At 45.6% G+C, this 1,101,882-nt stretch overlaps 2 protein-coding genes and 1 pseudogene across 3 annotated transcripts in view; all 3 read left to right on the plus strand.

Annotated features, from left to right (window-relative positions):
• Positions 1 to 205,056: 205,056 nt before the first annotated feature.
• LOC134930279 (5S ribosomal RNA) lies at positions 205,057 to 205,175 on the plus strand (annotated as a pseudogene).
• Positions 205,176 to 249,931: 44,756 nt separating this feature from the next.
• On the plus strand, positions 249,932 to 973,683 carry LOC134929573 (ATP-dependent translocase ABCB1-like). Its single transcript, XM_063925164.1, has 23 exons — positions 249,932 to 250,062; positions 250,997 to 251,188; positions 301,271 to 301,442; positions 301,527 to 301,651; positions 380,484 to 380,661; positions 421,105 to 421,218; positions 434,475 to 434,585; positions 434,671 to 434,796; positions 474,519 to 474,722; positions 515,018 to 515,188; positions 515,279 to 515,440; positions 593,455 to 593,703; positions 619,501 to 619,650; positions 741,691 to 741,795; positions 760,059 to 760,136; positions 822,687 to 822,890; positions 863,728 to 863,828; positions 871,184 to 871,324; positions 928,500 to 928,656; positions 938,843 to 939,040; positions 943,253 to 943,459; positions 943,552 to 943,698; positions 972,920 to 973,683. The coding sequence occupies exons 1-23, from the start codon at positions 249,932 to 249,934 to the stop codon at positions 973,115 to 973,117; spliced, it is 3,621 nt and encodes a 1,206-aa protein (XP_063781234.1). The 3' UTR covers positions 973,118 to 973,683.
• A 104,315-nt stretch (positions 973,684 to 1,077,998) lies between these two features.
• The window catches only part of LOC134927386 (ATP-binding cassette sub-family B member 5-like), a 328,704-nt gene continuing 304,820 nt past the window's right edge, over positions 1,077,999 to 1,101,882 (plus strand). For both annotated transcript variants that reach the window (XM_063921756.1, XM_063921758.1), the window contains exon 1: positions 1,077,999 to 1,078,115. In XM_063921756.1, coding sequence (XP_063777826.1) covers positions 1,078,065 to 1,078,115 — 51 coding nt within the window. In that variant the 5' untranslated portion in view covers positions 1,077,999 to 1,078,064. The remainder of the gene's footprint in view (positions 1,078,116 to 1,101,882) is intronic.

Here is a 1,101,882-nt window from a genome sequence, read left to right on the forward strand (position 1 = left end):
TCTTTTTTCTTTGCATCATGTGCTGTTTGGGGACTATTTTTTTGAAGTGCCATCCTGTCTGACACTGCAGTGCCACTCCTAGATGGGCCAGGTGTTTGTGTCGGCCACTTGGGTCGCTTAGCTTAGTCACACAGCTACCTCATTGCACCTCTTTTTTTCTTTGCATCATGTGCTGTTTGGGGACTATTTTTTAAATATGCCATCCTGTCTGACACCGCAGTGCCACTCCTAGATGGGCCAGGTGTTTCTGTCGCCCACTTGGGTCGCTTAGCTTAGTCACACAGCTACCTCATTGCGCCAATTTTTTTCTTTGCATCATGTGCTGTTTGGGGACTATTTTTTTGAAGTGCCATCCTGTCTGACACAGCAGTGCCACTACTAGATGGGTCAGGTGTTTGTGTCGGCCACTTGGGTCGCTTAGCTTAGTCACACAGCTACATCATTGGGCCTCTTTTTTTCTTTGCATCATGTGCTGTTTAGGGACTATTTTTTTGAAGTGCCATCCTGTCTGACACTGCAGTGCCACTCCTAGATGGGCCAGGTGTTTGTGTCAGCCACTTGGGTCGCTTAGCTTAGTCACACAGCTACCTCATTGCACCTCTTTTTTTCTTTGCATCATGTGCTGTTTGGGGACTATTTTTTAAATATGCCATCCTGTCTGACACTGCAGTGCCACTCCTAGATGGGCCAGGTGTTTGTGTCGGCCACATGGGTCGCTTTGCTTAGTCATCCAGCGACCTCAGTGCAAATTTTAGGACTAAAAATAATATTGTGAGGTGTGAGGTGTTCAGAATATACTGGAAATTAATGGAAATTATGGTTATTGAGGTTAATAGTACTATGGGATCAAAATGACCCCCAAATTCTATGATTTAAGCTGTTTTTGAAGGTTTTTGTTAAAAAACATCCGAATCCAAAACACACCTGAATCCGACAAAAAATTTTCAAGGGAGGTTTTGCCAAAACGAGTCCAAATCCAAAACACGTCCGCGGAACCGAATCCAAAACCAAAGCACAAAACCCGAAAAATTTACGGTGCACATCACTAATATATAGATATATACATACATACACACGCGCAGTGCCGGCGCTACGCGCTCAGCAGCTCCTGCAAAGCAGGAAGGCGCCGAGCCTGAGAGGCGCTCTCCCCGCTCTGCTACTCTGCTTTTCTCCGCAGCTCGTGCTGGCTGCCGCTGCGCCTGTCAGGCAAGCAGCGGCACCGACAGCGTGAAGCATGGCTTCATCGCAGCTGCCCGACCCCAGCAGTGTCCCAAGTCAAGCCAGCGTTCCACACACACAAGCCCCGGAGGGAGAGACAGCAACTAGATCCACGCCTGGAGCTGCGGCCATAGCATGGACCAGCCATGCCTTTTCACTGCAAGCAGTATGTGTAGACGCCGAGCACCCCTCAATCCCACAGCAGTTTAGGGAGTGGGGAAAAGGGACTGTAGTGAGTACCTGCTGAGAGTTTTAACCCTAGACCACCAGATGAAACATAGCTATAAGAAAATTTAAATAAACTGATCAATTTAAATGCAATTCAATAGGCATAAATAGAACCACACAAATTATATGTAGGGTAATATATATATATATATATAAAAAAACAAACAGTATTTCCACTATGTGGAAAAGACAGCACACTCCAGATAGGTTTTTCAAAAAGTCAAAAAAAGTGCATATTTATTGCAAAGTTTGTCTCACAGTTTTCCAGGGAAATGTCCAACGTTTCGGTCCACACTGGGACCTTCCTCAAGGTATACAGCATAAACAGCATTCAGACAGCATAGCAGTTAGAGTCAAAAACGAGCAGGGAAACTGCTACACGGTCAATTTTTGTCCCAATACCACAGAAAAAAACAAATACCTAGAGGCTTCAGGGTTAACAACATACCAACAATAGGCAGAAACAACCCCACCTTCTGCAGTCGGTGGTGTGGAGTTCTAAATAAGTGCTCTTTGGATTTGATGCTATTGGTTATAGAGGAGGTCGGCACCGAATTGAAAAAAGTTAAGGCCCAGATCACTAACTTCAATGAGATACATCTGGCCACCATTAGGAACGACAAAAGTAATAACTTGATTGACAAACTTCAGAATCAGATAGATACATACAAAAAGGAGATCACTGCTTTCAAACGCAGCAAACTCTCCACTGTAAACTCAGATTACCAGAACCACACGGTATATAGGTGGTTGGTCGGTGATCCCCGACCCACCAGATCTCAAAGACCTTATAGGACTCGTAAACCAGGGCGTAGACAACCCCACGTATATGACACAGCCTCTTCCGCATCTGCTTCAGAGACGGAATCCTCAGACAATCGTCCACCACAAGGAACTTTTTTAGATCGTACCACGGCAACCGGCCGACCACCAGCCACAAGCAACGAAGGCCGCACCCAAGGCAGGGCAGATACATGGCGAAAATGCAGAGACAAGAACCTGACTTAGTCTTTAACTTGTCCAGTAAGCCAGTAGATGAAGCCACTTCAAAACTCCTCTCCAGAGGCCTATCATTTGTTCCTACCACTCCGTGTAGCCAGTTCGACACCACAGTCGACATATATAAATTTGGTCGCAAACTTAGACTACGAGAATTCTTTCCTACAGGAGACGAAAGAGACAACACATGCCTTCGTAAGCCATCCACATTCGATCCGACCTCCCTAAACCCTAGCATCAAGACATTCACTCGACTTGTTGAACATGATGCACGCACACCCATCACCAATAAAAAACGATTTGACAATCTCTCGCCTACCGAGCGTAAGGCACTGATTGAACTTAAGAAAGATACCAGCATCGTGGTTAGACCTGCAGACAAGGGGGGTGCAGTGGTGATACAAGACTGGGGTGACTATGACTCAGAAATAGCCAGACAGCTCTCTGATGACATGACTTACACTTGCTTTCAGGGCAACCCTATTTCCACCATTAAAGCCAAGGTGGATGATTTATTACTCCTTGGGTTCCAATCATCACACATTGATAAACACACATATGAATTCGTGACAGTTGACTCACCAGTATGTCCCATTATCTATACCATCCCCAAGATCCACAAACCCTGATACACCCACCGGGTAGACCAATCATCTCTGCTAGAAATTCACTTTTACAACCGCTAGCCATCTACTTAGACACTTTTTTACAACCCATAGTACAACTCAGTAACAGCTATGTGCGTGACACTTCTGATTTTTTGCAAAAACTGGCCAACCTTCACTCAGATCTGGACAACACTCTACTGGCAACCATGGATGTGAGTTCTCTCTACACCATAATTCCCCATGAACAAGGCCTCCTAGCATTGGAAAGAGCTCTGCTACAAAGACCACCTACTGGACCACCAGTGGGTTTTCTCCTGGAGCTAGCTGAACTAGTCCTCAAAGAGAATCATTTTCTATATCGAGGGAAATACTATCTCCAACGCGAAGGGACCGCTATGGGTTCTAATTTGGCACCGGCTTATGCAAACATATTCATGACCCAGTATGAACAACTAAACATCCTGCCCAAGTATGGGACCGAAATATTATTCTATAAACGGTATATAGATTATATCTTCTTGATATGGAAAGGGGACATTGATACCTTTAAGCAGATGGTAAGCTCACTGAATGCTCTTGATACCCCGGTTAAGTTTACCTGCCAATGCGACCCACATAGCATTAACTTTTTGGACATAACTGTTACTCTAACTAATGGCCGTATAACCACTAGCCTATATAGAAAACCCACAGATAGAAATACCCTGCTACTCTCTAGTAGCCAACACCCACCAGCACTAAAGAACAATCTCCCTATGTCACAATTCCTCAGGGTGATGAGAAATAACTCAGATATGGATACCATGGAGAGCCAGCTATCCGAGATGACCACCCGATTTATACACCGAGGCTACAAGAAAAGGATAGTATCTGAGTGCTTGGCCAAAGCAAGGAAGAAGTTCTCCGAATCAAACACCACCAATACACAGAGGACACCCATTACGGATCGGATGGTATTCACAACCACATATAACAATCAATCAAACAGGATCGCTAAATCTGTCCATAGACACTGGCCGATACTCGCAACAGATGACCAATTAAAACTTAAAAGAACCAAACCTCCCATGATGGCTTACCGCAAAGCACCCAACCTGAAACAATTACTGATGAGACCTCTGATGGAACACAGTCCATCGGCGACACATACTTGGCTACATACACAACGCCCTGGTTGTTTCAAGTGCACAGGTTGCACTACATGCAGAGGCATGCTTACAGGATCATCTATCCCACATCCTCACTCTGGACGACCGATAACAATCAACTATAGACTACATTGTCTGATGGATCATCTTGTTTACATTTTAACCTGCCCATGCGGACTATACTATGTTGGGATGACCTCCAGGAGATTCAGAGACAGAATGGCCAATCACAGAACTTCAATCCATCAAGCAATTGTAACCGGTACTGCATCACTACCAGTGGCTCGGCATTTTTTGACATCACGACACCAGGTATCGGACCTTAGATCAAAACTCATAGACTGGATACCCCCACCGTCCAGAGGGGGGGACCGGATCCTGCTACTTAAGAAGAAGGAAAGTTCGTGGATCCACAGACTGGATACCATTGCCCCGAGGGGCATGAACGAGAACAATCCATTGTCCATTTTTTTTAAATAATCTTGTACCTTTTGCCTCCCATACCTTGTACCATATATAGTTCTTTATTATTAGCTTTTTTTGTAATTATGTTCTAACACTAATACTATTTGTTTAATATGTTTATGTCTATTACACCTGCACAATGTATGTTTACCTAAAAGTGAACTTCACAGGCCTCATATATACCACTTCTATTCCATACCTATGTACTTTTTAAAGCAGAAGCAAAAGTTTCCCTATTGTCATACACTCCTGGTTCCACACCGGAAGTGACACATGGAACGCATGGTGTGACGTGCGTTCCACTGCTAATCACACAGGCTACAACCTATGTCCCATTGCCACACACTTCTGGTTCTAAACCGGAAGTGACACATGGAATGCACGGTCCGACGTGCGTTCCATTGCAAGCTACATAGGCTTTAATTTAAGCTCCCCTCATGCTATTTGTTGTTACTATACTCGGTAGCTGGGTTGCACCTGTGACTCACTTCTGGTTAATACCGGAAGTGACGTTTGCGGTCCAACACCCGGCAATAGCCGAGTCCGGCGATACCGCTAGTGACGTCTTGCATAACACCGGCATCGTCTGTTACTGTGCCTTCGCACCACATAAGTTTTTCTACATTGCACACTAAACATTAGATCTATACTGTAATTACATTCTGGCCAAGCGTCCGCTCGGCGGAACCGGAAGTGGGGACACATGCGGTCCACCATGCGTTCCAACACGCCCCCCAACACCCTTTGGGCGGGAATAGCATTATTTACTGGGTATATAACAGGGGCCTGTGAGGCACATCCGGTGCTCCAGTTTCCCTGCTCGTTTTTGACTCTAACTGCTATGCTGTCTGAATGCTGTTTATGCTGTATACCTTGAGGAAGGTCCCAGTGTGGACCGAAACGTTAAACGCTCCAGTTTCCCTGCTCGTTTTTGACTCTAACTGCTATGCTGTCTGAATGCTGTTTATGCTGTATACCTTGAGGAAGGTCCCAGTGTGGACCGAAACGTTGGACATTTCCCTGAAAAACTGTGAGACAAACTTTGCAATAAATATGCACTTTTTTTGACTTTTTGAAAAACCTATCTGGAGTGTGCTGTCTTTTCCACATAGTGGAAATACTGTTTGTTTGTACTATGGGTCCCATCTTCTGTATGATTGGACTCTGACTGGCACCCCACCATTTACTACTATTTCGTGAGAGTGCAGGGATCCCCCTCTATATATATATATATATATATATATATATATATATGTATACACATACATATATATATATATGTATAAGGTATGTCAGACAGACAGAGCCGATATAGAAGAAAAACGGTGCGTTTATTACATCACTTCAATCCATCCGTTTCCGTACCATACAGTCCCTCTGTCAAGGTGATACAGGGTACACCTTGTATGCACTGTTTTTCTTCTACATTTTCTCTGAGTGCCGCTGCCTGTCTGACATACCTTCTACAGATTTTTTCCAGCTGGCATCAGAGCAATTACCTAGACAGCAAGGGTGAGTGGTGATTAATTTTGCTGTATATATATATATATATATATATATATATACTGTATATATATATATATATATATATATATACTGTATATATATATATATATATATATATATGCAGGGCCGTAATTAGTGGTGTGCTAGCAGTGCCCAGCACACAGTGCATCTGCACAGTGGGCGTGGGACCACCAACAGCACCCGCATTGCCGCTGCCGCAGTAGTATTGTGCGGGCATCAGCAGCTTGGCAGCTGCAGTGCCCGGCTACTTGTCACATAGGTAGCTGGGTAGCACTGCAGCTTTCCATCCCTCGTTATACTCGGCCTCTGGGCTTCTCCTTCTATGTCTGCAGCATTTGGGTGGGAGGAGGCTGATGGAAGGCAGCTGCTTTAGGAGCAAACATAAGTTTAAAAAAGCACACACACAGTCAGTCTTTCTCTCCCCCGTGGCGTAATGTAAAAGACTACCTGGCATATATGTATAAGCGGCATTACAACTGTGGGCTTTATCTGTATAAGAGGCACAACTACTGTGTGCATTATGTCTAAGGGGCACTACTACTGTGGTCATTATGTGTGTAAAGAGCACTACAACTGTGGGCATTATGTGTATAAGTGGCGCTACTACTGTGGGCATCATGTGTAAGGAGCAATAATGTGCGCATTGTGTATAAGGGGTACTATTTTGGGCATTGTGAATGATGGACACTACTATATGGTGTTATGTGTATCAGGGGTACTGTGTGCAGTGTAATGTGAATAAGATTGTGCTACTGTGTGGGTACTTTGTATTGGGGGTACTGTTGTGTGACCATACCCCTTCCTTGTGAGACCACACAAATTTGGTGTGCCCTATTCCTTTATTAAATATGGGAGGGCGCAAATTTCTAGTTTGCAGGGGGGTGCCGAGCACCCTAGCACCAGCCCTGCACACGCGTGTGCATTGTTGCACAGAGTGCCGGATTAGTACATTCCAATATATATATATAGATATATATAGTTAGAGAGTATATGTGTGGCACACAGCACACACACTGGCCCTCATTCCAAGTTGATCGCTCGCAAGGCGAATTTAGCAGAGTTGCTCACGCTAAGCCGCCGCCTACTGGGAGTGTATCTTAGCTTCTTAAAATTGCGAATGATGTATTCGCAATATTGCGATTACAAACTTCTTAGCAGTTTCAGAGTAGCTTCAGACTTACTCGGCATCTGCGATCAGTTCAGTGCTTGTCGTTCCTGGTTTGACGTCATAAACACACCCAGCGTTCGCCCAGACACTCCCCCGTTTCTCCGGCCACTCCTGCGTGTTTTGAGGAAACGGTAGCGTTTTTATCCACACGCCCCTAAAACGCTGTGTTTCCGCCCAGTAACACCCATTTCCTGTCAATCACACTACGATCGCCGGAGCGAAGAAAAAGCCGTGAGTAAAAATACTGTCTTCATTGTAAGATTACTTGGCGCAGTCGCAGTGCGAATATTGCGCATGCGTACTAAGCGGAATTTCACTGCGATGCGATGAAAATTACAAAGCGAACGACTCGGAATGAGGGCCACAGTACACACACAGCATACTTACAAACACACACACACACACACACACACACACACACACACACACACACACACATAGTGTACATGTAGCATGCATACACACAGCATGCTTGTCTCCATCTCAGAAAACTACATATAGTGAGAGAGAGAGTATATGTGTGGCGCACAGCATACATACAGTACACTACACCAGTGCCGTAACTAGGTGTGTGCAGAAGGGGCATTGCCCACAGCGCACTCCTAGTTAGAGCGAATAATCCCCCTGCGCTCCCACTGCCCGGGCCGTCCCTGTCTAATGTGATCCCGCAGCCAGCCCCCTCACCCGCGGCACCGCCGTCCATGTACTCCCCGGCACACTTTCTCTGCTGCAGGCAGTCCCCATGTACTGTGGAAGCCGGCGTGGATTAGGACCAGCCCGTAGCCCACAGCACAGGCATACATACACAAGACACCTGCTGGAGGTGTGGAGCCCAAGGCTGGGCGATCATCAGCACATGATAGGGAGCAATGCAGCCCCATTCCTTCCCCAATACACTGCACCCTGCCTGAACCTAATGGGGTGGAATGTGCATGGCTCAACCATGGGGAGATCCAATCCACAGCCTGGGAGGTCCATAGCCAAGTAAGTAATTGTTTAAAAAGTGTTATGGCCTGTTTGGGGAAAAACATTTTGTGCATAATGTCTGCCATAATGTGTAAAAAGGGGGGCGCTGTCTGCCGTAATGTGTAAAAAGGGGACACTGTCTGCTGTTATGTGTAAAAAGGGGGATGCTGTCTGCCGTAATGTGTAAAAAGGGGCGCTGTCTGCCGTAATGTGTAAAAAGGGGATGCTGTCTGCCGTAATGTGCAAAAAGGGGGAGGCTGTCTGCCGTAATGTGTAAAAAGGGGACGCTGTCTGCCGTAATATGTAAAAAGGGGACACTATCTGCCGTAATGTCTAAAAAGGGGACGCTGTCTGCCGTAATGTCTGAAAATGGGACGCTGTCTGCCGCAATGTCTAAAAATGTCTGCCGTAATGTGTAAAAAAGGGGATGCTGTCTGCCGTAATGTGTAAAAAGGGGACGCTGTCTGCTGTAATGTGTAAAAAGGGGATGCTGTCTGCCTTAATGTGTAAAAAGGGGACGCTGCCTTCCGTAATGTGTAAAAATGGGACGCTGTCTGCCGCAACGTGTAAAAAGAGGGACTGGCTGCCGTAATGTGTAAAAAAGGGGACGCTGTATGCCGTAATGTGTAAAAAAGGGGATGCTATCTGCCGTAATGTGTAAAAGAGGCTCTACCTGGTGTAGTGGCGCAACTGTTCGGCGTAATTTGAATAATGGAGACTACTATGCACCGTAATATGAATTGGTATTATTTTCTAACCACACCCCTTCTCCATGAAGCCACGCCTCTATATTTTTCACATACGCCTGCGGTGTACACTGCCCCTATTTTACATAAAGAGGGGGGCGCCGATGCCGTTTCTTGCACACAGCGCCAAAATTTCTAGTTACGGCACTGCACTACACACACACACTCGCAGCATACTTACAAACACACACATACATGTAGCATGCACACACAGCATGCTTGAAAAAAACAACAGGGCACACACACACACACACACACACACACACACACACACACAAAGCATGATTGGTGAAGAGATGGAGACAAGGTTGTCTAGGTCTCTGAAAAAAAGAATTTGGTCCATCAGAGGGGGTTCTGGGTACTCAGAAACTCCGCCTGTGTGCGCTACTGGATGGAGATAAAGTGGACACCAGCTCCTAACTCCTAAACCCACAGTCTGGGATTGAAAAATGACAGGAGCTGCTTGGTTGGTACTTTATCCACTTTATCACTCTCCAAGCTTTGATACATCTTCCCCATTATGAGTTATTTTATTTTGCCTAATTTGGGGGTGGTGGGAGGGAGTGGTGGCAGTGACATGAAGTGGGTTGTGGGGTGTCCGGTCAATGTGGGGACTGCCATTAATTTTGTGTTCAGGGACAGCTTGATATGTAAATCTGCCCCTGATGAGCATGTGCACATAGAGATAATTTTTACGATATCCTGTGGACCTACCGATGGAACCATGCTAGTCATGGCTCTGTCTGTGCCTAGGCGCGCCTAGGACTCGGCATCTCCATCTCCAACTGGGCGCGCGTGCCCATGACGGAGACGTGCCGCATTCTTTTGAATGGAGAGCGTCTCCGTCTGCGCGCCTGGACAGAGACACTCTAAATGGGAGCGTCTATGTGCATTCCCGGCGTGACTAGACGGACGGATCACCTAGTCACGCCAGGAGTGCCAGATTGTGATGGAGCCGCCTCAGATGAGCGCGATTCCATCTGTAATTGGGTCATCTTTTGGAACAAAATTCAAAGACTACTGAAAGATATATTATAAAATAGCATTGTGTTGAGTCACAGCTTATCACCATTGTGTTGGAGCAAGATTCAGATAGATGAACATTTGACATTTTGCATGTTGTAAAATGTATGTTAGAAAAGTATTGGAACAAAGCTGTACATTCCTCTATTCAAACTGTGAAGAATATTGTTTGGTTCATATGGTAGCTAAATGATTAAATCCAAAACTGGCTAAGAGTATTCAGTACATGATTGTGGCGATAAAAGAAGTGTTGCATATAACAGAGGACCCTGCTGTTCCTGATACAAGGGTCTGTATGTTTAAAGGAAAGAAACCTGAGATAACGTTTCCTCCGTCTCATGAACTGAACGCGCTTTTTGAAAAGGCTTGGAAAAATCCTGACAAGAAGATACAGGTTCCCAAAAGAATTCCAATGGCATATCCATACCCCTCTGGGGACAGGGAAAGGTTGGAGTCTATCCAAAAAGGTGGCGCATCCGTCTCCCAACACGGCAGCCCTAAAAGATCCTGCGGATCGTAAGCAGGGAAATACATTAAAATCCATTTATGTCACTACGGGTTCGCTACTCAGGCCTGCCGTTGCTTCGGCATTGGTGAGTAGCGCTATTGAAAAGTGAGCAGATAACTTGTCATCTGAGGTAGATACCCTAGACAGGGATAGCGTGCTTTTGACTCTGGGTCATATCAGGGATGCTGCAGCATATCTAAAAGTTGCTGCAAGGGATATTGGCCTTTTGGGATCAAGGGCCAATGCCATGTCAGTCTCAGCAAGGAGAGCATTGTGGATTCATCAATGGAATGCTGACGCTGACTCTAAGAAGGCGATAGAGTCTCTACCGTTTAATGGTAGAGTCTTGTTTGGTGATGGCCTCACTGACCTGGTGTCTACGTCTACCGCGGATAAGTCTACATTTTTACCTCATGTTCCTGCACAGCAGAAGAAATAGCCTCACTTTCAGATGCAGTCCTTTCGGCCCAATAAATTCAAAAAAGGACGTGGGTCCTCCTTCCTTGCTGCAAGGGGAAGAGGAAGGGGAAAAAGGTCACAGGCTGTGGCAAGTTCCCAAGAGTAGAAGTCCTCTCTGGCTTCTACCAAATCCACCGCATGACGCTGGGGCTCCTCTGCGAGAGTCCTCACCGGTGGGGGCACGTCTCCAACTCTTCAGTCAGGCCTTGGTGCACTCGGACCTGGATCCTTGGATAGTGGAAATAGTAACCCAAGGATACAGGTTAGAGTTTCAAGACGTGCCCCCTCACCGATTTTTCAAATCGGCCTTATCAGCTTCTCTTCTAGAAAGGGAGGTAGTAAGCGCTGCGATTCTAAAGTTGTGTCAAAATCAAGTAATTGTCACAGTGCCCCCGTCACAATGGGGGGAAGGCTTTTATTCGAGCCTGTTCGTGGTGCCGATGCTGGATGGCTCAGCCAGACCGATTCTGAACCTAAATTCCCTCAATTTCTTTCTAAAAAAATTCAAATTCAAGATGGAATCTCTCCGAGCAGTGATCTCCAGTCTGGAGGAGGGGAATATTTTGGTGTCAGTCGACATAAAGGATGCCTACTTGCATGTCCCCATATATCCTCCACATCAGGCTTACCTGAGATTCGCTGTTCAGGATTGTCATTACCAATTTCAGACGTTGCCGTTTGGTCTATCCACGGCTCCGATGATTTTCACCAAAGTAATGGCGGAAATTATGGTTCTACTGCTCAAGCAGCGAATCACTATTATCCCGTACTTGGACGATCTCCTCATAAAGGTGAGATCCAAGGAACAATTGCTGAAAAATGTTGCCCTTTCACTGACGATTCTGCAACAACATGGTTAGCTCCTAAATTTGCGAAAATCACAGCTGTATCCAATGACACGGCTGTCGTTCCTGGGTATGATTCTGGATACAGAATTGCAGAGAGTTTTTCTTACAGTGGAAAAAGCTCTGGAAATACAGAACATAGTAAAACAGATTCTGAAACCAGCAAGGGTGTCAGTTCTTCAATGCACTCGGTTGCAGGGGTAGATGGTGGCAGCCTACGAGGCCATTCCGTATGGCAGGTTCCATGACAGGGTGTTTCAGTGGGACCTGTTGGACCAGTGGTCCGGGTCTCACCTGGACATGCACCGGAAATGAATTCTATGTCCCAGGACCAGAATCTCCCTTCTGTGGTGGCTACACAGTTCTCACCTTCTGGAGGGACGCAGGTTCGGGATTCAGGATTGGATCCTGGTGACCACAGATGCAAGCCTCCGAGTCTGGGAAGCAGTCAAATGGGAACAAAACTTTCAGGGAAAGTGGTCAAGCCAGGAAGCTTGTCTACACATAAACATTCTGGAATTAAGGGCCATTTACAACAGCATCCTGCAAGCAGAACATCTTCTTTGAGGTCTGCCTGTCTTGATTCAGTCAGACAATGTGACGGCAGTGGCTTACATAAACCACCAGGGCAGAACAAGGAGCAGAGCGGCAATGGCCGAGGCCACGAAGATTCTTCGCTGGGCGGAAAGACATGTCAGCGCTCTGTCAGCAGTCTTCATTCCAGGAGTGGACAACTGGGTAGCAGACTTCCTCAGCAGACACGATCTCCATACAGGAGAGTGGGGTCTTCATCAAGAGGTCTTTGCAGAAGTGACATGTCATTGGGGAATTCCTCAAGTAGACATATGGCGTCCCGCCTCAACAAGAAACTTCAGAGATATTGTTCCAGGTCAAGGGACCCTCAAGCGATAGCGGTGGATGCCCTAGTGCCACCGTGGGTGTTTCCGTCGGTATATGTGTTCCCTCAACTTCCACTCATTCCAAAGGTGATAAAAATTATAAGAATAACAAGGGTTCAGGCGATATTCATTGTTCCGGATTGACCAAGAAGGGCCTGGTATCCAGATCTTCAGGAGTTGCTCATAGAGAATCCCTGGCCTCTTCCTCTTCGGGAGGACCTGTTGCAACAGGGGCCGTGCGTGTATCAGGACTTACCGCTGCTGCGTTTGACGGCGTGGCAGTTGAACGCCAAAACCTAGCCCGGAAGGGTATTCCCAGTGAAGTCATTCCCACACTTCTTCAGGCTAGGAAAGAAGTAACGGCAAAGCATTACCACCGTATTTGGAGAAAATATGTGTCTTTGTGTGAATAAGTAGGCTCCTACGGAAGAATTTCACTTGGGGCGTTTACTCCATTTTTTGCAAGCAGGTGTGGATGCGGGCCTTAAGTTAGGCTCCATTAAAGTTCAGATTTCGGCCTTGTCAATCTTTTTTCAGAAAGAATTGTCCCCCTTTCCATAAGTTCAGACCTTTGTGAAAGGCGTGCTTCACATCCAACCTACGTTTGTGCCTCTTGTGTGCCTCTTGTGCCTCTAAGGCTTTATGTGGTGTTGCAGTTCCTGCAATAACATTCGTTTGAACCTTTACGCAAGGTTGAGTTATAATTTCTTACTTGGAAAGTAGTCATATTGTTGGCCTTGGCATCCACAAGACGGGTGTCTGAGTTGGCGGCTTTGTCTCATAAAAGCCCCTATTTAATCTTCCATGCTGATAGAGTGGAGTTGAGAACTCGTCAGCAATTTCTACCGAAAGTGGTTTCATCATTTCACGTAAACCAGCCTATTGTGGTACCAGTGGCTAATGACGTCTTGGCTTAATCAAAGTCTCTCGATGTGGTCAGAGCATTGAAAATCTATGTCGCCAGAATGGCTCAGATTAGGAAAACAGAGGCTCTGATTGTCCTGTGGGCTCCCAACAAGATTGGGGCTCCTGCTTCCAAGCAGACTATTGCACTCTGGATCTGTAATACGATTTAGCATGCTTATTCTACGGCAGGATTGCCGTTACCGAAATCGGTGAAAGCCTAGTCTACCAGAAAGGTGGGCTCATCCTGGGCGGCTGCCCGAGGAGTCTCGGCATTACAGCTTTGCCGAGCGGCTACTTGGTCGGGTTCAAACACCTCTGCAAAGTTTTACAAGTTTGATACCCTGGCTGAAAAGGACCTCTTGTTTGGTCAATCGGTGCTGCAGAGTCATCCGCACTCTCCCGCCCGTTCTAGAGCTTTGGTATAAACCCCATGGTTCTTGAAGCATCCCCAGCATCCTCTAGGACGTATGAGAAAATAGGATTTTAATACCTACCTAGATCCTCTACATACCGTCCGTAGAGGATGCAGGGTGCCCGTCCCAGTGCGGGCTGTATCTGCAGTTTGGTTATAGTTACGCTCATGTTGCGTTGAGTTCAGTCCATCTGTGACTGTTGTTGGTCATGCCGTTGCATGTATTGTTGTTGAATGCCATGTTGTACGGCGTGTTTGAGGTGTGAGCTGGTATGTATCTCACCTTAGTTTTAAAATATTTAAAGAAATCCTTTTCCTCGAAATGTCCGTCTCCCTGGTCCCAGTTGCTATTACTGGAGTCTGGAGGAGGGGCAAAGAGGGAGGAGACAGTTCACACCCATTCAAAGTCTTATAGTGTGCCCATGTCTCCTGCGGATCCCATCTATACCCCATGGTTCTTGAAGCATCCCCAGCATCCTCTACGGACTAAGAGAAAAGGATTTACCGGTAGGTATTAAAATCATATTTTATAGAGCATCCAATATCTATCTATCTATCTATCTATCTATCTATCTATCTATCTATCTATCTATCTATCTATCTATCTATATCTTACCTGAATAACTTATATGTGGAGTAAGGGCCCGTACACACGGTGAGATTCGGGCTATGCACTAACTTTTCTTCCGATTTTGACTATATAGTCAGAATCCTAAGAAAAAATCTCACCGTGTGTACACTAGAGATGAGCGGGTTCGGTTTCTCTGAATCCGAACCCGCACGAACTTCATGTTTTTTTTCACGGGTCCGAGCAGACTCGGATCCTCCCGCCTTGCTCGGTTAACCCGAGCGTGCCCGAACGTCATCATGACGCTGTCGGATTCTCGCGAGACTCGGATTCTATATAAGGAGCCGCGCGTCGCCGCCATTTTCACACGTGCATTGAGATTGATAGGGAGAGGACGTGGCTGGCGTCCTCTCCATTTAGATTAGAAGAGAGAGAGAGAGAGAGATTGACCTGATTTACTGGAGCTTAGGAGTACTGTAGAAGTGTAGAGACTGAGTGAAGAGTTTACTAGTGACTGACCACAGTGACCACCAGACAGTGCAGTTTATTTAATATATCCGTTCTCTGCCTGAAAAAAACGATACACACAGTGACTCAGTCACATACCATATCTGTGTGCACTGTTCAGCCCAGTGTGCTGCATCATCTATGTATATATTATATATCTGACTGTGCTCAGCTCACACAGCTTATAATTGTGGGGGAGACTGGGGAGCACTGCAGTGCCAGTTATAGGTTATAGCAGGAGCCAGGAGTACATATTATATTAAAATTAAACAGTGCACACTTTTGCTGCAGGAGTGCCACTGCCAGTGTGACTGACCAGTGACCTGACCACACTGACCACCAGTATAGTAGTTAGTAGTATACTATATTGTGATTGCCTGAAAAAGTTAAACACTCGTCGTGTGACTTCACTTGTGTGGTGTTTTTTTTTTTAGTCTATAAAAAACTCATTCTGCTGACAGACAGTGTCCAGCAGGTCTGTCATTATATAATATATACCTGTCCGGCTGCAGTAGTGATATATATATATTTTTTATATCATTATTTATCATCCAGTCGCAGCAGACACAGTACGGTAGTTCACGGCTGTAGCTACCTCTGTGTCGGCACTCGGCAGTCCATCCATAATTGTATACCACCTACCCGTGGTTTTTTTTTCTTTCTTCTTTATACATACATACTACTACATCTCTTTATCAACCAGTCTATATTAGCAGCAGACACAGTACAGTACGGTAGTTCACGGCTGTAGCTACCTCTGTGTCGGCACTCGGCAGTCCGTCCATAATTGTATACCACCTACCCGTGGTTTTTTTTTCTTTCTTCTTTATACATACATACTACTACATCTCTTTATCAACCAGTCTATATTAGCAGCAGACACAGTACAGTACGGTAGTTCACGGCTGTGGCTACCTCTGTGTCGGCACTCGGCAGTCCGTCCATAATTGTATACCACCTACCCAAGGTTTTTTTTTCTTTCTTCTTTATACATACATACTACTACATCTCTTTATCAACCAGTCTATATTAGCAGCAGACACAGTACAGTACGGTAGTTGACGGCTGTAGCTACCTCTGTGTCGGCACTCGGCAGTCCGTCCATAATTGTATACCACCTACCCGTGGTTTTTTTTTCTTTCTTCTTTATACATACATACTACTACATCTCTTTATCAACCAGTCTATATTAGCAGCAGACACAGTACAGTACGGTAGTTCACGGCTGTGGCTACCTCTGTGTCGGCACTCGGCAGTCCGTCCATAATTGTATACCACCTACCCGAGGTTTTTTTTTCTTTCTTTTTTATACATACATACTACTACATCTCTTTATCAACCAGTCTATATTAGCAGCAGACACAGTACAGTACGGTAGTTCACGGCTGTAGCTACCTCTGTGTCGGCACTCGGCAGTCCGTCCATAATTGTATACCACCTACCCGAGGTTTTTTTTTCTTTCTTCTTTATACATACATACTACTACATCTCTTTATCAACCAGTCTATATTAGCAGCAGACACAGTACAGTACGGTAGTTCACGGCTGTGGCTACCTCTGTGTCGGCACTCGGCAGTCCGTCCATAATTGTATACCACCTACCCGAGGTTTTTTTTTCTTTCTTCTTCATACATACATACTACTACATCTCTTTATCAACCAGTCTATATTAGCAGCAGACACAGTACAGTACGGTAGTTCACGGCTGTAGCTACCTCTGTGTCGGCACTCGGCAGTCCGTCCATAATTGTATACCACCTACCCGTGGTTTTTTTTTCTTTCTTCTTTATACATACATACTACTACATCTCTTTATCAACCAGTCTATATTAGCAGCAGACACAGTACAGTACGGTAGTTCACGGCTGTAGCTACCTCTGTGTCGGCACTCGGCAGTCCGTCCATAATTGTATACCACCTACCCGTGGTTTTTTTTTCTTTCTTCTTTATACATACATACTACTACATCTCTTTATCAACCAGTCTATATTAGCAGCAGACACAGTACAGTACGGTAGTTCACGGCTGTGGCTACCTCTGTGTCGGCACTCGGCAGTCCGTCCATAATTGTATACCACCTACCCAAGGTTTTTTTTTCTTTCTTCTTTATACATACATACTACTACATCTCTTTATCAACCAGTCTATATTAGCAGCAGACACAGTACAGTACGGTAGTTCACGGCTGTGGCTACCTCTGTGTCGGCACTCGGCAGTCCGTCCATAATTGTATACCACCTACCCGAGGTTTTTTTTTCTTTCTTCTTTATACATACATACTACTACATCTCTTTATCAACCAGTCTATATTAGCAGCAGACACAGTACAGTACGGTAGTTCACGGCTGTGGCTGCCTCTGTGTCGGCACTCGGCAGTCCGTCCATAATTGTATACCACCTACCCGAGGTTTTTTTTTCTTTCTTCTTTATACATACATACTACTACATCTCTTTATCAACCAGTCTATATTAGCAGCAGACACAGTACAGTACGGTAGTTCACGGCTGTGGCTACCTCTGTGTCGGCACTCGGCAGTCCGTCCATAATTGTATACCACCTACCCGAGGTTTTTTTTTCTTTCTTCTTTATACATACATACTACTACATACTACTACATCTCTTTATCAACCAGTCTATATTAGCAGCAGACACAGTACAGTACGGTAGTTCACGGCTGTAGCTACCTCTGTGTCTGCACTCGGCAGTCCGTCCATAATTGTATACTAGTATCCATCCATCTCCATTGTTTACCTGAGGTGCCTTTTAGTTGTGCCTATTAAAATATGGAGAACAAAAATGTTGAGGTTCCAAAATTAGGGAAAGATCAAGATCCACTTCCACCTCGTGCTGAAGCTGCTGCCACTAGTCATGGCCGAGACGATGAAATGCCAGCAACGTCGTCTGCCAAGGCCGATGCCCAATGTCATAGTACAGAGCATGTCAAATCCAAAACACCAAATATCAGTAAAAAAAGGACTCCAAAACCTAAAATAAAATTGTCGGAGGAGAAGCGTAAACTTGCCAATATGCCATTTACCACACGGAGTGGCAAGGAACGGCTGAGGCCCTGGCCTATGTTCATGGCTAGTGGTTCAGCTTCACATGAGGATGGAGGCACTCAGCCTCTCGCTAGAAAAATGAAAAGACTCAAGCTGGCAAAAGCAGTAGCACCGCAAAGAACTGTGAGTCCAATTGTGTCGGTTGCGATGCCTGACCTTCCCAACACTGGACGTGAAGAGCATGCGCCTTCCACCATTTGCACGCCCCCTGCAAGTGCTGGAAGGAGCACCCGCAGTCCAGTTCCTGATAGTCAGATTGAAGATGTCAGTGTTGAAGTACACCAGGATGAGGAAGATATGGGTGTTGCTGGCGCTGGGGAGGAAATTGACCAGGAGGATTCTGATGGTGAGGTGGTTTGTTTAAGTCAGGCACCCGGGGAGACACCTGTTGTCCGTGGGAGGAATATGGCCGTTGACATGCCAGGTGAAAATACCAAAAAAATCAGCTCTTCGGTGTGGAGGTATTTCAACAGAAATGCGGACAACAGGTGTCAAGCCGTGTGTTCCCTTTGTCAAGCTGTAATAAGTAGGGGTAAGGACGTTAACCACCTCGGAACATCCTCCCTTATACGTCACCTGCAGCGCATTCATAATAAGTCAGTGACAAGTTCAAAAACTTTGGGTGACAGCGGAAGCAGTCCACTGACCAGTAAATCCCTTCCTCTTGTAACCAAGCTCACGCAACCCACCCCACCAACTCCCTCAGTGTCAATTTCCTCCTTCCCCAGGAATGCCAATAGTCCTGCAGGCCATGTCACTGGCAATTCTGACGATTCCTCTCCTGCCTGGGATTCCTCCGATGCATCCTTGCGTGTAACGCCTACTGCTGCTGCCGCTGCTGTTGTTGCTGCTGGGAGTCGATGGTCATCCCAGAGGGGAAGTCGTAAGACCACTTTTACTACTTCCACCAAGCAATTGACTGTCCAACAGTCCTTTGCGAGGAAGATGAAATATCACAGCAGTCATCCTACTGCAAAGCGGATAACTGAGGCCTTGGCATCCTGGGTGGTGAGAACCGTGGTTCCGGTATCCATCATTACTGCAGAGCCAACTAGAGACTTGTTGGAGGTACTGTGTCCCTGGTACCAAATACCATCTAGGTTCCATTTCTCTAGGCAGGCGATACCGAAAATTTACACAGACCTCAGAAAAAGAGTCACCAGTGTCCTAAAAAATGCAGCTGTACCCAATGTCCACTTAACCACGGACATGTGGACAAGTGGAGCAGGGCAGGGTTAGGACTATATGACTGTGACAGCCCACTGGGTAGATGTATGGACTCCCGCCGCAAGAACAGCAGCGGCGGCACCAGTAGCAGCATCTCGCAAACGCCAACTCTTTCCTAGGCAGGCTACGCTTTGTATCACCGGTTTCCAGAATACGCACACAGCTGAAAACCTCTTACGGCAACTGAGGAAGATCATCGCGGAATGGCTTACCCCAATTGGACTCTCCTGTGGATTTGTGGCATCGGACAACGCCAGCAATATTGTGTGTGCATTAAATATGGGCAAATTCCAGCACGTCCCATGTTTTGCACATACCTTGAATTTGGTGGTGCAGAATTATTTAAAAAACGACAGGGGCGTGCAAGAGATGCTGTCGGTGGCCAGAAGAATTGCGGGACACTTTCGGCGTACATGCACCACGTACAGAAGACTGGAGCACCACCAAAAACTACTGAACCTGCCCTGCCATCATCTGAAGCAAGAAGTGGTAACGAGGTGGAATTCAACCCTCTATATGCTTCAGAGGTTGGAGGAGCAGCAAAAGGCCATTCAAGCCTATACAATTGAGCACGATATAGGAGGTGGAATGCACCTGTCTCAAGCGCAGTGGAGAATGATTTCAACGTTGTGCAAGGTTCTGATGCCCTTTGAACTTGCCACACGTGAAGTCAGTTCAGACACTGCCAGCCTGAGTCAGGTCATTCTCCTCATCAGGCTTTTGCAGAAGAAGCTGGAGACATTGAAGGAGGAGCTAACACGGAGCGATTCCGCTAGGCATGTGGGACTTGTGGATGGAGCCCTTAATTCGCTTAACAAGGATTCACGGGTGGTCAATCTGCTGAAATCAGAGCACTACATTTTGGCCACCGTGCTCGATCCTAGATTTAAAGCCTACCTTGGATCTCTCTTTCCGACAGACACAAGTCTGCTGGGGTTGAAAGACCTGCTGGTGAGAAAATTGTCAAGTCAAGCGGAACGCGACCTGTCAACATCTCCTCCTTCACATTCTCCCGCAACTGGGGGTGCGAGGAAAAGGCTCAGAATTCCGAGCCCACCCGCTGGCGGTGATGCAGGGCAGTCTGGAGCGACTGCTGATGCTGACATCTGGTCCGGACTGAAGGACCTGACAACGATTACGGACATGTCGTCTACTGTCACTGCATATGATTCTCTCACCATTGAAAGAATGGTGGAGGATTATATGAGTGACCGCATCCAAGTAGGCACGTCACACAGTCCATACTTATACTGGCAGGAAAAAGAGGCAATTTGGAGGCCATTGCACAAACTGGCTTTATTCTACCTAAGTTGCCCTCCCACAAGTGTGTACTCCGAAAGAGTGTTTAGTGCCGCCGCTCACCTTGTCAGCAATCGGCGTACGAGGTTACATCCAGAAAATGTGGAGAAGATGATGTTCATTAAAATGAATTATAATCAATTCCTCCGCGGAGACATTGACCAGCAGCAATTGCCTCCACAAAGTACACAGGGAGCTGAGATGGTGGATTCCAGTGGGTACGAATTGATAATCTGTGAGGAGGGGGATGTACACGGTGATATATCGGAGGATGATGATGAGGTGGACATCTTGCCTCTGTAGAGCCAGTTTGTGCAAGGAGAGATTAATTGCTTCTTTTTTGGGGGGGGTCCAAACCAACCCGTCATATCAGTCACAGTCGTGTGGCAGACCCTGTCACTGAAATGATGGGTTGGTTAAAGTGTGCATGTCCTGTTTTGTTTATACAACATAAGGGTGGGTGGGAGGGCCCAAGGACAATTCCATCTTGCACCTCTTTTTTCTTTTATTTTTCTTTGCGTCATGTGCTGTTTGGGGAGGGTTTTTTGGAAGGGCCATCCTGCGTGACACTGCAGTGCCACTCCTAAATGGGCCCGGTGTTTGTGTCGGCCACTAGGGTCGCTAATCTTACTCACACAGCTACCTCATTGCGCCTCTTTTTTTCTTTGCGTCATGTGCTGTTTGGGGAGGGTTTTTTGGAAGGGACATCCTGCGTGACACTGCAGTGCCACTCCTAAATGGGCCCGGTGTTTGTGTCGGCCACTAGGGTCGCTTATCTTACTCACACAGTCAGCTACCTCATTGCGCTTCTTTTTTTCTTTGCGTCATGTGCTGTTTGGGGAGGGTTTTTTGGAAGGGACATCCTGCGTGACACTGCAGTGCCACTCCTAAATGGGCCCGGTGTTTGTGTCGGCCACTAGGGTCGCTTATCTTACTCACACAGTCAGCTACCTCATTGCGCCTCTTTTTTTCTTTGCGTCATGTGCTGTTTGGGGAGGGTTTTTTGGAAGGGCCATCCTGCGTGACACTGCAGTGCCACTCCTAGATGGGCCCGGTGTTTGTGTCGGCCACTAGGGTCGCTAATCTTACTCACACAGCTACCTCATTGCGCCTCTTTTTTTCTTTGCGTCATGTGCTGTTTGGGGAGGGTTTTTTGGAAGGGCCAACCTGCGTGACACTGCAGTGCCACTCCTAGATGGGCCCGGTGTTTGTGTCGGCCACTAGGTTCGCTTATCTTACTCACACAGTCAGCTACCTCATTGCGCCTCTTTTTTTCTTTGCGTCATGTGCTGTTTGGGGAGGGTTTTTTGGAAGGGCCATCCTGCGTGACACTGCAGTGCCACTCCTAGATGGGCCCGGTGTTTGTGTCGGCCACTAGGGTCGCTAATCTTACTCACACAGCTACCTCATTGCGCCTCTTTTTTTCTTTGCGTCATGTGCTGTTTGGGGAGGGTTTTTTGGAAGGGCCATCCTGCGTGACACTGCAGTGCCACTCCTAGATGGGCCCGGTGTTTGTGTCGGCCACTAGGGTCGCTTATCTTACTCACACAGTCAGCTACCTCATTGCGCCTCTTTTTTTCTTTGCGTCATGTGCTGTTTGGGGAGGGTTTTTTGGAAGGGCCATCCTGCGTGACACTGCAGTGCCACTCCTAAATGGGCCCGGTGTTTGTGTCGGCCACTAGGGTCGCTTATCTTACTCACACAGTCAGCTACCTCATTGCGCCTCTTTTTTTCTTTGCGTCATGTGCTGTTTGGGGAGGGTTTTTTGGAAGGGCCATCCTGCGTGACACTGCAGTGCCACTCCTAAATGGGCCCGGTGTTTGTGTCGGCCACTAGGGTCGCTTATCTTACTCACACAGTCAGCTACCTCATTGCGCTTCTTTTTTTCTTTGCGTCATGTGCTGTTTGGGGAGGGTTTTTTGGAAGGGACATCCTGCGTGACACTGCAGTGCCACTCCTAAATGGGCCCGGTGTTTGTGTCGGCCACTAGGGTCGCTTATCTTACTCACACAGTCAGCTACCTCATTGCGCCTCTTTTTCTTCTTCTTTGCGTCATGTGCTGTTTGGGGAGGGTTTTTTGGAAGGGACATCCTGCGTGACACTGCAGTGCCACTCCTAAATGGGCCCGGTGTTTGTGTCGGCCACTAGGGTCGCTAATCTTACTCACACAGCTACCTCATTGCGCCTCTTTTTTTCTTTGCGTCATGTGCTGTTTGGGGAGGGTTTTTTGGAAGGGACATCCTGCGTGACACTGCAGTGCCACTCCTAAATGGGCCCGGTGTTTGTGTCGGCCACTAGGGTCGCTTATCTTACTCACACAGTCAGCTACCTCATTGCGCCTCTTTTTTTCTTTGCGTCATGTGCTGTTTGGGGAGGGTTTTTTGGAAGGGACATCCTGCGTGACACTGCAGTGCCACTCCTAGATGGGCCCGGTGTTTGTGTCGGCCACTAGGGTCGCTAATCTTACTCACACAGCTACCTCATTGCGCCTCTTTTTTTCTTTGCGTCATGTGCTGTTTGGGGAGGGTTTTTTGGAAGGGACATCCTGCGTGACACTGCAGTGCCACTCCTAGATGGGCCAGGTGTTTGTGTCGGCCACTAGGGTCGCTTAGCTTAGTCATCCAGCGACCTCGGTGCAAATTTTAGGACTAAAAATAATATTGTGAGGTGTGAGGTATTCAGAATAGACTGAAAATGAGTGGAAATTATGGTTTTTGAGGTTAATAATAATATGGGATCAAAATGACCCCCAAATTCTATGATTTAAGCTGTTTTTTAGGGTTTTTTGAAAAAAACACCCGAATCCAAAACACACCCGAATCCGACAAAAAAAATTCGGTGAGGTTTTGCCAAAACGCGGTCGAACCCAAAACACGGCCGCGGAACCGAACCCAAAACCAAAACACAAAACCCGAAAAATTTCAGGCGCTCATCTCTAGTGTACACTCCCTAACACACTGTGCAATTCAATTTTGACTATCTCATAGAAAAGATAGTCAAAATTGGCACCTAGCCAAAATCACACAGTCAGTATCGCAAGCACAGTTATTATGTGCGTGACACTGCAGTGCCACTCCTAGATGGGCCAGGTGTTTGTGTCGGCCACTAGGGTCGCTTAGCTTAGTCATCCAGCGACCTCGGTGCAAATTTTAGGACTAAAAATAATATTGTGAGGTGTGAGGTATTCAGAATAGACTGAAAATTAGTGGAAATTATGGTTTTTGAGGTTAATAATAATATGGGATCAAAATGACCCCCAAATTCTATGATTTAAGCTGTTTTTTATGCACTTCCTCCTGCATTTGCATTGCTAAGGATTGCAATTGCAAAGCTACTGCAAACTGCTTTGCAATTGCAATCCGTAGTGAATAACCCCCTATATACCCTACCACATGTATATACACACACAGTCACACTATGGTTAATTTTTTGTTTGCATCAATTAACCAACTAGTATATTTTTAGATTATGGGAAGAAACCGGAGTACCCGGAGGAAACCCATGAAAGATTGGGAGAATATAAAAACTCCACACAATTAGGCCATGATGGGAATCAAAACCATGACCTCAACGCTGTGAGGCAGTAATGCTAACCATTACATCAGCCGTGCTGCAATATAAGCATTGTCCTTGGAATCAGCCCATTGGATATGCGGAACATCCAATGGGACGATGCAACCACCTACTGAAATTCATCAAACAATTAATTTTGTGGATTCAAGGGTACAGACTATACCATGCCTGGCCAACCTGTGGCTCTTTAGCTGTTGTGAAACTACATATCCCAGCATGCTTTTCCACAGTTTCAGCATTCCCTAATAGCAAAACTGTTGCAGGGCCTGCTGAGCTTGTAGTATCACAACAGCTGGAGAGCCACAGGTTGGCCAGGCCAACTATACGATTGTTGTTGCGATCCATGTGGACTGCAAAATTGTCCAATATACTGTATCATATAGTGCCCAGATTTACTTTCATGTACTAAATTCATAAAAATGTCTCTGCATAATCTTCTCTATTACTAAATACACATTTATTCCACATTTATAGCTCGGGAAACAGTCTCACAACATGAGTGAAAAAAATTCTGTGCCTATGTCTGGTAAGCATTTTGTTATTATTCTGAACATCTAAAACTAAGCAATGTATTCAGCGAGTGTTTGCTACAGAATGTTAACATTGTAAATGTCGATAGTCGTCATGTGGAATTAGCGTTTTCTGGCCGTTTTAACATGAACCCTATCGTAACTCTAACCACAGCTTAACTCTAATGGAGGAGGCCGTGTGGCCAAATCAGCAGGGGCCACACTCTGAGAAGGGGGAGGGGGGGTGGAATTGTCCCCCTCGGACAGGGAGCAGATTGGACGATGTGGAGGGATGATTGCCCTCCCCATAACACTTCATGCTGCTCAATAGTTGCAACCTCCTTCGACACTAGCACACAGTAGCATGTGCAGAACTAGGGAGGGAGGCTGCTGACACCATAGTAGAGAAAGACCACCTTTCTGTCAAACTGACAGGTACCACGCCCCCTTTCTCCTGGGAAAGCCCCCTTTAATATTAAATTATAGTGTTTGATATCGCTTTTATATAAAATTGAATATAACATTTATAGAGTTCGATATTAAACTGTATTAAAAGATAATGGCTTTGAAAAGAGTGTCACGTAACACCAGTCACAGAATACAACATAAAGCTGTATCACAAAACAGATTGTGATGAATAAATTCACTATTTTGACTTTTCCAGCCTGTACACTTTTGTTAACAAAATCAAAATTTTACAGCGTGTTATAGTTTTCACATTCCAGCGGATAAAACTTCATGCATGACACATATGGTACTATTTAAAAATCATACTATGTCACACATGGCACTGGTTTAAAAAGCATACTGATTTTAATGACCGTGTCCATTTTCTTAGATGCACGGAAGCATCACACCTGGTACTGATTTAAAAAGCGTATTGATTTTAATGGCCATGCATGATTAATGATGACAGCACAAATTTCAAAATTACATTCTCACACGTTATTTTTTGCAAACATATGTAGAAACAACGTATTTGGTTTTAAATTGAAGAATATTTAAAAAGCTTAACTGTATATTACAACCTATATATCGTTGCATACATGACATATGTTACTGTGTGTTAAATAGCACTAAAAAGTTTATCTTTATTGTGGCCGATCGCTGAACTTTGATTGCAAGCAGACATGACCAGACTTGTCGGTATTACAGCGTGACATGTCCAGACCTGTATATTAACGAAAAAAGATTTACACCAAATACCACATATTACTGTGTATTAAACAGTTTATATCGATGAATACAGACCACATATTACAGTGTATTACAGAGTGTATAGCACTGTATACAGACCACATATTACAGTGTATTACAATGTGTATAACGCTTCAAGCATACCACATATTACTGTGTATTAAACCATTTATATCGCTGCATACAAGCCATATGTTACTGTGTATTAAACAGTGTGTATATCGCTGCATACATGCCATATATTACTGTGTATTACAGAGTGTATAGCACTATATACAGACCACATATTACTGGGTATTACAACGTGTATAACGCTGCAAGCATACCACATATTACTGTGTATTAAACCATTTGTATAGCTGAGCACCATATATTACTGTATATTACATCGTGACATGTCCAGACCTCATACAGCTCGAGGACTGAGGGCTCACCTCCCCATGTTTTAACGATGATCTAAGAACTAATGACCACAATGAGCCATGAGGTACTAGATGCCTCTGTGGCATAACTAGTTAAAAAATTGATGGGCGAATTGGAAATGATCTAAGAACTAATGACCACAATGAGCCATGAGGCACTACATGGCTCTGTGGCATAACTAGTTAACAAATTGATGGTCGGATATTAGAAGTATGCCTTTCCATTATCTAGGAACTAATGACCTCAATGAGCCATGAGGCACTACAAGCCTCTGTGGCATAATTAGTTAACAAATTGATGGGCGGCCGATTATTAGTTTCTGTTTATAACGATTAAAACATATCATTTAGAGGGTTACTTACCTTTTGGTAAATTGGGCTGAATAGGGTTATTACTGATTAGTGAATACATACCAAAATCCTTACACAACCAGTGAAGCAAAACTTTTTAGTCAACTCGGTTTGAACAGGGTTATCCCTGCTTAGTGAATACATACCAAGATGCTTACACAAACAATAATGCAAAACATCTGCAGGGCATAAATATATATATATATATATATATATATGTAGGACAAAGTTATCCGGCACTCACGAAAAAACAATAATCAAAATGCCAGGGTGCCCTCCTAGTGATAATGCAAAACACAGTATCCTTCCCCACCTGTGGCTCAGGTGTTAGCAGCAAAGGAAATGAGGCGGCACTCCATGGGCTTATGCAAAAATCGTAATTTGTATTCAAAACATGGTGATATCAAAGTAACTTCGTGTCAATCAAATCAAAAACATGAGGGGGGGGCAGAAATCTTACGACGTTTCAAGGCATCGCAGCCTTTTCATCAGGTAAGGTGACCCCTGTGCTGTGAAATAAAGAAGAACCAAACCAACAAAAGAAACACTCACCTGTTAAATAGCGTGAAGTGCTAGAGAGAGGTGTTCCCAGCGTCTGTGTCCGGGACTTCCGGGAGAGTCACGTGATCGGCTCCCCTGTGACGTGCTGTGTTGCTAGGCAATGCGCATAAACTGTGGCAGGCGCCGGGAAGACCTGTCAGTGATAGAGACAAACGATCGTGAATAGAGGCATGCAGTTTGCATGCCATGCCCAGCAGGAATAGTACTGTGAAGTTACTAGTGACATATGTGGAAAAGATTAAAAGGATTTAAAACGTTAATAGCAGCAGCTACATGGAAAATTACAGTGCAATTGCATTCAAAGACTCGTATGATTTATACAGCTAATTTATATATAGAATAATTGTTATAGCATTTAATGCCTACACGTATGTGATATATGCAATAATCATTGAGTCACACATTGCTTGGCATAGACGGTCATAAATCACAGGGCTATAGGAAAAGGTGGGGGAGTGGAGAACAGGGGAAGGGGGGTGAGGGGTGGGGGAGGTAGAAGGAAGAAAATCAGGACCCACTGTTATGTAGATAATGCCATATTGACTATTGCATTGTCTCTATTATAAGAAGACATTCCAGGTGAATTTTTCATTTAGTCTCTTGGGAGACAATGCATCCAATAGGTAAATCCATTTGGCTTCACACTTGGATAGGGCCCGTTGTCTATCGCCCCCTCTGGGGGGGGCTGGAATGTGGTCAATAATTTTATATCTTAAACTAGACAGTGGGTGGCCAAATGCTTTGAAATGGCGTGCCACTGGTTGGTCAACTGATTTGCCATCCAGGGATGCTTTTATGGCAGATCGGTGAAGCGCCATTCTGTCTCGTAGGTTTCTGATGGTTTGTCCTACGTACAGCATGCCACATGGACAAATAATAATGTAACTGGGTGTGCGATGGGATCCTCAGTAGCTCCATCGTTCGCTAACGTATTTATGTTCCAACAAGAAGACCTTTTTTTCTTTTCATCACCTATCACCAAGGGGAAAATGCTGCTTTACACACGCTACATTGATGATCTGTTGATCATATGGTCTGGACCAGAAGAGGAACTCGTTACACTGATTAATCAGATTAATCTGCAGGATTCCCCTATCAAATTCACTCATCAAATTAGCCATAACACTATCAATTATTTAGATGTAACCATAGAGATCATCAACAACCAGATCCAGACCAGACTGTTTTCAAAACCTACGGATCGCAATACTTTGCTTCATCACAGCAGCTGCCATCCCCCTGCATTGATACGAGGTTTGCCAAGGTCCCAAATGCTCAGGGCAGCTCGCATTTCCAGTGATAAAACTACCTTGGCTACTGCACTTGACCAGATGATCCACAAGTTTGCCAACAGGGGCTACAAACTTCGTGAACTAATGAAAACCAGGGATGAAGTATTACGAATCCCCAGAGATCAATTACTGTACAGTGTGCCACAGAAACGATTAGAATCACGAATACCTTTTGTCACTCAATACACCACGGCTAGTAGGGTCATCCCACGAGCCACAAAAGGATTGTGGCCTATTGTCTCAGGTGACAAGGATCTCCCTTGCTTTAAAAATACCACCGTGATGCCCAGCTACAAAAGAGGACCCAACATCAGAGACATTCTTGTTAAAACCAACATGGTTCCAAAGAACCCGGCTCATATGCCGCACACCCAGTTAAAAAAACCGGGATGCTACAAGTGTGCATCCTGCACTACATGTAAATATTTAGAAACTGGTCAAGATTTCCAGAACCCACATACAGGTCACCGATACAAAATCCACCATGTACTTACCTGCACTACGTCTTACATTGTTTACATTATTATTTGTCCATGTGGCATGCTGTACGTAGGACAAACCATCAGAAACCTACGAGACAGAATGGCGCTTCACCGATCTGCCATAAAAGCATCCCTGGATGGCAAATCAGTTGACCAACCAGTGGCACGCCATTTCAAAGCATTTGGCCACCCACTGTCTAGTTTAAGATATAAAATTATTGACCACATTCCAGCCCCCCCCAGAGGGGGCGATAGACAAAGGGCCCTATCCAAGTGTGAAGCCAAATGGATTTACCTATTGGATGCATTGTCTCCCAAGGGACTAAATGAAAAATTCACCTGGAATGTCTTCTTATAATAGAGACAATGCAATAGTCAATATGGCATTATCTACATAACAGTGGGTCCTGATTTTCTTCCTTCTACCTCCCCCACCCCTCACCCCCCTTCCCCTGTTCTCCACTCCCCCACCTTTTCCTATAGCCCTGTGATTTATGACCGTCTATGCCAAGCAATGTGTGACTCAATGATTATTGCATATATCACATACGTGTAGGCATTAAATGCTATAACAATTATTCTATATATAAATTAGCTGTATAAATCATACGAGTCTTTGAATGCAATTGCACTGTAATTTTCCATGTAGCTGCTGCTATTAACGTTTTAAATCCTTTTAATCTTTTCCACATATGTCACTAGTAACTTCACAGTACTATTCCTGCTGGGCATGGCATGCAAACTGCATGCCTCTATTCACGATCGTTTGTCTCTATCACTGACAGGTCTTCCCGGCGCCTGCCACGGTTTATGCGCGTTGCCTAGCAACACAGCACGTCACAGGGGAGCCGCTCACGTGACTCTCCCGGAAGTCCCGGACACAGACGCCGGGAACACCTCTCTCTAGCACTTCACGCTATTTAACAGGTGAGTGTTTCTTTTGTTGGTTTGGTTCTTCTTTATTTCACAGCACAGGGGTCACCTTACCTGATGAAAAGGCTGCGATGCCTTGAAACGTCGTAAGATTTCTGCCCCCCCTCATGTTTTTGATTTGATTGACACGATGTTACTTTGATATCACCATGTTTTGAATACAAATTACGATTTTTGCATAAGCCCATGGAGTGCCGCCTCATTTCCTTTGCTGCTAACACCTGAGCCACAGGTGGGGAAGGATACTGTGTTTTATATATATATATATATACACACACATATACTTGCCCCTGAGAATCGGGAAAAATAGCAAAACTTTATAGATATTTTGATTTTATTATGAATTAAACAGCATTTAGAAAATTCTAATTTATATTATACAACAGTGGGGTAGCAAATATTTTAGTATACACTGTATCAGAACCCCATAGATTTTTAATTATCCTTGAATTGACATACCTTGAGCTTTGCTGCTGTAAAATCACAAATGACATGTTTGAAATAAGGTCATTTTCAGGCCTGTTTCCTATATGTATACATATATATTTACAATTTCTTTATTATTAAAATGTACCTTTTGGCTGTGCATGGCAGCTGCCATTATCTCTGCTCTACCAATATAGATAATAATTCAGCCTTTCCATTATCTAGGAACTAATGTCCTCAATAAGCCATGAAGCACTACTTTGATATAACAAAATGCTTACATCAACAATGAAGCAAAACAGTTGCAGGGCATGCAGGTATGTGTAGTTCAACAACAGCTCGAGAACTGAAGGTTCAGCTCCCCATGTTTTAAAGATGATCTGTGGCATAACTAGTTAACAAATTCATGGGCAAATTGAATATGATCTAGGAAATAATGACCACAATGAGCCATGAGGCACCACATGGCTCTGTGGCATAACTAGTTAACAAATTGATGGTCGAATATTAGAATTCTGCCTATCCATTATCTAGGAACTAATGACCTCAATAAGCCATGAGGCACTACACGCCTCTGTGGCATAACTAGTTAACACATTGATATAGCAAAATGCTTTAATCAACAATGTAGCAAAACTGTTGCAGGGCATGCTGGTATGTGTAGTTGAACAACAGCTCGAGGACTGAAGGTTCACTTTCACATGTTTTAAGGCTGATCTAGGAACTAATGACCACAATGAGCCATGAGGCACCACATGGCTCTGTGGCATAACTAGTTAACAAATTGATGGTCGAATATTAGAATTCTGCCTATCCATTATCTAGGAACTAATGACCTCAATAAGCCATGAGGCACTACACGCCTCTGTGGCATAACTAGTTAACACATTGATATAGCAAAATGCTTTAATCAACAATGTAGCAAAACTGTTGCAGGGCATGCTGGTATGTGTAGTTCAACAACAGCTCGAGGACTGAAGGTTCACTTCCACATGTTTTAAGGCTGATGTAGGAACTAATGACCACAATGAGCCATGAGGTACTACATGCCTATGTGGCATAACTAGTTAACAAATTGATGGGCAAAATCATTCATTTTTGGTCGACGCGGGCTGTGTTTGTTCGGGTTGATACAGCCGTGATGTATCCGCATAGCCAACGGACTAGCATTCTTCTTCAGGCTTTGTCCGATCGACGGCGTTGCAAATTGTTTGTTCGCCGTTTCAGCGACGGTTGTGCGAATTGTTGTTTTGCCCAATTATGCTAGGACAGTGCATTAGCGCATCTGTAACATTGCAATTTGGTAAGATAATGGGATTAATATATAGGAATGGTATTGAATGTGAATTAAAAAAACAAAACAAATCAATTCTAGGGAACAGGCTATATAATAGGTAGTATGTATCACCATCCCAAGTTTGTGATAATCCCCAGAGCAATTCTACTGGATATTTATCCTGTAATTTTGGTATAATTTTTAAACAAATAATACTGTTTGATCATGTGCAATCTGGCTATCTGCACCAGTATTATGTGTTCCAGAATCATAATATATATGATAAATATATAGCGTTTAAATAAAATACTGTATTCTCACACTGACATAAATATGAAAACCGATAATAAATTGCCCAATTATGCTAGGACAGTGCATTAGCGCATCTGTAACATTGCAACTTGGTAAACTAATGGGATTGATATATATGAATGGTATTGAATGTGAATTAAAAAAAAAAAACAAATCAACTCTAGGTAACAGACTATATAATAGGTAGCATGTATCACCATTCCAAGTTTGTGATAAACCCCAGGGCAATTCCACTGGATATTTATCCTATAATTTTGGTATAATTTTTAAACAAATAATACTATGTGATCATGTGCAATCTGACTACCTGCACCAGTATTATGTGTTCCAGAATCATAATATATATGATAAATATATAGCGTTTAAATAAGATACCATATTCTCACACTGACATACATATGAAAACTGATAATAAGCAGTTCCAGCTACTGTAATCCTTTACATGATGATTTTGGTATATACACATATACTACAGGTCACTACAAAGATATGAATCATGATATATAAGATCGCTAAATAAAACAAGAGATCTGTAATGATTTCTGACTAACTAGTTAACTCAGTATACAGTAATCATATAGGTCCCTGTGTCATATAGATATGTGCTTGGCATAAATATTTCCAAACGTTCCTAAATCTAAGATGTTTAATGCATGTTGTAACACTAAATATTGTAAATAGAATATCAACATGACAGATGATATAACTGAATTTATCATGATGAATCTTATATATTCCTATATTTTACTAATGTAATACCCTTATGGGGGTATGATTTTTAAACAAATAATACTATGTGATCATGGGCAATCTTCCTATCTACACCAGTATTATGTGTTCCAGAATCATAATATATTTGATAAATATATATAGTTTAAAATAGACACAGATGCGTTAAATTGAATAGTAACAATACTCTTATGTTATGTTGGTAATAATGTAACGGGCTATTTTAACATAACAGATCCTATTTAGGAAAATGATGACATGATATGCCTAGTGACCCAAGTTATTAAAACTTTTTACTGTAAATATAATGTTTGTGCATGCATACGCCATGAGATATGTACTTCTATTAAGCACAAACAAGCATATTGGCATTCTACTCTAACATTTAGGGTAAAAGATTAGAATGGATCAAGGTAGCATATTGTAAGGACAGATATAGGTTCAGCGGCCTCTTTGACAATCCATGTTATGGATATTAAGTAAAGCCACCATTAATAAGCATTAAAAAGGATACCCAGAATATGAATTTTACATATGGCCACAGATTTTCAAATAAAGGATGTGTAGCGTATCTCCTTATTTAATCCTAATGAAGTCATAGTATTCAACAGGCATATGTATCTAGATTTTTCTTTAGTGACTACTTAGTAATGTTACCACCACTTACCCCTAGCTCAAACTGTTCTAGATCATACATTTTCACCTTTTTGTGATTACTAGTGTGGAATCGTAGAAAGTGTCACGCCAAAACTTGTAATTTTCTTCATGTTGTTTATATCTCTTTGTGTATTTTTAATGATATACACATGATCCAATATTCGTTTTTAAAAAGCATCTTAGTCATGCCGATATATTTATAAATGAATGGGCCTATTAAGCAGTAAATTACACCAAATGTGTGGAGCAGTTAATGAATCTTTTTATTTCTGTCAGAGAACTTCTGAGTGATATGAATATATTAGCATGCTTGACATGGTCCACAGGGATAACAGACAGATAATGATGGATTTTTCCTCTGATGCTTGGAAAAGTGACTTCTAAACAAATTATGCCTTAAATTTGTTGATATCTTCCAGATGATCTGTAGGGTCTTATCAAATTAATTTCTTCAGATCATAAACAGTGTTGAGTATATAGCGATATTTGTGTAATGACGCATTGATGTGTATCCACTCTTTACAGTATGTAACAATGTATCTTATTTGGCACAAGGTGCGTTCTCTTGTCTTGGATATAAGTAAGGATATACTTGAAGTTTTATTGTTGGCATTATAAGATTTCTGCAGGTTCTGTTTTTCATAGACCATCATAGTGTATATCTTTAACTAATCTTGCTCTTTTTCTATAAATTTCAACATCCAATCAATTTCTTCTGGTTCGGATATATTCTCCTTTTGGAATTGATCTCAGAATGATGGGATAATGGTGACTGATGTGGTGTAAAATGCTGTTGGTGGACATGGTCTTACGGAAAACAGCGGCGAAGATTTCTCCAACGGCTGTTTTGGGAACACATAATACTGGTGTAGATAGGAAGATTGCCCATGATCATATAGTATTATTTGTTTAAAAATCATACCCCCATAAGGGTATTACATTAGCAAAATATAGGAATATATAAGATTCATCATCATAAATTCAGTTATATCATCTGTCATGTTGATATTCTATTTACAATATTTAGTGTTACAACATGCATGAAACATCTTAGATTTAGGAACGTTTGGAAATATTTATGCCAAGCACATATCTATATGACACAGGGACCTATATGATTACTGTATACTGAGTTAACTAGTTAGTCAGAAATCATTACAGATCTCTTGTTTTATTTAGCGATCTTATATATCATGATTCATATCTTTGTAGTGACCTGTAGTATATGTGTATATACCAAAATCATCATGTAAAGGATTACAGTAGCTGGAACTGCTTATTATCAGTTTTCATATGTATGTCAGTGTGAGAATATGGTATCTTATTTAAACGCTATATATTTATCATATATATTATGATTCTGGAACACATAATACTGGTGCAGATAGTCAGATTGCACATGATGACATAGTATTATTTGTTCAAAAATTATACCAAAATTATAGGAAAAATATCCAGTGGAATTGCCCTGTGGTTTATCACAAACTTGGGATGGTGATACATGCTACCTATTATATAGTCGGTTACCTAGAGTTCTTTTGTTTTGTTTTTTTAATTCACATTCAATACCATTCATATATATCAATCCCATTAGCTTACCAAGTTGCAATGTTACAGATGCGCTAATGCACTGTCCTAGCATAATTGGGCAAAACAACAATTCGCACAACCGTCGCTGAAACGGCGAACGAACAATTTGCAACGTCCTCGATCGGACATAGCCTAAAGAAGAATGCTAGTCCGTTGGCTATGTGGATACATCACGGCTTTATCAACCCGAACAAACGCAGCCCGCGTCGACCAAAAATGAATGATTTCGCCCATCAATTTATTAACTAGTTATGCCACAGAGGCATGTAGTGCCTCATGGCTCATTGTGGTCATTAGTTCCTAGATCAGCCTTAAAACGTGGGGAAGTGAACCTTCAGTCCTCGAGCTGTTGTTGAACTTCACATACCAGCATGCCCTGCAACAGTTTTGCTACATTGTTGATGTAAGCATTTTGCTATATCAATGTGTTAACTAGTTATGCCACAGAGGCGTGTAGTGCCTCATGGCTTATTGAGGTTATTAGTTCCTAGATAATGGATAGGCAATTTGTTAACTAGTTATGCCACAGAGCCATGTGGTGCCTCATGGCTCATTGTGGTCATTAGTTCCTAGATCATATCCAATTCGCCCATGAATTTGTTAACTAGTTATGCCACAGAGGCATGTAGTGCCTCATGGATCATTGTGCTCATTAGTTCCTAGATCATCTTTAAAACATGGGGAGGTGAACCTTCAGTTCTCGAGCTGTTGTTGAACTACACATACCTGCATGCCCTGCAACTGTTTTGCTTCATTGTTGATGTAAGCATTTTGTTATATCAAAGTAGTGCCTCATGGCTTATTGAGGACATTAGTTCCTAGATAATGGAAAGGCTGAATTATTATCTATATTGGTAGAGCAGAGATAATGGTAGCTGCCATGCACAGCCAAAAGGTACATTTTAATAATAAAGAAATTGTAAATATATATGTATACATATAGGAAACAAGCCTGAAAATGACCTTATTTCAAACATGTCATTTGTGATTTTACAGCAACAAAGCTCAAGGTATGTCAATTCAAGGATAATTAAAAATCTATGGGGTTCGGATACAGTGTATACTAAAATATTTGCTACCCCACTGTTGTATAATATAAATTAGAATTTTCTAAATGCTCTTTAATTCATAATAAAATCAAAATATCCATATTGTTTTTGCTATTTTTCCCGATTCTCAGGGGCAAGTATATGTATGTATGTATGTATATATATATATATATATATATATATATATATTTATGCCCTGCAGAAGTTTTGCATCATTGTTTGTGTAAGCATCTTGGTATGTATTCACTAAGCAGGGATAACCCTGTTCAGCCCAATTTGCCAAAAGGTAAGTAACCCTCTAAATGATATGTTTTAATCGTTATAAACAGAAACTAATATTCCGCCGCCCATCAATTTGTTAACTAGTTATGCCACAGAGGCATGTAGTGCCTCATGGCTCATTGAGGTCATTAGTTCCTAGATAATGGAAAGGCATACTTCTAATATTCGCCCATCAATTTGTTAACTAGTTATGCCACAGAGCCATGTAGTGCCTCATGGCTCATTGTGGTCATTAGTTCCTAGATCATTTCCAATTCACCCATCAATTTTTTAACTAGTTATACCACAGAGGCATGTAGTACCTCATGGCTCATTGTGGTCATTAGTTCTTAGATCATTGTTAAAACATGGGGAGGTGAGCCCTCAGTCCTCGAGCTGTATGAGGTCTGGACATGTCACGATGTAATATACAGTAATATATGGTGCTCAGCTATATAAACGGTTTAATACACAGTAATATGTGGTATACTTGCAGCATTATACACGTTGTAATACCCAGTAATATGTGGTCTGTATACAGTGCTATACACTCTGTAATACACAGTGATATATGACATGCATGCAGCGATATACACACTGTTTAATACACAGTAATATATGGCTTGTATGCAGCTATATAAACGGTTTAATACACAGTAATATGTGGTATGCTTGCAGCGTTATACACGTTGTAATACACTGTAATATGTGGTCTGTATACATTGCTATACACTCTGTAATACACTGTAATATGTGGTCTGTATGCATCGATATAAACTGTTTAATACACAGTAATATGTGGTATTTGGTGTAAATCTTTTTTCGTTAATATACAGGTCTGGACATGTCACGCAGTAATACCGACAAGTCTGGTCATGTCTGCTTGCAATCAAAGTTCAGCGATCGGCCACAATAAAGATAAACTTTTTAGTGCTATTTAACACACAGTAACATATGTCATGTATGCAACGATATATAGGTTGTAATATACAGTTAAGCTTTTTAAATATTCTTCAATTTAAAACCAAATGTGCTGTTTCTACATATGTTTGCAAAAAATAACGTGTGAGAATGTCATTTTGAAATTTTTGCTGTCATCATTAATCATGCATGGCCATAAAAATCAATACGCTTTTTAAATCAGTACCAGGTGTGATGCTTCCGTGCATCTAAGAAAATGGACACGGTCATTAAAATCAGTATGCTTTTTAAACCAATGTCATGTGTGACATAGTATGATTTTTAAATAGAACCATATCTGTCATGCATGAAGTTTTATCTGCTGGAATGTGAAAACTATAACACGCTGTAAAATTTTGGTTTTGTTAACAAAAGTGTACAGGCTGTTAAAGTCAAAATAGTGAATTTTTTTCATCACAATCTGTTTTGTGATACAGCTTTATGTTGTATTCTGCGACTGGTGTTACGTGACACTCTTTTCAAAGCCATTATCTTTTAATACAGTTTAATATCGAACTCTATAAATTTTATATTCAATTTTATATAAAAGCGATTTCAAACACTATAATTTAATATTAAAGGGGGCTTGCCCAGGAGAAAGGGGGCATGGTACCTATCAGTTTGACAGAAAGGTGGTCTTTCTCTACTCACCGTGCAGCAACAGGCTCCTCTCTCCCTGGGGTATATTTACTAACATTCGTAATTTCCGAAAATAGGTCAAAGTTCAATCACGAATGACATCGAGAGTGTAAAACTGCAACTTTTTGAATTTATTACGATGGATTTACTAAGCTGTCGTATTCGTGTTTTTCTTTTCTTCCGATGTCGATGTCATTCGTTTTTTTTTTCCTAATTTTACGGCAGTGATTAGCAAAACACTGCCGTTTTTTTTTTACAATCAATCTCGGCCGGATCTGTGTGATCCGTGCTGGGGTTCTTTTTATTTTTTATTTTTAATTAAACAATGTAAAATCCCCCCAAAAAATGCGTGGGGTCCCCCCTCCTAAGCATAACCAGCCTCGGGCTCTTTGAGCCGATCCTGGTTGCAGAAATATGGGAAAAAAATGACAGGGGTTCCCCCATATTTAAGCAACCAGCATCGGGCTCTGCGCCTGGTCCTGGTCCCAAAAATACGGGGGACAAAAAGAGTAGGGGTCCCCCGTATTTTTAAAACCAGCACCGGGCTCCACTAGCTGGACAGATAATGCCACAGCCGGGGGTCACTTTTATATAGTGCCCTGCGGCCGTGGCATCAAAAATCCAACTAGTCACCCCTGGCCGGGGTACCATGGGGGAGTGGGGACCCCTTCAATCAAGGGGTCCCCCCCCCCAGCCACCCAAGGGCCAGGGGTGAAGCCCGAGGCTGTCCCCCCCCATCCAATGGGCTGCGGATGGGGGGGCTGATAGCCTTTGTTGTAAAATAAAAGATATTGTTTTTAGTAGCAGTACTACAAGTCCCAGCAAGCCTCCCCCGCATGCTGGTACTTGGAGAACCACAAGTACCAGCATGCGGCGGAAAAACGGGCCCGCTGGTACCTGTAGTACTACCACTAAAAAAATACCCAAAAAAACACAAGACACACACACCGTGAAAGTATAATTTTATTACATACATACACACATACATACATACTTACCTTATGTTCCCACGCAGGTCGGTCCTCTTCTCCAGTAGAATCCAAGGGGTACCTGTTGAATAAATTCTACTCACGAGATCCAGGGGTCCAGGCTCCTCGGCAAATCCAGGGATAATCCACGTACTTGAATAAAACAAAAAAACGGTTGCCCGACCACGAACTGAAAGGTGACCCATGTTTGCACATGGGTCACCTTCCCACGAATGCCAGAAACCCACTTTGCCTTCTGGCTAAGTGGGTTTCTTCAGCCAATCAGGGAGTGCCACGTTGTAGCACTCTCCTGATCAGCTGTGTGGTCCTGTCCTCACTGACAGGCAGCACACGGCAGTGTTACAATGTAGCGCCTATGCGCTACATTGTAACCAATGGTGGGAACTTTCTGCTCAGCGGTGACGTCACTTTAGGTCAACCGCAGGGCAGAAAGTTCCCACCATTGGTTACAATGTAGCGCATAGGCGCTACATTGTAACACTGCCGTGTGCTGCCTGTCAGTGAGGACAAGAGCACACAGCCGATCAGGAGGGTGCTACAACGTGGCACTCCCTGATTGGCTGAAGAAACCCACTTAGCCAGAAGGCAAAGTGGGTTTCTGGCATTCGTGGGAAGGTGACCCATGTGCAAACATGGGTCACCTTTCAGTTCGTGGTCGGGCAACCGTTTTTTTGTTTTATTCAAGTACGTGGATTATCCCTGGATTTGCCGAGGAGCCTGGACCCCTGGATCTCGTGAGTAGAATTTATTCAACAGGTACCCCTTGGATTCTACTGGAGAAGAGGACCGACCTGCGTGGGAACATAAGGTAAGTATGTATGTATGTGTGTATGTATGTAATAAAATTATACTTTCACGGTGTGTGTGTCTTGTGTTTTTTTGGGTATTTTTTTAGTGGTAGTACTACAGGTACCAGCGGGCCCGTTTTTCCGCCGCATGCTGGTACTTGTGGTTCTCCAAGTACCAGCATGCGGGGGAGGCTTGCTGGGACTTGTAGTACTGCTACTAAAAACAATATCTTTTATTTTACAACAAAGGCTATCAGCCCTCCCATCCGCAGCCCATTGGATGGGGGGGGGACAGCCTCGGGCTTCACCCCTGGCCCTTGGGTGGCTGGGGGGGGGGGACCCCTTGATTGAAGGGGTTCCCACTCCCCCAGGGTACCCCGGCCAGGGGTGACTAGTTGGATTTTTGATGCCACGGCCGCAGGGCGCTGTATAAAAGTGACCCCCGGCTGTGGCATTATCTGTCCAGCTAGTGGAGCCCGGTGCTGGTTTTAAAAATACGGGGGACCCCTACTCTTTTTTCCCCCCGTATTTTTGGGACCAGGACCAGGCGCAGAGCCCGATGCTGGTTGCTTAAATATGGGGGAACCCCTGTCATTTTTTTCACCATATTTCTGCAACCAGGATCGGCTCAAAGAGCCCGAGGCTGGTTATGCTTAGGAGGGGGGACCCCACGCAATTTTTTTTGAAAAAATAAGCACTTTCCCACCCCTTCCCACTGATATACATGCACGGATCTCATGGATCCGTGCATGCCTATCCAATCACGAATAAAAAAAAAAGGTCTGTTTTTTTTTAGCACTTTTTTACGAGTTGTAATTTTTCACGGCAGTGTTTGTTCTTTTTTGGCTTTGCACTTCTTAGTAAATGACCGAGATTCATACTTAAACAGCCGCGTTTTGACCGATGGTGTATTCATTCGTAATTTTTTACCTGAACTTGCAAAAAATTACGAATGCCCTCATCACTGCCGTGATTAGTGTTTAGTAAATGACCGAGATTAACCGAGATGACACTTTGAAGAAAAAACGGCATCTCGGTCAAAATCGGGAGCTTAGTAAATATACCCCCCTGTGCCTGATGAGCTACTGTACTGATCCTAGCCCCTGCCAGGCCCTGCAGTTGGCCTGGTAAGTATAACCACCACCACCCCCATGGTCTCCATTACTTTTTTTGTTGCAGTGTATGGGTTAATGACTGGCGATCATGAGGCATTAGACTCCCAGTTTGAAAATTTTAATTTTTCAAACATAGGCGACACTAACTATCATGATGGGTTAGATGGAGGTACGTGAAGTAGCCCCCCCCCCCCCCCCAACATTTTTCTTTCTTTTTTTTAAAGTGACATCACTTCCCAATCTGCATTAAGCACTATGGGCCAAATGTAATAGAGTGAGAGTTTCAAAAAGTGAGAGATTTGGTAAGTTTTTTTTCCAGGTTTTTTTTTAAAGTGGCAATCATTTACACTGCAAAACCAGGTTGATCTTGCTGTGTAAATGATTGCCACTTTAAAAAAAAACTGCAAAATCTTACAAAATCTCTCACTTTCTGAAACTCTCAGTTTATGACATTTGGCCCTTAAAGCATATCCCTCCCGTCATCAGGACCAGAGAGGTTTAGGTAAAATCTTGCTGTGAAGGATGAGTGGGATTCATTTTGCACAGTTTACAGATTCATGTGAAGGGTGGGTCCTAATTCAGCATCGATCTCTTCTGCATTCGCATGCTAAAGCCCCATGAATATTACAACTGCACTCTGCCAAACAATACACATACAGATAAATTGTTTTGATTCATTTATAATATTACAGATGTTCCTACTCATGCTGGAGACACCAACCATTCTAATTTACCGTATTATGAGAAAACAAAACACAATGAAGATTTTGAAAAAAGTGAAAAAAGGTAACAAAAAACAGCAATTATTGTACATTTGTATTGGATATTTTTGTGTGTGTGTTGTAAATAGTGTAATGATAGAAGCAAGTGACTTTTGTGTTGTACATGTGACTAGGAATATATTTTCCATGTAGACCTGTACCTGCAGCCAAATGCAGTTGTATGGTGATTACTGGGGGCTGAAATCCGCACTGTGGTCCTTATTCAGCTTCAGTTGCAAAATTGTAAATCGTCAGATTATCGGACAATATGTCTCACAAGTATTCTGCTTTACTGAGTTAAAAAACACATATTTATAGGCATACAGTGTACATCTGGTTTTAATTGTCCAGCTCACATTTCTCTCTCCAAAAGAGGGGGCATAGTTATTTTCCATTAATTTCGTAACATACATTGCACAATATCCAGTAAATCCTATAGCATAATCATCTCAAACATTGCCAATTCTTTTCTGCTACATTAGCATTTCTTTAGCAACAGACTTTATATTGTTCCTAAGTTTTTCCATAGACTGCATACAGCCATTTTCTGTCGTCGTGGACAATACATGATGAATACCAGATGTTAGCTTTTCTCTAAGAACCAGTATGAAGATTTCTTAGCTTATACTTCATATACCTTCGTTTAGAATATGTCCAAACTTTATTTAAACACATTACTTTCATATATAAAAAGCATTTGATTATTTTAACCGAATATGCTGGCTAATTATTAACGCTATCTTTTTCCCTCCTTTTTATAATAAATCAAACATTACAAGCTTATCTGGCATTTTCCTAACAAGTCTATGCAATAACAGTCTACTCTAATGATCCCAGTGGCTACCCATCTCCCTATAGATAGGAAACTACACCCTATCTGTTACAGGGTTGATGTCTTTCTCTTGGTTTTGGTTGGTAGACCGTTGACTCATATCCATTAGGGCAGACTGTTGTTGGACTTTCTTTGCCAGACTCTTCTGCAATGTCTTATATCTGGAGGATTCAAAGGCGTTCCTTATTCGTTTCTGACAGACTGAAAAACAACAAAGCAGTATCTAAAAACACAGATATAATATAATTGCAATTTCAATAACTTTTAGAAGGAACATTAGTATTCCTACAATCCATCCTTTAATTCCACTAAACCATGAAACTGGATTTAGCCATGATAACCAACCCCATTCACCCTTTAGAGTGTCCGGGATGTTATGTTTGCTGGCTTATGTCAGTTTTGCATCTTCTATCTCTTGTACATGTTTTTCCAGTACTTCTTGAGCATTGTCTGTTTCATTGGTAATAAAGGTACAACACAACTTCCCTGTCTGTGCATATAATGTCATGCAATGCCCTCCTGTCTGTGCTGTTAAGTAATCCAACAAAAGCCTGTGTTGTAACTGTTCTTTTTTTATTTCCTGGAGTTCTTTCCCTACATATCCGAAGGTACTATAATAGATTTCAGTAATATCATCCAAGAGTCCTGCAAGAGATTCAACTCTATAATATGAGTTTGACCCAAAGAGATCCAAAAATCCCATTCTCTCATACCAGGGTGCATAGATTAATTTCTTTGCATTCCTCCCTGCCTGCTTCACCTCTCTCTTATCCCTGTGCATAGGACTATATTTTCCTAATTGGCCTTCTTGGTTTCTAATCATTTCTTTCAACTCCTCGTGATCTATTGCTCTTGCTGATGGTACTATGCGTCCTAGGATACAATTTCCATAATCACCATAGTTGAGCCACTTATAGGCATATTTTTCACACAAAAAATACAAATCCTATGGAAGCCATGGGGGTATATAGTCCCACATTCTTTTTAGGTTTTCCAGTGCTACTCTGGCATCTCCATGTACTACTAACTGAGCAGGGCTGCTTCCTGTCTCATTCATCCAGTCAGGGAATTCTGGCCCTGGCCATACTCCACTGTTTATTATTGATTTCCCTTCAAGTGGTGTCCCCTTATAGGTTGTAAGGGTTATGGGGTATGGAGCTTCTCCTGGCTTTGTATTCCCCTTTATACTACCCACTCGGAATGTGGCCGTAGCACAAGGGTAAAATTATCCTAGGTAGACATTTGAGGGATAATGTTGAACCTGTCTATGGTCGATCACTTTCCCTTTTTCTAAATTCAATGCAAAAGATACATCTGAGGCAACTAGATGTGCTAGCAGCTTAGGGGGTTTCTGGTTTACATATCATTCTGATCTTGTCTTAAATAATACTTTATCTGTGTAATCCTCCCAAAAATCCTCCCATTCCTCAAATGTGATGGGAACAACTGTTCACTCTCCCCCTCCTGCTGAGGTGGGACAGTGAGAGCAGATCCAACAGTTTGTGTTGTCAAGGGCATTCCCTACTAACTGATGCAACTGTAGCAACATGTTTTGGTTTGTTCCACCAGGGCCTTACACCATTCTATACATGATTCCTCTGGTGGATGTCCACATTACTCACAAATACATTTTGGGATGAGTGTCAGATTTTTGCATTCATGGATAAGGTTCTCTACTTCCCTTTCCTGGCATGTTAAGTTCACTTCATTGCCTCCCCCCTTTTCCAAAATGTCATGCAACTCTCTTGTGTGTCGTCCCAATTCATTACTTATGTTTTTCCCATATGTGTGATTTTGACATATCAGTTTTCTATTACACATACATCTTTTTCCCCAACTACGATGTATATGGCAAGGATAGTGCCTACTGTCACTTGTGGGGCACCCAATATTATTCCCCAAAGTGATTTATCTGGCTTGGGGCCTAGTAACCTGTACATTCTTGTTTCTTATCCAAACTTAACTTTCAAAAATTTGCAATGTGATACATGCACCCAAGCCTCTCTGTCTTTCAACTTCACAGACATTGGGGTAGTTGGCAACACCTGGAATGGACCATCATATCTGGGCTCCAGGGACTTCCTCACGTGTCTTTTCAGGTACACCCAATCTCCTGGCTGGAGATTATGTGGATTCTGATCTGCTGTATAGTCTGGAAGAGACGTGTGTGCTACAACATGAAGATGGGTTAGTCTCTCAGTCAGACTTTTCACATAAGCAGTTAAATCACCATGTTTATGCTGCAATTCCTGTTGATAATAACATCCTATCTTAGGTATACTACCAAACAAGATTTCATATGGTGAATATCCTGACTTTTTGTTAGGTGTAGTTCTAAGACTAAACAATGCCAAAGGCAAACAGTCAACCCATCCCTTCCCAGTGTCTTGCATTGCCTTCATGATCTTTGCCTTAATGTTATAGTTCATTCTCTCCACTAGTCCGCTTGCCTCTGGCCTGTAGGCAGTGTGGAAGGCCTGCTGTATGCCCAAGTCTTCCATGATATGGGTCATGACTGCTCCTGTGAAGTGACTTCCTCTATCTGATTCAATCACTTCTGGTATTCCATACCTATATACTATTTCAGTCATTATTTTCTTTGCTGTATTCCTTGCTGTGGCTTTGGCTACTGGAAATGCTTCTACCCATTTTGAGAAGGTGTCGACACAGACCAGTACATACTGAAAAGGGCCATGAGTTGGCATCTGAATATAGTCTATCTGTAATCTTTGGAATGGCATATTGGCTTTTGGAATGGCTCCTGCTGGAGTCTTGGTTCTCCTTCCTGGATTTGAGATTCCACATATCCAGCATGCTTGTGTATGCTTCTCTGCTGCCCCTTTGAATCCTGGGGCTATCCATCTTTGATTGACTTGTCTTGTCATTTGGTCTTTTCCTGCATGGGTGATTCCATGGCTTACTTGACACATAGCTGGATATAGCACTCTTGGCAAACATGTCTTATCTTCTGTCTTCCAGAGTCCCGTATCATGTTCTTGTATGGCTCCCTTCTTTTGACATGTTGCTTTTTCTAAGGGACCTGCTTGATTCTGGAAGATGATGAGTTGTTGTAGATCAGCCATGTGTGCTGGATTCTGGGGGGTATATTTACTAACATTCGTAATTTCCGAAAATAGGTCAAAGTTCAATCACGAATGACATCGAGAGTGTAAAACTGCAACTTTTTGAATTTATTACGATGGATTTACTAAGCTGTCGTATTCGTGTTTTTCTTTTCTTCCGATGTCGATGTCATTCGTTTTTTTTTTCCTAATTTTACGGCAGTGATTAGCAAAACACTGCCGTTTTTTTTTACAATCAATCTCGGCCGGATCTGTGTGATCCGTGCTGGGGTTCTTTTTATTTTTTATTTTTAATTAAACAATGTAAAATCCCCCCAAAAAATGCGTGGGGTCCCCCCTCCTAAGCATAACCAGCCTCGGGCTCTTTGAGCCGATCCTGGTTGCAGAAATATGGGAAAAAAATGACAGGGGTTCCCCCATATTTAAACAACCAGCATCGGGCTCTGCGCCTGGTCCTGGTCCCAAAAATACGGGGGACAAAAAGAGTAGGGGTCCCCCGTATTTTTAAAACCAGCACCGGGCTCCACTAGCTGGACAGATAATGCCACAGCCGGGGGTCACTTTTATATAGTGCCCTGCGGCCGTGGCATCAAAAATCCAACTAGTCACCCCTGGCCGGGGTACCATGGGGGAGTGGGGACCCCTTCAATCAAGGGGTCCCCCCCCCAGCCACCCAAGGGCCAGGGGTGAAGCCCGAGGCTGTCCCCCCCCATCCAATGGGCTGCGGATGGGGGGGCTGATAGCCTTTGTTGTAAAATAAAAGATATTGTTTTTAGTAGCAGTACTACAAGTCCCAGCAAGCCTCCCCCGCATGCTGGTACTTGGAGAACCACAAGTACCAGCATGCGGCGGAAAAACGGGCCCGCTGGTACCTGTAGTACTACCACTAAAAAAATACCCAAAAAAACACAAGACACACACACCGTGAAAGTATAATTTTATTACATACATACACACATACATACATACTTACCTTATGTTCCCACGCAGGTCGGTCCTCTTCTCCAGTAGAATCCAAGGGGTACCTGTTGAATAAATTCTACTCACGAGATCCAGGGGTCCAGGCTCCTCGGCAAATCCAGGGATAATCCACGTACTTGAATAAAACAAAAAAACGGTTGCCCGACCACGAACTGAAAGGTGACCCATGTTTGCACATGGGTCACCTTCCCACGAATGCCAGAAACCCACTTTGCCTTCTGGCTAAGTGGGTTTCTTCAGCCAATCAGGGAGTGCCACGTTGTAGCACTCTCCTGATCAGCTGTGTGCTGCTGTCCTCACTGACAGGCAGCACGCGGCAGTGTTACAATGTTGCGCCTATGCGCTACATTGTAACCAATGGTGGGAACTTTCTGCTCAGCGGTGACGTCACTTTAGGTCAACCGCAGGGCAGAAAGTTCCCACCATTGGTTACAATGTAGCGCATAGGCGCTACATTGTAACACTGCCGTGTGCTGCCTGTCAGTGAGGACAAGAGCACACAGCCGATCAGGAGGGTGCTACAACGTGGCACTCCCTGATTGGCTGAAGAAACCCACTTAGCCAGAAGGCAAAGTGGGTTTCTGGCATTCGTGGGAAGGTGACCCATGTGCAAACATGGGTCACCTTTCAGTTCGTGGTCGGGCAACTGTTTTTTTGTTTTATTCAAGTACGTGGATTATCCCTGGATTTGCCGAGGAGCCTGGACCCCTGGATCTCGTGAGTAGAATTTATTCAACAGGTACCCCTTGGATTCTACTGGAGAAGAGGACCGACCTGCGTGGGAACATAAGGTAAGTATGTATGTATGTGTGTATGTATGTAATAAAATTATACTTTCACGGTGTGTGTGTCTTGTGTTTTTTTGGGTATTTTTTTAGTGGTAGTACTACAGGTACCAGCGGGCCCGTTTTTCCGCCGCATGCTGGTACTTGTGGTTCTCCAAGTACCAGCATGCGGGGGAGGCTTGCTGGGACTTGTAGTACTGCTACTAAAAACAATATCTTTTATTTTACAACAAAGGCTATCAGCCCTCCCATCCGCAGCCCATTGGATGGGGGGGGACAGCCTCGGGCTTCACCCCTGGCCCTTGGGTGGCTGGGGGGGGGGGACCCCTTGATTGAAGGGGTTCCCACTCCCCCAGGGTACCCCGGCCAGGGGTGACTAGTTGGATTTTTGATGCCACGGCCGCAGGGCGCTGTATAAAAGTGACCCCCGGCTGTGGCATTATCTGTCCAGCTAGTGGAGCCCGGTGCTGGTTTTAAAAATACGGGGGACCCCTACTCTTTTTTCCCCCCGTATTTTTGGGACCAGGACCAGGCGCAGAGCCCGATGCTGGTTGCTTAAATATGGGGGAACCCCTGTCATTTTTTTCACCATATTTCTGCAACCAGGATCGGCTCAAAGAGCCCGAGGCTGGTTATGCTTAGGAGGGGGGACCCCACGCAATTTTTTTTGAAAAAATAAGCACTTTCCCACCCCTTCCCACTGATATACATGCACGGATCTCATGGATCCGTGCATGCCTATCCAATCACGAATAAAAAAAAAAGGTCTGTTTTTTTTTAGCACTTTTTTACGAGTTGTAATTTTTCACGGCAGTGTTTGTTCTTTTTTGGCTTTGCACTTCTTAGTAAATGACCGAGATTCATACTTAAACAGCCGCGTTTTGACCGATGGTGTATTCATTCGTAATTTTTTACCTGAACTTGCAAAAAATTACGAATGCCCTCATCACTGCCGTGATTAGTGTTTAGTAAATTACCGAGATTAACCGAGATGACACTTTGAAGAAAAAACGGCATCTCGGTCAAAATCGGGAGCTTAGTAAATATACCCCTTGGTTTCACTTTCAGCTAGCATTACTTGTACTCCTGATTTGTCAGGGCTCTTGGCTGCCCTCTTTGCTTCGGCATCTGCCAAATGATTTCCTCTTGTCTCTTTAGTTTGATTCTTAGTGTGTGCTTGGATCTATATGATGGCTACTTTGGTTGGCTTGTCCAGAGCTTCAAATAGTTTCTTTATCAGATCTGCATGTTGTATCTGATTTCCTGTAACTGTTTTGAAGTCTCTGCTCTTCCAAATCTGACCATAATCTTGCGTAATTCCCCAGGCATATCTGGAGTCTGTGTATATGTTAGCTGTTGTGTTTTCTGCATACTCCAGAGCTTTGGTGAAAGCTATTAGTTCTGCAGCTTGTGCTGATAGTTGTGCTGGTAGACTTCCTGATTTGATGATATCAGTCTCTGTTGTAACAGCATACCCTGTATATGGGGCTCCATTAGCATAGTATCTTGACCCATCCACATAGAGATTATGCTGGGCATCAGGAAGGGCTGTGTCTGTGACATGAGGTAGTGGTTGAGTCTCTTCTTCTATCAGAGCCATGCAGTCATGGGAAAAAATGTTATTGTGAATATTTTCATCACTTTCTGCATTCCCATAGTTCACGTGGTCCTCATCATCCTGGTTATTCTGGGTACCATTGCTAGAGATATATGTCCCTCTTCTCCCTTCTTTTGAATCTAGGCATTCACACTCTGCTCCTTCTTCCTGCAATAGGGCTGGTAGTAGAGTTGCTGGGTTGAGGGTGGTACATCTCTTGATGGTGACATTTGTGGCACTTAGTAGAGCTACTTCATACTTGGTGAGTCTTGCAGCTGATAAGTGCTTGGTTCTGGCTTGCTGTAATATTTCAGTCACTGCATGCGGTACATGGATGATCAATCAGTTCATGATTGAGCACAATGTCTATGCATTTCTGTTTGAGAACTGCTGTTGCTGCGACTTCTCTGATAGAGGTGGGTGCTCCTTGGATAATGTTGTCCAGTTTGCTTGAAAGATAAGCCACTGGGAATTGCTTGTTTCCACGCAGTTGCGTGATGACTCCAAGTGCATGGCCTTTCTCCTCATGGCAATAAAGAGTAAATGGTTTGGTGTAGTCTGGCAGACCCAATGCTGGTGGAGATGCTATGGCAGCCTTGAGTTTCCAAACTGCTTCTTCAACTTGCTCCGTGGTGTAGATTGGTACATCTTTCTTTGTACTTTCATACAGAACTTGCATGTAGATAGAAGCATGAGGTATCCACTCTCTGCAGTAGCCGACAAGACCTAAGAATGATCTTGTCTGTTTGATGGTCTTTGGTACTTTAGTTTGTAGAATGAGCCGTTTTCTTTCTTCGGTGAGGTGTCTGGTTCCTTGTGAGATACAGTGACCAAGGAAGATGACCCTCTGCTGGCACAGTTGAAGCTTTTCCTTGGAAGCTCTGCAGTTTTGCTCTTCCAGAAATCTTAACAGGGATACAGTCTCTTGTTTACATTAGTCTTCTGTACTTGTAGCTAGCAATAGATCATCTACATATTGTATGAGCTGTGTGTTGTCTGGGAACAATGGTCTCCATGCTTGTAGAATGAGTGACATTGCTTCAGTGTAGTCTAATGGACTGGTTGCTCTTCCTTGTTGGAGTCTGGTCCAACAGTACTGTTTGCCATCATGGGTGAAGGCTAGCATCGCCTGTGATTCTTCTGTGATCGGAATTGAAAAATAGGCATTGGCTTGGTATATTACCGTGAACCAGGCCCCTGAAGGTGGGATCTGGTTCAGCAAGGTATGAGGATTAGGAACAATAGGGGAATTGATCACCAGTCTTTTATTGACTTCTCTTAGATCATGAACAAGTCTGTATTGGACCTCTTGTGCTTGATCTTGACCTTGAATTCCACTTCTTTTTTTCACAGGAAACAATGGAGTATTCCATGGGGATCTACACTGGATGATGATCTAATTTTCTTGAAAAGCTTGGATTTGCTTTGCAATGGCTTCAGTTTGTGCAGTGGTAAGGGGGTACTGCCTGATTGAGACAGGTATGGTTCCGGGCTTGAGCTGCTGGTGGACAGATTGAACTCATAGTAGCCCAGTATCCATCTTTCCTTTTGACCATAGTCTGTCCGGGACTTGAGAAGTAACCCATTCTGGAAGGGTTAGTTCTGAGCTGGACTTGGCAGGTTCTTGTAGTAGGTAAACTTCATTTGCAGCTTCATTGTTGGGCTTCATAATAGCTGGAATGTTGCTGGTATACTTGATCCCTCGTGGGGTATACTGGATAATAGCTTGCATGATGTTAAGGATATCAGCTCCCAGCAGATTCACTGGGCATGTGGGTGAAGTCAAAAATTCAATGGGTACAGGTGTAAATTCATAATTTATACGGAGAGAAGTTGGATTACTTCTTTGAAGAGGGAGGGGCTGTCCTCCCAGCCCTGTCCCTACAACATAGTGGCTGTTTAAGAGTTCTTCTGAAATGTCAGTTTTCTTAAGTACAGTGACTGCTGCTCCAGTGTCCAAAAGGCATTCTAGGGTATTTCCTGTAGGTAGAATAAGCATAACAGTACCTTTAATGGGGTCAGTGTAGGTGTCGCTTGAGTAGGTGGACCCTGGAGCAGGATTCCGTCATTCCTGTTGTACCGTGAAGGCTGGAACAGAGTCCTTAGACTTTAGCCATGCCTGGTATTTTCTGCATTCCTTCCTCTGATGACGTGAAACTTTGCACCAAAAATATTTACCCGTCGTGTCTTCACACTGCACATTTCTTGTGGTGTAGGGCCTGGAGTTATTAACACCTTTACCTTGGTTTAGGACCTTAATTGTCTTGGTGTTAGACTGGGCAGCCTGCACTACATGTATTGTAACAGCTGGTGCTTTGGAAGTTTTCCTATCCTTCTTTTCTTTCTCATTATCTTAAATCCCTTCTAGGACTTCTACTAGTGAGGTAATGTTCATCAAATTTGCTTCTGGTCGGACAGCATACAACTGCTGCCTGTATTCAGGTCTAAGTCCATTAAGGAACCTGCTCTTGAACAGTCTGGCGTTATTAGCCTCTGCAATGGGAAATCCTTCATTTTCTTGTTTGACTGACAATTTGTCATAGTATTCCCTTATGCTGAGGGTTTTTTGTACCAGATCAGGTTCAGCTGGGGCAGTGTCTCTGATCTGCGCACACCTGACTTGCGGTCAGCTTCAGAGGGAGCTGCCTTGATTTCCCCTCTATCACCATCTGCAGCTTGGGTAATTATGGCTAAAACTTTATTATATTCACCTATTCCTATGTAGGCTTTAAGAATCTGTTCTAAGCAACCCAACATGGTCTATACACAACAGTTGTTTGTTTAATCTTCTTTTCAAATTCAGCTGGACTTTTTCTGATATCTGGTAAGTCATTTACAGTATGCATAACCTCTGAAGGGAGCCACGGTATGTATTGCTCCTGTTCCACATATTCTGCAATGTAAACATCAGCACCAGGTAACCTGTCAGTTGTATGTCTGGGATTAGGATGGCTATTAACTCTGATAGGCAGTACGTGGTATTTATCACCAGGTACTGATTTTGGATTTTTATCAGGACTATTATTGAAATCCCATACTCTCTTTAACATCCACAGAACTTGTGATTTTACATTACCCCCTTTTTTTAACATATTGTGATTCACATGGCCCTGAGTTTGGGTCTACCCAGTTACCACAGAACGGACATTTTTTCACTGTCCTCCAGGACACATCTCTCACAAACAGGACACTTTCTTTCAGGGTACTGGTTTACATCTCTAAGGACCAGCGTACCTTCTGGGTTCTCTACAAAACTTAAAGCATTTAAATAACGTTTTTCAGGTGTATTTCGTTCTGCATGCATTGGTATTAGTGAGGGATATAAGCCTCCTGTAACAGCAGGTGTCTTTTGTTCTGCATGCACTGGTATTAGTGAGGGATATAAACCTCCTGTAACAGCAGATGTCTTTGGGCCCTCATTCCGAGTCGTTCGCTCGGTATTTTTCATCGCATCGCAATGAAAATCCGCTTAGTACGCATGCGCAATAATCGCACTGCGACTGCGCCAAGTTATTTTGCTATGAAGATAGTATTTTTACTCACGGCTTTTTCTTCGCTCCGGCGATCGTAATGTGATTGACAGGAAATGGGTGTTACTGGGCGGAAACACAGCGTTTTAGGGGCGTGTGGTTGAAAACACTACCGTTTCCGGAAAAAACGCAGGAGTGGCTGGAGAAATTGGGGAGTGTCTGGGCGAACGCTGGGTGTGTTTGTGACGTCAAACCAGGAACGACAAGCACTGAACTGATCACAGATGCTGAGTAAGTGTGGAGCTACTCAGAAACTGCTAAGAAGTTTGTAATCGCAATATTGCGAATACATCGGTCGCAATTTTAAGATGCTAAGATTCACTCCCAGTAGGCGGCGGCTTAGCGTGTGCAACTCTGCTAAATTCGCCTTGCGACCGATCAACTCGGAATGAGGGCCTTTGTTCTGGTATTAGTGAGGGATCTGACCCCCCTGCTACACCTTCAGTGGGTATACAACTGTTAATGGTATTATGTATTATTGGAGCATAGGGCGGTGGTATTACATCAGACAGATAATCTTCCCTTCTAACTGTCTTTTCATCTTCAACTTCTTGTGAATCAGTTTGCCATATATTTACAGTGTCCAGATAACCCTTTCTCTGTAACCAGTGACCATCTGTGACTTGAAATCTTTTCCAAGCCTGTGGGTCTAATATTCCGTCTTTTGGAAAATTAGCCCTTTTAATAATGACATCAATGTGTTTGATGCTCTTCTTCCCTTCTCCCCACAAAAATCTCTATAGGTGAACGCGTTTCCATCTTACTCCCTTTCCCTCGCGTTGGGGTAATTAAGCCCTATGGGTTTGGCCGTATCCACTTGCAGCGAAGAGGGATATATTTAGTTGTGCGAGAAGTTAACCATGTATCACTGGCTTAGGCTTTGTCTGGACACACACTTTTCTCTCCTTTTTTCTGTTTCTTCTGAAAATCAACTTAACTTGACTCTAACCTATCACATCTACAATACATGCAATCTAAACACCATATTCAATCTTCTAACGTTTCTGAAAACTTGTTGGACACACTGCTGGTATTTTAAAATGATCAATAGGTTAATCAGCTAAGCATAAAGGATATGGTTCATTTCTATACACTGACAACAATTGAACATTTAAATGACATCCCATAATAATCACAATTCTGTAAAAAAACAACACTTTTCCTATGCTGAGATGTTTATCTATGTTGCAAAAAATGCACTGGTTAATTTTGCATAAAGTTTCAACCAAGGTACTCCTTTGTACCATAACACAGCACTGGTTGCTCTGCGGACGCATGCACTAATAAAGCATAGACAAAAATTTGAATCAGTCTTTCAACCACATTAGACTTGTACAACATATAACACTGATTTGATCAATTGTAAAGGCTAGGTTTGGATTGTCTCATAATTCACCCAGTGGCTTCAATTGACAGGTGACAGGACAAGCCTCTAATAACAGATCCCAAAGGCCGTCTTTGATGATCTTATGGACTAACCACCTTTATACACTTTACACTTATTTTTTATACTTAAAACAGACAGTTTAACAGACAGATACGCGACACAGACAAAACAGTAAGCTGTTCATTGAGGCGGTAGCTGTGGGTCGGTAATACCTCAAATTCCAGCTAAGCAAACAGACCCGTGAAGGCTGTCCAAACATTCATACACATATACAACACATAAACATATAAACAACAACAACAAGCAATATGCCTTATCTGCTTTAAGCTGCAACAAGCAATATGCCTTTAAGCTAAGCAATACAACATAATTCAGTTAGTCTAGGGGATGTGTGACAAGATAATCGGGTACTATGATGATGGTCAAAAAGAACATTAATAAAAAAAAATCTCTATAATGTACTATAACAAAACTCAGAGAATCTGATTTGAGTAAAGATGATTGAAAGCAATCAGTGGTTACTCACCCGGGAATTATCAGAGTCTGTGAGAGCCGGTCTCTTCCAAAATAGAAAGTATCATTAGATGTCTCTTCTTGAGTCAGTCATCCCGGACGAGCACCCATGATTGATAGTGCTAGCCTGTTTAGCGCAGTCTGGTTACTAAAGAAAGATCCTTCAATTATCAAGTCACCTCTTTGAAGCAGGGACCAATGCGTTGGGAGAACACTCAATGAAACAAACACACAGGATATGTCTCACAAGTATTCTGCTTTACTGAGTTAAAAAACACATATTTATAGGCACACAGTGTACATCTGGTTTTAATTGTCCAGCTCACATTTCTCTCTCCAAAGGAAATGGCACAGTTATTTTCCATTCATTTCATAACATACATTGCACAATATCCAGTAAATCCTATAACATAATCATCTCATACTGTACATTGCCAATTCTTTTCTGCTACGTTAGCATTTCTTTAGCAACAGACTATTTATTGTTCCAGAGTTTTTCCATAGACTGCATACAGCCATTTTCTGTCGTCGTGGACAATACATGATGAATACCAGATGTTAGCTTTTCTCTAAGAACCAGTATGAAGATTTCTTAGCTTATACTTCATATACCTTCGTTTAGAATATGTCCAAACTTTATTAAAACTAGAGATGTGCACCGGAACTTTTTCGGGTTTTGTGTTTTGGTTTTTGGTTCGGTTCTGTGGCCGTGTTTTGGGTTCGAACGCGTTTTGGCAAAACCTCACCGAATTTTTTTTTGTCGGATTCGGGTGTGTTTTGGATTCGGGTATTTTTTTCAAAAAAACCCTAACAAACAGCTTAAATCATTGAATTTGGGGGTCATTTTGATCCCATAGTATTATTAACCTCAATAACCATAATTTACACTCATTTTCAGTCTATTCTGAACACCTCACACCTCACAATATTATTTTTAGTCCTAAAATTTGCACCGAGGTCGCTGGATGGCTAAGCTAAGCGGCCCTAGTGGCCGACACAAACACCTGGCCCATCTAGGAGTGGCACTGCAGTGTCACGCAGGCTGGCCCTTCAAAAAACTACTCCCCAGTCCCCAAACAGCACATGACGCAAAGAAAAAAAGAGGCACAATGAGGTAGCTGTGTGAGTACGCTAAGCGACCCTAGTGGCCGACACAAACACCTGGCCCATCTAGGAGTGGCACTACAGTGTCACGCAGGCTGGCCCTTCAAAAAACTACTCCCAAAACAGCACATGATGCAAAGAAGAAAAAAAAAGGCGCAATGAGGTAGCTGTGTGAGTAAGCTAAGCGATCCTAGTGGCCGACACAAACACCTGGCCCATCTAGGTGTGGCACTGCAGTGTCACGCAGGCTGGCCCTTCAAAAAACTACTCCCCAGTCCCCAAACAGCACATGACGCAAAGAAAAAAGGCGCAATGAGGTAGCTGTGTGAGTAAGCTAAGCAACCCTAGTGGCCGACACAAACACCTGGCCCATCTAGGAGTGTCACTGCAGTGTCACGCAGGCTGGCCCTTCAAAAAACTACTCCCCAGTCCCCAAACAGCACATGACGCAAAGAAAAAAGAGGCGCAATGAGGTAGCTGTGTGAGTAACCTAAGCAACCCTAGTGGCCGACACAAACACCTGGCCCATCTAGGAGTGGCACTGCAGTGTCACGCAGGCTGACCCTTCAGAAAACTACTACCCAGTCCCCAAACAGCACATGACGCAAAGAAAAAAAGAGGCGCAATGAGGTAGCTGTGTGAGTAAGCTAAGCGACCCTAGTGGCCGACACAAACACCTGGCCCATCTAGGAGTGGCACTGCAGTGTCACGCAGGCTGGCCCTTCAAAAAACTACTCCTCAAACAGCACATGACGCAAAGAAAAATTAAAGAAAAAAGAGGTGCAAGATGGAATTGTCCTTGGGCCCTCCCACCCACCCTTATGTTGTATAAACAGGACATGCACACTTTAACCAACCCATCATTTCAGTGACAGGGTCTGCCACACGACTGTGACTGAAATGACGGGTTGGTTTGGACCCCCTCCAAAAAAGAAGCAATTAATCTATCCTTGCACAAACTGGCTCTACAGAGGGAAGATGTCCACCTCATCATCATCCTCCGATTCATCACCGTGTACATCCCCCTCCTCACAGATTATCAATTCATCCCCACTGGAATCCACCATCTCAGCTCCCTGTGTACTTTGTGGAGGCAATTGCTGCTGGCGAATGTCTCCACGGAGGAATTGATTATAATTCATTTTAATGAACATCATCTTCTCCACATTTTCTGGAAGTAACCTCGTACGCCGATTACTGACAAGGTGAGATAAACACTAAACACTAAACTAAACACTCTTTCGGAGTACACACTTGTGGGAGGGCAACTTAGGTAGAATAAAGCCAGTTTGTGCAAGGGCCTCCAAATTGCCTCTTTTTCCTGCCAGTTTACGTACGGACTGTCTGACGTGCCTACTTGGATGCGGTCACTCATATAATCCTCCACCATTCTTTCAATGGTGAGAGAATCATATGCAGTGACAGTAGACGACATGTCTGTAATCGTTGGCAGGTCCTTCAGTCCGGACCAGATGTCAGCATCAGCAGTCGCTCCAGACTGCCCTGCATCACTGCCAGCGGGTGGGCTCGGAATTCTGAGCCTTTTCATCGCACCCCCAATTGCAGGAGAATGTGAAGGAGGAGCTGTTGACCGATCAAGTTCCACTTGACTTCATAATTTTCTCACCAGCAGGTCTTTCAACCCCTGCAGACTTGTGTCTGCCGGAAAGAGAGATACAACGTAGGTTTTAAATCTAGGATCGAGCACGGTGGCCAAAATGTAGTGCTCTGATTTCAACAGATTGACCACCTGTGAATCCTGGTTAAGCGAATGAAGGGCTCCATCCACAAGTCCCACATGTCTAGCGGAATTGCTCTGTCTTAGCTCTTCCTTCAATGTCTCCAGCTTCTTCTGTAAAAGCCTGATGAGGGGAATGACCTGACTCAGGCTGGCAGTGTCTGAACTGACTTCACGTGTGGCAAGTTCAAAAGGATGCAGAACCTTGCACAACGTTGAAATCATTCTCCACTGCGCTTGAGACAGGTGCATTCCACCTCCTATATCGTGGTCAGATGTATAGGCTTGAATGGCCTTTTGCTGCTCCTCCAACCTCTGAAGCATATAGAGGGTTGAATTCCACCTCGTTACCACTTCTTGCTTCCGATGATGGCAGGGCAGGTTCAGGCGTTTTTGGTGTTGCTCCAGTCTTCTGTACGTGGTGCCTGTACGCCGAAAGTGTCCCGCAATTCTTCTGGCCACCGACAGCATCTCTTGCACACCCCTGTCGTTTTTTAAATAATTCTGCACCACCAAATTCAAGGTATGTGCAAAACATGGGACGTGCTGGAATTTTCCCAGATATAATGCACGCACAATATTGCTGGCGTTGTCCGATGCCACAAATCCTCAGGAGAGTCCAATTGGGGTAAGCCACTCTGCGATGATCTTCCTCAGTTGCCGTAAGAGGTTTTCAGCTGTGTGCGTATTCTGGAAAGCGGTGATACAAAGCGTAGCCTGCCTAGGAAAGAGTTGGCGTTTGCGAGATGCTGCTACTGGTGCCGCCGCTGCTGTTCTTGCGGCGGGAGTCAATACATCTACCCAGTGGGCTGTCACAGTCATATAGTCCTGAGTCTGCCCTGCTCCACTTGTCCACATGTCCGTGGTTAAGTGGACATTGGGTACAACTGCATTTTTTAGGACACTGGTGAGTCTTTTTCTGAGGTCTGTGTACATTTTCGGTATCGCCTGCCTAGAGAAATGGAACCTAGATGGTATTTGGTACCGGGGACAAGTCTATAGTTGGCTCTGCAGTAATGATGGATACCGGAACCACGTTTCTCACCGCCCAGGATGCCAAGGCCTCAGTTATCCGCTTTGCAGCAGGATGACTGCTGTGATATTTCATCTTCCTCGCAAAGGACTGTTGGACAGTCAATTGCTTGGTGGAAGTAGTAAAAGTGGTCTTACAACTTCCCCTCTGGGATGACCATCGACTCCCAGCAGCAACAACAGCAGCGCCAGCAGCAGTAGGCGTTACACGCAAGGATGCATCGGAGGAATCCCAGGCAGGAGAGGACTCGTCAGAATTGCCAGTGACATGGCCTGCAGGACTATTGGCATTCCTGGGGAAGGAGGAAATTGACACTGAGGGAGTTGGTGGGGTGGTTTGCGTGAGCTTGGTTACAAGAGGAAGGGATTTAGTGGTCAGTGGACTGTTTCCGCTGTCGCCCAAAGTTTTTGAACTTGTCACTCACTTATGATGAATGCGCTGCAGGTGACGTATAAGGGAGGATGTTCCAAGGTGGTTAACGTCCTTACCCCTACTTATTACAGCTTGACAAAGGCAACACACGGCTTGACACCTGTTGTCCGCATTTCTGTTGAAATACTTCCACACCGAAGAGCTGATTTTTTTGGTATTTTCACCAGGCATGTCAATGGCCATATTCCTCCCACGGACAACAGGTGTCTCCCCGGGTGCCTGACTTAAACAAACCACCTCACCATCAGAATCCTCCTGGTCAATTTCCTCCCCAGCGCCAGCAACACCCATATCCTCCTCATCCTGGTGTACTTCAACACTGACATCTTCAATCTGACTATCAGGAACTGGACTGCGGGTGCTCCTTCCAGCACTTGCAGGGAGCGTGCAAATGGTGGAAGGCGCATGCTCTTCACGTCCAGTGTTGGGAAGGTCAGGCATCGCAACCGACACAATTGGACTCTCCTTGTGGATTTGGGATTTCGAAGAACGCACAGTTCTTTGCTGTGCTTTTGCCAGCTTGAGTCGTTTCATTTTTCTAGTGAGAGGCTGAGTGCTTCCATCCTCATGTGAAGCTGAACCACTAGCCATGAACATAGGCCAGGGCCTCAGCCGTTCCTTGTCACTCCGTGTGGTAAATGGCATATTGGCAAGTTTACGCTTCTCCTCCGACAATTTTCTTTTAGATTTTTGAGTCCTTTTTTTTAATGATATTTGGTGTTTTGGATTTTACATGCTCTGTACTATGACATTGGGCATCGGCCTTGGCAGACGACGTTGTTGGCATTTCATCGTCTCGGCCATGACTAGTGGCAGCAGCTTCAGCACGAGGTGGAAGTCGAACTTGATCTTTCCCTATTTTTGGAACCTCAACATTTTTGTTCACAGGTAAACAATGGAGATGGATGGATACTAGTATACTTATGGATGACGAGCGACTGCCGACACAGAGGTAGCTACAGCCGTGGACTACCGTACTGCGTATGCTGCTAGTATAGACTGGATGATAATTATATAAAAAATATATATATATATCACTACTGCAGCCAGACAGGTATATATTATATAATGACGGACCTGCTGGACACTGTCTGTCAGCACTGCAGACTGCTAAAGTAAGCTACTAGTATCAAGAAGATAGAAAAAACAAAACCACAGGTAGGTGGTATACAACAATTATGGGTGGACGAGCGACTGCCGACACAGAGGTAGCTACAGCCGTGGACTACCGTACTGCGTCTGCTGCTAGTATAGACTGGATGATAATGATATAAAAAATATATATATATATCAGTACTGCAGCCGGACAGGTATATATTATATAATGGCGGACCTGCTGGACACTGTCAGCAGCACTGCAGACTCCTAAAGTAAGCTACTAGTATCAAGAAGATAGAAAAAAAAAACCACAGGTAGGTGGTATACAACAATTATAGGTGGACGAGCGACTGCCGACACAGAGGTATCTACAGCCGTGGACTACCGTACTGCGTCTGCTGCTAGTATAGACTGGATGATAATGATATAAAAAATATATATATATCACTACTGCAGCCAGACAGGTATATATTATATAATGGCGGACCTGCTGGACACTGTCTGTCAGCACTGCAGACTCCTAAAGTAAGCTACTAGTATCAAGAAGATAGAAAAAAAACACAGGTAGGTGGTATACAACAATTATGGGTGGACGAGCGACTGCCGACACAGAGGTAGCTACAGCCGTGCACTACCGTACTGCGTCTGCTGCTAGTATAGACTGGATGATAATGATATAAAAAATATATATATATCACTACTGCAGCCGGACAGGTATATATTATATAATGGCGGACCTGCTGGACACTATCAGCAGCACTGCAGACTCCTAAAGTAAGCTACTATTATCAAGAAGATAGAAAAAAAAAAAACCTCAGGTAGGTGGTATACAACAATTATGGGTGGACGAGCGACTGCCGACACAGAGGTAGCTACAGCCGTGGACTACCATACTGCGTCTGCTGCTAGTATAGACTGGATGATAATGATATAAAAATATATATATATCACTACTGCAGCCGAACAGGTATATATTATATAATGACGGACCTGCTGGACACTGTCTGTCAGCACTGCAGACTCCTAAAGTAAGCTACTAGTATCAAGAAGATAGAAAAAAAAAAACACAGGTAGGTGGTATACAACAATTATGGGTGGACGAGCGACTGCCGACACAGAGGTAGCTACAGCCGTGGACTACCGTACTGCGTCTGCTGCTAGTATAGACTGGATGATAATGATATAAAAAATATATATATATCACTACTGCAGGACAGGTATATATTATATTAATGACGGACCTGCTGAACACTGTCTGTCAGCAGAATGCGTTTTTTATAGAATAAAAAAACACCACACGAGTCACACGACGAGTGTTTAACTTTTTCAGGCAGACAATCACAATATACTGGTGGTCAGTGTGGTCACTGGTCAGTCACACTGGCAGTGGCACTCTGGCAGCAAAAGTGTGCACTGTTAAATATGTACTCCTGGCTCCTGCTATAACCTATAACTGCTCCCCAGTCTCCCCCACAATTAAGCTGTGTGAGCACTGCAGTGAGCACTCAGCACAGTCAGATATTATACATAGAGATGATGCAGCACACTGAGGCTGAGCACAGATATGGTATGTGACTGTGTCACTGTGTATCGTTTTTTTTTCAGGCAGAGAATGGATAAAACTGCACTGGTGGTCACTGGTCAGTCACTAGTATAACTAACTACTATCAGCAAAATTCTGCACTCTCTGAGTACTCCTCCTAAGCTCCAGTAAATGAAGTATCTCACTCTCACTCTATCTATTTCTAAACGGAGAGGACGCCAGCCACGTCCTCTCCCTATCAATCTCAATGCACGTGTGAAAATGGCGGCGACACGCGGCTCCTTATATAGAATCCGAGTCTCGCGTTAGAATCCGAGCCTCGCGAGAATCCGACAGCGGGATGATGACGTTCGGGCGCGCTCGGGTTAACCGAGCAAGGCGGGAGGATCAGAGCCTGCTCGGTCCCGTGTAAAAAAAGCTGAAGTTCGGGCGGGTTCGGATTCCGAGGAACCGAACCCGCTCATCACTAGTTCCAAGTACCTGGAAACCCCCCCTGATGAGCCAACATCTTTATTTGTGAGATGTAGACAGGAGTGTCTCCATCTCAGTAAAAGCCGTGATCGTGCGTAATCGTGTACGCGACCGCAACAGCACCCTCCCCTCCACACAGTGCCGTCGTCTGCTCCCGCCTCCCAGCCCCTGACGGTACAGTACTGTATATGCAATATGTACTGTATACAGTATGTCAAGTTTGTGTGTATGTATAGTAACATAGTATCATAGTATCTAAGGCTGAAAAAAGACAATTGTCCATCGAGTTCAACCTATTTGTGGTCTTCTATGCATGATGATTTGTCTAAAATTTTGACTGATGCTGATGTCAGCCGTTGCATTTTATCCCTTTTTATAGTAACTATTGGGGTTCATTCCGAGTTGTTCGCTCATTAAAAATGTTCACAACGGAGCGAATAGTTGCCAACTGTGCATGCACATGGTACGCAGTGCGCCTGTGCCAAGTTATATACCACAAAAGTTTGGTATTTTACTCACGGTGTAATGAAGCTTTTCAATCGCTCTGCTGATCATAGTGTGATTGACAGGAAGTGGGTGTTTCTGGGTGGAAACTGGCCATTTTATGGGAGTGTGTGGAAAAACGCAGGCGTGCTAGTTGAAAACACAGGAGTGTCTGCAGAAATGGGGGAGTGGCTGGGCGAACGCTGGGTGTGTTTGTGACGTCAAACCAGGAACGAAAAGGACTGAGCTGGTCGCAATGGCAGAGTAAGTCTGGAGCTACTCAGAAACTGCGGGGTAATCGTTACGAGAAAATTAGCGAAGCTTTCGTTCGCAATTCTGCTATGCTAAGATACACTCCAAGTAGGCGGTGGCTTAGCGTGTGCAATGCTGCTAAAAGCAGCTAGCGAGCGAACAACTCAGAATCACCCCCATAGTGCGTGACTATGCACTAGAGATGAGCGCCTGAAATTTTTCGGGTTTTGTGTTTTGGTTTTGGGTTCGGTTCCGCGGCCGTGTTTTGGGTTCGAACGCGTTTTGGCAAAACCTCACCGAATTTTTTTTGTCGGATTCGGGTGTGTTTTGGATTCGGGTGTTTTTTTCAAAAAACACTAAAAAACAGCTTAAATCATAGAATTTGGGGGTCATTTTGATCCCAAAGTATTATTAACCTCAAAAACCATAATTTACACTCATTTTCAGTCTATTCTGAATACCTCACACCTCACAATATTATTTTTAGTCCTAAAATTTGCACCGAGGTCGCTGTGTGAGTAAGATAAGCGACCCTAGTGGCCGACACAAACACCGGGCCCATCTAGGAGTGGCACTGCAGTGTCACGCAGGATGTCCCTTCCAAAAAACCCTCCCCAAACAGCACATGACGCAAAGAAAAAAAGAGGCGCAATGAGGTAGCTGTGTGAGTAAGATTAGCGACCCTAGTGGCCGACACAAACACCGGGCCCATCTAGGAGTGGCACTGCAGTGTCACGCAGGATGGCCCTTCCAAAAAACCCTCCCCAAACAGCACATGACGCAAAGAAAAAAAGAGGCGCAATGAGGTAGCTGACTGTGTGAGTAAGATTAGCGACCCTAGTGGCCGACACAAACACCGGGCACATCTAGGAGTGGCACTGCAGTGTCACGCAGGATGTCCCTTCCAAAAAACCCTCCCCAAACAGCACATGACGCAAAGAAAAAAAGAGGCGCAATGAGGTAGCTGTGTGAGTAAGATTAGCGACCCTAGTGGCCGACACAAACACCGGGCCCATCTAGGAGTGGCACTGCAGTGTCACGCAGGGTGTCCCTTCCAAAAAACCCACCCCAATCAGCACATGATGCAAAGAAAAAGAAAAGAAAAAAGAGGTGCAAGATGGAATTATCCTTGGGCCCTCCCACCCACCCTTATGTTGTATAAACAAAACAGGACATGCACACTTTAACCAACCCATCATTTCAGTGACAGGGTCTGCCACACGACTGTGACTGATATGACGGGTTGGTTTGGACCCCCCCCAAAAAAGAAGCAATTAATCTCTCCTTGCACAAACTGGCTCTACAGAGGCAAGATGTCCACCTCATCTTCACCCTCCGATATATCACCGTGTACATCCCCCTCCTCACAGATTATCAATTCGTCCCCACTGGAATCCACCATCTCAGCTCCCTGTGTACTTTGTGGAGGCAATTGCTGCTGGTCAATGTCTCCGCGGAGGAATTGATTATAATTCATTTTAATGAACATCATCTTCTCCACATTTTCTGGATGTAACCTCGTACGCCGATTGCTGACAAGGTGAGCGGCGGCACTAAACACTCTTTCGGAGTACACACTTGTGGGAGGGCAACTTAGGTAGAATAAAGCCAGTTTGTGCAAGGGCCTCCAAATTGCCTCTTTTTCCTGCCAGTATAAGTACGGACTGTGTGACGTGCCTACTTGGATGCGGTCACTCATATAATCCTCCACCATTCTATCAATGTTGAGAGAATCATATGCAGTGACAGTAGACGACATGTCCGTAATCGCTGTCAGGTCCTTCAGTCCGGACCAGATGTCAGCATCAGCAGTCGCTCCAGACTGCCCTGCATCACCGCCAGCGGGTGGGCTCGGAATTCTGAGCCTTTTCCTCGCACCCCCAGTTGCGGGAGAATGTGAAGGAGGAGATGTTGACAGGTCGCGTTCCGCTTGACTTGACAATTTTGTCACCAGCAGGTCTTTCAACCCCAGCAGACCTGTGTCTGCCGGAAAGAGAGATCCAAGGTAGGCTTTAAATCTAGGATCGAGCACGGTGGCCAAAATGTAGTGCTCTGATTTCAACAGATTGACCACCCGTGAATCCTTGTTAAGCGAATTAAGGGCTGCATCCACAAGTCCCACATGCCTAGCGGAATCGCTCCGTGTTAGCTCCTCCTTCAATGCCTCCAGCTTCTTCTGCAAAAGCCTGATGAGGGGAATGACCTGACTCAGGCTGGCAGTGTCTGAACTGACTTCACGTGTGGCAAGTTCAAAGGGCATCAGAACCTTGCACAACGTTGAAATCATTCTCCACTGCACTTGAGACAGGTGCATTCCACCTACTATATCGTGCTCAATTGTATAGGCTTGAATGGCCTTTTGCTGCTCCTCCAACCTCTGAAGCATATAGAGGGTTGAATTCCACCTCGTTACCACTTCTTGCTTCAGATGATGGCAGGGCAGGTTCAGTAGTTTTTGGTGGTGCTCCAGTTTTCTGTACGTGGTGCCTGTACGCCGAAAGTGTCCCGCAATTCTTCTGGCCACCGACAGCATCTCTTACACGGCCCTGTCGTTTTTTAAAAAATTCTGCACCACCAAATTCAAGGTATGTGCAAAACATGGGACGTGCTGGAATTGGCCCAGATTTAATGCACACACAATATTGCTGGCGTTGTCCGATGCCACAAATCCACAGGAGAGTCCAATTGGGGTAAGCCATTCCGCGATGATCTTCCTCAGTTGCCGTAAGAGGTTTTCAGCTGTGTGCGTATTCTGGAAAGCGGTGATACAAAGCGTAGCCTGCCTAGGAAAGAGTTGGCGTTTGCGAGATGCTGCTACTGGTGCCGCCGCTGCTGTTCTTGCGGCGGGAGTCCATACATCTACCCAGTGGGCTGTCACAGTCATATAGTCCTGACCCTGCCCTGCTCCACTTGTCCACATGTCCGTGGTTAAGTGGACATTGGGTACAGCTGCATTTTTTAGGACACTGGTGACTCTTTTTCTGAGGTCTGTGTACATTTTCGGTATCGCCTGCCTAGAGAAATGGAACCTAGATGGTATTTGGTACCGGGGACACAGTACCTCCAACAAGTCTCTAGTTGGCTCTGCAGTAATGATGGATACCGGAACCACGTTTCTCACCACCCAGGATGCCAAGGCCTCAGTTATCCGCTTTGCAGTAGGATGACTGCTGTGATATTTCATCTTCCTCGCAAAGGACTGTTGAACAGTCAATTGCTTACTGGAAGTAGTACAAGTGGGCTTACGACTTCCCCTCTGGGATGACCATCGACTCCCAGCGGCAACAACAGCAGCGCCAGCAGCAGTAGGCGTTACACGCAAGGATGCATCGGAGGAATCCCAGGCAGGAGAGGACTCGTCAGACTTGCCAGTGACATGGCCTGCAGGACTATTGGCATTCCTGGGGAAGGAGGAAATTGACACTGAGGGAGTTGGTGGGGTGGTTTGCGTGAGCTTGGTTACAAGAGGAAGGGATTTACTGGTCAGTGGACTGCTTCCGCTGTCACCCAAAGTTTTTGAACTTGTCACTGACTTATTATGAATGCGCTGCAGGTGACGTATAAGGGAGGATGTTCCGAGGTGGTTAACGTCCTTACCCCTACTTATTACAGCTTGACAAAGGGAACACACGGCTTGACACCTGTTGTCCGCATTTGTGGTGAAATACCTCCACACCGAAGAGCTGATTTTTTTGGTATTTTCACCTGGCATGTCAACGGCCATATTCCTCCCACGGACAACAGGTGTCTCCCCGGGTGCCTGACTTAAACAAACCACCTCACCATCAGAATCCTCCTGGTCAATTTCCTCCCCAGCGCCAGCAACACCCATATCCTCCTCATCCTGGTGTACTTCAACACTGACATCTTCAATCTGACTATCAGGAACTGGACTGCGGGTGCTCCTTCCAGCACTTGCAGGGGGCATGCAAATAGTGGAAGGCGCATGCTCTTCACGTCCAGTGTTGGGAAGGTCAGGCATCGCAAACGACACAATTGGACTCTCCTTGTGGATTTGGGATTTCAAAGAACGCACAGTTCTTTGCGGTGCTTTTGCCAGCTTGAGTCTTTTCAGTTTTCTAGCGAGAGGCTGAGTGCTTCCATCCTCATGTGAAGCTGAACCACTAGCCATGAACATAGGCCAGGGCCTCAGCCGTTCCTTGCCACTCCGTGTGGTAAATGGCATATTGGCAAGTTTACGCTTCTCCTCCGACAATTTTATTTTAGGTTTTGGAGTCCTTTTTTTTCTGATATTTGGTGTTTTGGATTTGACATGCTCTGTACTATGACATTGGGCATCGGCCTTGGCAGACGACGTTGCTGGCATTTCATCGTCTCGGCCATGACTAGTGGCAGCAGCTTCAGCACGAGGTGGAAGTGGATCTTGATCTTTCCCTAATTTTGGAACCTCAACTTTTTTGTTCTCCATATTTTATAGGCAGAACTAAAAGGCACCTCAGGTAAACAATGGAGATGGATGGATTGGATACTAGTATACAATTATGGACGGACTGCCACGGTTAGGTGGTATAAAAAAACCACGGTTAGGTGGTATATATTATAATAATAATACAATTATGGATGGACGGACTGCCTGCCGACTGCCGACACAGAGGTAGCCACAGCCGTGAACTACCGCACTGTACACTGGTTGATAAAGAGATAGTAGTATACTCGTAACAATTAGGATGACACTATGACGGTATAAAGAATGAAAAAAAAACCACGGTTAGGTGGTAGGTATATAATAATAAATAATACAATTCTGGTCGGACGGACTGCCTGCCGTGTGCCGACACAGAGGTAGCCACAGCCGTGAACTACCGCACTGTACACTGGTTGATAAAGAGATAGTAGTATACTCGTAACAATTAGGATGACACTATGACGGTATAAAGAATGAAAAAAAAAACCACGGTTAGGTGGTAGGTATATAATAATAAATAATACAATTCTGGTCGGACGGACTGCCTGCCGTGTGCCGACACAGAGGTAGCCACAGCCGTGAACTACCGCACTGTACACTGGTTGATAAAGAGATAGTAGTATACTCGTAACAATTAGGATGACACTATGACGGTATAAAGAATGAAAAAAAAACCACGGTTAGGTGGTAGGTATATAATAATAAATAATACAATTCTGGTCGGACGGACTGCCTGCCGTGTGCCGACACAGAGGTAGCCACAGCCGTGAACTACCGCACTGTACACTGGTTGATAAAGAGATAGTAGTATACTCGTAACAATTAGGATGACACTATGACGGTATAAAGAATGAAAAAAAAACCACGGTTAGGTGGTAGGTATATAATAATAAATAATACAATTCTGGTCGGACGGACTGCCTGCCGTGTGCCGACACAGAGGTAGCCACAGCCGTGAACTACCGCACTGTACACTGGTTGATAAAGAGATAGTAGTATACTCGTAACAATTAGGATGACACTATGACGGTATAAAGAATGAAAAAAAAACCACGGTTAGGTGGTAGGTATATAATAATAAATAATACAATTCTGGTCGGACGGACTGCCTGCCGTGTGCCGACACAGAGGTAGCCACAGCCGTGAACTACCGCACTGTACACTGGTTGATAAAGAGATAGTAGTATACTCGTAACAATTAGGATGACACTATGACGGTATAAAGAATGAAAAAAAAAACCACGGTTAGGTGGTAGGTATACAATAATAAATAATACAATTCTGGTCGGACGGACTGCCTGCCGTGTGCCGACACAGAGGTAGCCACAGCCGTGAACTACCGCACTGTACACTGGTTGATAAAGAGATAGTAGTATACTCGTAACAATTAGGATGACACTATGACGGTATAAAGAATGAAAAAAAAAACCACGGTTAGGTGGTAGGTATATAATAATAAATAATACAATTCTGGTCGGACGGACTGCCTGCCGTGTGCCGACACAGAGGTAGCCACAGCCGTGAACTACCGCACTGTACACTGGTTGATAAAGAGATAGTAGTATACTCGTAACAATTAGGATGACACTATGACGGTATAAAGAATGAAAAAAAAACCACGGTTAGGTGGTAGGTATATAATAATAAATAATACAATTCTGGTCGGACGGACTGCCTGCCGTGTGCCGACACAGAGGTAGCCACAGCCGTGAACTACCGCACTGTACACTGGTTGATAAAGAGATAGTAGTATACTCGTAACAATTAGGATGACACTATGACGGTATAAAGAATGAAAAAAAAACCACGGTTAGGTGGTAGGTATATAATAATAAATAATACAATTCTGGTCGGACGGACTGCCTGCCGTGTGCCGACACAGAGGTAGCCACAGCCGTGAACTACCGCACTGTACTGTGTCTGCTGCTAATATAGACTGGTTGATATTTAAAGAGATATTAGTAGTATACAACAATACTATACTGGTGGTCAGGCACTGGTCACCACTCCTGCAGCAAAAGTGTGCACTGTTAATTAATATAATTGTACTCCTGGCTCCTGCTAACAACCTGCAGTGCTCCCCAGTCTCCCCCACAATTAATTATAAGCTTTTAATTTATACATTGATGACTGTGCAGCACACTGGGCTGAGCTGAGTGCACACAGACTGAGTCACACTGTGTGACTGACTGTGCTGTGTATCGTTTTTTTTTTCAGGCAGAGAACGGATATAGCAGAGAGAAGTGAACGGATATATTATATTAAATAAAAGTTAACTAGCAACTGCACTGGTCACTGACTGTGGTAAACTAACTCTGTCTGCGACTCTGCACAATCTCTCTCTCTCTATCTAATCTATCTCTATTCTAATGGAGAGGACGCCAGACACGTCCTCTCCCTATCAATCTCAATGCACGAGTGAAAATGGCGGCGACGCGCGGCTCCTTATATAGAATCCGAGTCTCGCGATAGAATCCGAGCCTCGCGAGAATCCGACAGCGTCATGATGACGTTCGGGCGCGCTCGGGTTAACCGAGCAAGGCGGGAAGATCCGAGTCGCTCGGACCCGTGAAAAAAAACATGAAGTTCGGGCGGGTTCGGATTCCGAGGAACCGAACCCGCTCATCTCTACTATGCACCATAACCATGAATATCCTTATCCATTAGGAATTTATCTAACCCATTCTTAAAGGTGTTGACAGAGTCCGCCATTACAACTCCCTCAGGCAGGGAATTCCAAACACGTATTGTCCTTACCGTAAAAAAGACTTTACAACGTATTGTGCGGAATCTCCTCACCTCTAACCTGAGCGAGTGTCCACGAGTCCTATGTGTTGATCTGGTTAAAAACAGGTCCTGCGCAAGCTCTGTGTATTGTACTCATATATCTGTAGATGTTGATCATGTCCCCTCTTAGTTGCCTCTTTTCCAATGTAAACATGCTTAGTCTTTCAAGTCGGGTGGTCTTCAATATGCCGGCGGTCGGGCTCTTGGCGACCAGCATACCGGCGCCGGGAGCCCGACAGCCGGCATACCGACACTTATTCTCCCTCGTGGGGGTCCACAACCCCCATGGAGGGAGAATAAAATAGTGTGGCGCACGTAGCGCGCCACCATGCCCACAGCGTGGCGAGCGCAGTGAGCCCGCAAGGGGCTCATTTGCGCTCGCCACACTGTCGGTAAGCCGGCGGTCGGGCTCCCGGTGCCGGTATGCTGGTCGCCGGGAGCCCGACCGCCGGCATATCGTAGTGAACCCTTTCAAGTCTTTCCTTGTATTCCATCGTCTCCATGCCCTTAATTAGTTTGGTCGCCCTCCTCTGAACCTTTTCTAGCTCCAGGATATACTTTTTATAGTACGGTGCCCCGAATTGTACACAGTATTCAAGGTGTGGCCTCACTAGTGATTTATACAACAGGAGTATAACACCCTCTTTTCTTGCATCAATACTCCATTTTATACATGCTAATATCTTATTTGCCTTCTTTGCTGCCATCCTTCTTTGGGTACCGCTGCTTAGTTTGCTATCTATGAGAACATCTAAGTCTTTTTCCAGTACAGTGTCCCCTAATTTTACCCCATGTATGTATGTATGTGTTTGTGTGTGTGCTTCTGTCTATGTATGTTTGTATGTATGTATGTACAGTGTACGAGGTACTGTATGTTTGTCTGTATGAATGAATGTGTGTGCTATGCTGTGTGTATATATATATATATATATATATATTTATTTATATATACACACACTGTATAAACAGAATGATCTTCAGTTTGCCGACTGCCGGGATCCCGGCGCACAGTATACCGGCGCCGGAATCCAGACAGCCGGCATACTGACACTTTTTCTCCCTCTTGGGGGTACACGACCCCCCTGGAGTGAGAATAGATAGCGTGGCGTGCGTAGCGAGACTGCAAGGAGCTCATTTGCGCTCGCCCAGCTGTCGGTATGCCGGCGGTCGGGATTCCTGCGCATATATGTGATATACTCACACATGTGCACACATACACATGGAAAGCCCGCTGACTAGATCCTGTTTTTGCCCATGTAGATGTTTATGATTCTTTCTGATATATCACACTGGAATCAATGAGACAGACACTGTGTATCATATAGAACTGGAATCCATCAATACACAATTTGCAATTACGGGACTGTCAGGCAAACCTATATTTATAGGAATAGTCAACCTTCTAGGCAAACTGCCAAGTACCTTGGATGAGCTCAAAAGGCAACATTATTATTATTATTATTATTATTATTATTATATTTCAGTTATACTTGAAACACTGTTTGAAGTTGGATATTCAGTATCAATTATTTATTCAAACACAGTGAATATAGCATACACAAAAAAGACGCTCAGGTATTTTTTATTATTTTTTCTTCTTTATTACTCAGTTTTGTCTAACTTTTACACTTTCCATATATGTTTTTTAATATTTTGCGTAAAGTTTATCCTCAACAATTGTGATAATTAATAGACATTAACTATTTTACTAAACAATTAAAATTTAAATTTTAAATGTTCAGTGCACCGGAAACAGATCCTTTTCCTTTCTTTTTTCCTTTTCTTACAATGATATGATCTGTGGTAGCACCCCCAATTTTTGAATGTAAATATGATACATCAATAATAATAGGGGTCTTCATAAACTACCTAATAATAGAGATATTATTTCCTGTGCTACGGTTACTCCCTTCCCCCTTTTCCCTTATTACATATGTTCGAGGCAGATTAGACACCGCCACACGTGAAGATGTTATGCTTAATGAACTTCAGGACATAGCTAGAGAGCCAATGTAGAGATAGTTATTGAGCCAAACAGAGTAATGTAAGCAGCAGTTGCTTGTGCACAATGACCAAGAGGCTAAAGACTTTTTTATGCTGTTTAGAGAAGAGAGTTCTGTTAAAAAACAGGTGATAAAAAGTTTGAAACCGAGGTGGACGCTGCCATTGCTATATTTCCTTTATACCTTTTTATCACACAGAGGAGATTTGGATGTGTTTTGATGCCATTATGACTACATTTGAGCAAAGGCCACTGTTCAGAATTGGGAACATTTCTCTTGGGCTATAAGGTTTGCCCTTCTATTACCGGTGTTGTTCTATTCAAACTATACGGTACTTTCTGAAGACGCTACTATGAAAAAGGGAAGTGAGATATCTGTGACCATATCATTACTAACACTGGTCCTTGTCAGAGCGTAATGACCCTGCCATAAAACTCCAGGCCTTGACTCAGAAATTCTCAGACTTTGCAGGCAAAGTGGACCCAGACCCCTTTACATCTGACCACATAGTGGAAGCCATAATCTTTGAAGACTTTATCTGCCTTCTACAACAGGTCATCTTGCTGGGTCTGGATTCAAAGGACACAGAGTTTTTCAATGGCTGTTTGTTTGGTGGAAAATGCCTTGTCAGCATGCAAAGGGACCCTTGCCATTTATGGCAACATCGGAGTGTCCTCAGCTGTCTCTGCAACCATTTTGCCAATGGAAACTGGCATCAGAGGCAGAAGGAGTCAAAGTATTGTTACATGGTTCTAAATCCCTGCAAGTACCAATCCTGGGGAAGCCCCTTTAGCTACTCTAGGCTTACCTGCATGACAGGATTTTAAGTTCTGGATCAGTTGAATGGCATATGTGGTTTCCAGAGTCCAGCACTGCCTTGCCATTAATTAGTCCTGAGCCTCTGAAACTGATCTGCTCTTCCTGAAGACCAGGAAACAAAATCTCCAGCTGCCCGAGGCAAGACTGTTCCCTTTTAGAGGTGTAGACTACAGCTGCTCTTAATCTAGGCATGCCGGTGATTCAAGTACTTGTGCAAATTGAGAGAAACGTAGTTAAAGGCATAGAAAACTTGGGATATGACAATACACTGGTTGGTTCCACAGGGCTTACTTCCACCAGAGAAAGTCTCTCAGCACTGCACTATTGGTTTGAACCATGGGGACATCTAGTCCTATCCAGCTAAGATAGTTTCCGTAACCATAAAGGGAAAGCCTACTACTTGGGATATTCAACTTGGTTTCCAGGTTACTATTCCTCCTTCACTCCTCCACAAATGTGTCCGTCTTTATAAAAGTGATGTGAGTGGTCAAGTCCACGGCCCTTTTAAACTCACATCCAATTATTATGCATTTCAACGGGTCAAAGGTAATCATGAACGTACACGGGTTGCTCAAAATGTCCTGTGCATATTTAATATATCTAAAACCTGGTACAAGTCCTGTTCTCTTAGTACATAAAAAGTACTTAAATAATTTGTTAAAATGGTAACTAACACTTCTAAACCAACTCAATAATTAGTAAGGTTTAAACATATATTCATCCATCTTATAAGTTGTATATTCAAAATAATGAGAGTTATGCTTAGCATAACAATATTGCATCCATAGGGGTGTATTCAATTCCTGTCTGATCTTTTCCGCCGGAAAGAATCCGACAGATCAGTATTCAATGCTGCGGCCAAACCCGACAGGTTTGGCCCGTTCCCGACAATGCCAATCCAACTTTTTTTAAAGTCGGATAGACATTGTCGTAAATAGGGCTAAAACCTGTAGGGTTTGGCTGCGCTACCGACAGACACATGGATTCCGACAATCCAATTGTTTTCCGACAAGTCGGGAATTCCCAACTTGTCGGTAAAAAACAGCCAGCAATGAATAGGTAGGAACACCTTCTGACCAAAACCTGTCGGAAACTGCCATCTTTCCAACAAGATGGCAGTTTCCGACAGGTATTGAATATACCCTATAGCGTGCATTGAAACGTACTGTACAGCTGAACAACCTACATGCCGTCCTTCAGTCCTTGCAGCTTTTTCCTGAACAAACTGATCGTTGTTCTGCCTTTATTGTTAATTTACACATCCTGTATGAAAGTCTTGTTTTACGGGCCAAATAGTTTGTGCTACAGATGGATGCTAGTAATGTTGGGCAGGGATTGTCTTGTGTCAGAATTTAGAGGGTGTAGAGCACCCAGTTCTGTATATTAACCAAAGTGCCACCCTTGTGTTACCCGCTATTTGGTGGTAGGAAAGTAATGTCTTGTAGTCAAGAGGGCTGTTGAGACATTCCCTTATTATCTTGAGGGGGTATACTTTTTGTTGTCACTGACCATGACCTCCTAAAAAAGATTAAATCTATGTGCCTTCCTTGCAAAATGGTACCTGACACTCAAAACTTTTTCCTTTGAGACTTGATAAATATTGTCTACAAATAAATATAATGATAATGATTACAATGCAATGCGCGGTCCCGTGGGTCGAATGTCGCATCCTCTGATCATACGTGCAGCCCATATTATCCGTCGTAATCGAATGTACATCGCACCATGTTTTATGCACATACGATGCATCATATGATTTTGAGTGGCATTTCCCTGGATTTTTTTTTGTTTTTTTGTGAGGCACACAATGGATTGTTTAATGACGGGTCATTAGCACATCGTTTGTCACTCGTGAGGCCGGGACTGCCAGGTAGCTTTCCGGGGCGTTAAAGGGAAATCGTGAGATGACTTGCATCGGATGCGCGTTGTCGTAATGTATTGCTAGCATTAGAGACACAAATATGTTGTATTCTGTACCATCCCTGTTGCTGAATGTTTATTTTTAATCTAAGCTGCTTGTTTACTTGGTGCACATGATTCTACTACGTGTACCTGATTTCATCAGATGACCTACTGGGACTACTTGAGTTATCATTACCAAGTGGCACAAACCTCTATATAAATAAGCATTATTTATTAACAGCCTGAAATTACAGGATTTTGTCAGACTTTTCTGCAACTTTAACAAAATGCATGTGAAAAACTAAAGGTACAAATACAACCGCTACAATAATCTAGTTGCATAAATATGCACGTCCCATTAATTAATACTTTGTAGAAGCACCTTCTGCTTTATTAATACAGTGAGATTTTTTGAATTGTAATGAAGGTGTGTAGACATTTATATCCACTGCATGTCCGTTCATGTTTTTACTTTTCAGAGCAATATTATTTGAAAATTAAACAATTTTAATAAAAATATAGTTTATAGACAACTATACAAAATAAGATGAAAATAATGTGTTTTAAGTTATTTAAAATGTTCTCTGTACAAAGAACTAATTTATTGGACACATAGTTTAAAGTACCTTGTGTATCATTAAGAAATTTCATAAATGATTTTAAAAAATCTATTCTATTGTGTTACAAAAAAAATTATTGCGAAAAGAAAAATTTAAAGAATGTTTAAAATAAACTGATTCAATACTTCCGGTTCCGGTGCCTGCATGAGGAGACGCTGATTTTTATAGCTCTCCTGCACCTCTGAACATCGGGCCGCACAGAGCTTCCATTCCGCCATGGACCACGGTGGTTTTTGCAGTTGGCCGAAGGGGAGAGTGTGGGGTACCACATGGACAAGTTTTTATCCGCATCTATGACCCCAAAGTGCAAAAATCTAAGTCTGAACGCCGGCAGCCGGAATCCAAGATGGCCGCCACTTCTGAAACTGAGGTGGGAGCACATGCTGCTGGCACTGATAAACACTCACAGCACGCCCTGCACCCCTCACAACTTACCCCAGCCACCCCTGTACCTGCTTCTGATAACCCTGTTACGTACTCAGACGTAGTGAAAGCATTACAAGTGGCTATGGGGCCGATTATGGATACACATTCAGCCAAACTGCAACAAGTCATACGTGATATGAAGTCACAAATGAAGCAACTTTCTAAATCAGTGGTAAATAATGAGCAGCGTATTGGAGAAACTTTCCAAGAGGTCACTGATCTCAAAACACAATATGAACAGTTACAGAAATCCCACTACCAACTACTTACAAAGGTCGACGCCCTTGAAAACAGGTAACGACGATGCAATCTTCGTGTCGTAGGATAGCCTAAATCACTCAAAGGCCCTGAGCTGTTTACTTTTTTACAATCTACCCTGCCTGATTTACTGGATATTGGTGAAGACTGTACGGGTTTGGTTATGGAACGAGCGCACCGCTTGGGTCCCACACGGTCCGGCCCGGACAGCCGACGCCGTGTAGTCATTTTCAAAACTCTCAGCTTTGTCCACAAGGAAGCCATCTGGGCAGCATCATGGCAAAACAGGGATCTTAAATGGTTGGGATCCCGACTGTTTATTTTCTAAGAATATTCTTCTGAAGTGATGAGAGCAAGGAAGGGCTTTGCACCTCTTTGTACCAAGTTGGTGAAGGATAAAAGGAAATTTGCCTTGTTGTTTCCAGCACGTCTCCGTCTCTTTAAGGGCAATGCATTTAAAGACTTCTCCACTGTCTGTGATGCAGAGGAATACCTGCGCGAAATTACTCAGACTGATTGCAGCCCCTCTGAGGACCCAGCTGATCTTTAATGAGACCTGTAGTTTGTGATTATTTGGTCTTATCTATCCCTGAAGAGATGCTCACATTCAGTCTGGCCGTGACCTCTATGTATACAAACTTACAGCTTCAACCGGCAATATATGAGTACCTTGCGGTCTCCTTGCTAACAATTTTTTTTTTTAAATCTCTTGCTATTATTGCCAGGTTGTCTTCTTTCAGCCGGCTTAGACCTCACTCATGATCTAATTACTCTCCCTGTTCAGAGTTATACATATTTGTCCTCCTGCAATTGCTACTATGATCATATTTGGCCATATACAGTATTATATCAATAATGATTAATGATATAGGGGTTCACCTGTTTCATTTGGCAATGTTTGCTCATGTGACCCTTTTATATTTCATCTAGTTGCTGCTTTACGTCTTGATTTTGATTGGCTCTGTGCCCTGCCCTCATATATACTCATTCATGAATAATTATGTTTTTTTTTATGGAGGCTAGGAGCACCTACCCTGTTATGTTTTATGTTCGTTACAACTTACCCGCGTGTTAGTCTGATGCGGGAAGATCTAAACCCGGAAGTTCACCTCGCCTGTGTGAGTAACATGGGAGTGTACTTACTTACCGGGGTATATTCTCTATGTTTGTTTCCCCAGTTGTTCCTTCCCACCCCCCTCTTCCCTTTCGCAACTCCGATTTTGTTGTATCTTATTTTATTATCATATGGAATGTTTTCAATAAGTGGTCTGGGATTCTGCTTTGCTTGCTTACTTATATATTATCTCATGTATGGCTAGTCTAACATTAGGCTCTCTCAATGTCGGTGGCTTTCATTCCCCAGCTAAGAGGAAGAAGATATTGATATACCTGAACAGAAAGCAAATTGATACAGCATACTTACAGGAAACCCACCTGCTACCCCCTGAAATGTTAAAGCTAAACACACTATGCTGGAAAGTTCTTTTATCTGCACCGTTCACCTCTGAAGCTAGAGGTGTAGCTGTCATAGTGAAGGCGTCATTAGCAACCATTGTGCACTCCTCGTCAATCGACCCCCAGGGTCGCTATATAGCCGATGTGTCAATTGATCAATCTAGATATATATTATGTAATGTTTATGCCCCGAATGTATATTCTGGGGATTTTTTTGTTAAAATTGTGTCCAAATTGTACGTATATGGTACTGTCCCTATCCTCTTAGGGGGGGATATTAACATAGTGGCATATCTCCACAGATGGATATTTACTCCCCTATATGTGAAAACGCCGGGCCCCAAAGCTAGGCATACCTTACATTCTCCAGTAACTTCATCTGGTAGATGTGTGGAGAGCTTCCTACCCTCTGGAGCGTGATTTCACTTGTCTGTCTGCAGCTCATGGTACTCTTTCCAGGATAGATTACATTTATATGTCTGAGCATTTATTTACACGTCTCCTGGATTCTAATTTAGAACCTATTTGTGTGTCCGATCATGCTCTGTGTTGGATTAAAATTGCTTTGGTTACTGATAAGGGCCCATACAAACAATGGCGTTTCCTCTCCCACTTATCTCACTCCTTAAAGTTTAGAGCTGCATTGAAAACCGTCTGGGTAAATTATCAATTTCACAATGCTGATATCGCATCTTCCTCCCCCACACTTTTTTGGCTAGCCTTTAAACCTGTGTTTAGAGGAGAGATTATTTCTTATTGCGCACATAAAGACAAACTGTTTCGCTCCTCCTACATAGAATTACAAACCAATCTGACTGCTTCTTACCAGTTATTTAAGACTACACCTACCTCAGCCAATAAACTGGCATATTTGTCCCAAATGGCGGCTTTTGATAATATGTTATCCCAAGTGGAGTCCAAATATACTTTTAACTCTGCCTGCAAATTTCATAGACATGGAAATAGGTCGGGGAAGCTTTTATCCAACCTACTTAGGGGCCAACTCACCTCTAGTACAATTAAAGCTCTTAAAGATAAGAATGGTAAGACCACTTCTTGTGGCAAGGAAATCTCCAATATTTTACATGCCTTTTACTCTGAGTTATATGCCTCATCGGGAACTAGTATTGAAGATGGTGCTGCCTTTTGGGTCAAAGTGACCCCCCCCACACATGTCCCCAGATCAAGCCTCATCCCTAATGCAGCCCATATCTATTGATGAAATACGACGTGCTATTAAACAACTTAAAACCAATAAAGCTCCAGGCCCAGATGGAATCTCAAATGACTTCTATAAGATTTTAGGCCATAAAATAGAAGATACCGTTTAATTTGCTTATATCAGGATCTGACGCCCCTCTATACTTTAATTCTGCCCTGTTGAAACTCTTACATAAACCTGGATGTGACCCTCTATTACCCGGCTCCTATCATTCAATTTCCCTCCTGAACACAGATTATAAACTATTTACCAAAATTTTAGCTGATAGACTTAAACTCATTCTTTCAACTATCATACACGAAGAACAAACAGGGTTTATTATGGGTCGTCACTCTGTAGGGAATGTTAGGAAAGTCCTCACGGTTATGCAATGGCTAGAATCCTCTAACCAAAAAAGTCCCAGCGCAATTTTATCACTCGATGCAGAAAAAGCCTTCGATCTGGTAGCATGGGAACACTTGTTTAATTGTATGCGCAGATTTGGCACCCACAATGAATTTATTCTGACACTGCAAAGGCTATATAAGGGTTCCTCTACACAAATTTTAAGTAATTGCTACTTTTCCCACCCTTTTTTTATTTTACAGGGCACAAGACAAGGTTGCCCTCTCACTCCCTTCCTCTTCGCTATGGCGTTGGAACCACTGGCAGCAGCCCTTCGTTCAAATTCCCTATTTACTAGCATTAAAATGAATGATGTGGAGTTCAAGTTGAGCCTCTTTGCAGATGACATGTTGTTATTTATAGCTCAGCCTTTACAGCTGTTATTTATATCTCAGCTTACTGCTATTATATCCACGATAGACAATTTTAGTGCGTTTTCAGGTTTTAAGGTGAACTACTCAAAATCAAGGCCCCTACCTATAGTGACGGAAGCTAATTACTTTACATCACACCCAACCTTAGCCACGATTGCTATTTGTCACACCCCTCTTAAATATCTTGGGATTCTTATTCCAACTACTTTAAGTTCACTTTAATCGGTCAACTTTCCGCCAATACTGGCTTCAATTGTAAAATTAATCAACCATTGGACACATTTGCCCCTTTCATTATCCGGTAGAATTGCCGTCATAAAAATAATAATTTACTCACCGGTAATTCTATTTCTCGTAGTCTGTAGTGGATGCTGGGTATTCCGTAAGGACCATGGGGTATAGACGTGCTCCGCAGGAGACTGGGCACTCTTAAAAGAAAGATTAGGTACTATATCTGGTGTGCACTGGCTCCTCCCTCTATGCCCCTCCTCCAGACCTCAGTTAGGGAAACTGTGCCCGGAAGAGCTGACATTACTAGGAAAGGATTTGGAATCCAGGGTAAGACTCATAGCAGCCACACCAATCACACCGTACAACTTGTGATAACTATACCCAGTTAACAGTATGAAACAATAAATAGCCCCATTAACAGATGGCTCATAACAATAACCCTTTAGTTAAGCAATAACTATATACATGTATTGCAGAGAGTCCGCACGTGGGACGGGCTCCCAGCATCCACTACGGACTACGAGAAATAGAATTACTGGTGAGTAAATTCTTATTTTCTCTGACGTCCTAGTGGATGCTGGGTACTCCATAAGGACCATGGGGATTATACCAAAGCTCCCAAACGGGCGGGAGAGTGCGGATGACTCTGCAGCACCGAATGAGCAAACTCAAGGTCCTCCTCAGCCAGGGTATCAAACTTGTAGAATTTTGCAAAAGTGTTTGAACCCGACCAAGTAGCAGCTCGGCAAAGTTGCAAAGCCGAGACCCCTCGGGCAGCCGCCCAAGAAGAACCCACCTTCCTTGTGGAATGGGCATTTACAGATTTAGGATGCGGCAGTCCAGCCGCGGAATGTGCAAGTTGAATCGTGCTACAGATCCAGCAAACAATTGTCTGCTTCGAAGCAGGAGCACCCAGCTTGTTGGGTGCATGCAGGATAAATAGCGAGTCAGTCTTTATGACTCTAGATGTCCTGGAAACTTAGACTTTCAGGGCGCTGACTACGTCCAGTAACTTGGAATCCTTCAAGTCCCGAGTAGCCGCAGGCACCACAATAGGTTGGTTCAAATGAAACGCTGATACCACCTTAGGGAGAAACTGGGGACGAGTCCTCGGTTCCGCCCTGTCCATATGGAAAATCAGATATGGGCTTTTACACGACAAAGCCGCTAATTCTGACACCCGCCTGGCCGAAGCCAAGGCCAATAGCATGACCACCTTCCACGTGAGATATTTTAATTCCACGGTCTTAAGTGGCTCAAACCAATGTGATTTTAGGAAATCCAACACCACGTTGAGATCCCAAGGTGCCACTGGAGGCACAAAAGGAGGCTGAATATGCAGCACTCCCTTAACAAACGTCTGAACTTCAGGCAGTGAAGCCAGTTCTTTCTGAAAGAAAATAGACAGGGCCGATCCCAATTTTAGGCCCATAGTCACTCCTGCCTGTAGGAAGTGCAGGAATCGACCCAGCTGTAATTCTTCTGTTGGGGCCCTCCTGGCCTCACACCAAGCAACATATTTTCGCCATATGCGATGATAATGTTTTGCTGTCACATCCTTCCTAGCTTTTATTAGCGTAGGAATGACTTCATCTGGAATGCCCTTCTCCGCTAGGATCCGGCGTTCAACCGCCATGCCATCAAACGCAGCCGCGGTAAGTCATGGAACAGACATGGGCCCTGCTGTAGCAGCTCCTGTCTGAGGGGTAGAGGCCATGGGTCCTCTGATATCATTTCTTGTAGTTCTGGATACCAAGTTCTTCTTGGCCAATCCGGAACAAGGAGTATTGTCCTTACTCCTCTCTTTCTTACTATCCTCAGTAAATGGCCCGTAGTTCCAGAATATTTATGTGTAGGGAAGTTTCCTGACTCGACCATTGTCCTTGGAAGTTTCTTCCCTGAGTGACTGCCCCCCAACCTCGGAGGCTTGCATCCGTGGTCACCAGGACCCAGTCCTGTATGCCGAATCTGCGGCCTTTGAGAAGATGAGCACTCTGCAGCCACCACAGCAGAGACACCCTGGCCCTCGGGGACAGGGTGATCAACCGATGCATCTAAAGATGCGATCCGGACCACTTGTCCAATAGATCCCACTGGAAGATCCTCGCATGGAACCCGCCGAAGGGAATCGCTTCGTAAGAAGCTACCATCTTTCCCAGGATTCGCATGCAGTGATGCACCGACACCTGTTTTGGTTTCAGGAGGTCCCTGACCAGAGATGATAATTCCTAGGCCTTCTCCTCCGGGAGAAACACCTTCTTCTGTTCTGTGTCTAGAATCATACCCAGGAACAGCAGACTAGAGATGTGCTCCGGAAATTTTTCGGGTTTTGTGTTATGGTTTTGGGTTCGGTTCCAGGGCCGTGTTTTGGGTTCGAACGCGTTTTGGCAAAACCTCACCGAATTTTTTTTGTCGGATTCGGGTGTGTTTTGGATTCGGGTGTTTTTTTCAAAAAACCCTAAAAAACAGCTTAAATCATAGAATTTGGGTGTCATTTTGATCCCAAAGTATTATTAACCCCAATAACCATAATTTCCACTCATTTTCAGTCTATTCTGAACACCTCACAATATTATTTTTAGTCCTAAAATTTGCACCGAGGTCGCTGGATGGCTAAGCTAAGCGACCCAAGTGGCCGACACAAACACCTGGCCCATCTAGGAGTGGCACTGCAGTGTCACGCAGGATGGCCCTTCCAAAAAATACTCCCCAAACAGCACATGACGCAAAGAAGGAAAAAAAGAGGCACAATGAGGTAGCTGTGTGAGTAAGCTAAGCGACCCTAGTGGCCGACACAAACACCTTGCCCATCTAGGAGTGGCACTGCAGTGTCACGCAGCATGGCCCTTCCAAAAAATACTCCCCAAACAGCACATGACGCAAAGAAAAAAAGAGGTGCAATGAGGTAGCTGTGTGAGTAAGCTAAGCGACCCTAGTGGCCGACACAAACACCTGGCCCATCTAGGAGTGGCACTGCAGTGTCACGCAGGATGGCCCTTCCAAAAAACACTCCCCAAACAGCACATGACGCAAAGAAAAAAAGAGGCGCAATGAGGTAGCTGTGTGAGTAAGCTAAGCGACCCTAGTGGCCGACACAAACACCTGGCCCATCTAGGAGTGGCACTGCAGTGTCAGGCAGGATGGCCCTTCCAAAAAATACTCCCCAAACAGCACATGACGCAAAGAAAAAAAGAGGTGCAATGAAGTAGCTGTGTGAGTAAGCTAAGCCACCCTAGTAGCCGACACAAACACCTGGCCCATCTAGGAGTGGCACTGCAGTGTCAGGCAGGATGGCCCTTCCAAAAAATACTCCCCAAACAGCACATGACGCAAAGAAGAAAAAAAAGAGGCGCAATGAGGTAGCTGTGGGAGTAAGCTAAGCGACCCTAGTGGCCGACACAAACACCTGGCCCATCTAGGAGTGGCACTGCAGTGTCATGCAGGATGGCCCTTCCAAAAAATACTCCCCAAACAGCACATGACGCAAAGAAGAAAAAAAAGAGGCGCAATGAGGTAGCTGTGTGACTAAGCTCAGCGACCCTAGTGGCCGACACAAACACCTGGCCCATCTAGGAGTGGCACTGCAGTGTCAGGCAGGATGGCCCTTCCAAAAAATTCTCCCCAAACAGCACATGACGCAAAGAAGAAAAAAAAGAGGCGCAATGAGGTAGCTGTGTGAGTAAGCTAAGCGACCCTAGTGGCCGACACAAACACCTGGCCCATCTAGGAGTGGCACTGCAGTGTCAGGCAGGATGGCCCTTCCAAAAAATACTCCCCAAACAGCACATGATGCAAAGAAGAAAAAAAAGAGGCGCAATGAGGTAGCTGTGTGAGTAAGCTAAACGACCCTAGTGGCCGACACAAAAACCTGGCCCATCTAGGAGTGGCACTGCAGTGTCAGGCAGGATGGCCCTTCCAAAAAACACTCCCCAAACAGCACATGACGCAAAGAAAAATTAAAGAAAAAAAGGTGCAAGATGGAATTGTCCTTGGGCCCTCCCACCCACCCTTATATTGTATAAACAGGACATGCACACTTTAACCAACCCATCATTTCAGTGACAGGGTCTGCCACACGACTGTGACTGAAATGACGGGTTGGTTTGGACCCCCACCAAAAAAGAAGCAATTAATCTCTTCTTGCACAAACTCGCTCTACAGAGGCAAGATGTCCACCTCATCATCATCCTCCGATTCACCACCGTGTACATCCCCCTCCTCACAGATTATCAATTCGTCCCCACTGGAATCCACCATCTCAGCTCCCTGTGTACTTTGTGGAGGCAATTGCTGCTGGTCAATGTCTCCACGGAGGAATTGATTATAATTCATTATTGATCATCATCTTCTCCACATTTTCTGGAAGTAACCTCGTACGCCGATTGCTGACAAGGTGAGCGGCGACACTAAGCACTCTTTCAGGGTACACACTTGTGGGAGGGCAACTTAGGTAGAATAAAGCCAGTTTGTGCAAGGGCCTCCAAATTGCCTCTTTTTCCTGCTAGTATACGTACGGACTGTCTGACGTGCCTGCTTGGATGCGGTCACTCATATAATCCTCCACCATTCTTTCAATGGTGAGAGAATCAGATGCAGTGACAGTAGACGACAGGTCCGTAATCGTTGGCAGGTCCTTCAGTCCGGACCAGATGTCAGCATCAGCAGTCGCTCCAGACTGCCCTGCATCAACGCCAGCGGGTGGGCTCGGAATTCTGAGCCTTTTCCTCGCACCCCCAATTGCGGGAGAATGTGAAGGAGGAGCTGTTGACCGATCAAGTTCCACTTGACTTGATCATTTTCTCACCAGCAGGTCTTTGAACCCCTGCAGACTTGTGTCTGCCGGAAAGAGAGATACAACGTAGGTTTTAAATCTAGGATCGAGCACGGTGGCCAAAATGTAGTGCTCTGATTTCAACAGATTGACCACCCGTGAATCCTGGTTAAGCGAATGAAGGGCTCCATCCACAAGTCCCACATGCCTAGCGGAATCGCTCTGTCTTAGCTCCTCCTTCAATGTCTCCAGCTTCTTCTGCAAAAGCCTGATGAGGGGAATGACCTGACTCAGGCTGGCAGTGTCTGAACTGACTTCACGTGTGGCAAGTTCAAAAGGTTGCAGAACCTTGCACAACGTTGAAATCATTCTCCACTGCGCTTGAGACAGGTGCATTCCACCTCCTATATCGTGGTCAGATGTATAGGCTTGAATGGCCTTTTGCTGCTCCTCCATCCTCTGAAGCATATAGAGGGTTGAATTCCACCTCGTTACCACTTCTTGCTTCAGATGATGGCAGGGCAGGTTCAGGCGTTTTTGGTGTTGCTCCAGTCTTCTGTACGTGGTGCCTGTACGCCGAAAGTGTCCCGCAATTCTTCTGGCCACCGACAGCATCTCTTGCACGCCCCTGTCGTTTTTTAAAAAATTCTGCACCACCAAATTCAAGGTATGTGCAAAACATGGGACGTGCTGGAATTTGCCCAGATATAATGCACGCACAATATTGCTGGCATTGTCCGATGCCACAAATCCACAGGAGAGTCCAATTGGGGTAAGCCATTCTGCGATGATCTTCCTCAGTTGCCGTAAGAGGTTTTCAGCTGTGTGCGTATTCTGGAAAGCGGTGATACAAAGCGTAGCCTGCCTAGGAAAGAGTTGGCGTTTGCGAGATGCTGCTACTGGTGCCGCCGCTGCTGTTCTTGCGGCGGGAGTCAATACATCTACCCAGTGGGCTGTCACAGTCATATAGTCCTGAGTCTGCCCTGCTCCACTTGTCCACATGTCCGTGGTTAAGTGGACATTGGGTACAACTGCATTTTTTAGGACAATGGTGAGTATTTTTCTGAGGTCTGTGTACATTTTCGGTATCGCCTGCCTAGAGAAATGGAACCTAGATGGTATATGGTACCGGGGACACAGTACCTCAATCAAGTCTATAGTTGGCTCTGAAGTAATGATGGATACCGGAACCATGTTTCTCACCGCCCAGGATGCCAAGGCCTCAATTATCCGCTTTGCAGCAGGATGACTGCTGTGATATTTCATCTTCCTCGCAAAGGACTGTTGGACAGTCAATTGCTTGGTGGAAGTAGTAAAAGTAGTCTTACGACTTCCCCTCTGGGATGACCATCGACTCCCAGCAGCAACAACAGCAGCGCCAGCAGCAGTAGGCGTTACACTCAAGGATGCATCGGAGGAATCCCAGGCAGGAGAGGACTCATCAGAATTGCCAGTGAAAGGGCCTGCAGGACTATTGGCATTACTGGGGAAGGAGGAAATTGACACTGAGGGAGTTGGTGGGGTGGTTTGCGTGAGCTTGGTTACAAGAGGAAGGGATTTACTGGTCAGTGGACTGCTTCCGCTGTCGCCCAAAGTTTTTGAACTTGTCACTGACTTATGATGAATGCGCTGCACGTGACGTATAAGGGAGGATGTTCCGAGGTGGTTAACGTCCTTACCCCTACTTATTACAGCTTGACAAAGGCAACACACGGCTTGACACCTGTTGTCCGCATTTCTGTTGAAATACTTCCACACCGAAGAGCTGATTTTTTTGGTATTTTCACCAGGCATGTCAATGGCCATATTCCTCCCACGGACAACAGGTGTCTCCCCGGGTGCCTGACTTAAACAAAACACCTCACCATCAGAATCCTCCTTGTCAATTTTCTCCCCAGCGCCAGCAACACCCATATCCTCATCCTGGTGTACTTCAACACTGACATCTTCAATCTGACTATCAAGAACTGGACTGCGGGTGCTCCTTCCAGCACTTGCAGGGGGCGTGCAAATGGTGGAAGGTGCATGCTCTTCACGTCCAGTGTTGGGAAGGTCAGGCATCGCAACCGACACAATTGGACTCTCCTTGTGGATTTGTGATTTCGAAGAACGCACAGTTCTTTGCTGTGCTTTTGCCAGCTTAAGTCTTTTCATTTTTCTAGCGAGAGGCTGAGTGCTTCCATCCTCATGTGAAGCTGAACCACTAGCCATGAACATAGGCCAGGGCCTCAGCCATTCCTTGCCACTCCGTGTGGTAAATGGCATATTGGCAAGTTTACGCTTCTCCTCCGACGATTTTATTTTAGATTTTTGAGTCCTTTTTTTTACTGATATTTTGTGTTTTGGATTTTACATGCTCTGTACTATGACATTGGGCATCGGCCTTGGCAGACGACGTTGATGGAATTTCATTGTCTCGGCCATGACTTGTGGCAGCAGCTTCAGCACGAGGTGGAAGTGGATCTTGATCTTTCCCTATTTTTGGAACCTCAACATTTTTGTTCTCCATATTTTAATAGGCACAACTGAAAGGCACCTCAGGTAAACAATGGAGATGGATGGATACTAGTATACTTATGGATGACGAGTGACTGACGACACAGAGGTAGCTACAGCAGTGGACTACCGTACTGCGTCTGCTAGTATAGAGATGATAATTAATGATATAAAAAATATATATATATCACTACTGCAGGTATATATAATATATAATGACGGACCTGCTGGACACTGTCAGCAAACTGCTGAACTACTAGTATGAAGAAGATAGAAAAAAAAAACCCACCACAGGTAGGTAGGTATACAATTATGGACGAGCACTGATGACACAGAGATAGCCACAGCCGTGGACTACCGCACTGTGTCTGCTAGTATAGAGATGATAATGATATAAAAAATATATATATATCACTACTGAAGGTATATATAATATAATGACGGACCTGCTGGACACTGTCAGCAAACTGCTGAACTACTAGTATGAAGAAGAAATAAAAAAAAACCCCACCACAGGTAGGTATACAATTATGGACGAGCACTGATGACACAGAGGTAGCTACAGCCGTGGACTACCGTACTGTGTCTGCTAGTATAGAGATGATAATTATATAAAAAATATATATATATCACTACTGCAGGTATATATAATATAATGACGGACCTGGTGGACACTGTCAGCAGACTCCTAAACTACTAGTATGAAGAAGATAGAAAAAAAAAACCCACCACAGGTAGGTATACAATTATGGACGAGCACTGACGAAACAGAGGTAGCTACAGCCGTGGACTACCGTACTGTGTCTGCTAGTATAGAGATGATAATGATATAAAAAATATATATATATCACTACTGCAGGTATATATAATATAATGACGGACCTGGTGGACACTGTCAGCAGACTCCTAAACTACTAGTATGAAGAAGATAGAAAAAAAAAACCCTCCACAGGTAGGTAGGTAGGTATACAATTATGGACGAGCACTGACGACACAGAGATAGCCACAGCCGTGGACTACCGTACTGTGTCTGCTAGTATAGAGATGATAATGATATAAAAAATATATATATATCACTACTGCAGGTATATATAATATAATGACGGACCTGCTGGACACTGTCAGCAGACTGCTGAACTACTAGTATGAAGAAGATAGAAAAAAACCCCACCACAGGTAGGTTTACAATTATGGACGAGCACTGACGACACAGAGGTAGCTACAGCCGTGGACTACCGTACTGTGTCTGCTAGTATAGAGATGATAATGATATAAAAAATATATATATATCACTACTGCAGGTATATATAATATAATGACGGACCTGGTGGACACTGTCAGCAGACTCCTAAACTACTAGTATGAAGAAGATAGAAAAAAAAACCCCACCACAGGTAGGTAGGTAGGTATACAATTATGGACGAGCACTGACGACACAGAGATAGCCACAGCCGTGGACTACCGTACTGTGTCTGCTAATATAGAGATGATAAAGATGATAGAGATGAACAAAAAATATATAACACTACTGCAGGTAAATATTTATATAATATAATGAATGACGGACCTGCTGGACACTGTCAGCAGAATGCGTTTATAGAATAAAAAAAAAAAACACCACAGGAGTGTTTCACTTTTTCTGGCAGACAATATACTGGTGGTCACACTGGCAGCAAAAGTGTGCACTGTACTCCTGCTATAACTGCTCCCCAGTCTCCCCCACAATTACTCTGTGTGAGCAGTGAGCACTCAGCATAGTCAGATATACATAGATGATATATCATGCAGCACACTGAGGCTGAGCACAGTTATGGTATGTGACTGTGTATCGTTTTTTTTCAGGCAGAGAACGGATTATAATAAATAAAACTGGTGGTCACTAACTATCAGCAAATCTCTGCACTCTAAATACTCCTAATGCTCCCCAAAATTAGTAGTAAATCAAGTGTCTCTAAACGGAGAGGACGCCAGCCACGTCCTCTCCCTATCAATCTCAATGCACGTGTGAAAACGGCGGCGACGCGCGGCTCCTTATATAGAATCCGAGTCTTGCGAGAATCCGACAGCGGGATGATGACGTTCGGGCGCGCTCGGGTTAACCGAGCAAGGCGGGAGGATCCGAGTCAGCTCGGACCCGTGCAAAAAAGGCTGAAGTTCGGGCGGGTTCGGATTCCGAGGAACCGAACCCGCTCATCTCTACAGCAGACGCGTCGCAGGAATCAGCTGCGACTTCGGGATATTCAGAATCCAGCCGTGCTTATGCAGCACTTCCTGAGATAGTGCTACACTGACTAGCAACTGCTCCTTGGACCTCGCCTTTATCAGGAGATCGTCCAAGTACGGGATAATTATAACTCCCTTCTTTCGAAGGAGTATCATCATCTCGGCCATTACCTTGGTAAATACCCTCGGTGCCGTGGACAGACCAAACGGTACCGTCTGGAATTGGTAATGACAGTCCTGTACCACAAACCTGAGGTACTCCTGGTGAGGTGGGTAAATGGGGACATGCAGGTATGCATCCTTGATGTCCAATGACACCATAAAATCCCCCTCTTCCAGGCTTGCAATAACCGCCCTGAGCGATTCCATCTTGAACTTGAACTTCCTTATATAAGTGTTCAAGGATTTTAAATTTAGGATGGGTCTCACTGAACTGTCTGGTTTCGGTACCACAAACATTGTGGAATAGTAACCCCGCCCCTGTTGAAGGGGGGGTACCTTGATTATCACCTGCTGGAGGTACAGCTTGTGAATAGCGTCCAGTACTACCTCCCTTTCTTTGGGAGCAGCCGGCAAGGCAGATTTGAGGTAACGGCGAGGGGGAGTGGCCTCGAACTCCAGCTTGTATCCCTGAGATACCACTTGCAGAACCCAGGGATCCACCCGTGAGTGAACACACTGGTCGCTGAAGTTCCAGAGACGCGCCCCCACCGCACCTGGCTCCGCCTGTGGAGCCCCAGCGTCATGCGGTGGACTTAGAGGAAGCGGGGGAGGATTTTTGTTCCTGGGAACTGTCTGTCTGGTGCAGCTTTTTCCCTCTTCCCCTGCCTCTGGGCAGAAAGGAAGCGCCTCTGACCCGCTTGCATTTTTGTGACCGAAAGGACTGTACCTGATAATACGGTGCTTTCTTAGGCTGTGAGGAAACCTGAGGTAAAAATGTCAACTTCCCAGCTGTCGCTGTGGATACTAGGTCCGAGAGACCATCCCCAAACAATTCCTCACCCTTATAAGGCAAAACCTCCATGTGCCTTATAGAATCAGCGTCACCTGTCCACTGCCGAGTCCATAATACTCTTCTTGCAGAAATGGACATTGCATTAATTCTAGATGCCAGCTGGCAAATATCCCTCTGTGCATCTCTCATATATAAGACTACGTCTTTAATATGCTCTATGGTTAGCAAAATAGTATCCCTGTCTAGGGTATCAATATTATCTGACAGGGTATCGGACCAAGCTGCTGCAGCACTACACATCCATGCTGAAGCAATTGCAGGTCTCAGTATAGTACCTGAGTGTGTATATACAGACTTCAGGATAGCCTCCTGCTTTCTATCAGCAGGCTCCTTTAAGGCGGCCGTATCCTGAGACGGCAGTGCCACCTTTTCTGACAAGCGTGTGAGCGCCTTATCCACCCTAGGGGATGTCTCCCAACGTAGCCTGTCCTCTGGCGGGAAAGGGTACGCCATCAGTAACTTTTTAGAAATCACTAGTTTCTTATCGGGGGAACCCCACGCTTCTTCACACACTTCATTCAACTCATCTGATGGGTTAAAAACCACAGGTTGCTTTTTCTCCCCAAACATAATACCCTTTTTAGTAGAGATGAGCGGGTTCGGTTCCTCGGAATCCGAACCCGCCCGAACTTCATGTTTTTTTTCACGGGTCCGAGCGACTCGGATCTTCCCGCCTTGCTCGGTTAACCCGAGCGCGCCCGAACGTCATCATGACGCTGTCGGATTCTCGCGAGGCTCGGATTCTATCGCGAGACTCGGATTCTATATAAGGAGCCGCGCGTCGCCGCCATTTTCACTCGTGCATTGAGATTGATAGGGAGAGGACGTGTCTGGCGTCCTCTCCATTAGAATAGAGATAGATTAGATAGAGAGAGAGAGATTGTGCAGAGTCGCAGACAGAGTTAGTTTACCACAGTCAGTGACCAGTGCAGTTGCTAGTTAACTTTTATTTAATATAATATATCCGTTCACTTCTCTCTGCTATATCCGTTCTCTGCCTGAAAAAAAAAACGATACACAGCACAGTCAGTCACACAGTGTGACTCAGTCTGTGTGCACTCAGCTCAGCCCAGTGTGCTGCACAGTCATCAATGTATAAATTAAAAGCTTATAATTAATTGTGGGGGAGACTGGGGAGCACTGCAGGTTGTTAGCAGGAGCCAGGAGTACAATTATATTAATTAACAGTGCACACTTTTGCTGCAGGAGTGGTGACCAGTGCCTGACCACCAGTATAGTATTGTTGTATACTACTAATATCTCTTTAAATATCAACCAGTCTATATTAGCAGCAGACACAGTACAGTGCGGTAGTTCACGGCTGTGGCTACCTCTGTGTCGGCACACGGCAGGCAGTCCGTCCGACCAGAATTGTATTATTTATTATTATATACCTACCACCTAACCGTGGTTTTTTTTTCATTCTTTATACCGTCATAGTGTCATCCTAATTGTTACGAGTATACTACTATCTCTTTATCAACCAGTGTACAGTGCGGTAGTTCACGGCTGTGGCTACCTCTGTGTCGGCACACGGCAGGCAGTCCGTCCGACCAGAATTGTATTATTTATTATTATATACCTACCACCTAACCGTGGTTTTTTTTTTCATTCTTTATACCGTCATAGTGTCATCCTAATTGTTACGAGTATACTACTATCTCTTTATCAACCAGTGTACAGTGCGGTAGTTCACGGCTGTGGCTACCTCTGTGTCGGCACACGGCAGGCAGTCCGTCCGACCAGAATTGTATTATTTATTATTATATACCTACCACCTAACCGTGGTTTTTTTTTTCATTCTTTATACCGTCATAGTGTCATCCTAATTGTTACGAGTATACTACTATCTCTTTATCAACCAGTGTACAGTGCGGTAGTTCACGGCTGTGGCTACCTCTGTGTCGGCACACGGCAGGCAGTCCGTCCGACCAGAATTGTATTATTTATTATTATATACCTACCACCTAACCGTGGTTTTTTTTTCATTCTTTATACCGTCATAGTGTCATCCTAATTGTTACGAGTATACTACTATCTCTTTATCAACCAGTGTACAGTGCGGTAGTTCACGGCTGTGGCTACCTCTGTGTCGGCACACGGCAGGCAGTCCGTCCGACCAGAATTGTATTATTTATTATTATATACCTACCACCTAACCGTGTTTTTTTTTTCATTCTTTATACCGTCATAGTGTCATCCTAATTGTTACGAGTATACTACTATCTCTTTATCAACCAGTGTACAGTGCGGTAGTTCACGGCTGTGGCTACCTCTGTGTCGGCACACGGCAGGCAGTCCGTCCGACCAGAATTGTATTATTTATTATTATATACCTACCACCTAACCGTGGTTTTTTTTTTCATTCTTTATACCGTCATAGTGTCATCCTAATTGTTACGAGTATACTACTATCTCTTTATCAACCAGTGTACAGTGCGGTAGTTCACGGCTGTGGCTACCTCTGTGTCGGCACACGGCAGGCAGTCCGTCCGACCAGAATTGTATTATTTATTATTATATACCTACCACCTAACCGTGGTTTTTTTTTTCATTCTTTATACCGTCATAGTGTCATCCTAATTGTTACGAGTATACTACTATCTCTTTATCAACCAGTGTACAGTGCGGTAGTTCACGGCTGTGGCTACCTCTGTGTCGGCACACGGCAGGCAGTCCGTCCGACCAGAATTGTATTATTTATTATTATATACCTACCACCTAACCGTGGTTTTTTTTTTCATTCTTTATACCGTCATAGTGTCATCCTAATTGTTACGAGTATACTACTATCTCTTTATCAACCAGTGTACAGTGCGGTAGTTCACGGCTGTGGCTACCTCTGTGTCGGCACACGGCAGGCAGTCCGTCCGACCAGAATTGTATTATTTATTATTATATACCTACCACCTAACCGTGGTTTTTTTTTTCATTCTTTATACCGTCATAGTGTCATCCTAATTGTTACGAGTATACTACTATCTCTTTATCAACCAGTGTACAGTGCGGTAGTTCACGGCTGTGGCTACCTCTGTGTCGGCACACGGCAGGCAGTCCGTCCGACCAGAATTGTATTATTTATTATTATATACCTACCACCTAACCGTGGTTTTTTTTTTCATTCTTTATACCGTCATAGTGTCATCCTAATTGTTACGAGTATACTACTATCTCTTTATCAACCAGTGTACAGTGCGGTAGTTCACGGCTGTGGCTACCTCTGTGTCGGCACACGGCAGGCAGTCCGTCCGACCAGAATTGTATTATTTATTATTATATACCTACCACCTAACCGTGGTTTTTTTTTTCATTCTTTATACCGTCATAGTGTCATCCTAATTGTTACGAGTATACTACTATCTCTTTATCAACCAGTGTACAGTGCGGTAGTTCACGGCTGTGGCTACCTCTGTGTCGGCACACGGCAGGCAGTCCGTCCGACCAGAATTGTATTATTTATTATTATATACCTACCACCTAACCGTGTTTTTTTTTTCATTCTTTATACCATCATAGTGTCATCCTAATTGTTACGAGTATACTACTATCTCTTTATCAACCAGTGTACAGTGCGGTAGTTCACGGCTGTGGCTACCTCTGTGTCGGCAGTCGGCAGGCAGTCCGTCCATCCATAATTGTATTATTATTATAATATATACCACCTAACCGTGGTTTTTTTTTCATTCTTTATACCGTCGTCATAGTGTCATACTAGTTGTTACGAGTATACTACTATCTCTTTATCAACCAGTGTACAGTGCGGTAGTTCACGGCTGTGGCTACCTCTGTGTCGGCAGTCGGCAGGCAGTCCGTCCATCCATAATTGTATTATTATTATAATATATACCACCTAACCGTGGTTTTTTTTCCATTCTTTATACCGTCGTCATAGTGTCATACTAGTTGTTACGAGTATACTACTATCTCTTTATCAACCAGTGTACAGTGCGGTAGTTCACGGCTGTGGCTACCTCTGTGTCGGCAGTCGGCAGGCAGTCCGTCCATCCATAATTGTATTATTATTATAATATATACCACCTAACCGTGGTTTTTTTATACCACCTAACCGTGGCAGTCCGTCCATAATTGTATACTAGTATCCAATCCATCCATCTCCATTGTTTACCTGAGGTGCCTTTTAGTTCTGCCTATAAAATATGGAGAACAAAAAAGTTGAGGTTCCAAAATTAGGGAAAGATCAAGATCCACTTCCACCTCGTGCTGAAGCTGCTGCCACTAGTCATGGCCGAGACGATGAAATGCCAGCAACGTCGTCTGCCAAGGCCGATGCCCAATGTCATAGTACAGAGCATGTCAAATCCAAAACACCAAATATCAGAAAAAAAAGGACTCCAAAACCTAAAATAAAATTGTCGGAGGAGAAGCGTAAACTTGCCAATATGCCATTTACCACACGGAGTGGCAAGGAACGGCTGAGGCCCTGGCCTATGTTCATGGCTAGTGGTTCAGCTTCACATGAGGATGGAAGCACTCAGCCTCTCGCTAGAAAACTGAAAAGACTCAAGCTGGCAAAAGCACCGCAAAGAACTGTGCGTTCTTTGAAATCCCAAATCCACAAGGAGAGTCCAATTGTGTCGTTTGCGATGCCTGACCTTCCCAACACTGGACGTGAAGAGCATGCGCCTTCCACTATTTGCATGCCCCCTGCAAGTGCTGGAAGGAGCACCCGCAGTCCAGTTCCTGATAGTCAGATTGAAGATGTCAGTGTTGAAGTACACCAGGATGAGGAGGATATGGGTGTTGCTGGCGCTGGGGAGGAAATTGACCAGGAGGATTCTGATGGTGAGGTGGTTTGTTTAAGTCAGGCACCCGGGGAGACACCTGTTGTCCGTGGGAGGAATATGGCCGTTGACATGCCAGGTGAAAATACCAAAAAAATCAGCTCTTCGGTGTGGAGGTATTTCACCAGAAATGCGGACAACAGGTGTCAAGCCGTGTGTTCCCTTTGTCAAGCTGTAATAAGTAGGGGTAAGGACGTTAACCACCTCGGAACATCCTCCCTTATACGTCACCTGCAGCGCATTCATAATAAGTCAGTGACAAGTTCAAAAACTTTGGGTGACAGCGGAAGCAGTCCACTGACCAGTAAATCCCTTCCTCTTGTAACCAAGCTCACGCAAACCACCCCACCAACTCCCTCAGTGTCAATTTCCTCCTTCCCCAGGAATGCCAATAGTCCTGCAGGCCATGTCACTGGCAAGTCTGACGAGTCCTTTCCTGCCTGGGATTCCTCCGATGCATCCTTGCGTGTAACGCCTACTGCTGCTGGCGCTGCTGTTGTTGCCGCTGGGAGTCGATGGTCATCCCAGAGGGGAAGTCGTAAGCCCACTTGTACTACTTCCAGTAAGCAATTGACTGTTCAACAGTCCTTTGCGAGGAAGATGAAATATCACAGCAGTCATCCTACTGCAAAGCGGATAACTGAGTCCTTGACAACTATGTTGGTGTTAGACGTGCGTCCGGTATCCGCCGTTAGTTCACAGGGAACTAGACAATTTATTGAGGCAGTGTGCCCCCGTTACCAAATACCATCTAGGTTCCACTTCTCTAGGCAGGCGATACCGAGAATGTACACGGACGTCAGAAAAAGACTCACCAGTGTCCTAAAAAATGCAGTTGTACCCAATGTCCACTTAACCACGGACATGTGGACAAGTGGAGCAGGGCAGGGTCAGGACTATATGACTGTGACAGCCCACTGGGTAGATGTATGGACTCCCGCCGCAAGAACAGCAGCGGCGGCACCAGTAGCAGCATCTCGCAAACGCCAACTCTTTCCTAGGCAGGCTACGCTTTGTATCACCGCTTTCCAGAATACGCACACAGCTGAAAACCTCTTACGGCAACTGAGGAAGATCATCGCGGAATGGCTTACCCCAATTGGACTCTCCTGTGGATTTGTGGCATCGGACAACGCCAGCAATATTGTGTGTGCATTAAATATGGGCAAATTCCAGCACGTCCCATGTTTTGCACATACCTTGAATTTGGTGGTGCAGAATTTTTTAAAAAACGACAGGGGCGTGCAAGAGATGCTGTCGGTGGCCAGAAAAATTGCGGGACACTTTCGGCGTACAGGCACCACGTACAGAAGACTGGAGCACCACCAAAAACTACTGAACCTGCCCTGCCATCATCTGAAGCAAGAAGTGGTAACGAGGTGGAATTCAACCCTCTATATGCTTCAGAGGTTGGAGGAGCAGCAAAAGGCCATTCAAGCCTATACAATTGAGCACGATATAGGAGATGGAATGCACCTGTCTCAAGTGCAGTGGAGAATGATTTCAACGTTGTGCAAGGTTCTGATGCCCTTTGAACTTGCCACACGTGAAGTCAGTTCAGACACTGCCAGCCTGAGTCAGGTCATTCCCCTCATCAGGCTTTTGCAGAAGAAGCTGGAGGCATTGAAGAAGGAGCTAACACGGAGCGATTCCGCTAGGCATGTGGGACTTGTGGATGCAGCCCTTAATTCGCTTAACAAGGATTCACGGGTGGTCAATCTGTTGAAATCAGAGCACTACATTTTGGCCACCGTGCTCGATCCTAGATTTAAAGCCTACCTTGGATCTCTCTTTCCGGCAGACACAGGTCTGCTGGGGTTGAAAGACCTGCTGGTGACAAAATTGTCAAGTCAAGCGGAACGCGACCTGTCAACATCTCCTCCTTCACATTCTCCCGCAACTGGGGGTGCGAGGAAAAGGCTCAGAATTCCGAGCCCACCCGCTGGCGGTGATGCAGGGCAGTCTGGAGCGACTGCTGATGCTGACATCTGGTCCGGACTGAAGGACCTGACAACGATTACGGACATGTCGTCTACTGTCACTGCATATGATTCTCTCAACATTGATAGAATGGTGGAGGATTATATGAGTGACCGCATCCAAGTAGGCACGTCACACAGTCCGTACTTATACTGGCAGGAAAAAGAGGCAATTTGGAGGCCCTTGCACAAACTGGCTTTATTCTACCTAAGTTGCCCTCCCACAAGTGTGTACTCCGAAAGAGTGTTTAGTGCCGCCGCTCACCTTGTCAGCAATCGGCGTACGAGGTTACATCCAGAAAATGTGGAGAAGATGATGTTCATTAAAATGAATTATAATCAATTCCTCCGCGGAGACATTGACCAGCAGCAATTGCCTCCACAAAGTACACAGGGAGCTGAGATGGTGGATTCCAGTGGGGACGAATTGATAATCTGTGAGGAGGGGGATGTACACGGTGATATATCGGAGGGTGAAGATGAGGTGGACATCTTGCCTCTGTAGAGCCAGTTTGTGCAAGGAGAGATTAATTGCTTCTTTTTTGGGGGGGGTCCAAACCAACCCGTCATATCAGTCACAGTCGTGTGGCAGACCCTGTCACTGAAATGATGGGTTGGTTAAAGTGTGCATGTCCTGTTTTGTTTATACAACATAAGGGTGGGTGGGAGGGCCCAAGGATAATTCCATCTTGCACCTCTTTTTTCTTTTCTTTTTCTTTGCATCATGTGCTGATTGGGGAGGGTTTTTTGGAAGGGACATCCTGCGTGACACTGCAGTGCCACTCCTAGATGGGCCCGGTGTTTGTGTCGGCCACTAGGGTCGCTAATCTTACTCACACAGTCAGCTACCTCATTGCGCCTCTTTTTTTCTTTGCGTCATGTGCTGTTTGGGGAGGGTTTTTTGGAAGGGACATCCTGCGTGACACTGCAGTGCCACTCCTAGATGTGCCCGGTGTTTGTGTCGGCCACTAGGGTCGCTAATCTTACTCACACAGTCAGCTACCTCATTGCGCCTCTTTTTTTCTTTGCGTCATGTGCTGTTTGGGGAGGGTTTTTTGGAAGGGCCATCCTGCGTGACACTGCAGTGCCACTCCTAGATGGGCCCGGTGTTTGTGTCGGCCACTAGGGTCGCTTATCTTACTCACACAGCGACCTCGGTGCAAATTTTAGGACTAAAAATAATATTGTGAGGTGTGATGTGTTCAGAATAGGCTGAAAATGAGTGTAAATTATGTTTTTTGAGGTTAATAATACTTTGGGATCAAAATTACCCCCAAATTCTATGATTTAAGCTGTTTTTTAGGGTTTTTTGAAAAAAACACCCGAATCCAAAACACACCCGAATCCGACAAAAAAAATTCGGTGAGGTTTTGCCAAAACGCGGTCGAACCCAAAACACGGCCGCGGAACCGAACCCAAAACCAAAACACAAAACCCGAAAAATTTCCGGCGCTCATCTCTACTTTTAGTGGTACCTGGGTTAATGTCAGAAATGTGCAACACATTTTTCATTGCCGTAATCATGCAACGGATGGCCCTTGTGGATTGTACATTAGTCTTGTCCTCGTCGACACTGGAGTCAGACTCCGTGTCGACATCTGTGTCTGCCATCTGAGGTAGCGGGCATTTTTGAGCCCCTGATGGTCTTTGTGACGCCTGGGCAGGCACGGGTTGAGAAGTCGGCTGTCCCACAGCTGTTATGTCATCGAACCTTTTATGTAAGGAGTTGACACTGCCGGTTAATACCTTCCACATATCCACCCACTCTGGTGTCGACCCCGCAGGGGGTGACATCACACTTATCGGCACCTGTTCCGCCTCCACATAAGTTTCTTCATCAAACATGTCAACACAGCCGTACCGACACACCGCACACACACAGGGAATGCTCTGACTGAGGACAGGACCCCACCAAGTCCTTTGGGGAGACAGAGAGAGAGTATGCCAGCACACACCACAGCGCTATATAATGCAGGGATGCACACTATACAGAGTGATTTTTTCCCTATAGCCGCTTATAAACACAGTTATGCGCCTAAATTTATGTGCCCCCCCCTCTCTTTTTTACCCTAGACATCTGGAACTGCAGGGGAGAGTCTGGGGAGCGTCCTTCCAGCGGAGCTGTGAAGAGAAAATGGCGCCGGTGTGCTGAGGAAGATAGCCCCGCCCCTTAATCGGCGGGCTTCTCCCGCTTTTTTTATGTATAATGGCAGGGGTTTAATGCACATATACAGCTTATAAAAACTGTATTATGTGCTGTTTGCCATGTAAGGTACTCTAATTGCTGCCCAGGGCGCCCCCCCTCCCCAGTGCCCTGCACCCATCAGTGACCGGAGTGTGTGGTGTGCAAAGGGAGCAATGGTGCCCAGCTGCAGTGCTGTGCGCTACCTTAAGAAGACCGGAGTCTTCAGCCGCCGATTTTCAACTTCGCCTTCTGTCTTCTGATTCTGCAAGGGGGACGGCGGCGCGGCTCCGGGACCGGACGACCGAGGCTGGGCCTGCGTTCGATCCCTCTGGAGCTAATGGTGTCCAGTAGCCTAAGGAGCCCAAGCTAGCTGCACACAGGTAGGTTCGCTTCTCTCCCCTCAGTCCCTCGTAGCAGTGAGTCTGTTGCCAGCAGATCTCACTGAAAATAAAAAACCTAACAAATACTTTCTTTCCAGGAAGCTCAGGAGAGCCCCTATAATGCATCCAGCTCTGGCCGGGCACAGATACTAACTGAGGTCTGGAGGAGGGGCATAGAGGGAGGAGCTAGTGTACACTAGATATAGTACCTAATCTTTCTTTTAAGAGTGCCCAGTCTCCTGCGGAGCCCGTCTATACCCCATGGTCCTTACGGAGTACCCAGCATCCACTAGGACGTCAGAGAAAAGTGTGTTATTTCCCAAACTTTCGAATATACTACAAATGCTCCCCCTTTGTCTTTCAAGACGGGATACCGAAGCCCTAAATGCTCAATTTACTAAATTTATGTGGCAAGGTAAGAAGCCACGCATTGCTTTTTCAAAATTGATTCTTCCAAAGGCGCAGGGAGGTTTTGCTGTACCAGATGTTACCACTTTCACCCAAGCAACTCATTTTCGATATATCTCAGACTGGTTTGGGCAAACCTCCGTATTTACCAATACTGCACTAGAAGATGCACTTTTCTTCCCTTTTTCCTCTAACGCATTATTGCACTCTGCCAAATCATTGATCCCTGCACCCATTCACTCAAATATATTATTTGCAGATGTTTATAGAAGATGGTGTGCCATCAATAAACACTTACACAAGGATCATACAGACCCCCTTTTGCTACCTTTTGGGGAAATCCCAGTTTTATTTCAGGTCTAGATAATTTGTTGTATCTGAACTGGAAAGCGAAGGGGATAATAGCGGTAAAAGACATCTTTGATCCGGGTGGCACCATCCGCACTTTTGATTATCTCCATTATACTTTTGGTCTACAGAGAGGGTGGTTCTTTATGTATCTACAGGCTAGGCACTATGCTCAAACCAAAACTGTAAAACCAAGTGTGTCCCAACCCAAAGATGTGATTCTAGAAACTATGGCTTACATTAAAATCAAATCATACAAAATTCGTTATTTATATCCATTTTTTTTGGAGCCATCTACGGTAGCAGTTTGGTCTCGCTCCCTTAGGAGCTGGACTCAAGACATCCCTTCCATTCAGTCATCTACTGTTTGGACTGATCATTGTGAGGCCACCCTTAAACGTATCCCCTCTGCGACACTGCAGGAAACACATCTAAGGTTTATACATAGGGCATAAATCTCTCAAGCGCCGAGAAAATTTATGGTAGCAGAAGAAACGGGCAGATGCCCAAAATGTAATACCAATAAAGCTGATTTTTTTCATAACTTCTGGGAATGTAGGAAGATCAGACGGTTTTGGGATAAAGTTGTCACTTATATCAATAAACTTTTTTCTCTATGTCTTATCAAAGCCCCTATCCCTTGCCTTCTATTGAATTTCGATGAATGGGATTTAGGACTATGCAAAACTATATTGTCTCCTATGTTAACGGTTATTTTGACCATCGCCAGTAAACCTATTTTATGACACTGGATCTCTAGATCCCCCCCCCCTTTTCTACACGAACTTCAGTCAGATATTTTAAAAATACTTTATTATGAACGAAGTGCTGCATTTCCAGAGATTGAGACTGGTGTAGTAAAGTTCTATAAAAAATGGGGTGACTATATAGTTCGACTTCCCCGGAGTATACAAGACCAACTTCAAACAGTGTTTGAGGGCACTGATTGGTTTTTAAGACAGAAGCTAATGTAATTCCTATCCACCACGTAAACTTAGTTTTGTATTTCGGAGTTGCCACTGCCTTTTCCCTCCTTCCCTCTGTTTTGTGTTCCTCCACCCTCCCCCTTTTTATTCTTAGCATACCTCTCATAAATGTTTTTGATGTTATCCATTTATGCCTGGTACATTGTATCTGAATAACAAGACTGCTTGTAATTTCTTTCATCATTCTTTTGGATGTAGCAAATGTTCTGTACACCGTGGTCCTTTGCCCGAATTTTGCGGCATTATGTTGCACTGACTGTCATCCTTTGTTTTTTGTTTTTCTTCTCATTGTACTTTGATGCCTTGAAGTTAACAATGTACCAATATTGTCGGCATGTTATTGATTTTCTATATATATCAATGGAAAATTTTGTAAAACCCAATAAATCGTTTATTGAAAAAAACCTGATAATTACTGATAAAGGTTATAAGTATGATGACTTATTACGTAAGTAGGTGTATCTTACAGTAATAAATATTTTGCATTCTTTTATTGTGTATTCCTGTAGGAAGACTACAAAGGAAATGGTGGGATTTCTGGAACTGGTTAGTATGTCTAAGATTATTAACAAATAATAACATGAAGTTAAAGACATTTAGGTCATGCATGACAGACTATGGAAATGTACTAAATTATTGCTACTGATTGTGCTGCATTTTCCAAGCTTCAGTTTACTAAAGGAAAATTACCTACAGTACTGTATAAGGATCTTCAATCAGTGTCTTACATGTCTCTGGGGTATATGTACTACTAACCGGCAGTTTGTCAGAGCTGCCGATGATCAGAGGCTTTGATCTGTGGAGTTAAAGTCGACTTTGAAAAGCCAGCCATTAGTAAATATATCCTTAAATGACTATGGCATAGGTCCAGTTGCTTATGTATCCTACTGCTAACATACATTATACTGTGCTGTCACTCACCTTCAGGCATCAATGTTTCAAGAAACTGTGCATTTTGGAAGGGTGCAATGCAGTGATTAACCTCTCCAGTGCTGATTATTGTAATTAGGGGCATCCTTATAAAGTTGGTTTTTTCAAAAGCACAGTGACTTGTTACAAGAAGTGTAGGGAATGCAATGTATAATCTGAGGATAACATATAGACAGCATGATTGTTTTAATTATTATGAAAGATGAACCAATACCATCTTCAGTCAAAGGCAGACTTGCCTGCCCTCCCGGAATGGTGTGGTGACCCTCCCAGCCCCCCAGAAAGGCAGGCAAGTGTCCCAGATTTAGATAGAAACATAGAAACATAGAATTTGTCGGCAGATAAGAACCACTTGGCCCATCTAGTCTGCCCCTTATTTTATTTTTTATATTATTATTTTTTATCATTAACCTTATTTGATCCTTATTTCTTTGTAAGGATGTAAGGATATCCTTATGTCTATCCCATGCACGCCATACATTCCCCTTCTGCTGATACTGGAAGTGGGCAGTGCTGATGATGTAGCCCCATCCCCCGCTCTACAGTGCCTGTCTCTTCAGCACCATAAAGAGAGGGGATGGAGCCACGATGATGCAACCTCAAGGCTCACCCCTTGCAGCCCACCGCCCTGTCAGCCACGCCCCTATACATTGACTGGGCTGGTCCCTCCTGGAAGAGGGGGCAGCCAGGTCAGCAAGTATGGACAGATGAAATAGCGTTAAGCCAGCTAAATACTTGCCATTGGTGTTAATGCTTACTATAGTAGTGTATCATGAGTGGCTTCATTTTGTACGACACATCACTACCTGTATTCTAGTTGTATATACTACTACCTGCGCTACCTGTTCTTTGCATGGGAGTTTCTGATCTTCATGGTTGTACATATAAATGAGAGTTCAAAATTTGGTAAATCTGTAGAGATGTAAATTTGAGGCATCTTAATGTAAGTAAATATTAATCAATGTTTCTTGGTGTTGGAGCACCCGTAGCAGATACGGTAAAAAGGGACAGGACCATTTTTGTAGTTTATTAAATTCATCACACTGGAGGTGCAATCCAAATTTTGATCCGATTGTGGATTTGGGCGTTATTGTTCACGCAACGCAAGCCACGCATCGTTCATTATGTCAACCCCCTTTTCATCCCCTTAGGGGAGGTTTATTCAATTATAATTACGTCGCTTTCCTATTTCCCACCTGAAGAGTACCTATGTTGAATGTCAGCTTCCTAACATATTGGGAAGTAAGAGAATTACTGATGAGTGAGTGACAGCTTTCGCATATATATATATATATATATATATATATATATATAAAACTCCAACCGGTGGTAGCACTCACATCTTCGTGATATACAAACACTGGGGTGTCCACTCAAATACTGAGGTATCCAAATTGTATATAAAATTCAGAGGGGGCACTCTCCAGACTTTTTTTCATAAATACATCAATTAATTTTATTTGTAATATACGTTATATATTTCAGCGTGATAGCAAGGTTTTCCTCAAGCGCTTTCGGCCCTACACGGGCCTTCCTCAGGAGGCACTGCACATCAATAGCAACTTCCAATAAGAAAGGAACAGAACTCCAAACATCCAGCAGTCACACTGGTCCTGCCTGACTGGCTCTAAATACCCTCATAGCTCAAAAAAGGCGCCAAAAATACTGTGATGTCATCAAGGTGAGACAATGATTATTTCATGCTTAATTAACACATCTCAAGCGATCATATATTATTGCAATAATCCCCATCAAAAAGTGCCCATCTCTAAACACCTGCTTAAACAAATTGAATGCACCAAAAACATACTGGCAAAGCTTTAAGGTCCGCCGTGTCCCGGTGCCGAGCACTTCCGGTCCGTGGAACGCAAGCGTCATTTGGCCGGAAGTGTCCACACGCCGAGTGGAACGCAAACAGAAAGTAAAGCGCTCAGTCCCTCAGACGAAGCGTATTGCTAGACAAAGCTGGTATAACTCATTGTTGCAAAGCGGACTATCATTTCCACACATCAAATTAATATTCCACCCATCACCTGCCATAAATGGGAATGACGCTTGCGTTCCACGGACCGGAAGTGCTCGGCGCCGGGACGCGGCGGCTGGATGTTTGTAGTTCTGTTCCTTTCTTATTGGAAGTTGCTATTGATGTGCAGTGCCTCCTGAGGAAGGCCCGTGTAGGGCCGAAAGCGCTTGAGGAAAACCTTGCTATCACGCTGAAATATGTAACGTATATTACAAATAAAATGACTTGATGTATTTATGAAAAAATGTCTGGAGAGTGCCCCCTCTGAATTTTATATATATATATATATATATATATATATTGCTTAAAACACATGTGTGAGAGATAAGAATTGTTTTTGTTACCTTGGAACTAAGATTGTAACCTAATATGGGGTTAAGGTACAGTGGTCACTGCCCAAATTTCATGTATAATGTAAGGTTACTGCAGAAACAGCCTCAGCCTCGCTTTGGGACTGGAGACTGCTGTATAGTGCCGGCACATTTCCTTGATTATCCAGGCGCTGAAAGTGGAAGAAACAACATCCTATTTTAAGAAGCTCAACAACTGCAATTGCCTGAACACTTCAAGAAGGCTAAATATATATTAAACTTTCCCCTTTGATCAACAAGTCCCACCGTTAACAATTAGGAATTTCCTAGTAATGTGCATAGCCACAAGACAAATACCATTAGATCGTAGCAAATAATTAATCTAGTTATTGTATAGAATACAATTTCTGCCATATTAGTCCCATCCAAACATCCATTGTTATAAACTGGCATCTTTCTCGTCAATCCTACACAAACTATTGTACCACTCTTTATCCATAGACAGGAAGTCCCAATTGTTACACAAGATGCATCCCAACTAAGAGCTCGTGGGAGCTACTCCATGACTCCTTTGTATATTGCCCAAGTATCCCAAATTGTATTTCACCTTCACTTCCCATAGATCACCAGTATGTGCTAATCACTAACTAAACACAAGTTTATCATCCACCCCACTCTAATCTATAACACGTGTTAACAAAATATTTGTTCATTCTTTCCTTTTGTTATCAAACATTAGACCAAACATATAGCACAAAAGATTTTCACCACATAAAGACAGGATACAATTTACTGGAGCAATGGAATATGGCCATGGCCAGGCCCCTAGGCTTTCAGGCATGTTGGGCTCCCACTGGCACTTCTATCTTTTGCCCCACTAAACCTGTATTCACACAGACACCGGTACCCAGTTGAAATAAAGTCTGCTGAACTCTTTTATCACAGCGCACTCATTGTTCCTTTTCTCTTCTCTTTTGAAATAGCGCTAGTGCACTATTGGTCCACTCCCCCCCCCCCCTCCAGGGCCAGATTAAGCTTTGGGGGTGCCCGGGGCACTTAAGACAGAGGGGCCCCTGTGGAAGGTGGGGAATGCATATTAAATTGTGCCTACCTCCCAACATGTCCAATTCTAGGAGGGTATCATCTAGTTTGCCTTCATGGAGAGCACCTTTCCCATAAGCCTATGGGTCCATGTCAGAAACTATTTGGAATAGTAACCTGGGGCGAGGAAAGCAGAGTGGAGCGAGACACCGAGCATTATGTCACTTCCTAGTCCTGATCATGAAGAGAAAATTTACACAACCATTCCAGGAGGGACAATATACTCTCTACTTGGACTTCCCACTTAATATATGATTGGCGACACACCTGTGTTGAACTATTTAATTAATAAGAAAAGTACTTCAACAGAGGTGATTACAATCATAAATTATGCAGGAAGTCCAGGTAGAGAGCATTTTATCCCTCCTGGAATGGGTCATGGTGGGAGGTATAGATTGTGTATAATAAATTTAAACCAATGGTGTATTTTAGTTTTACTAGTTTTATAATGCCTTGTTACTGTTTATAGCTCCACCTAACTGAAAGACAACTCAACCTGAAAATACACATAGACAAATAAAATAATTTATCTTGTCACATGCAAGAATAGCAACAGCCTCTGTACTACTTACACACTGGGAAAGGACTCAGGAGGACTCTGTGTGTGTATATCTAGACCCAAATGGTTTAATTGCATAACAGTTCACACAGGACTCAGACACCCAGGCGGGGAGGAGGAGAAGCTGGTATCCCTGTGTCAGTTATGGCTCTCTCCACCCTCCTATCTCTACTCTGGTCAGAAAGTTCTTTCGATAGCTCATAAAACATGATTTTCCTGTGTCTCTGCCTGCACTGCATACTGTTTTGCTGGCATTGTGGCTGCTGGTTCTGCTGCTGCTTAAAAGGGAAAGCTAGTGATGTCAGTTTGCCCTGGCCGGGGGGCCCCCTGACAAAAGGGGGGCTGAAGTACAATATGCCTTGCATCCCCCCTTAATCTGGGTATGCCACCCCCCACCCCATTGTCTCAAAACAGCCCTCAGCTATAAGTGTGCCTTGCTACGGTACAGAGTACAAAGTGCCTTTAACCATATTTAGCCCTAGGTCTCATGTAACAGTGCTTCAGCAAAAAGAAATTATGGGCCCTTAGTTTCTGCAGGGCCCCTAGTCTTCAGCCTAGTCCGCCTAATAGATAATATGACCCTGCACAGTGGGGGACAAGGGTGTCACTTAAGAAGGAGAAATACACATAAAGAGTCACAGTTCAGCGGCTCTCCAGAGTCCTGTGCACACACACACTGCAAAGTGGTCTGTGTGTAAATCACCACAGGACTCTGGAGAACTGCAGAAGTATGACTTTACTACCTGCAAGTCATGCAGAACAAAGAATACAGCAGCACCTCCTGTAACAGCAAAAACGTAATTTGTAACACAACACTTCCTGTATGTAGGGGCAGTTTAAGAAAGGAGAGGGCCCATGTGCAGGGTTCGTATGGGCCTCTCTTCTCTCTAGCACTGCAGCAAACTCTGGCTTTGTGCAGTCCCCTGGAAACATGGCACCTGCATCTTGGTTCCAGAGACATCTCTATTACGCGTGCGCAAATCACCAGAAAAAGGCCACCGTACCATTTTCCCAGTGATTTTTGCAGCGGTACTCAGGGGAAGTAAGTATGATTATATGGGTTGCTGGAGGAAATATATAACAAGTATATATATAGGCGCTGTGATGAGTGTGTTTTCCCTAGCAGCTGAATAGATAAGGGGTAGTCGAACCCTTAGGAAAACAAGAAGGAAAGAAAATATACAGCGCTAATTGACACAGTATAATCTAAAAATAAATATTTAATGTGAAAAAGTTGTGAATAAAATTTATTTTATACAATTTAAAAAATCTTCACTCTAAGGTATAGTATGTCTCAATATTGACTTCAGGTGGACTTGAAGATCTGTTAATACTGACACTAAGTAGACTAGGCACTCATCAATATGATTAAACCAGCACATGCACAGTCATAGTCATGGACCAGGTGTAAATTAGTTCATCCAATTGGATGTGATTACCAAGTCTGTGTTCCGTTTAGAAAGGCTCCCGTAGAATGTGAGTCCGTATGGCAACGGCAACAATTGTTGGGATCCTGGTTCACAGTTCGCTTGGAACTCCGTGTTCCATTAGGTGGATCCTCCTATAGATGTCGTGGGCAATAGCAATGCCGGTAGGGGTCCTGGTTCACGGAGATAAGGATGGAAACAAAGGTCCTGACTGTAAGTGATGGCGTAATGATAGTGCTGGTCAGCATGTGTCCACACAAGTATTTGGCTAACGCGTTTCGCTGCTGCAGGTAGCTTTGTCAAAGGTGATATGACATTGAGACTGATCACCCTTTTATAGGGGAAATGACGTCATCATTGGAGACAGCTGGTCCTTAATTATTAATCTAAGCATATTGCTAAAAATATTACAGAAAGAAATCTAATGTTTAGTATTTATTATAAAGCATCATTTCAGTTACATGTTTGGTAAAAACGAAGCTGAGAACGAGAAAAGTGGTTGGTTATCTTATTTAATTAATCATATCAGTTCCGATCATGTGATTTCTGGTCGAGTAGTAGCCAATAAGGGATTGTTAATAGATCATGTGAGAGTGTCACATGATCTACCAGATGGAAAGCATTATTATGGATACTAGTTTACCGGGTTTGTATTTTCCGTTGGAACGCATGATGTTCCGGTCATGTGATCGGACATTTGCCGATCACGTGATAACGATCTCGTGTTAGGATGGTACTGCACGTAGCGTGACTTGTTAGGCAGTTTCAGCAAAGAATGGTTATTGTATTGAAGACATAACGTCAGTGTCACGTGGTCGGACTGTTGCCGATCACGTGACCATGGTCACATGTTTTCTGTGTGTCTATCAAAACGGTTATGTGGAAACCGTTCATTCAAGTTTTTACAACGTAGACTGAATCGGTTGCTAGGCGACCGATGAATCAAGATTGAAACCATAAAGCTGCTTAGAAATAAATTTAATCGTAATTCTTTTAATTGATTATTCAATTCCGTAATGAAAATGTTAAAACAGCCATAAATGAAATAGAATCTCTAAAAAAGAAACTAGAACCACATAATACGACACAGGAATTCAAGGAACATGATAGAACACTTACTGAAAAACTTCTTAAATATGAACAAACCATTACGGACACTAAGTGCAAAAAATGTAAAAGAGATCTAGAAGATTATGACAAGGGAGAGGTTAGATCCTATGAGAAAAAATATGATAAACCTAATGGTTATCAATCCCAAGAAGGTTCATTTAACCACACTGGGTCAAAATTCAATAGGAATGCCCCCCCTAGACGTTCCTCATTTAAACAACGCGATCCTTCTGATCAATTCAGATCCAAGGAACGCAGGCCACAAAACACGGGTTCAAGATATTATTCCCGCCCAGAAACACCCAGTTCCTGTCAATCACATTGCGATCACCAGAACGATGAAAAAGCCGTGAGTAAAATACCTAAATGCATAGCAAATTTACTTGGTGCAGTCGCAGTGCGGACATTGTGCATGCGCAGTAAGCGGAAAATCGCTGCAATGCGAAGAAAAATACAGAGCGAACAACTCGGAATGACCACCTATGTTCGGTTTATTTGAAAGTTGAGGTCCCAATATGGGATCTTTCAAAAATAAATGCCAAAGATGTTCTAAAACATTTTAATCTTGACGTTTTGCCTGCTATATTGCATGATAAAAGGTCTGTGAAAATTATTTATTATTTGGTCTAGTTCTTTTACTTTTAACAATGCATCCCTATTGATTAGTGATTCTCTATTTATATCTTGTTCTACCATAACTTCTATCCAAACATCTGTTGACCATTAGATTTGACAGTTCCCAATAGGCCTCTAAAGTACTACAATTCTTCTTAATGCATAAGAATTTTGCGTATGGTACATTATTATTCCACTTTGGTAAACAGGTGTTAAAGGGAATTTAACTGTGTTGCATTGGTGTCCTTAAATTATGTTTTTGTTTTAATATCATATTACATTACCCAATGTCCAGATAATATATACAGTATATCCAAACAGTCTATATACTCTGAATTGTGTTTATATGTAAAATTAGATTATGTAAATTCAAATGAATCTTAGAGATGAATTCCTCTAAACTGTGTATGTCATCTCCCAAATTAAAATAAGGTCATCTATATACCTTCGATAAAAATTATATTTTCTCATACGTCCCAGAGGATGCTGGGGTCCACTTCAGTACCATGGGGGGTATAGACGGTTCTGCAGGAGCCATGGGCACTTTAAGACTTTTTCAGAGTGGGAACTGGCTCCTCCCTCTATGCCCGTCCTCCAGACCTCAGTTTAGAAAATGTGCCCAGGCAGACTGGATGCACTCCAGAGGAGCTCTACTGAGTTTCTCTGAAAGACTTTATGTTAGGTTTTTTATTTTTAGGGAGGACTGCTGGCAACAGTCTCCCTGCTTCGTGGGGCTTAGGGGGCAGAAGTAGGAACCAACTTCCTGAATAGTTCATGGCTCTGCTTCTGGCTGACAGGACACCATTAGCTCCTGAAGGGTACTGAACACTAGCTGCGGCTATGCGTTCACTCCCTCAGCCCGCCGTCACCCCCCTTACAGAGCCAGAAGTCAGAAGACAGGTGAGTGTACACAGTGGCGTAACTAGAAATTTTCTCCCCCAAGCCAAAAAATTCTTTGGCGCCCCCCCCCCCTCGCCGCATAATTGGGAGCAAGAAAGGGATAAATATGCGCGCGCCGAAGGCGCGCGCTGCAAAAAAAGGGGCGTGGTTTTGTTGGAATGGGCGTGGTTTCTCATAAAGGGGCGTGGTATTGCAGGAAAAGACTACCTTATACCCCAGTTTTGCAACCTGCACGCCCAGACGTTAGCCACCACAGGAAAGAAAAATAATCCTGATTCATGCCCCTTACATTATTTGTCATTTTTCCTCCTTATAGTAATGCCCAGTATACATTATGCCACATACTGCAATGGCCCTTAGACATTATGCCGCACACAACAATGCACATGACACAATATGCACACACTGTAATGCCCCCGACACATTATGCCACACACCGTAATGCCTGTGACACATTATGCCACACACCGTAATGCCCCCGACACATTATGACAGGAATCGCAATGCCCGTTATACATTATGCTACACACTGCAATGCCCCTGATACATTATAGCACATACAATGCCTGTGACACATTATGACACACACCGCAATGACCTTGAGACATTATACCACAAGGCCCGTGATATAGTATACCATACACCGTAATGCCTGTGACACATACCGCAATGCCCTGCCCGTTATACCCTATGCCACACACCGCAATGCCCGTTATGTATTATGCCACACTGCAATGACCCTGAGACATTATACCACATACCACAATGCCCATGATATAGTATACCACACACCGTAATGCCTGACACATTATGACACACACCGCAATGTCCGTGATACATTATGCCACACACTGCAATGACCCTGAGACATTATACCACATATCACAATGCCCGCGATATAGTATACCATACACCGTAATGCCTGTGACACATTATGACACACACCGCAATGTCCGTGATACATTATGCCACACACCGTAATGCCCATTACACATTAAGTCCTACAGTAAGGCTTCTAATTACTTTTCAATTACCTTCTCGTTGTCAGGGGTTTCATGCACTGGGTGTCATGCTCGTTGCCAGGTGTTTCATGCACTGGGTGTCATGCTCGTTGTCAGGTGTTTCATGCACTGGGTGTCATGCTCGTTGCTAGGAGGTAGTCCTTGTTGCTAGGGCTGTGCTCCCAGTGCCACATATGTCCCCAGTGCCAAATATTCCCCCACGGTGCCAGGTACTCACATGCCCCCGGTGCCAAATATAGCCCCCCCCCATGTGCCAGGTACACATATACCCCCCAGTGCCACATATGCCCCCAGTGCCAGATATTCCCCCCAGTGCCAGATATTCCCCCAGTGCCAGATATTCCCCCCCAGTGCCACATATGCCCCCAGTGCCAGATATTCCCCCCCATGCCAGATATGCCGCCAGTGCCATATATTCCCCCCCAGTGCCACATATGCCCCCAGTGCCAGATATTCCCCCAGTGCCAGATATGCCGCCAGTGCCATATATTCCCCCCCAGTGCCAGATATTCCCCCCCAGTGCCATATATTCCCCCCCAGTGCCATATATGCCCCCAGTGCCAGATATTCCCCCCGAGTGCCATATATGCCCCCAGTGCCAGATATGCCCCCCGTGCCATATATGCCCCCAGTGCCAGATATTCCACCCCAGTGCCATATATCCCCCCCCCCAGTGACAGATATTCCCCCCCAGTGCCATATATGCCCCCAGTGCCAGATATTCTCCCCCAGTGCCATATATGCCCCAGGGCCAGATATTCCCTCCCAGTGCCAGACATCCCCCCCCAGTGCCATATATCCACCCCCATGCCAGATATCCCCCCCCCCAGTGCCATATATGCCCCAGTGCCAGATATCCCCCCCAGTGCCAGACATCCCCCCCCCCAGTGCCAGATATGCCCTAGTGCCAGATATCCCCCCCCCCCAGTGCCATATATGCCCCAGTGCCAGATATCCCCCCTAGTGCCAGACATCCCCCCCCCCCAGTGCCAGACATCCCCCCCAGTGCCATATATGCCCCAGTGCCAGGCATCCCCCCCCAGTGCCAGATATGCCCGTGCCAGATATCCCCCCCAGTGCCAGACATCCCCCCCCCAGTGCCAGATATGCCCTAGTGCCAGATATCCCCCCCAGTGCCATATATGCCCCAGTGTCAGATATCCCCCCTAGTGCCAGACATCCCCCCCCCAGTGCCATATATGCCCCAGTGCCAGATATCCCCCCTAGTGCCAGACATCCCCCCCCAGTGCCATATATGCCCCAGTGCCAGACATCCCCCCCCAGTGCCATATATGCCCCAGTGCCAGACATCCCCCCCCAGTGCCAGATATGCCCCAGTGCCAGATATCCCCCCCCAGTGCCATATATGCCCCAGTGCCAGACATCCCCCCCCAGTGCCAGATATGCCCCAGTGCCAGATATCCCCCCAGTGCCAGACATCCCCCCCCCAGTGCCAGATATGCCCTAGTGCCAGATATCCCCCCCAGTGCCATATATGCCCCAGTGCCAGATATCCCCCCTAGTGCCAGACATCCCCCCCAGTGCCATATATGCCCCAGTGCCAGACATCCCCCCCCAGTGCCAGATATGCCCCAGTGCCAGACATCCCCCCCCCAGTGCCATATATGCCCCAGTGCCAGACATCCCCCCCCCCAGTGCCAGATATGCCCCAGTGCCAGACATCCCCCCCTCAGTGCCAGATATGCCCTAGTGCCAGATATCCCCCCCCCAGTGCCATATATGCCCCAGTGCCAGATATCCCCCCTAGTGCCAGACATCCCCCCCCCCAGTGCCATATATGCCCCAGTGCCAGACATCCCCCCCCCCCAGTGCCATATATGCCCCAGTGCCAGATATTCCCCCCAGTGCCACCGCCACCGCTTGTTGGAGGGACACGGAGGGCGCAGCGTGTGCCTCTCCTGTGTCCCTCCTGAGTCCTGCATCATCTCCGGCGGCCGCGGGTCTGATAGGGGGAATTGCCGGTTCGTGAGCCAATTAGAGCTCACGAATGGCACTTCCCCCTATTAGACCCGCGGGCCGCCGGAGATGATGCAGGACTCAGGAGGGACACAGGAGAGGCACACGCTGCGCCCTCCGTGTCCCTCCAACAAGCGGCGGAGGGAAGGAGAAAGCAGACTGACATGCGGACACTCGTCCGCATGTCAGTCTGCTGTAATCAGTGGCGCCCCCGCAGCCCCTCGCCCCCAAGCCACCGCGAGGGCTGCGGGGGCAGTAGTTACGCCACTCAGTGTACAGAAGAGGATCTTCAGTCACCGTGATGGCTAAAAGGTACCGCACAGCAGGCGGGAACGCTGCGCGCCATGCTACCCATCAACACAGGCACAGCAGGGTGCAGGGCGCGGAGGGGGGGCGCCCTGGGCAGCATGAACCTACTAAAAACTGGCTAACAAGGGGACATAAGATGCTGAGGCACAGTCCTACCCCTGCTAGTATAAAAAATAGTATTGAAAAGTCTGAGGGGAAAAGCGGGGCTTCCTCTGTCAGCCAGAACACTGCTCAGCGCCATTTTTTCTCCTAGCAAGACTGCAAAGAAGAACGCTGCTCCTCCTCCACTTCTGAACCGGGGGGCACAGTATATATTGGTGTTGTATGGTGAATTTGTCATTATAAAAGCGCTACAGGTCTGTGGGAATTTTGTGTTACACAGGGATTATATCACTAGCGCTGAGTTGTGAACTGGCAAATCCTTTCTGTGTCCTTCTGACAGATTTTACTGTGGGTCTGTCCCCTATAAATCCCGGAGTGTCTGTGGTGTGGTTGTCCACGTGTGTGATATATCTGAGGCAGGGAGCTCTTCCCCTGAGGGAGCCATTTTAGGGACACAGAGTTGTAATGTGGTGGCGCTGCCGCCACACCACGAGCCTGAATGGGTGAAAGAATTACGTGATAGTGTGAATCATATCAGTAAGAGATTGGATAACTGAGTCTCATGCAGAAAACTGGAGAAAATCAGGGGAAGATGTGATTTTTCATAGTTCTGCTTTTTCATCCACAGAGGACCCTTCTGGGTCACATAAGAGGCCATTTGCACAAATAGTACAAACTGATACCAACACAGACTCTGATTCCTGTGTCGACACTAGTGATTCCAGGGGAATAGATCCTAAATTGGCAAAAAGCATTCAATACATGATTGTAGCTTATAAAGGAGGTCTTAGAAGTTATTTTTATTAGGAAAAGAAAATAACGCAACTTTCCCTTCTTCTCACGAGCTAAATACTCTCTTTGAGGGAGTTTGGGTAAACCCTGAAAAGAAATTTCAGATTCCCAAAAGAATTCAGGTTGCTTATCCTTTCACGGCAGAGGACAGGAAAAGGTGGGAGTCACCCCCCATTTTAGACAGTGCCCTGTCACGTTTAACTAAAAAGGTGATTCTCCCTGTACCTGGGACGGCTTCACTAAAGGAGCCGGCAGACCGCAAGTTGGAGACTACGTTAAAATCTTTTTATGTGGCCAATGGTAAGCTACTCAGGCTCACCATTGCTTGTGCGTGGGTGAGTAGTGCTATCGAAAAATGGTCAGACAACTTGTCATCTGAAATTGACACGATAGATAGAGACGAGATACTCCTAACGTTAGGTCATATCAAAGATGCTGCTACATACATGCTAGAAGCCATGAAAGATATTGGGCTCTTGGGTTCAAAAGCCGCTACCATGTCAGTCTTAGCTCGGAGGGTGTTGTAGATTCGCCAATGGAATGCTGACGCAGATTCCAAAAGAAATATGGAGGCTCTCCCATATAAAGGTGAGGCCTTGTTTAAAGATGGGCAGGATGCTTTAGTCTCTGCGGCTACCGCTGGTAAGTCAACATTCTTGCCTTATGTTCCTGCGCCGGCGAAAAAGACACATCACTCTCAGATGCAGTCCTTTCGGCCCAACAGATACAAAAAGGGTAAAGGTTCCCCTTTCTTTGCAGGTAGAGGGAGGGGAAGATGAAAAAAGTCCACAGCAACCACAGGATCACAGGAGCAGAAATCAACCCCTGTTTCTGCCAAATCTGCAGCATGATGCTGGGGTTACCTTGAAGGAGTCCGCTCGGGTGGGAGCACGTCTGAAACTTTTCAGTCAGCTCTGGGTTCAATCTGGCCTGGACCCATGGGTCTTGCAAATAGTGTCCCAAGGATACAAACTGGAGTTTCAAGACGTCCCCGAATGCCGATTTTTCAAATCGACCTTGCCAGCTTCTCTTCCGGACGGAGAAGTAGTAACAGCTGCAATTCAAAAATTATGTCAGGATCAAGTAATTGTCCTGGTGCCTTTGTCACAACAGGGAGAAGGATTTTATTCAAGCCTCTTTGTAGTTCCGAAGCTGGACGGCTCGGTCAGACCAATTTTAAACCTGAAATCTCTGAATCTCTACCTGAAAAGGTTCAAGTTCAAGATGGAATCTCTGAGGGCAGTGATTTCCAATCTGGAGGAAGGGGACTTCATTGTGTCAGTGGACATAAAAGATTCCTACTTACATGTTCCCATTTATCCTCCTCATCAAGCTTATCTGAGATTCGCAGTACAGGATTGCCATTACCAGTTCAAGACGTTGCTGTTAGGATTCTCCACGGCACCGAGGGTATTCACCAAGGTGATGGCAGAGATAATGGTCCTCCTTCGACAGCAAGGAGTCAATATAGTCCCTTACCTGAAAAGAATATACCTGATGGCGCAATCAATATAAATAATGTTGTATATAATATAATATCTGTCACCTTGTGATCATATGACAAATGGTTTTATTTCGTCAGACCTCAGAAGCCTGTCTCTAATGGCTTCAATATAACAAATACAATTTATAAGGAAAAGAGGTCGCGCTATAGAACCAATTAATTATTCCACACCATTTCCAATTAAAAATATTTATTTAAAACATATAACCATGTAAAAACATAAATGTATATTTTATTCCTAGAGTATTAAGATATGGTGTGATCACAACACCCTCGACTGCATACCAATTATAAATTAATATTTCTCATTAATAAAATGTGCTGAATAGTATAATGTCCAGACCGGCAATATATTATTTGGGATCCTTTATATTAATTTGCACCCAATAATAATAGGACACTGATGTTTTCATCCAGACACTGTACACCACAATTGTAAAGATCACAGGTACCTTTGCTCACTCTATCCCTTGTGCTTGTAATACGGGACCTGTTTGCAAGTTTGAGGAGCTTATATGTGTGACCCGAGCGTCCCCGGGATTACACAGTATAATAGACAGCTGTTACCTGCGAGTTGTAGCAGTGTGGTGTATGTACATATGGCAGTTTCTGTGTCCGTTTAGCAGGATGAAGAAAGGTTTCCGTACGGGCAACCCGACAGTTCCCACGAGGGGGCAAATGCTGTTGCTCAGCCCGCTCCGGCGGTCAGCCACCTCGCTGCTCCGGCTTCCAAGGGACACTGTTCTCTCCGACACCGTGCGTTGGTAACTTCCACGGTTTGCTCGTAGCAGGTGCCAAGTGCTCTGGAAATGCCGGGAGGAGGTCTGAACCATTCAGCAGTCAGCGATCACTTAAACAGGGAGTCCTAGACGCGTTTCGTAACATCCAGTTACTTCTTCCATAGGCGGTACATTTCACTCTCCCTGTCCATACTCCAACAACACGGTTGGATCATGAATTTTCCAAAGTCGCATTTGGAACCGACGACAAGATTGTCCTTTCTGGGGATGATACTGGACACAGAAGTAAAGAGGGTATTTCTTCCAGTAGACAAGGCTCTGGAAATCCAGAGAATGGTCAAACAAATTTCTCATACGTCCTAGAGGATGCTGGGGTCCATTTCATGACCATGAGGTATAGACGGTTCCGCAGGAGCCATGGGCACTTTAAGACTTTTCAAGGGTGTGAACTGGCTCCTCCCTCTATGTCCCTCCTCCAGACCTCAGTTTTAGAAATGTGCCCAGGCAGACTGCATGCACTCCAGAGGAGCGCTACTGAGTTTCTATGAAAAGACTTATGTTAGGTATTTTATTTTCAGGGAGAACTGCTGGCAACAGTCTCCCTGCTTCATGGGACTGAGGGGGCAGAAGTAGGAACCAACTTCCTAAAGAGTTTCATGGCTCTGCTTCTGTCTGACAGGACACCATTAGCTCCTGAAGGGAACTGAACGCTAGCCGTGCCTAGATGCTCACTCCCACAGCACGCCGTCACGCCCCTCACAGAGCCAGAAGTCAGAAGACAGGTGAGTGTTAGGACAGATCTTCAATCAAGAAAGTGATGGCTAAAGGTACCGCGCGGCTGACGGGAGCACAGCGTACCATGTTGCCCACACATACACAGGCACTGCAGGGTGCAGGGCGCGGGGGCGCCCTGGGCATCGTGAAACCTATGGAAACTGGCATTAATAAGGGGCATAAGTTGCTGAGGCACAGTCCTTCCCCCGCCAGTATAAAAAATTACATCATAAAAGCTGAGAAGAAACACGCTATTGAAGAGTGGAGCTTCCTCCTCAGTCAGCCAGCGCACTGCTCAGCGCCATTTTCTCTCTCTCCTCAGGCTGCAGAGACAATGCTGGTCCTCCTCCACTACTGAACAAGTATCAGGGTGCAAAACATGGGGGGGCCACAGTGAATTTGGTGCTATATAATTGTGTGATTAGCATTATAAAAGCGCTGCATATCAGTGGGCATTTTGTGTTCACAGACATTGTGTTACTGTCGCTGGGTTGTAAACTGGCAAATCCTATCTGTGTCCATCTGACAGATTTTACTGTGGGTCTGTCCCCTATAAGTCCCGGAGTGTCTGTAGTGTGGTTGTGCATGTGTGTGACATGTCTGTGGCAGGGAATCTCTTCCTCTGTGGAAGACATGTTAGAGACACAGAGGTGTAATATGACACCAAGAGCCTGACTGGGTGAAAGGTTACATGATAGTGTGAACCACTACTGAATCTCATACAGATAACTGAATATAATCTGTTGAAGATGTGATTTTTAATAGTTCGGCCTTTCATCCACAGGGACCCCTCTGTGTCACATACAAATTTGCACAAGTAGTATAAACTGATACCGACACGGACTCTGATTCCTGTGTCGACACTAGTGATTCCAGGGGAATAGGTCCTAAGTTAGCAAAAAGCATTCAAAACATGTTTTAGCTATAAAGGAGGTATTAGAAGTTATGAAGCCCCTGCTTTTACCACAAGGAGAGGGTTTACTTTAGTAAAGAAGTAATGTAATTTTTCCTCCACCTCAGGAGTTGAACAGTCTCTTGGAGGGAGTCTGATTTAACCTGAAAAGAAATTTCAGATTCCCAAAAGGAATTCAGGCAGCTTACCTTTTTCCAAAAGGTGGGAGTCACCCTGCATTTTAGACAGGGCCCTGTCATAAAAGAGAAAAGGTGTTTCTCCCTGCGCCTGGAATGGCTTCACTTAAGGAGCTGACAGACCGCAAGTGTTTGAGGTGTTCTGTTGATGTGGCCAATGGGACACTACTCAGGCCTACCATTGTCTGTGCGTGGGTGAGTAGTGCTATTGAAAAGTGGTCAGAAAACTTGTCATTAGACATTGACACAATAGATGGAGATGAGATACTCCTAACGTTAGGTCATATCAAAGACGCTGCTGCGTACGTACTAGAAACCATGAAAGATATTGGTCTCTTGGGATCAAGAACCGCTACCATGGCAGTTTTGGCTCGGAGGGCGTTGTGGATTTGCCAGTGAAATGCTGATGCAGATTCCAAAAGAAATATGGAGGCTCTCCCGTATAAAGGTTAGGCCTTGTATGGTGATGGGCTGGATGCATTAGTCTCGGCGGCTACCGCAGGTAAGTCGACATTCTTGCCTTCTGCTCCTGCACCAGAAAAAAAAAAAAAAAGACACATCACTCCCACATGCAGTCCTTTCAGCCCAACAAATACAAAATAAATTATTTTCAGGTAGGTGAAGGAGAAAAGGAAAGAAGTCCGCAGCATCTCCAGGATCTCAGGAGCAGAAGTCAACCCCTGCTCCTGCCAAATCTGCAGCATGACGCTGGGGCTCCCTTGCGGGAGTCCGCTCGGGTGGGAGCACGTCTGAAACTTTTCAGCCAAATCTGGATTTAATCTGGCCTGGACCTGGGGTTTCACACATAGTGTCCCATGGGTACAAACTAGAGTTTCAAGACATCCCCCCATTCCTATTTTTCAAATCGACCTTGCCAGCTTCTCTTCCAGGAAGAGAGGCATTAACAATGGCAATGCAAAAATTATGTCAGGATCAGGTCATTGTCCTGGTACCCTTGTCACAGCAAGGAGAAGGTATTTATGCAGGCCTCTTCGTAGTTCCGAAGCTGGACGGCTCGTTCAGACTGATTTTAAACCTGAAAAAAATGAATCTCTACCTGAAAAGGTTCAAGTTCCAGATGGAATCCCTGAGGGTAGTGATTTCCAGTCTGGAGGAGGGGGACTTCATGGTGTCAGTAGACATAAAGGATGCTTACTTGCATGTTCCCATTTATCCTCCTCACCAAGCTTATCTGAGATTCGCAGTACAGGATTGCCATTATCAGTTCCAGATGTTGCCGATCGGACTCTCCACGGTACCGAGGGTATTCACCAAGGTAATGGCGGAGATGATGGTCCTCCTTCGTCAAATAGGAGTCAATATAATTACTTATCTGGACGATCTCCTGATAAAAGCAGTACGGATGGTGTAATGGTTAGCATTACTGCCTCACAGCACTGAGGTCATGGGTTCAATTCCCACCATGGCCCTAACTGTGCGGAGTTTGTATATTCTCCCCGTACTTGTGTGGGTTTCCTCCGGGTGCTCCGGTTTCCTCCCACAATCCAAAAATATACTGGCAGGTTAATTGGCTCCCAACAAAATTAACCGTAGCATGAATGTGTCTGTGTGTACATGTGATAAGGAATATAGATTGTAAGCTTCACTGGGGCAGGGACTGATGTGAATGGGCAATTCTCTGTAAAGCGCTGCGGAATATGTGTGCGCTATATAAATAACTGGTAATAAATAAATAAAATAAATAAATAAAAGCGGGATCCAGGGAACAGTTGGTGCAGAACATCGCACTCTCCCTGTCAATGCTCCAACAACACGGTTGGATCATGAATTTTCCAAAGTCGCAGTTCAAACCGGCGACAAGATTGTCCTTTATGGGGATGATTCTGGACACAGAAGTACGGAGAGTATTTCTTCCAGTGGAAAAGGCTCTGGAAATCCAGAAAATGGTCAAACAAATATTGAAACCAACAAGCGTGTCGATCCATCAATGCATTCGGTTGTTGGGGAAAATGGTAGCGGCCTATGAGGCCATACAGTTTGGCCAATTTCATGCCAAAGTATTCCAGTGGGACCTGTTGGACAAGTTGTCCGGATCCCACCTACACATGCACCGGAAAATAATCCTGTCCCCCAAAGCCAGGATTTCGCTCCTCTGGTGGCTACACAGTTCTCACCTACTAGAGGGACGCAGGTTCGGGATTCAGGACTGGGTCCTAATAAACACATATGCAAGTCTCCGAGGCTGGGGAGCTGTCACACAGGGGGAAAGCTTCCAAGGAAAATGGTCAAGTCAGGAAGCCTGCCTTCACATGAACGTTCTGGAATTGAGAGCCAATTACAGCGGCCTTCTACAAGCGGCACATCTTCTTCAAGATCATACCGTGCAGATCCAGTCGGACAATGTAACAGCAGTCGCGTACATAAACAGGCAAGGCAGAACAAACAGCAGAGTGGCAATGGCAGAGGTGACAAGGATTCTCTTCTGGGCAGAAATACATGTTAGAGCTCTGTCAGCAATTTTCATTCTGGGATTGGACAACTGGGAAGCAGACTTCCTCAGCAGACATGATCTCCATCCAGGAGAGTGGGGCCTCCACCAAGAAGTCTTTGCAGAGGTGAAAAGTCTATGGGGAGTTCCTCAAGTAAACATGATGGCATCTCATCTAAACAAGAAGCTTCAGAGATATTGTTCCAGGTCGAGAGACCCTCAAGCAATAGCAGTGGATGCACTGCTGTCACATTGGGTGTTTCAGTCGGTGTATGTCTCCCCTCCACTCCCACTAATACCAAAAGTTCTCAAGCTCATAAAAAGAACAAGGGTTCGAGCGATCCTCATTGTCCCAGACTGGCCAAGGAGGGCTTGGTATCCAAATCTTCAATAGTTGCTCATAGAAGATCCTCGGCCTCTTCCTCTTCGCGAGGACCTGCTGCAGCAGGGCCGTGCATGTATCAAGACTTACCATGGCTACGTTTGATGGCATGGCTGTTGAGCGCCGGATCCTAGCCCGAAAGGGTATTCCCAAAGAAGTCATCCCCACTCTTATTCAGGCCAGGAAAGGAGTAATGTCTAGACATTACCACCGTATTTGGAAAATATGTGTGTCTTGGTGTGACTCCAAGAAGGCTCCTACAGAAGAGTTTCAGTTAGGACGTTTTCTCCATTTTCTGCAGGCGGGTGTGGATACAGGCTTAAAATTGGGTTCAATCAAGGTCCAGATTTTGGCCTTATCAGTTTTCTTTCAAAAACAATTGGCCTCCCTTCCAGAAGTTCAGACGTTCGTGACAGGGGTGCTGCACATCCAACCTCCATTTGTGCCTCCAGTGGCACCATGGGACCTTAATGTGGTGTTGCAGTTCCTTCAATCGGATTGGTTTGAACCTCTACAGGAGGTAGAATTGAAGTTTCTCACTTGGAAAGTGTTCATGCTGTTGGCCTTGGCATCTGCAAGGCGGGTGTCTTTGTTGGGGGCCTTGTCTCACAAGAGCCCTTACCTGATCTTCCATGAAGATAGGGCAGAGTTAATAACTCGTCGAACTTTCTGCTCAGCGGTGACGTCACTTTAGGTCAACCGCAGGGCAGAAAGTTCCCATCATTGGTTACAATGTAGCGCATAGGCGCTACATTGTAACACTGCCGCGTGCTTCCTGTCAATGAGGACAGCAGCACACAGCTGATCAGGAGAGTGCTACAATGTGGCACTCCCTGATTGGCTGAAGAAACCCACTTAGACAGAAGTCAAAGTGGGTTTCTTGCATTCGTGGAAAGGTGACCCATGTGCAAACATGGGTCCCCTTTCAGTTCGTGGTCGGGCAACCGTTTTTTTTTTTAATTCAAGTACGTGGATTAACCCTGGATTTGCCGAGGAGCCTGGACCCCTGGATCTGGTGAGTAGAATTTCTTCAACAGGTACCCCTTGGATTCTACTGGAGAAGAGGACCGACCTGCGTGAGAACATAAGGTAAGTATGTATGTATGTGTGTATGTATGTAATAAAATTATACTTTCACGGTGTGTGTGTCTTGTGTTTTTTTGGGTATTTTTTTAGTGGTAGTACTACAGGTACCAGCGGGCCCATTTTTCCGCCGCATGCTGGTACTTGTGGTTCTCCAAGTACCTGCATGCGGGGGAGGCTTGCTGGGACTTGTAGTACTGCTACTAAAAACAATATCTTTTATTTTACAACAAAGGCTATCAGCCCTCCCATCCGCAGCCCATTGGATGGGGGGGGGACAGCCTCGGGCTTCACCCCTGGCCCTTGGGTGGCTGGGGGGGGGGACCCCTTGATTGAAGGGGTCCCCACTCCCCCAGGGTACCCCGGCCAGGGGTGACTAGTTGGATTTTTGATGCCACGGCCGCAGGGCACTATATAAAAGTGACCCCCGGCTGTGGCATTATCTGTCCAGCTAGTGGAACCCGGTGCTGGTTTTAAAAATACGGGGGACCCCTACTCTTTTTGTCCCCCGTATTTTTGGGACCAGGACCAGGCGCAGAGCCCGATGCTGGTTGCTGAAATATGGGGGAACCCCTGTCAATTTTTTCCCCATATTTCTGCAACCAGGATCGGCTCAAAGAGCCCGAGGCTGGTTATGCTTAGGAGGGGGGACCCCACGCAATTTTTTTTTTGATTTTACTTTATTTAATTTACAAAAAAAAAATACGAACCCCAGCACGGATCACACAGATCCAGCCGAGATTGATTGTAAAAAAAACCGGCAGTGTTTTGCTAATCACTGCCGTAAAATTAGGTAAAAAAACACGAATGACATCGACATCGGAAGCAAAGAAAAACCCGAATACGACAGCTTAGTAAATCCATCGTAATCAATTCAAAAAGTTGCAGTTTTACACTGTCGATGTCATTCGTGATTGAACTTTGACCTTTTTTCGGAAATTACGAATCTTAGTAAATATACCCCAATATAAGAGTCCCAGAGAATAAAGAAATGTTCAACCTGTTTTCCTTTATCCACAGTAGTGTATGTACATCTGAAGTTCCCATATGGAAACGCAGAATAGGGGACAGATAAGTATTATGGTATATATTCAGGAAAAGTTCAGTGTACATACTAGCCTTCAGCATCTTACATGAAAACAAAAGGGTTTTTTTCCAGTACTGGTATGGTCAAGGTGGGGAAATGGGTCAACCACTTAGACATGCCTCTCACCATCTCTGCATGGTTAGTAATATTTCTCAGAAAAGTATAATGGAGTTAAAAGGCTCTACATTGAGGCAATGGAAGTGTCAAAAGGCTGTCTAATGGGCCACTTCAATCCCTATCTGAAAAGTGAGTAAGAACATGAGTAACATCAAATCTTGTTTGTAAATACGCCTTTGGGTACGAGCTTATCATAGTATATTGGGACAATAGTTCTGAGTATTGCAAAGGACGCTTATCCCTTATTGAGACCAGGGATCGCAAATTGTGAACTCCTATCAAACTCCACAAAGTGAAGAGGTGAGCAGCCATGCCATCCAAAAAGTTAGGGTTGTGAATCAGGGGTAGGTGAAGAGAGTGGTATTGGTTGAGACCTGCTTTATGGCACAGTATATGCCACATTTTCCTAGTAGTCCATAAAAGGGGATTTAACTTTATAGAGTCTGCTATTTCCTGATCATGCTGATGAAGAAAACATGTCAGACTCACAGTAGGGAGAAAGCCTTGGTCTAATGATGTGTTGGTATATATTGAACTATCCTTAAGCCAATCTCTCAGATGTCTCAAAAGAGAGGCGTGATTGTAATTTATAATGTCTGGGAAATTTATCCCACCGTTAGATTTTGGTTGACTGAGTTTTTGCAATGCTATGCGGACACGGCCCCCATTCCAGATGAATCTACGAAAAATTGCATTAATTTGTTGTACATCTGCTTTAGTCAGTAAGACCGGGAGAATTTGCAATGGATAAAGCAAACGTGGGATGGCTAACATCTTGAGTAAATTCAGGAGACTTATGGGCCTGTGTGAAGACATTAGGCAGGGATCCCTGTCCGGTTTTGGTAGAAGGGTAATGAAAGCTTCATTGAAAAGAGGAGAGGGGAGTTCTTAGCATATATAGATTGGAACAATTCCAGCAGTGAAGGGGCAATGTGAGTCTGCAATAAACAATAATAGTCGCCTGAAAGGCCATTCGGGCCCGGTGCCTTACCATGGGAAAGTCTAGAAATGGCCAAGTTAACCTCATCCATTGTAATCCTACCCGCTAAAGCTTCTGCTTGGTCAGGGGTGACTGGAGGTAGCACTCCATCAGAAAGGAATCGTTGTTGGAGTTCAGTGTCCACATGTGGGGAGGCAAACAAGGTTTCAAATTAAGTCTGAAAATGCGCCACAATCTCAGTTGATTGGTTAACGCCTGGAATACAGTAGGGTGTTTGAGGGTAGTTATAATATGTTACTTTTTAGGGGGCCTAGACAGGGTTGCAAGTAGTCTACCAGCCTTGTTTCCCTATGTGTAGAACCTGTTTTTAGTGAAATCAATAGAATGTTTAGCCTGTGTCGCCAAATAGGTCTCAAGTAATTGCCTAGTTTGCTTGTAAGCAGTCAGGGTGATATCGGAAGGGGAGAGAGTATAATGTTGGAACGCCTCAGACATTGCCGATTATAATGCAGTATATTCTGCCTTGGCTTCCCTTTTCTTCCGACAAAGATAGCTAATTATATGCCCCTCATTACCACCTTAGAGGCTTCACAGAAAACATCTGGTTTGTCCCAGTATTCTAAATTTTCATCCACATAGTTAGTCCAGGCAAACAAGGTTTCAAATTAAGTCTGAAAATGCGCCACAATCTCAGTTGATTGGTTAACGCCTGGAATACAGTAGGGTGTTTGAGGGTAGTTATAATATGTTACTTTTTAGGGGGCCTAGACAGGGTTGCAAGTAGTCTACCAGCCTTGTTTCCCTATGTGTAGAACCTGTTTTTAGTGAAATCAATAGAATGTTTAGCCTGTGTCGCCAAATAGGTCTCAAGTAATTGCCTAGTTTGCTTGTAAGCAGTCAGGGTGATATCGGAAGGGGAGAGAGTATAATGTTGGAACGCCTCAGACATTGCCGATTATAATGCAGTATATTCTGCCTTGGCTTCCCTTTTCTTCCGACAAAGATAGCTAATTATATGCCCCTCATTACCACCTTAGAGGCTTCACAGAAAACATCTGGTTTGTCCCAGTATTCTAAATTTTCATCCACATAGTTAGTCCAGTAGTAAATAAGGTAAAATTTAAAGTCGTCATTTGTTGATAAATAATGAGGGAATCTCCAAATACGATCCAATAAGGACATAAACGGGTGGCTGAAAGCTATGGAGACAGGTGCGTGGTCTGACACTGTAATATCATGGATGTCAACCTGACAAATATGCAACATAAGTGTATCTTCAACCAAAATGTTATCAATACATGAAAGAGACCGATACACTATTGATAGGTGTGTATGCATCTTGTCTGTGGGATTCAACAACCTCCAGGGATCTGATAGACCCAGGGTGGCACGAACGGATTTCAGGGTTTGACCCTGGTAAGTCAGACGCGCGAATAATGGAGGGGGACCTGTCAACGGCTGAATCCGCTACCATATTGAAGTCCCCTCCCAAGATTAAAGTGTAATGGGGTCTACCCTGTAGGAAATGAGGACTAATGTTGGGGGCATATAAATTGACTAGCGTATATTTGGTATGATACAATTCTATGTCCAAGATTTTATATTTCCCCTCCGGATCAATCACTTCTGAAAGTATGGATACAGGTAGATCTTTGCGAAACAAAATGGCTACACCCCTAGCTTTTCTACGAAACGGGGAGGAGATACATGACCCAATCCAAGCCGCCTTCAAAGTATTTACCGCATTAGCTATCCAGTGTGTTTCCTGCAGAAACATCACATCTGGGAGAAAACGTCTATGGTGAGGAATGACCCTCTTTCTTTTAACTCAAGTGTTTAGGCCACCTACATTCCATGAAACAATTTTAAAGGGGTTTGGGGGAAGGGCATCAGAGGAGGCGGAGTTTGAGGACGGCATGACTACTCACATCCAAGAACTGGACAATAGATGTTAGTCTTCAAAAACTTAAAATCCCGGCCAGTGGTCTCCCGGCACCCTGAACCTCAGACAAAAAATTACATAAAGTAGTCATAAACAAGCAACTAAGCTTTGCAATTGAACATAAAATTAGCAATACAAGCAATAGTGAGCATTCGCAATGTCTCATAACCATAATTTCAAACATTTTCCAACCAAACAAAACAGTTGTGGGCACCACCTAGAGTTAGAGGTGCGCACGAAGAACATAGAATAAAGGTATATATAGAATTGTAAATACAGGGGTAATAACCCCAGAGGCAATCATAATGAACAAAAACATTCCTGCCAGGGGAGAGCATCTCCCAATGACCTAAACCATGTAGTCTCACAAGGACATGATCTATCAGTTTGGGGAGCGTTGTGGTGATCTATTCGTCAAGAAATAGGATTTAGCAGAGTCAGGGTTTGTAAAGAACAATTGAGTGCCATTGTCTAAAACCCTCAGCTTCGCTGGGTACAGCAGAGCAAATCTAATGTTTTTGTTGTGGAGGTATGTACAAACTTCTGAGAATTCCCTACGTTTAAGGGCGACAGCCGCGGAGAAATACTGAAAAATAAGAATTTTATGACTCCCAACCACCAAATCTCACGCCTTACGGTAGGCAGTCAGAATTTTTTCTTTGGTTCTATAGTCAAGGTATCGGGCAATAACCGGGCGGGAGCGTTTATGCCCTCCGGCCTGTACAGCACCTAACCTATGGGACCGTTCTATGTATGGGAGCTCTAAATCATCTGAGATTTCCAAGGCATAGGGTAAGTCTGAGTTGAGAAACGAGGTCAGAGCAGAACCCGTGATTGATTCCGAGATCCTTACAAACCTCAAGTTATTCCTACGGAATCTATTTTCTAAATCCTCCATTTTTTCTTGTAGCTAGAGGGTAATCTTTTGATGGGAGGTCACTTCCGACTGACAAGATTGTAACTGATCCTCTACATCACTCATTCTTGTTTCTAGTGTTGTAATGCGTGTAGCATGGGAATCTATATGAGCCAATCCTGCATCTAAGTGGGTTTGGAGATCATTGAATCTTTTATCCATGAGAGGCATTAGGAAATCAGAGATCTCCTTTGCCATGAGGGGAGTGGGTCTGTCTCCTGGCATGTCAGAGCATCCCGGGTCTGAACCAGAGGGGAAGGGTGGGCCAGATTTTTGTGACGAACCCCTACCCTTTCCCGTTTTAACGTAAGAGCTTGGTTGTTTGGGTGGCATAATCTTCTCAATATAGTTGTCCATGCCTCAAAAGAATTGTGTTAAGAAATTTGGTTAGAGATAGGGCTCTCCAAGTGAAAATTTAGCTATCACCTAATGATGAATTAGAAAATATAGGTAAAAGCCCAGGCGGGCAGTAATAGTAAGTTATATAAGCAAAAACATGATCCCTTAGGGGGGGAGGGACTCCCACAACATATCGTTTACATAAGGGGAAAAGAGTAGAATTTACCTAGAGACTGCAAGACTGCACCGCCGGTAGATGAACAATAGAAATCCAACATTTACCCAGATAATCAGGGCCACTAGGTGGCACAACTGCTGTGCCTACGGCAGTGCACAATATCTTCAAAATGGAATAATGAAGCTGCTCCACAAAATAACCACTAAAGGATAACAAAGCAGCACAAAAACCAACTTAACGTTTAAATTTTACATACAAGGTATATACAGAAAATCTATATAATAGAGACAAAGTCTAATTATAGCCCTTCGGCATAGAGACCTGATGAATGTATAACATATGAGAAAAGAGCACTCTATGAGAAATCCCATCTATACATTAAAATAACAGAAAGTAGAAAGCATGGACACTGAAGGTATTTTTTCAATAAGAAAAGACGTGGAGCTCAGTATATAGCGCAAATTAAAGAAAATAAAAAACAACAACAGTCACACACTTAGGACCAATAGCAGGTCAGTCCCATCTTGATAAAGGGTCCCAGTAAGCCTGTTACGGCGGCAGAATAAGGTGGAGGTAATCAACCTGTGCAAGGCTCCCAGCCTGATACAGTTAGTGTGGCCACCAGAGGTGTAGGAAGGGTAGGGTAGGAAAAAAAGAAGGGGGGAATGGGTAGAAAAGGTCTGGGGGGAGGGTAAAACATCATGTAGGGAGGCAAAAGGGTATTAGTAGGGGTAAAGACAAATACCGGGTAAGTAGGATATGAGGTCCGGAGATAGTGCAACAAGCAGCTCCCAGCAAGCAATACACCAGCCAGGGAGACAGTGAGTTTCGTCAATGAGGAGGTAGGATTCTGTCACCATGAGGTAACAGAAATCACCAGCCAGGATCACTTCAGGCAACGTCCGCCCGCTAGGTCCCGGTGACTCAGCTGTATCAACGTGTGAGGAGTATACATAGCCAGGTAGTATGGATCCCACCCATTCTCAGCATCAAGGCAGCGACTCCCCAGGCACCCAGCAGTAAAGTGTTGCAGTAATGAGCCGGAGGACGGGTCGCACAGGATGAAGGTAAAACAACACAGTCAGGGGTCAGTATAGGAACCGCCATTGAAATTCAGCCGGTGAGATCAATAGAAGGTACCTGTTAGAGCCAGCGGGTCATAATCCAGAGAGAGTCCCGGGCCACCATCCAGCAGGGAGAGTTCCAGCCAGGCACCGCTGGTCACAGGAGGCAAAGGCACCACACTGCCGGAGCTCCCAACACAAACCGGGGTAGGAGCCAGAGAAGGAGCCAAACAGAGCAGCGGATCACAATTGCAGAGCACAAGACTGCCAATCAGGTACACCTCTCGGGTACAACACAGCAGCTCCGTCAGGCAGGCGCTCGCAGTCCCACTTAGAGGGTGCCGTCAGCAGGGTTCACCGTGGTCAGCAGGCAACAGGAGTGAAAACCAAGGGGGAAGGCTCCGTTAGTCCCCCGCCACACAGCACTCCTGCAGCCAGGCTGAGATTCCCCCAAAAAAACGGCGTCTAGGAAGGTCAACACTATCACAGCACAGTAGGAGGTTGATGGAGGTAGATAGCTGGAGCCTATGTCGGGAGAGCTGATAAAAAGCGGCCATGCAAGATGCCCCGCCCACCGGATGTCCGATTTCTGTTTCTTAACATACAGTTGCAATTTTAAATCCAAAAAATAAAAGAGATTAGCAGTTAAATAGTCAAAAGATCATACTGTAGGCCTCCCTGGGGGTTGTTTTTTTTACGTTTTTGTGGCCATTAGGTATGTGATAGACAGAGGTATTATTGGATTTTTTACATACAAATAGTCAAACTCCTCTTTGCATAGAAAACCTTCTTTATTAGCTTTAGACAGTAAGGAATATAATTCCTCCTTTAAAAATTCTCTTGGATCATTATCCAATTTCTCATATGTAGAAGTGTCTTTAATTATTCTAGAAGCCACTTCCAAACATACAGCTCTATCTTATATAACTACAGCCCCTCCTTTGTCTGTGTCACAAACTCATCTGTACTCAGATCTCTAACTAAGACGAATGGTTGGGACAAGTGATGTTTGTGGGTCACCTTATTACTAAAAACACAAATCCTGCCACCACCAGGAGATAGACTAAGAGATTCTCTTCCCTCTGTAGCTTTTCAGTTCTGCTTTACCAGAAAAATATTTCTTTGAATAAGTAGCTTATGGCCTTAGGAGGTCATGAGCGTAACAATCACAGAGTATCAGAACTAAAAATTAGGTTTTAATTTTAAGTAATAACATTTCGAAGCTTATAGTTACAAAATGTTACAAAGATTATAATAATTATTAAAAGTTCACACAAGTTACTTTCAAATTCAAGAAAGAAAATAAAGGGGATAAACAAAGTTCAGATCACCTGGAGAGGGATGAACTATGGCGGAAGTGAGGTCTCTTCCAGGAGATATGATGCATTGTGACCATCTGGTCTTCTTGCAAAAGTTACCACTTTGTGTTGAGTGTACCTAATACTTATTCCAAGTGGCAATTACTCCAAGCCCCCACCCATGGGTTTTAACTCTCTGGTTGCCAAACATTTGAATTAATCCATCACTCACTTCCACATAACTGTAACTCAGTAAATAGAGGAGGGGGATCCTCCAAAGTGGGCATCTTTATGTCCCAGTTCGGGAAAATGTTTCACTCCTTCTTAGACATAATGTCTTCTCTGGCTTGTGACAGTGTGCTGTATATTAAAAAGACCTCTGTCCAAACAGACCCGTGCATTTGATCAGCATTTCCAAAACAGTATAAGAACACAATGTAATGGCCTGGTTGCTCGATTCAGATGACTTACTCCCAGGCAGTTATTATATACAATAATCATCCTGCAGATCATATTTTAGGCATGAGTGGGTCCCCCATTGTCACAGTCTGATATTTTAATTAATAATTCATCATCATTTTTCAGTTTGTTTCTCCAAAGAGATTAGATTAAAGAGATTAGATTACTAAACTGTTTACTATCCTGAATCTTAATTTTTCTAAAATCCTCCCTTACAGAGTCATAAAAGATATCTATGTTGCTCCCTCTTGACTCCACTGGAAATTTTGGTGGTAGAGAAATCAAAGGATTCAGTTTTGGTTTGTAGCTTACTTTGGGGGGAGGATTTTTTTTAGAAAATGCCTTTTTAAAGTTACATTTCTAACACACTTGTTTACAGTAGATACACAAATAAATTAAAGTTATAACGTGTTGGTCTGGGCAAATTTGTGACCTTTATCCAATAGCATAGCCTGTGTAGAGGATAATTCCTTTTTAGAAAGGTTCATGGTCCCTGTCTTAAATGTTACTGTGGGTAATTGAGGTGGGAGTCTTCCGCCGCCTCTTTTTCCTCTTCTCCTACATGGAAATGTCTTTTTGTTCCCTGCAGGGAATCTATTATGATTATTAGATAGGGTAATGTGACCCTCTTTTCCCCCCAAAAAATTCAGAGAACAATTTGGTGATGCTGGCCTCAATACGTCTTACCTATTTTGATGTGTCGGAAAATCTTGGCTCCTAAATAGCGGAGATTGGTATGATGAATGCCTTCTGGCCTTATAGTTGGGTGATTGATATGATTGTCTCCTCCTTCATGCATATTCTACATGTTGCCATTTATATCTGGATCGGCCATACTCTAGTTTAGATGAAAATTGCTCTTAGTTCTCATATCTACCTTTTCTCCATCTGGATTGTTGGGACTAACCTCCTTGTTCTAACATAGATACATTAATGGCCCAATCATGAATCTTACCATTTTCATAATCATTACAATCTCTAGTAAATTTTTTCTTTTTCATCAAAACTAAATCGTTTTTCAAGGAGTCGACCCTATATATTGTAAGTCTGCTACGTCCTTCTTAAACTACTCACTATTTTCAAATTTAGAAAACTATTTCTAATTAAGTCAGATCTTTTCAACATTTCACTTTTCTCTCGGAGTTAGAGCTATTAGTTTAGCTGCACTTTCATCGAGGATTTTAATCCGATTTGCTAAAAATTCTTAATTTTGAATCCTATGGTTGGAATCTTGTTTAGTCTTAAGCCTCTTGAGACTTCCAAATATTTTTCAAGCATGAGTAAATTATATTATCTTTTTAATTATTGTGTAGCTAATTTTATATATATATATATATATATATATATATATATATATATATGCTGTGGTTTTATATTTGTATATATATATATATATATATATATAAAACAGATACTCTCCCTTTTGCGCTATTAAACAGAAAGTGAGAAAGGATTGGGTTAAGGCTGCCAAATTCCACTAAGTCCCTTGTTAGGAGGGACTAAAAAGATACAAATATGTGCCAATAGAGGAATGGGCGCACTTGGGTTGTTTTTCCACCCAATATTCAACGGGGAAAAACAGCAGTCTCCCTAAGATATTTACTCCTAATTTGTGAGCATAAAACCACATTTAACATGTTCCATGTAAAATTTATTACAACATAAAAGCAATGATACAAAACGGTATAGTATCTCTTCTTGCAGATAACACCATATAGTACAGAGGACCAGTTGAAATAACTTTGATAGATTCCTCCTTCTCCTTTGACAATTCGGAGATTTGATGTTTATGAACAAATAACCCGACGCGTTTCGTCTTACTCTAAGACTTCATCAGGGGTATGTCTAAAAATATATATAAAATATTTATATCAGAATCTTATCCTGATTAAAACAATAATATGAGGGAACATGTCAATGAACGAGGAAAAATGCAAGACAGAACTTAAAACATGGGCAAAATATACAAATATATATATAAATATGTGAGGAAAAAATATACATACACATATGGTTTAACATACAAGGAGGATGATCTTAACATATCCATGGAAAACAATTATGTGATACAATCTCAGAACAAAGAATTCACAATTATACCAAAGAGAAAGAAATAGACATATAAAGAGGAGTTCATCATCACAAGAACATAATAATTACATATGGCATACCTCTAGTGCTTGATAAATACTGTTATTGATGCACTAACAGTCCTCCTTGTATGTTAAACCATATGTGTATGTATATTTTTTCCTCACATATTTATATATATATTTGTATATTTTGCCCATGTTTTAAGTTCTGTCTTGCATTTTTCCTCGTTCATTGACATGTTCCCTCATATTATTGTTTTAATCAGGATAAGATTCTGATATAAATATTTTATATATATTTTTAGACATACCCCTGATGAAGTCTTAGAGTAAGACGAAACGCGTCGGGTTATTTGTTCATAAACATCAAATCTCCGAATTGTCAAAGGAGAAGGAGGAATCTATCAAAGTTATTTCAACTGGTCCTCTGTACTATATGGTGTTATCTGCAAGAAGAGATACTATACCGTTTTGTATCATTGCTTTTATGTTGTAATAAATTTTACATGGAACATGTTAAATGTGGTTTTATGCTCACAAATTAGGAGTAAATATCTTAGGGAGACTGCTGTTTTTCCCCGTTGAATATTGGGTGGAAAAACAACCCAAGTGCGCCCATTCCTCTATTGGCACATATATATATATATATATATATATATATATATACACTGCTCAAAAAAATAAAGGGAACACTAAAATAACACATCCTAGATCTGAATGAATGATATATTCTTATTAAATACTTTGTTCTTTACATAGTTGAATGTGCTGACAACAAAATCACACAAAAATTATCAATGGAAATCAAATTTATTAACCCATGGGGGTCTGGATTTGGAGTCACACTCAAAATTAAAGTGGAAAAACACACTACAGGCTGATCCAACTTTGATGTAATGTCCTTCAAACAAGTCAAAATGAGGCTCAGCAGTGTGTGTGGCCTCCACTTGCCTGTATGACCTCCCTACAACCCACACAAGTGGCTCAGGTAGTGCAGCTCATCCAGGATGGCACATCAATGCGAGCTGTGGCATGAAGGTTTGCTGTGTCTGTCAGCGTAGTGTCCAGAGCATGGAGGCGCTACCAGGAGACAGGCCAGTACATCAGGAGATGTAGAGGAGGCAGTAGGAGGGCAACAACGCAGCAGCAGGACCGCTACCTCCGCCTTTGTGCAAGGAGGAACAGGAGGAGCACTGCCAGAGCCCTGCAAAATGACCTCCAGCAAGCCACAAATGTGCATGTGTCTACTCAAACGATCAGAAACAGACTCCATGAGGGTGGTATGAGGGCCCGATGTCCACAGGTGGGGGTTGTGCTTACAGCCCAACACCGTGCTGGACATTTGGCATTTGCCAGAGAACACCAAGATTGGCAAATTCGCCATTGGCGCCCTGTGCTCTTCACAGATGAAAGCAGGTTCTCACTGAGCACATGTGACAGACGTGACAGAGTCTGGAGACGCCAAGGAGAACGTTCTGCTGCCTGCAACATCCTCTAGCATGACCGGTTTGGCAATGGGTCAGTAATGGTGTGGGGTGGCATTTCTTTGGGGGGCCGCACAGCCCTCCATGTGCTCGCCAGAGGTAGCCTGACTGCCATTATGTACTGAGAGGAGATCCTCAGACCCCTTGTGAGACCATATGCTGGTGCGGTTGGCCTTGGGTTCCTCCTAATGCAAGACAATGTTAGACCTCATGAGGCTGTAGTGTGTCAGCAGTTCCTGCAAGACGAAGGCATTGATGCTATGGACTGGCCCGACCGTTCCCCAGACCTGAATCCAATTGAGCACATCTGGGACATCATGTCTCGCTCCATCCACCAGCACAGACTGTCCAGGAGTTGGCGGATGCTTTAGTCCAGGTCTGGGAGGCGATCCCTCAGGAGACCATCCGCCACCTCATCAGGAGCATGCCCAGGCGTTGTAGGGAGGTCATACAGGCACGTGGAGGCCACACACACTGCTGAGCCTCATTTTGACTTGTTTTAAGGACATTACATCAAAGTTAGATCAGCCTGTAATATGTTTTTCCACTTTAATTTTGAGTGTGACTCCAAATCCAGACCTCCATGGGTTAATAAATTTGATTTTTATTGATAAGTTTTGTGTGATTTTGTTGTCAGCACATTCAACTATGTAAAGAACAAAGTATTTAATAAGAATATTTAATTCATTCAGATCAAGAATGTGTTGTTTAAGTGTTCCCTTTATTTTTTTGAGCAGTGTATATATACAATCTCTTAAACCACAAGGCCTACCATCTTGACTCTTGGTAGGTAACTTCTACTTAGGTCCCAGGTGCTTGCTAAGAACTGGTTTTACAAATGTCACTGTCCATCCACGAAAATCGCCAAAAATGGATCTGTGTATGTATGTACAGTATTTATGTATGTATGTATGAATGTATGTGTCTATGCATGTTCCAGCATAACTCTGGAATGTCTGCAGAAATATACACCAAACTTGGTACACATAAGACTTTCAATCTGGAAACAAACACTGTGGTGGTAGCACAACCATAGCACCCCTAGGGGTAGCAGCAGCACAGAGTATTTCAGGAGACAGCATAACTCCAGAACGCCTGGACCAAGTTACACCAAACTTGCTACACATATGACTTCCAATCTGGGAACAAACACTGTGTGGGTAAGACACCCGAGCACCCATAGGGGTGAGGCAGCAAAACAGCCTATTTAAGCAACAGCATAACTCTGGAATGCCTGGTGCAATTTACACCAAACTTGTGATAAAGCTAAATATTTATCTTATATAAAACCCTTTGTGAGGTCTACGAACACTGTACGCTATTTACTTATGGAGTACCGTAAGGGTACGCACGTTGCGTTACAATCGCTTAGCCGTAGTCGAGACGCTCAAGCGTCACGTTCGCTCACGGCCAAGAGATCACAGGCAGGCACGCTATTGGCTGCCGACTAACGTAATGATTCGCTATAGCGTAGCGGACGCTCGGGACCACGAGGAGATCACCAGCGGCGCTGACGCTCACAATGATAAACCTTTATATCTAAACCATAAACAGTGTATTACGCAGCAAAACCTTAGTGTAGTGATAGGGTGTAAATGCAACACAGTATAACCTTATTAACTCAAAAGCTGTTCGAGCGTCACCGACGCTCTGAGAATACTTAACACTATAAGAAATACACAGATACCGTGCTTAGGGTCTAACGCCTTATATATATATTATGAATGATATACTTGCAAAAGAATTAATACAATACAAGCCATACACTACAATATAACATAGACTACCTAACCAGATAACTACACAGGAAATATAATACAATACAAATACGTTTTAAGGGAAAATAAGAGAGAAAGAGGAGAAGAGAGAGAGAGAGAGAGAAATGGCTCACAATAACAAGAAGATCAATATGATTGCGGAGAAAACTTACGCACAAGGGGAAACGATCGCATGCGCCTCGATATCCAGCTCCCGATTATCAGCAATGAGAACCGTTGAAGAGAGAGTGAACTGGATATGGTCGGCTTGTCTATTTATGCCCCACACACAATACAATTCAATGGTCCCTACAATCTCATTGTTCATTGGACACAGGAATTCGGCTTCGCATTATAACAAAAGGTCATAGGTTGATTCATACAGGTGGGCTGTGGCTACTTCCAACTGTTCAGGTGGGTGGGATACTGGGTTTCCCGCCGCATGGCTAAGTAAGAGCAAATAATAGTAAATGGACATAAACTTCTTATGTCCATAACTATTCGCACGAGCGATTAATCCGCTCCAAACCAACACCGGAATATTGCTAATTAAATACTCTTCCGATGGGTACTAAACACCACCGTATGACCCCTGTTGGACCCTTCGTACAATACAAAGAGGGATCTCTCTGTCCAGGAACATGCTATATTAACTAAACTTTCAGAATCTATCAAAGGGACCACGATCTACAAAATACATTATATAGTGAAAATATGTAACGATTGAGTCGCACGCTACGATCACATAAACTCTACCGTAAATACGCATACCGTGCGCCTGCGAGTGCCCGCGACTGTGAGTATGCGCACGCACGGGAGAGCGTACGCATGCGCAGCACGGACCTGTATGAGGTGCAAAATATGGCAGTGTGCATAGAGATATTTTTCTGACTTTGACAGTCCACCCTTTGGCAGTCAACAATAACTGCCACCTTCTAAAACATTTCAAAAAGAGAAAAATATATGTCAGGGGTTAATACATTTCCATGGTTGGGTAAGGGAGGAGAGAGGAGTGGGTGTGAAGAGGGTATGACCTAGTGAGATAGCAGAAGCATGTGTGTATGAATCCATGTTTGGGGGTGTCATGTATCATCGTGCCGTACGTGTTGTACATCAAGCTTCGAGGTATTGCGAAGTATACATTTGAATTCCTTCTTATCCCGTATTAAGGGTCTGTGGATGGGCTGTCAAACTCTACCGAGCTCTTTTCGGCTGTGGTTGCAACAAAATGGGGGAGCACATTTTAGTTGATGATACATGAATGGGGGAATTATGTGATTGCTGATATCTGTGCCTGTGTTCCCTATCGACTATGTGTGTCATTACCTGAGGGTTGTAGAAATGAAGATAAAGAACACTTATGGTAAATGCAGTGGTATTCTATGTCAGGTTAATGTACATTTGTCGGTTGAAGTCTTGTTCGGTGTCTGTTGGTTGCAGTCTTCTTTGTGCTTTTGCCCATAAGGTGCGAGCAAAAGCTTATGTCAATGTCCATAGATTTACAAAAGTTTTGGGCTAGCGTAATTTTAAAATTTCTAGGGAAACTGGGGATCTATGGCATAGTTCATCAAAAATCTGTGTATACGGTTGTCAAAACTTCTTCTTTAATCCATCTGTTGTCTGTATATCGGCTCGTCAACTTCCTCGTCCAAGTGGGTCTTTTTACCTTGGAGAAAACGGAAAAACAGGTGAAAGAAACGGACCGTATAATCACATTTTTATCACATCATTGTTTCTACCGTTGGGTCATAAATCAAGTCCATTGGAATTACAGTTTCCTCACTCCTTAGAATCATTACCCTGGTACGACGTTTGCACTTCATTAAAGTCTGACCGCATCTAAATATCAAACCAATCGATATAACAACACCTAAGATACATAGGAGAAACTTCCCAACATCCATTATGACTCCTTGAGCCCATTCTCCTAAACCAGAAAACCAATTTCGCGGGTTCAACCATGACACCCAACCAGTCAGCTCATTACCTACGGCAGCAAGAGTGAGATTGTGTCTTCTGCGAAATTCCCACTTCAATTGGAGAATATCGTCCATCTTTTGGTCTATGACCTCGACCGGATCCTCGGTGCTATTCGTAATATATGTGCAACATTTCACGCCGTACTGTGTTGCCAGTGTGACACAATATCCGCCTGTCACTGCTGTGAGATAATTAAGAACCATTCTATGCTGTACCAGTTCTGTTTTATAAGCTTGAAGTTCTCTTCCAGTATACCTAAACGTGTCATCATGCATTTCAGTGATATTATCTAACAAATTTGCAAGCGCAGAGATGTATCTATAGTTCATTACTCCTCGAGCGGTGCGGGTGAAATCTAGCGCAAGTAGAACCTGAATCCCGGTGGATTCATGGATCATATCAGAGGCCAAATGCTCTGTCCTCTCTGTCAGTTGCCTTTTAACTACGTGCTCGTAATGGGTATGAGTATAAGGAGCTTGGGCTCCACGGTGTATGTCTTTCATTTTGTCATGTGATACAGTCATTACTTCAAGCAGTACTTTTCCAATATAACACAATCCTTCAGAGTTCGGGGCAAGCCACTTATACGCCTTCCTCCCGCATATGAAATATGCATCTTCGGGGAGAACATATGGGACGGAGTAAGACATAACCATATTACACATCCTCCATGTGAAATCTCCTACCCCTAATTCTCCCATCTGTTTAGTACACGTATCAGTTTGTACGATATGTGCACAGTATCCTGGTGATACCTCTCCAACTCTCGTAATCCTACTTCCTAAGGTATACCTATATCGGAAAGATTTTTCTCTACTGGCTATGTGGCGTATAAGTTCCGTATCTGTCGGCATTTTATCTGCTCTATATGAAAAGGTCATGGTTTGGTTACTCCATGACACTTCCCAATTTCCCGGCTTTCGGGGATTGGTAATGTTAAAACATATTAGGGACTTATCCACATGATATTGGTGGAGCTTCAAACTAGGAGGACTGGAGATATTAAACCTCCTGTCCACCGGTCTCCCACCCTTTAGCTCAAGTACCTCCCCTACCGTTAAAGGAAATGGTACTAGCCCTGATTTGCTATGACCTTGAGGTACTTGAGAGCATACCCAACAATCTGTTTGATTTAACACACTACCCACTAAGGAGTGATAGTCACTCAATGGATGCCGGTCCATATGGATATTAAAACTGGATTGGCATTTCTTAATGCACCCATCCTCAACTACGTTGTCACAGAGCCTACAGATACAGTTTTCCTCAGCTAACAATCCTTCACAATTCCTTCTATTGTCAATGCTATCGGATCGTTTTCTGATACTCGCCTTTACTTGTTGGTTAAGTTGTTCTTGGAAAACTACGCCTCCATCTTTATCATCAGAACCCATTCCAGAACCTCTCTCGACCTCCATGGTACTCTCGCTGGAACAGACTGCTCTGGTCAACATCATGGTCAACAGGAAAATCCGGATCACAGTCTCTTGGGGCAAGTCCATCTTATAGGAGGAAACGAAGAAGAATGAGAAGGGGGAAAAAATAATTTGAGGGAGAGGGGATGGGAAGTTGGAGAAAAACAATAAAAGGGAACAGGGAATCGACAACTGCTTTTGGTCTTGTGATTTTCAATGCTTCAGGTGCCGCCTCAATCCTCCTGGAACAGACACTCCAGTGATACAACCTCTACCGTCTGTTCCTTATCACGGGACTTCTCTGGATCAGCAACCTTCTTACAGTGGGACGAATGAACCCAAGTCTCTCTCTCAGCAACCTTCAATGCTGTAGTGCTAGTCAATAAGACCTGGTATGGTCCTTCCCATCTGTCAATAAGGCAACCTATCCCTCCGCTAGGGGCCTTTGTTACTAATCTCGGGGGTGGAGCTGTGCCTACTGTTGTCTCTGCTATGGTGGCTGCTAGAGAGAGCGCTGATATTGTTGCCGATTCGTCCTCTTGATCACACTCCTGGGGAAAGTTCAAAACAGGGTACAACTTGCACGGGTTAATACTTGCATTGGTTAATTGGTTAACATTATCTTTAACATTTACACAGTTGCTAAGTGTTTGTTTGTTTGTTACACCTTAGTGCGTCATTCTCCGCAACCAATTTCTCTCCTGATATGTATGGTGGCGGTGGGGCCGTGGCGATCAGTTTCCTGATAGAGCCAGATCCCGCCGCCTGAGCCAATCCTCTCTGTATTTCACCTTCCTGTTGCCACAGCTGCAAATAATCATAATGCTTGATTCGTCTCTTTGCTGATTTAATGAGACATATCCTCCTCCTTAAATTCGTTAACACTTCTGGGCTGAAGCTACCTACTCTTGGGAATTTCTCCCCGTCATGTACTGTCATTCTCTCCCATTCATCACATAAAACTTCTGTTTGACTTACGTATTTTTCACACATTACGTACCTTGCCGACCCGACTGGTCGGTTTATAGAATCAACCCGAACCGAGGTTGATCGCCCCCTTCCTGAACAACTGGCCCCCATAATTTGCAGGTGTTACGGACCTTACAAAAAACCAAGATATTCACGATAGGTTGACGGTGAAGTTTACCGAGCACCTCACTCACTCGCCCACGCCGACCAATACGACCTGTTCACACTGATATAGTGCTGGCGTACTCGACCCAGGGCCCCTATTAACCTTTGTTTACTGGAAAATGCGAGTGTGATCCGAAGAGCATTAACCCTTTCCAGTAAAGGTGAGGTTGTTGGATAATTCCTGAGTGACCAGCGAACTTCCCTTTAGAAAAATAAAAAATTACACAAATCACGTCAGAATGTACAAATAGCGTTTATGACCCTTCGTACACAAATGGTACCGGTCAGGTTTACTAATGCACACAATTACGTGCGGTACAATCGTTCAGTACATAAGCAACTAATCTTATGTACGGAGCGACCAACGGAATCGAAAATTGCGGCTGCGAATTCCTTCAGCAAGAGCTTGTATGGCCTATATGGGTGTTGCACCAACTCTTTTTTGGTGTTGTGCCTGTGGACTCTATAGCGGACTTCCTTGTCTGCTGTACCTAGACCTCCTGGTCTGCTATGACCTCCTGGTCTGCTACAGTATGACCTCCTGGTCTGCTATACTCTAATGCTAAATTTTTATGTTTAACCAAGGATGCCTCCCTAGCCACCGTGCATGTCACTTACACGTATGTACCTTCACGAGAACTCGATGATTTCTTTTGGTTCAATCCCCAAAATTGTATAAATGTATGTAAAAACACTCACTCACCACATGTACACTTTTGTTTCTATTTTTATTTCTGCGCAGAAATTTCTCTTTAGACCAGATGTGTTACAAATTAGGAGAAGGATCTATTAATTTAAATTTCGAATGTTAAAATAGATTTGCGCTATTTATCGCCTGTTGCGTTATTTATCGCGTTGAAATAATACTATCGTGTGACTTGAGTTACGTGGGCGTATCCAGATGCTCCGTTGCGTAATTTACGCTGCGTGCGTCGGCCTTTGCGTACGCGAGTCTCACCCTTTGTTCGAGACACGTGTATACCAGTCTTTATCCACCGTAACACAACTAACACGTTTATCAATGTAGATGATCCTCGATCGTCTACCGAGCACCACACCAATCTCTCCTTATACCTTTAGGTAGAGTTGCGTGTGCGCTTTATCCCTTTAATGTATTACTTTTACACTTTAACTATGAAATAGCGACAAATCTCTCTGAGCACGTTTATCAATTATAAAAAGGCAAACAGGAGGGTGATATACGAAAATACACAAGTGAAAAGAAATGCAGATATGCGTGTGTGCGTACACAAGACAGAAGAATAAACAGTTTTAAAAGACACTAGTGTGTTGTTCTTACCTCCGGTTCCCGGATTCCTTCAGCACTCTTTACTTAAGTGAAGCAGACGCTTATCCAGACAGCACTATGGGGAATATGATCTCCCGCCCTTTGCTGATGGATAATGTCTGCTGAATCTACCTAGTGCAGATATGTGAAGGACGGGCGAGCTGCCAATTGATAAAGCTAACTATTTATCTTATATAAAACCCTTTGTGAGGTCTACGAACACTGTACGCTATTTACTTATGGAGTACCGTAAGGGTACGCACGTTGCGTTACAATCGCTTAGCCGTAGTCGAGACGCTCAAGCGTCACGTTCGCTCACGGCCAAGAGATCACAGGCAGGCACGCTATTGGCTGCTGACTAACGTAATGATTCGTTATAGCGTAGCGGACGCTCGGGACCACGAGGAGATCACCAGCGGCGCTGACGCTCACAATGATAAACCTTTATATCTAAACCATAAACAGTGTATTATGCAGCAAAACCTTAGTGTAGTGATAGGGTGTAAATACAACACAGTATAACCTTATTAACTCAAAAGCTGTTCGAGCGTCACCGACGCTCTGAGAATACTTAACACTATAAGAAATACACAGATACCGTGCTTAGGGTCTAACGCCTTATATATATATTATGAATGATATACTTGCAAAAGAATTAATACAATACAAGTCATACACTACAATATAACATAGACTACCTAACCAGATAACTACACAGGAAATACAATACAATACAAATACGTTTTAAGGGAAAATGAGAGAGAAAGAGGAGAAGAGAGAGAGAGAGAGAAATGGCTCACAATAACAAGAAGATCAATATGATTGCGGAGAAAACTTACGCACAAGGGGAAACGATCGCATGCGCCTCGATATCCAGCTCCCGATTATCAGCAATGAGAACCGTTGAAGAGAGAGTGAACTGGATATGGTCGGCTTGTTTATTTATGCCCCACACACAATACAATTCAATGGTCCCTACAATCTCATTGTTCATTGGACACAGGAATTCGGCTTCGCATTATAACAAAAGGTCATAGGTTGATTCATACAGGTGGGCTGTGGCTACTTCCAACTGTTCAGGTGGGTGGGATACTGGGTTTCCCGCCGCATGGCTAAGTAAGAGCAAATAATAGTAAATGGACATAAACTTCTTATGTCCATAACTATTCGCACGAGCGATTAATCCGCTCCAAACCAACACCGGAATATTGCTAATTAAATACTCTTCCGATGGGTACTAAACACCACCGTATGACCCCTGTTGGACCCTTCGTACAATACAAAGAGGGATCTCTCTGTCCAGGAACATGCTATATTAACTAAACTTTCAGAATCTATCAAAGGGACCACGATCTACAAAATACATTATATAGTGAAAATATGTAACGATTGAGTAGCACGCTACGATCACATAAACTCTACCGTAAATACGCATACCGTGCGCCTGCGGGTGCCCGCGACTGTGAGTATGCGCACGCACGGGAGAGCGTACGCATGCGCAGCACGGACCTGTATGAGGTGCAAAATATGGCAGTGTGCATAGAGATATTTTTCTGACTTTGACACTTGGTACACATATGACTTACAATCTGGAATCAAACACTGTGGGGGTAACACACCCCTAGCACCCCTAGGGGTGGCCCAGCAGCACAGACTATATCAGGACATGCATGATATGTCAGTGACGACAGGGATGCATTTGACAGTGGACAGTGACATGATATGAGGAGAGGAATGGAAGTAGCAGCAAGCCACACACTGAGAGTTATATAGTGGGAGGAGCATGGTACCCAGCAGCACAGAGTATATTAGGAGATGCATGACATGTCAGACTGCATAGGGCTACATGTGACAGAGGCAGTGACATGATGTGGGGAGGGGAATGGAGATAACACAAACCCACACACTGAAAGTTATATAGTGGAAGTAGCAGGGTTTCCTAGCAGCACAGAGTATATGACGAGATGCATAATGTGCTGTGCTGTATAAGAAACTGTAACTACATCAATAATTTCATTGGGGCACTGACATGATGTGAGTGGGGAATGCAGGCAGCAGGACGCCACAGACAGAGTTGTATAGTGGGAAGAGCAGGGTCCCTTGGGAGACCAAAAAGGGGTCCGGCCACTACACAAAGTGGGTCAGGAAAGCAAGATATGCCTATATATATATATATATATATATATATATATAGCAAATACCACTGACTCAATCACATATATGGATTTCATATGTAAGTACTTAACCAACCTATTTCGAGTCAGGAGAAGAGTGTGTCTACATTATCAGAGGTTAACCTATCACTTGAACTAAACATTGCCAAACCTCTCCGAGAGCAATTGGAGGAAAGTAGATATAGATATTTTGACTCTTAAATGCATTAAAGGAAAGCTTGATAGCCAGCAACTGCTTATCTGCTGTGTAAAGGGTACCAACAGCTCTCCGAGTGGCCTTAAGTGTTGTGCAAAAATGTTTTCCTTTTTATCTCAAAGGAGGAGTCCTTAGGACAGCAAGAAGCTAAGCAAAAAGACCTAGGCCCCTTTGGAAAAGAGTCAGCCTATCCCTGCAAACCTTACATATTTAACATACCGCGGGCGGAGCTTTGACTGTCATCCCAGCGTTTAAAGAACTGAGCTGGGTAGCATTAGAGATGGGACGGGGCAGAAAAGGAGGTAGATTATTCTCCTCAGCACCAGCCTGTTGACAGTATCAATCTAGGGAAGGCCCGTGCGGAGGTGCAGCCTGATAAAGATTGGCCGCAGTGGGCGGAGCTTGTCCTGTTGTAAATCGAATTGCTGATCTTCTGTGATAAACTAACCAGTTAACTGTACAGGCGTTGTTCACGGAGTGTCTTCATTCTGAGAATTCCTCTGATCCCATCAGACTACTACTTCCAGTTCAAACAACTGCAGTTCCCGGTAAAGGTCTGCTAGCCATGACCATTAACAAAGTTCAGGAGCAGAGTTAAAAAGTGGCTGGTGTGGATCCGAGGATTGACTGCTTCTCCCATGGCCTGTTCCAGAGTCAGCTCCTCTGACACCCTGGCCATTCTCCAGCCAGAAGGAAAGACTACAAATGTAGTTTACAAGGAAGTCCTTCAAAATTAAAGTGGCATGCCAATATAATAATAATAATAATAATAATAATAATAATAAATTATTAATTGCAGTTTAGTAGTTTTATTTGATTTTATTCATATACAGTATATCACAATTGTTATACAGTATGTGTAGTTTTGTGTTTTATATGTAAAAAAATGTTAAACGCAGTAGTACTTTTGCTTAAATACCAGCGCTTTTCATCTACTTGAAATTCCAAAGTGAAGCACGGGTATTCAGCTAGTTTCTCCATATTATTTAAATGATAATAATAATCATCATTTCCTCATTCCATTTGTTCCAAGGATTAATAATTTTCAGAAAAGATGGGTTTACACTTTTGTACTCTACTTGTTCTATCCTTAAATAATGGCATAATACCAAGCAGCAGTTAGCTAACAGAAAGATAGTCTTACAAGGAAATACCCTTCTCTTGCACTTCTATACTTGTAGTTTAGGGGCAGCACCTCACAATAGGTTTCCTGTTATTTTATTATTTTTAATAAAAATACTCTGTATATTTTTAGTCACAAATTGTACACATTTGGTAGTTACTGGGGGTGTTATATATATTGGCACTAGAACTGGAGGCATTATGTATAAGCAGCGCTGCTAATGCTCGTTGCATTATGTATAAGTGGCGCTACTACTGGGGGTGTAATTTATCAATGGTGCTACTACCGGGGGCATTATATATAAGCGACGCTACTACCAGGGGCATTATGTATAAGCGCCATTATTAGAGGGTGAACTATGTATAAGCAGCAATACTGCAGGGGGACATTATGTGTAAGCGGCGATTCTACCGGGGGCATTATGTGTAAGCGGCGCTACTATCAGGGGCATTATGTATAAGCAGTGCTATTGCTGGGGCATTATGTATAACCAGCACAACTGCTATGGACATTATATATAAGCGGTGTTACTTTTGAGTGCGTTATATATAAGTGGCACTACAGTTGGGGGTGTTACATATAGTATAACTGGTGCTACTGCTTGGTGCATTATGTATAAGCGGTGCTACTTCTTGTTTTAGAAGGTCTTTTAATTCGGAACCTTGCTGCTGGATTAATATGTAATTTGATATATACTGCTGGATCAGCCAGTTGATGCTATATTTCCCATTTGTAGTCATTCAGGTCTTGGAGGACTATCACCCCTCTCTTATTAGCAGGCCTTATGATGATAATTTTGTCTTCCTGCAATGCTTTCAGCGCCTTCCATTCATCTTTGGATAGGGTTAACGGGAGTTTGACTAGTGCTTGAATAAATTTGTTGAGTCATTTATTAATCTTGCATATATTTTAATTGCCACATTTTGTGATGGAGGGTCGAATGTTGATTTGTATCAGGATTGTATAAATTCCATGATGTTGTTCGTGCTGGTATGTTCTGGTTGGTGTTGAAATAATTCTCTCAGTCTCATTTTCCTATTCATTTGAAAGATATCAAGTTGCCATTCAAATGGGTTGTGTGGTATTGTTGGGACAAATGACAGTCCCTTGCCCAATACTGAGATTTCCATGATAGTTACAGTTCTGTGTGATAAATTGAATATCAGATTTTCTTTTTGTTGTTTGTTTTTGAATTGCCTTTCGTTCTGGCATCCTTTTCTTGTTCTTCTTGTTTTGCTTCTGCCCCTCGGGGGGTGGCAACTCCTAAAGTAGATCTGCTAGAGCTGGATGGTTCATCCGATTCTGCCATGATGAAGTCACTGTAACTTTGAAAGGATAAGTCTGATTGATTTATGCATGTCCTTCTGCTACGCCATGATGGTCGCTGTTGTCTTTGAGTGCATCTGGAATAGTCAGTACCTGCGAGCCAACAGTAAACTTGCTCAACATTCAATCACCCACATTCGGGGAAAACTTACTGTATCAAATATGTGGTATCATGTGACATGTTTGTCATCCACATCATCATCTGCCCATGTGACATTTATTATGTGGTCATGACCACCCGTAAATTAAAGGAGAGAATGACTCAGAGGTCAGCAATCAAGGTTGCCTTCGGAGGAAATCCGATGGACCAACCTGTTGCATCCCACTTCAGAAACTGCCGCCATCCACTTGCTGCTTTGAAATACAAAGTCATCGACCACTTCCCCATCTCCAACTGAGCACAAAAGCCCTGATGAAATTAGAAGCATCATGGATCTGCCATATGTATAGAGGGGCTAATTCAGACCTGATCGGTGCTGAGCGTGTTCGCACAGCAGCAATCAGGCCTGAACAGCGCATGACGACTCTCTTAGCATTGCGATCGCCTCTGACCGATTGAGAGGCAGGCCGGTGCCGTTTAGCCGCCATTTAGGGGACGTGGTCTGGGCAATGCAGGCGTTCCCAGACCATTGGGGGGGGTGGGCCGCAGTTGCTGCATGATGTCACATGCAGCTGCTGCAACCCGGGCTGCGACAGGTAGCTCCCTTCCAGCATGCAGGAGCTGCGCTGGCTGGGAGCTACTCATCCAGTACAAAAGCATCGTCGCTATTTGATGCTTTTGTACTTGTGCAGGGGGGGGGCCCTGACATGCGGGGCAGACTATCCCTGTGCTAAGCATCCCTCCGCATGTCATGGAAGCTGATCGTAGATCTACAATCAGGTCTGAATCACCCCCACCGTGTCTCCGTCTTAATGAACTAATTTCATGGAACACGGGGTCATTCCGAGTTGATCGCACGTAGCAACTTTTTGCTGCTCGTGCGATCAATTAGACGCCGCCTATGTGGGAATGTATTTTAGCAAAGCAGGGCTGCGATCACTTGTGCAGCCCTGCTATGCTAAAAAAAGTTTTTTGTAAAACAAGACTAGCCCTGCAGTTACTTACCCTCTGCGATGGATCCAGCGATGAAGGTCCCGGAATTGATGTCAGACATCCACGCTCCAAACGCCTGGACACGCCTGCATTCGGCTCTCCATGCCCGGAAAATGGTGAGTTGACGCCCTGGAACTCCTTCTTCCTGTCAATCTTCTTGCGGTCGCTGCTGCAACCGCTTTCTTTGTACGCTATGTCACTGCCCGGCGGCGTCGGGCAATGCCGCGCCTGCTCAAAGCATCCGCCGCTCACATGCATTTATGACCCATTTGCACCGCTGCAATGAACCGCAGCGTGCGAACGGGTCGGAATGACCCCCACAGTTTTTTAACAGACTCATTTCTTCCAACATGTTGAACTTTGTGAACTATTCCCCCAAGAATTTATTCAACGGTTTGTTACTCATTATGGCCTCACTACTAATTTTTTGTTATATTATAGTTTTGGTATGCTTAGACTCAGGGGCAGATCCAGAAGAAAATGATAGGGGGGGGCACCATGGAAGGGGCAAGTACATTTGTGTGCGGCTTCGGTGCATGTGAGGTGCAGTGTGCAGGGGGCAGCGTTTGAAGGGCAGGGGGCATCGTGTGAGGTTCAGGGTGCAGGGGGCAGTGTGTGAGGTGCTGGGTACAGGGGGCAGTGTTTGAGGGGCAGGGGGCAGCATGTGAGGGGCAGGGGGCAGCGTGTGAGGGGCAGGGTATAGGGGGCAGTGTGTGAGAGGCAGGGTGCAGGGGGCAGCATGTGAGGTGCAGGAGGCAGCGTGTGAGGGGCAGGAGGCAGTGTGTGAGGGACAGGGTGTGAGAGGCAGGGTGCAGTGTGTGATGGGCAATTGGCTCCCAGTAATAATGTCCCCCAGTAGTTTGCCCCCAGTAGATGCCCCGCAGTAATTATGTCCTCCAGTAGTTTGCCCCCAGTAGTAATACCCCCCAGGAGTTTGCCCCCAATAGATGACCCCCTCAGTAGTAATGCCCCCAGTAGATGCCCCCCAGTAAAAATGCCCCCAGTAGTAATGCCCCCAGTAGATGCCACCAGTAATAATGTCCCCCAGTAGTCTGCCCCCAGTAGTAATGCCCCCCAGGAGTTTGCCCCCAATAGATGACCCCCCAGTAGTAATGCCCCCAGTAAATGCCCCCCAGTAACAATGCCCCCAGTAGATGCCACCAGTAATAATGTCCCCCATTAGTAATGCCTCTTGTTGATGCCCCCCAGTAGCAAGGTCCCCCCGTAGTTTGCTCCAGTAGATGCCCCCGCTGCACTAAGGAAGAAAAAAAAAAACATCATACTTACCGAGCCCCGTTCCAGCTTCCAGACCGCTGCAGTCCTCCTCCTCTCTGGGCATCCGCTCCTCAGTCAGCACTATGAGAGACGTCATGACTGATGTCTCTCCCATAGCGCACGCCACACAGTGACAACGCCGGAAGACGGAGCTCAGTACTGAGTTCCTGCCTCCTGCTCACGGTGAGGAGAGACAAGCGCCCGCTGGTAACACAATCTCAGCGGGCGCCTGTCATCTCCCTGTGCGGCACCGGGGACGCATAGGGTTGGGGCCACAAATGACAGGGGGGGGCACAGGCCCGAGTGCCCCCCCCCCCCCCCCCTGGATCCGCCACTGCTTAGACTGGCAACATTGTATCTATCAAAACTGATAGCTCTTTTCCCAATGTGTAACTTCACCTACATATGCATGTACATCAGTCAGTCATGCATCACATTTTCCGCAAGTAAAAAAAAATTCTTACCAAAGCCAGATACAACACCTTTTTGCAGTAGGTGGGTGCACCAGGTTGATGGCTTATTTTGTAACTATAACTGTCTAAATCAGATGTTCATATTGTGATGTCTATCCACCCTCTTTTTGTCCCAGTGCTTACCAACAATAGCCTTTTTTGTCCCAGAGCCCAGCTTAACACTTTTGTGTTCTAGCATCCCAAACCCAGAGCCGGTTCTAGACCTTGTGTGACCCACAGCGAAAGTTTCCTTTGGAGCACCCTCACCCTCCCATCAAGCAGGGTGTAACAGAGTAGGTGTGTCAGGTGCATGGGGGGAGTGTAATGTAATGTAATGTAATGGGGCATGAGGGGTGTCAGGTGTATGAGAGTGTGGTGTGGGGAGGGGGGTGCATGGTGTGACAGAGGAGGGGTGTCAGGTGCATGAGGGGTGTAATGTGGGCCGGGAGCATGAGGGATGTCTGCGGTATGAGGGGGGAGAAGGGTGTGACAGAGGAGGGTAGTCAGTGTCATGGGGGCATAAGGCGGCACTTAAAGTAAGTACACAAAGGACCTGACTCAGGGTTTGATATAGCGGCGATGTCGGATGCAGGAAAGTAATGGTTATCGTCTTTGCATGCATCTCGTTTTTGAGATTTAGACACACAGTAACAGAATTGTATGGGAAATGTATGGAGCATTCCTGGGCGGTGACAGGGAGGTTACAGGATGGTCACTAAACAGGCACATTGAGATGTTGCATCTTATGGGAGAGTCGCAGGTGTGTGTCGCTGACAGTGGCTGTGTACTGAGACAGATTCATTCGCATAGGAGGCCATGGTCAGACAGATAATCTGCACCTGCCATAGGGCTACTGCAAGTTTCAATGGTGCGACCTATGGTGCATCTGAAGACACATCAAACAGTGTTTGAGCATCTAAAGACACAGACAGTGGACTTCTCAGTCCTTACACATTTGGACGCACGCTTGTACACCAGGTAAGGGCTTTTTTATAGCATCATTAGCATAAAGTCACAGGCGCAACTGTGGCAAAAGACACAGGGACAGCTGTGACTGCATCTGACTCTGAGTCAGGCCCATAATATAGAAATCCTAGCACAAAGAGCAACATTTCAGTGCATCGAAAAACTTTCATCCGGTGATTATGTTTTCCTGTGTGTTTATTTTGTGTTTCACCTATAAATCTATTGCACACACTGGTAAAAACACCGGGTCACTTGCCTGCGTCTGCCCCCAAGATGGAAAGTTGCCACCCAGCCCCTGGTTGTGCTCATACAAATCACCATCAGAATGCACCACATACAGTAGCTGTTGGAAGATCCCTGCACAATCCCAACTCTGTCAAATCTGAGAGTAGTCTTAATGTGGATGGTCTGCCCAGGGTACAATGGTCTTAATGGATGAGATGTTTTATTATGAGTGGCTTTCAACCGAAATGTTCTGCAGGTAGAGGTCTACATTGTGAACTCAATGCAGTGGGCTGCTGGAACATGCACTCTAAGGTTGTTTGTCACCAGCTTTAGACTTTAGCGTCTTTTGGTAACTACATTGATGTCACAGCCCTGCTCTGCCATATTTTGCACATTTAATGGTGTTGTTTGGGCTGCCATGCTGCTGCTATATCTCGACTCAATGCTTTTTTCAGCCCAATGCTCCACACTTTTGATGTGCATGTTCGTGTTGTGATCTCTAAGTCACATTACACTCAGATTGAAAAGGAACTGTTGGTTCTAGTCTTTGCTTAACAAAAGTTTCACAAGTTCATCTATGAGCATCCAGTGCTGGTTAACACAGACCACCAACCCCTAAATAACATTTTCCCCAAACCCTTGCACACTGCCTCAGCACAAGTTCAACAATGTGGATGTGGTGTTTAAATGTGGAAATTACCTCCATGTCACTGGTGCCTTATCACGTGTTCACCTCCAGGACTCTTGTGTCCCTAATGCTAAGGATGACCTGGATGTTATGGAGTTTGATTTCCTCTCCACCAGGCGCATGGAGGAGCTCTCTAATGCCACACCCAGGGAGGACCTTGCCAATGGTTGCCTACTTGTGTCCTGCATGGCTGACCTTCTTTCATGGTACTGTCCTGTGACATCAAGTCTTTCTTTGCTTTTTGCGATAGAGTAACTCTCTCAGATGGCATCTTCCTTTGCGGTCAGCATTTCATGATACCTTATACCATTCTAGGATTTTATGCTCAGAAGGCCCACCAGAGGAACCCCTTATGGTGTAAGTACACCATACGATGGGCTAAAGCATGCTTTGTTTTGACACTCTGTTGCTGCTGACATTTAATGTGTTGTCTCTGCCTCTGCCTCCTTCAATACTTTATCCATCATTCCAAGGAACCGCTCACTCTCTGCACACAGCACACCATGCAAGCTATTTACTGACAATGCCGTGAAGTTCATGCAGTTCCAGACTTTAACCAGTGAATGGGACATCTCGTATGTTACCAGCATTCCTCACTGTCCACAGTCTAATTGACTAACTGAAAGGACAATACTTTCTGCAAAGCATCTGTTAGATAAATGTTATAGAGATGGATCCAGGGTCGGACTGGCCCATAGTGGTAGAGAGGAAAACACTGGTGGGCCCCACTGCCTGAGGGCCCTTCCTCTCCTCTTGGGATCAGGTTTTAAACTGTGCGCTTGAATTATACATTATGCATAAGTTACATTATACTGCACAGGACTATGGTGTAATCACTACAGTGCATTGCTGTTATTAATCTGCTACATTATCGTGCATGCACTAGCATTATTTCCTATAATTATTTATAAAGGGGCACAAATCATACAGGGGTATATTTACTAAGCCTCGGATGGAGATAAAGTCGCTGGAGATAAAGTACCAGCCAATCGGCTCCTAACTGTCATTTTTTAAACCCTGTCTGTGGCATAGCAGTTAGGAGCCGATTGGCTGGTACAGTATCTCCAGCGACTTTATCTCCATCCAAGGCTTAGACCCCACAATCTCTAATAGCTAGCCAAACCTATGTGATGGATGGCCACACATCTAAGCATGGGCCCCTATCACTACATTTCATGCCCCAGCCTGACACTGGAGGTTTCTGACATGTTTATGGCGCTCCTAAATATAATAAATACTCTGAGAGATGGACTTCTCTCCTGTTCAACATGTTCTATATAGGTGCACCCAAACAATCATCCTGCCACCAAGTTCAAAATTAGTCCACAAGTTCAGAACAATGTGCAAGATGCTCTGTAGAATTCCAGGTTGTAGCTCAAAGTCACTCATGAAAAAAAAATTCCATTGCCAAAGACCTCTATCCCCGGGATAGACAGTCTTCATCCAGACCCCTATGAGGTTTGCCAGAGTTGGGACTGTGCAGGGATCTTTAAATAGGCCTAACAGCTTTCTGGTGCAATCTGACGGTGCCTTGTATGAGTGCAAAAGGCACCAGTTCCTAGGGTTGTGTGAGCAAACACCTATATATCACCTGACACTGACCCATCATAATGGATAATGAGCCCCCTAAAGAAGCACCTACTGGGGAGCAGGACAGTTCCATGCCCTTGACCAAAAGTGAGCCCATTCAGACTCTGGACACACCACTAGCCTCTGTCTTTGTCACCAGATCTGGTAACATTTCCAGGCCAAATCCAAATTTTGAGGACTATGTTACTAAATCTCATATTTTTCAGTTTGTTTGTTGTTTGGTGCACACTGTCCGTGAGTTGAACACCTGATACACTGTCTTACATCCAAACACCTGTTTATTGTTTCCTCATGTTTGAAATGCCAGATATACTGTAGATGTATGCAGTGGTGCTTTAATGTGGAGATGGCATTACTGCTCACCACTTGTTATACAGGAACCACCTCTGCAGCCATTGTAAAGTATGACTGCATCTAGTAAAGTCACACCTATGCAGTTTTCCAGAGTCCTGTGGTGATTTGCACAGACCACTTTACAGTAATGTAAGATTTTGGTTCATACACAGAGTATGGAAAATTCTGGAGAACCTTATAGCGTAAGACAGCAAATTTGTCCAAACAAATGTGGTGGTAAGTAGTGGGCCCTGGTGCAAATATAGGGCCTAATTCAGACCTGATCACAGCAGGAAATTTGTTCTCTAATGGGCAAAACCATGTGCACTGCAGGGAGGGGGGGGAGGGGGGGCAGATATAACATGTGCAGAGAGAGATAGATTTGGGTGTGGGGTGTTCAAACTGAAATCTAAATTGGTGTGTAAAAATAAAGCAGCCAGTATTTACCCTGCACAGAAACAATATAACTCACCCACAAATCTAACTATCTCTGCAAATGTTATATCTGCCACACCTGCAGTGCACATAGGGTATAATTCAGATCTGATCGCAACAGCAAATTTGGTAGCAGTTGGGCAAAACCATGTGCACTGCAGTTGGGGCAGATATAAAATTTTCAGAGAGCGTTAGAGTTAGGTGGGTTATTTTGTTTCTGTGCAGGGTAAATACTGGCTGCTTTATTTTTACACAACAATTTAGCTTTCATTTTGAACACACATCACCCAAATCTAACTCTCTCTGCACATGTTATATCTGCCCCCCCCCCCCTGCAGTGCACATGGAGGGTCATTCCGACCCGATCGCTCGCTGCAGTTTGTCACAGTGCAGCGTTTGGGTCAGAACTGCGCATGCGCTGGCGCCGCAGTGTGCCAGCGCATGGCAGTTGCCGTTGCCTAGCGACCGCCTCTGAGACATGCGGGGCCGACTACCCTGTGCTGGGCGTCCCCCCTCATGTCAGGGAAGATGATCGTAGCTGTGCTAAATTACGCACAGCTACGATCAACTCAGAATGACCCCCATGGGGCCTAATTCAGAGTTGATCGCAGCAGCCAATTTTTTAGCAGTTGGGCAAAACCATGTGCACTGCAGGGGGGGGGGGGGGGGGGGGGGCAGATATAACATGTGCCGAGAGAGTTAAATTTGGATGTGGTGTATTCAAACTGAAATCTAAATTGCAGTGTAGAAATAAAGCAGCCAGTATTTACCCTGCACAGAAACAAAATAACCCACCCAAATCTAACTCTCTGCAAATGTTATATCTGCCCCCCCTGCAGTGCACATGGGCCCTCATTCCGAGTTGTTCGCTCGCCAGTGCAAATGCTAAGCCGCCGCCTTCTGGGAGTGTATCTTAGCTTAGCAGAAGTGCGAACGAAAGGATTGTAGAACGGTGGCTAAATTTTTTCAAGCAGTTTCTGAGTAGCTGCAGACCTACTCCTACCTTGCGATCACTACAGACTATTTAGTTCCTGTTTTGACGTCACAAACACGCCCTGCATTCGGTCAGCAACTCCCCCATTTCCCCAGCCACTCCTGCATTTTTATCTGGCACGCTTGCATTTTTTTCACACACTCCCAGAAAACGGTCAGTTACCACCCAGAAACACCCACTTCCTGTCAATCACTCAACGATCAGCGTCGCTCGACCTTGTGTGAAAGTGCAATGGCTTTTGTGAAAGTACGACCCTTGTGTGCACTGCGCTCTCCATACGCATGCGCAGAAATGCCGATTTTTAGCCTGATCACTGCGCTGCGAACAACGGCAGCTAGTGATCAACTCGGAATGACCCCCATGGTTTTGCCCACCTGCTAACAAATTTGCTATGATCAAATCTGAATTACCCCCAAGGTGTTTCCCAACTGCCAACATATTTGCTGCTGCGATCATATCTTAAATAGGCCCATGGTTTTGCCCAATAGAGAACAAATTTGCTGCTGCAATCAGGTCTGAATTAGGCCCATAGCATTCTTACGGGAAGCAATTTTGTACAGCGTATATATTCGGTAGGATTGAATTGTGAATGCCTTTATTGCTTATTTTAAGGAAATCCACAACTGCCATTAGAGATTGGTTGTCAATATACTTTTAAGGGTTAAAAAAGTCCTGTGCAGAAATACCCCCCCCCCCCCCCTTCCCCCCAATAATATATTTTGGTTATATTGCTACATTTAAAAAAAAAATGTGCACAAGTTGCTAATACCATTGAGCTCACACATTACTACTAGTACATTGTACCCAATAAAATAATTCTTCTTCATAGAACATGATCTGTTTCCATTGCTATATATACTGTAACCAAGGCAACCAAGTTTGCATCATGCACTACTCTCGCTAACCAGTGTCATTTGTTCCTTTCATTTTTGTTTCTAGTGGCGTTATGCAGATGACTTGGATATTTTCCTCATGATATTTGGTCTTATTTGCGCTGCTGCCAGCGGTACCGGACAGTCAATCCTCATCAATATATTTGGACACATGGCAGGCAGCTTTGTATCAAGAGGAAGTAACGTAAATGGTAAATACCTTTCACAAACATGATGGTTATTCATTTGGGCTTAGGTTAATTGTTGAAAAAAATCCCTGCACGGGGAATGGCTATTCAATTATATAGCCTATATCCCGTGCCTAAAATCTGTGAATAAGCCGCAGAAATCCACCAGTTCTGAACAAACTGCGGAATCAATGGGTTTTCCACGCACAAACCCTCAATTTTGCTGTTTTCTCACTGACTTTATCGCTCAGTCCACCATTGGGGATTCATGTGCAGGGTAATTGAATCAGCAATTAGCCGTGGCATATGGCGGATTTTACCAATTTCCAATAACATGTTTTTGAGAAACTATAATAGAATAGTGCCTATTAGTGGCCACAGATATCATGTATTAGATGATAGATAGATAGATAGATAGATAGATAGATAGATAGATAGATAGATAGATAGATAAATAGATAGATAGAGTACCAAAACACGCATATGACATTACCAAACAATAACACTGGAATTAAGCAGAACATGGGAGAAATTATTTACTGACTTTAAAAAAAAAAGCTTTCAAATGGGTTATGAAGTAGAGCGTACTGTAGGGTAGAAAGTTGTGCTTAACCCATTAGCCCAACTTGTGTAACCTGAAAAACACTTACAGCCACGTGGGGATAGCAGGGGAGACTGCAGGGGAAATAGAATGCTGTTCCTCCCCATAAAACTTGTTTTCACAGATGGAGGATGACTATTTATAAGAGGTTGATGTACTGCTTTCACTGTCACTCCAGCAGTGGACAGTCACTAATTATGAGATATATGCAGTGCCAATATTTATTAAGTTGAGTGATTATCAGTAAACTATGCATATATCTTAATCACACTGTGCATGCGACAAGGTACCATAGTATTGCCGCTTACAGTGAGGATTCATTCAAAAACACACAAATGTCACAGTTATTTTGGGGGTGTATATCAGGCGTCAACTGTTATCCCTGTATGCGTTAAACATGGAGCCAGCGTATCATTTCCCGTGGCTATTCTATGCTACCACAAGGTTGCTGAGATGGTCGATTATAGAAGCATCTGTGACTAATGCTGCTTCTTTGGCCCTGATTCAGAGATATACGTAAATCCAATGATTGCCATGTTGCTGCTGCTTGGTGACAAGGAGTGGGCAGCACTGGCCGGTGTTTCCAGAAAATGGGGAATGTTGGCCCAGTTTTATGGGAGTGAAGAGGCCAGTATCTGCTTTCTCGGACACAGATTTACTGGCCGCGCAAGCGGTCTGGAGGTGGTCATTCTATTTTTCGCACATTGGGCCCGATTCAGCACATCTACAATCCATAACACTATCTTGCGGTGGGATGCCCAGCACAGGTCAAGTCTATCCCGCATGCCGGGTCCTGTCCCCCCCTCCGCAAACGTGCAAAAGCATTGCACCGCAGTGATGCTTTTGCAAGTTTAGGGTAGTCCTCTGCCTACATAACCTAGCTGTGAAGGCAGACGACAACTCGCTATGTTTCGGGACGCAGTGGCTTAATGTGACATCACACAACTACCATGGCCCGCCCCGCAAGCAGTCTGGGCATGCCTGCGTTGCCTGGACCGTGGCCCCCAATGCTGCCGCAATGCCCCTTAAACTGTCAATCAGGCTGAGGCATTTGTACAAGTGAGATGCTATCGCATCTCACTGTGTGCGCACGTGCATTGTGACTTCTGCATGTGCGCACACTTCACTGGGCATCAGCATGCAAAAGCTGCCGCAGCAGCGTTCCATTCTGCATTAGCATACATCTCTGAATCAGACTCCAAGTACAGGTTTATATATGTGATCTTATTGGACAGTTTGTTATGCTACTTGCTCCAATACCTTTCTTACAGTGTAGTTCTATAGCTCAGGTACCAATAACTATACATTATATTTCTAAAATAAATAAATTAATTCTAATAACAATTGTCAAAACTGTCCAGACAATTCTCCAGATACCTCAATCTGAAAATTTCTTACCAGTGAGTTATGGTTACCTGAGCACGTGTGGTTAATCAAACATGGTAACTGTCACCAGCAAGGGAAAAAATTAATGTACTGATGCCAGATAGTCCTTTGCGGCTACCTGCATACAGAATTATTAATTGCACACTTACTTACACTTAGATACATAGCTTTGAGATGTAAACACAAATAAGGAATTGTGGCTGTTTGCTGGATTACATCCACCGAAGGAAAGAGAATTAGTAGTATGTAATTACCAGAGATGTATTGTGTAGTAGCCGGGGTACAGCAGTTCCTCAACATGCCCTTGCTTAACTTTTCTTACATGAGAGTGCTTGGTTACTGCCCAGTTAAGCCTCTTCAGTTGCAAGTGTAGATTATGCTTGCCTGCTCTCCTGGAATAAACGGGAGGCTGACGAATTTTGGGTGCTGCACCCTGAATAGCATTCAAATCTCCCAGTCCTACAGCTGGTCCATCCCGAGTAAAGTGAGTAGTCTTGGATGATGCAATTCATGCTGAATTGTGTTATCATAGCCACACCCCCTGCTTTACAATTGTGGTAATCTTAACCCATCTAAACCATGCCACCCCTCCTCAACCACCTCACCATGCCCACTCCCACCACTGATTTGCCAACCTATTAGACAATTGGCAAATATGGTGTAGATGCTATAGGACTTGAGCATGGAGATGACCACCTTCTCATCCAAAGCCCATGCAGCAGCACTGGGTTGCAAAATAGTTCTTACGGTTACCTCCCTTGTGTACTGATGCTCCATTCAGTGATCAGGCTACGCTGCTTCATATTTGTTACTATAACAACTAGAGATGTGCCCCAGACCATTTTTGCTGGATTTGGCTCTGATTCATTGTCTGGTTTTGGATTTGACAAACCGCCATGACTAGTCTTAGATAATTAGAGGGATTTTTTTTTTTAATTGACAAAAAATGCTAAAATCACATAATTTGGGCCTTTTTTTTTTCCTACAGTATTAGTAACCTCAATAACATTCATTTCCAAAAATTTCCAGTCAATTTTGACCACCTCAGAGCTCACAGTATTGTTTTCACCAATATTAGACAAAGGCTGCGTTACTAAGTGACAGAGCAGTGCACAAATACATGGCAGTTTATAGCACAGAACAGTACAAACAATAGATCTATATATATTTATTTTTCTGTTTTTGAACTTGCAGCTCAGTTCAAACTGTGTTAGCTGGCATCTTGGTTCAAACTGCATACATCATGGGGCTTATAGATGCATGTGAACAGAGCGTGCACTAAACAGTACAATTTACAGCAGAGTATAGTGCAGCATACAGAATCCTGCCCCCTGTACAGTCACTATACTGAGCACAGCCACTTGTGAGTCTGGGCACAGTACAGCCAATATAGCAGAGTATAGTGCAGCATTCAGCAGTATGCAGTGTGCCCCCATATACAGTCACTAGACAGGACAGTCATGTGTAGGACTCCGGACACTGCACATCCAGATAAGCAGAGTACAGTGCAGCAAAGAGCAGTGTAAACTGATATAGAATCCAAGTCCCGCAAGTATCTGACACCGGGAGGATGACGTTCGGCCTCGATGTGGGATGCGAGTCTCGGGTGGACTCAAATCTCCTCTGTTCGGAGCAGTCCAGATTCCAAGGAATTCGGACTGCTCATCTCTAATAACAACAGCCACAAACTAATCAGTAGAGGGAGCTACAGCAAGCTAGAGGAGGTGAATCATTTTCATATATATGGGGCTCTTACAGGATCTTGCTAAGGGACCCTAAAATGTCTTGGTATGCGTCTGGGAATAACATTGACAATTTTAAGAGAGAGCATACCTACAGACCTATAAGGTTTAGCTACTTCTGTGTTGCTTCACAAATAACTTACAGTACTATATGGGCCACTTAATTCTACTGTCCCCAGGCTAAATTTTGCCTGGCATGCCATGCATTAGGATGCCCTATTCTGCCCTTTATAAATTGCTATTACTTATAGTATAAACATAATGGTCGATTCATTTAGCCATGAGGTGTCTTGCCCCGCAAGTAAGTGTGTCTACATGCCGCACATACCGTACCTCCGAACTTCCTGCATTGTGTTCACAGTCCTGCAGGGCTGCGTACAAAACAATGTGAATCTGAGGCACGATTAGTCCATGAGGGGGTGAGTCCTGATGCCGCTGCTTATGTTTCTTCGCAATTACATCTGCAACTTGCCCCCATCGCAACTTATAGAATTTAACCCATTAAATAACTACTGAAGCAGTTGTACATTACTCTCTGTTCAGTACTTATTTTTTAGATTCCAGCTTTATTAGGTTTGTTTCATTTTTACTAAATTATTTCAAAAGAAATGTATTACAAAATAAAAATAACAAATCATAAGAACACAACAAAGCACTGCATTATGTTGTTTAAAGCTACAGTAAATAGACTTTAGAAATAAATATTATTGTAAATGTATTAAAAATTGCAAATAGCTACGTAAGGTGTTTTTGTTTTCTTGCAGTTTCAAGAAATTATTCTGATTGTGAATCCAGTAATGTAGAAACTGAAATGATGTGGTAGGTAATGATATATTGTTCCATCCCATTGTTCTTCATTCCGCACATTACTTATTATATTTGTTTCCTGTTATATTCCCAGAAAATATCACTGTCCTGTTGAGGATCTTAAAAATATCCCACAAAGATTTTTGCTACTATTTAGTGAAAAGTGGGTTGTACAGTATAAAGTAGCAACTTTTTTGTTGTGTTTTCTATTGCATTGGTGTGTACTTAGACTTTTTAATTTGAAATTCCTCAAAAGTTCAAAACCGGTATGAAATTTTAAGTGATAGCCAAAAACATACTCGTAGTAGAACTGTAAGTAGACCACAATTTATTATTGCAATTTGTGGCTAATATTAGCATTCACGATTCATATTTACTGATCAGGTCAAGGGTTGAAGGTAAACATTATTTAAACAATACTTTAAATACTGAACATGTAGTAGTTTTTCTTCTTTAAATCTTGCATCAAACACTTCTGCATTTGAAATGCAACCTGCTAATTTAAAAGCAACACATTTTACCAAACGTAGATCAGTTAATTGTGAACCAGATCAAACATAAGGCAACCAATTGAATTCAGCTTAAGTTTTTATAATTATGAAAAAATTCAAGAAATTTGAATGAAATTTCACATTTTAGAACTGTTTTGTCAAATTGATTTTATTTAGAACTGTTAACTAATTTAATTTATTTAGAACTGTTTTGTCAAATTGGTTCATGAATAAACTGGTTCATGAATTGGTTCATGAATGACTGAAATTGGTTCATGAAAAGTGACTGCAACAAACATTTCTAGTTTTAGTTAACGATGTATGGAAATGTAGTTGTTTGCCATGAACAGCTGCAGTTTATGTTCTAAACAGGTTCGCTTTTCAACTTCTGTTTGTAATTTCTGTTCACATTGAAATTATTGTTTTTGATTTTTTAATTAGCAAAGTATTTTAACATTTTCCTTTATTCAATTTCAAAATACTACTGTATTTTGACATTTGGAATTTGTGCTCCAGGTTCACCATTTGTAGTTAAAACTTTCCAAAATGTTTAGAATTTAGTTTGAATGTGTTGGGGCCCTTTTAACGTGTTGGGTATGTAATGCAGGCGGCGGGGATCCCGGCATTCAGCGTACCGGCCACTGGAATGCTGGCAGGGTGGCAAGCACAATGAAGACCCTTGCGGGCTCACTACGCTCGTCATGCTGTGGGCTCTGTGGCTCACTGTGCTTGCCACAGGTTCAATTTCCACACTGTGGGTGTTGTGGACACCCACGAGTGGGAATAGTCCCTGTTAGCTGGGATTTCGGCTGACAGCATTGTCACTGTACGGGATTCCGGCATCGATATCCTGAATGCTGGGATCCCGACTGCTGGCAATGTAACTAGATCCCCTTTCAACATGTTTTAATGACTTTGTTTTTTTTTTTAATTGTTCTAAAGTTCAAGAAACTAATAAAATACAATCTATTTGAGAATTGAGAAGCTGTTTGTTCGATAGTTTCAGTGCTCTGGCAGTTGATTTAATATTGTGAACTTTTTTTAGTATAAGTTCTAGATTCACTTTAGAGTTAGCTATAAATGTCATGGTCATGGGCAACCAAGAGTTAAGGAAATAGCAAATACCTGTATAAAGGATAATATCATGGTTATACCTTGGTGTTTATATCAGATTGGAAAGGATGTTATAGGCACCTAAAGCATGCTTATAATACCATGTTGTTATGGCTTCCACTGAGCACTAGACATATCCCTAGAAACAGAAGAAACATGTCCAGAGGACAGGTAGCAAATAGAGTAACATAGTAACATAGTATCTAAGGTTGAAAAAAGACAATTGTCTATCGAGTTCAACCCATTTGTGGTCTCCTATGCATGATTATTTTGTATAACATTTTGACTGAAGTTGATGACTGCCGTTACGTTTTACCCCTCTTTTTTATAATAACCATAGTGCGTGGCTATGCCCCGTAACCCTGGATATCCTTATCCATTAGGAATTTATCTAACCCCATTCTTAAAGGTGTTGACTGAGTCAGCCATTACAGCTCCCTCAGGCAGGGAATTCCAAACATGTATCGTCCTTACCGTAAAAAAGCCTTTACGCCGTATTGTGCGGAATCTCCTCTCCTCTAACCTGAGCGAGTGTCCACAAGTTCTCTGTGTTGATCTAACCAAAAACAGGTCCCGCGCAAGATCTGTATATTGTCCCCTTATATATTTGTAAATGTTGATCATGTCCCCTCTTAATCTCATCTTTTCCAGTGTAAACATGCCTAGTCTTTCAAGCCTTTCCTCATATTCCAGCGTCTCCATACCAGCCTTTGAACCACTTCTAGCTCCAGGATATCATTTTTGTAGTATGGTGCCCAGAATTGTACACAGTATTCAAGGTGTGGCCTCATAAGGGATTTATATAACGGGAGTATAATACTCTCGTCCCTAGCATCAATTCCCCATTTTATGCATGCAAATATCTTATTAGCCTTCTTAGCTGCAGTCCTACTTTGGGTACTACTGCTTAGTTTGCTATCTATGAGGACACCTAAGTCATTTTCCAGTACAGAATCCCCTAATTTTACCCCATTTAGTAGGTAGGTGTTATTTTTGTTCTTGTTACCATAGTGCATTACCTTACACTTGTCTGTATTGAAGTGCATTCTCCATTTCGCTGCCCAAGCTTCTAATTTAACTAAGTCATTCTGAAGCGACTCAGCATCCCCATCCACATTTATAACTTTACACAATTTGGTATCATCTGCAAAAATTGACACCATGCTCTCTAGACCTTCTGTTAGGTCGTTAATGAAAATATTGAACAATAGCGGTCCTAATACTGAGCCTTGCTGCACACCACTTAGCACTTCAGTCCAAGTTGAAAAAGATCCATTAAACACAACGCGCTGCTCCCTATTATCTAACCAGTTTTTGACCCAAGTGCATATTGTGCTTCCCAGCCCTGATTCTTGTAGCTTGTTGATAAGTCTCATGTGTGGTACAGTGTCGAATGCTTTGGCAAAATTTAAAAAGATTACATCCACCTCTTTACCCTGATCTAGGTTTGCGCTTACTGTTTCATAAAAGCCGAGTAAATTGGTTTGACAGGATCTGTCCTTCATAAACCCATGTTGATTCCTTTTAATTACCTTATTGACTTCAAGGAACTTCTGAACACTATCTCTTAGAATCCCTTCCAATACTTTCCCCACTATAGATGTAAGACTAACTGGTCTATAATTACCTGGTTCAGCTTTACTTCCCTTTTTGAATAATGGCACTACTTCCGCTATACGCCAGTCTTTGGGAACCATACCTGATATTACTGAATCCTTAAAGATCAAAAATAGCGGTTTTGCAAGTTCAGAGTGAAGCTCCATTAGAACCCTTGGGTGAATACCATCGGGACCTGGTGACTTATTCATCTTTAATGTTTTAATCGGTCACAGACTACTTCCTCACTTAAATAAGTACCTATCAGTGGGATATTCTCATTATTGAGATTATGTATTAGTCCCTGAATTGGGTTCTCTCTAGTAAATACTGTTGAAAAAACTTCTTTAGTGTGTCCGCTATGTCATTATCATTTTTGCTTAAGACTCCCAACTTGTCTTTTAAAGGGCCTATACTCTCCTTTTTTAATCTTTTGCTATTAATGGTATTTAAAGAATTTTTGGGATTCGCTTTGCTTTCCTTTGCTACTAGTTTTTCAGTTTCTACTTTAGCCGCTCTTATTTCCTTTTTTCATAGTTTGTTACATTCCTTATAGTGCTGAAATGACTCTGCTTCCCCGTCAGATTTGTATTTTGTAAATGCTCTCCTTTTCTTGCCCGTAAGTTCCTTTATCTTTTTGTTAAGCCACATCGGTGTATGATTTTTATTCCTTATTTTGCTGCTCGTAGGAATAAATTTGAGTGTATTTTTAGCTAGGAGGAATTTTAGTACCTCCCATTTCTCTGTAGTATTTTTTCCTATAAACAAACCTTCCCATTCAATATCCCTGAAAAATACCTTCATCTTTTCAAAATTCGCTTTGCTAAAGTTTAGAGTCCTAGTTGAGCCAGTATAGGGCTGTTTATGAAAACTGATAATGAATGTGTCGCTGTTTCCTATGGGTTCCCCTACTATAATACCTGATACCAAATCCCCATTGTTTGTTAATACCAGGTCTAGGATTGCATTGTACCTAGTTGGTTCCTCAATTAGTTGAACTAAGTAGTTATCATTAAGTGTGTTTAAAAACATATTGCCCCTAGCAGTATCACATGAATCATTTTTTTCCAGTTTATCTCTGGATAGTTAAAATCTCCCATCACTACTATGTCTCCTACTCCTGCTTCTCTTTCAATTTGCTTTAGTAACATTTCCAGTAACTTATCCGTGGTCAGGACAGTTAGAACACAGCATGTTTATAGTAATGTAGGCAAGGTCAGTACAGGTACAGATGTAGCCACCTTTATCTTGACTGTTTCTCCGCCGAGACGGGCGTTTAGCCACGCTAAGGCGATAGCTGAGTTTAATCACAGGCAGGCGCGTTGAGACGATCTAGATACTCATCATGCATTACACATCTCCACCACTGTGTGGCTAATGCTCCACTAATCCAGTACTTTCGATCGTACAGTATAGCGGCGGATTGATCTACAGCTCTGGCAATACTGTAGGCGTAACGGGAGGCGGTGGAAAAAGTATGGAGTACTGTACAGTACTGTATGTGTATGGAGACGCAACTACAGTAATTGTGTAAAAGGAAGAATGTACAGTACAATGTATAAGCACCGTGCTTTTAAAAATATATGAGCGTCTGAGTTCGCTAATGCATAATGGGAATGGAGGGCTAGCAGGAGGCGGAGGAAAACACCGTGCTTTACAAATGCGAGCGTCCGAGTCCTCTAAGGCATAAACCAACAGCAATGGGGCGGGGGCCGGGCGCTGTTTGCAGTACTTTCACACATGAAATTGGAAATCTCTCATGAGGCGTCGTGGGCTAGGGGTGAAGGCTCCCACCTCCCTCGCTGGGGGTCCAGGGTTCGAGACATGATGTGCTTTCTTTCTTTTTTTTTTTTTTTTTTTTCTGTAATAATGCACTGTATTATTTTATTTACATTGTAAGACAGTCAATGGAAGGATGCACACAGGTTTCACATAAATCAAAGTACATCTGCAGGAGCGATTCTTTACGCTAAATGCACCCAAACAGCGTGAATGAAATGAGTGTATTCGGACGCTACCAACTAAGCAAAACAGTACTGTAGATCTTCAGCGTTTGTGTATTGCACAGGACCTGAATTTCCTCCCTGTGCAGGCCCCCAGGGGGGAAGGGCGATGGGGGTAGGGGGGAGACGATGGAAAATACTGTGCCTTTGAAATGCAATTACATGAGCGTCCGAGTACACTACGGCATACTGTAAACCAACACCAATGGGAAGGAAGTGCCAACCTTATTTTTAATGTGTTCCCGTGACATTCACTTTAACATTTTTTTTTTTCTCTCCAATACAGTACATCCAATGGAAGGATGCACACAGGTTTCACATAAATCAAAGTACATCTGCAGGAGCGATTCTTTACGCTAAATGCAACCTACAGTACGGTACTGTAAGTGAGCAAAACAGTACTACAGTGGGCGTTTGTGTATTGCACATGACCTGCATTCCCTCCCTGTCTACTGCATGATCTGTGCAGGCTCCCATGGGGGAAGGGCAACAGGCTAGCAGGAGGCGGAGGAAAACACCGTGCTTTACAAATGCGAGCGTCCGAGTCCTCTAAGGCATAAACCAACAGCAATGGGGCGGGGGGCGGGCGCTGTTTGCAGTACTTTTACACATGAAATTGGAAATCTCTCATGAGGCATCGTGGGCTAGGGGTGAAGGCTCCCACCTCCCTCGCTGGGGGTCCAGGGTTCGAGACATGATGTGCTTTCTTTCTTTTTTTTTTTTTTTTTTTTCTGTAATAATGCACTGTATTATTTTATTTACATTGTAAGACAGTCAATGGAAGGATGCACACAGGTTTCACATAAATCAAAGTACATCTGCAGGAGCGATTCTTTACGCTAAATGCACCCAAACAGCGTGAATGAAATGAGTGTATTCGGACGCTACCAACTAAGCAAAACAGTACTGTAGATCTTCAGCGTTTGTGTATTGCACAGGACCTGAATTTCCTCCCTGTGCAGGCCCCCAGGGGGGAAGGGCGATGGGGGTAGGGGGGAGACGATGGAAAATACTGTGCCTTTGAAATGCAATTACATGAGCGTCCGAGTACACTACGGCATACTGTAAACCAACACCAATGGGAAGGAAGTGCCAACCTTATTTTTAATGTGTTCCCGTGACATTCACTTTAACATTTTTTTTTTTTCTCTCCAATACAGTACATCCAATGGAAGGATGCACACAGGTTTCACATAAATCAAAGTACATCTGCAGGAGCGATTCTTTACGCTAAATGCACCTAAACAGCGGGAATGAAATGAGTGTATTCTGACGGACTGTGCATCTTCGGTATTTGTGTATAGCAGAAGACCTGTGAAGGCTCCCAGGAGGGAAGGGCGTAGCTTATCCCTATCTCCCCTGTGTATTTTTGGCTAGGGGATTGTGACGCTCCTTCAGCATCGCCCCGTAGCCTACACAGCTTATGCCATTTCTCATTCCATACCCAACTGCTGCCTGCCACGAGGTGGGGGTTCAGGAGGTGGGGGGTCATGGGTAGTGGTCGTTTTGACAGTGTGCTATGCGATTGAGTCCGGTGTACCGTAATACTGTATGCAATCCTACAGTAGCTTATCCCTATCTCCCCTGTGTATTTTTGGCTAGGGGATTGTGACGGTCCTTCAGCATTGCCCCATAACCTGCACAAGGGTTCAGGGGCGGCGGCCATTTTGCCAGTGTGCTACAGTATGTGATCGAGTCCGGTGTACCATAATATGCATACTGTGTATTTTAGCTAGGGGATTGTGACGCTCCTTCAGCATTGCCCCATAGTCTGTAAAATCTGGACTATTACTTGCTCCGTAGCCTAGGGCCTCTGTGGGGCAAGGAGTCATAGGTGGTAGCCATTTCTATTCAGTCTGCCCAGCTACAGAATTGTATGTGTACTGTACGGAGCATAGAACCTTAACCTGCATAGAACCTGCACATTATGGTACACCGGACTCGATCGCATAGAACCGCTCATGCAGCTACTGTATGCCCTGGTTTACAGTATGTGAATAAAAAAAATAATAAAGTGTCTGAAAAAAACTAACATGCATTCGTACTTAAGGAATCGAACCCTGGACTCTGAGTATAGGAAGCGAAACACTTCACCACTTCGCCGCAGACAAATGTATAAATCCGTTGGTTTTGATTATGCTGTAATGGCTACGGGATTAGGACGATAACATACTGTACAAAATTCCTAATCTTGAGAGGCAATAGTGAACTTGTAACACACATCCATTTGCGACAGTGTACACTACTGGTTTTACAGTACTGTATGTTTTGTCTGCGGGACTTGGACGCTCACATACAGTATTCATAAAGTATTGTAGATGGATCATATACTGTATGCTGTACTATTTGCGTCGGTGTCGTATATACAGTACAGTACTGTATTAAATAATGCAGCGTAATGAGTACAGTATTTACTGTATGCAGCGTAATGAGACGCCTTAGTAAAGTAGTCCTTATTATGTATTTCAGTATTGTATTTTACGGGAGACCACACGCACGCGCAGTGGTGATTGTAAAAAGCGACATCTGGTGGCTGATCGCAGGTATTACACGTAAAGGTAACGCCAAACGTCAAATGTCTGTCTCCGTGCGATTAGATAGCCTCTCTGTGACTAGGCGCGCCTCGCTACGCCACAGTACACTGCGTATGGTCGAACGGGACAAACGCCGCAGCCACTCAAGATAAAGGTGGCTACATCTGTAGCAGACAATGTAATTCCAATGACAGAGCAAAGGGTTAAGATGGATAACTGACAGTGTAACTCCAATGTAGCCAAAGGACAGGGCAGGTAGCAGAGTTCAAGACTGATGTTGCCAATAAAAATAAATAAACAAATCCTCACAGGGATGTCAATTCAGGCGTATACACCAAGTTTCCTGATATTGACTGTAGTTGGCAAAACCATTAGAAACCCATCTCTGAATTAGAGATAATATGACTGTTGGCCAATGTCACCTGAACAATGCACATTAACTGCAACTGATGTCTTGCGGGGGTTAGGTAGCATCGGGCTAGCACCTGTTAGGGTAAAAGCAAAACTAGGGTCATTCTTGGTCTTAGCTTGCTGCTAAGATACAAAGTCCATGAAAATGGAGAATAGTGGAAATGCTACATTGTTCCATTGTTTATATTTGGAGCTATGGGTGACCCATTGTTCCTGTAGATTTTAAGGTAGCTTCTGCACTCTGGGGTTGATACCTCTGGCCGTGCCAAGGAAGGAAAGTCCTGGTAAATCTCCTTCACATTTGGCTACTTCTAAGCCTTTGATAGCCTTTGTTAGGTAGCCTAGAGAATTCACCAATTCTTTTAAACAGTGCACTTTCTATTATCTCTGGTGAGCCATAGCATTTGTTAAGTCTATCTCAGATCATCTTAAGGCCATTCTTAGCATGGTTAATATTGATCACTCTTATCCTTCTAGCATGCTCAGCGGATTCATTCCCTAGCCTTTTAATTAAGAGGTCTATCTCTTCACTATGTGAAAGGCAGTGAAAGGCCTAATCCTCTGATTGCATTTTGGAAGGAGGATTGCCAGGCTCTAAAACTCTCAGGGCGATCATTAAACTTTGAAATTCCTTTTGTGACCAGGTCTCTCTGCGCATGTTATATCTGCCCCCCCCTGCAGTGCACATGGTTTTGCCCAACTGCTAAAAGAATTCCTGCTGCAATCAACTTGGAATTACCCCCACTTAACGATCCACGTGGACTACGTTTGGAATGGTAATCTGTGCCGAGCGGAGCGAAGGCACCATGGTGGTCATTCCGAGTTGTTCGCTCTGTAATTTTCTTCGCATCGCAGCGATTTTCCGCTAATTGCGCATGTGCAATGTTCGCGCTGCGACTGTGCCAAGTAAATTTGCTATTCAGTTAGGAATTTTACTCACGGCATTACAAGGTTTTTTTTTTCGTTCTGGTGATCGTAATGTAAGTGACAGAAAATGGGTGTTTCTGGGCGGAAACTGGCCGTTTTATGGGTGTGTGTGAAAAAACGCTGCCGTTTCTGGGAAAAACGCGGGAGTGTCTAAAGAAATGGGGGAGTGTCTGGGCGAACGCTAGGAGTGTTTGTGACGTCAAACCAGGAACGAAACAGACTGAACTGATCGCAGTTGCCGAGTAAGTGTGGAACTACTCAGAAACTGCTAAGAAGTGTCTATTCGCGATTCTGCTAATCTTTCGTTTGCAATTTTACTATGCTAAGATTCACTCCCAGTAGGAGGCGGCTTAGCGTGTGCAATGCTGCTAAAAGCAGCTTGCGAGCGAACAACTCGGAATAAGGGCCCATGCCCGAAGCATGGCGAGTGAAGCGAGCCATGCGAGGGGACACGGTGCACTAATTGGGGTTCCCGGTCACTCTACGAAAAAAACGACACCAAAAAAACATTAAAAACTCATGTCGACCTTTTTCCACATCAACCTTGCTTCTGTCGACCTTTTGTCAATGTTGACCTTTTGTCCATGTCGACCTAAGTTGTGTCGACCAATTGACATCAACTTAGGGTGTGTCAACCTTTTTGTTGTCGACCTGGAGTCCCAGACCCATTTTTAACTGCATTTCTTGTGCAGCAAAGTTGGCCCGAAACTTTTGCGGCTTCAGCTTTTGCAGGTGCAAGAATGGCTGCATTACTGACAGATGCTGATTTTGAGGAACCAGGGACTTGGGACCTTGTTTTGAAGATGTCTTTTATGAGACATAATGATAGGTTATAAATGCTTGACTGTGTAGAAACTGCTGTATTGCTGATTGCAGATAGCTGTACTGACAGTGTAGCAGGTCTCTGGGATGTCAGGGTCTTGTAACTGTTGTTGAGCTGTTTGACTGTGCAGGGACTGTTGTATTGCCATATGCATGTGGCTGCACTGACAGTGTGAGGTTTCTGTGAAGTCAAATGGTGGTACTCCTATTTCTGAGTTGTCACAGTTAGTAGACTGTATAGAAACTTGTGCTGTCATATGTAGAGAGCTGTGGCTGGCAGTGTAACAGATCTGTAAGTCAAAGTAACATAGTAACATAGTATTTGAGGTTGAAAAAAGACAATTGTCCATCGAGTTCAACCTATTTGTGGTCTCCTATGCATGATGATTTGACTAAAATTTCTGACTAATGCTGCTGTCAGCCATTGCATTTTATCCCTATTTATAGTAACTATAATGCATGACTATGCACCATATCCCTGGATATCCTTATCCATTAGGAATTTATCTAACCCATTCTTAAAGTTGTTGACAGATTCCGCCATTACAACTCCCTCGGGCAGGGAATTCCAAACACGTATTGTCCTTACCGTAAAAAAGCCTTTACGCCGTATTGTGCGGAATCTCCTCTCATCTAACCTGAGCGAGTGTCCACGAGTCCTCTCTGTTGATCTAACCAAAAACAGGCCCCGCGCAAGCTCTGTGTATTGTCCCCTTATATATTTGTAGATGTTGATCATATCCCCTCTTAGTCTCCGCTTTTCCAATGTAAACATGCCTAGTCTTTCAAGCCTTTCCTTGTATTCCATTGTCTCCATGCCCTTAATTAGTTTGGTAGCCCTCCTCTGTACCTTTTCAAGCTCCAGGATATCCTTTTTGTAGTATGGTGCCCAGAATTGTACACAGTATTCAAGGTGTGGCCTCACAAGGGATTTATATAACGGGAGTATAATACTCTCGCCCCTAGCATCAATTCCCCATTTTATGCATGCTAATATCTTATTAGCCTTCTTTGCTGCAGTCCTACTTTGGGTACTACTGCTTAGTTTGCTATCTATGAGGACACCTAAGTCCTTTTCCAGTACAGAATCCCATAATTTTACCCCATTTAGTAGGTAGGTGTAATTTTTGTTCTTGTTACCATAGTGCATTACCTTACACTTGTCTGTATTGAAGCGCATTCTCCATTTCGCTGCCCAAGCTTCTAATTTAACTAAGTCATTCTGAAGCGACTCAGCATCCCCATCCACATTTATAACTTTACACAATTTGGTATCATCTGCAAAAATTGACACCATGCTCTCTAGACCTTCTGTTAGGTCGTTAATGAAAATATTGAACAATAGCGGTCCTAATACTGAGCCTTGCGGCACACCACTTAGCACTTCAGTCCAAGTTGAAAAAGATCCATTAACCACAACGCGCTGCTCCCTATTATCTAACCAGTTTTTGACCCAAGTGCATATTGTGCTTCCCAGCCCTGATTCTTGTAGCTTGTTGATAAGTCTCATGTGTGGTACAGTGTCGAATGCTTTGGCAAAATCTAAAAAGATTACATCCACCTCTTTACCCTGATCTAGGTTTGCGCTTACTGTTTCATAAAAGCCGAGTAAATTGGTTTGACAGGATCTGTCCTTCATAAACCCATGTTGATTCCTTTTAATTACCTTATTGACTTCAAGGAACTTCTGAACACTATCTCTTAGAATCCCTTCCAATACTTTCCCCACTATAGATGTAAGACTAACTGGTCTATAATTACCTGGTTCAGCTTTACTTCCCTTTTTGAATAATGGCACTACATCCGCTATACGCCAGTCTTTGGGAACCATACCTGATATTACTGAATCCTTAAAGATCAAAAATAGCGGTTTTGCAAGTTCAGAGTGAAGCACCATTAGAACCCTTGGGTGAATACCATCGGGACCTGGTGACTTATTCATCTTTAATGTTTTAATCGGTCACAGACTACTTCCTCACTTAAATAAGTACCTATCAGTGGGATATTCTCATTATTGAGATTATGTATTAGTCCCTGAATTGGGTTCTCTCTAGTAAATACTGTTGAAAAAACTTCTTTAGCGTGTCCGCTATGTCATTATCATTTTTGCTTAAGACTCCCAACTTGTCTTTTAAAGGGCCTATACTCTCCTTTTTTAATCTTTTGCTATTAATGTATTTAAAGAATTTTTGGGGATTCGCTTTGCTTTCCTTTGCTACTAGTTTTTCAGTTTCTACTTTAGCCGCTCTTATTTCCTTTTTTCATATTTTGTTACATTCCTTATAGTGCTGAAAAGACTCTGCTTCCCTGTCAGATTTGTATTTTGTAAATGCTCTCCTTTTCTTGCCCGTAAGTTCCTTTATCTTTTTGTTAAGCCACATCGGTGTATGATTTTTATTCCTTATTTTGCTGCTCGTAGGAATAAATTTGAGTGTATTTTTAGCTAGCAGGAATTTTAGTACCTCCCATTTCTCTGTAGTATTTTTTCCTATAAACAAACCTTCCCATTCAATATCCCTGAAAAATACCTTCATCTTTTCAAAATTCGCTTTGCTAAAGTTTAGAGTCCTAGTTGAGCCAGTATAGGGCTGTTTATGAAAACTGATAATAAATGTGTCCATATTGTGGTCGCTGTTTCCTATGGGTTCCCCTACTATAATACCTGATACCAAATCCCCATTGTTTGTTAATACCAGGTCTAGGATTGCATTGTACCTAGTTGGTTCCTCAATTAGTTGAACTAAGTAGTTATCATTAAGTGTGTTTAAAACATATTGCCCCTAGCAGTATCACATGAATCATTTTTTTCCAGTTTATCTCTGGATAGTTGAAATCTCCCATCACTACTATGTCTCCTACTCCTGCTTATCTTTCAATTTGCTTTAGTAACATTTCCAGTAACTTATCCGTGGTCAGGACAGTTAGAACACAGCATGTTTATAGTAATGTAGGCAAGGTCAGTACAGGTAGAAGACAATGTAATTCCAATGACAGAGCAAAGGGTTAAGATGGATAACTGACAGTGTAACTCCAACGTAGCCAAAGGACAGGGCAGGTAGCAGAGTTCAAGACTGATGTTGCCAATAAAAATAAATAAACAAATCCTCACAGGGATGTCAATTCAAGCGTATACACCAAGTTTCCTGATATTGACTGTAGTTGGCAAAACCATTAGAAACCCATCTCTGAATTAGAGATAATATGACTGTTGGCCAATGTCACCTGAACAATGCACATTAACTGCAACTGATGTCTTGCGGGGGTTAGGTAGCATCGGGCTAGCACCTGTTAGGGTAAAAGCAAAACTAGGGTCATTCTTGGTCTTAGCTTGCTGCTAAGATACAAAGTCCATGAAAATGGAGAATGGTGGAAATGCTACATTGTTCCATTGTTTATATTTGGAGCCATGGGTGACCCATTGTTCCTGTAGATTTTAAGGTAGCTTCTGCACTCTGGGGTTGATACCTCTGGCCGTGCCAAGGAAGGAAAGTCCTGGTAAATCTCCTTCACATTTGGCTACTTCTAAGCCTTTGATAGCCTTTGTTAGGTAGCCTAGAGAATTCACCAATTCTTTTAAACAGTGCACTTTCTATTATCTCTGGTGAGCTATAGCATTCGTTAAGTCTATCCCAGATCATCTTAAGGCCATTCTTAGCATGGTTAATATTGATCACTCTTATCCTTCTAGCATGCTCAGCGGATTCATTCCCTAGCCATTTAATTAAGAGGTCTATCTCTTCACTATGTGAAAGGCAGTGAAAGGCCTAATCCTCTGATTGCATTTTAGAAGGAGGATTGCCAGGCTCTAAAACTCTCAGGGCGATCATTAAACTTTGAAATTCCTTTTGTGACCAGGTCACGCCAGGTAAGAAACTTAACAATGTCTGATGTGTCTTGATAGGCTCTGATGGTAGGTAAGTTGTGTGTTGTCGTACCTGTTGAAATTGTCTGGTTCCTGCTGACTTGTGTTGTGCCATTTTTGAGTGCGGGAGGCTGTGCCTTTGTTACAGTTAGCAGATTCAGACATCTGGCGTGAAGGAGAGTCACCCCTCGTGAGCTCACTGTGTCCAGAGTTCTCCTTCTTGCAAGTTTGGAGTATGTTGTTAACTTGTGGTGGCGCTGTATAACGTGTTTGCCTTGTTTCACTGATGACATCTGATTTAATTCCCTGCACTGATGAAGAGTTGTTGCCATTTTTAGGTACTTGGCGTACATATTCTGATGTGTATTGCAATGAATTCTGTGATCCGAGTTCTGCACCAAATACATTAATGGTTCCCTTTGTGTCAAAGAGTTCTGCAGACTCTAAGAACTCTGCTTCAGCTATTTCTGCTTTTTCTGCTTCCAAACGTGATTTCTCTATTTCTTTCCCTGCTTCCACACGTGCTTTCTCTATTTTTAACGGTATCCGGACTCCAGGTCGACAACAAAAAGGTCGACACACCATAGGTCGATGCCATTTGGTCGACACACCTTAAGTCGACATGGACAAAAGGTTGACAGGAACAAGGTCGACATGGGAAAATGTGGACATTAGTTTTTCACAATTTTTTTCTTTTATGGAACCTTTTCATACTGGGGGTAATTCCAAGTTGATCGCAGCAGGAATTTTTTTAGCAGTTGGGCAAAACCATGTGCACTGCAGGTGGGGCAGATATAACATATGCAGAGAGAGTTAGATTTGGGTGGGTTATTTTGTTTCTGTGCAGGGTAAATACTGGCTGCTTTATTTTTACACTGCAATTTAGATTCCAGATTGAACTCACCACACACAAATCTATCTCTCTCTGCGCATGTTATATCTGCCCCCCCCTGCAGTGCACATGGTTTTGCCCAACTGCTAAAAGAATTCCTGCTGCAATCAACTTGGAATTACCCCCACTTAACGATCCACGTGGACTACGTTTGGAATGGTAATCTGTGCCGAGCGGAGCGAAGGCACCATGGTGGTCATTCCGAGTTGTTCGCTCGGTAATTTTCTTCGCATCGCAGCGATTTTCCGCTAATTGCGCATGTGCAATGTTCGCGCTGCGACTGTGCCAAGTAAATTTGCTATTCAGTTAGGAATTTTACTCACGGCATTACAAGGTTTTTTTCTTCGTTCTGGTGATCGTAATGTGAGTGACAGAAAATGGGTGTTTCTGGGCGGAAACTGGCCGTTTTATGGGTGTGTGTGAAAAAACGCTGCCGTTTCTGGGAAAAACGCGGGAGTGTCTAAAGAAATGGGGGAGTGTCTGGGCGAACGCTAGGAGTGTTTGTGACGTCAAACCAGGAACGAAACAGACTGAACTGATCGCAGTTGCCGAGTAAGTGTGGAACTACTCAGAAACTGCTAAGAAGTGTCTATTCGCGATTCTGCTAATCTTTCGTTTGCAATTTTACTATGCTAAGATTCACTCCCAGTAGGCGGCGGCTTAGCGTGTGCAATGCTGCTAAAAGCAGCTTGCAAGAAAACAACTCGGAATAAGGGCCCATGCCCGAAGCATGGCGAGTGAAGCGAGCCATGCGAGGGGACACGGTGCACTAATTGGGGTTCCCGGTCACTCTACGAAAAAAACGACACCAAAAAAACATTAAAAACTCATGTCGACCTTTTTCCACGTCAACCTTGCTTCTGTCGACATTTTGTCAATGTTGACCTTTTGTCCATGTCGACCTAAGGTGTGTCGACCAATTGACATCGACTTAGGGTGTGTCAACCTTTTTGTTGTCGACCTGGAGTCCCAGACCCATTTTTAACTGCATTTCTTGTGCAGCAAAGTTGGCCCGAAACTTTTGCGGCATCAGCTTTTGCAGGTGCAAGAATGGCTGCATTACTGACAGATGCTGATTTTGAGGAACCAGGGACTTGGGACCTTGTTTTGAAGATGTCTTTTATGAGACATAATGATAGGTTATAAATGCTTGACTGTGTAGATGTTATGCACACCAGTGCCTGCAGGAAAGTACTGGTGTCAGAACTGGTATGCACTCCAGTGTCTGCAGGAATGTACTGGTGTTTGAACTGTTATGCAAAACAAATGGACTCACAGACAAACTGGGGAATATGACATAACGTACACAGAAGGTGATAGGGTAACAAAATACACACACAGTGAACAGAGAAGCCCAGAGGCTAAGGAACTGGGTATCTCCCTTGTATTAGAACTGCTCAGATGGAAAAAGCAAGATGTTGTGTTTTAATACGTAGAGAACCCGAAATGCTGTTGCTAAGGGCAACAGCAAAACCCTAAAGGGTTACCAACAGGTGTGGCAGTAAACTCCTTGGTCAGAGATGGAATGATAGACACAAGGAGAGTCTCCACAATCCTAATTCTCACTTACAGTGCACAGGTTTTAACTTACTGCCACTAAACTGACCCCTGACACCTAGCACAGTGAGACAGGATTAGACAGGCAAGTCTTAGAATACAGCCGCAAACTTGCTAAGTTCACAGAGTAGTAACAGAACCCCAGCAAGCTAAACGACTGACTCCAGTCTTACTGCTAGGTCTGGATTGGCAGAGTGTAATACCAAATCCCCAGGCCTATTTGCAGTAAGCAACAAACAAATACAAAGCTACACAGTACTGGCTAACTTTCATGAACTGACTAACCAACAAAGATTCAGCAGCATCTGCTTACCCTGAAAAGAGGCCTTATAAAGCAGGTGCTGTCCACGCCCCACTCAGACCTCACAGACTGTGAGCACAAAAACCAGCACCGGATCCCCTGCCGTGCACAGAGCCTATAACCACTGCACAGAGAAGACCCGAACCGGAGTATCAGCTGCGCTCAGGTTACTCCACTAGCACTTGTCTCCCGGTTGCCATGACAACGTGGCAGCACAGGGCAGGAGACCCTAACAGTACCCCCCCTCTGACGAGGGTTTAAAGAACCCCTACCACCGGGTTTATCGGGGAACTGCGAGAAGAAAGAGCGTATCAGTCTGGGGGCATGAAGATCACAACTGCGCACCCACGACCGCTCCTCCGGGCCATACCCCTTCCAGTGCACCAAAAATGACAGCCGACCCCGAACCACCTTGGAGTCAAGAATCCTTTCAACAACAAACTCCCTCTGGCCACGTATCAGAAGAGGGGAAGGTCTTCCACTGGAAGAAGGATTACTAACCGCCCGTTTTAAAAGGGAACAATGAAATGTTTTATTGATACCCAAAGAACGGGGCAGATCTAACTGAAATGCCACCGGATTGATAACCCTGGTGATCTTATAAGGGCCGATGAACCAGGGGCCTAACTTATGAGATGGCTGTCTCAACTTCAAATTCTTGGTAGACAACCAGACGAAGTCTCCTAATTTGAAGCTGCAGGGTCTTTTCCGCTTATCAAAAACCCTTTTGGTCACTAATGACACAGACACAAGGGCTTTCTTCACTTTCCGCCAAATACCTCTAAGGACCGAAACCACAGAGGAACCACCAGGCGTGGAGTCCAGGGGGTCAAAAGAATTGGCCTTAGGATGATGCCCATACACACAAAGGAAGGGAGAGATCCCTGTAGCAGAGTGAGCCGCGTTGTTATAGGCAAACTCCGCCATTGACAGATGAGCAACCCAGTCAGTCTGACACTTGGAGACATAACACCTGAGGAACTGCTCCAAGGACTGGTTCACCCTTTCAGTCTGCCCATTAGACTGCGGATGGTAGCCTGACGACAAGCTGACAGAAATCTGGAGATCGGAACAAAATGCCCTCCAGAATTTGGCCACAAACTGGGATCCGCGGTCAGAGACCACATCAAGTGGCAACCCGTGGAGACGCACAACATGCAGCATAAATAATTCAGACAGGCGTCTGGCTGATGGCAGCCCAACCGGTGGAACGAAGTGCGCCATCTTCGAAAACCTGTCAACGACAACCCAGATGGCTGTCATCCCCGAGGATTTGGGCAAGTCCACCACAAAATCCATTGAAATGTGGGTCCATGGCTTAGATGGGATAGAGAGTGGATGTAATGGGCCAACAGGAACCCCTCTAGGAGTCTTATTTCAGGCACAGATGTCACATGCCCGAACCCACTGATCCACATCCTTAGCCACCGAGGGCCACCACACCGCCCTAGATAGCAACTCCCGAGTTCTGGCAATACCCGGGTGACCTGCCGACTTCTTGGCATGGAATTCCAGGAACACTCGCTGTCTTAACCTAGGAGGCACAAACAAAAGACCTACCGGAAGGTCTGGAGGAGCCTGCTCCTGTGCTCTAAGGACTAATGATAAGAGGTCCTGGGTAATGCCCACTTTAATACATGATGGGGAAACAATGGGCAACGGCTCCTCGGTGGTCTCCTGGATTGGAGCAAAACTCTGCGAGAGCGCATCAGCCTTGATGTTTTTTGACCCAGGGCGATATGTTATCAAAAAATTAAAGCGAGCAAAAAACAAAGCCCATCGTGCCTGCCTGGCATTGAGACGCTTCGCTGACTCTAAATATGCCAGATTCTTATGGTCAGTGAGAATTGAGACCACAAACTTAGCCCCCTCAAGCCAGTGTCTCCACTCCTCGAGTGCATCCTTAATAACCAACAATTCCCGGTTACCCACGTCATAATTCATCTCGGCAGGCGAAAATTTACGGGAAAAGTAAGCACAGGGATGAAGGCGATTATCAGACACTCCCATCTGAGAAAGCACTGCCCCAATACCCATCTCAGAGGCATCCACCTCCACCACAAAAGGACGCTCTGGATCAGGGTGTCACAGCACCTTGGCCGAAACAAATGCCCTTTTGAGACGGGCAAAAGCCGCTTTAGCCTCACAAGACCAGTGAGCAACATCCGCCCCTTTCTTAGTGAGTGCCACCAAGGGCGCCACTATAGACGAAAATCCAGCGATAAATCGTCTATAAAAATTCGCAAAGCCCAGGAAACGCTGAAGCGCCTTCAAACTAGTGGTCTGCACCCAATCCAGGACTGCCTGTACCTTGGAACCCTCCATTTGGAAACCTTCTGGGGAGATAATATATCCTAGAAATGCGATTTGCTGAACTTCAAATTCGCACTTCTCCAGCTTCGCCCCAAGCCGGTGGTCTCTGAGTTTCTGGAGGACTAAGCGTACATGCTTCCGATGTTCCTCCAGGGAATGGGAGAAGATTAGGATGTCATCTAAGTATACAACTAAGAATCAATCCAAATATTCCCTGAGCACATCATTCATGAAATCCTGGAAGACTGCCGGGGCATTACAGAGCCCAAAAGGCATCACCAAATATTCATAATGCCCTGAGTGGGTATTAAAGGCAGTCTTCCATTCATCCCCCTCTCTTATTCGGATTAGATTGTACGCACCGCGTAGGTCAATCTTAGAAAAAATGGTGGCAGTACGAAGCTGGTCAAACAAGACCGAAATGAGAGGCTGTGGGTATGAGTTTTTAATCGTGATACGGTTCAATTCCCTGAAGTCGATGCAGGGTCGCAACGAACCGTCCTTTTTACCCACGAAGAAGAACCCCGACCCAACTGGAGACTGTGAAGGTCTGATAAATCCCTTAGCCAAGTTCTCCTGAATGTACTCTGCCATAGCCTGAGTCTCAGGACGTGACAGGGAGTACAACCTGCTCTTGGGAAGCTTAGCATTTGGCAACAAATCAATGGCACAGTCATAGGGGCGATGGGGAGGTAGTACCTCTGCAACTTTTTTGGAGAACACGTCCGCAAAATCTGCATAACACCCTGGCAATCCTGGCAAACTTAGCTGCGAGAGCCTGACTGGAAGGCTCAAGCAACTCCTGAAACAATCAGTACCCCAACTAAGAATCTCCCCAGAGACCCAGTCAAATTGAGGATTGTGGGCCCTTAACCAGGGTAACCCCAACACCAATGGGGCAAAAGTACAGACAGTCACATAAAAGGACAATTTTTCAGAGTGTGTGGCTCCAATAAACAAAGAAATCTGGCTAGTGCAAGAGGTAATTTTACCTTGGGATAATGGTTCCCCGTTTAACCCACAAATCTCAATTTCCAATGCCAAGGGTACTAAGGGAACAGAGTGTTTCAGAGCGAATTGGCGGTCCATAAAAACCCCGTCGGCCCCACTGTCCACAAAGGCCTCAGTCTTGACAGTTTGACCGAGGATCTTCAAGGTCACCGGAATGATAAAAGTCTTCTTGGGAAATTCTGACTTCTGGCCTGACAGGATATTTCCCATCACCCTCAGGCCCTGAAGTTGTCCGGCTTTTCTGGGCATGATACTACCACATGACCTTTATTCCCACAGTACAAACACAACCCCTGCTGTCTCCTCCGCATCTTCTCACGCGAGGAGAGGCGGGTAGCCCCAATCTGCATAGGCTCCTCAGAAAATTCCTCAGAGTCTGAGGTTCCCTTGGGAAGGAAGGAAATCTCAGTCTCCCTTTCAAGCCTACGCTCTCTCAGCCGTCTATCCACCCGGATGGATAACTGCATGAGCTGATCCAAGCTATCAGGCAAGGGATATTGTACCAGTTGGTCCTTTATCTGGTTAGAAAGACCTCTTCGGTACTGGTGTCTCAGGGCTGGGTCATTGCACTGGGTATCATGGGCCAACCTCCGAAACTCCGTACAGTAAACCTCAACTGGCCTTCGCCCTTGCTTAAGGATCGAAATCTGAGCCTCGGCTGAGGCCGTCTTGTCAGGGTCATCATACAACATGCCCAGTGCCGTAAAAAAAGCATCAACACTTTTAAGCGACGGACAGTCAGGCTGCAACCCATATGCCCAGACCAGTGGGTCTCCTTGTAGCAAGGAAATCACTATGCCCACCCGCTGAATCTCCGACCCAGAAGACTGAGGCCTAAGCCGGAAGTATAGCTTGCAGCTCTCCTTGAAACAAAAGAACTGCGAGCGATCTCCAGAAAAACGATCCGGGAGATTTACTCTCGGCTCCTTAACCCCTGCAGGTGCTGCTGCTGCGGGAGCTCCGCCAGCAGCCTGGGAGGTGTGCATTTTAATGGACAAATCATTAAATTGTCGAGTCAGGACCTGCACCTGATCGACCACCTGTTGCAACGTATTTTGAGGGGTATGCTCCATATTCCCACAAAATTTCAACAGGAGTATTAGGCTGCTGAATATGTTATGCACACCAGTGCCTGCAGGAAAGTACTGGTGTCAGAACTGTTATGCACTCCAGTGTCTGCAGGAATGTACTGGTGTTTGAACTGTTATGCAAAACAAATGGACTCACAGACAAACTGGGGAATATGACATAACGTACACAGAAGGTGATAGGGTAACAAAATACACACAAAGTGAACAGAGAAGCCCAGAGGCTAAGGAACTGGGTATCTCCCTTGTATTAGAACTGCTCAGATGGAAAAAGCAAGATGTTGTGTTTTAATACGTAGAGAACCCGAAATGCTGTTGCTAAGGGCAACAGCAAAACCCTAAAGGGTTACCAACGGGTGTGGCAGTAAACTCCTTGGTCAGAGATGGAATGATAGACACAAGGAGAGTCTCCACAATCCTAATTCTCACTTGCAGTGCACAGGTTTTAGCTTACTGCCACTAAACTGACCCCTGACACCTAGCACAGTGAGACAGGATTAGACAGGCAAGTCTTAGAATACAGCCGCAAACTTGCTAAGTTCACAGAGTAGTAACAGAACCCCAGCAAGCTAAACGACTGACTCCAGTCTTACTGCTAGGTCTGGATTGGCAGAGTGTAATACCAAATCCCCAGGCCTATTTGCAGTAAGCAACAAACAAATACAAAGCTACACAGTACTGGCTAACTTTCATGAACTGACTAACCAACAAAGATTCAGCAGCATCTGCTTACCCTGAAAAGAGGCCTTATAAAGCAGGTGCTGTCCACGCCCCACTCAGACCTCACAGACTGTGAGCACAAAAACCAGCACCGGATCCCCTGCCGTGCACAGAGCCTATAACCACTGCACAGCAAAAGACCCGAACCGGAGTATCAGCTGCGCTCAGGTTACTCCACTAGCACTTGTCTCCCGGTTGCCATGACGACGTGGCAGCACAGGGCAGGAGACCCTAACAGTAGAGACTGCTGTATTGCTGTTTGCAGATAACTGTACTGACAGTGTAGCAGGTCTCTGGGATGTCAGGGTCTTGTAACTGTTGTTGAGCTGTTTGACTGTGCAGGGACTGTTGTATTGCCATATGCATGTGGCTGCACTGAGAGTGTGAGGTTTCTGTGAAGTCAAATGGTGGTACTCCTATTTCTGAGTTGTCACGGTTAGTAGACTGTATAGAAACTTGTGCTGTCATATGTAGAGAGCTGTGGCTGGCAGTGTAACAGATCTGTAAGTCAAAGTAACATAGTAACATAGTATTTGAGGTTGAAAAAAGACAATTGTCCATCGAGTTCAACCTATTTGTGGTCTCCTATGCATGATGATTTGACTAAAATTTCTGACTAATGCTGCTGTCAGCCATTGCATTTTATCCCTATTTATAGTAACTATAATGCATGACTATGCACCATATCCCTGGATATCCTTATCCATTAGGAATTTATCTAACCCATTCTTAAAGTTGTTGACAGATTCCGCCATTACAACTCCCTTGGGCAGGGAATTCCAAACACGTATTGTCCTTACCGTAAAAAAGCCTTTACGCCGTATTGTGCGGAATCTCCTCTCATCTAACCTGAGCGAGTGTCCACGAGTCCTCTCTGTTGATCTAACCAAAAACAGGTCCCGCGCAAGCTCTGTGTATTGTCCCCTTATATATTTGTAGATGTTGATCATATCCCCTCTTAGTCTCCGCTTTTCCAATGTAAACATGCCTAGTCTTTCAAGCCTTTCCTTGTATTCCATTGTCTCCATGCCCTTAATTAGTTTGGTAGCCCTCCTCTGTACCTTTTCAAGCTCCAGGATATCCTTTTTGTAGTATGGTGCCCAGAATTGTACACAGTATTCAAGGTGTGGCCTCACAAGGGATTTATATAACGGGAGTATAATACTCTCGCCCCTAGCATCAATTCCCCATTTTATGCATGCTAATATCTTATTAGCCTTCTTTGCTGCAGTCCTACTTTGGGTACTACTGCTTAGTTTGCTATCTATGAGGACACCTAAGTCCTTTTCCAGTACAGAATCCCCTAATTTTACCCCATTTAGTAGGTAGGTGTAATTTTTGTTCTTGTTACCACAGTGCATTACCTTACACTTGCCTGTGTTAAAGCGCATTCTCCATTTGGCTGCCCATACTTCTAATTTAACTAAGTCGTTCTGAAGAGACTCGGCATCCTCCTCTGTATTTAAAGCCTTACTCAACTTGGTATCATCTGCAAAAATTGACACCATGCTCTCTAGACCTTCTGTTAGGTCGTTAATGAAAATATTGAACAATAGCGGTCCTAATACTGAGCCTTGTGGCACACCACTTAGCACTTCAGTCCAAGTTGAAAAAGATCCATTAACCACAACGCGCTGCTCCCTATTATCTAACCAGTTTTTGATCCAAGTGCATATTGTGCTTCCCAGCCCTGATTCTTGTAGCTTGTTGATAAGTCTCATGTGTGGTACAGTGTCGAAAGCTTTGGCAAAATCTAAAAAGATTACATCCACCTCTTTACCCTGATCTAGGTTTGCGCTTACTGTTTCATAAAAGCCGAGTAAATTGGTTTGACAGGATCTGTCCTTCATAAACCCATGTTGATTCTTTTTAATGACCTTATTGACTTCAAGGAACTGCTGAATACTATCTCTTAGAAGCCCTTCCAATACTTCCCCCACTATAGATGTAAGACTAACTGGTCTATAATTACCTTGTTCAGCTTTACTTCCCTTTTTGAATAATGGCACTACTTTCACTATACGCCAGTCTTTGGGAACCATACCTGATATTACTGAATCCTTAAAGATCAAAAATAGCGGTTTTGCAAGTTCAGAGTGAAGCTCCATTAGAACCCTTGGCCTGGTGACTTATTCATCTTTAATGTTTTAATCGGTCACAGACTACTTCCTCGCTTAAATAAGTACCCATCAGTGGGATATTCTCATTATTGAGATTATGTATTAGTCCCTGATTTGGGTTCTTGCTAGTAAATACTGTTGAAAAAACTAATTTAGTGTGTCCGCTATGTCATTATCATTTTTGCTTAAGACTCCCAACTTGTCTTTTAAAGGGCCTATACTCTCCTTTTTTAATCTTTTGTTAATAATGTATTTAAAGAATTTTTGGGGATTCGCTTTGCTTTCCTTTGCTACTAGTTTTTCAGTTTCTACTTTAGCCGCTCTTATTTCCTTTTTTCATATTACATTCCTTATAGTACTGAAATGACTCTGCTTCCCCTTCAGATTTGTATTTTGTAAATGCTCTCCTTTTCTTGCCCGTAATTCCTTTATCTTTTTGTTAAGCCACATCGGTGTATGATTTTTATTAATTTTTTGCTGCTCGTAGGAATAAATTTGAGTGTATTTTTAGCTAGCAGGAATTTTATTACCTCCCATTTCTCTGTAGTATTTTTTCCTAAAAACAAACCTTCCCATTCAATATCCCTGAAAAATACCCTCATCTTTTCAAAATTTGCTTTGCTAAAGTTTAGAGTCCTAGTTGAGCCAGTATAGGGCTGTTTATGAAAACTGATATTGAATGTGACCATATTGTGGTCGCTGTTTCCTATGGGTTCCCCTACTATAATACCTGATACCAAATCCCCATTGTTTGTTAATACCAGGTCTAAGATTGCATTGTACCTAGTTGGTTCCTCAATTAGTTGAACTAAGTAGTTATCATTAAGTGTGTTTAAAAACATACTGCCCCTAGCAGTATCACATGAATCGTTTTTTTCCAGTTTATCTCTGGATAGTTAAAATCTCACCTCACTACTATGTCTCCTACTCCTGCTGCTCTTTCAATTTGCTTTAGTAACATTTCCAGTAACTTATCCGTGGTCAGGACAGTTAGAACACAGCATGTTTATAGTAATGTAGGCAAGGTCAGTACAGGTAGCAGACAATGTAATTCCAATGACAGAGCAAAGGGTTAAGATGGATATCTGACAGTGTAACTCCAATGTAGCCAAAGGACAGGGCAGGTAGCAGAGTTCAAGACTGATGTTGCCAATAAAAATAAATAAAGAAATCCTCACAGGGATGTCAACTCAGGCGTATACACCAAGTTTCCTGATATTGACTGTAGTTGGCGAAACCATTAGAAACCCATCTCTGAATTAGAGATAATGTGACTGTTGGCCAATGTCAGTATATGTGATTCACTTGCTGACAGACAATGGTGCTGACGAAATCAGGATATACTGTATGTGTCCCACTCACTGGCAGCATAAATATTTTACTGTTCCACCTCTCACTAAGCTACACTACTTGAAGCAAATTCGAAGCCTACAGTACAACTGTCTTTTACTTTTCAATAATCCTTTCAGAAGCGATTTCTGAAGAACAGTGTTTATTATTCAGTAAAAGGAATCGTTTAAGTATGTGAAACGATGAGATGATGTAATACAATTGTGATGAAAGTGGTAAAACTGTGACTAAAACAATAAGATGCAATTACAATATGCATGTGAAAAGAGCACTCAAGCATATACAGTAATACAAGTTGGTGTCAACTTGCCGTTAATTTGATATCTCATCAAAGGCAAATACACTGTTTGATATGCAGGCACATCTGAATGAAGTATTAGAAACAGTTCTCTGACCAGAACAAAATAGAGATGGAAAAACCTTTTTGCACACCTGATTAGTCATTACTTCCCTATAAAAAAATAAATAAATAAACATTTGTTATTCAGAATAGTATTAAATGTAATAGTGCTAAACATCTTTTCAAAACCAATAAGATTCCGTGTGGACAGTTTGCATGGCATTCCCTTTTTTACTAAACCAGAATGGTTTATATGTTAAAATAGATCTCCAGAATGCTTTTCTTCCATATATCTAAACAACAGTAGGTTACAATTTTATTGGAAAATTCTTTTATTCCAGTGTCCTGTCATGTAATTTTGCTTCTCAAACACACCTTATATTTCCCTATTGGAACAATAGTAGTCACCGCATCTCTCCACCTAGTGTACATGGAATCTAGAGAGTGGTATACTGTACATAACAATTTGCTTATAGCAAAATGACAAACACCAAAAGGACTTAGCATTATCTTGTGTAATAGAATTGGCTTTTATAATAAACTGCCATAATAGTGTAGTCAACAGAGCAATGGCCTCTACAGGCAGGATCCCAAAGTTAGAATCCTGATAAAGCACCCCTTCATTCCAGTACCTACTTTGAATAATAGGACCTGGCTCCTCCAAAGAAATGGGGATCAATAGAGAGTTTGGCTGTGAATTTCTTGCCAAAGCCAACAACTTCTCTCAATGATCTAGCCGCACTAACTGGGACAATGGTAGCTTTCTCTTACACGGCTTCTCTCCTATGCAGGAACTCACAAGCTCTCCACAGGTTTTCTTAAAAACCTGTCACTGCTAGTCAGGCATACCTATCTTCCCTATCATATTGGAGAATTTCAATTGGAATTCTCTGCCAATATCCAAATTACAGGCCATCGTTAGACCCTCTGCTGTTTTTTTTTAAATAACATCAGATGTGTCTCAACTGGGATAGGGTAATTTCTCTCAACAAAGATATATATGAGGAGAATTGTCACGGAAAGAAAATAGCCTTTATAAAAGTACTTTAGAACTGATAACTGGAAAATAACTTTTGAATCTCTTTAATCTCCCGAGACATACAATGCTCTAGTTCTGCTCTGGACAATATGACAGCTATGTCCTACATCAACAGAATGGAGAAAATCTTTTAATGTTCCTCTGCATGGCAGCTTTGGACATTTAAAAAAATAAGCAAACCTTTGCAGCATAGACAGAATACAGTGTGTGAACTGCCAATGGCTGGTGATGAATTCGTCTTAAGAATTGATTAATTAAAAATTCTATTCATGTGTTGAATCAGCTGTTGAAATCCAGAGTGGGAATAGGCAAAAATGTCATCCACTTAAAAATAAGGTTGACTAATTAGAGCCATTCCTTTGAGTCCCTAACATGAAATAATTGAGAAGAACCTCTCTCTAATGCTGTGTACACAGTGCACACTAGGAGATATATCTACTAGAGAATAGTAGGTTCAGACAGGGCACCCCTGGAATTATATGGCAGACATATAGACAGGTGTGTTTGGAAAATCAAGTTTTCTCTGGCAGTTGCCAGAGAAAAGGAAGTAAGAAATGTTGCCATGTCACGTTTTGCTGGATTATGATTCTGTCTCTTCTGCATCTGACTGACTTTGGCCACAAATGTGGTCTCTTCCCCCACTTTATTGGAAAACACTTTGTCAATCTTGAAATTTCCATATCCACCTTTGCGGCTATAAGTTTTCACAAATCTGGTTGTTTGTTGAAGCTTGTTTCATATTCCGCTCTAGGCTTTAATTTAAACCTATGATCAAGTACAGCAGCACCCCTAGAATTATACGGCAGCGCCTCTGGACTTATACATCAGATAGACAACACCTCTGGACTTATACAGCATGGGCAGCACCCCTGGAGAATTACACAGCACAGCAGACAGGCAACAGCACCCCTGTACTTAAACAGCAGTGGGGCAGCACTGCTGGACTGATAGGGCAGAGGGGCAGCACCCCATATAGGGCAGCACCCCTGGAATGATGAGGCAGATAAAGAAAAAAATTGTGCAAGATGGAATTGTACTTGGGCCCTCCCACCCACCCTTATGTTGTATAAACAGGACATGCATACTTTAACAAACCAATCATTTCAGCGACAGGGTCTGCCACCCTACTGTGGCTTAAACTATTGGTTTGTTTGGGCCCCCACCAAAAAAAAGAAGCAATTAATATTTCCTTGCACAAACTGGCTTTACAGAGGCAAGATGTCGTCCTCATCCTCATCTTTTGATTCCTCACCCCCTTCAGTGTTTACATCCTCATACTCACAGAGAAATAATTCCATACCGAAGAGGTGGATTTTTTTGGTATTTTGCACAGGCATGACAATGGGCTTTTTCATCCCATGGGCAACAACTGTCTCCACTGGTGCCTTATTTAAACAAACCACAACACCATCAGAATCCTCATTGTCAATTTTCTACTCAGAGCCAGCTACACTAATATCCACCTCATCCTTGTGTACTTCTACAGTGACATCCTCAATCTTAATATCAGCAACTGGACTAGTGGTGCTCCTCCCTGCACTTTCAGAGGGGGGGGGGTGCAAATGGTGGTATTAGCATCCTCTTCCTATACAGTCTTGGGAAGGTCAGGTCTAGACATCGCAACCACGGACACACTTGGACTCTCCTTGGGGATTTGTGATATCTCTAAATGCACAGTTGTTTCCTCCAGTGCTTTAACAAGCTTTTTTTTTGGAGAAAGAGAAGGGCTTCCATCTTCATGAGAAGCTTATCCACCAGTCATGAACATAGGCCAAGGTCTTAGCCTTTCCTTGACACTTCGTGTCGTGAATGGCATATTGTCAATTTTACGTTTCTTATCAGATAATTCCTTTTATTTTTTGGTTCTTAATTTTTGCTTCTTGGATTTTACATGGTCTCTATGACATTAGGCATCGGCCTTAGCAGATGACATTGATGGAATTGCATCGTTACTGACTGGTGGCAGCAGCAGCTTCAGCACTAGTACTAGGAAGTAGAAGTGGTTCCTGATCTTTCACAATTCTTTCCTCCAAATTTTGGTTCGCCATTTCACAGGACAGCACCCCTTTATTAGTGCCCCTTTATTTTCACAGCTCCCTTGTATTTTTACAGCATCCAAGACAGGGCCAGTGTACATTTATTTTTACAGCACCCCTGTAATTTTACAGCATACAAGACAGGGCCAGTGTACATTTATTTTCACAGCTCCCCTGTATTTTTTTTTTTTACTATAACATCTGTTTATTGGTTTTTCTGGGAAAATGACATAGAACATAATATAACAGTCCCAATCCACCGTAAACAATAGACATAACCATGGTGTTTGAGGGACACAATGACAACTTTATAATAATAAAATTAAAGGTAAGGCAACCGTAGACAGGACAGACACACGGGGGGGGGGGGGGTGTATCAAGTAGATAAACAAGCATGTATCAGCACAGGAGGTGCAGATGACAATAACACAGTTGTAAAGGATCAATGCATATGGAAAAGGCATGCTATTATACAATGAGGAAGGAAAAGCGAAGGTCAAAGTACATTGTCAAAAATTAACTCAAGGGTGTTTAACCCCAGCAGGAGATCATAGAGTATACATATACATGATTATTCTGTAAGGAGACCAAGTGAAACCGCCCTATACCAACCATGTGAACCCAGGTATTGATGAATTAAGGAGCGGGATTCTTCATTCAATGCCTCTATGAAGAGATCCCATTAACTGTGAAATGAGCGCATAGTAAACAAATCATCTAAAAGGAGGGATCTAATGTCAAAATAAAGGTTCTGTAACAGTTTCTGCTGAAGTTCCTGGATGGAGGGGGCGGATTTTCCCGTCCAATGTATTAGTATTAATTTCTTCGCTAAGGTTAAGGCTGAAATCAGAAAGGGAACTATACAAGAATATTCCCCCTGGAGAGGCCAACCATCAAAATTAAAGAGTAGGCAGGCAGATGGGTCAAGTGACAAACTGGAAACCAACGACCGACTTTATATATAGCAAGGTTTTGTTCCAGAATCTACGTATCTTGGAGCATTCCCAGAAATAGTGAAAAAATTTGGCATTAGAAATTCCACATTTTACACAACATCCCGATTCTCCTACCACCATGTATTTCCTTTGCGCAGGCGCCATGTAGGATCTATAAAGAAATCTAAAGTGAACCTCTTGAAGATATGCTGATTTCAAATAAGAAAAAGAGGCAGTATATATCTTTAGTTATCTCTGAATTTTCCAAGTAGGAAAATGTTTTCAGCATGAGTGGGCATACCAATTCTAAAGTCTATCAAAGGTAAGTAAATATGTTTCACTCTGTAGGGCTTAGTTATATTAGTCTGAAGGGTGGTGAGAATTGGATTAGGAGAAGACAAAGAATTGGAGGCTACTGGAAGGGATTGGGTTTAATGCCTAAATTGTAAGTAGAAATAGAAATGGCTATTGGGCAGAGAGTATGTTTGCTGGAGAGTTTGAAAAGTCAGGAAGTGGCCACCAGGATCGAAGACCTTGTGCACAAGAAGCAACCCTTTCTCTTTCCAGAGGTGGTAGCATGGGTTATAAAGGGAGGGAGAGAAGTCAGGATTACCCCATATCGTTAGATAGGGTGAATACCGGAAATCTTTTTAAAACTTTTTATGGATGCTAATCCAACAGAAATAGGTGTCCCGAAAGAGAATATTGGTGAATATCTCTCTAGGGATAGCTGAGGCTTCAAGATACAACAGGGCTGCCGGGGAGAAGGGGTGGAAAACCGCCAAGTCCAGGGAATTGTCAGAATATGTGGATATAGATAGTAGCCAATCACTGGCGTATCTGAAGAAGACCCCTAGGGTGTAAGCCTTAAAATCCGGGACACCAAGCCCTCCTTGGGATCTGGGAAGAATCAGTTTAGAATAGGCTATCCGTGGGCGCTTCCCTCACCATAGGAAACGGGAGAGAAGGGATTTTATGGACAAAATATCTCTATTGTACAAGGTGATGGGCAACATCTGTATGAGGTAGAATAATTTGGGGAAAACAATCGATTTGATCGCAGCTGACCTACCCAACAGTGAGAGGGGCAAGTCGTTCCATGAGGAGAGGAGCATGTCTATTTTACGGATCATGGGTGTGAAGTTTAGTGAGTACAAAGCATCAGTCCTACCAGGAATGAGTATGCCTAAATATTTAATAAATGATGATGAACATTTAAATTTTGAAAAGACAGAGGAGGAAGAAAGGTCTAAAGAAAAAGAGCCTATAGGTAGAAGTACTGACTTATCTACATTGACTTTATATCCGGAGATCCTCCCAAAGGAAGACACCAGATCCATAATCTTTGGAAGACAGTGCAAAGGATCAGTCACAAAAAGCAACATGTCGTCTGCGAATAATGATAACTTGACCTCCTGGGAGGATATCCGGACCCATTTGAAGTCATGAGAGCGGCGAAGGGCAATTGCTAAAGGCTCTATGGCCATGGCAAACAGAAGGGGGGAAAGGGGACACCCCTGCCTAGTTCCCCTGGAAATAGTAAAAGAGTCCGACATATGTCAATTGCAAAGGATTTGGGAGGAGGGGTTAGTGTAAAGAGTTTGGATACAGGAGATATAGAAAGAAGGGAGACCAAAGCGAGACATACATGAATACAAATGAGGCCACTGTACTAGATCGAAGGCCTTCTCCGCATCTAATGAAACTATCACACCTGGGTGGGAGATCCCCTGAGAATTTTGGATATGTTGGATAACAGAAATCACCTTTCGTACATTACGGACCGAATGTCTGCCCCATATGAATCCAGTCTGGTCAGGATGTATGATGGAAGGTAGGACCTCCTGGAGCCGGTCAGCTAGTATCTTCGCTAGTATCTTATAGTCAGAATTGAGGAGAGAAATAGGCCTGTACGAGCCTGGCATTGTTAAATCTCTGTCAAAGAGGGGAGAAGAAAGAAGGCTCTTGTGTGGGCGCACTCTTAATTCATCGAAATAACTTACAGTAATTATCAAATTAATCATAAGTAATGCTGATAAAACATAACTTTATTGTGATATTTCTTAAAATCAGTGTAATTGCCCATTGTAGAAAATATGATCCAAAGTAAGTTCCGTGCACATTGAATTGTATTGAGAAAAAAATATATAAAATGTTCTGGTCCTGCCTCAGGAAATGAGATAAGAAAGGATGTAGACACTTCAAAGTCGTACATCCATTTCAACCCGACCAGTACAGACAATCTCTATTAAAGATACCACTATATGGTCAATTGAGTAGTAAGTCTGTCAGGGTCAAACTTATTGACAAGACAGTAGAAAGTTCATAGTGCTTGTCAGGAAACTGCACAAATGTGTTTAAAGACCTATATCTCTGTATATACTTTGAGGGCTAATGTTGGTCCTTCAGATGAAACTATGGAGGTCATTCCGAGTTGTTCGCTCGCAAAGCGATTTTAGCAGAGTTGCTCACGCTAAGCCGCCGCCTACTGGGAGTGAATCTTAGCATCTTAAAATTGCGAACGACGTATTCGCAATATTGCGATTACACACTTCTTAGCAGTTTCAGAGTAGCTTCAGACTTACTCGGCATCTGCAATCAGTTCAGTGCTTGTCTTTTCTGGTTTGACGTCACAAACACACCCAGCGTTCGCCCAGACACTCCCCCGTTTCTACGACCACTCCCGCGTTTTTCCCAGAAACTGTAGCGTTTTTTCCCACATGCCCATAAAACGGCCTGTTTCCGCCCAGTAAAACCCATTTCCTGTCAATCACACTACGATCGCCTGAGCGAAGAAAAAGACATGAGTAAAAATCCTAACTCCTTAGCAAATTTACTTGGCGCAGTCGCAGAGCGAACATTGCGCATGCGCACTAAGCGGAAAATCGCTGCGATGCGATGAAATTTACTGAGCAAACAACTCGGAATGAGGGCCCATATACAATCTCATAAGAAAGTTAATGAAAATTTAGAAACAAGTGGTGATGCTGCTGTTGATGTCACATACCGCAGATCATATAAAATGAACAACACTGGGTATTCCCTGTGAGTCTCCTTCTCAAGTGCTAACCCAGCCCAACACTGTTTCACTTCCAAGATCGAACGAGATCGGGCATTAGCAGCGTGGTTTGATAGTAGAGAAGGTGGTTTGGTCCTAGCTGGTTCACCTTTCCCAGCTGCAGCATTTTTGTGATTGCACCTTTATTAACGGATACATCTGTGTTTAACTTCATGGAGCCCTGATAGGCCCGTTCATAGTTAACATTGAATGTGTGTCCTTTTGGTTATTCAGTCATCCACATGGCCATTATAGTAGAGATGAGCGGGTTCGGTTCCTCGGAATCCGAACCCGCCCGAACCTCAGTTTTTTTTTCACGGGTCCGAGCGACTCGGATCTTCCCGCCTTGCTCGGTTAACCCGAGCGCGCCCGAACATCATCATCCCGCTGTCGGATTCTCGCGAGGCTCGGATTCTATCGCAAGACTCGGATTCTATATAAGGAGCCGCGCGTCGCCGCCATTTTCACACGTGCATTGAGATTCATAGGGAGAGGACGTGGCTGGCGTCCTCTCCGTTTATAGAGAAGAGAGTGAGACAGTAGAGAGAGACACAGTAGTAATTTTGGGGAGCATTAGGAGGAGTACTAGTAGTTACTTGCTGAAGTGATAGATAGTGTGACTGTATTATCTGACTTGTGGGGGAGACACTGACAGTGGGGAGCAGTTAGAGTCTGAGAGCAGGACTCAGGAGTACATATAACGTACAGTGCACACTTTTGCTGCCAGAGTGCCACAACTGCCATTGTGACCACACTGACCACCAGTATAATATATATTGTGATTGTCTGCTTAGGAATACTACTTGCAAGTTGCTGATAGTGTGACCAGTGACCTGACCACCAGTTTAATAATCATTAATCACCACCAGTTTAATATATATATATATATAATTGTATATAATATAAATATAATATTGTATACCACCTACCCGTGGTTTTTTTCTTTTCTTTCTTCTTTATACATACTACTATAGTAGCTTACTGTAGCAGTCTGCGGTGCTGCTGAGCTGACAGTGTCCAGCAGGTCCGTCATCAGTCATTACATAATAAATATATATACCTGTCCGGCTGCAGTACTAGTGATATTATATATATATATATATATATATATATACAGAAATGGTAACTCCGGCACTCCACTTGAAACAGCTCACAAATACAATGCTTGCTCCTGTGCCTTCCCACCGGGGGACTCCCCCAGAATAACACCAAACGAAAGAGGCGGCACTCGAAGTCAGTGAATAAATGTAGATATATTGTGATAGAGCGTTGACGTTTCGGGGACGTGCTCCCCTTCCTCAGAACAATTTAACACTGTGAAAAAACTGAAATAAATACCCACTTACCCCATGGGCCTCCCCCACCGCGATGCGTCACCTGGCACGATCTCCCGCACACTCCGGTGTGTCTTCCTCGTTTCCGGCGGAGGGGCGGAAGTGACGTCGTCCGGCCTGACATGGCCACCATAGCAACCTGTCGCCATGGTACCATGCTGGACTCTCGCGATGCCTTCTGCACCCTCCCACCTGTCAGAAATGTCACGGCGGGGGGCTCGGCTCGTAACCAGGGTAACGCTGTAAACATAAACAATACAAGCATTTAATAAAACATGTTGACTAAAATACGTGCAATATCAATTAGGCTGTTCTAATAAACCAAACTTAGGAACAGGTACAGTGTAAAATACTCATATAACACTCAGCAAAATTGAATATTAAAAAATTAAAGCATCTTTAAAAAATCTTCTTTAAAAATTGGCTGTGGATAGAACGGCTGGTGCATTGCAGCTAGTATATAGCAATGTATCTAGTTTGCCCTACAACATATGGTCAAACTAATGTACAAATGCATGAAAACATAAACAGATAAATATATAAACGAGTAACATATACTGAATGGAGAGCCTCTACCAAATCTTGCCACAAGGTAATATCTAACCAGGTAATCGGCTATGACTCATAACCAGTGGATGAGGCCCAGTGTGTCATTCAAGCCCCTGGGACGCATGGTCTGTAGCTTAAAAATCCAACGGGATTCCAGCTGCAGGAGCTTTTTCCCTCTGTCACCCCCTCTTATGGATTTGGGTACATGGTCAATGATCCTATGTCTTAAGGTTGCCATGTTATGTTTTGATTCCAAAAAATGTCTGGCTACAGGTTGTTCTGCCACCCCCGTATTAAGCGCATTGCGAATGGCTTGTCTATGCTGTGCCATGCGGGTTTTGAATTGGCACTCAGTTTTTCCCACGTAATAAGTGCCACAAGGGCACATAATAACGTAAATAACAAATTTAGAGCTGCACGTTAGGGGCCATTTAATTGGAAATTTTTTACCCGAGAAGGGATGTGAGATCGTGTGCCCAGGGGACATATATGTGCAAGTGGTACATCCCAAGCACTTATAGCACCCATTTTTTCTTGATAAAAAGTGTGTAACTGGTGCTTTCATGCTAGAGATGTCGGTTTTCACCACTATGTCACGGATATTGCGCCCTCTGGTATAACTGGGCATAAGTTTCTTTTGGAATAATTTCGGTAGGTCGTTATCCGATGAAACAATAGGCCAGTATTTCTTGGCAACTTTGCTGATTCTATTACTCGCAGAATTGAATTCATTAACCCACGTGACCGTGGTATTAACCAGACTGGGTTTCTGATTTTTACTGGACATGAGCAGCCCATTTCTGTCCTGTACTACAGCTTTTTTTCGGGCTCTCCCTAACAGTGAGGATGGATATCCCCGCTGTCTAAACTTGTCTTCCATCTCGTCTAACTGTTTGTCCCTCTCATTCTCGTCACTGTTCACCCTACACACTCTTAGAAACTGCGAGTAGGGTAGACCTTTCCGAGTAGGGACTGGGTGAAAACTGTCATGACACAAAAGGGTGTTGCGATCAGTAGGTTTGGAATAAAGTTTAGTCACAATCCGCCCTGCTGTTAATCTGATGTGGATGTCCAGGAAACAAATTTCCTCCCTACTGGTGGTAAGAGTTAATTTAATGGGACTGGGGGAGCTATTATGCCCTCTAACTAGTTCACCCAGCTGCTCTTCCGTACCACTCCACATGACGAACAAGTCGTCTATGTATCTGTAGTACAGGAAGACCTGCTGAGCCACCCCTGCGTTTTCAAAAAATAAGCCCCTCTCAACATCCCACATATAGGCATTGGCCAGCGATGGGGCCACCGAGGACCCCATCGCACAGCCAGTGCGTTGTCTGTAATACTTCCCATCAAACAGAAAATAATTGTGAGTCAATGTGAACTCAAGTAATTGCAGAAAAAAATCAACATCTGGTCCTGTGTACAAAACATTACCACCCAATAATCTCTTAACAGACTGCATGCCTGCTGCATGGGGGATACAGGTGTATAAACTTGCCACGTCCATCGTGGCCAAGATCAGGCCATCGGGGACCACATCAATGGTAAGAAATTTGAGCTTGATTACCTATATCACAGCCGTACCCTGTCAGATTATTACAGGGCAAAACAGCTGCCCAGGGGGTTCAGGGTGCATAATACCCCGACAATCGGGAGGCACAACGCGATTTTTTGTAAAAAATGGATCTCCGTACTTAACAAGTGCTCAATGGATCTTATTCTTCTTGTAATAGAAGAATCCACAAGAGAATACAACATCATTAAAGAAAAGATTGGAGAATTTGAGAAAGAGCACCTGGGACCCCTGGTTGCAGATTCATCTGACGGTTGGCTTATCAAATTGTCCACTCAAGTTGAACAGTATAAAGTTGGACTTCTAAAATTTAAACGTGAGAAACTCACCAAGGTACAAGCGGACTACACCCAGCACAGAGTTTATCCATGGCTGGGAGGTTCCAACTCCCTGGATGGACGGGGTAAACCGCCGAAGTTCATCAAAAGGCGACCACGCGTCAATTTCCAGAGCACATCGGCAAGCGAGTCTGATGATCAAAATTCTAGTAACAGCTCTATGCCACGTGCAGTCCCTTTAGGGGTCAAGACCCGGGCGGGAATCGGGTCCAAAGCAATACCCAAAACAAAAGCAAAAAACACACACGAAGAGGTGGACAAAACGAAAGGCAAGGGAGGAAGAAAGGCCGCGAAGGGAAAGACACAATGATTTTCAATTTATCTTCAGTAGATCTCTCACCCGTGGAGGTAAGAGTCTTAAACAAAGGACTGTCGTATGTTCCCACCAATCCCCTAGATCCATTTAGGTGGAAGGTGGATATGTTTAAATTTAATCAGAAATTGAAAATCCAAGAATTTTTTGGCAAGACACAACCTGACGAACGTACCACACCACTACCACCACGCATCCAGAAATTGGGCCCAAGCTCTAAATTTGACCCCATGTCACAGAGTGCATCTTTGAAAACTTTTCATCGATTACTTGAGTCTGAAGGTACCAAACAGAACGAGTTGAAATTTCGCTCCAATTTGTCTAGAGAAGAACAACAGGCTCTGATTGATTTGGGGAATAGGAAAGATATAATCATCCGTGGAGCTGATAAGGGTGGGGCCATCGTGGTGCAAAACCTTCATGATTATCGTGAGGAGTGTCTAAGACAATTAAATGATACAGAGACTTACTGTTTACTCGATAAAGATCCCACTGAGATGTACAAACGTGAACTTATTAAAATCTTAGATAGGGCAAAAGAGGATGGTATCATTGGTAAGGTGGTGTATGAGAAGTTACTTACTGAGTATCCTATTACTCCTATTCTGTACACCATCCCCAAGATCCATAAGGACGCCCAGAGACCGCCTGGCAGACCCATTGTGTCTGCACGGGGGTCTCTGTGCGAACCTCTGGCTATATATTTGGATACATATCTACAACCGTGTATACAGCAGACGTTCACCCATCTCAAAGATTCTAATACATTGTTTAAAAAAAAAAAAAATTTCTTACCATTGATGTGGTCCCCGATGGCCTGATCTTGGCCACGATGGACGTGGCAAGTTTATACACCTGTATCCCCCATGCAGCAGGCATGCAGTCTGTTAAGAGATTATTGGGTGGTAATGTTTTGTACACAGGACCAGATGTTGATTTTTTTCTGCAATTACTTGAGTTCACATTGACTCACAATTATTTTCTGTTTGATGGGAAGTATTACAGACAACGCACTGGCTGTGCGATGGGGTCCTCGGTGGCCCCATCGCTGGCCAATGCCTATATGTGGGATGTTGAGAGGGGCTTATTTTTTGAAAACGCAGGGGTGGCTCAGCAGGTCTTCCTGTACTACAGATACATAGACGACTTGTTCGTCATGTGGAGTGGTACGGAAGAGCAGCTGGGTGAACTAGTTAGAGGGCATAATAGCTCCCCCAGTCCCATTAAATTAACTCTTACCACCAGTAGGGAGGAAATTTGTTTCCTGGACATCCACATCAGATTAACAGCAGGGCGGATTGTGACTAAACTTTATTCCAAACCTACTGATCGCAACACCCTTTTTGTGTCATGACAGTTTTCACCCAGTCCCTACTCGGAAAGGTCTACCCTACTCGCAGTTTCTAAGAGTGTGTAGGGTGAACAGTGACGAGAATGAGAGGGACAAACAGTTAGACGAGATGGAAGACAAGTTTAGACAGCGGGGATATCCATCCTCACTGTTAGGGAGAGCCCGAAAAAAAGCTGTAGTACAGGACAGAAATGGGCTGCTCATGTCCAGTAAAAATCAGAAACCCAGTCTGGTTAATACCACGGTCACGTGGGTTAATGAATTCAATTCTGCGAGTAATAGAATCAGCAAAGTTGCCAAGAAATACTGGCCTATTGTTTCCTCGGATAACGACCTACCGAAATTATTCCAAAAGAAACTTATGCCCAGTTATACCAGAGGGCGCAATATCCGTGACATAGTGGTGAAAACCGACATCTCTAGCATGAAAGCACCAGTTACACACTTTTTATCAAGAAAAAATGGGTGCTATAAGTGCTTGGGATGTACCACTTGCACATATATGTCCCCTGGGCACACGATCTCACATCCCTTCTCGGGTAAAAAATTTCCAATTAAATGGCCCCTAACGTGCAGCTCTAAATTTGTTATTTACGTTATTATGTGCCCTTGTGGCACTTATTACGTGGGAAAAACTGAGTGCCAATTCAAAACCCGCATGGCACAGCATAGACAAGCCATTCGCAATGCGCTTAATACGGGGGTGGCAGAACAACCTGTAGCCAGACATTTTTTGGAATCAAAACATAACATGGCAACCTTAAGACATAGGATCATTGACCATGTACCCGAATCCATAAGAGGGGGTGACAGAGGGAAAAAGCTCCTGCAGCTGGAATCCCGTTGGATTTTTAAGCTACAGACCATGCGTCCCAGGGGCTTGAATGACACACTGGGCCTCATCCACTGGTTATGAGTCATAGCCGATTACCTGGTTAGATATTACCTTGTGGCAAGATTTGGTAGAGGCTCTCCATTCAGTATATGTTACTCGTTTATATATTTATCTGTTTATGTTTTCATGCATTTGTACATTAGTTTGACCATATGTTGTAGGGCAAACTAGATACATTGCTATATACTAGCTGCAATGCACCAGCCGTTCTATCCACAGCCAATTTTTAAAGAAGATTTTTTAAAGATGCTTTAATTTTTTAATATTCAATTTTGCTGAGTGTTATATGAGTATTTTACACTGTACCTGTTCCTAAGTTTGGTTTATTAGAACAGCCTAATTGATATTGCACGTATTTTAGTCAACATGTTTTATTAAATGCTTGTATTGTTTATGTTTACAGCGTTACCCTGGTTACGAGCCGAGCCCCCCGCCGTGACATTTCTGACAGGTGGGAGGGTGCAGAAGGCATCGCGAGAGTCCAGCATGGTACCATGGCGACAGGTTGCTATGGTGGCCATGTCAGGCCGGACGACGTCACTTCCGCCCCTCCGCCGGAAACGAGGAAGACACACCGGAGTGTGCGGGAGATCGTGCCAGGTGACGCATCGCGGTGGGGGAGGCCCATGGGGTAAGTGGGTATTTATTTCAGTTTTTTCACTGTGTTAAATTGTTCTGAGGAAGGGGAGCACGTCCCCGAAACGTCAACGCTCTATCACAATATATCTACATTTATTCACTGACTTCGAGTGCCGCCTCTTTCGTTTGGTATATATATATATATATATATATATATATTGATTTCATCTCATTATCATCCAGTCTATATTAGCAGCAGACACAGTACGTTAGTCCACGGCTGTAGCTACCTCTGTGTCGGCAGTCGCTCGTCCATCCATAATTGTATACCACCTACCCGTGGTTTTTTTTTTCTTTCTTCTTTATACATACTACTATAGTAGCTTACTGTAGCAGTCTGCGGTGCTGCTGAGCTGACAGTGTCCAGCAGGTCCGTCATCAGTCATTACATAATAAATATATATACCTGTCCGGCTGCAGTACTAGTGATATTATATATATATATATATATTGATTTCATCTCATTATCATCCAGTCTATATTAGCAGCAGACACAGTACGGTAGTCCACGGCTGTAGCTACCACAGAGGTCGGCAGTCGCTCGTCCATCCAAAAGTATACTAGTATCCATCCATCTCCATTGTTTGCCTGAGGTGCCTGTTAGTTGTGCCTATTAAAATATGGAGAACAAAAATGTTGAGGTTCCAAAATTAGGGAAAGATCAAGATCCACTTCCACCTCGTGCTGAAGCTGCTGCCACTAGTCATGGCCGAGACAATGAAATGCCAGCAACGTCGTCTGCCAAGGCCGATGCCCAATGTCATAGTACAGAGCATGTAAAATCCAAAACACCAAATATCATTAAAAAAAGGACTCAAAAGTCTAAAAGAAAATTGTCGGAGGAGAAGCGTAAACTTGCCAATATGCCATTTACCACACGGAGTGGCAAGGAACGGCTGAGGCCCTGGCCTATGTTCATGGCTAGTGGTTCAGCTTCACATGAGGATGGAAGCACTCAGCCTCTCGCTAGAAAAATGAAAAGACTCAAGCTGGCAAAAGCAGTAGCACCGCAAAGAACGGTGCGTTCTTCGAAATCCCAAATCCACAAGGAGAGTCCAATTGTGTCGGTTGCGATACCTGACCTTCCCAACACTGGACATGAAGAGCATGCGCCTTCCACCATTTGCACGCCCCCTGCAAGTGCTGGAAGGAGCACCCGCAGTCCAGTTCCTGATAGTCAGATTGAAGATGTCAGTGTTGAAGTACACCAGGATGAGGAGGATATGGGTGTTGCTGGCGCTGGGGAGGAAATTGACCAGGAGGATTCTGATGGTGAGGTGGTTTGTTTAAGTCAGGCACCCGGGGAGACACCTGTTGTCCGTGGGAGGAATATGGCCATTGACATGCCTGGTGAAAATACCAAAAAAATCAGCTCTTCGGTGTGGAAGTATTTCAACAGAAATGCGGACAACAGGTGTCAAGCCGTGTGTTGCCTTTGTCAAGCTGTAATAAGTAGGGGTAAGGACGTTAACCACCTCGGAACATCCTCCCTTATACGTCACCTGCAGCGCATTCATAATAAGTCAGTGACAAGTTCAAAAACTTTGGGTGACAGCGGAAGCAGTTCACTGACCAGTAAATCCCTTCCTCTTGTAACCAAGCTCACGCAAACCACCCCACCAACTCCCTCAGTGTCAATTTCCTCCTTCCCCAGGAATGCCAATAGTCCTGCAGGCCATGTCACTTGCAATTCTGACGATTCCTCTCCTGCCTGGGATTCCTCCGATGCATCCTTGCGTGTAACGCCTACTGCTGCTGGCGCTGCTGTTGTTGCTGCTGGGAGTCAATGGTCATCCCAGAGGGGAAGTCGTAAGACCACTTTTACTACTTCCACCAAGCAATTGACTGTCCAACAGTCCTTTGCGAGGAAGATGAAATATCACAGCAGTCATCCTGCTGCAAAGCGGATAACTGAGGCCTTGGCATCCTGGGTGGTGAGAAACGTGGTTCCGGTATCCATCATTACTGCAGAGCCAACTAGAGACTTGTTGGAGGTACTGTGTCCCCGGTACCAAATACCATCTAGGTTCCATTTCTCTAGGCAGGCGATACCGAAAATGTACACAGACCTCAGAAAAAGACTCACCAGTGTCCTAAAAAATGCAGCTGTACCCAATGTCCACTTAACCACGGACATGTGGACAAGTGGAGCAGGGCAGGGTCAGGACTATATGACTGTGACAGCCCACTGGGTAGATGTATGGACTCCCGCCGCAAGAACAGCAGCGGCGGCACCAGTAGCAGCATCTCGCAAACGCCAACTCTTTCCTAGGCAGGCTACGCTTTGTATCACCGGTTTCCAGAATACGCACACAGCTGAAAACCTCTTACGGCAACTGAGGAAGATCATCGCGGAATGACTTACCCCAATTGGACTCTCCTGTGGATTTGTGGCATCGGACAACGCCAGCAATATTGTGTGTGCATTAAATCTGGGCAATTTCCAGCACGTCCCATGTTTTGCACATACCTTGAATTTGGTGGTGCAGAATTATTTAAAAAACGACAGGGGCGTGCAAGAGATGCTGTCGGTGGCCAGAAGAATTGCGGGACACTTTCGGCGTACAGGCACCACGTACAGAAGACTGCAGCACCACCAAAAATGCCTGAACCTGCCCTGCCATCATCTGAAGCAAGAAGTGGTAACGAGGTGGAATTCAACCCTCTATATGCTTCAGAGGTTGGAGGAGCAGCAAAAGGCCATTCAAGCCTATACAATTGAGCACGATATAGGGGGTGGAATGCACCTGTCTCAAGCGCAGTGGATAATGATTTCAACGTTGTGCAAGGTTCTGCTGCCCTTTAAACTTGCCACACGTGAAGTCAGTTCAGACACTGCCAGCCTGAGTCAGGTCATTCCCCTCATCAGGCTTTTGCAGAAGAAGCTGGAGGCATTGAAGGAGGAGCTAAGACAGAGCGATTTCGCTAGGCATGTGGGACTTGTGGATGGAGCCCTTAATTCGCTTAACAAGGATTCACGGGTGGTCAATCTGTTGAAATCAGAGCACTACATTTTGGCCACCGTGCTCGATCCTAGATTTAAAACCTACCTTGGATCTCTCTTTCCGGCACACACAAGTCTGCTGGGGTTCAAAGACCTGCTGGTGAGAAAATTGTCAAGTCAAGCGGAACGCGACCTGTCAACATCTCCTCCTTCACATTCTCCCGCAACTGGGGGTGCGAGGAAAAGGCTCAGAATTCCGAGCCCACCCGCTGGCGGTGATGCAGGGCAGTCTGGAGCGACTGTTGATGCTGACATCTGGTCCGGACTGAAGGACCTGCCAACGATTACGGACATGTCGTCTACTGGCACTGCATATGATTCTCTCCCCATTGAAAGAATGGTGGAGGATTATATGAGTGACCGCATCCAAGTAGGCACGTCAGACAGTCCGTACGTATACTGGCAGGAAAAAGAGGCAATTTGGAGGCCCTTGCACAAACTGGCTTTATTCTACCTAAGTTGCCCTCCCACAAGTGTGTACTCCGAAAGAGTGTTTAGTGCCGCCGCTCACCTTGTCAGCAATCGGCGTACAAGGTTACTTCCAGAAAATGTGGAGAAGATGATGTTCATTAAAATGAATTATAATCAATTCCTCCGTGGAGACATTGACCAGCAGCAATTGCCTCCACAAAGTACACGGGGAGCTGAGATGGTGGATTCCAGTGGGGAGGAATAGATAATCTGTGAGGAGGGGGATGTACACGGTGATATATCGGAGGATGATGATGAGGTGGACATCTTGCCTCTGTAGAGCCAGTTTGTGCAAGGAGAGATTAATTGTTTCTTTTTTGGTGGAGGTCCAAACCAACCCGTCATTTCAGTCACAGTCGTGTGGCAGACCCTGTCACCGAAATGATGGGTTGGTTAAAGTGTGCATGTCCTGTTTATACAACATAAGGGTGGGTGGGAGGGCCCAAGGACAATTCCATCTTGCACCTCTTTTTTCTTTCATTTTTCTTTGCGTCATGTGCTGTTTGGGGAGTGTTTTTTTGGAATGGCCATCCTGCGTGACACTGCAGTGCCACTCCTAGACGGGCCAGGTGTTTGTGTCGGCCACTAGGGTCGCTTATCTTACTCACACAGCTACCTCATTGCGCCTCTTTTTTTCTTTGCGTCATGTGCTGTTTGGGGAGTGTTTTTTGGAAGGGCCATCCTGCGTGACAATGCAGTGCCACTCCTAGATGGGCCAGGTGTTTGTGTCGGCCACTAGGGTCGCTTATCTTACTCACACAGCTACCTCATTGCGCCTCTTTTTTTCTTTGCGTCATGTGCTGTTTGGGGAGTGTTTTTTGGAAGGGCCTTCCTGCGTGACACTGCAGTGCCACTCCTAGATGGGCCAGGTGTATGTGTCGGCCACTAGGGTCGCTTATCTTACTCACACAGCTACCTCATTGCGCCTCTTTTTTTCTTTGCGTCATGTGCTGTTTGGGGAGTGTTTTTTGGAAGGGCCATCCTGCGTGACACTGCAGTGCCACTCCTAGATGGGCCAGGTGTTTGTGTCGGCCACTAGGGTCGCTTATCTTACTCACACAGCTACCTCATTGCGCCTCTTTTTTTCTTTGCGTCATGTGCTGTTTGGGGAGTGTTTTTTGGAAGGGCCATCCTGCGTGACACTGCAGTGCCACTCCTAGATGGGCCAGGTGTTTGTGTCGGCCACTAGAGTCGCTTAGCTTAGTCATCCAGCGACCTCGGTGCAAATTTTAGGACTAAAAATAATATTGTGAGGTGTGAGGTATTCAGAATAGAATGAAAATGAGTGGAAATTATGGTTTTTGAGGTTAATAATACTTTGGGATCAAAATGACCCCCAAATTCTATGATTTAAGCTGTTTTTTAGGGTTTTTTGAAAAAAACACCCGAATCCAAAACACCCGAATCCGACAAAAAAAAATCGGTGAGGTTTTGCCAAAACGCGGTCGAACCCAAAACACGGCCGCGGAACCGAACCCAAAACCAAAACACAAAATCCGAAAAATTTCAAGTGCACATCTCTACATTATAGTAACATTGGCCTTTCTCCTATGTATACAGGCATTCTGCATAGCTGAAAAAGAAAAAATTGTTTAAATATCTTTATGTCACGGATGAGCATAACCACAGAGCTAGTGTATACTTCATTAGTAACTCCTTCAGCCTAAATTTTAGGATTACTTCATTATATGTCACAAGCAATTTTGTGATGTCTCTATTTTTCACTACTTTCATTTCCGTGGACTCTCATCTATGATCCAGGGGCACAATACCACAGTTGTGGGATTTGATGCCTCCTGCCTAACATAGAAAGCAGATCTACACTTTTATTCTTGTGATCAAACTATCACATCCTCTTATTTAGGTGCACTCTCATTGGAGTCTGACCCACCTTCTCTACTATCAAACCACACTGCTAATGCCCGTTCTCGTCCGATCTTGGAAGCAAAACAGTGTTGGGCTGGGTTAGTACTTGAGGAGGAGACTCACAGGGAATACCCAGTGTTGTAGAGTATCAATCATTTTATATGATGTGCAGTGTCACAACTGAGGGCCTGAGCTGACGAGAGGCAGCCTCAGTTGTAGGGGCTGAGATGTAGTGGAACCTGGGAGGTTGTATCAGACCCCTGGACATGTAAGTTACACGTAAAGAGAATGCCCGAAGGCATGACCACGACAACCAAATTAAAAGTCAATGATGTTTATTTTTTACAAACTCCATGCAGCACAGCAGTAACGAAAAAGAAACATAAAATCAGCAGTAACATAATACAGTTCCTAGGTACTACAGGATGGCAATGGCCACAGGGCTCTGGTAGTATGAGACAGTTCTTATATCTTCTAGTTGGAAAGTCCTTACCAGGCCCGACTGTAGTAATGGAGATAGCCCAGGTCGTACCAGCTGGTGTTCCAGGAAAAGCTGGGCTGCTGAGGGTAAAATAGCTGCTGTGAGTACTGGTTGGAACCAGACAGATGTGGGCACGGAGTGGATACTGGTTGGAACTAGAGATGAGCGCCTGAAATTTTTCGGGTTTTGTGTTTTGGTTTTGGGTTCGGTTCCGCGGCCGTGTTTTGGGTTCGACCGCGTTTTGGCAAAACCTCACCGAATTTTTTTTGTCGGATTCGGGTGTGTTTTGGATTCGGGTGTTTTTTTCAAAAAACCCTAAAAAACAGCTTAAATCATAGAATTTGGGGGTAATTTTGATCCCAAAGTATTATTAACCTCAAAAAACATAATTTACACTCATTTTCAGCCTATTCTGAACACATCACACCTCACAATATTATTTTTAGTCCTAAAATTTGCACCGAGGTCGCTGTGTGAGTAAGATAAGCGACCCTAGTGGCCGACACAAACACCGGGCCCATCTAGGAGTGGCACTGCAGTGTCACGCAGGATGTCCCTTCCAAAAAACCCTCCCCAAACAGCACATGACGCAAAGAAAAAAAGAGGCGCAATGAGGTAGCTGACTGTGTGAGAAAGATAAGCGACCCTAGTGGCCGACACAAACACCGGGCCCATCTAGGAGTGGCACTGCAGTGTCACGCAGGATGTCCCTTCCAAAAAACCCTCCCCAATCAGCACATGATGCAAAGAAAAAGAAAAGAAAAAAGAGGTGCAAGATGGAATTATCCTTGGGCCCTCCCACCCACCCTTATGTTGTATAAACAAAACAGGACATGCACACTTTAACCAACCCATCATTTCAGTGACAGGGTCTGCCACACGACTGTGACTGATATGACGGGTTGGTTTGGACCCCCCCCAAAAAAGAAGCAATTAATCTCTCCTTGCACAAACTGGCTCTACAGAGGCAAGATGTCCACCTCATCTTCACCCTCCGATATATCACCGTGTACATCCCCCTCCTCACAGATTATCAATTCGTCCCCACTGGAATCCACCATCTCAGCTCCCTGTGTACTTTGTGGAGGCAATTGCTGCTGGTCAATGTCTCCGCGGAGGAATTGATTATAATTCATTTTAATGAACATCATCTTCTCCACATTTTCTGGATGTAACCTCGTACGCCGATTGCTGACAAGGTGAGCGGCGGCACTAAACACTCTTTCGGAGTACACACTTGTGGGAGGGCAACTTAGGTAGAATAAAGCCAGTTTGTGCAAGGGCCTCCAAATTGCCTCTTTTTCCTGCCAGTATAAGTACGGACTGTGTGACGTGCCTACTTGGATGCGGTCACTCATATAATCCTCCACCATTCTATCAATGTTGAGAGAATCATATGCAGTGACAGTAGACGACATGTCCGTAATCGTTGTCAGGTCCTTCAGTCCGGACCAGATGTCAGCATCAGCAGTCGCTCCAGACTGCCCTGCATCACCGCCAGCGGGTGGGCTCGGAATTCTGAGCCTTTTCCTCGCACCCCCAGTTGCGGGAGAATGTGAAGGAGGAGATGTTGACAGGTCGCGTTCCGCTTGACTTGACAATTTTGTCACCAGCAGGTCTTTCAACCCCAGCAGACCTGTGTCTGCCGGAAAGAGAGATCCAAGGTAGGCTTTAAATCTAGGATCGAGCACGGTGGCCAAAATGTAGTGCTCTGATTTCAACAGATTGACCACCCGTGAATCCTTGTTAAGCGAATTAAGGGCTGCATCCACAAGTCCCACATGCCTAGCGGAATCGCTCCGTGTTAGCTCCTTCTTCAATGCCTCCAGCTTCTTCTGCAAAAGCCTGATGAGGGGAATGACCTGACTCAGGCTGGCAGTGTCTGAACTGACTTCACGTGTGGCAAGTTCAAAGGGCATCAGAACCTTGCACAACGTTGAAATCATTCTCCACTGCACTTGAGACAGGTGCATTCCATCTCCTATATCGTGCTCAATTGTATAGGCTTGAATGGCCTTTTGCTGCTCCTCCAACCTCTGAAGCATATAGAGGGTTGAATTCCACCTCGTTACCACTTCTTGCTTCAGATGATGGCAGGGCAGGTTCAGTAGTTTTTGGTGGTGCTCCAGTCTTCTGTACGTGGTGCCTGTACGCCGAAAGTGTCCCGCAATTTTTCTGGCCACCGACAGCATCTCTTGCACGCCCCTGTCGTTTTTTAAAAAATTCTGCACCACCAAATTCAAGGTATGTGCAAAACATGGGACGTGCTGGAATTTGCCCATATTTAATGCACACACAATATTGCTGGCGTTGTCCGATGCCACAAATCCACAGGAGAGTCCAATTGGGGTAAGCCATTCCGCGATGATCTTCCTCAGTTGCCGTAAGAGGTTTTCAGCTGTGTGCGTATTCTGGAAAGCGGTGATACAAAGCGTAGCCTGCCTAGGAAAGAGTTGGCGTTTGCGAGATGCTGCTACTGGTGCCGCCGCTGCTGTTCTTGCGGCGGGAGTCCATACATCTACCCAGTGGGCTGTCACAGTCATATAGTCCTGACCCTGCCCTGCTCCACTTGTCCACATGTCCGTGGTTAAGTGGACATTGGGTACAACTGCATTTTTTAGGACACTGGTGAGTCTTTTTCTGACGTCCGTGTACATTCTCGGTATCGCCTGCCTAGAGAAGTGGAACCTAGATGGTATTTGGTAACGGGGGCACACTGCCTCAATAAATTGTCTAGTTCCCTGTGAACTAACGGCGGATACCGGATGCACGTCTAACACCAACATAGTTGTCAAGGACTCAGTTATCCGCTTTGCAGTAGGATGACTGCTGTGATATTTCATCTTCCTCGCAAAGGACTGTTGAACAGTCAATTGCTTACTGGAAGTAGTACAAGTGGGCTTACGACTTCCCCTCTGGGATGACCATCGACTCCCAGCGGCAACAACAGCAGTGCCAGCAGCAGTAGGCGTTACACGCAAGGATGCATCGGAGGAATCACAGGCAGGAGAGGACTCGTCAGACTTGCCAGTGACATGGCCTGCAGGACTATTGGCATTCCTGGGGAAGGAGGAAATTGACACTGAGGGAGTTGGTGGGGTGGTTTGCGTGAGCTTGGTTACAAGAGGAAGGGATTTACTGGTCAGTGGACTGCTTCCGCTGTCACCCAAAGTTTTTGAACTTGTCACTGACTTATTATGAATGCGCTGCAGGTGACGTATAAGGGAGGATGTTCCGAGGTGGTTAACGTCCTTACCCCTACTTATTACAGCTTGACAAAGGGAACACACGGCTTGACACCTGTTGTCCGCATTTCTGGTGAAATACCTCCACACCGAAGAGCTGATTTTTTTGGTATTTTCACCTGGCATGTCAACGGCCATATTCCTCTCACGGACAACAGGTGTCTCCCCGGGTGCCTGACTTAAACAAACCACCTCACCATCAGAATCCTCCTGGTCAATTTCCTCCCCAGCGCCAGCAACACCCATATCCTCCTCATCCTGGTGTACTTCAACACTGACATCTTCAATCTGACTATCAGGAACTGGACTGCGGGTGCTCCTTCCAGCACTTGCAGGGGGCATGCAAATAGTGGAAGGCGCATGCTCTTCACGTCCAGTGTTGGGAAGGTCAGGCATCGCAAACGACACAATTGGACTCTCCTTGTGGATTTGGGATTTCAAAGAACGCACAGTTCTTTGCGGTGCTTTTGCCAGCTTGAGTCTTTTCAGTTTTCTAGCGAGAGGCTGAGTGCTTCCATCCTCATGTGAAGCTGAACCACTAGCCATGAACATAGGCCAGGGCCTCAGCCGTTCCTTGCCACTCCGTGTGGTAAATGGCATATTGGCAAGTTTACGCTTCTCCTCCGACAATTTTATTTTAGGTTTTGGAGTCCTTTTTTTTCTGATATTTGGTGTTTTGGATTTGACATGCTCTGTACTATGACATTGGGCATCGGCCTTGGCAGACGACGTTGCTGGCATTTCATCGTCTCGGCCATGACTAGTGGCAGCAGCTTCAGCACGAGGTGGAAGTGGATCTTGATCTTTCCCTAATTTTGGAACCTCAACTTTTTTGTTCTCCATATTTTATAGGCAGAACTAAAAGGCACCTCAGGTAAACAATGGAGATGGATGGATTGGATACTAGTATACAATTATGGACGGACTGCCACGGTTAGGTGGTATAAAAAAACCACGGTTAGGTGGTATATATTATAATAATAATACAATTATGGATGGACGGACTGCCTGCCGACTGCCGACACAGAGGTAGCCACAGCCGTGAACTACCGCACTGTACACTGGTTGATAAAGAGATAGTAGTATACTCGTAACAACTAGTATGACACTATGACGACGGTATAAAGAATGAAAAAAAAACCACGGTTAGGTGGTATATATTATAATAATAATACAATTATGGATGGACGGACTGCCTGCCGACTGCCGACACAGAGGTAGCCACAGCCGTGAACTACCGCACTGTACACTGGTTGATAAAGAGATAGTAGTATACTCGTAACAACTAGTATGACACTATGACGACGGTATAAAGAAAGAAAAAAAAATACCACAGTTAGGTGGTATATATTATAATAATAATACAATTATGGATGGACGGACTGCCTGCCGACTGCCGACACAGAGGTAGCCACAGCCGTGAACTACCGCACTGTACACTGGTTGATAAAGAGATAGTAGTATACTCGTAACAACTAGTATGACACTATGACGACGGTATAAAGAAAGAAAAAAAAATACCACAGTTAGGTGGTATATATTATAATAATAATACAATTATGGATGGACGGACTGCCTGCCGACTGCCGACACAGAGGTAGCCACAGCCGTGAACTACCGCACTGTACACTGGTTGATAAAGAGATAGTAGTATACTCGTAACAACTAGTATGACACTATGACGACGGTATAAAGAATGAAAAAAAAACCACGGTTAGGTGGTATATATTATAATAATAATACAATTATGGATGGACGGACTGCCTGCCGACTGCCGACACAGAGGTAGCCACAGCCGTGAACTACCGCACTGTACACTGGTTGATAAAGAGATAGTAGTATACTCGTAACAACTAGTATGACACTATGACGACGGTATAAAGAATGAAAAAAAAACCACGGTTAGGTGGTATATATTATAATAATAATACAATTATGGATGGACGGACTGCCTGCCGACTGCCGACACAGAGGTAGCCACAGCCGTGAACTACCGCTCTGTACACTGGTTGATAAAGAGATAGTAGTATACTCGTAACAACTAGTATGACACTATGACGGTATAAAGAATGAAAAAAAAACCACGGTTAGGTGGTATATATTATAATAATAATACAATTATGGATGGACGGACTGCCTGCCGACTGCCGACACAGAGGTAGCCACAGCCGTGAACTACCGCACTGTACACTGGTTGATAAAGAGATAGTAGTATACTCGTAACAACTAGTATGACACTATGACGACGGTATAAAGAAAGAAAAAAAAATACCACGGTTAGGTGGTATATATTGTAATACAATTATGGATGGACGGACTGCCTGCCGAGTTCCGACTGCCGACACAGAGGTAGCCACAGCCGTGAACTACCGCACTGTACTGTGTCTGCTGCTAATATAGACTGGTTGATAAAGAGATAGTATACAATACATACAACAATATACTACTATACTGGTGGTCAGGCACTGGTCACCACTAGTCACACTGGCAGTGGCACTCCTGCAGCAAAAGTGTGCACTGTTTAATTTTAAATTAATATAATATTATGTACTCCTGGGGGCTCCTGCTATAACAACCTGCAGTGCTCCCCAGTCTCCCCCACAATTATTATAAGCTTTGCCTTTTATACATTGATGTGCAGCACACTGGGCTGAGCTGAGTGCACACAGACTGAGTCACACTGTGTGACTGGCTGCTGCTGTGTATCGTTTTTTTTCAGGCAGAGAACGGATATAGCAGAGAACGGATATATTATATTAAAATAAATAAAAGTTAACTAACAACAACTGCACTGGTCACTGTGGTAAACTCTGTCTGACTCTGCACAATCTCTCTCTCTCTTCTAATCTAATTTCTAATGGAGAGGACGCCAGCCACGTCCTCTCCCTATCAATCTCAATGCACGTGTGAAAATGGCGGCGACGCGCGGCTCCTTATATAGAATCCGAGTCTCGCGAGAATCCGACAGCGTCATGATGACGTTCGGGCGCGCTCGGGTTAACCGAGCAAGGCGGGAGGATCCGAGTCTGCTCGGACCCGTAAAAAAAACATGAAGTTCGTGCGGGTTCGGTTTCAGAGAAACCGAACCCGCTCATCTCTAGTTGGAACCAGTTAAATAATAAATGAAGCTTGAGAGCGATGAAATATGAATGATGTATGGAGCTTGAGAGCGGTGAAATAATAATACCGGTGGTGAGTGGTAATCTGCAGAAAAGGGTACCGGCACTTTAAGAAGAGCTGATCTCTGCTGGAAGCTAAATGCTGTAAGCAGGTGAATCTGTAGCTGGAAACAGATGAGTCCCAGAGGACTGGAGAGTCAGGCTGCACCGCAGGTGGTAGACTGGAGCGGGTCTCTTTAGTGGAGGTTTGGAGATGGAGACTGGAACCTGGAAAACAACCACAGGAGAGAGAGACAAACTGGAACTAGGTTTGACAACCAAAGCACTGACGCCTTTCTTGCCCAGGCACAGAATACTTATACCTGCAGCAAGGAAGGGATTGGCTAGGCAATTATGCAGATTACAAATGGAAACAACAGATTGGTGGAATTAAGCAGGTGACAGAATCCAACATGGCTGCGCCCATGCAGACACTTGGAGGGAAGATTGATTTTGTAATCCATGTGGGAACTTAGTAATAATGGCGGCGCCGGCCACAGTAGACAGGAGACGCCAGACTAATGAGTGCACAATAAAACCACGCAGACAACAGCGGAGGCCGCGGCTGACGTAAGCCCCACTCTGACATCCTGCATGCAGAAACTCAGGGACGGCGGCGGAGGCCGCGGGAGACGCCATTCAAGATGTGAACATGGCGCTGCTGTGACAGCGTCTCAGAGTGACAGGAGAGGAGGCAGGAATGTGGACATCAGTATGACAGATGAGATCCGGTCCTGGAGCGCTGAGCCAGCCTTAGGAGGCATCTGAAGCGTAAATAATGGCGTCCAGATACCCGGATCGTGACATGCGGTATGTGACATCAACAGCAGCATCACCACTTGTTTCTAACTTTTCATTAACTTTCTTCTGAGATTATATATAGTTTAATCTGAAGGACCAACATTAGCCCTCCAAGTATATACATAGATATAGGTCTTTAAACACATTTGTGCTGTTTCCTGATAAGCAGTATGAACTTTGTACTGTCTTGTCAATAAGTTTGACTCTGACAGATTTACTACTCAATTGACCATATAGTGGTTTCATTAATACAGATTGTCTGTACTGGTCGGGTTGAAATGGATGTACGACTTTGAAGTGTCTACATCCTTTCTTATCTCATTCCCTGAGGCAGGACCAGAACATTTTATATATTTTTTTCTCAATCCAATCCAATGTGCATGGAACTTACTTTGGATCATATTTTCTACAATGGGCCATTACACTGATTTTATAGAAATATCACAATAAAGTTATGTTTTATCAGCATTTCTTATGATTAATTTGATAATTACTGTAAGTTATTTCGATTAATTAAGGGTGCGCCAACACAAGAGGCTTCTTTCTTCTCCCCTCTTTGACATATTCTCTTCCTGGCTCTGAGTGCACCACCAAACTGGACATAGATTTGAGGATTTATATATAAAATCATCCAATTTTGGTATTTTCAGATTAAATGTGTATCGTTGTATGACCAGTGTCGGGTCGCTCCTCTTTTGTTCTAGCTATTGTTAAATCTCTGTCAGGTTTAGGAAGAACTTTAATATACGCAGAATTAGAATACAGAGGGGCATTACCCGATTGGAGGATATGATTAAAGGTGTCTACTAAGGTGTCCAAAATCTCCAAATGTAGTGCCTTATAAAAGCTACCACTGAACCCATCCGGCCCAGGGGCCTTACTTGGTTTTAAGGATTCAATTAGCGTGAAACCTCCCCATGTGTGATAGGAGCGGTAGAAGCGGACAAGACCTCCCGCTGCTTAGCCAAAATAGTAGGGTGCTGCAGGGATGGCCATACCATGGTCTGGTCAGAGGAGGAAGAAAGAGAGGGAGAATGAGATGAGTCAGGAGGAGAGAACAAATCAGGATAAAAAGTTTTCATAATATCTGCTATCTGTTTATTTGAGGAAGTTAAGGATCCGTCCGATTGACAGAGGGGGTGGACTTCCAAAGCAGGGTTAGAGCCTTTTAAGATACTGGAATTTAGTTTACCTGTTTTATTACCGAATCGGTGGTATCCATAATTCATACGGTATAAGTATGTGTTGCCTCTCTTGTTGAGGAATTCAGTGAAATGGGTGTTGGCTAGCATGTAGGCTGATTTGGTTGTTAGGTTAGGGTTACGTTGGAAGGAGGAGAAGGTTGTGGTGAGGGTGTTTTGCAAGGAGAGGTACGAAACCGCGTAGGCCTTATTCAATTGGGACATATAAGTATTGTTATGAGCTGCAAAGCCTTTCCAGCTATTAGACAACAGGGATTTAAATTCCGGAGAGGAAAGGAGGTGAGTGGGGAAACGCCAGGGAGTTTGAGAGGGTTGATCATCTGATGTGTCCATCTCAAACCATAGTAGGGCATGATCAGAAAAGGTGATCAGTTCAATTTCCACTGAGGTTATTCTTGTGAACAAGGTTGTGGATGCCATGAGATAGTCTATTCTATAAAAGGTACCATAGGCAGCTGAGAGACATGTATATTCCTGTGAGGTAGGATTAGAGGACCTCCATATATCCACTAAGGACAACTGGGAGGTGAACTGTGAAATACCCAGTCTAGGCAAGCTTTTGGTAGGTCGGTGGGGGTTAGGGGGGGAGGATTTATCTAAGGAGGAATCAGAGATAAGATTAAAATCTCCACAAAGAGGCTTGTCCATGTATGGAATTAATTTAGCAATAAGTGAAAGGAAAAAGTCCTTAGAATAAACAGTGGGGGCATATATGTTACAAAGAGTGTAGACTAGGGAATGCAGAGTCAATCTAGTGATAGTGAACCTACCGTCCGGGTCAGAGAATTAGTGAAGTATGGTGTAGGGAATGTTTCGCTCAATAAGAATGGCCACTCCACGGGCTTTTGAATTAAAAGAGGCAGAGGCCAGGAGCTTCCAGCCTAGCATCTGGAGTTTAACCTTCTCTGGGGGGGGGTGTTAATGGGCCTCCTGTAAAAATATTAAATCAAGTTTTATTGAATTAAAATAGACCAACAGTTTTCTCCACTTTGCAGGGGAGTTGAACCCTCCTACGTTGCAGGATCCTATTTTTGAGCTAGACATAAAATTCTATCATGTGAGACATATAATCCATTCACAGGTATGTTGAAAGATACAATAGACATGCTTGTACATTTGAAAATGCTGTCACGGGTAAATGGGGGGGGGGGACATTAGGAAGGGGGAGCACAGAGACATGGAAACAGGGTCAGAGAAGAGAAAGATAAGAAGGAAAAGGTCCAAGCGCAGCGTGGTAGACTGAGAACGAGAGTAGACACTTGACTTCTGGAATAAAACATTAAAACAACAAAAGTGCAAGCACCGAAGTGAAGTGCTACAAACATACTACCCGGAGCATGAGCACCGACCGTGCCCAGACAGGTAGAGTGGTGAGAGCTAAATAAGAGTCACGGAGTGAATGAACTTTAAAGGCTGCTCATATCACGGGGGGACAGCTGAAGGCACCCGGTCTGAGATGTCACGCGATGAGTCGTAATCGTCATCACGCAGGAAATCAGCGGCATCAGAGGGAGAAAGAAAGTCATAATGTTTATCTTTGTAGAAAATGTGGAGCTTTGCTGGATATATCAGGGCAAACTTCTGTTTGTTGCGCCAAAGCCTGGAGCAGATGGGTTAGAAAGCTTTTCTCACTTTCGTTAGCTCAGCTGAGAAATTCTGGAATATCCGCAGCTTGGACCTTTCCCAGTTGATAACAGGGATTTTCCGAGATGCTTTACATATCTCAAGCTTATGAGTGTAGCTGAGGCACCTGAAGAACGTGACCAGCGGGCGAGAGTCATTCTGGCATGGCGGAGGGCCCACCCGATGAACGTGTTCAACAATCATATCTGTGCAAAGATCTTGGATACCCAGTAGCTGTGGTAGTGTATACTTAACAAATTTTTCCAAATCAGGACCTTTGACGGATACAGGCAGACCTACCACCCGCATGTTATTACGTCGCAAGCGATTTTCGATATCCTCAATGTGGTTAATAAGTGAGTAGTTTTCTCTCTCCAAGCGTTTCAACTCAGCCATATCATGGGCAAGGGATCCTCTTTTGTTTTCAGCTCCTGTCACCCTAACATTGAGCTGATGCACTTGTGCAGATATGTCACTCACCGCCTGTGAAAGAAGCGGCCCCACTGCGGAGGTTACAGCGTCTACCAGGTCAGCGTAGGTGAGAGGGGTATCGGGTGGACTGAGGAGGAGAGGTGGTAGTGCATCAGGTCCCATGTCCGCAGCTGACTTCTTGCTGGCCGGAGATGCCATCTGCACGTCTGTTTCCGGCACCATATTGGAATCCACAGCACGCTTCACCTGCCGCAGTGCTTGTTGCTGTGAACGCTGCGGCTGGGAGGATGTCACGAATTTGTCCATAGTGGATAGTCAGCGGGGGTTGGAGCCTAAGGTGGGAGCTCTGGGAGGCTTTGCAGCCGTGTAAGGGTTAATTATAACCGGACACGGAGCGGAGCTGTGAGAGGGAGCTGCTCACGCCATGCACCCAGAACCAGAAGTCACACCCCTGTATTTTTACAGCATACAAGATAGGGCCAGTGTACATTTATTTTCACAGCACTCCTGTATTTTTACAGCCTACAGTACAGGGCCAGTGTACATTTATTTTCACAACACCCCTGTAATTTTACAGCATACAAGACTGGACCAGTGTATGTTTAGAACACCCCTGTATTTTTTACAGCATACAAGAAAGTGCCCTGTACAGCACAGTGACAGGACAGCAACACCCATATACAGCTGCAGCACCCCTAACAGCACAGGACACCACAGTGACAGGACAGCACCCCTAACAGCACAGAACACCACAGTGACAGGACAGCTACCCTAACAGCACAGGACACCACAGTAACAGGACAGCACCCCTAACACCACACAGGACAGCACCCCTAAAGAGCACATACTGTCCCCACCTGACGCCACCACCCTCAGAGAGACAGGGGTCTGACTCCCTCACTGTTCACGTACAGAATGAAAATGGCAGTGATGCGCAGCTCTTTATATGGAATTCAAAACCTGCGAGAATCCGGCAGCCGGATGATGACGTTTTGCCTCGTTCTGGGATCCAAGTCTCGGCTCCCGGCTCGGATCATGAAGATCGGGAGGGGGGGGGGGGTGTCTGGTGGGTTCGGACCTCAGAGATCCGAATCCGCTCATCTCTACTAATAATACATAAAAAGATAAATAACCATCCTTTTTTCGCATCAATAAGATACACAGATCAACTCTGATTTGTATCTAGCTCACATTCAAGGTTTTTGTCTGTGAAACAACAAGTCCCATAATTGAAATCACCATTCGCTGATGTTAGTGGTCAAGACCTCACTGCATTAAGTTATACCAGGATAAAGAAAGATGGTTATACAATACCTGCCACTTGTTTGCGGCTATTTCCTTGGGAGTGCACTCCGTAAAGAAATCGCTACTACAGGTAGTGTCCCCGGTTGTATGACAAGCAAACCACTGTATGACAAGCAAACCACCAAGGGAAGTTCTATCAGACAGACGAAGTGTTGTGGACTTTGGAGTATTGGTTCCGGAGCCGTTATCTCCCCTGGGCAACATCTTATGTGCATTCACTTCATCCATTCTGGTAAACCTCCACCTTTACTTGACTCCTGGACTTTATGATGTTATAATTATCAAGCAGTCAACGGGAGTTTTAAGCTAACTTTTAAGAACCCACATTATATTGCTCTCTGGTAATTTTCCATTCATTACCAAACATTTGGATCCAATTTATGGTGTCATTGTATCCGTCATTGTTTCTGTATTAAAACTTGTATTTTTATAAACGTATTACACTATATATATTCATTTCTCTCCCACATATGGATCAATGTGATATGAATATGCGGTAAATCCCACGCCAGAAGCTTTTTAAGGGAAGTACCATTCCATATTTTCTCACCAATTAGCGCACATCTTCTGGTCTAAACTCTATTTGGTTACGCCATCATTGGGTCACGGGGGTTACCTATCTGACCAGCGGGTTGCAGCTCATATTGGTTGGCGCCACGACTCTTCTCTATCCTATACTCTATTTGAACACATGTGTGACATGTCTGAGGCAGGGAGTTCTTCCCCTGAGGGAGCCATTTTAGGGACACAGAGTTGTAATATGGTGGCGCTGCTGGCACACCACGAGCCTGCATGGATGAAAGAAATACGTGATAGTGTGAATCATATCAGTAAGAGATTAGATAAGTCTGAGTCTCATGCAGAATGCTGGAGAAAATCAGTGGAAGATGTGATTTTTCATGGTTCTGCTTTTTCATCCGCAGGCGACCCCTCTGGGTCACATAAGAGACCGTTTGCAAACATTGTAAATACTGATACCGACACGAACCCTGATTCCTGTGTCGACGATAGTGACTCCAGGGAAATAGATAATAAATTGGCAAAAAATATAAAATATATGATTGTTGATATAAGGGAGGTTTTGGAAGTTACGGAAGCCTCTCCTGTACCTCAAGAGAAGGCTTATTTCTATAAAGAAAATAAATCTAAGGTTACTTTCCCTCCTTCCCATGAGCTAAATACTCTTTTTGAGGGAGTGTGGGTGAATCCTGAAAATACATTTTGTATTCCCAAAAGGATTCAGATGGCTTATCCTTTTCTTTTAGAGGACAGGAAAAAATGGGAGTCACCCCCGGTGTTAGACAGTGCACTGTCCAGGTTAAAAAAGAAGGTGATTATCCCTGCATCTGGGACGGCTTTACTAAAGGAGCCGGCAGACAGCAAAATGGAGCTAATGGTACGCTGCTCAGGCCCACCATTGCTTGCGCGTGGGTGAGTCGTGCTATTGAAAAATGGTCAGACAACTTGTCATCAGATATTGACACGATTGATAAAGACGAGATACTCCTAACTAGAGATGTGCATCAGAAAATTTTCGGGTTTTGTGTTTTGGTTTTGGATTCGGTTCTGTGGCCGTGTTTTGGATTCGGACGCGTTTTAGCAAAAGCTCCCTGAAAATTTTTTGTCGAATTTGGGTGTATTTTGGATTCGGGTGTCTTTTTACAAAAAAAACTCAAAAACAGCTTAAATCATAGAATTTGGGGGTAATTTTGATCACATAGTATTATTAACCTCAATACCCACAATTTTCACTCATTTCCAGTCTATTCTGAACACCTCACAATATTATTTTTAGCCCTAAAATTTGCACCAAGGTCACTGGATGACTAAGCTAAGCGACACAAGTGGCCGGAATAAACACCTGGCCCATCTAGGAGTGGCACTGCAGTGTCAGACAGGATGGCACTTAAAAAAATTAGCCTAATACATCACATGATGCAAAGATAAAAAAAAAAGAGGTGCAAGATGGAATTGTCCTTGGGCCCTCCCACCCACCCTTATGTTGTATAAACAGGACATGCACACTTTAACAAACCCATCATTTCAGCGACAGGGTCTGCCACACGACTGTGACTGAAATGACTGGTTGGTTAGAAGCAATCAATCTCTCCTTGCACAAACTGGCTCTACAGAGGCAAGATGTCCACCTCCTCCTCATCCTCTGATTCATCACCCTTTTCACTGTGTACACCCCCCTCCTCACAGAGTATTAATTCATCCCCACTGGAATCCACCATCTCAGGTCCGTGTGTACTTTCTGGAGGCAATTGTTGGTAAATGTCTCCACGGAGGAATTGATTATAATTAATTATGATGAACATCATCTTCTCCACATTTTGTGGAAGTAGCCGATCGCTGACAAGGTGTCCGGCTGCACTAAACACTCTTTCAGAGTACACACTGGAGGGGGGCAACTTAGGTAAAATAAAGCTAGTTTGTGCAAGGGCCTCCAAATTGCCTCTTTTTCCTGCCAGTATAAGTACGGATTGTCTGTCGTGCCTACTTGGATGCAGTCACTCATAATCCTCCACCATTCTTTCAATGGTGACAGAATTATATGCAGTGACAGTAGATGATATGTCAGTAATCGTTGGCAGGTCCTTCAGTCCGGACCAGATGTCAGCACTCGCTCCAGACTGCCCTGCATCACCACCAGCAGGTGGGCTCGGAATTCTTAGCCTTTTCCTCGCAGCCCCAGTTGCGGGAGAATCTGAAGGAGGAGCTGTTGGCGGGTCACGTTCCGCTTGACTTGACAAGTGTCTCACCATCAGGTCTTTGAACAACTGCAGTCTTGTGTCTGCCGGAAAGAGAGATACAAAGTAGGCTTTAAACCTAGGATCGAGCACGGTGGCCAAAATGTAGTGCTCTGATTTCAACAGATTGACCACCCATGAATCCTGGTTAAGCGGATTAAGGGCTCCATCCACAAGTCCCAAATGCCTAGCGGAATCGCTCCGTTTTAGCTCCTCCTTCAATCTCTCCAGCTTCTTCTGCAAAAGCCTGATGAGGGGAATGACCTGACTCAGGCTGGCAGTGTCTGAACTGACTTCACGTGTGGCAAGTTCAAAGGGTTGCAGAACCTTGCACAACGTTGAAATCATTCTCCACTGTGCTTGAGTCAGGTGCATTCCCCCTCCTTTGCCTATATCGTAGGTAGATGTATAGACTTGAATGGCCTTTTGCTGTTCCTCCATCCTCTGAAGCATATAGAGGATTGAATTCCACCTCGTTACCACCTCTTGCTTCAGCTGATGATGGAGCAGGTTCAGGAATGTTTGCTGGTGCTCCAGTCTTCGGCATGCGGTTGCTGAATGCCGAAAGTGGCCTGAAATTCTTTGTGCCACTGACAGCATCTCATGCATGCCCCTGTCGTTTTTTTTAAATTCTGCACCACCAAATTCAATGTATGTGCAAAACATGGGATGTGCTGGAATTTGCCCACATGTAATGCACGCACAGCATTGGTGGAGTTGTCCGATGTCACAAGTAGAGATGAGCGCCTGAAATTTTTCGGGTTTTGTGTTTTGGTTTTGGGTTCGGTTCCGCGGCCGTGTTTTGGGTTCGAACGCGTTTTGGCAAAACCTCACCGAATTTTTTTTGTCGGATTCGGGTGTGTTTTGGATTCGGGTGTTTTTTTCAAAAAACCCTAAAAAACAGCTTAAATCATAGAATTTGGGGGTAATTTTGATCCCAAAGTAGTATTAACCTCAAAAAACATAATTTACACTCATTTTCAGCCTATTCTGAACACATCACACCTCACAATATTATTTTTAGTCCTAAAATTTGCACCGAGGTCGCTGTGTGAGTAAGATAAGCGACCCTAGTGGCCGACACAAACACCGGGCCCATCTAGGAGTGGCACTGCAGTGTCACGCAGGATGTCCCTTCCAAAAAACCCTCCCCAAACAGCACATGACGCAAAGAAAAAAAGAGGCGCAATGAGGTAGCTGTGTGAGTAAGATTAGCGACCCTAGTGGCCGACACAAACACCGGGCCCATCTAGGAGTGGCACTGCAGTGTCACGCAGGATGGCCCTTCCAAAAAACCCTCCCCAAACAGCACATGACGCAAAGAAAAAAAGAGGTGCAATGAGGCGCAATAAAAAAACCACGGTTAGGTGGTATATATTATAATAATAATACAATTATGGATGGACGGACTGCCTGCCGAGTTCCGACACAGAGGTAGCCACAGCCGTGAACTACCGCACTGTACACTGGTTGATAAAGAGATAGTAGTATACTCGTAACAACTAGTATGACACTATGACGGTATAAAGAAAGAAAAAAAAATACCACGGTTAGGTGGTATATATTATAATAATAATACAATTATGGATGGACGGACTGCCTGCCGACTGCCGACACAGAGGTAGCCACAGCCGTGAACTACCGCACTGTACACTGGTTGATAAAGAGATAGTAGTATACTCGTAACAACTAGTATGACACTATGACGACGGTATAAAGAATGAAAAAAAAACCACGGTTAGGTGGTATATATTATAATAATAATACAATTATGGATGGACGGACTGCCTGCCGACTGCCGACACAGAGGTAGCCACAGCCGTGAACTACCGCACTGTACACTGGTTGATAAAGAGATAGTAGTATACTCGTAACAACTAGTATGACACTATGACGACGGTATAAAGAATGAAAAAAAAACCACGGTTAGGTGGTATATATTATAATAATAATACAATTATGGATGGACGGACTGCCTGCCGACTGCCGACACAGAGGTAGCCACAGCCGTGAACTACCGCACTGTACACTGGTTGATAAAGAGATAGTAGTATACTCGTAACAACTAGTATGACACTATGACGACGGTATAAAGAATGAAAAAAAAACCACGGTTAGGTGGTATATATTATAATAATAATACAATTATGGATGGACGGACTGCCTGCCGACTGCCGACACAGAGGTAGCCACAGCCGTGAACTACCGCACTGTACACTGGTTGATAAAGAGATAGTAGTATACTCGTAACAACTAGTATGACACTATGACGACGGTATAAAGAATGCAAAAAAAACCACAGTTAGGTGGTATATATTATAATAATAATACAATTATGGATGGACGGACTGCCTGCCGACTGCCGACACAGAGGTAGCCACAGCCGTGAACTACCGCACTGTACACTGGTTGATAAAGAGATAGTAGTATACTCGTAACAATTAGGATGACACTATGACGGTATAAAGAATGAAAAAAAAACCACGGTTAGGTGGTAGGTATATAATAATAAATAATACAATTCTGGTCGGACGGACTGCCTGCCGTGTGCCGACACAGAGGTAGCCACAGCCGTGAACTACCGCACTGTACACTGGTTGATAAAGAGATAGTAGTATACTCGTAACAATTAGGATGACACTATGACGGTATAAAGAATGAAAAAAAAACCACGGTTAGGTGGTAGGTATATAATAATAAATAATACAATTCTGGTCGGACGGACTGCCTGCCGTGTGCCGACACAGAGGTAGCCACAGCCGTGAACTACCGCACTGTACACTGGTTGATAAAGAGATAGTAGTATACTCGTAACAATTAGGATGACACTATGACGGTATAAAGAATGAAAAAAAAACCACGGTTAGGTGGTAGGTATATAATAATAAATAATACAATTCTGGTCGGACGGACTGCCTGCCGTGTGCCGACACAGAGGTAGCCACAGCCGTGAACTACCGCACTGTACACTGGTTGATAAAGAGATAGTAGTATACTCGTAACAATTAGGATGACACTATGACGGTATAAAGAATGAAAAAAAAACCACGGTTAGGTGGTAGGTATATAATAATAAATAATACAATTCTGGTCGGACGGACTGCCTGCCGTGTGCCGACACAGAGGTAGCCACAGCCGTGAACTACCGCACTGTACACTGGTTGATAAAGAGATAGTAGTATACTCATAACAATTAGGATGACACTATGACGGTATAAAGAATGAAAAAAAAACCACGGTTAGGTGGTAGGTATATAATAATAAATAATACAATTCTGGTCGGACGGACTGCCTGCCGTGTGCCGACACAGAGGTAGCCACAGCCGTGAACTACCGCACTGTACTGTGTCTGCTGCTAATATAGACTGGTTGATATTTAAAGAGATATTAGTAGTATACAACAATACTATACTGGTGGTCAGGCACTGGTCACCACTCCTGCAGCAAAAGTGTGCACTGTTAATTAATATAATTGTACTCCTGGCTCCTGCTAACAACCTGCAGTGCTCCCCAGTCTCCCCCACAATTAATTATAAGCTTTTAATTTATACATTGATGACTGTGCAGCACACTGGGCTGAGCTGAGTGCACACAGACTGAGTCACACTGTGTGACTGACTGTGCTGTGTATCGTTTTTTTTTTCAGGCAGAGAACGGATATAGCAGAGAGAAGTGAACGGATATATTATATTAAATAAAAGTTAACTAGCAACTGCACTGGTCACTGACTGTGGTAAACTAACTCTGTCTGCGACTCTGCACAATCTCTCTCTATCTAATCTATCTATCTCTATTCTAATGGAGAGGACGCCAGACACGTCCTCTCCCTATCAATCTCAATGCACGAGTGAAAATGGCGGCGACGCGCGGCTCCTTATATAGAATCCGAGTCTCGCGATAGAATCCGAGCCTCGCGAGAATCCGACAGCGTCATGATGACGTTCGGGCGCGCTCGGGTTAACCGAGCAAGGCGGGAAGATCCGAGTCGCTCGGACCCGTGGAAAAAAAAGTGAAGTTCGTGCGGGTTCGGATTCAAAGAAACCGAACCCGCTCATCTCTAGTCACAAGAAGAGTCCAATTGGGGTAAGCCATTCTGCGATGATGTTCCTCAGTTTCCGTAAGAGGTTGTCAGCTGTGTGCCTCTTATGGAAAGCGGTGGTACAAAGCGTAGCCTGCCTAGGAACGAGTTGGCGTTTGCGAGATGCTGCTACTGGTGCCGCCGCTGCTATTCTTGTTGCAGGAGGCAATACATCTACCCAGTGGGCTGTCACAGTCATATAGTCCTGAGTCTGCCCTGCTCCACTTGTCCACATGTCCGTGGTTAAGTGGACATTGGGTACAACTGCATTTTTTAGGACACTGGTGACTCTTTTTCTGACGTCTGTGTACATTCTCGGTATCGCCTGCCTAGAGAAATGGAACCTAGATGGTATTTGGTACCGGGGACACATTACCTCAAGCAATTCTCTAATTCCCTTTGAATTAACGGAGGATACCGGACACACGTTTAACACCACCGCAGCTGCCAAGACCTGAGTTATCCGCTTTGAAGCAGGATGACTGCTGTGATATTTTATTTTCCTCGCAAAGGACTGTTGGTCAGTCAATTGCTTACTAGAAGTAGTACAAGTGGTCTTCCAACTTCCCCTCTGGGATGGCGATCGACTCCCAGCAGCAACAACAGCAGCTCCAGAAGCAGTAGGCATTACACACAAGGATGCATCGGAGGAATCCCAGGCAGGAGAGGACTCGTCAGACTTGACAGTGACATGGCCTGCAGGACTACTGGCTTTCCTGTCTAAGGAGGAAATTGACACTTAAGGAGTTGGTGATGTGGTTTGCAGGAGCTTGGTTACAAGAGGAAGGGATTTAGATGTAAGTGGACTGCTTCCGCTGTCAACCAAAGTTTTTGAACTTGTTAATGGCTTCTGATGAATGCGCTGCAGGTGACGTATAAGGGAGGATGTTCCTAAGTGGTTAACGTCCTTACCCCTACTTATTGAAGCCTGACAAAGGCAACACACGGCTTGACACCTGTTGTCCGCATTTCTGTTAAAATAATTCCACACCGAAGAGGTGATTTTTTTTTTGTAATTTGAACAGGCATGTCAATGGCCATATTCGTCCCACAGACAACAGGTGTCTCCCCGGGTTCCTGACTTAAACAAACAACCTCACCATTAGAATCCTCCTTGTCAATTTCCTCCTCAGCGCCAGCAACACCCATATCCTCATCCTGGTGTACTTCAACAGTGACATCTTCAGTTTGACTATCAGGAACTGAACAGCGGGTGCTCCTTCCAGCACTTGCAGGGGGCGTGCAAATGGTGGAAGGCGCCACCTCTCACTGTCCAGTGTTGGGAAGGTCAGGCATCGCAACCGACACAATTGGACTCTCCTTGGGGATTTGTGATTTAGAAGAACGCACAGTTCTTTGCTGTGCTTTTGCCAGCTTAAGTCTTTAAATTTTTCTAGCGGGAGGATGAGTGCTTCCATCCTCATGTGAATCTGAACCACTAGCCATGAACATAGGCCAGGGCCTCAGCCATTCCTTGCCACTCCGTGTCGTAAATGGCATATTGGCAAGTTTACGCTTCTCCTCAGATGCTTTTAATTTAGATTTTTGGGTCATTTTACTGAACTTTAGTTTTTTGGATTTTACATGCTCTCTACTATGACATTGGGCATCGGCCTTGGCAGATGACGTTGATGGCATTTCATCATCTCGGCCATGACTATATATATATATATATAGATATATATATATATATATATATATATATATATATATATATACTGGTGGTCAGCAAAATTCTGCACTGTCCTCCTACTATATACTGCGCACAACTACAATGCAGCACAGATATGGATAGTATACTTGACGACACAGAGGTAGAGCAATGGACTACTGTACCGTAGCTATATAAATACTGGTGGTCAGCAAAATTCTGCACTGTCCTACTATATACTGCGCACAACTACAATGCAGCACAGATATGGAGCATTTTCAGGCAGAGAACGTAGATATTTGCAGCACACTGAGCACAGATATTTGCAGCACACTGAACACAGATATTTGTAGCACACTGAACACAGAAACTGAGAGAACGCAGCCACATCCTCTCGCTATCATCTCCAATGCACGAGTGAAAATGGCAGAGATGCGCGGCTCTTTATATGCAATACGAATCTTGCGACAATACGACAGCGGGATGATGACGTTCCGGCACGTTCGTGTTAACCGAGCAAGGCGGGAAGATCCGAGGCTGGCTCGGACCTGTGTAAACCATGTGAAGTTGGGGGGGGGGGGTTCAGATCTCAAGGAACCGAACCCGCTCATCTCTACTCCTAATGTTAGGTAATGTCAAAGACGCTGCAGCATACATGCTAGAAGCTATGAAGGATATTGGACTCTTGGGTTCAACGGCCACTACCATGGCAGTATCGGCTCGGAGGGCATTGTGGATTCGCCAGTGGAATGCTAATGCAGATTCCAAAAAGAATATGGAGGCTCTCTCATATAAAGGTGAGGCCTTATTTGTTGATTGGCTGGATGCGTTAGTCTCGGCGCCTACCACAGGCTTCTTGCCTTATGCTCCTGCACCGGCAAAAAAGGCACATCACTCTCACATGCTGTCCTTTCGGCCCAACAAATACAAAAAGACCAAAGGTTCCCCCTTCTTTGCACATAGGGGAAGATAAAAGGAAAGAAGTCCACAGCGTCTCCAGGATCCCAGGAGCAGAAGTCAACCCCTGCTTCTGCCAAATCTGCAGCATTACGCTGGGGCTCCCTTGTGGGAGTCTGCTCGGGTGGGGGCGCGGCTGAAACTGTTTAGTCAAAGTTGGATTCAATCTGGCCTGGACCCATGGGTTTTACAAATAGTGTCCCATGGGTACAAACTTTCAAATCGACCTTGCCAACTTCTCTTCCAGAAAGAGAGGCAGTGACAACGGCAATTCAAAAATTATGTCAGGATCAGGTCATAGTCCTGGTACCCTTGTCACAACAAGGAGAAGGTTTTTATTCAACTCTCTTTGTAGTTCCGAAGCCGGACGGCTCGGTCAGACCTATTTTAAACCTAAAAAATCTGAATCTCTACTTCAAAAAAAGGTTCAAGTTCAAGATGGAATCCCTGAGGGCAGTGATTTACAGTCTGGAGGAGAGGGACTTCATGGTGTCAGTAGACATAAAGGATGCTTACTTGCATGTTCCCATTTATCCTCCTTACCAAGCTTATCTGAGATTCACAGTACAGGATTGCCATTACCAGTTCCAGACGTTGCCTTTCAGTCTCTCCATGGCACCGAGGGTATTCACCAAGATGATGGCGGAGATGATGGTCCTCCTTCGTCAAAAAGGAGTCAATGTAATTCCTTATCTGGACGATCTCCTGATAAAAGCGAGATACAGGGAACAGTTGCTACAGAACATCGCACTGTCCCTGTCAATACTCCAACAACACGGTTGGATCATGAATTTCCCAAAGTCGCAGTTGGAACCAACGACAAGATTGTCCTTTCTGTGGATGATACTGGACACAGAAGTACAGAGTGTATTTCTTCCAGTGGAAAAGGCTCTGGAAATCCAGAGAATTGTCAAGCAAATATTGAAACCAACAAGTGTGTCGATCCATCAATGCATTCGGTTGTTGGGGAAAATGGTACCGGCCTACAAGGCCATACAGTTTGTCCGATTCCATGCCAGAGTATTCCAGTGGGACCTGTTGGACAAGTGGTCCGGATCCCACCTACACATGCACCGGAAGATAATTCTGTCGTCCAAAGCCAGGCTTTCGCTCCTGTGGTGGCTTTACAGTTCTCACCTACAAGAGGGACGCAGGTTCGGGATACAGGACTGGGTCCTAGTAATCACGGATGCAAGTATCCGAGGCTGGGGAGCTGTCACTCAAGGGAAAAGCTTCCAAGGAAAATGGTCAAGTCAGGAAGCATACCTTCACATAAACATTCTGGAGTTGAGAGCCATTTACAACGGCCTTCTACAAGCGGTACATCTTCTTCAAGATCATCCCGTACAGATCCAGTCGGACAATGTAACAGCAGTCGCGTACATAAACAGGCAAGGCGGAACAAAAAGCAGAGCAGCAATGGCAGAGGTCATAAGGATTCTCCTCTGGGCAGAAAGGCATGTAAGAGCTCTGTCGGCGATTTTCATTCTGGGAGTGGACAACTGGGAAGCAGACTTCCTCAGCAGACACGATCTCCACCCAGGAGAGTGGGGCCTCCACCAAGAAGTCTTCGCAGAGGTGACAAGTCTTTGGGGAGTTTCTCAAGTAGACATGATGTCATCTCGTCTCAACAAGAAGCTTCAGAGATATTGTTCCAGGTCGAGAGACCCATAAGCAATAGCAGTGGATGCACTGGTGGCCCAGTGGGTGTTTTGGTCGTGTATGTCTTCCCTCCACTTCCACTGATTCCAAAAGTTCTCAAGATAATCAGAAGAACAAGGGTTCGAGCAATATTCATTGCCCCAGACTGACCAAGGATGGCTTGGTATCCAGATCTTCAGGAGTTGCTCATAGAAGATCCTCTGCCTCTTCCTCCTCGCGAGGACCTGCTACAGCAGGGGCCTTGCATGTATCAAGATTTACCGCTGCTACGCCTGAAAGGGTATTCCCAAGGAAGTCCTCCCCACTCTTATTCAGGCCAGGAAAGGAGTAACGTCTAAACATTACCACCATATTTGGAGAAAATATGTGTCTTGGTGTGAAGCCAAGAAGGCTCCTACAGAAGAATTTGAGTTAGGACATTTTCTCCATTTTCAGCAGGCTGGTGTGGTTGCGGGCCTTAGATTGGAATCAATCAAGGTCCAGAATTCGGCCTTATCAGTTTTCTTTCAAAAACAATTGGCCTCCTTTCCAGAAGTTCAGCTCTTCGTGAAAGGTGTTCTGCACATCCAGCCTCCATTTGTGCCTCCAGTGGCACCATGGAACCTTAATGTGGTGTTGCAGTTCCTTCAGTCGGATTGGTTTGAACCTCTGCAGGAGATAGTATTGAAGTTTCTCACTTGGAAAGTGGTGATGCATTTGGCATTGGCATCCGCAAGGCGGGTGTCTGAGTGGGGGGGGGCTTGTCTCACAAGAGCCCTTACCTGATCTTCCATGAAGATAGGGCAGAGTTGAGAGCTTGACAACATTTTCTTCCAAAGGTGGTTTCTTCTTTCCACATAAACCAAACTATTGTAGTGCTAGTGGCTACTGACACTTTCACTGAGTCAAAGTCTCTAGATGTGGTTAGGGCTTTGAAAATTGATGTCGCTAGAACAGCTCGGATTTGGAAAACAGAGGCTCTGTTTGTTCTGTATGCTCCCAACAAGATTGGGTGTCCTGCTTCTAAGCAAACTATTGCGCGCTGGATCAGAGGTATGATTCAGCACGATCATTCTACGGTAGAATTGCCGATACTGACGTCGGTGAAGGCCCATTCTACTAGGAAAGTGGGCTCATCCTTGGCGACTGCCCAGGGCGTCTCGGCTTTACAACTTTACCAAGCAGCTACTTGGTCAGGGTCAAACACATTTGCAAAATTTTATAAGTTTGACACTTTGGCCTATGAGGACCTCAAGTTTGGTCAATCGATGCTGCAGGGTCATCCACACTCCCCCACCCGTACTGGAGATTTGGTATAACCCCATGGCACTGAAGTGTACCCCGCATCCTCGAGGACGTATGAGAAAATAGGATTTTAATACCTACTGGTAAATCCTTTTCTCCTAGTCCGTAGAGGATGCTGGGCGCCTGACCCAGTGCGTAATTTACCTGCAGTTTTGTTCATTAGTTACATAAGTTGTGTTATATTTGTTTTTAGCATATTGCTGTAAATGGTTCATGCCTGTTGGCGTGTGTTATGTTGAATGCCATGTTGTGCGGCATGGTTGAGGTGTGAGCTAGTATGAATCTCACCATTAGTATAAAGTAAATCCTTTCCTCGAAATGTCCGTCTCCCTGGGCACAGTTCCTATAACTGAGGTCTGGAGGAGGGGTATAGAGGGAGGAGCCAGTTCACACCCTTTGAAAAGTCTTAGAGTGCCCATGGCTCCTGGGGAACCGTCTATACACCATGTTACTGAAGTGGACCCTAGCATCCTCTATGGACTAGGAGAAAAGGATTTACCGGTAGGTATTAAAATCCTATTGTCTCAACCCCCAAAAGTGTACCAAATTATTCTCAAGGGTCATACCATTCTTACCACATCTCTTATGTAGTATTCTTAGTAGAAATAAACAAAGAAAGGATGATAAAGAACCAAACTGTTACATTCTCTCCTTTTTAGCAATGATTTATTAAGTGTAGAAATCCTTACTGTACAGTTAAACCCTCCTTTCTTACAGGATATATTGTCACATGATAGCGTCTAGTATTTATATTTCTCAATATAAAGACCTCGCTTTACTGAGTGACACTGCATCTAAAGCTGCTTCAAGGTCTTACCTCGTCAAGTTGTCATACATACTGAAAGTTGATCATCTGCACGGTTATCAGGAGGTTTACCTTCTATACCCTCAAATTATCTTAAAGGGATATTTACCACACACACTGATATACCCTCAGATTCAATAGATATGATTCTGAGAGCAGGTTTGACACTACTCGAAGGCCACGTTTAAGAGGAGTTACCAAAATGAAGGGAACTCAGAAGGTCTTCCCTTACAAATAGTTATACACAAGGTTCACTTGTCATCAATATGATCATATGCATAACATTATTGGAGACTTATGATGAAGAAAAGATTAGGTCTCTCAGAACAACCAACAAATATGTGGTAGTCTAACCACCAGCTGTTGCTAGGTGGCAACCCTCCTCTCTAGTTGTGTACACTTATTGTTATATCTGCTGCGGGGTACACTGGGCTCCACAAGGAATGGACAATGGGGTTTAGAGTAGGATCTTGATCCGAGGCACCAACAGGCTCAAAGCTTTGACTGTTCCCAGAATGCATAGTGCCTCCTCCTATATCACCCCATCTCCCTGCACAGGATCTCAGTTTTGTAGTTGATGCTGCAGTAGCAGGTACTTAACAGAGGGGCTGCTCCAGGCACTGAAGCAGTCCTAAGAAGAGCTTTTTTTCTGAGGAAAAAAGTGAAAACTTCAAGGGCAGCAGCAGTGTTACATGGCAGTGGTCATTCACGGCTGCAGCTCCGGTTCTCCCCAGCGGCGCTGTACACTCCTGAACCCTGGTTGCCGGGTAACTACAGCTGGAGGTTCCGGTTTTTAATAATAACCTCTGCATTGTACAAACTGTGACTATTTGTGTGTGCATTTGATAGCTGAGTGGTGTCCATTTCGTGTCTTTTACTCAACCTGCTATCCCTGTATTCGACAACCTGAGGGGGATTGATGTGTCAGGTTTTATCTAATATAGGATTTTCACAAAGATATACTGTTTTATGTATTTTTCAATGTGATTTTAGTCACCATATCTCTCCTTTATCTCTGCTGGTGGTGACTACACTGCGCAGGGGTTTGGGCTAGAGGTATCGTGCTGCTGACAAATTGTACTGTGTTACCTGATACTGGAAGTTATATCATGTCTGCTTCTGAGGGTAAAGGTTCTGGGGCTGAACACACTGCCGGTGTTGCTGAAGCCGCAGATACCTATGACGAGAATATAGCAGCTTTTGGCTCTGGTTCTGGGGGCTCCTTGCCCCCCCCAGAGGGACGGTGGCAACAGGGGCAAATAATGACCCACCGTGGGCCGCTTTTTCCACGCTTCTGCATACGCTAGTTCATAAACTAACACCCCCTATGGGACCCACAATGCCGGTACAACCGTTTGTGGTCCCTGCAGCTAACCTGCCGTGGGCGGACGATTTATCTGAAAATCTAAATCTGACACTTACCTTGAAAAAGAACCTAGAACAGGTTTGAAATGCATTGGTGCTGTACAGGTGACTCCAGTGGTGGTCCTGTGAGGACGTTCTTACCGGATTCCAGGCGAGTGTCTCCCGGGGGCTATCTGGTTTATCACATCTGCTTGAGAACTTTTTTGGTTCTCTTACCATCTGGTAATTATTTCACTCCTACCATTTCTGGATTTTTTTCACCTGTCAATTAAGTGTGCTTGTGATTTTACTCCCATTGGGAGAATTCTCTTATGAGGATTTTTGTTTGTCATTTTATTGGGACCATTGTTGTGGTCACTATTAAATTACGTATTACACTAGATTCTGGCACCTTCTTATCTTTCATGACCGGTACTTTTGATAACCTGATGTACTGAGGAGCTACTTAAAGGAGAAGCAACTGAAATATCTAGTGACATGCCTGCTGATCTGTGCAACACAGGAACGTAACTTATAATTTAATTATGATTTTTTTATCATTATTGAGGGTTAGATTGAAGGCGCCTATACGAATTGTGTACTATTCTTTTGTATTGATTTATCTGCTCAAATAAAGAAGTTGAACCAGTCAATGACTACTAAAAAGTCTGACCGTCGCTCGCCTATGTCCAAGGGGTCCTCTAAGCGAGCGCTTGTCTCCTCACAATCCACTGCTGTCACTGACACCTCGTCGGATGAAGACGGCACTTACACTGACCCCACAGGTTCTGACTCAAATACGGCTGATGGGGATGGTGGTTCACATGTCGATGTTCCTGATTTCTTGGAGGCTATTAACTTAATTTTACAGATTACGGATGATCCCGAGCCATCCGTTCCTCCTAAGAAACCATATAGTTTCGAGCGTCAGAAGGTGATTAAACAAGTTTTACCTCACTCTGACCACCTAATTGATATACGTCAGGAACCCTGGGAAAACCCAGGTACAAAGTTTGTGCCTCAAAAGAAGATGCTGGCTCACTATCCCCTTGCGTCGGAGCTGTCTAAGAATTGGGAAACGCCTCCTCCAGTGGACTCACATGTGGCTAGGATGGTGGTTTCCTCAGCTCTACTGGTCACCACCGTCACGTCTGTAAAAGAGCTTACGGATAAACGTGTGGAGGGTTGTCTGAAAGCAATTTACACCCTCATGGGTGCTGCACAAAGGCCCATTATTGCAGCTACTTGGGCTGCAGAGGCCATTGAAGCATGGGCCTTGGAGTTAGATGCTGAAATCTCCTCTGACCATGCTAGACAATGCTTGTCTTATATTGTCACAGCTTCTCGTTATATTAAAGAGGCGGCTTCTGATGCCGGTATCCTGGCAGCCAAGGCCTCTACTACATCAGTCCTGGCTCGACGGATATTGTGGCTGAGATCCTGGTCTGTAGATCTGGACTCTAGAAAAACCCTGGAGGTACTCCCTTTTAAGGGAGATATTCTGTTTGGGGAGGATTTAAATAAGATTGTGGCTGACTTGGCTACTGCCAAAACTGCCTGTCTGCCTAATACCGCTCCTTCTGTGTCCTTTCACCCCTTTCGTCCTTCAGGTAAAGCAAAAGGTCAGGCGTACAACAAGCAGGCCTGATCTTCCAAACCTGATAAGCCTAAGCCCAAAAGAGCCTGTGCGGCCTGTCAGCCAGCTTCCAAGACAGATAAGCCTGCCGCATGATGGGGCGAGCCTCCCTCTGGGGGATCCCAGGGTGGGGGGCCGGCTTCTAGGGTATACCCAGGAATGGTTGAAGACCACTTCAGATGCCTGGGTACGGAAAGTCATCACACGAGGTTACGCCATAGCCTTCAAAAACCGACCCCCTCATCGATTTTGCCAGACAGGTGTCCCGTTGGACAAGACAAAGGCAAACACTCTACATTCGGTGGTACAGACCCTCCTGGATACAGGAGTCATAGTACAGGTGCCTCTTGCACAGAGGGGCCGGGGGTACTATTATCCGCTGTTTCTAGTCCCGAATCCGAATGGGTCCTCCCAGCCCATTCTCAACCTCAAGGCATTGAACAGGTTTGTGAAGGTCTCCAAGTTCCGGATGGAAACCCTTTGCTATATAGTTCTGGCCTTGGAACCTGGGACTTCATGGTCTCCCTGGATATACAGGATGCTTACCTTCATGTTCCTATAGCAGTGTCTCATCAGCAATACCTGAGATTTGCGATTGGCAACTGCTATTACCAGTTTCGGGTGTTACCTTTTGGTTTAACAACGGCTCCACGAGTCTTTACAAAAGTCATGGCGGTGACGGTGGTACTCCGCTGTCAAGGGGTCAGGATACTGCCGTATTTGGATGACTTGTTAATCCTGGCAAATTCCCCAGAACTTCTCCTGCGTCATCTAGATGTTACGGTCCGGTTTCTGCAAGCCCACGGGGGGCTCATCAACTGGCAGAAGTCATCCATGATCCCTGCTCAGAGTATGGTGCATCTTGGAGCACTATTGGACTTTCACAACCAGCGGTTGTTCCTGTTTCCAGGAGAAAGTCTTGAAACTTCAGGACAAGATTCGTTGCTTCCTATCTCGTCCGCAAGTGTCGATACATTCTGTGATGCAGGTGCTGGGCCTCATGGTGTCAGCATTCGACATGGTGGAGTACGCTCAATTTCATTCTCGCCCTCTCCAGAGGCTGATTCTAGCCAAATGGGATGGCCTGCCTCACCGGATCAGGTCTCAAATGATCTCATTGTCTCCGGAGGTCCGTCTGTCGCTGCTCTGGTGGCTCCGGGACCAACAACTGTGCAGGGGCCGTCCGATCTGAATATCCGACTGGGTCCTGTTGACGACAGATGCCAGTCTAAGAGGTTGGGGCGCGGTGCTGGAGCAACACTCCCTTCAGGGGCGGTGGACCAAGGAGGACTCCCTCCACTCGATCAATATTCTGGAGTTGCGGGTGGTCTTCAATGCCTTAAACCTATTCCAGCATTTAATTCAGAGCCGTCCTGTTCAAGTACAGTTGGACAACGCCACCACAGTGGCTAACATAAATCATCAAGGCGGCACTCGAAGCCGTCTAGCAATGAAGGAAGTCTCACAGATTCTACAGTGGGCAATCTTCATTCCTGAATTGGGAAGCAGACTTTCTCAGTCGTCATGATGTGCATGCCGGCGAGTGGGGCATCCATCCAGAAGTGTTTCAACTCTTAGTGGAAAGATGGGGCCTTCCAGACGTAGATCTGATGGCATCTCGACACAATCACAAGGTTCCGGTCTTCGGCGCAAGGGATCCTCAAGCTGCATTCGTGGATGCGCTGGTGTTACTGTGGAGGTTTCGGCTGCCGTATGTGTTCCCTCCGGTGTCACTCCTGGCCAGGGTAATTTGGAAGTTCAAGCAAGAAAAAGGAATTCTGCTTCTCATAGCTTCAGCGTGGCCCAGACGGCACTGGTTCTCAGACCTGCAAGGCCTAGCGTCAGAGCTCCATTTCTACTTCCACAACACCCAGTCCACCTAGTTCAGGGACGCTGTGTCTACCAGGACCTAGCCCGACTGTCTTTGACGGCGTGGCTCTTGAAGCGTTCGTCTTAAGGTCTAAAGGGTTTTCTGAGGCGGTCATTCAAACTATGTTGTGGGCCCGGGAACCGGCTTCTGCTCGGATTTACTATAGGGCAGAGGTTCCCAAACTTTTTTGAATCACGGCACCCTAGAGTATCAGATTTTTTTTCACGGCACCCCTAGGCCAAAGTTTCTCTTTGAGAAATTTAGAAAGAAATATTGACTGAAGTAAATTTTGTTTGTGTCATCCATAGGTTCAGTTATATGGTGAGGGACAAGATTTGTTTCTGTTTGTCCACATATATTATTACTGACAGCCACCAGCACTTGTTTTTACCTATTACATTGACAATTAATAGTTGGAATTGGTCCTAGACCACCAACCCAGGGCACCCCTGCATGGGTCCCGAGGCACCCCAGGGTGCCACGGCACACAGTTTGGGAACCACTGCTATAGGGCCTGGCATTCTTACTTTGTATGGTGCGTATCTAACGATTATGATACTTCCAAGTTTAGTATAGCCCAGTTGTTGGCTTTTCTTCAGCAGGGCCTGGACTTAGGCCTGCGTTTGGCCTCCCTCAAGGTTCAAATATCTGCCTTGTCGGTGTGGTTTCAGAGAAAAATTGCGACCTTACCTGATGTGCATACCTTTACTCAGGGCGTGTTGCATATCCAACTTCCCTATGTCCCACCTGTGGCTCCTTGGTACTTGTCGGTGGTTTTGGAGGCGTTACAAGAGTCTCCATTTGAACTGCTTGGTTCAGCTGGCTTTAAGTGGCTTTCCCTTAGGGTGGTGTTTCTGCTGGCTATTGCTTCAGCTAGAAGAGTGTCAGATTTGGGTGCCTTGTCCTGTAGTTCCCCATATCTGATATTTCACTGTGACCGGGCGGTTCTTTGGACTCGTCCCGGCTATCTACCTAAGGTGGTTTCTTTGTTCCACCTTAATCAGGAGATTGTAGTTCCGGCACTTTTTTCTCCTGATCTGTCTCCCAAAGAGCGGTCTTTGGATGTGGTACAGGCTCTTTGTATCTATGTGAAGAGAACTGCTCCTATTAGGAAATCGGATTCTCTTTTTGTTGTGTTTGGGTTTCACAAACGTGGCTGACCTGCTCACAAGCAAGCTCTGGCCATATGGATTAGAATAGAGATTGCACATGCTTATGTGAAGGCTGGTCTCTCTGCTCCTGATCACATTAAGGCCCATCTACTCGGTCTGTTGGACCTTCTTGGGCGTCCCAACGTGGTGCGACCCTTGAACAATTGTGCAAGGCAGCTACGTGGTCCTCTGTGAACAAGTTCATAAGATTCTATGCCTTCGATACTGCCGCTTCCCAGGATGCTTCCTTTGGACGCCGGTTTCTTGTGCCCGCTACAGTGCGTCCCCTCCCATAAGGAACTGCTTTAGGACATCCCTATTGTCCATTCTTTGTGGAGCCCAGTGTACCCCGCAGCAGAAAACAAGTTTTATGGTAAGAACTTACCTTTGTTAAAACTCTTTCTGCGGAGTACACTGGGCTCCACAAGGCGCCCACCGTGACGCACTTAGCTTCTTTGCGTTGGTATGGCATTAGGCGCTGACACGTCTTCTGTCACGAGAATACGGTCTTGTGGCTACTAACCGTTGTCATCTCTTTTCCTGCTACTGCATTGGACTGGTTAACTAAAAACTGAGATCCTGTGCAGGAGGCTGGGTGATATAGAAGGCGGCGCTATACATTCTGGGAACAGTCAAAGCTTTGAGCCTGTTGGTGCCTCGGATCAAGATCCTACTCTACACCCCATTGTCCATTCCTTGTGGAGTCCAGTGTACCTCGCAGAAAGAGTTTTAACAAAGGTAAGTTCTTACCATAAAACTCGTTTTCAACAATTGTTTAAAATTATAAGAAAGTTGTTCTGACTTTCATTTCTTGTTCTGCTTATATATATTATCCAGTGCAAATAAATCTAGAGTTAAAAGAATGTATATATTATATACACTGTATGTTATTTCTTCTCAGAGTTTGCCTTTCACCAGCTTTACCAGTACTGTATGCCTAAATAAATGGTTCAGTCGGTTCAGTTATAAATGTGTGGGTATTATTCTCCTTTGTTCCAACACACAGAATATTCACCCTGAGGTATTCTAGTTATTAGGATTGCTACCAGTAAGCTCTAAGCTTCCAAAAATCTGATTCAGTGAGCGTTAGCCCCGCCCAGCTGCTAATGTGCATGTGACCTGTGCACAACCTAGCCTGCTGGGCAGGTGCAACTTCACTGTTAATGTTGGCAGATTAGTGATGTAAAAATTTCACTTCCCTGCCTTCCAGTGGAAAATCAGGATGTTTGCTAACAGCCCACCAGCTGATGTTAGGTTGCAATCCTATTCCCTAGAACAAAGGAAGTTTGCATGTCATAGATTCCTGCAAGCCAGACTTGCCTACCCTCCCGCATTTAGCGGGAGGCTCCCGTTTTTTGCCGAAGTCCCCCGCTGCCCTGCAAATAGAGCTGCAGCTCCCGGATTTCAACTACACTCTCCGGCCCCCATTGGAGTCCGGACTGCGCATGCACAGGGAGGCTGGTTACCTGCTGCCTCTGCCAATGTTCTCCCGTGGTACATGTTCTCTGCTGCTGACGTAGCTCTCCTCCTCCTTCTCTATCTCACTGGCTGGCTGCTCCTCACTAGCAGGTGACGTCAGTAATAAAGGAGGCATGAGAAGTGTCAGCGGGTGTACCAGCCCGCATCTCCGGGACCTGGTGTAACTGTAAACGGGATCGGGTTGCAAAGCCACGCCCCCTCACAACACGGCCACGCCCCTTTTTAAAGGAGGAGCTGCTTCTGCACTGTGTGTCACGGAGGTGACTCCTCTGCTCAGATGCCTGCCTGAAACACTACTCAAAAGCTGGTAATTATGTGTGACAGCAGGGTTTCCCAGTAATCTGGAGAGGGGGGCAAGGTCCTGTATGAAAATGTGTCCAGGAACAGAGTGATGGCTGCAGGGCCATTTCTACTGGCACTCCCTGCACAGATAACATCCATCTCCGAGTCCCATCCATAGTACTCAGTTTGCTGGGCGGCGTTTTGCGAAATTACGCTGCTGTGTCATGATGACGTCACCTTAGTACCCTGCGGAGTTATTATGGGACGCCGCAGAGGAGTGAGCAGGCGCCATCTGAGCAAAGCAGCAGTAAGGGCATCGGGAAATGTGTGCTCTGCCCTCCCCTCATCCTGTACTGCGGGACTCTACCTTGCATAATGTATATACTGTGCTCTGCCTGGCGTAGTGTGTACGACGTGCTCTGTCTGGCGTAGTGTGTGCGACGTGCTCTGCCTGGCGTAGTGTGTACAACGTGCTCTGCCTGGCGTAGTGTGTACGACGTGCTCTGCCTGGCGTAGTGTGTACGGCGTGCTCTGCCTGGCGTAGTGTGTGCAACGTGCTCTGGATGGCGTAGTGTGTACGATGTGCTCTGCCTGGCGTAGTGTGTACGGCGTGCTCTGCCTGGCGTAGTGTGTACGACGTGCTCTGCCTGGCGTAGTGTGTGCGACGTGCTCTGCCTGGCGTAGTGTGTACGACGTGCTCTGCCTGGCGTAGTGTGTACGACGTGCTCTGCCTGGCGTAGTGTGTACGACGTGCTCTGCCTGGCGTAGTGTGTACGACGTGCTCTGCCTGGCGTAGTGTGTGCGACGTGCTCTGCCTGGTGTAGTGTGTGCGACGTGCTCTGCCTGGCGTAGTGTGTACGACGTGCTCTGCCTGGCGTAGTGTGTACGACGTGCTCTGCCTGGCGTAGTGTGTACGGCGTGCTCTGCCTGGCGTAGTGTGTACGACGTGCTCTGCCTGGTGTAGTGTGTGCGACGTGCTCTGCCTGGCGTAGTGTGTACGACGTGCTCTGCCTGGCGTAGTGTGTGCGACGTGCTCTGCCTGGCGTAGTGTGTGCGACGTGCTCTGGATGGCGTAGTGTGTACGACGTGCTCTGCCTGGCGTAGTGTGTGCGACGTGCTCTGCCTGGCGTAGTGTGTGCGACGTGCTCTGCCTGGCGTAGTGTGTGCGACGTGCTCTGCCTGGCGTAGTGTGTGCGACGTGCTCTGCCTGGCGTAGTGTGTACGACGTGCTCTGCCTGGCGTAGTGTGTACGACGTGCTCTGCCTGGCGTAGTGTGTACGACGTGCTCTGCCTGGCGTAGTGTGTACGACGTGCTCTGCCTGGCGTAGTGTGTGCGACGTGCTCTGCCTGGCGTAGTGTGTGCGACGTGCTCTGCCTGGTGTAGTGTGTACGGCGTGCTCTGCCTGGCGTAGTGTGTACGACGTGCTCTGCCTGGCGTAGTGTGTGCGACGTGCTCTGCCTGGCGTAGTGTGTACAACGTGCTCTGCCTGGCGTAGTGTGTACGACGTGCTCTGCCTGGCGTAGTGTGTGCGACGTGCTCTGCCTGGCGTAGTGTGTACAATGTGCTCTGCCTGGCGTAGTGTGTACGACGTGCTCTGCCTGGCGTAGTGTGTACGACGTGCTCTGCCTGGCGTAGTGTGTACGACGTGCTCTGCCTTGCGTAGTGTGTACGACGTGCTCTGCCTGGTGTAGTGTGTGCGACGTGCTCTGCCTGGCGTAGTGTGTACAACGTGCTCTGCCTGGCGTAGTGTGTACGGCGTGCTCTGCCTGGCGTAGTGTGTACAACGTGCTCTGCCTGGCGTAGTGTGTACGACGTGCTCTGCCTGGCGTAGTGTGTACGGCGTGCTCTGCCTGGCGTAGTGTGTGCGACGTGCTCTGCCTGGCGTAGTGTGTACAACGTGCTCTGCCTGGCGTAGTGTGTACGACGTGCTCTGCCTGTCGTAGTGTGTACAACGTACTCTGCCTGGCGTAGTGTGTACGACGTGCTCTGCCTGGCGTAGTGTGTACGACGTGCTCTGCCTGGCGTAGTGTGTGCGACGTGCTCTGCCTGGCGTAGTGTGTGCGACGTGCTCTGCCTGGCGTAGTGTGTGCGACGTGCTCTGCCTGGCGTAGTGTGTACGACGTGCTCTAGCTGGCATAGTGTGTGCGACGTGCTCTGCCTGGCGTAGTGTGTGCGACGTGCTCTGCCTGGCGTAGTGTGTGCGACGTGCTCTGCCTGGCGTAGTGTGTACGACGTGCTCTAGCTGGCATAGTGTGTGCGACGTGCTCTGCCTGGCGTAGTGTGTGCGACGTGCTCTGCCTGGCGTAGTGTGTACGACGTGCTCTAGCTGGCGTAGTGTGTACGACGTGCTCTGCCTGGCGTAGTGTGTGCCACGTGCTCTGCCTGGCGTAGTGTGTGCGACGTGCTCTGCCTGGCGTAGTGTGTGCGACGTGCTCTGCCTGGCGTAGTGTGTGCGACGTGCTCTGCCTGGCGTAGTGTGTACGACGTGCTCTGCCTGGCGTAGTGTGTGCCACGTGCTCTGCCTGGCGTAGTGTGTGCGACGTGCTCTGCCTGGCGTAGTGTGTGCGACGTGCTCTGCCTGGCGTAGTGTGTGCCACGTGCTCTGCCTGGCGTAGTGTGTGCGACGTGCTCTGCCTGGCGTAGTGTGTACGACGTGCTCTGCCTGGTGTAGTGTGTACGACGTGCTCTGCCTGGCGTAGTGTGTACGACGTGCTCTAAGCTGGCGTGTGTACGACGTGCTCTGCCTGGCGTAGTGTGTGTGACGTGCTCTGCCTGGCGTAGTGTGTACGACGTGCTCTGCCTGGCGTAGTGTGTACGACGTGCTCTGCCTGGCGTAGTGTGTACGACGTGCTCTAAGCTGGCGTGTGTACAACGTGCTCTGCCTGGCGTAGTGTGTGTGACGTGCTCTGCCTGGCGTAGTGTGTGCGACGTGCTCTGCCTGGCGTAGTGTATACGACGTGCTCTGCCTGGCGTAGTGTGTACGACGTGCTCTAAGCTGGCGTGTGTACAACGTGCTCTGCCTGGCGTAGTGTGTGTGACGTGCTCTGCCTGGCGTAGTGTGTGCGACGTGCTCTGCCTGGCGTAGTGTGTGCGACGTGCTCTGCCTGGCGTAGTGTGTACGACGTGCTCTGCCTGGCGTAGTGTGTACGACGTGCTCTGCCTGGCGTAGTGTGTACGACGTGCTCTGCCTGGCGTAGTGTGTACGACGTGCTCTGCCTGGCGTAGTGTGTACGACGTGCTCTAAGCTGGCGTGTGTACAACGTGCTCTGCCTGGCGTAGTGTGTGTGACGTGCTCTGCCTGGCGTAGTGTGTGCGACGTGCTCTGCCTGGCGTAGTGTGTACGACGTGCTCTGCCTGGCGTAGTGTGTACGACGTGCTCTAAGCTGGCGTGTGTACAACGTGCTCTGCCTGGCGTAGTGTGTGTGACGTGCTCTGCCTGGCGTAGTGTGTGCGACGTGCTCTGCCTGGCGTAGTGTATGCGACGTGCTCTGCCTGGCGTAGTGTGTACGACGTGCTCTGCCTGGCGTAGTGTGTACGACGTGCTCTGCCTGGCTTAGTGTGTACGACGTGCTCTGCCTGGCGTAGTGTGTACGACGTGCTCTGCCTGGCGTAGTGTGTACGACGTGCTCTAAGCTGGCGTGTGTACGACGTGCTCTGCCTGGCGTAGTGTGTGTGACGTGCTCTGCCTGGCGTAGTGTGTACGACGTGCTCTGCCTGGCGTAGTGTGTACGACGTGCTCTGCCTGGCGTAGTGTGTACGACGTGCTCTGCCTGGCGTAGTGTGTACGACGTGCTCTAAGCTGGCGTGTGTACAACGTGCTCTGCCTGGCGTAGTGTGTGTGACGTGCTCTGCCTGGCGTAGTGTGTGCGACGTGCTCTGCCTGGCGTAGTGTGTGCGACGTGCTCTGCCTGGCGTAGTGTGTACAACGTGCTCTGCCTGGCGTAGTGTGTATACTGTTCTCTGCCTGGTGTAATGTGTATAATGTGTTCTACTAATTGTATATCCTACTAATTGGATGCAATTTGATGCAATGTACTAATGTGAACCCTCAATTTTTATATTTAAAAAAACTTTAAAGGGACAGGCAGACCTGCTCTTGTCACATATCCAGTGGGAAATAACACAACGCTTTCCAATCCCGTAAATCATGGACACAAAGTTATTTTTGTACAATGGCAACTGGCGCCTTTATTTGTTAAAAGCCATTACCTCCAGGACTACTAAGGTTAAACGTAGCCAGCAGAACTATTTAACCTGCCGTGGCATAGCTAATGAGGCCCTCAGTATTGGAAACAAGAGCCCTGGGAGGAGGCTGGCACTGGCAATCACAGCACAGGAAGAGACAGTGGGCGGGATGTACCAATCATATGCGGTACATCCCGCCCCTTACCACAGTGTTATTAATCGCATATGTACTAACATACGTGATTAGTAACACAACGTGCAGCTCTCCTGCCGGTCCCTGGACTTCTGGGATTATGACCTGGGACTCCCGTCTGCTGTTGCATAAAGTGACGTGACGGCCGTGGAGGATGCTGGGAGGGATCCGATCTTCTCCCTGTGACAGCACTGATGTGGGAAGAAGCCCATAGGCTTCTATAGGATAATGCCAGGTATAGCTGATGTTACCCTCCGCATCGGAAACCCAGCGTCTGGGTCTTAGGACATACAAGAAATGCTGTAAAAACCTGAAAAGGGGTTTTTACCACATTTTCCCGTTAGTACATCCCACCCAATAAATGAGAAAACTAAACTGTTATGGTTTACCCAAGAATCTTTACAGTTAGAAACTTTCATCTCTATACTGTAATTTTATCGCACACAGAATGTGCCTGTAAGCCAGGGGTGGCCAAACAGTCGATCACGATCCGCCGCCCAGCCACCCGAAGCCGCGCCTCTCCTGCCTGCCGCTCTGCCTCCTCAGTCTGGCCTGCGGCAGTGACGGCCGAGTGTATAGCTCAAATCAGGTGCCGGTTCGTTAGCCAATGAGAGCTCGCTTAGCGGTGCCTGATTTGAGCTATACACGCTGCCGTCACCGCCGTAGATTAGAGGGAGAGGCAGGGCGGCAGACAGGAGAAGCGCGCGCTGTGCTCTCTACACAGCAACGGTGAGCTCTTCTATGGGGGCATATCTGGCATTGTGGGCAAATGACTCAGTGGGGGCATATCTGGCACTGTGGGGCATATCTGGCACTGTGGGGTCATACGTGGCACTGGGGTCATATCTGGCTCTGCGGGCACATGGCACTGTGGGGGCATATCTGGCAATGTGGGGTCATATGTGGCACTGGGGGCATATCTGGCTCTGCAGACACATGGCACTGTGGGGGCATATCTGGCACTGTGGGGGCACATGGCACCGTGGGGGCATATCTGTAATCTGGCGCTGTGGGGGCATATCTGGCACTGTGGGCACATGGCACTGTGGGGGTATATCTGGCACTGTGGGGGCATATCTGGGACTGTGGGGGCATATCTGGCACTGTGGGCACATGGCACTGTGGGGGCATATCTGTAATCTGGTGCTGTGGGGGCATATCTGGCACTGTGGGCACATGGCACTGTGGGGGCATATCTATCTGGCACTGTGGGGGCATATCTGGCACTGTGGGCACATGGCACTGTGAGGGCATATTTGGCACTGTGGGCACATGGCACTGTGGGGGCATATCTGGCACTGTGGGGGCATATCTGGCACTGTGGGCACATGGCACTGTGGGGGCATGTGTTTCTGGCACTGTGGGGGCATATCTGTATCTGGCACTGTGGGGGTATGTGTTTCTGGCACTGTGGGGGCATGTCTGGCACTGTGGGGGCATATCTGTATCTGGCACTGTGGGCACATGGCACTTTGGGGGGCACTGTGGGGGCATATGTGTTTGAGGTTTTTACCTGTGGGGACCAATGTGTTATTTCGTGTGAGGCAGTCATTACACTCTGTGCAGCAAGGCCACGTCCCTTTTTTTTAAGTTATACCACGCCCACTTTTTGTTATACCACACCCACTTTTTGTTATACCACGCCCCTTTTTTGCGCCTAGGTAGATCACAAAAGCTTTTTAGCTTTCACAGTAGATCACCGACTCCAAAACTCTGGCCGTCCCTGCTGTAAGCCCTATCCATCATATTGCTCGGCAGCCAGGTGTCCTGGCAGAAGCAGGAAAACTCGGCTTCTCCACCCACCAGAGACAGCATTTAATACATAACATAAACCTGCTCTGGTGGTATGTTGCTCTTCATACTATAGTTTTTACCTACCGCTCAGGACACACCACTGGGTGGCAACAGACACGCCCATAGGTGGAGCTAGACACGCCCCTTGGGTCAAACATGACACGCCTTCTCAACGACACGATTTGTGCGGCGTATTCTGCTAACACCTGCAATCTCCCTGAAAGCAGTTTTCAAAAGTAGGCAAGTATGCTGCAAACTACTCTTTATGGCTGCCTGCCACGGCTGAAAGTATGGCTGAGGGCACGTCACTTGGACCAGACACACATGCGCACTGCTAGCTGGGTGCACTCCGAGACACTAGGTTTTCCTAGCTGCCGTGATTACAGTGTTCTGCTGGTGTAGGTGGCCAGTGATCAGGCTGGTGTTACACTCAGGGTTAGACAGACATTGCAGTGCTCAGTAGCTTGCTGGATAAAGGATGGTATTTCAAACACCGGAAGGGCCCAGTATCTTCAACGCGTTTCACCGCACAGCAGGGAGGCTTTGTCAAGAAGCAACAAAAATGCTCCAAAGTCTGTTTGTCAGCTCCCCTCGGGAATGGTGTTATTGCCTAGTACTAACTTTATATAATGATAGCTATAGGTACAGCAAAGCTAGAAGTGTTTTACATTCAATGTAAGAGTAACATTGGCCCTCATTCCGAGTCGTTCGCTCGTTCTTTTTTTTCGCATCGCAGTGAAAATCAGCTTAGAGCGCATGCGCAATGTTCGCACTGCGACTGCGCTAAGTAATTCTGCTATGAAGAAAGGATTTTTACTCACGGCTTTTTGTTCGCACCGGCGAACGTAGTGTGATTGACAGGAAATGGGTGTTACTGGGCGGAAACACTGCGTTTTATGGGCGTGTGGCTGAAAATGCTACCGTTTCCGGAAAAAACGCAGGAGTGGCCGGAGAAACGGGGGAGTGTCTGGGCGAACGCTGGGAGTGTTTCTGACGTCAAACCAGGAACGACAAGCACTGAACTGATCGCACAGGCAGAGTAAGTCTGGAGCTACTCTAAAACTGCTAAGTTTTTTTTGTTCGCAATATTGCGTATACTTCGTTCGCACTTTTAAGATGCTAAGATACACTCCCAGTAGGCGTAGACTAAGCGTGTGTAACTCTGCTAAATTCGCATTGCGACCGATCAACTCGGAATGAGGGCCATTGATTGTTTTAATAGGTAGGGATAATAAGTAATGCAGGGATAGGTAAAGAATCCTTCATGCGCTCAGCAGATTTGGGACACATTGGCCCTCATTCCGAGTTGTTCGCTCGGAGTTTTTCATCGCATCGCAGTGAGAATCCGCTTAGTGCGCATGCGCAATGTTCGCACTGCGACTGCGCCAAGTAACTTTACTATGAAGAAAGTAAGTTTACTCACGGCTTTTTCATCGCTCCGAGGTTCGCATTGTGATTGACAGGAAATGGGTGTTACTGGGCGGATGCACGGCGTTTTAGGGGCGTGTGGCTGGAAACGCTACCGTTTCCGGAAAAAACGCAGGAGTGGCCGGGGAAACGGTGGGTGTGCCTGGCCGAATGCTGGGTGTGTTTATGACGTCAGCCAGGAACGAAAAGCACTGAACTGATCGCACAGGCAGAGTAAGTCTGAAGCTACTCAAAAACTGCTAACTCGTTTGTGATCGCAATATTGCGCATACATCGGTCGCACATTTAAGAAGCTAAGATTCACTCCCAGTAGGCGGCGGCTTAGCGTGTGTAACTCTGCTACATTCGCCTTGCGAGCGAACAACTCGGAATGAGGGCCATTGTTATTATCGTAGTGTGTGTCTCAAACCTCTTTTTAATCATACTTTCCACAGGATGTAAGGGCTTCACCTTTGCTGATTTCATTCCCTGGAGGGACTTGGCCTCTTACTCCCCTTCAATTTCTGACAGTACTGGTCTCAGTAGGTAAAAAAGTTATTTAGTAACACACAGGTCATGCCATGCTCAGCCCTCTCTGAATATTGGGGGTCATTTCGAGTTGTTCGCTCATTGCCGATTTTCGCTATACTGCGATTAGTCGCTTACTGCGCATGCGCAAGGTACGCAGAGCGCATGCGCTTAGTTATTTTACACAAAAGTTAGGTACTCACGGCATAACAAAGCTTTTCCATCGCTGTGCTGATCGTAGTGTGATTGACAGGAAGTGGGTGTTTCTGGGCGGAAACTGGACGTTTTATGGGAGTGTGCGGAAAAACGCAGGCGTGCTAGTTGAAAATGCAGGAGTGTCTGGAGAAACGGGGGAGTGGCTGGGCGAACGCTGGGTGTGTTTGTGCCGTCAAACCAGGAACGAAAAGGACTGAGCTGGTCGCAATGGCAGAGTAAGTCTGGAGCTACTCAGAAACTGCGGGTAATCGTTACGAGAAAATTAGCGAAACTTTCGTTAGCAATTCTGCTATGCTAAGATACACTCCCAGTAGGCGGCGGCTTAGCGTGTGCAATGCTGCTAAAAGCAGCTAACGAGCGAACAATTCGGAATGAAGGCCATTGTGTAAAATGTACTTCTTATTGTTAGTCACATGATTAAAGCACATAGAAGCGACAAAACTTCATTGCTAGTGTACACTGAGGAATTTGGTGTGCAATATTTTACATCTGTGTGCGACTAAAGCCAGGATGTACTAAAGCAGTGGTTCCCAAACTTTTGTTAATCATGGCACCCTAGAGTATCAGACTTTTTTCACGGCAGCCCATGGCCAAAAGTTTCTTTGAGAATTTATAAAACAATAAGTAAATGATGTTTATGTGTCATCCTTAGTTTCTTTAGTGTGTTGCGGGACAATATTTGCTTCTGTTTGTCCTCCTATTTTATAATTGGCAGCCACAAACACTAGTTATGTCTATTACTTTGACCAAAAATAGTTTGAATTGGTCCTGGAACACCAATCCAAGGCACCCCTGCTAGTGTCCTTAGGCACTCCAGGTTGCCTAGGCACACAGTTTGGGAACCACTGCACAAAAGGAAAAAATGCGGTAAAAACCAGTGTTTTCTACGTTTTTACCACACTTTCAAATGTATTAATGTACTAACCCCCGGCCACCCGCTTACCGATGCGGAGGGTAACTCCAGCTTTTTCTGACGTTAACCTATAGAAGCCTATGTACTTCTTTCCGCATCACACCACCTCTGCCGCCCAGCACTGCTCACTCCGGCCACCCTCACCTGTGTACTGCCAGCATCCGTGTGTGCACCTGGATCCCCCAACCTCCTCCTCCCCCAGCAACACAGCCAGTGTTCCTGCAGGGAGGAGGAGCCTGGGACACCCTGCAGATGTCACCTACTGAGGCTAAGAGGTGGAGGAGACCCATGCACACCCTCTGACCCAGCGGCGCAGGTTTCTCAGGTGGCAGCTCTTATAGCATTGCAATACTAATCGCTTATGTTAGTACATATGCAATTAGTATCAATGCGAATTGTAGCGGAATGAATTCCGCCTTCTTATTACATCTCGCCTTAATACTGAATACTGTGTAAAATTGGCTCTGATGCAAGCCGCTATGGTCTTTACTTCTGTCATGTTCCTTCGTACTTCATCAGCGAATTTGTTCACGTATAAAATCAATTTATGTGTGGTTAAAGTCGCAGGCTAGTGTCTCCACTACACTGTGAGTGGCTTTTCACTGCATCTGCGATGTGACTAAGATGCAAAATTTATAGAGAAATATGGCATGCTACTCCTCTTAGTGCATATGAGATACACCAAGCGTCTCACACCATATTGCATACAGACTCCACAGTAAGTGAGGCTACTTCTGTATCATTTATTATGGTGACTTGTGTCCTTCCATAGTCTTTTCTCTATTTATAATTATTGATACAAGTAATTAGGTATACGTTATCTATGTATAATTTCAAAAACTCCCTAGCGTGATATCCACAGTTACCCATAAGAATTATATTAACTTTAAAATACTTAGCTAAAATACAGACAGTGAAAACCAAATTTATGTTGACATCAACCAATAAAATTTCTTGAAGTTTTCTGAGTATTAAATTAATTAAATAAATTCAAATTAGTATGGTGGCTAATGATAAAGAGCGAACACAGGGGATAATTCAGAGTTGATCGTAGATGTGCTAAATTTAGCACATCTATGATCAGTCACACAGACATACGGGGGAACGCTCAGCACAGGGCTAGTCCGCCCCGCATGTCAGGCCCGATCCCCCCGCACAAGTACAAAAGCATCGCACAGCGGTGATGTTTTTGTACGTCAGGAGTAGCTCCCTGCCAGCGCAGCTCCTGCGTGCTGGCAGGAGCTACTCATCGCTGTGAGGGTTGCCACCCCAACGGTCCGGGCCCGCCTGTGTTGCCCAGACCGCGCCCACCTAAATGGCGGCCAAATGCCGCCAGCCCGCCCCCTCCCACCCAGCGACCGCCTCTGCCTGTCAATTAGGCAGAGGTGGTCACAGGGCTGTGACAGCCATTGGGTGTTTGCCATGTGCCGGTGCACTGCGGCACCGACACATGCGCAGTTCAGACCTGATCGGCTGCTGTGCGAAAACGCACAGCAGCGATCAGGTCTGAATTAGCCCCACAATACAAGAACATGCATGCAAATTATTCATTGGTGTTCAACTTTCCTGGGAAACATGTACGGATGGACTCCTGTACAGGTAGGAACTGATTGGCCTATAAATAAATAAATAAAGGAGAGCGCGCCATCTAAAACACCTACCAATCAACTTCCAACTTTCGCTCTTTCTGCTGCAACACAAACAACACCTACAAGCAAATAGGTGGGAGGGAAGAATTACTCCTACAGTGCGATAGAAACAGGCTGTTCGGGGCCAGAGCTGACGTCACACACGCTCCCTGAAAACTCTTGGGAACGCCTGCTCTTTTCTTGACACTCCCAGAAAATGGCCAGTTACCACCCCCAAACGCCGGCTTCCTGTCAGTTAATTTGCGTATGCTTAGCGATCAAAAAAGTCGCTGAATTCTTTTGCTGTTTTGCCTCGCTCGTGCGCACTACGATCCGTATGCATGTGAAGACGATTGATATTTGGCCACCTTGCGAATTCGCACAACAGCGATCAGGTCTGACTTAGGTCCTTTGTGTGAGAGCTGGGGACGGGGATGAGCTATGAATGACAGCCTAGCCTCTGAAAGAGGTGGGACATCCCATTCTCAGCTCTTACACACAGTACTGACAGCCTAGCAGCCCTGTGCAGACCTCAAAACAACAGGGACAAACCACCAAAACATTGGGTATACAGCTACCATTGATAGTGTATAACCATCTGGTTATGCACTGTCAATGGTTAAAGTATTTAACATTGGACATCGATGATTTTGACTCATCGATGGATATTGGCCATCTCTAAAGGGCCGTACACATTGGTCGAGGTACCCGACTGCCGGTACGGCCGTTGGGCGACCCGGCGGTGGTGGTGGGGGTAGTGAAGTTTCTTTACTCCCTGACGTCACACGGCCCTATATCCCTGCATGCTAATATGGATGAGATTGTCCATATTGGCTTGCATGTATAAACAAGCCAACACCAACAATGAAGGAGCATGGGGCAGCGCATCGTATATTGCTGGTGCCAACACACTGAGCGATATGAACGATATCTCGTTCATTAATGAACGAGATCGTTCATATCGCTCAGTGTAATCGGCAAGTGTGTAGGGCCCTTAAGAAAAAGCAAGGGTAAGGAGTCTACATAATTCTTAAAGGGCAACTACTCCTGGGGTTTAACATCGGTTAACGCATAAATATATGCCATACGCTCCTCTTCTTTACTGTATGTATAAAATTGTAACAGTGTATGATTCTGCTTGCTGTTTGATACAACCTACTGTATTTCTTTATTGTACAATGAAAAAATTAGCAAAAAAAAAAAATAAAGTTAAAATAAATGTCATGAAACATGAGTAATTGACCAGGATTTTAGATGTATTTAACTGAGTGGCTCAGGCCCTACTTCAGACCTGATCGCATCAGCAAATTTGTTAGCTAATGGCCAAAACCATGTCGTACTGCAGGTGGGGCAGATATAACATGTGCAGAGAGAGTTAGATTTGTGCGGGTTATATTGTTTCTGTGCAGGATTAACACTCTCTGCTTTATTTTTACACTGCAGTTTGGATTTCATTTTAACCACACCCCACCCAAATCTAACTGTCTCTGCTCATGATATACAGTATCTGCCCCCCCCCCCCCCCCCCCCCCCGTCCACCAAAAGTGCACTTTTTGTCCATTAGCTAACAAATTTGCTGCTGCAAACAAGTCTGAATTAGGCCCCCATTGCAATTTATGCACATATGTATATTATAGTACAGAGGTTCTCAAACTCGGTCCTCAGGACCCCACACAGTGCATGTTTTTCAGGTAACCCAGCAGGTGCACAGGTGTATTAATTACTCACTGACACATTTTAAAAGGTCCACAGGTGGAGCTAATTATTTCACTTGCGATTCTGTGAGGAGACCTGCAAAACATGCACTGTGTGGGGTCCTGAGGACCGAGTTTGAGAACCTCTGTTATAGTATCTGTGGATATAAAAGTAGTTTAATGATGTTTTTTTTTTCCATTCTTTTAAAGGTTTTTCTATAACTTTATAGCTGTTGGTAGTTTGGTATTTGCTTTGAGTCTTTTACAAATATGGACATTTCTGATCTCAGCGACGAGACAAATTAGGAGGATTCGGCAGAAGTTTTTCAGTTCTGTACTTCATCAGGATATGTCTTATTTTGATTCAATCCAGATTGAGACTTTGCATTACAGACTAACAGAGTAAGTAGAACCTACATATTGGATCAAAATGTATTATTACCATAATATTTTTGGGAGGTGCCATAGTGTTCCACATCACTTGATAGTAGGGACAATAAACATCCTAGTGATATTTGGTGGACCCCTTCATTCAAAGTAAAGCATTCATTACCTCTAATACCAAGAAATAAAGACACGGAGACTTGAATTTGGCAGAAAAATTGCTAGCTATTTATTTGACCCTAACCATAGCAAACCTGTAAATGAAAACTTTGTTAACATGCCGATTCAGCCGGCATATGGTGGCAGAAAAAAGAACGGCTCTATTAAACTGACGCTAACCTTAAAATGTTAAAATTCAAAACCATCCTAATTTAACTACAAACTATCAAATTGGCAATAGGTGCCCAACTCAACCCCCACAGTGACTACCAACCCTGATGGGTGCCCTGCCGCTGCCCCCAGACGTTTGGTCTAGCGGCCAAAACGTCGATGGAGGTGATTGCACCTAAACCACACCAAACTGTAAATCACTACAGCTTACCATACAACTACAAACTGCCGTTCTTTTCCACCAATAAATAGCCAATGATAAACCCAGCCAACAATTCAACGCCAAGGCACTCCGTGCCAGAACCTCTACCAACAGGGCGGGAGGGCGGGAAGGCAATTCACCAACAAGAGAGAGCAAAATGGCCTAGCCTTCCCTATAGATATTAACCCTCCCCTTTTTCCAAAGGCTGTACTTTCCTCACAGCTAGGTCCACCCCTCACAAGATGTTTAACTCATTCCTTTCCTATGCAGTCAATTCTCTCTCCTACATAAAACAAAGACATAAAACAAAAAAAATGCAAACATGACAACAAAGGCCAGGAAGGGCCCTGCTCATGAGAGCCAACATTCTAATTGGAAGAGGACCAGGTCCGGTGCTACCCGCTCAGCGAAGGGATGCAGTGCAGGGAGGCGCTGGGACGGAGAGGTGCTCCCCATACTCTGCATCCCCTCCCCGCTGCACCTTCCTGTGTCCCATGCTGCTGCTGCCGGCTGCTGTGCCTGTCACTGCATGACAGGCAGCGGCCCCGGCAGCATGAAAAGCCCACTCTCCCCCCCCCCCCCAATCACCTGTGACAGCGGGCTGTGTACAGTGCGGGTCCTGAAAAGGGGGCAGAGCTACGATGGCATAAGGGCGGAGCTACATGGGGTAGAGGGGTGGAGCTTCATGAGACCAGGCAGCTGAACAGTGGGAGAGAAATCACTGCAGTGACGGCCAGCCAGCAGAGCCGGCCCTAGGCATAGGTAAACTAGGCAAATACCTAGGGCATCTGGTATGCCTAGGGGCATCAGCAGCTTCTGCTTATTAAAATGATATGCGGCATGCCTATATTCTGTGTGTAGCATTTCATATGCAGATACAGCTGCAGTCTCAGACAGTATATAGGCATGCTGCATATAATTTTAATCAGCAGAAGCTGCTTGTGCATCCTAGTCACATAGCAATGCAAATAAGATGCATTTTCATCAAGAAAAGTCGCCCAACATTAGCATTGAGACAAGATTTATGAGGATACATCTATATCTAAGCAGAGGCAGAGGTCACTGTTAGCGGCGGTGTGAGTGCTGTCTGTGATTTGGTTGTGCAGTAGTGTTCGGCATATGTGTAAGAGGCATTATGTGTGTTATGTCTAAAAATGCATTAATAATGTGCAGCAAATGTGTAAGGGGCATTATGTGTGTCATTATGTGTATAAGGGCATTAATAATGTGCGGCATATGTGTAAGGGACATTATGTGTATAAGGGCATTAATAAAGGTTGTCATAATATGTAAGGCGCATTATGTTTATAAGGACATTAATAATGTGTGTCATATGTATAAGGGGCATAACTGTGTGGAATTATGTGTATAAATGTATTACTAATGTGTGGCATTATGTGTATAAGGTGCTCTACTGTGAGGCGTAATGTATAAAAAGGGCACTACTGTATGGTCTAATGTGAATAAAGAGCAATTCAGTGTGGTATAATGTGAATAATGGGCACTACTGTGAGGAGTAATGTATCTAAGGTATAGTGGTACTACTGTGTGATGTAACGTGAATTAGGGACACTATCACATGATAAAATGTGAATAAAGTTGTAGTACTGTGTGGCGTAACTTGAATTGCGGGTACTAATGTGTGGCCATGCCCCTTGCCAGCAAAAACACCCCCCTTTTTGGGCTGACTGTTCTTATTTAAAATATAGGGGTAGGAAACTCAAAATAAGGACTGAGGGTGAGGGGTGATGGTGCTGGGAAAGGGGTGAACTGTCAGAGGCGGAACTACTGTAGCGGCAGTGCTAGGGGGCACCAGCCAAAATCTTGCCTATGGCATCATATTGGTTAGGGCCGGCTCTGCCAGCCAGACTTGGTAAGTGGAGGGTGAGAGAGAAATGGGTGTGTTTGTGTGCATGGTGTGTTGGGTGTGTTTGTGTGCATGGTGGGGTGTGTATGTGTGAATTGTATGTGTGTGTGTGTGTGTGTGTGTGCGGTATGTCTGTGTGCACGCGCTTTATGGACGCTACTGCTGGGGGGGCCATTACATGTAAGGACGTATAAGGACGCTACTACTACGGGGGGGGGGGGCATTACCTATAATACATATATACGTATAAGGACGCTACTATTACTGTGGGGGGCATTACATATAACGATGATACTACTACTGGGGGGGTATTATGTAAAAGGAGGCTACTATTACTGGGAGGGGGCATTGCATATAACGATGCTACTACTACTGGGGGGCATTATGTATAAGGACACTACTACTACAGGGGTGGCATTACGTATAACGATGCTACTACTACTGGGGGGGCATTATATATAAGGACGCTACTACTACTGGGGGGGTATATGTATAAGGACGCTACTACTACAGGGGCGGCATTACATATAAAGATGCTACTACTACTGGGGGGGCATTATGTATAAGGACGCTACTACTACAGGGGCAGCATTACATATAACGATGCTACTACTACTGGGGGGGCATTACGTATAAGGACGATACTAGTACTGGGCGGGGCATTACATATAAGGATGCTACTACTACTGTGGGTGCATTATGTATAAGGATGCTACTACTACTGGAGGGACTTTGTGTATAAGGAAGCTACTACTACTAGGGGGCATTATGTATAAGGATGCTACTACTACTGGGGGGGCATTGTGTATAAGGAAGCTACTACTACTGGTGGGGCATTACATATAAAACTGGTGGGGCATTACATATAAAGATGCTACTACTACTGGGGGGTGCACTACTTATAAGGACGCTACTACTATTGGGGTGCATTACATATAAGGACGCTACTACTACGGGTGGGGCATTACATACAGTATAAGATGAATAAGATTGTGCTACATTGTGGCGTAATTTTAAATGGGGGTACTATTGTTGGTCATGCCCCTTACTTGTGAGACCACACCCCTTTTCCCGGCGCACACAAAAGGAATATGGGGGGGCGCAAAATGTATATTTTGCAGGCGGGCGCCGAACACCCTAGCACCGGCCCTGGAGAGGACACAGCTGAAACAAAAGAAGCAAGTGACATTTGGAGTGGAGATAATGGGGGTCATTCACTCGCTAGCTAGTTTTAGCAGCCGTGCAAACGCTATGCCGCTGCTCACTGGGGAGTGTAATTTAGCTTAGCAGAAATGCAAATGCATGTGCAGCCGAGCTCTGCAAAAACAGTTTGTGCAGTTTGTGAGTAGCTCTGAACCTACTCCGCGCTTGCAATCACTTCAGCCTATTCGTGTCCGGATTTGACGTCATACACCCGCTCAGCGAATGCCCAGCTACGCCTGTGTTTTTCAGACACACCTGCGTTTTAGCACACTCCCTGAAAACGGTCAGTTGACACCAAGAAACGCCCCCTTCCTGTCAATCTTCTTGCGGCCGTCAGTGCGACTGAAAACTTTGCTAGAACCTGGGCACAACCACAATGGGTTTTGTACCTGTACAACACGCGTGCGCTTTGTGGGCCATACGCATGTGCAGAAATTACAATTTTTAGCCTGATCGCTGCGCTGCGAACAACGGCAGCTAGCGATCAACTCGGAATGACCCCCACTGACCATTGTGAGGGTTTGACAGTGTGGGTAGTATGTTATATTAATGTAACTCCACGTGGCACTACTTAATACCATCAGAGAAAAATTGCTTACACAATAGATGATTTGTTTTGAACATCACTAACGTCCTTCTTCAGAAGCATAGGAGCTGTTCTGACCAGTACCTCCTTATTAATTATGGTGCTATTTAAGGAGGTACTGGTCAGAACAGCTCCTATGCTTCTGAAGAACATCTTCAGTTTACTATATGTTGTTTTTTACTTGATGCTTGTGAGTGCATTTTTTATTAAATACTTGTCTCATTTAAAAGACGGTGTTGCACTATCACTACTATTTCTTTCTTCAAGTAATATATGAATGAGGACTCGTCTACGCAGCAAAAGCTGCTCTTCCTACATTGTGATTTTCTACACGCAATAATATTACATCCTTATGTGAGTGGGATCGAGCAAATAAAAATATTATTTGTTTTTAACAGATATTGCACTATGTTTTGTATTTTAGTGATGTTCAAAACAAATCATCTGTGAGATTTGAACTCTACAGTACTCTATTGTGTAAGCAATTTCTTTTTCATCCACTAGGGGCCACTGGAAAACTCTTGGGATATGGACGGCTTCCACAGGAAGAAGGCACTTAATAAATTAATTTTGAAACTACTCCTCCCCTCCATATCCCAGAGTACCTCAGTGTTTTTTCTGTGCTCGACACAGTTAGAAGGCTTGTGGAGTTTGTCCACATTAATTGGAATTTTTTTCTAAGTTTTTCTTTTTTCAACGATTTCCACATCCCTTCCCCACTTCCAATAGGCGTGGGTCCGGGATAGTGGAAGGTGGGTGTCGGGCCTCTCTAAAAATAGCTCCCTCACACCACGTGCAGGCTGCCTGCAGAAAGCTGGACGGAGCTTGAACAAGAAGCCCCGTCATAGCCCTCACTACAGGGAGTCCAGGTATGTTGGGTTGGGGCGGTCAGCTCAAGCTGTCGCCCTGCTGTGTTTGGGGAACTGTATTGGGGAGAGCCCGACGCCGCTTCCAGCACTGACACCGCTAACAAGCCCCGCCGTTACCCGGAGCCGTGCGTGCATAGGCCGCTTCACGGCTCTATGCTATGTGCTCTCCTGCTCCCACTAGCTGCCGGTTCCAGCGCCGCCACATCTAACGAGATCCCCCCGTCCTGGAGCCGCGCGTGCATAGGCCGCTCCACGGCTCTATGCTGTGCGCTCTCCGGCTCCCGCTGGCTGCCGCTTCCAGCGCCGCCGCATCTAACAAGCCCCGCCGTCCCGGAGCCACACGTGTATAGGCCGCTCCACGGCTCTATACTGTGCGCTCCACGGCTCCTGCTAGCCACCTCCCGGCCTCTTCACAGGCATGTAAGCCGGCTCCGTGTACAGAGAGCAGTACATGGAGCACGGGGGTGGGGGTGGGGGAGGCACATAAGAAAGTGCAACAGTGATGCAGGTTTTTTTTAGTAGGCTATTAAGCCTTGTATCAGGATATATATATTTATTTGCAGTTTAGTGGGGATAACCTGCATTTTTTGTGTTATACTGGAAACTTGGCATATTTAACCATGCTTCCTGTTTTTTTTCCTGTCTGTTTCCAGAGTTCCTATACTACATCTCTACTAAAGGCGCAGGGGTGTTAGGGGAATTTGGGATCAGGTTTTTCATATTACTGGCGTGCACTGCACTTTGCCAGATATAGATATACAAGAACTTTAGTGCTATTTACTGAGTCGTGCGAATTGTCTGTGTTTGTAGTTGTATTGTCTGTCTGCATAATGAGTAAGGCACCAGCAAAGACTAAAAAGCAATTTCGCTGCCATGTCTATAAAAGTGTGTTGCCTGATGGATCTACCACATGTACAGTATGTTTTGTGAATTCAGCTACAAATACAATTTCCACTCCAGTTTTAAAGCCAGTTTCATCTCCGGACCCTCCATGGGCTATGCTTGCAAATGTCCTGGTTGGATTGCAATCAGAATTGGCCGCCACTCGTCAAGAGCGGGAAGCGGCAAGATCTGAGTCTAAGATGAGACCACTAGAGTTACCAGAGGGGTCTCAATCTTACCAAAAGTCCAAGTCCACCTTGGGTGGAAAGGATAAGTTTCTTTTGTCTTATAATTTGCCAGTTTCTGCTATGCTAGGCCTCACTGCGGATGAGGGTGAGGAGGGCGAAATAGACCAGCAGTCAGATAGTGACGATTTTGACAGCCCAGGCATTGATAATCTCATCAGAGCGGTGCGTCAGTCTCTGAAGTTTACAGAAACTGAGGAGCCTCTGACAAATAATGAAGTAGTCTTTACTAAACGACAGAGATCTCCGATGTGTTTTCCTGTTTCAAAATCTCTTACTAAAATGTTACTAGAAACACAAAAGAATCCGGATAAACGGTTTTCTATATCTCGCAGATTTAAGTCGTGTTACCCGTTTCCAGAGTCCATGACGGCTACATGGGAGAATCCGCCATTGGTGGATTCGTCCGTATCTAAGCTTACAAAGAAATTAACCATACCAGTACCAACTGCTACTCCGCTTAAAGACCCTTCAGACCATAAAATAGAAGCTATGCTAAAGTCCATGCATATAGCAGCAGGAGTGCTGCTGAGACCTAGGTTGGTTGGGATTTGGGTAACTAAGGCGCTAATGGTATGGCTAAAAGAGTTTAAGTCGGCTCTACAGGACGATCATCTTATACTTCTCGCTGATCAAATCTGGGAAGCTGCTGACTATCTAAGTACAGCTTCTACTGACGTCTGTCAGCTCACTTCTCGCCTTTCATCATCGCTAGTCACAGCACGACGAGCACTCTGGTTCTTGGCAAGCGGAGGTGGAGGTCAAAAAAGGTATAGAGGAGTTACCTTACGGTGGCGAGAAGCTGTTCGGTCCTGAATTGGACAGATGGATTTCTGAGGCCACGGGAGGAAAGTCTGTTTTCGTACCATTGCCTCCAATGGTACCTAGACGCAAATACTCTGGTCCGGCGTTCAAATCCTTTAGACCTCAGTCCTTTCGTGGGTGGGGCAGAGGAGCGGCCACGCTTGGTAGAAGAGGTCGGGGACGTGGTGCCCAACAAACCAACACAAGTCGTCAAGACGCTAAGGTCGCCAACAAGCCAGTGGCATGACTGGCTTCCAGCCCATCTCGGATCTCCAATTGTGGGAGCACGCCTTCAGACGTTTCAGGGGGCGTGGCTTCAGACATCCACAGATGGGTGGATCCGCAATTTAGTGTTAAAAGGTTACAAAATAGAGTTCGATTCTCTTCCGCCAATGCGTTTTTTCAGGACGGGTCTACCTGTGTCGGACGACAAGAAGGCGGTTCTGCAGATTGCCATTCAGTCTCCGGGCAGGGTTATTATTTCAGTCTGTTTGTGGTACCAAAGCCGGATGGCTCGGTCAGGCCAATTTTTAACTTAAAGGGCCTCAATCAGTACGTCGCTTACTACAGATTCAAGATGGAATCACTGCGGTCTGTAATTGCAGGTTTAGAGCCACAGGAATTCATGATTGCGCTGGATGTCAAAGATGCGTACCTACACATTCTGATTTGGCCACCTCATCAGAGGTTCATGCGGTTTGCAATACGGCAAGACCATTACCAGTTTCAGGCTCTACCGTTTGGCCTTTCATCAGCGCCTCGGGTATTCACCAAGGTGATGTCGGTGATGATAGCTCATCTCAGATTCGTAGGAGTAATAATTGTTTTCCGTATTTGGACGATTTGCTCATCAAGGCTCCGTCTCAACAGATGCTTCTCCAACAGGCGTTGCTAACATACAAATGTACTAGTTCGGCACGGTTGGATAGTCAATTTCAAGAAATCACATCTGGTTCCGTCTCAGCGACTTCAATTCTTAGGTATGATTCTTGATACGGTAAATCAAAGAATTTGTGGGCCACTTTCGGCGTACAGACACCGCGTACAGAAGACTGGAGCACCACCAAAAACACCTGAACCTGACCTGCCATCATCTGAAACAAGAGGTGGTAACGAGGTGGAATTCCACCCTCTATATGCTTCAGAGGATGGAGGAGCAGCAAAAGGCCATTCAAGCCTATACATCTGCCCACGATATAGGCAAAGGAGGTGGAATGCACCTGTCTCAAGCGCAGTGGAGAATGATTTCAACGTTGTGCAAGGTTCTGCAACCTTTTGAACTTGCCACACGTGAAGTCAGTTCAGACACTGCCAGCCTGAGTCAGGTCATTCCCCTCATCAGGCTTTTGCAGAAGAAGCTGGAGGCATTGAAGGAGCTAAAACAGAGCGATTCCGCTAGGCATGTGGGACTTGTGGATGGAGCCCTTCATTCACTTAACCATGATTCATGGGTGGTCAATCTGATGAAATCAGAGCACTACATTTTGGCTCCGTGCTCGATCCTAGATTTAAAACCTACGTTGTATCTCTCTTTCCGGCAGACACAAGTCTGCAAAGGTTCAAAGACCTGCTGGTGAGAAAATTGTCAAGTCAAGCGGAACGTGACCTGTCAACATCTCCTCCTTCACATTCTCCCGCAACTGGGGGTGCGAGGAAAAGGCTACGAATTCCGAGCCCACCAGCTGGCGGTGTTGCAGGTCAGTCTGGAGCGAGTGCTGACATCCGGTCTGGACTGAAGGACCTGCCAATGATTACTGACATGTCGTCTACTGTCACTGCATATGATTCTCTCACCATTGAAAGAATGGTGGAGGATTATATGAGTGACCGCATCCAAGTAGGCACGTCAGACAGTCCGTACGTATACTGGCAGGAAAAAGAGGCATTTTGGAGGCCCTTGCAGAAACTGGCTTTATTCTACCTAAGTTGCCCTCCCTCCAGTGTGTACTCCGAAAGAGTGTTTAGTGCCGCCGATCACCTTGTCAGCAATCGGCGTACGAGGTTACTTCCAGAAAATGTGGAGAAGATGATGTTCATTAAAATTAATTATAATCAATTCCTCCGTGGAGACAGTCACCAGCAGCAATTGCCTCCAGAAAGTACACGGGGACCTGAGATGGTGGATTCCAGTGGGGACGAATTAATAATCTGTGAGGAGGGGGATGTACACAGTGAAAGGGGTGATGAATCGGATGATGATGATGAGGTGGACATCTTGCCTCTGTAGAGCCAGTTTGTGCAAGGAGAGATTGATTGCTTATTTTTTGGTGGGGGCCCAAACCAACCAGTCATTTAAGTCACAGTCGTGTGGCAGACCCTGTCGCTGAAATGATGGGTTCGTTAAAGTGTGCATGTCCTGTTTATACAACATAAGGGTGGGTGGGAGGGCCCAAGGACAATTCCATCTTGCACCTCTTTTTTCTTTCATTTTTCTTTGCGTCATGTGCTGTTTGGGGAGTATTATTTTGAAGAGCCATCCTGCGTGACACTGCAGTGCCACTCCTAGATAGGCCAGGTGTTTGTGTCGGCCACTTGGGTGGCTTATCTTAGTCACACAGCTACCTCATTGCGCCTCTTTTTTTCGTTGCGTCATGTGCTGTTTGGGGAGTATTTTTTTGAAGGGCCATCCTGCGTGACACTGCAGTGCTACTCCTAGATGGGCCAGGTGTTTGTATCGGCCACTTGGGTGGCTTATCTTAGTCACACAGCTACCTCATTGCGCCTCTTTTTTTCTTTGCATCATGTGCTGTTTGGGGACAATTTTTTTGAAGTGCCATCCTGCCTGACACTGCAGTGCCACTCCTAGATGGGCCAGGTGTTTGTGTCGGCCACTTGTGTCGCTTAGCTTAGCCATCCAGCGACCTCGGTGCAAATTTTAGGACTAAAAATAATATTGTGAGGTATTCAGAATAGACTGAAAATGAGTGGAAATTATGGTTATTGAGGTTAATAATACTATGGGATCAAAATGACTCCCAAGTTCTATGATTTTTGCTGTTTTTTTTTTTTTTTTTAAAACACCCGAATCCAAAACACACCCGAATCCGACAAAAAAATTTCGGTGAGGTTTTGCCAAAACGCGTTCGAACCCAAAACACGTCCGCGGAAACGAACCCAAAACCAAAACACAAAACCCGAAAAATTTCCGGTGCACATCACTAGTATAATCCCCATGGTCCTTACGGAGTCCCCAGCATCCTTTAGGACGTTAGAGAAAATAAGATTTTACTTACCGGTAAATCTATTTCTCTTAGTCCGCAGAGGATGCTGGGTGCCCGTCCCAAGTGCGGACTTCTTCTGCAAGACTTGTATATAGTTATTGCTTACATAAGGGTTATGTTATAGTATATCGGATTGAACCCAGTTGTTCATACTGTTAACTGGGTAGTTTATCACAAGTTATATGGTGTGATTGGTGTGGCTGGTATGGATCTCGCCCTTAGATTTACAAAAATCCTTCCTCGTACTGTCCATCTTCTCTGGGCACAGTTTCCCTAACTGAGATCTGGAGGAGGGGCATAGAGGGAGGAGCCAGTGCACACCCAGAATCCAAAGCTTTCTTAAAGTGCCCTATCTCCAGCGGAGCCCGTCTATTTCCCATGGTCCTTACGGAGTCCCAGCATCCTCTACGGACTACGAGAAATAGATTTTCCGGTAAGTAAAATCTTATTTTTACACAATTAGCAGGGAGAGTCCCCTTTTTTCACGTTAGGCAGCAGAGTTCCCTTTTTACACATTAGGCAGGCCATGCCCTGTGCCAAAAAGAGAATTGGTGCTCTCTTCCCCCCACATGTAAAATAGGGCACTGTGTGCTACAGACGTACACCAAAAATATAGTTATGTGGATTTATGGAGACGGGGCATGGCCGCAGAATTGTACCAATTCACATTACGCCACACAGTAGAATCCGTCAGTCACACTGCCACGCACAGTAACATCCATCAGTCACATTACACCGCATAGTAGAATCCGTCAGTCACAATACACAGCACAGCGGCATCCGTCAGTCACATTACACCATACAGTAGAATCCGTCAGACACAATACACAGCACAGCAGTGTCCATCAGTCACATTACACAGTGCAGCAGCGTCCATTGGTCACATTACACTGCACAGTAGTGTCCGTCAGTCACATTACATCGTATAGTAGCGTCCGTCAGTCACATTACATTGTACAGTAGCGTCACTCGGTCACATTACACAGCGCAGCAGCATCCGTCGGTCACATTACACAGCGCAGCAGCATCCGTCGGTCACATTACACTGCATTATTGCATCTGTCGGTCACATTACACAGTGCAGCAGCGTCCGTCGGTCACAATAGACTGCACAGTAGCATCTGTTGGTCACATTACACTGCACAGTAGCATCTGTCGGTCACATTACACTGCACAGAAGTGTCCGTTGTTCACATTACACAGTGCAGCAGCGTACGTCGGTCACATTAGACTGCACAGTAGCGTCCATTGGTCACATAATACTGCACAGTAGCGTCCGTCGGTCACATTACACAGCACAGTAGCGTCCGTTGGTTACATTACACAGTGCAGCAGCTGTTAGGTTCCAGGTGCTCAGAACAAGGGAGATGTTATGAAGGGAGTCCAGAGCACCAGGACGTAATACTGGATTTGGTGAAATGGAACAGGAATAGCCCCTGGCGCCCTATCTCCGTTGTCTCGCCCGTGCTGTCAGCACACTCTTGCGAGACTATGGTTGCTTGAGCCCATGGCAGCCGCGTTTGAAGGGCGGATAACGTCTGCCCAATTTCGATGCCCTCTCAAGTCTTAATGAGAGACAAAGAGTGTACCGAGACAGGGTGATAACAAGGGGCCCTCTAACTAAACAACAAGGCCAGGGGCTACTAACAAACCTAAAACCAAAGTATGTGCGGCTTGCCGCCAAAGGAAAAGAACAACAAAGGAAATGCTGACCACACGCCGACACAATACTTTTGTGTACCGGCGGTGACAGCATAAGCAGAACCCTCTGCAAAACACCAGTGACAGAAATAATAACGGAATACAGCGGCCTAGGCCGACGGACGCGGCAGAGCCACTACTCATGGAACCAGTACGAATACTGGCAAACGGACAGGAACCCCCAATGCTGCCAACACAGACTCTCAGAACTGGAGGACAGGCAGAATCCCAAACGACAGACCGGTGGACACCAAGAAGCCAGAAACTCGACCAGGCACAGGCAAAGTCACAGGACTTCAGGACAGGAACGCTTCACGGCAGGACACGGGATCAGACACAGGAATCGACATGGGAACTGACACAGGAATCGACACAGGAAGCAGCTAGTCAGACACTGCTAGACAGGAGCTCAGGAATTGGCAGTAACAAGTTCAGAACTCAAACACTCTGGAAGACTGGAAACCTAGAAATATCACCAGCATCTGTGAATTGCACTGAGCCAGCATATAACAGAGAGGCCTAATTAATAATGTCATGCAGCTGCCCTGTTGCATGACTCCAAACTGACAAGATGCAATTAGCAGCCAGGTGAGGCTGAACACATGGAAACAAGCTGCAATTACACAGACTCACCAGCGGCAGCAGACAAGAGTATTCTTAAACAGAGCAATGGGAAATCCTGGCCTGCAAGACAACTTTATAAACATAAAATACGAATGAACCACTACCTGTGGTTGATAACAGTATCCCCTCCTTAAGGGTGAGGTCTGAGCACCCCATGACACCCACGGGGAACATAAACAGAAGTATAACATAAAATACATAACCAAAATGCAAAAATGGAAATGAGCCACAGCCGTGGCTCATAACAGCAGCGTCCGTCAGTCACATTACACAGCACAGTAGCATCCGTCAGTCACACTACACTGCACAGTAGCATCTGTCGGCCACATTACACAGCGCAGCAGCGTCCGTCGGTCACATTACACAGTGCAGTAGCGTACGTCGGTCACATTACACAGCGCAGCATCGTCCATCTGTCATATTACACTGCACAGTAGCATCCTTCGGTCACATTACACAGCACAGCAGCATCCGTCGGTCACATTACACCGCACAGTAGTGTCCATCGGTCACATTACACAGTGTAGCAGCGTCTGTCCGTCACCTGATACATATTACACCATAGAAGAGCCCCTTATACACATTACGCTAGCTAGGTAGAGGGGAGAGAGAGTGTGTGTGTATATGTGTGGAAAGAGTGTGTGTGGAGAGAGAGAGAGTATTGCACTACTTCCTTATCCATTCAGCAGCCTGCATCTGTCCTCCGGAAGTCCCTCTCCACACACTGCAAGATGGATGGTGCTGGAGGAGGCGGTGATCAAAGCGCATGAGAAACAACACTGTCTCTTCCACTGCCAGCTGCTGTAATCTACATACAGTGAGCAGACAGACATTGAGGGGGTCACAAGGAAGTAAGTGGGCAGGGATTCAAGTGGCAACAGACTGTGAGGGGGCGGGCAGCTGTAGCGCTGGTGGTTGTCCTAAGGTAGCGTAGCACAGATCATGAAGAAAACTAATGCACAGCCATCGCGGCAATTGCAGTAGACCTCCAGAAGGGGCCGGGCGTACCTCACCGCTCAGTGCAGCTAGCGGCAGTAGTCACAGCCTCACGGTTTCTGGTGGCAGTACTGTGCTCGCAGTGTTTTTGCGCTGTGTGCAAGGCACTGCTGGCCCATAGGTAGTTATGGCCCTGGCTCACACAGCGGCACCCATACTACGCTCACACAGCAACATCAGCAGCAGCAGCAGCTCCTTCCTCGTGTAGTATAGTGTGGGAGGCAGAGCTTGTGTGTGTCAGGCTCAGTCAGGACCCGAGTGAGGAGAGAGTGGAGTCTGGAGGAGAGGGGAGGGGCGGCCAGTGCACTGCCTGCACGGCTCTGTGGCTGCTGATCTCACTGACAGGTGAGAGTGTCAGGCTTTAGGAGGCGGGCCTGGGAGGAGGGGGTATGGTCATAGCCGTGGACCAGTCTTTGTCATGTGAGGAGATGGGGATGGTGGTGCATGTGAGTGTGCGGCTTGTTTTAATGTCACCCACCTCATGACGCCACTGGCTGTTTGGTCACTACTGCTTGCAGGGGGGGGCTGTACTTTTTTCTTTGCGTGTGTCTATACTAATAAGTTTACACAGACATCTGAAGGGTCACATATTTGTGAGAAGTGTACTGAGTCTGAATTACAATCTGATCACAGGAACTGGCACCAGTTTGGCTGTCCACATTAACTGGGGTAATGACAGATATTTCCTCAGAACTGGCTGCTGCCAGACAAGACAGACAAGCTCTTAGACAGTCTGTAGAGTATTTGGTCTCTAAACTGGGGGGGGGGGGGGGGCTAAATCTACTCACCCGCCCAGACTAATGCCTCAAAAACGCATGTTGCCACAGGTCCTGCAGTCGGATGACTCAGGGGAAGACATGTTAGATTTAGAGGATGGGGATTTTGAATGTTTGGAGGAGGAAATTGCAGACACTGGTAGCACTTCTCAAGGGGTTGAGTCACTCATTTATGCAATAAGAGAGATTCTGGGAATACCATAAAAAGTAGACACTCAGCTTGAGCCTGTGTATTTTAGTAAACCGCAAAAGTCTATGGTTACTTTTTTTCCCTGTGTCTTCTGAACTAAATGCTCAGTTTAAGGAAGCTTAGTGACACCCTAATAAAAAAATTCCAGATTCCTAAGATATTTTTGTCTCCTTTCCATTCCCTCCTGAAGACAGGAAGCTTTGGGGAAAAACCCTGCAGTTTCCTGTCTCTCTAAAAAGATTGTGCTCCCGGTCCTGGGGGCCACCTCTTTAAACACTTGCCTGGCATGGTCGTATCAGATGCGACCATGCCTGCAAGTGTCTTATCTGAGCTGGTTACACAGGATGCGACCAGTCAGATAGAGAGTGTTAGCAGCAGCAGGGAAGATAAACTTCCCTCCGCTGCTGCTGTCAGAGGAACCGAAAGGTCGCTCTGCCTCCCTGCACTCTCCCCCATTGATTGCCCGTGCTGCTGATCACTGCTGATCAGTCAGCACGGCAGGATCCCCCACCCCCTAGCGGCTGCAGACAATGGCAGCCACTGGCGAGTGTATATGAACCCTCCCAAACCACCCCCATACCTCCCCCCCCTGTATACCTGCAGGCTGTCCCGGCTTTCAAAATAAAAGCCGCCATGGTTGCGATGTTCCCGATGGCCACGATGTTCCCGATTGATGTTTCGATATTTGGAAAAAATATTTTTTTTAAAATATTATTTTTTTTTCCTTTTTTTTTTTTAACTAAAATCATTTGGGATAGTGTTAAATTCATGTTCTTCATCTAATTCACTCATAAAAAACCCTGATAATTACTGAGCGGTTTTCAGCGAAATAAAATCGTCAGTTAATTGGTTAAAAGATTCCTCAGACCGTAAGATACAGTAGAAGCAATGCTGAAAACTATGTATACCGCGGCAGGAGTGGCCCTACGCCCTGTCATTGTTGGCTGCTGTGTTACTAAGGCCATAGAGAAATGGGCTGAGAACATCATAACAGGTTTCCAGGAGGGACGCACCCTGGATGAACTGGTTACTTTAGCACAGCACATATAGGAATCTGCTGCTTATATGTATGAGACTACCTCCACATTCCCATATGGCCACCTCATCAGTCATTCCTACGGTTTGCACTAAAGGAAGAACACTACCAATTCCAGACTTTTCCTTTCGGTCTTTCATCAGCACCAAGGGTGTTTACTAAAGTTATGGCGGAGATGATATTGCAAGTAGTGTTTCGCTGAAATGTGATCCCTTCAGCCTGTCACCAGAGAACAAGGGGTGGGATGCGGTCAAGATCCCGTTGGTAGGAATACCGACACCGGGATCCCGACCGGCACAATCCCGACATTTTTGCCCTCTGTGGGTGTCCACGACACCCATAGAGGGAGAATAAATGGGTGTGCCGAGAGTAGCGAGGCACCATGCCCGCAGCGTGGAGAGCGCAACGAGCCCGGAAAGGGGCTGCATTGCGCTCGTCCCCCTGTCAAAATTGTGCTGGTCGGGAACCCGGTGTCGGTATTCCGACCGTCTGATCCCATCCGGCGGGATCTCGTACTGTTTCCCAAGGGGTATATATTCCAGCTCCAAGCACTGGGAAGCTGTCAGTGCTCTGTTGTCCCCAAGCCTATAGAGAGTTCCTGCAATATCCTGCTTAAAGAGACAGTGCATTACCAACTTCAGCACTTCCTAACTCCTATCTCCAGGTTATCTGCAAACCTGCATTGCTGGTTATCTCATTTTCAGGATATCTGCAAACCTGCATCTCTGGTTATCTTATCTCCAGTATATCTGCATACCGGCATCTCTAGTTATCTCTTCTCCAGTATATCTGCAAACCTACATTGCTGGTTATTTTATCTCCAGGATATCTGCAAATCTGCACTGCTGGGTATCTCATCTCTAGGATATCTGCAAGCCTGCCTCACTGGTTATCCTATCTCCAGAATACCTGCAAACCTGCACCACTGGTCAGTACAATCTCCAGTATATCTGCAAGCCTGCTTCACTGAGTATCCTATCCAGCTATCCTGTACTGCTGGTAAAATCCCAGCTTCCAGCTATCCAGTACTATTGGTTAAATCCCAGCTTCCAGCTATCCTGATCTGCTGGTTCAAACCCAGCTTCCAACTATCCAGCCATCCTGTTCTGCTGCTTCAATCCCCGCTTCCAGCTATCCATCTAACCTGTACTGCTGGTTCAATTCGAGCTTCCAGCTATCAAGCTATCCTGTACTGCTGATTCAATCCCAGCTTCCAGTTATCAATCTTTACCACAAATGTCACTCAACTTTCATTGTACTGTTATCCCCAGTGTTCTAGTTCCCCGTAGTTGTACAAACACCTGTGGCCAGCCATAGACTTTAGCCGAACCTACCACACCTGTATGAGCCGGACATTTATCAAGCCCGCACTATTCCATCCTCAGGACTCCAGCCAACTATAGCGAGTAGATCTCATCCGGTACCAACAACTGTGACAATCCACAGGCAACAGCAGTGGACGCTTTAATGAAGTCCTGGACTTTTCAGACTGTCTATCTGTTCCATCCATTCCCGTTACTACCAAGAATCTTGAAATGCATCAAGAAGGAGAGGGTTCAGGTGATCTTAATCTCCCCAAATTGGCCTTGCAGGGCCTGGTACACCGATCTATACTCCCTGTTGGTAGATGATCCCTGGCCCTTGCCGCTGAGAGAAGATCTTCTTCAGCAAGGCTTGTTCGTCTATCCCAACTTACAGCGGCTACATTTGAATGTGATAGGGAGATTCTAGCCCGAAAGGGCATTCCTGGAACCGTTATCCCAACTATGGCCATCATTCCGAGTTGTTTGCTCGCAAGCTGCTTTTAGCAGCATTGCACACGCTAAGCCGCCGCCTACTGGGAGTGAATCTTAGCTTCTTAAAATTGCGAACGAAAGATTCGCAATATTGCGAAAAGACATCTCTGTGCAGTTTCTGAGTAGCTCGTGACTTACTCGGCATCTGCGATCAGTTCAGTGCTTGTCGTTCCTGGTTTGACGTCACAAACACACCCAGCGTTCGCCCAGACACTCCTCCATTTCTCCAGCCACTCCCGCGTTTTTCCCAGAAACGGTAGCATTTTTTCCCACACGCCCATAAAACGGCCAGTTTCCGCCCAAAAACATCCACTTCCTGTCAATCACACTTCGATCACCACAACGAAGAAAAAGCCATGAGTAAAATACCTAACTGCATATCAAATTTACTTGGCGGAGTCGCAGTGCGGACATTGCGCATGCGCACTAAGCGGAAAATCGCTGCGATGCAAAGAAATTTACCGAGCGAACAACTCGGAATGACCACCTATGCTCCACGCTAGAAAGGATGTCACATCGCTACATCGGATATGGAAAATGTATGTCTCCTTGTGTGATAGCCATCACTATCCACCAGCAGTTTTCAAATTGGGTAGTTTCTTGCGTTCCTCCAGTCGGGTGTGGATGTTGGTTTGCGCTTGGGCTTCCTAGAGGTCTAAGTGTCTGCATTGTCTTGTCAATTTCCAAAAGAGGTTGGTCTTACTTCCGGAGGATCAGACTTTTCTTAAAGGCGTGCTTCACTTGCAACCGCCTTTTGTACCTCCCACGGCTCCTTGGGATCTCCAGTTGGTGTTGCATTTCCTGCAATCTTCCTGGATTGAAACATTGCACCTGGCAGAGGCCAAGTATTTGACTTGGAAGACGGTAATCTTGTTGGCTCTCGCGTCTGCAAGACGAGTCCTGGAATTGGGGGCTTTGTCATGCAAACCTCCTTATTTGTTGTTTCACGAAGATTGGGTCGAACTCAGGACTCGCAGGTTGTTCCTGCCTAAGGTTGTCTCAGCCTTTCACATAAATCAACCTATTGTAGTTCTGGTTTTAACCGATTCTTCCACACCTTGCAGCTTAGATGTGGTGTGAGCGTTGCCTATTTATGTCAACAGAATGGCTCGTACCTGGAAATCAGATGCTCTCTTTGTTTTGTATGATGCCACCAAGATTGGGTGTCCAGTTTCAAAACAGACTATTGCGCATTGGATTAAGCTCACTATCCAACAGGCTAATTAATTTGTGTCTTTGCCTTTGCCGCACTCCGTTACGCCCATTCCACAAGGTCGGTAGGTTCTTCCTGGGAAGCTGCTCACGGAGTCTCGGCTTTGCAGTTATGTAGGGCTGCTACCTGGTCGGGTTCCAACACTTTAGAGAAGTTCTATGGTTTTGATACCTTAGCGTCAGCGGCACACTCCCACTCGTAATGGAAGCTCTGGGATGCCCCCACTGTAACTTGCCATCCCAGTATCCCCTATGGATGATAGAGAAAACTGGATTTTGGTACTTACGTCTGTGCTTCGTATCTTCTGCATGTTGTTGGGTTACGTGTGTCAGCATATGCATTTGGCTTTCGCTGTTTTCTGTTCTACTTTGTTGTGTTACTCGGTTTCTCCTGTTATTCTGTTCTGTTTTGATAAAGCTAATTATTTACCTTTTAACATAAGCTATTTACTAATACCGTGTAGCCGTAATGGCCGCTAAACCACGTGCACGTGCTACGCACTTCGTACGCTATTTGCGTACGGAGACCTCACACGTGGTACGCAAGTTACGTACACACGCTGCGCTGGGTGTACGGAATACACACAGCGAGCGTACACACAGACAGTAACCTTTATAAACTTTAAACACAGAATATGCTTACACTGTAAACCTTAATACCGTGGTACTGTAATGGTGTAATACTAAACCTTTCTTAGTATGCAAGCTGTTTGAGCAATTGAGATGCTCTGAAACCCTTAGCACTATATGGTGAATCACACAAACACTTGTTAAGGTTCCAACACCTTACCGGATGATTTTTAGTAAGTAAAAGGGAAAAGAATACAGATTACACCTTATACACTACAGTCCTAACATCAATAACTAAACAGAATAACTAAATAGAAATATACACAATAGCGAACGATCGCAAACACAAATACATAGAATAAGTATGAATGGCTTACATTAAACGGGTAACAAAAAGAGAACAATTGCATACATACAGAGTAACGAAATGGCCACAGAGAACTTACACACATGGGAATGAATCGCAGGCGCTATCTGGAAACCAGCTCTCAGTCATCATAGGGAAAACCTTGTGGAGAGAAGTGAGAGCTGGTCTGGCTATGGGGGTCTTTATATACACAGCATACTGTACACTACAAAGGGCCCTACAATCTCATTGTTCATTGGACACAGGAATGTCCTTCTGTATTATAGCAAAAGGTCATAGGTGGATTCGAACAGGTGGGCTGTGACTACTTCAAACTGCTCAGGTGGGAGGTATCCTCAGGATTCCCGCCACATGGATAATGAACTGCAAATACTGTAAATGTCCATAAACTTCTTTTAAACATAACTATACGCAGGAGCGACTACTTTCTTCCTAACCAACACCGGAATGTTTGTAATAAAATACTCTTCAGTTAGGTACCAGACACCACCGTTCAACCTCTGTCAGACCCTTCATATCATACAAAGAGGAATTCCCATGTCCAAGAACTATTTACTCTAAACATACTTTCACATGTTATTAAGGGGAATAATATCTACAAAACACACTATATGGGTTAACTATACTATAAACGAGTCGCCCGCTACAAGCTCATAAACTCTACCGTAAATACGCATATACCGCGCGTAATCGCCGGAGCGAGTGTACGCAATTTGCGGACATGTGCACGTACAGCAGACTGAATGCACGAGCAGCGAGCATGTGCATGGGGTTAGTATATGGCAATGTGAAGCACGATATTTTTCGACTTTGACAGTCCACCCTTTGGCAGTCACCAATAACTGCCATTTCCTAAACAATTCAAACAGAAAAATATATGTCATCATGTAAATACCTTTTTATGATTGGGTAGAGGGAGGAGAGGAGAAGGTGGGAAAGATATGACCTAGTGAGATAGTAAAAGCATGTGTGTATGAAATCCATGTCTGAGGGGTCATGTATCATCGTGCCGTACGTGTTCTAAATCAAGCTTCGAGGTATTGCGAAGTATATTGAATCCTTCTAATCCCGTATTAAGGGTCTGTGGATGGGCTGTCAAACTCTACCGAACTCTTTCCGGCTTTTGGTTACAACAAATGGGGTGCACATTAGTTGATGATACATGAAGGGGGAGAATATGTGAATGCTAATATGTGAAAATCACCTGTCGACTATGTGGGATACTACCCGGAGTTTGTAGAGATGAAGATAAGAAACAAGCGTTATAAATGCAGTCATATAACTATGTGAGGTTTAGTATACAGTCGCCGATTAGGGTCTTGTTGATGTCTTGTCTGGTGTCTTGTTCGGATCGTCGGGTCTTTACTGTAGCTTTGAGGTTTATTGGCAAACAAAAAGCTTCTTCAAGTGTCCATAAAAAGAATTACAGTCTCTAAAAGTTTATCAGGTGTTTGTGACACAGTTCATCATTGGTCTTGTATAAATGGTCATCAAATTCTTCTTCCAGGTAGATCTCTTGGTACCCCTGGGAAAATCAAAGGAGAGACGGGTGAAAGAAACTGACCGTGGAATCACATTTTATCACAACATTGTCTCGATTGACGGGTCATATATCAAATTAGTTGTAGTTACAATGCCCTCACTCCTCAAACTCATCAATTTGGTACTACGCTTGCAATTTGTTAGAATCCGAACATATCTGAATACCAGACCAATCAGTACGATAACTCCCAAAACACACAAAAGGAACTTTCCTACATCCATGATGACTCCCTGAGCCCATTCGCCTAAACCTGAAAACCAATTTCGTGGGTTCAACCATGACACCCAGCCAGTCAATTCATTTCCCACAGCAGCGAGTGTAAGATTGTGCCTCCTTCGAAACTCCCACTTTAATTGCAATATATCATCCATTTTTCGATCTATAACCTCGGTTGGGTCCTCAGTGCTGTTAGTGATATATGTACAACATTTCACGCTATACTGAGTCGCTAGGGTGACACAATACCCGCCTGTTACCGCTGTGAGGTAATTGAGAACCATTCTATGCTGGACCAGCTCTGTTTTGTAGGCTTGCAGCTCTCTTCCAGTATACCTAAAGGTGTCATCATACATCTCGGTGATATTATCTATCAGGTTCGCTAGCGCATTAATATACCTATAATTTATAACTCCTCTGGCGGTACGGGTGATATCTATCGCGAGAAGGACTTGAATCCGGTGGATTCGTGAATCAAATCAGAGGCCGCATGCTCTGTTCTATCTACAAGGTGTCTTTTAACAATGTGTTCGTAATGAGTGTGAGTGTAAGGAGCTTGAGCATTGCTGTGAATGTCTTTTATTTTGTTATGGGTGATGGTCATTATTTCAGGCAGTACTTTTCCAACGTAACACAATCCCTCTGAGTTTGGGGCAAGCCACTTATACGCCTTTCTCCCACATATGAAATATGACTCATCGTGGAGAACATATGGGATAGAAAAGGATATAACCATATTACAAACCTTCCATGAAAAACAGTCCTGTCCCTAACTCTCTCATTTTTCTAGTACACGTATCAGGCTGTATGACATGTGCACAGTATCCTGGTGATACTTCTCCAACCCGCATGATCCTACTTCCTAGAGTGTACCTATACTGAAAATATTTTCCACTATTAGCTATGTGGCGTATAAGCTCTGAATCTATGGGCATTCTGTCGGCTCTGTGTGAAAATGTCATGGTTTGATTGTTCCATGACACTTCCCAATTTCCCGGCTTTCGGGGATTGGAAATATTAAAACATATTAGGGACCTATCTACGTGGTATTGTTGGAGCTTCAAACTAGGAGGACTAGAAATATTAAATCTCTTGTCCACTTGTCTCCCACCCTTTAATTCAAGTACCTCTTCTACCGTTAAAGGGTATGGCACTAGTCCTGACTTTCTATTACCTTGAGGTACTTGTGAGCACACCCAACAGTCTGTCTGATTTAACACTTTACCCACCAATGAGTGATAGTCACTCAATGGATGCCGGTCCATGTTGATATTAAAACGGGACTGACATTCCTTGATGCAACCATCCTCAACTATGTTGTCACAATTCCTACAGATACAATTCTCTTCAGCTAACAATCCTTCACAATGTCTATTAATAACATGGCTACCAGATCGTTTTCTGATACTCGCCTTTTCTCGGTGATTGTGTTGCTCTTGGAATTCTACGCCTCCATCCTGGTCATCAGATCCCATTCCAGATCCCTCTTTGGCCTCTCTGGTACTCTCGCCGAAACAGACTGCTCTTGTCAACAACAGGGTCAACAGGAAAATCCGGAACACAGTCTCTTGGGGCAAGTCCATCTTAGAGGAGGGAAAGGAGAAGATTAAGAAGGGGGGAGGAGAATAGGAGGGAGATGGGAACTGGAGAGAATTACAAAAGGGAAAACGAAATCTTGGCTCGACAACCGCCTCCGATCTTATTGCTTTCAGTGCTCAGGTGCCGTCTCAACCTTCCTGAAACAGACACTCTAACGATACAATTTCCTCTACTGTCTGTTCTTTGTCACGGGACCTCTCTGGATCAGCAACTTTCTTACAGTGAGATGAATGAACCCAAGTCTCTCTCTCGGCAACCTTTAACGCTGTTGTGCTGGTCAATAAGACTTGGTATGGTCCTTCCCATCTGTCAATAAGGCAACCTGAGCGTAAAAAGTTTAAAATCATTACATAATCCCCAGGTTCAATGTCATGACAATTACTGTCTGGCAGATCAGGAATTACTATATTTAAATTATCATTTTGATTCCTTAACTGTTTACTCATCTTAACCAGATACTTTACAGTTACTTCATTGTTACATTTCAAATCATCCTGGGGGTCAATCATTACATGGGGTTGTCGACCCAAAAAAATTTCAAAGGGAGACAGATTAAGGGGAGACCTGGGAGTGATGCTGTACAATACAGTTGGCAAAGCTTCCGGCCACAACAATCCCCTGTCAGCCATCACTTTGCTCAATTTGTTCTTAATAGTGCTGTTTACTCTTTCCACTTTCGCACTCGCCTGGGGGCGATACGGAGTGTGCAGCTTACTATTAATTCCCATCAATTTACATATTACCTGAAAGACTTCACCTGTAAAATGGGTACCCCTATCGCTTTTAATTATCCTAGGGATACCGTACCTACACACAAATTCCTGCACAATTTTCTTTGCAGTAAACGTAGCGGTATTTGTGGCAGCGAGGAATGCTTCAACCCAATTTGAAAACACATCAATACATACCACTACATACTTTAAATTTCTACAATTGTATGAAATCAATTTGTATTACCTGGAAAGGACCATCTGTAGGAGGGATATGGGATGGCTCTGTTGGTATTGCCTTTCCGATATTCTTCCTCAAGCAGGTGAGACATGTCATTCTTTTACCCGCATGGGAAGAAAATCCTGGTGCGCACCAATAAGCTCTTACCAACCTACACATTCCTTCTTTACCTAGATGAGTCAGCCCATGTGCCGCTTCCGTTAGACTTGGAAGGTATGCTCTGGGTGCCACGGGCTTACCCTGTCCATCTGTACAGAGTCCTGAGGACTCCTGGCCATATCCTTTTGACCTCCAAACTGCCTTTTCTTGTGGTGAACACAAATTTTGCTTTTCACACAATTTCTGTGTGTTTACAGTATTAAATACCATCAGTTGTATGGTGTCTGTCTGCATGGGGGTGCTGGCTGCTGATTTAGCAGCTTCGTCTGCTCGGCTGTTACCAAGTGACACTGGGTCTTGGCTGTACGTGTGGGCTTTACACTTGATAACAGCCACTCTGTCAGGTTCTTGTATTGCTGCTAAAAGTCTTTTGATGTGGGTTGCATGTGCCACGGGTGTGCCAGCTGCCGTCATGAAATTTCTGAGGCGCCATAGGGCCCCGAAATCACAAACTACTCCAAAGGCGTACCTAGAATCTGTGTAGATATTGTCTGACTTACCTTTAGCCAATTTGCATGCTCTGGTTGCATGGTTGCATGCTCATGCAACTTGTGCTGAGTGAGGTGGGCCCAGGGGTTCCGCTTTTATGGTACCTTTGTCATCTACGACTGCGTATCCAGTACACAAGTCTCCCGAGTCCGTCTGTCTGTGACAACTACCGTCAGTGTAGAAAGTAAAATCTACACCTTCTAGTGGATTGTCACTGATATCAGGCCTTGCCGTGAAATTCTGGGTCAAATATTCCATACAATCATGTGAGTCAGTGTCTGTACTAAATCCTCCTTCGCCATCACTCTCATCCTGCACCCTTTGTGCCTGTCCAGGCTCACCTTGGATATACGTTGCTGGATTTAGTGCACTGCATCTCTTTATGGTGATGTTTACAGGAGCCATTAGTGCTAACTCCCACCTTGTAAACCGTGCAGATGAGACGTGCCTGGTTTGGGACAAATTTAATAAGGCTGACACTGCATGAGGTGTATGGATTGTGAGGTTGTGTCCTGTGCACTACATCTTTGCTTTTACTCACTAGTAATGCTATCGCTGCAACACTTCGCAAGCATGTGGGGAGGGATCGCGCTACAATGTCTAGCTGAGCGCTGTAGTAGGTTACCGGCCTGCTGGCATCACCGTGCTTCTTGGTTAAGACACCTGCTGCACATCCAGCATTTTTCGTACTGTACAGTTCAAAGGGTTTTCCATAATCTGGCATCCCCAATGCTGGTGCCTGTGTTAGGCACTGCTTGAGTTTCTCAAATGCCATCTCAGACTCATCTGTATGTGAAATCCGATCTGGTTTGTTTGATGAGACCATCTCCTGCAAAGGCAGGGCTAGTATGAAAAATCCTGGGATCCAGTTACGGCAGTACCCACACATTCCTAGGAATGTGCGAATCTGTTGCTGAGTTTGCGGCAGAGTCATGTCGTGAATTGCCTGTACTCTATCAGTAGTGAGGTGTCTCAGTCCTTGTGTCAAACAATGCCCCAAATATTTTACCTTGGTGTGGCATAATTGTAACTTGTCCTTTGAAACCTTGTGTCCTGTTTCAGAAAGATGAAACAGAAGCTGTTTCGTGTCTCTCAAGGACGATTCGAGTGAATCAGAACACAGCAGTAAGTCGTCTGCGTACTGTATTAATATTGATCCGCTCTCAGGTTGAAAGGATTGTAATCAATCATGTAAAGCCTGCGATAAAATACTTGGGCTGTCGATAAAACCTTGTGGTAAACGAGTCCAGGTGTACTGTACTCCTCTATATGTAAATGCAAACAAATATTGACTGTCAGGGTGCAGAGGTACCGAGAAGAAGGCGGAGCAGAGGTCAATTACAGTGAAAAATTTGGCAGTGGGAGGGATCTGCATAAGTATGACAGCTGGATTTGGCACTACGGGGAATTGGCTCTCAACTATTTTGTTGATCCCCCTTAGATCCTGCACTAACCTGTAACCCCTCCCCCCACTCTTTTTCACAGGGAAGATGGGACTATTGGCAGTGCTGGACGTTCTAACCAGAATGCCCTGTTGTAGCAATCGCTCTATTACTGGGTAAACTCCTAAATCCACCTCTGGCTTCAGAGGATACTGTGGGATTTTTGGAGCTATCCTACCATCTTTTACTTGAACTACTACAGGAGCTACATTTGCCATCAATCCGGTGTATTGTCCATCCTTGGTCCAAAGTGATTACGGTATCTGGGAAATAATTTCTTCTACCTTGGACGGACACCTATCTGTAACAGAAGTATGAGTCATTAATCTTTGTGGGGTATCTAACATATCCTGCACTTCCTGAGCGTGATTTTCAGGTATATATAAGAACACACCTTCAGGAGTACAATATATGACACATCCCATCTTGCAAAGTAAATCTCTACCAAGTAGATTAGTCAGAGCCGATGCAGCTAGCAGAAAAGAATGCTTGGTCTGCAAAGGCCCTATCGTAATCTCTGCTGGTTTGCTTAAAGGGTAGTGTTGTACTACTCCTGTTACTCCCATGGCTGGAATTGTCTTACCAGTGGTCTTCATACCCACTGTTGAATTTATCACTGACTTGGCCGCCCCCGTATCTACAAGGAAAGGTAGAGATCTACCAGCTACATCAATTGTGACCTCGGGTTCACTGCCAAGGCTCGCAATTCATTTCACTGGCTGCAGACTACAGGTGTGGCCCCACCCCTATTGTATGTGGTGTAGAGTGCGTTGGCAGCTACAACGTGTGAAGGGGGCAACTGGGAATTATCAGAGACTTGCCAGTCTCTTTTTGGTGGTACCTTTTTGTTTCCCCTGAATGTGGCTCATAACTCCGTCTCTGCGGTCCCTGGTCCCAATTTCGTATGTCTTGTCGTTGTCTAGGGGGTTGATATACCTTGTGTGTGTTTTTATACATACAATTCCGTGCCATGTGTCCCTCTTTCTGACAGTTGTAACATGTTATTACATTTGACTTACCCAGAGGGGTCTGGGGCCTATACTGAGGTGGCTTTGTTGTAAGGGCTTGTATACTCACTGCCATCAGATTATCGCCCTGTGACTCCCTGTGTCTCATGATGTTCCGATCATGGTCAATAGCAGCCTCTCTCAAAGTAGCCACCGACAAACCTTGCCAACATGGTTGGGTGGTCTGTACCCTCGTCCTCAATACTTCCTTTAAACCATCCATTAACACAGAAACTGCTACCTCTCTATGATTCACATTTGTCTTAATGTATTCTATTCCTGTATACCTAGCCATTTCCTGCAGTGCCCGATGGAAATAATCAGCAGCCATTTCTCCCTCTTTTTGTCTTATGGTGAAGATTTTGTTCCACTTGACAACAGCTGGGAAATATGCTCCTAACTGCAGGTTTATACGTCTCACATTCTCCTGATTGTACTCATCAGTGAGGGGCACCTCTTCATTCAACCCACAATCAGTGATAAATCTCACAGAATCAATGTTGGGGGGAAAACATGCCCTTAACACTGCTCGCCAATCTTTGTTATTGGGTTCTGAGGAGTTACCCAGTTCTCTAATGAACTTTTGACATGCAACTAGATCTTTCCTAGGGTCAGGGAATTCAGACATAATTGCTCTTAATTCTATCCGGGAAAAGGGGCATTGCATCGCAATGTTTCTGACAGGGGTGACTCCTGAAGTGTCAGTTTTCCCATTTCGGACCGCAATTACCCTGACAGGATTAAGTTCAATAACATCCCTCTGGGTTGATTCTACAATATGTGGTGTAACTGTTTCTGCGTAGTGTATTGTGCCGTACTTACCTGCCGACACACCCTCACCTGTCCCTCCACTAGGGGCCTTTACTACTCCTCTTACTGGTTGGGCCGTGCCCACTGTAGTCTCTGCTATGGTGGCTGCTAGAGAGAGTGCCGATATTGTGGTAGGTTCATCTTCCTGCTCGCAATCCTGGGGAAAGTTTAAGATGGGATACAACTTGCACGGGTTAACATTAGTATCAATACACTTATCCACTTTACTCTTATCACTAACACATTTAGTAAGTACATTTTTATCATATACCAGTGTGCCATTCTCTGCAGCCATTTTCTCTCCTGTTATATATGGTGGTGGTGGTGCGGTAGCTATCAGTTTCCTGATAGGATTGGAACCAGCTGCTTGAGCTAATCCTCTTTGAATTTCACCTTCCTGTTGCCATAACTGTAAGTAATCATAATGTCTAATTCTTCGCTTCCCGGACTTTATTAGACATATCCTTCTTCTTAAATTGTGCAACACCTCGGAATTAAAACTGCCCACCCTGGAGAACTTTTAACCATCATTCACAGTCATACGTTCCCATTCATTGCATAAAACCTCGGCGTGTGAACCATATTTCTCACACATTATGTACCTGGCCGACCCACCAGGTCAGGGTACTGAATCAACCTGTACCTTGGTTGATCACCCCTTACTTAAGCAACTGGCCCCCATTATTTTGCAGGTGTTTCTTTTTTAGCAAATTTTCTACAAAAACAACCAAGTTCCCAGAGGTAAGGCGACGGTGAAAGTTTAACGAGTGCCTTCACCCACTCTCGCCCACGTCAACCAATACACCCACATGCTCTGACGTAGCGCTGGCGTACTCAACCTAGGGCCCCTGCAACCTGAACCTCTATTTACTGGGGCGTGTGGGAGTGATCCGCAGAGCAATTTCCCTCCCCAGTAAATATTAGTTGCTGGAGAATTCCTGTGTGATCACCGAACCTCCCTTAAAATAAAAAAAATTCTACACAAATCACGTTAGAATGTACAAGTAGCGTTTATGATCACACAGTAAATCTTAGTGGGTATCAAGGTAACAAACTAATGCACACAATTACATGCGTACAGTCGCACTGCGTATAAGTAACTATTATTTATACACCTTACGACCAGCGGAATCGATTGTTTAGGCTGCGAAACCTTCAGCCAGAGCTTTATTCTTAACACGGGCCTATATGGGTTTTGCGTCAACCTCTCTGTGGGTTGCGCCCACTGCCTCTGACCTTTCTTAAGTCAGGGTCTTTAAACTTAGCGACCTTCTGGTCTGCTTTAACACTAATTGCTCCTTTTTCCTTAAATCACTTTTAACATGAGATGGCCATCTCCCACGCCACAACGTGTTCACTCCACGGATGTCTTCCACGAGATCTCGACTTTTCTCAAGGTTTACCCCAAAGAAAAATGTACTTTCATACACACGCTTCTATCACTTCATATATACTTTGATTTTTCTGTACAGAAAATTACTTGCATTCAGGTAACACAGGTTAATCCCAGAGGAGATACAGCAATAGAAGGAACCTTTTAAAACTAGTTTTGGGAACTGAAAGAACTTGTGCTATTATCACGTGGCTACTATACCGCCAACACTAAAACAATGTTATCGTGTGATTTGTATCTAGTGGGCGTATCTGTACGCAAGTTGCGTAATATACGCTCCTTTTGTACGCTTTTGCGTCGCGTACGCTTGACTCGCACTCGGTGAGAGACACGTGTACACAGCTTGGATACGCCCGCAGTGACACAAATAACACACTTCTATAAATGTAAACAATATTCAACTGTAATCGTTTACCGAGCACCACACAGTATCTTGATATGCTGCGTGCGTGCTTTTTATAATTACACCCTTAAATATTACTGTTTACTTTTAACAAAAATAGCAGAAAATTTTCTCAGTACGTTATCAAATGCAAACGGCAAACAGGATGGTGAGATATGCGTAAAATACACAAAATGAAAATGCAGGTGTGTGTGCGTGTATTGTATGCGCAATTGGCGCCAAACAGAAAGAGAGCATTGTTAACCCAACCCATTGGGTTAACAATGATGGATAGTATACTTATTATTATTAATGGATGACGTGTGACTGACGACACAGAGGTAGGTACAGCAGTGGCCTACCGTACTGCTATATACAGTATAATGGACCTGGTGGACACTGTCAGCAGACTGCTAAACTAGTACTACTAGTATAAAGAAAAAAAGACACCACAGGTATACAATGTAGATGGATGGATAGTATACTTATTATTATTAATGGATGACGAGTGACTGACGACACAGAGGTAGGTACAGCAGTGGCCTACCGTACTGCTATATACAGTATAATGGACCTGGAGGACACTGTCAGCAGACTGCTAAACTAGTACTACTAGTATAAAGAAAAAAAGACACCACAGGTATACAATGTAGATGGATGGATAGTATACTTATGGACGACGAGTGTCGACACATAGGTGGGTACAGCAGTGGCCTACAGTACTGCTATATACAGTATAATGGACCTTGTGGACACTGTCAGCAGACTGCTAAACTAGTATAAAAAAAAGCCACCACAGGAGTGTTTTTCAGGCAGACAAACGTATACTGGTGGTCACTGTCAGCAAAACTGTGCACTGTACTCCTGCTATAGCTGCTCCCCAGTCCCCACAATTAAGCAGTGTGAGCACTCAGCACAGATATATCATGCAGCACACTGAGCACAGATATGGTATGGAGCGTTTTTTTCAGGCAGAGAACGGATTAAAAAAAGCTGGTGGTCACTATTAGCAAAACTCTGCACTGTACTCCTCCTAACAGCTGCTCCCCAATCCTCCCCACAATAAGCTAAGCAATCAGATCAACTGTGTAGTATATAACTATATAAACGGAGAGTATGCCAGCCACGTCCTCTCCCTATCAATCTCAATGCACGTGTGAAAATGGCGGCGACGCGCGGCTGCTTATATAGAATCTGAATCTCGCGAGAATCCGACAGCGGGATGATGACATTCGGGCGCGCTCGGGTTAACCGAGCCATACGGGAGAATCCGAGTATGGCTCGGACCCGTCTAAAAAGGGTGAAGTTCGGGGGGGTTCGGTTTCTCAGAAACCGAACCCGCTCATCACTAGTAAAAATGTCGACTTCCCAGCTGTTGCTGTGGATACGAGGTCCGAGAGACCTTCCCCAAACAATAACTCACCCTTATAAGGCAGAACCTCCATGTGCCTTTTACAATCAGCATCACCTGTTCACTGCCGAGTCCATAGTACTCTCCTGGCAGAAATGGACATTGCATTAATGTGCATCCCTCATATATAAGACGACGTCTTTAATATGCTCTATGGTTAGCAAAATAGTATCCCTGTCGAGGGTATCAATATTATCTGACAGGGTATCGGACTAAGCTGCTGCAGCACTACACACCCATGCTGACGCAATTGCAGGTCTCAGTATAGTACCTTAGTGTGTATATACAGACTTCAGGATAGCCTCCTGCTTTCTATCCGCAGGCTCCTTTAAGGCGGCCGTATCCTGAGACGGCAGTGCCACCTTTTTTGACAAGCGTGTGAGCGCCTTATCCACCCTAGGGGATGTCTCCCAACAAAACCTGTCCTCTGGCGAGAAAAGGTACGCCATTAGTAACTTTTGAGAAAGTACCAGTTTCTTATCGGGGGAAGCCCACGCTTCTTCACACACTTCATTCAACTCATCCGATGGGGGAAAAACCACTGGTTGCTTTTTCTCCCCAAACATAATACCTTTTTTTGTGGAAACCGGGTTAATGTCAGTAATGTGCAACACATTTTTCATTGCCGTAATCATGCATCGGATGGCCCTTGTGGATTGTACATTTGTCTCCTCGTCGTCGACACTGGAGTCAGACTCCGTGTCGACGTCTGTGTCTGCCATCTGAGGTAGCGGGCGTTTTTGAGCCCATGATGGCCTTTGAGACGCCTGGGCAGGCACGGGCTGAGAAACCGGCTGTCCCACTGCTGTTACGTCATCTAACCTTTTATGTAAGGAGTTGACACTGTCGGTTAATACATTCCACATATCCACCCACTCTGGTGTCGGCCCCGCAGGGGGTGACATTACACTTAACGGCACCTGCTCCGCCTCCACATAAGCTTCCTCATCAAACATGTCGACACAGCCGTACCGACACACCGCACACACACAGGGAATGCTCTGACTGAGGACAGGACCGAACCAAGTCCTTTGGGGAGACAGAGAGAGAGTATGCCAGCACACACCACAGCGCTATATAATGCAGGGATGTACACTATACAGAGTGATTTTTCCCTTATAGCAGCTTATATACACAGTTTTGCACCTAAATTTATGTGCCCCCCCTCTCTTTTTTACCCTAGAAGTCTGGAACTGCAGGGGAGAGCCTGGGGAGCGTCCTTCCAGCGGAGCTGTGAAGAGAAAATGGCGCTGGTGTGCTGAGGAAGATAGCCCCGCCCCTTCATCGGCGGGCTTCTCCCACGTTTTTAAATGTATAATGGCGGGGGATTATGCACATATACAGTTTATTAGACTGTATTATGTGCTTTTTGCTATGTAAGGTACTCTAATTGCTGCCCAGGGCGCCCCCACCCCCAGCGCCCTGCACCCATCAGTGACCGGAGTGTGTGGTGTGCTAAGGGAGCAATGGCGCACAGCTGCAGTGCTGTGCGCTACCTTAATGAAGACCGGAGTCTTCAGTCGCCGATTTCAACTTCTTTTTCTTCGTTCTTCTGGCTCTGCAAGGGGGATGGCGGTGCGGCTCCGGGACCGGACGACCGAGGCTGGGCCTGTGTTCGATCCCTCTGGAGCTAATGGTGTCCAGTAGCCTTAGAAGCCCAAGCTAGCTGCAAGCAGGTAGGTTCGCTTCTCTCCCCTCAGTCCCACGAAGCAGTGAGTCTGTTGCCAGCAGATCTCACTGAAAATAAAAACCCTTACAAATACTTTCTTTCTAGGAGGCTCAGGAGAGCCCCTAGAGTGCATCCAGCTCTGGCCGGGCACAGATACTAACTGAGGTCTGGAGGAGGGGCATAGAGGGAGGAGCCAGTGCACACCAGATATAGTACCTAATCTTTCTTTTAAGAGTGCCCAGTCTCCTGCGGAGCCCGTCTATACCCCATGGTCCTTACGGAGTACCCAGCATCCACTAGGACGTCAGAGAAATAAGAGATGCAATGGTCTGTGGACAGGGAAGGTAGAATGTACTAATGTAATGGGGGGCAGGAGTCCGCTCTAGAGTACTCATGCAAGAAAAACCACTTCATCAGAGGGGTTTTGGCAGAGGAGTAAAGCCATACCCCTTTTACATAGGTCGCGCCCGCTTTTCGGGAGAGCGCAGCATAGCTGCGCGAGGGAGTCCTGACTTAGGAGTTCACGATGTTGGGAGGTATGAATTAATGTGAGTGCAGTGGGTTTATCCTGTTTCCAGAACTGAGCAATAGCTTCTTTAGTAGTGATGAAAGAGTGGCCTAAAACATACCTCCCAACTTTAGCCGCTTGTAAAGAGGGACACACGCGCGGCAAAGCCGCGCGCGCTCCCGAAAAAGGGGCATGGCCTATTGTAAGGGGGCGTGGCCTCGCGGAGGACCCGCGATCGCGAGCCACGCCCCCGATTTTGTCATTGAGGGGGCATGCCCAGCGCTCCGTGAGCTGCTGGCATGCCCTCTCTCTGCACTGAATAGACGCTGTGCGAATGCGCACAGCGTCTATTCATCTAGCAGCGCATGCAGGAGCCTCCCAACTGCCTCCCCACCACGGGACACTGCGGCCCGCGGGTGGGACAGCGGGACAGTCCCCAAAAAACGGGACTGTCCCGCGAAAAACGGGACGGTTGGGAGGTATGCTAAAAGGTATCTGTGATACAGTGGGATTTTTCCAGGAAAATGTGTCTAAAGCTGGGAATACTGTACACTAAGGCCCTCATTCCGAGTTGATCGGTCGCAAGGCGATTTTAGCAGAGTTACACACGCTAAGCCGCCGCCTACTGGGAGTGAATCTTAGCTTCTTAAAATTGCGACCGATGTATTCGCAATATTGCGATTACTAACTACTTAGCAGTTTCAGAGTAGCTCCAGACTTACTCTGCCTGTGCGATCAGTTCAGTGCTTGTCGTTCCTGGTTGACGTCACAAACACACCCAGCGTTCGCCCAGGCACTCCCACCGTTTCTCCGGCCACTCCTGCGTTTTTTCCGGAAACGGTAGCGTTTTCAGCCACACGCCCCTGAAACGCCGTGTTTCCGCCCAGTAACACCCATTTCCTGTCAATCACATTACGATCGCCGGAGCGAAGAAAAAGCCGTGAGTAAAATTACTTTCTACATAGTAAAGTTACTTGGCGCAGTCGCAGTGCGAACATTGCGCATGCGTACTAAGCGGATTTTCACTGCGATGCGATGAAAAATACCGAGCGAACAACTCGGAATGAGGGCCTATATACAGTAATTATCTGGCAGATCATCTGCCAATTCTGGATGGTTGGTATGAAAATCTGGTAATGGATGAGAGCAAATGACAATTAACCATTTGCTCCCAACCACTGGAAAACAGACAGAAACTGTTGTTTAGTCAAATTGGTTAAATCACGGATTTAACTAATTTGTATGAATGACAGGTTTTGTTAATTTTCCAGTGTTTGAGAGCAAATTGTCGATTGACATTTCCCTTCATCCATTACCAGATTTTCATACCAACTATAAAGATCTGGCATATAATCTGCCAGATAATTGTATAGTGTATGCTCAGCTTTTAGTTAATTTTTTTTTAATGTTATTGTTTAACTCAGTGGTTCCCAAACTTTATTGAATCGCGGCGCCCTAGAGTATCAGCATTTTTTTCACGGAACCTCTCGGATTAAAGTTTTTATTGATAAATTTGGAAGATATGAAATTAATTAATTTGTGCCTTCCTGTCATCCTTACGTATTGTACCTCTCAACATGACCCATCCTAGGAGGGACAAAATGCTCTGTTCTTGGACTTCCCTCTCTTAATGTATGATTGCTATCACCTGTGTTGAAACCTTGGCAATCATTAGGGCTTAAAGTGCTCCTGGAGAAATGGAGAAACTAATTTCCCCAGCCACCTACCCGCTTTCCGTTAGGCCAGTGCTAGGGGGTTTCAGCTAGAGATGAGCGCCGGAAATTTTTCGGGTTTTGTGTTTTGGTTTTGGGTTCGGTTCCGCGGCCGTGTTTTGGGTTCGACCGCGTTTTGGCAAAACCTAACCGAATTTTTTTTGTCGGATTCGGGTGTGTTTTGGATTCGGGTGTTTTTTTTTAAAAACACTAAAAAACAGCTTAAATCATAGAATTTGGGGGTCATTTTGATCCCAAAGTATTATTAACCTCAAAAACCATAATTTACACTCATTTTCAGTCTATTCTGAATACCTCACACCTCACAATATTATTTTTAGTCCTAAAATTTGCACCTAGGTCGCTGGATGACTAAGCTGGGCGACCCTAGTGGCCGACACAAACACCAGGCCCATCTAGGAGTGTCACTGCAGTGTCACGCAGGATGTCCCTTCCAAAAAACCCTCCCCAAACAGCACATGACGCAAAGAAAAAAAGAGGCTCAATGAGGTAGCTGTGTGAGTAAGATAAGCGACCCTAGTGGCCGACACAAACACCGGGCCCATCTAGGAGTGTCACTGCAGTGTCACGCAGGATGGCCCTTCCAAAAAACCCTCCCCAAACAGCACATGACGCAAAGAAAAAAAGAGGCGCAATGAGGTAGCTGTGTGAGTAAGATAAGCGACCCTAGTGGCCGACACAAACACCGGGCCCATCTAGGAGTGTCACTGCAGTGTCACGCAGGATGTCCCTTCCAAAAAACCCTCCCCAAACAGCACATGACGCAAAGAAAAAAAGAGGCGCAATGAGGTAGCTGTGTGAGTAAGATAAGCGACCCTAGTGGCCGACACAAACACCGGGCCCATCTAGGAGTGTCACTGCAGTGTCACGCAGGATGTCCCTTCCAAAGAACCATCCCCAAACAGAACATGACGCACAGAAAAAAAGAGGCGCAATGAGGTAGCTGTGTGAGTAAGATAAGCGACCCTAGTGGCCGACACAAACACCGGGCCCATCTAGGAGTGGCACTGCAGTGTCACGCAGGATGGCCCTTCCAAAAAACACTCCCCAAACAGCACATGACGCAAAGAAAAAAAGAGGCGCAATGAGGTAGCTGTGTGAGTAAGATAAGCGACCCTAGTGGCCGACACAAACACCGGGCCCATCTAGGAGTGTCACTGCAGTGTCACGCAGGATGTCCCTTCCAAAAAACCCTCCCCAAACAGCACATGACGCAAAGAAAAAAAGAGGCGCAATGAGGTAGCTGTGTGAGTAAGATAAGCGACCCTAGTGGCCGACACAAACACCGGGCCCATCTAGGAGTGGCACTGCAGTGTCACGCAGGATGGCCCTTCCAAAAAACACTCCCCAAACAGCACATGACGCAAAGAAAAATTAAAGAAAAAAGAGGTGCAAGATGGAATTGTCCTTGGGCCCTCCCACCCACCCTTATGTTGTATAAACAGGACATGCACACTTTAACCAACCCATCATTTCAGTGACAGGGTCTGCCACACGACTGTGACTGATATGACGGGTTGGTTTGGACCCCCACCAAAAAAGAAGCAATTAATCTCTCCTCGCACAAACTGGCTCTACAGAGGCAAGATGTCCACCTCATCATCATCCTCCGATATATCACCGTGTACATCCCCCTCCTCACAGATTATCAATTCGTCCCCACTGGAATCCACCATCTCAGCTCCCTGTGTACTTTGTGGAGGCAATTGCTGCTGGTCAATGTCTCCGCGGAGGAATTGATTATAATTCATTTTAATGAACATCATCTTCTCCACATTTTCTGGATGTAACCTCGTACGCCGATTGCTGACAAGGTGAGCGGCGGCACTAAACACTCTTTCGGAGTACACACTTGTGGGAGGGCAACTTAGGTAGAATAAAGCCAGTTTGTGCAAGGGCCTCCAAATTGCCTCTTTTTCCTGCCAGTATAAGTACGGACTGTGTGACGTGCCTACTTGGATGCGGTCACTCATATAATCCTCCACCATTCTTTCAATGGTGAGAGAATCATATGCAGTGACAGTAGACGACATGTCCGTAATCGTTGCCAGGTCCTTCAGTCCGGACCAGATGTCAGCATCAGCAGTCGCTCCAGACTGCCCTGCATCACCGCCAGCGGGTGGGCTCGGAATTCTGAGCCTTTTCCTCGCACCCCCAGTTGCGGGAGAATGTGAAGGAGGAGATGTTGTTGACAGGTCGCGTTCCGCTTGACTTGACAATTTTCTCACCAGCAGGTCTTTCAACCCCAGCAGACTTGTGTCTGCCGGAAAGAGAGATCCAAGGTAGGCTTTAAATCTAGGATCGAGCACGGTGGCCAAAATGTAGTGCTCTGATTTCAACAGATTGACCACCCGTGAATCCTTGTTTAGCGAATTAAGGGCTCCATCCACAAGTCCCACATGCCTAGCGGAATCGCTCCGTGTTAGCTCCTCCTTCAATGTCTCCAGCTTCTTCTGCAAAAGCCTGATGAGGGGAATGACCTGACTCAGGCTGGCAGTGTCTGAACTGACTTCACGTGTGGCAAGTTCAAAGGGCATCAGAACCTTGCACAATGTTGAAATCATTCTCCACTGCGCTTGAGACAGGTGCATTCCACCTCCTATATCGTGCTCAATTGTATAGGCTTGAATGGCCTTTTGCTGCTCCTCCAACCTCTGAAGCATATAGAGGGTTGAATTCCACCTCGTTACCACTTCTTGCTTCAGATGATGGCAGGGCAGGTTCAGTAGTTTTTGGTGGTGCTCCAGTCTTCTGTACGTGGTGCCTGTACGCCGAAAGTGTCCCGCAATTCTTCTGGCCACCGACAGCATCTCTTGCACGCCCCTGTCGTTTTTTAAAAAATTCTGCACCACCAAATTCAAGGTATGTGCAAAACATGGGACGTGCTGGAATTTGCCCATATTTAATGCACACACAATATTGCTGGCGTTGTCCGATGCCACAAATCCACAGGAGAGTCCAATTGGGGTAAGCCATTCCGCGATGATCTTCCTCAGTTGCCGTAAGAGGTTTTCAGCTGTGTGCGTATTCTGGAAACCGGTGATACAAAGCGTAGCCTGCCTAGGAAAGAGTTGGCGTTTGCGAGATGCTGCTACTGGTGCCGCCGCTGCTGTTCTTGCGGCGGGAGTCCATACATCTACCTAGTGGGCTGTCACAGTCATATAGTCCTGACCCTGCCCTGCTCCACTTGTCCACATGTCCGTGGTTAAGTGGACATTGGGTACAGCAGCATTTTTTAGGACACTGGTGAGTCTTTTTCTGAGGTCTGTGTACATTTTCGGTATCGCCTGCCTAGAGAAGTAGAACCTAGATGGTATTTGGTAACGGGGGCACACTACCTCAAGAAATTGTGTAGTTCCCTGTGAACTAACGGCGGATACCGGACGCACGTCTAACACCAACATAGTTGTCAAGGCCTCAGTTATCCGCTTTGCAGCAGGATGACTGCTGTGATATTTCATCTTCCTCGCAAAGGACTGTTGGACAGTCAATTGCTTACTGGAAGTAGTACAAGTGGTCTTACGACTTCCCCTCTGGGATGACCATCGACTCCGAGCAGCAACAACAGCAGCGCCAGCAGCAGTAGGCGTTACACGCAAGGATGCATCGGAGGAATCCCAGGCAGGAGAGGAATCGTCAGAATTGCCAGTGACATGGCCTGCAGGACTATTGGCATTCCCGGGGAAGAAGGAAATTGACACTGAGGGAGTTGGTGGGGTGGTTTGCGTGAGCTTGGTTACAAGAGGAAGGGATTTACTGGTCAGTGGACTGCTTCCACTGTCGCCCAAAGTTTTTGAACTTGTCACTGACTTATGATGAATGCGCTGCAGGTGACGTATAAGGGAGGATGTTCCGAGGTGGTTAACGTCCTTACCCCTACTTATTACAGCTTGACAAAGGGAACACACGGCTTGACAAATGTTGTCCGCATTTCTGGTGAAATACTTCCACACCGAAGAGCTGATTTTTTTGGTATTTTCACCAGGCATGTCAACGGCCATATTCCTCCCACGGATAACAGGTGTCTCCCCGGGTGCCTGACTTAAACAAACCACCTCACCATCAGAATCCTCCTGGTCAATTTCCTCCCCAGCGCCAGCAACACCCATATCCTCCTCATCCTGGTGTACTTCAACACTGACATCTTCAATCTGACTATCAGGAACTGGACTGCGGGTGCTCCTTCCAGCACTTGCAGGGGGCGTGCAAATGGTGGAAGGCGCATGCTCTTCACGTCCAGTGTTGGGAAGGTCAGGCATCGCAACCAACACAATTGGACTCTCCTTGTGGATTTGGGATTTCGAAGAACGCACAGTTCTTTGCTGTGCTTTTGCCGCAAGTCTTTTCTTTTTTCTAGCGAGAGGATGAGTGCTTCCATCCTCATGTGAAGCTGAACCACTAGCCATGAACATAGGCCAGGGCCTCAGCCGTTCCTTGCCACTCCGTGTGGTAAATGGCATATTGGCAAGTTTACGCTTCTCCTCCGACAATTTTATTTTAGATTTTGGAGTCCTTTTTTTACTGATATTTAGTGTTTTGGATTTGACATGCTCTGTACTAAGACATTGGGCATCGGCCTTGGCAGACGACGTTGCTGGCATTTCATCGTCTCGGCCATGACTAGTGGCAGCAGCTTCAGCACGAGGTGGAAGTGGATCTTGATCTTTCCCTAATTTTGGAACCTCAACATTTTTGTTCTCCATATTTTAATAGGCACAACTAAAAGGCACCTCAGGTAAACAATGGAGATGGATGGATACTAGTATACTTATGGATGGACTGCCGAGTGCCGACACAGAGGTAGCTACAGCCGTGGACTACCGTACTGTACTGTGTCTGCTGCTAATATAGACTGGATGATAATGAGATGTAGTATGTATAAAGAAGAAAGAAAAAAAAAACCACGGGTAGGTGGTATACAATTATGGATGGACTGCCGAGTGCCGACACAGAGGTAGCTACAGCCGTGGACTAACGTACTGTGTCTGCTGCTAATATAGACTGGATGATAATAAGATGTAGTATGTATAAAGAAGAAAGAAAAAAAAAACCACGGGTAGGTGGTATACAATTATGGATGGACTGCCGAGTGCCGACACAGAGGTAGCTACAGCCGTGGACTACCGTACTGTACTGTGTCTGCTGCTAATATAGACTGGATGATAATGAGATGTAGTATGTATAAAGAAGAAAGAAAAAAAAACCACGGGTAGGTGGTATACAATTATGGATGGATTGCCGAGTGCCGACACAGAGGTAGCTACAGCCGTGGACTACCGTACTGTGTCTGCTGCTAATATAGACTGGATGATAATGAGATGTAGTATGTATAAAGAAGAAAAAAAAACCACGGGTAGGTGGTATACAATTATGGATGGACTGCCGAGTGCCGACACAGAGGTAGCTACAGCCGTGAACTACCGTACTGTGTCTGCTGCTAGTATAGACTGGATGATAATGATATAAAAAATATATATATATCACTACTGCAGCCGGACAGGTATATATTATATAATGACGGACCTGCTGGACACTGTCTGTCAGCAGAATGAGTTTTTTATAGAATAAAAAAACACCACACAAGTCACACGACGAGTGTTTAACTTTTTCAGGCAGACAATCACAATATACTGGTGGTCAGTGTGGTCACTGGTCAGTCACACTGGCAGTGGCACTCTGGCAGCAAAAGTGTGCACTGTTTAATATGTACTCCTGGCTCCTGCTATAACCTATAACTGCTCCCCAGTCTCCCCCACAATTAAGCTGTGTGAGCACAGTCAGATATTATACATAGATGATGCAGCACACTGGGCTGAGCACAGATATGGTATGTGACTGTGTCACTGTGTATCGTTTTTTTTCAGGCAGAGAACGGATTATATTAAATAATAAAAATAAATAAAACTGCACTGGTGGTCAGTCACTAGTATAACTAACTATGGCCCTCATTCCGAGTTGTTCGCTCGGAGTTTTTCATCGCATCGCAGTGAGAATTCTCTTAGTGCGCATGCGCAATGTTCGCACTGCGACTGCGCCAAGTAACTTTACTATGAAGAAAGTAAGTTTACTCACGGCTTTTTCATCGCTCCGACGTTCGCATTGTGATTGACAGGAAATGGGTGTTACTGGGCGGAAACACAGCGTTTTAGGGGCGTGTGACTGAAAACGCTACCGTTTCCGGAAAAAACGCAGGAGTGGCCGGGGAAACGGTGGGAGTGCCTGGGCAAACGCTGGGTGTGTTTATGACGTCAACCAGGACCGAAAAGCACTGAACTGATCGCACAGGCAGAGTAAGTCTGAAGCTACTCAGAAACTGCTAACTCGTTTGTGATCGCAATAATGCGCATACATCGGTCGCACATTTAAGAAGCTAAGATTCACTCCCAGTAGGCGGCGGCTTAGCGTGTGTAACTCTGCAACATTCGCCTTGCGAGCGAACAACTCGGAATGAGGGCCTATCAGCAAAACTCTGCACTCTCTGAGTACTCCTCCTAATGCTCCAGTAAATCAAGTGTCTCTGTCTCACTCTCTATCTATTCTAAACGGAGAGGACGCCAGCCACGTCCTCTCCCTATCAATCTCAATGCACGTGTGAAAATGGCGGCGACGCGCGGCTACTTATATAGAATCCGAGTCTCGCGATAGAATCCGAGCCTCGCGAGAATCCGACAGCGTGATGATGACGTTCGGGCGCGCTCGGGTTAACCGAGCAAGGCAGGAAGATCCGAGTCGCTCGGACCCGTGTAAAAAACATGAAGTTCGGGCGGGTTCGGATTCAGAGGAACCGAACCCGCTCATCTCTAGTTTCAGCACTGCCCTGCAAACTATAAATTTGTGCCCTACCTCCCATACTTTATAAAGGGACAGTGGTCTCACAAAAAAGGGGCATGGTCTTACAATAGTACCCCAAATTTAAATTACGCAATCTAATTCACATTTTCCCTTACATTCTAGAGGATGCTGGGGTCAACATTAGTACCATGAGGTATAGACGGGTCCACCAGGAGTCATTGGCACTTTAAGAGTTTGAGAGTGTGGGCCGGCTCCTCCCTCTATGCCCCTCCTACCAGACCCAGTTTAGAAAATGTGCCCAGAGGAGCCGGTCACAGCTAGGGGAGCTCTACAGACCTTCTTTAGTAAAAGTTTATTTTAGAGTTTATTATTTTACAGGGAGGCTGCTGGCAACAGCCTCCCTGCTTCGAGGGACTAAGGTGGGCAGTAGTGTCCGCCCTGCGGGGTCTGAGCCACTATCTCCGCTGACAGGACACTGAGCTCCTGAGGGGATCGAACGTTCCCCGCCACAGGGGATCGCTCACCCCGGCAGCATGCCGCCACCCCCTTACAGAGCCAGAAGATCAGAAGAGGTGAGATATGGCGGCACAAGGGTAGGAGCGCAGAACTGATCGGCTGCACTCCGGGAAGGCTCAGCGGCACACAGTGTTGGCGCCTTGAGGTGCATCCTGAGCCAGCGTCTTAATACCCTACACTGGTCACAGACGCTAACCGGAGACTGAATCCCCAGGCTAGCGTCACAATCATCCGTACTCAGACACTCAACAGGGGACAGAATCCCCCGCTTTGCAACGGAGTCCTCAGGCCATAAAGATTTTGTGCAGGAAGACGTGCCATCTTCAAGGGGCGGAGCTTCTCCTCAGGGCGGACCCAACAGTGTTCAGAACCATTTTCCTGACTGCAGTTCCTGTACACAGACGCTGACAGAGCTGTCCCTCCAAGCAACTCCAGCTATCCTGTGCGGTACCAGGAGGTTGTAGAAGGGGGGGGAGGGGGGCGGTGAATTAGATCTGTCCTTTATATATAACAGTGCTGTGAGTGGGTTTACTCTGATCTGTGTCTCTCTTGCCATTCTCAGGGGTGAAACTCAATCTAACTTACCGTGTGTTTGTGTGTGTGTGTGTGTGTGTGTGTGTGTGTGTGTGTGTGTGTGTGTGTGTAGTGTTTGGGGTCTCCAGTTAGCTATGTCCAGGGACTCTGTGTCATCTGCAGCTGAGGACATGTCCTCTCAGGATGATCTCATTTCATGTAATCATAATTGCATTGTTGTAGCCAGTGGCGTAACTAGAAATTTTTCTCCCACAAGCCAAAAAATTCTTCGGCGCCCCCCCCCCCCCCCTTCATGCTCCATAATTGGCAGCAACAAGGGGCGTGGTTTAGTTGGAATGGGCGTGGTTTCGCATAAAGGGGCGTGGCATTGCAGGAAAAGACTACCTTATACCCCAGTTTTGCAACCTGCACGCCCATACGTTGGCCACCACAGGAAAGAAAAATAATCCTGATTCATGCCCCTTACATTATTTGTCATTTTTCCTCCTTATAGTAATGCCCAGTATACATTATGCCACATACTGCAATGGCCCTTAGACTTTATGCCGCACACAATAATGCACGACACAATATGCACACACTGTAATGCCCCCGACACATTATGCCACACACTGTAATGCCTGTGACACATTATGCCACACACCGTAATGCCTGTGACACATTATGACAGGAATCGCAATGCCCGTTATACATTATGCTACACACTGCAATGCCCCTGATACATTATAGCACATACAATGTCTGTGACACATTATGACATACACCGCAATGTCCGTGATACATTATGCCACACACTGCAATGCCCGATACATTATAGCACATACAATGCCTGTGACACATTATGCCACACACTGCAATGACCTTGAGACATTATACCACAATGCCCGTGATATAGTACACCATACACCGTAATGCCTGTGACACATACCGCAATGCCCTGCCCGTTATACCCTATGCCACACACCGCAATGCCCGTTATGTATTATGCCACACTGCAATGACCCTGAGACCTTATACCACATACCACAATGCCCGTGATATAGTATACCACACACCGTAATGCCTGTGACACATTATGACACACACCGCAATGTCCGTGATACATTATGCCACACACCGTAATGCCCATTACACATTAAGTCCTACAGTAAGGCTTCTAATTACTTTTCAATTACCTGCTCGTTGTCAGGGGTTTCATGCGCTGGGTGTCATGCTCGTTGCCGGGGGTTTCATGCTCTTGGTTCCATGCACGGTTCCAGGGGTTTTCATGCTCAGGGTGTCATGCTCGTTGCCAGGGGTTTCATGAACTGGGTGTCATGCTTGTTGCAGGTGTTTCATGCACTGGGTGTCATGCTCGTTGCCAGGTGTTTCATGCACTGGGTGTCATGCTCGTTGCTAGGAGGTAGTCCTTGTTGCTAGGGCTGTGCTCCCAGTGCCACATATGTCCCCAGTGCCAGATATTCCCCCACGGTGCCAGGTACTCACATGCCCCAGTGCCAAATATAGCCCCTCCCCCATGTGCCAGGTACACGTATACCCCCCCAGTGCCACATATGCCCCCAGTGCCAGATATTCCCCCCCAGTGCCACATATGCCCCCAGTGCCAGATATGCCCCCCAGTGCCATATATTCCCCCCCAGTGCCAGATATGCCCCCAGTGCCACATATGCCCCCAGTGCCACATATGCCCCCAGTGCCGCATATTCCCCCCCCAGTGCCAAATATGCCCCCAGTGCCAGATATGCCCCCAGTGCCACATATGCCCCCAGTGCCGCATATTCCCCCCCAGTGCCATATATGCCCCCAGTGCCAGATTTCCCCCCTCCAGTGCCAGATATGCCCCCAGTGCCACATATGCCCCTAGTGCCAGATATTCCCCCACAGTGCCACATATGCCCCCAGTGCCAGATATTCCCCCCAAAGCCAGATATCCCCCCCGTGCCATATATGCCCCCAGTGCCAGATATTCCCCCCCAGTGCCATATATGCCCCCAGTGCCATATATGCCCCCAGTGCCAGATATTCCCCCCCATGCCATATATGCCCCCAGTGCCAGATATTCCCCCCCAGTGCCATATATGCCCCCAGTGCCAGATATTCCCCGCGTGCCATATATGCCCCCAGTGCCAGATATTCCCCCCAGTGCCATATATGCCCCCAGTGCCAGATATTCCCCTTCAGTGCCATATGTCCCCCCAGTGCCAGATATTCCCCCCCCAGTGCCATATATGCCCCCAGTGCCAGATATGCCCCAGTGCCAGATATCCCCCCCAGTGCCAGATATTCCCCACAGTGGCAGATATTCCCCCCAGTGCCATATATGCCCCCAGTGCCAGATATTCCCCCCCCCCACCGCCGCCTCTGCCGCTTTTTGGAGGGACACGGAGGGCACAGCGCGCCTCTCCTGTGTCCCTCCTGCATCATCTCCGGCGGCCGCGGGTCTAATAGGGGGAAGTGTCGGTTCATGAGCCAATTAGAGCTCACGGATGGCACTTCCCCCTATTAGACCCGCAGCCGCCGTAGATGATGCAGGAGGGACACAGGAGAGGCGCGCTGTGCCCTCCGTGTCAATCCAACAAGCGGCGGAGGGAAGGAGACCGCAGACTGACATGCGGACGCTCGTCTGCATGTCAGTCTGCTGTAAATCAGTGGCGCCCCCGCAGCCCCTCGCACCCAATCCACCGTGAGGGCTGCGGGGGCAGTAGTTACGCCACTGGTTGTAGCGCAGATACCAGCAAGGGAGCCGGAGTGGTTATTCTCTATCAAAACTATGATTTCTCAGATTTCCGCTAGGGTTGCTCAGAATGAATATGCAACTCAGGTTTTACAGAATTCTATGGCAGTTTGGTCTGGTTCTGTTACCTCTGGCCCCCCCTCTGTGGGTTCCCACAAACGTGCTCTTACGCAGATCATGCAAGATGACACGGATACCGACTCTGACATGGCAGACAGTGATGGGGACGTGCTCAGAGGCGCCGCATCTCTTGCAAAAGGGGTGCAGTTGATGATAGAGGCTATTAGAGATGTGTTGAATATTACTGACACAACATCTGAACAGGATGAGGAGGCTTACTTCACTGAGTATAAGAAAGCCTTGCTAACCTTCCCTGCTTCCAAAGAATGAAATGTTATTTTTGAAAAAGTATGGAAAAATCCAGAGAAAAAATTCCAGATCCCTCAGAAGGTTCTGGTTGCTTTCCCCTTCCCTGAGAAGAAATAGGAAAACCCACCCATAGTGGACTCATCTGTATACAGACTCTCAAAAAAGGTGGTTTTACCTTTTCCTGGATCAACCGCCTTAAAGGAGCCGGCTGATCGCAAGATTGATACTACGCTAAAATCCATATACACGGCTTCAGGGACGATTCTCCGTCCTACTATTGCTTGTGCATGGATTTCCAAAGCTATAGTAAAGAGGTCAGGCACTTTACTTGAGGATTTGGATACGTTAGATAAGAGTGACATTGAATTGTTTCTCCGTTACATTCAGGATTCTGCAGGTGTTATGGTAAAATCCATGAAAGAACCTGTGTTCAATGGCTGCAGGAATTTCTTCCATGTCTGGCTCAGCTCGTTGAGGACTGTGGCTGTGCCAGTGGTCTGCTGACGCGGAATCCAGGAGAGGTGTGGAGAACCTACCCTACACAGGTCATGCTTTCTTTGAGGAAGCATTGGATGCTTGGATCTCCATGGCTACAGCGGGTAAGTCCCCTTTTCTTCCCTCAGCAGCTCCTGCTATGAAGAAACCTTATTCTTCACCTGCATCTCAGTCCTTTCGGGTTTCTAAACCAAGAAAGACCAAACCGGCCAACATCTTCTTTAGAGGGGCCGACCAAAATCCAAGAATCCTGCTGTGGCAGGTTCCCAAGAACAGAAGATTGATGGTGGACATGGTATGACCCATTCCAATCAGGATTCAAAAGAAGTCATAGCAGTGAAACAGCCAGTGTGTTAAATGATCTACTGACGGCAAGAGACAGAGGCGACTATTCAATATTAATCCTTCTGGATCTCTCTGCAGCATTTGATACCGTGGACCATGGGCTTCTGATTGAGCGTCTGATACATTTTTGTTGACTGGATGGCACAGTCCTGAATTGGTTCAAATCATTTCTCACAGGCAGGTCACAGAGAGTATCGTCTGGATTATACTCATCACCACCAGTGCCATTGCCATGTGGTGTCACACAAGGTTCTATACTATCCCCCATGCTTTTTGCAGTATGCATGCTCCCGCTGGGTGAAATAATCAGGCGCCATGGGCTAGTCTACCACTGCTATGCAGATGATACACAACTGTACTTGTCCTTTTCTCCGGGCACTGATAACCCAATAGCAACCCTAAATGGCTGTCTAGCTGAACTCCAGGAGTAGATGAGTGCTAGTTGGCTGCGACTGAACCCGGATAAAACAGAGGTCCTTATGATAGGACCGCAGCATCAAAGGACAAGACTGCAGCATAGCCAACCAACTGGGGATTCGGAATTCCAAACCACTCATCGTGTGCGGAATCTTGGCGTTGTCCTGGATGGTTGCTTGACACTTAAACATCAGATATCAGCCACAATCAAATCCTCATTCTTTCACCTGAGGAACATAGCCAGAATCAAGCACTTAATTCCCTCAGATGATCTGCCAAAAGTCATCCACGCATTTGTATCATCTCGATTAGACTACTGTAATGCCCTCTACCTTGGTCTCCCAGCAAAAGAATTGCACCGCTTTCAGCTGGTGCAAAACACAGCAGCCAGGCTGTTAACCAACCAGCCCCGTTCTAGCCACATAACACCCATACTCTACTCCCTTCACTGGCTGCCTGTAATATGGCGAATCATCTTCAAGATTGGCTAACTGAGTTACAAAGCACTACCAAGGTACCTGAAGCAGCTACTGACCCCATACTTCCCCACTCGATTACTGCGATCTGTAGATGAAGGACTTTTAGCAGTACCTAGAATCTCCCCTAATTCATCTGGGGGTCGAGCTTTTAGTCATACAGCTCCGACTCTATGGAACTCACTTCCCCGCACAGTGCGAGAGGCCCCAACTATAGAATCCTTCAAAAGTAGACTCAAGACTTGCTTTTTTACTTAAGCATTCCCATAATTGTCCCTTTAGTATCTCCATGCTTCTGTATTTTATGAAAATCTGTTCTGTACTTCTTTATTTTCTGTACTATAATATGCTATGTATCTGTTAAGCGCTTTGAGTCCTACTGGAGAAAGAGCGCTATATAACTAAAATGATTATTATTATTATTATTATTATTATTATTATTATCTTCCATGAAGACAGAGCTGAGCTTTGGACATGTCAGCAGTTTCTTCCGAAGGTTGTGTCGGCATTTCATATCAACCAACCTATTGTGGTGCCAGTTGCGACTGACTCCTCAATTTCATCAAAGTGCTTAGATGTTGTAAGGGCTCTAAACACCTATATGAGGAGGACTGCTCGTCACAGAAAATTGGACTCTCTGTCTGTCCTGTATGATCCCAAGAAAATTGGGTGTCCTGCTTCTAAGCAGACGATCTCTCGCTGGAGGAGGCTTACTATCCAGCATGCGTGTTCTCCGGTAGGCTGGCTGTGTCCTACATCTGTTAAGGCCCACTCTACTCGTAAGGTGGGTTCTTCCTGGGCGGCTGCCTGGGGTGTGTCGGCTTTACAACTCTGTCAAGCAGCTACTTGGTCACGGTCGAACATGTTTGCAAAGATCTACAAGTTCGATACTTTGGCCTCTGAGGACCTTAAGTTTGGTCAATTGGTTCTGCAGGAGCGTCCGCGCTCTCCCACTCATTCTGGGAGCTTTGGTTCATCCCCATGGTACTAATGTGGACCCCAGCATCCTCTAGGACGTAAGAGAAAATAAGATTTTTATTACCTACCGGTAAATCCTTTTCTCGTAGTCCATAGAGGATGCTGGGCGCCCGCCCAGTGGCTTCGTTAGCCTGCAGTGGTTATCTGGTTCAGTACAACTTTGTTTTTAGTTGAGTATTGCATTGTTACCTGGTAAGTAAGGTTTCAGTGGTTCCTGAGTTTCAAGCTAGTTAGCTTGGTTTGCCTTGTATGTGTGAGTTGGTATGAATCTCGACACTATCTGTTTAAAATCCTTCTCTCGAAGATGTCCGTCTCCTCAGGCACAGTTTCTAGACTGAGTTTTGTAGGAGGGGCATAGAGGGAGGAGCCAGCACACACTCTCAAACTTTTAAAGTGCCAATGGCTCCTAGTGGACCCGTCTATACCCCATGGTACTAATGTGGACCCCAGCATCCTCTACAGACTACGAAAAAAGGATTTACCGGTAGGTAATTAAAATCCTATTATACACACGTAGTGCCCCTGATTCATATTACACCACATAGTAGTGCCCCTTATTCACATTACAACACACAGTAGTGCTCCTTTTTCACATTACATCACATAGTAGTGCGCCTTAATCATGTAACGCTACACAGTGGTTCCCCTTATACATGTTATGCCACTCAGTAGTGGCCCTTTTACACAATGCCCACAGTAGTGCCCATGTCCTGAATTCCCACAGTAGGAGTGCCCCTTACACATAATGCCCACAGTAGTAATGCCCCTTACACATAATGCCCATAGTAGTGCCTCTTATATAAATAATACCCACAGATGTGCCCGTTATATACATTATACCCACAGAAATCCCCTTATGCTAATGTCCTGTGTTCCTCCAGCAGCTTCCCCACCTCTCTGTGTCCCTCCAGCCCCCTCTCACCTTGTCTGTGGCATGCACCAAGCCTACTCCTCTTCATGGCTTTTCACTTCAGCTGCGGTGATGGAAGGACAACACATACGCAGTGCCGGAAAAGGAAGCCACTGGGACCTGAGGAGGGGGGGGGGGTGCCATCCAACAGACAGTATGTGTGAGAACCAGGAGGGGTGGCCACAGGTGGTTGAGGACCATGGAGCTGCCAGGACCTGAGGAAGGGGGAGGTGGCTACAGCTCATCAGTGACACTAGTGCTGCCTGCTTCATCTATAAACGTGGGTGGTGGGGCGGTCTTTTCTTTTAGAATTACTGTGCAGGGCCGTGGAGGATGTTACAGGTGGTGGAACTCATTTCCACACATCCCCCCGACACTTTAACCCATGGCAATCATAAATTAAGAGAGAGGTCCAGGAACAGAGCATTTTATCCTTCCTGGAATGGGTCATGTTGGGAGGTATGTCTGTAGGTTCAGTTATCTGGTAGTGTACAGTTGTGCTCCTGATTGTCCACATATTTTAGCCACTAGCACTGGTTTTGCCTATCACTTTGGCCATAAATAATTTGATGTGGTCCTGGACCACCATCCCGAGGCACTCCTGCACACAGTTTGGGAACCCATACTTTAACTGATTTAATGAAACCCAGCATCCTTCCCAGTTCTATATCACAGATGAGTATAAGCATTTGTAAACTCAACACATCGGACTGTAACATATATTTTTCTTTTTTCTGTTTTGCAGAGACATCTTTACTCTACATGAAGGCCTAGGTGACAAATTGTGCATATTTGTAAATGTTCTCTCCACCTTTGTCTCGTGCCAAATCTCAGCATTTGTAAATGGCTGGAAACTGACGCTAGTGATCTTGTCAGTCAGTCCACTGTTTGGTATATCAACAGCGGTGTGGTCCAAGGTACATTTATAAAACCTGTCCTACTGCATGTTTAATAATTTTATTACTAGTACAGTGTAGTAATGTTGTTATCATATTTTCCAGATTATTGCATCATTTTCCTCTAAGGAGTCGCTGGCATATGAAAAGGCCGGTGCATTTGCTGAGGAAATTGTTACAGCCATAAAGACAGTTACTGCATTTAATGGACAACAGAAAGCTGTGGATAAGTATGCTTGCTGCTGTAATCTTGTAGAACCTTTACTTGCTTTGTGCTACATTTTGTTTTATTAAATGTTTGTCTATATAATATAGATCTCTGGCTGTTGTGCAGTTACAAACCCCAGCATGCTCAGTCAACCTGTACATGTATACAGGGTCTAATTCAGACCTGATTGCAAAAACAAAATCTTTCTCTAATAGGCAAAACCATGTGTACTGCAGGTGAGGCAGAAATAACATGTGCAGAGAGAGTTAGATTTGGGTGGTTTTTATTTCGTTTCTGTGCACAGTACTGGCAGCTTTATTTTTACACGGCAATTTAGATTTCAGTTTGAAAACACCCCAGCCAAATCTAAATCTCTCTGCACGTGTTATCAGAGGCGTAGCTAGGGTTTTTGGTGCCCAGGGCAAGATGGAAAATGGCACCCCCCCCAACCCCCCCCCCACACTAAAAGTAGCATGTGCGCGCGCTGAAGGTGCGCGCGGCAAAAAATGGACGTGGTCACACTCCAGAAGGGGTGTGGCCACGCTCCAGAAGGGGTGTGGCCGCTGAAAATGGCCCACAGTGCCAGTTCCGTTGCCCCACAGTGCCAGATACAATGCCCCACAGTGCCGGATACATGCCCCACAGTGCAAGATACATTGCCCCACATTGCCAGATACAATGCCCCACAGTACCGGATACAAGCCCCACAGTTCCGGATACAAGCCCCACAGTGCCAGATACATTGCCCCACAGTGCCAGATACATTGCCCCACAGTACCAGATACAATTCCCCACAGTGCCGGTTACATTGCCCCACAGTGCCAGTTACATTGCCCCACAGTGCCAGTTACATTGCCCCACAGTGCCAGATACAATGCCCCACAGTGCCAGATACACTGACCCACAGTGCCAGATACAATGCCCCACAGTGCCGGTTACATTGCCCCACAGTGCCAGTTACATTGCCCCACAGTGCCAGTTGCATTGCCCCACAGTGCCAGATACAATGCCCCACAGTGCCAGATACAATGCCCCACAGTGCCAGATACATTGCCCCACAGTTCCAGATACAATGCCCCACAGTGCCGGTTACATGCCCCACCATACCTTGAGAAAGCTGTTGGTACAGCGAAACGCGTTGGTTAAGAGAAGGAGGGCATCATCTACTCCACTACTTTGCATCAGGAACAAGCCTAGAAGTCCGCACAAACTAAAACGGGGATTTGACAGTCATCCACTAACAACACAGGAGACCAAGCTTCAAATTGGACTGAGTTGCTGCTCGGAAACCAAGCAAAGGTCGGTCCTAAGAAATTTGTGGACTTTCATCTGTCAGCATTGCAAATTGCCCCCAGGACTGTGGCATGAGTTCCTTGGAGTACACATATATCAACTGACTGCTCCTCTTCTCATATGGTAATATACCAGACAAATTGCTGTGCTGTGCTTGCCCATATCTATAGGATATATATGCATATATAATTTTATCTAGATCTATAAATTTATTTATATTGATGTACATCTATAACGTTTTAAATTAAGTGTTGCAACACCTCTTATACAATAAAATACATATTGTTATTTCCATATCCAGTTTTCTTAGCGCTGTATATACCGTTTTTTCTTTGTTACACACAGGGGCCAACTACCCCTTATCTAACAGCAGCTCCAAACGAAAAGCACCTCAGTCTCATTAGCGCTGAACTATTACCTTGGTAATTTCTCTCCCATACATGCCCCACAGTGCCAGTTACAAGCCCCACAGTGCCAGATACAATGACCCACAGTGCCAGATACAATGCCCCACAGTGCCAGATACATTGCCCCACAGTGCCAGATACAATGCCCCACAGTGCCAGATACAATGCCCCACAGTGCCAGATACATTGCCCCACAGTGCCAGATTCATTGCCCCACAGTGCCAGATACAATGCCCCACAGTGCCAGATACAATGCCCCACAGTGCCAGATACATTGCCCCACAGTGCCAGATACAGTGCCCCACAGTGCCAGATACAATGCCCCATAGTGCCAGATACAATGCCCCACAGTGCCAGATACATTGCCCTACAGTGCCAAATACAGTGCCCCGCAGTGCCAGATACAATGCCCCGCAGTGCCAGATACAATGCCCCACAGTGCCAGATACATTGCCCCACAGTGCCAGATACATTGCCCCACAGTGCCAGACACAATGCCCTACAGTGCCAGATAGAGTACATTGCCCCACAGTGCCAGATACAATGGCCCACAGTGCCAGATACATTGCCCCACAGTGCCAGACACAATGCCCCACAGTGCCAGATACATTGCCCCACAGTGCCAGATACAATGCCCCACAGTGCCAGATACAATGCCCCACAGTGCCAGATACATTGCTCCACAGTGCCAGATACAGTGCCCCACAGTGCCAGATACAATGCCCCATAATGCCAGATACAATGCCCCACAGTGCCAGATACATTACCCTACAGTGCCAAATACAGTGCCCCGCAGTGCCAGATACAATGCCCCGCAGTGCCAGATACATTGCCCCACAGTGCCAGATACATTGCCCCACAGTGCCAGACACAATGCCCCACAGTGCCAGATACAATGCCCCACAGTGCCAGTTACATGCCCCACAGTGCCGTTTACATTGCCCCACATTGCCAGTTACATTGCCCCACAGTGCCAGATACATGCCCCACTTTGCCAGATACAATGCCCCACAGTGCCAGATACAATGCCTCCAGTGCAGGATACATGCCCCCCAGTGCTAGATACATTGCCCCACAGTGCCAGATACAATGCCCCACAGTGCCAGATACATTGCCCCACAGTGCCAGATAAAATGGCCCACAGTGCCGGTTACATGCCCCACAGTGCTGGTTACATTGCCCCACAGTGCCAGTTACATTGCCCCACAGGGCCAGTTACATTGACCCACAGTGCCAGATACATTGCTCCACATTGCCAGATACATGCCTCGCAGTGCCAGTTACATTGCCCCACATACACCACACTAGCCCCAGACACACACCGTAAATCACACACACACACACACACACACACACACACAGTTTAGCCTGCCCTGCTCACCTCCTGCACCTCCCTCCGAGGCCACACGCGCCCCTCCAAAGACGCGCACGCGCGTACCTCCAAGGGCGCGTACGCGCACCTCCGAGAACGCTTACGCGCACCTCCGTGCCAAGAGTGCCAGAGACATTGGCCCACAGTGCCACATACAATGCCCCACAGTGCCGGTTTGATGCCCCACAGTACCAGTTACATTGCACCACAGTAACAAAAAATAGCAGCGCTAATGGAAATAATTGTAAACAATAAGAAAATTAACAAGAAGGATTGAGTGTTAATTGATATGACAATTTAATACATAAAATAGGCCTTTTTGTTAAAAAGATAGTGGATAAATATCCAACAAATATACAGACAATTAAGATCAATGCATAAGGGTCAAAACATATTGACTGTCTATCACATTAGCATCCGTTCCTTATTATAACCTGGACATTTTTGGCAGATGAAGACAGACTGACGGCGCAGTCACACCAATCAACTTTACCCGATTACCGCTAGAGGTGTAGTCCCTTAAGGAATGTCTCTGATGTTTGTTTGGTCAGAAATCAACTTGGGAATCCTCATTTGTTACGGTGTCCTCTTTGTCAAGATTAGGGTAGATGGTGTTCCTCAGTAAGGAAAAAGAGTTGTCTCAATCGAACTGCAGATGAAAAAGTCCAGTGTTTGGTCCGGATGTGATACGGCAGTCAAACTGGCGTGATGAATGACCCAAATAGCCTCCTCCTTACGCGTTTCACTGCTAGGCACTGCAGCTTTATCAAAGGAACACCATCTACCCTAATCTTGACAAAGAGGACACCGTAACAAATGAGGATTCCCAAGTTGATTTCTGACCAAACAAACATCAGAGACATTCCTTAAGGGACTACACCTCTAGCGGTAATCGGGTAAAGTTGATTGGTGTGACTGCGCCGTCAGTCTGTCTTCATCTGCCAAAAATGTCCAGGTTATAATAAGGAACGGATGCTAATGTGATAGACAGTCAATATGTTTTGACCCTTATGCATTGATCTTAATTGTCTGTATATTTGTTGGATATTTATCCACTATCTTTTTAACAAAAAGGCCTATTTTATGTATTCAATTGTCATATCAATTAACACTCAATCCTTCTTGTTAATTTTCTTATTGTTTACAATTATTTCCATTAGCGCTGCTATTTTTTGTTCTTGTGCGTTTTTTACTTTAAGGGTGGGGTGTAACTTCCCCCACACGTCATAGCAGCAGCATTAGAAACACAGCACCTGAAAGAGCCCGATCTTCCATTTATTTGGTAACAATTTAATACATTGCACCACAATGCCAGTTACATTGCCCCACAGTGCCAGTTACATTGCCCCACAGTGCCAGATACAATGCCCCACAGTGCCAGATACAATGCCCCACAGTGCCAGATACAATGCCCTACAGTGCCAGTTACATTGCCCCACAGTGCCAGTTGCATTGCACCACAGTGCCAGATACAATGCCCCACAGTGCCAGATACATTGCCCCACAGTTCCAGATACAATGCCCCACAGTGCCGGTTACATGACCCACAGTGCCGGTTACATTGCCCCACAGTGCCAGTTACATTGCCCCACAGTGCCAGTTACATTGCCCCACAGTGCCAGATACATGCACCACAGTGCCAGTTACATGCCCCACAGTGCCAGATACAATGCCCCACAGTGCCAGATACATTGCCCCACAGTGCCAGATACAATGCCCCACAGTGCCAGATACAATGCTCCACAGTGCCAGATACATTGCCCCACAGTGCCAGATAAAATGCCCCACAGTGCCAGATACAAATCCCCCACAGTGCCAGATACAATGCCCCACAGTGCCAGATACATTGCCCCACAATACCAGATACAGTGCCCCGCAGTGCCAGATACAATGCCCCACAGTGCCAGATACAATGCCCCACAGTGCCAGATACATTGCCCCACAGTGCCAGATTCATTGCCCCACAGTGACAGATACAATGCCCCACAGTGCCAGATACAATGCCTCACAGTGCCAGATACATTGCCCTGCAGTGCCAGATACAGTGCCCCGCAGTGCCAGATACAATGCCCCCAGTGCCAGATACAATGCCCCACAGTGCCAGATACATTGCCCCACAGTGCCAGATACAATGCCCCACAGTGCCAGATACATTGCCCCACAGTGCCAGATACAATGCCCCACAGTGCCGGTTACATGCCCCACAGTGCCGGTTACATTGCCCTACATTGCCAGTTACATTGCCCCACAGTGCCAGTTACATGCCCCACTGTGCCAGATACAGTGCCCCACAGTGCCAGATACAATGCCCCCCAGTACAGAATACATGCCCCCCAGTGCTAGATACATTGCCCCACAGTGCCAGATACAATGCCCCACAGTGCCAGATACATTGCCCCACAGTGCCGGTTACATGCCCCACAGTGCCGGTTACATTGACCCACAGGGCCAGTTAAATTGCCCCACAGTGCCATATACATGCCTAACTGTGCCAGATACAATGCCCCCCAGTGCAGGATACATGCCCCACAGTGCCAGATACATTGCCCCACAGTGCCAGATACAATGCACCACAGTGCCGGTTACATGCCCCACAGTGCCAGTTACATTGCCTCACAGAACCAGATACAATGCCCCACAGTGCCAGTTACATTGCCCCACATACACCACACTAGCCCCAGACACACACAGTAAATTACACACACAGACACACACACACACACACACACACACAGACACAGTTAAGCCTGCCCTGATCACCTCCTGCACCTCCCTCCGAGGCCACACGCGCCCCTCCAAAGACGCGCACGCGCGTACCTACAAGGACGCGTACGCGCACCTCCGTGCCAAGAGTGCCAGAGACATTGGCCCACAGTGCCACATAAAATGCCCCACAGTGCTGGTTAGATGCCCCACAGTACCGGTTACGTTGCCCCACAGTGCCAGTTACATGCCCCACAGTGCCAGTTACATTGCCCCACAGTGCCAGTTACATTGCCCCACAGTGCCAGATACAATGCCCCACAGTGCCAGAGACAATGCTCCACAGTGCCGGGTACATTGCCCCACAGTGCCAGTTACATTGCCCCACAGTGCCAGTTGCATTGCACCACAGTGCCAGATACAATGCCCCACAGTGCCAGATACATTACCCCACAGTTCCAGATACAATGCCCCACAGTGCCGGTTACATGCCCCACAGTGCCGGTTACATTGCCCCACAGTGCCAGTTACATTGCCCCGCAGTGCCAGTTACATTGCCCCGCTGTGCCAGATACATCCCCCACAGTGCCAGTTACATGCCCCACAGTGCCATATATAATGCCCCACAGTGCCAGATACATTGCCCCACAGTGCCAGATACAATGCCCCACAGTGCCAGATACAATGCCCCACAGTGCCAGAAACAATGCCCCACAGTGCCAGATACAATGCCCTACAGTGCCAGATACATTGCCCCACAGTGCTAGATACAGTGCCCCGCAGTGCCAGATGCAATGCCCCACAGTGCCAGATACATTGCCCTACAGTGCCAGATACAGTACCCCGCAGTGCCAGATACAATGCCCCACAGTGCCAGATACAATGCCCCACAGTGCCAGATACATTGCCCCACAGTGCCAGATACAATGCCCCACAGTGCCAAATACATTGCCCCACAGTGCCAGATACATTGCCCCACAGTGCCAGATACAATGCCTTATAGTGCCAGATACATTGCCCCACAGTGCCAGATACAATGCCCCACAGTGCCGGTTACATGCCCCACATTGCCAGTTACATTGCCCTACAGTGCCATATTCATGCCCCACTGTGCCAGATACAGTGCCCCACTGTGCCAGATACAATGCCCCCCAGTACAGGATACATGCCCCCCAGTGCTAGATACATTGCCCCACAGTGCCAGATACAATGCCCCACAGTGCCAGATACATTGCCCCACAGTTCCAGATAAAATGCCCCACAGTGCTGGTTACATGCCCCACAGTGCCGGTTACATTGCCCCACAGTGCCAGTTACATTGCCCCACAGGGCCAGTTACATTGACCCACAGTGCCAGATACATGCCTAACTGTGCCAGATACAATGCCCCCCAGTGCAGGATACATGCCCCACAGTGCCAGATACATTGCCCCACAGTGCCAGATACTATGCACCACAGTGCCGGTTACATGCCCCACAGTGCCAGTTACATTGCCTCACAGAACCAGATACAATGCCCCACAGTGCCAGTTACATGCCCCACAGTGCCAGTTACATTGCCCCACAGTGCCAGTTACATGCCCCACAGTGCCAGATACATTGCCCCACAGTGCCAGATACTGTTATGCACACCAGTGCCTGCAGGAAAGTACTGGTGTCAGAACTGTTATGCAAAACAAATGGACTCACAGACAGACTGGGGAATATGACATAACGTACATAGAAGGTGAAAGGTAACAAAATACACACAAAGTGAACAGAGAAGCCCAGAGGCTAAGGAACTGGGTATCTCCCTTGTATTAGAACTGCTCAGATGGGAAAAGCAAGATGTTGTGTTTTAATACGTAGAGAACCCGAAATGCTGTTGCTAAGGGCAACAGCAAAACCCTAAAAGGTTACCAACGGGTGTGGCAGTAAACTCCTTGATCAGAGATGGAATGATAGACACAAGGAGAGTCTCCACAATCCTAATTCTCACTTGCAGTGCACAGGTTCAGCTTACTGCCACTAAACTGACCCCTGACACCTAGCACAGTGAGACAGGATTAGACAGGCAAGTCTTAGAATACAGCCGCAAACTTGCTAAGTTCACAGAGTAGTAACAGAACCCCAGCAAGCTAAACGACTGACTCCAGTCTTACTGCTAGGTCTGGATTGGCAAAGTGTAATACCAAATCCCCAGGCCTATTTGCAGTAAGCAACAAACAAATACAAAGCTACACAGTACTGGCTAACTTTCATGAACTGACTAACCAACAAAGATTCAGCAGCATCTGCTTACCCTGAAAAGAGGCCTTATAAAGCAGGTGCTGTCCACGCCCCACTCAGACCTCACAGACTGTGAGCACAAAAACCAGCACCGGATCCCCTGCAGTGCACAGAGCCTATAACCACTGCACAGCAAAAGACCCGAACCGGAGTATCAGCTGCGCTCAGGTTACACCGCTAGCACTTGTCTCCCGGTTGCCTTGACGATGTGGCAGCACAGGGCAGGAGACCCTAACAGTACCCCCCCCCTCTGACGAGGGGTCAAAGAACCCCTACCACCGGGTTTATCGGGAAACTGCGAGAAGAAAGAGCGTATCATTCTGGGTGCATGAAGATCACAACTGCGCACCCACGACCGCTCCTCCGGGCCATACCCCTTCCAGTGCACCAAAAATGACAGCTGACCCCGAACCACCTTGGAGTCAAGAATCCTTTCAACAACAAACTTCCTCTGGCCACGTATCAGAAGAGGGGAAGGTCTTCCACTGGAATAAGGATTACTAATCGCCCGTTTTAAAAGGGAACAATGAAATGTTTTATTGATACCCAAAGAACGGGGCAGATCTAACTGAAATGCCACCGGATTGATAACCCTGGTGATCTTATAAGGGCCGATGAACCGGGGGCCTAACTTATGAGATGGCTGTCTCAACTTCAAATTCTTGGTAGACAACCAGACGAAGTCTCCTAATTTGAAGCTGCAGGGTCTTTTCCGCTTATCAAAAACCCTTTTGGTCACTAATGACACAGACACAAGGGCTTTCTTCACTTTCCGCCAAATACCTCTAAGGACCGAAACCACAGAGGAACCACCAGGCGTGGAGTCCAGGGGGTCAAAAGAATTGGCCTTAGGATGATGCCCATACACACAAAGGAAGGGAGAGATCCCTGTAGCAGAGTGAGCCGCGTTGTTATAGGCAAACTCCGCCATGGACAGATGAGCAACCCAGTCAGTCTGACACTTGGAGACATAACACCTGAGGAACTGCTCCAAGGACTGGTTCACCCTTTCAGTCTGCCCATTAGACTGCGGATGGTAGCCTGACGACAAGCTGACAGAAATCTGGAGATCGGAACAAAATGCCCTCCAGAATTTGGCCACAAACTGGGATCCGCGGTCAGAGACCACATCAAGTGGCAACCCGTGGAGACGCACAACATGCAGCATAAATAATTCAGACAGGCGTCTGGCTAATGGCAGCCCAACCAGTGGAACGAAGTGTGCCATCTTCGAAAACCTGTCAACGACAACCCAGATGGCTGTCATCCCCGAGGATTTGGGCAAGTCCACCACAAAATCCATTGAAATGTGGGTCCATGGCTTAGATGGGATAGAGAGTGGATGTAATGGGCCAACAGGAACCCCTCTAGGAGTCTTATTTTGGGCACAGATGTCACATGCCCGAACCCACTGATCCACATCCTTAGCCACCGAGGGCCACCACACCGCCCTAGATAGCAACTCCCGAGTTCTGGCAATACCCGGGTGACCTGCCGACTTCTTGGCATGGAATTCCAGGAACACTCGCTGTCTTAACCTAGGAGGCACAAACAAAAGACCTACCGGAAGGTCTGGAGGAGCCTGCTCCTGTGCTCTAAGGACTAATGATAAGAGGTCCTGGGTAATGCCCACTTTAATACATGATGGGGAAACAATGGGCAACGGCTCCTCGGTGGTCTCCTGGATTGGAGCAAAACTCCGCGAGAGCGCATCAGCCTTGATGTTTTTTGACCTAGGGCGATATGTTATCAAAAAATTAAAGCGAGCAAAAAACAAAGCCCATCGTGCCTGCCTGGCATTGAGACGCTTCGCTGACTCTAAATATGCCAGATTCTTATGGTCAGTGAGAATTGAGACCACAAACTTAGCCCCCTCAAGCCAGTGTCTCCACTCCTCGAGTGCATCCTTAATAGCCAACAATTCCCGGTTACCCACGTCATAATTCATCTCGGCAGGCGAAAATTTACGGGAAAAGTAAGCACAGGGATGAAGGCGATTATCAGACACTCCCATCTGAGAAAGCACTGCCCCAATACCCATCTCAGAGGCATCCACCTCCACCACAAAAGGACGCTCTGGATCTGGGTGTCGCAGCACCTTGGCCGAAACAAATGCCCTTTTGAGACGGGCAAAAGCCGCTTTAGCCTCACAAGACCAGTGAGCAACATCCGCCCCTTTCTTAGTGAGTGCCACCAAGGGGGCCACTATAGACGAAAATCCAGCGATAAATCGTCTATAAAAATTTGCAAAGCCCAGGAAACGCTGAAGCGCCTTCAAACTAGTGGGCTGCACCCAATCCAGGACTGCCTGTACCTTGGAACCCTCCATTTGGAAACCTTCTGGGGAGATAATATATCCTAGAAATGCGATTTGCTGAACTTCAAATTCGCACTTCTCCAGCTTCGCCCCAAGCCGGTGGTCTCTGAGTTTCTGGAGGACTAAGCGTACATGCTTCCGATGTTCCTCCAGGGAATGGGAGAAGATTAGGATGTCATCTAAGTATACAACTAAGAATCTATCCAAATATTCCCTGAGCACATCATTCATGAAATCCTGGAAGACTGCCGGGGCATTACAGAGCCCAAAAGGCATCACCAAATATTCATAATGCCCTGAGTGGGTATTAAAGGCAGTCTTCCATTCATCCCCCTCTCTTATTCGGATTAGATTGTACGCACCGCGTAGGTCAATCTTAGAAAAAATGGTGGCAGTACGAAGCTGGTCAAACAAGACCGAAATGAGAGGCAGTGGGTATGAGTTTTTAATCGTGATACGGTTCAATTCCCTGAAGTCGATGCAGGGTCGCAACGAACCGTCCTTTTTACCCACGAAGAAGAACCCCGACCCAACTGGAGACTGTGAAGGTCTGATAAATCCCTTAGCCAAGTTCTCCTGAATGTACTCTGCCATAGCCTGAGTCTCAGGACGTGACAGGGAGTACAACCTGCTCTTGGGAAGCTTAGCATTTGGCAATAAATCAATGGCACAGTCATAGGGGCGATGGGGAGGTAGTACCTCTGCAACTTTTTTGGAGAACACGTCCGCAAAATCTGCATAACACCCTGGCAATCCTGGCAAACTTAGCTGCGAGAGCCTGACTGGAAGGCTCAAGCAACTCCTGAAACAATCAGTACCCCAACTAAGAATCTCCCCAGAGACCATATCAAATTGAGGATTGTGGGCTCTTAACCAGGGTAACCCCAACACCAATGGGGCAAAAGTACAGACAGTCACATAAAAGGACAATTTTTCAGAGTGTGTGGCTCCAATAAACAAAGAAATCTGGCTAGTGCAAGAGGTAATTTTACCTTGGGATAATGGTTCCCCGTTTAACCCACAAATCTCAATTTCCGATGCCAAGGGTACTAAGGGAACAGAGTGTTTCAGGGCGAATTGGCGGTCCATAAAAACCCCGTCGGCCCCACTGTCCACAAAGGCCTCAGTCTTGACAGTTTGACCGAGGATCTTCAAGGTCACCGGAATGATAAAAGTCTTCTTGGGAAATTCTGACTTCTGGCCTGACAGGATATTTCCCATCACCCTCAGGCCCTGAAGTTTTCCGGCTTTTCTGGGCATGATACTACCACATGACCTTTATTCCCACAGTACAAACACAACCCCTGCTGTCTCCTCCGCGTCTTCTCACGCGAGGAGAGGCGGGTATCCCCAATCTGCATAGGCTCCTCAGAAAATTCCTCAGAGTCTGAGGTTCCCTTGGGAAGGAAGGAAATCTCAGTCTCCCTTTCAAGCCTACGCTCTCTCAGCCGTCTATCCACCCGGATGGATAACTGCATGAGCTGATCCAAGCTATCAGGCAAGGGATATTGTACCAGTTGGTCCTTTATCTGGTTAGAAAGACCTCTTCGGTACTGGTGTCTCAGGGCTGGGTCATTCCACTGGGTATCATGGGCCAACCTCCGAAACTCCGTACAGTAAACCTCAACTGGCCTTCGCCCTTGCTTAAGGATCGAAATCTGAGCCTCGGCTGAGGCCGTCTTGTCAGGGTCATCATACAACATGCCCAGTGCCGTAAAAAAAGCATCAACACTTTTAAGCGACGGACAGTCAGGCTGCAACCCATATGCCCAGACCTGTGGGTCTCCCTGTAGCAAGGAAATCACTATGCCCACCCGCTGAATCTCCGACCCAGAAGACTGAGGCCTAAGCCGGAAGTATAGCTTGCAGCTCTCCTTGAAACAAAAGAACTGCGAGCGATCTCCAGAAAAACGATCCGGGAGATTTACTTTCGGCTCCTTAACCCCTGCAGGTGCTGCTGCTGTGGGAGCTCCGCCAGCAGCCTGGGAGGTGTGCATTTTAATGGACAAATCATTAAATTGTCGAGTCAGTACCTGCACCTGATCGACCACCTGTTGCAATGTATTTTGAGAGGTATGCTCCATATTCCCACAAAATTTCAACAGGAGTATTAGGCTGCTGAATATGTTATGCACACCAGTGCCTGCAGGAAAGTACTGGTGTCAGAACTGTTATGCAAAACAAATGGACTCACAGACAGACTGGGGAATATGACATAACGTACACAGAAGGTGATAGGGTAACAAAATACACACAAAGTGAACAGAGAAGCCCAGAGGCTAAGGAACTGGGTATCTCCCTTGTATTAGAACTGCTCAGATGGGAAAAGCAAGATGTTGTGTTTTAATACGTAGAGAACCCGAAATGCTGTTGCTAAGGGCAACAGCAAAACCCTAAAAGGTTACCAACGGGTGTGGCAGTAAACTCCTTGGTCAGAGATGGAATGATAGACACAAGAAGAGTCTCCACAATCCTAATTCTCCTTGCAGTGCACAGGTTCAGCTTACTGCCACTAAACTGACCCCTGACACCTAGCACAGTGAGACAGGATTAGACAGGCAAGTCTTAGAATACAGCCGCAAACTTGCTAAGTTCACAGAGTAGTAACAGAACCCCAGCAAGCTAAACGACTGACTCCAGTCTTACTGCTAGGTCTGGATTGGCAGAGTGTAATACCAAATCCCCAGGCCTATTTGCAGTAAGCAACAAACAAATACAAAGCTACACAGTACTGGCTAACTTTCATGAACTGACTAACCAACAAAGATTCAGCAGCATCTGCTTACCCTGAAAAGAGGCCTTATAAAGCAGGTGCTGTCCACGCCCCACTCAGACCTCACAGACTGTGAGCACAAAAACCAGCACCGGATCCCCTGCCGTGCACAGAGCCTATAACCACTGCACAGCAAAAGACCCGAACCGGAGTATCAGCTGCGCTCAGGTTACACCGCTAGCACTTGTCTCCCGGTTGCCATGACGACGTGGCAGCACAGGGCAGGAGATCCTAAAAGATACATGCCTCGCAGTGCCAGTTACATTGCCCCACATACACCACACTAGCCCCAGACACACACAGTAAATTACACACACAGACACACACACACATACACAGTTTAGCCTGCCCTGCTCACCTCCTGCTCCTCCCTCCGAGGCCACACGCGCCCCTCCAAAGACGCGCACGCGCGTACCTCCAAGGACGCGTACGCGCACCTCCGTGCCAAGAGTGCAGAAAGACATTGGCCCACAGTGCCACATACAATGCCCCACAGTGCCGGTTAGATGCCCCACAGTACCGGTTACATTGCCCCACAGTGCCAGTTACTTGCCCCACAGTGCCAGTTACATTGCCCCACAGTGCCAGTTACATTGCCCCACAGTGCCAGGTACAATGCCCCACAGTGCCAGATACAATGCCCCACAGTGCCGGTTATATTGCCCCACAGTGCCAGTTACATTGCCCCACAGTGCCAGTTGCATTGCACCACAGTGCCAGATACAATGCCCCACAGTGCAAGATACATTGGCCACAGTTCCAGATACAATGCCCCACAGTGCCGGTTACATGCCCCACAGAGCCGGTTACATTGCCCCACAGTGCCAGTTACATTGCCCCACAGTGCCAGTTACATTACCCCACAGTACCAGATACATGCCCCACAGTGCCAGATACATTGCCCCACAGTGCCAGATACATTTCCCCACAGTGCCAGTTACATTGCCCCACAGTTCTGGATCCAATACCCCACAGTGCCAGTTACATGCCCCACAGTGCCAAATACATTGCCCCACAGTGCCAGTTACATGCCCCACAGTGCCAGGCCCCACTCAGTGCCAGTTACATGCCCAATTTGGTGCCAGCTACATGCCCCACAGTGCCAGATACATTGCCCCACAGTGCCAGATACATGCCCCACAGTGCCGAAAAATGGGCGTGGCCACACCCACTGAAAATGGCCCACAGTGCCAGTTACATTGCCACACAGTGCTGGATACATTGCCCCACAGTGCCGGATACATTGCCCCACAGTGCCAGATACATGCCCCACTCAGTGCCAGTTACATTGCCCCACAGTGGCAGTTACATTGCCCCACAGTGCCGGATACATGCCCCACAGTGCCAGATACATTGCCCCATGGTGCCAGATACATGCTCCACAGTGCCAGTTACATTGCCCCACAGTGCCGGATACAATGCACCACAGTGCCAGATACATTGCCCCACAGTGCCAGTTACATTGCCCCACAGTGCCAGATATATGCCCCACAGTGCCAGATACATTGCTCTACAGTGCCAGATACATGCCCCACAGTGCCAGATACATGCCCCACTCAGTGCCAGATATATGTCCCACAGTGCCAGTTACATTGCCATACAGTGCTGGATACAATGCCCCACAGTGCCGGATACATGCCCCACAGTGCCAGTTACATTGCCACACAGTGCCAGATACATGCCCCACAGTGCCGAAAAATGGGCATGGCCATACCCCAGAAGGGTTGTGGCCACGCTCCAGAAGGGGTGTGGCCACTGAAAGTGGCCAACAGTGCCAGTTACATTGCCCCACAGTGCTGGATACATTGCCCCACAGTTCCGGATACATTGTCCCACAGTGCCAGATACATGCCCTATTCAGTGCCAGTTACATTGCCCCACAGTGCCAGTTACATTGCCCCACAGTGCCGGATACATGCCCCACAGTGCCGGATACAATGCCCCACAGTGCCAGATACATTGCCCCACAGTGCCTGTTACATTGCCCCACAGTGCCAGGTACATGCCCCACAGTGCCAGATACATGCCCCACAGTGCCAGATACATGCCCCACTCAGTGCCAGATACATGTCCCACAGTGCCAGTTACATTGCCCCACAGTGCTGGTTACAATGCCCCACAGTGCCGGATACATGCCCCACAGTGCCAGTTACATGCCTCACAGTGCCAGATACATTGCCCCACAGTGCCAATTACATGCCCACAGTGCCAGGCCCCACTTAGTGCCAGTTACATGCCCCACAGTGTCAGATACATTGCCCAACAGTGCCAGTTACATGCCCCACAGTGCCAGATACATCCCCCACAGTGCCAGGCCCCACTCAGTGCCAGTTAAATGCCCCATTTGGTGCCAGTTACATGCCCCATTTGGTGCCAGTTACATGCCCCACAGTGCCAGATACATTGCCCCACAGTGCCAGTTACATGCCCCACTGTGCCAGATTCATGCCCCACAGTGCCAGGTCCCACTCAGTGCCAGTTACATGCCCCATTGTGTGCCAGTTACATGCCCCACAGTGTCAGTTACATGCCCCACAGTGCCAGTTACATTGCCCCACAGTGCCAGATACATGCCCCACAGTGCCAGGCCCCACTTGGTGCCAGATACATGCCCCCCCGTGCCGCCGGACCCCCCCCCCGTCACTTACCGTCCGGCGGCCGCTTGTTGCTATGTGAGGGGAGGAGAGCTCTGATTGGCTAACGCCGGAGACCGGACACAGCAGCGCTGCTGGCAGCGGCGGTGATGGGAGGGAGAGACGCTGCGCTCTCCTCCCCTCACATTTAGGGTTGACGGGGGCGAGTGGTGCATGATGCCCTGGACGCCGCCCCCTCTCCTTGGCCTGCCAAGGCGCCCAGGGCACGTGCTTCACTCGCCCTACCCTAGATACGCCTCTGCTGTCTACCCCTCCCCTTTAGATTGTAAGCTCTCATGAGCTGGGCCCTCTTCCCTCATGTGCTTTTCCTTTGTCTTACTTTAATAATCTTCAACTGTACCACATCCAGCAGTCTTCTGCCTCCTGATACTTATTCCAGTGTCATCTGCTGATGTAACTATGCCATAGTTGCCTACCCTCCCTCATTCTGCAGGAGACTCCCTGAAGTAGTAGCAATCTCCCTCACTCCCTGAATACTTCCTCAATCTCCCTGAAAAAAAGAGAAATCAGAGATACGTACAATCAAATGGGATAATCAGTGCCATTTCCCTGTATAGGTTATAAGGCACAATGATACCTATGGCTACATACATTGTAAAGGTTTCTTGTGGCCACTTACAGTATATGGAACCTCTTGTAAAACACAATACACAAAAAAATCCTGCAAAATATCAGTCTTTTCTTCAACAAGTAAATCTTACGAACTTTGGGGCTCATTTACATGTGGATGTAAGTTATTTTCATGACACGTCTCTCAGATGTAGCAGTACGCACCCGCGCTGATATGCGTTACTGTCACACTCTCCCTGAAATGCTTTTTCAAAAGTAGGTAAGTATGAACTATGTTTATTTACCCTGTACTTGTCCTATACTGTCATCAACTGTAAGTTGCTGTTTTCCTGTTTGGTTATTTACGTACTCTATAATTGGGCGCTGCGGAACCCTTGTGGCGCCATATAAATAAAGGATAATAATAATAATAATAATGCGTACGCAGTTGAAAATTAGTTTGTGATGGCTCCAGTGGGCATCTCTTTTCACTTTCACTTTCTAACAGTAGCAGTTCTGTAGCCTACAAAATCGCAATTGCAATTGCATTAGCATACAACTCTGAGTTAGGACCTAAGTGAATGACGGTTATTAACAGTAGAACTCAATGGGGGGAATTCAATTGTTTGAAAAGTCGTTTGGTTGTCTGTTTTTTTTTTGGTCTATTAGATAGGAAAAAACAGACACCCAACTGACTTTTCAAACAACTGAATACTGCGCGATGACTCAGTGCCCTTGGATGGCATACACAATGGATCAGGGTCATTGAGTGAGAGTGTGAGCACACAGGAGACAAGGATAGTGCAGGGTGAGCACCGAGAGGGTGGAGGGCTCTGTGAGTGAGAGTTTACAGACTAGGGGCTAATAATCCATGGATAACTATACAATATTATGTGTCATGATTGTGATTTGTGGTGACATGAGAAAGTAGTTACCGTTATAAAATGTTATATATTTCTGCTTAGCACATATACAAGGGCATGCCCACCAGGCCTGTAAGATAATATGCCCAGGGCCATGTAGAAACTGAGTGCCTGGAGCATCCTAAGGACATGCTCTGTGGAGTCTCTCCCTTCCGGGCATCCTACAAGCCAAATACAGGTGCTATGGGGTCATGCTGGGCAGTGGCAGGTATCACATGCCCCTAATTAAATTATCAAGAGTCAGTCTGCATTTGTGTAAGTACGTTGGGGCAAAAAAAATAGCGCATGATCATTAGCCTAATGATCATGTGCTTTTTTTTGTACCAATAAGTATAATTTCATATCACAGCAATAAGTAATTATTATTTAGGGCCGTTTATTAATATTTTCTCTCAGAGACATGGGCCCCGATATAAGCCTGTCCCTGCTACTAAAAAGTATAGTAATTGTTTATATGATCATTTTATTTTTATGTTTAGACTCAGCAGTGCTACTGTGAATGCAAGGCCATCGGGCCATTTATACGCATGCACTACTGTAGCTATAGAAAAAAAATAATGTTGTTGAGAGGGGAGAGCGCTCTGTGCTGCCTTTTCCTCTGTCTGCGGTCTCTGGATTCCTCCAGGATGTCGTATCATTGAGACAGAGGTGTATCACAGATGTGGCCTGACCGAATTGTACTACTGCACATGTGCAGCCTTCTCTCCTCTGAACCTGCTGGACATTCTGCATACCTGCTGTTATATCTGTTCTATGCCTGCATTATGTACTTGCTGCCAGTGGTTCCGAGAGTGGGATGAGCGGGTACAGATTACCCGAGCCCAGGCATACCAGGGGGCCCGTGCCAGAGCACACCAGTAGCCATTTTTTTCTTTATTATAAATCTGTGGACGGGCGAGCAGTGGGTCGTGCTGCTGGGTGGGGGGTTGGGGGGGTTGTCTGTGTGTCCCATATCTCTTGCAGCTACAGTATTTCCAGCCGTTGCACCACTACTAAGATCATCATCTTGCGAATCTCTCTCTGCAGCTGGCTCTGGATGGCCTCTTCAGTATCAGCAGGCTCCGGGCAGGCAGACGGGGACTGGGAGAGGCAGGCATGCAGCTGACTGCCCAGGACCGTTTCTAGGATCGGACAAGCCATGCAATTGCACAGGGTGCCTGTAGTCAGGGTCTGCAGTATTCCTTATGGTCTGGCCGACCACATGGAATATTGCTGATGTCCCTCTCAAAATAGTCACCGCCTCAGAGGAGACAAATGTGAAGGATGGAGGTGGCCATTTTGGGAGGGACACTTACAGTACTAGAGGCTGACCCATGGGGGAGAATCAAGATTCTGTAGCTACAGCCGGCATGAAACAGTCTTATTGAACCCCCTGACAACGAGTTGGTTGTGTGGCATAATTTGTAAGGGGCATTATTGTGTGGGTCATAATATGGTTTCAGGGGCATAACTGTGGGGCATATAATATGGTGTAAGGGGCATTATTGTGTGGGGGATAAATGTGTGGGGCATAATATGCAAGGGGCATAACTGTGTTGGGTAAATGTGCAAGGGCCATAACTGTGGGGCATAATATGGTTTAAGGGGCATAACTGTGTGGGGCATTACAAGGTGAAATTAATGTTATAACTTATAAGTTGCATTAAGGTGTGTGGCATAATGTGTAAGGGGCATTACTACAAGAAGGAAAAATTACAAATAAGGGCATGAATCAGGATTTTTTTCCTCTAAGGTAGCCAATGTCTGGAGGTTCAGGTATAAGGTAGTCTTTTCTTGTAAGGCTACGCCCATTGCAGCATGGCCATGCCTATTGCAGCAAGGCAACGCCGCACAAAGGCAGATTTCACATTTTTCTTCTGCTTTAACATATATGCTTCTTTTCATAAATACATTTTTCTATTTAATTAATTGCAGGGTAAAAGGAATTATTCTTTTAGCCTATTTAGCCACTTTTCTTTAAAGTTACTGTATATACTCGAGTATAAGCTGACTTTTTCAGCACTTTTTTTGTGCTGAAAAAGCCACCTCAGCTTATAATCGAGTCAGTGCTGGCAATAAAGTGCAGTGGGAAGAAGGGACACGGAGGGCACAGCACGCGCCTCTCCTGTGTTCCTCCTGCGTCTCCGGCCGCAGCGGCGGGTCTATTAAAGGAAGTACCCGTTCGTGAGCTCTAAATAGCTCACGAACTGGCACTTTATTTAACAGACCCGCCGCGGCCGCTGGAGACGCAGGAGGGACACAGGAGAGGCGCTCGCTGTGCCCTCTGTGTCCCTCCTTCACAAGACAATGCGGGAGCGGCGGAAGGTAAGTTATAGCAGGCACTGGGGGAGCATATTAGGCACTTGGGGGGGGCATATGTGGCACTCAGGGGGCATGCATATCTGGCAGTATGAGAGCATATCTGGCACTGTGGGGGTATAACTGGCACTGTGTGGGGGCATATCTGGCAGTATGAGGGCATATCTGGCACTGTGGGGGCATATCTGGCACTGTGGGGGCATATCTGGCAGTGTGAGGGCATATCTGGCACTGAGGGGGCATGCATATCTGGCAGTATGAGGGCATATCTGGCACTGTGGGGGGAATATCTGGCACTATGAGGGCATATCTGGCACTGTGGGGGCATATCTGGCACTATGAGGGCATATCTGGCACCGTGGGGGCATATCTGGCAGTATGAGGGCTGTGTACGGCTAGAGCTGCATTTCCCACCCTAAGTTTATACTCGAGTCAATAAGTTTTCCCAGATTTTTGTGGTAAAATTAGGTGCCTCGTCTTATATTCGAGTCGACTTATACTCGAGTATATACGTACTTACAGTATTGGGTGAGCTCAAAATATATTCATATTCAAATATCACAGTATAACAAAGTTATATTGCACAGTCGCGGTAGACCATAGACGGAGTGCAGTTGTAGTAGGCAACCTTTCTGCAATGTGATAAATGGTATTAATGACTTCTAATGACATTATACAGCACAAGAAATAAATACATTGACAAAATAAACTGAGTTGAATTTTAATCTACTTTTTTGTAGAGATGAGCGGGTACGGTTCCTCGGAAACCGAACCCCCCCCGAACTTCACCCATTTTACACGGGTCCGAGGCATACTCGGATTCTCCCGTATGGCTCGGTTAACCCGAGCGTGCCCGAACGTCATCATTCCGCTGTCGGATTCTCGCGAGATTCGGATTCTATATAAGGAGCCGCGTGTCGCTGCCATTTTTATCTCGTGCATTGGAAATGATAGTGAGAGGACGTGGCTGGCGTCCTCTCACTTTGTTTCAGGGGGCTGCATATCTTTATTCTGGGGACCAGCAGTATTATAGGAGGAGTACAGTGCAGAGTTTTGCTGACCAGTGACCACCAGTATTATACGTTGTCTGCCTATAAAACGCTCCATATCTGTGCTCAGTGTGCTGCATATATCTGTACTCACACTGCTTTGTTGTGGGGACTGGGGACCAGCAGTATTATATAGGAGGAGTACAGTGCAGAGTTTTGCTGACCAGTGACCACCAGTATACGTTGTCTGCCTGAAAAACGCTTCATATCTGTGCTCAGTGTGCTGCATATATCTGTGCTCACACTGCTTTATTGTGGGGACTGGGGACCAGCAGTATTATATAGGAGGAGTACAGTGCAGAGTTTTGCTGACCAGTGACCACCAGTATACGTTGTCTGCCTGAAAAACGCTCCATAACTGTGCTCAGTGTGCTGCATATATCTGTGCTCACACTGCTTTATTGTGGGGACTGGGGACCAGCAGTATTATATAGGAGGAGTACAGTGCAGAGTTTTGCTGACCAGTGACCACCAGTATACGTTGTCTGCCTGGAAAACGCTCCATATCTGTGCTCAGTGTGCTGCATATATCTGTGCTCACACTGCTTTATTGTGGGTACTGGGAACCAGCAGTATTACATAGGAGGAGTACAGTGCAGACTTTTGCTGACCAGTAACCACCAGTATAAGTTGTCTGCCTAAAAAATGCTCCATATCTGTGCTCAGTGTGCTGCATATATCTGTGCTCACACTGCTTTATTGTGGGGACTGGGGACCAGCAGTATTATATAGGAGGAGTACAGTGCAGAGTTTTGCTGACCAGTGACCACCAGTATTATACGTTCTCTGCCTGAAAAACGCTCCATATCTGTGCTGCATTGTAGTATATAGTAGGAGTACAGTGCATAATTTTGCTGACCACCAGTATATAATATATAGGAGTACGGTACAGAAGGCCACTGCTCTACCTACCTCTGTGTCGTCAAGTATACTATCCATCCATACCTGTGGTGCATTTCAGTTTTGCACAGTTTTCTGAACACCAGTATATAATATATAGCAGTATGGTACAGAAGGCCACTGCTCTACCTACCTCTGTGTCGTCAAGTATACTATCCATCCATACCTGTGGTGCATTTCAGTTTTGCACAGTTTGCTGACCACCAGTATATAATATATAGCAGTACGGTATGGAAGGCCACTACTCTACCTACCTCTGTGTCGTCAAGTATACTATCCATCTAGATTCTATACCTGTGGTGCATTATAGTTTTGCAGTTTGCTGACAGTGACCACCAGTATATATAGCAGTACGGTACGGAAGGCCACTGTTCTACCTACCTCTGTGTCGTCAAGTATACTATCCATCTAGATTCTATACCTGTGGTGCATTTTTGTTTTGCAGTTTGCTGACAGTGACCACCAGTATATATAGCAGTACGGTACGGAAGGCCACTGCTCTACCTACCTCTGTGTCGTCAAGTATGCTATCCATCCATACCTGTGGTGCATTTCAGTTGTGCGCAGTATATATAGTAGTAGGCCATGCTATTGATACTGGCATATAATTCCACACATTATAAAATGGAGAACAAAAATGTGGAGGTTAAAATAGGGAAAGATCAAGATCCACTTCCACCTCATGCTGAAGCTGCTGCCACTAGTCATGGCCGAGACGATTAAATGCCATCAACGTCGTCTTCCAAGGCCGATGCCCAATGTCATAGTAGAGAGCATGTAAAATCCAAAAAACAAAAGTTCAGTAAAATGACCCAAAAAATCAAAATTGAAAGCGTCTGATGAGAAGCGTAAACTTGCCAATATGCCATTTACGGCATGGAGTGGCAAGGAACGGCTGAGGCCCTGGCCTATGTTCATGGCTAGTGGTTCAGATTCACATGAGTATGGAAGCACTCATCCTCTTGCTAGAAAACTGCAGTGCCACTCCTAGATGGGCCAGGTGCTTGTGTCGGCCACTTGTGTCGCTTAGCTTAGTCACACAGCGACCTTGGTGCGCCTCTTTTTTTCTTTGCATAATGTGCTGTTTGGGGACTATTTTTTTGAAGTGCCATCCTGCCTGACACTGCAGTGCCACTCCTAGATGGGCCAGGTGTTTGTGTCGGCCACTTGTGTCGCTTAGCTTAGTCACACAGCGACCTTGGTGCGCCTCTTTTTTTCTTTGCATCATGTGCTGTTTGGGGACTATTTTTTTGAAGTGCCATCCTGCCTGAGACTGCAGTGCCACTCCTAGATGGGCCAGGTGTTTGTGTCGGCCACTTGTGTCGCTTAGCTTAGTCACACAGCGACCTTGGTGCACCTCTTTTTTTTCTTTTCATCATGTGCTGTTTGGGGACAATTTTTTTGAAGTGCCATCCTGCCTGACACTGCAGTGCCACTCTGAGATGGGCCAGGTGTTTGTGTCGGCCACTTGGGTCGCTTAACTTAGCCATCCAGCGACCTAGGTGCAAATTTTAGGACTAAAAATAATATTGTGAGGTGTGAGGTGTTCAGAATAGACAGAAAATTAGTGTAAATTATGGTTATTGAGGTTAATAATATTATGGGATCAAAATGACCCCCAAATTCTATGATTTAAGCTGTTTTTGAGGGTTTTTTTTGTAAAAAAACACCCGAATCCAAAACACACCCGAATCCGCCAAAAAAATTTCAGGGAGGTTTTGCCAAAACGCGTCCGAATCCAAAACACGTCCGCGGAACCGAATCCAAAACCAAAACACAAAACCCGAAAAATTTCCGGTGCACATCACTATTGACAACTATATAACTAGTTGCTTGGCAACTACATTATTGTCCAAGAATCGATTATTTCATTTGATAACTTGTTTCCCAGGACCCAGCAGGCCACTAGTAGATTATATCAACAGAATATATATTTAATAGATATCTATGGTCGCTATGCATATAATGGTGACCCTCTTTGACCAACATACACTTTAGGATCCGGCGTCCACCTCCAGAGCTATGTGACCCACCAAATGTATATAGATGATACAACTCCGGTTGCTGGGCAACTGAAGAAACACAGAAATAAGGCCAGTCTTCCCTACTGGACAGGAGACGGCCTCTCACCATGGCAACCGCCCTGGGATCCGGATGCCCGCCGCTTCAAGTCTGATTTTCATAGGACTGACGCAGATGATGCAACACAGATATAAGGCCGGTCTTCCCTACTGGATAGGAGACGGCCTCTCACCATGGCAACCATCCTAGGTTCCAGATGCCTGCCTCTTCAAGTCTGATCTCCATAGGACTGACGCAGATGACGTAACGCCGGTTGCTCGTCAACCAGTAAACATGGAACTCATTTTTCCTTCCTGAGTTGTATAGGAAGCGGCTAGGAATCTGAGGGCGGACCTGGTGTGATCCCCGTGATAGAATAGCCTGAATGTAACAACTCCTCCCCATTATTTGTCCATTGGATGTATAGCACAAGAGGGGTATTTAAACCCCACAGTGCATCATAATGATGCAGCATTACCTGGAAGTGAACAAGCCCGTTCACGGGCGAAAAGCATTTTCCCCTCGGACCCGCACCCGGTACCAAGATACCGCTGGACTCGATCCCCATCTGGAATTCAGATAACCGTTGGAGATTATCAGCATTCTGGATGCTACTAGATCTCCACGGTCACTAATATTATTGTACTTTAGGACACAGTATATTCTTTTCCCTTCATCGTGAGATTAATGAGAGCACAACTGAGCCAGCTCAGCGATCAAGCTGTCTGTTCCTGTTTTTGCCTCAGTGTCAAATATCCAGTATTACACTTTTCTGAGGCAATATACATTTTTCTGTGCAGTAGACTTTTAAACATTCAGCTACAGGTGCTTGATATTTACTTTATTTGATTTATTTGGTATTAGTAAGAGATCAGATCACCTGATTAATAGGTGATTTCATTCTTTGATGTATATAGTGACAATATAAATATAAATAGAAGAAATATCTTCGCTATATTGAACGTACAAAAATATATATTAAAATATTGATATATACTTTGAATTTTCTCTTGTGAAATTTGGAGTATTTATCTTACTACACTTATTCGGTGAACTCTCATCTGTGATCCAGGGCCTAAGTCCCTGCCTAACACAGACAGCAGATTCACCACACTGTATTTTTGTACTATTTCCTATCTCACTAAGGACATCTGTTCTGTGTATCTATTTTTCCTTGTGTTCCAGATGTCTGGTGCACTCTCATTAGCGTTTTGAACCAGTTCAGAGGCTCTACTACCATGCCACACCCAACATGCCTGATCTCGTCTGCGGTTTGGGCTTGGTTAGTACCTGGAAGGGCGACCTCCAAGGAATACCGAGTGTTGTAGGGGTCTATAGAACCACTAGGACGCCGTAACTATCTAACACTAACAGCAGAAGCACCGCTATCTTCCTTCTATCAGCACGTACTAATATTATCGTTTGTTGGGACATTTAATTAATCCCTTCTCATTTCTAATAATTGTCCTGTTAAAATATACGCTACCACATAAACCCAGGTGGGGCTCCCTGTAATGCCTGGCCCATTGTGGCCTCACTAATACAGTCTATCTGTACTGGTCAGGGTGGAAGGATGCAGCCCAAGTACATGGCTGCATATCCCCAACCCATATTATATGGAGTGACCAGAACATACACCAATTTTTTTAGAACTACAATTTTGATATAGGCATATGTGAATTCCAATAATTGAGAATCCATTGGTGTGAAGTTGCATTTTGTTTGTTTATTTACTCACCTTGTATATTTCTATACCTCAGATAACATTTCTATCTGGTCTCTGTGAGGTATTCAACAATTTTTAATGGCATTTTATTAAATGTTACGTTTTATATTTTACATATATCGCACGGTATTTACCGATTGTTAAGAGTGCGCCCACAAAAGAGTCTTCTTTTTCTCTGTATACTATTTGCATAACCGCTGGGGTTTACAGAAAGCCGGCTGCTTGCAGGCATGGATTGGCCCATAGGGGCACAGGGGAAACCACAAGTGGGCCCCACTGCCTGGGGGCCCACCCTCTCAATTATACATTATGAATATGTTACATTATACTGCACAGGACTATGGTGTATTTTCTACAGTGCATTGCTGTTATTAATCTGGTACATTATCATGCACGCACTAGCAATATTTACTATATATATTATTTATCAAGGGGCCTAGACCATGCACTAATGGTTAGCCAAGCCTCTAAGAATGGGCCCCTACCATTGCATTTCCCCCGATAGGCACTTCATGCCCCAGTCCGACACTGGCTGCTTGTGCCACCTCAGAATTGATTCCGCCGCAGTCATGATCATTACGACGCTGTCCACACTTCTTGGCAGCTAGCAGATATGTCCAGCGGCTCCCTGCACCACCGGATCAATTGCTGCAGCAACGGTAACTCCTACTGATGATACCATCGCCAGCTAGTGAGCGGTTCTACATGGCAGCCCCACTTACAACCAGCTAGACGCCGACACTGATGTCCGGGTGAGAGTGCCAACAGCAGTGCCTGTTACGGACACTGCAATCACCACCAGCGCTTCATACAGAGGTCCCGTGCCCTGCAAGCACCAGCTGAATACAGACAGGTACATCAAGTGGCCTCTGGCAAGATCACCCACTGCACCTTTAACTTTTTGCTGTAACAAGCAACAATTGCCATCACTGTATGAACTGCTCATTACTTACGAATACATCTGGCAGTTTTCATTTTGCACTATTATAGCTACTTACTAAATTACTAATATAAAACATCTAATAATAATGCACCTTCATAATTCTTGTCATTCCTCTGTATTGAGAAGAAGGTGACTGTGGACGAATTCACCCAGACAAATATATGCATCTGGTACTCCAGTATTAATTCATATATTACTAGGCAGCGGCATTATACAAGCGTCTGAGACTAACTGAACTATACTGAGAGTCTCCGCTTGTTCCATATAATCGGTGGTAAATATAATGACTCATATATATATATATATATATATATATATATATATACATACATACACACCTCTAACCCCAGCGATCCTCTAAAAATACACACACTGATCATGTGTGTGATTTTATAATTGATTGTGTCAATTAGCTTGATATATGACACTTCATATTCTTTTGCTTTTTAGTATTTTTATTATATTTTTATTATGTTTTGTTTAATAAAATGTTTACTTTTACTAAGATCGCTTTTGTGGTTATGAGCGCCTACCTGGTACAATTTACAGTTTCTTAGTGTTTACTATACGGAAGAGGCCAGCTACCTCTCCGCCAGGTGGCTGCTTTTCCATAGAGGCAAATCTACACTTGCCTACACGGCGCCAACAACCCTTAATTTCTGCTTGTACTCCTGTGTCTCTGCCTGCACAGCATACTGTCCTGCACACATTCTGGCTGTCTGGTTCTGCTTCTGCATAAGAGGGAAAGCTAGTGATGGCAGTGTGCTCTGGCCAGGGGCCCCCTGACAGAAGAGGGCCTGGGGTACAGTATGCTCTGCATCCCCCCCCCCCCCCCCCCCCTTAATCTGGCTATGGCTGCAGGAATAAGTAATAACAATGGGGGTTATTCAGAGCATGGATCGCTATTCTGAGAAATTGCAGTTGTCCATTTCCATACATGGTTATGGGCTAATACAGTGCATGTAAATAATGCCATAGACTCTTACTAGAGACCTGAGTATGAATCCCATTGTCCCTCTCCTTGTGACCTAGACATCAGTCATTTGATTGTAAGCTAATTTCTCCAGGAGACCTGTAAACAAACAATCCTACCAAACATTTGAAGCTACTATATACAGACAAGAAATATAAAAAAAAATTATATCAATATGAGATTTTAATCGGTTCCCCAAATGAGACAAATACTACAATACATTCTTCATTAATCTAATCAAAAGAAATAGTAATTAAAAATAATTGAATTAGCAATAACTGCTTAGAAAGTGACTAATCCACCAGTCCTAGAGTACTGCAATGTTCTGAGCAAAGATTAATCAAAAACACCTTCTCTTCTTTTGCCTGTGTGTACTGACTGGTAAAAGGACAGGTGGCCGAGAGTGAGTCCAGTAAAGATAAATGCATTCTTTTTCAGCAGTGACCAGATAAGAATCAACTGCTGCTCTCATCATATTTTTGCACTTTCTCAGTGGCTAGTGCGATAGAGCAATTCCCTCCCCCCTCCACCACCACCATAATGCGATTTCTGAAACCCTTTGCATTTCATCTGAATGGGAATGCTGTCACTTAAATGGTGCAATTTTTGCCTTCAGTGCCACCATGAAAGAATTGATTAGAACTCCCGCTTTTGGCGGTGGAAAGACAGATCTTCCTTAAAATTTTTTTAGGAGATATGTGTAAAATATGGTGACTATACAGATACATGTTAGATACACTCTTTAGCTGAGTGGATACCGCACATACAGTACTTTGGGGTAAATTTACTAAGGTGGGAGATTTTTAGAACTGGTGATGTTGCCCATGGCAACCAATCAGATTCTACTTACCATTTATCTAACTGCTTCTAGCAGATAATAGATATAATCTGATTGGTTGCTATAGGCAACATCACCAGTTCTAAAAATCTCCCACCTTAGTAAATTTACCCCTTTGTCTACATTTGTATTCAGTACCTGCTATCATTAGATCTGCCTGAGGCTGGTGATTTCAGTAGCATGAAAGTTTGTGCTGTTCAGTCCAAACCAGTTGACATTGAATTGTAATAAAACAATAGGCATCAGGCACAGTCAGAGCAAAACACCTGTAATTTTCAGACTTTCTCTTACGTCCATGAGGGATACTGGGGTCACTTAGTATGATGGGGTATAGACTCCAAAGCAGCCACGGCACAATTCTTCAAACAGGGTGTGCTGTCTCCTCACCACTATGCCCCTCCCACAGCTCAGTTTAGAGAAAAGTGCCCTCAGGGCCATATGCACTACTCTGGACTCTCCAGAGGATTTTTTTCTTCAATTTTATTGAAACTTTATTTTTATTTGGCTACAGTTTGGGAAACGGTTACCTGCATCATGGGACCATAGGTGGGGGGACTGTCACAGACCTCCTGTGGGCGAAGAACCGAATCCCCACTGACAGCACTTGTTCTGGAAGGGTCGGTTACGTGGCTTCATGGGGAAGGGGCATGGCCACAGAATGGTACCAATTCAGATTACAGTGCACAGTAGTGTCTGTTATTCACATTATACCACGCGGTAATACCCCTTATACACTTTACGCCACACAGTAGAGCCGCTTATACATGTTATGCCACAGTAAAGCCACTTATACATGTTACTCTGCAGCTTCTAATGCAAAGAGTGGTGCTGCAGCAGCAGCAGCAGCAGCTAGGGCAGAGAGAAGTGCTGCAGCATCAATACAGAGAGAGGTGTTGCAGCAGCCTTGGCAGAGGGAGGTGCTGCAGCAGCCAAGAAAGAAAGAGATGCTGCAGCAGCCGAGGAAGAAAGAGGTGCTGCAGCAGCTGAGGAAGAAAGAGGGGCTGCAGCAGCTAGGACAGAGAGAGGTGCTGCAGTAGCTGGGGCAGAAAGAGGTGCTGCAGCAGCGGGTGCAGTGATTAGTGTAGCAGGACAGAAGTAAATTTGCTGCACAAGCAGGCAGTGAGACATAAAGAGCTTTGGCATGTGCTGGCTGTCAGTGTCTCCAGATGTTGCCTCTTGTCTGCCCTGTTCCTTACCAAGTCTCAGAGTCTGAGTCTGAGTCAGTGTGCGCTCCCTCTGCTTCTCCTTCTGCTCTGCGGCTGCTTGTACAGCGGGCTGCGGTATAATGGCATGAGGGAGGTGGATAGGCAGCAGCGCGCCCTCTAACTTTTCTGGAGCTCAAGCTCCACCGGAGCCACCCTCGCTTCACCCCTGAGCACAGGGTGTTGAATACCTTATTCACGCTGTCACAGAAGTTTTAAACATACCTGACAAAGAGGCAGAGACCCCAATATCTTTTTTCTGCACAAAGAAAAAAGTGAATGCAACTTTTACTGATTCTGAGGAATTAGAAAACCTCTTTAAAGAACCATGGGCTAATCCTGAAAAGATGTTTCAGATGTTGAAAAAACTATTGTCTGTTTTCCCCTTCGCACAATAAGGGAGAAAACTTGCCTGTGGTTGATGCCTCGGTATCACATTTGTCAAAAAAGACTGTTACCAGTGCCAGGAACTATGAATCTCTAAAATCTGGCAGATAGGAAAATTAGATAATGACGGACGCGAGCCTCCGAGGTTGGGAGCTGTGACCCAAAGGTTTCAGTTCCAGAGCAGGTGGTCAACCCACAAATCCAGTCTTCTGATATATATTCTGGAACTCAGGGCAATATACAATGCTCTGCTTCAATCCTCCCACCTGCTTCGAGATTAGTCCATACAGGTCCAGTCGGACAATATCACGGCAGTGGCCTACATAAACCAACAAGGAGGAATGATAAGCAGAGTGTGCATGACAGAAGTATCCAATATTCTTCCCTGGACAGAAGAGAATGCAAGGGCAATCTCGGCCATATTCATTCCAGGAACAGACAATTGGGAAGCGGACTTCCTAAGCAGACACAACCTACACCCAGGAGAGTGGGGTCTACACTCACAGGTGTTTCTGATGATAACAGACCAGTGGGGCTGTCCAGAGTTAGATATGATGGCGTCTTGTCTCAACAAAAAGCTACATCATTATTGCTTATGAACAATGGACCCTCGGGCGGCAGCAGTAGATGCGCTGACGACCCCTTGGATATACCAATCAGTATATCTATTCCCTCCAATTCCATTGCTTCCAAGAATTCTAAAACAGATAAAAAGGGAAAGTGTTCAGGCAATTCTGAATGCCCCAGACTGGCCAAAAAGGGTTTGGTATGCAGTCCTTCTGGCCCTAGCAGTAGAAGACCCGTAGCTCCTGCTGCTAAGGGAGGCTCTTCTTCAACAAGGTCCATTCATTTGACCAGACTTACTGTACAACAGCTTTGTTTAATGGTTTGGCAGTTGAAAGGGAGATTCTAGCCAAGAAGGGAATTTCTGACAAGGTTATTTCAACCATGATCCAAGCCAGGAAAGGGATAACGTCTAAACATTACCAAAGCGTATGGAAAAGGTATGTCTGCTGGTGTGAGGGTCGACAGTATCATGTTGCTGATTTCAATCTGGGTCATTTCCTATGATTTCTACAGGCCGGAGTGGATATTGGCCTATGCCTAGGCTCCATCAAGGTTCAGATTTCAGCCTTATCTATCTTCTACCAGAGACAATTGGCTACACTTCCGGAAGTCCAGACAGTCCTGAAAGGTGTCCTACAATTACAAACTTCTTTTGTGCTGCCTACAGCTCATTGGGATCTGACTGTTGTCTTAAATTTTCTACAATCCTCATGGTTTGAACCCTTGGAATCTGTGGAGGTCAAGTACCTAACAGTAGGACAGTGATGCTATTAGCCTTAGCATCGGCTCGACGAGTCTTGGAACTAGGGGCATTATCATGCAAAAGCCCCTACTTCCCTACTTGGTTTTTCACGAGGACAGAGCAGAACACAGAACTCGTTAACAGTTTTTGCCAAAAGTGGTGTCGGTTTTCATGTCAATCAACCGATAGTAGTTCTGATTAGTTCTGACGCCTCCTCTCATCCGAAGTCACTGGATGTTGTGAGAGCTTTAAGGATTTATGTCAACACGATGGCTAGGCTCAGGATATTGGATTCTCTTTTTGTGCTATATGACGCTCAAAAGAAAGGTTGTCCTGCTTCGAAGCAGTCTATTGCTGGCTGGATTAGGCTCACTATCCAGCAGGCTTATACTTCGGCAGCCTTGCCAGTTCTTCAATCAATCAAGGCCCACTCTACAAGGTCGGTGGGCTCATCCTGGGCGGCTGCCCGTGGACTCTCAGCTTTACAGCTATGCTGAGCTGCTACATTGTCAGGGACAAACACTTTTGTCAAATTCTGTAAGTCTGATACCCTGGCAACAGAGGATATACAATTTGGAAAGCCAGTGTTGCAGGCATCTCAGCACACTCCTGCTCATTCTGGGAGCTTTGGGATGTCCCCATCATACTAAATGACCCCAGTATCCCTTATGGATGTAAGAGAAAATAGGATTTTAATATACCTACCAGTAAATCCTTTTCTTGTAGTCCAGAAGGGATACTGGGTGCCCGCCTCTGTGCTTAGAGTTTTCCTGCAAGTTTGGTTCTTGTGTGTAAATTGTTGGATGAGCTGTTGCTATCCTTTTTTGTTTAGCCGTTGCTAAACTACTTGTTATGTGTGTGCTGGTTCGTTATCTCACCACTTTCTTATCTTGTCATATTTTCCTCCTCCCAAGTATGTCCGTCTCCTTCGGGCACAGTTTTCCGAGACTGAGCTGTGGGAGAGGCATAGAGGGGAGGAGCCAGCACACCCTGTTTGAAGAATTTAAGTGCCATGGCTCCTTTGGACCCCGTCATACTAAGTGACCCCAGTCTCCCTTCTGGACTATGAGAAAAGGATTTACCGGTAGGTATATTAAAATCCTATTTTTAACACCTCTAAATATGTGTATGCAGAGGGGGAAGGAGGGAAGGGGACAAATTACCCAGGCCTGGGTATACCTGTGCTGTGGCTGGTTGTGATGGCGCCATCTCCCGGTGATCTCTTTGGGAAGATGGCACCACACAAATATTATTGGGGAGATGGTGCTGGCCGGGAAGGAGAGACCTGCTTCCTGTACAAGTAAGGTAGGAAACAGGTGCCCTAGAAAGCAGGTGCCCTCCCCCTGCCCCCCCATGTTAAAAGTGCATCCCTCTCTGCAATTATTTTATTAAATAAATATTTTTATAGTAATGGGTGTCGTCACACCCCCTTTTTTGAACCACACTCCCCCTATACCGGGGCCTGGCATGGCTTTATACGCCCCCGCATATATGATTTTTTGTTAACCATATGTATCAACCTGCTTAAATTAAAATGTAATAAACTATCGCTTTTATGATTTTTCTTGCTATTTTTCACATTTTTCTTGCCTTCGGCATTAGGCATATGCTGTAAGAGTGTGATTACTGCGCATGCGCCAAGCTCACAGCATGTATTTTTTCATACACTGTATCTATCTCTCTATCTAAATAAATACAGTAAATGTTAATGTTTAAGGGGGTCATTCTGAATTGATCACTCGCTAGCTAGTTTTAGCAGCCGTGCAAACGCTATGCCGCCGCCCACTGGGGAGTGTATTTTAGATTCGCAGAAGTTAGAATGCATGTGCAGCCGAGCTCTGCAAAAACAGTTTGTGCAGTTCTGAGTAGCTCTGAACCTACTCAGTTCTTGTGATCACTTCAGCCTATTCGTGTCCGGATTTGACGTCATACACCCGCCCAGCGAATGCCTTGCCACGCCTGCGTTTTTGCAAACACTCCCTGAAAACGGTCAGTTGACACCCAGAAACGTCCACTTCATGTCAATCTTCTTGCGGCCGTCAGTGCAACTGTAAACTTCGCTAGAACCTGTGCACAACCACAAAGGACTTTGTACCCGTATGACGCGTGTGTGCATTGCGGGCCATACGCAGAAATGCCGATTTTTAGCCTGATCGCTGCACTGCGAACAACGGCAGCTAGCGATCAACTCGGAATGATACCCAAGTGCAAGTAGCCTCTAAAGTTAGTAGCAAATGCTCATCTAGTATTCGACTGATGTTAGTGCAGCACCTTCCTCACAGCCCCAACCAAAGACATGTAGAACAGAGAAACAGATGGAGGGTGCACCAAGAGAGACTTACACAAAAACAAATGTACTTGTATTGTATCAATGCTCACATACGGTACATCCAAAAGTAGCAATATTCAGTATAAATCACACTGGATTCCACACTGGTCTATCTGGATTACAGCAGGTAGACCAATTCTTCAGGCTTCAGCTGGTTGCAGACAAAATGGGTCTGTGACATCACCACGTCCACCAATATGATTATTATATCTATTTCATTCTTTGTCAATATCGATTATGATGGAGAAATAAAAACAATAAAAAAATAGAAATGCCCCCAAAAAGTTGACTATGTAATTTTAATTATTAACAAAATATTCATATGCAAAATTATATATTTTTTCATAATTATTTATTACATTTACCTTACACAAAAAGGTTACAAAAAAAACATTTCAGTTCCAAAGTATGCCATTAAACCATGCTGATAATTATAGAATCTAAAATAAGAGGTAAATATTTGATACATATAAAAATATTGCACTTCAATAAATTTTTATGTTTCCAGCAGTGTTACATAGAAACATAGAATTTGATGGCAGATAAGAACCACATGTTCCATGTAGTCTGCTCTCTAGGGTTAGGGTATTAAGGTTAGTTTAAGGATTTTGGTTAGGGTATTAGGAATAGGGAATTCGTGTTAGTTTTGAGTCTTGGGTTAGTGCAGTGGTTCCCAAACATTTTTGAATCACTGCGCCCTAGAGTATCAGAATTTTATTCACGGCACCCTTAGGCCAAAATGTTGTTAAATTCAGAAAACAATGTTAAATGAAATATGAAATATACAGAATGTCATGCTTAGCTTCAGTTACGTGGTGAGGAAGATAATTAATTTCTGTTTGTCACATATTTTATGCTTGGAAGCCACAATCACTGGTTTTGCCTATTACGGTACATTGACCGTAAATAATTTGAATTGGTCCTTGACCACCAACCCAGGGCACCCCTGCAAGTGCCTCAAGGCACCCCAGGGTGTCACAACACCCAATTTGGGAACCAATGGATTAGGGTATTAGGGTCAATTTAGTTTTTTTTTGGGTTAGGGCATTAGGTTTGTGCTTTATTACAAATTCTGAAAAATTACACAACAGAATTTTGCTACAAAAATGTGATAATACATATATGACATCTCAGGGGAAAAAAATGTGAAGAAAACCCCCCATGAAAACGCCTTTAAACTGCTTTTTAATGCAAAAACAGCTTTGATACGTATGCCCCTAAATATAGAAAACCTGCAGGAAAGGTCAATTCTATGTACACTTGTATAGAGAGTGCATCTAGTACAGGATTAGATGTTCTGTAAATTTGGAGTTGTATTTACAAAATGGACAGTGTGGGTCTGTTTTAAAACCACAGCCATCCTGAATAATTCCACAAAGATACTTACTGTGGGGGAGGGGTTCACTACGATATGCCCGCGGTCAGGCTCCCGGCGACCAGCATACTGGCGCCGGGAGCCCAACCGCCGGCTTACCGACAGTGTGGCGAGCGCAAATGAGCCCCTTGCGGGCTCGCTGCGCTCGCCACGCTACGGGCACGGTGGCGCGCTGCGCGCGCCACACTATTTTATTCTCCTTCCAGGGGGGTCGTGGACCCCCACAAGGGAGAATAAGTGTCGGTATGCCGGCTGTCAGTATGCCGGATGTCGGGATCCCGGCGCCGGTATACTGTGCGCCGGGATCCTGTCAGTCGGCATACTGAAGACCACCCATTGGGGAGATGTACTAAACCTTGGAGAGTGTTAAAGTGGACTGTAGCAACAAGTGATAAAACTCCTTGTGAATGATAAAACCTGATGTGTATGATATATTTTTCAAACACATGACAGTTTGATAAATGGTGCTCCAGCCAATCAGCTCCTAACTGTCATGTGTTTGAAAAATGTGTCATACGCATCAAGTTTTATCACTCACAATGAGTTTTATCACTCGTTGATAAATGAGCTCCAAAGTACCAGCTAGTCAGCTCCTAACAGCCATGTTATAAGGCTATACTTGAAAAATGACAGTTAGGAGCTGGTTGGTTTGTAGTTTATCTCTCTTCACTTTATTACTCTCCAAGGCTTAGTACATCTGTCCCTACACGTGCTTTAAATCTTTCTCTTGAGTAGCTCTATCATGTATTGCTTGCTTGAAAATAATCTTCTCTTACTGTATGTTGCACAAATTGGCAGTAACCAACAAACACCCACAACATACCTTTCCATTTTAAGAATAATAAAGAACTCTACATTTAGAAGAGTATAGAAAACTGCTGTTTAAATTGCCAGTCTACCAGTCAGTGCTCCCTGCCCTCTACAGAATATCGTTCAGTATACTGTATTTCACAGGTTCTCAAACTCGGCCCTCAGGACCCCACATGGTGCATGTTTTGCAGGTCTCCTCACAGAATCACAAGTGACATAATTAGCTCTACCTGTGGACCTTTTAAAATGTGTCAGTGAGTAATTAATACACCTGTGCACTTGCTGGGTTACCTGCAAAACATGCACCGTGTGGGGTCCTGAGGACCGAGTTTGAGAACTTCTGCAGTATTTCATAGTTGCCAATTCTCCCTATGGAAGACCATGCCTTGTAAGTGATTTCCCCTTTAAAAAAAGGTGTGAGTTCAGCCTGCATCCTGCACGGCTGCTGAACTCGGTCATCCTTACATCCAGCTCTGCATGTATAAAATGGATATATAAAATTATAAAAATGTAAAGTTGATTTTTTGGGGGAAATATTGTGACCTAACTGTAGCTTCCCAAATATCCTGCATACCCTACCTGATGCACCATGGCACCGTGGTGCAGACAAGAAAATATCTAAACTAGATAATAATTCTGGTTGGTGGATGATTTATACATATATGCACATGTATGTAAGGTTTAAAATAAAGACTTTGCCAACAGTGCAACTGACAACATAGATAAATGAATAACGAGAAAGCTACTTTTTTCTATTTAGCATTTAAAAATGGTACAACTATAAAAAGTTTTATTAATTCATTTCATGTTGCTAAAAATTGGAACAGATGAGTATAAATGATGATTCAAGGAACTCAGGCAACAGTTACAGTTTTGACAAATGAGTTCATGCATCTTTTAATAAAGGTTGAAATGCAGGGGTGTTTTAAGAGAGGAGGAGGCCCGTGTTCAGCCTCCTCCATCGGGGCCCCTCCTCTCTGCCCGGAGCGGTGTAGAGTCTGAGCAGAAGAGGGCTCAGACTCTACTGCGCAAGTGCAGATCTCCGGGAAAATGGTACTGTGGCCATTTTCCCTGAGATTTCTCTACTGTACATGCGCAGAACTCCGTGAAAGTGGGCGCTGGGCCATTTTCACTGTGTGCTAGCGGTGCTGCGGATTCCAGCGCCGGGTTTTGGAGGGGTGAGCATTTTAAAAATGGGTGCAGTGGGGGCCCCCACTGGACTCAGGGGCCCGTGTGCACCGCACACACTGCACCCATTATAGAAACGCCAGTGTTGAAATGGTTTTCTTTAGAAAAATAGGAACTTTAAATGTAATTTTCTCTGACGTCCTAGTGGATGCTGGGGACTTCGTAAGGACCATGGGGAATAGCGGCTCCGCAGGAGACAGGGCACAAAAGTAAAAGCTTTAGGATCAGGTGGTGTGCACTGGCTCCTCCCCCTATGACCCTCCTCCAAGCCTCTGTTAGGTTTTTGTGCCCGGCCGAGAAGGGTGCAATCTAGGTGGCTCTCCTAAAGAGCTGCTTAGAGTAAAAGTTTTATTAGGTTTTTTTTTATTTTCAGTGAGTCCTGCTGGCAACAGGCTCACTGCAACGAGGGACTTAGGGGAGAAGAAGTGAACTCACCTGCGTGCAGGATGGATTGGCTTCTTAGGCTACTGGACACTAGCTCCAGAGGGACGATCACAGGTACAGCCTGGATGGTCACCGGAGCCTCGCCGCCGGCCCCCTTGCAGATGCTGAAAAGAGAAGAGGTCCAGAAATCGGCGGCTGAAGACTTCCCAGTCTTCATGAGGTAGCGCACAGCACTGCAGCTGTGCGCCATTGCTCTCAGCACACTTCACACCAACGGTCACTGAGGGTGCAGGGCGCTGGGGGGGGGGCGCCCTGGGCAGCAATGAAAGTACCTATACTGGCTAAAAATACATCACATATAGCCTCTGGGGCTATATGGATGTATTTAACCCCTGCCAGGTTGTCAGAAAAACGGGAGAAGAAGACCGCCGAAAAGGGGGCGGGGCCTATTCTCCTCAGCACACAGCGCCATTTTCCCTCACAGAACTGCTGGTGGGAAGGCTCCCAGGCTCTCCCCTGCACTGCACTACAGAAACAGGGTTAAAACAGAGAGGGGGGGCACTTATTTGGCGATATGATTATATATTAAGATGCTATATGGGAAAACACTTATATAAAGGTTGTCCCTGTATAATTATAGCGTTTTGGTGTGTGCTGGCAAACTCTCCCTCTGTCTCCCCAAAGGGCTAGTGGGGTCCTGTCCTCTATCAGAGCATTCCCTGTGTGTGTGCTGTGTGTCGGTACGTGTGTGTCGACATGTATGAGGACGATGTTGGTGAGGAGGCGGAGCAATTGCCTGTAATGGTGATGTCACTCTCTAGGGAGTCGACACCGGAATGGATGGCTTATTTAAGGAATTACGTGATAATGTCAACACGCTGCAAGGTCGGTTGACGACATGAGACGGCCGGCAAACAAATTAGTACCAGTCCAGGCGTCTCAAACACCGTCAGGGGCTTTAAAACGCCCATTTACCTCAGTCGGTCGACACAGACACAGACACGGACACTGACTCCAGTGTCGACGGTGAAGAAACAAACGTATTTTCCTTTAGGGCCACACGTTACATGTTAAGGGCAATGAAGGAGGTGTTACATATTTCTGATACTACAAGTACCACAAAAAAGGGTATTATGTGGGGTGTGAAAAAACTACCTGTAGTTTTTACTGAATCAGATAAATTAAATGAAGTGTGTGATGATGAGTGGGTTTCCCCCGATAGAAAATTATTGGCGGTATACCCTTTCCCGCCAGAAGTTAGGGCGCGTTGGGAAACACCCCTTAGGGTGGATAAGGCGCTCACACGCTTATCAAAACAAGTGGCGGTACCGTCTCCAGATAGGGCCGCCCTCAAGGAGCCAGCTGATAGGAGGCTGGAAAATATCCTAAAACGTATATACACACATACTGGTGTTATACTGCGACCAGCGATCGCCTCAGCCTGGATGTGCAGCGCTGGGGTGGCTTGGTCGGATTCCCTGACTGAAAATATTGATACCTTTGACAGGGACAGTATTTTATTGACTATAGATGCACTCTGGCATCAAGAGTAAGTGCGATGTCCATATCTGCCAGAAGATGTTTATGGACACGACAGTGGTCAGGTGATGCAGATTCCAAACGGCACATGGAAGTATTGCCGTATAAAGGGGAGGAGTTATTTGGGGTCGGTCCATCGGACCTGGTGGCCACGGCAACAGCTGGAAAATCCACCTTTATTACCCTAAGTCACATCTCAGCAGAAAAAGACACCGTCTTTTCAGCCTCAGTCCTTTCGTCCCCATAAGGGCAAGCGGGCAAAAGGCCAGTCATATCTGCCCAGGGATAGAGGAAAGGGAAGAAGACTGCAGCAGGCAGCCCATTCCCAGGAACAGAAGCCCTCCACCGCTTCTGCCAAGTCCTCAGCATGACGCTGGGGCCGTACAAGCGGACTCAGGTGCGGTGGGGGGTCGTCTCAAGAGTTTCAGCACGCAGTGGGCTCACTCGCAAGTGGACCCCTGGATCCTACAAGTAGTATCCCAGGGGTACAGATTGTAAATTCGAGACGTCTCCCCCTCGCAGGTTCCTGAAGTCTGCTTTACCAACGTCTCCCTCCGACAGGGAGGCAGTATTGGAAACAATTCACAAGCTGTATTCCCAGCAGGTGATAATCAAAGTACCCCTCCTACAACAAGGAAAGGGGTATTATTCCACACTATATTGTGGTACTGAAGCCAGACGGCTCGGTGAGACCTATTCTAAATCTGACATATTTGAACACTTACATACAAAGGTTCAAATCAAGATGGAGTCACTCAGAGCAGTGATAGCGAACCAGGAAGAAGGGGACTATATGGTGACCCTGGACATCAGGGATGCTTACCTCCATGTCCCAATTTGCCCTTCTCACCAAGGGTACCTCAGGTTCGTGGTACAGAACTGTCACTATCAGTTTCAGAAGCTGCCGTTTGGATTGTCCACAGCACCCTGGGTCTTTACCAAGGTAATGGCCGAAATGATGATTCTTCTTCAAAGAAAATGGACGATCTCCTGATAAGGGCAAGGTCCAGAGAACAGTTGGAGGTCGGAGTAGCACTATCTCAAGTAGTTCTACGACAGCACGGGTGGATTCTAAATATTCCAAAATCGCAGCTGTTTCCGACGACACGTCTGCTGTTCCTAGGGATGATTCTGGACACAGTCCAGAAAAGGGTGTTTCTCCCGGAGAAGAAAGCCAGGGAGTTATCCGAGCTAGTCAGGAACCTCCTAAAACCAGGAAAAGTGTCAGTGCATCATTGCACAAGGGTCCTGGGAAAAATGGTGGCTTCTTACGAAGCGATTCCATTCGGCAGATTTCACGCAAGAACTTTTCAGTGGGATTTGCTGGAAAAATGGTCCGGATCGCATCTTCAGATGCATCAGCGGATAACCCTGTCTCCAAGGACAAGGGTGTTTCTTCTGCGGTGGCTGCAGAGTGCTCATCTACTAAAGGGCCGCAGCCAGATTCGGCATTCAGGACTGGGTCCTGGTGACCACGGATGCCAGCCTGAGAGGCTGGGGAGCAGTCACACAGGAAAAAAATTTCCAGGGAGTGTGATCAAGTCTGGAGACTTCTCTCCACATAAATATACTGGAGCTAAGGGCAACAATGCTCTAAGCTTAGCAAGACCTCTGCTTCAAGGTCAGCCGGTATTGATCCAGTGGGACAACATCACGACAGTCGCACACGTAAACAGACAGGGCGGCACAAGAAGCAGGAGGGCAATGGCAGAAACTGCAAGAAATCTTCGCTGGGCGGAAAATCATATGATAGCACTGTCAGCAGTGTTCATTCCGGGAGTGGACAACTGGGAAGCAGACTTCCTCAGCAGACACGAGTTCCACCCGGGAGAGTGGGGACTTCATCGGGAAGTCTTCCACATGATTGTGAACCGTTGGGAAAGACCAAAGGTGGACATGATGGCGTCCCGCCTGAACAAAAAACTGGACAGGTATTGCGCCAGGTCAAGAGACCCTCAGGCAATAGCTGTGGACGTTCTGGTAACACCGTGGGTGTACCAGTCGGTGTATGTGTTCCCTCCTCTGCTTCTCATACCCAAGGTACTGAGAATTATAAGACGTAGAGGAGTAAGAACTATACTCGTGGCTCCGGATTGGCCAAGAAGGACTTGGTACCCGGAACTTCAAGAAATGCTCACAGAGGACTCATGGCCTCTGCCGCTAAGAAGGGACTTGCTTCAGCAAGTACCATGTCTGTTCCAAGACTTACCGCGGCTGCGTTTGACGGCATGGCGGTGGAACGCCGGATCCTAAGGGAAAAAGGCATTCCGGAAGAGGTCATTCCTACCCTGGTCAAAGCCAGGAAGGAGGTGACCGCACAACATTATCACCACATGTGGCGAAAATATGTTGCGTGGTGTGAGGCCAGGAAGGCCCCACGAAGAAATTTCAACTCGGTCGATTCCTGCATTTCCTGCAAACAGGAGTGTCTATGGGCCTCAAATTGGGGTCCATTAAGGTTCAAATTTCGGCCCTGTCAATTTTCTTCCAGAAAGAATTGGCTTCAGTTCCTGAAGTCCAGAAGTTTGTCAAGGGAGTACTGCATATACAACCCCCTTTTGTGCCTCCAGTGGCACTGTGGGATCTCAAAGTAGTTCTGGGATTCCTCAAATCACATTGGTTTAAACCGTTCAAATCTGTGGATTTGAAATATCTCACATGAAAAGTGACCATGCTGTTGGCTCTGGCCTCGGCCAGGCGAGTGTCAGAATTGGCGGCTTTGTCTCACAAAGCCCATATCTGATTGTCCATTCGGACAGGGCAGAGCTGCGGACTCGTCCCCAGTTTCTCCCTAAGGTGGTGTCAGCGTTTCACCTGCACCAGCTTATTTGGTACCTGCGGCTATTAGGGACTTGGAGGACTCCAAGTTGCTAGATGTTGTCAGGGCCCTGAAAATATAGGTTTCCAGGACGGCTGGAGTCAGGAAAACTGACTTGCTGTTATCCTGTAGGCACCCAAAAAACTGGGTGCTCTTGCTTCTAAGCAGACGATTGCTAGTTGGATGTGTAGTACAATTCAGCTTGCACATTCTGTGGCAGGCCTGCCACAGCCAAAATATGTAAATGCCCATTCCACAAGGAAGGTGGGCTCATCTTGGGCGGCTGCCCGAGGGGTCTCGGCTTTACAACTTTGCCGAGCTGCTACTTGGTCAGGGGCACACCCTGGCTGAGGAGGACCTGGAGTTCTCTCATTCGGTGCTGCAGAGTCATCCGCACTCTCCCGCCCGTTTGGGAGCTTTGGTATAATCCCCATGGTCCTTACGGAGTCCCCAGCATCCACTAGGACGTCAGAGAAAATAAGAATTTACTTACCGATAATTCTATTTCTCGTAGTCCGTAGTGGATGCTGGGCGCCCATCCCAAGTGCGGATTGTCTGCAATACTTGTATATAGTTATTGTTACAAAAATCGGGTTATTATTGTTGTGAGCCATCTTTTCAGAGGCTCCGCTGTTATCATGCTGTTAACTGGGTTCAGATCACAGGTTGTACAGTGTGATTGGTGTGGCTGGTATGAGTCTTACCCGGGATTCAAAATCTTTCCTTATTGTATACGCTCGTCCGGGCACAGTATCCTAACTGAGGCTTGGAGGAGGGTCATAGGGGGAGGAGCCAGTGCACACCACCTGATCCTAAAGCTTTTACTTTTGTGCCCTGTCTCCTGCGGAGCCGCTATTCCCCATGGTCCTTACGGAGTCCCCAGCATCCACTACGGACTACGAGAAATAGAATTATCGGTAAGTAAATTCTTATTTTCTCATACGTCCTAGAGGATGCTGGGGTCCACTTCAGTACCATGGGGTATAGACGGTACCGCTGGAGCCATGGGCACTTTAAGACTCTTCAAGAGTGTGTACTGGCTCCTCCCTCTGTGCCCCTACTCCAGACCCCAATTTAGAAAGTGTGCCCAGGCAGACTGGATGCACTCTATGGGAGCTCTACTGAGTTTCACTAAAATACTTTATGTTCGTTTTTTTTATTTTCAGGGAGACTGCTGGCAACAGTCTCCCTGCTTCGTGTGACTTAGGGGGAAGAAGTAGGAACTAGAGATGAGCGCCTGAAATTTTTCGGGTTTTGTGTTTTGGTTTTGGGTTCGGTTCCGCGGCCGTGTTTTGGGTTCGACCGCGTTTTGGCAAAACCTCACCGAATTTTTTTTGTCGGATTCGGGTGTGTTTTGGATTCGGGTGGTTTTTTCAAAAAACCCTAAAAAACATCTTAAAACATTGAATTTGGGGGTCATTTTGATCCCATAGTATTATTAACCTCAATAACCATAATTAACACTCATTTTCAGTCTATTCTGAACACCTTACACCTCACAATATTATTTTTAGTCCTAAAATTTGCACCGAGGTCGCTGGATGACTAAGCTCAGCGACCCTAGTGGCCGACACAAACACCGGGCCCATCTAGGAGTGGCACTGCAGTGTCACGCAGGATGTCCCTTCCAAAAAACCCTCCCCAAACAGCACATGACGCAAAGAAAAAAAGAGGCGCAATGAGGTAGCTGTGTGAGTAAGATTAGCGACCCTAGTGGCCGACACAAACACCGGGCCCATCTAGGAGTGGCACTGCAGTGTCACGCAGGATGTCCCTTCCAAAAAACCCTCCCCAAACAGCACATGACGCAAAGAAAAAAAGAGGCGCAATGAGGTAGCTGACTGTGTGAGAAAGATAAGCGACCCTAGTGGCCGACACAAACACCGGGCCCATCTAGGAGTGGCACTGCAGTGTCACACAGGATGTCCCTTCCAAAAAACCCTCCCCAAACAGCACATGACGCAAAGAAAAAAAGAGGCGCAATGAGGTAGCTGTGTGAGTAAGATTAGCGACCCTAGTGGCCGACACAAACACCTGGCCCATCTAGGAGTGGCACTGCAGTGTCACGCAGGATGTCCCTTCCAAAAAACCCTCCCCAAACAGCACATGACGCAAAGAAAAAAAGAGGCGCAATGAGGTAGCTGACTGTGTGAGAAAGATAAGCGACCCTAGTGGCCGACACAAACACCGGGCCCATCTAGGAGTGGCACTGCAGTGTCACGCAGGATGTCCCTTCCAAAAAACCCTCCCCAAACAGCACATGACGCAAAGAAAAAAAGAGGCGCAATGAGGTAGCTGTGTGAGTAAGATTAGCGACCCTAGTGGCCGACACAAACACCTGGCCCATCTAGGAGTGGCACTGCAGTGTCACGCAGGATGTCCCTTCCAAAAAACCCTCCCCAAACAGCACATGACGCAAAGAAAAAAAGAGGCGCAATGAGGTAGCTGACTGTGTGAGAAAGATAAGCGACCCTAGTGGCCGACACAAACACCGGGCCCATCTAGGAGTGGCACTGCAGTGTCACGCAGGATGTCCCTTCCAAAAAACCCTCCCCAAACAGCACATGACGCAAAGAAAAAAAGAGGCGCAATGAGGTAGCTGTGTGAGTAAGATTAGCGACCCTAGTGGCCGACACAAACACCTGGCCCATCTAGGAGTGGCACTGCAGTGTCACGCAGGATGTCCCTTCCAAAAAACCCTCCCCAAACAGCACATGACGCAAAGAAAAAAGAGGCGCAATGAGGTAGCTGACTGTGTGAGAAAGATAAGCGACCCTAGTGGCCGACACAAACACCGGGCCCATCTAGGAGTGGCACTGCAGTGTCACGCAGGATGTCCCTTCCAAAAAACCCTCCCCAAACAGCACATGACGCAAAGAAAAAAAGAGGCGCAATGAGGTAGCTGTGTGAGTAAGATTAGCGACCCTAGTGGCCGACACAAACACCTGGCCCATCTAGGAGTGGCACTGCAGTGTCACGCAGGATGTCCCTTCCAAAAAACCCTCCCCAAACAGCACATGACGCAAAGAAAAATAAAAGAAAAAAGAGGTGCCAGATGGAATTGTCCTTGGGCCCTTCCCACCCACCCTTATGTTGTATAAACAAAACAGGACATGCACACTTTAACCAACCCATCATTTCAGTGACAGGGTCTGCCACACGACTGTGACTGAAATGACGGGTTGGTTTGGACCCCCACCAAAAAAGAAGCAATTAATCTCTCCTTGCACAAACTGGCTCTACAGAGGCAAGATGTCCACCTCATCATCATCCTCCGATATATCACCGTGTACATCCCCCTCCTCACAGATTATCAATTCGTCCCCACTGGAATCCACCATGTCAGCTCCCTGTGTACTTTGTGGAGGCAATTGCTGCTGGTCAATGTCTCCGCGGAGGAATTGATTATAATTCATTTTAATGAACATCATCTTCTCCACATTTTCTGGATGTAACCTCGTACGCCGATTGCTGACAAGGTGAGCGGCGGCACTAAACACTCTTTCGGAGTACACACTTGTGGGAGGGCAACTTAGGTAGAATAAAGCCAGTTTGTGCAAGGGCCTCCAAATTGCCTCTTTTTCCTGCCAGTATAAGTACGGACTGTGTGACGTGCCTACTTGGATGCGGTCACTCATATAATCCTCCACCATTCTATCAATGGTGAGAGAATCATATGCAGTGACAGTAGACGACATGTCCGTAATGGTTGTCAGGTCCTTCAGTCCGGACCAGATGTCAGCATCAGCAGTCGCTCCAGACTGCCCTGCATCACCGCCAGCGGGTGGGCTCAGAATTCGGATTTGGGATTTTGAAGAATGCACAGTTCTTTGCTGTGCTGCTTTTGCCAGCTTGAGTCTTTTCATTTTTCTAGCGAGAGGCTGAGTGCTTCCATCCTCATGTGAAGCTGAACCACTAGCCATGAACATAGGCCAGGGCCTCAGCCGTTCCTTGCCACTCCGTGTGGTAAATGGCATATTGGCAAGTTTACGCTTCTCCTCCGACAATTTTATTTTAGGTTTTGGAGTCCTTTTTTTTCTGATATTTGGTGTTTTGGATTTGACATGCTCTGTACTATGACATTGGGCATCGGCCTTGGCAGACGACGTTGCTGGCATTTCATCGTCTCGGCCATGACTAGTGGCAGCAGCTTCAGCACGAGGTGGAAGTGGATCTTGATCTTTCCCTAATTTTGGAACCTCAACTTTTTTGTTCTCCATATTTTATAGGCAGAACTAAAAGGCACCTCAGGTAAACAATGGAGATGGATGGATTGGATACTAGTATACAATTATGGACGGACTGCCACGGTTAGGTGGTATAAAAAAACCACGGTTAGGTGGTATATAATACAATTATGGATGGACGGACTGCCTGCCGAGTTCCGACACAGAGGTAGCCACAGCCGTGAACTACCGCACTGTACACTGGTTGATAAAGAGATAGTAGTATACTCGTAACAACTAGTATGACACTATGACGACGGTATAAAGAATGAAAAAAAAACCACGGTTAGGTGGTATATATTATAATAATAATACAATTATGGATGGACGGACTGCCTGCCGACTGCCGACACAGAGGTAGCCACAGCCGTGAACTACCGCACTGTACACTGGTTGATAAAGAGATAGTAGTATACTCGTAACAACTAGTATGACACTATGACGACGGTATAAAGAATGAAAAAAAAACCACGGTTAGGTGGTATATATTATAATAATAATACAATTATGGATGGACGGACTGCCTGCCGACTGCCGACACAGAGGTAGCCACAGCCGTGAACTACCGCACTGTACACTGGTTGATAAAGAGATAGTAGTATACTCGTAACAACTAGTATGACACTATGACGACGGTATAAAGAATGAAAAAAAAACCACGGTTAGGTGGTATATATTATAATAATAATACAATTATGGATGGACGGACTGCCTGCCGACTGCCGACACAGAGGTAGCCACAGCCGTGAACTACCGCACTGTACACTGGTTGATAAAGAGATAGTAGTATACTCGTAACAACTAGTATGACACTATGACGACGGTATAAAGAATGAAAAAAAAACCACGGTTAGGTGGTATATATTATAATAATAATACAATTATGGATGGACGGACTGCCTGCCGACTGCCGACACAGAGGTAGCCACAGCCGTGAACTACCGCACTGTACACTGGTTGATAAAGAGATAGTAGTATACTCGTAACAACTAGTATGACACTATGACGACGGTATAAAGAATGAAAAAAAAACCACGGTTAGGTGGTATATATTATAATAATAATACAATTATGGATGGACGGACTGCCTGCCGACTGCCGACACAGAGGTAGCCACAGCCGTGAACTACCGCACTGTACACTGGTTGATAAAGAGATAGTAGTATACTCGTAACAACTAGTATGACACTATGACGACGGTATAAAGAAAGAAAAAAAAATACCACGGTTAGGTGGTATATATTATAATAATAATACAATTATGGATGGACGGACTGCCTGCCGACTGCCGACACAGAGGTAGCCACAGCCGTGAACTACCGCACTGTACACTGGTTGATAAAGAGATAGTAGTATACTCGTAACAACTAGTATGACACTATGACGACGGTATAAAGAATGAAAAAAAAACCACGGTTAGGTGGTATATATTATAATAATAATACAATTATGGATGGACGGACTGCCTGCCGACTGCCGACACAGAGGTAGCCACAGCCGTGAACTACCGCACTGTACACTGGTTGATAAAGAGATAGTAGTATACTCGTAACAACTAGTATGACACTATGACGACGGTATAAAGAAAGAAAAAAAAATACCACGGTTAGGTGGTATATATTATAATAATAATACAATTATGGATGGACGGACTGCCTGCCGACTGCCGACACAGAGGTAGCCACAGCCGTGAACTACCGCACTGTACACTGGTTGATAAAGAGATAGTAGTATACTCGTAACAACTAGTATGACACTATGACGACGGTATAAAGAATGAAAAAAAAACCACGGTTAGGTGGTATATATTATAATAATAATACAATTATGGATGGACGGACTGCCTGCCGACTGCCGACACAGAGGTAGCCACAGCCGTGAACTACCGCACTGTACACTGGTTGATAAAGAGATAGTAGTATACTCGTAACAACTAGTATGACACTATGACGACGGTATAAAGAAAGAAAAAAAAATACCACGGTTAGGTGGTATATATTGTAATACAATTATGGATGGACGGACTGCCTGCCGAGTTCCGACTGCCGACACAGAGGTAGCCACAGCCGTGAACTACCGCACTGTACTGTGTCTGCTGCTAATATAGACTGGTTGATAAAGAGATAGTATACAATACATACAACAATATACTACTATACTGGTGGTCAGGCACTGGTCACCACTAGTCACACTGGCAGTGGCACTCCTGCAGCAAAAGTGTGCACTGTTTAATTTTAAATTAATATAATATTATGTACTCCTGGGGGCTCCTGCTATAACAACCTGCAGTGCTCCCCAGTCTCCCCCACAATTATTATAAGCTTTGCCTTTTATACATTGATGTGCAGCACACTGGGCTGAGCTGAGTGCACACAGACTGAGTCACACTGTGTGACTGGCTGCTGCTGTGTATCGTTTTTTTTTCAGGCAGAGAACGGATATAGCAGAGAACGGATATATTATATTAAAATAAATAAAAGTTAACTAACAACAACTGCACTGGTCACTGTGGTAAACTCTGTCTGACTCTGCACAATCTCTCTCTCTCTTCTAATCTAATTTCTAATGGAGAGGACGCCAGCCACGTCCTCTCCCTATCAATCTCAATGCACGTGTGAAAATGGCGGCGACGCGCGGCTCCTTATATAGAATCCGAGTCTCGCGAGAATCCGACAGCGTCATGATGACGTTCGGGCGCGCTCGGGTTAACCGAGCAAGGCGGGAGGATCCGAGTCTGCTCGGACCCGTGAAAAAAACATGAAGTTCGTGCGGGTTCGGTTTCAGAGAAACCGAACCCGCTCATCTCTAGTAGGAACCAACTTCCTAAAGAGTTTCATGGCTCTGCTTCTGGCTGACAGGACAGCATTAGCTCCTGAAGGGTACTGAACACTAGCTGCGGCTATGCGCTCACTCCCACAGCACGCCGTCACCCCCCTAACAGAGCCAGAAGTCAGAAGACACGTGAGTATTATTACCGGAGATCTGCAAGAGGGACCTCCGACCATCGTCACGGCTCAAGGTACCGCGCAGCGAGCGGGAACGCTGCGCGGACATGCTATCCATACACAGCGCACACCAGGGTGTAGGGCGCGGGGGGCGCCCTGGGCAGCATGAAAACCTACTCTGACTGGCAAACAGGTAGCATATTGGGCCGTGGCCAGTATAAATATTACCTCATGTTTTCTGATGGGAAACGCGCCATTGCAGGGGTCGGGGTTTCCTCCTCAGTCAGTCAGCGCTGCTCAGCGCCATTTTCTCCAGGCAAGCTGCAGGGAGAAGACACGCTGGCCCTCTTCCACATCTGAATCAAGTATCATGGTGTATATTAAGGGGGGCAGAGAGAAAAGTGGTGCTTAAATTGGCATATAGTAGCGCTAAAGGTTTCTGTAGATACACAGCGAGTTTTAACATTGGCGCTGAGTTGTGAGCTGGCAAGTCCCTTCTGTGTCCTTCTGACAGATTTACTGTGGGTCTGTCCCCTATAAGCCCCGGAGTGTCTGTGGTGTGATTGTGTACGTATGTGACATGTCTGAGGCAGGGAGCTCTTTCCCTGAGGGAGCCATTTTAGGGACACAGAGTTGTAATGTGGTGGCGCTGCCGGCACACCATGAGCCTGAATGGGTGAAAGAATTACGTGATAGTGTGAATCATATCAGTAAGAGATTGGATAAGTCTGAGTCTCATGCAGAAAACTGGAGAAAATCTGTCGAAGATGTGATTTTTAATAGTTCTGCCTTTTCATCCACTGGGTCACATAAAAGGTCATTTGCACAAATAGTACAAACTGATAACGACACAGACTCTGATTCCTGTGTCGACACTAGTGATTCCAGGGGAATAGATCCAAAGTTAGCGAAAAACATTCAGTACATGATTGTTGCTATAAAGGAGGTGTTAGAAGTTACGGAGGCCCCTCCTTTACCACAGGAGAAGGCTTACTTTTGTAAAGAAAAGAAAATTAATGCAACTTTTCCTCCATCTCATGAGCTGAACAGTCTCTTTGAGGGAGTCTGGACAAATCCTGAAAAGAAATTTCAGGTTCCCAAAAGAATTCAGGTAGCTTACCCTTTCCCTGCAGAGGACAGGAAATGGTGGGAGTCACCCCCTATTTTAGACAGTGCCCTGTCGGGGTTAACAAAAAAGGTGATTCTCCCTGCGCATGGGACGGCTTCACTAAAGGAGCCGGCAGACCGCAAGTTAGAGACTACGTTGAAATCTATTTATGTGGCCAATGGAACACTACTCAGGCCTAACATTGCCTGTGCATGGAGTAGTGCTATTGAAAAGTGTTCAGAAAACTTGTCATCAGACATAGACACAATAGATAGAGACGAGATACTCCTAACATTAGGTCATATCAAAGACGCTGCTGCGTACATTCTAGAAGCCATGAAAGCTATTGGTCTCAATCGAATGCGGACGCAGATTCCAAAAGGAATATGGAGGCTCTCCCGTACAAAGGTGAGGCATTGTTTGGAGATGGGCTGGATGCTTTAATTTCTGCGGCTACCGCAGGTAAGTCGACATTCTTGCCTTATGCTCCTGCACCAGCAAAAAATACATATCACTCTCAGATGCAGTCCTTTCGGCCCAATAAATAAAAAAAGGATAAAGGTTCCCCTTTCTTTGCGGCTAGAGGAAGAGGAAAAGGAAAAAAGTCCACAGTGTCTCCAGGATCACAAGAGCAGAAATCAACCTCTGTTCCTGCAAAATCTTCAGCATGATGCTGGAGCTCCCTTGCGGGAGTCTGCTCAGGTGGGGGCACTTCTGAAACTCTTCAGTCACTTCTGGGTTCAATCTGGCCTGGACCCGTGGGTCATACAAATAGTTTCCCAAGGGTACAAACTGAAGTTTCAAGACATTCCCCCATACCGATTTTTCAAATCGGCCTTACCAGCTTCTATCCCGGACAGATAAGTTGTAGAAGCAGCAGTACAGAAATTGTGTCAGGATCAAGTCATTGTCCTGGTTCCCTTGTTACAACAAGGAGAAGGGTTTTATTCAAGCCTATTTGTAGTTCCGAAGCCGGACGGCTCGGTCAGACCGATTCTAAACCTGAAAAATCTGAATCTCTACCTGCAAAGGTTCAAGTTCAAAATGGAATCTCTGAGGGCAGTGATTTCCAGTCTGGAGGAGGGGGAATTCATGGTGTCAGTGGACATAAAAGATGCCTACTTACATATTCCCATTTATCCTCCGCATCAAGCTTATCTGAGATTAGCAGTACAGGATTGTCATTACCAATATCAGACGTTGCCATTCGGACTCTCCACGGCACCGAGGGTGTTCACCAAGGTGATGGTGGAGATGATGGCCCTCCTTCGACAGCAAGGAGTCAATATAATTCCTTACCTGGACGATTTCCTGATAAAGGCAAGGTCCAGGGAAAGGTTGGTGCAGAACATTGCACTCTCCCTGACAGTACTTTACCATCACGGTTGGATCATACATTTTCCAAAATCACAGTTGGAATCAACGACAAGATTGTCTTTTCTGGGGATAATACTGGACACAGAACTACAGAGGGTATTTCTTCCAGTAGAAAAAGCTCTGGAAATCCAGAGAATGGTCAAACAAATTCTGAAACCAACAAGAGTGTCGATTCATCAATGCATTCGGTTGTTGGGAAAGATGGTAGCGGCCTACGAGGCCATACAGTTTGGCCGATTCCATGCCAGAGTATTCCAGTGGGACCTGTTGGACAAGTGGTCTGGATCCCATCTACACATGCATCAGAGGATAATCCTGTCATCCAAAACCAGAATTTCGCTCATGTGGTGGCTACACAGTTCTCGCCTCCTAGAGGGACGCAGGTTCAGAATTCAGGACTGGCTAGTAGTAATCACGGATGCAAGTCTCCGAGGCTGGGGAGCAGTCACACAGGGGGAAAGCTTCCAAGGAAAATGGTCAAGTCAAGAAACCTGTCTTCACATAAATGTTCTGGAGTTGAGAGCCGTTTACAACGGCCTTCTATAAGCGGTGCATCTTCTTCAAGATCAACCAGTACAGATCCAGTCGGACAATGTAACAGCAGCTGCGTACATAAACCGTCAGGGTGGAACGAAAAGCAGAGCGGCGAGGGCAGAGGTGACAAAGTTCCTCCTCTGGGCAGAAAGACATGCAAGAGCTCTGTTGGCAATTTTCATTCCGGGAGTGGACAACTGGGAAGCAGACATCCTCAGCAGATAGGATCTCCATCCAGGAGAATGGGGCCTCCACCAAGAAGTCTTCGCAGAGGTGACAGGTCTTTGGGGAGTTCCTTAAGTAGATATGATGGCATCTCGTCTCAACAAGATGCTTCAGAGATATTGTTCCAGGTCGAGAGAACCTCAAGCAATAGCAGTGGATGCACTAGTGACCCAGTGGGTGTTTCGGTCAGTGCATGTCTTCCCTCCACTTCTACTCATACCAAAAGTTCTCAAGATCATAAGAAGAACACGGGTTTGAGCGATCCTCATTGTCCCAGACTGGCCAAGGAGGGCTTGGTATCCAGATCTTCAGGAGTTGCTCATAGAAGATCCTCGGCCTCTTCCTCTTCATGAGGACCTGCTGCAGCAGGGGCCATGCGTGTATCAAGACTTACCGCGGCTATGTTTGACGGCAAGGCTGTTGAGCGCCGGATCCTAGCCCGAAAGGGTATTCCCAAAGAAGTCATTCCCACTCTTATTCAGGGCAGGAAAGGAGTAACGTCTAAACATTACCACCGTATTTGGAGAAAATATGTGTCTTGGTGTGAAACCAAGAAAGCTCCAACGAAAGAGTTTCAGTTTGGACGTTTTCTCCATTTTCTTCAGGCGGATGTGGATGCGGGACTACGATTGGGTTCAATCAAGGTCCAGATATCAGCCTTGTCAGTTTTCTTTCAGAAACAATTGGCCTCGTGAAAGGGTTTCTGCACATCCAACCTCTATTTGTGCCTCCTGTGGCACCATGGGATCTTAATGTGGTGTTGCAGTTCCTTCAATTGGATTGGTTTGATAGAGTTAAAGGTTCTCACTTGGAAAGTGGTCATGCTGTTGGCCTTGGCATCCGCAAGGCGGGTGTCTGAGTTAGGGGCCTTGTCTCACAAGAGCCCTTACTTGATCTTTCATGAAGATAGGGCCGAGTTAAGAACTTGTCAGCATTTCTTCCAAAGGTGGTTTCTTCTTTTCATATAAACCAACCTATTGTGGTGCCAGTGGTTACTGACACCTTCGCTACTTCAAAGTTTCTGGATGTGGTCAGAGCTTTGAGAATTTACGTCGCAAGAACAGCTCGGATACGGAAAACAGAGGCTCTGTTTGTCCTGTATGCTCCCAACAAGATTGGGTGTCCTGCTTCTAAGCAGACCATTGCGCGCTGGATCAGAGGTACGATTCAGCACGTTCATTCCATGGCAGGATTGCCGATACCGAATTCGGTGCATGCCCATTCTACTAGAAAGGTGGGCTCATCCTGGGTGGCTGCCCGGGGGGTCTCGGCATTACAACTTTGCCGAGCAGCTACTTGGTCAGGGACAAACACGTTTGTTAAGTTTTACAAGTTTGACACCTTGGCCGATGAGGACCTAAAGTTTGGTCAATCGGTGCTGCAGGGTCATCCGCACTCTCCAGCCCATACTGGAGCTTTGGTATAACCCCATGGTACTGAAGTGGACCCCAGCATCCTCTTGGATGTATGAGAAAACAGGATTTTAATACCTACCGGTAATTCCTTTTCTCCTAGTCCGTAGAGGATGCTGGGCACCCGACCCAGTGCGTAAATTTGCCTGCAGTTGTTATTTTGTTATAGTACACAAGTGTTGTGTTCAAACGTATTTTCAGCATGTTCATGCCCGTTGGCATGTGTTCTGTTGAATGCCATGTTGTGCGGCATTATTGAAGTGTGAGCTGGTATGAATCTCACTGTTAACTTAAAAGTAAATCATTTTTGAGAAATGTCCGTCTCCCTGGGCACAGTTCCTATACTGAGGTCTGGAGGAGGGGCATAGAGGAAGGAGCCAGTTCACATTCTGGAAAAGTCTTAAAGTGCCCATGGCCCTGCGGAACCGTCTATACCCCATGGTACTGAAGTGGACCCCAGAATCCTCTACGGACTAGAAGAAAAGGATTTTCCGGTAATGTTCATTTTTTAGTTTGATGTTAAAGCTGCTATTTTTATAAAAAAAAATAATAATTTGATTTCAAATTCTGAAAGACATTTCTGTTCAGAATTCGGAGAATTTTTTTTTTACTTGACCTTCACAAACTGATCTACTGATTTTTTGGCAAATCCATTTTTATAAATGACCATATAAGCATGTTACTTTAATTTAATGTTGCGCACTGGTAAATCTAACGCTCTGCAAATGTTGTATCTGCCCCACCTGCAGTGCACATGGTTTTGCCCATAAGCTAACAAATTTGCTGCTGCGATCAGATCTGTGAGGTAGATTTATTAAGCTCGGTGAAGTTATAAATTGGAAGGTGATAAAGGACCAGCCAGTCAGCTCCTAACTGTCATTTTTCAAACTCAGCCTGTGACATGGTAGTTAGGATCTGATTGGCTGGTCCTTTATCACCTTCCACTTTATCACTTCAACGAGCTTAATAAATCTGCTCTTGAATTACCCCCCTGGTTCTTACTCCCCCCCCTTATCAACAACTCATGTTTTAAGGCTTTCAATCTGTGAAAATAATTACTGACCCAGCCAAGTAGGCTGTCCCCTGTACCTGATTAAATGTATCCTGAAGATCTATTGGGCTGGAGTGATGTCCAGATTTGGGAAATATAGGTATGTCTTGGAAATAAATACAAGAAGTTAGAACTTCACCCATTGAGAAACATTTAAGACTTTACTGGGGACAATTTATATTACCGTGTCATCTGATTGGGCTGGCACAAAGGCATATTCACATCATCTCCCCAACCGAAGCTCTAATATTTATTTTGAGTCCACCAGTTCTCTTTCCTATTTTGCATAATATGGAGGATCCTGGGAAACATAAGGAAATTTCATGACTGGCATTGTCCGCTCCACATAATTGCCTGTTTGTCTACATTTAGTAGACCATCTGTTCTGGTAGGAGGCCAAGTCACCTTCCTTGTATTTTGAAATCAGTGTGTTACTACCATCTGCACCATTGTCTATATTTTTTATTTTTGAGGCATCTATGTGAAGTTTTGGCATAGACTGTGAGAGATTTCGAACCCATAAAGGGTAATAGAAAATATCCATGTTTGTAGCGCCCATGTACACAGTGGTAATTTTTTTTGGTATGTAGAGTCTACCAAATCTGTTATATAATCTTGCGTTTTCCAGGGTTCTCTATTTGGGTCACTACAGAAATTACTGTTATAATCACAAAATAACACAATATGGGAAATAGAAAAGTCTAGAAAGGCTATAGAGCAACATTTGATCATGAGATTTATTTTCAAAGAAGAATAGTGCTAGAATTCTTACTCTTAACACAACAAGTTTGAATTTCATTATGTACAATGGTCTTTGTAGATAGAAAAACAATTCCATCTATGACGCTGCACAATTTAAAGTGGTAAAAGACAGTACTAAATAGGTCACCACACCTGTAACAGCAAATGGATATAGAAAAAGGTACAATCTCACTTTGCGCTTCAAATGTCCAACAATTCAACTGATCCTCACGTTGGAAACAAATGATGTAAGTAATAACTATCACATGAAAAAAGAGGATAAACAGATATATAGTGTAATACTGTAAAATCAATTTGATTTCTACCAGTGCACGGAAAAGATGGCTGTGCAAAAGAGTCCCAACAGATTTCCAGACTCCACCTTCTATAAGCAGACACCCGAAATGGTGATGGATATAGACTACCACAGATTCTTACATGTATGCTTACTTGTAGTAGGCGGATGTGAAGCACATAAACATTTCTTTAGACTTCTAAAACATCTTCACTCGATATGAACAAGGACCATTTTCTCACTTATGTAGAATGTCTGTCACTCACCCAGCTTATCAGAAGCAGGCATTCTACATAAGTGAGACAACCGTCCTTGTTCATATCGAGCGAAGATGTTTTAGAAGTCTAAAGTAACCTTTATATGCTTCACATCTGCCTAGAACAAGTGGGAGTCTATATCCATCACCATTTCGGGTGTCTGCTTATAAGAAGGTGGAGTCTGGAAATCTGTTGGGACTCTTTTGCACAGCCATCTTTTCCATGCACCGGGAGAAATCAAATTGCTTTTACAGTATTAAGGGAGGTACACATGGAGAGATCCATGTTTAAAATCTAAGCAATCTGACTAGATTGCTTAGATTTTAAGCACGGATCTGCCGTGTGTAGGGAGGCCAATCCCGTGCCGTTTTTTCAATCCCGGATTCGGGATTGAAAGACGCTCAATCCCGGGATTCCTGGGATCCCGGGATTGCAGTAGGGATCAGTTAAGAAGGGTGTAGGGATCAGCGCTGGAGGGTAGGTAGCGGTGCGGGAGGGTGTAGGTAGCGGCGCATAAGGGAGGGAGGGTGTAGGTAGCGGTGCGGGAGGGTGTAGGTAGCTGGGCGGCAGGATGTAGATAGCGGTGCGGGAGGGTATAGGTAGCGGGGAGGGCTGGTAGCGGCTCGGGAGGGAGGCTGTTAGCACTGCACGGAGGTAGGGTGAGTATAAGTAATATCACTTACTATTAGGTGGGCGGCATCCATGGACACACTGAACGTGGCGACATTTCAAATGAAGCGCCGGCCGCCAGCCAACCAGAGCTGGCGGACCGGCAGCCAATCAGGGAAGCAGCCGCAACAGTCGCTCCTGATTGGCTGCCGCTGCTGCGGCAGCTTCCCTGATTGGCTGCCGGTCCGCCAGCTCTGATTGGCTGGTGGCAGGCGCCACATTTGAAGTGCCGCCGCATTCAGCGTTTGTCTATGGCTGCCGCTCGCCTAATTGTAAGTAGTATTACTTACACACCCTCCCTCCCGCACATGCGCAGTGTAATCCCGTGAATCCCGGGATTGGATGCTCCAATCCCGGGATTCAAATCCCGGCATTTTTGGGCCCAAATCCCGGGATCCCTAGCAGTGTGTATGCCCCCCCAGCGATAACGATGCGCAGCCCCACGCATCGCTATCGCCGGTGCTCGATTGAGCCTGCATGCAGGCTCTAGCGGGTCGCTCACTTCAGCACTGTGCAGTGACGTGTGGTGGGGTGAGGCAGGTGAGGCAGAGCCTTTCCTGTCATACTTATGTTTGTACCAGAGTTTTGACTGTATAAAGCAGAGCTGGCCAAACCAGTCCTCGAGATCTACCAACAGTTCACATTTTCCAGACCACCTAATTTATGACAGGTGTAGTCATTACTAATTAAGATGTGCTGTATTCATTCCTAACTGACTATTCTACAGATCTCCAGGAGGCCTGAAAAAATAAGAATTTACTTACCGATAATTCTATTTCTCGTAGTCCGTAGTGGATGCTGGGACTTCCTTAAGGACCATGGGGAATAGCGGCTCCGCAGGAGACTGGGCACATCTAAAGAAAGCTTTAGGACTAGCTGGTGTGCACTGGCTCCTCCCCCTATGACCCTCCTCCAAGCCTCAGTTAGGATACTGTGCCCGGACGAGCGTACATAATAAGGAAGGATTTTGAATCCCGGGTAAGACTCATACCAGCCACACCAATCACACCGTACAACCTGTGATCTGAACCCAGTTAACAGTATGATAAACTTAGGAGCCTCTGAAAAGATGGCTCACAACAATAAACAACCCGATTTTTTTGTAACAATAACTATATACAGGTATTGCAGACAATCCGCACTTGGGATGGGCGCCCAGCATCCACTACGGACTACGAGAAATAGAATTATCGGTAAGTAAATTCTTATTTTCTCTGACGTCCTAGTGGATGCTGGGACTTCCTTAAGGACCATGGGGATTATACCAAAGCTCCCAAATGGGCGGGAGAGTGCGGATGACTCTGCATCACCGAATGAGAGAACTCCAGGTCCTCCTCAGCCAGGGTATCGAATTTGTAAATTTTTTGCAAACGTGTTTGCCCCTGACCAAGTAGCTGCTCGGCAAAGTTGTAAAGCCGAGACCCCTCGGGCAGCCACCCAAGATGAGCCCACTTTCCTTGTGGAATGGGCTTTAACAGATTTTGGCTGTGGCAGTCCTGCCACAGAATGTGCAAGCTGAATTGTACTACAAATCCAACGAGCAATCGTCTGCTTAGAAGCAGGAGCACCCAGCTTGTTGGGTGCATACAGGATAAACAGCGAGTCAGATTTTCTGACTCAGGCCGTCCTGGAAACATATATTTTCAGGGCCCTGACTACGTCCAGTAACTTGGAGTCCTCCAAGTCCCTAGTAGCCGCAGGTACCACAATAGGTTGGTTCATGTGAAAACCTGAAACCACCTTAGGGAGAAATTGAGGACGAGTCCTCAATTCTGCCCTGTCTGAATGAAAAATTAGGTAAGGGCTTTTATATGATAAAGCCGCCCATTCTGAGACACGCCTGGCTGAAGCCAGGGCTAACAGCATTACCACTTTCCATGTGAGATATCTCAAGTCCACAGTGGTGAGTGGTTCCACCAATGTGATTTTAGGAACCCTAAAACTACATTTGAGAACCCAAGGTGCCACTGGTGGCACAAAAGGAGGCTGTATATGCAGTACCCCCTTGACAAACGTCTGAACTTCAGGCACTGAAGCCAGTTCTTTCTGGAAGAAGATCGACAGGGCCGAAATTTGAACCTTAATGGATCCTAATTTTAGGCCCATAGACAGTCCTGCTTGCAGGAAATGTAAGAAACGACCCAGTTGAAATTCCTCTGTGGGGGCCTTCTTGGCCTCACACCACGCAACATATTTTCGCCAAATGCGGTGATAATGTTTCGCGGTTAGATCCTTCCTGGCTTTGATCAGGGTAGGGATGACTTCATCTGGAATGCCTTTTTCCATCAGGATCCGGCGTTCAACCGCCATGCCGTCAAACGCAGCCGCGGTAAGTCTTGGAACAGACAAGGTCCCTGCTGGAGCAGGTCCTTTCTTAGAGGTAGAGGCCACGGATCCTCCGTGAGCATCTCTTGCAGTTCCGGGTACCAAGTTCTTCTTGGCCAATCCGGAGCCACGAGTATAGTTCTTACTCCTCTCTTTCTTATGATTCTCAGTACTTTTGGTATGAGAGGCAGAGGAGGGAACCCATACACCGACTGGTACACCCACGGTGTTACCAGAGCGTCCACCGCTATTGCCTGAGGGTCCCTTGACCTTGCGCAATATCTGTCCAGTTTCTTGTTGAGACGGGACGCCATCATGTCCACCTTTGGTTTTTCCCAACGGTTTACAATCAGTTGGAAGACTTCTGGGTGAAGTCCCCACTCCCCCGGGTGGAGGTCGTGCCTGCTGAGGAAGTCTGCTTCCCAGTTGTCCACTCCCGGAATGAACACTGCTGACAGTGCTATTACATGATTTTCCGCCCAGCGGAGAATCCTTGCAGCTTCTGCCATTGCCCTCCTGCTTCTTGTGCAGCCCTGTCTGTTTACGTGGGCGACAGCCGTGATGTTGTCCGACTGGATCAATACCGGTTGACCCTGAAGCAGAGGCTTTGCTTGACTTAGGGCATTATAAATGGCCCTTAGTTCCAGGATATTTATGTGAAGTGATGTCTCCAGGCTTGACCATAAGCCCTGGATATTCCTTCCCTGTGTGACTGCTCCCCAGCCTCGCAGGCTGGCATCCGTGGTCTCCAGGACCCAGTCCTGAATGCCGAATCTGCGGCCCTCTAGAAGATGAGCACTCTGCAACCACCACAGGAGGGACACCCTTGTCCTTGGTGACAGGGTTATCTGCTGATGCATCTGAAGATGCGACCCGGACCATTTGTCCAGTAGGTTCCACTGGAAAGTTCTTGCGTGGAATCTGCCGAATGGGATTGCTTCGTAGGAAGCCACCATTTTTACCCAGAACCCTTGTGCATTGATGCACTGAGACTTGGTTCGGTTTTAGGAGGTTCCTGACTAGCTCGGATAACTCCCTGGCTTTCTCCTCCGGGAGAAACACCGTCTTTCTGGACTGTGTCCAGGATCATCCCTAGGAACAGAAGACAAGTCGTCGGAACCAGCTGCGATTTTGGAATATTGAGAATCCAATCGTGCTGCCGCAACACTACCTGAGATAGTGCTACACCGACCTCCAACTGTTCCCTGGATCTTACCCTTATCAGGGAATCGTCCAAGTAAAGGATAACTAAAATTCCCTTCCTTCGAAGGAATATCATCATTTCGGTCATTACTTCAGTAAAGACCCGGGGTACCGTGGACCATCCCTACGGCAGCGTCTGAACTGATAGTGACAGTTCTGTACCATAACCTGAGATACCCTTGGTGAGAAGGGTAAATTTTGACTTGAAGGTAAGCATCCTTGATGTCCCGAGACATCATGTAATCCCCTTCTTCCAGGTTCGCAATCACTGCTCTGAGTGACTCAATCTTGAATTTGAACCTCTGTATGTAAGTGTTCAAAGATTTTAGATTTTAGAATCGGTCTCACCGAGCCGTCTGGCTTCGGTACCACAATAGTGTGGAATAATACCCCGTTCCTTGTTGCAGGAGGGGTACCTTGATTTTCACCTGCTGGGAATACAGCTTGTGAATGGCTTCCAAAACTGCCTCCCTGTCGGTAAAACAGACTTTTGGAAACGGCGAGGAGAATACGTCTCGAATTCCAATTTGTACCCCTGAAATATTACCTGAAGGATCCAGGGGTCTACTTGCGAGTGAGCCCACTGCGCACTGAAATTCATTGAGAACGGGCCCCCACCGTGCCTGAGCTTGTAAAGCCCTAGCGTTTGAGAGCTTGTCAGAGGCGGGAAAGGGTTTCTGTTCCTGGGAACTGGCTGATCTCCGCAGCCTTTTTCCTCTCCCTCTGTCACGCGCAGAAAAGAGGAACCCTTTTGTCCGCTTGCCAACAAGGCCTGCGCCTGATAATACGGCGTCTTATTTTGAGAGGCGACCTGGGGTACAAACGTGGATATCCCAGCTGTTGCCGTGGCCACCCAGTCTGAAAGACCGACCCCAAATGTCCTCTTTTTTAAGGCAATACTTCCAAATGCCGTTTGGAATCCGCATCACCTGACCACTTTACTGGTAGAATTGGACAACACACTTATACTTGATGCCAGTCGGCAAATATTCCGCTGTGCATCATGCATATATAGAAATGCATCTTTTAATTGCTCTATAAGCAATAATATACTGTCCTTATCTAGGATATCAATCAGTCAGGGAATCCGACCACGCCAATCCAGCACTGCACATCCAGGCTGAGGCGATTGCTGGTCGCAGTATAACACCAGTATGTGTGTAAATACATTTTAGGATACCCTCCTGCTTTCTATCAGCAGGATCCTTAAGGAGAGGGTAGAGCCCTTGTTCTTGCAAGCGTGTGAGCGCCTTATCCCCCCTAGGGGGTGTTTCCCAACGCACCCTAACCTCTGGCGGGAAAAGGTATACTGCCAATAACTTTTTAGACATTATCAATTGTTATCGGGGGGAAACCCACGCATCATCACACACCTCATTTTATTTCTCAGATTCAGGAAAACTACAAGTAGTTTTTCCTCACCGACATAATACCCCTTTTTGGTGGTACTCGTATTATCAGAAATGTGTAACCATTTTCCTTTGCCTCAATCATGTAACGTGTGGCCCTATTGGAAAACACGGTTGTCTCTTCACCGTCGACACAGGAGTCAGTATCTGTGCCGGCGTCTGTATCTGCCATCTGAGGTAACGGGCGCTTTAGAGCCCCTGACGGCCTATGAGACGTCTGGACATAAACAAGCTGAGTAGCCGGCTGTCCCATGTCAACAATTGTCTTTTATACAGAGCTGACACTGTCACGTAATTTTCAACAGTACATCCACTCAGGTGTCGACCCCCTTGGGGGTGACCTCACTATTACAGACACTCTGCTCCGTCTCCACATAATTTTTCTCCTCATACATGTCGACACAAACGTACCGACACACAGCACACACACAGGGAATGCTCTGATAGAGGACAGGACCCCACTAGCCCTTTGGGGAGACAGAGGGAGAGTTTGCCAGCACACACCAGAGCGCTATATATATACAGGGATAACCTTATATAAGTGTTTTTCCCCTTATAGCTGCTGTATTGTTTTATACTGCGCCTAATTTGCGCCCCCCTCTCTTTTTTTAACCCTTTCTGTAGTGTAGTGACTGCAGGGGAGAGACAGGGAGCTTCCCTCCAACGGAGCTGTGAGGGAAAATGGCGCCAGTGTGCTGAGGAGATAGGCTCCGCCCCCTTATCGGCGGCCTTATCTCCCGTTTTTCTGTACATTTTTGGCATGGGTAAATGCATCCATATAGCCCAGGAGCTATATGTGATGCATCTTTTGCCATCTAAGGTGTTTTCATTGCGTCTCAGGGCGCCCCCACCCAGCGCCCTGCACCCTCAGTGACCGGAGTGTGAAGTGTGCTGAGAGCAATGGCGCACAGCTGCAGTGCTGTGCGCTACCTTATCTGAAGACAGGAACGTCTTCTGCCGCCGCTTTCTCCGGACCTCTTCGCTCTTCTGGCTCTGTAAGGGGGCCGGCGGCGCGGCTCCGGGACCCATCCAGGCTGAACCTGTGATCGTCCCTCTGGAGCTAATGTCCAGTAGCCAAGAAGCCCAATCCACTCTGCACGCAGGTGAGTTCGCTTCTTCTCCCCTTAGTCCCTCATAGCAGTGAGCCTGTTGCCAGCAGGACTCACTGAAAATAAAAAACCTAAAACTAACTTTTCACTAAGCAGCTCAGGAGAGTCACCTAGTTTGCACCCTTCTCGTTCGGGCACAGAAATCTAACTGAGGCTTGGAGGAGGGTCATAGGGGGAGGAGCCAGTGCACACCAGCTAGTCCTAAAGCTTTCTTTAGATGTGCCCAGTCTCCTGCAGAGCCGCTATTCCCCATGGTCCTTAAGGAAGTCCCAGCATCCACTAGGACGTCAGAGAAACATGAACTGTTGGTAGATCTCGAAGACCGGTTTGACCAGCCCTGGTATAAGGTATATGAAAAATACAAAGAATGTGTTTGAAATGTATTCTATGCATTATTCTAATAATTTTTAAAGCCAAAACTCTGGAGTAAAAAATCTATGGCAGGTGAAGCACTGCTTTTCCCCACATCTCTGATCAAAACTCACCAAATTTCCAGGAGTTTATACTGCTGCACCTTTGTATAATGACCAGATGTACCCTTTGCTCATATTTTGTGTGTAAATCTAAGATCGCTCAGCACATATCTCTCCCGTCAGTAACCCTCTTTACACTACACATCTGATTATCCTCTTATTTCATGTGATCGTCATTGGGCCATACAACACTGATCTTTGTAACCGTTGATTAAGCAGTTCTGTTGTTAACAATGTTGCAATACAGTATATCTAGAAAAATACATCATTCTAATACCAGATTTGTGCTCTAAAATTATTACAATTGCATGAGAACTTAGAAATGTTGCGGGGTACACTGGGCTCCACAAGGATAGACATAGGGGGTGTAGAGTAGGATCTTGATCCGAGGCACCAACAGGCTGAAAAGCTTTGACTGTTCCCAGAATGCATAGCGCCGCCTCCTCTATAACCCCCGCCTTCCTGCACAGGAACTCAGTAATGTAGTTGGTGCCGCAGATAGCAGGCATATAACAGAGGGGCTGCTCTGGGCAGCTCTAAGAAGAGCTTTTTTGAAGAAAAAGTGAAGACTACAAGGGCAGCAACGGTGTGTAAATGTCAGGAGACATTCACTGCTGCAGCTCCAGCTCTCCCCAGCGGCGCTGTACACTCCCGAGCCCTGGTTGCCGGGTAACTACAGCAGGAGGCTCCGGTTTTCTTCCATGGTCAGTCACACACGACCGGGTGGCTCTCCGGTATCGCGTGGCCACGCTTTGGGAGGTAATCTCCTCACAATCTACTGCTGTCACTGATACCTCATCTGATGAAGATGGCACTTACACTGACCCCACAGATTCTGACACAGATACTGCTGATGGAGAGGGTAGTTCACATGTGGATGCTCCTGATCTTTTGGAGGCTATTAAGTTGATTTTACATATTACGGATGATCCCGAGCCATCCGTCCCTCCTAAGAAACCAGATAGGTTCAAGCGTGAGAAGGTGGCTAAACAAGTTTTACCTCACTCTGACCACCTAGTGGACATACATCAGGAATCCTGGGAATTGTGCCTCAAAAGAAGATGCTGGCTTGCTATCCCTTCGCGCCAGAGCTGTCTAAAAATTGGGAAACGCCTCCTTCAGTAGACTCACATGTGGCTAGGATGGTGGTTTCCTCAGCTCTACCTGTCACTACCGTCACGTCTCTAAAAGAATCTACGGATAAACGTGTGGAGGGTCGTCTGAAAGCAATTTACACCCTCACGGGTGCTGCACAAAGGCCCACTATTGCAGCAACATGGGCTGTAGAGGCTATTGAAGTATGGGCCTTGGAGTTAGAAGCTGAAATCTCTTCTGACCATGCTAGACAATGCTTGTCATATATTGTCACAGCTTCTCACTTTATTAAAGAGGCGGCTTCTGATGCCAGTATCCTAGCGGCCAAGGCCTCTACTACGTCAGTCCTGGCTCGCCGGATATTGTGGCTGAGATCCTGGTCTGTGGATCTGGACTCTAGAAAAACCCTGGAGGTACTCCCTTTCCAGGGAGATATTCTGTTTGGGGAGGACTTAAATAAGATTGTGGCTGACTTGGCTACTGCCAAAACTGCCTGTCTGCCAAGTACCGCTCCTTCTGTCTCGAAGGCTAAAGGTACTTCCTTTCGCCCCTTTCGTCAATCAGGTAAAGTAAAAGGTCAGGCGTACTTCCAAACCCGGTAAGCCAAAGCCCAAAAGAGCCTGGGAGGTCCATCAGCCAGCTTCCAAGACTGATAAGCCTGCCGCATGACAGGGCAGGCCTCCCCCTGGGGGATCCCAGGGAGGGGGGCCAGCTTCTAGGGTATACCCAGAAATGGTTGAAAACCACTTCAGATGCCTGGGTACGGGAAGTCGTCACTCGAGGTTACGCCAGAGCCTTCAAAAACCGACCCCCTCATCGATTTTGCCGGAAAGACGTCCCGTTGGACTAGACAAAGGCAAACACTCTACATTCGGTGGTACAGAGCCTCCTGGATACAGGAGTCATAGTACAGGTGCCTCTTGGGCTGGGGGTACTATTCTCCGCTGTTTCTAGTCCCGAAACTGAATGGGTCTTCCCGACCCATTCTCAACCTCAAGGCATTGAACAGGTTTCTGAAAGTTTCCAAGTTCTGTATGGAAACCCTTCGCTCTATAGTTCTGGCCTTGGAACCTGGGGATTACATGGTCTCCCTGGACATATGGGATGCTTACCTGCATATTCCTATAGCAGCGTCACATCACCAATACCTGAGGTTTGCGATTGGCAACCTCCATTACCATTTTTGGGCATTACCTTTTGGTTTAACTATGGCTCCTCGAGTCTTCACCAAAATTATGGTGGTGATGACGGTGGTACTCCGCCATCAAGGGGTCAGGATACTGCCGTATCTGGACGACTTATTAATCCTGGAAAATTCCCCAGAACTTTTCCTATGTCATCTGGATATGACTGTCTGGTTTCTACAAGCTCATCAACTGGAAGAAATCCTACCTGGTCCCAGCTCAGAGCATGGTGCACCTAGGAGCACTATTGGACACTCACAACCAGAGGTTGTTTTTGTCTCAGGAGAAAGTCTTGAAGCTTCAGGACAGGATTTGTTGCTTCCTTTCTCGTCCACAAGTGTCGATACATTCGGCGATGCAGGTGCTGGGCCTCATGGTGTCAGCATTCGACATGGTGGAGTATGCTCAATTCCATTCTCGCCCCCTCCAGAGGCTGATTCTAGGCAAGTGGGATGGCCTACCTCCCGGATCAGGTCTCACATGATATCATTGGCTCCGGAGGTCCGCCTGTCGCTGCTCTGGTGGCTCCAGGATCGACAATTGTGCAGGGGCTGTCCCTTCTGGATATCGAACTAGGTCCTGTTGATGACAGATGCCAGTCTAAGAGGTTGGGGCGCGGTGCTGGAGCAACACTCCCCTCAGGGTCGGTGGACCAAGGAGGAATCCCTCCTCTCGATCAATTCTGGAATTGCGGGGGGTCTTCAATGCGTTGAACCTGGCCCAGCATTTATTTCAGAACCAATAATATATATGCAAGTGCGCGACCAACAGCAGCAGGTAAGAGGAAGGTCAATTCCTCAAAAACTAAACAATAGATAGAGAGAAATGAGTACCAGCGCTGGCTGTGCAAGTCAATATTAAAATTAAAAATACATTAACAATAAATTAATAATAATAATGATAATAAGGATGGTGTGTTCTTATGTAAAAAAGTAACAATTTATTTATATATCATATATAACATTGCTAAAAAGAAGGAATTCCTTTTGCCACAAGATGGCAGTAAAATAAGATATATCTTTATCTGGTAAAACTTTCATGGGTTTCACAATCTCCTATATTAGAATTTGTCCATTCCTAGGCTAGGACAGCCTCCCTTTGTGCAATTCACTGTAGATAAATAGTTACCGGGTCCCCACGTTGGTAAGCATCAGCCTTGGAGCAAGTCCGTTTGTAGCTGTAGGGGTGCTGGTTAGACCGGTTAGGTGATTTGATTCAGTGATGGGAGCGAGGTCCAAAAGATGTGCCGAAGGATGACAAGGCTTTGGCAGGCCAATGGAGAGTGAAGTCCAGATTGAATAAAGTAAGCTCAACGCGTTTCACTGGTACAATCCAGCTTCCTCAGGAGCATATGATCCATAGGTATGGGATCTCATATTTATACCCTGCTTAATGAACTCAATAAGCACCATCTGTTTAGGTAATTATTAATACATAAGAACAAAACCATCCAAAATAATATAAAAACTAACACCCATAAACATAGTCTTAATGTTAATCTAAAGGTTATATTTAATCAAAAAAACGAGTATTATAACTTCATTTATACAAGAAAAGAATATAAGATAGTGCCGGTCACGTGACATGTCTCATCACGTGATCGGCATGAGAGCAGTCCAATTGGTCCGAATTGGGTAACAACGGTCACATGGTCTCTCCCATGTGACCGTATACATAGATCCCCTTCTTGCGAGGTACTTCCCTATCTCTGAATAAGACTCGGCACTCCACCGTCTCATTGGTGGTTCTATACCACCTGATGTTGCGCCCACGTGACGCGCGTCATTGTCCGTCTTTGCGCGAGCGCAATAAGCATGCCGTAGATTCCCCTTCACAATGGAGACCCGGAAGTTTATAGGGCTTCCTCATTAAGGAGTTTAGGCCGCCCCGGACTTCCCCTGTGTTCCTCTCTGGATTCCCAGGTAGTCATGGCAACACGTTCGGCGTGACTGACCCTTCCAGCTTAGATCGGATTACTATGTTTCATTATTAAAAACTTCTTTTGACGGTAAAGACAATGATCCATAGAAAAGACATAGAAAATTTATAAAAGACAACTATCCTTCCCTTTTAGCAAATATGTACATATTCTTCATAATCTCATATATGTCACATTGTGGACCCACATGGAATTACAGATTTTTGAATATTGTTACAATTGGAAGAACAGACAAGATATTTGTATACATTAAGATGCTGAATTTTTGATACACATATAATTAACTGTAGATAACACCCTAAACATTAAATCATGTTAATTGATTAATTATAATTATTCTTAGACCTAAATGACAGAGTTCAGTTCTATAGCCTCGTTTAGTCCATCTGGATGTAGCGAATTGTATTTGAGCATCCAGAAGACTTCCCTACGGCATAATTGGTTAAACCTATCACCTCCTCTATCTGTTGGTATGATATGTTCAAGGCTAATGATGGAAAGGCAAGCAGGATTACTTTCATGTTTATCAGAGTAGTGTCGTGAGACACTATGGGTCTCTATTTTACGTAATATGTTTCGACGATGTTCCATAAAACGTGTGTGTAACGCTCTCGTAGTTCTGCCTACATAGTTTAGGCCACAGCTACATGTTAACACATAAATCACAAATTTTGAGTCACAATTCATGAAAGATTTGAGGTTGTATTTCTCAGAAGAACCAGGTATAGAAATGTGTGTGGTTTTGCGTTCCATGTGATGACACATGGTACATCTATTCTTTCCGCACCTGTGAAATCCTACTGGTTTGGTGGTTAGCCACTCTGCACCATCGCCTCTTTCTTTCGTTACTGCTGGTCTAAAGTGACTGGGGGCCAAAATGGTTTTTAGGGCCCTATTTTTCTTATATATAATTTGTGGCTTATTAGGTAACAGACTCCCCAAGACATTATCCTGTTTAAGTATCCTGTAGTTCTTATTAACAATGGTCTTAATCTCATTGGCACATCTATTATATTTACATATAAAGGCAACTTCTCTATCCTTGGTATCTTTTTCGGCATTTTTATTCTTTGACGGGATGAGTAGGTCTTGTCTATCCATATCTAAAACTTCCTTAAGGGCCTTATCTAGAATATGTTGTGGATATTCCCTATTTATGAAAGAGTCTATAAGTTGATTTGCCTGTGTTTTAAAGATGTCTATATTAGAACAATTGCGTCTAAGTCGCATTAATTGCCCCTTGGGAATATTGTTCTTCCAGGGGGCATAGTGAGCACTTCTATAATGTAAATAAGAGTTGGTGTTAACTGGTTTGATAAAATTGGATGTAATAATTATATTGTCTTTTATCTCGAGGGTCACATCCAGGAAGTTAACACGGTCCCTATCATAAGTGACGGTGAAATTAAGATTGTGCACATTAGACTGTAGGTGAGAAACAAATGCATTAGCTGAGAGAAAATCCCCATCCCAAATAATAAAAAGATCATCTATGTACCGTCCATAGAAAACCAGGTTCGCCTCCCAGTCCGCGCCCCACACGCGGGCATCATCAAAGTCCCCCTTGTAGAGATTGGCGTAACTGGGGGCGAACCTGGTTCCCATGGCGGTACCTGTGAGTTGTAAATAATATTTGTGATTAAAAATAAAATAATTGTGTGTAAGAATGAAAGAAATACATTGAATGAGAAAAGATTGATGCTGTTCGTCAAGAACCTGTGTCTTACGTAACAAATCTGTAATAACTTTGATACCAGTATTATGGGGTATGTTCGTATAAAGAGCCTGGACATCCAGTGTAAGGAAGGCATATGTCTCCTTCCACTGAATGTGTTGAATTTTGTTTAAGAAATCTTTAGTGTCTTTTAAATGTGATTTCAAAAGTGGTACATGTGGTTGAAGAAATGCATCAATATAAAATGAAAGGTTTGATGTGAGTGAATTAATGCCAGAAATAATTGGGCGTCCCGGTGGTGCAGTGAGGGACTTGTGAATCTTTGGAAGAAAATAAAATGTGGGGGTTGTGGGGAATTGTGGTAATAGGAACCGTGATTCGTCCCTGGATATGACCCCCTGATTCAACCCTACTTCCAATAATGTTATCAGTTCTTGAATGAAGTTAGGGGTGGGATCACGGATGAGTACTTTATAGAATTCGGTATTCTCTAATTGGTTTGAGGCCTCATTAAGGTAATATGACCTATTCATTACTACCAAGCCTCCGCCCTTGTCGGCTTCTTTAATAATTATGGATGTATCCTGTGTTAATTCTTTAATGGCTTTCCTCTCTTGTCGGGTAAGGTTAGAAGTATATTTGGAATTATCATTACTCTGTCCTACCAGTTGTTTGAAGTCCTCCAAGGTTACCTAATAAAAAGATTCTATACAACTGCTTTTAAATGAAATAGGAAAAAATTCCGACTTGCATCTGAATTTAAGTCCTTCTCTCTTTACGTCGTATATCTTTTCTTTCGTCCTAGGGGTGTCTTCCTCTGTATGGTTCTCCTCCCATAGTTCTTCAAGCACCGCCAACATAGGGTGGTCAGAGCTGTCCAGCACTATGGGTAGAGAGTCATCATTTTTAGCCAAGAGGTTTTTCTTAGCGAAATACCTCTTTCTACAAAGAGCACGAATGAATCTGTTTAACTCAACATATAGTTCAAAGATATTTGGGCCACTAGATGGAGAAAACTTGAGGCCTTTCTCTAATAGAGAGAGTTCGGACTTGGACAATACTTTATCGGACAGATTAAAAACACTTGATTTGGATGCTGAGGGGTCGGCATTCACATCCTTCTTGGATTTTTTTGTCTTATGTCCTCCTCCTCTACATCCTCTGTGCTTAAATCTCTGCCTCTTTTTGGGGTGATTTTCTGTTCGGTGTCCAATGTCCACCTTGAGTAAGTTTTCGGGCGTGCCCCTAAAAAATTGGTCCTTTGTTCTAGGGGTTCATTGTCTCTGGGGGTGTGTTTACCAAAGTTTTTATTATCATTTTGTCTATTCCTATTTGGTCTATAGGAATTGTATCGGTTTGGAGAGTCTATATAGCTATCTTGATGTTCTGCCAAGGGTTGAAATCTATTCGAATGAGTAAAGTCCCTATAGCCTGAAGACTGATATTCTCGTTTGTGTGTTGTGTATGTGTCAGGGTCTTGGTGTCTACTATCTTTGGAATGGGTGTTCTTGTCAGTATAACTTTGTTTATGTTTAAATGTGCGTACCATGTTGTTCTCGTAATCAGTCAGATCACGTTTAAATTTCTTTTGTTTCATTTCCATCAAGCCTTGTTCAAATTTAATAACCTTTTCATTAATAATCCTGTCTTTCCTTTCAAATATCTCATCATCTCTAGATTTTTCCATTGTCTTTTTAAGTTTGAACAAGGCTTGATGGAAATGAAACAAAAGAAATTTAAACGTGATCTGACTGATTACGAGAACAACATGGTACGCACATTTAAACATAAACAAAGTTATACTGACAAGAACACCCATTCCAAAGATAGTAGACACCAAGACCCTGACACATACACAACACACAAACGAGAATATCAGTCTTCAGGCTATAGGGACTTTACTCATTCGAATAGATTTCAACCCTTGGCAGAACATCAAGATAGCTATATAGACTCTCCAAACCGATACAATTCCTATAGACCAAATAGGAATAGACAAAATGATAATAAAAACTTTGGTAAACACACCCCCAGAGACAATGAACCCCTAGAACAAAGGACCAATTTTTTAGGGGCACGCCCGAAAACTTACTCAAGGTGGACATTGGACACCGAACAGAAAATCACCCCAAAAAGAGGCAGAGATTTAAGCACAGAGGATGTAGAGGAGGAGGACATAAGACAAAAAAATCCAAGAAGGATGTGAATGCCGACCCCTCAGCATCCAAATCAAGTGTTTTTAATCTGTCCGATAAAGTATTGTCCAAGTCCGAACTCTCTCTATTAGAGAAAGGCCTCAAGTTTTCTCCATCTAGTGGCCCAAATATCTTTGAACTATATGTTGAGTTAAACAGATTCATTCGTACTCTTTGTAGAAAGAGGTATTTCGCTAAGAAAAACCTCTTGGCTAAAAATGATGACTCTCTACCCATAGTGCTGGACAGCTCTGACCACCCTATGTTGGCGGTGCTTGAAGAACTATGGGAGGAGAACCATACACAGGAAGACACCCCTAGGACGAAAGAAAAGATATACGACGTAAAGAGAGAAGGACTTAAATTCAGATGCAAGTCGGAATTTTTTCCTATTTCATTTAAAAGCAGTTGTATAGAATCTTTTTATTAGGTAACCTTGGAGGACTTCAAACAACTGGTAGGACAGAGTAATGATAATTCCAAATATACTTCTAACCTTACCCGACAAGAGAGGAAAGCCATTAAAGAATTAACACAGGATACATCCATAATTATTAAAGAAGCCGACAAGGGCGGAGGCTTGGTAGTAATGAATAGGTCATATTACCTTAATGAGGCCTCAAACCAATTAGAGAATACCGAATTCTATAAAGTACTCATCCGTGATCCCACCCCTAACTTCATTCAAGAACTGAAAACATTATTGGAGTTAGGGTTGAATCAGGGGGTCATATCCAGGGACGAATCACGGTTCCTATTACCACAATTCCCCACAACCCCCACATTTTATTTTCTTCCAAAGATTCACAAGTCCCTCACTGCACCACCGGGACGCCCAATTATTTCTGGCATTAATTCACTCACATCAAACCTTTCATTTTATATTGATGCATTTCTTCAACCACATGTACCACTTTTGAAATCACATTTAAAAGACACTAAAGATTTCTTAAACAAAATTCAACACATTCAGTGGAAGGAGACATATGCCTTCCTTACACTGGATGTCCAGGCTCTTTATACGAACATACCCCATAATACTGGTATCAAAGTTATTACAGATTTGTTACGTAAGACACAGGTTCTTGACGAACAGCATCAATCTTTTCTCATTCAATGTATTTCTTTCATTCTTACACACAATTATTTTATTTATAATCACAAATATTATTTACAACTCACAGGTACCGCCATGGGAACCAGGTTCGCCCCCAGTTACGCCAATCTCTACAAGGGGGACTTTGATGATGCCCGCGTGTGGGGCGCGGACTGGGAGGCGAACCTGTTTTTCTATGGACGGTACATAGATGATCTTTTTATTATTTGGGATGGGGATTTTCTCTCAGCTAATGCATTTGTTTCTCACCTACAGTCTAATGTGCACAATCTTAATTTCACCTTCACTTATGATGGGGACCGTGTTAACTTCCTTGATGTGACCCTCGAGATAAAAGACAATATAATTATTACATCCAATTTTATCAAACCAGTTAACACCAACTCTTATTTACATTATAGAAGTGCTCACTATGCCCCCTGGAAGAACAATATTCCCAAGGGGCAATTAATGCGACTTAGACGCAATTGTTCTAACATAGACATCTTTAAAACACAGGCAAATCAACTTATAGACTCTTTCATAAATAGGGAATATCCACAACATATTCTAGATAAGGCCCTTAAGGAAGTTTTAGATATGGATAGACAAGACCTACTCATCCCGTCAAAGAATAAAAATGCCGAAAAAGATACCAAGGATAGAGAAGTTGCCTTTATATGTAAATATAATAGAGGTGCCAATGAGATTAAGACCATTGTTAATAAGAACTACAGGATACTTAAACAGGATAATGTCTTGGGGAGTCTGTTACCTAATAAGCCACAAATTATATATAAGAAAAATAGGGCCCTAAAAACCATTTTGGCCCCCAGTCACTTTAGACCAGCAGTAACGAAAGAAAGAGGCGATGGTGCAGAGTGGCTAACCACCAAACCAGTAGGATTTCACAGGTGCGGAAAGAATAGATGTACCTTGTGTCATCACATGGAACGCAAAACCACACACATTTCTATACCTGGTTCTTCTGAGAAATACAACCTCAAATCTTTCATGAATTGTGACTCAAAATTCGTGATTTATGTGTTAACATGTAGCTGTGGCCTAAACTATGTAGGCAGAACTACGAGAGCGTTACACACACGTTTTATGGAACATCGTCGAAACATATTACGTAAAATAGAGACCCATAGTGTCTCACGACACTACTCTGATAAACATGAAAGTAATCCTGCTTGCCTTTCCATCATTAGCCTTGAACATATCATACCAACAGATAGAGGAGGTGATAGGTTTAACCAATTATGCCGTAGGGAAGTCTTCTGGATGCTCAAATACAATTCGCTACATCCAGATGGACTAAACGAGGCTATAGAACTGAACTCTGTCATTTAGGTCTAAGAATAATTATAATTAATCAATTAACATGATTTAATGTTTAGGGTGTTATCTACAGTTAATTATATGTGTATCAAAAATTCAGCATCTTAATGTATACAAATATCCTGTCTGTTCTTCCAATTGTAACAATATTCAAAAATCTGTAATTCCATGTGGGTCCACAATGTGACATATATGAGATTATGAAGAATATGTACATATTTGCTAAAAGGGAAGGATAGTTGTCTTTTATAAATTTTCTATGTCTTTTCTATGGATCATTGTCTTTACCGTCAAAAGAAGTTTTTAATAATGAAACATAGTAATCCGATCTAAGCTGGAAGGGTCAGTCACGCCGAACGTGTTGCCATGACTACCTGGGAATCCAGAGAGGAACACAGGGGAAGTCCGGGGCGGCCTAAACTCCTTAATGAGGAAACCCTATAAACTTCCGGGTCTCCATTGTGAAGGGGAATCTACGGCATGCTTATTGCGCTCGCGCAAAGACGGACAATGACGCGCGTCACGTGGGCGCAACATCAGGTGGTATAGAACCACCAATGAGATGGTGGAGTGCCGAGTCTTATTCAGAGATAGGGAAGTACCTCGTAAGAAGGGGATCTATGTATACGGTCACATGGGAGAGACCATGTGACCGTTGTTACCCAATTCGGACCAATGGGACTGCTCTCATGCCGATCACGTGATGAGACATGTCACGTGACCGGCACTATCTTATATTCTTTTCTTGTATAAATGAAGTTATAATACTCGTTTTTTTTGATTAAATATAACCTTTAGATTAACATTAAGACTATGTTTATGGGTGTTAGTTTTTATATTATTTTGGATGGTTTTGTTCTTATGTATTAATAATTACCTAAACAGATGGTGCTTATTGAGTTCATTAAGCAGGGTATAAATATGAGATCCCATACCTATGGATCATATGCTCCTGAGGAAGCTGGATTGTACCAGTGAAACGCGTTGAGCTTACTTTATTCAATCTGGACTTCACTCTCCATTGGCCTGCCAAAGCCTTGTCATCCTTCGGCACATCTTTTGGACCTCGCTCCCATCACTGAATCAAATCACCTAACCGGTCTAACCAGCACCCCTACAGCTACAAACGGACTTACTCCAAGGCTGATGCTTACCAACGTGGGGACCCGGTAACTATTTATCTACAGTGAATTGCACAAAGGGAGGCTGTCCTAGCCTAGGAATGGACAAATTCTAATATAGAAGATTGTGAAACCCATGAAAGTTTTACCAGATAAAGATATATCTTAATTTTACTGCCATCTTGTGGCAAAAGGAATTCCTTCTTTTTAGCAATGTTATATATGATATATAAATAAATTGTTACTTTTTTACATAAGAACACACCATCCTTATTATCATTATTATTATTAATTTATTGTTAATGTATTTTTAATTTTAATATTGACTTGCACAGCCAGCGCTGGTACACATTTCTCTCTATTTATTTCAAGTACAGTCGGACAATGACACGACAGTGGCTTACATAAATCATCAAGGCGGCACTTGAAGCCGTTTGGCAATGAAGGAAGTCTCACGGATTCTACATTGGGCGGAACACCATCTACCGGCCATATCGGCAATATTCATTCCGGGAGTCCTGAATTGGGAAGCAGACTTTCTCAGTCGTCAGGACGTACATGCCGGCGAGTAGGGCCTCCATCCAGAAGTGTTTCAACTCCTAGTGGAAAAGTGGGGCCTTCCAAACTTAGTTCTGATGGTGTCTCGACACAATCACAAGGTTCCGGTCTTTGGAGTAAGGACAAGGGATCCTCAAGCAACATTCGTGGATGCGCTGGCAGTGCCGTGGAGGTTTCGGCTGCTGTACGTGTTCCCATCGGTGTCATTCCTGCCCAGGTTAATTCGGAAGGTTCAAGCAAGAAAAAGGAAATCTGCTTCACATAGCTCCAGCGTGGCCCAGACGGCACTGGTTCTCAGACCTGCAGGGTCTATCGTCAGAGCGTCCACTTCTACTTCCACAATGCCCAGACCTCTTTGTTCAGGGCCCCTGTGTCTACTAGGACCTAACCCGGCTGTCTTTGATGGCGTGGCTCTTGAAGCTTCCGTCTTGAGGGCTAAAGGGTTTTCTGAGGCGGTCATTCAAACTATGTTGCGGGCCCGGAAACCGGCTTCGGCTCGGATTTACTATAGGGTCTGACATTCTTACTTTGTTTGGTGAGCATCTAACGATTATGACGCTTCCAACTTTAGTATAGCCAAGTTGTTGGCTCAGGGTATGTTGCGTATCCAACCTCCCCATGTCCTACCTGTGGCTCCTTGGGACTTGTCGGTGGTTTTGGAGGCGTTTCAAGAGTCTCCGTTTGAACCTCTTGGTTCAGCTGATCTTAAGTGGTCTTAAGGTGGTGTTTCTGCTGGCTATTGCTTCAGCTAGAAGAGTGTCGTATTTGGGTGCCTTGTCTTGTAGTTCCCTGTATCTGATATTTCACCATGACCGGGCGGTTCTTAGGACCCGTCCCTGATATTTATCTAAGGTGGTTTCTTCGTTCCACCTTAACCAGGAGATTGTGGGGCCGGCACTTGTTTCTCCTGATCTGTCTCCCAAAGAGCGGATTTTGGATGTGATACGGGCTTTCCGTATCTATGTGAAGAGAACTGCTTTGATTAGAAAATCTGATTCTCTTTGTGCTGTTTGGATTTCACAAATGGGGCTGGCCTGCTCACAAACAGACTTTGGCCAGATGGATTAGAATGGTGAGTGCACATGCTTATGTGAAGGCTGGTCTATCAGCTCCTGCTCACATTACGGCCCATTCTACTCAGTCTACCCGCCGTGGTGCAACCCTTGAACAATTGTGCAAGGCGGATACGTGGTCCTCTGTGAACACATTCATAAGGTTCTATGCCTTCGATACTGCCGCTTCCCAGGATGCTTCCTTTGGACGCAGGGTTCTTGTGCCCACTACAGTGCGTCCCCTCCCATAAGGAACTGCTTTAGGACCTCCCATATGTCTATCCTTGTGGAGCCCAGTGTACCCCGCAGTAGAAAACGAGTTTTATGGTAAGAACTTACCTTTGCTAAAACTCTTTCTGTGAGGTACACTGGACTTCACAAGGCGCCCACCCTGACGCACTTAGCTTCTTTGGGTTGGTATGGCATTAGTCGCTGACACTTCTCCTGTCGTGAGAGTGTGGTGTATGTGGCTACTAACTGTTGTTGTCTCTTTTCCTGCTACTGCATTAGGCTGTTTAACTAAAAACTGAGCTCCTGTGCAGGGAGGCGGGGTTATAGGAGGCAGCGCTATGCATTCTGGGAACAGTCAAAGCTTTTCAGCCTGTTGGTGCCTCGGATCAAGATCCTACTCTACTCCCCCTATGTCTATCCTTGTGGAGCCCAGTGTACCTCGCAGAAAGAGTTTTAACAAAGGTAAGTTCTTACCATAAAACTCATTTTTGCTACATACAACAACTTTTGGACTTTAGAATCAGGCCCTGTCTATTACATAGTAACATATAGTAATATAGTTTCTGAGGTTGAAAAAAGACAATTTGTCCATCAATTTCAACCTATTAGTGGTCTCCTACACTGTATTATTTTTAGGACTTTATCTGCGAATGTCGGCCATTTTATTCCTATTTTTTAACTATAGTTCGTGATCTACCCACCATAACCCTGTATATCATTGTCCATTAGGAATTTATCTAGTCCATTCTTAAAAGTAATGACAGAGTCCACCATTACTACTTTCTCAGGCAGGGAATTCCAAATACGTATTGTCCTTACTATGAAGAAACCTTTTCATCTCTATATGCGAAATCTCCTCTTCTCTAACCACACAGATGTCACCATTTCCTCTGTGTTGATTTTACCAAAAATAAATCTCCTGCAAGCTCTGTGTATTGACCCCATATATATTTGTAAATGTTACTCGTGTCCCATCTTAATGTCCTCTTTTCCAGTGTGAACATGCCTAGATTAGCAAGCCTTTCCTCGTATTATAGCATCTCCATCTTCTTGATCAATTTGGTCGCCTGTCTCTAAACCTTTTCTAGTTCCAGGATATCCTTTGGTAGTATGGTGCCCAAAATTGTGCTCATTATTCGAGATGTGTCCTCACTAGGGATTTATATAATGGGAGAATAACACCCTCATCCCTTGCATCAATTCCATGCTTTATGCATGCTAATACCTTGTTTGCTTTCTTTAGTGCAATCCTACTTTGGGTACTACTGCTAAGTTTGTTATCTATGTGAACACCTAAGTCTATTTCCATTACAGAATCCCCTAGTTTTACCTCATTTAATATATATGTGGTATTTTTGTTCTTGCTACCAAAGTTCATTACCTTACACTTGTCTGTATTGAACCTCATTCTCCATTTTGCTGCCCATGCACCATGCTCTCTAGACCTACTGCTAAACCATTTATGAAAATGTTGAACAATTGTGGTCCAAGTACAGACCCTTGTGGCATGCCACTTAGTACTTCAGTCCAATTCAAAAAAGTTGCATTTACTGTACCACAACTCGCTGCTCCCTATTATCCAACCAACTTTTAACCTAGGTGCATATTGTGCTTCCTAGCCCCAGTTCTTGTAACTTATATATAAGTCTCATGTGTGGTACTGTGTCGAAAGCTTTAGCAAAATCTAAAAAGATTATATCCACCTCCTTTCTCTGATCTAGGCTCGCACTGTTTCATAAAAGCCTAATAAGTTTGTTTGACATAATCTATCCTTTACAAGTCCATGTTGATTCCTATTAATAACCTTATTGGCTTCAAGGAACTTCTTTAAACTATCCCTTAAAATACCTTGCAGTACTTTCCTCACTATAGATGTAAGACTTACTGGTCTATAATTACCCGGTTCAGATTTACTTCCCTTTTTGAATATTGGCACAACTTCCGCTATACGCCAGTCTTTGGGAACCATGCCTGATGTAAGTGAGTCTTTGAAAATCAAAAACAGCGGTCTTGCTAGTTTGGAGTGTAGCTCCATGAGATCCCTTGGGTGAATTGGAATGGAGTACGGTGTATTTCCGTCGGATGCTGTGTCATGTATTGAGTTTAAAGAAAAAAAAATTGTTGGTTTTACGCTATGAGGTGCACTCTCTTTATATTTGATTACTATATATATATATATATATATATATATACATACTGTGTGTATATATATATATATATATATATATATATATATATACACACTAACTTCTGCCTGCAGCTTTGCCTGCAAGCATTTCATATTTAATGTAGTACTTTGCAAGTTTACTGTAGGGCCTCCTTGTATAAAGGTCTGCATTCCTGCTCTCTTTTGTGTGAATGAGGACCCATAATTTCTGATGCAGCCCTGAATGCACTTTCCCACACCTTGGATTTCATTTAACTAAAATATCCACCTTTATGCACCTAGCCCACACTCAGCAAAGAATATCCCCAGTCCATCCAGGTCCTGAATGACACAACCCTGGAGACACCATTTACATTTGCAAATATGCCTCTCTGTAAAAGACGGGATCTTGTGGATACACAGTCTCATAAGATAACACCCATTTTATGTAAACTTTTTTTTTTTTTACAGCTACGATGCAAAGTTAATTGATGCAAGAAATGTTGGAATTAAAAAGTCTATTACTTTAAACCTATCATGTGGAGCAATGCAATTCATTGGATTTGCAATCTACAGCCTTTCATTTTGGTATGGAACAAAAATCATTGAAGAAGAGCCAGAAAATTATAGCATTAGCAACGTATTCATTGTAAGTATATTTATGTTTATTTTTGTGTGCTTGTAAATTACTGTGGATGCACAGTAATAAAGCTGAATACAGCTTTTTCTACTTACTCTTGGTGACTACTTAATAAAACTTAAAATTCTCTCCTTGCTTGAGTACACTACATTTTTCAATAGCTTAAAACCCTTTCACACAGAAAATCAAATTGCCGGGTAAAGCATTTGTACCTGGTAATTTGCGGATCAACACAGGTCCTTCTTCTGTGTGAAAAGGCCAACCCGGGTCAAAATTCCTGGGACTCCGACCCTGGTTTTTAATAGAGCTGTGCAGGCTCGGTTTTCTGAAGACAGAGCCCACTTGACCTTCCAGGATCCGAGGGAATCTGAGTCCTGGGTTGGGTTTTCCTGCCAGGTTTGGATTTCAAATTAGGACAAAATGTTATCAGGCCGGCGTCGGATTTCACAGGTTTTGGATTCGATATACAGTAAGTCTCTACAGCAGTGATTTGGGCACCATTTCGCAGCAGATGTTGAGAGCTGTGTGCTGCTGACGGTCTGCGCTGACTCCACTCCAGTGCTGAGCTGACCTATCCACTCCAATGCTGAGCTGACCTACTGTATATGTCCATCCACTCCAGTGCTGAGTTGACCTGTCTGTCCACTCCAGTCCCCTTAGTATTAATAACATTGGCTGAGCTAGATACAGTACAGGCAGTTAGCAAGTCATTGTTTATTATTTTTTGTAGTGCAGGAACTTGGAAGTTACATCTGTTGTCTGAGTGGTGCTGCTAGTGTTGTATTCTTTTGTTTCTGCCTGCAGTGCAGCTTTAACCTTTGGTGCACAGCACGCGGGTGTTTTTTCCTCACTGCCTGCAGTGCAGTCCAGGGCATATATATTTTTGTACAACTGGTGTGGCTGTATGTGCCATGCCACACTACTTTCTCATGAATATAAGCACTGTGAGTCCACAGCATGAATTGTCATTTGCAAAAAAATCAAATAAACAGTGTTTTTTATACAACTTGTCTGTGCTTTAGGTGCTTTACGCAACTGCATTCACATAAATATAAGCACTGTGAGTCCACAGTGTGTGTTGTCATATGTGAAAAAAGTTCAAATAAATGCTTTTTTTTTACAAAACTTTAATGTCCTGTAGCTGCTGTACCCCACTGCATTCACATAAATATAAAGACTGTGAGTCCACAGTGTGAGTTGTCATTTGTGAAAAAGTTCAACTGAATACTTTTTTTTCCACACAACTTGTGTGTGTCTCCACAGGCCATACCGCACTGTGTTCACATAAATATAAGCACTGTTACTCTGCAAGCTATACCCCAATTCACTCTCATAAATATAAGCACTGTGAGTCCTCAGTGTGAGTTATTTGCAAAAAAAAGTTCATATACATACTAGTTTTTTTTTTACAACTTGTGTGTGCTGTAGTTGCTATATCCTACTGCATTCATTATAAGCACTGAATCAATATGGATCACAATCAGTCGATAGAAGAGCAGGAGCAGCAACCAAGTACTAGTGCCTTGGCTGCTGCCAGTCATGATAGTACTACAAAATCTAGTAAAAGTGGTAAAAGGGGCAGACAATTTAGAAAAGGGCACCTAAAATCAAAATCTTTCCAAATGTTTTTTAAAAAAAGGTTAGAAGTCTCACATTTAAAACAGACAAATCAGTGCAAAAAACAGAGAACACTAAGAGGTACATTTACTATAATTCTTGTTCATTCAAGATTGCATTCACAGCATCTCTGTAATTTACTAAACACAAAACATGGTAGTGTTTGCTCAATTCAAACTGAAATACACGGCCAAACAGACATGTACGCATAAATAGACCATTGGCCAGACTTGAAAGGACTTTCCATAGGCATCACTACAACACAGTAATTTACCAAGATTAGTTCCTGCAAACACAACTGTGAATTGGCTAAAATTCACTTTTCATATAGACCTCCTCTTGAGCAACGTATTTAGAGAAATCCAGCCGGATCATTGAGATCCGTGCAGGACTTCTATGTGAATGTATAAGAAAGAGTTAAAATATAAAAAAAAACTGCATGGGTTGCAACCCTCCTACGCATAACCAGCCCCGGGCTTGTTTAGCCAGTCCTAAAAATACAGGGGAAAAAAATGTAAGGTCCCCCATTATTTAAAGAACCAGCACCGGGCTCTTGACCCGATTCTGGATCCAAAAATATGGGGGGAAAGGACATAGCAGCCCTTAATATATTTAAAACCTACACAATGCGTCATTAGTCAAGGAAGAAATGCTGCAGCTTGGGTACACATTTATACTGGTCCCTGCAGCCATAGCATTAAGCCCCCAACCAGTGGGTGCCCTTTCCTTGGTTCCCCGGGGCAGTGGGGACCCACCCAATAAAGGGGTCTTCCCCAGGGCACCCAATTGCCAGGGCTGAAGCCCGGGGCTAACCCCGGCATCCCTTAGTGGTGGATGCCAAGTTGGCAGTCCAATTTGGTGTGAAAATAGAAATAATATTGTGTTTTACTTGTGGAACTAGGAAGGAGAACCACAAGTACCAGCATGCAGGGCATCAAAGGTCTTGCTGGTGCCTGTAGTTCCACTGGTAAAACAAATATTACAATATGTTTTTTCTCCCCATATTTTTGGAACCAGGACTGGTGCAAGAACCCAGAGCTGGTTCTTAAATACATGGGGACCTCACACTTTTTTCCTCCTGTGCTTTTAGATCCAAGACTGGCTCAAAGACCCCAAAGCTGGTTATGCTTATGAGGGGCGACACCACTCAGTTTTATTTTCTTTAAATTAACTTTTTTATACCTTTACTCAAAGAAGCCCTGCACGGTTCTCACTGATCTGACCAGGCTTGATGTTCGGCAGTGTTTGGCTGCCAGCAAACCCGGCAGCCAAACATGAATGCATATGCATATGCTATCGGAAAACACAAATTCAGCAAACAAGGGATTTCTGTAAATTACCAGGATTTTTTTCAAAAAATACACCCGAGTACGTTCATAACCAGTCAAGTTTAAACTTAGCCAAAACACGAATGATAGCAACTTTATCTCTAAGGATTAAGAACAAACTCTGTGTTCATAAATCTCTGAGGAGAGTCTAGTTGTGTCCATGTTAGCTAAGTGTAAGTCAGACATTTTTCACACTGTCCTCATAAAGAAGCCTCCTTCCACCATTTCTGCACCATCTGCACATGTCGGGATGAGCAATACAAGTAAAGATAGTGATAATGACATAATAGAATTTGAGGATGCTTGTATGGAAATGGAACTGGATGAGAGGATATTGGGGGTAATTCCACGTTGATTGCAGCAGGAAATTTTTTAGCAGTTGGGCAAAACCATGTGTTTTGAATACCCTGTTTGAAGAACCGTGGGTTAATCCTGATAAGAAATTTCAGATCCCTAAAAGGTTAATCTCACCTTTTCCTTTTCTTCCGGAGGATAGGAAAAAATGGTAAAATCCACCGATAGTGGATGCATCAGTATCCAGGCTGTCACAGAAAATTGTGTTGCCTGTCCCTAGTGCAGCCTCCCTGAAAGACACGGCTGATCGCAAGATTAAGACTACACTCATCCTTGTACATGGCTGCTGGGGTGGCCCAGGTACCCACTATAGCATGTGCGTGGATTACTAAAGCCATTGCTAGATGATCAGGTAACCTAATTGATGGGTTGGATTCATTATCTAGGGAGGAGTTTGTTTTACTTTTACAACATATACAGGACTCTGCAAACTTTATGGTGGAAGCCATAAAAGAAGTGGATTTGCTTAATGCACGCACCACGGCTATGGCGGTGTCAGCATGCACTGGGTTTATGGTTACACCAGTGGACTGCGGACGCATACTCCAGGAAAGGTGTGGAAGGCCTACCCTTCACGGGAAAGTCTTTATTTGGAAACAAACTAGACCTCCAAAGCTACTACGGGTAAGTCTTCATATCTTCCTTCTGAAGCTCCCCCAACTAGGAAAACCCACTCAGGACCTACTCTACAGTCGTTTCGGACTGCCAAGTTTAAGGGCAAGGCCAGAGGATCCTCTACAGCCACCAGAGGCGCTAGAGGTAAACCACACAAACCAGCAACTACCAGTTCTCAGGAACTGATCTCCAGCTCTGCTTCTGCAAAGCCTTCAGCATGACGGTGGATCGCGATGCCTAGAAGACTGGCAGGTGTGAGCCCAACTAAAAAAATTCAGACACATCTGGACAACATCATGCCAGGATCCCTGGGTCATAGATCTTATTTTCCAGGGGTAGAGACTGGAGTTTCAGAAACTCCCACTTCACAGATTCTTCAAATCAGGCTTACCAGTTTCACAGGAGGCAAGTATAACCTTACAGGATGCCATTCAAAAACTGGTACAAACGCAGGTCATTGTTCCAGTTCCACCTCATCTCCAAAACAAGAGGTATTATTCCAACTTTGTAGTTCCGAAACCGGACGGTTTGGTTAGGCCAATTCTGAATCTAAAATCATTGAAATCGTACTTACGAGTGTTCAAGTTCAAGATGGAGTCTCTGAGAGCAGTGTTCTCAGGTCTGGAGGAGGGGTAATTCCTAGTGTCTCTGGATATCAAGGATGCATACTTTCACATTCTGATCTGGTCACCTCACCAGACTTATCTACGGTTTGCACTGCAGGACGGTCACTACCATTTCCAGGCCCTACCTTTTGGTCTCTCCATGGCACCAAGGCTGTTTACCAAGGTGATGGCAGAGATGATGTTACTCCTTCGCAAGCAGAGAGTGAACATAATTCTGTACCTGGATGATCTTCTGATAAAGGCTCCGTCCAGGTAGAGGTTGTTGAACAGCATTGGCCTAACAACCCAACTACTCCTGGATCACGGCTGGATTCTGAATCTTCCAAAATCTCACTTAGAGCCAACTTGGAGGCTCCCATTTCTGGGAATGATTCTGGACACACAGTTGCAGAAAGTCCTTCTTCCATTGGAAAAAGCATTGGTAATCCAGTCAATGGTTCGGGATGTCCTGAAACCAACCCAGATATCGGAGCACCTATGCATTCGCCTTCTGGAAAAAATGGTGGCCTCTTATGAGGCTCTTCAGTACAGAAGGTTTCATGCACGACCCTTCTAGCTCAATCTGTTGGACAAATGGTCCAGATCACATCTTCACATGCACCAGAGGATCCGTCTGTCACCAAAGGCCAAGATCTCCCTTCTGTGGTGGCTACAGACTTCTCACCTGATCGAGGGCTGACGTTTCAGGATTAAAAATTGGATTTTGCTTACCTCGGACGCAAGCCTCAGAGGTTGGGGAGCTGTCTCCCAGGGGGTGCAGTTTCAAGGAAGATTGTCAAGTCAGGAAGCCGTTCTTCCAATCAACATTCTGGAACTCAGAGCTATATACAACGCCCTTCTGCAGACCTAATATCTTCTTTAGGATTGGGCCATTCAGGTCCAGTAGGGCAATGTGACGGCAGTAACGTACATAAACCAACAGGGTGGAACGAAAAGCCGAGACAGTAATGTCAGAGGTGTCAAGAATTCTCCTCTAGGTAGAAAAACATGCTGCGACATTGTCGGCGGTCTTCACTCCTGGAGAAGACAACTGGGAAGCAGCATTACCTCAGCAGACACGACCTGCACCTGGGTGAGTGGGGCCTTCACATGGAGGTGTTCAGGTGCTTGACAAGTCGATGGGGATATCCACAGATCGACATGATGGCCTCTCATCTCAACAAGAAGCTCAAGCGGTATTGTTCTGGGTCAAGAGACCCACAGTCAGTGGCAGGGGACGGTCAGACAACTCCATGGGTATATCAGATGGCGTACGTGTTTCCTCCACTTTCTCTGATCCCAAAAATTCTGAAAAGAATAAAAAGAGAAAAGGTTCAAGCAATTCTCATTGCTCCAGATTGGCCAAGAAGGGCCTAGTACACGGACTTACTGGAGATACTCCTCGAAGATCCATGGCCTCTACCTCTTCACAAGGATCTTCTGCAACAGGGCCCGTTCGTCTATCAAGACTTACCACTGCTACATTTGACGGCATGGAAGTTTAACAGATGATACTTGCTGGAAGAGGCATCCCTGACAAAATCATCCCAACTATGTTTCAAGCCAGGAAGGGGGCAATGTCTAAACATTACCAGGGAATTTGGAAGAAATTTGTCTCTTGGTGTGAGAGCAGAAAATATTCTGTGGTGGAATTTCATCTGGGACGATTTCTGCTTTTGCTGCAGTTGGGTGTGGATGTGGGCCTATGTCTGGGCTAAATAAAAGTCCACATTTCGACCTTGTCCATTTTCTACGGGAAACAATTGGTTTCTCTTCCTGAGGTCCAGACATTCTTGAAAGGAGTTTTGCACATCCAACCTCCTTTTGTGCCTCCTACGGCACCTTTGGATCTCAATTTGGTGGTGCAGTTCCTCCAATTGGACTGGTTTGAACCATTACAGGAGGTAGAGGTTAAGCATCTCAAGTGGAAGACAGTCACACTGTTGGCCTTGGCTTCAGCGAGACGTGTGTCGGAACTAGGGGCGTTGTCTCACAAGAGCCTCTACTTAATTTTCATGAGGACAGAGCTGAACTCAGAACTTGTCAGCAATTCCTTCCTAAGGTGGTGTCTGCATTTCACATCAACCAACCTATTGTGGTTCTGGCTGTTACAGACACCTCTGCTACTCCAAAGTCTTTGGATGTTGTGAGGGCTTTGAAGGTGTATGTAAAGAGGACAGCTCGTCACATGAAATTTGACTTGCTGTTCGTTCTCTATGATCCCAATAAAACAGGATGTCCTGCTTCAAAGAAGTCCATTGCACGCTGGCTCAGGCTCACTATCCAGCATGCTTATTCCTCAGCAGGCTTGACGGTACTGAAATCTGTTCAGGCCCAATTGACTAGGTCGGTGGGTTCTTCTTGGGCAGCTGCCTGGGGTGTCTCAGCTTTACAGCTCTGCTGAGCAGCTATTTGGTCAGGTTCGAATACATTTGCAAAGTTTTACAAGTTCGATACTTTGTCCTCTGAGGACCTTCAGTTTGGTCAATCAGTTCTGCAGCAACCTCAGCACTCTCCCACCCAGTTTGGGAGTTTTGGTAGTTCCCCATGGTACTAAATCTTCGAGGATGTAAGAGACAATAGGATTTTAATTACCTAACGGTAAATCCTTTCCTCATAGTCCGTAGAGGATACTAGGCATCCGCCCGGTGCTTCGTTTTTCCTGCAATGTTACTTGGTTAAGTATTGTTGTTAGGTTCAGCTGTTGCTGTTCCTGTTTCAGGTTTGGTTAGCAGGGCTTTTCTCTTGTTTGTGTGTGCTGGTTCGGAATCTCACTACTATGCTTATCTATCCTTCTCTCAAAGTATGTCCGTCTCCTCGGGCACAGTTTCCTAGACTGAGTTTGGTATGAGGGGCATAGAGGGAGGAGCCAGCCCACACAATCAAATTCTTAAAGTGCCCATGGCTCCTTATGGACCCTTCTATGCCTCATGGTACCAAATGGAACCCCAGTATCCTCTACAGACTACGAGAAAAGGATTTACCAGTAGATAATTAAAATCCTATTTTTACCCAAATCCTTGTGAAGGCATCTGCTCCATTTTTTAGGCTAAAGTTAGTAGAGGATAGGGACATTAACCATCTAGGCACCTTCTCCATCTTATGTCATTTGCAGTGAGTTCATGAAATTTGTTTTACAAAATTATAATAATTTGCTGTAGTAATATCCTCATCAACCTCCTCATTAGTGATCAGAGGTAGCCCTTCCAAAAAATTGGTTTGTGGGGCCCCAAACAAACCAAGCACTTTAGCCACAAACGTGGCAGTCCCTGTCACTGAAGTGCTTGGTTGGTTAAATGGTGCATGTCCTTTTTACGTTTTTTAAATAGGACTATTTTGCAACTTTGGAGAGAAATGCCGTAACAGAAGATCAGAATGATCGATTGATTTATTAATTATTAACATATGCGAGGCCTCATGCGAGAGCTGTACTATTTTACAGCAACTGAGAGAAAAGCCAATAAAAGTAGAATGTTCAATACCATCCCCAGTGCCTCATTGATTACAATTTTCAGAATAAAATAATTAAATCAAATTAACTTAGAAATCAATCCTTTCTTCCTTCTGATCTAGTTCTTAAATAATGAAATTGATCTTAGTTACTTTTTATGGGGTCATATAGTTTATTAAACTTCCATGCTGTCTGCCACTGCAGTGCCATTTTGTTTCTCAGATGTGCCATGTTTGAAGTTGAACAGTCATGTGTTTCTTCCTGCCAACTGATGTAGCTTAGCTTAGTAAGCCAGCTAGTTTGGCGCAACTTTTGACCTAAACTGGATGAAACCAATATTATGAGCCATGAGGTGGTCAACAATTACTGGAAATGACTGGAAATTAATGTTATTGAGGTAAGTAATACTGTAGTAACATAAAAAAGGTCTGTATTATGTGATTTTAGCTGTTTTTATACATTTTGGAAAATAAATATATGTGAGGGTGGTTTTGGCAAAACCAAATCACAAAGTTAATTAATACAGCAGAAAAAAATGTAGCCCAGCAATCAGATCTGAATGGCCTCCTCAAGCTGGTAGTGTCTGAACTGACTTCAAAGATTACTACTCTGAATGGTTTATCAGTACCTTGCATAAAAGGGAAATAATTCTCCACTGCACTAGATTAAGGTACATTCCACCTCCTCTCCATATGTCATGGCTTGTATACGTTTTAATGGCTTGCTGCTTTTCCTCTATTCGCTGTGGCATATAAAGGGTGGAATTCCACCTTGTTATTACCTCTTGTTTCATTTTTATTGGCATGGAAAACTGAACTGTTCTTGCAGTCGCTGCAATCTCCTACACAATGTTGCTAAATGCTGAAAATGTCCCTCTATTTTTAGGGCCACAGACAGCATCTCCTGCATGTTCCTGTCATTTCATAATAAAGCTGTACCTCCGAGTTGGTAATGTGAGCAAAACATGGGACATGTTCAAATTCACCCATTTGTAATGCTCTCACAATATTACTGATGTTATCAGAAATTAAAAAATTCTGAGGAGAATAATAGGGAAAGCCATTTTGCTATGATATCCCTTAGCTTTCCTAATGGATTGATAGTTACTGGTGTGCTTCTTAGTGAAGCTGGTGATACAGATACTAGCCTGCCTGCGAATGAGCTGGCATCTTGTGTTACATTCTGCTGCTGAATGTGACAGACCCACCAAGTAGGCTGTCAGAGTCATGTAATCATTAGTTTGACCAGTACTGCTTGTGAACATACTGGGGTATATTTACTAAGATTTGTAATCCTCCCGATTTGGTGGGAGAATAAGCACAAAAGTGTAAAACTGCAACTTTTTTAATTTTTTACAACTAATTTACTAAGCTGTCGTATTCTGCATTTTCGTGTTTTCCGATGTCGATGTCATTCGTATTTTTGATATTTTGTGGTCAGCGGTGAGGTTACTTTTGGTCAACCGCTGACCACAAAGTTCCCACCATTGGTTACAATGGAGCGCATAGGCGCTACATTGTAACACTGCCGTGTGCCGCTTGTCATACAGTACAGGAGCACACAGCCAATCAGGAGGGTGCCACAACGTGGCGCTCCCTGATTGGCTGATGGAACCTTCTTGGACTTAAGTCCTAGGGGGTTCCAGGCATTTGGGGAAAGGGGTCCCATGTGAAAACATGGGGCCCCTTTCAGTTCGTGGTCGGGTATCCGTTTTTATTACAAATAGATTACAAGCAGAAGAGCCTTCTACCCTGGATTTTGTGAGTATAATTTTTTCAACAGGTACACCATGGATTCTACTGGAGAAGAGGACCGACCTGCGTGGGTACATAGGTAAGTATGTGTATATGGTGGTGTGCATGTATGTATTAAAGTTATACTTTCAAGGTGTGTGTGTAATGTCTTTATTGGGGTATTTTTTTAGTAGTAGTACTACAGGTACCAGCGGGCCAGTTTTTCCGCCGCATGCTGGTACTTTTTGGTTCTCCAAGTACCAGCTTGCGGGGGAGGCTTGCTGGGCCTTGTAGTACTGCTACTAAAAACAATATCAATCACTTTTACCAAAGGCTATCAGCCCCCCATCCGCAGCCCTTGGATGGAGGGGACAGCCTCTGGCTTCACCCCTGGCACTTGGGTGGCTGGGGGGGGACCCCTTGATTAAAGGGGTCCCCACTCCCCCAGGGTACCCCGGCCAGGAGTGACTAGTTGGGTATTTAATGCCACGGCCGCAGGGCACTGTATAAAAGTGACCCCCGGCTGTGGCATTATCTGTCCAGCTAGTGGAGACCGGTGCTGGTTTCAAAAATACGGGGGACCCCTGCGCTTTTTGTCCCCCGTATTTTTGGAACCAGGACCAGGCGCAGAGCCCAGTGCTGGTTGTTTAAATATGGGGGAACCCATGTCATTTTTCCCCCCATATTTTTACAACCAGGACCAGCTCAAAGAGCCCAAGGCTGGTTAGGCGTAGGAGGGGGGACCCCACGCAATTTTTTTTACTAAAATTAACACTTTCCCACCCCTTCCCACTGATATACATGCACGGATCTCATGGATCCGTGCATGCCTATCCAATCACAAAATATGAGAACTATTTCAAAAGTTCTCAAATGCGCATGTGCAGGAAATATTCCGTATGTGGCAACAGCATACATAATTGTGAAATATAGAGGGGTATCCTGGACAAACTCGTGGGGTAAATAATTACCAGTTGGTTGAAAAGAACTGGCAATTGACAGTTCTTATAAGCATATAAATGGGAAGAGTCCTGGGCTGCAGCTCCAAGTGTCCGTATCCAACCACCTCAGCAGTCATCCAGGTTCCCTGATTGCGGCACCCACGCTTTCCGACCCTCACCAGGGTCTTTATCAAGGAAGCCTTAATGCATAAGTCACTTCATAGCCTCCTGGAGGTGTTTAAAAACCTACCGCTGTGCTCTGATTGGTCCCAGCACGTTCGTCTTCACACATATGTTGAAACTACAAGTCCCATGACTCTTTGCACGGGGACCGTCATTTCCGCTTCCTCTCTTATTAAGCGTCCCGTTGTCATGGTGATGCGTATCTTGTGGAATTTGCTGTCAGTCTCAACAAAAAACATAACAATGTATTACTAGAAATGTATTAACATATCAAAGATAGAGAAAGGGAAGGTATCCACACTAACCTATATTTAAAGAGATATTTTTTTACATTTTTAAATATCCCTTCACCGCTCATTAGAGATAATAGGTTAGTGCATAAATAGTAGGGGAAAAGTGAGAGGAGGTGATGATAAGGGGAAAAGAGATTCAAAGGAACCACTTAACCTCGAAGTCTGTGTTTAAGCTGCCCGGTCTCAGTGTTCCCAGATCATAGATTCTCCTCATTTCTGCCCTTGCTAATTGTGCACTCATATTTCACTTTCTCCAATTCCCTTTTATTGACTGAATCCCAAGAAAATGTTTTATGGCTGTAGGGGAGCAATCATGACATCTACGTAAATGATCAGATAATGCATGATTTTCCATGCCATTTCTGATATTTCTAAGATGCTCCCCTATGCAGACTTTAAGGGGTCTCGATGTCCTGCCTATGTATGATAGGCCACAAATACATTCAATATTATAAATCAAATTTTTTTGCATGACATTTATTAAACTCATTAGTTTTCCATGTATTGTTATTAATTGTCACTTGGGAAATTTTACCAGTGCTGTTAACTTTAATCGTTTTACACCCCACACAGGTACCACACCTAAAAAAGCCTTTTGTTTTGATCCCTACTGAAGGTTTCATTGAAGGAAGGGCACTTCTTACTAGATTCGTGCCGATGTTTGGTGCTCTCTTTTAAATATATTTAGGTCTTTCAGGTAAAAACTTTCCTTTGACCGGATCCTGTTTCAAAATATTCCAATTTCTACCAATAGATTGTTTCACCAATTTATGATGTTTATTATAGGTAATAATGAAGGCCCATTAATATTCCCCTACATTTCCCTTCTTCCCTCTTTCTGATTTATCTTCAGTCATTTCTTTAAATATTTCCTACTTCTTCTTTTACCATTTTGAGTTTTGTTCTTTCATAACCGCTAGCCTCAAATGATACACACAATTGGTCAGCTTGTTCAAGAAAACCTCCTTTTGAGAGCAGTTTCTCCTAACTCATCTCATTTGTCCCCCGTGTATAGATCCTAAACAGTTGTGATGGTGACAGCTGTCTGTACCTATATAGCAACGGGAGTCAGTGGGTTTTTATAAAAAATGTTGATTGTAATCTTCCATTGTTGACATAGATGGAAACATCTAAAAAGTTAACAATTTCCTTACTACTATGGAATGTGAAATTGATGTTAGAGGCATTATTAAGTATGTGCAAAATTCAGTTAAAGATGTTTCCTCTCCTCTCCATACAAACAGAACATAGTCTATATATCTAGAACAGGACACCAGGTTTGATCCATGGAAATGGTCCCCCCAAATATGGGTTTCCTCCCATTGCCCCCCAAAAAATGTTAGCATAACCTGGAATGAACTTGGCGCCAATCGCGGTTCCTAACTTTTGAATATAGAATTGTTCATCAAAGATGAAATAATTATTCGTCAAGATGAACTTTACAGCTTCCACCAACAATTCTTGTAAGCCTGGATTAATATCGCTCTTCTTTAGACAGTTAATAATTGCTGTAATTCCTTCCTGATGGTCATTGATGGTATATAACGATCTTACGTCTGCTGTTACAAGCGTATAATCCTCCTGCCATTTTATAGTTTCAATTACATTAAGCAGTGCTGTTGTGTCTTTTAAATGAGACTTATGAACTACTAGCGGTTGCAAATAAAAATCAATAAATTCAGATATGTTTGTAGTTACTGAATTTATACCCGATACTATTTGTCTCCCCGGGGGATTGAGGGGGTCCTTATGTATCTTCGGTAAGATATAAAGGACAGGAATGTCAGGTTATAGATTCACAAGGAATCTCTGTTTTTTCTCTTCTAAAATACCTAGTTTACCATATTTCTTTATCAAGAGTTGTTATCTTGAGATGGTATTATCTGTTGGATCATCTCTTAATTTGTGCTTCTGTCTTCTAACTTTCTGAATACCTCAGTTTCATATTTGGTTTGGTCCATAAGGACCAACCCCCGCCTTTATCGGCGGGTTTTAAACAATTTCAGTAAGATCCTTCAAACCTTTTAGTGCCCGTTGTTCTTTGTATGACAAATTTCATTTACCTTTATTCATTTCTATTTCCTTGATGTCATTATGTACTAAATTAAATAAAAGTATCCAAAAAATGTCCCTTTATGTGTGTGGGATAAAAAATTGATTGAGGTCTAAATGAAGTGGACAATGTATTTTCATCTTCTATTGTGATATCCTCCTTACTAATAAATTTATTAACTGTAAGCTTTCTCATATATTTATGGAGGTCTACGAAGGTCTCAAATTTATTTAGAACATTTGTAGGGGCATATTTAAGGCCCTTTTCCAGAACAGTTGACTCCTCTATGGTCAATTTATGGGAACTAAGATTAAAGATTTTTACCTTGTCATCTAATTGAGGTTCAACTATAGTGGGTTTTTTTTTGGGGGGGTGTTATTTTCGATTTCATTCTCCCTTCTCTTTCTATTAATCCTTTTATTTTTATTTCTATTTCTTTTTTTATTCTTCCTATTCCTTTGTTTTACTTTGTCCCCCGCTCTCCTACCTCTTTTCTTTTTTAACGTGTTGGATAATGCAGTCGGCCCCGATCTAAAAAATGTGGGGAGATCATATCGTGATGTAATACTTCATATCTATTATGGTATCTGTTGGAATTTTCTTGATAATAATCTCTACTTTCTCTTTCTGGAGATCTTCCCACTTTCCCTTCTCTTGATGTTTCTAACTTTCTGTTTTTATCTCGTCTCTCGTTGTTTCTATTCATAGCCTCATACTCATTCCTTTGAGTTCTCTACTCTTTCGGATTATGTCTCCAGGAATCCTGAAAATACTCTCTTTGACTCCTTGAATAATATTTCCCTCTTCCCCTATAAGAAATAGGTTCTAAGTCTTTCCATTTATAATTTTTTGGCCATGCTTTTGGTCTTACAATTGGTTGCTCCTGAATATTTTTATTTTTATTTTCTATTTCAGCATTCTGGTTTACATCTATAATAGTCCCTCTGGTGTTTCTATCCCTATGAAATTTTCTCTTTTTGCGATCCACTAATATTTTTTCATTTCTTTCAATATTTCTTTCTAGCTTTCTTTCCCAGTCGTTATAGACATGGGTATCTGCAGAAGGTGCAATAAGCTCCTTATAGGTATTCATTTCCTTCTCTAATCTTAGTAAATTCCTCTTCCTGTCCTTAATAATCAGTCTCATTAATGAAAAAGAACATTCCCTTAAAATACTGTTCCATTCGTTTATGAAATTATCATTAGCGTTTGAAAAGGATGCGGTTTTAATCACTGTTAGGCCCTTTGGGATCAAATCATTAGAAATATATTTCTCAAGGGTCACAGTTTCCCACCATGTACTATTTTGCTTTAAGAGGACATTCTCTAATTTCCTCATGATGGTATCATGAGCATTGTTTAAAATTTCAGTGGGTTCGCCTTTCTGTTTAAACGCATCATCAAATATAGATTTTCTATTATCTCTGTATTTAAATATGTTGCTGCACTGTAATTCAAAGATGCAGGAAAAAGAAGTTCACATGCAACACAGAAAATAGGACCCGAATAACTATGCGCACAATGCATCTGACAATACTGTGTCTCTAAAAGAGGTTTTTCCCGACCCTCCACCACTGACTTAAATGCAAAATTGGAGAAACAGTTACACCAGCGCATAAAAATGTGTTATAGATACTTATTCCAATCTTTTTAGTAAAATGGAATGAGATTTTTATCTTCTTTCCTCAGTCAAATAACATATGAATCAAGAGAAAAGGAAAAAAATATCATAGTATAATACAGTTTTAATAGATGACATATATACAAAATAAAATAACAAAGATGGGAAACACATATGATAAAATGTACATAAAAAAAATCACAAATTGTAGCACCAGAAAATGGCTTCTATTAAAGACCAGGTAATGAATACAATTACCAATAAAATATGAGAACTATTTCAAAAGTTCTCAAATGCGCATGTGCAGGAAATATTCCATATGTGGCAACAGCATACACAATTGTAAAATTTAGAGGGGTATCCTGGACAAACTTGTGGGGTGAATAATTACCAGTTGGTTGAAAAGAACTGGCAATGGACAGTTCTTATAAGCATATAAATGGGAAGAGTCCTGGACTGCAGCTCCAAGTGTCCCGTATGCATCCACCTCAGTGGTCATCTAGGTACCCAGATTGCGGCAACCACTCATTCCGACCCTCCCCGAGGTCTTTCTCAAGGTAAGCCTTAATTGATAAGTGACTCCATATCCTCCCGGCCGTGTTTAAAAACCTCACGTTGTGCTCTCATTGGTCCCAGCGCGTTCGTCTCTATACATATGTTGAAACTACAAGTCCCATGACTCTTTGCACGGGGACCGTAATTTCCGCTTCCTCTCTTATTAAGCCTCATATTGTCATGGTGATGCGTATCTTGTGGAATTGGTTCTCAGACTCAACAAAAAACAGAACAATGTATTAGAAATGTATTAACATCTCAAATATAGAAAAAAACTCAGATAGAGAAATAAAAGTACTCAGGAGCAACCAATTTGAGACCTTCATAGACCTCCATAAATATATGAGAAAGCTTACAGTTTAAAAATGATTTTTGAGTAAGGAGTATACTGTATCACAATAGAAGATGAAAATACATTGTCCACTCTGTTTAGACCTAAATCAATTTTTTATCCCACGCACATAAAGTTACACTTTTTGGATACATTTTAATTTAGTACATAATGAAATAAAAAAATTAGAAATGAATAAAGGTAAATGCAATTTGTCATGCAAAGATTGACAGTCACTAAAAGGTTTGAAGGATCTTACTGAAATAGTACTAAAACCCACCGATAAAGGCAGGGGGGGGGGGCAGTGGTACTTATGGACCAAACCAAATATGAAACTGAGGTATTCAGTTAGAAAACAGAAGCACGTACCACAAATTAAGAGCTGATCCAATGGATAATACCATCTCCAGATAACAACTCTTGATAGAGAAATATGGTAAACTAGGTATTTTAAAGAGAAAGAACAGGATTTCCTATTGAATCTAGAACCTGATATTCCTGTCCTTTATATCTTACCGAATATACATAAGGACCCCCTCAATTTCCCGGGGAGACCAATATAATAGGGTATAAATTCAGTAACTTCAAACACGTCTGAATTTATTGATTTTTATTTGCAACTGCTAGTAGTTCATAATAAGTCTCATTTAAAAGATACAACAGCACTGCTTAATTTAATTGAAACTATTAAATGGCAGGAAGATTATACGTTTGTAACAGCGGACGTAAGATCGTTATATACCATCATTGACTATCAGGAAGGAATTACAGCAATTATTAACTGTCTAAAGATGAGCGATATTAATCCAGGCTTACAGATGTAGCCACCTTTATCTTGACTGTTTCTCCGCCGAGACGGGTGTTTAGTCACGCTAAGGCGATAGCTGAGTTTAATCACAGGCAGGCGCGTTGAGGCGATCTAGATACTCATCATGCATTACACATCTCCACCACTGTGTGGCTAATGCTCCACTAATCCAGTACTTTCGATCGTACAGTATAGCGGCGGATTGATCTACAGCTCTGGCAATACTGTAGGCGTAACGGGAGGCGGTGGAAAAAGTATGGAGTACTGTACAGTACTGTATGTGTATGGAGACGCAACTACAGTAATTGTGTAAAAGGAAGAATGTACAGTACAATGTATAAACACCGTGCTTTTAAAATATATGAGCGTCTGAGTTCGCTAATGCATAATGGGAGTGGAGGACTGGCAGGAGGCGGAGGAAAACACCATGCTTTACAAATGTGAGCGTCCGAGTCCTCTAAGGCATAGAGCCGCAGTCACTCACAGAATATAGGCATGTACTGTAGCATCTCATTTTATTCAGCAGAAGCTGATTATTCCCGTTTGGCTAGTTTGCCGTCTCTGTACAGTATATTACAATAGAAAAAAGTTATAGTGTCAGTGAAAAAAGCACCTCATGACAGATACTGTACACAAGCGCATGTCTAAATACTGTATACTGTAAGCAGTGACATTAAGGGGTACAGTATATGCAATTGCGGTCGAATTCCGTCAGGAATACGAAAAAATGGACACGGGATCCCCCATCTTTTTAGAACCAGCACAGGGCTCTGCGCCTGGTCCTGGTGCAAAAACTAAGGGGGACAAAAAAGCGTAGGGGTTCCACCTATTTTTTTAACCAGCACCGGGCTCCACTAGCTGGACAGATAATGCACAGCCGGGGGACACTTTTATACCGGTCCCTGCGGCCATGGAATTAAATACCCAACTAGTCACCCCCTGGCCGGGGTACCCTGGAGGAGTGGGGACCCCTTAAATCAAGGGGACCCCCCCTCCAGCCACTCGATTATCCCTATCGCCCCTGTGTATTGTAGCTAGGGGATTGTGACGCTCCTTCAGCATTGCCCCATAGCCTGCAAAATCTGTGCTGTTATTTGCTCCATACTGTAGCTGAGTGCTTCCTAGGAGCTACAGTACAGTAGGAGTCACAGGCGGTAGCCATTTCAATTGAGTCTGCCCTGCTATAGAATTGTATGTGTACCGTACGGTGCATAGAACTTTTACAGTAGAGTAGAAACTCTCCTGCAACTTTGGCCTGCTTTATGTAAAACTTGTGTTTTGTCAGCTTGCTATGCGATCGAGTCCGGTGTAACGTACTGTAATGTGCATAGACCTTGCTTACAGTATCTCTGTTTGCTAGGGGATTGTGACGCTCCTTCAGAATCGCCCCATAGCCTGCACAACTTATGCCATTTCTCATTCCATACCCGACTGCTGCCTGCCACAAGGTGGGGGTTCAGGGGTAGTGGTCACTTTGACAGTGTGCTACAGTATGCGATTGAGTCCGGTGTACCGTAATACTGTATGCAATCCTACAGTATAGTAACTTATCCCCATCGCCCCTGTGTATTTTGGCTAGGGGATTGTGACGCTCCTTCAGCATTGCCCCATAGTCTGCAAAAGGGTTCAGGGGCGGCGGCCATTTTGCCAGTGTGCTATGCGATCGAGTCCGGTGTACTGTACCATAATGTGCATACTGCTGTATGTATTTTAGCTAGGGGATTGTGACGCTCCTTCAGCATTGCCTCATAGTCTGTACAATTTGGACTATTACTTGCTCCGTAGCCTAGGGCCTCTGTGGGGCAAGGAGTCATACTGTAGGTGGTAGCCATTTCTATTGAGTCTGCCCAGCTACAGAATTGTATGTGTACTGTACGGAGCATAGAACCTTAACATTAGAACCACTCATGCAGCTTTGCCCTGGTTTACTGTATGTGAATAAAAAAATAATAAAGTGTATGAAAAAAAACTAACATGCATTCGTACTGTACTGTACTTAAGGAATCGAACCCGGGACTCTGAGTATAGGAAGTGAAACACTTCACCACTTCGCCGCAGACAAATGTATAAATCCATTGGTTTTGATTATGCTGTAATGGCTACGGGATTAGGACGATAACATACAGTACTGTACAAAATTCCGAATCTTGAGAGGCAATAGTGAACTTCTAACACACATCCATTTGCGACAGTGTACACTACTGGTTTTATGTTTTGCCTGCGGGACTTGGACGCTCACATACAGTATTCATAAAGTATTGTAGATGGATCATATACTGTATGCTGTACTATTTGCGTCTGTGTCGTATATACAGTACTGTATTAAATAATGCAGCGTAATGAGTATTTACTGTATGCAGCGTAATGAGACGCCTTAGTAAAGTAGTCCTTATTATGTATTTCAGTATTGTATTTTACGGGAGACCACACGCATGCGCAGTGGTGATTGTAAAAAGCGACATCTGGTGGCTGATCGCAGGTATTACACGTAAAGGTAACGCCAAACGCCATGTCTGCCTCCGTGTGATTAGGTACGCCTCTCTGTGACTAGGCGCGCCTCCCTACGCTGCATACGCTCTATCGGGACAAGCGCCTCAGCCACTCAAGATAAAGGTGGCTACATCTGTACAAGAATTTTTGGTGGATGCTGTAAAGTTCATCTTGACAAATAATTATTTTGTCTTTGATGAACAATTCTATATAAAAAAGTTAGGAACCGCGATTGGCACCAGGTTCATTCCAAGTTATGCTAACATCTTTTTGGGGCAATGGGAGGAAACCCATATTTGGGGGGACCATCCCCATGGAGCAAACCTGGTGTCCTGGTCTAGATATATAGACGATGTTCTATTTGTGTGGAGAGGAGAGTAAACATCTTTAACAGAATTTTGCTCCTCAAACATCGAATTCACGTTCTATAGCAGTAAGGAAATTGTTAACTTTTTAGATGTTTCCATCTATGTCAATAATGGAACATTACAAACATTTTTTTTTTTTAAATCCACTGACTACTGTTGCTACTGTATAACTGGTTACGATCTATACCCGGGGGACAAATGAGATGAGTAAGGAGAAAAAGCTCTCAAAAGGAGGTCTTTCTTGAACGAGCTGACCAATTGTGTGTATCTTTTGAGGCTAGCGGTTATGAAAGAACAAAATTCAAAATGGTAAAAGAAGAAGTAGGAAATATTTCAAGTAATTACTTACAGAAGATAAATCAGAAAGAGGGAAGAAGGGAAAAGTCAGAGGGTTATGAATGGGCCTTCATTACTACCTATAATAAACATTATAAATTGGTGGAACAATCTATTGGTAGAAATTGAAATATTTTGAAACAGGATCCGATCATAGGAAAGATTTTACCTGAAACACCTAAATATATTTAAAGGAGAGCACCGAACATGGGCACGAATCTAGTAAGAAGTGCCCTTCCTTCAATGAAACCTTCAGTAGGGATATAAACAAAAGGCTTTTTTAGGTGTGGTTCCTGTGTGGGGTGTAAAAAAGATTAGAGTAAACAGCACTGGTAAAATTTCCCAAGTGACAATTTATAACAATACATGGAAAATTAATGAGTTTATTCCATGTCACACAAAAAATGTGATTTATATTATTAAATGTATTTGTGGCCTATCATATATAGGCAGGACATCGAGACCCCTTAAAGTCTGCATAGGGGAGCATCTTAGAAATATTAGAAATGGCATGGAAAATAATGCATTATCTGATCATTTACGTAGATGTCATGATTGCTCCCCTACAGCCATAAAACATTTTATTGGGATTCAGTGCATAAAAGGGCATTGGAGAAAGAAAAATATGAGTGCACAAATAGCAAAAGCAGAAATTAGGAGAATTTATGATCTGGGAACACTGGGACCGGGCAGCTTAAACACCGACTTCGAGGTTAAGTGGTTCCTTTGAATCTCTTTTCCCCTTATCATCACCTTCTCTCACTTTTTCCCTACTATTCATGCACTACCCTATTATCTGTAATGAGCGGTAAAGGGATATTTAAAAATGTAATTTTCTAAAAAAAATATCTCTTTAAATATAGGTTAGTGTGGATACCTTCCCTTTCTCTATCTTTGATATGTTAATACATTTCTAGTATTACATCTGTTTTTTGTTGAGACTGACAGCAAATTCCACAAGATACGCGTCACCATGACAACGGGATGCTTAATAAGAGAGGAAGCGGGAATGACGGTCCCCGCGCAGAGTAATGTTTCTTGTAGTTTCAATATATATGTAGACATGAACGCGCTGGGACCAATCAGAGCACAGCGGGAAGTTTTTAAACAGCTCCGGTAGGATATGGAGTCACTTATCCATTAAGGCTTACCTTGAGAAAGACCCCGGGGAGGATCAGAACGCGTGGGTGCCACAATCAGGGAACCTGGATGACCACTGAGGTGGATGCATACGGGACACTTGGAGCTGCAGCCCAGGACTCTATTCCAATTTATTTGCTTATAAGAACTAGAGATGTGCAGCATTTTTCTTGTTTTGTGTTTTGGTTTTGGATTCGGGTCCGCGGTCGTGTTTTGGATTCGCACACTTTTTGGCAAAACCACCCTTTCAGATTTTTGTCGGATTCAGGTGCGTTTTGGATTCAGGGTTTTTAAAAAAAACAAAACTCAAAAACAGCTAAAATCATAGAATTTGGGGGTAATTTTGATCCTTTAGTATTATTTACCTGAATAATCTTAATTTCCACTCATTTCCAGTCTATTCTGAACACCTCAAAATATTATTTTAAGTCCTAAAATTTGCACCGAGGTCGCTGGATGACTAAGCTAAGCAACCCAAGTGGGTGGCACAAACACCTGGCCCATCTAGGAGTGGCACTGCAGTGTCAGACAAGATGGCACTTAAAAAAATTGTCCCCAAACAGAACATGATGCAAAGATAAATAAAAAAAGAGGTGCAAGATGGAATTGTCCTTGGGCCCTCCCACCCACTCTTATGTTGTATAAACAGGACATGCACACTTTAACAAACCAATCATTTCAGCGACAGGGTCTGCCACATGACTGTGGCTGAAATGACTGGCTGGTTTGGGCCCCCACCACAAAAGAAGCAATCAATCTCTACTTGCACAAACTGGCTCTACAGAGGCAAGATGTCCACCTCTTCAACATCCTCCGATTCCTCACCCCTTTCACTGTGTACATCATCCTTTCACGGAGTATTAATTCATCCCCACTGGAATCCACCATCACAGGTCCCTGTGTACTTTCTGGAGGCAATTGCAGGTAAATGTCTCCATGGAGGAATTTATAATTCATTTTGATGAACATCATCTTCTCCACATTTTCTGGAAGTAACCTCCTACGCCGATTGCTGACAAGGTGACCGGCTGAACAAAACACTCTTTCGGAGTACACACTGGAGGGGGGGCAACTTAGGTAAAATAAAGTCAGTTTCTGCAAGGGCCTCCAAATTGCCTATTTTACTGGCCAGTATACGTATGGACTGTCTGACATGCCTACTTGGATGCTGTCACTCATATAGTCGTCCACCATTCATTCAATGGGGACAGAATCATATGCAGTGACAGTAGACATGTCAGCAATCGTTGGCAGGTCCTTCAGTCTGGACCAGATGTCAGCACTTGCTCCTGACTGCCCTGCATCACCGCCAGCGGGTGGTTTTGGAAATGTTATCCTTTTCCTGGCAGCTCCAGTGGTGGTAGAAAATGAAGGAGGAGCTGTTGGCGGGTCACGTTCCGCATGACTTGACAATTGTCTCACCAGAAAGAGAGATACAACGTAGGCTTTGAACTTTGGATCAAGCGCGGTGGCCAAAATGTAGTGCTCTGATTTCAACAGATTGACCACCCGTGAATCCTGGTTAAGCGAATGAGTAGAGTCCAATTGGGGTAAGCCAATCTGCGATGATGTTTCTCAGTTTCTGTAAGATGTTGTCAGCTGTGTGCCTCTTATGGAAAGTGGTGATACAAAGCGTAGCCTGCCTAGGAAAGAGTTGGCGTTTGCGAGATGCTGCTACTGGTGCCGCTGCTGTTGTTGCTGCGGGATGCAATACATCTACCCAATGGGCTGTCACAGTCATATAGTCCTTAGTCTGCTCTGCTCCACTTGTCCACATGTCCATGGTTAAGTGGACAGTGGGTACATCTGCAGTTTTTAGGACACTTTTTCTGACGTGTGTGTACATTCTTAGTATCGCCTGCCTAGAGAAGTGTAATATAGATGGGATTTTGTACCGGGGACACACTACCTCAAGCAATTCTCTAAGTCCCTGTGAACTAACAGTGGATACCGGAGGCACGTCTAACAACAACATAGTTGTCAAGGCCTGAGTTATCCGCTTTGCAACAGGATGACTGCTGTGATATTTCATCTTCCTTGCAAAGGACTGTTGGACAGTCAATTGCTTACTGGAAGTAGTACAAGTGGTCTTCCAACTTCCCCTCTGGGATGACAATCGACTCCCAGCAGCAACAACAGCAGCGCCAGCAGCAGTAGGAGTTCAACTCAAGGATCCATTGGAGGAATCCCAGTAAGGACAGGACTCGTCAGACTTGCCAGTGACACGGCCTGCAGGACTATTGGCGTTCCTGTCTAAGGAGGAAATTGACATTGAGGGAGTTGGTGGTGTGGTTTGCAGGAGCTTGGGTACAAGAGAAAGAAGGGATTTAGTTGTCAGTGGACTGCTTCCTCTGTTACCCAAAGTTTTTGAACTTGCCAATAACTTCTGATGAATGCGCTCCAGGTGACATATAAGGCATGATGTTCCTAGGTGGTTAACGTCCTTACCCCTACTTATTACAGCTTCACAAAGGCAACACACGGCTTGACCATATTTCTGTTTAAATAATTCCACACCGAAGAGGTGATTTTTTTGTATTTTGACCAGGCATGTCAATGGCCTTATTCATCCCACGGACAACAGGTCTCTCCCCGGGTGCCTGACTTAAACAAACCACCTCACCATCAGAATCCTCCTTGTCAATTTCCTCCTCAGCGCCAGCAACACCCATATCCTCATCCTGGTGTACTTCAACAGTGACATCTTCAATTTGAATATCAGGAACTGGACTGCGGGTGCTCCTTCCAGCACTTGCAGGTGGTGTGCAAATGGTGGAAGGAGCCACCTCTTCCCGTCCAGTGTTGGGAAGGTCAGGTATCGCAACCGACACAATTGGACTCTCGTTGGGGATTTGTGATTTAGAAGAACGCACAGTTCTTTGCTGTGCTTTTGCCAGCTTAGCTCTTTTCATTTTTCTAGCGGGAGGATGAGTGCTTCCATCGTCATGTGAATCTGAACCAGAGCCGGCCATAGGCATAGGCAAACTAGGCAATTGTCTAGGGCATTTGGTATGCCATGGGGCATCAGCAGCTTATGCTGATTAAAATGATATGCAGCATGCCTATATTCTGTGTGTAGCATTTCATATTCAGATACAGCCACAGTCTCACACAGTATATAGGCATGCTACATAATCAACAGAAGCTGCTTGTGCATCCTAGCCACATAGCAATGCAAATAAGCTGCATTTTCATAAAAAAAGGTGCCCGACGTTAGCATTGACGCAAGATTTATGAGGACACATCTGTATCCAAGCAGAGGCAGAGGTCACAGTGTTAGTGGCAGTGTGAGTGCTGAGTGCATGTGAGTGGGTTGGTTGTGCAGTAGTGTTCGGAATATGTGTGTTATGTAAAAATGCATTAATAATGTGCAACATGTGTAAGGGGCACTGTGTGTCATTATGTGTATAAGGGCATTAGTGTGCGGCATATGTGTAACAGGGTACTACTGTGTGTATCATTATGTGTATAGGGGCACTAATAATGTGCAGCAAATGTGTAGGGGGCACTGTGTGTCATTATGTGTATAAGGGCATTAATAATGTGCGGCATATGTGTAAGGGACATTATGTGTAAAAGGTCATTAATAAAGTTTGTCATAATGTGTAAGGCACATTATGTTTATAAGGACATTAATAATGTGTCTCATATGTGTAAGGGACATTACTATGTGGCATTATGTGTATAAGGTCCTCTTCTATGTGGCGTTGCATATAGAAAGGACACTACTGTGTCGTCTAATGTGAATACAGAGCAATAGGGTGTGGTGTAATGTGAATAAGGAGGAATTCAGTGTAATGTAATGTGAATAAGGGGCTCTACTGTGAGGAGTAACTTTTATAAGGAAAGTGATACTACTGTGGGATGTAATATGAATTATGGACACTATCGCATGATCAAATGTGAATAAAGTTGCAGTACTGTGTGGTATAATTGGAATTGGGGTTACTATTGTGTGGCCATGCCCCTTGTCAGCAAAAACACTCCCCTTTTTGGGCTGTGAACCAAATGTGGGAATTGTTCCTATTTAAAATATAGGGGGTACAAACACCAAAATAAGAACTGCTATGGGTGAGGGGTGATGGTGCCGGGAAAGAGGTGCAAGGTCAGAAGCGGAACCAGAGTTGGTGCTAGGGGGCATGAGCCAAAATCTTGCCTAGGGCATCATATTGGTTAGGGCCGGCTCTGATCTGAACCACTAGTATTGAGTAACATAGGAGGGGGCCTTAGCCGTTCCTTACCACTCCGTGTCGTAAATGGCATATTGGCAAGTTTACGCTTCTCCTCAGACGATTTTAATTTAGATTTTTGGTCATTTTACTGAACTTTTGCTTTTTGGATTTTACATGCTCTCTACTATGACATTGGGCATCGGCCTTGGCAGATGACGTTGATGGCATTTCATCATCTCTGCCAGGACTAGTGGCAGCAGCTTCATCATTAGATGGAAATGGATCTTGATCTTTCCCTATTTTACCATCCAAATGTTTGTTCTCCATTTTTTAATGTGTGGAATTATATGCCAGTAATACCTGTATAGTGTATATGGAATTAGATGGCAGTAATGTCTGGAATTAGATACCACTAGATAGATACCAGATACCACTGTGACTGGAATGATGATGACCTATGCACAGTGACAGGACACTACCACAGCATCCTACAGCAGCAAGATGCAGCACAAGACACTGTACTAGTATTAGTAATGTAGTATTTCTGAGCACCACAAGAAAATGAGCAGTGATACTGAACACTGATGATACTGAGCACTGATTATACTATGGAGAACTGACACTGAGCAGCACGATTAGCACAAGACACTGTACTAGTATTAGTAATGTAGTATTACTGAGCACCACAACACAATGAGTAGTGATACTGAGCACTGATGATACTTAGCACTGATGATACTGAGCACTGATGATACTGAGCACTGATTATACTATGGAGAACTGACACTGAGCAGCATGATTAGCACAAGACACTGTACTAGTATTAGTAATGTATAGTATTACTGAGCACCACAAGACAATGAGTAGTGATACTGAGCACTGATGATACTGAGCACTGATGCTACTACGGAGAACTGATACTGAGCAGCATGATGCAGCACAAGACACTGTACTAGTATTACTGAGCAGCACAAAAGCACTCTGGAATTGTTACCCCCCAGATACCACTGTGACTGGAATGATGATGACCGATGCAGAGTCACAGGACACTGCTACCACAGCACCCTACAGCAGCAAGATGCAGCACAAGAGAGACACTGTACTAGTATTACTGAGCAGCACAAAAGCACTCTGGAATTGTCACCCCCCCCCCCCCCCCCCCCAGATACCACTGTGACTGGAATGTTGATGACCAATGCAGTCACAGGACACTACTACTAGAGTACCCTACAGCAGCAAGATGCAGCACAAGAGAGACACTGTACTAGTATTACTGTGCAGCAATAAGAACTGATACTAAGCACTGATACTGAGATTTGACACTGGGAGAACGTAGCCACGTCCTCTCTGTACCCTCTACAATGCATGAGTGAAATTGGTGGCAATGCGTGGCTCTTTGTATAGAATCCGAATCTCGCGAGAATCCGACAGCGGGATGATGACGTTTTGCCTCGTTCGGGTTTTCTGAGTAAGGCGGGAACAACCGAGCCTGGCTCGGACCCGTGTTTGACACGTGAAGTTCGGTAGGGTTCGGTTCTCAGAGAACCGAACCCGCTCATCTCTAATAAGATCTGTCAATTGACAGTTCTTTACAACCAACTGGTAATTATTTACCCCACGAGTCTGTCCAGGATACCCCTCTAAATTTCACAATGGTGTATGCTGTTGCCACATATGGAATATTTCCTGCACATGCGCATTTGAGAACTTTTGAAATAGTTCTCATATTTTATTGGTAAATGCATCCATTACCCTGTCTTGTATAGAAGCCCTTTCTGGTGCTACAATTTGTGCTTTTTTATGTACATTTATGTGCTTCCCATCTTTGTTATTTTAGTTTGTATATACTGTATGTCATCTATTAAAACGGTATTATACTATATATTTTTTTTTTTCTTGATTCATATGTTATTTGACTGAGGAAAGAAGATAAGAATCTTATTCCATTTTACTAAAAAGATTGGAATAAGTATCCATAACACATTTTTATGCGCTGGTGTAACTGTTTCTCCATTTTTGCATTTAAGTCAGTGGTGGAGAGTCGGGAAAAACCTCTTTTAGAGACACAGTATTGTCAGCTGCATTGTGCGCACAGTGATTTGGGTGCTCTTTTTTAAGTGTTGCACATACTGTATCTGTTGTGAAGTGGACAGTGGGTACAATGGCATTTTTAGAAGAATTAGTTTTTTCTTAATGTCCTGGTACAGGCAATAAATTGCTTTTCAGGTAAAATGGAACAGAGATGGAATTTGGTAAGGGAGACACAGAACTTTAATTAACTGTCTAAAACCAGATGCATTAATGGTGGCTATTGCCCCCAGATCTAATACTAGCATAGCCAGGGTAGATCCAGAGGAAATTGACAGATGGGGCACCATGAAAAGGGTGTGGACCTCACTACAAGGGGCATGGCCTCACAGGACAGGGAGACACAGTGGGTGACATGCAGTGGGTGACAGGGAAAGTGACTGACAGAGAGTGACCAGTGACGTGCGGTGAGGTCAAGGGCTGGGGAGGCACTGCAGCTAACCCCTCCCCCCCCCCCCCCCGGTAAAAAAAAATATAGCCCCCCCCACACCACTAAAACCAGCACCAGGCAGAAACAGCTAGGGGGGTAATGCCATAGCAGAGGAGACACTCAGTGTGGGGTCCCCCTGCCATGCCATTAAACACCCCCCAAACCAGTCAGCCCAGGCCTGGTATTCCTCGGAAAGTGGGGCCCCCCAAAAATTCAAATGGGGTCCCACCTCCCGAGCAATAACCAGCACTAGGCTATCAGCACCCCTGGTGGCGGTGGGTGCGGGGTTCATTATATGCTAATACTGTTCTTTACAGGTGGCCTACAGGTCCCAGCAAGCCTGCCCCAGCATGCTGGCACTTGGAGAACCACAAGTGCCAGCACGCCCGGACATAAATGGCCCACTGGCACCTGTAAAGAATAGTAATACTGTTCTTTACAGGTGGCCTACAGGTCCCAGCAATCCTGCCTCAGCATGCTGGCACTTGGAGAACCACAAGTGCCAGCATGCCCTAACATAAAGGGCCCGCTGGCACCTGTAAAGAAAATATAAAAAAAACACTATACGTACTTTAAAAAAAAACCTTTATTAAACAGGGTCTTCACCTGGGGCGCGGCCTTTAAGCTCTTTTGCGTGGCCGCCGCCTTCCCAGGGCTTCTGGCGTCTTCACCTGGGGGGGCGCCACCTCCCCAGGGCTTCTGGTGTCTTCCTCTGGCGTCTTCACCTGGGAGGCGGCGGCCTTTAAGCTCTTTTGCATGGCCGCCGCCTTCCCAGGACTTCCAGCATCTTCACCTGGTGGGCGACGGCTGCTAAGCTCTTTTGCATAGACGCCGCCCATCCAAGACTTCTGGCATCTTCGGTCTTCAGGAGCGCTTCTCAGCTCCTCCTCCGCCGTTGGACTGACAGCCGCTGCCTCGCGCTGACTTATATAAGTCAGCGGAGGGGGCGGGGCGATGACTTGAATTTCAAAAATGATGCTGAGGCTTCTGCGCTGTGGCAGGGAGCTACCCACCGTCGTTGTCCGGACTGCACCCCACTAACAACATTCTAATACCGTTGGCACGTCCCGCAACCGCCTCTGCCTTTCAATCAGGCAGATGCGATTGCAGCCAGTGAAATGCTGATAGCATCTCACTTGCTTCCGGGGTGTACACGCGCAGTGCGGCCGCTGCGTGTGCACACTCCACAAAGTAATTCAGACTGTGATCACTGCCGTGATGTAGTCTGAATTACTCCCCGAGTTACAAAGTGTTGCATCATGACGGTTACAGAAGTAGATACATGACTGACAGCAGTTCTAGAGCCACCAATGGCAAACAAAGGCCAAGGCCTGAGCCTTTCTTTGCAACTGTGTGTGGTGTATGAAATGTTGGCAATTTTAGTTTTTTGGGTGGTAACCTTACCTTGTATTAGTTGTGATTTTTTTTCTTAAACATTGTAAAGTATTCTTTTGATTTCAGGTTCATTTTCTTAAACCCTCTATGACCTTGAGCACTCACTTAAGTAAAAGTTGAAGTACTAATATCATGATCATCATGACTGGCAGCAGACATAGCACTCTGCTGCTCCTACTGTTCCATCGACTGATCATGATCCGTTTCGACTCATAGCATTTATATTATAATTATGGTGGATGGCAAGGGACTTGCTGAGCATTATTGTAACACTATGCCACTGCCTGGCCTTGAACACACATATATATATCTATATATATTTTTAATAAATGACAACAACTTCCCACTGTGACTCACACAGTGCTTATATTGTTAATACAGTATCATGGGCTTTTCCTGAACATACACTTTTTTATTTTTCTTTGTTTTTCTTTTTTTTTCATGTTTTTTTATTTTTTTATTTTTAACAAATGACAACTTCACACTGAGACTCACACAGTGCTTATATTATTAATGCAATGTCATGGCACTTACTGAGCATTATTGTAACACAGTGCAACAACTGCTTGCCTCTGAACACACCAAGATTGAAAAAAAAAACTAAAAACATATTTATTTTACAAATGACAACAACTTCACACTGTGACTTACACAGCATTTATATTATTAATGCAATGGCACTGCACCTACTGAGCATTTTTGCAACACAGTGCTACTGCCTGGCCTTGAACACACACATTTTTAATTTTTTACATTTGGGGCCTAATTCAGTATGGATTGCAAATTCTGCTAATTATCAGAATTTGCAATCCTTTGGATCACATGCCGGGGGCCGCCCAGCATGCTGACCTCCACTTTCCCTCTTCAACAAGCAGAAATTGCAAATGCACCGCCATTTCTGCATTTTAGCAGAAATTGAGGCTGCCTCCTGCCAGGTACTCAATCGCGCCCGGGTTCTCCGACGCGCCCGGGTTCGTGCCGCACCGCTCCCGTTTGGCCGCCTCCGCCCTCACAACGCTCCGTCTCCACGCTGGTAATGGAGCGTTGCCGCCCCACCCCGTGACCGAAAGAATGTGCGCATGTGCAGTATGGGTGCTGCGCATGCACCCATGAGGTGAGCGCAATAATTCCATTTGGACCACGATATTCGATCCAACCTGAATTAGCACCTTAGTTTTTATACACACTGTGAATCACACATCACTTATATTATTACCACAGTGGCATGGTACCTAGTGAGCATTATTGTAACACAGTGTAACTGCGTGGCCCTGAACACACACAAGTTTAAAAAAACAACAACTTTTTTTCAACAACTTCACAACTTCACACTGCGAATCACTGAGTTTATGGTGACACACACCAAAAATGTTTGCGGGCACCAGTGTGCACCAATAAAGGGGTAATGCTTCCCTATATTACTATTAGAAGCACTGGGCTGCACTGTGGGAGCTGAAAAGTGGACAGTTACAGCACCAATAAAGGCTTAATGCTGCCCTGTATTAGGAGCTATGGGCTGCAGTGTCGGCAGTTATAGCACCAGTGTGCACCAATAAATGGTTAATGCTGCTCTGTATTAGGAGCTCTGGGCTGCACAGTAGGCAGTGACAAAAAACAACCCAGGGTGCACCAAACTGGTAATGACATTCCTGTACAGCGAATCTCATGTATGCCTGATGAAGGACATATACGAGGACATGAAGGTATGCATCCTTTATGTCTAGTGACACCATAAAATCCCCCCCTTCCAAGCTGGAGATAACTGCCCGGAGCGATTCCATCTTGAATTTGAACTTTTTCAAGTACAGGTTAAGGGATTTTAAATTTAAAATGGGTCTGGCCAAGCCATCCGGTTTCGGGACCACAAACAGGGTTGAATAGTACCCCTGCCCCTGTTGAAGTAGGGGAACCTTGACAACCACTTGTTGTTGACACAGTTTTTGAATAGCAGCTAAAACTATCTCCCTTTCTGGGGAAGAAGCTGGTAAGGCCGACTTGAAAAACTGGCGAGGAGGCACGTCTTCGAATTCCAGTTTGTAACCTTGGGACACAATTTCCATTGCCCAAGGATCCACCTCTGACCGAACCCAGACGTGGCTGAAGAGTCGAAGACGTGCCCCCACCGGCGCAGACTCCCTCAGTGGAGCCCCAGCGTCATGCAGTGGATTTCATAGAAGCCGGGAAGGATTTCTGCTCCTGGGAACTAGCCATAGCAGTCTGCTTTTTCCCTTTTCCCTTACCTCTGGCGAGGAAGGAAGAGCCCCGACCTCTTCTGGACTTATGCGACCGAAAGGACTGCAGCTGATATTGCGGCGTTTTCTTTTGCTGTGGGGAAACAAGGTAAAAAAGTAGCTTTGCCCGCGGTAGCTGTGGAAAGCAGGTCCGCGAGACCTTCCCCAAATAAATCCTCACCTTTGTAAGACAAAACTTCCATATGCTTCTTTGAGTCAGCATCACCCGACCATTGGTGGGTCCACAGGGCTCGCCTAGCAGAAATCGCCATGACGTTGGCTCTCGAACCTAGCAGACCAATGTCTCTATGAGCGTCTCTCATATATAAGACTGCGTCTTTAATGGGACCTAAGGTCAATAAAATGGTATCCCTATCCAGGGTATCAATGTCAGCCGACAAGGTATCCGTCCAAGCCGCAACAGCGCTACAAACCCAAGCCGACGCTATTGCCGGTCTGAGCAAGGCCCCCGTATGTGTATAAATAGATTTTAAGGTAGTTTCCTGTCTGCGATCAGGAGGATCCTTGAGGGCGGCCGTTTCTGGTGACGGCAGCGCCACCTTTTAGGACAAGCACATTAACGCCTTGTCCACCCTGGGGGAGGATTCCCACCGTAACCTGTCCTGCGCAGGGAAAGGATACACCATAAGAATTCTTTTGGGAATCTGCAGTTTCTTTTCTGGAGTTTCCCAAGACTTTTCAAATAACGCGTTCAGCTCATGAGATGGGGGAAAGGCTACCTCAGGTTTCTTTTCCTTAAACATGTGTACCCTCTTGTCAGGGACAGAGGGGTCATCAGTGATATGTAACATATCCTTTATTGTAATAATCATATAATGAATACTTTTGGCCAACCTTGGGTGTAACCTCGCATCATCGTAGTCGACACTGGAATCTGAATCCGTGTCGGTATCAGTGTCTGCTACTTGGGACAGGGGACGTTTCTGAGACCCTGAAGGGCCCTGTGACACAGCCAAAGCCATGGATTGACTCCCTGCTCTATCCCTGGACTCTGGTTTGTCCAACCTCTGATGTAATAAAGATACATTTGCATTTAAAACATTCAACATATCCATCCAATCATGTGTCGGCGTTGCCGACGGAGACACCACAATCATCTGCTCCACCTCCTCCTTAGATGAGCCTTCCGCCTCAGACATGCCGACACACACGTACCGACACCCCCACACACTCAGGGATATATCTATATGGAGACAGTTCCCCAAAAAGGCCCTTTGGAGAGAAAGAGAGAGAGTATGCCAGCACACACCCAGCACCAAATGACACTGGAAACCAAATTCCCAGACAAAACAGCGCATTTTTTCTATAAATATATAATTATACACTCAGCAATAAAAAGTGCCCCGCCCTTTTTGCCCTCTGTCACCGTGTTCAGCAGGGGAGAGTCGGGGGAGCCAGCTTCTCTGCAGTGTGCTGTGGAGAAAATGGTGCTGGTTAGTGCTGGAGGATAAAGCTCCACCCCCTCAGTGGCGGGCTTCGGTCCTGCTCAAATTTTCTATACTGGCGGGGGATTCTATAATATAGTGCCTCCGCAGCCTCTATATATATTATTAGCCAGTCCCAAGAGGTTATAATTGCTGCCCAGGGCTCCTTCCTGCACTCTGCACCCTTCAGTGCCCGCTGTGTGTGTTGTGTGTGGGAGAAATGGCGCGCAGCGGTTACATCAGAGAAGATCTGAAGTCTTCAGCCGCCTATGAAGTCTTTTTTCTTCTTATACTCCCGGCTTCTATCTTCCGGCTCTGTGAGTAGGACGGTGGCGCGGCTCCGGGACGAACGGCGAGGGTGAGACCTGCGTTACGACCCTCAGGAGCTAATGGTGTCCAGTAGCCTAAGAAGCAGAGCCTATCATTTAAGTAGGTCTGCTTCTCTCTCCTCAGTCCCACGATGCAGGGAGCCTGTTGCCAGCAGTGCTCCCTGAAAATAAAAAACCTAACAAAATTATTTTTCAGAGAAACTCAGGAGAGCTCCCCTGCAGTGCACCCAGTCTCCTCTAGGCACAGGATCTAACTGGGGTCTGGAGGAGGGGCATAGAGGGAGGAGCCAGTGCACACCCATTCTAAAGTTCTTTATAGTGCCCATGTCTCCTGCGGAGCCCGTCTATACCCCATGGTTCTTACGGAGTCCCCAGCATCCTCTAGGACGTAAGAGAAATTCAATTTAACCTCGGGAACCAAGGTCGGTCTCATCAACATTTGTCTTAGATTCGGTCCTCTCTTATATGCCATCATCGGAGGGTCCATACAGGTAAAGGGTAACCCCTGATCTGATTTCAGGATAGGCCAATGCTTGCATAATGTTTTTCTCGTGAAATGTGCATAGTTATCAAACATAGGGGTATATGCAATTCCGGGCGAATTGCGGCACTTTTTCGCCCGTTTTTAAATTCAACACAATTCGACCGTCAAATTCCGGCCGGCGGGTGCCCGAAATCGACATATTCAATAAAAAACGGATTTGACAGTCCCGCTGTTGAAAAACGGACCAATCGACGGATTTTGAATCGACTTTTCAGACGGTACAAAAAAGGTAAAAAACCCGAAAAAAAATTGCATGGGGGTCCCCCCTCCTAAGCATAACCAGCCTCGGGCTCTTTGAGCCGGTCCTGGTTGCAAAAATACGGGGGGAAAAATTACATGGGATCCCCGTATTTTAACAACCAGCACCGGGCTCTGCGCCTGGTCCTGGTGCAAAAAATACGGGGGACAAAAGACGTAGGGGTCTCCCGTATTTTTTGTACCAGCACCGGGCTCCACTAGCTGGACAGATAATGCCACAGCCGGGGAAAACTTTTATCCCGCGCCTGCGGCCGTGGCATTAAATACCCAACTAGTCACCACGGGCCGGGGGGAGTGTGGACCCCTTCAATCAAGGGGCTGAAGGGTCTCTCTGTGACAGGAGTCACAGGGGGTGTCAGCATTCGGGGGAAATGGGTCCCATGTGTAAACATGGGACCCCTTTCAGTCCGTGTGGATCGGGTAAATTCGTTTTTTTTATTTTGCCAAGTACGTGGATTACAAATATCACTGGACACAGGATTTAGGTGAGTATAATTTTATTTTCAGGTACACCCCGTGGATTCTACTTGGACAAGTAGACCGAATGTCGTGTCAACATAGGTAAGTAAATCCTTTCCTCAAAATGCCCGTCTCCCTGGGCACAGTTCCTATACTGGGGTCTGGAGGAGGAGCCAGTTCATACCCTTGAAGAGTCTTAAATTGCCCATGGCTCCTGCGGAACCGTCTATACCCCATGGTACTGAAATGGACCCCATCATCCTCTACGGACTAGGAGAAAAGTATTTACCGGTAGTTATTAAAATCCTATTTTCTACATTGCATCATACATCAAGAGATCCTTTGTAAAAGTGTTTTAAAATTAGGCAACATTGTGGACACAGTTACAAAAGTGGTCAACTACATTCACGCAAGAGGATTAACTCACAGAGAATTTGTAGCTCTGCTAGAGGACACTGAAGTTGAGCACACAGATATCCTGTATCATACCAATGTGAGATGGCTTAGCTAGGGGAATGTTTTGAAAAGAGTGTGGGAGCCAGGGATGTGCGGTGAGGTAAATTTCTCAGGAGGCACTGGCTTTTACCAGCGCCAGATTTACACACAATATATGAGCCAAAGGGTACATCTGGGCATTATACACAGGTGCAGCAGTATGAACTCCTGGGAATTTGGTGAGTTTTGATCAGAGAGGTGCAGAAAAGATAGAGAGGTGAGGCACTGCCTCACCTGCCATAGACTTTTTACTCCAGAGTTTTGACTATAAAAATAAAAAGAATAATACAAAGAAGATATTACTAACATATTCTTTGTATTTCTCATATACTTTATACAGTCAAAACTCTGGCACAAACATTAGTATGACAGGAAAGGTTCTGCCTCATCTGCCTCACCCCACCGCACGTCACTGGTGGGAGCTGAGAGAGCAGATTGGGGTGTTTCTAAACATGAAAGGAAAATAACCCAGTTTCCCCCAGCTGAAAAATAAGGATTGGCTATCTGATTTTGCATTTGCTGTTGATGTTATGGGCCACATGAATGAATTAAATCTAAAGGGCCCTACTCACTGGCCGACCCGCTGCCGAGCTGCCCGACGGCGGATACGGCCGACGAGCGACCCGGCGGCGGGGGGGCAGTGACGGGGAGAGTGAAGTTTCTTCACTCCCCCCGTCACGCGGCTGCATAGAAGTGCAGGCAAATATGGACGAGATCGTCCATATTGGCCTGCATGCACAGCCGACGGGAGACCAGCGATGAACGAGCGCGGGGACGCGCATCGCTCATCGCTTAAGTCTCCACACTGAAAGATATGAACAAGTTCTCGTTCATTTATGAACGAGATCGTTCATATCTTTCATAATATCGGCCAGTGTGTAGGGCCTATAAGACTGCAAGGGGAGGGGCTTTTTGTTCATGATCTGCATTTCAGTGTGAAGTCATTTATGACCAAATTGCTGCTTTTCTCCCATCATTTAGGGAACAAGCAGTTCACTCATTTCTGTACTTTGCAGAAAGTTGCTGTTTCAGATGAAAATCTGGAAAAATATGCATCATCAGTACTCGATTTACATGGGGAGTTTTCATGGAGAGTCAATGATTTCAAAACAATAGAAAAATATTTATCTTTGGTCTCCTCACCTTTCACATTTGATGTCGACAATGCTCCTTGTGATCTTCAACTTGACCTTATTGACCTGCAGTGTGATCCTTTGCTTAAAGAGCAATTCAAATCAGAACCTCTTCCACGGTTTTATGCCTCTCTCAATGGTCAAAACTTTCCAAAGATCAAGGCTCATGTGTGGAAGATGCTTGTGCTATTTGGTTCAACCTACATATGTGAGCAGGCATTTTCTGTGATGAAATTTAACAAGTCAAAACACGGATCTTCCATGAATGATGAGCACCTTGCAGCTGTGCTCCGGATTGCAACAACAGAAATTATGCCTGACTTCAGTTCTCTGGTTAATCCGCATCAGAGGTTTCAATCATCTCACTGACTCTTTTATGTAACTGTTAATTCCACTTTTGATTGTTAGTCTTTTTTTTTTTTTAAACGGACACTCCATTTGGTTGTACGAAGGCTTGAGTGTTTGTTATTTTTTTCTCTCTTGTTTTCTGTCTTCTTTCTGTCTTCTCCTCCTCTTCCTCCATTTCTGTTCCTTGTACTCCTACCTAGACATTTACTGCTTTCTATATTGTATCAGTGTTCATTTTCTTATTCTGTTTGCTTTGTATAATAAAAATTTTTATATAAAGCTTACAGCATTTTTGTGATAGATATTGTATATACAATATATTTTGTGTGTGGCCCTCGAATATTCGCTGGAAGTGTTAAGCGGCATTAGTCAATGTTTGAAGAGAAACACTACGATGTATTTAAGATAATAATTGCTAAATTACCACAAGATCATCTGACCAATTAAGTGATGATTGAATTGATTTACAATTGTTGAGTAGTTTCTTTAATTTGGGTGCAGGAAAGTAGGCTGTGCAATTTTTAAGGGAAAAACACTGTTGTTAGCAAAAAATGCAACATCAGAAACATGGAGGTAATTCCAAGTTGATCACAGCAGGATTTTTGATAGCAACTGGGCAAAACCATGTGTACTGCAGGGGAGGCAGATATAACATGTGCAGAGAGAGATAGATTTGGGTGTGGTGTTTTTAATCTGTAATCTATTTTGTAGTGTTCACTCTAGGCTGTTTTAGCAGGGGGCCGCGCCCTGCCCATTTTTTAACAGGCAAAACCCGCCCTGCCCCTTTTGCGGCTCCCTGCTAGAACAGCCGCCCGCTCCCTGCCCTCCCGGCGTGTATAGATGCCGTGCGCATGCGCGCGGCATCCATTTACGCATTGGGAGAGGGCTGGGGGAAGCCCAGCACCGACGGAGGTGCTGGGCACGCCCCCAACAGTGACGTCGCCGGCCACAGACGCTCTCTATAGTAGCGTCTGTGGGCCGCACCGCCCCCTTAAAATGATGGAGGCGTGGCCACGCCCCCTAATTTGCGTGGCTGTGCCCCCATTTTGGACGCACGTGCGGCAAAGCCGCGAGCGCACATGTGCCCCCCTGAGTCCGGCGCCCTGCCCCATTTCACTCCTAGAGCGAACACTAATTTTCAGTGTAAAAATAAAGCAGCCAGTATTTACCCTGCACAGAAATAAAATAACCCACCCAAATCTAACTCTTTCTGCACATGTTAAATCTGCCTCCCCTGCAGTGCACATGGTTTTGCCCAGTTTCTATCAAAAATCCTGCTGCGATCAACTTGTAATTACCCCCCATGTACGCAAAAATTGCATACATTTGTAATATTTATGCAAAAATTGTTATTAGGATGGTTTTCACAATATTTGCACATTTCACAAGGCCACCTTCTTTTTGTTAAATTAAATTAGTGTTGCAGTGTTTCCGTTTGGACATGCTTTCGCAATTTTGCATTTGCTTGCAATTTTTCCTAATTCGTAATTTTTGCAATCCTTTCTGAATTTGCCGCTATATTCCAACCCACACTGTATTTGACCTGCACTATATCCAACCCACACTGTATCCGAGCCACACTGTATTTGACCCGCACTGTAACCTGCACTTTATCCGGCCCACGCTATATTTGACCCACAATATATACAACTCAGTGACCTGTACTGTATCTTACCTGCACTGTATCTCGCACTGTATCTGATGTGCACTGTATCTGACCCTGCACTGTAGCCAACCCTTGCTGTATGTGACACGCACTGTATCCAACCTGCACTGTAGCCTACACAGTATCTAACCCACACTGCATTCAACCCGCACTCTGACATGAACTGTATCCCTCATTGTATCCGACTTACACTGTATCTCGCACTGTATCCAACCTTGCACTGTAGCCAACGTGTACTAAATCCTAACTGCACTCCGACCTACACTGTATCCAACCCACACTGTATCCAACCCGCACTGTAACCTTCACTGTATCCTAACCACACTGTATCCGACCCGCACTGTATACACTATATACAAACCCGCAATAAATTCTACCTACACTGTATCCAACCTGCCCTTTACCCACCTGCACTGTACCTGACCCACTTTCTATCATCCAACCTGCACTCTAACCCGCACTGTGTTTGACCGAGACTGTATTCGACCAGCACTGTAACCTGGTCAATATTTAACTGTGTGTTCCAAAGTATTCCTCACTGTACTATGCAGGTACAGAATAATGTTTTTTGTGATTGGTGAGATTTTAGGGACAAAATGGCTGATTGATTTGGGCTTTATAAGGGCACAAAGTTCCAGTTATCAGTGACCCAGGGCCCCCAGGAGAGAGGTACAGTACAGACTGGGCACTGAGAATAGGCATGTGCTGGGGGCAGGTGCACTTGTGTAGGGGGCATCAATGTCTGTTGTTGCTATGTTACATATGGTTTCGGGTTTTACTCAGGAAATACCTGTGTTGGGTTGTTATCTATTGATAGTACTTGTGAGTTGCTTTGATTGGTTATTGCTAATAAAGTACTAATTTGTAAAACATTTTTAAACAGAAATAACTGCCGTGTGTTTGTGCCGCTGCTCTGTTGCTTAGTTTAGCCAGCCAGGCTTTGGCCTGAACAATGGGGGGAAATTTAGAGTAGATTGTAGATGTGATAAACATCTCCGATCATTTATTCTGACATGGGGGGATGCCCAGCACAGGGATAGTCTGCCTCACGTCAGGCCCTGCCCCCCTTCCATTGTGCAATTCTTTTGTACTTGGCGAGTAGCTCCCTACCTGTGCCATGGTGATTAACTACCTACCACCGCATTCTGGGTCACAGCGGCTGTGTGTGATGTCTCACAGCCCCCCAGCTCGTCCCCCCCAATGGTCCAGGCATGCCGCCATTGCCTCGACCATAACCAGCCAATGGCGTTCTAATGCCATTGACATGCCCCGTCCCACCCCATGACCGCCTCTGTCTGTCAATCAGGTAGAGGCTAGTGCAGCCAGTGAGATGCTGATAGCATCTCACTGGGCTCCTGGGGTGAGCACGCGCAGTCGAGCTGCTTGCTTGTGCGCACTCCACAAAGTATTTCAGACTGCGATCGCTGCTGCTGCAGTGAGGTGGTCAAAAGTGACTGGAAATGAATGTTATTGAGGTTAATAATATGGTAGGAGCAAAAACACCCCCAAATTCTGTTATTTAGCTGTTTTGATTTAAAAAAAGAAAAAGAAAAATCCAGATCCAAAACCAAAACCCGAAAGGGTGGTTTTGGCAAAACCAATGCAGATCCAAAACACGAAAGGAGATCCAGATCCAAAACATACATCCCGAAAAGTGTCTGGTGCACTACTCTAAAATTAAGTATGAAGTCCTGGTGGAGAGGAGAACTCTGAGAGTGTCAAGGTGGACTAATAGCTGCGTTGACGCGGTATGGTACTGGAGTCTTGACAGCAATTCTAATAAACTCCTTTCTCCTCCTGGTTCTTTTCATATTAAATACTACTACTTCTTGCATACTGCAGATGCTGGTCGCAGGGTGACCGGCATGGACCCCCTCACCACCACCACCACCACCCCCATACTCGCCAGCTCTCCCGCAGGGCTATCCAGTACTTTTGACAAAGTTGGCCAAAGTCTCCCTCTGCAGCCTACTTTCTATGTGAAATGGGAGACCAAAAGGTTGACTGATGTGATTTGCTTTGGATTGTGTCATTGCAACCCTGCCTCCCACTGCAAAATGATGTGAATCATGGCTTGGAAAAGCAGGGAGAGGGCCTCAATGGCACATAGCCCCACTCCCGCTGTAAAATATTTGTAATCGTGGCTTCAACCAGTGGGGGGTCGGAGTTACAATAATACATTTGCGGCACTCTTCCCCACACAAAATGTACAAGGTTGCCATCTCTGAAATTCTCCCTGAAAGGGTTATAAAAGTTGGACGTATGGCTGTTCCTGCACTGCACACTCTGCACCCTAGCCATAGATAACAATGAACCCCCTGGGTGATGGGGAGGCATGGCCAAATCCTGGGACATCACCACAGCATTCTATAAAATTACAAATAACAACTACTAGTCATGTCCCTGAGAATGGGGTATTCTTCCTCCTGTACAACTGACCGGTAACACTGACAGGTCCCTTAATACAGCCCAGGCCTGTGTAATTACTGCTCACTCGCGGCATGCCTGCCTTCGCACATTGTTAAAACGTCATAGGGAATGAAAATGATATGTTTTTTTTTATTAACACTGATTTTGCATTTGTTTTTTACACACCTGTGACATTCAATGCCCTTTGTTTTGTTTTTTTCTCACAAGATCATTTATTCAGTGATGTTGGGCACATATTCACTTGGACTGGTAACTCCAAATTTAGAAAGTATTAGAAGTGCACGCACAGCAGCCTTTGAGCTATACAAAATCATAAACAAGGTAAAAGCCGTTAAAGTACTTGAAGAGGGAAAAACAGGGTGACTGTTGTATTTAATGCTGTTGTAACCATGAGTAATGAAGGGAGGAAAAGAGGAAATGCAACCCTAAAATGGGGTTAACATAGGTATCATTCCTAAATAAAGTATACAGTAACAGTAATGTATGAGCGGGAAGTGTGATAACCCTGCAAAGGCAACAATTGTGCCATGTGGCCACAAATATGGACCCCCGTGCTGCCCAGAAGGGAGGCAGGCAGAGGAAATACATAAACGACTGTCAAAGTGTAAACAGAATTTATATATATATATATATATATATATATATATATGAAAAAAGGGGGAGGGGGATGAGGGATATATAGCGACCACGGTGTCAGTGCAATAAGTGTAAAATTGCCAGTTCTATACAATAAATAGTATTTATTAACGTACAATTGAGCAGAAAAGAAACATTTAAAAAAAATGGGACAACAATAAAAATACAACTGAACTAAAAAGCACTTAAATGAATTATATAAAACAACAGTAAAAGCAAGTATTAAGGTTTTTTTCCTTATCTTAAATGGGTAGAGTGCTGCCTGATATGCATACTGTATAAACTGTACATTAGTGGCAGTGGCGAGGCAGCTGCACGTCCAGCGTGTGGGGTCCGGGAACCGTCACCTGTGCATTGGCTCCAATGAGGGGCATGCGACTAGCAGGAGTAAAGCTCATGCGGCGAGAGAGAGCCGTTGGGAGAAGAGGAGCGGCGAGAGCCATCTTGTGAGGTTACCCGGAGTGGCGCCTGAGAAAGGTGGATTGGGACGGAGTCTGGTGATCTACGCTGCGGCCAGAGCATCTCTATACCTCCAGGCGGCTGATTACCGGAGGCGGAGACAAGACGGAGCTAGGCGGGGACAAGGAGGAGCTGGGCAGGAGCAGAGAACTCCTAGCTGAAGGACACATTGCCTGGGAGACTATCCTGGGGGAGTGGTGACGCAGCACTGGGGTGGATCCTCACGTCCATCAAAGGTGAGAAGGCACACCAATCTCGGCAAGACCCTGCCTCCTGCTTGACAGGCATCCAGCAGCTGATTTTAACAGAGGATTATAGAAATTAGGGTGAAGCCTTAGCAGCCCTCTCCTACAGGACAGCATAGCAGTGTATTGGAAGGACCAGCAGTAGATTGCACAGCCAGGTCCAGGCCAGCACTAATTCCCCATACGCAGCATCTATTGCTACTTTAGTAGAATACCTGTGTAATTAATCTACAGAGGACCTGACTGATATTCACAGTTAGGGAGACCTCCGTGTTGCATGGGAAGTGAGACGCTGTAGATTGGAGCAGTGCAGACATTTGGGGGGGTCATTCCGAGTTCGCTCGTTAGCAGTTTTTAGAAGCCGTGCAAACGCTATGCCGCCTCCCACTGGGAGTGTATTTTAGCTTAGCAGAAGTGCAAAATGAAAGGATCTCAGAGCGGCTACAAAATATTTTTGTGCAGTTTCAGAGCAGCTCCAGACCTACTCAGCGCTTGCGATCACTTCAGATCGTTCGCCCAGCCACGCCTGTGTTTTTCCTGGTATGCCTGTGTTTTTTTCGAACACTCCCTGAAAATGGTCAGTTGACACCCAGAAACGCCCTCTTCCTGTCAATCACTCTGCGGCCAGCAGTGCGACTGAAATGCTTCGCTAGACCTTGTGTGAAACTACATTGTTCATTGTAATAGTATGACGAGCGTGCGCATTGCGCCGCATACGCATGCGCAGAAGTGCCATTTTTTTGCCTGATTGCTGCGAACGATAGTAGCTAGCAATAAACTCGGAATGACCCCCTTGGAGTAGCTGAAGTCTTGGTCAAAATCGTAGCTTGAAGTAGTGCATTTATTGCTCGCAGGGAAAGGAAAAAACTGCAAAGCTCTCTGGATAAGTGAAACCGTCTGTTTCCAATATACTCTAACTTTTACTCATCGTATTGCGTAAAGACCTTATGCCGTGCACGCGTAACTTTATATATAGCTAGCTATATACATATGCTAAGGTAAAACGGTGCCCCAACGGTTGATCTATTGTGATTGTAATAGTAATTGTACCCGTATTCTGAGTGTAATTGTTCTGTTATACAAGTTAATGAGATAACCGCTTACAATTCTTTGCAGCAGGGGAAGTTTAACTGAAGCATTCCAGTAGAATAAATAATCCTGTGTTAAAATTGTACCATTAGTGTTTGTAAGCATTATATGCTAAGTTCCATCGTATTGTCTGCTCCGGTGGGAACTTAGCCCCATAGAATCCAGCAATACTCTCGACCTGAGGGTATCACAAAAGGCTACCATTGATATGAGGTGAAAAAAGTCTAAGATTCCTTTATGTACAACTAAAAGAGCATATACAGTATCATCTGCTTATTGATTGATATATGTATAGCGTACATGCTGTACTTAAGGTTTAAAAAGCATTCATTCACACATTGGTTGCCAGTGCTGACAGAAAGCTCTAGAAGTGTTTCTCCCTCAACCCCCACCACCACCTGTCTATCACTGTCTGTGAGGTAACTGCCAGAGCTTTCAGTGGGAAAACAGCTGCTTCATGATAGGTGTCACGGCTGAGATTGTTTGTAATCCGGATTAGTACTGGACACTTGGTTCGGTCTTGAGTGCAGTGGACAGAATCAGGCTTGCCTAATGAAAGATCTGCTCATCCAGACGTGGCAGTCAGGAAGTATACACTATGAGGGAAGGTGACCAGCTATGAGTACTGGGAACCACCAGTGCAATGGGTAGCTGGGTAGTCACCTAATGGGGAGTCACGTGAGAACTGGTGAGTTAACAGAATGCATGGAGAATCAGCGATGCAGGAAAGTCACAGATCACTGGCTAAAACCAGTGGGATATCCGTCAACGAGGCCAAGGACAACAGCAATGACTGTGGAGGAAGCTTGAGGTCATCAGCAATAACTGTAGATGAAGCTGAGAATGTCGGCAGTACTTGTAGACGAAACTGAGGATGTCAGTAATACTTGTAGATGAAACTGAAACTGGGGATGTCAGCAATGACTGTGGATGAAGCTGAGGATGCCAGCAATGACTGTGGATGAAGCTGAGGACATCAGCAGTACTTAAAAATGAAGCCGAGGACGTCGGCAATGCTTGTAACCAAAGCTGAGAATGTCAGCAATACTTATAGATGAAGCCGAGTACATTGGCAATGCTTGTAACCAAAGCTGAGGATGTCAGCAATACTTGTAGATGAAGCCGAGGATGTCGGGAATGCTTGTTTCCAGATGCTGGGCAACTGAAGTAGCGCAAAAGGGATTCTGTATGCTGCACAGTGCAGTGTCAGCACTGCTGGTTTCCCAGTAGCTGTGATGTGATGGTTCTGCACAATGGATACTGTAATGTTGTAATCAGCAGTGGCAGGTTTTCCAGAAACTATGGTGTGCAACTGGAAGCTGGCAAGAACCAGCATGGGGGGTAATTCAGACCTGATCGCACACTAGGTTTTTTGATGCACTGCGATCAGGTCAGAACTGCACAAACATATGCACAGGCGCGTTGCTCGGGTACAAAGCGGATCGTTGCTGAGCAATGGGTTTTACAAAGAATCCATTTGCACAGCCGATCGCAAGGAGATTGACAGGAAGAGGACATTTGTGGGTGGCAACTGACCGTTTTCAGGGAGTGGTTGAAAAAACACATGCGTGTCCAAGCATTTGCATGGCGGGTGTCTGACGTCAATTCCGGTCCTGGACAGGCTGAAGTGATCGCAGCGGCTGAGTAAGTCCTGGGCTACTCAAAAACGGCAAAAGATGTTTTTGTACCACTCGACTGCCCATGCGATCACACACTTTCATAGCTAAAATACACTCCCCTGTAGCCGGCAACTATCTGATTGCACCGCTGCCAAAAACTGCAAGCGAGCGATCACGTCTGAATTAGGTCCAAAGTCTCTAAGGCTGCCAGGGATATAGGATAGTCCCTCTGGATCACTGGAGGGCTTCCAGTGAATCTGGAGATGCCTGGATGTAGTGGCAGCGATGGCTCTTTAAATTATCAAGGAGTCAGGCAGTGCGGGAAATGGCAACCTGCAGTGAGTCTATTACCAGCAGGAGATACTGGTGCTCACTCCAGGCTGTGAGACACTAAAGCACTGACAGCTTGCTAGTGCTTGAGACCTGGAACTTATACCCAGTGCTTACAGCTGAGTGGATGAGCGGCTCACATGATGCAGAATTGAATCCGGATTGGACCCTGGAAGTTCAGCTGACCAGGAACTGTCATGGCGACGTCCATAGCTGATTTTGGTGTAAACTCCGGCGTGGTGTGTGCATAGACAGGCATTAATGGCCACAGATCCTGAGAGCACAGGAAGGTATATCTGGTAACCACTAAACTTGTGGATGCTGGCACGGAAGTATAGGACAGCATGAGAGTCCTCAATAATTGCTATGCAGGCACACCATGCAGAGTCTTGCTGAGTTCTGAATTTACACAGAAGGTTAATCAATACAGATGCACTCGTTAGCAGAGAGTGAGCTCAACCCACATAGAACTCATGATACTGGTGAGCTGTTTGTCCCAGCCAGCAGAAAACATGCAGGTTACAGGACTGATGGCAGAGGTAAATCACCAAATGATATGATTTTAGTCAGGATGTGACAATAGGAGACAGAGGGGTCATGTGACAGGGGAGCCAGGAGTATATAAGAAAACTCTAGAAGTGCTTGTGTGCCCCCCACCTCCCCCCCCCCCCCCCCCACACACACACACACACACACACACACCAACACCACCTGTCAATCACTGTCTGGGCGGGATGCGTTAATGGCGTGGGGCGGCAGAGGCGAGGGGATGCGGCGGCCGGCCATAAGAAGCCCATAGGCTTCTATAGGGTATCGCCATCTAAAGATAATGATACCCTCAGTGGCGAAATCCCGCCAGCCGGGGGTTAGTACATATGAAATTGCAGTAAAACCCCCGAAAACGGTAGTTTTACTGAATTTTCCCTTTAGTACATCCCGTCCTCTGTGACGTAACTACCAGAGCTTTCGGTGGGAAAACAGCTGTTTCCTGATAGGAGACAGAGGGGTCATGTGACAGGGGAGCCACGAGTATAAAAGAGCTGACAGCCACTCTCCTGTCAAAGTGCCAGAGTATAGAGTCAGGGGAGTGGCTGCAGGCAGCAGCAGCTAGCCGGGAGAACGAGTGAATAATCAGCTTGAGGGTGAAATCTAAATATGTACATTACACCCCTCACCTTCATAGTTTAGGAGTATTGCTGACACAATCTTTTACTGATTGCCAGCCACTCTGCTGTGTCATGACAGGCAGCTGAGCTATTGCTCAGAATCAGAGGCTTACACTTTCATGTATTATAATGGATGCTGGCTATCAAACTTATTACTAATTATATAAGAACCATATAGTGGCTGAATGCAGTATTGACTTTTAAACTTCAGACATTGGCCCTCATTCCGAGTTGTTCGCTCGGTGTTTTTCATCGCATCGCAGAGAGAATCCGCTTAGTGCGCATGCGCAATGTTCGCACTGCGACTGCGCCAAGTAACTTTACTATGAAGAAAGTAAGTTTACTCACGGCTTTTTCATCGCTCCGACGTTCGCATTGTGATTGACAGGAAATGGGTGTTACTGGGCGGAAACACGGCGTTTTAGGGGCGTGTGGCTGAAAACGCTACCGTTTCCGGAAAAAACGCAGGAGTGGCCGGAGAAACGGTGGGAGTGCCTGGGCGAACGCTGGGTGTGTTTGTGACGTCAGCCAGGAACGAAAAGCACAGAACTGATCGCACAGGCAGAGTAAGTCTGAAGCTACTCAGAAACTGCTAAGTCGTTTGTAATCGCAATATTGCGAATACATCGGTCGCACATTTAAGAAGCTAAGATACACTCCCAGTAGGCGTAGGCTTAGCGTGTGTAACTCTGCTACATTCGCCTTGCGAGCGAACAACTCGGAATGAGGGCCATTAAACAGCCTACTGCCCAGTCAACTCTCTTGCAAAGCTAATCTTCGTCTCATCTGGGACAGTGTTGTACAGGTTGAGTATCCCATATCCAAATATAAACCTCCTAATGATACTCTGTGGACCCATTCATTCAAAGTAAAGCATTCATTACCTCTAATACCAAGAAATAATGACACAGAGACTTGAATTTGGCAGAAAATTGCTAGCTATTTATTGTACCCTAACCAGTAGCAAACCTGTAAATTGAACATTTTGTTAACATGCCGATTCAGCCGGCATATGGTGGCAGAAAAAAGAACGGCTCTATTGAACTGACGCTAACCTTAAAAACGTTAAAATTCAAAACTATCCTAATTTAAATACAAACTATAAAATCGGTAATAGGTGCCCAACTCAACCCCCACGGTGACTACCCACCCTGATGGGTGCCTGCCGCTGCCCCCGGACGGGTGGTCGAGCAGCCCTAAAAGTCGATGGAGGTGAGTGCACCTAAACCACACTAAACTGTAAATCACTACAGCTAACAAGACAAACTACAACCTGCCGTTCTTTTCCACCAACAGCAAAAGACTCCTCCCCAGAGTCTTCGCACTGCCACTATAAACTCAACCTAACTCCTGCAACACTAGAAACAGATCATCCAGGAAAAGCATCATCCCCTCATTGGACAGATGCACACCATCAGGCTGAAAAAAGTGACTGTCTCGGAACCGAATCCTAGGGTAGCAAACCACTTTGCCTCCGTGGGACAACACCCACTTCGCCACCGCGCCATTCACCTTCTGCCTGGCCTCATCAATCGGGCGACCATCCGCCACTCGTCACCAACTCAACCTTGGCACCATAATAGAGAACACCAAGACACAATTGGTCCATGCTGCGCCTACACTTACCAGATCCTTTATCATGGCTCACCGCAGCTCCAAAGATGTCCTCTTCCCCAGGTCGTTGCCACCTAAATGGACAACCAGCACCCTAGGGACTCCATGCTCGCTGGCCTGACTAATCTACTCTTCAGATCTTTCCACATCATCCCCCGCCAACCAAGCCAGCGAACGCCATGAGCCCTAGGAAACATCTGTGCCCCCTCCGATGCCAAAAACCTGGCTGCCCAGTATACACAAGAGTGGCCAACCACCCAGATAGCCAAATCATCTTCTACCCAACCTGAAGAGAAGGAAAGGGGTAAAAAATTGGTTACTAAGTATCTAAAGCAGTGTTTATTAAACGCATTAACCTGAAGGATCTGCCAAAAGAAAAATTGTATTTTGTTTATTGCAGAAGTCACGGCCTAGCTGATCTGCACAATCTTCCGGCCAATTTGAAGCAGAACATAAACACAATGGGAAAAATCAAATTAAAATAAGAAAATAAACGGGGGGGGGGGAACGGGAAAAACATGTAAGAACTTAGCTGGAGGTGAAAGCGTAAAAACCTGCTGAGGGACTTTGACTAGAACTGATCAGCCGAATTGTAGATTAGAATTCAGTCCGTCAAGTCAGGCACAAAATCGCAAAAGAACTCCAGACCCCCGCTGCCAGCAGCGGCGAGTAGCTAATCCCTGAGTAGGATAAACAGAGGAGACCAAACCGATACACACAAGGACGTAGTGAACTGTACAACAGGACTTATACAACTACAAATAACCAAAACCACATTTAAGCAAACAACTCATGCAACGGGGCGAATATATCGTCTGTAACTTGACGACTTCCATCGCCCCACTGCCTGGATTTCAGCGACGGAAAACCCTGCCGACGCAGCCGACGTCGCGGCCCCGATGCGGAAGGAATGCGTCCCGAAAGTAGCGGGTGGAAGGCCCAAGCTCGCCAGACAGCGACCCAGCATCCAACGAAACTGATATTCCGTCACTGGCAGACAGTCATAATGAAGCAACCACGACCCCCGACCATCGGCCGTACTGCCGCATACTGAACTGCCAACCTCACTGGGCAAATGCTCTCCTCGAGCGCCGGAACCAAGGTGACCCATCGACCTCTACCTACTTGGTCCATCTTAGAGTGCCGAAATCTGCACAGCAAAAACCTCTCACCCACCACCACGTCCTCGAAAAGCATGCACGAATCTGCTCGCTTAGAAGGCGCCACCAGCTCCGAAACCCGAAAGGCACCGTGATAAGCCATTGAGAACGCCAAACTGAACAGCAGCGACTCAAAAATGGACGACGCGATACCGCCAACCGCCATGATGACAGCCGGAAGCAAGGCCGCATCAATGGGCCGCCTCCTAACAGGTGGCGTCGGCGCCACATGCGCCCATCCCTTCATCGCCTTAAGCAGAATCCCGCTCTTTGTCACGTTAGGGACACCCTTGATTTTGTTAAAGAACGAAATACCAGTCAAGTACCGGGACACCACCGCTCTGGACCTACCCGTAACAAACAGCTGGCAAATAAAAGAAAGCATCATCCGATGCCCGCTCTTACCATGTTGACTTCGTCCTCGGACAAACTCCTCCCACTCACTCCAAGCTTGTCCGCAAGCCTTGAGCGTGTTTGGAGCGACTGACCGCATCGCTAGACCCTCCAGTCCGGCCCGATCACCTGCCAGATATAACCGGGATATTGAAAACCATGCTCATCGGCCTCGGGTGCCAACAAACAAAACCTCTCCCACTGATCTCGTGACAATGCATCGGCAATTCCGTTCTCCAGCCCAGGCACATGCTGCGCGCGGAACCACACATTCCTATGCAAGCATGTCAAGAGCAACTGCCCCAGCACCCCCCTCAGGACCACCAGCGACTTCGCCCTTTGGTTATTTATCGCATGCACCACGCCCAGATTGTCACATCTAAACAAGATGCTGCGATGCGCCAGCCGATCGCCCCAAACCTCCAGCGCCACCATAATGGGAAAAAGCTCCAGCAGCAAAAGGTCCTTAGTTAAACCCTTGCGATGCCATTCCGCCGGCCACGAGGCCGCGCACCAAGATCCCTCCAGATAGCAACCGAACCCAGAGGAACCCGCTGCATCGGTAAACAGCTGCAGCCCAGCGCTGTCGACTGTTGGGGCCTGCCATATACACACCCCGTTGAAGTCCTCCAGGAATGAGGCCCATACAGCCAAATCCCTCTTAATCTCGGAGGACAAGCGCACGAAATGATGTGGTCTGGCACACTCCGCAGTCGCCCTTTCCAGCATCCGGCAGAAAACCCGGCCCATCGGGATTACCCGACAAGCAAAGTTCAAAATGCCCAGCAAGGACTGCGCCTGCCGCAGAGTGACTTTGCGCGACCGTTCGAACCGGCAGATAGCCTCGCGGAGCTTCGCACCTTGTCCGGAGGCAGTCAACACGATCCCGCCACCGTGTCGATTTCTATCCCCAAAAATGACAAACAGGAGACCGATCCCTCTGTTTTATCCTCGGCCACGGGAACACCGAAGTGAAAAAACAGAGCTCGGATGCTGAACAGCAAGTCGCCGCACCGTGGTGAATTTGTTGGACCCACACACAGGAAGTCATCGAGGTAATGGGCGAACCCGTGACCCCCTGACGAAGACTCCACGCACCAATGTAGGAATGTGCTAAACCGTTCGAAAAACGAGCAGGAAACGGAACATATCATCGGCAAACACTTGTCGATGAAATACTCAGCTCCAATCCGAAAACCCAGGCCCGTAACTGCGGACCAGCTCTAGCGCCTCGTCAAACGACTGATACACCACCGAGCAATGAGCCGGCGGTATAGCGTCGTTGAACGACGACCCCGACGGGTAAAAAAGATGCTGAATGAGCCTAAAAGCACCTGGAGTCTTCTTGGGGACCACCCCCACTGGGGAGATGACCAAGTCATCCACCGGGGGTGAGATAAACGGTCCCTCCATCCTGCCCAGCCTAACCTCCTTATCCACTTTCACCTGCAGAACCGACAGCAAGGCACGAGCAGACTGGAGATTCCGTTGGGCCCGAACTGAAACCTTGCTCGCAACAGGCAAGCGAAAACCAAAACGAAAACCGTAAAACAAAAACTGCGTGTCCACCCTATGTGGATACGACTCCAACCACTTGCCCATTGTATCCAAATTAACTGGCGTTGGAGCTCTGCGGAGCGCTCCCGCTTGTGCCAGGTCTTGGGTAATTTTGCTTACCCCGGGCACCCTGGCGACTGCCTTTAAAGCAGGTAGAGGCTGGGTGGGAGCCGCCACATTGCAAGCACAAATGTCGAAACCGACACTGCTTGCCGAAGGAACGGGACGCATTGTTAAAAGCGAAGCATTTCCCTTTTGCGACGGCCTGCCCCCCTCCGCGGACGGCCTACCTACCTGTCTTACCCGATCCGCCGTCCGCGCCGGTCCCTTGGGCAGACGACACTGCGCGGTGCCCGTCCGCCCCCGGAATCCGGGGCTCCCTAGCCTGTTGAGAAGCCCGGGTGACTTGGAGCCAGACTTCCATGTCCTTGCAACCAAAGTCTATCACCTGCAAGCAGTCCTGCTTTTCCCGGAATTTCTCGTCATACATCCGCCATTTGATGCCCGACGATGTTCGCTGCATATCGTGTATTAAATGAAGGTATATCTAATGACGTTCATATGCTCGTCCGGCCTATCTTCCAGGTAACAAGCCGCGAAGACACAAAAACCGGCAAGCCAGTTGTCGAAGGTACGGAATGCCTCGGCCCCGATACCCTTCTTCGCTGACGCCGACTTATAGTACTTTTTTGCGTCCTTCGTCAAGACGAACATATCAACGTAATCCCCCCTGCAGATTTTCCTACGGCAGCTGTCCCTCAGTCCCCGCATCACGGCAGTGTAATCGCAGTGGACTACCCCAGGCAAGTCGCGGCGCTTCTTGGCCCAGCGAGCGTCCTCGCTAAGCCGCTTCCGTCTCTTCCGTCTCTCCTGCTGACCCGCCACCCTCTTGGCGTATTTCGTTGCGTGCTTTTTCGCCCTAGTCGTACTACTGACTTCGGACGCTGGCGACGACAGAGAAGAAGAGGACGAGCTGCGAGAACTTGAATTAGAGCGCGTGCTGGAGCCGACCCCAACTGCTCCACCTCACCTGATGCCGTCAACTGCTCGGACATGGAATCCTCCGGTGTGGCAAATGCGATATCCTCGTCCTCGGTCCCCACCATCTCCACTTCTCCGCGATCACCTGAAGAAGAAGACAGAGCAAAGGACCCAGACAACAATCACGGCGCATGCCTAGCACCCCGGGGCGCAGGCGTCCCCGCTTCGCGCCCCTTTTCGTCCAGCACGGCACGATGATCCAGCTGTGCCGCAGCCACCCCCAGCTCTCGGCAAGTGCGAGCCACCCGTTGCGCCGCCGACACCGCCCGTGTACCGGACCCGCCTGCTATTGCATGCGAGCCGGAACACCTTGCTACCCCCGGGGATGCGGCCGCGGCCAGTGGCCCCCATGCCGCCACCACCGTTGACAGGGCCGACGCCAGTGTTCCGGAGGGGTCCTGACCACCCCAGAACTCGTCGCTGTCCCCCGCGGGTTCCCCTGCCGGTGTCTGCGTGCGCCTTCCTGCCCGACGCCCGACAGGCGCCAACCGGAGCCCAGACTAATCCGGTGGGGAACCGGCAGCGCCTACCAGCGGCCCGGTCCCCCACCAGTCACTTCTCTCCCCTTGTGACTGCCCTAAGGCGTCAGCGTTTTCCCCCCCATCAAATCCCCCGCATGCACCCTCCCCCTGCAGGCCGGAGCTCCCTCCGCCCGCTGGGAGGGCACCGCGGCGTGACTGCCTGCTGTCATGTGCAGCACTGCTGCCTCTGTCACCCATCCTGTTACTCCCCGTCCCCTGCTACCCGCCGGACTCCGGCTGCCAGGGAGTGAGCTGGGGAGACAGGGAGACCAGCGGCCTCGTGCGTGCGGCCTGCCTCTCCCCACCACTAAGCCCCCGGCCGTGCTGTCTTCTGCCTCTGAAGGACGAGACCCCGTGACGGGCCGCCACCGCCCGCCTGCTCAACCCCCCTCGCCTGGCACCGCTTCCCGGCCACGACGAGGGGGGAAGAGACTGGGGACGATTCCGTCGACGGCCACCCACCGCGGCGCGCATGTGCGCACCCGTGGGCACCCGGCACTGAGGCTTCCGCTGTACCCGGAGGTGCAGGCTGATGCCCGTCCACCTCCGGGCGTCCTGCCTGCATCACCTGCCCTCCCCGCCGCCCGTCCGGCAAAACCGGCCCGGCACTCAGCGGCCAGGAAGACCGGGTCCGCCGCGCTCCATCCCTACCCGCGCCTCCGCAGGCCCCAGAGGACGAGAAGCCATCCACAGGGCCAGCCAGCCCGTCCTCGGGCCCAGACCCGCCGCCTGATGAGCGGTAACGGGCTGGGGTCCCAGCGGAACAGCGAGGGCGGGATGCAGCCATGACACACAATAATGTATATAAAGGGAAGTGGCTTGTATTAACTGATTTAAAATAGAACAACAGGCCAAACAATGGGGAGAATCTGCTATGCAGCACTCACCCAGGCAATTCAGCAGCAAGAGAGACCAAGCTGGCCTAGCATTCCCTATATATATTAACCCTCCCCCTTTTCCAAAGGCTGTACTTTCCTCACAGCTAGGTCCACCCCTCACAGGATGTTTAACTCTTTCCATTCCTGTGCAGTCATTTCTCTCTCCTTCTGAAATACGGAATATTCCGAAATACAGACCTTTTTGAGTGAGATAGTGAAACCTTTGTTTTTTGATGGCTCAATGTACACAAACTTTGTTTAATACACAAATGTATTAAAAATATTGTATTAAATGACCTTCAGGCTGTGTATAAGGTGTATATGAAACAAATGAATTGTGTGAATGTAGACACACTTTGTTTAATGCACAAAGTTATAAAAAATAGTGGCTAAAATGACCTTCAGGCTGTGTGTATAAGGTGTATATGAAACATAAATGCATTCTGTGCTTAGATTTAGGTCCCATCACCATGATATCTCATTATGGTATGCAATTATTCCAAAATACGGAAAAATCCCATATCCAAAATACCTCTGGTCCCAAGCATTTTGGATAATGGATACTCATATTGCAATGAGGATCATTATGAGCATGGCCTTGTACAACTTCAGAACTACACATATATTTTCCCACTGTAGTCCAGAGACCATACTGTACTGAGCATATAAAAATACATTACAGTAAAAAAAGTAAATTAGCATAGCATATAATTGATTAAAAAAAAAAAAAACTAACTTGGGTAAAGAGAAAAAGGTGTGATATTGTGAGTTGTCCGATATCTGATGTTATTATTGGTATATTATTATTGGTATATTACTCAATATAGACTTTTTTATTTTTCTACTACATTGTCCGTTTTTTATATCAGTTTCGCCCAATCGATAGTGGGTCCACCGAGGGACACAAGCCAGACAAATTAATTGGTCATATTGAATTTAAGAACATTCACTTTGCTTACCCTACTCGTCCAGATATACAAGTATGTATTTAAATAATATTTTTATATTTATTAATAAGACCTATTAATATTGATATTAAATGTCTGCATTGATTCAAAATTTTAGATTCTCAGTGGTCTGAACCTAAAGGTACCATCTGGAAAGACCATTGCTCTTGTTGGCACAAGTGGCTGTGGGAAAAGCACAACCATTCAGCTACTACAGAGGTTCTATGATCCAATAGAAGGAGAGGTATGATATAACTTTTTGTATAAGAATAACATATTATGGCCAAATCAGGTATTAGAAAAATAATCTAAAAGTGGATCCTTGAGTACGCCCAATGATAGGAGTAAATATGGATTGGGTCCACCTGTCTATATGTCCCAGCTGCTACAATAGTGGCACAGGTTTAAACCATGCACTGCTCCCTGGAATTTGATTAAGTTGCGACTTAGTGTCAGTGCAGGGGACCCCGGTGGAACAGGACAAAGAACATGCCAAAGCAAAAGCTTGCAGGAACCCTAAGGTAAATAAACAAATCCATTAGTAATTGGTTGGAGATTGGAGCTTGGAGGAAGTGGAAACAAAAAGCTTGTTATGAAGGTGTGTTTAAATAGAAAATTGTCTGCATATCTGAAAAGGAAAAAAAAAGTAATGTTACATTTGCTAGAAAGCAAGTGTTTGAAATCATAAGTGCTGAGTACTTTTCCCTTTGGAGATGAAGAAAAAAATAAATATTTAAACATTTGTTCGAGTGTTTCTGCAAACATAAAAATGTTTGTAAAATTGATGCATCAGTGTGCAGCAGGGAAAGGGTTAATAGATGAAAGTCCAAGTGTATTTCTACTGATGAAAAACAATTTACTGGTAGCATTCAACACAAATGAACAGAAAATAACAAACAACCTAGCCCCCATTTAGTACACTAACTTACTTCTTCACCCCTGGCTGTCCTTGGTCAGCTAGTCTGCAACATAAGTCTCTAAAAGTTTTTCCAGTGCTGTATCTCACAGGTTCAGTATGTCACAGGCTCCAGCCAGGCTTGGCTGCCTTAACTACTCACATATACAGTCTCACTGTCTAGCCTGATTCTTTGCAGGTAGCTCTCAGGCTTTGTGTAAGGTACCTACTGGCTCACTTTGCTGGCTTCTTCCCAGTAACATGTAGCTTAGTCCCTGAGTTTGTTCACAATCCCACTTGGGCTGGACACACTGGCATTAGCTTTCTCTAGCTGTAATAGTTTAAGCCAGACTCTTTGCACTCTGCAGTTGCACCCAGAGGTGTAGAGAGCCACTCCAGGCCCTGGTAATGAATGTGGGGCCATAGGTTAAAAAAAAAATAGAATGTAAAAAAAATTATAATTATTGTAAACTTACCTTTGTTGTTTATTTTTCTTCAAAGTCCATAGGATAATGGTGGGGACCAGGAACATGGCACCAAACAGTTAAGCTTTTTGCTCCCAGGATCCACTGGTCCTTCTACCTCATCCCCACCCACAGCTCAGACTCTTCAGTTTTAGTCAACAAGCCCAAATCAGGAGTTGAAGAGAAGGGAGGAAGAATGGTATACACAGGAAACACACTCTCACAACCAGCAGATGGGAACTGAGTAACCCATTGAAGCTAGGTGCGTCAGGGTGGGTGTCCTGTGGATCCTATGGACCTCAAAGAAAAAGAGTTAACAAAGGTAAGTTTTACCATAACTCTAATTTTCTTCTTCAGAGTCCTTAGGTATCCACAGGAACGATTTTGGGTTGTCCCAAAGCAGTTAAAATTGGAAGGGGGGGTTGGAGGGGTGCTCCTACGCTGAGAGAACATTGGGTCAAACGGAGCATCTTGGGAGGCAAACATATCAAAGACATAGAACCTAAGAAACATGTGGACACAGGACTATGTGGCTTCCTTGCATAGTTGCTCTGCAGACGCCCCACGGCGTCCTGCCCACAAAGGACCCACAGATCGAGCAGAATAAGCTTTCACTGATTCCAGCCGCGGCAATCAGCCTGAGTATATACAAATCCATGAAGCTAGTGTCTGCTTACTTGCAGGCCTCTTGTGAAATCCATAAAGCATGAAGAGGGAATTATTGTTCCTGATGGAGTCAGTACATTACACAGATATTCTTAAGGCCCGGATACTACGTCTAGCGAAGCATCACCTACTGAGAGGTCCAATGACTAGAAAGTCGGGTCTACAAATTCCTCATTCAGATAGAAACTGGATACCACTGTAGGCAAATATAATTTTTTTGTTCAAAGAACAGCTCTATCTTGAGGATAAACTAGAAATGGGAAACTGCCTGAAAGTATCCCACAGTCTGCTACTCTACGTGCAGAGGCAATAGCCAACAGAACAATGTCGTGGCTGTGAGCTATTTGACGTCAACTGAAGCCAAAGGTTCAAAAGGGCACTTTTGTAAGGCCTGTAGAACAAAACATATTCCCTAAAGATATGTCCTAACCATCGACAATGGGGTAATCCATCTCTGAAACCACACTGACAGAGCAGGAATATGAAAGTTCAGAGAGGCCAGACGAAGTCCCATATCCAATCCAGCCTGAAGAAAGGCCAGGATTCCAGATACTGTGAATTTCAGAGGGTCATTACATGTGACAGCACATCATTGAAAGTACATATGCCAGACTGCAAAATATCTGAACTGAAGCTGGCTTCCTTGCCTTATGCATGGGCTGAATGACAGGCCCTGAGAAATCCTTAGATCTCAGAAAGGATGATTGAAGATCCCTGTCATCAAAGACAGGCAAGCAAAGTTCAGGTGCAGACAAGGACCCTGATACAACAGGTCTGGTCGCAGAGGAAGTGGTAGAGGATTATCTATAGACAGACTCTGGAGGTCGGTAAACCAATGACGTCTTGGCCATGCTGGCGCAATCAGTAGTATTGTGTCTCCTTTCTGGTTGAATTTGCAAATTATCCTGAAAACAGTAGGACTGAAGGGAAGAGGTACGCTAGATGAAAAGGACCCCTTCACTACAAGGGTATTCACAAATGTTGCTTTGGGGTCCCTTGTTCTGGACCCGTACACTAGAAGCTTGTGGTTGTGATCTGAGGCCATCAGGTCCACGTCTGGTAGGCCCTATCTTTCTACCAGGATTTGGAAGACCTTCGGGTGGAGAGAACATTATCCTGGGTGCACCTCGTGCTGACTGAGAAAGTCCTCTTCCCAGTTTAGAACATCAGGAATGAACACTGCAGAGATTGCAGGGTTATATAATTCTTTCCATCAGAGGATGTGCGTTACCTCTTGCATTGCCATACAACTGTGCTTATCTCCTTGGTTAACCTGTACCAGTTACCTCTTGCATTGCCATACAACTGTGCTTATCTCCTTGGTTAACCTGTACCAGTTTTTCCTGAATAACTTTTTGGGCTAGAATGAGGGCTCTGTGACCCATCCAAAGTTCCAGGAACTTCACTGGTAGGACTGTTTCTGCTAGAGTCCAACATCCTTGTAAAGAGTACAGGTCGAATACTGCACTTCGAACACTGGCGTCTATGGTACTGAGCATACAATCTGAGATCTAGAAGGGTCTTCCCTTGTCCAGGGGAGATGTTTGCAGCCACCAGGTTAGAGTCAGCAAAGCCTTTGGCGTGAGCACCATTAACTGAGATCTGATTAGATGGGCCAGACCATGCCATCTAGATAGAATCAGATGCTTTAGAGGTCTGGAGTGGAACTGTGCAAATTCCACCATGTCAAATGCTGACACCATCGATCCCATGACCTGCATCGCATTCTGGACTGCCACTTTGAGATTATGTATTAACCTGTGTACACTCTGCTGCAGTGCTAGGAATTTGTCTGCAGGTGAAGAGATTCTCTGTGCTTGAGAATCCAGCAGAGCTTCCTGATGTACCGTTCTCTGGCAAAGAGTTAGGCTGTGTAGACAGGGCACCATGCGCCGTACAGCCCGACATTGACTATTCGATGGGGCCAGATCCCGGCCCTGCCGATATAGTCAATGTTGGGCTGCCTGCACAGTCTATTTTTCCTTGCAATGCCGATCCCGCGGGACTGCGCACCGGCATCGCAAGGACTATACACATGGTGCAATATGCACAATACTTTCTTACGATTTTGACTGACTATATAGTAAAAATCGAAAGAAATATCACACCATGTGTACACAGCCTTAGTGCGGACATCTTCCAATTGATCAACCAGCAGTGTTGCAGTAAGCAGGCGATGGTTATCTGGAGATGTCAGTGTAGGACCTTCAGAGAGTGTGCTAATATCAGCCAGTCATCCAGGTTTAGGGGTATTCTGATCCCCTGACAACAAATATGAGCCACCATTACTCGCATAGCTCTTGGAGCTGTAGACAGACCAAATGGCAGTGCCTGAAATTGTTACTGTTGCTGTTGAACAGCAAAGCAAAGATGCTGCTGGTGAGAAGATGCCATAGGCTAGAGTTTTTCAACCGCTGTGCCGCGGCACACTGGTGTGCCACCAGAGGTTGTCTGTTGTGCCGCCGCCGCCAGAGATCCCTGCTGCCAGTCCCCATCTGCTGCCGTCTTCACTATACAATGGCCGCATAAGAGCTGCCTGCACTGCCCGATAGTGATTTACAGTATCACTATCGGGCAGCGCAGGCAGCTCTTCCGCCGTCATTGTATAGTGAAGACGGTAGCTCTCCTGTTGGGGACAATGTGTGTGGTTTTCCCCTTTGGGACAAATAGACATATTTTGTTTTTTATAATATTGTTTTATTTCCCTGTGTGTGGTTTTTTTCCGTGAGGCACCGATGGTGTGCCTTGGCAATTTTTAAATCTTGTTCGGTGTGCCGCAAACTGAAAAAGGTTGAAAATAACTGCCATAGGCACATGTAGGTAAGCGTACTGAATGTCCAAAAACACCATGAAGTTCCCAGGCTGCATGGCCAGGACAATAGAGCTGAGGGTTTCTGTACAGAAATTGAGCACGCTGATGTACTTGGTCAGAGATTTCAGGTTTAGAATAGGCCTGTAAGACCCATTTGGTTTTTGCACCAGAAACAGGGTTGAATAAAAACCCATTCCCTTTTGTGTTGCAGGGACAAGAACTATTATGCCTGATTGCAGCAATGACTGAACTGCATCCTGAAGAAGCAGTGCCTTGCTGGGTCTGACGGTTTGCCTGTTAGAAAGAACAGTTTTGGGGGATGCCATAGGAATGAGATGGCATACCACTGGAAGACCACCAAAGAAGTTGGCCTCCCACCCGTGGATGGGGGGAGGGTGTTTGCGCCCGTCAGGTTGAGGTCTTATCTGCAGGTTTGGCCTCTGGATGTCTAGCAGCCCAGGCCAGCTTAGGGTTGAGCTTAGTCTTCGTGGCTGCAGATTGCCTTGTAAAGGACTGAACTTTGACTTTTCCCTGAGGGCAAAAATGACTGAAAGGGCAAAGACTGAGGACTTGGTGTAGGTGCTGAAGGCAAGAAAGCTGTCTTAGCCATTGCCAGAAAAGACACTATGTTACCTAAGTCTGTTCCAAACAACATCTGTCCAGCAGATGGTACCAATTCTAAAGCCTTTTTAGAATTCGTGTCAGCTTTCCATGAGTGTAGCCCTAAAATGCGGCAAACCAGTACAACTGTAGCTGAAATCTTGGATGTCAGGATACCTGTATCCAAAGCTCCTTCTTCTACATAGGAAGCTACATCCCAGCTCTATCAGGGATTGCTGTTGTCAGGATATATCCGAAACAAAACTTTCCTGTAAAGTATCTGTCCAGCTTTGCATGGCTCTGGCTACCTAGGCAACAGCCGCCGCAAGGAGAGTGATAGCTCCTGCCAATGAGTATGCAGAATTAAGGCATGCTTCACTCTTCCTATCTGCAGCCTCTTTGAAAGAGTTTGCTGTAGGAGTAGGAAGTATAGAACTGTTAACCAGTCTAGTTACATGGGAGTCCCCTACTGGAGTGGTTTCCATATTTAACACAAATAGCAGCAAGAATAGGTTAGAAGGAAGTCAAATGCTTTAGTACATGGAACTTCCTTCCTGGTGCAAAGCTTCACCAATTAACTCAGAAGTTTGGTGAGGGAATTCCTCTATGACTATTTTCTTCTGCTTGAAAAGCGGAGCTTCATTTCTAAGAGTGGGTTGCCTGTCCTCTATCTGGAGGGTAGATCTATCTGCCCTTACCAAGGCAGGCACATCCATTGTGGATTGATGTTCCTCTTCAGCCGAGGGAGATCAGTGAGAGAGGCTTTCTCATCCTCTACCCCACCGTATGACTTTTCTGAGTCCAACACCTGCGTGGTTCGCAAAGTCACAGCACGTCTGATGGCTCTGATAGGTTTGGGTCATTGACCCTGTAACAACTGCTGAAGAGTACTAGTTAACGCGGGTTCAGTATGATTTACCAGCAGATGGGATGCTGGCTGTCAAAATCCCAACAGCGACATTCAGCCCCCCAGAATGCCGGTAGTGGGGTGAGCGCAAAGAGTCCCCTTGTGGGTTCACTGCACTCACCATGCAGCAGCCTCAGTGGCTCACTACCCTTACCATGCGATCTGTTCTCACTCTATGGGTGTCCTAGACACCCACGAGTCGGAATAGTCCTGTTGAGCCGGGATTCTGGTTGGTGGCATTATCGGCTGTCGGAATTCTGGAGTTGGTATCCTGACTGTCAGGATCTGACAGCCAGCAAATTAAATGCACCCCGATGATGCAGCCAGGCAATGTGCTGAACTAGTCAGTGTATCTACCCGTGATGCGGTCAACATCCCGCTGGACGAGATCCCGGTGGTCGAAATACAGACGCCGGAATCCTGACTGCCACAATCCCGACCGCCACAATCCCGACATATTCTCCCTCCGTGGGTGTCCACGACACCCATAGAGGGAGAATATAATAGTGTGCCGAGCGTAGCGAGGCACAGTGCTCGTAGCGTGGCGAACGAAGCAAGCCCGCAAGGGGCACGTTCCGCTCACCACCCCTGTCGGGATTTCGACCGCTGGGATCCCGTCCAGCGGGATTACGTACTGATCCCATCTACCCTTAGAGGGCATAGATGTGACCAGTAAGGTCTGGTACACTAACTGTTGTGGCCCCTTAGGAGAAGGGGGAAGGCACCGCTGTGTTGGCTAAATGGTCTGCAACTTGTAACAGCATTAGTGGAAAAGTAGCCCACGGAGGTTCCTGATTCACAGCTGAGGGGGTGGACTGATGAGGTGGCATGTAGCAAGCTGCACACAGCCCATCCTGCCCCATATCCCCTGGAAATAAACAGGCACTGCATGATACCAGTGCGGTAGCAGCAAGCTGCTTGTTACCCTAGCTTCTGCTAGACATAGCTGCAGGGACTTGTGTTACACACAGTAAAAATAGTGAACAGTGTGCAGCCCAGGCAGGGTTTTTACCACTGGTCTGATGCAGCACAACAGGTTGTTGTTGTTATAATTATTATACTGCAACAGTGGACATATAGCAGCAGCATATATCTTCACTGGAATGAATGATGAGACAGGACACTATCACTGGTCTACACAACACAGTAGCACTTTATACAGCTACACTGGATATATGGCAGCAGAGAACACCATCACTGTGACTGGCTGATCTGATGCAGCACAATATGCTGACTACACTGGACAGCACAAGACAGCACAAGAGTCTCCACCCCACTTTCCCGCCCCCACACAGACACTGAACACTGAGGACACGTCCTCTCAATACACTCTCTGAGACTGGATTGAAAACCGCAGCGTAGTACGCCTCCTTATAAGGAATCCAAATCCTGCCAGAATCCGACAGTAGGATAATGACGTTTTGCCGCGTTTGGGTTTCCGAGTCAGGCGGGAAAACCAGAGCCTGACTCAGATCCGGGCTCGGGAGGCATAGTCCGGTAGGGTTCGGTTCTCCGAGAACCGAACCCGCTCATCTCTAAAGTAAATGTGATGTAAAAGCTCCCTCCTAATTCACCTGCATATGAGAGTTAAAGGGACAGATATAAGCTGACAGAAAAGAGCAGAGCTAGCACAAGTCACATACAAAGCAGAAAAGTATTTGTAACTGCTAATGGGCACTGCATCAACTACACAACCTTTTGTGAGTGGTAGGATTTTACCGCTGTATAACCTGACTACAAGGATTTGTATACATGGAGCTCGAACCTATTTCAAGCCTTCAAAGATGGCAGCTGTAAGTCTCTGAGGGGAAGAGGGTGGAGGATGAGCTGCCCAGATGAGAAAAGATCACAACTAAATCGCGGCCTGAGCTGGGGAAGGGGCTGCTGAGGAAGTGCTTACCTCTCCTGGCTGACATACACCACCCAGTTCCCTGGCCTGATAAATGGTTCCCAGCACCAGTATAATAAGCCTTGGTGGTCTAGTGGAGACTACAGCCGGAGTCTGGGTACACATCAGCAACCTCTGGTCCCTCTCTCAGGACCAGAGGATAGACTGTACACATCGCGGGTACTGCAAGTGGGAACCTGTCTTACCTGCCTATCATGCTCCGGTTGCAGTCTGGAGATCCTCATATGAGCTGTACTAGCATGTCTCTGGAAGTCCTCGCTGAAAGTACCAGTGTCAGAACTGAAGTCGCGGCGCCGGTGAAAGGTTGGAGGAGCAGTGCTGGTATCCTAAGGATTGATAGGCGCTGCTGCTCAATGTAAAAAGTACTAAAAATAAAAGTTACGCATAAAAATAAAGCTTAGGGCTGCCCACGCAGCCCCCTTGTCTAAAGGTGCATGCAGCGCCTGCTGGCACCAAAATGGATCTGAAGAGCCTGAGCTGTGGGACCAGTGCATCTTGTTAGCAAAAAGTTTAACTGTTTGGTGCCCTGGACCTGGTCTCCACCATCATATCCAAGGTCATTTCTATGGATACCTATGGACCTAAAGAAGATATAATAATTCACATGGTGCACCATTCTAATGCAGGGGTCGTGGGGGAAGCACCTGTTTCCTACCTTGTTTGCAGGAAGTGGGTGCCTCCTTCTCAACCGGCGCCATCTTCCCAGTGATATTTGGGAAGATGGTGCATGTGCACTAGAAAGCATAGACTCACAGTGCCAGAGTCTTTGCTTTCAATGTGCAGATGTCATCTTCCCAAAGATATTACTAGGAAGATGGCGCCGACCGTAAGTATAGGTATGGGGGGGAGCAGACCCGGGCCCGGGTAATTAGTAACCCCCCCCCCACCACCACCCTTTCGACACCACTGACTGCAGCCCTTAGGTGTCCTCACACCTGCCTTTTCTTCCCTGTGTGGGTGGACCTTCCCTGTGCCACACAGAATCTGTGGCTCATAATTGCAACCTAGATTCAGTCTACCACTATATATATATATATATATATATATATATATAATACGTGTATATACTGTACAGTGTGTATATAATGTGTGTATATATATATATATATATATATATAAATGTATATAAAATATGTGTATATACTGTACTGTGTGTATATAGTATGTGTATGTATATATTAGTGATGTGCACCGGAAATTTTTCGGGTTTTGGTTTTGGGTTCGGTTCCGCGGCCGTGTTTTGGGTATGAACGCGTTTTGGCAAAACCTCACCAAAATTTTTTTGTCGTATTCGGGTGTGTTTTGGATTCGGGTGTTTTTTTCAAAAATCCCTAAAAAACAGCTTCAATCATAGAATTTGGGGGTCATTTTGATCCCATAGTATTATTAACCTCATTAACCATAATTTCCACTCATTTTCAGTCTACTCTGAACACCTCACACCTCACAATATTATTTTTAGTCCTAAAATTTGCACCGAGGTCGCTGGATGGCTAAGCTAAGCGACACAAGTGGCCGACACAAACACCTGGCCCATCTAGGAGTGGCACTGCAGTGTCACGCAGGATGGCCCTTCAAAAAAATACTCCCCAAACAGCACATGACGCAAAGAAAAATGAAAGAAAAAAGAGGTGCAAGATGGAATTGTCCTTGGGCCCTCCCACCCACCCTTATGTTGTATGAACAGGACATGCACACTTTAACGAAACCATCATTTCAGCGACAGGGTCTGCCACACGACTGTGACTGAAATGACTGGTTGGATTGGGCCCCCACCAAAAAAGAAGCAATCAATCTCTCCTTGCACACACTGGCTCTACAGAGGCAAGATGTCCACCTCATCATCATCGTCCGATTCATCACCCCTTTCACTGTGTACATCCCCCTCCTCACAGATTATTAATTCGTCCCCACTGGAATCCACCATCTCAGGTCCCTGTGTACTTTCTGGAGGAAATTGCTGATGGTGAATGTCTCCACGGAGGAATTGATTATAATTCATTTTAATGAACATCATCTTCTCCACATTTTCTGAAAGTTACCTCGTACGCCGATTGCTGACAAGGTGAGCGGCTGCACTAAACACTCTTTCAAAGTACACACTGGAGGGAGGGCAACTTAGGTAGAATAAAGCCAGTTTCTGCAAGGGCCTCCAAATTGCCTCTTTTTCCTGCCAGTATACGTACGGACTGTCTGACGTGCCTACTTGGATGCGGTCACTCATATAATCCTCCACCATTCTTTCAATGGTGAAAGAATCATATGCAGTGACAGAAGACGACATGTCAGTAATCGTTGGCAGGTTTTCAGTCTGGACCAGATGTCAGCACTCGCTCCAGACTGCCCGGCATCACCACCAGCGGGTGGGCTCGGAATTCGTAGCCTTTTCCTCGCACCCCCAGTTGCGGGAGAATGTGAAGGAGGAGATGTTGACGGGTCACGTTCCGCTTGACTTGACAATTTTCTCACCAGCAGGTCTTTGAACCTCTGCAGACTTGTGTCTGCCGGAAAGAGAGATACAACGTAGGTTTTAAATCTAGGATCGAGCACGGTGGCCAAAATGTAGTGCTCTGATTTCAACAGATTGACCACCCGTGAATCCTGGTTAAGCGAATGAAGGGCTCCATCCACAAGTCCCACATGCCTAGCGGAATCGCTCTGTTTTAGCTCCTCCTTCAATGCCTCCAGCTTATTCTGCAAAAGCCTGATGAGGGGAATGACCTGAATCAAGCTGGCAGTGTCTGAACGACTTCACATGTGGCAAATTTGAAGGGTTGGAGAACCTTGCACAACACAGAAATCATTCTCCACTGTGCTTGAGTCAGGTGCATTACCCCTCCTTTGCCTATATCATAGGTGGATGTATAGGCCTTTTGCTGCTCCTCCATCCTCTGAAGTATATAGAGTGTTGAATTCCACCTCATTAACACCTCTTGCTTCAGGTGATGGCAAGGCATCCTCTGGACTTCAGGGCTAGCTGGGTAATAAGGAAAGCACTCCCCAATCAGGATGGCTGGAAGCCAGGCACGAGATAATGGCCAAAATACTGGCAGGTGAGGCTACTCAGACAAGAGCCAGACTGCAGTACACAGACTCACCCCATAATGACCATATTATCTGACAGGCTTAACACATAGAAAACAGGCTGCAGTTACACAGATTAACCACAGGCGGCCAACAAGAGTCTTCTAAACAAGTACAAGAGAAATCCTGGCATGCAAACAGAAATATAACATAAAATTCATGAACAGAAAGCAAACAGGAAAGAACCACTGCTTGTGATTAATAAAAGCACCCCCTCCTTAAGGGTGGACTCTGGACACCCCATAAAAGCCAAGGGGAACAGAAACAGCAGTATAACTTAAACACATAAACAGAATGCAATGGGGAATGAGCCACTGCAGTAGCTCAAACTCAAAGGACCCCAAAATCCAGGTATCAAAAACAATGGATACATAAAAAAACCGACACACTGGTCTAAACAGAGAATGAAAGGAAGACAGAAACAAGCTGTGGCAACAGCTTGTAACAGTGCCCCCCCTCCCCCCCCTTTGACGGTGGCCACTGGACACAAGACAATTATTGTTTTCATTTATTTTTTAAACAAGGCAAGAGGCAGCAATTACTTCTTTTTATACTTCTTTTTTTACATGGTTCTTGAGTTCTGACTAAGGTAATTCCCCAAATATTGTCTGAACTGATGATACTGATGATACTGGAATGTTAACAGATTTTGGAAAGTTTCAAAAGCCTTTTGATTATAATCAGTGAGTGGGGGAGTTTATGGCCCCAAAACCAGTTAAACCAGTTACTTGCAGACTCTGTCAAATGTAGGGGGCTATGACAGGAAGTGTAGAGGGTTTTTTAGAGGACAAGGGAAAAACAGGCTAGAATGCAGTGTGAGCTGAGGACTGAGATGGATGGCACAGGCTAGTGACCGGGAGAAATGCAGTCTGGGGACTGTGGAACACGCATGGTACTCCACAGTCTCTGGCATTATGGAACAGCATGTAGGTGCAGCTAGGAAGAGCAAAAGATATCCAGATTTGCAGTGTGAGAGCAGCAATAGCATGAGCAATCAGTGGAAGAAACAAAGGGGATCCCCACCTTCAGGGATAACCAAGAAGCAGGACGGGAGGTGTGAGTCTTCAGGAGAGGATTATCTGGGTGAGTGGTAGGAAACCACATTTGGTGGAAGGCCCTCAGTAATGTGTCCATGAGAGATCCCATTTAGATAGCGCTCCTAGTGAATGGTTGAGAGCACACCTAAATGAATCTCAGTTTGCGGACGCCGCACTACTGATTCCCAGAAATTACGCTGGTATGTACTGCACTGTAATGCTGTCACATCATTGTTAATGCTGTTATTGCAAGTGAAGCAAATGAAAGGAAATGTAACCTGATGTAACCCATATGAATATTGTGCTGGAGAGGAGAACAAGGAGTTAAATGTTATTGTCATGATAACCCTGTCTGAACTGTGAATAAACTGCTTGCTTATGTGATGAGACATCCTGGTGTGCAATGCTTTTAAAATGACGGATGGACCTGGTGCTCCTCAGCTATCACAGTACTTTCTAGCAAGGTTGGGTTCATTCCCGAGATTGGTTTTCTAACCTTGGGATCTGAACTTTCAGAAGTACTGCAAGAAGAAGACAGAAAAGCACATCCTGCAGTCAATACAATAGGTTGAGATTTTTGTGCCGATTTTATAATATTCGGTGCACTCTCAGCAGATAAGACAGGTGACTTATGAGGAACCTGAACTAATCTCTTTGGGACTGTATTTCTTAATTACAGCATCACTGAATGCCCCGGGCATCCTGAAGAATGAGATCTTCAGTTTTAATTAAGTTGGACGCCCACTCAAAAGGCTCTCCTCTAAAGGAGTAAATCAGATAGAGCACAAAGTTCTCCGAAGTGATGCCCAAAGATTGTCTAGACTGCATAATGGTAACATAGTGTTTGGTGAGTGCAAGATATTGGGCTAAGTCCCCATTAAAGACTATAGATGTAGAAATATAAAAAGCATCAGGATCCGCTTCATTCCCATCTGACTGACTGGAGTGCATTTGCTGGGACCATGTCACTACCGACCTTACTCGAGGCTGTGGCCTTCAGGACCCTCTTAGGGGCAGTGGTCTTCGTGAACACCTCTGGGGCAGTGGCCTTCAGGAACCCCTCTGGGGCAGTGGCCTTCGGAACCCCCTCTGGGGCAGTGGTCTTCAGAACCCCCTCTGGGGCAGTGGCCTTTGGGTCCCCCTCTGGGGCACTGGCCTTCAGATCCCCCTCTGGGGCAGTGGCCTTCGGAACTTCCTCTGGGGCAGTGGCCTTTGGTTCTCTTGCTGGGACCGGATCGTCGGACTCTCTCGCTGGGACTGGACCATCAGACTCCCTCTATGCGTCAATAATTATTAAGACTTCTCCCGGGGTTATGGCCTCCGGGACTGTTGCTGAAGCTATGACTTTCATAAACTCCACTAAAGCTATGCCTCTTAAGTCCTTTCCTGTGGAAGTGACCTCTAGAACCCCTCCTCGGGCTGTGCCTCTTGAGACCCCACCTGGGGATATTGCTTCAAAGATCCCTTGTGCTTTTGGAGCTATAGCTTTAATTTCCCTTTCTGGGGTTACGCCTTTCAAGTCCCTACCTAGGGTAACAGTTTCTAAGACCCCTTCTGGGATTGACACCTGAAGCATTATATCCGATGCCCCTCTTGGACCCTGAGCATTGGGAACCACTCCAGGATCCTGAGCATCGGGCACCACTCCACGACCCTGTGCATCGGGCACCGCTCCAGGACCCTGAGCATCAGGCACTGCTCTAGTTCCCTTAGCATCAGGCACTGCTCTAGTTCCCTTAGCAGCAGGCACTGCTCCAGGACCCTTAACATCGGGTACCGCTCCAGGACCCTGAGCATTGGACACCGCTCCAGGACCCAGAGCATCGGGTAACCATCCTAGGCCCTGAACATTTGTCACCCATCCTGGGCCCTGAGCATCGAGCACCGCTCCTAGACCCTGAGCATCTGGCACCACTTCAGGACCCTGAGATTCCACTACTGGGGTTTTCAACTCTGATTCAACAGTTAAGTCAAAAGATGAGAGAAACATTCTTTGATTCCTGAATCTATAATGACACTCCCTAGCCCAAGGACCCCAATTATAGTACAGAGTGCTTTTTAGTGTGGGTTTCGTGACAAGTACCTCTGCCACAATTGGGACAGGAGTAGGTCTTGAATCCTGACTCAACTTGGACAGAGGGCAGGACTTGTCATCACATTTTGGCTTGCGCAACTCACAGGTCTGCAGATAGTGGCCTATACGCCCACACAATATAGGCATAAATTCCAGTTTCTGCAACACTGATGCTCCTCCTCTATGAGCCTGGTCCTCAGGAATCTTTTAAACCTTTTCTCTCCAACCAAATCTAAGGATTCTCTTGTCACAATATTGTGAGTAAGAGTCTCTTTAGCGATAGATGAACTCTCAACAAATTCAGGCAGGATAAGCAAAATTTTGGTCAGAAGGTTTTGCAGTTGCTTCAAGGAGTACTGCAAAACTTCCAGCCGCTCAGGTTTTTAAGGCACTGAAAGCAGAGTTCAAGGCTGAGAGAGATGCCTGCAGGGCTTGCATAGTTGGCACAGGAGGATTTCAGGCTAGAAAGTCAAAACTGGACTAGACAAGGCTGGACTGGATTCTGAACTAAACAAGACAAGGCTGGGCTGGATTCTGAACTAGACAAGACAAGGCTGTACTGGATTCTGAAATGGACAAGACAAGGCTGGACTGTATTCTGAACTGGACTGGATTCTGGACTACATTCGATTCCTCACTGGATTAGATTCTGAACTGGACTGGATTCTACCAAAAAAGAAAACCACTCTGTTTAGGTTTGTTTTTTGTTGTATGGCCGGTAATACTGTTATGTTATTTGTACTTGGAACCCAGGAGATAGGGTGGCAGCAGAAGAGTTCCAAGTACTGATGCGTGAAGCTGCAACAGAACTGGAGTACGCAGCAATACTTTATGGGAAACCCTGAAGGTGGACAGTTAACGCCTCCGAGACTATGGTTTCTTGGGCATACGGCAGCCGCGTTTGAATGGGCGGATTAGGTCTGCCCGAACTCTGATGCCCCCCGGTCTTAGTTGGTGACAAGGTGTTAACTGAGACAGAGAGAGAACCAGGGGAAAACCAAGACAGAAACAGAAGTGAAAGAGGATAACACAGAAAATAATAGACTAATTTATGTGCGGCACGGCCACCAAGAAAAACCATAACCAAAGTAACGCTGCCCAAATGCCAAATACGAATCCGTCGTAGTTCAGCAAGGACAACCATGCAGAAGCCTCCACCAAAATGACTCGACCAAAAACATATCATGAGAACACGGCTTCAGCCGTAAGGTGCAGCAGAGCCCCTACTAACAAAACCATGGAAGGTCCGCACAGGAAATGACCGGAACCCCGAGACTTCAGACACCAGACCACTACACTGGAAGACAAACTTGGGGGACAACAGGAAATGATCATTCAGACTGTACTCTGGAAACTGGACACAGGACACTGGAGTACAAAAGCTGGATGCAAGAACACACCAGAAGCAGGAAGACAGGCTCCACTGGAAGCTGCTGACAGGGACCAGGAACAAGCTTGCACAAAGCTAACTAAGAACTGGAACATACAGGTATCATAACAAACTTCTTTCACCGGTGCTGGACTGCAGGACTAGCTCGGTAATAAGGAAAGCATGCCCCAATCAGGATAGCTGGGAGCCAGGCACAAGGTAATGGCCAAAATACTGTCAGGTGAGGCTACACAGACAAGAGCCAGACTGCAGTACACAGACTCACCACATAATGACCATATTATCTGACAGGGAAGGCTTAACAAATACAAAACAGGCTGCAGTTACACAGACTCACCACAGGCGGCCAACAAGAGTCTTCTAAACAAGTATAAGAAAAATCCTGGCATGCAAACAGAAATATAACATAAAATTCATGAACAGAAAGCAAACAGAAATGAACCACTGCTTGCGGTTCATAACAAAGAGGTTGTCAGCGGTGTGCCTCTTTTGGAAACTGGTGATACACAGTGTAGCCTGCCTAGTAATGAGCTGGCATTTGTTAGATGCTGCTACTGGTGCCACTGCTGTTGTTGTTGCGGGAGGCAATACATCTACACAGTGGGCTGTCAGTCATCTAGTCCTTAGTTTGCCCTGCTCCACTTGTCGATATGTCCGTGGTTAAGTGGATACTGGGTGCAACCGCATTTTTGAGGATACTGAGGACACTTTTCTTAATCTTCCTGTATAGTCCGGGAACGGCTTTCCTAGTGAAGTGGAATCTAGATGGGATTTGGTAAGGGGGACACACTATCTCCATCAATTGACTAAACACCACTACACTAGTGGCGGATACCAGATGCACGTCTAACACCAACATAGCTGTTAAGGCCTCAGTTATCCGCTTTCCAAGAGGATGACTGCTGTCATATTTCATCTTCCTTGCAAAGGACTGTTAGACAGTCAACTGCTTAGTTGAAGTAGTACAAGTGGTCTTCCGACTTCCACTCTGGGATTACGATTGACTCCCAGTAGCAACAGCAGCAGCAGCAATGGGCGTACCACTCAAGGATCCTGCAGAGGAATCCCGGTTCAGAGAGGACTCGTCAGTCATGCCAGTGACATGGCCTGCAGGACTACTGACATTCCTGACTGAGAAGGACATTGACGTTAAGGGACTTGGTGGTGTGGCTTGCAGGAGCTTGGGTACAAGAGGAAAAATAGATGTAGGTGTCAGTGGACTGCTCATGCTCTTAACCAAAGTTTCTGAACTTGACAAGGACTTCTGATGAATGCACTGCAGGTGATGTATAAGGGAGGATGTTCCTAGGTGGTTAACGTCCTTACCCCTACTTATTACGGATTGACAAAGGCAACACATGGCTTGACACCTGTTGTCTGGATTTGTGTCAAAATTATTCCACACCGAAGAGATGGCTTTTTTGGTATTTTGCACAGGCATGACAACGGGCTTATTCATCCCACTGACAGCAACTGTCTACCCCAGTGCCTGATTTAAACAAACCACATCACCATCAGAATCCTCATCGTCATCTTCCTCCTCAGCACCAGCAAAACCCATATACTCATCCTTGTGTTCTTCAACAGTGACATCTTCAATTTGAATATCAGAAACCAGGACTGTGGGTGCTCCTACCAGCACTTGCAGAGGGTGTGCAAATGGTGGAAGGAGCCACCTCTTCCCATCCAGTGATGGGAAGGTCAGGCAGCGTAATCGCTGACACACTTAGACTCTCCTTGGGGATTTGTGATAGCATCTAAGAACACACAGTTCTTTGCTGTGCTTTTGCTAGTTTAACTCATCATTTTTCTTGCATGAGGATGAGGGCTTCCATCATCATGTGACATCATCATGTGAAGTTGAACCACTAGTCATGAACATAAGCCAAGGCCTTAGCCGTTCCTTGCCACTACGTGTCATAAATGGCATACTGGCAAGTTTACATTTCTCCTCAAATGATTTAAATTTATTTTTTTGGGTCATTTTACTGAACTTTGGCTTTTTAGATTTTACATACCCTCTACTATGACATTAAGCATCAGCCTTGGTAGACGATGTTGATGGCATTTCATCGTCTATGTCATCACTAGTGGCAGCAGCTTCAGCACTAGGAGGTAGTGGTTCTTGATCTTTCCCTATTTTATCCTCCACATTTTTGTTCTCCATTATTTTTATGGAGTTACATAACAATATGCGGCACAGGAGAGCGTACCGCTACACCACACAGGGCAAACCCAGTAAAAATTATTTTGATTAAATATTAATAATCTCATTATTTAGAGTAAATAATATATAGCACAGGACATCACCACTGGACTTATACGGCAGCACCACTGGACTGGGCTTAAATGGCAGTACCCCTGGACTTATATGGCAGTACCCCTTAACTTGTATGGCAGCACCACCTGACTGGACTTATAAGGCTGTACCCTTCGAATTATACAGCAGCACCACTAAACTGGACTTATACGACAGCACCACTGGACTTATACAGCAGCACCACTGCACTAGACTTATACGGCAGTAACCCTGGACTTATACAGCAGTACTGTTGGACTTATACGTCAGTACCCATGGATTTATACGGCATCACCACTGGACTTATATGGCAGCACCACTGGACTGGACTTATACGGCAGTACCCCAGGACTTTTACGGCAGTACCCTTGGATTTATATGGCAGGACCACTGGACTAGGCATATATGGCAGTACCCATGGACTTATACAGCCGCACCACTGGATTTATATGGCAGCCCCCCTGAACTGAATGTATATAGCAGTAACCCTGGACTTATATGGCAGCACCACTGGATTGGACTTATACGGCAGTACCCCATGACTTATACGGCAGTACTGGTGGACTTATACGGCAGTACTGCTGGACTTATATGGCAGTACTACTGGATTTATACGGCAGCACCGCTGGACTGAACATACACGGCAGTACCCATGGACTTATACGGCCGCACCACTGGACTGGACCTATACAGCAATACATCATGACTTATGTGGCAGAACCACTGGACTGGACTTATATACCAGTAACCCAAGACTTATATGGCAGTACCCATGGACTTATACGGCAGCACCACTGGACTTATATGGCAGCACCATTTGACTGGACTTATACAGCAGCAGCATCCCTAGACTTATACAGCAGCACCACTGGACTGTTTTTATACAGCAGCACCACTTGACTTATACGGCAGCAGCATCCCTAGACTTATACAGCAGCACCATTGGACTGTTTTTATACAGCAGCACCACTTGACTTATACGGCAGTACCTCTGGACTTACACGGCAGTACCCCTGGACTTACGCGGCAGCACCCCTGGACTTATATGGCAGTTCCAATGGACTTATATGGCAGCACCACTGGACTTATATGGCAGCACTACTGGACTGGACTTATTTGGCAGTACCCCTGAACATATATGGTAGTACCCCATGACTTAATACGACAGTACTGCTGGGCTTATACGTCAGTACCCTTGGGTGCATATGGCAGCACCACTGGACTGAACATATTTGACAGTACCCATGGACTTATACAGCTGCACCACTGGACTTATATGGCAGCACCACTGGACTGGACTTATATGGCAGTACCCCTGGACTTATACAACAGTACCCCTGGACTTATGCAGGAGCACCACTGGACTGGACTTATATGGCAGTATCCCTGGACTGGACTTATATGGCAGAACACCTGGACTTATACGGCAGTACCACTGGAGTTACACGGCAGTACCCCTGGACTTACACGGCAGCACTCCTGGACTTATACGGCAGTACCAATGGACTTATATGGCAGCACCACAGGAATTATATGGCAGCACTACTGGACTGGACTTATATGACACTTCCCCTGTACTTATACAGCAGTACCCCTGGACTTATATGGCAGTACCCCATGACTAATACAGCAGTACCGCTGGACTTATACAGCAGTACCCTTGAACATACAGTATATGGCAGCACCACTGGACTGAACATATATGACAGTACCCAAGGACTTATGCAGACACACCACAGGACTTATATGGCAGCACCACTGGACTGGACTTATACGACAGTACCCCTGGACTTATACGAGAGTACCCCTGGACTTATACGAGAGTACCCCTGGACTTATACAGCAGCACCACTGGACTTATACAGCAGCACCACTGGACTGGACTTATATGGCAGTACCCCTGTACTGGACTTACATGGCAATACACCTGGACTTATACGGCAGTACCACTGGCCTTATATGGCAGCACTGTTGGACTTATATGGTAGCACCACTGTACAGGACTTATACAGCAGAACCCCTGGACTTATATGGCATCAACACTTGCCTTATACGGCAGCACAACTGGACTGGCGTTATACGGCAGAACCACTGGACTTATATGGCAGTACCCCTAGATTTATACGCATGAATACTGGACTTATATGGCAACACCACTGGACTGGATTTACACGTCAGTAACCCTGGACTTATAAGGCTGCACCACTGGACTTATACGGCAGCACCACTGGACTTATACAGCAGCACCATTGGACTGAACTTATACAGCAGTACCCCTGGACTTATACAGCAGTACCACTGGCCTTATATGGCAACACTACTGGACTCATATGGTAGTACCACTGTACTGGACTTATACACCAGCACCACTTGACTTATATGGCAGCACCACTTGACTGGACTTATACATCAGTAACTCTGGACTTATATGGCAGTACAGCTTGTCTTATATGGCAGCACCACTGGATGTGACTTATACAGCACCACTGGATTTATACGGCAGCACCACTGGACTGGATATACGGCACTACTCCATGATTTATATGGCAGCAGCACTGGATTGAATTTATATGGCACTACCCCTGTACTTATATGGCAGTACCCCATGACTTATATGGCAGTACCACTGGACTTATATGGCGGCACCACTGGACTGGAATTATACGGCAGCACCACTGGACTAGAGTTATACAACAGCACTACTGGATTGGATTTTAATGGCAGCACCACTGGACTTATATGGCAGTACCCTTAGACTTATATAACAGCACCACTGGACTATTATGGCACCACCATTGTTCTGGACTTATACAACAGTACCCAGGACTTATACAGAAGTACCCCTGGACTTTTTTCTAGCACCCCAGGACTTATACGGCAGTACCCCTGGATTTATACGGCATGAATACTGGCCTTATATGGCAGCGCCACTGGACTGGACTCATACATCAGAAGCCCTGGACTTATAAGGCTGCACCACTGGACTTATACGGCAGCACCACTGGACTGGACTTACAGTATATGGCAGTACCCCTGGACTTATACAGCAGTACCACTGGACTTATATGGCAGCACCACTGGACTTATATGGTAGTACCACTGTACTGGACTTATACGGCAGCACCACTGGACTGGACTTATATGGCAGCACCAGTTGACTTATATGGCAGCACCAGTGGACTGGACTTATACAACAGTAACTCTGGACTTACATAGCAGTACAGCTTGTCTTATACGACAGCGCCACTGGATGTGACTTACTGTATACAGCAGCACCACTGGACTTATATGGCAGCACCACTGGACTGGACTTATATGGTACTACCCCTGGACTTATATGGCAGCACCACTGGACTTATATGGCAGCAGCACTGGACTGGACTTATATGGCAATACCACTGTACTTATGTGGCAGTACCACTGGACTTTTATGGCAGTACCCCTGGACTTATATGGCAGCACCACTGGACTTATATAGCAGCACCACTGGACTGGAATTGTACGGCAGCACCACTTGACTAGACTTATACAACAACACTACTGGACTGGACTTATATGGCAGCACCACTGGACTTAATGGCAGTACCCCTGGACTTATAGTATATAGCAGGAGTACAGTGCATAATTTTGCTGACCACCAGTATATAATATATAGGAGTATGGTACAGAAGGCCACTGCTGTACCTACCTCTGTGTCGTCAAGTATACTATCCATCCATACCTGTGGTGCATTTCAGTTGTGCACAGTTTGCTGACCACCAGTATATAACATATCTAGCAGTACGGTACAGTAGGCCACTGCTGTACCTACCTCTGTGTCGTCAAGTATACTATCCATCCATACCTGTGGTGCATTTCAGTTTTGCAGAGTTTGCTGACCACCAGTATATAATATATATAGCAGTACGGTACAGTAGGCCACTGCTGTAGCTACCTCTGTGTCGTCAAGTATACTATCCATCCATACTTGTGGTGCATTTCAGTTTTGCACAGATGGCTGACCACCAGTATATAATATATATAGCAGTACGGTACAGTAGGCCACTGCTGTACCTACCTCTGTGTCGTCAAGTATACTATCCATCCATACCTGTGGTGCATTTCAGTTTTGCACAGTTTGCTGACCACCAGTATATAATATATATAGCAGTACGGTACAGTAGGCCACTGCTGTACCTACCTCTGTGTCGTCAAGTATACTATCCATCCATACCTGTGGTGCATTTCAGTTTTGCACAGTTTGCTGACCACCAGTATATAATATATATAGCAGTACGGTACAGTAGGCCACTGCTGTACCTACCTCTGTGTCGTCAAGTATACTATCCATCCATAACTGTGGTGCGATGCCTGACCTTCCCAACACTGGACGGAAAGAACTTGCGCCTTCCACCATTTGCACGCCCCCTGCAAGTGCTGGAAGGAGCACCCGCAGTCCAGTTCCTGATTGTCAAATTGAAGATGTCACTGTTGAAGTACACCAGGATGAGGATATGGGTGTTGCTGGCGCTGGGGAGGAAATTGACAAGGAGGATTCTGATGGTGAGGTGGTTTGTTTAAGTCAGGCACCCAGGAGACACCTGTTATCCGTGGGACGAAAAATCAGCTCTTCGGTGTGGAATTATTTCAACACAAATGCGGTCAACAGGTGTCAAGCCGTGTGTTGCCTTTGTCAAGCTGTAATAAGTAGGGGTAAGGACGTTAACCACCTAGGAACATCCTCCCTTATACGTCACCTGGACCGCATTCATCAGAAGTCAGTGACAAATTCAAAAACTTTGGGTGACAGCGGAAGGTTCCACTGACAACTAAATCCCTTCCTCTTGTAACCAAGCTCCTGCAAACCACACCACCAAGTCCCTTAACGTCAATGTCCTTCTCAGTCAGGAATGTCAGTAGTCCTGCAGGCCATGTCACTGTCAAGTCTGACGAGTCCTCTCCTGCGTGGGATTCCTCCGATGCATCCTTGAGTGTAACGCCTACTGCTGCTGGTGGTGCTGCTGCTGTTGCTGCTGGGAGTCGATCGTCATCCCAGAGGGGAAGTCGGAAGACCACTTCTACTACTTCCAGTAAGCAATTGACTGTCCAACAGTCCTTTGCAAGGAAGATGAAATATCACAGCAGTCAGCCTGCTGCAAAGCAGATAACTCAGGCCTTGGCAGCCTGGGCGGTGAGAAACGTGGTTCCGGTATCCACAGTTAATACAGAGGCAACTAGAGACTTGATTGAGGTACTGTGTCCCCAGTACCAAATACCATCTAGGTTCCATTTCTCTAGGCAGGCGATACCGAAAATGTACACAGACCTCAGAAAAAGAGTCACCAGTGTCCTAAAAAATGCAGTTGTACCCTATGTCCACTTAACCACGGACATGTGGACAAGTGGAGCAGGGCAGACTCAGGACTATATGACTGTGACAGCCCACTGGGTAGATGTATTGCCTCCCGCAGCAAGAACAGTAGCGGCGGCACCAGTAGCAGCATCTCACAAACGGCAACTCGTTCCTAGGCAGGCTACGCTTTGTATCACCGCTTTCCAGCAGAGGAAAATAGATGACAATCTCTTACGGAAACTGAGGAAGATCATCGCAGAATGGCTTACCCCAATTGGACTCTCCTGGGGATTTGTGACATCGGAAAAAAACGCCAGCAATATTGTGCGTGCATTACATCTGGGCAAATTCCAGCACGTCCCATGTTTTGCACATACATAGAATTTGGTGGTGCAGAATTATTAAAAAAACGACAGGGGCATGCAAGAGATGCTGTCGGTGGCCCGAAGAATTGCAGATCACTTTCGGCATTCAGCCACCGCGTGCCGAAGACTGGAGCACCACCAAACATTCCTGAACCTGCCCTGCCATCATCTGAAGCAAGAGGTTGTAACAAGGTGGAATTCAACCCTCTATATGCTTCAGAGGATGGAGAAGCAGCAAAAGGCCATTCAAGCCTATACATCTGCCCACGATATAGGCAAAAGAGGGGGAATGCACCTGACTCAAGCACAGTGGAGAATGATTTCAACGTTGTGCAAGGTTCTGCAACCCTTTGAACTTGCCACACGTGAAGTTAGTTCAGACACTGCCAGCCTGAGTCAGGTCATTCCCCTCATCAGGCTTTTGCAGAAGAAGCTGGAGACATTGAAGGAGGAGCTAAAACAGAGCGATTCCGCTATGCATGTGGGACTTGTGGATGGAGCCCTTGATTCGCTTAACCAGGATTCACGGGTGGTCAATCTGTTGAAATCGGAGCACTACATTTTGGCCACCGTGCTCGATCCTAGATTTAAAACCTACGTTGTATCTCTCTTTCCGGCAGACACAAGTCTGCAGAGGTTCAAAGACCTGCTGGTGAGAAAATTGTCAAGTCAAGCGGAACGTGACCCGTCAACATCTCCTCCTTCACATTCTCCCGCAACTGGGGATGTGAGGAAAAGGCTCAGAATTCCGAGCCCACCCGCTGCCGGTGATGCAGGGCAGTCTGGAGCGAGTGCTGACATCTGGTCCGGACTGAAGGACCTGCCAACGATTACTGACATGTCGTCTTCTGTCACTGCATATGATTCTTTCACCATTGAAAGAATGGTGGAGGATTATATGAGTGACCACATCCAAGTAGGCACGTCAGACAGTCCGTACGTATACTGGCAGGAAAAAGAGGCAATTTGGAGGCCCTTGCAGAAACTGGCTTTATTCTACCTAAGTTGCCCTCCCTCCAGTGTGTACTTCGAAAGAGTGTTTAGTGCAGCCGCTCACCTTGTCAGCAATCGGCGTACGAGGTTACTTCCAGAAAATGTGGAGAAGATGATGTTCATCAAAATTAATTATAATCAATTCCTTCGTGGAGACATTCACCAGCAGCAATTGCCTCCAGAAAGTACACAGGGACCTGAGATGGTGGATTCCAGTGGGGATGAATAAATAATCTGTGAGGAGGGGGATGTACACAGTGAAAGGGGTGAGAAATCAGAGGATGATGATGAGGTGGACATCTTGCCTCTGTAGAGCCAGTTTGTGCAAGGAGAGATTGATTGCTTCTTTTTTTGGTGGGGGCCCAAACCAACCAGTAATTTCAGTCACAGTCGTGTGGGAGACCCTGTCGCTGAAATGATGGGTTCGTTAAAGTGTGCATGTCCTGTTTATACAACATAAGGGTGGGTGGGAGGGCCCAAGGACAATCTCATCTTGCACCTCTTTTTTCTTTCATTTTTCTTTGCATCATGTGCTGTTTGGGTACAATTTTTTTGAAGTGCCATCCTGCCTGATACTGCAGTGCCACTCCTAGATGGGCCAGGTGTTTGTGTCGGCCACTTGTGTCGCTTAGCTTAGTAACACAGCGACCTTGGTGTGCCTCTTTTTTTCTTTGCATCATGTGCTGTTTGGGGACAATTTTTTTGAAGTGCCATCCTGCCTGACACTGCAGTGCCACTCCTAGATGGTCCAGGTGTTTGTGTCGGCCACTTGGGTCGCTTAGATTAGCCACCCAGTGACCTCGGAGCAAATTTTAGGACTAAAATAATATTGTGAGGTGTCAGGTGTTCAGAATAGACTGAAAATGAGTGGAAATTATGGTTATTGAGGTTAATAATACTATGGGATTAAAAAAAAACACACCCGAATCCGCCAAAAAATTTCCAGGGAGGTTTTGCCAAAACGCGTGCGAATCCAAAACACGGCCGCGGAACCAAATCCAAAACCAAAACACAAAACCCGAAAAATGTCCGGTGCACATCACTAAAGGTTATACAGGTATTCTGCTTCTCATGTTCCAAAATAATAATGCTTTATGACCTCATCAATGCTCAGCTTGAGTCAGACCGTGCATGGTCACTTACCTTATCATGCCTGCACAAGCTGCTGTTTGCTTTACATTTTTATTGCCACTGGGGTCATTTCATGGTAACAAACGTTACATTTTGAAATATATTTCATGTGAAATATATTTTCTGCTGCGGGGTACACTGGGCTCCACAAGGATTGGACAATGGGGTGTAGAATAGGATCTTGATCTGAGGCACCAACAGGTTCAAAGATTTAAGTATGCAGAAAGTTAGATCAGATGCGGTGCGCTTATCAATATACAATTGATACTTCCCTTATGTAGTCTCTGTCGTAGGTTCTAACCGGTACTTCGGATAAATGGAATCCACATGTGGGCGTGAAAGAGATAATTCCAAATATAGTGTAGTATGTTAAATAAAACAATTATTCAGACAATAAATATTTGTGAATATAGCCAAATGAACAGGCAATTTAAAAATATATGGTAATAGATGGAGGTTTACCAGAGTTAAGGTAAAATCAAAGCCTTTAACAGTGCCTTTCTGATGTTAATAACTGGTGTCAATATATAGAACAGACATCCTAGTGCGTAGAAGTAAAGGTGGAGAATTACCAGATTTTCCTGAGGTGTGTGCCTTTAAGATGTCAAGATAGGGAGATACCGGCTCAAAGATTTGACTGTTCCCAGAATGCACAGCGCCACCTCCTATATCACCCCGCCTCCCAGCACAGGAGCTCAGTTTTGTAAGTTGGTGCTGCAGTAAGCAGGCACCTAATAGAGGGGCTGCTCCAAGCAGCCCTAAGAAAAGCTTTTTATGAGGTAAAAAGTGAACACTTCAAGGGCAGCAGTGGTGGTAAATGTCTTGTGACATTCACTGCTGCAGCTCCAGCTCTCCCCAGCGGCGCTGTACACTCCCGAGCCCTGGTTGCCGGGTACCTACAGCGGAGGCTCCGGTTTTCTTCAGGTTAGACACACATGGCCGGGGCTCTCCAGGATCGCGTGGCCATGCTTCGGGAGGTGGTGAGTGGGTCCCGTTTGCGGGACCCGGTCTTTATCGCGATCCGGCGTGGTCAGTGAGAGGTGGGCCGCGAGCGCAGGCGGTAGACACTGTGGCAGTACAGACGATCCCACTAGATCACCAGGGCATGGGTGCAGGTCAGGTTTTCTCTCTAAACCAATTCTTATATCGCCCACAGTACCCGGTGGTTTTGCCAGCAGGGGGGATAAGGCTTAGACCTGAAGCCCCTCCCCCAGCCCCAGGGCACCATTTCTAGCAAGTGTTCCCGCCCTGGAGCTGCATATCGGTCTTTTTCTCACTCCCAGTCGGTGTCTGTGGTGCCATTATCCCTCAGCTCACTGTTCCTGGGACTGCTTGGGCAAATCCTCCTATGTAAAGCCGCCTGGTTGTCAGCGCTGTGCCTTTACATGACACTTAAGTATTCTGCCTGCCTTTTTAGACAGTGATAGTTAAGAAAGAGTGCAATTAGTCAGGGTTTTATAGTTCAATTACCCTGTGATATACATCCAGTTCTTACTGTGTACTGTTATATCTCTTGTTATATAGCTGTGTAAGCTAGTCCAGTGCAGTATTATTGTCAGTAATAACCTCTGCATTGTACAAACTGTGACTATTTGTGTGTGCATTTGATAGCTGAGTGGTGTCCATTTCGTGTCATTCACTCATCTTGCTATCCCTATATTCCATAACCTGAGGGGGCTTGGTACATCAGGTGTTATCTAATATATTATTTTCACATAGATATACTGTATTACGTATTTTTCTCTGATTTAGTCACCATATCTCTCCTGTATCTCTGCTTGTGCTGACTAAGCTGTACAGGGGTTTGGGTTTAGAGGTAAAGTGCTGCTGATAATTGTACTGTGTTACCTCATACTGCAAGTTATATCATGTCTGCTTCTGAGGTTAACGGTTCTGGGGCTGAACACACTGCTGGTGTTGCTGAAGCCACAGACAAATATGAGGAGAATATAGCAGCTGTGGGCTCTGGTTCTGGGGGCTCCTTGCAACCCAGTGGGACTGTGGCAGCGGAGGCACATACTGACCCACCGTGGGCCGCTTTCTTCACGCTTCTGCATACGCTAGTTCATAACCTAACACCCCCTATGGGACCCCCAATGCCAGTACAACCGTATGTGGTCCCTGCAGCTAACCCGCCATGGGCGAACGATTTATCTGCTCAGTTAAAGAAGTTGAACCAGTCCCTGACTACTAAAAAGTCTGACCATCGCTCTCCTAAGTCCAAGGGGTCCTCTAAGCGAGCGCTTGTCTTCTCACAATCCACTGCTGTCACTGACACCTCGTCTGATGAAGACGGCACGTATACTGACCCCACAAGTTCTGACTCAGATACGGCTGATGGGGAGGGTAGTTCACATGTGGATGTTCCTGATCTTTTGGAGGCTATTAAGTTAATTCTACACATTACGGATGATCCCAAGCCATCCGTCCCTCCTAAGAAACCAGGTAGGTTCAAGCGTCAGAAGGTGGTTAAGCAAGTTTTACCTCACTCTGATCACCTAGTGTATATACATCAGAGACCCTGGGAAAACACGGGTACAAAGTTTGTGCCTCAAAAGAAGATGCTGGCTCGCTATCCCCTCGCACCAGAGCTGTCTAAAAATTGGGAAACGCCTCGTCCAGTAGACTCATTTGGCTAGGATGGTGGTTTCCTCAGCACTACCTGTCACTACCGTCATGTCTCTAAAAGAGCCTACGGATAAAAGTGTGGAGGGTTGTCTGAAAGCGATTTACATCCTCACGGGTGCTGCACAAAGGCCCACTGTTGCAGCTACATGGGCTGCAGAGGCTATTGAAGCATGGGCCTTGGAGTTAGAAGCTGAAATCTCTTCTGACCATGCTAGACAATGCTTGTCATATATTGTCACAGCTTCTCAATATATTAAAGAGGCGGCTTCTGATGCCGGTATCCTAGCAGCCAAGGCCTCTACTACGTCAGTCCTGGCTCGCCGGATATTGTGGCTGAGATCCTAGTCTGTGGATCTGGACTATAGAAAAACCCTGGAGGTACTCCCTTTCAAGGGAGATATTCTGTTTGGGAAGGACTTAAATAAGATAGTGGCTGACTTGGCTACTGCCAAAACTGCCTGTCCACCAAATACCGCTCCTTCTGTGTTGAAGGCTAAAGGTACGTCCTTTTGCCCCTTTCACCCTACAGGTAAAGCAAAAGGTCAGGCATACCATAAGCAGGCCCGCACTTCCAAACCTGGTAAGCCGAAGCCCAAAAGAGCCTGGGCTGCCCGTCAGCCAGCTTCCAAGACCGATAAACCTGCCGCATGACGGGGCGGGCCTCGCCCTGGGGGATCCCAGGGTGGGGGGCCATCTTCTAGGGTATACCCAGGAATGGTTGAAGACCACTTCAGATGCCTGGGTACAGGAAGTCGTCACTCGAGGTTACGCCATAGCCTTCAAAAACCGACCTCATCATCGATTTTGCCAGACAGACGTCCCGTCGGACTAGACAAAGGCAAACACTCTGCATTCGGTGGTACAGACCCTCCTGGATACAGGAGTTGTAGAACAGGTGCCTCTTGCTTAGAGGGGCCGGGGGTACTTTTCTCCGCTGTTTCTAGTCCCGAAACCGAATGGGTCCTCCCGGCCCATTCTCATCCTCAAGGCATTGGACAAGTTTGTGAAGGTTTCCAAGTTCTGTATGGAAGCCCTTCGCTCTATAGTTCTGGCCTTGGAACCTGGGGACTACATGGTCTCCCTAGATATACAGGATGCTTACCTGCATATTCCTATAGCAGTGTCACATCAGCAATACCTGAGATTCGCTATTGGCAACCTTCATTACTAGTTTCGGGCGTTACCTTTTGGTTTAACGAGGGCTCCGTGAGTCTTTACCAAAGTTATGGCGGTGATGATGGTGCTACTCTGCCGTCAAGGGGTCAGGATACTGCTGTACCTGGACGATTTGTTAATCCTGGCAAAGTCCCCAAAACTTCTCCGATGTCATCTGGATATGACGGTCCAGTTTCTACAAGCCCACGGGTGGCTCATCAACTGGAAGAAATCCTCCATGGTCCCTGCTCAGAGCATGGTGCACCTGGGAGTGCTATTGGACACTCACAACCAGCGGTTGTTCTTGTCTCAGGAGAAAGTCCTGAAGCTTTAGGACAGGATTCGTTGCTTCCTTTCTCGTCCGCAAGTGCAGGTGCGATGCAGCTGCTGGGTCTCATGGTCTCAGCATTCGACATGGTGGAGTATGCTCAATTCCATTCTTGCGCCCTCCAGAGGCTGATTGTAGCCAAGTGGGACGGCCTGCCTCACCGGATCAGGTCTCACATGATCTCATTGACTCCGGAGGTCCATCTGTCGCTGCTTTGGTAGCTCCGGGACCAACAGTTGTGCAGGGGCCGTCCCTTCTGGATATCCAACTGGGTCCTGTTGAGGACAGATGCCAGTCTAAGAGATTGGGTGTGCGGTGCTGGAGCAACACTCCTTTCAGGGTTGGTGGACCAAGGAGGAATTTCTCCTCTCGATCAACATTCTGGAATTGCGGGCGGTCTTCAATGCATTGAACCTGGCCCAGCATTTAATTCAGAACCGTCCTGTTCAAATACAGTCGGACAACGCCACCACAGTGGCTTACATAAATCATCGAAGCCGTTTGGCAATGAAGGAAGTTTCACGGATTCTACGTTGGGTGGAACGCCATCTACTGGCCATATCGGCAATATTCATTCCGGGAGTCCTGCATTGTTAAGCGGATGTTCTCAGTCATCAGGACATGCATGCCGGCGAGTGAAGCCTCCATCCAGAAGTGATTCAACTCCTAGTGGAAAAGTTGGGTCTTCCAGATGTAGAGCTGATGGTGTCTCAACACAATCACAAGGTTCTGGTCTTCGGAGCAAGGACAAGGGATCCTTAAGCAGCATTCGTGGATGCGCTGGCGGTGCCGTGGAGGTTTCGGCTGCCGTACGTGTTCCCTCCGGTGTCACTCCTGGCCAGGGTAATTCGGAAGTTCAAGCAAGAAAAAGGAAATCTGCTTCTCATAGCTCTGGTGTGGCCCAGACGGCACTGGTTCTCAGACCTGCAAGGCCTATCGTCAGAGCGTCTACTTCTGCTTCCACAACGCCCAGACCTCCTCGTTGAGGGCCCCTGTTCTACCAGGACCCAGCCCGGCTGTCTTTGACGGCGTGGCTCTTGAAGCTTCTGTCTTTAGGGCTAAGGGTTTTTCTGAAGAGGTCATTAAATCTATGTTGCGGGCCCGGAAACCGGCTTCTGCTCAGATTTACAATATAGTCTGGCATTCCTACTTTGGTGCGCATCTAATAATTATTACGCTTCCAAGTTTAGTACAACCAAACTTTTGGCTTTTCTGCAGCAGGGCCTAAATTTAGGCCTGCGTCTGGCCTCCCTCAAGGTTCATATTTCTGCTTTGTCAGTGTTGTTTCAGAGAAAAATTGTGACTTTACCTGATGTTCATACTTTCACTCAGGGTGTGTTGCGTATCCACCCTCCTTATGTCCCGTCTGTGGCTCCTTGGGACTTGTCGTGGTTTTGGAGGCGTTGCAGGAGCCTCCGTTTGAACCCCTGGGTTCAGCTGACCTTAAGTGGCTTTCCCTTAAGGCAGTGTTCTTGCTGGCTATTGCCTCTGCTACAAGAGTGTCGGATCTGGGTGCCTTGTCTTGTAGTTCCCCATATCTGATTTTTCACCGTAACCGGGTGGTTCTTAGGACTCGTCTTGGATATTTACCTAAGGTGGTTTCTTCGTTCCACCTTAATCAGGAGATTGTGGTTCCGGCCTTTGTCTCTCCTGATTTGTCTCCCAAAGAGCGGTCTTTGGATTTGGTACGGGCTCTCCGTATCTATGTGAAGAGAACTGCTTCTATTCAAAAATCTGATTCTCTCTTTGATTTGTTTGGATTTCACAAACGTGGCTGGCCTGCTCACAAGCAGACCCTGTCCAGATGGATCAGAATGGTGATTGCACATGCTTATGTGAAGGCTGGTCTGTCTGCTCCTGCTCACATTACGGCCCATTCTACTCAGTCTATTGGACCTTCTTGGGCGGCCCAACGTGGTACGACCCTTGAACAATTGTGCAATGCGGCTACGTGGTCCTCATGGAACACGTTCATAAGGTTCTATGCCTTCGATACTGCCGCTTCCCAGGATGCTTCCTTTGGACGCCGGGTTCTTGTGCCCGCTACAGTGCGTCACCTCCCATAAGCAACTGCTTTAGGACATCCCCATTGTCCAATCCTTGTGGAGCCCAGTGTACCCCGCAGCAAATAAACTGATGTATACCACAGGATCAAGATTGGATATTTTCCCCTCCACAGAGTCTGGAGACTTATTTTTTTTTAAATCCTGTGGGTTTCTTTTTTTCCATTTTTTTATTGCATTTTTATTTACATATTTTGTGGCAGATGCCTTATTTTCACAGCTCCCAGCATACCTGTGTGTCTTGTTTATTTTATTCATATTTTCTTTTTAAATAAAGCAGCCCCTTAGATGTTTTTCCAGCCCCTCCTGAGCCTCCACAGCAGCCCGGATGGAGGAAGTTGAGTTTAGGTGGGTTCCAGTGGTGGAACTAGCGAGCAGTGGGCCCAGATGCGACAAAATGCTTTGGGCCTCCCATCCCATCCAAGTCCACCCCATCACCCCTGGAGAGGATCTGGTGAGGGGGACCTGCTCAGGGCCAGAGAAATGGATACCTAGCAACAGTGCCGTAACTAGACATTTTAGCACTGTGTGCAAGAAACGGCATCGGAGCCCCACCCTGCATGAAAAACAGGGGCAGGCCCGCACAAAAATACATGGCGTGGCTTCATGGGGAAGGGGTGTGGCCACAAAATAATACCAATTCATAAAACAGTGCACAGTAGTCTCCATTATTCAAATTATGCCGCACTGTAGCACCACTGCACCAGGTAGAGACCCTTTTACACCTTACAGCAGACAGATTCCTCTTTTTACACATTACAACAGACAGCGCCCCCCTTTTTACACATTACGGCAGACAGCGTCCCCCATTTTACACATTACGGCAGACAGCGTGCCCTTTTTACACATAGCGGTAGACAGCATGCACTTTTTACACATAACGGCAGACCGCGTGCCCTTGTTACACATCACGGCAGATAGATTCGCCCTTTTTACACATCACGTCAGGCAAATTCCCGCTTTTTACACATTGCGGCAAGGAGATTCCCCCTTTTTACACATTGCGGCAGGCAGATTCCCCCTTTTTACACATTGTGGCAAGCAGATTCCCCCTTTTTACACATTGCGGCAAGCAGATTCCCCCTTTTTACACATTGTGGCAGGCAGTGCCCCCTTTTTACACATTGCGGCAGGCAGTCCCCCATTTTTACACATTGCGGCTGGCAGTCCCCCTTTTTATAGAAAGAAAGAAAGAAAGAAAGAAAGAAAGAAAGAAAGAAAGAAAGAAAGAAGGAAGGAAGAATTACACTTACCCTCTCCGCTGGCTCAGGCTCCTCGGTGCAGCTTCTGGTCACGATTCCCTTTCAGGAGAGAAGGAGGAGGAGGGAGGTGCAGGAGGGAGCTGCAGCAGCGCTGTGTTATTGTTGGAGGTGCTGCTGCCCCTCTGCTTCACTATAGGCTGTTCTCGGAAGACAGCCTATAATGAAGCAGAGGGACAGCAGCAGCAGCGCCTCAACCAGTAGTAAAGTGCTGCTGCGGCTCCCTCCTCCACCTCCCTCCTCCTCCTTCTCCCCCGTACAGCTATGCTGCGCTCCTCTCTGTCCGGGCAGCAATTTTTACACATAACGGCAGACAGCGTCCCCTTTTTACACATAACGGTAGACAGCGTGCCCTTTTTACACATAACAGCAGACAGCGTACACTTTTTACACATAACGGCAGACAGCGTGCCCTTGTTACACATCACGGCAGACAGATTCACCCTTTTTACACATCACGTCAGGCAAATTCCCCCTTTTTACATATTGCGTCAGGCAGATTCCCCTTTTTTACACATTACGTCAGGCAGATTCCCCCTTTTTATACATTGTGGCAAGCAGATTCCCCCTTTTTACACATTGCGGCAAGCAGATTCCCTTTTTTTACACATTGCGGCTGGCAGTCCCCCATTTTTACACATTGCGGCAGGCAGTCCCCCTTTTTAAAGAAAGAAAGAAAGAAAGAGAGAGAAAGAAAGAAAGAAAGAAAGAAAGAAAGAAAGAAAGAAAGAAAGAAAGAAAGAAAGAAAGAAAGAAAGAAAGAAAGAAAGAAAGAAAGAAAGAAGAATTATACTTACCCTCTCCGCTGGCTCAGGCTCCTCGGTGCAGCTTCTGGTCACGATTCCCGTTCAGGAGAGAAGGAGGAGGAGGGAGGTGTAGGAGAGAGCCGCAGCAGCACTGTGTTATTGGTGAAGGCACTGCTGCTGCTGCCCCTCTGCTTCACTATAGGCTGTTCTCGGAAGACAGCCTATAGTGAAGCTGAGGGACAGCAGCAGCAGCGCCTCAACCAGTAGTAAAGCGCTGCTGCGGCTCCCTCCTCCACCTCCCTCCTCCTCCTTCTCCCCCGTACAGCTGTGCTGCGCTCCTCTCTGTCCGGGCGGCTGTGTGCTGCGGGCAGCGGTTGCCCGCAGCACACAGCGGCATGTAATGAGTCAGTTTGACTCATTACATGCTTTGGCCACAAATGTGGTCTCACTGGAAAGCACTTCGTCAGAATAGCAATTTCCATTTTCACCTTTGAGGATATTTTTTCACAAATCTTTTTGTGATGTTAAAGCTTATTAAATTTTCTGCTCTAGGCTTTAATTTAAACCTAGGATAAAGTACATCAGTACCCCTAGAATTACACGGCAGCACCCCTGGACTTATACAGCATAGGCAGCACCCCTGGAGAATTACACAGCACAGAAGACAGGCAAGAGCACCCTTCGGCTTAAACGGCAGTGGGTCAGCACCCCTGGACTGATAGGACAGAGGAACTGCACCCAATATAAGGCAGCTCCCCTGGAATGATGTGGCAAAGAAAAGACGTGTAAGATGGAATTGTCCTTGGGATCTCCCACCCACCCTTACGTTGTATAAACAGGACATGCACACTTTAACAAACCAATTATTTTAGCAACAGGGTCTGCCACATGTCTGTGGCTGAAATGATTGGTTTCTTTGGGCCCCCACCAAAAAAGAAGCAATTAATTTCTCCTTGCACAAACTGGCTCTAAAGAGGCAAGATGTCATCCTTATCCTCCAAGTCCTCACTTCCTTTAGTGTTTACATCCTCATCCTCACAGAGAAATAATTCCACATCGAAGAGATGGATTTTTTTAAATTTTGCCCAGGCATGACAATGGGCTTTTTCATCCTATGGCCAACAACTGTCTCCACTGGTGCCTTATTCAAACAAACCACATCACCATCAGAATCCTCATCGTCAACTTCCTCCTCAGCACCAGCTTCACCCATATCCTCCTCATCCTTGTGTACTTCTACAATGACATCCTCAATCTCAATATCAGCAACTGGACTGCTCTTCCCTACACTTGCAAATGGTGGAAGGAGCCTCCTCTTTCCATACAGTCTTGGGAAGGTCAAGCCTAGACATCCCAACCGTTGACACACTTGGACTCTCCTTGGGGATTTGTGATATCTCTGAACGCACAGTTGTTCTTTACTGTGCTTTAACAAGCTTTATTTTTTACATTTTTTGAGAGGGAGGAGGGCTTCCATCTTCATGAGAAGCTGAACCACCAATCATGAACATAGGCCAAGACCTTAGCCTTTCCTTGTCGTGTCGTGAATGGCATATTGTCAATTTTACGTTTCTTATCAGATCATTTCTTTCTTTTTTTTGTTCTTAATTTTTTGTTCTTGAATTTTACAAGCCCTTTAATACATTGGGCATCAGCCTTAGCAGACAACGTTGATTGAATTGCATTGTCAATGTCATGACTGGTTATGGCAGCAGCATCTTCAGCACTAGTACTAGGAACCAGAAGTGGTTCCTGATCTTCCACTATTTTTTCCTCCAAATTTTTGTTCCCCATTTCACAGGATAGCACCTCTTTATTATTACAGCACACAGAACAGTGTCCCTTTATTTCCAGAGCACCCCTGTCATTTTACAGCATACAACACAGGGCCAGTGTGCCTTTATTTTTACGTGAAAGGTATGATTCCGCACCAGTCCAAAGATTCAAAAGATTATATATGTTACCAGAATTATAACAGTATACAGGAAAGATTCCTATTAATTGTACCTGGTGGTGCACACAAAGTCAGAAGAAACTACACAGAGAAAATAGGCTTGCAGAAGACTCTTGTGTGGGTACCTTCTTGTATTTATTTGTTTATATGAAATTATTAAAACTTAACTTTTATTAATTAATCATTAAGAAAAAATCCACACTCTCATATTACACCAAGATTAGTTGGTGAGGATATATTGGTATCCATACACACATAATTCACTGAGTATTTCTTTGCCATAAAGTATCAACAATAGTGAAGTTAAGTGAATATGTTCAACAAGAATACATTAGGTATAAAACAATTTCTTATTAATTCATTAAGATTTTTATTTTTTTAAATTGGAAATGTTCTGGTTAGTCTATCCGGCTAGACTTATTAGGAGGCTCTACACCCAAATCCTATTCAACCAGCACAAGCAGAGTTTGTTTTAATGAGACCTCAATGGGTCATTGGACTAGACTGATATTAGGAGTATAGGTCCTATTGAAAATATATGCTTACATAGGGAGATGTCCTCTCTAATATCTAATGCCTCATAGTTGTGTGTAATGGGTTTTATGAATTCGTCCTTGATTAACCAGGAGAACAGTAAGAGAGAAGAAAAGGGGAAAGAGAAGAAGATAGGGGAAACAAATGTGGGGATCCTGCTGTTGGTGTATGGTCGAAATAGGTCACAAATTACAACACTAGGTATTCTCTGGGGGTTGCCCTCACAGATACTGACCCAGCCCATCACCGTTTTGCTTCCAAGATCGGACGAGATCAGGCTCTATTGATGGGGTATGGTAGTAATAGTTAGACACAATTCTATTGACTCACCAATGAGAGTGCACCTAAAAAAATAGAGAGAAGAGAAGTTGCGGATCTGCTATCTACGTTAGGCACAGGGTTAGCCTGTGGATCATAGATGAGAGTCCACAGATATAAATAGGTGAAGATTAGAAAAGAAAGAGAAAGAGATTAAATTCGGACTATAATAGGTATCACCTGTGTTATTTAACTAGGCACAATGTCCAATTTAGTGCTTATATGCATATTGAGGCATTTCTGAATGTTTCCACATTCAAACAACATATTTCCACAACAAACAGGGGTAAAGGTCCTATTGAGTGCTGAATTGCACCGCCAGTACCTGCATGCACACACATCCAAACAATTTCAGTGCAGGGATATTTAGGTTATACTGGACGACGCTTGGAGAGAGTATGTCCAGGAGGTATCAATGTCCCTGAACACTGTTAACTTAGAAATTACAGTTTAATATCATATGTTTTTACCAATACACACAAGCAAAATACTGTATCTGGTGAATGGAGAGTATCAATCCCTACCCAGGTCCCTCGGTCGGCATATACGTGCAATCAATTTGATCCTAGTACAGGGTTGCAATTATAATGGATAAAAAAATATATGTCCAAAAATTATCCAGGTCCCTGAAACCTTTCGGTTTCGTAGGGATTGGGACTAGTACTACACTGCACAGTAAATTAGTTAATATATCTATTGGTTATATTGGAGTATAAAGTCTTGTAAACCACAGAGAAAATCTCCCTATGTAAGCATATATTTTCAATAGGACCTATACTCCTAATATCAGTACAGTCCAATGACCCATTGAGGTCTCATTAAAACAAGCTCTGCTTGTGCTGGTTGAATAGGATTTGGGTGTAGAGCCTTAGTGTCTATATCCTCCTAATAAGTCTAGCCGGATAGACTAACCAGAACATTTCCAATTTTTTTTTCTTTTTTTTTTTCTTAATTAATTAATTAATAAGATATTGTTTTATACCTAATGTATTCTTGTTGAACATATTCACTTAACTTCACTGTTGTTGATACTTTATGGAAAATAATTACTTGGTGAATTATGTGTGTATGGATACCAATATATGCTCACCAACTAATCTTGGTGTAATATGAGAGTGTGGATTTTTTCTTAAATAATTAATTAATAAAAGTTAAGTTTTAATAATTTCATATAAACAAATAAATACAAGGGGGTACACACACAAGAGTCTTCTGCAAGCCTATTTTCACCTTTATTTTTACAACAGTACCCATGTAGTTTTACAGTATACAAGACAGGGCCAGTGTACTTTTATTTTAACAACAGCACCCCTGTATTTTTGCATGACAGGACCAGTGTACTTTTATTTTAACAACAGCACCACTGTATTTTTACAGCATATAGGACCAGTGTACTCCTATTTTAACAACAGTACCCCTGTATTTTTACAGCATACAGGACCTGTGTACTTCTATTTAACAGCACCCCTGTATTTTTACAGCATACAGGACCAGTGTACTTTTATTTTAATAACAGCACCCCTGTATTTTTACAGTATACAAGACCAATGTACTTTTATTTTAACAGCACACCTGAATTTTTACAGTATACAAGACAGGGCAAGTGTTTATTTATTTTCACTGCACCCATGAATTTTTACAGCATAGAAGACAGGGCCAGTTTACTTTTATTTTCACTGCACCCCTGAATTTTTACTGCATACAATACAGGGACAGTGTACATTTATTTTAACAACAGCACCCCTGAGATTTTACAGCATACAGGACAGGGCCAGTGTACATTTATTTTCACTGCACTCCTTATTTTTTACAGTATGCAAGTGTGCATTTATTTTAACAACAGCACACCTCAATTTTCACAGCTTGCAAGACAGGGCCAGTGTACATTTATATTCCCTGCACCCCTGAATTTTCACTGCATACAATACAGGGCCAGTGCACATTTATTTTAACAACAGCACCCCTGACATTTTACAGTATACAAGACAGGGCCAGTGTTCATTTATATTTACTGCACCCCTGAATTTTTACTGCATACAATACAGGGCCAGTGCACATTTATTTTAACAACAGCACCCCTGACATTTTACAGCATACAAGACAGGGCCAGTGTACATTTATTTTCACTGCTTCTCTGATTTTTTACAGCATATAAGACAGGGCCAGTGTGCATTTATTTTAACAATAGCACACCTGAATTTTTACAGCATACAAGACAGGGCCACTGTACATTTATTTTCACTGCACCCCTGAATTTTTACAGCAACATCCATGTACAGCTGCATCACCACTAATAGCACATGAAACACCAGTGACAGCCAGGACAGCACCCCTAACATCACAAGGACACCACATTGAAAGGACAGCACCCCTAGAGAGCACACACTGACCCCACCCGATGCCACCACTCACAGAGAAATGTCTGTTTCCCTCACTCTCCAAGTCTGGAGTGAAAATGGCAGCGACGTGCGGCTGTTTATATGGGATTCAAAGCCCAAGAGAATCCGACGGCAGGATGATGATGTTTTGCCTCATTCTGGTTTCCAAGTCTGGCAGGAAGTCCCAAGCTGTACTCAGTTCCCAGCTTGAAACATGAAGTTCGGGGGGTTTTCATCTCTAACATATATGCCGTGTACAAAGCCTCGAAATATATAACTATCACACAGACTGCATGCATACAGCACATGGCTAAAAAATTGACCTCTCTCCTATTAGTAGGCACACTTGTTGCAGAAGTCTAACATTGGTTGCATTTTCATTACTTGCTCTTTAATTAATGAACTCCAGCAGTACATTGGCTGGAAAAACAACTGGAGCAACGTGACAGTTCTGGTTGTTTAGAATTACCACTTTGTCCCTGTGTGATGGTGCTGCATTGTAGGTACTACACAATCTCAGTGATTTTGAGGGAAAAACCCCAGTTTAAATCTTTAAGTTTTAATAATAGGGGTGGGCCATAAATAGGAAGTGGTTATATATGATTTTGTACTAGTGTCAAAATGTTACTAATTGTCTATATTTAGATTACAGTGGATGGACATGATATACGTTCGCTCAATGTCAAGTGGCTAAGAAATAATATTGGAGTGGTTAGTCAAGAACCTGTCTTATTTGGAACAACCATTGGTGAAAATATTCGCTATGGAAGAGATGGAGTAACTGAAGAAGAAATTGAACATGCAGCCAGAGAAGCTAATGCATATGAATTTATATCAAAGTTTCCTGATGTAAGTATTTTTGTTCATATAGTGTGCCACACGCCAATGATCAGGTTACGTCTAACCCCGTATGCACAAACAGTGGGTTCCCTAGTATCATAGCATGACACCCTAGTTTCAGAAACTACATGCTCATGTTCTAAAAGACGACAGCTGTCATTCCCATTAGCTGTGTGCAACAAAAGTTCACACCTAGGACCTGATTTAGAAGTGGATGCTGAAGAAGATGCTTTAGCAGATTTTGCCACATTTGCATCTGGCTTTTACACTAATACCACTACAGAGTCCTCTATTGTACAAGTGTGCATATGAATGTGCAAGGACAGAGACGCCTACTTTGTGTCTATGCGCATTGCATTGATGTCTGGTGCATAAAGACATAAACGTTGGTTGCACCATTGAAATTTTCACCAAAGGTGCACTTTTTCTGTCTGAGTATGAACTCCTATGTGCGCGGCTGATCTTCTTTGTATGCACTGCAGCCTCTTTTAGCAATACTCCCATAACACACCCACTATTTTATTTATTTATTAACAGTGTTTTATATATCGCAGCAAATTCTGTTGCGCTTTACACAATTAGAAGACAAAACTGGGTAAAAACAAACAGTCATAGAGGTAGGAGGGCCCTGCTCGCAAGCTTACAATCTATGGGGAAATAGGCATTAATACACAAGGATAGGTGCTATCTATTGCATATTTGTCCACCAGATTGCAAAGGTTATTGGTGGGCTGCATGATATCACATCACAGCAGTGATAAACCAGGGTCAGGAGGAAGGGAGAGTGATAAATTAAATATGTGGGGGACATGTGTGGACTGTACTGTGGGGATATAATTGGAAAGGAAAGCAATGAAAATTATGTGAGTGGTTCTGGAATTTGATAAGCTTGTCTGTGAGTTTTCAGGTTGTGTTTGAAGACTCAGAGCTGGTGACAGGGGGGTCAAAGGGGAGAACTGGCAGGGATATAAGCTGTCTTGTCCCAATTAGAGATGAGCGGGTTCGGTTCCTCGGAATCCGAACCCGCCCGAACTTCAGCCTGTTTTGCAAGGGGCCGAGCAGACTCGGATCCTCCCGCCTTGCTCGGTTAACCCGAGCGCGCCCGAACATCATCATCCCGCTGTCGGATTCTCGCAAGACTCGGATTCTATATAAGGAGCCGCGCGTCGCCGCCATTTTCACACGTGCATTGAGATTGATAGGGAGAGGACGTGGCTGGCGTCCTCTCCGTTTAGAGAGACTGAGAGACACTTGATTTAGATTTAATTACTAAAAATAATTTTGGGGAGCATTAGGAGTACTCAGTGCACTGACTACCAGTTTTATTTATTATAATCCGTTCTCTGCCTGAAAAAAAACGATACACAGTCAGTAGTCACATACCATATCTGTGCTCAGCCTCAGTGTGCTGCATGATATATCATCTATGTATATCTGCTGTGCTGAGTGCTCACTGCTCACACAGCTTAATTGTGGGGGAGACTGGGGAGCAGTTATAGCAGGAGTACAGTGCACACTTTTGCTGCCAGTGTGACCACTGACCACCAGTATATTGTCTGCCTGAAAAAGTTAAACAAACACTCCTGTGGTGGTTTTTTTTTATTCTATAAACGCATTCTGCTGACAGTGTCCAGCAGGTCCGTCATTCATTATATTATATAAATATTTACCTGCAGTAGTGTTATATTTTTTTTGTTCATCTCTATCATCTTTATCATCTCTATATTAGCAGACGCAGTATGGTAGTCCACGGCTGTAGCTACCTCTGTGTCGTCAGTGCTCGTCCATAATTGTATACCTACCTGTGGTGGGTTTTTTTTTCTATCTTCTTCATACTAGTAGTTTAGCAGTCTGCTGACAGCGTCCAGCAGGTCCGTCATTATATATTATATATACCTGCAGTAGTGATATATATATATTTTTTATATTATTATCATCTCTATATTAGCAGACGCAGTACGGTAGTCCACGGCTGTGGCTACCTCTGTGTCGTCAGTGCTCGTCCATAATTGTATACCTACCTGTGGTGTTTTTTTTTTTTTTCTATCTTCTTCATACTAGTAGTTCAGCAGTCTGCTAACAGCGTCCAGCAGGACCGTCATTATATATTATATATACCTGCAGTAGTGATATATATATTTTTTTTATATCATTATCATCTCTATATTAGCAGACGCAGTACGGTAGTCCACGGCTGTAGCTACCTCTGTGTCGTCAGTGCTCGTCCATAATTGTATACCTACCTGTGGTGGGGTTTTTTTTTCTATCTTCTTCATACTAGTAGTTCAGCAGTCTGCTGACAGCGTCTAGCAGGTCCGTCATTATATATTATATACCTGCAGTAGTGATATATATATATTTTTATATCATTATCATCTCTATATTAGCAGACGCAGTACGGTAGTCCATGGCTGTGGCTACCTCTGTGTCGTCAGTGCTCGTCCATAATTGTATACCTACCTGTGGTGGGGTTTTTTTTTTTCTATCTTCTTCATACTAGTAGTTCAGCAGTCTGCTGACAGCGTCCAGCAGGTCCGTCATTATATATTATATATACCTGCAGTAGTGATATATATATATTTTTTATATCATTATCATCTCTATATTAGCAGACGCAGTACGGTAGTCCACGGCTGTGGCTACCTCTGTGTCGTCAGTGCTCGTCCATAATTGTATACCTACCTGTGGTGGGGTTTTTTTTTTCTATCTTCTTCATACTAGTAGTTCAGCAGTCTGCTGACAGCGTCCAGCAGGTCCGTCATTATATATTATATATACCTGCAGTAGTGATATATATATATTTTTTATATCATTATCATCTCTATATTAGCAGACGCAGTACGGTAGTCCACGGCTGTGGCTACCTCTGTGTCGTCAGTGCTCGTCCATAATTGTATACCTACCTGTGGTGGGTTTTTTTTTTTCTATCTTCTTCATACTAGTAGTTCAGCAGTCTGCTGACAGCGTCCAGCAGGTCCGTCATTATATATTATATATACCTGCAGTAGTGATATATATATTTTTTATATCATTATCATCTCTATATTAGCAGACGCAGTACGGTAGTCCACGGCTGTGGCTACTTCTGTGTCGTCAGTGCTCGTCCATAATTGTATACCTACCTGTGGTGGGGTTTTTTTTTTTCTATCTTCTTCATACTAGTAGTTCAGCAGTCTGCTGACAGCGTCCAGCAGGTCCGTCATTATATATTATATATACCTGCAGTAGTGATATATATATATTTTTTATATCATTATCATCTCTATATTAGCAGACGCAGTACGGTAGTCCACGGCTGTGGCTAACTCTGTGTCGTCAGTCACTCGTCATCCATAAGTATACTAGTATCCATCCATCTCCATTGTTTACCTGAGGTGCCTTTTAGTTGTGCCTATTAAAATATGGAGAACAAAAATGTTGAGGTTCCAAAAATAAGGAAAGATCAAGATCCACTTCCACCTCGTGCTGAAGCTGCTGCCACCAGTCCTGGCCGAGACGATGAAATTCCATCAACGTCGTCTGCCAAGGCCGATGCCCAATGTCATATTACAGAGCATGTAAAATCCAAAACACAAAATATCAGTAAAAAAAGGACTCAAAAATCTAAAATAAAATAGTCGGAGGAGAAGCGTAAACTTGCCAATATGCCATTTACCACACGGAGTGGCAAGGAACGGCTGAGGTCCTGGCCTATGTTCATGGCTAGTGGTTCAGCTTCACATGAGGATGGAAGCACTCAGCCTCTCGCTAGAAAAATGAAAAGACTTAAGCTGGCAAAAGCACCGCAAAGAACTGTGCGTTATTCGAAATCCCAAATCCACAAGGAGAGTCCAATTGTGTCGGTTGCGATGCCTGACCTTCCCAACACTGGATGTGAAGAGCATGCGCCTTCCACCAGTTGCACGCCCCCTGCAAGTGCTGGAAGGAGCACCTGCAGTCCAGTTCCTGATAGTCAGATTGAAGATGTCAGTGTTGAAGTACACCAGGATGAGGAGGATATGGGGGTTGCTGGCGCTGGGGAGGAAATTGACAAGGAGGATTCTGATGGTGAGGTGGTTTGTTTAAGTCAGGCACCCGGTGAGACACCTGTTGTCCGTGGGAGGAATATGGCCATTGAAATGCCTGGTGAAAATACCAAAAAAATCAGCTCTTTGGTGTGGAAGTATTTCAACAGAAATGCGGACAACAGGTGTCAAGCTGTGTGTTGCCTTTGTCAAGCTGTAATAAGTAGGGGTAAGGACGTTAACCACCTCGGAACATCCTCCCTTATATGTCACCTGCAGCGCATTCATCATAAGTCAGTGACAAGTTCAAAAACTTTGGGCGACAGCGGAAGCAGTCCACTGACCAGTAAATCCCTTCCTCTTGTAACCAAGCTCACGCAAACCACCCCACCAACTCCCTCAGTGTCAATTTCCTCCTTCCCCAGGAATGCCAATAGTCCTGCAGGCCATGTCACTGGCAATTCTGACGAGTCCTCTCCTGCCTGGGATTCCTCCGATGCATCCTTGAGTGTAACGCCTACTGCTGCTGGCGCTGCTGTTGTTGCTGCTGGGAGTCGATGGTCATCCCAGAGGGGAAGACGTAAGACCACTTTTACTACTTCCACCAAGCAATTGACTGTCCAACAGTCCTTTGCGAGGAAGATGAAATATCACAGCAGTCATCCTGCTGCAAAGCGGATAACTGAGGCCTTGGCATCCTGGGCGGTGAGAAACATGGTTTCAGTAACCATCATTACTGCAGAGCCAACTATAGACTTGTTTCAGGTACTGTGTCCCCGGTACCAAATACCATCTAGGTTCCATTTCTCTAGGCAGGCGATACCGAAAATATACACAGACCTCAGAAAAAGACTCACCAGTGTCCTAAAAAATGCAGTTGTACCCAATGTCCACTTAACCACGGACTTGTGGACAAGTGGAGCAGGGCAGACTCAGGACTATATGACTGTGACAGCCCACTGGGTAGATGTATTGACTCCAGCATCTCGCAAACGCCAACTCTTTCCTAGGCAGGCTACGCTTTGTATCACCGCTTTCCAGAATACGCACACAGCTGAAAATCTCTTACGGCAACTGAGGAAGATCATCGCAGAATGGCTCACCCCAATTGAACTCTCCTGTGGATTTGTGGCATCGGACAACGCCAGCAATATTGTGCGTGCATTATATTTTGCCAAAATCCAGCACGTCCCATGTTTTGCACATTTAAATTTGGTGGTGCAGAATTATTTAAAAAACGACAGGGGCGTGCAAGAGATGCTGTCGGTGGCCAGAAGAATTGCGGGACACTTTCGGCGTACAGGCACCACGTACAGAAGACTGGAGCAACACCAAAAACGCCTGAGCCTGCCCTGCCATCATCTGAAGCAAGAAGTGGTAACGAGGTGGAATTCAACCCTCTATATGCTTCAGAGGTTGGAGGAGCAGCAAAAGGCCATTCAAGCCTATACATCTGACCACGATATAGGAGGTGGAATGCACCTGTCTCAAGCGCAGTGGAGAATGATTTCAATGTTGTGCAAGGTTCTGCAACCTTTTGAACTTGCCACACGTGAAGTCAGTTCAGACACTGCCAGCCTGAGTCAGGTCATTCCCCTCATCAGGCTTTTTCAGAAGAAGCTGGAGACATTGAAGGAGGAGCTAAGAAAGAGCGATTCCGCTAGGCATGTGGGACTTGTGGATGGAGCCCTTCATTCACTTAACCAGGATTCACGGGTGGTCAATCTGTTGAAATCAGAGCACTACATTTTGGCCACCGTGCTCGATCCTAGATTTAAAACCTACGTTGTATCTCTCTTTCCGGCAGACACAAGTCTGCAGGGGTTGAAAGACCTGCTGGTGAGAAAATCATCAAGTCAAGTGGAACTTGATTGGTCAACAGCTCCTCCTTCACATTCTCCCGCAATTGGGGGTGCGAGGAAAAGGCTCAGAATTCCGAGCCCACCCGCTGGCGGTGATGCAGGGTAGTCTGGAGCGACTGCTGATGCTGACATCTGGTCCGGACTGAAGGACCTGCCAACGATTACGGACATGTCGTCTACTGTCACTGCATATGATTCTCTCACCATTGAAAGAATGGTGGAGGATTATATGAGTGACCGCATCCAAGTAGGCACGTCAGACAGTCCGTACGTATACTGGCAGGAAAAATAGGCAATTTGGAGGCCCTTGCACAAACTGGCTTTATTCTACCTAAGTTGCCCTCCCATAAGTGTGTATTCTGAAAGAGTGTTTAGTGCCGCCGCTCACCTTGTCAGCAATCAGCGTACGAGGTTACTTCCAGAAAATGTGGAGAAGATGATGTTCATTAAAATGAATTATAATCAATTCCTCCGTGCAGACATTCACCAGCAGCAATTGCCTCCACAAAGTACACAGGGAGCTGAGATGGTGGATTCCAGTGGGGACGAATTGATAATCTGTGAGGAGGGGGATGTACACGGTGATGAGTCGGAGGATGATGATGAGGTGGACATCTTGCCTCTGTAGAGCCAGTTTGTGCAAGGAGAGATTAATTGCTTCTTTTTTGGTGGGGGTCCAAACCAACCCGTCATTTCAGTCACAGTCGTATGGCAGACCCTGTCACTGAAATGATGGGTTGGTTAAAGTGTGCATGTCCTGTTTATACAACATAAGGGTGGGTGGGAGGGCCCAAGGACAATTCCATCTTGCACCTCTTTTTTCTTTAATTTTTCTTTGCGTCATCTGCTGTTTGGGATGTAGTTTTTTGAAGGGCCATCCTGCGTGACACTGCAGTGCCACTCCTAGATGGGCCAGGTGTTTGTGTCGGCCACTAGGGTCGCTTAGCTTACTCACACAGCTACCTCATTGCGCCTCTTTTTTCTTTGTGTCATGTGCTGTTTGGGGAGTAGTTTTGTGAAGGGCCATCCTGCGTGACACTGCAGTGCCACTCCTAGATTGGCCAGGTGTTTGTGTCGGCCACTAGGGTCGCTTAGCTTACTCACACAGCTACCTCATTGCGCCTCTTTTTTTCTTTGCTTCATGTGCTGTTTAGGGAGTAGTTTTTTGAAGGGCCAGCCTGCGTGACACTGCAGTGCCACTCCTAGATGGGCCAGGTGTTTGTGTCAGCCACTTGGGTCGCTTAGCTTACTCACACAGCTACCTTATTGCGCCTCTTTTTTTCTTTGCGTCATGTGCTGTTTGGGGAGTAGTTTTTTAAAGGGCCAGCCTGCGTGACACTGCAGTGCCACTCCTAGATGGGCCAGGTGTTTGTGTCGGCCACTAGGGTCGCTTAGCTTACTCACACAGCTACCTCATTGCGCCTCTTTTTTTCTTTGCATCATGTGCTGTTTGGGGAGTAGTTTTTTGAAGGGCCAGCCTGCGTGACACTGCAGTGCCACTCCTAGATGGGCCAGGTGTTTGTGTCGGACACTAGGGTCGCTTAGCTTACTCACACAGCTACCTTATTGCGCCTCTTTTTTTCTTTGCGTCATGTGCTGTTTGGGGAGTAGTTTTTTAAAGGGCCAGCCTGCGTGACACTGCAGTGCCACTCCTAGATGGGCCAGGTGTTTGTGTCGGCCACTTGGGTCGCTGAGCTTAGTCACACAGCTACCTCATTGTGCCTCTTTTTTTCTTTGCGTCATGTGCTGTTTGGGGAGTAGTTTTGTGAAGGGCCATCCTGCGTGACACTGCAGTGCCACTCCTAGATTGGACAGGTGTTTGTGTCGGCCACTAGGGTCGCTTAGCTTACTCACACAGCTACCTCATTGCGCCTCTTTTTTTCTTTGCATCATGTGCTGTTTGGGGAGTAGTTTTTTGAAGGGCCAGCCTGCGTGACACTGCAGTGCCACTCCTAGATGGGCCAGGTGTTTGTGTCGGCCACTTGGGTCACTGAGCTTAGTCACACAGCTACCTCATTGCGCCTCTTTTTTTCTTTGCGTCATGTGATGTTTGGGGAGTAGTTTTTTGAAGGGCCAGCCTGCGTGATACTGCAGTGCCACTCCTAGATGGGCCAGGTGTTTGTGTCGGCCACTTGGGTCACTGAGCTTAGTCACACAGCTACCTCATTGCGCCTCTTTTTTTCTTTGCGTCATGTGATGTTTGGGGAGTAGTTTTTTGATGGGCCATCCTGCGTGACACTGCAGTGCCACTCCTAGATGGGCCAGGTGTTTGTGTCGGCCACTAGGGTCGCTTAGCTTACTCACACAGCTACCTCATTGCGCCTCTTTTTTTGTTTGCGTCATGTGCTGTTTGGGGAGTATTTTTTTGGAGGGCCAGCCTGCGTGACACTGCAGTGCCACTCCTAGATGGGCCAGGTGTTTGTGTCGGCCACTTGGGTTGCTGAACTTAGTCACACAGCTACCTCATTGCGCCTCTTTTTTTCTTTGGGTCATGTGCTGTTTGGGGAGTGTTTTTTGGAAGGGCCATCCTGCGTAACACTGCAGTGCCACTCATAGACTGGCCAGGTGTTTGTGTCGGCCACTTGGGTCACTGAGCTTAGTCATACAGCGACCTCGGTGCAAATTTTAGGATTAAAAATAATATTGTGAGGTGTGAGGTATTCAGAATAGACTGTAAATAAGTGTAAATTATGGTTATTGAGGTTGATAATACTATGGGATCAAAATGACACCCAAATTCAATGATTTAAGCTGTTTTTTTAGGTGTTTTTTAAAAAAAAACACCCGAATCCAAAACACACCGGAATCCGACAAAAAAAATTCGGTGAGGTTTTGCGAAAACGCGTTCGAACCCAAAACACGGCCGCGGAACCGAACCCAAAACCAAAACACAAAACCCGAAAAATTTCCGGTGCACATCTCTAGTCCCAATATGGCACCGAGCTGGAGATGGTGTGGCTGCAGCATCAGAGTGACAGGAGCCTCTCACACAGAGTGACTGTGTGCACGCTCTCCCGATTCCTGCTCTGTTGCAGGCAGTTATGGGACATGGCAGCAGCTCCACTGGCCAGGATTCCTGTGCCCCGCACCGGCCTCCGCTAGTTTGGTCTGGTGTGCGGTGCTCAGGTCTGGGAAGTGCAGCACAGGTGAGTCTCTCTCCAGGGTAAGAGTGGATTGGTGACGGGATACAGGACTTTGGGAGCCGGGAATGCAGCATGGAGTCACTGGAGAAATACAGACTGTCGGTTGTGTGGGAGGAAGAAGAGAGGCAGATGCATAATATATATATATATATATATATATATAGATATATATATATATATATATAGATATATATATAGATAGATATAGATATATAGTTTGTTATATAGCTCACATTTTCCATTGTGCTTTAATATATATATATATATATATATATATATATATATACACTGCTCAAAAAAATAAAGTGAACACTTGAACAACACAATGTAACTCCAAGTCAATCACACTTCTGTGAAATCAAACTGTCCACTTAGGAAGCAACACTGATTGACAATCAATTTCACATGCTGTTGTTCAAATGGAATAGACAACAGGTGGAAATGATAGGCAATTCGCAAGACATCCCCAATAAAGGATTTGTTCTGCAGGTGGTGACCACAGGCCACTTCTCAGCTCCTATGCTTTCTGGCTGATGTTTTGGTTACTTTTGAAAGCTGGCGGTGCTTTCACTTTAATGGTAGCATGAGACTGAGTCTACAACCCACACAAGTGGCTTGAGTAGTGCAGCTCATCCAGGATGGCACATCAATGCGAGCTGTGGCAAGAAGGTTTGCTGTGTCTGTCAGCGTAGTGTCCAGAGCATGGAGGCGCTACCAGGTGTTAGGGTCTCCTGCCCTGTGCTGCCACGTCGTCATGCCAACCGGGAGACAAGTGCTAGTGGAGTAACCTGAGTGCAGCTGATACTCCGGTTCGGGTCTTTTGCTGTGCAGTGGTTATAGGCTCTGTGCACGGCAGGGGATCCGGTGCTGGTTTTTGTGCTCACAGTCTGTGAGGTCTGAGTGGGGCGTGGACAGCACCTGCTTTATAAGGCCTCTTTTCAGGGTAAGCAGATGCTGCTGAATCTTTGTTGGTTAGTCAGTTCATGAACGTTAGCCAGTACTGTGTAGCTTTGTATTTGTTTGTTGCTTACTGCAAATAGGCCTGGGAGTTTGGTATTACACTCTGCCAATCCAGACCTAGCAGTAAGACTGGAGTCAGTCGTTTAGCTTGCTGGGGTTCTGTTACTACTCTGTGAACTTAGCAAGTTTGCGGCTGTATTCTAAGACTTGCCTGTCTAATCCTGTCTCACTGTGCTAGGTGTCAGGGGTCAGTTTAGTGGCAGTAAGCTAAAACCTGTGCACTGCAAGTGAGAATTAGGATTTGTGGAGATTCTCCTTGTGTCTATCATTCCATCTCTGACCAAGGAGTTTACTGCCACACCCGTTGGTAACCCTTTAGGGTTTTGCTGTTGCCCTTAGCAACAGCATTTCGGGTACTCTACGTATTAAAACACAACATCTTGTTTTTTCCATCTTAGCAGTTCTAATACAAGGGAGATACCCAGTTCCTTAGCCTCTGGGCTTCTCTGTTCACTTTGTGTGTATTTTGTTACCCTATCACCTTCTGTGTACGTTATGTCATATCCCCCAGTTTGTCTGTGAGTCCATCTGTTTTGCATAACAGTTCAAACACCAGTACATTCCTGCAGACACTGGAGTGCATAACAGTTCTGACACCAGTACTTTCCTGCTGGCACTGGTGTGCATAACATATTCAGCAGCCTAATACTCCTGTTGAAATTTTGTGGGAATATGGAGCATACCCCTCAAAATACGTTGCAACAGGTGGTCGATCAGGTGCAGGTCCTGACTCGACAATTTAATGATTTGTCCATTAAAATGCACACCTCCCAGGCTGCTGGCGGAGCTCCCGCAGCAGCAGCACCTGCAGGGGTTAAGGAGCCGAAACTAAATCTCCCGGATCGTTTTTCTGGAGATCGCTCGCAGTTCTTTTGTTTCAAGGAGAGCTGCAAGCTATACTTCCGGCTTAGGCCTCAGTCTTCTGGGTCGGAGATTCAGCGGGTGGGCATAGTGATTTCCTTGCTACAAGGAGACCCACAGGTCTGGGCATATGGGTTGCAGCCTGACTGTCCGTCGCTTAAAAGTGTTGATGCTTTTTTTACGGCACTGGGCATGTTGTATGATGACCCTGACAAGACGGCCTCAGCCGAGGCTCAGATTTCGATCCTTAAGCAAGGGCGAAGGCCAGTTGAGGTTTACTGTACGGAGTTTCGGAGGTTGGCCCATGATACCCAGTGGAATGACCCAGCCCTGAGACACCAGTACCGAAGAGGTCTTTCTAACCAGATAAAGGACCAACTGGTACAATATCCCTTGCCTGATAGCTTGGATCAGCTCATGCAGTTATCCATCCGGGTGGATAGACGGCTGAGAGAGCGTAGGCTTGAAAGGGAGACTGAGATTTCCTTCCTTCCCAAGGGAACCTCAGACTCTGAGGAATTTTCTGAGGAGCCTATGCAGATTGGGGCTACCCGCCTCTCCTCGCGTGAGAAGACGCGGAGGAGACAGCAGGGGTTGTGTTTGTACTGTGGGAATAAAGGTCATGTGGTAGTATCATGCCCAGAAAAGCCGGAAAACTTCAGGGCCTGAGGGTGATGGGAAATATCCTGTCAGGCCAGAAGTCAGAATTTCCCAAGAAGACTTTTATCATTCCGGTGACCTTGAAGATCCTCGGTCAAACTGTCAAGACTGAGGCCTTTGTGGACAGTGGGGCCGACGGGGTTTTTATGGACCGCCAATTCGCCCTGAAACACTCTGTTCCCTTAGTACCCTTGGCATCGGAAATTGAGATTTGTGGGTTAAACGGGGAACCATTATCCCAAGGTAAAATTACCTCTTGCACTAGCCAGATTTCTTTGTGTATTGGAGCCACACACTCTGAAAAATTGTCCTTTTATGTGACTGTCTGTACTTTTGCCCCATTGGTGTTGGGGTTACCCTGGTTAAGGGCCCACAATCCTCAATTTGACTGGGTCTCTGGGGAGATTCTTAGTTGGGGTACTGATTGTTTCAGGAGTTGCTTGAGCCTTCCAGTCAGGCTCTCGCAGCTAAGTTTGCCAGGATTGCCAGGGTGTTATGCAGATTTTGCGGACGTGTTCTCCAAAAAAGTTGCAGAGGTACTACCTCCCCATCGCCCCTATGACTGTGCCATTGATTTGTTGCCAAATGCTAAGCTTCCCAAGAGCAGGTTGTACTCCCTGTCACGTCCTGAGACTCAGGCTATGGCAGAGTACATTCAGGAGAACTTGGCTAAGGGATTTATCAGACCTTCACAGTCTCCAGTTGGGTCGGGGTTCTTCTTCGTGGGTAAAAAGGACGGTTCGTTGCGACCCTGCATCGACTTCAGGGAATTGAACCGTATCACGATTAAAAACTCATACCCACTGCCTCTCATTTCGGTCTTGTTTGACCAGCTTCGTACTACCACCATTTTTTCTAAGATTGACCTACGCGGTGCGTACAATCTAATCCGAATAAGAGAGGGGGATGAATGGAAGACTGCCTTTAATACCCACTCAGGGCATTATGAATATTTGGTGATGCCTTTTGGGCTCTGTAATGCCCCGGCAGTCTTCCAGGATTTCATGAATGATGTGCTCAGGGAATATTTGGATAGATTCTTAGTTGTATACTTAGATGACATCCTAATCTTCTCCCATTCCCTGGAGGAACATCGGAAGCATGTACGCTTAGTCCTCCAGAAACTCAGAGACCACCGGCTTGGGGCGAAGCTGGAGAAGTGCGAATTTGAAGTTCAGCAAATCGCATTTCTAGGATATATTATCTCCCCAGAAGGTTTCCAAATGGAGGGTTCCAAGGTACAGGCAGTCCTGGATTGGGTGCAGCCCACTAGTTTGAAGGCGCTTCAGCGTTTCCTGGGCTTTGCGAATTTTTATAGACGATTTATCGCTAGATTTTCGTCTATAGTGGCGCCCTTGGTGGCACTCACTAAGAAAGGGGCGGATGTTGCTCACTGGTCTTGTGAGGCTAAAGCGGCTTTTGCCCGTCTCAAAAGGGCATTTGTTTCGGCCAAGGTGCTGCGACACCCAGATCCAGAGCGTCCTTTTGTGGTGGAGGTGGATGCCTCTGAGATGGGTATTGGGGCAGTGCTTTCTCAGATGGGAGTGTCTGATAATCGCCTTCATCCCTGTGCTTACTTTTCCCGTAAATTTTCGCCTGCCGAGATGAATTATGACGTGGGTAACCGGGAATTGTTGGCTATTAAGGATGCACTCGAGGAGTGGAGACACTGGCTTGAGGGGGCTAAGTTTGTGGTCTCAATTCTCACTGACCATAAGAATCTGGCATATTTAGAGTCAGCGAAGCGTCTCAATGCCAGGCAGGCACGATGGGCTTTGTTTTTTGCTCGCTTTAATTTTTTGATAACATATCGCCCTGGGTCAAAAAACATCAAGGCTGATGCGCTCTCGCGGAGTTTTGCTCCAATCCAGGAGACCACCGAGGAGCCGTTGCCCATTGTTTCCCCATCATGTATTAAAGTGGGCATTACCCAGGACCTCTTATCATTAGTCCTTAGAGCACAGGAGCAGGCTCCTCCAGACCTTCCGGTAGGTCTTTTGTTTGTGCCTCCTAGGTTAAGACAGCGAGTGTTCCTGGAATTCCATGCCAAGAAGTCGGCAGGTCACCCGGGTATTGCCAGAACTCGGGAGTTGCTATCTAGGGCGGTGTGGTGGCCCTCGGTGGCTAAGGATGTGGATCAGTGGGTTCGGGCATGTGACATCTGTGCCCGAAATAAGACTCCTAGAGGGGTTCCTGTTGGCCCATTACATCCACTCTCTATCCCATCTAAGCCATGGACCCACATTTCAATGGATTTTGTGGTGGACTTGCCCAAATCCTCGGGGATGACAGACATCTGGGTTGTCGTTGACAGGTTTTCGAAGATGGCGCACTTCGTTCCACTGGTTGGGCTGCCATCAGCCAGACGCCTGTCTGAATTATTTATGCTGCATGTTGTGCGTCTCCACGGGTTGCCACTTGATGTGGTCTCTGACCGCGGATCCCAGTTTGTGGCCAAATTCTGGAGGGCATTTTGTTCCGATCTCCAGATTTCTGTCAGCTTGTCGTCAGGCTACCATCCGCAGTCTAATGGGCAGACTGAAAGGGTGAACCAGTCCTTGGAGCAGTTCCTCAGGTGTTATGTCTCCAAGTGTCAGACTGACTGGGTTGCTCATCTGTCCATGGCGGAGTTTGCCTATAACAACGCGGCTCACTCTGCTACAGGGATCTCTCCCTTCCTTTGTGTGTATGGGCATCATCCTAAGGCCAATTCTTTTGACCCCCTGGACTCCACGCCTGGTGGTTCCTCTGTGGTTTCGGTCCTTAGAGGTATTTGGCGGAAAGTGAAGAAAGCCCTTGTGTCTGTGTCATTAGTGACCAAAAGGGTTTTTGATAAGCGGAAAAGACCCTGCAGCTTCAAATTAGGAGACTTCGTCTGGTTGTCTACCAAGAATTTGAAGTTGAGACAGCCATCTCATAAGTTAGGGCCCCGGTTCATCGGCCCTTATAAGATCACCAGGGTTATCAATCCGGTGGCATTTCAGTTAGATCTGCCCCGTTCTTTGGGTATCAATAAAACATTTCATTGTTCCCTTTTAAAACGGGCGATTAGTAATCCTTCTACCAGTGGAAGACCTTCCCCTCTTCTGATACGTGGCCAGAGGGAGTTTGTTGTTGAAAGGATTCTTGACTCCAAGGTGGTTCGGGGTCGGCTGTCATTTTTGGTGCACTGGAAGGGGTATGGCCCGGAGGAGCGGTCGTGGGTGCGCAGTTGTGATCTTCATGCCCCCAGACTGATACGCTCTTTCTTCTCGCAGTTCCCCGATAAACCCGGTGGTAGGGGTTCTTTGACCCCTCGTCAGAGGGGGGGTACTGTTAGGGTCTCCTGCCCTGTGCTGCCACGTCGTCATGGCAACCGGGAGACAAGTGCTAGTGGAGTAACCTGAGTGCAGCTGATACTCCGGTTCGGGTCTTTTGCTGTGCAGTGGTTATAGGCTCTGTGCACGGCAGGGGATCCGGTGCTGGTTTTTGTGCTCACAGTCTGTGAGGTCTGAGTGGGGCGTGGACAGCACCTGCTTTATAAGGCCTCTTTTCAGGGTAAGCAGATGCTGCTGAATCTTTGTTGGTTAGTCAGTTCATGAACGTTAGCCAGTACTGTGTAGCTTTGTATTTGTTTGTTGCTTACTGCAAATAGGCCTGGGAGTTTGGTATTACACTCTGCCAATCCAGACCTAGCAGTAAGACTGGAGTCAGTCGTTTAGCTTGCTGGGGTTCTGTTACTACTCTGTGAACTTAGCAAGTTTGCGGCTGTATTCTAAGACTTGCCTGTCTAATCCTGTCTCACTGTGCTAGGTGTCAGGGGTCAGTTTAGTGGCAGTAAGCTAAAACCTGTGCACTGCAAGTGAGAATTAGGATTTGTGGAGATTCTCCTTGTGTCTATCATTCCATCTCTGACCAAGGAGTTTACTGCCACACCCGTTGGTAACCCTTTAGGGTTTTGCTGTTGCCCTTAGCAACAGCATTTCGGGTACTCTACGTATTAAAACACAACATCTTGTTTTTTCCATCTTAGCAGTTCTAATACAAGGGAGATACCCAGTTCCTTAGCCTCTGGGCTTCTCTGTTCACTTTGTGTGTATTTTGTTACCCTATCACCTTCTGTGTACGTTATGTCATATCCCCCAGTTTGTCTGTGAGTCCATCTGTTTTGCATAACAGTTCAAACACCAGTACATTCCTGCAGACACTGGAGTGCATAACAGTTCTGACACCAGTACTTTCCTGCTGGCACTGGTGTGCATAACACCAGGAGACAGGCCAGTACATCAGGAGATGTTGAGGAGGCCCTAGGAGGGAAACAACCCAGCAGCAGGACCGCTACCTCCGCTTTTGTGCAAGGAGGAACAGGAGTTAGCACTGCCAGAGCCCTGCAAAATAACCTCCAGCAAGCCACAAATGTGCATGTGTCTACTCAAACAATCAGAAACAGACTCCATGAGGGTGAAATGAGGGCCCGACATCCACAGGTGGGGGTTGTGCTTACAGCCCAACACCATGCAGGACGTTTGCCATTTGCCAGAGAACACCAAGATTGGCAAATTCGCCACTGGCGCCCTGTGCTCTTCACAAATGAAAGCAGGTTCTCATTGAGCACATGTGACAGATGTGACAGAGTCTGGAGATGCCAAGGAGAATGTTCTGCTGCTTGCAACATCCTCCAGCATGACCGGTATGGCAGTGGGTCAGTAATGGTGTGGGGTGGCATTTCTTTGGGGGGGCCGCACAGCCCTCCATGTGCTCGCCAGAGGTAGCCTAACTGCCATTAGGTACCGAGATGAGATCCTCAGACCCCTTGTGAGACCATATGCTGGTGCGGTTGGCCATGGGTTCCTCCTAATGCAAGACAATGCTAGACCTCATGTGGCTGGAGTGTGTCAGCAGTTCCTGCAAGACGAAGGCATTGATGCAATGGACTGGCCCCAGACATGAATCCAATTGAGCTCATCTGGGACATCATGTCTCGCTCCATCCACCAACGCCACGTTGCACCACAGACTGTCCAGGAGTTGGTGGATGCTTTAGTCCAGGTCTGGGAGGAGATCCCTCAGGAGACCATCCGCCACCTCATCAGGAGCATGCCCAGGCTTTGTAGGGAGGTCATACAGGCACGTGGAGGCCACACACACTACTGAGCCTCATTTTGACTTGTTTTAAGGACATTACATCAAAGTTGGATCAGCCTGTAGTGTGTTTTTCCACTTTAATTTTGAGTGTGACTCCAAATCCAGACCTCCATGGGTTAATAAATTTGATTTCCATTGATAATTGTTGTGTGATTTTGTTGTCAGCACATTAAACCATGTAAAGAACAAAGTATTTAATAAGAATATTTCATTCATTCAGATCTAGGATGTGTTGTTTAAGTGTTCCCTTTATTTTTTTGAGCAGTGTATATATATATATATATATATATATATATAGAAATCTTGAAAGGAGTGCACTCACCAGACGAATCACATGACCAATCAGGGTTTAATGTGGCATAGACATGATAATCACACCGACGTTTCGGTCCTTACTGGACCATTTTCAAGGTTCAAATGATACACACATAGTTCACCCATTTATAGCCACAATAGTAATCATTGTGTAACATATAAAACCCGGAATACCTATGTATAACATCACATAATAAAAAGATAGACCAGTATATAATATATAGTATATATAGAAAGAACCCCTACCTATTACCCCGTGTTCACGCCACCAAATCCATTACATTTAATACATAATTTTATCTAACATACCCAGCCACGCTGCCGTCCGCCGACACTGGTGACACGCACGCCGGCGGAAGCGGAAGTAACAGACCGGCGTCAATGGAACGCAAACACGTGTAGAATCACGTGGTTTGCTTATCCAATCATCGTGGAGGCATATATAAACAATATTGCACCATATCCATATACAAAGATAGATTAGCAAAGCCGCGTACATTTGAGTCATCAATACTACCTAGTAGTAATTGGTATAGGGTAATCAGACTAAAATTGGGTCGCATGATTAGAAAACACAGAGTACCCTGTATACTTAAATATTACAGTGTTATAACATACAAGATACACATGGATCGTATAACAGGAGTAGTCTCACTGATCAGAACACACTGCCAAAATTGTAAAAAATTAAAAAAATCAAACAAAGTATATACATAAGAAAAAGCCCTTTAGTAGAACCACCACGAAAAATATATTATGTAGTTCACAAAAAGATACTTAGATGCACTGAGTCATTCAGACCCTTTGGATGAACAGTCTCCAGCCTTTGGATCCAATAAGCTTCCCGGCGTAGTAGAATCTTCGCTTGATCGCCGCCTCTGGGCAATGGTGGTACTCTGTCAATCACCATATAGCGTAGAGCCGTTAGTTGGTGCTTGTGCTGCACAAAGTGTCGTGCCACTGGTTTATCAGACCCGCCTGTTTTCAATGCCTGTCTGATATTCGAGCGGTGGTTAGAGATCCGTTCACGAAAGGACCTGATAGTTTTGCCCACATAAACTAGTGAGCAGGGGCATGTCAGTATATAAATGACATAATCAGACGTACATGTCAGACGATGTTGTATAGATATCCGCTTTCCATCATGTGGGTGTGGGAAGGAATTGCCCGTTAGCATACCCCTACATGTCGTACAATTTGGGCATTTATAGCACCCAAGTTTATTTGTGGGTAGCCACCCTTCCACCTCCTTCCCCACTGATTGGTCCGGACGCATCAACATATTACGTAGATTCGGTCCACGTCTATAGGCTATTAATGGTTGTTTCGGGAGTACATCTTTGAGGGTATTGTCCGTTGCCACAATCCCCCAATTCTTTTTCATAGCAGCTCTCGTGGCAAAGCTACCTGTATCATAGGTCGTCAGGAACACAAACGGTTTTTCCATCCTATTTGTGGTTTTTTTACCGCCTTTAAAGCGAACTTCAGCTTTGCATAGACATTTTTCAACCACATTGGGGTGGTATCCCCTCTCGAGGAACCAATGTTGCATCTCCACCAATTGGTCATTAAGGATCTGAGTGTCCGAATTGTTCCGCATGACCCTAATGAATTGGGAAATAGGTAAGCTCTCCTTAAGTGGTTTTGGATGGTAGCTGCCATAATGTAGCAGTGTGTTCCGATCAGTGACCTTCCTGTATAACTTAAATCCATAACCCCTGTCAGTGGTGAATACAGTCACGTCCAGAAAATTAATACTATTAAGATCACATTCCATAGTAAAACGAATCGGTGTGTCTAATTGATTGAGGTGCATCACCATACTCTCCAAGGCAGCTTTATCACCAGACCATAATAAAAACACGTCATCTATGAAACGTTTATAGTAACCGATACTACCACCAAACATCGGGAATATATACTGTTGTTCATACTCATCCATATATAAATTAGCGTACGCTGGGGCTATATTACTTCCCATCGCGGTCCCAGATGTTTGGAGGTAGTACCGGTCACCAAATTTAAAGTAATTACACGTAAGTGTCATCTCTAGCAGTTCCAGCAGAAACTCAATTGGTGGATGACAATGGTGACTACTTAGCAATGCTCTTCTGACCGCGGCCATACCTGCTTGATGAGGTATGACCGTATACAATGAAGATACATCCATTGTAACTAGCAAGAAGCCTTCAGTGTCGACCATAATAGATTTTAACTCATTTATGAAATCACCAGTATCCTTGATGTAACTTTTTATTTTTTTCACACATGGTTGGAGGTAGGTGTTAAGATATCGTGCAACTGGTTGGAATAATGACCCACGGGCAGAGATGATAGGTCTGCCCGGGGGAGTTTTCATATTCTTGTGTATTTTCGGCAGTGTATATATAATTGGGCATATTGGGAAATCTGTGTGTAAAAAAGATGACACAGTTTCAGTGATAATGCCCATATTAAATGCACCCTCTACCACCATGTCCAACTTCCTTTTGAATATTACCGTAGGATCACTATCAAGTATCCTATATGTGTGATCGTCACTGAGTTGGCGTATGATTTCATCATTGTACACCGTTGTATCTTGGAGCACCACAGCCCCACCCTTGTCTGCTGGGCGTATAGTGATGGTGAAATTTTCTTTTAGTTGTTTCAGAGCCATATTTTCTGCCTTGCTGAGATTAGGCCTACCTCTGGTGGTGTTTTTCATACAATCAGTGACCGTTTGATCCATCATACGAGAAAAGGTTTTTATATTAATATTGTTAGATGATGGATCATAGGTACTTTTCTTTCTGAACTGGGAATCGGTTATCTCACGTTTACTGGTCACAAATTTTTCTTTAAGTCTAAGATTACGAGCCAAACAATAATTATCAATCCTCCACCTCATAGGATCAAAGTGTACAGTGGGGATAAAAGACAAACCACGTGAGAGAACCTTTTCCTGGTCCGAACTAAGGGTAACTGAAGATAAATTAATTACTTCGCCCGTGGATTTTTGGGGGGTTTTTTTGTTGTATTTTTTGTAAGACCCCCTCCTTGGGTGGGGCCTTTTGTGTCTATTTGTACGGGGTCTAGTTGTGACCGTGTAGCCACCCGAGAAAAAGGTTGACGTTGATAATATCTGGAGTCAGAGTTTTCTCCCCAAAGGGTCTGAATGACTCAGTGCATCTAAGTATCTTTTTGTGAACTACATAATATATTTTTCGTGGTGGTTCCACTAAAGGGCTTTTTCTTATGTATATACTTTGTTTGATTTTTTTCATTTTTTACAATTTTGGCAGTGTGTTCTGATCAGTGAGACTACTCCTGTTATACGATCCATGTTTATCTTGTATGTTATAACACTGTAATATTTTTAAGTATACAGGGTACTCTGTGTTTTCTTATCATTCGACCCAATTTTAGTCTGATTACCCTATACCAATTACTACTAGGTAGTATTGATGACTCAAATGTACGCGGCTTTGCTAATCTATCTTTGTATATGGATATGGTGCAATATTGTTTATATGGTTGCTAAGATACCGAGAGTCATGTGATACGTCCTTGCTTGTCTGTTTAGTTGCCCCATAGATCATATGCCTCCACGATGATTGGATAAGCAAACCACGTGATTCTACACGTGTTTGCGTTCCATTGAAGCCGGTCTGTTACTTCCGCTTCCGCCGGCTTGCGTGTCACCAGTGGCGGCGGACGGCAGCGCGGCTGGGTATGTTAGATAAAATTATGTATTAAATGTAATGGATTTGGTGGCGTGAACACGGGGTAATAGGTAGGGGTTCTTTCTATATACTATATATTATATACTGGTCTATCTTTTTATTATGTGATGTTATACATAGGTATTCCGGGTTTTATATGTTACACAATGATTACTATTGTGGCTATAAATGGGTGAACTATGTGTGTATCATTTGAACCTTGAAAATGGTCCAGTAAGGACCGAAACGTCGGTGTGATTATCATGTCTATGCCACATTAAACCCTGATTGGTCATGTGATTCGTCTGGTGAGTGCACTCCTTTCAAGATTTCTATACATTCATGGAGGAGAGAATTTTACCCTTGACTCAATGAACCTTGAGTGACACCCCAGCAAGTGTATGTGATATGGAGAGTGCCAACAACCCTTGATTTATATATATATATATATATATATATATATAATTTGAGGGGGCCCCAGAGATATCACTGTACGGGGCCTCAGGATTTCTGTTGCTGTCCCTGTGAAGACTAGAGGAGAGTCTTAATGTACGTGGTAGGGAATTCCACAAAGTGGGTGCAGCTTGAAGAAAGTACTGTACTCGTGCATGGGAGCAAGTAATGAGTGTTGATGAGAGACGTAGATAATGTGAAGAGCGATGGGGCTGGTTTGGGAGATATTTTGAGATAAGCAAAGAGATGTATGTTGGTGTAGTAAGTAACAGTATTTTATATTGAATACAGTTGAATACAGGAAGCCAATGGAGGGACTGACATAGTGGGTCTGCAGACGATAAATGTCTAGTGAGGAATATTAGCCTTGCAGCTGCATTCAGAATGGATTGTAGTGGTGAGAGTCTCTTCTTAGTAAGCCCAGTAAGAAGGGGTCTGGGACTCAGGGTCGACAGCACAAAGGTCGACACACTTTAGGTCGACACCAATTGGTCGACACACATTAGGTCGACAGGGTCAAAAGGTCGACAGGGTCAAAAGGTCGACAGGAACAAGGTCGACATGGAAAAGGGTCGACATGAGTTTTTTATGTTTTTTTGGTGTCGTTTTCTTCGTAGAGTGACCGGGAACCCGAATTAGTGCACCGCGTCCCCTCGCATGGCTCGCTTCGCTCGCCATGCTTCGGGCATGGTGCCTTCGCTCCGCTACCGCTTCGCTCGGCACACTTTACCGTTCCAATCGTAGTCCACGTGGATCGTTAAGTATGAAAAGGTTCAAAAAAAGAAAAAAAATCATGAAAAACTCATGTCGACCTTTTTCCATGTCGACCTTGTTCCTGTCGACCTTTTGACCCTGTCGACCTTTTGACCCTGTCGACCTAATGTGTGTCGACCAATTGGTGTCGACCTAAAGTGTGTCGACCTTTGTGCTGTCGACCTGGAGTCCGGATACCGTAAGAAGACTATTGCAATAATCAATGCGGGAGATAATGAGAGCATGGATTAGAGTTTTAGCAGTGTCTTGTGTAAGGTATGATCGTATTTTGGATATGTTTCTTAGATACATGTAACATGATTTTGGGATAGATTGAATGTGGGGAGCAAAGGACATTTCTGAGTCAAGTTTGACACCTAGGCAGCGAGCTTATGGTGTAGGGTTGATAGTAGAGTTCTCAACAGTGATAGAAATATCAGGTTGGTAACTGCTATTGGCTGGTGGAAATATAATTAACTCTGTTTTAGAAATATTAAGTTTGAGAGGGCGAGATGTCATCCAAGATGAAACAGCAGAAAGGCATTCAGTGACCCGGCCCAATACAGATAGAGACAAATCAGGGGCGGATAGGTAGATTTGAGTATTATCTGCTTACAGAGGATACTGAAATCCAACAGAGCTGATTAGTTTCCCAATAATCGCTATATCTGCATGCATCAGTTTGTCTCCCAGTCAGCTCCCACTAAGGCCCATGCATTGCCATAACAGTTCCTCATGCTTATATTTGAATCGCTACTGCCTATTTGGAGGCACACCAATGGTAAGCATACATAGTGTGACTTTACTGGATGCTTCATGCATGCAGAAGTAGCAAACAATTGCTCAAATTTCTGAACACCTGCATTGCGTCCATCTCTGAATCTGGGCAATAGGTAAGTAAACCATTTATAAATATTTATTTAAGACTTTGCAATATAAGATGGCAGCCTCACCACAATTATAAGGCTATTATTGACAAGGTTCCAAAATTAATCTACACTATAACAACCCATAGCAGAACTATTTCAAGATATAGAAGAGAGCCTTGCCAGAACTTTCAGATCTTCCACGCCACTTGCATGCATTGTCATTGGTGAGTGGTAGCCGCATCTGTGTATTTCTCTTTAACTGGGTTTTCTTCATTTCTGCAGATACGAAGAAGCAGGTTCCCTTGCTGAGGCATTGCTTGCAAGGGACTCCATGCCTCTCTGTGTTACTTAAGGTTATATCTATCAATCATTGTTTTGATAACCATGCAGAAATTATTCTTTAGTTTCATACAGATGTATGTAATGGCTAACGCAGGAGATCTCACAATATTCTTCTAAGTTACCTAAGTACCATGAGATGATCATCAAAAAACTTCTAAGCACATATAAACTGTGACGATGTATGTAATATATGTGTTGGCAGTGTATTCAGGATTGTCAGTGGCACTGTATATCACAGCTGCCATACAGAACCTGGGATTCAGCATTAAGCTTCACTCTCCTAAGCCCGCCCTGAGACTCTTATTGGCTAGATTCGCAGGAGTCTGGGGGTGGGTTTAGGAGAGTGAAGCCTAATGCTGAGTTCCTGTTTCTGAATGGTGCTTTTGATACATAGCACCTCTGCCAATCCCAAATACACCGCCAGCACATATATTACATACGTCTTCACATGCATGTTTATATGTGCTTAGTGCCCCCCCCTGCACTAGGTAGTCAGCACTGCAGCCCAGGTTGTACAGGTGTTGATCTTGCAAAGTTGTATAGGAACATACCAGCAGATAACTCAAACTATGAACATCCCAGTTTCTTAACCAATGTTGTTAGCTTATTGACAGATAACTGGTACAACCATATTCACTGTTAGATGTACTCTAGTGATGGAGTGGAGCTTCAGCGGAGTGGTGTGCTCCCACAACAGTGAGTATTTTTGGGAAGTGGGAAGAAGTGCAGGATGCTGGAACAGCTGTTTTTCTCCAGCAGGTAATAGCAGGCCTCTACAGAGACCTGTGTCACACTCTTCACAATAATGGCAAAATGGCCCCTGCACATGCTCAGTGGAGTTAATGGTTGTCATCTTGGGCTACTTTATTAAGCATCCATGGAGAACAGGAAGACTAGAGTATGTGCAGTAGCACACTCCTCTTTCAACACCCCCCTAACTACAAACTTCTCCATGTTACTCAAGCATTTAATTTCACTTTTTTTGTAGTGAATTGTAAAACAAATCGGATTACACACATGAAAAGGATTCAATATATAATATTACTTAAGCTTGGCCTTCTTGGAAGATACATTAGTAAAACTTCCTTACTGACAGCATGTGCCACAACAACAGTATCTCGACTAACAAATTTGTGAATGGACTACTGTCAATTAGAGATGAGCGGGTTCGGTATCTCTGAATCCGAACCCGCCCGAACTTCAGGTTTTTTTACACGGGTCCGAGCGACTCGGATCTTCCCGCCTTGCTCGGTTAACCCGAGCGCGCCCGAACGTCATCATCACACTGTCGGATTCTCGCGAGGCTCGGATTCTATCGCGAGACTCGGATTCTATATAAGGAGCCGCGCGTCGCCGCCATTTTCACACGTGCATTGAGACTGATAGGGAGAGGACGTGGCTGGCGTCCTCTCCGTTTAGAAATTAAAATAGATAGGAAAGTGAGAGTGAGACACGTTCATTTACTTACTGGAGCTTAGGAGGAGTTATTATATTATACTAGTGACTGATGACCAGTGACCTGACCACCAGTGCAGTTTTATAATTTATTATTATTAATATTTAATAATCCGTTCTGTTCTTGTTCTCTGCCTGAAAAAAACGATACACAGTGACTCAGTCACACTCACATACCATATCTGTGCTCAGCCCAGTGTGCTGCATCATCTATGTATAATATCTGACTGTGCTGCTCACACAGCTTAATTGTGGGGGAGACTGGGGAGCAGTTATAGGTTATAGCAGGAGCCAGGAGTACATATTAAACAGTGCACACTTTTGCTGCCAGAGTGCCACTGCCAGTGTGACTGACCACTGACCACTGTGACCAGTGACCTGACCACACTGACCACCAGTACTATAGTATATTACTATATTGTGATTGTCTGCCTGAAAAAGTACACTCGTCGTGGACTCGTGTGACTTGTGTGGTGTTTTTTTATTCTATAAAAAACTCATTCTGCTGACAGACAGTGTCCAGCAGGTCCGTCATTAATATCTCTGACTGTGCTCACACAGCTTAATTGTGGGGGAGACTGGGGAGCAGTTATAGGTTATAGCAGGAGCCAGGAGTACATATTAAACAGTGCACACTTCTGCTGCCAGAGTGCCACTGCCAGTGTGACTGACCACTGTGACCAGTGACCTGACCACACTGACCACCAGTACTATAGTATATTGTGATTGTCTGCCTGAAAAAGTACACTCGTCGTGGACTCGTGTGACTTGTGTGGTGTTTTTTTATTCTATAAAAAACTCATTCTGCTGACAGACAGTGTCCAGCAGGTCCGTCATTATATAATATATACCTGTCCGGCTGCAGTAGTGATATATATATATTTTTTATATCATTATTTATCATCCAGTCTACTAGCAGCAGACACAGTACGGTAGTTCACGGCTGTAGCTACCTCTGTGTCGGCACTCGGCAGTCCATCCATAATTGTATACCACCTACCCGTGGTTTTTTTTTTCTTTCTTCTTTATACATACTACATCTCATTATCATCCAGTCTATATTAGCAGCAGACACAGTACGGTAGTCCATGGCTGTAGCTACCTCTGTGTCGGCACTCCATCCATAATTGTATACCACCTACCCGTGGTTTTTTTTTTCTTTCTTCTTTATACATACTACATCTCATTATCATCCAGTCTATATTAGCAGCAGACACAGTACAGTACGGTAGTCCACGGCTGTAGCTACCTCTGTGTCGGCACTCGGCAGTCCATCCATAATTGTATACCACCACCTACCCGTGTTTTTTTTTTCTTTCTTCTTTATACATACTACATCTCATTATCATCCAGTCTATATTAGCAGCAGACACAGTACGGTAGTCCACGGCTGTAGCTACCTCTGTGTCGGCACTCGGCAGTCCATCCATAATTGTATACCACCTACCCGTGGTTTTTTTTTTCTTTCTTCTTTATACATACTACATCTCATTATCAACCAGTCTATATTAGCAGCTAGTATCTAGCTAGTATTATTAGCTAGTTCTATTATTATTAGCTAGTATTAGTACTAGTATTATTAGCTAGTACTAGTATCCATCCATCTTCATTGTTTACCTGAGGTGCCTTTTAGTTATGCCTATTAAAATATGGAGAACAAAAATGTTGAGGTTCCAAAATTAGGGAAAGATCAAGATCCACTTCCACCTCGTGCTGAAGCTGCTGCCACTAGTCATGGCCGAGACGATGAAATGCCAGCAACGTCGTCTGCCAAGGCCGATGCCCAATGGCATAGTACAGAGCATGTCAAATCCAAAACACCAAATATCAGTAAAAAAAGGACTCCAAAACCTAAAATAAAATTGTCGGAGGAGAAGCGTAAACTTGCCAATATGCCATTTACCACACGGAGTGGCAAGGAACGGCTGAGGCCCTGGCCTATGTTCATGGCTAGTGGTTCAGCTTCACATGAGGATGGAAGCACTCAGCCTCTCGCTAGAAAAATAAAAAGACTCAAGCTGGCAAAAGCAGTAGCACCGCAAAGAACTGTGCATTCTTCGAAATCCCAAATCCACAAGGAGAGTCCAATTGTGTCGGTTGCGATGCCTGACCTTCCCAAAACTGGACGTGAAGAGCATGAGCCTTCCACCATTTGCACGCCCCCTGCAAGTGCTGGAAGGAGCACCCGCAGTCCAGTTCCTGAGAGTCAGATTGAAGATGTCAGTGTTGAAGTACACCAGGATGAGGAGGATATGGGTGTTGCTGGCGCTGGGGAGGAAATTGACCAGGAGGATTCTGATGGTGAGGTGGTTTGTTTAAGTCAGGCACCCGGGGAGACACCTGTTGTCCGTGGGAGGAATATGGCCACTGACATGCCTGGTGAAAATACCAAAAAAATCAGCTCTTCGGTGTGGAAGTATTTCAACAGAAATGCGGACAACAGGTGTCAAGCCGTGTGTTGCCTTTGTCAAGCTGTAATAAGTAGGGGTAAGGACGTTAACCACCTCGGAACATCCTCCCTTATACGTCACCTGCAGCGCATTCATAATAAGTCAGTGACAAGTTCAAAAACTTTGGGCGACAGCAGAAGCAGTCCACTGACCAGGAAATCCCTTCCTCTTGTAACCAAGCTCATGCAAACCACCCCACCAACTCCCTCAGTGTCAATTTCCTCCTTCCCCAGGAATGCCAATAGTCCTGCAGGCCATGTCACTGGCAATTCTGATGATTCCTCTCCTGCCTGGGATTCCTCCGATGCATCCTTGCGTGTAACGCCTACTGCTCCTGGCTCTGCTGTTGTTGCTGCTGGGAGTCGATGGTCATCCCAGAGGGGAAGTCGTAAGCCCACTTGTACTACTTCCAGTAAGCAATTGACTGTCCAACAGTCCTTTGCGAGGAAGATGAAATATCACAGCAGTCATCCTGCTGCAAAGCGGATAACTGAGGCCTTGACAACTATGTTGGTGTTAGACGTGCGTCCGGTATCCGCCGTTAGTTCACAGGGAACTAGATAATTTATTGAGGCAGTGTGCCCCCGTTACCAAATACCATCTAGGTTCCACTTCTCTAGGCAGGCGATACCGAGAATGTACACGGACGTCAGAAAAAGACTCACCAGTGTCCTAAAAAATGCAGTTGTACCCAATGTCCACTTAACCACGGACATGTGGACAAGTGGAGCAGGGCAGGGTCAGGACTATATGACTGTGACAGCCCACTGGGTAGATGTATGGACTCCCGCCGCAAGAACAGCAGCGGCGGCACCAGTAGCAGCATCTCGCAAACGCCAACTCTTTCCTAGGCAGGCTACGCTTTGTATCACCGGTTTCCAGAATACGCACACAGCTGAAAACCTCTTACGGCAACTGAGGAAGATCATCGCGGAATGTCTTACCCCAATTGGACTCTCCTGTGGATTTGTGGCATCGGACAACGCCAGCAATATTGTGTGTGCATTAAATATGGGCAAATTCCAGCACGTCCCATGTTTTGCACATACCTTGAATTTGGTGGTGCAGAATTTTTTAAAAAACGACAGGGGCGTGCAAGAGATGCTGTCGGTGGCCAGAAGAATTGCGGGACACTTTCGGCGTACAGGCACCACGTACAGAAGACTGGAGCACCACCAAAAACTACTGAACCTGCCCTGCCATCATCTGAAGCAAGAAGTGGTAACGAGGTGGAATTCAACCCTCTATATGCTTCAGAGGTTGGAGGAGCAGCAAAAGGCCATTCAAGCCTATACAATTGAGCACGATATAGGAGGTGGAATGCACCTGTCTCAAGCGCAGTGGAGAATGATTTCAACGTTGTGCAAGGTTCTGATGCCCTTTGAACTTGCCACATGTGAAGTCAGTTCAGACACTGCCAGCCTGAGTCAGGTCATTCCCCTCATCAGGCTTTTGCAGAAGAAGCTGGAGACATTGAAGGAGGAGCTAACACGGAGCGATTCCGCTAGGCATGTGGGACTTGTGGATGGAGCCCTTAATTCGCTTAACAAGGATTCACGGGTGGTCAATCTGTTGAAATCAGAGCACTACATTTTGGCCACCGTGCTCGATCCTAGATTTAAAGGCTACCTTGGATCTCTCTTTCCGGCAGACACAAGTCTGCTGGGGTTGAAAGACCTGCTGGTGAGAAAATTGTCAAGTCAAGCGGAACGCGACCTGTCAACATCTCCTCCTTCACATTCTCCCGCAACTGGGGGTGCGAGGAAAAGGCTCAGAATTCCGAGCCCACCCGCTGGCGGTGATGCAGGGCAGTCTGGAGCGACTGCTGATGCTGACATCTGGTCCGGACTGAAGGACCTGACAACGATTACGGACATGTCGTCTACTGTCACTGCATATGATTCTCTCAACATTGAAAGAATGGTGGAGGATTATATGAGTGACCGCATCCAAGTAGGCACGTCACACAGTCCGTACTTATACTGGCAGGAAAAAGAGGCAATTTGGAGGCCCTTGCACAAACTGGCTTTATTCTACCTAAGTTGCCCTCCCACAAGTGTGTACTCCGAAAGAGTGTTTAGTGCCGCCGCTCACCTTGTCAGCAATCGGCGTACGAGGTTACATCCAGAAAATGTGGAGAAGATGATGTTCATTAAAATGAATTATAATCAATTCCTCCGTGGAGATATTGACCAGCAGCAATTGCCTCCACAAAGTACACAGGGAGCTGAGATGGTGGATTCCAGTGGGGACGAATTGATAATCTGTGAGGAGGGGGATGTACACGGTGATATATCGGAGGATGATGATGAGGTGGACATCTTGCCTCTGTAGAGCCAGTTTGTGCAAGGAGAGATTAATTGCTTCTTCTTTGGTGGGGGTCCAAACCAACCCGTCATTTCAGTGACAGTCGTGTGGCAGACCCTGTCACTGAAATGATGGGTTGGTTAAAGTGTGCATGTCCTGTTTATACAACATAAGGGTGGGTGGGAGGGCCCAAGGACAATTCCATCTTGCACCTCTTTTTTCTTTAATTTTTCTTTGCGTCATATGCTGTTTGGGGAGTATTTTTTGGAAGGGCCATCCTGCGTGACACTGCAGTGCCACTCCTAGATGGGCCCGGTGTTTGTGTCGGCCACTAGGGTCGCTTATCTTACTCACACAGCTACCTCATTGCGCCTCTTTTTTTCTTTGCGTCATGTGCTGTTTGGGGAGGGTTTTTTGGAAGGGCCATCCTGCGTGACACTGCAGTGACACTCCTAGATGGGCCCGGTGTTTGTGTCGGCCACTAGGGTCGCTTATCTTACTCACACAGCTACCTCATTGCGCCTCTTTTTTTCTTTGCATCATGTGCTGTTTGGGGAGGGTTTTTTGGAAGGGACATCCTGCGTGACACTGCAGTGACACTCCTAGATGGGCCCGGTGTTTGTGTCGGCCACTAGGGTCGCTTATCTTACTCACACAGCTACCTCATTGCGCCTCTTTTTTTCTTTGCGTCATGTGCTGTTTGGGGAGGGTTTTTTGGAAGGGACATCCTGCGTGACACTGCAGTGACACTCCTAGATGGGCCCGGTGTTTGTGTCGGCCACTAGGGTCGCTTATCTTACTCACACAGCTACCTCATTGCGCCTCTTTTTTTCTTTGCGTCATGTGCTGTTTGGGGAGGGTTTTTTGGAAGGGACATCCTGCGTGACACTGCAGTGACACTCCTAGATGGGCCCGGCGTTTGTGTCGACCACTAGGGTCGCTTATCTTACTCACACAGCTACCTCATTGCGCCTCTTTTTTTCTTTGCGTCATGTGCTGTTTGGGGAGGGTTTTTTGGAAGGGCCATCCTGCGTGACACTGCAGTGACACTCCTAGATGGGCCAGGTGTTTGTGTCGGCCACTAGGGTCGCTTAGCTTACTCACACAGCTACCTCATTACGCCTCTTTTTTTCTTTGCGTCATGTGCTGTTTGGGGAGGGTTTTTTGGAAGGGACATCCTGCGTGACACTGCAGTGACATTCCTAGATGGGCCCGGTGTTTGTGTCGGCCACTAGGGTCGCTTATCTTACTCACACAGCTACCTCATTGCGCCTCTTTTTTTCTTTGCGTCATGTGCTGTTTGGGGAGGGTTTTTTGGAAGGGACATCCTGCGTGACACTGCAGTGACACTCCTAGATGGGCCCGGTGTTTGTGTCGGCCACTAGGGTCGCTTATCTTACTCACACAGCTACCTCATTGCGCCTCTTTTTTTCTTTGCGTCATGTGCTGTTTGGGGAGGGTTTTTTGGAAGGGACATCCTGCGTGACACTGCAGTGACACTCCTAGATGGGCCCGGTGTTTGTGTCGACCACTAGGGTCGCTTATCTTACTCACACAGCTACCTCATTGCGCCTCTTTTTTTCTTTGCGTCATGTGCTGTTTGGGGAGGGTTTTTTGGAAGGGCCATCCTGCGTGACACTGCAGTGACACTCCTAGATGGGCCAGGTGTTTGTGTCGGCCACTAGGGTCGCTTAGCTTACTCACACAGCTACCTCATTACGCCTCTTTTTTTCTTTGCGTCATGTGCTGTTTGGGGAGGGTTTTTAGGAAGGGCCATCCTGCGTGCCACTCCTAGATGGGCCAGGTGTTTGTGTCGGCCACTAGGGTCGCTTATCTTACTCACACAGCTACCTCATTGCGCCTCTTTTTTTCTTTACGTCATGTGCTGTTTGGGGAGGGTTTTTTGGAAGGGACATCCTGCGTGACACTGCAGTGACACTCCTAGATGGGCCCGGTGTTTGTTTTCGGCCACTAAGGTCGCTTATCTTACTCACACAGCTACCTCATTGCGCCTCTTTTTTTCTTTGCTTCATGTGTTGTTTGGGGAGGGTTTTTTGGAAGGGACATCCTGCGTGACACTGCAGTGACACTCCTAGATGGGCCCGGTGTTTGTGTCGGCCACTAGGGTCGCTTATCTTACTCACACAGCTACCTCATTGCGCTCTTTTTTTCTTTGCGTCATGTGCTGTTTGGGGAGGGTTTTTTGGAAGGGACATCCTGCGTGACACTGCAGTGACACTCCTAGATGGGCCCGGTGTTTGTGTCGGCCACTAGGGTCGCTTATCTTACTCACACAGCTACCTCATTGCGCCTCTTTTTTTCTTTGCGTCATGTGCTGTTTGGGGAGGGTTTTTTGGAAGGGACATCCTGCGTGACACTGCAGTGACACTCCTAGATGGGCCCGGTGTTTTTGTCGGCCACTAGGGTCGCTTATCTTACTCACACAGCTACCTCATTGCGCCTCTTTTTTTCTTTGCGTCATGTGCTGTTTGGGGAGGGTTTTTTGGAAGGGACATCCTGCGTGACACTGCAGTGACACTCCTAGATGGGCCCGGTGTTTGTGTCGGCCACTAGGGTCGCTTATCTTACTCACACAGCTACCTCATTGCGCCTCTTTTTTTCTTTGCGTCATGTGCTGTTTGGGGAGGGTTTTTTGGAAGGGACATCCTGCGTGACACTGCAGTGCCACTCCTAGATGGGCCCGGTGTTTGTGTCGGCCACTAGGGTCGCTTATCTTACTCACACAGCTACCTCATTGCGCCTCTTTTTTTCTTTGCGTCATGTGCTGTTTGGGGAGGGTTTTTTGGAAGGGACATCCTGCGTGACACTGCAGTGACACTCCTAGATGGGCCAGGTGTTTGTGTCGGCCACTAGGGTCGCTTAGCTTAGTCATCCAGCGACCTCGGTGCAAATTTTAGGACTAAAAATAATATTGTGAGGTGTGAGGTATTCAGAATAGACTGAAAATGAGTGGAAATTATGGTTTTTGAGGTTAATAATACTTTGGGATCAAAATGACCCCCAAATTCTATGATTTAAGCTGTTTTTTAGGTTTTTTGGAAAAAAAACACCCGAATCCAAAACACACCCGAATCCGACAAAAAAAATTCGGTTAGGTTTTGCCAAAACGCGGTCAAACCCAAAACACGGCCGCAGAACCGAACCCAAAACCAAAACACAAAACCCGAAAAATTTCTGGCGCTCATCTCTACTGTCAATATCATGATTTTTGATGCTTTTTTTAAGATCTGGTCAGGATCCTGGCATTCAGAATCCCAGCAGATGGAATACCAATGCTGGAATCCCGACACTGCTTGGAATACTGGCGCCAGGATCCTAACATAAATTGCAATGCTGGAAGGTTAGTGTTAGGCACCATTAGGGAGGGTTAGGCTTGGAGGCCTTAGGGTCAGGCTACAAGTAAGGAGGGCTAGGGAGGGTAAGGATTAAGGTTAGCATACTTACTTAGTGGGTGTCGGGATTCTGAGTATCAGGATGTTGTTGATATTCTGACTGCTGGCATTCCAAGTGCCAGGATCCCCATACCAACCCTTTCACACTCATGGGGGTATATTTACTAAGATTCGTAATTTCCGAAAATAGGTCAAAGTTCAATCACGAATGACATCGGCAGTGTAAAACTGCAACTTTTTGAATGGATTACGACTAATTTACTAAGCTGTCGTATTCGTGTTTTTCTTTGCTTCCGATGTCGATGTCATTCGTGTTTTTTTACCTAATTTAACGGCAGTGATTAGCAAAACACTGCCGTTTTTTTTTACAATCAATCTCGGCCGGATTTGTGTGATCCGTGCTGGGTTTTTTTTTTTTTTTTTTTTAAAGTAAACAATGTAATTTTTAAAAAAAAAATGCGTGGGGTCCCCCCTCCTAAGCATAACCAGCCTCGGGCTCTTTGAGCCGATCCTGGTTGCAGAAATATGTGGAAAAAAATGACAGGGGTTCCCCCATATTTAAGCAACCAGCATCGGGCTCTGCGCCTGGTCCTGGTCCCAAAAATACGGGGGACAAAAAGAGTAGGGGTCCCCCGTATTTTTAAAACCAGCACCGGGCTCCACTAGCTGGACAGATAATGCCACAGCCGGGGGTCACTTTTATACTGCGCCCTGCGGCCGTGGCATCAAAAATCCAACTAGTCACCCCTGGCCGGGGTACCCTGGGGGAGTGAGGACCCCTTCAATCAAGGGGTCTCCCCCCCCCCAGCCACCCAAGGGCCAGGGGTGAAGCCCGAGGCTGTCCCCCCCCATCCAATGGGCTGCGGATGGGAGGGCTGATAGCCTTTGTTGTAAAATAAAAGATATTGTTTTTAGTAGCAGTACTACAAGTCCCCAGCAAGCCTCCCCCGCATGCTGGTACTTGGAGAACCACAAGTACCAGCATGCGGCGGAAAAACTGGCCCGCTGGTACCTGTAGTACTATTACTAAAAAAATACCCAAAAAAACACAAGACACACACACCGTGAAAGTATAATTTTATTAAATACATACACACATACATACATTCTTACCTTAAGTTCCCACGCAGGTCGGTCCTCTTGTCCAGTAGAATCCAAGGGGTACCTGTTGAAAAAATTATACTCACGAGATCCAGTGGTCCAGGCTCCTCGGCAAATCCAGGGTTAATCCACGTACTTGAATAAAATAAAAAAACGCTGTCACGACCACGAACTGAAAGGTGACCCATGTTTGCACATGGGTCACCTTGCCCCGAATGCCAGAAACCCACTTTGCCTTCTGGCTAAGTGGGTTTCTTCAGCCAATCAGGGAGTGCCACGTTGTAGCACTCTCCTGATCAGCTGTGTGCTCCTGTCTTCACTGACAGGCAGCACACGGCAGTGTTACAATGTAGCGCCTATGCGCTACATTGTAACCAATGATGGGAACTTTCTGCCCTGCGGTTGACCTAAAGTGACGTCACCGCTGAGCAGAAAGTTCCCATCATTGGTTACAATGTAGCGCATAGGCGCTACATTGTAACACTGCCGCGTGCTGCCTGTCAGTGAAGACAGGAGCACACAGCTGATCAGGAGAGTGCTACAACGTGGCACTCCCTGATTGGCTGAAGAAACCCACTTAGCCAGAAGGCAAAGTGGGTTTCTGGCATTCGGGGCAAGGTGACCCATGTGCAAACATGGGTCACCTTTCAGTTCGTGGTCGTGACAGCGTTTTTTTATTTTATTCAAGTACGTGGATTAACCCTGGATTTGCCGAGGAGCCTGGACCACTGGATCTCGTGAGTATAATTTTTTCAACAGGTACCCCTTGGATTCTACTGGACAAGAGGACCGACCTGCGTGGGAACTTAAGGTAAGTATGTATGTATGTGTGTATGTATTTAATAAAATTATACTTTCACGGTGTGTGTGTCTTGTGTTTTTTTTGGGTATTTTTTTAGTAATAGTACTACAGGTACCAGCGGGCCAGTTTTTCCGCCGCATGCTGGTACTTGAGGTTCTCCAAGTACCAGCATGCGGGGGAGGCTTGCTGGGACTTGTAGTACTGCTACTAAAAACAATATCTTTTATTTTACAACAAAGGCTATCAGCCCTCCCATCCGCAGCCCATTGGATGGGGGGGGGACAGCCTCGGGCTTCACCCCTGGCCCTTGGGTGGCTGGGGGGGGGGGACCCCTTGATTGAAGGGGTCCTCACTCCCCCAGGGTACCCCGGCCAGGGGTGACTAGTTGGATTTTTGATGCCACGGCCGCAGGGCGCAGTATAAAAGTGACCCCCGGCTGTGGCATTATCTGTCCAGCTAGTGGAGCCCGGTGCTGGTTTTAAAAATACGGGGGACCCCTACTCTTTTTGTCCCCCGTATTTTTGGGACCAGGACCAGGCGCAGAGCCCGATGCTGGTTGCTTAAATATGGGGGAACCCCTGTCATTTTTTTCCACATATTTCTGCAACCAGGATCGGCTCAAAGAGCCCGAGGCTGGTTATGCTTAGGAGGGGGGACCCCACGCAATTTTTTTTAACAACAAAAAACACTTTCCCACCCCTTCCCATTGATATACATGCACGGATCTCATGGATCCCTGCATGCATCTCAAATCACGAATAAAAAAAGCAGGTCTGTTTTTTTTTAGGACTTTTTTGCGAATTGTAATTTTTCACGGCAGTGTTTTGTGTTTTTTTGCTTAGTAAATGACCGAGATTCGTATCTAAACAGGCGTAATTTGACCGATGGTGTATTCATTCGTAATTTTTTACCTGAACTAGCAAAAAATTACGAATGCCCTCATCACTGCCGTGATTAGTGTTTAGTAAATGACCGAGATTGACCGAGATGACACTTTGATGAAAAAACGGCATCTCGGTCAAAATCGGGAGCTTAGTAAATATACCCCATGGTTTTTAAATCTTGCATAGACTCATTGCCTGTCTTGGATTTCCAGTCACACCATTAAGACTTTAGTTTGGGTTTCTGGATACTGTATCTTGAGGCTCACTGACTGCGATGTTTGCAAATTCTTAAAAATACCTCTTAGATGCTTTGCCAATATTTTATCTTGCAGAAGATCTCTTTTGTGGTTGAACTTCCATGCTGATGGTCTCGGACTCAAATATATCTCCAGCTACTGGCAGCATTTTCAGTGACACATACTTGATCTGCATATCAACTTCCAGCTTTTCTACAACTTGTGCTATGTCTTTACATATAACATCTCTAGCTTTTTGGTATTTGGATTCCATAATCTGTAACTCTTGCTGTTATGGCAGTAGCCAAACATGATGAATTTCACTGATTTTAAATCCAGCTTGTGTATTCTTTCCTTTGGTATATGGACATAGGTAGTACTTCCAAGATGCTTTACACAGGGTTTCTCTTGACCGTGCTTCAATAGGTGTTAAGTGCTTTAGGACAACTGTAGAAGACCAATTCTTCATATAAATTTCTGTGGACACTGCTTCTGCCTGAAACTGTTTCTCTAGCCCTGCATCCTTCAGCATGCATCTTGCTTTCACTACTATTGTCTGGTATACTCGTTAACTTACACCATTTTGCTCAGGGGTATAGACAATGGTCAATTTATGCTCTATTTCATATTTTCATAAGAATTGTTTCACTTCTCTGTTGAGATATTTTCCACCATTATCAGATATAAAGGTCTTGAGTCTGTGAACTGTTTTATTTTCTACATGACTTTTGTAGCCTGCAATCTTTTTCACCACTTCAGATTTCTCTTTGTTGAAGTACACGTGTTATCTTTGTGAAATCATCATAACATGTCAAAAAGTATCTCTATGAACTTACAGACCTTACTTCCATCTGAATGTAGTATTTCAAATGGTTTTGTTGCTATGCTTACTGATTTTGGAAATGACTCCACAATTAAAAAATAGTGCCCATGGCCCCCTCTGCATCATCTGTGCTTGCATCTGCACCAGAATCTATTGTAACCTTCCACAATCTTTCATGCTTAAATTGTTTTTCCTTAGCTAACTTCCAGGGTGTATCCTTCTGCGCACCATTTAGCTTGATGAACCCCATTATAGGTGTTTTGTAGATCCTGTATTAATGCTTCTTACAGACAAAACTACTGTATGCAGCTTTTGTGCACTAAACAGCTTCTGTGCTGCCACACTTTACTGAAAACACTCTATACTGTCTTCACTCTTCGTTCTATGGTACTCTGCACTACACATGATGACATCTGTGTTCTTCTCTGGGTTTCCTAATGCCTTGTGTGTCTGCATGCGTTGGCCTATAATCTGTTGGAAATGATGTGTGCATGTGTTGATATTGCAGTGTGATATAGGCACACATAAGCAGATGCCTCAAACTATGAACAAACTATGCCCAGTTACATGGACCAGTGGCGTTGGTGTATTAATTGATAGCAGGTACAGCCTTACTCACTTGTACAATGGTGATAGAGCAGAGCTTGAGCAGAGTGGGGTTTCATACAGTTCACCAGCCAATGACTGTATGTAGGTAGCAGTGCAGGATGCTGGAACAGTGGTTTTATCAGTGAGTAACTTCAGGTCTCTCGAGTTAAGTAGGAGACTTCTGTCTCCCACCATGTCATTCTTCACAGTAAAGACAAGATTCCCCCTTGCACATGCTTGGTAAAGATTTGAAAACCTCACATTTGTCTTTATTTTTCTTTAACTAAATTATTTTATTTCTTTTTATTTTGTTTGATTCATTTATTTATTTATTTATTTATTTTTAAAGACTCTGGGCCCATTACATTAACAATATAACCTAATATTACTCAGTACTTACTGTACCTGTTCCAGTGAGTCTACCCTTTTTACCGAGGGAATATGGGTCAGTGCAAGATTCAGCTTTTCAACATCTGCAAAAGACATGCAGTCCTTTTTGGATCCCAAAGGACTTCTTTACTGGGTCATCTGTTTTATCATGATTGATCCGGTTCTTCATGCTTGATTCAGTGCAAAAGAATATTTTCTGCAAAAAGTGGCAACATTGGTTGATATGTATCTGCCATTTTCCACAAATATAAATATTCCCCTTCTGTTATAGTCCCCTTTGCAAGACTGATCAGGTCATCTCCTTTCTATTACCTTGTTCCCAAACAAAGGAGACCATGGGGTAGAAACCAGCTTGTGAGCATCTATTGATGCAGTCAGTGTGTATCAGTAGTATCCCTAAAACATTTAGGGGTCTATTCATGAATCAGTGAAAATTGTGGAGAAGTGAGCAAGTGGAGAAGTTTCCCATAGCAGCCAATTAGCATTGAAGTAAAAATTATAATTTGCATACTATACAATTGTACAGAGCAGCTGATTGGTTTCCATAGGCAACTTCTCCACTGGCTCACTTTTCCACTCTTTTCACTGCTTCATGAATAGACCCCCATGTTGTGCTAGGGTCTGCTGCTTCCTGTCCACCCTCTCTGAGCATGCTCTGTTCAGAGACAAATATTCATTTATTTGATGTAGGAATGCAGCTTTCCAAGGGGTGATTACAAGCTTTTATAGTACTAGTGTTGTTGCCAGACACAGTGGGCCTGATTCAGATTTGGTTGGAGGTGCACCTATTGTTGCAAAGTGCCAATTTTTTTCACATGCATAAGAACTATTCTGCATGTGCGCAGGGCCGTCTTTTCGTATGAGCTCAATGGGCTCTTGACCAAGGAGTAAAAGGGCCCTAAGATGATAGCTGAGGGTCCCCTCTTTCCAGGGGTACCAGATTTTTGAAAATCGGCCCTGGGAACCAGAGATATCCGACTTCAAAGCAATGGTCCCCATCCAAGGCTGTTAAGCCTGTTAATTCTTCTTCCCAGCCAGATATCTCAGGTTCTGTCTGACTTAGAGTTTTTCTGAGAGTATACTCCAAAAGCTGGGACTCTCCCCTTTCAGTGGACGCTGACAGCTGGTCTCTACTATTCCCAGAACCAGACATATCAGCCTTCCAGCAGCTGGTTCCTGCTCCAGCTCCACAAGCCTAATATGCAGTTTTATATTTTCATTGGTGGATTGATCTGGCTCCTGAAGTCTGATCCCCAAGTCCCCAGTACTTCCTGAAAGGCAGGACTCTCTAGTTTATCCCATTAAAGCTAAGAAATCTATTTCCAGGAACTGGAGATATCTGCAGTAAAGCAAGCTGCCCTGACCCCCGGAAAATAATGAATATTAAGCCCACTCCACTATCCACCCCTCCCCTGTGTATTAAACACCCCCTACCACCCTGGAAGTCATGTGCCAGGGCCCCTTCATTCAGAATAATGTTCCCTTCTACAGTTTAGTGTTCTCCTTCCCGTCCCATTTGTGCAGTAAAGGAGTAATTAGTAGAAATTATTCCAGGTCCTACATGCTGAGCTAAAGATAGAACCCCCCTACCCACCGCGGGACATCAAAGCTGCCGCTGATAGCACCCTCCACCCCTACCGCTGATGGGTGGGTAGGGGCCCCAGTGCACTGCTGTGCCAAGGGGCCTACACCTGCTGTTATGACGGCTCTGCATGTGCGTGAGCTGGTCCTGACACATAGGACGCATATCAGCAGCAGACTGTCAGTGATTGAGGCTCCACACGCCACCTCTATTAGTGTGAGAAAGCAGCACTTCATTTCTTTTGTGGACAATTTGAAAATTCAAACTTATTAGACTTTCTTGAAAGCTATTCATGAGCACATGAACCCATCAATGGTCAGCCGTATATATTAGATGGTTTTACCATCGGTGGAGATACAGCTTTTCACCACAGATGGTAGACGTGGGCTCAATACATTTTTTTAGGCTTGCACTGCAGCACAGAGCTACTAGGATGTCAGCCAGTCGCCCTGTGCCGCCACCAGCAGGAACCATTGATGGTACACTATTGCACAGTTTCATACCAATGATGGTTCCGGCTGCAATGACCTCTGTTTCCCAAAAAGGAGGCAAGTCGCCACTGTTTAGAGGAAGGGAAGAGACCAGGGACCTCCATGGTTTCACAGAAATTTCCTGGCCTCTGCGACAGATGGCTTGCTTGGTACCATGGGTGCCGCAAGCCAATCGATTGTGAGTCCACTAATTCAAAGCTGTGTTCTAGGATAGAAGGTCGGATCACTACTGTAGCAGGATGCTTCTGCTTATAATAGATGCCTCCTGCTGCATTACCATACAGAACAACCAATGCTGTTTGCAAGAAAGCAGCAGTGACAGCAGCACCAAACAAACGCATCTGAATTATACCCACTGTGATATACTGTAGGACATTTTATACAAGTGGCAAAATTTCTTTTTTTTTTTATGCCTTGGACCCAGCAAAGGTCAAAACCATCCCTGACCACAGGTTAAAATATAAAACAGCATTATGATGCTGTAATAACCAGGTTTGCTCTCACAGAAAAGTAGTCTAACAATAAAATCTTCACAAAACAAGTGCAGTTGAATTACATTTGCTTTCACTATAAATACTTTAAAGATGCTTATACTGTATAAAGTGCTGGACATATGTAACTAAGTAATCATAAAGAAACTAGTCAACTTATTTAATTAAAGTTCTTTCTGCAGCAATTTAACACAATGGTTGGTGAGAGAGGAGCCCAGATGAGTGGCGGACAGAAGCAGAGGATCGCTATAGCACGAGCTCTCGTAAGAAATCCCAAAATTCTGCTTCTTGATGAAGCAACATCAGCTTTGGACAAACAAAGTGAAGCTATAGTACAAGCTGCCTTAGATACGGTAACATAACACATGCACATATACTCCTATAGAGAAATTGCATAATATAGTGTATTAGTGTGTCATTATTGCTTTGTTATTACTTTTAAGGCCAGGGCTGGTCGGACCACTATTATGATAGCCCATAGACTGTCTACTGTCAGGACAGCTGATGTCATCGCTATCTTCCATGGAGGTGTGATTGTGGAGCAAGGGTCGCATGATGAGCTCATGAGCAAGGAGGGAATCTACCATTCTCTTGTGATGCTTCAGGTAATGGTTTCTGCACAGCACCTGTGGGGAGGTTTGGAAGAGTATTTCACAGTATAGTTGTCATATGATGAAGCTCTACACTTTAGTGTCATTTATCAAAACTGTAAATGGAAGAAATAAGTTAAAACACATTTTTGGAATAAATGACTATAAAAATGGTGGTTGCATGAGAAGACATAAACTAGACTACTACAGTGGCTCTGTGTATCCTCTAGTGTCATAGATATCCAACGTATGGAGATGGATGGAACACTGGTCCTGTATCAGAGAGTGGAACATGCTAGTTCAATGGGATACCTGAAGGAAATGTTGCATAAAGGTGTAACGACCATGGTAGCAGTAGAGATGAGCGCCTGAAATTTTTCGGGTTTTGTGTTTTGGTTTTGGGTTCGGTTCCGCGGCCGTGTTTTGGGTTCGAACGCGTTTTGGCAAAACCTCACCGAATTTTTTTTGTCGGATTCGGGTGTGTTTTGGATTCGGGTGTTTTTTTCAAAAAACACTAAAAAACAGCTTAAATCATAGAATTTGGGGGTAATTTTGATCCCAAAGTATTATTAACCTCAAAAAACATAATTTACACTCATTTTCAGCCTATTCTGAACACATCACACCTCACAATATTATTTTTAGTCCTAAAATTTGCACCGAGGTCGCTGTGTGAGTAAGATAAGCGACCCTAGTGGCCGACACAAACACCGGGCCCATCTAGGAGTGGCACTGCAGTGTCACGCAGGATGGCCCTTCCAAAAAACCCTCCCCAAACAGCACATGACGCAAAGAAAAAAAGAGGCGCAATGAGGTAGCTGACTGTGTGAGTAAGATTAGCGACCCTAGTGGCCGACACAAACACCGGGCACATCTAGGAGTGGCACTGCAGTGTCACGCAGGATGTCCCTTCCAAAAAACCCTCCCCAAACAGCACATGACGCAAAGAAAAAAAGAGGCGCAATGAGGTAGCTGTGTGAGTAAGATTAGCGACCCTAGTGGCCGACACAAACACCGGGCCCATCTAGGAGTGGCACTGCAGTGTCACGCAGGATGTCCCTTCCAAAAAACCCTCCCCAATCAGCACATGATGCAAAGAAAAAGAAAAGAAAAAAGAGGTGCAAGATGGAATTATCCTTGGGCCCTCCCACCCACCCTTATGTTGTATAAACAAAACAGGACATGCACACTTTAACCAACCCATCATTTCAGTGACAGGGTCTGCCACACGACTGTGACTGATATGACGGGTTGGTTTGGACCCCCCCCAAAAAAGAAGCAATTAATCTCTCCTTGCACAAACTGGCTCTACAGAGGCAAGATGTCCACCTCATCTTCACCCTCCGATATATCACCGTGTACATCCCCCTCCTCACAGATTATCAATTCGTCCCCACTGGAATCCACCATCTCAGCTCCCTGTGTACTTTGTGGAGGCAATTGCTGCTGGTCAATGTCTCCGCGGAGGAATTGATTATAATTCATTTTAATGAACATCATCTTCTCCACATTTTCTGGATGTAACCTCGTACGCCGATTGCTGACAAGGTGAGCGGCGGCACTAAACACTCTTTCGGAGTACACACTTGTGGGAGGGCAACTTAGGTAGAATAAAGCCAGTTTGTGCAAGGGCCTCCAAATTGCCTCTTTTTCCTGCCAGTATAAGTACGGACTGTGTGACGTGCCTACTTGGATGCGGTCACTCATATAATCCTCCACCATTCTATCAATGTTGAGAGAATCATATGCAGTGACAGTAGACGACATGTCCGTAATCGTTGTCAGGTCCTTCAGTCCGGACCAGATGTCAGCATCAGCAGTCGCTCCAGACTGCCCTGCATCACCGCCAGCGGGTGGGCTCGGAATTCTGAGCCTTTTCCTCTCACCCCCAGTTGCGGGAGAATGTGAAGGAGGAGATGTTGACAGGTCGCGTTCCGCTTGACTTGACAATTTTGTCACCAGCAGGTCTTTCAACCCCAGCAGACCTGTGTCTGCCGGAAAGAGAGATCCAAGGTAGGCTTTAAATCTAGGATCGAGCACGGTGGCCAAAATGTAGTGCTCTGATTTCAACAGATTGACCACCCGTGAATCCTTGTTAAGCGAATTAAGGGCTGCATCCACAAGTCCCACATGCCTAGCGGAATCGCTCCGTGTTAGCTCCTTCTTCAATGCCTCCAGCTTCTTCTGCAAAAGCCTGATGAGGGGAATGACCTGACTCAGGCTGGCAGTGTCTGAACTGACTTCACGTGTGGCAAGTTCAAAGGGCTCAGAACCTTGCACAACGTTGAAATCATTCTCCACTGCACTTGAGACAGGTGCATTCCATCTCCTATATCGTGCTCAATTGTATAGGCTTGAATGGCCTTTTGCTGCTCCTCCAACCTCTGAAGCATATAGAGGGTTGAATTCCACCTCGTTACCACTTCTTGCTTCAGATGATGGCAGGGCAGGTTCAGTAGTTTTTGGTGGTGCTCCAGTCTTCTGTACGTGGTGCCTGTACGCCGAAAGTGTCCCGCAATTTTTCTGGCCACCGACAGCATCTCTTGCACGCCCCTGTCGTTTTTTAAAAAATTCTGCACCACCAAATTCAAGGTATGTGCAAAACATGGGACGTGCTGGAATTTGCCCATATTTAATGCACACACAATATTGCTGGCGTTGTCCGATGCCACAAATCCACAGGAGAGTCCAATTGGGGTAAGCCATTCCGCGATGATCTTCCTCAGTTGCCGTAAGAGGTTTTCAGCTGTGTGCGTATTCTGGAAAGCGGTGATACAAAGCGTAGCCTGCCTAGGAAAGAGTTGGCGTTTGCGAGATGCTGCTACTGGTGCCGCCGCTGCTGTTCTTGCGGCGGGAGTCCATACATCTACCCAGTGGGCTGTCACAGTCATATAGTCCTGACCCTGCCCTGCTCCACTTGTCCACATGTCCGTGGTTAAGTGGACATTGGGTACAACTGCATTTTTTAGGACACTGGTGAGTCTTTTTCTGACGTCCGTGTACATTCTCGGTATCGCCTGCCTAGAGAAGTGGAACCTAGATGGTATTTGGTAACGGGGGCACACTGCCTCAATAAATTGTCTAGTTCCCTGTGAACTAACGGCGGATACCGGACGCACGTCTAACACCAACATAGTTGTCAAGGACTCAGTTATCCGCTTTGCAGTAGGATGACTGCTGTGATATTTCATCTTCCTCGCAAAGGACTGTTGAACAGTCAATTGCTTACTGGAAGTAGTACAAGTGGGCTTACGACTTCCCCTCTGGGATGACCATCGACTCCCAGCGGCAACAACAGCAGCGCCAGCAGCAGTAGGCGTTACACGCAAGGATGCATCGGAGGAATCCCAGGCAGGAAAGGACTCGTCAGACTTGCCAGTGACATGGCCTGCAGGACTATTGGCATTCCTGGGGAAGGAGGAAATTGACACTGAGGGAGTTGGTGGGGTGGTTTGCGTGAGCTTGGTTACAAGAGGAAGGGATTTACTGGTCAGTGGACTGCTTCCGCTGTCACCCAAAGTTTTTGAACTTGTCACTGACTTATTATGAATGCGCTGCAGGTGACGTATAAGGGAGGATGTTCCGAGGTGGTTAACGTCCTTACCCCTACTTATTACAGCTTGACAAAGGGAACACACGGCTTGACACCTGTTGTCCGCATTTCTGGTGAAATACCTCCACACCGAAGAGCTGATTTTTTTGGTATTTTCACCTGGCATGTCAACGGCCATATTCCTCCCACGGACAACAGGTGTCTCCCCGGGTGCCTGACTTAAACAAACCACCTCACCATCAGAATCCTCCTGGTCAATTTCCTCCCCAGCGCCAGCAACACCCATATCCTCCTCATCCTGGTGTACTTCAACACTGACATCTTCAATCTGACTATCAGGAACTGGACTGCGGGTGCTCCTTCCAGCACTTGCAGGGGGAATGCAAATAGTGGAAGGCGCATGCTCTTCACGTCCAGTGTTGGGAAGGTCAGGCATCGCAAACGACACAATTGGACTCTCCTTGTGGATTTGGGATTTCAAAGAACGCACAGTTCTTTGCGGTGCTTTTGCCAGCTTGAGTCTTTTCAGTTTTCTAGCGAGAGGCTGAGTGCTTCCATCCTCATGTGAAGCTGAACCACTAGCCATGAACATAGGCCAGGGCCTCAGCCGTTCCTTGCCACTCCGTGTGGTAAATGGCATATTGGCAAGTTTACGCTTCTCCTCCGACAATTTTATTTTAGGTTTTGGAGTCCTTTTTTTTCTGATATTTGGTGTTTTGGATTTGACATGCTCTGTACTATGACATTGGGCATCGGCCTTGGCAGACGACGTTGCTGGCATTTCATCGTCTCGGCCATGACTAGTGGCAGCAGCTTCAGCACGAGGTGGAAGTGGATCTTGATCTTTCCCTAATTTTGGAACCTCAACTTTTTTGTTCTCCATATTTTATAGGCAGAACTAAAAGGCACCTCAGGTAAACAATGGAGATGGATGGATTGGATACTAGTATACAATTATGGACGGACTGCCACGGTTAGGTGGTATAAAAAAACCACGGTTAGGTGGTATATATTATAATAATAATACAATTATGGATGGACGGACTGCCTGCCGACTGCCGACACAGAGGTAGCCACAGCCGTGAACTACCGCACTGTACACTGGTTGATAAAGAGATAGTAGTATACTCGTAACAACTAGTATGACACTATGACGACGGTATAAAGAATGAAAAAAAAACCACGGTTAGGTGGTATATATTATAATAATAATACAATTATGGATGGACGGACTGCCTGCCGACTGCCGACACAGAGGTAGCCACAGCCGTGAACTACCGCACTGTACACTGGTTGATAAAGAGATAGTAGTATACTCGTAACAACTAGTATGACACTATGACGACGGTATAAAGAATGAAAAAAAAACCACGGTTAGGTGGTATATATTATAATAATAATACAATTATGGATGGACGGACTGCCTGCCGACTGCCGACACAGAGGTAGCCACAGCCGTGAACTACCGCACTGTACACTGGTTGATAAAGAGATAGTAGTATACTCGTAACAACTAGTATGACACTATGACGACGGTATAAAGAATGAAAAAAAAACCACGGTTAGGTGGTATATATTATAATAATAATACAATTATGGATGGACGGACTGCCTGCCGACTGCCGACACAGAGGTAGCCACAGCCGTGAACTACCGCACTGTACACTGGTTGATAAAGAGATAGTAGTATACTCGTAACAACTAGTATGACACTATGACGACGGTATAAAGAATGAAAAAAAAACCACGGTTAGGTGGTATATATTATAATAATAATACAATTATGGATGGACGGACTGCCTGCCGACTGCCGACACAGAGGTAGCCACAGCCGTGAACTACCGCACTGTACACTGGTTGATAAAGAGATAGTAGTATACTCGTAACAACTAGTATGACACTATGACGACGGTATAAAGAATGCAAAAAAAACCACAGTTAGGTGGTATATATTATAATAATAATACAATTATGGATGGACGGACTGCCTGCCGACTGCCGACACAGAGGTAGCCACAGCCGTGAACTACCGCACTGTACACTGGTTGATAAAGAGATAGTAGTATACTCGTAACAACTAGTATGACACTATGACGGTATAAAGAATGAAAAAAAAACCACGGTTAGGTGGTATATATTATAATAATAATACAATTATGGATGGACGGACTGCCTGCCGACTGCCGACACAGAGGTAGCCACAGCCGTGAACTACCGCACTGTACACTGGTTGATAAAGAGATAGTAGTATACTCGTAACAATTAGGATGACACTATGACGGTATAAAGAATGAAAAAAAAACCACGGTTAGGTGGTAGGTATATAATAATAAATAATACAATTCTGGTCGGACGGACTGCCTGCCGTGTGCCGACACAGAGGTAGCCACAGCCGTGAACTACCGCACTGTACACTGGTTGATAAAGAGATAGTAGTATACTCGTAACAATTAGGATGACACTATGACGGTATAAAGAATGAAAAAAAAACCACGGTTAGGTGGTAGGTATATAATAATAAATAATACAATTCTGGTCGGACGGACTGCCTGCCGTGTGCCGACACAGAGGTAGCCACAGCCGTGAACTACCGCACTGTACACTGGTTGATAAAGAGATAGTAGTATACTCGTAACAATTAGGATGACACTGTGACGGTATAAAGAATGAAAAAAAAACCACGGTTAGGTGGTAGGTATATAATAATAAATAATACAATTCTGGTCGGACGGACTGCCTGCCGTGTGCCGACACAGAGGTAGCCACAGCCGTGAACTACCGCACTGTACACTGGTTGATAAAGAGATAGTAGTATACTCGTAACAATTAGGATGACACTATGACGGTATAAAGAATGAAAAAAAAACCACGGTTAGGTGGTAGGTATATAATAATAAATAATACAATTCTGGTCGGACGGACTGCCTGCCGTGTGCCGACACAGAGGTAGCCACAGCCGTGAACTACCGCACTGTACACTGGTTGATAAAGAGATAGTAGTATACTCGTAACAATTAGGATGACACTATGACGGTATAAAGAATGAAAAAAAAACCACGGTTAGGTGGTAGGTATATAATAATAAATAATACAATTCTGGTCGGACGGACTGCCTGCCGTGTGCCGACACAGAGGTAGCCACAGCCGTGAACTACCGCACTGTACACTGGTTGATAAAGAGATAGTAGTATACTCGTAACAATTAGGATGACACTATGACGGTATAAAGAATGAAAAAAAAACCACGGTTAGGTGGTAGGTATATAATAATAAATAATACAATTCTGGTCGGACGGACTGCCTGCCGTGTGCCGACACAGAGGTAGCCACAGCCGTGAACTACCGCACTGTACTGTGTCTGCTGCTAATATAGACTGGTTGATATTTAAAGAGATATTAGTAGTATACAACAATACTATACTGGTGGTCAGGCACTGGTCACCACTCCTGCAGCAAAAGTGTGCACTGTTAATTAATATAATTGTACTCCTGGCTCCTGCTAACAACCTGCAGTGCTCCCCAGTCTCCCCCACAATTAATTATAAGCTTTTAATTTATACATTGATGACTGTGCAGCACACTGGGCTGAGCTGAGTGCACACAGACTGAGTCACACTGTGTGACTGACTGTGCTGTGTATCGTTTTTTTTTTCAGGCAGAGAACGGATATAGCAGAGAGAAGTGAACGGATATATTATATTAAATAAAAGTTAACTAGCAACTGCACTGGTCACTGACTGTGGTAAACTAACTCTGTCTGCGACTCTGCACAATCTCTCTCTATCTAATCTATCTATCTCTATTCTAATGGAGAGGACGCCAGACACGTCCTCTCCCTATCAATCTCAATGCACGAGTGAAAATGGCGGCGACGCGCGGCTCCTTATATAGAATCCGAGTCTCGCGATAGAATCCGAGCCTCGCGAGAATCCGACAGCGTCATGATGACGTTCGGGCGCGCTCGGGTTAACCGAGCAAGGCGGGAAGATCCGAGTCGCTCGGACCCGTGGAAAAAAAAGTGAAGTTCGTGCGGGTTCGGATTCAAAGAAACCGAACCCGCTCATCTCTAGGTAGCAGCTGCTTTAGGCCTAACAGTTTAGGGGTTGTTTATGTGTTTTTGTTAATCCTTATTATGAACATGCGTACCTTTGCAAACATTTGCTTTGGGGCCCTCAAATATCTAGTCACACCCCTAATAGTGTGGTTCATGGGCTGGTTTAAAATGAACCTTTAGCTAAAATAGTGAAAACTAGAGATGTGAAGTGGACACTTTTCGGGTTTTGTGTTTCGATTTTGGATCTGGATCTCCAGTTGCGTTTTGGATATGGGCCCTTATTCCGAGTTGTTCGCTCGCAAGCTGCTTTTAGCAGCTTTGCACACGCTATTGGGAGTGAATCTTAGCTTATCAAAATTGCGAACGAAAGATTAGCAAAATTGCGAATAGACACTTCTTAGCAGTTTATGAGTAGCTCCAGACTTACTCGGCATCTGCGATCAGTTCAGTGCTTGACGTTCCTGGTTTGACGTCACAAACACACCCAGTGTTCGCCCAGACACTCTTCCGTTTCTTCAGCCACTCCAGCGTTTTTTCGCACACACCCATAAAACGGCCTGTTTCCACCCAGAAACACCCACTTCCTGTCAATCACATTCCAATCACCAGAACGAAGAAAAAACCTTGTAATGCCATGAGTAAAATACCTAACTGCATAGCAAATTTACTTGGCGCAGTCGCACTGCGGACATTGCGCATGCGCATTAGCGACTAATCGCTCTGTTGCGAGAAAAAAATACAGAGCAAACAACTCGGAATGACCACCATGGATTGGTTTTGCCAAAACCACCCTTTCTGGTTTTAGTTTTGGATCTGGATTTAAAACAAACAAACAAACATAAAAACAGCTAAAATCACAGAATTTGGGGGTATTTTTGATCCAACAGTATTATTAACATCAATAACATAGTAACATAGTCGGTGAGGTTGAAAAAAGACTAGTAGTCCATCGAATTCAACCTGAATTATATTGCATTCCCTAATCTATTTAGGTTAAAGGCTATATCCTCGTATGTCTTTTTCCGTTAGAAATTTGCCTAACCCATTTTTAAATGCCTTGACTGAGTCCGCCATTACAACCTTCTCTGGCAGTGTATTCCATATTCGTATTGCCCTTACAGTGAAGAATCCCTTCCTGTGCTGAGTACGAAATTTCCACTCCTCAATCCTTAGTGGGCGTCCTGGCGTTTTGTGTAGAGGTCTCTTAGTAAACAACTCACATGATAGCTCCACATATTCCCCTTTTATATATTTGTAAATCTTAATGATATCTCCTCTTAGTCAACTCATTTCTAGTGTAAACATATCTAACCTAGAAATCCTCTCCTCATAGTCCAGTGTCTCCAACCCTTTAATCAATTTGGTAGCTCGCCTCTCAACCTTTTCAAGTTCTAATACAGTATGTTTCTTTTATAGTGTGGTGCCCAGAACTGTACACAATACGCAATATGCGGACGTACCAATGAGTTGTACAGTGGCAGGATTACGCTCTCATCCCTTGTCTCAATTCTCTTTTTAATGCATGCTAACACCTTATTTGCCTTTGTTGCTGCACATTGATATTGTGTGTTGCAGATAAATCTGCTATCAATGAGCATCCCCAAATCCTTTTCTAATACAGTTTTCCCTATTTTTTCCTTATTTAATTGGTAGGTTGTCTGTTTATTCTTAGTCCCAAAGTGCATTCCATATTAAACTTCATACACCATTTCATTGCCCAAACTTCCAGTTTAAATAAATCGCTCTGAGGAGACTCCACATCTGACGTGATTACCCAACATATTTTAGTATCATGTGCTTTCTAGTCCTACTCCTAAATCATTCATAAATATAATGTATTAAACAATAGTGGCCCCAGCACAGAACCCTGCAGTATTCCACTAATTACTATAGCCCAGGTGGAAAACATCCCATTGATCACCACTCACTGTTGCCTGTTATCAGGACAATTACTCACCCATGTACAAATAGTGTCTCCTGTACATGCTCCCTTAATTTGAAAATCAGCCGCCCTGTGAGGTACTGTGTTGAAAGATTTTGCAAAATCCAGATAAACCACATCTATTGCATTGCCCAGGTCTAGATTGTTGCTTACTATCTCATGAAAGTTAACTAATTAGTTTGGCATGACCTATTTCTCACAAAACCATGCTGGTTCTTATTAATAGCACGGGTGTTCTCCAAGTAGTCCTGTATGCTGTCCCTTAGTATACTCTCCAATAGTTTCCCCAGTGTTGATGTCCGACTACCCGGTCTATAGTTACCAGGATTCAGTTTAATACCCTTCTTAAATATTGGGACTACATCCGCTATACGCAAGTTCTTTGGTACCATGCCTTATCTAAGTGAAAATCAGATACAGAGGCCTTGCTATTTCAGCATTTAATTCCATCAGAACCCTAGAATGTAGAACATCTGGATACAGATAGGTATTAAGTAATAGGCCTTTAGCAATATTCTTGTTATTGTTACTCACTATTCCCCAAATCTGGTCCTCTCTAGTAAACACTGATGAGAAAAATTTGTTCAATATTTCAGCTTTTTCATTGTCGTCATTTATCAGGAATCCCAGTTCGCTTTTTAATGGTCCTACAGACTCTTTTTAGCCTCTTACCATTTATGTACTTATAGAATTTTTTAAGGTTAGTTTTACTCTCCTTAGCAATTTGCTTTTCATTTTCTATTTTAGCTGCTCTGATTTTCTTTTTCAATTTTTTGCTACATTTCTTGTAGTACTGGAATGACTCCACCTTCCCGTCTGATTTGAAAGCTTTGAATGCTCACCTCTTTTTATCCATTTCGTCCTTATTTTTTTGTTTTTTTTTTGTTTAACCACATTGGTTTGAATTTAGTACTCTTATTTTTACTGCCCAAAGGGATGCACTTCTGGGTATATTTGACAAGCATTGTTTTAAAAACATCCCACATTTTGACCGTGTTTTTTCCCTGAAAGAAAGTTCCCCAATCTATGTCCTTTAGTGCATGTTTCAGCATGTTAAAGTTGAGAGTCTTAGTTGTACCCTTAGAGTGCTGCTTTTGAATGCTAATGTCGAATGTGATCATAATATGATCACTGTTACCCAAGGTCTCGCCTACTGCGGTATTTCGCTATTATCTTCACATTGTTAGTTAGTACCAGGTCCAGTATAGTCTATAATCTGGTTGGTTCCTTGACTATTTGTGACAGGTAGTTATCCTCCAGCATATTTTAGATCCTTTTACCTCTAGCTGTATTACATGATTCCCTGGCCCAATTTATGCCCAGATAATTAAAGTCCCCAATGATTAGGACCTCCCCCAGCCCTGTAGCTTTCTCGATTTGCATCAAGAGTTGCACTTCCTCAGTTGCACTAATATCAGTTGGTTTATAACTTTTTTTTTGTACTTTTCTTTCCCATAGAAATTGTATGGTTTTAGAAATGGTTTAACGTAAAGACATACACCACCTCCTCTTTTAAAAGCCCTGTCTCTTCTGAAAAAGTATAACCCTCCAAGTTAGCTACCCAATTGTGGGAATCATCCCACCATGTCTCCGTGATACCTAAAATATAGTATTGTTCCTTCATTACAAGCATATTTAAAGCCTTAAAGGCTTCTTGCATTTGTAAGCATACATTTTAGGTTAGTGATACCCTTATCTATTTGTCTATTCATTGGTATCCTTTCCCATCTCACTTTAGTATTCCCTGATTTTCCAATTCTTGCTGTTCTTCCCATCCCCCTTCTCCACCCCTATTATACTTAATACCTCCCCCTTGCTGCACTCCCTAATGATCCCAGTTTCTTTCTAATCCCTCCCTCCGGACATCTAGTTTAAAAGCTCCTCAAACCGTCGAACCATCCTTTCCTTTCCACTCATTTCCAGTCTATTCTGTACACCTCACACCTCACAATATTGTTTTTAGGCCAAAAGGTTGCACAAAGGTTGCTGGATGACTAATCTAAGTGACAAAAGTGGGCGGCACAAACACGTTGTCACGATCCTGACTGGTATTTCTCATTTCCTGGGGCTTACCTCAGCGTATCCTGTAACTTGCATTTGTACAGCTCATCAGGAAGACTGCAAATCTGTTTTTGCTTACCTTGATAAATCACATGAGTAGGAATTCCTCTAAGTAATCAGTAATCAGCTGTGTGCAGCATTTTGATTCTTCACTGTGTTCATTCTGTAGTTTAGGCTTAAAAGTCAGCATCCTCTGTTCATTTGCAAAATTTCAGACTTCAGTGTTTATTTCGGACTGCTAGGCCTCACTCCACATCAGAACCTAACTTGGAGTACTGACATGACAGGGTTTGATCACCTGACCTGGAGCAATCCAATCCTGTGCCAGCCTGAGACTCTCTGAATCACCTGACTCTGTTCACCTATGACCAAGGACCAGAAGTATAAGTAAAGAGATTTGTGTTATTGAAACTGCCAGTTCCTTGTGTCACACAGCTCTCTATGAGCTTAGTAGCTGAGCTCCCTAAAAGGTAACACTTTTACTTTGGTTCCTGTAAAACTCTGCTCTTTTGCTACCCAGTCTGGATTACAGTTGTGTTACCAGTTATAGCCAGTATCAGTCTCATCTCAAAGCACTGCTGCAGTATTTATCAGTCTTGTCTTAAAGTCACAGCTGCAGTATTCAGTCTTGTCTTAAAGACACAACTGCAGTATTCTTCAGTCTCATCTTAAAAGCCACAGCCGCAGTAGTCATCTGTCTCGTCTTAAAAGCCACAGCCGCAGTATTCATCAGTCTTATCTCAAAGATACAGCTGTAGTACTCTTCAGTCTCATCTTAAAACTACAGCCACAGTATTCATCAATCTCGTCTTAAAGCCACAGCTGCAGTATTCATCAGTCTTGTCTTAAAGACACAGCTGCATTATTCATCAGTCTCATCTTAAAGATACAGCTGCAGTCTTAAGTTCATCTTCAGCCTTGTTTTAAAGTCACAGCCACAGTCATTGTTCTACATACAGTTGTGATTCAGTTATACGGGTACACAGCCTGGTTCACAGTGCAGCTCTCAGTCTCACCGGTAACCAGTCCATTTCAACGTCTCCAGCTCTTCTCCCAGTTCTGCGCAACTCCATAGAACCTATTTCATAGTAATCTTGAGTACACAAACACCTACTCATGTGACAGTATATCTAGTTCTTTCTCACCAATACATTCACCATCCTGCTATCAACACCAAGTACCTGGTGAACCAGTGGTCAGGATACTGCTCCCTCTGCCGAGGCCTGGGTTCGATACCCAGTCAAGGATTGCTCCTTACTACTTAATCTCACAGATTCCCACAGACCAGCCAAATATACACATAAACACATAGTCTCCAGTTACCCGCACAGACCACATATACATGCCGGGTTCACAAAAACCTCAGTCATTACACACGTGGCACATCTAGGAGTGGCACTGCAGTGGCAGACAGGATGGCAGTATTCAAAACTATGCCCCAAAAAGCACATAATGCATAGAAAGAAGAGGGGTAAGATGGAATTGTCCTTGGGACATCCCGCCCACTTTTATGTTGTATAAACAGGACATACACATATCAACAAACCAACCATTTCAGTGACAGGGTCTGCAACATGACCGTGAATGAAATGATTGCTTTGTTTGGTCCCCCCGCCCCCAAAAAAGAAGCAAATAATATCTCCTTGCACAAACTGGCTCTACAGAGGCAAGATTTCATCATCATCCTCATCCTCCGATTCCTCACCCCTTTCAGTGTTAACATCCTCATCCTAACAGAATATTAGTTCATCCCCACTGGAATCCACCATCACAGGTCCCTGTGTACTTTCTGGAGGCAATTGCTGGTAAAGGTCTTCCTGGAGGAATTTATAATTAATTTTGATGAACATCATCTTCTCCACATTTTGTGGAAGTAACCTCCTGTGCCAATCGCTGACAAGGTTACCAGCTGCACTAAACACTCTTTCGAAGGACACACTGGAGAGGGGGCAACTTAGGTAAAATAGCCAGTGTGTGCAAGGGCCTCTAAATTGCCTCTTTTTCCTGCCAGTATACATATGGACTGTCTGACATGCCTACATAGATGATGTCACTGATAATCCTCCAGCATTTATTCAGTGACAGCATCATATGCAGTGACAGTAGACATGTCAGTAATTGTTGGCAGGTCCTTCAGTCCGGACCAGATGTCAGCACTTGTTTCTTACTGCCCTGCATCACCGCCAGCGCGATGGCTGAGAAATGTATTCGTTTTCTCACAGCCCCAGTTGTGGCAGAAAATGAAGGAGCTGTTGATGGTCACATTCCGCTTAAGTTGACAATTTTCTCACCAGCAGGTCTTTGCACCTCTGCAGACTTGTGTCCACCAGAAAGAGAGATACAACGTATGCTTTAAACCTAGGATCAAGCATGGTGGGCAAAATATAGTGCTCTGATTTCAACAGATTGACCTCCCTTGAATCCTGGCAAAGAGAATGAAGGGCTCCATCAACAAGTCCCACATACTTAGCGAAATTGCTCCGTCTTAGTTCCTCCTTTAATTTCTCCTGCTACTTCTGCAAAAGACAGACGAGGGGAATGACCTGACTCAAGCCTGCAGTGTCTAAACTGACTACACGTGTGCAAGTTCGAAAGGTTGGAGAACCTTGCACAACTTGGAAATCATTCTCCATTGCGCTTGAGTCAGGTGCATTCCCCCTCCTTTGCCTATATCATAGGTGGATGTATAAGCTTAATGGCCTTTTTGTTGCTCCTCCATCCTCTGAATCATATAGAGGGTTGAATGCCACCATGTTACCACCTCTTGCCTTAGGTGATGGCAGGGCAGGTTCAAGAGTGTTTGCTGGTGCACCAGTCTTCGGCATGCAGTCACTGAATGTCGAAAGTAGCTTTCAATTTTTCTGGTTACTTACAGCATCTCCTGCACGCCCCTGTCATTTAAAAAAAATTCTTGAGATGCTACTGCTGGTGCTGCTGTTGTTGTTGCTGTAGAAGGCAATACATCTGCCCAGTGGGCTGTCAGTCATGTAGTCCCAAGTTTGTCCTGCTCCATTTCTCCACATGTCCATGGTTAAGTGGACAGTGGTTACAACCGCATTTTTTAGGACACTGAGGACACTTTCCTTAATGTCCCTGTACAGTCCGGGAATCGCTTGCCTAGTGAATTGGAATCTAGATGGGATTTGGTACTGGGGACACAGTATGTCCATCAACTGTCTAAATCCAACTGCACTAATTGCGGGTACCGGATGCACGTCTAACACCAGAATAGTTGTTATGGCCTCAGTAATCCGCTTTGCAACAGGGTGATTGCTGTCATATTTCATCTTCCTCCCAAAGGACTGTTGGACAGTCAATTGCTTAGTTAAAGTAGTGCAAGTGGTTTTCCAACTTCCTCTCTGGGATGACGATCGACTCCCAGCAGCAACAACAGCAGCGACAGCAGCAGTAGGCGTATCACTCAAGGAACCACTGGAGGATTCCCGGATAAGATTCAACAGTCATGCCAGTGACATGGCCTGTAGGTCTACTTACATTCCTGACTGAGGAGGAAATTGACGTTGAGGGAGTTGGTGGTGTGGATTGCAGTAGCTTGGATATAACAGGAAGAAGGGATTTAGGTGCCAGTGGACTGCTTATGTTAGTACCCAAAGTTTCCATACTTGGCTATGACTTATGATCAATGCACTGCAGGTGACTTATAAGGGAGAATGTTCCTAGTTGGTTAATGTCCTTACCCACAACTTATTATTTATTGACAAAGGCAACACATGGCTTGACACCTGTTGTCCAGATTTGTGGAGAAATAATTCCACACCGAAGAGGTGGCTTTTTTGGTAATTTGCCCAGGCATGACAATGGGCTTTTTCATCCTATGGTCAACAACTGTCTCCACTGGGTACTTATTCAAGCAAACCACATCACCATCAGAATCCTCATTGTCAATTTCCTCCTCAGCGCTAGCTACACCAATATCTTCCTCATCCTGGTATATTTCTACAGTTACATCCTCAATCTTCATATAAGCAACTGGACTGGCGATGCTCCTCCTAGCACTTGCAGAGGGCATGCAAATGGTGGTAGGAGCTTCCTCTTCCCATACAGTCTTGGGAAGGTCAGGCCTAGACATTGCAACCGTGGACACACTTGGATTCTCCTTGGGGATTTGTGATTTCTTTGAACGCACAGTTGTTTTTTCCTGTGCTTTAAAAAGCTTAATTTTAAATAAATATTCGAGAGGGAGAAGGGCTTCCATCTTCATAAGAAGCTGAACAACCAGTTATGAACATAGGCCAAGGCCATAGCCTTTCCTTGCCACTTCGTGTAGTGGATGGCATATTGCCAATTTTACTTCTCATCGGATATATTTTTTTTTCTGAATCATTTTTGCTTCTTGGATTTTACATGCCCTCTACGACATTGGTCATCGGCCATAGCAGATAACGTTGATGGAATTACATTGTCAATGTTATGACTGGTGGCAGCAGCAGCTTCAGCACTACTACTAGGAATTGGAAGTGCTTCTTGATCTTTCACTATTTTTTCCTCCAAATGTTTGTTCTCTATGTCACCGGAGAGCACCACTTTATTAGAACAGTGCCTCTTTATTTTCACAGCACCCCTGTATTTTTATATCATACAGGACAGGGCCAGTGTACCTATATTTCTGCTGCGGGGTACACTGGGCTCCACAAGGATAGACATTGGGGTGTAGAGTAGGATCTTGATCCGAAGCACCAACAGGCTCAAAAGCTTTGACCTTCTTCCCAAGAGGCATATCGCAGCCTCCTATATCACCCCGCCTCCGTGCACAGGAGCTCAGTTTGTGGTTGGTGCTTGCAGTGCAAGCATGTAACAGGAAGAGGTGCTCACAGCAGCTCTACAAAAGCTTTTTCTGAGGAAAAAAAAAGACTACAAGGGCTGCAGTAGAGGCACAGATTGTGTTGGATGTCAGTAGACATTGCCTGCTGCTGCTCCATCTCTCCCCCAGCGGCGCTGTACACTCCCAAGCCCTGGTTGCCGGGTACCTATAGCGGAGGCCCCGGTTTTCTTCACGTTAGACACACACGGCTGGGGCTCTCCAGGATCACGTGGCCGCACTTCGGGAGGTGGTAAGTGGGTCCCGCTTGCGGGACCCGGTCTTTATCGCACTCCGGCGCGGTCAGTGGGAGGGGGGCCGCGCGCGCTGGCGGTGCACACTGTGGCAGTACAGGCGATCGCCCTAGATCACCAGGGCATGGGTGCAGGTCAGGTTTTCTCTCTAAACCAGTTTTTATATCGCCCACAGTACCCGGTGATTTTGCCAGCAGAGGGGATTAAGCTTAGACCTGAAGCCCCTCCCCCAGCCCCAGGGCACCATTTCCAGCAAGTGTTCCTGCCCTGGAGCTGCATTTCTGTCTCTTCCTCACTCCCTGTCAGTGTCTGTGGCTTACATAAATCATCAAGGCGGCACTCAAAGCCTTTTGGCAATGAAGGAAGTCTCACGGATTCTATGTTGGGCAGAGCGCCATCTACCGGCAATATCGGCAATATTCATTCCGGGAGTCCTGAATTGGGAAGTGGACTTTCTCAGTCGTCAGGACGTACATGCCAGCGAGTGGGGCATCCATCCAGAAGTGTTTCAACTCCTCGTGGAAAAGTAAGGTCTTCCAGATGTGGATCTGATGGTGTCTCGACACAATCACAAGGTTCTGGTCTTCGGAGCAAGGACATGGGATCCTCAAGCAGCATTCGTGGATGCGCTAGCAGTGCCATGGATGTTTCGGCTGCCGTACGTGTTCCCTCCGGTGTCACTCCTACCCAGGGTAATTCGGAAGTTCAAGCAAGAAAAAGGAAATCTACTTCTCATAGCTCTGGCGTAGCCCAGACGGCACTGGTTCTCAGACCTGCAGGGCCTGTCGTCAGAGCGTCCAATTCTACTTCCACAATGCCCAGACCTCCTCGTTCAGGGCCCCTATGTCTACCAAGATGTTGTGTTTTAATACGTAGAGAACCCGAAATGCTGTTGCTAAGGGCAACAGCAAAACCCTAAAGGGTTACCAACGGGTGTGGCAGTAAACTCCTTGGTCAGAAATGGAATAATAGACACAAGGAGAGTCTCCACAATCCTAATTCTCACTTGCAGGGCCCAGGTTCAGCTTACTGCCACTAAACTGACACATGGACGCCCTGCACAGTGAGAGAGGATTAAGCAGGCAGGTCTGAAAGTACAGCCACAAACCTGCTGGGTTCACAGAATAGCAAAAGAACCTCAGCAGGCTAAATGACTGACTCCAGTCTTACTGCTAGGTCTGGATTGGCAGAGTGTAGTACCAAATCCCCAGGCCTATATGCAGTAAGCAACAACAAATACAAAGCTACACAATACTGGCTAACTTTCAGGAACTGACTAACCAACAAAGATTCAGCAGCATCTGCTTAACCTGAGAAGAGGCCTTATAAAGCAGGTGCTGTCCACGCCCCCCTCAGACCTCACAGACTGTGAGCACAAAAACCAGCACCGGATCCCCTGCCTGTAACTACTGCACAGCAAAAGACCCGAACCGGAGTATCAGCTGCGCTCAGGTTACTCCGCTAGCACTTGTCTCCCGGTTGCCATGACGACGTGGCAGCACAGGGCAGGAGACCCTAACAGTACCCCCCCTCTGACGAGGGGTCAAAGAACCCCTACCACCGGGTTTATCGGGAAACTGCGAGAAGAAAGAGCGTATCAGTCTGGGGGCATGAAGATCACAACTGCGCATCCACGACCGCTCCTCCGGGCCATACCCCTTCCAGTGCACCAAAAATGACAGCCGACCCCGAACCATCTTGGAGTCAAGAATCCTTTCAACAACAAACTCCCTCTGGCCACGTATCAGAAGAGGGGAAGGTCTTCCTCTGGAAGAAGGATTACTAATCGCCCGTTTTAAAAGGGAACAATGAAATGTTTTATTGATACCCAAAGAACGGGGCAGATCTAACTGAAATGCCACCGGATTGATAACCCTGGTGATCTTATAAGGGCCGATGAACCGGGGGCCTAACTTATGAGATGGCTGTCTCAACTTCAAATTCTTGGTAGACAACCAGACGAAGTCTCCTAATTTGAAGCTGCAGGGTCTTTTCCGCTTATCAAAAACCCTTTTGGTCACTAATGACACAGACACAAGGGCTTTCTTCACTTTCCTCCAAATACCTCTAAGGACCGAAACCACAGAGGAACCACCAGGCGTGGAGTCCAGGGGGTCAAAAGAATTGGCCTTAGGATGATGCCCATACACACAAAGAAAGGGAGATATCCCTGTAGCAGAGTGAGCCGCGTTGTTATAGGCAAACTCCGCCATTGACAGATGAGCAACCCAGTCAGTCTGACACTTGGAGACATAACACCTGAGGAACTGCTACAAGGACTGGTTCACCCTTTCAGTCTGCCCATTAGACTGCGGATGGTAGCCTGACGACAAGCTGACAGAAATCTGGAGATCGGAACAAAATGCCCTCCAGAATTTGGCCACAAACTGGGATCCGCGGTCAGAGACCACATCAAGTGGCAACCCGTGGAGACGCACAACATGCAGCATAAATAATTCAGACATGCGTCTGGCCGATGGCAGCCCAACCAGTGGAACGAAGTGCGCCATCTTCGAAAACCTGTCAACGACAACCCAGATGGCTGTCATCCCCGAGGATTTGGGCAAGTCCACAACAAAATCCATTGAAATGTGGGTCCATGGCTTAGATGGAATAGAGAGTGGATGTAATGGGCCAAAAGGAACCCCTCTAGGAGTCTTATTTCGGGCACAGATGTCACATGCCCGAACCCACTGATCCACATCCTTAGCCACCGAGGGCCACCACACCGCCCTAGATAGCAACTCCCGAGTTCTGGCAATACCCGGGTGACCTGCCGACTTCTTGGCATGGAATTCCAGGAACACTCGCTGTCTTAACCTAGGAGGCACAAACAAAAGACCTACCGGAAGGTCTGGAGGAGCCTGCTCCTGTGCTCTAAGGACTAATGACAAGAGGTCCTGGGTAATGCCCACTTTAATACATGATGGGGACACAATGGGCAACGGCTCCTCAGTGGTCTCCTGGATTGGAGCAAAACTCCGCGAGAGCGCATCAGCCTTGATGTTTTTTGACCCAGGGCGATATGTTATCAAAAAATTAAAGCGAGCAAAAAACAAAGCCCATCGTGCCTGCCTGGCATTGAGACGCTTTGCTGACTCTAAATATGCCAAATTCTTATGGTCGGTGAGAATTGAGACCACAGACTTAGCCCCCTCAAGCCAGTGTCTCCACTCCTCGAGTGCATCCTTAATAGCCAACAATTCCCGGTTACCCACGTCATAATTCATCTCGGCAGGCGAAAATTTACGGGAAAAGTAAGCACAGGGATGAAGGCGATTATCAGACACTCCCATCTGAGAGAGCACTGCCCCAATACCCATCTCAGAGGCATCGACCTCCACCACAAAAGGACGCTCTGGATCTGGGTGTCGCAGCACCTTGGAAGAGACAAATGCCCTTTTGAGACAGGCAAAAGCCGCTTTGGCCTCACGAGACCAGTGAGCAACATCCGCCCCTTTCTTAGTGAGTGCCACCAAGGGCGCCACTATAGATGAAAATCCAGCGATAAATCGTCTATAAAAATTTGCAAATCCCAGGAAACGCTGAAACGCCTTCAAACTAGTGGGCTGCACCCAATCCAGGACTGCCTGTACCTTGGAAAACTCCATTTGGAAACTTTCTGGGGAGATAATATATCCTAGAAATGCGATTTGCTGAACTTCAAATTCGCACTTCTCCAGCTTCGCCCCAAGCCGGTGGTCTCTGAGTTTCTGGAGGATTAAGCGTACATGCTTCTGATGTTCCTCCAGGGAATGGGAGAAGATTAGGATGTCATCTAAGTATACAACTAAGAATCTATCCAAATATTCCCTGAGCACATCGTTCATGAAATCCTGGAAGACTGCCGGGGCATTACAGAGCCCAAAAGGCATCACCAAATATTCATAATGCCCTGAGTGGGCATTAAAGGCAGTCTTCCATTCATCCCCCTCTCTTATTCGGATTAGATTGTATGCACCGCGTAGGTCAATCTTAGAAAAAATGGTGGCAGTACGAAGCTGGTCAAACAAGACCGAAATGAGAGGCAGTGGGTATGAGTTTTTAATCGTGATACGGTTCAATTCCCTGAAGTTGATGCAGGGTCGCAATGAACCGTCCTTTTTACCCATGAAGAAGAACCCCGACCCAACTGGAGACTGTGAAGGTCTGATAAATCCTTTAGCCAAGTTCTCCTGAATGTACTCTGCCATAGCCTGAGTCTCAGGACGTGACAGGGAGTACAACCTGCTCTTGGGAAGCTTAGCATTCGGCAACAAATCAATGGCACAGTCATAGGGGCGATGGGGAGGTAGTACTTCTGCAACTTTTTTGGAGAACACGTCCGCAAAATCTGCATAACACCCTGGCAATCCTGGCAAACTTAGCTGCGAAAGCCTGACTGGAAGGCTCAAGCAAATCCTGAAACAATCAGTACCCCAACTAAGAATCTCCCCAGAGACCCAGTCAAATTGAGGATTGTGGGCCCTTAACCAGGGTAACCCCAACACCAATGGGGCAAAAGTACAGACAGTCACATAAAAGGACAATTTTTCAGAGTGTGTGGCTCCAATAAACAAAGAAATCTGGCTAGTGCAAGAGGTAATTTTACCCTGGGATAATGGTTCCCCGTTTAACCCACAAAGCTCAATTTCCGACGCCAAGGGTACTAAGGAAACAGAGTGTTTCAGGGCGAATTGGCGGTCCATAAAAACCCCGTCGGCCCCACTGTCCACAAAGGCCTCAGTCTTGACAGTTTGACCGAGGATCTTCAAGGTCACCGGAATGATAAAAGTCTTCTTGGGAAATTCTGACTTCTGGCCTGACAGGATATTTCCCATCACCCTCAGGCCCTGAAGTTTTCCGGCTTTTCTGGGCATGATACTACCACATGACCCTTATTCCCACTGTACAAACACAACCCCTGCTGTCTCCTACGCGTCTTCTCACGCGAGGAGAGGCGGGTAGCCCCAATCTGCATAGGCTCCTCGGAAAATTCCTCAGAGTCTGAGGTTCCCTTGAGAAAGAAGGAAACCTCGGTCTCCCTTTCAAGCCTACGCTCTCTCAGCCGTCTATCCACCTGGATGGATAACTGCATGAGCTGATCCATGCTATCAGGCAAGGGATATTTTACCAGTTGGTCTTTTATCTGGTTAAAAAGACCTCTTCGGTACTGGTGTCTCAGGGCTGGGTCATTCCACTGGGTATCATGGGCCAACCTCCGAAACTCCGTACAGTAAACCTCAACTGGCCTTCGCCTTGCTTAAGGATCGAAATCTGAGCCTCGGCTGAGGCCATCTTGTCAGGGTCATCATACAACATGCCCAGTGCCGTAAAAAAAGCATCAACACTTTTAAGCGACGGACAGTCAGGCTGAAACCCATATGCCCAGACCTGTGGGTCTCCTTGTAGCAAGCGAGGCCTAAGCTGGAAATATAACTTGCAGCTCTCCTTGAAACATAAGAACTGCGAGCGATCTCCAGAAAAACGATCCGGAAGATTTACTTTCGGCTCCTTAACCCCTGAAGGTGCTGCTGCTGCGGGAGCTCCACCAGCGGTGTGCATTTTAATGGACAAATCATTAAATTGTCGAGTCAGGACCTGCACCTGATCGACCACCTGTTGCAACGTATTTTGAGGGGTATGCTCCATATTCCCACAAAATTTCAACAGGAGTATTTGGCTGCTGAATATGTTATGCACACCAGTGCCTGCAGGAATGTACTGGTGTTTGAACAGAGAGGGATGCAAAACAAATGAACTCACAGACAGACTGGGAAATATGACATTACGTACACAGAAGGTGATAGGGTAACAAAACCAACACAAAGTGAACAGAGAAGCCCAGAGGCTAAGAAACTGGGTGTCTCCCTAGTATTAGAAATGCTCAGATGGAAAAAGCAAGATGTGTTTTAATATGTAGAGAACCCGAAATGCTGTTGCTAAGGGCAACAGCAAAACCCTAAAGGGTTACCAACGGGTGTGGCAGTAAACTTCTTGGTCAGAGATGGAATAATAGACACAAGGAGAGTCTCCACAATCCTAATTCTCACTTGCAGGGCCCAGGTTCAGCTTACTGCCACTAAACTGACACATGGACGCCCTGCATAGTGAGAGAGGATTAAGCAGGCAGGTCTGAAAGTACAACCACAAACCTGCTGGGTTCACAGAATAGCAAAAGAACCTCAGCAGGCTAAATAACTGACTCCAGTCTTACTGCTAGGTCTGGATTGGCAGAGTGTAGTACCAAATCCCCAGGCCTATATGCAGTAAGCAACAACAAATACAAAGCTACACAATACTGGCTAACTTTCAGGAACTGACTAACCAACAAAGATTCAGCAGCATCTGCTTAACCTGAGAAGAGGCCTTATAAAGCAGGTGCTGTCCACGCCCCCCTCAGACCTCACAGGCTGTGAGCACAAAAACCAGCACCGGATCCCCTGCCTGTAACTACTGCACAGCAAAAGACCCGAACCGGAGTATCAGCTGCGCTCAGGTTACTCCGCTAGCACTTGTCTCCCGGTTGCCATGACGACGTGGCAGCACAGGGCAGGAGACCCTAACAGGTGTTCTTGCTGGCTATTGACTCTGCTAGAAGAGTGTTGGATCTGGGTGCCTTGTCTTGTAGTTCCCCATTTCTGATTTTTCACCGTGACCGGGCGGTTCTTAGGACCCGTCCCGGTTATTTACATAAGGTGGTTTCTTCGTTCCACCTTAATCAGGAGATTGTGGTACCGGCCTTTGTTTCTCCTGATTTGTCTTCCAAAGAGCGGTCTTTGGATGTGGTACGGGCTCTCCGTATCTATGTGAAGAGAACTGCTTCTGTTAGGAAATCTGATTCTCTCTTTATTCTGGTTGGATTTCTCAAACGGGGCTGGCCTGCTCACAAGCAGACTTTGGCCAGATGGATTAGAATGGTGATTGCACATGCTCATGTGAGGGCTGGTCTGTCAGCTCATGCTCACATTACGGCCCATTCTACTCTGTCTGTTGGATCTTCTTGGGCGGCCCGCCGTGGTGCGACCCTTGAACAATTGTGCATGATGGCTACGTGGTCCTCAGTGAACACATTCATTAGGTTCTATGACTTCGATACTACCGCTTCCCAGGATGCTTCCTTTGGACGCCGGGTTCTTCTGCCTGCTATAGTGCATCCCCTCCCACAAGGAACTGCTTTAGGACATCCCCAATGTCTATCCTTGTGGAGCCCAGTGTACCCCGCAGCAGAAAATGAGTTTTATGGTAAGAACTTACCTTTGTTAAAACTCTTTCTGCGAGGTACACTGGGCTCCACAAGGCGCCCACCCTGACGCACTTAGCTTCTTTGGGTTGGTATAGCATTAGCGGCTGACACTTCTCCTGTCAGGAGAGTGTGGTGTTTGTGGCAACTGGCAATTGTCATCTCTTTTACTTGCTACTGCATTGGGCTGGTTCAGAAAACTGAGCTCCTGTGCACGGAGGCGGGGTGATATAGGAGGCGGCGCTATGCATCTTGGGAAGAATGTCAAAGCTTTTGAGCCTGTTGGTGCTCTGGATCAAGATCCTACTCTACACCCCAATGTCTATCCTTGTGGAGCCCAGTGTACCTCGCAGAAAGAGTTTTAAGAAAGGTAAGTTCTTACAATAAAACTCGTTTTTCACAGCACCCCTGTATTTTTACAACATACAGAACAGGGCCAGTGTACCTTTATTTTAACAATAGCACCCATGTAATTTTACAACATACAGGACAAGGCCAGCACCCCAGTATTTTCACAACATAAAAGAAAGAGCCAGTGTAACTTTATTTTCACAGCACCCCTGCATTTTCACAACACCTGTTTTTTTTCAGCTTACAAGACAGGGCCAGTGTACCTTTATATTCACAGCACCACTGTATGTTCAAAGTACCCCTGTATTTTTACAGCATACATGACAGAACCAGTGTACCTCTATTTTCACAGCACCCATGTATTTTTATAGCATGCAAAACATGGTCAGTGAAGCCTATTTTCACAGCACCCCTGTATTTTCCATGCACCTCTGAATTTTTACAGCATACAGGACAGGGTCAGTGAACCTTTATTTTAACAACAGCACCCATTGTAATTTTACAGCATACAGGACAGGGCAAGCACCTCTGTATTTTCACAGCATACAAGATAGGGCTAGTGTACCTTTATTTTCACAGTACCCCTGTATGTTCAAAGTACCCCTGTATTTTTACAGCATACATGACAGGACCAGTGTACCTTTATTTTCACAGCACACTTGTATTTTTACAGCATATAAGACAGGGCCAGTGTACCTTATTTTCACAGCACCCCAGTATATTCACAGCACCCCTCTATTTTTACAGCATACAAAACAGGGCTAATGTACTATTATTTTCACAACACCCCTGTATGTTTACAGCATACATGACAGGGCCAGTGTACCTTTATTTTAACAACAGAACCCTTGCAATTTTACAGCATACAGGAAAGGGCCAGAACCCCTGTATATTTACAGCATATAAGACAGGGCCAGTGTACCTTATTTTCACAGCACCCCAGTATTTTCACAGCACCCCTCTGTTTTTACAGCATACAAAACAGGGCTAATTTACTATTATTTTCACAACACCCCTGTATGTTTACAGCATACATGACAGGGCCAGTGTACCTTTATTTTAACAACAGAACCCTTGCAATTTTACAGCATACAGGAAAGGGCCAGCACCCCTGTATATTTACAGCATATAAGACAGGGGCAGTGTACCTTATTTTCACAGCACCCCTGTATTTTCACAGCACCCCGGTATTTTTACAGCATACAAGACAGGACCAGTGTACCTTTATTTTCACAGCACCTCTGTATTTTTACAGCATACAAGACAGGGCCAGTGTACTTTTATTTTAACAACAGCACCCATGCATAAAAGACATGGCCTGTGTATATTTATTTTAACAGAACATCTGTATTTTCACAGCACCTGTTTTTTTTACAGCATACAATACAGAGCCAGTGTACCTTTATTTTCACAGCATATATGTATGTTCAACGTACCCCTGTATTTTTACAGCATACATAACAGGACCAGTGTACCTTATTTTCACAGCACCCCTGTATTTCCATGCACCTCTGTTTTTTACAGCATACAAGACAGGGCCAGTGTACCTTTATTTTCACAGCACTCCTGTATTTTTACAACATACAGGACAGGGCCTGTCTACCTTTATTTTAACAACAGCACCTAATTTTACAGTATACAGGACAGGTCCAGCACCCTTGTATTTTCACAGCACCTCTATAATTATACAGCATACAAAACTGGACCAGTTTTCCTTTATTATCACAGCACCCCTTTATTATTACAGCATACAGGACAGGGCATGTCTACCTTTATTTTAACAACAGCACCCCTGTAACTTTACTGTATATAGGACAGGGCCAGCACCGCTGTATTTTCACAGCAACCTTGTATTTTTAGAGCATACAAGACAGATCCAGTGTACCTTTATTGTCACAGAACCCCTGTATTTTCTCAGCACCCCTGTATTTGTACAGCATACAAGACAGGACCAGTGTACTTTTTTTTATCATAGCACTCCTGTATGTTTACAGCATACAAGACTAGGCCAATGTATCCTTATTTATATTGCACTGCTTTTTTTACAGAACATAAGACAGGGCCAGTGAATACTAATTTTCACAAAACCCCTGTATTTTTACAGCATATAGGACAAGGCCAGCACCCCAGTATATATACAGCATACAAGACAGGTCCAGTGTACCTTTATTTGCACAGCACACTTGTATTTTTACAGCATATAAGACAGGGCCAGTGTACCTTATTTTCACAGCACCCCAGTATATTCACAGCACCCCTCTATTTTTACAGCATACAAAACAGGGCTAATGTACTATTATTTTCACAACACCCCTGTATGTTTACAGCATACATGACAGGGCCAGTGTACCTTTATTTTAACAACAGAACCCTTGCAATTTTACAGCATACAGGAAAGGGCCAGAACCCCTGTATATTTACAGCATTTAAGACAGGGCCAGTGTACCTTATTTTCACAGCACCCCAGTATTTTCACAGCACCCCTCTGTTTTTACAGCATACAAAACAGGGCTAATTTACTATTATTTTCACAACACCCCTGTATGTTTACAGCATACATGACAGGGCCAGTGTACCTTTATTTTAACAACAGAACCCTTGCAATTTTACAGCATACAGGAAAGGGCCAGCACCCCTGTATATTTACAGCATATAAGACAGGGGCAGTGTACCTTATTTTCACAGCACCCCTGTATTTTCACAGCACCCCGGTATTTTTACAGCATACAAGACAGGAACAGTGTACCTTTATTTTCACAGCACCTCTGTATTTTTACAGCATACAAGACAGGGCCAGTGTACTTTTATTTTAACAACAGCACCCATGCATAAAAGACATGGCCTGTGTATATTTATTTTAACAGAACATCTGTATTTTCACAGCACCTGTTTTTTTACAGCATACAATACAGAGCCAGTGTACCTTTATTTTCACAGCATATATGTATGTTCAACGTACCCCTGTATTTTTACAGCATACATAACAGGACCAGTGTACCTTATTTTCACAGCACCCCTGTATTTCCATGTACCTCTGTTTTTTACAGCATACAAGACAGGGCCAGTGTACCTTTATTTTCACAGCACTCCTGTATTTTTACAACATACAGGACAGGGCCTGTCTACCTTTATTTTAACAACAGCACCTAATTTTACAGTATACAGGACAGGTCCAGCACCCTTGTATTTTCACAGCACCTCTATAATTATACAGCATACAAAACTGGACCAGTTTTCCTTTATTATCACAGCACCCCTTTATTATTACAGCATACAGGACAGGGCATGTCTACCTTTATTTTAACAACAGCACCCCTGCAACTTTACTGTATATAGGACAGGGCCAGCACCGCTGTATTTTCACAGCAACCTTGTATTTTTAGAGCATACAAGACAGATCCAGTGTACCTTTATTGTCACAGAACTCCTGTATTTTCTCAGCACCCCTGTATTTGTACAGCATACAAGACAGGACCAGTGTACATTTTTTTATCATAGCACTCCTGTATGTTTACAGCATACAAGACTAGGCCAATGTATCCTTATTTATATAGCACTGCTTTTTTTACAGAACATAAGACAGGGCCAGTGAATACTAATTTTCACAAAACCCCTGTATTTTTACAGCATATAGGACAAGGCCAGCACCCCAGTATATATACAGCATACAAGACAGGTCCAGTGTACATTTATTGTCACAGAACCCCTGTATTTTCACAGCACCCCTGTATTTGTATAGCATACAAGACAGGACCATTGTACCTTTTTGATCATAGCACTCCTGTAATGTTACAGCATACAAGACTAGGCCAATGTATCCTTATTTATACAGCACTGCTTTTTTTACAGAACATAAGACAGGGCCAGTGAATACTAATTTTCACAAAACCCCTGTATTTTTTACAGCATATAGGACAAGGCCAGCACCCATGTTTATATACAGCATACAAGACAGGGCCTGTGTGTATATATTTTAACAGATCCTCTGTATTTTCACATCACCTGTTTTTTTACAGCATACAAGACAGGGCCAGTGTATATTTATTTCCATAACACCCCTGTATTTTTACAGCATACAGGACAGTGCCAGCACCCCTGTATATATACAGCATACAAGACAGGGCCTGTGTATATTCATTTTAACAGATCCTCTGTATTTTCAAAGCACCCCTGTATTTTTACAGCAAACAGGAGAGGGCCAGCACCCCTGAATTTTTATAGCATACAAGACAGGGCCAGTGTACCTTTATTTTCACAGCACCCCTGAATTTTTACAGCATACAGGAGAGGGCCAGCACCCCTGAATTTTTATAGCATACAAGACAGGGCCAGTGTACCTTTATTTTTACAGCATCCATGTATGTTCAAAGTACCACTGTATTTTTACAGCATACATGACAGGACCAGTGTACCTTATTTTCACAGCACCCCTGTATTTTCTATGCACCTCTATATTTTTAAACAGTGTATGTTTATTTATACAGCATCCATGTACTTTTACAGCATACAGGACAGGGCTAACACCCCTGTATTTTAACAGCACCCCTGTATATATACATCATACAAGACATGTCCTGTGTATATTTATTTTACACATTTTCACACCAACCCTGTATTTTTCATGCACCCCTCATTTTTTACAGCATACAATTCAGGGCCAATGTACTATTATTTTCACAGCACCCGTGTATTTTCCATGCACCTCTTTATTTTTACAGTATACAAGACAGGGCCAGTGTATATTTATTTTCACAGCATCCCTGTCATTTTACAGCTTACAGGACAGAGCTAGCACTCCTGTATTTCCACAGTACCCCTGTTTATATACAGCATACAAGACAGGTCCTGTGTATATTTATTTTAACAGAACCTCTGTATTTTCACAGCACCCCTGTATTTTTACAGCATACAGGACAGGGCCAGCACCCCTCTATTTTTATAGCATACAAGACAGGGCCAGTGTACCTTATTTTCACAACAACCCTGTATTTTTCATGCACCCCTCATTTTTTACAGCATACAATTCAGGGCCAATGTACTATTATTTTCACAGCACCCATGTATTTTCCATGCACCTCTTTATTTTTACAGTATAAAAGACAGGGCCAGTGTATATTTATTTTAACAGCATCCCTGTCATTTTACAGCATACAGGACAGATCTAGCACCCCTGTATTTCCACAGTACCCCTGTTTATATACAGCATACAACACAGGTCCTGTATATATTTATTTTCACAGCACCCCAGAATTTTCACAGCACCCCTGTATTTTACAGCATATAAGACAGGGCCAGTGTACCATATTTTAACAGCAACCCTGTATTTTTCATGCAACCTTGTATTTTTACAGCATACAAGACAGGGCCAATGTACTATTATTTTCACAGCACCCCTGTATTTTTACAGCATACAAGACATGGCCAGTGTACCTTTATTTTAACAACAGCACCCATGAAATTTACAGTATGCAGTACATGGCCAGCACCCTTGTATTTTCACAGCACCCCTATAATTATACAGCATACAAGACTGGGCCAGTTTGCATTTATTATCACAGCACCCCTTTATTTTCACAGCATACCGGACAAGGCCTGTCTACCTTTATTTTAACAACAGCATCCCTGTAATTTTCAGTATACAGGACAGGGACAGCACCGCTTTATTTAACAGAACCCCTGTATTTTCACAGCACCCCTGTATTTTTACAGCATACAAGACAATACCAGTGTACCTTTTTTATAATAGCACCACTGTATTTTTACAGCATACAAGACTATGCCAATCTAACTTTATTTATACAGCACCGCATTTTTACAGCATATAAGACAGGAACAGTGTATATTAATTTTCACAGCACCCCTGTAATTTTACAGCAAGCAAGACAGTACCAGTGTATATTTATTTTCACAGCACCCCTGTATTTTTACAGCATACAGGAGAGAGACAGCAGCCCTGTATTTTCACAGCACCCCTGTATTTATGCAGCATACAAGACAGGACCTGTGTATATTTATTTTAACAGAACCTCTGTTTTTACTGCACCTGTATTTTTACAGCTTACAAGACAGGGCCAGTGTACCTTCATTTTCACAGCACCCCTGTATGTTCAAAGTACCCCTGTATTTTTACAGCATACATGACAGGGCCAGTGTACCTTATTTTCACAGCACACTTGTATTTTCCATGTACTTCTTTATTTTTACAGTATACAAGACAGGGCCAGTGTATATTTATTTTCTCAGCAACCCTGTAATTTTACAGCATACAGGACAGGGCTAGCACCCCTGTATTTTGACAGTACCCCTGTATATATACAGCACACAAGACAGGTCCTGTGTATATTTATTTTAACAGTACCTCTGAATTTTCACAGCACCCCTGTATTTTTACAGCATACATGACAGGGCCAGCACCCCTTTATTTTTACAGCTTACAAGACAGGGCCAGTGTTTAATTTCACAGCACCCCTATATGTTCAAAGCACCCCTGTATTTTTACAGCATACATGACAGGACCAGTGTACCTTATTTTCACAGCACCCTTGTATTTTCCATGCACCTCTATATTTTTACAGTATACAAGACAGGGCCAGTGTATATTTTCACAGCATCCCTGTAATTTTACAGCATACATGACCGGGCTAGAACCTCTGTATTTTCACAGTACCCCTGTATATATACAGCATACAAGACAGGTCCTGTGTATATTTATTTTAACAGAACCTCTGTATTTTCACAGCACCCCTGTATTTTTACAGCATACAGGACAGGGCCAGCATCACTTTATTTTTACAGCATACAAGACAGGGCCAGTGTACCTTTATTTTCAAAGCACCCCAGTATTTACACAGCACTACTGTATTTTTACAGCATATAAGACAGGGCCAGTGTACCTTATTTTCACAGCAACCCTGTATTTTTCATGCACCCTTGTATTTTTACAGCATACAAGACAGGGCAATGTACTATTATATTCACAGCACCCCTGTATTTTGACAGCATAGAGGACAGGGATGCTGTACCTTAATTTTAACAACAGCACCTATGTGTTATGCACACCAGTGCCTGCAGGAATGTACTGTTGTCTGAACGGAGAGGGATGCAAAACAAATGAACTCACAGACAGACTGGGGAATATGACATAACGTACACAGAAGGTGATAGGGTAACAAAATAAACACAAAGTGAACAGAGAAGCCCAGAGGCTAAGAAACTGGGTGTCTCCCTAGTATTAGGAATGCTCAGATGGAAAGAAGCGAGATGTTGTGTTTTAATACGTAGAGAACCCGAAATGCTGTTGCTAAGGGCAACAGCAAAACCCTAAAGGGTACCAATCGGTGTGGCAGTAAACTCCTTGGTCAGAGATAGAATAATAGACACAAGGAGAGTCTCCACAATCCTAGTCCTTACTTGCAGTGCACTGGTTCAGCTTACTGCCACTAAACTGACACCTGAACACCTTGCACAGTGAGAAAGGATTTGGGCAGGCAAGTCTGAGAATACAGCCGCAAACTTGCTAAGTTCACAGAGTAGCAAAAGAACCCCAGCAAGTTAAACGACTGACTCCAGTCTTACTGCTAGGTCTGGATTGGCAGAGTGTAGTACCAAATCCCAAGGCCTATTTGCAGTAAGCTACAAACAAATACAAGTCAGTGAAGGAGACAGACCTCTGTCTCTCTGTGGGTTGTGACGTCGGGTGAGGTCAGTGTGTGCTCTCTAGGGGTGCTGTCCTGTTTGCTGTTAGGGATGCTATTCTGTCACTGTGGTGTTTCTGTGATGTTAGGGGTGCTGTCCTGTCACTGGCCCTGTCTTGTATGCTGTAAAAATACAGGTGCTGTGAAAATACAGGGGTGCTGGTTCTGTCCTGTATGCTGTAAAAAATCATGCTTTAACCACTGCACAGCAAAAGACCCGGACCGGAGTATCAGCTGCGCTCAGGTTACTCCGCTAGCACTTGTCTCCCAGTTGCCATGACGACATGGCAGCACAGGGCAGGAGACCCTAACAGTACCTCCCCTCTGACGAGGGGTCAAAGAACCCCTACCACCGGGTTTATCGGGAAACTGCGAGAAGAAAGAACATATCAGTCTGGGGGCATGAAGATCACAACTGCGCACCCACGACCGCTCCTCCGGGCCATACCCCTTCCAGTGCACCAAAAATGACAGCCGACCCCGAACCATCTTGGAGTCAAGAATCCTTTCAACAACAAACTCCCTCTGGCCACGTATCAGAAGAGGATGATGTCTTCCACTGGAAGAAGGATTACTAATCACCCGTTTTAAAAGGGAACAATGAAATGTTTTATTGATACCCAAAGAACGGGGCAGATCTAATTGTAATGCCACCGGATTGATAACCCTAGTGATCTTATAAGGGCCGATGAACCAGGGGCCTAACTTATGAGATGGCTGTCTCAACTTCAAATTCTTGGTAGACAACCAGACAAAGTCATCTAATTTGAAGCTGCAGGGTCTTTTCCGCTTATCAAAAACCCTTTTGGTCACTAATTACACAGACACAAGGGCTTTCTTCACTTTCTTCCAAATACCCCTAAGGACCGAAACCACAGAGGAACCACCAGGCGTGGAGTCCAGGGGGTCAAAAGAATTGGCCTTAGGATGATGCCCATACACACAAAGGAAGGGAGACATCCCTGTAGCAGAGTGAGCCGTGTTGTTATAGGCAAACTCTGCCATGGACAGATGAGCAACCCAGTCAGTCTGACACTTGGAGACATAACACCTGAGGAACTGCTCCAAGGACTGGTTCACCCTTTCAGTCTGCCCATTAGACTGCGGATGGTAGCCTGACGACAAGCTGACAGAAATCTGGAGATCGGAACAAAATGCCCTCCAGAATTTGGCCACAAACTGGGATCCGCGGTCAGAGACCACATTAAGTGGCAACCCATGGAGGCGCACAACATGCAGCATAAATAATTCAGACAGGCGTCTGGGCGATGGCAGCCAACCATTGGAACGAAGTGCGCCATCTTCGAAAACCTGTCAACGACAACCCAGATGGCTGTCATCCCCGAGGATTTGGGCAAGTCCACCACAAAATCCATTGAAATGTGGGTCCATGGCTTAGATGGAATAGAGAGTGGATGTAATGGGCCAACAGGAACCCCTCTAGAAGTCTTATTTCGGGCACAGATGTCACATGCCCGAACCCACTGATCCACATCCTTAGCCACCGAAGGCCACCACACCGCCCTAGATAGCAATTACCGAGTTCTGGCAATATCCGGGTGACCTGCCGACTTCTTGGCATGGAATTCCAGGAACACTCGCTGTCTTAACCTAGGAGGCACAAACAAAAGACCTACCGGAAGGTCTGGAGGAGACTGCTCCTGTGCTCTAAGGACTAATGACAAGAGGTCCTGGGTAATGCCCACTTTAATACATGATGGGGACACAATGGGCAATGGCTCCTCGGTGGTCTCCTGGATTGGAGCAAAACTCAGCGAGAGCGCATCAGCCTTGATGTTTTTTGACCCAGGGCGATATGTTATCAAAAAATTAAAGCGAGCAAAAAACAAAGCCCATCGTACCTGCCTGGCATTGAGACGCTTTGCTGACTCTAAATATGCCAAATTCTTATGGTCGGTGAGAATTGAGACCACAAACGTAGCCCACTCAAGCCAGTGTCTCCACTCCTCGAGTGCATCCTTAATAGCCAACAATTCCTGGTTACCCACGTCATAATTCATCTTGGCAGGTGAAAATTTACGGGAAAAGTAAGCACAGGGATGAAGGCGATTATCAGACACTTCCATCTGAGAGAGCACTGCCCCAATACCCATCTCAGAGGCATCCACCTCCACCACAAAAGGACGCTCTGGATCTGGGTGTCGCAGCACCCTGGCCGAAACAAATGCCCTTTTGAGACGGGCAAAAGCCGCTTTGGCCTCACAAGACCAGTGAGCAACATCCGCCCCTTTCTTAGTGAGTGGCACCAAGGGCGCCACTATAGAGGAAAATCCAGCAATAAATCGTCTATAAAAATTCGCAAAGCCCAGGAAACGCTGAAGCGCCTTCAAACTAGTGGGCTGCACCCAATCCAGGACTGCCTGTACCTTGGAACCCTCCATTTGGAAACCTTCTGGGGAAATAATATATCCTAGAAATGTGATTTGCTGAACTTCAAATTCGCACTTCTCCAGCTTCGCCCCAAGCCGGTGGTCTCTGAGTTTCTGGAGGACTAAGCGTACATGCTTCCGATGTTCCTCCAGGGAATGGGAGAAGATAAGGATGTCATCTAAGTATACAACTAAGAATCTATCCAAATATTCCCTGAGCACATCGTTTATTAAATCCTGGAAGACTGCCGGGGCATTACAGAGCCCAAAAGGCATCACTAAATATTCATAATGCCCTGAGTGGGTATTAAAGGCAATCTTCCATTCATCCCCCTCTCTTATTCGGATTAGATTGTACGCACCGCGAAGGTCAATCTTAGAAAAAATGGTGGCAGTACGAAGCTGGTCAAACAAGACCGAAATGAGAGGCAGTGGGTATGAGTTTTTAATCGTGATACGGTTCAATTCCCTGAAGTCGATGCAGGGTCACAACTAACCGTCCTTTTTACCCACGAAGAAGAACCCCGACCCAACTGGAGACTGTGAAGGTCTGATAAATCCCTTAGCCAAGTTCTCCTGAATGTACTCTGCCATAGCCTGAGTCTCAGAACGTTACAGGGAGTACAACCTGCTCTTGGGAAGCTTAGCATTCGGCAACAAATCAATGGCACAGTCATAGGGGCGATGGGGAGGTAGTACCTCTGCAACTTTTTTGGAGAACACGTCCGCAAAATCTGCATAACATCCTGGCAATCCTGGCAAACTTAGCTGCGAGAGCCTGACTGGAAGGCTCAAGCAACTCCTGAAACAATCAGTACCCCAACTAAGAATCTCCCCAGAGACCCAGTCAAATTGAGGATTGTGGGCCCTTAACCAGGGTAACCCCAACACCAATGGGGCAAAAGTACAGACAGTCACATAAAAGGACAATTTTTCAGAGTGTGTGGCTCCAAAAACAAAGAAATCTGGCTAGTGCAAGAGGTAATTTTACCCTGGGATAATGGTTCCCCGTTTAACCCTCAGATCTCAATTTCCGATGCCAAGGGTACTAAGGGAACAGAGTGTTTCAGGGCGAATTGGCGGTCCATAAAAACCCCGTCGGCCCCACTGTCCACAAAGGCCTCAGTCTTGACAGTTTGACCGAGGATCATCAAGGTCACCTGAATGTTAAAAGTCTTCTTGGGAAATTCTGACTTCTGGCCTGACAGGATATTTCCCATCACCCTCAGGCCCTGAAGTTTTCCGGCTTTTCTGGGCATGATACTACCACATGACCTTTATTCCCACAGTACAAACACAACCCCTGCTGTCTCCTCCGCGTCTTCTCACGCAAAGAGAGGCGGGTAGCCCCAATCTGCATAGGCTCCTCAGAAAATTCCTCAGAGTCTGAGGTTCCCTTGGGAAAGAAGGAAACCTCAGTCTCCCTTTCAAGCCTACGCTCTCTCAACCGTCTATCCACCCGGATGGATAACTGCATGAGCTGATCCAAGCTATCAGGCAAGGGATATTGTACCAGTTGGTCTTTTATCTGGTTAGAAACACCTCTTCTGTACTGGTGTCTCAGGGCTGGGTCATTCCACTGGGTATCATGGGCCAACCTCCGAAACTCTGTACAGTAAACCTCAACTGGCCTTCGCCCTTGCTTAAGGATCGAAATCTGAGCCTCGACTGAGGCTGTCTTGTCGGGGTCATCACACAACATGCCCAGTGCCGTAAAAAAAAGCATCAACACTTTTAAGCGACGGACAGTCAGGCTGCAACCCATATGCCCAGACCTGTGGGTCTCCTTGTAGCAAGGAAATCACTATGCCCACCCGCTGAATCTCCGACCCAGAAGACTGAGGCCTAAGCTGGAAATATAGCTTACAGCTCTCCTTGAAACAAAAGAACTGCGAGCGATCTCCAGAAAAACGATCCGGGAGATTTACTTTTGGCTCCTTAACCCCTGAAGGTGCTGTTGCTGCGGGAGCTCCGCCAGCGGCCTGGGAGGTGTGCATTTTAATGGACAAATCATTAAATTGTCGAGTCAAGACCTGCACCTGATCGACCACTTGTTGCAAAGTATTTTGAGGGGTATGCTCCATATTCCCACAAAATTTCAACAGGAGTATTGGGCTGCTGAATATGTTATGCACACCAGTGCCTGCAGGAATGTACTGGTGTCTGAACGGAGAGGGATGCAAAACAAATGAACTCACAGACAAACTGGGGAATATGACATTACGTACACAGAAGGTGATAGGGTAACAAAATAAACACAAAGTGAACATAGAAGCCCAGAGGCTAAGAAACTGGGTGTCTCCCTAGTATTAGGAATGCTCAGATGAAAAGAAGAGAGATGTTGTGTTTTAATATGTAGAGAACCCGAAATGCTGTTGCTAAGGGCAACAGCAAAACCCTAAAGGGTTACCAATGGGTGTGGCAGTAAACTCCTTGGCCAGAGATGGAATAATAGACACAAGGAGAGTCTCCACAATCCTCGTGCTCACTTGCAGTGCACTGGTTCAGCTTACTGCCACTAAACTGACACCTGAACACCTTGCATAGTGAGAAAGGATTTTGGCAGGCAAGTCTGAGAATACAGCCGCAAACTTGCTAAGTTCACAGAGTAGTAAAAGAACCCCAGCAAGCTAAACGACTGACTCCAGTCTTACTGCTAGGTCTGGATTGGCAGAGTGTAGTACCAAATCCCAAGGCCTATTTGCAGTAAGCAACAAACAAATACAAAGTTACACAGTACTGTCTAACTTTCAGGAACTGACTAACCAACAAAGATTCAGCAGCATCTGCTTAACCTGAGAAGAGGGTTTATATAGCAGGTGCTTTCCACGCCCCACTCAGACCTCACAGACTGTGAGCACAAAAACCAGAACCGGATCCCCTGCCGTGCACAAAGCCTGTAACCACTGCACAGCAAAAGTCCCGAACCGGAGTATCAGCTGCGCTCAGGTTACTCCGCTAGCACTTGTCTCCCAGTTACCATGACGACGTGGCAGCACAGGGCAGGAGACCCTAACACTATGTAAATTTTCAGCATACAGCAAAGGGACAGCACCCCTATATTTTTACAGCATATAAGAAAGGGGCAGTGTACCTTATTTTTACAACACCCTGTATTTTCACAGCACCCCTGTATTTTTACAGCATACAAAATAGGGCCAATGTACTATTATTTTCACAGCACCCCTGTATTTTTAAAGCACCACTTTATTTTTACAGCATAAAGGACAGGGCAAGTGTACCTTTATTTTAACAACAAGACACCTGTAATTTTACAGCATACAGGACAGGGCCAGCAGACCTGTATTTTCATAGCATACAAGACAGGACAAATGTACCTTTATATTCACAGCACCCATGTATTTTACAGCATATAAGAAAGGGCCAGTGTACCTTATTTTCACAGCACCCCTGTATTTTTTCTGCATACAAGACAGGGCCAATGTACTATTGTTTTCACATCACAACTGTATTTTTAGAGCATACAGGACAGGGCCAGTGTACCTTTATTTTCACAGTAGCAACCATGTAATTTTACAGCATACATGAAAGGGACAGCACCCCTGTATTTTTACAGCATATAAGACATGGGCAGTGTACCTTGTTTTCACAACATCCTTTATTTACACAGCACCTCTGTATTTTTACAGCATGCAAAACATGGCCAATTTACTATTATTTTAAAAACACCTCTGAATTTTTAAAGCATCCCTGTATTTTTATAGCATACAGGACAGGGCCAGTGTACCTTTATTTTAACAACAACACCCTTTTAATTTTTCAGCATACAGGACAGGGCCAGCACCCCTGTATTTTTTCAGCATAAAAGACAGGAAAAGTGGACCTTTATATTCACAGCACCCCAGCATTTTCACAGCACTCCAGTATTTTACAGCATATAAGACAGGGGCAGTGTACCTTATTTTCACAGCACCTCTGTATTTTTACAGCATACAAGACTATGCCAATCTAACTTTATTTATACAGCACCACTTTTTTACAGCATATAAGACAGGAACAGTGTATATTAATTTTCACAGCACCCCTGTAATTTTACAGCATACAAGACAGTGCCAGTGTATATTTATTTTCACAGCACCCCTGTACTTTTACAGCATATAGGAGAGAGACAGCAGCCCTGTATATTCACAGCAATCCTGTATTTATGCAGCATACAAGACAGGACCTGTGTATATTTATTTTATCAGAACCTCTATTTTTACAGCACCTGTATTTTTACTGCTTACAAGACAGGGCCAGTGTACCTTTATTTTCACAGCACCCATGTATTTTCAAAGTACCCCTGTATTTTTACAGCATACATTACAGGATCAGTGTACCTTTTTTTCAGAGCACCCTTGTATTTTCCATGCACCTATTTATTTTTACAGTTTGCAAGACAGGGACAGTTTATATTTATTTTCTCAGCACCCTTGTATTTTAACAGCATACAGGACAGGGCTAGCACCCCTGTATTTTCACAGTACCCCTGTATATATACAGCATACAAGACAGGTCCTGTGTACCTTTATTTTAACAGTACCTCTGTATTTTCACAGCACCCCTGTATTTTTACAGCATACAGGACAGGGAGAGTGTACCTTTATTTTCACAGCACCCCAGTATTTTCACAGCACCACTGTATTTGTACAGCATATAAGACAGGGCCAGTGTACCTTATTTTCACAGCAACCCTGTATTTTTCATGTACCCTTGTATTTTTACAGCATACAAGACAGGGCCAATGTACTATTATTTTCACAGCATCCCTTTATTTTTACAGCATACAGGACAGGGCCAGTGTACCTTTATTTTAACAACAGTACACATGTATATTTACAGCATACAGGAAAGGGCCAGCATCCCTTTATTTTTACAGCATACAAGACAGGACAAGTGTACTTTTATTTTCACAGCACCCCTGTTTTTTTTACAGCATGTAAGACAGGGCCAGTGTACCTCATTTTCACAGCACCCCTGTATTTTTACAGTATACAAGACAGGGCCTGTGTATATTTATTTTAACAGAACCTCTGTATTTTCACAGCACCTGTATTTTTACAGCTTGCAAGACAGGGCCTGTGCACCTTTATTTTCACAGCACCCCTGTATGTTCAAAGTACCCCTGTATTTTTACAGCATACATGACAGGACCAGTGTACCTTATTTTCACAGCACCCTTCTATTTTCCATGCACCTCTTTTTTTTTACAGTATGCAAGACAGGGCCAGTGTATATTTATTTTCACAGCATCCCAGTAATTTTACAGCATACAGGACATGGCTGGCACCCCTGTATTTTCACAGTACCCCTGTATATATACAGCATACAAAACAAGTCCTGTGTATATTTATTTTAACAAAACTTCTGTATTTTCACAGCACCCTTGTATTTTTACAGCATATAGGACAGGGCCAGGGCCAGCACCCCTGTATTTTTATAGCATACAAGACAGGGCCAGTGTACCTTATTTTCTCTGATGTCCTAGTGGATGCTGGGACTCCGTCAGGACCATGGGGATTAGCGGCTCCGCAGGAGACAGGGCACAAAAATAAAGCTTTAGGATCAGGTGGTGTGAACTGGCTCCTCCCCCTATGACCCTCCTCCAAGCCTCAGTTAGGTTTTTGTGCCCGTCCGAGCAGGGTGCAATCTAGGTGGCTCTCCTAAAGAGCTGCTTAGAAAAAGTTTTTTAGGTTTTATTCTCAGTGAGTCCTGCTGGCAACAGGCTCACTGCATCGAGGGACTTAGGGGAGAGAAGTCAACTCACCTGCGTGCAGGATGGATTGGCTTCTTAGGCTACTGGACACCATTAGCTCCAGAAGGATCGAACACAGGCCCAGCCATGGAGTCCGGTCCCGGAGCCGCGCCGCCGACCTCCCTTGCAGATGCCGAAGATTGAAGAGGTCCAGAGACAGGCGGCAGAAGACTTTTCAGTCTTCCTGAGGTAGCGCACAGCACTGCAGCTGTGCGCCATTGTTGTCAGCACACTTCACACAGCGTGTCACTGAGGGTGCAGGGCGCTGGGGGGGGCGCCCTGGGCAGCAATGTATAATACCTTTTTATGGCTAAAAATACATCACATATAGCCCTTGAGGCTATATGGATGTATTTAACCCCTGCCAGATATCACAAACTCCGGAGAAGAGCCCGCCGAAATAGGGGGCGGGGCTTATTCTCCTCAGCACACAGCGCCATTTTCCTGCTCAGCTCCGCTGTGAGGAAGGCTCCCAGGACTCTCCCCTGCACTGCACTACAGAAACAGGGTAAAACAGAGAGGGGGGGCATTTTTTTTGGCGACATTACTATATTTAAGTGGCTATAAGGATACAACACTTATATAGGGTTGTTCCCATATATATTATAGCGCTTGGGTGTGTGCTGGCAAACTTCCCCTCTGTCTCCCCAAAGGGCTAGTGGGGTCCTGTCTTCTATCAGAGCATTCCCTGTGTGTCTGCTGTGTGTCGGTACGTGTGTGTCGACATGTATGAGGACGATGTTGGTGTGGAGGCAGAGCAATTGCCGGTAATGGTGATGTCACCCCCCAGGGAGTCGACACCGGAATGGATGGCTTTGTTTATGGAATTACGTGATAATGTCAGCACTTTACAAAAATCAGTGGACGACATGAGACGGCCGGCAAACCAATTAGTACCTGCCCAGGCGTCTCAGACACCGTCAGGGGCTGTAAAACGCCCTTTACCTCAGTCGGTCGACACAGACCCAGACACGGACACTGAATCTAGTGTCGACGGTGAAGAAACAAACGTATTTTCCAGTAGGGCCACACGTTATATGATCACGGCAATGAAGGAGGCTTTGCATCTCTCTGATACTACAAGTACCACAAAAAGGGGTATTATGTGGGGGGTGAAAAAACTACCTGTAGTTTTTCCTGAATCAGAGGAATTGAATGATGTATGTGATGAAGCGTGGGTTAACCCAGATAGAAAAGTGCTAATTTCAAAGAAGTTATTGGCATTATACCCTTTCCCGCCAGAGGTTAGGGCGCGCTGGGAAACACCCCCTAGGGTGGTTAAGGCGCTCATACGCTTATCAAAACAAGTGGCGTTACCGTTTCCTGATACGGCCGCCCTCAAGGATCCAGCTGATAGGAGGCTGGAAACTACCCTAAAAAGTATATACACACATACTGGTGTTATACTGCGACCAGCCATCGCCTCAGCCTGGATGTGCAGTGCTGGGGTGGTCTGGTCGGATTCCCTGACTGAAAATATTGATACCCTGGATAGGGACAGTATTTTATTGACTTTAGAGCAATTAAAGGATGCTTTTCTTTATATGCGAGATGCTCAGAGGGATATTTGCACTCTGGCTTCGAGAGTAAGTGCGATGTCCATATCTGCCAGAAGAAGTTTATGGACGCGACAGTGGTCAGGTGATGCGGATTCCAAACGGCATATGGAAGTATTGCCGTATAAAGGGGAGGAATTGTTTGGCGTCGGTCTATCGGATCTGGTGGCCACGGCAACTGCCGGGAAATCCACCTTTTTACCTCAGACCCCCTCCCAACAGAAAAAGACACCGTCTTTTCATCCGCAGTCCTTTCGGTCCTATAAGAACAAGCGGGCAAAAGGACAGTCATATCTGCCCCGAGGCAGAGGAAAGGGTAAGAGAGGGCAGCAAGCAGCTCCTTCCCAGGAACAGAAGCCCTCCCCGGGTTCTGCAAAGCCCTCAGCATGACGCTGGGGCTTTACAAGCGGACTCAGGAGCGGTGGGGGGTCGACTCAAGAATTTCAGCGCGCAGTGGGCTTGCTCACAGGTGGACCCCTGGATCCTGCAGGTAGTATCTCAGGGTTACAGGTTGGAATTCGAGAAGTCTCCCCCTCGCCGGTTCCTAAAGTCTGCTTTGCCAACGTCTCCCTCAGACAGGGCGACGGTATTGGAAGCCATTCACAAGCTGTTTTCTCAGCAGGTGATAGTCAAGGTACCCCTCCTACAACAGGGAAAGGGGTATTACTCCACGCTATTTGTGGTACCGAAGCCGGACGGCTCGGTAAGACCTATTCTAAATCTGAAATCTTTGAACCTGTACATACAAAAATTCAAGTTCAAGATGGAATCACTCAGAGCACTGATAGCGAATCTGGAAGAAGGGGACTTTATGGTGTCCCTGGACATAAAGGATGCTTACCTGCATGTCCCAATTTGCCCTTCACATCAAGGGTACCTCAGATTTGTAGTGCAAAACTGTCATTATCAGTTTCAGACGCTGCCGTTTGGATTGTCCACGGCACCTCGGGTCTTTACCAAGGTAATGGCCGAAATGATGATTCTTCTGCGAAGAAGAGGCGTATTAATTATCCCTTACTTGGACGATCTCCTGATAAGGGCAAGGTCCAGAGAACAGCTGGAGGACGGAGTAGCACTAACCCAAGTAGTGCTGCAACAACACGGGTGGATTCTGAATTTTCCAAAATCTCAGCTGACCCCGACAACACGTCTGCTGTTCCTGGGAATGATTCAGGACACGGTTCAGAAAAAGGTGTTTCTTCCGGAGGAGAAAGCCAAGGAGTTAACCGAACTTGTCAGGAACCTCCTAAAACCAGGAAAAGTGTCTGTGCATCAATGCACAAGAGTCCTGGGAAAGATGGTGGCTTCTTACGAAGCAATTCCATTCGGCAGATTCCACGCACGAACTTTTCAGTGGGATCTGCTGGACAAATGGTCCGGATCGCATCTGCAGATGCATCAGCGGATAACCTTATCGCCACGGACAAGGGTGTCTCTTCTGTGGTGGTTGCAGAGTGCTCATCTGTTAGAGGGCCGCAGATTCGGCATACAGGACTGGGTCCTGGTGACCACGGATGCCAGTCTGAGAGGCTGGGGAGCGGTCACATAGGGAAGAAACTTCCAGGGAGTATGGTCAAGCCTGGAGATGTCTCTTCACATAAATATACTGGAGCTAAGAGCGATTTACAATGCTCTAAGCCTGGCAAAACCCCTGCTTCAGGGTCAGCCGGTGTTGATCCAGTCGGACAACATCACGGCAGTCGCCCACGTAAACAGACAGGGCGGCACAAGAAGCAGGAGAGCAATGGCAGAAGCTGCAAGGATTCTTCGCTGGGCAGAAGATCATGTGATAGCACTGTCAGCAGTGTTCATTCCGGGAGTAGACAACTGGGAAGCAGACTTCCTCAGCAGACACGATCTACACCCGGGAGAGTGGGGACTTCATCCAGAAGTCTTCCACATGATTGTGAACCGTTGGGAAAAACCAAAGGTGGATATGATGGCGTCTCGCCTCAACAAAAAACTGGACAGGTATTGCGCCAGGTCAAGAGACCCTCAGGCAATAGCTGTGGACGCTCTGGTAACACCGTGGGTGTTCCAGTCAGTGTATGTGTTTCCTCCTCTGCCTCTCATACCAAAAGTACTGAGAATTATACGGCAAAGGGGAGTAAGAACGATACTCGTGGCTCCGGATTGGCCAAGAAGAACTTGGTACCCGGAACTTCAGGAGATGCTCACGGAAAATCCGTGGCCTCTACCTCTAAGACGGGACCTGATTCAGCAGGGACCGTGTCTATTCCAAGACTTACCGCGGCTGCGTTTGACGGCATGGCGGTTGAACGCCGAATTCTAAAGGAAAAAGGCATTCCAGAAGATGTCATTCCTACACTGGTTAAAGCCAGGAAGGAGGTGACTGCACAACATTATCACCGCATTTGGAGAAAATATGTTGCGTGGTGTGAGGCCAGGAAGGCCCCCACGGAGGAATTTCAACTGGGTCGATTCCTACATTTCCTGCAAACAGGATTGTCTATGGGCCTCAAATTGGGGTCCATTAAGGTTCAAATTTCGGCCCTGTCGATTTTCTTCCAGAGGGAGTTGGCTTCAGTTCCTGAAGTCCAGACTTTTGTAAAAGGAGTACTACATATACAGCCCCCGGTTGTGCCCCCAGTGGCTCCGTGGGACCTTAATGTAGTTTTGGATTTTCTCAAATCCCATTGGTTTGAGCCACTCAAATCGGTGGATTTGAAATATCTTACGTGGAAAGTAACCATGCTACTGGCCCTGGCTTCAGCCAGGAGAGTATCAGAATTGGCGGCTTTATCGTATAAAAGCCCATATCTGATTTTCCATTCGGACAGGGCAGAACTGCGGACGCGTCCTCAGTTTCTACCTAAGGTGGTGTCAGCGTTTCACCTGAACCAGCCTATTGTGGTGCCTGCGGCTACTAGCGATTTGGAGGTTTCCAAGTTGCTGGACGTTGTCCGGGCATTGAGAATATATATTTCAAGGACGGCTGGAGTCAGAAAATCTGACTCGCTGTTTATACTGTATGCACCCAACAAGCTGGGTGCTCCTGCTTCTAGGCAGACGATTGCTCGTTGGATTTGTAGCACAATTCAACTTGCACATTCTGTGGCAGGCCTGCCACAGCCTAAATCTGTCAAGGCCCATTCCACAAGGAAGGTGGGCTCATCCTGGGCGGCTGCCCGACGGGTCTCGGCATTACAACTCTGCCGAGCAGCTACGTGGTCGGGGGAGAACACGTTTGTAAAATTCTACAAATTTGATACCCTGGCTAAAGAGGACCTGGAGTTCTCTCATTCGGTGCTGCAGAGTCATCCGCACTCTCCCGCCCGTTTGGGAGCTTTGGTATAATCCCCATGGTCCTGACGGAGTCCCAGCATCCACTAGGACGTCAGAGAAAATAAGATTTTACTTACCGATAAATCTATTTCTCGTAGTCCGTAGTGGATGCTGGGCGCCCATCCCAAGTGCGGATTGTCTGCAATACTTGTACATAGTTATTGTTACAAAAAAATCGGGTTGTTATTTGTTGTGAGCCGTCTGTTCAGAGGCTCCTACGTTTATCATACTGTTAACTGGGTTCAGATCACAAGTTGTACGGTGTGATTGGTGTGGCTGGTATGAGTCTTACCCGGGATTCAAAATCCTTCCTTATTGTGTACGCTCGTCCGGGCACAGTATCCTAACTGAGGCTTGGAGGAGGGTCATAGGGGGAGGAGCCAGTGCACACCACCTGATCCTAAAGGTTTATTTTTGTGCCCTGTCTCCTGCGGAGACGCTAATCCCCATGGTCCTGACGGAGTCCCAGCATCCACTACGGACTACGAGAAATAGATTTATCGGTAAGTAAAATCTTATTTTTACAGCACCCCAGTATTTTTAGAGCACCCCTGTATTTTTACAGCATATAAGACAGGGCCAATGTACCTTATTTTCACAGCGACACTGTATTTTTCATGCACCCTTGTATTTTTACAGAATACAAGAGTGGGCCAATGTACTATTATTTTCACAGCATCCCTGTTTTTTTTACAGCATACAGGACAGGGCCAGTGTACCTTTATTTTAACAACAGCACCCATTTAATTTTACAGCATACATTCAAGGGACAGCACCCCTTTATTTTTACAGCATATAAGACAGCGGCAGTGTACCTAATTTTAACATCACCCTGTATTTTGACAGCACCCCTGTATTTTTACAGCATACAAGACAGGGCCAATGTACTATTATTTTCACATCACCCCTGTATTTTTACAGCATACAAGATAGGGCCAATGTACTATTATTTTCACATCACCCCTGTATTTTTAAAGCATACAGGACAGGGCCAGTGTACCTATATTTGAACAACAGCAACCATGTAATTTTTACAGCATACAGGAAAGGGACAGCACCCCTGTATTTTTACAGCAGTGTACCTTGTTTTCACAACATCCTTTATTTTCACAGCACCCCTGTATTTTTACAGCATGCAAAACAGGTCCAATGTACTATTATTTTCACAGCACCTCTGAATTTTTAAAGCACCCCTGTATTTTTACAGCATACATGACAGGGCCAGTGTACCTTTATTTTAACCACAGCAACCCTGTAATTTTTCTGCATACAGGACAGGGCCAGCAACCCTGTATTTTTACAGCATACAAGACAGCACAAGCGTACCTTTATATTCACAGCACCCCAGTATTTTCACAGCACCCCAGTATTTTACAACATATAAGACACCCAGTGTACCTTATTTTCACAGCACCCCTGTATTTTTACAGCATACAAGACAGTGCCAGTGTATATTTATTTTCACAGCACCCCTGTACTTTTACAGCATATAGGAGAGAGACAGCAGCCCTGTATATTCACAGCACCCCTGTATTTATGCAGCATACAGGACAGGACCTGTGTATATTTTTACTGCTTACAAGACAGGGCCAGTGTACCTTTATTTTCAGAGCACCCATGTATTTTCAAAGTACCCCTGTATTTTTACAGCATACATGACAGGATCAGTGTACCTTTTTTTCAGAGCACCCTTGTATTTTCCATGCACCTATTTATTTTTACAGTTTGCAAGACAGGGACAGTTTATATTTATTTTCTCAGCACCCTTGTATTTTAACAGCATACAGGACAGGGCTAGCACCCCTGTATTTTCACAGTACCCCTATATATATATACAGCATACAAGACAGGTCCTGTGTACCTTTATTTTAACAGTACCTCTGTATTTTCACAGCACCCCTGTATTTTTACAGCATACAGGACAGGGCCAGTGTACCTTTATTTTCACAGCACCCCAGTATTTTCACAGCACCACTGTATTTGTACAGCATATAAGACAGGGCCAGTGTACCTTATTTTCACAGCAACCCTGTATTTTTCATGTACCCTTGTATTTTTACAGCATATAAGACAGGGCCAATGTACTATTATTCTCACAGCATCCCTTTATTTTTACAGCATACAGGACAGGGCCAGTGTACCTTTATTTTAACAACAGTACACATGTAAATTTACAGCATACAGGAAAGGGCCAGCATCCCTTTATTTTTACAGCATACAAGACAGGACAAGTGTACTTTTATTTTCACAGCACCCCTGTTTTTTTACAGCATATAAGACAGGGCCAGTGTACCTCATTTTCACAGCACCCCTGTATTTTTACAGTATACAAGACAGGGCCTGTGTATATTTATTTTAACAGAACTTCTGTATTTTCACAGCACCTGTATTTTTACAGCTTACAAGACAGGGCCTGTGCACCATTATTTTCACAGCACCCCTGTATGTTCAAAGTACCCCTGTATTTTTACAGCATACATGACAGGACCAGTGTACCTTATTTTCACAGCACCCTTCTATTTTCCATGCACCTCTTTTTTTTTACAGTATGCAAGACAGGGCCAGTGTATATTTATTTTCACAGCATCCCTGTAATTTTACAGCATACAGGACATGGCTGGCACCCCTGTATTTTCACAGTACCCCTGTATATATACAGCATACAAAACAAGTCCTGTGTATATTTATTTTAACAAAACTTCTGTATTTTCACAGCACCCTTGTATTTTTACAGCATATAGGACAGGGCCAGGGCCAGCACCCCTGTATTTTTATAGCATACAAGACAGGGCCAGTGTACCTTATTTTTACAGCACCCCAGTATTTTTAGAGCACCCCTGTATTTTTACAGCATATAAGACAGGGCCAATGTACCTTATTTTCACAGCGACACTGTATTTTTCATGCACCCTTGTATTTTTACAGCATACAAGAGCGGGCCAATGTACTATTATTTTCACAGCATCCCTGTTTTTTTACAGCATACAGGACAGGGCCAGTTTACCTTTATTTTAACAACAGCACCCATTTAATTTTACAGCATACATTCAAGGGACAGCACCCCTTTATTTTTACAGCATATAAGACAGCGGCAGTGTACCTAATTTTAACATCACCCTGTATTTTGACAGCACCCCTGTATTTTTACAGCATACAAGACAGGGCCAATGTACTATTATTTTCACATCACCCCTGTATTTTTACAGCATACAAGATAGGGCCAATGTACTATTATTTTCACATCACCCCTGTATTTTTAAAGCATACAGGACAGGGCCAGTGTACCTATATTTGAACAACAGCAACCATGTAATTTTACAGCATACAGGAAAGGGACAGCACCCCTGTATTTTTACAGCAGTGTACCTTGTTTTCACAACATCCTTTATTTTCACAGCACCCCTGTATTTTTACAGCATGCAAAACAGGTCCAATGTACTATTATTTTCACAGCATCTCTGAATTTTTAAAGCACCCCTGCATTTTTACAGCATATATGACAGGGCCAGTGTACCTTTATTTTAACAACAGCACCCCTGTAATTTTTCAGCATACAGGACAGGGCCAGCAACCCTGTATTTTTACAGCATACAAGACAGCACAAGCGTACCTTTATATTCACAGCACCCCAGTATTTTCACAGCACCCCAGTATTTTACAACATATAAGACGCCCAGTGTACCTTATTTTCACAGCACCCCTATATGTTCAAAGTACACCTGAATTTTTAAAGTATACATGACAGGACCAGTGTACCTTATATTCACAGCACCCTTCTATTTTCCATGCACCTCTTTTTTTTACAGTATGCAAGACAGGGCCAGTGTATATTTATTTTCACAGCATCCCTGTAATTTTACAGCATACATGACATGGCTAGCACCCCTGTATTTTCACAGTACCACTGTATATATACAGCATACAAAACAAGTCCTGTGTATATTTATTTTAACAAAACTTCTGTATTTTCACAGCACCCTTGTATTTTTACAGCATACAAGCAGGGCCAGTGTACCTTTATTTTCACAGCACCCCAGTATTTTCAGAGCACCCCTGTATTTTTCCAGCATATAAGACAGGGCCAATGTACCTTATTTTCACAGTGACACTGTATTTTTCATGCACCCTTGTATTTTTACAGCATACAAGAGCGGGCCAATGTACTATTATTTTCACATCACCCCTGTATTTTTACAGCATACAAGACAGGGCCAATGTACTATTATTTTCACATCACCCCTGTTTTTTTAAAGCATACAGGACAGGGCCAGTGTACCTATATTTGAACAGCAACCATGTAATTTTACAGCATACAGGAAAGGGACAGCACCCCTGTATTTTTACAGCAGTGTACCTTGTTTTCACAACATCCTTTATTTTCACAGCACCACGGTATTTTTACAGCATGCAAAACAGGTCCAATGTACTATTATTTTCACAGCACCTCTGAATTTTTAAAGCACCCCTGTATTTTTACAGCATACATGACAGGGCCAGCAACCCTGTATTTTTACAGCATACAAGACAGCACAAGCGTACCTTTATATTCACAGCACCCCAGTATTTTCACAGCACCCCAGTATTTTACAACATATAAGATGCCCAGTGTACCTTATTTTTACAGCACCCCTGTATTTCTACAGCATACATGACAGGACCTGTGTACCTTTATTATCATGGCACTCCTGTATTTTTACAGCATACAAGACATGGCCAGTGTACGTTTATTTTAACAACAGCACCCATGAAATGTTCAGTATGCAGTACAGGGCCAGCACCCTTGTATTTTCACAGCACCCCTATAATTATACAGCATACAAGACTGGGCCAGTTTGCCTTTATTATCATAACACCCCTGTATTTTTACAGCATACCATACAAGGCCTGTCTACCTTTATTTTAACAACAGCACCCCTGTAATTTTCGGTATACAGGACAGGGCCAGCACCGTTTTATTTTCACAGAACCCCTGTATTTTTACAGCATACAGGAAAGGGCCAGCATCCCTTTATTTTTATAGCATACAAGACAGGACAAGTGTACCTTTATTTTCACAGCACCCCAATATTTTTACAGCATAGAAGGCAGGGCCAATGTAATATTAATTTTACAGCATCCCTGTATTTTTACAGCATACAGGACAGGGCCAGTGTACCTTTATTTTAACAACAGCAACCATGTAATTTTACAGCATACAGGAAAGTGCCAGCACCCCCTTATTTTTACAGCATACAAGTCAGGACAAGTGTACCTTTATAGTCACAGCACCCCGGTATTTTACAGCATATAAGACAGGGCCAGTGTACCTCATTTTCACAGCCCCCCTATATTTTTACAGTATACAAGACAGGGCCTGTGTATATTTATTTTAACATAAACTCTGTATTTTCACAGCACCTGTATTTTTACAGCATACATGACAGGATCAGTGTACCTTATTTTCACAGAACCCTTCTATTTTCCATGCACCTCTTTATTTTTACAGTATGCAAGACAGGGCCAGTGTATATTTATTTTCACAGAATCCCTGCAATTTTACAGCATACAGGAAATGGATAGCACCCTTGTATTTTCACAGTACCCCTGTATATATACAGCATACAAAACAAGTCCTGTGTATATTTATTTTAACAGAACTTCTGTATTTTCACAGCACCCCATTATTTTTACAGGATACAGAACAGGGCCAGCACCCCTGTATTTTTATAGCATATCAGACAGGGCCAGTGTACCTTTATTTTTACAGCACCCCAGTTTTTTCAGAGCACCCCTGTATTTTTAAAGCATATAAGACAGGGCCAGTGTACCTTATTTTCATAGCAACACTGTATTTTTCATGCACCCTTGTATTTTTACAGCATACAAGAGAGGGCCAATGTACTATTATTTTCACAGCATCCCTGTATTTTACAGCATACAGGACAGGGCCAGTGTACCTTTATTTAAACAACAGCACCTATGTAATTTTACAGCATACAGGAAAGGGACAGCACATCTTTATTTTTATAGCATATAAGACAGCGGCAGTGTACCTAATTTTAACAATACCCTGTATTTTGACAGCACCCCTGTATTTTTACAGCATACAGGACAGGGCCAGTCTACCTTTATTTTAACAACAGCAACCATGTAATTTACAGCATACAGGAATGGGACAGCACCCCTGTATTTTTACAGCAGTGTACCTTGTTTTCACAACATCCTTTATTTTCACAGCACCCCTGTATTTTAACAGCATGCAAAACAGGGCCAATATACTATTATTTTCACAGCACCTCTGGATTTTCAAAGCACCCCTGTATTTTACAGCATACAAGACACGGCCAGTGTACCTTTATTTTAACAACAGCACCCCTGTAATTTTTCAGCATACATGACAGGGCCAGCACCCCGGTATTTTTACAGCATACAAGACAGCACAAGCGTACCTTTATATTCACAGCACCCCAGTATTTTCACAGCACCCCTGTATTTTACAACATATAAGACGCCCAGTGTACCTTATTTTCACAGCACCCCTGTATTTTTACAGCATACATGACAGGACCTGTGTACCTTTATTTTCATGGCACTCCTGTATTTTTACAGCATACAAGACAGGGCCAGCATAGAAACACAGAAACATAGAATTTGTCAGCAGATAAGAACCACTTGGCCCATCTAGTCTGCCCCTTTTTTTTTACATTATTTTTATCTCTAACCTTATTTGATCCTTATTTCTTTGTAAAGATATCCCTCTGATGGGAGGCTATTCCACTTGTCCACTACCCTTTCAGTGAAATAATTTTTCCGCAAATTTCCCCTGAACCTCCCCCCCTCCAGCCTCAGTGCATGTCCTCGTGTCCTATTGCTTCTCTTCAGTTGGAGAATGTTTACCTCCTGGACTTTGTTACAACCCTTGATATATTTGAAAGTTTCTATCATGTCCCCCCTTTCCCTTCTCTGCTCCAATCTATACATATTGAGATTTCTTAGTCTTTCTGGGTATGTTTTGTGATGTAGGCCATGCACCATTTTATTTGCCCTCCTTTGTACAGTTTCTAATGTATTAATATCCTTTTGAAGATAAGGCCTCCAGAATTGAACACAGTATTCTAGATGAGGCCGTACCATTGACCTATACAGTGGCATTATTACTTCTTTCTTTCTGCTGTTGATTCCTCTCCCAATGCAGCCAAGCACCTGACTAGCCTTCCTCATTGCCATGTTACATTGCTTTATTTTCACAGAACCCCTGTATTTTTACAGCACCCCTGTATTTTTACAGCATACTGGACAGGGCCAGTGTACCTTTATTTTAACAACTGCACCCATGTAATTTTACAGCATAGAGGAAAGGGCCAGCTTCCCTTTATTTTTGCAGCATACAAGACAGGACAAGTGTACCTTTATTTTCACAGCACCCCGATATTTTTACAGCATACAAGGCAGGGCCAATGTAATATTATTTTCACAGCATCCCTGTATTTTTACAGCATACAGGACAGGGCCAGTGTACCTTTATTTTAACAACAGCAACCATGTAATTTTACAGCATATATGAAAGTGCCAGCATCCCTTTATTTTTACAGCATACAAGTCAGGACAAGTGTACCTTTATATTCATAGCACCCCGGTATTTTACAGCATATAAGACAGGGCCAGTGTACCTCATTTTCACAGCCTCCCCTGTATTTTTACAGTATACAAGACAGGGCCTGTGTATATTTATTTTAACAGAACCTCTATTTTCACAGCAACTGTATTTTTACAGCTTATAATACAGGGCCAGTGTACCTTTATTTTCACAGCACCCCTATATGTTCAAAGTACACCTGTATTTTTACAGCATACATGACAGGACCAGTGTACCTTATTTTCACAGCACCCTTCTATTTTCCATGCACCTCTTTTTTTTTACAGTATGCAAGACAGGGCTAGTGTATATTTATTTTCACAGCATCCCTTTAATTTTACAGCATACAGGACATGGCTAGCACCCCTGTATTTTCATAGTACCCCTGTATATATACAGCATACAAAATAAGTCCTGTGAATATTTATTTTAACAGAACTTCTGTATTTTCATAGCACCCCTATATTTTTACAGCATACAGGACAGGGCTAGCACCCCTGTATTTTTATAGCATACAAGACAGGGCCAGTGTACCTTTATTTTCACAGCACCCCAGTATTTTCAGAGCACCCCTGTATTTTTACAGCATATTAAACATGGCCAGTGTACCTTATTTTCACAACAATACTGTATTTTTCATTCACCCTTTTATTTTTCAGCATACAAGAGCAGGCCAGTGTACCTTTATTTTAACAACAGCACCCCTGTAATTTTTCAGCATACAGGACAGGGCCAGCACCCCTGTATTTTACAGCATACAAGACAGCACAAGCGTACCTTTATATTCACAGCACCCCAGTATTTTCACAGCACCCCAGTATTTTACAACATTTAAGACGCCAAGTGAACCTTATTTTCACAGCGCCCCTGTATTTTTACAGCATACATGACAGGACCAGTGTACCTTATTTTCACAGCACCCTTCTATTTTCCATGCACCTCTTTTTTTTTACAGTATTCAAGACAGGGCCAGTGTATATTTATTTTCACAGCATCCCTGTAATTATACAGCATACAGGAATCCGCTAGCACCCCTGTATTTTCACAGTACCACTTTATATATACAGCATACAAAACAAGTCCTGTGTATATTTATTTTAACAAAACTTCTGTATTTTCACAGCACCCTTGAATTTTTACAGTATACAAGCAGGGCCAGTGTACCTTTTATTTTCACAGCACCCCCCGTATTTTCAGAGCACCCCTGTATTTTTCCAGCATATAAGACAGGGCCAATGTACCTTATTTTCACAGTGACACTGTATTTTTCATGCACCCTTGTATTTTTACAGCATACAAGAGCGGGCCAATGTACTATTATTTTCACATCACCCCTGTATTTTTAAAGCATACAGGACAGGGCCAGTGTACCTATATTTGAACAGCAACCATGTAATTTTACAGCATACAGGAAAGGGACAGCACCCCTGTATTTTTACAGCAGTGTACCTTGTTTTCACAACATCCTTTATTTTCACAGCACCACTGTATTTTTACAGCATGCAAAACAGGTCCAATGTACTATTATTTTCACAGCACCTCTGAATTTTTAAAGCACCCCTGTATTTTTACAGCATACATGACAGGGCCAGCAAACCTGTATTTTTACAGCATACAAGACAGCACAAGCGTACCTTTATATTCACAGCACCCCAGTATTTTCACAGCACCCCAGTATTTTACAACATATAAGATGCCCAGTGTACCTTATTTTTACAGCACCTCTGTATTTTTACAGCATACATGACAGGACCTGTGTACCTTTATTTTCATGGCACTCCTGTATTTTTACAGCATACAAGACAGGGCCAGTGTACGTTTATTTTAACAACAGCACCCATGAAATGTACAGTATGCAGTACAGGGCCAGCACCCTTGTATTTTCACAGCACCCCTATAATTATACAGCATACAAGACTGGGCCAGTTTGCCTTTATTATCATAACACCCCTGTATTTTTACAGCATACCATACAAGGCCTGTCTACCTTTATTTTAACAACAGCACCCCTGTAATTTTCAGTATACAGGACAGGGCCAGCACCATTTTATTTTCACAGAACCCCTGTATTTTTACAGCATACAGGAAAGGGCCAGCATCCCTTTATTTTTACTGCATACAAGACAGGACAAGTGAACCTTTATTTTCACAGCACCCCAATATTTTTACAGCATACAAGGCAGGGCCAATGTAATATTATTTTCACAGCATCCCTGTATTTTTACAGCATACAGGACAGGGCTAGTGTACCTTTATTTTAACAACAGCAACCATGTAATTTTACAGCATACAGGAAAGTGCCAGCACCCGATTATTTTTACAGCATACAAGTCAGGACAAGTGTACCTTTATATTCACAGCACCCCGGTATTTTACAGCATATAAGACAGGGCCAGTGTACCTCATTTTCACAGCCCCCCTGTATTTTTACAGTATACAAGACAGGGCCTGTGTATATTTATTTTAACAGAAACTCTGTATTTTCACAGCACCTGTATTTTTACAGCATACATGACAGGATCAGTGTACCTTATTTTCACAGAACCCTTCTATTTTCCATGCACCTCTTTATTTTTACAGTATGCAAGACAGGGCCAGTGTATATTTATTTTCACAGAATCCCTGCAATTTTACAGCATACAGGAAATGGATAGCACCCCTGTATTTTCACAGTACCCCTGTATATATACAGCATACACAACAAGTCCTGTGTATATTTATTTTAACAGAACTTCTGTATTTTCACAGCACCCCATTATTTTGACAGCATACAGGACAGGGCCAGCACCCCTGTATTTTTATAGCATACAAGACAGGGCCAGTGTACCTTTATTTTTACAGCACCCCAGTTTTTTCAGAGCACCCCTGTATTTTTAAAGCATATAAGACAGGGCCAGTGTACCTTATTTTCACAGCAACACTGTATTTTTCATGCACCCTTGTATTTTTACAGCATACAAGAGAGGGCCAATGTACTATTATTTTCACAGCATCCCTGTATTTTACAGCATACAGGACAGGGCCAGTGTACCTTTATTTTAACAACAGCACCTATGTAATTTTACAGCATACAGGAAAGGGACAGCACATCTTTATTTTTACAGCATATAAGACAGCGGCAGTGTACCTAATTTTAACAATACCCTGTATTTTGACAGCACCCCAGTAATTTTACAACATACAAGACAGGGCTAATGTACTATTATTTTCACATCACCCCTGTATTTTTACAGCATACAGGACAGGGCCAGTCTACCTTTATTTTAACAACAGCAACCATGTAATTTACAGCATACAGGAATGGGACAGCACCCCTGTATTTTTACAGCAGTGTACCTTGTTTTCACAACATCCTTTATTTTTACAGCACCCCTGTATTTTTACAACATGCAAAACAGGGCCAATATTCTATTATTTTCACAGCACCTCTGAATTTTTAAAGCACCCCTGTATTTTACAGCATACAAGACACGGCCAGTGTACCTTTATTTTAACAACAGCACCCCTGTAATTTTTCAGCATACAGGACAGGGCCAGCACCCCTGTATTTTTACAGCATACAAGAAAACACAAGCGTACCTTTATATTCACAGCACCCCAGTATTTTCACAGCACCCCGGTATTTTACAACATATAAGATGCCCAGTGTACCTTATTTTCACAGCACCCCTGTATTTTTACAGCATACATGACAGGACCTGTGTACCTTTATTTTCATGGCACTCCTGTATTTTTACAGCATACAAGACAGGGCCAGTGTATGTTTATTTTAACAACAGCACCCATGAAATGTACAGTATGCAGTACAGGGCCAGCACCCTTGTATTTTCACAGCACCCCTATAATTATACAGCATACAAGACTTGGCCAGTTTGCCTTTATTATCACAACACCTCTGTATTTTTACAGCATACCAGACAATGCCTGTCTACCTTCATTTTAACAACATCACCCCTGTAATTTTCAGTATACAGGACAGGGCCAGCATAGAAACACAGAAACATAGAATTTGTCAGCAGATAAGAACCACTTGGCCCATCTAGTCTGCCCCTTTTTTTTTACATTATTTTTATCTCTAACCTTATTTGATCCTTATTTCTTTGTAAAGATTTCCTTATGTCTATCCCATGCATGTTTAAATTGCTCTACTGTCTTAGCCTCTACCACCTCTGATGGGAGGCTATTCCACTTGTCCACTACCCTTTCTGTGAAATAATTTTTCCGCAAATTTCCCCTGAACCTCCCCCCCCTCCAGCCTCAGTGCATGTCCTCGTGTCCTATTGCTTCTCTTCAGTTGGAGAATGTTCACCTTCTGGACTTTGTTAAAACCCTTGATATATTTGAAAGTTTCTATCATGTCCCCCCTTTCCCTTCTCTGCTCCAAACTATACATATTGAGATTTCTTAGTCTTTCTGGGTATGTTTTGTGATGTAGGCCATGCACCATTTTATTTGCCCTCCTTTGTACAGTTTCTAATGTATTAATATCCTTTTGAAGATAAGGCCTCCAGAATTGAACACAGTATTCTAGATGAGGCCGTACCATTGACCTATACAGTGGCATTATTACTTCTTTCTTTCTGCTGTTGATTCCTCTCCCAATGCAGCCAAGCATCTGACTAGCCTTCCTCATTGCCATGTTACATTGCTTTATTTTCACAGAACCCCTGTATTTTTACAGCACCCCTGTATTTTTAAAGCATACTGGACAGGGCCAGTGTACCTTTATTTTAACAACTGCACCCATGTAATTTTACAGCATAGAGGAAAGGGCCAGCATCCCTTTATTTTTACAGCATACAAGACAGGACAAGTGTACCTTTATTTTCACAGCACCCCGATATTTTTACAGCATACAAGGCAGGGCCAATGTAATATTATTTTCACAGCATCCCTGTATTTTTACAGCATACAGGACAGGGCCATTGTACCTTTATTTTAACAACAGCAACCATGTAATTTTACAGCATATATGAAAGTGCCAGCATCCCTTTATTTTTACAGCATACAAGTAAGGACAAGTGTACCTTTATATTCATAGCACCCCGGTATTTTACAGCATATAAGACAGGGCCAGTGTACCTCATTTTCACAGCCCCCCCTGTATTTTTACAGTATACAAGACAGGGCCTGTGTATATTTATTTTAACAGAACCTCTATTTTCACAGCACCTGTATTTTTACAGCTTATAATACAGGGCCAGTGTACCTTTATTTTCACAGCACCCCTATATGTTCAAAGTACACCTGTATTTTTACAGCATACATGACAGGACCAGTGTACCTTATTTTCACAGCACCCTTCTATTTTCCATGCACCTCTTTTTTTTACAGTATGCAAGACAGGGCCAGTGTATATTTATTTTCACAGCATCCCTTTAATTTTACAGCATACAGGACATGGCTAGCACCCCTGTATTTTCATAGTACCCCTGTATATATATAGCATACAAAATAAGTCCTGTGAATATTTATTTTAACAGAACTTCTGTATTTTCATAGCACCCCTATATTTTTACAGCATACAGGACAGGGCTAGCACCCCTGTATTTTTATAGCATACAAGACAGGGCCAGTGTACCTTTATTTTCACAGCACCCAGTATTTTCAGAGCACCCCTGTATTTTTACAGCATATAAAACATGGCCAGTGTACCTTATTTTCACAACAACACTGTATTTTTCATTCACCCTTTTATTTTTCAGCATACAAGAGTAGGCCAATGTATTATTATTTTCACAGCATCCCTGTATTTTTACAGCATACAGGACAGGGCCAGTGTACCTTTATTTTAACAACAGCACCCATGTAATTTTACAGAATACAGGAAAGGGACAGCACCCCTTTATTTTTACATCATATAAGACAGCGGCAGTGTACCTAATTTTAACAACACCCTGTATTTTGACAGCACCCCTGTATTTTTACAGCATATAAGAAAGGGTCAATGTACTATTATTTTCACATCACCCCTGTATTTTTACAGCATACAGGACAGGACCAGTGTACCTTTATTTTAACAACAGCAACCATGTAATTTTACAGCATACAGGAAATGGACAGCACCCCTTTATTTTTACAGCAGTGTACCTTGTTTTCACAACATCCTTTATTTTCACAACACCCCTGTATTTTTACAGCATACAAGACAGGGCCATTGTACCTTTTTCGTTTCATGGCACTCCTGTATTTTTACAGCTTACAAGATAGTGCCCGTGTACCTTTATTTTAACAACAGCACCAATTAAATTTACAGTATGCCGTACAGGGTCAGCACCCTTTTGTTTTCACAGCACCCCTATAATTAAACAGCATACAAGACTGGGCCAGTTTGCCTTTATTATCACAGCACCCCTGTATTTTTACAACATACAGGACGGGGCCTGTTTAAATTTATTTTAACAACAGCACCCCTGTAAGTTTCAGTATACAGGACAGGGCCAGCACCACTGTATTTTCACAGCAACCTTTTATTTTTAGAGCATACAAGACAGGGCCAGTGTACCTTTATTTTCATAGAACTCCTGTATTTTTACATCATACAATGACAGGACCAGTGTACCTTTATTTTAACAACAGCATCCCTTTAATTTTACAGCATACAGGACAGGGCCAGCACCTCTGTATTTTTAAAGGACTCCTTTATTTTTACAGCATACAAGACATGGCCAGTGTAGCTTTATTTTCACAGCACCCCTGTATTTTCACAGGACCCCTGTATTTTTACACCATACAAGACAGCGCCAATCACAGCACTATTGTATTTTCAAAGTACCCTGTATTTTACAGCATAAAAGACAGGGCCACACTACCTTTATTTTCACAGCACCCCTGTAATTATACAGCATACAAGACAGGACCAGTGTAACTTTATTTTCACAGCACCCTGTAATTTCAAAGCACCCCTGTATTTTGACAGCATACAAGAAAGGACCAGTGTACCTTTATTTATACAGCACCCTTGTATTATGACAGCATACAAGACTGGGTCAGTGTACCTTTATTTTCACAGCACCTTTTTATACAGCATACAAGACAGGACCAGTATATATTTATTTTTATAGAACCCCTGTAATTTTACAGCATACAAGACAGTGCCAGTGTATATTTATTTTTACAACAGCACTTCTGTATTTTTACAGCATACAAGACTGGGCCAGTGTACCTTTATTTTTTAGCAGCATCCCAGTATTTTCAAAGCACCCCTGTATTTTTACATCCTATAAGATATGGACAGTGCAAATTAATTTTATTAGCACCCCTGTATTTTCTCAGCATGCAGGACAGGGTCGGCACCTCTGTATTTTTATGACACCCCTATAATTTTACTGCATACAAGACAGGGCCAATGTACCTATATTTTAACAACAGCACTTCTGTAATTTTACAGTATACAGGACATTGCCAGCACCTCTGTATTTTTACAGCATACAAGACAGGGCCAGTGTACATTTATTTTCACAGCACTCCTTTATTTTTACAGCATACAAGACATGGCCAGTGTACATTTATTTTCACTGCACCCTGTAATTTTACAGCATAGAGCGGGCCAGTTTACTTTTAAAGCATGATTTTTTACAGCATACATGACAGAACCAGCACCCCTGTATTTTAACAGCACCTGTATTTTTACAGCATACAAGACAGGGCAAGTGACAGGACAGCACCCGTAACATCACAGAAACACCACAGTGACAGAATAGCATCCCTAACAGCAAACAGGACAGCACCCCTAGAGAGCACACACTGACCTCACCCGACGTCAAAACCCACAGAGAGACTGAGGTCTGTCTCCTTTACTCTCCAAATCCAGAGTGAAAATGATGGCGACACATGGCTCTTTATATGGGATCCAAAACCCTTGAGAATCCGACAGCAGGATGATGATGTTTTGCCTCATTCAGGGATCTGAATCTGGTGGGAAGTCCCGAGCCGGACTCAGATCTGGGTTAAGATCCTGAAGTCTGCAAAAACAGTAATGCAGTTTATATAAAATACTACTTGCCCTTGGGCAAGAGCCCATTGAGCCCATACGAAAAAACGGCCCTGCACCGGAGACCGGACTGAGGAGCAGGAGAGGCAGGTGCTGTACTCTCCTGCTCTCGCTGCAAGCAATGTGATTGATATATTTTAACAACAGCACTTCTGTAATTTTACAGTATACAGGACATTGCCAGCACCTCTGTATTTTACAGCATACAAGACAGGGCCAGTGTACATTTATTTTCACAGCACTCCTTTATTTTTACAGCATACAACTTTGTGTCCTTTCTGTGTGTTACATTCAAGGTTTACTGATTGTCATATTGTGAGCGTCTGTGCCGCCCGTGATCTCCTTGTGGTCTCGAGCGTCCGCTACGCTGGTAGCGTGTCATTACGTTAGATGGCAGCCTATAGCGTGCTTGACTCTACGCATTTGGAGAGGTCTGTCTCCTTTACTCTCCAAATCCAGAGTGAAAATGATGGCGACACATGGCTCTTTATATGGGATCCAAAACCCTTGAGAATCCGACAGCAGGATGATGATGTTTTGCCTCATTCAGGGATCTGAATCTGGTGGGAAGTCCCGAGCCGGACTCAGATCTGGGTTAAGATCCTGAAGTCTGCAGGGTTTAGATCTCAATCTGTTAGGGTCTCCTGCCCTGTGCTGCCACGTCGTCATAGCAACCGGGAGACAAGTGCTAGCGGAGTAACCTGAGCGCAGCTGATAGTCCGGTTCGGGTCTTTTGCTGTGCAGTGGTTACAGGCTCTGTGCACGGCAGGGGATCTGGTGCTGGTTTTTGTGCTCACAGTCTGTGAGGTCTGAGTGGGGTGTGGACAGCACCTGCTTTATAAGGCCTCTTCTCAGGTTAAGCAGATGCTGCTGAATCTTTGTTGGTTAGTCAGTTCCTGAAAGTTAGCCAGTACTGTGTAGCTTTGTATTTGTTGTTGCTTACTGCAAATAGGCCTGGGGATTTGGTACTACACTCTGCCAATCCAGACCTAGCAGTAAGACTGGAGTCAGTCGTTTAGCTTGCTGGGGTTCTTTTACTACTCTGTGAACTTAGCAAGTTTGCGGCTGTATTCTAAGACTTGCCTGCCTAAATCCTGTCTCACTGTGCAAGGTGTCAGGTGTCAGTTTAGTGGCAGTAAACTGAACCTGTGCACTGCAAGTGAGAATTAGGATTGTGGAGACTCTCCTTGTGTCTATCATTCCATCTCTGACCAAGGAGTTTACTGCCACACCCGTTGGTAACCCTTTAGGGTTTTGCTGTTGCCCTTAGCAACAGCATTTCGGGTTCTCTACGTATTAAAACACAACATCTTGCTTTTCCCATCTGAGCATCACTAATACTAGGGAGAAACCCAGTTTCTTAGCCTCTGGGCTTCTCTGTTCACTTTGTGTGTATTTTGTTACCCTATCACCTTCTGTGTACGTAATGTCATATTCCCCAGTCTGTCTGTGAATTCATTTGTTTTGCATACCTATCCGTTCAGACACCAGTACATTCCTGCAGGCACTGGTGTGCATAACAGTTCAAACACCAGTACATTCCTGCAGGCACTGGAGTGCATAACAGTTCTGACACCAGTACATTCCTGCAGGCACTGGTGTGCATAACATATTCAGCAGCCTAATACTCCTGTTGAATTTTGTGGGAATATGGAGCATACCCCTCAAAATACGTTGCAACAGGTGGTCGATCAGGTGCAGGTCCTGACTCGACAATTTAATGATTTGTCCATTAAAATGCACACCTCCCAGGCCGCTGGCGGAGCTCCCGCAGCAGCAGCACCTTCAGGGGTTAAGGAGCCGAAAGTAAATCTACCAGATCGTTTTTCTGGAGATCGCTCGCAGTTCTTTTGTTTCAAGGAGAGCTGCAAGCTATACTTCCGGCTTAGGCCTCAGTCTTCTGGGTCGGAGATTCAGCGGGTGGGCATAGTGATTTCCTTGCTACAAGGAGACCCACAGGTCTGGGCATATGGGTTGCAGCCTGACTGTCCGTCGCTTAAAAGTGTTGACGCTTTTTTTACGGCACTGGGCATGTTGTATGATGACCCTGACAAGACAGCCTCAGCTGAGGCTCAGATTTCGATCCTTAAGCAAGGGCAAAGGCCAGTTGAGGTTTACTGTACGGAGTTTCGGAGGTTGGCGCATGATACCCAGTGGAATGACCCAGCCCTGAGACACCAGTACCGAAGAGGTCTTTCTAACCAGATAAAGGACCAACTGGTACAATATCCCTTGCCTGATAGCTTGGATTAGCTCATGCAGTTATCCATCCGGGTGGATAGATGGCTGAGAGAGTGTAGGCTTGAAAGGGAGACTGAGGTTTCCTTCTTTCCCAAGGGAACCTCAGACTCTGAGGAATTTTCCGAGGAGACTATGCAGATTTGGGCTACCCGCCTCTCCTCGCGTGAGAAGACGCGGAGGAGACAGCAGGGGTTGTGTTTGTACTGTGGGAATAAAGGTCATGTGGTAGTATCATGCCCAGAAAAGCCAGAAAACTTCAGGGCCTGAGGGTGATGGGAAATATCCTGTCAGGCCAGAAGTCAGAATTTCCCAAGAAGACTTTTATCATTCCGGTGACCTTGAAGATCCTCGGTCAAACTGTCAAGACTGAGGCCTTTGTGGACAGTTGGGCCGACGGGGTTTTTATGGACCGCCAATTCGCCCTGAAACACTCTGTTCCCTTAGTACCCTTGGCATCGGAAATTGAGATTTGTGGGTTAAACGGGGAACCATTATCCCAAGGTAAAATTACCTCTTGCACTAGCCAGATTTCTTTGTTTATTGGAGCCACACACTCTGAAAAATTGTCCTTTTATGTGACTGTCTGTACTTTTGCCCCATTGGTGTTGGGGTTACCCTGGTTAAGGGCCCACAATCCTCAATTTGACTGGGTCTCTGGGGAGATTCTTAGTTGGGGTACTGACTGTTTCAGGAGTTGCTTGAGCCTTCCAGTCAGGCTCTCGCAGCTAAGTTTGCCAGGATTGCTAGGGTGTTATGCAGATTTTGCGGACGTGTTCTCCAAAAAAGTTGCAGAGGTACTACCTCCCCATCGCCCCTATGACTGTGCCATTGATTTGTTGCCAAATGCTAAGCTTCCCAAGAGCAGGTTGTACTCCCTGTCACGTCCTCAGACTCAGGCTATGGCAGAGTACATTCAGGAGAACTTGGCTAAGGGATTTATCAGACCTTCACAGTCTCCAGTTGGGTCGGGGTTCTTCTTCGTGGGTAAAAAGGACGGTTCGTTGCGACCCTGCATCGACTTCAGGGAATTGAACCGTATCACGATTAAAAACTCATACCCACTGCCCCTCATTTCGGTCTTGTTTGACCAGCTTCGTACTGCCACCATTTTTTCTAAGATTGACCTACGCGGTGCGTACAATCTAATCCGAATAAGAGAGGGGGATGAATGGAAGACTGCCTTTAATACCCACTCAGGGCATTATGAATATTTGGTGATGCCTTTTGGGCTCTGTAATGCCCCGGTAGTCTTCCAGGATTTCATGAATGATGTGCTCAGGGAATATTTGGATAGATTCTTAGTTGTATACTTAGATGACATCCTAATTTTCTCCCATTCCCTGGAGGAACATCGGAAGCATGTACGCTTAGTCCTCCAGAAACTCAGAGACCACCGGCTTGGGGCGAAGCTGGAGAAGTGCGAATTTGAAGTTCAGCAAATCGCATTTCTAGGATATATTATCTCCCCAGAAGGTTTCCAAATGGAGGGTTCCAAGGTACAGGCAGTCCTGGATTGGGTGCAGCCCACTAGTCTGAAGGCGCTTCAGCGTTTCCTGGGCTTGACAAATTTTTATAGACGATTTATCGCTGGATTTTCGTCTATAGTGGCGCCCTTGGTGGCACTCACTAAGAAAGGGGCGAATGTTGCTCACTGGTCTTGTGAGGCTAAAGCGGCTTTTGCCCGTCTCAAAAGGGCATTTGTATCGGCCAAGGTACTGCGACACCCAGATCCAGAGCGTCCTTTTGTGGTGGAGGTGGATGCCTCTGAGATGGGTATTGGGGCAGTGCTTTCTCAGATGGGAGTGTCTGATAATTGCCTTCATCCCTGTGCTTACTTTTCCCGTAAATTTTCACCTGCCGAGATGAATTATGACGTGGGTAACCGGGAATTATTGGCTATTAAGGATGCACTCGAGGAGTGGAGACACTGGCTTGAGGGGGCTAAGTTTGTGGTCTCAATTCTCACCGACCATAAGAATCTGGCATATTTAGAGTCAGCGAAGCGTCTCAATGCCAGGCAGGCACGATGGGCTTTGTATTTTGCTCGCTTTAATTTTTTGATAACATATCGCCCTGGGTCAAAAAACATCAAGGCTGATGCGCTCTCGCTGGGTTTTGCTCCAATCCAGGAGACCACCGAGGAGCCGTTGCCCATTGTGTCCCCATCATGTATTGAAGTGGGCATCACCCAGGACCTCTTATCATTAGTCCTTAGAGCACAGGAGCAGGCTCCTCCAGACCTTCCGGTAGGTCTTTTAATTGTGCCTCCTAGGTTAAGACAGCGAGTGTTTCTGGAATTCCATTCCAAGAAGTCGGCAGGTCACCCGGGTATTGCCAGAACTCGGGAGTTGCTATCTAGGGCGGTGTGGAGGCCCTCGGTGGCTAAGGATGTGGATCAGTGGGATCGGGCATGTGACATCTGTGCCCGAAATAAGACTCATAGAGGGGTTCCTGTTGGCCCATTACATCCACTCTCTATCCCATCTAAGCCATGGACCCACATTTCAATGGATTTTGTGGTGGACTTGCCCAAATCCTCAGGGATGACAGCCATCTGGGTTGTCGTTGACAGGTTTTCGAAGATGGCGCACTTCGTTCCACTGGTTGGGCTGCCATCGGCCAGACGCCTGTCTGAATTATTTATGCTGCATGTTGTGCGTCTCCACGGGTTGCCACTTGATGTGGTCTCTGACCGCGGATCCCAGTTTGTGGCCAAATTCTGGAGGGCATTTTGTTCCGATCTCCAGATTTCTGTCAGCTTGTCGTCAGGCTACCATCTGCAGTCTAATGGGCAGACTGAAAGGGTGAACCAGTCCTTGGAGCAGTTCCTCAGGTGTTATGTCTCCAAGTGTCAGACTGACTGGGTTGCTCATCTGTCCATGGCGGAGTTTGCCTATAACAACGCGGCTCACTCTGCTACAGGGATCTCTCCCTTCCTTTGTGTGTATGGGCATCATCCTAAGGCCAATTCTTTTGACCCCCTGGACTCCACGCCTGGTGGTTCCTCTGTGGTTTCGGTCCTTAGAGGTATTTGGCGGAAAGTGAAGAAAGCCCTTGTGTCTGTGTCATTAGTGACCAAAAAGGTTTTTGATAAGCGGAAAAGACCCTGCAGCTTCAAATTAGGAGACTTCGTCTGGTTGTCTACCAAGAATTTGAAGTTGAGACAGCCATCTCATAAGTTAGGCCCCCGGTTCATCGGCCCTTATAAGATCACCAGGGTTATCAATCCGGTGGCATTTCAGTTAGATCTGCCCCGTTCTTTGGGTATCAATAAAACATTTCATTGTTCCCTTTTAAAACGGGCGATTAGTAATCCTTCTTCCAGTGGAAGACCTTCCCCTCTTCTGGCCAGAGGGAGTTTGTTGTTGAAAGGATTCTTGACTCCAAGATGGTTCGGGGTCAGCTGTCATTTTTGGTGCACTGGAAGGGGTATGGCCCAGAGGAGCGGTCGTGGGTGCGCAGTTGTGATCTTCATGCCCCCAGACTGATAGCTCTTTCTTCTCGCAGTTCCCCGATAATCCCGGTGGTAGGGGTTCTTTGACCCCTCGTCAGTGGGGGGGGGGGGGGTACTGTTAGGGTCTCCTGCCCTGTGCTGCCACGTCATCATGGCAACCGGGAGACAAGTGCTAGCGGAGTAACCTGAGCGCAGCTGATACTCCGGTTCGGGTCTTTTGCTGTGCAGTGGTTACAGGCTCTGTTCACGGCAGGGGATCCGGTGCTGGTTTTTGTGCTCACAGTCTGTGAGGTCTGAGTGGGGCGTGGACAGCACCTGCTTTATAAGGCCTCTTCTCAGGTTAAGCAGATGCTGCTGAATCTTTGTTGGTTAGTCAGTTCCTGAAAGTTAGCCAGTACTGTGTAGCTTTGTATTTGTTGTTGCTTACTGCAAATAGGCCTGGGGATTTGGTACTACACTCTGCCAATCCAGACCTAGCAGTAAGACTGGAGTCAGTCGTTTAGCTTGCTGGGGTTCTTTTACTACTCTGTGAACTTAGCAAGTTTGTGGCTGTATTCTAAGACTTGCCTGCCTAAATCCTGTCTCACTGTGCAAGGTGTCAGGCAGTGCCGGCGCTACGCGCTCAGCAGCTCCTGCAAAGCAGGGAGGCACCGAGCCTGAGAGGCGCTCTCTCCGCTCTGCTGATCTCCGCAGCTCGTGCTGGTTGCCGCTGCGCCTGTTAGGCAAGCAGCGGCACCGACAGCATGAAGCATGGCTTCATCGCAGCTGCCCGACCCCAGCAGTGTCCCAAGTCTAGCCAGCGTTCCACACACGCAAGCCCCGGAGGAAGAGACAGCAGCTAGATCCACGCCTGGAGCTGCGGCCACAGCAGGGACCAGCCATGTCTTTTCACTGCGGTATGTGTAGACGCCGAGCACCCCTTAATTCCACAACAGTTTAGGGAGTGGGGAAAGGGGACTGCAGTGAGTACCTGCTGAGCGTTTTAACCCTAGACCACCAGGTGAAACATAGTTATAAGAAAATTTAAATAAACTGATCAATTTAAACGCAATTCAATAGGCATAAATAGAACCACACAAATTATATGTAAGGTAATATATATATATATATATGTATACACATATATATACATATATATATAAGGTATGTCAGACAGACAGCGGCACTCGGAGGCGATATAGAAAAAAGACGTTGCGTTTATTACATCACTTCAATCCATCCATTTCCGGACCATACAGTCCCCCTGTCAAGGTGATAGAGGGTACACCTTGTATGCACTGTTTTTCTTCTACATTGTCTCCAAGTGCCACTGCCTGTCTGACATACCTTCTACAGATTTTTTCCAGATGGCACCGGAGCATTTACCTAGACATCAAGGGTGATTAGCGATTCAATTTGCTGTATATATATATATTTGTTGTGAAAAAATATATATATAAGACCTGTCTCGCGCTGACACTATGTGGAGCTACACCTTAGGGAAAATACCCCCTGTTAGACGGGGTATAATGGTTATGAACAACAAAAAGGGTGTTTCCCCAGGGAGCTTGTGATCTTACTAGGTATGTCAACAAATTTATCACTTATAGTAAAATAGTCATAAGAAATGGACTTATTTATTTTTATAAATAAAACACAATAAAAAATGAGCTGTATCACATTAAATCCAAAAAAAAATCAATGTTTCATACATATATTGATGTTGGTAACAATTCAATTCAATCATATGTCAGTATACAATTGATCTTCCTTGAAGAAATGACAAAATCGCTGTCTAAACCCAACGCGTTTCGTCCTACAGACTTCATCAGGGGTATTTTATTTACAATCAAAAAATCACAGTATGGACAAGTAACTTAATGTGTCTTCAATAGGCAAATAAAAACACTTAAAAAGTGATATCGAACTCGATTATACCACATGGAATATCTATTTAGCCGATTATTCAATACGACTCACTCTATGTTTGTTTAATGATCCCCACTTGATATGGAGATTTCTAATAACAACAGTGGTGGAACCAATAGTAATAAGGACAGCTCTTAGAGCAGCTTCCCACTAAATCGTATTGAGTTGTGGACAGAAAATCGTAACCGTGCCTCTACACTTTTAGCAATGCTTCTGGCTGCTGCATCATGGTTACATCATCGGTTACGATTTTCTGTCCACAACTCAATACGATTTAGTGGGAAGCTGCTCTAAGAGCTGTCCTTATTACTATTGGTTCCACCACTGTTGTTATTAGAAATCTCCTTATCAAGTGGGGATCATTAAACAAACATAGAGTGAGTCGTATTGAATAATCGGCTAAATAGATATTCCATGTGGTATAATCGAGTTCGATATCACTTTTTAAGTGTTTTTATTTGCCTATTGAAGACACATTAAGTTACTTGTCCATACTGTGATTTTTTGAATGTAAATAAAATACCCCTGATGAAGTCTGTAGGACGAAACGCGTTGGATTAAGACAGCGATTTTGTCATTTCTTCAAGGAAGATCAATTGTATACTGACATATGATTGAATTGAATTGTTACCAACATCAATATATGTATGAAACATTGATTGTTTTTTGGATTTAATGTGATACAGCTCATTTTTTATTGTGTTTTATTTATAAAAATAAATAAGTCCATTTCTTATGACTATTTTACTATAAGTGATAAATTTGTTGACATACCTAGTAAGATCACAAGCTCCCTGGGGAAACACCCTTTTTGTTGATATATATATATATATATATATATATATATATACAGGGCTGTAATTAGTGGTGTGCTAGTGGTGCCCAGCACACAGTGCATCTGCACAGTGGGCGTGGGACCACCAACAGCACCCGCATTGCCGCCGCCGCAGTAGTATTGTGCAGGCATCAGCAGCTTGGCATCTGCAGTGCCCTGCTACTTGTCACATAGGTAGCTGGGTAGCACTGCAGCTTTCCATCCCTTGTTAGACTCGGCCTCTGGGCTTCCCCTTCTATGTCTGCAGCATTTGGGCGGGAGGAGGCTGATGGAAGGCAGCTGCTTTAGGAGCAAATATAAGTTTAAAAAAGCACACACACAGTCAGTCTTTCCCCCCCCCCCCCGTGGCGTAATGTAAAAGACTACCTGGCATAATATGTATAAGCGGCATTACAACTGTGGGCTTTATCTGTATAAGAGGCACAACTACTGTGGGCATTATGTGTAAGGGGCACTACTACTGTGGGCATTATGTGTGTAAGCGGCGCTACTACTGTGGGCATTATGTGTAAGGGGCACTAATGTGCGCATTGTGTATAAGGGGTACTATTTTGTGCATTGTGAATGATGGACACTACTATATGGTGTAATGTGTATCAGGGGTACTGTGTGCAGTGTAATGTGAATAAGATTGTGCTACTGTGTGGGTACTTTGTATTGGGGGTACTGTTGTGTGACCATACCCCTTCCTTGTGAGACCACACAAATCTGGTGTGCACTATTCCTTTATTAAATATGGGAGGGCGCAAATTTCTAGTTTGCAGGGGGGCGCCGAACACCCTAGCACCGGCCCTGGTGTCAGGTGTCAGTTTAGTGGCAGTAAGCTGAACCTGTGCACTGCAAGTGAGAATTAGGATTGTGGAGACTCTCCTTGTGTCTATCATTCCATCTCTGACCAAGGAGTTTACTGCCACACCCATTGGTAATCCTTTAGGGTTTTGCTGTTGCCCTTAGCAACAGCATTTCGGGTTCTCTACGTATTAAAACACAACATCTTGCTTTTCCCATCTGAGCATCACTAATACTAGGGAGACACCCAGTTCCTTAGCCTCTGGGCTTCTCTGTTTACTTTGTGTGTATTTTGTTACCCTATCACCTTCTGTGTACGTAATGTCATATTCCCGTCTGTCTGTGAATTCATTTGTTTTGCATACCTATCCGTTCAGACACCAGTACCTTCCTGCATGCACTGGTGTGCATAACAGTTCAAACACCAGTACATTCCTGCAGGCACTGGAGTGCATAACAGTTCTGACACCAGTACATTCCTGCAGGCACTGGTGTGCATAACACAATCCCTCTAATCTCTAGTTAAAACCATATTTAAAATGAATTACATTATTTTCTGTACTATATTATGCTGTTACTCTTAATCACATTGAGTCCTATTGGAAAAAGATCCCTATATATATAAATGTATTATTATTATTATTATTATTATTATTATTATTATTATTATTATTATTATTATAATTATTACATTGCTGAATACAACCTGAGAAAACATGAGCATCTCGTCATTCAGTTGGTCTTCTGAAAACACGTCAAAGGACATTCTTTTGAGGACTGAGTCCCTTATGAAAGCCAGTTGTCAAGACTTAAATGTGACTTGAAACAGTAGACTGTATTAGATGAAATAACATCCTATCAGTAAAAAAGGATATATGTATTCATCTATCATATGAAATAAATACAATTCACAAAAAATAAAAATGCAAATGCAATGCCTGTAGAATTAAAAAGCAATATGACTTATCTATCATATTGTGAGACCAACAAATATTCCATATACAGTAAGATATGCACCCAACTTTTCCAACTCATATGGAATTAACAATCCAACATTAACAAGCAAAGGGTGTTATTCAGGTTTCTTAGCAAACCAAAAAGTTAGCAGTTGGGCAAAACCATGTTGCACTGCAGGTGGGACAGATGTAACGTGTGCAGAGAGATTTAGATTTGGATGGGCTATATTGTTTCTGTGCATGGTAAATACTGGCTGCTTAATTTCGATTTCAGTTTGAACACACCCCACCCAAATCTAACTCTCTCTGCATGTGTAACATCTGCCTCCCCTGCAGTGCAACATGGTTTTGCCCAATTGCTAACTTTTTGGGCTTGCTAACAAACCTGAATAAGGCCAATGTATGTGCTTTACAAACTGGAAACCTCACCTCTGGCACTTGTCCCGGCTGTCAGTGTCTGCATCCTGGCCACTCAGACAATAATGGCATTGCAATTTGACCTTAATAATCAGTCTCTGCAAGACTTTGCTGGGACTTGTAGTTCCACAATAGTACTTGTTCTATTTTGACATTCTATTATTGCCCTTACATGCACTGATGTATGGCTGCCAAAAAGGTCCCCTGTTTTCTTCCCAGTTTCCCTAGAGATTTCATCCCTGTATTGGTTTCCCATTATGTATAAATGAGTCATCATCATTAATTTGACAAATGTAATTGCTGTATCTTTTCTCTGGCTACATCAAGTTATGTTATGGGGCTTGTACAGAGGTAGGTGCAATTTTTCATTGGGTTTAGATTTTGCAGTAGAACAAACCAAGTTACTTTGTTATTGCAAATACTGTACTGTATACTTCTGCAAGCTGCACACACACTTCACAGCATTTATGAACCAGGTTGTCTATTTTAATTTCAAATGTTATTCCCTGGTACAAATTTTAGACCCAATTGCTAAATTTGCTGTATAGTCTATACTCAAAATAAGCCCTACGGTGAGTATCGTGATGCAATGTACAGTATTTTACATGCAACTTCATATATTCACTAGAGATGAGCGGGTTTGGTTTCTCGGAAACCGAACCCGCCCGAACTTCAGGGTTTTTACACGGGGCCGAGCAGGTTCGGATCCTCCCGCCTTGCTCGGCTAACCCGAGCGCGCCCGAACGTCATCATCCCGCTGTCGGATTCTCGCGAGACTCTGATTCTATATAAGGAGCCGCGCGTCGCCGCCATTTTCACACGTGCATTGAGATTGATAGGGAGAGGACGTGGCTGGCGTCCTCTCCGTTTAGAGTGACTGACTAGTACAGAGAGACACAAATTTTGGGGAGCATATAGGAGGAGTACTACTTGCTGCTGATAGTGTGACCAGTGACCAGTGCCACCAGTTTACTAGTACAGAGAGACACAAATTTTGGGGAGCATATAGGAGGAGTACTACTTGCTGCTGATAGTGTGACCAGTGACCAGTGCCACCAGTTTAGTTACTAGTACAGAGAGACACAAATTTTGGGGAGCATATAGGAGGAGTACTACTTGCTGCTGATAGTGTGACCACCAGTGACCAGTGCCACCAGTTTACAAGTACAGAGAGACACAAATTTTGGGGAGCATATAGGAGGAGTACTACTTGCTGCTGATAGTGTGACCAGTGACCAGTGCCACCAGTTTAGTTACTAGTACAGAGAGACACAAATTTTGGGGAGCATATAGGAGGAGTACTACTTGCTGCTGATAGTGTGACCAGTGCCACCAGTTTACTAGTACAGAGAGACACAAATTTTGGGGAGCATATAGGAGGAGTACTACTTGCTGCTGATAGTGTGACCAGTGACCAGTGCCACCAGTTTACTAGTACAGAGAGACACAAATTTTGGGGAGCATATACAGGAGGAGTACTACTTGCTGCTGATAGTGTGACCAGTGACCAGTGCCACCAGTTTAGTTACTAGTACAGAGAGACACAAATTTTGGGGAGCATATAGGAGGAGTACTACTTGCTGCTGATAGTGTGACCGGTGACCAGTGCCACCAGTTTAGTTACTAGTACAGAGAGACACAAATTTTGGGGAGCATATAGGAGGAGTACTACTTGCTGCTGATAGTGTGACCAGTGACCAGTGCCACCAGTTTACTAGTACAGAGAGACACAAATTTTGGGGAGCATATAGGAGGAGTACTACTTGCTGCTGATAGTGTGACCAGTGACCAGTGCCACCAGTTTAGTTACTAGTACAGAGAGACACAAATTTTGGGGAGCATATACAGGAGGAGTACTACTTGCTGCTGATAGTGTGACCAGTGACCAGTGCCACCAGTTTAGTTACTAGTACAGAGAGACACAAATTTTGGGGAGCATATAGGAGGAGTACTACTTGCTGCTGATAGTGTGACCAGTGACCAGTGCCACCAATTTACTAGTACAGAGAGACACAAATTTTGGGGAACATATAGGAGGAGTACTACTTGCTGCTGATAGTGTGACCAGTGACCAGTGCCACCAGTTTACTAGTACAGAGAGACACAAATTTTGGGAAGCATATACAGGAGGAGTACTACTTGCTGCTGATAGTGTGACCAGTGACCAGTGCCACCAGTTTAGTTACTAGTACAGAGAGACACAAATTTTGGGGAGCATATAGGAGGAGTACTACTTGCTGCTGATAGTGTGACCAGTGACCAGTGCCACCAGTTTACTAGTACAGAGAGACACAAATTTTGGGGAGCATATAGGAGGAGTACTACTTGCTGCTGATAGTGTGACCAGTGCCACCAGTTTAGTTACTAGTACAGAGAGACACAAATTTTGGGGAGCATATAGGAGGAGTACTACTTGCTGCTGATAGTGTGACCAGTGACCAGTGCCACCAGTTTACTAGTACAGAGAGACACAAATTTTGGGGAGCATATAGGAGGAGTACTACTTGCTGCTGATAGTGTGACCAGTGACCAGTGCCACCAGTTTACTAGTACAGAGAGACACAAATTTTGGGGAGCATATACAGGAGGAGTACTACTTGCTGCTGATAGTGTGACCAGTGACCAGTGCCACCAGTTTAGTTACTAGTACAGAGAGACACAAATTTTGGGGAGCATATAGGAGGAGTACTACTTGCTGCTGATAGTGTGACCAGTGACCAGTGCCACCAGTTTAGTTACTAGTACAGAGAGACACAAATTTTGGGGAGCATATAGGAGGAGTACTACTTGCTGCTGATAGTGTGACCAGTGACCAGTGCCACCAGTTTACTAGTACAGAGAGACACAAATTTTGGGGAGCATATAGGAGGAGTACTACTTGCTGCTGATAGTGTGACCAGTGACCAGTGCCACCAGTTTAGTTACTAGTACAGAGAGACACAAATTTTGGGGAGCATATAGGAGGAGTACTACTTGCTGCTGATAGTGTGACCAGTGACCAGTGCCACCAGTTTACTAGTACAGAGAGACACAAATTTTGGGGAACATATAGGAGGAGTACTACTTGCTGCTGATAGTGTGACCAGTGACCAGTGCCACCAGTTTACTAGTACAGAGAGACACAAATTTTGGGGAGCATATACAGGAGGAGTACTACTTGCTGCTGATAGTGTGACCAGTTACCAGTGCCACCAGTTTAGTTACTAGTACAGAGAGACACAAATTTTGGGGAGCATATAGGAGGAGTACTACTTGCTGATGATAGTGTGACCAGTTACCAGTGCCACCAGTTTAGTTACTAGTACAGAGAGACACAAATTTTGGGGAGCATATAGGAGGAGTACTACTTGCTGCTGATAGTGTGACCAGTGACCAGTGCCACCAGTTTACTAGTACAGAGAGACACAAATTTTGGGGAGCATATAGGAGGAGTACTACTTGCTGCTGATAGTGTGACCAGTGACCAGTGCCACCAGTTTAGTTACTAGTACAGAGAGACACAAATTTTGGGGAGCATATAGGAGGAGTACTACTTGCTGCTGATAGTGTGACCAGCGACCAGTGCCACCAGTTTAATTAATCCGTTCTCTGCCTGAAAAAAAACGATACACAGTGTGACACAGTCACGTACCATATCTGTGCTCAGCCTCAGTGTGCTGCATCATCATATGTAATAATATCTGACTGTGCTGAGTGCTCACACAGCTTAATTGTGGGGGAGACTGGGGACTGGGAGCAGTTAGAGCAGGAGTACATATAATATATTTTAAGTACAGTGCACACTTTTGCTGCCAGAGTGCCACACTGCCAGTGTGACTGACCAGTGACCAGACAACACTGCCCCCCAGTATATTGTGATTGTCTGCTTAGGACGGAGTACTACTTGCTGATAGTGTGACCAGTGACCATTGACCACCAGTTTAATTAATCCGTTCTCTGCCTGAAAAAAAAACGATACACAGTGTGACACAGTCACATACACATACCATATCTGTGCTCAGCCCAGTGTGCTGCATCATATGTAATACTGTATATCATTATCTGACTGTGCTGAGTGCTCACTGCTCACACAGCTTAATTGTGGGGGAGACTGGGGAGCAGTTATAGCAGGAGTACATATTTTTAAGTACAGTGCACACTTTTGCTGCCAGAGTGCCACAGCCAGTGTGACTGACCAGTGACCACTGACCACCAGTATATTGTGATTGTCTGCCTGGAAAAGTTAAACACTCGTCGTGTGGTGTTTTTATAAACGCATTCTGCAGACAGTGTCTAGCAGGTCCGTCATTACATTATATACCTGTCCGGCTGCAGTACTAGTGTGATAGATATATATATTTTAATTTTATCTCATTATCATCCAGTCTATACTAGCAGCAGACACAGTACGGTAGTCCACGGCTGTAGCTACCTCTGTGTCGGCAGTCGCTCGTCATCCATAAGTATACTAGTATCCATCCATCTCCATTGTTTACCTGAGGTGCCTTTTAGTTGTGCCTATTAAAATATGGAGAACAAAAATGTTGAGGTTCCAAAAATAGGGAAAGATCAAGATCGACTTCCACCTCGTGCTGAAGCTGCTGCCACTAGTCATGGCAGAGACGATGAAATGCCATCAACGTCGTCTGCCAAGGCCGTTGCCCAATGGCATAGTACAGAGCATGTAAAATCCAAAACACCAAATATCAGTAAAAAAAGGACTCAAAAATCTAAAATAAAATTGTTGGAGGAGAAGCGTAAACTTGCCAATATGCCATTTACCACACGGAGTGGCAAGGAAAGGCTGAGGCCCTGGCCTATGTTCATGGCTAGTGGTTCAGCTTCACATGAGGATGGAAGCACTCAGCCTCTCGCTAGAAAAATGAAAAGACTCAAGCTGGCAAAAGCACAGCAAAGAACTGTGCGTTCTTCGAAATCCCAAATCCACAAGGAGAGTCCAATTGTGTCGGTTGCGACTCCTAGATGGGCCAGGTGTTTGTGTCGGCCACTAGGGTCGCTTAGGTTACTCACACAGCTACCTCATTGCACCTCTTTTTTTTCTTCTTTGCGTCATGTGCTGTTTGGGGAGTAGTTTTTTGGAAGGGCCGTCCTGCGTGACACTGCAGTGCCACTCCTAGATGGGCCAGGTGTTTGTGTTGGCCACTAGGGTCGCTTAGCTTACTCACACAGCTACCTCATTGCGCCTCTTTTTTTCTTTGCGTCATGTGCTGTGTGGGGAGTGTTTTTTGGAAGGGCCGTCCTGCGTGACACTGCAGTGCCACTCCTAGATGGGCCAGGTGTTTGTGTCGGCCACTAGGGTCGCTTAGGTTACTCACACAGCTACCTCATTGCGCCTCTTTTTTTTCTTCTTTGCGTCATGTGCTGTTTGGGGAGTAGTTTTTTGGAAGGGCCATCCTGCGTGACACTGCAGTGCCACTCCTAGATGGGCCAGGTGTTTGTGTCGGCCACTAGGGTCGCTTAGGTTACTCACACAGCTACCTCATTGCGCCTCTTTTTTTCTTCTTTGCGTCATGTGCTGTATGGGGAGTGTTTTTTGGAAGGACCGTCCTGCGTGACACTGCAGTGCCACTCCTAGATGGGCCAGGTGTTTGTGTCGGCCACTAGGGTCGCTTAGGTTACTCACACAGCTACCTCATTGCGCCTCTTTTTTTTCTTCTTTGCGTCATGTGCTGTTTGGGGAGTAGTTTTTTGGAAGGGCCGTCCTGCGTGACACTGCAGTGCCACTCCTAGATGGGCCAGGTGTTTGTGTCGGCCACTAGGGTCGCTTAGGTTACTCACACAGCTACCTCATTGCGCCTCTTTTTTTTTTCTTTGCGTCATGTGCTGTTTGGGGAGTAGTTTTTTGGAAGGGCCGTCCTGCGTGACACTGCAGTGCCACTCCTAGATGGGCCAGGTGTTTGTGTCGGCCACTAGGGTCGCTTAGGTTACTCACACAGCTACCTCATTGCGCCTCTTTTTTTTCTTCTTTGCGTCATGTGCTGTGTGGGGAGTGTTTTTTGGAAGGGCCGTCCTGCGTGACACTGCATTGCCACTCCTAGATGGGCCAGGTGTTTGTGTCGGCCACTAGGGTCGCTTAGGTTGCTCACACAGCTACCTCATTGCGCCTCTTTTTTTTCTTCTTTGCGTCATGTGCTGTTTGGGGAGTAGTTTTTTGGAAGGGCCGTCCTGCGTGACACTGCAGTGCCACTCCTAGATGGGCCAGGTGTTTGTGTCGGCCACTAGGGTCGCTTAGCTTACTCACACAGCTACCTCATTGCGCCTCTTTTTTTCTTTGCGTCATGTGTTGTGTGGGGAGTGTTTTTTGGAAGGACCGTCCTGCGTGACACTGCAGTGCCACTCCTAGATGGGCCAGGTGTTTGTGTCGGCCACTTGGGTCGCTGAGCTTAGTCATCCAGCGACCTCGGTGCAAATTTTAGGACTAAAAATAATATTGTGAGGTGTGAGGTGTTCAGAATAGACCGAAAACGAGTGTAAATTATGGTTATTGAGGTTAAGAATACTATGGGATCAAAATGACCCCCAAATTCAATGATTTAAGCTGTTTTTTAGGGTTCTTTGAAAAAAAACACCCGAATCCAAAACACACCCGAATCCGACAAAAAAAAAACGGTGAGGTTTTGCCAAAACGCGTTAGAACCCAAAACACGGCCGCGGAACCGAACCCAAAACCAAAACACAAAACCCGAAAAATTTCAAGTGCACATCTCTAATATTCACACATATGGATGCAACTTAGAGTGGCACTTACGGTTAGATGTCAAAGATTGGGCCTATTCTAACTCAAGCCAAATGTGTCAAACAATTACTGTTTACAATTGTGTTTCAGTTTACCCTAAATCTCATAATGTTCTGCATGACCCATAGACTGAAGACCGTAATGGCAGAGAAGAAGATGAGAGTAAAAGCAGTTCTAATGGTACCACAGATTCTAAAGAAGAGAGTGAGGAAGACAGAAGTCAATATATAGAAGAAGCCAGCCGAACATTACAAGATGTTGAAAACAGAATGGTGTCAGTTAGGCATCAAAGTTTGCTAGAAGAATCTAAAAGAAAAGTTAAAAAAACAAAGTCAACGACAAAATCTAGCAAGAAACAGTCTAAAATAATAAAAGAGGTAGGTTGTCAACAAAGGATGTTTAAAAAGGTTATGTGTAATAGGTTGACAGTGTCTATGTCGACATGGTCAAAAGGTCTACAGGTTCAAAAGAATGACTTATGAAACAGTCAACATGAGTTTTTCATGTTTTTTTTGATGTCACATTTTACCTTACAACACGTGGAACCCCAATTAGTGTACTGCGTCCCCTCGTATGGCTCGCTTTACTCACCATGCTTTGGGCAAGGTGCCTTGCTCCACAAATGATGCTCTCGGCACAGGTATGAAAAAGTAGAAAAAATGAAAAGAAAAAAAAAATATCCCAAAAACTAAAGTCGATCATTTGAACTTGTCTACCTTTTGACCATGTTGACTATATGCATGTCAACCATTTAGTGTTCACCTTTTGACTGTCAACCAATAATTTAAAGATCCTACCAGCACACACAAATATTTTTAGGAGCATATGGCTCAACACTGATTCTACCCGGGTAGCTACCTGGGTTGAACACGGTAACACGGTAATAACCCAGGAAATTTTGCAGTGGAAACGGTCATTACCCGTGTTTTCAGACCCGAGTAACAAGTGACATCAATAGCTTTTACAGAGCTTACCTGGGTTAAGTGGAAACAGATCCGACCCAGGAATAACCCGTTGTGAAGTGCAGTGGAAACGGCTGGGCCGACACAGGTTGTAGCCAGGTTAAACATCCTGGATCGGACCTGGTACTCAGGTGGAAAAGGGGTATTAGTCTGTATCTGGAGCTTGGAATGGAAAAAAGCAGTGAATGATGCATCTTGGCACTTTGTATAAGGATTCAGACTCAGACGCACACAGACATACAAGTGTCACATGTCAAATTAATTCGCACAGTCTCCTCATTAAAAAAAAAAAAAAGACACCCAACTATAGCAGAATCTCGCAGGACCTGGGGCGTAATTCAGAGTTGATCACAGCAGCAAATTTGTTAGCAGTTGGGCAAAAGCAAATGCACTGCAGGTGGGGCAGATATAACATGTGCAGAGAGAGTTAGATTTGAGTGAGTTATATTGTTTCTGTGCAGGGTAAATACTGGCTGCTTTATTTTTACACTGCAATTTAGATTTCAGCTTGAACACACCCCACCCAAATCCCCTCCTGCAGTGCACATGGGGGGTCATTCTGACCTGATCACATGCTAGAATTTTTCACTGCGCTGTGACCAGGTCACTACTGCGCATGCGTATGCACCGCAATGAGAAGGCGCATCATACAGGTACAAAGCGGATCGTTGCTGAGCGATGGATTTAACAAAGAATTCATTCGCACAGCCGATCACAAGGAGATTGACAGGAAGAAGGCATTTGTGGGTGGCAACTGACCGTTTTCTGGGAGTGTTTGGAAAAATGCAGGCATGTCCAAGCGTTTGCAGTGTGGGTGGCTGACATCAATTCCGGACAAGAACAGGCTGAAGTGTTCGCAGCGGCTGAGTAAGTTCTGAGCTACTCAGAAACTGCACAAAACTTTTTTGTAGTGCTTGGCTGCATATTTGATTGCACGCTTGCAAAACAAAATACACTCCCCTATAGGTGGCGACAATCTGTTCGCAGTGCTGCAAAAAGTAGCTAGCGAGTGATCAACTCTGAATAACCCCCTTGGTTTTGCCCAACTGCTAACAAATTTGCTGCTGCAATCAACTCTTAATTAGGCCCTTGGTTTTACACAATTGCTAACAAATTTGCTGCTGCGATCAACTCTAAATTACCCCCTTGGTGCGCAGAGATGGGCTCTTTAAAGCAACTGTAGCAATGATTATATAAGGACACATCTGTAGTACTTTATATTGTTTTCTCTTATGTCCTAGAGGACACTGGGAAACCCTTTAGTACCATGGGGTATAGACTGGTCCACTAGGAGCCTTGGGCACTTTAAGAATTTGATAGTGTGCCCTGGCTCCTCCCTCTATGCCCCTCCTATCAGACTTAGTTTAGAAAATGTACCCGGAGGAGCCGGTCACTTCACTGGAAGCTCCTGAACAGTTTTCTGCATTTATTTTGTATATTTGTTATTTTCAGGCAGGACTGGATGGCACCAGCCTCCCTACTTCGTGGGACTTAGGTGGGGAAACGTCCCAACCTCTTAAAGGGTTAATGGTCCTGTTCCCCGCTGACAGGACACTAGCTCCTGAGGGAACTTTTTGCAAGCCCCACCACGGTGAGCTACATTCGCGTAGCATGCCGCCACCCCTAACAGGGCCAGAAGATGGAACGGTGGTGAGTACTAAGCCGGCATCCTAGTTAGCGGGTCGCCAGCCACTATAGTGGCATGAGGGTACAGAGAAGCACTGCTTCTATGTGGAGCGGCTGGGTCTCCAGGCTCAGTACACAGTGCGGATGCACCGCTTCTGAGGGAGCGAACTGAGTCTAAGTACACTGTGAGTGTACACATTACCCAGACTGGCATTACAGACATAAAATGTGACTGACTCCATTTAAGCACCACATTTACCTCTGCCAGTATAAAAAAGTGCGGTAAGATCACCCGCCACTGAAGGGGCGGGGCTTCACTATAAGCAGATCCAGCAGCTCACCAGTGCCATTTTAACTCTGCAGTGGACACAGACACTGACTGACAGGGATGCGCAGCTCCTTCGAGAGACTCCAGATTACTTCAGTGGTACCAGGGGTTCATAGCAGGGGGGGGCAGCGCTTACTAGTGTACTAAGTTACCAATCTGGGTACTTAGTCTGCGACCCGGCTAAGCTTGGCATTAGCACTAAGGATGCTGGCTCCAATACTATCTCTGTGTCTCTCTGGAAGGGCTCTCTGTGGGTTTATTGTGCATTTAACTTTTTCCTGTGTGTGTGTGTGTGCTCTGTCACTGTCACGTGTCAGACAAAGAGTGTGTTTCATGTAAGGCACAGTGTTCCTCTACTCCAGGGGGTTCACTGCAGTGTACTCAGTGCAGTGTTCCCTCCCTGGAGAGTGGAGCAGAGCCAGCTTGGCTGGATTCTATTAGGGGAATGATTTCCAATATATCTTCTAAATCATCCCGCAATAAGAGATGCAATACTTAAGACAATCTATGACTGAGTTTATGAACAGAGACTCAGTACCCAAACCAGTCTCTTAGTCCCCTGCCATTTGTTGGCAAAAACGTTATTTGGCCCATATCCTGCAGTCTCACTCTGATGATGACTCATAATCATCAGAGTGAGACTGCAGGATATGGGCCAAATAAAGTGGAGGAAGGGGAGGTGGACTCAGTGGTGGGGGAGGCTACTCTGTCAAGGGGAATAGAGGCTCTCATAGAAGCTATTAGAGAAGTTCTGCATATCCCTGATAAGGTAACAGAGGAAACTGAGGAATCTTATTTTAATATAAAAAAGAAATCGTCAGCCACTTTTTCTGTGTCAAAGGAATTAAATACACTGTTTGAAGAACCGTGGGTTAAAGCTGATAGGAAATTTAAAGTCCCTAAAAGGTTGATATCATCTTTTCCTTTTCCTCATGATAGGAAAAAATGGAAAAATCCACCAATAGTGGATGCATCAGTATCCAGGTTGTCACGGAAAATTGTATTGCCTGTCCAGGGTGCAGCCTCCTTAAAAGACATGGCTGATTGTAGAATTGAGAATACACTCAAATCTTTGTATACAGCTGCTGGGACTCACTATAGCATGTGGGTGTATTTCTAAGGCCATCGCCAAATGGTTGCGTAACCTAATTGAGGGGTTAGGTACCTTGCATCAGGGGGAGATTGTTTTACTCCTGCAATGTATACAGGACTCTGCGAATTTTATGGTGGAATCCATAAAAGAAACAGGCTTGCTTAATGCACGCTATGGCAGTGTCAGCAGATGTGGACTCCAGGAAAAGCATTGAAGGCCTACCCTTCACAGGAGAGGCCTTATTTGGAGATGAACAAGACAAATGGATCTTTAAAGCTACTGTGGGTAAGTCCATATATCTTCCTTCTGCAGCTCCCCCAGCCAGGAAGGCCTGCTCAGGACCTAATCTACAATCCTTTCGGACTGCCTAGTTTAAGGGCAAAACCACAGGTTCTTCTACAGACACCAGGGGCGCTAGAGGTAAACCACACAAACCAGTAACTGCCAGTTCTAAGGAACAGAGCTCAAGCTTTGCTTCCTCAAAACCTTCAGCATGATGCTGGACCAAAATACCTGGAAGACTTGCAGGTGGGAGCCCGACTAAAATATTTCAGTCACATCTGGAGAACATCATGCCAGGATCCCTGGGTCATAGATCTTATTTCCCAGGACTACAGACTGGAGTTTCAGGAGCTCCCACCTCACAGATTCTTCAAATCAGGTTTACCAGTTTCACAAAAGGCAAGTATAACCTTACAGGACACCATTCAAAAACTGGTACAGACTCAGGTAATTGTTCCAGTTCCACCTCATCTACAAAACAAGGGATATTATTCCAATTTGTTTGTAGTACCAAAACCGGGCGGTTCGGTAAGACCAATTTTGAACCTCAAGTCATTTAACCCGTACTTACGAGTGTTCAAATTCAAGATGGAGTCTCTGAGAGCAGTGATCTCAAGTCTGGAAGAAAGGGAATTCCTAATGTCTCTGGATATCAAGGATACATACCTTCACGTTTCTGATCTGGCCGCCTCAACAGACTTATCTACAGTTTACACTGCAGGACTGTCACTACCAGTTCCAGGCCCTGCCCTTTGGTCTCTCAATGGCACAAAAGCCCTCATTCCGAGTTGTACGCTCTGTAATTTTCTTCACATCGCAGCGATTTTCCGCTAATTGCGCATGCGCAATGTTCGCACTGCGACTGCGCCAAGTAAATTTGCTAAGAAGTTTGGTATTTTTCTCACGGCATTACAAGGTTTTTTCTTCGTTCTGGTGATCGTAATGTGATTGACAGGAAGTGGGTGTTACTGGGCGGAAACTGGACGTTTTATGGGAGTGTGTGAAAAAAAGCTGTCGTTTCTGGGAAAAACGCGGGAGTGGCTGGAGAAACGTGGGAGTGTCTGGGTGAATGCTGGGTGTGTTTGTGACGTCAAACCAGGAACGAAACTGACTGAACTGATCGCAGTGGCAGAGTAAGTCCCGAGCTACTCAGAAACTGCATAGAAATTTCTATTCGCAATTTTGAGAATCTTTCGTTTGCAATTTTGCTAAGCTAAGATTCACTCCCAGTAGGCGGCGGCTTAGCGTGTGCAATGCTGCTAAAAGCAGCTTGCGAGCGAACAACTCGGAATGAGGGCCCAAGGGTATTCACCAAGGTGATGGCAGAGATGATGTTTCTTCTTCGCAAACAGGGAGTGAGCATAATTCCGTACCTGAACGATCTTCTGATAAAGGCACCATCCAGGAAGAAGTTGTTGGACAGCATCGGCCTCACAACCAGACTACTCCAGGATCACAGGTGGATTCTGAACCTTCTGAAATCTCACTTAGAGCCAACTTAGAAGCTTCAATTCCTGGGAATGATACTGGACACAGAGTCGCAAAAAGTGTTCCTTCCGTTGGAAAAAGCATTGGTAATCCAGTCAATGGTTCGGGATGTCCTGACTCCAACCTGGATATCGGTGCATCTCTGCATTCGCCTTCTGGGGAAAATGGTGGCCTCTTATGAGGCACTTCAGAATGGAAGGTCTCATGCAAGACCCTTCCAGCTTGATCTGTTGGATAAATGGTCTGGATCGCATCTACACATGCACCAGAGGATCCGTCTGTTGCCAAAAGCCATGATCTCTCTTCTATGGTGGCTTCAGACTTCTCACCTAATCGAGGGTCAACAACTTGGGATTCAGAATTGGATTCAGCTAACCACAGATGCAAGCATCAGAGGTTGGGGAGCAGTCACCCAGGGTGTGCAGTTTCAAGGAAGATGGTCAAGTCAGGAAGTCATCCTTCCAATCAACATTGTGTAACTCAGGGCTATATACAGTACAACGCCTTTCTGCAGGCCTCATATATTCTTCAAGATCGGGCCATTCAGCTCAAGTGGGACAATGTGACAACAGTGACGTACATAAACCGACAGGGCGGAACGAAAAGCAAAGCAGCAATGTCAGAGGTGTCAAGAATTCTCCTCTGGACAGAAAAAAACAATGTGGCGTTGTCAGCGGTTTTCATTCCGGGAGTAGACAACTGGGAAGCAGACTTCCTCAGCAGACATGACCTGCACCCGGGGGAGTGGGGCCTTCACCTGGAGGTGTTCAGGTGCTTCACACATCGGTGGGCATATCTACAAATCACCATGATGGCCTCTCATCTCAACAAGAAGCTCAAGCGGTATTGTTCCAGGTCAAGAGACCCTCAGACAGTGACAATGGATGCTCTGATGACTCCATGGGTATATCAGATGGTTTACGTGTTACCTCCACTACCTCTGATCTCAAGAATTCTGAAAAAAATAAAAAGGGAAAAGGTTCAAGCAATACTCATTGCTCCAGACTGGCCAAGAAGGGCCTGGTACGCGGACCTTCTGGAGATGATCCTCAAAGATCCGTGGACTCTACCTCTTCGCAAGGATCTTCTGCAACAGGTCCCGTTCATCTATCAAGACTTACCGTGGCTATGTTTCATAGCATCTAAGTTTAACGGCTGATGCTAGCCAGGAGAGGAATCCCTGACATTGTCTTCCTGACTATTATCCAAGCCAGGAAGGGGGTAACGTCTAAACATTACCATCGTATTTGGAAGGAATACGTCTCTTGATGTGAGACCAGACAATTTTCTGTGGTGGAATTTCATTTGGGAGGTTTCCTGCTTTTTCTGCTGTCTGGTGTGGATGTGGGCCTATGTCTGGGCTTCATAAAAGTCCAGATTTCGGCCTTGTCCATTTTCTTTCAGAAACAATTGGCTTCTCTCCCTGAGGTCCAGACATTCTTGAAAGGTGTTCTGCACATCCAACCTCCCTTTGTGCCTCCCATAGCTCCTTGGGATCTTAATTTGGTGCTGCAGTTCCCCCAATCAGACTGGTTTGAACTGTTACAGGAGGTAGACGTAAAATATCTTACATGGAAGACCATCACACTGTTGGCAAGACGTGTGTTGGAGCTGGGGGCATTGTCTTACAAGAGCCCCTATTTAATTTTCCATGAGGACGGAGCTGAACTCAGAAATCATCAGCAAATCCTTCCTAAGGTGCTGTCTGCGTTTCACATAAACCAACCTATTGTGGTTCTGGTTGTTACCGACAGCTCTGCTGCTTCAAAGTCTTTGGATGTTATGAGGGCTTTGAAGGTTTATGTAAAACGAACATCTCGTCACAGAAAATCTGACTCGCTGTTTGTTCTTTATGATCCCAATAAGATTGGGTGTCCTGTTTCAAAGCAGTCAATTGCACGCTAGATTAGGCTCACTATCCAGCATGCTTATTCCACGGCAGGATTGCCGGTTCCAAAATCTGTACATGCCCACTCTACTCTGTTGGTGGGTTCTTCTTGGGAGGCTGGCCGGGGTGTCTGGGCTTTACAGCTCCGCCGAGCAGCTATTTGGTCAGGTTCGCACACATTTGCTTATTTCTACAAATTCGATACTGTGGCCTCTGAGGACCTTCAGTTTGGTGATTCAGTTCTGCAGGAACCTCAGCACTCTCCCACCTAGTTTGGGAGCTATGGTACTTCCACATGGTACTAAATGGTTTCCCAGTATCTTCTGGGACGTAAGAGAAAATAGAATTTTTATTACCTACTGGTAAATCCTTTTCTCGTAATCCGCAGAAGATACTGGGCTCCTGCCCGGTGCTTCGTTCTTCCTGCACTGTTACTTGGTTAAGTATTGTTGTTTGGTTCAGCTGTTGCTGTTTCTGTTTTCAAGTTTGGTTAGCATGGCTTTCCTCTTGTTTTGTGTGTGCTGGTTCATAATCTCAGCACTTTCCTTATCTACCTTTCAAAGTATGTCCGTCTCTTCGGGCACACTTTCCTAGACTGAGTCTGGTAGGATGGGCATAGAGGGAGGAGCCAGCACACACTATCAATTTCTTAAAGTGCCCAAGGCTCCTAGTGGACCCGTCTATACCCCATGGTACTAAATGGTTTCCTAGTATCCTCTACGGACTACGAGAAAATGATTTACCAGTAGGTAATTAAAATCCTACTTTCTGCAGCGGGGTACACTGTGATTCCACAGGGTATAACATCGGGGTGTAGAGTTGGATTTTGATCCGAGGCACCAACAGGCTAAAAGCTTTGACTGTTCCCAGGATGCATACCACCGCCTCCTCTATATCCCTGCCTCCAGGTACTGGAGCTCAGTTTGTAAGTTGGTGCCTGCAGTGCAGGCAGCTAACAGGGAGGGCTGCGCTAGGCAGCCCTGAAAGTAGCTTTTCTGAAGAAAGAAGACTTCAAGGGCTCCCTCACCTCCCCCAGTGGCGTTGTATACTCCCGCGCCCTGGTTGCCGGGTACTTGCAGTGGAGGGCTCCAGTCACTTTGAGGCACACACCCGCTGCTGCTCTCCTGGATCGCATGGCCTCATCTTCAGGAGGAGGTAAGAGGGTCCCCCAGACAGGACCCACTGAAATCGCGATCCGGCGCTGTCTCCGGGGGTGGACTGTGCGCGCTGGCGTGGACACTGTTACTATACAGGTACCCCACTAGACCACCAGGGCAAGGGGCACAGGTGGGATTTCTTAAAATCAGTTTCAAATAGGCCCCGTAGTACCCGGTGGTGAAGTCCAGCAAGGGGATAAGGCTCTGACCTGTATCTCCTCCCCCAGCTCCAGGCGCCATTTACTGCAAATATCCCCACCCTGGAGCTGCATATCTCTCTCTCCCTCACTCCCTGTCAGTGTTTGGTTGCCATTACACACAAGCTGAGCTGATTCTGGGACTGCTGGGCAATGTCTCCTCTGTAAAGCCGCCTGCTGTATCAGTGCTGTGCATTTACAGGACAGTGTTAGTTAAGAACAAATGCATAACTTCAGGAAACTTATGGAACTTATGAATGCCAATTGTAATTAGTCCCCCTCGGAGGAAAATTTTAGAATTCACTTCACACACCCGATTCCTGAATGCCACTAGTTCAAAAACCGACGTGTTAACATACATTCTGGGTTAGCCCAACAGGCGCAACTAAACCTTATCCAAACGTATGTAAGACTTATATGCAGCAAACTTCCAGTGGCCCAGCGCCTGAATCGCTGCTGCTGAGGAGCCTGCTGCAGCCGCCAAGTAGCCGCCCCAATCTGAAAAGAATGGGGACCAAAATCCACACATTGCAAACACAAGTCCCCTAAACATCGCCCAAACACTACGGCAAACTGGAACTTGGTGAGTGGACCCATGCCTGCATACAGCAACAATTGCTCGCCCCCTGGGTGTCGCAACAGTGCATACTCCCTCGCCAGATGCAATGGGCAAATAGCTTCACCCCCTCGCGCCTCAAGGGACACCCAGCGACCACGGCCAGCCTGGTCCGTCTTAGAACGTTGAATTTTGCATAGCAACCTATTGTCCTGCAACATCACATTACACCAGAGGAGGCTGGAGTCCTGAGACAACTTGCTACTTGCCACTAGCTCACTGATCCTAAAAGCCCCAAAGAAAGCAAGAGTAAAAGTCAAACTGAAGAGAGCCACTTCAAAGCTGGATTCAGCCACGCTAGGTAGCACCCCTAGTAATTCTGATAACATCTGCAAAGTAACAGGCCTCCGAGAATCCACTGGTGCATGGCTTTCCTTAGCCCAACCCTTAAGTGCTTTGGACAGGATAAAAGACTTGGTGGGGTCTACCTGTCAACGCACCTGTGCATGGAAGGAAATGCCCACAAGGGCAGACCCCATGGATTCCTTGGACCTACCCACTTCATAATGACTCCAGACAAAGGCCATTAAACAGTCAGTGGATGACTTACCCCCTGAACCATACCTACTCGCAAATGGCGACCAATCACGCCAGACCGCATCGTACAACCTAAGCATGGAAAGAGCTAAAGCTTTCCTGGCCAACTTTGTTAAGCCAGCTCGATAATCTGCCAGATAGAAGGTAGGCATGGTAAACCATCAACCACCACCCCCGGCACCAACTCACAGAACTTATCAAACTAAAGGCGAGACGAAGCAGTCTTGTTGTCAATGCCGGGAATGTGGTGAGCCCTGAAATTTATATTGTGTCTTAAGCATTTAAGTATTAAATACTGCAAAAGGTGCAAGGCCTGTGGGGAGGAGGAACGCTGATTGTTAATAGCATGAACCACCCCCATGTTGTCTAAGGCTATGATAATGGGGAAAAGTTCCAATAACAGAAGGTTCCTGGCGAACCCACGGGAGACCCAGGAGGCGGTCCAGGGAGCAGCACACCACTCGCCGGCAAAGAATGCGCTGAACCCGAAACTGCCTGAAGCGTCTGTGAACAGCTGGAGGCAGCTGTTGGTGCAGCGCTGAGAAGGCATCAGAACTTCCCGGTTAAAAGAAACCAAGAACGAGGACCAGACCCGCAAATCATCCCTGAACTCATGGGAGAGGTACTGTAAATGTTGTGATGCTGTCTGACCGTCCCCGCTGTGGCTCATTCAAGTTTCTGACAAAAAAACCCTCCCCATGGGGTTGATCCTGCATGCAAAATTGAAAGAGTCCAGCAAAGATTGGACCTATTTAAGCTGCACTTTGCATTTGCCTATACAATCGTCAATCAACTCTAGAAGCTTACGCACCTTGTCAGCGGGGAGGCGGCAACAACCCGCCACCGTATCGATTTCAATACCCAAATAACTAAGGCGGCTGGTAGGGCCCTGGCATTTCTCAGGGGCCACAGGGATGCCTAGTTCTCAGAAAAACGATCTTGCGGAAGCCAGCACGTCGCCACAAACCGAACTGTCCCCAGTGCCAATAAGGAGAAAATCATCCAGGTAATGAGCATCCCCGGGTTGGCCAGAGGTAACCTGGATACACCAATGCAGAAAGGTGCTGAATCTCTCAAAATAAGCACAAGAGACTGAACAGCCCATGGGAAGACACCGGTCCACATAGAAATCCTTACCCAATTTGGAACCCAGGAACCGGATGGAATCCGGATGAAGGGGAAGCAGGCGAAAATCGGACTCTACGTCCAGCTTAGTCAGCAAGGCCCCCGGGCTGTAGCCCCGAACCAAACTCAGAGCCTCATCAAAAGATTGATAATGCACTCTGCAAATTGATTTGGGCATGGCATCGTTCACCGAACCCCTATGTGGATGGGACAAATGCTGGATGAGGTGGAAAGTGCCCGGAACACTTTTGGCACCAACCCGATGAGGGAGATGCACATGGAGGGCAGCGACGGGGTAGCATAGGGTGGCGCACATGTGTCCCAAACTAATCTCCGTCTCCACCTTCTGCCTGACCACCTGTGGAAAATAGTGAGCAGATTTCAAATTCCTTTGTGCCATGAAATGCACGGAATCCAAAATGGGCAGGCAAAAACTGTGACCAAAACCATCCAGCAAAAACTGAGCAGCCCTGTCGGGATACAAACCGTGCCACCGGCCCAGTTCCCGCACCCGAACCGGGGAATACGCCTTACTTGTTACTTCCACCGGCCTCGGCAGAGGGCTTACCGCCTGCGGCCAAGGCGCAGTCCTTGGCCGGGTGACTGGCACCACAAACTTTGCAGGAGTGGCGAAAGCGGCAGGCAAGGCCCATGGTGCATTTGCCCTCATTAAATGCAAAACACCTGCCTTTTGACACCGAGCGTGAACCTGAAATGCTAGGTGTAAGAGGCTTTTTATTTTGAGAATCCGTGGGAGGCCGGACTTGTTGGGTAACCTCAAGCCACACCTCCACGTCCTTGAACCCCAAGGGTAAAATTGCGTTGCCATCTGGATTACAACAACATATTTTGTTGTAATCTCTCCAAGCGTAACCTTGGTTTTCAAATACATCTCATGCACCAAAAACAGATACTTCACTGTATTAGGATACTCTGCAGCCCGTGAATCCGCATAACAAGCCGAAAAAACAAACAAACCCCGCAACCACTGATGGAAGTTACGGAATGCGTTCTCCCCTATACCGCCCGCCTTGTTAGCCTCATCAAAAGCCTGACGCATGTCATCCGCAAGGGTGATCATGTCGACGTATTTGCTCTTTCTAATCTTCTCATTCACCCGTTTCCTAATGCCCCTGTCCACCGCGGTATTGGCGCAATGTACCATTTCTGTGAAACGCGGGGGATCTGAGGGAACCATGGCCGACGGTACTTTGTCTTTCCTAGTTTCCTTCGCTACGCAGCGCGTTATAAGCCTAGCCAATTTATGCGGATGCCTGGATGAACCTGAGGATACCCCATCCACTTCTTCTACCACCACTGGCCCTGGCGGCACACCTTCACCCAACACTGCCACTGTCCCTCTCTTAGATCTCTGACTCCTTCGTGGCGTAGACACAGGGCCCGCTGGACTCGCTGACACCTGTACAGAAGACTCGGGGGGCACAACAATGGCAGTTGCCACAGGTGGCAAGGGAGGAAGGGGGGGCAACTCCCCACTTACCACTGGAGGAGGACACAGGGGAAGAGGCGAGGTAGGAGGAACGAACTGAGGGGAGGACACTGTGGCCGAAGGGAAGGTCCTGATAGGCGCTTGGGTCCTGATACTGTAAGCTAGTGGCCCTGAAGGGGGGGAACATATGCCAGACCCCAGGGACCCAAATGTGGGACCGGTGGAAACTGCCCTGGGACAAAAGGTGACTAACAAAACTGGGTGTGCGTGGACGACGTGGAGGAGAAACCCCCAACCTATGACCTGGGAAATGCCGTGGGGGAATGGAAAATTGAGGTCCGCTAAAGGACCATCTGGGCTGGACACCTGATGACGAACTCGCAAAATATGGGGGGGGAAAGGGCACTATGGAAACGGTCACCCCCTGCTGACGTATCCCGGGGGTATGGAGAATGGCTGGGGCACCGCAAATGGCTGCGCTCCAGCGAAACCCGCTGGTAAATGGTCCCCGTCATACAGGGAAGGGTGGCCTGATTATGGCCCTGAGGTGGCCAGAGAGCTCTGTGCAGTCACCACCTGCAACACTCCAGAGTGTCCAGCAGGAGGCGCCAGCAACACCTCAAAAAAGAGGGTTGCAGGCATCATCAGCCCCAGGGAGCTGGACAGCACCCCTGTGGACTCCTCACTGCAGGCTGCCCTGCTAAGGGGAGAGTGCACCTCCTTGGGGGCCCCAACCCTCCCAGAACCTTGGTCCCCAGAAACCCCCCCCTGCCTGGGCTGGAAGCATGCTAGTTTCCTGAGCTGGCACCGGACATGGCGCCCCCACATGGGTGGGCCCCTCATGTGCACCATAATTTGACCCCTCAGGCCACCACACCTGTGACGACCCACACCCCCTTGATGAGGCCCCTCTTCTTCGCCAGCAGACCGTCAACCACGAGGGCAACGCAGCTGTTTGCCGGTGCCACGGATGGGGAGGGGGAGCAGTACCCAGGAGGAGAGGCAGATGCTGCAGGGACAGCCACTGGAGGAGCAGCAGCCATCGTAGCAGATACCCGCCCATGTGACCGCGCCCCTACAGCGGCCACCAGGACCGGGACTCCGTGCCTCCCGCCCGTCTGATGAGACGGAGGAGGGGAGTGGATCTGAGCAGCCAGCAACCTGCGGGACCCAGAGGCAGGAGAAGGCACGAAGGGGGATGCAGGCATCGCACGGGTGTAAGGAAGCCCGTATCCCACTGATGTAAGCGGGTGTGCAGCCTCGGCTGACCTGCGCGGATGGGGCATTATAGAGGAAATTGAGAGGGCAGGGAGCAACAATGTCAGGAGGCACTGGCTGGGAGGACAGAATAAGGGGAGTGGCGAGAGGAGGATAAGGTTAAACAGTGATAGACACATGACTGTGTTAGGGTCTCCTGCCCTGTGCTGCCACGTCGTCATGGCAACCGGGAGACAAGTGCTAGTGGAGTAACCTGAGCGCAGCTGATACTCCGGTTCGGGTCTTTTGCTGTGCAGTGGTTATAGGCTCTGTGCACGGCAGGGGATCCGGTGCTGGTTTTTGTGCTCACAGTCTGTGAGGTCTGAGTGGGGCGTGGACAGCACCTGCTTTATAAGGCCTCTTTTCAGGGTAAGCAGATGCTGCTGAATCTTTGTTGGTTAGTCAGTTCATGAACGTTAGCCAGTACTGTGTAGCTTTGTATTTGTTTGTTGCTTACTGCAAATAGGCCTGGGGATTTGGTATTACACTCTGCCAATCCAGACCTAGCAGTAAGACTGGAGTCAGTCGTTTAGCTTGCTGGGGTTCTGTTACTACTCTGTGAACTTAGCAAGTTTGCGGCTGTATTCTAAGACTTGCCTGTCTAATCCTGTCTCACTGTGCTAGGTGTCAGGGGTCAGTTTAGTGGCAGTAAGCTGAACCTGTGCACTGCAAGTGAGAATTAGGATTGTGGAGACTCTCCTTGTGTCTATCATTCCATCTCTGACCAAGGAGTTTACTGCCACACCCGTTGGTAACCCTTTAGGGTTTTGCTGTTGCTCTTAGCAACAGCATTTCGGGTTCTCTACGTATTAAAACACAACATCTTGCTTTTCCCATCTGAGCAGTTCTAATACAAGGGAGATACCCAGTTCCTTAGCCTCTGGGCTTCTCTGTTCACTTTGTGTGTATTTTGTTACCCTATCACCTTCTGTGTACGTTATGTCATATTCCCCAGTCTGTCTGTGAGTCCATTTGTTTTGCATAACAGTTCAAACACCAGTAAATTCGTGCAGGCACTGGAGTGCATAACAGTTCTGACACCAGTACTTTCTTGCAGGCACTGGTGTGCATAACATATTCAGCAGCCTAATACTCCTGTTGAAATTTTGTGGGAATATGGAGCATACCCCTCAAAATACGTTGCAACAGGTGGTCGATCAGGTGCAGGTCTTGACTCGACAATTTAATGATTTGTCCATTAAAATGCACACCTCCCAGGCTGCTGGCGGAGCTCCCGCAGCAGCAGCACCTGCAGGGGTTAAGGAGCCGAAAGTAAATCTCCCGGATCGTTTTTCTGGAGATCGCTCGCAGTTCTTTTGTTTCAAGGAGAGCTGCAAGCTATATTTCCGGCTTAGGCCTCAGTCTTCTGGGTCGGAGATTCAGCGGGTGGGCATAGTGATTTCCTTGCTACAAGGAGACCCACAGGTCTGGGCATATGGGTTGCAGCCTGACTGTCCGTCGCTTAAAAGTGTTGATGCTTTTTTTACGGCACTGGGCATGTTGTATGATGACCCTGACAAGACGGCCTCAGCCGAGGCTCATATTTCGATCCTTAAGCAAGGGCGAAGGCCAGTTGAGGTTTACTGTACGGAGTTTCGGAGGTTGGCCCATGATACCCAGTGGAATGACCCAGCCCTGAGACACCAGTACCGAAGAGGTCTTTCTAACCAGATAAAGGACCAACTGGTACAATATCCCTTGCCTGATAGCTTGGATCAGCTCATGCAGTTATCCATCCGGGTGGATAGACGGCTGAGAGAGCGTAGGCTTGAAAGGGAGACTGAGATTTCCTTCCTTCCCAAGGGAACCTCAGACTCTGAGGAATTTTCCGAGGAGCCTATGCAGATTGGGGCTACCCGCCTCTCCTCGCGTGAGAAGACGCGGAGGAGACAGCTGGGGTTGTGTTTGTACTGTGGGAATAAAGGTCATGTGGTAGTATCATGCCCAGAAAAGCCGGAAAACTTCAGGGCCTGAGGGTGATGGGAAATATCCTGTCAGGCCAGAAGTCAGAATTTCCCAAGAAGACTTTTATCATTCCGGTGACCTTGAAGATCCTCGGTCAAACTGTCAAGACTGAGGCCTTTGTGGACAGTGGGGCCGACGGGGTTTTTATGGACCGCCAATTCGCCCTGAAACACTCTGTTCCCTTAGTACCCTTGGCATCGGAAATTGAGATTTGTGGGTTAAACGGGGAACCATTATCCCAAGGTAAAATTACCTCTTGCACTAGCCAGATTTCTTTGTTTATTGGAGCCACACACTCTGAAAAATTGTCCTTTTATGTGACTGTCTGTACTTTTGCCCCATTGGTTTTGGGGTTACCCTGGTTAAGGGCCCACAATCCTCAATTTGACTGGGTCTCTGGGGAGATTCTTAGTTGGGGTACTGATTGTTTCAGGAGTTGCTTGAGCCTTCCAGTCAGGCTCTCGCAGCTAAGTTTGCCAGGATTGCCAGGGTGTTATGCAGATTTTGCGGACGTGTTCTCCAAAAAAGTTGCAGAGGTACTACCTCCCCATCGCCCCTATGACTGTGCCATTGATTTGTTGCCAAATGCTAAGCTTCCCAAGAGCAGGTTGTACTCCCTGTCACGTCCTGAGACTCAGGCTATGGCAGAGTACATTCAGGAGAACTTGGCTAAGGGATTTATCAGACCTTCACAGTCTCCAGTTGGGTCGGGGTTCTTCTTCGTGGGTAAAAAGGACGGTTCGTTGCGACCCTGCATCGACTTCAGGGAATTGAACCGTATCACGATTAAAAACTCATACCCACTGCCTCTCATTTCGGTCTTGTTTGACCAGCTTCGTACTGCCACCATTTTTTCTAAGATTGACCTACGCGGTGCGTACAATCTAATCCGAATAAGAGAGGGGGATGAATGGAAGACTGCCTTTAATACCCACTCAGGGCATTATGAATATTTGGTGATGCCTTTTGGGCTCTGTAATGCCCCAGCAGTCTTCCAGGATTTCATGAATGATGTGCTCAGGGAATATTTGGATAGATTCTTAGTTGTATACTTACCTAATCTTCTCCCATTCCCTGGAGGAACATCGGAAGCATGTACGCTTAGTCCTCCAGAAACTCAGAGACCACCGGCTTGGGGCGAAGCTGGAGAAGTGCGAATTTGAAGTTCAGCAAATCGCATTTCTAGGATATATTATCTCCCCAGAAGGTTTCCAAATGGAGGGTTCCAAGGTACAGGCATCCTGGATTGGGTGCAGCCCACTAGTTTGAAGGCGCTTCAGCGTTTCCTGGGCTTTGCGAATTTTTATAGACGATTTATCCCTGGATTTTCGTCTATAGTGGCGCCCTTGGTGGCACTCACTAAGAAAGGGGCGGATGTTGCTCACTGGTCTTGTGAGGCTAAAGCGGCTTTTGCCCGTCTCAAAAGGGCATTTGTTTCGGCCAAGGTGCTGCGACACCCAGATCCAGAGCGTCCTTTTGTGGTGGAGGTGGATGCCTCTGAGATGGGTATTGGGGCAGTGCTTTCTCAGATGGGAGTGTCTGATAATCGCCTTCATCCCTGTGCTTACTTTTCCCGTAAATTTTCGCCTGCCGAGATGAATTATGACGTGGGTAACCGGGAATTGTTGGCTATTAAGGATGCACTCGAGGAGTGGAGACACTGGCTTAAGGGGGCTAAGTTTGTGGTCTCAATTCTCACTGACCATAAGAATCTGGCATATTTAGAGTCAGCGAAGCGTCTCAATGCCAGGCAGGCACGATGGGCTTTGTTTTTTGCTCGCTTTAATTTTTTGATAACATATCGCCCTGGGTCAAAAAACATCAAGGCTGATGCGCTTTCGCGGAGTTTTGCTCCAATCCAGGAGACCACCGAGGAGCCGTTGCCCATTGTTTCCCCATCATGTATTAAAGTGGGCATTACCCAGGACCTCTTATCATTAGTCCTTAGAGCACAGGAGCAGGCTCCTCCAGACCTTCCGGTAGGTCTTTTGTTTGTGCCTCCTAGGTTAAGACAGCGAGTGTTCCTGGAATTCCATGCCAAGAAGTCGGCAGGTCACCCGGGTATTGCCAGAACTCGGGAGTTGCTATCTAGGGCGGTGTGGTGGCCCTCGGTGGCTAAGGATGTGGATCAGTGGGTTCGGGCATGTGACATCTGTGCCCGAAATAAGACTCCTAGAGGGGCTCCTGTTGGCCCATTACATCCACTCTCTATCCCATCTAAGCCATGGACCCACATTTCAATGGATTTTGTGGTGGACTTGCCCAAATCCTCGGGGATGACAGCCATCTGGGTTGTCGTTGACAGGTTTTCGAAGATGGCGCACTTCGTTCCACTGGTTGGGCTGCCATCAGCAAGACGCCTGTCTGAATTATTTATGCTGCATGTTGTGCGTCTCCACGGGTTGCCACTTGATGTGGTCTCTGACCGCGGATCCCAGTTTGTGGCCAAATTCTGGAGGGCATTTTGTTCCGATCTCCAGATTTCTGTCAGCTTGTCGTCAGGCTACCATCCGCAGTCTAATGGGCAGACTGAAAGGGTGAACCAGTCCTTGGTGCAGTTCCTCAGGTGTTATGTCTCCAAGTGTCAGACTGACTGGGTTGCTCATCTGTCCATGGCGGAGTTTGCCTATAACAACGCGGCTCACTCTGCTACAGGGATCTCTCCCTTCCTTTGTGTGTATGGGCATCATCCTAAGGCCAATTCTTTTGACCCCCTGGACTCCACGCCTGGTGGTTCCTCTGTGGTTTCGGTCCTTAGAGGTATTTGGCGGAAAGTGAAGAAAGCCCTTGTGTCTGTGTCATTAGTGACCAAAAGGGTTTTTGATAAGCGGAAAAGACCCTGCAGCTTCAAATTAGGAGACTTCGTCTGGTTGTCTACCAAGAATTTGAAGTTGAGACAGCCATCTCATAAGTTAGGCCCCCGGTTCATCGGCCCTTATAAGATCACCAGGGTTATCAATCCGGTGGCATTTCAGTTAGATCTGCCCCGTTCTTTGGGTATCAATAAAACATTTCATTGTTCCCTTTTAAAACGGGCGATTAGTAATCCTTCTTCCAGTGGAAGACCTTCCCCTCTTCTGATACGTGGCCAGAGGGAGTTTGTTGTTGAAAGGATTCTTGACTCCAAGGTGGTTCGGGGTCGGCTGTCATTTTTGGTGCACTGGAAGGGGTATGGCCCGGAGGAGCGGTCGTGGGTGCGCAGGTGTAATCTTCATGCCCCCAGACTGATACGCTCTTTCTTCTCGCAGTTCCCCGATAAACCCGGTGGTAGGGGTTCTTTGACCCCTCGTCAGAGGGGGGGTACTGTTAGGGTCTCCTGCCCTGTGCTGCCACGTCGTCATGGCAACCGGGAGACAAGTGCTAGTGGAGTAACCTGAGCGCAGCTGATACTCCGGTTCGGGTCTTTTGCTGTGCAGTGGTTATAGGCTCTGTGCACGGCAGGGGATCCGGTGCTGGTTTTTGTGCTCACAGTCTGTGAGGTCTGAGTGGGGCGTGGACAGCACCTGCTTTAAAAGGCCTCTTTTCAGGGTAAGCAGATGCTGCTGAATCTTTGTTGGTTAGTCAGTTCATGAACGTTAGCTAGTACTGTGTAGCTTTGTATTTGTTTGTTGCTTACTGCAAATAGGCCTGGGGATTTGGTATTACACTCTGCCAATCCAGACCTAGCAGTAAGACTGGAGTCAGTCGTTTAGCTTGCTGGGGTTCTGTTACTACTCTGTGAACTTAGCAAGTTTGCGGCTGTATTCTAAGACTTGCCTGTCTAATCCTGTCTCACTGTGCTAGGTGTCAGGGTTCAGTTTAGTGGCAGTAAGCTGAACCTGTGCACTGCAAGTGAGAATTAGGATTGTGGAGACTCTCCTTGTGTCTATCATTCCATCTCTGACCAAGGAGTTTACTGCCACACCCTTTGGTAACCCTTTAGGTTTTTGCTGTTGCCCTTAGCAACAGCATTTCGGGTTCTCTACGTATTAAAACACAACATCTTGCTTTTCCCATCTGAGCAGTTCTAATACAACGGAGATACCCAGTTCCTTAGCCTCTGGGCTTCTCTGTTCACTTTGTGTGTATTTTGTTACCCTATCACCTTCTGTGTACGTTATGTCATATTCCCCAGTCTGTCTGTGAGTCCATTTGTGTTGCATAACAGTTCAAACACCAGTACATTCCTGCAGGCACTGGAGTGCATAACAGTTCTGACACCAGTACTTTCCTGCAGGCACTGGTGTGCATAACAGACTGAGGATTATATACTACTCTAAGCCTATGCCTTAAATTCCTGATTGACATAAAAACACATCTATGGAAAAAAAATTTAGTCACTAACAACCAATCACAAAAAATGGGGCTCTTAAATAGCCTCAAACTTAGTCAGTCCTTAGTTAATCTTAGTATTGCTAGTCCAGTGCCGTTTTATTGTTTTTAATAATTTCTACATTGTACATGTGACTGTGTGTGCCAATAGCTGCTGTGTGGTCTCTGTTCTGTGTATCTCACACATATTGCTATCCCTATGTTCTGTACCCTCAAGGGGGCTAACTGCATCAGGGTTCTCATATGATATAGTGTCTCACAGGATATACTACTTTGGTATTTTTCTGTGTGTTTCAGTCACCATATACCTCTTAAATTCTCTGTTTGTGCTCTGCTTTGCAGTCGCACTATACAGGGGTTTTTTTTGTCAGGTACTTTGTCTGCTTTCATTGTACTTTTACGCCCTAAGGTTACGATTACAAATAATGTCTGCTAAACAGGGTGGTAGTTCCATGGTTGATCCTGCACAATGCAGTGCTGACACCACGGATTGCTCAGAGGACAACATTGCAGCTGAGGGTCCAGGTACCAGGGGTTCTATACCCCTCAGTCAGTCTGCAGAACCAGGGGCACACCAAGACCCACCTTGGGCTGCCTTTTCTAATTTACTCACTACGCTAGTAACTAGACTTGCACCTCCTGTGGGACTTCCTCTGCCATTAAAGCCACATATTGTCCCTGCAGTTAATCCGCCATGGGCAGATAATCTGTCCACACAGTTACAGCAATTAAATCAGTCTTTTGCTAAACAAAAACCTAACCCTTGCCCGCCTAGGACCAAGGGGTCCTTTAAGTGGGCCATTAGCTCCTCACAATCCAGACATGTTTCGGATACTTCATCTGATGAAGATAGTTCATATACTGACCCCTCAGACACTGATGCAGATGCTTCTGATGGGGAATCAATTACACAAGTGGATGTTCCTTTCCTCTTGGAGGCTATTAGACTGATTCTTCAAATTTGATGATGCAGAACCTCCAGATATCTCTAAGAAACCTGATAAGTTCAAGCGTCAGAAGGTTACTAAATTAGTTTTTCCCCATTCTGACCATTTGGTTGACATACGTCAGGAATCCTGTGAGTATCCAGGGAAGAATTCTCCCTGTCTAAGAATATGCTAGCTCGTTATCCCCTTGCTGCAGAGTTAAGTAATAATTGGAAAACGCAGCCGCCGGTGGACTCACAGGTCGCGCATCTGGTGGTGTCATCTGCTCTGCCCGTCACTACCATCACCTCTCTGAAGGAACCGACAGATAAGCGTGTGGAGGGTTGCTTGAAGTATATTTACACTCTTGCAGGAGCTGTGCATAGGCCCATTATTGCGGCTTCTTGGGCTGCAAAATCTATTAAAGCCTGGGTTCAGGAAGTTGAAGCGGAACTACCATCTGATTTTCCTGATAATGGCAGAGTGTCTTCATATATTATTACAGCCTCTCATTATATTCAGGAGGCGGCATCTGATGCTGGTGTCCTTGCTGCCAAAGCATCTACTACGTCCATTCTGGCTCACAGGATTCTCTGGTTGCAGTCCTGGTCTGTAGATCTTGGAGGTGATCCCCTTCAAGGGAAACATCCTTTTTGGGGAAAATCTCAACAATATTGTTGCTGACTTAGCATCCGCTAAGACTGCCTGTCTGCCTAGTACTAATCCTTCGGCTCCACAGGCTAAAGGTACTTCCTTTTGCTACTTTTGACCTCCAAGTAAAACAATGGGTCAGGCGTACCCGAAACAGGCTCGCACTTCCAAATCTACTAAGCCCATACCTAAACGTTCCTGTGCTGCACGTCAGCCTGCTTCCAAAGCAGACAAGCCTGCTGTTCTGGCCTTGGAGCCCATGGACTATATGGTATCCCTGGATATACAGGATGCTTACCTGCATATCCCTTTTGCCATGTCGCATCAGCAGTACCTGCGGTTTGCTATTGGAAACCTACATTTTCAATTTCAGGCCTTATTTTTTGCTGTGACCATGGCTCCCAGAATCTTCACCAAGGTCATGGCGGTCATGACGGCTATGCTCCGCCGTCAGGGTGTCAGGATCCTGCCGTATCTGGATGACTTACTGATCCTGGTGAACTCTCCATCATCTGGAACTGGCGGCCCAATTCCTGCAAGCCCACATGTGGCTCATCAACTGGAAGAAATCCTCACTGGTCCCTGCTTAGAGCATGGTGCACCTGGGGGCATTATTGGACACCCACAACCAACGGTTGTTCTTGTCTCCAGAGAAAGTTCTGAAACTTCAGGACAAGATAAGAAGCTTCCTATCTTACCTATGTGTGTCGATACACTCGGTGATGGAAGTACTAGGCCTCATAGTGTCGACTTTCAACATGGTGGAGTACGCTCAATTTCATTCCCGCCCTCTGCTGAGGTTAATCATTTCCAAATGGGACAGCCTGCCTCACCGGATCAGGACTCACATGATCTCCTTGGACTCCAGAGGTTCGCCTGTCACTGACCTGGTAGCTACAGGACCAGCAATTGAGCAGGGGTCGTCCCTTCTAGATCTACAACTAGGTCCTTCTAACGACGGATGCCAGTCTGCGGGATTGGGGCGCAGTGTTCGAGCAACACTCACTTCAGGGTCGATGGACCAGGGAGGAGTCTCTCCTTCTGATAAACATTCTAGAGTTGTGGGCGGTGTTCAATGCTTTGAAACTGGCCCTGCCTCTGGCCTGTTCAAGTACAGTTGGACAACGCCACCACGGTGGTGTACATAAATCATCATGGTGGCACTTGAAGCCGCATGGCAATGATGGAAGTGTCAAGGATTCTTCTATGGGTGGAACGCCATCTGCCAGCCATATCGGCAGTGTTCATCCCGGGGGTCCTCAACTGGGAAACAAACTTTCTCAGTCGTTAGGACGTACACGCCTGAGAGAGTGGAGCCTTCATCCAGAAGTATTTCAACTCCTAGTGGACAAGTGGGTCCTACCAGATGTAGACCTGATGGCGTCTTAACACAATCACAAGGTTCTGGTCTTTGGAGTAAGAGATCCTAAAGAAGCGTTAGTGGATGACCTGGCAATTCCATTGAACTTTTGGCTGCCATATGTGTTCTTTCCAGTGTTACTCCTTACCCAGGGTAATAAGGAAGTTCAAGCAGGAAGAAGGATTACTACTTCTAATCACTCCAGCATGGCCCAGACGACATTGGTTCTCAGACCTGCAGGTTATCTCAATAGAGCGTCCTCTTCTACTTCCACAAAACCCAGACCCTCATGTTCAGGGTCCTTGTGCCTACCAGGATCTGACCCGACTGGCTTTAATGATGTGGCTCTTGAAGCTTCAGATCTGAGGACCAAGGGATTTTCTGAGGCGGTCATTCAAACTATGTTGAAAGCGTCTCTGCCTGACGATCATACTTTCACTCAGGGTGTTTTAAGGATTCAACCTCCCTATGTTCCTCCTGTGGCTCCTTGGGATTTGTTGTTTGTTCTGTATGCCATACAAGAGTCTCCGTTTGAACCTCTTGAGTCTGTGGACCTTAAGTGGCTTACTGTTAAGGTCTTGTTTTTGCTGGCTATTGACTCTGCTAGACGAGTTTCAGACTTGGGTGCCTTGTCCTGTTGGTCACTTTTTCTGATTCTTTACCGTTACCGGGCGGTTCTTAGAACTCGCCCTTGTTATCTGCCTAAGGTGGTGTCATCTTTCCACCTTAACCAAGAGATTGTGGTTCCAACCTTTACCTCTCCTGGTTTATCCTCCAAAGAGCAGTCTTTGGATGTGGTACGTGCTCTCCGTATTTATGTGAAGAAAACAGCTTTGCTTAGGAGATCTGATTCTCTCTTTGTTCTTTTTGATTTTCACAAACGTGGCTGGACTGCTAATAATCAGACCTTGGCCAGATGGATTAGAATGGTGATTGCACATGCTTATGTACAGGCTGGACTTCCAGCTCCTGCTACCATCAAACCCCATTCTACTCGGTCTGTTGGACCTTCTTGGGTGGCCCGCCGTGGTGCGACCCTTGAACAATTGTGCAAGGTGTCTACATGGTCCTCAGTGAACATGTTCATAAGGTTTTATGCCTTCGATACTTCCGCCTCCCAGGATGCCTCCATTGGACTCCGGGATCTTGTACCCGCTACAGTGCGTCTGCTCCCATGAGGAACTGCTTTAGGACATCCCAGATGTAATTCCCTGTGGAATCACAGTGTACCCCGCTGCAGAAAAGGATATTTATGGTAAGAACTTACCTTTGTTACATCTCTTTCTGCAAGGTACAATGGATTCCTCAGGGCGCCCACCCTGACGCACTTAGCTTCTTTGGGTTTGTATGGCATTAGCCTGTCGTGAGAATGTAAGTATATGTGGCTACTAACTGTTGTCATCTCTTTTACCTGCTACTGCATTGGACTTGTTAACAAAACTGAGCTCCAGTGCCTGAAGGCGTGGATATAGCGTAGGCGGCGCTATGCATCCTGAGAACAGTCAAAGCTTTTAGTCTGTTAGTGCCTCGGATCAAGATCAAACTATACGCCCCGATGTAATTCCCTGTGGAATCCAGTGTACCTCGCATTAAGAGATTTAACAAAGGTAAATTCTTACCATAAATCTCCTTTTTTACAGTATATATATAATTTATGTTTTGTATTAAACTGGAAAAAATAAAATCCTTTAAGATAAGCAGGTTAAATAAATGGTTTAAATTGATTAATCATAACACATAATAAATGCTGCCATCTAATGGCGGTAAAGTATCTATCTACAGTATCTATCTATCTATCTATCTATCTATCTATCTATCTATCTATCTATCTATCTATCTATCTATCTATCTATCTATCTACCGGTCTGTCTGTCTGTCTGTCTGTCTGTCTGTCTGTCTATCTTATATACTGTATTTGTACTGAAATTGCTATTTTTTACTACCAGAACACTAAGAAGTACACCACAATATGTAAATTATTGTATTTATTATTAATACAGAATTGGCTATTGACTATACTGAGCTGTACAAACTGAATTGTTAAGCCACAAGTTACTCTCCAGTTTAAAATGTCGTTTTTGGTATCTGCAATACAGTGAGGCAAGGGGGTAAATTTACTAATTATCCTATTTTACAAGCCTCAGCTTGTCTATGTGATTAAACATGAACCTTAAAATTGCAATGATAATAAAAAACAAAGGGGGTCATTCCGAGTTGATCTCTCGCTAGCAGTTTTTAGCAGCCATGCAAATGCTATGCCGCCGCCCACTGGGAGTGTATTTTAGCTTAGCAGAAGTGCGAACGGTTATATTGCAGAGCGCCTGCAAAAAAAAATTGTGTTGTTTCAGAGTAGCTCAAAACCTACTCAGCGCTTGCGATCATTTCAGACTATTCATTCCGGATTTGACGTCACACACCCGCCCAGCGTTCACCCAGCCATGCCTGCGTTTTCCCTGGCATGCCTGCATTTTCCCTGGCACACCTGCGTTTTTCCAAACACTTCCTGAAAACGGTCAGTTGCCACCGAGAAACGCCCACTTCATGTCAATCACTCTGCGGCAAGCAGTGCAACTGAAATGCATCGCTAGACCCTGTGCAAAACTGCATAGTTCATTGTGCCTGTACGTCGTGCGTGTGCATTGCACCACATACGCTTGCGCAGAACTGCCATTTTTTAGCCTGATCGCTGTGCTGCGAACAAATGCAGCTAGCGATCAACTCGGAATGACCACCAAAACACACTATGCTTTGCCTTTAGTATCATTGTAATCTTAAAATTTGTGATTAAACACACCAAGAAGTAGATCATAAAAGTTGCTGCTTTGTAAATTTGCCCAAAAATAACACGTCCAAGATTATAGCAGTGATATTCCATCTGCACATATCTCAATGTCAATCAACAGCCTACCCAGTGACTAATTGAATTCATTATTGCAATCCTGCCCCCCTCCCCAGGAAATGGAAGTCCATCCTGAAGTACCTATGAGAAGAATTATGCAGCTAAACAAACCAGAATGGCCTTACATTGTGATCGGAGCAATAGCTTCTGGAATAAATGGGGTGATATTTTCCATATTTGGTGCCATTTTTGGAATGTTTATTGGTGTAAGTGTCACTGCTTGTAGAATAATTTTAAATACCTAATGTCTCATATATACTTAAAAAGATGAGAGGTCTGTAATTTCCATCATAGGTACACTGCAACAGTGAGAAACAGAATCTGAAAAAAAATCTAGGAAATCACATTGTATGATTTTTAAACAATTTATTTGTATATTCTTGCGGAAAATAAATATTTGGACAATCAAAAAGTTTAACTTAATACTTTGTAATATAACCTCGGTTGGCAATTACAGAGGTCAAACGTTTCCTGTAGTTCTTGACCAGGTTTGCACACACTGTAGCAGGTATTTTGGCCCACTCTTCCATGCAGATCTTCTCTAGATCTGTCATGTTTTTAGGCTGTCGCCAGGCAACATGGACTTTCAACTCCCTCCACAGATTTTCTATTGGGTTGAGGTCTGGAGACTGGCTAGGCCACTCCAGGACCTTGAAATGCATTTTACGGAGCCACTCCTTAGTTGCCCGGCGATCTCTTTGGGGTCATTGTCATTCTGGAAGACCCAGCCACGTTCCATCTTCAATGCTCTTACTGAGGGAAGGAGGTTTTTGATCAAAATCTCGCGATACATGGCCCCATTCATCCTCTCCTTTATACGGATCAGTCGTCCTGTCCCCTTTGCAGAAAAGCAGCCTCAAAGCATGATGTTTCCACCCCCATGCTTCACAGTGGGTGTGGTGTTCTTGGGATGCCATTCATCACGCTTCTCCCTCCAAACACGGCGAGCGGACTTTATACCAAAAAGTTTGATTTTGCTCTCATCTGACCGCATTACATTCTCCCAATCCTCCTCTGGATCATCCAGATGGTCACTGGCAAACTTTAAATGGGCCAGGACATGTGCTGGCTTAAGCAGGGGAATATTTTGGGCACTGCAGGATTTCAATCCATGACGACATAGTGTGTTACTAATGGTAACCTTTGTGACTGTGGTCCCAGCTCTCTTGAGGTCATTGACCAGGTCCCCCCGTGTAGTTCTGGACTGATTCCTCACCGCTCTCAAGATCATTGATTCCCCACGAGGTGAGATATTGCATGGAGCCCCAGGTTGAGAGAGATTGTCAGTGATCTGGTATTTCTATCATTTTTAATAATTGTGCCAACACTTGATCTCTTCTCACCAAGCTGCTTGCCTATTGTCGAGTAGCTCATCCCAGCCTTATGCAGCTCTACAATTTTGTCCCTAGTGTCCTTAGACAGCAGTTTGGTCTTGGCCATGGTGGAGAGGTAGCAGACTGACAGTTTGAGGGTGTGGACAGGTGTCTTTTATATAGATAACCAGTTCAAACAGGTGCCATTAATAAAGGTAACAAGTGAAGGATAGAGGAGCTTCTTAAAGAAGAAATAACAGGTCTGTGAGAGCCAGAAATCTTGCTGCTTGGTAGTTGTCCAAATATTTATTTTCCACAAGAATATAATAGTACAGTAAATTGTTTAAAAATCATACAATGTTTTTTCCTGTTTTTTTTTCAGATTCTGTCTCTCACAGTTGAAGTGTACCTATGATGGAAATTACAGATCTCTCTCATCTTTTTAAGTGGGTCAACTTGCACAATCGGTGGCTGTCCAAATACTTTTTTGCCCTACTGCATATATATATATGGAAGTTGGTATTGTCAGCACTCCCCGAATGAAAAAGCAACTGCCCTGGTGCCCTCCTTTGTAGAGATACAGAGAAAGCAATGTCCTTATAGAGAGGGGTACATCCACTCCCAATAATAAAGGAACAGGTGGCACTCCAAGGGTCTTGTGAAAAACAAACTTATATTCAAAACAATAAGTCAAGTAAGTGGAAGGCGAGGCGCTGAAATGGTGGCCATAATATGCCACTTACTTGACTTATTGTTTTGAATATAAGTTTGTTTTTCACAAGACCCTTGGAGTGCCGCCTGCTCCTTTATTATTGGGAGTGGATGTACCCCTCTCTATAAGGACATTGCTTTCTCTCTCTCTCTCTCTTATATATATATATATATATATATATACAAACACATATTTTTTTCTATATATATATATATATATATATGGAGTAAAAAAGTTCTCATGGGAGCCAATCAGCCTTTAAATTAACAATATTTAAAAGTTTTTATTCATACACAAATAAAAGGTATTTGTAACCTAAAAATTCGTCATTGGTACAATTATCTAAAAATTCAATAAAACAATTTCACAATCTTATACATAGACATTTTTAGTTGATATGAGGAATTTACAGTCAGGTGATCACAATCGGAACTTGAAAAGGACGTGTATCCAACCAGATGCTTGTGGTGGTGGCTTTATTAACCCAATAATGCAAAACCCAATGCGTTTCGTCCGTTAGGACTTCATCAGGGGTTTACAATCTAGATAGTTACAGAGGGAAATAAGTAAATCACATAATCTTCAAGACTAACTTGTTGAATAATAAACTCTTTTTTTCTCATAACGGGTACTCTAATACAATCAAATAGGGATGGACATACATACCCGTTTTTGTGAAAAAATGATTTACCACTGGTTAGGACAGGTTTAAATTCTTAATGTTATATCCAATCACATGTTCTTTTCAGATGATATGGTGTCTGAAACATTACCGTTATAATAATCAATATACATTATATCTATATATATATTCCAAGAGGGAGGGAGAAAAGAGTCAGAAAATAATGGACTTTATAACAGAGATCAATCTCATCAATCATTTATGACCTCAACTTTAATTTATAGCATGTAGAGTGAATCAATCATCATTACCATTGCTTCTATTCAATTAGAAGGAATAATACATAAAGGGGAACTTAAAAGGAAGAGGCAACTAGATGTCTTTGGGAATCCTACAGTCGTTAAGTTGAAGTCAGATGTTGTAATTTTCCCTAGAAAGATGTTGTAATTTTCCCTAGAAAAATCACTTAAATATGGTCTCTTATATTTAAGTGATTAAGTTGTATTTATTGTATATATAGACCTTTAAAATCTCTTTTAAATGATGTTGGTTGTTTTATCTCCTTCATACAAGTGGCATATAAGATAGCCACAAAAGAATGTATAGTATACATATATTATATTGGAGCTATACTAGAAAAACAGTTTTACCCTTATTCTTTCTAGGGAAAATTAGAACATCTGACTTCAACTTAATTGTAAAAATTTTTGTTTTGATGAAGCCTATTTAGGTATGTATGGCTAAATTGTATTATATTTATACAAGTTTATGGTAAAGTAATTAGTTTTTATTTCATCAATTTATGGACCCGATTTTTGGTGCCACGACTGTAGGATTCCCAAAGACATCTAGTTGCCTCTTCCTTTTAAGTTCCCCTTTATGTATTATTCCTTCTAATTGAATAGAAGCAATGGTAATGATGATTGATTCACTCTACATGCTATAAATTAAAGTTGAGGTCATAAATGATTAATGAGATTGATCTCTGTTATAAAGTCCATTATTTTATGACTCTTTTCTCCCTCTCTCTTGGAATATATATATAGATATAATGTATATTGATTATTATAACGGTAATGTTTCAGACACCATATCATCTGAAAAGAACATGTGATTGGATATAACATTAAGAATTTAAACCTGTCCTAACCAGTGGTAAATAATTTTTTCACAAAAACGGGTATGTATGTCCATCCCTATTTGATTGTATTAGAGTACCCGTTATGAGAAAAAAAGAGTTTATTATTCAACAAGTTAGTCTTGAAGATTATGTGATTTACTTATTTCCCTCTGTAACTATCTAGATTGTAAACCCCTGATGAAGTCCTAACGGACGAAACGCGTTGGGTTTCGCATTATTGGGTTAATAAAGCCACCACCACAAGCATCTGGTTGGATACACGTCCTTTTCAAGTTCCGACTGTGATCACCTGACTGTAAATTCCTCATATCAACTAAAAATGTCTATGTATAAGATTGTGAAATTGTTTTATTGAATTTTTAGATAATTGTACCAATGATGAATTTTTAGGTTACAAATACCTTTTATTTGTGTATGAATAAAAACTTTTAAATATTGTTAATTTAAAGGCTGATTGGCTCCCATGAGAACTTTTTTACTCCATATCTATCTTTGATACCTTATCTGACAGAGGGTATTTCTTATTGGTTTGAGACTAGTGGTATAGCGCAAAAAAGGGTTACCTCTTGTTTTGTGATATATATATATATATATATATATATATAGTAAATGTTGATTTACTTACAGGACTAAAAGCAACACTTTAAAAATACATTCAATACACTTTAAAATGGAGCCGCTGCGCCCACTGTAATCAATCCTTAGCCTACGTACCTTTTACACAGTTAGTGTAACAAAGCCCCGTACCGTGTACGCACTTTGCGTACAAACGCCGCGATGGTCGTACAAAGTACATGCGGTGTGTACACACACAAAGACACGCCATGAGCACTATGCAGCTACGCATGTGACTAGATTACACTAATCTAACACTAGCCGAGAAAGAGAGACACAACACCAATTTGTATTTCAAAGACTATGTTAGGATCTGACCCACCAACGGTTCTTTATTAGCGGGGGGCTTACAATAATAACAATACAATACAATAAGAAAATGGCTACAGTCAATGGTACATACGTTTGGTTTCGCCTGCGCTTCCCGGTCCGGTCCTCAGTCATCAAGGTAGATGACCTTCGGAGATTGAGAGAGTGACCTGGCCTGCAACACAATGGAAACTGTAATCTCTTTGTCATTTGGACACAGGGATGGGCATTTACAGTACAGGAGAGGTCCTAGGTCAGTTTAAATAGGTGGGCAACGTCTGTTTCAGGTGCAGTTGCAGATGTTATCCTCTGGGTTCCCACCGCATATAAAGTGTTCAGTAAATACAGTTAATATTAATATTCTGCTCCTGCGCATAACTACGTGCGATCTTCTGCAAACTAACACCGGAATATTGCTCTTAAAATACCCTACAGCTGGATACCAAACACCACCTTATAACCTAGTTCTGTCCCCTCCTATCCTGTAAAGGTGAATCCCTTTGTTCTTATACCATTTAAACAAGTGTAACTCACTGGTGTGGTGCAGGGAGACTATGTGTATATTGTGCACTATTTGGATTAAATATGTAACTTTGAGGTCAGCAGTGAGGTTAATTTCGGTCAACCGCTGACCTCAAAGTTTCCACCATTGGTTACAATGGAGCGCATAGGCGCTACATTGTAACACTGCCGTGTGCCGCCTGTCATACAGTACAGGAGCACACAGCCAATCAGGAGGGTGCCACAACGTGGCGCTCCCTGATTGGCTGATGAAACCTTCTTGGACTTAAGTCAGAGGGGGTTCCAGGCATTCGGGGAAAGGGGTCCCATGTGAAAACATGGGGCCCCTTTCAGTTTGTGGTCGGGTATCCGTTTTTTTATTTTAACAAGTACGTGGATTACAAATGGATTAACAGCAGAGGAGCCTTCTACCATGGATTTTGTGAGTATAATTTTTTCAACAGGTACACCATGGATTCTACATGGAGAAGAGGACCGACCCTCGTGTGAACATAAGGTAAGTATGTGTATATGGTGGTGTGCATGTATGTATTAAAGTTATACTTTCAAGGTGTGTGTGTTATGTCTTTATTGGGGTATTTTTTTAGTAGTAGTACTACAAGTACCAGCGGGCCCGTTTTTCCGCTGCATGCTGGTACTTGTGGTTATCCAAGTACCAGCTTGCGGGGAGGCTTGCTGGGCCTTGTAGTACTGCTACTAAAAACAATATCAATCTCTTTTACCAAAGGCTATCAGCCCCCCATCCGCAGCCCTTGGATGGGGGGACAGCCTCGGGCTTCACCCCTGGCCCATGGGTGGCTGGGGGGGACCCCTTGATTGAAGGGGTCCCCACTCCCCCAGGGTACCCCGGCCAGGGGTGACTAGTTGGGTATTTAATGCCACGGCTGCAGGGCACTGTATAAAAGTGACCCCCGGCTGTGGCATTATCTGTCCAGCTAGTGGAGCCCGGTGCTGGTTTCAAAAATACGGGGGACCCCTACGCTTTTTGTCCCCCATATTTTTGGAACCACAGAGCCCGGTGCTGGTTGTTTAAATATGGGGGAACCCATGTAATTTTTTCCCCCATATTTTTTAACCAGGACCGGCTCAAAGAGCCCGAGGCTGGTTAGGCTTAGGAGGGGGGACCCCACGCAATTTTTTTTCACATTTAAAACTATTTTAATAACTTAAAAAAGGTGCACAATGAACCCCAGCACGGATCTCACAGATCCGGCCGTGATTCATTGTGTTAAAGTCGGCAGTGTTTTGCAATTTACTCACGTAAAACACTGCAAAAAAAAAAACTAATGATATCGACATCGGAAAACACGAAAATGCAGAATACGACAGCTTAGTAAATTAGTCGTAAAAAATTCAAAAAGTTGCAGTTTTACACTTTCGATGTCATTCGTGATTAATCTCCCACCAAATCGGGAGAATTACGAATCTTAGTAAATATACTAGAGGTGAGCGGGTTCGGTTCCTCTGAATCCGAACCCGCCCGAACTTCATGTTTTTTTACATGGGTCCGAGCGACTCGGATCTTCCCGCCTTGCTCGGTTAACCCGAGCGCGCCCGAACGTCATCATCACGCTGTCGGATTCTCGCGAGGCTCGGATTCTATCGCGAGACTCGGATTCTATATAAGGAGCCGCGCGTTGCCGCCATTTTCACACGTGCATTGAGATTGATAGGGAGAGGACGTGGCTGGCGTCCTCTCCGTTTAGAAATAGATAGAGAGTGAGAGTGAGACACTTCATTTACTGGAGCTTAGGAGGAGTACTCAGAGAGTGCAGAATTTTGCTGATAGTAGTTAGTTATACTAGTGACTGACCAGTGACCACCAGTGCAGTTTTATTATTATTTAATATAATCCGTTCTCTGCCTGAAAAAAAACGATACACAGTGACACAGTCACATACCATATCTGTGCTCAGCCCAGTGTGCTGCATCATCTATGTATAATATCTGACTGTGCTCACACAGCTTAATTGTGGGGGAGACTGGGGAGCAGTTATAGGTTATAGCAGGAGCCAGGAGTACATATTAAACAGTGCACACTTTTGCTGCCAGAGTGCCACTGCCAGTGTGACTGACCAGTGACCACACTGACCACCAGTATATTGTGATTGTCTGCCTGAAAAAGTTAAACACTCGTCGTGTGACTTGTGTGGTGTTTTTTTATTCTATAAAAAACTCATTCTGCTGACAGACAGTGTCCAGCAGGTCCGTCATTATATAATATATACCTGTCCGGCTGCAGTAGTGATATATATATATTTTTTATATCATTATCATCCAGTCTATACTAGCAGCAGACACAGTACAGTAGTTCACGGCTGTAGCTACCTCTGTGTCGGCACTCGGCAGTCCATCCATAATTGTATACCACCTACCCGTGGTTTTTTTTTTCTTTCTTCTTTATACATACTACATCTCATTATCATCCAGTCTATATTAGCAGCAGACACAGTACAGTACGGTAGTCCACGGCTGTAGCTACCTCTGTGTCGGCACTCGGCAGTCCATCCATAATTGTATACCACCTACCCGTGGTTTTTTTTTCTTTCTTCTTTATACATACTACATCTCATTATCATCCAGTCTATATTAGCAGCAGACACAGTACGGTAGTCCACGGCTGTAGCTACCTCTGTGTCGGCACTCGGCAGTCCATCCATAATTGTATACCACCTACCCGTGGTTTTTTTTTTCTTTCTTCTTTATACATACTACATCTCATTATCATCCAGTCTATATTAGCAGCGGACACAGTACGGTAGTCCACGGCTGTAGCTACCTCTGTGTCGGCACTCGGCAGTCCATCCATAATTGTATACCACCTACCCGTGGTTTTTTTTTTCTTTCTTCTTTATACATACTACATCTCATTATCATCCAGTCTATATTAGCAGCAGACACAGTACGGTAGTCCACGGCTGTAGCTACCTCTGTGTCGGCACTCGGCAGTCCATCCATAATTGTATACCACCTACCCGTGGTTTTCTTTTTCTTTCTTCTTTATACATACTACATCTCATTATCATCCAGTCTATATTAGCAGCAGACACAGTACAGTACGGTAGTCCACGGCTGTAGCTACCTCTGTGTCGGCACTCGGCAGTCCATCCATAATTGTATACCACCTACCCGTGGTTTTTTTTTTCTTTCTTCTTTATACATACTACATTTCATTATCATCCAGTCTATATTAGCAGCAGACACAGTACGGTAGTCCACGGCTGTAGCTACCTCTGTGTCGGCACTCGGCAGTCCATCCATAATTGTATACCACCTACCCGTGGTTTTTTTTTTTCTTCTTTATACATACTACATATCATTATCATCCAGTCTATAATAGCAGCAGACACAGTACAGTACGGTAGTCCACGGCTGTAGCTACCTCTGTGTCGGCACTCGGCAGTCCATCCATAATTGTATACCACCTACCCGTGGTTTTTTTTTTCTTTCTTCTTTATACATACTACATCTCATTATCATCCAGTCTATATTAGCAGCAGACACAGTACGGTACGGTAGTCCACGGCTGTAGCTACCTCTGTGTCGGCACTCGGCAGTCCATCCATAATTGTATACTAGTATCCATCCATCTCCATTGTTTACCTGAGGTGCCTTTTAGTTGTGCCTATTAAAATATGGAGAACAAAAATGTTGAGGTTCCAAAATTAGGGAAAGATCAAGATCCACTTCCACCTCGTTCTGAAGCTGCTGCCACTAGTCATGGCCGAGACGATGAAATGCCAGCAACGTCGTCTGCCAAGGCCGATGCCCAATGTCATAGTACAGAGCATGTCAAATCCAAAACACCAAATATCAGTAAAAGAAGGACTCCAAAACCTAAAATAAAATTGTCGGAGGAGAAGCGTAAACTTGCCAATATGCCATTTACCACACGGAGTGGCAAGGAACGGCTGAGGCCCTGGCCTATGTTCATGGCTAGTGGTTCAGCTTCACATGAGGATGGAAGCACTCAGTCTCTCGCTAGAAAAATGAAAAGACTCAAGCTGGCAAAAGCAGTAGCACCGCAAAGAACTGTGCGTTCTTCGAAATCCCAAATGCACAAGGAGAGTCCGACTCCAATTGTGTCGGTTGCGATGCCTGACCTTCCCAACACTGGACGTGAAGAGCATGCGCCTTCCACCATTTGCACGCCCCCTGCAAGTGCTGGAAGGAGCACCCGCAGTCCAGTTCCTGATAGTCAGATTGAAGATGTCAGTGTTGAAGTACACCAGGATGAGGAGGATATGGGTGTTGCTGGCGCTGGGGAGGAAATTGACCAGGAGGATTCTGATGGTGAGGTGGTTTGTTTAAGTCAGGCACCCGGGGAGACACCTGTTGTCCGTGGGAGGAATATGGCCACTGACATGCCTGGTGAAAATACCAAAAAAATCAGCTCTTCGGTGTGGAAGTATTTCAACAGAAATGCGGACAACAGGTGTCAAGCCGTGTGTTGCCTTTGTCAAGCTGTAATAAGTAGGGGTAAGGACGTTAACCACCTCGGAACATCCTCCCTTATACGTCACCTGCAGCGCATTCATAATAAGTCAGTGACAAGTTCAAAAACTTTGGGCGACAGCGGAAGCAGTCCACTGACCAGTAAATCCCTTCCTCTTGTAACCAAGCTCACGCAAACCACCCCACCAACTCCCTCAGTGTCAATTTCCTCCTTCCCCAGGAATGCCAATAGTCCTGCAGGCCATGTCACTGGCAATTCTGACGAGTCCTCTCCTGCCTGGGATTCCTCCGATGCATCCTTGAGTGTAATGCCTACTGCTGCTGGCGCTGCTGTTGTTGCTGCTGGGAGTCGATGGTCATCCCAGAGGGGAAGTCGTAAGCCCACTTGTACTACTTCCAGTAAGCAATTGACTGTCCAACAGTCCTTTGCGAGGAAGATGAAATATCACAGCAGTCATCCTGCTGCAAAGCGGATAACTGAGGCCTTGACAACTATGTTGGTGTTAGGTGTGCGTCCGGTATCCGCCGTTAGTTCACAGGGAACTAGACAATTTTTTGAGGTAGTGTGCCCCCGTTACCAAATACCATCTAGGTTCCACTTCTCTAGGCAGGCGATACCGAGAATGTACACGGACGTCAGAAAAAGACTCACCAGTGTCCTAAAAAATGCAGTTGTACCCAATGTCCACTTAACCACGGACATGTGGACAAGTGGAGCAGGGCAGGGTCAGGACTATATGACTGTGACAGCCCACTGGGTAGATGTATGGACTCCCGCCGCAAGAACAGCAGCGGCGGCACCAGTAGCAGCATCTCGCAAACGCCAACTCTTTCCTAGGCAGGCTACGCTTTGTATCACCGCTTTCCAGAATACGCACACAGCTGAAAACCTCTTACGGCAACTGAGGAAGATCATCGCGGAATGGCTTACCCCAATTGGACTCTCCTGTGGATTTGTGGCATCGGACAACGCCAGCAATATTGTGTGTGCATTAAATATGGGCAAATTCCAGCACGTCCCATGTTTTGCACATACCTTGAATTTGGTGGTGCAGAATTTTTTAAAAAACGACAGGGGCGTGCAAGAGATGCTGTCGGTGGCCAGAAGAATTGCGGGACACTTTCGGCGTACAGGCACCACGTACAGAAGACTGGAGCACCACCAAAAACTACTGAACCTGCCCTGCCATCATCTGAAGCAAGAAGTGGTAACGAGGTGGAATTCAACCCTCTATATGCTTCAGAGGTTGGAGGAGCAGCAAAAGGCCATTCAAGCCTATACAATTGAGCACGATATAGGAGGTGGAATGCACCTGTCTCAAGCGCAGTGGAGAATGATTTCAACGTTGTGCAAGGTTCTGATGCCCTTTGAACTTGCCACACGTGAAGTCAGTTCAGACACTGCCAGCCTGAGTCAGGTCATTCCCCTCATCAGGCTTTTGCAGAAGAAGCTGGAGACATTGAAGGAGGAGCTAACACGGAGCGATTCCGCTAGGCATGTGGGACTTGTGGATGGAGCCCTTAATTCGCTTAACAAGGATTCACGGGTGGTCAATCTGTTGAAATCAGAGCACTACATTTTGGCCACCGTGTTCGATCCTAGATTTAAAGCCTACCTTGGATCTCTCTTTCCGGCAGACACAAGTCTGCTGGGGTTCAAAGACCTGCTGGTGAGAAAATTGTCAAGTCAAGCGGAACGCGACCTGTCAACATCTCCTCCTTCACATTCTCCCGCAACTGGGGGTGCGAGGAAAAGGCTCAGAATTCCGAGCCCACCCGCTGGCGGTGATGCAGGGCAGTCTGGAGCGACTGCTGATGCTGACATCTGGTCCGGACTGAAGGACCTGACAACGATTACAGACATGTCGTCTACTGTCACTGCATATGATTCTCTCAACATTGAAAGAATGGTGGAGGATTATATGAGTGACCGCATCCAAGTAGGCACGTCACACAGTCCGTACTTATACTGGCAGGAAAAAGAGGCAATTTGGAGGCCCTTGCACAAACTGGCTTTATTCTACCTAAGTTGCCCTCCCACAAGTGTGTACTCCGAAAGAGTGTTTAGTGCCGCCGCTCACCTTGTCAGCAATCGGCGTACGAGGTTACATCCAGAAAATGTGGAGAAGATGATGTTCATTAAAATGAATTATAATCAATTCCTCCGCGGAGACATTGACCAGCAGCAATTGCCTCCACAAAGTACACAGGGAGCTGAGATGGTGGATTCCAGTGGGGACGAATTGATAATCTGTGAGGAGGGGGATGTACACGGTGATATATCGGAGGATGATGATGAGGTGGACATCTTGCCTCTGTAGAGCCAGTTTGTGCAAGGAGAGATTAATTGCTTCTTTTTTGGTGGGGGTCCAAACCAACCCGTCATATCAGTCACAGTCGTGTGGCAGACCCTGTCACTGAAATGATGGGTTGGTTAAAGTGTGCATGTCCTGTTTATACAACATAAGGGTGGGTGGGAGGGCCCAAGGACAATTCCATCTTGCACCTCTTTTTTCTTTAATTTTTCTTTGCGTCATGTGCTGTTTGGGGAGTGTTTTTTGGAAGGGCCATCCTGCGTGACACTGCAGTGCCACTCCTAGATGGGCCAGGTGTTTGTGTCGGCCACTAGGGTCGCTTATCTTACTCACACAGCTACCTCATTGCGCCTCTTTTTTTCTTTGCGTTATGTGCTGTTTGGGGAGGGTTTTTTGGAAGGGCCATCCTGCGTGACACTGCAGTGCCACTCCTAGATGGGCCCGGTGTTTGTGTCGGCCACTAGGGTCGCTTATCTTACTCACACAGCTACCTCATTGCGCCTCTTTTTTTCTTTGCGTCATGTGCTGTTTGGGGAGGGTTTTTTGGAAGGGCCATCCTGCGTGACACTGCAGTGACACTCCTAGATGGGCCCGGTGTTTGTGTCGGCCACTAGGGTCGCTTATCTTACTCACACAGCTACCTCATAGCGCCTCTTTTTTTCTTTGCGTCATGTGCTGTTTGGGGAGGGTTTTTTGGAAGGGCCATCCTGCGTGACACTGCAGTGCCACTCCTAGATGGGCCCGGTGTTTGTGTCGGCCACTAGGGTCGCTTATCTTACTCACACAGCTACCTCATTGCGCCTCTTTTTTTCTTTGCGTCATGTGCTGTTTGGGGAGGGTTTTTTGAAAGGGCCATCCTGCGTGACACTGCAGTGCCACTCCTAGATGGGCCCGGTGTTTGTGTCGGCCACTAGGGTCGCTTATCTTACTCACACAGCTACCTCATTGCGCCTCTTTTTTTCTTTGTGTCATGTGCTGTTTGGGGAGGGTTTTTTGGAAGGGCCATCCTGCGTGACACTGCAGTGACACTCCTAGATGGGCCCGGTGTTTGTGCCGGCCACTAGGGTCGCTTATCTTACTCACACAGCTACCTCATTGCGCCTCTTTTTTTCTTTGCGTCATGTGCTGTTTGGGGAGGGTTTTTTGGAAGGGCCATCCTGCGTGACACTGCAGTGCCACTCCTAGATGGGCCCGGTGTTTGTGTCGGCCACTAGGGTCGCTTATCTTACTCACACAGCTACCTCATTGCGCCTCTTTTTTTCTTTGCGTCATGTGCTGTTTGGGGAGGGTTTTTTGGAAGGGCCATCCTGCGTGACACTGCAGTGACACTCCTAGATGGGCCCGGTGTTTGTGTCGGCCACTAGGGTCGCTTATCTTACTCACACAGCTACCTCATTGCGCCTCTTTTTTTCTTTGCGTCATGTGCTGTTTGGGGAGGGTTTTTTGGAAGGGCCATCCTGCGTGACACTGCAGTGACACTCCTAGATGGGCCCGGTGTTTGTGTCGGCCACTAGGGTCGCTTATCTTACTCACACAGCTACCTCATTGCGCCTCTTTTTTTCTTTGTGTCATGTGCTGTTTGGGGAGGGTTTTTTGGAAGGGACATCCTGCGTGACACTGCAGTGACACTCCTAGATGGGCCCGGTGTTTGTGTCGGCCACTAGGGTCGCTTATCTTACTCACACAGCTACCTCATTGCGCCTCTTTTTTTCTTTGTGTCATGTGCTGTTTGGGGAGGGTTTTTTGGAAGGGCCATCCTGCGTGACACTGCAGTGACACTCCTAGATGGGCCCGGTGTTTGTGTCGGCCACTAGGGTCGCTTATCTTACTCACACAGCTACCTCATTGCGCCTCTTTTTTTCTTTGCGTCATGTGCTGTTTGGGGAGGGTTTTTTGGAAGGGCCATCCTGCGTGACACTGCAGTGCCACTCCTAGATGGGCCCGGTGTTTGTGTCGGCCACTAGGGTCGCTTATCTTACTCACACAGCTACCTCATTGCGCCTCTTTTTTTCTTTGCGTCATGTGCTGTTTGGGGAGGGTTTTTTGGAAGGGACATCCTGCGTGACACTGCAGTGATACTCCTAGATGGGCCCGGTGTTTGTGTCGGCCACTAGGGTCGCTTATCTTACTCACACAGCTACCTCATTGCGCCTCTTTTTTTCTTTGCGTCATGTGCTGTTTGGGGAGGGTTTTTTGGAAGGGCCATCCTGCGTGACACTGCAGTGACACTCCTAGATGGGCCCGGTGTTTGTGTCGGCCACTAGGGTCGCTTATCTTACTCACACAGCTACCTCATTGCGCCTCTTTTTTTCTTTGCGTCATGTGCTGTTTGGGGAGGGTTTTTTGGAAGGGACATCCTGCGTGACACTGCAGTGACACTCCCAGATGGGCCCGGTGTTTGTGTCGGCCACTAGGGTCGCTTATCTTACTCACACAGCTACCTCATTGCGCCTCTTTTTTTCTTTGCGTCATGTGCTGTTTGGGGAGGGTTTTTTGGAAGGGACATCCTGCGTGACACTGCAGTGACACTCCTAGATGGGCCCGGTGTTTGTGTCGGCCACTAGGGTCGCTTATCTTACTCACACAGCTACCTCATTGCGCCTCTTTTTTTCTTTGCGTCATGTGCTGTTTGGGGAGGGTTTTTTGGAAGGGCCATCCTGCGTGACACTGCAGTGCCACTCCTAGATGGGCCCGGTGTTTGTGTCGGCCACTTGGGTCGCTTATCTTACTCACACAGCTACCTCATTGCGCCTCTTTTTTTCTTTGCGTCATGTGCTGTTTGGGGAGGGTTTTTTGGAAGGGACATCCTGCGTGACACTGCAGTGACACTCCTAGATGGGCCCGGTGTTTGTGTCGGCCACTAGGGTCGCTTATCTTACTCACACAGCTACCTCATTGCGCCTCTTTTTTTCTTTGCGTCATGTGCTGTTTGGGGAGGGTTTTTTGGAAGGGACATCCTGCGTGACACTGCAGTGACACTCCTAGATGGGCCCGGTGTTTGTGTCGGCCACTAGGGTCGCTTATCTTACTCACACAGCTACCTCATTGCGCCTCTTTTTTTCTTTGCGTCATGTGCTGTTTGGGGAGGGTTTTTTGGAAGGGACATCCTGCGTGACACTGCAGTGACACTCCTAGATGGGCCCGGTGTTTGTGTCGGCCACTAGGGTCGCTTATCTTACTCACACAGCTACCTCATTGCGCCTCTTTTTTTCTTTGCGTCATGTGCTGTTTGGGGAGGGTTTTTTGGAAGGGACATCCTGCGTGACACTGCAGTGACACTCCTAGATGGGCCCGGTGTTTGTGTCGGCCACTAGGGTCGCTTATCTTACTCACACAGCTACCTCATTGCGCCTCTTTTTTTCTTTGCGTCATGTGCTGTTTGGGGAGGGTTTTTTGGAAGGGACATCCTGCGTGACACTGCAGTGACACTCCTAGATGGGCCCGGTGTTTGTGTCGGCCACTAGGGTCGCCCAGCTTAGTCATCCAGCGACCTAGGTGCAAATTTTAGGACTAAAAATAATATTGTGAGGTGTGAGGTATTCAGAATAGAGTGAAAATGAGTGTAAATTATGGTTTTTGAGGTTAATAATACTTTGGGATCAAAATGACCCCCAAATTCTATGATTTAAGCTGTTTTTTAGTGTTTTTTAAAAAAAACACCCGAATCCAAAACACACCCGAATCCGACAAAAAAAATTCGGTTAGGTTTTGCCAAAACGCGGTCGAACCCAAAACACGGCCGCGGAACCGAACCCAAAACCAAAACACAAAACCCGAAAAATTTCCGGCGCTCATCTCTAAAATATACCCCTATGTGTGCAATTAACTGGAGGTTGCAGAGATGAAGATAAGACACATATATAAAAATACATTTGCATAAACATTTTGGGTAGGGTTGACGTCTTTTCCGGATTAGATGTATCTGGGCAGAGGGGGAGACAGAGAAAAACGGGTGTAAAAACAGGCCATGAAATTCATTTTTACAATCCTTATCATATCACAGTTTCTATTGAGGGGTCATAAATGAAATCTGCTGCTGTAACAGCGCCCTTGCTCCTTAGACTCATAAAATTTGTGCTATGCTTGCGCCGCGTTAGAACTTGAACACACCTAAATATCAGGCAAATAATTATGATGACTCCCAGGATACAAAGGAGAAACTTTCCCACACTCATAATGACATTTTGAGCCCACTCTCCTAACCCTGAGAACCATTTGCGTGGATTCAACCATGAAACCCAGCTGGTCAGTTCATTACCCACAGTCACTAAGGTAAGGTTGTGCTTCCTCATGAACTCCCACTTCAACTGTAAGATCTCATCCATCTTCTGATCGATGATCTCCGTGGGGTCGTCAGTGCTATTCGTGATATACATACAAAACTTCACGCCATATTGACTTGCCAGGATAACACAGTACCCACCTGTCACGGCTGTAACATAATTAAGGACCATACTGTGCTGGATCAGTTCCTTCTTGTAGGCTTGTAACTCCCTTCCCGTATACCTGAAGGTGTCATCATACATCTCAGTGATATTATTTATCAAGTTCGCTAGTGCACGGATGTACCTATAATTTATAGTTCTTCTAGCAGTACGGGTGATATCTAATGCGAGAAGGACCTGAATCACAGTGGATTGATGTATCAAATCAGAGGCTGCATGCTCTGCCCTATCTATGAGGTGTCTCTTGATGATGTGTTCTTAGTGAGTATAAGTATAAGGAGTCTGAGTGCTGCGGTGAACATCTTTCATTTTGTTGTGGGTTATGCTCATGACCTCTGGTAGTATTCGCCCAATATAACACAATCCCTCAGAGCTCGGAGTAAGCCACTTGTACGCTTTGCTCCCACATATGAAATAGGCATCATCTGGGAGAACATAGGGGACAAAATGTAACATCACCATATTGCAAACTTTCCATGAAAAGAAACCAATCCCTAGTTCTCTCATCTACTCAGTACAAGTATCAGGCTGGATGATATGGGCACAATACCCTGACAATACTTTTCCAACCCACATGGTCTTGCTTCCACGTGTATACCAGTACCAAAAATACTTTCCACTGTTGGCTATCTTGCGTACAAGTTCAGAGTCGATAGGAATCCTATCAGCTCTGTGTGAAAAAGTAATTGTCTGGTTATTCCACGTCACTTCCCATTTTCCTGGTTTTCGGTAATTGGAAATATTAAAACACAAAAGGGACCAATCTACATTGTACTGGTGGAGCTTCAAGCTAGGGGGCCTAGAGATATTGAATTTCTTGTCCACCGGTCTCCCACCCCCCCAACCCATAATTAGAGTACCTCATCTATTGCTAAAGGGTATGGTACTAATCCTGACTCTGTCCTTAAGGTACTTGTAAGCACACCCAACATTCTGTCTGGTTTAAGACCTTACCCACTAATGAGTGGTAATCACTCAACGGATGTCGGTCCATGTCAATATTGATGTTGGACTGACATCTCTGGATGCACCCATCTTCGACTATGTTCTCACAATTCCTACAAATACAATATTCATCAAACAATAACCCTTCACATTACCTCCAAACTCCATGACTTCCAGAGCGCTTACTGATACCAGCCTTTACTCGAGTGATATGCTGCTCCTGAGATTCTACAAATTCGTACTTGCCTCAGAACCCATTCCAGATCCCTGCTCGACCTCTCTGGGACCCTCACCAAAACAAATTGTCCTGATCAAAAACAGAATTACCAGTAGAACCCGAAACGCAGTCTCTTGTGATAGATCCATTTCGTTAGGGGAAAGAAGGAAAATAAGGAGAAAGAAAGGAAAATGCAGGGGGGGGGGGTGAAAAAAGAAAATGGTGCGACAACTGCCTTTGATCTTGTTGCTCTCCATGCTCAGGTGCCATTCAACAGTCCTGCCTCTCAACTTTCCCGGAACAAACACTCTAGTGATACGAGTTTCTATTCACCTTGCTCTTTGTCACGAGTTTTCTCCGGGTCAGCGACCTTCTTGCAGTGGGAAGAGTGGACCCAAGTCTCTCTTTCGGCAACCTTTACTGCTGTAGTGCTGGTTAACAAGACTTGGTATGGTCCTTCCCACCTGTCTATGAGGCAACCTTAGCGTAAGAAATTTCGAATCATCACATAATCCCCAGGCTCAATGTCATGACAATTACTGTTCGGTAGGTCAGGAATCACCAGCTTTAGATTTCTTTGTTGATTTCTAAGCTGCTGGTTCATCCTAACCAAATATTTCACGGTTATTTCATTATTGCATTTCAAATCATCCTGGGGGTCTATCATAACATGAGGTTGTCGACCAAAAATAATTCTGGCCACAGCAATCCAGTCTCAGCCATCACTTTGCTCAGCTTGTTCTTAATAGTGCTGTTCACTCTCTACCTTCGCACTCGCCTGTGGTCGGTACGGAGTATGCAGCTTGCTATTAATTCCCATCAGTTTGCACATGATCTGAAAGACTTCACCTGTAAAATGGGTACCCCTATCACTTTCAATCACTCTAGGGATACCATATCTACACACAAATTCCTGCACAATTTTCGTTGCAGTGAACACAGCAGTATTTATGGCAGCAGGGAACGCTTCTACCCAGTTGGAAAGCACATCGATACATACTAACACATATTTCAAATTCCTACAGGGTGGTAACTGTATGAAGTCGATTTGTATTACATGAAAAGGTCCCTCAGTAGGAGGGATATGGGATGGCTCTGCTGTTATTGTCTTACCAATATTCTTCCTCAATCAAGTAAAACATGTAATTGCTCTCTTACCTGCATGAGAACAGAATCCTGGTGCACACCAGTAGGCTCTTACCAGCTTGCACATTCCCTCTTTGCCCAGATGAGTCTGACCATGTGCCGCCTTAGCTAGACTTGGAAGATATGCTCTGGTGGCCACTGGCTTACCGTGTCCACCTGTCCAAAGTCCTGAGGACTCCTGACCATACCCCTTCATCTTCCAGACCGCCTTTTCCTGTAGGGAACACAAATTTTGCATTTCAATTAGCTGTTGTTTGTTGACCGTGTTAAATGTCATCGGTGATGTAATGTTTGTCTGTATGGGGGTGCTTGCTGCTGATTTAGCAGCTTCGTCTGCCCGGCTGTTACCAAGTGATATTGGGTCTTGGTTGCAAGTGTGTGCTTAGCACTTGATAACAGCCACTCTCTCAGGTTCCTGTATTGCTGTCAGAAGCCTTTTGATGTGGGACACATGCGGTACAGGTGTGCCAGCTGCCGTCATGAAATTTCTGAGGCGCCACAGGGCCCCAAAATCATGCACCACTCCAAAGGCGTACCTAGAGTCTGTGTATATATTAGCTGACTTACCTATGGCCAATTCACATGCTCTGGATAGGGCGACCAGCTCAGCAACTTGTGCTGAGTGCGGTGGGCCAAGGGGTTCAGCTTCTATGATACCTTCGTCATCTACAACTGCATATCCGGTGCACAAATCTCCCGATTCCGTCTGTCTGTGGCAACTACCGTCAGTGTAGAAGGTAAAGTCTACTCCTTCCGGTGGGTTGTCACTGATGTCAGGTCTCGCAGTGAAAGTTTGGTTCAGGTATTCCATACAATCATGCATATCAGTATCTGCATTAAAGCCTCCTTCATCATCATTCTCATCCTCCACCCTTTGTGCCTGTCCAGGCACACTTGGTAAGTAGGTTGCAGGATTTAGTGAGCTGCATCTCTTAATGGTATTTCACCTTGACCGGGCAGTTCTTAGGACTTGTCCCGGTTGTTTGCCTAAGGCTGTTTTTTCATTCCACCTTAATCAGGAGATTGTAGTCCCGGCCCTTGTCTCTCCTGATCTGTCTCCCAAAGAGCGGTCTTTGGATGTGGTACAGGCTTTCTATGAAGAGAACTGCTTCTATTAGGAAATCTGATTCTCTCTTTATTCTGTTTGGGTTTCACGAACGGGGCTGGCCTGCTCACAAGCAGACTTTGGCCAGATGGATTAGAATGGTGATTGCACATGCTTATGTGAGGGCTGGTCTGTCAGCTCCTGCTCACATTATGGCCCATTCTGCTCTGTCTGTTGGACCTTCTTGGGTGGCCCGCCATGGTGTGACCCTTGAACAATTGTGCAAGGCGGCTACGTGGTCCTCAGTGAACACGTTCATAAGGTTCTATGCCTTCGATACTGCCGCTTCCCAGGATGCTTCCTTTGGAAGCCGGGTTCTTGTGCCCGCTACAGTGCATCTCTTCCCATAAGGAACTGCTTTAGGACATCCCCTATGTCTATCTTTGTGGAGCCCTGTGTACCCTGCAGCAGAAAATGAGTTTTATGGTAGGAACTTACCTTTGTTAAAACTCTTTCTGCGAGGTACACTGAGCTCCACAAAGCGCCCACCCTGACGCGCTTCTTTGGGTTGGTAATGCATTAGCCGCTGACACTTCTCCTGTCGTGAGAGTGTGGTGTATGTGGCTACTAACTGTTGTCGTCTCTTTTCCTGCTACTGCATTGGGCTGGTTACCTAAAAACTGAGCTCCTGTGCAGGGAGGCGGGGTTATAGAGGAGGTGGCACTACGCATCTTGGGAACAGTCAAAGCTTTTGAGCCTGTTGGTGCCTTGGATCAAGATTCTACTCGACACCCCTATGTCTATCCTTGTGGAGCCCAGTGTACCTCGCAGAAAGTTTTAACAAAGGTAAGTTCTTACCATAAAACTTGTTATCAGGAACTGCACTGTGGGTGCTCCTTCCAGCACTTGCAGGTCGCGTGCAAATGGTGGAAGGAGCCACCTCTTCCCCCTCAGGAGTTGATCGATAGCTGCTTTCGTTCACTGCGCAGAGTTTAGGCAAACAAAAAAGTCACTTCTGCTTATGCGGCGTAATGCACATGTGTGTCGTACTATTACAACAAACTATGTAGTTTCACACAAGGTCTAGCGAAGCATTTCAGTCGCACTGCTGGCCGCAGAGTGAATGACAGGAAGAGGGCGTTTCTGGGTATCAACCGACCTTTTCAGGGAGTGTTCGAAAAAACGCAGGCATGCCAGGAAAAACGCAGGCGTGGCTGCGCGAATGCAGTGAGTGGTCGTGACATCAAAACAGGAACTGAATAGTCTGAAGTGATCGCAAGCGCTGAGTGGGTCTGAAGCTACTGTGAAACTGCACAAAAATATTTTGTAGCTGCACTGCGATCCTTTCGTTTGCACTTCTGCTAAGCTAAAATACACTCCCAGTGGGCGGCGGCATAGTGTTTGCATGGCTGCTAAAAACTGCTAGCGAGTGAACAACTCGGAATGATCACCAGTGTTGGGAAGGTCAGGCATCACAACCACCGACGCACTTGGACTCTCCTTGGGTATTTGTGATACCATCTCAGGGCACACAGTTCTTTTCTGTGCTCTTTCCAGCTTAACTCTTTTAAATTTTCTAGCGGGAGGATGAGGGCTTCCATTGTCATGTGAAGCTGAACCACTAGCCATGAACATTGTTCAGGGCCTCAGCTGTTCCTTGCCACATCGTGATGTAAATGGCATATTGGCAAGTTTACGTTTCTCCTCAGATGATTTAAATTTCTTATTTTGTTGTTTTTTACTGAACTTTGGCTTTTTGGATTTTACACGCCCTCTACTATCACATTGGGCATGGGCCTTGGCAGACGACGTTGATGGCATTTTCATTGTCTATGTCATGGCTAGTGGCAGCAGCTTCGGCACTAGGAGGAAGTGGTTCTTCTTGATCTTTCCCTGCTTTCTCCTCAATTTTTGTTCTCCATTATTTCTCTAACGTCCTAGTGGATGCTGGGGACTCTGAAAGGTCCATGGGGAATAGACGGGCTTCGCAGGAGACTGGGCACTCTAAAGAAAGATTTAGTACTATCTGGTGTGCACTGGCTCCTCCCTCTATGCCCCTCCCCCAGATCTCAGTTAGAATCTGTGCCCGGCCAGAGCTGGGTGCTTTTAGTGGGATCTCCTGAGCTTACTAAGAAAGAAAGTATTTTAGTTAGGTTTTTAATTTTCAGAGAGCTTCTGCTGGCAACAGACTCTCTGCTGCGTGGGACTGAGGGGAGAGAAGCAAACCTACTAAATGCGGCTAGGTTGCGCTTCTTAGGCTACTGGACACCATTAGCTCCAGAGGGATCGAACACGTACCTAACCTTGATCGTCCGTTCCCGGAGCCGCGCCGCCGCCCCCCTCGCAGAGCCAGAAGTACAAAAGCAGCAGAAGCATGAAGACATTGAAATCGGCAGCAGAAGACTCCTGTCTTCATTTAAGATAGCGCACAGCACTGCAGCTGTGCGCCATTGCTCCCACCACACACCCGCACACTCCGGTCACTGTAGGGTGCAGGGCGCAGGGCACAGGGGGGAAGGCGCCCTGGGCAGCAATTAAGATACCTGATGGCAAAAATATGCATATATACAGTCAGGCACTGTATATATGTACGAGCCCCCGCCATTTTTACACATAAGAAGTGGGACAGAAGCCCGCCGCTGAGGGAACAGGGCCTTCTTCCTCAGCACACCAGCGCCATTTCCTCTTCACAGCTCCGCTGGAAAGACGCTCCCCAGGCTTTCCCCTGCAGTATACAGGTGCAATAGAGGGTAAAAAAGAGAGGGGGGGGCACATAAATTTAGGCACAGAGGTATATAAAACAGCAGCTACTGGGTAGACACTAAGGTACAGTGTAATCCCTGGGTTATATAGCGCTGGGGTGTGTGCTGGCATACTCTCTCTCTGTCTCCCCAAAAGCCTTTGTGGGGTCCTGTCCTCAATCAGAGTGTTCCCTGTGTGTGTGCGGTGTGTCGGTATGCCTGTGTTGATATGTTTGATGAGGAAGGATACGTGGAGGCAGAACAAGTGCAGATAAATGTGGTGTCGCCACCGGCGGTGCGGACACCTGATTCGATGGATATGTGGAAGGTGTTAAATGATAATGTAAGCTCCTTGCAAAACAAATTGGATAAAGCTGTAGCCTTGGGACAGTCAGGGTCTCAACCCATGCCTGATCCTACAGCGCAGAGTCCGTCAAGGTCTCATAAGTGCCCACTATCCCAGATAGTTGACACAGATGTCGACACGGAATCTGACTCCAGTGTCGATGACGATGATGCAAAGTTGCAGCCTAAAATGACTAAAGCGGATGGCATGATTATAGCAATAAAGGATGTATTACACATTTCTGAGGAAAAACCTGTCCCACACAAGAGGATTTATATGTATGTGGAGAAAAAGCAAGAAGTGACTTTTCCCCCGTTACATGAATTGAATGAATTATGTGAAAAAGCGTGGGATTCCCCTGATAGGAAGGTAATAATTTCCAAGAGATTACTTATGGCGTATCCCTTCCCGCCAACGGACAGGTTACGCTGGGAATCCTCCCCTAGGGTAGACAAGGCGTTGACACGCTTGTCTAAGAAGGTGGCCCTGCCGTCTCAGGATACGGCCGCCCTAACGAATCCCACGGATAGAAAGCAGGAAGCTATCCTGAAGTCTGCTTATATGGAGAGAGAATTGACTGCATAGGAAAGGAAAGAGTTAAACATCCTGTGAGGGGTGGACCTAGCTGTGAGGAAAGTACAGCTTTTGGAAAAAGGGGAGGGTTAATATATATAGGGAATGCTAGGCCATTTTGCTCTCTCTTGTTGCTGAATTGCCTTCCCGCCCTCCCGCCCTGTTGGTAGAGGTTCTGGCACGGAGTGCCTTGGCGTTGAATTGTTGGCTGGTTTCTCGTTGGCTATTTATTTGGCGGAAAAGAACGGCAGGTTGTAGTTTGTATTGTTAGCTGTAGTGATTTACAGTTTGGTGTGGTTTAGGTGCACTCACCTCCATCGACTTTTAGGGCCGCTCGACCACCCGTCCGGGGGCAGAGGCAGGCACCCATCAGGGTGGGTAGTCACTGTGGGGGTTGAGTTGGGCACCTATTACTGATTTGATAGTTTGTATTTAAATTAGGATAGTTTTGAATTTTAACATTTTAAGGTTAGAGTCAGTTCAATAGAGCCGTTCTTTTTTCTGCCACCATATGCCAGCTGTATCGGCATGTTAACCAAAATTTTCAATTACAGGTTTTCTTATGGTTAGGGTATAATAAATAGCTAGCAATTTTTCTGCCAAATTCAAGTCTCCGTGTCATTATTTCTTGGTATTAGAGGTAATGAATGCTTTACTTTGAATGAAGAGGTCCACTGAGTATCATTAGGATGTTTAACATTCTGGTACACTACTGAGGCCAGAAATTGCTTCGGCCTGGATGTGTAGTGCGGTAGCAGCATGGACGGATACTCTGTCTGAGGAGATAGATACCCTGGACAGGGACACTGTTCTACTGACCCTGGCACATATCAAGGACGCGGTCCTATATATGTGGGATGCCCTGCTGGGCTCTAGAGTAAACGCAATGTCCATTTCTGCCAGAAGGGTCTTATGAACTTGGCAATGGACAGGGGATGCCGACTCTAAAAAACACATGGAGGTTTTACCTTATAAGGGTGAGGAATTGTTTGGGGACGGCACCATGCAGCTAGTTCCCAGGAACAAAAGTCCTCCCGGCTTCCACTAAATCCACCACATGACGCTGGGGCTCCACAGGCGGAGCCAGGAGCCGTGGGGGCGCGTCTCCGACATTTCAGCCAAAAGTGGGTTCGCTCACGGGTGGATCCATGGGCTATACAAATTGTGTCTCGGGGATACAAGCTGGAATTCGAGGTGACACCCCCTCACCGTTACCTAAAATCGGCCTTGCCAGCTTACCCCTTGGAAAGGGAGGTAGTGTTGGCGGCAATTCACAAACTTTTTCTCCAGCAGGTGGTGGTAGAGGTTCCCCTCCTTAAACAGGGAAGGGGCTACTATTCCACTATGTTTGTGGTACGAAACCGGATGGTTCGGTCAGACCCATATTGGATTTAAAATCCCTGAACTTTTGTCTGAAGAAATTCAAGTTCAAAATGGAATCGCTCAGAGCGGTCATTGCAATGATGGTGCTCCTTCGGAAACAAGGGGTTACAATTATCCCATACTTGGATGATCTCATCATAAAGACGAGGTCCAGGGAGCAGTTGCTGATCAGTGTTGCACACTCTCAGGAAGTGTTGCGTCAGCACGGCTGGATTCTGAATATTCCAAAGTCGCAGCTGATTCCTACGACGCATCTGCCCTTCCTGGGCATGATTCTGGACACAGACCAGAAGAAGGTGTTTCTCCCGGAAGAGAAGGCTCAGAAGCTTGTGACTCTTGTCAGAGACCTCCTAAAACCAAAACAGGTGTCGGTACATCACTGTACGCGAGTCCTGGGAAAGATGGTGGCGTCATATGAAGCCATTCCCTTCAGCAGGTTCCATGCGAGGATCTTTCAGTGGGATCTGCTGGACAAGTGGTCCGGATCACATCTTCAGATGCATCGGATGATCACCCTGTCCCCCAGGGCCAGGGTGTCTCTTCTGTGGTGGCTGCAAAGTGTTCACCTCCTCGAGGGCCGCAGATTCGGCATACAGGACTGGGTCCTGGTGACCACGGATGCAAGCCTCCGAGGATGGGGGGCAGTCACGCAAGGAAGAAACTTCCAAGGGCTGTGGTCAAGTCAGGAGACTTGTCTGCACATAAATATCCTGGAACTACGGGCCATATACAACGCCCTGAGTCGAGCGGAGCCTTTGCTTCGAGACCAGCCGGTGCTGATTCAGTCAGACAACATCACGGCAGTCGCCCATGTAAACCGCCAGGGTGGCACAAGAAGCAGGGTGGCAATGGCGGAAACCACCAGGATTCTTCGATGGGCAGAGAATCACGTGCAAGCACTGTCAGCAGTGTTCATTCGGGGAGTGGATAACTGGGAAGCAGACTTCCTCAGCAGACACGACCTCCACCCGGGAGAGTGGGGACTTCATCAAGAAGATTGCAAATCAATGGGAACTGCAACAGGTGGACATGATGGCGTCCCGCCTCAACCAAAAGCTAACGAGATATTGCGCCAGGTCAAGAGACCCTCAGGCGATAGCTGTGGACGCACTGGTGACACCGTGGGTGTTCCAGTCGGTCTATGTGTTTTCTCCTCTTCCTCTCACACCCAAGGTGCTGAGAATCATAAGAAAAAGAGGAGTGAGAACAATACTCATTGTTCTGGATTGGCCAAGAAGGACTTGGTATCCGGAACTGCAAGAAATGCTCACAGAGGACCTAGGGCCTCTGCCTCTCAGACAGGACAGGACCGGTTGCAACAAGGGCCCTGTCTGTTCCAAGTCTTACCGCGACTGCGTTTGACGGCATGGCAGTTGAATGCCGATCCTAGCAGAAAAGGGCATTCCGGATGAAGTTATTCATACGCTGATAAAGGCTAGGAAGGACGTGACAGCAAAACATTATCACCGTATATGGCGAAAATATGTTGCTTGGTGTGAGGCCAGGAAGGCCCCTACAGAGGACTTCCAGCTGGGTCGATTCCTGCACTTCCTACAGTCAGGTGTGACTATGGGCCTAAAATTAGGTTCCGACGTTTGTTAAGGGAGTGCTGCATATTCAGCCCCCTTTTCTGCCACCAGTGGCACCTTGGGATCTTAACGTGGTGTTGTATTTCCTGAAATCACACTGCTTTGAGCCACTTAAGACAGTGGAGCTAAAGTATCTCACATGGAAAGTGGTCATGCTGTTCTCCTTAGCTTCAGCTAGGCGTGTGTCAGAATTGGCGGCTTTGTCATGTAAAAGCCCCTATCTGGTTTTCCTTATGGACAGGGCAGTTTCAGGGCAGTTTCTGCCAAAGGTGGTGTCATCTTTTTATTTGAACCAACCTATCGTCGTGCCTGCGGCTACTCGTGACTTGGAGGATTCCAAATTGCTTCACGTAGTCAGGGCTTTGAAGGTTTATGTAACCAGAACGGCGGGAGTCAGGAATACTGACTCGCTGTTTATCCTGTATGTGCCCAACAAGCTGGGTGCTCCTGCTTCAAAGCAAACTATTGCTCGCTGGATCTGTAAAACAATTCAGCAGGCTCATTCTGCGGCGGGATTGCCGCATCCAAAATCAGTAAAAGCCCATTCCACTAGGAAGGTGGGCTCTTCTTGGGCGACTGCCCAAGGGGTCTCGGCATACAGCTTTGCCGAGCTGCTACTTGGTCAGGTTCAAACACTTTTGCAAAATTCTACAGGTTTGATACCCTGGCTGAGGAGGACCTTGTGTTTGCCCATTTGGTGCTGCAGAGTCATCCGCACTCGCCCGCCCGTTTGGGAGCTTTGGTATAATCTCCATGCTCCTTACGGAGTCCCCAGCATCCACTAGGACGTTAGACAAAATAAGAATTTACTCACCGGTAATTCTATTTCTCGTAGTCTGTAGTGGATGCTGGGCGCCTGTCCCAAGTGCGGACTTTCTGCAATACGTGTATATAGTTATTGCTTTACAAAGGGTTATGGTTATGTGGCATCCGTTGAGTGATGCTCAGTTGTTGTTCATACTGTTAACTGGGTAAGTTTATCACGAGTTATACGGTGTGATTGGTGTGGCTGGTATGAGTCTTACCCTGGATTCCAAAATCCTTTCCTTGTAATGTCAGCTCTTCCGGGCACAGTTTCCTTAACTGAGGTCTGGAGGAGGGGCATAGAGGGAGGAGCCAGTGCACACCAGATAGTACTAAATCTTTCTTTAGAGTGCCCAGTCTCCTGCGGAGCCCGTCTATTCCCCATGGTCCTTACGGAGTCCTCAGCATCCACTACGGTCTACGAGAAATAGAATTACCGGTGAGTAAATTCTTACCGGTGAGTAAATTCTTATTTTTTTGGGAGTTATGAGACAATATGCGTCACAGGAATAAATGGAATTACTGATGACACAGGACACTACCACTGGTCTGATGCAGCCCAACAGGTTGTTATAATTGTTATACCGCAGCAGTGGATATATATATATAGCAGCAGCATATATCGTTACTGGAATTACTGATGACACAGAACACTACCACCGGTCTGCACAACAGAGCACCACTTTATACATCTACACCGGATATATGGCAGCAGAGAACACCAACACTGTGAATGGCTGTATTGATACAGCACAATACACTGACTACACTGGACTTGTCTGCACAACACAGCACCACTTTACAGCTACACTGGATAGATCTGCCTGGACTGATACAGCACAATACACTGACTACGCTGGACTGGTCTGCACAACACAGCACCACTTTACAACTACACTGGATATATGGACTGGACTGAGCAGCACAACACTTGCCACCCCACTTTCCCGCCCCAATAAACAGACACTGAGCATACTGAATACACGCCCTCTCACTCTCCGAGACTGCAGTGAAAATGGCCACGACGCGTGGTTCCTTATATGGAATCCAAATCCTGCGAGAGTCCGACATCGGGATGATGACGTTTTTCCGTGTTCGGGTTTCCTAGTCAAGTGGGAAAATCCAAGCCTGGCTCGGATCCGGACTCGGAAGGAAAAGTTTGGTAGGGTACGGTTCTCTGGGAACCGAACCCACTCATCTCTAATATATAAATATATATATAATAAATATCTATCTATCTATCTCTCTATCTCTATATCTATATCTATATCATTCAAAGTACATGCCAAAACACTAAATACTATCTTCCACAATTGTACTACTATATCTAGGTAGAATCTCTGCATTCCATTGTCCTATAATTTGCTGTGATTATGGCAGTGTATCACGATTTAAGTAATGTTGAATGAAACTTTCATTACATGTGTGCACCCATCTTCAAGGGGAATAAGAATACTATGTGAACAGTTTGAATGCTTAATCAAGAACTATTTAAACTATCAGAGAGTGACAGTAAACTAAATAGGAATAAAGCAATCTGCTCCCCCAACCTAGAAGTATTGTCCCTCATTCCGAGTTGTTCGCTCGCAAGGCGATTTTAGCAGAGTTGCACACGCTAAGCCGCCGCCTACTGGGAGTGAATCTTAGCTTCTTAAAATTGCGAACGATGTATTCGCAATATTGCGATTACAAACTTCTTAGCAGTTTCAGAGTAGCTTCAGACTTACTCAGCATCTGCGATCAGTTCAGTGCTTGTCGTTCCTGGTTTGACGTCACAAACACACCCAGCGTTCGCCCAGACACTCCCCCGTTTCTCCGGCCACTCCTGCGTTTTTTCCGGAAACGGTAGCGTTTTTATCCACACGCCCATAAAACGCTGTGTTTCCGCCCAGTAACACCCATTTCCTGTCAATCACACTACGATCGCCGGAGCGAAGAAAAAGCCGTGAGTAAAAATCCTATCTTCATAGCAAAATTACTTGGCGCAGTCGCAGTGCGAACATTGCGCATGCGTACTAAGCAGAAAAACGCTGCGATGCGAAGAAATTTACCGAGCGAACGACTTGGAATGGGGGCCCTTATTTCTGCAGGCAAATAGAATAGGAAGCATATCACAGCAACAAAAGATAATTCAGATCAAAACCAATTAAACATAGACAGAGAGATGAACATAGCTAGGAACAGGAGAAGCACAAACAAAACTCTAAGAGCTATGTGTGCAAATGCTAGGGAGCTTAGGTAATAAAATCCCTTAATTAATTACAATAATGACAAGGGATGTTCTGTATACGGTGGTAATTATAGAGTCATAGGTGGTCATTCCGAGTTGTTTGCTAGCTAGCAGTTTTTAGCAGCCGTGCAAATGCTATGCCGCCTCCCCCTGAGAGTGTATTTTAGCTTAGCAGAAGTGCGAACGAAAGGATCATAGAGCGGCGACAATTATTTTGTGCAGTTTCAGAGTAGCTTCAGACCTACTCAGCGCTTGTGATCACTTCAGACTGTTCAGTTCCTGTTTTGACGTCACGAACACGCCCTGCGTTCACCCAGCCACGCCTGCGTTTTTCCTGGCACGCCTGCGTTTTTCCGAACTCTCCCTGAAAATGGTCAGTTGACACCCAGAAACGCCCTCTTCCTGTCAATCACTCTGCGGGCAGCAGTGCGACTGAAAAGCTTTGCTAGACCATGTGTGAAACTACATCTTTCGTTGTAATAGTAAGACGCGAGTGCGCATTGTGCTGCATACGCATGCACAGAAGTGGCAATTTTTTTTGCCTGATCACTGCGCAGTGGGCAAAAACAGCTAGCGATCAACTCAGAATGACCCCCATTGTGCAATGAAAATTATGACTGGTACATATCTATACCAGGATATACTTTATTTAGGAAGGACAGAATGGGAAGAATTGGAGGAGGCGTAGCAATGTATGTGAAAAAAAGCATAAATACTACCTTAATACAAAATATTGAAGAAAAAACTGACGCCCTTTGGGTGACCATAAAAAACAGTGTGAAGGCGATTCTTCCTAATGGGGTGTTCTACAGACCACTAGGTTAGGAAGATACTTTAATCTACTTGATGTAAACTGGGAAGTGTCTGTTGCAAATTCCACTAGAAATACGAGCATTCTGAATTCCTTGCAGGGAACATCCCTCCAACAGTTGGTGAGGGAGGCCATTTTGAAAGACATTATTAGAACTAATAGTTACAAATAGAGACAGAATATATGACGTAACAGTGGGGGAAAACCTGGGATCCAGTGATCATCATGCAGCATGGTTCAGAATAAAGACATAGACTGACTCATCCCATACAAAACCAAAGGTGTTAGATTTTAGGTAGGCTGATTTTGTAGGGATGGAAAAAGGTACAGTATAAGCAATTCTTTGGCAGAGTGGAGGAACTTGGAAGTCGTGCAGGAGAGGTAGGAAAAAATTAAAAGTGCAATACTGAAGGCAACAGACCTTTGTATCAAAAGGGTTAGTAAAAACACAAGGAAAAGGAAACCAGTGTGGTTTGCGAAAGAAGTAGCAAGTATTCTTAATGCAAAAAAACATGGCCTTTAGAAAATATAAGCAAAAATAAAGAAGACAAAGGGGTGTATCTTGTTAGACAGAAGGAGACTAAAAGGGTAATCAGATGTGCAACGGCACAAGCTAGGGAGAAAACGGCAGTCAGTGGGCAAAGGGGGCAAAACTGTTTTTAGCTATGTAAGTGAAAGGAGAAAAACAAAAGTTGGAATAATAAGACTAAACACAGAGAGTAGGAGTCTTGTGGAGGTAGACGATATAATAGCAGATCATCATAATAATTATTTTCGCTTCGTATTCACTACTGAAAGAGTGGAGAAGGGGCCACAGTTAAGTTGTAGGTATATTCAGAAATATGAGGTAGAAACAAGTAGACTTACAAAGGAGACGATCCTAACAGAACTCTCAAAACTGAAAGGGGATACATCAATGGGGCCAGATGGGATACATTCAAGGATACTAAAAGAGCTTAAATGGGTGCTGGTAGCACCATTAACAGAATAATTTAACCAGTCACTAGCTTCAGGAGTAATTGCAGACGAATGGAAAAGTACGAACATAGCTCCACTGCACAAAGGGGGTCATTCCGACCCGTTCGAACACTGCAGTTTGTTGCAGCGGTGTGAACAGGTTGGAACTGCTCATTCGCAGCTGACGCATTGCGCATGCGCGTCATTGCAGCAATGCCGCCAGCTGAAAAAGTGATCGCAGTGGCGATCGCAAGAAGACTGACAAGCAGAAGGCGTTCCGGGGCGTCAACTGACTATTTTCCAGGAGTGGTGAGTTGAACGCAGGCGTGTCCAGGCGTTTGGAGGGCGGATGTCTGATGTAAATTCCAAGACCTTCGTCGCTGGATCCGTCGCACAGGGTAAGTAAGCATAGCAGGGCTGCACAAGTGATCGCAGCTCTGCTATGCTAAAATACACTCCCCCATAGGCGGCGTCAAGGATATTGTGCTGCAATGTCTTAGAAATGAGATCCTCATGCATTACGGTGTGAACAGTCCTCCTTAGGGCAATATTTTTTTTAACTAGGTCTTCCAAAGTTGACTCAGTGATTGGTGATGATTAGGGGATGGTCCGGTCCTCCACGCCTTTGTTCCTGACTGTAGTAGGTTAGTCACTGATGCGTTTCGCTGTGTTCAACTAGCAGCTTTTTCAAAGGCCAGTAAAGCTTTTGACACTGTCCCACATCGCAGACTGTTAAATAAACTTGAAAGCATGGGATTGGATACTAAGATGGTTGAATGGTTAAGATATTGGTTGCAGGATAGAAAATAGAGAGTTGTAGTAAGTGTAGTACTTTTTAATATCTTTATTGGTGACATTGCAAATGGCATTGAAGGGAAAGTATGCCTTTTTGCAGATGACACAAAGGTATGCAACAAGGTAGCTATACTAGGAGGGGTATAACAAATGATTGATGATCTAGATAGACTAGAGGAATGGACAATAACATGGCAATTACAGTTTAATGCCAAAAAAATGCAAAATCATGCACATGGGTCTCAAAAGTCCAAAAGCTAAATATGGTATTAATTGCACTGGGTGAAATTTTAGAGGCATACGTTTTGGGAGGCATGGCCACGTCCCCCTTAGGGGAAAATGGAAGAAAATACATTCTGTAGCACCCAGCAGGGGGGAGCAAATTGCACCCTTGGCCAGGGACAATCAGAGGGGTAGCGTGATCAGTGTCATCGCCCCCACCCCACACCACCTGCACGGTAACAGACAGAGGCTCAGCAGCAGCGTATCTGCCTCACTGCAGCCCTGCACATGCACAGTGTGCTGTGCTGAGAAGATGAGAGCTCATGCTGCTACTGCCTGGCAAGAAGGGAGGGAGCAGGGGTGCGAGTGGACCCAGGTCCTTCCATCAGTAGTAATTAATGGTAGTGGACAAGTAGTAATTAGTACCCCCCACCCCCGCTCTCAGTGGACCTGGGTACAACCTCTTCTGGAACACTGGGAGTAATTCTGAGTTGATCGCAGCAGGATTTTTGATAGCAATTGGGCAAAACCATGTGCACTGCAGGGGAGGCAGATATAACATGTGCAGAAAGAGTTAGATTTGGGTGGGTTATTTTATTTCTGTGCAGGGTAAATACTGGCTGCTTTATTTTTACATTGCAAATTACATTGAAGATTGAACACACTCCACCCAAATCTAACTCTCTCTGCACATGTTATATCTGCCTCCCCTGCAGTGCACATGATTTTGCCCAATTGCTAACAAAAATCCTGCTGCGATCAACTTGGAATTACCCCCACTGTGTCCAGTTCTGGAGACCATATCTTTAGAAGTATAGTAATACATTAATACATTAGAAACGGTACAAAGAAGGGCAGCTAAAATGGTGCATGGCCTACATCACAAAACGTACCAGGAAAAACTAAATGATCTTACTATGTATAGTTTAGAGCAGGGAAGGGAAAGAGGGTCCAGTAGCAAATTTCCCATTAGCCACGTGCCTAGGGGCAGCACTTGTTTGGGGGAGGCACTTGCATGCAAATAACTGCAAATACAAATAACTGCAAAACATTTCCACTGTACTGAACCATATGCCATCTTGAATGGAGTGTAAATGGGTAGGACATGCACATACTGCCCCTATAAGCTGTCATACTTAGTAAATATGTATAAGTTTTTTTAATTCTATTAAATTGGCTAACATCAAATGAGGGCCTATAATTAATCAATAAAAATAATCAAATTAGGCAGGCGAGTGTTAGGAAGGAGTGTGTTACTGTTGTTCCTAGGGGCGTCCTTGCCCCTAAATCCGCCCCTGGGGGGGACATGATAGAAACATCCAAATATATAATGGGTTTTAACGATGTACAGGAGGGAGACATTTTTTAAAGGAAGAGAAATATTAGAACACGATGACATGCACTGAATCAAGAGGAAGATAGTTTCTTAGAAAATTTGAGGAAAAATTACTTCATAGAAAGGGTAGTGGACAAGAAGAATAGCCTACCGCCCAGGGGCCGATAGGGAACAAAAACTGGCCCTGGAAATTTTTTTACTAGTGGCCCCACTTAGGCAGCACCAGAAGTGTAAGGTCTAAACATGGGCCATGGCAGCAGCACCCTCCCCCCAAGACTTTCCAGATAGGGGGCATGTCCAGCATCAAGGGGAAGTTAACAGGAAATAAAATTAAATATTATGAGCACATTATATGATACACCTTCAGAATTTAGGAAACTATATAATTCTTTAGAAAGATATAGTTTCTTGCTTATTACACCAACCGTATCCCAATCACTATTCACTCAATATTATATGTCAGCCAAACAGGCAGAGAGAGCATACACTAGATCATCTGCAATCACAGGCTAAGTGCCAAAGTCATTTTCATATATGCAAATTGTTTGGCATCTTATTCATTATGTCTATAAATAGGACCACATGTCCTCAAACAAAACAGGCCCCGCGGGGGCATCGGCCCACCGGGAATCTTCCCTGTAGACACTATGGCCAATCCGCCTCTGCTCCCACCAGAGGTGATAGATGCTAAGACAGAAGAGCAATTTAAACATGCATGGGATATACATAAGGATATCCTTACAAAGAAATAATGTTTAAATAGGGTTTGAGGTAACAATATAGAAAAAAAAGGGGCAGACTCAAAGGGCCAAGTAATTCTTATCTGCCGTCAAATTCTATATTTCTATGTTTGTTCCCCTTACTGGTAGCTTTTACATTTGGCATAGGATAATGGTATCTCCCTCTAATTTGTCTACACTCCTACCTCATACACCTCAGGTTAGGGTTCTCTCTTGGAATGTGGGTAGACTGAACACACCAATTAAGGGGCCAATTCAGTAAGGTTAGCAAATTCTGCTAATCAGCAGAATTTGCTAACCATTAGCACACATGCTGGGGGACGCCCAGCGCTGGGCAAGCCCGCCCAGCATGCTGACCGGCGCCTCCCCCCCTGCTTCAAGCAGAAATTGCGAACAGCATGCAATTTCTGCTTGTTAGCAGAAATTAAGGATGACTCCTGCTGGTGCAGCTTAGCTGTGGCCGCAGGAGTCCTGGTGCCATTTTTGTTGTCGCAGCAGCTGCGTGTGATGTCACGCAGACGCTGCGGCTGCATCCCTGACACGCCCCCGTTCGCGCGTACCAGCTCACCGTTTGGGCTGGCACGCCCCCCCCGCAACGTTCCGTTTCCACCCAGAAAACGGAGCGTTGCCGCCACCCTCCAGCCCCGTGACCGCATCTGCCTGATTGGTAGGCAGAGGCGATCGTCATTTCTGTGGCCCCCCACAGAAATTGTGTGCGCATGCAAAGTAGGGCCAGCTGCGCATACGCCCGCGGACCTCAGCAAAAAATTCTGTACGAATCGCTACTTGCGATTCATACTGAATTTGCCACTAAATGTAGAAAAGTCATTTCACACCTTAGGCGCTGTTTTATCTTGACATAGTATTCCTCCAGGAAACATATTGGAGAACTGTAGCTGGCTCTATCCAGAAGTACTCCTGACTGGGTATCATCATATTATAAATGGCCATTATGTCCTGTTAGATTAAAAAAAAATTGACCCCCACACGTCACTCTTTTTAAACTTTATGCCCTCAATTCTCATGTAGAAGATTCGGCCATTAACGTTGAGTAAAAACGACCTAAGTTGGTGGTGCAGCTGGGTACACAAGTTGTCCAGGCTCGTGCATCAATTGGATATGCATGTAACTGGATGGTAACCAGCACTCACCTATTGGAGCACTATCTACTGTATGTGCGGATATGGAAAGATGCAATATACTTCAGTGTTACATGCACCTAAGCTGCACTGAACTATAAAGAAATGGCTAAGAAAGGTGTATTGTGACGTTCTGTTTACTGGCTTGTACTTGTAAATGAAAACACAGTGCTACCACAGCCAGTGGCATAACTAGAAATTTTTCTCCCCCAAGCCAAAAAATTATCTGGAGCCCCCCCCCCACACCCCCCGTTTCCTCATAATTGGCAGTAGCAAAGTGAAGAATTTTTGCATGCAAAAGACGAGTGTGGCTTCATTAAAATGGGTGTGGCTTTGCTGAAAGTCGTGTGGCGTTTCAGGAAAATACTACAGGAACATACTACCCATTTTGCAACCTGCACGCCAAGACACTGGCGACCACAGGAGAAAAAAAATCCTGATTCATGCCCCTTACATTATTTGTCATTATTCCTTCTTATAGTAATGCCCCTTACACATTATGCCACACACTGTAATGGCCCTCAGATATTATGCCACACACCGTAATGCCTGTGGCACAGTATGTCACACCGCAATGCCCGTTATAAATTATACCACACACTGCAGTGTCCCTGAGACATTATACCACTCACAATAATGCCTGTGACACACTATGACACACTGTAATGCCTGTGACACATTATGCCACATACCACAATGCTCGTTATACATTATGCTACACACTACAGTACCCCTGAGACATTCTACCACATACAATGCTCATGATATAGTATACCACACACTCATGCCTGTGACACATTATGACACACACCGCAATGCCCGTTATACATTATGCCACACACTTCAATGCTCCTGAGACATTATACCACATGCAATGCCCGTGATACAGTAAACCACACACCATCATGCCTGTGACACATTATGACTAGAGATGAGCGGGTTCGGTTCTCCGAGAACCGAACCCCCCCGAACCTCACGTGGTTTACACGGGTCTGAGGCAGGCTCGGTTGTCCCCGCCTGACTCGGAAAACCCTAATGAGGGAAAACGTCATCATCCCGCTGTCGGATTCTCGCGAGGTTCGGATTCTATATAAAGAGTCGCGCGTTGCCGCCATTTTCACTCGTGCATTGTAGAGAGAGCGGAGAGGACGTGGCTACATTCTCTCAGTGGAAATCTCAATATCAGTACTTAGTTATTGCTGCTTAGTAATACTAGTAGTGTGTCTTTCCTGCTCAGTGTCAGTTCTCAGTAGTATTTTCATCAGAGCTCAGCATCACTAATTGTCCAGTGCTGCATCTTGCTGCTCAGTGTCAGTTCTAGTATCCTCATCAGTGCTCAGTATCACTGCTCATTGTCTTGTGCTGCATTGTGGTGCTCAGTATACTACAGTACATCACTAATAGTCCAGTGCTGCATCTTGCTGCTCAGTGTCAGTTCTAGTATCCTCATCATCAGTGCTCAGTATCACTGCTCATTGTCTTGTGCTGCATTGTGGTGCTCAGTATACTACAGTACATTACTAATAGTCCAGTGTCTTGTGCTGCATCCTACTGTTCAGTGTCAGTTCTCAGTATTATCATCATCAGTGCTCAGTACCACTGCTCATTGTCTTGTGCTCCATTGTGGTGCTCAGTATACTACAGTACATTACTAATAGTCCAGTGCTGCATCTTGCTGCTCAGTGTCAGTTCTAGTATCCTCATCAGTGCTCAGTATCACTGCTCATTGTCTTGTGCTGCATTGTGGTGCTCAGCATACTACAGTACATCACTAATAGTCCAGTGCTGCATCTTGCTGTTCAGTGTCAGTTCTAGTATCCTCATCAGTGCTCAGTATCACTGCTCATTGTCTTGTGCTGCATTGTGGTGCTCAGTATACTACAGTACATCACTAATAGTCCAGTGCTGCATCTTGCTGCTCAGTGTCAGTTCTAGTATCCTCATCATCAGTGCTCAGTATCACTGCTCATTGTCTTGTGCTGCATTGTGGTGCTCAGTATACTACAGTACATTACTAATAGTCCAGTGTCTTGTGCTACATCCTACTGTTCAGTGTCAGTTCTCAGTATTATCATCATCAGTGCTCAGTACCACTGCTCATTGTCTTATGCTCCATTGTGGTGCTCAGTATACTACAGTACATTACTAATATACTAGTCCAGTATCTTGTGCGGCATCTTGCTGCTCAGTGTCAGTTCTCAGTATTATCATCATCAGTGCTCAGCACTACTGCTTATTGATGGTCATTCCGAGTTGATCGCTCGCTAGCTGCTTTTAGCAGCCGTCCAAACGCTAAGCCGCCACCCTCTGGGAGTGTATCTTAGCTTAGCAGAAGTGTGAACGAAAGGATTGCACAGCGGCTACAAAATATTTTTGTGCAGCTTCAGAGTAGCTCCAGACCTACTCCTAGCTTGCGATCACTGCAGACTATTTAGTTTCTGTTTTGATGTCACGAACACGCCCTGTGTTCGCCCAGCCATGCCTGCGTTTTTATCTGGCACGCCTGCGTTTTTTCACTCACTCCCTGAAAACGGTCAGTTGACACCCAGAAACGCCCACTTCCTGTCAATCACTCATTTATATACTAGTCCAGTGTCTTGTGCTGCATCTTGTTGCTCAGTGTCAGTTCTCAGTATTATCCTCATCAGTGCTCAGTATCACTGCTAATTGTCTTGTGCTGCATTGTGGTGCTCATTAATACTACAGTACATTACTAATATACTAGTCCAGTGTCTTGTGCTGCATCTTGCTGCTGTAGGGTGCTGTGGTAGTGTCCTGTCACTGTTCATAGGTCATAATCATTCCAGTCACAGTAGTATCTGATATCTATCTAGTGGTATCTAATTCCAGACATTACTGTCGTCTAATTCCAGATATATTACTGGCATATAATTCCACACATTAAGAAATGGAGAACAAAAATGTGGAGGGTAAAATAGGGAAAGATCAAGATCCACTTCCACCTAGTGCTAAAGTTGCTGCCACTAGCCATGGCAGAGACAATTAAATGCCATCAACGTCGTCTGCCAAGGACGATGCCCAATGTCATAGTAGAGAGCATGTAAATTCCAAAAATCAAAAGTTTAGTAAAATGACCCAAATATCTAAATTAAAATCATCTGAGGAGAAGCGTAAACTTGCCAATATGCCATTTACGACACGGAGTGGCAAGGAACGGCTAAGGCCCTCTCCTGTGTTCCTCATGACTAGTAGTTCAGCTTGACAATGGAAGCACTCATCCTCCCGCTAGAAAAATGAAAAGAGTTAAGCTGGCAAAAGCACAGCAAAGAATTTTGTGTTCTAAATCACAAATCCCCAAGGAGAGTCCAAATGTGTCGGTGGGTGCGATGCCTGACCTTCCCAACACTGGACGGGAAGAGGTGGCTCCCTCCACCATTTGCACGCCCCCTGCAAGTGCTGGAAGGAGCACCTGCAGTCCAGTTCCTGATACTTAAATTGAAGTTGTCACTGTTGAAGTACACCAGGATGAGGATATGGGTGTTGCTGGCGCTGAGGAGGAAATTGACGAGGAGGATTCTGATGGTGAGGTAGTTTGTTTAAGTCAGGCACCCGGGGAGACACCTGTTGTCCGTGAGATGATTAAAGCCATTGACATGCCTGGTCAAAATAAAAATTAAAAAAAATCACCTCTTCAGTGTGGAATTATTTCAACAGAAATGCGGACAACAGGTGTCAAGCCGTGTGTTGCCTTTGTCAAGCTGTAATAAGTATGGGTAAGGACGTTAACCATCTAGGAACATTCTCCCTTATACGTTATCTGGAGCGCATTCATCAGAAGTCATTGACAAGTTCAAAAACTTTGGGTGACAGCGGTAGCAGTCCACTGACAACTAAATCCCTTCTTCCTCTTGTACCCAAGCTCCTGCAAACCACACCACCAACTCCGTCAATGTCAATTTCCTCCTTAGACAGGAACACCAATAGTCCTGCAGGCCATGTCACTGGCAAGTCTGACGAGTCCTCTCCTAACTGGGATTCCTCTGATGGATCCTTGAGTGGAACGCCTACTGCTGCTGGCGATGCTGTTGTTGCTGCTGGGAGTTGATTGTCATCCCAGAGGGGAAGACCACTTGTACTACTTCCAATAAGCAATTGACTGTCCAACAGTCCTTTGAGAGGAAGATAAAATATCACAGCAGTCCTTTTACAAAGCGGATAACTCAGGCCTTGACAACTATGTTGTTGTTAGACGTACGTCCAGTATACACCGTTAGTTTAAAGGGACTTAGAGAATTGCTTGAGGTAGTGTGTTCCCGGTACCAAATCCTATCTAGGTTCCACTTCTCTAGGCAGACGATACCGAGAATGTACACAGACATCAGAAAAAGAGTCACCAGTGTCCTAAAAAATGCAGTTGTACCCACTGTCCACTTAACCACGGACATGTGGACAAGTGGAGCAGGGCAGACTAAGGACTATATGACTGTGACAGCCCACTGGGTAGATGTATTGCCTCCCGCAGCAACAACAGCGGCAGCATCAGTAGCTGCATCTCGCAAACGCCAACTCGTTCCTAGGCAGGCTACGCTTTGTATCACCGCTTTCCATAAGGCAACCTCTTACACAGCTGACAACCTCTTACGGAAACTGAGGAACATCATCGGAGATTGGCTTACTTAAATTGGACTCTCCTGGGGATTTGTGATATTGGACAACGCCACCAATATTGTGCGTGCAATAAATCTGGGCAAATTCCAGCACGTCCCATGTTTTGCACATACAATTAATTTGGCGGTGCATACATTTTTAAATACGACAGGGGCATGCAGGAGATGGTGTCGGCGGCCCGAAGCGTTGCGGGCCACTTTCGGCATTCAGCCACCGCGTGCCAAAGACTGGAGCACCAGCAAACACTCATGAACATGCCCTGCCATCAGCTGAAGCAAGAGGTGGTAACGAGGTGGAATTCAACCCTCTATATGCTTCAGAGGATAGAGTAGCAGCAAAAGGCCTTTAAGCCTATACATTGGCCTATGATATAGTAGTGATGAGCGGGTTCGGATCCTCGGGATCCGAACCCGCCCGAACTTCACCTTTTTTTTCACGGGTCCGAGCGACTCGGTTCCTCCCGCCTTGCTCGGTTAACCCGGGCGCGCCCGAACATCATCATCCCGCTGTCGGATTCTCGCGAGATTCAGATTCTATATAAGGAGCCGCGCGTCGCCGCCATTTTCACACCTGCATTGAGATTGATAGGAAGAGGACGTGGCTGGCGTCCTCTCCGTTATAGCAGAAAAGAGTAAAGACTGAGTGACTTAGTTATAATTGTGGGGAGGATTGGGGACGGGGAGCAGCTGTTAGGGAGTACAGTGCAGGGTTTTGAATATACCACCAGTGAGTTTAATCCGTTGTTTCTCTGCCTGAAAAAATGCTCCACCATATCTGTGCTCACTCAGTGTGCTGCACTGCTGCATATCTCTGTGCTGAGTGCACTGCTCACACTGCCTAATTGTGGGGACTGGGGAGCAGTTATAGCAGGAGTACAGTGCACAGTTTTGCTGACAGTGACCACCAGTCCAGTATACGTTTGTCTGCCTGAAAAACACTCCTGTGGTGGCTTTTTTTTTCTTCATACCAGTTTAGCAGTCTGCTGACAGTGTCCACCAGGTCCGTTATTATTATACAGTATATTATTTATTATTAGAGATGAGCGGGTTCGGTTTCTTTGAATCCGAACCCGCACGAACTTCACTTTTTTTTTCACGGGTCCGAGCGACTCGGATCTTCCCGCCTTGCTCGGTTAACCCGAGCGCGCCCGAACGTCATCATGACGCTGTCGGATTCTCGCGAGGCTCGGATTCTATCGCGAGACTCGGATTCTATATAAGGAGCCGCGCGTCGCCGCCATTTTCACACGTGCATTGAGATTGATAGGGAGAGGACGTGGCTGGCGTCCTCTCCATTTAGATTAGATTTAGAAGAGAGAGAGAGAGAGAGATTGCTGTGATACTGTAGATTAGAAGAGAGTGCAGAGTGCAGACAGAGTTTAGTGACTGACGACCACAGTGACCAGTGACCACCAGAGACAGTGCAGTTGTTTGTTTTATTTAATATATCCGTTCTCTGCCTGAAAAAAACGATACACAGTCACACAGTGACTCAGTCTGTGTGCACTGCTCAGCCCAGTGTGCTGCACATCAATGTATTGTATATAAAGCTTATAATTGTGGGGGAGACTGGGGAGCACTGCAGGTTGTTATAGCAGGAGCCAGGAGTACATGATAAATAATATTATATTAAAATTAAACAGTGCACACTTTTGCTGCAGGAGTGCCACTGCCAGTGTGACTAGTGGTGACCAGTGCCTGACCACCAGTATATTAGTAGTATTGTATACTATCTCTTTATCAACCAGTCTATATTAGCAGCAGACACAGTACAGTGCGGTAGTTCACGGCTGTGGCTACCTCTGTGTCGGCACTCGGCAGGCAGTCCGTCCATCCATAATTGTATTATATACCACCTAACCGTGGTTTTTTTTTTTCTTTCTTTATACCGTCGTCATAGTCATACTAGTTGTTACGAGTATACTACTATCTCTTTATCAACCAGTGTACAGTGCGGTAGTTCACGGCTGTGGCTACCTCTGTGTCGGAACTCGGCAGGCAGTCCGTCCATCCATAATTGTATTATAATATATACCACCTAACCGTGGTTTTTTTTTCGTTCTTTATACCGTCGTCATACTAGTTGTTACGAGTATACTACTATCTCTTTATCAACCAGTGTACAGTGCGGTAGTTCACGGCTGTGGCTACCTCTGTGTCGGAACTCGGCAGGCAGTCCGTCCATCCATAATTGTATTATAATATATACCACCTAACCGTGGTTTTTTTTTCGTTCTTTATACCGTCGTCATACTAGTTGTTACGAGTATACTACTATCTCTTTATCAACCAGTGTACAGTGCGGTAGTTCACGGCTGTGGCTACCTCTGTGTCGGCACTCGGCAGGCAGTCCGTCCAACCATAATTGTATTATATACCACCTAACCGTGGTTTTTTTTTCATTCTTTATACCGTCGTCATACTAGTTGTTACGAGTATACTACTATCTCTTTATCAACCAGTGTACAGTGCGGTAGTTCACGGCTGTGGCTACCTCTGTGTCGGCACTCGGCAGGCAGTCCGTCCAACCATAATTGTATTATATACCACCTAACCGTGGTTTTTTTTTCATTCTTTATACCGTCGTCATACTAGTTGTTACGAGTATACTACTATCTCTTTATCAACCAGTGTACAGTGCGGTAGTTCACGGCTGTGGCTACCTCTGTGTCGGCACTCGGCAGCCCGTCCATAATTGTATATACCAGTGACCTAACCGTGGTTTTTTTTTCTTTCTTTATACATACATACTAGTTACGAGTATACTATCTCTTTATCAACCAGTCTATATATTAGCAGCAGACACAGTACAGTGCGGTAGTTCACGGCTGTGGCTACCTCTGTGTCGGCACTCGGCAGCCCGTCCATAATTGTATATACCAGTGACCTAACCGTGGTTTTTTTTTCTTTCTTTATACATACATACTAGTTACGAGTATACTATCTCTTTATCAACCAGTCTATATATTAGCAGCAGACACAGTACAGTGCGGTAGTTCACGGCTGTGGCTACCTCTGTGTCGGCACTCCGCAGCCCGTCCATAATTGTATATACCAGTGACCTAACCGTGGTTTTTTTTTCTTTCTTTATACATACATACTAGTTACGAGTATACTATCTCTTTATCAACCAGTCTATATATTAGCAGCAGACACAGTACAGTGCGGTAGTTCACGGCTGTGGCTACCTCTGTGTCGGCACTCGGCAGCCCGTCCATAATTGTATATACCAGTGACCTAACCGTGGTTTTTTTTTCTTTCTTTATACATACATACTAGTTACGAGTATACTATCTCTTTATCAACCAGTCTATATATTAGCAGCAGACACAGTACAGTGCGGTAGTTCACGGCTGTGGCTACCTCTGTGTCGGCACTCGGCAGCCCGTCCATAATTGTATATACCAGTGACCTAACCGTGGTTTTTTTTTCTTTCTTTATACATACATACTAGTTACGAGTATACTATCTCTTTATCAACCAGTCTATATATTAGCAGCAGACACAGTACAGTGCGGTAGTTCACGGCTGTGGCTACCTCTGTGTCGGCACTCGGCAGCCCGTCCATAATTGTATATACCAGTGACCTAACCGTGGTTTTTTTTTCTTTCTTTATACATACATACTAGTTACGAGTATACTATCTCTTTATCAACCAGTCTATATATTAGCAGCAGACACAGTACAGTGCGGTAGTTCACGGCTGTGGCTACCTCTGTGTCGGCACTCGGCAGCCCGTCCATAATTGTATATACCAGTGACCTAACCGTGGTTTTTTTTTCTTTCTTTATACATACATACTAGTTACGAGTATACTATCTCTTTATCAACCAGTCTATATATTAGCAGCAGACACAGTACAGTGCGGTAGTTCACGGCTGTGGCTACCTCTGTGTCGGCACTCGGCAGCCCGTCCATAATTGTATACTAGTATCCAATCCATCCATCTCCATTGTTTACCTGAGGTGCCTTTTAGTTGTGCCTATTAAAATATGGAGAACAAAAATGTTGAGGTTCCAAAATTAGGGAAAGATCAAGATCCACTTCCACCTCGTGCTGAAGCTGCTGCCACTAGTCATGGCCGAGACGATGAAATGCCAGCAACGTCGTCTGCCAAGGCCGATGCCCAATGGCATAGTACAGAGCATGTCAAAACCAAAACACCAAATATCAGTAAAAAAAGGACTCCAAAACCTAAAATAAAATTGTCGGAGGAGAAGCGTAAACTTGCCAATATGCCATTTACCACACGGAGTGGCAAGGAACGGCTGAGGCCCTGGCCTATGTTCATGGCTAGTGGTTCAGCTTCACATGAGGATGGAAGCACTCAGCCTCTCGCTAGAAAACTGAAAAGACTCAAGCTGGCAAAAGCACCGCAAAGAACTGTGCGTTCTTTGAAATCCCAAATCCACAAGGAGAGTCCAATTGTGTCGGTTGCGATGCCTGACCTTCCCAACACTGGACGTGAAGAGCATGCGCCTTCCACCATTTGCACGCCCCCTGCAAGTGCTGGAAGGAGCACCCGCAGTCCAGTTCCTGATAGTCAGATTGAAGATGTCAGTGTTGAAGTACACCAGGATGAGGAGGATATGGGTGTTGCTGGCGCTGGGGAGGAAATTGACCAGGAGGATTCTGATGGTGAGGTGGTTTGTTTAAGTCAGGCACCCGGGGAGACACCTGTTGTCCGTGGGAGGAATATGGCCGTTGACATGCCAGGTGAAAATACCAAAAAAATCAGCTCTTCGGTGTGGAGGTATTTCACCAGAAATGCGGACAACAGGTGTCAAGCCGTGTGTTCCCTTTGTCAAGCTGTAATAAGTAGGGGTAAGGACGTTAACCACCTCGGAACATCCTCCCTTATACGTCACCTGCAGCGCATTCATAATAAGTCAGTGACAAGTTCAAAAACTTTGGGTGACAGCGGAAGCAGTCCACTGACCAGTAAATCCCTTCCTCTTGTAACCAAGCTCACGCAAACCACCCCACCAACTCCCTCAGTGTCAATTTCCTCCTTCCCCAGGAATGCCAATAGTCCTGCAGGCCATGTCACTGGCAAGTCTGACGAGTCCTCTCCTGCCTGGGATTCCTCCGATGCATCCTTGCGTGTAACGCCTACTGCTGCTGGCGCTGCTGTTGTTGCCGCTGGGAGTCGATGGTCATCCCAGAGGGGAAGTCGTAAGCCCACTTGTACTACTTCCAGTAAGCAATTGACTGTTCAACAGTCCTTTGCGAGGAAGATGAAATATCACAGCAGTCATCCTACTGCAAAGCGGATAACTGAGTCCTTGACAACTATGTTGGTGTTAGACGTGCGTCCGGTATCCGCCGTTAGTTCACAGGGAACTAGACAATTTATTGAGGCAGTGTGCCCCCGTTACCAAATACCATCTAGGTTCCACTTCTCTAGGCAGGCGATACCGAGAATGTACACGGACGTCAGAAAAAGACTCACCAGTCTCCTAAAAAATGCAGTTGTACCCAATGTCCACTTAACCACGGACATGTGGACAAGTGGAGCAGGGCAGGGTCAGGACTATATGACTGTGACAGCCCACTGGGTAGATGTATGGACTCCCGCCGCAAGAACAGCAGCGGCGGCACCAGTAGCAGCATCTCGCAAACGCCAACTCTTTCCTAGGCAGGCTACGCTTTGTATCACCGCTTTCCAGAATACGCACACAGCTGAAAACCTCTTACGGCAACTGAGGAAGATCATCGCGGAATGGCTTACCCCAATAGGACTCTCCTGTGGATTTGTGGCATCGGACAACGCCAGCAATATTGTGTGTGCATTAAATATGGGCAAATTCCAGCACGTCCCATGTTTTGCACATACCTTGAATTTGGTGGTGCAGAATTTTTTTAAAAACGACAGGGGCGTGCAAGAGATGCTGTCGGTGGCCAGAAAAATTGCGGGACACTTTCGGCGTACAGGCACCACGTACAGAAGACTGGAGCACCACCAAAAACTACTGAACCTGCCCTGCCATCATCTGAAGCAAGAAGTGGTAACGAGGTGGAATTCAACCCTCTATATGCTTCAGAGGTTGGAGGAGCAGCAAAAGGCCATTCAAGCCTATACAATTGAGCACGATATAGGAGATGGAATGCACCTGTCTCAAGTGCAGTGGAGAATGATTTCAACGTTGTGCAAGGTTCTGATGCCCTTTGAACTTGCCACACGTGAAGTCAGTTCAGACACTGCCAGCCTGAGTCAGGTCATTCCCCTCATCAGGCTTTTGCAGAAGAAGCTGGAGGCATTGAAGAAGGAGCTAAAAGGGAGCGATTCCGCTAGGCATGTGGGACTTGTGGATGCAGCCCTTAATTCGCTTAACAAGGATTCACGGGTGGTCAATCTGTTGAAATCAGAGCACTACATTTTGGCCACCGTGCTCGATCCTAGATTTAAAGCCTACCTTGGATCTCTCTTTCCGGCAGACACAGGTCTGCTGGGGTTGAAAGACCTGCTGGTGACAAAATTGTCAAGTCAAGCGGAACGCGACCTGTCAACATCTCCTCCTTCACATTCTCCCGCAACTGGGGGTGCGAGGAAAAGGCTCAGAATTCCGAGCCCACCCGCTGGCGGTGATGCAGGGCAGTCTGGAGCGACTGCTGATGCTGACATCTGGTCCGGACTGAAGGACCTGACAACGATTACGGACATGTCGTCTACTGTCACTGCATACGATTCTCTCAACATTGATAGAATGGTGGAGGATTATATGAGTGACCGCATCCAAGTAGGCACGTCACACAGTCCGTACTTATACTGGCAGGAAAAAGAGGCAATTTGGAGGCCCTTGCACAAACTGGCTTTATTCTACCTAAGTTGCCCTCCCACAAGTGTGTACTCCGAAAGAGTGTTTAGTGCCGCCGCTCACCTTGTCAGCAATCGGCGTACGAGGTTACATCCAGAAAATGTGGAGAAGATGATGTTCATTAAAATGAATTATAATCAATTCCTCCGCGGAGACATTGACCAGCAGCAATTGCCTCCACAAAGTACACAGGGAGCTGAGATGGTGGATTCCAGTGGGGACGAATTGATAATCTGTGAGGAGGGGGATGTACACGGTGATATATCGGAGGGTGAAGATGAGGTGGACATCTTGCCTCTGTAGAGCCAGTTTGTGCAAGGAGAGATTAATTGCTTCTTTTTTGGGGGGGGTCCAAACCAACCCGTCATATCAGTCACAGTCGTGTGGCAGACCCTGTCACTGAAATGATGGGTTGGTTAAAGTGTGCATGTCCTGTTTTGTTTATACAACATAAGGGTGGGTGGGAGGGCCCAAGGATAATTCCATCTTGCACCTCTTTTTTCTTTTCTTTTTCTTTGCATCATGTGCTGATTGGGGAGGGTTTTTTGGAAGGGACATCCTGCGTGACACTGCAGTGCCACTCCTAAATGGGCCCGGTGTTTGTGTCGGCCACTAGGGTCGCTAATCTTACTCACACAGTCAGCTACCTCATTGCGCCTCTTTTTTTCTTTGCGTCATGTGCTGTTTGGGGAGGGTTTTTTGGAAGGGACATCCTGCGTGACACTGCAGTGCCACTCCTAGATGGGCCCGGTGTTTGTGTCGGCCACTAGGGTCGCTAATCTTACTCACACAGCTACCTCATTGCGCCTCTTTTTTTCTTTGCGTCATGTGCTGTTTGGGGAGGGTTTTTTGGAAGGGACATCCTGCGTGACACTGCAGTGCCACTCCTAGATGGGCCCGGTGTTTGTGTCGGCCACTAGGGTCGCTTATCTTACTCACACAGCGACCTCGGTGCAAATTTTAGGACTAAAAATAATATTGTGAGGTGTGAGGTATTCAGAATAGACTGAAAATGAGTGTAAATTATGGTTTTTGAGGTTAATAATACTTTGGGATCAAAATGACCCCCAAATTCTATGATTTAAGCTGTTTTTTAGTGTTTTTGGAAAAAAACACCCGAATCCAAAACACACCCGAATCCGACAAAAATAATTCGGTGAGGTTTTGCCAAAACGCGTTCGAACCCAAAACACGGCCGCGGAACCGAACCCAAAACCAAAACACAAAACCCGAAAAATTTCAGGCGCTCATCTCTATTTATTATATATATATAGCAGTACGGTAGGCCACGGCTGTACCTACCTCTGTGTCGTCAGTGCACTTGTCGTCCATAAGTAATATAATACTATACTATCCATCCATCTACATTGTTTACCTGTGGTGGCTTTTTTTTTCTTCATACTAGTTTAGCAGTCTGCTGACAGTGTCCACCAGGTCCGTTATTATTATTATACAGTATATTATATATATAAGCAGTATGGTAGGCCACGGCTGTACCTACCTCTGTGTGGTCAGTGCACTCGTTGTCCATAAGTAATATAATACTATACTATAGTATCCATCCATCTACATTGTATACCTGTGGTGGCTTTTTTTTTCTTCATACTAGTTTAGCAGTCTGCTGACAGTGTCCACCAGGTCCGTTATTATTATTATACAGTATATTATATATATATATAGCAGTACGGTAGGCCACGGCTGTACCTATCTCTGTGTCGTCAGTGCACTCGTCGTCCATAAGTAATATAATACTATACTATCCATCCATCTACATTGTATACCTGTGGTGTTTTTTTTTTCTTCATACTAATTTAGCAGTCTGCTGACAGTGTCCACCAGGTCCGTTATTATTATTATACAGTATATTATATATATAAGCAGTTCGGTAGGCCACGGCTGTACCTACCTCTGTGTCGTCAGTGCACTCGTCGTCCATAAGTAATATAATACTATTCTATCCATCCATCTACATTGTATACCTGTGGTGGCTTTTTTTTTCTTCATACTAGTTTAGCAGTCTGCTGACAGTGTCCACCAGGTCCGTTATTATTATTATACAGTATATATATATATATATATATATATAGCAGTACGGTAGGCCACAGCTGTACCTACCTCTGTGTCATCAGTGCACTCGTCGTCCATAAGTTATATAATACTATAGTATCCATCCATCTACATTGTATACCTGTGGTGGCTTTTAGTTGTGCGCATTAAAATATGGAGAACAAAAATGTGGAGGTTAAAAAAATAGGGAAAGATCAAGATTCACTTCCACCTTGTGCTGAAGCTGCTGCCACTAGTCATGGCCGAGACGATGAAATGCCATCAACGTCGTCTGCCAAGGCCGATGCCCAATGTCATAGTACAGAGCATATAAAATCCAAAACACAAAAGATCAGTAAAATGACCCAAAAATCAAAATTAAAAGCGTCTGAGGAGAAGTGTAAACTTGCCAATATGCCATTTACGACACGGAGTGGCAAGGAACGGCTGAGGCCCTGGCCTATGTTCATGGCTAGTGGTTCAGCTTCACATGAGGATGGAAGCACTCATCCTCTAACTAGAAAAAAGAAAAGACTTAAGCTGGCAAAAGCACAGCAAAGAACTGTGCGTTCTTCGAAATCACAAATCCACAAGGAGAGTCCAATTGTGTCGGTTGCAATGCCTGACCTTCCCAACACTGGACGTGAAGAGCATGCACCTTCTACAATTTGCACGCCCCCTGCAAGTGCTGGAAGGAGCACACGCAGTCCAGTTCCTGATAGTCAGATTGAAGATGTCAGTGTTGAAGTACACTAGGATGAGGATATGGGTGTTGCTGGCGCTGGGGAGGAAATTGACAAGGAGGATTCTGATGGTGAGGTGGTTTGTTTAAGTCAGGCACCCGGGGAGACACCTGTTGCCCGTTGGAGGAATATGGCCATTGACATGCCTGGTCAAAATACAAAAAAAATCAGCTCTTCAGTGTGGAATTATTTCAACAGAAATGCGGACAACTGGTGTCAAGCCGTGTGTTGCCTTTGTCAAGCTGTAATAAGTAGGGGTAAGGACGTTAACCACCTCGGAACATCCTCCCTTATACGTCACCTGCAGCGCATTCATCATAAGTCAGTAACAAGTTCAAAAACTTTGGGCGACAGCGGAAGCAGTCCACTGACCAGTAAATCCCTTCCTCTTGTAACCAAGCTCCCGCAAACCACACCACCAACTCCCTCAGTGTCAATTTCCTCCTTACCCAGGAAAGCCAATAGTCCTGCAGGCCATGTCACTGGCAATTCTGACGAGTCCTCTCCTGCCTGGGATTCCTCTGATGCATCCTTGCGTGTAACGCCTACTGCTGCTGGCGCTGCTGTTGTTGCTGCTGGGAGTCGATGGTCATCCCAGAGGGGAAGTCGGAAGACCACTTGTACTACTTCCAATAAGCAATTGACTGTCCAACAGTCCTTTGCGAGGAAGATGAAATATCACAGCAGTCATCCTGTTGCAAAGCGGATAACTCAGGCCTTGACAACTATGTTGGTGTTAGACGTGCATCCAGTATCCGCCGTTAGTTCACGGGGAACTAGACAATTGCTTGAGGTAGTGTGCCCACGTTACCAAATACCATCTAGGTTCCACTTCTCTAGGCAGGCGATACCGAGAATGTACACGGACGTCAGAAAAAGACTCACCAGTGTCCTAAAAAATGCAGTTGTACCCAATGTCCACTTAACCATGGACATGTGGACAAGTGGAGCAGGGCAGACTCAGGACTATATGACTGTGACAACCCACTGGGTAGATGTATTGCCTCCCGCTGCAAGAACAGCAGCGGCGGTACCAGTAGCAGCATCTCGCAAACGCCAACTCGTTCCTAGGCAGGCTACGCTTTGTATCACCGCTTTCCAGAATACGCACACAGCTGAAAACCTCTTACGGCAACTGAGGAAGATGATCGCGGAATGGCTTACCCCAATTGGACTCTCCTGTGGATTTGTGGCATCGGACAACGCCAGCAATATTGTGTGTGCATTAAATCTGGGCAAATTCCAGCACGTCCCATGTTTTGCACATACCTTGAATTTGGTGGTGCAGAATTATTTAAAAAACGACAGGGGCGTGCAAGAGATGCTGTCGGTGGCCAGAAGAATTGCGGGACACTTTCGGCATACATACACCACGTACAGAAGACTGGAGCACCGCCAAAAATGCCTGAACCTGCCCTGCCATCATCTGAAGCAAGAAGTGGTAACGAGGTGGAATTCAACCCTCTATATGCTTCAGAGGTTGGAGGAGCAGCAAAAGGTCATTCAAGCTTATACAACTGAGCACGATATAGGAGGTGGAATGCACCTGTCTCAAGCGCAGTGGAGAATGATTTCAACGTTGTGCAAGGTTCTGCAACCTTTTGAACTTGCCACACGTGAAGTCAGTTCAGACACTGCCAGCCTGAGTCAGGTCATTCCCCTCATCAGGCTTTTGCAGAAGAAGCTGGAGACATTGAAGGAGGAGCTAACACAGAGCGATTCCGCTAGGCATGTGGGACTTGTGGATGGAGCCCTTAATTCGCTTAACAAGGATTCACGGGTGGTCAATCTGTTGAAATCAGAGCACTACATTTTGGCCACCGTGCTCGATCCTAGATTTAAAACCTACCTTGGATCTCTCTTTCCGGCAGACACAAGTCTGCTGGGGTTCAAAGAACCGCTGGTGAGAAAATTGTCAAGTCAAGCGGAACGCGACCTGTCAACATCTCCTCCTTCACATTCTCCCGCAACTGGGGGTGCGAGGAAAAGGCTCAGAATTCCGAGCCCACCCGCTGGCGGTGATGCAGGGCAGTCTGGAGCGACTGCTGATGCTGACATCTGGTCCGGACTGAAGGACCTGACAACGATTACGGACATGTCGTCTACTGTCACTGCATATGATTCTCTCCCCATTGAAAGAATGGTGGAGGATTATATGAGAGACCGCATCCAAGTAGGCACGTCAGACAGTCCGTACTTGTACTGGCAGGAAAAAGAGGCAATTTGGAGGCCCTTGCACAAACTGGCTTTATTTTACCGAAGTTGCCCTCCCACAAGTGTGTACTCCGAAAGAGTGTTTAGTGCCGCCGCTCACCTTGTCAGCAATCGGCGTACGAGGTTACATCCAGAAAATGTGGAGAAGATGATGTTCATTAAAATGAATTATAATCAATTCCTCCGTGGAGACATTCACCAGCAGCAATTGCCTCCACAAAGTACACAGGGAGCTGAGATGGTGGATTCCAGTGGGGACGAATTAATAATCTGTGAGGAGGGGGATGTACACAGTGATATATCGGAGGATGATGATGAGGTGGACATCTTGCCTCTGTAGAGCCAGTTTGTGCAAGGAGAGATTAATTGCTTCTTTTTTGGTGGGGGTCCAAACCAACCCGTCATTTCAGTCACAGTCGTGTGGCAGACCCTGTCACTGAAATGATGGGTTGGTTAAAGTGTGCATGTCCTGTTTATACAACATAAGGGTGGGTGGGAGGGCCCAAGGACAATTCCATCTTGCACCTCTTTTTACTTTCATTTTTCTTTGCGTCATGTGCTGTTTGGGGAGTAGTTTTTGGAAGGGCCATCCTGCGTGACACTGCAGTGACACTCCTAGATGGGCCAGGTGTTTGTGTCGGCCACTAGGGTCGCTTATCTTAGTCACACAGCTACCTCATTGCGCCTCTTTTTTTCTTTGCGTCATGTGCTGTTTGGGGGGTGTTTTTTGGAAGGGCCATCCTGCGTCACACTGCAGTGCCACTCCTAGATGGGCCAGGTGTTTGTGTCGGCCACTAGGGTCGCTTATCTTAGTCACACAACTACCTCATTGCGCCTCTTTTTTTTCTTCTTTGCGTCATGTGCTGTTTGGGGAGTAGTTTTTTGAAGGGCCATCCTGCGTGACACTGCAGTGCCACTCCTAGATGGGCCAGGTGTTTGTGTCGGCCACTTGGGTCGCTTATCTTAGTCACACAGCTAGCTCATTGCGCCTCTTTTTTTCTTTGCGTCATGTGCTGTTTGGGGGGTGTTTTTTGGAAGGGCCATCCTGCGTGACACTGCAGTGCCACTCCTAGATGGGCCAGGTGTTTGTGTTGGCCACTTGGGTCACTTATCTTAGTCACACAGCTACCTCATTGCGCCTCTTTTTTTCTTTGCGTCATGTGCTGTTTGGGGGGTGTTTTTTGGAAGGGCCATCCTGCGTCACACTGCAGTGCCACTCCTAGATGGGCCAGGTGTTTGTGTCGGCCACTAGGGTCGCTTATCTTAGTCACACAACTACCTCATTGCGCCTCTTTTTTTTCTTCTTTGCGTCATGTGCTGTTTGGGGAGTAGTTTTTTGAAGGGCCATCCTGCGTGACACTGCAGTGCCACTCCTAGATGGGCCAGGTGTTTGTGTCGGCCACTTGGGTCGCTTATCTTAGTCACACAGCTACCTCATTGCGCCTCTTTTTTTCTTTGCGTCATGTGCTGTTTGGGGGGTGTTTTTAGGAAGGGCCATCCTGCGTGACACTGCAGTGCCACTCCTAGATGGGCCAGGTGTTTGTGTTGGCCACTTGGGTCACTTATCTTAGTCACACAGCTACCTCATTGCGCCTCTTTTTTTCTTTGCGTCATGTGCTGTTTGGGGGGTGTTTTTTGGAAGGGCCATCCTGCGTGACACTGCAGTGCCACTCCTAGATGGGCCAGGTGTTTGTGTCGGCCACTAGGGTCGCTTATCTTAGTCACACAGCTACCTCATTGCGCATCTTTTTTTTCTTCTTTGCGTCATGTGCTGTTTGGGGAGTAGTTTTTTGAAGGGCCATCCTGCGTGACACTGCAGTGCCACTCCTAGAATGGCCAGGTGTTTGTGTTGGCCACTAGGGTCGCTTAGCTTAGTCACACAACTACCTCATTGCGCCTCTTTTTTTTCTTCTTTGCGTCATGTGCTGTTTGGGGAGTCGTTTTTTGAAGTGCCATCCTGCGTGACACTGCAGTGCCACTCCTAGATGGGCCAGGTGTTTGTGTCGGCCACTTGGGTCGCTGAGCTTAGTCATCCAGCGACCTCGGTGCAAATTTTAGGACTAAAAATAATATTGTGAGGTTTGAGGTGTTCAGAATAGACTGAAAATGAGTGGCAATTATGTTTATTGAGGTTAATAATACTTTGGGATCAAAATGACCCCCAAATTCTATGATTTAAGCTGTTTTTTAGGGTTTTTTGAAAAAAACACCCGAATCCAAAACACACCCGAATCCGACAAAAAAAATTCGGTGAGGTTTTGCCAAAACACGTTCGAACCCAAAACACGGCCGCGGAACCGAACCCAAAACCAAAACACAAAACCCGAAAAATTTCCGGTGCTCATCACTAATATTACTGACTGTAGAGCATTTAAAATATGCATTTTTATACATGCGTGATGCACAGACAGATATTTGCCGACTGGCATCACGAGTAAGTGCTATGTCCATTTCCGGCAGAAGGGGGTTATGGACTCGGCAGTGGTCAGGTGATGCCGATTCTAAAAGGAATATGGAAGTTTTGCCTTATAAAGGGTAGGAGTTATTTGGGGTAGGTCTGTCGGACCTGGTTTCCACGGCAACTGCTGGGAAATCCACGTTTTTACCCCAGGTAGCCTCTCAGCAAAAGAAGACATCGTATTATCATGCGCAGTCCTTTCGGCCCCATAAGGGCAAGCGGGCAAAAGGCTCCTCTTTTCTGCCCCGTGGCAGAGGGAGAGGAAAAAGGCTGCAGCAAACAGCCAGTTCCCAGGAACAGAAGTCCTCCCCCACTTCCGCCAAGTCTTCAGCATGACGCTGGGGCTCTAGAGGCGGACTCGGGTACGGTGGGTGCCCGTCTCAAGAATTTCAGCGCACAGTGGGCTCGCTCACAGGTAGATCCCTGGATCCTTCGGGTAGTATCTCAGGGGTACAAATTGGAATTCGAGATGACTCCCCTTCGCCGTTTCCGAAAGTCTGCCTTACCGACGACTCCTTCCGACAGGGAGGCGGTATTAGAAGCTATTCACAAGCTGTATTCCCAGCAGGTGATAATCAAGGTACCCCTCCTGCAACAAGGAAAGGGGTATTATTCCACAATGTTTGTGGTACCGAAGCCGGACGGCTCGGTGAGACCCATTTTAAATCTAAAGTCATTGAACACTTACATAAAGAAGTTCAAATTCAAGATGGAGTCACTCAGAGCAGTTATCTCGAGCCTGGAGGACGGGGATTATATGGTGTCTCTGGACATCAAGGATGCTTACCTGCATGTCCCAATTTACCCTTCTCACCAAGGGTACCTCAGGTTTGTGGTACAGAACTGCCACTATCAGTTCCAAACGCTGCCGTTTGGATTGTCCACGGCACCGCAGGTCTTTACCAAGGTAATGGCCGAAATGATGATACTCCTTCGAAGGAAGGGAGTTTTAATTATCCCGTACTTGGACGATCTCCTGATAAGGGCGAGATCCAGGGAATAGTTGGTAGTCGGGGTAGCACTATCTCAAGAAGTGTTACGACAGCACGGTTGGATTCTCAATATTCCAAAATCGCAGCTGATCCCGACGACACGTCTTCTGTTTCTAGGGATGATTCTGGACACAGTCCAGAAAAAGGTATTTCTCCCGGAGGAGAAAGCCAGGGAGTTATCCGATCTAGTCAGAAACCTCCTAAAACCAGGTCAAGTATCGGTGCATCAATGCACAAAGGTCCTGGGAAAAATGGTGGCTTCTTACGAAGCAATTCCATTCGGCAGATTCCACGCAAGAACTTTCCAGTGGGACCTGCTGGACAAATGGTCCGGATCGCATCTTCAGATGCATCAGAGGATAATTCTGTCACCAAGGACAAGGGTGTCTCTCCTGTGGTGGTTGCAGAGTGCTCATCTTTTAGAGGGCCGCAGATTCGGCATTCAGGACTGGGTCCTGGTGACCACGGATGCCAGCCTTCGAGGCTGGGGAGCAGTTACACAGGGAAGAAATTTCCAGGGAGTGTGGTCAAACCTGGAGACCTCACTTCACATAAATATCCTGGAGCTAAGGGCCATTTACAATGCCCTAAGCCAAGCGAGACCTCTGCTTCAGGACCAGCCGGTGTTGATCCAGTCGGACAACATCACGGTGGTCGCCCACGTAAACAGACAGGGCGGCACAAGAAGCAGGAGGGCAATGGCAGAAGCTGCAAGGATTCTCCGATGGGCGGAAAATCATGTGATAGCACTGTCAGCAGTGTTTATTCCGGGAGTGGACAACTGGGAAGCAGACTTCCTCAGCAGACACGACCTCCACCCGGGAGATTGGGGACTTCACCCGGAGGTTTTCCACATGATTGTAAGCCGTTGGGAAAAACCAAAGGTGGACATGATGGCGTCCCGCCTCAACAAAAAACTAAAAATTATTGCGCCAGGTCAAGGGACCCTCAGGCGATAGCTGTGGACACCCTGGTAACGTTGTGGGTGTACCAGTCGGTTTATGTGTTCCCTCCTCTGCCGCTCATACCCAAGGTACTGAGAATTATAAGACGGAGAGGAGTAAGAACTATACTCGTGGCTCCGGATTGGCCAAGAAGGACTTGGTACCCGGAACTTCAAGAGATGCTCACAGAGGACCCGTGGCCTCTACCTCTAAGAAGGGACCTGCTCCAGCAGGGACCCTGTCTGTTCCAAGACTTACCGCGGCTGCGTTTGACAGCATGGCGGTTGAACGCCGGATCCTGAAGGAAAAGGCATTCCAGAAGAAGTCATCCCTACTTTGATAAAAGCCAGAAAGGATGTAACCGGAAAGCATTATCACCGCATTTGGCGAAAATATGTTGCGTGGTGCGAGGCCAGGAAGGCCCCGACGGAGGAATTTCAACTGGGTCGATTCCTGCATTTCCTGCAAACAGGAGTGTCTATGGGCCTCAAATTGGGATCCATTAAGGTTCAGATTTCGGCCCTGTCGATTTTCTTCCAGAAAGAACTGGCTTCAGTTCCTGAAGTTCAGACGTTTGTCAAGGGGGTGCTGCATATACAGCCTCCTTTTGTGCCTCCAGTGGCACCTTGGGATCTCAATGTAGTTTTGGGGTTCCTAAAATCACATTGGTTTGAACCACTTAAATCTGTAGATTTAAAATATCTCACGTGGAAAGTGGTCATGCTGTTGGCCCTGGTTTCGTCCAGGCGCGTGTCGGAATTGGCGGCTTTATCCTGTAAAAGCCCTTATCTGATTTTCCATTCGGACAGGGCGGAATTGAGGACTCGTCCTCAGTTTCTCCCTAAGGTGGTGTCAGCGTTTCACCTGAACCAGCCTATTGTGGTGCCTGCGGCTACTAGGGACTTGGAGGACTCCAAGTTGCTAGACGTTGCCAGGGCCCTGAAAATATATATTTCCAGGACGGCTGGAGTCAGAAAATCTGACTCACTGTTTATCCTATAAAAGAGAATTGAGGAGTGGCGCAAATACCAATAGGCCTTACATGAAATGTCCTTATCAATTCCAAGTGTAGTGAGTTCTGTGTTGTAGGGGTCTCGTTGTACGTGCAACCTTTGATCCTGTAGTTGATATCCTTAACTTGATAAACAGAAACAGATCATGGTGCAGACCAACATTTTAGGGGACCAAGGATTTATTTAAGGAAAACTCACAATTAATATGAATGAAAAAAGCATATCACCACTTCCGAAATAAACGGGGTCCCTTTATACGTGTAACCTTTGATCCTGTAGTTAATATCCTTAACCTCCCAGATGGTCCAAGGACTCCGCTCCTGAGGAAGGACCTGAGCGTCCGAAACGCGTTGAGCAAATTGGTGTTTCTATCTGACCGTGGGTGACCTGACGCTGGACTTCATTTATCCTCCATTCTGCCTTTTGTGGTATCCGGAACCACTAGCGGAGTCCTTGGACCATCTGGGAGGTTAAGGATATTAACTACAGGATCAAAGGTTACACGTATAAAGGGACCCCGTTTATTTTGGAATATCAGTTACGCCAGCATCCTGTTCTTCTTACCCTGAGTGGTGATATGCTTTTTTAATTCATATTAATTGTGAGTTTTCCTTAAATAAATCCTTGGTCCCCTAAAATGTTGGTCTGCACCATGATCTGTTTCTGTTTATCAAGTTAAGGATATCAACTACAGGATCAAAGGTTGCACGTACAACGAGACCCCTACAACACAGAACTCACTAGAGATGAGCGCCGGAAATTTTTCGGGTTTTGTGTTTTGGTTTTGGGTTCGGTTCCGCGGCCGTGTTTTGGGTTCGACCGCGTTTTGGCAAAACCTCACCGAATTTTTTTTTGTCGGATTCGGGTGTGTTTTGGATTCGGGTGTTTTTTTCCAAAAAACCTAAAAAACAGCTTAAATCATAGAATTTGGCGGTCATTTTGATCCCAAAGTATTATTAACCTCAAAAACCATAATTTACACTCATTTTCAGTCTATTCTGAATACCTCACACCTCACAATATTATTTTTAGTCCTAAAATTTGCACCGAGGTCGCTGTGTGAGTAAGATAAGCGACCCTAGTGGCCGACACAAACACCGGGCCCATCTAGGAGTGGCACTGCAGTGTCACGCAGGATGTCCCTTCCAAAAAACCCTCCCCAAACAGCACATGACGCAAAGAAAAAAAGAGGCGCAATGAGGTAGCTGTTATGAACCACAGGTAGTGGTTCATTTCTATTTTATGTTTATTTAGTTGTCTTGCATGCCAGGATTTCCTGTTGCTCTGTTTTAGTATGCTCTTGTCTGCTGCCGCTGGTTAGTCTGTGTAATTGCAGCTTGTTCCATGTGTTCAGCCTCACCTGGCTGCTAATTGCATCTTGTCAGTTGGAATCATGCAATAGGCCAGCTGCTCTGGATTATTAATTAGGCCTCTCTGTTATATGCTGGCCGATTGCAGTTCACAGACGCTGGTGATATTTCTGGGTTTTCAGTCTGCTTTAGTTCTGAGCTTGGTTCCTGCTAGTTCCTGAGCTTCCTGTTTGCCAGTGTCTGCTGCAGAGAGTTTCCAGTCCTGCTCATCCGGTTGTTCCTGTCCTCAGAGATCCTGTACTCGGAAGTTTACCATCTGTTCCTGGAGTCTGACCAAGCACCTTTAACATCCTGTGGTGTTTGTGAGTCGCGGCTCAGCCGTGTGTTGCGGCGTGTCCGCTTACTGTTTATTATTTAGTTAATTAGTGTTCTGGAGCTTTTGCGGAGGATTCCGCTCCCACAGATCCACTCTGGTATCCAGCGGTGCTGGATAGGAGTAACGGATCAGTGGATCTTTGGTTGTCCTTTTCCCTGGCGGCTAGTCCGCACATACCTTTGGTTTAAGTTAGTTAGCTTGTAACCCCTGGCCTGGTTGCTTAGTCAGAGGGCCCCTTGTTATCACCCTGTCTCGGATTTCCCTTTGTCTCCCATTAAGACCTGCGGGGGCATCGGGGTTGGGCAGACATAATCCGCCCTTCGAACGCGGCTGCCATGGGCTCAAGCAACCATAGTCTCGCAAGGGATTTCTGATAACACGGGCGAGACAACGGAGTTAGGGCGCCAGGGGTTACTAGGCTCTCCCGCTCCCACAACCAGCTTATTTTCCTGTACTCAGATCCCTGCCATAAGATCTCCTTCGGTCTGGAGTACAGGAATCATAACATTATCACCAGCCATACCACAAAAAAGAAATAAAACTTTTTTTTCTTTTTTGGCCCAGTCCAGTGTCTAGTCTAGAATCCAGTCCTGTCTAGAATTCAGTGTGCAGAATCCAATCCGGTGTTTAGAATCCAGTCCTGTATAGAATTCAGTGTGCAGACTCCAGTCCGGTGTTTAGAATCCAGTCCGGTGTTTAGAATCCAGTCCGGTGTTTAAAAAAAAAAAAAAAAAAGTCTTGATTTGTTTAGCTAAATTTAGTCTTGCCTTGTCTTGTCTTGTCTTGTCTTGCCTTGTCTTGCCTTGTCTTAAATCCTCCTATGTCTACTATGCAAGCCCTGCAGGCATCTCTCGAAGCCCTGAACTCTGTATTCAGTGCTTTGAGACCAGAGCGACTACAAGTTTGGCAGCAATCCCTAAAGCAACTGCAAAACCTTCTGACTAAAATCTTGCTCATTTTTCCAGAAGTCGTTGAGAGTACATCTATCTCTAAAGAGACTCTTGTTCACAGTATGGTGACAAGAGAATCCTCTGATTTAATTGAAGAGAAAAGGTTTAAAAGTTTTCTGCGGCCCAGGCTCTCAGAAGAGGAGCGTCTGCGTCGCAGAAACTTAAACTTATGCCTATATTGTGGGGGTTTAGGCCATTATCTGCAGACCTGTGAGTTGCGCAAACCAAAGTGTGGTGACGAGTCTTGCCCTCTGGCCAAGTTGAGTCATGATACAAGACCTACTCCTGTCTCTACTGTGGCAGAGGTACTTGTCACACAACCCACACAAAAAAGCTCTCTGTCCTATAATTGGGGTCCTTGGGCAAGGGAGCCCCATTATAGATTCAGGAATCAAAAGAGAATGTTTCTCTCCTCTCTTGAGGTTCCTGTGGAAGCGGAGTTGCAAGTCCCTGGAGGGGTGCCCGATGCCCAGGTTCCTAGAGTGGTGCCCGATGCCCAGGGTCCTGGAGTGGTGCCCGATGCCCAGGGTCCTGGAGTGGTGCCCGATGCCCAGGGTCCTGGAGTGGTGCCCGATGCCCAGGGTCCTGGAGTGGTGCCCGATGCCCAGGGTCCTGGAGTGGTACCCGATGCCCAGAGTGCTGGAGCGGTACCCGATGCCCAGAGTGCTGGAGCGGTACCCGATGCCCAGAGTGCTGGAGCGGTACCCGATGCCCAGAGTGCTGGAGCGGTACCCGATGCCCAGAGTGCTGGAGCGGTACCCGATGCCCAGAATGCTGGAGCGGTACCCGATGCCCAGAGTGCTGGAGCGGTACCCGATGCCCTAGCTTATAGAGGGACATCAAATATTATAGTTCAGGTGTCCATACCGGAAGGGGTCTCAGAAGCTGTTACCCCAGGTAGGGATTTGAAAAGCGCAATCCCAGAAAGGGTATCTAAAACCATAGTTCTTGAAGGGAACTCGAGAAGCAAAACCCCAGAAGGAATCTTTGAAGTAATATCCCCAAGTGGGGTCTCGAGAGACGCAGCCCCAAAGAAGGGTCTAGAAGTCGCTTCCCCAGGAAAGAACTTAAGAAGCATAGCATTAGTGGAGGATCTGAACGTTATTGCTTCAGCAAAAGTCCCGGAAGTCATAGTCCCGGGAGAACTTTCGATAATTATCGACTCAGAGAGGGAGGCCGGTGGCCCGATCCCAGTCAGGGAGGCCAACGGCCCGGTCCCAGTAAAAGAATCCGAGGTGCTGACCCCAGCGGGGTTCCCGGAGGCCACTGCCCCAGCGGGGTTCCCGGAGGCCACTGCCCCAGCGGGGTTCCCGGAGGCCACTGCCCCAGCGGGGTTCCCGGAGGCCACTGCCCCAGGTGGGGTTCAGAAAGTCACTGCCCCGGGTGGGGTTCAGAAAGTCACTGCCCCGGGTGGGGTTCAGAAAGTCACTGCCCCGGGTGGGGTTCAGAAAGTCACTGCCCCGGGTGGGGTTCAGAAAGTCACTGCCCCGGGTGGGGTTCAGAAAGTCTCAGCCCCGGGTGGGGTTCAGAGAGTCACTGCCCCGGGTGGGGTTCAGAAAGTCTCAGCCCCGGGTGGGGTTCAGAGAGTCTCAGCCTCGAGTAAGGTCAATAGTGACCAGGTCCTAGCAAAGCACTCCAGTCAGTCAGATGAAAAGAAAACAGATCCTGACTCTGATATTTCAACATCCATAACCTTTGATGGGGACTTCGCCCAATTTATGGCGCTTTTCAAACACTATTACACTATTATGTTGTCTAGACCATTTCTGGGCATCACTTCAGAAAACCTTGGGCTCTATCTGATTTATTCTTTTAGAGGAGAGCCTTCTGAGTGGGCGACCAGCCTAATGAAAGCTGAAGATCCCATTCTTCAGGATCCCCAAGCATTCTGTGATGCAATTGTTAAAAGATACGGTTCCAAAGAAATTGGTTCAGGTTCCTCTAAGTCACCCGTCTTGTCTGCTGAGAGTCCACCAAATACTGTAAACTCGGCACAAGAGTCCCAGCCCGTTGCTTTGACTGCAGGATGTGCTTTTTTGACTTCTTCTTCTAATAATAGTACGTTACCAGAAAGTTCAGCTCCCAAGGGTAAGAGACCTGTCTCTGATTTGAACGCAGCCTTGCTGGGTGGTACCATCAGTTCAGACAATGTTTGGGGAATTACCTTGGTCAGACCTAAAGAGCTTTGTAAAAAGAAGAAGAAGAAAAAGAAATAATTTTTGACTCTTGCCTTGATAAAAAAAAAAAAGAGAGATTTTTTTTTTTCTTGTCTTGTGTCCAGTGGCCACCATCAAGGGGAGGGCACTGTTACAAGTTGTTGCTACAGCTTGTTTTTTGTTTTCTTGTCTGTTAGACCAGTGTGTCAGGGTTTTTTTTTTTTTTTTTGTATCTCTTGTTCTGGATAGTCTGAATATTGGGGTCTTTTGACCCCTCCTCAAGGGGGGGGTAATGTTATGAGCCACGGCTGTGGTTCATTCCTGTTTTGCATTTTTGTTAGGTATTTCATGTTATACTTCTGTTTATGTTCCCCGTGGGTGTTATGGGGTGCTCGGAGCTCACCCTTAAGGAGGGGATACTGTTATGAACCACAGGTAGTGGTTCATTTCTATTTTATGTTTATTTAGTTGTCTTGCATGCCAGGATTTCCTGTTGCTCTGTTTTAGTATGCTCTTGTCTGCTGCCGCTGGTTAGTCTGTGTAATTGCAGCTTGTTCCATGTGTTCAGCCTCACCTGGCTGCTAATTGCATCTTGTCAGTTGGAATCATGCAATAGGCCAGCTGCTCTGGATTATTAATTAGGCCTCTCTGTTATATGCTGGCCGATTGCAGTTCACAGACGCTGGTGATATTTCTGGGTTTTCAGTCTGCTTTAGTTCTGAGCTTGGTTCCTGCTAGTTCCTGAGCTTCCTGTTTGCCAGTGTCTGCTGCAGAGAGTTTCCAGTCCTGCTCATCCGGTTGTTCCTGTCCTCAGAGATCCTGTACTCGGAAGTTTACCATCTGTTCCTGGAGTCTGACCAAGCACCTTTAACATCCTGTGGTGTTTGTGAGTCGCGGCTCAGCCGTGTGTTGCGGCGTGTCCGCTTACTGTTTATTATTTAGTTAATTAGTGTTCTGGAGCTTTTGCGGAGGATTCCGCTCCCACAGATCCACTCTGGTATCCAGCGGTGCTGGATAGGAGTAACGGATCAGTGGATCTTTGGTTGTCCTTTTCCCTGGCGGCTAGTCCGCACATACCTTTGGTTTAAGTTAGTTAGCTTGTAACCCCTGGCCTGGTTGCTTAGTCAGAGGGCCCCTTGTTATCACCCTGTCTCGGATTTCCCTTTGTCTCCCATTAAGACCTGCGGGGGCATCGGGGTTGGGCAGACATAATCCGCCCTTCGAACGCGGCTGCCATGGGCTCAAGCAACCATAGTCTCGCAAGGGATTTCTGATAACACGGGCGAGACAACGGAGTTAGGGCGCCAGGGGTTACTAGGCTCTCCCGCTCCCACAACCAGCTTATTTTCCTGTACTCAGATCCCTGCCATAAGATCTCCTTCGGTCTGGAGTACAGGAATCATAACAGTAGCTGTGTGAGTAAGATTAGCGACCCTAGTGGCCGACACAAACACCGGGCCCATCTAGGAGTGGCACTGCAGTGTCACGCAGGATGTCCCTTCCAAAAAACCCTCCCCAAACAGCACATGACGCAAAGAAAAAAAGAGGCGCAATGAGGTAGCTGTGTGAGTAAGATAAGCGACCCTAGTGGCCGACACAAACACCGGGCCCATCTAGGAGTGGCACTGCAGTGTCACGCAGGATGTCCCTTCCAAAAAACCCTCCCCAAACAGCACATGACGCAAAGAAAAAAAGAGGCGCAATGAGGTAGCTGACTGTGTGAGTAAGATAAGCGACCCTAGTGGCCGACACAAACACCGGGCCCATCTAGGAGTGGCACTGCAGTGTCACGCAGGATGTCCCTTCCAAAAAACCCTCCCCGAACAGCACATGACGCAAAGAAAAAAAGAGGCGCAATGAGGTAGCTGACTGTGTGAGTAAGATAAGCGACCCTAGTGGCCGACACAAACACCGGGCCCATCTAGGAGTGGCACTGCAGTGTCACACAGGATGTCCCTTCCAAAAAACCCTCCCCAAACAGCACATGACGCAAAGAAAAAGAAAAGAAAAAAGAGGTGCAAGATGGAATTGTCCTTGGGCCCTCCCACCCACCCTTATGTTGTATAAACAGGACATGCACACTTTAACCAACCCATCATTTCAGTGACAGGGTCTGCCACACGACTGTGACTGATATGACGGGTTGGTTTGGACCCCCACCAAAAAAGAAGCAATTAATCTCTCCTTGCACAAACTGGCTCTACAGAGGCAAGATGTCCACCTCATCATCATCCTCCGATATATCACCGTGTACATCCCCCTCCTCACAGATTATCAATTCGTCCCCACTGGAATCCACCATCTCAGCTCCCTGTGTACTTTGTGGAGGCAATTGCTGCTGGTCAATGTCTCCACGGAGGAATTGATTATAATTAATTTTAATGAACATCATCTTCTCCACATTTTCTGGATGTAACCTCGTACGCCGATTGCTGACAAGGTGAGCGGCGGCACTAAACACTCTTTCGGAGTACACACTTGTGGGAGGGCAACTTAGGTAGAATAAAGCCAGTTTGTGCAAGGGCCTCCAAATTGCCTCTTTTTCCTGCCAGTATAAGTACGGACTGTGTGACGTGCCTACTTGGATGCGGTCACTCATATAATCCCCCACCATTCTTTCAATGGTGAGAGAATCATATGCAGTGACAGTAGACGACATGTCCGTAATCGTTGTCAGGTCCTTCAGTCCGGACCAGATGTCAGCATCAGCAGTCGCTCCAGACTGCCCTGCATCACCAACAGCGGGTGGGCTCGGAATTCTGAGCCTTTTCCTCGCACCCCCAGTTGCGGGAGAATGTGAAGGAGGAGATGTTGTTGACAGGTCGCGTTCCGCTTGACTTGACAATTTACTCACCAGCAGGTGTTTGAACCCCAGCTGGAAAGAGAGATCCAAGGTAGGCTTTAAATCTAGGATCGAGCACGGTGGCCAAAATGTAGTGCTCTGATTTCAACAGATTGACCACCCGTGAATCCTTGTTAAGCGAATTAAGGGCTCCATCCACAAGTCCCACATGCCTAGCGGAATCGCTCCGTGTTAGCTCCTCCTTCAATGTCTCCAGCTTCTTCTGCAAAAGCCTGATGAGGGGAATGACCTGACTCAGGCTGGCAGTGTCTGAACTGACTTCACGTGTGGCAAGTTCAAAGGGCATCAGAACCTTGCACAACGTTGAAATCATTCTCCACTGCGCTTGAGACAGGTGCATCCCACCTCCTATATCGTGCTCAATTGTATAGGCTTGAATGGCCTTTTGCTGCTCCTCCAACCTCTGAAGTATATACAGGGTTGAATTCCACCTCGTTACCACTTCTTGCTTCAGATGATGGCAGGGCAGGTTCAGTAGTTTTTGGTGGTGCTCCAGTCTTCTGTACGTGGTGCCTGTACGCCGAAAGTGTCCCGCAATTCTTCTGGCCACCGACAGCATCTCTTGCACGCCCCTGTCGTTTTTAAAAAAATTCTGCACCACCAAATTCAAGGTATGTGCAAAACATGGGACGTGCTGGAATTGGCCCAGATTTAATGCACACACAATATTGCTGGCGTTGTCCGATGCCACAAATCCACAGGAGAGTCCAATTGGGGTAAGCCATTCCGCGATGATCTTCCTCAGTTGCCGTAAGAGGTTTTCAGCTGTGTGCGTATTCTGGAAACCGGTGATACAAAGCGTAGCCTGCCTAGGAAAGAGTTGGCGTTTGCGAGATGCTGCTACTGGTGCCGCCGCTGCTGTTCTTGCAGCGGGAGTCCATACATCTACCCAGTGGGCTGTCACAGTCATATAGTCCTGACCCTGCCCTGCTCCACTTGTCCACATGTCCGTGGTTAAGTGGACATTGGGTACAGCTGCATTTTTTAGGACACTGGTGACTCTTTTTCTGAGGTCTGTGTACATTTTCGGTATCGCCTGCCTAGAGAAATGGAACCTAGATGGTATTTGGTACCGGGGACACAGTACCTCCAACAAGTCTCTAGTTGGCTCTGCAGTAATGATGGATACCGGAACCACGTTTCTCACCACTCAGGATGTCAAGGCCTCAGTTATCCGCTTTGCAGTAGGATGACTGCTGTGATATTTCATCTTCCTCGCAAAGGACTGTTGGACAGTCAATTGCTTGGTGGAAGTAGTAAAAGTGGTCTTACTACTTCCCCTCTGGGATGACCATCGACTCCCAGCAGCAACAACAGCAGCGCCAGCAGCAGTAGGCGTTACACGCAAGGATGCATCGGAGGAATCCCAGGCAGGAGAGGAATCGTCAGAATTGCCAGTGACATGGCCTGCAAGACTATTGGCATTCCTGGGGAAGGAGGAAATTGACACTGAGGGAGTTGGTGGGGTGGTTTGCGTGAGCTTGGTTACAAGAGGAAGGGATTTACTGGTCAGTGGACTGCTTCCGCTGTCGGCCCAAGTTTTTGAACTTGTCACTGACTTATTATGAATGCGCTGCAGGTGACGTATAAGGGAGGATGTTCCGAGGTGGTTAACGTCCTTACCCCTACTTATTACAGCTTGACAAAGGGAACACACGGCTTGACACCTGTTGTCCGCATTTCTGGTGAAATACTTCCACACCGAAGAGCTGATTTTTTTGGTATTTTCACCAGGCATGTCAACGGCCATATTCCTACCACGGACAACAGGTGTCTCCCCGGGTGCCTGACTTAAACAAACCACCTCACCATAAGAATCCTCCTGGTCAATTTCCTCCCCAGCGCCAGCAACACCCATATCCTCCTCATCCTGGTGTACTTCAACACTGACATCTTCAATCTGACTATCAGGAACTGGACTGCGGGTGCTCCTTCCATCACTTGCAGGGGCCGTGCAAATGGTGGAAGGCGCATGCTCTTCACGTCCAGTGTTGGGAAGGTCAGGCATCGCAACCGACACAATTGGAGTCGGACTCTCCTTGTGGATTTGGGATTTCGAAGAACGCACAGTTCTTTGCGGTGCTACTGCTTTTGCCAGCTTTAGTCTTTTCATTTTTCTAGCGAGAGGCTGAGTGCTTCCATCCTCATGTGAAGCTGAACCACTAGCCATGAACATAGGCCAGGGCCTCAGCCGTTCCTTGCCACTCCGTGTGGTAAATGGCATATTGGCAAGTTTACGCTTCTCCTCCGACAATTTTATTTTAGGTTTTGGAGTCCTTTTTTTACTGATATTTGGTGTTTTGGATTTGACATGCTCTGTACTATGACATTGGGCATCGGCCTTGGCAGACGACGTTGCTGGCATTTCATCGTCTCGGCCATGACTAGTGGCAGCAGCTTCAGCACGAGGTGGAAGTGGATCTTGATCTTTCCCTAATTTTGGAACCTCAACATTTTTGTTCTCCATATTTTAATAGGCACAACTAAAAGGCACCTCAGGTAAACAATGGAGATGGATGGATTGGATACTAGTATACAATTATGGACGGACTGCCGAGTGCCGACACAGAGGTAGCCACAGCCGTGAACTACCGCACTGTACTGTGTCTGCTGCTAATATATAGACTGGTTGATAAAGAGATAGTATACTCGTAACTAGTATGTATGTATGTATAAAGAAAGAAAAAAAAAACCACGGTTAGGTGGTATATACAATTATGGACGGACTGCCGAGTGCCGACACAGAGGTAGCCACAGCCGTGAACTACCGCACTGTACTGTGTCTGCTGCTAATATATAGACTGGTTGATAAAGAGATAGTATACTCGTAACTAGTATGTATGTATAAAGAGAGAAAAAAAAACCACGGTTAGGTGGTATATACAATTATGGACGGGCTGCCGAGTGCCGACACAGAGGTAGCCACAGCCGTGAACTACCGCACTGTACTGTGTCTGCTGCTAATATAGACTGGTTGATAAAGAGATAGTATACTCGTAACTAGTATGACTATAAAGAAAGAAAAAAAAACCACGGTTAGGTGGTATATACAATTATGGACGGGCTGCCGAGTGCCGACACAGAGGTAGCCACAGCCGTGAACTACCGCACTGTACTGTGTCTGCTGCTAATATATAGACTGGTTGATAAAGAGATAGTATACTCGTAACTAGTATGTATGTATAAAGAAAGAAAAAAAAAACACGGTTAGGTGGTATATACAATTATGGACGGGCTGCCGAGTGCCGACACAGAGGTAGCCACAGCCGTGAACTACCGCACTGTACTGTGTCTGCTGCTAATATAGACTGGTTGATAAAGAGATAGTATACTCGTAACTAGTATGACTATAAAGAAAGAAAAAAAAACCACGGTTAGGTGGTATATACAATTATGGACGGACTGCCGAGTGCCGACACAGAGGTAGCCACAGCCGTGAACTACCGCACTGTACTGTGTCTGCTGCTAATATATAGACTGGTTGATAAAGAGATAGTATACTCGTAACTAGTATGTATGTATAAAGAAAGAAAAAAAAACCACGGTTAGGTGGTATATACAATTATGGACGGACTGCCGAGTGCCGACACAGAGGTAGCCACAGCCGTGAACTACCGCACTGTACTGTGTCTGCTGCTAATATAGACTGGTTGATAAAGAGATAGTATACTCGTAACTAGTATGTATGTATAAAGAAAGAAAAAAAAACCACGGTTAGGTGGTATATACAATTATGGACAGGCTGCCGAGTGCCGACACAGAGGTAGCCACAGCCGTGAACTACCACACTGTACTGTGTCTGCTGCTAATATAGACTGGTTGATAAAGAGATAGTATACTCGTAACTAGTATGACTATAAAGAAAGAAAAAAAAACCACGGTTAGGTGGTATATACAATTATGGACGGGCTGCCGAGTGCCGACACAGAGGTAGCCACAGCCGTGAACTACCGCACTGTACTGTGTCTGCTGCTAATATATAGACTGGTTGATAAAGAGATAGTATACTACTAATATTATATATACTGGTGGTCAGGTCACTGGTCACTAGTCACACTGGCAGTGGCACTCCTGCAGCAAAAGTGTGCACTGTTTAATTTTAATATAATATTATGTACTCCTGGCTCCTGCTATAACCTATAACTGGCACTGCAGTGCTCCCCAGTCTCCCCCACAATTATAAGCTGTGTGAGCTGAGCACAGTCAGATATATATATATACATTGATGCAGCACACTGGGCTGAGCAGTGCACACAGATATGGTATGTGACTGAGTCACTGTGTGTATCGTTTTTTTCAGGCAGAGAACGGATATATTAAATAAAACAAACAACTGCACTGTCTGGTGGTCACTGTGGTCGTCAGTCACTAAACTCTGCACTCTCTTCTACAGTATCACAGCCTCAGGTCAATCTCTCTCTCTCTCTCTCTCAACCCTAATCTAAATGGAGAGGACGCCAGCCACATCCTCTCCCTATCAATCTCAATGCACGTGTGAAAATGGCGGCGACGCGCGGCTCCTTATATAGAATCCGAGTCTCGCGAGAATCCGACAGCGTCATGATGACGTTCGGGCGCGCTCGGGTTAGCCGAGCAAGGCGGGAGGATCCGAGTCTGCTCGGACCCGTGAAAAAAACATGAAGTTCGTGCGGGTTCGGATTCAGAGAAACCGAACCCGCTCATCTCTACTCACTACACTTGGAACTGATAAGGACATTTCATGTAAGGCCTATTGGTATTTGCGCCACTCCTCAATTCTCTTTTATAACTTCTATTCTCTTGGAATTTTTGTGAAGGTTCCTTTTTGAGTGTGTGGCTGCATGATACCTAGCAGCGCATTTGTTTATTTACCCTTTTCTGCATCGCTGTTTATCCTGTACGCACCCAACAAGCTGGGTGCTCCTGCTTCTAAGCAGACCATTGCTCGCTGGATTTGTAATACAATTCAGCTTGCGCATTCTGTGGCAGGCCTGCCACAGCCAAAATCTGTAAAAGCCCACTCCACAAGGAAGGTGGGCTCATCCTGGGTGGCTGCCCGAGGGGTCTCGGCTTTACAACTTTGCCGAGCTGCTACTTGGTCAGGGTCAAATACCTTTGTAAAATTTTACAAATTTGACACTCTGGCTGAGCAGGACCTTGAGTTTTCTCATTCAGTGCTGCAGAGTCATCCGCACTCTCCCGCCCGTTTGGGAGCTTTGGTATAATCCCCATGGTCCTTACGGAGTTCCCAGCATCCACTAGGACGTCAGAGAAAATAAGAATTTACTTACCGATAATTCTATTTCTCGTAGTCCGTAGTGGATGCTGGGCGCCCATCCCAAGTGCGGATTGTCTGCAATACTTGTACATAGTTATTGTTAACTAATCGGGTTTCTTGTTGTGAGCCATCTATTCAGAGGCTCCTCTGTTATCATGCTGTTAACTGCGTTTTGTATCACAAGTTGTACGGTGTGATTGGTGTGGCTGATATGAGTCTTACCCGGGATTAAAAAATCCTTCCTTATTGTGTATGCTCGTCCGGGCACAGTATCCTAACTGAGGCTTGGAGGAGGGTCATAGGGGGAGGAGCCAGTGCACACCAGGTAGTCCTAAAGCTTTCTTTTTGTGCCCAGTCTCCTGCGGAGCCGCTATTCCCCATGGTCCTTACGGAGTTACCAGCATCCACTACGGACTACGAGAAATAGAATTATCGGTAAGTAAATTCTTATTTTTTACAACATAAGGGTGGGTGGGAGGGCCCGGCCCAAGGACAATTCCATCTTACACCTCTTTTTTCTTTCATTTTTCTTTGCATCATGTGCTGTTTGGGGAGTATTTTTTTGAAGGGCCATCCTGCGTGACACTGCAGTGCCACTCCTAGATGGGCCAGGTGTTTGTGTCGCCCACTAGGGTCGCTTAGCTTAGTCACACAGCTACCTCATTGCACCTCTTTTTTTTCTTTGCATCATGTGCTGTTTGGGGAGTATTTTTTTGAAGGTCCATCCTGCGTGACACTGCAGTGCCACTCCTAGATGGGCCATGTGTTTGTGTCGGCCACTAGGGTCGCTTAGCTTAGTCACACAGCTACCTTATTGCGCCTCTTTTTTTCTTTGCGTCATGTGCTGTTTGGGGAGTATTTTTTTGAAGGGCCATCCTGCGTGACACTGCAGTGCCACTTCTACATGGGCCAGGTGTTTGTGTCGGCCACTAGGGTCGCTTAGCTTAGTCACACAGCTACCTCATTGCGCCTCTTTTTTTCTTTGCGTCATGTGCTGTTTGGGGAGTATTTTTTTGAAGGGCCATCCTGCGTGACAGTGCAGTGCCACTCCTAGATGGGCCAGGTGTTTGTGTCGGCCACTTGGGTCGCTTAGCTTAGTCACACAGATACCTCATTGCGCTTCTTTTTTTCTTTGCGTCATGTGCTGTTTGGGGAGTATTTTTTTGAAGGGCCATCCTGCGTGACACTGCAGTGCCACTCCTAGATGGGCCAGGTGTTTGTGTCGGCCACTAGGGTCGCTTAGCTTAGTCACACAGCTACCTCATTGCGCCTCTTTTTTTTCTTTGCGTCATGTGCTATTTGGGGAGTATTTTTTTGAAGGGCCATCCTGCGTGACACTGCAGTGCCACTCCTAGATCGGCCAAGTGTTTGTGTCGGCCACTAGGGTCGCTTAGCTTAGTCACACAGCTACCTCATTGCGCCTCTTTTTTTCTTTGCATCATGTGCTATTTGGGGAGTATTTTTTTGAAGGGCCATCCTGCGTGACACAGCAGTGCCACTCCTAGATGGGCCAAGTGTTTGTGTCAGCCACTAGGGTCGCTTAGCTTAGTCACACAGCTACCTCATTGCGCCTCTTTTTTTTGCGTCATGTGCTGTTTGGGGAGTATTTTTTTGAAGGGCCATCCTGCGTGATACTGCAGTGCCACACCTAGATGGGCCAGGTGTTTGTGTCGGCCACTAGGGTCGCTTAGCTTAGTCAAACAGCTACCTCATTGCGCCTCTTTTTTTCTTTGCGTCATGTGCTGTTTGGGGAGTATTTTTTTGAAGGGCCATCCTGCGTGACACTGCAGTGCCACTCCTAGATGGGCCAGGTGTTTGTGTCGGCCACTTGTGTCGCTTAGCTAAGCCATCCAGCAACCTCGGTGCAAATTTTAGGGCTAAAAATAATATTGTGAGGTGTGAGGTGTTCAGAATAGACTGGAAATGAGTGGAAATTATGGTTATTGAGGTTAATAATACTATGGGATCAAAATAACCCCCAATTCTATGATTTAAGCTGTTTTTTAGGGTTTTTTGAAAAAAACACCCGAATCCAAAACACACCCGAATCCGACAAAAAAAATTCGGTGAGGTTTTGCCAAAACGCGTTCGAACCCAAAACACGGCCGCAGAACCGAACCCAAAACCAAAACACAAAACCCGAAAAATTTCCGGTGCACATCACTACGATATAGGCAAAGGAGGGGTAATGCACCTTGCTCAAGCGTAGTGGAGAATGATTTCCATGTTGTGCAAGGTTCTCCAACCCTTTGAACTTGCCACATGTGAAGTCAGTTCAGACACTGCCAGCCTAAGTCAGGTCATTCCCCTCATCAGGCTTTTGCAGAAGCAGCTGGAGAGATTGAAGGAGGAGCTAAAATGGAGCAATTCCGCTAGGCATGTGGGACTTGTGGATGGAGCCCTTCATTCACTTAACCAGGATTTACGGGTGGTCAATCTGTTGAAATCAGAGCACTACATTTTGGCCACCGTGCTCGATCCTAGGTTTAAAGCCTACGTTGTATCTCTCTTTCTGGCAGTCACAAGTCTGCAAATGGTCAAAGACCTGTTGGTGAGACACTTGTCAAGTCAAGCAGAACGTGACTCACCAACAGCTCCTCCTTCATTTTCTACCACCACTGCAGCTGCCAGGAAAAGGATAACATTTCCAAAACTACCTGCTGGCGGTGATGCAGGGCAGTCAGGAGCAAGTGCTGACATCTGGTCCGGACTGAAGGACCTGCCAACGATAACTGATATGTTGTCTACTGTCACTGCATATAATTCTGTCAACATTGAAAGAATGGTGGAGGATTATATGAGTGACAGCATCATTGTAGGCATTTCAGACAGTCCGTACGTATACTGGCAGGAAAAAGAGGCAATTTGGAGGCCTTTGCACAAACTGGCTTTATTTTACCTAAGTTGCCCCCCCTCCAGTGTGTACTCTGAAAAAGTGTTTAGTGCAGCCGGTCACCTAGTCAGCGATCGGTGTAGGAGGTTACTTCCTGAAAATGTGGAGAAGATGATGTTCATAAAAATGAATTATTATAAATTTCTCAGTGGAGACATTTACCACCTGTGATGGTGGATTCCAGGGGGGATGAATTAATAATCTGTGAGGAGGAGGATGTACACTACACAGTGAAATGGGGGAGGAATCGGGGGATGAGGATAAAGTGGACATCTTGCCTCTGTAGAGCCAGTTGTGCAAGGAGAGATTGATTGCTTCTTTTTTGGTGGGGGCCCAAACCAACCAGTTATTTCAGCCACAGTCGTGTGGCAGACCCTGTCGCTGAAATGATGGGTTTGTTAAAGTGTACATGTCCTGTTTATACAACATAAGGGTGGGTGGGAGGGCCCAAGGACAGTTCCATCTTGCACCTCTTTTTTTATTATTTATCTTTGCATCATGTGCTGTTTGGGGACTATTTTTTTAAGTGCCGTCCTGTCTGACACTGCAGTGCCGCTCCTAGATGGGCCAGGTGTTTGTGCCGCCCACTTGGGTCACTTAGCTTAGTCATCCAGCGACCTCGGTGCAAATTTTAGGACTAAAAATAATATTGTGAGGTGTGAGGTGTTCAGAATAGACTGGAAATGAGTGGAAATTATGGTTATTGAGGTTAATAATACTATTGGATCAAAATTACTCCCAATTTCTATGATTTAATCTGTTTTTGAGGTTTTTTTTTTTATAAAAAACACCAGAATCCAAAACGCATCCGAATCCGACAAAAATTTGAAAGGGTGGTTTTGCCATAATGCTTCTGAATCCAAAACACGACGTGGAACCGGATCCAAAACAAAAACAAAAAAACAGAAAAATACCCGCTGCACATCTCTAAATATGAAACACACCGCAATGCCGGTTATACATTATACCACATACCACAATGTCCGTGATACATTATGCCACACATCGCAATGCCCGTTACACATTAAGCCCTACAGCAGCCTTTTTCAACTAGTGTGCCGCGACCAGTTGCTGAGTGTGTCGCCGCCCGCCGCACACACCCGATCCCTGCCGCCAGTAAGAGCTGTCACCCGCCCGCCGCATGGACCCGCTCACTGCCGCCATTAAAAGCTGTCACTGGCGCCACCCGCCCCCGCTGCACGTACCCGCTCTCACTGTCAGATCTCCGCACGCTGCCGCCCGCCTGCCTCACAGACCTGCAGCATCCTGTTCATATCCATTCCGCAGAGTCAGCCGGACCGTGACCTATGACTCACCATAGGTCACGGTCCGGCTGTCTCTGCGCCCGCCCACTCACACGCTGCTCTGCTTGCTGATCAGAGGTGAGTTCCAGGCACTCCTCACCGCTATATATTATAAAGGGGAACTGGTGTGTGGAATTACTAAGGGGGGGGCTGGTAAAGGGGAGCTGGTGTGTGGAATTACTAAGGGGGGGGGGGGGGGCAGGTAATGGGGAAGCTGGTGTGTGGAATTTCTAAGGGGGGGGGAGCTGGTAAAGGGGAGCTGGTGTGTGGAATTTCTAAGGGGGGGAGCTGGAAAGGGGGAAACTGGTGTGTGGAATTACTATTTGGGGCATGTGTGTGGAATAACTAAGTGGGTGAGCTGATGTGTGGAAATATGAGGGCATGTATGGGGCATTACTTGGGGGGTGGCGGGGGGTGGCATTACAGGGGGGCAGGTGTGTTGCATTAATATGTGGGGGCAGGTGTGTGGAAATATAATGAGGGTCATGTGTGTGGCATTACTATAACCTATTTATTTCTATTAATTTTAAGAGAAATAATAACAAATATCAACATATATTAAATATATGACGATATTTATTATTATATGTATTATATTTGATTAAAACAACCGATGGTGTGCCTTGGCAATTTTGAAATCTTGTTTTGTGTGCCACGAGTTTAAAAAGGTTGAAAATCACTGCCCTACAGTAAGGCTTCTAATTACTTTTAAATTACCTGTTCATTGCCATGGATATTGTCATGCTTGTTAGTTGTTGCAAGGGAGTAATGCTGCACAAACCGATCCCCGCTGTTTAGTGAGAAATGCTGCCCGATCCCCTCTTCCTGCTGCCGCTGAAGGTTGTAGTGAGCCGCAGACACCACTGTTTGATCTCCTGTTGCTGCTGCCACTGCGCCTGGGTAGCAAGGTGGCAGGGCTGCAGGGTGCCGCGGCCAGCGCTATGCGCTCCCATAGGTCCCGGCACTTCCTAGATACTGGAGGTCAAGTATGACCTCTAGCATGTCTTCTCTATGGCCGCGGCCATTTTGGTAGGGACGTTTAGCAGATTGACATGTGGATGGCTAGTCCTCATATCAATCTGCTCTGAATCAGTGGTGGCGCCCCCACAGCCCTGTGCCTCCGCAGTGGCTGTGGGGGTGGGAGTTACGCCACTGATATCTAAAGAATATGAGAACTCATATTTCTATAAAATGAGTTGGGTGGCCACGTGCAACTGGCACCTGCTGTAGGTGTAAGGCAGAGTCCGTCACCTTCATCTAACTCCCATCAGCAGCCACCGCCCCTGCAGACCACGCTCCCCCATGCCAGCATGTGGTCTGCGGGGGCAGTAGTTACGCCACTGACTACAGCACAAACTCAAACAGACTCCAGGTTGCAGGTAATATAGGTTGCAGGCAATTAAGGGTGCCTTCTTTCATACAGTACTTTGTGCCTACATATACCTTATTACACTTATGGTGCTACAAACATGATGCAAAATGCAGTGGGTGCTTCTCCTTCCACCCGTGGTATAGGTGAAGTAAGTAGGTACTTCTAGGGTGCCTCTTTTCGTATATGGCATGCCTTCTTCTCCCTTAATTACACCTATGGTGTGACAACCTTGCTGGTGTAGGCAGTGTTTATTCCTTCTACTTAGAGAGCTGGTCGGGAAGGGGGTTACGTTTTCCTAAAATGTCCCCCACAAGAGTGGCAGCACTGAATGTCGTGTGGCACTAGGATGTAAGTGGACCATTGTTGTCTTGCAAGGAGATATGTAGCTCTGCCCCTTACTTATTGGTAGTCAGGGATGTATAAGCAGTGGATCTAAGGGGTTGGGTATGTGTGACCAGTGGTCAGGAGACCGGTGCAATACCGATGCCAGGATCCCGACAGTTAGGTGGCCGGCAGGGGGGGGCGAGTGCAAAAAAGCCCCTTGTGGGCTCGTAGGCTCTATGCACTCGCCACAGGTTCTATCACCCCTTTATGGGTGTCGTAGACACCCACGAGTGGGAATAGTCCCTATTGGTCAGCATGCCGACCAGCGGGATTATCAGATGCCGGGATCCTGGCGTCAGTATTGTGACCGGCGGTCTCCTGATCGCTGGTCACATAAACGTATCCCGATCTAAAGTGTGCAATGGTGGCATCCCACACTGTTTGCACTTACTTTTCAGATTTATTTCTGCACCCCTGCACTGCTGATGTACAGTAGGTCTTCAAAAAGAGCTGGCTCATCCCCGATTGGGTTGTCCTTGCACTGCACTCACTAGTGGCGTTAGTGGATGGAGATGCATCCCTTCAATCTTTTTATAGTATATCTGTAATAGAAATGACAACTGTCAGTACAACTATTACTTTTTCCCTTGTTAGGTAAATATCATGTGTCCCAACACTGGAGGGGTGGGGCAGAGAGAGTTGGGGACATGGAAAAGAGACAGGATCTGTTCCACAATTGGAAGTGACTAGGTGTGTGGGAATCAAATACATGACTTTCTGTATCCATTCATGCATTGGTGTCTATGGGCAGTATTCAATTCTTTCCACAACCATTCTGTTTCTGCTGACGTGTGTGATATCATAATTTCAGCTCGCTAGGCGCCCAACAATTTACGCAGGTAAACCAAATTACTATGGGAGCAAAATGCGCGATAACAGTGATCACTTTAGAAAGGAGATTGGGCGAGATATATCATTTAAATACCGCCCTACTGTATATGTCCATTGTGCAGTCAATTTCCAGCATCGGCGTTGTGATCCATGTTGGGATACCGGTGCCAGTGTCGGGATTCCAGCATCAGTATTCCGACTGCTGGCACCCCGAACACTGGTATGCTTATCGGATTCCATCTTGCCTATGTACTCAAGTCCACATTTACATCTGAATAGGTATATGCCCATTTTGTTTTGCATTATACAGTATATTCAGCACTGTTTTTGTCTAATCTATTGTAGTTGAATGGAAATCCTGTAGGACATTGATTTTATATTATTCCTTACCAGCTTCATTTTACTGTCTGAAGCCTTCCAGCAAATCACATTGGGGACTTTCTCTAGGATTTTTCTAAGATCTTGATCTTGTATTAGTATATCCCACTATACATTTACTATGAATGTGGGATGGCTGGGTACGAATGTAGTAGCACTGCAGAATGCTGCAGAACACAGCAACAACTTAACAGGACACATCTGTATTCTCGTTGTGTCAGTGAATGCTTGTTTGACCAATCTGGGGTCATAGAGTTTGTCTAGGAATTATTCACTGAGTTGCCCCTGTGTCATGTAGTCCTCTATTCTGGAACAGCTCCTCCTAACCCTCCTGAATTGTCCCTTGGTATTTTGGTTAACTATGTTCTATGGTATCTACTAGTCAAGAGTGTGCAACTTTTGTGGTCTACCTCCTTCGTGAAGGTTTTAGCGTGTATCTTTTTGTCACTAATGAATATTTCCAGATCTAGAAGCTCCATTCTGTCCTGGCTTATGTATGTCATGGACTTCAAATTCTGGTCATTATTGTCCATGTGTTGTATGAAGTCTTGTAGAGATAAATGGATGCTCTTCCAGATAATATGATATTGTCACTGTATCTCTACCATAGGATGAGGTTCTTACCAAAGTTATGCTACCAAAGTTATGCTTGCTTCAAAAGTGCTCCTTTTCCTACTTGTTTATAAAGAGGTTGCATAGTCACATAGTTGTTGATTCTGAAAATGACAAATGTCCATCGAGTTCAACCTGTATTACAAAATTTTATAGAATTTAAATCTTGTATCCTTCAATATTTCTTTCAATTAGGAATTTATCTAATCCATCTTTAAACGTATTAATGGAGTCCACCATTACTACCCTCTCTGGCAGAGAGTTCCAAATCCTTACTGCTCTTACTGAGAAGAACCATTTTCTCTGTTGTGTATGAAATTGTTTTCTTCTTACCTCAGGGGGTGTCCTCGTATCCTGTGTAGCATTTACTTGATACAGATCGTCTGATATATCCTTTAATTGTCCCTTTATGTATTTATAAATATTAATAATGTCCCCTCTCAGTCGCCTCTTTTCCAGCGTAAACAAATCTACCCTTTTTAGTCTTTCCTCAAAATTCAGTGCCTTTATCCCCTTAACTAGTTTGGAGGTTCGCCTCTGAACCCTTTTGAGTTCCAAGATATCTTTTTTTTATAGTGAGGTGCCCAGAACTGTACACAATATTTAAGGTGTGGCCGCACCAATGATTTATACAGTGGCAGGATTACACTCATCCCTTGTCTCCATTCCCCGTTTTATGCATGCAAACACCTTATTTGCTTTTGTTGCTGCATTTTTACATTGCGTACTGCTATTAAGTCTATTATCGATGAGCACCCCCAAATCTTTCAACTACCATTATCCCTACATTTTCCCCATTTAGTTTGTAGGCTGCCCTATTGTTCTTAGCCCCAAAGTGAATTATTTTACATTTGTCTATATTGAACCTCATTCTTCATTTGTCTGCCCAGACCTCAAGTCAAGATAAATCATTCTGTAGAAACTCAACATCCTTGTCTGAATTAATTACTCTACATCTGCGAAAAATGACACTGTGCTTTCTAGGCCCACTCCTAGGTCATCAATGAATATGTTAAACGGCAATGGCCCTAGTACTGAACCCTGCGGTATTCCACTGAGCACTGAGGCCTATTCAGAGAACGTCCCATTAATCACCACTCCCTGTTCCCTGTTGTACAGCCAATTACTCACCCAAGTAAACATATTGTTTCCTACCCCAAGCTCTCTTAATTTGAACACTAGTCTCTTGTGTGGGACTTTGTCATAGGCCTTAGCAAAGTCCAAAAAGACCACACCCACTGCTTTACCCTGATCAATAGTATTGCTCACTTTCTTGTAGAAGCTTCACAAAACCATGTTGATTCCTAGTAATAACCTTGGAGGTATCCAAGTACTCTAGTATGCTATCCCTTAATATACCTTCCAGTATTTTCCCCACTATAGATGCCACACTTACCAGTCTATAGTTACTGGGATGAGTTTTAATTCCCTTTTCAAATATTGGGACTACCTCTGCTATATGCCAGTCTTTCGGTGTCATTCATGATATAATTTACTCACTGAAAATCAAATATAGGGGGGTCTCGATAGCTCTGCGTTAAGTTCCATAAGAACCCTGGGGTGAAGTCCATCTGGCCCAGTATATTTATTTATCTTAATTCTACTTAGTCTCTCCCAGACTACTTCCTCGTTTAACCAAGTACTCAACAATGGGTCGTTATTATAGTTTATGTTGTGCTCTACTCTCATCAACCGGTCCTCTCTCATGAACACTGATGAAAAGAATTTATTCAATAACTCTGCTTTTCCCTATCATCATTAATCAAGACATCCAACTTGCCCTTTAATGGTCCAATAGTCTCCTTTTTTAACCTTTTACATACTTAAATAACTTTTTGGGGTTTGTTTTACTCGCCTTTGTGATTTGTTTTTCATTTTCTATCTTAGATGCTCTGATTTCCTTTTTGCATTTTTGGTACATTCCTCGTAGAACTGGAATGATTCTGCCTTCCTGTCAGACTTAAATGCTTTGAAAGTCTGCCTCTTATTATCTATTTGTTCCTTGACCCTCTTATTAAGCCACTTGAATTTACTACTCCTGTTTTTATTGACTTTGGGAATGAACAAATGAGTGTATGTATTGAGCAAAGTTGTAAAAACATCCCACATTTCAGCCGTATTCTTACCATGAAATAGAATTTCCCAATTAATGTCCTTCATTGTTTGTATGAGCAAGTTGAAATTGGCTTTTCTAAAGTTTAAAATCTTAGTTAGACCCTTATAGTGTTGTTTTTGAAAGCTGATATTGAATGTGATCATATTATTATTGCTATTTCCCAAGGTCTGCCCTACTTTAGTATTTGATTTTATCTCCTCATTATTAGTTAGTAGTAGGTCCAGTAAAGTCCTATGCTTAGTTGGTTCCTCGATTACCTAGGACAAGTAATGGTCTCTTAGCATGTTTAAGAACCTGTTTCCCCTAGCTGTATTTACTGTTTCGGTGTACAAATTTATATCCAGGTAAGTAAAAGTCCCCAATGATAATGACCTCCCCCATTCCAGCAGCTTTTTCGATTTGAAAAGTTGTTATTCGTCAGACAGTTATATCTGGCGGTTTATAGCATTTCCCTATTAAAAGCTTTTTTTGTTTCTGTACCCCCACTCGAAATCACATAACTCAGTGCGACCCTTGATCTCAAGATGGTACCAGTTGTATTTAAGTAAAATATGTTGTTGAACCATTCAAATTTGTGATGTAATATGAAGTCTATGGATGCAACAATAAAGTCAGTCTGGGTCTGGTCCATGTCTTTCTGTAAGAAGTGTCTAGTGCCATCCAGTCCTTGTGTATGATCAATAACCATGCATAATGAGCTAACTCATGGCTATCCAGTTGTCAGGTTGCCATTCTATGGCATGTAAGGTATGTAGTATGTCTGTTGTGTCTCCAATGTATTTTGGGAGTGTCTTGACCAGGTCCTATAAGAATGAGTATGCATATTGCAAAAGGTTGCCTGAGATTAATGGTCATCATGGTGGGTTTGTCTGGTCCTTGTGTATTTTAGGCAGATGGTACTACACCCGTATGATCGGATGCTTATTCTGTAAAAAGTGAATTCTTGTTTTGTGAGGATATCATTGTCACATTCACATCTCAGTAATTTTTCTAATTCTGTCTTATATTGTGAAGTGGGGTCTCCTTTCAGTATGTGGTATGTGTTGATGTTTCAGAGGGGCAGATTTATTAAGCCTGGTGAAGTGATAAAGTGGAAGGTGATAAAGTACCAGCCATTCAGATCTTAACTTCCACGTCACAGGTTGGGTATGAAAAATGACAGCTAGGAGCATACTGGCTGGTGCTTTATCACCTTCCACTTTATCACTTCACCAAGCTTAATAAATTTGCCCCTCAGTATCCTAAGAGATTCATGTATGTATTTGATTTTGTCCAGCATCACTATTCCTTCCCCTTTGTCCGCTAGCTTCACAAGTATGTCCCCATTGTGTTCTAATTATTTCAGTGCCTGTATGTCTTTGTGTGTGAGATTGTTCATGTTTTATCTTGAATTTTTTGTGTTTTTTGTTTTATTCACAATATCATCTAATGATTCAAGGTCCCTGGTGTTAGGGTCTCCTGCCCTGTGCTGCCACGTTGTCATGGCAACCGGGAGACAAGTGCTAGTGGAGTAACCTGAGCGCAGCTGATACTCCGGTTCGGGTCTTTTGCTGTGCAGTGGTTACAGGCTCTGTGCATGGCAGGGGATCCGGTGCTGGTTTTTGTGCTCACAGTCTGTGAGGTCTGAGTGGGGCGTGGACAGCACCTGCTATATAAGGCCTCTTCTCAGGTTAAGCAGATGCTGCTGTATCTTTGTTGGTTAGTCAGTTCCTGAAAGTTAGCCAGTACTGTGTAGCTTTGTATTTGTTGTTGCTTACTGCAAATAGGCCTGGGGATTTGGTACTACACTCTGCCAATCCAGACCTAGCAGTAAGACTGGAGTCAGTCATTTAACTTGCTGGGGTTCTTTTGTTACTCTGTGAATTTAGCAAGTTTGCGGCTGTATTCTTAGACTTGCCTGCCTAAATCCTGTCTCACTGTGCAAGGTGTTCAGGTGTCAGTTTAGTGGCAGTAAGCTGAACCTGTGCACTGCAAGTGAGGATTAGGATTGTGGAGACTCTCCTTGTGTCTATCATTCCATCTCTGACCAAGAAGTTTACTGCCACACCCGTTGGTAACCCTTTAGGGTTTTACTGTTGCCCTTAGCAACACCATTTCGGGTTCTCTACGTATTAAAACACAACATCTTGCTTTTTCCATCTGAGCATTACTAATACTAGGGAGACACCCAGTTTCTTAGCCTCTGGGCTTCTCTGTTCACTTTGTGTTTATTTTGTTACCCTATCACCTTCTGTGTACGTATTGTCATATTCCCCAGTCTGTCTGTGAGTTCATTTGTTTTGCATCCCTATCCGTTCAGACACCAGTACATTCCTGCAGGCACTGGTGTGCATAACAGTTCAAACACCAGTACATTCCTGCAGGCACTGGTGTGCATAACAGTTCAGACACCAGTACATTCCAGCAGGCACTGGTGTGCATAACATATTCAGCAGCCTAATACTCCTGTTGAAATTTTGTGGGAATATGGAGCATACCCCTCAAAATACGTTGCAACAGGTGGTCGATCAGGTGCAGGTCCTGACTCGACAATTTAATGATTTGTCCATTAAAATGCACACCTCCCAGGCCGTTGGCGGAGCTACCGCAGCAGCACCTTTAGGGGTTAAGGAGCCGAAAGTAAATCTCCCGGATCGTTTTTCTGGAGATCACTCGCAGTTCTTTTGTTTCAAGGAGAGCTGCAAGCTATACTTCCGGCTTAGGCCTCAGTCTTCTGGGTCGGAGATTCAGCGGGTGGGCATAGTGATTTCCTTGCTACAAGGAGACCCACAGGTCGCTTAAAAGTGTTGATGCTTTTTTTACGGCACTGGGCATGTTGTATGATGACCTTGACAAGACGGCCTCAGCCGAGGCTCAGATTTCGATCCTTAAGCAAGGGCGAAGGCCAGTTGAGGTTTACTGTACAGAGTTTCGGAGGTTGGCCCATGATACCCAGTGGAATGACCCAGCCCTGAGACACCAGTACTGAAGAGGTCTTTCTAACCAGATAAAAGACCAACTGGTACAATATCCCTTGCCTGATAGCTTGGATCAGCTCATGCAGTTATCCATCCGGGTGGATAGACGGCTGAGAGAGCGTAGGCTTGAAAGGGAGACCGAGGTTTCCTTCTTTCCCAAGGGAACCTCAGACTCTGAGGAATTTTCAGAGGAGCCTATGCAGATTGGGGCTACCCGCCTCTCCTCGCGTGAAAAGACGCGGAGGGGACAGCAGGGGTTGTGTTTGTACTGTGGGAATAAAGGTCATGTGGTAGTATCATGCCCAGAAAAGCCTGAAAACTTCAGGGCCTGAGGGTGATGGGAAATATCCTGTCAGGCCAGAAGTCAGAATTTCCCAAGAAGACTTTTATCATTCCGGTGACCTTGAAGATCCTCGGTCAAACTGTCAAGACAGTGGGGCCGACGGGGTTTTTATGGACCGCCAATTCGCCCTGAAACACTCTGTTCCCTTAGTACCCTTGGCATCGGAAATTGAGATCTGTGTGTTAAACGGGGAACCATTATCCCAAGGTAAAATTACCTCTTGCACTAGCCAGATTTCTTTGTTTATTGGAGCCACACACTCTGAAAAATTGTCCTTTTATGTGACTGTCTGTACTTTTGCCCCATTGGTGTTGGGGTTACCCTGGTTAAGGGCCCACAATCCTCAATTTGACTGGGTCTCTGGGGAGATTCTTAGTTGGGGTACTGATTGTTTCAGGAGTTGCTTGAGCCTTCCAGTCAGGCTCTCGCAGCTAAGTTTGCCAGGATTGCCAGGGTGTTATGCAGATTTTGCGGACGTGTTCTCCAAAAAAGTTGCAGAGGTACTACCTCCCCATCGCCCCTATGACTGTGCCATTGATTTGTTGCCAAATGCTAAGCTTCCCAAGAGCAGGTTGTACTCCCTGTCACGTCCTGAGACTCAGGCTATGGCAGAGTACATTCAGGAGAACTTGGCTAAGGGATTTATCAGACCTTCACAGTCTCCAGTTGGGTCGGGGTTCTTCTTCGTGGGTAAAAAGGACGGTTCGTTGCGACCCTGCATCGACTTCAGGGAATTGAACCGTATCACGATTAAAAACTCATACCCACTGCCTCTCATATCGGTCTTGTTTGACCAGCTTCGTACTGCCACCATTTTTTTAAGATTGTCCTACGCGGTGCGTACAATCTAATCCGAATAAGAGAGGGGGATGAATGGAAGACTGCCTTTAATACCCACTCAGGGCATTATGAATATTTGGTGATGCATTTTGGGCTCTGTAATGCCCCGGCAGTCTTCCAGGATTTAATGAATGATGTACTCAGGGAATATTCGGATAGAATCTTAGTTGTATACTTACATGACATCCTAATCTTCTCCCATTCCCTGGAGGAACATCGGAAGCATGTACGCTTAGTCCTCCAGAAACTCAGAGACCACCGGCTTGGGGCGAAGCTGGAGAAGTGCGAATTTGAAGTTCAGCAAATCGCATTTCTAGGATATATTATCTCCCCAGAAGGTTTCCAAATGGAGGGTTCCAAGGTACAGGCAGTCCTGGATTGGGTGCAGCCCACTAGTTTGAAGGCGCTTCAGCGTTTCCTGGGCTTTGCAAATTTTTATAGACGATTTATTGCTGGATTTTCGTCTATAGTGGCGCCCTTGGTGGCACTCACTAAGAAAGGGGCGGATGTTGCTCACTGGTCTTGTGAGGCTAAAGCAGCTTTTGCCCGTCTCAAAAGGGCATTTGTATCGGCCAAGGTGCTGCGACACCCAGATCCAGAGCGTCCTTTTGTGGTGGAGGTGGATGCCTCTGAGATGGGAATTGGGGCAGTGCTCTCTCAGATGGGAGTGTCTGATAATCGCCTTCATCCCTGTGCTTACTTTTCCCGTAAATTTTCGCCTGCCGAGATCAATTATGACGTGGGTAACCAGGAATTGTTGGCTATTAAGGATGCACTCGAGGAGTGGAGACACTGGCAGGAGGGGGCTAAATTTGTGGTCTCAATTCTCACCGACCATAAGAATCTGGCATATTTAGAGTCAGCGAAGCGTCTCAATGCCAGGCAGGCACGATGGGCTTTGTTTATTGCTCGCTTTAATTTTTTGATAACATATCGCCCTGGGTCAAAAAACATCAAGGCTGATGCGCTCTCGCGGAGTTTTGCTCCAATCCAGGAAACCACAGGGGAGCCGTTGCCCATTGTGTCCCCATCATGTATTAAAGTGGGCATTACCCAGGACCTCTTATCATTAGTCCTTAGAGCACAGGAGCAGGCTCCTCCAGACCTTCCGGTAGGTCTTTTGTTTGTGCCTCCTAGGTTAAGACAGCGAGTGTTCCTGGAATTCCATGCCAAGAAGTCGGCAGGTCACCCGGGTATTGCCAGAACTCGGGAGTTGCTATCTAGGGCGGTGTGGTGGCCCTCGGTGGCTAAGGATGTGGATCAGTGGGTTCGGGCATGTGACATCTGTGCCCGAAATAAGACTCCTAGAGGGGTTCCTGTTGGCCCATTACATCCACTCTCTATCCCATCTAAGCCATGGACCCACATTTCAATGGATTTTGTGGTGGACTTGCCCAAATCCTCGGGGATGACAGCCATCTGGGTTGTCGTTGACAGGTTTTCGAAGATGGCACACTTCTTTCCACTGGTTGGGCTGCCATCGGCCAGACGCCTGTCTGAATTATTTATGCTGCATGTTGTGCGTCTCCATGGGTTGCCACTTGATGTGGTCTCTGACCGCGGATCCCAGTTTGTGGCCAAATTCTGGAGGGCATTTTGTTCCGATCTCCAGATTTCTGTCAGCTTGTCGTCAGGTTACCATCCGCAGTCTAATGGGCAGACTGAAAGGGTGAACCAGTCCTTGGAGCAGTTCCTCAGGTGTTATGTCTCCAAGTGTCAGACTGACTGGGTTGCTCATCTGTCCATGGCGGAGTTTGCCTATAACAACGTGGCTCACTCTGCTACAGGGATCTCTCCCTTCCTTTGTGTGTATGGGCATCATCCTAAGGCCAATTCTTTTGACCCCCTGGACTCCACGCCTGGTGGTTCCTCTGTGGTTTCGGTCCTTAGAGGTATTTGGAGGAAAGTGAAGAAAGCCCTTGTGTCTGTGTCATTAGTGACCAAAAGGGTTTTTGATAAGCGGAAAAGACCCTGCAGCTTCAAATTAGGAGACTTCGTCTGGTTGTCTACCAAGAATTTGAAGTTGAGACAGCCATCTCATAAGTTAGGCCCCCGGTTCATCGGCCCTTATAAGATCACCAGGGTTATCCCGGTGGCATTTCAGTTAGATCTGCCCCGTTCTTTGGGTATCATTAAAACATTTCATTGTTCCCTTTTAAAACGGGCGATTAGTAATCCTTCTTCCAGTGGAAGACCTTCCCCTCTTCTGATACGTGGCCAGAGGGAGTTTGTTGTTGAAAGGATTCTTGACTCCAAGATGGTGCGGGGTCGGCTGTCATTTTTGGTGCACTGGAAGGGGTATGGCCCGGAGGAGCGGTCGTGGGTGCGCAGTTGTGATCTTCATGCCCCCAGACTGATACGCTCTTTCTTCTCGCAGTTCCCCGATAAACCCGGTGGTAGGGGTTCTTTGACCCCTCGTCAGAGGGGGGGTACTGTTAGGGTCTCCTGCCCTGTGCTGCCACGTCGTCATGGCAACCGGGAGACAAGTGCTAGCGGAGTAACCTGAGTGCAGCTGATACTCCGGTTCGGGTCTTTTGCTGTGCAGTGGTTACAGGCTCTGTGCACGGCAGGGGATCCGGTGCTGGTTTTTGTGCTCACAGTCTGTGAGGTCTGAGTGGGGCGTGGACAGCACCTGCTATTAAAGGCCTCTTCTCAGGTTAAGCAGATGCTGCTGAATCTTTGTTGGTTAGTCAGTTCCTGAAAGTTAGCCAGTACTGTGTAGCTTTGTATTTGTTGTTGCTTACTGCAAATAGGCCTGGGGATTTGGTACTACACTCTGCCAATCCAGACCTAGCAGTAAGACTGGAGTCAGTCATTTAGCTTGCTGGGGTTCTTTTGTTACTCTGTGAACTTAGCAAGTTTGCGGCTGTATTCTTAGACTTGCCTGCCTAAATCCTGTCTCACTGTGCAAGGTGTTCAGGTGTCAGTTTAGTGGCAGTAAGCTGAACCTGTGCACTGCAAGTGAGGATTAGGATTGTGGAGACTCTCCTTGTGTCTATCATTCCATCTCTGACCAAGGAGTTTACTGCCACACCCGTTGGTAACCCTTTAGGGTTTTGCTGTTGCCCTTAACAACAGCATTTTGGTTTCTCTACGTATTAAAACACAACATCTTGCTTTTTCCATCTGAGCATTACTAATACTAGGGAGACACCCAGTTTCTTAGCCTCTGAGCTTCTCTGTTCACTTTGTGTTTATTTTGTTACCCTATCACCTTCTGTGTACGTAATGTCATATTCCCCAGTCTGTCTGTGAGTTCATTTGTTTTGCATCCCTATCCGTTCAGACACCAGTACATTCCTGCAGGCACTGGTGTGCATAACAGTTCAAACACCAGTACATTCCTACAGGCACTGGTGTGCATAACAGTTCAGACACCAGTACATTCCTGCAGGCACTGGTGTGCAATGTGCATAACACCTGGTCACTAGTGATTCAAAAGTCTTAATAAAATGTATTTCAGATGACTCAGATACAATTTAGACTTGGGTTTTAATTATATATGTTTGAATCTTTTGTCCTCTGCATTTCTATTGTCATAGTTTCTTATGATAGAGGTACTTGTTAAGTGTTTTTATAGGTAATTTTTCTCACAAATGATTGTAGATCGCATCTTAAATTTGCTGGGTGATTTGGTGGGTGCGAATTTTAAACCTTTTGATAATTTTCCATGATGGACTGTGAGTGTAGTATTACTCAAATTGAAGGTATATTGTTTTCTTGTCTCTGTGTATTATCTTTTCTCTATTTCTGCTTTTTTGGTGTGTTGCCCTCCTCTACATTCTTGCTTGGTTTCGTAATCTATCTTTTTGTTTTCACACTTGTCCCTGATAGAGTTGGGAGCCATAATAACTACATGACTCCATTTTGTGGTGTTCATTTGCTAGAAAAAAAGTTTGCCTTCAAAGCCCCGTACACACGGGGAAAGATGTGTGGTGAGCGTTCTATCAGTGACCCCTCAGCACACATCTCTCTCCCCACTCAGCACAGCGCAATGTGTGCTGAGCGGGGGGGGGGGGGGGGTGGACGGGCGGATGGGGGGGTGGACGGGCGGATGGGGGGGTGCTCATTTCACCCAGCAGTGAAATGAGCAACCTGCTAGATTGTGTCAATCTAGCACCGTGTGTATGCCCCGTGTGGGGCATACACACGGAGAGATCCGTGCTTAAGTTCTAAGCAACCTTGTCAGATTGCTTAGATTTTAAGCACTGATCTCTCCATGTGTCACCCCCTTTAGGCTCACATTATCAGCAACATACCAAAGTTGTTAGGTTTCGGTTTTCATAAAACATAACTAAGGCCAATTATATTCTGCAGGTGTCTGTTGCTACAATTTATATTTTCAAGGCCACAGTACATATCTCTGAACAAAAGACACTGATTCCTTGTTAATTAAAATTTTTATGCCTTTTAGAAAAATTTTGTTATTTTACTTATTAATAATTTATGCAGTACTGCCTTCTACTGCTGATATATGTCATGCTTGAATAATTATTAACGCATGAGCAGTATAAAATCAGATAAAAAAAGAGCAGACTATATAACCCTTTACACACATTAAACACCTCAGTGAGTTTTAAAACACACAAAGCCAGTTGTCATGTGCATTTACTATCCACCGTACGGTCGTATCTGTATACAGTCTTATGCTGATTTGAATGACTGACAGCTTGCTGTAACTTACAGGATCAAGGGCTGACAGATGCCCCACTTTAATTTCCCTGTTGCTATTTTACTACAGGCGTTCAGGTGTTCAGGCTGTAAAAAATTGTCCCATGTTTCTTCAGCTGTAGCGTGAGATGTTTGCATTCCTTGTAAAGGTGAGCGGGTTTAGATCTCAGAAATCTGAATTCCCCCCCTTTCCCCGAACATCACAATCTGAGCCGAGATTCGAGCCTGGCTCAGGACTTCCCGCCAGACTCGGATCCCAGAATGAGGCAAAATGTCATCATCCTGCTGGCGGAGTCTTTTGCCATTTTCACTCCGGACTTGGAGAGTGAGGGAAACAGACCTTTGTCTCTCTGTGGGTGGTGGCATTGGGTAGGGTCAGTGTGTTCTCTTTAGGGGTGCTCTCCTGTGTGCTGTTAAGGATACTGTCCTGTGGTGTCCTGTGCTGTTAGGGGTGCTGTAAAATAAGTGTTGCTGTCCTGACACTGTGCTGTACAGGGGCACTGTCCTGTATGCTGTAAAACAATACAGTGGTGCTGGCCTGTCCTGTATGCTGTAAAAATACAGGAGTGTTATTGTTAAAATACAGGGGTGCTGGTCCTGCCGGGTATGCTGTAAATACAGGGGTGTTGTTAAAATACAGGGGTGCTGGTCCTTTCCTATATGCTGTAAATACGCGGATGTTGTTAAAATAAAGGTACACTGGCTCTGCCATGTATGCTGTAAGAATACAGGGGTGCTGAAAATATTAAGGGGAACTGTTTGTTTGCTGTAAAAATAAAGGGGTGCTGTCCTGTGAAATGGAGAGCAAAAACTTGGAGGAAAAATAGTGAAAGATCAGGAACCACTTCCAGTTCCTAGTACTAGTGCTGAAACTTCTGCTTCCACCAGTCTTAACATTGATGATGCAATTCCATCAATGTCATCTACTAAGGCCGATGCCCAATGTCACAGAGCTAATGTAAAATCTAAGAAGCCAAAATTAATGACCCCCCCGCAAAAAAAATGATCTGATGAGAAAAGTAAAATTGGCAAAATGCCATTTACAACATGAAGTGGCAAGAAAAGACTAAGTCCTTGGCCTATATTCATGACTGGTGGTTCAGCTTCTCATGAAGATGGAAGCCCTCCTCCCTCTCGAAAAAAAATAAAAAATAAAGCACATTAAAGCACAGGAAAAAAGAACAACTGTGCGTTGAGACTCAGAGATAGCAAAAATCTCCAAGGATAGATAAGTGTGTCCACGGTTGCAATGTCTAGGCCTGATCTTCCAAAGAATCTGTGGGAAGAGGAGGCTCCTACCACCATTTGCATGCCGTCTGCAAGTGCTGAATTATGGGCAGCATGATTACTGGAGGCTAAAACTGGCAAAATATATATATTATAAGTGCCTAGGCACTAAATATAGCCCCTGCCAGTATAAATATTTGAATTTTGAGAGGGACTACAGCGCGCCGGTGAGGGGGCGTGGCTTAGCCCTCAGAGCATACCAGCGCCATTCTCTCTTCACAGGCTGCAGAGACGCTGGCCCGGACCTCCACTCTCCTGAACAAGTAACTGGGAGCAAAACGGGGGGAGGGGGGGGGCACAGTAATTTGGTGCTGTTAACCCTTTTTGCAATAACAGTGCAGACATTTGAGGCAGTGTATATTGCTCTCAGTACTGGAATAGGCGCTGGGGTGTGTGCTGGTAAACTCCCTCTGTGGGTCTGTCCCTTATAGCCAGTGGGATTGTGCGTGTCGGTACGTGTGAGTCGACATGTCTGAGGCTGAGTGCTCCTCCCCGAAGGAATTTGCAGTGGGCGCAGATAAAGAGCCGGGAGTGACTCTGTCGGCACTGCCGACTGCTAATTGGGTGAATATGTTGAGTACATTGAATGCAAATGTGGAGTCACAAAAGCGTTAATTTACCCAGATGGCGGATACTGATACCGACACGGACTCTGATTCCAGTGTCGACTTTAGTGAGGCCAGTTTATATCCAAAATTGGTTAAGAGTATTCAGTACATGATTATGGCAATTAAAGATGTTGATACAAGGCTTTGTTTGTATAAGGGAAAAAAACCTGAGGTGATGTTTCCCCCCTCTCATGAGCTGAACGCTCTTTGTGAAAAAGCTTGGGAATCTCCTGACAAAAGCTGTCAGATTCCCAAGAGAATTCTAATGGCATATCCTTTCCCCTCTGACGACAGGGAAAAGTGGGAGTCCTCTCCCAATGTGGACAAGGCTCTATCACGACTGTCCAAGAAGGTGGCGCCTCCGTCTCCTGACACTGCTGCCCTTAAGGACCCTGCGGATCGTAAGCAGTAAACGACCTTAAAATCCATTTATGTCACTATGGGTGCACTGCTCAGACCTGCCGTGGCGTCGGCATGGGTGAGTAGGGCTATTGGTAAGTGGGCAGATAATTTGGCAACTGATATGGATACCCTGGATAGGGATAACATTCTTTTGACTCTCGGTTATATCAGGGATGCTGCAGCTTACCTAAAGGATGCAGCGAGGGATATTGACATCTTGGGATCAAGGGCCAATGCCATGGCCGTCTCGGCCAGGAGAGCGCTGTGGATTCATCAATGGAATGATGATGCCGACTCTAAGAAAGCTATGAAAGCTCTTCCATATAAAAGGTATTGTCTTGTTTGGTGACGGCCTCGCTGACCTGGTGTCTACGCCTACAGCGGGTAAGCCATCTTTTCTTCCTTATGTTCCTGCACAGCAGAAAAAGACACCCCATTATCAGATCCAGTCCTTTCGGCCCAATAAATACAAAAAAGGAAGAGTGTCGTCCTTCCTTGCCTCTAAAGGTAGAGGAAGGGGAAAAAGGTCGCCTGCTGTACCAGGCTCCCAGGACCAGAAGTCCTCCCCGGCTTCTGCCAAGTCCACCGCATGACGCTGGGGCTCCTCTATGGGAGGCCGTACCGGTGGGAGCCTGGATCCTTGGGTGTTAGACATAGTGTCCCAAGGGTACAAACTGGAGTTTCGGGAGCTGCCCCCCCCACCGATTTTTCAAACCAGCCTTGCCAGTTTCTATCCCAGAAAGGGAAGTAGTGAGTGCTGCGATACAAAAGCTGTGTCAACAGCATGTCATTGTCACTGTGCCCCCATCTCAACGGGAAGAAGGGTTTTATTCGAGCCTCTTTGTCGTACCAAAGCCGGACGTCTCGGTCAGAACAATCCTGAAAGTAAAATCCCTCAATCTGTATTTGAAAATTTTCAAGTTCAAGATGGAATCTCTTCAAGCTGTGATCTCCAGTCTGGAAGGGGGGGATTTTATGGTGTCTGTCGACATAAAAGATGCCTACTTACATGTCCCAATATATCCTCCGCATCAATCTTTCCTGAAGTTTGCAGTGCAGGATTGTCATTACCAATTTCATACGTTGTCGTTTGGTCTTTCCACGGGCCCGAGCGTCTTCACCAAAGTAATGGCGGAAATGATGGTACTCCTACGCAAGCAGGGTGTCACAATTATCCCGTACTTGGATGATCTCCTGATAAAGGAGAGATCATAGGAGCAGTTGCTAAGAAACGTGGCACTCTCCCTGAAAATTCTACAACAACATGGTTGGATTCTAAATTTGCCAAAGTCACAGTTGATTCCGACAACTCGGCTGTCTTTCTTGGGCATGATCCTGGAGAAGGAACTGCAGAAAGTATTTCTCCCAGCGTAAAAAGCTCTGGAAATCCAGACCATGGTCAAGGAGATTCTGAAACCGGCAAGAGTATTGATTCATCATGCACTCGGGTGCTGGGGAAGATGGTTGCAGCTTACGAAGCCATTCCGTTTGGAAGGTTTCATGCCTGGGTATTTCAGTGGGACCTGTTGGACAAGTGGTCCGGGTCTCACCTGCACATGCACTGGAAGATAAGACTATCTTCCAGGACCAGAATATCTCTCATGTGGTGGCTTCAAATTTCTCACCTCTTAGAGTGACGCAGGTTCGGGATCCAGGATTGGGTCCTGGTGGCCACGGATGCAAGTCTCCGAGGCTGGGGAGCAGTCACACAAGGAAGACACTTCCAGGGAAAATGGTCAAGCCAGGAAACTTGTCTGCACATAAACGTTCTGGATTTAAGGGCCATCTACAATGGCCTTCTACAAGCGGAACACTTTCTTCGAGGTCTACCTGTCCTGATTCAGTCGGACAACGTAACAGCAGTGGCGTACATAAACCACCAGGGCGGAACAAGGAGCAGAGCGGCGATGGCGGAAGCCACGAAAGTTCTCCACTGGGCGGAAAAGCATGTAAGCGCTCTGTCAGCGATCTTCCTTCCGGGCGTGGACAACTGGGAAGCAGACTTCCTCAGCAGACACGATCTCCATCCAGGAGAGTGGGGTCTTCATCAAGAGGTCTTTGCAGAAGTGACAAGTCATTGCAGAATTCCTCAAATAGACATGATGGCATCTCGCCTCAACAAGAAGCTTCAGAGATATTGTTCCAGGTCAAGGGACCATCAAGCCAGTGCAGTGGATGCCCCGGTAACTATGTGGGTGTTTCAGTCGGTGTATGTGTTTCCTCCACTTCCACTCATTCCAAAAGTGTTGAGGATCGTAAGAAGAACAAGGGTTCAGGCGGTACTCATCGTTTCAGATTGGCCACGGAGGGCCTGGTATCCGGATCTTCAGGAATTGCTCATAGAAGATCCCTGGCCTCTTCCTCTCAGAGAGGATCTGTTACTGCAGGGGCCATGCGTCTTCCAGGACTTACCGCAGCTGCATTTGACGGCGTGGAGGTTGAACGCCAAATCCTAGCTCGAAAGGGTTTTCCCAGGGAAGTCATCTCCACTCTCCTTAAGGCTAGAAAGGAGGTCATGGCGAAGCATTATCACCGAATTTGGTGAAAGTATGTGTCTTGGTTTGAAGCCAAGAAGGCTCCTACGGATTAGTTTCAGCTGGGTTATTTCTAGTGATGAGCGCCTGAAATTTTTCGGGTTTTGTGTTTTGGTTTTGGGTTCGGTTCCGCGGCCGTGTTTTGGGTTCGACCGCGTTTTGGCAAAACCTCACCGAATTTTTTTTGTCGGATTCGGGTGTGTTTTGGATTCGGGAGTTTTTTTCAAAAAACCCTAAAAAACAGCTTAAATCATATAATTTGGGGGTCATTTTGATCCCAAAGTATTATTAACCTCAAAAACCATAATTTCCACTCATTTTCAGTCTATTCTGAATACCTCACACCTCACAATATTATTTTTAGTCCTAAAATTTGCACCGAGGTCGCTGTGTGAGTAAGATAAGCGACCCTAGTGGCCGACACAAACACCGGGCCCATCTAGGAGTGGCACTTCAGTGTCACGCAGGATGGCCCTTCCAAAAAACCCTCCCCAAACAGCACATGACGCAAAGAAAAAAAGAGGCGCAATGAGGTAGCTGTGTGAGTAAGATTAGCGACCCTAGTGGCCGACACAAACACCGGGCCCATCTAGGAGTTGCACTGCAGTGTCACGCAGGATGTCCCTTCCAAAAAACCCTCCCCAAACAGCACATGACGCAAAGAAAAAAAGAGGCGCAATGAGGTAGCTGACTGTGTGAGTAAGATAAGCGACCCTAGTGGCCGACACAAACACCGGGCCCATCTAGGAGTGGCACTGCAGTGTCACGCAGGATGGCCCTTCCAAAAAACCCTCCCCAAACAGCACATGACACAAAGAAAAAAAGAGGCGCAATGAGGTAGCTGGCTGTGTGAGTAAGATTAGCGACCCTAGTGGCCGTCACAAACACCGGGCCCATCTAGGAGTGGCACTGCAGTGTCACGCAGGATGGCCCTTCCAAAAAACCCTCCCCAAACAGCACATGACGCAAAGAAAAAAAGAGGCGCAATGAGGTAGCTGTGTGAGTAAGATTAGCGACCCTAGTGGCCGACACAAACACCGGGCCCATCTAGGAGTGGCACTGCAGTGTCACGCAGGATGTCCCTTCCAAAAAACCCTCCCCAAACAGCACATGACGCAAAGAAAAAAAGAGGCGCAATGAGGTAGCTGACTGTGTGAGTAAGATAAGCGACCCTAGTGGCCGACACAAACACCGGGCCCATCTAGGAGTGGCACTGCAGTGTCACGCAGGATGGCCCTTCCAAAAAACCATCCCCAAACAGCACATGACGCAAAGAAAAAAAGAGGCGCAATGAGGTAGCTGACTGTGTGAGTAAGATAAGCGACCCTAGTGGCCGACACAAACACCGGGCCCATCTAGGAGTGGCACTGCAGTGTCACGCAGGATGTCCCTTCCAAAAAACCCTCCCCAAACAGCACATGACGCAAAGAAAAAAAGAGGCGCAATGAGGTAGCTGACTGTGTGAGTAAGATAAGCGACCCTAGTGGCCGACACAAACACCGGGCCCATCTAGGAGTGGCACTGCAGTGTCACGCAGGATGGCCCTTCCAAAAAACCGTCCCCAAACAGCACATGACGCAAAGAAAAAAAGAGGCGCAATGAGGTAGCTGTGTGAGTAAGATTAGCGACCCTAGTGGCCGACACAAACACCGGGCCCATCTAGGAGTGGCATTGCAGTGTCACGCAGGATGGCCCTTCCAAAAAACCCTCCCCAAACAGCACATGACGCAAAGAAAAAAAGAGGCGCAATGAGGTAGCTGACTGTGTGAGTAAGATTAGCGACCCTAGTGGCCGTCACAAACACCGGGCCCATCTAGGAGTGGCACTGCAGTGTCACGCAGGATGGCCCTTCCAAAAAACCCTCCCCAAACAGCACATGACGCAAAGAAAAAAAGAGGCGCAATGAGGTAGCTGTGTGAGTAAGATTAGCGACCCTAGTGGCCGACACAAACACCGGGCCCATCTAGGAGTGGCACTGCAGTGTCACGCAGGATGTCCCTTCCAAAAAATCCTCCCCAAACAGCACATGACGCAAAGAAAAAAAGAGGCGCAATGAGGTAGCTGACTGTGTGAGTAAGATAAGCGACCCTAGTGGCCGACACAAACACCGGGCCCATCTAGGAGTGGCACTGCAGTGTCACGCAGGATGGCCCTTCCAAAAAACCCTCCCCAAACAGCACATGACGCAAAGAAAAAAAGAGGCGCAATGAGGTAGCTGTGTGAGTAAGATTAGCGACCCTAGTGGCCGACACAAACACCGGGCCCATCTAGGAGTGGCACTGCAGTGTCACGCAGGATGTCCCTTCCAAAAAACCCTCCCCAAACAGCACATGACGCAAAGAAAAAAAGAGGCGCAATGAGGTAGCTGACTGTGTGAGTAAGATAAGCGACCCTAGTGGCCGACACAAACACCGGGCCCATCTAGGAGTGGCACTGCAGTGTCACGTAGGATGGCCCTTCCAAAAAACCCTCCCCAAACAGCACATGACGCAAAGAAAAAGAAAAGAAAAAAGAGGTGCAAGATGGAATTGTCCATGGGCCCTCCCACCCACCCTTATGTTGTATAAACAAAACAGGACATGCACACTTTAACCAACCCATCATTTCAGTGACAGGGTCTGCCACACGACTGTGACTGATATGACTGGTTGGTTTGGACCCCCCCCCCCAAAAAAAAGCAATTAATCTCTCCTGGCTCTACAGAGGCAAGATGTCCACCTCATCATCATCCTCCGATATATCACCGTGTACATCCCCCTCCTCACAGATTATCAATTCGTCCCCACTGGAATCCACCATCTCAGCTCCCTGTGTACTTTGTGGAGGCAATTGCTGCTGGTCAATGTCTCCGCGGAGGAATTGATTATAATTCATTTTAATGAACATCATCTTCTCCACATTTTCTGGATGTAACCTCGTACGCCGATTGCTGACAAGGTGAGCGGCGGCACTAAACACTCTTTCGGAGTACACACTTGTGGGAGGGCAACTTAGGTAGAATAAAGCCAGTTTGTGCAAGGGCCTCCAAATTGCCTCTTTTTCCTGCCAGTATAAGTATGGACTGTGTGACGTGCCTACTTGGATGCGGTCACTCATATAATCCTCCACCATTCTTTCAATGGTGAGAGAATCATATGCAGTGACAGTAGACGACATGTCCGTAATCGTTGTCAGGTCCTTCAGTCCGGACCAGATGTCAGCATCAGCAGTCGCTCCAGACTGCCCTGCATCACCGCCAGCGGGTGGGCTCGGAATTCTGAGCCTTTTCCTCGCACCCCCAGTTGCGGGAGAATGTGAAGGAGGAGATGTTGACAGGTCGCGTTCCGCTTGACTTGACAATTTTCTCACCAGCAGGTCTTTCAACCCCAGCAGACTTGTGTCTGCCGGAAAGAGAGATCCAAGGTAGGCTTTAAATCTAGGATCGAGCATGGTGGCCAAAATGTAGTGCTCTGATTTCAACAGATTGACCACCCGTGAATCCTTGTTAAGCGAATTAAGGGCTCCATCCACAAGTCCCACATGCCTAGCGGAATCGCTCCGTGTTAGCTCCTCCTTCAATGTCTCCAGCTTCTTCTGCAAAAGCCTGATGAGGGGAATGACCTGACTCAGGCTGGCAGTGTCTGAACTGACTTCACGTGTGGCAAGTTCAAAGGGCATCAGAACCTTGCTCAACGTTGAAATCTTTCTCCACTGCGCTTGAGACAGGTGCATTCCACCTCCTATATCGTGCTCAATTGTATAGGCTTGAATGGCCTTTTGCTGCTCCTCCAACCTCTGAAGCATATAGAGGGTTGAATTCCACCTCGTTACCACTTCTTGCTTCAGATGATGGCAGGGCAGGTTCAGTAGTTTTTGGTGGTGCTCCAGTCTTCTGTACGTGGTGCCTGTACGCCGAAAGTGTCCCGCAATTCTTCTGGCCACCGACAGCATCTCTTGCACGCCCCTGTCGTTTTTTAAATAATTCTGCACCACCAAATTCAAGGTATGTGCAAAACATGGGACGTGCTGGAATTTGCCCATATTTAATGCACACACAATATTGCTGGCGTTGTCCGATGCCACAAATCCACAGGAGAGTCCAATTGGGGTAAGCCATTCCGCGATGATCTTCCTCAGTTGCCGTAAGAGGTTTTCAGCTGTGTGCGTATTCTGGAAACCGGTGATACAAAGCGTAGCCTGCCTAGGAAAGAGTTGGCGTTTGCGAGATGCTGCTACTGGTGCCACCGCTGCTGTTCTTGCGGCGGGAGTCCATACATCTACCCAGTGGGCTGTCACAGTCATATAGTCCTGACCCTGCCCTGCTCCACTTGTCCACATGTCCGTGGTTAAGTGGACATTGGATACAGCTGCATTTTTTAGGACACTGGTGACTCTCTTTTTATGAGGTCTGTGTACATTTTCGGTATCGCCTGCCTAGAGAAATGGAACCTAGATGGTATTTGGTACCGGGGACACAGTACCTCCAACAAGTCTCTAGTTGTCTCTGCAGTAATGATGGATACCGGAACCACGTTTCTCACCACCCAGGATGCCAAGGCCTCAGTTATCCGCTTTGCAGTAGGATGACTGCTGTGATATTTCATCTTCCTCGCAAAGGACTGTTGGACAGTCAATTGCTTGGTGGAAGTAGTAAAAGTGGTCTTACGACTTCCCCTCTGGGATGACCATCGACTCCCAGCAGCAACAACAGCAGCGCCAGCAGCAGTAGGCGTTACACGCAAGGATGCATCGGAGGAATCCCAGGCAGGAGAGGAATCGTCCGAATTGCCAGTGACATGGCCTGCAGGACTATTGGCATTCCTGGGGAAGGAGGAACTTGACACTGAGGGAGTTGGTGGGGTGGTTTGCGTGAGCTTGGTTACAAGAGGAAGGTATTTACTGGTCAGTGGACTGCTTCCGCTGTCACCCAAAGTTTTTGAACTTGTCACTGACTTATTATGAATGCGCTGCAGGTGACGTATAAGGGAGGATGTTCCGAGGTGGTTAACGTCCTTACCCCTACTTATTACAGCTTGACAAAGGGAACACACGGCTTGACACCTGTTGTCCGCATTTCTGTTGAAATAGTTCCACACCGAAGAGCTGATTTTTTTTGGTATTTTCACCAGGCATGTCAACGGCCATATTCCTCCCACGGACAACAGGTGTCTCCCCGGGTGCCTGACTTAAACAAACCACCTCACCATCAGAATCCTCCTGGTCAATTTCCTCCCCAGCGCCAGCAACACCCATATCCTCCTCATCCTGGTGTACTTCAACACTGACATCTTCAATCTGACTATCAGGAACTGGACTGCGGGTGCTCCTTCCAGCACTTGCAGGGGGCGTGCAAATGGTGGAAGGCGCATGCTCTTCACGTCCAGTGTTGGGAAGGTCAGGCATCGCAACCGACACAATTGGACTCTCCTTGTGGATTTGGGATTTCGAAGAACGCACAGTTCTTTGCGGTGCTACTGCTTTTGCCAGCTTGAGTCTTTTCATTTTTCTAGCGAGAGGCTGAGTGCCTCCATCCTCATGTGAAGCTGAACCACTAGCCATGAACATAGGCCAGGGCCTCAGCCGTTCCTTGCCACTCCGTGTGGTAAATGGCATATTGGCAAGTTTACGCTTCTCCTCCGACAATTTTATTTTAGGTTTTGGAGTCCTTTTTTTACTGATATTTGGTGTTTTGGATTTGACATGCTCTGTACTATGACATTGGGCATCGGCCTTGGCAGACGACGTTGCTGGCATTTCATCATCTCGGCCATGACTAGTGGCAGCAGCTTCAGCACGAGGTGGAAGTGGATCTTGATCTTTCCCTAATTTTGGAAGCTCAACATTTTTGTTCTCCATATTTTAATAGGCACAACTAAAAGGCACCTCAGGTAAACAATGGAGATGGATGGATACTAGTATACAATTATGGACGGACTGCCGAGTGCCGACACAGAGGTAGCTACAGCCGTGGACTACCGTACTGTGTCTGCTGCTAATATAGACTGGATGATAAAGAGATGTAGTATGTATGTATAAAGAAGAAAGAAAAAAAAACCACGGGTAGGTGGTATACAATTATGGATGGACTGCCGAGTGCCGACACAGAGGTAGCTACAGCCGTGGACTACCGTACTGTGTCTGCTGCTAATATAGACTGGTTGATAAAGAGATGTAGTATGTATGTATAAAGAAGAAAGAAAAAAAAAACCACGGGTAGGTGGTATACAATTATGGACGGACTGCCGAGTGCCGACACAGAGGTAGCTACAGCCGTGGACTACCGTACTGTGTCTGCTGCTAATATAGACTGGTTGATAAAGAGATGTAGTATGTATGTATAAAGAAGAAAGAAAAAAAAACCACGGGTAGGTGGTATACAATTATGGACGGACTGCCGAGTGCCGACACAGAGGTAGCTACAGCCGTTGACTACCGTACTGTGTCTGCTGCTAATATAGACAGGTTGATAAAGAGATGTAGTATGTATGTATAAAGAAGAAAGAAAAAAAAACCACGGGTAGGTGGTATACAATTATGGACGGACTGCCGAGTGCCGACACAGAGGTAGCTACAGCCGTGGACTACCGTACTGTGTCTGCTGCTAATATAGACTGGTTGATAAAGAGATGTAGTATGTATGTATAAAGAAGAAAGAAAAAAAAACCACGGGTAGGTGGTATACAATTATGGATGGACTGCCGAGTGCCGACACAGAGGTAGCTACAGCCGTGGACTACCGTACTGTGTCTGCTGCTAATATAGACTGGTTGATAAAGAGATGTAGTATGTATGTATAAAGAAGAAAAAAAAAAACCACGGGTAGGTGGTATACAATTATGGACGGACTGCCGAGTGCCGACACAGAGGTAGCTACAGCCGTGGACTACCATACTGTACTGTGTCTGCTGCTAATATAGACTGGTTGATAATGAGATGTAGTATGTATGTATAAAGAAGAAAGAAAAAAAAACCACGGGTAGGTGGTATACAATTATGGACGGACTGCCGAGTGCCGACACAGAGGTAGCTACAGCCGTGGACTACCGTACTGTACTGTGTCTGCTGCTAATATAGACTGGATGATAATGAGATGTAGTATGTATAAAGAAGAAAGAAAAAAAAACCACGGGTAGGTGGTATACAATTATGGATGGACTGCCGAGTGCCGACACAGAGGTAGCTACAGCCGTGAACTACCGTACTGTGTCTGCTGCGACTGGATGATAAATAATGATATAAAAAATATATATATATCACTACTGCAGCCGGACAGGTATATATTATATAATGACGGACCTGCTGGACACTGTCTGTCAGCAGAATGAGTTTTTTATAGAATAAAAAAAAAAACACCACACAAGTCACACGACGAGTGTTTAACTTTTTCAGGCAATCACAATATAGTATACTACTAACTATACTGGTGGTCAGTGTGGTCAGGTCACTGGTCAGTCACACTGGCAGTGGCACTCCTGCAGCAAAAGTGTGCACTGTTTAATTTTAATAATATGTACTCCTGGCTCCTGCTATAACCTATAACTGGCACTGCTCCCCAGTCTCCCCCACAATTATAAGCTGTGTGAGCACAGTCAGATATATACATAGATGATGCAGCACACTGGGCTGAGCACACAGATATGGTATGTGACTGAGTCACTGTGTATCGTTTTTTTCAGGCAGAGAACGGATTATATTAAATAAAACTGCACTGTCTGGTGGTCACTGTGGTCAGTCACTAGTAAACTCTGCACTCTCTACAGTACTCCTAAGCTCCAGTAAATCAAGTGTCTCTGTCTCAAATCAATCTCACTCTCTCTCTTCTAATCTAAATGGAGAGGACGCCAGCCACGTCCTCTCCCTATCAATCTCAATGCACGTGTGAAAATGGCGGCGACGCGCGGCTCCTTATATAGAATCCGAGTCTCGCGATAGAATCCGAGCCTCGCGAGAATCCGACAGCGTCATGATGACGTTCGGGCGCGCTCGGGTTAACCGAGCAAGGCGGGAAGATCCGAGTCGCTCGGACCCGTGAGAAAAAACATGAAGTTCGGGCGGGTTCGGATTCAGAGGAACCGAACCCGCTCATCTCTAGTTATTTCCTCCATTTTTTGCAGGCAGGCGTGGATGCAGGCCTTAAAATAGGTTCCATTAAAGAATTGGCCGCCCTTCCAGAGGTTCAGACTTTCGTGAAGGGAGTGCTGCACATCCATCCTCCGTTTGTGCCACCCGTGGTACCGTGGGACAGTCAAAATGAACACCTGTACAGACAAGCGCTTATTTAGCAGCAGGGGGATGGTGATCCAAAAAAGGGGTGCTACCCTCACCCCAAACACGTTATCCAAGTACTAAAAGAAATTTTGGATCTCCTATCCACTGCGCTTTCCCCCTACACGAATTAATAAAAAAAAGGGGAAAAAAACCTCTACTTATCTGATGGGGTTGATATTATTTTCTTTATGTGCCACCTTCTTCACATTAGAATTTGATATGAGTAGTGATAGGTGTTGTTATTCCGGAGGTCCCATAAGAACAACCATGTAAGAGAAAAAAAACACAATCTAGTGCAATACCATCACATTAATCCCTTCATTAAATAAAAATGCAGTATGGATCCATATATTCAAATCCGAAAATCATATGATCCACGCATATGTATAAAAAATTAAAAAATGTTAATGCTAAAATGGTTTTCAGTTAAACAGTGTGCTTCAGTCACATAGATATATGACACTTGTCCACTTTTACATCATAATATCACATATTCATGTCATATGATTTTCGGATTTGAATATATGGATCCATACTGCATTTTTATTTAATGAAGGGATTTATGTGATGGTATTGCACTAGATTGTGTTTTTTTTTCTCTTACATGGTTGTTCTTATGGGACCTCCGGAATAACACCACCTATCACTACTCATATCAAATTCTAATGTGAAGAAGGTGGCACATAAAGAAAATAATATCAACCCCCTCAGATAAGTAGAGGTTTTTTTCCCCTTTTTTTTATTAATTTGTGTAGGGGGAAAGCGCAGTGGATAGGAGATCCAACATTTATTTTAGTACGTAGTACCGTGGGATCTTCACGTGGTGTTACAATTTCTTATGTCTCACTGGTTTGAACCTTTGCGAAAGGTTGAGTTAAAATTTCTCACTTGGAAAGTGGTCATGCTTTTGGCCTTGGCGTCCGCAAGATGAGTGTCGGAATTGGCGGCTTTGTCTCACGAGCTCCTATTTGATTTTCCATGTGGATAGAGTGGAATTGAGGACTCGTCAACAATTTCTGCTGAAGGTGGTTTCTACGTTTCACATAAACCAGCCTATTGTGGTGCCTGTGGCTACAGATGCCGTGGCTGTGTCAAAATCTCTCGATGTAGTGAGAGCTTTGAAAATTTATGTCACCAGAACGGCTCCAATTAGGAGATTAGAGGCTCTGTTTGTCCTATATGCTCCCAACAAAATTGGGGCTCCTGCTTCCAAGCAGACGATTACACGCTGGATCTGTAATGCGATTCGGCATGCTCATTCTACGCTGGATTGCCGTTGCCGAAGTCTGTGAAAGCCCATTCTACCAGGAAGGTGGGCTCCTCTTAGGCGGCTGCCCGAGGTGTATCGGTGCTTCAACTTTGCCGAGCAGCTACTTGGTCGGGTTCAAACACTTTTGCTAAGTTCTACAAGTTTGATACCCTGGCTGATGAGGACCTCACGTTTGCTCAATCGGTGCTGCAGAGTCGTCCGCACTCTCCCGCCCGGTCTGGAGCTTTGGTATAGACCCCATGGTCCTTTTGGAGTCCCCAGCATCCTCTAGGATGTAAGAGAAAATAGGATTTTAATACCTACCGGTAAATCTTTTTCTCTTACGTCCTAGAGGATGCTGGGGACTCTGTAAGTACCATGGGGTATAGACGGGCTCCGCAGGAAACATGGGCACTATAAAGAACTTTAGAATGGGTGTCCACTGGCTCCTCCCTCTATGCCCCTCCTCCAGACCTCAGTTGGATCCTGTGCCCAGAGGAGACTGGGTGCATTACAGGGGAGCTCTCCTGAGTTTCTCTGAAAAATAATTTTGTTATGTTTTTTATTTTCAGGGAGCACTGCTGGCAACAGGCTCCCTGCATCATGGGACTGAGGGGAGAGAAGCAGACCTACTTAAGTGATAGGCTCTGCTTCTTAGGCTACTGGACACCATTAGCTCCAGAGGGTCAGAACGCAGGTCTCAGCCTCGCCGTTCGTACCGGAGACACGCCGCCGTCCTCCTCACAGAGCCGGAAGATAGAAGCCGGGTGAGTAGAAGACTTCAAAGGCAGCAGAAGACTTGAGTTCTTCAGTGAGGTTACGCGCAGTGGTAACGCGCAGCGGTAACGCTGTGCGCCATTGCTCCCACACACACACACACACACACAACAGCGGGCACTCTAAGGGTGCAGGGCGCAGGGGGGGCGCCCTGGGCAGCAATTAATAGACTCAAGGGACACTGGCAGATGTACAGATACTGCGGAGGCAGTATATTATTAACCCCCGCCAGGTTTTTTTTAATTATTTGAGCGGGACCGAAGCCCGCCGCTGAGGGGGCGGGGCTTGATCCTCCAGCACTAACCAGCGCCATTTTCACCACAGCACATGCAGAGAAGCTGGCTCCCCAGACTCTCTCCCCTGCTGAACACGGTCACAGAGGGCAAAAAAGAGAGGGGGGGGGCACATGTATTGGCGCAGTGAGTGTTATTATATATATTTTTATATAAAAGCGCTGTCCTAACTGGGATTTTATTCCAGGGTCTGGTGGCACTGGGTGTATGCTGGCATACTCTCTCTCTGTCTCTCCAAAGGGCCTTATTGGGGAACTGTCTCCATATAGTTATTTCCCTGAGTGTGTGGGGGTGTCTGTACGTGTGTGTCGGCATGTCTGAAGTGGAAGGCTCTTCTAGGGAGGAGGTGGAGCAGATGATTGTGGTGTCTCCGTCGGCAATGCCGACACCTGACTGGTTGAATATGTGTAGGAAAAAACAATTTGTGTTCCCTAATGCACATCGAGTGAAAAATATTACTACATAATAGTCAGATAATACGGAGATCTTAGTTGCGTATATCTGCAGATATAGAGTTAAGCCCCCAGGCCGATCGACAAGGATCTCCGTTACTGGGGGTCCCTAATACTAGGTATGAGTTCGGGGTGCAGGACCCCATAACGTTGGCACAGGTCGGCTACCCCAGGTCAGCACACAGGTGAGAATTAATAAGGGTTAATAAGAAGCACAGAAGTGCTATGTAAGTGGTGTGATTAAAATAATACAAAAATATATACAAAGTGATAGGGAAAATAATAAGTGTTAATAAAGTGTTAGGGTGTGCCGACCTGAAGCCGCCCAGCCATACCGACACAGGGGCCACCGCACCCCTCACCCACCCCATAAATAATTACAAATATGTCTGGGTTAAATTCCCTGTGTAAGGCCACATGATAATGGCTCCTACAGCATCTGAGAGCCAGCTTACCTGGAGATACCCCTAGCTTCTCCAGTGGCACTCTGGAGTCAGCAATCCCTCCTAATGCTGACCCATCCATGCCTGGTTGGATATGTGGAATGTTTTAAATGCAATTGTGGCTTTATTACATAAGAGATTGGTCAAAGCGGAGTCCAGGGATAAAGCAGGGAGTCAATCCATGGCTTTAACTGTGTCAAAGGGCCCTTCTGGGTCTCAGAACGGCCACTGTCCCAAGTAGCAGACACTGATACCGACACGGATTCTGACTCCAGTGTCGACTACGATGAATCGAGGTTACATCCAAAGGTGGCCAAAAGTATTCATTACATGATTATTGCAAAAAAAGATGTTTTGCATATCACAGATGACACAAGGGTACACATGTTTAAGGAAAAGAAGCCTGAGGTAACTTTTCCCCCATCTCATGAGCTGAACGAGACACTCCAGACAAGAAACTGCAGATTCCAAAGAGAATTCTTATGGCGTATCCTTTCCCGGCAAAGGACAGGGTATGGTGGGAATCCTCGCCCAGGGTGGACAAGGCGTTAACGCGCTTGTCCAAAAAGGTGGCGCTACCGTCTCCAGATACGGCAGCCCTCAGGGATCCTGCTGATCGCAGGCAGGAAACTACCTTGAAGTCAATTTATACTCATACGGGTGCCTTGCTTAGACCGACAATAGCGTCAGCTTGGGTTTGTAGCGCTGTGGCGGCTTGGATGGATACCTCGTCAGCTGACATTGATACCCTGGATAGGGATACCATTTTATTGACCTTGGGTCACATTAAAGACGCAGTCCTATATATGAGAGATGCTCAGAGAGACGTTGGCCTGCTGGGTTCGAGAGCCAACGCCATGGCGATTTCTGCTAGGCGAGCCCTGTGGACCCGCCAATGGACGGGTGATGCCGACTCAAAGAGGCATATAGAGGTTTTGCCTTACGAAGGTGAGGACTTATTTGGGGAAGGTCTCACATAGCTGCTTTCCACAGCTACTGCAGGTAAATCTACTTTTTTACCTTATGTTTCCTCACAGCAAAAGAAAACGCCACAATATCAGATGCAGTCCTTTCGGTCGCATAAGTCCAGAAGAGGTCGGGGCATTTCCTTCCTTGCCAGAGGTAAGGGTAGAGGGAAAAAACTGCCGGCTACGGCTAGTTCCCAGGAGCAGAAGTCCTCCCCGGCTTTTACTAAATCCACCGCATTACGCTGGGGCTCCGCTGAGGGAGTCCGCCCCGATGGGGCCACGTCTTCGACTCTTCAGCCACGTCTTGGTTCAATCAGAGGTGGATCCCTGGGCAATGGAAATTGTATCCTAGGATTACAAGCTGGAATTCGAAGACGTGCCTCCTCGCCGGTTTTTCAAATCGGCCTTACCAGCTTCCTCCCCAGAAAGGGGATAGTTTTAGCTGCAATTCAAAAACTGTGTCATCAACAAGTGGTTGTCAAGGTTCCCCTACTTCAACAGGGGAAGGGGTACTATTCAACCCTGTTTGTGGTCCTGAAGCCGGATGGCTAGGTCAGACCCATTCTGAATTTAAAATCCCTAAACCTGTACTTGAAAAGGTTCAAATTCAAGATGGAATCGCTCAGGGCAGTTATCGCCAGCCTGGAATGGGGGGATTTTATGGTGTCACAAGACATAAAGGATTCATACCTTCATGTCCCCATATATCCTCCTCATCAGGCTTACCTGAAATTTGCGGTACAGGACTGTCATTACCAGTTTCAGACGTTGCCGTTTGGGCTTTCCATGGCCCCGAGGATTTTCACCAAGATAATGGCAGAAATTATGGTGCTCCTGTGCAGGCAGGGAGTCACAGTTATCCCGTACTTGGACGATCTCCTGATAAAAGCGAGATCGAGAGAACAGTTGCTGCAAAGCATGTCGCTCTCCCTAAGAGTGCTGCAGCAACACGGCTGGATTCTCAATCTACCAAAGTCACAGTTGGTTCCAATGACCCGGTTGACTTTTTTGGGCATGATTCTGGACACGAAACAAAAGAGGGGTTTTCTCCCAAGGGAAAAAGCCCAGGAACTCCAGAACTTGGTCAGAGACCTGTTGAAACCGAAAAGTGTGTCGGTCCATCAATGCACTCGAGTACTGTGGAAAATAGTGGCGTCCTACGAGGCCATTCCCTTCGGCAGGTTTCATGCAAGGACTTTTCAGTGGGACCTTCTGGACAAGTGGTCCGGGTCCCATCTACACATTCATCAAAAAAATCAGCCTGTCCCCCAGGGCCAGGGTGTCTCTCCTGTGGTGGCTGCAGAGTGCTCACCTTCTAGAGGGTCGCAGGTTCTGCATTCAGGACTGCGTTCTGGTGACCACGGACGCGAGCCTCCGAGGATGGGGAGCAGTCACACAAGGAAGAAACTTCCAGGTACTATGGTCAAGCCAAGAGGCTTGTCTACCCATCAACGTACTGGAATTGAGGGCCATATACAACGGCCTGCATCAGGCGGAAAATCTTCTTTGCGACCTACCGGTTCTGATTCAGTCAGACAACGTCACAGCCGTGGCTCATGTAAACCGCCAAGGCGGAACAAGAAGCAGAGTGGCGATGGCGGAAGCCACCAGGATTCTTCGCTGGGCGGAAAATCATGTAAGCGCTTTGACAGCAGTCTTCATTGCGGGAGTGGACAACTTGGAAGCAGACTTCCTCAGCAGACATGATCTCCATCCAGGAGAGTGGAGACTTCATCAAGAAGTTTTTGCAGAGATAACAAGTCATTGGGGACTTCCTCAAATAGACATGATGGCGTCGCGCCTCAACAAGAAGCTTCGGAGGTATTGTGCCAGGTCAAGGGACCTTCAGGCAGTAGCATTGGACGCCCTGGTGACACTTTGGGTGTTTAACTTGGTCTATGTGTTCCCTCCTCTTCCATTCATCTCAAAAATATTGAGAATCATAAGACAAAAAAGTCTGCAAACAATACTTATTGTTCCAGATTGGCCTCACAGGGCCTAGTATTCAGATCTTCAGGAAATGCTCACAGAAGATCCGTGGCCTCTTCCTCTCAGAGAGGACCTGTTGCAACAGGGGCCCCGTCTGTTCTAAGACTTACTGCGGTTGCGTTTGACGGAATGGCAGTTGAACGCCAAATCCTAGCTGGGAAAGGCATTCCGGAAGAAGTCATCCCTACTCTGATAAGGGCTAGGAAGGAGGTGACGGCGAAGCATTATCACCGTATCTGGAGAAAGTATGTATCTTAGTGTGAAGCCAAGAATGCTCCTGCGGAAGATTTCCACTTGGGCCGTTTTCTCCACTTTCTACAGACAGGAGTGGATAGGGGCCTAAAATTAGGCTTAATTAAGGAACAGATTTCGGCCCTATCAATTTTCTTTCAGAAGGAATTGGCTTCTCTCCCTGAAGTCCAGACTTTTGTAAAGGGAGTGCTGCACATCCAGCCTCCTTTTGTGCCTCCAGTGGCACCATGGGACCTTAACGTGGTGTTACAGTTCCTGAAATCTCAATGGTTTGAGCCTCTTCAAACGGTGGATTTAAAATTTCTCACTTGGAAGGTGGTCATGTTGTTGGCCTTGGCATCTGCATGACGGGTGTCTGAATTGGCGGCTTTGTCTCACAAAAGCCCCTATCTGATTTTCCATGTGGATAGAGTGGAATTGCGGACTCGTCCTCAATTTTTGCCTAAGGTGGTTTCATCGTTTCATATGAACCAATCTATTGTGGTGCCTGTGGCTACAGGGGACTTGGAGGATTCCAAGTCCCTTGATGTAGTCAGGGCCTTGAAAATTTATGTAGCCAGGACGGCTCGGGTTAGGAAAACAGAGGCCCTGTTTGTCCTGTATGCAGCCAACAAGGTTGGTGCTCCTGCTTCTAAGCAGACTATTGCTCACTGGATCTGTAACATGATTCAGCAGGCTCATTCTACGGCTGGATTGCCGTTACCAAATTTGGTTAAGGCCCATTCCACTAGTAAGGTGGGCTCTTCTTGGGCGGCTGCCCGAAGCGTCTCGGCATTACAGCTTTGCCAAGCGGCGACTTGGCCGGGTTCAAACACTTTTGCTAAATTCTACAAGTTTGATACCTTGGCTGAGGAGGACCTATTGTTTGCTCAATCGGTGCTGCTGAGTCATCCGCACTCTCCCGCCCGGTCTGGAGCTTTGGTATAATCCCCATGGTCCTTACGGAGTCCCCAGCATCCTCTAGTACGTAAGAGAAAATAAGATTTTAAACCTACTGGTAAATCTTTTTCTCCTAGTCCGTAGAGGATGCTGGGCGCCCGTCCCAGTGCGAACTGTATTCTGCAAGACTTGTATATAGTTATTGCTTACATAAGGGTTATGTTACAGTTTTGATCAGTCTTTGGCTGATTCTGTTTTGTTTCATACTGTTGACTGGTTCGCATATTCCAGGTTATACGGTGTGGATGGTGTGGATTGGTATGAATCTTGCCCTTGGATTAACAAAAATCCTTTCCTCGTAATGTCCGTCTCCTCTGGGCACACAGTTTCTCTAACTGAGGTCTGGAGGAGGGGCATAGAAGGAGGAGCCAGTGCACACCCATTCTAAAGTTCTTTATAGTGCCCATGTCTCCTGCGGAGCCTGTCTATACTCCATGGTCCTTACGGAGTCCCCAGCATCCTCTACGGACTAGGAGAAAAAGATTTACCGGTAGGTTTAAAATCTTATTTTCTCCTAGTCCGTAGAGGATGCCGGGCGCCCATCCCAGAGCAGACTGTTATTTGTGTTGATAGTCATTGCTTTCTGTTACACGAAGCTTGTGTATCCTTTATGTTCAGCCTGTTGCTGTTTTTAGTTCATGCTGTTAACGGGTGTTGATTAAAAGCCATGTTGTACGGTGTGTGGTGGTGTGAGCTGGTGTATTTCTCACCCTTGGTTAACAAAAATCCTTTACCTCGAAATGTCCGCCTCCCTGGGCAAAGTTCCTATAACTGAGGTCTGGAGGAGGGGCATAGAGGAAGAGCCAGTTCACACCCATTCAAAGTCTTCTAGTGTCTTATAGTGTGACACATGGGGTATAGTGTGATCCTGTGGATCCCATCTATACCCCATGGTCCTTTTGGAGTCCCCAGCATCCTCTACGGACTAGGAGAAAAGGATTTACCGGCAGGTATTAAAATCCTATTTTTTCACTGAAAATAAGAAAGCCTCACTAACTTTCCCTGCGTCAAAGGAGTTAAATGCTATATTTGAAAAAGCATGGGTAAACCCTGAAAAGAAGTTTCAGATCCCTAAGAGGGTTCTGGTGGCTTTTCCTTTCCCTGAGGAGGATAGGAAAAAGTGGGAAAACCCGCCGATTGTTGACGCATCTGTATCCAGACTCTCAAACAAGGTGGTTTTACCTGTTCTGGGATCTACCGCCTTAAAGGAGCCGGCAGATAGGAAAATTGATAACACACTTAAGTCAATGTATACTGCTTCTGGGGCCATATTACATCCCACTATTGCTAGTGCATGGATTGCAAAAACAATAGTGAAGTGGTCGGCTACCTTGCTTGAGGATTGGGATACGATGGATAGGGATGACGTTGCATTGTATTTACGCAACATTCATGATTTTGCAGGTTTTATGGTAGAATCCATGAAAGACTTGGGTTCCATGGCTGCGGAAATTTCTTCCATGTCTGTTTCAGCTCGTCGGGGATTGTGGCTGCGCCAGTGGTCGGCCGACGTGGAATCCAGAAGGAGTGTGGAGTCGCTACCCTATACAGGTCAGGCTCTCTTTGGGGAAGCTCTAGATGCTTAGGTATCCACCGCTACAGCAGGTAAGTCTCCATTTCTTCCCTCAGCAGCACCTGCTCCAAAGAAATACTTCTCCTCAGCTGCACAGCAGTCCTTTCAGCCAAACAAGCCTAGAAAGGCCAGAACATCCAATACCTTCTTTAGGGGAGGTAGGGTTAAGTCCAAGAAACCTGCCGCTGCAGGTTCCCAGGAACAAAAGCCTGCTTCAGGTACCCCAAAGTCCTCCGCATGACGGTGGACTGCAAGGCCTGGTGGTGGGGCCTGTGGGAGCGAGACTCGGACATTTCAGTCATGTCTAGGTATCTCCGGGCCTGGATCCTTGGGTAGTAGATATTGGCCCTCATTCCGAGTTGATCGGTCGCAAGGCGAATTTAGCAGAGTTACACACGCTAAGCCGCCGCCTACTGGGAGTGAATCTTAGCTTCTTAAAATTGCGACCGATGTATTCGCAATATTGCGATTACTAACTACTTAGCAGTTTCAGAGTAGCTCCAGACTTACTCTGCCTGTGCGATCAGTTCAGTGCTTGTCGTTCCTGGTTGACGTCACAAACACACCCAGCGTTCGCCCAGGCACTCCCACCGTTTCTCCAGCCACTCCTGCGTTTTTTCCGGAAACGGTAGCGTTTTCAGCCACACGCCCCTGAAACGCCGTGTTTCCGCCCAGTAACACCCATTTCCTGTCAATCACATTACGTTCGCCGGAGCGATGAAAAAGCCGTGAGTAAAAATACTTTCTACATAGCAAAGTTACTTGGCGCAGTCGCAGTGCGAACATTGCGCATGCGTACTAAGCGGATTTTCATTGCGATGCGATGAAAAATACCGAGCGAACAACTCGGAATGAGGGCCCTTGTGTCTCAGGTATACAGTCTGGAATTTCAAAGTCTCCCTCCTCATCACTTTTTCAAGTCGGGCTTACTAACTCTGTTGGAAGACAGCACAGTGCTTCAAGACGCTGTCCAGAAGCTGGTGGAGGCACAAGTCATTGTGCCGGTACCACCTCAAATGCTGAACAAAGGTTACTATTCGAACCTTTTTGTGGTACCGAAACCGGATGGATCGGTTAGGCCCATTCTGAACTTAAAGTCTTTGAACCCCTTTCTAAAGGAGTTCAAGATGGAATCTCTCAGGGCGGTGATATCAGGTATGGAAGAGGGGGAATTCCTGGTATCACTGGATATCAAGGATGCGTACCTTCACATTCCGATCTGGCTGCCGCATCAGGGTTATCTCCGCTTCGCATTTCTGGACTGTCATTTTCAGTTCCAGGCTCTGCCATTCGGCCTCTCCACAGCACCAAGGGTGTTTACCAAGGTGATGGCAAAAATTATGATACTACTCCGCAAGCAGGGTGTGAACATCAGTCCTTTTCTGGATGATCTCCTGATAAAGGCATCGTCCAAGGAGAAGCTGCTGCAGTCCATTGTTCTCACAACGCGACTGCTCCAGAGTCAAAGGTGGATTCTGAATTTTCCAAAGTCACATTTGGAACCAACCCAGAGATTGTCATTTCTGGGAATGGTCCTGGATACAGAAGTGCAGCAAGTGTTTTTTCCGCAGGATCCAATCCATGGTCTGGGATGTCTTGAAGCCAACCCGAGTTTCGGTTCATCAATGCATTCGCCTATTGGGAAAGACTGTGGCCTCATACGAGGCTCTCCACAACGGGAGGTCCCATGCTCAGTCCTTCCAACTGGATCTCCTGGATAAGTGGTCGGGATCTCATCTCCACATGCATCAGAGAATTCATCTGTCGCCAAGGGTGAGGATTTCACTCCTCTGGTGGCTTCAATTGGCTCACCTCCTGGAAGGCCGCAGGATCGGGATTCAGAATTTGGTCCTGCTAACATCGGATGTGAGCCTCAGGGGCTGGGGAGCAGTCACTCAGCAGACCTTCCAAGGACGGTGGTCAAGCCTGGAAGCCAGCCTGCCCATCAACATTCTGGAACTAAGAGCCTTCTACAACGGTCTTCTTCAGACGGTCCCTCTTCTAAGAAATCGGGCCATACAAGTGCAGTCGGACAACGTAACAACAGTGGCTTACATAAACTGACAGGGCAGAACGAAGAGCAGAGCGGCAATGTCAGAGGTGACAAGAATACTCCTCTGGACAGAAAAGCATGCGTTGGCACTGTCAGCCATCTTCATTCCGGGAGTAGACAACTGGGAAGCAGACTTCCTCAGCAGGCACGATCTCCATCCAGGAGAGTGGGGACTCCATCTGGAGGTGTTCAAGGAAGTAACAGATCTTTGGGGTCTACCCCAAATAGACATGATGGCCTCTCGTCTCAACAAGAAGCTTTGGCATTATTGTTCCAGGTCGAGGGATCCACAGGCAGTGGCAGTGGATGTCCAGGTGTCTACGTGGGTGTTCCAGTCAGTGTACGTGTTTCCACCACTCCCACTCATTCCAAGAATCCTAAAGTTTTTAAGTGGAACAAGGGTCCAAGCGATCCTCATTGCCCCAGACTGGCAAAGAAGGGCTTGGTACGCGGACCTTTTGAATCTACTGCATGAAGAGCCGAGGTCTCTTCCTCTTCGGGAGGACCTGCTACAGCAGGGGCCGTTCGCCTATCAAGACGTACCGTGGCTTCATTTGACAGCATGGATGCTGAGCACCTGATTCTTGCTCGGAAGGGTATTCTGAAGAAAGTTATTCCTACCCTCATACAGGCTAGAAAAGGGGTAACATCTAAACATTACCATCATATTTGGAAGAAATATGTCTCTTGGTGTGAGTCCAAGAAGTTTCGTACGGTGGAGTTTCAACTGGGACGTTTCCTCCTCTTCCTGCAAGCAGGTGTGGATATGGGTCTGAGGCTGGGATCTGTGAAGGTCCAGATTTCAGCCCTATCCATTTTCTTTGAGAAACAATTGGCTGCCCTCCCTGAGGTTCAGACCTTTTTGAAGGGAGTCCTGCATATCCAACCTCTCTTTGTACCGCCTACGGCGCCATGGGACCTTAACGTGGTTTGAGCCTCTACAGGAGGTAGAGCTCAAATTTCTTACTTGGAAGGCAGTAGCTTTGTTGGCCTTAGCTTCTGCTAGACATGTCCGAGCTGAGGGCGTTATCATGTAAAAGCCCTTACTTAATCTTCCATGAAGATAGAGCTGAGCTCTGTACTGGCCAGCAGTTTCTTCTGAAGGTTGTGTCGGCATTTCATATCAACCAACCTATTGTGGTGCCAGTGGCTACTGGCTCCTCAATTACTTCAAAGTCCTTGGATGTGTTAAGCAGACTATTTCTCACTGGATTAGGTTCACTATCCAGGGAGTAGACAACTGCTTATTCTACGGCAGGACTGCCGTGTCCAAAATCTGTTAAGGCCCACTCTACTCGTAAGTGGGGTCTTCCTGGGCAGCTGCCCGGGGTATCGCGGCAGTGCAACTTTGCCGAGCTGCAACGTGGTCTAGGTCGAACACGTTTGCTAAGTTCTACAAGTTCGATACTTTGGCCTCTGATCTAAAGTTCAGTCAGCCAGTTCTGCAGGAGCCTCCGCGCTCTCCCTCCCATTCTGGAAGCTTTGGTACATCCCCATGGTACTAATATGGACCTCAGCATCCTCTAGGGCGTAAGAGAAAATAGGATTTTGGTACCTACCAGTAAACCATTTTCTCGTAGTCCGTAGAGCATGCTGGATGCTTGCCCAGCGCTTCGTTTTCCTGCAATTGTTATTTGGTTCAGTACAACTTCGTTTTAGTTGAGTACTGCATTGTTACTTGGTAAGTAATGTTTCAGCTGTTGCTGAGTAGTTCAAGCTAGTTCACTTGACGTGCCTTGTATGTGTGAGCTGGTATGAATCTCGCCACTATCTGTGTTAAATCCTTCTCTCGAAGTATGGCCCTCATTCCGAGTTGTTCGCTCGCAAGGCGAATGTAGCAGAGTTACACACGCTAAGCCGCCGCCTACTGGGAGTGAATCTTAGCTTCTTAAAATTGCGACCGACGTACGCGCAATATTGCGATTACAAACGAGTTAGCAGTTTCAGAGTAGCTCCAGACTTACTCTGCCTGTGCGATCATTTCAGTGCTTGTCGTTCCTGGTTGACGTCACAAACACACCCAGCGTTCGCCCAGGCACTCCCACCGTTTCCCCGGCCACTCCTGCGTTTTTTCCGGAAACGGTAGCGTTTTCAGCCACACGCCCCTGAAACGCCGTGTATCCGCCCAGTAACACCCATTTCCTGTCAATCACATTACGATCGCCGGAGCGAAGAAAAAGCCGTGAGTAAAAATACTTTCTTCATAGTAAAGTTACTTGGCGCAGTCGCAGTGCGAACATTGCGCATGCGTACTAAGCGGATTTTCACTGCGATGCGATGAAAAATACCGAGCGAACAACTCGGAATGAGGGCCTATGTTGTCTCCTTGGGCACAGTTTCTAGACTGAGAGTTCAAAGTTTGGCTATATCACGTGTAGAAGGATAAAGATACCTTTATATGTCTTTTTTCTATACATTCTATGTAAGCATACATGTGAGCAGTATTCCGAACTAAACACTGAGGTGAACCTTACGTATAAAATTCACACACCCTATATATCACCTAGCCGGAGGAATTTGGGGTGATCCCCACATTTTTATATCCCCATAAGCAGCGTATTTAACATTTGTTCCTGGTACTGTGTTCTTTTTGCATAAATATCCCTGGGGAGTATGTTGACATAAGAACCTTGCCGAATAAAGAGCGATCGTAGTAAGCTTAAAGATACCTTTATGTGTTTCATCTGCATTCGTTCCATGTAAGCACGAATGTAAGCAATACACCATATCATCCACCGTGGTGAACCTTACTGTTAAAAATCACGTGTCTTGGACATTGCTTAGCCAAAGGGGTCTGGGTTGCCCCCCACCGTGACTTTCTGCATTGACTATATTTTCTGAACGCTGTTTTGTACTTTCTGGTTTTTTTAAATACATCTTCCTGGAAGCAAACCCTACAAAGAACCTTACCGATTTGAAGAGTATTGGACTCTAACTTACAAGGGTAATACATATAGTTACCATTCTTGTTCTGTGCCACTTGAGGTTTTTTCCTAAACCCTTTTGTGTATATGCTTTTCGGTGTGTTAGGTGACGCACCTGGAAAATACCTTGGTTGGCTGCAGTGAAAGTGCGCAGGAATATTTCAGATATCATTGTCATAGATGAAGATCCTGCATACCTGCTTCTTACAGCCATAACTATGCAGCCTTTGTGCACTAAACAGCTATTGTTCTGCTACACTGGAAACACTTGGTGCTGTCTTCACTCTGTTCTCTATGGCAGTCTGCACTACATGTGATTACTATGTCATCTGTATGCTACTCTCTGCATACTAGTAGCTTATGTGTCTGGGTGTCTGTGCCCATAACCTGTTGTAAATGATGTATGTGCAGGTGTTGACACTGCATCTAGGCACACACCAGCAGTCAGATGACTCAAACTATGAATAGTTCAGTTACTTAACCATAGGTGTTAGTTACTATATAGCAGGTACAGCCATTCACAGTTACATGTACACTGGTGATGGAGTGGAGCTTGAGGTTGAGTGGGGTGTTATGCAGTTTGCAAGCCAGTGAAAGTATTCTGCAAACAGTTAGTGGGACAGGGATGCTGGAACAGCTCTAGAACAGGTACAGTATTAACCAAGTCTCATAAAAGCTGAACAGGAGACTTTGTTTCCCATCCTGTCACTTACGCATTAAAAACAAGATGTCCCCTGCACATGCTCAGTAATGATCTTGGTGGCCATGTTAGGATAGGGCATAAATCCTCCCTCGAGAACAGGAAGTCTGAAGTCGGCGTAGTGTCAGGTGTCTTTCAAAAACCACATGCTTCTTATAGGGTGTGGGGTAATGATGACTCTGCTTTGTAATCTTTTCATTGTTCTGTCATGATATGCCTTTAGCTTATTATCGAGATTGCCTCATCAAGAATCTTTCATGTCTTCTCAATTGGCTTCCAACCAATTGTACAACACTTGGTACTGAAGGATTGGCGTATAGCTGAGGTAGTGCCATTATTTAAAAAGGGATCCAAAAATCTTCCGGGAAACTACAGACCAGTTAGTTTAACATCTATAGTGGGGAAAATATTGGAAGGAATTCTAAGCAACAGCATACAGGAGTATCTACAGTCCACTAGGATTATTAGGAAGAACCAGCATGGGTTTGTGAGGGACAGGTCATGTCAGACTAACTTAATTAGCTTCTACGAGGAAGAGAGCAATAAACTTGATCAAGGAAAAGCAGTGGATGTGGCCTTCCTAGAGTTTGCAAAAGCCTTTGATACAGTTCCTCACAGGAGACTGATGATCAAATTAAAGGAGCTTGGCCTAGGAAAAACTATTTGCACATGGATAAGCAGCTGGTTGGATAGCAGGTTACAGCGAGTAGTGGTCAACGGGAAGTCCTCAACCTGGTCCCCAGTAGTCAGCGGAATACCGCAAGGGTCCGTACTCGGACCACTACTGTTCAACATATTTATCAATGACCTAGAAATAGGCCTGGAAAGCACAGTGTCAATCGTTGCAGATGATACTAAACTGTGTAAGGTAATTAATTCAGAATTGGATGTGGAGTCCTTGCAGAATGCTCTATCTAAACTTGAACTCTGGGCATCTAAATGGAAAATGAGGTTCAATACAGACAAATGCAAGGTTATGCATTTTGGGACTAAAAACAAACTTGCATCCTACATATTAAATGGAGAATGCCTAGGGGAAACAGAGTTGGAAAAAGATTTGGGGGTATTCTTTGATAATAGGCTTAATAACCATACACAATGTCAAAACACAGTAAAGAAGGCAAGTAAGGTGCTAGCGTGCATAAAAAAAAAGAATTGAGACAAGGGACTCGGATGTAATCATGCCGCTGTATAACACATTGGTACCTCCGTACCTGGAATATTGTGTTCAGTTTTGGGCACCATTGTATAAAAAAGACATCAGTGAACTTAAAAGTGTTCAAAGGCAAGCTACTAAATTGATTAAAGGTCTAGAAGGACTGGACTATAAGTAAATACTTACTAGGCTGAATATGTATACACTAGAAAAGAGGCGCCTAAGAGGAGATATTATTAATATCTTCAAATATGTAAAGGGACATCACAAAGAGTTATCAGAGGAATTATTTATTAAAAGAACACAGTTTAGGACATGTGGGCACTCGCTGTGGCTGGAGGAGAGAAAGTTCCGAACGCAACAGAGGAAAGGGTTCTTCACTGTTAGGGCAATCAGGATGTGGAATTCCCTGCCAGGGAAGGTGGTAATGGCGGACTGTGTAATTGGATTTAAAAAAGGAATGGATAAATTTATGAATGAAAAAGCTATCCAAGGTTATAATACTTAAAATATCAACGTGGTTAATCCAGGGGTAATATGAGTTATAGTAGCTAACTAGTCATAAAACATTATTCAGCAAGTATGTAGAATCATCACAACTTAAATCAGGTTGAACACGATGAGCAATTTGCCTCTATTCAACCTCAAATACTATGTTACTATGTTACTTTATTATATGTTTATGTTTGTACATATATTGTCAACATCTGCATGGAGATTGTAGGATTTGCATGGGGGGGTTTCCAGAACTGGGCGGAGCCATTACGGGGGTGGGGACTGAGGTGACCCATCATATGCTGGGTCCGTAAAACTAGTGTGTGTGTGTGTGTGTGTGTATATATATATATATATATATATATATATATATATATATATACACACACACACACACACACACACACACATATATATACACACACATACATACAGACACATACATATACACATATACATAGCATATTAAACATGCATATATATATATATATATATATATATATAAATATGTGTGTGTACACACATACAGTACACATATATATATACACACACACGTATATATATATATCTATAGTGTGTGTGTTTGTTTATATGTATGTATGTATGTGTCTGCACATGGATATATTATTATTATTATTATTATTATCCTTTATTTATATGGCGTCACAAGGGTTCCGCAGCACCCAATTACAGAGTACATGAATAATCAAACAGGAAAACAGCAACTTACAGTTGATGACAGTATAGGACAAGTACAGGGTAAATAAATACACATAGTTACATCAGCAGATGACACTGGAATAAGTATCAGGTGGCCGAAGACTGCTGGAGTTGATGCAGTTGAAGATTACTAAAGTAAGAATGGATAAGCACATGAGGGAAATATTTATATGTACTATAATTAAAATAAACTTTTATTGCTCTTACAAGTGCCACCAGGAAGACAGCAGGCTGCAGAGGACGCTAGACAGCCATTAATAATACTCATGCAGCTAAAAAAATAAAAAATAAAAATAAAAACATTTTTTTTTTCAGTGGAGGGGGGTTTCTGGGTGCTCGGAACACCCCCCCCCCCCCACCCCCGGGTGCGCCACTAATTCCCTATTCATCTTCAGCCTATCCCCCATTGAAGTGGATGGCCTGGCATGAATATGTAACTGATAATGTTGTCGCTCAGTTCATTCACAAACCTTCCCTGTCAGACAATATAATCTGATAGAGGATGTTTCCCCTTGAACTGTTGGTATTGCTTTCTGTTATCTGACTGTTTATCTATGTCTCTTTAGCCTGTTTTGAGTTACTGGTTTTTGTACAGTAGTCTGTGTATTTGGTTTCCCATGTGTTCCTACCCCAAGTTCCCTTTCCTCGTTGTTGTTGCTTGCTGTACCCCTATATTGCAAAATTTCAATAAATATTATAGTGCCATTTGCCTTCCTTATGTAGAGAAGCCACCATCACGTTTAGTATATGAGCTCTTGTGATTGCCTAGCTAGCTCTTGACTGATTTACTGATCCAAGTCCATCTGAGCCGCAGCTTGGGTGTTCCCGCCTAGACTCAGTTCCCACATAAAGGCCGAACATCATCCTCCCGGTATCGGATTCTCGCAGGACTTGGATTCTATTTAAGATGCTGCGGCCTGAACTCTGTGCCATTTCACAATAAAACACATTGCCATTTGCTACGCTGTCCTCTGCTGTATTTGCTGTGCTGTGTCCACAAGTGGCTGTGCTCCAGTGACTGTATATAGGGACACACTGACTGCACGCTGCTGTATGCTGCGCTATACTCTGCTGTATGCTGTGCTATACTCTACTGTATTAGCTGTACTTTGTCACAAGTGGCTTTGCTCTGTGGTGACTATATGTAGGGTCACAGGGACTTAACACTGCTGTATGCTGCGCTATACTCTGCTGTATTATCTGTGCTGTCTCCGCAAGTGGCTGTGCTTTATAGTGACTGTATATAGGGGCATGCTGCTGTATGCTGCACTATACTCTGCTGTATTAGCTGTGCTTTGTCCACAAATGGCTGTGCTCTATGGTGACTGTATGTAGGGGCACACTGACTGCATACTGCTGTATGCTGCACTATACTCTGCTGTATTAGCTGTGCTGTATCCAAAAGTGGCTGTGCTCTATAGTGACTATGGAGGCACACTACTGATTGCTGTGCTGGACTCTGCTGTAAATTGTACTGTTTGGTGCACTTTACCCTAGTGTGCTTTGCAGAGGCGTAACTAGGGTAGGGCGAGTGGGGCACGTGCCCTGGGCGCCTTGGCAGGCCCAGCAGAGGGGGGGCGCCGCCGGCGGCCAGGGCATCATGCCCACTCACCCCCGTCATGGTGCAATGTGATGGGAGGAGAGCGCAGCGTCTCTCCCTCCCCTCAATGTCCTCACCGCCGCTGCCACACTGCCAGCAGCGCTGTGTGTGTCCAGGAGACTGGTGTTAGCCAATCAGAGCTTGCGGACCGGCTCCTGATTGGCTGCCAGTCTGCGAGCTCTGATTGGCTAACGTACCGGCACCACATAGCACCACATAGCCATAGCCACCACCGGAGACCACATAGCCGCCACCAGAGCGTTGAGGGGCAGGAGAGGTGCTGCGCTGCACTCTCCTCCCCTCACATAGCACAGAGAAGCGGTGAGTGATGGGGGGGGGGGGGATCTTATATCTGGCACTGTGGGGCATGTATCTGGCACTGTGGGGCAATGTAACTGGCACTGTGGGGTATGTGACTGGCACTGTGGGGCAATGTAACTGGCACTGTGGGGCATGTGACTGGCACTGTGGGGCATGTGACTGGCACTGTGGGGCATGTGACTGGTACTGTGGGGCATGTGACTGACACTGTGGGGCATTGTAACTGGCACTGTGTGGTAATGTATCTGGCACTGTGGAGCATTGTATCTGGCACTGAGGAGCATTGTAACTGTCACTGTGGGGCAATGTATCTCGCACTGTGGTCCAATGTATCTGGCACTGTGGTGCAATGTAACTGGCACTGTGGGGCATGTAACTGGCACTGTGGGGCATTGGATCTGACGCTGTGGGGCGCTGTATCTGTCACTGTGTAACTGGCACTGTGGAGCACTGTGTATCTGGCACTGTGTAAAAAGGGGACTCTGCATGTGTACTGTGCAAAAATTGAATGAAGGTGTGCTAAGAGACGACACAAGGGATAGGTGATAGTGTGCTGAGAAGCGACACGGGGTAGGTGATAGTCATGTTGGCACACCCCATTTTCAGTGGCCACACCCCTTCCAAAGCGTGGTCACACCCCTTCTGGTGCGTGGTCACGCCCATTTTTTCAGGGCGCGAGCACATACTACTTTTGGTGTTTTTTTTTTGGGGGGGTGGGGGGGCGCCACTCTTCATCTTTCCCTGGGCTCCGAAAACCCTAGTTACGCCTCTGGTGCTTTGTTCACGTGTATCTATATGCCATGCGACTTCACGCAGTTTGAACCGAGCTATGAGTTAAAAAAATATAACTCTATTGTTTGTACTGTTCTTTGAAAAAAATAAAAAAAAAAAGCTAAAATCGCATAATGTGGCCCTTTTCTTGTTTCTACAGTATTATTAACCTCAATAACCTTAATTTCCAGTCATTTTCAGTCAATTTTGACCACCACACAGCTCACATTACTGTTTTCACCAATACTAGTCAAAGGCTGCAGCGTACTGGCTGGTTACTAAGCAACAGAGCACTGGCACAAACACATGGCAGTTTATAGCACATTTATAAAACATTGCCAAAGCGTACCCAGTAGTACTAGCGTACTAGTCAGTGTCAGGGTAGCGGGAATACTTTTGTTGGTGTGATGCCTGGACCTGTGTGGGCAACATTTACTACCGTGTTTGCCACATTTCATGCAATTGAATCATTTGGTCTTTATCAAAAGAAATTCAAATAAAGGATTCAATCTCATATTTAATGTATGTTTTTCTTTCTTTTTTTTTACTTTTACAGGCATTTGGCGAACAAGATTATGTAAAAAGGAGTCAAAGAACTAACTTTTTATCAATAATGTTATTGATCATGGGATTAATTGGTTTAATGGCACATATTACCATGGTAAGACATGTATGAAACATATGGCATATATCATTAGGATATTTCTTGTGTTAAACAATGGGCAATGTAACAGTGCTTACATAGAGATGGAGCCAGTCTCATTGTTGCTATGGCTATTCACAGCCGCCACTAGTTTGGCGTTGGACATTTACCCGTTTACTGGCTTGTTTGTATCAGCATACCCAAGGCCAATAGACTTAGCATTGTGCGATCACGAGTGCGAATGGTCACAGTCACACTTATTCACTACAGTGATGTGTGCACACGTGCATATGCATTGCGGCAACAATGAGGCTGGCGACATCTGCAAACTTATGTTTTTTGTTTATGATAGAAATATTAAGATGAGAGTGTGTCAGATTTTCTGGTTATATTAGAATGCAAATTCATTGTACTTCAATCAGTCTTGCCAGAATAATTCTACAATCAGTTTTCGGGAGTCCGTAGAGGTAGATTTACCAATGTGCAGGTTGTCAAAGATGCAGATCATCAGAATCCTTCCTATTGATAGTTATAAAATATCAGTCAAAGCCACTGATGCTTTAATATCTCGTAAATCTACTACATATTGGCCCTCATTCCGAGTTGATCGATCGCAAGGCGAATTTAGCAGAGTTACACACGCTAAGCCGCCGCCTACTGGGAGTGTATCTTAGCATCTTAAAATTGCGAACGATGTAATCGCAATATTGCGATTACAAACTTCTTTGCAGTTTCAGAGTTGCTCCACACTTACTCGGCATCTGCGATCAGTTCAGTGCTTGTCGTTCCTGGTTTGACGTCATAAACACACCCAGCGTTCGCCCAGACACTCCCCCGTTTCTCCGGCCACTCCTGCGTTTTTTCTGGAAACGGTAGCGTTTTCATCCACACGCCCATAAAACGCCGTGTTTCCGCCCAGTAACACCCATTTCCTGTCAATCACACTACGATCGCCGGAGCGAAGAAAAAGCCGTGAGTAAAAATACTATCTTCATTGTTAATTTACTTGGCGCAGTCGCAGTGCGAATATTGCGCATGCGTACTAAGCGGAATTTCACTGCGATGCGATGAAAAATACAGAGCGAACGACTCGGAATGAGGGCCATTGTCAAAAGTGAAAGCTGTCTCCATTCATGACTTTGTTTTTGTTTTCCTAAGCCGGCGCTCCTAGGTGGATGTAGCCAAAGTGCTGCCATGGTTTTGTATAAACACTATATATGAATAAACAACGACACAGGAGTACAGAATGGCATATATGCCTTACAACCCTATGAGGTCTATGTACTAAAACTTGGTGAGAGATATAGGGACAGAATTAAAGTATCAACCAACCAGCTCCTAACTGTCATTTTTCAAACACAGCCTGCAACATGGCAGTTAGGAGCTTTATCATCGTCCAATTTATCTCTGCCCAAGGGCGGGATATTCAAAAGTGAAAATGCAGCCACAACACAGTTTTTGGACATTGGCTGCATTTTCAATATGTACTAGGATAATGCCAGCTTGTGCTAGCGTTACCCTATAGAAGCCTATGGGTTTCATTTTGCATTTCCAGTGAAAAGGATCCAATCGGATCCCTCCCAGCACCCTCCTTGGCCCTTACCTCCATCTGCGCATGCACAGAGGAACTCCCAGGTCCCGTCATCGCTCTGTCCTTTGCGGAATTGATGCTTAATACATCCCACCCCTAACAGTGATATGGACCATTGCGAGATAGTTGTCAGTGATTTAAATCTCCAAACCTGATTTGCTTGTACTTTATCTCTGTCCACTTTATCACACTCTAAGGCTTAGTACATATTACCCAGTATAGTTAGAACGGTCGCCATTCTGGATGTATAAATAACACTGCCCATATCCTGGTACCCAGGTTGGTAGGTACCAGGACTGGTAGGTACCAGGTATTTATTTATTCAGGGCCACCCGGGATATAAAAAAAAACTGTGTGGCCCTCAATAAATAAATAAATATGTTTTTGAGCCCCCTTCAGAATTAAAGAGTTATCTGTACCCCAAAATGTGCCTTCTTCAGTGGCATCTCTATAATGGATGTCGAGTGTGTAATGCCCAGGGCTCCAGAGTCCAGGGGGCTACACCATATACCCAGGGGAGTTTCAACAGAGGAGGGGGCCCGTGTTCACCTCCGGGTGGGCCCCCTCCTCTGTATACCACTATAGACTCAGGCATTGTGCCGGAGTCTACTGTGTATGCACAGGTCTCCGTAAACATGGCGCCCGCCATGATCCGGAGACCACTTTTGCTACCGCGTATACGCGGTGCCATTTTGCGTTGATTTCCACTGCGATTGCAGCGTGCAATACTGGACTCCAGAATGGAACACTGGACCATACTATTGCACCCATTATAGATACGCCAATGCGCACACCCATACATTATACTCACTTCTCTGGAGTACCGCTTTGGTGTTAGTGCTGCACAAATCACTGTGAAAATGGTGATGCGGTCAGTTTACCAGAGATTTGCTCATGTGCAGTACAAAATCACCAGGAACATGGCACTGGCGCCATACTCTTGGAAACCTGCATATGCACAGTAGACTATGGCACCGTGCTAGAGTTTACTCAATTGCCCAGTGCCAGCCTGTGACAGAAGATAGGGCAAGTACGGAGACTGCACACTGCTCCCCTCCTCTTTTCTTAGATTTTTTTGTGGCCCTGTGATAATTTGGTTCAAATATCTGCATCTAAATGAATGCTAATAATATCTGTGGCCTCTTTATAAGATGTCATCCACCACTAAGCATTTATTGTCTCAGTTCACAAAATGACCACCCTTACTCTGCTCATGAAATCTGATGTTATAAAGTAGCACTGATATTATTTCAGTATTCACTAATGGGCCATGAGGCAGCCATGACAGTCAGGAGTGCAGCCAGAACTTTGTGGGCCCCATAGCAACATTTTGAAGGGGCCCTTGTCCCAATGCTTCTAGAAGAAACTTCTCTGCAACAGCTGTTAAAATTATTCCCCATAGTAGTGCCCTAGTTAATTTTCTGATCCATAGTCTGATCCATAGCCCTCGATTACATTACTGTATGTCACGTTGTAGGGCTGCCAGTACACATTATGCAGCACAGTACTACAAATTCACATTACGACATACAGTGTATTCACTTCATAGTGTGCAGTGCCACACTACAGTGCCTCTACTTCATATTGTGCCCCAGTTCAAATTACGTAACATTATAATATCCTCAAGTTAATTATATACCACACTAGCTGAATACCGGTGCTTCGCTACGGCATGAGGATGGTAAATTAGAATTATAGTTCATTAATTTACAATGGTTTGAGATCTAGTGTATAGACATATCTTGCTTCCCAGGCCCACATTGTGTAGTGGCTGGACCGCTTTTTGGTCCTCCAAGGGACTCTGCTCTTCCCACTATACAACTCTCAGTCTGTGGCTTCTTGCTGCCTCCATTACCCTCCTCACATCATGTCAGTGCCCCTGTGAAATGATCAATTTATTTACAGTTTCTTATATAGTGCAGCACATTATGCATCTCCTGATATACTCTGTGCTGCTGGGGGACCCTGCTCCTCCCACTATATAACTCTCAGTGTGTGGCTTCCTGCCAGGGCCGTAACTACGTGTGTGTCAAGTGGGCTTGGCACACAGCGCAGTTGCTCTGAGGGAACATGTCCAGCAGCATGTAATGAGTCAAACTGCGGAGAAGAGCTGCAGCGGAGAAGGAGGAGGAGGGAGGGTTACTGGAGCCACAGCAGCGCTATTTCATTGGTAGTAAGCGCCACTGCAGCAGGCCCCTCTCCTTCCGTATTGGCTGCCCGGCGCTGCTGTGGATGCTGGGATGCGGTTCCTCCATCCCAGCATCTACAGCAGCACCGGGCAGCCAATACGGAAGGAGAGGGGTCAGCTGCAGCGGCGCTTACTACCAATTAAATAGCGCTGCTGCGGCTCCAGTCCCCCTCTCTCCTCCTCCTTCTCACCTGCCTGCACCAAGAGGGAGCTGCACGAGGAGCCTGACTGCCAGCGGGGAGATGGTAAGTAGCTCTCTCTCTCTCTCTCTCTCTCTCTCTCTCTCTCTCTCCCTCTCTCCCTCAGGGGGACACCATCTGCCATAATGTGTAAAAAGGGGGCCTGGCTGCCACAATGTGTAAAAAGGGAGACTGGCTGCCGCAATGTGTAAAAAGGGGGACTGGCTGCCGTAATGTGTAAAAAGGGGGACTGGCTGCCGTAATGTGTAAAAAGGGGGCCTGGCTGACGCAATGTGTAAAAAGGGGGACGCTGGCTGCTGCAATGTGTATAAAAGGGGACACCGTCTGCCGTAATGTGTAAAAGCGGGGACGCTGTCTGCCGTAATGTTAAAAAAAGGGACGCTGTGTGCTGTAATGTGTAAAAAAGGGAACGCTGTCTGCCGTAGTGTTCAAAAAAGGGGACGCTGTCTGCCGTAATGTGTAAAAAGGGAACGCTGTCTGCTGTAATGTGTAAAAAGGGGACGCTGTCTGCCGTAATGTGTAAAAAGGGGGACTGTCTGCTGTAATGTGTAATAAAGGGGATGCTGTCTGCTGAAATGTATAAAAGGGTCTCTACCTGGTGTAGTGGCGCTACTGTGCAGCGTAATTTGAATAATGGAGACTACTGTGAACCGTAGTCTGAATTGCTATTATTTTGTGACCACGCCCCTTCCCCATGAAGCTACGTCCCCATATATTTTTCACGCACCTACGGCGCGCTCTGCCCCTATCTTACATAGGGGGGGGCGCCAATGTCGTTTCTTGCACACAGCGCTTAAATGCCTAGTTACAACACTGCTTCCTGCTACCTCCATATTCCTCCTCACATCATGTCACTGCCACTGTCACATGAAGCCCTGTTGTCACTGACATATCATGCATGTCCTGATAAAGGCTGTGCTGCTGACCCACCGCTAGGGGTGCGTTACCCCCAAAGTGTTTGTTTTCTCAGATTGTAAGTCATATGTGTAGCAAGTTTGGTGTAAATTGCTCAAGGCAGTCTGGAGTTATGCGGTCTCCTGAAATACTTTGTGCTGCTGTCCCACCCCTAGGAGTGCAAGGGGTGTTTTACCTCCATAGTGTGTGTTCCCAGATTGTAAGTCATATGTTTATCAAGTGTGGTGTAATTTGGCTGTGGCATTCCTGAGTTATGCTGTCTACTGATATTCTCTGTGCTGCTGTCCCACACCGAGTGGTTCTAGGGGTGTCTTACCCCTAACAGTGTCATATGTGTACCAAGTTTGGTGCAAATTGCTGCAGGCATTCCGGAGTTATGCTAGAACATACATACATACATACATACATACATACATACATACATTTATTTCCGTGGATAAACAGTGACATTTGTAAAACCGGTTCTTAACAAGCACCTGGGACCTAAGGAGAAGCTACCTACCAAGTTTCAAGATTGTAGGCCTTGTGGTTTAAGAGATTTCGTAATGAGTCTATCAGTGAGTCAATCTCCTTTTTTGCCTTATATATATATATATATATATATATATAGTAGATTACAATAAGGTCCAGGCCAGGGGCCATACCTAGATATATTGCATGTCCCAAGACAAAAGTTTGTAAGGGCCCTTTGTATCACTCAATGGTGAAAAATGTATACAACACATGCAACTTTGACAGGAAAGATGGGCTCATCTCAGCTCTGGGCCCCATAGCAGCTGCACTCCCTGCACCTAAGGTTGCTACGCCCTTTCAGACAGTTGAACCTGGCTTAGATTTCTTTCTGTGCCTATCTTAAAAATTTAAGACAAACCTTAGTCATTTGGGGACTTTAGGCAGTAACTATGGGTGCCAAAAACAATTGAAACCTTAGTGGTCTAAAGTAAAACAAAAATATGTTAGAGACCTTCTAGAGATCTCAGAAAGTCGTCCAAATGCTGTTGAAGTTCTTAATTTGTCTTCAAGCTCCTGAAAGCATCAGAAGAAGTTATAGTAGCCTATCTGATGTAAATCTGTTTTCTCTTACGTCCTAGAGGATACTGGGAATCCATTTAGTACCATGGGTATAGACTGGTCCACTTGGAGCAATGGGCACTTTAAGAATTTGATAGTGTGGGCTGGCTCCTCCCTCTATGCCCCTCCTACCAGACTCAGTTTAGATAATGTGCCCGGAGTAGCCGGTCACGCTTATGGAAGCCCCTGAAGAGCTTTCTGCATTTATTTTTCTGTTTGTTGTTTTCAGGCAGGACTGGATGACACCAGCCTGCCTGCTTTGTGGGACATAGGGGGGGATGGGGGGGGGAAACCTCTTGAAGGGATAATGGTTCCATCCCCCACTGACAGGGCACTGAGCTCCTGAGGGAACTATTCGCAAGACCCACCATGGCGAGCGTACATTCCCGCAGCATGCCGCCACCCCTAACAGACCCAGAAGAAAGAAGAGTGGTGAGTACTAAGCCGTCATCCCAGTTAGCAGGTCACCGGTCATTATGGCGGCATGAGGTTACGCAAACGCATGGCTTCTAACCGGGGCGGATTACATATCCAGACTCAGTACACAACTGTGTCTCAGTACAAGGTACACAGTACCCAGACTGGCAATCAAAGCCTTAAAACGGATCTGTCTCTATTTTAAGCACAAAATTACCTCAGCCAGTATAAAAAAGTGGGAAGACTGTGCGCCATTGAAGGGGCGGAGCTTCACTATGAGCAGATCCAGCAGCTCACCAGCGTTATTTTCCCTCTGCAATGGACACAGATGCTGACCGACAGGGACATGAAGCTCCTCCGATGTCATTCCAGATTACCTCAGCGGTACCAGGGGGTCATAGCAGAGGGGGAGTGATTATTAGTGTACTAAGTCCCCAATCTGGGTACTTAGTCTGCAACCCGGCTAAGCTTGACATTATCAATAAGGGTGCTGTGCGCTGGCTCCAATATCTCTGTGTCTCCCTGGAAGGACTCTTTGTGGGTTAATTCTGCTTTTAACATTTCCTGTGTATGTGTGCTGTTACATTTACAATATGTCATCCAAAGAGTGTGTTTCATGTATGGCAAAGTGTTCCTCTTCCCCAGGGAGCTCACTACTATGTACTCAGTGTAATGCACCTTCTCAGGCTAGCAGGGCTTAACCAGCGTGGCTGGATTCCATTAAAGGAATGATTTCCAATATCTCTAATAAATTGTCCCACCATGAGAAAGAGACGCAATACTTAGGAAAGTCTGTGCATGAGAATATGAATAGAGACTCAGTCCCCAAATAAGCGTCTCAGTCCCCTGCCATTTGTCCACAATAACGAACTTTGGTCCATATCCTGCAGTCTGACTCTGACGCAGATGGGTCAGACATGCAGGAGGGTGAGGTGGACTTAGGGGGGGGGGGGATGCTGCTCTGTCACAGGGAATAGAAGCTCTTATAGAAGCTATCAGAGATGTTCTGCAAATTCCTGATAAGGTGGCAGAGGAGTGTGAGGAATCTTATTTTTATGTAAACAATGAGTCCTCAGTCACTTTTCCAGCTTCAAAGGAATTGAATACCCTGTTTGAAGAACTGTGGGTTAAGCCTGATTAAAAAAAAATCAAATCCCTAAGAGGCTACTCTCATCCTTTCCTTTTCCTTCAGAGTATAGGAAAAAATAAAAAAAGTTCACCGATAGTGGATACATCAGTGTCCAGGTTGTCACGAAAAATTGTATTACCTGTCCCTGGTGCAGCCTTCCTGAAAGACATGGCTGATCTGAAAATTGAGACTACACTAAAATCCTTGTACATGGCTGCTGGGGTGGCTCAGAGACCCACTATAACTTGTGCGTGGATTACTAAAGCCACTGCTAAATGGTCAGGTAACCTAATTGAGGGGTTGGATTCCTTATCTAGGGGGGAAGATTGTTTTACTCCTGCAACATATACAGGACTCTGTGAACTTTATGTTATGCACACCAGTGCCTGCAGGAATGTACTGGTGTCTGAACTGTTATGCACACCAGTGCCTGCAGGAATGTACTGGTGTCTAAACTGTTATGCACACCAGTGCCTGCAGGAATGTACTGGTGTCTGAACGGATAGGGATACAAAACAAATGAACTCACAGGCAGACTGGGGAATATGACATTACATACACAGAAGGTGATAGGGTAACAAAATAAACACAAAGTGAACAGAGAAGCCCAGAGGCTAAGAAACTGGGTGTCTCTCTAGTATTAGGAATGCTCAGATGGAAAAAGCAAGATGTTGTGTTTTAATACATAGAGAACCCGAAATGCTTTTGCTAAGGGCAACAGCAAAACCCTAAAGGGTTACCAACGGGTGTGGCAGTAAACTCCTTGGTCAGAGATGGAATGATAGACACAAGTAGAGTCTCCACAATCCTAATCCTCACTTGCAGTGCACAGGTTCAGTTTACTGCCACTAAACTGACACCTGAACACCTTGCACAGTGAGAAAGGATTTAGGCAGGCAAGTCTGAGAATACAGCCGTAAACTTGCTAAGTTCACAGAGTAGCAAAAGAACCCCAGCAAGTTAAACGACTGACTCCAGTCTTACTGCTAGGTCTGGATTGGCAGAGTGTAGTACCAAATCCCCAGGCCTATTTGCAGTAAGCAACAACAAATACAAAGCTACACAGTACTGGCTAACTTTCAGGAACTAACTAACCAACAAAGATTCAGCAGCATCTGCTTAACCTGAGAAGAGGGTTTATAAAGCAGGTGCTGTCCACGCCCCACTCAGACCTCACAGACTGTGAGCACAAAAACCAGCACCGGATCCCCTGCCGTGCACAGAGCCTGTAACCACTGCACAGCAAAAGACCCGAACCGGAGTATCAGCTGCGCTCAGGTTACTCCACTAGCACTTGTCTCCCGGTTGCCATGACGACGTGGCAGCACAGGGCAGGAGACCCTAACAGTACCCCTCTGACGAGGGGTCAAAGAACCCCTACCACCAGGTTTATCGGGGAACTGCGAGAAGAAAGAGCGTATCAGTCTGGGGGCATGAAGATCAAAACTGCGCACCCACGACCGCTCCTCTGGACCATACCCTTTCCAGTGCACCAAAAATGACAGCCGACCCCGCACCATCTTGGAGTCAAGAATCCTTTCAACAACAAACTCCCTCTGGCCACGTATCAGAAGAGGGGAAGGTCTTCCACTGGAAGAAGGATTACTAATCGCCCGTTTTAAAAGGGAACAATTAAATGTTTTATTGATACCCAAAGAACGGGGCAGATCTAACTGAAATGCCACCGGATCTTATAAGGGCCGATGAACCGGGGGCCTAACTTATGAGATGGCTGTCTCAACTTCAAATTCTTGGTAGACAACCAGACGAAGTCTCCTAATTTGAAGCTGCAGGGTCTTTTCCGCTTATCAAAAACCCTTTTGGTCACTAATGACACAGACACAAGGGCTTTCTTCACTTTCCTCCAAATACCTCTAAGGACCGAAACCCACACAAAAACCAGCACCGGATCCCCTGCCGTGCACAGAGCCTGTAACCACTGCACAGCAAAAGACCCGAACCGGAGTATCAGCTGCGCTCAGGTTACTCCGCTAGCACTTGTCTCCCAGTTGCCATGACGACGTGGCAGCACAGGGCAGGAGACCCTAACACTTTATGGTGAAAGCCATAAAAGAAGTAGGTTTGCTTGATGCACGTACCGTTGCTATGGCAGTGTCAGCATGCAGGGGCTTATGGTTACGCCATTGGACTGCGGACACGGACTCCAGGAAAGACGTGGAAGGCCTACCCTTCACAGGAGAGGCCTTATTTGGAGATGAACTAGACAAATGGATCTCCAAAGCTACTGCGGGTATGTCCACATATCTTCCTTCTGCAGCTCCCCCAACCAGGAAAACCTACTCAGGACCTACTCTACAGTCCTTTCGGACGGCCAAGTTTAAGGGCAAAGTCAGAGGATCTTCTACAGCGAACAGAGGCGCTAGAGGTAAACCATGTAAACCAGCAACTGCCGGTTCTCAGGAACAGAGCTCCAGCTCTGCTTCCTCAAAGCCTTCTGCATGACGGTGGACCGCAATGCCTGGAAGACTGGCAGGTTGGAGCCCGACTAAAAAATTTCAGTCACATCTGGACAACATCATACCAGGATCCCTGTGTCATAGATCTTATTTCCCAGGGCTAATGACTAGAGTTTCAGGAGCTCCCACCTCAAGAGATTCTTCAAATCAGGCTTACCAGTTTCACAAGAAGCAAGTATAACCGTAAAGGATTTTTAAATAAGCAAAAAACACTGTGCTTCTGTGAGGAAAGAAGTCCAAAACAGGTTAAGTTATAAAATTATAAATGGTTTATTAATAAAATTATTATCAATAAAATACTTTCTTATAAAGTTGTCTCAAAGTGCAATTCAAAATAATACAAACATATGTAATACCTGTTTTGAAGCAGCTGAGAAATAAAATTGCATGAAACAAAATTTTAATAGTCACCCCTTAAGTGTTGTGGATTCCACATCCATAATAGGATGGTGATGTAGGATCGGTGTGTCCTGTTCCTTAAATGTGACCTTTAAATGAGAGTTCAATCACAAGCTTAGTATGATGGGTCCTGGCTGTGCGATGCTGTCCAGGCTGAAAAAAGTGGGGTCCTATGATTGGCAGTGCTGTGGCAGCAGGATTCCCCTGTAGCCGGATCTACAGCTTGATTAAGAATGGCCCAGAGGATGTACATACATGTAAAGCGTGATGGTAGAGGTCTGGTTCAGGTCACACAAAAATCAAATTGAAGGATATGTCAAGTACAGAATCCAATTGTGTCCAGGGGCGCAGCTAGCCTGACATGTTTCGCAGGAGGGGTTCCCAGCTTTTTCAAAGGTATCTTTGAAAAAGCTGGGAACCTCCCCATCAAAACGTGTCAGCCTTCAATTGGATTTTTGTGTGACCTGAACCAGACTTCTACCATCATGCTTTACATGGATGTACATCTTCTGGGCCATCCTTAATCAAGCTGTAGATCCGGCTACAGGGGACTCCTGCTGCCACAGCACTGCCTTCTGCCAATCATAGGACCCCACTTTTTTCAGCCTGGACAGCATTGCACAGCCAGGACCCATCATACTAAGCTTGTGATTGAACTTTCATTTTAAGGTCACATTTAAAGAACAGGACACACCGATCCTATATCACCATCCTATTATGGATGTGGAATCCACAACTCTAAAGGGGTGACTATTAAATGTTATTTCATACAATTTTATTTCTCAGCTGCTTCAAAACAGATATTACATATGTTTGTATTCTTTATGAATTGCACTTTGAGACAATGTTGTAAGAAAATATTTTATTGATAATTTTATTAATAAACCATTTATAATTTTATTTTACTTAACCTGTTTTGGACTTTTTTCCTCAAAGAAGCGCAGTGTTTTTTTGCTTGTTTAAATACGTATCTTGGGATCGACTATCCTTATTTTTTACATAGCAGCTTGGTGAATAGTGCCCATTCTAGTGCCGGTATTTTGGAATATTGTATTATTTCCTTTTTTCTGCACATAACCTTACAGGATGCCTTTCAAACACTGATAAAGACTCCGGTCATTGTTCCAGTTCCACCACATCTCCCAAACAAGGGATATTATTCCGACTCGTTTGTGGTACCGAAACCAGATGGTTTGGTAAGGCAGATTTTGAATCTAAAATCATTGAACCCATACTTACAAGTGTTCACATTCAAGATGGAGTCTCTGAGAGCGGTGATCTCAGGTCTGGAGGAAGGGGAATTCCTAGCGTCTCTGGATATCAAGGATGCGTACCTTCACATTCCGATCTGGCCACCTCACCAGGCTTATCTACGATTTGCACTGCAGGACTGTCACTACCAGTTCCAGGCCCTGCCTTTCGGTGTCTCCACAGCACCGAGGGTATTCACCAAAGTAATGGCAGAGATGATGTTTCTCCTTCACAAGCAAGAGTGAACATAATTCTGTACCTGGACAATCTTCTGATAAAGGCTCCGTCCAGTGAGAGGTTGTTGAACAGCAATGGCCTCACAACCAATCTAGTCCTGGATCTTGGGTGGATTCTAAACCTCCCGAAATCTCACTTAGAGCCAACTCGGAGGCTCCCATTTCTGGGAATGATACTGGACACACAGTCACAGAAAGATTTTTTTTCCATTGGAAAAGGCATTGGTAATTCAGTCGATATTTCGGGATGTCCTGAAGCCAATCCGGATATTGGTGCATTTATGCATTTGCCTTCTGGGGGAAATGGTCTCTTACGAGGCTCTTCAGAATGGAAGGTTTCATGCAAGACACTTCCAGCTCGACCTGTTGGACAAATAGTCCGTATCACATCTTCATATGCACTGAAGATCCATCTGTCACCAAATGCCATAATCTTCATTCTGTGGTGGCTACAGACTTCTCACCTAATCGAGGGTCGATGGTTTAGGATTCAAAATTGGATTCTGCTAAGCACGGATGCAAGCCTCAGAGGTTGTGGAGCAGTGACCAAGGGGGTGCAGTATCAGGAAAGATAGTCAAGTCAGGAAGTCAACCTTGAAATCAACATTCTGGTACTTATGGCTATATACAACGCCCTTCTGCAGGCCTCATATTTTCTTCAAGATTGGGCAATTCAGGTCCAGTCGGACAATGTGACGGCAGTGACATAGATAAACTGACAGGGCAGAACGATAAGCAGAGAAGCAATGTCAGAGGTGTCAAGAATTCTCCTCTGGGCAGAAAAACACACTGCACATTGTCAGCAGTCTTCATTCCAGGAGTAGACAACTGGGAAGCAGACTTACTCAGCAGACACGACTTGCAACGGGGGTGTAGGGCCTTCACCCTGAGGTGTTCAGGTGCTTGACATGTCGATGGGGATGTCCACAAATCAACATGTTGGCCTCTCATCTCAACAAGAAGCTCAAGTGGTATTGTTCCAGGTCGAGAGACGCGCAGTCAGTGGATGCTCTGACGACTCCATGGGTCTATCAGATGGTGTATGTGTTTAATCCACTTCCTCTGATCCCAAGAATTCTGAAAAGAATAAAATTGGGAAAATGTTCAAGCAATTCTCATTGCTCCTGATTGGCCAAGAAGGGCCGGGTACGCGGACCTTTTGGAGATGCTCCTCAAAGATCTATGGCCTCTACCTCTTCGCCAGGATCTTCTGGAACCGAGCCAGTTCGTCTATCAAGACTTACCACGGCTACGTTTGACAGCATGGAAGTTGAACGGCTGATTCTATCTGGGAGAGGCATCCCTGACAAGGTCATCCCTACTATGATCCAAGCCAGAAAGGGGGTAATGTCTAAACATTACCACCGTATGTGGGAGTAGAAAATATTCTGCGATGGAATTTCATCTGGGACATTTCCTGCTTTTTCTGCAGTCTGGTGTGGAAGTGGGCCTATGTTTAGGGCTCCATAAAAGTCCAGATTTCAGCCTTGTCCATTTTCTTTCAGAAACAATTGGCTTCTCTTCCAGAGATCCAGACATTCTTTAAAGGTGTTCTGCACATCCAACCTCCCTTTGTGCCTCCCACGTACCGTTGGATCTCAATTTGGTGCTGCAGTTCCTCCAATTGGACTGGTTTGAACCGTTACAGGAGGTAGATGTTAAATATCTTACGTGGAAGACCGTCATACTGTTGGCCTTGGCTTCAGCAAGATGTGTGTCAGAACTGGGGGTGTTGTCTTACAAAAGCCCCTATTTAATTTTCCATGAGGATAGAGCTTAACTCAGGACTAGTCAGCAATTTCTTCCTAAAGTGATGTCGACGTTTCACATCAACCAACCGTTCCGGTTGTTACCGACACCTCCGTTACTTCAAAGTCTTTGGATGTTGTGAGGGTTATGAAGGCGTATGTGAAGAGAACAGCTTGTCACAGGAAATCGGACTCTCTTTTTTTGTTCATTATGATTCCAATAAGATTGGGTGTCCTGCTTCAAAGCAGTTAATTGTGCGCTGGAACAGGCTCACTTTCCAGCAAGCTTATTCCATGGCAGGATTGCTGGTTCCTAAATCTGTACTGGCCCACTCGACTAGGTTGGTGGGTTCTTCTTGGGCGGCTGCCCGTGGTGTCTTGGTCTTACAGCTCTGCCGAGCAGCTACTTGGTCAGGTTCGAACACGTTTGCAAAGTTCTACAAGTTCGATACTTTGGCCTCTGAGGACCTTCAGTTTGGTCAATCAGTTCTGCAGGAACCTCAGCACTCTCCCACCCGGTTTGGGAGCTTTGATACTTCCCCGTGGTACTAAATAGTTCCCCAGTATCCTCTAGGACATAATAGAGAATAGGATTTTAATTACCTACCGGTAAATCCTTTTCTCGTAGTCCATAGCGGATACTGGGAGCCCGCCCGGTGCTTCGTTCTTCCTGCACTGTTACTTGGTTAAGTAATGTTGTTTGGTTCATCTGTTGCTGTTCCTGGGGGTAATTCTGAGTTGATTGCAGCAGGATCTTTGTTAGCAGTTGGGCAAAACCATGTGCACTGCAGGGGAGGCAGATATAACATGTGCAGAGAGTGTTAGATTTGGGTGGGTTATTTTGTTTCTGTGCAGGGTAATACTGGCTGCATTATTTTTACTCTGCAATTTAGATTGCAGAGATTTTAAACTAGGAGCCTGGGGGGTAGGGTTTAGCTAGAAACTACGGGTCATGTAGTGGGGATGGCGGTAGTAAACGAAATGGGGGGGAAGTTGGGGGGAGGGTAAGAGCAGGCGGTAAGGTTACTTACATGGGTACTAAAAGAGAGATTTTACCAAAGCACTAACCAATGACGATTACAGGTCATCATTGCTACATAAGGTGAAAGATGTCCCTAACGCAAGGGAAAATACATATCTTAGTTGTATGTATGTACACGCTAGAAGCATTACTGGTAAAAAGGGCGAACTAGAAATACTTGCAGCAAGCAAACAGTATGATATTATAGACATTACTGAAACTTGGTGGGACGAATCTCATGATTGGAGAGTCAATCTAGAGGGCTATACACTGTTTAGGATAGACAGACTAAATAAAAAGGGTGGTGGGGCGTGTCTTTACGTAAAGCCGTTTTTAAAACCTGATATATGAGAAGATATTCAGGAGGGGACTGTAGACACTGTCGAGACATTATGGGTAGAAATTGCATGGAGGGAAAAAGGAATAAAAAAGTTAGTATTGGGTGTATGCTATAGGCCGCCTGGTATTAACGTATCTAATGAGGAATTGTTGCTAAAGCAAATTGAAAGAGCAGCAGGAGTAGGAGACATAGTAGTGATGGGAGATTTTAACTATCCAGGGATAAACTGGAAAAACGATTCATGTGATCCTGCTAGGGGCAATATGTTTTTAAACACACTTAATGATAACGACTTAGTTCAACTAATTGAGGAACCAACTAGGTACAATGCAATCTTAGACCTGGTATTAACAAACAATGGGGATTTGGTATCAGGTATTATAGTAGGGGAACCCATAGGAAACAGCGACCACAATATGGACACATTCATTATCAGTTTCCATAAACAGCCCTATATTGGCTCAACTAGGACTCTAAACTTTAGCAAAGCAAATTTTGAAAAGATGAGGGTATTTTTCAGGGATATTGAATGGGAAGGTTTGTTTTTAGGAAAAAATACTATGGAGAAATGGGAGGTACTAAAATTCCTGCTAGCTAAAAATACTCTAAAATGTATTACTACGAGCAGCAAAAAAAGGAATAAAAATTAAAAACCGATGTGGCTTAACAAAAAGATAAAGGAACTTATGGGTAAGAAAAGGCAGGCATTTAAAAAATACAAATCTGATGGGGAAGCAAAGTAATTTCAGCACTATAAGGAATGTAACAAAATTTGTAAAAAGGAAATAAGAGCAGCTAAAGTAGAAACTGAATAGGCCCTTTAAAAGACAAGTTGGGAGTCTTAAGCAAAAATGATAATTACATAGCGGACACACTAAATGAGTTTTTTTCAACAGTTTTTACTAGAGAGGACCCAATTCAGGGACTAACACATAATCTCAATAATGAGAATATCGCACTGATAGGTACTTATTTAAGCGAGGAAGTAGTCCGTGGCCGATTAAAACATTTATAGATTAATAAGTCACCAGGTCCCGATGGTATATTCACCCAAGGGTTCTAATGGAGCTTCACTCTGAACTTGCAAAACCGCTATTTTTGATCTTTAAGGATTCAGTAATATCAGGTATGGTTCCCAAAGACTGGCGTATAGCTGAAGTAGTGCCTATATTCAAAAAGGGAAGTTAAGCTGAACCAGGTAATTATAGACCAGTTAGTCTTACATTTATAGTGGGGAAAGTATTGGAAGGTATTCTAAGAGATAGTATTCAGAAGTTCCTTGAAGTCAATAAGGTAATTAAAAGGAATCAACATGGGTTTATGAAGGACAGATCCTGTCAAACCAACTTACTTGGCTTTTATGAAACAGTAAGCGCAAACCTAGATCAGGGTAAAGACGTTGATGTAATCTTTTTAGATTTTGCCAAAGCATTCGACACTGTACTACACATGAGACTTATCTACAAGTTACAAGAAACAGGGCTAGGAAGCACAATATGCACTTGGGTCAAAAACTGGTTAGATAATAGGGAGCAGTGCGTTGTGGTTAATGGATCTTTTTCAACTTGGACTCAAGTACTAAGTGGTGTGCCGCAAGGCTCAGTATTAGGACCGCTATTGTTCAATATTTTCATTAACGACCTAAAAGAAGGTCTAGAGAGCATGGTGTAAATTTTGGCAGATGATACCAAATTGTGTAAAGTTATAAATGCGGAGGGAGATGCTGAGTCGCTTCAGAACGACTTAGTTAAATTAGAAACTTGGGCAGCGAAATGGAGAATGCGCTTCAATACAGACAAGTGTAAGGTAATGCAATGTGGTAACAAGAACAAAAATAACACCTACCTACTAAATGGGGTAAAATTAGGGGATTCTGTACTGGCAAAGGACTTAGGTGTCCTCATAGATAGCAAACTAAGCAGTAGTACCCAAAGTAGGACTGCAGCAAAGAAGGCTAATAAGATATTAGCATGCATAAAATGGGGAATTGATGTTTGGGACGAGAGTATTATACTCCCGTTATATAAATCACTTGTGAGGCCACACCTTGAATACTGTGTACAATTCTGGGCACTATACTACAAAAGGATATCCTGGAGCTAGAAAAGGTTCAGAGGCGGGCGATCAAACTAATTAAGGGTATGGAGACGCTGGAATACGAGGAAAGGCTTGCAAGACCAGGCATGTTTACACTGGAAAAGAGGAGATTAAGAGGGGACCTGATCAACATCTACAAATATATAAGGGGACAATATACAGATCTTGCGCAGGACCTGTTTTTGGTTAGCTCAACACAGAGAATGCGTGGACACTCGCTCAGGTTAGAGGAGAGGAGATTCCGCACAATACGGCTTAAAGGCTTTTTTACAGTAAGGATGATACGTGTTTGGAATTCCCTGCCTGAGGGAGTTGTAATGGCCAACTAAGTCCACACCTTTAAGAATGGGTTAGATAAATTCCTAATGGATAAGGATATCCAGGGTTACGGGGCATAGTTACGCACTATGGTTATTATAAAAAAGAGGAGTAAAACGTAACGTCAGTCATCAACATCAGTCAAAATTAATACAAAATAATCCTTCATAGGAGACCACGAATAGGTTGAACTCGATGGACAATTGTCTTTTTTCAACCTTAGATACTATGTTACTATGTAACACACCACACCCAAATCTAACTCTCTCTGCACATTTTATATCTGCCTCCCCTGCAGTGCACATGGTTTTTCCCAACTGCTAACAAAGTTCCTGCTGTGATCAATTCATAATAAGCCCCCCCCCCCCCCCCCCCCCCCTGTTTGAAGTTTGGTTAGCTTAGCTTTCCTCTTGTTTGTGTGTGCTGGTTCGGAATCTCACCACTATCCTTTTATATCCTTCTCTCAAAGTATGTCCATCCTTGGGCACAGTTTCCTAGACTGAGTCTGGTAGGAGGGGCATAGAGGGAGGAGCCAGCCCACACTATCAAATTCTTAAAGTGCCATGGCTCCTAGTGGATCCATCTATACCCATGGTACTAAATGGATCCCCGGTATCCTCTACGGACTACGAGAAAAGGATTCACCGGTGGGTAATTAAAATCCTATTATATTATTTAGGTCCAGAACCTGATTAAGACCCAATGGGGCCCTAAGTAATTTCCAGGTTTTGGGCCCATCACCAATCCATCATTCAAAAAAGCCTGTGGATAATCCATCTCTGTTTCGGTCATATGTCTCTTCTTTTAGACAACTTATGTAACAAAATCATCTTTTAAATGGAGTTTGAATGCACACATTTATTGTGACTTTGTATTTTTTTAGGGGTTCATGTTTGGAAAGTCTGAAGAAAATTTAACCATGAGGCTGCGATCTCTTTCATTTAAGGCATTGCTCCGTCAGGTATTGTACAATTTTCCTAAAAGGGTATTGGCAGTTATTATTGTAGTCACCCCGGCTATTTTGCTATGCATCCAGGGCCAGTGCAAGGTAATTTGGCACCCTAGGCAAAACTTATGCCACCCCCCTCACTCTCCTGCCCTTACTCTGTCTTTCAGCAACCCCTCCTCACTGTCACTTAAACTGCCCCCCCCTTACTTTCACTCAGCAACCCTCTCTCCATCACTCTGTGTCTCTCAATAACTGCCCCCCCAATCTGTGTCTCCCAATATCCCTTCTCACTCTGTGTCTCTCAGCAATCCTTCCCCCGTTCACTGGCAGCCGCTCTCTCTCACCTGTGTGTCTCTATGAGCCGCGGGCGCAGCTGTCAGTAATTTTGGTGTCGCGCTGCACAGGTCCTGTCTCCCAGCAACCTGGCAAAGCGGGAGGCAACGGGCCTGGACATAGGTGTAAAGTGTGCGGCGGGCGGCGCTGTCCCCGAGTGTACCTGCCCGCATACTTGCGGCTCTAGTATCTACATTAGGGTGTGCCTGTACGCACCAGGCATACCCCGTTTGCATGCCTATGAATCCACTGTATTCTCTGGGACAGCCTCAGCTGGCCACCCCTTCAGGCTCCCCACCCATAGGCAGCTGCCTAAAACTGCCTGATGTAAGCGCCGGCCCTGTATGCATCGCTTGTCAATAATCAAAAAACAACAAAGCAATGTGGAAATCAGCTTAAATTACAAATGTTGTATGAAACAATAGGTGCATTACAGTATTATACTGAGTTACTGTATAAATTAGACTAAGAATATACTGTTTGCTGTGGGGGAGATTCTGCACAGAAACAAAGTCATCCTTTAAATGTAATTATCACATGGACCAACATAAATATTTTTACCCCATAACTATTTGGGTGATATGCCTGATTGGTGGTGCTCCCCATAGTCAGAGAACAAGTTTGCAAACTTTTATGAAGAAAAGTAGACTCTCTTTGTTGGGGCACTTGTCTTGTTATGTGTCTGTGTGTTAACATATAACTTTTAATGAAAAATACATTAAAATCTTGTGTCAAATAATCCTTGTCAAACTCGACTTCACAACCAAATTGCGGCAAATTACCATTGGAAAAAACATTGTCAAAATAATATTGGTACCAATGCAAATTACAATTTTTTTAATAATAAATTTGCATCAAGATTGCAACACAATTCACAAAGGGGGTCATTCCGACCCGTTTGCTCACTGCGTTTTAACGCACCAGAGCGAACGGGGTCCCTGCTGCGCATGCGCCGTAGTGCGCCTGCGCATGTGGGACGGCCGAAGGCCATAGCAGGACAGCGATCGCCTCAGCCTGATTGACATCGATGAGCGGGAGAGGGCGAAACGGCGGTGTTTGGCCGCCGTTTCGTAGGCGCTGCCTGGCCAATGCTGGCGTGACCGGACCGGGGGTGGGCCACAACGGCTGCGTGATGTCATACGCAGCCGCTGCGGGCCAGGGAGCGAGGAGTAGCTCCCGGCCAGCACGCTAAAGCTGCGCTGGTCGGGAGCTACTCCTGAAGTACAAAGGCATCACCGCTGTGCAATGCCTTTGCACTTCTGCGAGGAGGGGGGCGGCACTGACATGCGGGGCGGTCTAGCCCCGTGCTGGGCGTTCCCCAGCATGTCAGGAAAGATGATCGTAGCTGTCCTAAAGAACTGTGCATTCTTTTGTCTTTTAAGCAAATTAAAGGGTTCATTTTAGGGAAAAAATGTCATGGAGTCCCCCCTACCTAAAAGCATAACTAGCACCGAAGCTTTGTGAGATGGTCCTGGTTCAGGAAATATGGAGGGAAAATGGCGTGAAGGTCGCCTGAATTTGATTGAACTAGCACTGGGCTTTTGAGCCAGTCCTGGTGCTGGAAATATGGGAGAAAAAATATGTAGTTGCCCCCCCCCCCCTTTTTTTCTAGGGGATATGAGTCGTTGGGTCAACCCAACTTAGGTCGACACTCATTAGGTCAACCACTGAAGGTCGACAGTTCTATTAGGTCGACATTGTCATTAGGTCGACATGGGCGTTAGGTTGACATGTACTAGGTCGACAGGTGAAAAGGTCGACATGAGGTCTTTCACTGTTTTTGGTGTCGTTTTCTCCGTAAAGTGATGGGGAACCCATATTAGTGCACCGTGTCCTCTCGCATGGCTCGCTTCGCTTGCCATGCTTCGGGCAAGGTGCCATGCTCTGCTACCACTTCGCTCGGCACAGATTACTATTCCAAACGTAGTCCATGTGTATCGTTAAGCATGAAAAATCTAAAAGATTGAAAAAAATTAGAAAAACTCATGTCCACCTTTTGATCTATCGACCTAGTACATGTCGACATAATGCATGTCGACCTAGTAGCATTGTTAGCCTTTAGTGGTCGACTTAATGAGTGTCGACCTAAGTTGTTTCGACCTACCAACCGTAACCCTTTGAGGGGGGTAATGCCACAGCTAGGGGACAAACTTGACAGGTTTCCCCAGCCAAAGCATTTATCCCCCTCAACTAATCACCACAGCCCTGGGATTTCTCAAAATCCTCAATAAAGGGTCGCCTCTTCCTAGGCTAGGGTGAAGGACCACTCTAACCCCAACACCCCTGGGCGGTTGGTGCAGAGTTATTAGCAGTTGTGTAAAAGTTCAATTAATTTTGTCTTTGACAGGTGGACTACAGGTACCATCAAGCCTCACCCACATGCCGGTACTTGGAAAACCACATGCACCAGCACACAGGGCATCAACGGCCTGCTGGTACCTACAGATGGGTCGACGGTTATTTTAGCTCAGGGCTGGCCAAACCAGTCCTCGAGATCTACCAACAGTACACATTTTCCAGACCACCTAGCTGTTGCACAGGTGTAGTAATTACTAATTAAGATGTGCTGCATTCATTCCTAACTGACTATTCTACAGATCTCCAGGAGGCCTGGAAAACATGAACTGTTGGTAGATCTCGAGGACCGGTTTGGCCAGCCCTGCTATAAAATGATACATCCTTTACCTCCTGACATACTGTACAGTATGTAAGAGACATACCTGGCTGCTGCAGATTCACTGTGAATGTTGAACACCGCCCTGGCCTCACCCGACTGTTTCAAACAAGCCCTGTGTATAGCATACCTCCAAACTGTCACGATTTCGGTGGGACAGTCCCGTTTTTCATGGTCTGTCCCGTTGTCCCACCCGCGGGTCGCAGTGTCCCGCGGGTGGGGGGCATTTGGGAGATCCCCCCTGTCACTCGCTGCTCTGAGCAGAGCAGCGGTGAATAGATGCTGTGCACATGCGCACAGTGTCTATTCACGGCAGAGAGGGAGAGGGGGCATGACCAGCAGCTCTCACAGCGGTGTTCATGCCCCCATAATGACGAAAACGGGGCATGGCTTGCGATCGCGGCATTTGCCGAGAGGCCACGCCCCTTTTCCATTAGGCTCGCCCCCTAAAATCGAACGCACGCCGAAGGCGCGCAAAAGTTTCCCTCCTCAGATGAGAAAAAAGTTGGGAGGTATGGTATAGCCAGTGCCTGAGAGGAGCTGCTCGCTTCGCTGCAGCTCCACCTACAGGCAGTCAGCAGCTAGCTTCTCACTGTCATACGGACAGTGTAAGGAGCCGAAGAGGAGCCTCTCCCTCTAAAAAAAACAACAGCAGTTATGATTGTTGGTAAATGTGCGATTTGTGGTGCAATTCATAAATACATCGGTGTACATGTGTCTTAGTAATAAATCAATTTTACACCATGTGACCAAGTCCCATAAGAAATTCACTCATTCAATTATGAGGTAGTTGCTTATATAAATAAACCACCTTCAATATTATGAGCTCGCAAAAATATATAGCTGCTGGATTCCGAAAACACTGCCCCTGGTGGATGCCTCAATATTGCATCTATGAACAATAAAATCCAAAGGAAAAGATAATGTTGCACCTTATAAGGCAGAATATGGGCACTCAAAGAGAGAAATTTCTAAGTAGGGGGATGGGGCTTCATGAGAAGGGGATGGGGCTTTTCAGGAGGAGCGGAGCTTCACATCCCGACCGCTTTTCGTGACTCTAGGGTTTCGGGAGATGCAAGCTGCCCCCGGGGAGTGCAGTGTCGGCTCCTACACAGTGACAGGAGCCGAGTGCTGCACATAATGTTACAGTGCAGCATTTTGGTGTCACCCCTCGGCAAATGACACTCGGGTGCCGGCCGCACCCCTGAATCCTCTTGTGACGCTGCTCTGCTAATCTCCTGTTTCTGCTACCCACTTGTGTGCTACGATAGCAGTGAACAGGTGAGTGAGAGTGCATGAGGATATAATCAACTCTGAAGGAGAAGAGATTGAATCTTCTTAAGAAGGAACATGCACTTATGTCAACTCTGTTGGTAAAAACCAGTACTAGTAGGAAGTACACTGAGTAACCCCACAATGAGAGTCCAATGTCAGAAAACAATATAGATAGTAAATATTACAGCAGGCAGCTGTATCAAGTGTAGAGCATCATAAGATTGTATACATTGTGGAGAATATAGATAATCAGTCTAATGGTTTATATTGCAGTATTGTAGGCATCCACCAGGGGCAGTGTTTTTTGTAATCTTGATGCTACAGCAGCGGTGCAAGTATGTGGGTACGCTCGGGTACGGAGTACCCATAAGAACTTGGCAGCAGGTACGCAGTACCACCTGCCACACACTTTGCCATTACAACAATTATAATGTGCCACAAAGCAACAAGGCCATGGTGCTTGGCAGCATGACGGCTCCTCCCACTTTGTCACGGTTACTGGGAGTGCGAAAGTGGCTGTATTTTCCTGTTATAATGGAGCCAATACTATATATTGTTATTAAACTGGGGACATTACTGTATATTTCTATTATACTGGAGGCAATACTATGTATTTTTAGCCTTACCTCTAGATTCCCCCCCCCCTAAAAAAAGGGGCTTTCATGTGGCCACGCCCCTAGTGTCATGTAGCCACTCCCACTAGAGCATGTGACCACACACCCTTACACACATAACCACGCCCATTTTCGGCACTCAATACCACTAAGAAAATATTTCTACTTGCACCACTGTGCTACAGTATATATTTTTGTGGCCTTATAACATTGAAGGTGGTTTATTTATAAAAGGAACTACCTCATAATTGAGTCAGTGAATTGCTTATGGTACTATGGGGTAATTGTATTATAGCGGCACTGATTGTGCTGCTATAATACTTCCTGCTTCATCTCACTACTGAGGCAAAGCAGTAAGGGACATAGACAAGATGTATAAACATCTTGTCTGCCAACTGGGAGAGCGAAAGCTCCCTTCTCCAGTGATGCCCCCCCCCTGAGCACACAGCAGTGTGCTTAGTGCTGATGCGCTGTGTCTCCATGTCTGTCTGGCTCCTCTGCGAATGCGTAAGTTCTCGCTACTCATGCGAGATCCCCTGTGCATTCCAGAGCCAGCATCCACCACAGTCAGGGACAGCCCTGTCCCTGATGTGAAGATAGGGCATCGCCACCTGCAGCTGTCGAAATTGACAGCTGCAGGTGTTGGAACAGTCAGCAGCTGCACCCTCATATATGCCTGCTATCGGCCTGCTAGCTTTTAGAGAGCTGCACCGATATATCACTGAGCCGGCACCGCAGCTGTCATACATGGGGAGAATCGGTATCAGTGCACATAACATGCACTAATACTGCTTCTCCCCCATAACGGAGGGTAATACATTTACCCCTACGCCACATGGTGTAAAACTGATTTATCGCTACGCTATATGTTGGAGATGTGACACACCAATGTATTTATGTAAGTGTAAAACATTTTTATATAAAAGCCTTCAAGGTACATACCAGGAGTGAAATATGAGAAACTATGGGGACCCATCAATTAGATTCTGAAACTAATTTATACAAGGACCCTCAATGTTCTCATTGGATTAACCACTTGCCTGGCATGGTTGCATCAGATGTCACCACACAAACAAATGCTTTATCTGATATGGTCACTGCACAGGATGCGACCAGTCAGATACAGAGCGTGTGCAGCTGCAGGGAAGAGAAACTTCCCGCAGCTGCCACTCTCAGGGGGACTGGAAGTTCCCCCCTTCTTCTCTACACCATGCCCCAGTGTTTGTGGTGCTGCAGATCAATGCTGATCGGCCAGCACAACAGCACCCCCCACCCGGTGGCTGAAGACAATAGAAGCCGCTGGGGAAGTGTAAATTAACCCACCGATCAGCCAGCACAGCAGGAACCCCCACCCGGCAGCTGCAGACAATAGAAGCCGCTGGGGAAGTGTAAATTAGCCCACTTCTCACCCTTTAGCACAAACTATGTTTAAATAGTGCATATCTATGTTATTCCCCTATTTCTCTTACGTCCTAGAGGATACTGGGTTTCCATTTAGTACCATGGGGTATAGACAGGTCCACTAGGAGCCATGGGCACTTTAAGAATTTGATAGTGTGAGCTGGCTCCTCCCTCTATTGCCCTCTTACCAGACTCAGTTTAGAAAATGTACCTGGAGGAGCCGGTCACGCTTATGGAAGCTCCTGAAGAGATTTCTGCATTTATTTTATATGTTAGTTATTTTCAAGCAGGGCTGGTTATCACCAGCCTGCCTGCTTTGTGGGACTTAGGGGGGGGAATGGCCCAACCTCTTTGAGGGTTAAAGGTCCCGCAGCACGCCGCCACCCCTAACAGAGCCAGAAGAATGAAGATTTGTGAGTACTAAGCCGGGGTCCTGGCTAGCGGGTGCCGGCCATTATGGTGGTATGAGGGTACGGAGACACACGGCTACTAACTGGGGCGGAATGCGTCTCCAGACACAGTACACAGCTGCATCTCAGTACACTGTACACAGTACCCACACTGGTAAAAACAGCCTTAAAACAGTTTTCTCTCAATTTTAAGCACTAAAAATTACCTCAGCCAGTATAAAAAAAGCGTGAAGACCGTGCGCCATTGAAGTGGCGGGGACTTCACTATGAGTGGATCCAGCAGCTCCCCAGCGCCATTTTCCCTCTGTAGTGGACATAGATGCCGACTGACAGGGAAGCGCAGCTCCTCCGGAGAGACTCAGATTACCTCAGCGGTACCAGGGGGTCATAGCGGTGGGGGGGGGGGGGGGGGCGATTATTATCAGGGTACTTAGTCTGCGACTCAGCATTAGTGATAAGGGCGCATTGGGGGCTGGCTCCAAATAACTCTGTGTCTCCCTGAAGGGCTCTTTGTGGGTTCATTGTGCTTAACCTTTTGCTGTGTGTGTGTGTGTGTGTGTGTGTGTGTGTGTGTGTGTGTGTGTGTGTGTGTGTGTGTGTGTGTGTTGTCACATTTACATTATGTCAGGCAAAGAGTGTGTTTCTTGTACAGCAGAGTGTTCCTCTTCACCAGGGGGCTCACTACTGGGTACTCAGGGCAGTACACCTTCCCAGAATAGCGGGGCTGAACCAGGGTGGGTTAATTCCATTAAGGGAATGTTCTCAAATATTTCTACGAAATTATCCCACAATGATAAAGAGACGCAATACTTAAGACAGACTGTGGATATGTTTATGAATAAAGACTCAGTCCCCAAACCAGCGTCTCAATCCCCTCCCATTTGTCAGAAAGAACGATATCTGGCCCATATCCTGCAGTCTGACTCTGACACTGACGGGTCAGACATGGAGGAGGTTGAGGTGGATTTGGAGGGGGGGATGCTACTTTGTCACAGGGAATAGTGACTCTTATAGAGGCTATCATAGCTGTTCTGCAAATTCCTGATAAGGTGTCAGAGGAGTGTGAGGAATCTTATTTTAATGTAAAAAAGAAGTCACTTTTCCTGCGTCAAAGGGATTGAATACCCTGTTTATAGAACCGTGGGTTAATCCTGATAAGAAGTTTCAAATCCTTAAAAGGTTGCTTTCATCTTTTCCTTTTCCTCTGGAGGATAGGAAAAAAAATGGGAAAATCCACCGATAGTGGACGCATCAGTCTATAGGCTGTCACGAAAAATGGTATTGCCTGTCCGTGGTACAGCCTCTCTAAAAGAGACGGCTGATCATACAATTGAGATTACACTCAAATCATTGTACACAGCTGCTGGGGTGGCATGTGCATGTGTGCAAAAGCTATTGCTAAATGGTCAGGTAACCTAATTGGGGGGTTAGATGTTGTTTTACTCCTGCCGCATATACATGACTCTTCAAACTTTATAGTGGAAGCCATAAAAGAGATCGGCTTGCTTAATGCACGCACCACCGCTATGGCAGTGTCAGCACGCAGGTGATTGTGGCTACGCCAGTGGACTGCTGATGCGGACTCCAGGAAAGGCGTGGAAGGCCTACCATTCACAGGAGAAACATTGTTTGGAAACAAACTAGACAAATGGATCTCAAAAGCTACTGTAGATAAGTCTACATATCTTCCTTCCGCAGCTCCCCCAGCAAGGAAAGCTTATTCAGCTTCAAATTTACAGTCCTTTTGGATGGCCAAGTTTAAGGGCAAATCCAGAGGTGCTTCTAAGGCCTCCAGAGGCACAAGAGGTAAACCACACAAACCAGCAACTGCAGGTGCTCAGGAACAGTGCTCAGGCTTTGCTTCCTCAAAGCCTTCAGCATGATGGTGGACACGATGCCTGGATGACTGTCAGGTGGGAGCCCATCTAAAATTCTTCAGTCACATCTGGTCAAGTTTGTGCCGGGATCCTGGGTCATATATCTTATTTCTCTGACGTCCTAGTGGATGCTGGGAACTCCGTAAGGACCATGGGGAATAGCGGCTCCGCAGGAGACTGGGCACAAACTAAAGAAAGCTTTAGGACTACCTGGTGTGCACTGGTTCCTCCCCCTATGACCCTCCTCCAAGCCTCAGTTAAGATTTTTGTGCCCGAACGAGAAGGGTGCACACTAGGGGCTCTCCTGAGCTGCTTAGTGAAAAGTTTAGTTTTAGGTTTTTTATTTTCAGTGAGACCTGCTGGCAACAGGCTCACTGCATCGAGGGACTAAGGGGAGAAGAAGCGAACTCACCTGCTTGCAGAGTGGATTGGGCTTCTTACTGGACACCATTAGCTCCAGAGGGATCGAACACAGGCCCAGCCATGGAGTCCGGTCCCAGAGCCGCGCCGCCGGCCCCCTTACAGAGCCAGAAGCAAGAAGAGGTCCGGAAAATCGGCGGCAGAAGACATCCTGTCTTCACCAAGGTAGCGCACAGCACTGCAGCTGTGCGCCATTGTTCCTCAGCACACTTCACACTTCGGTCACTGAGGGTGCAGGGCGCTAAGGGGGGGCGCCCTGAGCAGCAATAAAAACACCTTGGCTGGCGAAAATACATCACATATAGCCCCCAGGGCTATATGGATGAATTTTAACCCCTGCCAGATTACACTGAAAAGCGGGAGAAAAGGCAGCCGAGAAGGGGGCGGAGCCTATCTCCTCAGCACACTGGCGCCATTTTCCCTCACAGCTCCGTTGGAGGGAAGCTCCCTGGCTCTCCCCTGCAGTCACTACACTACAGAAAGGGGTTAAAAAGAGAGGGGGGCACTAATTAGGTGCAGTATTAACAATACAGCAGCTATAAGGGGAAAAACACTTATATAAGGTTATCCCTGTATATATATAGCGCTCTGGTGTGTGCTGGCAAACTCTCCCTCTGTCTCCCCAAAGGGCTAGTGGGGTCCTGTCCTCTATCAGAGCATTCCCTGTGTGTGTGCTGTGTGTCGGTACGTTTGTGTCGACATGTATGAGGAGGAAAATGATGTGTAGGCGGAGCAATTGCCTGTAATAGGGATGTCACCCCCTAGGGGGTCGACACCTGAGTGGGTGAACTGTTGGAAGGAATTAACAGTGTCAGCTCTTTACAAAAGACAGTTGATGACATGAGACAGCCGGCTACTCAGCTTGTGCCTGTCCAGACGTCTCATAGGCCGTCAGGGGCTCTAAAGCGCCCGTTACCTCAGATGGCATATACAGACGCCGACACGGATACTGACTCCACTGTCGACGGTGTAGAGACAAATGTGACTTCCAGTAGGGCCACACGTTACATGATTGAGGCAATGAAAAATGTTTTACACATTTCTGATAATACGAGTACCACCAAAAAGGTATTATGTTCGGTGAGGAAAAACTACCTGTAGTTTTCCTGAATCTGAGGAATTAAATGAGGTGTGTGATGAAGCGTGGGTTTCCCCCGATAAAAACTGATAATATCCTTTCCCGCCAGAGGTTAGGGTGCGTTGGGAAACACCCCCTAGGGTGGATAAAGCGCTCACACGCTGGTAAGAACAAGGGCTCTACCCTCTCCTGAGATGGCCGCCCTTAAGGATCCTGCTGATAGAAAGCAGGAGAATATCCTAAAATGTATTTACACACATACTGGTGTTATACTGCGACCAGCAATTGCCTCAGCCTGGATGTGCAGTGCTGGGTTGGCGTGGTCGGATTCCCTGACTGAAAATATTGATACCCTAGATAGGGACAGTATATTATTGCCTATAGAGCATTTAAAAGATGCATTTCTATATAGGCGTGATGCACAGCGGGATATTTGCCGACTGGCATCAAGAGTAAGTGCGCTGTCCATTTCTGCCAGAAGAGGGTTATGGACACGACAGTGGTCAGGTGATGCGGATTCCAAACGGCATATGGAAGTATTGCCTTATAAAGGGGAGGAGTTATTTGGGGTCGGTCTTTCAGACCTGGTGGCCACGGCAACAGCTGGGAAATCCACGTTTTTACCCCAGGTCGCCTCTCAACATAAGAAGACGCCGTATTATCAGGCGCAGTCCTTTCGTTCCCATAAGGGCAAGCGGGCAAAAGGTTCCTCATTTCTGCCCTGTGACAGAGGGAGAGTTAAAAGGCTGCAGCAATCAGCCAGTTCCCAGGAACAGAAGCCCTCTCCCGCCTCTGCCAAGCCCTCAGCATGACGCTGGGGCTTTACAAGCGGACTCAGGCATGGTGGGGGCCCGTCTCAAGAATGTCAGTGCGCAGTGGGCTCACTCGCAAGTAGACCCCTGGATCCTTCAGGTGGTATCTCAGGGGTACAAATTGGAATTCGAGACGTCTCCCCCTCGCCGTTTCCTAAAGTCGGCTTTACCGACGTCTCCCTCCGACAGGGAGGCAGTTTTGGAAGCCATTCACAAGCTGTATTCCCAGCAGGTGATAATCAAGGTACCCCTCCTGCAACAGGGAAAGGGGTATTATTCCACACTGTTGTGGTACCGAAGCCGGACGGCTCGGTGAGACCGATTTTAAATCTAAAATCTTTGAACACTTACATACAGAGGTTCAAATTCAAGATGGAGTCACTCAGAGCAGTGATTGCGAACCTGGAAGAAGGGGACTACATGGTGTCTCTGGACATCAAGGATGCTTACCTTCATGTCCCAATTTACCCTTCTCACCAAGGGTACTTCAGGTTTGTGGTACAGAACTGTCACTATCAGTTTCAGACGCTGCCGTTTGGATGGTCAACGGCACCCCGGGTCTTTACCAAGGTAATGGCCGAAATGATGATACTCCTTCGAAGGAAGGGAGTTTTAGTTATCCCTTACTTGGACGATCTCCTGATAAGGGCAAGATCCAGGGAACAGTTGGAGGTCGGTGTAGCACTATCTCAGGTAGTGTTGCGGCAGCACGGTTGGATTCTCAATATTCCAAAATCGCAGCTGATTCCGACGACTCGTCTTCTGTTCCTAGGGATGATCCTGGACACAGTCCAGAAAAAGGTGTTTCTCCCGGAGGAGAAAGCCAGGGAGTTATCCGAGCTAGTCAGGAACCTCCTAAAACCGAGCCAAGTCTCAGTGCATCAATGCACAAGAGTCCTGGGAAAAATGGTGGCTTCCTACGAAGCAATCCCATTCGGCAGATTCCACGCAAGAACTTTTCAGTGGGACCGGCTGGACAAATGGTCCGGGTCGCATCTTCAGATGCATCAGCGGATAACCCTGTCACCAAGGACAAGGGTGTCTCTTCTGTGGTGGTTGCAGAGTGCTCATCTTCTAGAGGTCCGCAGATTCGGCATTCAGGACTGGGTCCTGGTGACCACGGATGCCAGCCTACGAGGCTGGGGAGCAGTCACACAGGGAAGGAATTTCCAGGGCTTATGGTCAAGCCTGGAGACATCACTTCACATAAATATCCTGGAGCTAAGGGCCATTTACAATGCTCTAAGCTTAGCAAGACCTCTGCTTCAAGGTCAGCCGGTGTTGATCCAGTCGGACAACATCACGGCAGTCGCCCACGTAAACAGACAGGGCGGCACAAGAAGCAGGAGGGCAATGGCAGAAGCTGCAAGGATTCTTCGCTGGGCGGAAAATCATGTGATAGCACTGTCAGCAGTGTTCATTCCGGGAGTGGACAACTGGGAAGCAGACTTCCTCAGCAGGCATGACCTCCACCCGGGAGAGTGGGGACTTCATCCAGAAGTCTTCCACATGATTATAAACCGTTGGGAAAAACCAAAGGTGGACATGTTGGCGTCACGCCTCAACAAAAAACTTGACAGGTATTGCGCCAGGTCAAGGGACCCTTAGGCAATAGCTGGGGACGCTCTGGTAACACCGTGGGTGTACCAGTCAGTGTATGTGTGAGAATTATAAGACGGAGAGGAGTAAGAACTATATTCGTGGTTCCGGATTGGCCAAGAAGGACTTGGTACCCGGAACTTCAAGAGATGCTCACGGAGGATCCGTGGCCTCTACCTCTAAGAAGGGACCTGCTCCAGCAAGGACCCTGTCTGTTCCAAGACTTACCGCGGCTGCGTTTGACGGCATGGCGGTTGAACGCCGGATCCTGAAGGAAAAGGGCATTCCAGATGAAGTCATCCCTACCCTGATCAAAGCCAGGAAGGATGTAACCGCAAAACATTATCACCGCATTTGGCGAAAATATGTTGTGTGGTGCGAGGCCAGGAAGGCCCCGACGGAGGAATTTCAACTAGGTCGATTCCTACATTTCCTGCAAACAGGAGTGTCTATGGGCCTGAAATTGCGGTCCATTAAGGTTCAAATTTCGGCCCTGTCGATTTTTCTTCCAGAAAGAACTAGCTTCAGTCCCTGAAGTTCAGACGTTTGTAAAAGGGGTACTGCATATACAGCCTCCTTTTGTGCCTCCAGTGGCACCTTGGGATCTCAATGTAGTTTTGGGGTTCCTAAAGTCACATTAGTTTGAACCACTTAAATCTGTGGAGTTAAAATATCTCACATGGAATGTGGTCATGCTATTGGCCCTGGCCTCGGCCAGGCGCGTGTCAGAGTTGGCGGCTTTATCCTGTAAAAGCCCTTATCTGATTTTCCATTCAGACAGGGCGGAATTGAGGACTCGTCCTCAATTTCTCTCTAAGGTGGTTTCAGCGTTTCACCTGAACCAACCTATTGTGGTGCCTGCGGCTACTAGGGACTTGGAGGACTCCAAGTTGCTAGACGTTGTCAGGGCCCTGAACATTTAGGTGTCCAGAACGGCTGGAGTCAGAAAATCTGACTCGCTATTTATCCTCTATGCACCCAACAAGCTGGGTGCTCCTGTGTCAGGAATCGACTCACCGCTGTTATGTCGGTCCGCCAGAGCGGACTCCGTCTGGGGTCACTGCACATTGCTGTCACCTGTCGCCCTGCTCGTGGATGCACCCTCAGGCCTGGAAGCGCCCTTGGAGTCAACGGGCGTGTGAGCGCGCCGCGTTCCTGCCGGGTCGCGGCATGGTCGCCGCCATGACAGTATTCCCCAGTGTAAGTGCGGCGGCCAATCCGGAGCTTGGCCGCACCCCCTTGTCTCACTCCAGCCAATGCCTGCCGGTCAGGGGGTATATCAGGAGCTGCTGGGTGAGTCAGAGGTTGTCCTGAACTTTGTGTCACTCCTGCGACTCGTGTGTTTGGACCTGTTATCCTGTTCCTCCGTGTTCCTGGATATTATCCTGTTCCTCCGTGTTCCTGGATATTCTCCTGATCCTCCGTGTTCCTGGACATTCTCCTGTACCTGTTACCCCGTGGAACTACAAGCACCAGCATCACAGCAATACCTTTCTGGCTTCACACCTTCTACACCTGCAGTGTGCTCCAGCCTTCAGCAGTAGAGACTCCCTATCCAGGTGCATTCTAACAACTCACCTGTGATTCAGCCTGCAAGCTGATTGTGCTTCTCCAAAAGCACAGTGGACATTAACACCTAGTCTCCTGCATTGCTACCAGGTTTGCTACTATTGGCCCTCATTCCGAGTTGATCGGTCGCAAGGCGAATTTAGCAGAGTTACACACGCTAAGCCGCCGCCTACTGGGAGTGAATCTTAGCTTCTTAAAATTGCGACCGATGTATTCGCAATATTGCGATTACTAACTACTTAGCAGTTTCAGAGTAGCTCCAGACTTACTCTGCCTGTGCGATCAGTTCAGTGCTTGTCGTTCCTGGTTGACGTCACAAACACACCCAGCGTTCGCCCAGGCACTCCCACCGTTTCTCCAGCCACTCCTGCGTTTTTTCAGGAAACGGTAGCGTTTTCAGCCACACGCCCATAAAACGCCGTGTTTCCGCCCAGTAACACCCATTTCCTGTCAATCACATTACGTTCGCCGGAGCGATGAAAAAGCCGTGAGTAAAAATACTTTCTACATAGCAAAGTTACTTGGCGCAGTCGCAGTGCGAACATTGCGCATGCGTACTAAGCGGATTTTCATTGCGATGCGATGAAAAATACCGAGCGAACAACTCGGAATGAGGGCCATTATTTCCATCTCTGCTGGCTCCACGTTTTAACCATTCCGGTTCACTTCCATATTACAAACTCTGCCATAGACTTTCAGTTTACCATTTGCCATTACCATTTCTATTACCATTGCTATTTCCATTGCATTCGTTTGTTTTACTTTCTGCTGCATAATTATTATCTGGACTTTCTGTTATTAATAAACTACATTGTGCACATGCGCAGAAATCCCATACTGCCTCCTCACTTCATTCCTCCTACCTCCACTGACCCACTAGCGCCCCCTCCGGGGACACAAACAAAACCGTCTCTGACAGTAAGTTCAGGACCGATGGACTCGGACGGTGGTCAGAGTGTGGGGTCAGGGGCCTTACAAAATCTGGTCTCCCGTTTGGATGGACAAGAGGCTGTGCAGCAGCAGATATTCCAGTTTCTGCAAGGGATGTCCTCCCGGATTGATACGTTACAACAATCTCTGCTAAGTGCGCCTGCACCTCCAGTTCCAGTTACCCCTGCACATGCCAGTGTTGGGGGTTCTTCTTCTTCTCCGGCTGCATCTGCTCCTGTATCCCGTTTGCACTTGCCTGTGCCTAGCAGGTATGATGGCAGTCCGAAGTTATGCCGTGGGTTCCTCAACCAGTGTGAAGTCCAGTTTGAACTTTTACCTCACAATTTTCCCACGCCAAGATCCAAGGTTGCTTATATCATTTCACTGCTCTCTGGATCAGCCCTGAGCTGGGTGTCTCCTCTGTGGGAACGAGCCGACCCGTTGATGAACAACTATGCCGAGTTTGTTTCCATCTTCAGACGCATCTTCGATGAACCGGGTCGTGCAACATCAGCCTCCGCAGATCTTCTCCAGCTCCGTCAAGGGACTCTCAGTATGGGCCAATACGTCATCCAGTTCCAGACGCTAGCCGCAGAGATCCAGTGGAATAACCAAGCCTTGGTAGCAGCCTTCTGGCATGGACTCTCGGATCGGATAAAAGATGAATTGGCGACCCGTGATATTCCTGAGCAATTACCCGAGCTAATATCCCTATGTATCAAGTTGGACTCTCGCATCCGCGAACGCAACAATGAGCGTGCTCGTGCTGAGTGTCGCAAACCAAGAATGGTACCTCCTGTACAGTTGCAGCCTCCACCTTCTGATGAGCCTATGCAAATTAATAGGTCCCGCTTATCTGCTGAGGAGCGGTCAAGGAGACTCCGTGAGAGACTGTGTCTTTACTGTGCGGCAGCAGGTCACCAAATAAGTTCTTGTCCAGTGCGTTCGGGAAACGCCAGATCCTGACTTGTAAGGGAGGAGTCAAGTTGGGATCTTTCAAGCAAGCTCCTTCAACCCAAGATCTCATTCTTCCTGTGACCTTGGAGACGGCGGCTGGACTCCAATCTGCAGCTGCGTTGGTAGACTGTGGTGCAGCGGGGAATTTCATCACTCAAGCTGCGGTAGACAAGTTTCATCTGCCAGTCTATGAACTTCCATGTCCAGTCTACATTACGGCAGTAGATGGTAGTCGTATCTCTAAGGGGTATATCACTCAACAAACCAGGCCAGTGATACTGGGGGTTGGGTTCCTGCATTCTGAGTTAATAAAGTTTTTAGTTATTCCTCAGGCAACTCAGGAGATTGTGTTAGGTATGCCCTGGCTCCAGCTACATAACCCGCAGATTGATTGGGCTACATTACAGCTAACTGCTTGGGGGTCACATTGCCGTCAGTCTTGTTTAGCCCAAGTTGTTCCTGTCAAGACTTCTGAAATCAAGCCCCCGTCTACTCTTCCTACGGCCTACCAAGACTTCGCTGACGTCTTCAGCGAAAAGGCCGCTGATGTCCTACCGCCCCATAGAGAATGGGATTGCCCCATCGACCTCATTCCTGGCAAAAAACCACCTAGGGGGCGCACCTACCCGTTATCTGTTCCTGAGACTGAAGCGATGAGTGATTACATCAAAGAAAACCTTCAGAAAGGATTCATCAGTCCTTCATCATCACCTGCTGGGGCAGGCTTCTTTTTTGTTGAAAAGAAAGATGGAGGACTACGTCCATGTATTGACTACCGGGGACTTAATGACATTACCATTAAGAACAGCTATCCGTTGCCTCTTATTACCGAGTTATTTGATAGGGTCAAAGGAGCCCGCATCTTCACCAAGTTAGATTTCCGCGGTGCCTATAATCTCATCAGAATCCGCAGCGGTGATGAATGGAAGACGGCTTTCAATACTCGGGATGGCCATTACGAGTACCTGGTAATGCCATTCGGGTTGAGCAATGCTCCAGCAGTGTTCCAGCACTTTGTTAATGAAATCTTCCGTGACGTTCTGTACAAATATCTCGTAGTTTACCTGGACGATATCCTCATCTTCTCTCAAGACCTCTCTTCTCATCGTCCCCAAGTCCGTGAAGTTCTCCGACGTCTTCGTGAGAACCGTCTCTATGGCAAGTTGTCTAAGTGCACCTTTGAAGTTACCTCTATACCCTTCCTGGGGTATATAATTTCTGGATCGGATCTCCAGATGGACCCGGCAAAATTGGAAGCTATTGCCAATTGGTCCATTCCGAACACTCTCTCAAATCCATTCAACGATTCCTGGGCTTTGCCAATTATTATAGGAAATTCATCCGAGGCTTTTCAACTCTCATTGCTCCTATTACTAGCTTAACTCGAAAAGGGGCAGATCATTCCAACTGGTCAGAAGATGCCCTGGCTGCGTTTCAAAAAATCAAGATGGCTTTTATGACCGCACCAGTTTTGTTACAGCCTGATGTTGATAAGCCATTCGAGTTGGAGGTGGATGCTTCCACAGTTGGAGTGGGAGCTGTTCTGTCTCAGATAGGAGCTGACGGGAAGATCCATCCCTGTGGATTCTTTTCCCGCAAATTTCTTCCTGCAGAAGTTAATTATTCCATCGGAGATCAAGAGCTTCTGGCGATTAAACTGGCCCTTGAGGAATGGAGGTATCTCCTGGAAGGGGCGAAGTTTCCATTTAACATCTATACTGATCATAAAAACCTGCTCTATCTGAAGGCAGCTCAGTGCCTTAATCCTCGCCAGTCCCGATGGGCTATGTTCTTCTCCCGTTTTAATTTTAAGCTTCATTTCCGCCCAGGTTCTCAGAATACCAAAGCAGATGCCCTGTCTCGATCCATGGAATCCGAGGACGAGATGTCCGATTCAGTACCACGCTCCATCCTGGATCCTGTGGCATTTGCCTCATCACAAGTTTCTCCAGCTCCGCCTCCTGGTAAGATTTTTGTTGCTCCTGAACTCCGTTCTAAGTTGCTGTCTTGGGCCCATCAGTCTAAGTTTACTGGGCATCCTGGTGTCCTAAAGACTTTTAAATTTCTCTCCGGGACATACTGGTGGCCGAAAATGAAAGTTGACATCAAAGACTTTGTAGCGTCTTGTCCTAAATGTGTGCAGCACAAGACTCCTCGTCAGTCTCCAGCAGGTCAACTACAGCCATTATCCATCCCCAGCCGTCCTTGGTCACATCTGTCGATGGATTTCGTTCTGACCTTCCCTCCTCCCAAGGATACAACACCATCTGGGTAGTGGTCGACAGATTTACCAAAATGGCTCATTTTGTTCCACTCCAAGGACTTCCTTCAGCTCCAAAACTGGCTCAAATCTTCCTGCGGGAGATTTTCCGTTTACATGGACTACCCACTGAAATAATATCTGACCGTGGAGTCCAGTTTGTGGCAAGGTTTTGGAGAGCTCTCTGTTCTGCCATGCAGGTCCATCTCAAGTTCTCGTCAGCATATCATCCTCAGACGAATGGGCAGACAGAGAGGGTAAACCAGCAGTTGGAAACTTTCCTGAGACTGTACGTATCATCTTCCCAAGATGACTGGGTGGATTTGCTCCCGTGGGCCGAATTCGCTCACAATTTCCGCTACCACACAGCTACTGAAACCACTCCGTTCTTCGCTGTTTATGGGCAACATCCACGAGTTCCTGATTTTCAAGACCTTCCTAGCATCGATGTTCCTGCTGCCACTACTGTCCTCAGTCAGTTCTCAACCATCTGGAGGAAGATTCATACTTCACTCAAAAAGGCTTCTGCTCGGTACAAATTCTTTGCCGACCGCAAGAGACGTGCAGTTCCCAGCTTGAAACCTGGGGATAAAGTCTGGCTGTCAACCCGGAATCTTCGTCTTAAAGTGCCTTCGATGAAGTTTGCACCATGCTTCATCGGTCCTTTCTCCATCGAAAGAGTTCTAAATCCTGTGGCTTACAAACTCAAGTTACCCTCTTCATTGCGTATTCCTAATGCTTTCCATGTCTCTCTCCTCAGACCATTAGTCCTGAATCGCTTCCAAAGAGCTCTTCCAGCTGGCCCCAGCATTCCAACTCAGCGGGGCATAGAGTTCGAGATAGAGAAGATCCTGGACTCCCGTCACCGGTATGGTCATCTACAATATCTCATCGACTGGGCCGGTTATGGTCCTGAGGAGAGGAGTTGGGTGAACTCTGCTGATGTCCACGCTCCCAGGTTGGTCCGTGTTTTCCACAGGTCTCATCCTTCCAAGCCACGTGGGTGTTCGGTGCCCACCCATAAAGGAGGGGGTACTGTCAGGAATCGACTCACCGCTGTTATGTCGGTCCGCCAGAGCGGACTCCGTCTGGGGTCACTGCACATTGCTGTCACCTGTCGCCCTGCTCGTGGATGCACCCTCAGGCCTGGAAGCGCCCCTGGAGTCAACGGGCGTGTGAGCGCGCCGCATTCCTGCCGGGCCGCGGCATGGGCGCCGCCATGACAGTATTCCCCAGTGTAAGTGCGGCGGCCAATCCGGAGCTTGGCCGCACCCCCTTGTCTCACTCCAGCCAATGCCTGCCGGTCAGGGGGTATATCAGGAGCTGCTGGGTGAGTCAGAGGTTGTCCTGAACTTTGTGTCACTCCTGCGACTCGTGTGTTTGGACCTGTTATCCTGTTCCTCCGTGTTCCTAGATATTATCCTGTTCCTCCGTGTTCCTGGATATTCTCCTGATCCTCCGTGTTCCTGGACATTCTCCTGTACCTGTTACCCCGTGGAACTACAAGCACCAGCATCACAGCAATACCTTTCTGGCTTCACACCTTCTACACCTGCAGTGTGCTCCAGCCTTCAGCAGTAGAGACTCCCTATCCAGGTGCATTCTAACAACTCACCTGTGATTCAGCCTGCAAGCTGATTGTGCTTCTCCAAAAGCACAGTGGACATTAACACCTAGTCTCCTGCATTGCTACCAGGTTTGCTACTATTATTTCCATCTCTGCTGGCTCCACGTTTTAACCATTCCGGTTCACTTCCATATTACAAACTCTGCCATAGACTTTCAGTTTACCATTTGCCATTACCATTTCTATTACCATTGCTATTTCCATTGCATTCGTTTGTTTTACTTTCTGCTGCATAATTATTATCTGGACTTTCTGTTATTAATAAACTACATTGTGCACATGCGCAGAAATCCCATACTGCCTCCTCACTTCATTCCTCCTACCTCCACTGACCCACTAGCGCCCCCTCCGGGGACACAAACAAAACCGTCTCTGACATCCTGCTTCTAAGCAGACTATTGCTCGTTGGATTTGTAGTACAATTCAGCTTGCACACTCTGTGGCAGGCCTGCCACAGCCAAAATCTGTAAATGCCCACTCCACAAGGAAGGTGGGCTCATCTTGGGTGGCTGCCCGAGGGGTCTCGGCTTTACAAATTTGATACCCTGGCTGAGGAGGACCTGGAGTTCTCTCATTCGGTGCTGCAGAGTCATCCGCACTCACCCGCCCATTTGGGAGCTTTGGTATATTCCCCATGGTCCTTACGGAGTTCCCAGCATCCACTAGGACGTCAGAGAAAATAAGATTTTACTCACCGGTAAATCTATTTCTCGTAGTCCGTAGTGGATGCTGGGCGCCCATCCCAAGTGCGGATTATCTGCAATACTTGTACATAGTTATTGTAAAATAATCGGGTTATTGTTGTAGTGAGCCATCTTTTCGAGAGGCTCCTCTGTTATCATACTGTTAACTGGGTTCAGATCACAAGTTGTACGATGTGATTGGTGTGGCTGGTATGAGTCTTACCCGGGATTCATAAATCCTTCCTTTTTGTGTACGCTCGTCCGGGCACAGTATCCTAACTGAGGCTTGGAGGAGGGTCATAGGGGGAGGAGCCAGTGCACACCAAGTAGTCCTAAAGCTTTCTTTAGTTTGTGCCCAGTCTCCTGCGGAGCCGCTATTCCCCATGGTCCTTACGGAGTTCCCAGCATCCACTACGATACAAAAAATATGGAGTGGTCCACAAGCGCTACAATATATCAAGATTCCTCATGAATTTCTTTAGTATTCAGGTGAAGACTTCTTCCAACAGGTTCGCACCTTTGGACTAACCTCCTCCAAAGGGGAACGTGCCTCAAAAGGTATCTTTTACGCCACCTCTGAATTCACATGCGATCACTCTCTCCCTACGTATAGACGCTCACCTTAATAAAGAGCCCTATGTGTCTTGAAAGGTTTCTTTATTCTGATCTTCTCATAAAGCTTTATATTCATACAGCAAAGGATTTATCCTCCCCCTTCAATATGACGCTCACCTTATAGTTGGGCCCTATGTTCATTGAAAGGTTTCTTTTCAACGTATCCTTCCTTGGACCCCTCTTAAGTACAGGTGCCGTCCTCCCTCAGAATCAAGGATCCTCAGATACTCATAGGGTGAGATGTATAAAGTCCATCCAAAAAGTGGTATTATGTAAAAACAGATTTTTATTTTACATCAACTCCATTAACCATATGGTAACAAACAGAAAAAATATAAAACCCCACAAAAGAAAAAAGCAGTCTGGGTTTTTCCTCCAATATTCCCCTAGGGAACAGCTCTGGGAAATATTCCCCAATAATTAAAAAACAAAAACAACAGGGGAATCCTTAGAATCCCTCTAAAAAAGACTCCTTAAGAGTAAGATAAAAGTTAGGTGTAGGAGAACCTTACCACCCAAAGTAAAAAACTGGTGCCAACGCGTTTCGGATAAGTCAATCCTTCCTCAGGGCATATTGTAGGACTCACCCAGTCGGCCTTTTATACCCCACTGAGCAATTCCTTTCACCTTCTCAACCAATAGGGAAACAACAGTCATTTATCCCACATAAAATGCATAGTATATGTTCTTCAATTAGTATACATCATTCATATAATAAATATGTTTAAAAATATATATCCAAATCATCAGTGAAATCGAAATTTATAACAAAAAAGATCACTTATATTTTAATTGGAAAAAAGGAAAGTCCATCATGGATTCCGGAACACAACCTTTCTTCATGGTTTCCAATGAAAAACACTAATTCTGAATAGGATTACAGAGTCCGTGATTTCAATATAGTCCTCAAGAACTTCCGTCCGGACACTTCCGGTGACCCCGGTGTGCACATAATTCTTTTCCCTCTATAATCCGGGTCCCGCGGCATGTGTATCACGTTCCCCGGTGTCAGTAATCTCCAGTCCTTTCTCGCGGACCTAGCGTTGACGTACTTCCGGGAAATGGAACGCAAACAGGAAATGGACGCAGAGCACTGGAACGCATCGGCTTTCCTCCGTTCTAATTGTGTATATCGAGTTCTTTTTTCATTATGGTTTGAACTGTATAGTGCACACCAGATATAAACTCCATAAAGGGGGAAGTAATGGTGAGAAAAAAAGAATCCATTAGGATAAATATACACATATAGCTTGATTTTCAAAGATAAACATCTGAGCTAAGTATAGTTAACTATACCCATATTATCCAATATCCTACAAGAACCATTTTATTTCAAAATCAACGTTTAACCCTTTGGGAACCATGGTTCCCAGCTCATATATGGTCCTCATTTCCATCCTCGCCAATTGAGCCTCCCCATCATTGGTTCTCCAATTGGGGGTGACAGCCTTAATTCCACAAAAATTCACTAAATGATTGATGTTACAGTCATGTTTTTTGTGAAAATGTAAAGAAACATTATGCGACTCTAGCCCCTTTTTAATATTGCGGACATGTTCCGCCATTCTTATTTTGAGCATGCGGGTTGTTCTCCCTACATATTGTGCCCCGCATGAACATTCAAGGAGGTACACACAATTTTTTGTGTTACAAGTTATAAAGTCCCGAATATCGTAGACTTTATTGGTTTGTACAGATCTATATTGTGTTACTTTACCTTCCTTACTTTTACAGGCCCTACACATAATGCAGAGACCGCATCGGAAAAAGCCTTTAGATTTATTCCTAGTAGGCATCCTAGGTGCCGTGACTACACTGTTGACCACACTTTCCTTAAGGTTTTTTGCTCTTTTATATATAAACCTAGGAAACTTTGTAATAGACTCCTTCAAATATGGATCTCTATTTAGAATCGACCAATGTCGTTTCACTATTTTTTCAATTTGTTTATGCTGACTGTTGAACGAGGTAACAAAAGGCACCTCCATTAGAGTTTTCTCTTTCCTGGTTGAGGTTTTTGCCAGCATCTCCATCCGGTCATAGCCCCCTGTGGTGTCCATAACAGTCTGGACCCCCACCGGATCATATCCCTTGGCTATGAATTGTTTTTGCAGAGTTTCTGCCTGATCCCAATAGACATTTACATCCGTACAGTTTCTTCTGATCCTTTGGAACTGGCTGATAGGAATACTCCTCAGCCAGTTCTGGTGGTGGTTACTGGTTTGATCAATAAATGAATTACAATCGGTTGATTTAATAAAATTACAAGTTTTTATCTGATCATTTTCTATATAGATCCGTAAATCCAAAAAATTCACTTCTACCTCACTAATGTTGAAGGTTAACTGTATATTTTGCTGATTAGTGTTTAGATATTTGCAGAAAACCTCTAATGATTGGCGATCCCCATTCCATATAAAGACAATGTCGTCGATATACCGATACCATGACACCAGACTGGCCCCGAACTTTGTTGCAGCATCCACTACGGACTACGAGAAATAGATTTACCGGTGAGTAAAATCTTATTTTCCCAGGGCTACAGACTGGAGTTCCACTGCATGCCATCCAAAAACTGGTACAGACTCAAGTCATTGTTCCAGTTCCACCTTATCTGCTCAACAAGGGGTACTATTCCAACTTGTTTGTAGTACCGAAACCAGACGGATTGGTACGACCGATTCTGAACCTCAAGTCCTTGAACCCATTCTTAAGAGTTCAAGATGGAGTCTCTGAGAGCGATGATGTCAGGTCTGGAGGAGGAGTAATTCCTAGTGTCTCTGGATATCAAGGATGCGTACCTTCACATTACGATCTGGCCGCCTCATCAGGCTTATCTACAGTTTACACTGCAGGACTGTCACTACCAGTTCCAGGCCCTGCCATTTGGTCTATCCATGGCACCGAGGGTATTCACCAAAGTGATGGCAGAGATTATGTTTATACTCCGCAAACGGAGTGAATATAATTCCGTACCTGGACGATCTTCTGATAAAGGCGCCATCCAGGGAGAGGTTGTTGGACAGCATTGGTCTCTCAACCAAACTTCTCCAGGATCACGGGTGGATTCTGATCCTTCCGAAATCTCACCTAGAGCCAACAGGGAGGCTCCCATTCCTGGGAATGACTCTGGACACAGAATCGCAGAAAGTATTCCTTCCGTTGGAAAAGGCATTGGTCATCCAGTCAATGGTTCAGGAAGTGCTGAAGCCAACCCGGATATCGTTGCAAGACCCTTCCAGCTCATCCTGTTGGACAAATGGTCGGGATTGCATCTTCACATGCACCAGAGGATCCGTCTGCAGCCAAAAGCCAGGATCTCCCTTCCTTCTGTGGTGGCTACAGATTTCTCACCTCATTGAGGGTCGAAGGTTCGGAATTCAGGAATGGATTGGATGCAAGCCTCAGAGGTTGGGGAGCAGTCACCCAGGGAGTGCAGTTTCAAGGAAGATGGTCAAGTCAGGTAGCCATCCTTCCAATCAACATTCTGGAACTCTGGGCCATATACAATGCCCTTCTGCAGGCCTTATATCTTCTTCATGAACAGGTCATTCAAGTCCAGTCGGACAATGTGACGGCAGTGACATACATAAACCAACAGGGTGGAATGAAAATCAGAGCAGCGATGACAGAGGTGTCAAGAATTCTCCTCTGGCCCGAAAAAAACGCTGTGGCATTGTCAGCGGTTTTCATTCTTGGAGTAGACAACTGGGAAGCCGACTTCCTCAGCAGATATGACCTGCAACCCGGGGAGTGGGACATTCACCCGGAAGTGTTCAGGTGCTTGACACGTCGGTAGGGATATGCACAAATCGACATGATGGCATCTCGTCTCAACAAGAAGCTCAAGCGGTATTGTTCCAGGTTGAGAGACCCACATGCAGTGGCAGTAGACGCTCTGACGACTCCATGGGTTTATCAGATGGTGTACGTGTTTGCTCCACTTCCTCTGACCCCAAGAATTCTAAAAAGAATAAAAAAGGAAAAAGTTCAAGCTATTCTCATTGCTCCAGACTGGCCAAGAAGGGCCTTGTACACGGACCTTCTGGAGATGCTCCTCAAAGATCCATGGTCTCTACTTCTTCACGAGGATCTTCTGCAACAGGGCCTGTTCATCCATTGGGACTTACTGCGGCTACGTTTGACAGCATGGAGGTTAAACGGCTGATTCTAGCCAGAAGAGGGATCCCTAACAAAGTTATCCCGACTATGATCCAAGCCAGGGAGGGGGTAACGTCTAAACATTACCACCGTATTTGGAAGAAATACATCTCTTGGTGTGAGAGCAGAAATTATTCTGTGGTGCAATTTCATCTGGGACGTTTCTTGCTTTTTCTGCAGGCAGGTGTGGATGTGGGCCTACGTCTGGCTCCTTCAAAGTCCAGATTTGTCCATTTTCTTCCAAAAACAATTGGCTTCTCTCCCTGAGGTTCAGACATTCTTGAAAGGTGTTCTGCACATCCTGCCTCCCACAGCACCTTGGGATCTCAATTTAGTGCTGCAGTTCCTCCAATCGGACTGGTTTGAACCGTTACAGGAGGTAGACGTAAAATATCTTACGTGGAAGACTGTCACACTGTTGGCCTTGGATTCAGCAAGACATGTGTCGGAGCTGGGGGCTTTGTCTCACAAGAGTCCCTATTTAATTTTCCTTGAGGACAGAGCTTAACTCAGAATTCGTCAGCAATTTCTTCCTAAAGTGGTGTCGGTGTTTCACATCAACCAACCTATTGTGGTTCCATTTATCACCGACACTTCTGCTACTTCTAAGTCTTTGGATGTTGTGAGGGCTTTGAAGGTATACGTAAAGAGGACAGCTCGTCACAGAAAATCTGACTTGCTGTTTGTTCTCTATGATCCCAATAAAATTGGGTGTCCTGCTTCAAAAGCAGATAATTGCACAGTGGATCAGGCTCACTATCCAGCATGCTTATTCCACGGCAGGTTTGCCAGTTCCAATATCTGTACAGGCCCACTCTACTAGGTCGATGGGTACTTCCTGGGTGGCTGCCCGGGGTGTCTTTACAGCTCTGCCGAGCGGCTACTTGGTCTGGTTTGAACACGTTTGGAAAGTTCTACAAGGTCAATCAGTTCTGCAGGAACCTCAGCACTCTCCCACCCGGTTTGGGAGCTTTGGTACATCCCCATGGTACTAAATGGAACCCCAGTATCCTCTAGGACGTAAGAGTAAATAGGATTTTAATTACCTACTGGTTAATCCTTTTCTCGTAGTCTGTAGAGAATACTGGGCGCCCGCCCGATGCTTCGTTCTTCCTGCACTGTTACTTGGTTAAGCATTGTTGGTTCAGCTGTTGCTGTTCCTGTTTAAAGTTGGGTTAGCATAGCTTCTTCTGGTTTGTGTGTGCTGGTTCGGAATCTCACCACTATCCTTTATATCCTCTCAAAGTATGTCAGTCTCCTCAGGTACAGTTTTCTAGACTGAGTCTGGTAGGAGGGGCATAGAGGGAGGAGCCAGCCCACACTATCAAATTCTTAAAGTACCCATGGCTCCTAGTGGACCCGTCTATAGCCATGGTACTAAATGGAACCCCAGTATCCTCTACGGACTGTGAGAAAATAATTTACTGGTAGGTAATTAACATCCTATTTTCTGCAATGCTGACCCTCTTTCTTTAACTATGGCTGTTGTCTCTGCAGTGTAATACAAATAAAAAAAAAACTAATGACACCATTACATAAAGTGAAAACAACTCAGGGAAAAAACATGATACCCAAATCATTTTGACTGCCTGTGGCTTAAAGTCTGGTGTATAATGCAGTCAACTTATAACACAAAATTCAGTTTAACATTTATTTCAAAAACTGCTTTCAGGACATTGGCTATTTTGATGCTCATGAAAATACAGTTGGTGCCCTAATGACAAGACTCGCATCGGATGCTTCTCTGATTAAAGGGGTATGTACTAGTCATTTTATCTGGTTCATTTGTACAAGCTTAGTATGGGTAGACACCAGGACGATTCTGTCCCGATGGCCCCGATTTCGATGCGTCGTGCGAGCGATTGGATGGGAATCATTGCAGAAATGTACCTAGTTTTGCTAACGATTCCAATCTGATGCGTTTACCTGCCACTCGCACGTCGGATCAGAGATCTTGACCGCTGCAGTTAAGATCACCCGATCTGATGCACGGTCAATACATGTCACTGTGCATCGGATCGGTATTGGTGGACTCACTCTCTGCTTCCCATGCGCATTGGGAAGCAGAGAGCTGGCGGAGGGATTGGACCACGATTAGCATCGCGCTGGTGTCACTCTTAATGCATAGGGGGGAATGTAATGGGGTGTGAGAATTAGGAAATGAGAAATTTTGTGAAAGTTCTCCTGTTTTTTTAAAATGGCAATCATTTACATGGGAAAACCAGTTGATTTTGCCATGTAAATGATTTCCACTTTTAATAAACAGGAAAAAACTCACAAGATCTCTCACCCAGTTACATTCCCCCCATAGTCTTTGACTGACCATTATTCATTCCTTCTCCATTTCATTAGCTCAGGTGGTTCCAGGTAGAGTGGAATTAGCTGATCATTACTGTTGTTTTTCACCTGTTAGTTTCTTGCAAAACCACCCAGTAACATTAGCACCCCTCAGTGTTTCCTAGTGAATATTCCAATATGCCTGCCACATTTCATTTCCATCTTATATTCTCATTCTTCCCATGGGGGACATTGGGGTATATCTTATGGTGCAAGGAGCCTGGCCACTTTTGAAAATAATTTCTTTGACTCTTCATCCTCTATAACCCAATTGGCTAGTGAACAACTACATTTTCAGTAAGTGCCCGTTACGGACTAACCATTATGCAGTTTATGTCAATTGATTTAATTTTTTTGCCTTTCCCTCTCTTTGGGGGTAAAGCGGGCTTCCAAAATACTTCCATGGGGTCTTCACACACCTCTGCGGGACTCGACCATTTCCTTTGCAAGCAGATGCATGAGATTCCCAAGTCCTCCCACAGTTTATTGACACTTCCAAATGTGAGCACTACCTTTCGTCCTCTCCACAAAGCTGGATGTGTTCACTGGGAAAATGGCGCATGTGATTTCTGCAGTGACAAAGAAACTGCAAATATGTCTGTAGGTGCAAGGTAAGGGGCATAGGCATTTCTATAATGGGTGAAATGTTTGCAGAGCACACAGGCCCTGGGTCCATGAAGAGCCCACACAGCACATGCTGCACCAATTTTTCATACCTACCTTTCTGGAGTCCAGTGTCGGGCGCTGCAGCCCTGGCAGAAATCACTACCAAAATGGCTGCCACGCATGCGCAGTAGTGATTTTGGTCTCCAGAATATGGCTGCACCATGTTTTTATGGAGACCTGCACATGCGCAGTAGACAGAGGAGGGGGCCAACCCGGAGGTGCACATGGGGCCCCATCTCTTTTAAAACTCCCCTGGTAAGGGGTATGGGTCTCCCTAGACTCAAGGACCCATGTGCACCGCACACCCTACACCCATTAGAAATACATTTCTATCCAGGGGGACAAAGCTTATTCCATACTTGGATGATCTAATTATCAAAGTAAACCGTCCTACTAAGTTTCCAAATCAAGGAAACAGCCAATTTCCCAAAAAAACAGAGATGGATTGTGAATTTAGAAAAGTCTATCTTGAGACCATCTTAGAGATTTATTTTCTTAGAATTGTTTGGTTAAGTCCAAGAGAAGGTATTTCTGCCACAGTAAAACCTTGGTGTAAGGGTAAGCATGTCCCTTCTATTTCCTTCAGTCTATCTTGAGTGCTCTCTTTTCAACAGGATGGTCAGAATGCTGGATTACAAATGAATTTCTAGATGGTTCATATGTCTATGCTATCAATATTTTTTTCAAGAATGTTAGTGACTCTTCCTGGGGTTCCAGCCTTCCTACGCAGTGCCTTACATATGTGCCTCCAGGAGATTCCTGGGTCCTCAACCTCAAACCTTTACAGAAATCACCTTTTGAGCATATGGTCCTGATTCAGAGGTGGGCACAAGGTGTTTGCATTGCTGACATTGAGCGGTTATTGTTGTACTGCGTATGCCTCTGAGTTGTACTGCACATGCTTTCTGGTGGTCTTGTGGTGGTTGCAGTGCGTATTTGGACACAGTTTGACAGTCAGCATTTATGAGAGTTAACTGGCGGGTGGCATTCAAATGCAGATGTGTCGCAACTGTTTCATTGGCATGTTTCAGCCTGTGCCTGTAACATTGTATGTAGTGTTGCTCAGAGGTCCAATGGTGCATCTGATGTGTGGCTGATGGTGATCTTTGTGCGCAAGCACACCAAGTAGCCCCACTCAGCGTGCCATGGTTTTTTTGACTTAGCCATACCAAGCATCTAATTGTATCAAAATTAAGGGCTCATTTTTTAACGAGTATTAAAACTTATTGTGGATAATAAAAGTAATTGCATAAGGTAATTGGTGCTCCAGCCAATCAGCTCCTACTGTCAATTTTCAAACACATGACGGTTAGGAGCTGATTGGCTGTAGCATAATTTATCATTCGTAACGAGCGATAACAAGAATATAATTCATTGTTAAATTTGCCACTGAACCTTCTTTCCAGTCTAAAGTTCCATATGAATCAAAAAACTGTTGTTCTGGCCCTACCAAAAGATGTTGAAGGGTAATATCTTCAGATTTTAGATTTGATTTGGACCTTTGAGATTTACATTATGAGAATTAAGGATCTGCATCTGACTGACAACCTCTTTAATAGGACTCGTATAAGAATGGCTAGCCAGCATTGCACATTGGATCACATCCGGCATTCAGGTTTACAGTATAGCGGAATGTCAGCAGTGGGCACCATGGACAGCGAGGCATACTGTAGTGCCTCTTTGGATCAGCTTTGCAGGGGCCTTTGTAGGGCTTACTTGGGATTCCATACCCAACACACTTTTACCAAATGTTACTGTTTTAACATCTTTATGTCCATGGATTCCATACACACTTTTACCAAATGTTACTGTTTTAACATCTTTACGTCCAGGGATGCTATGTTTGGACAAAGGGTTTTGTGCACAATACAAGTACTGCTTTGGTACTCTCTTTTGACTGGACTGTATCTCCACTAGGATCCAGAACTCAACCTAGTTTGTGTTATAGTAAGAACATCTATAGTAGTGCCCTACTGTGTAACTGTGTATAAAACCCAACTCATATAAAAGTATCAATTTTAAAGATAAAATCAATACAATATATTAAAAAAATCACAATATACTTGGGTATCACAGTAAGAATGTAGCAGTTTCATAAAATACCCTTCCAGTTGAGAGACAGATAACTAACTTATGTTCTTCGGTTGCCCAGTGGGTTTACTGGTGGCTTATGAAGTTCACAGTACTATGAGGTGCTCACACAAATACGCAGTGGTATTGTGCTTTTCCCATTAGAAACTTATAATTTCCCTGAGGACAGAATTTTAACAGCCAAACTTGCTTATAGAAAGTAATTGATGGTGTAGACGTTAGAAGTTACAGGGATCAGTGTGCATTCTGTCCCATGTCTAACAAAAAAAAGTGTAAAGTAGTTACTGTGGCTTGTACTTTACCTGGGTTTCTTTTGCTGTTGATTGAATGATTATGACTATGATGCTGCCCACCTCAGTGGCGAGTTGTCATATATGATCTCATATGTGGGTCTCCACTCTTAGTTCATATTACTGATGCAGCCTCTGAAAGGTTGTCTGTACCACAGCCACTAAAATGGCTGTAAATAGCACCCATCGCCACACACACAGAAGCCTTTGTCGAGATCAGCCGGAGTTCGGTGTTTCTGTATGTGGTGTGTCAAGTTCAAAGCTGTTCAAATAGGGATTGGGCAAAAACTGGAACAGCCGGAACGCCAAACCAGATCGGCTCCCTGCAGTAAACTCTGCCATTTTGCAGCTTGTAGTGCCTGTGACAGCTGTCATCAGGGAGGTGGGGAGGGAGAGATAACAGCCTCCCTGTATAGTCCAGGGATGGGGTAATAACCAGAATGCAAAGATAAGAGAAACCACCAAATGGTAATTCTCTCCAGGCGCTGATTGGGGAGGTTCAACACAGCAGCTATATATAGAGGTTGGTCAGACCTCACACACAATAGGCAAACAAATAGAATAATAGCACTAGTTGGTCACAGATGAGATAAGTAGGTCAAATTACATATTTTAATTCATAGTAAAAATCAATATAACATTCATATGGAATAGCACCTTAGTAAATTTACCCCCTAGTGTCTCTAGACACTTCAGGGATCACCATGGGGGAGACCCCAGTTCCCTCCACCTCACAGCTATTGAACAGGTGGATATATAACGAAAAGAGGGGGCGATCGATATAAAATCTTGCGTAAAGAAGAACTATACTGGATGTTCAAACTAAATACTAAACATCCAAGAGGACTAAATGAAGCAGTTGAACTTAATTCAGTACTATGATGGTTTGCTAAGTGTTTATACACCCTGTTTTGGTTTGTATTTTTCCTTCCCCCCTTCTTCTCGTTATTACGATTATATTAATGTTACTATCAACATACTTTATTGCGTGCTGGAAGATTATTTTGAATGCTAATAGCCTACCGTTATATTATGGTTGCTTTTGGTTGATGTTTGAATCTGATGTTCTAAGAGCATGTTTGGATTGTAAGAAGAAAAAATTATCTGTGATCTCTGTATGTATATGTTAATTAGTTAAACTTCTTATGCTCTCCTCTGGTTATATATTCCCTTGGTATTCGTATTATGAGCTATATAACTTTTGAGATATATCTATCAACCATATATATTTATTTATACCTCTCCCCCCTTTTTTAATTTAATTTAATATCTATTAATATATTTGCAATTTATATCATATTATATTATTATTATTCCATCATATATTCCTGTTTTATATTCCTTATGCGAAGCCTTATGAAGTATTAAACAGTGTAATATGGGTAAATTATACTAATTGATGGAACCATATATACATTATGCATGACATACTATATGTTTCTCTGTGTGGTTGGCACAGTGGCTGGCGGAAATACATGGGCCCTCATTCCGAGTTGTTCGCTCGCAAGCTGCTTTTAGCAGCATTGCACACGCTAAGCCGCCGCCTACTGGGAGTGAATCTTAGCTTCTTAAAATTGCGAACGACAGATTTGCAATATTGCGAATAGACACCTCTTAGCAGTTTCTGAGTAGCTCCAGACTTACTCGGCATCTGCGATCAGTTCAGTGCTTGTCGTTCCTGGTTTGACGTCACAAACACACCCAGCGTTCGCCCAGACACTCCCCCATTTCTCCAGCCACTCCCGCGTTTTTCCCAGAAACGGTAGCGTTTTTTCGCACACACCCATAAAACGGCCTGTTTCCACCCAGAAACACCCACTTCCTGTCAATCACATTACGATCGCCAGAACGAAGAAAAAACCGTGAGTAAAATACCTAACTGCATAGCAAATTTACTTGGCGCAGTCGCAGTGCGAACATTGCGCATGCACACTAAGCGGAAAATCGCTGCGATGCGAAGAAATTTACTGAGCGAACAACTCGGAATGACCACCATAGACATTAGTGTCAGAGATAGACTCCCTGATGTCTGCCGCTGTGACTTCCACGGAGCAGTTGTCAGGGCGATGCATAAACTGACGCATTGCCATGACAACACTGACAACAGCTAGCGGTGCGTCGCATCATGACGTCTGCGCCCAGGGTCCGCGAGAATGACGTGGCGACAGAATACGGACCGCGTCATTGATACGCGGCCGGGCAGTGCTTGATGATGCGACGGGATGGGATCCGATTGCGTCATCTCCATTAGTTAGTGGTGCTGACGATGCGAGTGAGGGGGAGGGGACCCCCCATTAATTTATTAAACAGTGGGCAGGATCTCCTCCCACTCGGGAAGGAGCATTATTATCATCATTTATTTAGTACATATACACCCGATTCACTCCGGAGTTTGGGCATTACAGCCCATGTTAGTCATCTATAAAGGGACATGTGATCACCCTATATGAAAATAAATATATTATTTTGGAGTGTTTGGGTCTTCTTTTCAATATATACATTTGGTAGTACATGTCTGTGATTATATACTAATTTCTGTCATTAAATGTGTCATATTATGAGATAAGATTGTCAAATTTTGATTATCTATGCAAATGAGCAGCCATATTGTTTGGGTATTTAAACCCCTGTCTATAGCCTTGTGAGCACCTTGAAAAAGTTGTGTGAACACAACGAAACGCGTTGGTGTGAGCTGCTCTCCTGCACTACTCCCTGGACATCCACCTTTCGGAGATTGTACGACCTGAACCAAGCCCCCTCCATCCACCGCAAATCCAGAGACCCTTATTGGAGGTATACCAATTGAACTGTAGACACTGCTCAACTGTTCACTTCACCATGGAACTGCAATACTGCGGATTGCTGAGCCGCTTAAATGACCCTTGGATACATCTGTGGTAACTATTAAAGTCGACCTTCGACTACTAATTGGGTCCATGGACTTTTGAAGGGGACTATATTATAGGAACAGGTCCTATCATCTTCATCATTGTTCGATTAATGCACATGGGAGTTTTTACTCTAATTTTCTACTAGGGTTTTTTTCTTACATTTTTATATATCATTTATTGCTATTCCATATGGATGTTATATTGATTTTTACTATGAATTAAAATATGTAATTTGACCTACCTATCTCATCTATGACAACCTAGCGCTATTATTCTATTTGTTTGCCTAATAACCAGAATGGTCTGGAACATACAGGGAGCCTGTAAGCTCTCCCTCCCCACCAACAGCTGTCACAGGCAGGGACAGGACAGGACGCCCCCTGAACAGGGACGAGCATTGCAAGCTCCAGAATGACAGAATGTGCTGCAGTGAGTAAGTCCGGTCTGGCGTTCCGGGTCTGGACCATTCCAGTTTTTACCTAATCCTATTCAAAAACATCAGAGACTTGATGGACTATCTCTGTGCTGTGGTGCTCACTTGGCTCTATGCCGCGATCACCCAGAGTCCAGTGTTGATGTGTGAGGCTCAGCTGTCATGCTCAAAGGCTGTTGGAATCAGGGTTGGACTAGCACAGTTGGGCCCCCAGTCTCCCCTAGGGATCAGACTGTGTACTTGAATTGGACATATGTTACATTATACTGCACAGGACAATGGTGTATTTTTTACAGTGCATACATGGACTAGCAGTGTTTACTTATAAACAAGTACTTGGACAGCCACCGATTGTGCAAGTTGACCCACTTAAAAAGATGACAGAGGTCTGTAATTTCCATCATAGGTATACTTCAACTGTGAGAGGCAGAATCTGAAAAAAAAAACCTAGGAAATCGTATTGTATGATTTTTAAACAATTTATTTGTATATTTTTGCAGAAAATAAATATTTGGACAATCAAAAAGTTTAACTCAATACTTTGTAATATAACCTCGGTTGGCAATTACAGAGGTCAAATGTTTCCTGTAGTTCTTGACCAGGTTTGCACAAAGTATAGCAGGTATTTTGGCCACTCTTCCATGCAGATCTTCTCTAGATCTGTCATGTTTTGGGGCTGTCTCCGGGCAACACGGACTTTCAACTCTCTCCACAGATTTTCTATTGGGTTGAGGTCTGGAGACTGGCTAGGCCACTCCAGGACCTTGAAATGCTTCTTACGGAGCCACTCCTTAGTTGCCCGGGCAGTGTGTTTGGGGTCATTGTCATGCTGGAAGACTCCGCCACGTTCCATCTTCAGTGCTCTAACTGAGGGAAAGAGGTTTTTGCCCAAAATCTCACGATACATGGCCCCATTCGTCCTTAGGGGGTAATTCCAAGTTGATCACAGAAGGAAATTTTTTAGCAGTTGAGCAAAGCCATGTGCACTGCAGGGGGGGGGCAGATATAACATTTGCAGAGAGAGTTAGATTTGGGTGGGTTATTTTGTTTTTGTGCAGGTTAAATACTGCATGCTTTATTTTTACACTGCAATTTTGCACATGTTATATCTGCCCTCCCTGCAGTGCACATGGTTTTGCCCAACTGCTAAAAAAATTCCTGCTGCGATCAAATTGGAATTACCCCCTTAATACGGATCAGTCGTCCTGTCCCCTTTGCAGAAAAGCAGCTCCAAAGCATGATATTTCCACCCCCATGCTTCACAGTGGGTATGGTGTTCTTGGGATGCTATTCATCATTCTTCTCCCTCCAAACACGGCGAGTGGAGTTTATACCAAAAAGTTCAATTTTGCTCTCATCTGACGACATTACATTCTCCCAATCCTCCCCTGGATCATCCAGATGGTCACTGGCAAACTTTAGGCGGGCCTGGACATGTGCTGGCTTTAGCAGGGGGACCTTTTCGGATTTGAATCCATGACGACGTAGTGTGTTACTAATGGTAACCTTTGTGACTGTGGTCCCAGCTCTCTTGAGGTCATTGACCAGGTCCCCCCGTGTAGTTCTGGGCTGATCCTCACCGTTCTCAAGATCATTGATACCCCACGAGGTGAGATCTTGCATGGAGCCCTAGGTCGAGGGAGATTGTCAGTGATCTTGTATTTCTTCCATTTTTTAATAATTGTGCCAACAGTTGATCTCTTCTCACCGAGATGCTTGCCTATTGTCGAGTAGCTCATCCCAGCCTTGTGCAGCTCTGCAATTTTGTCCCTGGTGTCCTTAGAAAGCTCTCTGGTCTTGGCCATGGTGGAGAGGTAGCAGTCTGACTGTTTGAGGGTGTGGAGAGGTGTCTTTTATACAGATAACCAGTTCAAACTGGAGCCATTAATACAGGTAACGAGTGGAGAATAGAAGAGCTTCTTAAAGAAGACGTAACAGGTCTGTGAGAGCCAGAAATCTTGCTACTTGGTAGGTGTCCAAATATTTATTTTCCACAAAAATATATAAGTAAATTGTTTAAAAATCATACAATGCGATTTCCTGATTTTTTTTTTTAAGATTCTGTCTCTCACAGTTGAAGTGTACCTATGATAGAAATTACAGACCTCTCTCATCTTTTTAAGTGGGCCAACTTGCACAATCGGTGGCTGTCCAAATACTTTTTTGCCCCTCTAATATAAATATATATATATATATATATATATATATATATATATATATATATATATAATTTATTTATTTATCTACCAAAGGGGCCCAGACCACGTACTCTCTAATGGTTAGGCAAACTAATGTGGTGGCTGGCCACACCCATAAACATGGGCCTCTACCACTGGGTTCCCCCCGGTGGGTGCTTTATGCACCAGTCCGACACTGGTTGGATTGTATCAGAGATCTGCTCAAAGTTACAGCTTATGGGGGGTTTCTGTGCTGTGAGACTCACTCACTCTGGTATACAAAATGGTGCCTGGATACAGTCCTCATGTGTACAAAAGATCTGGCTGGCTGATGCTGTCCACTAAAAGGGGTGAATTAGAGGAAACGGACAGGGTCAGATTAAGGGAGGGGCGACAGGGGTGGCCACCACACACTGCATTTTCAATTGTAGGAGTCTCCATCCAGCGGCTCATCTGTTCAGAAACAGCGGCCGCCAAGGAGCTCCTGCAGTCAGTCTCACGGGATAGTGAAAGGAAATCCCATGGGACAGTGACTGTAAGCCACCAGTGTGCACTGCACAGCTTGTGCTGCTCTGTGTGTAACATCCAGGGTGTGTGTGTGTTGCGTGGGGCAGGGGGCTTTGACAGCAATATTAAAGTAGTGGGGACTTCCACAAACTCTGTTGCCCTGGGCCCTCACCAGCCTTAATCTGGTCCTGGAAATGGCTCTAACCCAGGCTGCCCTTAATGCATTTCTCTCTCCTTTGAGAGTTTTGTCAGATGGTAGACATAGTAAATCTGTGTTTTTGTAACTCTGCTTGCAGAGGAAATCATTCATGGCAGGTGCAACTAGTGTGCTCTGAGCAGTCTCCAGGTGTGCCGCCATAGAAGCACAGCCAGGCCCATCAGTGTTTTGCCGCTACTGAGGCCCTGGAATGATCAATACTGGTGAGTTTAGTGGTTGCAGAGCTAGTTCTGATTTTAGGCCAGGGCAGTGTTGGGCTCTTCTGGCTTACTCAGATGTGACTCATGCGTTTCTTATGGAGAAGCTGCGACATGACATCCTAGGACACGCAACTGCACCATGCACCACCATTTTATTTGAATGGGCCATGGCAATATTTAAATCTTGTTCAGTGTGCCACGAGCTGTAAAAGGTTGAACATCTCTGGTCTAGTGAATAGTAATATGTGTGATACAGTAGCCTTTTTCTACAGTATATTACCTGCATTCCCTGTCCTGTGGCTTTTTTAAATTATTCAAAGAAAAAACAGTTCTACCTATGGCGCTGCACTAATGGATAGAACAAATATAGGTCACCTCAACCCAAACATATGTAGACAAAGGAAAGAACAATGGTGGTCATTCCGAGTTGTTCGCTCGCAAGCCAATTTTAGCAGCATTGCACACGCTAAGCCGCCGCCTACTGGGAGTGAATCTTAGCTTCTTAAAATTGCGAACGAAAGATTCGCAATATTGCGATAAGACATCTCTGTGCAGTTTCTGAGTAGCTCGACACTTACTCGGCATCTGCGATCAGTTCAGTGCTTGTCGTTCCTGGTTTGACGTCACAAACACACCCAGCGTTCGCCCAGACACTCCTCCGTTTCTCCAGCCACTCCCGCGTTTTTCCCAGAAACGGTAGCGTTTTTTCCCACACGCCCATAAAACGGCCTGTTTCCGCCCAGAAACACCCACTTCCTGTCAATCACACTACGATCGCCTGAGCGAAGAAAAAGCCGTGAGTAAAAATCCTAACTTCTTAGCAAATTTACTTGGTGCAGTCGCAGTGCGGACATTGCGCATGCGCACTAAGCGGAAAATCGCTGCGATGCGAGGAAATTTACAGAGTGAACAACTCGGAATGACCACCAATCTCACTTTGCACTACAAATAGTCCAACAGTATAGTTGATTCTCAGTATAATTGTTCCACGGTAAAGTCGAATAGCATATCATTCAATGATGATCACATAAAAAAAGAACAAACATACAATAATACTGCAAGCAAACACATTTCCACCCGTGGTGTACATAGGAGAGAATTGGATGTGCAAATAGTCCCAATCCAGAATGGAAAAGATCCTTTTCCTCTAAAAACTATAGTGGAGACAGGAACTTGAGTGATCTCTTACATGTATGCTTACTTGTAGTATGAAACCCAAAAAAGGACTAATATAAAAGGACCATATTAAAAACAAATACTATTTATTCCAATAGTGAATAAAATATGATTGGAACAGAAAGCTACCATACCAAAATGATGTAGATATAAAGTATAGTCCAGGAACTTAGGGAGAAGCGTTTATCTCTCTCCATTGTAATCTTTCTAAGTATAACAGAGAGAGATAAAAGCTCCTCCCTAAGTTCCTGGATGCCAAATCCCCATCCTTAGTATCTCTGTATAGTATGTTCTATTAGTGTACTAATTAGCATGAACAGCTTGTAACGTACAGCAGCAAGTTTAATATTTCTATGTATATTGGAGAGAGATAAAAGCTCCTCCCTAAGTTCCTGGATGCCAAATCACTGTGTGTATAGTTTATACAGATGCAAATTAATGTGTTAAAACACTTGTGTATGCAGACGCAACTAATGTGTGAAAGGAATAATGTATCTCATTGACTTTACAGTATGTACAGTGCACTAAAGGAGCATTCGAGTCCCCTAACAGTATAAACGAACACCAATGGGAAGGAATCACTCTTTGCAGTACTTTTACACATGAACTTGTGAATCTTCCATGCAGTGTCATGAGCTAGTGATGAAGGCTCCCACCTGCCATCCTGAGAGTACCGGGTCGATTCCCAAAGTGCCGATCTTATTTTTTTATTTTTGTGTTACCGTGACATTCAATTTATTATTAGTTTTTTTTCTGTGTAATCCATTGTAAAACATTCAATGGAAGTGTGCACAGAGGTTTCACACAAATCGGGGTAAATCTGCAGGATCGACTCATTCGCAATCTACACAGTTTTGCCCTGACAAAGTTATTTTGAAACGTGCACGTTGGTGTTTCAGAGCAGAGTTAGCACGCCTGCTATTTTCACTGTGCTTAATGTTTAAATAATACCAATGTGTAGGAATGTGTGTTTAATGTTTAATGTGACCAGCAATACCTAAACTAAGGAATGTATGTGTAATATTAAATGTGACCAGCAATGTCTGAATTGAGCTAAGCTAACATTGCAAGTCACATGGGACACATACAGAGATTAACGTTGTGGATGGGACAGTACATGTGCGGTGCAGCCGCTTTCTAGTAAACATCTCCTATGATAGGCATTAATAATATCATGGAACGAATTATATAAATTAAAGGGAGTTAGAATGAATGTAGTACACCACACAGAATGCACATGGAGCATATGGTTGTGGATGTAACAATATATGCACATCCTAGTTGCATTGTGTGAATACTTCCTATGATAGGATTGGATGGAATCAATCACTGCCACAACTAAACGTATAAATTGTTATTATTGTGGGCAGCACAAAGTACACGATATAGAATGTGATGCCCTTATCTGTGAATAGGCACTATAGGCTAAAGTCTGTGTGATATATCACAGCAATTATACCCCTTTAAACTGACTAAATTATCCTATGTCACAACTTGACAGGGTGAATGATATGCAGTATACCAGTCCTTCTGAACAAAGCAGTCACGTACATGACTTTGGATGTGACAATTTATCCATGTCCCAGTCGTATTAGGTGAATATTTCCTATGTCAGGATTTAACACCTAGATGCAACCAATTACTGTCACAACCAAACGTATAGATTGTTACTAATGTGGGTAGCATAAAGTACACTACATAGAATGTGATGCTTCTATCCGTAAATAGACACTACAGGGTAAAATATGTGTGATATGCCACAGTAACTATACCCTTGTAAATTGACTAAATTATCCTATGTCATAATTTAATGAGGTGTATGTGGCATACATTAGTCCTTCTGAACAAGGAACTTACTAGCTGTAGAAAAGTGCAACATAAGATACACTGTATGTGAATCAAATAGCAACATTGTATCGAGTAAACGGTTACATTGCAGCCTATCCTTGATTCATTATGAGCCCTTCTGACTAAGGAAGGGAGCAGCTGCAGAAATCTTCGCTCAAACCAAATGGCAACATCGTATTGAGCAAAATGTTACATCATGGTCTATCTCTGATCTGTCATGAGCCCTTCTGAATAAGGAAGGGGGCAGCTGCAGAGATCCTAGCAAATTGAAAACAGTTACTGTACGTTGTACTACATACTTGGTTACAATATAGTTCATTTGAATTAGCTATGTACAGCGGGTTCCAACTGACATGTGTCCCTGTCAGTCTGGTTAAATTACACTCCAATGATTCTGGTGCTGTCAAAAATCGTGTGAGCAGGAAATCTTTAAACTTTGGGCAACCCATTAGTGGTGTGGTACATACCATTGGGAATTATCATAAGGCACCATCCTAATATTCATCATCATAGCCAACAGAACATAAAACTCATTATTGGCGGAAAACGATAATTTATGTTTATACTAGACGATTGTGAGCAGCCTTATTGATCTGACACAATATACCCGATAGTGACTAACCAAATTGTGCCACCCCAATGCCCACCAGTATAACCACTTGATAATAGTGAGGAATTCACTACCCATGATAATAATTTATCACACTTATTAATATACAGGCAATTGCACCTATCTGCACCTAAAATTGCATGCCAAACGTTCAGTGGATTTGGTCCAAAAACCAATATATATATATATATATATATATATATATATATATATATAAATATACAATGTGTCTGGCACTCACGCTTAGAAGAATACAACGGGTCCGGTGCACAACCTCTCTAAACGAGTATATGAATCCCACACGATGGAGACACCTTGGCGTGTCTTGATAAAAGGGAGAAGTCCCTGAAACGTTGACCGTACCGGCTGTGGTGGTGTCAGTTTTTATTTCGCCGAGTGCCTCCATCGTGTGGGATTTATATATATATATATATATATATATATATATAAAAGAAAGAAAAAACTTACACAAATAAGACATCAATATTACACATAATACAAATTATTCTTCTCTAGTACGCCAACTAAGAGACAATCTTTCTTTCTCTATTGTTACTATCTACACAGCGGTAATGAGCACCTGTAGAAATACCAGTAAATATAAATTAGTGTATTCTGACACAACTAACTGTTCGAGCAACACAGTACTGTAGATCGTCAGCGTTAGAGAATCTGTGATGTGAGAATCTGTGTTGTACTTAATGAGAAGGGATCACTGCTACTGTACCATTTACTCATCTACAGTATCAACGCGACTGCAGTTCTCTATGTGATTTTCATACACAGTATACTGTTGCACATCTCTTGTAACCTGACCTGTCTACTGCATGAACTGTGCAGGCTCCCAGGGGGGAAGGGCAATGTGCAGAGCCGGCCCTAGCCAATTTGATGCCCTAGGCAAAATTTTGTCTGGTGCCCCCTAGCTCCGGCGCTAGTTCTGCATCTGTACCTGCAACGCTCAGGTAATGGGGCCCACCGGGGGGTTACAATGTGGGCCAGTTCAACTCTGCACAATGCCACACAGTAATGACCATAATACATATAATTCCACACAGTAAAGGAACCTTACACATATGCCGCACATTAGTAATGCCCATAATACACATAATGCCACACTTGCTGGTTATACAAAAAGACCAGTATCAAACATGTAGAAACTGTCCATTCTCTTCACTAGTCAGTGTGTTTGCTGGTGTCTGTTACTGCATGCCCTTTACTTTATACTGTGGGAGTGATATGCTCTGCCCTCCAGTCTGATGTGTCCGAAAGTCATGCTGCACTGATGTTTCATATAGAAAAGCACAACGCAACTTACTGACCACGTTACAGTGCTGGGTGGCAGGGGAATTTTACGGCATGGACTGACTAGGAAATAAAGTGTGGGGAGAACACTGCCCATGTTATGTCCCTGCAGACACCTGGGAATTGCACAGGGATAAGGGACACAGGATAGCAGGGCCCCCCTCCCCCATGTGCACAAGCAGTATAGGTGATGTCAGGTTTCTGTGTAGCAGTCTTCCAAAATACACATGTGTTATAGAAGCCATCCAGTAATAACCTTATATAGTCAGTGAAAATGTCACAGGTCCAGGAATTGCAGTTACTGGGCTTCTGCTGTCTGTCTGAGGTCTCACAAGTCAGGGGCATTCAAGCATGTCAGAGGAAGTTTAAGGCACAGTGTGCATTTTTTTTTACAAATGTAAACAGCAGTGTATACAAGTACTGATTGAATACATTCGGAAAGTAACAGTTAGTTTGTAGACTGTCCCTCTCAGCATGAGATACTGCAGGGACATGCTTGGATGCCCCTAGACATGCTTGGATGCCCTAGGCAAATGCCTAGCCTGCCTATAGCTAAGGCCGGCTCTGGCAATGTGGGTAGAGGGAGGAAGTGGAAAATACTGTGCTTTTGAAATACATTATGAGTGTCTGAGTTCCCTAAGGCATAAACCAACACCAATGGAAGGAATGGCTCTTTGCAGTACTTTTACACATGAACTTGTGAATCTTCCATGCATTGTCATGGGCTAGCGATGAAGGCTCCTGCCTGCCACGCTGAGAGTCCTGGGTTCGATTACCAAAGTGCCAATCTTTTTTTGTGTGTTCCCATGACATTCACTTTATTATTATTATTATTATTATTTTTCTGTATAATCCATTGTAAAACATTCAATGGAAGGGTGCATACAGGTTTCACACAAATTGGGGTAAATCTGCAGGAGTGACTCATTTGCTATCTACACAGCAGATTCTCTAATGCCGACGATCTACAGTACTGTGTTGCTCGAACAGTTAGTTGCATCAGAATACACTAATTTATATTTACTGGTATGTCTACAGCTGCTCATTACCACTGTGTAGATAGCGAATGAGTCGCTCCTGCATATTTACACCCGATTTGTGTGAAACCTGTGTGCACCTTTCCATTGAATGTTTTACAATGGATTACACAGAAAAATAATAATAATAAAGTAAATGTCACGGGAACACACCAAAAAAAAATTGGCACTTTGGGAATTGAACCTGGGACTCTCAGCGTGGCAGGTGGGAGCATTCATTACTAGCCCACAACACTGCATGGAAGATTCACATGTTCATGTGTAAAAGTACTGCCAAGAGTGATTCCTTCCCATTGGTGTTGTTTTATGCCTTAGGGGATTCGGACACTCATATTTCAAAAGCACGGTATTTAGTGCACTGTCCATACTTTAAAGTCAATGAGCTACCTTATTCCTTTCACACATTAGTTGCATCTGCATACACAATCTTTAGTTGCATCTGCATACACAAGTGTTTTAACATGTTCGTTTGTATCTGTATAAACTATTTATTTATTTTTTAACTCTCTCCTTCGGACCATTGGTCACCATCTGTGTGTACACTATGCAGTACAGGACTGTATATTAACATTACAGTCATCACTGACTATTTGCCAGAGCTTGTAGATCAATCCACCACTATTCGATCTAAAGTACTGGATTAGTGGAGCATTAGCCATCCAGTGGTGGAGATGTGTAATGCATGCTGAGTATCTATTTGCGCCTCAAGGTGCCTGTCCATAATTAAACTCAGCAACCTAAGCTATCGCCTAGGCGCAGAAAGAGCCAAGATAACAGAGGACCCATTTGTAGCTCATGGAATGAGCCGAAATTCACATTATAGCGCACAGAATGAGCCACAATTCACATTATAGCACACAGAATGAGCCGTAATTCACATTATAGCACACTGAATGAGCCAAAATTCACATTATTGCACACAGCAAGAGCCGCAATTTACATTATAGCACACAGAATGAGACGCAATTCACATTATAGCACACAGAATGAGCTGCAATTCACAGTATAGCACATAGAATGAGCCAAAATTCCCATTATAGCACACGGTATGAGACAAAATTCACATTATAGGACACGATATGAGACAAAATTCACATTATGGAATATTGGGAGAGTGACAAGCAGAGACATACGGACAGGAAGAGTGACAGAGAGACAGGGAAAGTGACAGCAGGGACATAGGGACAGGGAGAGTGACAGAGAGAGGGACAGCAAGGGCATACAGTAGGGACTAGGGAGAGAGAAAGTCAGCAGGGTAAGATTACCTATTTAGCAGCGGCAGTGCTGATGATGCTGTGGTCTGTGGTGTGGTGGATGAGGAGGCTGTGGTCGGCACAGAGCGGAGGAGGCTGTGGACCTCGAAGATGGTGCAGAGGAGGGGGGACACCACGCAATTTTTATCAGAATTTTGAACACTTTAACAGTCTTTTTAAGGTACACAATGAAGCCCTGATCTCCCATATCCGTCCGGGATTCATTGTGTTAAATTCGGCAGTGTTTTACTAATCACTCCCGTAAAACACTGGCCGAAATTACGAATGACATCGACATCGGAAAAAACAAAAATGCAGAATATGACAGCATAGAAAATGAGGCATAAAAAATTCAAAAAGTTGCAAACTCACATATTTGATGTAATTTGTATTTAATCTTCCACCAATTTGACACAAATACGAATCTTTGTAAATAAACCCCCTGGAGTTCAGCTAGACAGCCATTTAGGGTTGCTATTGGGTTATCAGTGCCCAGAGCAAAAGACAAGTACAGTTGTGTATCATCTGCATAGCAGTGGTAGACCAGCCCACGGCGCCTGAATATTTCACCCAGTGGTAGCATGTATACTGCAAAAAGCATGAGGTATAGTATAGAACCTTGTGGGACACCACATGGCAATGGCACTGGTGTTGATGAGTATACCCCAGATGATACTCTCTTTGACCTGCCTGTGAGAAATGATTTGAACCAATTTAAGACTATGCCCTCCAGTCCACAAAAATGTATCAGTCGCTCAATCAGAATCCCATGGTCCACGGTATCAAATGCTGCAGTGAGATCCAGAAGGATTAATATTGAACAGTCACCTCTGTCTCTTGCCATCAGAAGATCATTTAACACACACACTAGGGCTGTTTCAGTGCTATGTATTCTCCTGAATCCTGATTGGAATGGATCATAGATATCATGGGTTGTCAGGCGGGTTTCCAGCTGATTTGCAGCCACTTTCTCAATAACCTGTCAGGAATCCGCAGTCTCCATTGCATCACTTCCAGTGAACAGGGCTCTCCTGGCTTCAGTCCTCTGTCCTCAGAGTATCCCCTGTGAATTGGACCTGTGGAACTACAAGTCCCAGCAGTTCCAGTTCTGTTCCAGTCTTCAGTCTCCTGCAGCCCACAGCTCACCGTGCTCCACCTAACCAGTTCTATCTTTTGGTAATCACTGGTTTCAGCCAGGAATACACAGTGACTCTAGTTAAACAGCATTTACTCCCGGTGCACTACTGATCCCAGCCAGCCACCAGCAGTGCATGGCATTAACTGTCTACAGTGTTATTCTCCCGGTTAACCACCAGCTCCAGTTAACTCACAGCTGACCTGGACACCCAATCCAGCAGGGTGGGTTCTCACAGAGATCATCCAATCATCACAGACCAAGGTGTTTAAACTCCAGTTCCTGGCTCAGTCTCATCGCCTTGGACAACACGTCACATTCTGTGAACAGGCGTCTCCTGTCTGCAGTCTTCTGTCTACAGAGATATCCTTGTGTATTGGACCTGTGGAACTACAGGTCCCAGCTGTTCCAGTTCCGTTCCAGTTTCCAGCTGTTTCAGTTCCGTTCCAGTTTCCAGCTGTTCCAGTGTTCCTGTGGAACTATAAGTTCCAGCAACCTCTCCAGCTCTCCTGCGACATTCACTGTGCAAGTTCCTGTGTTCCAGTCTCCAGTTCCCCTGTGTTCCTGGTTACCTACCTGTTCCTCCGTGTTCCTGGTTACCTGCTTGTTACTCCGTGTTCCTGGTTATCCTACTACAGCTCCGTGGAACTACAAGCATCAGCAACTCCTGCATTCATTTACAGGCTTCACACCAATCTCCAACACAGTGTGCTTCAGCCTCAGCTGTAGAGACTCCTTCTCCAGGTGCATCTCATCACCTCACCTGTGAATCAGCTTGCAAGCTGCCTGTGCTTTCCCAATAGCACTGTGAACCCTGCATCAAGTCTTCTGCATCTGCTACCAGGTTTGCTACCAATATCATCACCTCTGCTGGCTCCACGATTTAATCATCTCTGGTTCCCATTAGAGATGTGCACTTGAAATTTTTCGGGTTTTGTGTTTTGGTTTTGGGTTCGGTTCCGCGGCCGTGTTTTGGGTTCTAACGCGTTTTGGCAAAACCTCACCGTTTTTTTTTTGTCGGATTCGGGTGTGTTTTGGATTCGGGTGTTTTTTTTCAAAGAACCCTAAAAAACAGCTTAAATCATTGAATTTGGGGGTCATTTTGATCCCATAGTATTCTTAACCTCAATAACCATAATTTACACTCGTTTCCGGTCTATTCTGAACACCTCACACCTCACAATATTATTTTTAGTCCTAAAATTTGCACCAAGGTCGCTGGATGACTGAGCTCAGCGACCCAAGTGGCCGACACAAACACCTGGCCCATCTAGGAGTGGCACTGCAGTGTCACGCGGGATGGCCCTTCCAAAAAACACTCCCCAAACAGCACATGACACAAAGAAAAAAAGAGGCGCAATGAGGTAGCTGTGTGAGTAAGCTAAGCGACCCTAGTGGCCGACACAAACACCTGGCCCATCTAGGAGTGGCACTGCAGTGTCACCAGGACGGCCCTTCCAAAAAACACTCCCCACACAGCACATGACGCAAAGAAAAAAAGAGGCGCAATGAGGTAGCTGTGTGAGTAACCTAAGCGACCCTAGTGGCCGACACAAACACCTGGCCCATCTAGGAGTGGCACTGCAGTGTCACGCAGGACGGCCCTTCCAAAAAACTACTCCCCAAACAGCACATGACGCAAAGAAGAAAAAAAAGAGGCGCAATGAGGTAGCTGTGTGAGTAACCTAAGCGACTCTAGTGGCCGACACAAACACCTGGCCCATCTAGGAGTGGCACTGCAGTGTCACGCAGGACGGCCCTTCCAAAAAACACTCCCCACACAGCACATGACGCAAAGAAGAAAAAAAAGAGGCGCAATGAGGTAGCTGTGTGAGTAAGCTAAGCGACCCTAGTGGCCGACACAAACACCTGGCCCATCTAGGAGTGGCACTGCAGTGTCACGCAGGACGGCCCTTCCAAAAAACTACTCCCCAAACAGCACATGACGCAAAGAAGAAAAAAAAGAGGCGCAATGAGGTAGCTGTGTGAGTAACCTAAGCGGCCCTAGTGGCCGACACAAACACCTGGCCCATCTAGGAGTCGCAACCGACACAATTGGACTCTCCTTGTGGATTTGGGATTTCGAAGAACGCACAGTTCTTTGCTGTGCTTTTGCCAGCTTGAGTCTTTTCATTTTTCTAGCGAGAGGCTGAGTGCTTCCATCCTCATGTGAAGCTGAACCACTAGCCATGAACATAGGCCAGGGCCTCAGCCTTTCTTTGCCACTCCGTGTGGTAAATGGCATATTGGCAAGTTTACGCTTCTCCTCCGACAATTTTATTTTAGATTTTTGAGTCCTTTTTTTACTGATATTTGGTGTTTTGGATTTTACATGCTCTGTACTATGCCATTGGGCATCGGCCTTGGCAGACGACGTTGATGGCATTTCATCGTCTCGGCCATGACTAGTGGCAGCAGCTTCAGCACGAGGTGGAAGTCGATCTTGATCTTTCCCTATTTTTGGAACCTCAACATTTTTGTTCTCCATATTTTAATAGGCACAACTAAAAGGCACCTCAGGTAAACAATGGAGATGGATGGATACTAGTATACTTATGGATGACGAGCGACTGCCGACACAGAGGTAGCTACAGCCGTGGACTACCGTACTGTGTCTGCTGCTAGTATAGACTGGATGATAATGAGATAAAATTAAAATATATATATATATATATATATATATATATATATATATATCACACTAGTACTGCAGCCGGACAGGTATATAATGTAATGACGGACCTGCTAGACACTGTCTGCAGAATGCGTTTATAAAAACACCACACGACGAGTGTTTAACTTTTCCAGGCAGACAATCACAATATACTGGTGGTCAGTGGTCACTGGTCAGTCACACTGGCAGTGGCACTCTTGCAGCAAAAGTGTGCACTGTACTTAAAAATATGTACTCCTGCTATAACTGCTCCCCAGTCTCCCCCACAATTAAGCTGTGTGAGCAGTGAGCACTCAGCACAGTCAGATAATGATATACAGTATTACATATAATGCAGCACACTGGGCTGAGCACAGATATGGTATGTGTATGTGACTGTGTCACACTGTGTATCGTTTTTTTTCAGGCAGAGAACGGATTAATTAAACTGGTGGTCAATGGTCACTGGTCACACTATCAGCAAGTAGTACTCCGTCCTAAGCAGACAATCACAATATACTGGGGGTCAGTGTGGTCTGGTCACTGGTCAGTCACACTGGCAGTGTGGCACTCTGGCAGCAAAAGTGTGCACTGTACTTAAAATATATTATATGTACTCCTGCTCTAACTGCTCCCAGTCCCCAGTCTCCCCCACAATTAAGCTGTGTGAGCACTCAGCACAGTCAGATATTATTACATATGATGATGCAGCACACTGAGGCTGAGCACAGATATGGTACGTGACTGTGTCACACTGTGTATCGTTTTTTTTCAGGCAGAGAACGGATTAATTAAACTGGTGGCACTGGTCACTGGTCACACTATCAGCAGCAAGTAGTACTCCTCCTATATGCTCCCCAAAATTTGTGTCTCTCCGTACTAGTAACTAAACTGGTGGCACTGGTCACTGGTCACACTATCAGCAGCAAGTAGTACTTCTCCTATATGCTCCCCAAAATTTGTGTCTCTCTGTACTAGTAAACTGGTGGCACTGGTCACTGGTCACACTATCAGCAGCAAGTAGTACTCCTCCTATATGCTCCCCAAACTTTGTGTCTCTCTGTACTAGTAACTAAACTGGTGGCACTGGTCACTGGTCACACTATCGGCAGCAAGTAGTACTCCTCCTATATGCTCCCCAAAATTTGTGTCTCTCTGTACTAGTAACTAAACTGGTAGCACTGGTCACTGGACACACTATCAGCAGCAAGTAGTACTGCTCCTATATGCTCCCCAAAATTTGTGTCTCTCTGTACTAGTAACTAAACTGGTGGCACTGGTCACTGGTCACACTATCAGCAGCAAGTAGTACTCCTCCTATATGCTCCCCACAATTTGTGTCACTCTGTACTAGTAACTAAACTGGTGGCACTGGTCACACTATCAGCAGCATGTAGTACTCCTCCTGTATATGCTCCCCAAAATTTGTGTCTCTCTGTACTAGTAAACTGGTGGCACTGGTCACTGGTCACACTATCAGCAGCAAGTAGTACTCCTCCTATATGCTCCCCAAAATTTGTGTCTCTCTGTACTAGTAAACTGGTGGCACTGGTCACTGGTCACACTATCAGCAGCAAGTAGTACTCCCCCTATATGCTCCCCAAAATTTGTGTCTCTCTGTACTAGTAAACTGGTGGCACTGGTCACTGGTCACACTATCAGCAGCAAGTAGTACTCCTCCTATATGCTCCCCAAAATTTGTGTCTCTCTGTACTAGTAACTAAACTGGTGGCACTGATCACTGGTCACACTATCAGCAGCAAGTAGTACTCCTCCTATATGCTCCCCAAAATTTGTGTCTCTCTGTACTAGTAAACTGGTGGCACTGGTCACTGGTCACACTATCAGCAGCAAGTAGTACTCCTCCTATATGCTCCCCAAAATTTGTGTCTCTCTGTACTAGTAACTAAACTGGTGGCACTGGTCACTGGTCACACTATCAGCAGCAAGTAGTACTCCCCCTATATGCTCCCCAAAATTTGTGTCTCTCTGTACTAGTAACTAAACTGGTGGCACTGGTCACTGGTCACACTATCAGCAGCAAGTAGTACTCCTCCTATATGCTCCCCAAAATTTGTGTCTCTCTGTACTAGTAACTAAACTGGTGGCACTGGTCACTGGTCACACTATCAGCAGCAAGTAGTACTCCTCCTATATGCTCCCCAAAATTTGTGTCTCTCTGTACTAGTAAACTGGTGGCACTGGTCACTGGTCACACTATCAGCAGCAAGTAGTACTCCTCCTATATGCTCCCCAAAATTTGTGTCTCTCTGTACTAGTAAACTGGTGGCACTGGTCACTGGTCACACTATGAGCAGCAAGTAAGACTCCTCCTATATGCTCCCCAAAATTTGTGTCTCTCTGTACTAGTGACTAAACTGGTAGCACTGGTCACTGGTCACACTATCAGCAGCAAGTAGTACTCCTCCTGTATATGCTCCCCAAAATTTGTGTCTCTCTGTACTAGTAAACTGGTGGCACTGGTCACACTATCAGCAGCAAGTAGTACTCCTCCTATATGCTCCCCAAAATTTGTGTCTCTCTGTACTAGTAAACTGGTGGCACTGGTCACTGGTCACACTATCAGCAGCAAGTAGTATTCCTCCTATATGCTCCCCAAAATTTGTGTCTCTCTGTACTAGTAACTAAACTGGTGGCACTGGTCACACTATCAGCAGCAAGTAGTACTCCTCCTATATGCTCCCCAAAATGTGTGTCTCTCTGTACTAGTAAACTGGTGGCATTGGTCACTGGTCACACTATCAGCAGCAAGTAGTACTCCTCCTATATGCTCCCCAAAATTTGTGTCTCTCTGTACTAGTAACTAAACTGGTGGCACTGGTCACTGGTCACACTATCAGCAGCAAGTAGTACTCCTCCTATATGCTCCCCAAAATTTGTGTCTCTCTGTACTAGTAAACTGGTGGCACTGGTCACTGGTCACACTATCGGCAGCAAGTAGTACTCCTCCTATATGCTCCCCAAAATTTGTGTCTCTCTGTACTAGTAAACTGGTGGCACTGGTCACTGGTCACACTATCAGCAGCAAGTAGTACTCCTCCTATATGCTCCCCAAAATGTGTGTCTCTCTGTACTAGTCAGTCACTCTAAACGGAGAGGACGCCAGCCACGTCCTCTCCCTATCAATCTCAATGCACGTGTGAAAATGGCGGCGACGCGCGGCTCCTTATATAGAATCCGAGTCTCGCGAGAATCCGACAGCGGGATGATGACGTTCGGGCGCGCTCGGGTTAGCCGAGCAAGGCGGGAGGATCCGAGCCTGCTCGGCCCCCGTGTAAAAACCCTGAAGTTCGGGCGGGTTCGGTTTCCGAGAAACCGAATCCGCTCATCTCTAGTTCCCATACTAGCATATTGCTATAGACTCTCACTGTTTTGCCATAGACTCTCACTGTTTTGCCATAGACTCTTAGCTTCCACGCTGCACCATACCCATTGCATGTATTATTGTTTATTTCTCCAAGTATTCCTGCTGCAATATTGTTTTACTTTTCATTCAATAAAACAACATTTGCGCACATGCGCAGAAATCCAATCCATTCTCCTCACTTCTTCCATCCTACCTCCACTGACCCACTAGCGCCCCCTCCGGGGACACAAACCAAACCGAACCTGACAGTTTGTCCAAGGCCGATGGACTCGGATGGCGGTCAGAATGTGGGGTCAGGGGCCTTACAAAATCTGGTCTCCCGTTTGGATGGTCAAGAGGCTGCGCAGCAGCAGATGTTCCAGTTTCTACAGGGAATGTCTATCGGTTTGGATACCTTGCAGCAATCCCTTCCAAGTTCTGTTGTTTCTCCAGTTCCTGTTCAAGTCACTCCTGCTCCAGTCATTTCAACTTTCCCTGCACAATCCGTTCCTGTGGATGGATCTTGCTCAAGTCAGTCCTATGGCAGTCCCTTCACAGCTAATTCTCCTGAGAGAGCGACTTCCTCCTTTGAAAGCTTCAAGACTCCTTTGTTGTCTGCTGTGAACTCTGAACCAATAAGCACTCTTTATCGTCTATTGGAACAACTTCAAAGTCTCCTAACAAAAATCATTCCGATAATGTCAGAAATCCTGGGTGGTGCTTTAAACGCAGTGAAGAGTACTGCTCACAGTATTGAGACTAGTGCGACCTCCGTGTCAACTTTTCTTCAAACTAAAGTCTCTTCTCCTATGCAGAGAGAGGGCAGATTCCAGAGCTACCCGCGCTCCAAACTCACGGAAGCTGAACGCCGGCATCGCAGGTAGCTTCGCCTCCGCTTTTACTGTGGAAGTTCTAGTCATCTTATTAAGGACTGTTCCTTCCGCAACTCAAAAGTTCGTGACAGGTCCCAACATCACAGTGTTTTCACCTGCAAACCTTCCAACGTATCCTCTACAGTTTCAAGTTACTTTACCCCGGACAGGAGTGTCCAAAAAGTCTACGATTGGGGTCCTGTGACAAATAGACCCAATCCCAAGTTCAGAAATCAACAGAGACGATCTATGTTACCCATAACTAAAGTAGTTTCTGTGCCTACAGCCCGAGAAGGGGCATCCGTGCCTACAGCCCGAGAAGGGGCATCCGTGCCTACAGCCCGAGAAGGGGCATCCATGCCTACAGCCCGAGAAGGGGCATCTGTGCCTACAGCCCGAGAAGGGGCATCTGTGCCTACAGCCCGAGAAGGGGCATTCGTGCCTACAGCCCGAGAAGGGGCATCCGTGCCTACAGCCCGAGAAGGGGCGTCTGTGTCTACAGCCCCAGGTGGGGCATCTGATGTTGTGACCCCAGTAGGGGTATCTGATGTTCAGGTTCCAGAAGTGGCCTCCGGGCATGCAACTCAAAGAAGTGTGTCTGATCTATTAACCCCAGGAGGGGTCTTTGGAGTTTCAGCCTCAAGTGAGGAATCCAGGGCCAAGATCCCAGGAGGAATTCTTAAAGTCACAGATACAGACATGAACTTTTGTTTGCCAACTTCAGAGAGTGCTACCAGCTCAGTACCACTCCAAGAGGGATCATCAGAAAATCCGGATTCTGTCTATACAGAGTCGAGTGTCAATGGACCTAGCCCGGTTCCAGCCATCGGTCCAAAGTCTTCACTGGTTCCAGCCAGCCTGAGTGGCTCCAATGATGGGCTACCTCCTTAGGTTCCAGACGATTCCTGCATCTTCGGATCAAATCCGGTCCTATCCGTCAGTCCGAAGACTCCTCCAGATCCAGCCGGTTCAAGCTTTTCTGGACCGAATCCGGTCCCATCCGTCTGTCCAGATCAGCCTCCTCTGGTTCCAGCCAGCCTGAGTAGCTCTGTTTCCAATGCTGAGCTACCTTCTTCGGTTCCAGCCGATTCCAGCATCCTTGGATCAAATCCGGTCCTATCCGTCAGTCTGAGGGCTCCTTCGGTTCCAGCCGATTCCAGAATCCTCGGATCAAATCCGGTCCTATCCGTCAGTCCGAGGACTCCACCGGTTCCTGCCGATTCAAGCTCTTCTGGACCCAATCCGGTCCCATCCGTCTGTCCGGATCAGTCTCCTTCGGTTCCAGCCGATTCCAGTAAGCCTCCTTCGGTTCCAGCCGATTCCTGCATCTTCGGATCAAATCCGGTCCTATCCGTCAGTCCGAAGACTCCTCCGGATCCAGCCAGTTCAAGCTTTTCTGGACCCAATCCGGTTCCATCCGTCTGTCCAGATCAGCCTCCTCTGGTTCCAGCCAGCCTGAGTAGCTCTGTTTCCAATGCTGAGCTATCTTCTTCGGTTCCAGCCGATTCCAGCATCCTCGGATCAAATCCGGTCCTATCCGTCAGTCCGAGGACTCCTTCGGTTCCAGCCGATTCCAGTCTCTTTGTATCAAATCCGGTTCTATCCGTCAGTCCGAAGACTCCTGCGGTTCCAACCGGTTCAAGCTTATCTGGACCCAATCCGGTCCCATCCGTCTGTCCAGATCAGCCTCTTACAGTTCAAGTCAATTCAAGTAGTCCTGGACAAATCCCTGTTCCATCCGTTTGTCCAAAGTTGTCGTCGGTTCCTGCCGATTCCAGTTCCTCTGAACCCGGTGTGGTTCTCTCCAGTGTTTCAAGTAAGCAACTCCTGTCGCTATGTCCAGAGTCTACAGTTCTTGCAGATATTGCAGTTGCCTCAACCCAGATGGAGGCTCTACGCATCTCACCCCAAGATGAAGCTTCTAGCGTTCTGTTAACCTCAGCAGAGAATTCCCGTCAGTCAATCCAGGAGATGACGTCCTCTCTCCACCCTCGAGCATTTCAAGTTGATTCTACTCCTGCTTCTGAATGCTTATTCCAGTCCTCTACTCTCAAGTGTCTTACATTGTCTTCCGAGACTTCAACTGACATTCAGCCTTCCACGTGTCCACTAGATACAAAAGCTCCAGTCTACTTTGATGGTGACTATGCTCAGTTCCGTGCAGTGGCGAGCCAATACCTCGCTTTTACTGAGTCAGAATCTTCAGTGAGTATTACTCCAGCCAATGCAATTAGATACTTCCTCCTGTTCTTCAAAGGTAGAGCACTGGACTGGGCGAATCCTCTCATTGAATCTAAAGATCCGCTACTGAGTGATCTTCCCGCTTTCTGCGAAGCCATAAAACAGGAGTTTGCTCCAAAGTTTATGCATTCAAAGTCATCTGGGCATTCTGGCCAATTTGTCAACAGTTTGTCTACTGCTAAATCCTCTCCAACATCTCTGTCTGTGCAAGATCAGGATACATTAGACCAAGCTATTAAAGATTTCCAAGCTGCAAAGTCAAGACAAGGTTCTCAGACTTCAGATTTGAAAGTTGCATATACTTCCGTGTCTTCATCCTACAGCAACACTTCTGAAAGTATTGACTTCCCGGATTCAACATCTGCTCAGTCTTCTGATCAGTCTTCCAGTTCTCAGTTTTTCGACTCAACTCTTTCCAAACACGATCAGGTTCTGTTGAATCAATGTATCAGAGATTTCAAGAATTACAAGAATTGGAGAGCTTAAAAACCAGTTCAAAGTCTACCATCTGTTGATGTAAGTATTGGCTATGCTGCCGTTACCCCTAGTCTTGGTGTCTCATATAGCTTCAAATCTACTGGTCCACAGGTTGTCTCAGATACTGTTGTTCCTAAACAAAAGGCTCCCATGACCACACTAGACCTGGACTCTGACTCTGAAAGTGAGTTTGTTGATGACGACTCAAGTTACATTATGGGGGGTTCTATCCTTCCGAGTTATGCCTTCTTCCAGGAAGTAAAATCTGTCTCAAATGACCATGAATGGTCTACTTGTTCTGACGAGGAAAATCTGTCTTCTGAAGATGAAAGTTGGGAAGACTTTTGAGGACCTCTGCTTTTGTGTATTCCTAAGTTTTTTTTCAAGGATCCTCCAAGTTCCTGCGTGGGTGTTCGGTGCCCACCCATAAAAGGGGGGGTACTGTCAGGAATCCGCAGTCTCCATTGAATCACTTTCAGTGAACAGGGCTCTCCTGGCTTCAGTCCTCTGTCCTCAGAGTATCCCCTGTGAATTGGACATGTGGAACTACAGGTCCCAGCAGTTCCAGTTCTGTTCCAGTCTTCAGTCTCCTGCAGCCCACAGCTCACCGTGCTCCACCTAACCAGTCTATCTTTTGGTAATCACTGGTTTCAGCCAGGAATACACAGTGACTCTAGTTAAACAGCATTTACTCCCGGTGCACTACTGATCCCAGCCAGCCACCAGCAGTGCATGGCATTAACTGTCTACAGTGTTATTCTCCCGGTTAACCACCAGCTCCAGTTAACTCACAGCTGACCTGGACACCCAATCCAGCAGGGTGGGTTCTCACAGAGATCATCCAATCATCACAGACCAAGGTGTTTAAACTCCAGTTCCTGGCTCAGTCTCATCGCCTTGGACAACACGTCACATTCTGTGAACAGGCGTCTCCTGTCTGCAGTCTTCTGTCTACAGAGATATCCTTGTGTATTGGACCTGTGGAACTACAGGTCCCAGCTGTTCCAGTTTCCAGCTGTTCCAGTTCCGTTCCAGTTTCCAGCTGTTCCGTTCCAGTTTCCAGCTGTTCCAGTGTTCCTGTGGAACTATAAGTTCCAGCAACCTCTCCAGCTCTCCTGCGACATTCACTGTGCAAGTTCCTGTGTTCCAGTCTCCAGTTCCCCTGTGTTCCTGGTTACCTACCTGTTCCTCCGTGTTCCTGGTTACCTGCTTGTTACTCCGTGTTCCTGGTTATCCTACTACAGCTCTGTGGAACTACAGGCATCAGCAACTCCTGCATTCATTTACAGGCTTCACACCAATCTCCAACACAGTGTGCTTCAGCCTCAGCTGTAGAGACTCCTTCTCCAGGTGCATCTCATCACCTCACCTGTGAATCAGCTTGCAAGCTGCCTGTGCTTTCCCAATAGCACTGTGAACCCTGCATCAAGTCTTCTGCATCTGCTACCAGGTTTGCTACCAATATCATCACCTCTGCTGGCTCCACGTTTTAATCATCTCTGGTTCCCATACCAGCATATTGCTATAGACTCTCACTGTTTTGCCATAGACTCTCACTGTTTTGCCATAGACTCTTAGCTTCCACGCTGCACCATACCCATTGCATGTATTATTGTTTATTTCTCCAAGTATTCCTGCTGCAATATTGTTTTACTTTTCATTCAATAAAACAACATTTGCGCACATGCGCAGAAATCCAATTCATTCTCCTCACTTCTTCCATCCTACCTCCACTGACCCACTAGCGCCCCCTCCGGGGACACAAACCAAACCGAACCTGACATAACCTTTCCTAGAAAAGGATGGTTTGATACCGGTCTGTAGTTGGTCATGCAGTCGGGATCTAAATTAGGTATTTTAAGAAGAGGTCTAACAATTGCTTCCTTTAGGGGTCCAGGATAAATGCCTGTCTGCAAAAAGCATTGAACAATTTTTGTAAAGACAGGACCAATTATATCCATACAACCTATTAGAAGCTTGGTTGAGGCAGAGCGGGTCATTCCGAGTTGATCGCTAGCTGCAATTGTTTGCAGCGCAGCGATCAAGCTAAAAATTAGCATTTCTGCGCATGCATATGCATCGAAATGCGCACGCGCGACGTACGGGTATGAAGTCCTTTGTGGTTTTGCACAGGTTCTAGCGAAGCTTTCAGTCGCATGGCATATCGCAGGAAGATTGACATGAAGTGTGCGTTGCTGGGTGGCAACCGACCGTTTTTAGGGAGAGCTTAGAAAAACTCAGGCGTGTCGGGGAAAACGCAGACGTGGTTTGGAAAATGCTGGGCGGGTCTGTGATATCAAAAGCCGTCCCACCATCTTTAGAATCAGCACACACGAAGAGTAACTACAGGGCTGGTCTTGTTTTGCACAAAAAGACTTTGCAGGCGCTCTGCTGCACAAGCGTTCGCACTTCTGTAAAGCAAAAATACACTCCCTAGTGGGCGGCGGCAAAGCGTTTGCATGGAGGCTAAAAAGTGCTAGCGAGTGATCAACTCGGAATGACCCCAGAGTCCAGATTACAGGTGGTCGGACGCAAAATCCGAGCAATTTCAGAAATGTCCTTTACATCCACTGGGTTAAAGCTGGTCCATGAATGCAGGTGGCTTATATTGGCAGGCTTTGTAGTTTGGCACTTCTTTGATGGCACTGTGGAGATTCCAGCCCGGATGGGGATAATTTTATCTGCAAAGAAGTTTGCAAACTTGTTGCATCTTGCCTGGGAGAGGGTTTCATCAGTCTGCAGGCATGCTGGCTTGCAAAGCATCTCCACTGTGCGGAAAGTTTGCTGCCGTGATCTCATTTGACAGGAACTGTGATTTCTTATGGGTGATTGTCGTTTGATATTTTTCATTATGCTTTATTATTTTTATATTGTCATCCACTAGGTTAGTCTTCCTCCATCGTCTTTCCAGTCTACGCCCCTTTTTTTTTAGCTCACTAAGACTGTTGTCGAACCAGGAAGCTTGACGTTGTGGTTTACGAGGTCTTATACCACAGGGGTGATAATATCAATTTCAGCCATAACATCCCTATTATAATAACAGACTATGGAATAGGTACAGTATCTTTACAAGGCACCCAGTATAGCAGAGAGATCCAGATTTGCTGCTAGAGCCTGGGGAGTTATACTCCTCCTTGGACGATATCTGGTCAACTCCCCGGGCAGAGATCTTATTTGAGGGGTTGCAACGGAGAACCAAAGGGAATGGGGGTTTGACCAGATGACTGGGTGAGGGCAAAAGAGAGAGACGAGAACGAGATAGAAGGGTTGAGGACAAAAAGAGAGAAAGGGGGTGAGGACAGTAAGATAAAGCGGGGGAGGGGGAAGGCGGATGAAGGGCGAGAGAAAGGACAGAGAGGGAGAGAAAAAGGGGGAACAGAGAAAGGGAGACGACAGTGAGTGAGAGAGATAAGGGCGGACAGAGAGAGAGAGAGAGAGAGAGAGAGAGAGAGAGAGAGAGAGAGAAGACAGACCGAGAGAGAGAGTAAGAGTCGACCAGGGTACAGGGCATGTATACACTCACACTCACCCTGACCAGGGGTGCGGAGAGAGAGTGAGAGAGGTGAGGATGAGAGAGAGAGATTGAGGACAAGAGAGAGAGTATGTGGAAACGAGAGAGAGAGTAGGTGGGGACAAGAGAGATGTGTGGACAAAGAGAGAGGTCAGGACCACAGAGAGAGGGCAAGAGAGGCAGAGTGAGAGTGAGGTGGTGACGAGAGAAAGAGAGAGAGGTGGGGACGAGAGAGAAAGAGAGAGAGGTAGAGACAAGAGAGAGCGAGAGGTGGGTAGAGAGTGTGAGAGCTGAGGACAAGAGAGAGGTGGGGACGAGAGAAAGTGAGGTGAAGATGAGAGGGAGTCAAGAACGAGGTGTGGGCAGAGAAAGAGGTCAGGGCCTGAGAGAAAGGTCAGGACCTGAGAGAGCGAGAGGTGAGGACGAGAGAGAGCGAGAGGTGAGGATGAAAGAAAGGGGTGAGGATGAGAGAGAGTCAAGAACAAGACAGAGAGAGAGGTGGGGATGAGAGAGAAAGAGAGAGAGGTAGAGACGAGAGAGAGAGAGAGGTGGGTAGAGTGAGAGAGAGGTGAGGACAAGAGAGGTGGGGACGAGAGAAAGTGTGGTGAAGATGAGAGAGAGTCAAGAACGAGGTATGGGCAGAGAGAGAGGTCAGGGCCTGAGAGAAAGGTCAGGACCTGAGAGAGAGTGAGAGGTCAGGACGAGAGAGAGAGTTGAGGATGATAGAGAGGTGAGGATGAGAGAGAGCGAGAGGTGAGGATGAGAGAGAGGGTTTGAGGACAAAGAGAGAGAGGGGGGTGAGGACAGAGAGAGCGAGAGGGTGGGTGGAAGCAGGGACTGAGGTCGAGATAAAGGACAGAGGGAGGGAGAGAAAGGGGGGGGCACAGAGAGAGAGGACAGTGAGAGAGGGGAGTACAGAGAAAACGGGGGAGTGAAGTGGAGAGTAGGAGGGGGGATGGAGGGCGAGAGAATGGACAGAGAGATGGAGAGAAAGGGGGGGGAAACAGAGAGAACAGAGAGAGAGAGAGAGAGAGGAGAGGACAGTGAGAGACAGAGAGGGAGGAGAGAGTAAGAGTCAACCAGGGCATGTATACACCCACACTCACCCTGGTCAGGGGGGCAGCACTCTCCCTGCAGTCCTAATACTGCAGCTGGCTGTGTGTTGTTCTGCTGCTGAGGCAGGGATCCAGGGACAGGGGCTCAGACAGGCAGGCTGGGTGCTTGTTGGCAGGCGGGCGGCAGTGTTTAGTACACTACGCGACGTCACCCAATGCCATGCTGGGGCTGCTACTGCTACTTGTTCTTCTTTTAACCGCAGCTGCTCCCGGACCCAGAATGGTGTGACGTCGCACTTATACTGACTTCTGGGAAGGTGGGAGTGAAAAGAAGAGCAGCCGCACTCTTCTGCAGAGCACAGCTGCCGGAGTTATGCGCCGAGTGCTGGGATTGTCGACAGGGGGGCAGGGCTACTTGGGCAGGAGGCAGGCGCTGACAGTCAGACCGGCCCATCTGGCTATCGGCCCTTCTGGCATTACGTGTAGTACGTTATTATATGAGTGAGGTGTTTCGGCTAGTCCTGGCTGCGGCACTTCCGGCTCCTGCGATCACATGATCGCCAGCGTATCCATGTGAAGGACGTGCCATGTCGATACACGCACATACGTGGAATTGCCGCAATTATGTCACAACACTAACATTCTATTCAAAGAGCTGTATAATAGGGCCAATCATAGCATTCGAAAATGTAAACACCACATGACCTCACAAACACGTGTCTTCTCTAGCATATAGGATCGTTATGTGAATGGAATTATACTAGAGAACTCCCTGATATTTGAAAATAAAGTACAGCGCTCCCTTAGGTTATATGGATACCTCAGGTTATAGTTTTTCATAATAATAATAAATTGCCCCAAAAAATGAAAAATTACAAAAACAGAAAAATAACAAATAAAAGAAAAAACACAATAAAAAAATAAACATAAATATTATTTAAATATTTCAAGTAGTGGCTTTTTCATATAAATGCAGATAACACACGGCAGTAATACACAATAAAAATATTAAAGTAACCATCTACAGTAATTTCAAAATCATGATTAAGACCATGTGGCTTCAGAGTACTAAATTCATAGATATGTCACATATCTGTCTTCGCAAGTCTATTATCTCTGTCTCTATTCCTCCAATTGTCCATAATCCATGCAATTGCACAAAAGCTCTTAACCCTTTAGTGGAACAAGCATGTGTTTCTTTAAAGTGCAGTGAGAAAGCATGATTCTCGTTGCCTTTAATGATGTTACAACCATGCTCTGCCCATCGGATCTTTACCTGTCTCTTTGTTTTCCCTATATTCAATAAATGGCATGTGCAAATTATCCCATATACCACATAATCAGTGTGGCATGTAATAAAGTCACCTATCTTCGTCCTTTTATCTTTAAAAACAAAATCTGTGACTTTAGATTCATCGCTGGGGCAAGATTTGCACATTTTGCACTCCTCACAACGGTAAAAACCTTTGTTTCTCGGTAAAAAACGTGTGCCAACCATGTGAAGGGCACGGATGACTATATTGTTTTTTATATTGGGCACTCTTCTGTATGTGAATTCGGGTTTTTCTGGTAGAACTTCTTTTAAAATCTCATCCCTCAACAGAACATTCCAATTTTTTCTTATAATACCTTTTATTTTCTTATATTGTTTATTGAATTGGGTGTGAAATGACATCTGAAAGCTATTATTATTATTTCTATTTTCATTTTTGTTTTTACTCTTGTTCACCTTCAACAAAGTTGTCCTACAGTATTTACAGTTTCTACTTCTTTTAATATTGATTGACGTTTAGTCAGCTCGTAGCCTTTGACCACAAAATTAGCAATCATCTTTTCTGCTTCTTCTTTAAACTTCTTATCATCAGAACAATTCCTACGTAATCGCAACATTTGTCCATTCGGCGCATTACTGAGCCAATGAGGTAAATGATTGCTATCTGAATTGATGTATGTATTGCAATCTGTAGGTTCAACATAATTGCTAGTTGATAACCTTCCATCAATAATTGCAATATTAAGATCCAAAATATGTACAGACATTTTACTGATATCAAAAGTCAAAGAAATTTCACATTATTACAATTAAGATATTGGGCCAGATGCATCATCCCTTGGAAAGTGATAAATTGTAGAGTGAGAAAGTAGCAGCCAATCAGATCCTAACTGACATTTTTCAAACACAGCCTGTGACATGGCAGTTAGGAGCTGATTGGCTGGCACTTTTTCACTCTCTATTTTATCACTTTCCAAGCGATGATGCATCTAGCCCATTGACAGAAATCATTTAAGTCAGAGTCATTGCCCCTCCACACACAAAAAACTCTATTACAAGTAAGCATACTGTACATGTAAGAGATCACTCAAGTTCCTGTCTCCACTGTGGTTTTTAGAGGAAGAGGATCTTTTCCATTCTGGATTGGGACTATTTACACATCCTATTCTCTCCTACGTACACCATGGGTGGAAATGTGTTTGCTTGCAGTATTACGCTATTGTATGTTTGTTCTTTTTTTATGTGATCATCATTGAATGATGTGCTATTCAACTTTACCGTGGAACCATTATACTGAGAATCAACTATACTGTTGGACTATTTGGAGCGCAAATAGAGATTGTACTTATTCCTTTGTCCATATTTGAAATTATTATTTGCAGATCTCATATACATCTGAAGATTTTTTGTTTTTAATCTGCGATACACCTACCTATGACATATTTATAGCAGGTGCCACCTACACTTTTAACACATGTTGATGAAATCAAGCTTTCTGTTTGTTTTTACAGTAATACAGCTACTGAAAACAATATTGGGATGGGATATTAGAGTTTTGATCTCTCTTTGGTAGTTGATACAAGATGATTAATGTACTCTGGAGATTTAATTACTTTGCTTTAATATCAATTCCCCTTTCCCCTTCTAGGCTACTGGAAGTCGAATAGGATTACTTACGATGACAGTGTTCACTCTGGTTTCTGCTGCCATCATTGCTTTTATACATGGCTGGCAGCTGACGTTGGTTGTCTTGGCGTGTGTTCCACTACTCATCGGAGTCAACTTAATTGAAAGAAGGGCTATTAGAGGTCACGCATCCAAAGATCAGAAGGACTTGGAAGAAGCTGGAAGAGTATGTTTATTGCAATTTCACATTGGAAATATTAATTTCTGGTAAAATACAAAACTTCATAATATTGCTTTTTACAATTATCCTGCGCCAATCAAGATATCTGTAAGTGAGATTTGACTGTAGCAGGATTATTGAAACTTCAGCAAGGCTTAATTAAGTTATAACCCGTAACTACAGTCTGTCCTTGGTGCAAATCACTGCACCGGGGTAAAATCACTCTAAAAAGGTGCTCTTATAAACCAACTGAAGGTGGATATTTACTAACAAGGGAGGTCATTCTGAGTTGATCGCTCGCTAGCTAGTTTTAGTAGCCGTGCAAACACTATGCCGCCGCCCACTGGGGAGTGTATTTTAGCTTAGCAGAAGTGTGAACGCATGTGCAGCCGAGCTCTACAAAAACAGTTTGTGCCGTTTCAGAGTAGCTATGAACCTACTCAGCGCTTGCGATCACTTCAGCCTATTCCTGTCTGGATTTGACATCATACACCCACCCAGTGAATGCGCAGCCACGTCTGCATTTTTTTCAGCCACGCCTGCATTTTTGCAAACACTCCTTGGAAACGGTCAGTTGGCACCCAGTAATGCCCCCTTCCTGTCAATCTTCTTGCGGCCGCCAGCGCGAAGGAAAACTTTGCTAGAACATCAGCACAACCACAAAGAGATTTATACTCATACGTAGTGTGTGCACATTATGGGGCATGCACAGAAATGCCATTTTCTCTGACGTCCTAGTGGATGCTGGGGACTCTGTAAGGACCATGGGGAATAGATGGGCTCCGCAGGAGACTGGGCACTCTAAAGAAAGATTAGGTACTATCTGCTGTGCACTGGCTCCTCCCTCTATGCCCCTCCTCCAGACCTCAGTTAGAATCTGTGCCCGGCCAGAGCTGGGGGCTCCTAGTGGGCTCTCCTGAGCCTGCTAGTGAAAGAAAGTATTTGTTAGGTTTTTTATTTTCAGTGAGCTTCTGCTGGCAACAGACTCACTGCTACGTGGGACTGAGGGGAGAGAAGCAAACCTACCTACTGCAGCTAGGTTGCGCTTCTTAGGCTACTGAACACCATTAGCTCCAGAGGGTTCGAACCAGGGCCGGCGCTACCCGCTCAGCAAAGGGATGCAATGCAGGTAGGCGCCTGATCGGAGAGGCACCTTCCTGCTCCGCATCCCTGTGCTGCTGCGCCGTCCTGGGCCTGGCCTGTCCCCCCTGCTGCTGCCGCCGCCTACAATTGCAAACTGACAGGCAGCAGAGCCGTCAGTTTAAAGCCCTCCCTCCTTCCCTCCTCCTTCCCTCCTCCCGTGGCAGAGACATGATGAACGGATGGGAAGTGGGCGGAGCTACGCGGACGAAAAGGGGCGGACGAAAAGGGGCGGAGCTACACGGAACCCCCAAGCTAAGGCAGATCACTTCCTGCTAACCAGACTGTGGTGCTGTAAGTGGATGGAAAAAAGGTGAGATAAAGTGTGTGTATGTATTGTATGTATGTATATGTGTGTATATATGTATATGTGTGTGTATGTATGTGTGTATGTATGTATATGTGTGTATGTATATATGTATATGTGTGTGTATGTATGTGTGTATGTATGTATATGTGTCGCAGTGATCGCAAAATACGTGGCATAGCACATTTTTACGAGCTATAGGAAGTGAGGGACCCAGTTTAAAAAAATTAGTGGGTCTCATTGGACGCACTGTGTCTCACTTCGCCAATAGGAATCCTCACACTCCACGTCAAATCACCGCCACATCTCCCCGTCTGCTCCGAGAATGCCCGCCCCCTTTCCGCGGATAGGCATAGTGAGTCCAGGGGAAACAAACCACAGTTAGCGCTGCTGCTGATTCCGCCGCTCAGACTGGGAGGGAGTCACAGTCGCCGCAGTGAACACTGCATTACAGCGAGCGGCATGTGATCCCCAGTCAGCTCGGCGTGCCGTGCTGTGACACTTCCTGCATGGGGGCGACTCCTTACACAGCGGATACCACAGCTTCCCCTCCCACATCACTTGGACTCTCCCTGCGGATGCCGGCTAAGCAGCAGTTGCCGGTGGGATGATGGATCGACTCCTGAATGGAGTCGGTATGCTAGCAGTAGACTAGGCGCAGGTGTATGGTATGCAAAGATGGGGGTTGCACAATGTAACAGAAGGGCTCACTCTTCTGGTACATTGTTACATCAGGCTAAACGGGGCAACCTGTGGCTCTCCAACCTCTGGCTATTCTGAGACTTGTGCTTCCACACACAGTGGCTGAAGAGGAACAGTATACCTAAACACACACCCACACCTCCCATTTCCCAGAGCTGTGCCATCCCCTCTCTGGGTCATACGTACATGGATTGCAATATGTGGTGCATAAATCAATATTGCATTTATTATAGTACTTATATTATGCACTATTGATTTATATAGGCTCCCCAAAAAATGGAGTAGGACCCATATTTTTTAAAGTGAAGGGTCCATGGGACCCACTTTTATTTTTGCTCCGCGCTCACTGGTGTGTATGTATGTATATGTGTGTGTGTGTGTATGTATATGTGTGTGTGTATGTATATATGTATATGTTCATGTGCCATGCAGTGTCTCCGCGCTTCTCCTGTCGACTCCCCGGTATGAGGCTCCTGGAGGACAGGAGAGCTGCTCTGTTGATGGGACACTTGCTCTGGCTATCTGCCTTAGCACCACGGCCCCTGTGTGCCACTGTCCACAGAGGGAACAACAGCGGCTGGGACCCAGGAGCTGTGGGGAGCAGGTGACATTCTAGTTTAACTTCGAGAGCGAGTACCTTTCACTACCATCCTGCCCCCCTTGCTCCGCACCACTGCTCCTACCACTGCTCCTATCCTGCCCCGCCCCCGCTCTACACCACTGCTCCCATCCTGCCCCCCTGCTCCGCACCACTGCTCCCCATCCTGCCCCCCCTGCTCCGCAACACTGCTCCCATCCTGCCCCCCCTGCTCTGCACCACTACTCCCATCCTGCCCCCCTGTTCTGCACCAAAGCTCCCATCCTGCCCCCCTGCTCTGCACCAAAGCTCCCTTCTCGCCCCCCTGCTCTGAAGCACTGCTCCCATCCTGCCCCCCTGCTCCACACCACTGCTCCCCATCCTGCCCCCCACCCTGCTCTGCAACACTGCTCCCATCCTGCCCCCCCCTGCTCCGCAACACTGCTCCCATCCTGCCCCCCCTGCCCCCCCTGCTCTGCACCACTACTCCCATCCTGCCCCCCTGCTCTGCACCAAAGCTCCCATCCTGCCCCCCTGCTCTGCACCAAAGCTCCCATCTCGCCCCCCTGCTCTGAAGCACTGCTCCCATCCTGCCCCCCTGCTCCACACCACTGCTCCCCATCCTGCCCCCCACCCTGCTCTGCAACACTGCTCCCATCCTGCCCCCCCCTGCTCCGCAACACTGCTCCCATCCTGCCCCCCTGCTCTGCAACACTGCTCCCATCCTGTCCCCCCTGCTCCGCAACACTGCTCCCATCCTGCCCCCCTGCTCCGTACCACTACTCCCATCCTGCCCCCCCTGCTCCGCACCACTGCTCCCATCCTGCCCCCCCTGCTCTGCACCACTGCTCCCATCCTGCCCCCCCTGCTCTGCACCACTGCTCCTAACCTGTCCCCACCTGCTCCACACCACTGCTCCCATCCCGCCCCCTCCTGCTCCGCACCACTGCTCCCATCCTGCCCCCTCCTGCTCCGCACCACTACTCCCATCCTGCCCCCTCCTGCTCCGCCCCACTTCTCCCATCCTGCCCTCTCCTGCACCGCATCACTGATCTTATCCTTCCCCTCCTGATTGGCGGCAGGTACACGGTGGATTTGAAATAGTGGCGCTGTGGTCATAGGAGCCGCAGTGCCACCGACCACAGCTTCCTCCTCCTTGCACCGCCACCACCCTCTCCTCCTCCTCTGCTATACTACCGCCACCCTCAGTCGCCCCACTGCCGCCCTCAGTCCTTATCTGTACTGCCAGCCTCATGCCGACCATAGCCTCATAGTTTTGCAGGGGGGCGCCGAACACCCTAGCACCGGCCCTGGTTCGAACACAGGCACCTGTCCTCGATCGTCCGTTCCCAGAGCCGCACCGCTGTCCCCCTCGCAGAGCCAGAAGAACGGAAGCTTGAAGGTGGCGAAATCGGCGGCAGAAGACTCCTGACTTCATTTAAGGTAGCGCACAGCACCGCAGCTGTGCGCCATTGCTCCCAGCACACCTTCACACTCCGGTCACTGTAGGGTGCTGGGCGCTGGGGGGGAGCGCCCTGGGCAGCAATTGCAGTACCTTTTTGGCATAAAATACATATATACAGTCAGGCACTGTATATATGTAAAAACCCCCGCCATTTTTTCACACAGAAAGCGGGACAGAAGCCCGCCGCTGAGGGGGTGGGGCCTTCTTCCTCAGCACACCAGCGCCATTTTCTCTTCTCAGCTCGGCTGGAAATAAGCTCCCCAGGCTCTCCCCTGCAGTATCCAGATACACAAAGGGTGAAAAGAGGGGGGGCACATAAATTTAGGCGCAAATTTGTATATACAGCAGCTACTGGGTAAACACTGAGTTGTAGTGTAATCCCTGGGTTATATAGCGCTGGGGTGTGTGCTGGCATACTCTCTCTCTGTCTCTCCAAAGGGCCTGGTGGGGGAACTGTCTTCAAATAGAGCATCCCCTGTGTGTGTGGTGTGTCGGTACGCGTGTGTCGACATGTCTGAGATAAAAGGCTCCCCTAAGGAGGAGATGGAGCGAATATGTGTGTGAGAGGGTGTCTCCGTCGACAACGCCGACACCTGTATGGATATGTGTAAGTGCTAAGGTGAATTTACTGCACAACAAGTTAGGGAACAGACAGGAAATATACCCATGTCTGTCCCTATGTCACAGAGACCTTCAGAGTCTCACAATGCTCACTATCCAAAATAATAAACACTGATATCGACACGGAGTTTGACTCCAGTGTCGACTATGATAATGCAAAGTTACAGCCAAGATGGCTGAAAGGTCTTCAATATATGATTATTGTAATAAAAGATGATTTGCATATCACTAATGACTCATTTATCCCTGACACAAGGGTACACATGTTAAGGGGAAGAAAGCTGAGGTAAATTCCCCTCCTCTCATGAGGAAAAAGAGCGGAAATCTCCAGACAAGAGACTGCAGCTTCCCCAAAAAAATTCTCAGGCAGTATCCTTTCCCCACTAGGGCCAGGATGTGTTGAGAATCTTCTTCTACGGTGTCCTGTTTTGCACAGACGGTACCACTAGCTATTCTCAGGGATCGTGCAGATAGCGTGCACGTTCTAGTATACTACTCAGACCGACGATTGTGTCGGCATGGGTTTATAGCGCTGTAGCAGCGTGGACAGGTACCTTATCAGCAGAGATTGAGACCCTAGTATGCATATAGATATTTTTATATATATATATATATATATATATATATGTATATATATAGAAATATATATATATATATATATATATATATATTAAAGATGCTGTCTTAAGTGATAGATATATAATTATAAAACATGCCTAAAGAGACATGAGTATACTGGGTTCTAGAGTGAAAGCTATGTCAATTTCTGCTTGATGTGTCCTGTAGAATATGCAATGGACAGATGATGCCGACTTAAGAGGCATGTGGAAGGCTGAGGATTGTGTGGAGAAGGGTTCTCGGACCTGGCCTACACAGCTATAGCTGGTAATTCTGATATTTTGCCTTATGTTCCTGCACAGCCTAAGAAAGCATGACATTATCAAATGCAGCCTTTCGAATAAATTAACAAGAAAGTCTGAGGTGCGTCCTTTCTTGCCAGAGGTGGAGGCAGAGGAAAGAAGCTGCACAACACAGCTAGTTCCCAGGAACAGAAGTCCTCCCTGGCCTCTACAAAAATCCACTGCAGGTCGCTGGGGATCCACAGGCGGAGCTAGGCACAGTGGGGGCACGCCCCTCATCAGTTCATCCACAAGTGGGTTCACTCCCTGTTAGATCCCTGGGCAATAGATATTGTGTCTCAGGGATACAAGCTGGACTTTGAGAAGATGCCCCCTCACCGACGGCCCAGCCGGCTTCCCCCCACGAGAGGGAAACAGTGTTAACTGCAATTCATAAATTGTATCTTCAACAGGTGGTGGTCAAGGTTCCCCTCCTTCAACTAGGAGGGGGTTATTATTCGACCATGTTGTAGTCCCGAAACCAGACGGTTCGGGCGGACCCATATTGAATTTAAAATCCCTGAAAATATATCTGAGGTTCAAGTTCAAGATGGAATCGCTAAGAGCGGTTATTGCAAGTTTGAAAGGGGGAGATTTTATGGTGACTCGGGACATAAAGGATGCATACCTTCATGTCCCCATTTATCCACCTCATCAGGCGTACCTCAGAATTGCGGTACGGGATGGTCATTACCAATTTCAGACGTTGCCGTTTGGTCTTTCCACGGCCTTGAGAATTTTCACCAAGGTAATGGTGGAAATGATGGTGCTCCTGCAGAAGCAAGGTGTCACTATTATCACGTACTTGGACGATCTCCTCATAGAAGCGAGATCAAGAGAGCAGTTGCTGAACAGCGTATCACTTTCTCTGGAAGTGTAACGGCAACATGGCTGGATTCTATATATTCCAAAGTCGCAGTTGGTTCTTACAGCTCATCTGCCTCTCCTAGGCATGATCCTAGACACAGGCCAGAAAAGGGTTTATCTCCCGATAGAGAAAGCTCAGAAGCTCGTGACAATGGTCAGGAATCTATTAAAACCAAAACAGGTGTCAGTGCATCACTGCATTCGAGTCCTGGGAAGGAGGGTGGCATAATTCGAGGCCATTCCCTTCGGCAGGTTCCATAGGAAGATCTTCCAATGGGACTTACTGGACAAGTGGTCCGGATCACATCTTCGGATGCATCGGTTAATCACCCTATCCCCCAGAGCCAGGGTGTCTCTCCTGTGGTGACTGCAGAGTGCTCACCTTCTCGAGGGTCGCAGATTCGGCATTCGGGACTGGGTCCTGGTAACCACGGATGCAAGCCTCCGAGGGTGGAGGGCAGTTACACAGGGAATAAATTTCCAGGGGCTGTGGCCAAGGCAGGAGACTTGCCTTCACATCAATATCCTGGAACTAAGGGCCATATACAACGCCCTAAGAAGCGGAGACCCTGCTTCGCGACCAACCGGTTCTGATCCAGTCAGACCGCAGTGACTCATGTAAACCGCCAAGGCGGCACAAAGAGCAGGGTGGCGATGGTAGAAGCCACCAGAATTCTTTGCTGGGCGGAGAATCACGTAAGCGCACTGTCAGCAGTGTTCATTCCGGGAGTGGACAACTGGGAAGCAGACTTCCTCAGCAGACACGATCTCCATCCAGGAGAGTGGGGACTCCATCTGGAGGTGTTCATCAGGAAGTCTTCACGAGGTGCAAATCGATGGGAACTGCCAAAGGTGGACATGATGGCGTCCCGCCTCAACAAAAAGCTAAAAAGGTATTGCACCAGGTCACGGGACCCTCAGGCGAAATCTGTGGATGCACTAGTAACACCGTGGGTGTTCCAGTCGGTCTATGTGTTTCCTCCTCTTCCTCTCATACCAAAGGTGCTGAGAATTGAAGAAAAAGAGGAGTGAGAACAATACTCATTGTTCCGGATTGGCCAAGAAGGACTTGGTACCCGGAACTGCAAGAAATGCTCACAGAGGACCCATGGCCTCTGCTTCTCAGACAGGACCTATTGCAACAAGGGCCCTGTCTGTTTCAAGACTTACCGCGGCTGCGTTTGATGGCATAGCGGTTGTGGTGCCTGCGGCTACTTGTGACTTGGAGGATTCCAAGCTGTTTGACGTAGTCGGGGCTCTGAAGTTTTAGGTAACCAGAATGGCTGGAGTCAGGAAGACTGACTTGCTGTTTGTCCTGTGCATCCAACCAGCTGGGTGCTCCGGCTTCAAAGCAATCTATTGCTCGCTGGATCTGTAGCACGATTCAGCAGGCTCATTCTGTGGCTGGGTTGCCGCATCCAAAATCAGTAAAAGCCCATTCCACAAGGAAGGTGGGCTCTTCTTGGGCGGCTGCTCGAGGGGTCTCGCCATTATAGCTTTGCCGAGTTGCTACTTGGTCGGGTTCAAACACATTTGCAAAATTCTACAAGTTTGATACCCTGGCTGAGGAGGACCTTGTGTTTGCCCATGCGATACTGCAGAGTCATCCGCACTCTCCCGCCTGTTTGGGAGCTTTGGTATAATCCCCATGGTCCTTACGGAGTCCCCAGCATCCACTAGGACGTCATAGAAAATAAGAATTTACTCACTGGTAATTCTATTTCTTGTAGTCTGTAGTGGATGCTGGGCGCCCGTCCCAAGTGCGGACTTTCTGCAATACCTGTATATAGTTATTGCTTAACTAAAGGGTTATTGTTATGTGGCATCCTTTTGAGTGATGCTCAGTTGTTGTTCATACTGTTAACTGGGTAAGGTTATCACAAGTTGTACGGTGTGATTGGTGTGGCTGGTATGAGTCTTACCCTGGATTCCAAATCCTTTCCTTGTAATGTCAGCTCTTCCGGGCACAGTTTCCTTAACTGAGGTCTGGAGGAGGGGCATAGAGGGAGGAGCCAGTGCACACCAGATAGTACTGGCTATAGTCTTTAGTCTAGGCTATAGTCTTTCTTTAGAGTGCCCAGTCTCCTGCGGAGCCCATCTATTCCCCATGGTCCTTACGGAGTCCCCAGCATCCACTACGGACTACGAGAAATAGAATTACTGGTGAGTAAATTCTTATTTTTTCACCTGATCACTGTGCTGCGAAAATCATCAGCGAGCAATCAACTCGGAATGACCCCCAAGGTTCATATGTCCAAAAACTAATTTCAGCCAATGGTGGCTATGAGTTATTGTTCAGTTTCACTTGTACACTATTAGATTACCTGTAGTTGTTCTTCATGGGTATGAGATGTACAGTAGTGTAACTGGGGATTTAATGTTTGACATACATGCTCTTATATTGCAGAAAATATCACGCAACATCGCATTTTGTATGGCCTGGAAAGGATTCCAATTGCTGATAATGTTCTTACTGTACCATTATTACGTGTGTATGTTTATGTGGTAGAAATATACTGCAAATTACCTCAATCTTTCCCCTGCACTAATGGGCCCCAATGATGGAGGAACCAAGGGGCTGAATGGGCAGATTTTATCTTGTTTGAACAACTGTGCATGGGAATGAGGGGCAGAGCGACAAGTGAATGAGGGGCGGGGCTATACTGGACTAGGCTGCTACAGTGGAGAATGAGCCAGACTTTGATAGATAAGTGGATGGAAAGAGAGTGAGTGAGAGAAAAAGTGTGTGTGTGTGGGCATTATGTGTATAAAAGGCACTTATGTAGTGTACAGTGTGTGCTACTACTATGGGCATTATGTATATAAAGGGCACTACTACTATGGTCATTATGTGTTTAAGCGGCACTACTACTGTAGGCATTATGTATATAAGCGGAATTTACTACTGGATGCCTCTACTGTTGGTGCATTGTGTGCATAAGCGGCACTACTACTGTGAGCATTATGTGTATAAGGGGTGCTGCTACTACTGTGGGCATTATGTATAAGCAGCACTACTACTGGGGGCATTATATGTATAAGGGGTGCTGCTACTATGCTATTATGTATAAGTGACATTACTATTGTGGGAATTATGTGTATAAGCGGCACTACTACTGTGGGCAATATGTGTATAAGCGGCACTACTGTGGGCATTATGTGTATAAGTTGCGCTACTACTGGAGCATTATGTGTATAAACAGAACTACTTCTATTGGCATTATGTGTAAGCGGCACTACTACTGTGGGCATTATGTATAAGCGGCATTATGTGGAAATTATGTGTATAAGCGGAATTACTACAGTGAGCAATATGTGTATAAGCGGCACTACTGTGGACATTATGTGTATAAGTGGCACCTACTACTGGGGCATTATGTGTATAAGCGGAACTACTACTATTGGCATTATGTGTAAGCGGCACTACTACTGGGGGCATTATGTGTATAAGGGGTGCTGCTACTACTGTGAGCATTATGTATAAGTGGCACTACTACTGGGGGCATTATATGTATAAGCGGTGCTACTACTGTGGGCAATATGTGTATAAGCTGCACTACTGTGGGCATTATTTATATAAGCGGCACTAATACTATTGGCATTTTGTATAAGCAGCACTACTACTGGGGGCATTGTGTGTATAAGCGGCACTACTATGTGTGGTGTAATGTGAATAAGATTGTGCTTCTGTGTGGCAGAATTTGAAATGAGGGTACTATTGTGTGTCCATGCCCCTTCCTTATGAGACCACACTCTTTTTTTACAGCACGCTTACAGAGAAGACAAAGATGACCCTGGTAGGGAGCACTCTTATCTGAGGTAACACAAGGATTTTTTATATTAAATGGAACAATCATAAAATTACAAATTTTATTCGGTATGCCTTAAAAAATTATTATTTTTTATTTTTTATATAAATCTACAAAAACCTGTGTGAATTCATTAATAAATATGTGATCATAGACGAAAATATGTTAGAGAGTATATGTATTCTTTTCTAAATGGCCTCAGCCAAAAACATAGAATATATTGAGGTCCGTCTGTGTAATGTTTCCCTTAACGCAATGTGTTAGGAGATGAAGTGTATTTAAAAATTAAATAGTGTGACCATCATCTTATCAGTTATATAGCCCATAAATAGATTTCACAGGGCAATTGGTTTGAATCATAGGTCACTGGTTGGTTATTTTGATTGGGTCACCTGTACAACAGTACGGGTCCCTATTGTCAGCGAGAAGTATCTGTGGGGCTGTTAGTGGTGGACATAAACATATTATCCACCAGCCATGTAATACCGCCACCTATGTGAAAGAATGATTGGTTAATATTCACATGTATACTGAATGCAGGGGTATGCGACCCTAATGCTTTTACACATTAGCTCAAAGACGACACAATTGCTCAGTATCGATTAATCACTTGAAAGCAGGAGCGGAGCATTTTATCTGCAATGTACAATAATCTTTCAATATCTCAAAAAACTGTACATAAATCTCCAATGCGGTATATTCCTGAATTAGTGATATCCTTATCGTACTTAACAGTGATGTGAGGCACATATATCCCATTCAATTTCTCAAAAAACTTAGCATTGGTCTCTAATGCAGTACAATCCTGAAAAATAAATTTTCTTTATCAAGTTTAAACAATGGTATGAGGTACATGTGTATTTCAATTTCTCTGTATTATTTTACAGAAATACAGAGTTCATACAATGAATATTGAAAATTTGATTAAGATCGTATTTGAGGTATGAGGCGCAAGAACCTCAATTTCTCAAGAATTGTCAGGCAATTCTAATACCAATTCTTTAGGCACTGGATAGAGATGTATACAGTGGCCATGATACAGGTATGACTACCCATCTGCTGTTCTCCCGTCTTGCCAAACGGTATAGGACGAGGAATGAGAGAGGGTAAGTGCACCCAACTTGGCCAGAAGTAAGAAAGAGGAGGTATCAAGCAGAGAGACTTGTGGCAAGTGCTCTCTGATGCCTCGTAATAGGCAGTGTAGAGACTTAAACCTGCACGTAAGTCTCTAATGCGGTACGCTCCTGAAAGTTAATTTCCTTATTGTGCTTTGGTAAAGGTATAAGACATGTATATCTTTCAATTTCTCAAAGAACTGTACATAAGTTTCCAAAGTGATGAACTCATAAAGGATTACTTCCTAGTCGTGCTTATAACAGCGATATAAAGCACATATATCTCAGGAATACAAAATACCATGAATATTGGAAGATTTGATTAAGATCGTATTAGAGATATGAGGCACAGATACCTCAATTACTCACAAGTTGTCAGGCAGTTTTAATACCAGATCTTTAGGCACTAGATAGAGATATATACAGTGGCCATGATACAGGTATGACTACCCTTCTGCTGTTCTCCCGTCTTGCCAAACGGTATAGGACGAGGAATGAGAGAGGGTAAGTGCACCCAACTTGGCCAGAAGGAAGAAAGAGGAGGTATCAAGCAGAGGGACTTGTGGCAGGTGCTCCCTGATGCCTTATGACAAGCAGTGCAGAGAATTTAACCTGCATGTAAGTCTCTAGTGCGGTACACTCCTGAAAGTTCCTTGTTGTACTTTCAGATAATTGTCAGGCACATGTAAGTAGAGATGAGCGCCTGAAATTTTTCGGGTTTTGTGTTTTGGTTTTGGGTTCGGTTCCGCGGCCGTGTTTTGGGTTCGAACGCGTTTTGGCAAAACCTCACCGAATTATTTTTGTCGGATTCGGGTGTGTTTTGGATTCGGGTGTTTTTTTCCAAAAACACTAAAAAACAGCTTAAATCATAGAATTTGGGGGTCATTTTGATCCCAAAGTATTATTAACCTCAAAAACCATAATTTACACTCATTTTCAGTCTATTCTGAATACCTCACACCTCACAATATTATTTTTAGTCCTAAAATTTGCACCGAGGTCGCTGTGTGAGTAAGATAAGCGACCCTAGTGGCCGACACAAACACCGGGCCCATCTAGGAGTGGCACTGCAGTGTCACGCAGGATGTCCCTTCCAAAAAACCCTCCCCAAACAGCACATGACGCAAAGAAAAAAAGAGGCGCAATGAGGTAGCTGTGTGAGTAAGATTAGCGACCCTAGTGGCCGACACAAACACCGGGCCCATCTAGGAGTGGCACTGCAGTGTCACGCAGGATGGCCCTTCCAAAAAACCCTCCCCAAACAGCACATGACGCAAAGAAAAAAAGAGGCGCAATGAGGTAGCTGACTGTGTGAGTAAGATTAGCGACCCTAGTGGCCGACACAAACACCGGGCACATCTAGGAGTGGCACTGCAGTGTCACGCAGGATGTCCCTTCCAAAAAACCCTCCCCAAACAGCACATGACGCAAAGAAAAAAAGAGGCGCAATGAGGTAGCTGTGTGAGTAAGATTAGCGACCCTAGTGGCCGACACAAACACCGGGCCCATCTAGGAGTGGCACTGCAGTGTCACGCAGGATGTCCCTTCCAAAAAACCCTCCCCAATCAGCACATGATGCAAAGAAAAAGAAAAGAAAAAAGAGGTGCAAGATGGAATTATCCTTGGGCCCTCCCACCCACCCTTATGTTGTATAAACAAAACAGGACATGCACACTTTAACCAACCCATCATTTCAGTGACAGGGTCTGCCACACGACTGTGACTGATATGACGGGTTGGTTTGGACCCCCCCAAAAAAAGAAGCAATTAATCTCTCCTTGCACAAACTGGCTCTACAGAGGCAAGATGTCCACCTCATCTTCACCCTCCGATATATCACCGTGTACATCCCCCTCCTCACAGATTATCAATTCGTCCCCACTGGAATCCACCATCTCAGCTCCCTGTGTACTTTGTGGAGGCAATTGCTGCTGGTCAATGTCTCCGCGGAGGAATTGATTATAATTCATTTTAATGAACATCATCTTCTCCACATTTTCTGGATGTAACCTCGTACGCCGATTGCTGACAAGGTGAGCGGCGGCACTAAACACTCTTTCGGAGTACACACTTGTGGGAGGGCAACTTAGGTAGAATAAAGCCAGTTTGTGCAAGGGCCTCCAAATTGCCTCTTTTTCCTGCCAGTATAAGTACGGACTGTGTGACGTGCCTACTTGGATGCGGTCACTCATATAATCCTCCACCATTCTATCAATGTTGAGAGAATCATATGCAGTGACAGTAGACGACATGTCCGTAATCGTTGTCAGGTCCTTCAGTCCGGACCAGATGTCAGCATCAGCAGTCGCTCCAGACTGCCCTGCATCACCGCCAGCGGGTGGGCTCGGAATTCTGAGCCTTTTCCTCGCACCCCCAGTTGCGGGAGAATGTGAAGGAGGAGATGTTGACAGGTCGCGTTCCGCTTGACTTGACAATTTTGTCACCAGCAGGTCTTTCAACCCCAGCAGACCTGTGTCTGCCGGAAAGAGAGATCCAAGGTAGGCTTTAAATCTAGGATCGAGCACGGTGGCCAAAATGTAGTGCTCTGATTTCAACAGATTGACCACCCGTGAATCCTTGTTAAGCGAATTAAGGGCTGCATCCACAAGTCCCACATGCCTAGCGGAATCGCTCCGTGTTAGCTCCTCCTTCAATGCCTCCAGCTTCTTCTGCAAAAGCCTGATGAGGGGAATGACCTGACTCAGGCTGGCAGTGTCTGAACTGACTTCACGTGTGGCAAGTTCAAAGGGCATCAGAACCTTGCACAACGTTGAAATCATTCTCCACTGCACTTGAGACAGGTGCATTCCACCTACTATATCGTGCTCAATTGTATAGGCTTGAATGGCCTTTTGCTGCTCCTCCAACCTCTGAAGCATATAGAGGGTTGAATTCCACCTCGTTACCACTTCTTGCTTCAGATGATGGCAGGGCAGGTTCAGTAGTTTTTGGTGGTGCTCCAGTTTTCTGTACGTGGTGCCTGTACGCCGAAAGTGTCCCGCAATTCTTCTGGCCACCGACAGCATCTCTTGCACGCCCCTGTCGTTTTTTAAAAAATTCTGCACCACCAAATTCAAGGTATGTGCAAAACATGGGACGTGCTGGAATTGGCCCAGATTTAATGCACACACAATATTGCTGGCGTTGTCCGATGCCACAAATCCACAGGAGAGTCCAATTGGGGTAAGCCATTCCGCGATGATCTTCCTCAGTTGCCGTAAGAGGTTTTCAGCTGTGTGCGTATTCTGGAAAGCGGTGATACAAAGCGTAGCCTGCCTAGGAAAGAGTTGGCGTTTGCGAGATGCTGCTACTGGTGCCGCCGCTGCTGTTCTTGCGGCGGGAGTCCATACATCTACCCAGTGGGCTGTCACAGTCATATAGTCCTGACCCTGCCCTGCTCCACTTGTCCACATGTCCGTGGTTAAGTGGACATTGGGTACAGCTGCATTTTTTAGGACACTGGTGACTCTTTTTCTGAGGTCTGTGTACATTTTCGGTATCGCCTGCCTAGAGAAATGGAACCTAGATGGTATTTGGTACCGGGGACACAGTACCTCCAACAAGTCTCTAGTTGGCTCTGCAGTAATGATGGATACCGGAACCACGTTTCTCACCACCCAGGATGCCAAGGCCTCAGTTATCCGCTTTGCAGTAGGATGACTGCTGTGATATTTCATCTTCCTCGCAAAGGACTGTTGAACAGTCAATTGCTTACTGGAAGTAGTACAAGTGGGCTTACGACTTCCCCTCTGGGATGACCATCGACTCCCAGCGGCAACAACAGCAGCGCCAGCAGCAGTAGGCGTTACACGCAAGGATGCATCGGAGGAATCCCAGGCAGGAGAGGACTCGTCAGACTTGCCAGTGACATGGCCTGCAGGACTATTGGCATTCCTGGGGAAGGAGGAAATTGACACTGAGGGAGTTGGTGGGGTGGTTTGCGTGAGCTTGGTTACAAGAGGAAGGGATTTACTGGTCAGTGGACTGCTTCCGCTGTCACCCAAAGTTTTTGAACTTGTCACTGACTTATTATGAATGCGCTGCAGGTGACGTATAAGGGAGGATGTTCCGAGGTGGTTAACGTCCTTACCCCTACTTATTACAGCTTGACAAAGGGAACACACGGCTTGACACCTGTTGTCCGCATTTCTGGTGAAATACCTCCACACCGAAGAGCTGATTTTTTTGGTATTTTCACCTGGCATGTCAACGGCCATATTCCTCCCACGGACAACAGGTGTCTCCCCGGGTGCCTGACTTAAACAAACCACCTCACCATCAGAATCCTTCTGGTCAATTTCCTCCCCAGCGCCAGCAACACCCATATCCTCCTCATCCTGGTGTACTTCAACACTGACATCTTCAATCTGACTATCAGGAACTGGACTGCGGGTGCTCCTTCCAGCACTTGCAGGGGGCATGCAAATAGTGGAAGGCGCATGCTCTTCACGTCCAGTGTTGGGAAGGTCAGGCATCGCAAACGACACAATTGGACTCTCCTTGTGGATTTGGGATTTCAAAGAACGCACAGTTCTTTGCGGTGCTTTTGCCAGCTTGAGTCTTTTCAGTTTTCTAGCGAGAGGCTGAGTGCTTCCATCCTCATGTGAAGCTGAACCACTAGCCATGAACATAGGCCAGGGCCTCAGCCGTTCCTTGCCACTCCGTGTGGTAAATGGCATATTGGCAAGTTTACGCTTCTCCTCCGACAATTTTATTTTAGGTTTTGGAGTCCTTTTTTTTCTGATATTTGGTGTTTTGGATTTGACATGCTCTGTACTATGACATTGGGCATCGGCCTTGGCAGACGACGTTGCTGGCATTTCATCGTCTCGGCCATGACTAGTGGCAGCAGCTTCAGCACGAGGTGGAAGTGGATCTTGATCTTTCCCTAATTTTGGAACCTCAACTTTTTTGTTCTCCATATTTTATAGGCAGAACTAAAAGGCACCTCAGGTAAACAATGGAGATGGATGGATTGGATACTAGTATACAATTATGGACGGACTGCCACGGTTAGGTGGTATAAAAAAACCACGGTTAGGTGGTATATATTGTAATACAATTATGGATGGACGGACTGCCTGCCGAGTGCCGACACAGAGGTAGCCACAGCCGTGAACTACCGCACTGTACACTGGTTGATAAAGAGATAGTAGTATACTCGTAACAACTAGTATGACTGACTATGACGGTATAAAGAATGAAAAAAAAACCACGGTTAGGTGGTATATATTGTAATACAATTATGGATGGACGGACTGCCTGCCGAGTTCCGACACAGAGGTAGCCACAGCCGTGAACTACCGCACTGTACACTGGTTGATAAAGAGATAGTAGTATACTCGTAACAACTAGTATGACTGACTATGACGGTATAAAGAATGAAAAAAAAACCACGGTTAGGTGGTATATATTATAATACAATTATGGATGGACGGACTGCCTGCCGACTGCCGACACAGAGGTAGCCACAGCCGTGAACTACCGCACTGTACACTGGTTGATAAAGAGATAGTAGTATACTCGTAACAACTAGTATGACACTATGACGGTATAAAGAATGAAAAAAAAACCACGGTTAGGTGGTATATATTATAATAATACAATTATGGATGGACGGACTGCCTGCCAAGTTCCGACACAGAGGTAGCCACAGCCGTGAACTACCGCACTGTACACTGGTTGATAAAGAGATAGTAGTATACTCGTAACAACTAGTATGACTGACTATGACGGTATAAAGAATGAAAAAAAAACCACGGTTAGGTGGTATATATTGTAATACAATTATGGATGGACGGACTGCCTGCCGAGTTCCGACACAGAGGTAGCCACAGCCGTGAACTACCGCACTGTACACTGGTTGATAAAGAGATAGTAGTATACTCGTAACAACTAGTATGACTGACTATGACGGTATAAAGAATGGAAAAAAAACCACGGTTAGGTGGTATATATTGTAATACAATTATGGATGGACGGACTGCCTGCCGAGTTCCGACACAGAGGTAGCCACAGCCGTGAACTACCGCACTGTACACTGGTTGATAAAGAGATAGTAGTATACTCGTAACAACTAGTATGACTGACTATGACGGTATAAAGAATGAAAAAAAAACCACGGTTAGGTGGTATATATTATAATACAATTATGGATGGACGGACTGCCTGCCGACTGCCGACACAGAGGTAGCCACAGCCGTGAACTACCGCACTGTACACTGGTTGATAAAGAGATAGTAGTATACTCGTAACAACTAGTATGACTGACTATGACGGTATAAAGAATGAAAAAAAAACCACGGTTAGGTGGTATATATTATAATACAATTATGGATGGACGGACTGCCTGCCGAGTGCCGACACAGAGGTAGCCACAGCCGTGAACTACCGCACTGTACACTGGTTGATAAAGAGATAGTAGTATACTCGTAACAACTAGTATGACTGACTATGACGGTATAAAGAATGAAAAAAAAACCACGGTTAGGTGGTATATATTATAATACAATTATGGATGGACGGACTGCCTGCCGACTGCCGACACAGAGGTAGCCACAGCCGTGAACTACCGCACTGTACACTGGTTGATAAAGAGATAGTAGTATACTCGTAACAACTAGTATGACACTATGACGGTATAAAGAATGAAAAAAAAACCACGGTTAGGTGGTATATATTATAATACAATTATGGATGGACGGACTGCCTGCCGACTGCCGACACAGAGGTAGCCACAGCCGTGAACTACCGCACTGTACACTGGTTGATAAAGAGATAGTAGTATACTCGTAACAACTAGTATGACACTATGACGGTATAAAGAATGAAAAAAAAACCACGGTTAGGTGGTATATATTATAATAATACAATTATGGATGGACGGACTGCCTGCCGACTGCCGACACAGAGGTAGCCACAGCCGTGAACTACCGCACTGTACACTGGTTGATAAAGAGATAGTAGTATACTCGTAACAACTAGTATGACTATGACGACGGTATAAAGAAAGAAAAAAAAATACCACGGTTAGGTGGTATATAATTATACAATTATGGATGGATGGACGGACTGCCTGCCGAGTGCCGACTGCCGACACAGAGGTAGCCACAGCCGTGAACTACCGCACTGTACTGTGTCTGCTGCTAATATAGACTGGTTGATAAAGAGATAGTATACAACAATATACTACTATACTGGTGGTCAGGCACTGGTCACCACTAGTCACACTGGCAGTGGCACTCCTGCAGCAAAAGTGTGCACTGTTTAATTTTAAATTAATATAATATTATGTACTCCTGGCTCCTGCTATAACAACCTGCAGTGCTCCCCAGTCTCCCCCACAATTATTATAAGCTTTTATACATTGATGTGCAGCACACTGGGCTGAGCTGAGTGCACACAGACTGAGTCACACTGTGTGACTGCTGTGTATCGTTTTTTTCAGGCAGAGAACGGATATAGCAGAGAACGGATATATTAAATAAAAGTTAACTTAACAACAACTGCACTGGTCACTGTGGTAAACTCTGTCTGCACAATCTCTCTCTCTCTCTCTCTCTTCTAATCTATTCTAATGGAGAGGACGCCAGCCACGTCCTCTCCCTATCAATCTCAATGCACGTGTGAAAATGGCGGCGACGCGCGGCTCCTTATATAGAATCCGAGTCTCGCGAGAATCCGACAGCGTCATGATGACGTTCGGGCGCGCTCGGGTTAACCGAGCAAGGCGGGAAGATCCGAGTCGCTCGGACCCGTGAAAAAAAAAGTGAAGTTCGTGCGGGTTCGGATTCAAAGAAACCGAACCCGCTCATCTCTACATGTAAGGTGCTTAATTCATAACCTCAATTAGATTCAAAATACTGGGTAAATATGGTAGTCATTGTCTGACAATTATTGAGAAATTGATGAAATCTATGTGCCACATACCTCTGTTAAAACAAATTAAGAAAATCAACAATTCAGGAGTGTATTGCCATAGGGATCAAGTGCAGGCCTTTTAGAAATTTAAAGAGATATATGTGCTTCAAATCACTGTTAAAAGCACAACAAGGAAAGTAATCATTTATGAGTATATCACATTGGAAATTTATGTACAGTTCCTTGAGAAATTAAAAGATATATATGCCTCATACCTTATCTGAAAGTACAACAAGGAACTTTCAGGAGTGTACCGCACTAGAGACTTACATGCAGGTTAAATTCTCTGCACTGCTTGTCATAAGGCATCAGGGAGCACCTGCCACAAGTCCCTCTGCTTGATACCTCCTCTTTCTTCCTTCTGGCCAAGTTGGGTGCACTTACCCTCTCTCATTCCTCGTCCTATACCGTTTGGCAAGACGGGAGAACAGCAGAAGGGTAGTCATACCTGTATCATGGCCACTGTATATATCTCTATCTAGTGCCTAAAGATCAGGTATTAAAACTGCCTGACAACTTGTGAGTAATTGAGGTATCTGTGCCTCATATCTCTAATACGATCTTAATCAAATCTTCCAATATTCATGGTATTTTGTATTCCTGAGATATATGTGCTTTATATCGCTGTTATAAGCACGACTAGGAAGTAATCCTTTATGAGTTCATCACTTTGGAAACTTATGTACAGTTCTTTAAAAAATTGAAAGATATACATGTCTTATACCTTTACCAAAGCACAATAAGGAAATTAACTTTCAGGAGCGTACCGCATTAGAGACTTACGTGCAGGTTTAAGTCTCTGCACTGCCTGTTACGAGGCATCAGAGAGCACTTGCCACAAGTCTCTCTGCTTGATACCTCCTCTTTCTTCCTTCTGGCCAAGTTGGGTGCACTTACCCTCTCTCATTCCTCGTCCTATACCGTTTGGCAAGACGGGAGAACAGCAGAAGGGTAGTCATACCTGTAACATGGCCACTGTATACATCTCTATCCAGTGGCTAAAGAATTGGTATTAGAATTGCCTGACAATTCTTGAGAAATTGAGGTTCTTGCGCCTCATACCTCAAATACGATCTTAATCATATTTTCAATATTCATTGTATGAACTCTGTATTTCTGTAAAATAATACAGAGAAATTGAAATACACATGTACCTCATACCATTGTTTAAACTTGATAAAGAAAATTTATTTTTCAGGATTGTACTGCATTAGAGACCAATGCTAAGTTTTTTGAGAAATTGAATGGGATATATGTGCCTCACATCACTGTTAAAGTACGATAAGGATATCACTCATTCAGGAATATACCGCATTGGAGATTTATGTACAGTTTTTTGAGATATTGAAAGATTATTGTACATTGCAGATAAAATGCTCCGCTCCTGCTTTCAAGTGATTAATCGATACTGAGCAATTGTGTCGTCTTTGAGCTAATGTGTAAAAGCATTAGGGTCGCATACCCCTGCATTCAGTATACATGTGAATATTAACCAATCATTCTTTCACATAGGTGGCGGTATTACATGGCTGGTGGATAATATGTTTATGTCCACCACTAACAGCCCCACAGATACTTCTCGCTGACAATAGGGACCCGTACTGTTGTACAGGTGACCCAATCAAAATAACCAACCAGTGACCTATGATTCAAACCAATTGCCCTGTGAAATCTATTTATGGGCTATATAACTGATAAGATGATGGTCACACTATTTAATTTTTAAATACACTTCATCTCCTAACACATTGTGTTAAGGGAAATATTACACATACGGACCTCAATATATTCTATGTTTTTGGCTGAGGCCATTTAGAAAAGAATACATATACTCTCTAACATATTTTCGTCTATGATCACATATTTATTAATGAATTCACACAGGTTTTTGTAGATTTATATAAAAAATAAAAAATAATAATTTTTTAAGGCATACCGAATAAAATTTGTAATTTTATGATTGTTCCATTTAATATAAAAAATCCTTGTGTTACCTCAGATAAGAGTGCTCCCTACCAGGGTCATCTTTGTCTTCTCTGTAAGCCCCCTTTTTTTTGATACATGTTTCCATACCCTTGGTAGCACCACTGACCGTCAAAATCTTTGTTACCAATAATACCAATCTGGTGTAGGTACACAATTGACCAATTAAGGGAAAGAATATCCCGAGAGTGTCAGTTATTTCTGGGGTAACTATATATTTTACAGTTTTTTTCCTGTGCGGCCTTCCTCAAACTTCTTCCTTTTTTGGGATTTTGAACTTGTCGGGATTTTGATTGTCAATTACTGTCTGTCTTTTGACTGTTGGTATTTTGGTTGTTGGCAAATTGACTGTATCCCCATAATAATGGACACCCGGAGGACTAATAATGGACAGAGATGGGGGCATAATAATGTACAGAGTGGTGGCCTAATAACAGAAACCGAGAGGGGTATAATAATAGATACAGAGGGGGCATAATAATGGATACAGGGGTGGCATAATAATGGAAACAGGGGGGCATAACAATGGAAACAGAGGGTGCGCATAATAATGGACACAGAGGGGGCGTATAGTAGTGAACATGGGGGCATAATAGTGGACACAGAAGGGGGCATAATAGTGGACACAGAGGGGGGCATAATAATGTACATGGGGGCGTAATAGTGGACACAAGGGGGGGGGGGCACAACACAGAAATCAAGAGCAAACAATTACTCCTCACTAGTAGCACCTACTCCTGGTGCTATAGAGTATGCTTATATTAAAATAGTAAATTGTTATATAATGACATTTAGACTGCAGCTACACCAGGCATGTCCAAACTGCGGCCCTCCAGCTGTTGTGAAACTACATATCCCAGCATGCCTTGACACAGTTTTGCTGTCGGAGAATGCTAAAGTTGTTTCATGGCATGCTAGGATGTGTAGTTTCTCAACAGCTGGAGGGCTGCAGTTTGGACATGCCTGCTCTACACAATACACAATAAAAAAAGGGGGGAAATTGTGCAAATTATTGTGGTTATATATTTTCCTATTGATAAAATTGATAGAAGTCTCCTCTTTATACAAAAAATAAATAAATATCCTGAACACATAAAACCTGTACAAAAATCACCAGACATAAATTTATATAAAAACACAAATATCAAAGCCCCTTTTATCTAAATTTGCTTATTCAGATAGAGTATAAATGGTTTTACCCATTATAGCAAAATATATTTTAATAACAGTTCATACAAAAAATCCACTGCCAGCTACACTGGCACCAAACTCGCTTGTGGATTGTTGCACTGCTGAGTAAATAGGTTGATGAGCCAGGATGAAGGTTTCCCCACAGATACGTATCTGTTGGAGATCACTATACCTACCTAAGCTTCCTGAGTGCTACCAAACCTGCTTGAAGTGGGGTACTACTACGGCCGGAGGTGTGTGCAAGACAACAATACATTGGGGATATCCTCATCCTGGACTCTTAAGCTCATTAACTGATTTGCTTGGCGGGGCAATAATCCATCAGCGTCTCAGATGCTGATGTGGCCGGCCTGAACCTGAACTTGCTAACTTAAGAGACGATTTCCATCTAAGAGTCTACAACTAATGATCTAAATTCTAAACGTGGTCTGGTAACTTATCCTATATTATTCCTTTGCATTATACATGTGGATTTTTTGTATGAACTGCTATATTTTTCCTACAATGGGTGAAACAAATTTACACCCTATATGAACCAGCTAATTTAGCCAAAAAGGGCTTTGCTATGCACTGTATGTGTTTTTATACATGTCTGAATTCTGTGAAGGCTTTAAAAATGTGTTCAGGATAATAAATATTGTTTTATTTGTATAAAGAGAATCCTCATCAATTTTCTCAGTAGGCAGATATATACCAACAATATTTAGGCAGTCAGTTTTTTCCCCAGTTTTTATTGGGGACACAACACAGTACATTCAGATGAGGGAATAGCACAATACAGAGCATACAGATGATGTCGGGAACACAATACATAACATGCAGATGATGTCAGGAACATGACACAGGACATACAGGGCAGTATGGATGGTGTAATGGTTAGCATTACTGCCTCACAGCACTGAGGTCATGGGTTCGATTCCCACCATGGCACCAACTGTGCGGAGTTTGTATATTCTCCCCATACTTGTGTGTGTTTCCCCCTGGAACTCTGGTTTCCTCCCACAATCCAAAAATATACTGATAGGTTAATTGGCTCCCAACAAAATTAACCCTAGCGTGAACGTGTGTACATGTGATAGGGAATATAGATTATTAACTCCACTGGGGCAGGGACTGATGTGAATGAGCAAATATTCTTTGTAAAGCGATGCAGAATATGTGTGCGCTATATAAATAACTGGTAATAAATAACATACAGAGAGGGCAGCACAATACAGATCAAAGGGGAATTGCTCCGTCAGGCACCATGTAGTGGCTTGCAGCATGGATCCTCCAATAAAGGTTAGGAGCAGCGTTAGCCTTTTATTATATAGGATATTCTATGTGTATTTCTATATACTGTGTTTGTGCCATTTTTTTTTTTGCTTTTTCTAAACCCCCCCCCACACACACACACACACACACACACACACCCTCTCCCCCCCCCCCCCCCCCCCCCCACACACACACTCTCCTCTATTAAATTGGGCTACTTCTGTGTCCCAGGCCAGTGTTGGATAACAGCAACAGCTAAAGCTAAGAAGTTTCTGCGTACTATATACGGTAGGAGGAGGAATTAATAATAACTGGACCACTGAGAGGTCCAGTGGGGTAATTTCAGAAATTAAAATGCTATACAATTTCCTGTTGGTGTTTTATATTTTTATCAGATCTTGGAAAGCGTGTTTTTGTGTGTGTGTGTGTGTGTGTGTGTGTGTGTGTGTGTGTGTGTGTGTGTGTGTGTTATGTGGTCAGGGCATGATGTGAGTGAGGGGTATTTGTGTGTCTGCTGTGTGGTCAGGGCATGATGGGAGTGAGGGGTATTTATGTGTCTGCTGTGTGGTCAGGGCATGATGTGAGTGAGGGGTATTTGTGTGTCTGCTGTGTGGTTAGGGCATGATGTGAGTGAGGGGTATTTGTGTGTCTGCTGTGTGGTTAGGGCATGATGTGAGTGAGGGGTATTTGTGTGCCTGTTATGTGGTCAGGGCATGATGTGAGTGAGGGGTATTTGTGTGTCTGCTGTGTGGTTAGGGCATGATGTGAGTGAGGGGTATTTGTGTGCCTGTTATGTGGTCAGGGCATGATGTGAGTGAGGGGTATTTGTGTGTCTGCTGTGTGGTTAGGGCATGATGTGAGTGAGGGGTATTTGTGTGCCTGTTATTTGGTCAGGGCATGATGTGAGTGAGGGGTATTTGTGTGTCTGCTGTGTGGTTAGGGCATGATGTGAGTGAGGGGTATTTGTGTGCCTGTTATGTGGTCAGGGCATGATGTGAGTGAGGGGTATTTGTGTGTCTGCTGTGTGGTTAGGGCATGATGTGAGTGAGGGGTATTTGTGTGTCTGCTGTGTGGTTAGGGCATGATGGTGAGTGAGGGGTATTGTGTGCCTGTTATGTGGTCAGGGCATGATGTGAGTGAGGGGTATTTGTGTGTCTGCTATGTGGTTCGGGCATGATGGTGAGTGAGGGGTATTTGTGTGCCTGTTATGTGGTCAGGGCATGATGTGAGTGAGGGGTATTTGTGTGTCTGCTGTGTGGTTAGAGCATGATGTGAGTGAGGGGTATTTGTGTGCCTGTTATGTGGTCAGGGCATGATGTGAGTGAGGGGTATTTGTGTGTCTGCTGTGTGGTTAGGGCATGATGGTGAGTGAGGGGTATTTGTGTGCCTGTTATGTGGTCAGGGCATGATGTGAGTGAGGGGTATTTGTGTGTCTGCTGTGTGGTTAGGGCATGATGTGAGTGAGGGGTATTTGTGTGCCTGTTATGTGGTCAGGGCATGATGTGAGTGAGGGGTATTTGTGTGTCTGCTGTGTGGTTAGGGCATGATGGTGAGTGAGGGGTATTTGTGTGCCTGTTATGTGGTCAGGGCATGATGTGAGTGAGGGGTATTTGTGTGTCTGCTGTGTGGTTAGGGCATGATGGTGAGTGAGGGGTATTTGTGTGCCTGTTGTGTGGTCAGGGCATGTTAGTGAGGGGTATTTGTGTGTCTGCTGTGTGGTTAGGGCATGATGTGAGTGAGGGGTATTTGTGTGCCTGTTATGTGGTCAGGGCATGATGTGAGTGAGGGGTATTTGTGTGTCTGCTGTGTGGTTAGGGCATGATGGTGAGTGAGGGGTATTTGTGTGCCTGTTATGTGGTCAGGGCATTATGTAAGTGAGGGGTATTTGTGTGTCTGCTGTGTGGTTAGGGCATGATGGTGAGTGAGGGGTATTTGTGTGCCTGTTATGTGGTCAGGGCATGATGTGAGTGAGAGGTATTTGTGTGTCCACTGTGTGGTCAGGTCAGGATGATGAGCAAGAGGTATATCAGTGTGTCAGTTACAAGGTCAGGGAGTGGTTGTGAGATGAGCTAAAGATGGTAAAATATGGGGTTAGGGAGTGATGGTGAGTTAGGGATATCTCAGTGGCTTTAGTATGGGGTCATGGAGTAATGGTGAAGGAGGGGTATTTCAGCATTTGAGGGATGGTATTTGTGAGTAGTAGTAGGTAAGATGTTCTGTATACAGCAGTGATTGATAGGCGAAAGGTATTCAAGTAGGTGGTGGGAAAGGTGGTGTAGCACAGGCAGCAATAGTTCCACCTGTGCCTGCACAAAGATGGTGCAATATGTGCCTAACACAATAGGTGACTACTATCAGTCTACTATCAGCCTACGAAAATAAATAAATATATATATATATATATATATATATATAAAAACACAGGCGGTTTCACCTTTACAAGTCTGGGAGTGCCGCCTGTGTTTTTTGATATCTATGGGAAATTTTCTCTTGGATGGCACACCAGCAAGTTTCTAGGAGGTAACACTGTCCTCAGGCTCAGAGTGCCGGATTTGTGTATCCATATATATATATAGCAGAGGTGACGATGAAGACAGCAGTCATACAGACTTTCAAATATAATAATGCAAACTGCAACAGAAAATAGATTCAAATGTTTCATTCTAACTGGTGCTGGGATCTTTTTAGGTAAGCTCCTTTCACTTAGTAGTGGGGGTAATTCCAAGTTGATCGCAGCAGGAATTTAGTTAGCAATTGGGCAAAACCATGTGCACTGCAGGTGAAGCAGATATAACATGTGCAGAGAGCGTTAGATTTGGGTGGGTTATTTTGTTTCTGTGCAGGGTAAATACTGGCTGCTTTATTTTTACACTGCAAATTAGATTGCAGATTGAACACACCCAACCCAAATCTAACGCTCTCTGCACATGTTATATCTGCCTCCCCTGCAGTGCACATGGTTTTGCCCATTTGCTAACTAAATTCCTGCTGCGATCAACTTGGAATTACCCCCAGTGATTGTTCTCTGAAGATGGACTAAAACTTCTGAAACATTAGAATCTACAGTATTTGCTGCTGCAGTTTGCATTATTATATTTGAAAGTCCATATAAGTGCCGCCTTCATCGTCACCTCTGCTATTATATCATATCATCTGTGGACGACACTGGGGCAATTCTCATTTAAACCATATATAAATGTATTACTATCATACATAATTGTACAGAGCGGCTATACTTCTCCATGACATTGGATACTCAGAATTACCCCCATTGTTCTCACATCATCTACTTAAAATAGAACGTTGTTAGACCAATTACCAGAAAGATACAAACTAAAATAGTAAAAAAAACTAACGAGGACCGTCGGTGTTTGCCTTATGTTAATAAATGTAATGTAAGATCAGCAGATATCAGTTCTTTTTCAAAAAAACATTGGCCTATTATAGAAACAGATCATAACCTTAATCTGAGGGATACTCACCTCAATGCCGTGTTATTCACGGGGCAAACATCTGCGTGATATGTTAGAAAAGACTGATGTTGTCAAATTAAATAAGGTGTCTAAAGGGAAATTTACATTTCTATGAGGAGCAAAAAAAATTGGCTTTATCAAATGCTCGTGTGTAACATGTCAATACCTTTTAACAGTAGATTCTTTCAACCATCCACACACGGGACAAAAAATACCCATAAAATGTCAATTCAATCGCAATTCTAATTTTGTAGTATATCAAATTATTTGCCCATGCGGTCTCGGTTACAGTATATAGGCAAAACAGAGAGAAAATTTTAAGAGAGAATGGGGGTCATTCCGAGTTGATCGTTCGCTAGCAATTTTTTGCAGCGCTGCGATCAGATAGTCGCCGCCTACTGGGGGAGTTTTTTTTTGCTTTGTAAGTGTGCGAATGCTTGTGCAGCCCAGCGGTACAAAAACAGTTTGTGCAGTTTCTGAGTAGGTCTGAACTTACTTAGTCGCTGCGATCATGTCCCGGAATTGACGTTAGACACCCGCCCTGGAAACGCTTGGGCACGCCTGCGATTTTCCAACCACTCCCTGAAAACGACCAGTTGACACCCATAATCTCCTTTTTCCTGTCAATCTTCTTGCGATCGGATGTGCGAATGGATTCTTCGTTAAATCCATCGCCCAGCATCGATCCGCTTTGTACCTGTACGACATGCCTGCGCATTGCAATGGATACGCATGCGCAGTTTTGCTGAGTTTTGACCTGATCACAGCGTTGCAAAAAATAGCTAGCATATGATCCGGTCAGAATGACCCCCAATGTCAGCCAACCGGTCAGCTATCTGTAAAGGACAAGAAAAAAAAGGGATTGATTGGATATAAGACGGCGCTAAGTATAATATAACTTTACTCCCCTCTAAAATGTTGCTTCTCGTTGTCCTCGTAGATATTGATTTAATAATACATAAAAGAAGAGAAAAAAAACCCAACAGAAATAGTGTATTCCTGTTACAATATTATATTCAATATCAGAATATCTCAACAATTCAGTGGGTTTATATGGTTGTACCACCACCTCTTACATAACCAATATTGTTGGGGTTGACCCCTTTACAATACACTCACAGCTGAACGCTGTTATATGAGCCCTTCAAAGTGCCTTTTTGTTGACTCCCGTCACCACAAGAATAAATACGTCTGGGTTGCTCCCTCTGCAATCCACTCACTGTGATCCACTTGTTGTTTTCGCATATAAAAAACACTCTGGGCGTTTCTCCTTAATAAATCCACCGTGGGTTCCAATTTTATTATAGAATACGTCCACCGATGTACAAATAAAACGTCAGATTTATTCCACAAAAATAAAACATAAAAAATTATTTCCAAGCTTGGAAGCAGTCCATACAACTCAGTCCATAAAATGTAATTAAAAAGTGTACTTTCTATCCAGATAGGGGAGGCTTTTCCCTACTGTTAAAGATGATCCAAATATAGGAAAATGTATCTCACCCTCCTCCAGGTATATGCACCATAAAACTGGAAGTCCACCAACGCATTTTGATCCTCACTGGGATCTTTTTCAAGGTACAGATGGGCCCACCGTCCACTTTGAAGGGCTCATATAACAGCATTTAGCTGTGAGTGTATTGTAAAGGGGCAACCCCAACAATACTGGTTATGTGAGAGGTGGTGGTACAACCATATAAACCCACTGAAGTGTTGAGATATTCTGATATTGAATGTAATATTGTAACAGGAATACACTATTTCTCTGACGTCCTAGTGGATGCTGGGAACTCCGTAAGGACCATGGGGAATAGACGGGCTCCGCAGGAGACTGGGCACACTAAAAGAAAGATTAGGTACTCTCTGGTGTGCACTGGCTCCTCCCTCTATGCCCCTCCTCCAGACCTCAGTTAGAATCTGTGCCCGGCCAGAGCTGGATACACCTAGTGGGCTCTCCTGAGTTTGCTAGAAAAGAAAGTATTTGTTAGGTTTTTTATTTTCAGTGAGATCTGCTGGCAACAGACTCACTGCTACGAGAGACTGAGGGGAGAGAAGCAAACCTACCTGCTTGCAGCTAGCTTGTGCTTCTAAGGCTACTGGACACCATTAGCTCTAGAGGGATCAAACACAGGGCCCGACCTCGATCGTCCGTTCCTGGAGCCGCGCCGCCGTCCCCCTTGCAGAGCCAGAAGACAGAAGACACAACGAAAATGGCGGCTGAAGACTCCTGTCTTCATTCTCCCACAGCACACCACACACTCCGGTCACTGGTGGGTGCCGGGCGCTGGGGGGGGGGGGGCGCCCTGGGCAGCAATTAGATTATCTTTTGGCAATAAAAACACACATAATACAGTCTAGTACTGTATATGTGTAAAAATCCCCGCCATTAAAGTACATAAAAGGACAGAAGCCCGCCGCTGAGGGGGCCGGGCCTTCTTCCTCAGCACACCGGCGCCATTTTCTCTTCACAGCTCAGCTGGAAGGAAGCTCCCCAGGCTCTCCCCTGCAGTATCCTGGTACACAAAGGGTGAAAAGAGGGGGGGGGCACATAAATTTAGGCGCAAAATTTGTGTATACAGCAGCTACTGGGTAAACACTGAGTTGTAGTGTAATCCCTGGGTTATATAGCGCTGGGGTGTGTGCTGGCATACTCTCTCTCTGTCTCTCCAAAGGGCCTGGTGGGGGAACTGTCTTCAAATAGAGCATCCCCTGTGTGTGTGGTGTGTCGGTACGCGTGTGTCGACATGTCTGAGGTAAAAGGCTCCTCTAAGGTGGTGATAGAGCGGATATGTGTGTGAGAGGGTGTCTCCGTCGACAACGCCGACACCTGTTTGGATATGTGTAAGTGCTGAGGTAAAATTAACGCACAAAAGGTTAGGGAACAGAAAGGAAATCTACCCTGGTCTGTCCCTATGTCACAGAGACCTTCAGAGTCTCTCTATGCTCACTATCCAAAATAACAAACACTGGTATCGACACGGAGTTTGACTCCAGTGTCGACTATGATAATGCAAAGTTACAGCCAAGAGGGCTAAAAGATATTCAATATATGATTATTGGAATAAAAGATGATTTGCATATCACTGATGACTCATCTGTCCCTGACACGAGAGTACACATGAGGAAAAAGAGCGGGAATCTCCAGACAAGAGACGGCAGCTCCCACAAGAGAATTCTCAGTCTGTATCCTTTCCCCACTAGGGCCAGGATGTGTTGAGAATCTTCCACTTGGGTGTCCTGTTTGCACTAGCTATTCTCAGGGATCCTGCAGATAGTGTGCACATTCTAGCATACTACCCAGACCGGCGATTGTGTCGGCATGGGTTTATAGCGCTGTGGCAGCGTGGACAGGTACCTTATCAGCAGTAATTGAGACCCTAGTATGCATATAAATAAATTAAGATGCTGTCTTAAGTGATAGATATATAATTATAAAGCATGCCCAAAGGGACATGAGTATACTGGGTCCTAGAGTCAAAGCTATGTCGATTTCTGCTTAACGTGTCCTGTAGAATATACATTGGACAGATGATGCCGACTTAAGAGGCATATGGAAGGCTGAGGATTGTGTGGAGAGAGGTTCTCGGGCCTGGTCTCCACAGCTATAGTTGGTAATTCTGCTAGTTTGCCCTATATTCCTGCACAGCCTAGGAAAGCACGACATTATTAAATGCAGCTTTTCGAATAAAGAAACAAGAAAGTCTGAGGTGCGTCCTTTCTTGTCAGAGCTGGGGGCAGAGGAAAGAAGCTGTACAACACAGCTAGTCCCCAGGAACAGAAGTCCTCCCCGGCCTCTACAAAAATCCACCGCATATCGCTGGGGCTCCACAGGCGGAGCTAGGCCCGGTGGGGACACGCCTTCGTAAGTTCAGCCACAAGTGGGTTCACTCCCTGTTAGATCCCTGGGCAATAGAAATTGTGTTGCAGGGATACAGGCTGGACTGTGAGAAGATGCCCCCTCACCGATGACCCGGCGGGCTTCCCCCCAAGAGAGGGAGCCAGTGTTAACTGCAATTCGCAAATTGTATCTTCAACAGGTGGTGGTCAAGGTTCCCCTCCTTCAACAAGAGGGTGTTATTATTCGACCATGTTGTAATCCCGAAACCAGATGGTTCGATTAGACCCATATTGAATTAAAATCCCTGAACATATACCTGAAAAGGTTCAAGTTCAAGATGGAATCGCTAAGAGCGGTCATTGCAAGCCTGAAAAGGGGGAGACTTTATCGTGAATCGGGACATAAGGGATGCATACCTTCATGTCCCCATTTATCCACCTTATCAGGCGTACCTCAGAATTGCGGTACGGGATTGTCATTACCAATTTCACCAAGGTATTGGCGGATATGATGGTGCTCCTGCGGAAGCAAGGTGTCACTATTATCACATACTTGGATGATCTCCTCATAAAAGCGAGATCATGAGAGCAGTTGCTGGACAGCGTATCACTTTCTCTGGAAGTGAAACGGCAACACGACTGGATTCTATATATTCCAAAGTCGCAGTTGGTTTCTACAGCTCATCTGCCTCGCCTAGGCATGATCCTAGACACAGAACATAAAAGGGTTTATCTCCCGATAGAGAGAGCTCAGGAGCTCATGACACTGGTCAGGAATCTATTGAAAACCAAAACAGGTGTCAGTGCATCACTGCTGTCCCCCCCCCCCCTCCCGCTGTGAGAAGGGAACCAGACGCTACGCGTCTAGTTTCCCTTCGTGGAGCTGATCCCCCCCCTGCTGTGAAGGGAATCAGACGCTAAGCGTCTAGTTTCCCTTCATGGAGAGGGCCTTTGCTGTGCGCGATGACATCATCGCGCACCGCACAGCATTGTGACACAGACACTAGGGGTCATAATTGACCTCTAGTGCCTATGCTGTGCTATAGGAGAGACGTCATGACTGACGTCTCTCCCATAGATTCGAGGAGAAGAGCGGCGCCGGCGGAGGTCTGCAGGTCTGGAATCAGGAGCGGGGTATAGTTAGTATACTTTTTTTTTTTTTATTTCCTTTCAGCGGCGCTACAAATGGGGGCGTGACTGACCACGCCCTGTATTAAGCCACGCCCCTATATTTTGCCCGGGGCGCCACAAGGGCAAGAACCGGCCCTGATTGTGATACTACGGCATTGAGTGGCACCGTTTCCAGGGCCACAATGCACACATGCAACTTGGTGCAGGTTGATGGTACCGGGGGACCCATCTTCCTACCCCATGTGTGCATTGTGCCCCTGGATGCGGTGCCACTTTATGGCGTAGTATCATAATGCACCACATTTGTCGCTATATATAGCTTTTTTATTTTATTTCATAAATGTAATGATGCACATGTGCTGCATTATGAAAATGTATACTGTTTGCTAACAATTAACCATGTTGGCCACATATTTAATAAAATGATGTCTTGAAATAAAAAGCACATTTTTTCTACAAAATTCAGTTTGCAAAATAAAACATTTTGTTACACGACAAGCAATGTGTGGTGTCATTTTCTTACCTTGCAGTACTTGTACTGAAGCACTTTAATAATAGACTTGCAGGATTCAGATATGGGTGGTCATTCCGAGTTGTTCGCTCGCAAGCTGCTTTTAGCAGCATTGCACACGCTAAGCCGCCGCCCTCTGGGAGTGTATCTTAGCATCTTAAAATTGCGAACGAAAGATTCGCAATATTGCGATAAGACATCTCTGTGCAGTTTCTGAGTAGCTCGAGACTTACTCTGCCAGTGCGATCAGTTCAGTGCTTGTCGTTCCTGGTTTGACGTCACAAACACTCCCAGCGTTCGCCCACACACTCCCCCGTTTCTTCAGCCACTCCTGCGTTTTTTCCGGAAACGGTAGCGTTTTTCCCCACACGCCCATTAAACGCTGTGTTTCCGCCCAGTAACACCCATTTCCTGTCAATCACATTACGATCGCCTAAACGATGAAAAAGCCGTGAGTAAAATTCCTAACTCCTTAGCAAATTTACTTGGCGCAGTCGAAGTGTGAACATTGCGCATGCGCACTAATTGGAAAATCGCTGCGATGTGATGAAATTTACCGAGCGAACAAGTCGGAATGACCACCATGATGTGTACCAAAGCCTGCGCAGAGATACGGGTCCCAAACTTCAGCTCCTCAAACGACAGTCCAGTAGCAAGGAACCGCAGAGTGGCCACGAGCCTCTCCTCAGCAGGGATAAGAACCCGTTATTTGGTATCCCGCTTCTGTATGAGGGGGGGTCACCAGACGCAGCAGCTCCTGGGAGGTGTTTCGTGCATGTGCAGGAAGATGCGGTAGTCATCCCGGTTGTCCCTGATCTCACCCAGGAGGGGCATGTAGGAACGAGTAGGCCGCTTAAGCAGCCACTCCTTGGTCCAGCAAAATCTCTCTCTTTCTGCCTTTGCTGGGCTCTCTCCCTGTCTCCCCTCATGTTCAGCACAGAGTAACACATGCAAGCCACACAGCAGTATAGAAATAGAAACACTTTGTAATGCAAGCAGAACAAATCAGTGTATGGTAGCTAGCAATGTGGAATGAGCAGCAGGCAGTGGCGTAACTAGAAATTTTTCTCCCCCAAGCCAAAAAATTCTTTGGCGCCCCCCCCCCCCCCCCACCCGCCGCATAATTGGGAGCAAGAAAGGGATAAATATGCGCGCAAAAAAGGGGCGTGGTTTTGTTGGAATGGGCGTGGTTTCTCATAAAGGGGCGTGGTATTGCAGGAAAAGACTACCTTATACCCCAGTTTTGCAACCTGCACGCCCAGACGTTAGCCACCACAGGAAAGAAGAATAATCCTGATTCATGCCCCTTACATTATTTGTCATTTTTCCTCCTTATAGTAATGCCCAGTATACATTATGCCACATACTGCAATGGCCCTTAGACATTATTCCACACACAATAATGCACATGACACATTATGCCACACACCATAATGCCCCCGACACATTATGCCACACACCGTAATGCCTGTGACACATTATGCCACACACCGTAATGCCTGTGACACATTATGCCACACACCGTAATGCCCCCGACACATTATGACAGGAATCGCAATGCCCGTTATACATTATGCTACACACTGCAATGCCCCTGATACATTATAGCACATACAATGCCTGTGACACATTATGAGACACACCGCAATGACCTTGAGACATTATACCACAATGCCCGTGATATAGTATACCATACACCGTAATGCCTGTGACACATACCGCAATGCCCTGCCCGTTATACCCTATGCCACACACCGCAATGCCGTTATGTATTATGCCACACTGCAATGACCCTGAGACATTATACCACATACCACAATGCCCGTGATATAGTATACCACACACCGTAATGCCTGACACATTATGACACACACCGCAATGTCCGTGATACATTATGCCACACACTGCAATGACCCTGAGACATTATACCACATATCACAATGCCCGCGATATAGTATACCATACACCGTAATGCCTGTGACACATTATGACACACACCGCAATGTCCGTGATACATTATGCCACACACCGTAATGCCCATTACACATTAAGTCCTACAGTAAGGCTTCTAATTACTTTTCAATTACCTTCTCGTTGTCAGGGGTTGCATGCACTGGGTGTCATGCTCGTTGCCAGGTGTTTCATGCACTGGGTGTCATGCTCGTTGTCAGGTGTTTCATGCACTGGGTGTCATGCTCGTTGCTAGGAGGTAGTCCTTGTTGCTAGGGCTGTGCTCCCAGTGCCACATATGACCCCAGTGCCAGATATTCCCCCACGGTGCCAGGTACTCACATGCCCCCGGTGCCAAATATAGCCCCCCCCCATGTGCCAGGTACACATATACCCCCCCCCCAGTGCCACATATGCCCCCAGTGCCAGATATTCCCCCCCAGTGCCACATATGCCCCCTGTGCCAGATATTCCCCCCGTGCCAGATATGCCGCCAGTGCCATATATTCCCCCCCAGTGCCACATATGCCCCCAGTGCCAGATATTCCCCCAGTGCCAGATATCCCCCCTAGTGCCAGACATCCCCCCCCCCCAGTGCCATATATGCCCCAGTGCCAGACATCCCCCCCCCAGTGCCAGATATCCCCCCCAGTGCCAGACATCCCCCCCCCAGTGCCATATATGCCCCAGTGCCAGACACCCCCCCCAGTGCCATATATGCCCCAGTGCCAGACATCCCCCCCCCAGTGCCAGATATCCCCCCCAGTGCCAGACACCCCCCCCCCAGTGCCAGATATCCCCCCCCAGTGCCATATATGCCCCAGTGCCAGATATCCCCCCTAGTACCAGACATCTCCCCCCCAGTGCCATATATGCCCCAGTGCCAGACATCCCCCCCCAGTGCTAGATATCCCCCCCAGTGCCAGACATCCCCCCCCCCAGTGCCAGATATCCCCCCCAGTGCCATATATGCCCCAGTGCCAGATATCCCCCCTAGTGCCAGACATCTCCCCCCCAGTGCCATATATGCCCCAGTGCCAGACATCCCCCCCCCAGTGCCAGATATTCCCCCCAGTGCCGCCGCCGCCGCTTATTGGAGGAACACGGAGGGCACAGATCGCCACTCCTGTGTCCCTCCTGCTGCATCATCTCCGGCGGCCGCGGGTCTAATAGGGGGAAGTGCCGTCCGTGAGCCAATTAGAGCTCACGGATGGCACTTCCCCCTATTAGACCCGCGGCCGCCAGGGATGATGCAGGAGGGACACAGGAGAGGCACACGCTGTGCCGTCCGTGTCCCTCCAACAAGCGGCGGCGGGAAGGAGAAAGCAGACTGACATGCGGGCGCTCGTCCGCATGTCAGTCTGCTGTAATCAGTGGCGCCCCCGCAGCCCCTCGCCCCCAAGCCACCGCGAGGACTGCGGGGGCAGTAGTTACGCCACTGGCAGCAGGTATAAACCAAACTTCTCTAGTCACAAAGCAAACAGAAGTGCACAGACTTGGCTGCTTGTTTATATATCCCCCAGATAGACCAGCCCTCATTTTAAATTTTCAGAAATCCTGCAGATAAATCTGGTGTGCTTTGGTCAGCATGCGATGTGCTCACATTCGATCATCCGATACCACCCGATTTCTGGTCGTAAGGGGCATGCAATAAATCGCAGGATTGTATGCGCATCGAATGCACAAAAGATGCACTTTCGGTGCGATTTATCTCAAGGTGAGCTTCAAGGCAAATCGGGCCCTATATCGCGTCGAATGCAATCGCACAAGTGTATGGGCACCATAAGTCTCCTTCTGTCTAACAAGATATATCTAATTGTCTTCATTATTTTGTGTCTGCTTATATTACCTAAAAGCCATCTTTTTTACTTTCACAATATTTGCTACTTCTTTCGCAAACCACACTGGCTTTCTTTCCTTGTGTTTTTCCTAACACTTTTGATATGGGTCAGGGACTCAGGGTCGACAACAAAAAGGTTGACACACCTTAGGTCGTATGCCAATTGGTCGACACACCTTAGGTCGACATGGACAAAAGGTCGACATGGTCAAAAGGTCGACAGGAACAAGGTCGACATGGAAACGGGTCGACGTGAGTTTTTTATGTTTGTTTGGTGTCGTTTTCTTTGTAGAGTGACCGAGAACCCCAATTAGTGCACTGCGTCCCCTCGCATGGCTCGCTTCGCTCGCCATGCTTCGGGCATGGTACCTTCGCTCCGCTACCACTTCGCTCGGCACAGATTACCGTTCCAATCGTAGTCAACGTGGATCGTTAAGTATGAAAAGATTCCAAAAAAGAAAAAAATCATGAAAAACCCATGTCGACATTTTTCCATGTCGACCTTGTTCCTGTCGACCTTTTGTTCATGTCAACCTTTTGTCCATGTCGACCTAAGGTGTGTCGGCCAATTGGCATCGACCTAAGGTTTGTCGACCTGGAGTCCGGATACCTTTGATATAAGGTCTGTTGCCTTTAATATTGCACTTTTTAATGTTTCCCACCTCTCCTGCACTGCTTTCAAGTTCCTCCACTCTGCCAAATAATCGCTTACACATTTTTCCCCAGAACCAACAACCTGCCCCTAGCAGCATGTGTGTATCCCTACAAAATCAGCCTTCCTAAAATTCAACACCTTTGTTTTTTTATGGGATGAGTCAATCTCTGTCTTTATGATGAACCATACTACTTGGTGATCACTGGATCCCAGGTTTTCACCCACTTTTACGTCTGATATTCTGTCTCCATTTGTAAGTATTAAGTCTAATATTGCGTCTTTCCGAGTGGGCTCCCTCACCAATTGGTGGAGAGATGCTCCCTGAAGGGAATTTAAAATGCCCCTACTTCTAGTGGAACTAGCAACAGACATCTCCCAGTTTACATCAGGAAGATTAAAGTCTCTCATGATTTTTACCTCTCCTTTTAATGCCATTTTAGTTATGTCCTGTAATAGGTTCTTGTCCAATTATTATAGACTTATTTAAAAAATAATAGTTTGTATGTGACTTATGTGCCATCATCATTCATTTGGTGAATGTGCAGTTAGGAGATCTCATTTTAATATATAGGTGGAAATTTACTAAGCTCCCGATTTTGACCGAGATGGTGTTTTTTCTTCAAAGTGTCATCTCGGGAATTTACTAAACTCAAATCACGGCAGTGAGGAGGGCATTCGTATTTTTTTGGAACTCAAAGAAAAAAAATACGAATGAATACACCATCGGTCAAATACACCTGTAATTTGGTAGAACTCGGTAATTTACTAAAAAGTGTAATTCACAAACACTGATGGCAATAGCCAAACACTGCCGTGAAACAATACAAATCATAAAAAAAATGCTAAAATAAAACAGACCTTTTTTTTACTGTGTTCTGATAGGCATGCACGGAACCATGAGATCCGTGCATGTTTATCAGTGGGAAGGGGTGGAAAAGTGTTACATTTGCTGGAAAAAAATGCATGGGGTCCCCCCTCTTCAGCAAAACCAGCCTCGGGCTCTTTGAGCCGGTCCTGGTTAAAAAATATGGGGGAAAAAATGACAGGGGTTCCCCCATATTTAATCAACCAGCACCGGGCTCTGCGCCTGGTCCTGGTTCCAAAAATATGGGGGACAAAAAGCGTAGGGGTCCCCCATATTTTTGAAACCAGCACCGGGCTCTACTAGCCAGTTACATAATGCCACAGCCGGGGAACACTTTTATAGTGGTCCCTGCGGCCCTGGCATTACATACCCAACTAGTCACCCCTGGCCGGGGTACCCTGGAGGAGTGATAACCCCTTAAATCAAGGGGTCCCCCCCTCAAGCCACCCAAGGGCCAGGGGTGAAGCCCGAGGCTGCCCCCCCCCCCCCCCCCCCATGCAAGGGCGGCGGATGGGGGGCTGATAGCCTTTTTGTAAAAATGTGAATATTGTTTTTAGTAGCAGTACTACAAGTCCCAGCAAGCCTCCCCCGCAAGCTGGTACTTGGAGAACCACAAATACCAGCATGGGGTGGAAATCTGGGCCCGCTGGTACCTGTAGTACTACTACTAAAAAAATACCCCAATAAAAACAGAAGACACACCTTGAAAGTATAAGTTTATTACATACATGCACACCTCCAAACATACATACTTACCTATGTTTACACGAGGGTCGGTCCTCTTCTCCATGTAGAATCCATGGGGTACCTGTGGGAAAAATTATACTCAAATAATCCAGTGTAGATCGGTCCTCCACTGTTCTTTGTATAATCCACGTACTTTGCAAAATAAAAAAAACGGACACCCGACCACGCACTGAAAGGGGCCCCATGTTTTCACATGGGACCCCTTTCCCCGACTGCCAGGACCCCCCCCCCTGACTTCTGTCTAAGAGGGTTTCTTCAGCCAATCAGGGAGCGCCACGTCGTGGCACCCTCCTGTTTGGCTGTGTGCTCCTGTAGTATCTGTCAGGCAGCACACGGCAGTGATACAATGTAGCGCCTATGCGCTCCATTGTAACCAATGTTGGGAACTTTGCGGACAGCGGTTGACCGAAAGTAACCTCACCGCTGTCCGCAAAGTTCCCACCATTGGTTACAATGGAGCGCATAGGCGCTACATTGTATCACTGCCGTGTGCTGCCTGACAGACACTACAGGAGCACACAGCCAATCAGGAGGGTGCCACGACGTGGCGCTCCCTGATTGGCTGAAGGAACCCTCTTAGACAGAAGTCAGGGGGGGGTCCTGGCAGTCGGGGAAAGGGGTCCCATGTGAATACATGGGGCCCCTTTCAGTGCGTGGTCGGGTGTCCGTTTTTTTATTTTGCAAAGTACGTGGATTATACAAAGAACAGAAGAGGACCGATCTACACTGGATTATGTGAGTATAATTTTTCCCACAGGTACACCATGGATTCTACATGGAGAAGAGGACAGACCCTCGTGTGAACATAGGTAAGTATGTATGTTTGGAGGTGTGCATGTATGTAATAAACTTATACTTTCAAGGTGTGTGTCTCCTGTTTTTATTGGGGTATTATTTTAGTAGTAGTACTACAGGTACCTGCGGGCCCAGATTTCCACTGCATGCTGGTACTTGTGGTTCTGCAAGTACCAACTTGCGGGGGAGGCTTGCTGGGACTTGTAGTACTGCTACTAAAAACAATATTCACATTTTTACAAAAAGGCTATCAGACCCCCATCCGCCATCCTTGGATGGGGGGGACAGCCTCAGGCTTCACCCCTGGCCCTTGGGTGGCTGGAGGGGGGACCCCTTGATTTAAGTTGGGTATGTAATGCCAGGGCCGCAGGGACCAATATAAAAGTGTCCCCCAGCTGTGGCATTATGTACCTGGCTAGTGGAGCCCGGTGCTGGTTTCAAAAATATGGGGGACCCCTACGCTTTTTGTCCCCCATATTTTTGGAACCAGGACCAGGCGCTGTGCCCGGTGCTGGTTGTTTAAATATGGGGGAACCCTTGTCAATTTTTTCCCCATATTTTTGCAACCAGGACCGGCTCAAAGAGCCCGAGGCTGGTTTGGCTTAGGAGGGGGGACCCCACGCAATTTATTTTTTACATTTAAACATTTTTTATTATTTTTACAAGGTGCACAATGAAGCCCAGCACGGATCTCTCAGATCCGTCCGAGATTCATTGTATTAAAGTCGGCAGTGTTTTACAAGTCAATCACGTAAAACACTGCCAAAAAAAACGAATGACATCGACATCGGAAAAAACGAAAATGCAGAATTCGGCAGCTTAGTAAATTAGTCGTAATAAATTAAAAAAGTTGCAACTTTACACTTTCGATGTCATTCGTAATTGAACTTTGACCTCAAATGGGAAAATACGAATTTTAGTAAATATATCCCATTGTGTTAATGTCGGCAGTGATTTACAATTCTCTCCCGTAAAACACTGCCAAAAATACGAATGACATCGACATCGGCAAATACGAAAATGCAGAATAAGACAGTTTAGTAAATTAGTCGTAATAAATTCAAAAAGTTGCAATTTTACACTTTTAATGTCATTCAAGTTTGAACTTTAACCTCATTCGGAAAAATACTAATTTTAGTAAATATACCCCATAATGTTAATGTTAATTTTTCCCACGTCTCTCCTTCAGATATCAACAGAGGCTGTTGAAAACATCAGGACAGTGGTGTCATTAACAAAAGAAGATGCATTTTATGAAAAATATGAAGCCAGCTTAAGAGGACCATACAGGTTTCTATACAGTATTTATACCCTTCTTCTGATAAATGAATTGCCCAGTTGAATGAAATTGGATGTACCAGTATAAAAAAGCTGTAGTGATAGATTTCATCATTTTGCATACATTGGGCCAGATGCAGTGTCGGACTGGATATGAAGGGCCCACCGGGGGGATGCAGCGGTAGGGGCCCATGTTTATGGGTTGTGGACAGTATCCAGAGGGGGTGTGGCTAGCCACCACAGATGTTTGGCTAACCATTAGGGAGTACACAGTCTGGGCCCCTTGATAAATATATATAGCAAATACTGCTAGTGCATGCATGATAATGTACCAGATTAATAACAGCAACACACTGTAGAAAATACACCTTAGTCCTGTTCAGTATAGGTAACATATGCATAGTGTATAATTCAAATGCACAGTCTGGAACCCGTTTTCTAGAGGAGGAGGGCCCCAGGCAGTGGGGCCCACCGGGTGTCTCCCCTGTGTCCTGTGGGCCAGTCTAACCCTGGCTAGATGTTTGCCTTTAGTCATCTTTTGAATTCTCTCCGTTAGCACTTATAATAGTCACCACAATTGTTTTAAACATCTGCTCCATCCCTCCTTTTTACATAATAGCTGGTAGCACAGCACAATATTTCACACCAGGGGTAGACTGGCCCACAGAGATACAGGGGAAACCCCTTTTGGGCCCCACTGTATGAATACAATTTTCTCCAGTGTCCTTGGAACCTATATAGGTATTATAACTTATATGCAGCACGGACGGTGTAATGGTTATTATTAGTGCCTCACAGCACTGAGGTCATGGGTTTGATTCCTACCAAGGCTCTAACTGTGTGGAGTTTGTATGCTCTTCCTGTGCTTGAATGGGTTTCCTCCGGGTACTCCGGTTTCCTCCCGGAATCCAAAAATACACAGGTAGGTTAATTGGCTCCAAACAAAATTAACCCTAATGTGAATGTGTGTGCATGTACATGGGCCCTCATTCCGAGTTGTTCGCTCGTTCTTTTTCATCGCATCGCAGTGAAAATCCGCTTAGTACGCATGCGCAATGTTCGCACTGCGACTGCGCCAAGTAACTTTACTATGAAGAAAGTATTTTTACTCACGGCTTTTTCATCGCTCCGGAGATCTTAATGTGATTGACAGTTCAGTTCAGTGCTTGTCGTTCCTGGTTGACGTCACAAACACACCCAGCGTTCGCCCAGGCACTCCCACCGTTTCTCCGGCCACTCCTGCGTTTTTTCCGGAAACGGTAGCGTTTTCAGCCACACGCCCCTAAAACGCAGTGTTTCCGCCCAGTAACACCCATTTCCTGTCAATCACATTACGATCGCCGGAGCGATGAAAAAGCCGTGAGTAAAAATACTTTCTTCATAGTAAAGTTACTTGGCGCAGTCGCAGTGCGAACTTTGCGCATGCGTACTAAGCGAATTTTCACTGCGATGCGATGAAAAAGAACGAGCGAACAACTCGGAATGAGGGCCAATATGTGTGTGCTACATAAATAACTGGTAATAAATAAATATGCTATGCTGAAATCAAATAAATAAAAAACAGATGCATAAACTAAAATGAGAAACAAATTATATCATTGTACCATTTTGAAATAACTTTTTGTTTGACCTATTTAACAAAAGGTTTGTGAGTGAATTACTTACTAATAGAATGATTTATTTGACTTGTTCATTTATTCTCATGTTTCGATATCAAATGGCACCAACATGTATTTAATATTTCTCTGACGTCCTAGTGGATGCTGGGAACTCCGAAAGGACCATGGGGATTAGCGGGCTCCGAAGGAGGCTGGGCACTCTAGAAAGATCTTAGACTACCTGGTGTGCACTGGCTCCTCCCACTATGACCCTCCTCCAAGCCTCAGTTAGATTTTGTGCCCGGCCGAGGTTGGATGCACACTAGGGGCTCTCCTGAGCTCTTAGAAAGAAAGATAGACTTAGGTTTTTTATTTTCAGTGAGACCTGCTGGCAACAGGCTCACTGCAGCGAGGGACTAAGGGGAGAAGAAGCGAACTCGCCTGCTTGCAGCCGGATTGGGCTTCTTAGGCTACTGGACACCATTAGCTCCAGAGGGATCGACCGCAGGCCCAGCCTTGATGTTCGGTCCCGGAGCCGCGCCGCCGTCCCCCTTACAGAGCCAGAAGCAAGAAGATGGTCCGGAAAATCGGCGGCATGAAGACATCAGTCTTCACCAAGGTAGCGCACAGCACTACAGCTGTGCACCATTGCTCCTCTCACACACTTCACACTCCGGTCACTGAGGGTGCAGGGCGCTGGGGGGGGCGCCCTGAGGCAGCAATAAAAACACCTTGGCTGGCAAAAATACCTCAATATATAGCCCCAGGGGCTATATATGAGGTAAATACCCCTGCCAGATTCCATAAAAAAGCGGGAGAATAGGCAGCGGAAAAGGGGCGGAGCTATCTCCCTCAGCACACTGGCGCCATTTTTCCCTCACAGCTCCGCTGGAAGGAAGCTCCCTAGCTCTCCCCTGCAGTCTACACTACAGAAAAGGGTTAAAAAAAAGAGAGGGGGGGGCACTAATTTTAGGCGCAGTATACATTATATAGAAACAGCAGCTATAGGGGACATAACTCAGTTAGTCCCTGCATTATATAGCGCTCTGGTGTGTGCTGGCATACTCTCACTCTGTCCCCCCAAAGGGCTTTTGTGGGTCCTGTCCTCGTTTAGAGCATTCCCTGTGTGTCTGCGGTGTGTCGGTACGGCTGTGTCGACATGTTGAATGAGGAGGCTTATATGGTGACGGAGCAGAGGCCGATATATGTGATGTCGCCCCCTGTGGGGCCGACACCAGAGTGGATGGATAGGTGAAAGGTATTAACCGACAGTGTCAACTCCTTACATAAAAGGGTGGATGACATAACAGCTGTGGGACAGCCAGCTTCTCAGCCCGCGCCTGCCCAGGCGTCTCAAAGGCCATCAGGGGCTCAAAAACGCCCGCTCTCTCAGATGGCAGACACAGATGTCGACACGGAGTCTGACTCCAGTGTCGACAAGGTTGAGACATATACACAATCCACTAGGAACATCCGTGACTTGATCCCGGCAATAAAATAATGTGTTATACATTTCTGACATTAACCCAAGCACCTCTAAAAATGGGTTTTAGGTTTGGGGAGAAAAAACAGGCAGTGTTTTATTCCCCCATCAGATGAATAAATGAAGTGTGTGAAAAGCGTGGGTTCCCACGTTAAGTAACTGGTAATTTCTAAAAAGTTACTGATGGCGTACCCTTTCCCGCCAGAAGGATAAGTTACGCTGGGAGATATCCCCTAGGGGGGATAAGGCGCTCACACAGTTGTCAAAAAAGGTGGCACTGCCGTTTTAGGAACGGCCACTTTGAAGGTACCTGTTGATAAAAAGCAGGAGGCTATCCTGAAGTCTGTATTTACACACTCAGGTACTAGACTGAGACCTGCAGATCGTGCTGCTGCAGCGTGGTTGGTGACCCTGTCAAGCATACTAGTTTGCTAATATGAGAACATATTAAAGACATCGTCTTATATATGAGGAATGCACAGAGGGATATTTTGCCGGCTGGCATCCAAAATGAATGTAATGTCCATTCTGTCAGGAGGGTATTAGAGACCTGTCACTGGACAGGTGATGCTGACTTAAAAGGCGCATAGAGATTCTGCCTTATAAGGGTGAGGAATTATTTGGGGATGGTCTCTGGGACCTCGTATCCACAGCAACTGCTGGGAAGAAATAGTTTTACCTCAGGTTTCCTCACAGAAAACTAAGAATGCACTGTATTATCAGGTACAGTCCTTTCGGCTTCAGAAAAGCAAGCGTGTCAAATGGCGCTTCCTTTCTGTACAGAGACAAGGGAAGAGGGAAAAAGCTGCACCAGTGAACCTGTTCCCAGAATCAAAATTCTTCCCCCGCTTCCTGTGAGTCCATAGCATGACGCGGGTGCTCCACAGGTGTAGCCAGGTACGGTGGGGGACCGTCTCAAAAATTTCAGCAATTAGTGGGCTCGCTCACAGGTGGATCACTGTTTCTTTCAAGTAGTATTTCAGGGGTACAAGCTGGAATTCGAGATGTCTCCCCCCAGCCGTTTCCTCAAATATGCCTTGCCGACAACTCCCTCAGGCAGGGAGGCGGTGCTAGAGGCAATTAATAAGCGGTATTCCCAGCAGGTAATACTCAAGGTGCCCCTACTTCAACAAGGACGGGTTACTATTCCACACGGTTTGGGGTACCGAAACCGCATGGTTCGGTGTGACCCATTTTATATTTAAAATCCTTGAACACATATATAAAAAAGTTCAAGTTCAAGATGGAATCGCTCAGGGCGGTTATTGCAAGCCTGGACGAGGGGGATTACATGGTATCCCGGGACATCAAGGATGCTTACCTGCACGCCAGGAGTACCTCAGATTTGTGGTACAGGTTTGCCATTACCAAGTCCAGACACGGCCGTTTGGACTGTACATGGCACCGAGGGTGTTTACCAAGGTAATGGCCGAAATGATGATACTCCTTCGAAAAAAGAGAGTTTTAATTATCCCGTACTTGGACGATTTCCTAATAAAGGCACGGTCCAAGGAACAGTTGTTGGTGGGAGTAGCACTATCTCAGGAAGTGCTGCGCCAGCACGGCTGGATTATGAATATCCCAAAGTCACAGCTGGTTCCGACTACACGTCTAATGTTCCTGGGTATGATTCTGGACATAGTCCAGAAAAAAGTGTTTCTCCCGGAGGAGAAAGCCAGGGAGTTGTCTTCTCTAGTCAGAGACCTCCTGAAACCAAAACAGGTATCGGTGCATCACTGCACGCGGGTCCTGGAAAAGATGGTAGCTTCTTACGAAGCAATTCCATTCGGCAGGTTCCATGCCAGAATCTTTCAGTGGGACCTGTTGGACAAGTGGTTCGGATCGCATCTTCAGATGCATCGTTTAATAGCCCTGTCTCCAAGAACCAGGGTGTCTCTTCTGTGGTGGCTGCACAGTGCTCATCTTCTGGAGGGCCGCAGACTCGGCATACAGGACTGGGTCCAGGTGACCACGGATGCCAGCCTTCGAGGCTGGGGGGCAGTCAAAAGGGGAAGAAACTATGGTCAAGTCAGGAGACTTCCTATCAAATAAATATTCTGAAACTAAGGGCCATTTCCAATGCCCTAAGTCAAGCAAAATCCCTGCTCCTACACCAGCCGGTACTGATCCAGTCAGACAACATCACGGCAGTCGCCCATGTGAATCGACATGGCGGCACAAGAAGCAGGATGGCAATGGCAGAAGCCACAAGAATTCTCCGATGGGCGGAAAATCAGCTAATAGCACTGTCAGCAGTGTTCATTCCGGGAGTGGACAACTGGGAAGCAGACTTTCTCAGCAGGCACGACCTCCACCCGGGAGAGGGGGGACTTCATCCAGAAGTCTTCCAAATGATTGTAAATCAGTGGGGCTGTCCACAGGCGGACATGATGGCGTCCCGCCTAAACAAAAAAACTAGAGAGGTATTGCGCCAGGTCAAGAGACCCTCAGGCAATAGCTGTGGACGCTCTAGTGACACCGTGGGTGTATCAGTCAGTTTATGTGTTCCCTCCTCTGCCTCTCATACCAAAGGTATTGAGAATAATCAGAAGGCGAGGAGTAAACACAATTCTCGTGGTTCCGGATTGGCCAAGACGAGCGTGGTACTCGGAACTTCAAGAGATGATCTCAGAGGACCCGTGGCCTCTGCCGCTCAGACAAGACCTGCTACAGCAAGGGCCCTGTCTGTTCCAAGACTTACCGCAGCTGCGTTTGACGGCATGGCGGTGGAACGCCAGATCCTAAAGGAAAAGGGCATTCCAGAAGAAGTCATTCCTACGCTTATTAAAGCCAGGAAAGAGGTTACAGCAAATCATTATCACCGCATATGGCGGAAATATGTTGCATGGTGTGAGGCCGAAAAGGCCCCAACAGAGGAATTTCAACTAGGTCGATTTCTGCATTTCCTGCAAGCAGGAGTGAATATGGGCCTAAAATTAGGTTCCATTAAGGTACAGATCTCGGCTCTGTCGATTTTCTTTCAAAAAGAACTAGCTTCAGTACCTGAAGTTCAGACATTTGTAAAAGGAGTGCTGCATATTCAGCCCCCATTTGTGCCTCCTGTGGCACCTTGGGATCTCAACGTGGGGTTGAGTTTCTTAAAACCACATTGGTTTGAGCCACTAAAGACTGTGGATCTGAAATATCTCACGTGGAAAGTGGTCATGTTATTGGCCCTGGCTTCGGCCAGGCGAGTATCAGAATTGGCGGCTTTATCATGTAAAAGCCCTTATCTAATTTCCATACGGATAGGGCAGAATTGAGGACTCGTCCCCAGTTTCTCCCTAAGGTGGTGTCAGCGTTTCACCAGAACCAGCCTATTGTGGTGCCTGCGGCTACTAAGGACTTGGAGGACTCCAAGTTGCTAGACGTTGTCAGGGCCCTGAAAACATATGTTCCAGGACAGCTGGAGTCAGAAAATCTGACTCGCTGTTTATTTTATATGCACCCAACAAACTGGGTGCTCCTGCTTCTAAGCAGACTATTGCTCGTTGGATTTGTAGTACAATTCAGCTTGCACATTCTGTGGCAGGCCTGCCACAGCCAAAATCTGTCAATGCCCATTCCACAAGGAAGGTGGGCTCATCTTGGGCGGCTGCCCGAGGGGTCTCGGCTTTACAACTTTGCCGAGCTGCTACTTGGTCAGGGGCAAACACGTTTGCAAAATTCTACAAATTTGATACCCCGGCTAAGGAGGACCTGGAGTTCTCTCATTCGGTGCTGCAGAGTCATCCGCACTCTCCCGCCCGTTTGGGAGCTTTGGTATAATCCCCATGGTCCTTTCGGAGTTCCCAGCATCCACTAGGACGTCAGAGAAAATAAGAATTTACTCACCGGTAATTCTATTTCTTGTAGTCCGTAGTGGATGCTGGGCGCCCATCCCAAGTGCGGTTTTATCTGCAATACTTGTACATAGTTATTGTTAACTAAATCGGGTTATTGTTGAGCCATCTGTTGAGAGGCTCACTTGTTTCATACTGTTAACTGGGTATAATATCACGAGTTATACGGTGTGATTGGTGTGGCTGGTATGAGTCTTACCCGGGATTCAAAATCCTTCCTTATTGTGTACGCTCGTCCGGGCACAGTGTCCTAACTGAGGCTTGGAGGAGGGTCATAGTGGGAGGAGCCAGTGCACACCAGGTAGTCTAAGATCTTTCTAGAGTGCCCAGCCTTCTTCGGAGCCCGCTAATCCACATGATCCTTTCGGAGTTCCCAGCATCCACTACGGACTACGAGAAATAGAATTACCGGTGAGTAAATTCTTATTTTTTCGTTTCTATTAGGAATGCCCTTCGGAAAGCATTCTTTCATGCACTGACATATGCAGTTGCTCAATCCATGAGCTACTTTTTTAATGCAGCTGTATTTGGGTTTGCGGCCTGGCTCGTGGCACATTGTTACATGCAACCTGAAAATGTCTTTGTGTAAGTATTTGATTTATCAACTTTGTTACTTTCTTGCTAAAAAATTTGCCAATACTTTTCTAAAATAATGTCCAGCAGTTGTTTACTAGATGGTAGTTACCAGGGGAATAGTAACTGGGACAGCAGCTGCTACAGGGCTCACATCTGAGGAGGCTTATAGGATCCACTTAGATGCCAGGTTGTATGTACTGTAGCTGTGCCCATTACATTTTTAGGTCCCGCTGCACTCGTGGGAGAATGGTGCAGGTCAAGGCTTGCAAAGTGTGATTAGGGGTCCAGCAGACACTGTAGTAATGAGAGCCATAAATGTCATCATAACACTCATACAGAATATACATAGGCAAATGCGGGGGGGGGGGCTTCTGGTTGCCCAGAAACCCCCCTCTTCTTGGCAGGTGGCTCAAATTATGGCAACAATAGCAATGGTATATAGGTGGTCATTCCGAGTTGTTAGCTCGTTATTTTTTCCTCGCAACCGAGCGATAAGTCGCTAATGCGCATGCGCAATGTCCGCACTGCGACTGCGCCAAGTAAATTTGCTATACAGTTAGGTATTTTACTCATGGCATTACAAGGTTTTTTCTTCGTTCTGGTGATCGTAGTGTGATTGACAGGAAGTGGGTGTTTCGGGGCGGAAACAGGCCGTTTTATGGGTGTGTGCAAAAACCGCTACAGTTTCTGGGAAAAACGCGGGAGTGGTTGGAGAAATGGAGGAGTGTCTGGACGAACGCTGGGTGTGTTTGTGACGTCAAACCAGGAACGACAAGCACTGAACTCATCGCAGATGCCGAGTAAGTGTGGAGCTACTCAGAAACTGCTAAGAAGTGTCTATTCGCAATTTTGAGAATCTTTCGTTCGCAATTTTACTATGCTAAGATTCACTCCCAGTAGGCGGCGGCTTAGTGTGTGCAAAGCTGCTAAAAGCAGCTTGCGAGCGAACAACTCGGAATGAGGGCCATAGTACGATTACTAGAACTGTTGCCACATCATGCAGTTTAAGAGACAGAGCAGAGCTGCTGCACATGCCCAGTGGTAGCAGCTTCTTCTACCAAGTTTGCTGTGTGTGGATCTGAGTCCTCAGTCAGTGCACTGGATCAGAGAGTAGCTTGCAGGAAGAAGAGACAGGAGCTTTACCATTAAGTGGGAGAATGTGTGCTTAGAAAGTGCAGTACTGGTTCCATTATGTTTGTGTATTTATTATTGTATGTTTAACCTTTTCCTAACCACTTATCTTATTTATATGATTTAAATATGCTTTCTCTGACGTCCTAGTGGATTCTGGGGACTCCGTAAGGACCATGGGGAATAGCGGCTCCGCAGGAGACTGGGCACAAAAGTAAAGCTTTAGGACTACCTGGTGTGCACTGGCTCCTCCCCCTATGACCCTCCTCCAAGCCTCAGTTAGATTTTTGTGCCCGGCCGAGAAGGGTGCACACTAGGGGCTCTCCTGAGCTTCTTAGTGAAAGTTTAGTTTTAGGTTTTTTATTTTCAGTGAGACCTGCTGGCAACAGGCTCACTGCATCGAGGGACTAAGGGGAGAAGAAGCGAACTCGCCTGCTTGCAGCCGGATTGGGCTTCTTAGGCTACTGGACACCATTAGCTCCAGAGGGATCGACCGCAGGCCCAGCCTGGAGTCCGGTCCCAGAGCCGCGCCGCCGCCCCCCTTACAGAGCCAGAAGCAAGAAGAGGTCCGGAAAATCGGCGGCAGAAGACATCCTGTCTTCACCAAGGTAGCGCACAGCACTGCAGCTGTGCTCCATTGCTCCTCAGCACACTTCACACTTCGGTCACTGAGGGTGCAGGGCGCTAGGGGGGGGCGCCCTGAGCAGCAATAAAAACACCTTGGCTGGCGAAAATACATCACATATAGCCCCCAGGGCTATATGGATGAATTTTAACCCCTGCCAGATTCCACAGAAAAGCGGGAGAAAAGGCCGCCAAGAAGGGGGCGGAGCCTATCTTCTCAGCACACTGGCGCCATTTTCCCTCACAGCTCCGCTGGAAGGACGTCTCCCTGACTCTCCCCTGCAGTCCTGCACTACAGAAAAGGGTAAAAAAAAGAGAGGGGGGCACTAATTAGGCGCAGTATTAACAATACAGCAGCTATAAGGGGAAAAACACTTATATAAGGTTATCCCTGTATATATATAGCGCTCTGGTGTGTGCTGGCATACTCTCCCTCTGTCTCCCCAAAGGGCTAGTGGGGTCCTGTCCTCTAGCAGAGCATTCCCTGTGTGTGTGCTGTGTGTCGGTACGTTGTGTCGACATGTATGAGGAGGAAAATGATGTGGAGGCGGAGCAATTGCCTGTAATAGAGATGTCACCCCCTAGAGAGTCGACACCTGAGTGGATGAGCTTATGGAAGGAATTACGTGACAGTGTCAGCTCTTTAAAAAAGACAGTTGATGACATGAGACAACCGGCTACTCAGCTTGTGCCTGTCCAGGTGTCTCATAGGCCGTCAGGGGCTCTAAAGCACCCGTTACCTCAGATGGCAGATACAGACGCCGACACGGATACTGACTCCAGTGTCGACGGTGAAGAGACAAACGTGACTTCCAGTAGGGCCACACGTTACATGATTGCGGCAATGAAAGATGTTTTACACATTTCTGATAATACGAGTACCACCAAAAGGGGTATTATGTTCGGTGAGAAAAAATAACCTATAGTTTTTCCTGAATCTGAGAAATTAAATGAGGTGTGTGATGAAGCATGTGTTTCCCCCGATAAAAAACTGATAATTTCTAAAAAAATTATTGGCATTATATCCTTTCCCACCAGAGGTTAGGGCGGGTTGGGAAACACCCCCTAGGGTGGATAAAGCACTCACACGCTTATCAAAACAGGTGGCTCTACCCTCTCCTGAGACAGCCGCCCTTAAGGATCCTGCTGATAGAAAGCAGGGGAGTATCCTAAAATGTATTTACACACATACTGGTGTTATACTGCGACCAGCAATCGCCTCAGCCTGGGTGTGCAGTGCTGGGGTGGCTTGGTCGGATTCCCTGACTGAAAATATTGATACCCTAGATAGGGACAGTATATTACTGACTACAGAGCATTTAAAAGATGCATTTCTATATATGCGCGATGCACAGCGGGATATTTGCCGACTGGCATCAAGAGTAAGTGCGCTGTCCATTTCTGCCAGAAGAGGGTTATGGACGCGACAGTGGTCAGGTGATGCGGATTCCAAACGGCATATGGAAGTATTGCCTTATAAAGGGGAGGAGTTATTTGGGGTCGGTCTATCAGACCTGGTGGCCACGGCAACGGCTGGGAAATACACATTTTTACCCCAGGTCGCCTCTCAACATAAGAAGACGCCGTATTACCAGGCGCAGTCCTTTCGTCCCAATAAGGGCAAGCGGGCGAAAGGCTCCTCATTTCTGCCCCGTGGCAGAGGAAGGGGAAAAAGGCTGCAGCAGACAGCCAGTTCCCAGTAACAGAAGCCCTCTCCCGCTTCTGCCAAGTCCTCAGCATGACGCTGGGGCTTTACAAGCGGACTCAGGCACGGTGGGGGCTCGTCTCAAGAATTTCAGCGCGCAGTGGGCTCACTCGCAAGTAGACCCCTGGATCCTTCAGGTGTTATCTCAGGGGTACAAATTGGAATTCGAGACATCTCCCCCTCGCCGGTTCCTAAAGTCTGCTTTACCAACGTCTCCCTCCGACAGGGAGGCGGTATTGGAGGCCATTCACAAGCTGTATTCTCAGCAGGTGATAATCAAGGTACCCCTCCTGCAACAGGGCAAGGGGTATTATTCAACGCTGTTTGTGGTACCGAAGCCGGACGGCTCGGTGAGACCTATTTTAAATCTAAAATCTTTGAACACTTACATACGGAGGTTCAAATTCAAAATGGAATCACTCAGGGCAGTGATCGCGAATCTGGAAGAAGGGGACTATATGGTGTCTTTGGACATCAAGGATGCTTACCTCCATGTCCCAATTTACCCTTCTCATCAAGGGTACCTCAGGTTTGCGGTACAGAACTGTCACTATCAGTTTCAGACGCTGCCGTTTGGATTGTCCACGGCACCCCGGGTCTTTACCAAGGTAATGGCCGAAATGATGATACTTCTTCGAAGAAAAGGCGTTTTAATTATCCCTTACTTGGACGATCTCCTGATAAGGGCAAGATCCAGGGAACAGTGAGTAGTCGGAGTAGCACTATCTCAAGGAGTGCTGCGGCAGCACGGGTGGATTCTAAATATCCCAAAATCGTAGCTGATTCCGACGACACGTCTGCTGTTCCTAGGGATGATTCTGGACACAGTCCAGAAAAAGGTGTTTCTCCCGGAGGAGAAAGCCAGGGAGTTATCCGAGCTAGTCAGAAACCTCCTGAAACCAGGCCGAGTCTCAGTGCATCAATGCACAAGGGTCCTGGGGAAAATGATAGCTTCCTACGAAGCGATTCCATTTGACAGATTCCACGCAAGAACATTCCAGTGGGATCTGCTGGACAAATGGTCCGGATCGCATCTTCAGATGCATCAGCGGATAACCCTGTCCCCAAGGACAAGGGTGTCTCTCCTGTGGTGGTTGCAGAGTGCTCATCTTCTAGAGGGCCGCAGATTCGGCATTCAGGACTGGGTCCTGGTGACCACGGATGCTAGCCTGAGAGGCTGGGGAGCAGTCACACAGGGAAGAAATTTCCAGGGCTTGTGGTCAAGCCTGGAGACATCACTTCACATAAATATCCTGGAGCTAAGGGCCATTTACAATGCTCTAAGCCAAGCAAGACCTCTGCTTCAAGGTCAGCCGGTGTTGATCCAGTCGGACAACATCACGGCAGTCGCCCACGTAAACAGACAGGGCGGCACAAGAAGCAGGAAGGCAATGGCAGAAGCTGCAAGGATTCTTCGCTGGGCGGAAAATCATGTGATAGCACTGTCAGCAGTGTTCATTCCGGGAGTGGACAACTGGGAAGCAGACTTCCTCAGCAGGCACGATCTCCACCCGGGAGAGTGGGGACTTCATCCAGAAGTCTTCCACATGATTGTAAACCGTTGGGAAAAACCAAAGGTGGACACGATGGCGTCCCGCCTCAACAAAAAACTGGACAGGTATTGCGCCAGGTCAAGGGACCCTCAGGCAATAGCTGTGGATGCTCTGGTAACACTGTGGGTTTACCAGTCAGTGTATGTGTTCCCTCCTCTGCCTCTCATACCCAAGGTACTGAGAATTATAAGACGGAGAGGAGTAAGAACTATACTCGTGGCTCCGGATTGGCCAAGAAGGACTTGGTACCCGGAACTTCAAGAGATGCTCACAGAGGACCCATGGCCTCTGCCTCTAAGAAGGGACCTGCTCCAGCAAGGACCCTGTCTGTTCCAAGACTTACCGCGGCTGCATTTGACGGCATGGCGGTTGAACGCCGGATCCTGAAGGAAAAAGGCATTCCGGATGAAGTCATGCCTACCCTGATAAAAGCCAGGAAGGATGTAACTGCAAAGCATTATCACCGCATTTGGCGAAAATATGTTGCGTGGTGCGAGGCCAGGAAGGCCCCAACGGAGGAATTTCAACTGGGTCGTTTCCTGCATTTCCTGCAAACAGGAGTGTCTATGGGCCTCAAATTGGGATCCATTAAGGTTCAGATCTCGGCCCTGTCGATTTTCTTCCAGAAAGAACTAGCTTCAGTTCCTGAAGTTCAGACGTTTGTCAAGGGGGTGCTGCATATACAGCCTCCTTTTGTGCCTCCAGTGGCACCCTGGGATCTCAATGTAGTTTTGGGTTTCCTCAAATCGCATTGGTTTGAACCACTTAAGTCTGTGGATTTAAAATATCTCACATGGAAAGTGGTCATGCTGTTGGCTCTGGATTCGTCCAGGCGCGTGTCAGAATTGGCGGCTTTATCCTGCAAAAGCCCCTATCTGATTTTCCATTCGGACAGGGCGGAATTGAGGACTCGTCCTCAGTTTCTCCCTAAGGTGGTGTCAGCGTTTCACCTGAACCAACCTATTGTGGTGCCTGCGGCTACTAGGGACTTGGAGGACTCCACGTTGCTAGACGTTGTTAGGGCCCTGAAAATATTTGTTTCCAGGATGGCTGGAGTCAAGCTGGGTGCTCCTGCTTCAAAGCAGACTATGGCTCGTTGGATTTGTAGTACAATTTAGCTTGCGCATTCTGTGGCAGGCCTGCCACAGCCAAAATCTGTCAATGCCCATTCCACAAGGAAGGTGGGCTCATCTTGGGCGGCTGCCCGAGGGGTCGCGGCTTTACAACTCTGCCGAGCAGCTACTTGGTCAGGGGCAAATTCTACAAATTTGATACCCTGGCTGAGGAGGACCTGGAGTTCTCTCATTCGGTGTTACAGAGTCATCCGCACTCTCCCGCCCGTTTGGGAGCTTTGGTATAATCCCCATGGTCCTTACGGAGTCCCCAGCATCCACTAGGACGTCAGAGAAAATAAGAATTTACTCACCGGTAATTCTATTTCTCGTAGTCCGTAGTGGATGCTGGGCGCCCATCCCAAGTGCGGATTATCTGCAATACTTGTACATAGTTATTGTTAACTAATCGGGTTGTTGTTGTGAGCCATCTATCCAGAGGCTCCTCTGTTGTCATGCTGTTAACTGGGTTCAGATCACAAGTTGTACGGTGTGATTGGTGTGGCTGGTATGAGTCTTACCCAGGATTCAAAAATCCTTCCTTATTGTGTACGCTCGTCCGGGCACAGTATCCTAACTGAGGCTTGGAGGAGGGTCATAGGGGGAGGAGCCAGTGCACACCAGGTAGTCCTAAAGCTTTACTTTTGTGCCCAGTCTCCTGCGGAGCCGCTATTCCCCATGGTCCTTACGGAGTCCCCAGCATCCACTACGGACTACGAGAAATAGAATTACCGGTGAGTAAATTCTTATTTTATGCAGCCTATACTGTAGACAATGTAAAGTGTTAAATATTAATGCTGTATTCCATACAGTGTCCAGTGTGTACAAAGACCAATGTTTACATTAATATCCAGAGTCATTACTAGGTTTTTCTACCCCCCCCCCCCCCTGCACATGCTCCAATGTTCTGCAGAGTAGGAGATTGTGGATTGCATTTGGAAACCCCCTTCTAGAAATCCTGCGTTTGCCACTGATATAAATGTAATTCCCTTTATACTGTATATATATCAGCCATTAAATTTAAACAACTAATAGGTAAAGTGAACATTACATTGATTATCCTATTGCAATGGCACCTCCCAAGGATTTTATTAGGCAGCAAGGGAACAGTCAGCTCTTGAAGTTGATGTGATGGAAGCAGGAAAACTGGACAAGTGTAAGGATCTGATCGCTTTGACAAGGGCTAAATAGTAATAGCTACATGACTGGGTCAGAGTATCTCCCTAACAGCAAATCTTGTCTAGTGTTCCCAGTATGGTGTTAGTACCTACAAAAAAAGTGGGCCAGGGAAGGATAACCTGTGAACCCTCAATGGGTCATGGGCGCTCAGGGCTCGTTGATGCGCTTGGTGAGCGCAGGCTAGTAAATGTTGGCTATTACAGAAAGGTGTCAGAACACACAATGCAATGCAGATTGCTGCATATATGCAATAAATGTTTATAAAATATAGAGAATACAGCCTGGAGTATCTATAATATATATGGTCGAACGTGTTCAAATACCATATGCATCCCAGATATAGGAGTTGTGAGAGCAGTGGAACAGTGCTTTTTATATAGATGTATACTGTATATATAAGCTGACTATACATGTTTATTTTAGCAATATCGCTTAAAACAAATGTTACAGAAGACCCAGAAATGGCAATATTCCTATCACAGGCCCATTTCTTCTTGGGAGAAGAGTTTGAAAATATATAATTTCTCTATATCAATTAATCAGACACAATTTAGACACTGTCCCCTGACATGCACCAAATTTACATGCACCCAGTACCAATAAGCCTGCCAAATTCCACTAATGCACCTCTTCCCTCTGCAACTGTGTGCCATCAACACATTGTCAAAGGACTCAGTACAATATGAGGCACAAGGGCTGCACTTTATATGGATGCCAATCAAGGAGATTGTGCTGGTGTCTTTGGGCTGAGTGGTATCCCCAATATTTGTTCCCCCCTGCCGCACCTATGGGCAATCTTGACTATGAAGGATACAACTTCCTATATATGTAATTTAAAAATGTGTGGATACTGAACTTGAATGTCTTAAAATGGATCTCTAGTGGAGCGATATCGTTGGCTTCTACTTGAGGGTTTAAATTTATTACCCCTCTCTGAATTACAATGGAAGTTCCCCTTGCTTGGGTCTGAGCTTCTTTACTACTTCCAAATTCAGCATTGGTGGAAAACTGTATCCACACAGTCCAGCTCAACACATCCTCTAACCCAAAAAAGGAGATTTATGGTAGACTTAACATTGTTAAATCTCTTCCTGCGAGGTACATTGGTTCCACAGGGAAAACATTGGGATGCAAAGATAGATGTTGATCCACAGGCACCAACAGGCTAAAGCTTTAGACTGTCCCAGGATGCATTGGGACCTCCTCTATAACCCCCGCCTCTAGGCACTGGAGCTCAGTTTCATTAACCAGTCCAATGCAGGAGCAGGTAAAAGAGAAGGCAGATGTTAGTCACATAGAGCCATGTTCTCATGACAGGAGAAGGGACCAGCAGCTAATGCCATACAAACCCATAGACGTTAGGTGCATCAGGGAAGACGCCCTGTGGAACCAATGTACCTTGCAGAAAGAGATTTAACAATGGTAAGTCTACCATAAATCTCCATTTCTGCAGCGGGGTACATTGGTTTATACAGGGAAAACATTGGGGATGTTCTAAAGCATTTCCTCATGGGAGGGGATGCGTTGTAGCGGGTGTTAGAACCCGGCATTCAAAGGAAGCATCCTGGGAGGCGGAAGTATCAAAGGCATAGAACCTAATGAATGTGTTCACTGAGGACTACGTAGCCGCCTTGCATAATTGTTTAGCGGGCCACCCAAGAAGGTCCAACAGACCGAGTAGAATGGGCTTTCATAGCAGCAGGAGCTGGAAGACCAGCCTGTACATATGCTTATGCAAAAACCATTAAACTCCATCTGGCCAGTATTTCCGTGTTCATAGGCCAGCTACGTTTGTGAAAACCAAAAAGGTACAAAAAGGGTATCTGACCTCCTAAAAGAGGCAGTCCTCTCCACATAAATACGGAGAGTCTGTACCACATCCAAAGACTGCTCTTTGGAGGACAAACCAGAAGAGATAAAAGCCGGTACCACAATCTCTTGGTTAAGATGGAAAGATGACACCACCTTAGATAGATAACCAGGGCGAGTTCTAAGAACTTCCCGGTCACGGTGAATAATCAGAAAGGGTGGATGACAGGAAAAAGCACCTAAGTCAGACACCCTTCCTAGCAGAGGCAATAGCCAGTAGGAACAGGACCTTGACCGTGAGCCATTTAAGGTCCACTGACTCAAGAGGTTCAAATGGAGACTCTTGCAGGGCATTCAGGACAACAGAGATATCCCATGGAGCCACAGGCGGGACATAGGGAGGCTGAATCTGTAAAATACCCTGAGTGAATAGATTTTTCTCTGAAACCGCACCGATAAGGCAGAGATATGAACCTTGAGGGAGGCCAGACAAAGGCCTAAATCCAGGCCTTGTTGTAAAAAAGGCAGAAGTCTGGAAGTACTGAATATGTAAGCATCGTAATTCTTAGTAGCACACCAGGTGAAGTAAGAATTCCAGACCCTGTAATATATCCGCGCAGATGCCAGTTTGCGGGCCTTCAGCATAGTTTGGGTAACCGCCTCAGAGAATCCTTTGGCCCTTAGGAGTGAAGCTTCAAGAGCCACGCTGTCAAAGCCAGCCTAGCCAGGTCTGGGTAGAGACAAGGGCACTGAACGAGGAGGTCTGGGCATTTAGTAAGTAGAAGAGGACGCTCTATCGATAGACCCTGCCGTCTGGGCCATCCTGGAGTCACCAGAAGTAGTATTCCTCCTTCTTGTTTGAACTTCCGTAGTACCCTGCGCAGGAGTGACACTGGAGGGAACACGTATGGCAGCCGAAAGTTCCATGGAATTGCCAATGCATCCATGAACGCTTCTTGAGGATCCCTGGTTCTTGATCCGAAGACCGTAACTTTGTGATTGTGTCGAGATGCAATCAGGTCTACATCTGGTAGGCCCCACTTGTCCACTGGGAGTTAATGACTTCCTGAGGAAGACTCCACTCTCCGCCATGCACATCCTGTCCACTGAGTTGAGGACACCCGGAATGAACACTGCCGATATTGCTGGCATATGGCGTTCCACCCAACAACGGATTTTTTTACACTTCTATCATTGCCATGCAGCTTCGAGTGCCGCATTAGTGATTTACGTATGCCACCATGGTGGCGTTGTCTGACCGTACTTGAACAAGCATGTTCTGTAACATGGGTAGGTAGAGAGACAAAGCATTGAAGACTGCCTGCAATTTCAGAATGTTTATCAGGAGGAGTGATTCCTCCTTAGTCCACCGACCCTGGAAAAAGTGTTGCTCCAACACCGCGCCCCATCCCTTCAGACTGGCATGTGTAGTCAGTAGAACCCAGTTGGGGATCCAGATGGGACGGCCCCTACTTAACTGCTGGTCTTGTAGCCACCAGGTCAGTGGCAGACGTACCTCCGGAGTCCAAGAGATCATGTGAGATCTGATCTGATGAGGTAGGCAGTCCCACTTGGAAAGGATTAAACCTCTGCAGAGGGTGAGAATGAAATTGAATGTATTCCACCATGTCGAAAGCCGACACCATAAGGCTAAGTATTTGCATCGGCGAGTGTATGGACACTCTTGGGTGAGAGAGGAAGTATCTGATCCTGTCCTGAAGTTGCAGGACCTTCTCTAGAGACAGAAACAGCCGTTCACTGTGTGTGTTCAGCAGTGCCCCCAGGTGCACCATGCCTCGACCAGGGACCAGCGAGGACTTCTTCCAGTTGATGAGCCACCTGTGGGCTTGTAGGAAGTTTACCGTCAGTTGTAGATGACTGAGGAGGACATCGTGGGAGTTTGTGTCACACACCAGAGGCAGCGGCCGCCGCGCTTACCCCTGCGTGTCTGCTGGTCCGTCTAGCAGCCCCCGCCTCCGGCGGTCGTCGTGTCTTGGAGTCTGGCTGGCACTTCTCCCGGCGGTTCCCCGGAGTGTGGGCGCCGCCATTGCACCCGGCATCACGTGGGCGGGGAGCGGGTGGCATCACAGAACCACTCCACAAATCCTGTTAGGGCGGGAGATTCAAAACCAGACGCCGGGCAGATCCCTGGCGCCTGAGTATCGTCGCTTTTCCAGAGGTGTTCTCCAGTGCTCCTGTGACCGCTGCGCTATCTCCTAGAGTTTCCAGCATCCAGTCAACTTTCCCAGCATATCGTTCAATCATCAGTGTCTTTGAACAATGCTCACAAAATCTTCAGTGCCTTTTATCATCGCTCACAAGTTCTTTATTCATCAGTGTCTTTTTCATCGCTCACAAGTTCTTCATTCATCAGTGTCTTTATCATCGCTCACAAGTTCTTCATTCATCAGTGTCTTTATCATCGCGCACAAGTTCTTCAATCATCAATGTCTTTAAACATCGCTCACAAAATCTTCAGTGTCTTTAAACATCGCTCACAAGTTCTTCAATCATCAGTGTCTTTAAACATCACTCACAAGTTCTTCAGTCATCAGTGTCTTTAAACATCGCTCACAAAATCTTCAGTGTCTTTAAACATCGCTCACAAGTTCTTCAATCATCAGTGTGTTTAAACATTGCTCACAAGTTCGTCAGTCATCAGTGTCTTTAAACATCGCTCACAAAATCTTCAGTATCTTTAAACATCGCTCACAAGTTCCTCAATCATCAGTGTCTTCAAACATCGCTCACAAGTTCTTCAGTCATCAGAGTTTCTAAAACATCGCTCACAAATTCTTCAGTATCGTTTAACATCACTCACTAGCTCTTCATTCACCAGTGACTTTAAACATCGCTCACAAATTCTTTAGTATCTTTCAACATCGTCCACAAGTTCTTTATTCTATATCTCTAAACATCGCTCACAAATTCTTCAGTAGCTTTGGACATTGCCAACAAGTTCTCTTTCTTCCATGTGTTGCTGTATTGCTCCCTTCCCAAAATAAAGTTCTTCAGCATTTTTTCATCAAACATAATTGTCATAGTCCTGTATGAGGAAAACCTATATCCGGCCTTCTCTGCTCCGACCCAGCTGTGGTTCCTCTTCCCGACCATTGGAGGAGCCCCCGAGTTCACAACACTCCCAATCCAGGTCAGTGACAGTATACTCAGGCCCCATGGACCCGGGGGATCGGAACCCAGAGGCAAGCGCCATCCAGGATTTGGTTTCCCGAGTTCAGAGTCAGGAGGCGGCACAGAGCCAGGTGATGCAGTATCTCCAGGAATTATCCAGCCGACTGGATCAAATTCAGGCTTCTCTGGCTTCAGTAGTTCCGGCTCCAGCTCCAGTGCCCGCTCCAGTGGTTGCCCCTAGTAATGTTCAATCCTTGTCTGGAACTAGTTCATGCCTTTAACTTCCCCACGGATCGGTCCAAGGTGGCGTACATTATTTCCTTGCTGGAAGGTTCAGCGTTGAATTGGGTGTCACCATTGTGGGAGCGATCTGACCCTTTGGTTTCTAGTTACACCAATTTCATTGCGTCATTTCGAAGGATCTTTGATGAGCCCGGCAGAACGTCCGCTGCTTCTTCAGACTTGCTCCGAGTCCGACAAGGCTCCCGTTCAGCGGGGCAGTATGTGATTCATTTCCAGACCATAGCTTCAGAACTACGCTGGAATAATGATGTTCTCCGGAATGCTTTTTGGAACGGGCTCTCCCACCGCCTAAAGGATGAACTGATCATTAGGGATCTGCCAGATTCCTTAGAACAGTTGATCTCACTCTGTGTAAAGTAGTGATGAGCGGGTTCGGTTCCTCGGAACCGAACCCCCCTGAACTTCACCCATGTTACACGGGTCCGAGGCATACTCGGAGTCTCCCGTATGGCTCGGTTAACCCGAGCGCCAAAACGTCATCATCCCACTGTTGGATTCTCGCGAGATTCGGATTCTATATAAGGAGCCGTGCGTCGCCGCCATTTTCACTCGTGCATTGGAAATGTTAGGGAGAGGACATGGCTGGCGTCCTCTCCGTTTATTAATGTTGCTACAAATATTTGTACTTATTGCTTAATTGTGGGGACTGGGGAGCAGCTGTATTATATAGGGGGAGTACAGTGCAGAGTTTTGCTGACCAGTGACCACCAGTATACGTTGTCTGCCTGAAAAACGCTCCATATCTGTGCTCAGTGTGCTGCATATATCTGTGCTCACACTGCTTTATTGTGGGGACTGGGGACCAGCAGTATTATATAGGAGGAGTACAGTGCAGAGTTTTGCTGACCAGTGACCACCAGTATACATTGTCTGCCTGAAAAAAGCTCCATATCTGTGCTCAGTGTGCTGCATATATTTGTGCTCACACTGGTTTATTGTGGGGACTGGAGACCAGCAGTATTATATAGGAGGAGTACAGTGCAGAGTTTTGCTGACCAGTGACCACCAGTATTATACGTTCTCTGCCTGAAAAATGCTCCATATCTGTGCTGCATTGTAGTATATAATAGGAGTACAGTGCATAATTTTGCTGACCACCAGTATATAATATATAGGAGTACGGTACAGAAGGCCACTGCTCTACCTACCTCTGTGTCGTCAAGTATACTACCCATCCATACCTGTGGTTCCTTTTAGTTTTGCAGTTTGCTGACCACCAGTATATAATATATAGCAGTACGGTACAGTGGACCACTGCTCTACCTACCTCTGTGTCGTCAAGTATACTATCCATCCATACCCGTGGTGCATTTAAGTTTTGCACAGTTTGCTGACCACCAGTATATAATATATAGCAGTACGGTACAGTAGGCCACTGCTCTACCTACCTCTGTGTCGTCAAGTATACTATCCATCCATACCATTAGTGCGTTTAAGTTTTGCACAGTTTGCTGACCACCAGTATATAATATATAGCAGTACGGTACAGTAGGCCACTGCTCTACCTACCTCTGTGTCGTCAAGTATACTATCCATCTAGATTCTTTACCTGTGGTGCATTTTAGTTTTGCAGTTTGCTGACACAGTGACCACCAGTATATATAGCAGTACGATACGGAAGGCCACTGCTCTACCTACCTCTGTGTCATCAAGTATATTATCCATCTAGATTCTATACCTGTGGTGCATTTTAGTTTTGCAGTTTGCTGACAGTGACCACCAATATATATAGCAGTATGGTACAGAAGGCCACTGCTCTACCTACCTCTGTGTCGTCAAGTATACTATCCATATAGATTCTATACCTGTGGTGCATTTTAGTTTTGCAGTTTGCTGACAGTGACCACCAGTATATATAGCAGTACGGTACGGAAGGCCACTGCTCTACCTACCTCTGTGTCATCAAGTATAGTATCCATCTAGATTCTATACCTGTGGTGCATTTTAGTTTTGCAGTTTGCTGACAGTGACCACCAGTATATATAGCAGTACGGTACAGAAGGCCACTGCTCTACCTACCTCTGTGTCGTCAAGTATACTATCCATCCATACCTGGGGTGCATTTCAGTTGTGCACAGTATATTTAGTAGTAGGCCATTGCTATTGATACTGGCATATAATTCCACACATTAAAAAATGGAGAACAAAAATGTGGAGGGTAATATAGGGAAAGATCAAGATCCACTTACACCTCATGCTGAAGCTGATGCCACTAGTCATGGCCGAGACGATGAAATGCCATCAACGTCGTCTGCCAAGGCCGATGCCCAATGTCATAGTAGAGAGCATGTAAAATCCAAATAACAAAAGTTCGGTAAAATGACAAAAATCAAAATTTAAAGCGTCTGATAAGAAGCGTAAACTTGCCAATATGCCATTTACGACACGGAGTGGCAAGGAACGGCTGAGGCCCTGGGCTATGTTCATGGCTAGTGGTTCCGATTCACATGAGGATGGAAGCACTCATCCTCTCGCTAGAAAAATAAAAAGACTTAAGCTGGCAAAAGCACAGCAAAGAACTGTGCGTTCTTCTAAATCATAAATCCCCAAGGAGAGTCCAATTGTGTCGGTTGCGATGCCTGACCTTCCCAACACTGGACAGGAAGAGCTTGCGCCTTCCACCATTTGCACGCCCCCTGCAAGTGCTGGCAGGAGCCCCCGCAGTCCAGTTCCTGATAGTCAAATTGAAGATGTCACTGTTGAAGTACAACAGGATGAGGATATGGGTGTTGCTGGCGCTGAGGAGGAAATTGACAAGGAGGATTCTGATGGTGAGGTGGTTTGTTTAAGGCAGGCACCTGGGGAGACACCTGTTGTCCATGGGACGAATATGGCCATTGACATGCCTGTTCAAATTACAAAAAAAAATCAACTCTTCGGTGTGGAATTATTTCAACACAAATGCGGACAACAGGTGTCAAGCCGTGTGTTGCCTTTGTCAAGCTGTAATAAGTAGGGGTAAGGACGTTAACCACCTCGGAACATCCTCCCTTATACGTCACCTGCAGCGCATTCATCATAAGTCAGTAACAAGTTCAAGTGGATTACAGCGGAAGCAGTCCACTGACCACTAAATCCCTTCCTCTTGTAACCAAGCTCCTGCAAACCACACCACCAACTCCCTCAGTGTCAATTTCCACCTTACACAGGAAAGCCAATAGTCCTGCAGGCCATGTCACTGGCAAGTCTGACGAGTCCTGTCCTGCCTGGGATTCCTCCGATGCATCCTTGATTGTAATGCCTACTGCTGCTGGCGCTGCTGTTGTTGCTGCTGAGAGTCGATCGTCATCCCAGAGGGGAAGTCGGAAGACCACTTGTACTACTTCCAGTAAGCAATTGACTGTCCAACAGTCCTTTGCGAGGAAGATGAAATATCACAGCAGTCATCCTGCTGCAAAGCGGATAACTCAGGTCTTGTCAGCCTGGGTGGTGAGAAACGTGTGTCCGGTATCCACCGTTAATTCGCAGGCAACTAGAGACTTGATTGAGGTACTGTGTCCCCGGTACCAAATACCATCTTGGTTCCATTTCTCTAGGCAGGCAATACCGAAAATGTACACAGACGTCAGAAAAAGAGTCACCAGTGTCCTAAAAAATGCAGTTGTACCCAATGTCTACTTAACCACGGACACGTGGACAAGTGGAGCAGGGCAGACTCAGGACTATATGACTGTGACAGCCCACTGGGTAGATGTATGGCCTCCCGCAGCAACAACAGCAGCGGCGGCACCAGTAGCAGCATCTCGCAAACACCAACTTGTTCCTAGGCAGGCTACGCTTTGTATCACCGCATTCTATAAGAGGCACACAGCTGACAACCTCTTACGGAAACTGAGGAACATCATCGCAGAATGGCTTACCCCAATTGGACTCTCCTGGGGATTTGTGACATCGGACAATGCCAGCAATATTGTGCGTGCATTACATCTGGGCAAATTCCAGCACGTCCCATGTTTTGCACATAACTTGGTGGTGCAGATTTATTTAAAAAACGACAGGGGCATGGAAGAGATGCTGTCGGTGGCCCGAAGAATTGCGGGCCACTTTCGGCATTCAGCCACGGCGTGCCAAAGACTGGAGCAACAGCAAACAGTCCTGAACTTGCCCTGCCATCATCTGAAGCAAGAGGTGGTAACGAGGTGGAATTTGACCTTGTATATGCTTCAGAGGATGGAGGAGCAGCAAAAGGCCATTCAAGCCTATACATCTGCCCATGATATAGGCAAAGGAGGGGGAATGCACCTGACTCAAGCGCAGTGGAGAATGATTTCAACGTTGTGCAAGGTTCTGCAACCCTTTGAACTTGCCACACGGGAAGTCAGTTCAGACACTGCCAGCCTGAGTCAGGTCATTCCCCTCATCAGGCTTTTGCAGAAGAAGCTGGAGGCATTGAAGGAGGAGCTAAAACAGCGATTCCGCTAGGCATGTGGGACTTGTGGATGGAGCCCTTCATTCGCTTAACCAGGATTCACGTGTGGTCAATCTGTTGAAATCAGAGCACTACATTTTGGCCACCGTGCTCAATCTTAGATTTAAAACCTACGTTGGATCTCTCTTTCCGGCAGACACAAGTCTGCAGAGGTTCAAAGAACTGCTGGTGAAAAATTTGTCAAGTCAAGCGGAACGCGACCCGTCAACATCTCCTCCTTCACATTCTCCCGCAACTGGAGGTGCGGGGAAAAGGCTACGAATTCCGAGCCCACCCGCTGGCGGTGATGCAGGGCAGTCTGGAGCGACTGCTGATGCTGACATCTTGTCCGGACTGAAGGACCTGCCTACGATTACTGACATGTCGTCTACTGTCACTGCATATGATTCTCTCACCATTGAAAGAATGGTGGAGGGTTATATGAGTGACCGCATCCAAGTAGGCACGTCAGACAGTCCGTACGTATACTGGCAGGAAAAAGAGGCAATTTGGAGGCCCTTGCAGAAACTAGCTTTATTCTACCTAAGTTGCCCTCCCTCCAGTGTGTACTCCGAAAGAGTGTTTAGTGCCGCCGCTCACCTTGTCAGCAATTGGCGTACGAGGTTACTTCCAGAAAATGTGGAGAAGATGATGTTCATTAAAATGAATTATAATCAATTCCTCCATGGAGACATTCACCAGCAGCAATTGCCTCCAGAAAGTACACAGGGATCTGAGATGGTGGATTCCAGTGGGGACGAATTAATAATCTGTGAGGAGGGGGATGTACACAGTGAAAGGGGTGATGAATCGGCTGATGATGATGATGAGGTGGACATCTTGCCTCCGTAGAGCCAGTTTGTGCAAGGAGAGATTGATTGCTTCTTTTTTGGAGGGGGCCCAAACCAACCAGTCATTTCAGTCACAGTCGTGTGGCAGACCCTGTCGCTGAAATGATGGGTTCGTTAAAGTGTGCATGTCCTGTTTTTACAACATAAGGGTGGGTGGGAGGGCCCAAGGACAATTCCATCTTGCACCTCTTTTTTCTTTCATTTTTCTTTGCGTCATGTGCTGTTTGGGGAGTATTTTTTGGAAGGGCCATCCTGCGTGACACTGCAGTGCCACTCCTAGATGGGCCAGGTGTTTGTGTCGGACACTAGGGTCGCTTAGCTTACTCACACAGCTACCTCATTGCGCCTCTTTTTTTCTTTGCGTCATGTGCTGTTTGGGGAGTATTTTTTGGAAGGGCCATTCTGCGTGACACTGCAGTGCCACTCCTAGATGGGCCAGGTGTTTGTGTCGGCCACTAGGGTCGCTTAGCTTACTCACACAGCTACCTCATTGCGCCTCTTTTTTTCTTTGCGTCATGTGCTGTTTGGGGAATATTTTTTGGAAGGGCCATCCTGCGTGACACTGCAGTGCCACTCCTAGGTGGGCCAGGTGTTTGTGTCGGCTACTTGTGTCGCTTAGCTTAGCCATCCAGCGACCTTGGTGCAAATTTTAGGACTAAAAATAATATTGTGAGGTGTGAGGTGTTCAGAATAGACTGGAAATGAGTGTAAACTATGGTTATTGAGGTTAATAATACTATGGGATCAAAATGACCCCCAAATTCTATGATTTAAGCTGTTTTTTAGGGTTTTTTGAAAAAAACACCTGCATCCAAAACACAACCGAATCTGACAAAAAAAATTCTGTGAGGTTTTGGCAAAACGCGTTCGAACCCAAAACACGGCCACGAAACCGAACCCAAAACCAAAACACAAAACCCGAAAAATTTCCGGTACACATCACTAATAGTTATATTGATTTTGTGTGGTATTACGGTTGATGCTTGTATGTTATACCATGTTATACTTTTGTGATTTGTAATCTTTGTATGTTTCTGAATCTTGTACCCCCCCCCCCCCTCACCACCCACCCTGACCCATCCCTTTTCTTTCCTCTGTACTCCTCTTAAAGTAAAAACTTTCAATTAAAACTAGAGATGTGCGGCTGGCACTTTTCATGTTTTGGTTTTGGTTCTAATTCCACTTTTGTGTTTTGGCTTGGTTTTGCCAAAACCACCCTTTTGTGTTTTGGTTTTGGTTTTGGATCTGGATGATTTAAAAAACAAACAAAACACCCCCCAGTAAAATCACAGAATTGTGGGGTCATTTTGATCCTACGGTATTATTGACCTCAACAACATTAATTTACACTCATTTCCAGTCTATTCTGAACACCTCACAAAATTGTTTTTGGGCCACCGAGGTGGCTGTATGACTAAGCTAAGCAACACAAGTGTGCGGCACAAACACCTGGCCCATCTAGGAGTGGCACCTCAGTGGCAGACAGGATGGCAGATTTAAAAAACAGGCCCCAAACAGCACATGATGCAAAGAAGAAAAAGAGGTGCAATGAGGTAGCTGGATGACTAAGCTAAGCGACAAGTGTGCGGCACAAACACCTGGCCCAACTAGGATTGGCACTGCAGTTACAGACAGGATGGCACTTAAAAAAACTAGTCCCTAGAAGATGACGCATGGGAATCTGCTTGATTGAATATTTCTAAATATTCTATTAGCATCTCCATCAAGGAGAACTCCTGCAAAGTCTATACACGTTGGTATTTGGTTCCTGAACACTTACACCAAATATATCCGAACACTTCTAACCTCTGTTGGCGTCAATGTGGTCAAGTAGGCTCGCATATTCAAATTTGGTGGAGCTGCCCGAGGATAGCCTCTTTCTGGTCCCTCATCCGAATCCTTATTCAGTCGCTTATCCTGAATTGCCCCCCCCCCCCCCCCCCCCTCCTGCTTCTACTGTGTGCCTCAGCCTGTCAGCTATCCAAGCCTGAAAACAAACTGGCTCTACATATAACCTGTGCAGCTAAACTTCAGATTGCTAAATCATGGAAACTTCCCACTCCTCCCACCCATCCTGAACTTATGAATCGTGTTTGGTTTGTAGCGAAGATGGAATACCTTTCCTCCTTGATGAACAACACAGTTGATAAATTCCACAACGTTTGGACACCTTGGCACGCTAAATTTCAAGTAGCTCTCAAAGGTCTCTCCTAGTTCACCTTACCCTTCTCTCCATCCTTCTTTTCCCCTGACTCACTCTCCATCCTTCTTTTCCCTCGACTCACTCTCCCCTCGTCTGTGGTTTGTTTTTGTTCTTTTACTTTTTATTTCACTATACTATTTTCTCTCCTTAATTTTCATCCTCATCCCTGCTTCCTTTTCCCTGGGAATGTCTCTGTAATTTCCTACAAGCCCTCTGTATGGTTCCACTGGTTTATATTTATTTCCTAATTCTTGATTGTTTGTGGGTTTGTTTAAAAAAAAGAGACAAATTCATGCACTTAATTTTCTAGTCTATGTATTTCAAAATGTAAATTTATGCTCTCACTTCTGTTCTGATTTATGTTCATGTTATTCTAGTTTTCTTATGCTTTGATTATGTCAATTACCTCAATTTGTCATTGCTTCTATTTCTTCCATAAAACTTTGTGACTTTAAAAAAAAACTAGTCCCCAAACAGCACATGATGCAAAGAAGAAAAAGAGGTGCAAGATGGAATTGTTCTTGCCCTCCCACCCACCCTTATGTTGTATAAACAGGACATGCACACTTTAACAAACCAATCATTTCAGCGACAGGGTCTGCCACACTACTGGGGCTGAAATGACTGGTTTGTTTGGGCCCCCAATCCAATTGGAGAACCTTGCAAAAGACGGAAATTATTCTCCACTGCGCTTGAGTCAGGTGCATTAACCCTCCTTTGCCTATATCGTAGGTGGCTGTATAGGCTTGAATGGCCTTTGCTGTTCCTCCATCCTCTGAAGCATATAGAGTGTTGAATTCCACCTCTATCACCTCTTGCTTCAGGTGATGGCAGGGCAGGTTCAGGCGTGTTTGATGGCGCTCCAGTCTTTGGTACGCAGTGGCTGAATGCTGAAAGTGGCCCTCAATTTTTCGGGCCACTGACAGCATCTCCTGCACGCCCCTGTCATTTTTAAAAAAATTCTGCACCACCAAATTAATTGTATGTGCAAAACATGGGACATGCTGGAATTTGCCCAGATGTAATGCATGCAGAATATTGGTGGCATTGTCCGATATCACAAATCCCCACGAGAGTCGAATTGGGGTAAGCCATTCTGCGATGATGTTCCTCAGTTTCCATAAGAGGTTGTCAGCTGTGTGCCTCTTATGGAAAGCGGTGATACATAGCGTAGCCTGCCTAGGAATGAATTGCCATTTGCGAGATGCTGCTACTGGTGCCGCTGCTGTTGTTGCTGCGGGAGGCCATACATCTACCCAGTGGGTTTTCACAGTCATATAGTCCTTAGTCTGCCCTGTTCCATTTGTCTACATGTCCGTGGTTAAGTGGACAGTGGGTACAACTGCATTTTGTAGGATACTAAGGACACTTTTCTGACGTCTGTACATTCTCGGAATCGCCTGCCTAGAGAAGTGGAACCTAGATGAGATTTGATACCGGAGACACAGTACCTCAAACAGTTCTTTAAGTACCACTGAACTAATGGCGGATACCGGACGCACATCTGGCACCAACATAGCTGTCAAGGCCTCAGTTATCCGCTTTGCAAAATTATGACTGCTGTCATATTTCATCTTCCTCACAAAGGACTGTTGGACAGTCAATTGCTTAGTTGAAGTAGTACAAGTGGTCTTCCGACTTCCCATCTGGGATTACAATTGACTCCCAGCAGCAACAACAGCAGCAACAGCAACAGCAGGCGTACCACTCAAGGATCCTACGGAGGAATCCCGGTTAGGAGAGGAATCCTCAGTCTTGACAGTGACATGGCCTGCAGAACTACTGACATTCCTGACTGAGGAGTAAGTTGACGTTGAGGGAGTTGGTGGTGTGGCTTGCTGGAGCTTGAGTACAGTAGGAAGAAGGGATTTAGGTGTCAGTGGACTGCTTACACTGCTACCAAAAGTTTCACAACTTGACCTTGACTTATGATGAATGCGCAGCAGGTAATGTATAAGGGAGGATGTTCCTAGGTGGTTAACATACTTACCCCTACTTATTACAGATTAACAAAGGCAACAGATGGCTTGTCACCTGTTGTCCGGATTTGTGGAGAGATAATTCCACACCGAACAGGTGGCTTTTTTGGTAGTTTGCCCAGGCATCACAATGGGCTTCTTCATCCCATGGACAACAGGTGTCTCCCCCGGTGCCTGACTTAAACAAACCACATCACCATCAGAATCCTCATCGTCAACTTCCTCCTCACAGCAAGCAACACCTATATCCTTATCCTGGTGTAAATTAACAGTGACATCTTCAATTTCAATATCAGGAACTGGACTGTGGGTGCTCCTTCCAGCACTTGCAGGGGGCGTGCAAATGGTGGAAGGAGCCACCTCTTCCCATCCAGTGTTGGGAAGGTCAAGCATCGCAACCGCCGACACACTTGGACTCCCCTTGGGGATTTGTGATACCATCTCAGAATGCAGAGTTCTATTCTTTGCTCCTTCCAGCTCAACTCTTTAATTTTTTCTAGAAGGAGGATGAGGGCTTCCATCGTCATGTGAAGCTGAACCACTAGTCATGAACATAGGCCAGGGCCTCTGCCGTTCCTTGCCACTCCGTGTTATAAATGGCATATTGGCAAGTTTACCTTTCTCCTCAGACCATTTAAATTTACTTTCACTGAACTTTGGCTTTTTGGATTTTACATGCCCTCTAATATCACAATGGGCATTTGCCTTGGCAGATGACATTGATGGCATTTCATTGTCTATGTCATGGCTAGTGGCAGCAGCTTCAGCACTAGGAGGAAGTGGCTTTTGATCTTTCCCTATTTTATCCTCCAAATGTTTGTTCTCCATAATTTTTTTGGAATTATATAACACAATGGGGGTGATTCCGAGTTGTTCGCTCGCTAGCTGCTTTTAGCAGCATTGCACACGCTAAGCCGCCGCCCTCTGGGAGTGGCAGCAGCTAGTGGAAGCAGCTTCAGCACTGTGAGGAAGTGGCTCTTGATCTTTCCCTATTTTATCCTCCAAATGTTTGTTCTCCATTATTTTTTTGGAATTATATAACACAATGGGGGTGATTCCGAGTTGTTCGCTTGCTAGCTGCTTTTAGCAGCATTGCACACGCTAAGCCGCAGCCCTCTGGGAGTGAATCTTAGCTTAGCAGAATTGCGAACGAAAGATTAGCAGAATTGCAAAAATAAATTTCTTAGCAGTTTCTGAGTAGATCGAGACTTACTCACAAATAGCGATCAGTACAGTCAGTTTTGTTCCTGGTTTGACGTCACACACACGCCCAGCGTTCGGCCAGCCACTCCCCCGTTTCTCCAGACACACCCGCATTTTTTCCTGGCACACCTGCGTTTTGCCCCACACTGCCCAGAAATACCCACTTCCTGTCAATCACACTACGGTCACTTCAATGATGAAAAATCTTTGTTCGAGCATGAGTAAATCTACTAAGTTTTGAGTTAAAATACTAACTGCATGCACACGGCAAACCATGCGCATGAGCATTTTTGCCTTAATCGCTCCGTTGCAAAAATCGGCAACGAGCTAACAACTCGGAATGACCCCCATTATGCGGCACAAGAGAGCATACCCCTATACCTCACAGGGTAAACCCTGTAAAAATTATGTGGATTAAATATTATTAACCCCTTTATTTGGAGTAAATAATATACAGCACAGGACAGCACCTCTGAACTTATAGGGCAGCACCACTGGACTGGATTTATACAGAACTATATTGATTTATATGGAATAATACGGCAGGATAACTGGAATTATACGGCAGTATTCCAAGATTTATATGGCAATATCACAGGAATTTTACGGCAATGTCACAGGAATTATACGCCAGTATTCCGAGAATTAAATGGAAATATCACAGGAATTATATGACAGTATCAAAGGAATAATATGTTATGAGCCACAGCAGTGGCTCATTCCTATTTTGCATTTTGGTTATGTATTTTATGTTATAGTTCTCTTGCAGGCCAGGATTTCCTTTGCTCTGGTTTAGAATTACTCTTGTTGGCCGCTGGTGGTGAGTCTGTGTAATTGCAGCCTGTTTCCATGTGTTTAGCTTCACCTGTCTGTTAATTGCACTTGTCAGTTTGGAGTCATGCAGCAGGGCAGCTGCACAACATAGTTAATTAGAGTCCCTGCTGTGATTGGAAGAAATCCTTGTTATATTCTGTCTCAGTGCATTACACATATGCCGGTGATAGCTTCTGTTTAGCTGCTTCCTGCGTTGAAGCATTCTTGTCCAGGAGTACTGTGGCTTTGCCTGTGTCTGATCCAGTATCCTGCCTTGAAGCATTCCTGTCCAGGAGTCCTGTGGCTTTGCCTGTGTCTGATCCAGTATCCTGCTTCCTGGTGTCCACTGGTCTGTCTTTGGAAATCTGCCTGTCCTCCGGTCCTGAGAGCCTGTGTCAGCTACTTTGGGGGTTCCTGTCCTTTTTGCCAGTATTCGTACCGGTTTCGTGAGTAGCGGCTTTGCCGCGTCCCTCGGCCTAGGCTGTAGCTACCTGTTGCTTTTGCTTTGGTGTTTCTGCAGAGGGTTCTGCGTGTGCTGTCCTCACCGGTACAAAGCGGTGTTGTGTCGGTGTGTGGACAGCACTGCCTCTGTTGTAGTTTTTGTCTTGGCAGCTGTGCCGCACATACCTTATTTATGTTCTGTAGCACCCCTAACTGGGTACTTCCTACTCTAGTTAGAGGTTCCCCTTGTCATCGCCCCATCTCACTCTATGCCTTGTCTCATGACATAATCCGCCCTTCAAACGCACCTGCCGTGGGCCCAAGAAACCATAGTCACGCAGGCGTAGGCTGACAACGAGGGTGAGACAATGGAGTTAGGGATCCTTGGGGGTGCTGCTGAGCTCCGTATCTATTGCAGCATTACATTCCTGTACTTGGGGCTCATCCGCCCAGTTCCTGGAGTACCAAGTACAGTGAACGTAACATTATCACCGGCCATACAACAAAAAAGAAACAAAGCTAAATAGTAGTTTTTTCTTTTTTGGTCCAGTCTAGTGTCCTGTCTAGAATCCAGTCCTGTCTAAAATACAGTCCTGTCTAGAATCCAGTTAGCAGAACCCAATCCAGTGTGCAGAACCCAGTCCAGTGTGCAGAACCCAGTCCAGTCTTGTCTTATCTAGTTCAAAATCCAATCCAGTCTTGTCTTGTCTAGTTCAAAATCCAATCCAGTCTTGTCTTGTCTAGTTCAAAATCCAGTCCAGTCTTGTCTTGTCTAATTCAAAATCCAGTCCAGTCTTGTCTTGTCTAGTTCAAAATCCAGTCCAGTCTTGTCTTGTCTAGTCTAGTCTAGTCTAGTCTTGTCTAGTTTGAAATCCTCCTATGCCAACTATGCAAGCCCTGCAGGCGTCTCTCTCAGCCCTGAACTCTGCTTTCAGTACTTTGAAACCTGAGCAGCTGGAAGTTTTGCAGCAATCCTTAAAGCAACTGCAAAGCCTTCTGACCAAAATTTTGCTTATCTTGCCAGAAGTTGTTGAGAGTACATCTATCTCTAAAGAGACTCTTGCTCACAATAGGATGACAAGAGAATCCTCAGGTTTGGTTGGAGAGAAAAGGTTTAAAAGTTTTATGCAGCCCAGGCTCTCAGAAGAGGAGCGTCTGCATTGCAGAAACTTAAATTTAAGCCTATATTGTGGGGGTTTAGGCCACTGTCTGCAGACCTGTGAATTGCGCAAGCCAAAGTGTGGCGACAAGTCCTGCCCTCTGGCCAAGTTGAGTCAGGATTCAAGACCTACTCCTGTCTCTACTGTGGCAGAGGTACTTGTCACACAACCCACACTAAAAAGCACTATGTCCTATAATTGGGGTACTTGGGCTAGGGAGCCTCATTATAGATTCAGGAACCAAAGGAGAATGTTTCTCTCCTCTCTTGATTTTCCTGTTGAATTAGAGTTACAAACCCCAGTAGTGGAATCTCTGAGTCCTGAAGCGGTGCCCGATGCCCGGGGTCCTGAAGCAGTGCCCGATGCCCAGGGTCCTGAAGCGGTGCCCGGGGTCCCAGAGTGGTGCCTGATGCCTGGGGTCCTGGAGCGGTGCCCGATGCCTGGGGTCCTGCAGCAGTGCCCAATGCCTGTGGTCCTGGAGCGGTGCCAGATGCTCAGGGTCCTGGAGTGGTGCCAGATGCTCAGGGTCCTGGAGTGGTGCCAGATGTTCAGGGTCCTGGAGTGGTGCCAGATGCTCAGGGTCCTGGAGTGGTGCCAAATGCTCAGGGCTCAGGAGTAGTGCCCAATGCCCAGGCGCGGGGCCCGATGCTTGGGGTCCGGGAGTGGTGCCCGATGCTCGGGGTACTGGAGCGGTGCCCGATGCTCTGGGTCTAGGAGCGGTGCCCAATGCTCCGGGTCATAGAGGGACATCGGATATAATGGGTCAGGTGTCAATACCAGAAGGGGTCTTAGAAGCTGTTACCCCAGGTAGGGACTTGAAAAAAGCGCAACCCCAGAAAGGGTATCTAAAACCATAGTTCTAAAAGGAAACTCAAGAAGCAAAACCCCAGAAGGGATCTTTGAAGTAATATCCCCAAGTGGGGTCTCAAGAGACACAGCCCCAGAGAAGGGTCTAGAGGTCGCTTGCCCAGGAAAGGACTCAAGAGGCATAGCTTTAGTGGAGGTTCTGAAGGTCATTGCTTCAGCAAAAGTCCCGGAGGTCATAATCCCAGAGAAGCCTCGATAATTATCGACTCTCAGAGGGAGTCCGACGGTCCGGTTCCAGAGATGGAGTCCGACGGTCCGGTTCCATAGATGGAGTCCGACGGTCCGGTCCCAGAGATGGAGTCCGACGGTCCGGTCCCAGAGATGGAGTCCGACGGTCCGGTCCCAGAGAGGGAGTCCGACGGTCCGGTCCCAGAGAGGGAGTCCGGCGGTCCGGTCCCAGAGAGGGAGTCCGACGGTCCGGTCCCAGAGAGGGAGTCCGACGGTCCGGTACCAGAGAGGGAGTCCGACGGTCCGGTACCAGAGAGGGAGGCCGACGGTCCGGTCCCAGAGAGGGAGGCCGACGGTCCAGTCCCAGAGAGGGAGGCCGACGGTCCTGTCCCAGAGAGGGAGGCTGACGTTCCGGTCCCAGTAAAAGATTCTGAGGTGCTCACCCCAGCGGTGTTCCTGAAGGCCACTGGCTCAGCAGGGTTCCCGAAGGCCACTGCCCCAGCACGGTTCCGGAGTTTGTTGTGCTTTATATAATTATATGTAAAATGGTATGAATGTTTTGTATACATTTTTATTGATTCATTTTATATGGTGATTGCATTTATATTCTATACTGATTGATGCGATTGATCTATTAAATAATATGTTGTGTGTACACGTGATTTCACTTTATTTCAAAGCCTGATTGATAGTAATAGCGCAGAGTGGTTTTCAGTATTGTCTAGTTGTTTCTCCTGTTTGATATAGGAGATTCATATAAATTTATGCTTACACAGGTATAACTGACACTCAGCAGCTGAATTCATTTAAATTGTATTTCTATTAAGGTTTGATTGTTAAAGGTATATATGCACTATTAGCGCCAAGAGACATTTTTAAAGAAATATTCTGAGAATTATATGGCAATATCAAAGGAATTATACGCCAGTATTTCGAGAATTATACGGCAATATCACAGGAATTATACACCAGTATCATGGGAATTATATGGCAGTGTCATAGGAATTATACGACAGTATTCGGATAATTATATGGCAATATCACAGGAATTATATGGCAATGTCACAGGAATTATACACCAGTATCACGGGAATTATATGGCAGTACAGGTTGAGTATCCCTTATTCAAAATGCTTGGGACCAGAGGTATTTTGGATATCGGATTTTTACGTATTTTGGAATAATTGCATATCATAATGAGATATCATGGTGATGGGACCTAAATCTAAGTACAAAATGCATTTATGTTACATGTACACCTTATACGCACAGCCTGAAGGTAATTTTAGCCAATATTTTTTATAACTTTGTGCATTAAACAAAGTGTGTGTACAGTCACACAATTCATTTATGTTTCACATACACCATATACACACAGCCTGAAGGTCATTTAATACAATATTTTTTATAACTTTGTGTATTAAACAAAGTTTGTATACATTGATCCATAAAAAATCAAAGGTTTCGCTATCTCACTCTCACTCAAAAAAGTCCGTATTTCGGAATATTCCGTATTTCGGAATATTTGGATATGGGATACTCAACCTGTATAACAGTTTTCTGAGAATTAAACGGCAATATTTAAGGAATATATACGCCATTATTCCGAGAATTATACGGCAATGTCACAAGAATTATACGCCAGTATCACAGGATTAATACGGCAATACCACAGGAATTATACGCAGAGGTGCAAGTATGCGGGTATGGGTGGGTACGGCGTACCCTTAAGAATTTAGCCGTGGATATGCCGTACCCACACCGACAGGCTGCCGCTCCCCCCTCCCTCTGCTGCTCACCACCACTACCACTGATGTGAGGGGAGGAGAGCGCAGCCTGCACCTCTCCTGCCCCTCAGGCTGCCGGACGATGAGCTTTGATTGGCTCATGTATCGGCGCTGAATTGAACTCACCTGCACCCACCGGAGACTGAGGGGAAGGAGAGGCAATGCTCTCCTCCCCTCACACACACAGGACAGCAGCAGCAGGGGAGGGGGATGGCGGCTTCATGTATACCTGGCACTGGGGGCATATCTGGCATTGGGGGGACAAGTGTTCCTGGCACTGGGGGCATATCTGGCACTGGGGGGCATGTGTATCTTGCACTGGAGGCATATCTGGCACTGGGGGCATATCTGGCACTAGGGGGTCATTTGTATCTGGCACAGGGGGATATCTGGCACTGGGGGGACATGTGTACCTGGCACTGGGGGCATATCTGGCACTGGGGGATATGTATACCTGGCACTGGGAGCATATTTGGCACTGGGGGGACATGTGTATCTGGCACTGGGGGCATATCTGGCACTGGGGGGACATGTGAATCTGGCACTGGGGGCATATCTGGCACTGGGGGCATATCTGGCACTGGGGGGGACATGTGATCTGGCACTAGGGGCATCCCTGGCACTGCGGGGACATGTGTATCTGGCACTGGGGGCATGTCTGGCACTGCGGGGACATGTGTATCTGGCACTGTGGCCATATCTGGCACTGCGGGGACATGTGTATCTGGCACTGGGGGCATTTCTGTATCTGGCACTGGGGGCATATCTGGCACTGTAGGGGCATTTCTGTATCTGGCACTGTGAGGCAATGTATATCTGGCACTGTGGGGGCATTTGTGTATCTGGCACTGGGGGCATATCTGGCACTGTGGGGACATGTGTATCTGGCACTGGGGCCCTATCTGACACTGCAGGAACATGTGTATCTGACACTGGGGGCATTTCTGTACCTGGCACTGGGGGCATATCTGGCACTGTGGGGGCATTTCTGTATCTGGCACTGGGGGGCAGTGTATATCTGACACAGTGGGGGCATTTGTGTATCTGGCACTATTGGGGTCATATGTGTATATTCCCCTCCCCATATGTGTATCACGCCCCCATTTTCATTGGCCACACCCATTTTTTGGCACACACGGTACCTGTAAGACATTTTTTCTACTTGCACCACTGATTATACGCCAGTATCACAGAAATTATATGGAAGTAATACTGGATATATGGCAGCAGAGTACACCACCACTGTGACTGGTCAGTGGACTGATGCTGCTTAAGACACTACCCCTGGTCTGATGCAAGACAACACAACAAAAATGCAAGGGACTTATACAACAGCCAGCAGCACTGGGGACATATAGCAGCAGAGGACACCAACACTGTGACTGGCTGGACTGATGCAGCATAAGACACGGACTACACTGGACTAGACTGAGCAGCACTAGACTCGCCACCCCACTTTCCCGCCACACAGACACGTCCTCTCACTACACTCTCCGAGACTGGAGTGAAAATGGCCGCGACGCGCGGCTTCTTATATGGAATCCAAATCCCGCGAGAATCCGACAGCGGGATGATGATGTTTTGCCTTATTTGGGTTTCTGAGTCAGGCGGGAAAAACCGTGCCTGGCTCAGAACCGGTACTGTTCAGTTCTCTGAGAACCGAACCCGCTCATCTCTAATTAAAACTATAGATGTTAAAAAGAAAAAACTTGTGGAAAACACTTTGGCGCTGGCACTCACATAAACAATGTACCCGACAAATAAATGTACAGTATATCAGTGTAATAATAGAATACCTATATATATATATATATATATATACAGTGTGTGTGTGTGTGTATATATATATATATATATATAATATATACATTCATACTCCCCTCACTTGCAGAGGGGATTAATATGTTGATGTCTTGATGTCGGCTGGTGAACATAAACGGTCACTCTTGTGAAGGATATGATTCACCTCCCTTTTTCATCTCACACAGATGGTACCATGAAATAAAAATATCAATTAATGTGTAGCACTTAAGAATAAAGAGGTATAATATGCACCCTAAATATTCCCAATAGGTTAAAATTGTATCCACATAGTGGTTCTTTCACACCTTTAAATTTGATGCCAGGTAAAGAATGTACCCTACTCACAAGGTATATGGAGGGAACACGTCTATAAAGGTTTTTTTATCACACCTGAAGTAACTTGTCATAAGGCATAAGATTTAGACAGAACGTACCCAGACTTACAAAAGATAAGGTAGATACATGCACAAAATGGTTTCTTTATACAGACAAGGATAAGGGTTAGGCCTATCCTACTCACTCTTTAAAAGATGTGCTGAAGTGTATAAAGGTTTCTTTGTTTTTGTTCACAAATAGTTCCATCCTTTTAGAAACAAAATCTTTAAGTTTGAGCTGACTAAAAAAATTGTATAGTTCTACTTCACAGTCAAACACATTTCGTTTATGGGTTTGCACAAAGGAAAGTCCTTTTGAAAGTACAGACATTTCTGCAGCAGAAGGAATATATTCTGAAAGATTAAAGAGAGTTATTTCCAACCCCCCTTGTAATTCCTCCCTCCGGTGTTATAGAAATATATGTTTCTTTATTTTTCATTTTTGTGCACCTTCCCCGGCAACTGAGGAGTGTGCCTATGGTTCCGGTGTTTATTTTGAGACCATCAGCGCTCCTCCTGTGTGATGCTGCTTCCTGTGTGGCTCTATTATTGGCCCGCAGGAGGTGACATCATGAGCTGGAGGACCATGGCCCTGTGATCAGTGTATCGCAGGGGGGGGGGGGGAGTGGCATATTGGCGCAGCACAGCACTGAGTGTTGTGGTGTGCTGGCGTGACAGTCCTTTAACATCAGGGCTGGAGCACGTCTTCCAGCGGTGCTTCCGGGTGACATCACAGGCGTCCACATGTGGCGGGACGGAGCTGATGGCAATCATGTAATATTCACACATTATAAATTGTTTTGACTTTTCTCACTCTACTATTAAGGGCTTTTCTCACCCTACTATTTCATTTGCGTCATCGCATGACATGTTAAACTCGATATGTCCTCTACTTGATTTTTTGTCCCTGTAACATGTTATATGTGGGGAAAACGATTAGGATGCTGAAAGAACGCATAGCTCGGCATCATTCGTCCATCAAAAAAGCATTTATGAAGATGGACGGTTCAACACCACCTGTTGCTAGACTCTTGTACAACTTGGTCATAGTATGAAAGATCTACAATTCATGCCCATTGATCATGAAAATGGGTGGCAATCGTCACAAACTGTTACTACAGCAGGAATGCCATTGGATTCGCCGCCTTGATGCATTAGCCCCTGCGGTACTTAATGAAGAATTTTCTTTTACCCCATTTTTGTAGTTTTTCTTTTTCTTCTCTTTTTGTGTTGTGGTATATATATGATGCATCCACTAGTTGACCAGATAAGTCCCTTGGTTTGAAGCTCTTTATGTATCCATTCTTAACATTTCATCAGTTGCTGCTATAGGGAATTCAACTTGATGTGTTTTTTTGCATTTTTTCAATACTAAAAGAATTTTTTGGCATTTAATATGGTGTGCTGGTCTTTATGTGGACAGGCTGCTTGAAATGGTGTGCTTTACACAGGAGGACTTATAATTGTAATATGAGATTGCAGCACCCAACTTTTTTGACTTGGAAATGAGTGCGGTTTCTTCCACTGATGCTTATGTAAACATATTATGTGAAATCTGCACCTTAATTGTTTTAAATCTATCTAACGTTTTTTAATGAAGAACTTGGTGGTTCATATACATCCATACTTTTAAATACTTGTGGAAATCACTATAAGCAACATGGATCTGGATGCAAGTGACCTGGCTGGCACAAAAAGGTTTTTAGAAAAGGACATCACTAAAATTTTATTTTCTAACACAGACTCACTGAAATTTGATGTAGATAGTCCGGCTGAGATTTATGCCGACCTGCTAAAAATGAAAAAGAGGCAAGTTGAGCTTGAACTTCATTGCCTCACGCTTTCATAATACCATAAGGAAAAGTGTATTCCCCGTGGCTTCAGGATAAAAAATCAGCCAACCATTGGCAGGAATAATAAAGTCTTTTGTAAACAATGTTGCCACATTCTAAATCAGTGTAGTCTGGACCTAATGGTGCTTGTAATACAACAGGTCAATACTGATATCCAGATTCTGGAAAAGAAGATATTGAGATGTGAAACAGGGGGTTTAGAATTGTTAAGATCTGATCCATCTGCAGAATGGCTCAATAAATTGGAGAGTAATGTATCTACATTTAGAACAGAATTGTTAACCTTTAAAAATAATAAATACAAAAAAGTTAGGGAAGATTATAAAGAACTTAGAGTCTACCCATGGATGTTTCACCAGGGTAATACACGACAGTGGAGACCCAGGGTGGACCGCAGGAAAAGATTTGATAGGCCCTACACGGAATTAAATCTCAGACATCTGATTCTGACCAGTCTACATCAAATATCGAGTCTTTTTTAAAGGACGGCACACTGGCCAGAACCAGGAACAAAAAAATATCAAAACGCTGCAGGAGGGGTGGGTGCAAGAACAGGCACGGCCAGAGAAAACGTGGGCAAAGGTCAGAGGAAGTGACAGTATTTAATCTCTCAGATCACACACGCACAGCGGCAGAATCTGAGGTATTGTCTAGGGGTTTGTCCTTCGTACAAACCTATAGACATAGGGCCTTTGATTGTGAAGTTGAATTACACAAGTTTCATAGACAATTGAAATTGAAAAACCTTTTTGCTAAGCAAGTACAGGCGGATGGACCTAGGTTACCATTTCGTAGTAATAGCACATTTGATCCCCCATGCACTAATCCGTCAATTAACACCTTTATGAGATTAGTAAAACAGGACACCATCCCATTTATTAAAAAGCAAAAACGCTCCTACAACAATATTTCTAAGGCAGAACAACAAGCCATATTGAGTCTTAGAGGCAATGACTCAATTATTATTTGAGCTGCTGATAAGGGTGGAGGGGTGGTGGTCCTTAATCGTGTTGACTACATATTAGAGGTGAATAGACAACTTGAGGATCCAGCCTGCTATAAAAAGTTATCATATGATCCAACCTTTGGATATAAAAAAGAAATAGATGCTGTGATTACTTTGGGATTAGGTAATGGATGGATCGATGAGGTTACATCAAAGTTTTTGATACAAGATAACCCAATTACTCCTTTATTATATATATTGCCCAAGATCCACAAATATTTGGTAAAACCACTGGGGAGGCCCATTATTTCTTCAAGAGGCTCCCTCTGTCAAAGTTTATCACAGTATGTTGATTTTTTCCTCCAAGCTCTAGTTCTCAATACCCCTACTGTTTTGAAAGATGCAACAGATTTTTTGATTAAATTAAGATCCTTTGGTAATCCTCCACCAGGATGCTTACTTGTCACCTGTGATATTGTTAGCTTGTACACTAATATAGGACACACAGAAGGAATTGAGGCTATAAAGAAATCCATCACTACCAGTCCACACAATAAAGGTCCTGCAATTGAATTCTTTTTGCTGCTAATAGATATAATTTGACATAAAAATTATTTCCTGTTAGAGAATACGTTCTATTTATAATTGCGCGGAACAGCGATGGGGTCTAATATGTCCCCAGCATACGCTAATTTATTCATGCACGAATATGAAAAAAATAATTTCTTTAATAACACTAAATTTTCTCCATACATATCGTTTTTTGCTCGTTTTATCGATGACATCTTTATGGTGTGGACTGGGGATTCAATAAGCCTCAATGACTTAATTTCACATCTCAATAGTCTTACAGGCACCATTAGGCTCACCTGTGCAAGCAGTCCCTCTAATATAGATTTCCTTGATGTTTCGATCTCTATTAAGAAAGGGTTGTTTGAGACATCTATCTTTAAGAAAAGTACTGATAAGAACACGGTACTATTGGTAGAAAGCTTTCATCCCAAACCGTTGAAATTGGGCCTACCCTTTGCTCAGCTTTCACGAATAGTCAGGATAACCTCTAATCCTGCTCTTTTGAATGAAGCTCTTCATAAAATGGGGTCTGATTTTACCCAGCGGGGCTATAATAAATGTGTTGTGGACAGTGCAATACAAAAATGTTTGACCCTTGATAGGTAAACTCTGTTGACCGGTGAGAACAAGGATAAGGAAATCGATAGATTGATTTTTCCTGGTACGTTTTCAATAGCTTCACGACACTTGAGAGACTCTATATTGAAGCATTGGCATATATTAGAGACTGACCCTATTATGAGGACCTTCTGCAAAAATAGACCATTGTTTGCATACAAATGAAGCAGGAATCTAAAAGATCAATTAACATCATCTGATATAAGCCTGACAGCCGCTAAACAGAATTGGCTATCCCTCAAGACTGGCTCATACCAATGTGGGAGTTGCGTTAATTGTCGACACTTATTAACAGGTGACTTTTTTATTCATCCGAAGACTGGAGTTAAACATCTTCTACGACAACATATGACATGTGATAGTAAATATGTGATTTACTTGATAATTTGTCCTTGCCAACTAATATACATTGGCAAGACCATCCGGATGTTAAAGGAAAGGATTGGAATGCATCGCTCTTCCATCAAAAAATATTGTCCAAGATTGACCAGAGTACACCACCAGTAGCCAAGCATTTTTTTGAAGCTGGACATACACTGAAGGATTTCAAATTCCTGCCCTTGGACCAAATAAGACCCCTAAAGAGGGGACGAGACCGCAATAAACTTCTACTCCAACGGGAGTGTGAACTGATATATAAATTTGATACAGTGTACCCGGGAGGCTTTAATTAAGATTTAAACTTGAATGTTTTTCTGTAGGGCCTATGAGAGGGCTGCTTGCACGGGGGGAGGTGGCTCATATATCCTTTTGGATAATGTTTTGATCCTTTTTGCTCTTGATGTGTACGTGTATTATATTGTCCTTAGCGTACTTAAGTAAGTTAACATTATGCTAGTGTTAGGGTCTCCTGCCCTGTGCTGCCACATCGTCATGGCAAACGGGAGTCAAGTGCTAGCGGAGTAACCTGTCTGTGAGTTCATTTGTTTTGCATCCCTCTCCGTTCAGACACCAGTACATTCCTGCTGGCACTGGTGTGCAAAACATATTCAGCAGCCTAATACTCCTGTTGAAATTTTGTGGGAATATGGAGCATATCCCTCAAAATACTTTGCAACAGGTGGTCGATCAGGTGCAGGTCCTGACTCGACAATTTAATGATTTGTCCATTAAAATGCACACCTCGCAGGCCACTGGTGGAGCTCCCGCAGCAGCAGCAGCAGCAGCAGCAACTTCAGGGGTTAAGGAGCCAAAAGTAAATCTCCCAGATCGTTTTTCTGGAGATCGCTCGCAGTTCTTTTGTTTCAAGGAGAACTTCAAGCTATATTTCCGGCTTAGGCCTCAGTCTTCTGGGTCGGAGATTCAGCGGGTGGGCATAGTGATTTCCTTGCTACAAGGAGACCCACAGGTCTGGGCATATGGGTTGCAGCCTGACTGTCCGTCGCTTAAAAGTGTTGATGCTTTTTTTATTTACGGCACTGGGCATGTTGTATGATGACCCTGACAAGACGGCCTCAGCTGAGGCTCAGATTTCGATCCTTTAGCAAGAGCGACGGCCAGTTGAGGTTTATTGTACAGAGTTTCGGAGGTTGGCCCATGATACCCAGTGGAATGACCCAGCCCTGAGACACCAGTACCGAAGAGGTCTTTCTAACCAGATAAAAGACCAACTGGTACAATATGCCTTGCCTGATAGCTTGGATCAGCTCATGCAGTTATCCATCCGGGTGGATAGAAGGCTGAGAGAGCGTAGGCTTGAAAGGGAGACTGAGGTTTCCTTCTTTCCAAAGGGAACCTCAGACTCTGAGGAATTTTCCGAGGAGCCTATGCAGATTGGGGTTACCCGCCTCTCCTCGCGTGAGAAGACGCAGAGGAGACAGCAGGGTTTGTGTTTATACTGTGGGAATAAAGGTCATGTGGTAGTATTATGCCCAGAAAAGGCAGAAAACTTCAGGGCCTGAGGGTGATGGGAAATATCCTGTCAGGCCAGAAGTCAGAATTTCCCAAGAAGACTTTTATCATTCCGGTGACCTTGAAGGTCCTCGGTCAAACTGTCAAGACTGAGGCCTTTGTGGACAGTGGGGCCGACGGGGTTTTTATGGACCGCCAATTCGCCCTGGAACACTCTGTTCCCTTAGCACCCTTGGCATCAGAAATTGAGATCTGTGGGTTAAACGGGGAACCATTATCCCAGGGTAAAATTACCTCTTGCACTAGCCAGATTTCTGTACTTTTGCTCCATTGGTGTTGGGATTACCCTGGTTAAGGGTCCACAATCCTCAATTTGACTGGGTCTCTGGGGAGATTCTTAGTTGGGGTACTGATTGTTTCAGGAGTTGCTTGAGCCTTCCAGTCAGGCTTTCGCAGCTAAGTTTGCCAGGATTGCCAGGATGTTATGCAGATTTTTCGGACGTGTTCTCCAAAAAAGTTGCAGAGGTACTACCTCCCCATCGCCCCTATGACTGTGCCATTGATTTGTTGCCGAATGCTAAGCTTCCCAAGAGCAGGTTGTACTCCCTGTCACGTCCTAAGACTCAGGCTATGGCAGAGTACATTCAGGAGAACTTGGCTAAGGGATTTATCTGACCTTCACAGTCTCCAGTTGGGTCGGGGTTCTTCTTTGTGGGTATAAAGGACGGTTCGTTGCGACCCTGCATCGACTTCAGGGAATTGAACCGTATCACGATTAAAAACTCATACCCACTGCCTCTCATTTCGGTCTTGATTGACCAGCTTCATACTGCCACCATTTTTTCTAAGATTGACCTACGCGGTGCGTACAATCTTATCCGAATAAGAGAGGGGGATGAATGGAAGACTGCCTTTAATACCCACTCAGGGCATTATGAATATTTGGTGATGCCTTTTGGGCTCTGTAATGCCCCGGCAGTCTTCCAGGACTTCATGAACGATGTGCTCAGGGAATATTTGGATAGATTCTTAGTTGTATACTTAGATGACATCCTAATCTTCTCCCATTCCCTGGAGGAACATCAGAAGCATGTACGCTTAGTCCTCCAGAAACTCAGAGACCACCGGCTTGGGGCGAAGCTGGAGAAGTGCGAATTTGAAGTTCAGCAAATCGCATTTCTAGGATATATTATGTCCCCAGAAGGTTTCCAAATGGAGGGTTCCAAGGTACAGGCAGTCCTGGATTGGGTGGAGCCCACTAGTTTGAAGGCGCTTCAGAGTTTTCTGGGCTTTGCAAATTTTTATAGATGATTTATCGCTGGATTTTTGTCTATAGTGGCGCCCTTGGTGGCACTCACTAAGAAAGGGGCGGATGTTGCTCACTGGTCTTGTGAGGCCAAAGCGGCTTTTGCCCGTCTCAAAAGGACATTTGTCTCGGCCAAGGTGCTGCGACACCCAGATCCAGAGTATCCTTTTGTGGTGGAGGTGGATGCCTCTGAGATGGGTATTCGGGCAGTGCTCTCTCAGATGGGGGTGTCTGATAATCGCCTTCATCCCTGTGCTTACTTTTCCCGTAAATTTTCGCCTGCCGAGATGAATTATGACGTGGGTAACCGGGAATTGTTGGCTATTAAGGATGCACTCAAGGAGTGGAGACACTGGCTTGAGGGGGCTAAGTTTGTGGTCTCAATTCTCACCAACCATAAGAATTTGGCATATTTAGAGTCAGCGAAGCGCCTCAATGCCAGGCAGGCACGATGGGCTTTGTTTTTTGCTCGCTTTAATTTTTTGATAACATATCGCCCTGGGTCAAAAAACATCAAGGCTGATGCGCTCTCGCAGAGTTTTGCTCCAATCCAGGAGACCACCGAGAAGCCATTGCCCATTGTGTCCCCATCATGTATTAAAGTGGGCATTACCCAGGACCTCTTGTCATTAGTCCTTAGAGCACAGGAGCAGGCTCCTCCAGACCTTCCGGTAGGTCTTTTGTTTGTGCCTCCTAGATTAAAACAGCGAGTGTTCCTGGAATTCCATGCCAAGAAGTCGGCAGGTCACCTGGGTATTGCCAGAACTCAGGAGTTGCTATCTAGGGCGGTGTGGTGGCCCTCGGTGGCTAAGGATGTGGATCAGTGGGTTCAGGCATGTGACATCTGTGCCCGAAATAAGACTCCTAGAGGGGTTCCTGTTGGCCCATTACATCCACTCTCTATTCCATCTAAGCCATGGACCCACATTTCAATGGATTTTGTGGTGGACTTGCCCAAATCCTCGGGGATGACAGCCATCTGGGTTGTCGTTGACAGGTTTTCGAAGATGGCGCACTTCGTTCCACTGGTTGGGCTGCCATCGGCCAGACGCCTGTCTGAATTATTTATGCTGCATGTTGTGCGCCTCCACGGGTTGCCACTTGATGTGGTCTCTGACCGCGGATCCCAGTTTGTGGCCAAATTCTGGAGGGCATTTTGTTCCGATCTCCAGATTTCTGTCAGCTTGTCGTCAGGCTACCATCCGTAATCTAATGGGCAGACTGAAAGGGTGAACCAGTCCTTGGAGCAGTTCCTCAGGTGTTATGTCTCCAAGTGTCAGACTGTCATCTGTCCATGGCGGAGTTTGCCTATAACAACACGGCTCACTCTGCTACAGGGATCTCTCCCTTCCTTTGTGTGTATGGGCATCATCCTAAGGCCAATTCTTTTGACCCCCTGGACTACACGCCTGGTGGTTCCTCTGTGGTTTCGGTCCTTAGGGGTATTTGGAGGAAAGTGAAGAAAGCCCTTGTGTCTGTGTCATTAGTGGCCAAAAGGGTTTTTGATAAGCGGAAGAGACCCTGCAGCTTCAAATTAGGAGACTTCGTCTGGTTGTCTACCAAGAATTTGAAGTTGAGACAGCCATCTCATAAGTTAGGGCCCCGGTTCATCAGCCCTTATAAGATCACTAGGGTTATCAATCCGGTGGCATTTCAGTTATATCTGCCCCGTTCTTTGGGTATCAATAAAACATTTCATTGTTCCCTTTGAATACGGGCGATTAGTAATCCTTCTTCCAGTGGAAGACCTTCCCCTCTTCTGATACGTGGCCAGAGGGAGTTTGTCGTTGAAAGGATTCTTGACTCCAAGATGGTTCGGGGTCGGCTGTCATTTTTGGTACACTGGAAGGGGTACGGCCCGGAGGAGCGGTCGTGGGTGCGCAGTTGTGATCTTCATGCCCCCAGACTGATACGCTCTTTCTTCTCGCAGTTCCCCGATAAACCCGGTGGTAGGGGTTCTTTGACCCCTCGTCAGAGGGGGGGTACTGTTAGGGTCTCCTGCCCTGTGCTGCCACATCGTCATGGCAACCTGGAGGCAAGTGCTAGCGGAGAAACCTGAGCGCAGCTGATACTCCGGTTCGGGTCTTTTGCTGTGCAGTGGTTGCAGGCTCTGTGCACGGCAGGGGATCCGGTGCTGGTTTTTGTGCTCACAGTCTGTGAGGTCTGAGTGGGGCGTGGACAGCACCTGCTATATAAACCCTCTTCTCAGGTTAGGCAGATGCTGCTGAATCTTTGTTGGTTAGTCAGATCCTGAAAGTTAGCTAGTACTGTGTAACTTTGTATTTGCTTGTTGCTTACTGCAATTAGGCCTTGGGATCTGGTACTACACTCTGCCGATCCAGACCTAGCAGCAAGACTGGAGTCAGTCGTTTAACCTGCTGGGGTTCTTTTGCTACTCTGTGAACCTAGCAAGTTTGCGGCTGTATTCTCAGACTTGCCTGCCAAAATCCTTTCTCACTGTGCAAGGTGTCCAGGTGTCAGTTTAGTGGCAGTAAGCTGAACCGGCGCACTGCAAGTGAGGACTAGGATTGTGGGGACTCTCCTTGTGTCTATTATTCCATCTCTGACCAAGGAGTTTACTGCCACACCCGTTGGTAACCCTTTAGGGTTTTGCTGTTGCCCTTACCAACAGCATTTCGGGTTCTCTACGTATTTAATCACAACATCTCGCTTCTTTCCATCTGAGCATTCCTAATACCAGGGAGACACCCAGTTTCTTAGCCTTTGGGCTTCTCTGTTCACTTTGTGTTTATTTTGTTACTCTATCACCTTCTGTGTATGTAATGTCATATTCCCCAGTCTGTCTGTGAGTTCATTTGTTTTGCATCCCTCTCCGTTCAGACACCAGTACATTCCTGCTGGCACTGGTGTGCATAACAGCTAGTGCTTATAAGCGTTTATATATAGCACTTTAATAATGTAATAAGGATGGGTTTTCCCTATGGTCATATTACCCTCTCATGTCACAGTAATCTCTTCGACAGTTGCTTACTAGAGTGATTTCTGCTTAAATAATAGCCATGAGGCGCCTGTCAGGCCTTGCTGATATTCTTAACTATGTTATGGCTTAGGAATCCGAAAACCATGGTGGCCATTTGGTATCCTCTTTTATTATACAGACTGGACATATAAGCTAACCAATCCCCTGGTGTGGATGAAAAAGTACACTATGTTGTCTGACAATATATTTAAATGCAATTGAGTCCAGTCACTATCTATATGATATATCCACAAGCTTCCGCGCATTGGGGTCTGCTACAAAGCATCTGCTGGCGTGCTACAGTAGTGGCATGGACCATGAGATGTGAGCGGCGTTATCCCTGCACGGACAGTGTTACAAGCGCACAGACCGGAACCGGAAGTGCGTTCCAAAGACGGATGGCATGCGGTTCACGGCGGCGCTGTGGAGATGAATGCCGGTGTGGTGCAGGTGGACGGGTGAGCGAGTCGTCACACCTGCGGGATATCAGTGTGCTGATGATGGGCGCCCTGGCTTTTTAAGCAGTAACTATGGGGCTAGTTTTTGTGGAGCCCTTGAGGAAGGTGGTTATACACCGAAACAGCTGTCAAAGTTGCTGCTATATGGAATTCAACTTGATGTGTTTTTTGCACTTTTTCAATACTAAAAGATTTTTTTGGCATTTAATATAGTGTGCTGGTCTTTATGTGGACAGGCTGCTTGAAATGGTGTGCTTTACACAGGAGGACTTATATATATATATATATATATATATATATATATATTAGAGATGTGCACCGGACATTTTTCTGGTTTCGTGTTTTGGTTTTGGATTCGGTTCCGCGGCCGTGTTGTGGATTTAGACGCGTTTTGGCAAAACCTCACCGAAATTTTTTTGTCGGATTCGGGTGTGTTTTGGATTCGAGTGTTTTTTACAAAAAACCCTAAAAAAAAGCTTAAATCATAGAATTTGGGGGTCATTTTGATCCCATAGTTTTATTAACCTCAATAACCATGATTTCCACTCATTTCCAGTCTATTCTGAACACCTCACAACTCACAACAATATTATTTTTAGTCCTAAAATTTGCACCATGGTCGCTGGATGGCTAAGCTAAGCGACACAAGTGGCCGACACAAACACCTGGCCCATCTAGGAGTGGCACTGCAGTGTCAGGCAGGATGGCACTTCAATAAAATAGTCCCCAAACAGCACATGATGCAAAGAAAAAAAGAAGCGCACCAAGGTTGCCGTGTGACTAAGCTAAGCGACACAAGTGGTCGACACAAACACCTGGCCCATCTAGGAGTGGCACTGCAGTGTCAGGCAGGATGGCACTTCAATAAAATTGTCCCCAAACAGCACATGATGCAAAGAAAACATAAAGAAAAAAGAGGTGCAAGATGGAATTGACCTTGGGCCCTCCCACCCACCCTTTTGTTGTATATAAACAGGACATGCACACTTTAACAAACCCATCATTTCAGCGACAGGGTCTGCTACACGACTGTGACTGAAATGACTGGTTGGTTTGGGCCCCCACCAAAAAAAGAAGCAGTCAATCTCTCCTTGCACAAACTGGCTCTACAGAGGCAAGATGTCCACCTCATCATCATCCTCCGATTCCTCACCCCTTTCACTGTGTACATCCCTCTCCTCACATATTATTAATTCGTCCCCACTGAAATCCACCATCTCAGGTCCCTATGTACTTTCAGGAGGCCATTGCTGCTGGTGAATGTCTCCACGGAGGAATTGATTATAATTCATTTTGATGAACATCATCTTCTCCACATTCTCTGGAAGTAACCTCGTACGCCGATTGCTGACAAGGTGAGCGGCTGCACTAAACACTCTTTCGGAGTACACACTGGAGGGAGGGCAACTTAGGTAGAAAAAAGCCAGTTTGTGCAAGGGCCTCCAAATTGCCTCTTTTTCCTGCCAGTATACGTACGGACTGTCTGACGTGCCTACTTGGATGCGGTCACTAATATAATCCTCCACCATTCTTTCAATGGTGAGAGAATCATATGCAGTGACAGTAGACGACATGTCAGTAATCGTTGGCAGGTCCTTCAGTCCGGACCAGATGTCAGCACTCGCTCCAGACTGCTCTGCATCACCGCCAGCGGGTGGGCTCGGAATTCTTAGCCTTTTCCTCGCACCCCCAGTTGCGGGAGAATGTGAAGGAGGAGATGTTGTCGGGTCACGTTCCGCTTGACTTGACAAGTGTCTCACCAGCAGGTCTTTGAACCTCTGCAGACTTGTGTCTGCCTGAAAGAGAGATACAACGTAGGTTTTAAATCTAGGATCGAGCACGGTGGCCAAAATGTAGTGCTCTGATTTCAACAGATTGACCACCCATGAATCCTGGTTAAGCGAATGAAGGGCTCCATCCACAAGTCCCACATGCCTAGTGGAATCGCTCAGTTTTAGCTCCTCCTTCAATGTCTCCAGCTTCTTCTGCAAAAGCCTGATGAGGGGAATGACCTGACTCAGGCTGGCAGTGTCTGAACTGACTTCACGTGTGGCAAGTTCAAAAGGTTGCAGAACCTTGCACAACGTTGAAATCATTCTCCACTGCGCTTGAGTCAGGTGCATTCCCCCTCCTTTGCCTATATCGTGGGCAGATGTATAGGCTTGAATGGCCTTTTGCTGCTCCTCCATCCTCTGAAGCATATAGAGGGTTGAATTACACATTGTTACCATCTCTTGCTTCAGATGATGGCAGGGCAGGTTTAGGAATGTTTGGTGGTGCTCCAGTCTTCTGTATGTGGTGGCTGAATGCCGAAAGTGGTCCGCAATTCTTCGGGCCACCGACAGCATCTCTTGCATGCCCCTTTCATTTTTTAAATAATTCTGCACCACCAAATTCAATGTATGTGCAAAACATGGGACGTGCTGGAATTTGCCCAGATGTAATGCATGCACAATATTGCTGGCGTTGTCCGAAAATCCCCAGGAGAGTCCAATTGGGGTAAGCCTTTCTGCGATGATCTTCCTCAGTTCCCATAAGAGGTTGTCAGCTGTGTGCCTCTTATGGAAAGCGGTGATACAAAGCGTAGCCTGCCTAGGAACGAGTTGGCATTTGCGAGATGCTGCTACTGGTGCTGCTGCTGCTGTTCTTGCTGCGGGAGGCAATACATCTACCCAGTGGGCTGTCACAGTCATATAGTCCTGAGTCTGCCCTGCTCCACTTGTCCACATGTCCGTGGTTAAGTGGACATTGGGTACAACTGCATTTTTTAGGACACTGGTGACTCTTTTTCTGAGGTCTGTGTACATTTTTGGTATCGCCTGCCTAGAGAAATGGAACCTAGATGGTATTTGGTACCGGGGACACAGTACCTCAATCAAGTCTCTAGTTGGCTCTGAATTAACAGTGGATACCGGAACCGTGTTTCTCACCACCCAGGCTGCCAAGGCCTGAGTTATCTGCTTTGCAGCAGGATGACTCCTGTGATATTTTATCTTCCTCGCAAAGGACTGTTGGACAGTCAATTGCTTACTGGAAGTAGTACAAGAGGTCTTCCGACTTCCCAGTAGGTGTTACATTGAAGGATGCATCGGAGGAATCCCAGGCAGGAGAGGACTCGTCAGACTTGCCAGTGTCATGGCCTGCAGGACTATTGACTTTCCTAGGTAAGGAGGAAATTGACACTGAGGGAGTTGGTGGTGTGGTTTGCAGGAGCTTGGTTACAAGAGGAAGGGATTTAGTGGTCAGTGGACTGCTTCCGCTGTCACCCAAAGTTTTTGAACTTGTCACTGACTTATGATGTATGTGCTGCAGGTGACGTATAAGGGAGGATGTTCCGAGGTGGTTAACGTCCTTACCCCTACTTATTACAGCTTGACAAAGGCAACACACGGCTTGATACCTGTTGTCCGCATTTGTGTTGAAATAATTTCACACCGAAGAGGTGATTTTTTTTGTATTTTGACAATGCATGTCAATGGCCATATTCGTCCCATGGACAACAGGTGTCTCCCCGGGTGCCTGACTTAAACAAACCACCTCACCATCAGAATCCTTCTTGCCAATTTCCTCCCTAGTGCCAGCAACACCCATATCCTCATCCTGGTGTACTTCAACAGTGACATCTTCAATTTGACAATCAGGAACTGGACTGCGGGTGCTCCTTCCAGCACTTGCAGGGGGCGTGCAAATGGTGGAAGGTGCAAGCTCTTCCCGTCCAGTGTTGGGAAGGTCAGGCATCGCACCTGACACAATTGGACTCTCCTTGTGTATTTGTGATTTAGAAGAACGCACAGTTCTTTGCTGTGCTTTTGCCAGCTTAAGTCTTTTCATTTTTCTAGCGAGAGTATGAGTGCTTCCATCCTCATGTGAATCTGAACCACCAGCCATGAACATAGGCACTCCGTGTCGTAAATGGCATATTGGCAAGTTTACGCTTCTCCTCAAATGCTATTAATTTTGATTTTTGGTTCATTTTACTGAACTTTTTGTTTTTGGATTTTACATGCTCTCTACTATGACATTGGGCATCAGCCTTGGCAGACGACGTTGATGGCATTTCATCGTCTCGGCCATGACTAGTGGCAGCAGCTTCAGCACGAGGTGGAAGTGGATCTTGATCTTTCCCTATTTTACCCTCCACATTTTAGTTCTCCATTTTTTAATGTGTGGAATTATATGCCAGTATCAATAGCAATGGCCTACTACTATATATACTGCGCACAACTGAAATGCACCACAGGTATCGATGGATAGTATACTTGACGACACAGAGGTAGGTAGAGCAGTGGCCTTCCGTACCGTACTGCTATATATTATATACTGGTGGTCAGCAAACTGTGCAAAACTGAAATGCACCACAGGTATGGATGGGATAGTATACTTGACGACACAGAGGTAGGTAGAGCAGTGGCCTACTGTACCGTACTGCTATATATATTATATACTGGGGGTCAGCAAACTGTGCAAAACTGAAATGCACCACAGGTATGGATGGATAGTATACTTGACGACACAGAGGTAGGTAGAGCAGTGGCCTACTGTACCATACTGCTATATATATTATATACTGGTGGTCAGCAAACTGTGCAAAACTGAAATGCACCACAGGTAGGGATGGATAGTATAATTGACGACACAGAGGTAGGTAGAGCAGTGGCCTTCTGTACCGTACTGCTATATATTATATACTGGTGGTCAGCAAAATTATGCACTGTACTCCTACTATATACTACAATGCAGCACAGATATGGATCGTTTTTCAGGCAGAGAACGCATAATACTGGTGGTCACTTGTCAGCAAAACTCTGCACTGTACTCCTCCATAAATAATACTGCTGGTCCCCAGTCCGCACAATAAAGCAGTGTGAGCACAGATATATGCAGCACACTGAGAACAGATATGGAGCGTTTTTCAGGCATAGAACGTATAATACTGGTGGTCACTGGTCAGCAAAACTCTGCACTGTACTACTCCTATATAATACTGCTGGTCCCCAGTCCCCACAATAAAGCAGTGTGAGCACAGATATATGCAGCACACTGAGCACAGATATGGGCCCTCATTCCGAGTTGATCGGTCGCAAGGCGAATTTAGCAGAGTTACACACGCTAAGCCGCCGCCTACTGGGAGTGAATCTTAGCTTCTTAAAATTGCGACCGATGTATTCGCAATATTGCGATTACTAACTACTTAGCAGTTTCTGAGTAGCTCCAGACTTACTCTGCCTGTGCGATCATTTCAGTGCTTGTCGTAACTGGTTGACGTCACAAACACACCCAGCGTTCGCCCAGGCACTCCCACCGTTTCCCCGGCCACTCCTGCGTTTTTTCCGGAAACGGTAGCGTTTTCAGCCACACGCCCCTGAAACGCCGTGTTTCCGCCCAGTAACACCCATTTCCTGTCAATCACATTACGATCGCCGGAGCGAAGAAAAAGCCGTGAGTAAAAATACTTTCTTCATAGTAAAGTTACTTGGCGCAGTCGCAGTGCGAACTTTGCGCATGCGTACTAAGCGGATTTTCACTGCGATGCGATGAAAAAGAACGAGCGAACAACTCGGAATGAGGGCCATGGAGCGTTTTTCAGGAAGAGAATGTATAGTACTGGTGGTCACTGGTCAGCAAAACTCTGCACTGTACTCCTCCTATATAATACTGGTGGTCCCCAGTCCCCACAATAAAGCAGTGAGCACAGATATTTGCAGCCACCTGAATAAAACTGAGAGGATGCCAGCCACGTCCTCTCACTATCATTTCCAATGCACAAGTGAAAAATGGCGGTGACGCGCGGCTCCTTACATAGAATACGAATCTTGCAAGAATCCGACCGCGGGATGATGACGTTCGGGCGCGCTCGGGTTAACCGAGCAAGGCGGGAGGATCCGAGTCCGCCTCGGACCCGTGTAAAAAGGGTGACGTTCGGGGGGTTCAGATTCCGAGGAACCGAACCCGCTCATCACTAGTTGACGATTGCGATGCCTGACCTTCCAAACACTGGATGGGAAGAGGTGGCTCCTTCCACCATTTGCACGCCCTCTGCAAGTGCTGGCGGGAGCACCCACAGTCCAGTTTCTGATATTCAAATTGAAGATGTCACTGTTGAAGTACACCAGGATGAGGATATGTGTGTTGCTGGTGCTGAGGATGAAGTTGACGAGGAGGATTCTGATGGTGATGTGGATTGTTTAAATCAGGCACCGGGGGAGACACCTGTTGTCCGTGTGATGAATAAGACCATTGTGATGCCTGGGCAAAATACCAAAAAAGCCACCTCTTCGGTGTGGAACCATTTCTCCACAAATCTGGACAACAGGTGTCAAGCCGTGTTTTGCCTCTGTCAATCTGTAATAAGTAGGGGGTAAGGATGTTAACCACCTAGGAACATCCTCCCTTATATGTCACCTGCAGCACATTTATTATAAGTCAGTGTCAAGTTGTGAAACTTTGGGCCAAGGACAATACCATCTTGCACCTCTTTTTCTTCTTTGCATCATGTGCTGTTTGGGGGACTAGTTTTTTAAAGTGCTATCCTGTCTGACACTGCCGTACAACTCCAGGGGTACTGCCATATAAGTCCAGTCCAATGGTGCTGTCTTGTGCTGCATCAGTCCACTGGTGGTGTCTTGTGCTGCCATAATTCCAGTGGTGGTGTCCTATGCTGTATATTATTTACTCCAAATAAAAGGCTTATATACATTACTTATATTATTATCCAATTTTTTTTTACAGGGTTTGCCCTGTGTGGTATAGGGGTACGCTCGCTTGTGCTGCATATTATTATAATAGTTCCAAATAAAGGGGATATTATTATCCAAATTAATTTCACAGGCTTTGCCGTGTGTGTGTGTGTGTGTGTGTGTGTGTGTGTGTGTGTGTGTGTGTGTGTGTGTGTGTGGTTTAGGGGTACGCTCTCTTGTGCCACCAATATTGTGCGTGTATTACATCTGGGCAAATTCCAACACATCCCATGTTGTTTGTGCCGCACACTAGATGGGCCAATTGTCTGTGTCGCTTAACTTAGTCATACAGCTACCTCATTGCACCTCTTTTTCTTCTTTGCATGATGTGCTGTTTGGGGCCTAGTTTTTTTAAGCGACATCCTGTCTGCAACTGCGGTGCCACTCCTAGATGGACCAGGTGTTTGTGCCGCACACTTGTGTCGCTTAGCTTAGTCATACAGCTACCTCATTGCACCTATTTTTCTTCTTTGCATCACGTGCTGTTTGGGGCTGCTACTTTTTGGTCTAAAAACAATATTGTGAGGTGTTCAGAATAGACTGGAAATGAGTGGAAATCAATGTTTTTGAGGTCAATAATACCGTAGGATCAAAATGACCCCCAAATTCTGTGATTTTAGCTGTTTTTACGTTGTTTAAAAAAATCATCCAGATCCAAAACAAAAACACAGAAGGGTGGTTTAAGCAAAACCAATCCAGATCCAAATCACGAGGATGGAACCAGAACCAAAACCAAAACATAAAAAGTGCCCACCACACATCTCTAATTATTATTGTCACTGATGGATTGAAAGCATATACAGATACAGATATATGTAACATACACACAATTATAGAACACTGCAAGACAATGAATTTGGACACAAATCATCTTTATACCACTTTCATGCACTTATCTTTAGAGCTGCTTGTTATTCAGTTACAATACCCTTTATTAAATAACACATTTCAATATACTGGCGTAGTGTGCAGTTACACTTCCAATCCATTGCAGCCAAAGTACAAGGTAAGCTTCAAATACTGTAGTTAGAATTCTCTATCTTAGAATTATCTAGCTTTCTATGTAAGGGCAGACAACTCAATAAATAGAGTGTCTGACTGCAATGCCACAGGCAATGTGTTTGAATTCCGGCTATGTCAGCATCTTAAAATGTAATAAAGGACAGATTGAATAACAACGAGCTCTCAAGTTAAGTTCATGAATTTTGTGTAGGTATTAGCGATGGGAAGGAGAAGTAGACGGGGGAAGGACATTGGGCAGTCAGGAAATACTGGGCTTCAAAAAGGAGGGAAACTACAAGTGAAAGTAATTAAAACAGTTGACAAGTGCTGCCAGCAGTGCCCCCTACCCTTCAGCGTTACCCCCTAGACACTTCGCACATTGGCCCTGAAGCACTGCTAATCAGAATAATTATAATAAACTCTGCAATCGACGGACTTCCGGGGGCGGAGCCAGCTAGCAAGGCTGCTTTTTAATGCAGCTCATCTGACCCACACAGTACATCCCTCCTAATCCTCTTTTTCTAAGGGTCCCATTGCTGAAAATCCTACACCTACTTGCTGCTGAGGATCCCCTGATTTTGGAGATACCAGTGGAGTGGAGAAGGACCATATATCACCCCGGAGTCTGGCCCTCAGACGAGACGCCCATTATGACCGCCAGCATGGCGCTGGCGCGAATTCCCCCTTGCCTGTGATCCCGGAGGCGGGCTGCCGACGCTAGACGAGTGCCACCCATGAATCACCCCATACCCGTCCCTTCATTGTGAAACGGGGACGCGCTGTGTCGGAAGTGACAGCCGGAGCGCTTGCTGGGACGGAGCCGCATCTTCAGAGGCGCTGTGCGGGCGTCGATTGGCGGCAACCCACACGCCCGTGCTGGTGACCGGTGGGGGTGACTCGCTGGACGCTGGACGAGTACTGCCTGTACACCGCCGCTCCCAAATCCTATACCTGCCCCTTCACTGTGAAGCAGGGACCTGCTTCTGCTACGGAGAGCATGGCTGCAGTGAGAGAAGACGTGACGGCCGGGACACTTGCCGGGACGGAGCCGCATATTTAGGGGCGCTGTGCGGGGGTCGATCGGCGACAGCCCGCGCGCCTGTACTGGTGACCAGTGAGGGTGACTTGGCTACGAGACAGCGCTGCGTGAGCCTTCAGATTGTTATCTGGGGAACAGCTGAAACACAGAGCTACTCCCCTGCTTCCTTCATCTTCTGGCTCCTAGATCCGTCTCCTACCCGGCTGACCCTCCCTCATTGCCTTGAGTCCTGGACACAGATCTATCCCGGAGAAGCCTTGCGGTGGCCCTGAGATATACACCTGACCTACAGACGGAGGCGACAGCGGGGAGTTCGGATCCTGATCTAGTGTACTGCTGAGGAAGCAGCGTGAGAGCCAATACCAAACTTAACACAGCACACCTGCCTGACTCGTAATCCCATGCTGCTCTGATATACCCCCAGGTACTAACACTGTTCGTGTGACCCCTATTTTTTTTTTCTCTTTCTACTAACACTTCTTATACCTGCCTACACTCCCCCCTATACTTTAACCCATTCCCTCCTGGTGTGTGTTCCATGCCCCCCCTCCCCCCGTGCTCTCCCTCCCCACTCAGTGATCCTTCTTGCACCTTTCTTTCCTCTATTATCCCCATAAAACCTGGACAACTGGACCAATATTGTGTCTGCGATCTCGGGGAGAGCTGCTCTGAGCCGCACTGTGAACTGTTCTTAACCAGGCTCCAACTGCTTTTTACATTTAATTAACTGAAGGTGCGGCCATCATATATATTGACTCTTTTTACTTTTTTTTTATTTTTTTTAATTTATTTATTTTTTCTTGTCTCTCCTCTTTCTTTCTTTTCTCCCACTAATATATTTATGTACACAACCTGCACGCTGAGATATTGAAACTCTTTGCTGAGGTTATATTGCCACCTGGTGGCTGGTTTGAAATTACTTGTTATAAGATTTACAGTGCTGCATTATACCACTGGGGGGGGGGGGGGAGGGGAAGGGGGAACGGGAAAAATATACTTCTGATCTTTTACAGTGGAAACCCTCTGCAACATTGTTTACCCATTTATCTTGATATGTGACCTCTTAGTTGCCACAGTCTGTCATATCTTTTGGATCTCAATGTTTGTGCTTTAACTACTACTCAGAACATCGTACAATTATCCAAACACACCCACTGTTATATTACGCTTAGGGTAATTTTTATTCTAGTATTTACTGTTTGATCTCTAGGATGTGACCTTGATGATTCCCAGGGGAGCGGTCTCTCTCTTCTATTTTGTTATATTAACCCTGGGTTGGAACCGTTTTATCCATTGATACTTTGGAATTTGGGTTGCTTATATTCTAGCCTGGTGTATGGACAAGTTCCTTAACAAGCCACTGTCCTCACTCCCACCCAGAACTACTCGTACCATGGTTAATCCCAAAAAAACGCCAGCGAAGTCTGGCTCCTCTCCACCTTCACCGCAAGGTAGCTCCTCTCCTGTACATCCAGTAGGGGAGAGAGGAGGTCCTCATGCACCGTCTTCGGACGTAGCATCGTCATTACTCAATGTGCTAATGCCAAAAATAGAGGAGAAATTTGAATTACTCATGCCTATGATAGATGAAAAAATTAAAAATTTCCTCCCCAGATTTGAGGCCAAATTCGATCAACGTATGCCTAAAATTGATAAAAGGTTAGACAAATTACAAACATCCTTAGATTCAGCTTTAACCTCCTTGACTGATCACACTAATAGGCTGGGCGTACTGGAACAAAGGGTTAGTGACGTTGAAGATGGCTTACTTGCTATACAGTCGACCAACTCATCCACTATGGCCTCCTACCAAGCACTTGTCGACAAAGTAGACGACTTAGAAATTCGACACCTACGTGATAACCTCCGCTTTGTGGGCATTCCCGAACAGGTTAGAGGGTCGGCCCTAATAGATTTTATAAGTATACAACTGGTCGAGGCGCTCAACCTCCTTAGTGACATGGACATCCCTCGCATTGAACGAGCCCATAGGTTGGGCCCAGAACGTGATGGACCTGATAGGAGGCCCCGCCCAGTAATTGCCAAATTTCTGGACTACCGTGACAAAGAGAGGATTCTGGCTGCTTTCAAACGGAATCGGGACCTGGTTGTTGAGGATAATCGTATCCTCATTTTCCAGGACTTCTCCGTCGCGGTGGCCCAGAAACGTAAAGAGTTCTCCCCGCTTTGTAGGTTCCTAGTTGAGAACAATAAGCGTTTCGCATTGTTGTATCCGGCTAAACTAAAATTCCCTGAGAATGGACAGACATTTATTTTTGACAATCCGACTGAGGCCCGGGCCCACTTACAACCGACCCGCCAGTCTAGGAGCCCACCTACCTGATTACATTTAGGTTCCTCCCCTCATTAAAGAGCCTCTATGGCTTATTGGAAGTTGAGACAATATGCTCTCCTGACTTCGTGATAGTTGATCCTTTTTGGATTTACTACCTATATATTACACTTTCAGCTGTTATGATGTTTATATTTTATGTTTGGTATTGTTTATGCTTGCCACCCACTGAAATGTTATTCAGGGGCTGGCGTGATGTTTGTTTGGATGGGAAAAAGTATGAAAATTTTCTCTTGAAGCTAAATTTTTTATGGTTGTACTCATTGTACATGGTTTTACTTCCTCTGTTAGGCCCGGATCCGTGCCTCCTATACACCCTTGGGGTTTACCCTGCTTGCTGGGACAGGGATGACCCCACGTTCGATAGTTGTACTCGTATCTGCATGCACCCCTTGCAGGGCATAGGATGACGACTCCCCATCCTAGGCCACACAGCTCTCTCCAACGACCACCCTGTTCCATCAAAATTACCTCATGGAACGTAGGGGGTCTCAACACCCCAATAAAACGCAAAAAAGTAACTTCCGCCCTTAAAAAACTTAAACCTGATATTGTCTATATCCAAGAGACACATTGGAAGAGGGGGGAGGATTCTACACTACGCGATGGGTGGATAGGTGATTGCTTTTCTGCGCCTTATCGTACCAAATCACGCGGAGTAGCAATAGTTTTGGCACGACACCTCCCCTATACTATCTTAAATACGGATCTGGATCCGGAGGGTCGCTATATTCTGATGTATGTTCAAATTTATGATGCTAAGTTCACTCTGCTCAATCTGTATGCTCCCAACGTTGATCAACCAGTTTTTTACCAACGAGTCTCGCAACTGCTCCATAGTAGAAACAACTACGAACTCATAATAGGCGGTGATTTCAACACAATTTCGGACCCCTCGATTGATAAATGCCCGACCCCGGTGAACCGGATGGCCCCCCAATGGCACCAAATTTCTCGATTACTCGTGGATCATTCTCTAACTGATCCATGGAGAATGTTTAATCCCACGGATAGGTCTTACACGTTTCACTCGGCGGTCCATGGGTCCTTCTCTCGCATAGATTATATACTGTTGTCCACGTCTTTGCTCTCTGACACCACGGATGCCCAGATAGGAGATATTGCTGTCTCCGACCACGCACCGGTGTCAGTCACACTCAGTGCTCGCTCCATGGGCTCACGCCCCTTCTTCTGGCGATTCCCCTCTTGCCTTTTCCATTCAGAACAGTTCAAAAGATTTCTTAGATTAAAATGGGCGGAGTTCTCGGATGATCATCTGGAACACTGGGACAACCCTGTCTTGTTTTGGGAAACGTCCAAGGTGGTAATGAGGGGACACATTATGTCATATGTAGCGAATAGAAATAGGATAAAATAAACACAACATGATGACTTGCTCCATACTATGCGGACACACTTGGCAGCGTACATCTCAGATCCTAATTCCCTCACTCACAATGCCTATGTCGAATCTCGCCGACTGTATGATAGTTTATTGGTAGCACAGGCTCAGCAAAAACTGGACTACACTAAACAAAAATATTTTCGCTGGGGAAACAAAACAGGGACTTTGCTAGCAAACATGACCAAAAGTTTTAAACGGCGTGGACACATCTCTACTATACTTGACAATAACACTAATACACTACACACTAAAACTGCGGATATCACACGGACATTCCAGAACTACTTCCGTCAGCTTTACACACCGACCCCACACGACCCGGTTTTGTCAGCTAAACTATTAGATGAGGCGAATCTCCCTTGCATAACACCCTTACAGAGGGAGGACCTCGAGAGAGCGATTACAGAGGAGGAGATTGCTAAAGCAATCTCCTCTATACATCTCAACAAAGCACCGGGACCGGACGGTTACTCCATAGAATATTACAAACTCTTGCACCATGATGCTATCCCAGCATTACATACACTATATAGACATATCCAATCAGAATCTCCTATGTACCCCACTTTCAATCAGGCTTTTACAACCCTTCTACCAAAACCAAATAAAGATCATTCCCTACCATCCTCTTACCGGCCCATCACACTTTTGAACGTTGACTTCAAAATCTTAGCTAAAATAATGGCAGATAGGCTCCAATCCTTTTTAGCGTCCATGCTCACAGACCACCAACTGGGATTTACCAAGGGCAGACATTCAGTGAAAGGAATTCGTACTGCCATAGCTGCAGTGATGGCGGCGAGCCTCCAGTCTGATACTCCGAATATGCTCTTAAGCCTAGACGCGACTAAAGCATTTGATATGGTCTCTTGGCCCTATCTATATGACATATTGGAGAGGAGGGGTTTTGGACTAACATTCCAATCTTTAATAACATTTTTCTATACCCAACCAAACACCTCATTACTGATTAATGGGACAAAGGGGGATAATATCGAACTTACCAGAGGGACGAGACAGGGTTGCCCCCTTTCGCCCCTGCTTTTCAACTTGGCATTGGATCCTATGCTGCGGGTACTACAAAATTGGTCTCAATTTAGAGGCATCAGTATTGGGGTAGAGGAGGTAAAGATATCGGCATTCGCCGACGATGTCCTCCTATTCTTGTCAGAGCCAAGGAGGGCCCAGGGGCCGCTGATGGAACGTGTTAAAGAATTTGGACGGGTATCAGGGTTTGAGGTTAACTTTGAAAAATCCACGCCCCTGTATTTAAAGCCAGGTTACGCACGCCCGGGTTGGTTCAGGGAAGCAACAGTTGGATGGACAACTAAAGCGATTACTTACCTAGGGGTACAGATCCCAAAACAATTGAACAACCTGTACAGTCTTAATCTGAAACAAATCGTGCGCAGTATGAGGGAAGATACTGAACGTTGGAGACATCTTAAAATATCATATTTGGGCAGAGTGAACTTGGTAAAAATTATCCTATTTCCTAGGCTTTTATACCCATTGCAATCCCTTCCTAATTTACTGTCTAGGAATGCCACAACAGAAATTAACAAAATAATACGTATATTCATCTGGAATGGTAAGCGAGCACGAATTAGCTTGGTGAAATTGCAGCAGCGTCGACACAATGGAGGTGTAAATCTTCCCAATGTGTTGGAGTATAGTTACGCCTCCCACATACGTTATTTGAGATATTGGCTACACGGGGAGAATATGTACTCCAATACGGCCTTAGAGTCTGCCCTTTTGGGTGGTGGTAGTATTATCTCCTTCTTGCATTTACACGAGGAAGAGATACCCACCTCGGTTCGAGCGAATCCACTACTGATGTCCACTCGGAAAGTCTGGCACATCTTACGTTGTAAATGCTCATTGAATTCGCATGCGTCCTTTTTCCTCCCCCTAATCCGCTGACTCGTTTTCAGGACGGAAACGCGAGTCACCCTTTCACCCTCTGGGAAAAGTATGGCATTACTTCTATACGACAAATTACAAGTGGTGAATCGCGAAAACCTCTCACGCTGACACAGGCAGTGGCACTCTTTCCAATATTGAATAGGTTCCCCTTAGCATACCTGCAAGCTCAGCATTACGTGGCTACTGTCTCTAGATTATTGTCCCCACAGGATTATGACAACCCGTTAGATAAATTGCTACTGACTGGGAACCCCTCTTCCAAGGCGATTTCTACTCATTATTCATTCTTACACACGCCCTTACAATATACTGACGTGACGACGGGGATGGCGCAATGGATAGGCCATTTTCCGTCTCTTACTATGACGAATTTGTTGAAGTATCTCGAATTATCCATCAGGCTGATACCTGCTGCATCCTACACTGAACTCTTTTTAAATGTGTGGCATAGAACATATCTATCGCCACACCGTAGGCATCTAATGGGTTTGTTAGAAGACCCTTCATGCCCTAGATGTGGTATGCAACGAGCTGAGATATTTCACTGCCTCTGGGAGTGCCCTATAATCCGGAGATTCTGGGTCCAAATATGGAGATATGTTACCCAACACCTAGTTAATTATTTACCGCTTACCCCTGAATGGGCAATATTTGGAATGATGCCGGAAGGCATTAGGGTGGCACAGGGCGTTAAAAAATTGTTGATGATAACCTCTGCAGCTGCCAAAAAATTTATTTTACAGATGTGGATACAGCCCTCTGCCCCGCCAATGTCACTTTTCCTAGGGAAGCTCTTTCACATTTTCAGAATGGAATGGCTGGAGGCTTCCTTACAAAAGGAAAAGTTTACTATAACATTTTTCGAAACATGGGAAAGCTACATAGAAACCCTGTCCCACCCTTTGAGGGAACAGGTGTGGAAATGTTTCCACAATACTTTATGGTACGAAACTAGAGTTTATGAACAGGACCCCCCAATCTCACTTGTGGCTGGTTAGTTTATTACCATGCTTAATTTAGGGGGAGACATAAAACCTTGCCCTGGGAGAGAGTGGGTGTGGATGTGGGTGTGGGCACGGATTCGGGCTCATTTTGTCTGTTTTTATTATTTGAAAGACACCCTGTTGTGACTTATATATGTATACTGGTCCTAACAGTGAATCACAATGCTACTTTGTCTTTATTGTGTGATAAACCAATGTTTATGCTATTGATCTTTCTAAAGGTATATTTTATTATATTTTGATGTACATCTTTGTTATGCTTCAATTGAAATAAAAAAGAATTTGGAAAAAATAAAAATAAACTCTGCAATCTAACATGGAGTAAAATCGAGGTGCTTGGCATACTTTTTGGACACAAAAAGTGCTTGGAGTATGCATCAGCATTACATTTTCTCTTAAAATGTGGAATGACTGCTATTGGTACGTGTAAGTATTGTTGGTATATTGTCTTTAATACAGTGATTACAATTATTTTACTATCACTATTGCTTACTGATTTTTTTAATCATTTATATCTTGTTTTAGAATAGTTAGTGTTATTACTTGTGCGTCTTCTAATGTGGGAAATACCAATTCCACTGCACAAGATTATGGACAAGCAAAGGTTTCAGCTCAGCGCATTTTTAAGCTTTTGGACAGAAATCCAGTTATTGACAGCTACAGCGAAGAAGGAAACACTTTGGTAACATATTTATTGTTTTTGTTTTCCTTCTTTATATTATGCCACTACTTTTGTCACACACTTATTGGATTAAAAAGGTGCATTTTGTCATAAGTGTTAATTGAACAGCTGTATTTAAACATTCTGTTCTCCAGGTCAACTACCCAAACTAGTAAGTGTATGCTGGAGTGTAAATTGACTTTTGTATTTGTGCAGTGGGTAGGGCCATAGATAGGTGATCATGTGCCCTGGGCTGTCCCTGACATCATAAAGAGGCAACCCAGACCAGGCTGTGAGGGCTAGCAGGGTAAGGCTGGGAACACATCAGGACAATGGGGGAGATGTGTGAAGCAGTGAAAAGAGTGGAGTAGTGAGCCAGTGGGGAAGTTGCCCATGGCAACCAATCAGGTGCTACATATAATTTCATAGAGTGCACTTGATAAATGCTCCAAGCTGATTGGTTGCCATGGGCAACTTCTCCACTGGCCCACTTCTCCACTGCATCATACATCTACCCCAGTGTGTGTGCCAGCTAACCCATAGTCAGATGGAACAATATATTGTCACTGCATGATCAGGTGTACTGCTGCGTGATATATTGTTACCTGCTGCATGCACCTGCATGCCATTGTCAGTGGGGTCAGCTTATTTATTTATTACCAGTTATTTATATAGCACACACATATTCTGCAGCTCTTTACAGAGAATATTTTGCCCATTCACATCAGTCCCTGCCCCAGTGGAGCTTACAATCTATATTCCCTATCACATATACACACAGACACATTCACTAGGGTTAATTTTGTTGGAAACCAATTAACACCTACCAGTATATTTTTGGATTGTGGGAGGAAACCGGAGAACACCCACACAAGTATGAGGAGAATATACAACTCTGCACAGTTAGGGTCATGGTAGGAATCGAACCCATGACCTCAGTGCTAACCATTACACCATCCGTACAGCCCTATCTGATCAGATAAGCCCTACCTTATCTGATGTGTAGCACATCAGATGGGACGACCCCACTGATGACAGCTGGGAGCACGCAATAGCATATGATTGTACACTGAGCTATATGTACAATACAATGTTCCAATACGCGACAGAATGATATATTGTCCAGTATATGACCTAATATTATGCAGCCACAGATTCTTAAGCTTGGTAGGCACCAACAGATATACAGTATCGCCCATTCAATTGAACTTTTAACCTTCATTTAAATCAGTTGTTCTCAAACTTTTCTATATCACTGCACACTACAGTATTAGAATTTATTTTGCGGCACCTCTAGGCCAAAAGTTTCTTATTGAGAAATTTAGATTAAATATTAAATTAAGTAAATTGTGTTTATATTTCATTCTGTCTAATTGTGTAGTGAGGACAAGATTTGCTTCTGTTTGTCCACATATTTTATGATTGACAGCCATCAGCACTGGTTTTGCCTATTACATTGACCAAAAATAATTTTAATTGGTCCTGGACCACAAAGAAAGGGCACCCATGCAAGAGTCCTGAGGCACCCCAGGGTGCCACGGCACACAGATTGAGAACCACTGATTTAAATAATAATCTGTGGGCGCTTTAGTATAATAATAATAATCTGTACCTCCTTTTATGTAATATAACTAGAGATCAATTTAGTAGAATAATAACCTACAGTATGTGCCCTTAATTAGAATAGTAATACTGTAACAGGTGCTTCCATTATTAGAATTTCATTAATCTGTGCCCCGCCCCGCTTTAGTTTTTAACTATAAAGTGTGTCTCCTGTAAAACAATATAATGTCCCCTTTAGCATACCTCCTAACTGTCCTAATTTTGCCAGCACAATCCCATTTTTCTGGGACAGTCCCACTGTCCCATCCACAGGTCGCAATGTCAGTTGGGAGATTCTCTCTTACCCACTGCAGAGGTGAATAGACGCTGTGTTCATGTGCACAGCATCTATTCACCGGGAGAGAGGGACAGGGGGCATGCCAGCGGCTCACAGAGTGCTTGACATGTCCCTCACAGCGCTGAAAACAGGAGCATGGCCCACAACCCCATGAAGCTACACTACATCATGGTCATGCCCCCTAATTCTGGGCGCGTGACTTTGGTGCAGGTTTTTGTCCATACTCTTGCTTTTAAAAACACTAGGGAACAGTTTTACCTTAACAGCGTGTCCTCCAAAGTGTTCTTTGTTTAGCCAAACTTCATGAGATCTAGCTGAAGAATGCTGAACTGTTTATCACCTATTCTGATTAACAAACCACTGTAGGTTTTCATCTACCACCATGCCTGAGTGATTTGGAACCTTGTATTTTCACACAGCTCCTAAATGTAATTTTTCAGACACAGCCTGTATAGGGATTGTATTGGGATCCCAGTGCATGGGATGCCAGTGGTCAGAAGACCGACAGCTGCATCCCGATGCACAGAATCCTGACACCAACTAGGTAAGAATACTAACCCTCCCTCTCTACCGCTTAACCCACCCTACCTGCAGCCCAACCCTAGCCCTCCACCCCCTGCAGCCTAACCCTAACCCTTCCTGCTTAGTACCTAAACCCTAACCCTCCCTGCAGCCTAACCCTCCCCCCTAAGTGCCTAATCCTCCCTCTTCACAGCCTAACCCTAACCCCCCCCCCCCCTCCACAACCTAACCCCAATTATCCTTCTTGTGCCTAAACTTAACCTCCTTTCTGCAGCCTAACCCTAACCCTTCCCGGCATACTTAGGATCAGGATGCCATCAGTCGGGATTCCGGCATCGTCATTATGATCAATGTCGGAATCCTGGCTTTAGTCTTCTGACCAGTGTTGGAATTCCGTCATGATTCCCCTGTAATATGGCAGTTAGGAGCTGATTGGCTGGTACTTTATCTCCATCCAATTTTTGTCTCACCAAAGCTTAGTAAATAGACCCCAAGTCTCTTAACGTTGGGCCTCATTCACAGTCGTGCACAAACCCAATAGTTTGCATACAACTAACTTTTGCCACACTGGTAGCCTTTATTCATTTGGCAAGAATTCCTTTAGATGCAATCTAGGGTCAGCTGTGCTGATCAATTTTCCTTCACATACGTAAGTTATTCATAATACTAAGTGTTTGTGAACGAACAGCTGAACAACACCAGTAAACAGTTATTTGAACGTTTACATTTAAATATTGCAACAGTGTGCACTCCAAGCCAAAAGAACTCTACGCCATAGTTTTTTCTCTAAAACAATAACATCCTTCATTCTCCCTGCTGCTCACCCCACTGTACACATTGCTGCCTCAATTATTCACTCCGCTCTTATCAACACTCATGAGATTTTTACTTATCTCTCTACTTAACAATAACATCCACAACCGGACACCATAAAAAACTTTCACAAACCTCCAACTTTATTTATCTCTCTCTACTGCTGCTTTTAGCTGGTGACATTTCCCCAACTCGAGGACCCAATAACTTGCCCCACTCACACCTACCTGATTTGCAGCAATATAGAAATCCAGCCAACCTCATAAACGTCACATGTTTCCCTGCCTCCTCCAAATCACTAAAATGGGCCATATCGAATGCACGCTCTGTTTGTAACAAATTAACATCCATACATGACCACTTCATATTAAACAACTTCAATCTGCTTGCTATAACAGAAACATGGCTCACACAATCAGACACATACTCCCCTGCAGCACTGTCACATGGTGGTCTCCACTTCACACACACCTCCAGGCCTGTAACAGTAAAGGAGGTGGGGTTGGATTATTGCTTCCCCATTCTTTTGCATACACAGTTCTACCACTGGTACCATCACTCACATTCACATCATTTGAACTACATTCCATCTGGATTTAACACCTCTCTGCGTGTTGAAGCCATCTATCGCCCACCTGGGCAACCCAAACAATTTCTGGGAGATTTTTCAGCCTGGCTCCCTTACTTCCTATCCTCTGACATTTACACCATCATAATGGGTGATTTCAAGTATTGCTATTGATAGTCCAAAATTTGCTGTTCATGCCTCCAAACTACTCTCTCTAACCTCCTCTCTCGGCCTCTCCCAATGGACTGACTCCTCTACTCATCAGGAGGGCCACTGCCTTGATGTAGTATTCACAAGACTATGCTCAGTCTCTGAATTCATTAACACCCCTTTCCCTCTCTCAGATCACAACCTTATCACCTGCATGTTCTCCACCATTACTTCAAACTCAGAGTCATTTAAGTCCTCTAATCCTCCTCAAACCTGCATATATATTAACACAAATAATTTTCAAGAACTGTCCACCTCTCTGCAATAACTGCTCTCACCTATTTCTGCATTCACTTCTCCTGACACTGCTGTATCGCACCTCAACGAGACCCTAGAAATAGCCCTTGATCAAGTGGCTCCAGCTACCCATCACACTCCATGTAGGTCAAAAACTCTCATGGAAAGCTGAACGTCAGTGGTGTAAATATCGTATTCCTAGCGACTTTCTCACATATAAGAATGTCTACCACTCTTATCATAATGCCCTCCAGCCACTATCAAGGAGCAAGATCTTACTTCCTACTTCAAGGACAAGATTGATGAGATCAGAGATGAAATGGTATGCTCTTCCTCAGCCAGTGACCTGCTCAATTCTCTACCTGAACCCTCTGGCACTCTCTTCTCATTTGATCCCACAAGTGTAGATGAAGTGTCAACACTCTTCTCAGCCTGCTACTCTACTACCTCCCCTCTTGAGCCTATACCCTCACAAGTAAGTAAATCTCTGTCTCCTGTGCTCATCCCAACCTTAACTAACATCTGTAATCTCTCTCTCTGTAATGGTATCTTTCCTTCACTGTTCAAGCATGCACTGATTACTCCCATTCTGAAAAAAAAAAATTCTGACCCTAACTCTCTCAAACTACCGTCCTATCTCTCAGCTGTGATGCCTCTCCAAGCTACTTGAGAGACTTGACTACACTCGACTCACACTTTCTTAAATCACACAATTTATTTGATCCACTTCAGTCAGGTTTTTGTTCCCAGCACTCCACAGAGATAGCACTGACTAAAATAGTGAATGATCTAGTCACTGCAAAGTCCAAAGGCCATTACTCACTTATTCTTCTAGATCTCTCTGCTGCTTTTGACACTGTTGAACATTTTCTTATCATACAAACACTACAGTCCCTAGGTCTTAAAGTCACAGTCCTCTCTTGGTTCCTATCCAACCTATCTAATCGCTCCTTCAGTGTTTGCTTCTCTGAATCCACCTCCTCTTTGCTACCTCCTCTTCAGTTGGAGTACCACAAGGCTCGGTCTTAGGTCCTCTGCTTTTCTCAATCTGTACCTCATCTCTTGGTAAACTAATCAGCTCTTTTCGATTTCAGTATAATCTGTACGCAGATGATACTCAGATCTACCTATCCTCTCCAGATTTGTCACCATCTTTATTGGTCAGGGTCACTGAATGCTTTTCAACTGTTTCATCTTGGATGTCATCCAGCCACCTCAAACTTAATATTTTCAAAACAGAGCTACTTATATTTCCACCAGGCAATAGCAGTTACCAACCTGATATCTCTATTACTGTTGAGAACTCAGCAATCAATCCTACCCGACAAGCTCGCTGCCTAGGTATCAACTGTCCTTTGCTCCCCACATTCAATCTGTCTCAAAATCATGTCACATGCATCTAAAAAACATATCCAAAATACGACCATACCTTACACAAGAGACTGCAAAAACTCTAATCCATGCTCTCATTATCTCCAGTATTGATTATTGCAATAGTCGTCTTACTGGTCTTACCAAAAAGAAACTCTCACCACTACAATCCATTCTGAATGCAGCTGCAAGGCTAATCTTCCTTGCTACATGTTCATCGTCTGCAGATCCGCTCTGTCAGTCCCTCCATTGGTTACCTGTATTCTACCGTAGTCAATATAAAATACTTTTACTCACACATAAGGCCATTAACCATACTACACCAATGTACATCTCTTCGGTCATCTCAACATATCTCCCAACCCGACCTCTCCGCTCTTCCCAAGATCTACGTCTCTCATCCACACTCATTACTTGCTCCCATGCAAGATTGCAGGACTTTCTTCGGGCTACACCTACTCTGTGGAATGCCCTACCACGCACAATAAGACTGTCCCCTAGTCTCCAAACCTTCAAACATTCCCTGAAAATTCACCTCTTCAGGATGGCTTATCACATTCCAGAACCGCTCACTCAACCTTCATAGCTTTCCTACCCAATTATATCCCCGCTTTACAGTCCGCACATATCCTCCACATATTTTCTCTTCCTTCACTTTCCCTTCTTTCTGACCATGGTTGATCATTGCTGTGATGTAAAATCATGCAACCCACCTAGAACCTTTGCAATAGATAGTGCCCTTCCTTGTGTATCACTGCCTATTTCCCTCTAGATTGTATGCTTGTGAGCAGGGCCTTCCTACCTCTGACTGTTTATTACTCAGTTTTGTTTTATGATTGTGTCCAATTGTAAAGCGCAATGGAATTTGCTGCGCTATATAAGAAACTGTTAATAAATAAATATATACAACTCCGATGGAAGGTGGCTGCCTATGCACACAGAGCCGTATTAAGGGGGAGTTCCTGGGGGTAAGTACCCCGGGGCCCCCTTTCTAAAAGGGCCCCCTGCCATCCGCCACAGGTCAGATCTTTACAGATCCAATCTGCAGCGCTCCAGGATCCCCTGGACACTGGCAAGCATACTCGTAGCCACCGGCGCCGCATAGAAGTCAGGACAGGACAGCTGAGTGCAGCAGGAGGCGGAGGAAGTGGCTAGCCTGCTGCACTTATAGATGCTGCTCCTGTCCCTGCTGTAGCCCCGCCGGGAGCCCAAGTCCGATGCGCCCGGAACTCGTCCCTGCTGCTGCCGGACTCCCACGGTGCTCCTTGTTCTTTTTCCTGCCGCCGCAGGGCTCTCACATGGGGTGCATGGTGCACCCAGTTCCTGCTGCCGCTGGAGCCACACAGTGAACTTACTGGTAGGCTTTAATATTAAATCAAAAACATCATATATGTTCCTCTCCCACCCTGCACACCTCCTATCACCCTGCATCTTCTCCCAACCTGCACCCCCCCTCGCCCTGCTTCTTCGCCTAACCTGCACACCCCCTATCACCCTGCATCTTCTCCCAACCTGCACATCTTCCTCACCTTGCTTCTTCCCCTAACCTGCACACCCCCTATCACCCTGCATCTTCTCCCAACCTGCACACCTCCTTCACCCTGCGTCTTCTCCTAACCTGCACACCCCCTTACCCTGCATCTTCTCCCAACCAGCACCCCCCCCTCACCCTGCGTGTTCTCCCAACCTGCACCCCCCCCTCACCCTGCGTGTTCTCCCAACCTGCACACCCCCCTCTCACCCTGTGTCTTCTCCCAACCTGTACCCCCCCTCGCCCTGCTTCTTCCCCTAACCTGCACACCCCCTATCACCCTGCATCTTCTCCCAACCTGCACATCTTCCTCACCTTGCTTCTTCCCCTAACCTGCACACCCCCTATCACCCTGCATCTTCTCCCAACCTGCACACCTCCTTCACCCTGCGTCTTCTCCTAACCTGCACACCCCCTCACCCTGCATCTTCTCCTAACCTGCACACCCCCTATCACCCTGCATCTTCTCCCAACCTGCACACCTCCTTCACCCTGCGTCTTCTCCTAACCTGCACACCCCCTCACCCTGCATCTTCTCCTAACCTGCACACCCCCTATCACCCTGCATATTCTCCCAACCTGCACCCCCCCCTCACCCTGCGTGTTCTCCCAACCTGCACACCCCCCTCTCACCCTGTGTCTTCTCCCAACCTGCACCCCCCCTCATCCTGTGTCTTCTCCCACTCTGCACCCCCCCCCACTCATCCTGCACACCCCCCTCTCACCCTGCATTCTATCTCACCCTGCACACCCCACTATAATCCTGCACACCCTGATATCACCCTGCATCCTCTCACACCCTGCACACCCCCCTCTCACCCTGCGTCATCTCCCACCCTGCACACCCCCTCTCACCCTGCGTCTTCTCCCACCCTGCACACACCCCTCTCACCCTGCACACCCCCCTCTCACCCTGTGTTCTATCTCACCCTGCACACCCCGCTATCACCCTGCATCCTCTCCCACCCTGCACAACCCCCTCTCACCCTGCGTCCTCTCCCACCTGCACACCATCCTCTCACCCTGCGTCCTCTCCCACCATGCACACCCCCTCTCACCCTGTGTCCTCTCTCACCCTGCACACCCCCTCTCTCCCCCTGCGTTCTCTCTCACCCTGCATACCCCCTCTCTCCCCCTGCATCCTCTCCCACCCTAAACACACCCCTCTCACCCTGCGTCCTCTCTCCCCCTGCGTCCTCTCCCACCCTGCACACCCCTCTATCACCCTGCGTCCTCTCCCACCCTGCACACCCCCCTCTCACGCTGTGTCCCCTCCCACCCCTCTCTCATCCTGAGTCCTCTCCCATCCTGCATAACCCCCTCTCACCCTGTGTCCTCGCTCACCCTGCACAACCCCCTCTTACCTGGTGCCCCTCTCCCACCCTCTCCCATTCTCTTCCTCTTTCCCTCTCCCCAATATGTCCTATTCACACCCTGCATCCACCCTCTCACCTGGTGCCCCTCTCCCGCTCTGCAACAGTCTCCCACCCAGTGTCCCTATCCCCAATATGTTCCTCTCCCACCCTGCATCCTCTCCCACCCAGTGTCCCAATCCCCAATATGTCCCTAACCCACCCTTCCTCTGCCACTCTTCCCATTATGTCCTCCTCCCACCCTCTATCCCCCATCTCAGCCAATGCCCCCTTCCCCCTCAGTCCTTCCTCTGCCATGTGTCCTCCCTCTCATCCAGTACCTCCTAAGGACACACCCCTTTTGCAGTGCGCACGCATTTGATGTGTGCAACAGTACACCCTGGAGAGGACACTATACCCCATAAAATTTTCCATACCCTCACTTCAAAATTCCCACTTCGACCACTGTATATGTGTGTATATATATATATATATATATATATGACTATTTGGTGAGGGTTGTCTGTTACAGGTCCCCAGATTTAAATACCCTCTAGTCTACATTCTGACGAAAATAACGCTGGAAGAACTGTGTAATTACATTCCACTTTAGCGCACTTGGGAATTTGTGTGTGTGTGTATATATATATATATATATATATATATTTCATCTGCCTGCCTCTTTATTAGGGGCCCCTTTGTCTGAAGTTCCCCGGGCCCCCCATAGCCTTAATCCAGCTCTGTCAGAGACGGATTAAGGGGGGGGGGGTCCCGGGGATACGTACCCCGGGCCCCCCTTTCCAAAAGGGCCCCCTGCCACACCACAGATCAGATCTTTCTTCAATCCGATCTGCGGTGCTGCGCTCACAAGCCCCGGCTCCCCGCTGCCCTGTCCCTCCTCCTCCTTCAGTTCAGCGTTCAGCGCACCAATGACGGAGCCGCATGCTTGCTGAGCCGGACAACAATTGGACAACTGAGCTGTCGCTCAGCTGCGCTGACTACAGCTCTAAGAAGAGTGCTCTAACAGGTGTAGTCAGGGCAGCTGAGCGACGGCTCAGCTGTCCAATTGCTGTCCGGCTTAGCAAGCATGCGGCTCAGTCATTGGCGCGCCGCACGCTAAACTGAAGGAGGAGGGCAGTGGTAAGCAAACTGTATCATATAGTTGTGGAACTATCAGTCCCAGCAGGGTGTATTGGGGGAACAGGCACATAACCTGCACACACATACACACAGCCTGGACACACAGCTACAGAAAACTAATATATATATATATATATATATAAATTGTATTATTTTTTTCGTTTTTAGTCCATGGGGGCCCCCTGCTCTTTAGTACCCCAGGCCTCCAAGGGCCTTAATCCGGCTCTGTATGTAACATATAACCATAGTTTTTGAGGAGATGGAGCTAGACAATCACTGAGTTGAGGCATTAGACATACCAGTTTGTAGTTTTTTAATTTGAGAACAGCAACAGGCAGACATTTTGGATCTACCTGCGATAAATTGAGTCAACTAACTTGCACCATTTTCATCTGCAAATGAACTTCAATACCAACTAGTTCCAAACAAATCAGATGCCAATTCTATCTATCAATTTTTCACAATAAAATGAATAAAACTTTCCAAAATACAGTATAATACAGTATAATACAGTATCTTATCTTCATATAATCTCATCTGTATCTCTGTTCATATCTTTAAAGAATGAAATGAAAGGAAATATTGAATTTAAAAACATCAAATTTGTATATCCAACAAGACCAAAGGCTCAAGTTCTACAGGGTCTGAACATCAAAGTATCTAAAGGCCAGACCCTCGCCCTGGTGGGCAGCAGCGGCTGTGGAAAAAGTACAGTGGTTCAGCTCCTGGAGAGGTTTTATGACCCTGTGGATGGACAAGTGGTAAAATATATATATATTTTTTATGTAGAAAATTATTCTTTATTGGACCAAACATTATTAATTGCTATTTTTTATATAGTTGTACATCACAAGAGACCTACTGTATATTTTATGCTGGAAATTGAATCCAAAGATGCGGCTGCCAACTGTTGTATGTTGTTAGATCACTCATATATTCAGATTTCACTACAGTCTCCTAAGAAAATAGTTTATAGTTTCCATAAAAGATATACATTTAAAAAAAAATAATAATGCAGGTTTATGGTTTAACAAACAGACAAGACATATCTCACAACATTATAATACACTGGGCCAGGTACTTGAGAAAGGGTATTTGGCCTTGTGTTCATAAGGGGATGGTATCGGGATCTCGGCATTTGGGTTGCCTGCAGTCAGGATACTGACAGCTGCATCCTGACACTCAGGATCCCAACTACTAGGTAAATATGCTAGCCCTAATCCTTAACCTACCTAACCCTCCTCCCCCCCCCCCTCCCCCCACCAGCCTAACACTAGCCCTACCTGGTGGTAACTAACCCTAAATCCCCCCACCCCCGTGGCCTAACCCTAAACCTCCCCGGTGGTACCTAACCCTAACCCCCTCTCCCTGCAGCCTAACCCTCCCTCCCCGCAGCCTAACCCTCCCTCAGCGCAGCCTAACCACCCCTCTCCGCAGCACAACCCTAACCCAACTACAGCCTAAACCTAAACTCCCCTCCACCGCGTCTTACTTATCAGCAGTCTCTGCATATTTCCATTCCCAGCGTCAGCATTATGAGCAGTGTCGGGATTTCTGCATCATTATTCAAACTGTAAGGATACATAGGTATGACCTTTCCATAAGGTCATACCCCTGGTGTATGACCTTTCCATAAGGTCATACCCATAGGTATGACTAGGGCTGGTGCTAGGGTGTTCGGTGCCCCCCTGCAAACTATAAATTTGCGCCCTCCATACTTTACAAAGGGACAGCGCATGTCGAAAAAGAGATGTGGTCTCACAAGGAAGGGGCATGTCCATACAATTGTACCCCCATTTAAACCACCCCCAGTAGTGGCGCTGCTTACACATAACACTGCAGTTGTAGCACAGCTTACACATAACGCCCCAGTAGTAGCGCCGCGTACACATAAATACCCCAGTAGTAGCACTTCTTACACATAAAGACCCCAGTAGTAGCGCCGCTTACACATAACAACCCCAGTAGTAACACTGCTTAAACATAAAGAGCCCAGTAGTAGCACCGCTTACACATAATGACCCCAGTAGTAGCGCTGCTTACACTTAATGCCCCAGCAGTGGCATAGCTTACACGTAACACCCCAGTAGTTGCATAGGTTACACGTAACGCCCCAGTAGTAGCGCAGCTTACACGCAGGGGTGTATCAACCCATTGGTCAGGATGGTACTCGCTAGGGGCGCTGCCTGGCTGTGCCACCCGCGGCCAAAGGGTAAAAGCAGTACTGTCAGACTGTACCTGGTGAGAGTCTGTTACTGCTGGAGTGGCACCGGTGTCTGGCAGCACCATACTTGTAATCAGACTCAAAATATACTACAGCTCCCAGCCGCCCTTGTTGCTGGGAGCTCCTGTCAGGAACGGCTGCTGGGAACTGTAGTTTATTGTGAGTCTGATTACAAGTGCGGTGTTGCCGGACACTAGTCATATCACTAGTGCAATGCGGTATGTGGTGCTGACGGACACCGGCGCTGCGTCGGCAGTAACAGACTACAGCACCAGGTACACAGCAATTGTTATATAGCACAGTGCTATAGATCTATTTGTTGTTAAAGATAATAAAAAAGTGTCATTGTTTGGGAGAAGGGACTGTAGTACCTAGAAAACTACACGATTTTCATGCATGTTAGATGTAAGTAAGTAGTAAGTAAGCGAAAACTTTAACTTGTTGAGTGTAAAAGAAAATACATATCTTATCCTATATCAAGGCCAGGTTCAAGGAAATGTATATCAGTTAATTGTATAGTTGATCATTTTATCTTGGAAGTGATGGCACCCTGATGTTTTTTCTAACAGGAAGCACTTCTACAACCCAACTAATGGGGTTTGGTTAGTGGCTGGGTCCATTTCAGGCTCATCTCACTGCAGCTCATTAGCATTTAATTCAGGATGCAGTCAAGTTGCCGGCGTTTGGCCACGTGGGAGGGTTAGGGTTAGGCTGCAGGGAGGGAGATTAGGAAGGGTAGGTTAGGGTTAGGTACCACGGAAGAGGCTTTTGGGGGGGGGGGGGGCAGGTTAAGGTCAGACTGTGGGAAAGGTGGGTTAGGGGGGAGGGATGGTGTAACGTGAATACGAGACACTACTGTGCGATGTAATGTGAATAAGGGACACTACTGTGTGGCATAATTTTAATTGGAAGTACTATTGTGTCCACGCCCTTCCTCCACAAGACCATGCCCCATTTCCAATACTCACATCTTATTCCAAATGTGTGTAGAGGGGGGGCGCCAGCCGCTTACTTTGCCAGGGGAGCTCGGACCCCTAGATACACACCTGCTTACACGTAACGCCCCAGTAGTAGCACAGCTTACACGTAACGCCCCAGTAGTAGCACAGCTTACATGTAATTCCCCAGTAGTAGCGCAGCTTACACGTAACTCCCCAGTTGTAATGCCCCAGTAGTAGTACAGCTTACACGTAACGCCCAGTAATAGCACAGCTTACATGTAAGGCCCCAGTAGTAACGCCCCAGTAGTAGCACAGCTTACACGTAACTCCCCAGTTGTAATGCCCCAGTAGTAATACAGCTTACACGTAACGCCCCAGTAGTAGCACAGCTTACATGTAAGGCCCCAGTAGTAACGCCCCAGTAGTAGCGCAGCTTACACGTGATGCCCCAGTAGTAATGCAGCTTACATGTAATACCCCAGTAGTAACGCCCCAGTAGTAGCGCAGCTTGCATGTTACACCCCAGTAGTAACACCCCAGTAGTAATGCCTCAGTAGTAGCGCAGCTTGCAAGTAACGCCCTAGTAGTAACGCCCCAGTAGTAATGCAGCTTACATGTAATGCCCCAGTAGTAATAACTCCCCAGTAGTAGCACAGCTTGCACGTAACACCCCAGTAGTAATGACCCAGTAGTAGTGCAGCTTACTTGTAATGCCCCAGTAGTAGCACCGCTTACACATAACGACCCCTGAGTAGCGCCGCTTGCACATTATAAACCCAGTAGTAGCGCAGCTTACACGTAACGTCCCAGTAGTAATGCCCAAGTAGTAGCGCAGCTTACATGTAACCCCCCAGTAGTAACGCCCCAGTAGTAGCACAGCTTGCACATAATGCCCCAGTAGTAGCGCAGTTTACATGTAACGCCCACAGAAGTGCAGTTTATTCACACACACCCCTCCCCTAAACACACACACACACACACACACACACACTTTCACACTCTCCCTGGCTGTCAGGATCTGGAGCAGCATGTCCTCCTCTGTGGCACTGCAGTCTGATGGTTCCGTGTAGCCCCACCCCTTCTGCTCCTTTAGCCCCACCCCCTCCATCCATGTAGCTCCTCCACCTCCATCCGATCTGTCACAGGAGGTGAGGGGGAGAGAAGGCTTTCAGCTGCTGGCAGCAGCAGGGGGACCAGCCTGCCTGACGCATGCATCCCTTTGCTGAGCGGGTAATGCCGGGCCTGTGTATGACCTTTCCATAAGGTCATACCCCTGGTGTATGACATTTTGAGGGCTGGCCACATATCATGCCCCTTTTGTTTGTCATGCTTGGGGCGAGCCTAACACTCCGGCAGCTGCTGACACTGCGGCCCCCCGGGCGGGAGTATGGGACAGTGTCCGAATAGAGGGACTGTGCTGCTGAAATCAGGATGGTTGAGAGGTACGGACAAGACATTGAGGGTTAGAATAAAAAAAAATTGTAAAGTGGTCAAGAGCGGAAAGCCACCAATTATAATTTATCTATCATTTAATAAAATGCAGTAAATAAATAATTAGAATCTGATTGTTTGTCATGGGTCACAATGCATTCTGCACTTGTCTTTTTGCAAAGTTTTGATAACTCCCCCTTACTATTGTCACAAGAGTGACTGACACAAAGCTTTGCTATTGCAACTTTTAAACCTATTTTCAATGGAACAGAATATTTTTCCATTTTCCAGGCACGTTTATGCCTCTGCTTGTTAGCACTACTATATATTTAAAATGTATAGTAAACAATGAGGAATTCTATCTTGCTATATTTCAGCTTGCAGACGGAATTGATACCAAGAGTCTCCACCTGAAGTGGCTTAGGTCACAGCTCGGCATTGTGTCCCAGGAACCAATCCTTTTTGATTGCAGCATCGGTGAAAACATCCAGTACGGTGACAACAGTAGACTTGTTACACAGGAGGAGGTCATAGCAGCTGCCAAATTAGCCAACATTCACACCTTCATCCAGAGTTTGCCAGAAGTAATTTATCGAGCATTTACTAGTTCAGTACAAACCATATTTTTTCCTTGTTACGTCACAATTAAACATTTTTTAATTGTCTCACAATGCAGGGATATAATACACGTGTTGGCAGTCATGGAGCCCAGCTGTCAGGAGGACAAAAGCAGAGGATCGCCATTGCCCGAGCTCTCGTACGCAAACCAAAAGTGCTACTCCTGGATGAAGCCACCTCCGCTCTTGATACTGAAAGTGAGAAGGTAAAGGCTGATACCGTTATTCTAGCTCTAATCTTATTATATCTGTGTCATTATTATTATTATTATTATTATCATTATTATCATCATCATTAATTTGTAAGGCGCCACAAAGCTACACAGTGGCCACTGGCCAGATACATAAACAAATAAAACAAATTACATCATACATAAAAACAGAACAAAAGCAAAGTAAGTTAATAAAGGTGCAGCTGTCTTGCACACATGTACAAATAAATTCTAAGGATAATTTCATCCCCTTAATTTTTTATTTTAATCACCATCCTGCTCTCACCCTTACCTTATTTGCGCTTATCTCTCCCTAGGAACCCCTTTTCCGTGTGTTGTACGTGTGCCTGGTAAAATTGCACCATCTCAAAAGGAGGGATTATTTTGCAAGTAGGATTTTGAACAGTTCAGGATGTCAGCATTTAATGTAACAGTATTATAACAATTGGCGCTGGGGTTTGAAAACTGATGGTCTGCCAATCTGTTATGCCAGTATCAGCAAGGGTACTGAGACAGGGGGAGAAGGTACAGTCAGGAGTGCAGGGTAGGCATGACCAGGCCTTTACTATGCCATCACCACTCCCCCCTGTGCGTGCGTGCATACGTACTGAATGACCTGCCTGTGGTCATGCCCCCTATTTTCCTTTGTGTGTATTTGTAAAATTGTAGTTCATTTTTTATTTGTGTTACGTTACTGAGGCCTAAATGATATGTAATTAGAGACCATAGAAAAGGTATTTACATGACAAGAACGTAACATCTGCTGGAGGGTTAATTGCTAACAGAGCAAATGCTCAGCAACCCAAATGACAGTTAGCTTTTATATGTTTCTAGTAGAGATGTGCGCTGCCTCCATGTTTTTGCTTTGGATCTGTACTAGAGATGTGCGGCGGACACTTTTCTGGTTTATGTGTTTTGGTTTTGGATCTGGATCTCCGTTCGTGTTTTGTACCTTGATTGGTTTAGTCAAAACCACCCTTTCGGGTTTTGGATATGGATTTTTTCGAAAAATCATCAAAACAGCTAACATAACAGAATTTGGGGGTATTTGTGTTGCTACAGTATTATTAACCTCAATAACATTCATTTACACTAATTTTCAGTCAATTTTAACCACCTCACGCCTCGCAATATTGTTCACCAACATAGGCCAAAGCCTGACTGGCTAAACTAAGCAACAAAGCAGCGGCACAAACACACGGCAGTTATTTCTGTTTAAAAATGTTTTACAAAATAGTACTGTATTAGCAATGGGGGTAATTACAAGTTGATCGCAGCAGAAATTTAGTTAGCTATTGGGCAAAACCATGTGCACAGCAGGGGAGGCAGATATAACATGTGCAGAGAGAGTTAGATTTGGGTGTGGTGTGTTCACTCTGCAATCTAATTTGCAGTGTAAAAATAAAGCAGCCAGTATTTACCCTGCACAGAAATAAAATAACCCACCCAAATCTAACTCTTTCTGCACATGTTAAATCTGCCTCGCCTACAGTGCACATGGGCCCTCATTCTGAGTTGATCGCAGCAGCAAGAAAGTTAGCAATTGGGCAAAACCATGTGCACTGCAGGGGAAGCAGATATATCATGTGCAGAGAGAGTTAGATTTGGGTGGGTTATTTTGTTTCTGTGCAGGGTAAATGGCTGCTTTATTTTTACACTGCAAATTAGATTGCAGATTGAACACACCCCACCCAAATCTAACTCTCTCTACACATGTTATATCTACCCCTCCTGCAGTGCACATGGTTTTGCCCAATTGCTAACTTTCTTGCTGCTGCGATCAACTCAGAATGAGGGCCATGGTGTTGCCCAATTGCTAACTAAGGGGGTAATTCCAAATTGATCGCAGCAGGTTATTTTTTAGCAGTTGGGCCAAAACCAGGGCCCTCATTCTGAGTTGTTCGCTCGTTATTTTTTTCTCGTAATGGAGCGATTAGTTGCTAATGCGCATGCGCAATGTTCACACTGCGACTGCGCCAAGTAAATTTGCTATGCAGTTAGGTATTTTACTCACGGTTTTTTCTTCGTTCTGGCGATCGTAATGTGATTGACAGGAAGTGGGAGGTTCTGGGCGGAAACAGGCCGTTTTATGGGTGTGTGCGAAAAAACGCTACCGTTTCTAGGAAAAATGCGGGAGTGGCTGAAGAAACGGAGGAGTGTCTGGGCGAACGCTGGGTGTGTTTGTGACGTCAAACCAGGAACGACGAGCACTGAACTGATCGCAGATGCCGAGTAAGTGTGGAGCTACTCAGAAACTGCTAAGAGGTGTGTAATCGCAATTTTGAGAATCTATCGTTCGCAATTTTAAGAAGCTAAGATTCACTCCCAGTAGGCGGCGGCTTTGCGTGTGCAATGCTGCTAAAAGCAGCTTGCGAGCGAACAACTCGGAATGAGGGCCCATGTGCACGGGTGGTAGTCATGTGACCGCTGGTCGGCTGACCGACAGTCACATAACCTCCTCCGTGAGCCCGACTGCTCACTATCCCGATGGTCGGCATGCCGACCAACAGGGACTATTTCCACTCGTGGGTGTCCACGACACCCATAGAGTGGGAATAGAACCCGTGGCGACCGCAGGTCGCCACCGAGCCCGTAGCATGGCGAGCGCAGCGAGCCCACAAGGGGCTTGCTGCACTCGCCCCTCCCCGCCGGGATCCCGACGTCGGTATGCTGCCGGGATTTCGGAGTCGGTAAGGTGACCGGCGGTCAGGAGACCGCCGGTCACCCATACTACACCCCATGTGCACTGCAGGGGAGGCAGATTTAACATGTGCAGAGAGAGTTAGATTTGGGTATGGGCCCTCATTCCGAGTTGTTCGCTCGCAAGCTGCTTTTAGCAGCTTTGCTCACGCTAAGCCGCCGCCTACTCGGAGTGAATCTTAGCATAGTAAAATTGCGAACGACAGATTCTCAAAATTGCGATTACACACCTCTTAGCAGTTTCTGAGTAGCTCCAGACTTACTCGCCATCTGCGATCAGTTCAGTGCTTGTCGTTCCTGGTTTGGCGTCACAAACACACCCAGCGTTCGCCCAGACACTCCTCCGTTTCTCCAGCCACTCCCGCGTTTTTCCCAGAAACTGTAGCGTTTTTTCACACACACCCATAAAACGGCCTGTTTCCGCCCAGAAACACCCACTTCCTGTCAATCACACTACGATCACCAGAACGAAGAAAAAGCCGTGAGTAAAATACCTAACTGCATAGCAAATTTACTTGGCGCAGTCGCAGTGCGAACATTGCGCATGCGCACTAAGCGGAAAATCGCTGCGATGCGAAAAAATTTAACGAGCGAACAACTCGGAATGACCACCATGGTGTGTTCAATCTGCAATCTAATTTGCAGTGTAACAATAAAGCAGCCAGTATTTACCCTACACAAATGCTATAACCAGGCCCGGCGCTACCCGCTCAGCAGAGTCTGCAAAGCAGGTAGGCGCCGGGCATATGAGGCGCTTTCCCTGCTCTCTCTGTGACCCTGCTGCTGCCGGACGCCACTGCTCCTGTCAGACAGGCAGCAGCGTCTGGACGGCAGCATGAAGCTCCTGTTCACCTGATCTCCCCACTCCTCTCTCCCACCCTCCCACACAGTAGCACACACAGGAGGAGTTTCACTTAGAGCCTGAAACTCCGTCATCCGTCCGCACGGGCTGTCGGAAGCATCCCCTCTCTGATGTTTTCTGTCCCTTCTGGTGATCATAGCAAGGAACCTTTCTCCCTGCAGTGCACTCGGGTTTCTGGACACTCCCCCTCTATATGCTGATGAATAGGAGCTGTCTGTGTTCAGGGCAGCCTGACACTCAAAACAGTAAGCTTAACTCTTTAAAAACCTTGTTTTCTACAGTGATTACCAGTCACTGCCTCCTAAATGTGAGCTGTGGCTGCCATACTAATAGATCAGGGGGTAGGTGGCACTAAACTTTGACAGACTCTCTCAGCCCGCCTTCCCTAATCCACCTCTGATGGCGCTAGGCTGCAGCGTGAATGAGACCATGTGAAGAGGAGCCAGCGACACACCTAGGAGACAGGACCCGCGCGGACGCTGATAGGAAACACCAGTGACACACGAGGCAAGTGGAGGTTTGCATTTATTATGTGTATAAGCGCCACTGTGACCATGGGTATGTGTATAAGCAACACTGATACGTGGTAATTTGAATAAGCAGCACTGATACCGTGGACATGTGTACAAGCGGCACTGATACCGCGGGCATGTGTACAAGTGGCACTGATACCGTGAGCATGTGTACAAGTGGCACTGATACCGTGAGCATGTGTACAAACGGCACTGATACCGTGGACATGTGTACAAGCGGCACTGATACCGTGGGCATGTGTACAAGCGGCACTGATACCGTGGGCATGTGTACAAGAGGCACTGATGCTGTGGGCATGTGTATAAGCAGCACTGCCATCATGGACTTTATTATGTGTATAAGCAGCACTGCTACCCTGGGCATTATTATGTGTATAAATGGCACTGCCACCGTGGGTATGTGTATAAGCGGCACTGATATGGTGTGGCCATGCCCCTTCCTTGTGATACCACACCTGTTTTTTGCAGCGTGTGCCTTCAGCGTGCAACTGTTCCTTTAGACAGTATGGGGGTTAAGGCACTGTAGTTTGCAGAGGGCGCTGAACACCCTACTATCGGCTCTGACACAACTAATAGGAAGGGCGTATGTGGCGAGGGAAATTAGTTCCACAACCTCTTCAGGACCACTTTAAGCCCTGAAGAAGAGGCTCTACTGTATGTTGTAAAGTAGTATGATATGAATCAAGAGCACTGTATGCGATGTAATGTGAACTAGATCGTGTTACTGTGTGGCGTAACGCAAATTAGGGGTAAATTGTGTGTGAACACCCCTTCCTTGTGAAACCACAATCCTTTTATGCTGCATGCGCCTTCGGTGGCACGCTGTCCCTCTCTTAAGTATGGGAGAGAGGGCGCAAATTTACAGTTTGCAGGGAGGCGCCAAACACCCTAGCACCGGCCCTGGCTATAACCCAGCCAAATCTAGCTCTAAATTCCTGCTGCGATCAACTTGGAATTACCCCCAATAACCAATCAAACCAACTCACAAGTACTATCAATAGAAAACAATCCAACACAGAAATTTCCTGAGAATCGTGTGTGCAATATCATTGCTCTAAAGTAGTTACCAAACAGCAAAGAAAAAAAAAAAAACACATGTGTAAAATAGCAACAGCAGACATTGATGCCCCCTACACAAGTGCACATGCCCACTGCACATGCCTATTCTCAGTGCCCAGTCTGTACCTCCCTCCTGTGGGCCCTTGATGACTGGCACTCTGTGCCCATGTAAAGCCCCGATCAATCAGCCATATTATCGAGCAGCGCCCAACATTCTCCCCAATGACAAAAAAAACAGCATTCTGTACTTTGGGACACACAATTAAATAATGACCAGGTTACAGTGCTGGTCAGACACAGTGCAGGTTACAGTGCAGGTTGGATACATAGCGGGTCGGATACAATGCAGGTTATAGTGTGGGTTGGAAGGATACAGTGCAGGTGGATACAAGGCAGGTCGGATACAGTGTACATGGAATTCATTGCGGGTTGTATATAGTGCAGATTGCACACAATGCGGGTCAGATACAGTGCAGGTCGGATTGCGGGTTGGATATAGTGTGCTTTGGATACAGCGCAAGGTTGGATACAGTGCGAGATACAGTTTGGGTTGGATATAGTGCAGTTCACAGTGTGGGTTGGATACAGTGTAGGTTACTGTGCAGGTTGGATACAGTGTGTCGCAAACAGTGAGGGTTGGCTACAGTGCAAGGTCAGATACAGTGCGTGTCAGATACAGTGTGAGATACAGTGCAGGTCAGATACAGTATGGGTCGCATACACTATGAGTTGAATATATTGTGGGTCAGATACAGCATGGGCTAGATAAAGTGCAGGTTACAATGCGGCTCAAATACAGTGTGCTTGGATACAGCCAGGTCGGATACAGTGTGGGTTGGATACAGCGCAGGTTGGATACAGTGTGGGTTGGATACAATGTGGGTTGGATACAGCACCGGTCGGATACAATGTGGGTTGGATACAGTGTGGGTTGGATACAATATGGGTCGGATACAGTGCAGGTCAAATACAATGTGGGTCAGATACAGTGTGGCTCAGATACATCATGGGTTACAGTGCAGGCCGGATACAGTGAAGGTTAGATACACCAATAATGCACTTACTGTGACAGAGGGTCCTCGGTGCCGGGTTGTCTTCAGTGTGGTAGTGTCAGCAGTGCAATGGTGTCCTTAGAGTGGTAGTGTCGGCAGTGAAGGGGTGTCTGCAGTCTCCTCAATGCTGTAATGCCGGCAGGGTCGGTAGTGCAGGAGTGCCAGTGGTATCCTCAGTGCAGTGATGCAGACAGTGTCAGCAATTCAAGGGTGCCAGCGGTGTCCTCAGTGTGGTAGTGTCGCAGTGCAGGGGGTGCCAGCAAGTGCAAAACAACGTTTAAAAAGACTTACCAACCCCTGGCTCGCCCTTTCCCGCTGCAGCCAGCGGCATCCCGCTCCACGGCGCCCGCACTTCCGGGTACAGATGACTCCGCCCCCCGGTCGTGATGTCCTTTCCGCAGACGTGGGAATGCCGCTGCTGCAGGGGGGAGGCGCAGGAAGTGACAACACGTTGCCATGGGGTTATGCATAAACAAACTGGCAACCTATGGACAATAAAACATTACATTAAAATTCTGACCACATCTAGTGGAAATACACAATGTGAACATGAAAACTGGGTACATATGAAAACCCCCCATGCACCAATAAGACACACCCTGCATATTGTCAGAGTGTGATAACAAACTAAATAGACATGCCTAAAATCCGAAATAGTTCATAAAAAATTCAATTATTAATACTACAATGTGCAAAAAATACAACATCTCTGTTCATAGTGGTAGCAACCCTTTGCTCAAGGATATATCACTTGGGTCTGTCAGCTCCTACTTTATAGCTGCTTCTTACTGGGCTAATTGGCGTACACATGATCCAACTACCATCTGCTCCAGATCTATGAGCCAGTGACGTGCGGTGAGGTCACTGGTTGGGGAGGCACTGGCAGCTAACAAGCCCCCCCCCCCCACCCCGAAAAAAAAAGTGTGGTCCCCCAACACATCAGGAAAACCAGCACTAGGCAGAACCAGCCAGGGGGAGTAATGCCATAGCAGGGGAGACACTCAGTATGGGGTCCCCCTGCCATAACATTAATCTGCCCCCCCCCAGCCAGTCAGCCCAGGGTTGGAATTCCTCGGAAAGTGGGAACCCCAAAAAATAAAAATGGGGTCCCCCCTCCCGAGCAATAACCAGCACTGGGCTGATAGCCCAGTGCTATGCCCCGCACCCCTGGTGGCGGTGGGTGCGAGGTTCATTGTGTGTTAATATTGTTCTTTACAGGTGGCCTACAGGTCCCAGCAAGCCTGCCCCAGCATGCTGGCACTTGGAGAACCACAAGTGCCAGCATGCCCGGACATAAAGGGCCTGCTGGCACCTGTAGTCCACCTGCAAAGAATAGTAATATTGTTCTTTACAGGTAGCCTACAGGTCCCAGCAAGCCTGCCCCAGCATGCTGGCACTTGGAGAACCACAAGTGCCAGCATGCCCGGACATAAAGGGCCCGCTGGCACCTATAGTCCACCTGTAAAGAAAATATTAAAATAAAACGTCACACGTCTTGAAAAGAAGCTTTATTAAACTGGGTCTTCACCTGGGGGCGGCGGCCTTTAAGCACTTTTGCGTGGCTGCCGCCTTCCCAGGGCTTCCGGCGTCTTCACCTGGGGGGCGCCACCCCCCCAGGGCTTCCAGCGTCTTCACCTGGTGGGCGGCGGCTGCTAAGCTCTTTTGCATAGCCGCCGCCCAGCCAGGACTTCCGGCCGCCTTCTTTCTTCAGGAGCTCTTCACAGCTCCTCCTCCACCGTCGGACTGACTCTCCTCCGCCTCGCGCTGACTTATATAAGTCAGCTGGAGGGGGCGGGGCGATGACGCGATTGGCTTGCGGCGGCCATCTTGAATTTCAAAAATGACGCTGAGGCGCCATTTTTGAAACTGGAACCGCTCCGCTGCCAAACTCTGCAGAAAAAGGTAATTTACCGCCGCCGCAACCCGCCGCCTGCTCCACCGCCGCCCGCACCACCGCTGCATCCCGCCGCCCGCACCATCGCCGCATCCAGCCGGCCGCACCTCCTCCGCCAGCGTCGCCCACACAGTGATTGACAGCGGATCCAGTGACGGATCCGCTGGCCAATCACTGTGGCCTCACTGACAGGGACGTGCTTTCATAGGTTGAAAGCACGTCCCTGTATGAAAGCGGCACCACTAATGGTGCCGCTTTCCCATATATTTTCAATGGGCTTTTACAGCCCATGGCTAGTCCCCGCCCGTGTCCGCCCCCCGCTCCCCATACTTTCCCCAGAGACAACGGGAGGCACCACGATCGGTGCCTCCCAAACACATAAGGAGGGGAGCAATGATCAGAATAATATTAAGAAGATACATATGACACAGAATATGTGTCATATGCATCTTCTTTGTATTATCTTAATCATTAATGACAGCGGTGGCACTGCCTCCCCTGCCTCCCCTGACTGCACGTCCCTGCTATGAGCCACTGTTTTTCTGTACTTTTCACATAAACGATGCAACTGACATGCTCCTACGTAAACATGGCAGATCTTATGTCTGCCTCGGAGCCTCTGATTGTGGATGGAATGCAGGCACAAGCCTGCTAACATACAAGAGGGCATTATAGGAAACAGTTAAGGCTAAGGTATTCATTTAAACCCTGTGGGTGAATGGTGAATGGTGTCTAGCTTATGAATCCACCATGCCTCCAAGCGTAGCAATTTATTGGCACGTTTGCCTCCCCGTAATGAATCAAGGACCTGATCCACAATTTTATAACATACCGATGCCAAGCTGTGGCGCATCTATGCGAAATGACGTGCCACAGGTTGGTCACTCTTGCCAGTCATCAAGGCTGCCCTGATGGCCGATCGATGCTGGGCCATCCTTTCCTTGACCGGGGGATGGAGTCATCTGTACCCGGAAGTGCGGGCGCCGTGGAGCGGGACGCCGCTGGCTGCAGCGGGAATGGGCGAGCCAGGGGTTGGTAAGTCTTTTTAAACGTTGTTTTGCACTTGCACTTTTGTTTGCTGTGTCTTGAGGAAGGGAGTACGTCTCCCGAAACGTTGATTAAAGCACATGTTTTTCACCCTATAACAGCCTCTGAGTGCCGCCTTCCATTGCATATATGTATGTGTATATATATATCCAGCAATATATATATATATATATATATATATGTACCGTATATACTCGATTATAAGCCGACTTTTTCAGCACGTTTTTTTGTGCTGAAAAAGCCACCTCGGCTTATAATCGAGTCAGCGATGAGGGACATGGAGAGCGCAGCGCGCGCCTCTCCTGTGTCCCTCCTGCATCTCCAGCAGCAGCGGCGTCTGAGTGTTAAAGGAAGTGCACGAACCGGCACTTCCTTTAACACACGCCGCTGCCGCCCGAGATGCAGAAGGGACACAGGAGAGCCGCGCGCTGCGCTCTCCGTGTCCCTCATTCGCGGGAGCGACGGAAGGTAAGTATTTAACACTGTGGGGCATATCAGGCACTGTGGGGCATATCAGGCACTGTGGGGCATATCTGGCACATCTGGCACTGTGGGGCATATCAGGCACTATGGGGCATATCAGGCACTGTGGGGCATATCAGGCACATCCGGCACTGTGGGGCATATCAGGCACTGTGGGGCATATCAGGCACATCTGGCACTGTGGGGCATATCAGGCACTGTGGGGCATATCAGGCACATCTGGTACTGTGGGGCATATCTGGCACTGTGGGGCATATCTGGCACTGTGGGGCATATCAGGCACATCTGGCACTGTGGGGCACATCTGGCACTGTGGGGCATATCAGGCACATCTGGCACTGTGGGGCATATCTGGCACATCTGGCACTGTGGGGCATATCTGGCACTGCGGGGGCATATCTGGCACTGTGGGGGCATATCTGGCACTGTGGGGGCATATCTGGCACTGTGGGGGTGGCACTGTGGGGGCATATCTGGCACTGTGGGGGCATATCTGGCAGTATGAGGGCATATCTGGCACTGAAGGCTGTGTACGGCTAGAGCTGCATTTCCCACCCTAGGCTTATACTCGAGTGAATAAGTTTTCCCAGGTTTTTGGGGTAAAATTAGGTGCCTCGGCTTATATACGGGTCGACTCATACTCGAGTATATACGGTATGTATTTATATATATAAATTTATAATACTGCTGAAGTAACATTCTTCATTCTCATGTGATAAACGCTCTGTTCGAGATGGTCTGGGTTAGCCCTGACAAGATGATTTCAAATCCTCAAGAGGATTCCGATTGTTTATTCTTTTCCCGCCGCGGATAGAATAAAGTGGGTGTCACCCCCTGCTCTGCACGGGGCCCTGTCACAAAGCCAGCGGATCATATGTAGGAAGCTTCGTTATGTTCTAGTTATGCAGAGCCGGCCTTAACCAATATGATGCCCTAGGCAAGATTTTGGCTGGTGCCCCCTAGCACCACCGCTGGTTCCACCTCTGACCTTGCACCTCTTTCCCAGCACCATTACCTATCACCCATAGCAGTCCTTATTTTGGTGTTTGTACCCCCTATATTTTAAATAGGAACAGTTTGCACATTTGGCGCACAGAACAAAAAGGGGTGTGTTTTGGCTAGCAAGGGGCATGGCCACACAATAGTAACCCCAATTCCAATTACGCCACACAGTACTGCAACTTTTTTCACATTTGATCATGCGGTAGTGTCCATAATTCATATTACATCCCACAGTAGTATTACTTTACCTTATAAACATTACTCCTCACAGTAGAGCCCCTTATTCACATTACATCACACTGAATTGCTCCTTATTCACATTACACCACACCCTATTGCTCTTTATTCATATTAGACGACACAGTAGTGCCCTTTTTATATGCAACGCCACATAGTAGAGCACCTTATACACATAATGCCACACTTTAGTAATACATTTATACACATAATTCCACACAGTAATGCCCCTTACACATTATTAATGTCCTTATAAACATAATGCCCCTTACACATTATGACAACCTTTATTGTTGCCCTTTTACACATAATGTCCCTTACATATATGCTGCACATTATTAATGCCCTTATACACATAATGACACACATAGTGCCCCCAACATATTTACTGCACATTATTAGTGCCCCTATACACATAATGACACACATAGTGCCCCTTACACATATGTTGCACATTATTAATGCATTTTTACATGACACACATCATGCTCCTTACACATATTCTGAACACTACTGCACAACCAACCCACTCACACACAGCACTCACACTGCCACTAACACTGTGACCTCTGCCTCTGCTTGGATACAGATGTGTCCTCATAAATCTTGCCTCAATGCTAACAGCGGGCACCTTTTTTTATGAAAATGCATCTTATTTGCATTGCTATGTGGCTAGGATGCACAAGCAGATTCTGCTGATTAAAATGATATGCAGCATGCCTATATATTGTGTGAGACTGTGGCTGTATCTGCATAAGAAATGCTACACACAGAATATAGGCATGCCGCATATCATTTTAATCAGCAGAAGCTGCTGATGCCCCTAGACATATCAAATGCCCTAGGCAATTGCCTAGTTTGCCTATGGCCGGCTCTGTAGTTATGTGTCCACGCTTATGTCAGTTAGACCTGGCTATTACATGCGCATGGGGGAGTAGTAGTATTCAAAAATGGTTGGTTGCCTGGTCATCCGTTATAGAAACCCTGGGGAGAGATGGGATACTCCTTACGTTGGCTCATATCAAGAACGCTGCAATATGCGGCCTGATTCCATGGTGGTTTCAGCTAGGAGGGCGTTGTGGATTCACCAATGGAATGCTGAGGCTGACTCTGAGAAGATATGGAGTCTCTTCCCGATGAAGGTGAAGCCTGGTTTGGTGACGACCTAGTTAATTTGATCTCGGCAGATGCCGCTGGTTAATATTCCTTCCTATGTTCCCTCACAACGGATGATGACGCATAATTGTCGGATGCAGTCATGTCCGCCTAATAGGTACGGATTCCCCCTTTTTTCTCATACGTCCTACAGGATGCTGGGGACGACATCAAGACCATGGGGTATAGATGGGATCCGCAGGAGACATGGGCACTCAAAAGACTTTTCATTGGGTGTGAACTGGCTCCTCCCTCTATGCCCCTCCTCCAGCCCTCAGTTTTAGAAATGTGCCCAGGTCGATTGGATGCACTCTGAGGAGCTCATATGAGTTTCCCTGAAAAGACTTATGTTAGGTTTTTTATTTTCAGGGAGATCTGCTGGCATCAGACTTCCTGCTTTGTGGGACTGAAGGGGCAGAAGCAGAATTAACTTCCTCAGAGTTTCATGGCTCTGCTTCTGGCTGACAGGACACCATTAGCTCCTGAAGGGAACTGAACGCTAGCCGTGTCTAGATGCTCACTCCCACAGCACGCCGTCACCCCCCTCACAGAGCCAGAAGTCAGAAGACAGGTGAGTATAAGAAGAATGATCTATCAAGTAAGTGATGGCTGAAGTGTAGCGCGGCTGGCGGGAGCACAGCGCGCCATTGCTACACAGGCAGCCCCTGATCTCCTGTCACAATCGCTGCAAAAAGGGCGTGACCTTGTACTCGGGGGCGTGGCTTCATGGGGATCCCGTTCTCGTCACTCTGGGGGCGTGCCCAACATCTCCGGAGATGCTGGGCTTCCTCCAGAGCCAGTCTCCGTCCGCTGTCGGCTCCTCTTCTGTGACAGGAGCCGGGTGCTGTAGGAGACTTTCTCACTGCAGCACCTGGTTCCTGTCAGTGTGGAGGAGCTGACATTTGGTGTCACCCTCCTCCAGGCATCACACCCGGGTGCGGGCCGCACCCCCAGCACCCGCCTTGTGATGCCTTTGCACACAGGCACTACAGGGTGCAGAGCGCGGGGGGGCGCCCTGGGCAGCAAGAAAAATACCTCAAACTGGCTAAAAGGGGGCATAAGTTGCCACTGGCACAGCCCTACCACCGCCAGTATAAATATTACAGTGTTTATATGAGTGTAAGGACGCGCCATTGCGGGGGCGGAGCTTCTTCCTCAGGCAGCCAGCACACTACTCAGCGCCATTTTCTCTCTCTCCTCAGGCTGCAGAGAACACGCTGGTCCTCTCGTCCAGTTCTGACAAGTACAGGGTGCTATTAAGGGGGGGGGGGGGGCACAAAGTGATTGTGGTGCATTTTATTGTGTATATTACTATTTAAAAAGTGCTGTTAGGCTGTGGCCATACAGTGTTCACAGGAAATACTGGCGCTGGGATTGTGAACTGGCTGCTCCTATCCTGTGTCCCTCTGACAGATTTTACTGTGGGTCTGTCCCCAAAATAAGTCCCAGTGTGTCTGTTGGTGTGCTGTACACGTGTGAGGCATGTCTGAGGCAGGGAGTTCCTCCCCATAGGAAGCCATTTTAGGGACACAGATTTGTAAAGTGGTGGCGCTACCGGCACACCAAGAGCCTGCATGGGTGAAAGAGATATGTGACAGTATGCATCTGATTAACTGTAGATTAGATAAGTCTGAATCTAAGGCTGCATGCTGGAGAAAATCTGTGAAAGATGTGATTTTTCAGGATGCTGTTATTCCTTATGCGGGCGGCCCCTCTGGGTCACATAAGAGACCATTTACAAATGTTGTAAACACTGATACTGACACGGATTCTGACTCTTGTGTCGACGATAGTGAATCCAGAGAGATAGATCATAAATTGGCAAAATATATACAATATATGATTGTGGCTATAAGGGACGTGTTGGAGGTTACAGAAACCACTCCTGTACCTCAGGAGAAGGCGTATTTATGTAAGGAAAAGAAGTTCAAAGTCACGTTCCCCCCTTCACACGAACTAAATGCTCTGTTTGAAGGGATGTGGCTGAATCCTGATAAAAGATTTCGGATTCCCAAAAGGATTCACATAGCTTACCCTTTCCCAGCAGAGGACAGGAAAAAATGGGAGTCACCCCCTGTGTTAGACTTTCCAGGTTGACAAAGCACTTTCCAGGATGACAAAGAAGGTAATTCTCCCTGCTCCTGGCACGGCTTCTCTTAAAGAGCCGGCAGACCGCAAAATGGAAACGACATTTAAATCCATTTATGTTACCAATGGTACACTGATTAGGCCCACTATTGCCTGCGCATGGGTGAGTCACGCTATTGAAAAATGGTCAGAAAGTGTGTCATCAGAAATTGACATGATTGATAAAGATGAGATACTCCTTAAGTTAGGGAATATCAAGGACGCTGCCGCCTACATGCTGGAAGCAATGAAGGATATTGGACTCTTGAGTTCACAGGCCGCTACTATGGCAGTATCGGCTAGGCGGGTGTTGTGGATTCGCCAGTGGAACGCGGATGCAGATTCTAAAAGAAACATGGAGGCTCTCCCATATAAAGGTGACGCCATATTTGGCGATGGCCTGGATGCGTTAGTCTCGGCGGCTACCGAAGGTAAGTCAACATTTTTGCCCTCTGCGCCTGCACTGGCAAAAAATACCTATCACCTGCAAATGCAGTCCTTTCGGCCAAATAAATACAAAAAGACAAGAGGTTACCCCTTCTTTGCAATTAGGGGAAGGGGAAAGAAACCCACAGCGGCTCCAGCTTCCCAAGAGCAGAAGTCTACCCCTACTTCCGCTCGGGTGGTGGCACGTCTCAGACTCTTCAGCCAGGATTGGATTCTGTCTGGCCTGGATCCCTGGGTGTTGCAAATAGTATCCCAATGATACAAGCTGGAGTTTCAAGACGTTCCCCCATGCCGATTTTTCAAATCGACCTTGCCAGTTTCTCCGTCAGTAACAGCGGCAATCCAAAAATTATGTCAAGACCAGGTCATAGTCCTGGTACTGTTGTCACAACAAGGGATGGGTTATTATTCAAGCTTCTTAGTGGTTCCGAAGCCGGACTGCTCGGTCAGACCGATCCTAAATCTAAAGGATCTGAATGGTTACCTAAAAAGGTTCAAGTTCAAGATGGAATCACTTCGGGCAGTGATTGCCAGTCTGGTGTCAGTGGACATAAAGGATGCCTACCTGCATGTTCCCATTTATCCTCCTCAGCAGGTTTATCTGAGATTTGCGGTTCAGAATTGCCATTACCAATTCCAGACGTTACCTTTCGGTCTCTCCACGGCACAGAGGGTATTCACCAAGGTGATGGCGGAGATGATAGTTCTCCTTCATCAGAAAGGAGTTAATTTAATTCCTTAACTGAACGACCTCCTGATAAAGGCGAGATCCAGGGAGCAGTTGTTACAAAACATATCACTCTCTCTGTCAATACTCCAACAACACGGGTGGATCATAAATTACCCAAAGTCACAGTTGGAACCGACGACAAGGTTGTCTTTCCTTGGGATGATTCTGGACACAGAAGTTCAGAGAGTATTTCTTCTGCTGGAAAAGGTTCTGGAAATCCAGAAAATGGTAAAAGAGATATTGAAACCATCAAGTGTGTCGATTCATCACTGCATTCAGTTGTTGGGGAAGATGATCGCGACCTATGAGGCCATACAGTTTGTCAGGTTCCATGCCAGAGTATTCCAGTGGGACCTGTTAGACAAGTGGTTGGGGTCACACCTACACATGCACAGAAAGATAATCCTGTCATCAAAAAATAAGATTTTACTTACCGATAAATCTATTTCTCGTAGTCCGTAGTGGATGCTGGGACTCCGTCAGGACCATGGGGATTAGCGGCTCCGCAGGAGACAGGGCACAAAAATAAAGCTTTAGGATCAGGTGGTGTGCACTGGCTCCTCCCCCTATGACCCTCCTCCAAGCCTCAGTTAGGATACTGTGCCCGGACGAGCGTACACAATAAGGAAGGATTTTGAATCCCGGGTAAGACTCATACCAGCCACACCAATCACACCGTACAACTTGTGATCTGAACCCAGTTAACAGTATGACAAACGTAGGAGCCTCTTAACAGACGGCTCACAACAATAACAACCCGATTTTTTTTGTAACAATAACTATGTACAAGTATTGCAGACAATCCGCACTTGGGATGGGCGCCCAGCATCCACTACGGACTACGAGAAATAGATTTATCGGTAAGTAAAATCTTATTTTCTCTGACGTCCTAGTGGATGCTGGGACTCCGTCAGAACCATGGGGATTATACCAAAGCTCCCAAACGGGCGGGAGAGTGCGGATGACTCTGCAGCACCGAATGAGAGAACTCCAGGTCCTCTTTAGCCAGGGTATCAAATTTGTAGAATTTTACAAAAGTGTTCTCCCCCGACCACGTAGCTGCTCAGCAGAGTTGTAATGCCGAGACCCCTCGGGCAGCCGCCCAGGATGAGCCCACCTTCCTTGTGGAATGGGCCTTGACAGATTTAGGCTGTGGCAGGCCTGCCACAGAATGTGCAAGTTGAATTGTGCTACAAATCCAACGAGCAATCGTCTGCTTAGAAGCAGGAGCACCCAGCTTGTTGGGTGCATACAGTATAAACAGCGAGTCAGATTTTCTGACTCCAGCCGTCCTTGAAATATATATTTTCAATGCCCGGACAACGTCCAGCAACTTGGAATCCTCCAAATCGCTAGTAGCCGCAGGCACCACAATAGGCTGGTTCAGGTGAAACGCTGACACCACCTTAGGCAGAAACTGAGGACGCGTCCGCAGTTCTGCCCTGTCCGAATGGAAAATCAGATATGGGCTTTTATACGATAAAGCCGCCAATTATGATACTCTCCTGGCTGAAGCCAGGGCCAGTTGCATGGTTACTTTCCACGTAAGATATTTCAAATCCACCGATTTGAGTGGCTCAAACCAATGGGATTTGAGAAAATCCAAAACTACATTAAGGTCCCACGGAGCCACTGGGGGCACAACCGGGGGCTGTATATGTAGTACTCCTTTTACAAAAGTCTGGACTTCAGGAACTGAAGCCAATTCTTTTTGGAAGAAAATCGACAGGGCCGAAATTTGAACCTTAATGGACCCCAATTTGAGGCCCATAGACAATCCTGTTTGCAGGAAATGTAGGAATCGACCCAGTTGAAATTCCTCCGTGGGGGCCTTCCTGGCCTCACACCACGCAACATATTTTCTCCAAATGCGGTGATAATGTTGTGCAGTCACCTCCTTCCTGGCTTTTACCAGTGTAGGAATGACCTCTTCCGGAATGCCTTTTTCCCTTAGAATTCGGCGTTCAACCGCCATGCCGTCAAACGCAGCCGCGGTAAGTCTTGGAATAGACACGGTCCCTGCTGAAGCAGGTCCCGTCTTAGAGGTAGAGGCCACGGATCTTCCGTGAGCATCTCCTGAAGTTCCGGGTACCAAGTTCTTCTTGGCCAATCCGGAGCCACGAGTATCGTTCTTACTCCCCTTTGCCGTATAATTCTCAGTACTTTTGGTATGAGAGGCAGAGGAGGAAACACATACACTGACTGGAACACCCACGGTGTTACCAGAGCATTCACAGCTATTGCCTGAGGGTCTCTTGACCTGGCGCAATACCTGTCCAGTTTTTTGTTGAGGCGAGACGCCATCATATCCACCTTTGGTTTTTCCCAACGGTTCACAATCATGTGGAAGACTTCTGGATGAAGTCCCCACTCTCCCGGGTGTAGATCGTGTCTGCTGAGGAAGTCTGCTTCCCAGTTGTCCACTCCCGGAATGAACACTGCTGACAGTGCTATCACATGATCCTCCGCCCAGCGAAGAATCCTTGCAGCTTCTGCCATTGCTCTCCTGCTTCTTGTGCCGCCCTGTCTGTTTACGTGGGCGACTGCCGTGATGTTGTCCGACTGGATCAACACCGGCTGACCCTGAAGCAGGGGTTTTGCCAGACTTAGAGCATTGTAAATCGCTCTTAGCTCCAGTATATTTATGTGAAGAGACATCTCCAGGCTTGACCATACTCCCTGGAAGTTTCTTCCCTGTGTGACCGCTCCCCAGCCTCTCAGACTGGCATCCGTGGTCACCAGGACCCAGTCCTGTATGCCGAATCTGCGGCCCTCTAACAGATGAGCACTCTGCAACCACCACAGAAGAGACACCCTTGTCCGTGGCGATAAGGTTATCCGCTGATGCATCTGCAGATGCGATCCGGACCATTTGTCCAGCAGATCCCACTGAAAAGTTCGTGCGTGGAATCTGCCGAATGGAATCGCTTCGTAAGAAGCCACCATCTTTCCCAGGACTCTTGTGCATTGATGCACAGACACTTTTCCTGGTTTTAGGAGGTTCCTGACAAGTTCGGATAACTCCCTGGCTTTCTCCTCCGGAAGAAACACCTTTTTCTGAACCGTGTCCAGAATCATTCCCAGGAACAGCAGACGTGTCGTCGGGTTCAATTGAGATTTTGGAAAATTCAGAATCCACCCGTGCTGTTGCAGCACTACTTGGGTTTGTGCTACTACGTCTTCCAGCTGTTCTCTGGACCTTGCCCTTATCAGGAGATCGTCCAAGTAAGGGATAATTAATACGCCTTTTCTTCACAGAAGAAACATCATTTCGGCCATTACCTTGGTAAAGACCCGAGGTGCCGTGGACAATCCAAACGGCAGCGTCTGAAACTGATAATGACAGTTTTGCACCACGAACCTGAGGTACCCTTGGTGTGAAGGGCAAATTGGGACATGCAGGTAAGCATCCTTGATGTCCAGGGACACCATAAAGTCCCCTTCTTCCAGATTCGCTATCACTGCTCTGAGTGACTCCATCTTGAACTTGAATTTTTGTATGTACAGGTTCAAAGATTTCAGATTTAGAATAGGTCTTACCGAGCCGTCCGGCTTCGGTACCACAAATAGCGTGGAGTAATACCCCTTTCCCTGTTGTAGGAGGGGTACCTTGACTATCACCTGCTGAGAAACCAGCTTGTGAATGGCTTCCAATACCGTCGCCCTGTCTGAGGGAGACGTTGGCAAAGCAGACTTTAGGAACCGGCGAGGGGGAGACTTCTCGAATTCCAACCTGTAACCCTTAGATACTACCTGCAGGATCCAGGGGTCCACCTGTGAGCAAGCCCACTGCGCGCTGAAATTCTTGAGTCGACCCCCCACCGCTCCTGAGTCCGCTTGTAAAGCCCCAGCGTCATGCTGAGGGCTTTGCAGAACCCGGGGAGGGCTTCTGTTCCTGGGAAGGAGCTGCTTGCTGCCCTCTCTTACCCTTTCCTCTGCCTCGGGGCAGATATGACTGTCCTTTTGCCCGCTTGTTCTTATAGGACCGAAAGGACTGCGGCTGAAAAGACGGTGTCTTTTTCTGTTGGGAGGGGGTCTGAGGTAAAAAGGTGGATTTCCCGGCAGTTGCCGTGGCCACCAGATCCGATAGACCCACGCCAAATAATTCCTCCCCTTTATACGGCAATACTTCCATATGCCGTTTTGAATCCGCATCACCTGACCACTGTCGCGTCCATAAACTTCTTCTGGCAGATATGGACATCGCACTTACTCTCGATGCCAGAGTGCAAATATCCCTCTGAGCATCTCGCATATAAAGAAAAGCATCCTTTAATTGCTCTAAAGTCAATAAAATACTGTCCCTATCCAGGGTATCAATATTTTCAGTCAGGGAATCCGACCAGACCATCCCAGCACTGCACAACCAGGCTGAGGCGATGGCTGGTCGCAGTATAACACCAGTATGTGTGTATATACTTTTTAGGGTAGTTTCCAGCCTCCTATCAGCTGGATCCTTGAGGGCGGCCGTATCAGGAGACGGTAACGCCACTTGTTTTGATAAGCGTGTGAGCGCCTTATCCACCCTAGGGGGTGCTTCCCAGCGCGCCCTAACCTCTGGCGGGAAAGGGTATAATGCCAATAACTTTTTTGAAATTAGCACTTTTCTATCTGGGTTAACCCACGCTTCATCACATACATCATTCAATTCCTCTGATTCAGGAAAAACTACAGGTAGTTTTTTCACACCCCACATAATACCCCTTTTTGTGGTACTTGCAGTATCAGAGATATGTAAAGCCTCCTTCATTGCCGTGATCATATAACGTGTGGCCCTACTGGAAAATACGTTTGTTTCTTCACCGTCGACACTAGATTCAGTGTCCGTGTCTGGGTCTGTGTCGACCGACTGAGGTAAAGGGCGTTTTACAGCCCCTGACGGTGTCTGAGACGCCTGGGCAGGTACTAACTGGTTTGCCGGCCGTCTCATGTCGTCAACTGATTTTTGTAATGTGCTAACATTATCACGTAATTCCATAAACAAAGCCATCCATTCCGGTGTCGACTCCCTGGGGGGTGACATCACCATTACCGGCAATTGCTCTGCCTCCACACCAACATCGTCCTCATACATGTCGACACACACGTACCGACACACAGCAGACACACAGGGAATGCTCTATTGAAGACAGGACCCCACTAGCCCTTTGGGGAGACAGAGGGAGAGTTTGCCAGCACACACCCAAGCGCTATAATATATATGGGAACAACCCTATATAAGTGTTGTATCCTTATAGCAGCTTAAATATAGTAATATCGCCAAAAAAAGTGCCCCCCCTCTCTGTTTTACCCTGTTTCTGTAGTGCAGTGCAGGGGAGAGTCCTGGGAGCCTTCCTCACAGCGGAGCTGAGCAGGAAAATGGCGCTGTGTGCTGAGGAGAATAAGCCCCGCCCCCTATTTCGGCGGGCTCTTCTCCCGGAGTTTGTGAGATCTGGCAGGGGTTAAATACATCCATATAGCCTCAAGGGCTATATGTGATGTATTTTTAGCCATAAAAAAGGTATTATACATTGCTGCCCAGGGCGCCCCCCCAGCGCCCTGCACCCTCAGTGACCGCTGTGTGAAGTGTGCTGACAACAATGGCGCACAGCTGCAGTGCTGTGCGCTACCTCATGAAGACTGAAAAGTCTTCTGCCGCCTGTTTCTGGACCTCTTCAATCTTCGGCATCTGCAAGGGGGGTCGGCGGCGCGGCTCCGGGACCGGACTCCATGGCTGGGCCTGTGTTCGATCCCTCTGGAGCTAATGGTGTCCAGTAGCCTAAGAAGCCAATCCATCCTGCACGCAGGTGAGTTCACTTCTCTCCCCTAAGTCCCTCGATGCAGTGAGCCTGTTGCCAGCAGGACTCGCTGAAAAAAAAAAACCTAAAAACTTTTTCTAAGCAGCTCTTTAGGAGAGCCACCTAGATTGCACCCTGCTCGGACGGGCACAAAAACCTAACTGAGGCTTGGAGGAGGGTCATAGGGGGAGGAGCCAGTGCACACCACCTGATCCTAAAGCTTTATTTTTGTGCCCTGTCTCCTGCGGAGCCGCTAATCCCCATGGTCCTGACGGAGTCCCAGCATCCACTAGGACGTCAGAGAAACCAGGATTTTTCTCCTGTGGTGGTTACATAGCTCTCACCTACTAGAGGGACGCAGGTTCGGGATTCAGGACTGGGTCCTGGTAACCACGGATACAAGTCTCCGAGGCTGGGGAGCAGTCTCTCAGGGAGAAAACTTCCAGGGACGTTGGTCCCAACAGGAAGCCTGCCTTCCCATAAACGTTCTGGAGCTAAGAGCCATTTACAACGGCCTTCAACAAGCGGTACATCTTCTTCAAGTCCGTCCCGTGCTGATCCAGGCGGACAATGTAACAGCAGTCACATACATAAACAGGCAAGGCGGAACGAAAAGAAGAGCGGCAATGGCAGAGGCAACAAAAATCCTCCGCTGGGCAGAAAACATTTACAAGCAGGGCCGGTTCAAGCCCGCTCTGCGCCCCGAGCAGGAAACGGGGGTGTGGCTTAATACAGGGGGCGTGGTCAATTACGCTCCCCCTGTACAGTAGTAGCGCCGCTTAAATGCTGAGCGGTGCGCGATGACGTCATTGCGCACCGCACAGCAAAAGGTCCTCTCCACGAAGGGAAACTAGACGCGTAGCGTCTAGTTCCCTTCACAGGAGGCACAGCAGGAGGACACAGCGGGCAGTGGAGGGCACATCAGTGACGGATTTTGCCATGGTGCGGCGCCCTCCGGATGGCGCCAGCACCGTCCGGAAGGCAGCGCCCCAGGCAAAAGTCCTGCTTGCCCGTGGCAAGATATAATCCTTCCGGGAATAGACAACTGGGAAGCAGACTTACTCAGCAGAGTGGAGCCTCCAGCAAGAAGACTTCACAAAGGTGACAAGTCTTTGGGGAGTTCCTCAAATAGACATGATGGCATCTTGTCTCAAAAAGAAGCTTCAGAGATACTGTTCCAGGTCGAGAGACCCTCAAGCAGTAGCAGTGGATGCACTGGTGACCCAATGGGTGTTTCCGTCAGTGTATGTCTTCCCTCCACTTCCGCTGTTCCTAAAAGTACTAAGGATCATAAGAAAAAATAAGAATTTACTCACCGGTAATTCTATTTCTCGTAGTCCGTAGTGGATGCTGGGGACTCCGTAAGGACCATGGGGAATAGACGGCTCCGCAGGAGACTGGGCACATATAAAGAAAGATTTAGGACTATCTGGTGTGCACTGGCTCCTCCCCCTATGACCCTCCTCCAAGCCTCAGTTAGGACACTGTGCCCGGAAGAGCTGACACAATAAGGAAGGATTTTGAATCCCGGGTAAGACTCATACCAGCCACACCAATCACACCGTATAACTCGTGATAGGAACCCCGGTTAACAGTATGATAACGGAGCCTCTGAACAGATGGCTCACAATAACAACCTGATTTGTGTAGCAATAACTATTTACAAGTATTGCAGACAATCCGCACTTGGGATGGGCGCCCAGCATCCACTACGGACTATGAGAAATAGAATTACCGGTGAGTAAATTCTTATTTTCTCTGACGTCCTAGTGGATGCTGCGGACTCCGTAAGGACCATGGGGATTATACCAAAGCTCCCAAACGGGCAGGAGAGTGCGGATGACTCTGCAGCACTGAATGAGAGAACTCAAGGTCCTCCTCAGCCAGGGTATCAAATTTGTAAAATTTTGCAAACGTGTTTGCCCCTGACCAAGTAGCAGCTCGGCAAAGTTGTAAAGGCGAGACCCCTCGGGCAGCCGCCCAAGATGAGCCCACCTTCCTTGTGGAATGGGCTTTTACAGTTTTAGGCTGCGGTAGTCCCACCGCAGAATGCGCAAGCTGAATAGTGCTACAAATCCAGCGCGCGATAGTCTGCTTAGAAGCAGGAGCACCCAGCTTGTTCGGTGCATACAGGATAAACAGCGAGTCAGTTTTCCTGACTCCAGCCGTCCTGGAAACATAAATTTTCAGGGCCCTGACTACGTCCAGTAACTTGGAATCCACCAAGTCCCTAGCAGCCGTAGGCACCACAATAGGTTGGTTCAAGTGAAAAGCTGATACCACCTTCGGGAGAAACTGAGGACGAGTCCTCAACTCTGCCCTATCCAAATGGAAAATCAGATAAGGGCTTTTACAGGATAAAGCCGCCAATTCTGACACTCACCTGACCGAAGCCAGGGCCAATAGCATGATCACTTTCCACGTGAGATATTTCAAATCCACAGTCTTAAGTGGCTCAAACAAATGTGATTTCAGGAACTCCAAAACCACATTTTGATCCCAAGGTGCCACTGGGGGCACAAAAGGAGGCTGAATATTCAGAACTTCTTTGACAAATGTTTGAACTTCAGGCAGTGAAGCCAGTTCTTTCTGAAAGAAAATCGACAGAGCCGAAATCTGGACCTTAATGGACCCCAATTTGAGGCCCAACGTCACCCTGCTTGCAGGAAATGCAGGGATCGCCCCAGTTGAAATTCCTCCATTGGGGCCTTCCTGGCCTCACACCAAGCAACATATTTCCGCCAAATGCGGTGATAATGTTTTGCAGTGACATCCTTCCTGGCTTTGATCAGGGTAGGGATGACTTCCTCCGGAATGCCTTTTTCCTTCAGGATCCGATGTTCAACCGCCATGCCGTCAAACGCAGCCGCGGTAAGTCTTGGAACAGGCAGGGCCCCTGCTGCAGCAGGTCCCGCCTGAGCGGTAGAGGCCATGGGTCCTCTGAAAGCATCTCTTGAAGTTCCAAAACTCTTCTTGGCCAATCCGGAACCACGAGTATAGTTTTCACTCCTCGCCTTCGTATTATTCTCAGTACCTTGGGAATGAGAGGCAGAGGAGGAAACACATAAACCGACTGGTACACCCACGGTGTCACTAGAGCGTCCACAGCGATCGTCTGAGGGTCCCTTGACCTGGCGCAATATCTTTTTAGCTTTTTGTTGAGGCGGGACGCCATCATGTCCACCTGTGGTCTTTCCCAACGGTTTACCAGCATTTGGAAGACTTCTGGATGAAGTCCCCATTCTCCCGGGTGGAGGTCGTGCCTGCTGAGGAAGTCTGCTTCCCAGTTGTCCACTCCCGGAATGAACACTGCTGTCAGTGCTAACACGTGATTTTCCGCCCATCGGAGAATCATTGTGGCTTCTGCCATTGCCCTCCTGTTCTTGTGGCCCCCTGTCTGTTTACATGGGCGACCACCGTGATGTTGTCTGATTGGATCAGCACCGGCTGGTTCTGAAGCAGGGGCCTTGCTTGACTTAGGGCATTGTAAATGGCCCTTAGCTCCAGAATATTTATGTGAAGTGAAGTCTCCTGATTTGACCACAGTCCTTGGAAATTTCTTCCCTGTGTGACTGCACCCCAGCCCCGAAGGCTGGCATCCGTGGTCACCAGGACCCAGTCCTGTATTCCGAACCTGCGGCCCTCTAGTAGATGAGCCCTCTGCAGCCACCACAGCAGCGACACCCTGGTCCTTGCCGACAGGGTTATCCGCTGCTGCATCTGGAGGTGGGACCCGGACCATTTGTCCAACAGGTCCCACTGGAAAATCCTTGCGTTGAACCTTCCGAATGGAATTGCTTCGTACGAAGCTACCATTTTTCCCAGGACTCGTGTGCATTGATGTACCGACACCTGCCCTGGTTTTAGGAGGTTTCTGACTAGAGATGACAACTCCTCGGCTTTTTCCACTGGAAGAAAGACTTTTTTCTGGTCTGTGTCCAGAATCATTCCCAGGAACAGAAGACGTGTCGTCAGGACCAGCTGAGACTTTGGAATATTGAGAAACCAGCCGTGCTGTTGCAGCACTTCTCGAGAAAGTACTACCCCCACTACCAACTGTTATTTGGACCTCGCCTTTATCAGGAGATCGTCCAAGTACGGGATAATTAAAACTCCCTTCTTGCGAAGGAGTATCATCATTTCGGCCATTACCTTGGTAAAGACCCTCAGTGCCGTGGATAACCCGAACGGCAGCGTCTGGAACTGATAGTGACAGTCCTGTACCACAAATCTGAGGTACTCCTGGTGAGGAGGGTAAATGGGGACATGCAGGTAAGCATCCTTGATGTCCAGGGAGACCATGTAATCCCCCTCGTCCAGGCTCTCAATAACCGCCCTGAGCGATTCCATCTTGAACTTGAATCTTTTGATATATGTGTTCAAGGATTTTAAATTTAAGATGGGTCTCACCGAACCGTCTGGTTTCTGTACCACAAACATTGTGGAATAGTAACCCTTTCCTTGTTGAAGGAGGGGTACCTTGACAATCACTTGTTGTGAATACAGTTTTTGAATAGCCACCAACACTGCCTCCCTGGCAGAGGGAGTTGCCGGTAATAGCAAATTGTTTCTACCAAGGTAAAGACAAAAAGGTTCCGGGCGCTAAATGGATGTTGCTTTTCTAATGCTGCTGCTAAAAAATGGGGTAGTCAAACCCAGAAACACAAGCAAATAAACAAATAGAATAGCAGCGCTATATGGGTTAAAAATAAGAATAAGAAGGATTGAGTGAAAAAATAAATCACAATTTAATTATACATAATTCTAAAAACACATAAAAAACCATGGTATGGCCACTTCTATAATATACCATTTAAATGACTGCTGACTTTCTGGTGTAGTCCGTTCCTATTATTGAGTGGACTGGAAAAACTTTGTAAATTAAACACTGGAAATGGACAAAGGTGTAGTCCCACATAAATTGTTACCACATTAGGCCGCTGGAGGTGTAGTCCCTTAAGATTGTCCTTTTGTTGGACTCAGACCCAAGCAAGGGTTGAGGGGGATCCTCACTGCAATGCGGTTCCTCCTATTGTGCAAAGGATGAGTGGTATTCCAGATGAATTCTTTCTTTATAAGTTGAATGCACCAGTCCTGGTTCGGACACACCAAGGTAGCTGAAATGGTGAAAGATAGTGGCCTGGCAAGCATCCTGACGCGTTTCACTGCAAGGCACTGCAGCTTTATCAAACCACCTTTGTTGTATCTCTGTTGTATGTTGTATGTTGTATGTTGTATCTCTCTTTCCAGCAAACATAAATATGCAGAGGTGCAAAGACCTGCTGGTTAGTAAATTGTCAACTCAAGAGGAACATGACCCGTCAACAGCTCCTCCTTCAATATCTCCCACCACTGGGGCTGCAAGGAAAAGGATAAGATTTCCTAGCACAACCGCTGGCAGTGATGCAGGGCAGTCAGGAGCGAAAGCTGACATCTGGTCCGGACTGAAGGACCTGCCAACGATTACTGACATGTCTACTGTCACTGCATTTGATTCGGTCACCATTGAAAGAATGATGGAGGATTATATGAGTGACAGCATCCAAGTAGGCATGTCAGACAGTCCGTACGTATACTGGCAGGAAAAAGAGGCAATTTGGAGGACCTTCCACAAACTGGCTTTATTTTACCTAAGTACCCCCCCCCCCCCCCCCCCCCCCCCCTCTCCAGCGTGTACTCTGAAATAGTGTTTAGTGCAGCCGGTAACCAGAATCAGAATCAGCTTTATTGGCCGAGGAGTTGTCATCTCTAGTCAGAAACCTCCTAAAACCAGGGCAGGTGTCGGTACACTAGGAATTCTTTGTGGTATAATGCATCGCCAAGCAACAACATGAAGGGGGAATACATAGCATAAGAAGGATGAAAAATGTAGCATACATTACAAACATTACACGTATGAGTTGATACTGCACATTGCAACTGTACAATAGACTCGACATATTATACATATTATACATGTAAGACTAAAAACGAGGGCTGCTAGGCAGAGCAGCACCGAGGCAGCCATCCGCGGCTCCAACTAGAACCCAAACAATGCACATAATACAGAAGGATTAAGTATTACATCAAAAGATAAACCACACAGACAACAACAACAAAAATCACACAGACACAATAATGCATGATTAGTGTAGGCATTTTGGGTAATAACCTCCAGGGACTGTGTATTCCACCCTCACAAGGTACCAGGTGTGGCAGACATCTTAGGCGCACTGCGTAGGATTACCCATGGTGGAATAGTCCACCCCTAGAAGAGAACACAAAATGGGGAGATTGCAGAGTCCTTAAGTTCAGAGTAGGGTTCCAATAAAACCATCAGGTCCATGTATTTTTCATCCCATCCACAAGCGCACCAGATAAGGCAGCCATGTTGGGCGCACTACAAAGGTTACACAGTGGGAGATGAGCCATAAAAGGGCCAAATGCATGTATGGGAAAACTGACACATGTGTAGGAGTATGCTATACCCTGCATGGAAAGATCCAAATGAAGCACACCCTGCCCATGGAGGAACCATCCGAGGCATCCATGTGGGGCGCACTGCGTAGGTTACTGCTGGCAGGGTGTACAACCAATGGAAGTAAACATTACAGTAATAGCACACAGTGGGGTGGATGTACCCTGTAAGAAGAAAGAGAAGGGAAAAACACATTTGCAGGAAAACTGTACTAACATTATTTTGTGAAAATGATAAATGTCCTGGTCTCATGAGAGCAGTGTGAGTGGGTGTGAGAATGTGCGGTGCACATTAATGTCCAATGGAACTGACCCAGAAAAGTCTGGTCCTGATGCGCACGCCCCTCAGTTTCCTGCTCAGCTTGAGGGGTAGTCCCGGGGGCAGTCATGATGTTCTTGGACAGAGGAGTAGTAGGCATTGGTCCTGGTGTTCTCATGGCAGAGGCGAGGAGAGGCCACATAATATTCCTGAGTTGCAGTGTTTGGGGAACTAGTTTAATTAGAAATTTTAGCGTAGTCCAAATCCAGTTCAAACTCCGGTTCTAACTTCATTCTTAAAATACATTCTTAACAAATGCATTCTTCGCAAATGCAAGCAGCAACCTTGTCAGCAATCAGCGTAGGAGGTTACTTCCACTAAATGTGGAGAAGATGATGCTCATCAAAATTAATTATAAAGTCCTCCAGGAAGACCTTTACCAGCAATTGCCTCCAGAGAGTACACAGGGACTTGTGATGGTGGATTCCAGTGGGGACGAATTAATACTCAGTGAGGAGGATGTACACGGTGAAAGGGGTGAGGAATCCGAGGATGATGATGAGGTGGACATCTTGCCTCTGTAGAGCCAGTTTGTGCAAGGAGAGATTGATTGCTTCTTTTTTGGTGGGATCCCAAACAAACCAGTAATTTCAGCCACAGTAGTGTGGCAGACCCTGTCGCTGAAATTATTGGTTTGTTAAAGTGTGCATGTCCTGTTTATACTACATAAAGGTGGGTGGGAGGGCGCAAGGACAATTCCATCTTGCCCCTCTTTTTCTTCTTTGCTTCATGTGCTGTTTGGGGACTAGTTTTTTTAAGTGCCATCCTGTCTGTAACTGCAGTGCCACTCCTAGGTGGGCCAGGTGTGTGTGCCACACACTTGTGTCGCTTAGCTTGGCCATCCAGCTACCTCATTGCACCTCTTTTACTTCTTTGCATCATGTGCTATTTGGGGCCTATTTTTTTAAAATCTGCCATCTTGTCTGCAACTGCAGTACCACTCCTAGATGGGCCAGGTGTTTGTGCCGCACACTTGTGTCGCTTAGCTTAGTCATACAGCCACCCTGGTGCGACTTTTAGGCCTAAAAACAATATTGTGAGGTGTATAGAATATACTGGAAATGAGTGGAAATTATTGTTATTGAGGTTAATAATACTGTAGGAGCAAAAATACCCCCAAATTAAGTGATTTTAGCTGTTTTCATGTTGTAGTTTTTTAAAATCGTCCAGATCCATAACCAAAACTAAAACACAAAAGGGTGGTTTTGGCAAAACCAAGCCGAAACCAAAACACAAAAATGGAATTAGAACCAAAACCAAAACATAAAACACGAAAAATGCCCGCCGCACATCTCTAATTATAATGTTGTTTTTTGAAACTTTAATTTTAAACAGGTTGTGCAGGAAGCTCTGGATGAGGCAAGGCACGGCAGGACCTGCATAGTGATTGCTCACCGGCTATCCACAATACAGAATGCTGATATCATTGTAGTAATGAAGAATGGGAAAGTGGTGGAACAAGGCACTCATAACCAGCTAATGGCCAAAGAAGAAGAATATTATTCTCTTGTGCACTCACATGTCTCAAAGTAACGTCTGTACTGCTCTGGGAGCAGCACCATTCTTGACAACCTATATATATTATACCATATTCTGAATTTTACACACAATATTTTATGGAGAAAAATAAGTTATGTTAAATTTTACATAAGATGTAATACACTACAACACACTAAGCGGTCTATTCAATTAGTGTTAGAATTTCTGAAAAGTCGGAAAAAAAGCACTTTTAGACTGTTGTAGGAAATTCCGACATGTCGAAAAACAGGTGGATCGGCAAACGCTCCCGGCGCTATACCTGTTATGTCAAATTTGCTGGCATTTACGTCAGGTTTTTGCCCATTTTCGACAATGCCCCTTTGATGTTAAAAAAAGTTGGATCGGCATAGTCGAAAACTGGCAAAAACCTGTCTGAAATGCTCGGAAATTGAATAGTGAAGTGTCTGATCCTTTAATTGAATGCACCCCAATACCACAATAAAGAAAACACTTAAAGCAAACATGCAGAAATAATGGCTACATGTAATTAAAAGGAACTGTACTATAAATAGGCTCACTTCTTTTTTTGTGACAAATAAAGGAAAATCAAAAACTATAAATGTGTCTACTCCCACTGATCCTATGAGTCTACATGCATCAAGTTTCTGATCTCTAAAATAAATACTGTATATCGAGAACTCAGCCTTGCGGGGAGGCTCCTGGAAATACAACCAAATTGCTGCTCCACTCCAAACAAGATTGCTAAGCCCAGTTAAACATATATAGGTGCAAAAAAAGAGGGGGAAGGCGTACTAGCGCAAAACAAAGTTGTGTTATGCACAGTGATCCAAAGGTCGCAGCACACCATTTTGTTTTAAAAACTGTGCAGGAAATGGGAAAACTGAATACTCCAGTAAGGTATTGGTGAGGTGGGCTATCTTTTAGGGTATGTACCGAACATGGGAGCCATCTTGTAATCGGACATCTTGAATCTAAGTCAGTTTTTTTAAATGGAAAGGGGGTCATGTAACATGTCAAACAACTTCAGAATTTGCTGAAGTATCAAAGGCATAAAACCTAATAAACTGAGGACCACGTAGCCGCCTTGCACAATTGTTCAGCGGATGCACCTTGGCAGGCTGCCCAAGAAGGTCCAACAGACCGAGTAGAATGGGCTTTAATAGTAGCAGGAGCTGGAAGACCAGCCTGTGCATATGCTTGTCAAATAATTATTCTAATCCATCTGGCCAATGTGTGCTTGTTCGCAGGGCAGTTACGTTTGTGAAAACTAAAAAGTACAAAAAGGGTATCTGGCCTCCTGATAGAGGCAGTTCTCTCCACATATATACAGAGAGCCAGTACCATATCCAAAGACCACTCTTTGGAGGACAAACCAGAAGAGATAAAAACCAGAACCACAATCTCTTGGTTAAGATGGAAAGATGACACCAACTTAGGTAGATAACTGGGACGAGTTCTAAGAATTGCCCGGTCATGGTGAAAAATCAGACAGGGTGGACGACAGGACAAAGCGCCTAAGTCTTGCACCCTCCTAGCAGAGGCAAAGGTCCACAGACTCAAGAGGTTCAAATGGAGACTCTTGCAGGGCATGCAAGACAACAGACAGATCCCATGGAGCCACAGGAGGGACATAGGGAGGCTGAATCTATAAAACGCCCTGAGTGAAAGTATGAACATCAGGAAAAGATGCACTCTTTCTCTGAATCCACACTGAAAAAGCAGAAATATAAACCTTTAGGGAGGCCAGGTGAAGGCCTAAGTCTAGGTCTTGTTGCAGAAAAGCCAAACGTCTGGAAGTTCTGAATTTGTATGCATCGGAATTCTTAGCAGGACACCAGGTGAAGTAAGAATTCCAGACCCTGTAAGAAATCCGTGCAGAAGTCGGTTTGCGGGCTTTCAGCATAGTTTGGATAACCACCTCAGAGAATCCTTTGGCCCTCAGGAGTGAATCTTCAAGAGCCACACTGTCAAAGCCAGTCTGGCCAGATCCAGGTAGACACAAGTGCCCTGGATGAGGAGGTCTAGGCGTTGAGGAAGTAGAAGAGGATGCTCGATCGAAAGACCCTGTAGGTCTGAGAATCAATACCATCTGGGCCACACTGGAGCGACTAGAAGTAGGATTCCTCCTTCTTGCTTGAACTTCCGTAGCCGAAAGTTCCATGGAATTGCCAGTGCATCAAGAACACTGCTCTTTAATCCGAAGACCGGAACCTTGGGATTGTGTCGAGATGCCATGAGGTCTACATCTGCTAGGCCCAACTTGTCCGCTAGGAGTTGAAAGACTTCCGGATGAAGACTCCACTCTCCGGCATGAACGTCTGGACGACTGAGGAAATCTGCTTCCCAATTGAGGACTCCGGGAATAAACACTGCCAATATTGCTGGCTGATGGCATTCCGCTCAACAAAGGATTTGTGATACTTCCATTGCCTTGCTACTTCGAGTGCCGCCTTGATGATTTATGTATGCCTCCATGGTGGCATTGTCTGATTGTACTTGAACAGGTCTGTTCTGTATCAGAGGCAGGGCAAGCGTCAAAGCTTTGGACACTGCCCGCAATTCCAGAATGTTTATGGAGAGTAGAGATTCCTCCTTGGTCCACCGACCCTGGAGAGAGTGTTGCTTTAGAACCATGCCCAAACCCAGCAGACTGGCGTCCGCAGTCAGTAGGACCCAGTTTGGGATCCAGAAGGGACGGCCCCTGCTCAACTGACGAACCTCCGGAGTCAGGGAGATCATTTGAGACCTGGTTCGATGGGGCAGGCCATCCCACTTGGAAAGGATTAACCTCTGCAGAGGACGGGAATGAAATTGAGCATACTCTACCATGTATCACAGGTATTGCTGATGCGATATGGTAATAGGTATACGAAGGTAAGCATCCTGTATGTCCAGGGATACTAAATAGTCTTTGGGTTCCATGGCCAGTACAACAAAGTCAGCGTTTCCATATGGAATTTGGACACTCACAAATTTTTCAATGATTTGAGGTTGAGTATAGGCCGGAAGGACCCATTGGGTTTCAGGACTAGAGACAGCGTTGAATAGTATCCCCTGCCTCTCTGGGACAGAGATACTGGCACTACCACTCCTGTGTCAAGGAGGGATCGCACAACCAAGTGTAGAGCTTGTGCTTATGCGGATCCAAAGGAATAATCATCGTGCAGAACTGGCCAGGGGACGTCTCTTGAAAGAGACAGTGTATCCGTGAGAGACAACTTCCCACACCCAGGCATCTGAAGTGGTCCTTAATCAGACCTGGGCGAATTACAGAAGTCAGCCTCCCACCCTGGGATCCCCCAAAGGAGACCCAGCCTGTCATGCATCAGTCTTGTCTTTTTTGGAAGCAAGCTGATGGGCAGCCCAGGATTGTTTAGGTTTGGGCTTAGTGGTTTAGGAAGCACGAGCCTGGCTTGGGTACGCCTGACCCTTTGCTTTCCCTGGAGGTCAAAAGGAACGAAAAGTGGTGCTCTTAGCCTTTGGCGCAGAAGGATTAGTACTTGGGAGAAACGCAGTCTTAGCAGACGCCAAGTCAGTCACAATCTTGTTCAGATCTTCCACAAATAGGATGTCTCCCTTAAAAGGGAGCACCTCCAAGGTATTTTTGGAGTCCATGTCCACCTTCCATGACCTCACAGAATTCGACAAGCCAGTATAGACGTAGTAGATGCCTTGGCCACCATTGCACCTGCCTCAGAGGATGCCTCCTGAATATAGTGGAAGGCGGTGGTAATATGAGACAGATATGGTCTGGCAGTGTCAGAAATATCCTGAGGTAGCTCTTGCTCTAATGCTTGAACCCATGCTTCAATTCCTTTTGCGGCCCAGGAGGCTGCTATAGTGGGTCTGTGTACAGCACCGGTAACGGAGTAAATAGACTTCAGGCATCCCTCAGGCAACCACACGCTTATCTGTCGGTTCCTTCAGTGAGGTGACAGGCAGAGTAGATGACACTACAAGAAGGGCGGCATGAGAGTCCACCAGCAATGGAACTTCCCACTTGTTACTCAACTGCGCAGGGATAGGATAATGAGCTAGAATCTTCTTAGACCGGGAGAAATGTATTTCCTGGAGAAGACCATGATTCCTGATGTATGTCGATTAAATGGTCAGAATGTTGTAAGACTACTTTAGCAACCTTCTGACGTTTAAACTTATCAGGTGTCTTAGACGCCATAGTGGGATCTACCTCATCATCAATTTGTAGAATCAGCTTAATAGCCTCCACTAGGACAGGAACATCAACCTGAGTTGTATGTTCCTCATCAGAAGCAATGGTATCAGTGTCTGACGGATCAGTATAATCACTTCTTTTGGGGACTAACCCCATAGGAAATTCCTTTTTGGAGCACTCTTTTAATGAAATAATTATAAAGTTAATGAATAAAGATATGATTTTTGAAGTTAAAACGTAACTTTTATTTCTTAGCAATATAATATAAATGGGGAAAAGAAAATGATAAATATCTATTGTACGTGATTGTATCCCCTATCGTAAGGAAATCATACACCTAAATAAATTCTGTTCCTAACATGGAGCGATTAAAATCACAGCTATCCACCCGAGTTGAGTTGCTAAATGCGTACCGCGATGTGACATAAATGGCATAAGTTCTGAATCACATTAGATAGACTATTGCAAAGTCTTGGAACTTACTACAAAGTAGTGCGTAATGACATTAATGCAATATTACAGACTTACATTCTGTCACATAAAATGAACAGTTACAGAATGTTGGAACTTACTACACAGCAGTGTATAACAATATGTCTACAATGTTGCAGGCTGACTTTCTTCGTGAGTAAATACACATAAATACTGAAATTAACCTATGTAAGCTACTAAGCAAGCAAAAGATCATCTATGTTGCTCCACTATTATTCTAAAAAAAGAGAGAATGATCATGAATAAGTTTATATACGGCAAAGCATGACGTGTTGGTAAATACAAAAAAGGGCAGACACCACTACATAATCCTATAACTTTAAGCTCGTAGCAGGATGTATCATATACATAGGTTTAACAGCCTTTTGAACTTGTCCACCTTCAACTATTATGTACATGGGGACAGGCAATAATGCATACTTCCATCATTTTTCAACCCACGGCGGGGTGTCTTATACGCACACAAGAAGCAAAACAGTTTTTTCTTTGTTTGTAGTATATTCCTTAATTGTTATGCTGATGAAGACAGACAGTAATAAACAGTCGAGGTAAGTACACCTCAATACACATGAAAGAGTTAAGAGAATTAGTACAGCATATTTTGCAGATATTCCCATCTGCTGCCCTCCCTCATCATAAGAGCGGAGGATGGGTGAGAGTGGGGATACTGCTATGCTGATAGAAATAAAGCCCCAGTGTCCCTCCGTATCACCGTATCTGGTGTTAGGGAAGCTTTGTTACAAAATGCATTGCAAGGCTTCGATGCGCCACGGGATCGAGGAAACACCTGTGAAAAATAGGAAGGGAATATACTCCCACGTCCACGGGTACGTGGTGAATAAAGAATAAATAAATAAAAGGATATAGAATTAGCTCCTAGTTTGGAACCCAAGCATTTTCAACTTGGACCACTAGATGCAAACATCAAATTAAATGTTTCCTTTTTGCATTAAAATGCTACACTAACGGAGGCAAACAGTAATACACGTTTGTAACTCAAATCATAAGTGCATCCATATAGAAATCAGTATAACTAGTTTGCTCAGAGCATATAAATGATAAAAAAGGATGACAAAAATTAGAAAATAACTAGATAGAAAGCGTTAGTACAGCATATTGTGCAGATACCCCCATCTGCTGCCCGTCCTCATCATAAGAGCGGAGAATGGGTGAGAGTAGGGATACTGTTATGCTGAAAGAAATAAAGCCCCAGTGTCCCTCCAGGTCGCCGTATTTGGTGTTAGTAACTATGGATGTTGAGTCGCTATATACGTGCATATCCCACAAATTGGGCTTGAAAGCAGTTGAATACTTTCTGAATATGGAAGAAATGGGTGATTTTCAGATATTTTTACTCCAACTACTCGATTTTGTCTTGAACAAAAATTACTTTGTGTTTGACGATCACTTCTACCTCCAAGTAAGAGGAAACAGCAATGGGGGCGGCGTGCGCACCCACATATGCTAACCTCTTCCTTGGATGGTGGGAGAGGGAGACTGTTTTCTGTGATGAGAATGAAATATTTTTGGAACATGTAGTAATGTGGCTTTGATACATTGACGACGTGTTCATGATCTGGGATGGCTCGGTAGCAGATCTTTTGGAGTTTGTAGAAATCCTGAACACGAATGATCTCAACATTAAACTTACCATGGAATCCAACAAACAGGAGATCTCCTTCCTCGACTTAAAAATTTATAAAGATGAGACAAATAAGTTGGCCACCAAACTCCATCGTAAAACAACAGCCACCAATAGCATATTGCACAATTCCAGTTCTCATTTTCCGCCAACCATCTCCAATATACCTAAAGGTGAATTCCTTAGGTTGAAAAGAAATTGCTCCAATTCACAAGTATTCCAACAAGAGAGTGACAATTTGGTTGCACGCCTACGAGAACGGGGCTATAGTCACCGTTTAATCAAAAAGGCTAAAAAATCGGTTCTGGGGATGAATAGAAACAAACTGATCTTCACAGAGAAAATTGAGAGGAAAGCACATGAAGAGATGAGGTTCGTGGGGGATTTCTGCAAAGAGTGGAGACAACTTAAGGATGGAATTCAGAAACACTGGAACATTCTACTCTCAGATCCAGACCTGGCTACTAACTTGGGGGACAAGGTAGCAATGAGCTGGAGGAGGTCTCCAAATTTAAGAGATCAACTGGTCCAAAGTCACTATAATAGGAAAGTTCCTAGTCCACCAACGGTTAGAGGCACATTCCCGTGTGGATCATGCCGAGCATGTGATTATATGACACCCATACAAGAAATTCAAGACAAATATGGGAACACATGCAAGATTGTCGATTTCTTCAACTGTAGGACTACCAATGTTATCTACTGCGTGTCCTGTACCTGTGGTCAACTTTATGTTGGGATTACCACCCGTATGTTTAAAACAAGGATTCTGGAACATGCAGGGACTATTCGAAACGCAGCTAAAGATATTGGCAATTTTAGACAAATAACCACAGTGGCAAAACACTTTTACAAGCATCGCAATGATGGTACACATAAGATGAAGGCCTTTGGTCTTGAGAAAATCAAACTAGGCATTAGGGGAGGTAATGCGATGCAGGAGCTTCTTCAAGAAGGAGAATGAGTGGACCTTTAGGTTAGGATGTATGGCCCCGAATGGAATGAATGAACACATAAATTATACAGTGTTCTTATAAATTCCTCTTTTCTGCAGTGTTGAAAAAACTATGGATGCATTTGCATGATAATACCATACCAAGGACCATCAATAATTTATTTTTTGTAATCAATATATACTTTACATATAATTCTCAGACTAATTATCATATGTTAATGATATGATTGTCATGCTCACTTCGTTTAACAAATTTCTGTATTACAGTTATTCAATACAGTCTTCATCTCACTCACAAATTATCTATTTATTTTACTTAAAACTCACTGTTTTACTCTACTTGTCAGAGTATTCACCTATTTTTCACTATGGTATGCATATCGTGTATCTTCCCTCTGGGTGCGAACCCTCTTTTTCTTCAATAAATAGACTTTTGGCACGAGTGTTGCACTTCACTTATTAATTTTATTTGGCTGCCACTTTCACAAGTTTTTTTCCCCATCACTCAACCTAGCTTCTCATCACTCATATATTCTGTGGACATCATAGTGTTTAACCAGTACACTTAAAGCACTTTTATAACACACTTCTAATCCATTTAGTCACTAAGCACAACTGTTACTGTTATGCACACCAGTGCCTGCAGGAAAGTACTGGTGTCAGGACTGTTATGCACTCCAGTGCCTGCAGGAATGTACTGGTGTTTGAACTGTTATGCAAAACAAATGGACTCAAAGACAGACTGGGGAATATGACATAACGTACACAGAAGGTGATAGGGTAACAAAATACACACAAAGTGAACAGAGAAGCCCAGAGGCTAAGGAACTGGGTATCTCCCTTGTATTAGAACTGCTCAGATGGGAAAAGCAAGATGTTGTGTTTTAATACGTAGAGAACCCGAAATGCTGTTGCTAAGGGCAACAGCAAAACCCTAAAGGGTTACCAACGGGTGTGGCAGTAAACTCCTTGGTCAGAGATGGAATGATAGACACAAGGAGAGTCTCCACAATCCTAATTCTCACTTGCAGTGCACAGGTTCAGCTTACTGCCACTAAACTGACCCCTGACACCTAGCACAGTGAGACAAGATTAGACAGGCAAGTCTTAGAATACAGCCGCAAACTTGCTAAGTTCACAGAGTAGTAACAGAACCCCAGCAAGCTAAACGACTGACTCCAGTCTTACTGCTAGGTCTGGATTGGCAGAGTGTAATACCAAATCCCCAGGCCTATTTGCAGTAAGCAACAAACAAATACAAAGCTACACAGTACTGGCTAACTTTCAGAAACTGACTAACCAACAAAGATTCAGCAGCATCTGCTTACCCTGAGAAGAGGCCTTATAAAGCAGGTGCTGTCCACGCCCCACTCAGACCTCACAGACTGTGAGCACAAAAACCAGCACCGGATCCCCTGCCATGCACAGAGCCTATAACCACTGCACAGCAAAAGACCCGAACCGGAGTATCAGCTGCGCTCAGGTTACTCCGCTAGCACTTGTCTCCCGGTTGCCATGACGACGTGGCAGCACAGGGCAGGAGACCCTAACAGTACCCCCCCTCTGACGAGGGGTCAAAGAACCCCTACCACCGGGTTTATCGGGGAACTGCGAGAAGAAAGAGCGTATCAGTCTGGGGGCATGAAGATCACAACTGCGCACCCACGACCGCTCCTCCGGGCCATACCCCTTCCAGTGCACCAAAAATGACAGCCGACCCCGAACCACCTTGGAGTCAAGAATCCTTTCAACAACAAACTCCCTCTGGCCACGTATCAGAAGAGAGGAAGGTCTTCCACTGGAAGAAGGATTACTAATCGCCCGTTTTAAAAGGGAACAATGAAATGTTTTATTGATACCCAAAGAACGGGGCAGATCTAACTGAAATGCCACCGGATTGATAACCCTGGTGATCTTATAAGGGCCGATGAACCAGGGGCCTAACTTATGAGATGGCTGTCTCAACTTCAAATTCTTGGTAGACAACCAGACGAAGTCTCCTAATTTGAAGCTGCAGGGTCTTTTCCGCTTATCAAAAACCCTTTTGGTCACTAATGACACAGACACAAGGGCTTTCTTCACTTTCCGCCAAATACCTCTAAGGACCGAAACCACAGAGGAACCACCAGGCGTGGAGTCCAGGGGGTCAAAAGAATTGGCCTTAGGATGATGCCCATACACACAAAGGAAGGGAGAGATCCCTGTAGCAGAGTGAGCCGCGTTGTTATAGGCAAACTCTGCCATGGACAGATGAGCAACCCAGTCAGTCTGACACTTGGAGACATAACACCTGAGGAACTGCTCCAAGGACTGGTTCACCCTTTCAGTCTGCCCATTAGACTGCGGATGGTAGCCCGACGACAAGCTGACAGAAATCTGGAGATCGGAACAAAATGCCCTCCCGAATTTGGCCACAAACTGGGATCCGCGGTCAGAGACCACATCAAGTGGCAACCCGTGGAGACGCACAACATGCAGCATAAATAATTCAGGCAGGCGTCTGGCCGATGGCAGTCCAACCAGTGGAACGAAGTGCGCCATCTTCGAAAACCTGTCAATGACAACCCAGATGGCTGTCATCCCCAAGGATTTGGGCAAGTCCACCACAAAATCCATTGAAATGTGGGTCCATGGCTTAGATGGGATAGAGAGTGGATGTAATGGGCCAACAGGAACCCCTCTAGGAGTCTTATTTCGGGCACAGATGTCACATGCCCGAACCCACTGATCCACATCCTTAGCCTCCGAGGGCCACCACACCGCCCTAGATAGCAACTCCCGAGTTCTGGCAATACCCGGTTGACCTGCAGACTTCTTGGCATGGAATTCCAGGAACACTCGCTGTCTTAAACTAGGAGGCACAAACAAAAGACCTACCGGAAGGTCTTGAGGAGCCTGCTCCTGTGCTCTAAGGACTAATGATAAGAGGTCCTGGGTAATGCCCACTTTAATACATGATGGGGAAACAATGGGCAACGGCTCCTCGGTGGTCTCCTGGATTGGAGCAAAACTCCGCGAGAGCGCATCAGCCTTGATGTTTTTTGACCCAGGGCGATATGTTATCAAAAAATTAAAGCGAGCAAAAAACAAAGCCCATCGTGCCTGCCTGGCATTGAGACGCTTCGCTGACTCTAAATATGCCAGATTCTTATGGTCAGTGAGAATTGAGACCACAAACTTAGCCCCCTCAAGCCAGTGTCTCCACTCCTCGAGTGCATCCTTAATAGCCAACAATTCCCGGTTACCCACGTCATAATTCATCTCGGCAGGCGAAAATTTACGGGAAAAGTAAGCACAGGATTGAAGGCGATTATCAGACACTCCCATCTGAGAAAGCACTGCCCCAATACCCATCTCAGAGGCATCCACCTCCACCACAAAAGGACGCTCTGGATCTGGGTGTCGCAGCACCTTGGCCGAAACAAATGCCCTTTTGAGACGGGCAAAAGCCGCTTTAGCCTCACAAGACCAGTGAGCAACATCCGCCCCTTTCTTAGTGAGTGCCACCAAGGGCGCCACTATAGACGAAAATCCAGCGATAAATCGTCTATAAAAATTCGCAAAGCCCAGGAAACGCTGAAGCGCCTTCAAACTAGTGGGCTGCACCCAATCCAGGACTGCCTGTACCTTGGAACCCTCCATTTGGAAACCTTCTGGGGAGATAATATATCCTAGAAATGCGATTTGCTGAATCTCTGAGTTTCTGGAGGACTAAGCGTACATGCTTCTGATGTTCCTCCAGGGAATGGGAGAAGATTAGGATGTCATCTAAGTATACAACTAAGAATCTATCCAAATATTCCCTGAGCACATCATTCATGAAATCCTGGAAGACTGCCGGGGCAATACAGAGCCCAAAAGGCATCACCAAATATTCATAATGCCCTGAGTGGGTATTAAAGGCAGTCTTCCATTCATCCCCCTCTCTTATTCGGATTAGATTGTACGCACCGCGTAGGTCAATCTTAGAAAAAATGGTGGCAGTACGAAGCTGGTCAAACAAGACCGAAATGAGAGGCAGTGGGTATGAGTTTTTAATCGTGATACGGTTCAATTCCCTGAAGTCGATGCAGGGTCGCAACGAACCATCCTTTTTACCCACGAAGAAGAACCCCGACCCAACTGGAGACTGTGAAGGTCTGATATATCCCTTAGCCAAGTTCTCCTGAATGTACTCTGCCATAGCCTGAGTTTCAGGACGTGACAGGGAGTACAACCTGCTCTTGGGAAGCTTAGCATTTGGCAACAAATCAATGGCACAGTCATAGGGGCGATGGGGAGGTAGTACCTCTGCAACTTTTTTGGAGAACACGTCCGCAAAATCTGCATAACACCCTGGCAATCCTGGCAAACTTAGCTGCGAGAGCCTGACTGGAAGGCTCAAGCAACTCCTGAAACAATCAGTACCCCAACTAAGAATCTCCCCAGAGACCCAGTCAAATTGAGGATTGTGGGCCCTTAACCAGGGTAACCCCAACACCAATGGGGCAAAAGTACAGACAGTCACATAAAAGGACAATTTTTCAGAGTGTGTGGCTCCAATAAACAAAGAAATCTGGCTAGTGCAAGAGGTAATTTTACCTTGGGATAATGGTTCCCCGTTTAACCCACAAATCTCAACTTCCGATGCCAAGGGTACTAAGAGAACAGAGTGTTTCAGGGCGAATTGGCGGTCCATAAAAACCCCGTCGGCCCCACTGTCCACAAAGGCCTCAGTCTTGACAGTTTGACCGAGGATCTTCAAGGTCACCGGAATGATAAAAGTCTTCTTGGGAAATTCTGACTTCTGGCCTGACAGGATATTTCCCATCACCCTCAGGCCCTGAAGTTTTCCGGCTTTTCTGGGCATGATACTACCACATGACCTTTATTCCCACAGTACAAACACAACCCCTGCTGTCTCCTCCGCGTCTTCTCACGCGAGGAGAGGCGGGTAGCCCCAATCTGCATAGGCTCCTCGGAAAATTCCTCAGAGTCTGAGGTTCCCTTGGGAAGGAAGGAAATCTCAGTCTCCCTTTCAAGCCTACGCTCTCTCAGCCGTCTATCCACCCGGATGGATAACTGCATGAGCTGATCCAAGCTATCAGGCAAGGGATATTGTACCAGTTGGTCCTTTATCTGGTTAGAAAGACCTCTTCGGTACTGGTGTCTCAGGGCTGGGTCATTCCACTGGGTATCATGGGCCAACCTCCGAAACTCCGTACAGTAAACCTCAACTGGCCTTCGCCCTTGCTTAAGGATCAAAATCTGAGCCTCGGCTGAGGCCGTCTTGTCAGGGTCATCATACAACATGCCCAGTGCCGTAAAAAAAGCATCAACACTTTTAAGCGACGGACAGTCAGGCTGCAACCCATATGCCCAGACCTGTGGGTCTCCTTGTAGCAAGGAAATCACTATGCCCACCCGCTGAATCTCCGACCCAGAAGACTGAGGCCTAAGCCGGAAGTATAGCTTGCAGCTCTCCTTGAAACAAAAGAACTGCAAGCGATCTCCAGAAAAACGATCCGGGAGATTTACTTTCGGCTCCTTAACCCCTGCAGGTGCTGCTGCTGCGGGAGCTCCGCCAGCAGCCTGGGAGGTGTGCATTTTAATGGACAAATCATTAAATTGTCGAGTCAGGACCTGCACCTGATCGACCACCTGTTGCAACGTATTTTGAGGGGTATGCTCCATATTCCCACAAAATTTCAACAGGAGTATTAGGCTGCTGAATATGTTATGCACACCAGTGCCTGCAGGAAAGTACTGGTGTCAGGACTGTTATGCACTCCAGTGCCTGCAGTAATGTACTGGTGTTTGAACTGTTATGCAAAACAAATGGACTCAAAGACAGACTGGGGAATATGACATAACGTACACAGAAGGTGATAGGGTAACAAAATACACACAAAGTGAACAGAGAAGCCCAGAGGCTAAGGAACTGGGTATCTCCCTTGTATTAGAACTGCTCAGATGGGAAAAGCAAGATGTTGTGTTTTAATACGTAGAGAACCCGAAATGCTGTTGCTAAGGGCAACAGCAAAACCCTAAAGGGTTACCAACGGGTGTGGCAGTAAACTCCTTGGTCAGAGATGGAATGATAGACACAAGGAGAGTCTCCACAATCCTAATTCTCACTTGCAGTGCACAGGTTCAGCTTACTGCCACTAAACTGACCCCTGACACCTAGCACAGTGAGACAAGATTAGACAGGCAAGTCTTAGAATACAGCCGCAAACTTGCTAAGTTCACAGAGTAGTAACAGAACCCCAGCAAGCTAAACGACTGACTCCAGTCTTACTGCTAGGTCTGGATTGGCAGAGTGTAATACCAAATCCCCAGGCCTATTTGCAGTAAGCAACAAACAAATACAAAGCTACACAGTACTGGCTAACTTTCAGAAACTGACTAACCAACAAAGATTCAGCAGCATCTGCTTACCCTGAGAAGAGGCCTTATAAAGCAGGTGCTGTCCACGCCCCACTCAGACCTCACAGACTGTGAGCACAAAAACCAGCACCGGATCCCCTGCCATGCACAGAGCCTATAACCACTGCACAGCAAAAGACCCGAACCGGAGTATCAGCTGCGCTCAGGTTACTCCGCTAGCACTTGTCTCCCAGTTGCCATGACGACGTGGCAGCACAGGGCAGGAGACCCTAACAGTTACACCTACGTCACGGCACGTTTTTACTTTAAATCACTTACCGATGATTCAATTTGATTCACATTTCAGACTACAGCTTGAGATTATTCTGAGCACTACACCGCATATATATACAATTTATCCTCTCTGGTGTAGAATCTGTTTATATTGAGTGAACATGACCCGCATTTTCATCTACATTTTTATTTTTTATTCCACTCAATTTAGATACATTTTCTTTTTATTTATATATACTTTGAAATTAATGTTCATCCTTAATTTTTATTTTATTTTACTGAATTTTTGATACATACAGGTCCACTTCCATAAACAATAAGACCAACATAAGGACTATATGTGTTTTCAGATACATTTATACACATAGAAAAAGTTCTTTTCATTATACCCCCCTTATTTTTATATTTATTTTTATTTCTATCTTTATATTTAATAAAAAATGTTCCTTTATGTCATCATTCTGTGTTTATACAAAAAATCTCCTTATATACTGTATATACGGGCTGAGCATCATCTGGTCAATACGACGAATTAGTACAGATATCTGGAATGAGTAATTCGACTGATGAATCTTTTTAATTTTGAATCTTATATTCTTTGTAATAGAAGCTGACTGTCATAGCCTATAGACTGTTTTTCACAGGAGTGGCTAAGTGGAGAGACGCAAACATATGCTCACGCGATGCATAGTTTGAGAAACACATTTGGCAGTAACAATAAGTCTTAATTTAATTGCCAATAGAGATTCAAATGATCAACTTCAAGTGACTTTCAAACAAATACACACATCAGTACATAACAGTGTACACAGGCACACTGAGTGTGCACTTTTACATAATTCACCTATCTCTAATTATGGTATGAGACTGACTTAACGTGTTTATTTTTCAAGATTTTTCCTCTTTACTCATTCAGCAGCAATAATCATAGGGGACGAGATCTTTCCCCTAATCTAATCTAAACACTGTCAGCTGAATGGATCTGTGACGCTTTAAATAAGCGATCACAGGGATGTAACGGCAGGCTGGTGATCAAGCCCAGAAGGTGAAACGTACGTCCAGCTGATAGCCGATGTGCTCTTAATTCTTTACACAGCTCCTCTGTGCAGGAGGACGCTGCACTTGCTAGTACACGAACTAACCATACTAGCTCGATTTGTGAAAGTAATGCGATTTCAGCAATTTAAGGCTCCCGGTGGAGGAGAACGAAGCTGAGGAACACTCTAACAGGGACGGAGTGGACGCGCACAACTACACATTAGCCGCGGCCGGCGGCTGGGTATTATATGTCCCTTTAACCCCGTTTTCTCTTGTGCACGTTAAACAACCTTATTGAGTCTAACATTGGCTTTTTAAAAAATGTCTCCTGTTGATTCCACTTATTGTTAATGTAGTTACACTTAGGGTGTGAGCCAAAGGGTGGTGAATTAAAGTAGGAGCAACTTATTAATATTAGCCCCTCACCACGCGATTGAAGAATTACTTATATACTCTTTCCTGAGCTGCTCTTTTTCACAGGTGTCCCCCCTTCCCCGTGGCGCATTGAAGCCCTGCAATGCATTCAGTAACAGGGTTTCCCTAACACCAAATACGGCGACCTGGAGGGACACTGGGGCTTTATTTCTTTCAGCATAACAGTATCCCTACTCTCACCCATTCTCCGCTCTTATGATGAGGACGGGCAGCAGATGGGGGTATCTGCACAATATGCTGTACTAACGCTTTCTATCTATTTATTTTCTAATTTTTGTCATCCTTTTTTATCATTTATATGCTCTGAGCAAACTAGTTATACTGATTTCTATATGGATGCACTTATGATTTGAGTTACAAACGTGTATTACTGTTTGCCTCCGTTAGTGTAGCATTTTAATGCAAAAAGGAAACATTTAATTTGATGTTTGCATCTAGTGGTCCAAGTTGAAAATGCTTGGGTTCCAAACTAGGAGCTAATTCTATATCCTTTTATTTATTTATTCTTTATTCACCACGTACCCGTGGACGTGGGAGTATATTCCCTTCCTATTTTTCACAGGTGTTTCCTCGATCCCGTGGCGCATCGAAGCCTTGCAATGCATTTTGTAACAAAGCTTCCCTAACACCAGATACGGTGATACGGAGAGACACTGGGGCTTTATTTCTATCAGCATAGCAGTATCCCCACTCTCACCCATCCTCCGCTCTTATGATGAGGGAGGGCAGCAGATGGGAATATCTGCAAAATATGCTGTACTAATTCTCTTAACTCTTTCATGTGTATTGAGGTGTACTTACCTCGACTGTGTATTACTGTCTGTCTTCATCAGCATAACAATTAAGGAATATACTACAAACAAAGAAAAAACTGTTTTGCTTCTTGTGTGCGTATAAGACACCCCGCCGTGGGTAAAAAAATGATGGAAGTATGCATTATTGCCTGTCCCCATGTACATAATAGTTGAAGGTGGACAAGTTCAAAAGGCTGTTAAACCTATGTATATGATACATCCTGCTACGAGCTTAAAGTTATAGGATTATGTAGTGGTGTCTGCCCTTTTTTGTAATTACCAACACGTCATGCTTTGCCGTATATAAACTTATTCATGATCATTCTCTCTTTTTTTAGAATAATAGTGGAGCAACATAGATGATCTTTTGCTTGCTTAGTAGCTTACATAGGTTAATTTCAGTATTTATGTGTATTTACTCACGAAGAAAGTCAGCCTGCAACATTGTAGACATATTGTTATACACTGCTGTGTAGTAAGTTCCAACATTCTGTAACTGTTCATTTTATGTGACAGAATGTAAGTCTGTAATATTGCATTAATGCCATTACGCACTACTTTGTAGTAAGTTCCAAGACTTTGCAATAGTTTATCTAATGTGATTCAGAACTTATGCCATTTATGTCACATCGCGGTACGCATTTAGCAACTCAACTCGGGTGGATAGCTGTGATTTTAATCGCTCCATGTTAGGAACGGAATTTATTTAGGTGTATGATTTCCTTACGATAGGGGATACAATCACGTATAATAGATATTTATCATTTTCTTTTCCCCATTTATATTATATTGGTAAGAAATAAAAGTTACGTTTTAACTTCAAAAATCATATCTTTATTCATTAACTTTATAATTATTTCATTAAAAGAGTGCTCCAAAAAGGAATTTCCTATGGGGTTAGTCCCCAAAAGTAGTGTTTATGTGAAATCTCTTCATAAATTCCAGGAGCACCTCCAGCCCAAATATTCATCTAGGATTTGCCTTTTGATGTATACTAGCTGGTTTCTACTTCAAATTACTCATATCTATGTGTAATATTTTTCTTTTGTCTGGTGCAGGATTAAAACCCTAGGTTTAGGGATCAGTATAATCCCCATCCTCATCAGAAGAATTATCTGAAATATTAGTGGATTGAGAGGAGGAAGCGGACCGCTTAAATGACCCTTTGACCCCAGAGGGACGTGGGGTAGTCTTTTGTCTCACCAAAGATTGATTTAATTGTTGTACCTGGGAAGACAGAGTGTCTGCCCAGGGCGGATTAATTACAGGGACAATATGTGGCTGCAAAGGCTATTCAGCATACGTGAGAACACTGCCCAAGGTGGCTCATGATTGGCTACAGGGGCTGCCGGTTGACTTGGAGATGTATGGCACCCAGTACACACACCATCAATTAAAACTTCCCCCTTAGGTAAATCCTTGTCGCAAGCACTGCATGATGCTAGAGCACCCGCGGGTTTCCTGCCCTTTGTGGCAGACATTATAGGGAATGTAGCCATAGAGCGTAACAGTACAAAATAGCCAGACAAATACAATACCTGCAAAACACTCCCTTATTTATTTGACAGTAAATACAGAACATAAACAGAGAATAAATGCAGTATGAGGTGACTGAAGAGCGCAGTAAAATACACTTAACAGTATATACTGCGCCACACTATATGTTTGACCCTGACGCACTTAGGGGGTAATTCCAAGTTGATTGCAGAAGGAATTTTGTTAGCAGTTGGGCAAAACCATGTGTACTGCAGGGGAGGCAGATATAATATGTGCAGAAAGAGTTAGATTTGGGTGGGTTATTTTATTTCTGTGCAGGGTAAATACTGGCTGCTTTATTTTTACACTGCAAATTAGTTTGCAGATTGAACACACCACACCCAAACCTAACTCTCTCTGCACATGTTAAATCTGCCTCCCCTGCAGTGCACATGGTTTTGCCCAACTGCTAACAAAATTCCTGCTGCGATCAACTTGGAATTACCCCCGAAGCCCCCCAGGGTACAGAATACAGTGATAGCTATAGTGGTGATACACTGAAAGTGAATTACATACAGCAGATGCAGGCACACGGTCACTATGACAATGCAGATAATTATTTTAGACACACAATAAAACTGCACTGACTAGTAAATAGATCTCTCAATGCACAGTCAGAGAGTGGATATACTGTATATATCAGAAAACTTGTACCAAATATTCTGGTGGAGAGACACTTGTTCTTAACTAACACTGTCTTAAAATGACATGTAGAATACTTTAGTGACTATAAAATCACAGCGCTGATGAGACATGCAGATTTACAGAGACTTTGCGCAGCAGTCCCGGAGACCAGACGCAGATACTTGAGAAGATGGCGCTTAAATCTCAGCCAGGGACTGATGGAGACGGAGAGAGAGACGCAGCTCCAGGGCGGGAACACCAGCAGTATATGGCGCTTGGAGCTGGGGGAGGGGCTACAGGTCAGCGCCTTATCCCGTATGCTGATCCTCACCACCGGGTACTGTGGAGCCTATTTAAAATGGATTTTACATTATCCGACCTGTGCTCCTTTCCCTGGTGGATATATTGGGGTCCCTGTACTGATAAAGTGATACTGGCGGCGTGATCCTTCTCCTGGGACTGTGACTGGAACGCGATTTAGCGGCAGGTCCCGCCTAGGGGACCCACTTACCACCTCCCTAAGAAGCAGACACGTGATCCTGGAAAGCATCAGAGGTGGTGTGCCTGGTAACCGGAGCGCATACACCACAAATACCTGGGAACTCGGCCAGCAGGAGTATGCAGCGCTGCTGGGAGGTGATGGAGCCGCAGCACAGTATGTCACAATGACATATAAAGTAATGCAGCCCTTGAAGTCTTCTAAAAGCTCTTTTCAGGGCTGCCTGGTGCAGCACCCCCTGTTAAGTGACCTGCTCTGCAGGCACCAACTTACATACTGAGTTCCAGTGTCCGGAGGCGGGGTTATAGAGGAGGCCATGCAATGCATCCTGGGAACAGTCAAAGCTTTAGCCTTTTGGTGCCTCTGGATCAAGATCCAATTCTACACCCCTAGGTATTCCCTGTGGAACATCGTGTACCCTGCTACAGAAACATACATCAATTATTAAAACAATATATTCATTAAATTAATTAAATAAAGTGCTTGTGAATATGTCCCAGGGGAAGTCTTTCCAGAGGTATCCAGGATGGATAATGCAATATAAATGAATTAGATAAATTGGTAACAAGCACGAAACACAGCTTCTCCAGATAATTTGTGGTAAAACATATACTTTGCTGCAAATTTGCATATACTCACAGTTCTATACCATAAGTGCAATACAGAATTAGATCAGTTCCTACTGACCTGTGTGTATTTCATCCAACGTATGATATGGATATTGGCCCTCATTCTGACCTGATCGCACGCTGCACTTCTTCGCAGTGGTGCGTTCGGGTCTGGAATGCGCACGCGTGTCATTGCTGCAATGACGCTGACAGCGAAAAAAGCGGTCGCAGCGGCGACCGCAAGAAGATTGACAGCAGGGAGGCATTCCGGGGCATCAACTGACCGTTTGAAACCGTTTTTGGGAAGTGGTAAGAAAAACGCAGGCGTGCCCAGGTAAACGGAGCGTGGATGTCTGACATCAAAGCTGTGACCATCATCGCTGGACCCGTCGCACAGGGTAAGTATGACCAGGGCTGTGTGAACCTTTTTTAGCATAGCAGGGCTGCACAAGCGATTGCAGCCCTGCTGTGCTAAAATACACTCCCCCATAGGTGGAGATTAGTTGATCGCATCAGCAGCAAAAAGTTGCTTGGTGCGATCAACTCGGAATAAGGCCCATAATCAGGTTATCCTTGAGAACTGGTATTAATGCCACAAATAACTCACACGCAGTCTTTTTCCCATGCAGATTTCAAGCTTGCAGTGCCATGTATACAGCCATATGGATATACCTGTTACGATTACGGCTCTCTCCCCGATGTAGCTTTTAGTCTTGCACTGCCGTGCATCTGACTTGTATATCATTTGCCGGTTTGGCTTAATAATGTACCCAAGCGGCAATTTTTGAGGTTGCGTAGGAATTGTTCAAATAAGCGGAAGTATAAGAAACAGGCAGAGATCATGATTAATAATTTTGGCCAAAAGGGTTGTCAAATGTCCATTCAAGGAAAAACAGAGGAAGTGGAGGGAATTGATAGATCCTTGTTGTTGAAAGAAAAGGACACAGTCGTATCAAACAGTTCAGGAGTTCAAGTGTCTTTTCACACACAGTTCAACAAACAGTATAGGAGGATAGAGGGCATCATTAAAAAGAATTGGAAAATCCTTTTGAAGGATGACATTTTGGGGAGGATTTTACCAGCCAAACCTAAGTTCACCTACAAAAGGGCCCCAAATATAAAAAATCTATTGGTATCTAGTGCACTCCATATGGGTGGTCATTCCGAGTTGTTCGCTCGCTAGCTACTTTTAGCAGAAATGCAAACACAAAGCCGCCGCCCTCTGGGAGTGTATCTTAGCATAGCAGAATTGCTAACAAAAGATTAGCAATTCTGCTATTAAGTATTTCATTGCAGTTTCTGAGTAGCTCCAGACTTACTCCTAGATTGCGATCACCTCAGTCCGTTTAGTTCCTGGTTTGACGTCACAAACACACCCAGCATCTGGACAGCCACTCCCCCATTTATCCAGCCACTCCCTCGTATTTTTACCTGGCACACCTGCGTTTTTTAGCACACTCCCTGAAAACGGCCAGTTTCCGCCCAGAAACACCCACTTCCTGTCAATCACACTACGATCAGCAGAGCTATTGAAAAGCTCAGTTCGCCCGTGAGTAAAATAGCATAGTTTTGTGTAAAATTGCTTAGCGTGTGCGCCCTGCTGTGCATACGCATGCGCAGAACTGTCGGATTTTCGCCTATTAGCAATTCTGCTAAAAATAGCAGCGAGCAAACAACTCGGTATGACCACCATGGATAGGAAAAGATTCCTTCCAAAAAATAAAGGTTTTTACCGCTGTGGAGAGTGTAAGATGTGTAAAGCCTCCAAGCAGTGACTCTAAAATGACACACTTTTATTGGGAACAGAAAAAGTTCAAAATAGATGATTTTATAACCTGTCACACTGATTATGTAATATATGGCATTGCATGTACTGAAAGTGCAATTTGCTATATACAGCAAAAACCAAACGGCAAGTAAAAGTTAGGTGGGCAGAACATGTCCGGAACATCATTAAGGGAAATGAGAATCATCCGTTCTCAATGCATTTTAAAGAAAAACATGAAATGTCTATAAAGGGTCTTAAAATGTTTTGTGCCATTGCTTGGATAAAAAAATATCTGGAGAACAAGAGACAGGGACAATAGGTTGGCAAAGGCAGAAATAAAACATATTTATGATTTTGGTACCCTTAAACCCCATGGTCTCAATCATGATTTCGAAGTCAGGTGGTTTTTATGATTTTCTGTTATATGTTTTTAACCATTTTGTATCTTAGGTGTATGCATCATTTGGATATTTAGGAGTTCATTGGTTGCTATGGGGTTTTTCATAAATCATGTGTCCCCAGCGAGTCCTGTTTATCTAATGTATTTATTTTAGTTGCATATTGGGACCATTCTATCATTTGCTATACAGTATGTGTATATTTACAATAGTTGCCACAAATTGGGACATGTGTTTTTATTACATATACATGGGACTTCGGGTCACATTATTAAAATCATATTAGGCTCAGTATTGTGGTATATTTCTATTTTTAGATACTTTGTCATGTTACACTTGCACCAGGTGGCTTTCAGAAATGTCATGTCCCTCCAAGCGTTGTTTCTATCAGCATTACCACGCGGTTATGTTTATACCATGTAACTATGGTTATGAGCACTCCCATGTATTCAAATTGTGGGATGCATGAAGTATCTTTATATAAACCCTTTTATTGCTGCATGTTCGGATCACGTGACCCGGCGCCTATGACGTCGGAATGCGTGACTGCTGGACCTGGTGTTATTATACTCCCTAATTCCGGTGTTTATGTTTATATCATGTAACTATGGATATGTGGACTCCCATTTATTTAAATTGTAGGATGCATTAAGTATCTCTATGCAAATCTTTTTATTGCAACATGTCCGGATCACGTGTTCCGACGTGTATGACGTCGAAACGCGTGACTTCTGGACCTGGTGTTATTATGCATCTCTATGGAAACCCTCACTTCCTAAGTCCGGCGTGTGTGGATCACGTGGTCCGACATCGAGAACGCCACACCACGTGATTTCTAGACCCATTGTAATTGGATTGGATAGGATATGTCAACAATAGAAATTGCTCTATTTTTACTCCGGTTAGACAGAGGATGCCAGCAGTTTTGTTGTCATGTAACCATGACGACCAGCCTCTTTTTCATTCTCTATCACGAGGATTTCAAATTTGGTGCCTAATATAGGTGAACGGTTAGTTTTGTCATCACAAAATTGGTTGATTAGTATGGCAATCCTTTACTATTATACCTCTTATTGGCTCATTAATTTAATCCAATTAGATGCATACACCATAACATCATGTGATTTGGGATGTCTGTTTGTGCACCATTACTGATCAGGAGCAGAATCCTATGCCAGTGGTATATCATAATGTTTATATATACTTTTTTATATTTTTATTATGTGTTTATTAAATTTATTATGGATTACTATATGTATTTTTTATACACTTGTATTTTATAGTTTGTTGTCACACTGAGAATCTTGATAAAGATGCTGCAGTGCGTTGAAATGCGTCGACACAGTGTGATATGTGGCATTCAACCATCACCATTCATATATGAGAATCTGTTGGCATATTAATGTCTGGACATTTATGCCAATTGTGACAAGAACACTGGAATAGTGTTTGAGGGCAGGTATGTTTGTCCCAGGTTCTTGTCTTACATGTATTAGAAAAATGAAAACTTCTAGGAAAATGTTTTGTTTTGTCAGAACCTTTTCAGTTTATTGGAAAAGCTGGATAAGGGCCCTGAAAGAGAGATAGGGCAAGTTTCAGACGTTGGGCCCAGTTTGGGTCTTTGGCCTCACAGAAGGCTAATCGGGGGTTTCAGCTGTGCAAGAGTGTTATAGGACTGCTGGCCTGATCAGTGTGTGCAGACTGCCTGAGGAGACTGGAGGATCTCTGAAGAGAGAAACACGCTTCTTTATGCAAGTGAGCCATACAGGGTTTACTGGAGAACTCTGTGATTTTGTTTAGTGATAGTTAGGAACGTCCTGTGTTTAGTTAGTGCCGGACAGGCAAGGTATTTTCTTTTGATGTTTGTTTTATTTTCTGCTTAATAAAACTGGTCGTGGCCAGTTGCACCACACACTGGACTTGTGTGATTCCTCAGCTGCTGCTTGCTGCCATTTATCCCAGGAAACGGCACCTTGTTCCCTTACAGTGTTACACAATATACAACATAATTTTCTATTTATGGTATGGCAGTTGGTCCACTACTTTGATCTGTTTACTACTTGTAAATAAATGAGTTATTGCTCTTAATATCGGTCCTGTTTTGGTTTTATATTCTCCATGAGGAAAAATGGCCTTTATTCATATAGTGACATATGATCCAGAATTTTAAAGAAAACTTTATGAGCTTCGCATCATCTGTATACAAGTAAGCATACATGTAAGGACCTTTTCCTGACACAACATTCGGGTGACCCACTTTCAGACGGAGGTGGATCTTGGATTTGGGACGATCTTTTCACCATCACCATCACCATCCTTTCAATACATTGGGAGGAACTTTATTCATATACTGTACTTTTGGCAATATTACACTATTTTGTGTTTTTTATCTGTTTTCGTTTTATGATTGATCTGAAAAATCGTTATATTCCATTGTGAGGATTATTGGACAAATTGAACACTTGGATGCGCAAAGTGAGGTTGTACTTTTCTGTTGTCTTTTTACTTTAATAGGTTGGTGACCTATTTAGTACCACCTGTTGCTGCCTCCATTGCAGTGCCATAGGAGAAATATTTTTCTATTACATTTGTATATAGTGCAATCCTAAATTGCCATGATAGCACCCGATGGTTGATACCATATTGCACTGCTGCGAAATGGAGCCTCCGTGATGCCACAAGTGATGAGTGCAATGCAGCGCTGCTGTATGTAGGAGCTGCCATTGGCGTTACAATTATCAAATTACTGATAGCCATGTGACCCATATGTTGGATGCAGGAGTGACCATCAATGGGGCAATGCTGGAGTCTTTAGTGGCTGTGTGGTCATGTATTTCAGTCCGGGGATGCCTAGATAAAGAGCCCTAACGCATTGCTCGGCCACGTGTCATGGGCCGTTTCCTCAAAGGGGAGTCATAACCACATTTCCTAAGATGGCACGGTTATGTCTCCCTTGGGGCACTCAACACATGGCCTTGCTAATCCCACCCCATCCTCAACATCAGGACATGTTGGAACTGTTGGCAGCTTGCCATTAATGACCATAAGTGTCCAAACCAGGCACACAAGAGAGTCCTAAATTTATTTTTTGTAAAGTACAGATGTGTCCTCCTCATACACTGTAGATACATTCGCACCAATCTGTTCTTTTTCAGCACATTGCCTAACCACGCACCCGATGGAACCTGCCGGGCCCTAGGCGCAGAGCCGTAACTAGACATTTTGGTGCCCTCTGCCAGAAAGGGAATTGGTGCCCCCCCCCACACTAAAAATTAGGGACTGTGTGCACCAAAAACTTAGAGGTGTGGCTTTATGGGGAAGGGGTGTGGCCACATAATAGCACCAATTTACATTACACCACACAGTAGTGTCCGTTATTCTCATTACACTACACAGTAGTGCTACTTCTACACATTGCGCCAGGTAGAGCCCCTTAGACACACTGCACTAGGTAAAGCCCCTTAGACACACTGTACTATGTAAAGCCTCTTAGACACATTACACCAGTTAGAGCCTTTTAGACACACTGCAACAGGTAGAGCCCCTTAGACACACTGCACAAGTTAGGACCTCTTAGACACATTGCGCCAGGTAGAGTCCCTTGGACACACTGCACTAGTTAAAGCCCCTTAGACACACTGTACTAGGTAAAGCCCCTTAGACACATTGCACCAGTTAGAGCCCCTTAGACACACTGCAAAAGGTAGAGCCCCTTACACACTGTGGCAGGTAGAGTTCCTTAGACACACTGCACCAGGTACAGCCTCTAAGACACACTGCAAAAGGTAGAGCCCCTTAGACGCATTGCGCAAGGTAGATCCCTTCATCACTACTTTCTTTTCCACCAGGCAGCTACTGTATTTTATATATATATATACATATATATATATATATATATATAGAGAGAGAGAGAGAGAGAGAGAGAGAGAGAACAACAGTACCCTTCTCTTGCGCCCAAATAAAAGCAGCACTATGGGAGAGATTTCTGTTGACAAATCTCAATTACAAACAAATTGGAACACAGTTCCCAAGTGCGCTATGTTAGTCGTATTTACAAAAGTTCTTCCAAGTGGTTGTGAACTATGCACTGGAGAGTATTAATTCCTGGGGACCTGAAATAGATAACCCCTCACCAGAGATTCAGCCAAACAAGAGGCCCGAGGCCAATTAGTAGAAAATATTGGTTTAATATCACAGATTACACACATAAATGTTAAAAAGGGTTATTACACACAGTTTTTACATAATATTTGTATAAAAAGAAATATAGAATGTATATATCAGTAAGTTATGTCCAGATTGAGATGTTAACATTAGACACTCCCTCACCTTTTCAAGGTGTGAGCTCAAAAGGGAGTATCTTCACAGACTGGGTTAATAGCTCATGACTGATAGACCAAACGCGTTTCGTCTACATGACTTCATCAGGGTTAACTTGTTTGGGGGTGAAAAAAGAAGTGATTTCCTTAATTGATACACAACACCGAGTGTAATGGAGGAAATTTTAATTAAAACAGGTGCATACCGGTATAAAAGTTAGGACCACATAAGTACTAAAAGATCTGTGTATAAAAGGTCAAACAACAGCCTAAAAATAAAAAAGAATACATTATTTAAATGTGTTCATAACAGTAGCTTAAGTTCCAGATAACTTCTTCTAGGTAGATGGACATACCTTGAGAATGAATAAATTAATCTCCTGTATGGCTCTTAACAGTAATTTATAATACTGCCCATCTGAAAAATGATGACAACCATATGCCGATGTCCTTCAAACCACCTGGCAAGGAGGAGGGACCAGATATAGATATGGACCAAACTATTATATTTCAATAAAAAGAAGTGGCAGGCTTTAAAAGCACATACCTGAATGTGATGTACAGCTTTTATATTCATAAATTATTTAACTCAGACTTTGGCAAAAAAAATTGTAGATCTATGAAGATTAAAGATGACTGATTAGTTGGCGTGTCAACCATTATAAGCCATATCAAGAAACACATAAACATATATACCATAATGGTATAGCTGATTTTACAAAATTAAGGATATGAACACAAACTTCCCCAGTCAGGTTCACAATCAGATCTTCAAAAATGAGAGAGACATTGTTTCAACTGAAATACACATGATTTGACTATATAAAGTTCTCTATGAGAACTTCTATGGATCTTAACTGTAGCCCATAAAAACAAGTACAAAGGAGACAACTTGTACGCTCACCTAAATAGCTTGAGCAGCACCCATATATGTGGAATGTTCAGAATGGTATGCTACTTACCACAGCAGCTATTTAAGCTCCCTCTAATTTATTAGAGGTTAAGGTGTACCAAAGAGGTTAAAAAAACTAAAATTTTAGACTTGGATTTGTCACCCATTAAGTTCCCAAATTGAACTCATCTAATCACATATAGAAAGGGTATGCGGTATATACATAAAGACCTTAATTTGAAACTAATAAGGGCTTAAATGGCCTGCACCTGCTCGGAAAAACACACATATAACTAATAAAATGATGTGAGGGTGATAAAACCTTATACTCCTCTATCATTACATCCTCACTACCAATATCCTAAAGAGTGTACTCTTCAGGAGTAACTTTGTTAATAGTCCCGTGTTTTAAATTTAATATATTATAATTGGCAGGTCTGTAGTTTTGTCTGTCCCCGGAGGGGGCACTAGTGGGTCAGTGTAAGTGTGGTAGATGAAATGAGGAGGCTGCAGAAAAGTTTTGCACATATGTGCTTGATATTTCTTGTCACACAGAGGTCACACAGCAATGGTACACTGATAAACAGATGAAAAAACAATTGATAATGGATTTGGAAATAAGCAAAAACAGAAATGATGAATGAAGAGTAATTGGTATAACTGATGACAGGAATAATGAATGATAACTTAGGTGGTCATTCCGAGTTGTTCGCTCGCCAGCTGCTTTTAGCAGCATTGCAAACACTAGGCTGCCGCCCTCTGGGAGTGTATCTTAGCTTTGCAGAATAGCGAACGAAAGATTAGCAGAACTTCTACTAAATAATTCCTTACAGTTTCTGAGTAGCTTCAGACCTACTCCTAGATTGCGATCACCTCAGTCCGTTCAGTTCCTGGTTTGATGTCACAAACACGCCCTGCGTTCGGCCAGCCACTCCCCTGTTTCTCCAGCCACTCCTGTGTTTTTACCTGGCATGCCTGCGTTTTTTAGCACACTCCCTGAAAACGGCCAGTTTCCACCCAGAAACACCCACTTCCTGTCAATCACACTACGATCACTCGAGCGAGGAAAAAACGTTGCTCGAGCTTGTGTAAATCTACTAAGTTTTGTGTTAAATTACTAAGCGCATGCGCGGTGCGTACCATGCGCATGCGCATTTTCTACCTAATCGCTCCATTGCAAAAATCGGAAACCAGCGAACCAACTCGGAATGACCACCTTAGTCCGATGAAATGAATACTTCAAAAGTATCTGGTAACAAATAAGAAATAAATATGCAACTTGATATAACTGGTAACGGCAGTAATTAATCAAAAGTAGCAGATTGAACTCTGGTGTATAATGAATCAAATGTAGCAAATAGAACTCCGATGTATAATGAATAAAAAGCACACAGTCTCTGTAGAAGCTCACATTCATTTAGCCATGCAAGCCCAAGCAGGAGACAGTTCTAACACAGAAAGTTGTTAAGTGCTGGATGCAAAGCACAATGCTAGATGCTGGTAATTAGGAGTACAGGCTGAGTAATGAACAAACACCTGAAGAGAGTCTCTTACTGCAATATGTGTAGCAGACTGTGGCTGGAGTTCATAGCAACTGAAGACTGAAGATGAAATAGCAGAACGAGGAAACCACTGGAAACAGGAGCGCAGGAACCAGGAGAACTTGTCCACTGAAAGTGACTCTTTGTCCTAGGCGATGAGACTGAGCCACTGACTGGAACTTATACCCCTTGCTCTGCGGTGATTGGTTGCTGGGCTCTGTGTGAAAACACAGCGCTGGATTGGATGTCCGGATCAGCTGAGTGCAGATGTCATGGCGGCGCCCATGTTGGACAGATGCCGGCACACAGCGGGGCACACATTGGATGCAGTTCAGGGGTACTTAGCAACACAGAACATGACGCTCACAGACAGCGCATTCATGCAGCTGCAACTGGGGCCGTGACCTCCGGAGGTTTGCACACCAGCGCGCTGGTAAGTGAGATGCTGCTGAATGCCGATTCCTGACAGTACCCCCTCTTTTATGGGTGGGCACCAAACACCCTCGAGGTTTGGAAGGGAAGAGTCTATGGAAAACTTGTACTAACCGTGGAGCATGAACGTCAGTGGCGTTAATCCAACTCCTCTCCTCAGGACCATATCCGGACCAGTCAATTAGATATTGTAGATGACCATAATGATACAGAGAGTCCAGGGTCTTCTCCACCTCGTATTCCACACCCCGATGAGTCTGACTCTTTGGAGCCGCTGGCAGAACTTTCTGGAAACGGTTAAAAAGTAATGGTCTAAGGAGAGAAATATGAAATGAGTTGGGAACTTTCATATAGGAAGGCAATTTCAATTTATAAGCCACTGGATTGATGACATGCTCTACTGGAAATGGACCAATGAACCGTGGAGCGAATTTCATTGAAGGAACTCTAAGACGGAGGTTTCGTATAGACAGAAAGACTCTATAATCTGGCTTTAAACTAGGAACTGGTCGTCTTTTTCGTCAGCAAAGACTTTATACTGATGAGATACTTTCTTGAGGGATAAGTGAATCTTTTTCCAAATCTGAGAAAACTGATGAAGAGCTGAAGAAGCTGCTGGCACATCTATGATGGGTAAATCTTGAAAATCCGGAACCCTAGCATGTTGACCATAAACTGCAAAGAAATGAGTAGTGTCTGTAGATGTATGGTAACGGAAATTATGAGCAAACTCTGCCCAAGGCAATAAATCTACCCAGTCATCCTGTGAGGAAGAAATATAGAGTCTTAGGAAGGTCTCAAGCTCTTGGTTTACCCTCTCTGTTTGACCATTTGTTTGAGGATGATAGGCCGTGGAGAATTTAAGTTTGACTTGCAGTGCAGAACACAGGGCCCTCCAAAATTTTGCCACAAACTGCACTCCCCGATCAGAAATTATTTCTGTTGGAAGTCCATGTAATCTGAAGATTTCACAGAAAAATAACTGTGCTAGCTTTGGAGCAGAAGGCAACCCCATGAGTGGAACAAAATGGGCCATTTTTGAAAATCTGTTGACCACTACCCAGATGGTATCATACCCTTTGTAAGAAGGAAGATCTGAAATAAAGTCCATTGACAGATGAGACCAGGGACGACTTGGAATAGAATTTGGCCCACAGGAGCCTGACGAGGAACTTTGTGTTGAGCACACTTGGGACATGAAGCTATGAATTCTTGAATATCTGCTTTCATGTGAGGCCACCAGATGGTTTGAGATAAAAACTTAAAAGTCTTTAAGACTCCAGGATGACCAGTGAACTTGGACATATGAGCCCAGGACAGAAGATCTGGATGAAGCTAAGGAGAAACGAACATCTTGCCTGGAGGTGGAACTTGGGATACATTAGTAACGACAAATACCACAGGATTAAGTACAGGTTGAGAAGCTTGTTCAGACGATTCCTCATTAGAGCTCATAGAGCGAGATAATGCATCTGCTTTGACATTTTGTGAGCCAGGTCTAAACAGCAACTTGAAGTCAAAACGAGAGAAAAATAAGGCCCACCTTGCTTGCCGAGGATTTAAATAAAGAAGGTTCTTGTAGTCTGTGTAGATGGTAATTGGGAATCTCGCACCCTCCAACAGATACCTTTATTTTTCAAGGGAAGGTTTGATTGCTAAAAGCTCCTGATCACTGATGGAATAGTTCATCTCAGCGGGCAAGATTCTACTAGAGAAAAACCCACAAGGGTGAGTCTTACCATTTATTATTATTATTATCCTTTATTTATATGGCACCACAAGGGTTCCGCAGCGCCCAATTACAGAGTACATAAACAAATAATCAAACAGGAAAACAGTAACTTACAGTTGATGACAGTATAGTACAAGTACAGGGTAAATAAACATATCTACATCAGCAGATGACATTGGAATAAGTATCAGGTGGCAGAAGACTGCTGGATTTAGTGCAGTTGAAGATCATTAAAGTAAGAAAAAGGATAAGCACATGAGGGAAGAGGGCCCTGCTCGTGAGAGCTTACATTCTAAAAGGGAGGGGTAGACAGGGGTGACACAGATGGGTACATAGAGAGCGTACCATCAGTGCCGACATGGGACAGGACTGCGCCCACACCAACTGTCAAGGCGTCCACTTCCAGCATGAAGACCTTGTTGACATCTGGCTGTTGCAACACAGGAGCTCAAATAATATTTGAAAGATGTAGCAAAATCATGTTTTAAACAGATCTAACATATTGAGACGCAATGCGAAAGAAACAACAGTAATGGTATACAGACTCATATGCAATAGGCACTTATGTAACTATTCATACTCAAAGGGTAGTTAGATATGTAGTGCTGTATTACCCGTACTCAGTAGAGTGGGATACAGGGAGACTCACCCCGCTTCCAAGATCGATCATACGTAAACGAACGCTGAGTGGATCCAGACGCTACTAGTGTACACTGCCGCTGAACCTAGTGAACACAGACGCTGTGGTCACACAGCCGCCTATGCTGCGACCACATCCCCTCGTGGTAGAACTCAGTGAACACAGATGCACCAGTCACACAGTCGCCTATGCTGCAACCGGGTCCCCTCGTGGCAGACGTCTGAGACGGAAGCGAGGAAACAGTTCATGGCGGGAGACTCGGTGGATACTGGTCATGAACAGGGGGGAGGGGTGACCAGAAGAGTGTCTGACTCCCCACTGCTGACATCAACCCTAGGGATCGTGGCCTCATGCTATTCCTGATCCCTAAGGCCTAGTGCTGGAGCACCCGCAGTGGTGGCACGTCAGCTACTGTTTGGTAGTCTCCTTTCCAAAACAGTGCGGCTGTGTCCGTATTCCCCTCTAAGCAGAACTGATGCCTTACCTTCTCCCCATGCTCTAGCCACAGCCTGGTAACGTTTGATGGACCTGCTAGTATATCCGACACAGACGCCCGCCGAAATAGCACTGTACTCGTGGGCAGGGTCGGACTGGCCCACAGGGGAACAGGGGAAACCACTGGTGGGCCCCACTGCCTGTGGGCCCTTCTCCTCCACTAGGGATCAAGTTCCAGACTATCCTAGTGCACTGGATTTATGCATTATACATATGTTACATTATACTTCACAATAATTAGGTTTATTATATATTTACCAAGGGGCACAGAACATCTAATGGTTAGCCAAACCTCTGTGGTGGCTGGCCACGCCCCCACTGGAATCAGGCTACACCTTTTAGCATGGGCCCTACAGCAGCATTCCCCCAGTGGGCCCTTCATGCCCCAGTCTGACACTGCTCATGGGTAAGCGTTGTCACGACCCGGCGGAGAGTTGTTGGAGCCACTCTTTCTAATATGCGTAAAAGATGCTGTTTAGAAAGATCACCCCAAAAAATAGTGAGACTATAAAATAAAATAAGAAAGCTTAGGGCTGCTAAAAAACAGCAGCCCTCTGACCATGGTCTGGCTCCTGCCGCACAAAACAAAAAACTGATTTGCCTGAGCCAGTGGGCGGGGATATATGGATGGGCCCATTGCATCCTGGAAGGCCAGAAAGCTTTGATCAATTGGTGCCAATCGTTTGACGCTCCATCATATCCCATTGTTATCCTGTGGATAACCAGTGGACTCTTCCGTAGAAAATCGGTATCCCAGCGTCAGTATTTTGAGCGCCAGGATCCCTGCGATCTCATACTGATCCTATATAAAGTTTGTGTCAAGCCACCATACAGGACACTGCCAGTATTCCACACATGATCAGTGTTTTGTAACTCTGAACCCCCAAGTGTAAGTCCAGTTGGTTAGCTATGCTGCAGTCTTGTCCTTTCATGATGAGGTCCTATCATAAGAACCTCCATTTTATCAGGATTTAGGAGCAGCCAACTCATTCACACCTAGAACTCTGCTAGACAGCCATTTGGGGTTGTTATTGGTTTCTCAGTACCCAGTGCATAGGACAGGTACAGTTGTGTATTATCTGCATAGCAGTGTTAGACCAGGCCATGGAGCCTGATTATTTCACTCAGTGGTAGCATGTATACTGCAGAAAGCATGGGGAATAGTATAGAACCTTTTGGGACACCACATGGCAGTGGCAGCTAAGGACTGTGCCATCCAGTCCACAGAAATTTTTCAGTCACTCAATCAGAATCCCATGATCCATGGTATCAAATGCTGCAGAGAAATCCAGAAGGATTAAGCTTGAACAGTCACCTCTGTCTCTTGCTATCAGAAGATCATTTGACACACACACACACACACACACACACACACACACACACACACACACCAGGGCCAAAATTTACTAAGAATTCGAGTTTGTCCGATTTGTGTTTTTTTTTCAAAGTTCTAATCCGGGAATTCACTAAGCACCAATCCCTGCAGTGTTTGGACTATTCGTAATGGTTTGATTATCAAAGTTCAGAAATACGAATGAATAGACCATCGGTCAAACACGGCTGTTATTTCATACAATACGGGCATTCACTATTCATTCATATTTGGGTGTTAGTCTCTGAGTGCTCAAGTGCGGGTCTGTTTTTTTTCGATAAAAAAAACAGCAAAAAAATAGACCTGCTTTTTCCAGTCGAGTTTGGATAACCATGCACGGATCAGTGAGATCTGTGCATGGTTAACTGTGGGAAAGGGTCTGTTTAGTGTTAAAACAGAACAAAAAATGATTGGCTGAAGGGACCCTCTTTGACAGGAGTCAGGGGGGGTCCTGGCAGTCGGGGAAAGGGGTCCCATGTGTAAACATGGGACCCCTTTCATTGCGTTGTCGGGTTTCCGTTTTTTGTTTTGCCAAATACGTGGATTATACTTTGGACACAATCTACACTGGATTATGTGAGTATAATTTTTTTCACAGGTCCCCCAAGGATTCTACATGGAGAAGAGGACCGAGCCTCGTGGGAACATAGGTAAGTATGTATGTATATATGGAGGTGTGCATGTATGTAATAAACTTATACTTTCACGGTGTGTGTGTCCTGTTTTTTGGGGGGTATTTTTTTAGTAGTAGTACTACAGGTACCAGCGGGCCAGGTTTTCAACCGCATGCTGGTACTTGTGGTTCTCCAAGTACCAGCTTGCGGGGGAGGCTTGCTGGGACTTTTAGTACTGCTACTAAAAACAATATTCACATTTTGTACAGACTATCAGCCCCCCATCCGCCGCCCTTGGATGGGGGGGACAGCCTCGGGCTTCACCCCTGGCCCTTGGGTGGCTGGAGGGGGGGACCCCTTAATTTAACAGGTTCTCACTCCTCCAGGGTACCCCGGCCAGGGGTGACTAGTTGGGTATGTAATGCCAGGGCCGCAAGGACCAGTATAAAAGTGTACCCCGGCTGTGTCATTATGTACCTGGCTAGTGGAGCCCGGTGCTGGTTTCAAAAATACGGGGTACTCCTACGCTTTTTGTCCCCCGTATTTTTGGAACCAGGACCAAGCGCAGAGCCCGGTGCTGGTTGATGAAATATGGGGGAACTCCTGTAATTTTTTTCTCCATATTTTGTCAACCAGGACCGGCTCAAAGACCTCGAGGCAGGTTGTGCTTAGGAGGGGGGACCCCACGCAATTTTTTTCGAATTTTTTACTACTTAAAACACCTTTATAAGGTACACAATGAAGCCCTGCATGGATCTCACAGATTCGGCCGGGATTCCTTGTGTTTTGTCACACAGTGTTTTACTCATCACTCCCGTAAAACACTGCCTAACATTACAAATCACATCGACATCGGAAAAAACGAATTGGGAAAAGTCGGCAGCTTAGTGAATGATCATATGAGGATTCAAAAAGTTGCAGTTAAATGCACCCGATACTATTTGAGTTCAAACACCCTTCAAAACGGCAAAAACACGAATCTTTGTAAATATACCCCCAGGTCTGTTTCAGTGCTATGTTTTCTCCTGAATCCTGATTGGAATGGATCATAAATATCATGTGTTGTCAGGCAGGTTTCCAGTTGATTTGCAACCACTTTCTCAATAACCTTTCCTAGTAAAGGAAGGTTTGACATCAGTCTGTAGTTGGTCATGCAGTTGGAGTCTAGATTAGGTTTTTTAAGAAGTCTAACAATTGTTTCCATTAGTGGTTCAGGAAAAATGCGTGTCAGCAAAGAGCACTGAACTATTTTTGCAAATACAGAGCCAATTATATCCATACAGCCTATTAGAAGTTTTGTTGAAGCAGGGTCCAGATCATTAGGTCTGGCACCCAAGATGGCTGCCTCACCTATTACATGCTCCTGAGCATCTCCATGAAACAGCTTTAATTCAACACAACTGACCTCTGAATCATCATAAATATTCAAGGACTTGCCTTTAAATTGTACTACCCTACGCGGACATCTCTCCAAAATCAATGGATTGCATTCCTGCAATTCACATTGGATTGAAACCTTTGCATCTTTCCACTGAGAACTCCTTCAATTTGGCATCTACTGTATTCTGTATTGGATATCCCAGAGACGGTTCTCTGGAAAACAATCTATATTTGCTTCCATCCAGCCCTTCCTTAAGACATCATTCACCTCTGTTCTCTGAGCACCAAATAACACAGATTTCTTGGATTAATAAAATACAGGTTGAGTATCCCATATCCAAATATTCCGAAATACGGAATATTCCGAAATACGGACTTTTTAGAGTAAGAGTGAGATAGTGAAACATTTGTTTTTTGATGGCTCAATGTACACACACTTATTTTAAAACACAAGTTATTAAAAAATATTGTATTAAATGACCTTCAGGCTGTGTATATAAGGTGTATATGAAACATAAATTAATTGTGTGAATATAGACACACTTTGTTTATTGCACAAATTTGAAAAAAATATTGGCTAAAATGATCATCAGGTTGTGTCTATAAGGTATATATGAAACATAAATGCCTTCTGTGCTTAGACTTGGGTCCCATCACCATGATATCTCATTATGGTATGCAATTATTCCAAAATACGGAAAAATCCGATATCCAAAATACCTCTGGTCCCAAGCATTTTGGATAAGGGAGACTCAACCGTAATATACAGTACATTCAATCTCTGAACTGCTGAAGGGTCACTGTTCATTTCAAATCACAGGATTCTGGTTATTACATTTTATCCCTACTCCCACAAGGAATGTCCACTTCAAAGTACTCTCAATCTGGTATTCTCAAAACTACATAATAGGAATGGATTCTAAAGGAGGGTACACGCGTGGAGATGTGTGCTGAGCGGTCTAGCACAGACTGCTCAGCACATATCTCTTCCCCCGCTCAGCACAGCATGATGTGTGCTAAGGGAGGGAGGCGGGGGGGGGGGGGATCGTTCACGTCACACAGTGGTGAAGAGAGCGATTTACTACATTGCTTCTACATGCAGGCCAATCTAGTAAAAGCAATAGCGATGCGCGGGGCCGAATACCTCTTTTCCCCTGTAACCACCAAATGCATTGCCCAGCTGCTTACCCAGTTTTTTTTTTTATAAACTGTTTTTATAAAACTCTGTTTAATAAATAATCATTTACAATAAAAAACATTAAACCAAATTTGTGTAAAAAAATTTTTCTAGAATAGTAGAAAACGGTAATAGAGAGAGTGACAGAAAGAAGAACAATTTATAATACGCTATGGTAAATCCATCGGGACCTGGACTCTTGCCCATAGGGGAAGATTCAATAGCCTTTACCACTTCCTCAACAAGGAAAGGCTCATCAAGAAATTCAGCCTCACCTTGTGTCAGAGTGGGGTAATCTATTGATTCCAGATAATTTGAGATCGACATCCTAAGAGATTCCAAGTTCGAATTGTCTATACCACTGGAAAGGTTGTAAAGTTTGGAATAGTATGATTTGAATGTCTCAGCTATCGATGCTATGTCACTATGAGTCTGCCTAAGGCAAGCATGTCCAAACTGCGGTCCTCCAGCTGTTGTGAAACTACATATCCCAGCATGCCCTGACACAGTTTTGCTGTCAGTGAATGCTAAAGCTGTGTAAGGGCATGCTGGGATGTGTAGTTTCTCAAAAGCTGGAGGGCCGCAGTTTGGACATGCCTGGACTAAGGTCATCTTTGATAGATTGTACTGTATGAATGTAGTGGCCCTCTGTTCACGAAGAGCCTTTGCCAAAAGTCTCCCGGGTTTGTTGCCCCATTGGTAAAAACGACTCCGGCATTTGCTATATGAGAACTTAAGTTGATCTTGAAGAAGACTATTAAGAGAGGCACGTGCTTCTTCAAGCTCAATACAGTAAGTGGGGGATCCGGATTGTTTGTGGGTCGTTTCTAGCGATTTAATTTGGCAAGTACTGTAGGTCTGCTTTTTTCTGAGTGTTTTGCTTTTTCAATAAAAAACACAATTGAATGCAAATACCCCTTAGAACACATTTGTGAGCTTCCCACACTGATAATTTAGAAATATCTTCAAGATCATTAGTTGCAATATATGTATCGATAGCCGAGTCTAGTTTGGTTTTACAGTAAGGTCCTGTAGGAGAGTGTCATTAAAACGCCAATTCCATTGTTTCTTTGTGGGCTGAGGGAGTGAGAGTTGTAAAAAGACTGGGGCATGGTCGGACCAAGTTATCGATCCTATAGAAACATCAGATAGGAGATATAGGTAGTGGTGATTCAGGACAGATAGTCTATCCTAGAATAAGTTTGATGTGCGTAGGAGAAAAAAGTGTAGTCTAGGTCAGTTGGGTGGGACAGTCTCCAAACATCCATTAGTTGGTGGTCTAACAGGGCCTCAACTGTCTGTGTTCCTTCCCAGGTCTATGTGAAGATTTATTGGAGGTATCCTTTGTCGGATCTAGATGCCAATTTAGATTGCCTCCCATTACCACTATCCCTTTTAAAAGGGGTTCTGCAGATACATGTATGGAAGAGATAAAGGACAGTTGTTTTGTATTAGGGACATAAATATTTAGAAAGGAATAAGGCTAATTGTAGTTCTGACATGTGACCAATAAGCCCCTCCCCTCTGCCAATTTGTGAGAAGCAATATCCGTAATAGGGAGATGTCTGGCTACTAAGATCGCCACTCCCAAAGTTTTCCCAGAAGAGTTGTTTGATGTAAAAATATGTGGGTAGTAGTGACATTTAAGTGAAGGGAAATGTCCAGATTTAAAATGTGTTTCCTGGATAAGGGCAATATCTACCCTATCATCCCAGAGACATTTAAGTCATTTCGATCTCTTCTCGGGGATGTTTTGCCCTTTAACATTAAAAGTGGCAATCTTCAGATTATTTTGTCCCACCATAGGTGGATGTGGATACGGTGAGGCGTGAAGGAGTGAGTCGGATCACCGGTTCCCAGGAAGAAAAATGAAAAGGGGAAAAGACGAATAGAGACAGCGATAGAAACATAATACAACAAAAAATACAATTCAAAAGATTGAAAATTGAAAGCACAGAATTCAAAGAATTCCTGAAAATACACTACCATTGGGCCAAGAGCGGTATCCAGCCAGCTCCTGGTCCAATAAACTTGGACATGCAGCGAACAGGGGGGTAACATGAACAATACAAGAAATAAACTTGAATACAGCTGGATATTTGCTATGAGGAAACTCCCAACATAATCAACGGTAAAAAGAATAAACCTGAAAAATGTATAGACTGTGAAAAACATATAACCTCTAAGCAAACATTAAGTCCTGAAGTCTGAAGTAGAAATATAATGAGCATTGTTAACTAACTACTAAATGAAATGTGATGGATAGGAAAATGTATATGAGTCATGTTAGCAAGTGAGAGTAAGTAATATTACAGTATCCTTCAAATTTGGTACAAAGGTTCAGCTTACTTCAGCACGCTGAGATTGGAGTGGGGACTTGCACCTTCTCGAGGTAGAGGATTGCTTCCAAAGGTCGTCCTTGGAAGGAAGCGGTGGGAGCTCCAATTGACCATGGAACGCTTCCCAATCTGGAAGCTCTAATGGTTGTAGGTCGATCGAGGATAAGAAGGCAGGCAATTCCGCTGGTTTTTGAAGAATAAAGTTTCTACCATTGCGAGTGATTTGTAGTGAAAAAAGATATCCCCAACGATATTTCATTCTGACTTACGCAAAATATCAGTTAGTGGCCTTAAAGCCCGGCGTTGTTGAAGGGTGAACCATGCCAGATCCAGAAATATTTGAATCTTGACCCCATTAAAGACCACACCATCGAGTTTTCCGCAAAATGTCTTCCTTTTGTGTATAGTAATGGAGTCTGCATATTACATCTCAAGGTTTATCCGTGGTTAGACCTTTGGGTCATAGTGCACGATGGGCTCTGTCGAATAGGATTTCAGAAGCAGGATCTAGACCCAACAGTTCTCCGAAGATTTTAGTGAGAACGTCAACCAGACTAGATGATTGAATATCTTTAGGGAGACCCCTGATCCTGATATTGCTCCACTTTCCACGATTATCCAAATCTTCTAGGCGGGATTTAAGACTATTAATTTCCAACATTTGATGGGAGATGACATCTTTAAAGCGAGAAAGAGTGTCAATCGTCGCAGATTCCTGTTCTTCCAGGGAGTCGGTGCGATCAGCTAAGTGAGCCATATCACTTTGAATAATGGCGACTTCTTGTCTGGTAGTTGTCAGCAATCGGTTCTCTAGAGATTGGAAGTCTTGCTTTGTAGGTAGCGACTTGATGTGTAGAAGTATCTCGCTAATCTCCTTGTTAGGAGATGGGTCCTATGTGGAGGGGGAGCCTCCAGAACTAGACATATTTCTTGGAGAATTGGAGGGGGTTAAGGTATCAGGCATCGGATTGCTGGAGGGGGATCCGTCACTGTAGGGGATTTTAGAAACTGGCGAAGGTCAGAAGTCGGCACCTTTGGATGTAACCGTGTCCCTTCCAGCTTAGTTTTTTATTTTCTATTTCTCACCATAGGACCGGTTAAGGCAGTGCCGTGTTGACGGGTCGATTCAAGAGTAGAGATTACGCATTTATGTAAAATATCATATGAGGAAAGGAAGTTGTCGGTGTATACTAGCCCCCTCGTGGCTCAGTTCATCACCATCAGTGAAGTTGGAGCATGATGGTAGGCAGAGTATGGATCATCATGTAAGGAGAGGAATAATTACCTCACATATAAACCTCCAGCTAGGGGCAGTGCGGCAGGGAGGCTATACAAATGGTACTTGCAATATACAGTATAGGTAGCTATGTGCATGAATTCGGAAGAAAAGAGCTTCATCTCCTGAAATAGTATAGGCTGCTTGATAGGATGTGATATATGAGGGAGGAGAGAGACGCCCCTCCAGATGTTTGAGTCCCCATTATGGAGGTATTCCTGTGGGGAGATTGAATGTAATATACAGCATTGTGTTTGGGAGCGGCTGGTGGGTCCTTTAGCTTAAATTAATAAGAGCAGTCAGGGCATTATTATAGTGGTAGAGATGTCTCTCAGTAACCTCTACGGCCAGAAACAAAAGAAAATGCAGGGCTGTACCACCTCCTGGCTCAGTAACATGTAATATGGGCGTACTGCCCTCAATCAAAATGGCACCTCCAGCCTTCAATACAAGGCTTCAGCAGCCTTTGGTACCTGAAGCCCATAGAATACAGACTGGTGCGTTGGTGAAAGCGGTGAGTGCCTTCACTTCTGTATATACGGCCTGCAGCTGGAGGAGAGAGCGCTAGGCCATGTGCGCAGCGTCCCTGGTCTCAGACGCACCGTCGTCTCGTCTGTGCCATACAGCCGGTCTCCACTTCGGGCGCCGCAGTCGAGGGGGGACTCTCCAGTCGTGTCAGCCAGGCGGGTGACAGATGCAGGAGCGGTGGAGGAAAGGAGGGAGTTCTGTCGCCGCCCGCAGACTACGAGTGCCTCACTTCTGGTCCGGGTATGGGGGGTAATTGAGGCCCCTGCTCCAGCCAGGTAGGTGGGCCACAACCCGCACAGGTGCAGGAGGCACTTGCCAATTCCGCAGACCACTCCACCCGACACAGGAGCGATGTAGGAGTCTAAAACGGGTCCTCCTGTGTAGGTAGCAGCACAAATCAAGCAATTTAAATGTGCCTCAGGCAGGAGCTCTAACATTGCATAACTGCCTGGATCCGCTGCTAAGCCATGCCCCTCTGCTCATCCAGTTTTAAAGCAGAAACATATAGAAGTGGTACCCAACAAATGGGCCTGCACTTGAAAGAACAAAACTGTAAATTCTCGCTTTGTAACTCCCATCCCTAAAGCCCCTGTACTTAATATAAAGAAAACTACAGGCCCTCTGGTATGGACAATCAGGTCCACCATTAGTAATGCCAGATCTATAAGAAAGAAGATTTCTACAATTGCTGACCTTATTGAATCTTCAGATCTAGCCTGTATTACAGAGACTTGGCTAGATGAAAATGCAGCAACAATTTTGAAAGCTACCATCCCAACAAAATATTCTGTCATCCACAACCAGGGCCGGATTAACAATGGGGCGGATGGAGCTGCAGCTCCAGGCCCCCCATTGAAAATAGGCCCAGAGAGATCCGCTGGAGGCCTGGCAGCATGTACAGGAAAAAAAATGTTTCCTGTTACAGCCAGCGCCGGAATCCATCGGAGGTCCTGCAGCCCTTCCAACACCTCCACCATACACCCCGCTGTCTGGCTAGTATGCTGGATTCCCATACAACCAACGATCGAATACCGCTCCACTCGGTGATCTCATCTGCAGTGCAAGGACTGTTGTGCTGTTGCTTAAACAACAGACCACCCCCTTTATCAGTATTGGTGTGTAGAATGAAGGGGCCGGCTCAGGAGACAGCAGGTGCCACCCACACGTGACGCCACTTGCCACCACCTCTCTGATACCTGGGTTTCCAAAGGTAAGGAGGCGGCTCCATGAATGGGCGGAGGTGGCTCCAGGAATGGAAAAGGCGGCGGCTTCAGGAACGGGAGGAGGCGGCAGCTCCAGGAACGGGCGGAGGTGGCTCCAGGAACGGGAGAAGGCGGCGGCTCCAGGAACGGGCGGAGGAGGCTCCAGGAATGGGAGAAGGCGGCGGCTCCAGGAACGGGCGGAGGTGGCTCCAGGAACGGGAGGAGACGACGGCTCCAGGAACAGGCGGAGGTGGCTCCAGGAATGGGAGAAGGCGGCGCCAGCTCTAAGAACGTGAGTAGGTACACTGGTGGCACAGTATCTGATAGGTTCATGATGCTTTTGTGTAGTGAGCCGAGTCACCCTCACCGGGTGTAGCGGAGCGGGTGCCGGCATGTGTTCTTCTGCAAACCTTGTGTGCTGGATCCCTTTCATCCATTGCTGCCAGTGTTATGTCCACCAGCAGCACCTGCTCCCAGCCGCATCTCTATAGCGTGATCCACCTCAATGGGGCACTGCCTGTGTGCTGGATGCAGTGCTAGTTCAGGGGTATACTTTCTCTCCTATAAGGCTGCCTATTCTGCATGCTAGGGGCAGGTGCACTGGGGCACATACACACACACTGAGGCACTGGGCACATGCACACTGAGAGAGTGAGGTGCAGGAGTATGAGAAGAAAAAGGAGTGAGGTGCAGGAGTATGAGAAGGAAAAGGAGTGAGGTGCAGGAGCATGAGAAGGAAAAGGAGTGAGGTGCAGGAGTATGAGAAGGAAAAGGGAGTGAGGTGCAGGAGTATGAGAACTAAGGAGGGAGTGAGGTGCATGAGCGAGAGAAAGAAGCAGGGAGGGAGTGAGGTGCAGTGCAGGGGTGAGAGATGTAAGGAGGGAGTAAGGTGCAGTTACGGGGTGAGAGATGGAAAGAGGGAGTGAGGTACAGGAATGAGAGAGCGAGGTGGTATGAGAAGGAAGAAGGTAGTGAGGTCCAGGGGTATGAGGATGGAGTGAGGTGCAGGGGTATAAGGGGGAAAGAGGGAGTGAGGTGCAGGGGTGAGAAATGAAAGGAGGGAATGAGGTACAGGGACCAGATAAGGAGGGAGAGAGTGAGGTACAGTGCAGGGGTGAGAGATGAAAGGAGGGCGTAAGGTGCAGGGGTGAGAGAGGGAAAGAGAGAGTGAGGTGCAAGGGTATGAGGAGGGAGTGAGGTGCATGAGCGAGAGAAGGAAGCAGGGAGGGAGGTGCAGTGCAGGGGTGAGAGATGGAATGAGGGCGTGAAGTGCAGTGCAGGGGTGAGAGATGGAAAGAGGGCGTGAGGTGCAGTGCAGGGGTGAGAGATGGAATGAGGGAGTGAGGTACAGGGACGAGAGAGGGAACGAGAGAGTGAGGTGGTATGAGAAGGAACAAGGTATTGAGGTCCAGGGGTATGAGGATAGAGTGAGGTGCAGGGGTATAAGAAGGAAAGAGGGAGTGAGGTGCAGTGGTGAGAGGTGGAAGGAGGGAATGAGGTACAGGGACCAGAGAAGGAGGGAGAGAGTGAGGTACAGTGCAGGGGTGAGAGATGGAAGGAGGGAGTGAGGTGCAGTTACGGGGTGAGAGATGGAAAAAGGGAGTGAGGTACAGGGACGAGAGAGGGAACGAGAGAGTGAGGTGGTATGAGAAGGAAGAAGGTTGTGAGGTCCATGGGTATGAGGATGGAGTGAGGTGCAGGGGTATAAGGAGGAATGAGGGAGTGAGGTGCAGGGGTGAGAGATCGAAGGAGGGAATGAGGTACAGGAACCAGAGAAGGAGGGAGAGAGTGAGGTACAGTGCAGGGGTGAGAGGTGGAGGAAGGAGGGAGTAAGGTACAGGGGTGAGATAGGGAAAGAGAGAGTGAGGTACAGTGCAGGGGTGAGAGATGGAAGGAGGGAGTGAGGTGGAGTGGTATGAGGCGGAAAGAGGGAGTGAGGTGCTATGGTATGAGGAATATAGAGATATTGAGGTGCAGGAGTATGAGGAGGGAGTGAGGTGCAGGCGTATGAGGAAGAAAGAGGGAGTGAGGTGCTAGGGTATGAGGAGTAAGGAGAGAGTGAGGTGCAGTGCAGGGGTTAGAGATGGAAGGAGGGATTGATGTACAGAGGCCAGGGAAGGAGGGAGAGAGTGAGGTACAGTGGTGAGAGATAAAAGAAGGGAGTGAGGTACAGGGACAAGTAATGGAAGGAGATAGTGAAGTGCAGGGGTGAGAGATGGAAGGAAGAAGCGAGGTACAGGGATGAGAAAAGGAGGGAATGAGTGTAGTGCACTGCAAAGGTGAGAGATAGAAGAGGGAATGAGGTACAGGGGACAGAGAAGGAGGGAGTGAGGTACAGTGGCCAGAGATAGAAAGGAGGGAGTGAGGTACAGTGGCCAGAGATAGAAAGGAGGGAGTGAGGTAAAAGGACAAGAGATGGAAGGAGATAGTGAAGTGCAGGGGTGAGAGATGGAAGGAGGGAGTGAAAAGTGCAGGGTGGATAAAGGATAGAGGGTATGAGAGGCATAGGGGGTAAATAAGGGAAGGAGGAAGTAAGAGTAGCAGGAGCGACCCGTGAGACATTAAGAAAAGCTGATATAAAACAGTTACTGTATAGGGAAGCGGATGATGAGCACAGGGGAGGTAGGAAGCACAGGTCGGATAACTATATAGCATGCAATAATAACAACAACAGAGTACTCGACCAAGCTCGGTTATTATTGCTGTATGTGACTCAGGCTTACTAGCTGGTAACCATGGTGAATGACCAGGCCAAATTGAAGGGTGGATACACAGACGGCTTACTCGGAGGCTAGACCATCTGAAGGATATTGTGTGCGCTACCCTTCAGCTGTGGCAAAAGGGCGGATGCTGGAGTGACGGCCTCTCTTTCTTGGCTCCTCCTCCTCACACGGGTTTTGCTGGGAACTTCCTCCTCTGGCTGTGGGAGCAGGCTCTCTGAGCAGCTGCAGGCTGCAGTACATAGCCAGAGCAAGAACCAGATCAAGAACAAGTGGTGAGTTGGGCTAGAGAGGGGTGTTATAATCCACCTTGCAGATTATGTACAGTATAAACTCTAATATTATAGGTTTTAGTATATATAGTGAGTGCCAAATACCTCCTCCCACTAGTGCTGAATTCAAGGCTCTGTCCTACCCCTGTCCCTACTGTTTTGGCCCCTCTGTCATTTCTGTCCTGTCCCTCTAGGCTAAAAAGCAATGCACATTGTGCTTTGACTGGAAGGGTCTCGGCAAAGCCTGGAAGGCTTCACTGAAGCTGGAAAGGCTTTTGTCGTCTATAAATGGCGTAAGTGATACAGTTACAAACAGCAGTAAGATTATGCAAGCCACACCCTATGTGTAGACCACACAAACCCACAGCACTGATTACACACCCTGCGATGGCATACAATAGGCCCTTCATGAATTTCAGCTCCAGGCCCATGCGGACCTTAATCTGGCACTGTCCACAACCCAAGACTGTACTGCAGCTCCCGGGGTGGCTATTTGCTTTAAAAAAGCACTTAAACTTAGGGTCTAACCTATGGAAATTACTCATTTGTGTGCATCACTGCCCGGAGTTTGACAGGATTAGGTTTCCGAGTATTTCTCATTTACCGCTCCCCCTGGAGATGGAAAGATATTTCTACGAGAAATTGCAGACACTGTTGCTGGTTTAGTTCTGGAGCATCAAAGATGGTTTCTCCTCTTGGCAAAGACCTCCAGTGCACAGTGAATGGTCTACACTTCACATAAAAAAGCCCACACTTTTAATCTTGTCTTTTAGATAGGATTAGAAGTCTTTGACCTAAAAATAAACCCAGTCATGTGGTCAGACCACCACTTAATTTGGTTCTCAGTTGCAACCCCTCAAATTAGAACTTTGCCTATGGAGTTGACCAGATATTGTTCAAGAAAGGTAGTGATTCTGAAGGCTCCTGAAGCAAATCTGGATCTCTCTGAAATATTGGGTGCCTGTGAAGATCCCTGTTCACTAGTCTGTTACTATAATAGTGATGTGATGACTGCAACTGATATTGATCACCCTTGTGCATATACGACCTCACAAACAATAGCGTCAAGCTCATTTGATTGAAAACAGTGTTAATGAGTTTAAGAAAAGGGGATGTAGACTTGAAGGATGCAGGCCCGGCAACAGGGGGGTCAAAGGGGACAACCGTACCGGGCCCCAACAGTCATAGGGGCCCCAAGCACCAGGGACACAAAATAATGCCTGTTCCGCCTGCCAAATAGCTGAGATTTTGGGAGGTGTTTGGCAGCGGAGAGAGCGGGATGTGGGATGCTGGCGCCGCAGACAAATGAGAGAGGATGCCGTGACCGCCGGAGGGAGCATCAGCAGCTGGTTGTTAGTTAGAGTGGCAGCCATGAGTGACATGGAGGGGAATCACTTCAAGTTAGTTATCCGGAGTGCTCCATGTGTGTTTCTCCTGAGCTCCTCAGCCCCCTGCACGAGTTGGCGGGAGGGCTGCTGTGCCCGGTGGGGGTAATGTATGCGGTAACCGGCATATTGACTGCTCCGTGCTGAGTTTCTGGAGGAGGCAGCAGCTGCATTTTGTAATATGTGTAGGGTTGCTGTGTATTTGTCATATGTATTATGCTGCATTCACACCGCAAATGCCGGATCCTACCCGGTAAGGGAAACGTGTCCTTACCGGGTGGGATCCGGCATTTGCGCTCCGTTGCAGGCTTTCCGACCCGGCAATATACCGGGTCGGTTGCCATAGCAACGGAGCTCAGCAGCAGCAGCAGGGGCGGGGTGGAGGCGGCGTCGGGAGATGAGCTCATCTCCAGCGCCGCCTCTCCCTATCTTGTGAATGGGAACCGTGTCGCATCGACACGGCTCCCATTCACACCGCACCTGACCCGGTAATCAACCCGGGTAAAACCCTTCTTTTTTACCGGGTTGATTTACCAGGTCAGGCGACCCGCTAAATCTGCCAGTGTGCTTTCACATCGCACACTGACCCGGGTCGACACGGCAATATGCCGTGTCGATACCGGGTTATTTGTGCGATGTGAAAGGGGTCTTAGAGGGCTCTGTATGTGTTATATGAATTAGAGGACTGTGTATGTGTGGAAGCTTACCGGGAGTGTAATGTACAGTATATGAGAGCTCTGTGTGTAATATGCGTAGGGTTGCTCTGTATGTGTAATATGTATAGGGGGTTATGTGTGTTAGCTCCCCAGGTGTGTAATAATATTTATAGGTAAGCTGTTAGCGCGTGATCTCCCAGGGTGTGTAATATGTGTAGGGAAACTACTGCTTCCTGATAAGTTTATGTGGACATGGAAGATTGCTGCAGAGTACTGTGTATGTCCCACTGACTACTACATGTACATGCTTGATGTCACACAGACTGTGCTGTCAGTATATATATATATATATATATTGTATGTGATGTCTGGAGGAGGGGTTGAGGAGGGTGGGCAGAGGTAGGTTGAGGGGGGGGGCAGAGATATTGGTGTACTGGGACTAGGGATGTGCACCTGAAATTTTTTGGGTTTTGTGTTTTGGTTTTGGGTTCGGTTCCGTGGCCGTGTTTTGGGTTCGAACGCGTTTTGGCAAAACCTCACCAAATTTTTTTTGTCGGATTCGGGTGTGTTTTGGATTCGGGTGTTTTTTTCAAAAAAACCTAAAAAACAGCTTAAATCATAGAATTTGGGGGTCATTTTGATCCCATAGTGTTATTAACCTCAATAACCATTATTTACACTCATTTTCAGTCTATTCTGAACACCTCACACCTCACAATATTATTTTTAGTCCTAAAATTTGCACCGAGGTCGCTGGATGGCTAAGCTAAGCGACACAAGTGGCTGACACAAACACCAGGCCCATCTAGGAGTGGCACTGCAGTGTCAGACAGGATGGCCCTTCAAAAAAATACTCCCCAAACAGCACATGACGCAAAGAAAAAAAGAGGCGCAATGAGGTAGCTGTGTGAGTAAGCTAAGCGACCCTAGTGGCCGACACAAACACCTGGCCCATCTAGGAGTGGCACTGCAGTTTTCTAGCGAGAGGATGAGTGCTTCCATCCCCATGTGAATCTGAACCACTAGCCATGAACATAGGCCAGGGCCTCAGCCGTTCCTTGCCACTCCGTGTCGTAAATGGCATATTGGCAAGTTTACGCTTCTCCTCAGACGCTTTTAATTTTGATTTTTGGGTCATTTTTTTACTGATCTTTTGTGTTTTGGATTTTACATGCTCTGTACTATGACATTGGGCATCGGCCTTGGCAGACGACGTTGATGGCATTTCATCGTCTCGGCCATGACTAGTGGCAGCAGCTTCAGCACGAGGTGGAAGTGGATCTTGATCTTTCCCTATTTTTTTAACCTCCACATTTTTGTTCTCCATATTTTGCGCACAACTAAAAGCCACCACAGGTATACAATGTAGATGGATGGATAGTATAGTATTACTTATACTTATGGACCACGAGTGACGACACAGAGGTAGGTACAGCCGTGGCCTACCGGACTGCTGCTTAGTGCTTATATATATGATATACCGTATAACAGACCTGGTGGACACTGTCAGCAGACTGCTAAACAAACTAGTATGAAGAAAGAAAAAAAAAACACCACAGGTATACAATGTAGATGGATGGATAGTATAGTATTACTCATACTTATGGACGACGAGTGCACTGACGACACAGAGGTAGGTACAGCCGTGGCCTACCGTACTGCTGCTTAGTGCTTATATATAAATATAATATACTGTATAACGGACCTGGTGGACAGTGTCAGCAGACTGCTAAACTAGTATGAAGAAAGAAAAAAAAACACCACAGGTATACAATGTAGACGGATGGATAGTATAGTATTACTTATACTTATGGACGAGTGATGACACAGAGGTAGGTACAGCCGTGGCCTACCGTACTGCTGCTCAGTGCTTATATATATGATATACTGTATAACGGACCTGGTGGACACTGTCAGCAGACTGCTAAACAAACTAGTATGAAGAAAGAAAAAAAAAACACCACAGGTATACAATGTAGATGGATGGATAGTATAGTATTACTTATACTTATGGACAACGAGTGACGACACAGAGGTAGGTACAGCCGTGGCCTACCATACTGCTGCTTAGTGCTTATATATAAATATAATATACTGTATAACGGACCTGGTGGGCAGTGTCAGCAGACTGCTAAACTAGTATGAAGAAAGAAAAAAAAAAAAACACCACAGGTATACAATGTAGATGGATGGATAGTATAGTATTACTTATACTTATGGACGACGAGTGATGACACAGAGATAGGTACATCCGTGGCCTACCGTACTGCTGCTTAGTGCTTATATATATGATATACTGTATAACGGACCTGGTGGACACTGTCAGCAGACTGCTAAACAAACTAGTATGAAGAAAGAAAAAAAAACACCACAGGTATACAATGTAGATGGATGGATAGTACAGTATTACTTATACTTATGGACGACGAGTGCACTGACGACACAGAGGTAGGTACAGCCGTGGCCTACCGTACTGCTGCTTAGTGCTTATATATAAATATATTATACTGTATAACGGACCTGGTGGACAGTGTCAGCAGACTGCTAAACTAGTATGAAGACAGAAAAAAAAACACCACAGGTATACAATGTAGATGGATGGATAGTATAGTATTACTTATACTTATGGACGACGAGTGACGACACAGAGGTAGGTACAGCTGTGGCCTACCGGACTGTTGCTTAGTGCTTATATATATGATATACTGTATAACGGACCTGGTGGACAGTGTCAGCAGACTGCTAAACTAGTATGAAGAAAGAAAAAAAAACACCACAGGTATACAATGTAGATGGATGGATAGTATAGTATTACTTATACTTATGGACGACGAGTGATGACACAGAGGTAGGTACAGCCGTGGCCTACCGTACTGCTGCTTAGTGCTTATATATGAATATAATATACTATAACGGACCTGGTGGACAGTGTCAGCAGACTGCTAAACAAACTAGTATGAAGAAAGAAAAAAAAAAACACCACAGGTATACAACAATGTAGATGGATGGATAGTATAGTATTACTTATACTTATGGACGATGAGTGCACTGACGACACAGAGGTAGGTACAGCCGTGGCCTACCGTACTGCTGCTTAGTGCTTAATTATATATATATAATATACTGTATAACGGACCTGGTGCACACTGTCAGCAGACTGCTAAACAAACTAGCATGAAGAAAGAAAAAAAAAACCACCACAGTGTTTTTCAGGCAGACAAACGTATACTGGTCTGGACTGGTGGTCACTGGCAGCAAAACTGTGCACTGTACTCCTGCTATAACTGCTCCCCAGTCCCCACAATTAGGCAGTGTGAGCAGTGCACTCAGCACAGATATATCATGCAGCAGTGCAGCACACTGAGTGAGCACAGATATGGTGGAGCGTTTTTTTTCAGGCAGAGAAACAAACAAAGGATTAAACTCAAAACCCTGCACTGTACTCCCTAACAGCTGCTCCCCGTCCCCAATCCTCCCCACAATTAAAACTGAGTCACTCAGTTTTTTTTTTTTCTAATACAACGGAGAGGACGCCAGCCACGTCCTCTCCCTATCAATCTCAATGCACGTGTGAAAATGGCGGCGACGCGCGGCTCCTTATATAGAATCCGAGTCTCGCGAGAATCCGACAGCGGGATGATGACGTTCGGGCGCGCTCGGGTTAACCGAGCAAGGCGGGAGGATCCGAGTCGCTCGGACCCGTGTAAAAAAAAGGTGAAGTTCGGGCGGGTTCGGATTCCGAGGAACCGAACCCGCTCATCACTAACCGGGCCCCATGATTTCTATTGCCGGCCCTGGAAGGATGATGGAGGGCAACTAACCTGGTAGAGTAGAAGAAAAAACTATTAAAGCATGATGAAGAATATCCATCCACAATCACCCATAAGAAATCAGAGTTCTTGTCAAATGAGATCATGGCAGCACACAATAGTCCAGCTCAGCTTTTATGTACACATAGTGTAGATGCTTAGCAAGCCAGCATGCCTACAACCTGATGAAACCCTCTCCTAGACAAGATGCAATGAGTTCGCAAACTCTCAAAAATAGGAACATTGTATTATCGGGCTAAGAACATCACACAAATTTTAAATACAATTTATGCTACTTCAGTAGGTTAAGGTACTGACTCAATGGCTTAAAGAGCCCCTAGGTGCTCAGTAATTGGTATGATGGGGTGTAGTTCTGTCTCTTTAAGCCAATGAGTCAGTACCTAAACCAATGCTCATATTTTTTTTGAGAGTCAGTGTAGGGACTCACCAAAAGGGAAGACCGTGACAATTTATTGCAATATTTTGGAAACTAACATTTCTTGAATTACAGTTTTGAATTTATGGCCTAATTCAGATCTGATCGCTGTTGTGTGCATTCATACAGCGGACGATTATCAATTGTCTGCGCATGCGTTTGGATCATAATGCACAGCCGCGATGCCAAGCAACGAAAAAATCCTGCGTTTTTTTTGCAGGCTGATTGACAGGAAGCAGACATTTGGGGGTGGTAACTGGGCGTTTTCTGGCAGTATCCGGAAAAACGCAGGCGTTCCCAAGCATTTTCAGGGAGGGTGTGTGACGTCAGCTCTGGCCCCAATCAGCTTGCTTGTGTCGCACTGTAGGAGTAAGTCCTGGATTACGCACAGACTGGAAAAATCATTTGATGGTGAGTGAGTTGAGAACGAATTCACAGATGTCCACTGTCTGGCAAAATTTTCACATGGCGTACGTATGCATTCGCACACTTGCACGGGGTGGGTTTTCACTCTCTATAGGTGGTAGCTATCTGATCGCAGATCTCTGCAAAACGCAGAGGAGCGATCAGGTCTGAATTTGGCCCTTAATTAGGTGCTAAGTTTGTATGATTTTTTTATTTAAATGGTGTGATCACATACAACTGGCACCACAGTAGGTTGAGTGCTGCATATATTGTGACAAAGTCAGCACAAATCTGACATGGGTTCAGAAATGCCGGACTGTGGCTGGAGAGAATGCAGGCCACGTATTGCTGTTAGCCTGGGTTGAGAAGCAGCAAATAAGCAGGCACGTGTCAATTTGTGCTAAAAGGGTTTCAGTCCCAAGATACAGTACATAACTACTGATTGTGGATAAGCTGCATAGGAGATAGGCTACTGTTAGGGGTTCTGGACCTTAGGGTGCATTTGTGAACTCTGCCTTGCTGTAATTGACATGTGATCCTGCACCTTCATGTGTAACTGCCCAGCACTCACCACAGTAAGCACACTCACCTTAATACATAAATAAATTATTTTTGGTTCATGGATTGATCAATGCAGTTAAGCTTGCAGCCCAACATCAAGGGACCCTATCTCACTGCAAGTCCTACTCTAGCATCCAGATTTTTGAGAACATGGCAATTGCTATAACATCGAAGTCAAACTGAAAATATGCTAGCTGGTTTAACACTCACCTGCCAACTAACTTATGGCTTTTAAACAGATATGAGCAGGTTCGGATCTCAGAGAACCAAAACCCCAAGACTTCAGGATTCGAGCACGTATCTGAGTCCGGCTCGGGACATCCTGCCAGACTCAGATCCTAGAACGAGGCTAAATGTCATCATCGCGCTGTTAAATTCTCACTGGTTTTGGATTCCATATAAAGAGCTGCGTGTCGCCGCCATTTTCACTCTAGACATGGAGAGTGAGGGAGACAGACCTCTGTCTCTCTGTGGGTGGTGGCATCGGGAGGGTTCAGTGTGTGCTCTCTAAGGGTGCTGTCCTGTCACTGTGGTGTCCATGTGCTGTTAGGGGTGTTGCCCTGTCACTGTGGGATCCTGTGCTGTTAGGGGTGCTGCAGCTGTATATGGGTGTTGCTGTCCTGTCACTGTGCTGTACAGAGGCACTGTCCTGTATGCTGTAAAAATACAGGGGTGCTGTTAAAAATCAAGGATGCTGTACAGGTACACTGGCCCTGTCTTGTATGCTGTAAAATTACAGGGGTGCTGTGAAAATAAATGTACACTGTAAAAAAACAGGGTTAATGTGAAAATACAGGGGTGCTGGCCCTGTCCTGTATGCTGTAAAATTAGAGGGGTATTGTTAAAATATAAGGGGGCTGGCCTTGTCCTGTATGCTATAAAAATACAGCAGTTCTGTGAAAATACAGGGGTGCTGTGAAAATATAGGTACACTGGCCCTGTTTTGTATGCTGTAAAAATACAGGGGTGCTGTGAAAATACAGGGGTGCTGGCCCTGTCTTGTATGCTGTAAAATTACAGGGGTGCTGTTAAAATAAAGGTACACTGGCCCTGTCTTGTATGGTTTAAAATTACAGGGGTGTTGTTAAAATAGAGCGGTGCTGTGAAAATAAAGAAACACTGGCCCTGTCTTGTATGTTGTAAAATTACAGGGGTGCTGTGAAAATAAAGAGGCACTGTTCTGTGTGCTGTAATAATAAAGGGGTGCTGTCCTGTGAAATGGAGAACAAAAATTTGGAGGAAAAAATAGTGAAAGATCAGGAACCACTTCCAGTTTCTACATTGATGATGCAATTCCATCAATGTCGTCTGCTAAGGCTGATGCCCAATGTCATAGAGGGCATGTAAAATCCAAGAAGCAAAAATGAATAACTAGGAAAAAAAATATATATATATCTTATGAGAAATGTAAAATTGGCAATATGCCATTTACAACACAAAGTAGCAAGGAAAGGCTAATGCCTTGGCCTATGTTCATAACTGGTGGTTCAGCTTCTTATGAAGATGGAAACCCTCCCCCCTCTCAAATAATTAAAAATAATTAAGCTTTTTAAAGCACAGGAAAAAACAACTGTGTGTTCAGAGATATCACAAATCCCTAAGGAGAGTCCAAGGGGTTTATTTACTAAAGTCCCAATTTTGTCCGATTTGGTTTTTTTTTTCTAAGTGTCAACACTGGAATTTATTAAGCACAAATGTCGGCAGTGTTTTGCCTATTCGTAATGTTTTTCACGGCAGAGATCAGAAATACGAAAGAATGGACCATCGGTCAAACACGCCTGTTTGTTCATACAACAGAGGAATTTACTATTTATTCGTGTTTGGGTGCTTGTCCCTGAATGGTCAATTGCAGGTCATATTTTTTTGTGAATCGTTAAAAAAAAGCAGCAAAAAAATAGACCTGCTTTTTCCTGGCGTGTTTACATGTGTTGCAACTTCAAAATCAATCACACCTGAATTAGTATGCCTATAAAAGGATCTTAGGCCCATTTCAAACAACCTACATTGACTGCTGGACTATGGTGCAGTGATGTTTTGTGTGCTGTGGGATTCCTGAGACTCAGACATCAGCCTGGGAGTAACCAGGGCCAAGAAACTGAACATGGTCAGCAGGTTGTACAGGTTCCACAGAGGCTGCGCAGGCCTCATATTTTTAGGGGGCATTTAAACTTGAACGCATTGTCCAATGACAGGGTCATTCAGATGTTCTGTCTAAATCATACCAACATTTTCCGTCTGTATGACCTTGTCAAACTGGACCTAGACCCTGAGGACAGCATGCTCTTGTCGTGTCTCAGTCCTGCACAAACTCCTGGCTGTGTTGCACTTTATGGCTACTGGTAGCTTTCAGGCTGTCACTGGCGATGTCATTGGGATCTCACAGCCCTCCTTTTCAAGAACACTAACACAGGTGACGTATACCGAAAAACCTAATCTGTTAATCTGTTGTTTTCAGTAATGTCAGTGCCCAGGGATAATGTTATGTAATCTAATCTCAGTACCCTTTTTTCACAAATATACACACAGGTGTGGGATGTTTTGCAACCCCCCATCGATGCCTCAATCTGCTTCCCTACCCAGGAGTCTCAGTGGCATGCCATCAGGGTAGCTTTCTATGGCCTTGCTGGCATGCCCAATGTGTTAGGAGCCATAGATTGCATACACATTCAGCTGAGACCACTCCAAAAATGTACAGGTGGTTTGTGATGCAAAACTAATAATCACGAGTGTTGTTGCTGGTTACCCTGGGGGCTGCCATGACTCCTTCATCCTCAGTCAGTCATCCCTCTTTGATAAATTTGAGGATGGACAAATGCCAGATGGAAGGCTGCTGTGTATGTGATTTGCTATGTGTATGGCTTTGTATACTATGCACAAATCCACTGTGTTAGTTATATGTTGCTGTATATGTACTTTAAACACGTTACTATATATGTCTTTTAGGTGATGGAGGATATGGCAGTTTCTCTTGGCTTCTGACTCCATTTTCCCGCCCTGATCCCCCTGCTGAACACACTTACCATAATGCACATAAGTCCACGTGGAATGTGATAGAAAGATGTTTTCGTGTGCTGAAATCTAGGTTTTGGTGTCTGGATAAGTCTGGTGGGCTTTTGTTGTATAGTCCCTTAAAAGTGACCAAATTGTGTTCTGCTACTGTTTTCTTCATAACATGTGTTTGCAACAACATCTGCCACATGTTGAGGAGGAAGAGGAGGTGGATTAAGAAAGCAATCAGCAATCAGATGACTTAGATATATCTGGCGACACTTGGAGTACAGATGTAGAGAGGCAGGTAAGACAAGAGCTTATCAATTTACATTTTTAAGGTAATGTATTATATGTGTAGATTTTAATATCTCAATTAAAATTTGTGTCAGAATGTTTTTTTTTTGTTGCAAAAAACAAACCTGTTACTTTGCAAGAATGTGTAAGATTTAACGACATACAAACATACCCTGGCTTCATGCCGTACAAATGCAGCATGTTTATTGTGTGTTTTTGTTTTCAGTACACATCATATTATGATGCACATGTATTAAGTCTGGAGAATTCATTAAGCAATGATAACTGGAAGGTAATAATCCACTACGTAATCATGATTGTTAGTGAAAATGTTAGTTACTATCTGAATGTGTGCTACGTATTTACGTTACACTTCGCCATGTTTACAATATTCTCCTTGCTGAATACGTGTGTGGCCTTCCTTGGGATTTAAGGAACACAAACGTCATCTCATCAACAATGTTTTATTGGTTTATGTTTGCTGGATCAATTCTGCATGTTTTTTAAAGCTTACCAAAAAAAACAAGACACTGTAAACAAGATGTATACATTATTACCCACATTACTTTGACATTTGCAAGGTTTTTTGTTTTTTTTGGTAAGCTTTCAAAAAAAAAATCTACTACGCCTTTTTAGCACACACAAACATGAATGACAAACCAACTAAAAAGTAATGCAAACAATTTTGATGAAACATATTAAGACAATTTCTTGTAGCGCAATACTGTTATTATCCTAACGGCATCAATTTGAGAACAAATAATCACACAAGGAAACAAATAGGTTGTATGGGTCATGTATTAATATGCATGGCTGTGTAGTAGTCAAGCTGCTGTATATGAGACTGATTAGAATCTGGAAATAGTAATTAGATAATCAAAGACTGTTGGCTCATTCCTGCATGCAACTCACAATGACCCTCATTCCGAGTTGATCGCTCCCTGCCAATTTTCGCAGCGCAGCAATTAGGTGAAAAACGGCATTTATGCGCATGCGCATGGTACGCAGCGCGCATGCACTAAGTACTTTCACACAAAACTTTGTAGTTGTACCAAAGCTCGAGCGACATTTCTCAGTCGCTCGAGTGATCGTGGTATGATTGACAGGAAATGGGTGTTTCTGGGCGGCAACTCTGCGTTTTCAGGGAGTGTGCTAAAAAACGCAGGCGTGCCAGGCAAAAATGCAGGAGTGGCTGGAGAAAAGGGGGAGTGGCTGGCAGAACGCAGGGCGTGTTTATCAAACCAGGAACTAAACAGACTGCATTCATCCTCAAGATAGGAGTAGGTCTGGACCTACTCAGAAACAGTATGAAAAATTTCACGCGCAGTTCTGCTAATCTTTCATTTGCACTTCTGCTAAGGTAAGATACACTCCCAGAGGGCGGTGGCCTAGCGTGTGCACTGCTGCTAAAAGCAGCTAGCGAGCGATCAACTTGGAATGAGGGCCAATGTGTAGCACAGATAACATTTTCATGGGCAAAAACTTGACAAAGACTGGGAAATAGCAGTGTGAATTGGAAATACACTTAAAATCTTAGTTTTGTGATAATTAATGATGTTGCTTAAATTAGTAAGGTGCTAAGTGGTCAATATACACTGGCAAACAGACACTTAATAACTCATTGTTGTTTTTCCTCCTAACAGAAAACTCTACATCTATTATTTATTTCTTTTTGGCTGGCTGCTTGGATGGTGCTTTGCCTTTACCACTGTCGTGTGGGCGTGTTCTGCTGGAGCGCCTTGATGGTGAGGATACAGGCGATACAAGTGGAGTTGTTGTACCAGATCTGGTGCTTTGTTGCTGTTGGTGCTGGGAGCTGAGTGCTTCATTGAGGTTAGTGAGGGTGGCATTGAGTTCACGCGTTGCTGCATTGTGATTTTCCATGATACGGCATATAGATTCAATTAGCATTTGATTGGTTTCTAAAATGTTTAGGTAGCTTTGCTGTTGTCTGTGATGTTCTTCCATTAGGCGTTGTAAGTTTCCCATTACATGTGTCATATCTGCCCGCATTATTTCCATGATGTTTGCCAGTCACGTGGTTGGTTCATTTTGTCGGCTGATATTTCTGCTGATTCTTTTGAGGTGAGATGGCAGGCTCGAGAAAACTTGTGTCTGTCTACGCAGGCAATCCTGATTAGTGGCCTGCTGTGTAGCCCAATTGTCCTAAAACACTTCATCAGGCCCTTGTGCTACTGGTGTTGTTGGGCTGTTTTGTGGTGGTGGTGTGTGTTGCAGTGGTGGTGTACTCACAGGTGCAGGGGGGTATTTCCTTCAATTATTGTCTGAAGTTGGAAAATTATTGTCTCATCCATGTCACTGTGTTGCTGGTGTCTCGAAGGGATGCTGGTAGCATTACTTGATTCTGGAAGGACAAAGCATTTTTGGTTAGTTACCCATATATGTTAGTCAAATGTTTCCCAAACAAAGGACACTGTACACAAGTATATGAAGGCTGATTGAACATATTCTGCATTGCAACAACATCACTCCTGGCTTAAAAAGCAACATATGGCTCTGTCATTGTTTCTTTGCTGTGTACATGAATGTCAAAGCACCCACATGATTTGTCTGGTATGTCATACATACTCGATGAGAAATGTGTGAGTTGTTTCCAAAAGTGTTGGCTTTTACTGTGATAGGCCAAAAAATGTAAATGTGGTTGCATGTTGAAGCCAATGTTTGTAGAAAAATGCAACCCAAAAAAAGGAATACAGCCTCACTCTTTGTCAAGCTTAGACATCTGTTTGTGTTGCAGCATCTTCCAGACAATCTGCTACTGTATGGCTGAAGTGGACATACATATCTTTAATGGAGGAGAAAATGGACATTTTACTTTGTGTGCATTTTATGTTTGCTGTTCTTCTGTAAGTATGGGTGCTTGTGCTGTGTGTCCAGTTTTTGATTGTAAATTCATGAATAATTAATAGATGACTAATCTATTAAGTTTTTATAGATTCTTACTCACCATCCAGATGAGGGGAGTGTGGTTGGCGTCTTGGTGGAGTGTCCAAAATTTGGAGCGGTGGAACAGAAGAAACTGCTGACATTCTTTGTGGCGGTGTAGACTGCTGTGGTTTGGCCAGGACATCCAACCTTGTTTCTTGGGTTCCACATGTGTCCATTTTTTGTGGGGTTCAGGAGTCCTGCTGGTCAAGCCTTGTATTGAGGGACCTAGTATTAAAGTGAAAAATATTGTATGTCCATTCCTTTACAAACATAACATGTACTACAATGGACACTTTACCTGCTTCCGCAGCTGCATCATCATCATCATCATCATCAGATGTCGTGGGACTGTCGTAGGGCGAGCAGTTGTGCTTTTTTTCAACACTGTACATTTGGGGGGGGAAAATTTGCTAAAATTGTATAATGCATTTGTTCTACATTTGGGGCATTATGTTTATAAAGATGACACCAACTTCTTATTTTCTGTGCTGTGTTTTTGTTACCAACCAAATTAGAACATAATCTGACCTTGACCACACACACACACACACACACACACACACACACACACACACACATTACCACAACAATATCGCACAATAGGCATGTGCACTCAAGAAAGTGCTACGCATGAGATAATGTAGAGGCCACAAACATGGGCCTACATTCCAAATACATACAATAACACTACAAAGCACACACTTATTTCTTCTATAATAACATTTTGAGATTAATTAATTAAATTTGTGTAAACATGTGTGATGTGACACAACAAACACACAGTAGCACAATATCACCACTAAACTAAGAAAACCATTAAACAAATTTACAAACCATCCACATATAGCAGTCACTGATAAAGCAGTGTTGGGGAAGGTAACAAATACATCTGCCAAGCGAGAATCAATATAGGGACTTCTTTTTAAACATGAATAAATTCAGATATAATTATGAGGCACATGTCACTGGTTTTAAAGTTTCTTAGGCCTACTCCAGACTATAACATGTAAACCACTGTTTTTGTAACCTTGCACATGGCTAACTGCAACAAAATATAGGCCCTCATTCCGAGTTGTTCGCTCGGTGTTTTTCATCGCATCGCAGTGAGAATCCGCTTAGTGCGCATGCGCAATGTTCGCACTGCGACTGCGCCAAGTAACTTTACTATGAAGAAAGTAAGTTTACTCACGGCTTTTTCATCGCTCCGACGATCGCATTGTGATTGACAGGAAATGGGTGTTACTGGGCGGAAACACGGCGTTTTAGGGGCGTGTGGCTGAAAACGCTACCGTTTCCGGAAAAAACGCAGGAGTGGCCGGAGAAACGGTGGGAGTGCCTGGGCGAACGCTGGGTGTGTTTGTGACGTCAGCCAGGAACGAAAAGCACTGAAATGATCGCACAGGCAGAGTAAGTCTGAAGCTACTCTAAAACTGCTAAGTCGTTTGTGATCGCAATATTGCGAATACATCGGTCGCACATTTAAGAAGCTAAGATTCACTCCCAGTAGGCGGCGGCTTAGCGTGTGTAACTCTGCAACATTCGCCTTGCGAGCGAACAACTCGGAATGAGGGCCCTAGAGTAAACATTTTTTTTGCCCAAATGTGTTGGGTTACAAGCTTGGTGTTTGAAAAAAAAGCCAGACAAACTAACAACTTGACAATCAAAAATACAGAATAAAAAATAATAATATTCACATACAATACTGTTATGTGCTACATTGGGTTTTGGATTAGAGATTAACAAACCCAAGGGTTTTGGTGACATGTAGTTGAAGACGGTAGTAATGCGCTAGGTCACATGACACACATTTTCCATATTCTTCAATAAATACAACCAAAAAAACATGTTATTATGAAAAAATATACTCACCATCCTTCCTGGGCCGATTGGAATCACGGACATGGGTTGCTGACACTACTTCAGGAGGTATTAAGCTCCGCATGGGCTCCTCGTAGTCCAGATATCTGGCAATGAAGGGCTGACACCCACTGGTCTTGCAAGCCAACTTCGCCTCCTTGGCCATTTGGACTTCACACGGCACTTTATATCATAGTACCGTTTGCGGCAGGTGTCCTCCGTCCACTTGACCACCCCCTCACTATTAACAGCAGCAACAACTTTTGCCCACACTAACATCTTCTTCTGTGATGGCACCTTTGCCGACTCAGGCCCAAATAGCTCACGCACCAATGCCACATTCTCAGAATAACTGAATTTTATATTCCGCGGAGCTGCATGACTGTCACTGTCACTCAAAGTTGCATCAGCAACCTCACCCACCTCCTCCACCTCACTAACCTCCTCACTCTCACTCACCTCCTCCACCTCACCAACCTCCTCCCCCTCCCTCACACCCTCCACCTCACTCACCTCTCCCACCTCACTCACCTCAGCCACCTGAGTCAGACATAATTTTGACTACAATGAACAATGAAAAAAATAAAAAACAACACACTCCTGCACTACCACTACAAAATACACAACACACACACACAAACACTGACAAGAGACTCCAAAAAAAAAACCCCACTAGGACAAAAACTAAGACAAACCCCCAAAAAATACAAGACTACAAGAATGACAAGAATACTTTCAAACACAATACTACACTCAGAATTCGCCTAAAATACTCCTCCAAAAAAATACTACTCACCAACCTCCACAGCACAACCTCTCTCCTCACTACTAACTAAACCCACGAGGTGTTTACGGTTTGGGGAATATTTATATGGATGCGCACACACACTCCTAAATCTGAAACACAACCAATCACGAACGAAGGTGAAAAACGGAAGTAAAAGTGCAAATACAGCCGTAGTTGCATAAAAACACTGCCATGTTTAACATAGTCACTACCCAAGTAAAAATAAAAAAAACACTAACGAAAAATAAAATTGCGGCCGTAAATAGAACACAAAAACACGAAAAACATTGACATTGGAAAATACGAAAACAAATAACTCGACAGCTTAGTAAATGAGCGTAGATGGATTCAAAAAGTTGCAGGAAAATGAGTCCGATAAAAAACGAGTTTAAACTCAACACAAATCAACTCAAACATGAATATTAGTAAATAAACCCCAAGTGTGTCTATGGTTGCAATGTTTAGGCCTCACCTTCCCAATACTGTATGGAAAGAGGAGGCTCCTACCACCATTTGCATGCCCTCTGCAAGTGCTTGGAGGAGCACCGCCAGTCTAGTTGCTGATATTGAGATTGAGGATGTCACTGTAGAAGTACACCAGGATGAGGAGGATATTAGTGTAACTGGTGCTGAGGAGGAAGTTGACGATGTGGAATCTGATGGGGATGTGGTTTGTTTGAATAAGGCACCAGTGGAGACAGTTGTTGTCCACGGGATGAAAAAAACCATTGTCATGCTTGGGCAAAACACCAAAAAATCCACTTATTCCAGTGTGGAATTATTTCTCCACATATCCGGACAACAGATGTCAAGCCTTGTGTTGCCTTTGTTAATCCATAATAAGTAGCGGTAAGGATGTTACCACCTAGGAACATCCTCCCCTATACATCACCTGCAGCGTATTCATCATAAGTCATTGTCAAGTTCAGAAACTTTAGGTAATAGCATAAGCAGTTCACCGACACCTAAATCCCTTCTTCCTGTTGTACCCAACCTCCTACAAGCCACACCACCAACTCCCTCAACATCAATTTCCTTTTCAATCAGGAATGAAAGTAGTCCTGTAGGCCATGTCACTGGCATAACTGATGAGTCTTCTCCTATCTGGATTACTCCGGAGGATCCTTGGGTGGTACACCTACTACTGCTGCTGCCGCTTCTGTTGTTGCTGCTGGGAGTCAATTGTCATCCCAGAGAGAAAGTCAGAAGATCACTTGTACTACTTTAACTAAGCAATTGACTGTCCAACAGTCCTTTGCAAAGAAGATGAAATATGAAAGCAGTCACCCTGTTGCAAAGGGGATTACTGAGGCCATAGCAACTATGCTGGTGTTAGACAAGTATCCAGTATCCACCATTAGTGCAGTGGGATATAGACAGTGGATGGACGTACTGTGTCCCTGGTACCAAATCCCATCTAGATTCCACTTCACTAGGCAAGCAATTCCTGAACTGTACAGGGACATAAAGAAAAGTGTCCTCAAAAATGCAGTTGTACCCACTGTCCACTTAATCATGGACAAGTGCAGCAGGGCAAACTAAGGACTACATGACTATGAAATCCCACTGGGTAGATTAATTGTCTTTGGCAGCAGCAACATCGGTACCAGCATCTCACAAATACCAACTTGTTCCTAGGCAGGTAATGCTGTGTATCACCAGTTTCTGTAATAGGCACACCATCGACAACCTCTTATAGAAACTGAGAGACATCATCTCACAATGGCTTACCCCACTTAGACTCTCCTGGTGATTTGTAATATAGGACAATGCCACCAATATTGTGTGTGCAATACATCTGGGCAAATTCCAGCACGTCCCATGTTTTGCACATACAATTAATTTGGTGGTTCAGAAATTTTGAAAAATGACAGAGGCATGCAGGAGATGCTGTCGGTGGCCCGAAAAACTGTGAGCCACTTTCGACATTCAGCAACTCCGTGCCGAAGACTGGAGCGCCAGCAAACACTCTTGAACCTGCCCTGCCATCACCTGAAGCAAGAGGTGGTAACGAGGTGGAAGTCAACAATATATGCTTCAGAGGATGGAGGAGCAGCAAAAGGCAATTCAAAGCTATACATCCACCTATGATATAGGCCAGTGATAGCTAACCTTGACACTCCAGCTGTTGTTGAACTACATATCCCAGCATGCCCGCTACAGTTTTGTTATTTTGCCATGCTAAAACTGATGCAGGGCATGCTGGGATGTGTAGTTCAACAACAGCTGGAGTGTCAAGGTTAGCCATCACTGATATATGTAAAGGAGGGGGAATGCACCTGACTCAAGCACAGTGGAGAATGATTTCCATGTTGTGCAAGGTTCTCCAATCATTCAAACTTGCCACACGTGAAGTCAGTTCAGCCACTGCCAGCTTGAGTCAGGTCATTCCCCTCATCAGGCTTTTGCAGAAGCAGCTGAAGGAATTGAAGGAGGAGCTAAGTGATTCCGATGGACTCCTTCATTTGCTTTTCCTGGATTCAAGGGTGGTCAGTCTGTTGAAATCAGAGCACTACATTTCGGCCGCCGTGTTCGATCCTAGATTTAAAAAGTCTGCAGTGGTGCAAAAACCTGCTGGTGAGAAAATTGTCAACTCAAGCAGAATGTGACCTGTCAACAGCTCCTCCATCATTTTCTCCCATAACTGGGGCTGCGAGGAAAAGAATAAAGTTTCCTAGCCAACCAACTGTCGGTGATGCAGGGCAGTCAGGAGCAAGTGTTGACATCTGGTCTGGACTAAAGGAGCTGACAACAATAACTGACATGTCTGCTGTCACTGCAGATGATTCTGTCACCATTGCAAGAATGGTGGAGGATTATATCGGTGACAGCATCCATGTAGGCATGTCAGACAGTCCATATGTATACTGGCAGGAAAAAGAGGCAATTTGGAGGCCCTTGCATAAACTGGCTTTATTTTACCTAAGTTGCCCTCCCTCCAGTGTGTACTCCGAAAGAGTGTTTAGTGCAGCCAATAACCATGTCAGCGAATGGCATAGAAGGTTAATTCCATAAAATGTGGAGAGGATGATGTTCATCAAAATTAATGATAATTCCTCCAGGAAGTCCTTTACTAGCAATTGCCTCCAGAAAGAACACAGGGACCTATGATTGTGGATTCCAGTGAGGACGAATTAATACTCTGTGAGGAGGGGGATGTACACAGACAGTGAAAGGGGTGAGGAATCGGAGGATGAGGATGAGGACGACATCTTGCCTCTGTAGAGCCAATTTGTGCAAGGAGAGATTAATTGCTTCTTTTTTTGGTGGGGGCCCAAACAAAGCAATAATTTCAGCCACAGTAATGTGGCAGACCCTGTCGCTGAAATTATTGGTTTGTTAAAGTGTGCATGTCCTGTTTATACAACAAAAGGGTGGGTGGCAAGGTCCAAGGGCAATTCCATCTTGCACCTCTTTTTTTTCTTTGGATTATGTGCGCATTGGGCCTAGTTTTTAAAACTGCCATCCTATCTGCCACTGCAGTGCCACTCCTAGATGGGCCACATGTTTGTGCCGCTCACTTGTGTCACTTAGCTTAGTCATCCGGCTACCTCGTGCAACCTTTTGGCCTAAAAACAATATTGTGAGGTGTTCAGAATAGATTGGAAATTAGTGGAAATTAATGTTATTGAGGTTAATAATACCGTAGTAACAAAATAAAAAATTATAAGAATTCTGTGATAGTAGCTGTTTTTATGTTGTGGTTTTTTTTTTAAATCCAGATCTAAAACCAAAACTAAAACACGAAAAGGGTGGTTTTGGTTAAAACCAATCCAGATCCAACACACGAACGGAGATCCAGATCCAAAACCAAAACCCGAAAAGTGTCCGCCGCACATCTCTACTTTTAAACGTGAGACAGTCGCCAACATAGGGCCTAAATCAGACCTGATCGTAGATGTGCTAAATTCAGCACATCTATGATCAGTCACACAGACATGCGGGGGGGCACCAAGCGCAGGGCTAGTATGCACTGCATGTCAGGCCCAACCCCCCCCCAGCACAAGTACAAAAGCATGCAGAGCGGCAATGCTTTTGTACTTTAGGAGTAGCTCTGCGCGCTGGCAGGAGCTTCTCGTCGCTGTGAGGGTTGCTGTGAGGATCCCACAGCCGCTGCGGCCCGCCCCCCAACGGTGGGCTCGCCTGCATTGCCCGGAACGCATCCCCTAAACGGCGGCTAAATGCCGCCAGCTCACCCCCCTCCCACCCAGCGACCGCCACTGCCTGTCATTAAGGTAGAGGTCATCGTAGGGCTGAGACAGCCATCTGGAATGTGCAAAACATGGGACATGCTGGAATTTGCACACATGTAATGCATGCACAATATTGGTGGTGTTGTCCGATATCACAGATCCCCAGGAGAGTCCAATTGGAGTAAGCCAATCTGCGATGATGTTCCTCAGTTTCCGTAAGAGGTTGTCAGCTGTGTGCCTCTTATGGAAAGCGGTGATACAAAGCGTAGCCTGCCTAGGAATGAGTTGGCGTTTGCGAGATGCTGCTACTGGTGCCGCCGCTGTTGTTGCTGCGGAAGGCAATACATCTACCCAGTGGGCTGCCACAGTCATATAGTCCTCAGTCTGCTATGCTCCACATGTCCACATGTCCGTGGTTAAGTGGAAAGTGGGTACAACTGCATTTTTTAGGACACTGAGGACACTTTTTCTGACGTCTGTGTACATTCTCGGTATCGCCTGCCTAGAGAAGTGGAATATAGATGGGATTTGTGTCCCTGTGAACTAACGGTGGATACCGGACGCACGTCTAACACCAACATATTTGTCAAGGCCTGAGTTATCTTCTTTGCAACAGGATGACTGCTGTGATATTTCATCTTCCTCGCAAAGGACTGTTGGACAGTCAATTGCTTGCTGGAAGTAGTACAAGTGGTCTTCCGACTTCCCCTCTGAAATGACGATCGACTCCCCGCAGCAACAACAGCAGCGCCAGCAGCAGTAGGCGTTCCACTCAAGGATCCATCGGAGGAATCCTAGTTAGGAGAGGACTCGTCAGACTTGCCAGTGACATGGCCTGCAGGACTATTGGCGTTCCTATCTAAGGAGGAAAATGACATTGAGGGAGTTGGTGGTGTGGTTTGCAGGAGCTTGGGTACAAGAGGAAGAAGGCATTTAGTTGTCAGTGGACTGCTTCCGCTGTCACCCAAAGTTTTTGAACTTGTTAATGACTTCTGATGAATGAGCTCCAGGTGACGTATTAGGGAGGATGTTCCTAGGTGGTTAACGTCCTTACCCCTACTTATTACAGCTTGACAAAGGCAACACACGGCTTGACACCTGTTGTCCGCATTTCTGTTAAAATAATTCCACACCGAAGAGGTTATTTTTTTTTTGTATTTTGACCAGGCATGTCAATGGTCTTATTCATCCCACAAACAACAACAACTGTCTCCCCGGGTGCCTGACTTAAACAAACCACATCACCATCAGAATCCTCATCATCAACTTCCTCCTCAGCCCCAGCAACACCCATATCCTCATCCTGGTGTACTTCAACAGTGACATCTTCAATTTGAATATCAGGAACTGGACTGTGGGTGCACCTTCCAGCACTTGCAGGGGGCATGTAAATGGTGGAAGGAGCCACCTCTTCCTGCCCAGTGTTGGGAAGGTCAGGAATCAGTCCTGCCTACACATTTGGACTCTCCTTGGGGATTTGTGATTTAGAACGCACAATTCTTTGCTGTGCTTTTGCCAGCTTACCTCTTTTCATTTTTCTAGCGAGAGGATGAGTGCTTCCATCCTCATGTGAAGCTGAACCACTAGCCATGAACATAGGACAGTGCCTCAGCCGTTCCTTGCCACTCCGTGTCGTAAACACACTCCTGCAAAAATGAATCCAAATAGATTGATATTGGCTGATATCGTGATCCCCTGGCAGAGATCATTGGTCTGCCAGGTGGATTCACTAAAGACTTATGTATTTTAGGTAATGTATATAGGGCTGGTGCAACAGGAAAACAAACTGTCAATGCTTTTTAAACCTCGCCAGAAATGATGCCTTCCTTTACACTATTGTCCAAAATTGAAGCCATTTAGTGGAAATTTAGTTAGAAGCTGATGGTTCCACTAAATGGCTTGATAAACTTAAGGAGCAAATGGACAAATAAACGTAATGATTTTTTTTTCTAAACGTAATGCTGGAGTGTCAAATTCATTGGGTGAAGTACCTACCAAACTGAAAGCCATTTTACCGGGCTCTCAATTTGACCCTCCATCATCGAATAGCTCTATTAAAACTTTCTCGCGTATGCTTAATGATGCAGTACTTGATGATGTCTCTATGTGTAAAAAGCATTATTCTAATATGTCAGTTGAAGAGCAACAAGCTATTAAAGATTTGCAAAGTTATGATGACATTGTGATACGTCCCTCAGATAAGGGTATTTCTATTACGTTATGAATAAAAGTGATTATTGTACTGATATTTACAGACAGCTAGCTGACAGCAAGGTTTATCGAGTACTACCAGCTGATCCGTGTTCGAAATTTAAAAGGGAATTAGATTCAATTTTGGACAATGGTGTAAAGGAAGGCATAAATTCTTTCGAGGTTCAAAAAGCATTGACAGTTTGTTTTCCCATTGCACCAGCCCTATATACATTACCTAAAATACATAAGTCCTTAGTGAATCCACCTGGCAGACCAATTATCTCTGCCAGGGGATCACTATATCAGCCAATATCAATCTATTTGGATTCATTTTTGCAGGAGTGTGCGCTACGGGAACCAACATTTTTGAAAGATACTAATTCTTTATTAGTTAGATTGGATACACTTTCTTATCTGAAAGATGATACGGTTTTATGCACCGCAGATGTAACTAGTTTATATACTAGTATCCCACATGACCAGGGACTTAGTGCAGTAGAAGAATCATCACTGACAATGAAGCATATAAAGGTCCCAATGTTTAATTTTTTCTGCAGTTGTTAGAATTAACTCTTAAAAGAAATTATTTTTACTTTGACGGGAAATTTTACCTTCAACTGGCAGGGTGTGCCATGGGATCTTCCATGGCACCATCCTTCGCCAATTGCTATATGTTTATGGTAGAAAAAGATATCTTTTATACTGAATTATCAGTCAGCAGGGATCTGAAGGTCTTTCTAAGATATATAGATGACCTATTTATCATATGGTCAGGGGCTGCGGAGGATTTAAAAGCAATTTTTGACAAACATAATCAAAGGCCGCATCCTATTAAAATATGAGTGTGGATAAGATTAATTTTCTTGATGTAACAATTCAGAAAGTGGATAATTCAGTTGAGACAATTATGTACACCAAACCCACTGATCGTAATAACTTGTTGAAGTACCAAAGTTGCCATCCTTTGTCGTTAAAGGAAGGGTTACCTTATTCCCAGTTTTTAAGGGCTCTTCGCATTACCAGTGACAGAGGTAAAGCTCTGGCTCAACTAGACAACATGGTCTTGTAATTTCTTAATAGGGGTTATAGTCTTAGCAGTTTGTTAAAACAAAAAACTAAAGCACTTAAGAAAACTAGAAGTGAGCTGCTATCTCCCAGTGATAGGACTGATGATCAATCCAAATTTATTTGGGTTAATCATTATAACACCTCGAGCCAGATGATTAAAAAAACGAACTAAATCACTATGGCCCATTGTTAAAAGTGATCCGGATCTTAAATCACTAGCTACATGTAATATCATGCCTTGTTACACTAGAGGCCGTAGTCTCCGTGATTTATTAGTAAAAACTGATATTACGGATCCTAACCGGCTGACGGGTCATTTTCTAAGGTCCAAGAAATTGGGCAGCTTCAAATGTCCTCATTGTACTACATGTAGCTACATGCTCAGTGGTAGTTCTTTTAGACATCCACACACAGGTAAAATTATTCCCATTAAACAAGCGGTTACATGCACCACAAAGTTTGTGGTGTATATGATTATTTGCCGTTGCAGTCTAGTGTACATCGGAAAAACCGATAGAATGTTTAAGGAAAGAATGACCATGCATCGTACTTCAATCAGACAAGCATTGGAGAAAGGTAAAGCAGATCAACCTTTTAGCATCCCTCCGCTATAGGATTATAGATCACATACCAGCTAATCCACGCGGAGGAGACAGATCACGTCTTTTACTACAGCGGGAAGCTGAGTGGATTTTTAAACTCAATACCCTTGCTCCTAAGGTGTTAAATGAGAATCCAGGTTTACATGTATTTTTATAACTGGCTATGGGCCTGTTGTATAGCTTATCATTCTCTATGTATTGTGATTAAATTATCAAAAGGGAATTGTGAGGTATATCCCTACTAGTCCCCCTTTTTTTAGAGTTATTTTACAACTCGAGTTGCTTCTATGAGATTCTGTATATGAGTGTTAAAAAAACTTTTTCTGATTGTTTATTTTGGCTTATGGGCAATCAGTGCAACAGGTATTGTTAATAATAAGTGAACCCGCTTTGATAATTAATTACGGTAGATTATTTGCCTATGAGTTAAATTGAACAGTTTGTAACAGTATTGCTATTTGTTGCTGTATTTCACAATGATGTATTCTAGTACCTCAGTCTGCATGTAATTATTGGTGATGGTATTCACATGTTATGTTCACGTCATTCCGGCCACGTCTGTGACGGGTTGGGGGCGTGTTTTTCACTTGATGGGTGTATTTAAGTGTGGGTTGTGTTACTTACCTTTATCCTGACGAAAATCTGTGAATAAGATTGAAACGTTGAACTCTATGCTGGGGTCCGTGTGATTCTTACAAGCCGTCCTGAGTGCCGCCTATGTTTGGTATGTTTGGTGATTGACCGTTTGTGGCCTAATACACCTGGAAGGCACCGGATGCAAGTTACCTGCTTTGGTACAGAGGGGAGTGCCGGCTTCACGTTTGCTGCTATATATATTAGTGATGAGCGGGTTCGGTTTCTCGGAAACCGAACCCCCCCGAACTTCACCCTTTTTACACGGGTCCGAGCCATACTCGGATTCTCCCGTATGGCTCGGTTAACCCGAGCGCACCCAAACGTCATCATCCCGCTGTCGGATTCTCACAAGATTCGGACTCTATATAAGCAGCCGCGCGTCAACGCCATTTTCACACGTGCATTGAGATTGATAGGGAGAGGATGTGGCTGGCATCCTCTCCGTTTATAATTATAGAAGAGACAGTTGATTATTTGTTTTATTACTAATTGTGGGGAGGATTGGGAAGCAGCTGTTAGGACTCGGAGTAGAGTGCAGAGTTTTGCTGATAGTGACCACGAGTTTTTTTTTATCCGTTCTCTGCCTGAAAAAAATGCTCCATACCATATCTGTGCTCAGTGTGCTGCATGATATATCTGTGCTGAGTGCTCACACTGCTTAATTGTGGGGACTGGGGAGCTGCTATAGCAGGAGTACAGTGCACAGTTTTGCTGACAGTGACAACCAGTATACGTTTGTCTGCCTGAAAAACACTCCTGTGGTGGCTTTTTTTTATACTAGTTTAGCAGTCTGCTGACAGTGTCCACCAGGTCCATTATACTGTATATAGCAGTACGGTAGGCCACTGCTGTACCTACCTCTGTGTTGTCAGTCACTCGTCATCCATTAATAATAATAAGTATACTATCCATCCATCTACATTGTATACCTGTGGTGGCTTTTTTTCTTTATACTAGTTTAGCAGCTTGCTGACAGTGTCCACCAGGTCCATTTATTATACTGTATATAGCAGTACGGTAGGCCACTGTTGTACCTACCTCTGTGTCGTCACTCGTCGTCCATAAGTATACTATCCATCCATCTACATTGTATACCTGTGGAGGCTTTTTTTCTTTATACTAGTAGTAATAGTTTAGCAGTCTGCTGACAGTGTCCACCAGGTCCATTAGACTGTATATAGCAGTACGGTAGGCCACTGTTGTACCTACCTCTGTGTCGTCACTCGTCGTCCATAAGTATACTATCCATCCATCTACATTGTATACCTGTGGAGGCTTTTTTTCTTTATACTAGTAGTAATAGTTTAGCAGTCTGCTGACAGTGTCCACCAGGTCCATTATACTGTATATAGCAGTATGGTAGGCCACTGCTGTACCTACCTCTGTGTCGTCACTCGTCGTCCATAAGTATACTATCCATCCATCTACATTGTATACCTGTGGTGGCTTTTTTTTTTATACTAGTAGTACTAGTTTAGCAGTCTGCTGACAGTGTCCACCAGGTCCATTATACTGTATATAGCAGTATAGTAGGACACTGCTGTACCTACCTCTGTGCCGTCAGTCACTCGTCATCCATTAATAATAATAAGTATACTATCCATCCATCTACATTGTATACCTGTCAGTTTGCTGACAGTGTCCACCAGGTCCATTTATTATACTGTATATAGCAGTACGGTAGGCCACTGCTGTACCTACCTCTGTGTCGTCACTCGTCGTCCATAAGTATACTATCCATCCATCTACATTGTATACCTGTGGTGGCTTTTTTTCTTTATACTAGTTTAGCAGTTTGCTGACAGTGTCCACCAGGTCCATTTATTATACTGTATATAGCAGTACGGTAGGCCACTGCTGTACCTACCTCTGTGTCGTCACTCGTCGTCCATAAGTATACTATCCATCCATCTACATTGTATACCTGTGGAGGCTTTTTTTCTTTATACTAGTAGTAATAGTTTAGCAGTCTGCTGACAGTGTCCACCAGGTCCATTAGACTGTATATAGCAGTACGGTAGGCCACTGTTGTACCTACCTCTGTGTCGTCACTCGTCGTCCATAAGTATACTATCCATCCATCTACATTGTATACCTGTGGAGGCTTTTTTTCTTTATACTAGTAGTAATAGTTTAGCAGTCTGCTGACAGTGTCCACCAGGTCCATTATACTGTATATAGCAGTACGGTAGGCCACTGTTGTACCTACCTCTGTGTCGTCACTCGTCGTCCATAAGTATACTATCCATCCATCTACATTGTATACCTGTGGTGGCTTTTTTTTTTATACTAGTAGTACTAGTTTAGCAGTTTGCTGACAGTGTCCACCAGGTCCATTATACTGTATATAGCAGTACAGTAGGCCACTGCTGTTCCTACCTCTGTGTCGTCACTCGTCATCCATTAATAATAATAAGTATGCTATCCATCCATCTACATTGTATACCTGTCAGTTTGCTGACAGTGTCCACCAGGTCCATTTATTATACTGTATATAGCAGTACGGTAGGCCACTGCTGTACCTACCTCTGTGTCGTCACTTGTCGTCCATAAGTATACTATCCATCCATCTACATTGTATACCTGTGGTGGCTTTTTTTCTTTATACTAGTTTAGCAGTTTGCTGACAGTGTCCACCAGGTCCATTTATTATACTGTATATAGCAGTACGGTAGGCCACTGCTGTACCTACCTCTGTGTCGTCACTCGTCGTCCATAAGTATACTATCCATCCATCTACATTGTATACCTGTGGTGGCTTTTTTTTCTTTATACTAGTTTAGCAGTTTGCTGACAGTGTCCACCGGGTCCATTTATTATACTGTATATAGCAGTACGGTAGGCCACTGCTGTACCTACCTCTGTGTCGTCACTCGTCGTCCATAAGTATACTATCCATCCATCTACATTGTATACCTGTGGTGGCTTTTTTTTCTTTATACTAGTTTAGCAGTTTGCTGACAGTGTCCACCAGGTCCATTTATTATACTGTATATAGCAGTACGGTAGGCCACTGCTGTACCTACCTCTGTGTCGTCACTCGTCGTCCATAAGTATACTATCCATCCATCTACATTGTATACCTGTGGTGGCTTTTTTTTTATACTAGTAGTACTAGTTTAGCAGTCTGCTGACAGTGTCCACCAGGTCCATTATACTGTATATAGCAGTACGGTAGGCCACTGCTGTACCTACCTCTGTGTCGTCAGTCACTCGTCATCCATTAATAATAATAAGTATACTATCCATCCATCTACATTGTATACCTGTGGTGCCTTTTTTTCTTTATACTAGAAGTACTAGTTTAGCAGCCTGCTGACAGTGTCCACCAGGTCCATTATACTGTATATAGCAGTATGGTAGGCCACTGCTGTACCTACCTCTGTGTCGTCAGTCACTCGTCATCCATTAATAATAATAAGTATACTATCCATCCATCTACATTGAATACCTGTGGTGGCTTTTTTTCTTTATACTAGTAGTACTAGTTTAGCAGTCTGCTGACAGTGTCCACCAGGTCCATTATACTGTATATAGCAGAACGGTAGGCCACTGCTGTACCTACCTCTGTGTCGTCACTCGTCATCCATAAGTATACTATCCATCCATCTACATTGTATACCTGTGGTGACTTTTAGTTGTGCGCATTAAAATATGGAGAACAAAAATGTGGAGGTTAAAAAAATAGGGAAAGATCAAGATCCACTTCCACCTCGTGCTGAAGCTGCTGCCACTAGTCATGGCCGAGACGATGAAATGCCATCAACGTCGTCTGCCAAGGCTGATGCCCAATGTCATAGTACAGAGGATGTAAAATCCAAAACACAAAAGATCAGTAAAATGACCCAAAAATCTAAATTAAAAGCGTCTGAGGAGAAGAGTAAACTTGCCATTATGCCATTTACGACACGGAGTGGCAAGGAACGGCTGAGGCCCTGGCCTATGTTCATGGCTAGTGGTTCAGCTTCACATAATGATGGAAGCACTCATCCTCTCGCTAGAAAAAAGAAAAGACTTAAGCTGGCAAAAGCACAGCAAAGAACTGTGCGTTCTTCGAAATCACAAATCCCCAAGGAGAGTCCAGTTGTGTCGGTTGCGATGCCTGACCTTTCCAACACTGGACGGGAAGAGGTGGCGCCTTCCACCATTTGCACGCCCCCTGCAAGTGCTGGAAGGAGCACCCGCAGTCCAGTTCCTGATAGTCAAATTGAAGATGTCAGTGTTGAAGTACACCAGGATGAGGATATGGGTGTTGCTGGCGCTGGGGAGGAAATTGACAAGTAGGATTCTGATGGTGAGGTGGTTTGTTTAAGTCAGGCACCCGGGGAGACGCCTGTTGTCCATGGGAGAAATATGGCCATTGACATGCCTGGTCAAAATACAAAAAAAATCAGCTCTCGGTGTGGAATTATTTCAACACAACTGCGGACAACAGGTGTCAAGCCGTGTGTTGCCTTTGTCAAGCTGTAATAAGTAGGGGTAAGGACGTTAACCACCTCAGAACATACTCCCTTATACGTCACCTGCAGCGCATTCATCATAAGTCAGTGACAAGTTCAAAAACTTTTGGTGACAGCGGAAGCAGTCCACTGACCAGTAAATCCCTATCTCTTGTAACCAAGCTCCTGCAAACTACACCACCAACTCTGCTGTGAGTCGATCGTCATCCCAGAGGGGAAGTCGGGAGACCACTTCTACTACTTCCAGTAAGCAATTGACTGTCCAACAGTCCTTTGCGAGGAAGATGAAATATCACAGCTGTCAACCTGCTGCGAAGCGGATAACTGAGGCCATGGCAGCCTGAACGGTGAGAAACGTGGTTCCGGTATCCATCGTTAATTCAGAGGCAACTAGAGACTTGATTGAGGTACTGTGTCCCCGGTACCAAATACCATCTAGGTTCCATTTCTCTAGGCAGGCGATACCGAAAATGTACACAGACCTCAGAAAAAGACTCACTAGTGTCCGAAAAAATGCAGTTGTACCCAATGTCCACTTAAACACGGACAGGTGGACAAGTGGAGCAGGGCAGACTCAGGACTATATGACTGTGACAGCCCACTGGGTAGATGTATTGCCTCCCGCTGTAAGAACAGCAGCGGCGGCAACTGTAGCAGCATCTTGCAAACGCCAACTCGTTCCTAGGCAGGCTACGTTTTGTATCACCGCTTTCCAGAATACGCACACAGCTGAAAACCTCTTACGGCAACTGAGGAAGATTATCGCAGAATGGCTTACCCCAATTGGACTCTCCTGGAGATTTGTGACATCAGACAACGCCAGCAATATTGTGCGTGCATTACATCTGGGCAAATTCCAGCACGTTACATGTTTTGCACATACCTTGAATTTGGTTGTGCAGAATTATTTAAAAAACAACAGGGGCGTGCAAGAGATGCTGTCGGTGGCCAGAAGAATTGCGGGCCAATTTCGGCATTCAGGCACCGCATTCAGAAGACTGGAGCACCACCAAAAATACCTGAACCTGCCCTGCCATCATCTGAAGCAAGAGGTGGTAACGAGGTGAAATTCAACCCTCTATATGCTTCAGAGGCTGGAGGAGCAGCAAAAGGCCATCCAAGCCTATACATCTGGCCACGATATAGGCAAAGGAGGTGGAATGCACCTGTCTCAAGCGCAGTGGAGAATGATTTCAACGTTGTGCAAGGTTCTGCAACCCTTTGAACTTGCCACACGTGAAGTCAGTTCAGACACTGCCAGCCTGAGTCAGGTCATTCCCCTCATCAGGCTTTTGCAGAAGAAGCTGGAGACATTGAAGGAGGAGCTAAAACAGAGCGATTCTGCTAGGCATGTGGGACTTGTGGATGGAGCCCTTAATTCGCTTAACCAGGATTCACGGATGGTCAATCTGTTGAAATCAGAGCACTACATTTTGGCCACCGTGCTCGATCCTAGATTTAAAACCTACGTTGTATCTCTCTTTCCAGCAGACACAAGTCTGCAGGTATTCAAAGACCTGCTGGTGAGAAAATTGTCAAGTCAAGCGGAACGTGACCCGTCAACAGCTCCTCCTTTACATTCTCCCACAAGGAAAAGGCTAAGAATTCCGAGCCCACCCACTGTCGGTGATGCAGGGCAGTCTGGAGCGAGTGCTGACATCTGGTCCGGACTGAAGGACCTGCCAACGATTACTGACATGTCGTCTACTGTCACTGTATATGATTCTCTCACCATTGAAAGAATGGTGGAGGATTATAAGAGTGACCGCATCCAAGTAGGCACGTCAGACAGTCCGTACGTATACTGGCAGGAAAATGAGGCAATTTGGAGGCCCTTGCAGAAACTGGCTTTATTCTACCTAAGTTGCCCTCCCTCCAATGTGTACTCCGAAATAGTGTTTAGTGCAGCCGCTCACCTTGTCAGCAATCGGCGTACGAGGTTACTTCCAGAAAATGTGGAGAAGATGATGTTCATTAAAATGAATTATAATCAATTCCTCCTTGGAGACATTCACCAGCAGCAATTGCCTCCAGAAAGTACACGGGGACCTGAGATGGTAGATTCCAGTGGGGACGAATTGATAATCTGTGAGGAGGGGGATGTACACATTGAAAGGGGTGATGAATCGGACGATGATGATGAGGTGGACATCTTGCCTCCGTAGAGCCAGTTTGTGCAAGGAGAGATTGATTACTTCTTTTTTGGTGGGGGCCCAAACCAACCAGTCATTTCAGTCACAGTCGTGTGGCAGACCCTGTCGCTGAAATGATGGGTTCGTTAAAGTGTGCATGTCCTGTTTATACAACATAAGGGTGGGTGGGAGGGCCCAAGGACAATTCCATCTTGCACCTCTTTTTTCTTTCATTTTTCTTTGCATCATGTGCTGTTTGGGGACAATTTTTTTGAAGTGACATCCTGTCTGACACTGCAGTGCCAATCCTAGATGGGCCAGGTGTTTGTGTCGGCCACTTGGGTCGCTTATCTTAGTCACACAGCTACCTCATTGCGCCTCTTTTTTTCTTTGCATTATGTGCTGTTTGGGGACAATTTTTTTGAAGTGCGTTCCTGCCTGACACTGCAGTGCCACTCCTAGATGGGCCAAGTGTTTGTGTTGGCCACTAGGGTCGCTTAGCTTAGCCATCCAGCGACCTCGGTACAAATTTTAGGACTAAAAATAATATTGTGAGGTGTGAGGCGTTCAGAATAGACTGAAAATGAGTGGAAATTATGGTTATTGAGGTTAATAATACTATGGGATCAAAATGACCCCCATATTCTATGATTTAAGCTGTTTTTTAGGGTTTTTTGAAAAAAAACACCCGAATCCAAAACACACCCGAATCCGACAAAAAAATGTCGGTGAGGTTTTGCCAAAACGCGTCCGAACCCAAAAGACGGCCGCGGAACCGAACACAAAACCAAAACACAAAACCCAAAAAATTTCCGGTGCACATCACTACTATATATACAGGTTGAGTATCCCTTATCCAAAATGTTTGGGACCAGATGTATTTTGGATATCGGATTTTTCCGTATTTTGGAATAATTGCATACCATAATGAGATATAATGGTGATGGGACCTAAATCTAAGCACAAAATGCATTTATGTTACATATACACCTTAAACACACAGCCTGGAGGTAGTTTTAGCCGATATTTTTTATAACTTTGTGCATTAAACAAAGTTTGTGTACATTGAGCCATCAAAAAACAAAGGTTTCACTATCTCACTCTCATTCAAAAAAGTCAGTATTTCAGAATATTCCGTATTTCGGAATATTTTGATATGGGATACTCAACCTGTATATATAATATATATATATACATACAGACCACATAGCACGGGGCTGCAGCATGTAATATACTGCAACTTTTTCCTTCAATGTATCGGGCTCTTAGTTACAATCCATACCTGGACTGTATGTATATACTGTATACAGCATATCTATACACATACTGTATATATATATATATATATATATATATATATATATGTAATATACATAGACTTTATATGTGTATAATATTATATACATATATTATATATACACATATATGAGGAGGACTAGGGCGAGAGCACAGCAAGGATAGGATGCATACAACCCCCCCCCCCCCCTCCCCCAGTACGTCAATCCCCCGTCCCTCCAGCATACTGCAGTGGCTTACAGCAGTGGTTTCCAAACTTTTTGTAATCACAGCGCCCTAGAATATCAGAATTTTTTTCACGGCACCCGTAGGCCAAAAATTTCTTATTGAGAAATTTAGAAAGAAATAGAAGTAGATGGCGTTTATATGTCATCCTTAGGGTCAGTTGTGTGGTGAGGGACAAGATTTGCTTCTGTTTAGCCACATATTTTATGACTGGCAGCCACCAGCACTGGTTTTGCCTATTATATTGACCATGAATAATTTGAATTAGTCCTGGACCACCAACCCAGGGCACCCCTGCAAGTGTCCAGAGGCACCCCAGGGAACCACGGCACACAGTTTGGGAACCTCTGGATTACAGCATCCCCCCCTTCTACCGCCCCTCCCCCCATCCTATTGCACCACACCGCACAAACCTCCACCTCTTGCATCGGCTGCCACGGCCGACACCCCCACTCTCACAGCATGCACCTGGCAGCACATGCACACAGCAGCCATCTGCAACGCAGATCCCAGCACCCTCACGCCATGCACCAGGCAACACACGCAGACGACTACCAAATGCACACTTGTGGCTGCTGCTGTGGTGCTGGCCTGCAACCTGCACTGTACTGCAGCCTGATTGGATGCAGGGGAGCAGCAGGCCCTACATGCTTCTGGGGCCTCATAGCAGCTGCATCCACCTTTGGTAGTTACGTTATTGCTGCCAATCATAAAATATGTGGACACACAGAAGCAAATCACCCCCTCACCACACAATCGAACCGAAGGATGACATATAAATTAGAGATGAGCGGGTTCGATTCGTCGAGATCCAAACCACCCCGAACTTCACCTATTTTACATGGGTCCGAGGCAGCCTCGGATCTTCCCGCCTTGCTCGGTTAACCCGAACGCGGCCGAACGTCATCATCCCGCTGTAGGATTCTTGCGAGATTCGTATTCTATATAAAGAGCAGCGCGTCGCCGCCATTTTCACTGCATTGGAAATTGAACGGAGAGGACACGGCTACGTTCTCTGCCTGAAAAGCTCCATATCTGTGCTCAGTGTGCTGCAAATATCTGTGCTCAGTGTGCTGCAAATATCTGTGCTTGGTGTGCTGCAAATATCTACGTTCTCTGCCTGAAAAGCTCCATATCTGTGCTCAGTGTGCTGGAAATATCTGTGCTCAGTGTACTGCATTTTGGTGACCAACAGTATATAGTTGTACAGTACATTACGCCATTGCTGTATCTTGCAGCTCTGTGTCACTGCATCTATCCATTCCATTCCATATCTGTGCTGCATTTTTGTGAGCAGTATATATAGTAGTACAGTGCAGCATTTTGGTGACCAACAATATATAGTTGTACAATAGGCCATTGCTATTGATATAATAATATTACTGGCATATAATTCCACACATTAAAAAATGGAGAACAAAAATGTGGAGGGTGAAATAGGGAAATATTACAATCCACTTCCTCCTAGTGCTGAAGTTGCTGCCACTAGTCATGGCTGAGACGATTCAATGCCATCAACGTCGTCTGCCAAGGCCGAAGCCCAATGTCAAAGTAGAGAGCATGTAAAATCCAAAAAACTAAAGTTCAGTAAAATAACCCAAAAATCAAAATTAAAAGCGTCTGAGGAGAAGCGTAAACTTGCCAATATGCCATTTACGACACAGAGTGGCATGGAACGGCTGAGGCTCTGGCCTATGTTCATGGCTAGTGGTTCAGCTTCACATCCTCCCGCTAGAAAACTGAAAAGATTTAAGATGGCAAAAGCACAGCAAAGAACTGTGCGTTCTTCTAAATCCCAAATCCCAAAGGAAAGTTCAATTGTGTCAGTTGCGATGCCTGACCTTCCCAACACTGGACTGGAAGAGGTGGCTCCTTCCACCATTTGCACGCCCCCTGGAAGTGCTGGAAGGAGCACCCACAGTCCAGTTCCTGATAGTCAAATTGAAGATGTCACTGTTGAAGTACACCAGGATGAGGATATGGGTGTTGCTGGTGCTGAGGAGGAAATTGACAAGGAGGATTCTGATGGTGAGGTGGTTTGTTTAAGTCAGGGACCGAGGTAAAACACCTGTTGTCAGTGGAATGAATAAGGCCATTGACATGCCTGGTCAAAATACCAAAAAAATTACCTCTTCGGTGTGGAATTATTTAAACAGAAATGCGGACAACTGGTATCAAGCCGTGTGTTGCCTTTGTCAAGCTATAATAAGTAGGGATAAGGACGTTAACCACCTAGGAACATCCTCCCTTATACGTCACCTGAGCGCATTCATCAGAAGTCATTGACAAGTTCAAAAACTTTGGGTGACAGCGGAAGCAGTCCACTGACAACTAAATCCCTTCTCCCTCTTGTACCCAAGCTCCCAGTGCAAACCACACAACCAACTCCCTCAGTGTCAATTTCCTCCTTAGACAGGAACGCCAATAGTCCTGCAGGCCATGTCACTGGCAAGTCTGACGAGTCCTCTCCTGTCTGGGATTCCTCCGATGCATCCTTGAGTGTAACGCCTACTGCTGCTGGCACTGCTGTTGTTGCTGCTGGGAGTCGATCATCATCCCGGAGGGGAAGTCGGAAGACCACTTGTACTACTTCCTGTAAGCAATTGACTGTCCAACAGTCCTTTGCGAGGAAGATGAAATATCACAGCAGTCATCCTGTTGCAAAGCGGATAACTCAGGCCTTGGCAGCTGTGTTGGTGTTAGACGTGTGTCCGGTATCCAGCACAGGAACTTAGAGAATTTCTTGAGGTAGTGTGTCCCAGGTACCAAATGCCGTCTAGGTTCCACTTCACTAGGCAGGCGATAGCGAGATTTTACCAATTAATATCAGTGATTTATAATTAATTATTAATTACAGTGATCTTGACAAATGATTCCAGTGATTTTGTCATTTTCTTCCAGTGATTTGGACCAATAATACCACTGATTAGAAAGACTGCGTAGGGAACATAATGTGACCGAGCAGTGTAAACGCACCATCTGGGCTTGTGGAGCGCCTCTCAATGCATCACTTTGGCTTGGAAGGGGTTAACGTTTTGTGGTGGGAGGAACGTAGAGAGAAGGTCCGGGAGGCTGATTGGCTGGATTGTGGATAGGGGCTAGCCTGTCATGCATATAGGCTGCTGACATGGTACTTCCTGCCTCTCTTCAGCTCTTCTCGTGGAACTGCTAAGTAACCCCTTTTGTTATCACTTAAATTACTAAAAGTCTTTCCTTTTTCCAGTCACTTTATTCCTTTTTTCTCCCTATATTATTCCTTCTATACTCTCTCTGCTTTCCCTTTATCTCCCCTTCTCCTACCTCTATTCCTGTCCTTGCATTTTGCAGCCTCCTCATGTCTGCACTGTGATGTCTCACTGAGCGGGTTACCTGACAAGGCACAATTCCCCATACAGCTTCCTTAAAGACCAAGGCGCAGCGCAGGGCTCCCCGCACGGCTTATGGACTCTGATGGTGTCTGGCCGTCACGGGGTAGACCTGTTGCGCCTGCTGTACTGGAGCTCCGCCCGCGCTCCCCTGCGGCATCAATCACTGTCTCCGTCACCGCCGCTGGCTGCGGCGCTGGATGGAGCGACGGGGGTCCGCGGCCATCTGAGGCGGCCTGCCAGGGACGGTGTCCTGCCGTCCCTGGATCCACCGCTCGGGGCTGCTGTTGGACGGGCTGGCTGCGTGGGGCAGGGAACGGTCTCCTGCCCGGGGTTGGTTAATGATGGGGATACCCAGGTTGGGGGCAGCCCGCAGTATCGTTTGTCCATCAGGAGGGAGGGGGGCTTCGTGCAGCTGCCAGACGCCAGGGGTCTGGCCAGACACATATGAGGCCTGTTACTGCTCCCCAGGGACACGCTCACCGGCAGGCGCCCTCCCTTGGCAGGGCGGGGCGACACACCCACTCTGCGGCTGCGGACGAGCTGCTGCCGGCGGTTTCCATTGCAGGGACGGTCGGCCTGGGGCGTGCCGCGTCCGCCCGCGGCGGGACTGGCCACTGGCCTTTTCTGCCGTGGTTGAACCCGTGGTGCCAGCCCCTTCCGGGGCTGTTCGTGGGCCGCTTCGTACTTCCGCCAGATGTGACCGTGCGGCCCTACCAGTCTCATATGTTACCGTAGTGCTACGGCGGGAGGTGAGCGTTCTGTCCCTCCCCGTGTCCGGCTGTTGGCTTCCGTCGCTGCAACGGATAGCCCTCAGTCTGACGTGGAGCTGCCTCTTTCTAGTTCTGGTGACTCTCCGGTTTCTCCTCCTGGGGCTACTGCTCGGGATGGGAGAAGGTCGCGGCACAGGCGGTTCGGCCGGGGGGTATCACAGCAGAGCGGACGTGCCGTTGAACCTGACAGTGAGGGATCATCGGAGTCCTTGCTCCCGACGGGAAGTTTGCGAACCTCCCATGGGGCGCGCGACTCGCGTTCCGGGTCTGATCTTAGAGCCATTTGTGCCTTTGTCGTGTCGGCGGTGGCTCCTTTGTTATCCTCCGTATCCGGGGGACCATGTCTGGCCACTGCTTCTTTGGAGGATAGCATTGTGCAATCTCTTATCCCGCTCCTGTCCTCTGGCTCGATGGTCAACCCGCCTGCCCCACTCCCGGCGGCTGCTGGTTCGATAGGGGAACAGGGGAACATTGTCTCTCTTTTATTTCCCCAGCCGCGGACGTTGGGCCAGAAATGGAGTCAGTCGGCGCATCCACAAGTCGTATGGCGGCTGCTGGGACGGATGGAGTTCCCCCTCGTACTGGTGAGTCTTCATCGGACCCTGACTGGTCCATGGGGAGCGCAGTTACCCCCGTAGTGGGGGGATCTAGTACTCAGTCCCGCTCCTTTAGCAGTGGCAGCAGTGCGCGTAAGGTTACCGGCAAGCGCGATAGGCGCAGGCGTCGGGGCACGGACTCTTCCCTTGCCTCCACGTCCTCAGGGGGTGTCCTCCTCCTCCGATGGTTGGCACAGGGTCAAGCGTCGAAAAATGGCGGCAGCAATGGCATTCAACCTCTTCTGCCTCGCACGTGTCTGTGGAGTCGGACTCCGTTTACTGCGCCAACACGGCAGTGCACCGTGGTCTCCGGCCCCGGGTCCGAGACCGGATCTGTAAGGGCCTATCTGTCTATATTTTGCTCTTACTAGCGATGCTCATATAGCCTTGCTTTCAGCTAAGCAAAAGGGCCGGGGCAGCGAGGACGCTTTGCGCTCCTACCCGACTTGAGTTAGATCATGTCGATCTTTGCGGCGTGTTACTCAGAGACGCGCCCGGATGAACACATGAACATTGTGCGCCATCAATTCCTTATACACGTGCTGTACCATACTTGGCGACGTTACTACGAGGACTTCCGGCGCAAACAGCATGGGCGGCAGATCTATACCTTCAGTTAAACGGATGTGGTATTGTGCTCGGAGCTGCCGCAGGGTTCAGCCGGTACAGCGGGAATGACGGGTTCCACGACCTGCCTCTCATTCTGCCGGCTTTTGAAGGGGTTCATTGCACGCGGGGCATGGTTAATGCTTCGCTTTCAATCCTGCCCAATGCGGTTTGGGGCGGAGGTGTCGTATTCGTCACTCCTGCATCAGCTGTGGTGGAGGCCACGGAATCAAGGACTGCCCTAGTACACGGCACAGGGGTAATTCCGGCCCGCAGAGCCGTGCTCCCGCGGCCCCAAGCGCTGGCCACAGCCCCCACCCCAATTAAAAAAGGAAGGTAGGTGGGCGCTAGGAAATATGGCTATACGACACCTAGAATAATTACTGTTCTCTGGCTGCAGCTTCCCTGGTCGAGGTGCTGATCCTCAACCCAAAAAAATACACAGAACAATAAACACTCAGAGAAGCGCTACCATTAAACAGTCTAATAAAATTTATTATTAAAAATAACTGACACAATTTCAGTAAAAAAGACCGCTTATCCTGGAATATTTAACATATAGTATACATCAACTATTTAATGATTACAAATGGTAACCCCTAACAGGAACATAACCACTTATATTTCCAATGAATGCAGCAGCAATTCTATTATATTGGTACTTGGAGGGTTAAGCTCCATGCATGGGCTAATTAATTCGCATGAGTTCCTTAGATGCTGTTTAGGAAGTCCATCCACAGTGGAGTGTTAGAAAATGGTGATCAGTTTGTATGATTACAATCTCATCCAGATGAAGGCAAATTTTCTACGGGTAGCTTAGATATACATATTTCCATAAGTGTGCAGTGACTTTAAAGCTGAATCGCTATTTGTGCAGTCTCATGTAATAAAGCTTACCCGGCCTTTCAATTAAGGAAATTTTCCATAGGCACCTTCCTGATGGTGGGCGCCGGCTGCCCACACCGCTAAACAGCGGCACAAAAGAAGGTGTCAGTAACACTGGATGAAGGCTGCGCTTCACAGGACCACTTCAGAGTGCGGCTAGTCAAGACCAGAGAGCCATTCGCGGCTGATCAAAGTCGAGAGCCGTTCGCTCGTGCTTCCGTAGCTGCGGGTATGTTAGTGTTGAATACCCAGGATACCGGACAAGACGTCGGGCGGGATGCTTGACGCATTTCTCAGCCTGTGCTCGAAGTGGTCCTGTGAAGCGCAGCCTTCATCCAGTGTTACTGACACCTTCTTCTGTGCCGCTGTTTAGCGGTGTGGGCAGCCGGCGCCCACCATCAGGAAGTTGCCTATGGAAAATTTCCTTCATTGCAGGGCTTCCTACCTTCGAGAAAGTCACGTGAACGTGACAAAACGCGTCAGGACCCGCCCCTATCCACACTCAGCTCAGGTGAAATCTTCCAGTTGCTCCTTGGTCCCCGCTGCACCCTCCGTCTACAGCATCCGACATCAGCGGCTTCAGCGCACACGCCGCCACGACCGGGTTGTGAGAGAGACGGTCTCTTCCTTTCCGCTGCACAGCGTATATGGGCATTGCAGGACATTGAAGCCGAGGACGCTCGGCTCTTACCAGCCCATTTTGGAAAGGTATTGAATATTAATTTCAGCTGAGGGACTTTTAATCCATTAGGATCCCACCAGCACACCTGGTACTTATCAATTATCTAACAAGTGAATCACGGAACTTTTCACCCCAAAAAGCTGAGTTATTACAATATACCACTAGTTCACGTCTAGTGATTGTTCTTTTATATATATATATATATATATATATATATATATATATATTATTCACCGGTTATTTGATAATCAATCTTTTTATATGTTTTATTAATAAACATTGTTATTTTTTACGTTGGCTCTCTGTACATTATGTTTCGTTCCTGATATTCAGCGCAGCCGTTTGTTCTTTTTCCTTCCTGCGTCTTCACCTGGGGGGGGCGCCACCTCCCCAGGGCTTCCAGCGTCTTCACCTGGTGGGCGGCGGCTGCTAAGCTCTTTTGCATAGCCGCCGCCCATCCAAGACTTCCAGCGTCTTCTTTCTTCAGGAGCTCTTCACAGCTCCTACTCCGCCGTCGGACTGACGCTCCTCTGCCTCGCACTGACTTATTTAAGTCAGCCGGAGGGGGCGGGGCGATGACGCGGTGAGCCGTGATTGGCTCACGGTGGCCATCTTGAATTTAAAAAATGACGCTGAGGCGCCATTTTTGAAACTAGTACCGCTCCGCTGCCAAACTCTGCAGGCTAAAGGTAAACCTCCGCCGCCCGCACCGCCGCCGCAACCCACCGCCCGCTCCACCACCACCCGCACCACCGCCGCATCCCGTCGCCCACACCACCGCTGCATCCAGCCGCCCGCACCTCCTCCGCCAGCGTCGCCCGCACAGTGATTGACAGCGGATCCAGTGACGGATCCGCTGGCCAATCACTGTGGCCTCACTGACAGGGAAGTGCTCTCATAGGTTGAAAGCACATCCCTGTATGTAATGGTGCCGCTTTCCCATATATTTTCAATGGGCTTTTACTGCTCATGGCTAGTCCCCACCCGTGCCCGCCCCCCGCTCCCATACTTTTCCCCAGAGACAACGGGAGGCACCACGATCGGTGCCTCCCAAACACATTATCAGAGGGTTAAGGATTATAATAATATAAAGAGGATACATATGACACAGAATATGTGTCATATGCATCTTCTTTGTAGTATCTTAATCATTAATGACAGGGGAGGCACTGCCTCCCCTGACTGCACGTCCCTGGTGGAATCGCTACCTTCTGGAGAGGGGCCATAGTGGGTAAGACCCCTCACAAGGCAGATGGCCCATAGTTGCATTGGATTCGGGATGTCTGGGATGGTGGCAGAAGGCTGATCCCATAACATCTGGGTAGCAGGCCCTCAGGGATGGTGGCAGAAGGCCGATCCCAGAACATCGGGGCAGAAGGCCCTCCAACATTTAGGTTATTATTTCAATTATAATTTTGAGATATTTTATTTTCATGAGCTGTCTGCTTTTTGCTATGTGTGATAAATATTTAAACCATCCCTTAGTTAGACAGGGAGTTTTTTCATCCAAGTTTAGATTTAATAGGCCTTCCTTTCAGTCAATAAAGGCCGTCGGCGTACGCCCCGAAGGTTTGGGGTGTAGGATTCAGCGCTCACGATACGAGGATATGGGGATACGATATGGGGATACGAGGTTCGCCTCTTCATGGCGGCCTTTACGATGGCCTTCCACGGTGCGCACAGGGTGGGTGAGCTGGGGTCCGTCTCTCGGACTTCTGCCTCGCCCATGCTGGCGGCCCGCATCGTCGTATGCCCCGACGGCTTGTGGTGTCAGATTCAGAGCTCCAATGCCATCAACGTCGTCTGCCAAGGCCGAACCGAAGCCCAATGTCATAGTAGAGAGCATGTAAAATACAAAAAGCCAAAGTTCAGTAAAAGACCCAAAAAAAGTAATTTAAATGGTCTGAGGAGAAACGTAAACATGCCAATATGCCATTTACGACACGGAGTGGCAAGGAACGGCTAAGGCCCTGGCCTATGTTCATGACTAGTGGTTCAGCTTCACATGATGATGGAAGCCCTCATCCTCCTGCTAGAAAAGTTAAAAGAGTTAAGCTGGAAAAAGCACAGAAAAGAAGAGCTGGAAGGAGCACCCACAGTCCAGATCCTGATTTTCAAATTGAAGATGTCACTGTTGAAGTGTTACGTTCACTGTACTCGGTACTCAGGGAACAGGGTGGACAAGCTCCGAGTACAGGAACGTAATGCTGTAATAAGGGTGAAGTTCAGCAGTTACCCCTAAGAAGCCCTGACTCCGTTGTCTCGCCCTCGTGGTCAGTGTACGTCTACGCCTGTGAGACTATGTTTGCTTGGGCCCAGGGCAGCTGCATTTGAAGGGCGGATTAAGTCTGCCCAACTCCGATGCCCCCCGGTCTTAGTTGGAGACAAGGCGTAAACTGAGACGGGGCGATAACAAGGGGAACCTCTAACTAAAACCTGAAACAGAGTTAGGGGCAACTCCAGAACTCTAAACAAAAGTATGTGCGGCTCAACCGCCAAGACAAATTAAAACAAAGGCAGTGCTGTCCACGCGCCAACACAATACTGTTGTGTGTCGGCGATGACAGCATACGCAGAACCCTCTGCAGAAAATCCAAAGCAAATGTAACAAGGAGCTATACTCACGAAACCGGTGTGAATACAGGCGGATGGACAAGAACCTCCAAAGCCGCAGACACAGGCTCACTGAACCAGAGGGCAGGCAGGATTCCGACAACAGGCCAGAGGACACCAAGACACAGGATAACTGGATAAGGAACAGGCAATACCACAGGACTAATGGATCAAAGGTTGACAGAATCACTGTGTTTCAGGACAGGAACACTCCAGGACAGGAAGCAGCTCACAATAAACTCCGGACTCTGACAGAGCTGAGTACACGGGATTCCAGTATCAGACAGGGCAGGGACACAGATGCAATACTGGACAAGACACTAATCAGGAACAGAACGTCTATCACCAGCTCAGAACTGCAGAGCTAGCTGGGTAATAAGGAATCACGCCCCAATCAGGATGGCTGGAGACCAGGCAAACTGTAATGGCAAAATACCTGCAGGTGAGAGTAACACAGACAAGAGCCAGATTGCAGTAGAGAGACTCACCACATAATGATCAACTATCAGACAGGTGAGGCTAAACACATAGAAACAGGCTGCAGTTACACATACTCACCACCGGCGACCAACAAGAGTCTTCTAAACCTGTGAAATGGAAATCCTGGCATGCAAACAGAACTATAATACAAAATACATAAATGGAAAGCAGAAACAAGCTGTGGCAACAGCTTGTAATAGTGCTCCCCCCCCACCTTGACAGTGGCCACTGGACACAAGACAACATTTTTTTAATCTTTTAAAAACAACAAGGCAAGAGTCAACTATATTTATTTTTCTTCTTCTTTTTCCCCTGTGCCTGCTTGAAGACACCAGGAAAGGAAGACATCTCTGGCTCAAAAAAATCTTCAAAATATATAGGTCGAGCAGTCAGATTATTCTTCCCTTTCCTACTAGAATGCCTAGGCACATAAGAAATCTCATCAGTTTCAGAATCTGAGAACTGACCATAAATTCGTTCAATTCCCCTAGGTACTGAAACTTTACAATTCCTGTAGGGAGAAGGCAGGAAAGCACATCCAGCAGCAATGATAATAGGCTGTGATTTTTGTGCTGACTGGCTGGAGTGCTTCACTGTGACCAAGTCACTATAGACATTACTCAAGGCTGTGAATTTCTGAACCCTACCAGGGGCAGTGACTTTCTGAACCCCACCAGGGGCTGTGGCCTTCGGAACCTCCTCTGGGGCAGTGGCCTTCGGGAACCCTGCTGGGGCAGTGACCTTCGGGAACCCCGCTGGGGCAGTGGCCTTTGGGAACCCTGCTGGGGCAGTGGCCTTTGGGAACCCTGCTGGGGCAGTAACCTTTGGGAACCCCACTGGGGCAGTGGCCTTCGTGACCCACTCTGGGGTCAGCACCTCAGATTCTCTTGCTGGGACCGGACCCTCAGACTCCCTCTCTGGGACTGGACCCTCGGAATCCTTCTCTGTGACCAGACACTCGGACTCCTTCTCTGTGACTTTTTCTCTGGGACTGGACCATCAGACTCCCTCTCTGAGTCGACAATTATCGAGACTTCTCCCGAGATTATGACCTACGGGACTTTTGCTGAAGCTATGACCTTCAAAACCTCCACTAAAGCTATGCCTCTTAAGTCCTTTCCTGGGGAAGCGACCTCTAGAACCCCTCCTAGGGTTGTGTCTCTCGAGAACCCACCTAGGGACATTGCTTTAAAGATCCCTTCTGGGATTTTGCTTCTCGAGCTCCCTTCTGGAGCTATGGTTTTAGATACCCTTTCTGGGGTTGCACTTTTCAAGTCCCTACCTGGGGTAACAGCTTCTGAGACCCCTTCTGGTATTGACACCTGACCCATTATATCCGATACCCCTCTTAAACCCTGATCATTGTGCACCACCCCAAGACCCTGAGCATTGGGCACCGCTCCAAGACACTGAGCATCGGGCACTGCTCCAAGACCCTGAGCATCGGGCACCACTCCAGGACCCTGAGTATTAGACACCACTCCAGGACCCCCAGCAGGCACCACTCCAGGACCCTGAGCATCAGGCACCGCTTCAGGAACCCAGGAATCGGGCACCGTTTCAGGACCCCGGGCATCGGGCACCACTTTAGGACCCCTGGCATCGGGCACCACTTTAGGACCCCAGGCATCGGGCACCGCTTCGGGGGTTTGCAACTCTGATTCAACATGAAAGTCAAGAGATGAGAGAAACATTCTCCTTTGGTTCCTGAATCTATAATGGAGCTTCCTAGCCCAAGGACCCCAATTATAGGACAGAGTGCTTTTTAGTGTGGGTTTTGTGGCAATTACCTCTGCCACAGTAGAGACAGGAGTAGGTCTTGAATCCTGACTCAACTTGGCCAGCGGGCAGGACTTGTCGCCACACTTTGGCTTGCGCAACTCACAGGTCTGCAGATAGTGGCCTAAACTCCCACAATATAGGCATAAATTTAAGTTTCTGTGACGCTGATGCTCCTCTTCTAAGAGCCTGGGCCGCAGAAAACTTTTAAACCTTTTCTCTCCAACCAAACCTGAGGATTCTCTTGTCAAGAGTCTCTTTAGAGATAGATGAACTCTGAACAACTTCTTGTGGGATAAGCAAAATTTTGGTCAGAAGGTTTTGCAGTTGTTTAAAGATTGCTGCAAAACCTCCAGCCGTTCAGGTCTCAAGGCACCAAAAGTAGAGTTTAGGGCTGAGAGAGATGCCTGCAGGGCTTCCACAGGAGGATTTCAGGCTAGACAGAGAAGACTGGGCTGGATTACAGAACTAGACAAGACAAGACTAGGCTGGATTCTGAACTAGACAGACAAGACTGGGCTGGATTCTGAACTAGACAAGACAAGACTGGACTGTATTTTGAACTAGACAAGACAAGACTGGACTGGATTTTAGACAGGACTGGATTCTAGACAGGACTGGATTCAGAACACTGGACTGGATTCTGAACACTGGACTGGATTCTAAACACTGGACTGGATTCTGAACACTGGACTGGATTCTGAACACTGGAATGGATACTGAACACTGGACTGGACTGAACCAAAAAAGAAAAAAAAACTACTCTACTAGCTTTGTTTCTTTTTTGTAGTATGGCTGGTGATAATGTTACGTTCACTGTACTCGGTACTCAGGGAACTGGGTGGACAAGCTCCGAGTACAGGAACGTAATGCTGTAATAAGGGTGAAGTTCAGCAGTTACCCCTAAGAAGCCCTGACTCCGTTGTCTCACCCTCATGGTCAGACTACGCCTGCAAGACTATGTTTGCTTGGGCCCACGGCAGCCGCGTTTGAAGGGAGTATTAAGTCTGCCCAACTCCGATGCCCCCCGGTCTTAGTTGGAGACAAGGCGTAAACTGAGACGGGGCGATAACAAGGGGAACCTCTAACTAAAACCTGAAACAGAGTTAGGGGCAACTCCAGAACTCTAAACAAAAGTATGTGTGGCTCAGCCGCCAAGACAAACTACAACAAAGGCAATGCTGTCCACACGCCAACACAATACTGTTGTGTACCCCACTCACACAGAAACAAGTGAGTGGAAACCCATAAAGGTATCTTTTGCACCGATAAGAATATTGGAGTTTAACTAGCAGCGGCGTACCCAAAACTCACAAGAGTGAAATGATGAGAAATCACATAAAGGTATCTTTAGTAAATTTTCGATTTTGTCAGATGCGTACCCCAACTTACACAATTTGTAGTTGGAACATATATATAAAGGTATCTTTCAAATATTCTACCACCGTGCAAGATGCGTACCACAACTCACTAGATATGGAGATGTTCAACTCCTATAATGGTATCTTTATCCACGGTCTCAGAGAATTATTCCACACAGGATACACGAAAAAACAGGGAAAGGTTCCTCTTTGTTCAGTTAAAACGAAAGGGTTTATTTCCCAGATGCATTAAAAAGTCAAAAAGTCAAAAGTATGATAATACAATTATCAAAAAATAAACTAAAGCAAAGAATAAAATATTAAAAAGCAAGGTCCAATTTTTAGTCGTCCCAGGCTACTCACAGTACTGTTTGTTCAACGCGTTTCGGTCTTTAAATAGGACCTTTTTCAAGAACTGTCTGTACTGTGGGAAGTCTGGATATTTATACTACAAACATCCAATAGGTGAGCAGTAGGAAAACGCATCATTAATTGATTGCTTAATTACATTTCTTTAAAACTTCAACAAAATATATAAATACTTATACAGAGTGAAACTCCCATGAATTAAATACTGTTCCAAATGTTCAATATAAGTTATGAGGCCACGAAAGGCCTTAATTAGACCATAATAAAATAGACCGCTAGGAATTATGGGAAATGTAGGAGAAAGAGCTAAACTCCATACCCATATAAGGAGTTCCGCCGGATATTCTAAATTCCAGTGGTTAAAAAGAGAAGGACTATAATACCAAACAACATGACTAATGAACAGAGTAGATTAGAATACTTTAGATGTCTAAACCATATGTGCAGTATAACAGGTGTTAGAGTCCGTTTTTCGTCCGTAATCGGATAATGCCGCTGAGACTTATGGGGGATGTAGTTCCTTTGTGGGGCTCTTATATCCTTATATGGAGATCCGCCGGAAGTTAGATGGCGATTGTTCAAATACGTCCTCCATTATCCCCTCATATTGGTTCCGTGTCCATATATTAACCGGAAGTGACGTTGCGCATGGTCAAAACTTTCTCAGAAGGATCATGGGATGTGTAGTTCGGCGGCAAATTTATAAGGACTCCAAAGTAGTTAACTGAACAGAGTATACAAAATAGGTGTTAGTGTTCATATTACATACATAGATGTTATTCTTAGATATTTACATGTATGATTGTACAAAAACAGGTTATAATAAAGAATGTCATTTTTTCACAGAAACCACTTCAACTCAAAATCGCAATTTAGGCCGTGGGGATTCAAAGTTCCATATGTGAAAATGTATTGCATCTCTGATTTTGCAAGCTGCGAAGCTAGGTCCTTATTGCGTTTATTTTCTTGGACATGTTTAATCCCATAGAACCCTATTGCTTCCATAATAGAGCAGTTATGTTTGGCCTGAAAGTGAGCGGAGAGTGAGTGGGTAGATAACCCCTTTTTTATATTTCTAACGTGCTCGCCAAGGCGAACTTTTAGTGCCCTGCTGGTGCGTCCTATATAAAATAGATTGCAGCTACACTTAATGGCATAAATAACATTTTTACTGTCACATGTTATGAAGTCTTTGATAACATGATTTTTTCCATTTATTTCAATGTTCTCAATTTTATTTCTCCCTTCACTTTTAATGGATCTGCATCCGATGCAATGTCCACATCTATAAAAACCTCTCGAAGTTATCCTAGATGTGGTTTTATTGGATGACAGCATGCTGGAAACTAGCTTATTTTTTAAGTTTGGGGCTTTTCTGTAAATGTGAGTGGGTTTCAGAGGTACTAAAGGTCCAATGACCGGGTCCTTTCTCACTAAGTCCCAATGTTTCCTCAGGATATTTTCTATTTCCCTATGTTGTTGGTTAAATTCCGTAATGAATGCCCATTCATATGTATTTTTCTTGTTTTTCTTGTTTTTCCCTATACTGAGAAAAACAAGAAAAATACATATGAATGGGCATTCATTACGGAATTTAACCAACAACATAGGGAAATAGAAAATATCCTGAGGAAACATTGGGACTTAGTGAGAAAGGACCCGGTCATTGGACCTTTAGTACCTCTGAAACCCACTCACATTTACAGAAAAGCCCCAAACTTAAAAAATAAGCTAGTTTCCAGCATGCTGTCATCCAATAAAACCACATCTAGGATAACCTCGAGAGGTTTTTATAGATGTGGAAATTGCATCGGATGCAGATCCATTAAAAGTGAAGGGAGAAATAAAATTGAGAACATTGAAATAAATGGAAAAAATCATGTTATCAAAGACTTCATAACATGTGACAGTAAAAATGTTATTTATGCCATTAAGTGTAGCTGCAATCTATTTTATATAGGACGCACCAGCAGGGCACTAAAAGTTCGCCTTGGCGAGCACGTTAGAAATATAAAAAAGGGGTTATCTACCCACTCACTCTCCGCTCACTTTCAGGCCAGACATAACTGCTCTATTATGGAAGCAATAGGGTTCTATGGGATTAAACATGTCCAAGAAAATAAACGCAATAAGGACCTAGCTTCGCAGCTTGCAAAATCAGAGATGCAATACATTTTCACATACGGAACTTTGAATCCCCACGGCCTAAATTGCGATTTTGAGTTGAAGTGGTTTCTGTGAAAAAATGACATTCTTTATTATAACCTGTTTTTGTACAACCATACATGTAAATATCTAAGAATAACATCTATGTATGTAATATGAACACTAACACCTATTTTGTATACTCTGTTCAGTTAACTACTTTGGAGTCCTTATAAATTTGCCGCCGAACTACACATCCCATGATCCTTCTGAGAAAGTTTTGACCATGTGCAACGTCACTTCCGGTTAATATATGGACACGGAACCAATATGAGGGGATAATGGAGGACGTATTTGAACAATCGCCATCTAACTTCCGGCGGATCTCCATATAAGGATATAAGAGCCCCACAAAGGAACTACATCCCCCATAAGTCTCAGCGGCATTATCCGATTACCGACGAAAAACGGACTCTAACACCTGTTATACTGCACATATGGTTTAGACATCTAAAGTATTCTAATCTACTCTGTTCATTAGTCATGTTGTTTGGTATTATAGTCCTTCTCTTTTTAACCACTGGAATTTAGAATATCCGGCGGAACTCCTTATATGGGTATGGAGTTTAGCTCTTTCTCCTACATTTCCCATAATTCCTAGCGGTCTATTTTATTATGGTCTAATTAAGGCCTTTCGTGGCCTCATAACTTATATTGAACATTTGGAACAGTATTTAATTCATGGGAGTTTCACTCTGTATAAGTATTTATATATTTTGTTGAAGTTTTAAAGAAATGTAATTAAGCAATCAATTAATGATGCGTTTTCCTACTGCTCACCTATTGGATGTTTGTAGTATAAATATCCAGACTTCCCACAGTACAGACAGTTCTTGAAAAAGGTCCTATTTAAAGACCGAAACGCGTTGAACAAACAGTACTGTGAGTAGCCTGGGACGACTAAAAATTGGACCTGGCTTTTTAATATTTTATTCTTTGCTTTAGTTTATTTTTTGATAATTGTATTATCATACTTTTGACTTTTTGACTTTTTAATGCATCTGGGAAATAAACCCTTTCGTTTTAATTGAACAAAGAGGAACCTTTCCCTGTTTTTTCGTGTATCCTGTGTGGAATAATTCTCTGAGACCGTGGATAAAGATACCATTATAGGAGTTGAACATCTCCATATCTAGTGAGTTGTGGTACGCATCTTGCACGGTGGTAGAATATTTGAAAGATACCTTTATATATATGTTCCAACTACAAATTGTGTAAGTTGGGGTACGCATCTGACAAAATCGAAAATTTACTAAAGATACCTTTATGTGATTTCTCATCATTTCACTCTTGTGAGTTTTGGGTACGCCCCTGCTAGTTAAACTCCAATATTCTTATCGGTGCAAAAGATACCTTTATTGGTTTCCACTCACTTGTTTCTGTGTGAGTGGGGTATGCCCTTTTATTTCCTTAAGCTGTGGAAATAACCAATTGGTAGAAAAATTGTCCTACACATTCTCTTTCTACTTCTGTTTTTTATGAACACTGGGATCTCTGTATGATTCTATGAGAGGAGGGAGAAGATATCAGAAAAACCATCAAGTCGTCATACGGAGGATATATCATCTTCTCAGTAACAAAAGGGATGTATTCAACGTTCTAAATTCATTATATGCGCCCTGTACATTGATAAATACCACCCTACATTTTGTATTATAGATTGTTTTTGTAAAATTTGGTGATTTTTACTTTGGTTTTTGTAGTGGACGGGCTGCATTGCTCCACACGGGCAAATAGTTCAGAATAAAACCCTCTCTGTGTACAATACTGTTGTGTATCAGCGATGACAGCATACGAGGAACCCTCTGCAGAAAATCTAAAGCACATGTAACAAGAAGCTACAGCCAAGGCCGAAAGATGCGGCAAATCCGCTACTCACGAAACCGGTGTGATTACAGGCGGACGGACAAGAACCCCCAAAGCCGCAGACACAGGCTCACAGAACTGGAGGGCAGGCAGGATTCCGACAACAGGCCAGAGGACACCAAGACACAGGATAACTGGATCAGGAACAGGCAATACCACAGGACTAATGGATCAAAGGTTGACAGAATCACTGGGTTTCAGGACAGGAACGCTCCAGGACAGGAAGCAGCTCACAAGAAGCTCCGGACTCTGACAGAGCTGAATACACTGGATTCCAGTATCAGACAAGGCCGGGACACAGATGCAATACTGGACAAGACACTAATCAGGAACATACAGGTATCTTAACAGAACGTCTATCACCAGCTCAGAACTGCAGAGCTAGCTGGGTAATAAGGAAACACACCCCAATCAGGATGGCTGGAGACCAGGCACACTGTTATGGCCAAATAAATGCAGGTGAGAGTAACACTAACAAGAGCCAGATTGCAGTAGAGAGACTCACCACATAATGATCAACTATCAGACAGATGAGGCTAAACATATAGAAACAGTCTGCAATTACACAGACTCACCACAGGCAGCCAACAGGAGTCTTCTAAACCAGTGAAATGGAAATCCTGGCATGCGAACAGAACTATAATACAAAATACATAAACAGAAATCAAACAGGAATGAACCACTGCTTGTGGTTCATAACAGAAGTACACCAGGATGAGGATATGGGTGTTGCTGGCGCTGAGGAGGAACTTGACGATGAGGATTCTGATGGTGATGTGGTTTGTGTAAATGAGTCACCGGGAGAGACACCTGTTGTCCGTGGGATGAAGAAGCCCATTGTGATGCCTGGTCAAAACACCAAAAAAGTCACCTCTTCAGTGTGGAATCATTTCTCAACAAATCCGGACAACAGGTGGTAGGGGTAAGGACGTTAACCACCTAGGAACATCCTCCCTTATACATCACCTGCAGCGCATTCATCAGAAGTCAGTGTCAAGTTGTGAAAATTTGGGTAAGAGCGTAAGCATTCCACTGACACCTATATCCTTTCTTCCTCTTGTACCCAAGCTCCTGCAAGCCACACCACTAACTCCCTCAACGTCAACTTCCTCCTCAGCCATGAAAGTCAGTAGTCCTGCATGCCATGTCCCTGGCAAGACTGAGGAGTCCTCTCCTAACCGTGATTCCTCCGGAGGATCCACTGTCTCTCCCCTTTTTCTCTCCAACACTGTATCTTTCCTCTCCCTGACACCGTCTCTCTCTCTTTCTCTCTCTCTCCCTAGCAGTGTTTCTATATCTCTCCTCTCTTTTCCTGACACTGTCTCTCTCTCTCCCTGACCCTGTCTCTCTCTGTGACATTGTCTCTTTCCCCCTCTCTTATTCTCTGAAACTGTTTCCCTCTCTCTCCCCCGACACTGTCTCTCCCTCCCCCTTTCTCTCTACTTGACACTGTCTCCCGCTCTCTTTGACACTCTCTCTCTGAAACGCTCTCTCTCGTTCTCTTTCTCTGACACTCTATCTCTTTCCCTGTCTATCCCTTCCTTTTTACGGCAACATCCAACAAGGGCCAAAGGGCCTTGTTGCCCTTCCAAGGACTTTGATGCCCAAATGGCAGAGAATGGGGTGGCGGGGTGGAGTCCCTGAACATGACCCATACAGGGAGCCACTTCTCTCCGGCGAGGTCTGGGTAACCGCTCTTATCTTCTTCAATTGGTTGTTCCATGGCACATCACCACAATTTAAAAAAAAAAAAAATGCAACCACTACATCTCAGATTTTATTTAAAATTGCTGTACTGGGTTCTCACATGCCAAAGTCACTGGTGTGAACAAAACATTTCTATTCTATGCCTTATAGTTTTAGGGTTATGGGCTATCTAAATTAACAAAACATCATACAGATTCATGATACATCACAGAATAATGAAATAAAATATAGCAAAGACCACAGAAACCCAACTTCATTAGTCACCTGACAGCACACACTTTTCAGCACCAGCAAAATTACCTTATTAGACGCTTCCTTGTCCCAGGCTCCTTCTCGCCTTTCATTGCTCCCTGCCTCCTTTCTAGAATGGACCCACTGAGGCTCTGCCATTCCTGGGAATGTCACAAAGAGAAGTTCTGCAGACGTTCTGAAATCATAGATTAAAACGGATACAAGTTTCACACTATTTACAGAGTTAGACTACAACTCCCAGCAGATCCCGCTGTACTAAGAGATGCACTTCCAAGCTATAATAGCAGCTATGCTGTACTAGAAGCCTAGTGTTATGGTGTTATTGGCGACGAGCTATACCCGGGATGAGTATGAAATACCTACAATCAAAATCCCGACAACAATTGACCGACGGTCTAAATCCCGGCAAGGTAAAAATAGAGACAAGGTCAAAACACCGACATTTAAAATGTGGTAGGTCAAAAAGTCGACACACGTATTTCATTGTTTTGGTGCGTATGTCGACACAGGTTGACATACACACCGTATAAGTGTACCGCATCCCCTCACATGGCTCGCTGCACTCACCGTGCTTCAGGCACGGTGCCTCGCTGCACTCGGCACACTACTATATTCCCCCTCCAGGTCCACTGGGATGGTAGAATATGAACAAGTCGGTTTCAACACCAAAAAAAAATCATGAAAAACTAATGTTGACTTTTTGACCTGTCAACATTTTAAATGTCGGTATTATTACCTTGTCTGTATTTTAAATGTTTGTATTTTGACCATGTCGTGATTTTGACCGTCGGCCAATGGTTGTCGGGATTTTGACTGTCGTGATTTTGATTGTAGGTAAATTGACCACATCCCATATAACCTTATAGCATATAAAAACAAGACGTGAAATTCAGATTTTTGGTGTTAAAATTACAAGTGAGATGAGTGATAATTCTATCAGTGGGATTAAGTGTGTCCCACTTGGGCGGAAGGAGGGTTTTGTGTTCACCTGGATCCTGTTCTGCTGGATGCCGCAGAACAGGATCCGACAAGTGCCACAACGGGATTCCAATAGAACACAGAGCACAGCTGCACTGTGTGAGCACATACATTCAAATGTACAGTATGTGTTCAACTTGAAATCCAGTCATCCTTTCATCTGGCTAAACCATAGTATGCTGCGGTTGGATCCGGCGGCTGCGACACCGCGGCATATGTGTAGATGACCACATAGAAGTCCTTGTGCTATCCATATGATAGGTCGACAGTGAATAGGTTGACAGTCAATAAGTTGACACCAAATGGTCAACATGCATATAGTCGACATAGACAAAAGGTCGACATGACAATGGTTGACGCATGAAAAGGCTGACATGTGTTTTTTTATTAGTTTGTATTTTCTGGACTTTCTCATACTTAACTATCCATGTAGACTTCAATTGGGAATAGTAAACTCATGTTGACCTTTGCATGTGGCGACCACTCTCGCTGTGCTGTGTACATCCACTCCAGTGGCTGATGTGCTATGCTGTGTACATCTACTCCAGTGGCTGCTGTGCTGTGTCCATTCACTCCAATGGCTAAGCTGAGCTGACCTATTTGTCCACTGTGTCCATCCACTCCAGTGGCTGAGCTGACCGGATGTATGTGTCCATTGTGTCCATCCACTCCAGTAGCTCTCTGTCCACTCCATGCCCTTACTGTTACTGTTGGCTGAGCTAGATTTACAGTACATGCAGCTAGCAAATCATTGTTTATTATTTTCTTTTATAGTGCAATAATTTCGTTTTTAGTCTAAGAGTGTCACACTGTGACTCCACAGACTGTACTCCACTGGTTTGCATAAATATAAGCGGCGTGACTCCGCTGTGTAAGTTTTCATTTGTGAAAAAAAAGTTAGAAAAAGTTACTAAAAAGTTCCAAAAAAGTAAAAAATAGTTAAAAAAAACAAAGTTAAAATAAATAGTTTTTTTCCTGTACAATGTGCGTGCACATATATATAAGTGGTGTGATTCCACAGTTTCAGTTGTTATTTGCAAAAAAGTTTAAAAATATTTTATTTTTTGGTCATCCTGTGGGTGCTGTACCCCACTGCTACTTTGTTTGCATAAATATAAGTGGTTTGACTCACTGCTGTGAGTTGTCATTGAAAAAAAAAAGGAAATTACAGTAATTGCTCTTTATTTTATTCAAGCTCTGTGTGCTCTACTCCACTGCACCTTTGATGACATAAAAAATATACTGTAAGCAGTGTGAGCCACTGTGGAGTGGTCATTAAAAAAAAAGAGCAAAAAAAAATTGCTCTTTTTTTCATACAAGCTGTGTGCGCTGTACCCCACTGCATCCCTACACTATCAAAAATATGAGCATTGCTCGCAGGCATCTTTTGGATTTTCCATATGTAGGTCAAATGTTAAGAAATTCCCCAGGTGTTCATTAACTGATATGTTTGGGTGTGGTTCTGTCTCTTTAAAAGAGAGGGACAGGACCTAAACAGGACAGAAGACAGCCTGGTTGGGCCCAGGTGCTTTTCAGGGGGTGTGGCCTAATTGCAGGAGGCGTGGTCATTCACCTTTAGAAAAAAAATCTTGAAAAAAAAATTGTATTTAAAGCCCTTACATGTCCACACTGCTGCCCAGCACAGCAGCATGTGCTGGGCTGAGGAGAACAGTTACAGCTGCTGCTGCCAGGTAAGGGGAGATGGGGCTTGGGTGGGGTTACCACTTTACCCCTTTAATTCACATATTAATTACACAGGTTCTGTGGCTTATTAAAACCAGATGAAATGGAGTCTTGAAGTCAGCCAGCCGCAGAACCTGTGTAATTAATAGGTATCCAGAATTAAAGGGATGAGGTGGTAACCCAGGCTGGGGCACCCTCTGGGCCCCTCCATCAGACCTAGGCCCTGGTAATTGTACCCTCTCTCGTCACCACTGGATCTAAACCCATGATAAAAACATACTGTGTATTTAAAATCCAAAAGATGTCCGAGAGCAATGCTCATATTTTTGAAAGTCAGTATAGGGACTGACCAATAGGGAATGGCCGTGAAGGGGCTGGTCAGCTGGTCTTACTAACATTTCTTGAATTCAGATGAATTACAGTTTGAAGTGTTTATTAGGCGAGTGCTGAAAAAGTATTTAAGTATGTATAATAAAAAAAAATACAAATAAAATTATATGCATATATATATCTATCTATCTATCTATCTATATATATATACTGTATCTATATATATATATATATATATATATATACACATACAGTATATATAGGTTGAGTATCTCTTATCCAAAATGCTTGAGGCCAGAAGTATTTTGGATATGGGATTTTTCCGTATTTTGGAATAATTGCATACCATAAAGAGATATCATGGTGATGGGACCTAAATCTAATCACAGAATGCATTTATGTTTCATATACACCTTATACACACAGCCTGAAGGACATTTTAGCCAAAATTTTGAATGACTTTGTGCATTAAACAAAGTCTGTGTACATTCACACAATTCATTTATGTTTCCTATACACCTTATACACACAGCCTGAAGGTCATTTAATTCAAAACTTTTAATAACTGCGTATTAAACAAAGTTTGTGTACTGTACACTAAGCCATCAGAATACAAAGGTTTCACTATCTCACTGGGGGTTATGAGGGGTGAGCTGCTGTGATGAGCGGTGGTGAGGGGGGGGGCTAGGGGTTATGAGCGGTGAGCTGCTGTGATGAGCGGTGGTGAGGGGGGGGCTAAGGGTTATGAGCGGTGAACTGCTGTGATGAGCGGTGGTGAGGGGGGGGGGCTAGGGGTTATGAGTGTTGAGCTGCTGTGATGAGCGGTGGTGAGGGGGTGGATGGAGGTGATGAGCAGTGAGCTGCTGTGATGAGCGGTGGTGAGGGGGGGGGGGCTAGGGGGTTATGAGCGGTGAGCTGCTGTGATGAGCGGTGGTGAGGGGGGGGCTAAGGGTTATGAGTGTTGAGCTGCTGTGATGAGCGGTGGTGAGGGGGTGGATGGAGGTGATGAGCAGTGAGCTGCTGTGATGAGCGGTGGTGAGAGGGGGGCTGGGGTTATGAGCAGTGAACTGCTGTGATGAGCGGTGGTGGGGGGGCTAGGGGTTATGAGTGTTGAGCTGCTCTGATGAGCGGTGGTGAGGGGGAGGCTGGAAGTGATTAGCAGTGAGCTGCTGTGATGAGCGGTGGTGAGGGAGGGCTGGAGGTGATTAGCAGTGAGCTGCTGTGATGAGCGGTGGTGAGGGAGGGCTGGAGGTGATTAGCAGTGAGCTGCTGTGATGAGCCGTGGTGAGGGGGTCTGGCGGTTATGAGTGGTGAGCTTCTGTGATGAGCAGTGATGAGCGGTGGTGAGCGGGGGGGGGCTGGGGTTGATGAGCGGTCAGATGGGGGTGATGATCGGGGGGTGATGAACACTGAGCAGCAGTGATGAGTGTCGCCAGCAGTGGGCGGGGGGGCTGGGGGTGATGAGCGGTGGTAATGAGTGGTGGTGAGCGGGGAGTGAATTCAGCAGCTCCCGTCGCTGTACACAGCTGCGTAGTCAGGGGAGCAGAGGCCGCCAGGGTATCACGTGAAGAAGTGCAGAGTGTCTGGCTGGATGAAAGAATGGAAGCGGGTCTCGAGTCAGGAGTAAAGCTGCTGGCTGATAATCATCGGCGAAACTAAACTGGTCCACAGGGTGAGCTCAAATTCTGGTGCCAAATCATATTTGCCTCAGTGACAGGGGCATGCTTTCATATGGTCTGAAAGCACGCTCCTGTCACTGAGCCACTTATACTAGTGCCACTTGACCTGCTTTTTTGAATGGGCTTTTACAGCCCTCTCCTTGGCTCCGCCCCCCGCTTCCGGCCCTTTGTCATTATCCGCAGGAGGCACCGCTCTCGGTGCCTCCAAAACAAATTTGAAAGTGTTTTAAAATGTATAAATGATTACAATAATATAAAGCATATACTTAGGACACAGAATATGTGTCATAAGTATCTTCTTTAAATTAATGTAATCATTAATGACAGGGGAGGCACTGCCTCCCCTGCCTCTCCTGACTGCACGTCCCTGCAAGAGTGCCTTTAGTACATATTGTGCCACATTACAGTGCCCCAGGTCATATTATGCCACACTATAGTGTCTCCAGTACATATTGTGCCACATTACAGTGGCCCAGTTCACGATATGCCACAAAATAAGGCCTCCATTACATATTATGCCACACTATAGTGCCTCCACTTCATATTCTGCCACATTACAGTGCTCTGGGTCATATTATGCCACACTATAATGCCTCCACTTCATATTGTGCCACACTACAGTGCCCCACGACATACTATGCCACACTATTGTGCCTTCACTACATATTGTGCCACATTACAGTGCTCTAGGTCACATTATGCCACGCTATAGTGCCTCCACTTCATATTGTGCCACATTACAGTGCCCCGGGTCATATGATGCCACACTATAGTGCCACCACTATGTATTGTGCCACATTACAGTGCCCCAGTTCATACTATGCCACACTATAGTGCCTCCACTACATATTGTGCCACATTAGAGTGCCCCAGGTCATATGATGCCACACAATAGTGCCTCCACTATATATTGTGCCACATTACAGTACCCCAGGTTATATTATACCACACTATAGTGCCAACACTACATCTTGGGGGTAATTCCAAGTTGATCGCAGCAGGAATTCTGTTAGCAATTGGGCAAAACCATGTGCACTGCAGGGGAGGCAGATATAACATGTACAGAGAGAGTTAGATTTGGGTGTGGTGTGTTCAAACTGAAATGTAATTTGCAGTGTCAAAATAAAGCAGCCAGTATTTACCCTGCACAGAAATAAAATAACCAACCCAAATCTAACTCTCTCTGCAAATGTTATATCTACGCCCCCTGCAGTGCACATGGTTTGGCCCAACTGCTAAAAAATGTCCTGCTGTGCTCATCTTGGAATTACCCCCCTTGTGTCACATTGCAGTGTCCGGGGTCATATTATGCCACAATATATCACCTCCACTTCATATTGTGTCACATTACAGTGCCCCAGTTCATACTATGCCACACTATTGTACCTCCACTACATTTTCTGCCACATTACAGTGCAATCTCTCTGCACATTTTAAATCTATTTAGATATGAAGTTACTTCATTTTTTTGACTTTGCTTTGCTCCTAACCCCAGTGTGTCTTTTGATTTTCAACCACGTAAATTATATTTTATAATTATATAAGAATTTTGTGGAAAGGAGGGACATATAAACCCCTTTCCTATTCTGATGCTATGGCTAAGATCCTAGTCATTGGAAGGTCTACTTTCTCCTATTTACAGGCTCAACACTATGTGGGAAGGATTTCTTAATGGGTGGTGGTGATAACCTCCTGGACAGATATCTGATAGTACCCTCTTTACCTAAAGGAGCGATATCCACATATTATAAATTCCTCAGAGATTCTTTGGAATACTCCACCATATGTACAGGCCTATCTCAGTGGTTGGAACACTTTCCCATCCGTGACAATTGAAAATCTTCTGAAATAATTGGAATACTCGATTAACACATTCCCAATGGCCACATTTTCAGAAATGTTTCTTAACATTTTCCATCGTGCATATATATCTCCAGCTAGAGGGTGTCAGATGGGGATCTTAGAGAGTCCTGCTAGTCTTAAATGCTCCCATGAGCCAGCAGATCTTTTCCACTGCTTTTGGTCATGTCCATATATTAAACGATTCTGACAACAGATTTGTCGCTACACCATGGAACATTTAAGGTGGGTAGACACTAATAGATATATCTGCAGATCAATTGATCTGCAGATATATCTATGCAAGGATCAGGCAGTGTGTTGAGCATACACATTGCCCGATCCGTCGGGGACTGACATCATGAACTGGGCGGGCGTGTACACACGCCCGTCCAGTTCAGCTGTCAATCACCGCCGGCCGCCGCAGCATGTGTACGGGCGGTCAGCCGACCGCCCTGTACACACACAGCGACGCGCCAATATATCGGTAGATATATTGGCCATCGGCTGTGCTGCGCGGCCGACGCGATACATCTGTGAACGACGGAGTTCATAGATGTATCGGCCGTACACACTGCCCGACGGTCCCGCGATATATTGGCTGTTCAAGAGAACGGCCGATATATCGACCAGTGTGTATGGGCCTTTAGTTAATTTTGCACCGTTAACACCTTAATGGGTGCTCTTTGGTATGCTTCCAACTGATATTACAGTTCCTGCAGGGGTAAGGAAATTGCTATTGGCAGTATCGTCAGCCACCCGTAAAACCATTCTGCAATTATGAACCCAATCTACTCGACCTTCCCTTTCATTGTGCAAAGAAAAACTTTTCTTTATTTTTCACATGAACTGGTTGGAGGCCTGCCTCTGAAAGGAGACTCATGTTAAAAAAATTCTTCGATTCATGGGAAAGTTACATGGAGACTTTACCAATATCAACTAAAGATTCAATATTGAAATGTTTCCAGGGAACTCCGTGGTACGAGACTTGCGTCCCTTTACAGGACCCTCCAATCCTCTTTGATCCTTAATCATTTTTCTTATTGGCTTTAATCCTTGATATTTTTGGAATAGGTTATGTATATTGGAATGTTTTACAGTATCTGTACTTATTGTCCTGATGCAGATGATGTTGTTTAAAATGAATGCAAATAATTCTTCTGTTTCTTCACAATGTATTGAAGATTCAATAAAATAAATTGTTTAAAAAAATGATATAAGATTTAAATTTAAACCGCTAATAACGTTCCTGTGTTATAGTGAAAGCTTTCCTAGCTTACTTTGCTTCCCACATCTTGGCAACAGCAGCTGTAGTAAAGCGTGATGCATAATGACGTGCTACAACAGGAAGCAGCTCTCTGAAATGAAATAGTCTTTCCATGCACATCATCCTGTACACTCCTCCTTCCCCAGCCGGGCTGCTCAGAGCTGACACACTGCTCAGAAAGTACAGGTGACAGGATGGCTGCAAAGAGAAGGGGAAGAAGAAAAAGAACCACCATGCGTCCAGGGGTAAGAGAACGAAGCCTAATGGGCTGTTACAGGAGTTACTTCATTGTAGTATCCCGGCTGGCAGTGGTCCTTACTGTACTGTATGTGTGTAATGCAGAACTGAGAAACATGATGTAATCATTTGTACATTTCTTGTGACCTTGTCCTGAGACTTTCAGTAACTTGGCTTGTGTTCTACTTGTTTTATTATTTGTAAAAATTTGAATAAACTTACATTTGTACATATGCGATATATGACAATAGATACATTGTCTAGTGTTATATGCTTAACATGGAGTTATATAATATATTTAATTTAGTTATGTAACTATAAGATACATATATAACAATAGATCACTTGTTCACAACTAAATATACCAGATATGTCTAAAGCAGCGAAAATCGTTACACTATAAATACTGTGTGTGCACGTGTGGAAGTATTATTAGTTGCTATACAAGTAAATCTGGTATCCGGACTCCAGGTCGGCAACAAGAAGGTCGACACACCTTAGGTCAACGCCAATTGGTCGACACACATTAGGTCGACATGGACAACAGGTCGACATGGACAAAATGTCAACAGGAACAAGGTCAACATGGAAAAAGGTCGGTATGAGTTTTTTATGTTTTTTTTCTTTATTGGAACTTTATTTGGATCCATGTGGACTACGATTGGAATGGTAATCCTTGCCGAGCGAAGGCATCATGCACGAAGCATGGCGAGCGAAGCGAGGGGACGCTGTGCACTAATTGGGGTTCCTGGTCACTCTACGAAGAAAACAACACCAAAAAAACATAAAAAACTCATGTCGACCTTTTTCCATGTCGACCTTGTTCCTGTCGACCGTTTGCCCACGTCGACCTAAAGTGGGTCGACCAATTGGCATCGACCTAAGGTGTGTCGACCTTTTTGTTGTCGACCAGGAGTCCCAGACCCAGTAAATCTATAGGGTTATGTATAATTAGCTGCAGGGTTTTACACTATTCAAGTAGGTTCTGTATCTCCTGAGAGGGAAAAGCCATTGATAAAAGTTCTGGCATCTCCCGGGGGAACCCCAAGTAAGGCTTTTTAGTACTTGGGCCTCCCCTGGGACATGACGGAGGTGGAGGCCCAGGTAGGAGGTTAGCGGGAAGTGCCCCCTGTTATGTACTGAGAGCACAGAAGAAGAGCCACAAAATATGATGGTGATGTTATTAAAAAATATAATGTTTAAATACTCCAGCACCACAAAAAACAAACAAAAAAAAACCTATAGTGCCCCCTGTGCACATGATGTCACACAGAAACTCCAGTGCCTCCCAAGCTGGTGATGCAGCTATATGTAGGGGCCCCTTGTGCCCACTACGGCAACCCTACTGGTAATGTCTATAAAATGCCACAACTCCCCAGTGTGCAATGCTACAATTTCCAGAATGTGCACTGGGTCAAGGGTCAAGGGTCCTAATTCAGACCTGGTCGCATGCAGGTTATTTTTTGCACTGCTACGACCAGGTAATAGCAGCCCACAGGGGAGGGGAGATTCGCTGTGCAGTGCTGCAAACGCTTGTGCAGAGAGCAGCATAAACAAAAGTTTGTGCAGTCTCTGCACAGCTCAGGACTTACTCACCCACTGCGATGAACCGTGACGGAACTGACGTCAGGATCCCTCCCTTTAAACGGCCGGGCACGCCTGAGTTCACATGGACACTCCCTGAAAACGGTCAGTTGACGCCCAGGAACGGCTTCTTCCAGTCAATCTTCTAGTGATTGCTGTTGCAATCACTTTCTTCATTAGATTCGTCGCACCTGCGCATTGCGACCCATGCGCACCTCAGAATTGATCGCACCGCTGCGAAAAACGGTAACATGCAATCAGGTCTGAATGACCCCCCGTGATTACACCATGTGATGCAAATTGTGTGATGGAGCCTCCGGGCTGCACACTTTTTTGGTGAGACTGGTTTACTCTCTAAGGTGTCTGTGAAAGCATTCTCTTGGACATTCCAGATCCGGTTGGATCCCTGTCAGTGCACTTTTCCAATAACAAGCCCATAGGCTTCTATGTGGCAACACCATCTACAGTACAGATGGCAATGACTATGGGGTCCAAGCACCTTGGTGCATATGAGAAATGCCAACAAAACTCAGAAAACTGCATTTTTTGTGGTTTATCCGCAATATTACCTTAAATTCATCCTGTCCATGAACAGTTATTTTTACATCCTTATTCAATAGGTTTATAAGACGCTGGCCTATTTTAAAAAAAATAGGATTTTAATTACCTACCAGTAAATCCTTTTCTCATAGTCCGTAGAGGATACTGTGGTCCATTTAGTACCATGGGGTATAGGCGGGTCCACTAGGAGCCTTGGGCACTTTAAGAACTCAATAGTGTGCGTTGGCTCCTCCCTCTATGCCCCTTCTATCAGACTCAGTCTAGAAACTGTCCCCGAAGAGACGGACATACCTTGAGAGAAGGATTTAAAGGACAGTGGTGAGATTCGAACCAGCACACACAAACAAGAGGAAAGCCATGCTAACCAAACTTGATGAAGAACAGCAACAGCTGAACCAACAACACTACTTAACCAAATAACAGTGCAGGAACAGACGAAGCACTGGGCGGGCACCCATCATCCTCTACGGACTACGAGAAAAGGATTTACCGGTAGGTAATTAAAATCCTATTTTCTCTTGCGTCCTAGAGGATACTGGGGTCCATTTAGTACCATGGGGATGTACCAAAGCTCCCAAACCGGGTGGGAGAGTGCCAGCGACGGACTGGGGCCTTAATTTGGCACTGGTATTCGTGAACGCGCGCGTGTCACGGGGGGGGGGGGGGGGGGGGGAGCCGCATGATGTATGGGGGCGTGGACTCGTGGCACACCCCCATTACCATGGCAACGGATGCTGGGGGTGGGGGGTTGCCGCAAGTCCGGGGGCGTGGACTAGTAGCACTCCCCCATTTCTCTTACATCCTAGAGGATGCTGGGGTCCACATTAGTACCATGGGTTATAGACGGGTCCCTTGGGAGCCATGGGCACTTTAAGAGTTTTAATAGTGTGGGCTGGCTCCTCCCTCTACAGCCCTCCTACCGCTCACTCCCGCAACATGGACACCACCCCCTAACAGAGCCAGAAGATGGAGTGGTGAGTATGATGCCGGCATTCCGGTAAGCGGGTCACCAGCAGGAAATGGCGGCACAAGGGTAGGATCACAGCTCTGACAGGCTGCGCTCAGGAGGGATCAGTGGTACTTGTAGTGCGGCACTGTGAGGAGCGCCCTGGGCCAGCGCACATAACCTACCCTGGTCACAGATGCTAACAGGGGCTAATCCCACTGTTAGCAGCCAAATCATCTCAGGCCTGTATAAACACTGAAAGCGGGAAGACGTGCCATTACAGGTGGTGGGCTTCTTCCTCAGAGCGGATCCAGCACTCACCAGTGCCATTTTCTCCCTGCAGATCATACTGAAGAGACTCCCTGTGCGGCCGCGAATCGGCCGGAGCTAACTGATGCACACCATACACAGCTGCCGCTTACAGGTACTTTTCCCAAGGACGCTCGGTAATCACCGTTTCTCACACCTATCAAAGGGTCCCGGACAGCAGGGATATAGTGAGTAGCGGCTCCCAGCAGCAACTTTCAATATACAGTGCGGTTTCTGTGCTAAAGTTCTTCAGTGAACTGTATAGTTTACCATTGACTCTGTAGCAGTGACACGGAATGGAGCAGCTAACTAATATTGCAATATCAAAAGACATTTTCACTGGCTTTTCAGCTATTGGTAACAGATTACAAATCCATCTGAAAGGAACAACTACGTGTTTCTATTTTATTGTAGTTGATACTATATATTAGAGATGAGCGCCTGAAATTTTTCGGGTTTTGTGTTTTGGTTTTGGGTTCGGTTCCGCGGCCGTGTTTTGGGTTCGAACGCGTTTTGGCAAAACCTCACCGAATTTTTTTTGTCGGATTCGGGTGTGTTTTGGATTCGGGTGTTTTTTTCAAAAAACACTAAAAAACAGCTTAAATCATAGAATTTGGGGGTCATTTTGATCCCAAAGTATTATTAACCTCAAAAACCATAATTTACACTCATTTTCAGTCTATTCTGAATACCTCACACCTCACAATATTATTTTTAGTCCTAAAATTTGCACCGAGGTCGCTGTGTGAGTAAGATAAGCGACCCTAGTGGCCGACACAAACACCGGGCCCATCTAGGAGTGGCACTGCAGTGTCACGCAGGATGTCCCTTCCAAAAAACCCTCCCCAAACAGCACATGACGCAAAGAAAAAAAGAGGCGCAATGAGGTAGCTGTGTGAGTAAGATTAGCGACCCTAGTGGCCGACACAAACACCGGGCCCATCTAGGAGTGGCACTGCAGTGTCACGCAGGATGTCCCTTCCAAAAAACCCTCCCCAAACAGCACATGACGCAAAGAAAAAAAGAGGCTTTTTACTGATATTTGGTGTTTTGGATTTGACATGCTCTGTACTATGACATTGGGCATCGGCCTTGGCAGACGACGTTGCTGGCATTTCATCGTCTCGGCCATGACTAGTGGCAACAGCTTCAGCACGAGGTGGAAGTGGATCTTGATCTTTCCCTAATTTTGGAACCTCAACTTTTTTGTTCTCCATATTTTATAGGCAGAACTAAAAGGCACCTCAGGTAAACAATGGAGATGGATGGATTGGATACTAGTATACAATTATGGACGGACTGCCACGGTTAGGTGGTATAAAAAAACCACGGTTAGGTGGTATATAATACAATTATGGATGGACGGACTGCCTGCCGAGTGCCGACACAGAGGTAGCCACAGCCGTGAACTACCGCACTGTACACTGGTTGATAAAGAGATAGTAGTATACTCGTAACAACTAGTATGACGACGGTATAAAGAATGAAAAAAAAACCACGGTTAGGTGGTATATATTATAATACAATTATGGCTGGACGGACTGCCTGCCGAGTGCCGACACAGAGGTAGCCACAGCCGTGAACTACCGCACTGTACACTGGTTGATAAAGAGATAGTAGTATACTCGTAACAACTAGTATGACGACGGTATAAAGAATGAAAAAAAAACCACGGTTAGGTGGTATATAATACAATTATGGTTGGACGGACTGCCTGCCGAGTGCCGACACAGAGGTAGCCACAGCCGTGATCTACCGCACTGTACACTGGTTGATAAAGAGATAGTAGTATACTCGTAACAACTAGTATGACGACGGTATAAAGAATGAAAAAAAAACCACGGTTAGGTGGTATATATTATAATACAATTATGGTTGGACGGACTGCCTGCCGAGTGCCGACACAGAGGTAGCCACAGCCGTGAACTACCGCACTGTACACTGGTTGATAAAGAGATAGTAGTATACTCGTAACAACTAGTATGACGACGGTATAAAGAATGAAAAAAAAACCACGGTTAGGTGGTATATATTATAATACAATTATGGATGGACGGACTGCCTGCCGAGTGCCGACACAGAGGTAGCCACAGCCGTGAACTACCGCACTGTACACTGGTTGATAAAGAGATAGTAGTATACTCGTAACAACTAGTATGACGACGGTATAAAGAATGAAAAAAAAACCACGGTTAGGTGGTATATATTATAATACAATTATGGTTGGACGGACTGCCTGCCGAGTGCCGACACAGAGGTAGCCACAGCCGTGAACTACCGCACTGTACACTGGTTGATAAAGAGATAGTAGTATACTCGTAACAACTAGTATGACGACGGTATAAAGAATGGAAAAAAAACCACGGTTAGGTGGTATATATTATAATACAATTATGGATGGACGGACTGCCTGCCGAGTGCCGACACAGAGGTAGCCACAGCCGTGAACTACCGCACTGTACTGTGTCTGCTGCTAATATAGACTGGTTGATAAAGAGATAGTATACAATACTACTAATATACTGGTGGTCAGGCACTGGTCACCACTAGTCACACTGGCAGTGGCACTCCTGCAGCAAAAGTGTGCACTGTTTAATTTTAATATAATATTGTTTATCATGTACTCCTGGCTCCTGCTATAACAACCTGCAGTGCTCCCCAGTCTCCCCCACAATTATAAGCTTTATATACAATACATTGATGTGCAGCACACTGGGCTGAGCAGTGCACACAGACTGAGTCACTGTGTGACTGTGTATCGTTTTTTTCAGGCAGAGAACGGATATATTAAATAAAACAAACAACTGCACTGTCTCTGGTGGTCACTGGTCACTGTGGTCGTCAGTCACTAAACTCTGTCTGCACTCTCTTCTAATCTACAGTATCACAGCAATCTCTCTCTCTCTCTCTCTTCTAAATCTAATCTAAATGGAGAGGACGCCAGCCACGTCCTCTCCCTATGAATCTCAATGCACGTGTGAAAATGGCGGCGACGCGCGGCTCCTTATATAGAATCCGAGTCTCGCGAGAATCCGACAGCGTCATGATGACGTTCGGGCGCGCTCGGGTTAACCGAGCAAGGCGGGAAGATCCGAGTCGCTCGGACCCGTGAAAAAAAAAGTGAAGTTCGTGCGGGTTCGGATTCAAAGAAACCGAACCCGCTCATCTCTACTATATATCCAGTTACTATTGCAACATTTTATCCACTGATAATTGTATCCAGTACTGTTATTTTATTTAACCATTTTTCTCTGACGTCCTTGTGGATGCTGGGACTCCGTCAGGACCATGGGGAATAGCGGCTCCGCAGGAGACTGGGCACAAAAGTAAAAGCTTTAGTACTACCTGGTGTGCACTGGCTCCTCCCCCTATAACCCTCCTCCAAGCCTCAGTTAGATTTTTGTGCCCGAACGAGAAGGGTGCACACTAGGTGGCTCTCCTGAGCTGCTTACTGAAAAGTTTAGTTTCATCGAGGGACTAAGGGGAGAAGAAGCGAACTCACCTGCGTGCAGAGTGGATTGGGCTTCTTAGGCTACTGGACACCATTAGCTCCAGAGGGACCGATCACAGGCCCAGCCATGGAGCTCGGTCCCAGAGCCGCGCCGCCGGCCCCCTTACAGAGCCAGAAGACAGAAGAGGACCGGAAAATCGGAGGCAGAAGACGTCCTGTCTTCCACAAGGTAGCGCACAGCACTGCAGCTGTGCGCCATTGCTCTCAGCACACTTCACACTCCGGTCACTGAGGGTGCAGGGCGCTGAGGGGGGGGCGCCCTGAGACGCAATAGAAAACCTTGGCTGGCAAAAAAATGCATCACATATAGCTCCTGGGCTATATGGATGAATTTAACCCCTGCCAGTTTTCCACAAAAAGCGGGAGAAAGGCTCCGCCCCCTTCTCGGCGGCCTATCTCCTCAGCACACAAGCGCCATTTTCCCTCACAGCTCCGCTGGAAGGACGTCTCCCTGACTCTCCCCTGCAGTCCTGCACTACAGAAACAGGGTAAAACAAGAGAGGGGGGGGGGCACTAATTGGCAATAATAAACAATACAGCAGCTATATAAGGGAGAAACACTTATATAAGGTTGTCCCTATATATTTATATATAGCGCTCTGGTGTGTACTGGCAAACTCTCCCTCTGTCTCCCCAAAGGGCTAGTGGGGTCCTGTCCTCTATCAGAGCATTCCCGGTGTGTGTGCTGTGTGTCGGTACGTTTGTGTCGACATGTATGAGGAGGAAAATGATGTGGAGGCGGAGCAATTGCCGGTAATAGTGATGTCACCCCCTAGGGAGTCGACACCTGACTGGATGGTTTTATGGAAGGAATTACGTGATAGCGTCAGCACTTTACAAAAGACAGTTGACGACATGAGACAGCCGGCTAATCAGCTAGTGCCTGTCCAGGCGTCTCAAAAACCGTCAGGGGCTCTAAAGCGCCCGTTACCTCAGATGGTCGACACAGACCCAGACACGGATACTGACTCCAGTGTCGACGGTGAGGAGACAAACGTGACTTCCAGTAGGGCCACACGTTACATGATCACGGCAATGAAGGAGGTTTTGAACATTTCTGATACTACAAGTACCACAAAAAAGGGTATTATGTGGGGTGTGAAAAAACTACCCGTAGTTTTTCCTGAATCAGAGGAATTAAATGAGGTGTGTGATGAAGCGTGGGTTTCCCCCGATAAAAAACTGATAATTTCGAAAAAATTATTGATATTATACCCTTTCCCGCCAGAGGTTAGGGCGCGTTGGGAAACACCCCCTAGGGTAGATAAAGCGCTCACACGCTTATCAAAACAAGTGGCGTTACCGTCTCCTGATACGGCCGCCCTCAAGGAACCAGGTGATAGAAAACTGGAGAATATCCTAAAAAGTATATACACACATACTGGTGTTATACTGCGACCTCAGCCTGGATGTGCAGCGCTGGGGTGGCTTGGTCGGATTCCCTAACTGAAAATATTGATACCCTGGATAGGGACAGTATATTATTGACTATAGAGAATTTAAAAGATGCATTTCTATATATGCAAAATGCACAGAGGGATATTTGCACTCTGGCATCAAGAGTGAGTGCGCTGTCCATTTCTGCCAGAAGAGGGTTATGGACGCGACAGTGGTCAGGTGATGCGGATTCTAAACGGCATATGGAAGTATTGCCTTATAAAGGGGAGGAGTTATTTGGGGTCGGTCTATCGGACCTGGTGGCCACGGCAACGGCTGGGAAATCCACCTTTTTACCCCAGGTCGCCTCTCAGCAGAAAAAGACGCCGTCTTTTCAGGCTCAGTCCTTTCGTCCCCATAAGGGCAAGCGGGCAAAAGGCTCCTCATTTCTGCCCCGGGGCAGAGGAAGGGGAAAAAGACTGCATCAGGCAGCCTCTTCCCAGGAACAGAAGCCCTCCCCCGCTTCTGCCAAGTCCTCAGCATGACGCTGGGGCCTTACAAGCGGACTCAGGCACGGTGGGGGGCCGTCTCAAGTATTTCAGCGCGCAGTGGGCTCACTCGCAAGTGGACCCCTGGATCCTTCAGGTAGTATCTCAGCGGTACAAATTGGAGTTCGAGACGTCTCCCCCTCGCCGGTTCCTGAAGTCTGCTTTACCAACGTCTCCCTCCGACAGGGAGGCGGTATTGGAAGCCATTCACAAGCTGTATTCCCAGCAGGTGATAATCAAGGTACCCCTCCTGCAACAGGGAAAGGGGTATTATTCCACGCTGTTTGTGGTACCAAAGCCGGACGGCTCGGTGAGACCTATTTTAAATTTGAAATCCTTGAACACTTACATACAAAGGTTCAAATTCAAGATGGAGTCACTCAGAGCAGTGATAGCGAACCTGGAAGAAGGAGACTATATGGTGTCTCTGGACATCAAGGATGCTTACCTCCATGTCCCAATTTGCCCTTCTCACCAAGGGTACCTCAGGTTTGTGGTACAGAACTGTCATTATCAGTTTCAGACGCTGCCGTTTGGATTGTCCACGGCACCCCGGGTCTTTACCAAGGTAATGGCCGAAATGATGATGCTTCTTCGAGGAAAAAGGCATTCCGGAGGAAGTCATCCCTACCCTGATCAAAGCCAGGAAGGATGTAACCGCACAACATTATCACCGTATTTGGCGAAAATGTGTTGCGTGGTGCGAGGCCAGGAAGGCCCCGACAGAGGAATTTCAACTAGGTCGTTTCCTGCATTTCCTGCAAACAGGACTGTCCATGGGCCTAAAATTAGGGTCCATTAAGGTTCAAATTTCGGCCTTGTCGATTTTCTTCCAGAAAGAATTGGCTTCAGTTCCTGAAGTCCAGACGTTTGTCAAGGGGGTACTGCATATACAGCCTACCTTTGTGCCTCCAGTGGCACCCTGGGATCTCAATGTGGTTTTGGGATTCCTAAAATCACATTGGTTTGAACCACTTGCCACAGTGGACTTAAAATATCTCACATGGAAAGTGATAATGCTGTTGGCCCTGGCTTCAGCCAGGCGCGTATCAGAATTTGCGGCTTTATCCTATAAAAGCCCTTACCTGATATTTCATTCGGATAGGGCGGAATTGAGGACTCGTCCTCAATTTCTTCCTAAGGTGGTTTCAGCCTTTCACCTGAACCAGCCTATTGTGGTACCTGCGGCTACTAGGGACTTGGAGGACTCCAAGTTGCTGGATGTAGTCAGGGCCCTGAAAATATATGTTTCCAGGGCGGCTGGAGTCAGGAAATCTGACTCGCTGTTTATCCTGTATGCACCCAACAAGCTGGGTGCTCCTGCTTCTAAGCAGACTATTGCTCTTTGGATTTGTAGTACAATTCAGCTTGCACATTCTGTGGCAGGCCTGCCACAGCCAAAATCTGTAAATGCCCATTCCACCAGGAAGGTGGGCTCATCTTGGGCGGCTGCCCGAGGGGTCTCGGCTTTACAACTTTGCCGAGCAGCTACTTGGTCAGGGGAAAACACGTTTGTAAAATTCTACAAATTTTATACCCTGGCTGAGGAGGACCTGGAGTTCTCTCATTCGGTGCTGCAGAGTCATCCGCACTCTCCCGCCCGTTTGGGAGCTTTGGTATAATCCCCATGGTCCTGACGGAGTCCCAGCATCCACAAGGACGTCAGAGAAAATAAGAATTTACTTACCGATAATTCTATTTCTCGTAGTCCGTAGTGGATGCTGGGCGCCCATCCCAAGTGCGGATTGTCTGCAATACTTGTACATAGTTATTGTTGCCAAAATTTGGGTTTTGTTGTAGTGAGCCATCTTTTCTGGAGGCTCCTCATGTTATCATGCTGTTAACTGGGTTTAGATCACAAGTTATATGGTGTGATTGGTGTGGCTGGTATGAGTCTTACCCGGGATTCAAAAATCCTTCCTTATTGTGTACGCTCGTCCGGGCACAGTATCTTAACTGGGGCTTGGAGGAGGGTCATAGGGGGAGGAGCCAGTGCACACCAGGTAGTACTAAAGCTTTTACTTTTGTGCCCAGTCTCCTGCGGAGCCGCTATTCCCCATGGTCCTGACGGAGTCCCAGCATCCACTACGGACTACGAGAAATAGAATTATCGGTAAGTAAATTCTTATTTTATTCATTGTTATATATCTGGAAAATAAATGTGATTGAATTATGATTTACCGGCAATCCATGTATTCTTTATATTATTGATTCTATAGCGCAGCCTTTTTTCATTTATATCATAAGTTATTTATTGATACTTGTGCAGATAGGTCTTTGGGGCTGCTGCAATCGAATCCATATTATTAGTAATTAGTTATATATACATATACAGTATACCATTGTTCATTCGCGCCATAGGTATTTGTGCTCTGTTTACTGAATAAACTGCCTACTGGGGCACTGTGTGGCTCGCTCCTTATACTCTGTGTCTCTCTGAAGGTACTCTGGGAGAAACGGTCTGCATTTACCTGTGTGTGTGTGTGTGTTTGTATAGCTCACATAAACATGTCTGAGGACTCTGTATCCTGTGCTGCAGACTGTGTATCTTCTCCTGAAGAGTCTATTCCATGTACTCAGGACTGTAATATACTGTCTCAGCCTTCTTAATCCAAACCCCCATGGGTGGATTCTATTAGGGGAATGATATCCCAGAATTCATCTCTGATAGCTCTCAATGAGACTGAAACACAGGTTTTGAAAAAGTCTGTTGAGGTTTTGTCGTATTCAGCTCCCACTACCTCTTCAAAGACCCCAATTATTTACTAGAGATGAGCGCCGGAAATTTTTCGGGTTTTGTGTTTTGGTTTTGGGTTCGGTTCTGCGGTCGTGTTTTGGGTTCGACCGCGTTTTGGCAAAACCTAACCGAATTTTTTTTGTCGGATTCGGGTGTGTTTTGGAATCGGGTGTTTTTTTCCAAAAAACCTAAAAAACAGCTTAAATCATAGAATTTGGGGGTCATTTTGATCCCAAAGTATTATTAACCTCAAAAACCATCATTTCCACTCATTTTCAGTCTATTCTGAATACCTCACACCTCACAATATTATTTTTAGTCCTAAAATTTGCACCGAGGTAGCTGTGTGAGTAAGATAAGCGACCCTAGTGGCCGACACAAACACCGGGCCCATCTAGGAGTGTCACTGCAGTGTCACGCAGGATGTCCCTTCCAAAAAACCCTCCCCAAACAGCACATGACGCAAAGAAAAAAAGAGGCTCAATGAGGTAGCTGTGTGAGTAAGATAAACGACCCTAGTGGCCGACACAAACACCGGGCCCATCTAGGAGTGGCACTGCAGTGTCACGCAGGATGGCCCTACCAAAAAACACTCCACAAACAGCACATGACGCAAAGAAAAAAAGAGGCGCAATGAGGTAGCTGTGTGAGTAAGATAAGCGACCCTAGTGGCCGACACAAACACCGGGCCCATCTAGGAGTGTCACTGCAGTGTCACGCAGGATGTCCCTTCCAAAAAACCCTCCCCAAACAGCACATGACGCAAAGAAAAAAAGAGGCGCAATGAGGTAGCTGTGTGAGTAAGATAAGCGACCCTAGTGGCCGACACAAACACCGGGCCCATCTAGGAGTGTCACTGCAGTGTCACGCAGGATGTCCCTTCCAAAAAACCCTCCCCAAACAGCACATGACGCAAAGAAAAAAAGAGGCGCAATGAGGTAGCTGTGTGAGTAAGATAAGCGACCCTAGTGGCCGACACAAACACCGGGCCCATCTAGGAGTGTCACTGCAGTGTCACGCAGGATGTCCCTTCCAAAAAACCCTCCCCAAACAGCACATGACGCAAAGAAAAAAAGAGGCGCAATGAGGTAGCTGTGTGAGTAAGATAAGCGACCCTAGTGGCCGACACAAACACCGGGCCCATCTAGGAGTGTCACTGCAGTGTCACGCAGGATGTCCCTTCCAAAAAACCCTCCCCAAACAGCACATGACGCAAAGAAAAAAAGAGGCGCAATGAGGTAGCTGTGTGAGTAAGATAAGCGACCCTAGTGGCCGACACAAACACCGGGCCCATCTAGGAGTGGCACTGCAGTGTCACGCAGGATGGCCCTTCCAAAAAACACTCCCCAAACAGCACATGACGCAAAGAAAAATTAAAGAAAAAAGAGGTGCAAGATGGAATTGTCCTTGGGCCCTCCCACCCACCCTTATGTTGTATAAACAAAACAGGACATGCCCATCATTTCAGTGACAGGGTCTGCCACACGACTGTGACTGATATGACGGGTTGGTTTGGACCCCCCCCAAAAAAGAAGCAATTAATCTCTCCTTGCACAAACTGGCTCTACAGAGGCAAGATGTCCACCTCATCATCATCCTCCGATATATCACCGTGTACATCCCCCTCCTCACAGATTATCAATTCGTCCCCACTGGAATCCACCATCTCGGCTCCCTGTGTACTTTGTGGAGGCAATTGCTGCTGGTCAATGTCTCCGCGGAGGAATTGATTATAATTCATTTTAATGAACATCATCTTCTCCACATTTTCTGGATGTAACCTCGTACGCCGATTGCTGTCAAGGTGAGCGGCGGCACTAAACACTCTTTCGGAGTACACACTTGTGGGAGGGCAACTTAGGTAGAATAAAGCCAGTTTGTGCAAGGGCCTCCAAATTGCCTCTTTTTCCTGCCAGTATAAGTACGGACTGTGTGACGTGCCTACTTGGATGCGGTCACTCATATAATCCTCCACCATTCTTTCAATGTTGAGAGAATCATATGTAGTGACAGTAGACGACATGTCCGTAATCGTTGTCAGGTCCTTCAGTCCGGACCAGATGTCAGCATCAGCAGTCGCTCCAGACTGCCCTGCATCACCGCCAGCGGGTGGGCTCGGAATTCTGAGCCATTTCCTCGCACCCCCAGTTGCGGGAGAATGTGAAGGAGGAGATGTTGACAGGTCGCGTTCCGCTTGACTTGACAATTTTCTCACCAGCAGGTCTTTCAACCCCAGCAGACTTGTGTCTGCCGGAAAGAGAGATCCAAGGTAGGCTTTAAATCTAGGATCGAGCACGGTGGCCAAAATGTAGTGCTCTGATTTCAACAGATTGACCACCCGTGAATCCTTGTTAAGCGAATTAAGGGCTCCATCCACAAGTCCCACATGCCTAGCAGAATCGCTCCGTGTTAGCTCCTCCTTCAATGTCTCCAGCTTCTTCTGCAAAAGCCTGATGAGGGGAATGACCTGACTCAGGCTGGCAGTGTCTGAACTGACTTCACGTGTGGCAAGTTCAAAGGGCATCAGAACCTTGCACAACGTTGAAATCATTCTCCACTGCGCTTGAGACAGGTGCATTCCACCTCCTATATCGTGCTCAATTGTATAGGCTTGAATGGCCTTTTGCTGCTCCTCCAACCTCTGAAGCATATAGAGGGTTGAATTCCACCTCGTTACCACTTCTTGCTTCAGATGATGGCAGGGCAGGTTCAGTAGTTTTTGGTGGTGCTCCAGTCTTCTGTACGTGGTGCCTGTACGCCGAAAGTGTCCCGCAATTCTTCTGGCCACCGACAGCATCTCTTGCACGCCCCTGTCGTTTTTAAAAAAATTCTGCACCACCAAATTCAAGGTATGTGCAAAATATGGGACGTGCTGGAATTTGCCCATATTTAATGCACACACAATATTGCTGGCGTTGTCCGATGCCACAAATCCACAAGAGAGTCCAATTGTGGTAAGCCATTCCGCGATGATCTTCCTCAGTTGCCGTAAGAGGTTTTCAGCTGTGTGCGTATTCTGGAAAGCGGTGATACAAAGCGTAGCCTGCCTAGGAAAGAGTTGGCGTTTGCGAGATGCTGCTACTGGTGCCGCCGCTGCTGTTCTTGCGGCGGGAGTCCATACATCTACCCAGTGGGCTGTCACAGTCATATAGTCCTGACCCTGCCCTGCTCCACTTGTCCACATGTCCGTGGTTAAGTGGACATTGGGTACAACTGCATTTTTTAGGACACTGGTGAGTCTTTTTCTGACGTCCGTGTACATTCTCGGTATCGCCTGCCTAGAGAAGTGGAACCTAGATGGTATTTGGTAACGGGGGCACACTACCTCAAGAAATTGTCTAGTTCCCTGTGAACTAACGGCGGATACCGGACGCACGTCTAACACCAACATAGTTGTCAAGGCCTCAGTTATCCGCTTTGCAGCAGGATGACTGCTGTGATATTTCATCTTCCTCGCAAAGGACTGTTGGACAGTCAATTGCTTACTGGAAGTAGTACAAGTGGGCTTACGACTTCCCCTCTGGGATGACCATCGACTCCCAGCAGCAACAACAGCAGCGCCAGCAGCAGTAGGCATTACACTCAAAGATGCATCGGAGGAATCCCAGGCAGGAGAGGACTCGTCAGAATTGCCAGTGACATGGCCTGCAGGACTATTGGCATTCCTGGGGAAGGAGGAAATTGACACTGAGGGAGTTGGTGGGGTGGTTTGCGTGAGCTTGGTTACAAGAGGAAGGGATTTACTGGTCAGTGGACTGCTTCCGCTGTCGCCCAAAGTTTTTGAACTTGTCACTGACTTATTATGAATGCGCTGCAGGTGACGTATAAGGGAGGATGTTCCGAGGTGGTTAACGTCCTTACCCCTACTTATTACAGCTTGACAAAGGCAACACACGGCTTGACACCTGTTGTCCGCATTTCTGTTGAAATACTTCCACACCGAAGAGCTGATTTTTTTGGTATTTTCACCAGGCATGTCAGTGGCCATATTCCTCCCATGGACAACAGGTGTCTCCCCGGGTGCCTGACTTAAACAAACCACCTCACCATCAGAATCCTCCTGGTCAATTTCCTCCCCAGCGCCAGCAACACCCATATCCTCCTCATCCTGGTGTACTTCAACGCTGACATCTTCAATCTGACTATCAGGAACTGGACTGCGGGTGCTCCTTCCAGCACTTGCAGGGGGCGTGCAAATGGTGGAAGGCGCATGCTCTTCACGTCCAGTGTTGGGAAGGTCAGGCATCGCAACCGACACAATTGGAGTCGGACTCTCCTTGTGGATTTGGGATTTCGAAGAACGCACAGTTCTTTGCGGTGCTACTGCTTTTGCCAGCTTGAGTCTTTTCATTTTTCTAGCGAGAGGCTGAGTGCTTCCATCCTCATGTGAAGCTGAACCACTAGCCATGAACATAGGCCAGGGCCTCAGCCGTTCCTTGCCACTCCGTGTGGTAAATGGCATATTGGCAAGTTTACGCTTCTCCTCCGACAATGTTATTTTAGGTTTTGGAGTCCTTTTTTTACTGATATTTGGTGTTTTGGATTTGACATGCTCTGTACTATGACATTGGGCATCGGCCTTGGCAGACGACGTTGCTGACATTTCATCGTCTCGGCCATGACTAGTGGCAGCAGCTTCAGCACGAGGTGGAAGTGGATCTTGATCTTTCCCTAATTTTGGAACCTCAACATTTTTGTTCTCCATATTTTAATAGGCACAACTAAAAGGCACCTCAGGTAAACAATGGAGATGGATGGATACTAGTATACAATTATGGATGGACTGCCGAGTGCTGACACAGAGGTAGCTACAGCCGTGGACTACCGTACCGTACTGTGTCTGCTGCTAATATAGACTGGATGATAATAAGATGTAGTATGTATAAAGAAGAAAGGAAAAAAAAAAAACACGGGTAGGTGGTATACAATTATGGATGGACTGCCGAGTGCCGACTCAGAGGTAGCTACAGCCGTGGACTACCGTACTGTACTGTGTCTGCTGCTAATATAGACTGGATGATAATGAGATGTAGTATGTATAAAGAAGAAAGAAAGAAAAAACCACGGGTAGGTGGTATACAATTATGGATGGACTGCCGAGTGCCGACACAGAGGTAGCTACAGCCGTGAACTACCGTACTGTGTCTGCTGATAATATAGACTGGATGATAATGAGATGTAGTATGTATAAAGAAGAAAGAAAAAAAACCCACGGGTAGGTGGTATACAATTATGGATGGACTGCCGAGTGCCGACACAGAGGTAGCTACAGCCGTGGACTACCGTACTGTACTGTGTCTGCTGCTAATATAGACTGGATGATAATGAGATGTAGTATGTATAAAGAAGAAAGAAAAAAAAACCACGGGTAGGTGGTATACAATTATGGATGGACTGCCGAGTGCCGACACAGAGGTAGCTACAGCCGTGGACTACCGTACTGTACTGTGTCTGCTGCTAATATAGACTGGATGATAATGAGATGTAGTATGTATAAATAAGAAATAAAATAAAAAAACCACGGGTAGGTGGTATACAATTATGGATGGACTGCCGAGTGCCGACACAGAGGTAGCAACAGCCGTGGACTACCGTACTGTGTCTGCTGCTAATATAGACTGGATGATAATGAGATGTAGTATGTATAAAGAAGAAAGAAAAAAAAAACCACGGGTAGGTGGTATACAATTATGGATGGACTGCCGAGTGCCGACACAGAGGTAGCTACAGCCGTGGACTACCGTACTGTACTGTGTCTGCTGCTAATATAGACTGGATGATAATGAGATGTAGTATGTATAAAGAAGAAAGAAAAAAAAAACACGGGTAGGTGGTATACAATTATGGATGGACTGCCGAGTGCCGACACAGAGGTAGCTACAGCCGTGGACTACCGTACTGTGTCTGCTGCTAATATAGACTGGATGATAATGAGATGTAGTATGTATAAAGAAGAATGAAAAAAAAACCACGGGTAGGTGGTATACAATTATGGATGGACTGCCGAGTGCCGACACAGAGGTAGCTACAGCCGTGGACTACCGTACTGTGTCTGCTGCTAATATAGACTGGATGATAATGAGATGTAGTATGTATAAAGAAGAAAGAAAAAAAAAACCACGGGTAGGTGGTATACAATTATGGATGGACTGCCGAGTGCCGACACAGAGGTAGCTACAGCCGTGGACTACCGTACTGTGTCTGCTGCTAATATAGACTGGATGATAATGAGATGTAGTATGTATAAAGAAGAAAGAAAAAAAAAACCACGGGTAGGTGGTATACAATTATGGATGGACTGCCGAGTGCCGACACAGAGGTAGCTACAGCCGTGAACTACCGTACTGTGTCTGCTGCTAGTATAGACTGGATGATAAATAATGATATAAAAAATATATATATCACTACTGCAGCCGGACAGGTATATATTATATAATGACGGACCTGCTGGACACTGTCTGTCAGCAGAATGAGTTTTTTATAGAATAAAAAAACACCACACAAGTCACACGACGAGTGTTTAACTTTTTCAGGCAGACAATCACAATATACTGGTGGTCAGTGTGGTCACTGGTCAGTCACACTGGCAGTGGCACTCTGGCAGCAAAAGTGTGCACTGTTTAATATGTACTCCTGGCTCCTGCTATAACCTATAACTGCTCCCCAGTCTCCCCCACAATTAAGCTGTGTGAGCACAGTCAGATATTATACATAGATGATGCAGCACACTGGGCTGAGCACAGATATGGTATGTGACTGTGTCACTGTGTATCGTTTTTTTTCAGGCAGAGAACGGATTATATTAAATAATAATAAAACTGCACTGGTGGTCACTGGTCAGTCACTAGTATAACTAACTACTATTAGCAAAATTCTGCACTCTCTGAGTACTCCTCCTAAGCTCCAGTAAATGAAGTGTCTCACTCTCACTCTCTATCTATTTCTAAACGGAGAGGACGCCAGCCACGTCCTCTCCCTATCAATCTCAATGCACGTGTGAAAATGGCGGCGACGCGCGGCTCCTTATATAGAATCCGAGTCTCGCGATAGAATCCGAGCCTCGCGAGAATCCGACAGCGTGATGATGACATTCGGGCGCGCTCGGGTTAACCGAGCAAGGCGGGAAGGTCCGAGTCGCTCGGACCCGTGTAAAAAAACATGAAGTTCGGGCGGGTTCGGATTCAGAGGAACCGAACCCGCTCATCTCTATTACTTACCCTAAGAAGCATGCTCTTGCCCAGATAATGCAAGCTGACACAGATACCGACTCTGATACAGGGGATGGTGATGGGGATATACAGGGGGAGATTCATCCCTTGCCAAAGGGGTGTGACTCATGATTGAGGCTATAAGGGACATTTTACACATTACTGATAACAGGGCCGGATTAAAACTTCAGGAGGCCTGGGGTACTTTAGACAAGGGGGGCCCCAGAGGACTAAATATAGTGTATATAGGAAGGGGATGTACCTTACATGTGTGTGCGCGTATATATATAATAAGATTTTACTCACCGGTAAATCTATTTCTCGTAGTCCGTAGTGGATGCTGGGAACTCCGTAAGGACCATGGGGAATAGCAGCTCCGCAGGAGACTGGGCACAACTAAAGAATGCTTTAGGACTACCTGGTGTGCACTGGCTCCTCCCACTATGACCCTCCTCCAGACCACAGTTAGGATACTGTGCCCGGAAGAGCTGACACAATAAAGAAGGATTTTGAATCCCGGGTAAGACTCATGCCAGCCACAACAATCACACCGAATAACTTGTGATATTATACCCAGTTAACAGTATGAAATATAACTGAGCCTCACTACAGATGGCTCATAACAATAACCCTTTTAATTAGGCAATAACTATATACAAGTATTGCAGACAATCCGCACTTGGGATGGGCGCCCAGCATCCACTACGGACTACGAGAAATAGATTTACCGGTGAGTAAAATCTTATTTTTTCTGACGTCCTTGTGGATGCTGGGAACTCCGTAAGGACCATGGGGATTATACCAAAGCTCCCAAACGGGCGGGAGAGTGCGGATGACTCTGCAGCACCGAATGAGCAAACTCAAGGTCCTCCTTAGCCTGGGTATCAAACTTGTAGGCTCTTGCAAACGTGTTTGAACCCGACCAAGTAGCAGCTCGGCAAAGTTGTAAAGCCGAGACCCCTCGGGCAGCCGCCCAAGAAGAGCCCACTTTCCTCGTGGAATGGGCTTTTACAGATTTAGGGTGCGGCAGTCCAGCCACAGAATGTGCAAGTTGAATCGTGCTACAGATCCAGCGAGCAATAGGCTGCTTAGAAGCAGGAGCACCCAGCTTGTAGGGTGCATATAGGATAAATAGCGAGTCAGTTTCCCTGACTTCAGCCGTCCTGGAAACACATATTTTCAGGGCCCTGACTACGTCCAGTAACTTGGAGTCCTCCAAGTCCCAAGTAGCCGCAGGCACCACAATAGGTTGGTTCACATGAAAAGCTGATACCACCTTAGGAAGGAATTGGGAATGAGTCCTCAATTCCGCCCTATCCATATGAAAAATCAGATAAGGGCTTTTGCATGACAAAGCCGCCAATTCTGATACACGCCTGGCCGACGCCAAGGCCAACAGCATGACCACTTTCCACGTGAGGTATTTTAGCTCTACGGATTTAAGTGGCTCAAACCAATGCGACTTCAGGGAGTCCAACACCACGTTGAGATCCCCTGGTGCCACTGGAGGCACAAATGGGGGCTGAATATGCAGCACTCCCTTAACAAAAGTCTGAACTTCAGGCAGTGAAGCCAGTTCTTTTTGGAAGAAAATGTACAGAGCCGAAATCTGGACCTTAATGGAACCCAATTTTAGGCCCATAGTCACTCCTGACTGTAGGAAGTGCAGAAAACGACCCAGTTGAAATTCCTCCGTTGGGGCCTTCCTGGCCTCACACCAAGCAACATATTTTCGCCATATGTGGTGATAATGTTTTTCGGTCACATCTTTCCTAGCTTTAATCAGCGTAGGAATGACTTCCTCCAGAATGCCTTTTTCCTTTAGGATCAGGTGTTCAACCGCCATGCCATCAAACGCAGCCGCGGCAAGTCTTGGAACAGACAGGGCACCTGCTGCAGCAGGTCCTGTCTGAGTGGCAGAGGCCATGGGTCCTCTGAGATCATTTCATGAAGTTCTGGGTACCAAGCTCTTCTTGGCCAAACCGGAACCACGAGTATAGTTCTTACTCCTCTCCTTCTTATTATTCTCAGTACCTTGGGTATGAGAGGCAGAGGAAGGAACACATACATCGACTGGTACACCCACGGTGTTACCAGAGCGTCCACAGCTATCGCCTGAGGGTCCCTTGACCTGGCGCAATATCTTTTTAGCTTTTTGTTGAGGCGGGACGCCATCATGTCCACCTGAGGCCTTTCCCAAAGGTGTACAATCATTTGGAAGACTTCTGGATGAAGTCCCCACTCTCCTGGGTGGAGGTCGTGCCTGCTGCGAAAGTCTGCTTCCCAGTTGTCCACTCCGGGAATGAACACTGCTGACAGTGCTAACACATGATTTTCCGCCCATCTGAAAATCCTTGTGGCTTCTGCAATCGCCATCCTGCTTCTTGTGCCGCCCTGTTGGTTTACATGGGCGACCGCCGTGATGTTGTCTGACTGGATCAGCACCGGCTGGTGTTGAAGCAGGGGTATTGCCTGACTTAGGGCATTGTAAATGGCCCTTAGTTCCAGAATATTTATGTGTAGGGAAGTCTCCTGACTCGACCATAGTTCTTGGAAGTTTCTTCCCTGTGTGACTGCCCCCCAGCCTCGAAGGCTGGCATCCGTGGTCACCAGGACCCAGTCCTGTATGCCGAATCTGCGGCCCTCCAGAAGATGAGCACTCTGCAGCCACCACAACAGCGACACCCTGGCCCTTGGAGACAGGGTTATCAGCCGATGCATCCGAAGATGCGACCCGGACCACTTGTCCAACAGATCCCACTGGAAGATCCTTGCATGGAACCTGCCGAATGGAATTTCTTCGTAAGAAGCTACCATCTTTCCCAGGACTCTCGTGCATTGATGCACCGACACCTATATTTGTTGTAGGAGGTCTGTGACTAGAGATGACAACTCCTTGGCCTTCTTCTCCGGGAGAAACACTTTTTTCTGTTCTGTGTCCAGAACCATACCCAGGAACAGTAGACGCGTCGTAGGAACCAGCTGCTACTTTGGAATATTCAGAATCCAGCCGTGCTGTTGTAGCACTTCCCGAGATAGTGCTACTCCGACCAACAACTGCTCCCTGGACCTCGCCTTTATAAGGAGATCGTCCAAGTACGGGATAATTATAACTCCCTTTTTTCGAAGGAGTATCATCATTTCGGCCATTACCTTGGTAACCGGCAAAGTCTGGAATTGGTAATGACAGTCCTGACCACAATTTTGAGGTACTCCTGGTGAGGAGGGTAAATGGGGACATGCAGGTAAGCATCCTTGATGTCCAGTGATACCATGTAATCCCCTTCGTCCAGGCTTGCAAAAACCGCCCTGAGCGATTCCATTTTGAACTTGAACCTTCGTATATAAGTGTTCAAGGATTTCAATTTTAGAATGAGTCACACCGAACCGTCTGGTTTCGGTACCACAAACATTGTGGAATAGTAACCCCGGCCTTGTTGAAGGAGGGGTACCTTGATTATCACCTGCTGGAAGTACAGCTTGTGAATTGCTGCCAGTACTACCTTCCCTCTCTCTCCGAGGGCAGCAGGCAAGGCTGATTTGAGGTAACGGCGAGGGGGAGTCGCCTCGAACTCCAGCTTGTATCCCTGTGATACTACTTGCAGAACCCAGGGATCTACCTGTGAGCGAGCCAACTGGTCGCTGAAGTTCCCGAGACGCGCCCCCACCGCACCTGGCTCCACCTGTGGAGCCCCAGCAACATGCGGTGGACTCAGATGAAGCGGAGGAAGATTTTTGATCATGGGAACTGGCTGTCTGATGCAGATTTTCCCTCCTCCCTTGTCTCTGTGCAGAAAGGAAGCGCCTTTGACCCGCTTGCTTTTCTAAAGCCGAAAGGACTGTACCTGATAATACAGTGTTTTCTTAGGCTGAGAGGAAACCTGAGGTAAAAAAATTTCTTCCCAGCTGTTGCTGTGGATACGAGGTCCCAAAGACCATCCCCAAACAATTCCTCACCCTTATAAGGCAAAATCTCCATGTGCCTTTTAAAGTCAGCATCACCTGTCCACTGCCGGGTCCCTAATACCCTCCTGGCAGAATGGACATTGCATTAATTCTGGATTCCAGCCAGCAAATATCCCTCTGTGCATCCCTCATATATAAGACAACGTCTTTTAATATGCTCTATGGTTAGCAAAATAGTATCCCTGTCCTGACAGGGTAACAGACCCCGCTGCAGCAGCACTATCCATGCTGAGGCAATTTCAGGTCTCAGTATAGTACCTGAGTGTGTAAATACAGACTTCAGGATCACCTCCTGCTTTTTATCAGCAGGCTCCTTCAAAGTGGCCGTATCCTAAGACGGCAGTGCCACCTTTTTTTGACAAACATGTGAGCGCCTTATCCACCCTAGGGGATATCTCGCAACGTGACCTATCCTCTGGCGGGAAAGGGTACGCCATCAGTAACTTTTTAGAAATTACCAGTTTCTTATCGGGGGAACCCACGCTTCTTCACACACTTCATTCACTCATCGGATGGGGGAACAAAACACTGGCTGCTTTTTCTCCCCAAACATAAAACCCTTTTTTAGTGGTACTTGGGTTAATGTCAGAAATGTGTAACACATTTTTTATTGCCGAGATCATGCTACGGATGTTCCTAGTGGATTGTGTATATGTCTCAACCTCGTCGACACTGGAGTCAGACTCCGTGTCGACATCTGTGTCAGCCATCTGAGGTAGCGGGCGTTTTTGAGCCCCTGATGACTTTTGAGACGCCTGGGCAGGCGCAGGCTGAGAAGCCGGCTGTCCCACAGCTGTTACGTCATCCAGCCTTTTATGTAAGGAGTTGACACTGTCGGTTAATACCTTCCACCTATCCATCCACTCTGGTGTCGGCCCCACAGGGGGCGACATCACATTTATTGGCATCTGCTCCGCCTCCACATAACCTTTCTCCTCAAACATGTCGACACAGCCGTACCGACACACCGCACAAACACAGGGAATGCTCTGAGGGAGACAGAGAGAGAGTATGCCAGCACACACCAG

Source organism: Pseudophryne corroboree, chromosome 5 (genome assembly GCF_028390025.1).
Source record: "Pseudophryne corroboree isolate aPseCor3 chromosome 5, aPseCor3.hap2, whole genome shotgun sequence".
In the NCBI taxonomy this organism is placed as follows: Eukaryota; Metazoa; Chordata; class Amphibia; order Anura; family Myobatrachidae; genus Pseudophryne; species Pseudophryne corroboree.

What these genes read in the sequence shown, in the direction of transcription:
- LOC134929573 (XM_063925164.1), top strand. Translation starts at nt 249,932, where the DNA reads ATGTATAAACAAGCCAACACCAACAATGAAGGAGCATGGGGCAGCGCA. An exon ending in CAACAGCGGTGTGGTCCAAG is followed by an intron (nt 301,443 to 301,526) that starts GTACATTTATAA and finishes CATATTTTCCAG; the next exon opens with ATTATTGCATCATTTTCCTC. An exon ending in ATTCTCTTGTGATGCTTCAG is followed by an intron (nt 515,441 to 593,454) that starts GTAATGGTTTCT and finishes CATGACCCATAG; the next exon opens with ACTGAAGACCGTAATGGCAG.